At 41.2% G+C, this 1,153,433-nt stretch overlaps 1 protein-coding gene across 1 annotated transcript; it reads right to left on the bottom strand.

Moving 5' to 3' along the window:
• Positions 1–644,055: 644,055 nt before the first annotated feature.
• LOC148024266 (putative pectinesterase/pectinesterase inhibitor 40) lies at positions 644,056–647,052 on the bottom strand. The gene is made up of 2 exons (XM_087693877.1): positions 645,446–647,052; positions 644,056–644,813 (listed from the first exon to the last, which is right to left on the bottom strand). The coding sequence occupies exons 1-2, from the start codon at positions 646,653–646,655 to the stop codon at positions 644,116–644,118; spliced, it is 1,908 nt and encodes a 635-aa protein (XP_087550003.1). The 5' UTR covers positions 646,656–647,052; the 3' UTR covers positions 644,056–644,115.
• Between the last annotated feature and the right edge of the window lie 506,381 nt (positions 647,053–1,153,433).

Raw genomic sequence — 1,153,433 nt, 5'->3', positions numbered from 1 at the left:
TTATGAATCTAATGAGTGTAATGTGAGTCACAATGGCCCCTTGGTAGGTGGCTGATGAAAACTCCTTCACTTCTCTCATAATCTCAGCCATTAAGACCATCTTGACTATGTGAGCAAAAGTTTTTCTTTGCTCCTTTAATCTCATAAGCCTCCTTGGTCCATCTTCCTTTTTCTCAATGGTGGTGGACATAGGATTGCTTCGATCATAGAGTGGCTTTACCCATCATGGCAATGGATTTTTTGGTGTTGTGATTGTAGATTGGTTAACTTTTTCCTCATCATTCAAAGTGATGCTTCCTTCTCCTTGAGGGTAGAGATAACTCTTGGGATAGTTTTAGTGGACTACTTTTTCATTAGATGATAAAGTGAAAGAACTTATATTCTTTTCATCCAATGTGTGTGGCTACTTCTTAAACATCACATCATAGCTCACTATGATCTTCTTTGCCTCTTCCTCATACAATTGTAAGCCTTTTGCTCATCACTATAGCCCAAGAAGATACATTTTGTGCTTTTTTAATTTAATTTTTATCTCTTATCCTTTGGAACCGATATATAATATTCATATCCAAAAGTTCTAAAATGTGAATAGATGGTTTCTTACTAAAATAGGCCTCATGAGGAGTTTTGTCCTTAAGAGCCTTTGTATAACTTAGATTGAGAATGTAGACTATAGTATTAACCTCTTCTACCAAAAATTGGTTAGGCAATTACTTTTCCTTAAGCATACACCTTGTCATTTCCACAAATGGTGCAATTTCAACATTCAACAATGCCATTTGGCTGAGGTGTATGAGGTGTCATCAATTGACACTTAATCCCTTTGCTCTTACAAATGTCTTCAAAATCTTTTGCGTTGAACTCAGTACCACCATTTGTTTTAAACTTCTTCACCCTTTTCCTTGTTTCATTTTCAAGAAGTTTTAGCCATTCTTTAAACTTACCAAAATCTTGAGCCTTATCACAAAGGAAGTACACCCACATCTTCCTATTGTAGTCGTCGACAATCAATATAAAATAAAAAGATTATCCCAAGGCTTGTGTAGGCATTTTACTACACAAGTCAATATGCACCAACTCTAGAGGAGCCTTTGATGTGTTCTTATTTTCTAGTGGAATGCATGTTTCTATTGCTTGCCCATCATATAAGCTTCACATGGTTTCTTCATTTTAGTTACTGCAGGTAGGTGAGCAACCATACCTTGATTATCCATCTCCTTTAACAGTGCAAAACCAACATGACTAAATCTTTCCAGCCTAGGTTTACTTGGGCCTACATCAACGGTGGTTGTAAGAGCACTTAGCTCATACAATTTGTTCCTTCGTTTTTCTTTGCTGACAACTTTGCCAGCACTATTGATGATTTTTGCAGTGAACGTCACCTCATGGTTAAGATAAATTATAGAAGTAACTGAGAGCAAATTTCTCTTAACTATAGAACATACAACACATTTTGAAATATTTTTGCCTTTACCATTTGCAGCAATAAAGAAAATAGTACTTATGCCCTTAGCAAGGTATTTTTCATCATTCCCAATCATCACAATGATGGATTATTGCAGAGGCTTCATAGAACTATATAGACCTTTATTATTGGTCATGTAATGGATTATTGAAGAGGCTTCATAGAACTATATAGACCTTTGTTATTAGTCATGTGACGGGAGGCACCACTATGCAATACCCACCATTAGTCAATGGTAGATATTTCTTGTGCCAAGGAATATAATATCTTAATGAACACCATGAATAACTCCAACTCTACGTCAACTATATTAGCTATCTCCTTAACTTTAGTCTTCATGGTGCCATTCTTTTCATTAGCTTCCTTGATAGAACAATCTGCAATTGCTTGTCCTTTCTTCTTACAGTAGAAGCACTCTCCTTGAAACTTTTTCTTACCACCCTTCTTCTTTTTGTCAATAGGGTAGAGAAACCACATTTTTCTTTTGCGTTGGTGGAGAATGCAATATCTCCAGTGCTACTACTCCTCTCACTTTAAGCGGCAATTCCTCCTCCATTAGTAGTACACAAAATTCCTCAAATGTCAAAGTTTGGAGTCTCATCTAAGTGTTTAGGGTAGTTACCAATCCATCAAACCTTGGTGGAAAAATCCAAAGATACCTTGGAGAGTTAGTTCCTCAAAATTCTTTTTTATCATATAGTTAGTCATCTTGTCAAGTAGATTCTTGATTCGAGTGATGAATTCTTCACTTGTCTCTCCTTCAACAAACTTCTCTCCTACTAATTGATTCTCCAAGTTCTAAATCCTTGTTTGATTTCATGTTTGGTAAACTCCTCAGTACGTTCCAAGCCTCTGTTGCCTTGGTTCTATGTTGAATCAAGGTCAAAACACAGTCAAAATAGCTTATAACTAAGGCACAATAGATAGAATTTGACCAAGGAGTAGAGAACACACAAAAAATATGAGAAGAACAAAAACTACTTTAATTTCAAATGAATTGATACAAAGATGGCTCTATATGTCCATGCGCTTGCACTATGAAGCTTAGATGGTGATCTTGACAAATGATAGATGAAGAGCTTAAGGATAACTACGAAGAACTCTGACAGGGTGAAAGATAGATTGATGATGGCTTTGTATGGGTCTTTGTTTATAGTTCAAAAAGGTAGTCTGGTTGGCCTGTTTGACCATATTATGAACCTTTCCTGGTTGGCCAAGGAATATTCACTTTACTATCAAGCTGAGGGTATTGCCTCTAAACCCCAAAATATGGGTACATTATAACTCCCATATCCTACAACTTGATGCATTGTGCCTCGAGTTGCTACTAGTATAACTACTCTATCTAACCCAAATTCTAGATTCACAAAGGTTACCTTTTTTATATCCAATCACATAGACCTAATTTGACATACAAGCTAGGACCATCATGTTCAACATGGCTTCTCCTCATAATAGGGGCCTTACAACTTATAGTACTGTTTAATCGAAAGTTTGTATTGGTATTTCTTAGTCAATTATAATTAATTGAGTGTTACTTAGTCGAATGTTGTTTGGTCAAATGCTATCGTGTGAAGGAAGTTATAATTGTTTCTGGTGATGGTTATTAAAATTATCTAAAGAGCATATTTTGGGATGATTCTTGTATGGCGAATTGTGTATGAAGGATGATATTATGCATGGAGGTTTTCTTTTTATTACATGTTCAATTCTACTATGTCTGATTCTATGTGTACACAATCTTGCTGTTTCTAAAATTTTCAAGATGAATCTCTGTTACCTCTGTGTGTTGAGATGCCACAATCAAATTTCATTTTCAATCATTATTTATTAAATAAAAATAGAAAAAAATACCTAAAAATGGGAAAAATGGGTTTAAATTTAGGGAAAAATAGAAAACGGGCTGAGAAAAATTAGGGAAAATTATATCTATATTTGTGCAATGTATAACAATGGCAAAGCATAAGGTTGGTCTCGTTTTGTCCCCATTTCTATGTTTTATGCATATTTATCGTTCTTTTAAAAGGGAAAAATACATAGAAACCCTATCTAACCGATTAACAATGCAAAATGCTAAGAGTTGGATGAAAAGGGACTGAAACACTGAAAGATAAAGAAAAGATTTGATTTATGCATTGCACTTGGCATATAGGAAACGGTTTAAATAAAGAGGATGATAGCATGGGCATATGGCTCGATGCCTCCTTTCAACGCAGCACACATTTAGTAAAATTCATGGAAAGAATGCTTTATGCACCATGCACGATGCTGATCTTTCTTTTGTCTGAGCACATAGCCATACACGATTTGCATTAAGCATAACAATTAAAAGGTATCAGAAAAACCTCCTGGATGCATGGCACCTGTCTTCCTTAGTTTGTGACCAACGATGAGCGCGAGAGGATGTCCTAAGCTGTAGGTTAGTCATTGGGTCCTAAGGGGAAATTGTAGTGAGGAATGGTACATCCTGGAACGTAAAATATTGGTACCTTGAGAGGAGTATATGTGGAAATGTTCTATATGTTTAGCAGTGCATCTAAGGGCTAATCCCTGCGATGTAGGAGAGCTGCAGTGGGGCTGCGGTGTTTCTACCGTGAGGTTTCCTCCTATGTGTATGTGACGAGGCGTTATGCCTATGTACTTTGGGTTCTCCCTTTGAGGAGTTTTAGGGAAACGTTGGACTATAAACCATAAACGCAGGAATTAAGCTTTAGGACAGTTTGTCATTTAGCATTAGATTGATGCTCTTGGTCCGCGAGGCCGTGAGGGTGTTTGTGTGTCATGAGCATGAGGTCCAGCTAGTGCTATAGCCAGTGTCGACCCATTTCAGGTCCCATCATGTGGATAACAAGAAAGGACGATTGCACCTCGTGAAGCAGGTATCATTCATATCCTCTAAGATTTCTAGGCAAAAGGAGAGAAGCAGGGTTTCCCTCATCATTAGTCTAGTCATGGATCTACTATCTATCCCTAGGTTGATGTCAAAAAAGAGTGGAGGGAGGTGGGCTTCCTTGGTTGTGGGTCTCTACATTAGTAGAAACTTGATAAGCCTAATATAATTACAGGTAGTTAAGAAGGCTGGATCTGGGCAAGAAGAAAAAGCTGTGAGAAAGCGGTTGATAGATGGGAGGAGATCCTCTAACCTGAAGACTAGGCATTCCTCGGGGCTCCGGGCATTAACATTATATATCTTAGGAAAGTCAAAATCCCCATGAATATTTCGATCATAGTTAACTCCATGCCTACGGGGGTAGGGCATGTAGATGTGGGGTCATTACGTTCTTCGGGGAGCGAGCTGCAGAAGGCGGTCTAGGCGTCAAAATTGGTATCCCAAATCCTCCTCCATCACTTCGGCTGTGCCTCATAGGCTTGGACGGTTTTGGGAACCCTGTTTACCTTGTCTAACTAGTAGTCTTCAGGCTCTTGCCTTCATCTGATTATTATGAGGCTTCTTTCCTCTATCCACCTGTTTGCAAGATCATTAGCCAGATCCTTGATCTTGGCTAGAATACCTAGAGGCAAAGCACGGTCCAGAGAGTGTGGATAAGCAAATGAAAGTTCAAACGGCCTCGTCTAGAACTCCTGTTGATTTCATATGACCAATTCCTGAGGCCAATCGATAGGATGGGGATCCCCCCATAGTGGCATAGTCTCTTCAAGGAATTGTCTTGGCAGTGATCGTGCTCTGCGTTGGGCTTCCTCTGCTAGTACTTGTCTTCTTCTTCTGGTTGCCACAATGCGCTCAAGCATATGGGCATCTTCAGGCCCTTCAGGTGGGAGGTCTGGTAGAGGCGGACTGGGCATTCTTTGTTGCTCTTCTTAAGCATTCTACTCAAAGTTTGGACCCTCTTCAACATTCTGCTCGACAATTGATGGAACTGCTTGTGGTGGTGGTGGTGGCTACTCATGCTCTTCAAACCCAAGTTCCTTAAGCTCAACAGTGGAGAGGCTGGCATGACGTAGGTAGTGAAATTCCTGCTCTTTTGTGATTCCTGTGCCTGTTGGAAGCTCCCGTTCTTGAAGGCCATACTTTAGTGCTCGGGTGCTCAGTTCTAGCTTCCTTCTTACCTTCTCCACTGAATCATTGCCCTCCGCCTGGGTGACGTGTAGTACTATGCTGAGAAAGACTTGCCTTTGTGTGTTGGCACATACATCAGCAGCTTCTGCCCTGGACTCCGCAAGCACTCTCTCGCACTCAGCCAGCACCAAGCATTCTGTTAAATCCCTAACTCTTTCAAAAAAATTTCTTTCCCACTCACTGGCTCTCTCGTCCATCTTCTTTATTCCCTTCTCCAGCTCACTTGCCAAGGTTGTCACAACCTGTTGCTGCTCATTCGTTAAGAACTAGAGTTGGTTCATTTCCCTAGATTTTTGAAGGGACCTCAAATGGGCCGGCACTGGCTATGGCACTAGCCGGACCTCATGCTCATGACAAACAAACACACCCACATGGATTCGCGGGACAGGAGTGTCTATCTGCTGCTAAAGGATGAACTGTACTTAAGCCTAATCTATGCGTTTTTAGTTTTGTAGTCCAACGTTTCCCTTTCTATAAACTCCACAAAGGGAGAACCCATACACATTGGAAATAAATGCCACGATAATCACATACATGGGAGGCAACCTCTCGGTGGAGTCACCGCGGCCCCACTACAACTCTCCTACATCGCAAGGATTGGCCCCTTGATGCGCTGCTCAACATATAGAACAAACAAACAAACTCCACTCTTTCATTTTGAACGTATTCCAAGAGATACCATGTGTCCTTTCCAAATAATTCCCCAAGAAACGAACGTCTATCCTACGGCTTAGGTTGCCTTTCCACACTCAAGCGTGGGTCATCATAATCGAAAAAAGGTGCTCTGCATCCAGTCCTTTGTATTCTGATACCATGGTTGACATGCACATACAAAAGTGGATGATCCTAAAGTGCTCAAACATAATTTTCAATCAACAACGTGTTGTGCACAACTAGGCTTTCCAATGCTCATTCACTAACTCGTTGCAGCGATGTAAGGATAGCACCGAGACAACACTCGTGCTACTATCCTCTTAATTAAAATACAACAAACTTTATAATCAGCACGCAAATCGCACCATTCAAACATCCCACCTCCCTACGTTTAGGTATTGCTTTCGTTGCATAGGTGTAGAGGTTCATTTTGTCATGTTTTGATGTATGAAAAGCGATAAATCACAAACTTTGACAAAGAGATAGGGCAAACTGAGGCTAAACCTCATGCTTTGCTACTACCATACATCCATAAACAATCATTATATTTTTCCTTATTTTTGTGAAGCGTATTTTTATTTTTTCCCTTATTTTTTCTATTTTCTTGATTTATTTGGCAATAAAATATGCTATTTTTTTACTTTTCTTGTTCCAATCACTTCAGCGTACTAACATTCAATTTACTTTCCATTTTCCCCCCATAGGAACACATTTCACCCACCCGAAACGACAAAACTATCATTTTACCGCTTAAAAACCGCATTTTGGGTTTTACGGGAATTAAATAGCACATGTAAATCATTGCAAACTCAGAATTTTCTGATTAAAAAAAATTAAACATGATGCAGCCAGCACTCAAACAAATTTCCATCAAATACGAACATCATTACCATCATAAAATACCAAAAACCCTTCATTTTCTTCATAAAAATGGTCATACTGTGTTTTTATGAAACCCGAGACGCATTAAATGACTAAGTGACCAGCGGCCGGAGTCTCCATTTCTCTCAATCCAATGCTGCATATCAATCTTTAGCATCTCCATCAATCTCCATCATCGTTTTCTTTAATCTCCTTCCCGATTCCTCCTTCAAGATAGTGCACATGAACAACCCATATAGAGAAGAGAGAGGGAGGAGAGAGATAGATTAGATTCAGATCTCTTCATTCAATCAGCCATATCTTGCGTGAAGGGCGGCGATAGGATCAGGGAAGAAGGAGAATTTGCTGGTCATTGTCTGTTGCATGGCTTCTTTTGAAGCTCCATTTCGATTTGTGGGGGGGGGGGGATTCCGATTTTTTTGGCGTTGATCAGCGTCGCCATGCTACCGCCACGTGAAAAAAAATGAGGAAGAGAGGGTGCCTCCTCCCAAAGGGCACCCCCTCTTGGCCTTAATTTTTGTCCATCTTTTCATTATTGGCCAATTTTTGGCAACTTTCACGTCCGGGCTCCGATTTGACCTCTGAAAAATCCTGCGCATCCGTCTCCGCATCTCGCACTGATTGACAGCTCTCGGCATCCCGCACGGCAGTCAGAAAAATTATGAAAAATCTGCAAATGTCGCTCGAGCGCATTTTAAAAGCCGTTTTTCACTTGGTGCTTAAAATCATCCTAGCTGCAGCCGCCGCCTTCGATGTTGAAGATTTTTTCCCTAAATTTTAGATTTTTTGGTAAATTTTAGGCACATTCTGGACTCAAAAATCCGCTCTCATTGGCGACCACGGGATAGGGTGACTCAGCCCATCGAATCCCACAACAGGTCTGCACAAAACAACCAAAGGAAGCATCAAGATGATACAAAATAGATACATATTAAAACACATCACAATGCTCACCCTACCCCTGACAAAACCAAGGCATGAAATCTAGGAGGACTAGGCCTAACATAATCTGATAGAAGGTCCGAAGCTAGTCACTAACTGACTACTCCAACACAGCCAAACTAAAAAGAACTATCAAAGAGGTCGCCCTAAGTGGTGGTTTGAACTACCTACCTAACTAAGGACAACACACCCCAAAAGCTCCTACTAGGTGAGGACTCCTATAGCCTGATCAAGAAGTATTTTCTTTTTGCGAATTTCTTCTTTTAGGTTTCTATTCTCCCATACTCGGGCGTGTAAAAAGGAGGGAGCTGAGCATAGTGACCCAAGGAGAACAGGGCATCGGCCTCAGGTCCTATCTCAGTACCCAAGAACCTACCAAGCCCTCGCGAGGCGACACTTAATCCTTTTCTAACACTCACTTTTATTTTCGCTCCAACCTTCCTTACTTTTTTCTTTTCCAGCGAGATGCCACTCCTAGGAAGACAAGGCATCGGCCCCAGGTCTGACTCGACCCCAGGAACCTACCAGGCCTTCGCAAGGCGATAAGCAACTGCTTATAAATTTTCATTTCTTTTCTTTTCTATTTTTATAGGGGTTAGAATCCCTTTTTACACACCGTTATATATATTTATTTTCTTTGAGATATTTAGGGTTTTTTTTTCCTCTCTATCATTATCATTTTTTCCTTTGGCAAGCTTCTCTAACTGCCTCACAACTAACAAGAACTACTAGAATGGCTGCCTAGCAGGCTAGCAGAACAGGGTCACTAGAACTACCTTCTAAAACAGGTCTTTCGATGCCTGGCAATGTCTTTACAGGAGGCAACAACTACTCAGCCCTCCCTCAGACAGATCTAACCTAAACCTGGGACTTCATAGTTTGGACGCCGGTCCCCAACAAGAAAAGAAAATCCCCTACAAGTACACAGACACATATAGCATAAAAACACGGTACTCGAAAAGGAGAGATATTACCTGGATAGGGCCACAAGAATTCTCCATACGACATAGGCTCCTTTCAAGCTCTTCTTTAAACTTGTCTAGCACATGACTAAAACAAGAAACCATTAACTGCACCCGTACTAAACAGACGACTGGCCCTCTTGGCCTAATGAAATAAAACACTAAAACCTCGCAAAACTGACCCTCTTGGCCTAACGAGATCAAACAGAATAGCACCTACACATCCCTCCCCAAAATAGTACAGATATACACTAATATGCTCCTTTCCAAGGAGAAAAAATAGGGCTCACACCCCTAAGCTAAATGCATAATATTGTGTCCCATCCCTCCTACATATATAGCAAGAGACATACGCATAACATGTTGACTAATCAGCCTATGGGTCCAATATAACAATGGTAGATGGGTCTCGGCTACTCTTTGCATAACCCATATCAACCATCGCCTGCCATATATTGCATGCTCTGATAACATTCCCCACAAGCGACCGGGTCCTGTCTCATTATTGATAGCAATATCCAAACTAGGACCACAGTTGAAGAAAAAGTCTTTTTCATAAGCCAGGTTTGCTAGTGAATCCGTAAACTGGTTCCAGTAATGCGGAATCAGCTAAAGAGACACTCTCTCAAACTCCTCAAGTAGGGTCATGGCATTTCGATGATACATACAAAGGATGGGGTTCCGCACTGTGTATGTCCCATCTAGCTGATTCAAGATCGATTGGAAATCCCCTTTTACTAACCTTGCTTGGCAATATACAGTCCTGTAATCAAGGCTTTATACTCTGCCATGTTGTTAGTGAATCCTACCCCGAGATAAGCAGCTAACTTTATCGTAACTCTACATCGGGGATCTCGGATTACTACTCCAACACTCCCTTTTTTATTAGGGCCCCTGGAGTCTGCGTCAAAATATAATGTGTACGTCCACAATGGGTTTGCACAGCCTGCCATCACAAACTCCTCTATTCGTAATTATGATAGTCAAAATTTAGCATGTTTAGAGGATGAACTGACGGCTCCATTCCACCTTCTTCATTAAACTCAACTGGGATACTTGTCAACATTCATAAGCAGTGATGGGACTTTGATCTCCCACACAAAGGTTCTGTCTTCTTGCTCAATCACTTTGTATCCTTTGCTCCACTAGATAAGTTTCCCTTGATGGTATCTCTGCTCCAGATATGGGTGCTCCAAATAAGAAATTAACCGCCCCATCAACGAGCTTTAAGCTCTTTTGCAGGTCTCAAATCAGCCCCAACATGGACCTGCAATGCATTTTCCGTGTTAGCATACTCAGAAATAATAAGGTTTAATCTTATTAAGTTTAACCTTATTTTTAAATTCTACTCCCTCTGCAGATCAGCTAGTAGAGCCATAGACCTATTTTTCCCTAGCCTGACAATCTTGTAGGGGCCATCCCATCTAGGTTCCAGCTTCCTTGGAAATAGCTCCCTACGCGCATCGTAGTACAGAACTAATTGCCATTTTTTAAAGGTATACTTCTTTGCTTTAAGGTCGTGCAATTGCTTCATCCGATGTTTAGCTACCTCCTAGTGTAATAAGCTCTACAATTTTAGCTCATCCAGGTGGGCTATGGTCGTGAAACGTTCAAAGAGTGCATCCTCATCTCCCAAAGAGTGGTTAATTGCAAACCATATGGTTGGCAACTCGATTTCAAGGGGTAACACACACTCTTCCCCATAAACTAATTTAAATGGTGTACTGTTGTATTGTATGCCCATACTGCCACATACAACTTCATATCCCAGTCTCGTTTCTTCTCAGAGACTATTTTAGACAAGATACCCACAAGTTGCTTATTAGTACTTTCAACTTGTCCGTTTGCTTGCAGATTATAGGGGGTCATTTTGTTGTGCTTGATTTACCAAGCAGGCTTTTGATCACTTTATTCAAAAAGTGGGTTCCACGGTCGGAAACTAGTTCCTTCGGTGGACTGAAATGGCAGATAATCTGCTCTAAGAGGAAACTTGCAGTCTCTTTTGCATTGTCCTGCCTCATCGCCCGCGCTTCTGACCATTTTGTAAAATAATCAGTTGCTACTATAATGTATCCCTTCTGAGTAGTAGACGACGGGGTGATAGGACCCACAAAGTCAATGCCCCACTTCTCAAATGGAAGGATAGCCATGATAGGTGTGAGTGGGCGTTTCCTATTCTCTCTGCTCTCATGTCTTTGACAGGTATCACATCTCTTAACATACTCAAAGGAATCTTGGAAGATGGACGGCCACCAATACGTAGCTCTTAAAGCTTTCTGTGCCGTCAACCGTCCAGCGAAGTGCCCTCCACACGCAGAGTCATGGCACTCTTCCAAGATGAAAGGAACCTCATTAGGCATCACACATCAACGATAGATATCATCAACACCCTGCCGATATAGTATTCCTGTGATCAAGGAAAACTTCAAATCTTGTTGTCTGATCTTCCGCTTTTCAGATTTTGATAAACCAGCTCCAGTCTCTCCCATTGATAGATAATGCATGATAGTAGCATACCATGATGGGATAGAAGCTGTATCAATTTTAAACATTTCCTCGATATCACTTCCTTCAGCCAAAGTCTCTTTCGGCTCCGTGAAATCCACAAGGCATTCCACAATACCCTGCAACCTTGGTGGCTTACTCTTAATCTCATAATCGAACTCCTGCAAAGTGATTAACCACTTTGCCAGACGATCAGGCAGTTGTAGCTTGTTCATAAGCAATCTAAGCCCTTCCGCCTTCGTATAGAAAATTATCTTCTCATAGAGGATATAGTGCCTGAATTTTTTAGTCGCAAAGACCATCGCAAGGCACAACTTCTCCATGTAGGTGTAGTTAATTTCTGATATGCCCAATTTTCGACTAGTAAAAGCTATCGGATGATACCACTTTTCCTCCCAGATTTGGGCTAAACAGCAACTGATACTATGCATGATGGCTACTAAAAATATGTAAAATACCTCGCCTCTTTCAGGTTCTTTTAAAACTGGTGCTTTTAGTAGCTCCTATTTCACATCCTCGAAAGCTACCTTACAAGGGTCGCTCCATACAAATAGACAGCTGAAGGATAACAAGTTCGTTAATGGCAACGTCCTTTTTGCCAAGGCATTTATAAACCTCCGATAGTACCCTACCGATGACAGAAAGCTATGTACCTCTTTCGGAGTGCGTGGTGGACTCATAGCGACTATAACCTTGATCTTTTCAGGGTCAGTTGCGATCCCTACTGAACTGACCACATGGCCTAGCAACAGCTCATAAGGCACTCCAAAGGCACACTTCCGTGGGTTAAGTGCGATACAAAATTGTCTTCAGTGCTCAAAGCACTTTCTTAAGATAATCAACATCCTTTCCCTTACAGTGGGTGCCCCCAAGTCATCAATGAATACTTTCAACTCATCTGGGGAGATGTCGCCAAAGGTCTTGTCTGCTGTTCATTGCCATGATCCAAGTGCATTGCACAATCCAAAGGCCATCACATGGTACGCAAAAGTACCAAAGACAGTAATGAAAGTCGTTTTCAACTTGTCCTCTTCGGCAATTGCCATCTGGTTATAACCCGCAAAGCAATCCATAAACGAATATATTTCCCTACCTGCTAATTGATCCAAAATCTGGTCAATAAATGGCAACGGGTAGTAATCCTTAACCGTCTGCTTATTCAGCTCTCTAAAATCTACACATAGTCGGATCTGGTTATTTTTCTTCTAACAACTGGTAAACACCATTTTGTGTGTTGTACAGGGAAGATTAAACTAGCTTTCCGTAACTTCTACAACTCCTCAAATAGCCCGTCCCTCAATTCAAAAGGCATACGCCTTACTTTCTGATGCACAGGACGACTGCCTTCTTTTACAGGAATAGTATGAACAGCCAGGCTGGGAGGAATGCCTCTCAACTCATCATAACTCCAAGCAAAGATGTCGCGAAATTCTTGAATCAAGGACACATAGTCCTCCCTGTCTACTAAACTGAGCATGGAACCTAATTTAATTGGCCGCGAATCATTCGGCATGCCAAGGTCCAACTCAATCACATCCGCATCTCTTATCCTATCTTTTGGCTCTATCGGCTCATTTAGAGTTATCTGATAAATATCCTCTGTAGTGGACCCCTCTTTAGATTCGTCACTGGATGATGTCTCACTACCAGATGGATCATCTGCTATCTCTAATTCAGTAGAAGAGAAAGGAGCTCTCTCACTCTAAGGAGACTCAGGGTAAGCATCGACTATTACTCGATTAGCACGTCTACCTAGAACCACTCGACCAGCGGGTATATCGACTTGACAGTCTGTTCGTAAGATCCAAGGCCTACCTAGCAAGACTCGATAGCTAGGACGTCCTGCAAATCTTATCATCCTAAAGTCCAAGAAGCATTCTACACTTGCAGCTGTAATATGGACTTTAGTAACGCAACCTTTTGGTTGCCTTAGACTATCATCAGCCATTCTAAGAAGGGTGGAGCTATCTTTTTGGATGCCTAGACCCAACCTCTCCATCAACTCCGAACTCATGATATTGATGGAGGACCCAGTGTCTACAATAGCATGCTCCATTAATATTCCATCCACGTATGCTGGAACCCTAGGGCAATTCTTTTCAGCATGATCAAACCAATCTTCCCCTACTCGTGCTATGCCCAAAGGTTCTACAATATACCCAATACACAGGATCTTCTTGAATTCCTTGTGTACTCCTGGAGATAATTTAATCAACTGTAAGAGGTTTACATCTGGTTTGACTTCGCAAAGATAACTTGCTAAATCAAAATCATGATAGGTAGCCAAAGCTCTCTTTTCTCGCCAAACCATTCTTTCTTTTGGTCTCGGGACCGGCTTTGGTGCTTCTTTTTTAGCTCTTGCCTTCTTTCTTGGCATTTTCTCATCCTTCTTAAGATCGACTTTTTTGTCAATAGGCCTTAGAGGTCCACCTTCCATGCCAGGATTCAGGACTTGCGTCCCCTTATCCCCTTGCTTAGGGTTTTCCTCGACCGGTTTTGCATTATCTTTATCACCCTCTTTAGACTTTTGGCCTCTTGTCATGGCTCGTAGGTTAGAGGTTTCAGCGCCATTGACGTGTATAACCTCGATAAGGCTGACTCCATTGCCTTGTGGCAACTCCTCTATAGTGGTCTTTCCCCTTTGCAGTATTTGTCTTGGTCCATCATTTTGCTGGAGGTTACTACCTTGCACTCTATGATTAACTGGACATGGCTGTTTACTCCCTTGTTGGAGAGAACTAATCTTACTCCAACAGCTAGCGGCTAAGTGGCCCGACTTCCCACAAATATCACATTTAACATTTGGACAGTTTCTAGGGAAATGTTGTCCGCTACACCACTTAGAGCTAAATCTTGAGGGACCACCCTCTTCAGGGCGTCGACTCCCTATCAGATTCTGCTGCTTCTTCAGGAAATTGACGTCAACAACTATTTGCCGATATTGTTTAGAAATCATATCAGTATAGTGCTTCATCATATCCTTAACTTCACCAAGGACATTAGAGACACTCGACTCATAGCCTTGATCGTCTATCCGTCGTTCCATTGGCCTAACAATTTGATTGGGCATTGGTTGTTGACTCACAAGAATCACATTAGGGTTTGAAGCTTGGCCTCCAACATTTGGTGGAGCCAACTGACTAGCCATAGGCATAGTCACACTGGGAGGAGCTGGCAGTAAAGGTACATTTTGAACCATGCTTCCTCTCCCATTAGGGTTATTCATAGGCATCCCTTGACTTCCATTCATTAATGGTAAATTGCCTCCATGTACTAGACCTGCATTAAGATTTATTCGAGAGGAGTAGGCTGTTTGTAATCGTGACTCTACTCCTTCTGCCTGCGTGATGGCGGTGTCTATATCAGCCAAAGCCACACTGCTCAATTGTACCTGAATATTGAAATCCAATCCATGCAAGAAGTATTCCAATTGGGCAGCCGCACAGAATATGAATGTAAGTTTGTAACTTACGAAACACTTCCTTAAGCTTCTTGGCATAGGCTTTCACATTCTCATAGGGGTCTTGGCGCGTTACATTCAAAACATGCAACCAGTATTGGCCACCTCTTTCAGGGGCATATTCTCCTCAGAAAGCTGTATAAAATTGGTCAATTGTGGTGATGGTTCCAATCTCTATGCTATGATACCATACTGCAACCCTTCCTTTTAACGTCATGTTAAAGAACATCATAAGATGTCCCTCATCTTGGATGCGGTAATTAAACATTAATCTTTGGAATTCACAAATGTGCAACATTGCATCTTCTTCGGCTAACCCATTAAAAATGAGAAAAGGAACTCCTCAAGCTGGCAGATCCAGCATCCCTGTAGGAATTGCAATGGGTTGTGCCATGACGATAATCGGATTGACAATAGGAGTTTGGACTGATGGGATCACACCCCCACTTGAAGTGGGTTGACTTGGTGGAAGAGAGAAAGAACTTGCACTTCCTCCTGCACCTAAAGGACTATGTGCAGCAGTTGGATTACTAAGACCACTGCCTGTTATGTGTATCGGGCTGCTCCTTTGAGGAGAATAGCGTCTTACAATCTCCAACCATCATCTAGCCCTCTCAGCACGTTCTGCTTTTTGTATTTCGGCTTGACGGTCCTTGTCAAAGGACATAAATAAACTTTTTTGGTCCCTAAAAACCCTAGATTTGAGAACCACCACTTGTTGGCAGCTCCCGGCAGACACATCACTGTAGGGACCTCCAATGGGCCGGCACTGGGTATGGCACTAGCCAGACCTCATGCTCATGATAGACAAACACACCCACATGGTCTCACGAGCTAGGAGCGTCTACCTGCTGCTAAAGGACGAACTGTACTAAAGCCTAATCTATGCATTTTTAGTTTTGTAGTCCAACGTTTCCCTTTCTATAAACTCCATAGAGGGATAACCCATACACATTGGCAATAAATTCCATGATAATCACATACATGGGAGGCAACCTCTCGGTGGAATCACCGCGGCCCCACTGCAGCTCTCCTACATCGCAGGGATTGGCTCCTTGATGCGCTGCTCAATATATAGAACAAACGAACAAACTCCACTCTTTTATTTTGAACGTATTCTAGGAGATACCATGTGTCCTTTCCAAATAATTCTCCAAGAAACGAACCTCTATCCCATGGCTTAGGTTGCCTTTCCACACTCAAGCGTGAGTCATCATAATCGAAAACAGGTGCTCTGCATCCAGTCCTTTGTATTCTGATACCATGGTTGACATGCACATGTAAAAGTGGATGATCCTAAAGTGCTCAAGCATAATTTTCAATCAACAACGTGCTGTGCACAACCAGGCTTTCCAATGCTCATTCACTAACTCGTTGCGACGATGTAAGGATAGCACCGAGACAACACTCGTGCTACTATCCTCTTAATTAAAATACAACAAACTTTATATCATGATACGCATAAAAAAATCTGCAATAATCAGCACGCAAATCGCACCATTCAAATGTCCCACCTCCCTACGTTCAGGTATTGCTTTCGTTGCATAGGTGTAGAGGTTCATTTTGTCATGTTTTGATGTATGAAAAGCGATAAATCACAAAATTTAACAAAGAGATAGGGAAAACTGAGGCTAAACCTCATGCTTTGCCACTACCATACATCCACAAACAATCATTATATTTTTCCTTATTTTTGTGAAGCGTATTTCTATTTTTTTTCTTATTTTCCCTATTTTCTTGATTTATTTGGCAATCAAATATGCTATTTTTTATTTTTCTTGTTCCAATCACTTCAGCGTACTAACATTCAATTTACTTTCCATTCCCCCCCCATAGGGACACATTTTACCCACCCGAAACGACAAAACTATCATTGTACCACTTAAAAACCGCATTTCGGGTGTTACATGAATTAAATAGCACATGTAGATCATTGCAAAATCAGAATTTTCTAATAAACAACAATTAAACATGATGCAACTAGCACTCAAACAAATTTCCATCAAATACGAACATCATTACCATCATAAAATACCCAAAACCCTTCATTTTCTTCATAAAAATGGTAATATCGTGTTTTTACGAAACCCAAGATGCATTAAATGACTAGGTGACCAGCGGACGGAGTCTCCATTACTCTCAATCCAATGCTGCACATCAATCTTCAGCATCTCCACCATCAATCTCCATCACCGTTTTCTTCAATCTCCTTCCCGATTCCTCCTTCAAGATAGTGCGCATGAACAACCCATAGAGAGGAGAGAGAGGGAGGAGAGAGAAAGACTAGATTCTGATCTCTTCATTCAGTTAGCCATATCTCGCACGAAGGGCGGCGATAGGATCAGGGAAGAAGGAGAATTCGCTGGTCATTGTCTGTTGCATGGCTTCTGTTGAAGCTTCATTTCAATTTGTGGGGGGGGTCCGATTTTTTTGGCGCTGATCAGCGTCCCCATGCTACCGCCACGTGAAAAAAAATGAGGGAGGGGGGGTGCCTCCTCCCAAAGGGCACCCCCTCTTGGCCTTAATTTTTGTCCACCTTTTCATTATTGGCCAATTTTTGGAAACTTTCACGTTCGGGCTCCGATTTGACCTTTGAAAAATTCTACACGTCCGTCTCGACATCCTGCACTGATTGGCAGCTCCCAGCATCCCGCTCGCAGTCGAAAAAATTATGAAAAATTCACAAGTGTCGCTCGAGCGCCTTTTAAAAGCCGTCTTTCACTTGGTGCTTAAAATCGTCCTAGCTCTGCAGCCGCCGCCTTCGATGTTGAAGATTTTTCCCCTAAATTTTGGATTTTTTGGCAAATTTTAGGCACATTCCGGGCTCAAAACTCTGCTCTCAATTTTCGAGCCAGCTGTTCTTCAGCAATTTCTTTTGCCTGATTTACAATGCTAAATCTTCTTTCTGCCTCAGCAATTAGCTCTGACTTTTCTTGACAAGCTGCCCGTGACTTTGGATCTCTGCGAAGTGCAATCTTCTTTGGGTGAAGGCCATGGCCATGGGGGCCTCTATGTCTCCCTTGGTAATCTCCAATGCATCTTGCAGTCATTATGCCTCATTCTGCAGCCTTTGTGCTTCTGTGTGGGAACTCCCAGCCTTTCTTGTTCTAGGAACTCTATTTCCCTCTCCAATCTGTCTTGTTCTTCAAGTTCATACCATAGCCGAAAAGCTATGGCATCTTCTTGTTGCTCACTTGGCTCGCCCTCCTGAGCTTCTATATGTCTGTACCTTTCCAGTTTGGTAGTTCTCTGTTGCAAGTCAGCATATTGCTGCACTAGTAACTTCAAGCTTCGTTGTTCTGCCACTAGGTTTTGCTCTTCATCTTCCAGCCTTTGTCTTAGGCGGCTCTCATTGTCCTGGACTTCCTTCGTCTTTGCTTCCAACTGATCTTGTAGAGTTTTCACTTCCCTTCTTCGGTCGGCTCCTTGCTTTGAAACTTCTAGTCTTAAGGCTGCCAAAGTTTCATTTTCTTTCTCTAGCTCCACAAGGGCTATCTTCTTTTCTTTTTTTTCCTTGTCCAATTGTGCTAGAAGCTCAGCCACATAAGCGTCATAGTCAACACCAGATGGCACGCGAGTAGGGGCTATAGTGGTTGATGCCTCAGCTTCTATCGTTTTGGATCTTCCCTAGACTCGGCATCTACGGCAGTGGGCCTTTTTGCTCCAGCTTCTAGTACAATTTTAGCCACTTTACTGACAAGTAGCTGCATCATATTCATCAATTGGGCCATGTCTAGAGAGGGTGTGGGTTGTGGGGTGGTTGTGGTTGTGGTTGTGGTGTCGGTTGGTACTGGCACAAAGGAGGAAGGCAAGGGGTGCAATAGGGACTTGCCCTTGCCTGCAATTACTGGGGCCATTTCCACACTGCCACTTGCTTCAACTTCATGGCGGGGACTCAAAGGATCGATCTCTCCCCCCCATGGGTTTCTTCGATAGATCTATGAGTGGCCTCTGCCAACTCAACAAGTTCTTTCATTCTTAGTTCTTCGGCTTCCTCCTCTGCCCTTCTTTGCCTCTCTTCTTCTGCCCTCTTTGATTCTTCTCTAATTTTTTCGAGTTCTTCCTCTTCTTTTTTCCTTCGTTCCTCCTCCACCCTTCTTGACTCTCTTTGAGCCCTCTTCATCTCGGCTCGCTCTTCTTTGCTCAATCTTTCTTTCTTTTCCTTCTGGCTCTTGTCACTCTTCTTTTGCTCCTGTGGTTTAGCCGCTTGAGTAGGTGGTACCGGCTCTCTTTGTCGCTTATTGTCCTTTCACTCGAGCCTTCTTCCTCGCGGTGAGGTGAGCTTTGATGCACAACTTGCTCTTCATCTACACCAGCATCCTTGATAGCCTCATGGATGATTGCAGTCAAGACACCACCATATCTGATTGTGGAGGCTTTCAAGGCAGGCTTATTCCTTGTGGAATGTGCAGTAGAAGCAGGAGACTCCCCACCAGCTGGTGCTGCAGCTGGAGCCAGGAGCACAGCTGAACTCTTGATAGTTTTCTGCACAAAACCGTTCCAATCCACCTCCTCTGGAACTCTTGCAGCAATGCTCTCTAGTAATGGCACCCCGATTCTTTTCATTAAAGCGTTGTATCTCTGTCCTGAGAAAAGGCCATGGACCATTTTAGCTTGCATCTTTGTTGCGGGCTCTGGAATATTAGCCAAACTGATTCCATTCACTATGTGCACGTCATCTTTTTTGACTCCCATCATGGTATATACATCTCTTCTTGGGTGCCTCCCCTTCTTGGACACAAGCCCCAAGGCTTTCTCGACGATAGCTGCATTAAGGGGCACTTGCACCCTTCTTTCCTGGTCACCAGTCCTTACTATGATCGTGCCACAGCTCCTATCTTCATCAAAGCTCCTTAAAAAGTCAACGCACATGCTGTAATCTACAGCCTGTCCGACCTTTTCCACATACTTTTGAAGGTTGCATTTATCCACCAACTCCTTCACTGCCGGCTCTTCCAGGATGGCATCGTCTAAATTCAGGGTATATTTGAATGTGAACTAGCTAAATCCACGTGTCTCAACACTGATCCCATACTTTGTCAGCTCCTCTTCAGTGAATGGAAGTTTACTCTATTTTCTTGTCCTGCCATGAAAGGTGTCTATCATTACACCATGCCAATATTAGCGTTATGAATTGACTCATCACTAAAAAAAACCCAAGAAAGAATGCATGTGACAATTTGTCGTGCTGCTTCAGAGGTATGAAACTTGGAAATAATTCAAAAGCAACATCTATTTCCTCCTTGCATTCTTTCCTATTTAAATTCAATTGATCATTTTCATCCATCACTACACCTTACTACATCACTTGGCTCTCACTTTGTAAGTTTTAAAGGAATCCTTCCTAGGATTAGCAAGGGAAGAAGGAGGACTCACATGGACTTTGTGGGGCGAGTTACTTGGCCAACAACCAAGTATAGAGGTTAGGGTTACATTCAAGCTAGGCATGATGATCAAGTTCACATGGTCGTATGGAAGCTTGGGTGATATAGGTCAAGACATCATGAAAGATGTCCCCGGAGTTGAGACGGCTAGCAATGTTGTCATAGAGTTCATGCAAGAGCTGCAGAACACGGGGTTCAAGATACAGCAAGGAAAGAGGCTAACAAGAAGATTTCAATTTTTGATGCCAAAGATCACTATATTGCTTGTCAAGTAAATTACAAGAAAGATACTGTCAACAAACAAATTTTGTTCAAGTCCTTTTTATCTCAGCATATAGCTTTTTGGACAAAGATTTTGTAGCTTCATCAGTTCATAAAGTGTCAAAGTATCCTGATTAAGCCCATGTTCATTATATGCTATCATGAACAGTTTTGATACATCCTGTTGGTTTCTCAACAAGTGAGCCACATCAAATCTCTTGTAAGTCTTAACCCCTTTGTAAAAGGATAGACACTGCCCAAGTACGCTCATGGTAAGACCTTCAAAATGAGTGAACTTGAGCAAATAGCTAAATTCAATGGTGAAGGCTTTCATGCTTGGAATAAAAAGACCATGTACCACCTCATGAGGAAAGATCTCTGGGATCTCTTTGAAAATATTAAAGGTGATGCAGATGGTGGGAAAGAAGCTTCAGAAAGCAGGATCCTTGCAGTAGCTCCACCAAAAAACAAAGAATGAAAGAAGATGAATAAAGGCTTTCATGCTTGGAAGGAAAAAACCATGTAGCACCTCATGAGGAAAGACCTCTAGGATCTCTTTGAAGATGATGAAGGTGATGCTTTGGTAACCAAAGATTTGCCAATTGGAGAAACCTCGTCAAAACTTTTCTGAATAATCACAATATGAAAGCTTTACCCTTCTTCTTTATTTCTGCATCCCTGTCTCCACTCTTCTTTAGGTGTTAATAGAGATTAGGATGATCTATAAGCAAGCTGGGAAGAATGTTTCTCCTTCTACAAGCTCTGGTACATCCTCACAAATCAAGACTCTCATTCTTTTCTTCTTCTGCACAACCCTTAATAGGCACATCATCTAGGAAAGGCATGGTATACTGCGGAATATAGTCTCGCAGGACTCTATGCATAGCATTCATCATATGAGCAACTGAGTTAGTGGCACCTTGAGGCAAGGTACACATCCTCACAAGACCAATAGGTGTCTGCATAGTAGTAATATCCCTGCTTTCCAAGGCAAGCTGAAACTGGTCATAACCAGAATACAAGTCACCTAGGGAATAGATGGCTCGTCCTGCAAAAGCCTTGGCAAACTCATCCACAACTGGACCTGTTTCCACATTCCTGATTGTCACTTTATTCACGGGCTGCATATCTTGAATAAATCTCAAGGTTCCATTCTTCTTTGGTACAGTAAACCACCTGTTAGAATAGGGCGCAGAAGAGGGTTCCAAAATCCCCATCTTAATCTTCTCATTCAGCAACTCTATCAGCTTTGGCAAGTGTGCTCTAGGCACAGGTATAGGAGGTATATTCCATGGCACATGAGGGACAGTGAAGATGACCATAGGCGCAACGAAATCGGGACTAATGCAGCCAATTTCATGAGGAAAGAAAGTAAATGCCTTACCATGTCGTCCAAGCATCTCTCTAAAACATTCTTTTTCCACTGGAAGCAAAAAATCATCATTCCCAATCTTCAATTCTGCAAGAGTTTCAGCTGTAAATTCATGTCCAATATTTGCAGGATCTCTCAACATAGGCTGCTTCATAGCTTTTTCTATCTGCTCATCACTATCAGGAGGAAGCGGCCCTGCAACCGATTTAACCTTCTTATCAACTGTTTTATACTTCGTGTCAACCTTGGCATTAGTCAGGCACTCTTTTCTTTGCTGCAATTTCTGCAATTTTTCAGCAACTCTCAATTCTGTTGGGGTGGCTGAAAGATTTCAGCCCTTTGCTCTATGGACTGCATGGGTGCAGCCTGAAACTCTGTATGCTGAAATTTTTCAGTATTAAACTCTGTTGGCTGAATGGTTTCAGCCCTCTACTCTGTGGACTGCCATGATGCAGCCTCATACTCTATATGCTGAATTTTTCCAGCATTTAACTCTGCTGGCTGAAAGGTTTCAGCCCTCTGCAACTCTGAAAGCTGATCAAGATCAGCCATAGATTCGATTTGCTGAGTTTTCTCAGCCTCTAACTCTATTTTCAGCATAAAATCGGAAATTTACTGATACATATCCAAGGTTTGCACAGGTATGATCCTTGAACCCTTACATACATCAGTTTTCAGCATATTTCCCATCTCAGACAATGTATCTGCATAAGACATCCCTTCACATAGCCCATTCACATGCTCTCCTGCTTGCAAATTACCTGCAGTCTTCAACTCTTTCTCCTTACGACCAATGTACTACCTGGCAGCTCTAGACAAATCTGAAATTTTCTAATAACTCACTGAACTATCTGAAGAAAAACCATAAAAATTAGTGAAGAAAGACTGGCTGCCAGGAGGCGAGATCTCCTCTTTTCTCCGCTGCGTACCACTGGCGTCTCGCAAGACAGCAGTACCTAATGAAAATCCAACTCCTTCGCAGGTAGTGGTGCCTCACACAAGGAGTCCCTATTTCTCTGATGATTTACTCCAACAGTCATAAATTAAACAGCTCACATACCATCCTTACTGCGTATCCGTGCATAGGCTGAGCCATCATCCATCACTTTTGTCTCCATTCTTGCTTCTGTAATGAAAGGCTGTTCAAGAATAATCGGATAAGAGCAAGAATCCTGAACAAAGCAATGATAATCCTCTTCAACATTACCAATAGAAATTCTGATGCTCGGACAAGCAGCATACATATCACCAAAAGTATTATTGGTTGCTCTCATGCGCCAGCCATGCTCTGCATCCATAGGCCACTTGCCACTCTCATAAACACCTCGAGCAATAAGATTAATCTCGGAACCATGATCGACTAAAGCAATCAAAGGAATCTGTTTCTCTCCAATCCTTACCACCGTCTCAGTGGTTGCTCTAGCCCAATGACTGCGTGAAAAATGGCTGCGAGGAATGAGGATAGGGGTATCATCATCTTCATACTGCATAGGCTGAACTATTTTCTCCAACTGTGTATTGATAGAAGCATTCTCAACCATCACTGCATCATCATGCTCTTCCCCAAGAGCTCCATGCCATAACCCCTGTAAAGCAGGTCCTTCCATCGCATGTCGTTTCCTCCGCAAAAGATCCTGCATCTGATCCTGTATTTCTCTTCTAGCAATCCCAAGAGCTTCACCAATAGTAAAAGTGACTTCACTATTTAAAATTCTTTCATGAAAAATCTTACTCATATCCGTCTGCATGTCAAGGTCTGACAAGAGCTTGAATCCTGGCTCCTTTCTTGGTTGTCTATTTTCTTTCATCTACTTGTCTGCCATAGGTTGTTCAGGACCTGATTGAGCTGGAGAACTCGACATAGGTGGAGCTGTAACAGGTGGTGAAACAAAGTCACCCCCTCTAGTCTTTTTGGAGGTGCTGAGACCCTCCTCATCTCTTCTTCTCTTTTCCTCAACCATGGCATCTAAACCCAGTGTTTTCGCCATATAAGCAAAAATAGAATACCTATCAATAGGAGAGTCCCATCCCGTTTCTCCTCGGATGCTCGAGCCCACACAAGTCATAGTGGATACGTGAACTTTCCCTCTTTTTGCTATCTCCAAGGCAGAGGACCATAAGGCTGAGTCTCCATCTGATTTCTGCTCAAGCTGGACTCCATAAGCTGAAGCATCTCCTCTAACACTCACATAAGCTGATCGCGCAGCCATATCATCAATGAGCTTCTTCATGCCTCCCTTACCAAAGTTTGTGTCAAGAGGAGCACCAGTCTCTGTCAGCCATATCTTCCCATCTTGTCCCCAAAACACTACGTTCTTCTTACGCGCTTCCTGAAAAGCATCACAATCTCTGCAGTGTTGGTGCTCTGTACTATCGCACCAAATACATCGTCTCCCTTTTCTTTGACCAGCTGGAAAAGCAGTCACTGGAGCAGGTGCTACAGCAGGTACTGACATAAGTTGCTCTTTTAACTTCCCAACTTCAGCTTTGACTACCTCTATCGTCAAATCTGCCAAGCCTTTAATAACATCATCTACTGATAAGGGCACTGGAGCAGGAGGAACTGATGGATTTACAATAGGAAGAGTAGGCTTAGGCATAGAACTTGCAGCAGGGGTAGAAGTAGAGGTCTCTAAGGATTTTTCAGAAGCAGATCCTGTATTACGATGCAATCATACCCTCCTGCGCTGCTTCTTAACAAGCGCATTCACAGCATCAATGACATGTCTCCACTCGGTCTTTAAACCTGAATCAGTAGCTTGATCTTCCAAAAGATCATCCAACTTTTCCTGTAAATCAGCATCAGTAGCTTGTAAAAATAATTCCACTTTCTACATCTCCAAAGCTTGCTACTCAGTTCCATCCAATTGATCATAGCGGCTCTCAAACTCTCGCAGAAGGGCGGTAACTGAAAGTCCTTTATTAGGCATAGTAACCCATGCTAAGAAATTCTTGCAGTTCATAAAACCTATATCCTCTAGGAAATATTCATCTTTTAATGCCTTCTTAAACTCTGTCCAACCAGCATGTGTTCCTTGAATTTTTGAAATTCGGACTTCAAGCGCGCGAACCACGATCCGCAAGAAGTAGCGGCTCCAAATGTCTTGAGAAACCCCAAAAAACTTCATCTTTTCTTCATACAAATGCAGGTAAGTTGAAACTTGTTGGCCGTTGAACTGCTTCATCTCCTGTTGGATAGCCTTCAAGGCATCCATGGCATCACTATCGCGCTTCACGTGTGCTTGCTGCTGCATATAGGATGTAAATGACTGAAACATATGCTTCATGACATTCTCATCTGTCATCTCTTCTTGCGAGTCTCCCATCTTGCTGAAAATTGATGCAATGCTTTCACGTCGGGTTCACCAGAAATGCCGTAGAGTTCATGCAAGAGCTGCAGAACACGGGGTTCAAGATACAGCAAGGAAAGAGGCTAACAAGAATATTTCAATTTTTGATGCCAAAGATCACTATATTGCTTGTCAAGTAAATTACAAGAAAGATACTGTCAACAAACAAATTTTGTTCAAGTCCTTTTTATCTCAGCATATAGCTTTTTGGACAAAGATTTTGTAGCTTCATCATTTCATAAAATGTCAAAGTATCCTGATTAAGCCCATGTTCATTATATGCTGTCATGAACAGTTTTGATACAACATCCTGCTGGTTTCTCAACAAGTGAGCCACACCTTGGTAACCAAAGATTTGCCAATTGGAGAAACCTCGTCAAAACTTTTCTAAATAATCATAGTATGAAAGCTTTACCCTTCTTCTTTATTTCTGCATCCCTATCTCCACTCTTCTTTAGGAGTTAATAGAGATTAGGATGATCTGTAAGCAAGCTGGGCAGAATGTTTCTCCTTCTACAAGCTCTGGTACATCCTCATCATCAACTGCAGCAGCATATTCAAAATTACAGTCGAGCATCTTCAGCATTTAACATGACCTTTTTCACTACCAGTTACTTTGGTACATGTATTCAACTCCAACCCTTAGTACAATAGAAAAATGTCCAATCAACCTTACTGCTGCAACAGTAGTGGCAAAGATGCCAACACTGTCAAATGGGCAAACCAGCACAACACTATCACCCCAACTTATTTGCAAAACACAATGGACGAGGATGTTTATGTAAACAATGTGCTACAAACTTATACAGAAGAACCGGATGAAGACTACTGCATTCAAATTCATCTAGATAGAATGCGGCTAATAGTCAAGGATGCCCAAGCTACTATCTCTTTCAGCTGTGCTGATCATCAGATGCCTGGCACTGCTGCAGAAAGTTCTTGTAGAAGGATGAAGAGTGAAACAAAGCTGCAACACTAGCACCCAAGATATCAGTTAAATCACCCAAAACACCTACTGCTGCCTTTGTGATTGCTTCATCCCTGTATACATCTATAGAAATGCTTTCAGTGAACTGCAAAATATGGCCCGCATATGGTGACATAAGCTCTGGCTTTGTGTTCTTGAATCCTTGGGAAATTCCTGAATAAGCTTCCAACACTCCATTTCACAACTGATTGTAGTAAGGCTTAGAGATATCAGTTACACAACTACAATCAACATGACAAAAACCCAAAGTTCAGAGAGGTCTCTGTAATCTCAGGGCTTGCAAGCGAGCTCATCATAAACAGATCGAGCAACGGTGATCGGGCACTGGGGAAGCGTCTTCTGTTGCTGTTGAGGGTCTTCGGGCTGCTGGAAGTCCTCCATGTTGTAGATGATGGTGATGTAGAGGGAATCCAGAACTCCTCTTCAGCCTAGGAAGGCTATCGATGATTTTTAGCCGTAGTAGCATTGTATGTTGATCCATCTTCTGGACAAGAAGCGGCAGTAATAGCAGAAAATTCTGAGGCAAGAGACCGCAGAATTACAGAGGCACAGCATAGCGAGATTCAGCTCATGGATAACAATCATTTGCCCAGCATTGACATACATTATGTATGACGCTTTTGGCCTCTGATCCGCATGTATTCTGCTCAGACAACTTGATGGCTCTTGTGGTCTATCTCATAATCTCTGCTTCATCCCATCCTCGGTGTTTGTTGAAGTCATAATGGCCAATCCTTCTTTCAGAGTTTGACGAAGCCTCAATAGCCATCCTTTTGACATAGAACATTGCCGCATCAAAAACATGGATCTTCTAGAATCTCAATTTGCTTCAACGTGAAGTCTCCTAACCCAGTCAAATGTACCAGTTGATTCACGAAAAGACTCCTCCCACGAGCATAACCTGAGAGTAGAAGAGTACCTCTCCGAGACATTTCAACATCTGGTACAAAATCAATCTTTCCCGCCATCACATATGGCCGCTAATTTCTCCATAGTGGACTGGACAGTCAGTGGTTGGTCAAGTAACGCAAAACTTGCTCATAATCTTCAGGTGCATCTGCTGAAAAAAATTTTAACCCGTCTGGTAAAGAGTGTCTAGCATGTTTTCTATTGTCAACAGCTCTTGAAGTTGTGGATATGGGCACAGGACTTCTGCACCAACAGAGTCCCCTGTTTGCATCAAATCTACTCTACTTGATTTCCTTTCTTGCCATAGCTTGGTCCATAATTCCATAGTAATGCGCTCCTTCACGGTAGTAGAACGAGCGAGAAAAATCTCTCCTTTTTCCCAGGATAGGCTAGCCTCCCAAAAAGGCCCAACAAATTTAGTTGCTCCTATTAGCAAGGACTAAAACCTCCACTGGTAACTTCTCCCACAACCTTCTCTGAAGCATCCAGTATCTCTGAGTGACCATGTGGAGGAGCCCCTGTGGCTATTAGACCAACCCTGCAAATGGCATCTTTGTAACAACAGCATCATTTATCTTGCCTCTGACTGAAACTTTCAATTTTGTGCCATTATTATGATTCCCTGAACTTACATAACCCATGGCTATGTTCTTCTTCAAGAATACTTTGTCCCGCATATTACGTTGGCCTTGTTCATGTGCAACCTTTATCTTCATAGCTTAAATGTCGGCTTCTACAAAACTTCCTTTGATTCCACGGTTTCCTGCACTTTTCTTGGAATTCATCATTGAAATTGACAGCATAATATTATTCTTTGGCATCAGTTTTTCATATTTTTCTGATACACACACAACATGCACACAAACAGAAACACACACAAACACAAACACACAAGTGGAGTATGTACATTGGATGCGGGTACTGAAAAGGACGAAAAGATAATGCAGCAATCAAACACAATGAAACACACACGAAAAGATAACACACATGCACAACAAAAATGGAGGTGTTTACGGCTCGGATGTGCAACAGCATGACAACGTGCAGTTCCTCTTCCGTAAGGAATTGGTCAATGTAAGGGTGGGTTAACACATGGTCATCTAAGTGTATGTTGCGTGTAATGGCCAAAGCCCTAAACGAAAGAGGTGCCACAAAGTAGGGTCGTGTTCAATTGTTTTGATTGCCCTTCTTTGCTTGGCATTGGTCATGATGCAACAGCCTTTTTTCTCCCATTGGAGTCGCAAGGCATACCACAGTTGTAAGAATGAAGAATCAAAGTTGGCAATCTGTGTGAGCTCCTCCAGTTCTTATTCAGGTGCAGAGCGAGCAGGCTTGCAGTACGAGGTAATTAGTATTCTGAGAATGGCTTGCTCCTTTGACATTTCTCCATTAATGATTAATTTGGCAGAAATTTTGGGGAATTTGACGGTCATAAATTCGTAGTCTTCCCAAGTGCATGGCAATGCACGAACACCATAACCAAGGGGTTCATCGAGAAGTACTAGGCCAAGCCTCTCATAGATCCTAGTGTGTGGTGAAGGTGTTATATAACACCTTGATGCATGTCACTGCGTCATCTCCCGAGGTCTCAGCAAGATCCTTGGCCAGTGAAAGGAAAGATCATCTTTCATACGAAGGCCTAAGACTTGCTGGTGGTGATGGTGCAATTGGTTTGGATAGAGGTGACTCCATTGATGGCGTTACAGATGGGACTTTGCACTCAGAAGCACTTTGAGATGCTGCATGGGGGCTCCAGTGGCATAGGAGGTGTGCTGCATTCTATCTGAGCCGGCATGGGGGTGCTCAACTCCTCTGACTTGGATAAGTCAGGGGCATCTAGCTTTGGACGATAAATGTGTAGGGATTCATTAATCACAACCGGTGCTGGTCCAGCTTGCTTTGTAGCCTGGGCTCCGTATGTGTAAGCCTCTCTAGTTGGAGTGAGGTTGCTTAGAGTTGAGCCTCTTGAATATCCACTCTTAGGCACCCATATCTAGGGGTTGCCCTCATAGTAACCTTGTGCTTGCAAAAGAGATCTTTGGGGATCCATCGTAGCATGGTCGTGCGCCTATGTCGATAGCGTGTGAGCTGCCTCTTAGGCTGTGATTGATAGTTTTTGCGTCTAGAAGCACGTTTCTACGGTTTAGAAGAAGGTGGCCCTTGTCGTTTTGGCACCCATATGAGCGTGGAATCCTTGGCCTTGTGAATGGTCTTGGTGGGCTTGGTTCTAGCAGTTTGAGTGTGGGGTGAGATATCACAGCCCTTCTCCCTAGGCTTGGTCATAGGAGTGGTCGTAGGGGTCTCTATCGGTGGCTTTGAAGTTGTAGAAGGATCAAGATAACCCTTGTTGAAAGTAGTCACTATGTGCACATTGCCTATAGCAAGATGGATGTGATCTAGGTTATAGTCCACATTGCAGTTCGTCTGCTTTTTAAAAGTGCGACCTAGTAGTGACTTATTACCGGCCCCTTTAGTGTTTGGCAACACATAAAAGAAGATTGGTATACTTTCAGACCCGATAGAGACAGCCACTTTGCATTTTCCTAAAAGTGAGTAAGTGTTGCCCCCAAATGGGCTGAGTTTAGCATCTGTGGGCTGTAATTTAGGTTGACCAATGCGTGTCCAATGGTCATGCATCAAGATATTATAGTCAGCACCTTCGTCGATCAAGGCATCAAAAGAATACATCCGTTCTGCAGTGACCGTGATTCGTAGGTAGGCGCATGCCACTGCTTCTTCATCTTGATCTGTTAGTTCGGTAATAGTGTCCATGCAGACGTTGACAGGGGCTTCAAGCATAGATGGCTCGTGTAACGGATGGGAAGGAGGATAGTACTTTTTCAAGCGGCTGCCATTGAAAAAGCCTATTCCTTCACCTTCGAGCGTCTCCAATTCAACATTGCATGTTCTACTAATTGTACATACTTGAAAAGGTCCTAGTCCTCGAAATTTCATTTTCTATTTGTGACCCTTCACAGAGTATAGTAGAACGAGATCCCCCTGATCAAAGTTGCACTATTTGACATGCTTGTCAAACCACATCTTTCTTCATGCCTTCTCACAAATCAGAGCATGGGTGGCTAAGAGTCGAGTCTCCGTGAGATGCTTTAACTCCACTAAGCGGTTGGTCCAAGCCTCTCTTCCCTCCCAATGATCCTGGGTTGCTATCCTTAAGCTAGGGATAAAGAACTCTAAGGGTAGAATGGCCTCCATTCCATAAGTCAGCCTAAAGGGCGTCTGTCCTACATGTTGAACAATGCTTGCGCGAGGGAGATGAGGAATGGAGGAAGAGAGAGAAGAAGAGAGACACGAGACATCGGAAGTGGAACCCCATAAGTATATCAAGTGAGCACACATAGTTGGATAAACATTAGAATAGAAAACAAAAAGAATGAAGCATTAGCTGGAACAACTCAAGAGCTAGAATAAAGAAGAATAAAGAACGAAACATGGTTTGGAACAACTCAACAACCAGCTACAATAAAGAACGAAACATCAACTAGAACAACTCAACAACTAGAATAATAAGGAACGAAACATGAGCTGGAATAACTCAACAGCTAGAATAAGGAATGAAACATCAGCTGGTACAACTCAACAGCTAGAATAATAATGAAACATCAGCTGGAACATTTCAATAGTTGGAATAAGAATGAAATGAAATATCATCCCATAAGCTCAAAACATTTCTTATAAACAAAGCGTGGAATAATTTCAATGCATTAGCTGTAATATAGATGAAATGATATGAAATGTAGCATGAAGAGCCAAAAATCAGCTGGAAGAAGCATTGGATTACTTATCCACAATGTCCAAGACATGCAAAAGCATAACTGAAGTTACAATGATCTTCATTTAATATTGGCCACTGGCACACCTTGAGCCTGAAGATTGTAGCAGAGTTTCTCAAAAGGTACAACCAACCTGTCCTGCCTTTGAATAATTTCTTGTCGACAGACTTATGGATGTATGGTACGTTCCAAACTCTTGATGAGGTTGCACAGCTCAGCAATCTGGAGGTGATCAACATATACAGCAGGAACTGCATCCTTCTTGCTCTGCAGCTTCGCACCATCTGGTTGCACTAGAGGCGATCAACATATACAGCAGGAACTGCATCCTTCTTGCTCTGCAGTTTCGCACCATTTGGTTGCACATAAGAAAGTGAACGACCTTGCTTACATATCTTTTGCACGATTTTCAGTGTCAATCAATGTCCCCTCTTCTATGCTTATTAGAGACCTCTAATGCCTCCGGGGATCCGTAGTACCTTTTCCTTGATCCACTGTTGTGTCTAAGGGAATCACACTTTGTGCTAGAGCTGTATCTCTCTTCACCATGCCAAATATGCATTGATAGCAGTCATAGACCACAGAGTTTCCTAAAGGACACGGTCTAACTACAATCCTGAAGTTCCAAACAAACACTACTGTGGCTCTTAAGGCATGCATTCTCACCATTCTGTGAAACCATACGTCTCAACTGCCAAGAAAGATGGGTTCTGCAGGTGCCTTGCAAATGTAACAAATGGTGCTGGTTCTCTCATGTAAAACTGATCCTCTTCCTGTGTAGTATCCATTGAACTTGAGTCCTTCCATGTTGATGATTTCAGAATACATAAAGGGTGGCCATGCAAATTATAGTACCCTTCTCCAACAAAATCCCCCTGTCTTCCTTTAATATCTTTTGTTTCAAACATGACTATTATGGGCTGCCCATTGACAGCTTGCAAGGCTTCACAAAATGACCTCAAGCTATTCAGCTTTGAGAAATCTTCAATCACACTTAGCTTAAGCAGTGATTGACAATAATTAAAATCATGTAGAGCCAATTTAAGATATTCTGGCATAGGATGGCGCCTTATGCACCACATCAATCCAGTCTCATTAAGCTTTGTATGCAGCATCATATACACCTAGAATATCGATCATGTTGATATGGCAAACTCCTAAATATAGCCACTCCAAGATGCTTATTAGGACAAAAGCTATCCATGTCAGCTTTCTGATGACAAAATCATATACACCTAGAAGATTGACCACGTTGATATGGCAAACTCCTAAATATAGCCACTCCAAGATGCCTATTCGGACAGAAGCTGTCCATGTCAGCTTTTTGATGATAAACACTTTACTACGTTTTTCTTTTTCCTCAGATTCCTCCATGACAATAACCTCTGTATGTCTTCTTTTGATGAGGGGTCTGGCAAAGTACTTCAACCTTAATGTATCTAAATACTCTGGATCAACCAGAGGATTAACACTGTATTCCAGAGATATTATCCTACCCTCAGCTTCAACGCTTGCCATGGCATTGTGATCAGCTACCAAATTCAGGCAAGGCATACATACGGACAGCCTCCAAGCACATGTCCTCTTGTCTCCATTGAATCATTGGTCGTACAGTCTGTAGGACACACAGAGTGATGGTCCGCACGTGAAACCAAGATGATCTGCGCTGTGCGGGAGTGATGATGATCCTGGCGCATACGGTTCTGACCGAAATCCACACATGTTTAAGAGAGCGTTACTCATAATTCTATCAGACTCAAAGCCACAATCCATTATTCGAGCATGCATTTGCTTCGCATCAAGCAGCGATGCCTCACCATCATAAGCATCAAGAAGGCTGACAAATGTGGCTTTCCTACTGCACTACTGAAAGAGCAGAGGCTATGGGCGTGTGCATTGAGATCCATACCAAATTCGGGCAAGGCATACATACGGACAGCCTCCAGGCACATGCCCTCTTGTCTCCATTGAATCATTGGTCGTACCGTCTGTAGGACACATAGAGTAACGGTCCACACGTGAAACCAAGATGATCTGCGCTGCGTGGGAGTGATGATGATCCTGGCGCATACGGTTCTGACCGGAATCCACACATGTTTAAGAGGGCATTACTCATAATGCCATCTGACTCAAAGCCACAATCCATTATTGGAACTTGCATTTTCTTCGCATCAAGCAGCGATGCCTCACCATCATAAGCATCAATGTGGCTTTATTTGGCATCACACCTTGCTGCTGCATTTCCTCAAATAGTTTTGTTAAATTGACTGCTTGTATTCCCTTGCTGAGCATCCTCTGCAGCTTTAGATTGAGAGAGAATCTCTGCGGCCTGTGGGTCGTGCAGAGATTGAGACCTCAACTCATCGCCATATGCATATTCGTGTCGATTGAGTTCGCTAGCAGGTACCTCTACAGTTACAAATTGTTGTACACCAGAATCTCCACTTATAGGAATGCTACTCCCTTGTATTGTATTTGTAGTTGACAAAACTCCTCCTGGGGAGTGTGTATTGGGAATAGCCAAACTAGATTGCGATGCCATGACCACTACTGCATCTTCATCAGAAAGGATCTCCCCTTCTTCTTGGTCATCAGATATCCGTTTCCGCTTCCCAGCAGATGCTACCATTGGAACTATAACCCCCTGAGGTTGCTGAGCTTTCCTAGAAGGAATGGACGTGAATGCAAGGACTCGAAGTTCTTTGATTTCCCGGCTGTTGACCATTTCGCGGAACCCCCTCGCTTGCCGTAACTGCCACAGCTACACTCCTTTGAAAATCACCAAGCTGCAAGGTGCTTTGACAGAAACTGCGAATGGATAGACTGTGGATAGGAAACCCTAACCCATCTAGCCTGAAAGCCTGTGTCATCTTTCACAGGCAAAGAAACTCGTGGAAGCATGTTTGTGTCTACAAAAGCGCACGTGTTGGGGGGGTTTGCCATAGCCGTGCATGGAAAGGAAGGAAGGAGAGGTCAATTGATGCACACTGCACGAATGATGCTCTGATACCATGTTGAATAGTGCACGAGGGAGACGGGGAATCGAAGAAGAGAGAGAAGAAGAGAGACACGAGACACCGGAAGTGGAACCCCAGAAGTGTATCAAGTGAGCACACATAGTTGGAATATATAGAGGGGACTAGGGATGCTATATATAGACAAACTATATATAGCTAATACTATAGTCGTCTTATAAGCTGTACGATAGGCCCACAAGGCCGCCATTAATTTGTTATCCCAGTCACTTCGTGATGTGGATACCATCTTCGTACGCACGTTGACTAGGATTTTATTCGTGGATTCTGCTTGGCCATTTGCTTGAGGGTAGTAGGGCGAGGGCCTTCTATGAATGATTAGGAAGATCGAGAGTAGGTGGGATATCACTTCATTAATGAAGTGTGTGCCCTAATCACTTACTAGTTCAATTGGACAAGGCTGTTGTATCCCCACTAAAGTTCCCTCCAACTATTCCACCATGCACTTCTCTCAATACATCATGCATCTCGTGCTCACACACACATCTACATAACAAACTGTCTTGTCCTAGCCTATAGAGTTGGCTAACGATTAGTTGGTATGGATGGATCTTTAAGATAAGTCTCCTTAGCCTGGCTTTCTCAATAGTTCTCTCAGGTAGACCGTTCACTAGCACTTGAACTATATCATCGGCCCAATATCGCGTCAAATCGGCTCTAAACAAGTCTTTTTCGCTAGACAGGCCAAAGAGATGAGCGTCCGATAGGTCGTCAGGTATGCCTTGTCCAGCAGCTTCTCCTATGGGTATGCGGAACATGTGATCAGCCATGTAGTGCTGCTTTCCCTTACGTACAACCATAGAGAAATAGAATTCCAATAAGAGAAGTAACCATCTAGCTATGCGACCTGTAGCGCACAGCTTGTTCACAAGATAAAGCAAGGCTTGATGGTCAACGAAAAAGACGAAGGATGTGGCCAACAGATAATGTCTAAATTTCTTTACAACAAACATCATGGCTAACCCTTCCCTTTCTATAGTGGAATAGTTTATCTCCGTTTCAGTGAGCTTCCTGCTGGCAAAACTCACAGGGTAATCTAGGTTATACTCACCAGGCTGGCATAGAACAACTGTTAGATATGATCAATGCCCCACTCTCATTAGGTGCCACCAATGATCCATGGTGCTCAAAGTTGTAAGGCCCCCATTATGAGGAGAAGCCAAATGTGAGCCCGGACATTGGTTGAGTCCTGACTTGTATATCAGATGAGGTCTATGTGACTGGATGGCAAAAACGTGACCGTTGTGGGTCTAATCTTTGGGTGAGATGGACTGGTTAAGCTGGTAGCAACTCGAGGCGCATTGCATCGAGTTGCGGGGTAAGGGAGTTAAAAGGGGCCCCTATTTTGGGGTCCAAGGGCCACGGAAGCGGCCCCTGGCTAGGGGGTCCCAGGGGAGCCAGCAGCCCCCCCTGGTGGGGGTCCGAGGGCAGTAGCCCCGGCCCGATGGTAAAGGGAATACTCCATGAAATATTTCTTGTCCGACTAGTTGAGGCTCATATTGTAGGTCGGTCAGGCCGACCTAACAGCCTTCGCTGGCTAAAAAAGCTAAACCCCTTCACAGCCATCGATCATTCATATTTCACCTAGAGCTCTTCACCTATCTTCTGTCTAGATCGCCATCTAAGCTTCACACACAGTGGAAGTGCACAAGTGGGCAGAGCCATCTTTGTATCAGTTGTTTGGAGCTAAAGAATTTACTGATTCTCCTCTTATCTGTTGTGTACTCTCTATCTCTTTCTCAGATTCTGTTCGCTGCGACGTGTAATTTTTTATAAGAGGAGAATCAGTAAATTCTTTAGCTCCAAAAAACTGATACAAAGATGGCTTTGTCCACCCGTGCGCTTCCACTGTGTGAAGCTTAGATGGCAATCTAGACAGAAGATAGGTGAAGAGCTTAAGGCTAGCTGGAACAACAACTCTAACTGGGTGAAAGATGAATGATCGATTAGCTGTTAAGGGGTTTATCTTTTATAGCCTGCGAAGGCCGCTAGGTTGGCCTGACCGACCTACCATATAAGCCTCCACTAGTCGACCAGGAAATATTCTAAGGAATATTCCCTTTACCATCAGGCCTGGGATGCTGCCCCCGGACCCCTGCCAGGGGGGCCGTTGGCCCCCCTTGGACCCCCCCAGCCAGGGGCCGCGGCCCTGGACTCCACAATAGGGGCCCCTTTTAACTCCCTTACCCTACAACTCGATGCAATGTGCCTCAAGTTGCTACCAGCTTAACCACTCCGTCGAACCCAAAGATTAGACCCACAATGGTCACCTTTTTGCCATCCGGTCACATAGACCTCATCTGATATACAAGTCAGGACTCCCCGGGCTCACATTTGGCTTCTCCTCATAATGGGGGCCTTACAACTTTGAGGACCATGGATCATTGGTAGCACCTAATGAGGGTGGGGCATTGATTATATCTAACACCCCCCCTCAATGTCCACCCATAGGTAAACTATCTCCTCGGCCAAATGCCCAGTCTCTGAAGATGAACTTGAAGCAGATCCTTTGTAAGTGCTTTGGTGAAGATATTTGCTCCATTCTCCTCTGTTGGACAGTAGACCAGTTCCACTATCCCATCCTCCATCAAATCACGCACATAGTTATACTGGATCTCTATATGTTTAGTGCGTGCATGAAACACTGGATTTTTGGCAATGGCGATGCAACTCTGATTGTCACATCTCAGCACAGTTGGTTCTTCATCCTGCACTCCCATATGCCATAGAATCCTTCTCAACCATACTGCTTCACATGCAGCAAAACAAGCTGCCTTGTACTCTGCTTCCGTAGAAGACAATGCCATTGTTGGCTGCTTCTTATTACTAATCCAAGAGAAAATTGCTGAACCCAAAGAGAAACAATAACTAGAAACTGACTTCCTGGAATCACTGTCTCCTGCCCAATCTGAGTCACAGTTCCCCACAAGAGAAGTTCTGAAACTGTATGTGATACCATAGTCAAGAGTTTTCTTCAACTATCTGAGCACGCACATCCCAGCCTTCCAATGACTCTCATGAGGTTTGTTTGAGAACCTGCTCAAAACACCAACAGCAAAACTAATATCTGGTCTGGTGTTACACAAGTAGATCAGACTGCAAACAACCTCCTATACCTCCCAATGTCTACTAGTGCTGATGTATCCTCGACGGATAACTTTGCATTCACCTCCATAGGTGTAGCTATCTCCTTGCACTCAGTCATGCCAAATTCCTTCAAGATCTCCCATGCATACTTCTTCTGAGAGATGAAGATCTTTCCTGGCTCTTGCCAAACTTCAATCCCCAAACAATAGTGCAGCAAGCCCAAGTCTATCATTTCAAACTTAGAACTCAAAGCCTTTAGAGTTTGGTTGATCATATCTTCATAGTCACATGTAATAAGAAGGTTGTCCACATATAGGACAATCACTACAGACTTTTTACCATCCCTGTAAACATACAAGTTAGCATCTGAGGCACATCTTTTTAAGTTTAGGTTTAAAAAGAACTTATCTATCCGCTGGTACCATGCTCTGGGGGCTTGTTTCAGCCCATATAATGCCTTCTTCAGCTTACACACTTTGTTCTCAGAATGGGGGGCCTCAAACCCTGGTGACTGAGCCACGTACACCTCCTCCTTGAGGTCACCATTTAAGAACGCTGACTTAACATCCATTTGGTACACTGGCCACTTCTTGTGGGCAGCCACTACATGTACCATGCGAATAGTGGTCATTCTGGCAGTTGGGACAAATGACTCTTGAAAATCAAACCCTTCAACTTGTGAAAATCCTTGGGCAACCAGTCTAGCTTTGTACTTTTCTAAGGTACCATCAGCCTTGTACTTTACCTTCCAGATCCACTTGGTGCCAATAACCTTCCGCTTTGCTGGTCGATCCACTAGCTTCCAAGTGTCATTCTTCATTATGCTGTCATACTCCGCCTGCATAGCAGCCTTCCGTGATGGATCTCCAAGTGCTTCTTCTAAGTCAGTTGGCTCCTTTACTTCTCTCATAATCTCAAACATCAAGGCCATATTGACTATGTGAGCAGAAGCCCTCCTTTGCTCCTCTATTCTCTGAGACCTCCTTGGTTTGTCTGCCTTCTCCTCAATAGATGCAGGCATAGGATTATTGTGGTCATAGAGCTGCTTCACCCGGCGCGCAATGGCTTTTCTAGTGGGGTGATGTTAGGTTGGTGAACTTTTTCCTCATCATCTGAAGATGATGCTTCCTCCTCCTTAAGGATAGGGATAGCTCTCGGGACAGGTTCATAGTGGACTACTTCTTCGCTTGATGATAAAGTGGAAGAACTTGCCTTCTCCTCCTCTGCTATATGCGGCTCCTCCTTGAACACCACATCACGGCTCGCGATGATCTTCTTTGCCTCTTGGTCATATAATTTGTAAGCCTTCTGCTCATCACTATAACCCAAGAAGATACATTTTCTGCTTTTTGGTTTTAACTTGTTTCTTTTCTCATCTGGAACATGTGCATAACATTCACATCCAAAAATTCTGAAATGTGAGACAGATGGTTTCTTACCACTGTAAGCCTCATGAGGTGTTTTTCCCTTGAGAGCCTTTGTGTAGCTCCGATTTAGAATGTAGACTGCAGTATGAACAGCTTCAGCCCAAAAATGGTTAGGCAATCCCTTGCCCTTTAGCATGCATGTTGCTATCTCCACAATGGTGCGATTCCTGCGTTCCACAACACCGTTCTGCTGAGGTGTATGAGGCGTTGTCAATTGATGCTTGATCCCTTTGCTCTTGCAAAAGCCTTCAAACTCCTTTGAGTTGAACTCACCACCACCATCTGTTCTAAATTCCTTCACACTTTTCCCTGTTTCATTCTCAACAAGTTTTAGCCATTCTTTAAACTTGCCAAAATCTTGAGCCTTATCATGAAGGAAGTACACCCACATCTTCCTACTGTAGTCATCAACAATCAACATAAAATAAGAAGATCCCCCCAATGCCTGTGTAGGCATCTTACCACACAAGTCAGCATGCACCAACTCTAGAGGAGCCTGTGCTCTATTCTTGCTTTCTTGTGGAAATGCCTTTCTCTGTTGCTTGCCCATCATATAAGCTTCACATGGTTCTTTCAATTCAATTATTGTAGATAGGTGAGCAACCATACCTTGCTTTCGCATCTCCTTCAACACTGCAAATCCGATGTGTCCAAACCTTTCATGCCAAAGCTTACTTGTGCCCACTTCAGCGGTGGCTGTAAGAGAACTTAGCTCATACAGGTTGTTCCTTCTTTCTCCTTTGCCAACAATTGTGCCACTTCAGGAACATACAACACATTTGAAAGCTTTTTGACTTCACCATTTGCAGCAATAAAAGAAATAGTACCTATGCCCGCAGCAGGGCATTTAGCATCATTTCCAACCGTCACAGTGATGGATTCTTGTAGAGGCTGCATAGAACGGTATAGACCTTTCTTGTTGGTCATGTGATGGGAGGCCCCAATATCCAACACCCATGAGTTAGTGGTAGATTCTTCTTGCGCTGAGGAGCACACTTACTCAATGGTCGCCATGAATAATTCCAGCTCTGCTTCAGCCGTATTGGCTGTCTCTTTCCCTTTACTTTTAAGGGTACCATTCTTTTCATCTGTCTTCTTGACACGACAATCTGCAATTGCATGTCCTTTCTTCTTGTAGTAGAAGCACTCTCCTTGAAACTTCTTCTTTCCACCCTTCTTCTTTTTTTTACCATCATTTTTGGTGGAGGAACCAGCTTTGCCTTTTGCATTGGCAGAGAATGCAGCATCTCCATTGTTGCTTCCTTCTCGGGCTTTCAGCCTCAACTCCTCCTCCATTAATAATGCACAAAACTCCTCAAAAGTCAAAGCTTGAGATCTCACCTGAGTATTAAGGGCAGTTACTAGTCCATCAAACTTCTGTGGACAAATCCGAAGACACCTCCGAGCTAGCTCTTCACTAGTCTTTTGTATCCCAGTGCCAGCCATCTGGTCGCACAAAATCTTAATCTGAGTAATGAATGCTTCAACTGTCTCTCCTTCAGCAAACTTCTCCGCTGCTAGTTGATTCTCCAAGTTTTGAATCCTTGTTTGGTTTCGTGTTTCATACTGACTCCTTAGTACATTCCAAGCCTCTGAAGCTTTGGTTGTATGCTAAATCAAAGTCAGAGCACTGTCAGAACAGCTTGTAACTAAGGCACACAATGCATCTGCATTCCTTCGTTTCCAAGCTCGTAGAAGATCTGCATTCGGAGGAATCATCACACTAGGATTTGATGGGTCGAGGGTATGCTGTGGTTCTACGTCAGCCCCCAGCACAGTCTCCAGAAGCTCATAAGAATCAAGGATAGTTGTAATTTTGAACTTCCACAAGGTGTAGTTTGTACCATCTAACTTGCCTTCGCTGAAGGTTGGTGGATGAATCCTCAGTGTTTGAATAGCCGGTATAGCAACACCACCTCCTGCACCGCTTCTTGATGCACCAGAACTGCTTTCGGAAGTCGACATAGTTTCTCTTTGCTGTTGAAGCCTTTGCCTCTTGCACACTCTTCGATCTCTAGAGCCCCCTGGGCCCTGATACCATGTAAAATATTACATGGCGCAGCGAACAGAATCTGAGAAAGTGATAGAGAGTACACAACAGATAAGAGGAGAATCAGTAAATTCTTTAGCTCCAAACAATTGATACAAAGATGGCTCTGTCCACCCGTGCATTTCCACTATGTGAAGCTTAGATGGGGATCTAGACAAAAGAGCTTGAGGCTAGCTAGAACAACAACTCTGACTGGGTGAAAGATGAATGATCGATGGCTGTTAAGGGGTTTATCTTTTATAGCTTGCGAAGGCCGCTAGGTTGGCCTGACTGACCTACCATATAAGCCTCCACTAGTTAGCTAGGGAATATTCTAGGGACCCCACAATAGGGGTCCCTTTTAACTCTCTTACCCTGCAACTCGATGCAATGCGCCTCGAGTTGCTACCAGCTTAACCACTCCATCTAACCCAAAGATTAGACCCACAACGGTCACCTTTTTGCCATCCGGTCACATAGACCTCATCTGATATACAAGTCAGGACTCAACCAATGTCCGGGCTCACATTTGGCTTCTCCTCATAATGGGGGCCTTACAACTTTGAGCACCATGGATCAATGGTAGCACCTAATGAGGGTGGGGCATTGATCATATCTAATAGGTATCAGAGACCAGGGGACTCTAGAGATCGGAGAGTGTGCAAGAGGCAAAGGCTTCAACAGTAAAGAGAAACTATGTCGACTTTCGGAAGCGGTTCAGGCGCATCAGGAAGCAGTGCAGGAGATTGTGCTACTATACCGGCTATTCAAACACTGAGGATTCGTCCACCAACCTGCAATGAAGGCAAGTTAGATGGTACAAACTACACCTTGTGGAAGTTCAAAATTACAACTATCCTTGATTCTTATGAGCTCCTGGAGACTGTGCTGGGAACTGATGCAGAACCACAGCCTACCCCTGACCCATCAAATTCTAGTGTGATGATTCCTTCGAATGCATATCTTCTACAAGCTTGGAAATGAAGGAATGCAGATGCATTGTGTGCCTTAGTTACAAGCTATTCTAACAATGTTTTGACTTTGATTTAGCAAAACATACAACCAAAGCACAAGAGGCTTGGAATGTACTAAGGAGTCAGTATGAAACACGAAACCAAACAAGGATTCAAAACTTGGAGAATCAACTAGCAGCGGAGAAGTTTACTGAAGGAGAGACGGTTGAATTATTCATCACTCGGATTAAGAATCTGCGCGACCAGATGGCTGGCGCTGGGATACAAAAGACTAGTGAAGAGCGGAGGTGTCTTCAAATTTGTCCACAAAAGTTTGATGGACTAGTAACTGCCCTTAATACTTAGGTGAGACCTCAAGCTTTAACTTTTGAGGAGTTTTGTGAATTATTGATGGAGGAGTAGTTGAGGCTGAAAGCTCGAGAAGGAAGCAACAATGGAGATGCTGCATTCTCTGCCAATGCAAAAGGCAAAGCTGGTTCCTCCACCAAAAATGATGGTGACAAAAAGAAGAAGGGCAGCAAGAAGAAGTTTCAAGGAGAGTGCTTCTACTGCAAGAAGAAAGAACATGCAATTGCAGATTGTCGTATCAATAAGGCAGATGAAAAGAATGGTACCCTTAAAAGTAAAGGGAAAGAGACAGCCAATACGGCTGAAGCAGAGTTGGAATTATTCATGGCGACCATTGAGGAAGTGTGCTCCTCGGCGCAAGAAGAATCTACCACTGACTCATGGGTGTTGGATAGTGAGGACTCCTGTCACATGACCAACAAGAAAGGTCTATACAGTTCTATGCAGTCTCTATAAGAATCCATCAGTGTGATGGTTGGAAATGATGTTAAATGCCCTGCTGCGGGCACAGGTACTATTTCTTTTGTTGCTGCAAATGGTGAAGTCAAAAAGCTTTCAAATGTGTTGTATGTTCTCGAAATTAGGAGAAATCTATTATCAGTTGCTGCCATAACTGATCTTGGTCATGAAGTGAGGTTCAAGAAGACAGGTGTAGAAATTCTTGATAGTGCTGGCACAATTGTTGGGGCAAAGGAGAAAGAAGGAACAACCTGTATGATCTAAGTGCTCTTACAGCCACCGCTGGAGTGGGCACAAGTAAGCTTTGGCATGAAAGGTTTGGACACATCTGATTTGCAATATTGAATGAGATGCAAAAGCAAGGTATGATTGCTCACCTACCTACAATAACTGAATTGAAGGAACCATGTGAAGCTTGTATGATGGGAAAGCAACAGAGAAAGGCATTTCCACAAGAAAGTAAGACTAGAGAACAGGCTCCTCTAGAGTTGGTACATGCTAACTTGTGTGGTAAGATGCCTACACAGGCCTTGGGGGGATCTTCTTATTTTATGTTGATTGTCGATGACTACAGTAGGAAGATGTGGGTGTACTTTCTTTCTGATAAGGCTCAAGCTTTTGGTAAGTTTAAAGAATGGCTAAAACTTGTTGAGAATGAAACAGGGAAAAGTGTGAAGAAATTTAGAACAGATGGTGGTGGTGAGTTCAACTCAAAGGAGTTTGAAGACTTTTGCAAGAGCAAAGGGATCAAGCATCAATTGACGACGCCTCACACACCTCAGCAGAACGGTGTTGTGGAACACAGGAATCGCACCATTGTGGATATGGCAAGATGCATGCTAAAGGGCAAGGGATTGCCTAACCATTTTTGGGCTGAAGCTGTTAATACTGTAGTCTACATTCTAAATCTGAGCTACACAAAGGCTCTCAAGGGAAAAACACCTCATGAGGCTTACACTGGTAAGAAACCATCTATCTCACATTTCAGAATTTTTGGATGTGAATGTTATGCACATGTTCCAAATGAGAAGAGAAACAAGTTAAAGCTAAAAAGCAAAAAATGTATCTTCTTGGGTTATAGTGATGAGTAGAAGGCTTACAAATTATATGACCAAGAGGCAAAGAAGATCATTGCGAGCCGTGATGTGGTGTTCAAGGAGGAGCCGCATACAGTGGAGGAGGAGAAGGCAAGTTCTTCCACTTTATCATCAAGCGAAGAAGTAGTCCACTATGAACCTATCCCAAGAGCTGTCCCTATCCTTAAGGAGGAGGAAGCATCATCTTCAGATGATGAGAAAAAAGTTCACCAACCTAACATCACCCCACCAGAAAAGCCATTGCCGCACTGGGTGAAGCAGCTCTATGACCACAATAATTCTATGCCTGCATCTATTGAGGAGAAGGCAGACGGAACAAGGAGGTCTCAGAGAATAGAGGAGCAAAGGAGGGCTTCTGCTCACATAGTCAATATGGCCTTGATGGTTGAGATTATTAGAGAAATAAAGGAGTCAACTGACTTAGAAGAAGCACTTGCAGATCCATCATGGAAGGCTGCTATGCAAGCGGAGTATGACAGCATAATGAAGAATGACACTTGGGAGCTAGTGGACGGACCAGCAAAGTGGAAGGTTATTGACACCAAGTGGATCTGGAAGGTAAAGTACAAGGCTGATGGTACCTTAGAAAAGTAGAAAGCTAGACTAGTTGCCCAAGGATTTTCAGAAGTTGAAGGTTTGATTTTCAAGAGTCATTTTCCCCAACTCCCAAAATGACCACTATTCGCACGGTACTTGCAGTGGCTGCCCACAAGAAGTGGCCATTGTACCAAATGGATGTTAAGTCTACGTTCTTAAATGATGACCTCAAGGAGGAGGTGTACGTGGCTCAGCCACCAGGCTTTGAGGCCCCCAATTCTGAGAACAAAGTGTGTAAGCTGAAGAAGGCATTGTATGGGCTGAAACAAGCCCCCAGAGCATGGTACCAGTAGATAGATAAGTTCTTTTTAAACCTAAACTTCAAAAGATGTGCCTCAGGTGCTAACTTGTATGTTTACAGGGATGGTAAAAAGTCTGTAGTGATTGTCCTATATGTGGACGACCTTCTTATTACAGGTGACTATGAAGATATGATCAACCAAACTTGAAAGGCTTTGAGTTCTGAGTATGAAATGACAGACTTGGGCTTGCTGCACTATTCTTTGGGGATTGAAGTATGGCAAGAGCCAGGAAAGATCTTCATCTCTCAGAAGAAGTATGCATGGGAGATCTTGAAGGCATTTGGCATGATCGAGTGCAAGGAGATAGCTACACCTATAGAGGTGAATGCAAAGTTATCCGTCGAGGATACATCAGCACTAGCAGACATTGGGAGGTATAGGAGGTTAGTTGGTAGTTGATCTACTTGTGTAACACTAGACCATATATATCAGTTTTGCTGTTGGTGTTTTGAGCAGGTTCTCAAACAATCCTCAGGAGAGTCATTCGAAGGCTGGGATGCGGATGCTCAGATACTTGAAGGAAACTCTTGACTATGGTATCACATACAATTTCGGAACTTCTCTTGTGGGGAACTGTGACTTAGATTGGGCAGGAGACAGTGATTCCACGAAGTCATTTTCTGGTTATTGTTTATCTTTGGGTTCAGGAATTTTCTCTTAGATTAGTAAGAAGAAACCAACAGTGGCATTGTCTTCTACTGAAGCAGAGTACAAGGCAGCTTGTTTTGCTGCATGTGAAGCAGTATGGTTGAGAAGGATTCTATGGCATATGGGAGTGCAGGATGAAGAACCAACTGTGCTGAGATGTGATAATTAGAGTTGCATCGCCATTGCCAAAAATCCAGTGTTTCATGCACGCACCAAACATATAGAGATCCAGTATCACTATGTGCGTGATTTGATGGAGGATGGGATAGTGGAACTGGTCTACTATCCAACAGAGGAGAATGGAGCAGATATCTTCACCAAAGCACTTACGAAGGATCTGCTTCAAGTTCATCTTCAGAGACTCGGCATTGGGCCGAGGAGATAGTTCACCTATGGGTGGACATATAGAACAACTGTTAGATATGATCAATGCCCCACTCTCATTAGGTGCCACCAATGATCCATGGTGCTCAAAGTTGTAAGGCCCCCATTATGAGGAGAAGCCAAATGTGAGCTCGGACATTGGTTGAGTCCTAACTTGTATATCAGATGAGGTCTATGTGACCGGATGGCAAAAACGTGACCGTTGTGGGTCTAATCTTTGGATTAGACAGAGTGGTTAAGCTGGTAGTAACTCGAGGCACATTGCAATGAGTTGCGGGATAAGGGAGTTAAAAGGGGCTCCTATTTTGGGGTCTGGGGCTGGGGGGTCCCAGGGGGCAAGTGGCCCCCCCTGGCGAGGGTCCGGGGGTAGCGCCTCTGGCCCGATGGTAAAGGGAATATTCCCTGGTCGACTAGTGACAGTTCATATGGTAGGTCGGTCAGGCCGACCTAACAGCCTTCGCGGGATATAAAAGCTAAACCCCTTCACAGCCATCGATCATTCATCTTTCACCCAGTCAGAGTTGTTGTTCCAGCTAGCTTTAAGCTCTTCACCTATCTTCTGTCTAGATCGTCATCTAAGCTTCACACAGTGGAAGCGCACGGGTGAACATAGCCATCTTTGTATCAGTTGTTTGGAGCTAAAGAATTTACTGATTCTCCTCTTATCTGTTGTATACTCTCTATCTCTTTCTCAGATTCTGTTCGTTGTGCCATGTAATTTTTTACAACAACTCCAATAGCAAACTTAGAGGCATCTATGTGTACATGAAACATTATGCTCCAGTCTGGGACTTGTAAGATTGGTGCAGTGGTGAGAGCCTTCTTCAACTCTTCATATGCATGTTGGCATTCCTCAGTCCACTCGAATACAATCAGCAGCTTGTACAATGGTCTAGCAATTAGTGCGTAATTCAGTACAAAGTGTCGATAGTATCCCGTATGGCCCAAGAAACACTGAACGCCCTTGTAGTTAATGGGTGGTGGTATGTGTATAATGACCCTGACTTTTGAGAGGTTAGTGGCAATGTCGTTCCTTGATAGTACGTGCCCTAGGATACATCCGTGCTTCACCCAGAACTGGCACTTTAAGGGGTTCAACGAGAGGTTATATAACCGACACCATTCGAAGACAACTCTCAACTTTTCTAAGTGTTCGGCCCAACTAGAGTGTACGCATAAGTCCTCTACAAACACCTCTAGCTCACGTCTAAGCATATCCTTGAAGATGGTGCACATTAATCCTTGAAAGGTCGCAGGCGCATTAATTAGCCCAAAGAGCATAACGATGTAGGCGAATACACCCCACTCTGTGGCAAAGGCAGTCTTGTGCCTATTGTCAGGGTGCACTTGCACTTGATTATAGCCAGAGAAGCCATCTAGGAAGCTATAGGCTTCTTTGCTTGCTACCCTCTCTAGCATGTGCTCGGTATACAGTAAGAGGTAGTTGTCCCTCTTCGTAGTGGCATTAACTTTCTTGTAATTCATGCATACTCGAATTTTACCATTCTTTTTCACAACGATCACTATAAGTGATACCCAATCCGTGTGCTCAATGACACGAATCGCGTGGTGGGAGGACTTGCTCAAGATGGTGCGCCGAACACACACAGAATGGACAAAGAGAAGCTCACTCAAGAGACAAGAAGAGAGATGGAGGCCAAAACGTTTTCTTTCTGGTTTCTTCTTCTTCTTCCACACACTTTACAATGTACACAAAGTATAGATAAGATACAACATAAAGGAAAGTGGCCTACTAAGTCAGACAATGCATAACCGACTACACTAGTCGACTGGCACTATAATTATGCCAGCTATAAATAGTGTAACAACCTGAATATAATAAGTAATGAGTTAGTGGCCATGTGAGAGTCATAATGACCACCGATATGCTAAGTGTAGATGTGTGGACCCATCTAACTAGGCGGTCCATCATTAATGTCCGCATGTATTGAGCTTGTCATCTCAACACTCCCCCTTAAGCTGAATTGCATCTTTGCAACTCCAAATAAGCTTCGAAACTTTTGAAGCTTCTCTGTAACCCAATGCCTTCATGAAGATATCAGCTATCTGATCCTGTGCGTTGACATACACCAAATCAATCTCACATGCTAGTTGTTAATCCCAAGCCGAGAAGGCGGAAAGACGAATGAAAAAGTAGAAAGAAGATGGAAAAGGAGCAAGGACACGCAGGCGGGCTCCAAAGCTAAGCCGAGGTCAAAAGCGTATTTTTAAATAAAAGGTGTCTCAAAAACTCCACAAAACTTTTGTAAAAGAGCGTCAGGCTCCCTTCTGTGCCACCTATAAAAGAATAGTCGAATATAGGCCTAGGGCACGAAGCAAAAAGAGGGAATTAGAAAGAGGCACCTTGCCACAATAGCCGGTCATGTAAAAAAATGATGGGTGCCCATGGGGTTTTAGGGTTTGTATATATAAAGTTCAAAAAGTGAATGGAAGGTCATTCTTTGGTGTGTGCCCAACAAGAGCTCTTCTCTTCTCCTCTTTTTCTCCTCTCCCTGCTTGTGTGTGCTCTTAAGAGAGGGAGTGAGGGTGAGAGTGAGGGATGGAGTGAGTGGGAGTGAGGGATCAAGGGGGTGAAGTTCCTCATCATCTTCTCTTCTCTTCTCTTCTCTTTCCTTCTTTTGCATGCACGGCTATGGCGGTTGGAGCTTAGAGAAGGAGGAGGCTTGAGCATGCTTGAGCTAGCATCTAGGATCGTGGAGCTACCGAAGTGTGGAAGGGAGGAGGCAACTCATATTGGCATCAAGGTGAGCTCACTACACTCTTAGGATCGAGGGCGCGTCGGCTATGTGAGAGGTAGCCATTAGAGCTTGCTTGGAATGCTTCAAACAATAAGCGGTCCGTGGGTCTTGGTGGTTGAGCGAAAGCTCCCACATTTTGGTTTCGTTGCCAAGACACGGATTCAAGCTTGAGCACTTGCACGCCCCATATCAAGTATTGAAGTAAGGAATTCTCCCTCGAAACGGAGCTTGAGATAGGTAGGAAGGTTGGGTGTTTTGATCTTCGAAACAAGTAAGTATTTTGGGTTAATTAGTTTGATTGATGATTGGAAAATAGGGAGAAATCATGTCAGTTTGTTGCTTTCTATTCTTGTTGCATTTAGTATAGGATATCATTAGGAAATCAAACCGGGAAAAGGTAGGGTTTACTGTTGCAAACAGGGCAAAACGGGTCATAAAACATGCAAAAAATGGCAAAAAGCAAGCTTGAAATGCTTAATGTCGGCAAGCGAATGATTGAGAGTGTCAAAGCCCTACCTCGGAAGGGGTTTAAGGGTCAAGAGGCCAAGGGAGAGCTCATTTGCAACCATTGCAGTGAGAGAGAGAGAGAGAGAGTGAGTGAGAGAGAGCCCCCGCAAAGATTCGATTCGATCGCGTTGTCGGAGAGTCTACCGCTCACCCCAGGTATGCCAATCACTTCGCTTGGATCCTTAGCCAAGATCTGGAAGTTTATGCAGGGGATGATTGCTTGACTAGGGAGATTCGATCGAAATTGTCATTGCGTGGCATTCGTCACGCCGCATTCGACCCGTTCGAATGGCCCTTGTTAGGCCGAGTCCTAGACTCGGCCCTCGGACCCGCCCATTCGAACCTCGACCCAAAAACCCTACTCGGCCCGTCCGAATTACTCGACTCGGCCCTTTGACCAAACTAACACTCGGCCCCAAGTCCACTCGGTCCGAGTGTCCACTCGGCCCAGGACACGATACTCGGCCCTCGTCCCAACATCTAGCTCGGCCCATGCGAGTTACTCCACTCGGACCTCGGCCTACAATAAAATTTTTGCACTCGGGGCCTGTCCGAGTCACCTGCTCGGCCCCTGCAATTTGGACCAATTGGACCAAGTGTGTGCCCCAACTCAATCTCAGAGATTTGACTTGACCCAACTGGAGCTCAGCGGTGCAACTTTTCATAAGCCTTCCTGATGCTTAAAGCCCGATTCTGGCGCACCGAGTAGACAAAATCGTAAGGCATGGCCGCTTAATAGTTCAAGTGGGCTGTTGCGATACCTAGAAACCCAGAGACCTAGAGGTAACCCGCCGAGCCATAAAACCCTGATTGAGCCCAAAAGAAACGGCAAGACAACGTAGCCGAGAGGCCCTAAATCCCTCCTAGATGGCCAGAGAATCGATCTACCAAGCCTATCAGGCCCAAGGGTGCATGGGATGCTTAGAGCTTATTTGGCACTCACCTTGAATTTTTGCACTTGAAGGGCACTTAAGAAAAAACTGAAAGCCTGATTGAACACACGTGCACCAGAAAGAACACCCTCACGGAGTGGAGATAACTTGAGAACTGCATTTAATAAGTCAAGGAACTCACTCAGATAAGCCACTCAAGGAATCCACAAATAGGAGAGAACCCACAGACGGAGACAAACCATCAACATGCAAAGTAGGACCAAGCAAGCAGCGCAAGCGAAGGGGATTTGACAAACCCATTCAATCGGATTGATAACTTGGCGAAGCACGAGAACTTGACCATGGTGGAGGAAAGCTCGAACCTCAGGTCTAATGAGGAACTTGACTTGGGCGTCTTCCCAGAGGGTATTCAGCAATTGGTCAGCAACTACGATGTTCATGCTCGATATGAGCACCACGGTGGACAACAGATGCTATCATCGTAGACTTAGAAGAAGAGAGGAAGCTAGCCCATAAGGCGTTGCAAGGCATAGCCGCGTACAATAGAGACCAGCAGGTCAGGAGCCAAAGGCAAATCATGGAGTTGCGTGAGGTACAACGAGTGCTTGTTAGACAACACGGCAACAGAGCAAAGTGCTGCAGCGTTAGTTGTAACGTGTCCACCTATTCGCTTGCAGGACGCGTCTTAGCAGCCCATCGGAAAGAGGGTCTAGAAAGCTTTTCCCGGCACTCCCATGGAATGTTACGGGGTTTGGGATTTAGGTCTTTCCGAGTCTGCCACGTAGCGGAAGTATTGCAGCTGTTCCCACTTAGGACCGACCTGAATCAGGGTTTCCTTAATGGTCAAATTCCTAGAACGGTAGCTAGCGTCGAACCCGAGGCAAACTACTTTACGAAAAAATGTCACGGTCAAAGCAGATTCATGCTGCACTTGGTTCAGGGAGAATGGGAAACAAGAGGGATGCAAAGCTTGACCTCTCTGTCCATAAGGCATAGTCCCATTCCGTTCCCCTAAAACATCATAAATCGGGATTCTAGTAACCTAGACTCTAGGTCAACATTCATTGCTATTCATTTCCTTTGAGTAAAGTTTCCTGTTGTCGATTTCATTTGAAAAAAGTTAATAGCCAACTGGGACCACCCATCCGTAGGACGGACCCATGGCCACATCCACCACACTTTCCTCAAGGTTGCTTTAGTTGTCTAATTACCTACCACATTTAGTTGGACATGCACAAAACGACTTCCTTAATTAGCCATTTAGACACCGGTTCCTTCACGTAATCTTAGCATAACATAGAAAAACAGTGTCAAACAAGTTTCTTTTCAACAAGTTATCTTATTATCTTTGGAATACATCCATATAATCCAGACCGTAGGCTAATCCATAATCCGCCCGAAGGCAATCAATAATCCACCTGCTGAAGACTATCCAGCAATCCACAAGGATTAGTAATCGAAGATTCCGCCCGTAGATTAGTATGTGGGCCTCCAGATCCAATCCTGAGTCACTTTGGCCTCTTGTGCAGGGCCTGGAAGGCAAGGGATTTATGGCTAGAGCCCCCCTGGCACCCAAGTGTCCTCTTGCTCCAAGTAGCGCCCAACAGAGAGACCTCTCGCAGCAGGTTTGGTCAATGTCCCTGGCGCGACTAACAACCCCCTTGGTTAGGGTCAAGCAGACAGTCGGGGGTAACTGATGCTGCCTCTTCCTCTAGGCCTTCAACCTGAAGCATTAATTAACTTTCCATCTTTTAGTTCCTTGAGCAAACAATGCAAACATTGCTCCTAAACTGTTACAAGCACAATCAATCCAGTGGTCGTTTATTTGGCCAACTACTAAGGAGTGAATCCTTCTCTCCGAATGCATCCAACATTCGATCCAGGATCAATTGCGACTTGGCAAGATCGCCAAGGGTTTGTTTGTTCACCCTTTCGTCCTTGGGTTAGGGTCATACCCTGTCAACCCAACTTAACCAACACCTTAGGTTTCATAAATTAACAGTAAATCCTGGCGACCATGTCACTCTGACTTGATTGATCCTTTGCTTCCAAGCAAATACCTAACTTCCCTTAACTTGGCAAATCAGCCCAAGAAAGGTGATGTAGCAGGATGACTACTCATCCTCTTGCAAGTTAGACTTGCGCTAGAACCTACCAACCTCATTCCAAGGAATGGCAAATCTATCTTGTGATTAAACCACAAAGCTGTATGACGTTGCAACTTGTTGCACAAGTGTCACACCTAACTCATGGGATCATTTCACCCATTGAACGGTGTTTCTTGGTCAAGGAATTTTGTTTAGACAAGATGCAGGGTTTAGGGTGTCTTCTTTACCCAAGGTCCTAGGGTTTCCAAACTCAATCCGAGTTTTAGCATTAGGTCGAACGATCCTTAGGGTAGAAACCCTAGATTGTTGTTTGCATGAGCGTCCAATTGACCCAAACATTCTGTGAATGTGGGTAGGACCTTTGGGTTTGAGGGCTTTGACTTGGCGTTCCAAGTGCGATACTAGGTAGCATTTCCAATGTGCCAACCCCTAGCTAGTACTTGAGGTGTTTATCATATCGACTAGTTATGCCTATACGAATCCCTAACGGTTTAATATTACAAGTGATTTGGGTAAATTATCCTACTTGTCTTGCGACAAGGATGATCCTTTTCTAGAGATGCTAAACTAGTTTGCAAGATGTCACAATACATGTAAACATTCGAGTCATTACTTCTACGCACCAAAAGGTTTGCAATAACCGTAACTTTTCTTGCTAAAGTCATTACACATGATAATTTGGAGAATAACTTACATAGGATCTACTAGGATTTACATCAAGGAATTAAACCTTCAACCTTTTGTCTAAGCATTTGAATTTCATGCTTTTGATAAGCCATGCAGCCTTTTCTAAATGCAACCTTTGATGAAATGAAATTTACGAATATGTAGCATGCGAACCTTAGATACAACATCGTAAATGAAGTTCATGCAAGACTAAGGCTAGTGTTGACTTAATCCATTTCCAAGCATCTTTTGCATGCAACTTGCAAGTCCGAGGTTCCATTCCCATACTATGCAATTGTCTAGGGTTTCATTTTCATGCCGTGCAACGGACGTTAAAAACTCTTTCCATGCAAGACATAACAAGGGAGTTATTAACTAAACGCAAAATACACTTGTTCTTTCACGGCCAATCAAGGATGCACTTAACAATTTCAACCTTTTAATGCTAAGCAATATGCGTTTTAGGCTTGTCACTTTGAAATGCACGACAAGGCCACATGCTACTAAACTCCTAAGACAGACAAGTAGTTTATGTTCGCAACTTTTTGGAAATGCAAATGATCCAATTTTCATGACATGTGCCAACCCTTGTCCATCATTCCAAGATATAATTTATCAAATGTACTTTTATCACTAGCACATGAATTAATGACAAGCATAAAATGCATTCTCCCTATTGAATTAAGCGTGTTTAAAGCATTTCTTATACGTGGGATTAAAATTGTAAAACCTGGGCTTGTGGATCCGTGCAAATGTCCACATGTATGTTCGAGGAAGAACCACCCCTGGGTGCGCCTTGCATCTTCTTGGGAGCCATTGTAGACATGATTATGGACTCCGCGGATTCCTTCTATCCTTTACTCTTGCTCTCCGAGACTGCGTGTAGGTTGATACCTTCTCCTCGCGTAGGAATTGGAGCTTTAGGAACCCGGTTTTAAAACCAGGGAAGGACACGTATGAACAAGGCTTATGGCCCTTATTCTTAGAAGCTTCTTCTTTCTAAGAAGCTTCTGATTTTGAACAGAATCGACGTCGAAGGGACCCAATGATTGGAAAGAGGAAAAGATTGTTGTTGGGGGGTGATTAGGACGATGGCAGTAGTATGGCAACAGAGCGGCGTAGCAAGCTGGCGGTTTTCTACGGATCCCTCACGGCAGCTTCATTTTTGTCTTCTCCTCCTTCGTTCGTCCACAGTCGGTAGCCTCTTCCCTTGCCTTACCTCCTCAGAATGGCAGCCCCACTCCTTCCTTTGTTCCTCCTCTCTAATTGTGTAGCACCGCAACCTCTCACTCACCTCTTTCTGATTGTGCCTTCCTCAGCACAGCAGCCTCCACTCCTCCCTACCTTTGTCCACAAGGGGGTTCATATAGCCTTAGGGAAGGGAAGCTCCACCACGTGGAGGCTTCATGCCATTCCCTCCTCATGCATTCCCTACACTACTCTACCTTAGGCCATTCCTCTGCACACTCCCTCTCCTCCAGCCATAGGGTACCATAGGCACTAGGTACTAGATGCGAGGTTCTAAGGCACACTCCCTCTCCTCCAACCATGCATCGACTGGGGGAAGGGGTAATTATTAAAAAAATTTGACTTAAATTTCATCATTATCCCAATTTCCCCTTCAAAAGGGTTGTTCTTCCACGACTATGCGGTCTTGAACCCTTGGCCTCAATTGCTCAATGCAGAGGCCTCATTTTTGCATGTGCAGGGTACAGATTAAGCTGCCAATAATTACGATGTGTGAGGTAACCTTGCACAGGTTTTACATAGCGTGCGTGGGGAGTCAAGTTCAATGATTTGCCTTTGGCAGGTCAGGATCCAAAGGCAAATCATGGAGTTGCGTGAGGTACAGCGAGTGCTTGTTAGACAACACTGCAACAGAGCAAGTGCTGCCAAGAAAGTTGTGACCACTTGATATTCCCCAAATGAAATGGGAATTCATCAGTATGGACTTTGTTGTTGGCCTATCCCAAGTTCAGGGAGGATACAACTCCATTATGGTTGTGGTGGATATGCTCACTAAGGTTGCACACCTTATTCCTGTTAAGACAAACTATAAGGCCTCAAACGTTGCAAGGTTGTTTATCAAGGAGATATTCAAATTGCATGGGTTACCCAGAAGAATCATTAGTGATCGTGATTCTCTCTTCACATCACACTTCTGGAGAGCTATCTTTGAAGCCATTGGGACTCACCTCTGTTTTAGTACAGCTTACCATCCCTAAACCGATGGTCAAACGGAGCGAGTCAACCAAGTCATCGAGGATATGCTAAGGGAACACTGCTACGGTGAACCAAAATGGTGGATTCAATACTTGCCACTGGTTGAGTTTTCCTACAATGCTTTCTATCAACAAAGCATTCATATGACCCCTTTTCAAGCATTGTATGGGCATGACTCTCGAAGTCCTTTAAAATTCTCGGATCCAATCTTGAGGGTTGAAGCTTCAAGGTAGATGCTGGAAGATATGGACGACCAAATGAAGTCCATAAGACAGGACATTCAAGCCGCCAAGGATAGACAGAAGGCATATGCGTTTAAGAAGCTTCTGATTTTGAGCAGAATCGACGTGGAAGGGCCCCAATGATTGGGAAGAGGAAAAGATTGTTGTCGGGGGGGTGATTGTGACGATGGCAGTAGTATGGCAACGACGCAGCGGACTAGGCGTGGCAAGCTGGCGGTTTTCTGCGGCTCCCTCACGGCGGCTTCATTTTCATCTTCTCCTCCTTCATTCATCCACAGCCAGTAGCCTCTTCCCTTGCCTTACCTCCTCAGAACGACAGCCCCACTCCTTCCTTTTTTCCTCCTCTCTGATTGTGCAGCACCGCAGCCTCTCACTCACCTCTTTCTGATCGTGCCTTCCTCACCGCAGCAGCCTCCACTCCTCCTTAGCTTTGTCCACAGGGGGGGTTCATATAGCCTTAGGGGGGGGAAGGGAAGCTCCACCACGTGGAGGCTTCATGCCATTCCCTCCTCATGCATTCGCTACACCACTCCACCTTAGGCCATTCCTCACCACACTCCCTCTCCTCCAGCCATGGCATCGGCTGGGGGAAGGGATAATTATTAAAAACATTTGACTTAAATTTCATCATTATCCCAATTGCCCCTTCCAAAGGGGTGTTCTTCCACGACTATGCAGTCTTGAACCCCTGGCCTCAATTGCTCAATGCGGAGGCCTTATTTTTGCGCCTGTGGGGTACAGATTAAGCTGCCAATAATTACGATGTGGGAAGTAACCTTGCACAGGTTTTACACGGCATGTGGGGAGTCAAGTTCAACAATATTTTTGAGCGGAAATATTACATTAGCAACCTCACTGCTTGCAGGGTTAGGAGCAACCCAAGGCTCTAAGGGCCAGTCTAAAATCCCGATAGTTGCAAAGCAGCTCGACAAGTACCAACCCCATGACGACCCATACAGCTTTGTAGAGGAGTTCAAGCAAGTCTGTAAAGCCAACAGCCTCAGTGACCTAACTTAGCGGTCTCAAGCATTTGGACTCTGCTTAGGTGACAAGGGCAGGACCTAGTATACAAGTTTAGACACTACAGAGCGGGCAAACTTCAATAGCCTCAAGGATCTCTTCATTAAGAGATTTGCCAAACCTAGATACTCTCCGACAATCTACTGGTGCGATTGATGAATGTCAGGCAGAAAGAGAAGGAGGACATTTGCGATTACGTAACCCACATAAGGAGCCTCTTCAAGAGAATCCCTACAGGTGAACGATCTACTGAAAGAGTAGTTTTGATTGTGTTCATCAGCGGAATTCGAAACGAGGAACTGTATAAGGCTTTGGCAGCCAACTCGAGCCTGCAGCGAGACGCGCTAGCTAGGGTTTTTGAGGAAGCTATCAGAGTTGACAACCATTTGAAAGAGAGGAGCTCCAGGAACTCCAGTTCAGAAGAAACCAGCTCGCGAGGCTTGGAAAGAGTACCAACCTCTGGCGAGCAGCCCACACCATCATCCCAAGATAAGGGGAAGGCCACCAAGTCGAACCACAACTTGGCTGATGTCAAGATGGAGATAGTCAAGCTGCAAGACCTCTGGAGATGACCAACACGGCCACACATCCAATGTGTGTATTGTGGCAGAAATCATTTGCCAGCCGAGTGTCAAGACCCTCAGTTGAGACCTTGCGCTTACTGTGACAAGTTCTGTCATGACGCTATGCACTGCAGATTTCCCAGGAGACTTCTGTACTCCCAACCATATGGTTAGCCTTACCTAGCAAATAGGTCGTAACCAATTTTTGGAAGAGGAGCCCCATTGACTCTTCTTGCGCCTAACAACATGAAGCCGACCGTCCCCAGGATGCACATAAATTCCACAGGTATACCTAGGCCGCCTGGTCCCTATGTGACCCATCCACTGAGTGACGCTCTAGTCCACTACATGGAAGAGCCAAATGAGGAAGAGACTCACTTATACCCTTATGTCTCTCACGATGAGGAGGGTAACACCGTTCTCATGGACTATCGACCAATACCAGTGATGGCGTTAGGAAGGGGACGAGATAGATGCCTAGGGGGGTAGACACAGGATCCAATTATCTATTGGACTTGTGGACACCCAGGCCATGTGTCATCGTGTTGCCCAAAAAGGAAGCAGCAAAACAGAGACAAGGATGACCTAAGGTGTATAGAGTGTGGAATCACCCACCTCTTCGTCGATTGCCCAAAGTGGAAACCTTCTACAAATTCAATCGAAGTACCATTTGTCCCATTGGGGCTATTCGACATCGAGAACCTTGATGGGGAGGCCATGCCCATCCCGTTGTAGGTCATGACCTGTGGCCACACAAAGCAAGCCGACATATCTCTACCAGGGCCTAGCAACCTCGATTGAGCCTCGATGCGAAAAAAGAGCCGCAGGCGAAGGAAGAGGAGGCCGGAGGCTAAGATCGCATTGAAAGGTGAGAGTGCTACAACTCTACCTGTTGGAAAGAAGGTCGAGGATGCAGAGATGGAAACTTCAGCCCCCAAGACGGTCGAAAAGGGGAGTGCCAAGGTAGGGGAGTACCCATGTTCGAAGAGCCAACTCGAGGCCATAGAGAAGGTGAGGGACTGGGTAAAAGAGGCATAAGCGCACTTAAGAGACGCTGAGCCCATCCTAAAGGATGGGAGTGAGGATCTCGTCAGCATGACCACGGCAGACTCACCCCCTCAACTAAGGCCACAAAGGGCAACTACACCCCAGACAACACCCCTTAGGGAAAGCCTTGATGCTGAAGGCCCACAAATTAGTCACGGCCATTGGCCAGGACAATTTGGCACAGGAGAGGGACGAGAAACCGACAGCCTTCTCACCACACTAGTGACCACCCCTGTGACGTTAAGCCTAGGAGACATGCTTAAGCAGCACCCCACCCTATGGCAAAACCTCAAGCAGTGGATCGAGGAGTCACGAGAATAGGTGTCGAATCTGCAGGATCAGGATGCAGAAACACAAATACCGAGTCTAACGCTATACTTTGTGCCAAAATCCTTGCACATTAACGCTTTCTGGGAAGGCACCGAGATGCATGCAGTGTTACCAGTCCTAGCCTTAGGAGACACAACAGGAAAGGGTATCATAGACACGGGAGCTAGGATTAGTGTGTTGAGCCATGCGGTACTACAAACCTGGGGAAACCCACCTATTGAGACTGCTTGGTTTAACGTCACACTAGCAAACGACATGAGGGTGAGGCCATTCGGGATACTTAAAAACTGGCCAATAAAAATCGCAGGTATCCAGTTCTTGGTCGGCTTTATAGTCATGAAGGGGGTGGACTACGATGTCCTGTTAGACCGGCCTTGGATGTGCAATACCAAGGTTATTGCAGATTAGGGTAATGGCTTGATATTCTTAGGCAACAGGATAAAAGCTGTGAGGGTGGAGATGGACACTTGGAAAACCTCACCAGTCAACTTGGATGCCATCTCCTCGATACTCAAGGGCAACAATCAGGTCAAGAAGTCTTATGGGCCCTTGACCATGTTAGATATATATAGTTAGCTATATATAGTTTGTCTATATATAGTGCCCCAGGTCCCCTCTACATATTTCTATCATTTGTGCTCAGTTGACACAGTTCTGGGGTTCCACTTCTAGTGTCTCATATCTCTCTTCTCTCCTCTCTTCCTTTCATCTCTCGTCTTCCTCACAGTTTTCCAACATGGTATTAGAGCACACAAATATGCTTGAGCTGGAGGAGAAGGAATGGGTGCTCTCCATCAAGGGCATGCTCGATGCCTACTTGTGCGGGCCGTGAGACTCCTCCCCCTCCATCTTCATGGCCTCCAGCCCCCTCCGCAGCCATCGTGGACCTGCCCTGGGCTTCTCACACACAGGAGAACCGCACCTGCCTGCCTCGTCAAACAGGTAGTTCTCAGAGCTTCTGATACCTTGCAGGGAATTGATTTTCAGGCCTCCCTTTGCCTTTGCCTCAGAACGGCTTCCCCAGGTGCCTTACGTCTGTCTGGTTCTATCTCTGTTTCTTTCTCTCTCACATTCCCGTGAAACCTTATCACTAATTCCTGTTTGCTGTCGTCCCCTTTCCTGAAATCCTACCCCCAGGCTCCTGCTCTTCTCTATTGATTTTGTTTGCTGCGAATGGCTCTCGACCTTGTGTCTGGTCCCTTCCGGGACGAGACCCGCCCCAAGAAACGTCCGCGCCTTGGCTGGGACGTTCCATGTCCCTTCTTCTCCGATGAGGCCGCCGCTACCTCGCAGCTGCAGATCACATCCCAACTTTTGTTAATGTAGCCCAAAATGGGGTTCTTGCAAATCGGAACGCTCTGAGAGTTGCCCTTTCTCCAGTGTCACATCCTGTTGTCACAAGAAGGAATTCCCACCTAGGCATGCTAGTGATGCACAGGTCTCTTCCATGGCTTGAATAACTAAAACACAGGCCGTGGACCTCATACTCCAGAAGCATTGCCACACAAGCTTCTATATGGGATGTGGAACAATCCAAAAAGAAGGCAACGAATAGGCAGCACTGGCAACCACATGAAGTCTCAGTTTTGATTGCTGCAAAATAGAAGCAGTTGGAGGCTGAAGGTTCTAGATCTCAGTTGTCTCTCCCTAACATCTAAGATCCTATCAGGCCGTAGTTCAAGGACTCCTTGACTAGGCATTACAACTTGTTGGTCATCAAGTACATGACTAGGATTAGGTACATACTTCTTCAATAGGATGATATGGAATACATTATGAACCTTTAGATTCTCTGGGATTTGCAGTCTAGAAGCATTAGGTCCTAGGAACTTGAGGATCTTGTATGGTCCATAGTACCTTGGACTTAGTTTCTTGCAATCTCCTAAGGATAAAGAACTCTTCTTTGGGCGTACGCGAATGAAGACCATGTCTCCTTCCTCGAAGATTCTATCTTGATGCTTCAAATCTGCGTATGCCTTCTGTCTATCCTTGGAGGTTTGGATATCCTGCCTTATTGACTTTACTTGGTCATCCATCTCTTCCAACATCTACCTTGAAGCTTCAACCCTCAAGGTTGGATCTAAGAAGTTTAGGGGACTTCGACAGTCATGACCATACAATGCTTGAAAAGGGGTAATCTGAATGCTTTGTTGATAAGAAGCATTGTAGGAAAATTCCATCAAAGGTAAGTATTGAATCCACCTGTTTGGCTCATGACAGCAGTGTGCCCTAAGCATATCCTCGATAACTTGATTGAGCCGCTTTGTTTGGCCATCAGTTTGGGGATGGTAAGTTGTACTAAAATAGAGTTGAGTTCCAATGGCTTCAAAGATAGATCTCCAAAAATGTGATGTGAAGAGATAATCACGATCACTAATGATTCTTTTGGGTAGCCCATATGGCTTGAATATCTCCTTGATAAACAACCTTGCAATGTCTGCGGCTTTATAGTTTGTCTTTACTAGAATAAGGTGTGCAACCTTAGTAAGCATGTCAACCACAACCATAATGGAGTTGTATCCTCCCTGAACTTGGGGTAGGCCAACAACAAAGTCCATATTGATGAATTCCCATTTCACTTGGGTAATGTCGAGTGGTTGTAACTTTCCTGGCATTTTGACATGTTTGGCTTTGATACGTTGACAAGACAAACACTCAATGACATATTTGAGAGCCTCACCTTTAAGCCTCTCCCAATAGTAGCTCTTCCTAACTGCATTGAGAGTCTTGGCATAGCCAGGATGTCCTGAGAAAGGGGAATCATGGGCTTCCCATAATATCTTCTGCTTAAGTGACTGGCTTGCCGGTATGCATAATCTCGTTCTATAGTAGACAAGTCCACTATTGACAGAGAATTCATGATACTTAGCCTGTAGCTTTTGGTCCTGATCCTTGATAGAGATCTCCCTTAGCATCTTTTGATAGGCTAGATCATGGCCTGCTTCCTCTCTAGCTAGCTCAAGTATTGGGTTGTTTGGCATGGTCACCTTTGTAGCTAGAGTTCTAGCTGTTGATGGGTTTTGCAAGATTAGAGAATTAAGGAATGCCTTGCGACTAAGTGCATCGGCAACTACATTCTCCTTTCCTGGTTGATATTTGATTTCAAAATCATACTTCTCCAGCACTTCAATCCGCCGACGTTGCCTCATGTTGAGCTCATTTTGGGTAAAGATCCACTTGAGACTTTTATGATCAGTCACTAGAGTAAACTTGTTACCCAGCAGGTAGTGTCTCCAAAGCTTTAGAGCATGGATGATAGCTAACAATTCTAGATCATGGGTAGCATAATTCTTCTCATGGCTCTTTAGTTTCCTTGAAGAGTATGCTACAAGATGACCTTCCTGCATGAGCACACATCCTAAGGCAAGTGTGCTAGCATCAATTACTACCTCGAATTCCTTACTGAGGTCTGGAAGTCTTAGGATAGGAGCTGATACCAAACTTTGCTTCAATCTCTCAAAGCTGGTTTGTTCGGCAGTTGACCATGCAATGGATGTTTGCTTCTTTAGTAAGTTCGTTAGAGGCGCTGCAATCAAAGCATAGTTTTTGATGAAGACCCTATACCATCCTGTCAACCCAAGAAAACTGCGTATTTCTTTGACAATTGTGAGTATTGGCCATTCTAACACATCTCTGATTTTGGCTGGATCCACTGAGATTCCTTCTGTTGATACAATGAATCCCAGATATTCAATCTAACGCTTGACAAATGCACATTTCTTCATCTTGGCATACAACTTGTGTGACCTCATTGTCTCAAGGACAATCCGAAGTTGGGGTTCATGATCTTCCTCCTGTTTGGAATAGAATAAAGTGTCGTCAAAGAAGAGGAGCACGAAGTCGTCAAGATATGGCCTAAAGATATCCTGCATTAACCTGTTGAAGGTAGCAGGCGCATTCGTAAGCCCGAATGACATAACTAGAAACTCAAAGTGCCCATATCTTGTGTTGAAGGCCGTCTTTGGGATATCTTCTTCCTTGATCCTTATCTGATAGTAACCAGACCTGAGATCAATCTTGGAAAATATCTTTGCACCCTGAAGACGATCAAGAAGCTCATCTATTCTAGGAATAGGGTACTTGTTCTTGACAGTTGATTGATTCAACCCTCTGTAATCAATACACAGTAGAAGCATTCCAGCTTTCTTTTTCTAGAACAGTACTGGAGCTCCCCATGGTTAATTGCTAGGACAGATGTAGCCCTGATCTAGCAGTTTCTTGAGTTGTTCCTTCAGCTCAATTGCTTCCGGGATGGACATTCTATAAAGTTTCTTTGCAATTGGCACAGCTCCTGGCACTAGCTTGATCTCATGATCCACTTCTCTTTGAGGCGGGAGTTCTGTTAACTCTTTAGGAAATATGTCTACGTATTTCTTTAGCCATGAAGCTCCTTCACTAGACCCCTGCTTCTGATCTAACTTGTTGAGCTTAATCAAGTAGACAGATAGTCCTTTTTTGACTCCCTTTATAATCCGAGATGCTTTGGCCAATTGAATTTTTGGCTTCCGAGCTTCACCTTGAGTTGTGACTAATTCCCCTTCAAAGTTTCGAAAGGAAATTTGGGCCTTTCCACAATGGATGTGGGCGTCATTAGGTTTAAGCCAATCCATTCCGAGTAGACATGGATACCTAGGCTCATGACTCTGAATTTGACCAAAGTCGCCTTTCCTCCCAGAAAGAATTCCACCTTAGCAGTTTGCCTGGTACAAGTGACCTCACGACCATTTGCTAATTCCACAAGCAAGGTAGGTGCTTCTACTGTGGCTATTCCTAATCTTTTTGCACAAGCTAGTGAGATCAAGGAATGTGTACTGCCACAATCAATCAAGGTCTTGAAAACTTTATCTTGATAGTCCGACGGAGTCTAGATCACCGAGAACTGGCAATTTGGCCCTTTCTTGTGAAGAGCGGCATGGACTGTCGCCCTTTCAAACTTTACTTTCATGGTCAGATCTTCTTCTTCGCACATTTGCCTGTTAGCAACACAGGCGGTTCTTCCTCTGCCTTGGGTAGCGGCTCCCTGGCCATGGCAAGTTCCTTGGAAAGGTGCTTGGCGATGTCCTCCTCCAAGCTTGGGACATTGCCTCTTGAGATATCTTGGCTCGTTGTAGTGGAAACAATGGAAGTTCCGGCCATCGCTTTGGGTAGGGACAAAGCTGTTGGCATTATTAGTCCTTGCTTTCTTTCTTTGTCCCCGATTCTGACCTTGAACTCTCTTCATTTGAGGCCTATATGTTCCTTTGTTTGGGTCATTATAAGACCAAGTTTTGTTACCTCTTGGTCTAGCCTGCACCTCCTGAATTATAGGCGCAGCTCGAATCAGAGCGTCCTGAAGATCTGATGGGCGCATAGATTCGAGACGGATATTCATTGGTGGGTTTAAACCAGCACAAAATTTTGACACCTGCTATGTTATGTCATCTGTGGTGCATACTTAAGAAGTGAGACAAATTTAGAGTAGTATGCGTCAAGAGTGAGTCCCAGCCGTTTCAGCTCGTAGAACTCATTCATTTTCTGCATGCGATATGCAGCTGGTAAGTATCTTCCCTGCACGGCTTTCTTCATCTTCTCCCAGGTAACAAATCCTTCCGCGATCCCTTGATCTCTGCACCATTGTTTCCACCAAAGCCCGGCTTCACCGGTGAGCTTTAGCTTGGCGAGCATAGCCTGGTTGGCGGGTGCAGTACCGGCTGCTTCAAAGTAATCCTCCATGGATTCAATCCAAATTTCAGCATCTGCTTGGACGGACCTGCCTTTCCTGTCAAATTCAGGCAGCTTAATCTGATTGAGAAGAAACTTCTTCTCCTGGATTACGGCAATACTTGATGTAGGAGGCAAACTGGGATTCTGTACCTGGGATTGTGCATGGAGAATGGTTTCTTAACGTTATTACTCGTTTATCGTTATGATTTATATTTCATACCCAATTCAGCTATCAACCAAGAATCTAGCCACTTAACTTTTTATCAATTCTCATAGACAAACAGACATTGATAAAAAGAAGTCTTATTCCATTTATATGGGTCTAGCCCTTTCGGAGGACAACATTTCTAGAGATGATAGAGCAACTGTTTACATTTAGTTTGGGGAGAATAGTGTTGTATTACATTTATCTATGGGAACTGGATAATAGTATGGTTTCGGGTCATGGATCTTCAGGAATCGGTAAGTCATTGGAAGATCAGGGTATCCTTTCCTTTGGAACCCATTCTTCTCATAGCGCCCTAGCACCTTGATCTTGTCAGTGGGGATTACACGGGTCACTTTCTCATATACATATGAGTTCAGCTCAACCCTCCGACCTCGAATATGTAAAGTTTCATTTACGTGAGCCTCCACAAAAATGAACAGCTTCATGATCTTCAGGTCTTCCAACCACTTGATCCTCTTTAAGTTGGTTTGAAGGTATGCAAACCGGTGGGCAGCTATATAGTAGATTCCTGAGGCACTTGTCCATCTTTGTTCCACGTACAAAGGCGATGGATTATAGATACGATCTAAGATGTTCATCATCTCAACCCTTTTTCGATAATCTAGGGAATGCATTGGAGTCATAAACATGATTCGGAACACTAAGAACCTGTTCCATGCTTCATAATTCTGCAAGACAACATTGAAAGTAAGGAAATGTTCGGAATAGCAACATTTGCTTTACTTGTTCATATTAAGATTCAATAAAAAAAAATCCTTTGTTGGTTCACTCTGATACCAACTGTAACGTGTCTGCCTGTAATCTTCAGGACACATCTTAGCAGTCCATCGAAAAGTATGTCTAGAAGCTCCGCCCGGCACTCCCATGGAATGTCACGAGTTTGCGATCTAGGACTTTCCGCGTCTGCCATGTAGTGGAAGTAGTCTGGCCGTCCCCACTTAGGACCGACCTGTGCAGAAACGCCAGGGCCGAAGCGGATTTACACTGCACTTGATTCAAGGAGAATGGGAAACGAGAGGGATGCAAAGCTCAACCTCTCAGTCCTAAGTGGCCGTCCCCACTTAGGACTGACATGAATCAGGGTTTTCCCTAATGGTCATTTCCTAAATGGCAACTAGTGTCAAACCCCGAGCGAACTACTTTATGCAGAAACACTAGGGCCAAAGCAGATTTACACTGCACTTGGTTCAAGGAGAATGGGAAACGAGAGGGATGCAAAGCTCAACCTCTCTGCCATAAGGCATAGCCCCATTCCGTTCACCTAAAATAGCGTAAATCGAGATTATTGTAACTTAGACTCTAGGTCAGCATCCTTGCTGTTCGTATCCTTTGAGATGATCTTCTTGTTGTCCATCATGATTGAGAAAACTTTCCAGCCAACGGGGACCACCCATCCGTAGGATGGACCCATGGCCACATCCACCGCACTTTCCTCAGGTTGTTTTAGTTATCTAATTATCTACCACATTTAGTTGGACATGCATCAATCAGCTTCCTTAATTAGACTGTTAGGCACCCGTTCCTTTACATAATCATAGCACTTGACATAAAAAGCAGTATCAAACAAGTTCCTTTTCAACAGGTTATCATATTTATCTTTGAAATACATTTATAAAGTCCAGCCCGTAGGCTTATCCATAATCCGCCCGAAGGCTATCCAACAATCCACAGGGATTACTCATCCAAGATTCCGCCCGTAAACTAGTATGCGGGCCTCGAGATCCAATCCCGAGTCACGTTGGCTTCTTGTGTAGGGCCCGGAAGGTGAGGGATTTATGGCCAGAGCCCCCCCTGGCACCCAAGCGTCCTCGTGCTCCAAGTAGCGCTCAACGAAGAGACCTCTCGCTGCGGGTTCGGTCCACCTTCCCAGCGCGGTTAACAACCCCCTTGATTAGGGTCATGCAAGGAGTCGGGGGTAACTGAGGTTGCCTCTCCCTTCAGGCCTTCAACCTGAAGCATTAGATATCATTTCATCCTTCAATTCCTTGAGCAAACAAAGCAAACAGTGCTCTATAACTTAACATACGCTTTGATCTTAACCAAAAAAATTAGGGTTTGTAAATCTAATCATACGTAGGCCATAAATTGTGTGCTTACGAGAATGGTATCGAAATGCAGCTAGTTTTTCCCCTATTTGATCAAGACAATATCATCATGAGTAGACAAGTAAATTGGTTTATCCTAAACACCTAAAACCGTGAAGGAATCACTTAGGAAGGGTTAGATCGATGCAACATATTCCAAAGTTCTAACTAGGGTTTAGTACGTTGAGGACGTGACCTAGTCACGCTTATTGTCAAGTTGAAACTCTTATAAAACTAAAGACCTATCCACATTCACGGAATGTAGGGACAATAGGATATATTTGCGAGTAATGATCTAGGGTTTCTACCCTAAGGATCGCTCGCTAAAAAGAGGAAACTCAATTTGAATTTGGAACCTTAGGATTGACAATGTCGGCCTAGTGCAATTAGGAACGGATTGTTATGAAGACACCCTAACCCTGTTTCCTATCTAATCATGATTTTGTGATTAGAACACGCCATTCGATGGGTAAAATAGTCCTATAATTTTGACTTTATAAAGATGATCTTTAGTTTATCTTAATTCGTTTACTTGGTAATGCATAAAAACCACTTGCTAAGCATACATAGAGATCTTATGCTCTTTTTTTTCATTCGTTTATTTGAAAAGTACAAATGACCGATTCTTTGATCGTAAGCTATTTCCTTTAATTTATCCAAAGTATTTCAGTCGAAAAAGTGCATCCTAATTTTCGTAAATAAATCATGCACAATTGAATTATTATGATGTAAATCAAAATTAGGAAGAAAACCTGGACTTGTGGTGAAATGTCCACATGGATGCTAGGAGATGATCCTCTTGCGGTTGCACCTTGTGCCTTCTTAGGGGCTAGGCCTTTTCGCCTTGGACGCAGATTTATGATCTTGGCCATCTCCTTCGCATGTGAAACTCCCTTTGTGATTTGGCTTCTTTGATCAATTGCACCGGCTTTCGAAATCGGGCTTTAGAAGGCTTTATAGGCTTCCTCCTCGAAGTAGGGATTTCATGATTAGGACTTTACATCCGTCAAAAAATGACTTTGGGAAAGGTAAGAGAAAGGGGATTTGGAAAACCCGGATATAATAGGGTTTCACGAAAAAGGATATAATGGTTTTAAAAGGCTTGTATGGGAAGGGTTTTTAAAAGAACAGGGCTATGGTGAGATTTAAAAGGGAATGCAAGGGAAAAAGGGGTGCTTAAAAACCCGGGGGTAAAACTCGCTTGATAAGGCCTATGAAAGCCCAAGGAAGGGAGCTTAAATGGGCTTTGTGGAATGAGAAAAGGGAGAAAATGGTTTAATTCTTGGGGGGTTAAATATAAAAAAACACAAGGGAAGGGCCTTATGAAAGCCTCATAGGAAGGGGGCTTAAATGACTTTAGAGAATTTTGTGAGGGGAGGAAACCCACGGGGAGGGTTGCTTGAAACCCCAATGCAAGGTGAACTTAAAGGCTTTAGTGGAACCCCACAGGAAGGGGTTCTTAAATCCCGCAGGGGGATGTATATAAAAACCACAAGAGAAGGCTTAAGGAAGCCCACAGGAAGGGGGGCTTCCTAAGGGCCTTTAGAAGCTTCCGAAGAAGCTTCTGGGAGCTTTTGGGGCCGTGACTTCCACACGTGGAGGAGAGGAGATGACTGTTGGCGGCAGCTTCCGATTCCTAGGCGGCAACTGGCGTAGCAACTCGACGCCTTTAGCTCCTCCTTTCTTTCAAGTGCTTTCTCTCTCTCTTAATTCGCAGCGTGATGGCTCTCCTTACCCTCAGAATCCTCCCCTTCACCCGATCATGGCAGCGTCGATCCTCACTCTGCAATGTTATGGCTCTCTTCCTCCCTTACTGCCCCCCCCCCCACAGGGGGTCTATATGGGAGAGGCAGAGGTACCTCCCTCCCTCCACGCAGCCCAACTGCATGGGTATTAACCATCCGCGAGCTCCAGCAAGGAGCTTAGTCATAGTGCCTTCCCTCCCTCTCCTCCAACACAACCGTCGGCGACTGGGGGAAAGAGGGGATAATTTTAAAAAAAATTGCCATATTTTAATCCTTATCCTCTTGACCTCCTCCCAAGAGGAGGTTCACACGAGCATATGCAGTTTCCTAGTCCCTAGCCTTGGTTGACCATGGAGAGTGTACTGTTTAATGAACGAATCATTCGCAACCACAATGCCGACATTGTCTTTTGCCCGATACTTCACAAATGTACGTAATAATTTTCAATAGGAATATTACATTGCTTAACCAAGAGCATCGTGTAGTAGCATTTGAGAGCCGAAGCCTCAAGAACCATGAGCTACATGCTCCAGTATATGAGAAAGAGCTTATGGTGGTGGTACATGCTCTTCAAGTATGGAAACACTATTTACTTGTTGCATATTTTGTTATTAAAATAGATAACTAAAGTTTAAGATACTTCCTCACTCAAAAGAAGCTCTCAGAGAAACAAATGTGTTGGGCAAATTTCTTATCTATGTTTCAGTTTCAAATCCTTCACACATCTGAAACTAAGAATGTGGTAGCACATGCTCTATCACGGTGACCTTGAGTGAATGCAATCACAATTGTTTACTATAATGAGTTCATGGATTTACCCAAAATGTATGCAACTGATTCCGACTTCTCAACCACATGGGATCAGCTTAACTCAGGTCAGATGATTACTACTTACTCGATTCAAGATGGTTATTTGTATCATCATCAAGCAATTTGTGTAGCACTACCATTGCAACACAAGGTAATGGATGAAGCACATGCATCTCCATATGCTGAACATAGGGGTATTCTACCCACTACTCAAGCATTGGAAAGATATTTCTTTTGGCCCACTCTTAGAGCTGACATTGAAAGATATGCCTACGAGTGCAAGATATGCCAAAAAGTAAAGTATGGCAGGCATAAACCACCTGGTCTACTGAAGCCATTACCTATTCCCAATGAGCCTTGGGAAAGTATAGCTATGCACTTTATCATGGAGCTTCCTCTCACACAAGCAGGCGATGATGCAATTTGGACTATCATTGATAGATTCAGTAAAAGCAAGCTCACTTTATACATATACAAAAGACAATAAAAGTCGATCATATGGCTAAGCTATTCATTACACATATTTTCAAGCATCATGGCATGCCTAAGTTCATTATAAGTGATCGAGATCCCTGCATGACCAGGCTCTTTTGGCAAGCTCTCTTCAAGAACCTCTAGACAAAGTTAAACTTTTCATCCTCAAACGGATGGGCAGAGTGAAAGTGCTAATTCTACTGTTTTGGACCTTTTGAAATCCTATTTCTTTGATAATCAAAGAGAATGGGAAAAGTATTTGCCTTTAGTAGAGTTTTCATACAATAATACGGTGCACTCTAGTACTGGTAAGGCACTTTGAGATCATCTATGGTAAGCCTCATTTACCACCCATTCTTCTTATGAAGTATAGGATCTTCGTAGCAGATGAGTTTGCTAGAGACATTGATACAACTTTCACTCAAGTAAAATTTGTTATCTAAAGGACACAAGAGAAGCATAAACGCAAAGCAGATAAGCATCATCATAAGTTAGATCTCAGGTTGAAACAGTATGTTCTTTTTAAGTTTGAGAAGGCTCGCTTGAAGAAGTAGAAAGGTCAAAAGGGTAAAGTGGTTAAGCTTTCTAATTGCTATTATGGCCCTTTCAAGATCACAGATAAGATAAACGATGTGACTTTTTGTTTGAATCTACGAAGTCATTGGAACATTCATAATGCTTTCCATATAAGTTTGCTACGTCCCTATATTGGAGAACCTCCAATGGAACCAATCAAGGAAGGTTTATCTGACATAGAAGAAACATAAGAGTTCCTTGTGCGTGAAAGAATTTTACACCATCAAGACAATACTCTAAGGTCAGGTAAGATATTATGGAAGTATCTGGTTAAGTTTAAGAATTATCCCCCATTGGACGCTGAGTTTATGACTGAGAGAGGACTACAAGACTTTCCAGATCTCCTTAAGGACTATGTATCCCCTCTACAGTTGAGGTCAACTATTTAGAAGCCAAAGGGATGTCACTAAATTGATTGTTTATTACGCATTCTCTATTTATTAAATTCATGTCAATAAACTAATTACTCACTTTTGTTTAACTGTTGATGATGATCTAGCATGGCCATGAGACCATTTAGAGACCAATAGTCCTAGTGCATCACTTAATGGGGTGATCAGAGCACCGTGACAGGGATATCTAGTATAGGTAGTACAAGTTATGAAGGGGAAAAGAAGTGTCTGCCAAGTGTAAGAGTGGACACAAGAACCAAGGAGTTACACATAAATGAAGATGGATTGAGTTCTAAGAAGAGGAAGTGCACTAGCATTGTGTATATGTATTTATGTGTGCATCTAGGGACGCCTCTGAATGTTTACTTGTGTGTAATGAGCATTGTATTCATTTGAGGTCATCCTCTCCCCTACAAGTCAAGGTTTAAGGTATTTTCTTTCATTAAGAAAGACGAGAGAGGGAATTCTGTCACTAAGAAAGATGAGAGACGTGATCCTCTGGAAGTGAGGAGAGAAGTGATTTTCTCTTTCTAAGGTCTAAAATGACACAAGCTTTTGTATGGAATTCAATATTAAGATTGAGGCCCAAGGCAATCTAATGAACTCTCCTTATCTATGACTCAAGGTGGTTGCATGGACCACAAGTTAAGAGTACAATTTAAAAAGCTATTTTAAAAAAAATCCATCTTTAAAATATCTCGCAATAGAAAAACGATCTCTACAAACGAGTCGCGTGGGTTATCGAAAACAGGGAGATCTACAACTTCCGTGTTGGACGTTTTTTCATCCAAACAATGCATAAAGAGATATCTCGAAATTAGTGCTGTAGAGTGGAACAACCACATCTTGCATGAAGATCAACTCAACTCTCTCTCCAAGAAGAGAAGCTCTTGAAAGCCTATACAAGTGGAGGCTCTCCTTGGGTGTAAGGGGGAGGTGAAGGAAGCATCACTTTGCATGTATCCAAGAGAAGAAGAGAAGGTGCAAGTGCTGCGGAAGCCCTGCGCTGAAATCAAGTTCTAAGAGGAGAAGAGAATGTGCAAGAGCTGCGGAAGCTTAGCTGAAATCAAGCGCCAAGAGGAGAGCCCTACACATATTGTGTGGGAGAGAAGGAGACTCAAGAAGGATCAAAAGGTGCCAACTCCCAATTTGTGCAAGTGTTAGCCGATTGTTCACCGTTGTCATGCCGCTACGCGCACAATGTGTTAAAAAATCTAAAGTGTGGCTTTCTTTTAGATTTAGAGAGTCAATGCCACTTTAGGCATTAGTATTAGTGTCCATGGTTCAAAATATTAGATTTTTTTGGACAAGTTTTTAGTCAAATTTTTTATATTCTAGATATTATCTCTTGTAAAAATCCATAAAACTATAGATAACTTCTAGATTAGGAGGACATGTAAAGGAAAGCATGTAGCTTTTAGCCAATTTGAGAGGATTTTGTATAAAAAAAAAGATTAGCAAAATCGCACGACGTGGGATCACTGTTTTCAAGCAGTGAACATCACTCCAAAAGTGGGAGATGAAGAAGGAGTGATCTGGCAGGATTGTGGCTAGGTGCCCTAGTATTTAACCCCCCTTTCGGAGCCATTGGAAGCATCAAATTGGAGATCTGAATAGTATAGAGGAAGGTATTATTTTGTATAGGTTTTTGTCTATTAGAGTTATATTTTCTCATAATGCTGAAAGAAACTAACATGCTTCATCTCTATTAGTATTCTTCTATATTTTCTAATTCTTTTTGGGAGTATTCTTCTACATCTTCAATCTCCTCGAACTCCTTCTCTTCCGTCTACTCTTCTCCTTGAATCTACCTACACTCTATTGTCTCTTATCTTCAAGAACTCGGCTTGAAACCTTCAACCCTTCTCTTATCTCTACCTTCTTCAAAGTCAAAGCTCTTGAACCCCCATACATTCTTCTCTTGCCAAACCCCTGTGGTGACCTTCAACCCTACGCGCTGCGACATTGGTGAACCTGATGTGAAGGTTGGTGTAAGAGAACTCCAAGATGGGGGATTCTTCCCAAGATACTCTACAACAATTGGTGTGCATACTGCAGCAAACTTTGGCCTAATGACGAAGAAAAGTTTCACTGAATGGGTTGAAAAACCCAACAAAGATTTAGCTGCAACAGCTCTATACCATGAGTTTGAAAGTAAATTTGGACAACTTGATGCTGAAGACCAACAAAGTATGGAAGGTCAGAAGATTGTTTTATTTCTTAAGGCTGTAGATCCCATTCTGCAAGAGAAGCTTGCTGATCGCCTAGAAGATGCTACCTCCGAATCAGGAGTCAAGACTGCATGGACAGATGTTACTGATGCAATTAACATGACTGCTCGAAGAGAGCAGATGTGACTAAGATTGGGCTCTACAACTTCAACAACTCCATTGATGGAGCTTGTTCCACCTTCAAAATCCCCTATTCCTTTGACTAATCAGCCAACTCTTTCTTCTTCTGTTCCTTCTAAAAATGATGTAATGGATGAACTCATTAAAAGCATGTGTGACCTTCATCTGAATCTTACAGAAATTAGTTCCAAAGTAGAGAAGCTGGATGTCAAAGTTGAAGAGTGAGGACGAGCATCAACTCAAAGACTCATGAGAGAAGGCTTTAAGAGGCGTTGTATTTGGTGTGACAGCCAACAACATGATAAGAGGGAGTGTTCTGCCTTCCATGAGGCTGAAGCACAAAAGCTCATCTTTTGGAAAGACAAAAAAATTCATGTGGCTGAAACTCGTCTTCCACTAGAGCCAAATTTTGGCAATGGTGGAATGAAGAAAAGATTAGAAGATTTAGCTGTAAAGAATGCCTATGCAACAATTGATGCAACTACCTATGGGCTGCAAATTGAGCCAATTAAATCAAGTTTGAAAGCATGTAAAGCTAATGTGCAATCTAAAGTATGGATGCAGGCACTAGATCAAATGGAACGTGGTAAAGCAGCCAAAGAAGATTTGGCTAACGCCAGTTAGTATATTTAAGGAATAACTGGTTGGAAAGAACCAGTAGATTCTTTTTCTTCCTTTGCACATTTGGTTGACGTCAATCATAAAGAAGTCTTGATTGAAGAAAAGAGAAGAAGAGAAGATGAACCAGGGCCTTTCTCTTCTGGCCCTCCAAAACGGGTAAATAGAACACCTGAACAACCAAAGCTTGCTGAAAATATAACCCCAGATCAAGAGATGGAAGATGCGCCAAAAAAAAGAAGACCGAAGAAAAGAAGAAAGGCAAGCAACCATCCTACAAATTACAGTCTGACATAGAATCTGCAACTGATCTCAAACGAGTCCTAAAAGAACGAATTCTAGGAAGCAAAATTGAATTCATCTTAGGCAAAATTCTTGGAATTGCCAAACGTAAATTCCATGATGTAATTATTAATGTAATAAAAAAGGAAAAGACAATATGTTGGTGATGAAGAAACAGTGCATGCTTTTTTGCAAGTTCTTCGAGTTTTTGTGCAGGATGAAGAGAAGTTGACTTCACAAGGAATTCAACTTGAAGCAGTTAAAGAATTAATTGCTGCAATTGAAGCTGAAGATAATGAAAACATGAATGCAAAAATTAAAGAAGTGAAAGCTGAAAATGTAATGGTCGGCTATTTGGGCAACCCACCTCTCAAAAAGAAGGCCGTCTATAGCACATGCATGAGGAAGAAGAGGCTCGGTTCATTCCAACCAGTCACTACTCCCGTACGCATTGAGTAAGAGCAACAACGGAGACAATTGTCAAAATTGGAGAAAAAGAAACACCATGTATTGCACTCTTAGACCATGGCTCAGAGATAAATGTCATGGCAAGGAGTCTCTATGAAAGTGGCAGATGGCCCATAGATGTTGATCCAGGTTGGTGAATGAGAGCTGCAAACAACTCTTGTGGAGAGTTATATGCTGCATGTCCTAATGTGTAGGTAACTATTGGAGACATAAAAGAAAATTTTCAATTTTCTGTTCAAGACTCTTGTAGTTACCCTATCATTCTTGGGAAACCTTACATTTCTGAACCCCGCTTGGAAACAAAATCTCTTCATGATGGTTCTTCCTATGCTCGAATCCGAAGCAAGGATAATGAACGAGCTGTCCAATTTCTTACTGTGTGTGTTAACCATCATCGAAACAGAGATTGACTGTGTGATTATCCTATGCCTCCTAATGCCTAAGAATTCAAGGGTTTTTGGGCTGCACTACTATAAAGGGAGGCTATGGTAGTGCATTATGTAAAAAGATTGAACCTCCTCATGCAACAGAAACTGTGTCTCTAGCAAATTTATATGTATGTACAGCCAATAGTATGGGCTGTTATAAGTCTCTTCCAGCCATGAATAAGGCTGAAAGAAAATATTTATATCATGTAAAAAGGGAGCTAAAAACTTATGACATGATGGCTGAAAATGAAGATATTTCGGGCATTTTTTTTGGACTGATTACTACTGACACATTGGCTGAAATATATGTAGCTGCTCATACAGAAAATCAGGTAGAAAATCAGTCCATAGAAGTATGCACATTGGATTTTTATCAAATAATTCAATAATTTGTTGAATAGAAAGACAATGGTTTTCTCAACAAGGCTGAAGCACAAGTGGAGACAAAATACAAGACAGTGGATAAGAAATTCAAAACTCTGGCGGTCCCACTGCCTCCTGAAAGTGAAGGGCTCACTGATAGGGCAGCAAATCAGCCAAGTCTTCGTGATCCTTCCAACATTGGTCACAAGTTCACATCTAAAAGTATAAAAGAGCTCAAAATAGGTGAAAATTCTTTCCTTTTGCTCTGAAAAACACTCTTTTATGCAAATGCTAATGAAACATGGAAAAAATTTTGCATTTCAACCAAGTGAAATATGCTGTGTGCATCCAAATATTGTGGCTCCTATGGTCATTTTTACAGTCCCACATGTGCCTTGGAATCTCAAGCCCATTCCCATTCCAAGGGCGCATCTGCCCAAATTATTGAAACTTCTAAATGAGAAGATCAGAATGAAGTTTTTAGAACCTTCTTCAGCACCTTACTCAAACCGATGGTTTACTGTGCCTAAGAAAAATGGATCTTTACGATTCATTCAAGGTCTACAGCCTGTCAATTGTGTCACAATCCGAAATGTTGGTTCAGGTCCAATTGTTGATGAGTTTGCTGAAGCTTTTGCAGGTAGAGCAATTTATTCTATGGGTGACCTATATTCAGGATATGACCAATTTCAGCTTTCATTAGAAAGCCGAGACATTACCACAATGAAGACACCTCTTGGATTGATCTGTATGTGCACTCTACCACAAGGTGCAACAAACTCCGTAGCCCATATGATGAATGCCATGCACAAAGTCTTAAGGGACTTTATTCCAAAACTTGCTCTTTCATTTCTTGATGATGTACCTATCAAGGGATGTGAAGTTAATGAAAAGAATGAGGAGCTTGACAAAGATGGTTGCAGGACATTTGTAGTTAACCATATTCATGATTATGACAGGATTTTGACAAGGCTAGAAGAGGTACATCTTACCCTTTTTGGAGCTAAGTTGATTTTTGGAGTAGAAGTCCTAGTGGTTGGTCATCTATGTGGCCTCTATGGACACAAACCTTCTCCAATCAAGATAGATGCCATCAGCATAATGCAATAAAAATACACAAATGTTTCAGAGGTGAGAAGATTTATTGATGCATGTGTATTCTATCTCATATGAATACCACATTTTGCTCATGTAGCCGAAAATATTTATCAATTATTAAGAAAAGATCAAAGATTCTCTTGGAATAAAGAGCATACAATCACTATGTGTAAATTAAAGAAGCTATAATTTCAGTCCCCACTCTCAAAAGGGTTGACTATTCAAATAGTCAACCCATCATCCTTACTATGGATACAAGTCCCATTGGGATAGGATGGACTGTTAGGTGCTTCGGTAGTGGTAGAAACTGATTGTCTTCCACTCTTGGGCATGATTGCCAACTGCTCTACACCCAACATTGCTATGCTAAGAATGATTGCATATATTAAGTCTCTCAACCCCGAATTAAAGCATATTGCAGGGAAGGTGAGTCCAGTTGCTCACATGCTATCATGTGCAAGATATGACGAAAGAGTGACAGAGGTCATCAACCTATTCTCAAAGCTCTAGCAAAGTCTTGTAGAGGAAAGATCAAAGAATGGCCTAAAATTCTACATTTTGCATTATGGGCTGATCGGACTACTCACACTTCAGTGATTGGCTATATGCCAGCTGAACTTATGCATGGAAAACAACCAATTATGCCAATTGAAGAATCTATTCTCACATGGAGTCTTCTACCTTGGGAGGAAGGCAACAATAGAGAAGAGTTGATGACTTTGTGCATATGGCAGCTAGAAAGAAGGCTTGAAGATGTTCAAGCAGCTATTGAGAAGCTAAAGACAACAAGACTAAAGAACAAAAGAGATTTGATAAGTGACATTGACTTCGGCCAAGAGCAATTCAAGAAAATGACTGGGTGCTTGTCTATGATAGCATCCTAGACAATCAATACAGTGCTTCTAGGAAGATGGTAAAGCGTTGGTTTGGCCTATATGTGGTAAAGGTCATTCATGACAATGCCACATATTCATTGGCTGAATTGGATGGAACAAGCATGAAGACACCCATAGCTGGAAAAAGAATCAAGCTCCTCAAACAAAGAGAAAGTTCAACATATGAGCTAGAAGACTTGAATATAATTCAAGTGCATGAAGACATAGAGGAAGAAGAAGAGGCAGAAGATGAAGACATTGACATGGTAGAAGATACTTCTTCTGACACTGCAAATCCATAACACTTTGACACATGCTAGAGGATGTGCAGGTTAGGAGGGGATGGATGTCATGCCACTATGTGCACACTGTGTAAAAAAATCTAGAGTGTGGCTTTCTTTTAGATTTAGAGAGCCAATGCCACTTTAGGCATTAGTATTAGTGCCCATGGTTCAAAATATTAGATTTTTTAAGTCAAAATTTTAGTCAAATTTTTTATATTCTAGATATTATCTCTTATAAAAATCCATAAAACTATAGATAACTTCTAGATTAGGAGGACATGTAAAAGAAAGCATGTAGCTTTCAGCCAATTTGAGAGGATTTTGTGTAAAAAAAGAGATTAGCAAAATCGCACGACATGCGATTGTTTTTTTCAGGCAGTGAACATCACTCCAAAAGTGGGAGATGAAGAAGGAGTGATTTGGTAGGATTCTGGCCAGGTGTCCTGGTATTTAACCGCCCTTTTAGAGCCATTGGAAGCATCAAATTGGCGATCTGAGCAACATAGAGGAAGGTATTATTTTGTATACGTTTTTGTCTATTAGAGTTATATTTTCTCATAATGCTGAAAGAAACTGACAGGCTTCATCTCTCTTAGTATTCTTCTATATTTTCTAATTCTTTTTGGGAGTATTCTTCTACATCTTCAATCTCTTCGAACCCCTTCTTGTCTACTCCTCTCCTTGAATCTACCTACACCCTATTGTCTCTTATCTTCAAGAGCTCAGCTTGAAACCTTCAACCCCTTCTCTTATCTCTACCATCTTCAAAGTCAAAGCTCTTGAACCCCCATACATTCTTCTCTTGCTAAACCCCTGTGGTGACCTTCAACCCTACGCGCTGCGACATCATGCAAGGAACCATGATCTTGTTTCCAAGATCTACAAGTAAGAACTGGCTTATGTGTAATGGTAGAGGTTGCTCCTTGTCAATAATATAACTCCACAAGGGGGGGGGCTGGCCCATCTTCCAGTCCCTAGTGTGTTGCCAATTTCTCTACCTCTCTCTACATCTTTCTTTTCTCTCATCTATTCTTCCTCTTTGCCAACATAATATTTTCCATATAAGTACATAAGAAAGTCGAGCGTGTATCTTGGATTCTATAACACTTAGTCTAGAAGAGAGGAAGGACTACATGTCCTTGATCCAAGAATTTTGTGATATTTTTGCTTGGAGCTATGATAAGCCAAGGGGTATTTCTCCTAGTCTAGCTATACATACTATTCCTTTAAAGTAAGGTAGCCTTCTTGTTCGCGATAAAAAGTGAGGCAAATGTCTTTTGAGCTAAGACACGGACTATATGAGAAGCTACAAAAATTGCATAAGGCTAGCCTAATATTTCTTGTACAACAAATGGAGTGGTGTTCACCAATAGTTATTAGAAAAAAGAAAAATAATAAAATCTAACTATATGAAAGTGTTATATCATTGTGGTGATAGAATATTTTATAAAGTGGGCTAAATCCCATGCTGCAATGAAGGATAATGCCAAGAAAATAGTTGGTTTTAGTTTTTTTATAGATTATTTACCATTTTGGTCCACATAAGGACCTTGTTTCTAATCGTGGGACACATTTTTTGAATAAGGTGATTGAGGATTTGACGGAGGCTTTGAAGATTAAACATATTAAGACCACACCTTATAGCCCTCGAGCTAATGGGTAAATAGAGAGTACTAATAAGCAGCTTGTGGGGATTTTATCCAGGACTCTATCTGAGGATAAGCATGATTAGGATAAGAAGTTGTATGTGGCTATTTGGGCTTATAATACGACCATAAAAAAGGGGCTACTATGGAGATTTCTTGCTAACATGTCCTATTTTGGTCAGCAATAGTTACTATGGATTATGGGCCGGGTAGCAATTGTCCATTTTTTTCTTCCATCGTGGACACAGCGGATCATTCAATGGAATATTCATCAAACATCCCTTACTATTTATGTAGGGGATTAGCTAACAACTTGATGCACTTACTATAGGGGTACCCTGAGAAACACATCCCCTTGGTCTAGTTTGGTGCTTCAGTATGGTTCATGTTATCAAGAATCATGTGGTGGGGAGACTTGCTTGAGTTGTTGCACCAAACACATACCATACACATAAGACGAAGCTCACTCAAGAACACAAGAAGAGAGATGGAGGCCAAAATGTTTTCTAGTTGGTTTCTTCTTCTTCTAATACCACACACAATACAATATGCAGAAAGTATAGATAAGAGATAACATAAAGAAAAGTGGACTGCTAAGTCAAATAGTGCATAACTGACTATACTAATCAACTAGCGCTATAACTATGTCAACTATAGATAGGTGCAACAAACTAAATATAATAAGTGATAAGTTAGTGGCCATGTGAGGATCATAATGACCATCGACATGCTAAGTGTAGACGTGCAGACCCATCTAGCCATGTAGTCCATCACCAATGTATGCATGTGTTGAGCTTCCACCACAACACTCCCACTCAAGATTAACTGTATCTCTGCAACCGAAACTAAGCTTCAAAACTTTTAAAGCTTCTCTGCACCCAATATCTTTGTGAAAATTTCAACTATCTAATCCTATGTGGTGCTAACATATACCAAGTCAATCTCTCTTACAAGTACCTTCTCTCTCACAAAGTGGTCATGCACCTCAATGTGTTTTGTCTTAGCATGGAACATTGGGTTCCTAGAACTAGATATATACTGCTCATATTGTCACAATGAATGACAATTGAACCATCTCCCTGCACACCCAAATCACTCAATAACTTTTGTAGCCATACCACATCACATGCTGGCATAGCAAGAGCTCTATACTCAGCATCTGTAAAATGGAGTTGTTGGGTGGAAAAACATGCATATTGTAGAGGTGGCTCATGCACTAGTGTCAAAAAGAAACTTGCCTCATTACTATTGGACTAAAGTAGTTGCTATTACTATATACATTATGAACGGGACACCCACTGCTCTGTACATGATATGATATCCAACAAGAAGTTCACAAAAAGAAAGATAAATCTATATCATCTACAAGTAATTGGATGTATTTGTTATGTGTATATTCCTAATGAGTTGCGTAGAAAATTGGATCCCAAAGCAAAAAAGTATATATTTGTTGGATGTTCTCATGTGGGTTGCAACAAGAATCTAGGACATGAAATGACAAGATTTGGAAAGTTAGTTTATGTAGATTTCCCAAAATCCACATTTGGATACAATGCATCGCATATTGTGCTGTCTTAAGTCCACATTGGACTATATTGCCTTATTCTATGGTGCAGGTGTACCATTGGACTTGCATTGTTACATAGATGTAGATTGGACTAGTAGTATTTCACAAAAGAGATTTATTAATGGTTTTATATTTTCCTTTGGGAATATTGGTGTTACTTGGAGCAATAAGAAATATCGAGTATGTCTAATACAAAGGTAGAGTACAGAGGCATTGCAACTGCAGCATGTGAGGTAGCTTGGTTGTGCAAGATACTTAGTGACTTGGGGATACATGTGGAGAAGAAGATTATCATATACTACGATAACCTTAGTAGCATTCAATTGGCTAGGAACCCAATATATCATGCACAAAATAAACACATAGAGATCCATTACCATTTCATTTTGGAGTGCCTTCTAGTAGGTGATAGTGACTTAATTTATGTCAAACACAAATAGGATAAAGCTGCTGACATTTTCACCAAGATCTTGGGAGTTGAGAAGCTTCGATGCTTTAGGACTATACTTGGCGTTCATGAGCTTATGCTAAGATGTTGAGCTCTACATGAGCTGGTATCCACTACGTGCCTTGGTGATGTGGCACGATATTATTCACTCGCATGTTAGGTGATCGACATGAGGATACACTAGTGATTCTATAGCTAGACTATACTCGTATAGTCCACCATCCTTTGTTATAGCACATTCATTGTGCCACCTCTTCTTTCCTAGTGGGTTTAAACTTAGTGACCACGCATGTACATACATGTTATATATAAGTCTTTCATCATGTTATATATTTAGTTATTTTATGTGAAAGAAGATTAAAGAAGAAGAATATTTCAGTCATATCTCTTTGTGTTCTCAAGTCTCTATTGCTTTTGTGTGTATGTTCTCTTGGATGCTTCACCTCTCTCCCCCCTTATCTATTTTCAATCATGAGGATGCTTCTTTGTTTCCATTTGAATCAAGAGGCAATGATGGGATATATTTTTCTGTAGTAGGAATTTATGGATATGATGACTATTTTGATGGTTATCTATTTTACCCTAGAGGTGCATTTGGGTTTTGTGACTTTCATTGTTAGTGGACTATAAATATAGATTGTGATACTTATCCCTCATCATATTCAATCATCATTTCTAAGGCATCTTGAATCCTTCAAAAGATTTTTTGTCATGAATTAAATTTCCCTTTTGGCAAGAATGATCAAATCCTATATGCTCGATAGGTTCCTTATGGTCTCTTCTTTCCAACAATACCATTTATGTCATTTGCACTTCTCTATCACAATGTTTTAACAGTCTATAGTAGTCCATTAAATATTTTTAGTTGTTTCCATACTTTAAAGGACTCATCTTTAGCATGAAGACTTTTATTTTAGCTTGGACGTTTACTTCACCATGGGTTTATATGCCAACAAGCTATCTTCAACATATTCATTGCATGTTCTTTAAATTTTGCTAGCTTTGAGGACAAAGCTTCTTTAGGAGGGGATGGATTGTAATAATACAAATGCCATACTTTAGTTTAGAAATTATCTTACTTTAGGCTAGAGTATAAAATGCAAGAGGGTGCCAATGTAACACATCTTTTACTCATTTGCTAATTTCTTTATTTCTTGGAGCTTGAGGGTTTCTATCTTCCCCATCATCATCGAGGGTGAATATTCAATGCCCACCATTGCAAGAGGTGGATTTCTTGTAGCAACCTCACAATGATTCTCATTGCACCTTTGATTTAAACTAGCTATGGCTTCATTGTGATGTACTCTTAATACATGTGGCTATGGCTACTTGTTTCAATTGTTGCTTCTTGAATTTATTACCATTTTGATTCAAGTTAGGCTAACTTCATTTTAGTGACACAATGAGTTGGAAAAATAAAGATTGCAATAGGCCAATGGAAAATTAAAATTATGAAATGTACTACGAGATAGATTCAAATGTCACTAGAGTAGCTAAGTCTATGAATCCTATGGGTTCAATATGGCTTGTTTAGAAAAGACATCCAAGCAACTACCAAATCTCACCTCCGTTGGCTTGACTAGGGGTGGTTACATTAAACATACCCTTTGATATATTACACATAGAATTTGAGAGAAATAAACCAGATTAACTACTATTGGATTCTGTGCTCAAAATGTTAGGGGCTAGTGTAAAATAAAAATTATGACCTACAGTGCAAGGTACAACTTGCAACCAATGATATTATTCTTCAAGAGAAGAAATGTCACTTACTTTTTCCGAAATTCAACAATGAAGGATTTAAGATTTTAGACTAATGTGGAGATTTGGATTGAAATCTTAGAGAGTACTATTTTTATGTAGGAGGGCATATACTAGTGAATGATTTGATACATGTGTATGATTATGAAGCCCAACCATATTTAATGGAAGAAGTGGTTGCATAAAAAGGTAGTGATTGAAAGTTCTTAAACATGGGAATATATTTTGAGAGTGGTGCAAGAAAGATATCTTCCACATTTTTTTGAGATAATAAAGGTGAATGATTTATTCACTCTAAGACAATGACACTTAACACTAGAGGCCTATTATTCCAAATTTTTAACTCTAAAAAAGTATGCATCCAAAATGTCCATTGATTAGTAATTTATCAAGTTCTACCAAGGATTGGAAGAACCTTTGAATGGCTAGCTTAAATCCATGAGGCTAGCCCATTTGCAAGATACTCTCTCATTCAAGCTAAGGCTTTGATAGGATCGAGTTAGATATAACTTAGCTTCATAAGTAGAATCTATATAATGAGCTTAGGTAAACTATGTTGATGATGTGCATTGCCAAATAAGCTATCAAGTATGCTTTTAATGCATTGAATTCGAGTATTTAGAAAAAAATATGTCCCAATCACCAATTCTTCTATTGTAATGAGTTTAGATACTTGCAAGCAAAATGCCTTGAGTTTTTGAAAATGGAAGCAAGCAAGTAAAATAGGCCACAAAAATGAAGCACACGGAATGGCTTAGAGATTTACCATTTATTTTTAAAAAAACATTGAAGCAACCCTTAAATAGATGTACAAACCTAGAAAAGTTCCTTTTACATCTTCTAAATAGCTAATGATCAAAATGCAATATAATTTGAACAATGTGCTAGAAATCAATACTCTTTTTGTTGCAATTTGTGTTGAGAAATATGCAATCACATCCCATGATAGTCTCTTTGTATAGACCAATAGTGAGAAAAGGAGAACCATCCTAAAACTATAAAAGCATGTACTTGACATTGAGTTAAATAATGAATGCTATTGTACTTTGTACTTTCAGTCTTGTCTCTCTATTCAAGATTGCGTTTATGAGTCTAAGCTAATCTATCTAAGAACCTAATTTACTTGAGTAATAGTTAGTGTCTAGTCTCAGTCTCATCATGCTTCTTGTCATTAAATTCCATCCTCCATAGCTAGACCTTGCTCGAGGATCCATGTTTCTCAACATCATATTAGAGCCATGATGAGCTTGGTTTAGCTTAGTTCACTACTTTTCCAACTTCCCACAACCTCTAGTTAGCTCAGCTCCATAAGAATCTTTCATCTCTCACTTCATTTTAACTCTACCATTCTTGACCTCCATAGCCAACAACACCTACCTCTATTGGAGTAGCCATATTGTTAAAAGACATGGGATCGAGAGCATGTCAGATGCTATGGTGGGTATGGAAGATGAAGATTAAGATCATGATGACATAGACAAAGACTTGACCTGTTACACAAGTGAATTAGGTTCCAAGATGGAAGCTTGGACTCATAAACACAATCTTGTGTATAAGACTGACAATGAACAAGTCACTAACAGAAATGGGAAAGCATCATGATATTGCATTCATGATATATGAAAGTGACAAGAAAGTATAATGCTTTATAGAAAAGTCTAGGCAGTACATCCTCCGACTGTGTTTATGGAATTCTTGTATTGACCCCTCATTGCTCCATCTAAAGAAAATGAAGTAGGTGTGATTCCAAATATCTCAACACCCCTCCTCAATCACAACCAAAAGTACAAAGTTTGTAGAGGCTTTTAGTGAGAAACACCCACAAAGTGTGTGGACACCATAAACATGGAAAACACCAAAGGTTGTCCAGAAAAGGCTAAGTGTGGGTACCATAAACATGGTGGACATATAGATGTTATAACAAGGGCCTCACAAAGTGTTCAAAGGCTGTAGTACAAGGCTACATGAGGAGTTTACAAGCTTATGTGAGAAGCATTAGGGCTAGGCAATACAAGGCTAAAATAGTCTATCAGAATAGGAGTGATGAGGTTTTTCCTTCTCTTGATGGTCTTCTTCCTCTTCTTTTGCTTCATGGTGTTTTCCTTCTTTAACAACAACTAGATAGGCCTTTTGGGACCTCTTTTTGGCATGGCAAAACTTATCGGTGTGCCCGGTCCTTTTGCAGGAATCACAAAAAGGTTGTTCCTTCTTGGCTTTATACTTGTTTCCAACATATAATGCTTGTTCATCTCTAGAGGTGCTTGGTTCATATTTAGTTTTTAGCTTATTTCCCTCCTCTAACAATGATGCCTAGATATAAAAAATCTGAGGGTTTGGATTATTGATTAAGGTTGTTGATACATTATTATATTCAAGAGGTAAACTTTTAAGCAGAACACCAATGCAAACATCTTCTTCCATTTTAATGTTGATTCCTATAAGCTGGGTTAAAAGTCCTTCCATGTAATTTAGATGTGTGGCAAGTGATGTACTGGACTTCATGTCAAGCCTAAAAAATTCAATCAAGAGACCATACTTTGATTGTTGATAAACACGGATCTAGAGCTAGTTGGCTATGGTGGACACAAGTCAAACACACGATACATTATCAGAGTGAGAGATTGTAACTCAAATGAATTAGGTTCCAAGCTAGATTAGCTTGGACTCATAAAGATAGTTTTGAGTGACTCAAAATGATAGTGTCATTGCATTGAAATGAGTGTCAAGTACATGCCTTTATAGATTTTTGGATAGTACCACTATACCTCACTGTGCATATGGGATTTTGGACATCTCTTCTTAGAGCTTCTAGAGCATACATCTTTGTCATATTTCTCATACAAAGCCACTTATGGGCAAGCCTCTTTTGGGCACACATTCAGTATCAATGGGCATACATCATTTGCTATTCTCAACACCTCGCTCAAATGATGAGTATCTACCCTTGCTGGCTTTTGCCCCCCCTACATGTAGACATGGACCAGGAGACTAGCTCTTTCGTAGCCTAGTCAAGTTAAGGCTTGAAACTTTACATCTTTGGTAGGGTTTTTACAATATCCACTATGGGAAAAAATTCCTTAAAATAATTTATCATAGTTATTGATGGTAGCGGAAGTATCTTTTTCTTCTTCTTCATTCATGAATTGATTTTGGTGGTGGTTATTCTACATCTGTTGTGCTCTTTTCTTGTAGAAGCATTCACTGGAAATATGGCCAGTTTTACCACAATAATGACATGTCATCCGATTCCTGTTGTCGGTGTTGAATCCTCGACCTCTTCCCTTGGGTCCAGTAGCTCCTCTAGTGTATAAGAGGTTTTCCCTTGAGCTGATCTCTTTTACATCTTTGCTTTTAAATTTGCTTTCTCCATCAAGCAATGAGTGCTCAATATCTTTGAGCGAGAGACTCGGAACATTACTTAGAATGGACACAAGGTTCTCATATGGATCCTTGTTTATACTTGCAAGCAGTACGGCTATTGCTTCATCTTCATCAATATTCTTTTTAAGAGTTGCAAGCTGAGTTTTTAAACTCTTAAACTTATTAATGTGTATGGTCATAGAAGCACTATCTTTGATATCCAGTTTATAAAACTGCATGAGAAGTTTTACCTTTGAATTCTTTGCTTGGGTACCAAACATTCTATCCAGTTCCTCCCAGGCGGTTCTAGCATTTCTTATGCTAGATATATGATGTAGCACATCATCACTTAGTCCCCAGATAATGATGCCTAGTGCCTTATTATTCATCTTCTTCCATTCTTTGGATTTGAACTAGTCTTCTTCAACGAACCCGTCTTCATCATCTTCCTTCTTGTTATCTGCCTCATCTTCAAACAAGTCCCATAAGTCTTTCTGCATAAGATGGTACATGGTCTTCTCCTTCCAGGCATGGAAGCCTTCACCATTAAATTTTGCTATATGTTCCACTTCAGTCATCTTCAGTGTCTATCCTTTTACAAGAAGATAAGGGATTCGATAATTGTGCAAGCAAATAATTTCATGCGGGAAGGTCTTACCAATTGGCAATCTTGCTCAATGGTAGTGTCTAATCCCATACAAGTGCTTCAGATATTGAAGAAATGGCACAAAATGCTAGTGTCTAAAGAAACTTGATGGAGTAGAAAATCGGTATTAAAAACTAAGATCGCCGTGAATAGCTTAGAGTGTGGGAGTTGTAAGGGCTACAAGTCAAACCCTTTTACTAGGATGGTTCGTCAGCAAGACAGATCAGTCTGATTTGAGGTAGTTCCAGACTCTCCACCTAACAACCCAAACACCAAGTCTTCTCAACTTGAGCTCTCTTCCTTCCTCTCTATTTCTCTGTTCAAAAAAACAGCCCCTATGATTTATGGAGTAAGCAAGCCTTTTGCTCCAGGTAATAAGCTTCAATATAAACTCTAAGCTGATCTTCTTGAGTAGCAGCACTTTCTTCCTTGAGCTCCTTTGGTAGCACCTCCTTCCTTAAGCTTCTTCTCCTCGTACACACAATGGATGTTGGATGGTTTGAAAGATTGGGATTGGAATGAGCTTGTAAAAGGAGAAGAATGAAGGAGGGAAAATCCTAGAGCATGCACAGAAGAAGAGATTCCACCTACTAGCTTCCTAGCTCAGCCATGGCTCTGATACCATGTTGAGAAACACGGATCTAGAGCTAGTTGGCTATGGTGGATGCAAGTCAAACACACGATACATTATCAGAGTGAGAGATTGTAACTCAAATGAATTAGGTTCCAAGATAGATTAGCTTGGACTCATAAAGACAGTTTTGAGTGACTCAAACTGATAGTGTCATTGCATTGAAATGAGTGTCAAGTACATGCCTTTATAGCTTTTTGGATAGTACCACTGTACCTCACTGTGCATATGGGATTTTAGACATCTCTTCTTAGAGCTTCTAGAGCATACATCTTTGTCATATCTCTCATACAAAGCCACTTATGGGCAAGCCTCGTTTGGGCACACATTCAACCTCTATGGGTATACATCATTTGCTATTCTCAACATTGATGACTTAGATTGTGCACCAAAAAAAGTGTCAAGTCTCTTCCATGTATCATGTGAAGTATCATAGTTATCCACATGGTGGATATAGTTGTTGTCTAGCTCAAGTTTGATAATGGCTTGAGCCTTATCATAATTATTCTGTCAAGTGACTGCTAGGTCTGCATCACGAGGCTTCTTTTCTTTGCCACTTGTGATGGCCCAAAGACCCTTCTTCATTAGGATAAGCTTGATGCGAATCTACCAAGTGTGAAACCGGACCCCCTTAAGGTGAATTGGAGAGTCTTTGCCCATGTTGGAGTTGTAGGGACAGTAGCAAATCAGCTCCAAAATTCTCAGATTTTAGCAACAAAAGAAATGATCTTGAATGTGCTAACAAGCACAAGTGCCCAGAAATCACTAAGTGACTAGTATTAAGAGATACTTGTGGAGCCAGATGCTTGAGAGATCTTCAAATCTTGAATGAGTCTTCAAGAACTTTTGGAATCTTCAATGTTGTATTCCCCTCCTTGATTTGATGCTGGAGTAGCCCAAAAAATCTGAGATATGATGTAAGCCAAAGCTTACATGAGTGAGAAGAGTCACTGGATAAGTGTCAAGAGACACTATGCTTGAATCTTCTTTAAATGCTTGCAAATCTTCCAAGAACTCCCCTCCTTAATGATTTTATGTGAGAGTATGTGCTGGAACTTTATTATTCAGTTGCATTAGAGTGGAAAGTGGATTGATTTAAGTTTCAGGAGAAAGAAAATGAGTAAAGGATGAGCTTGAGTACTATTGGCTATGGAGTCTGCAGTTGGGGTTTCTAGGCAGCCTTGGTTTTTTACTTTGTGTGCAGTGTAAACTCAACCATTTTTAGAAAGTTTTATATGAGAATGAAGCTTGGTTAATGGGCTTTCAAAACCCTATGATCCTAGGCAAGATTGTGGCATGTATAGACTGCGCAGGGCATACGAGAATCTGCTATTTTTTTTCTGTGAGCTCTTTTTTCTGTGAGCTCTAATACCATGTTAAAAGATGTGGGATCTAGAGCATGGCAGACGCTATGGTGGATGGAAGATGAAGATTAAGATTATGATGACATATACAAAGACTTGACCTATTACACAAGTGAATTAGGTTCCAAGATGGAAGCTTGGACTTATAAACACAATCTTGTGTATAAGACTAACAATGAGCAAGATACTGAATGAAATGGGAAAGCATCATGATATTGCATTCATTATATATGAAAGTGACAAGCAAGTACAATGCTTTATAGGAAAGTCTAGGCAACACATCCTCCTACTCTGCTTATGGGATTCTTGTCCTAACCCCTTACTGCTCCATCTACAGAGACTGAAGTAGGTGTGATTGCAAATATCTCAACAAATATCTCTTCAACGAGACCACATGTCTTCAAGCTTTCTTATCAAGAGTTGTTATTCAAGTCAAGGCGTAACTTTGTAGCACCAAAGAGGAGATTGATGCGCATCATGCCCCACAAATTTTGCATTTCCCCAAATCTGGGTGTAGTTTTGATGGTGACTACTTTGAAGGCTTTGGTCTCTCAACTTAGGCAAAAGGAGTACAAACACTCGTAAGGGGACTTAGATCCATTAGTGAGGTTCCTGTGTCTCAAAGGGATTCGACTTGCGGAGCTTGTGGGAGCTATTTTACAAGTTGGTCCCTATTTTGATAGGATATCCATAGCCATTTTGATCTCAAGCTCAAAAATTACTTCATTTTCTCACTCCCTTGCCTCAAACAACCCACTGCCACTCTCATCTGGTGCGTCACTCTATTCCCAAAAAAGCCATCAGAAAGAAGAAGATTCAAGCTAAAGATCAAGCATAAAAATCCAACATTAAGATTCAAGCTAGTATCTTTCGATACTACATAGTGTTATTTGGCATTGCCCTTACTTATGTCGTTTGACACAAATTCTTTCAAATATTTTGTTGGTCAAAGCACAAAGATTTGAGGCTAATCCTCAGTCAATAAATTTTTTGATTACATTCAAGTGCTACTACAAGTTGATCAAAAGAATATTAAGATGTTGTAGCCACCTTGATCATCATGCAAAACCTGAATATTGTGACCTCTTTGCTTGAGGGGGACTAGAAAATCAAAGCAAGCAAAGTGGAGAAGACGAACAATGGAAAAAAGATCAAAGCAGTCAAAGGAGAAGAAGACCATGAAAAAGAAGGCCAAAAGATCAAAGTCAAAAAAGACTCAAGCAAAGAAGTGAGTGTATCAAAGTAAATAAGGACAAGGAAAATAAGATCTATCATGCTGAAAAAAAATCAGAAAAAGCTTACAATGTCATATTTGAAAATGAAGACCACAAGGTCCTATCGGTCCTTATCTCCAAATTTTATTAGACTTTTTAGAGCATTGTATGTACTTGCATTAATGTTCCAATAATAATATTTGTAACCCTCATGTAACTTGTGTACTACAGCCTTTGCACACTTAGTGAGGCCTTGTGATAGCCTCTAGCTTTATATGGTTGTTTTTTTCCATGTCCACACTTAGCAAGGTTTTACTCACAATAGCCTATGTATACTTAGTGCTTTTCACAATTGTGATTGAGGAGAGGTGTTGAGGATATGTAATCACATCCTATGTTAGCCTCTTTCTATGAAACAATAGGGAAAGGGACATGCAATAGCGTAGGAGAAGCTCCTTGAATCTCATAAGCACATTAAGAAAAGGGAAACCATCCTACAACTATAAAATTTTGAGTCTTGTGAACATTGTGTGGAGATATAGTAATAAATACCTCATACCAAAATGAACTAGGTAAGGCTACATGACGAAGCATACTATGGATCCCCTCTTGAATGGTCTGTTCATGCTCTCTGCAATATCAATCTGGGGTGGGTGTAAGAGGTAGTCAATTGATGCTTAATACCTTGATCATTTATAAAATGACTCAAAAGCACATGAGTCATACTCACCCCCATTATCAGATCTTAAGTATTTCAGCCTATACCCAAATTCGTTCTCAACCAAGGTAACAAAGCATTGAAACAGAGCTAAAAACTTTGGCTTTTGCTTGATATGATAGGCCAAGATTTTGCACAAAAATTCATCAACAAATGTGGCAAAGTATATAACACGACCCAAGGAGTGATAGGACATGGGCTTAAAAATGTCTGAATGAACAAAATATGATGCCCATCCATGTACATAGAACCAAATCTATTACGTGTGTCACCTATTGTCTGCCATATAAATAATGATCATGAAAATAAAAACATGAGTACTCCAAGCGAATGAGATATCGCAAACAAGTCAAAACTTTCATTCCTTTGAGTGGAATATCCCCAAGGTGGAAATACCACAGAGACACATAAGGGAGGTCAACAACAACCATTGCATGATTAGTGGCAAGAGATATATAAAGGATAAAGACTACCAAACTTGTCACCTTTACTAAAGATGTGGTTATCTTGAGTGATTTTTCATGTAGAATCACCAAAAGAAACGTGATACCCAACATCATCTAATTGTCCTATAGAGATAAGGCTTCATGTGAAAGTCTGTACATGATGTATATTATGGAGAACAAAGGAAACACTAGTGGAAATTAATAAGCATACATCACAATGCTAACAATATCACAAGCATGGTCAACCTCTAGGTGTACTGAACCAGAAATAGTAGAGCAGCTATAGAACAAACAAAAATGTAGGGCCACATGAAACAAAGCACTCAAATTAAGTAACCAACATAACCAATGCTAAGAAAAATACTGACCATCAATCAAGTGCATGGCAAGATGTGAAGAAGTAGCTAAAACATCATATTGGGGAATATGGGAATTTTCCATAAGTTTGGGACACCTTTCAAATCTTTGGATTTGTCATAACTTGAACACTATAACTCCAAATTGAGTGCTATATGGCTCAATATATTCCATTTTTCAAGCGCTTTCAATGATAGGTCGCATTATATGGTTTTGAGAAACTTATGGGCATGTTATCGAGGTGCCACCTTTTTAGTATTCAAAAAATGGGAATTGGAAGATCCCAAACTCATTAATATTATGTTCTAAAATATAATCATCTAAACTATACTCTAGTGCATTTATCTCCTCAACCTTGATAGACTTTGTAATACACTAATTATCAAATGTCTTAGCATTATCCTACACTTGTCTTTACCTTTCTCATGCCTATCCAGGCATATCTTGTGCTAGTGTGGCAATAAATGTCCTTGCTATCCACAGTCATGAAAAATAAGAGATGACTTTGCATCATGGGATTTACTACAACCCTGTCCATGAGATCCAGACTTAGACCTACTCCACAATGGGTATTTTCCACAATAGTCATAACTACCTCTAGTATCATTCCTACCTCTAACTATAAGTGCATGAGAGGCATGGGTGACCTCAACATTTTTTATATTCATTCTTCAGTAAGCGAGGATCATTCTATATCCATTTAAAAGCATCATCTTGAGCATTAGTACTAATAGTAATATGGAAAGTATCTCAAGACTCTAGAAGAATGACAAGCAAAAATATATATAAATAGAGTGAAACTCATTTAATTTAATAGATATATGTATGCCTTCCTTTGCGAAGATATACAAGTCTATTTAGCAAGTACAACTATGAAAAAGAACTTTCCTTGTCATAAAGATTTCATATTTTCCCCCATAACTGCCATGCACCACCCTCAGTCTCAATGACACTAAAGTATACCTTCTTAGACAAACATAACATGATATTGGACTTAGATAGCTCATCAAGGTCATCTCAAGTATCAGCATCCATATCTTTGGACTCAGGACTTTACACTTCCATGGTTTAACCTACTTCTTTTGCAACAAAACTTACCATGTCTTTCAATAGTTAAAATTGTTACCATCATCCAACTTTACAATGTTAAATATGACACTATCCCTAGAGGCATTGGAAGCACACACCATAATGAAAGAGGGAATGGGTTGTTGTAATAATAGTAAACTAGTCCCGAAATTGAGCCAAAAATTGAATGCAACATGGGGAGGATAACCCAATGTACAAAAAGTAAAAGCACTAGAGCGCCTGATATAAGTACTCTTAATAAAGTAGCTCAAAATTGAATTTTAGCAATGCTTTTCAAAAACTTATAGTAGATAATGAGACGACTATATAAATATGAAAACTAGAGTGCTCCTAATGCTAGGGAAGTTTGAATAACAATAGGACCTATAGTGCAACTAGTAGTGTACTAACCATAAGAGATCTCCAAACACATGTAAGATATATCACACTACAACCAACTGACTGCTAACGAACAATGAGCCAGCACATAATGAATCATGTATCCATGACTGAAAATTTGTCTGACAAACGAAAGTACTAGAGAACCAAAATTTCAAAAATAGATATCAGCCCCACAGTGCTTAGTGAGTACAAGGACAAGCTCTCCATAAACCAATGAGCATAAAAGAGACTCCATGGGCTCCAAAGGCCAAGCTCTATCACATAAAACTAAAAAAACTCCCACTAGAAACAAATTGGAGTATCAAAGAGAATGGAAAGCTTAATGCATACGCATCAAAACATCCAAAAGCCCAATAATGCCAAGTAATACATCCAAGAGAATCCAAATAACATAAATATCCAATCCCATATAAGTGGTAAAGCACTAACCAATGAAACCTCTACCAAGTATGAATAAAAAGGAGCTTGAAAATAAAGTTCAAAGCTCAAGAAAGAGCATATGTATCATAACAAGCAATGATAAGCATGTATTTGATCCGAGAGTGTTTTCAGTAGCATAAAAGCATGTCTTTCACTGATATTAGGGCCAAAAATGCTTCAAAAAATGCACTTTTGTTAATCACGAGATGAAGAAAAGGGCCAAAGAGAGTTTGCCACGTATGCAAGAATATGGTATTCTTGTCTCCTCTTTTTTGGAGATAGTAGAGTCCACTTCCTGATTCTCTCCTCCTTTTTAGCCAAAATCTCCAAAGTTTGACATGTTTTGGTAGTCCTAAATTAAAGTCCTTATTTACTTACAAAATTTGACCAAAGGCATAATAAAGATGATGTGAAGTTAATGATGACTTTTTTGAAAGTTGAGAACTTTTTGGCATCCAATATATTTTCATTAGTCTTCTTAATATTCCTTTTTAGTTCATTCATCTTTCTTGGTGAGCTTCTTTCTCTACTTTTTAGTTCATTCACCTTTCTCCGTGAGCTTCTTTCTCTATGAATTTAATTTAAGTATGGCATCTAGAAGGTGCCCTTCTCATTTAGTAAACTCCTATATCGTATATATCGAGGGAGTTGACAGAAATTGGGGGTCAAAGATCATTAGTATAAACGATTGTGTTGCCATGTTGCCCTCTTTCAAGGACTATCACAAGGTGAAAAGAAGAAAACAAGAGAATATAAAACATCACTGGAAAGGACATATCATTTCTTTCAAAATTATGTCTGAAGGGTTGTTTATCAAAGTGCAACATGTTTACATGGCAAAGGATATGCACTTGCCTCCAAACAAGCGTGTTTTACAACAAACACATTGTAAGTCTTGAGTTGATAACGTATGTAATATTTTTGTCATTTAAGCAAGTACTAATAATGAACTCTTGGTTGTAGATATATTTTTGTCAACAAGTAGTGAATGACAACAAGTTGTAGATATATTTTTTTCAACAAGTAGTGAATGACAACCTATGAAAAGCTTAAGTGGAATCTTCCATGTGATTCATAAGGTATTCATAGAAATTATCTATGTTGATTAGATTGTGGATTCTTTTAATGAGTGAAGGGTTTTTATATATTATGCATGTTCTGTGGATCTGTGGAGGGAGTCGGAATCAAGTAGTGTGATTGCTCTATCCAAATCAACTCAATACGTTGCTCCCTTATCCACCACATATATGAGTCAAGGTAACCTCAACACTACGAGAAAAAAATGTAACAATTGGTGAATTGAAAAAGGGTCCCTCTAAAAACCAACAATATGAAAGAGACTTACATTCACCCCATCTATATTGAGTATCTTTGAATCTATTGTCATGCAGACAATTGAAATTACTCATGCAGACATTTGAAATCACTCTCCATCCAGAAGTATGTGTATGACTTTGCAATGGTACTTCTTATTAGAGAAAGTTATATGGTGTTTTAGGATCAGCAATATCTGTAAAAAATTACACGGCATAGCGAAAAGAATCTGAGAAAGAGATAGAGAGTACACAACAGATAAGAGGAGAATAACAAAATTTCTTTATCTCCAAACAACTAATACAAAGATGGCTCTGTCCACTCATGTGCTTCCACTGTGAAGCTTAGATGGTGATCTAGACAAAAGATAAGTGAAGAGCTTAAGGCTAGCTGGAACAACCCTGACTGAGTGAAAGATGTATAATAGATGGCTGTGAAGAAGGGGTTTAGCTTTTATAGCTTGTGAAGGGCCTCATGATGGATGAACTTCCATATGCACCTGTGTTTGTTGACCTTCCATGTGCCCATGTGTCTATTGACCTTCCATATGCACATGTGTCTGTTGACCTTCCATATGCACATGTGTCTATTGACCTTCCATGTGCCCATGTGTCTGTTGACCTTCCATGTGCACCTCCACTAGTTGGCCAGGGAATATTATAAGGAATATTCCCTTTACCATTGGCTAGGGCCTCTGATAACTCTCTTACCCCGCAACTCGATGCAATGTGCCTCGAGTTGCTACCAGCTTAACTACTCTATCTAACCCAAACTTTAGACCCACAACGGTCACCTTTTTGCCATCTGGTCACATAGACCTCATCTGACATACAAGTCAAGACTCAACCAATGTCCGGGCTCACATATGGCTTCTCCTCATAATGGGAACCTTACAAATTTGAACACCATGGATCATTGGTGGCACCTTATGAGGGTGGGGCATTGAGCATATCTAACACCCCCCCTCAATGTTCACCTGCATGTGAACTATATCCTCGGCCCAATGCCAAGTCTCTGAAGATAAACTTGAAGCAGATCCTTTGTAAGTGCTTTGGTGAAGATATCCGCTCCATTCTCCTGTGTGGGCAGTAGACCAGTTCCACTATCCCATCATCGATCAAATCATGCACATAGTGATACCAGATCTCTATATGTTTGGGGCACGCATGAAACACTGGATTTTTTGCAATGGCGATGCAACTTTGATTGTCACATCTCAGTACAGTTGATTCTTCATTCCACACTCCCATATGCTATAGGATCCTTCTCAACCATACTGCTTCACATGATGCAGCAAAACAAGCTGCCTTGTACTCTGCTTCGATAGAAGACAATGCCATTGTTGGCTGCTTCTTACTAATCCAAGAGAAAATTCCTGAACCTAAAGAGAAACAATAACCAAAAACAGACTTCCTAGAATCACTGTCTCCTGCCCAATCTAAGTCACAATTCCCCATAGGAGAAGTTCCGGAACTGTATGTGATACCATAGTCAAGATTTTCATTCAAGTATCTGAGCACCCACATCCCAGCTTTCCAATGACTCTCATGAGGTTTGTTTGATAACGTGCTCAAAACACCAACAGCAAAACTGATATCTGGTCTGGTGTTACACAAGTAGATCAGACTGCCTACAAAACCTCCTATGCCTCCCAATGTCTACTAGTGTTGATGTATCCTCAATGGATAACTTTGCATTCACCTCCATAAGTGTAGCTATCTCCTTGCACTCGATCATGACAAACACCTTCAAGATCTCCCATGCATACTTCTTCTAAGAGATGAAGATCCTTCCTGGCTCTTGCCAGACTTCAATCCCCAAACAATACTGCAGCAAGCCTAAGTTTGTCATTTCAAACTCAGAATTCAAAGCCTTTCAAGTTTGGTTGATCATATTTTCCTAGTCACCTGTAATAAGAAGGTTGTCCACATATAGGACAATCACTACAGACTTTTTACCATTCCTGTAAACATAGAAGTTAGCATCTAAGGCACATCTTTTGAAGTTTAAGCTTAAAAAGAACTTATCTATCTGCTGGTACCATGCTCTTAGGGCTTGTTTTAGCCCATACAATGCCTTCTTCAGCTTACACACTTTGTTCTCAGAATGGGGGGCCTCAAACCCTGGTGGCTGAGGCACGTACACCTCCTCCTTGAGGTCACCATTTAAGAACGTTGATTTAACATCCATTTGGTAAACTGGCCACTGCAAGTACTGTGCGAATAGTGGTAATTCTGGTAGTTGGGGCAAATGACTCTTGAAAATCAAACCCTTCAACCTGTGAAAATCCTTGGGCAACCACTCTGGCTTTGTACTTTTCTAAGGTACCATCAGCCTTGTACTTTACCTTCCAGATCCACTTGGTGCCAATAACCTTCTGCTTTGCTAGCGCATCCACTAGCTCCCAAGTGTCATTCTTCATTATGGTGTCATACTCGGCTTGAATAGCTACCTTCCATGCTGGATCTAAAAGTGCTTCTTCCAAGTTAGTTGACTCCTTTACTTCTCTCATAATCTCAACCATCAAGGCCATATTGACTATGTGAGCAGAAGCCCTCCTTTGCTCCTCTATTCTCTGAGAACTCCTTAGTCCGTCTTCCTTCTCCTCAACAGATGCAAGCATAGGATTATTGTGGTCATAGAGCTACTTCACCCAATGCGGCAATGGCTGTTACGGTGGGGTGATGTCAGGTTGGTGAATTTTTTCCTCATCATCTGAAGATGATGCTTCCTCCTCCTTAAGGATAGGGACAACTCTCGGGACAGGTTCATAGTGGACTACTTCTTCGCTTGATGATAAAGTGGAAAAACTTGCCTTCTCCTCCTCCACTGTATGTGGCTCCTCCTTGAACACCACATCACGGCTCGCGATGATCTTCTTTGCATCTTGGTCATATAATTTGTAAGCCTTCTTCTCATCACTATAACCCAAGAAGATACATTTTCTGCTTTTTGGTTTTAACTTGTTTCTCTTCTCATTTGGAACATGTGCATAACATTCACATCCAAAAATTCTGAAATGTGAGACAGATGGTTTCTTACTAGTGTAAGCCTCATGAGGTGTTTTTTCCTTGAGAGCCTTTGTATAGCTTTGATTTAAAATGTAGACTGCAGTATTAACAACTTCAGCCCAAAAATGGTTAGGCAATCCCTTGCTTTAGCACGCATCTTGCCATCTCCCCAATGGTACGATTCATGCGTTCCACAATACCATTCTGCTAAGGTCTGTGAGGCATCGTCAATTGATGATTGATCCCTTTGCCCTTACAAAAGTCTTAAAACTCCTTTGAGTTGAACTCACCACCACCATCTGTTCTAAATTTCTTCACACTTTTCCCTATTTCATTCTCAACAAGTTTTAGCCATTCTTTAAACTTACCAAAAACTTGAGCCTTATCACGAAGGAAGTACATCCATATCTTCCTACTGTAGTCGTCGACAATCAACATAAAATAAGAAGATCCCCCCAAGGCCTGTGTAGGCATCTTACCGCACAATTCAGCATGCACCAACTCTAGAGGAGCCTGTGCTCTATTCTTGCTTTCCTGTGGAAATGCCTTTCTCTGTTGCTTGCCCATCATACAAGCTTCACATGGTTCCTTCAATTCAGTCACTATAGGTAGGTGAGCAACCATACCTTGCTTTTGAATCTCCTTCCACACTGCAAATCCGACGTGTCCAAACCTTTCATGCCAAAGCTTACTTGTGCCCACTCCAGGGGTGGCTGTAAGAGCAGTTAGCTCATACAGGTTGTTCTTTCTTTCTCTTTCTCCTTTGCCGACAATTTTGCAAGCACTGTCAAGAATTTTTGCACCTGTTTTCTTGAACCTCACTTCATGACCAAGATCAATTATGGCAGCAACTGATTATAGATTTCTCCTAATTTTAGGAACATACAACACATCTAAAAGCTTTTTGACTTCACCATTTGCAGCAACAAAAGAAATAGTACCTGTGCCCATAGCAGGGCATTTTGCATCATTTCCAACCATCAGAGTGATGGATTCTTATAGAGGCTACATAGAACTATATAGACCTTTCTTGTTGGTCATGTGACGGGAGGCCCCACCTATCCAACACCCATGAGTCAGTGGTAGATTCTTCTTGCACCAAGGAGCACACTTCCTCAATGGTCTTTGTGAATAACTCCAACTCTGCTTCAGCCGTATTGGCTGTCTCTTTCCCTTTACTTTTAAGGGTACCATTCTTTTTATCTGCCTTCTTGACACGACAATGTGCTATTGTAACGTGTCCTCTTAGTATCATCCAGGACACATCTTAGCAGTCCATCGGAAAGGATGTCTAGAAAGCTCCGCCTGGCACTCCCATGGAATGTTACGGGATTTGCGATCTAGGTCTTTCCGTGTCTGCCATGTAGCGGAAGTATCCTGGCCGTTCCCACTTAGGATCGACCGGAATTAGGGTTTTCCTGACTGGTCATTAACTAACAACAACTAGCGTCAGACCCCAGCGAACTACTTTATGCAGAAACACTAGGTCCGAACAGATTCACGTTGCACTTGGTTCAAGGAGAATGGGAAACGAGAGGGATGCAAAGCTCAACCTCTCTGCCATAAGGCATAGTCCCATTCCGTTCCCCTAAAACAGCGTAAATCGGGTAAGACATAACTCTAGGTCATTGCTTCCGTTATTCGTTTTCTTTGACGATCATCCTGCTGTTCTTTGAGAAAAGTTCCCGGCTAACCGGGACCACCCAACCGTAGGACGGACCCATGGCCCATCCTCCGCACTTTCCTCAGTTTGTTTTTAGTTATGTAATTATCTAACACATTGATTTGACATATAACAATCAGCTTCTTTAATTAAACCATTAAGCACTGGTTCCTTCACGTAATCTTATCACGTGACATAGAAAAACAATATCAAGCAAGTTCTTTATTAACATTTCATCATTTTATCTTTGAAATACAATGAATTCCGCCCGTAGGCTTGTCCATAATCTGCCCGAAGGCTATCCAGTAATCCGCAGAGATCACTATTCCAACCTTCCGCCCGTAAACTAGTATGCGGGCCTCGAGATCCAATCCCGAGTCACGTTAGCCTCTTGTGTAGGACGTGGAAGGCGAGGGATTTACGGCCAGAGCCCCCCTGGCACCCAAGCGTCCTCCTGCTCCAAGTAGAGCTCAACGGAGAGACCTTTCATGGTGGGTTCGGTCCACGTTCCCGGCGCGGTCAATAACCCCCTTGGTTAGGGTTAGGCAGGCAGTCGGGGGTAACTGAAACTGCCTCTCCCTTCAGGCCTTTAACCTGAAGTATAGGTATTCATTTAATTTGTAATTCATAATTCAAATAGTGCTCTAAAATCTCTAGCAAGCACAAACATTTCCATTAATTGACGTTGTTGTTTGGCAAACTGCTAAGGAATGATTCTTTCCTTTCGACTACATGACTTCAAACTTGCTGCGCACGTCCTACGTTGAAATAATCCGTTTAGGTTTCTTTAAGCTGACGTATGTCGAACCTAGGGTTTCTTTTTAAGAACCTCAGGGACAACCCTAGTTCTTTATCTTTACGAAATTATTGACCTTACAATAAGGAAAGTAGTCAAGTGCTTAAGGTATGAATGTTTCTTTGGTCTTTAAATCATTTCCAAGGCATATTTTTCTCTTCAGCATGGTATTTCTAAGTTTAGATTGGTTTGGTTATCTTTTGGAAGGTAATATTGATCGCCTTGTCACGGTTTTGCTATCCTTCTGACAATTTACTTTTGAGTCAATACAATTCAATTTAATCTTCCTTTTTCCTTGCAGACGAACTCATGCCAAATAACAATCATTTCCCTTGCTAAGATGTGCAATTAGCAATGATAAATTCCTAGTAATTTGAGCAACGAAAGAAACCTTTCATGAATTTAATCATTTACAATGATTCGTTGCAAAAAGGAATAGGACTAATGGTGCAAGATACAATTTCTATACCTTCAGGACTTAACTGAAATATACTACTATAGTAAATAGATAATCTTGCTTGTAATTTATAATGCATGATGCTATTCGAAGGAAACTAAGTTCTATACATTATCATTCATTCAAATAAGCTAAACTCCTTCATTACAAATAGCTCGGACAAATATATCCTATCCCTAACAATTTCTCTTTGCATGATTGACTTAAAACCGAATTAAAGCCAAGAAGAAAAACCTGGTTTTGGGGTGAGATATCCACATGGATACCGGGAGATGACCCTCCCGTAGCTACACCTTGGACTTTCTTAGGCGACATCGTAGTTCGAATGTGAAGGTAGCTTTTACTCTTTCTTTTGGAATTCCACCGTCTCTCTTTCGAGGCAAGGTGTCGTTAAAACGGTTGATCACGAGAAGGAATGATAGGACCTTTAGATTCTTAGATTCTTCGAAGAGGAAAAGATTTACAAAGCCTAAGAAGTTCCTATAGGGTCTATACTTGGCAAAACGTTTATGGGTGGGTATGGTTTTGCAACCACAAGAACCCTTGGAGAACTTTGGCTTGGGGTAAGAGTATAGAAGGAAACTATTCTCTTTCCTTGCACCTCCTCTACTTTTTTTTTTCTTCTCCTTCCCTACTCCTCCTCCTTCACTCCTCTTTTTTTTTCCTCCCTTTTTACCCTTCCTTATCTTTTATCTTTTTCCCACTCTTCCTCCTTCACTCCATTCCTTCTTTTCTTTATCATTTCCCTACATGGGACAACATCTGGGCCCCATGATGATGGTTTGAATTTGGGGTCTAGGGGGGGAAAGAAGAAGTAATGGGGACACGGGGGATAAAGAAAAAGCTTAGGGGGTTGTGAAAAAAAGAAAGAGTTATGGGGGGGGGGGGGGTGAAAAGGTTATAAGGGTTATAAGGGGGTGAAAGGGGCTTAGGGGATTTTTAAAACCCGAGGGGGGGGGGGGGGGGGGCGAAAGACAAAAAGGGAACACAAGGGGTGAAAGGGGTTTAACTAGCCCCCCCCTTAGAAGCTTCTCTTTAGAAGCTTCCACGGCTTCTACGTGGCAGGGGGAAGGATTTGGCGTGGTGATGACGTCCGCGAACTGGCGTGTCCTAGGAGGCGATGAGGGCCTGCGATTGAGGGCTTCGGTACTGGCTGTGGTGGAGGCGGCTCCTCCCTTTCACATCCAACCTTTCCCTCAAGCTTGGCGCACTGGATGACGGCACCCCTTCACGGCAGTCTCAGGATTCCCTCCCCCTCTCATTCAACGGCGACCCTTTGCATTATACCCTTAGCCTAACCCTCTCCTTTCACAGCATGTCAACGGTGGTAGTTTCAGCTTCGTCCCTCCTCCCCTCCGTCCTTACAACTACGGCCCTTCCACCTTATATAGGGGAGGGGAGGGAATCCTTCCCCCCCTTACCTGTCAGGCTGCATGGTGCGGGAGCCAAGCAAGCTCCAGCGAGGAGCTTGCTGGCTCCTCCCTCCTCCCTCACACATGCCAGCACCATACACCGCCGTGGGGCGGGAAAAAAATTCGTTTTTTATATTTAATATATTACAGCTATTGCATGTCCTTTCTTCTTGCAGTACAAGCACTCTCCTTGAAACTTCTTCTTACTGCCCTTCTTCTTTTTGTCCCCATCATTTTTGGTGGAGGAATCACCTTTGCCTTTTGCATTGGCAGAGAATGCAGCATATCCATTGTTGCTTCCTTCTCGGGCTTTCAACCTAAACTCCTCCATCAATAATGCACAAAACTCCTCAAAAGTCAAAGCTTGAGGTCTCACATGAGTATTAAGGGCAATTACTAGTCCATCAAACTTTTGTGGAAAAATCCGAAGACACCTCCGAGCTAGCTCTTCGCTAGTATTTTGTATCCTAGCGCCAGCCATTTGGTTGCACAAATTCTTAATCTAAATGATGAATGCTTCAAACGTCTCTCCTTCAGCAAACTTCTCCACTACTAGTTGATTCTCCAAGTTTTGAATCCTTGTTTGGTTTCGTGTTTCATACTGACTCCTCAGTATATTCCAAGCCTCTGATGCTTTGGTTGTATGCTAAATCAAAGTTAGAACACTATCAGAACAGCTTGTAACTAAGGCACACAATGCATCTCCATTCCTTCGTTTCCAAGCTCGTAGAAGATCTGCATTCAGAGGAATCATCATACTAGAATTTGATGGGTCAGGGGTAGGCTGTGGTTATGCACCAATCCCCAGCACAATCTCCAAAAGCTCATAAGAATAAAAAATAGTTGTAATTTTGAACTTCCACAAGGTGTAGTTTGTACCATCTAACTTTCCTTCGTTGAAGGTTGGTGGACGAATCCTTAGTGTTTGAATAGCTGGTATAGCAACACCACCTCCTGTACCACTTCTTGATGCATGAGAAATGCTTCCAAAAGATGACATCGTGGCTCTTTGCTGTTGAAGCCTTTGCCTCTTGCACACTCTTCGATCCCTAGAGCACCCTGGGCTCTGATACCATGTAAAAAATTACACGCCGTAGTGAACAGAATCTAAGAAAGAGATAAAGAGTACACAACTGATAAGAGGATAATAACAAAATTTCTTTATCTCCAAACAACTAATACAAAGATATCTCTGTCCACCCATGTGCTTCCACTGTGAAGCTTAGATGGTGATCTAGACAAAAGATAGGCGAAGAGCTTAAGGCTAGCTGGAACAACCCTGACTGGGTGAAAGATGGATAATAGATGGCTCTAAAGGGGTTTAGCTTTTATAGCTTGTGAAGGGGGTCATGATGGATGACCTTCCATATGCACTTGTGTCTGTTGACCTTCCCTGTGCCCATGTGTCTATTGACCTTCCATATGCACATGTGTCTGTTCACCTTCCATATGCACATGTGTCTGTTCACCTTCCATATGCCCATGTGTCTGTTGACCTTCCATGTGCACCTCCACTAGTTGGCTAGGGAATATTCCCTTTACCATTGGCTAGGGCCCCTGATAACTCTCTTACCCCGTAACTCGATGCAATGTGCCTCGAGTTTCTACAAGCTTAACTACTCTGTCTAACCCAAAGATTAGACCCACAACGGTCATCTTTTTGCCATCCATTCACATAGACCTCATCTTACATAGAAGTCAGGACTCAACCAATGTCCAGGCTCACATATGGCTTCTCCTCATAATGGGGGCCTTACAACTTTGAGCACCATGGATCATTGGTGGCACCTTTTGAGGATGGGGCATTGAGCATATCTAACAATATCCTCATATGTGGTGTTCAAGAAGGTAGTCACGAGCCTGCCAACACTGCAAATGGAAATATGTAACTAAAATAGACAATCAAACAAAATAAACAATTAACCAAAAATCAAGCAGTATTCCATTCAACACACATTCTTGCTTGGCCATAGATACAACTTAGAGAGTTCATGAGGATAATTTCTCTAGTGAGTATATCCGATGTAAGGGAAAAAAATATGGTAGTTTGTGATGGAATCAAAAGCTTTGAAAGACATTGCTATGTTTGAACCAGATCTCAAAAACAATTCCATTGATAATAGTGGATCAACAATACATATCATTTTAGAGATTTTCTGGCTAAGAGATGCAATCAATGCCCTAAAGCTAATAGCAAAAATAAAGGAGTGTTATTTGCAATCAATAGCACAATCATTCTATATACTAAAAAAATTTAGAGTCAAAATGCCTTACCTTATGCAATAATAAACTATAGAATCTAACAATTGAATATCCTTTTTACTAGCATAGACTTGTCCTCAAGAGATATGTTAAGATAGTCCTCTTCCTCATAAGTGCAAGAAACATTGATAACTATTTGTCCACACACCTTACCCATTCCCTTATAATTAATAGGGCCAAGAACATCGATTTTTCTCTTGCAAACATCATCCTCGGTTGCTATGACCTCTTGTGTTTTTTCTTCTTAGACAAACTCTTGCTAGGATGTAGTCCTTGTTGGATATAGATGTATCACATCCTCTGTCTTTGGCCTTATCGCTTTCCTAGACAATTTTGGGGGAACGTTAAGGATCTCAAAGGATTTTTTATCAATAGTGGGCAAGGGCCTCAATACCTTGTCAAACATATACCTTATTCTCCTGACTATACTAAAATCTTTGTTCATCATAAGTGATCCTATGAGCATTAGTAGCAACAACGTAAGCATCATTCATAAAGTCAATAACAAAGTCTTCAACTGCCTCCTAAAGATAAAGAAGCATTGCAAGCTGGCATTTCTTTTGCAGGTCAATTTTAGTCACAACACTCTTAATAATCTATCAGAATTATCCTTGACAACTTTGATAAAAGCTGTCTCTTTGGAATGACATGCTGCAAAGCTCTCTGGGCCTTCCTTATCTCACTAAAACACTTCTACATATAGTAAAGCATAGATCTTCTATTTCTCATTGGCTTGGAAGGCTCACTTCCTTGAGCAAAAGAGGATCTAGATTGATTTGTTGGTTGATCAGGTACTCTAGGGGAGATTGGAACCTTGGTAGTCGTTTGCTTTGTCCTTGTCATCATTGTTGCCTGAGAGAAAATGACACAAAGAGTAATAAAAAACTATTCTCTAGTATCGTCGATACAACACGCAGAGGATAAGTTGATATGATGTGAGAGCAGGAAAGCAAAATCTCCGTAGGGTCCTATTCGTGCCATATCGTGGAGCAGTTAATACGGCACGAATGTGGCAAAGCATAATATCGGTAGGATCCTTTTCACTTCTATCATGGACGAGCTGATATGGCACGAGTGTGGCACAACGAAATCTCCCTAGGGATCTTCCTCGCTTCGTATTGTGGAGGAGTAAACATGATGGGCAAAGTACAACCCCTCTATTCCAATCGTTTTGTAATGTCTTATTTTTTGTGAGACCTCATAATTATTTAAAAAATATTAATTTTTTCATAAAAATATTATGCTCTAAATTTTTTTTGAAAAATTTTAAAGAATTTTTTGAGCTCATTTACTATTTTAAAACTATTTTAAGCAAAAAATCCTAAAAATAACAAAAAAACACAAAAAATTTAATATGGTGCAAATAGGGGGACTTGGGTGCTCATGATTTTTTGTGTTTTTTTGTGTTATTTTTAGGTCTTTTTTTCTTAAAAATAGTATTAAAATAGCAAACGAGCTTTAAAAATTATTTTAAAAATTTAAATTATTTTTCAAAGTCTAATACTTTTATGAAAAAAATTAGAATTTTTTTGATAAGATTGAGGTCTAACAAAAAATAAAGATTATAACATTATCACATAGTCACATGTGACAATTATCCTAAAGCTTAAAAACTTCTAGGCTATTACTTTGCTTTTTTTCTACTTATCATTATATAATTGGGATAACAAAGAGACTATCTTTTTGAATATATATTGCAAGTTATTGTAGCTTGATTTGTAAAGGCATCTTATTGTGGATTAAGGGGGAGCTGCCATGCTTTGTAATCCAATGCCACTTAGCATTGGAGGGGAGGGGGGTTTTGAGAGTGTATACATGTGAATCCTCCTTATACTGGAGAGGATAAGGGGAGTTGAGTGTGAATAGTCTTGAGGGGAAGGGAAAATCCCAACCCCAAAAAAGCACAAAAAAACACAAAAAATAGGCCATCATGATATGGCATGAATAGGGGGGTTGCGTGATGACCCAACCCCCCTATTCACGCCATAGGCCATCATGATATGGTACGAATAGCATCACGCAACCCCCCTATTCAAGTCATATCATGATGGCCTTTTTTGGGTGATTTTTTTGTGTTTTTCTGGGGTTAGAGTTTCCCCTTCCCCTTAAGACCATTCACACTCAACTCCCCTTATCCCCTCCAGCATAAGGAGAATCCCATTCTCCTATTTTGCTTAAAAATAGTTTTAAAATATCAAATGAGCTAAAAAGTTTCTTAAAAAGCTTCCAAATTTTTTAGAGCCTAATACTTCTATGAAATTTTTAAAGAATGTTTTTGATAGATGTAAGGTCTTACTAAAACTAAAGATCATAACATTACCACAAAGCCACATGTGACCATTATCCTAAAGCTTAAAAATTTTTGGGCTTTTCCTTTGTTTTTATCTCTACCTATCATTACAAGATTTGGATCCAAAAGAGACTATCTTTTTGAATAGATATTGCATTAGTATATATTTGCTATAGAAATTCTATCTTCTTTATAGGAGCTTTAAAAATATATAAGAGATATTGAATAGTTATATATTTTTGCAATAATATATATTTTAAATAATTTATTTACTAATCATTCTATCAATTCACTAAAATATTTTTATTTTAGAGAGTATATTTTTCAAGAGTTATGAAATATAGTTTATTTTTACTAAATAATATATTCTATCTTTTTTAGCTATAGAAAAATATTAAAGAGATATTTAATAATTATATCTATTATCATGGGTTTCATGTAAAAATTTGACTACTAATGACTTATTTATTTGACTCTATTTATTTATCAAAGTTTTACATTATTATATAAATGACACTACTAATAATTTATTTATCTAACTCCATTTACTTGTCAAAAGTTCATGTTACTTCATGTAGAGGACTTAGTGTAACATCATATAATACTCTTTAAACTATTTTTAAAAAATAAATAAGATCATGAATGCTATAGAGTAAAGGAGATCTATAATCATAATGATTATTTTGATGGTCTTTTTTTTGTGAAACGTGAGATATATTACATTTGAAGAAAGATATACAAGGATAAGGTATCAATAATGTAATGATGCTTTCAATTATAAAATCAATCTGCATTAGAATTAGAGTTCTAAGAGAAAGAAATAGAGTCAAGTCCTTTCTATTTCTTCCTACAAATCAAGGGAAGAGATCTTAAGAGATTTACCAAGATATGATAGCATGAGTAGTATCATCCCATGACATCAAGCCACCATTTAGGTATTGAAATCTAATAGCGCTATTAAGAATCGAAATCAATGATATTGAAACCTGTGATAGCGCTATTCAGAATCACAATTAAGGGTATGATGAGAAAAAGACTCCCAAGGGAGCTAATATCAAGTAAAAAGTTGTACCCTTCATATTCTTCGAAGCATTCTGCACACATAAAATCCTCTTAGTCCTAAAGTTGGTATGATACACAATATCACTAATACTTTTATATATTACTAGGTTAATGTTTTTATATTTTAAAAGACTAAAAATTGAATAATAAAAAATTTTAATCTATTATTAGGTAATTTTTTTCGTCTCCCAGAAATCAAGGTACTTCCTTTCTTCTAGTTATAATATATTATCCTTGTCTTAAGCATTAGTGCTTGCTAAAAAGTTGATATTTGTAATATATCAAAATTCATGGGAAATTTTTTTTCTCTTCTCGCCGTCGGCGACGGTCATGCTGGAAGGGGAGAGGGAAATAGAAGGCCAGCAAGCTCCTTGCTGGAGCTTGCTCGGCCTCATGGCCATGCCAATAGACACGTAAGGTGAGGAGGGACCTTATCCCCTCCCCTATATAATTGAGGGGGAGGGGGGGGGGGCAGGCTGGGAAAAAAAGAAAGGAAGGAGGGAGGGCTGATATACGTGAGGACTAGGGGAGCAGGCTGCCGCCATGAGAGGGAGGATTTTCGCCTGTGAAGGAAGGAGAGGGGGATGCACTCGCCGCGCTGGCCGACTGGGCGGAGGAACACGATGCCATTGAGGGAGGGAGGAGCCACTACCGTTTTCGCCGTCGACTGATGGTCCTTTCACCCCCCCTTGACTTTCTGGAAGCTTGGAAGCTTCCAAAGGGGGGGTCATCTTAGCCCCCATTCCCCTTGGCCTTTAAATCTCTTATCACCAACCCCCCCCCCCCCCCCCCCCCCCCCCCCCCGTGTCCTAAAATCCCCCCAAGTCCCCCTTCCTATAGCTTTTTCCTTTCCCCCCCTTCCCCTCCTCGGGTTTTAAAACCCCTTAAGCCCCCTTTCACCCCCCGGGTTTTAAAACCCCTTAAGCCCCCTTTCACCCCCTTCTTGTGCCTCACCAAATTCTCCCTACTCCCCCCCCTCGTGTTTTAAAGGATCATAAGCCCCTTTTTCCCCTATAAAGAGTGGGCTTAAAGGTCTTATTATTACACCCCCTGTGCTTTTTAAAAGTCACTTAGTCCCCCTTTCCTTAAGCCCTTTTTCGTATTTTATAAATCCTCAACCACACCCCCCCGAAACCCTATTATATCCAGGATTTCCAAATCCCCTTTCCCTTACATTTCCTAAAGTCATTTTTTGACGGATGTAAAGTCCTAATCATGAAATCCCTACTTCAAGGAGGAAGCCTATAAAGCCTTCTAAAGCTCGATTCCGAAAGCTGGGGCAATCGATCAAGGAAGCCGAATCACAAAGGGAGTTTCGCGTGCGAAGGAGACAGCCAAGATCATAAATTTGCATCCAAGGTGAAAAGGCCGAATTCACGATGGCCCCTAAGAAGGCACAAGGCGCAACCGCAAGAGGATCATCTTCTAGCATCCATGTGGACATTTCACCACAAGTCCAAGTTTTCTTCCTAATTTTGATTTACGTCATAATAATTCAATTGTGCATGATTTATTTACGAAAATTAGGATGCACTTTTTTGACTGAAATACTTTTGATAAATTAAAAGGAAATAGCTTATGATCAAAGAATCGGTCATTTGTACTTTTCAAATAAACGAATGATAAAAAAGAGCATAAGATCTCTATGTATGCTTAGCAAGTGGTTTTTATGCATTACCAAGTAAATGAATTAAGATAAACTAAAGATCATCTTTATAAAGTCAAAATTAAAATTTGTACACTTCAATTATGTATGGAAAGTATAAATCGCATGTCACATTATTAGACAGCTTTTCTTCGCAATGATTCGTTAAAAGAAATTGCTAATAGTCCGTAGGAATTTGCAAGGCATGGAAATGGTTCTTGAGCTGCATGAAGTAGATTAAACTCTAGGCAATTGGCATAAATCTCGTTTCAACTGTGTAGTTGTTAGAAATGGCTGCATGGTTCACATAAAACCCTAAAGCTTAGGAGCATGAATCTTGATTACATGTTATAAAAGGATCAATAGGAATTATGCCATAACTTAACATTACGAGAATAGTATCGAAATGCAACTAGTTTTTTCCCTATTTGATCAAGACAATATCATCATGAGTAGACAAGTAAATTGGTTTACCCTAAACACCTAAAACCGCAAAGGAATCACTTAGCAAGGGTTAAATCGATGCAACATATTCCAAAGTTCTAACTAGGGTTTAGTACGTTGAGGACGTGACCTAGTCGCGCTTATTGTCAAGTTGAAACTCTTATAAAACTAAAGACCTGTCCACATTCACGGAATGTAGGGACAATAGGACATATTTGCGAGTAACGATCTAGGGTTTCTACCCTAAGGATCGCTCGCTAAAAAGAGGAAACTTGATTTGAATTTGAAACCTTAGGACCGACAATGTCGGCCTAGTGCAATTAGGAACGGATTGTTATGAAGACACCCTAACTCTGTTTCCTATCTAATCATGATTTCATGATTAGAAGACGCCATTCGATGGGTAAAATAGTCCCATGGTTTTTTATCCAACACTTGTGCAACAAGTTGTAGAGTCACATGATCTTGTGATTTGATCACAAGGGAATGGCTAATTCCTCGGAATGAGATTGGCAGATTATTGCGCAAGTTTTTCTTGCAAAAGGATGTGTAGTCATCCTGACATAGCACCTTTCTTGGGAAAAGTGACCAAGATAAGGGAATTAGATATTTTGCTTGGAAGCAAAAGACCAATCAGTAAATTGGAATAACATATTTACTGCTAATAGAACTTAATGTATTGGTTAAGTTGGGTTAATAGGGTACGGGCCTAACCCAAGGATATAAGGGTTAACAAACAAACCCTTGGGAATCTTGCCAAGTCGCAATTGATCCCGGATTGAATGCTAAATGCATTCGGAAAGAAGGATTCACTCCTTAGCAATTGGCCAAAAATAACGACCACTGGAAATGATTGTGCTTGTAACAATTGTATAGAGCACTGTTTGCTTTGTTTGCTCAAGGAATTAAAGGATGAAATGATATCTAATGCTTCAGGTTGAAGGCCTGAAGGGAGAGGCAGCCTCAGTTACCCCTGACTGCCTGCTTGACCCTAACCAAGGGGATTGTTAACCGCGCCGGGAAGGTGGACCGAACCCGCTACGAGAGGTCTCTTCGTTGAGCGCTACTTGGAGCACGAGGACGCTTCGGTGCCAAGGGGGACTCTGGCCGTATATCCCTCACCTTCCGGGCCCTGCACAAGAGGTCAACGTGACTCGAGATTGGATCTCGAGGCCCGCATACAAGTCTATGAGCGGAATCTTGGATTAGTAATCCCTGTGGATTGCTGGATAGCCTTCAGGCATATAACCCTACGGGGGACTGGACTTTATAAATGTATTTCAAAGATAAATATGATAACGTGTTGAAAAGGAACTTGTTTGATACTGTTTTTTATGTCAAATGCTATGATTACGTGAAGGAACCGGTGCCTAACGGTCTAATTAAGGAAGCTGATTGATGCATGTCCAACTAAATGTGGTAAGTAATGAGATAACTAAAACAGCCTGAGGAAAGTGCTGTGGATGTGGCCATGGGTCTGTCCTACGGATGGGTGGTCCTGGTTGGCTGGGAACTTTTCTCAATCATGATAGATAGCAAGAAGATCGTTTCAAAGGATACGAACAGCAAGGGCGTTGACCTAGAGTCTAAGTTATAATAATCCTGATTTACACTGTTTTAGGGAAACGGAATGGGGCTATGCCTTATGGCAAATAGGTTGAGCTTTGCATCCCTTTCGTTTCCCATTCTCCTTGAACCAAGTGCAGTGTAAATCCGCTTCAGACCTAGCGTTTCTGCGTAAAGTAGTTCGCTCGGGGTTCGACGCTAGTTGCCGTTTAGGAAATGACCATTAGGGAAAATTGTGATTTAGGTCGGTCCTAAGTGGGGACTACTAGAATACTTCCGCTATGTGGCAGACACGGGAATTCCTAGATCGCAAACCCTGTGACATTCCATGGGAGTGTCGGGCGGAGCTTTCTAGACATCCTTTCTGATGGACTGCTACGACGTGTCCTGAAGATTATAGGCAGACACGTTACAGTTAAGCACATCTCCAATGCAATCCCCAGAAGCATCCCATGGAACTTCAAAATGTTTTTGAAAATCCAGAACTATGAGAACTAGTTCTTGAGTTACAAGAAACTTCTGTCAAAGGCTTGTAGTTTCCTTGATCCCTAGCAAAAAGGCATTCGCTTCTTAGTAAGATCATGTAGAGGAGATGCAACATACGCAAAACCTCGTATGAACCTCCTATAGTATGAACATAGGCCCAAGAAACTTCTAACTTCATGTACAGAAGTAGATGTAGGCCATTCAACAATGGCTCGAATCTTCTCAGGATCCATTCTCACCAAATTGTGAGAAACAATATGGCCTAAGTAATGAATTTTCGAAAGGAAAAAATTCACTCTTCTTAGCATTGACCTGTAGTCTATGCTTGCGAAGCTCTTGAAAAACAATAGATATATGTTTTCTATGCTCTTGTGAAAATATTAGAATGTCATCAAAGAAGACACATGTGAATTTTGAGTGAGGTCTGAAAATTCTCTCCATCATTCAATTGAATGTGGCGAGTGCATTAGTCAAACCAAATGTCATGACTAAGAACTCGTATAGTCCAAATGTTGTACGAAAAGTTATCTTATGAACATCTTCAAGTGCTATCCGTATCTAGTGATAGCCGCTCTTGAGATCCATGTGACTAAAGATACTAGCCCCTTGCAACTTATCCAAGATATCATCTATCCTTGAGATAGGAAAACGATTCTTGATTGTGATCTTGTTCAAAGATCTGTAGTCTATGCACATACGGAAAGAACCGTCTTTCTTTTGAACAAGTAAGACTGGAGAGCAGTAGGGAGAAGAGCTAGGTTGAACTAACCCTTTTTTCAACAATTCGTTTAATTGTATTAGAATCTCCTCTTGGTGACTTGCACTTACTCGGTAAGGCAGTTTGTTAGGTGGTGAACTACTTAGGATAAGATCAATTGTGTGATTTTTCGGGCGCTTAGGAGGTAACTCTCCTGGGAGTGAATCACTAAAACAATCTTCATATAGTTTAACAAAATCATGTCTAGTTTGATCAATTAAAGAGAGGGGTTCTTTTAAAGTCTGAGACTTAGAAGCATTAGTTGGTATTATGTGTTCATAGAGGCACCAAGTGCCCTTGAATCATTAGTTTCTTTTGACTCTCTCACAAAAATCATGTACGCAGAAATAGCTTTCTTCATTTATTTAGAAATGCTAACATGACTAACCATTGGCATAGACCAATCTCCAGCATCAGCAATGCATACATGTTTCAACCCTTGAATTGAAATGCAAGGGTCTTCTTCGATTAGTCATGTCTCTTGGTTGATCATAGAGTTGCTCTTGTCTAGATCTATAAGAACTCATCTCCAACTTTCGAGATGTACCAGGTGTATGCAAACTTTCAGCTATGATGGCAGAGTCCATCATACAAGATAAGGTTTCATGTGGATATACCTTCATGGCTCTGTGTAAATGAGGAAGTAGGCCAGCTTCAAAATTCCTTTTCTTCTCTTCATGACTGATCTCCATGAAACGAGTAACTTTGAGAAGAGTAGACCAAAACTTGTCCACATAACTAGGGACCTTTTCATGCTCTTTCTAGCCTAGCCAATCTCACTCCTTCTTGACATATATCATTCTCAAAATCAGGAGGCAAAAACCGAGCATAAAACTTCTTCTTGAACTTTTCCCAAGTCGTAGGTTTCCTTCCCTCCAAAATAAGAGTCAACCACCAATTGCTAGCGGTGTCTTTCAAGTGCATGCCTACATGTCTTATCTTGGACTTTTATGAGAAATTACCATCAGAAAAAGCAACTTCAAATTTCCTGACAAAGGCTAACGCCTTAGCAGGATCTCTCTTACCGGAGTAAGAGTAAAAATTTATGTCCTTATCCCTAGACTTGAAAGTCTTAGTCTTCTTAAGCTTGCTCCTCTTATGGTCCCTCTTTGTTTGTTTGCGGATTGCATGAGACTTAGAACCAAGAGAGTAGAAACTAGAAGATGATGAGGAGGAGGAGGAACTTGATTAATCAGGGTAGTAGCTGGTTGTTGAGGGAGATGACTCCCTCCTCATCCGCCTCACTCGAGGTGAGGTCTTTTTACTCTTCTTGACCCAAGAATCCTTCTTCCTTCTAGGAAGCTTATCAACAATTGGATGCTTCGCATCTTCACTATCAATTGGAGCAATGATGTTTCCTCCAGTATCACCATATTTTGGAGGATTTGGTCCTTCATAAGTAGCTTCTTCCCTTGTTCTTAAGCTATCAATCAATTGACGTACTTCGGGAATCTCCAACAAGCTACGATACTCTATCAATTGAGCCTGTATATGCTCACTTGTAGGTGCTTCATTAGTTGTCATCTTTACCTTCTTCTTGCAAGGATCACCTTTACTTTGAGAAAAGCAAAGAGACCTGCTATGATACCACTCTTATAGAATCTGACATACACGCTCGAATTTTTTATATACTTAAAATATATATGGTGAATATTATGTTGGCATAGAGGGAGAATAGATGAGAGAAAAGAAAGATGTAGAGAGAGAGGTAGAGAAATTGGCAACACACAAGGGACTTGAAGATGGGCCAGTCCCCCCCTTGTGGAGTTATATTATTGACAAGGAGCAAGCTCCTCCGTTACACATAAGGCAGGTCTTTCTTGTAGATCTTGGAAACAAGATCACAGTTTCTTGCACGGTATACTTGGGAGTTGGCACCTTTGATCCTTCTTGAGTCTCCTTCTCTCCTACAGAATATGTGTAGGGCTCTCCCCTTGGCACTTGATTTCAGCAGAGCTTCTGCAACACTTGCACATTCTATTCTCCTCTTAGAACTTGATTTCGAGAGAGCTTCCGCAGCACTTGCAACTTCTCTTCTCCTCTTGGAACTTGATTTCAGCAGAGCTTCCGCAACACTTGATTTCAGTAGGGCTTCCACAGCACTTGCACCCTCTCTTCTCCTCTTGGATACATGCAAAGTGATGCTTCCTTCACCTCCCCCTTACACCCAAGGAGAGCCTCATCTTTTATAGGCTTTCAAGAGCTTCTCTTCTTGGAGAGAGAGTTGAGTTGATCTTCATGCAAGATGTGGTTGTTCCACTCTGCAGCACTAATTTCGAGATATCTCTTTGTGCGTTGTTTGAATGAAAAAAAAAATCCAACACGAAAGTTGTAGATATCCCTGTATTTGATAACCCACGCGGCCCGTTTGTAGAGATCATTTTTCTATTGCGAGATATTTTAAAAATGGGTTTTTCAAAAAAATAGCTTTTTAAATTGTACTCTCAACTTGTGGTCCATGCATCCACCTTAAGTCATAGATAGGGAGAGTTCATTCGATTGCCTTGGGCCTCAACCTTAACATTGAATTCCATACAAAAGCTTGTGTCATTTTAGACCTTAGAAAGAGAAAATCACTTCTCTCCTCACTTCCAGAGGATCACGTCTCTCATCTTTCTTAGTGAGAGAATTCCCTCTCTCGTCTTTCTTAATGAAAGAAAATACCTTAAACCTTGACTTGTAGGGGAGAGGATGACCCCAAATGAATGCAATGCTCATTACACACAAGTAAACATTCAGAAGCGTCCCTAGATGCACACATAAATACATATACACAATGCTAATGCACTTCCTCTTCTTAGAACTCAATCCATCTTCATTTATGTGTAACTCCTTGGTTCTTTTGTCCACTCTTACACTTGGCAGGCACTTCTTTCCATGTTCATAACTTGTACTCCCTGTACCAGATATCCTCGTTACAGTGCTCTAATCACCCCCCATTAAGTGTTGCACTAGGAATATTGGTCTCTAAATGGTCTCACGGCCATGCTAGATCATCATCAACAGTTAAAGAAAAGTGAGTCATTAATTTATTGACATGAATTTATTGAATAGAGAATGTGTAATAACTAATCAATTTAGTGACACTAAGCATAGATCCTAACTTAATAAATCCTGACTCATTAAATGTACTGAGATCTAGCTCAATCACATTTGCATCTTTGATTTTGTCTTGAGCTTCTATCAGCTCATTCAGAGTCACCTAGTAGATATCTTCTATAGTGGATCCCTCTCTTGGTTCATCACTTATTGATGAAGTCTCACTACCAAAAGAATCCTCTAATGTATCTAATTTTGTTTAAGATAAAGGTACTCTCTCTCTTTGAGGAGTTTCAAGATATGCATCCATATTATGCCTCTCGCACCTCTACCGAAAATCAAATAACCAGCAGGTATATCAACTTGATGGTTAGATTGCAAGATACATGGCCTTCCTAATAATACTTGATAGCTTGGCTATCCTACAAACCTAGTACCCTAAATTTCAAAATGCATTTCATATTAGCAAAATTGGAACAAACTTTGGTAATGCAACCTTCCAATTGTCTTAAACTATCATTAGCCATCCAAAAGAATTGTGAAGGCATTCTTTTGAATTTTCAACCCCAGCCTTTCTATCAATTCTGAACTAATAATATTGATGGAGGATCATGTATCCACAATGGCATGATCCACTAATATCCCATCAACATATACTGTCACCCTTGGGCAATGCCTTTTAGCATATTCAAACCAATCATCTCCTACATGGGCTATTCCTAAGGGTTTGACAATATACCCAATGCGAAGGATCTTCTTAAACTCTTTACGCATTGTTGGAGGTAAGTTGATCAGCTTTGTAGGAGATTCACATCAGACTTTACCTCGTAAGGAGAAGTAGCTAAGTCAAATTCATGATAATTAGCAATGGTTCTATTCTTCCACCAAACCATTCTTTCTCTTGGTCTTGTCAAATTCATGATCCTCATAAATTGGAAGCCTCATTAGTTTAGACACACACAACTTTGATAAGGCTAACACCACTACCACTAGGCAGCTCTTCTCTGATAGATTTTCCTCTCTATAATATTTTCTTTGGTCTCTTATGTTATTCCCTTATGGTTGATGATTAATTAGAGACTTGGTTGCTTACTCCCTTGTTGAAGAGAGCTAATCCAAGTACTAGCTAGATGGCAAAACTTCCCACACATGTTGCATTTGACATTAAGGCAGTTTCTCAAAAAGTGCTGACCACCACACCACTTACAACTAAATCTTGATGGGACACCCTCTTCAAGACATCAACTTCTTATCAAGTTTTACTTCTTCTTTAGAGAATTAACATCTATGGCTATTTGTCTATACTATTCTGTTATCATGTCAGTATAATGCTTCATCATGTCCTTACCTTCACCAAGAACATTTGATGCACTAGACTCATAAACATGATCATCCACTTGCCATTCAACTGGCCTAACCACCTAATTAGGGATCAACCGTTGATTAGTTTGGCATGACATTATGGTTCATCATTTAGCTTTCATTATTTACTGGAACTATTTGGCTAGTCGTCAGCATAGCAACATTGGGGAGGGGCCAAAAGCATGGGTACATTCTGTATTATGCTTCCTCTTCCATTTGAATTGATCATAGGTATACTACTCGCACCTTGAATTCCCTTAATCAACTTCAAATTATTTTCAAGACCTACACTCGAATTTAAGTTTACCCTAGATGCGTAGGCCTCTTGTAATCACGAAGCTACGTCCTTTACTCATGTAAGCATCTATATCAGCAAGAGCAACACTACTCAAATTACACTTGGATATTGAAGTCTAATCCATGTAAAAAGTATTGCAGTTGGGCAGCATGTGGAATAGGAATAGAGGTTTGAATTTTACAAAACACCTCTTTCAATTTCTTGGCATAGCTCAAGCATTCTCATGAGGCTCTTAAAGTGTCATATTCAAAATATGTAGCCAATATGGACCACCTCTCTCATGGGAAAAATTTCTTTAAAAGGCCACAAAGAATAAGGCAATCATGGTTATGGTTTTGGCTTCTAATCCATGATACCACATTGCAGCTCTTCCTTTCAAAGTCATATTAAAAAACATCATAAGATGTCCTTCATCCTGAATTCAATAATTGAACATTAATTTTTGGGGTAGAGGGAAATCTAGGGTTAGAGAATGTGGTGTTCCTATAGGTATTGCAATTAGCTAAACCATAATGATGATTGGATTTGCTCTAGGGCTTGTTTTGGAGGGGTTACGCTCCCACTCAAATTAGATTGAATTTTTCAGAAAAGGGGAACGTCAAATCTTTCTACTTCCCTCCCCCTTGATGGATTGTCTGGAATATTAATTGGGTCAACAAGATCTCTCTTTCTCAAGGATATCAAACTACGCTTAGGAGAATATTTCCTAAGGATCTTAGCTCACCGTCTAGCCCTTTCATCTCTTTGTTGATGTTGAATCTCGGCTTGACACTATCTATCAACAAAAAAAAAACTATTTCAATGTTCTTTGGCGTGCACTAAAGAACTAGTCCCTATTAACCAAGATTTGGAAATTTCCACTTATTAGTTGCTCTCAGAAAATGTACTACTTGTCAGAACCTAAAATGGACCTGACATTGGCTCTAGGGCTTTAGCCAATGGGCCTTCTATGCTTACCAAATTACCCTCATGGCCTTCTTGCTAGGAGTGTTTGGAGACTACATACACTCTAAATAAATAATGTGTTTGTATCAATAGTCCAACAATTTTGTCCACCCCAACTCTAATAGAGAGAGTATCCAAACATACAGGTGATCAACACCTTGATTTTCCTACACAAAGAGCTCTCCCCAGAGCAAAGTGTTGTGGCTCCTATGACTCTTCTACACCCCGAGGACTCGGGGGATTCACTATATATATATTCTCTATATAACGTGCGTTTATGGCCTATTTATAAATATCCTAATCTGTGAATTTTTCTTGAATAAAACACAACCCTTTTCTATTCAATCTGTAAGTAACCCCTTTATTTGACACCCTTCTGTATATAAAAAATGTATAAAAATGGTGTTTTAAAAATCCCTTATTTTGAACTCACATTATATATACATATATTCATGAGTGACCTCCCCGAGGGAGCTCGAGGATTGGCCCCAAGATGCACCATCTCCAATATAAAATACATGTGTAATAGAGTCCTCTCATAATATAAATGTAATGATCCAAGAGACGGTATATATTTCTCACTTAATCCATTTTCCAAGCTATCGTATTATCCTATAGCAAAGGGGATCTTACACTCTCAAGGTCGGTAATCACTTAGACATATAATTGCAGTGCATCTAGGAAATTAAATTTTGATAGCATATTTAGATTGCATATGCAAAGTGTGTGATACTCTTACTCAAAGAACTTAACTAAAAACCAAAAATCATAGCATTACATGTAGCTTCAATCCCCCAATCAATCGGGATGCAATAGGCATCAAACCGGTTATGTAGTCATGCCCAAACAAGCATAGACATACAAATACATGCTGTATCAGACCTGAAATCTGTTGTAGAAGATTCTGTCATTAGATTTTGGCAAATCTGACATCACATCATGTCCGGAGCATGCCAAACCCCCAACTTAGACTCTTACCTTGCCTGAATCGGGTTCCGAATGCTCGAGATATGACAAAAAGAGTGATTTTTGGGCCAGATCGCATCCACTACTACAAACTTGAGGCCAGAGTTTCTCGCAAGGAATTTCAACTCATTAGTTAGTGTCATTAGGAATTTGTTTTTCGTTGTGTGTGTCTTTTTGTTTGCATTTTGCATGACGCACAAGCACATGTAGATAGGCTAGGCACATTTTCTTCAGTGCATTCATAATTTTTGTGTGGACAATGTTTGATCGATCGCATTGTATGGATCCAACATTGTATATTTTCTTGAATCATGAATGGATGAGCACGAAGTTCTATTGTAAATCATATTTTCTTGTTAGGACACTTTCCATAGAATATAAGGTTCTTTTAGCAAGATCATGAATATGGCTATATGAGATGTGTCAAATGATGTTGGAAAGTTTTCCATTGTTGATGCTCTTCTAGCTGATCAAACAAATCTAAGAGAATTGGAGCCAAGTTTGTGTTTGAAGTTGGATGCGGTAGTCGCTACATTATTACATCTCTTGCACTTATGCTTGGTGATACCAAAGGAAAGGTGCAATTTCTGACTACACATACTAGTGAAGCTACAATAAACACCACAATCGCAACCCTTAAAGCCCACCACCTCCATGCTGATGTAGTTGTTGTAGATATTGTTTCGGGACTTATGAAACAAGTAGCTGGAGCAGTGGATGTGCTAGTTTTTAATCCTCCTTATGTACCCACACCAGAAGATGAGGTTGGTGTTAATGGGATAGCTTCTGCTTGGGCTGGTGGTGCTAGAGGTAGGGCTATCACATTGACCACATGTTGTAGTTGATTCATTGTTGTGATTATGAAAGGGTTTTGCATCACAAATTGTGGTAGTGTTATAATGAAGATGAAAGCTTACCACAAGAGTTGAGTATGAGCATATGGCAACATAAGCGAAATATTTAACGGCTCTCGATTGATGATTTGGCATACGAAGTCAATGGCATTACATGCAGAATTAATGGCATAGTCCGTTGATCATGAACATACGCTTCAAAGCATAAAAAGAGCGGCATATTCTATTGAAGGCGGTGAAAGTTGATGCATAGAATGACGGAAAACGCAGAATAGCATATTTTTCATGAAAAAGCATCGTTGATTTTTCTGGAATCCATGCTTTTTGGTGGTCATGATCAATATATAGTGAAGTTCTCAGAGCTGCTTTTTTTTTCGTGGGGATCGTCGTCGTCGTCAACAATTTGATCATCGTGGCATCGTAGGCCAATCCTCTTGGGAGTCGAGGTGACATTACATGCTGACGATCGGGCACTTCCTTATCATACGAGAGCTTCTACAAGATTAAGAAAGATGAAGAGAAGGATCACAACTATTTGGAGGATCTAAGAGTCTCGTAGCGGCCATTGCCAAGTATCCACAAGAACTGGATGTACTCCTGGTTGTCTTCCTTGAAGACGAGCTTTTGCTTTTCATCATCAACCTCCAAATAAGATTCATTGGAAGGTTGATAGAGGTCGCGGCGGGAGCCATCGCATCAACAGCCGTCAGGCAACAACAACCTCCACAAGACTTTCCGGAGCTGGCTAAGAAGCAAAAGGCCGATACCACTTTTGAAGTGGCACTATGGATGCTTCACGATCAACAATGGAAGCATCGACGTCTTCACCATTTTGTCATCATATCTTTCTTATTGTTATCCTCAACATCAGCAACTCTATTGTCATCTTCAACGTCAGCAACTCTTCTACCATTCACTTTCTCTCCCTCCTATTTTTCTTGCAAGTTTGATCGACCTTGCGGCCTTGCCTTCAATTCAATTCTATCACTATGGTGAAGAGGACTCATAAGCTTGTGTATAAGGATTTCACTCGGTGAGTCCTCACTGAATCATGGAGTATCTATAAAAGCATTAAATCTGTGGAAGAGAGGATTATGGTATTGCTATGTGAAAGACATTTAGAGAGTGGATTTGTTAGCCCAATAAAGAACTTGTTGCTTTTGAATTCTTGCGGGAGTTTGAAGAGTGATACAACAAGTTGGATGCACTAGAGCAAAGAGCTTTCAACTCATAGAAAGTGGAGCTATTCTTACAAGCGGATAATCAAGCGCTTTCGGATGAGTTGGGGGAGCTACTAGAGGACCATATACAGCCTATGGGATTGAAGACGGATTGGCAGGATGCAGCCGATGCGGTTTCTACACTGACAAAGACGCAAATATGGAAGGCTTGCTTGTAGAATGGGATGCAATCACCACCAGCGATGTCTTTTCCTACCATGACTTCTCCTACTTCTCCTGTTGCTCCATCCACTACTTCTCCGATTTCTCATCTTGTGTCTATGCCTATGCTTATTCCTCCTGCGGTTGTCAGACCATCTGCAAAACCAGCTATCAAGATAAGATGGAGGAGATATCAAAGAACTTAAAAGACTTACAAATCAAGATGTCTAGAAGGGTGTAGCTGCCGCTTAGTCCAGCTCCAATTTCAGCCCCAACTTCTATCTATGCTTATATGGCAAAATCTCAAGGATTTGAAGTGCTTGTTGAGAAGAAGCGGAAAAGAGATAATGATAAGCCTGAAGGTTTGAAGAGGATGACTAGGAGGAGTGATCCAATTTCTTAACCTTCTTCTTCAGGACCAGAGCAGAGTACGGTTGATGTTCAGAAGCCGAAAGCACAGGAAGATCATAAAGCCTTGAAGACAAAGGATCGGAAGCTGAAAAAGCAACTTGGATTCAAGATGCTTTCCGACATTGAGACGACCATGGACTTGAAGAAGGTACTTGACGATCAAATTCTTAATTGCAAAATTGAATTCACTCTTGGAGAAGTCTTGGGGATTGCCAAAAGAGAATTTCATGATGTTATCATTGACATCATTTAAAGAAAACGACAGGTTATTGAAGAGCTGATATAGGATATGATCCATTGAGAGACTTTAGCAGTTTGTTGAGGCTATTATCTATGGCTTGCAGATTGAGGAGATTGATGAGGAGTTTATTGAGGATTCTAAAAATGGAACTTTATATATGCAGTCCAAGAAGACTCTTCAGCCTTTACTTCAGCCCGTACAGTATGCAGAGAGTGATGACGTGCCTAGATTGGTGCCTCGTAGCCATTTTTCTCGCAGTCACTAGACTCGTGTGACTACGGAGACTGTAGTCAAGATTTGTGAGACAAAGATCCCTTGTGTTGCTCTTTTGGATCATGCCTCTGAGATTAATGTCATAGTGCGTGAATTGTATGATACTGGTAGTAGATGGCTAGTTGATGTGGATCATGGTTGGCGCATGCGTGCAACCAACAATACTGCAAGAGATTTGTATGCTGCTTGTCCGAACTTGAAGATTTCTATTGGAGATGTGGATGAGACTTATCATTTCCTTGTGCAAAACTCTTGTTCCTATCTATTATTTTGGGGCAGCCATTCATTGCTGAGTCTCAGATGGAGACTAAGGTTCTAGACAATGGGTATGCCTATGCACGGATTTGAAGCAAGGATTGAAAGAGGGCTATCTAGTTTATGAGAGAAGTTTGTGTCAACCATTAGTAGAATAAGGATTCTTTGAGGGGTTCCCCTCTTCCAGCAGGAGAGCCAAATTTTTGTTAGGTACCACTGTCTTGCAAGATGATGGTGGTACGAGATAGGGAGGCAACGATAAATTTTCCTCGTATTTATGGTGTATATCTGTTGAATGTATTTTGTGTTTTTAGCATATTTTGGACATGCCTAGAGTTGCTAGGTAGTATGTGAAGAGAAAAGTGAAAGAATTGAAGCTTATAGGTGTTTTATAGGATGAAGACATGGTAGATGGTCTCTATATGATGGGTTGTCATGCTTGGATACTATGGAGGATCTTTCAGCATTGTTGAAAATTGAGAAATTAAGAGTTGTTATATGTCTTGTAGGTCCATTCTCTAGGGATGTATTGCAAAATTACTAAATTCATGCTACAAGAAAATTTGGGTGCTGAGAATTCTCATTAAAAAGTGTTATTTATTGAAATTCAACAAAAAGAGTTGGGTGCTATTTATACACAACAAAATTTGTATTTACTAGGGCATTTACAGTAAGGACTGAGATTTGCATGTTGTAGCAAAGAAGCAAGAGTACACACAAAATATAAAATAGTTGATTAGAAGGTTAGACCAATTGTAGGACCACTATCTTTGGACAATGATGAGATGATTAAGAGAGCAGCTATGTAGCCTCGTTTATGAGACCCTGTAGGTATTGGACATAGGTTCTCATCCGAGACACTGAAAGTGATGAAGATTGGGACTGGAGATTTTTTGCTTCTAGCAGAGGTGAGATGTTTTGAGGAGATGTTGAGAAAACATGGGAGAGATTTTTCTTTTTGCTCACATGAGATTGTGTAACGTGTCCACCTGTTATCTTCAGGATACATCTTAGCAGTCCATCAGAAAGGACATCTAGAAAGCTCCACCCGGCACTCCCATGGAATGTTACGGGGTTTGCGATCTAGGACTTTCCGCATCTGCCACGTAGCGGAAGTATTCTGGCCATTTCCACTTAGGACCGACCTGAATTACGGTTTTCCTATTGGTCATTTCCTAACGGCAACTAACGTCAAACCCAAGCGAACTACTTTACGCAGAAACGCCAAGTTCGAAGTGGATTCACGCTGCACTTGGTTTAAGGAGAATGGGAAATGACAGGGATGCGAAGCTCAACCTCTCTACCATAAGGCATAGTCCCATTCCATTCCCCTAAAACAGCGTAAATCGGGATCAATTATAACTCTAGGTCAACGTTTTTGTTGTTCCTATTCTTTGACGATCTTCTTGCTGTCCATCATGATTTTGAGAAAAGTTCCCGGCCAACTAGGACCACCCATCCATAGGACGGACCTATGGCCACATCCACTGCACTTTCCTCAGGTTATTTTAATTATCTAATTACCTAACACATTTAGTTGGACAAGTAACAATCAGCTTCTTTAATTAGCCCATTAGGCACTAGTTTTTTCACGTAATCATATCACTTGACATAGAAAAACAATGTCAAACAAGTTCCTTATTAACAGGTTATCATATTTATCTTTGAAATACAAAAAGTCCAGCCCATAAGCTTATCCACAATCCGCCCGAAGGCTATCCAGCAATCCACAAATATTACCAATCCAAGTTTTCGCCCGTAGACTAGTGTACGGATCTCGAGATCCAATCCCGAGTCACGTTAGTCTCTTGTGCAGGGCCCGAAAGGCGAGGGATTTACGGCCAGAGGCCCCCCTGGCACCCAAGCGTCCTCCTGCTCCAAGTAGCACTCAACGGAGAGACCTCTCGCAGCGGGTTCGTTCCACTTTCCTGGCGTGGTTAACAACCCCCTTGGTTAGGGCAAGGCAAGCAATTGAGGGTAACTGAAGCTGCCTCTCTCTTCAGGCCTTCAACCTGAAGTATTAGATATCCATTTATCTTTTCATTCATTGATCAAACAAAGCCAAACAGTGCTCTTAAATTTGTAATAAGCACAAACATATCCATTGGTCGTTTTTGTTGCCAAACTGCTAAGGAATAAATCCTTCCTCTCGAATGCGTTAAACACTTGATCCAGGATGACTTGCGACTTGGCAAGATCCCCTATATCCTGGGTTAGGGCGTATCCTACTAACCCAACTTGGTCAAACCTTAAGTTCATAGATTATTTCAGTTTATCGGCTGGTCTTTTACTTCCAAAAAATTATATTTACTCAAGAAAGATACTATATTAGGATGATTATTCATCCTCTTACAAGATAACTTGCATTAGGACCTGCCAACCTCATTGCGAGAATTGTCCATTCCCTTGTGATCCAACACAAGATCATACGACTCGGCACTTGTTGCACAAGTGTCGCATCGATTATGACACTATTCTACTCATCAAATGGAGTCACGAAACAATCTGTTTCTGATTACATTAGGCTGACGTCGTCAGTCCAAGGGTTCCAAGTTCCATCTCATAAGATTCTTAGGGACAAACCCTAGATCACTTCCCAAATATGTTTCACTCTACTTACATTCGGTGAATGTGGGCAAGTATTTAGGGTATAGGAGTTTCAGTTTTAGCAATACGTACGATTAGGTCATCTATTAATTCCTAGTGAATTTCCTTGGAATTTAACTTGTTCTAAACGAGTACTCCACAGTTTAGGTGTTTAGGTTTATGCCAATTTAATTAACTCTTGAAGATAGTTACGTTATCATTTCATAAACACATGACTCGTTGTCTACACGTAAATTGATTTTTCAACCCTAACTTATCGATTTAAGGTCACGCATAGGTTAGGTTAATTCCAACTAATCTTCCTATAACTTGCGAACAAAATTCATGCTAAACAAGCAACCTTTTGCTAATAATTTATGCAGTAGACATGCGATAATTGCCTAGAGTTGTGCATCGTAAGAATCATTTCATGCCTTGCACTTTCCTAAGGATTCCTAGCACTTCCCATGATGATTCATTGCGAAGAAGATATGGCTTAATAATGCGATATGCAATTTATACTTCCATGTTTAAATGAAGTATACTATTTTAATTCATGGCAATGCATAAAGCTATTTGCTAGAAATGCATATCAATCTTTTCTACCTACTTTATTTTGTTCATTTTATTAGAAATACTAATGACTGAATTCCTCCGTCTCGTGAATTAATTTTTTTTTCTAAAGCGTTTAAGACGAAAATGCATCCTATTTCCAACAATTAACCTTTGCACGATTGAATTATAACAATATCCAATAAAAATTAGGAAGGAAAACCTGGACTTGGGGTGAGATGTCCACGTGCATGCTAGGAGATGATCCTCCTGCGGTTGCACCTTGGGCTTTCATAGGACGCATCGCGAATGCAACCTTTCCGTCGTGGATGTAGCTTTGCAACTCCTTTTTCAAATTCCACCATAGCTCCCTTTACGATAACTTGCACCGTCCGTCGGAAGCGGTTTTTGAAGGCTTCCTCCTTGAAGTAGGGATTTCGAAAAAGGGGGGGTTTCAAAATCTTTCGCGAATAAGGCCCATTAAAGCCATGGGAAAGGCTTAATGGCCTTATAAAGACTCACACGAACGGGGAATAAAAGGTGTAAGAACCCTTACGAGTGTGAAAAGATGCTTAACACCCTATCTTCTTTTTGTAAGGGGGTAAACAAAAGGGTATAAAAAGGGCCTAAGGGAGCCCTTAGGGGAAAATGGAGGGGGTCGGATGAAGGGCTTAAGGAAAAATCTTTTGGGGGAAAAAGGGGTTTATAGAGCTTCAAGGGGGAAATTTCAGGAGGGGGGGGGGGGGGGGGGAAGGGCCCTAAGGGAGCCCTTAGGGAAGAATTGTAAGGGGGGGTAGTCTCAAAGGTTATAAGAAAAAGGGGGCCTAAGGGGGATTTAAAAAAAAAACACGGGGAGAATAAGACCTTTAAGGTTAAACCTCTTTTCTGGGGGAGGAAGGGCTTATAGAACCCTAAGGGGGGAATTTCCAAGGGGCAAAAGGTAGCCTTAAAGGCTATAGGAAAGGGGTCTAAAGGCCCTTCGGAAAAAAAAAATGGAGGGAGGGGGGTAGTCCCAAAGGCCACACAAAGGGGGCCTAAGGGAGCCCATCCTTGGAAGTTTCCAAGGCTTCTTGGAAAGCCACGTGGGAAGAGGAAATGACTCCCCCAGGACACGACGGCCAGGGCAGCACGGCCTATGGTTTTAGGCGGCAGCGATGACGGCTGTTATAGGAGACTGGCAGCGTAGATCAAGCGGCTGGGTGCGGCAGACAGAAGGAAGCGCCTTCTGGTGACGACTTGCAGCGCCTCTTCTCCACTCCTCCTCTCCCTCACACAGTAGCGGCAGCACATTGATGTCGACAATCTCCCTCTTCCTCACGATGCTCAAAGTCTCGACTCCTTCCCCTTATGGCATTAATGGTAGCCCTCTCTGTCCTTCTGCTTGCACCCCCCTCCCCCACATTTATATAGGTAAGGGGAGGGGGTTCCTCCCTCCTTTGCATGTCAGCAGGCATGGCCGCTAGCCTAGGCAAGGAGCTTGCCTACCATACTATTCCCCTCTTCCTCCAGCTCGACAATTGACTGGAGGAGAGGGGAAATAATTTTAAAAAATTTACTTTTATCAATTATCCAAATCCATTTTATTGAGGCAGTTCACGCGTGCCTTCGGGATATTACATTCTCTCCCCTTTGGAGGAATCAAGATGTCCTCATCTCGAGATAAACTGGGGATATTGATGGTTGAGAGTGCCTTAATCTATCCAAGTGGCATCCTCTTCGGGATAATCTATCTAGTGCTTTCCACTGGACGAGGCATTCTCTCAAGGTTCTGGATCTCAGTTGTCTCTCCCTAACATCTAAGATCCTGTCAAGCCTTAGTTCAAGGACTCCTTGACTAGGCATTATAACTTGTTGGTCATCAAGTACATGGTTAGGATTAGGTATATACTTTTTCAATAGGATGATATGGAATACATTATGAACCTTTAGGTTCTCAGGGAGTTGCAGTTTATAAGCATTAGGTCCTAGGCACTTGAGGATCTTGTATGGTCCTCAATACCTTGGACTTAGCTTCTTGCAATTTCCTAAGGATAGGGAACTCCTCTTAGGGCATACGCAAATGAAGACCATGTTTCCTTCTTTGAAGACTCTATCTTGACGCTTCAAATCCGCGTAGGCCTTCTGTCTATCCTTGGTGGCTTGGATGTCCTGTCTTATTGACTTTATTTGGTCATCCATCTCTTCCAATATCTGCCTTGAAGCTTCAACCCTCAAGGTTGGATCTGAGAAGTTTAGGGGACTTCGACAGTCATGACCATACAATGCTTGGAAAGGGGTCATCTGAATGCTTTGTTGGTAAGAAGCATTGTAGACAAATTCAACTAAAGGCAAGTATTGAATCCACCTTTTCGGCTCACGACAGCAGTATGCCCTAAGCATATCCTCGATGATTTGATTGACTCGCTCTATTTGGCCATCTGTTTGGGGATGGTAAGTTGTGCTAAAGCAGAGTTGAGTCCCAATGGCTTCAAAGATAGCCCTCCAGAAGTGTGATGTGACGAGAGAATCACGATCACTAATGATTCTTATGGGTAACCCATGTAGCTTGAATATCTCCTTGATAAATAATCTTGCAATGTCTGAGGCTTTATAGTTTTTCTTAACTAGAATAAGGTGTGCAACCTTAGTAAGCATGTCAACCACAACCATGATGGAGTTGTATCCTCCTTGAACTTGGGGTAGGCCAACAACAAAATCCATACTGATGAATTCCCATTTCATTTGGGGAATGTCAAGTGGTTGCAGCTTCCCTAGCATCTTGACATGTTTAGCTTTGATAAGTTGACAAGACAAACACTCGATGACATATTTGAGAACGTCACCTTTAAGCCTCTCCCAATGGTAGCTCTTCCTAACTGTATTGAGAGTCTTGGCATAGCTAGGATGACCTGAGAAAGGGGAATCATGAGCTTCCCACAATATTCTGCTTAAGTGACTGGCTTGCCGGTATGCATAGCCTCGTTCTATAGTAGACAAGTCCATTGTTGATAGAGAATTCATGATACTTGGCTTGCAGCTTTTGATCCTGATTCTTGATAGAGATCTCCCTTAGCATCTTTTGATAGGCTGGATCGTGGCATGCTTTCTCTCCAGCTAAGTCAAGTATTGGATTGTTTGGCATAGATACTTTTGTAGCTAGATATTTAGCTGTTGATGGATTCTGCAAGATTAGGGAATTAAGGAATGCCTTGCGACTAAGTGCATCGGCAACTACATTCTCTTTTCTTGGTCAGTACTTGATTTCAAAGTCATACTCCTCCAACACTTCAATTCATCGACGTTGCCTCATGTTGAGCTCATTCTAGGTAAAGATCCATTTGAGACTCTTCTGGTCAGTTGCTAGAATAAACTTGTTACCCAATAGGTAGTGTCTCCAAAGATTTAGAGCATGGATGACAGCTAACAATTCCAGATCATGCGTAGCATAATTCTTCTCATGACTCTTTAGTTTTCTTGAAGAGTATGCTACAGGATGACCTTCCTGCATAAGCACACATCCTAAAGCAAATGCACTAGCATCAGTTACCACCTCGAACTCCTTACTGAGGTCTAGAAGTTTTAGGATAGGTGTTGATACCAAACTCTGCTTCAACCTATCGAAGCTAGTTTGTTCGGGACTTGACCATGCAATGGAAGTTTGCTTCTTCAGTAAATCCGTAAGAGGTGCTGCAATCAGAGCATAGTTTTTGATGAAGACCCTATACCATCCTGTCAATCCAAGAAAGCTGCATATTTCTTTGACAGTTGTTGGTATTGGCCATTCAAGCACATCTCTGACCTTGGCTGGGTCCACTGAGATTCCTTCCACTGATACTATGAATCCCAGATATTCAATCTGACGTTTGAAGAATGCACACTTCTTCATTTTAGCATACATCTTATGTGACCTCATTGTCTCAAGGACAATCTGAAGTTGGGGTTCATGATCTTCTTCTTGTTTGGAATAGACTAAAGTGTTGTCAAAGAAAACAAGCATGAAATCATCAACATATGGCCTAAAGATATCCTACATTAACCTATTGAAGGTGGCAGGTGCATTCGTAAGCCCGAATGACATAACTAGGAACTCAAAGTGCCCATATATTGTATTGAAGGCCGTCTTGGGGATATCTTCTTCCTTGATCCTTATCTGATAGTAACCCGACCTGAGATCAATCTTGGAGAAGATCTTTGCCCCCTGAAGACGATCAAGAAGCTTATCTATTCTAGGAATAGGATACTTGTTCTTGACAGTTGATTGATTCAACCCTCGGTAATCAATACATAGTCGAAGTGTTCCATCTTTCTTTTTCTGGAACATTATTGGAGCTCCCCATGGTGAACTGCTAGGACGGATGTAGCCTTGATCTAGTAGTTGCTTGATTTGCTCCTTCAGCTCAATTCCTTCTGGTATAGACATTCTATAAGGTCTCTTTGCAATTGGTGTAGCTCCTGGTACTAGCTTGATCTCATGGTCCACTTCCCTTTGAGGTGGAAGTTCTGTCAGCTCTTCAGGAAATACATCCGCGTACTCCTTTAGCCATGAAGGTCCTTCACTAGGCTTCTGCTTCTGATCTAGCTTATTAAGCTTAATCAAGTAGACAGATAGTCCCTTTCTAACTCCCTTTATAATCCGAGATGCTTTAGCCAATTGAATTTTCGGCTTTCCAGCCTCTCCTTGAGTTGTGACTAATTCCCTTTCAGAGTTCCAAAAGAAAACTTGGCCCTTTCCACAATGAATGTGGGCGTCATCAGGCTTAAGCCAATCCATTCCGAGTAGGCACTCATGGATACCTAAATTCATGACTCTGAATTTGACCGAAGTCGTCTTTCCTCCCAGAAAGAATTCCACCTTAGCAGTTTGCCTGGTACAAGTAACCTCACAACCATTTGCCAATTCCACAAGCAAGGTAGGTGCTTCTACTGTGGCTATTCCTAATCTTTTTGCACAAGTTGGTGAAATAAAGGAATGTGTACTGCCACCATCAATCAAGGTTTTGAAACCTTTACCTTGATAGTCCGACGGTGTCTGAATCACCGAGAACTAGCGATTCGGGCCTTTTTTGTGTAGAGCGGCATGGACTGTCGCCCTTTCAAATTTTGCTTCCATAGTCGGATCTTCTTCTTCTTCGCACATTTGCCTATTGGCAATGTAAACAGTTCTTCCTCTGCCTCGGGTAGCGGCTCCTTGAGCACGGCCCGTTCCTTGGAAAGGTGCTTGGCGACGTCCTCCTCCAAGTTTGGGACATTGCCTCTTAAAATGACCGGGCTCGTTGCAGTGGAAACAATGGAGGTTTCGGCCATTGCTTTGAGTAGGAACAAAGTTGTTGACATTTTTAGTTCTTGCTTTTTTTCTTTGTCCCTGATTTTGACCTTGAACTTTCTTCATTTGAGGCCTGAATGCTCCTCTGTTCGGGTCATTATAAGACCAAGTTTTGTTACCCCTTAGTCTAGCCTGTACCTCCTGAATTATAGGGGCAGCTCGAATGAGTGCGTCCTGAAGATTTGATAGATGCATAGATTCGAGACGGGTATTTACTGGTGGATTTAAACCAGCACAAAATTTGGACACCTGCTGTGTCATGTCCATCTGTGGTGCATACTTAAGAAGTGAGACAAATTTAGAATAGTATGCATCAAGGGTGAGTCCCAGCTGTTTTAGCTCGTAGAACTCATTCATTTTCTACGTGCGATATGCAGGTGGTAAATATCTTCCTTGCACGGTTTTCTTTAGCTTCTCGTAGGTAACTAATCCTTCCGCGATCCCTTGATCCCTGCACCATTGCTTCCACCAAAGCCTGGCTTCGCCGGTGAGCTTCAACTTGGCGAGCATAGCCAGATTGGCGGGTACAATACCGGCTGCTTTGAAGTAATCCTCCATGGATTCAATCCAAATTTCAGTGTCTACTTGGACGGACTTGCCTCTCCCATCAAATTCGGGCGGCTTAATCTGCTTGAGAAGAAACTTCTTCTCCTCAATTACAGCAGTACTTGATGTAGGAGGCGAACTAGGAACCTGTACCTGGGGTTGTGCTTGGATAAAGGTTTCTTAATGTTATTACATGATAATGGTTATTGATTTATATTACATCTCCAATTTGGCTATCAACCAAGCAATCTGACCACTTAACTTTTTACCAATTCTAATGCACAATCAAACATTGATAAAAATAAGTCTTATTTGTATTTATATGGGTATAGCTCTTTCGGAATACAACATTTCTTGCGATGATAAGCCAATTGTTACATTTAGTTTGGGGAGAATAACGTTGTATTACATTTATCTACAGGAACTATATAATAGTATGGTTTCGGGTCATGGATCTTCATGAATCGGTAAGTCATTGGAAGTTCAGGGTATCCTTTCTTTTGGAGCCCATTCTTCTCATGGTGCCCCAACACTTTAATCCTGTCGGTGGGGATTACATGGGTTACTTCCTTATATACATATGAGTTCATTTCAACCCTTCGACCTCAAATATGTAAAGTTGAGTTTACGTGAGCTTCCACAAAAATGAACAGCTTCACGACTTTTAGGTCTTCCAACCACTTAATCCTCTTTACGTTGGTCTGGAGGTATGCAAATCGGTGGGCAGCTATATAGTAGATTCCTGAGACACCCGTCCATCTTGGTTCCATGTACAAAGGCGACAGATTATAGATTTGCTCTAAAATGTTCATCATCTCAACCCTTTGTCGATAATGCAGAGAATGCATTGCAGTCATAAACATGACGCGGAATACCAAGAACCTGTTCCATGCTTCATAGTTCTGCAAGACAGCATTGAAAGTAAGGAAATATTTGGACAGCAACATTTGCTTTACTTCATTTTATTAAGATTTTATAAAAACAAATCCGTTGTTGGTTGGCTCTGATACATGGCTCTGATACCAACTGTAACACGTCCACCTGTTATCTTCAGAACACGTCTTAGCAGTCCATCGGAAAGGACATCTAGAAAGCTCCGCCCGGCACTCCTATGGAATGTTACGGGGTTTGCGATCTAGGACTTTCTGCGTCTGCCACGTAGCGGAAGTATTCCGGCCATTTCCACTTAGGACCGACCTGAATTAGGGTTTTCCTATTGGTCATTTCCAAATGGCAACTAACGTCGAACCCAAGTGAACTACTTTACGCAGAAACGCCAGGTTCGAAGTGGATTCATGCTGCACTTGGTTCAAGGAGAATGTGAAACGAGAGGGATGCAAAGCTCAACCTCTCTGCCATAAGGCATAGTCCCATTCCGTTTCCCCTAAAACATCGTAAATCGGGATCAATTATAACTCTAGGTCAACGCTTTTGTTGTTTGTATTCTTTGACGACCTGCTGTCCATCGTGATTTTGAGAAAAGTTCCCAGCCAACCGGGACCACCCATCTATAGGACGGACCTATGGCCACATCCACCACACTTTCCTCGGGTTGTTTTAATTATTTAATTACCTAACACATTTAATTGGACAAGTAACAATCAGCTTCTTTAATTAGCCCATTAGGCACTGGTTCTTTCACGTAATCATATCACTTGACATAGAAAAACAATGTCAAACAATTTCCTTATTAACATGTTATCATAGTTATCTTTGAAATACAAAAAGTCTAGCTCGTAGGCTTATCCACAATCCGCCCGAAGGCTATCTAACAATCCACAGGGATTACCAATCCAAGTTTCTGCCTGTAGACTAGTATGCGGGCCTCGAGATCCAATCCTGAGTCATTTTAGCCTCTTGTGCAGGGCCAGGAAGGCGAGGGATTTACGGCCAGAGCCCCCCTGGCACCCAAGCGTCCTCCTACTCCAAGTAGCGCTCAAGGGAGAGACCTCTCACGGCGGATTCAGTCCACTTTCCCCGCGCGGTTAACAACCCCCTTGGTTATGGTCAAGCAGACAGTCGGGGGTAACTGAAGCTGCCTCTCCCTTCAGGCCTTCAACCTGAAGTATTAGATATCCATTTATCTTTTAATTCATTGATCAAACAAAGCCAAACAGTGCTCTTAAATCTGTAACAAGCACAAACATATCGATTGGTCATTTTTGTTGGCAAACTGCTAAGGAATGAATCCTTTCTCTTGAATGCATTCAGCACTCGATCCAGGATGACTTGCGACTTGGCAAGATCCCCTATATCCTGGGTTAGGGCATACCCTACTAACCCGACTTGGTCAAACCTTAAGTTCATAGATTATTTCAGTTTATCGGCTGGTCTTTTGCTTCCAAACAATTATCTTTACTCAAGAAAGATACTATATTAGGATGATTATTCATCCTCTTGCAAGATAACTTGCGTAAGGACCTACCAACCTCTTTGCGAGAATTGGCCATTCCCTTGTGATCCAACACAATATCATACGACTCCACACTTGTTACACAAGTGTCGCATCAATTATGAGACTATTCTACTCATCAAATGGAGTCACGAAACAATCTGTTCCTGATTACATTAGGGTGACATCATCAGTCCAAGGGTTCCAAGTTCCATCTTGTAAGATTCTCATGGTCCACTTCCCTTTGAGGTGGAAGTTCTGTCAGCTCTTCAGGAAATACATCCGCGTACTCCTTTAGCCATGAAGGTCCTTCACTAGGCTTCTGCTTCTGATCTAGCTTATTAAGCTTAATCAAGTAGACAGATAGTCCCTTTCTAACTCCCTTTATAATCCGAGATGCTTTAGCCAATTGAATTTTCGGCTTTCCAGCCTCTCCTTGAGTTGTGACTAATTCCCTTTCAGAGTTCCAAAAGAAAACTTGGCCCTTTCCACAATGAATGTGGGCGTCATCAGGCTTAAGCCAATCCATTCCGAGTAGGCACTCATGGATACCTAAATTCATGACTCTGAATTTGACCGAAGTCGTCTTTCCTCCCAGAAAGAATTCCACCTTAGCAGTTTGCCTGGTACAAGTAACCTCACAACCATTTGCCAATTCCACAAGCAAGGTAGGTGCTTCTACTGTGGCTATTCCTAATCTTTTTGCACAAGTTGGTGAAATAAAGGAATGTGTACTGCCACCATCAATCAAGGTTTTGAAACCTTTACCTTGATAGTCCGACGGTGTCTGAATCACCGAGAACTAGCGATTCGGGCCTTTTTTGTGTAGAGCGGCATGGACTGTCGCCCTTTCAAATTTTGCTTCCATAGTCGGATCTTCTTCTTCTTCGCACATTTGCCTATTGGCAATGTAAACAGTTCTTCCTCTGCCTCGGGTAGCGGCTCCTTGAGCACGGCCCGTTCCTTGGAAAGGTGCTTGGCGACGTCCTCCTCCAAGTTTGGGACATTGCCTCTTAAAATGACCGGGCTCGTTGCAGTGGAAACAATGGAGGTTTCGGCCATTGCTTTGAGTAGGAACAAAGTTGTTGACATTTTTAGTTCTTGCTTTTTTTCTTTGTCCCTGATTTTGACCTTGAACTTTCTTCATTTGAGGCCTGAATGCTCCTCTGTTCGGGTCATTATAAGACCAAGTTTTGTTACCCCTTAGTCTAGCCTGTACCTCCTGAATTATAGGGGCAGCTCGAATGAGTGCGTCCTGAAGATTTGATAGATGCATAGATTCGAGACGGGTATTTACTGGTGGATTTAAACCAGCACAAAATTTGGACACCTGCTGTGTCATGTCCATCTGTGGTGCATACTTAAGAAGTGAGACAAATTTAGAATAGTATGCATCAAGGGTGAGTCCCAGCTGTTTTAGCTCGTAGAACTCATTCATTTTCTACGTGCGATATGCAGGTGGTAAATATCTTCCTTGCACGGTTTTCTTTAGCTTCTCGTAGGTAACTAATCCTTCCGCGATCCCTTGATCCCTGCACCATTGCTTCCACCAAAGCCTGGCTTCGCCGGTGAGCTTCACCTTGGCGAGCATAGCCAGATTGGCGGGTACAATACCGGCTGCTTTGAAGTAATCCTCCATAGATTCAATCCAAATTTCAGCGTCTACTTGGACGGACTTGCCTCTCCCATCAAATTCGGGCGGCTTAATCTGCTTGAGAAGAAACTTCTTCTCCTCAATTACAGCAGTACTTGATGTAGGAAGCGAACTAGGAACCTGTACCTGGGGTTGTGCTTGGATAAAGGTTTCTTAATGTTATTACACGATAATGGTTATTGATTTATATTACATCTCCAATTTGGCTATCAACCAAGAAATCTGACCACTTAACTTTTTACCAATTCTAATGCACAATCAAACATTGATAAAAAGAAGTCTTATTTGTATTTATATGGGTATAGCTCTTTCGGAATACAACATTTCTTGTGATGATAAGCCAATTGTTACATTTAGTTTGGGGAGAATAACGTTGTATTACATTTATCTACAGGAACTGTATAATAGTATGGTTTCGGGTCATGGATCTTCATGAATCGGTAAGTCATTGGAAGTTCAGGGTATCCTTTCTTTTGGAGCCCATTCTTCTCATGGTGCCCCAACACTTTAATCCTGTCGGTGGGGATTACATGGGTTACTTCCTCATATACATATGAGTTCATTTCAACCCTTCGACCTCAAATATGTAAAGTTGAGTTTACGTGAGCTTCCACAAAAATGAACAGCTTCACGACTTTTAGGTCTTCCAACCACTTAATCCTCTTTACGTTGGTCTGGAGGTATGCAAATCGGTGGGCAGCTATATAGTAGATTCCTGAGGCACCCGTCCATCTTGGTTCCATGTACAAAGGCGACAGATTATAGATTTGCTCTAAAATGTTCATCATCTCAACCCTTTGTCGATAATGCAGAGAATGCATTGCAGTCATAAACATGACGCGGAATACCAAGAACCTGTTCCATGCTTCATAGTTCTGCAAGACAGCATTGAAAGTAAGGAAATATTTGGACAACAACATTTGCTTTACTTCATCTTATTAAGATTTTATAAAAGCAAATCCGTTGTTGGTTGGCTCTGATACATGGCTCTGATACCAACTATAACAGGTCCACCTGTTATCTTCAGAACACGTTTTAGCAGTCCATCGGAAAGGACATCTAGAAAGCTCCGCCCGGCACTCCTATGGAATGTTACGGGGTTTGCGATCTAGGACTTTCTGCGTCTGCCACGTAGCGGAAGTATTCCGGCAATTTCCACTTAGGACCGACCTGAATTAGGGTTTTCCTATTGGTCATTTCCAAATGGCAACTAACGTCGAACCCAAGTGAACTACTTTACGCAGAAACGCCAGGTTCGAAGTGGATTCATGCTGCACTTGGTTCAAGGAGAATGTGAAACGAGAGGGATGCGAAGCTCAACCTCTCTGCCATAAGGCATAGTTCCATTCCGTTTCCCTAAAACAGCGTAAATCGGGATCAATTATAACTCTAGGTCAACGCTTTTGTTGTTTGTATTCTTTGACGACCTGCTGTCCATCGTGATTTTGAGAAAAGTTCCCAGCCAACCGGGACCACCCATCTGTAGGACGGACCTATGGCCATATCCACCACACTTTCCTCGGGTTGTTTTAATTATCTAATTACCTAACACATTTAGTTGGACAAGTAACAATCAGCTTCTTTAATTAGCCCATTAGGCACTGGTTCTTTCACGTAATCATATCACTTGACATAGAAAAACAATGTCAAACAATTTCCTTATTAACATGTTATAATAGTTATCTTTGAAATACAAAAAGTCTAGCCCGTAGGCTTATCCACAATCCGCTCGAAGGCTATCTAGCAATCCACAGGGATTACCAATCCAAGTTTCTGCCCGTAGACTAGTATCCGGGCCTCGAGATCCAATCCTGAGTCATTTTAGCCTCTTGTGCAGGGCCGGGAAGGCGAGGGATTTACGGCCAGAGCCCCCCTGGCACCCAAGCGTCCTCCTACTCCAAGTAGCGCTCAAGGGAGAGACCTCTCACGGCGGATTCAGTCCACTTTCCCCGCGCGGTTAACAACCCCCTTGGTTATGGTCAAGCAGACAGTCGGGGGTAACTGAAGCTGCCTCTCCCTTCAGTCCTTCAACCTGAAGTATTAGATATCCATTTATCTTTTAATTCATTGATCAAACAAAGCCAAACAGTGCTCTTAAATCTGTAACAAGCACAAACATATCGATTGGTCATTTTTGTTGGCAAACTGCTAAGGAATGAATCCTTTCTCTTGAATGCATTCAGCACTCGATCCAGGATGACTTGCAACTTGGCAAGATCCCCTATATCCTGGGTTAGGGCATACCCTACTAACCCGACTTGGTCAAACCTTAAGTTCATAGATTATTTCAATCTATCGGCTGGTCTTTTGCTTCCAAACAATTATCTTTACTCAAGAAAGATACTATATTAGGATGATTATTCATCCTCTTGCAAGATAACTTGCGTAAGGACCTACCAACCTCTTTGCGAGAATTGGCCATTCCCTTGTGATCCAACACAATATCATACGACTCCACACTTGTTACACAAGTGTCGCATCAATTATGAGACTATTCTACTCATCAAATGGAGTCACGAAACAATCTGTTCCTGATTACATTAGGCTGACATCATCAGTCCAAGGGTTCCAAGTTCCATCTTGTAAGATTCTTAGGGACAAAACCTAGATCACTTCCCAAATATGTTTCACTGTCCCTACATTCAGTGAATGTGGGCAAGTATTTAGGGTATAGGAGTTTTAGTTTTAGCAATACGTACGATCAGGTCACCTATTAATTCCTAGTGAATTTCCTTGGAAGTTAACTCATTCTAAATGAGTACTCTGCGGTTTAGGTGTTTAGGTTTATGCCAATTTGTTTAACTCTTGAAGATAGTTACGTTATCATTTCATAAACACATCACTCGTTGTCTACGCGTAAATTGATTTTTCAACCCTAACTTATCGATTTAAGGTCAGGCATAGGTTAGGTTAATTCCAACTAATCTTCCTATAACTTGCGAACAAAATTCATGCTAAACAAGCAACCTTTTGCTAATAATTTATGAAGTTGACACACGATAATTGCCTAGAGTTGTGCATCGTAAGAATCATTTCATGCCTTGCACTTTCCTAAGGATTCCTAGCACTTCCCATGATGATTCATTTCGAAGAAGATATGGCTTAATAATGCAATATGCAATTTATACTTCCATGTTTAAACGAAGTATACTATTTTAATTCATTGCAATGCATAAAGCTATTTGCTAGAAATGCATATCAATCTTTTCTACCTACTTTATTGTGTTCATTTTATTAGAAATACTAATGAATGAATTCCTCCGTCATGAATTAAATTTTCTTTTTCTAAAGCGTTTAAGACGAAAATGCATCCTATTTCCAACAATTAACCTTGCACGATTGAATTATAACAATACCAAATAAAAACTAGGAAGGAAAACCCGGACTTGGGGTGAGATGTCCATGTGGATGCTAGGAGATGATCCTCTTGCGGTTGCGCCTTGGGCTTTCTTAGGAGGCATCGCGAATGCAGCCTTTTCATCGTGGATGTAGCTTTGCAACTCCTTTTTTAAATTCCACCGTAGCTACCTTTACGATAACTTGCACCATCTGTCAGAAGCGGTTTTAGAAGGCTTCCTCCTTGAAGTAGGGATTTGGAAAAAGGGGGAGTTTCAAAATCTTTCGCGAATAAGGCCCATTAAAGCCATGGGAAAGGCTTAATGGCCTTATAAAGACTCACACGAACGGGGAATAAAAGGTGTAAGAACCCTTACGAGTGTGAAAAGACCCTTAACACCCTATCTTCTTTTTGTAAGGGGGTGAACAAAAGGGTATAAAAAGGGCCTAAGGGAGCCCTTAGGGGAAATTCGAGGGGATCGGATGAAGGGCTTAAGGAAAAATATTTTGGGGGAAAAAGGGGTTTATAGAGCTTCAAGGGGAGAATTTCAGGGGGGGAAAGGGCCCTAAGGGAGCCCTTAGGGAAGAATTGTAAGGGGGGGTAGTCTCAAAGGTTATAAGAAAAAGAGGGCCTAAAGGGGATTTTAAAAAAAAACATGGGGAGAATAAGACCTTTAAGGTCAAACCTTTTTTTTAGGGGAAGAAGAACTTATAGAACCCTAAGGGGGGAATTTCCAGGGGGAAAAAGGTAGCCTTAAAGGCTATAGGAAAGGGGTCTAAAGGCCCTTAAGGAAAAAAGGGGGGGTAGTCCCAAAGGCCACAGGAAGGGGGCCTAAGGGAGCCCAACCTTGGAAGTTTCCCACGCTTCTTGGAAAGGCACATGGGGTGAGGAAATGACTCCCCTAGGACACAACATCCAGGGCAGCGCGGCCTACGGTTTCAGGCGGCAGCGGCGGCTGTTATATGAGACTAGCGGTGTAGATCAGGTGGCTGGGCGTGGCAGACGGAAGACAGTGCCTTCTGCTGACGACTTGCAGCGCCTCTTCTCCACTCCTCCTCTCCCTCACACAGCAATGGCAGCGCGTTGATGTCGACAATCTCCCTCTTCCTCACAATGCCTCAAAGTCTTGGCTCTTTCCCCTTATGGCATTAATGGCAGCCCTCTCTGTCCTTCCGCTTGCACCCCTCCCCCCATTTATATAGGTAAGGGGAGGGGGATCCTCCCTCCCTTGCGTGTCAGCAGGCATGGCTGCTAGCCTAGGCAAGCTCCAGCAAGGAGCTTGCCTACCATACTATTCCCCTCTTCCTCCAGCTCGACAGTCGACTGGAGGAGAGGGGAAATAATTTTTTAAAAATTTCTTTTATCAATTATCCAAATCCATTTTATTGAGGCAGTTCACACGTGCCTTCGAGATATTACAGATTAGATGTGCTTGCATTGGATTCTTGGCATCAAAATGCATCTGGGAAAACTCCAGCTCCTTGATCCGTGATCATTTCATTTTCACCAAAGATGCCTCTTTCACAAGTCTCAAGACATCTTTGCGCTTTAAAATTAGCTTTTAAAGATGAGTTGATATGCTATTTATAGAGTCTTTGTGTACCTAAAAGTTGAAAGCTAAGGAAGAAAATTTTATGAAAGCACATAACATCCATGTGGCATGACATCCAAGCTATGCCAAGACCCTAAATGCTATCAAATAGAAGGTATTATTGGTGGGTAGAAATAGAAGTAAATAGCCTTAGATATGTGAGTCTAAGTTATCAAAGGGTAAAGGCCGAAAGGATCAAACTGTCTAGCGAACTATAGCCTCTTAATATTTCTCAAATGAAATGGAAATATATTAGCATACATTTTATAGTGGGCCTACCCACTATACAAGGAGAGTATGATTCCATCATGGTGATTGTGGATATACTTCCTAAAGTATCTCATGGTATATCAAATCAACTCATAAGGCCTTGGATATCGCTAGGAAATTCATCAAGGAGATATTGAGACTACATGGGCTCTTGAAAATGATCATGAGTGACTATGAAACCCTCTTTACCTCCAAATTCTAAACCAATCTCTTTTAAGCCATTAAGACCTAGCCATGCTTCAATTCGACTTACCATCCCCAAACTGATGGACAAACTAAAATAGTAAATCAACACTTGGAGGATATTCTAAGAGTCTACTATAACATGAACCAAAGAGGTGGAATTTATATTGCATTGGTAAAATACACCTAAAATGCCTTGTTTCAATAAAGCATTGGGATGATACCATTCCAAGCGTTATATAGGTAAGAGTACTTGTGTCCTCTAAATTCATCTCACTCTACCATAAAGGTTGAAGTCTCCAAAAAGATGCTAGATGACATGTAACAATAAGTCAAGTAATCCATCAAGACATAAAGGTTGCCTAGGGCCAGCATAAGTCCTACACGGACCCTTGGATAATTCACTATATGTATACCCTTTATATCATGTGCATTCAAGGCCTATCTATAATTATCTTTCTCTGTGAATTTTTCCTTAATAAAATATAACCCTTTTCTATTCAATCTATAAGTAACCCCTTTATTTGGGGCCCTTCTATACATAAAAAATGTGTAAAAATTATATTTTAAAAATCCCTTATATTGAACCCACATACGTACATATATTTATGACTCACCTCCTCATGCATAGACCCAAAGAGGACATATCAAATATTTAAGGAATGCGACATGGTCTTTTCAAGGGTTTAGCCTAAGAAGAGTTTTGTAGCTCTTGGGAAATTCAAGAAGCTCAATCCTAGATATTGAAGGCTATAGAAAATTATAAAATTCCTTCAAACACATGCTTAGAAGCTAGCTCTACCCCCCATCTAAAGATTCATAATATATTTCATATAAGCCTGCTAAAATCCTATGTTCACAATCCCAAGCATATCCTTGGTAAGATAAATATATTGTAATGCCAAGTCAAGGAATCCTCAAGCTCTGAATCTTTGTAACATGTCCCCCTGTCCACTTGTAGGACACGTCTTAGTAGCCCATCGGGAAGAGGGTCTAGAAAGCGCCACCCGGCACTCCCAAGGAATGTCACGGGGTTTGCGATCTAGGTCTTCCCGAGTCTACCACGAAGCGAAAGCATTCTAGCTGTTCCCATTTAGGACCTACCTGAATTCAGGGTTTTCCTAATGGTCAAGTTCTTAGAAGGTAACTAGTGAAATTGAACCCCCAGACGACCCACTTTGCGTAGAACATCAGGATCGAAGCGGATTTATATTGCACTTGGTTCAAGGAGAATGGTAAACGAGAGGGATGTGAAGCTTGATCTCTCTGCCCGTAAGGCATAGTCCCATTCTGTTCCCCTAAACAACATAAATCGGGACTCTAGCCCTAATGATTCTAGGTCATTGTTACCTCGCTGTCAAATCCTTTGAGAAAAGTTCCTGGCCAACCAGGACCACCCTTCCGTAGGACGGACCCAGAGTCACATCCACCGCACTTTCGTCGGGTTGCTTTAGTTATCTAATTACCTACCACATTTAGTTTGACAACCAAAGACAGCTTCCTTAATTAACCAATTTTAATCACTGGTTCCTTCACGTAACTTAAGCATTGACACATAAAAACAATGTCAAGCAAGTTCCTTTTTTCAACATTTGATCTTTATTTATCAGTCTTTGGAATACATCAAATAACCCTGCCCGAAGGGTATTCCAGCAATCCTCAGGGATCGCTATTCCAAGTTCCGCCCATTGACTAGTATGCCGGCCTCGAGATCCCATCTCGAGTCACCTCGGCCTCTTATGCAGGATCCGGAGGCAAGGGATTTACGGCCAAAGCCTCCCCTAGCACCCAAGCGTCCCCCTGCTCCAAGTAGCACCCACGGAGAGACCTCTCACGGGGGGTTCGATCCATGTACCCGACGCGGCTAGCAACCCCCTTGGATAGGGTTAGGCAGACAATCATTGGTAACTGGTACTGCCTCTCCCTCCAGGCTTTTAGCCTGAAGCATTAATTATTATTCCAGTATTAGTTCCTTGAGCAAAAAAGTACAAACAGTGCTCCTAAGTGTACAATCACGAGCATTCCAATGGCCGTTTGTATGGCCAACTGCTAAGGTGTGAATCCTTCTCTCCAAATACATCCAACATTCAATTCGGGATCAATCGCGACTTGGAAAGATCCCAAGGATTTCGTAAGCTGAGTTGCTTGTTTACCCCTTTTTCCTTGTGTTAGGGTTTATACCATGTTGACCCAAATTGTCACTACCTTAGGTATCCTTATGTCTTAGTCAATAAATCCTGGACAACCCCGTTGTCCTAACTTGGTTGGTCAAATTCTTTCTTGGCAATTCGTAACTGCCCTAGCTTGGAAAATTAGTTCCCAAGGAAGAGTGATGTTGCAGGATGACTATTCATCCTCTAGAAAATTAGACTTGTACTTAGAACTCACCAAACTTTGTCTAAGGAGTGACAATACTATTTTGTGATTTAGACACAAGACCATATGATGTTGTAGCTCGTAGCACGAGATGGGTGTCAGCATCTGACTTGTGGGATTATATCTCCCTTTGTACGGTCTTTCTTGATCAAGAATACCTTTGATCAAGATAAGAGCTTGGGAGTCCTCCTGACCCAATCCAACCCTAACCCTACTAGGCTGATAACGCTTTGGCCCTAGAGTTCCTAAATTCATAAGGAGGTCTAGTATTTGGTCAATTGATCCTTAGGGTGAGAACCCTAGATCGTTCCTGCACGGCATTTAAATAATCCTAACATTTCATAAATATGGGTGAGACCTTTGAGATCAAAAGTCTTAAATCGGCATCCCAAGTGCGATACTAGGCAGAATTTTATCATAGCTTAACCCTACCTAGCACATCAAGGTGACTGTCATATGCTAACTAATCACACCTTTATGAGTTTCATGTAGGCTACTCATTTACACGTGAATTACTTAGTTGATCTAACCAACCCACGATTAGGAATGATATTTCCTCTAAAGATGCAAATGCTTCCTTCTAGAGTTCGCAAGACTTTCCTTAGAAACAAAATGGAAGTAATTGCAAGATGTATGCGATGTATCATTTCATGCAAATATGTGATTTCAAGACCATAGACCTTTTCCTTCTATGCAGCTATAAGATCTACAATGATCTTTATTTCCCTTGCCCTAAACGGTATTGGTTGACATTCAGAACTACTTCTTGTAAATCCCACGTATATGCATCAAATTCAAGACTTTATTCTTTTAATGAAAATGCATCCTTTCCCAAATAAGAGCTTCTATGCATGGATGCATCATTCTTTTGTGATGAGTTGCCAATGAATACATTGTTGATTTAATCCTTCTTCTACCGCTTATCGCAACCTAAATTGTAACTAACATTGCATGCGAATTGCATAATATCAAGTTCATAAATCTTTTCCTTTGGGAGATGCAAGAAGGACGCCTTCGCACAAATTCGTCTTTTAACTTACACATCATACAAATTTTCTCTGGAGAAATAAAAAGTAAAACAGTTTGCCTTATCTTAAGAGATTTTTTATTCATTCTAAATCTATATAAACAAACAAAAAAACACCTTTAGGAAATAAATAAAAATCTCATTTTGATTAATTAAAAAAAAAAGACAAAATCCCCCTCTCTCCCTTAACAAATCATCTCAGTGTTGAGAAAAGGATACTCTTGAGGGTGAGAGTGAGAGTAAAAGAGAGAGAGAAAAAGAGACAAGAGTATTTACACATTAAGGAGATAGTGGACATTTGCGCACTGACACCATGCTTGAGAACCTCTTTTTTTCAATGTCTTTTCTCAACTACCATGACCCCATGCAATCACATAAATGCAGTAGGACCTTCATCCACCCAAATGCCAAAAAAATGACTATTGATATGACATAGATTTACTATTTTATTTTTAAAAATGTAAATAATTTATATTATTCAATCATAAATACTCTCATAATTAGGAATGTGAGTTACCTTCTCTTTGTTGATTTATTATTATTATTAACTTCATTAAATTAATTTTAAAATAATGAAAACTATACTAAAATATATTAAAATTTAATAATGTTTTTATCAAAATAATAATTTCACTTATACAAATAGCATATAATCCTAAATAATTCGTTAAAATTTTTACAAAATTTATATAAATAACAAAGTTATTAAAAAATAAAGTAGTAGTCAAAGACTTTAATTCTTTTAAGAAATTAGTTAATTTAGCAAGAAATATCTAGATAAATAATAAATATTTGGATATTAATCCTATAATTCATCCTAAAAATTTTGACATTTATTTTTAAAATTATTAAACTCTTGAATATACTTTTTTAAAAATACCATAAAATGGTGAAGAAAAATTAATACATTTGTAGCTATAGACTAAAAATTATATTGAAAAAATAAATTTTGTATAGATTACACAAGTTGCGCTTACATTTTTTGTGGTTAATGAAAAGCATTATCAAGCACTTTCGCATAAATTGAAAAACCCTAAAAAACATTAGATAGGTAGAATTTTTTCAATTTACTAGTCTGTGTAACTATTTGTTTTGTTGTTTTGTAGCCAGATATTTTGTGTTTCTCTAAATCAAGAATTGTTTTGTTCATTTTATTTGATTTTTTTGAACTTGACAACTTGATGGCCTTGGTTGGGATCGGTGTTTTTCTAGACAAATTGGAGCATGATCTTGATGGTAGCTACTAGATATCCTGAAATAAGTATATTTTCTTGCTAACATCTTTGCACATCACGAGGATTTTGGATTTATAAATAATTCAGTGCAACTATATGCAATAAATCTTAGATGCACGTGCACTTGAGAGAGCCCCTTTCATTGTGCATGCAGTGTTTGTTGCATGCACGAGAGTTGGGATATTCATCACCAAATTAGGAATCTCAAGATGAGTCGAAAAGGTAGTTGGGTGAGTTTGAGGGTCGTGAAGGACGCCTATAGTTATGAGGTGGGTTGTAACTTGGTAAACATCATGAGGACCATATTTTTGTTGAGTGATTGTGAGATTTTTGGATGCGTGGAGAGGAGTACAACATTTGTTCTTTGTTGAGTGATGAGAGTTGAGGTTAAGGATTGCAAATTAATCAAAAAACTATCTTTGCATTTCACATGACACATGGACACTTGTAGATAGACTAGGCACTATTTTTTTAGTGCATCCATCTTTTCATGTGTGGTATACCTTGTATGATTGCATCGTATGGATCCAGGGTTTGCACTTCTTTTCCATTCAATTGTGATTGAGCATGGAGTTTCAATTCAAATCATGTGTTTAGATTGGACACATTGCATGGTATCAAAGTAGATATATTTGAGAGAATTTCACTTGTTGAAGGCTAAAGGAAGATAGTGGGTGTAACCAAAATCCATAGATACTTGTTCACATGTTAGTTAGGTGGTGTTACAAGTGCCGAGAAAAGCAATCACCAAAAAGAAATTCTATAGAAACCAAAAAGAAATAAGTAAGAATAAAATACCAAGGCTTTCAAAGATACTCTACTTGGCAAGAAAGTGGAAATTTTTGTAGACTTTAGTCGATAAAAGAGAGGGCACGGTGGGGTAGCATCAAGGGATGAGGCTTGTATGGTGCAATAGTTCTTATGAAAATAGTTGGAAGAGCCTCAACCTCTTGATTTAAAATAGTCTATGCCCATTGTCATTGAAAGCTATGATCACAGTAGTGAAGATAATGATGGAGACCCATTTGATTTATCGTTACAAGAGCCCAAAGATATGGAAAAGAAGCATAGGGTTGTGATAGCAAGCATTTGGGTCTCTTCGTAGGATTAGCAACATTGGGTGAAAGGAAAAGCTCAAGACCAGTGTATTTTATGCCTAAAACATACATAAAAGTATCTACCTAGATAACCAAGGGCCATAAACATCATGTGTAATATGATGTGTGGACTAAAAATTTCATCTAGGCTACTTACTATCACTAAACTAGTTTGAAAAATGATGGATCACTTGGAGAACAAGGCTATAGTCTTGGAAAAGTTGAATATTCTATCAATTGATAATGGTCATGATAATGAATTAGATGATTGACTTGTTGAACATGCTTTTTGGAGGGTCTTGTTGTATCTTACATATTTCGCAAGAGGCTAGAATTGAGGAAACATGCAATATAATTAGTGATAGCAACACAATATACATGGGGAAGAGAACTGATGAAAGTAGTGATAACTATGTAGGAGAAGAGGAAAAGAAGCATGACGTAAACAATGAAAAATTTTATCCCTTTCACCATTACTGTCAGCATCATCGTGTCAGATCCTACAATTCCCTCCATGTCTAGAAAGTCCATCCTAGAATTAATACTTTGTTTCTAGGTGCTTTGATTTGGGAGCTATTTGTACAAGTTGTTTGAAATAAAGGGATAAAGATAAGCTATAGATGGTGTGTTTATGAGACGAAACATCCTTCTGATCATCATCTATGGCCTATTGGGAAGCCATGATCAAAGGGGAATAAAATTTAAAAGACTGATAGAGTCTAATTGTATTTCAAGGGGCTCACTACATGAACCTAGAGAAGTTGAGAAGCTTGGATCCAAGATTCACAAGAAGGAAACATATGAGGCAATGATAATTATCGAGACCCTACCCTTGACTGTTGTGGGCCTAGTTTCTTATGTGAAAAATCCCCATGGCTTAAGGATCTAAGCACACTATTTTCTATTAAAATGGTAAGAGGTTGTGATAGAAATAAGAGAGGATTCAATGAAACTCTTTTCACTAGTTTATTTGAAATTGTGTTTAATAAAGTTATTACTAGCTTAGAGAGACAACGCTTAGACATGTCATCAACACAAGAAGTCACAAATGAAAGCCTATGGATCGGTGTAACTAATCTTCTTTCTTTTGCATATGTTTTCTTGGGATATATGTTGTGAACACAAAGCATAAACTGCCAATATAATAGTCATAGGAAGTCAATGTGGAGAAATCAAAAAGGTGATGGATTATTTACAAAAGCAAAAAAAAAGCCTTAAGGCTTTTTAAAAGAAAGCAAAACTTAAGGAAAAGTAATTATACTTTTGAAAAAACATGTTGTGTTTGAGGGAGTTGGAAGTGATATAAGCATAAGGGAATAACTAGTAGTGGCCCTTCTCTTGCCTATGTTTTTTGAACTATTGTGAGAAGAGGAGGGTCACATCTTGGTTTTTGGAGCAAGATTTTTATTCTTCAAACTTCTAAGGCATGGTGCAAATGGCTCGATGTGTCATAACAATCAAAATTTGAGGTATGAACGTTATGTGTGAGGTTTTTTACAAAGGACATCGCTTTATTTTGCGGTTGTAGATGCTCTACCTTGTGTGTGATCTCAGTGTGTTTGTGGCAATAAGAGGCTTAGAAGTTGTATTATGAATTCGGGGTGTGGTTGTTTTGGCTGTGTATTGTCGAAGTTTTTAGTCAAGTTTAGCACCTAGACAAAGTCAATCGCTGTATTGACACCCCTAGTCGTCTCATTTTTGGGTTGTGTGAGAGGTATACCTTTGAACGCCACTCTTGAAATAGCATATTATATACATAATATGTTTTTTTTCAAATGTTTCTCAAGTAGATCAAATGTCAATTAAGTTTTCTTAGTTTCATTAATGTGTGTTCACATGCATTAAGTTAAACTAAAATTATGAGATGGCTATTATTTGGAATGAAAATTGAAAAATGTATCTTACAACAAATCGTTGAAAAGATTCTAATGGCATCTCTGCCTTCGACAATTCTACGAGATTGATGCTTAGGGCCACACTTAGGATACTCCTCACCTAGAGTTGTAAATAAGCTACCTAAGATTATTGACCATTACTTAAGTATGTATGGTCATCTATGTAGGAAGGTTCTCCCTTATGGCAGGTGAGAACCTGTAGGGCTCTATTTAGAGGTTTTAATCTCGATTCCAAACCTATTATAGGGAAGGAAGCCTATACCAGCCCAATGTGGTTTAACATTGGAAGGCCTGTGATGAAGAGGGCAGGGTGGAAACCCAATTTTTGGGTTGGTTTGCTCTTTAGAGTAGTTGTACTTATGATAATAATATTTATTACCATGTTTTTCAAAAAGATTATTTTTGTAATAGTTGTCAATCCCATGTAAATATTAATTAAGGAACTTGTTTTAATATGTTTCATAGCCTAAGTAATATGCTTGCTTACATAAATAAAATATGCCACGTTAATAGTGGAAATCATATAGATAGACTTGTTAATGATTAAATCATCCTATGGTTGGGTAGACTTGGTTAGCCAAGTGTCTTTTCTTAGATTAGAAAAGGGATGAAAATTTGTGACCATCCTAGGGTCCAGTCTTAGAATCGACTAAGCACTATTTTAGGGGGCTAGTGTGAGACTATGCCTTATGGGAAGAGGGGTTTCTCATTCTCACACTAAACCAAGTGCAATGCTTATTTGCGTCAAGTCTTTGATGGCTCGCCCCTAATAGTGATCATCCTAGTTCAACGCTAGATTGCTACTAGAGTTTGTAATTGTGTCTTTAGAAACCTATAGGTTGATCCTCATAGGATGATGCAAGATGCTTTGCTTGTGAGATGGTGGACCTAGGGGACACTTAGTCACTTAAGTCTGCATACTCGTAAGTATTATGAATGGTGATGCCTAGGATTGGCCATACAAGAATACTGGGAGGATACAAAATCTTGGACCGAACACTGAGAGCGGAATTTTGATGCCAAGAAGTGCTTAAAAATAGCTAAAAATTATGAATATCAAAGGAAAAATATTCAACGTCGAAGGCAGCGGCTTGATCTAGGACGATTTTAAGCGCCAAAGTGCTTTAAAGGCGCCCAAGCGACACTTGTTGATTTTTCATAAATTTTCAGATAGTTGTGCAGGTTGACACGAGTAACCGGCCAATGTGGGATGCCAAGCCAGACGCCCAGGATTTTTCAAAGCTCAATTCCGAGTCCGGACGGGGAAGGAGCCAAGAAACCGGGCAAGATATGAAAAGGTGGACCAAACTTTGGCCAAGTGGGCATGACCCTTGGGAACTTGGGCATTTTATGCAACATTTAACTTGGCAACAAATCGTGGGCATGAGGGAGAGGAAGAAAACAATGTCTGTGTGGCGCTGAAATTTGCGCCATGGGAGGATGGGAGGCATCATGCAGCCTACGAACACCCTGCCTAATCGATTATGGGGCTCCATTCCCCTCTGCCTGTGGACTCTATCGCCTGTCTTTAATCCTCCAATGGTGGCCTGAATGCAGAGATGGAAATCTAGTCTTTCTCTCTCCTCCCTCTCTCTCCCCTAAAGGCAGATTCATGTGGTGAAGAAGAAGAAGAAGAATGGATGATTGATGCTTGTCCAATGACGACCGAATTGCTCCGTGGTGTAAGAGGAAGGAAGATTGCTGATTGTGGACTGTCATGAGCATTAATGGTGGTTGGAAATCAGTCCCGAGATATGGCAAATAAAAACCCGCAACCCCCAAAGAATGGTAATCTCATTTTTACAAAGGAAGTTGAAGTTTTATGCAATTTGCTTCATGAATTCTTGTTCCCATGGGATGATTATGCATTATAATGTTGTTTGCAATGTCTTTCAACTGTTTATGCTCAGAAAATCAGAAAATCATAAGTGTTTTGGATGAAATTAATAGTGTAAAACCCGTAAAATACGTGAAATATGGGAAAATTGGGTGTTTTTGAGATATCAATGGAAAATATAATCGCAAGCTGCCCTATGCAACATTGTAAAATTTACTGCATTTCATAGAGTAATTATACTATAGAAAGTATCATCAAAGCCAATCATTTTTATGAAGTAGGATCCATGACAAGCCTAAAACATCCCGATGGATATAGCATTAATTATTTCCCATAAGGAATATTCATGAAACGAAAAGCTCAATATGTAGGAAAATATTAGATCAAGTGGAAGATTTGAGCACAAAGTCAAAGAAAAGAGTAATCAAACATTCCATTTTGTAGATCTTTAATTCTTTGGCTTGTCACCAAGATATCAAAGATTCACTATAGAAATTATTATTCCTTTTTAAGTAATATTACATCCATATTTTTCCCTTGTTGATGAAAAGTAGATTTATTTCATGATGTGTGAATTTTATGATACCTACATATGATTTTATGTAAATAAAATGTGTTATGGAATAGGTTAAGAACAATGCAATTTCAATGGCTTATCTTCTCTATTCAAGAACATATTGAATTCAACGGTGTTTTTGGAAAACATATGTTTACCTTTTTGTTATTTTTATAAATGAGATAATTTTACTTTCCCAAAAAATTTCTAGATCAATCTCCTTAAGAGAAACATGTAAACTTACCCAAAAGGTTTGCAATTAATTCTATATAATAAGCTTTACAAGTTATGTTGCGTTGTGGCCTTGCATTACTTTCAAATGGCATCTATAAAGTGTTCACAAATGTCCACACCATGTAGTGTTTTCTTGTAACTAGAGAAGGTGATCTTTCTTGAGCATATATGTATCACATTCATGATATGTTTCCTTCAATCATAGGTACAAGAAAAAAGGTGACAATTAGTATATTGACTCTCTTCATTGTTGAAGAAAATTTTATAGATTTTAGTAGTGTTTTGTTTACCATATAGTGATTTAAGAAGGAAATTCCAAAGAATTCTTCAAGAGAAAAGAAAGCATCATCCTAATTAGGATGAAAGCTTCATTCATTCTGATCAAGATGAAATGTCTCTTTTCATTGAAGTAAATTTTATAACTTTCAACACTAATTCCCAAGTGCTTTACCTATTTGTATGGTTTCTCAAGAAGAAAGAATTCCTAAGGATTCTTCAAGAAAGAGAGAGATGACTTTTCTTACAATGAAAGCTCTCGTTTCACCGATTGATATGGATTTCATTAAACTATGTAGATGTATAGATAAGCTTTTTTGCGATGATTTTCTACTATGTACATTTCATTAAACAATGTTTTCACTTTGACATATTAATGTACCAAAAATGTGAATAGACACTTCTTTATGTTATTTTACAATGATCTAAATACAAATGTGCATATACACTTTTTTATGTTATTTGACTATACATGCATATAGTTTGAACATGTAATTTGGAGGGTTGAGAGAGAGAGAGAGAGAGAGAGAAGAGAGAGAGAGAGAGAGAGAGAGAGAGAGAGAGAGAGAGAGAGAGAGAGAGAGAGAGAGAGAGAGAGAGAGAGAGAGAGAGAGAGAGAGAGAGAGAGAGAGAGATTGTAAGTGACTAAGTGTGGGTGCTAGTAGAGAGCATTAACTATGATAACAAATGCATCTAGAGCACAATACAAAAGTATTATATTTCCAAAAATTGTAATCTTATTGCAACATGTGTACATAATCCGGATTTGAATTACATTAGACATAAGAAACATCTCAGACCAATGAAATCCAAACCAGAGAGAAGGGTCAAGCCTTGTGTGTGTGTGTGTGTGTGTGCGTGCATGCATGTGCGCGTGCATGCTTGTGTGTGTGTGTGTGCGTGTGCGTATGTGTGTGTGCATGTGCGCATGCATGAGTGCATGCTTGCGTGTGTGTGTGTGCGTGCGTGTGTGTGTGTGTGTAATGTCTTATATAATGGAGAGAGAATTGGAAGAATGTAGTTATTTTGTTGTATTTGTATGTACATTGTACTTCTAAATTCTAGCATCATGTAAAGAGAGAAAGATAAGGGATGGTTACTAGATAGTGAAACCATGCAATTTCACTTTGCTTGCAAGGCATTGTGACATGTCCTTAGTGTCCTTACTAGCCGACAAATCTATACAATTGGGTGGGAATTTTATGAATAATTGAATACAATCTCCTCCATATTCTCATATCATAATCTCCCACCTAACTCTCTTCTATCCCTTTCTTGATCAAAATACATTTTCTTTTCCCTAAGGTTTTTAATACTATTCCAATGTGTAGGACATCAATCCCAATGTAACAATTATTAGAAAGGATAGTAATCTCACATGTCATGCATAAAGCTCCTCACATGTACGATTTTGAGAATAGACATTACAACCAAGAAATGTAATGTTTTGATGCTACTTTATTTCACTTTTCTATGAATTGAGTTTGTATTTAGGGATCAAAATAGAGAGTTCCTTTTCCTTTTGACAAGAAAAGTAGATAGATTGTGTGAATTATTATAAATCGTGAAAGTTTACATGGGCAAATAAACATTGGCTTTTTTAACCCAAACTAGAATAAACTTACATGGTACAAACACGAAAGGAGAGACACTGGCAACAAATATTGTGGTTACTGTATGGTTATCATTCACTACTAAATTCCTATGGGATTTATGTATTTTGGATGAATGTTATCTCATAATATGATATTCTTAGCTTAAGATTAACCAAAAGTACTGTGTTTGTGGTACTTTTGCAAAAAAAAATCTTATGTGTAAAGAAATGAAATTAATCATAGATTTTGATAGACATTTAATAGTACTTCATGCTACATAACCACAAGCATATAAAGATGTAAGAGACCAATTCATTCAAGAATTATACAAAGCCTCTTTAATCTTCCCAAGCTCCCTTGCAGCTTTCATCACTTCCTACCATTTCCCTCTCTTCTTTCTCTCTCCTTTTCATGTCCTCTCCTTATGACCGTTTTTAGAGCTCATGTTTTTCATCCATTTTCTTTCATTTTCTCCACATTCATTTTCATGTTCCACTCAAAAAATCTAATACAAACATAGTACATGTGGTGTGATTCTATGGAAGATACATGCTAATAAGCTTTCCACAAGCAATAGATACCAAGTTTAGAGCTATTGACAAGAGAAATAGATTTAAAAAATGGTGGGATAAAGGTTCAATTAGAAGAACATGCACCATTTCCAAGTTATTTTGGTAAATAATGTGGGACAAGAAGGCTTATTAGAGTTAGAGAGGACATAAGTCTCAATTACTTTTTGACGTAAGCTTCTCCTTCAACTTTCCTAAGATTTCATTAAATATCTTTGCCTACAACTCCAAAAGAACAACAAGATAAGCTTCTGCACATCATTAGAAGCAATAGACAACCATTGTCTGAAGTATTTGACTGGAGAGAATTCCTAGATCATAGTCTAGTTTAATAGTCAATGTACCCTACGACTCCTATATACTAGCCACCATAACATATGCACATAGTTGATGTTTCCTTTAGGTATCTCATGATATCCTTGATGGCATCCCAATGCCATCTACTGGATGTAGCCATATAGCATGCTGCAACTCCCACAAGAAATGCTACATCAAGACGAGTGGCTATCATGGCATACATCAAACTGTCCATGGCAAATGCATAAGGGATCTTTGCCATCTTGGCCTTCTGCTCATCAAAATATGGACAATTGGCCTAACTAACCTTCACATGAGACGATAGAGGAAAACCAATAGGCTTACCATCTTGCATATGAAATCACTCAATGACTTTTTTGATATACTCCTTCTATGATAGACAAACAAGCCCCTTCGAGCAATCATGCATGATGCTTATCCCAAGAATATGCAAGGACTCTCCCATATCCTTTATCTCAAAGATCTTCTTGAGCTGAGTTTTCAAGGCATCCAACTCATAGGAGCTCTCCCATCAATAAGCATATTTTCCACATAGAGTACCAAAATAATAAGGCTACCATTATGAGCCTTCTTCATGTCACGGTGGGGAGTCCACCTTATAGAATATGTAAGATACCACGTGAGTTCAAAAGAAAGGGTGTTATATTTAGTAAAATTTACAAGATTATATTTACAAAAGGGGTTTTTAAATTACAATTTGGAAAAAATCGTAAGTTTAGTAAAGTAAAATGGGTCGTTTTAAGGCCTTACATCATTTTAAAAAAGGGTTTTTCTTAATATCCTTTGAACACACAATATATAGATTATTTCTTATAGGTAGACTACCCGAGCTTCATGTATAAATATAGATCCATATTTCTATGTCTATATCCCTATGAATATATAAAATTATAAAAATTGTGGTACCATTCCCTAGGTGCCTGCTTAAAGGCCATAAAGGCTCTTTCTCAACTTGTACACTAGGTGTTCCTTGCCTTTTTCTTCAAAGCCCTTTGATTGCTTGAAACCCTTAGTTACCAATCTGGCCTTACAAGTATGCTTGAGCATCCAAGGATACTTTTTAGCTTGTATACCCACTTGCATGGCAATGCCTTCTTGTCTACTCTTCTCCCTGAATCTACCTTCACCCTACTGTCTCTTACCCCCATGGTGGACTTTCGACACCAAATGCACCGACATCGTGTTAGGGAAAGTTTATGCTATCATCACAAGTGAATTTTGGAAGATTTTTGGACTGATTTCGGGCTGATATCTTTAGCCATATTCAAAGAATTAGCTACATCAGTGTTCTTTTAACTCATTTCTTACTCTACAGAAGACATCTTGTCAAGTTATGTAAGTATTATGTGCCCCTATGGCAGGGCAATGTTTGTAGATCATTCATAGATGCTTTGAGTTGAATTAAGAAGAAATTTTTCTCTTATTTCTTGGCTATGGTAACTTATCCTTATTAGGAACTCAATTTGAAGCTCTCTTGAAGCAAGTCTATTTGCCCTACAAGCCTTGTAATTGACTCATAAGCTTTTGTCCCTAACAGTCTACATTGAATGTAATCATGCAAAGTTGATTCATGCTATGGCATCATGTATGAATGATGGGATGCATAGTTGTTTATGATACATGACAGCATATTGTACTTGATTTTATAATTTGTGATTGCTCTTATGATCAAGAAAACAAGCTTGATTTGAGTTAGAACTTATGAGATAATAGTCTTGTGATTTTTGCTAAGAACATGCAGTTGGAAGCTCTATTAACATCTTCAAGGACTTGGCTTGAAACCTTCAACCCTTCTCTTATCTATACCATCTCCGGAGTCTAATGTCTTGAACCCCCGATACACTCTTCTCTCTGAAACCCCTGTGGTGACCTTCAACCCTACGCACTGCGACATTGGTGAACCTGATATGAAGGTCGGTGTAAGAGAACTCCAAGATGGGGGATTCTTCAGGAGATACTTTTTCATACTGCAAAAGACTCAGCAACAACAAATCCAAATGTTATAACAACAACAACAACAAAGGCAAGACGAAGATAAAATTTCCACATCTATCAAGGCCCTAAAGAAAGTTGGGTAGGAATTAAAACAATTTAATGGTCAAAATGTCTCTCTTTTCATTCGCTTGTTGTTGAGAAACTGCTCTTCTTTGGTGTACCGCAACATGCATGGAGTCACTATTTTGCCAAACTAGCCAAGTATGGTCTTCAAGAAAGAATCCATGGTCTTTTTCACGAGATGTGGGCTGGGCGACTGCATTTAAAAAATCCCTATGTGTCCTTCTTAGAAGACTCTGGCCTAATGATGAAGAAAAGTTTCACTAATTGGGTTGAGAAACCCAATAAAGGTTTAACTACAACAGCTTTATACCATGAGTTTGAAAGTAAATTTGGACAACTTGATGCTAAACACCAACAAAGTATGGAAGGTTAGAAGATTGAATTATTCCTTCAGGCTACAGATCCCATTGTGCAAGAGAAGCTTGATGATCGCCTAGAAGACACTACCTCCGAATTAAGAGTCAAGACTACATGGACAAATGTTACTATTGCAATTAACATGATTGCTCTAAAAGAGTGGATGAGACTAAGATTGGGCTCTACTTCAACTTCAACAAATCCATTGATGGAGCTTGTTCCACCTTTAAAATCCCCTATTCCTTTGACTAATCAACCAACTCTTTCTTCTTCTATTCCTTCTAAATATGATGTCATGGATGAACTCATTAAAAGCGTGCGTGACCTTCATGTGAATCTTACAAGAATTAGTTCCAAGGTGGAGAAGCTGGATGTCAAAGTTGAAGAACAATGACAATAATAAACTCAAAGACCCATGAGAGAAGGCTATAAGAGACGTTGTATTTGGTGTGACAGCCAAAAACATGACAAGAGGGAGTGTTCTGCTTTTTGTGAGGCTGAAGGAAAAAATCTTGTCTTTTGGAAAGATGGAAAAATTCATGCAGCTGAAACTGATCTTCCATGATTGGAGCCAAATTTTGGCAATGGTGGAATGAAGAAAAGATTAGAAGATTTAATTGTAAAGAATGCCTATGCAGCAATTGATGCAGCTACCTCTGGGCTACAAATTGAGCCAACTAAATTAAATTTGAAAGCATGTAAAGCGAATGTGCAATCTAAATTATGGTTGTAGGCATTAGATCAAATGGAATGTGGCAAAGTGGTCAGGGATGATTTGACTAATGCCAGTTGGCGCATTCAAGGAATAACATGTTGGAAAGTACTAGTAGATTCTTTTTCTACCTTTGTACATTTGGCTGACGTCAATCATAAAGAAGTCTTGATTGAAGAAAAGAGAAGATGAACCAAGGCCTTTGTTGAGAGAGAGAGAGAGAGTACGAGAGAGATACACAAGACATGCTCCCAATGTTGAGAGAGAGAGAGAGAGAGTACGAGAGAGATACACAAGACATGCTCCCAAAGAATGATTCATATTGATGTAGAGTTAGTATATATAGGTGAGACCCAAGTCAAGTGAGAGATGATATATATAGTTGTAACAGCCTTCCTCTTCTGGCTCTCAAAAATAGGTAACTAGAAGAATGCATGAACAACCAAAGCTTGCTGAAAATATAACCCCAAATCAAGAGATGGAAGATGCACCGCAAACAAAGAAGATCAAAGGAAAGAAGAAAGGCAAGAAGCCAAGCTACAAATCGCACTCTGACATAGAATCTGCAAACCGATCTCAAACGAGTTCTAGAAGAACGAATTCTAAGAAGTAAAATTAAGTTCACGTTAGGTGAAATTCTCAAAATTTCCAAACGTGAATTTCATGATGTAATTATTAATGTAATCAAAAGAAAAAGATAATATGTTGGTCATGATGCTGAAGAAACAATGCATGCTTTTTTGCAAGCTCTTCGAGTCTTTGTGTAGGATGAAGAGAAGTTGACTACACAAGGAATTCATCTTGAAGGAGTTAAAGAGTTAAGTGCAGCAATTGAAGCTGAAGATAAAGAAAGCATGGATGAAAAAATTAAAGAAGTGAAGGCTAAAAATGTAATGGTCAGTTTGTCCGATTCATTCCAAGGAGTCACTACTCGTGTACAAATTGGGCAAGAGAAACAACGGAGACAGTCATCAAAATTGGAGAAAAAGAAACACCATGTATTACACTCTTAGACCATGGTTCACAAGACTCTTGTAGTTACCTTATCATTCTTGGGCAACCTTACATTTTTTAGGCCCGCTTGGAAACAAAAGCTCTTGATGATGGTTCTTCCTAAGCTCGAATCCAAAGCAAGGATAATGAACGAGTGTCCAATTTCTTACTTTGTGTGTTAACCATCATCGAAATATAGATCGACTACATGTTTATCTTGTGCCTCCTAATGCGCGAGAATTCAAGGGTTTTTAGGCTACACTGCTGTAAAAAGAGGCTATGGTAGTGCGTTATGTAAAAATATTGAACCTCCTTATGCTACAGAAACTCTGTCTCTAGCAAATCTATATGTATGTATAGCCAATAGTATGGGCTGTTATAAGCCTCTTCCAGCCATGACTAAAGCTGAAAGAAAATATTTATGTCATGTAAAAAGGGTGTTGAAAACTTATGACATGATGGTTGAAAATGAAGATATTTTGCCCTTTATTTTTTTATTGATTACTACTGACACATTGGCTAAAATATATGTAGCTCCTCATACAAAAAATCAGGCTGAAAATCAGTCCATAGAAGTATGTACATTGGATTTTTATCAAACATTTCAAGAATTTATTGAGTAGGAAGACATTGGTTTACTCAACAAGGTTGAAGCGCAAGTGGAGACAAAATACAAGATGGTGGATAAGAAAGTCAAGCCTGTGGTAGTCCCACTACCTCCTGAAAGTGAAGGATTGGGTGATAGGGCAGGAAATCATCCAAGTCTTCATGATCCTTCCAACATTGGTCACAAGTTTACATCTGAAAGTATAAAAGTGCTCAAAATAGGTGAAAATTCTTTCTTTTCACCGGTTGAAAAACACATTTTTATGCAAATGCTAATGAAACATGGAAAATCTTTTGCATTTCAGCCAAGTGAAATAGGCTATGTGGATCCCAATATTGTGGCTCCTATGGTCATTTTTACAGTCACATGTGCCTTGGAACCTCAAGTCCATTCTCGTTCCAAGGGCGTATTTGCCCAAATTATTGCAAATTCTAAATGAGAAGATCAGAATGAAGATTTTAGAACCTTCTTCAGCACCTTACTTAAATAGATGGTTTGTTGTGCCCAAGACAAATGGATTCTTACAATTCATTCAAGATCTACATCCTATTAATCATGCCACAATCCGAAATGCTGGTTTGGGTCCCATTGTTGACAAGTTTGTTGAAGCTTTTGTAGGTAGAGAAATTTATTCTATGGGCGACCTATATTCAAGATATGACCAATTTCAGCTTTCATTAGAAAGCTGAGACATTACCACAATGAAGACACCTCTTGGATTGGTCCGCATGTGCACTCTACCACAAGGTGCAACAAAATCAGTAGCCCATATGATGAATGCTATGCACAAATTCTTGAGGGAATTTATTCCACAACTTTCTCTTCCATTTCTTGATGATGTACCTATCAAGGGATGTGAAGTCAATGAAAAGAATGAGGAGCTTGACACAGATGACTATAGGACATTTGTAGTTAACCATCTTCATGATTGTGATAGGATTTTGACAAGGCTAGAAGAGGTACATCTTACCCTTTCTGGAGCTAAGTCGACTTTTGGAGTAGAAGAAGTCCTAGTGGTTGGACATCTTTGTTACCCCTATGGACGTAAACCTTCACCAATCAAGATAGATGCCATTAGCAGAATGCAAAAAAAATTCACAAATATGTCAGAGGTGAGAAGATTTATTGGCGCATGCATATTCTATCTCATATGGATACCACATTTTGCTCATGTCGCCGAAAATCTTTGTCAATTATGAAGAAAAGGCCAAAGATATTCTATTGGGGGGAAGAGCATACTCTCACTATACGCAAACTAAACAAGTTGTTAATCTCAGCCCCCACTCTCATAAGGACTGACTTATCAAATGGTCAACCCATCATCTTTACTGTGGATACAAGTCCCATTGGGATAGGATGGGCTGTTGGCCAAGAAGACCTTGAAGGTAATAGGTATGCAATTCGTTTTGGAGCAATGGTTCTCAATGAACGTCAAAGAAGGTATGCACAAGTAAAAAAGGGAATTTTAGGGAGTTGTAACAACATTAAAATGTGATCGTGAATACTTTATAGGTGCTTCTGTAGTGGTAGAAACTGATTGTCATGCATTCTTGGGCATGATTTCCAACTCCTCTACACCCGACATTGCTATGCTAAGATGGATTGCATATATTAAATCTCTCAACCCTAAATTAAAGCATATTGCAAGAAAGATGAATCCAGTTGCTGACATGCTATCACGTGTAAGATATGACAATGAAGAAGAGTTGATGGAAGAAGATGAAGCTGAAGAATCTGTACTTACTGAATTTCATTCCATGGCTACTGAAAGTACATTTTCAGTTGCTGCATATACAAACCCAAAGCTTAATCTTGCAAGTGAAGTTGATACTTTTAATGATATACAATAAGAACAAGAAAAGGTACTATTGTAAATCAGCATATAACAATAAAGATCAAAGATTTATCTATGGAAGAAGGGTGGTCAACTAGAAGCCAGCATGCTCATTGCATTGCTCAAGTTCTAGTTCATTTCCTTGAAGAAGATTCATCCAATATTTGAGCACAATGAAGAAGGAGAGTCTTGGACTGATGAAGATTTCAAGCATATTAAGAGGAAAGCTTATGGATTTTTTCTTAAAAATGGGCATCTATGGAAGCACGCAAAGAACAAGAAAGGATCATATGTCTGAGTTTTAGGTAATAAAAAGTTGCAACTGCAGGTATGAAGGAATTTCATGAAAGCTTGTGGGCTAGCCATAGAGGTATATAGGGAACCTTTATTATAGTTAAAGAAAAATACTGGTGGCAGAACATGTATCCAGATATAGAGAATTTTTTTGAAACATGTTATGCGTGTCAGATGTATTCTATGGTCAAGCATCAAGATGGGTTACAACCGACTTATCCCTTGCCTATATAGATGGGTTATTGATCTTGTAACTATGCCTACAGGGATATGGAATATGCAATATTTAGTGCTTGCATGAGAAGATCTAACCAATCAAGTTGAAGGTAAAGCTTTAACAACCACTCAAGCTATTTGTTGCTTTCTACTTGAAGAAGTATTTTTCAGATATGGCTGTGTTGGCAAGGTAACAGCAGATAGAGGAGAATTAGATGTCGATGATGCATGCAACTTCTTTGCTCGATTGGGTATCAAGTTGGCTTTGACATCAGCCCACAATCTTGAAGGAAATGGAAAGAGTGAGAGAGGACATCAACCTATTCTCAAAGCTCTAGCAAAGTCTTGTAGAGAATTTAAGATCAAAGAATGGCCTAAAATGCTACCTTTTGCATTATGGGCTGACCAAACTACTCACAGTACAGTGGCTGGCTATATGCCAGCTGAACTTATGCATGGACAACAACCAATTATGCCAATTGAAGAATCTATTCTCACATGGAGTCTTCTACCTTGGGAGGAAGGCATCAGTAGAGAAGAGTTGCTAACTTTGCACATATGGCAGCTAGAAAGAAGGCCTGAAGATGTTCAAGTAGCTATTAAGAAGTTAAAAACAGCAAGAATAAAAAATAAAAGAAGATTTGATAGGCAATATTGGTCAAGAACTATCCAAGAAAATAATTGGGTGCTTGTCTATGACAATAGCCTAGATAATCAATAGAGTGCTTCTAGGAAGATAGTAAAGCATTGGTTTGGCCCATATGTGGTAAAGGTCATTCATGACAATGCCACATATTCATTGGCTGAATTGGATGGGACACGCATGAAGATACCCGTAGCTAGAAAAAGAATCAAGCTCTTCAAATGAAGAGAAAGTTCAACATATGAGTCAGAAGAGTTGGATATAATTCAAGAGCATGAAGACATAGAGAAAGAAGAAGAGGCAGAAGATGAGGACATTGGCATGGCAGAAGATACTTCTTTTGACACTGCAAATCGGTAAGGGGGTGGATGTCGTGATGCTACACGCACATCGTGTGAAAAACTCTAGAGTGTGGCTTTCTTATAGATCTAGAGAGCCAATACCACTTTAGGCATTAGTATTAGTGTCCATGGTTCAAAAATATTAGATTTTTGGATAAGTTTTGGCCCATTTTTTGATATTTTAGATATTATCTCTTGTAAAAATCCATAAAACTATAGAGAACTTCTAGATTAGGATAACATGTAAAAGAAAGCATGTAGCTTTCAGATATTTTGAGAGGATTTTATGTAAAAAGAAATATGAGCAAAATCGCGACACGCGATCACTGTTTTCAGGCAGTGAACAGTACTTTGAAGTGGTAGATGAAGATGGAGTGATCTGGCAGAATTTTGGCTAGGTGTGCTGGTATTTTACCCCCCTTTTGGAGCCAATGGAAGCATCACATTGGAATTCTAAGCAGCATAGAGGAAGGTATTGTTTTATACACGTTTTTGTCTATAAGAGTTTTATATTCTCATAATGCTTCATGTCTGTTAGTATTCTTCTACATTTTCTATTTCTTTATGTGAGTATTATTCTACATCTTCTATTTCTTCAAACCCCTTCTCTTCCATCTACTCCTCTCCCTGAATCTACCTTCACCCTATTGTCTCTTACCCCGTGATGGAATTTCGACACCAAACACACCGACGCCATGTTATAGCAAGTTTATGCAATCATCAGAGGTGAATTTCAAAAGATTTTTGAGCTGATTTGGGGCTGATATCTTCAGGCATATTTAGAGAATTAGCCACATCAGTGTTCTTTTAATTCATTTCTTACTCTACAAAAGACATCTTGTCAAGTTATGCAAGTATTATGTGCCCCTATGGCAGGGCAATGTTTGTAGATCATTCATAGATGCTTTGAGTTGAATTAAGAAAAGATTTTTCTCTTATTTCTTGGCTATGGTAACTTATCCTTATTAGGAACTCAATTTGAAGCTCTCTTGAAGCAAGTTTATTTGCCCTGCAAGCCTTGTAATTGACTCATAAGCTTTTGTCCCTAACAGTCTACATTGAATATAATCATGCAAAGTTGATTCATGCTATGGCCTCATGTATGAATGATGGGATGTAGAGTTGTTTATGATACATGACAACTTATTGTACTTCATTTTATAATTTGCAATTACTCTTACATTCAGGAAAACAAGCTTGATTTGAGTTAGAACTTATGAGATAATAGTCTTGTGATTTTTGCTAAGAACATGCAGTTGGAAGCTCTATTAACATCTTCAAGGACTTGGCTTGAAACCTTCAACCCTTCTCTTATCTATACCATCTCCGGAGTCTAATGTCTTGAACCCCCGATACACTCTTCTCTCTCAAACCCCTGTGGTGACCTTCAACCCTATGCGCTGCATTAATGGAACCATTATATTTGCCATCTGAGCAACAAAGAAGAAGCTAGTGTTTGGTGCACATTTTTTGTCTACTAAGGGATCTCTAAGAGATCTAATGCTTGGACATTTCTTCTGAGTAGTCCCAGATAAGGATTTTGTTTATCATCTTAGGTTCATCAATTCATAATGCTTTGAATCATTTACTTTGTATTTTTATTGTGTAAAGGCTTTGGCAGATTTGAATCCGTTGCCTATTCTTATCTCTTATTCTCTACTTCATTTTCTCTTAGATCCCCGATGGATATGACCTTTCGACTAAAATACCTCCGACATTGGTGAACTCGACATAAAAGATCGTCAGAAGGAAAGACAGGATGGGAGAACCTTCAAGCATGATTTTAGTGTTGTTTTGTAGGAGTAAGTGTAGAATATGAACATACTTACACAGGTACAAAAATAACAACAACACGTGATGCACGCTTATGCTCAAATAGAAACTGATGTGATGAAACAGGCAGTAGAGCGTGAGATGAAGTTATTTAATGGCAAGAATATATATGTATATTTGTATACCTATGATTAAAAGATGGAGTTATTTGGGGTGGAATTGAAAGCCCAAGTTATCCAATTGTACATGTAGGATGTTGACTAAGTAGCCTTCCAGAAGACACTCAGGGAAGAATTTTACATTGAAGACACTAGTTTGATTACTCGCAAGACTTTCTAGGATTGGGTTCTACAACCTAATAAGGGTCTTGTGGCTACATAGTTATTAAGAGAATTTGAAAGTTGGTTTGAGCAGGAGATAGACTTGCAGAATAGCAAGCTCTTGCAAGTTAGAAAGTTGAATTTTGTCTACAAGCGTCAGATCTTGAGCTTCAAGAGAAGCTTGATGATTTGTTAGAGGATCAAATTACAGAGACTTGGCTTAAAACAAAGTGGAGGCATGTTAAGGTTGCTATTACTGCATTACTGAAAAAGCATAAAAGAATAGAAATATTGCATGTATCTAGCTTGCTCACTGTTACTATGGGTAAAATAGTTCATGTATCCAATAAGCCACCTACTTCTATAGCTAACACTATGGTTTACACCTGGTTTTGTTCACACTATTAGGGAATAGATATAAGATGAATTGGTTAAAGGCATGCGAGATCTTTAGTTGAAGGCCACAAAATTGTATGAGAAAGGGCAAGAGGAAAGGGGACAAGCAATACCCCCTAAACCAAGGAAAAGATATATGCGGTGTGATAGTTTGCAGCATGAAAGAAAGGATTATGCTGGAAAAGTTAATGATAGTGAAATATCTCATGCAAGACAAGATATTCGTGAGATAACTTGCTGGGAATCACCAGTAGATGCATATTCAGTGTATGCATATTTAGCAAAAGTGCAAAACACAGATATACTTGTGGAAGAGAAATGGAAGAGAGATGAAGATAATGCACGAACATCTAAGAGAGTAACAAGAAGAAGCATAGATTAGCCCAAAGCTGCAAATCAACCACCTAGGAACAGAAACAAGATAGCAAGCAACAAGGCAAGCAACTAGGATATAAGCTGCCATCTAATATTGAGTTAGCCCCACTGATGCCTTGGAAAATCCTGTAGTGGAAGAGTCAACCATTGCATATGTAGTTTTTGTTAATGCATCTGAAGAGGTTTACAAAGCTCATGTTTCACTTGATGCACAAACTCAAAGGGAGGTAGTTCATGAGGTCAAGGATATGCCTTTTGAGGATGTTAGATGTGAGGATCCACAAATGGAGAATGTTTCAAATGCTTTATCAAAGGCATTCATAGACAATTCAAAGATACTTCAAGATATGGACTTTCTTCACTATTTTCCATGATTGTCAGCATGTGTTGAATGCAAGTGAGACTCAGTTTATGTTTGATGTGGTACAAAATTGTTAGTAGTATAAGTAGATTTCCATGTACTAGACTTTGAAAGAGCAAGCATATTGCTATGTATTTGTTGATGGATGCATTGATAGCTTATATATGGAGATTCAATAGCCTCTAGCATATGATGCACACCCAAGGCCTAATGACCCTACAGTGGATGCTTGGTAGAGTATTAGAGTTATGTAAATGCTAGTCATTTTGGTCCATGATCCAAGGGGATACCTTCTTATGTGCATAATGAGTGATAAGTTGATGCTATAATGGATGTTTGACTCCGCTGGTGCATTGATGGTACATATCAGATGACATGCAGATTTAGAGAGGGGGTGGATGTTGTGCCACTATGCAGACACAGTGTGAAAAACCCTAGATTGCATCATCATCCGTGTTTCTTATTGATCTAGAGAGTCAATGTCATATTAGTCATCAGTATCAGTGGTCATAGTATGGAAGGTTCAAAAATATAATATTTTTAGATAATTTTAGCTTTTTTTAATCTTTTGGATATTATTTCTTGTAAATATCCTAAAAAGGTGTAGACAACTTTTAGAATAGAGTGATATAAAAAAGCAAGTTACTTTTCAACCAATTTGGGAAGATCTCATGCAAAAAGAGAGGCTTCTAAATTCATGCAAAGCACGATCATAGTTTTCAAGTAGTGAATAGCACTCGAGACTAGGATGTTGAGATGTTTACAATCACACCTAATGTGGCCTCTTTGTATGAGGAAACTTTGGGCTTAGAACATGCAGGAAAATTGAATCCCATATGTGCAGAAAGGGAAAACTACTACCATCCAACAACTATAAAGCATTGTACTTGACTACCACTTTTTGAGATATGATGAATGCAATAACATGATGCTTTCTCTTTTCGATTAGTGTCTTGTCATTGTCAGTCTATACACAAGATTGTGTTTATGAGTCCAAGCTTCCATCTTGGAACCTAATTCACTTGTGTAACAGTTAAGTCCAATGTTTCTATCATCATGAGTTCATTCTTCTTCTTCCATCTTCCATAGCTCCCTGCCATGCTCTAGATCCACATCCTTGACATGGTATCAGAGCACAATCAGCATGGCATGACTCCCTTCTCTACTCTCTCACTCCCTCTTAACCTAAGGTCAACTCAAGTCCATAGCTAATGAGCTCATCTCTCAACACATCTCCACTTACTCCACCTTGGCAGCCATAGCCAGCCCACACATCCCTGCATTTGAGCTTTCATAACTTTCTGTAGAGGGCATATCTCTCCAAGATCTCTTTTGGAGATTTATTCCTTGACTTCCAAGGCTTCTTTTTATTACATAAGATCCTAACATTGCCCTATTTGATGATAAACATTGTCCTTTTCTCAAACTCTGCTTTGTGTAGCCACCATAGCCAAACTAGACCTGCAGCACTTTGAGCAGCTAGATCTTCCAAACCAGGCCATATCTTTGAGTACTCTCTTCTGTGGATCTCTTCACGGACCCAGGGCACATAATCTTGTTACCAAAATTGTCAACAGCAGCCCGTCTCTACCATGACATTGCTCAAAATTTATGCTCACTGTCAAAAAATGGTGCAGTTTGATAATTCGCTCCCTACTCTCTCAACATGCTGCAAGACTAGCCGTCATGATATGGCTTTGGTAGCCTATCACCTAAGCTTCCTTGCCATATAAAAAGCTCTTGAAATGATTCATTCTACAGTGCACTCATAAGGAAAAACCAAGCTGTCCTCAGAAACCCTAATCCAGACTCCATAGCCAAACTATCAAGGCTTCATTCCTCCTTTAGTTTTTCTCTTTTGCCAACCAAGCCAAACCATAACCATCCTAGCACTCAAGTTTCTAGAAAAATCCTTACATCAAGGAGGGGAACTTCTTGGAGTTCTTTGAAGTTTTTCTTTGTGAAGATTGGAAGACCTCAAGCACCAACATCAAAACTCAAGCTCCTCTTGTACTTCATCTGACTATTTCTTCTCATTGGAGTTATCAACAGTAATTTTAATCACTAAGTTATATTCCTTGTTGGAGGTTGCTGAAGATCTGGAAGAGTTCAATGAAGGATAGGCATTTGCAAGCCGGCACACAAAAAGCATAACCATCAAGATAGTGCTTGTTAGCACTAAGTTTTCACACTACCTTCTTCTGTCCTTTGACACATTAGGTTTCAACTATTTTTTCTAGTAAAAAAGTCAAGGATTTGAAGTTGATTTCCAATGCCAAACATGAATATTTTTAAGTGGGTGCTTCTCATGAAGGACATTGCCTCTTGAAATGACCAGGCTCGTTGCAGTGGAAACAACGGAGGTTTCGGCCATTGCTTTGAGTAGGAACAAAGTTGTTGACATTATTAGTTCTTGCTTTCTTTCTTTGTCCCTGATTCTGACCTTGAACTCTCTTCATCGGAGGCCTGAATGCTCCTCTGTTTGGGTCATTATAAGACCAAGTTTTGTTGCCCCTTGGTCTAGCTTGCAACTCCTAAATTATAGGCACAGCTCTAATGAGAGCATCCTGAAGATCTTATGGACGCATAGATTCGAGACGCGTATTTACTGGTGGATTTAATCCAGCACAAAATTTTGACACCTGATGTGTCATGTCCATCTGTGGTGCATACTTTAGAAGTGAGACAAATTTGGAGTAGTATGCGTCGAGAGTGAGTCCTAGCTGTTTTAGCTCATAGAACTCATTCATTTTCTGTGTGCGATACGCAGGTGGTAAGTATCTTCCATGCCCGGCTTTCTTTAGCTTCTCCCATGTAACGGATCCTTCCACGATCCCTTGATCTCTGCACCATTTTTTTCACCAAAGCCTGGCTTCGTCGGTGAGCTTTAGCTTGGGGAGCATAGCCTGGTTGGCGGGTGCAGTACCGGTTGCTTCAAAGTAATCCTCCATGGATTCAATCCAAATTTCAACATCTGCTTGGACGGACCTGCCCCTCCCGTCAAATTCGGGCGGCTTAATGTGCTTGAGAAGAAACTTCTTCTCCTGGATTATAGCAGTACTTGATGTAGGAGGCGAACTGGGATTCTGTACCTGGGGTTGTGCCTGGATAAAGGTTTCTTTATTAATTGATAATCGTTACGATTTATATTTCATTTCGATTTCAGCTATCAATCAAGAAATCTAACCACTTTAACTTTAGTCAATTCTTATGCACAAACAGACATTGATAAGAGGAAGTCTTATTGTATTTATATGGGCATAGCCCTTTCAGAATACAACATGTCTTGGAATGGTAAGCCAACTGTTTACATTTAGTTTGGGGAGAATAATGTTGTATTACATTTATCTACAGGAATTGTATAATAGTATGGTTTCGGGTCATGGATCTTCAGGAATTGATAAGTCATTGGAAGTTCAGGGTATCCTTTCCTTTGGAACCCATTCTTCTCATGGTGCCCCAATACTTTAATCCTGTCGGCGGGGATTACACGAGTCACTAGGGATGTGAAGCTCAACCTCTCTGCTATAAGGCATAGTCCCATTCCATTCCCCTAAAATAGCGTAAATCGGGATCAATTATAACTCTAGGTCAATGCTCTTGTTGTTCGCGTTCTTTGAACGATCTTCCTGCTGTCCATCTTGATTGAGAAAAGTTCCCGGCCAATCGGGACCACCCATCCGTAGGACGGACCTATGGCCACATCCACTGCACTTTCCTCAGGTTGTTTTAGTTATTTAATTACCTAATACATTTAGTTGGACATGTATCAATCAGCTTACTTAATTAGCCCATTAGGCACAGGTTCCTTCACGTAATCATAGCACTTGATATAGAAAAGCAATGTCAAACAAGTTCCTTTTTAACAGGTTATCATATTTATCTTTGAAATACATAAAGTCCAGCCCGTAGGCTTATCCACAATCCGCCTGAAGATTATCCAGCAATCCACAAGGATCACTAATCCAAGTTTCTGCCCGTAGACTAGTATGCAGGCCTCGAGATCCAATCCCGAGTCATGTTAGCCTCTTGTGCAGGGCCCGGAAGGTGAGGGATTTACGGCCAGAGCCCCCCCGGCACCCAAGCATCCTCCTGCTCCAAGTAGCACTCAACGGAGAGACCTCTCACAAGGGTAAACAACCCCCTTGGTTAGGGTCAAGCAGGCAGTCGGGGGTAACTGAAGATGCCTCTCCCTTCATGCCTTCAATCTGAAGCATTAGATATCCATTTATCCTTTAATTCTTTGATCAAACAAAGCAAAACAGTGCTCTTAAATTTGTAACAAGCACAATCATTTCCATTGGTCGTTATAGTTGGCCAACTGCTAAGGAGTGAATCCTTCTTTCCAAATGCATCCAGCACTCAATCCGGGATTACTTCTGACTTGGCAAGATCCCCTATATCCTAGGTTAGGGCGTACCCTATTAACCCGACTTGATCTCAATACCTTAACTTCATATGTTATTCCAATTTATTGGCTTGTCCTTTGCTTCCAAGCAATTATCTTTACCCCAGAAGATACTATATTAGGACGATTATTCATCCTCTTGCAAGATAACTTGTGTAAGAGTATACCAATCTCACTCCGAGGAAATTTCCATTCCCTTGTGATCAAATTACAAGATCATGCGATCTACAACTTGATGCACAAGTGATCGCATCAATTATGGGACTATTTACCCATCGAATGGAGTCACGAAATAATTTGTTCCTGATGGCATTAGGCGGACTTGTCAGTCCTAGGGTTTCGAGTTTCATCTTTTTAGCAAGAGATTCTTAGGAACCCTAGATCACTTCTCGTAAGCATGTCCTATTGTCCCTACATTCCGTGAATGTGGGCAAGTATTTAGGGTATAGGAGTTTCAGTTTTTGGCAATGCGTGCGACTAGGTAAATGTCTTTACTGGGCTAACCCTAGACAATTCCTTGGGATACGTTGCATTGAATTAACCCTTTTCTAAACGAATACTCCGCGATTTTAGGTGTTTAGGTTTATGCCAATTTAACCTATCTCTTCTTGAAGATAATTACGTTATCATTTCCATAACCACATGACTTATTGTCTACGCGTAAGTTGATTTTCAAATCCTAACTTTTCGGTTTAAGATCAAGCATAGGTTAGATTATAGCCTAATTCCAGTTAATCATTCTATAACATGCGAACAAGATTCATGCTAAAACATGCGAACAAGATTCATGCTAAAACATGCAGCCTTTTACTACTTTTATTTCCGAATGAATTTTTCGTATGCAAAACTTACACACTCTTTCGTTGATTTAAGTTTTTAGGCCATTTACTTGGAGCAAAATCTTCTTCATGTAGTCCTAGCAATTTCCTACGATTGCCAATAACTTTCTTTAAGAATCATTTCAAAAAAAAGATATTCAATAATGCAATATGCAGTTTATTCCTTTCATGCTTAATCGGAGTGTACTTTCATAATTCCGTTTTGTAAATATGAGTATTAATTTAATTTCAATTCATTGTAATGCACAAAACTACTTGTTAGAAATGCATATCAATTTTCTGCTCACTTTATTTTGTTCATTTTATTGAAAATACTAATGACCGAACTCTTCCATCGTGAGCTAATTCTTCCAAATTAACTAAAATATTTAAGACGAAAAATGCATCCTATCTCCAAAAATCATCCACGCACGATTGAATTATAACAACATAAAATAAAAATTAGGAAGGAAAACCTGGACTTGTGGTGAGATGTCCACATGGATACTAGGAGACGATCCTCCTGTGGTTGCGCCCTAGGCTTGTTGAGATATCGAGCTCCACTCGTGATATGCCAGGGTGACTGTTGTGCATTTATGTCACCACTTGCCAGTTGTAGATGCGGTTGGTACACCGCCCATGAATAATAGCTAGATGACAGCTATCCTTATCTACTCTAGTTTGTGGCTTAGTTAGTATGCCACCTTAGTTATTTGAGTTTGGTTTGAGACCCATATATAGGGTTCTTCTATTTCTTTGTATTAGAGTTCCTTTTGGCTTACACAACTAAGAAGAGGAAAACTGTTTTCAGCCTCCACCTTTGTGTGTATTCCCCCATTGTGCAAGCAAGAAAGCTACAAGTGAGACTCCTTCCTTCTCTCCCACAATGTTGACATGGTATCAGAGCCTTGTTTGTGGTAAGGAGCTCAAGAAAGCAAGCCAAGCTCGCGGTGTTCTAGTAAGAGGAGCAGTGTTGCTTTCATTTTCTATTTTGGGAGCAGATCTCTGCAGGTAGCACAGCCGGAAATTGCAAGAGTGCATTGTCTCAGGTTGAGACCCTTTTTTTTTTATTTGAGGCCATTTCGGGGCCTATTTTGGAGGCGGAAGTTTTCTTCACGCACTCAGGAAAAAGCCGTGTTTTATGCTGTGCGACCACTGTTCTACAGGTCAGTGAAAAGTTACCACAGAAATTGCATCGTATGCTTGTGTGCAGAGACATTGGGAGTTACAGAATCATCCTTGGTTCTTGTATATGCAAAATCGTCACTAGGAAGTGACTGTGTGGTCAAATACCACTTTCGCCAGTTTTGCATATTTGCCCTTGTGAGGGTGAAGCTGTGTTTTTTGCAGTGACATAATTTTTTGCAGTGTTCTGTAATGGCGTCTGATTCTCTTTCACAGATTGTAACTGAAAAGCTTCACAAGAACAACTTCCAAGCATGGAAGTTTAGAATGACGAATTTCCTTACGGAAAAAGGATATTGGGAATTTGTTGCAGGAAATGAAGAAGAATGAGTTCTTCCTGATGTTCCCAATCAACAACAAATGCAGGCATTTAAAGCATGGCATGAGAGAGCCAAGAAAGTTATGTATTGGCTCTCTATCAGCATTTCAGACTCTATGATTGTGCATATTCAGGATGCAAGTACGCCAAAGGAGGCATGGGATACTTTGTCAAAAATGTATAGCACAAATATCAAGCCAGGAAAATGCAGCGCAAGCAAGAGTTGCATAATGTGCAAAGAGAAAATATGAGCATCAATGACTACCACATGAAAGTGAAGAAGATTGCAGATGCACTTGCTTCCATTGGGTCGCTAGTGGAAGATGATGATTTAGTTTCTGTGACCTTGAATGGTCTAGGAAAGGATTGTGCACAGTTTCGGACATCCATTTCAGTTCGTGAAAGATTTCCTGATTTTGAGGAGTTGATTGCTCTTCTAATTTCTGAGGAGCAGAGAAATGGTGGTGCATCTTCTTCAGGAGGAACTTCAAAGGAAGCTGTCTTCTACTCAAATGCTGGAAGAGATGGAGGCAGAGGTAGAGGAGGCCGATCTGGAGGCCATGGTAGAAATCAAAATATGAAGCAAACTCAAGAAAACCAATCCTATGGAGGAGGACGTGGTAACTCTAGAGGCAGGGGGAGCCAAAGAGGTCATGGTGGATGGCAAAGAGGCCAAAATGGAAACAGTAATGTTGAATGCTACTACTGTTATAAAATGGGTCATATGGCTAAGGGCTGCTATAAAAAGCAGAATGACATCATGAATGGAAATTGTAACAAGGGAATTATGCATCTTCTAGTAGACAAGGTGATGACAGAAATGAGCATTTGTTTATGGTACAGCACATGAACAATTCTGTGACAAGTGCAGAAGAAAGCAATGATGTATGGTATGTTGACTCAGGTGCATCAAACCACATGACAGGTCATGCAGAATGGATGGAGGATGCAAGGAAAATGGAAAAACTAGGATTTGTGGAGACTGGTGATGATACTGCACATCCTATTGTGCAGATTGGAAAAATTCCTTTGTCTATGCAGGACGGGAAAAAGAAATACCTGTCTGATGTATTTCACTTCCCGAATATCACCAAGAATCTGGTTTTTGTTGGTCAAATGGTTGAGCAAGGCTTGCAGGTCAGATTTAATCCTCATGGATGCTTTGTTGAGGATATGAAAAATAAAGGTTGCTTGATAGCAAAAGGAAAGAAGAAGGGCAGAATGTTTACGTTGGATGCAGACATGTCTGAATTGAGTGCAGCAATGTTTGCACATGGGACCGGTGTAGTTGCAGATATTGATATCTAGCATAAACGCATTGGTCATGTTAATGTACAGCAACTTAAATCAATGGAGGCCCAAAATATTATTGCAGGATTGCCTAAATTCAAGGTTGCAGAAATGCATAAGGTATGTGAAGCCTGTCAATTTGGAAAACAGGCGAGGAAACCATTTCCTAGAATGTTCAAGAGAGTAAGAAGCCATTGGAATTAATCCACTCTGATGTGTGGACTACTAAAGCTGCACCTCTAGGAGGCTATCATTATTTTGTCACTTTCATTGATGACTATAGCAGAAAAGTTTGGGTGTATTTTATGAAAAAGAAAAGTGAAGTTTTTGGGCATTTCAAAACTCTTAAAGCTATGGTTGAAAAAGAAACAAGTCTGTAAATAAAATGCCTAAGGTTAGATGGAGGGGGAGAGTACCTCTCAAATGAGTTTGCAAGGTTCCTGCAGGAGTATGGCATAAAGCAGCAATATTCATGCAGTCATACCCCACAACAAAATGGAATTGCAGAAAGGAAAAATAGGCATATTGGAGAGGTATCTGGTGCCATGCTCAATGAAAAAGACTTGCCAGATTTTTACTGGGCTGAAGCAGTTGCTACAGCAGTCTACATAATGAATAGGACTCCCACTGCAGCAATACATGGGATAACTCCATAGGAGAGGTATACTGGTAGGAAACCAGATATTTCTCATTTGAAGATTTTAGGATGCATTGCCTATGTTCATGTGCTAGATGAGTTGAGATCCAAGTTGGATCCAAAAGCTGAGAAGTGCATCTTTATCGGTTACTCTCTACAACAGAAAGGGTATAGATGCTATAACCCTTCTACTTGTAAGTTTACAGTGAGAAGAGATGTTGTTTTTGATGAGATGAGTAGCTGGTATAAACCAGTAAATGGGATTGATGATGTAGATGCACAAAATGGTAATGCTGCACAGAATTCACAGCAGCAGTCACAAAATATTAGTGGACCCGGAACATCTTCTAGCAGTGGTTCACATTCTTCGCCATGGACAGGCAGATTGAGATCAGAAGAATCTTCTCAAAGCAATGCAGATAGTGGTATTCAGGTATCACGAAAAGGAAAACAGAAGGTAGATCAGCCCATGTTTGATGTGAATGCAGGTCACTCTTATGTGGATGGTGAATCCAGTGGCTTAGAACAGAGCATTGATGATGAGTTGGGTATTCCTTCTATTATTACACCTGGAGTAAGGAAGATCAGGGATGTTTTGAGAGCACCTGGAAGTGAGCCTACTTTGCGTAGGTCTACCAGAGCTAGGTATCCTGTGGATAGGCTGAAATATGATGGATTTACAGCCATTCACTATGTATATATGGTCAAAGTGATATAGGAACCAGAACCCACTTCTTTTGAGCAAGCCATGGGAAAATAAAAATGGGAGAAAGCCATGGATGAAGAAATGAATGCCTTGGAAGAAAATGCTACATGGGAATTGGTACCTTTGCCTAAAGATAAGCATGCAATTGGTTGTAAGTGGGTTTATAAGGTGAAACACAATGCAGATGGTTCTGTGAATAGATACAAGGCAAGATTAGTAGTCAAGGGGTATGCACAAACATATGGCATCGATTATGAAGAAACATTCAGTCCGGTTATAAGGATGGCAACCGTAAGAGCAGTCATTGCTATGGCTGCATCAAAGAAATGGTCTTTACATCAGATGGATGTAAGGAATGCCTTCTTGCATGGTGATTTGCAAGAAGAGGTCTATATGGAGCAACCACCAGGTTATGTGCATGTTGTTCATCCAAAGTTTGTTTGCAGCTTGAAGAAAGCATTGTATGGCTTGAAGCAAGCACCTAGAGCATGGTCTGACAAGATAGGACAGTATCTTGTCACTATTGGCTTTCAGATTTCCAAGGCAGATTTCTCACTTTATGTGAGAAAAACAGAGAAATGTATTATGCTACTTGTCATTTATGTTGATGATTTGATTATGACACGTGACAGTGATGAAGATATCCTTCATGTGAAAATGCTATTGAAGCAGAAGTTTAAGATGAAGGATTTGGGAGAGCTGCATTATTTCTTGGGCATCAAGGTGATTAGATCACCAAGTGGGATACGACTCTTGCAGAGGCAGTATGGATTGGACATGCTGTCCAAATATGGGATGACAGGCTGTAAGCCTATTTTAGTTCCTTTGGAGCAGAATGTGAAGCTGAGCGCAAATGCAGGTGAGCTTCTGGAAGACCCTACTATGTACAGACACATAGTAGGAAGTTTGATTTATATGACTATTACCAGGCCAGATTTGAGCTATGCTATTGGATTGGTAAGTCAGTTTATGCAGGCTCCAAGGAAACCGCATTTGGATGCGGCTAGACGCATACTCAGGTATGTGAAGTCCACATTGCAGTATGGACTACTTTATGAGACTGGGGTTAAGATACAGTTGCATGGATACACTGATGCTGATTGGGCTGGTAATATTTCTGATAGACGATCTATCAGTGGGATATGTGTTCTCTTTTGGGAGTGCTGCAGTCACTTGGAGCAGCAAGAAACAACATACTGTCGCCTTGTCGAGCACAGAGGCTAAGTACAGGGGTGCAACAATGGCTGCAGGTGAGGTAGCTTGGTTGCATAAGCTACTTTATGATATGCATCGGTCTATAGATGGGCCAGTTGTCATTTATTGTGACAACATGAGTAGTATACACTTGGCAAATAACCCAGTCTATCATGCTAGAACAAAGCACATTGAGGTGCATTATCACTATGTGCGGGAGAGGGTTTTACTATGTCTTATTGATCTAGTTTATGTCAGCACAGAGGATCAGGTAGCTGACATATTTACGAAGGCATTGGGCACAGAGAAGCTATGCAAATTCAAAAACTTGCTTGGTGTGCAGGAATTGGGATTGAGCTCGAGGGGGAGTGTTGAGATATCGAGCTCCACTCGTGATATGCCAGGGTGACCGTTGTGCATTTATGTCACCACTTGCCAGTTGTTGCAGATGTGGTTGGTACACCGCCCATGAATAATAGCTAGATGACAGCTATCCTTATCTACTCTAGTTTGTGGCTCATTTAGTATGCCACCTTAGTTATTTGAGTTTGGTTTGAGACCCATATATAGGGTTCTTCTATTTCTTTGTATTAGAGTTCCTTTTGGCTTACACAACTAAGAAGAGAAAATTGTTTTCAGCCTCCACCTTTGTGTGTATTCCCCCATTGTGCAAGCAAGAAAGCTACAAGTGAGACTCCTTCCTTCTCTCCCACAATCTTGACAAGGCTATCTTAGGAGCCATCGCGAATGCGAACTTTCTATCTTGGATGCAGATTTATGACCTTGGCCGTCTCCTTTTGCATGCATAGCTCCCCTTTATGACAACTTGCACCACCTTTTGAAAATGGTTTTTGTAGAAGGTTTCCTCGAAAAGGCCTTTAGATTCCAGGGAGGGGGTTTAAAGTCCTTTGAAGGTAAGGCTTATTAAAGCCACAGAAGTGGGCTTTTTCATTTGATCCAGGGGGTAGTTTTTAGGATGCCCTAGGTGTGAAAAATGAAGGGGAAAGAAAAGAAGGGGAAAAGGAAGGGGTATATAACCTTGAAGATGGGGTTTTAGGTTGGGGGGGGAAAAAAACTTAGAAGAGGCACATGAAGGGCTTTGGATTCTCGGGGGCAGGGGTAAACCCACGAGGAGGGTGTTAAATCCCGGGTAGGGGGATTCACTTTGAAAGGTCTTTTGAAGACCCACAAAAAAAAGGGGGAAAAATGTGTAGAAGACCCTTTTGAATATAGGGGATTGTGTGTGGGGGGGGGGGGGGGGGGGGGGAAAAGGGGTTTAAAGAGGCCTTAGGAGGGGATCTCGTGTGTGGGGGGGGGAAAAGGGCTTAAAAGAGGCCACATGAAGGGATTTTGTATGGGGGAAAAAGGGCTTTATCGCGCCCACATGAACAAGAGCCTACAAGGGCAATTTATGGGGGGGAAAGGTGTAATATAAAGGCTTAAATAGGGCACATGAAGGGGGGCTTATTAAGGGCTTTAGAAGCTTCCCCAAGAAGCTTCTAAAGCTTCTGGGGGCCACGTGGGAGGAATGAAATAACGGATCAACGACAGCGTGTTGAACGGATCGGGCAGACTACGATAGCAGATGGCGATGTGGTGGAGGGCACATGTCAACGTGACGATTGGCAGTGGCGACTTTCCTCCTCCCTCTCAGCCAGGGGAGTGGCACGGTGATTGTCCTCTCCTCCTCTCTTCAATGGTGGCGTTTGTGCAGGGTGGCTCCTCACAAAGTAGCTGTATCTCCACTCTTTCCCTCTTGATGGCAGAGTATCCTCTTAGCCTGCACCCTCCTTGATCTCCCCCCATTGCATAGACTTAAATAGGGGAGGGGAGGAGATCCTCCCTCCCCCACACGTCACTTGGCATGAGCTCTTCCCCCCTACAAGCTCCATCGAGGAGCTTGATCAAACCTGCTATTCCCCTCCCCCTCAAGCACGACAGTCGGCTGGGGGGATAAGGGGAATAATAATAATAATAATTGTCATTATCCTAACCTTACAGCCTCCTAAGAGGGGATTCATATGCGGAATGCGTGTTTTTATTTCGGAACTGTTACACAAGGATAATGAACGAGTTGTCCAATTTCTTACTGTGTGTGTTAACCATCATCAAAATAGAGATCGACTGCGTGATTATCCTGTGCCTCCTAATGCCTGAGAATTCAAGGGTTTTCGGGCTGCACTGCTTTAAAAGGAGGCTATGGCAATACATCATGTAAAAAGATTGAACCTCCTTATGCTATAGAAATTGTGTCTTTAGCAAATCTTTATGTATGTACATCCAATAGTACGGGCTGTTATAAGTCTCTTCTAGCCATGACTAAAGCTAAAAGAAAATAGTTATGTCATAAAAGGGAGCTGAAAACTTATGACATGATGGCTGAAAATGAAGATATTTCGGGCTTTTGTTTTGGACTTATTACCACTACTGACACATTGGTTGAAATATATGTAGCTACTCATACAAAAAAGCAGGCTGAAAATCAGTCCATAGAAGTATGTACATTGGGTTTTTATCAAACAATTCAAGAATTTGTTGAGGAGTAAGACATTGGTTTACTCAATAAGGCTGAAGCGCAAGTGGAGACAAAATACAAGACAGTAAATAAGAAACTCAAGTCTGTGGCAGTCCTACTACCTCCTAAAAGTGAAGGGCTGGCTGATAGGGTAGCAAATCTGCCAAGTCTTTGTTTTCCTTCCAACATTGGTCACAAGTTCACATTTGAAAGTATAAAAGAGCTCCAAATAGGTGAAAATTCTTTCCTTTGACCGACTGAAAAACACTCTTTTATGCAAATTCTAATGAAACATGGAAAAGATTTTGCATTTAAGCGAAGTGAAATAAGCTATGTAGATCTAAATATTGTGGCTCCTATGGTCATTTTTACGGTTGAGAGCTGGATTTTAGAACCCGATTTGGACCCGTTCTTGAAGCATTGAAGCTTGTTTTGGAGCCGAAAAGTGCCCGAGAGGTGTTAAAAACCCAATTCTCATGAAAAATCAAATGGTGGCAGATGGCCAAGCTAGAGTTTTTCCTAGATGCATTTCGACATCAAGAATCCAACATAAGTCTCGGTGTGTCAATCGGAGGTTGTTTGACCCTCCATTTAATCCCCCGCAAGGTTCGATGTTATAAAGCAGCTACCAGATCGGGAAGCTGTAAAGTGCATGGGAGAGGCCAAGTTGATGGAGTTTGATGCCATGAAGCCGCGTGTCTAATTGGATTGCAAATTGGAGTTTGTTTGGGCCTTCAAAATTGAAAAATCCACTTGCGGGATAGTGTGAACACAAAAAGATGAACCAGTTATTTTAATTTTTTAAACCTTAGGCTCAATAAAAGCCTTGAAAATAATGCAAAAACTCTCGAACAGACGGAAGCATCAATGCGCCTTCTCATTTTTGCTCGTTGCCTCTCCGATTCAAAGCCGTTTTGAGAGAGAGAGGGAGATTCTCAATCAGGGCAGGGAGAGGAACAAGATGGTTGCAAGATTGCCCATTTTAATGGAGGATTTAAAAATCTCATTTTTTAGTATTTCTCTCTCCTCCCTCTCTCTCCTGCAAGGGGTAGTTCCTGCGTGTGAAGAAGAATGAAGCCCGGTTGATGAATGCTCGTATGACATGGTATCGGATTGCTTCTAAACCAAAGGTGGGATGAAGATGGCAGTGTGGAGGCAGATTGAGCATCAAACGGGGCCTGATTTGTAGACCCGCAACAAGTTTCAAAACCCAAAATAATAAAAAATACACGATAATGATATTTTTACAAAGAAATGGCTCTTTTTTCACATTTGATGAGGTTAACAATGTTCATATGGACTGAAAATTGATGAACATGTTGTTTCCTGCTAGTTTTAGCCTTTCATAATAAAAAACTCAAAAAATATACCCTTAAAGTGTGGGAAATAAATGGAAAAAACTCAAAAAGCATGGTTTTTATAGTAGAAATGGGATTTTTGGGCTTAAAATGGGAAAATCATGAAACAAAACACCAATAAAATATACGTGTTTGCTATTTAAAGACTCAAGAGCCATAGCTCCAAAATAATGCTAATTTTCTTCTATTTTTATTGATAATAAATAATGAAAAATAGGAGAAAATGCTTTTTAAAAGGGGGAAAATAGGGAACGGACGAGGAAAATTATGGCAAATTATGGATGTGTTTATGAGTGTATAATGAGGATAAAGCATGAGGGTTTGCCTCAAGTTATCCTCATTTATATGTTTTTGTGAGTATTTACTACTTATTTCGTGCGAAATACACATAAAATCACCCCTTTACCTATGCAACGAGGCAAAACCTTAAACGGTAGGGAAGGAGGGAATTTTGAGTGCTCAAATATAATATAAAATTTGATGTGTTTGTGCATTATTCATATAGGATGATGTTAAGTTAAATAAAGGGAAGTATAGCACGAGTGTAAGGCTCGGTGTCTTCTCTCATCGTAGCAATTAGGCGTTAGTGTATGGAAACGTGAAAAGAATGGATTTGCACAATACACGAGGTTGTTTTTCAATTGTTTGAGAACTTAATCATATACACACTTGCATTAAGCATCGTTAAATGGTATCAATTACAAGCTCCTAGATGCATAGCACTTGGTTTTTCTAGGACTTGACCCACGTAGAGAGACAGTGAGCAACCCGCTGGCTGTAGGTCTAGACGATGAGTAAAAAGGGGATGGATAAGTGAGGATAATTGCATTCCTGGAAAGATAAATATATTGGCACTAAGAGGAGAGTTTGTTTCGAATGTGTCTATGTATGGAGGCAGCGTATCAAGGGGCCAATTCCCAAGATGTAGGAGAGCTGCAGTAGGGCCACGGCAATCAGTCGGTGGGGTGCCCTTGTGTGTATAATGTCTGGCATTTAATGTCAATATATGTATAATCTCCCTCTAAGGATATGGGAAAAGGGAACATACATTGGATTACAGACTATAAATGCGCAGTGATTAGTGTTTAGGATAGTGTATCCCTTGACAGACACTCCTGGCCCGCGAGACTGTGTGGCATGGTGGGGTTGTCTATTGAGGGCATGAGGTCCAGCTAGTGCCTTAGCCAGTTGTGGCCCATTTTAGGTCCCATCAGTGGTGCGTCTCTGCCGCCGGGAGAGCTACCTATAAGTGGCGGTCTCCGAATCTAGGTTGTAAAGGGACCTAAGTTTATAATTTCCATTAGGAGTATGCTAAGTTAACCATAAAATGGGGTTTGTTCAAGGATGGAAAACCTTGGCTTTCCCTATACAAAACTTACTGATGGACTTAGTTAGTTATGTAGAGCATGAGTTCTCTACAGAAGATAATTTAGGTGATGAGAGGAGTAACCGGTTAGTGGTTACCCCATCCTCTAATGTGATGGCATGGGCCGAGGTTTGCCTTGATGTGGTCTCTACCCAAGAGAAATCATGTATAACCATCCATCAACCTAGAGGGCATGGAATAAGTATATTGGAAGCTATGGTGGTCATGGCATCAACAAGTGATTATGCTAAAGTCGTAGTGCCATGGGAAAAACTCGACACATAGTGGAGTGCAATTATGGCTAAAACATCCCATGTGGTGGGGCATCGTGCCAAAATTTTAAGTATCACAAGGATGTTAGAAGCCCTAGCTGTAAAGGGAAAACCATTGCTTAAAAGGGACGGTCCCCAGGACCTAAATGCTAAGGATAAGTTTGCTTTTGATGAGGGGCAAAGGCTCCTAGATAAAGCCATCATGGAACTACCTAGGAAGGGGCAAGATATGGAAGATCCTCTAAGAAAGGATCGGAATGACATGCTAAGAGCTATAGGTCTCCCTAGACCACTTTACGAGTTGGTGGAAAGGGACATTAAGGATAATATTAACCTCCTTACACTAGTAAAGGTGGAAATGGAAGAGGCTGGAGACCCTAAGACACTAGGGTTAATGAGGATCTGATGGTGCATTTACGAGAATACGGCCTAACTTACCATGCAAGTGGGTTCAATGATATTCATCGGATGCTCGTATTCTCAAGTACCCTAAAGGGAGAGGCTAGAAAATGGTACTGGAGCCTCCCAAGGGGGTTTATTAAATCCTTTGAGGAGTTGAGTGATTGATTTTTAGATGAATATGAGAAGAAGGTGCCTATGACCCAAGTTTTAGGGTAGATGATGCAGATTAGGCAAGAGTCCTATCCTTCTGTTAAAGAATACGCCAGAGCCTTTGATGATATTCTGAGGCTTTGGCCAAGAAGAGCTACTGCATTGCCAGGTGATGTGCTATGTGAGCTCTTTTTGAGTGGCTTAGAGATTAACATGCAAATCCAAGTGGGACTACAGAATCCTAAGTCGTTAAGGGAAGCAAAAATGCATGCCATTGATTATGAGGGACATATTTAGAGATGTTGGGAAAACTTTTGGAGTTTTTCCCACTCAGTACAAGTGCATCCTACCTTCCAACCATTTCTACAAGGAGACATCTCACTTGTTGATACAAAGGCAGTCTATGAGAGGAACGTTGGTAGTCAAAATCTCCAAGCAGAAAATGGCAATAGTAGGGATAATATACCCCTTGGGGATAAAAAGATTCCAATTCCAGTAAGTCCCATCAAGGCTTCCAACACTTCCATGAGAGGTAGTTGTGACGATGGAATTGATAGAACCATTAGGTCTACAAGCTTAGATGAGCATTCTATGAGTGGTTCTAGTTGTGCTCCTTGTAAGGCTCTTGAGAGACCTTTCCAATTTATAGATGAATCATGCTTTTGAGTAGATGCTATCCCTTTTAGTAAATGCATGGTTCCTATGGCTAAGCAGTTGTTGCAAAGTGGACAAAGGCAAGTAAAGACATCTTGTGTAGAGAAGATGCGGCATGCCAAAGGTCCACCTGTACTAAATAGAAGCCATAAGTCCATTGGACCAATGTGGACAGATAAGGCTGTCTAAGAATATGAAAAGGAAAATGAGATGGGTTTGGAGGTGCAAAACCCCTAAAAATACTGTTGATGTGTCAGATGAAGGGCCAAGAATTGCATGTGGACATGCTTTGATGGATTCCCAAGAGGATGCAACTAAAGGCCATAATGCGACATCTAACAATAGGGACCACTGCCCTAAGATGCATCTATGTGATGGGTCTAGGCTTGAAGCTCTGTCTAGTTTGGATTGTATCATTGGCATATGTAATGGTCCAATTAGAGAAGAGTTGAATGATCATAAATCCATGATTCTCCCTGTAGGAGTTACTGGAAAGTTGGGACAAGCGATCCGTTTGAATGAGGACCAAGGGGATGAGATATATCAACCTAATAATGTCATTCATTCAGCTCATAGTACCCAAGAAGAGATGTCCATTATTACTGAGATATCAGTAGAAAAGCTTGGGCTAGTGGATCTACAAAGAGCGTAGATCAAGCTTTTAGCTGACTCGCATGAGTAGCATGAGGCTAATCCTCTTATTTTATGCTATCCTTGGTATCCTGATTAGTTTGATAGGATGTGTTGTATATGCCAAGGAGATCACATGGATTAGAATGAATTATCCATTTTAGGCCAAGAGGGCCAGTTAGTTTGCAGTGAAATGTTCTATTTCATTAGGCCAAGAGGGCCATCTGTTAGTCTAGTGCGGGTGCAGTTAATAGTTTTCTGTTTTAGTCCCATGCCATATAGATTCAAAGAAGAGCTTGGAGGGAGCCTTTTGTTGTGCTAAAGTTTCTTGTGGCCCTATCTAGGGGATATCTCTCCTTTATGAGTACCTATCTTTTCATGCTATATGTGTCTGTGTACTTGTGGGGGATTTCTTTTCTTATTGGGGATCGACAATCAAGGCATGAAGTCCCAATATTAGGCTTTGTATGTCTGGGGGAGGTCTGAGTAGTCATTGCCTCCTGCAAGGCATTGTCATGCATTATAAGACTTGTTTTAGATGGGAATTCTTGTGACCCTATTCTGCGGACCTGCTAGGCGGCCGTTCTAGGAGTTCCTATTAGTTGTGAGGCAGTTGGAGAAGCCTACTCAAATAATGATGGAAAGAGATAAAACCCTAAATATCTGGAAGACAATATATGAATATATGGAGGTGTGTAAAAAGGGGTTCTAACCCCTATAAAAATAGAAATGGAAAGAAAGAAAAATCTTTGAGTTGTTGTTTATCGCCTTGCGAGGGCCAGGTAGGTTCTTGGGGACGAGTCAGACTCGGGGCCGATGCCTTGTCTTTCTAGGGGTAGCATCTAGCTAAAAAATAAAGAATACAAGAAGGTTGGAGCGAAAATAAAAGTGAGTGTTAGAAAAGGATTAAGTGTCGCCTTGCACGGGCTTGGTAGGCTCTTGGGTACTGAGACAGGACCTAAGGCCGATGCCTTGCTCTCCTTAGGTCACTACGCTCAGCTCTCTCCTTCTTACACGCCCGAGTATGGAAAATAAGAGGCTAAAGATCCAATGTGCTAACAGATAATATTTGTTGATTCGGCTATAGGAGTCCTCACCTAGTAGGAGCTCCTAGTTGAGGTGTCCTTAGTTCAGTAAGGTAGCTCAAACCACCAATGAGGATGACCTCTTTGCAAGTTCTTTTTAGCTTGACTGTGTTGGCACAGTTGGTTAGTGACTAGCTTTCGACTTTCTGCCAAATTATGCTAGGCCTACTCCTTGTCGATTTCATGCCTTGGTTTTGACAAGGGGGTAGGGTGAGAGCTGTGATGTGTTTTGTTGTGCATCTATTTTGTATCAGCTTGATGCTCTTTGTGGTTGTGTTTATGTGTAGATTCATTCGTGGGATTCGACAGGCTGAGTTGCCCTATCCTGTGGTCACCAATGAGAGCTGGATTTTAGGACCCAATTTGGACCCGTTCTTGAAGCGTTGAAGCTCCTTTTGGAGCCGAAAAGTTCCCAAGAGGTGTTAAAGAGTCAATTTTCATGAAAAATCATGGGGGTTGGCCAAGCTAGAGGTTTCCTAGATGCATTTCAACATCAGGAATCCAACACAAGTCTCGGTTCGTCAATCGGAGGTCGTTTGACCCTCCATTTAATCCTTGCAAGGTTCAGCGTTATAAAGCAGCTATCAGACCAGGAAGCCGTAAAGTGCGTGGGAGAGGCCAGGTTGATGGAATTCTATGCCACAAAGCCGTTTGTCCAATCGGATTGCAAATCGGAGTTCGTTTGGGCCTTCAAAATTGAAAAATCCACTTTGCGGGATAGTGTAAACACAAAAAGATGAACCGATTATTTTAATGTTTGAAACCTTAGGCTTAATAAAAGCCTTGAAACTAATGCAAAAACTGTCGAACAGAGGGAAGCGTCAATGTGCCTCCTCATTTTTGCTCGTTGCTTCTCCGATTCAAAGCCGTTTGGAGAGAGAGAGGGAGATTCTCAATCAGGGCAGGGAGAGGAACAAGATGGATGCAAGCTTGCCCATTTTAATAGATGATTTAAAAATCTTATTTTTTAGTCTTTCTCTCTCCTCCCTCTCTCTCCTGCAAGAGGCAGTTCCTGTGTGTGAAGAAGAATGAAGCCCGGTTGATAAATGCTCCGTCCGATATGGTACCGGATTGCTTCTAAACTGAAAGTGGGCTGAAGATGGCAGTATGGAGGCAGGCTGATTATCAAACGAGGCCTGATTTGTAGACCTGCAATAAGTTTCAAAACCTGAAATAATAAAAAATACACAGTAATGATATTTTTAGAAAGAAAATAGCTCTTTTTTCGTATTTGATGAGGTTAGCAATGTTCAAATGGGTTGAAAATTGATGGACATGTTGTTTGTTGCTGGTTTAAGCCTTTCATATTAAAAAACTCAAAAAATATACACTTAAAGTGTGGGAAATAAATGGAAAAAAACCTGAAAAGTATGGTTTTTAGAGTAAAAATGGGGTTTTTGGGCTTAAAATGGAAAAAGCATGAAACAAAACACCAATAAAATCTATATGTTCGTTTTTTAAAGACTCAAGAGCCATAGCTATGAAATAATGCTAATTTTCTTCCATTTATATTGATAATAAATAAGAAAAAATGCTTTTTAAAAGGGGAAAAAATAGAGAACGGATGAGAAAAATTATGGATGTGTCTGTGAGTGTATAATGAGGATAAAGCATGAGGGTTTGCCTCAGGTTATCCCCATTTATATGTTTTTGTGAGCATTTACTGCTGATTTCGTGCGAAATACACATACAATCACCCTTGTACCTATCCAACAAGGCAAAACCTTAAATGGTAGGAAAGGAGGGAAGTTTGAGTACTAAAATATAATATAAAATTTGATGTATTTGTGCATTATTCATATAGGATGATGTTAAGTTAAATAAAGGGAAGTACAACATGGGTGTAATGCTTGGTGTCTTCTCTCATCGCAGCAATTAGGCATTAGTGTATGGTAACATGAAAAGAGTGGATTTGCACAATGCACGAGGCTATTTTTCAATTGTCTGAGCACTTAATCATATACACATTTGCATTAAGCATCGTTAAATGGTATCAATTATAAGCTCCTGGATGCATAGCACTTGGTTTTTCTAGGACTTGACCCACCTAGAGAGAGAGTGAGCAACCCGGCTATAGGTCTAAACGGTGGGTAAAAAGGGGATGGATAAGTAAGGATAAGTGCATTCCTAGAACATTAAATATATTGGCACTAAGAGGGGAGTTTGTTTTGAATGTGTCTATGTGTGGAAGCATCACATCGAGGGGCCAATCCCCAAGATGTAGGAGAGCTGCAATAGGGCCATAGTAATCAGCCCGCCGGTGGGGTGCCCTTGTGTGTGTAATGTGTGGTATTTAATGCTGATATATGTATAATCTCCCTCTAAGGATAAGGGGAAAGGGAACATCCATTGGATTATAGACTATAAATGCACATTAGTGTTTAGGATAGTGTATCCTCCACAGGGGCTCTTGGCCTGCGAGGCCGTGTGGTGTGGTGGGGTTGGGGTTGTCTATTGAGGGCATGACGTCCGGCTAGTGCCTTGGCCAGTGCCGGCCCATTTTAGGTCTCATCAATGGTCCCACATGTGCCTTGGAACCTCAAGCCTATTCCTTTTCCAAGGACGCATTTGCCCAAATTATTGAAATTTCTAAATGAGAAGATTAGAATAAAGATTTTAGAACTTTCTTCAGCACCTTACTCAAATCGATGGTTTTCCATGCCTAAGAATATTCATGATTGTGATAGGATTTCGACAAGGCTAGAAGAGGTACATCTTATCCTTTATGGAGCTAAATCGATTTTTGGAGTAGAAGAAGTCCTAGTGGTCGCGGACATCTGTGTGGCCGCTATGGACGTAAACCTTCACCAATCAAGATAGATGCCATCAACAGAATGCAAGAAAAATGCACAAACATTTCAGAGGTGAGAAGATTTCTTGGCGCATGTGTATTCTATCTCATATGGATACCACATTTTGCTCATGTTGCCTAAAATCTTTATCAATTATTAAGAAAAGACCAAAGATTCTCTTGGGGGGAAGAGCATACTCTCACTGTATACGCAAACTAAAGAAGTTGTTAATCTCAGCCCCACTCTCAAAAGGTCTGACTATTCAAATGGTCAACCCGTCATCCTTACTGTGGATACAAGTCCCATTGGGATAGGATGGGCTGTTGGCCAAGAAGACCTTGAAGGTAATAGGTATGCAATTCGTTTTGGAGCAAAGGTTCTCAATGAACGTTAAAGAAGGTATGCACAAGTAAAAAGGGAATTGTGGGGAGTTGTAACAGCATTAAAGTGTGATCGTGAATAATTTATAGGTGCTTCTGTAGTGGTAGAAACTGATTGTCTTGCACTCTTGGGCATGATTTCCAACTCCTCTACACCCAACATTGCTATGCTAAGATGGATTGCATATATTAAATCTCTCAACCCTGAATTAAAGCATATTGTAGGAAAGGCGAATCCAATTGCTGACATGCTATCACGTGCAAGATATGACAATGAAGAAGAGCTGATGGAAGAAGATGAAGCTGAAGAATCTATACTTGCTTAATTTCATTCCATGGCTGCTGAAAGTAACTTTTCAGTTGCTGCATATACAAACCTAAAGCTGAATCTTTCAAGTGAAGCTAATCTTTTTAATGGTATAGCATTAAGTACAGTAAGAATAGGAAAAGGTACTGCTGTAAATCAGTATACATCAACAAAGATCAAAGATTTATCCATGGAAGAAGGGTGGTCAACTAGAAGCCAACATGCTCATTGCATTGCTCAAGTTCTAGTTCGTTTCCTTGAAAAAGATCATGAAGAAGATTGGCTAAAGATCGGCCAATATTTGAGCACAATGAAGAAGGAGAAGTCTTGGACTGATGAAGAGTTCAAGCATATTAAGAGGAAAGCTTATGGTGTTTTTCTTAAAGAAGGGTATCTATGAAAGCACACAAAGAAGAAGAAAGGAGCACCTGCTATCCAAGTTTTAGATAACAAAAGATTGCAACAGTAGGTAATGAAAGAATTTCATGAAAGCCTGTGGGCTGGCCATAGAGGCATATGGGGAACCTTTAGTAAAGTCAAAGAAAAATATTGGTGGCAAAACATCTATCGAGACATAGCATATTTTGTTGAAACCTGTTATGTGTGTCAGATGCATTCTATGGTCAAGCATCGAGATGGGTTACAACTAACTTATCCTTTGTCTATACACTATAGATGGGTTATTGATCTTATAACTATGCCTACAGGAATATGGAATATGTGATATTTAGTGCTTGAAAGAGAGGATCTAACCAATCAAGTTCAAGGTAAAGCTTTAACAACCAAGAACACTCAAGTTGTTTGTCGCTTTTTGCTTGAAGAAGTATTTTGCAGATATGACTGTGTTGGCAAGATAAGTAAGCGCAGATAGAGAAGAATTGGATGCCGATGAAGCACACAACTTCTTTGCTCAATTGGGTATTAATTTGGCTTTAACATCAGCCTATAGCCCTGAAGGCAATGGGAAAAGTCAGAGAGGGCACCAGCCTATTCTCAAAGCTCTAGCAACGTCTTGTAGAGGAAAGATCAAAGAATGGCCTAAAATGCTACCTTTTGCATTATGGGCTGACCGGACTACTCGCAGTAGAGTGATTGGCTATATTCCAGCTAAACTTATTATGGACAACAACCAATTATGCCAATTGAAGAATCTATTCTCACATGGAGTCTTCTACCTTGGGATGAAGGCATTAGTAGAGAAGAGTTTTTGACTTTGCACATATGATAGCTAGAAAGAAGGCTCGAAGATGTTCAAGCAGCTATTGAGAAACCAAAGACAACAAGACTAAATAACAAAATAAGATTTGATAAGCGACATCGACTTCGCCCAAGAGCGATTCAAGAAAATGACTGGGTGCTTATCTATGATAGCAACCTAGACAATCAATTCATTACTTCTAGGAAGATGGTAAAGCGTTGATTTGGCCCGTATGTGGTAAAGGTCGTTCATGACAATGCCACATATTCATTGATTGAATTGGATGGAACAAGAAATGAAGATACCCATAGCTGCAAAAAGAATCAAGCTCTTCAAACGAAGAGAGAGAAAGTTCAACATATGAGTTAGAAGGCTTGGATATAATTCAAGAGCATGAAGACATAGAGGAAGAACAAGAGGTAGAAGATGAAGACATTGACATGGCAGAAGATACTTCTTCTAACACTGCAGATTCGTAAGACTTTGGCACATGCCAGAGGATGTGTAGGTTAGGAGGGGGTGGATGTCGTGCCACTACGCGCACACTGTGTAAAAAAAATTAGAGTGTGTTATTGATTTAGAGAGACAATGCCATTTTAGACATTAGTGTTAGTGTCCATGGTTCAAAAATATTAGATTTTTGGACAAGTTTTAGCCAATTTTTGATATTTTAGATATTATATCTTGTAAAAAATACATAAAACTATAGACAAATTCTAGATTAGGATGACATATAAAAGAAAGCATATAGCTTTCAGCCAATTTGAGAGGATTTTATGTAAAAAGAGAGATTGACAAAATCACATGACATGTGATAGATGTTTTCAGGCAGTGAATAGCACTTTGAAGGGGGAGATGAACAAGGAGTGATCTGGCAGAAATTTGGCCACATGTGCTAGGTTTTTTACCCCCCTTTTGGAGCCAATGGAAGCATTAGTTTGGTGATCTGAGTAGCATAGAGGAATATATTATTTTATACACGTTTTTGTCTATTATAGTTAAATCTTCTCATAATGCTAAAAGAAACTAACAGGCTTCATCTCTGTTAGTATTCTTTTACATTTTTAAATTCTTTTTAGGAGTATTCTTCTAAGTCTTCAAGTTCTTTGAACCCCTTCTCTTCTGTCTACTCCTCTCCCTAAATCTACCTTCATTGTGATGTCTCTTACCCTCGTGGTGGACTCTTGATACCAAACACATCGCAGCCATGTTAGGGGAAGCTTATGCTATCATTAGAGGTGAATTTTGAAATATATTTGGACTGATTGGGGACTAATATCTTCATCCATATTTAGAGAATTAGGTACAACATTGTTCTTTTAATTCATTTCTTACTCTACAGAAGACATCTTATCAAATATGCAAGTATTATGTGCTCCTATGGTAGGGCAATGTTTGTAGATCATTCATGGATGCTTTGAGTTGAATTAACAGGAGCTTTTTCTCTTATTTCTTGGCCGTGGTAACTTATCCTTATCATGAACTCAATTTGAAGCTCTCTTGAAGTAAGTCTCTTTGCCCTACAAGCCTTGTAATTGACTCATATTCTTTTGTCCCTAACAGTCTACATTGAATGTAATCATGCAAAGTTGATTCATGATATGGCATCATGTATGAATGATGGGATGCAGAGTTGTTTATGATACACGACAGCATACTGTAGTTGATTTTATAATTTTTGATTGCTCTTATAGTCAAGAAAACAAGCTTGATTTGAGATAATACTCTTGTGATCTTTGCTGAGGACATGTAGTTGGAAGCTCTATTAACATCTTCAAGAACTTGGCTTGAGACCTTCAACCCTTCTCTTATCTCTACCATCTCTGGAGTCTAAGCTCTTGAACCCCCATACATTCTTCTCTTTCAATCCCCTGTGATTTATCGTGAAGTACCTCTTGAACCTTTAATCATTCACTGTAATCTACTTATCTCTTGAAGACATGTCCATCTATCTTGTTCAATTTTCTTGCCAAACCCCTATGGTGACCTTCAATCCTATGCACTCCAACATTGTTTGGTGAGATCCTTGGGATAATCACCCACAATACTTGAGGAAAGATCTATGAGTTGGTGTATGTCAAGCTTAAGAAGAGGACATATGGAAAGACTTTTAGTTTTTACTAATCTCCATACTCTAGCTTTTTCAAAGACATTGTCGGCAAATCTTTGCAGAAGGATATGAATATGTCAGTGCACATTGTATGCCCACTTATTAGAATAAAGTATGGGAACAATCAGCGATATGATAACCTTATGGACCTAAGAAGATGGTATGTTTCTACTACGATGGATATATCATATACAATGAAAAGAAAGCTTATTCTTTTTATCATATGTTTGAATAAGCAATGCATGAGTGCATGAAATGGCCATATTAAGGGACTTTGGAGAGCTACATTAAAATGATTAGTAGTAAAGAAGTTAAAAAAATTGTCAAAGAAGTCAATATGTAAAGGGGTATCTAGGTAGATTGTGAAAGGGGAGTGATTCATTACGCTTTAAAAAATGGTTCAATTAGGAACGTTGTGATCAGTAGAATGTCATTATAGAATTTGAAAGTATAAGTTAAATTTTTACAAATGTCAAAGCATTGCAATGAAGCTAAACTCCTACAAAATCTATGCTCAAAAAAGAAAATGTATAAGTTACACCAGAAGGGGGAGCAACTAAAACACATAGGAATACCACAACATTGCCCCAACATTGCCTTTTAGTAGTTCCAAAAAATGTGATAAATTTATTATTAAATAATTCATTCATTGAGGAAAAGGAGATCTGATAGAGAAAAAGTGTCGTAATTGTTATGGCTATCATTTTCACCATCAATAAATATGGCATTAGCATTATGTAGGAGAAAGGCATACCAATTACCTTAATGTGCCCATTTTCTCCATGGTGGGGTATATTCACGTAACATCTAGAGATATCTGGTTGCTAACGAATTGCTAAAGATATAATCCTTAAGGTTGATAAAGGTTTCTTGCCTAGAATCAACAAGTCAATAGGCTTGTATCTCTAGTCTTGAGTAGAGGAATACTCATACTATCTTTGCACATATGCAAAATAGGGATCAACTTGTTCATATAATTACAATAGAGAGAAAAAGAAGCAATACTAAGCCATGTGATATCATTTTTATGTGCTTTGAAAGTAAACCATCATGTATAAGATATAAATTTAAAAAAATATTAGACATAGCAAGTAATCACTCTTAGGAAAATCTTGCATTGTACTACCAAGAGCCAATATATTCCCATTCATGTCCTCACAATCCTTGCAACGAAATATTTCCATACCAAGATCCCAAATACATTTATTGCAAAAAGAAAAGAGGGGTTATTAACAGCTTTTTCAATACCTGCAATATATAGATCTCTACAAAATATTTTGAGATCATGCCCATAAACCCCAAGCTCAGCAAATTCAAAAGTTACAGAATCGGAAATGTTATTCACATAATTATAAAAAAGTACTAGTAAACCTTGCACTTTAATATTGAAAATATGACAAACTTCCAAAAATCCATTGACCAATGCCTCCTTGGCTTTAGTGTCAAAAGGTCTAGGATAGTGATATGATTGAGAACCTTAGCAAAAAGCTTTCTTAAGGGAATGCTATGGATAATATCAATATTAGTTGTACCAACATAAGTTTTGTTTAAATGGTAGAAGGTACTAGAGTATCTATGGCAGTAGCAATCCATACTATTAGAAGTAAAAGTATCTTTAGGCTTATATACTAGGGTCTTAAGTGATGGTAGAAAACACCATTCAAAAATAACATTTTAAAATAAGTGGAGAGATATGGTAGGATGACTAGCCAAAAAGAAGAATTCATTGTAATATTTTCTAGGATAACTTTTATCTAGCAAACCATTGGCATAATTAATATAGATGAGTCCAATGTTGGGTGTATGTGCCACAAGATAAAAATGATCACATTTCTACTCAATAATGACTTGCATAAATCAATTAGAAAGTATCTTTAAAACCACAGAGGCACACTCTTCTATAGCATAACCTTTCCTTTTCAAGTCGCTAGAAACAGATCTATTAAATGCTTGTGAGGAATATGTTGTAGTAGAATGACTTACAAAGTGTCTAGGATGGTAGTGCATGTGCACGCACCTACAAATCCTAGGATAAAACTAGAACCACTATTGGGTAGTGTACCATTAATATGTTGATTGAAGCATCATTCAATAATCTTGACACCATCACCTTTTTTGCTACCAAGAAGATTGCTTCCATTTTTGGATGATTCTTGGCAATAGTGAGGACTTATAATCCCTTGTAGTAAGAAAATATTAGTGGCACCTTTACCACTTCATGTGCCTAATTAGAAATCCATTTGAAGAAGAGAAGCATCAAGGCCCATAGTGATTTAGCTAGAAATATCACATCAACCTCGGTCATGGTGAAGCATAGTGAATGATCAAACCATATGATAGAGTTGTTATTGTATTCATTAATATGATGCCCAACTAGATCACAACATCACTTTAGAAAGGACCTAAGATAGTTAAAAACCATATATAAAAACTCTAAAAATGTTTACTTTCACTTGATTTGGTAGACTTAGTAGACATAAGTATTAAAAATCATAGCATCCTCCTTTTCGTGTCAATGGATTTCTTAGGTTTGGGGTTCTCATCCATCAAATGAATACCAACATGTCTAAATAGATTTTTTGATCAAGTCTCTTAATGAATCATGCTTATTATTAAGATTGGTCTCATCTTCATTGCCCAAGCTATCAAGATTATCCATAAGCAACTTAAGTTTAGCAATATCCAACTTTGTATTGCTTAAGGAAATATGATAAAGTTTCAACCAACATGATGTGTCCAGTTGCAACAACAAAAAACTTTGATCTTCCTGCCGAATCAAGGCCAAAAGTTCATTGACTATGAGAGTGGCATTGGCCAAATGAGTAGAGATGAAAGATTGTCAAGTTTCTAGTAAGGCTGCAACAAGCAGGGTAGTGACTTGAATCTCGTAGGAGAGAAGAAGATTATCATTGGCTTGTTGCCAAGCATCAAGAAATGCCTCTATGGAAGGTTATTGACCCTCAGACGAACAAGGTGGAAAATCTAGAAAATCTAAAGCAGAAGACAAGGCCAAGGAAAAAGCAGAATGGAGGACGAAGGCATGCCAAGAAAAATTGGGAAACACAAGAAGTGTGAAAAAGTCCTAAATCAAGGAGAGGTGTACAAGAAAGCGGAATGGAGGACGAAGGCATGCCAAGAAAAATCGGGAAACATAAGAAGTGTGAAAAAGTCCTAAATCAAGGAGAGGTGCACAAGAAAAAGCACAATTCAATACTTTTTTAAAAGAGCGGAAGGTGCACCATGATTTACTTTAAGAGCGTTGGGCTCCAACCCGTGCGAATTATAAAGATAGATGGGCGGTAGGAAGGAAGCGAGGAAGATATGAGAACAATGGAAAAAAGGGCCTAGGCTATGGCTAGCTAGGTAAAAAGGAGATGACTGCCCAAGGGAAATATGGTTTTGTATATAAATTTCAAATTCTTTGGTGCATGCCAAAGTGGACTCGTCTTTTTTATTCTCTTCCTCTCCTCTCTTGCTTGCTTGTGAGTGCTTGAGGGAGGGAGTGTGAGTGAGTGAGAGATATTGGAGGCAAAGCTCTCTACCATCTCCTCTCTTCTTCTTCTCTTCTTTTCTCTCATCTCGCGCATGGCTATGGAGGATGGATCTTGGAGGAAGAGGCTTGAGGATGCTTGAGTTTGCATCACAAATTGTGGAGCTATCTGAGTGCTTTAGAGAGGAAGCAACTCAATCGCGCATTAAGGTAAGCTCACTATACTCGTAGAGAGGGATAGTGCATTGGCTATGTGAGAGTAGCCATTAGTGTTCACTTGAAATGCTTGAACAATAAGTGGTCCATGGGTCTTAGAAGTTGAGCTTGTGCTCACCTCTACATTTTGGTTCTGTTGTAGGGACAACGGATTCAAGCTTGAGCGCTTATATGCTTCAAATCGAGCATCAAAGTAAGGGTTTCATCCCTGAACTGGAGCTTGAGATAGATAGGAGGTTTTGGGTCTTTAATCCATGCTACAAGTAAGTATTTTTTATTTTGGATGGTTAGTTGAGTAGGAGAAATCTGTTCAATGCTTTACTTTTGAATCTTGTTGCATTTAGAGTAGGTTAAGGTTAGGAAATTTATTGGAAAAGTGTAGGGTTTGCTATTGTAAAATAGGTCAAATAGGACACAGATCTGTGAAAAAATGGAAAGGAGTACTGAAGGGGGTTGAGGTCGATAAGCAAATGGGGCAAGGATGGCAAGAACCTGGTGAAACATAGGTTTAATAGCTAGGAGACTAAGAGGGAGCTCATTTGAAACCCTGGTTTATTGAGAGAGAGTGTGTGTGTGTGAGTGAGCTCCATTGCATGGATTTGCTTCAATCGCATCATCGATGAGTTTGTTACCCACTATAGGTATACTCACACCTTCTTCTTCATGCATAAGTAGGATATGGAGGTGTTTGGCTACTGTGGAGGCCACAATCACTCGGCGCGACGAATTTGCCATTGACTCAAAAAAAAAGCGTCGTGTTCGACCCGTCTGAATTACGTCAACGAGTCCCAAAATCGACCCTCGGCCCACTCAACTTGGACTCTTGGAAAATCAGCCCTCGATCCACTCCCATTCAACCATTTGGCCAAATTATTTCGGACTCTTGAAAACTCGGACCATTTGGCCAAATTAATTTGGCCACATCTTTAGTAAAGGTGACAAGTTTGGTATTCTTTATCCTTTATATATATCTTGCCACTAATCATGCAATGGTTGTTGTTGACCTCCCTTATGTGTCTTTGTGGTATTGCCACCTTGGGGATATTCCACTCAAAGGAATGAAATTTTTGACTTGTTTGCGATATCTCATTCCCTTGGAGTACTTGTTTTGATTTTTATGATAATTATTTATATGGCAGACAACAAGTGACACACATAATAGATTTGGTTCTATGTACATGGATGAGCATCATGTTTTGTTCATTCAAACATTTTTAAGCCCATGCCCTATCACTCCTTGGGTGGTGTTATATACTTTGCCACATTTGTTGATTAATTTTTGTGCAAAATATTGGCCTATCCTATCAAGAAAAAGTCAAAGTTTTTAGCCATGTTTCAATGCTTTGTTACCTTGGTTGAGAACAAATTTGGGTATAGGCTGAAATACCTAAGATCTGATAATGGGGGTGAGTATGACTCATGTGCTTTTGAGTCATTTTATAATGATCAAGGTATTAAGCATCAATTGACTACCTCTTACACCCACCCTAGATTGATATTACAGAGAGCATGAACAAGACCATTCAAGAGAGGATCCATAGTATGCTTAGTCATGTAGCCTTACTTAATTCATTTTGGTATGATGTAGTTATTACTATATCTCCACACAATGTTCACAAGACTCAAAATTTTATAGTTGTAGGATGGTTTCCCTTTTCTTAGTGTGCTTATGAGATTCAAGGAGCTTCTCCTACGCTATTGCATGTCCATTTCCCTATTGTTCCTTAGAAAGAGGCTGACATGGGATGTGATTACATATTCTCAACACCTCTCCTCAATCACAATTGTGAAAAGCATTAAGTATACAGAGGCTATTGTGAGTAAAACCTTGCTAAGTGTGGACATGGAAAAAACCAACCATATAAAGCTAGAGGCTATCACAAGGCCTCACTAAGTGTGCAAAGCCATTTCGGGGCCTGTTTTGGAGGCGGAAGTTTTCTGCACGCACTCAGGAAAAAGCCGTGTTTTATGCTGTGCGACCACTGTTCTACAGGTCGGTGAAAAGTTGCCACAGATATTGCATCGCATGCTCGTGTGCAGAGACATTGGGAGTTACAGAATCATCCTTGGTTCCTGTATATGCAAAATGGTCACTAGGAAGTGACTGTGTGGTCAAATACCACTTTCGCCAGTTTTGCAGATTTGCCCTTGTGAGGCTGAAGCTGTGTTCTTTGCAGTGACAGAATTTTTTGCAGTGTTCTGTAATGGCATCGGATTCTCTTTCACAAATTGTCACTGAAAAGCTTGATAAGAACAACTTCCAAGCATGGAAGTTTAGAATGACGAATTTCCTTATGGGAAAAGGATATTGGGAATTTGTTGCAGGAAATGAAGAAGAACCAGTTCTTCCTGATGTTCCCAATCAACAGCAAATGCAGGCATTTAAAGCATGGCATGAGAGAGCCAGGAAAGTTATGTACTGGCTGTCTATCAGCATTTCAGACTCTATGATTGTGCATATTCAAGATGCAAGTACGCCAAAGGAGGCATGGGATACTTTGTCCAAAATGTATAGCACAAATACGCAAGCCAGGAAAATGCAGCTCAAGCAAGAGTTGCACAATGTGCAAAGAGAAAATATGAGCATCAACGACTACCACATGAAGGTGAAGAAGATCGCAGATGCACTTGCTTCCATTGGGTCGCCAGTGGAAGATGATGATTTAGTTTTTGTGACCTTGAATGGTCTAGGAAAGGATTATGCACAGTTTCGGACATCCATTTCAGTTCGTGAAAGATTTTCTGATTTTGAGGAGTTGATTGCTCTTCTAATTTCTGAGGAGCAGAGAAATGGTGGTGTATCTTCTTCAGGAGGAACTTCAAAAGAAGCTGTCTTCTACTCAAATGCTAGAAGAGGTAGAGGCAGAGGTAGAGGAGGCCGATTTGGAGGCCGTGGTAGAAATCAGAATATGCAGCAAACTCAAGAAAACCAGTCCTATGGAGGAGGACGTGGTAACTCTAGAGGCAGGGGGAGCCAAAGAGGTCGTGGTGGATGGCAAAGAGGCCAAAATGCAAACAATAATGTTGAATGCTACTATTGTGGTAAAATGGGTCATATGGCTAAAGACTGCTATAAAAAGCAGAATGACATCATGAATGGAAAACTGCAATAAGAAAATTATGCATCTTCTAGTAGACAGGGTGATGATAGAAATGAACATTTGTTTATGGTGCAACACATGAACAATTCTGTGACAAGTGCAGAAGAAAGCAACGAAGTGTGGTATGTTGACTCGGGTGCATCAAACCACATGACAGGTCATGCAGAATGGATGGAGGATGCAAGGAAAATGGAAAAACCAGGATTTGTGGAGACTGGTGATGATACTGCACATCCTATTGTGTAGATTGGAAAAATTCCTTTGTCTATGCAGGATGGGAAAAAGAAATACCTGTCAAATGTATTTCATGTCCCGAATATCACCAAGAATCTGGTTTCTGTTGGTCAAATGGTTGAGCAGGGCTTGCAGGTCAGATTTAATCCTCATGGATGCTTTGTTGAGGATATGAAAAATAAAGGTCGCTTGATAGCAAAAGGAAAAAAGAAGGGCAGAATGTTTACGTTGGATGCAGACATGCCTGAATTGAGTGCAGCAATGTTTGCACATGGGACCGGTGTAGTTGCAGATATTGATATCTGGCATAAAGGCATTGATCATGTTAATGTATAGCGACTTAGATCAATGCAAGCCCAAAATATTGTTGCAGGATTGCCAAAATTCAAGGTTGCAGAAATGCATAAGGTATGTGAAGCCTGTCAATTTGGAAAATAGGCAAGGAAACCATTTCCTAGACATGTTCAAGAGAGTAAGAAGCCATTGGAATTAATCCACTCTGATGTGTGGACTACTAAAGCTGCATCTCTCAGGGACTGTCATTATTTTGTTAGTTTTATTGATGACTATAGTAGAAAAGTTTGGGTGTATTTTATGAAAAAGAAAAGTGAAGTTTTTGGGCATTTCAAAACTCTTAAAGCTATGGTTGAAAAAGAAACAGGCCTGTAAATAAAATGCCTAAGGTCAGATGGAGGGGGAGAGTACCTCTCAAATGAGTTTGCAAGGTTCCTGCAGGAGCATGGCATAAAGCAGCAATATTCATGCAGTCATACTCCACAACAAAATGGAGTTGCAGAAAGGAAAAACAGGCATATTGGAGAGGTATCTCGTGCCATGCTCAACGAAAAAGACTTGCCAGATTTTTACTGGGCTGAAGCAGTTGCTACGGTAGTCTATATAATGAACAGGACTCCCACTGCAGCAATACATGGGATGACTCCAGAGGAGAGGTATACTGGTAGGAAACCAGATATTTCTCATTTGAAAATTTTTGGTTGCATTGCCTATGTACATGTGCCAGATGAGTTGAGATCCAAGTTGGATCCAAAAGCTGAGAAGTGCATCTTTATTGGTTACTCTCTGCAGCAAAAAGGGTATAGATGCTATAACCCTTCTACTCGTAAGTTTACAGTGAGCAGAGATGTTGTTTTTGATGAGATGAGTAGCTGGTATAAACCAGTAAATGTGAGTGATGATGTAAATGCACAAAATGGTAACGCTGCACAGAATTCACAGCAACAGTCACAAAATATTACTGGACCTGGAGCGTCCTCTAGCAGTGGTTCACATTCTTTGCCATGGACAGGCAGATTGAGATCAGGAGAATCTTCTCAAAGCAATGCAGATAGTGGTATGCAGGTATCACGAAAAGGAAAAGAGAAGGTTGATCAGCCCATGTTTGATGTGAATGCAGGCCACTCTTATGTGGATGGTGAATCCAGTGGCTCAGAACAGAGCATTGATGATGAGTTGGGTATTCATTCTATTGTTACACCTGGAGTAAGGAAGACCAGGGATGTTTTGAGAGCACCTGGGAGTAAACCTATTTTGCGCAGGTCTACGAGAGCTAGGTATCCTGTGGATAGGCTGAAATATGATGGATTTACAGCCATTCACTATGCATATATGGTCAAAGTGATACAGGAACCAGAACCCACTTCTTTTGAGCAATCCATGGGAAAAGAAAAATGGGAGAAAGCCATGGATGAAGAAATGGATGCTTTGGAAGCAAATGCTACATGGGAATTGGTACCTTTGCCTAAAGGTAAGCATGCAATTGGCTCTAAGTGGGTTTATAAGGTGAAGCACAATGCAGATGGTTCTGTGAACAGATACAAGGCAAGATTACTAGTCAAGGGGTATACGCAAACATATGGCATTGATTATGAAGAAACATTAAGTCCGATTGCAAGGATGGCAACCGTAAGAGCAGTCATTGCTATGGCTGCATCAAAGGAATGGTCTTTACATCAGATGGATGTAAAGAATGCCTTCTTGCATGGTGATTTGCAAGAAGAGGTATATATGGAGCAACCACCAGGTTATGTGCATGCTATTCATCCTGAGTTTGTTTGCAGGTTGAAGAAAGCATTGTATGGCTTTAAGCAAGCACCTAGAGCATGGTCTGACAAGATAGGACAGTATCTTGTCACTATTGGTTTTCAGATTTCCAAGGCAGATTTCTCACTTTATGTGAGAAAAACAGAGAAAGATATCATGCTACTTGTCATTTATGTTGATGATTTGATTATGACAGGTGACAGTGATGAAGATATCCTTCATGTGAAGATGCTATTGAAGCAGAAGTTTGAGATGAAGGATTTGGGAGAGCTATGTTATTTCTTGGGCATTGAGGTGATTAGATCACCAAGTGGGATACAGCTCTTGCAGAGGCAGTATGGATTGGACATGCTGTCCAAATATGGGATGACAGGCTGTAAGCCTATTTCAGTTCCTTTGGAGCAGAATGTGAAGCTGAGCGTAGATGCAGGTGAGCTTCTGAAAGACCCTACTATGTACAGACGCATAGTAGGAAGCTTGATTTATATGACTATTACCAGGCCAGATTTGAGGTATGCTGTTGGATTGGTAAGTCAGTTTATGCAGGCTCCAAGAAAATCGCATTTGGATGCAGCTAGACGCATACTCAGGTATGTGAAGTCCACATTGCAGTATGGACTATTTTATGAGACTGGGGTTCAGATACAGTTGCATGGATACACTGATGCTGATTGGGCTGGTAGCATTTCTGATAGACAATCTACCACTGGATATGTGTTCTCTTTTGGGAGTGCTGCAGTCACTTGGAGCAGCAAGAAACAGCCTACAGTTGCCTTGTCGAGCACAGAGGCTGAGTACAGGGGTGCAGCAATGGCTGCATGTGAGGTAGCTTGGTTGCATAAGCTACTTTATGATATGCATCAGTCTACAGATGGGCCAGTTGTCATTTATTGTGACAACATGAGTAGTATACACTTGGCAAATAACCCAGTCTATCATGCTAGAACAAAGCACATTGAGGTGCATTATCACTATGTGCGGGAGAGGATTTTACTTGGGCACAGAGAAGCTGCGCAAGTTCAAAGACCTGCTTGGTGTGCAGGAATTGGGATTGAGCTCGAGGGGGAGTTTTGAGATATCAAGCTCCACTCGTGATATGCCAGGGTGACCCTTGTGCATTTATGTCACCGACTTGTCAGTTGCAGATGTGGTTGGTATACCACCCATGAATAATAGCTAGATGATAGCTATCCTTATCTACTCTAGTTCGTGGCTCAGTTAGTATGCCACCTTAGTTAGTTGAGTTTGGTTTGAGACCCATATATAGGGTTTTTCTATTTCTTTGTACTAGAGTTCTTTTTGGCTTACACAACTAAGAAGAGGAAAACTGTTTTCAGCCTCCACCCTTGTGTGTATTCCCCCATTGTGCAAGCAAGAAAGCTACAAGTGAGACTTCTTCCTTTTCTCCCACAATCTTGACACTGCTCACCTGAGCACTCTCCCAATCCCAGAAAGTCATGCATCGTCCACATGAGAATGGCTCGAATATTGGCTGACCGCCACCGACCATCACGCCTACTCATATCTTGCACAGTGACACCCTCCTCCTACAAAATCTTAAGCTCATCGACTAATGGACAAAGATACACGTCCGTAATTTTTACTTTGTAGTGGCCTGGGACGAGCAAGCTAAGGATGAGATGTCCTTTCTTCGTAGAAAGCCATGGAGGGATGTTGTAGTTGACAAGGACTATAGGCCACACACTATAAGAAGTTGAGCGCAGACCGAATGGGTTCATGCCATCCATTGCGAGACTGAGCCGAAGATTCCTTGGCTCTCACACAAAGCCTGGGAAGGTAGAGTCAATGTGGCTCCATGCGTGCGAATCCGCTGATATTCGTTGAACTCCATCCGTGGACCTATTCTGCACATGCCAGTTGTCAAGCTCGCCATGCCGGACATACGAAACATGTGGTTTATGAGAGGGATGAGAGGAAAGTGTCTGAGAACTTTTTGAGGGATGGTTTTCCCTTGCAAGTCGTGTCGATACCTGTGAGCACCACAATTTGGACATGTCTCCATAGTCTTGTATTCTTCTCGAAACAGTATGCAATCATTTATACATGCATGGATGTTATTGTAGTCTATGCCAAGCTTCCGTAAAACATGTCGTGTATCATCACGAGACTCAGGCATGGTATTTGCAGGTGGTAATCTATGATATTTCAATAACCTAAAAAAAATCATAAAACACCTTGAAAAAGCACAAATGTTTGTAATAATAGTGTCAAAAAAAAAATCAATGAAGCCTATGTGCAAGGTACCTGAATAACTCGGTTACACTCGTATCACTCCACCCGTATTTTGCTTGCACACCTAAGAGTGCAAGCAATGTCTTCAATCGAGATACTCAGCACCCATCATATAATGGTATGGATGCTTCCTCTCTAAGTAGATCAGATGTCTCGACATCCATGGGAATCAATGCATCGATCATTTCCTCCATCTCAGGCTCCAAGATTGTAGGTACTTCTGGAAGGTTGTGTCTGTCTCCTCTGGCATTGACGATATAGATTGGCCTTGCGAGTGGTGGATTGGCTCTTGCACTCCATCCATCGCACGCCCATGAACTCTTCTAATTGGCCGCAAAGGGTGCACTCCCCCTTGGGACGAGACATCACCTCCCTGGATATTCCAACAAGACCCAATCTTATTGCATATGGTTTTCAATTAGCTTGCGAGTACAATACATGATTGATATTAACTTCAAATTACTGTTTGCTGAAAATCCGCAATCGCCCGATCAATGATCTCAGATTGAAACTCGCCAAATCGTCGTATGTATTCTATAGACAATCGGCGTTTTCGTCTAATTGCCAACTTGCATTGAGAGCAAGGACATGGGACACGCTGATTAAGATACGCCTCACGATCTTGAACAATAAGACCTTCTTCGTTTTCCATCTTATCTACATTACAACAAACGAGGCTCAAATGGATAGTTTTATGGAGATGTATGTCAAGTTGCAAGTTGACCATAAGCTCTTGCTTGAGAGGTTTTAGCCTCTGCAAGAGATTGAGAAGCAAATTTTGTAAAACATTGAGGTTGATATTCATGCATCCATGGTGTTGAAATCTAAACTTCAAGATATAAGAAATGCTTTACTGATTGATGTAAAGAATGCATTGGACATAGTAGTTGAGAGATTTATTGATGTTATATCTCAGCCATATACCATGCTCAAGGATTTGTTTGTCCCGGTAGATAATTATTCATTATTGTAAAAAAAAAAAGCATTGGTTCATAAGGTTCATGAGTCAAAGACTAAATGTTTGGACTTGACTAAAAGATTGGATAATGCCTTAGATGCTAAAAGGAAAATATAGAGTTGAAGGGGATGGAACACGATTCTTCTTTGGGATTTAGTGGTGATCAGTCAATTATTGATGTGTCTTCTTGTGCAACCATTATACCTTATATACCTAGCTACGGTCTCTAGGTTATGTACTTTGAGTATCTTAGAGGGGCTCTACTAGGATTACTTATACAACTGCACTAGAGGGCTTTGAGTATAAGTAATCCATTTATGAGCATCATTGAGGATCTCTTAGTCTAATAATAAATCAGTCTCAACAAAAAGCATCTTACTAATGTGGTTTTTTTGTCCTAGGTCCATGTATAAAAATTAATACCATCTATGAAATTTATCAACTATAGTAATAAAATTTGTTTCAATCAATTCTACTCATAGTCATAACATTTGAAGAAAATATCCTATGCTCAATTTAAGGGATTCTTCTTCTATAGCAACACTTTTGGATTCATTTTGATGAAGTACCATAATGACCATTAGCTAGGGTATCATTTTCTTTTAGTCCTTCCATTGACTAGTTGGCATGATTACTAATTTGTTATGCCTATAAAGTTAATACAAAAATAATGAATTATGCATATCACAATTAGATCCCCTACTTCGACATTATGAAGGATATGACCAATTTTAAGCATCTTAAAGAGTCACCAATGTACATGGCCCATGGCAAAGCACATTGCATACCATTATCGATAAGTCTACTATCCTGCATCTTAAATCTCCTAATTAGACTTTATAAAGTGTATGAATAATTTTTAGCCCTCTTAAGGAGTCGATGTAATGGTACCCATAAAAAAAAGCAAAGTGCATACCATTACCATAATCATGGATATGTTATCGTTCCAATATATACACACACAGGTGGACTATATCTTGAGTAGAAAAAAGCTATCCATTTGAGTAGACATACATCTCCATAAAGCTATCCATTTGAGTGTACATCTCTTTCTCTTTCTCTCCCTCTCTCTCCCTCTCCCTCTCTTTCTCTCTCATTTCCTCTCCCTCTCACAATATATCCTAACACTCTCCAAAAGCAAAAGGGAGAGGGAGAGAGAAAATGCACTCTCCCTCCCTCTCCCTCTCCCTCTCTTTCTATTTCTCTCCCTCTCTCATTTCCTCCCCCTCCCTCTCCCTCTCCCTCTCTTTCTCTTTCTCTTTCTCCCTCTCTCTCTCTCTTTCTCTCCCTCCCTCTCCCTTTCCCTCTCTTTCTCTCGCATTTCCTCTCCCTCTCACAATATATCCTAACACTCTCCAAAAGCAAAAGGGAGAGGGAGAGAGAGAATGCACTCTCCCTCCCTCTCCCTCTCCCTCTCCCTCTCCCTCTCCCTCTCCCTCTTTCTCTTTCTCTCCCTCTCTCATTTCCTCCCCTCCCTCTCCCTCTCCCTCTCTTTCTCTTTCTCTTTCTCTCCCTCTCTCTCCCTCTCCCTCTCTTTCTCTCTTTCTCTTTATCTCTCATTTCCTCTCCTAAACAAGCAAAAGAGAAAGTGATTTAAACCTTTAACAAGCAAAAGGGAGAGGGAGAGAGAGAATGCACTCTCCCTCCCTCTCCCTCTCTCTCCCTCTCCCTCTCTTTCTCTCTTATTTCCTCTCCTAAACAAGCAAAAGAGAAAGTGATTTAAACCGTAAACAAGCAAAAGGGAGAGGGAGAGAGAGAATGCACTCTCCCTCTCCCTCCCTCTCCCTCTTCCTCTCCCTCTCTTTCTCTTTCTCTCCCTCTCTTATTTCCTCCCCCTTCCTCTCCCTCTCCCTCTCTTTCTCTTTCTCTCCCTCTCTCTCCCTCTCCCTCTCTTTCTCTCTCATTTCCTCTCCTAAACAAGCAAAAGAGAAAGTGATTTAAACCTTAAACAAGCAAAAGAAGGAGAGAGGGAGACTCACCGATGAGATATGGCGAGTGTGGGGCGGATCCTCTTTGCGATGAAGGCTCCTCCTCTCCTTCGCGAACAATGGCGGCGGCGGCAAGTCTTCTTCCTCTCCTTCTCTCACGACGGTTGCTCTCTCCCTCGCTCTCGCTCTCAAAACACAGAACGTGAAAACGCGAAATAAAGCCGCGCTCGGTTTCAGCCCGTTTTTTTCCCCTGTGGAGACCGTCGTTATTTGCGTCGGTATTTGCGACGCAAATAGCGACGCCGCTACCCACCATCGCTAATCACCGTCGCTATAAGCTCAAATCCTTGTAGTGAAAGTCTACAAAAATTTCCACTTTCTTGCCAAGTAGAGTATCTTTTAAAGCCTTGGTATTTTATTCTTACTTATTTCTTGTTGGTTTCTATAGAATTTCTTTTTGGTGATTGCTTTTCTTGGAACTTGTAACACCACTTAACTAACATGTGAACAAGTATCTGTTGCTTTTTGTTACACCCACTATCTTCCTTTAGCCTTCAACAAGTGAAATTCTCTCAAATATATCTACTTTGATACCATGCAATGTGTCCAATCTGAACACATGCTTTGAAATGAAACTCCATGCTCAATCACAATTGAATGGAAAAGAAGTGCAAACCCAAGATCCATACCATGCAATCATACAAGGTATACCACACATGAAAAGATGGATACACTAAAAAAATAGTGCCTAGTCTATCTACAAGTGTCCATGTGTCATGCGAAATGCAAAGATAGTTTTTTGATTAATTTGCAATCCTTAACCTCAACTCTCATCACTCAACAAAGAACAAATGTTTTACTCCTCTCCACCCATCCAAAAATCTCACAATCACTCAACAAAAATATGGTCCTCATGATGTTGACCAAGTTAACAACCCACCTCATAACTATAGGCATCCTTCACGACCCTGAAACTCACCCAACTACCTTTTACACTCATCTTGAGATTCCTAATTTGGTGATGAATATCCCAACTCTCGTGCATGCAACAAACACTGCGTGCACAATGAAAGGGGCTCTCTCAAGTGCATGTGTATCTAAGATTTATTGCATATAGCTGTAGTGGGCATCATGCCATGTTAGTGTTCAACGACGGTGCAAAGAGTGCATCAACCCAACCCATGGCATAGAAATAATTGATAAAATCAGGAGGACGGCCCTTGAGTGTGTAGTGTGTCCGACTAGTGCAATGTGAATTACTTATAAATCCAAAATTCTCATGATGTGCTAAGATGTTAGCAAGAAAATATACTTGTTTTAGGATATCTAGTAGCTACCATCAAAATCATGCTCCACTTTGTCTAGAAAAACAGTGATCCCAACCAAGGCCATCAAGTTATCAAGTTCAAAAAATCCAAATAAAATGAACAAAACAATTCTTGATTTAGAAAAACACAAAATATTCTGCTACAAAACAAAAAAACAAATAGTTACGCAAACTACTAAATTGAAAATTTTTTACCTATCTAATGTCTTTTAGGGTTTTTCAATTTATGCAAAAGTGCTTGATAATGCTTTTCGTTAACCACAAAAAATGTAAGCGCAACTTGCCTAATCTATACAAAATTTATTTTTTCAATATAATTTTTAGTCTATAGCTACAAACGTATTAATTTTTCTTCACCATTTTATGGTATTTTAAAAAAATTATATTCAAGAGTTTAATAATTTTAAAAATTAATATAATTTTTTTAAATGAATTATAGGATTAATATCCAAATATTTATTATTTATCTAGATATTTCTTGCTAAATTAACTAATTTCTTAAAAGAATTTAAGTCTTTGACTTCTAATTTATATTTTAATAACTTCTATTATTTATATAATTTTTTAAAAATTTTAATGAAATATTTAGGATTTTATGCTATTTATATAAGTGAAATTATTATTTTGATAAAAAAAGTATTAATTTTTAATCATTTTTAGCATAGTTTTTATTATTTTTAAATTAATTTAGTGAAGTTAATAATAATAATAAATCAACAAAGAGAAGGTAACTCACATTCCTAATTATGAGAGTTTTTATGATTTGAATAATATGAATTATTTAAATTTTTTAAAATAAAATAGTCAATCTATGTTATATCAATAGTCATATTTTCGGCATTTGGGTGGATGAAGGTCCTACTACATTTATGTGATTGCATGGGGTCATGGTAGTTGAGAAAAGACATGGAAAAAAAGAGGTTCTCAAGCATGGTGTCAGTGTGCAAATGTCCACTATCTCCTTGTGTAAATACTCTTAGCTATTTTTCTCTCTCTCTTTTACTCTCACTCTCACTATCAAGAGTATCCTTTTCTCAACACTGAGATGATTTGTTAAGGGAGAGAGAGGGATTTTGTCTTTTTTTTTAAATTAATCAAAATGAGATATATATATATATATTTACTAAAGGTGTTTTTTTATTTGTTTATATAGATTTAGAACGAATAAAAAATCTTTTAAGAATAAGGCAAACTGTTTTACTTTTCATTTCTCCACAGAAAATTTATATGTGTGTTTGTAAGTGGGGAACTGTGGGGGCGAGGGGTTGGGGGGAAGGTGGCTGGGATGTTAGAGTCAACCCTATTTTTTTATTTGGGGGAAGGGTCTTGTTTTATTTCTATTTTGACAAAAAGTAGGGGAAGGGGAGCACTGTTCTTTTTTTTCCTCTTCTTCACACACACACACACACACACACACACACATATTAATGGTATAAACATTTTATAGAATTTCTCACAAAATTAATAATGATTCTTAATAAAGTAAAAAAATATGAGCCCAATCATTATCATTGAAAAGAATAAAAGTAAACCAACATAAACTAAAATAAAATTATTATAAATAAAAACATTTTATTTCAATTATAAAAAACCAAAATATAATTATAATAAAATGATTTAAGCTAATTACATATAAAATAAATTAATTCAAGATTATACGAGGTTATATGAACATATAGGAATGCGAAAACTTAATGGTATGTAGTTGAGGAGGTCAAAACAAAGCCGTCATACATAGTTTTGCTAGAAAATTTTTGGATATACTACATTTTCTTCCCCTATGTAAGAAGCTGGGAATAACAAATTAGTGTTAATAATATTGATATTATGCCATGTCACACTGACATTGGTATAAAAGGAGAGAAGATGTAAATTTTCACATCTTTTTGACACATTAATACAATTACAGTCTTTCTCTCCCTTCTTGCTCACAGCTTCTATGGCTTTCCCTTCTTTCCTGTCTTTCTCTCTCTAAAACTAGTCTTTCTCTCTCCTCGTCACTCTTCTTCTCTCTCTTCCTGCAGTCTTTCTCTCTTTTCTGCAGTATTCTCTCTCCTCTTTCTCTCTCCCTAGTTCTCTCTCTGACAAATGGTATCAGAGCTTGAGTCTTTGATCCATTCTTTTCTTCCATTTTCAGTCCCATTTTCCTATTTCAAAATCAATTTCAGACAAAAATGGTACAAGACAGTGACTAGTGGAGTGCTGCAGGACATCTATAGTTAGTAAGAGACTACATCTGGAGATATCCAAGGTCAGATATGGCGGATAATGGCTTAAATGGCTGGACGTCATCAAATTTCATGCAAAAATGGAGGTAACTAAGGTAAAGGATGGCTAACCGGGCTTAGTTAGAGGCTAAACTACAGTTACTTTTCAAAAGAGAGCTTCTTTTCTCTCTCCTTCAAGCTTTTGGCTGAAGCTTTCATGGTGGCTATCAAGAAATTCCCAAATACCTCTCTTTGTTGAACCTTTCTCACTGTCAAAGCATGGGATAAATGATCTTTGTTGCATGAGCTTTAGGAGGAGTACCATAGTGAACCAATGCTGCAGATTACCAGGCAGATAACAGCCTGAAAAATGCGCAGAATTCCCTGCTCCTCCTCCTTGCTCAGCCTGCTCTAGACTTCAGCTCATCGATCAAAGACTTTGAAGGCTTCATCAGACACTTGATTACAATCATTTTCATCCACAGAGGAACTCTAATCAGCCATTCTCTTGCTCAAACCCTAATACACAGCAGGGCAGCCATAGCCACAGACCTGGAAGCTCAAATTTCTCAAAATTTTGGACTTCTCCGACCTCCAAAGCTTGTGATTCTATGGAGATTTCAAGCTTTATGACGGATTTATGATGGATTATGAAGAACTTTTGCATCAATGGGATTGAAGCTGACATCCATCATATTCTTCAAGCTTAATGGAGATATTCCCTTTTACTAATCTCTGAAATCTCTCAATAATCCAATTGCTAATGGCTTTTTCACTTGTTGATGGGAGATTATTGATCAATTAATTCACTGGATTGATCAATAGATCAGAGATTAGTGTTAATTCTCCTTGATTCCAACCTATTTCATTGAATTTCATTTTGATTCAAACCATTACTTCATCATAGGTATCATTTGATCAGCTTGATGCATAACCTTGATTTGTTTTGTTGAATTTCTCTCTTCCAAGCTGAAATATTGTAAAAGGGTAAGTACTAGCAATCCATGAGTCACTGAATTGCATCGGTAAGACCCTTCTTCCATCCCAATTTTTCAAAATCTCATTCAATTGCATCTCATGAAAAGCTGAAAGAATATTTCAGAAATGCATATCATGCTGATTGCTTAGAACACTAGCCTCTGCCATGTTGATATTCCCACCGAGGAAAAAGGTGGATGCCGGGGGAGATAGTGGGACAAAAGAGAGGTGACCCTCCCTCACTATCGAAGATCCCGAAGGGGTGCAACCAACCGACCCGGGGGAACTTTGCCCACCTCCCGGTGATTCGAGCCCGTGTAGGGAGCCTGTCATGCCGTTTTATCCCTCACACAAGTACAGCGAGTGGAGGATTGAAGACTGAAGACTTTCCAAGGACTCAAGTACCTACAGGACCAAAACAGGGTAAAACAAGGAATTTACAGGTCACTTACAGGGTATTTACAGGTGGTTACAGGTACACCATTTATTATTGAAGCATAGGTGCAGGTACTACAGGGTACCCACAGGTCCTATATACCCTTTTGCAGGGTTTGGTAGCCATTTGGGGTTACTATCTTGCATCACAGGGTCAAAACAGGGCACTTACAGGTCTAGACAGGGTGCAGGACTGGACAGTTCAGACTCTGAAATCCAGCTACAGAATTTTATGTCCTAAACCTGTTATAGCGTGCTATAGCTCATCTCGAGGAGGGCATTCTTACCTTCGATTCACACAAAAAAGTTCTGAAATCGGAGTTTCCTAGCCAATGTTATAGCCCTTTTTCTGACAGGGGGTACTGCAAGATTGCACTAATATGGCAGGACATAAAGGCAAAAATAAGGTCCAGGAGGATTATGCTCAGCAAATCAGGGATTCCATGATGGATAGTACACTTCAAAAGAACCCTGAAGAGCTTCAACAACAAGGAGAAGCCAGTATACTCAATAATACTTTGTGTGCCCATGAACAAAGACATAGGGAACGACATGAGGCCATCTTGTCAAGAATGGAGCAGATGGTTCTATCTACTGATTAGACTAAGGCTTCTATTGATAAGTTGGTAGAATCCAATGAACAACTCATGGCACAAATCTCTAAATTCATGCAGTTGCAAATGGCATCAAGAGAAGTTAATGAGAAGGCTTGTTCAAACAGTGGCCCTTCAGTCCCACTTCAGCCATCTAACGAAAATGATCATGGAGATGGGATTATTGGAAGAAGAGGCATTCCAAATAGTCAGTATGAAGTAGAAGAAGCTTCACAGAGGCATGATGACTATTTGGGCAGTTTGAATGGGGCCAATACTCAAGCTTTTGGACTGCATACTCAAAATTCTAGGGGTACTCTACCAACAGCAAGATTACATAGTAATTCTCAGCCACCTGTTGGAAGATTTTCGTCTCAATTTGGAGGCTCTGTACTTGGTAATCCTGATCAGCCAATTTTGGGACAGCAACCCTTTCATGAAAGGGAGTTTAAGGACAAAATTTTTTTAGCCAAATTTAATGGCCAGTCATCTTCACCATTAGACTTAGAGGAATGGACCTCTAAGATGGAGTCCTACTTTGATATATACCCTAAAACTGATGATATGAAGATTCACTTTGCTTCTTTGCATCTAGAAGGATTTGCCCATACTTGGTGGAGGTATATCAAGAAAGAGAATATACTTGTAGAGAATTGGGAAGCTTTCAAGGCACTTATGGCTGAAGTCTTTGTTTCGCCTCTTAAGAAAGAGAAGTTAGCACGGAGATGGTATGGTTTGGAACAAAGGGGCCTAAGTGTAAGAGAGTATACAAACCAATTCCTCAACTTGACCATGTATGTGAAAAGCATCAGTGATGAGTCTAAGCTTCACATGTTTATGTATGGTTTGGAGCCATCTTTGTCAGCTGATGTTATGGCGCAAAATCCTACTTCACTTTTCAAGGCTATTGAGCTTGCGGAGCGCTATGGAAGAAAGTATAGGAAAGAATCTTCATTTCAGCCTAGTTATGGACAGCCAAGGACTGTTTTAAAGGAGGGACAAGTTGGTAACATTTATGGCAGCAATCATGTGCCTAATGGGAGCTTACGGATACTAACTTATCCTCCATTTAATGCTTCTAGGCCTCAAAGTAATTTCAGGACAGCAAACAATCCAAAGGTTGAATTCAAACAGGGGGACAACAAGCCTAAGTCCATTTCAGCTAATACAAATCCCAAATCTATTCCCATGGATCTTTACAAGGAAAGAAAGGACAAGGGCTCATGTTTCAAGTGTGGAGAAAAGTATACACCTGATCATGCTTCAAAGTGTGTATACAAAAATGTCAAGCCAAAGCTTCAGATTATGCTAGTTTTTGAGGACTTTGAAGATGACATAGATGAAGCTAATGCAGTGGCAATTAATGCTGAAAATAAAGATCTTGAGGAGGAAGTTGGACATGAGTACTTTTATGATCCAGCCAACTCTTTTCCTTTTGATCCAGGTGGAAATGTTCCGTTTGATCCTGGTGGATCTTGTGATGAGTCGCTTGCTGCCACTAATTGTTCTATCTCTATGGATGCTTGGACAGGATCTAAGAGCCCTAATACACTTTGTATGAAGGGAAGCATATGTCGAAAGCCAGTGTTCATCCTGATAGATAGTGGGAGTACTCATAGTTTTGTCAATAAGTCCATCATGGACAAGTTAAATTGTGTTCCCACAGACTTACAGTAGCCCATTAGAGTACAAGTGGCTAATGGTGAAGAAGAAATCAGTACACAAATTTGCCCACAGGTTTCTTTGCAGTTGGCTGAAAATTTTGAAGTCAAAGTAAACCTGATCACTTTGGAAATGGGGCCCATAGATATTGTACTTGGTTGTGATTGGTTGATGACATTAGGAAGGATCACTATGGATTTCTCACAGTTATATATGGAGTTTATCTCCAATGGACAGCTCATCCATTTACAGGGAATTCCTAGTAGATTTGATTTTCAGCTTATCACCATTCAACAACTCAAGAGAGAGTACAAGAAGCGCTCACAAATATTTGTTTTGCATTTGAACAAGGAAACACAGATCAGCCCAATAGTGCAGCAAACCATCCAGCCTTGACAGCTCTTCTTGAGGAATATAGAGATTTGTTTGAAGTACCTACTTCATTGCCTCCTAAGAGAGCGGTGGATCACCCCATTGATTTGGAGCCCAACTCAAAGACAATCAATAAGCCACCTTACAGATTATCAAAATGTGAACGAGAGGAAGTAGCCAAGCAAATCAAAGAGCTTCTTGAAATGGGATTCATTGAACCAAGTTCTTCACCTTATGCATCTCCAGTCCTGTTAGTCAAAAAGAAAGATGGATCTTTCAGAATGTGCATTGACTACAGGGATCTCAATAAGATAACAGTGAAGAACAGGTATCCTATACCCAGGATTGATGATTTGCTTGATGAGCTTAAGGGGGCTCGATTCTTCACGAAGATTGATTTGAGATCAGGGTATCATCAGATTCGCATGCGCGAGGGTGATGAAGTCAAGACTGCTTTTAGGACTGATCGTGGGCTCTATCATTTCTTGGTGATGCCATTTGGGCTTACAAACGCTCCAGCTACCTTTCAAAGCCTGATGAATAAGATCTTGCAATCTTTCCTCTTTCAGTTTGTCTTGATGTTCTTTGATGACATTTTGATCTATAGCAAGACTTTACAGGATCACTTGGCACATATGAGGAGGGTTTTTTATGTATTGAGACATCATAGGCTTTTTGCTAAGGAGAAGAAGTGCTCTTTCATGCAGACTGAAGTGGAATACTTGGGACATATAGTCAGTGAAAAAGGAATACAAGCTGATCGCAAGAAGGTGCAATGCATAAGAGATTGGCCAACGCCTACTACTACTACCTCTCTTAGAGGATTCCTTGGTCTATCTTCATTCTATCGCCGATTTATAAAACATTATGCGGCAATTGCAGCTCCTTTGACTGACAGGTTGAAGAAGGAGGCTTTCTTTTGGGACGATCTTGTAGCTAGCAGCTTCAACCAGTTAAAGGAACTCCTTACTTCTGCTCCTATCTTAGTATGCCCAGATTTCTCCAAAGAGTTTACTATACAGTGGGATGCCACTGGCCGTGGCATTGGGGCTGTTTTGCTTTAGGAGCATGGAGTATTTGCATTTGAGAGCCGTAAGCTTACAGATAAGGAGATGGCCATGAATGTTTACGACCAGGAGATGCTGGCTATCCTGCATGCAATCAAGAAGTGGCACCATTACTTATATGGCAGCTGATTCAGAGTACATAGTGATCACCGGGTACTCAAATATTTCCTTACTCAGTCAAATCTTACTCCAAAGCAACGTCGTTGGGTAGCTACATTACAGAATTATGATTTTGACATCACTCATACAAGGGGCAAAGATAACATAGTGGCTGATTCTCTTTCTCGTATGTGGGCCTGCAAAGTGTCAGCTATGACAAAATTACATAATGATTGGATTGAAGAACTATAGGAGGCCTATCTTTTAGATGAGGAATTCAATCAAATCCTTTAGAAATTACAGCAAGGTCTTATGGAAGAAAACTCGCATTACCAGCTTAAAAATGGTCTTATTTGGTGAAAAGGCAAGATTGTTATTCCCTCTACTTCTTCTTTTATGCGGAAAATTATGGAGGAGTTACATTCTTCGCCTTTAGCTGGACACTTGGGAGTTTTCAAGACTTATGACAGGATCAACAAAATCTTTTATTGGAAAGGACTGTGGAAAGATATCAAGGACTTCGTTATGAAGTGTATGCCTTGTCAGCAAAATAAGGATAGCACCCATAAGCCAGGAGGTTTGTTACAGCCATTGCCTATTCCTACGGGTAAATGGACTCATATTACTATGGATTTCATTACTGGCTTACCTACTACTACGAAGGGGTGGAATAGTATTTATGTGGTGGTTGACAGACTCACCAAAGCAGCTCATTTTATCCCAACAAAGATTCAGTTTACTGCTTCTCAAGTGGCCAACCAGTTTATGGAGCATATTTTTAGACTACATGGATTACCGCAGGTGATTGTCCATGATCGGGACTCAAAGTTTATGAGTAACTTTTGGCAGGCGGTATTTACATCTATGGGCACTAAATTGTCTCCATCTACGGCTTATCATCCTCAAACTGATGGACAGACAGAGAGAGTTAATAAATGGTTGGAGACTTATCTTCGTCATTTTTGCTATGATATCCAAACCTCATGGGATTCTTGGTTACACCTAGCTGAGTTTGCTTACAACAATTCCACTCATGCGAGCATAGGAGTTTCACCCTTTGAGGCTTTGTATGGTTACAAGGTGCCCTTACCCACAGTCATCTTTAATGAAAAGATCAATCCTCATGGGAAGGAGGAGTTGGAAACAATGCAGACCCTTCTTCAGCAATGTAAGGTGAATCTAAGGAAGGCTCAGGATCAAATGAAGATTTATGAGAAGAGGAGGCCTTTAGAGTTCCAAGAAGGAGAGCTAGTTTTGTTGAAGGTGCCTAAATCCAAGTACTCTACGTTAAAAGATGGATCCAGTAATAAGCTTGCCCACAGGTTTTATGGCCCTTACAGGATCCTTAAGCGAATTGGAGATTTGGCATACAAACTAGAGCTTCCCTCTTCTACAAAGATTCATAACGTCTTCCATGTTAGTCAGCTCAAGCCCTATTATGGTGATCCAGTGGATATAGTTGATGAGCTGCCACCCATTCATGAAGATGGTCTTGTTCAGTACATCCCAGAGGCTATTATAGGTCAGCGTGAAAAGAAGCTTCGATCACATTCTATTGTGGAATATTTGATCAAATGGAGAGGTTTACCATCTGAAGAGGCTTCTTGGAGACCTGATTCTATATTGGATGAGTATCCATACTTGAGGGAGACATGCTAAAGCCTATTGCTTATGGAGCTAGTAATGATGCAGACTGGTTCAGGACAGCACGCTGTTTTAGAACAGTTTTTATCGTACCTAATTTTCAAAATTAAGATATCTATATGGGCTTAAAGTACTCTTCAAGAGCTTCATTTTGATATATGGTACATCTCATTTCGACACGTCTATCAAAAGTTATGGCAGATTTGGTCCAGCAGGGACTGTTTACTCAGCAAGCTGTCTACTTTGTTCTGGGATTATTTGTTGAAGGCCTTATGGCTCCATTTGCTTCTGAAGTATTTCAAATCATGTATATAGCTGGGGCTTACTTCCGTTCTTCAAATTCAGCTCATGTAGTGGTCATTTTTCATTCATTTTCCATTTGTAAAGCTGTAAAACAGAGTAGTACTCTGTTCTATCCATCTTCTTTCTAGTTGTTTCTAGGTTTGTTTTTTAGGACAAAAACTTTTGGGAAGGGATGGATTGTAAGAAGCTGGGAATAACAAATTAGTGTTAATAATATTGATATTATGCCATGTCACACTGACATTGGTATAAAAGGAGAGAAGATGTAAATTTTCACATATTTTTGACACATTAATACAATTACAGTCTTTCTCTCCCTTCTTGCTCACAGCTTCTATGGCTTTCCCTTTTTTCCTATCTTTCTCTCTCTAAAACTAGTCTTTCTCTCTCCTCATCACTCTTCTTCTCTCTCTTCTTGCAGTCTTTCTCTCTCTTTTGCAGTCTTCTCTCTCCTCTTTCTCTCTCCCTAGTTCTCTCTCTGACACCCTAGAGAAATGGAGATGTCCTCATCTCAAGAGAAAGTTAGGATGATCCCTTTGGAGATTTGATTCCTCTATCCAGGTCACATCTTCATCCAGAAAATTCTTCCATTAAATTAGGTATTCCCGTAAGGTGTAGTTCCTTAAAGGATTTTCAATGATTCCAAAGATTCTCTTTGATTATTGTAGCTTGAGGATTCCTTGACTTGGCATTACAATATATTTATCTTACCAAGGATATGCTTGGAATTGTGAACATAGGATTTTAGCAGGTTTATATGAAATATATTATGAATCTTTAGATGAGGGGGTAGAGCTAGCTTCTAAGCATGTGTTTGAAGGAATTTTATAATTTTCTATAGTCTTCAATATCTAGGATTGAGCTTCTTGAATTTCCCAAGAGCTACAAAACTCTTCTTAGGCTAAACCCTTGAAAAGACCATGTCGCCTTCCTTAAATATTTGATATGTCCTCTTTGGGTATGTGCATGGGGAGGTGAGTCATAAATATATGTATGTACATGGGTTCAATATAAGGGATTTTTAAAATATAAATTTTACACATTTTTTATGTATAGAAGGGCCCCAAATAAAGGGGTTACTTACAGATTGAATAGAAAAGGGTTATGTTTTACTAAGGAAAAATTCACAGAGAAAGATATTTATAGATAGGCCTTGAATGCACATGATATAAAGGGTATACATATAGTGAAATATCCAAGGGTCCGTGTAGGACTTATGCTAGCCCTAGGCAACCTTTATGTCTTGATGGATTACCTTGACTTGTTGTTACATGTCATCTAGCATCTTTTTGGAGGCTTCAAGCTTTATGATAGAGTAAGATGAAGTTAGAGGACACAAGCACTCTTACCTATATAATGCTTGGAATGGTATCATCCCAATGCTTTATTGAAACAAGGCATTTTAGGTGTATTTTACCAATGCAATATAAATTCCACCTCTTTGGTTCCTATTATAGTAGACTCTTAGAATATCCTCCAAGTGTTGATTTACTCTTTTAGTTTGTCCATTAGTTTGGAGATGGTAAGTCGAATTGAAGCATGGCTGAGTCTTGATGGCTTGAAAGAGATTGGTCTAGAATTTGGAGGTAAAGAGGGTTTCATAGTGATAGCGATACCATGAGATACTTTAGGAAGTATATCCACAATCACCATGATGGAATCATACTCTCCTTGTATAGTGGGTAGGCCCACTATAAAATGTATGCTAATATATTTCCATTTCATTTGAGGAATATCAAGAGGCTATAGTTCGCTAGGCAGTTTGATCCTTTCGGCCTTTACCCTTTGATAACTTAGACTCACATATCTAAGGCTATCTACTTCTATTTCTACCCACCAATAATAGCTTCTATTTGATAACATTTAGAGTCTTGGCATAGCTTGGATGTCATGCCACATGGATGTTATGTGCTTTCATAAATTTTTATTCCTTAGCTTTCAACTTTTAGGTACACAAAGACTCTATGAATAGCATATCAACTCATCTTTAAAAGCTAATTTTAAAGCCCATTTTAAAGCGCAAAGATGACTTGAGACTTGTGAAAGAGGCATTTTTGGTGAAAAATGAAATGATCACGGATCAAGGAGCTGGAGTTTTCCCAGATGCATTTTGATGCCAAGAATCCAATGCAAGTGTTCATTCATTAATGGGAGTTTGATTGACCCCCCATTTAATGGCCACGAGGTTTGGTGTTATGAAGTAGCTATTGGATTCTAAAGCTAGAAAGTATGTGATGAAGGCCAAGCTGATAGATTTTGATGCCAAAAAGTCGCATGTCTAGTAAGATAGCAAATCTGAGGTCGTTTGTCCCTCCATTGAAGTCGAAACCACTTGCTCACCACTTGTAAACAAGTTTGAACATGAAAGTTTGAACTAGGTACCTCAATCAGACCCACCTCAATCGGATCACCCAATCTGATCAGACCAGTGTGAACAATCAAACCTCACGAAAAATAGTGGTTAAGTGTTTAATCATGGTTAAGGGAGTAAGAATTCAAAAAATTTACATGAATGGAAGGGGGTTGGGGTGTTTTTTTCGGCACCCCTTCTTCCCCATTAAAAAATCATTTTTTGCACACGTTACAATCCTCCATCTCCAGGGCATGAGATCTCGCATTTCTTTGCTCTCCGATGCTCCAAATTGTGTAAGGACTGATGCAATAAATGAAAATATCCCATTTCAATCTTTCTCTCCTATTTATCTCTCCTCTTTGTTCCTTGTTCATATGGCTACATATGAGAGAGAGAGAGGAGACTAATTCAATGAAGTGGGGATGAACAATGGTTCTGAAGCATAATTGCGCATAGATCGGGTGATTTGGATGCGTCAGTGGGTTGGAAAATAGCATCAGTGGCTCCACTTTTTCGAAATATGAGGGTTACGTATGCAAATTTTAGAGTAAGTGATTTTCATTTAATTTTTATGATGAATATTTCATATATATTTCCTTCACACTTATTAAAAATAATAAAATCATAAAGCCTGAAACACAATATTTAAGAGAAAATTGTGTTGTTCTTAGATTTTGGAAAACAGATGTTCATGTGGTATGAAAGTGAGTATAAGTCATACAAATAAAAAAAGTAGAAAAAAATAAAATATATTGAAAAAAAATGAAAAGTTTCATTAAAAATAGTCAAATGAAGAGAAAAAAGTAAGAAAAAAATGAGTTTAACATGTTAAAAATTACAAAAAATTAGGAGGATGTTTGTGATTATGTAATGAATGTAGAGCATGAGTATTTGTCTTAGTTTACCTCCATTTATATGTTAAAATATATGTTTAGAGCTTGTTCCCATGAGAAATTGTCACAAAATGCAAGTCAAGTAGAGTGAGAAAGCTAATGCAGCGATTGCCATATGATACTCATGAAATAGCTATATAGTTCATCATTATGCATACATGGCTAGGTTGTGTAGGATGTCGAACCCACTTATTTTGAGGATGTAGTGGGTAATGAGCATTGGGATCATGGTATGGATAATGAAATGGTTGCATTTATGGATAATGGATTTAGAAGGTGAAAAGCATAAGTCAGATGGATCTATTGAGCGCTATAAGTCCCAATTGATTGCCAAAGGGTATGCATAGACTCATGGTATTGATTATGAGAAGACATTTGCTCCTATGGCTAAAATGGATACTATATAAGGGCTTTCATAATAGTGGCTACATCAAAAGGTTGGATCATGTATCAAATGGATGTTAAGAATTCCTTCTTATAGGGGACATTGCAAGCGAAAGTTTATGTGGAGAAGCCAACTGGTTATGTGAATAAGAATCATCCAAATTATGTATGCAAGATTCATAAAGCCTTGTATGGGTTGCAACAAGCATCTAGAACATGGCGTGACAAGATTTGGAAAGTCAATTTATGCAACTTTCCTAGAATCCACATTTGGATACAATGCATCGCATATTGTGCTATGTCAAGTCCACATTGGACTACTTGCATGGTAACACAGATGTAGATTGGACTAGTAGTATTTCACAAAAGAGATTTATCAATGGTTTTATATTTTCTTTTGGGAATATTGGTGTTACTTGAAGCAATAGGAAATATCTGGTATGTCTAGTACAAAGGTAGAGTATAAAGGCATTGCAATTGCAGCATGTGAGGTAGCTTGGTTGTGCAAGATACTTAGTGACTTGGGGACACATGCGGAGAAGAAGGTTATCATCTACTACGATAACCTTAGTAGCATTCAATTGGCCAGGAACCGAATATATCATGCAAAAACTAAACACATAGAGATCCATTACCATTTCATTTGGGAGTGCCTTCTAGTAGGTGATATTGACTATGTCAAACACAAATAGGATCAAGCTGCTGACATTTTCACCAATATCTTGGGAGTTGAGAAGCTTCAATGCTTTAGGACCATGCTTGGCATGCATGATCTCATGCTGAGATGTTGAGCTCTACATGAGCTGGCATCCACTACGTGCCTTGGTGATGTGGCACGATATTATTCACTCGCATGTTAGGTGATCGACATGAGGATACACTAGTGATTCTATAGCTAGACTATACTCGTGTAGTCCACCATCCTTTGTTATAGCACATTCATTGTACCACCTCTTCTTTCCTAGTGGGTTCAAACTTAGTGACCACGCATGTACATACATGGTATATATAAGTCTTTCATCATGTTAAAGAGTTAGTTATTTTATGTGAAAGAAGATTAAAGAAGAAGAATATTTCAGCCATATCTCTTTGTGTTCTCAAGTCTCTATTGCTTTTGTGTGTATGTTCTCTTGGATGCTTCACCTCTCTCCCCCCTTATCTATTTTCAATCATGAAGATGCTTCTTTGTTTCCATTTGAATCAAGGGGAAATGACGGGATATATCTTTCTGTAGTAGGAATTTATGGATATGATGACTATTTTGATGGTTATCTATTTGACCCTAGAGGTGCATTTCGCTTTTGTGACTTTCATTGTTAGTGGGCTATAAATATAGATTGTGATACCTATCCCTTATCATATTCAATCATCCTTTCTAAGGCATCTTGAATCCTTCAAAAGAGTTTTTGTCATGAATTAAATTTTCCTTTTGGCAAGAATGATCAAATCCTATATGCTCGATAAGTTCTATATGGTCTCTTCTTTCCAACAATACCATTTATGTCATTTGGACTTCTCTATCACAATGTTTTAACAGTCTATAGTAGTCCATTAAATATTGTTAGTTGTTTCCATACTTTAAAGGACTCATCTTTATCATGAAGACTTTTATTTTAGCTTGGACATCTACTTCACCATGGGTTTATATGCCAACAAGCTATCTTCAACATATCCATTGCATGTTGTTTAAATTTTGCTAGCTTTGAGGACAAAGCTTCTTTAGGAAGGGATGGATTGTAATAATACAAATGCCATACTTTAGTTTAGAAATTATCTTACTTTAGGCTAGAGTATAAAAGGCACGAGGGTGCCAATGTAACACATCTTTTACTCATTTGCTAATTTCTTTATTTCTTGGAGCTTCACAGTTTCTATCTTCCCCACCAACATCGAGGGTGAATATTCAATACCCACCATTGCAAGAGGTGGATTTCTTGTAGCAACCTCACAATGATTCTCATTGCACCTTTGATTTAATCTAGCTATGGCTTCATTGTGATGTACTCTTAATACATGTGGCTATGGCTACTTGTTTCAATTGTTGTTTCTTGAATTTCTTACCATTTTGATTCAAGTTAGGCTAAGTTCATTTTAGTGACACAATGAGTTGGAAAAATAAAGATTGCAATAGGCCAATGGAAAAGTAAAATTATGAAATGTACTACGAGATAGATTCAAAGGTCACTAGAGTAGCTAAGTCTATGAATCCTATGGGTTCAATATGGCTTGCTTAGAAAAGACATCCAAGCAACTACCAAATCTCACCTCCATTGGCTTGACTAGGGATGGTTACATTAGACATACCCTATGATATATTACACATAGAATTTGAGAGAAATAAACCAGATTAACTACTATTGGATTCTGTGCTCAAAATGTTAGGGGCTAGTGTAAAATAAAAATTATGACCTACACTGCAAGGTACAACTTGCAAAAAATGATATTGTTATTCAAGAGAAGAAATGTCACTTACTTTTTCCGAAATTCAACAATGAAGGATTTAAGATTTTAGACTAATGTGGAGATTTGGATTGAAATCTTAGAGAGTACTATTTTTATGTAGGAGAGCATATATTAGTGAATGATTTGATACATGTGTATGATTATGAAGCCCAACCATATTTAGTGGAAGAAGTGATTGCATAAAAAGGTAGTGATTGAAAGTTCTTAAACATGGGAATATATTAAGAGAGTGGTGCAAGAAAGATATCTTCCAACTTTTTTTGAGATAATAAAGGTGAATGATTTCTTCACTCTAAGACAATGACACTTAACACTAGAGGCCTATTATTCCAAATTTGTAACTCTAAAAAAGTATGCATCCAAAATGTCCATTGATTAGTAAGTTACCAAGCTTTACCAAGGATTGGAAGAACCTTTGAATCTCTAGCTTAAATCCATGAGGCTAGCCCATTTGCAAGATAATCTCTCATTCAAGCTAAGCCTTTGATAGGATCAAGTTAGATATAACTTAGCTTCATAAGTAGAATCTATATAATGAGCTTAGGTAAACTATCTTGATGATGTGCATGGCCAAATTAGCTATCAAGTATGCTTTCAATGCATTGAATTCGAGTATTTAGAAAAAAGATGTCCCAATCACCAATTCTTCTATTGTAATGAGTTTAGATACTTGCAAGAAAAATGCCTTGAGTTTTTGAAAATGGAAGCAAGCAAGTAAAATAGGCCACAAAAATGAAGGACACGAAATGGATTAGAGCTTTTCCATTTAATTAAAAAAAAAACATTGAAGAAACCCTTAAATAGATGTACAAACCTAGAAAAGTTCCTTTTATATCTTCTAAATAGCTAATAATCAAAATGCAATATAATTTGAACAATGTGCTAGAAATCAATACTCTTTTTGTTGCAATTTGTGTTGAGAAATATGCAATCACATACCATGATAGTCTCTTTGTATAGAGCAATAGGGCAAGGGACATGCAACAACCTAGGAGAAGCTTCCTAAATCCCATAGGCATAGTGAGAAAAGGAGAACCATCCTACAACTATAAAAGCATGTACTTGACATTGAGTTAAATAATGAATGCTATTGTACTTTGTACTTTCAGTCTTGTCTCTCTATTCAAGATTGTGTTTATGAGTCTAAGCTAATCTATCTAGGAACCTAATTTACTTATGTAATAGTTAGTGTCTAGTCTCAGTCTCATCATGCTTCTTGTCATTAAATTCCATCCTTCATAACTAGACTTTGCTCGAGGATCCATGTTTCTCAACATCATATTAGAGCCATGGTGAGCTTGGTTTAGCTTAGTTCACTACTTTTCCAACTTCACACAACCTCTGGTTAGCTTAGTTCCATAAGAATATTTCATCTCTCACTTCATTTTTAGTAGATGCTATGGTGGATGGAAGATGAAGATTAAGATCATTATGACATAGACAAAGACTTGACCTGTTACACAAGTGAATTAGGCTCCAAGATGGAAGCTTGGACTCATAAATACAATCTTGGGTATAAGACTGACAATGAACAAGTCACTAACAGAGATGGGAAAGCATCATGATATTGCATTCATCATATATGAAAGTGACAAACAAGTACAATGCTTTATAGGAAAGTCTAGAACACCATATTGGGGAATATGGAAATTTTCCATAAGTTTGGGACACATGGTCAAATCTTTGGATTTGTCATAACTTAAACACTATAACTCCAAATCGAGCGCTCTATAGCTCAATAGATTCCATTTTTCAAGCGCTTTCCAATGATAGGTCACATCATATGGTTTTGACAAAATTATTGGCATGCTATCCATGTGCCACCTTTTTAGTATTCAAAAAATGGGAATTGGGAGATTCCCAATCAAACTCACTAATACTGTGTTCTAGGCAGCCTCCTATTGTGTTTATGGGATTCTTGTCCTAACCCCTCACTGCTCCATCTAAAGAGACTGAAGTAGGTGTGATTGCAAATATCTCAACACCACTCCTCAATCACAACTAGAAGTACAAATTGTGTAGAGGCTTTTAGTGAGAAACACCCACAAAGTGTGGGCACATCATAAACATGGAAAACACCAAAGGCTATCACAGAAAAGGCTAAGTGTGGGTACCATAAATGTGGTGGACATCTAGATGTTATAACAGGATCCTCACAAAGTGTACAGAGGCTATAGTACAAGGTTACATGAGGAGTTTACAAGCTTATGTCAGAAGCATTAGTGCTATGCAATACAAGGCTAAAAAAGTCTATGAGAATAGAAGGACTGATGAGGTTTTTCCTTCTCTTGGTGGTCTTCTTCTTCTTCTTTTGCTTCATGGTCTTTTTCTTCCTTAACAACAACTAGATAGGCCTTTTGGGACCTCTTTTTGGCATGGTAGAACTTATTGGTGTGTCTGGTCCTTTTGCAAAAATCACAGAAAGGCTGGTCCTACTTGGCTTTGTACCTATTGCCAACATATAATGCTTGTTCATCTCTAGAGGTGCTTGGTTCTTCTTTAGTTTTTAGCTTCTTTTCCTCCTCTAACAATGATTCCTAGATATCAACAAGTTGAGGGTTTGGCATATTGATTAAGGTTGTTGATACATTATTATATTCAAGAGGTAAACTTTTAAGTAGAACACCAATGCAAACATCTTCTTCCATTTTAATGTTGATTCCTATAAGCTGGGTTAAAAGTCATTCCATGTACTTTAGATGTGTGGCAAGTGATGTGTTGGACTTCATGTCAAGCCTAAAAAATTCAATCAAGAGACCATACTTTGATGACTTAGACTGTGCCCCAAGTCTCTTCCATGTATCATGTGAAGTATCATAGTTATCCACATGGTGGATATAGCTGTCGTCTAGCTCAAGTTTGATAATGGCTTGAGCCTTATCATCATTCTTTTGTCAAGTGATTGCTAGATCCACATCATGAGGCTTATTTTCTTTGCCACTTGTGATGGCCCAGAGACCCTTCTTCATTAGGATAAGCTTGATGCTGATGCGAGTCTACCAAGTGTGAAACTCGACCATCTTAAAGCGAATTGTAGGAGAGTCTTTGCCCATGTTGGAGTTGTAGGGATAGTAGCAAATCAGCTCCAAAATTCTCAGATTTCAACAACATAAGAAATGATCTTGAACGTGCTGACAAGCACAAGTGCCCAAAAATCACTAAGTGACTAGTATTAAGAGATACTTGTGGAGCCAGATGCTTGAGGGATCTTCAAATCTTGAATGATTCTTCAAGAAATTTTGGAATCTTCAATGTTGTATTCCCCTCCTTGATTTGATGTTGGAGTAGCCCAAAAAATCTCAGATTTGATATAAGCCAAAGCTTACATGAGTGACAAGAGTCAGTGGATAAGTGTCAAGAGACACTATGCTTGACTCTTCTTTAAATGCTTGCAAATCTGCCAAGAACTCTCCTCCTCAATGATTTGATGTGAGATTATGTGCAATAAATTTATTATTTAGTCACATTAGAGTGGAAGTGGACTGATTTAAGTGTCAGGGGAGAGAAAATGAAGTAAAGGATGAGCTTGAGTACTCTTGGCTATGGAGTCTGCAGTTAGGGTTTCTAGGCAGCCTTGGTTTTTTACTTTGTGTGTAGTGTAAACTCAACCATTTCTAGAAATTTTTATATGAGAATGAAGCTTAGTTAATGAGCTTTCAAAACCCTATGATTCTCGGCAAGATTGCGGCACTTATAGACTACGCAAGGCATACGAGAATGTGCTATTTTTTTTCTGCGAACTCGTTTTTCTGCAATGCCAGGCCATATACAGGCTAATGTCAACTTCTTAGGTAATGAGGAGGAGCGCTCTCACCCAGGGGAGATACCCATAGAAGAAATCAACTTAAGACATGGCTTGTAGAAGGAGATCAAGAAGCTCCAAGTATAGTAGGTTATGTCTAGCTATGGAGGTTACATAGAATAGAAGTTGACAAATTTGACAATGCTGAGCTACAGATGGCCTAATGTTGAGCTCTAAGATGACATAGGGGAGATCAAAGAGCAAGAGTAGAGATCTCTAGAAGGAAGCACGTCAATATCTTTTTGGTTGAAGAGATCTAAGAGCTTAAAGCAGGGTGGCTATGGCTGCCAAGCAGGGCAATGAGAAGAAAAAGTGGGAGATGAGGTCCTAAGCTGGGGACTGAAGCTACATGATAGTAAAAGAGACTTGGATATGCATTGCCATGCCTAATTGGGCTCTGATACCATGTTAAAAGATGTGGGATCTAGAGCATGGAAGATGTTATGGTGGATGGAAGATGAAGATTAAGTTCACGATGACATAAACAAAGACTTGACCTATTACACAAGTGAATTAGGCTCCAAGATGGAAGCTTGGACTTATAAACACAATCTTGTGTATAAGACTGAAAATGAAAAAGATACTAAATGAAATGGGAAAGCATCATGATATTGCATTCATCATATATGAAAGTGACAAGCAAGTACAATGCTTTATAGGAAAGTCTAAGCAGCACATCCTCCTACTGTGCTTATGGGATTCTTGTCCTGAACCCTTACTGCTCCATCTAAAGAGACTGAAGTAGGTGTGATTGCAAATATCTCGACAAATATCTCTTCAACGAGACCATATGTCTTCAAGCTTTCTTATCGAGAGCTGTTATTCAAGTCAAGGAGTGACTTTGTAGCACCAAAGAGAAGATTGATGTGCATCATGCCCCACATTTGCATTTCCCCAAATCTGGGTGTAGTTTTGTTGGCGACTACTTTGAAGGCTTTGATCTCTCAACTTAGTCAAAAGGAGTACAAACCCTCTTAAGGGGACTTAAATCCATTAGTGAGTTTCCTCTATCTCAAAGGGATTCGACTTGTGGAGCTTGTGGGAGCTAATTTACAAGTTGTTCATTTTCTCACTCCCTTGGCTCAAACAACCCATTGCCACTCTGATTTGGTGCATTACTCTATTTCCAAAAAAGCCATCACAAATAAGAAGATTCAAGCTAAAGATCAAGCATAAAAATCCAACATTAAGATTCAAGCTAGTATCTTTCGATACTACATAGTGTTATTTCGCACTGCCACTACTTGTGTCATTTGACACAATTTCTTTCAAATATTTTGTTGGTCAAAACTCAAAGATTTGAGGCTAATCCTTAGTCAATAATTTTTTTTCTTACATTCAAGTGCTACAAGGAGTTGATCAAAACAATATTAAGATGTTGTAGCCACCTTGATCATCATGCAAAACCTGAATCTTGTGACCTCTTTGCTTGAGGGGGACTAGAAAATCAAAGCAGAAAAAGTGGAGAAGAAAAACAATGGAAAAAAGATCAAAGTAGTCAAAAGAGAAGAAGACCATGAAAAAGAAGGCCAGAAGATCAAAGTCAAAAAAGACTCAAGCAAAGAAGTGAGTGTATCAAAGTAAATAAAGACAAGGAAAATAATATCTATCATGCTCAAAAAAAATCACAAAAAGCTTACAATGTCATATTTGAAGATGAAGACCACAAGGGCCTATCGATCCTTATCTCCAAATTTTATTAGAATTTTTAGAGCAATGTATGTACTTGCATTAATGCTCCAATAATAAGCTTTGTAATCCTCATGTAACTTGCGTACTATAGCCTTTGCACACTTAGTGAGGCCTTGTGATAGCCTCTAGCTTTATATGGTTGGGTTTTTCCATGTCCACACTTAGCAACTCACAATAGCCTTTGTATACTTAGTGCTTTTCACAATTGTGATTGAGGAGAGGTGTTGAGAATATGTAATCACATCCCATGTCAGCCTCTTTCTATGGAACAATAGGGAAAGGGACATTCAATAGCGTAGGAGAAGCTCCTTGAATCTCATAAGCACACTAAGAAAAGGGAAACCATCCTACAACTATAAAATTTTGAGTCTTGTGAACATTGTGTGGAGATATAGTAATAACTACCTCATACCAAAATGAATTAGGTAAGGCTACATGACTAAGCATACTATGGATCCTCTCTTGAATGGTCTTGTTCATGCTCTCTCTAATATCAATTTGGGGTGGGTGTAAGAGGTAGTCAATTGATGCTTAATACCTTGATCATTATAAAATGACTCAAAAGCACATGAGTCATACTCACCCCCATTATCAGATCTTAGGTATTTCAGCCTATACCCAAATTCGTTCTCAACCAAGGTAACAAAGCATTGAAACATGGCTAAAAACTTTGACTTTTTGTTGATAGGATAGGCCAAGATTTTGCACAAAAATTCATCAAAAAATGTGGCAAAGTATATAACACCACCCAAGGAGTGATAGGGCATGGGCTTAAAAATGTCTGAATGAACAAAACATGATGCTCATCCATGTACATAGAACCAAATCTATTATGTGTGTCACTTGTTGTCTACCATATAAATAATGATAATAAAAATCAAAACATGAGTACTCCAAGGGAATGCGATATCGCAAACAAGTCAAAACTTTCATTCCTTTGAGTGGAATATCCCCAAGGCGGCAATACCATAGAGACACATAAGGGAGGTCAACAATAACCATTGCATGATTAGTGGCAAGAGATATATAAAGGATAAATAATACCAAACTTGTCACCTTTACTAAAGATGTGGCCAAACTAATTTGGCTAAATGGTCTGAGTTTTCAAGAGTCCGAATTAATTTGGCCAAATGGTCGAATGGGAGAGGATCGAGGGCTGACTTTCCAAGAGGCCAAGTTTGAGTGGGCCGAGGGTCGATTTTGGGACTCATCAACGTAATTCAAACAGGTCGAACACAACACATTTTTTTTTCGAGTCGATGACAAATTCGTCGCGCCGAGCGATTGTGGCCTCCATAGTAGCCAAACACCTCCATATCCTACTTATGCATGAAGAAGAAGGTGTGAGTATATCTATAGTGGGAAACAAACTCGTCGATGATGCAATTGAAGTGAATCCATGCAATGGAGCTCACTCACACACACACTCTCTCTCTCAAACAACCAAGGTTTCAAATGAGCTCTCTCTTAGTCTCCTAGCTATTAAACCCCTGTTTCACTAGGTTCTTGCTATCCTTGCCCCTTTGCTTGTTGACCTCAACCCCCTTCAGTACTCCTTCTTCCCATTTTTTCATAGATCTATGTCCTATTTGACCTATTTTACAATAGCAAACCCTACACTTTTCCAATCGATTTCCTAACCTTAACCTACTCTAAATGCAACAAGATTCAAAAGTAAAGCATTGAACAAATTTCTCCAACTCAACTAACCATCCAAAATAAAAAATAATTACTTGTAGCATGGATTAAAGACCCAAAACCTCCTATCTATCTCAAGCTTCACTTCAGGGATGAAATCCTTACTTCGATGCTCTATTTGAAGCATACAAGCGCTCAAACTTGAATCCGTTGTCCCTACAACAGAACCAAAATGTAGAGGTGAGCACAAGCTCAATCGACAAGAGCCACGGACCGCTTATTGTTCAAGCATTTCAAGTGATCACTAATGGCTACCTCTCACATAGCCGATGCGCTATCCCTCTCTACGAGTATAGTGAGCTTACCTTGATGCGCAATTGAGTTGCTTCCTCTCTGAAGCACTCAGATTGCTCCACAATTTGTGATGCAAACTCAAGAATCCTCAAGCCTCTTCCTCCAAGATCCATCATCCATATCCAAGCATGAGATGAGAGAAAAGAAGAGAAGAAGAAGAGAGGACATGGTGGAGAGCTTCGCCTCCAAGATCTCTCACTCTGTCATCCACTCACACTCCCTCCCTCAAGCACTCACAAGAAAGCAAGAGAAGAGAGGAAGAGAATAAAAAAGAAGAGTCCACTTTGCCATACACCAAAGAATGAGCTCTCATTCACTTTTTGAACTTTATATACAAAACCATATGTCCCTGGGGCGGTCATCTCCTTTTACCTAGCCATCCATAGCCTAGGCCCTTTTTTCCATTGTTCTCCTATTTTCCTAGCTTTCTTCCTACCGTCCATCTACCTTTATAATTCGCACGGGTCGGAGCCCGACGCTCTTAAAATAAATCATGGTATGCCTTGCTCTCTTTTAAAAAAGTATTGACTTGTGCTTTTTCTTGTGTGCCTCTCCTTGATGTAGGACTTTTTCACACTCCTTGTGTTTCTCGATTTTTCTTGGCATACCTTCGTCCTCCATTCCACTTTTGTCTTGGCCTTGTCTTCTGATTTAGATTCTCTAGATTTTTCACCTTGTTCGTTTGAGGGTCAATAACCTTCCATAGAGGCATGTCTTGATGCTTGGCAACAAGCCAATGATAATCTTCTTCTCTCTGGCTTACAACTACCCAATGAGATTCAAGTCACTACCTTGCTTGTTGCAGCCTTACCAAAAACTTGACAATCTTTCATCTCTACTCATTCGGCCAATGCCACTCTCATAGTCAATGAACTTTTGGCCTTGATCCGGCAGGAGGATCAACTATGCAGCAAAAGTACTCTCTCTCCTATGAACCCTCAAGCCTTGCTTGCTGGTCGCTTTCGTCCTTCACCTAGAGGACGTTTCAAACATCCCACCCAATGCCCCAAAACCTCTTATTGATGCCAAGAGGCATATTCCATGGTGGATTCCGTGATACCATGGTGGATGCTGTGAGTTTTTATTCCATGGTGGATTCCATGAGGTTTTACGGTGGATTCCATAAAATTATATTTATTTGTTGGGGCTCATACACAAGGTGGATTCCTTGTGCGAGAAGTTGATGGGGACACATGTCCTTTTTGGGCATCATGTTAATTTAATGTGCACGTGGGTGACTCCAGAGTGGGTGATTCTGCAAAATACATATATAAATTAATGGACGTTTATGAGTTTAGAGTGCACTCGTATTAAATTAAGGTTAAGATAGAGTTTCAACCTATTTATTTATTTTTTAGTTGAAGACTGCTAGGTATTCACTTTTTTCGGTTTAATTTTATTATTTTCTAACAATTGTGAATACTTCAGTTGATGTGTGGAGTAGGCGACGGTGGCGTTGGGGAGCACTGGGCGATAGTGTGTATTCAAATTACCTAGAAAAAATAATCATTTTTGATGGGTGTGCAACTTATTATTAAAGGCATGGCGCTAATATTTATTTAGGCGCGCTTATTTATTGAAGTGCTTAACAAATATTTATTATTTTGTATGCGCATGGACGCATGATTTAAATATTTCATTATTGGACATTGTATTTGGACGCAGTCCGACTTTTGGGCCGCCCAACTGCTTTATTCTTTATTTGGACAAAAGCTAAAGCATGCTTATTTGTAAAATTGGGCTATTTTTGAGCTTTGAGATGAATAAATTTATAAATACATGCCTTGTGGAGCACTCACACAAGGAATGGAAGGAGATTGTACCCACCCAATTGGTCTTTTTGCCTCATGTCGTGCAAGTCTATCCTCTTGATTTTTGAGCTTAAAGTAGAGTTTTTTATTCTTGGGGACTTTCCGGTGCTCACTACGTATGCATCCAGCATCCAATTTGCGCATCCGTGGTATCAGAGCAAAGCTGAGATCAAGGGCTTCCAATCATTTACCATCTCACGAAAAGGCAAAGCTCCTAGAACGAATGAGCTCTATAGTCAGTCTTGCAACGATCCATCAATACCAGCATGTTTATGGCAGTGAAGAACCCATTGTTGTGTTGTTGGATCGCAAAGGACCCCTCCCTGTCGAGACGGACAGAGGACCACTGGAAGTTTCTTTGAAAGTCACTTTTCTTCTCAGAGACAGAAAGTAAGAATTTCATTAACAATAAGCTTAAGAGCTTTATAAAATATTAATCTTTACTTAAGCTCTACAATTCTAATCATTTGTGGTAGAACGATGTCCTCACTGGCGACGATCAAGGCTGGTACATGCCGTCATCTTGATCGTCAAGTTAAATCCTATTAAGATTTTCTAAAGCTTAAGGCTTTAAAGCTTTTTAAAGCTTGAAAATTCAATCTTTAAATTCTTATTTAGTGGGCGTTCATACCAAGCTTACGCCGAACTACCATCGAAAGCCTCAGCAGCACCTATTCGTACTTGTACTCTGACAAAGATAGTTTTTAGTCAACTTGTGATATACACAATATATTTTCCACTTGAAGAAGGATTTAATCGAGTTTCGTACCCGCAAAAAGAAGAAAGATCACAAAAATCTTTTTTTTTTTTTAAACAAGCCTTGTAGACCTAACTCTGAGCTACGCTCATCCCGCTAACAAGATTTCAAGTGTGTGAGGTTGTTTCAAATTTTGTAGGATGACCAATCAAAATATGGAAGATTTGGTAGCCAAAGGTGATTTACCGGAACCAATGGTGGAGCAAAAATTGGACCTAATTATGATTTAGCTTCAAGAAGAACAAAGAGTACGACAAACTTTGCAAACTCAACTGGCCACTCTTCAACGATCTACTGTCAAACAAGATGGACTACAACCCAAGGATGTTATACGACGTACAATCGATGCGACACTTGAAGCACAATCTATCAAGAAAGAAGCTAAGATAAGTAAAATAAATTTCAAATTCTGTACTTTTAATGGGCCACGTGATGGAAAGGCTATTCTCGCTTTTATCAGTCAATTTGATGATTATTTCCATGAAGAACGCTATGATAAAAAAGAAAAACTCAAGTGTGTCACTAACCATTTAGTGGACAGAGCATCGCTATGGTGGACTGTTGTTTGCAAAAGTATTGATTGTCCTACTACTTGGGAGGCTTTTCAAAAGAAATTTTTGTAGAATTTTCTTCCACCTCAATTCCATGAAAAAGCAATCAAACAGTAGGGTCTTCTGTAACAAAGAGATCATGAGCCTATTTTACAATATACCAAGCGTTTTGGGAATTCCTTATTGCAACTTCGAATGCTCGAAGATGTACCCGAGGCGATCCACAAGCATAAGTTTATGTCTGGTCTGCTTGGTCACTTTTATACGGAGGTGAACATGTTCAAGCCAACCACTCTCGAGGATGCGATTTCTTTGACCCATGATGCTGAAGACAAAATTCGAGGACAAGAGAAGCGAGCACAACAATTCCCAACTAATGGTAACTTTGGTACAAAGTAATTCAATTCTAACTTTCGAAGATTCAATCAAAATCTCTTTGTTCCATCTTGTTTCCATAAATCTTGGACATGACCCCCTGCTTTACCATCAAACACAAATCCAAATCCTAAGCTATCTTTCCAACCAAATCCCAATATACCTAAACTCCCAGTCGTTAACAATAATGTTTTCAAAGCCAAACCCATAGTCTGCTATAAGTGCCATCAACTTGGACATCTAGCGGTGAATTGTCAATCCAAAAAACCAACTGTTCACATCAACTACTTGAGAGAAACTGAAGATGAAGACTATGAATAAATGCCAGATTTCATGGAAGATGATGACAATACCGGTACTACTTCAAATACTTTACAAGGTATGCAAAACCCTCATTCTTTATTAACGAGATAAAATGTCTTGTGCATGGTAGAGAAAAGATTGTTTTACATGATGACGGGAGCACACAAGATTTTATTTCTGCAAAATTGGTCAAAGAATTGAATTTACATATTGTTTCAACTCATTATCGCATCAAGGCTACATTCTTAGGTACTAGATACAATGGAACACAAGAATTTCATGACTTAGATATTAAAATTGGTGATTATGTTGAGCGCAAAAATTTCTTAGTTCTGCCTTTGTAATCTAGTGACATTATCTTAGGAACGCCTTAGTGTCATAAATATAATCCCGATATAGATTATTCCATGCATTCAATGAAGATTCATTCTAATGAAAGACAAATCACATTACATGGCACGCACACTTTAGATAATTTTCCATTGCTTAGTAACACATAGGCTAAATTTTCATTAAGAAAAGGTAGCAAATCATACTTAATATGAGTGAATGAAATTGAAGCCAACGAAAATCAGATGCATCCTAGGCACACACAATTTCTTTCACAATTTAAAGATTGTTTTGCTGTTGACTTACCACCTGGCTTACCAGCTACACATCTTGAAGATCACAAAATAGACTTAATTCCAGGTTCTCAACCACCATGTAAAGCACCTTATCGACATAATCAAATTGAACAAAAAGAAGTTCAAACCCAAGTTGAAGAATTGTTAACTCGAGGACTCATTAGTCCTAGTAGTTCTCCTTTTTGTGCACCTGTTCTATTCGTTAAAAAGAAAAATAACACCTATAGGATGTGCATTGATTATTGTGCCCTAAATAAGATCATTGTCAAGAATAGATATCCGATCCCTAGGGTAGACGATCTCATGGATAAGCTATAAGAGGCCACAATATTTAGCAAGATGGATCTTAAATTTGGATATCATCAAGTATGACTAGATACACTTGATATTTTCAAAACTACATTTAAAACACAATTTAGACATTATGAATTCCTTGTTATGCCTTTTGGTCTAACTAATCCACCAGCCACATTCAGTCGTATGATGAATCATATATTTTTGAAGCATCAACATTGTATAATTGTTTTCTTTGATGACATATTGGTTTTCAGTAAGGATGAGAACGAGCAGTATGAACATCTATCTTTGGTTTTTAAATTATTGAAAGAAAATCAATTATATGCTATTCCTCAAAAGAGTGAATTTTTCCAAACCCACATTGAATACTTAGGACATATTGTTTCATCTGATGGTATTAAAGTTAATTCTAAAAATATAGAAGCAATTTTGAATTGGATGATACCTAAAAATGTGCATGAATTACGTTCTTTCTTAAGACTTACTAGCTTTTACAGAAAATTTATGAGAAAATTTTCATTGCTTGCATTACCTTTGACAAAATTATTAAAGAAAGGTTTTGTGTATCATTGGTCTGAAAATCAACAAAAGTCTTTTGATTTACTGAAACATGCCTTAACACATTCCCTTGTTTTGTAACTACCTGACTTTAATAGACCATTCTTCCTAGTAGTCACTGATGCTAGTGGATCTAGAATAGGAGCTATCCTTATGCAAGATTCACATCCCATAGCCTACTCTAGCTGCAAACTTAAACCATCTAAACTCAAGTATTTTACCTATGATAAGGAATTGCTAGCTGTGGTACAAGCTTTATGTCAATGAGAATACTATTTAATGGGATTTGAATTCATGATCAAAACTGACCAACAAAGTATCAAACATGTCCTTAGTCAACCACAAATCTATGATCGACATATTAAATGGGCTACTTTTATTCAAAGTTTTCACCCACTTATCCAATATCAACCCGGAAAAGAGAATGTTGTTGCCTATGCCTTGAGTAGAAGACCAACTATTCATAATATCTATGTTATATCTTTTGATTTCCTTATCCCTATGAAATATACCTATGAACAAGACCCCCAATTTTCAAGCTGATTGGAATAAATTAGTTGCAAATAACTGGATTCGAATAGATTCATTGTCTGATACTGATGGATTTATGTTTTATGAGAAAAGGTTGCATGTAACTATTCCATTTCGATCATTTGTGTTGCACGAAATTTATTGTCTCCCATATCAAGGCCATAGAGGTATTGTTTCTACTTTATGTACATTGGTTGAAGATTTTTACTAGTCACAGATGGAATTTGATGTTTCTAACTTTGTATCTGAATGTTTAATTTATCAAAGAGTTAAGCGACACCATGGTAAGCAATATGGTTTATTAATGCCTTTACCAATTCCTGAACGACCATGGGAAAATATTTCAATGGATTTATTACTAGTTTGTCTAACACCCAAGCTAATCATGATATGATTTGGACTATTATAGATCGATTTAGCAAACAAGTGTATTTCATTCCATGAAAAAAAATATTAACTACACCTCAAGCTACTCAATTGTTTTTTAAAATTGTTTTCATTAACCATGGTTTACCAAAAGTTATTATTTCTGACCGCGATTCTAGATTATGTAATAATTTTTGGGCTACTTTGTTTGCTAATTTAGGTATAAAGATTGATTTTTCATCTACATTTCATCCTGAAACAAATGGGTAAACAAAACCTACTAACAATACAATTTTAGATCTTTTGCGTACATACACAATTTCAAAACCACAAACATGGGATACACACTTGTATTTACTTCAATTTGCATACAATCATACACCACATGTAGCTACACAGAAAGCACCTTTCGATATCATTTATGGAAATAGGTTGACTACACCTATTACATCATTGTCAAACAAAGTTAAAGCTGCTAATGTTATTGCCAATATGCATGCTATTATTTTTGCTGAAGTCAAAGACATGATTGAAAAAGCCTAGCAATCATACACTAAAAAAGCTAACAAGGAAATAAAAGATATGAGTTTCAAAGTTGATGATTATGTTTGGTTACACATTGAAAAGAGAAGATTACAAAGTGTTGAGAAACACCCTGTTGTTAAGTTAGCCCCTAGATTTTATAGACCTTTCAAAATCATTCACAAAATTAATGACAATGCATTTAAATTAGAAATATCCCAACACTGGAAAATCCATAATACTTTTCATATCAGTTTGTTACGACCTTTTAGAGGCCAATTACCTGTTCACCTTGTCTATGAAAACTCTCCTTTGTTAGAAAAAGAAACTGAAATCCTTGAACTCAAAACTATTCTAGACATTGACTTTATGACCACTAGAACTAGCAGTAGATATTCTAGATATTTGGTTAAGTTTAAAAATCATCCTGTTGAAGAGTCCCAATGGATGCACACTCGCAACCTAAGTGCTTACCCCTCACTGCTTGCTCCACATTGAGCTAATAGCAATTGAGGACGATTGCTATCCCACCCTGGGGGTATGATACCAGGAGGCATATTCCACGGTGGATTCCATGAGGTTTTGCGGTGGATTTCGTAAAACTATATTTATTTGCCGAGGCTCATACACAATGTAGATTCCTTTTGGGAGAAGTTGATGGGGACTCCTGCCCTTTTCAAGTGTCATGTTAATTTAATGTGCATGTAGGTGACTCCATAGCGGGTGATTCCACAAAATACATATTTAAATTAATGGACGTTTATAAGTTTAGAGTGCACTCGTATTAAATTAAGGTTAGGATAGAGCTTCAACCTATTTATTTATTTTTTAGCTGAAGACTGCTAGCTATTCACTTTTGTTGGTTTAATTTTATTATTTTCTAACAATTGTGAATGCTTTAGTTGATGTGTAGAGTAGGCGGCAGTGGCGTTGGAAAGCACTGGGCGATAGTATGTATTCAAATTACATGGAAGAAATTATCATTTTTGATGGGCACGCGTCTTATAATTAAAGGCGTGGCGCTAATATTTATTTAGGCGCGCTTATTTATTGAAACACTTGATAAATATTTATTATTTTGTATGTACATGGGTGCATAGTTTAAATATTTCATTATTGAACATTGTATTTGGGCAGATCCCAAATTTTTGGCCGCCCATTTGCTTTTTTCTTTATTTGGACAAAAGCAAACACAAAAGCTAAAGCATGCTTATTTGTAAAATTGAGCCATTTTTTAGCTTTGAGATGAATAAATTTATAAATACATGCATTGTGGAGCGCTCACACAAGGCATAGGGGTAGATTGTATCCAATCGGTCTTTTTGCCTCATGTCGTGCAAGTCTATCCTCTTGATTTTTGAGCTTAAAGTAGAGTTCTTTGTTCTTGGGGACCTTCCAGCGCTTGCTACATACGCATCCATCATCTGATTTGAGCACTAGTTATGTCCGAAAACCTTATACTTCTACTCCCAGTCCTTGGCATGCATCTCAGTCACAACAGGGCGGTCGCTCCAATCAACAATGTTTGGGGGCAGGCCATCCAAGTCCCCTTTTCCTTCTAATCTTGTAATATGCAATTTCTACAAACGAAGGGGCCATATCAAAAGAGAATGTTGAACAAAGAGACATATACATGGGCAATCTTTCACGTGATCCTTGGCTCACTTTAGTGAATTTGTTGCTACTACCTCTAATGACAAGCAGCCTCTTCAACTTTTTTCAGCCACTACAACACCCCCTTCTGGTGAACATGCAATGTGGTATTTGGATACTGGTGCAACCCATAATGTGGCTCGAAACTCATTCTGACTTCATGATTTTAGACCCCTTGAAACCATATGGTTGTATGTCTTGGTGATGATGGCATGTATAATGCAGTAGGTATAGGCATGATAAAATTGAAATTGCTTGTCCACTGGAGATCTCACTCAAATAAAGAGGGTCTTCTATATTCTAGGTCTCGCAAGAACCTCCTGTAATTCATGTGAGCTTACAACCAATGGATCCTCTATTGAATTCTTTCATAATTACTACTTGATTAAGGCACATACCATCATTGGTCATGCAATTTGAGTGCTATGTCCTCAAAATGGACGGCTTTATCCTCTTGGCATTAGTAGAAAGTGGATGAGAACCATCAGCAAGCATGGCTATAGAGGTAGTAGGAATAGTGCTGGAAGAAGTTGTGGTGTTCCTTCCCGTATTTTGAATTTGATCTTCTTGTCTTACATTTGCCAAAAATGTTGTCACTTTCAAATTAGGTGTATTAGAGTGTTGGGAACCAAAAGATTGCCATGTATCATGTAAAGTTGCAAGAAGTATATTTACTTGAATCTCCTTCGAGGACATTGTCTCGGGGTAGGACATAAGGGATTTTTAAAATAAAATTTTTACATTTTTAAACATAAAAAATGGTTCCATATATAAAATAATTACTTAAAAATTGAAGAGAAAATGGTCATGTTTTATTAAAGAAAAATTTCATATATAATTATGTTTATAAATAGGCCTTGAATGCATGTGATATAGAGGGTATACATATAGTGAATTAGTCAGGATTGAGTCCTGCAATGAGGAGGTTGTCCTTTATAGCTTGCCAAGCTTCAAGAAATGCCTCTATAGTAGGATAGGTAACCATTTGGATTTCATTCAATTGGTTGTGGAGGACAAGTACTTGGGAGACAACATTAGTCTGTTGATATCATGTCTTTAGAAGATTCCACACCTCGCAAATAATTTCCAATGTCCGAATGAGTTGTAGTTGGTGATCACCAAGGTGCAAGATGATTTTGGTTTGAGCTTTGAGATATTTAATCTTCCACATAGCTATCTTATCTCAGCAGTAGGCACTTGGGCACTAGTTGTAATAGGTTACTTAGTAGCATCTGGTTTAGAGCCATCAATGATGCCCCAATTACCAGCTTTCTCAAGATGCATCTTTATGCATAGGCTCCAAGGTAGGTAATTGTTACTGTAAAACATTTAAATCTTATAGATTTTTGATATGGAGGAGGAAATAAATGTTGCAGCCATGGCACCTTAAAGAGCTCGGATCAGATAGAGAGACTAAGTCCATAGGAGGGCTACAAAATTTGAGAATCAATAGTTGTCAACACAATTGATACCATATAGATGTCTACTATACAATTTATCTTAAATAGGCATATTTAGATTCATACATAAAATGAGATTAATCTCATAATTGTGCACTTATCATATACGAAGATGAGAGTACACAAGGTGAGAGAGAGCACTTATGTAGATGGGAATTGTGTATTATTAGATGTATCTGGTAAGCCTTATTTATAGGAGAGAGTCTCTCAACTTTTTTGAGTGTTCTAACATTTCAGTTATGCCTTATTTTAATATAACTATTTTAAGCATTTTAAAGATGGTGAGTATTTTGTTTATTGCCACACAATTGGATGTTCAATTCATCTTCCTTCCTAGTTCAAGGTAGTTCGGATTTTCACCTCCTCCTCATTTCATTTTTGCATGGAAATAGGTGAAAAATGATTCAATGAGGAGAGGGGCATGATTATATGAGAATTTATAAAGCTTATAAAGTCTTCATTTTTCTTGTATAAAGAGCTTTTCCTTTATGGTTCTAAATTGTATCAATAGATTTTTATTTTTAGCTTCCCAATTGTGGTATATACATATATATATTTGTATATATACACACACATACATACACATGATACTGAACATCTCCAACATGTGATGATTCACTCTTCTTCTCTCCTCTCTTTCTATTGACATGATTGGTGCTCTTGTTGGGTGCTAGAACACTTTGGGAAATCTATATATTCCCTCTAGTTGAATGGTGATGGTCACATTATGTAACAAAGGCCATAATCTTCAATGAAAAATTCTTCTCAAAGAGCCTTTTTGAACACAGTCCATCCAACATCTTTTTGGAAAAGACCATGAATTTGGTCCTGGAGGCCATGCACAGTCAGGCGGCGGGCAAAGTAACGGCTCCAGGCATGTTGAGGAACTCCAAAGAAGACCATCTTGTCAGTGTAGAGATGGATAAAAGAGGACACATTTTTCCCATTAAATTGCTTGAGCTCATGCCCAACTGCTTCTAAGGCCTTAATGGCAGCAGCATCAATCCGTTCATCTTCTTGTCTCCGTTGTTGTTGTAATTGCAACTGCTGCTGAAATTGCAGCTGTTGTTGTTGGCTCTCTTGCATTAGACGAACCAACTGTTGCAAAGCATCTCCTCCCGAGCTTGATGATTCTCCCATTGGACTTCTTCTTCTGCAGCAGACCTTCACGTCGGGTTCACCACTGTCGTCGCGTTAAGAGTTGAAGGTCTTCCACCGGGGCTTTTAGTGCAGAAGAAGAGTTTGGGTTTCAAGATTCAAGAAGGAAAAATGGATTGGGTTTTGATAAGATTCGGGGTCTAGAAAGAATTTAGGTATGGAAGAGGAATTCAAGCCTTCTCACTTTGTACTTAACATACATGAACAGAAGGAATAAGACTAACTTGATTACATCAAATGCTTCAGGATGCATACATCATTTCATAAAGGATATTTTCAGATTTCTAATTCATTTATGAATGTCAAACGCAAGCTCTATTGGCATTTATTCCATGTACATAGATGGATTTCAATCCTTTGGGTCAAGTATATTGATGCTAGAATCAAATACATCCAAGATTTTGGCCAAAGATACATGAAATGAATGGGAAAAGAATAATTTTAACTTCAGCCCTGTTTTAAAACAGAAAATTTCAGCCCATAAACAAATTCAAAATGAGTGCATAAACTCAAGAAGAAGCACTTTTGATCATCTATGAACAATGTCCTGAAGAAAGAGGTCATTTTCCTCTATTACAACCATAAAAAATGCATGTTTGCTCATAGAAAATAGATCAAAATAGTGGGCTGCCTTGTTTATGACTGGTTATTTTAGCCCATAACAATCCATAAGTCTTCAATATCCTCACCCTTTGCTTGCCCCAAAGTCACTCAAGTACTTGGGCACAAGTCGGGCTTCATTGGACTAAGAATAAGGTAGAGAAGTTGAGAGAAGTCGTGCATAAGAGCAGGCTCAATCCTCTTCTCTCAGATTTCCCCTCTTTATAGATAGTTTCAACATGCATTTTTGTCAGACCAAAGAGGCAGAGAAGTGGAGCTCTCACCATGTTTACATCTTCAGAGATGGGCCTGTTCATCTTCAGTTTGCATGCTCCACTTCATGCATCTCAGCTCTAGCTTTCTTCCAGCCTTCCTCAGACAGTGCAGCCCGCATTTTGTGCCGAAAAATGCGAGCTGCTCTCTGCTCTATCCCTGGTCACTTTTTGACCAGCCTAGGTCACTTGCTGGTCACGTAAGTCAGTTACTTTTGGTCCCTTGTGGACCTAGTGCACTTTTGTCAGTTTTTGGCAACATTTTTGGGATTTGTCCATATTTTTGTACCTGAATTAATGTGATTTATCCACCAGACTCTCAATTACTTCCAGATGTCCAAGTTATGGGTTCCCATAGACTTATTTTTCATAAATGTACATGGTATAACTACAAATTATATGCTAAATACAAAAGAACTTGTGTAACTAAGGTAGATATTGGATAATAATGCCTGAATTTTGTATGCAAATATCTCATACAACTTCCAGTGAAACTCTTCCGTGTTTATAAGAATCCCATGAGTTATATCATGGACAGTAAACTCTTTGACACCGTAGACTAGTATGCGGGCCTCGAGATCCAATCCCGAGTCACGTTGGCCTCTTGTGCAGGGCTCGAAAGGCGAGGGATTTACGGCCAGAGTCCCCCCTGGCACCCAAGCGTCCTCCTGCTCCAAGTAGTGCCCAATGGAGAGACCTCACACGGCGGGTTCGGTCCACGTTCCCGGTGCGGCTAACGACCCCCTCGGTTAGGGTCAGGGAGACAGTCGGGGGTAACTGAAGCTGCCTCTCCCTTCAGGCTTTCAACCTGAATCATGATTAGACAAGAAGCAGGGTTTATGGTGTCTTCATATCCAACCCATTCCCAATTACACTAGGCTGACGGTCCTAGGGGTTCCAACTCCATCCGACTTTCAACATTTGATCGAGTGATCCTTAGGGTAGAAACCCTAGATCGTTTCTTGTAAGTGTGTCCAATTGTTCCTACATTTTGTGAATGTGGGCAGAACCTTTGGGTATGGGGGTTTTGACTTGGCAACAAGTGCAAAACTAGGTCGAGTCCTTAACGTTCTAAACCCTAGTTAGCACTTGGAGTATCGATTGAACCAACCTATGCAAATCCTTTGCGGTTTAGGTGATTTAGGTGATCCAATTTACTCGTCTTGCGACAAGGACGATCCATTATTAGAGATGTTAACTTGATCTAAAAGGGGAAAACTAGTTGCATTACGTCACAATTCACGTAAGCACGCGATTCATTGTCTCTACGTACGACTAGATTCACAATCCCTAACTTTTCTTGTTAAGACCAAAGCACATGTTAAATTACGGCATAATTTCCATTGATCCTACTAGGACTTGCATTCACAAATCATGCCACTAAGCTTTTAAGATTTTACGCTTAAATGAACCATGCAGCCTTTCCCTAACTACATCTCTTGATTAATGAAATTCTTCGTACGATGAATGTGCATTATGCAACCTTTCCTAACTACTACGTAGTTAAATGAGATTCATGCCAATTGAAGCTAGAGTTAACCTATCTCATGCAACCCTTAAAATATTTTCCATGCTTTGCTATTTCCTACGGTTGATAACGACTTCCTTAATGAATCATTACGAAGAAGATTTCCCTAAAAATGCGACATGTGATTTAATCTTTCCATGCCTAATCAAAGGTGTACTTTAATAATTTCGACTTTGTAAAGATAGGCAATATGCGTTCTAGTCCGTCACTTTGAAATGCACAAAAGGCAACTTGCTAATAAGGTACTAAAATGCATAGACATCTTATGTTCTTTTTGGTTCATTCCATTGAAAGTACAAATGAACAACTTCGTATCATGAGTTACTTCAAGTAAATTTCAAATAGCCAATTTATTTCAATCGCATGTAGCTAGGTGGATTTGACAAGCATAAGTGCATCCTAGTCCATGAAATAACCGTGCATAATTGCAATACTTCTATGTGAAATCAAAAATAGGAAGAAAACCTGGACTTGTGGGCTTAGGGAAATGTCCACATGAATACTAGGAGATGATCCTCCTGCAGGTGCGCCTTGTGACTTTTTAGGGGCCATCGTAGACGTGATATCGGTTTCTTGTTTGCCCTCGCGGTTTACGAATTACTCGCCTTGGTATGCAGCCTTAAGATCTTTGCCATCTCCCTCGTACGCTGAGATCCCCTTTGAAGTACGGATCCTTGAAAGAAGTTCTGGCTTGCGGGATTTGGCTTATGGAAGGCCTTAGGGTTTGGAGCTGGGGCCTTCTTTCTTTTGAAAAAAGAGGGGGTTCGGGAAAGGGTTCTTGTGAAGGGCCTTGCGGGAATGGAGACTTTAAATCCCATGCTAGGAATGGGCTTATGGGGAATCTAGTGGGACGGAGGGACTTTATAAGCTTCCTCTTCTTCCCTTCAGAGTCCCGAGCCTAGGGGTGGGCTTGTGGGTGATTGGTGGGAAGGGGCTTTATAGGCTTCCTCTTCTTCTCTTCAAATCCCAAGGCTAGGGATGGGCTTGTGGGTGATTGGTGGGAAGGAGGCTTAGGGAAGCCCCCTTAGAAGCTTCCTAAAGATGCTTCTATGAAGCTTCTAAGGCGTGCAGCTCCGACGTGGAAAGAGGGAGGACCAATCGTGGAGGAGGAATGACGGCGGCTGTCAAGCCACAGGCGGCGGCCCTTCACGGCTCGCGGTGGCTCCTTCGGCAGTATGGCGGCGGCTCCTTCTATAGCATGGCCACGACTCAGCTTCCCTCTCCTCCCACGTAGCAGTACCTTCACGTACGACTCCTGTAGCCTCTGTCCCTCCTTCCCTTCCACCCACTAAGGGGGTGGGTTTTTCATAGGCCAAGGGGGGGAGAGGGGACCTCTCCCACATGGGCTGTGCATGCAACCCATGACTCCCCCTTGGTTACCACCTCTCCCACCTAGCCATCCCCTTCCCTCAGCCACGCATCGACTGGGGGAAAATTAGTAAAAAAATTTGCAATAAATTGCACCTTATCCCTTAACCTCCTCCCAAGAGGGATTTTCCCCACGGTTTATGAGGTTTTTGAACCTTGGTCTTGGTTTGCCAATGCGGAGGCCTTGATTCCTCGCGTGCGGCTTACAGGTTACACTGTCGGTAATTTGAGTACTGAAAATAACCTTTGCATGAGTTTCACGCGGTGTGCGGGAAGTGGGTCTAGTAATATTTTTAAGTGGAAATATTACATTCTCTCTCCCTTGGAGGAATCGAGATGTGGAGATGAATTGGGGATATTGTTGGTTGAGAGTGCTTTCATCCATCCAAGTGGCATCCTCCTTGGGATAATCTTTCCACTGGACTAGACATTCTCTCAAGGTTCTGGATCTCAGTTGTCTCTCCCTAACATCTAAGATCCTGTCAAGCCATAGCTCAAGGACTCCTTGGCTAGGCATTACAACTTGTTGGTCATCAAGTACATGGCTAGGATTAGGTACATACTTCTTCAGTAGGCTGATATGGAATACATTATGAACCTTCAGGTTCTCAGGGAGTTGCAGTCTATAAGCATTGGTTCCTAGGCACTTGAGGATCTTGTATGGTCCACAATACCTTGGACTTAGCTTCTTGCAATCTCCTAAGGATAGGGAACTCTTCTTTGGCCGTACACGAATGAAGACCATGTCTCCTTCCTCGAAGGTTCTATCTTGATGCTTCAAATCTGCGTATGCCTTCTTTTATCTATCCTTGGCGGCTTGGATGTCTTGTCTAATTGACTTCATTTGGTCATCCATCTCTTCCAGCATCTGCCTTGAAGCTTCAATCCTCAAGGTTGGATGTGAGAAGTTTAGGGGACTTCGACAGTCATGCCCATACAATGCTTGAAAAGGGGTCATCTGAATGCTTTGTTGGTAAGAAGCATTATAGGCAAATTCAACCAAAGGCAAATATTGAATCCACCTTTTTGGTTCACGGCACCAGTGTGCCCTTAGCATATCCTCAATGACTTGATTGACTCGCTCCGTTTGACCATCAGTTTGGGGATGGTAGGCTGTACTAAAACAGAGTTGAGTCCCAATGGCTTCAAAGATAGCTCTCCAGAAGTGTGATGTGAAGAGAGAATCACAATCACTAATGATTCTTCTGGGAAAACCATGTAGCTTGATTATCTCCTTGATAAACAACCTTGCAATGTCTGAGGCTTTATAGTTTGTCTTAACAGGAATAAGGTGTGCAACCTTAGTAAGCATATCAACCACAACCATGATGGAGTTGTATCCTCCCTGAACTTGGGGTAGGCCAACAACAAAGTCCATACTGATGAATTCCCATTTCATTTGGGGAATGCCAAGTGGTTGCAACTTTCCAAGCATTTTGACATGTTCGGCTTTGATACGTTGACAAGACAAACACTCAGTGACATATTTGAGAACGTCACCTTTAAGCCTCTCCCAATAGTAGCTCTTTCTAATTGCATTGAGAGTCTTGGCATAGCGAGGATGTCCTGAGAAAGGGGAATCATGAGCTTCCCACAGCATCTTCTGCTTAAGTGACTGGCTTACTGGTATACATAGTCTCGTTCTATAGTAGACAAGTCCACTACTGATAGAGGACTCATGATACTTAGCCTGTAGCTTCGGGTCTTGATCCTTGATAAGGATCTCCCTTAGCACCTTCTGATAGGTGGGATCATGGCATGCTTCTTCTCTGGCTAGTTCAAGTATTGGGTTATTTGGCATGGATACCTTTGTGGCTAGAGATCTAGCTGTTGATGGATTTTGCAAGATTAGAGAGTTAAGGAATGCCTTGCAACTGAGTGCATCGGAAACTACATTCTCCTTTCCCGGTCGGTATTTGATTTCAAAATCATACTCCTCCAGCACTTCAATCCACAGACATTGCCTCATGTTGAGCTCATTCTGGGTAAAGATCCACTTGAGACTTTTATGATCCGTCACTAGAGTAAACTTGTTACCCAATAGGTAGTGTCTCCAAAGCTTTAGAGCATGGAAGATAGCTAATAGTTCTAGATCATGGGTAGCACAATTCTTCTCATGGCTCTTCAGTTTTCTTGAAGAGTAAGCTATAAGATGACCTTCTTGCATGAGCACACATCCTAAGGCAAGCATGCTAGCATCAGTTACTACTTCGAACTCCTTACTGAGGTCTAGAAGTTTCAGGATAGGTGCTAATACCAAACTTTGCTTTAATCTATCAAAGCTGGTTTGTTCGGCAGTTGACCATGCAATGGATGCTTTCTTCTTTAGTAGATCCATCAGAGGTGCTGCAATCAAAGCATAGTTTTTTATAAAGACCCTATACCATCCTATCAATCCAAGAAAACTGTGTATTTCTTTGACAGTTGTTGGTATTGGCCATTCTAGAACATCTCTGACTTTGGCCGCGGATCCACTAAGATTCCTTTTGCTGATACAATGAATCCCAGATATTCAATCTGACGTTTGAAGAATGTGCACTTCTTCATCTTAGCATAAAGCTTGTGTGCCCTCATTGTCTGAAGGACAATGCAAAGCTGGGGTTCATGATCTTTTTCCTGTTTGGAATAGACTAGGGTATCGTTGAAGAAGACGAGTACGAAGTCATCAAGATATGGCCTAAAGATATCCTGCATTAACCTGTTGAAGGTGGCAGGTGCATTCGTAAACCCGAATGACATAACTAGGAACTCAAAGTATCCATATCTTGCTTTGAAGGCCGTCTTTGGGATATCTTCTTCCTTGATCCTTATCTGATAGTAACCAGACCTGAGATCAATCTTGGAGAAAATCTTCATACCCTGAAGACGGTCAAGAAGCTCATCTATTCTAGGAATACGGTACTTGTTCTTAACAATTGATTGATTCAAACCTCTGTAATCAATACACAGTCAAAGCATTCCATCTTTCTTTTTCTGAAACAGCACTGGAGCTCTCCATGGTGAATTGCTAGGATGGATATAGCCCTGATCTAACAGTTGCTTGAGTTGCTCCTTCAGCTCAATTGCTTCTGGGATGGAAATTATATAAGGCCTCTTTGCAATTGGTGCAGCTCCTGGCACTAGCTTGATCTCATGATCCACTTCTCTTTGAGGCGGGAGTTGTGTCAGCTCTTCAGGAAATACGTCTGTGTACTCCTTTAGCCATGAAGGTTCTTCACTATACTCCTGCTTCTGATCTAGCTTATTGAGCTTAATCAAGTAGACAGGTAGTCCCTGTCAAGATTGTGGGAGAGAAGGAAGGAGTCTCACTTGTAGCTTTCTTGCTTGCACAATGGGGGAATATACACAAAGGTGGAGGCTAAAAACAATTTTCATCTTCTTAGTTGTGTAAGCCAAAAAGAACTCTAGTACAAAGAAATAGAAGAACCCTATATATGGGTCTCAAACCAAACTCAACTAACTAAGGTGGCATACTAATTGAGCCACGAACTAGAGTAGATAAGGGTAGCTATCATCTAGCTATTATTCATGGGCGGTGTACCAACCGCATCTGCAACTAACAAGTCGGTGACATAAATGCACAACGGTCACCCTAGCATATCACGAGTGGAGCTCGATATCTCAACACTCCCCCTCGAGCTCAATCCCAATTCCTACACACCAAGCAGGTCTCTGAACTTGCGCAGCTTCTCTGCGCCCAATGCCTTCGTGAATATGCTAGCTACCTGATCCTCTGTGCTGACATAAACTAGATCAATAAGACCTAGTAAAACCCTCTCCCGCACATAGTGATAATGCACCTCAATGTGCTTTATTCTATCATGATAGACTGGGTTATTTGCCAAGTGTATGCTACTCATGTTGTCACAATAAATGACAACTGGCCCATCTGTAGGCTGATGCATATCATAAAGTAGCTTATGCAACCAAGCTACCTCACATGTAGCCATTGCTGCACCCCTGTACTTAGCCTCTGTGCTCGACAAGGCAACTCTAGGCTGTTTCTTGCTGCTCCAAGTGACTGCAGCACTCCCAAAAGAGAACACATATCCACTGGTAGATCGTCTATCAGAAATGCTACCAGCCCAATCAGCATCAGTGTATCCATGCAACTGTATCTGAGCCCCAGTATCATAAAATAGTCCATGCTGCAATGTGGACTTCACATATCTGAGTATGTGTCTAGCCGCATCCAAATGTGGTTTCCTTGGAGCCTGCATAAATTGACTTACCAATCCAACAGTATAGCTCAAATCTGGCCTGGTAATAGTCATATAAATCAAACTTCCTACTATGCGTCTGTACATAGTAGGGTCTTCTAGAAGCTCGCCTACATCTGCGCTCAACTTCACATTCTGCTCCAAAGGAACTAAAATAGGCTTACAGCCTGTCATCCCATATTTGGACAGCATGTCCAATCCATATTGCCTCTGTAAGAGCCATATCCCACTTGGTGATCTAATCACCTCAATGCCCAAGAAATAACGCAGCTCTCCCAAATCCTTCATCTCAAACTTTTGCTTCAATAGCATTTTCACATGAAGGATATCTTCATCACTATCACCTGTGATAATCAAATCATCAATATAAATGACAAGCAGCATAATACCTTTCTCTGTTTTTCTCACATAAAGTGAGAAATCTGCCTTGGAAATCTGAAAGCCAATAGTGACAAGATACTGTCCTATCTTGTTAGACCATGCTCTAGGTACTTGCTTCAAGCCATACAAGGCTTTCTTCAACCTGCAAACAAACTCAGGATGATCAGCATGCACATAACCTGGTGGCTGTTCCATATAGACCTCTTCTTGCAAATCACCATGCAAGAAGGCATTCTTTACATCCATCTGATGTAAAGACCATTCCTTTGATGCAGCCATAGCAATGACTACTCTTACGGTTGCCATCCTTGCAACTGGGCTGAATGTTTCTTCATAGTCAATGCCATATGTTTGTGCATACCCCTTAACTACTAATCTTGCCTTGTATCTGTTCACAGAACCATCTGCATTGTGCTTCACCTTATAAACCCACTTACAACCAATTGCATTCTTACCTTTAGGCAAAGGTACCAATTCCCATGTAACATTTTCTTCCAAGGCATTCATTTCTTCATCCATGGCTTTCTCCCATTTTTCTTTTCCCATGGCTTGCTCAAAAGAAGTGGGTTCTGGTTCCTATATCACTTTGACCATATAGGCATAGTGAATGGCTATAAATCCATCATATTTCAGCCTATCCACAGGATACCTAGCTCTGGTAGACCTGCGCAAAGTAGGTTCACTCCCAGGTACTCTCAAAACATCCCTGGTCTTCCTTACTCTAGGTGTAACAATAGAAGGAATACCCAACTCATCATCAATACTCTGTTCTGAGCCACTGGATTCACCATCCACATAAGAGTGACCTGCATTCACACCAAACATGGGCTGATCTACCTTCTCTTTTCATTTTCGTGATACCTGTATACCACTATCTACATTGCTTTGAGAAGATTCTCCTGATCTCAATCTGCCTGTCCATGGCAAAGAATGTGAACCACTGCTAGAGGACGCTCCAGGTCCACTAATATTTTGTGACTGCTGCTGTGAATTCTGTGCAGCATTACCATTTTGTGCATCTACATCATCAATCACATTTACTGGTTTATACCAGCTACTCATCTCATAAAAAACAACATCTCTGCTCACTATAAACTTACGAGTAGAAGGGTTATAGCATCTATATCCTTTCTGCTGTAGAGAGTAACGAATAAAGATGCACTTCTCAGCTTTTGGATCCAACTTGGATCTCGACTCATCTGGCACATGAACATAGGCAATGCAACCAAAAATTTTCAAATGAGAAATATCTGGTTTCCTACCAGTATACCTCTCCTCTGGAGTCATCCCATGTATTGCTGCAATGGGAGTCCTGTTCATTATATAGACTGCTGTAGCAACTGCCTCAGCCCAGTAAAAATCTGGCAAGTCTTTTTCGTTGAGCATGGCACGAAATACCTCTCCAATATGCCTGTTTTTCCTTTCTGCAATTCCATTTTGCTGTGGGGTATGACTGCATGAATATTACTGCTTTATGCCATGCTCTTGGACGAACCTTGCAAACTCATTTGAGAGGTACTCTCCCCCTCCATCTGACCTTAGGCATTTTATTTGCAGGCCTGTTTCTTTATCAACCATAGCTTTAACAGTTTTGAAATGCCCAAAAACTACACTTTTCTTTTTCATGAAATACACCCAAATTTTTCTGCTATAGTCATCAATAAAAGTGACAAAATAATGACAGCCTCCAAGAGATGCAGCTTTAGTAGTCCACACATCAGAGTGGATTAATTCCAATGGCTTCTTACTCTCTTGAATATGTCTAGGAAATGGTTTCCTTGCCTGTTTTCCAAACTGACAGGCTTCACATACCTTATGCATTTCTACAACCTTGAATTTAGGCAATCCTGCAACAATATTTTGGGCCTGCATTGATTTAAGTCGCTATACATTAACATGACCAATGCGTTTATGCTAGATATCAATATCTGCAACTACACCGGTTCCATATGCAAACATTGTTGCACTCAATTCAGACATCTCTGCATCCAACGTAAACATTCTGCCCTTCTTCTTTCCTTTTTTTATCAAGCGACCTTTATTTTTCATATCCTCAACAAAGCATCCATGAGGATTAAATCTAACTTGCAAGCCCTGCTCAACCATTTGACCAATAGAAACTAGGTTCTTGGTGATATTCGGGACATGAAATACATCCGACAGGTATTTCTTTTTCCCATCCTGCATAGACAAAGGAATATTTCCAATCTGCACAATAGAATGTGCAGTATCATCACCAGTCTCCACAAATCCTGGTTTTTCCATTTTCCTTGCATCGTGCATCCATTCTGAATGACCTGTCATGTGGTTTGATGCACCTGAGTCAACATACCACACATCGTTACTTTCTTCTGCACTTGTCACAGGAATTGGTCATGTGCTGCACCATAAACAAATGCTCATTTCTGTCATCACCCTGTCTACTAGAAGATGCATAATTCCCTTGTTGCAGTTTTCCATTCATGATGTCATTCTACTTTTTATAGAAGTCTTTAGCCATATGACCCATTTTACCATAATAGTAGCATTCAACATTACTGTTTGCATTTTGGCCTCTTTGCCATCCACCACGACCTCTTTGGCTCCCCTGCCTCTAGAGTTACCACGTCCTCCTCCATAGGACTGGTTTTCTTGAGTTTGCTGCATATTCTGATTTCTACCACGGCCTCCAGATCGGCCTCCTTTACCTCTGCCTCTACCTCTTCCAGCATTTGAGTAGAAGATAGTTTCTTTTGAAGTTCCTCCTGAAGAAGATGCACCACCATTTCTCTGCTCCTCAGAAATGAGAAGAGCAATCAACTCCTCAAAATCAGGAAATCTTTCATGAACTGAAATGGATGTTCGAAACTGTGCATAATCCTTTCCTAGACCATTCAAGGTCACAGAGACTAAATCATCATCTTCCACTGGCGACCCAATGGAAGCAAGTGCATCTGCAATCTTCTTCACCTTCATGTGGTAGTCATTGATGCTCATACTTTCTCTTTGCACATTATGCAACTCTTGCTTGAGCTGCATTTTCTTGGCTTGGTATTTGTGCTATACATTTTTGACAAAGTATCCCATGCCTCTTTTGGCGTACTTGCATCCTGAATATGCACAATCATAGAATCTGAAATACTGATAGACAGCTAGTACATAACTTTCCTAGCTCTCTCATGCCATGCTTTAAATGCCTGCATTTTCTGTTGATTGGGAACATCAGGAAGAACTGGTTCTTCTTCATTTCCTGCAACAAATTTCCAATATCCTTTTCCCATAAGGAAATTTGTCATTCTAAACTTCCATGCTTGGAAGTTGTTCTTGTCAAGCTTTTCAGTGACAATCTGTGAGAGAGAATCAGACGCCATTACCGAACACTGCAAAAAATTCTGTCACTGCAAAGAACACAGCTTCAGTCTCACAAAGGCAAATCTGCAAAACTGACGAAAGTGGTATTTGACCACACAGTCACTTCGTAGTGACGATTTTGCATCAACAGGTAACAAGGATGATTCTGTAACTCCCAATGTCTCTGCGCACAGGCATACGTTGCAATTTCTACAATAACTTTTCACCAACCTGTAGAACAGTGGTTGTACAGCATAAAACTGGGCCTTTTCTTGAGTGCGTGCAAAAAACTTCCGCCTCCAAAACAGGCCCCGAAATGGCCTCAAATCAAAAAAACAGGGTCACCGCGAAGGGTATCTCAACCTGAGACAATGCATTCTTGCACTTTCCGGCTGTGCTACCTGCAGAGACTTGCTCCCAAAATAGAAGAATGAAAGCAGCACTGGTCCTCTTACCAGAACACCGCGAACTTGGCTTGCTTTCTTGAGCTCCTTACCACGAACAAGGCTTTGATACCATGTCAAGATTGTGGGAGAGAAGGAAGGAGTCTCACTTGTAGCTTTCTTGCTTGCACAATGGGGGAATACACACAAAGGTGGAGGCTAAAAACAGTTTTCCTCTTCTTAGTTGTGTAAGCCAAAAAGAACTTTCGTACAAAGAAATAGAAGAACCCTATATATGGGTCTCAAACCAAACTCAGCTAACTAAGGTGGCATACTAACTGAGCCACGAACTAGAGTAGATAAGGATAGCTGTCATCTAGCTATTATTCATGGGCGGTGTACCAAACGCATCCGCAACTGACAAGTCGGTGACATAAATGCACAACGGTCACCCTGGCATATCACGAGTGGAGCTCGATATCTCAATAGTCCCTTTCTAACTCCCTTGATAATCTGAGATGCTTTAGCCAATTGAATTTTCGGCTTTCCAGCCTCTCCTTGAGTTGTGACCAATTCCCCTTCAGAGTTTCGAAAGGAAACTTGGCCCTTTTCACAATGAATATGGGCATCCTTAGGTTTAAGCAAATCCATTCCGAGTAAACACTCATGGATACCTAGGTTCATGACCTTGAATTTGACCAAAGTCATCTTCCCTCCCAGAAAGAATTCCACCTTAGCAGTTTTCCTGGTACAAGTGACCTCACGACCATTTGCTAATTCCACAAGCAAGGTAGGTGCTTCTACTGTGGCTATTCCTAATCTTCTTGCACACGCTGGTGAGATAAAGGAATGTGTACTGCCACAATCAATCAAGGTTTTAAAGCCTTTACCTTGATAGCCCGATGGTGTCTGAATCACCGAAAACTGGCGATTCCGGCCTTTCTTGTGAAGAGCAGCATGGACTGTTGCCCTTTCAAACTCTGCTTCCATGGTCGGGTCTTCTTCTTCGCACATTTCCCTGTTGGCAACACTAGCGGTTCTTCTTCTGCCTCGGATGGCAGCTCCCTGGCCACCATGGCCAGTTCCTTGGAAAGGAGCTTGACAATGTCCTTCGCCAAGCTTGGGACATTACCTTTTGAAATGACCGGGCTCGTTGCAGTGGAAACAACGGAGATTTCGGCCATTGCTTTGGGTAGGGACAAAGTTATTGACATTATTGGTCCTTGCTTTCTTTCTTTGTCCCCGGTTTTGACGTTGAACTCTCTTCACTTGGGGCCTATATGCTCCTCTGTTTTGATTATTATAAGACCAAGTTTTATTACTTCTTGGCCTAGCCTGCACCTCCTGAATTATGGGTGCATCTCGAATGAGTGCGTCCTGTAGATCTGTTGGGCACATAGATTCAAGGCGGGTATTCACTGGTGGGTTTAAATCGGCACAAAATTTCGACACCTGTTATGTCATATCCATCTGTGGCACATACTTCAGAAGTGAGACGAATTTTGAGTAGTAAGCGTCAAGAGTGAGATCTAGCAGTTTCAGCTCGTAGAATAATTCATTTTTTGCGTGCGATACGCAGGCGGTAAGTATCTTCCTTGCATAGATTTCTTCAGTTTTTCCTAGGTAACGGATCCTTCCGAGATCCCTTGATCCCTGCACCATTGCTTCCACCAAAGCCTAGCTTCACCGGTGAGTTTTAACTTGGCGAGCATTGTCAAGATTGTGGGAGAGAAGGAAGGAGTCTCACTTGTAGCTTTCCTTGTTGCACAATGGGAGAATACACACACAGGTGGAGGCTGAAAACAATTTTCCTCTTCTTAGTTGTGTAAGCCAAAAGAACTCTAGTACAAGGAAATAGAAGAATCATATATATGGGTCTCAAACCAAACTCAACTAACTAAGGTGGCATACTAACTGAGCCATGAACTAGAGTAGATAAGGATAGCTGTCATGTATCTATTATTCATGGGCGGTATACCAACCGCATCTGATTTGACAAGTCGGTGACATAAATGCACAACGGTCACCCTGGCATATCACGAGTGGAGCTCGATATCTCAACACTCCCTCTCGAGCTCAATCCCAATTCCTGCATACCAAGCAGGTCTCTGAACTTGCGCAGCTTCTCTGCGCCCAATGCCTTCGTGAATATGTCAGCTACCTGATCCTCTGTGCTGACATAAACTAGATCAATAAGACCTAGTAAAACCCTCTCCCACACATAGTGATAATGCACCTCAATGTGCTTTGTTCTAGCATGATAGACTGGGTTATTTGCCAAGTGTATACTACTCATGTTGTCACAATAAATGACAACCGGCCCATCTGTAGGCTGATGCATATCATAAAGTAGCTTATGCAACCAAGCTACCTCACATGCAGCCATTGCTGCACCCCTGTACTCAGCCTTTGTGCTCGACAAGGCAACTCTAGGCTGTTTCTTGCTGCTCCAAGTGACTGCAGCACTCCCAAAAGAGAACACGTATCCACTGGTAGATCGTCTATCAGAAATACTACCAGCCCAATCAGCATCAGTGTATACTACTCATGTTGTCACAATAAATGACAACCGGCCCATCTGTAGGCTGATGCATATCATAAAGTAGCTTATGCAACCAAGCTACCTCACATGCAGCCATTGCTGCGCCCTTGTACTCAGCCTATGTGCTCGACAAGGAAAATGTAGGTTGTTTCTTGCTGCTCCAAGTGACTGCAGCACTCCCAAAAGAGAACACATATCCACTGGTAGATCGTCTATCGGAAATACTACCAGCCCAATCAGCATCAGTGTATCCATGCAATTGTATCTGAACCCCAGTCTCATAAAATAGTCCATACTGCAATGTGGACTTCACATACCTAAGTATGCGTCTAGCCGCATCCAAATGCGGTTTCCTTGGAGCCTGCATAAACTAATTTACCTATCCAACAGCATAGCTCAAATCTGGCCTGGTAATAGTCATATAAATCAAACTTCCTACTATGCGTCTGTACGTAGTAGGATCTTCGAGAAGCTCACCTGCATCTGCGCTCAGCTTTACATTCTACTCCAAAGGAATTGAAATAGGCTTATAGCATGTCATCCCATATTTGGACAGCATGTCCAATTCATACTGTCTCTGCAAGAGCCATATCCCACTTGGTGATCTAATCACCTCAATGCCCAAGAAATAACGCAGTTCTCCCAAATCCTTCATCTCAAACTTCTGCTTCAATAGCATTTTCACATGAAGGATATCTTCATCACTGTTACCTGTCATAATCAAATCATCAACATAAATGACAAGTAGCATAATACCTTTCTCTGTTTTTCTCACATAAAGTGAGAAATCTGCCTTGGAAATTTGAAAGCCAATAGTGACAAGATACTGTCCTATCTTGTCAGACCATGCTCTAGGTGCTTGCTTCAAGCCATACAAGGCTTTCTTCAACCTGCAAACAAACTCAAGATAAACAGCATGCACATAACCTGGTGGCTGCTCCATATAGACCTCTTCTTGCAAATCACCATGCAAGAAGGCATTCTTTACATCCATCTGATGTAAAGACCATTCCTTTGATGCAGCCATAGCAATGACTGCTCTTACAGTTGCTATCCTTGCAACCGGACTGAATGTTTCTTCATAGTCAATGCCATATGTTTGTGCATACCCCTTGACTACTAATCTTGCCTTGTATCTGTTCATAGAACCATCTGCATTGTGCTTCACCTTATAAACCCACTTACATCCAATTGCATTCTTACCTTTAGGCAAAGGTACCAATTCCCATGTAGCATTTTCTTCCAAGGCATCCATTTCTTCATCCATGGCTTTCTCCCATTTTTCTTTTCCCATGGCTTGCTCAAAAGAAGTGGGCTCTGGTTCCTGTATCACTTTGACCATATATGCATAGTGAATGGCTATAAATCCATCATATTTCAGCCTATCCACAGGATACCTAGCTCTGGTAGACCTATGCAAAGTAGAAGGGTTATAGCTCACTGTAAACTTACGAGTAGAAGGGTTATAGCATCTATACCCTTTCTGCTGCTGCTGAGAGTAACCAATAAAGATGCACTTCTCAGCTTTTGGATCCAACTTGGATCTCAACTCCTCTAGCACATGAACATAGGCAATGCAACCAAAAATCTTCAAATGAGAAATATCTGGTTTCCTACCAGTATACCTCTCCTCTGGAGTCATCCCATGTATTGATGCAGTAGGAGTCCTGTTCATTATGTAGACTGCTGTAGCAACTGCCTCAGCCCAGTAAAAATCTGGCAAGTCTTTTTCATTGAGCATGGCACGAGATACCTCTCCAATATGCCTGTTTTTCCTTTCTGCAATTCCATTTTGTTGTGGGGTATGACTGCATGAATATTGTTGCTTTATGCCATGCTCCTGCAGGAACCTTGCAAACTCATTTGAGAGGTACTCTCCCCCTCCATCTGACCTTAGGCATTTTATTTACAGGCCTGTTTCTTTTTCAACCATAGCTTTAAGAGTTTTGAAATGCCCAAACACTTCACTTTTCTTTTTCATAAAATACACCCAAACTTTTTTGCTATAGTCATCAATAAAAGTGAAAAAATAATGACAGCCTCCAAGAGATGCAGCTTTAGTAGTCCACACATCAGAGTGGATTAACTCCAATGGCTTCTTACTCTCTTGAACATATCTAGGAAATGGTTTCCTTGCCTGTTTTCCAAATTGACAGGCTTCATATACCTTATGCATTTCTACAACCTTGAATTTAGGCAATCCTGCAACAATATTTTGGGCTTGCATTGATTTTAGTCGCTGTACATTAACATGACCAATGCGTTTATGCCAGATATCAATATCTACAACTACACCGGTCCCATGTGCAAACATTGCTGCACTCAATTCAGACATGTCTGCATCCAACGTCAACATTTTGCCCTTCTTCTTTCCTTTTGCTATCAAGCGACCTTTATTTTTCATATCCTCAACAAAGCATCCATGAGGATTAAATCTGACCTGCAAGCCCTGCTCAAGCATTTGACCAACAAAAACCAGATTCTTGCTGATATTCGGGACATGAAATACATCGGACAGGTATTTCTTTTTCCCATCCTGCATAAACAAAGGAATTTTTTCAATCTGCACAATAGGATGTGCAGTATCATCACCAGTCTCCACAAATCCTAGTTTTTCCATTTTCCTTGTATCCTCCATCCATTCTGCATGACCTATCATGTGGTTTGATGCACCTGAGTCAACATACCATACATCGTTGCTTTCTTCTGCACTTGTCACAGAATTGTTCATGTGCTGCACCATGAACAAATGCTCATTTCTGTCATCACCTTGTCTATTAGAAGTTGCATAATTCCCTTGTTGCAATTTTCCATTCTTGATGTCATTCTGTTTTTTATAGCAGTCTTTAGCCATATGACCCATTTTACCACAGTAGTAGCATTCAACATTACTGTTTGCATTTTGGCCTCTTTGCCATCCACCACGACCTCTTTGGCTCCCCCTACCTCTAGAGTTACCACGTCCTCCTCCATAGGACTGGTTTTCTTGAGTTTGCTGCATATTCTGATTTCTACCACGGCCTCCAGATCGGCCTCCTCTACCTCTGCCTCTACCTCTTCCAGCATTTGAGTAGAAGACAGCTTCTTTTGAAGTTCCTCCTAAAGAAGATGCACCACCATTTCTCTGCTCCTCAGAAATTAGAAGAGCAATCAACTCCTTAAAATCAGGAAATCTTTCATGAACTGAAATTGATGTCCGACACTTTGCATACTCCTTTCTTAGACCATTCAAGGTCACAGAAACTAAATCATCATCTTCCACTGGCGACCCAATGGAAGCAAGTGCATCTGCAATCTTCTTCACCTTCATGTGGTAGTCATTGATGCTCATACTTTCTCTTTGCACATTATGCAACTATTGCTTGAGCTGCATTTTCCTGGCTTGCGTATTTGTGCTATACATTTTTGACAAAGTATCCCATGCCTCCTTTGGCGTACTTGCATCCTGAATATGCACAATCAGAGTCTGAAATACTGATGGACAGCCAGTACATAACTTTCCTGGCTCTCTCATGCCATGCTTTAAATGCCTGCATTTGCTATTGATTGGGAACATCAGGAAGAACTCGTTCTTCTTCATTTCCTGCAACAAATTCCCAATATCCTTTTCCCATAAGGAAATTTGTCATTCTAAACTTCCATGCCTGGAAGTTGTTCTTGTCAAGCTTTTCACTTACAATCTGTGAAAGAGAATCAGACGCCATTACAAAACACTGCAAAAAATTCTGTCACTGCAAAAAACACAGCTTCACCCTCACAAGGGCAAATCTGCAAAACTGGCGAAAGTGGTATTTGACCACACAGTCACTTCCTAGTGACGATTTTGCATCAACAGGCAACAAGGATGATTCTGTAACTCCCAATGTCTCTGCGCACAAGCATACGATGCAATTTCTACAGTAACTTTTCACCGACCTGTAGAAGAGTGGTTGCACAGCATAGAACTGGGCCTTTTCCTGAGTGCGTGCAGAAAGCTTCCGCCTCCAAAACAAGCCCCGAAATGGCCTCAAATCACCGCGAAGGGCGTCTCAACCTGAGACAATGCACTCTTGCACTTCCCGGCTGTGCTACCTGCAGAGACTTGCTCCCAAAACAGAAAATGAAAGCAACACTGCTCCTCTTACCAGAACACCGCGAGCTTGGCTTGCTTTCTTGAGCTCCTTACCACGAACAAGGCTCTTATACCATGTCAAGATTGTGGGAGAGAAGGAAGGAGTCTCACTTGTAACTTTCTTGCTTGCACAATGGGGGAACACACACACAGGTGGAGGCTGAAAACATTTTTCCTCTTCTTAGTTGTGTAAGCCAAAAGAACTCTAGTACAAGGAAATAGAAGAACCCTATATATGGGTCTCAAACCAAACTCAACTAACTAAGGTGGCATACTAACTGAGCCACGAACTAGAGTAGATAAGGATAGCTGTCATGTAGCTATTATTCATGGGCGGTGTACCAACCGCATGTGCAACTGACAAGTCGGTGACATAAATGCACAACGGTCACCTGGCATATCACGAGTGGAGCTCGGTATCTCAACAAGCATAGCCTGGTTGGCGGGTGTAGTACCGGCCCCTTCAAAGTAATCTTCCATGGACTCTATCCAAATCTTAGCATCTGCTTGGAAAGTTCTACTTTTCTCATCAAATTCTGGCAGCTTGATCTTCTTGAGAAGAAACTTCTTCTCCTCGATCACGTCCGTACTTGATGTTGGGGACAGACTCGGAACATATACCTGGGGTTATGCCTGGATAGAGGATTTTTAACGTTACAACTTGCTAATCGTTATGGTTATATTTCATACCCAATTCATCTTTCAGCCAAAAAACTAGCCACTTAACTTTTTGTCAATTCTCATAGACAAGACAGACATTGATAAAAAGAAGTCTTATTGCATTTATATGGGCATAGCCCTTTCAGAGTACAATACTTCTTGGGATAGTAAAGCAACTGGTACATTAGTTCGGGAAGAATAATGTTGTGTTACATTTTGCCATGGGAATTGGATAATAGTATGGTTTTGGGTCATGGATCTTCAGGAATCGATAAGTCATCGGAAGATTAGGGTATCCTTTCCTTTGGTATCCATTCTTCTTTTAGCGTCCAAGCACCTTGATCCTATCAGCGGGGATTATGCGGGTCACTTCCTCGTATACATATGAGTTCAACTCAACCCTCCGACCTTCGACATGTAATGTTGTGTCTTCACGATCTTCAGGTCCTCCAACCACTTGATCCTCTTTAGGTTGGTTCGAAGGTACGCAAACTGGTGGGCAGCTATGTAGTAGATTCCTGAGTCACGCGTCCACCTCCGTTCCACATACAAAGGAGATGGATTATAAATACGGTCTAGGATGTTCATCATATCGATCCTTTGTCGATAATTTGAGGAATGCATCGCGGATATAAACATGACTCCGAACATTGAGAACCTGTTCCATGCTTCATAATTCTACAAGATAGCATCGAAAGTAAGGAAATGTTCTTAATAGCAACATTTGCTTTACTTCTTCTTTTTAAGATTTCTTATAAAAACAGATCCTTCATTGGTTCGCTCTGATACCAACTGTAATGTGTCCATCTCTTCCCTTTCAGGACACGTCTTAACAGTCCATCAGAAATAGAGTCTAGAAAGCTCTGCCCAGCACTCCCATGGAATGTTACGGGGTTTGCAATCTAGGACTTTCCGCGTCTGCCATGTAGCAGAAGTATTCCGACCGTTCCCACTTAGGACCGACCTAAATCAGGGTTTCCCCTAATGGTCATTTTCCTAAACGGCAACTAGCATCGAACCCCAAGCGAACTATTTTACGCAGAAACGCCAGGGCCAAAGCGGATTCACGTTGCACTTGGTTCAAGGAGAATGGAAAACAAGAGGGATGCAAGGCTCGACCTCTCTACCATAAGGCATAGTCCCATTCCGTTTCCCTAAAACAGCATAAATCGGGATTTTTGTAACCTAGACTTTAGGTCAGCGCCCTTGCTATTCATTTCCTTTGAGAAGATCTCTGTGCTATCCATTACGATTGAGAAAAGTTCATGGCCAACCGGGACCACCCATCCGTAGGACGGACCCATGGCCACATCCATCGCACTTTCCTCAAGGTTGCTTTAGTTGTCTAATTACCTACCACATTTAGTTGAACATGCATCAAGTAGCTTCATTAATTAGCCAGTTAGACACTGGTTCCTTCACGTAATCTTAGCACTTGACATAGAAAAGCAGTGTCAAACAAGTTCCTTTTCAACAGGTTATCTTATTTATATTTGGAATACATCCATAAAATCCAGCCACCAGTAGGCTAATCCATAATCCGCCCGAAGGCTATCTATAATCCGCCCGAAGGCTATCCAACAATCCACAGGGATTACTAATCCAAGACTCCGCCCGTAGACTAGTATGCGGGCCTCAAGATCTAATCCCGAGTCACGTTGGCCTCTTGTGCAGGGCCCGAAAGGCGAGGGATTTACGGCCAGAGCCCCCCTTGGCACCCAAGCGTCCTCCTGCTCCAAGTAGTGCCCAATGGAGAGACCTCACGCAGTGGGTTTGGTCCAAGTTCCCAGTGCAACTAACAACCCCCTTGGTTAGGGTGAGGCAGACAGTCGGGGGTAACTGAAGCTGCCTCTCCCTTCAAACTTTCAACCTAAAGTATTAAATATATTTCCATCTTTTAGTTCCTTGAGAAAACAATGCAAATAGTGCTCCTAAACTTTTACAAGCACAATCAATTCCAGTGGTCGTTTATTTGGCCAACTACTAAGGAGTGAATCCTTCTCTCTGAATGCATCCAGCATTCGATCCGGGATCAATTGTGACTTGGCAAGATTCCCAAGGGTTTGTTTGTTCTCCCTTTTGTCCTTGGGTTAGGGCCGTACCCTATTAACCCAACTTAACCAATACCTTAGGTTTTATTAATAGTAAATCATGGTGACCATGTCGCTTCAATTTATTGATTGGTCCTTTGCTTCCAAGGAAATACCTAATTTCTCTTAACTTGGCAAATTTTCCCAAGAAAGGTGATATAACAAGATGACTACCCATCCTCTTGCAAGTTAGACTCACACAGGAACCTGCCCATCTCATTCCAAGGAATTGGCAACTCTCTTGTGATCAACCCACAAGATCATGCGACGTTGCAACTTGTTGCATAAGTGTTGCATCTATTCCATGGGATCATTTCACCCATCGAACGGCGTCTTCTGGTCACGGAATCATGATTAGACAAGAAGCAGGGTTTAGGGTGTCTTCTTATCCAACCCATTCCCAATTGCACTAGGCCGACATCCTAGGGGTTCAAACTCCATCCGAGTTTCAACATTTGATCAACCGATCCTTAGGGTAGAAACCCTAGATCGTTTCTTGTAAGTGCATTCAATTGTCCCTACATTCCGTGAATGTGGGCAGGACCTTTGGGTATGGGGGTTTTGACTTGGCAACAAGTGTGAAACTAGGTCGAGTCCTTAACGTTCTAAACCCTAGTTAGCACTTGGAGTATCGATTGAACCAACCTATGTGAATCCTTTGCGGTTTAGGTGATTTAGGTGATCCAGTTTACTTGTTTTGCGACAAGGATGATCCATTCTTAGAGATGTTAACTTCATCTAGAAGGGGATAACTAGTTGCATTACGTCACAATTCACGTAAGCACGCGATTCATTGTCTCTACGTACGACTAGATTCACAATCCCTAACTTTTCTTGTTAAGACCAAAGCATATGTTAAATTACGGCATAATTTCCATTGATCCTACTAGGACTTGCATTCACGAATCATGCCACTAAGCTTTTAAGATTTTACGCTTAAATGAACCATGCAGCCTTTCCCTAGCTACATCTCTTGATGAATGAAATTCTTCATACGATGAATGTGCATTATGCAACCTTTCCTACCTAATACGTAGTTAAATGAGATTCATGCCAATTGAAGCTAGAGTTAACCTATTTCATGCAACCCTTAAAATATTTTCCATGCTTTGCTATTTCCTACGATTGATAATGACTTCCTTAATGAATCATTACGAAGAAGATTTGTCTAAAAATGCGACATGCGATTTAATTTTTCCATGCCTAATCAAAGGTGTACTTTAATAATTTCAACCTTGTAAATATAGGCAATAGGCATTCTAGTCCGTCACTTTGAAATGCACAAAAGGCAACTTGCTAATAAGGTACTAAAATGCATAGACACCTTATATTCTTTTTCCTTCATTCCATTGAAAGTACAAATGACCAACTTCGTATCGTGAATTACTTCAAGTAAATTTCAAATAGCCAATTTATTTCAATCGCATTTAGCTAGGTGGATTTGACAAGCATAAGTGCCTCCTAGTCCATGAAATAACTGTGCATAATTGCAATACTTCTACATGAAATCAAAAATAGGAAGAAAATTTGGACTTGTGGGGTCGGGGAAATGTCCACATGAATACTAGGAGATGATCCTCCTGCAGGTGTGCCTTGTGACTTTTTAGGGGCTATCGTAGACGTGATATCAGTTTTTGGTTTGCCCTCGCGGTTTACGAATTACTCGCCTTGGTATGCAGCCTTAAGATCTTTGCCATCTCCCTCGTATGCGGAGATCCTCTTTGAAGTACGGATCCTTGAAAGAAGTTTCGGCTTGCGGGATTTGGCTTATGGAAGGCCTTAGGGTTTGGAGCTTGGGCCTTCTTTCTTTTGGAAAAAGAGGGGGTTCGCGAAAGGGTTCTTGTGAAGGGCCTTGCAGGAATGGAGACTTTAAATCCCATGCTAGGAATGGGCTTATGGGGAATCTAGTGGGTCGGGGGGCTTTATAAGCTTCCTCTTCTTCTCTTCAAATTCCCAAGCCTAGGGGTGGGCTTGTGGGTGATTGGTGGGAAGGGGCTTTATAGGCTTCCTCTTCTTCTCTTCAAATCCCGAGGCTAGGGATGGGCTTGTGGGTGATTGGATGGAAGGGGGCTTAGGAAAGCCCCCTTAGAAGCTTTCTAAAGAAGCTTCTAAGGCATGCAGCTCCGGCGTGGAAAGAGGGAGGACCAATCGTGGAGGATGAATGACGGCAGCTGTCAAGCCACAGGCGGCGGCCCTTCACAGCTGGCGGCGGCTCCTTCGGCAGCGTGGCGGCGGCTCCTTCTACAGTGTGGCAGCGGCTCAACTTCCCTCTCCTCCCACGTAGCACTACTTTCACGTACGACTCCTGCAGCCTCTCTCCCTCCTTCCCTTCCACCCACTAAGGGGGTGGGTTTTTAATAAGCCAAGGGAGGGAGAGGGGACCTCCCCTACATGGGCTGTGCATGCAACCCACGACTCCCCCTTGGTTACCACCTCTCCCACCTAGCCATCCCCTTCCCTCAGCCACGCATCGACTGGGGAAAAATTAGTAAAAAAATTTGCAATAAATTGCACCTTATCCCTTAACCTCCTCCCAAGAGGGATTTTCCCCGTGGTTTATGCAGTTTTTGGACCTCGGTCTTGGTTTGCCAATGTGGAGGCCTTGATTCCTCACGTGCGGTTTACACGTTACACTGCCGGTAATTCCAGTACTGAAAATAACCTTTGCATGAGTTTCACGCGGTGTGCAGGAAGTCGGTCTAGTAATATTTTTAAGTGGAAATATTACATTTTTGTTGTTGTTTTTTCTTGGTGGTAGTGGTAGTGGTAGTGGTAGTGGTAGTGGTAGTGGTAGTGGTAGTGGTAGTAGCAGCAACAACAACAACAGCAGCTATATATAGTATGTCTATATATAGTGCCAGACTATATATAGCTAACAAGAAGTAGTAGTAGTAGTAGTAGTAGTAGTAGTAGTGGTGGTGGTGGTGGTGGTGGTGGTGGTGGTGGTGGTGGTGGTGGTGGTGGTGGTGGTGGTGGTGGTGGTAGTAGTAGTAGTGGTGGTGGTAGTAGTAGTGGTGGTGGTAGTAGTGGTAGTCGTGGTAGTAGTGGTAGTAGTGGTGGTAGTATGTCTATACTCTATATATAGTGCCAGACTATATATAGCTAACAAGTAGTAGTAGTAGTAGTAGTAGTAGTAGTAGTAGTAGTAGTAGTAGTAGTAGTAGTAGTAGTAGTAGTAGTAGTGGTAGTAGTGGTAGTAGTGGTAGTAGTGGTGGTAGTATGTCTATATATAGTGCCAGACTATATATAGCTAACAAGTAGTAGTAGTAGTAGTAGTAGTGGTAGTAGTAGTGGTAGTAGTGGTAGTAGTGGTAGTAGTGGTGGTCGTGGTGGTCGTGGTAGTAGTCGTAATAGTCATAGTAGTAGTAGTAGTAGTAGTGGTAGTAGTAGTGGTAGTAGTGGTCGTGGTGGTCTTGGTGGTCATGGTGGTGGTCATGGTGGTGGTGGTGGTGGTGGTGGTGGTGGTGGTGGTGGTGGTGATGGTGGTGGTGGTGGTGGTGGTGGTGGTGGTGGTGGTGGTGGTAGTAGTAGTAGTAGTAGTAGTAGTAGTAGTAGTAGTAGTAGTATCTTCTTTTCTTATTTATTGCAGTGGTAGTGGTAGTGGTAGTTTTAGTGGTAGTAGAGAGAGAGAGATGTTTTGTTAAAGAAAATTGGTAATAGAGAGAGAGATATAGTAGTAGTAGTAGTAGTAGTAGTAGTAGTAGTGGTAGTGGTTGGTAATAGAGAGAGAGATATAGTAGTAGTAGTAGTAGTAGTGGTAGTGGTAGTGGTAGTGGTAGTGGTAGTAGTAGTTTCTTCTTTTCTTATTTATTGCAGTGGTAGTGGTAGTGGTAGTTTTAGTGGTAGTAGAGAGAGAGAGATGTTTTGTTAAAGAAAATTGGTAATAGAGAGAGATATATGTTTTGTTAAAGAAAATGAGAGAGGGAGAGGAAGAGAAAAAGAAAGAAGGAATGAGAGAGAGGGAATAAACATATAACATAATAAAGAAAGAGAAAAAGAGAAAGAGATGGAAGGAGAGAAGAGAATGAATGGATAAAAAACAAAGAGAGGGTAAGATCTTGTTCTTTACAATCTTCTTTTCTTGTTTGTTGTAGTAGTGGTGGCGGCGGCAGAGGGCCGGTGAGGTCGGTACAATACCACAAGGCGGAAAACACTCTGACATATGTGAATTTGTGGGTGGGTGGAGACTTTATATAGGTTAATTTTGTTGAATTACAGGAGAAGAAATCCATTCTCAAAAAATTTAAGAAAAAAAATAATGATAGCAAGAACAAATTGTTTGTCGTAATGTAGATCAAATGGAAAATGATGAAGGTTCTGATGTTCAAGATCACGAGACGTAACTTAATCAGCGTGTTTCATGTCCTTGCTCTCAATGTAAGCTGGCAGTTAGACGAAAACGTCGATTGTCTATAGAACACGTACGATGCTTTGACGAGTTTCAATCAGAGATCATTGATTAGGCGATCTCAGATTTTGAGCAAACGGTGAGAAAAGTGTATATCAATCATGCATTGTATTCGCAAGCTAATTGAATACCATATACAAAAACATTGGGTGTGGCTAGAAAATTTTCTATCCACGGAGGTGATGTCTCGTCCCAAGGAGGAGTGCACCCTTTGCAGCCAATTAGAAGAATTCGTGGGCGTGTGATGGATAGAGTGCATGAACCAATCCACCACTTGGAAGGTACTACCCAATCTATACCGTCAATACCAGAGGAGATAGGCAGCCTTCAAGAGTTTCCTACGATCTTGGAGCCTAAGATGGAGGCAATGATCGATACATTGATGCCCATGGATATCGAGACATCTGATCCGCTTAGAGAGGAATCATCCATACCATTATATGATGGGTGCCAAGTATCTCGTCTCAAGACACTGCTTGCACTCCTAAGTGTGCAAGCAAAATATGGGTGGAGCGATGCGAGTGTGACCGAGTTGTTTCGGTACCTTGTACGTAGCTTCGTTGATTTCTTTTCGGCACTATCATAAAAAATATTTGTGCTTTTTCAAGGTGTTTTATGATTTTTTTCAGGATATTGAAGTATCATATATTACCACTTGCAAATACCATACTTGAGTCTTGTGATGATGCGTGACGTGTTTTACGAAAGCTTGGCATGGACTACAACAATATCCATGCATGTATTAACAATTGCATACTGTTTCAAGGAGAATACAAGACTATGGAGACATTCCAAAGTGTGGTGCTCACAGGTATCGATAGGACTTACAAGGGCAAACCATCCCTCAAAAAGTTCTTAGACACTTTCTACTTATCCCTCGCATAAACCACATGTTTCATATGTCTGGCATGATAAGCTTGACAACGTGGCATATGTAGAATAGGTCCATAGATGGAGTTCAACGAATATCAATGGATTCATGCATATGGAGCCACATTGACTCCACCTTCCCAAGCTTTGCCCGAGAGCCAAGGAATCTTCGGCTCGGTCTTGCTATGGATGGCGTGAACCCATTCGGTCTGCGCTCAACTTCTTATAGTGTGTGGCCTATAGTCCTTGTCAACTACAATATCCCTCCATGGATTTCTACAAAGAAAGGACATCTCATTCTTAGCTTTCTCGTTCCTGTCCGCTACAAAGTCTAAAATATGGACATGTATCTTCGTCCAATAGTCGATGAGCTTAAGATTTTGTGGGAGGAGGGGGTCACTATGCAAGATATGAGTAATCGCAATGGTCGACGATCCGCCAATATTCGAGCCATTCTCATGTGGACCATGTATGAATGGATAATATCTATCATAGCTCGTTCAAGTTTGTATTCACTAGATAAAGGTGTTGGGACAGGTCTTGTTACCTCAGGTTATCATGCATGTCCATTGTGTGGGCCATAGTTAGACTCCCAAAGGTCACGAACCATGAAGAAGATGGTATATCAAGGACATGCTGCTTTCTTGCTAGAGGGTCATGAACTCAGGGAAGGTTTTCTTAGACGACCTCCAGTAGTATGAATGCCCAAAGCTGGTACGAGTTGAAAATGGTCCACACAGAGTCACATCCAAACGGAATGCGACGGTTCTTAGTTTTCTACAAGTTGCCCTATTGGACCCACTTACAGATCAACCACTTGTTGGATCCCATGTATATTTTCAAGAACGTGGGCAGCTTACTATGGGACCACATCACAGGAAAGAGAGACACTATAGGGGCACGAATGGATTTGAAGGAGGTAGGCAAGATGGAGGTGGTTTGGCCGCAATCGAGTGCTGATGGTCGCTTGCAAGTACCTCACACTCCTTGGGTTTTGTCCACTAAATAAAAGCGCATTGTGAAGCAAATAGTCAAGTCTATCCGCACTCCGAAGGGTATGATGCGTTCTCTTAGGTCCGTGTTTTCTAAAGACGAACAGTTATTAGGGCTAAAATCCCATGATTGGCATAAGATATATTAGGTTTATACTACAAATGGATTATAAGTGGCCTACGTATTTTGCTATTTGGAGTGTAGTCATTGTTCATAATGCTTTCTCATTTGTGGAATTTTGTACTACCGATCGCGATCGCAGGATGCCTTACTCGAGAAATATGCAGGGCAATTTACAAGTTGTCAAATTTAGTGCAATGGATCTCACAGAAGGAGATTAAGACGTCCTCTATTAAATCCGCAAGGCATGGAGCAGTGGGGACGATCTGTCTCTTTGAGAAATACATGCCTACCAACATGCTCACAATATAAATCTACCTTCTTGTGCATCTTGTAGATGAAGTGGAGATTGCTAGACCTATCCATGCATGATGGATGTTCTTCTTGGAGTGCTTTATGAAAACCCTCAAAAGGCTTTGTGCGACAATGAGCTCGGCCAGAAGGTAGCATGGCTGAAGGTTGGTTGGTTTTTGAGGCATTAGTGCATATTTCATAATGGCTACCAACGATGGATTTAGATAACAGTATGCTATGATCGCTAAAGGACGATGACAGATTGACCGGAGATGTGGTGGTTAGAAATGGGGTAGAAAAAAGAATGGATGCTATAATGAAGGAGAAAGTGAATTGCTTTTGTATGTTGCACCATGCCTCCATGGAGACCTGGCTCCCTAGGTACTAGCAAGCTAGGAAAGATTGGGACGAAGCGCGATCTGAATTTCGACGTAGTATGCACTATCGATTGATTGGATATCCCAAGGGCATGGAGGAGATGCCACGGTTTATGTCAACGCGATGGTTGCATGGAGCTTTGACTGCAGCATCTCGCGAAGGGGCAGAGGTCTCAACCGAGGAGTGGGGATTCTTGAGGGAATGCAGTCCAAAGGTGATGACATGTTTAGGGTTTGTCATATCTATATTTTATATGTGATAACTAATTGCGTGTTTCAATGTATAGTACACAATATATAGTGCAGTGTGGTCACGCGGACGGTATTTCCGCGTGGAGTGTATTGACAAAATGCGCTCCACAACAGATTGTGGTATCATGGCAAAGTTGAAGCAAGAGAGCCGATGACGAGCAACGGATCAAAACACGGTTATAGATGAGATAGAGTATTTTGGGAACTTGCAAAGTATTGTCATGGTGGATTACCGTAGCTTCTCCATGATCCTATTCGATGTGCAGTTGTTCAAAGTGGTACTTGAAGGAGTTGGAGCAACAGTTCAACGAGGTCCATCTAGATTTCTTGAAATAGGTTTAAACAAATGAACAGATTTGTGCGACACGTTTGTGTTGCCGGCCTATTGTGAACATGTGCATGAACTCGTGTTTTTTTAAATTGTATCATGACATTGTACATGTCACAAAAGTTAAATCTCTCTTGTACGTGATTTTGAACATGTAATTTTCTTTCCAAACCCTCGACAACCTCGATGGTGGTATGTTATACCTTCAGCTCCTCGAAGTGTAAGAGTATATGATCGCAGCGATGTTCCGAGCGTAGATGAGGACAGTATGCAAATAGAGGGGTCAATATTACAAGGGGTGGAGGCCACTAAAAGCTTGGAGCATGTAGAGGAGCCAACATCGGGTAACAATGATGGAAATATAGGAGTCCAAGAATTCTTTGAGAACGAGGTGGACTCATCATTTTGTGGTGATATGTCTATCGACCTTCCAGTGTATGCGGAGTTGTGTTAGGAGATTGACATGGGACAATAGGGTACTTCATACTTGGAGCATCCACCTACTCAATTCGTTGACGAATCACTTATAAGGGTACATAAGATATGCATTTTAAGTAAGATTATTTTTTTAAGATTTATATTAGCGTGCTTTGTATGATTTATATTGATTATGCTAATATCAATTTTTGTCTATTTAGGTGACCTTTCTGGATATTTATATTAGCACGATGAGTCAAGGGATGAGTGACAAGGAGCTACAGGAGATCTTCACGCGTATGTCTCCAGATCATATGGCTCGATTCAGAGATATGGTGGGCTAGGAGCTATCTTGGACACCATTAGGCCATTCTATTAGATCTACTTCGGTGTGCTTTGATGCTTGAGTTTCCAGCAAATGAGATCGGTACTCTAGACTTGGGCCAGACAGAGGGAGTGGTTTAAGGGGATGCTGCAAAGACCTGGATGCAGTTAGCCCGCAATCGCCTTGGGATGCAAGTGCTACTCCTTACTCTTGTGGCGATTCGAGAGAGCATGGCTCAAGTAGTTGTTATGGAGGTATCGAAATAGTATCTCCATCTTGTTGTTTTGCTAGAGTTGCACCACCCATAGGATTTTTCACACCTGTGGGGATGTCTACTTTAGTCACTTCAGCTTTTGCTCAACCATTCGGAGGTGGCACCCCTATGGGTGCTACTCCTAGAGATAATACCCTCGTAGGTAGACCAGATGTACAGGGGTCTCCTGGATATGCCCAGGAGCATAGTTGTAGGTGGAAGAGGACACATTTTAGGCATACCCTAGAGGGGTATGGATACCTTATAGATGATAGGACAGGAGCCATTATCATGAATGATGAGGGGAGGATGGTGATGGCTCATATGAGAGAGTTGGGCCAACAAGTTTTTCTGCACAACGTCTTGGATCATTGAAAGAATATACCGAAGGGGAGCAATGACTACTTAGTAGCATCCTTGTATGAGGAGTTTCCGCTACCAGCTACAGTAGATAGGTTTTCCACGAGCTAGATGATGGAGTGTATGCATGCATACATGTCACACAGACGATCGGATGCACTCAAGGTACTTAAAAGTGGGGCCTAAAAGCCGAAGTGGCTAGATGCAGATGACTGGCGTCGACTCAAGGAGGAGGCTACAGATTCTCCAAGACGTTGGAGACAACAGTGCGAGGCAATGAGGGCACGACAGGAGGCAGGAGTGGCCCATCATCTTGGGAGTGGCTGCCACAAGACAAATCTAGAGGACTTTGTAAGTTTTTCTTTTATTCTACTTGCTTATTTTTTTATAATATCCCTTGTACTGACAATCGTATTTCTAACAGTTGTATTTTGTTTTCTTTGCAGCACTCCATTACAAACCGCGATCCCACCGACTTAGAGACTCAATATGCAAAGAGACATGGTGTCACTGCATTGATTGACTGATTGTATGGACGCGGCAGCCTTGTAAGTCACTCATCTTTCTTGTTCTTAGTTACTAAGTTTAATTAAAATGCATTATTGTATGGTGGACTGATGTGTAGTTGTTTCTTTTTTTTTGCAGAGTCCGTTCGATGCTCCTTTGCGGCGGGATGAGGTTTCGAATGGCAAGGATCTATAGCTCGCCCTTGGATCCCTGGAGCTTACATACTCTTCTTTTTTGGTCACGTGATTTCTGTGGCATTTTCTATGTAGTAGTAGTATCTTGCCATGATTGTACCGGTCGCTTTCATTATGTGATCATGTATTTATTTCATGTATCACTGTTATGATTTAAGTACACTTTGCCTTTATTTACACGAGCAGTGTATACATTACTAAAACTATTTTGTATGGCCCAAATAAAGTACATAGTGCTATATATGGCTGCCCTACCACGAATTTTTTTTTCCATGTTATCATCGCTATTAATGTCAAAATTTTACTATACACGTCGCTATCAGTGTCGCAACATGCATCACAAAGCGTCGTTATTAGTATTTCTATTTGCGTCAGTATCAGCGTCACGTCGATAATGCGATGTTGATATCGATGCAAATAGCGGTGCTGATACCAACTCTTCTATGGCATCACTAATACCGACATTTTTTGGGACGACGGAGGCAAATTTCTTTATAAACATTTTCGTCGCTTTAAACGTCGGTATAAGGCGTGTATCTTGTAGTGAATGTTAGATGTAAAATTAAAAAAAGTAGCAAGACAATTATGTGTCTAGTGACAATGATAATCGAAGTAAAGTATTGTTTTTTATATAGCACTTTATGAAGACTATAACTACTAATGGTTCATCAAAGAAAGATATATGGTATATAGAATCATGTGTCTCTAACCACATGACTTCTCACATAGAGTGGTTTTTAGAGCGACGCACAATCCAAAGTCTCTAGGCTATGTGGAGATAAAGGATGATACAACTCATCCCATTACTCATATTAAAAATGTTCCTTTGAGTATATATGATGGTACAACTAATTAATGTGCTGCATGTACTAAATATTACAAAAAACTTGGTTTGTGTTGGTCAAATGGTAGAATAGGATTTGCAAATTTGGTTCACATCTAATGGTTATTATGTAGAAGATCTAAAAAATGTTTGCTCTATTTTTGTGTCTATGCTGTAAATTATGCGAAAGAACCTTGTTCCCCCATAAAGGTTTAATTAAGGAAACTAATTTTAAATGTCACACATAAATGTGATAGTACCTAAATAGTCAACTAAAGAATGCCTATTGAGGGAAGCGGGTGGACGGAACCACGATGGGTCTGTCCTACAGCAGTGATCCCAAAGAACTAGGAGGCTTCTCACAAGGATTTTTCACCGTTCAACTTTCGGTATTGTTAAGTTAGAACCCGATTCATGCCCTTTTAGGGGACCGAAATGGGACTATTCCCTACGGGTAGAAAGGTTGATGGCCTTTCTAAATGGCTTTCTAGATGAAGAAATTTTTTTGGAGTAGCCCCCTTACTTTTCTCATCCTCAGCATCCCAAGCAAGTCCGCCTTCTCAAGTTTTCCATCTATGGTTTGAAGCACTCACCTGATCTATGGAACTCTCAATTCAATGACTTTGTTAGAAATGTGGATTCACCCCTGTGGTCTCTAATGTCTCTGTATATTGTCAAAACATTGCTAGCGAGATGCTACTTTTAGCTCTTTATGTTGATGATATTTTATTGATGGCTACCTCTAAATCTCAACTCATCTTTGTTAAGAATGAATTAACCGCCGCATTTTGCATGTTCAATGGGGGGGAGGTTAATTATCTTCTTGGCATGTAGATATGGTGCAATTAGCAATCAATAACTCTTCATCTTTCTCAACAAAAGTATGCAAAGGATATTATATCACAGTATCGATTACCCCAAATTGCTGATGGTTCAACACCACTGCCCTCAAATGTAAAGTATCTTCAAGAAGGCAAATCAAATATTGCTAAATGGGTTAAATTAGAATCATCTACACACTACAGGCGTATTCTTTGTAATATCCAATACCTTGTGACATGCACAAGGCCTGACCTCGCCTTCCCATCTGGACTACTATCATGGTATATGCAAAATCCCCAAGACAAGCATATGGTTGTAGCATGGATTTTATTCTTCTATATTACAAGAACTAAATCTCTTGGAATCACTTATGGAGGTTATCTTAGTAAGAATATAAGCTTAGAAGGATATTGTGATGTTGATTCGGTTTATGTTCTAGAAACCAAACATTTGATAGGATCATACTTATTTATCATAGACTAGTAGGAGAGGCTATTCCATGGAGAACCAAAAGGCAGACAATGGTCTATTTGTCAAGTTGTGAAGCCGAGTACAAATGAGCATGTGAAGCTGCTAAAGAGGCGATCTGTCTTGGTAACCTTTTAAAAGAAATGGGTGTTCAGGTACAAAGACCACTTCATATATGGTGTGATAGTACGACATCAATCAATTCTTCAAAGAAGGCAAAGAAATTGGACAAATTAAAGCACCTCGACATACAAGACCATTTCATTCCTACTGAGGAAAATGCAGCTGATAGTTTGACAAAGGCATTGTCTAAAGAGAGATTGGATAAGTGCAAATCACTGTCTAGAATGGAGAGCATCAATAATTGAGTTTTGTTTTAAGGGGGGTGAAGAAATTAATTAACAATTTTAAACAAATTAATTAAATAAAATGACATGACGCTTTCAAACTTCGCATCTCTTTTGAGGTGATTCCCTTGTAAATAACGCTAATCTCTGAATAGAATATACACTTCTCTCTTCTGCTTTTATTCTTGTTCTACTATGTAATATCTATGAACAAGAAGCATACTATGTGTAATTAAACAAGAGAAAGGTAACATATTTAAAATAGTCCACTCCAAGCTCTTGAAAGAAGCCACGGACAATAAGGCAAGATTTGTGGTGGTGTGCCAAACTCGGGGGGTTCACTATATATCTATTCTCTATATAACATGCATTCATGGCCTATTTATAAATATCCTAATCTGTGAATTTTTCTTGAATAAAACACAACCCTTTTCTATTCAATCTGTAAGTAACCCCTTTTTATATAACACCCTTCTATATATAAAAAATTTATAAAAATGGTGTTTAAAAAACCAAAAAATTTTGAACTCATGTTATATATACATATATTCATGAATGACCCCCTGTTGAGATATCGAGCTCCACTCGTGATATGCCAGGGTGACCGTTGTGCATTTATATCACCGACTTGTCAGTTGCAGATGCGGTTGGTACACCGCTCATGAATAATAGCTAGATGACAGCTATCCTTATCTACTCTAGTTCGTGGCTCAGTTAGTATGCCACCTTAGTTAGTTGAGTTTGGTTTGAAACCCATATATAGGGTTCTTCTATTTCTTTTGTACTTGAGTTCTTTTTGGCTTACACAACTAAGAAGAGGAAAACTGTTTTCAGCCTCCACCCTTGTGTGTATTCCCCCATTGTGCAAGCAAGAAAGCTACAAGTGAGACTCCTTCTTTCTCTCCCACAATCTTGACATGGTATCAGAGCCTTGTTCATGGTAAGGAGCTCAAGAAAGCAAGCCAAGCTTGCGGCGTTCTGGTAAGAGGACCAGTGTTGCTTTCTTTTTTCTGTTTGGAAGCAAGTCTCTACAGGTAGCACAACCGGAAAGTGCAAGAGTGCATTGTCTCAGGTTGAGACGCCCTTTGCGGTGAAGCAAGAGGACAATATATGCTGCGGGAGAGGGCTTTAGCCCATGGTGACCCTGCTTTTTTGATTTGAAGCCATTTCGGGGCCTGTTTTGGAGGCAGAAGTTTTCTGCACGCACTCAAGAAAATGCCTTGTTTTATGTTGTGCGACCATTGTTCTACAGGTCGGTGAAAAGTTACCACAGAAATTGCATCGTATGCTTGTGTGCAGAGGCATTGGGAGTTACAGAATCATCCTTGGCTCCTGTTTATGCAGAATCGTCACTAGGAAGTGATTGTGTGGTCAAATACCACTTTCGCCAGTTTTGCAGATTTGCCCTTGCGAGGGTGAAGCTGTACTTTTTGCAGTGACAGAATTTTTTGCAGTGTTCTGTAATGGCGTCTGATTCTCTTTCACAGATTGTAACTGAAAAGCTTGACAAGAACAACTTCCAAGCATGGAAGTTTAGAATGACAAATTTCCTTATGGGAAAAGGATATTGGGAATTTGTTGCAGGAAATGAAGAAGAACCAGTTCTTCCTGATGTTCCCAATCAACAGCAAATGCAGGCATTTAAAGCATGGCATGAGAGAGCCAGGAAAGTTATGTACTGGCTGTCTATCAGTATTTCAGACTCTATGATTGTGCATATTCAGGATGAAAGTACGCCAAAGGAGGCATGGGATACTTTGTCAAAAATGTATAGCACAAATACGCAAGCCAGGAAAATGCAGCTCAAGCAAGAGTTGCATAATGTGCAAAGAGAAAGTATGAGCATCAATGACTACCACATGAAGGTGAAGAAGATTGCAGATGCACTTGCTTCCATTGGGTCACCAGTGGAAGATGATGATTTAGTTTCTGTGACCTTGAATGGTCTAGGAAAGGATTATGCACAGTTTCGGACATCCATTTCAGTTCGTGAAAGATTTCGTGATTTTGAGGAGTTGATTGCTCTTCTAATTTCTGAGGAGCAAAGAAATGGTGGTGCATCTTCTTCAGGAGGAACTTCAAAAGAAGCTGTCTTCTACTCAAATGCTGGAAGAGGTAGAGGCAGAGGTAGAGGAGGCCGATATGGAGGCCGTGGTAGAAATCAGAATATGCAGCAAACTCAAGAAAACCAGTCCTATGGAGGAGGACGTGGTAACTCTAGAGGCAGGGGGAGCCAAAGAGGTCGTGGTGGATGGCAAAGAGGCCAAAATGCAAACAATAATGTTGAATCCTACTATTGTGGTAAAATGGGTCATATGGCTAAAGAGTGCTATAAAAAGCAGAATGACATCATGAATGGAAAATTGCAACAAGGAAATTATGCATCTTCTAGTAGACAGGGTGATGACAGAAATGAGCATTTGTTTATGGTGCAGCACATGAACAATTCTGTGACAAGTGTAGAAGAAAGCAACGATGTATGGTATGTTGACTCAGGTGCATCAAACCACATGACAGGTCATGCAGAATGGATGGAGGATGCAAGGAAAATGGAAAAACCAGGATTTGTGGAGACTGGTGATGATACTGCACATCCTATTGTGCAGATTGGAAAAATTCCTTTGTCTATGCAGGATGGGAAAAAGAAATACCTGTCAGATGTATTTCATGTCCCGAATATCACCAAGAATCTCGTTTCTGTTGGTCAAATGGTTGAGCAGGGCTTGCAGGTCAGATTTAATCCTCATGGATGCTTTGTTGAGGATATGAAAAATAAAGGTCACTTCATAGCAAAAGGAAAGAAGAAGGGCAGAATATTTACGTTTGATGCAGACATGCCTGAATTGAGTGCATCAATGTTTGCATATGGGACCGGTGTAGTTGCAGATATTGATATCTGGCATAAACGCATTGGTCATGTTAATATACAACGACTTAAATCAATGTAAGCCCAAAATATTGTTGGAGGATTGCCTAAATTCAAGGTTGCAGAAATGCATAAGGTATGTGAAGCCTGTCAGTTTGGAAAGCAGGCAAGGAAACCATTTCCTAGACATGTTCAAGAGAGTAAGAAGCCATTGGAATTAATCCACTCTGATGTGTGGACTACTAAAGCTGCATCTCTTGGAGGCTGTCATTATTTTGACACTTTTATTGATGACTATAGCAGAAAAATTTGGGTGTATTTTATGAAAAAGAAAAGTGAAGTTTTTGGGCATTTCAAAACTCTTAAAGCTATGGTTGAAAAAGAAACAGGCCTGCAGATAAAATACCTAAGGTCAGATGGAGGGGGAGAGTACCTCTCAAATGAGTTTGCAAGGTTCCTGCAGGAGCATGGCATAAAGCAGCAATATTCATGCAATCATACCCCACAACAAAATGGAATTGCAGAAAGAAAAAATAGGCATATTGGAGAGGTATATCGTGCCATGCTCAACAAAAAAGACTTGCCAGATTTTTATTAGGCTGAGGCAGTTGCTACAGCAGTCTACATAATGAACAGGACTCCCACTGCAGCAATACATGGCATGACTCCAGAGGAGAGGTATACTGGTAGGAAACCAGATATTTCTCATTTGAAAATTTTTGGCTCCATTGCCTATGTTCATGTGCCAGATGAGTTGAGATCCAAGTTGGATCCAAAAGTTGAGAAGTGTATCTTTATTGGTTATTCTCTGCAGACAGCAAAAAGGGTATAGATGCTATAACCCTTCTACTCGTAAGTTTACAGTGAGCAGAGATGTTGTTTTTGATGAGATGAGTAGCTGGTATAAACCAGTAAATGTGATTGATAATGTAGATGCACAAAATGGTAATGTTGCACAGAATTCTCAGCAGCAGTCACAAGATATTAGTGGACCTGGAGCATCCTCTAGCAGTGGTTCACATTCTTCGCCATGGACAGGCAGATTGAGATCAGGAGAATCTTCTCAAAGTAATGCAGATAGTGGTATGCAGGTATCATGAAAAGGAAAAGAGAAGGTAGATCAGCCCATGTTTGATGTGAATGCAGGTCACTCTTATGAGGATGGTGAATCCAGTGGCTCAGAACAGAGCATTGATGATGAGTTGGGTATTCCTTCTATTGTTACACCTGGAGTAAGGAAGACTAGGGATGTTTTGAGAGCATCCGAAAGTGAACCTACTTTGCGCAGGTCTACCAGAGCTAGGTATCCTGTGGATAGGCTGAAATATGATGGATTTACAGCCATTCACAATGCATATATGGTCAAAGTGATATAGGAACCAGAACCCACTTCCTTTGAGCAAGCCATGGGAAAAGAAAAATGGGAGAAAGCCATGGATGAAGAAATGGATGCCTTGGAAGCAAATGCTACATGGGAATTGGTACCTTTGCCTAAAGATAAGAATGGAATTGATTGTAAGTGGGTTTATAAGGTGAAACACAATGTAGATGGTTCTGTGAATAGATATAAGGCAAGATTAGTAGTCAAGGGGTATGCACAAACATATGGCATTGATTATGAAGAAACATTCAGTCCGGTTGCAAGGATGGCAAACGTAAGAGCAGTCATTGCTATGGCTGCATCAAAGGAATGGTCTTTACATCAGATGGATGTAAAGAATGCCTTCTTGCATGATGATTTGCAAGAAGAGGTCTATATGGAGCAGCCACCAGGTTATGTGCATGATGTTCATCCTGAGTTTGTTTGCAGGTTGAAGAAAGCATTGTATGGCTTGAAGCAAGCACCTAGAGCATGGTCTGACAAGATAGGACAGTATCTTGTCACTATTGGTTTTCAGATTTTCAAGGCAGATTTTTCACTTTATGTGAGAAAAACAGAGAAAGGTATTATGCTACTTGTCATTTATGTTGATGATTTGATTATGACAGGTGACAGTGATGAAGATATCCTTCATGTAAAAATGCTATTGAAGCACAAGTTTGAGATGAAGGATTTGGGAGAGCTGTGTTATTTCTTGGGCATTGAGGTGATTAGATCACCAAGTGGGATACAGCTCTTGCAGAGGCAATATGGATTGGACATGCTGTCCAAATATGGGATGATAGGCTATAAGCCTATTTCAGTTCCTTTGGAGCAGAATGTGAAGCTGAGAGCAGATGCAGGTGAACTTCTGGAAGACCCTACTATGTACAGACGCATAGTAGGAAGTTTGATTTATATGACTATTACCATGCCAGATTTGAGCTATGATGTTGGATTGGTAAGTCAGTTTATGTAGGCTCCAAGGAAACCGCATTTGGATGCAGCTAGATGCATACTCAGGTATGTGAAGTCCACATTGCAGTATGGATTGTTTTATGAGACTGGGGTTCAGATACAGTTGCATGGATACACTGATGCTGATTGGGCTGGTAGTATTTTTGATAGACGATCTACCAGTGGATATGTGCTCTCTTTTGGGAGTGCTGCAGTCACTTGGAGCAGCAAGAAACAACCTACAGTTTCCTTGCCGAGCACAGAGGCTGAGTACAGGGGTGCATCAATGGCTGCATGTGAGGTAACTTGGTTGCATAAGCTACTTTATGATATGCATCAGTCTACAGATGGGCCAGTTGTCATTTATTGTGACAACATGAGTAGTATACACTTGGCAAATAACCTAGTCTATCATGCTAGAACAAAGCACATTGAGGTGCATTATCACTATGTGTGGGAGAGGGTTTTACTAGGTCTTATTGATCTAGTTTATGTCAGTACAGAGGATCAGGTAGCTGACATTATTCACGAAGGCATTGGGCGCAGAGAAGCTGCGCAAGTTCAGAGACCTACTTGGTGTGCAAGAATTGGGATTGAGGTCGAGGGGGAGTGTTGAGATATCGAGCTCCACTCGTGATATGCCAGGGTGACCGTTGTGCATTTATATCACCGACTTATCAGTTGTAGATGCGGTTGGTACACCGCTCATGAATAATAGCTAGATGATAGCTATCCTTATCTACTCTAGTTCGTGGCTCAGTTAGTATGCCACCTTAGTTAGTTGAGTTTGGTTTGAAACCCATATATAGGGTTCTTCTATTTCTTTTGCACTTGAGTTCTTTTTGGCTTACACAACTAAGAAGAGGAAAACTGTTTTCAGCCTCCACCCTTGTGTGTATTCCCCCATTGTGCAAGCAAGAAAGCTACAAGTGAGACTCCTTCCTTCTCTCCCACAATCTTGACACCCCCCTGTGGTGCCAAAGATAGGAATGTGTGAGAGATTAGGCTTCTCACCAGTCCATAACTCATAAGGAGTGATATTGGAAGGAGTGTGAGTGGGAAACCTATTCTAGGCATAGCATGCTCTAGCAGCAACTTCTTCCCAAATAGATTGAGGAAGACTAGTGGTTTGGAGCATAGCATACACTACATTGAGTAACGTGTGATTTTTCCTTGTGGCTACACTATTTTGTTGGAGTGTATAAGGAACTATAAATTGATGGAGAAAGCTCTCATGATTATAGTAGGCTTTGAAGTCATGTGAGACATATTCACCCCTGTTATCAATGCAAAGGCTTTGGAGAGGCGTGTTAAGTGGTCTCTCAATAAAGGTATTGTGGTGCTAAAAATGAGTAAGAACCTCATATTTTTTTCTTCAGAAAGTACAAGATAGTGTACTTGGACCAGTCATTAATGAAAGTAAGAATATAAGAGTTTTCGGTAAGGGAGGTAGTAGGCATGGGTCCACACATGTCTGAATGGATGAGTTCTAGAAGATCTTTTGGTATTACTCTTGGATCTCAAAAATTTAGTGTAGGTCATCTTGCCAAAGATGCACACCTCGTAGAAAGAGATACGACTCAAATTTGGCATAAAGCATGTCACCATCTTATGGGATTATAGAGTGCCCATCACTCAAGTGTGTGGATGTCCCAATCAGTAATGCCAAAGAAGAGTTTTCTGTTCTTGAGAGCCAACTATAGAGTAAAGCTTCATGTTTGGGTGAATAACTACAAGGCCAAGGGAATATAATCTATCTTTCTTTGGATACATGAGATGGATAGGAACACCAAAACTAGAAGGGGTTTTGATGATGCAATGGTTGTATTGGAACTCCATAAAAGTACCATGGCTGGTCAACTCATTGAAAGAAAGAAGATTCTTTGCCAAGCCAAGAACATAATAGATGCTAGGGACCACAGTGATAGCCCTAATGAATTCACTATATGTATATCCTCTATATCATGTGCATTCAAGGCATATTTATAAATATCCTTATCTATGAATTTTTTCTTAATAAAAAGATAACCCTTTTCTATTCAATTTATAAGTAACCCCTTTATATGGGACCCTTTTGTATGTAAAAAATGTGTAAAAATTGTATTTTTAAAATCCCTTATGTTGAACCCACGTGACACATACATATATTTATGACTAACTTCCATGGGGAAGTGGCATTGGTTGGCAGCTACAAGTGTAGGGACCCTTTTCCAATAGCTTGGTAGAGCAAATCATCACAAAGGTGAACCTCAAGAGATGAGGATACAATGTAGCCACTGGTGGGTTCCCATCATATGATGTTTAGCACCAGTATCAAGATACTAGACATCAAAATCAAGAGGTGGAGTGGCAATCACAGCATAGAGATGCATAATACCAAGGTCATCACTCACTTCATCAATATAAAAGGCCAGATTTGCATTCATGCATGGACTTTGAGTGGTGCAAAGTTGGTGCTTGCTCATGCAACACTATTTCTCAGTATGGCCTCTATGATGGCAGAAGTTACAGGTGGTAACATTTGATGGTAGAGGGGGAAGATGCAAATTATTGCAAATGCGAGAGGGAGTAAAAGTGGGTTGTATAATTCAAGGACGAGATTCCCTTGAGAAGAATGGCCAAGGTTTTATAGTATATGGAGAGAGTAATTTAGATTGGTGAGAGTTGAATTGGCAAGGACAAAAATGAGAAAGTGGATGAGAACCATCAGCAAGCATGGCTATAGAGGTAGTAGGAGTAGTACTGGAAGAAGTTGTGGTGTTCCTTCCCCTATTTCGAATTTGATCTTCTTGTCTTACATTTGCCAAAAATTTTGTCACTTTCAAATTAGGTGTATTAGAGTGTTGGGAAACAAAATATTGCCATGTATCATGTAAAGTTGCAAGAATTATATTTACTTGAATCTCCTCGAGGACATTGAGTCTCGGGGTAGGACATAAGGGATTTTTAAAATACAATTTTTACATTTTTAAACATAAAAAATGGTTCCATATATAAAATAATTACTTAAAAATTGAAGAGAAAATGGTTATGTTTTATTAAGGAAAAATTCACATATAATTATATTTATAAATAGGCCTTGAATGCACGTGATATAGAGGGTATACATATAGTGAATTAGTCAGGATTGAGTCCTGCAATGAGGAGGTTGTCCTTTATAGCTTGCCAAGCTTCAAGAAATGCCTCTATAGTAGGATAGGTAACCATTTGGATTTCATTCAATTGGTTGTGGAGGACAAGTACTTGGGAGACAACATTAGTCTATTGATATCGTGTCTTTAGAAGATTCCATATCTTGCAAATAATTTCCAATGTCCGAATGAGTTGTAGTTGGTGATCACCAAGGTGCAAGATGATTTTGGTTCAGGCTTTGAGATATTTAATCTTCCACATAGCTATCTCATAATAGATTACTTAATAGGATCTGGTTTAGCGCCATCAATGATGCCCCAATTACCAGCTTTCTCAAGACACATCTTTATGCATAGGCTCCAAGGTAGGTATTTGTTGTTGTGAAACTTTTCAATCTTATAGTATTTTGATATGGAGGAGGAAATCGATGTTGCAGCCATGGCGCCTTTTGAAGAGCCCGGATTAGATCAAGAGACTAAGTCCATAGGAGGGCTACAAAATTGGAGAATCAATAGTTGTCAACGCAATTGATACCATATAGAAAACTACTATACAATTAATCTTAAATAGGCATATTTAGATTCATACGTAAAATTAGATTGATCTCATAATTGAGCACTTATCATATACGAAGATGAGAGTGCACAAGGTGAGAGAGAGCACTTATGTAGATGAGAATTGTGCATTATTAGATGTATCTGGTAAGCCTTATTTATAGGAGAGAGTCTCTCAACTTTTTTGAGAGTTTTGGCATTTTAGTTATGCCTTATTTTAATATAACTATTTTAAGTATTTTAAAGATGGTGAGTATTTTGTTTATTGCCACACAAATGGATGTTCAATTTATCTTCCTTCCTAGTTCAAGGTAGTTCGGATTGTCACCTCCTCCTCATTTCATTTTTGCATGGAAATAGGTGAAAAATGATTCAATGAGGAGAGGGACATGATTATATGAAGATTTAAAGCTTATAAAGTCTCCATTTTCCTTGTATAAAGACCTTTTCCTTGATGATCTTAAATTGTATCAAGAGATTATTATTTTTAGCTTCCCAATTTTGGTATATACATATATATATTTGTATATATGTACACACATACATACACATGATACTGAACATCTCCAACATGTGATGATGCACTCTTCTTCTCTCCTCTCCTTCTATTGACATGATTGGTGCTCTTGTTGGGTGCTAGAACACTTTGGGAAATCTATATATTCTCTCTATTTGTTGTCCAATCTGGAGTTTTTATGGCCACTTAATCTTGTTATGTCTTCTATAAGGCTCAAACTTTGTATATGTTGTGTTACTCTGATGGCTACTATGGCACTAATGAGGCATTGATTTACTGTATCTAAACTAAACTATGTTCGGATTGACATAGATAGATTATGTGCTTAGTACCAAATTCCACATTTGATGGTGGTCATTGGATATTTCCTTATTGTATTTTGCTACCTAATTTATTTTCAAATACGAATCATGCTACACAATATAATGTAGTCTTACATGCTTAAGCTTACACCTAGATGTTGGCATAGTACTAGATCATGGCTGCCATGTCCGCACATTATTTTGATTTGACATAAAGTGCATTTTATCATTCAATTCTCTCCACAAGATCAACATTGCACTAAATATTTTATTTTTTTGGTAATGCTATTTGAGACACTGTTTATATTACAAACTTACTTGTTATGCATATAAAGGTAATAGTCTACCACACCTATTCACATTACATTATGACATAATAAGCTCTATCCAAGTTGCCAATAAGGGTACTTATTACCTTATTATTATATGTGTCTACAAATATCGTTTCTCTATGTATGTCTTCTAGCACTACTTATACCTTGGATATCGATGTGCTACAACTAACACTTTCCTATCTTATTTATGGTCCTATTTCAAGCTTGACACACATGTAAACTCTTTTATATTTTATGACATTTTTTTCTCAATATTACATTTTATTTTTTTATTTTATTGGTAATCCCCTTAGTTATTCTCTCATATGAAGTTGTTACCTTCATGCATCATGAAAATAACCATTTGTATGAATAACACCATTAGTCCATCTTAGAGGCGTTTCAATTATACATTTCTTCAACCCTCTCTTCTAACTCTTCTAACATGTTGAATACTTGATACTTGCTACTTGTAGCATTCATACTACAAGATTAATCATCTTTCAATTACATTTTTTGGTTTCTTTTTTTATATGCTTATGTGATTTAATGTAGCAAAACAAGTACCTATTTGCAAGAGTGATATGGATAATAACTAGAGACCCTTGATGGTTACTCTCTTTCAAGCATATGATCGTCTGATTTTGTAAGATTATTGAATATTAAATGTTTCACATTATCTATATTGGGTTTTTTAAACATTTATACATATGTTACTAAATTATTTTTGAATTTTTAAATACCTATTTCTATCGGTCTTACAAGATCATGCATTGACTCTTTAATTCCAAGTAGTTAAGTTTAAGTTGTTGTAATTAATGTTGTGAGGTAACACACACTCGTAGAGTTGGTGTTAAACACAATTAAATTCTAAAAATTTTATTTTCTCTTTAATTTATCAAATATTGATGTGAACCAGGTATATTATGCTAACATACATCATGTGGTGTTGTTGTCAAGATTGTCGGAGAGAAGGAAGGAGTCTCACTTGTGGCTTTCTCACTTACACAATGGGGGAATACACACAAAGGTGGAGGTTGAAAACAGTTTTCCTCTTCTTAGTTGTGTAAGACAAAAAGAACACTCATATAGAGAAATAAAAGAACCCTATATATGGGTCTCAAACCAGACTCAACTAACTAAGGTGGCATACTAACTGAGCCACGAACTAGAGTAGATAAGGATAGCTGTCATCTAGCTATTATTCATGGGCGGTGTACCAATCGCATCTGCAGCTAACAAGTCGGTGACATAAATGCACAACGGTCACCCTGGCATATCACGAGTGCAGCTCGATATCTCAACACTCCTCCTCGAGCTCAATCCCAATTCCTGCATACCAAGCAGGTCTCTGAACTTGCGCAGCTTCTCTATGCCCAATGCCTTTCTGAATATGTCAGCTACCTGATCCTCTGTGCTGACATAAACTAGACCCCTTCCGCACATAGTGATAATGTACTTCAATGTGCTTTATTCTAGCATGATAGACTAGGTTGTTTGCCAAGTGTATACTACTCATGTTGTCATAATAAATGACAAATGGCCCATCTGTAGACTGATGCATATCATAAAGTAGCTTATGCAACCAAGCTACCTCACATGCAGCCATTGCTGCGCCCTTGTACTCAGCCTATGTGCTCGACAAGGCAAATGTAGGTTGTTTCTTGCTGCTCCAAGTGACTGCAGCACTCCCAAAAGAGAACACATATCCATTGGTAGATCGTCTATCGGAAATACTACCAGCCCAATCAGCATCAGTGTATCCATGCAATTGTATCTGAACCCCAGTCTCATAAAATAGTCCATACTGCAATGTGGACTTCACATACCTAAGTATGCGTCTAGCCGCATCCAAATGCGGTTTCCTTGGAGCCTGCATAAACTAATTTACCTATCCAACAGCATAGCTCAAATCTGGCCTGGTAATAGTCATATAAATCAAACTTCCTACTATGCGTCTGTACGTAGTAGGATCTTCGAGAAGCTCACCTGCATCTGCGCTCAGCTTTACATTCTACTCCAAAGGAATTGAAATAGGCTTATAGCATGTCATCCCATATTTGGACAGCATGTCCAATTCATACTGTCTCTGCAAGAGCCATATCCCACTTGGTGCTCTAATCACCTCAATGCCCAAGAAATAACGCAGCTCTCCAAATCCTTCATCTCAAACTTCTGCTTCAATAGCGTTTTCACATGAAGGATATCTTCATCACTATCACCTGTGATAATCAAATCATCAATATAAATGACAAGCAGCATAATACCTTTCTCTGTTTTTCTCACATAAAGTGAGAAATCTGCCTTGGAAATCTGAAAGCCAATAGTGACAAGATACTGTCCTATCTTGTTAGACCATGCTCTAGGTGCTTGCTTCAAGCCATACAAGGCTTTCTTCAACCTACAAACAAACTCAGGATGAACAACATGCACATAACCTGGTGGTGGCTCCATATAGACCTCTTCTTGCAAATCACCATGCAAGAAGGCATTCTTTACATCCATCTGATGTAAATACCATCCCTTTGATGCAGCCATAGAAATGACTGCTCTTACGGTTGCCATCCTTGCAACCGGACTGAATGTTTCTTCATAATCAATGCCATATGTTTGTGCATACCCTTTGACTACTAATCTTGCCTTGTATCTATTCACAGAACCATCTGCATTGTGCTTCACTTTATAAACCCACTTACAACCAATTGCATTATTATCTTTAGGCAAAGGTACCAATTCCCATGTAGCATTTTCTTCCAAGGCATCAATTTCTTCATCCATGGCTTTCTCCCATTTTTCTTTTCCCATGGCTTGCTCAAAAGAAGTGGGTTCTGGTTCCTGTATCACTTTGACTATATAGGCATAGTGAATGGATGTAAATCCATCATATTTCAGCCTATCCACAAGATACCTAGCTCTGGTAGACCTGCGTAAAGTAGGCTCACTTCCAGATGCTCTCAAAACATCCCTGGTCTTCCTTACTCCAGGTGTAACAACAGAAGGAATACACAACTTATCATCAATGCTCTGTTCTGAGCCACTAGATTCACCATCCACATAAGAGTGACCTGCATTCACATCAAACATGGGTTGATCTACCTTCTCTTTTCCTTTTCGTGATACCTGCATACCACTATCTGCATTGCTTTGAGAAGATTCTCCTGATCTCAACCTGCCTATCCATGGCGAAGAATGTGAACCACTGCTAGAGGACACTCTAGGTCCACTAATATCTTGTGACTGCTGCTGTGAATTTTGTGCATCTACATTATCAATCACATTTACTGGTTTATACCAGCTACTCATCTCATCAAAAACAACATCTCTACTCACTGTAAACTTATGAGTAGAAGGGTTATAGCATCTATACCCTTTCTGTTTGCAGAGAGTAACCAATAAAGATGCACTTCTCAGCTTTTGGATCCAACTTGGATCTCAACTCATCTGGCACATGAACATAGGCAATGCAAACAAAAATTTTCAAATGAGAAATATCTGGTTTCCTACCAGTATACCTCTCCTCTCGAGTCATGCCATGTATTACTGTAGTGGGAGTCCTGTTCATTATGTAGACTGCTGTAGCAACTGCCTCAGCCCAGTAAAAATTTGGCAGGTCTTTTTCATTGAGCATGGCATGAGATACCTCTTCAATATGCCTGTTTTTTCTTTCTACAATTCCATTTTGCTGTGGGGTATGACTACATGAATATTGCTGCTTTATGCCATGCTCCTGCAAGAACCTTGCAAACTCATTTGAGAGGTACTCTCCCCCTCCATCTGACCTTAGGCATTTTATTTGCAGGCCTGTTTCTTTTTCAACCATAGATTTAAGAGTTTTGAAATGCCCAAAAACTTTACTTTTCTTTTTCATAAAATACACCCAAACTTTTCTGCTATAGTCATCAATAAAAGTGACAAAATAATGACAGCCTCCAATAGATGCAGCTTTAGTAGTCCACACATCAGAGTGGATTAATTCCAATGGCTTCTTACTCTCTTGAATATGTCTAGGAAATGGTTTCCTTGCCTGTTTTCCAAACTGACAGGCTTCACATACCTTATGCATTTCTGCAACCTTGAATTTAGGTAATCCTGCAACAATATTTTGGGCTTGCATTGATTTAAGTCGTTGTACATTAACATGACCAATGCGTTTATGCCAGATATCAATATCTGCAACTACGCCGATCCCATGTGCAAACATTGCTGCACTCAGTTCGGGCATGTCTGCATCCAATGTAAACATTATTCCCTTCTTCTTTCCTTTTGCTATCAAGTGACCTTTATTTTTCATATCCTCAACAAAGCATCCATGAGGATTAAATCTGACTTGCAAGCCCTGTTCAACCATTTGACCAACAGAAACCAGGTTCTTGGTGATATTCGAGACATGAAATACATCCGACAGGTATTTCTTTTTCCCATCCTACATAGACAAATGAAATTTTCCAATCTGCACAATAGGATGTGCAGTATCATCACCAGTCTCCACAAATCCTAGTTTTTTCATTTTCCTTACATCCTGCATCCATTTTGCATGACCTGTCATGTGGTTTGATGCACTTGAGTCAACATACCACACATCGTTGCTTTCTTCTGCACTTGTCACAGAATTGGTCATGTGCTGCACCATAAACAAATGCTCATTTCTGTCATCACCATGTCTACTAGAAGATGCATAATTCCCTTGTTGCAATTTTCCATTCATGATGTCATTCTGCTTTTTATAGCAGTCTTTAGCCATATGACCCATTTTACCACAGTAGTAGCATTCAACATTGCTATTTGCATTTTGCCCTCTTTGCCATCCACCACGACCTCTTTGGCTCCCCCTGCCTCTAGAGTTATCACGTCCTCCTCCATAGGACTGGTTTTCTTGAGTTTGTTGCATATTTTGATTTCTACCACGGCCTCCAGATCGGCCTCCTCTATGTCTGCCTCTACCTCTTCCAGCATTTGAGTAGAAGACAACTTCTTTTGAAGTTCCTCCTGAAGAAGATGCACCACCATTTCTCTACTCCTTAGAAATTAGAAGAGCAATCAACTCCTCAAAATAAGGAAATCTTTCACGGACGAAAATGGATGTTTGGAACTGTGCATAATTCTTTCCTAGACCATTCAAGGTCACATAAACTAAATCATCATCTTCCACTGGTGACCCAATGGAAGCAAGTGTATCTGCAATTTTCTTCACCTTCATGCGGTAGTCATTGATGCTCATACTTTCTCTATGCACATTGTGCAACTCTTGCTTGAGCTGCATTTTCCTGGCTTGCGTATTTGTGCTATATATTTTTGACAAAGTATCCCATGCCTCCTTTAGCGTACTTGCATCCTGAATATGCACAATCATAGAGTCTGAAATATTGATAGACAGCCAGTACATAACTTTTCTGGTTCTCTCATGCCATCCTTTAAATGCATGCATTTGCTATTGATTGGGAACATCAGGAAGAACTAGTTCTTCTTCATTTCTTGCAACAAATTCCCAATATCCTTTTCCCATAAGGAAATTCTTCATTCTAAACTTCCATGCTTGGAAGTTGTTATTGTCAATCTTTTCAGTGACAATCTGTGAAAGAGAATCAGACACCATTACTGAACACTACAAAGAATTCTGTCACTGCAAAAAACACAGCTTCAGTCTCACAAGGGCAAATCTGCAAAATTGACAAAAGTGGTATTTGACCACACAATCACTTCCTAGTGACGATTTTGCATCAAAAGGCAACAAGGATGATTCTGTAACTCCCAATGTCTCTGCGCATAGGCATACGATACAATTTCTATGGTAACTTTTCACCGACCTGTAGAACAGTGGTCGCACAGCAAAAAACAGGGCCTTTTCCTGAGTGCGTGCGGAAAACTTCCGCCTTCAAAACAGGCCCCGAAATGGCCTCGAATCAAAAAAACAGGGCCTCTTGCACACCGGAAGGGCGTCTCAATCTGAGACAATGTACTCTTGCACTTTCCGACTGTGCTACCTACAGAGACTTGCTCCCAAACTCAAAAAATGAAAGCAACACTGGTCCTCTTACCAGAACACCGCGAACTTGGTTTGCTTTCAAGGAAGGAGTCTCATTTGTGGCTTTCTCACTTACACAATGGGGGAATACACACAAAGGTGGAGGCTGAAAACAATTTTCCTCTTCTTAGTTGTGTAAGCCAAAAAGAACACTTGTATAGAGAAATAGAAGAACCCTATATATGGGTCTCAAACCAAACTCAACTAACTAAGGTGGCATACTCACTGAGCCATGAACTAGAGTAGATAAGGATAGCTATCATCTAGCTATTATTCATGGGTGGTGTACCAATCGCATCTGCAGCTAACAAGTCGGTGACATAAATGCACAACGGTCACCCTGGCATATCACAAGTGGAGCTCGATATCTCAACAGTTGTAGCATAATACATGGCACTCGAATTTTCTCTTGGCTATGTGTACCCTTTACCTCCTATGTGAATCTTTGTTCAAGGGCTATTAACTTGCATTTGATCCCATGAATTCGATAGTTCACTCATTGAAATGGAAATGGCTAGCCTTACTAATTATCATGATATACTAAAAGTTTTTTGTTGTTTCAACTGGACACATCATGTTGGTTAAACCTTTATCATATTTCCTTAAGCAATACAAAGTTGGATATTGCTAAACTTAATTTGCTTATGTCTCATCTTGATAGCTTGGGCCATGAAGATGAGACAAATCTTAATAATTAACATGATTCATTAAGAGACTTGATCAAAAAATCTATTTAGACATGTTGGTATTCATTTGATGGATGGGAACCCCAAACCTAAGAAATCCATTGATATGGAAAGGAGGATGCTAAGATTTTTAATACTTATGTCTACTAAGTCTACCAAATCAAGTGAATGTAAACATTTTTAGAGTTTTTATATATGGTTTTTAACTATCTTATGTCCTTTCTAAAGTGATGTTGTGATATGGTTGGGCATCATATTAATGAATATAATAACAACTCTATCATATGGTTTGATCATTCACTATGCTTCACCATGAACAATGTTGATGTGATATTTCTAGCTAAATCACTATGGGCCTTGATGCTTCTCTTCTTCAAATGGCTTTCTAATGAGGCACATGATGTCGTAAAGGTGCCACTAGTATTTTCTTACTACAAGGGATTATAAGTTCTCACTATTTCCAACCACCCAAAAATGGGAGCAATCTCCTTCGTAGCAGAAAATGATGCTTCAATCAACATATTAATGGTACACTACCCAATCATGGTTCTAGTTTTATCCTAGGGGTTGTAGGTGCGTGCACATGCACTACCATCCTAGACACTTTGTAAGTCATTCTACTACAACATATTCCTCACAAGCCTTTAATATATCTTTTCTAGCGACCTAAAAAGGAAAGGTTATGCTATAGAAGAGTGTGCCTCTGTGGTTTAAAATATACTTTCCGATTGATTTATGCAAGTCATTATTGAGTAGAAATGTGGTCATTTTTATTTTGTGGCACATACACCCAACATTGGACTCATCTATATTAATTATGCCAATGGTTTGCTGGATAAAAGTTCTCCTAGAAAATATAACAATGAATTCTTCTTTTTGGCTAGTCATCCTACCATACCTCTCCACTTATTTTAAAATTTTATTTTTGAATGGTGTTTTCTATCATCACTTAAGACCCTAGTATATAAGCCTAAAGATACTTTTACTTCTAATAGTATGGATTGCTACTGCCATAGATACTCTAGTACCTTCTACCATCTAAACACAAATTATGTTGGTACAACTAATCTTGATATTATCCATAGCATTCCCTTAAGAAAGCTTTTTGCTAAGGTTCTCAATCATATCACTATACTAGACCTTTTGACACTAAAGCCAAGGAGGCATTGGTCAATAGTTTTTTGGAAGTTTGTCATATTTTCAATATTAAAGTGCAAGGTTTACTACTACTTTTTGATAATTATGTGAATAACATTTTCGATTCCATAACTTTTGAATTTGCCGAGTGTTGAGATATCGAGCTTCACTCGTGATACGCCAGGGTGACCGTTGTGTATTTATGTCACCGACTTGTCAGTTGCAGACGCGGTTGGTACACCCCCCATGAATAATAGCTACATGATAGCTATCCTTATCTACTCTAGTTCGTGGCTCAGTTAGTATGCCACCTTAGTTAGTTGAGTTTGGTTTGAGACCCATATAGAGGGTTCTTCTATTTCTTTGTACTAGAGTTCTTTTGGCTTACACAACTAAGAAGAGGAAAACTGTTTTCAGCCTCCACCCTTGTGTGTCTTCTCCCATTGTGCAAGCAAGAAAGCTTCAAGCGAGACTCCTTCCTTCTCTCCCACAATCTTGACATGGTATCAGAGCCTTGTTCGTGGTAAGGAGCTCAAGAAAGCAAGCCAAGCTCGCGGTGTTCTGGTAAGAGGAGCAGTGTTGCTTTCATTTTCTGTTTTGGGAGCAGATCTCTGCAGGTAGCACAGCCGGAAAGTGCAGGAGTGCATTGTCTCAGGTTGAGACACCCTTCGCGGTGAAGCAAGAGGGCAGTATATGCTGCGGGGCCTGTTCTTTTGATTTGAGGCCATTTCGGGGCCTGTATTGGAGGCGGAAGTTTTCTGCACGCACTCAGGAAAAGGCTCAGTTTTATGCTGTGCAGCCACTGTTCTACAGGTCGGTGAATAGTTACTGTAAAAATTGCATTGTATGCTTGTGCGCAGAGACATTGGGAGTTACAGAATCATCCCTGTTGCCTGTTGATGCAAAATCGTCACTAGGAAGTGACTGTGTGGTCAAATACCACTTTTGCCAGTTTTGCAGATTTTCCCTTGTGAGGGTGAAGCTGTGGTTTTTGCAGTGACAGAATTTTTTGCAGTCTTCTATAATGGCATCTGATTCTCTTTCACAGATTGTCACTGAAAAGCTTGACAAGAACAACTTCCAAGCATGGAAGTTTAGAATGACGAATTTCCTTATGGGAAAAGGATATTGGGAATTTGTTGCAGGAAATGAAGAAGAACCAGTTCTTCCTGATGTTCCCAATCAACAGCAAATGCAGGCATTTAAAGCATGGCATGAGAGAGCCAGGAAAGTTATGTATTGGCTGTCTATCAGCATTTCAGACTCTATGATTGTGCATATTCATGATGCAAGTACGCCAAAGGAGGCATGGGATACTTTGTCAAAAATGTATACCACAAATACACAAGCCAGGAAAATGCAGCTCAAGCAAGAGTTGCACAATGTGCAAAGAGAAAATATGAGCATCAACGACTACCACATGAAGGTGAAGAAGATTGCAGATGCACTTGCTTCCATTGGGTCACCAGTGGAAGATGATGATTTAGTTTCTGTGACCTTGAATGGTCTAGGAAAGGATTATGCACAGTTTCGGACATCCATTTCAGTTCGTGAAAGATTTCCTGATTTTGAGGAGTTGATTGCTCTTCTAATTTCTGAGGAGCAAAGAAATGGTGGTGCATCTTCTTCAGGAGGAACTTCAAAAGAAGCTGTCTTCTACTCAAATGCTGGAAGAGGTAGAGGCAGAGGTAGAGGAGACCGATATGGAGGCCGTGGTAGAAATCAGAATATGCAGCAAACTCAAGAAAACCAGTCCTATGGAGGAGGACGTGGTAACTCTAGAGGCAGGGGGAGCCAAAGAGGTCATGGTGGATGGCAAAGAGGCCAAAATGCAAACAGTAATGTTGAATGCTACTATTGTGGTAAAATGGGTCATATGGCTAAAGACTGCTATAAAAAGCAGAATGACATTATGAATGGAAAACTGCAACAAGGAAATTATGCATCCTCTAGTAGACAGGGTGATGACAGAAATGAGGATCTGTTTATGGTGCAGCACATGAATAATTCTGTGACAAGTGCAGAAGAAAGCAATGATGTATGGTATGTTGACTTAGGTGCATCAAACCACATGACAGGTCATGCAGAATGGATGGAGGATGCAAGGAAAATGGAAAAACCAGGATTTGTGGAGACTGGTGATGACACTGCACATCCTATTGTGCAGATTGGAAAAATTCCTTTGTCTATGCAGGATGGGAAAAAGAAATACCTGTCCGATGTATTTCATGTCCCAAATATCACCAAGAATCTGGTTTCTGTTGGTCAAATGGTTGAGCAGGGCTTGCAGGTCAGATTTAATCCTCATGGATGCTTTGTTGAGAATATGAAAAATAAAGGTCGCTTGATAGCAAAAGGAAAGAAGAAGGGCAGAATGTTTACATTGGATGTAGACATGTCTGAATTGAGTGGAGCAATGTTTGCACATGGGACCGGTGTAGTTGCAGATATTGATATCTGGCATAAACGCATTGGTCATGTTAATGTACAGCGACTTAAATCAATGCAGGCCCAAAACATTGTTGCAGGATTGCCTAAATTCAAGGTTGCAGAAATGCATAAGGTATGTGAAGCCTGTCAGTTTGGAAAACAGGCAAGGAAGCCATTTCCTAGACATGTTCAAGAGAGTAAGAAGCCATTGGAATTAATCCACTCTGATGTGTGGACAACTAAAGCTGCATCTCTTGGAGGCTATCATTATTTTGTCAGTTTTATTGATGACTATAGCAGAAAAGTTTGGGTGTATTTTATGAAAAAGAAAAGTGAAGTTTTTGGGCATTTCAAAACTCTTAAAGCTATGGTTGAAAAAGAAACAGGCTTGCAGATAAAATGCCTAAGGTCAGATGGAGGGGGAGAGTACCTCTCAAATGAGTTTGCAAGGTTCCTGCAGGAGCATGGCATAAAGCAGCAATATTCATGCAGTCATACCCCACAGCAAAATGGAATTGCAGAAAGAAAAAACAGACATATTGGAGAGGTGTCTCGTGCCATGCTCAATGAAAAAGACTTGCCAGATTTTTATTAGGCTGAAGCAGTTGCTACAGCAGTCTACATAATGAACAGGACTCCCACTGCAGCAATACATGGAATGACTCGAGAGGAGAGGTATACTGGTAGGAAACCAGATATTTCTCATTTGAAAATTTTTGGTTGCATTGCCTATGTACATGTGCCAGATGAGTTGAGATCCAAGTTGGATCCAAAAGCTGAGAAGTGCATCTTTATTGGTTATTCTCTGCAGCAAAAAGGGTATAGATGCTATAACCCTTCTACTCGTAAGTTTACAGTGAGCAGAGATATTGTTTTTGATGAGATGAGTAGCTGGTATAAACCAGTAAATGTGATTGATGATGTAGATGCACAAAATGGTAATGCTGCACAAAATTCACAGCAGCAGTCACAAAATATTAGTGGACCTGGAGCATCCTCTAGTAGTGGTTCACAATCTTCGCCATGGACAGGCAGATTGAGATCAGGAGAATCTTCTCAAAGTAATGCAGATAGTGATATGCAGGTATCACGAAAAGGAAAAGAGAAGGTTGATCAGCCCATGGTTGATGTGAATGCAGGTCACTCTTATGTGGATGGTGAATCCAGTGGCTCAGAACAGAGCATTGATGATGAGTTGGGTATTCCTTCTATTGTTACACCTGGAGTAAGGAAGACCAGGGATGTTTTGAGAGCACCTGGGAGTGAACCCACTTTGCGCAGGTCTACCAGAGTTAGGTATCCTGTGGATAGGCTGAAATATGATGGATTTACAGCCATTCACTATGCATATATGGTCAAGGTGATACAGGAACCAGAACCCACTTCTTTTGAGCAAGCCATGGGAAAAGAAAAATGAGAGAAAGCCATGGATGAAGAAATGGATGCCTTGGAAGCAAATGCTACATGGGAATTGGTACCTTTGCCTAAAGGTAAGAATGCAATTGGCTGTAAGTGGGTCTATAAGGTGAAGCACAATGCAGATGGTTCTGTGAATAGATACAAGGCAAGATTAGTAGTCAAGGGGTATGCACAAACATATGGCATTGACTATGAAGAAACATTCAGTCCGGTTGCAAGGATGGCAACCGTAAGAGCAGTCATTGCTATGGCTGCATCAAAGGGATGGTCTTTACATCAGATGGATGTAAAGAATGCCTTCTTGCATGGTGATTTGCAAGAAGAGGTCTATATGGAGCAGCCACGAGGTTATGTGCATGATGTTCATCCTGAGTTTGTTTGCAGGTTGAAGAAAGCCTTGTATGGCTTGAAGCAAGCACCTAGAGCATGGTTTGACAAGATAGGACAGTATCTTGTCACTATTGGCTTTCAGATTTCCAAGGCAGATTTCTCACTTTATGTGAGAAAAACAAAGAAATATATTATGCTACTTGTCATTTATGTTGATGATTTGATTATGACAGGTGACAGTGATGAAGATATCCTTCATGTGAAAATGCTATTGAAGCAGAAGTTTGAGATGAAGGATTTGGGAGAGCTGCGTTATTTCTTGGGCATTGAGGTGATTAGATCACCAAGTGGGATTCAGCTCTTGCAGAGGCAGTATGGATTGGACATGCTGTCCAAATATGGGATGACAGGCTGTAAGCCTATTTCACTTCCTTTGGAGCAGAATGTGAAGCTGAGCACAGATGCAGGTGAGCTTCTAGAAGACCCTACTATGTACAGACGCATAGTAGGAAGTTTGATTTATATGACTATTACCAGGCCAGATTTGAGCTATGCTGTTGGATTGGTAAGTCAGTTTATGCAGGCTCCAAGGAAACCACATTTGGATGCGGCTAGACGCATACTCAGGTATGTGAAGTCCACATTGCAGTATGGACTATTTTATGAGACTGGGGTTCAGATACAGTTGCATGGATACACTGATGCTGATTGGGCTGGTAGTATTTCTGATAGACGATCTACCAGTGGATATGTGTTCTCTTTTGGGAGTGCTGCAGTCACTTGGAGTAGCAAGAAACAGCCTACAGTTGCCTTGTCAAGCACAGAGGCTGAGTACAGGGGTGTAGCAATGGCTGCATGTGAGGTAGCTTGGTTGCATAAGCTACTTTATGATATGCATCAGTCTACAGATGGATCAGTTGTCATTTATTGTGACAACATGAGTAGTATACACTTGGCAAATAACCCAGTCTATCATGCTAGAACAAAGCACATTGAGGTGCATTATCACTATGTGCGAGAGAGGGTTTTACTAGGTCTTATTGATCTAGTTTATGTCAGCACAGAGGATCAGGTAGCTGACATATTCACAAAGGCATTGGGCGCAGAGAAGCTGCGCAAGGTCAGAGACCTGCTTGGTGTGCAGGAATTGGGATTGAGCTTGAGGGGGAGTGTTGAGATATCGAGCTTCACTCGTGATACGCCAGGGTGACCGTTGTGTATTTATGTCACCGACTTGTCAGTTGCAGACGCGGTTGGTACACCGCCCATGAATAATAGCTACATGATAGCTATCCTTATCTACTCTAGTTCGTGGCTCAGTTAGTATGCCACCTTAGTTAGTTGAGTTTGGTTTGAGACCCATATAGAGGGTTCTTCTATTTCTTTGTACTAGAGTTCTTTTGGCTTACACAACTAAGAAGAGGAAAACTATTTTCAGCCTCCACCCTTGTGTGTCTTCTCCCATTGTGCAAGCAAGAAAGCTTCAAGCGAGACTCCTTCCTTCTCTCCCACAATCTTGACATCGAGCTTGGAGTTTATGGGCATGATTTCAAAATATTTTATAGAGATCTATATATTGCAGGTATTGAAAAAGCTGTTAATAACCCCTCTTTTCTTTTTGCAATAAATGTATTTGGGATCTTGGTATGGAAATATTTAGTTGCAAGGATTTTGAGGACATGAATGGGAATATATTGGCTCCTGGTAGTACAATGCAAGATTTGCCTAAGAGTGATTACTTACTATGTCTAATATTTGTTGTTTATTATATCTTATACATGATGTTTTACTTTCAAAGCACATAAAAATGATATCACATGGCTTATTATTGCTTCTTTTTCTCTCTATTGTAATTATATGAACAAATTGATCCCTATTTTGCATATGTGCAAATATAGTATGAGTATTCCTCTACTCAAGACTAGAGATACAAGCCTATTAACTTGTTGATTCTAGGCAAGAAACCTTTATCAACCTTAAGGATTCTATCTTTAGCAATTCGTTAACAACCAGATATCTCTACATGTTACGAGAATATACTCCACCATGGAGAAAATGGGCACATTAAGGTAATTGGTGTGCCTTTCTCCTACATAATGCTAATGCCATATTTATTGATGGTGAAAATGATAGCCATAACAATTACAACACTTTTCTCTATTAGATTTCCTTTTCCTCAATGAATGAATTATTTAATAATAAATTTATCACATTTGTTGGAACTACTAAAAGGAAATGTTGGGGCAATGTTGTGGTATTCCTATGTGTTTCAGTTGCTCCCCATTTTGGTGCAACTTATACCTTTTCTTTTTTGAGCATAGATTATGTAGGAGTTTAGCTTCATTGCAATGCTTTGACATTCGTAAAAATTTAACTTATACTTTCAAATTCTATAATGACATTCTACTGATCACAATGTTCCTAATCCAACCATTTTTTAAAGCCTAATGAATCACTCCCCTTTCACAATCTACCTAGATATCCCTTTACATATTGACTTCTTTGACAAATTTTTTTACTTCTTTACTACTAATCATTTTAATGTAGCTCTCCAAAGTCCCTTAATATGGCCATTTCATGCACTCATGCATTGTTTATTCAAACATATGATAAAAAGAATAAGCTTTCTTTTCATTGTATATGATATATCCATCATAGTAGAAACATACCATCTTCTTAGGTCCATAAGGTTATCATATCGCTGATTGTGCCCATACTTTATTCTAATAAGTGGGCATACAATGTGCACTGACATATTCATATCCTTGTGCAAAGATTTGCGGACAATGGCTTTGAAAAAGCTAGAGTATGGAGATTAGTAAAAACTAAAAGTCTTTCCATATATCATTTTCTTAAGCTTGACATACGCCAACTCATAGAGCTTTCCTCAAGTGTTGTGGGTGATTATCCCAAGGATCTCCCCAAACGGTGTCGCAACACATAGGGTTGAAGGTCACCATAGGGGTTTGGAAAGAAAATTGGACAAGATAGATGAAGATGTTGTTAGAAATCAAGGTCACCGTCAGTGTGTCTTTATCTATGACCAACATCTATGACAGCTAGTGTGTGCAGCTGTCTACATGTGACTACATTAAATAAGTCGGGTTAGTAGTCAGTTAGTGACCTGACTAGAGTTAGTCTGTCTAGTCTACACTTACACTAGGTCACTTTATCTTTGTAATGTGTGTGCTTTTCGTTTTTAGTGTGTGGAACATGATGGAATGACCTTGAGAGCTTGAAGGCTCAAGAAACTGGAGTTTCCCTGTCTCTCTCTCTCTCAACTTTGAACATGGTATCAGAGCCTTACTTGGTGGACCTCTTGGAGTAGGAGGGAGTGAAGATGATTTGCAGTTGAAGACTTGTGTCATTTTTTCAAACAAGCTGAATGCCATTGTAAACAAAAGGTATGATATTGAGTGATTTCCTACTCTATGGGTCAAGCTGCAGGTTGTGGCTTGTTTAGAGCCTTGTGAAGGGGGTATTGAGCACTAGTGTGTGCTCCATCAGCATCAAACTCAGCAAATCGAGCTGCTAGAGTAGAGGACAGATCTGCATGAACTGCGTATGTTTCCTACTATCAGTTGTTGGGCTGCACTTCATCAAATGCTGGTGCATTTGGTCATCAAATGCTTGGTTAGGTCAGGTATGAAGTGCTTTGAGATGGCAAGAGGCAAATGCTTGACCTTGAGCTCTGACATGAGCTGAGATCAGAGTGGGCAGATCTGAAAAAAAAGGGTAGCACTGCTGTATACAAAGTATACATGGTATATGCAATACACTGAAGAGCTTTGGAAGCTCTCTAACAAGCCCAGAAGCACTCTTGGAGCATAAATATATGCTGGAGATCATATGTACTTGTTGTAATCCATTGCAAGCTGATTTTTGTAATTGAAATACTCAGATGTGGAGCATTTTAGACAGGCTGAAAACTGTCATTTAATATGGACAGCAAGCATTTGTTCCTTACTAAAGCATCGTGTGACATTTGGTGACATCTATGAGATGTATGTACTAGCATGTGTATGTCAGAATGTTCATGGGTTGAGAAAAGCATTAAGTGATACTGAATGCTGAAATTTTTGAAGCTAAAGAAAATGCAATCTTGTCTTGTTGGCTGAGTACAAATTGCAGAAGTAATGTATGACTTTGCTCATTAGGGACAAACAGTCTAGGGTCACTACATAGTCATGCATTGACCTTGTCATACTGGAGCAAATGTATGATTTGATTTGAAGACATTTTGAAACGGTTTGGAACTTATTATGCTGATTTTTGGTTGACTGCAACCTGCAACTAAATCTGTTGACACTTGTATGTGCTAGTTGTGCATTGTTATGTGCCTCTATGCTCATGTCTTGACTGCCAAATGTACTAGCAACTACCTGGGAGATTTTGGAACATGTATGGCATGATTACCACTCAGTTTTGGACTTGAAATTACTATTGGTTACTCACAGTTTACAGTTTTCAGACTGCATATATGTACCCTGGCAGTGAGGTTACAGAAGCTTAAGCTGAAGCAAACACATAGCTTATGTATTGACAGTTATATCTACAGTTGAGACCACTTGTTTGTGGGTTGTTTTGGGGTGTCAGTGGGCTGAAATACCCTTTTTTTTTCCTGCAATTTAGTGTAGAAAACTATCATAAACTGTTACGGACTGAACTTGGTCAGTCATACTTATTGGTCTACAAGGAGTCAGGCACTTGATAGACAATCTATTGCATCATGGCTAATGCACATGGGACTGACAATATCACTCAGATAGTTGGAGAGAAGTTGGACAACAAGAACTTTGCATTATGGAAATTCAGAATGAAAAACTTTCTGGTTGGCAGAGGTTATTGGGATCTATGTACAGGAGATGAAGTTGCTCCTGAGTTGCCTGCACACAATCCAACAAATGAACAGAAAAGAGCCTACAGGCTATGGAATGAAAGAGCATGCAAGGTGCTGCATTGGTTTTCCTTATGTATATCTGATGCTATGGTAATTCAAATAACTGGATGTGAGACTCCGAAGGATGCTTGGGACATACTGATGAAAAATTATGGAACCATGACACATGCAAGGAAGATCTAGTTGAAACAACAGTTCAACAACATGTCTAGGAATGGCAAGAGCATCCAGGTGTATACCATGGAGATTAAGACCATAGCTGATCAACTTGCTACTATTGGCTCAAGTGTATCAGAAGATGATATGATTGATGTTGCCTTGAATGGCTTAGGCAAAGAGTACAAAGCTTTTGACACTTCCATTTCTGTCGAGAAGAGCCTGTTGAGATATCGAGCTCCACTCGTGATATGCCAGGGTGACCGTTGTGCATTTATGTCACCGACGTGTCAGTTGCACATGCGGTTGGTACACCGCCCATGAATAATAGCTACATGACAGCTATCCTTATCTACTCTAGTTTGTGGCTCAGTTAGTATGCCACCTTAGTTAGTTGAGTTTGGTTTGAAACCCATATATAGGGTTCTTCTATTTCTTTTGTACTAGAGTTCTTTTGGCTTACACAACTAAGAAGAGGAAAATTGTTTTCAGCCTCCACCTTTGTGTGTATTCCCCCATTGTGCAAGCAAGAAAGCTACAAGTGAGACTCCTTCCTTCTCTCCCACAATCTTGACATGGTATCAGAGCCTTGTTCGTGGTAAGGAGGTCAAGAAAGCAAGCCAAGCTCGCGGTGTTCTGGTAAGAGGAGCAGTGTTGCTTTCATTTTCTGTTTTGGGAGCAGATCTCTGCAGGTAGCACAGCCGGAAATTGCAAGAGTGCATTGTCTTAGGTTGAGACGCCCTTCACGATGAAGCAAGAGGGCAGTATATGCTACGGGAAGGGCTTTAGCCCTTGACGACCGTATTTTTTTTATTTGAGGCCATTTCGGGGCCTGTTTTGGAGTTGATTGCTCTTCTAATTTCTGAGGAGCAAAGAAATGGTGGTGCATCTTCTTCAGGAGGAACTTCAAAAGAAGCTGTCTTCTACTCAAATGCTAGAAGAGGTAGAGGCAGAGGTAGAGGAGGCCGATTTGGAGGCCGTGGTAGAAATCAGAATATGCAGCAAACTCAAGAAAACCAATCCTATGGAGGAGGACGTGGTAACTCTAGAGACAGGGGGAGCCAAAGAGGTCGTGGTGGATGGCAAAGAGGCCAAAATGCAAACAGCAATGTTGAATGCTACTACTGTGGTAAAATGGGTAATATAGCTAAAGACTGCTATAAAAAGCAGAATGACATCATGAATGGGAAATTGCAACAAGGTAATTATGCATCTTCTAGTAGACAGGGTGATGACAGAAATGAGCATTTGTTTATGGTGCAACACATGAATAATTCTGTGACAAGTGCAGAAGAAAGCAACGATGTGTGGTATGTTGACTCAGGTACATCAAACCACATGACAGGTCATGCAAAATGGATGGAGGATGCAAGGAAAATGGAAAAACCAGGATTTGTGGAGACTGGTGATGATACTGCACATCCTATTGTACAGATTGGAAAAATTCCTTTGTCTATGCAGGATGGGAAAAAGAAATACATGTCCGATGTATTTCATGTCCCGAATATCACCAAGAATCTGGTTTCTGTTGGTCAAATGGTTGAGCAGGGCTTGCAGGTCAGATTTAATCCTCATGGATGCTTTGTTGAGGATATGAAAAATAAAGGTCGCTTCATAGCAAAAGGAAAGAAGAAGGGCATAATGTTTACATTGGATGCAGACATGCCTGAATTGAGTGCAACAATGTTTGCACATGGGACCGATGTAGTTGCAGATATTAATATCTGGCACAAACGCATTGGGCATGTTAATGTACATTGACTTAAATCAATGCAGGCCCAAAACATTGTTGCAGGATTGCCTAAATTCAAGGTTGCAGAAATGCATAAGGTATGTGAAGCCTGTCAGTTTGGAAAGCAGGCAAGGAAACCATTTCCTAGACATGTTCAAGAGAGTAAGAAGCCATTGGAATTAATCCACTGTGATGTATGGACTACTAAAGCTGCATCTCTTGGATGCTGTCATTATTTTGTCACTTTTATTGATGACTATAGCAGAAAAGTTTGGGTGTATTTTATGAAAAAGAAAAGTGAAGTTTTTGGGCATTTCAAAACTCTTAAAGCTATGGTTGAAAAAGAAACAAGCCTGCAAATAAAATGCCTAAGGTTAGATGGAGGGGGAGAGTACCTCTCAAATGAGTTTGCAAGGTTCTTGCAGGAGCATGGCATAAAGCAGCAATATTCATGTAGTCATACCCCACAACAAAATGGAATTGCAGAAAGGAAAAACAGGCATATTGAAGAGGTATCTCGTGCCATGCTCAATGAAAAAGACATGCCAGATTTTTATTGGGCTGAAGCAGTTGCTACAACAGTCTACATAATGAATAGGACTCCCACTGCAGCAATACACGGGGTGACTCTAGAGGAGAGGTATACTGGTAGGAAACCAGATATTTCTCATTTGAAATTTTTTTGTTGCATTGCCTATGTTCATGTGCCAGATGAGTTGAGATCCAAGTTGGATCCAAAAGTTGAGAAGTGCATCTTTATTGGTTACTCTTTGCAGCAGAAAGGGTATAGATGCTATAACCCTTCTACTCGTAAGTTTACAGTGAGCAGAGATGTTGTTTTTGATGAGATGAGTAGCTGGTATAAACCAGTAAATGTGATTGATAATGTAGATGCACAAAATGGAAATGCTGCACAGAATTCACAGCAGCAGTCACAAGAAATCAGTGGACCTGGAGCGTTCTCTAGCAGTGGTTCACATTCTTTGCCATGGACAAGCAGATTGAGATTAGGAGAATCTTCTCAAAGCAATGCAGATAGTGGTATTCAGGTATCACGAAAAGGAAAAGAGGAGGTAGATCAGCCCATGTTTGATGTGAATGCAGGTCACTCTTATGTGGATGGTGAATCCAGTGGCTCAGAACAGAGCATTGATGATGAGTTGGGTATTCCTTCTATTGTTACACCTGGAGTAAGGAAGACCAAGGATGTTTTGAGAGCACCTGGGAGTGAACCTACTTTGTGCAGGTCTACCAGAGCTAGGTAACCTGTGGATAGGCTGAAATATGATGGATTTACAGCCATTCATTATGCATATATGGTCAAAGTGATACAGGAACCAGAACCCACTTCTTTTGAGCAAGCCATAGGAAAAGAAAAATGGGAGAAAGCCATGGATGAAGAAATGGATGCCTTGGAAGCAAATGCTACATGGGAGTTGGTATCTTTGCCTAAAGGTAAAAATGCAATTGGTTGTAAGTGGGTTTACAAGGTGAAGCACAATGCAGATGGTTCTGTGAATAGATACAAGGCAAGATTAGTAGTTAAGGGTTATGCACAAACATATGGCATTGACTATGAAGAAACATTCAGTCCGGTTGCAAGGATGGCAACTGTAAGAGCAGTCATTGCTATGGCTGCATCAAAGGAATGGTCTTTACATCAGATGGATGTAAAGAATGCCTTCTTGCATGGTGATTTGCAAGAAGAGGTCTATATGGAGCAGCCACCAGGTTATGTGCATGCTGTTCATCCTGAGTTTGTTTGCAGGTTAAAGAAAGCCTTGTATGGCTTGAAGCAAGCACCTAGAGCATGGTCTGACAAGATAGGACAGTATCTTGTCACTATTGGCTTTTAGATTTCCAAGGCAGATTTCTCACTTTATGTGAGAAAAATAGAGAAAGGTATTATGCTACTTGTCATTTATGTTGATGATTTGATTATGACGGGTGACAGTGATGAAGATATCCTTCATGTGAAAATGCTATTGAAGCAGAAGTTTGAGATGAAGGATTTGGGAGAGCTGCGTTATTTCTTGGGCATTGAGGTGATTAGATCACCAAGTGGGATACAGCTCTTGCAGAGGCAGTATGGATTGGACATGCTGTCCAAATATGGGATGACAGGCTGTAAGCCTATTTCACTTTCTTTGGAGCAGAATGTGAAGCTGAGCGCAGATGTAGGTGAGCTTCTGGAAGACCCTACTATATACAGACGCATAGTAGGAAGTTTGATTTATATGACTATTACCAGGCCACATTTGAGCTATGTTGTTGGATTGGTAAGTCAGTTTATGCAGGCTCCAAGGAAACTGCATTTCGATGCGGCTAGATGCATACTCAGGTATGTGAAGTCCACATTGCAGTATGGACTATTTTATGAGACTGGGGTTCAGATACAGCTGCATGGATACACTGATGCTGATTGGGCTGGTAGTATTTCTGATAGATGATCTACCAGTGGATATGTGTTCTCTTTTGGGAGTGCTGCAGTCACTTGGAGCAGCAAGAAACAGCCTACAGTTGCCTTGTCGAGCACAGAGGCCGAGTACAGGGGTGCAGCAATGGCTGCATGTGAGGTAGCTTGGTTGCATAAGCTACTTTATGATATGAATCAGCCTACAGATGGGCCAGTTGTCATTTATTGTGACAACATGAGTAGTATACACTTGGCAAATAACCCAGTCTATCATGCTAGAACAAAGCACATTGAGGTGCATTATCACTATGTGCGGGAGAGGGTTTTACTAGGTCTTATTGATCTAGTTTATGTCAGCACAGAGGATCAGGTAGCTGACATATTCACGAAGGCATTGGGCGCAGAGAAGCTGCGCAAGTTCAGAGACCTGCTTGGTGTGTAGGAATTGGGATTGAGCTCGAGGGGGAGTGTTGAGATATCGAGCTCCACTCGTGATATGCCAGGGTGACCGTTGTGCATTTGTGTCACCGACGTGTCAGTTTTAGATGCGGTTGGTACACCGCCCATGAATAATAGCTACATGACAACTCTAGTTTGTGGCTCAGTTAGTATGCCACCTTAGTTAGTTGAGTTTGGTTTGAAACCCATATATAGGGTTCTTCTATTTCTTTTGTACTATAGTTCTTTTGGCTTACACAACTAAGAAAAGGAAAATTGTTTTCATCCTCCACCTTTGTGTGTATTCCCCCATTGTGCAAGCAAGAAAGCTACAAGTGAGACTCCTTCCTTCTCTCCCACAATCTTGACAGAGCCCCCTAGCTGGGAAGAGCTAGTTGCTTTGTTGCTGCATGAGGAAGTCAAACTTGGTTTGAATACAGGTTCCAGTGCATCTCAGAGTAGAGACACTGTGTTATACTCTAGCCAGCGTGGCAGAGGATCTAGAGGTCGTGGTTCATTTCGAGGTTGTGGTGACACTCGTAATACTTATGGACAACATCACAACAGAGTATTTGGCATGATGCAAATACACAAGGCCAGCGTGGATCTGGTGGGTTTAGAGGCAGGGGGAGATCACCCCGAGGTAGCGGTGGTGGATGTGGTTCATGGCAGTCATCTGATCAGTCCAACAGGGACAAGGGATTGTTACAAGAAGCAGGGAGATATGAAGGCAAAGGGAAGACAGCATGGGCACTATGCATCTTCCAGTGGTGCTCATGATGAGCCAGTTGATAGACTCTTTGCCATGCAGCATGTATCTAAAAATGCATCGAGACATGATAGAGATGACAGATGGTACATTGACTCTGGAGCGTCAAACCACATGACACCGCATGAAGAGTGGTTTGATGAGATGGTTGCAGGTACACATGGTCATGTATGTACTGGGGATGACACCCAACATGACATAAAGCATAAAGGGATTGTTCCTCTTATGATGCCTGATGGCAAGAAGAAAGGCCTGCATGATGTATTACATGTACCAACCATAACAAAGAATTTGTTGTCTGTGGGTCAAATGGCAGAACAGAATTTGCAAGTGAGGTTCAATAAAGATGGGTGTTTCATTGAGGAGTATGGAAATGGTTGCAAGTTAATTGCCAAGGGCAGAAGGGATGGTAGGATGTTTACATTGGATGCGACCATTCCGGGACTCAAGGGAGCCATGTTTGCTCATGATGAGAGTGCCATTTGGGATGTAGAGATTTGGCACAAGCGGATTGGGCATGTCAATGTACAAAAGGTGAAATCTATGCAGCAAAAAGAAGTAGTACTTGGATTACCTAAATTCAAGTATAATGATTTTGGTCATGTATACCCTACATGTCAATTTCGGAAGCAGGCACGGTTTCCTTTCATGAGACGTGTAAAAAACAACACTAGGCCTTTACATTTGGTGCACTTTGATGTTTGGGGTCCTTCACATAATGCTTCTTTTGGCGGTGCACAGTATTATGTCTCATTTATTGATGATTTCAGCAGGTACACTTGGCTTTATATTTTGAAGCATAAGGATGATGTGTTTGATGCATTCAAATACTTCAAGAAACATGCTGAAAATGAATTGGGCTATTACATATCATGCTTGAGATCAGATGGAGGAGATGAATATGTCTCAAACTACTTTGATAGGTATCTTGCTAAACATGGGATCAGAAGACAGCTCACATGTAGTTATACACCGCAGCAAAACGGTGTTGCAGAGAGGAAAAACAGGGTTTTGATGGAGTCAGCTAGAGCTATGCTAAATGAAAAATGTCTACCAAATGGTTATTGGGCTGAAGCAGTGGTGATTGCTGTCTATGTGCTAAATCGAACCCCTACAGCAGGGATTCATGATGTCACTCCGTATGAACGGCTGTATGGTCATAAACCTGATATTTCACACTTGAAGGTATTTGGCAGCATTGCATATGTGCATATACCGGATGAGAAGAGGAAGAAATTGGATCCTAAGGCAGTGAAAAGTGTGTTTATAGGATATGCATAGGAAGGGAAAGCCTATAAGTGTTATGTACCTTCTACGCATGAGACACTCATAAGCAGAGATGTGGTATTTGATGAGTTAGCATCCTGGTATAGGAATCTTGTTGCAGTGCCTACTGATGGCTCACCCAGTATGAGTCATGCTAAAAATACTCCTGCAGAGAGTACTTCCATGAGTGGTCAGACAGGTGATGTATCATCTACAGTGAGTCCTTGGACAGGATGATTACAGAGTTGCACTACTGCATCCACTGACATGGATATGTCAGTGAGGGGGAGAACATATAAGGGAAAAGAAAAGGTTTTTGAAGATGCAACAGGTCCACTCACTACAGGTTATGATTCATCTAGCAGTGACAGCTTAGACAGTGAATTGGGGATTCCGTTTGTTATGACGCCAGGTGCTAGGCAGAGCCGTTATGTGCCGCCTCATGAGAGGCAAACTCACAGTGAGCCACAGCTCACGAGATCAGAGAGGGTCAGACGACCTGTTGACAGGTATACTTACACTGGATATTCAGCCCGTCATTATGCTTATATGATGAAAGTAACAGGTTTTAGAGAACCAAGTAAGTTTGATGAGGCAGTTGCAGATGAGAATTGGCGTGCTACTATGGATGAGGAATATTCAGCTTTGGCTGAAAATGGTACTTGGGACTTGGTACAGTTGCCTGAGGGCAAAACACCTATTGGATGCAAGTGGGTGTATAAGGTAAAATGTAAATCAGATGGATCATTGGAAAGATATAAGGCCAGGCTGGTTGCAAAAGGGTATGCGCAGCAGTATGGTCTTGATTATGAGGAGACTTTCAGCCCTGTAGCAAAGATGGCTACAGTTAGAATTGTGATTGCTTTGGCAGCAACTAGAGGCTGGAAACTATGGCAGATGGACGTAAAGAATGCATTTCTCAATGGAGAATTACAGGAAGAGGTTTAGATGGAACAGCCTGAAGGCTATGCACATCCAGAATTTCCAGCACATGTATGTCGGCAAGTTTTGTTTTTGAGCTTGAGGGGGAGTGTTAGAAATCAAGCTCACCGTCAGTGTGTCTTTATCTATGACCGACATCTATGACAGCTAGTGTGTGCAGCTGTCTACATGTGACTACATTAAATAAGTCGGGTTAGTAGTCAGTTAGTGACCTGACTAGAGTTAGTCTATCTAGTCTACACTTACACTAGGTCACTTTATCTTTGTAGTGTGTGTGCTTTTCATTTTTAGTGTGTGGAACATGATGGAATGACCTTGAGAGCCTGAAGGCTCAAGAAACTGGAGTTTTCATGTCTCTCTCTCTCTCAACTTTGAACAGATGTGTCTTCAAGAGATAAGTATATTACAGTGAATGATTAAAGGTTCAAGAGGTACTTCATGGTCAATCACAGGGGATTGAGAGAGAAGAATGTACGGGGGTTCAAGAGCTTAGACTCTGGAGATGGTAGAGATAAGAGAAGGGTTGAAGGTTTCAAGCCAAGTTCTTGAAGATGTTAATAGAGCTTCCAACTGCATGTCCTTAGCAAAGTTCACAAGAGTATTATCTCAAATGAAGCTTGTTTTCTTGACTATAAGAGCAATCACGAATTCTAAAATCAAGTACAGTATGCTGTCGTGTATCATAAACAACTTTGCATCCCATCATTCATACATGATGCCATATCATGAATCAACTTTGCATGATTACATTCAATGTAGACTATTAGGGACAAAAGCTTATGAGTCAATTACAAGGCTTGTAGGGCAAAGAGACTTACTTCAAGAGAGCTTCAAATTGAGTTTCTGATAAGGTTAAGTTACCATAGCCAAGAGATAAGAGAAAAAGCTTCTGTTAATTCAACTCAAAGCATCCATGAATGATCTACAAACATTGCCCTACCACAGGGGCACATAATACTTGCATATTTGACAAGATGTCTTCTATAGAGTAAGAAATGAATTAAAAGAACAATGTTGTAGCTAATTCTCTGAATATGCCTGAAGAAATCAGCCCCAAATCAACCCAAATATCTTTCAAAATTCACCTCTAATGATAGCATACACTTCCCCTAGCATGGTGTCGATGTGTTTGGTATCGAGAGTCTACCACGAGGGTAAGAGACGTCACGATGAAGGTAGATTCAGGGAGAGGAGTAAATGGAAGAGAAGGGGTTTGAAGAATTTGAAGACTTAGAAGAATACTCCCAAAAATAATTTAAAAATGTAAAAGAATACTAACAGAGATGAAGCCTGTTAGTTTCTTTTAGCATGATGAGAAAATATAACTATAATAGAAAAAAACGTGTATAAAATAATACATTCCACTATGCTACTCAGATCACCAAACTAATGCTTCCATTTGCTCCGAAAGGGGGGTAAAAAACCCATCACAGCTGGCCAAATTTCTGCCAGATCACTCCTTGTTCATCTCCCCCTTTGGAGTGCTATTCATTACCTGAAAATAATGATCGTGCGTCGCATGATTTCGTCAATCTCTCTTTTTACATAAAATCCTCTCAAATTGGCTGAAAGCTACATGCTTTCTTTTACATGTCATCCTAATCTAGAAGTTGTCTATAGTTTTATGGATTTTTTACAAGATATAATATCTAAAATATCAAAAATTGGCTAAAACTTGTCTAAAAATCTAATATTTTGGAACCATGAACACTAACACTAATATCTAAAATGGCATTGTCTTTCTAAATCAATAAGAAAGCCACACTCTAGATTTTCTTACATGGTGTGTGCGTAGCGGCATGACATCCATCCCCTCCTAACCTACACATCCTCTGACATGTGCCAAAGTCTTACGGATCTGCAGTGTTAGAAAAAGTATCTTGTGCCATGTCAATGTCTTCATCTTCTGCCTCTTCTTCTTCCTCTATGTCTTCATGCTCTTGAATTATATCCAAGTCTTCTAACTCATATGTTGAACTTTCTCTCTCTTCGTTAGAAGAGCTTGATTCTTTTTCCAGCTATGAGTATCTTCATGCTTGTTCCATCCAAGCCAATAAATATGTGGCATTGTCATGAACGACCTTTACCACATACGGGCCAAATCAACACTTTACTATCTTCCTAGAAGTAATGAATTGATTGTCTAGGCTGCTATCATATACAAGCACCCAATCATTTTCTTGAATTGCTCTTGGCCGAAGTCGATATCTCTTAGCAAATCTTCTTTTGTTATTTAGTCTTGTTGTCTTTAGCTTCTCAATAGCTCTTTGAACATCTTCGAGCCTTCTTTCTAGTTGCCATATGCGCAAAGTCAGCAACTCTTCTCTACTAATGCCTTCATTCCAAGGTAGAAGACTCCATGTGAGAATAGATTCTTCAATTGGCATAATTGGTTGTTTTCCATGCATAAGTTTAGTGGCATATAGCCAATCACTGTACTACGAGTAGTCCGGTCAGGCCATAATGCAAAAGGTAGCATTTTAGGCCATTCTTTGATCTTTCCTCTACAAGAATTTGCTAGAGCTTTGAGAATAGGCTAGTGCCCTCTCTCACTTTTCCCATTGCCTTCAGGATTGTAGGCTGATGTTAAAGCCAACTTAATACCCAATTGAGCAAAGAAGTTGTGTGCCTCATCGGCATCCAATTCTTCTCTATCTGCGGTTATCTTGCCAATAGAGCCATATCTGTAAAATACTTATTCAAGCAAAAAGCGACAAAGAGCTTGAGTGTTCTTGGTTGTTAAACCTTTACCTTGAACTTGATTGGTTAGATCCTCTCTTGCAAGCACTAAATATTGTATATTCCATATTCATGTAGGCATAGTTATAAGATCAATAACCAATCTATAATGTATAGACAAAGGATAAGTTGGTTGTAACACATCTCGATGCTTCACCAAAGAATGCATCTGACACACATAACAAGTTTCAACAAAATATGCTATGTCCCGATAGATGTTTTGCCACCAATATTTTTCTTTGACTTTACTAAAGGTTCCCCATATGCCTCTATGGCCAGCCCACAGGCTTTCATGAAATTCTTTCATTACCTATTGTTGCAATCTTTTGTTACCTAAAGCTTGGATAGCAGGCGCTCCTTTCTTCTTCTTTGTGTGCTTTCATAGATGCCCTTCTTTAAGAAAAAATCCATAAGCTTTCCTCTTAATATGCTTGAACTCTTCATCAATCCAAGACTCCTTCTTCATTGTGCTCAAATATTGGCCCCAATCTTTAGCCAATCTTCTTCATGATCTTTTTCAAGGAAATGCACTAGAACTTAAGCAATGCAATGAGCATGATGGCTTCTAGTTGACCACTCTTCTTCCATGGATAAATCTTTGATCTTTGTTGCTATATGTTTATTTACAGTTGTATCTTTTCCTATTCTTACTATACTTAATGATATACCATTAAAAAGATCAACTTCACCTGCAAGATTCAGCTTTGGGTTTGTATATGCAGCAACTGAAAAGGTACTTTCAACAGCCATGGAATGAAATTAAGCAAGTATAGATTCTTTAGCTTCATCTTCTTCCATCAGCTCTTCTTCATTGTCATATCTTGCACGTGATAGCATGTCAGCAACTGGATTTGCCTTTCCTACAATATGCTTTAATTCAGGGTTGAGAGATTTAATATATGCAATCCATCTTAGCATAGCAATGTCAGGTGTAGAGGAGTTGGAAATCATGCCCAAGAGTGCAAGACAATCAGTTTCTACCACTATAGAAGCACCTATAAATTATTCACGATCACACTTTAATGTTGTTACAACTCCCCACAATTCCCTTTTTACTTGTGCATACCATCTTTGATGTTCATTGAGAACCTTTGCTCCAAAACGAATTGCATACCTATTACCTTCAAGGACTTCTTGGCCAATAGCCCATCCTATCCCAATGGGACTTCTATCCACAGTAAGGATGATGGGTTGACCATTTGAATAGCCTGCCCTTTTGAGAGTGGGGGCTGAGAGTATGCTCTTTTCCGCAAGAGATTCTTTGGCCTTTTCTTAATAATTGATAAAGTTTTTTGGCAACATGAGCAAAATGTGGTATCCATATGAGATAGAGTACACGTGCGCCAAGAAATCTTCTCACCTCTGAAATTTTTTTGCATTTTTCTTGCATTCTGTTGATGGCATCTATCTTGATTGGTGAAGGTTTACATCCATAGGGGCCACACAGATGTCCGCGACCAATAGGACTTCTTCTACTCCAAAAATTGACTTAGCTCCATAAAGGGTAAGATGTACCTCTTCTAGCATTGTCAAAATCCTATCACAATCATGAATATGGTTAACTACAAATGTCCTGCAGCCATCTTCCTTAAGCTCCTCATTCTTTTCATTGACTTCACATCCCTTGATAGGTACATCATCAAGAAATGGAAGAGAAAAGTTGTGGAATAAGTTCCCTTAAGACTTTGTACATGGCATTCATCAAATAGGCTATGGAGTTTGTTGCACCTTGTGGTAGAGTGCATATGCGAACCAATCCAAGAGGTGTCTTCATTGTGGTAATGTCTTGGCTTTCTAATGAAACCTAAAATTGGTCATATCTTGAATATAGGTCGCCCATAGAATAAATTGATCTACTTGCAAAAGCTTTAACAAACTTGTCAACAATTGGAGCCGGGCCAAAATTTTGGATTGTGACACGATTAATAGGTTGTAGATCTTGAATGAATTGTAAAGATCCATTTTTCTTGGGCGTAGCAAACCATCGATTTGAGTAAGGTGCTGAAGAAGGTTCTAAAATCTTCATTCTGATCTTCTCATTTAGAGGTTCAAATAATTTGGCCAAATACGCCCTTGCAAAAGGAATAGGATTGAGGTTCCAAGGCACATGTGGGATTATTGATGGGACCTAAAATGGGCCGACAAGCACTAGCCGGGACCTCATGCCCTCAACAGAAAACCCCACCACACCACACGGCCTTGTGGGCCAGGAGCGTTTGTTGAGGGATACACTATTTTAAATACTAATCACTGCGCGTTTATAGTCTGTAATCCAATGGATGTTCCCTTTCCCTGTATCCTCAGAGGGACATTATACATATATCGGCATTAAATGCCACACATTACACACACAAGGGCACCTCATCGACTGATTGTCGTGGCCCTACTGCAGCTCTTCTACATCTTGGGGATTGGCCCCTCGATGCCTGCTTCCACACATAGACACATTCGAAACAAAATCCCCTCTTAGTGCCAATATATTTAACGTTCCAAGAATGCACTTATCCTCACTTATCCATCTCCATTTTACCCACTGTCTAAACCTATAGCCGAGTTGCTCACTCTCTCTCTACGTGGGTCAAGTCCTAGAAAAACCAAATGCTATGCATTTAGGAACTTGTAATTGATACCATTTAACGATGCTTAATGCAAATGTGTATATGATTAACTGCTCAGATGATTGAAACAGCCTCGTGCATTGTGCAAATCCATTCTTTTCATGTTTTCATACACTAACGCCTAATTGTTGCGATGAGAGAAGACACTGAACCTTACACTCGTGCTATACTTCCCTTTATTTAACTTAACGTCATCCTATATAAATAATGCACAAATACATCAAAATTTATATTATATTTTAGTACTCAAACTTCCCTCCTCCCCTACCGTTTAAGGTTTTGCCTCGTTGCATAGGTAAAGGGGTGATTTTATGTGTATTTCACACGAAATAAACACTAAATACTCACAAAAATATATAAATGGGGATACCCTGAGGCAAACCCTCATGATTTATCCTCATTATAAACTCACAGAAACATCCATAATTTTCCTTGTCCGTTCCCTATTTTCCCCCTTTTAAAAAGCATTGTTCCTATTTTTTCTTATTTACTATCAATAAAAATGGAAGAAAATTAGCATTATTTTAGAGCTGTGGCTCTTGAGTCTTTAAAGAGCAAACATGTAGATTTTATTGGTGTTTTGTTTCATGCTTTTCCCATTTTAAGTCCAAAAACTCAATTTTACTCTAAAAACCATGTTTTTTGGGTTCTTTCCCATTTATTTTCCACACTTTAAGTGTATATTTTCTTATTTTTTAATTATGAAAGACTAAAACCAGTAGCAAACAACTTGTCCCCATCAATTTTCAACCCATATGAACATTGCTAACCTCATCAAATGCAAAAAAAGAGCCATTTTCTTTGTAAAAATGTCATTACCATGTATTTTTTATTATTTTGGGTTTTGAAACTTATTGCGGGTCTACAAATCAGGCCCCGATGCTCAGCCCGCCTCCACACTGCCATCTTCAACCCACCTTTGGTTTAGAAGCAATCTGGTACCATGCCGGACGAGCATTCATCAACCGGGCTTCAATCTTCTTCACACACAAGAACTGCCCCTTGCAGGAGAGAGAGGGAGGAGAGAGAAAGATAAAAATGAGATTTTTAAATCCTCCATTAAAACAGGCAAGCTTGCAACCATCTTGTTTCTCTCCCTGCCCTGATTGAAAATCTCCCTCTCTCTCTCCAAACAGCTTTGAATCGAAGAGACAATGAGCAAAAATGAGGAGGTGCATTGGCATTTCCCTCTGTTTGACAGTTTTTGCATTAGTTTCAAGGCTTTTATTGAGCCGAAGGTTTAAAAGATTAAAAAAACTGGTTCATCTTTTTTTGTTCACATTGTCTTGCAAGTGGATTTTTCAATTTTGAAGGCCCAAACGAACTCCGATTTGCAATCCGATTGGACAGACGGCTTTGTGGCATCGAAATCCATCAACTTGGCCTCTCCCACATAGTTTACAACTTCCTGATCCGGTAGCTGATTTATAACATCGAACCTTGCAGGGATTAAATGGAGGGTCAAACGACCTCCAATTGATGAACTGAGACTTGTGTTGGATTCCTGATGTTGAAATGCATCTAGGAAAAATCTAGCTTCGCCATCCACCACCATTTGATTTTCCATGAAAATTGGCTCTTTAACACCTCTCGGGCACTTTTTGGCTCCAAAACGAGCTTCAACGCTTCAAGAATGGGTATAAATCAGGTCCTAAAATCCAACTCTCATTGGCGACCACGGGATAGGGTGACTCAGCTCGTCGAATCCCACAAATGAATTTGCACATAAACACAACCACAAAGAGCATCAAGCTGATACAAAATAGATACACAACAAAACATATTATAGCTCTCACCCTATCCCCTTGTCAAACCCAAGGCATGAAATCCACGAGGAGTAGGCCTAGCATAATCTGTCAGAAAGTCAAAAGCTAGTCACTAACCAACTGTGCTAACACAGTCAAGCTAAAAAGAACCAGTAAAGAGGTCATCCTTAGTGGTGGTCTGAGCTACCTACCGAACTAAGGACAACTCAACTAGGAGCTCCTACTAGGTGAGGACTCCTATAGCTGAATCAACAAATATTATATGTTAGCACATTGGGTGTTTAGCCTCTTATTTTCCATACTCGGGTGTGTAAAAAGGAGGGAGCTGAGTATAGTGACCCAAGGAGAGCAAGGCATCGGCCCTAGGTCCTATCTCGGTACCCAAGAGCCTACCAAGCCCGTGCAAGGCGACACTTAATCCTTTTCTAACGCTCACTTTTATTTTTGCTCCAAATTCTTGTATTCTTTATTTTTCAACTAGATGCCACCTCTAGGAAGACAAGGCATCAGCCTCGGGTCTGACTCGTCCCCAGGAACCTACTTGGCCCTCGCAAGGTGATAAACAACAGCTCACATATTTTTCTTTCTTTCCATTTCTATTTTTATAGGGGTTAGAACCCCTTTTTACACACCTCCGTATATTCATATATTGTCTTCCAGATATTTAGGGTTTTGTCTCTTTCCATCACTATTTGAGTAGGCTTCTCTACCTGCCTCACAACTAGCAGGAACTCCCAAAATGGCCACCTAGCAGGTCAGCAGAATAGGGTCACTAGAATTCCCATCTAAAACAGGTCTAATAATGCTTGACAATGCCTTGCAGAAGGTAACGACTACTCAGACCTCCCCCAGACGACATACAGAGCCTAATCCTGGGGCTTCATGCCTTGATTGCTGATCTCCAATAAGAAAAGAAATCCCCCACAAGTACACAGACACATATAGCATGACAAGATAGATACACATAAAGGAGAGATATCACCTAGATAGGGCCACAAGAAGCTTTAGCGCAACAAAAGGCTCCCTTCAAGCTCTTCTTTGAATCTATCTGGTGGTACATGACTAAAACAGAAAACTATTAGTTGCACCCGCACTAGACAGACAAATGGCCCTCTTGGCCTAATGAAATAGAACATTTCACTACAAACTAACTGGCCCTCTTGGCCTAAAATGGATAGTTCATTATAATCCATGCAATATATGATCTCCTTGGCATATACAGTACATCCTATCAAAGTAATCAAGATACCAAGGATAGCATAAAATAGGAGGACTAGCCTCATTCTACTCATGTGAGTCAGCTAAAAGCTTGATCCACACTCTTTGTAGATCCACTAGCCCAAGCTTTTCTAGTGATATCTCACTAATAATGGCCATCTCTTCTTGGGTACTATGAGCTGAATGAATGACATCATTAGGTTGATATATCTCATCCCCTTGGTCGTCATTCAAATGGATCGCTTGTCCCAACTTTCCAGTAACTCCTCCTAGAGGGAGAATCATGGATTTATGATCATTCAACTCTTCTCTAATTGGACCATTACATATGTCAATGATACGATTCAAACTAGACAGAGCTTGAAGCCTAGACCCATCACATAGATGCATCTCAGGGCGGCGGTGTCGTATTGCTGCGCATTCGAGGTGTGAAATCCACCCAAAAGTTGTGTGTGTGGGAGTTGATATTTTGTACATACTTAGTTGTTATGTTTGCATCTTTATTTTGCGTGGTAATATAGTAAAGAGGGGTCTTTTACTACCTTTTCTTTCAGCTGGGGTTGCACCTGATAGGTCCTCCTTCAATAATGGTGGGCATGAAGGGATGCTTTCAGCCTATGTTGAGCAGGGTCAAGGTGTGAAGGCATTATAATTATACAAACAAATGCAAGATGAGGGCATCTCACCAGATGCTATAACTTTGGCCTGGATTTTTGAGAGCATGTGGAAACATTGGAAATACAACTAAGGGGCCATAGATAAAGGCCATGAATTACATAATGAGGTCGCTTTTAGAGGGCCTATTGAGGAAGGACTATTTTTGAAAGGGGCTTTTTGGGGGGAAAAAGGCTTAATGGAAAAGAGTGCAGAGAAAAAGCAAGGGATTTTTTTCGTCAATCGAAAGAGAAGGGGAGGGAAATCTCTGCAACTTCAGAAGGAAATCAGAGAGGAAGAACAGGGGGGAATGTAATCCTGATCGAAGAGGAAAACGTCAACTATGTTGGTGTGGAAGCGAGGTTGAAGGGAGAAATCAGAAGGGAAAGCAATAATTACATCATGGAATTGACATTTGGAAATTCCAAGAATTTTGCCTAAGGTGAATTCAATTTCTCTTCCCAGAATTCATTTTTCTAGGATCGGTTACAGATTCTATGTCAGACTACAATTTGTAGCATGGCTACTTGCCTTTCTTCTTTCCTTCGGTCTTCTTTGTTTGTGGCAAATCTTCCATCTCTTGATCTAGGGTTATACTTTCAGCAAGATTTGGTATTTCAAGCGTTCTTCTAGTTACCCATTTCGGATTGCCAAAAGAGGAAGGCCCTGGTTCATATTCTTTTCTTCTCTTTTCTTCATTCAAGACTTATTTATGATTGACATCAGCCAAATGTGCAAAGGCAGAAAAAGAATCTACCGGTTCTTTCCAACCAGTTATTCCTGGAATGCATTGACTCGCATTAGCCAAATATTCTTTGGCTACTTTACCACGTTCCATTTGATCTAGTGCCTGTATCCATACTTTAAATTGCATATTATCTTTACATGCTTTCAAATTTGATTTAGTTGGCTCAATTTGCAGCCATTAGGTAGCTGCATCAGTTGCATAGGCATTCTTTATAGCCAAATCTTCTAATCTTTTCTTCATTCTAGCATTGCCAAAATTTGGCTCCAGTGGAAGACTACTTTCAGCTACATGAATTTTTCCGTCTTTCCAAAAGACGAGCTTCTATGCTTCAGCCTCATGGAAGGAAAAACACTCCCTCTTGTCATGTTGTTGGCTATCACACCAAACACATTGCCTCTTAAAGCCTTCTCTCATGGGTCTTTGGGTTGATGATCGTCCTTGTTCTTCAACTTTGACATCCAGCTTCTCCACCTTGGAATTAATTTCTATAAGATTCAGATGAAGGTCATGCATGCTTTTAATGAGTTCATCCATGACATCATTTTTAGAAGGAACAAAAGAAGAAAGAGTTGGTTGATTAGTCAAAGGAATAGGGGATTTTGAAGGTGGAACAAGTTCCATCAATGGAGTTGTTGAAGTTGAAGTAGAGCCCAATCTTAGCCGCATCCGCTCTCTTGGAGCAATCATGTTAACTACATCAATAACATCTGTCCATGTAGTCTTGACTCCTGATTCGGAGGTAGCATCTTCTAGACGATCAACAAGCTTCTCTTGCAGAATGGAATCTACAGTCTTAAGGAATAATTCAATCTTCTAACCTTCCATACTTTGTTGGTCTTCATCATCTAGTTATCCAAATTTACTTTCAAACTCATGGTATAAAGCTGTTGCAGGTAAACCTTTGTTGGGTTTCTCAACCCAATCAATGAAACTTTTCTTTGTCATTAGGCCTGAGTCTTCTAAGAAGAATTCTTTGTGTAAGGCTTTTTCGAATGCAGCCCAATCTGCATCTTGCCAAAAAAGACCATGGAATCTTCCTTGAAGACCATGCTTGGCTAGTCTGGCAAAATAGCGACTCCATGCATGTTGCGGTACACCAAAGAATAGCATTTTCTAAAGATACAAGCAAATGAAAATAGAGACATTTTGACCACTAAATTATTTTACTTCCCACCCAACTTCCTCTAGGGCCTTGATAGATGTGGAATCAATCTTCTCTTCACCCTGCCTTTGTTGTTGTTGTTGTTCAAACATTTGAATTTGTTGTTTCTAAGTCTGCTACAGTATGCATACCAATTGTTATAGAGTATCTCCTAGAGAATCCCACATCTTGGAGTTCTCTTACACTGACCTTCACGTCGGGTTCACCAATGTCACAACGCGTAGGGTTGAAGGTCACCACAGGGGTTTGGCAAGAAAACCGGACAAGATAGATGGAGATGTGTCTTCAAGAGATAAGTAGAATACACAAGAGGTACTTCATGGTCAATCACAGGAATTGAGAGAGAAGAATGTATGGGGGTTCAAGAGCTTAGACTTCGGAGATGGTAGAGATAAGAGAAGGGTTGAAGGTTTCAAGCCAAGTTCTTGAAGATGTTAATAGAGCTTCCAACTGCATGTCCTTAGCAAAGATCACAAGAGTATTATCTCAAATCAAGCTTGTTTTCTTAACTGTAAGAGCAATCACAAATTATAAAATCAAGTACAGTATGTTGTCGTGTATCATAAACAACTCTGCATCCCATCATTCATACATGATGCCATATCATGAATCAACTTTGCATGATTACATTCAATGTAGACTATTCGGGACAAAAGCTTATGAGTCAATTACAAGGCTTGTAGGGCAAAGAGACTTACTTCAAGAGAGCTTCAAATTGAGTTCCTGATAAGGATAAGTTATCACACCCAAGAAATAAGAGAAAAAGCTCATGTTAATTCAACTCAAAGCATCCATGAATGATCTACAAACATTGCCCTACCATAGGGACAGATAATACTTGCATATTTGACAAGATGTCTTTTGTAGAGTAAGAAATGAATTAAAAGAACAATGATGTAGCTAATTCTCTGAATATGGCTGAAGATATCAGCCCCAAATCAACCCAAATATCTTCCAAAATTCACCTCTGTTGAAAGTATAAACTGCCCCTATGGTGTCAAGAGTCCACCACGAGGGTAAGAGTCAACAGGGTGAAGGTAGATTTAGGGAGAGGAATAGACGAAAGATAATGTGTTCGAAGAAATTGAAGACTTAGAAGAATACTCCCAAAAAGAATTTAAAAATGTATAAGAATACTAACAAAGATTAAGCCTATCAGTTTCTTTCAGCACTATAAGAAGATATAACACTAATACACAAAAACGTGTATAAAATAATACATTATTTTATGCTGCTCAGATCACCAATTTGATGCTTCCATTGGCTCTGAAGAGGGGTAAAATACTAGCACACTTGGCCATATTTTTACCAAATCACTCTTTGTTCATCTCCCCCTTCGAAGTGTTGTTCACTGCCTGAAAACAATGATCGGGCGTCGCACGATTTCGTCAATCTCTCTTTTTACATAAAATCCTCTCAAATTGACTGAAAGATATATGCTTTCTTTTACATGTCATCCTAATCTAGAAGTTTTCTACATTTTTATGGAGTTTTTACAAAAGATAATATCTAAAATATAAAAAATTGGCTAGAACTTGTCCAAAAATCTAATATTTTTGAACCAGGGATACTAACACTAATGTCTAAAATGGCATTGTCCCTCTAAATAAAAAAGAAAGCCACACTCTAGATTTTTTTTCATGGTGTGCATGTAGCGGCATGCCAAGGGTGGTCGTTCCTCAAGTTCCACCATGGTTTGGCCCTTTACATGACATTTTACAAAGGGTTCTACATTTGTCATCTATTATGTTGATGTCTCAGTGAGATAATTCAATTACTTAACATTTTGTATCCATAAGAGAAGTATTTTGAGATGGTGGATGGATGGTGCCTACAAGAAATGTCTCCCACTTACCCTTAGTTGTAGGAACCCACCTTTCTAAATTCAAAACCCTAGACTTTTTGCATTTTTACCTATAAAAAGGGTGTCTTCTTTTCCTTTTTCTTTTATGGGTTACATCCAAAATATGCTAAACATCTCGAAGATATGATGATGTGCTCTTCTTCTCCTTTCTTTTTCTCCTCATATGATTGGCGTTCTTGCTTGACCATTTTGGGGATTCTGTATCTTCTCTCTACCTGAGCAGTGATGGCCACATTATTGTGTAACAAATACATGAGGACGATTATGATGCAATAATTATTTGCTCATTTGTTGTCTTTCTATAGTTTGTATTACCACTTAATCTCATTATGCCTTCTTTAAGGCTGAAAATTTGTATATGCATTGTTACTGCTATCGGTCTTATAAGATCACTTATGGACTCTTTAACTTCATGATATTAAGTTTAACTTGTTGTAATGCTTTGAGGTAACACACACATATATACATGCATCCACACACATATACATGATGAGTTATAGAGAGAGAGAGAGTGAGAGAGAGAGAGAGAGAGAGAGAGAGAGAGAGAGAGAGAGAGAGAGAGAGAGAGAGAGAGAGAGAGAGAGAGAGAGAGAACCCATGTATATCATGTGCATGTAGATGGAGTCTAATTTGACAATTTATATCATTATGGGCAATTATTCTTTATGAAAGGTGTTCATGTATTACAACCAAGCTTTTAGAAAGTGCTATTGATAAAGGTATTTACTTGGACATGCTTCATCTCTCACACCATGTACCGTTCATATGTCTTTGTTTCAAGGTGATCCTCATGCCCTAGGCTAGTCTCACTTCCTTGAGAGCTAGCTCTACACAGAATATTAGGATTATTAGTCATATTTATAATATTAAATATTTTAATATTATTTATTAACATGTCATGTATTAGGTCTTTATGTAAGCTAAACTTTAATAGTATATTATGTTTACTATTATGTGTGGTGTAATGTCTATTTAGTAAATCGATACTCCATGTCCTATAAGATAGTAAACATGGATATCAAGGATTTGTCCCTACAAGGGTTTTTCCCCCGTACACTCATTTGTAAATATCTTATTACAATTCTCTACACTTGTTAGTATATCCTTTGGAATGCATGATAAAATATACCAATGCTAACATGCATTTTGATGGCAGGGCTTGACATCTAAAAATATTATCACTTGTATTTTCATTAGAGATTTTGTCAGTGTTTCCTTCATTTGTTCCAGTCACTTTCAAGTATACCAAATCTAATGCTTTAGAAAATAATCATGAACAAAGTGTAAACAAAGTACATAATTGAGAAGACCACAAGAGTGTCAAGAATGTAACCATTTTGCAAAGCATGAGGAAGAGAATGCACCATTTTTTGTACCATGGCAATATCAAGGGAGTTTGGCAGGCAAGCTAAGAGCTAGATCAAGTTGTAGGCTTTGTTGAGATGGCAGAATGTACATTGATCCTATTTGAGGGGCAAGGAAGAGTAAATAAGGAGACAAGGAAGCTATTGAATGTGATGAGGGAGATGATGATATTTGAAGCCTACAAGTAGTGTAATGAGTGTCTTTTTGGCAGCCTAAGAAACTCGACGATATTCAATGAGATGTGGCCAAGGTTAAGAAGGAAATGCAACATTGTTAGCAAGATTACATACTAGTGGTGATCATGTACCCTTAGATGTGATTCACCATTGTCACCTATGTTTACTACTTTGATAATAATAATTCTCCTCGACTAATCACATGAGCTTCAATGGAGTCTATGAATGATAAAATTGGAACTTCACAAGTTGTTTGCATAGTCAATCTTGAGAGTTTAATATACCCAAGATGCCACCACTTTGAAGTATTATTGATGAATTTGAGTGTACTTAACATAAACATTTGAGATTATAAGTTCATGTAGATGATAACTTAAGAGGTCTTATCGCTTGGCTAATCCCCTAAAAATAGATTTTATAGTTTAAACCACTTATTATTGAAATGAAAGTGGTGATCTATATCAAATAAATGGCCAACACACAAATAAGTAGTGGATTAAACCCATATAGAGCTCAATACATTGGTGGGTATAGCACTCATATAGCATAAAATGGATGTGAATTTCAAGCAGGTAAATGCAAGAAGCTATAACTTTTACACACACACACACACACACACGTGCACACACACGCATGCACGCACACACACACACACACATGCACGCACGCACGCACACACACACACACACAATACAAAAATAGAATTTTTAAAAACCCAAAGAAAAAGAGCACCAGATACACACATTGGGTACAATATCTACCCATGCATTAACATGGCCCTCCTCAATAAATATTTTAGTTGAATTAGTGAAGCTTGCCAGAAAAATCCCTTTTACAAGATAGTAAGCAAGGTTTTATAATATCCTTGCAAACAAATCTAAGTTTTTGGACTTTCATATCAATTATCAAATAGTGGATATTTCGAGGCTAAATGCTTGATAAGAAAAATAATGATCCACTAACAGGTATTTAATAAATATCATTGACCAAGGACATTGCAAAATGGATTAATTGGTATGCTTTCAAAATAAATAATAATACCATATTAGAGAATTTAGGAATCTCCCAAGTTCCACTTCTAAATAAGGAGTAAAGATTTGACCAAGTGGCTAAATCTTAACCCCATATTTTGAGAGTGGGACTACGAGGGATAGCTTATATAGTATCTAGGGAAAATTTCATCTTCAAGTAAGGGGATAAGATTTGACCATGTGTCCAAATATTAATCACATTAGGAATTTCCAAAATTTATGAAAATTTCCAAATTCCTGAATATGTGGTTTAATCTTGATAACACTATATACTACAACAAATATTTAAAAAATAAAAAATTGAGTGATTGCTCTACCTCAGCTTATGTTTCTCTACATATTTATTGACTGCAACAACAAAATTTTTAAAATTTGAGCACCATTAGAAAAAGCTTATGTACATACTTGGAAAAGAAAGTATAGTGGGGGACAATTGAATTACACTTTTACCCTTGCTCTTTTCTTCTTATTTTTCCTAATACTTGTGTTTAAGGCTTATGATAAGAGTTTTGTCTTAGTTTAAATCCCTCTAATTAGTGCTTTGTTTCTTGTAGTAGTTAAACTTCTTCTCTTAAGTTTCACCCTTCAAGCCTCTCCAATCATCATCGTATGGAAATTATTTTGTTTAGTGAAATAACTTCATTATACCTCATGAGAAAGTATATGTTAAGAAGAGAACTAGACGAGAAGAAAGATGATAAAAAAATACAAGAAGAAGAGAAAATGAAAATACAACCATGAAAGATGAGAGCGAGAAGGTGAAGATGAAAGAGTCAATGAAAGAAGCTTGGTCACCAAAGCTTCATCAAAGTACTCCCATAAATTGTTGGAGGTAAAGGTGTCTATGCCTAGCCACCCGTATTTTACTACACTGCAGTACCCGCACACATATACAGTAGAAGTGGTAGGCACCCATCATTGTCACTACATTCTTTATTCTTTCAATGACATTTGAATAAAATAAAGGCTAGTCACACATTGTGGCTATTCAAGTTCCCACGTCCTCTCTCTCTCTCTCTCTCTCTTACTTCTTTCACCATAGCTTTTGTTTCCACTTACATGCTTCCACTTTGAGCTCACTCCCTTAAATTGGCATCAGAGCCAACCATTCAAGGAGATTCTTCATCCTTTTCTTTAGCCCACTAGATTCAAAGCTTCAAGTTAAGATTTCATGGTAGCCATTGTTTCTTTTAGATATGTAGAGTCTTTCTATCTTTCAAACTTATTCCAGCTTGCTCCCTACTTGTTGAGGAGCTTCCAAAGGCTTAGTTAATCCTTGTTGAGTTCTCATTGAGTTGCATTTCAACCATTTTATCTAATTTTGGATATAGAGCATGTTGTAGAAGTGGTGGATAACTATGGCAGCATGATAGCATTATCATATTTTGGCCATAACTTTTGCATACGGTATTGCATTTAGGCATTCTATAGATAGAAATGAAGAGCACAATGAGATCTAAAAATTTGGGCACTCACAAAGTGAATATTATTTATTTAAAAAAATCATATACCTTTTGTGATTTGATGCTTTGAGGGGCTTGATATTGATGTTCCAATGTTAGTTTAACACTTGGGGATGCTTGTTGACATGTGTCTTGGAATGCTTTTGGGCTTCAATTGAGCCTGCATTGGATTAGTTTTAGCAAAGATCTGACTATTTTTCATAGTGGACAACAAGCCTTTGTCTGATAAAGATTGTGCTAATTATGCTTTGAAGCTACTTGGGTAATGCATATTGGATGTACCAAAACTTCAGTTGTATTCCTATGGATATATGTTTGGCCTGCTCCTAAGGTGAGATTAGAGCTTGGATACTTTGAAATTGGCTATCATTCCTATCCTTAGATGCTAGCTGGACACAACAGTCAGAGTCTTGCAGACTACTTGGATTCAATGCTTTTGGATATATGCTCTATGGATCTGATACTCAGATGTCATCCACATGATTTTTTAAGCTTTGCTTGCACATTTGGCATTCGACTTTTGCTTCAATGGGAGCTACTTGACTTTATGTACCAAGCCACATTGGCATTGGATGTACTACATAGCATTTGGTTTATGCACTTGAGCTTGAGCTTATTACAGGGAGATAATGGGACCCACTGTGACATGTACATGCTCTCTTGATATTTAATGGATGCAGTTACCCTATCACGGGCTGATTTGGTCTCTTGGCTTGGACCTAGTACTTATGTCTATCAGGGTGTTGTCGGTGATATTTATGTGCTTTTGGGTTATGTGTTGAGCTTTTCTCAATGGGTTATGCATTTGGCAGTTCTCTTCATTTACCCTTGAGACCTACCCTATGCATGATGTCTATGCCTATTACATGTATGGTTTCTAACATACTACACTTGTGACTGTCTTCAATGTTGGTTGTTCCTAAATTCTTCATTCTTGGTTACTCCCAATTGGTTGTTGGCATAATGTTACAATTTATTACAACAACTTATCATTTCAATTCTATGCATTCTATTTTGAGGGTAGTCACCTAGACTTGATAGTCTTTGGCTTATAGTTTGTGGACAACTCATTACTTTGGTAGTATCTCTTGTCTCCCACTTGATTTAGGAATGGTTTTGGGACTGATTTGCAAGGTATTATAGAAACCCATTACCAAAGGGGTTTTAGTCAAAAGGTTGTATCCATCGAGGATCAGAGAGAGAAGGAAGTAGAGAATAGGTGATATAAGATAATAAAAAGAATAGGCAAGGGATTCAAAATTGCCAAATCCTTTACATAATATAAATACGAAGCTCAATGATTCAAAGCATTATGCATTGATAGAACTTGAGAAGATAACAAAATCCTTGTCTGGGGCTACTCAAAAGCAATGTCGCAGCATTAGATTTCTTGGAGCTCCCTCGTAGACAAAAAATGTGCACCAAACACTAGCTTCTTCTTTGTTGCTCAAATGGAAAATCTAATGGTTTTGTTGGCTCCAAAAGGGAGATCAAAGCCCAAGGTGCCTGCCCAAGATTCTTCCAGATTGCTCCTTCTTCCTCTTATGCCAAAGATGTGGATCTAAAGCATGGCAGGGAGCTATGGAGGATGGAAGAAGAAGGATGAACTCATGATGACAGAGACACTGGACCTGACAGTTACACAAGTGAATTAGGTTTGAGGATGGAAGCTTGGACTCATAAACACAATCTTGTGTATAGACTGACAATGACAAGATAGTAACAAAAAAGAGAAAGCATCATGCTATTGCATTCATCATATCTCAAAAAGTGATAGTCAAGTACAATGCTCTATAGTTGTTGGATGGTAGTAGGTTTTCCTTTTGTGCATATGGGATTCAGTCTGCCTGCATGTCCGAAGCCCAAAACTGCCTCATATACAAAGAGGCCACAGTATGTGTGATTGCAAATATCTCAATACCCCTCCACAATCACAACTAGAAAGTACAAAGTGTGTAGAGGCTTTAATGAGAACAACACCCGCAAAGTGTGGGCACATCATAAACATGGCAAAATACCAAAGGCTATTGTAGAAAAGGCTAAGTGTGGGTACCACAAACATGGTGGACGTCCAAAGGCTGTAACAGGGGCCTCACAAATTGTACAAAGGCTGTAGTATAAGGCTACATGAAGAGTTTACAAGCTTATGATAAAGACATTTTGGGCTAGACAATACAAGGCTAAAAGAATTCAGTAAAAATTTGGGTCAAGGACTGTCAGGCCCTTGTAGTTTTCAACATTTCTTTTCGCATAGATCTTCAATTTATTGTAGGTCTTCTTGTCAGTGTAGTCTAACTTGCTCTTTTTGATCGTGTACTTGTTCTTCACTTTGCTTGCAGCTTCAATGTCTTCATGGTTGATCTTCTTTGTCTTCTTCTTCTCCTTCTCCTTCTCCAGAGCTTTGCTTGCATTGTTCTTTTGGTCCTTTTCTTCATGGTCCTATTTTTCTTAGCCTTCTTTGCTTGCATTAGTCTTCATGTTCCCCTCAAGCAAAGATATCATTATCTTTGAGGCAACAGAAATGAATTCAAACTTTTGTACTTTCATGTCTTCAAGGTCTTCAAATGCATACATTGATGGCATTTGGATATAGGCAGCTCCATGTCTTCTTGTAGGTAGAGTAACATCTTCTATGTAGTGTAAATGGACCATAAGATACATGTTACTCTTCATGAGAAGCACCCATTTAAAAATCTTCATGTTTGGCATTGGAAATCAACTTCAAATCCTTGACTTTTTGACTAGAAAAAAGAGTTGAAACCTGATGTGTCAAAGGACACAAGGTAGTGTGTAAACTTAGTGCTAACAAGCACTATCTTGATTGGTTATGCTTTTTGTGTGCCGGCTTGAAAATTCCTTCTATTCTCTAAACCACTCCCTCCGTCTGGGAGCGTCGACCTCGTCTATTGGAAATTGAAGTATCAGAGTGCACCGAATTAGATCTAATAGAATGGCCTAATGGTGTCCGAGATAGCTCTTGGTCCGCCATATCTCTGAATCGAGCCATATACACGTGAAGATCTCCTATAGCTCCTTGTCACTTATCCCTCAACTCATCATGCTGATCTAAATATCCACAAAGGTCACCTGCACAGACAAAAATTGATGTTAGCATAATCAATATAAATCATATAAAGCACAATAATATAAATCTTAAAAAAATGATCTTACTTAAAATGCATATCTTATGTACCCTTATAAGCAATTAGTCAACGAATTGAGTAGGTGGATGCTCCAAGTATGAAGCACCCGATGGTCCCATGTCAATCTCCTGACACAACTTTGCATACACTAGAAGGTTGATAGAAATGTCAATACAAAAGGATGAGTCCACCTCGTTCTCAAAGAATTCTTAGACTCCTGTATTTCCATCATTGTTACCCGATGCTAGCTCCTCTACATGCTCCAAGCTTTTGGTGGCCTCCGCCCCTTGCAATATCGACCTCTCTATTTGCATACTGTCCTTATCTACGCTGGGAACATTGCTTTGATCATATAATCTTCACTTCGAGGAGTTGAAGGTATAACATACCACCATCAAGGTTGTTGAGGTTTGGATAGAAAATTACCTGTTCAAAATCACGTACAAGAGATATTTAACGAGTTCATGCACCTGTTCACAATGGGCTGGCAACACAAACGTGTCACGCAAATCCGTTCATTTTTTTTCAGAATCTATTTTGAGAAATCCAAATGGACCTCGTCAAACTGTTGCTCCAGCACCTTCAAGTACCACTTTGAACCACTGCACATTGAATAGGATCATGGAGAAGCTATGATAATCCACCGTGAGAATACTTTGCAAGCTCCCAAAATACTCCATCTCATCTATAACCGTGTTTGGATCTGTCGCTCATTGTTGGATCTTTTGCTCAAACTTTGCCATGATACCACAATCTGTTGTGGAGCGCATTTTGTCAATACACTCCACACAGAAATGCCATCTGCGTGACCACGCTGCACTATATATTTTGTACTGTACATTGAAACACTCAATTAGATGTCCCATATAAAATATAGATACGACAAACCCTAAACACGTCATCACCTTTGGACTACATCCCCTCGAGAATTCCCACTCCTCGGTTGAGACCTCTGCCCCTTCACGAGACACTGTGGTCAACCATCACATTGACATAAACCATGGCATCTCCTCCATGCCCTCGGGATATTTAATCGGTTGATGGCGCGTACTACATCGAAATTCAAATTGCACTTCCTCCTGATCTTTCCTAGCTTGATGGTACCTAGCGAGCCACGTCTCCATGGAGGCATGGTGTAACATAGAAAAGCGATTCACTTTCTCCTCCATTGTAGCATCCATTCTTTTTTCTATCCTATTTCCAACCACCACATCTCCAGTTAGTCTATCATCATCCTTCAACAACCATAGCAAACTGTTGTTTGAATCCATCGTTGGTAGCCATTGTGAAATATGTACTAACACCTCAGACACCAACCAACCTTCAACCATGCTACCTTCTAGCCGAGCTCGTTGTCGCACAAAGCCTTTTAGGGCTTTCATGAGAAGTGCTCCAAGAAGAACATCCATTGCATATGGACAGGTTCAACAATCTCCACTTCATCTACAAGATGCATAAGAAGGTGGATTTATATCGTGAGCATGCTGGTAGGCAGGTATTTATCAAAGAGACAGACCGTCTCCACTGCTCCCTGCCTTGAGGATTCAATAGAGGATGTCTTAATCTACTTCTGTGAGATCCATTGCACTAAACTTGACAACCTATAAATCGCCCCGTGTATTTCTGGAGTAAGGCATCCTGGGATCACGATCGGTAGTACAAACTGCCACAAATGAGGAAGCATTATGAATAATGACTACATTCCGAATAACAAAATATGCAGGCCACTTACAGTCCATTCGTAGTACAAACCTGACATATCTTATGCCAATCATGGGATTTTAGCCCTGATAATTGGTCGTCTTAAGAAAACGCAGTGTCGGAGGGGTTTTTGTCGAAAGCTCGAATCCACTGGGGATCAGAAGTAGAAAAGTAGAGATAGGATATGGAAGAGAAGATAGAGAATACCCAAGTGGTAAACACGACAAAAAAAAATCACAATGAATTGAAACAATATGTATTGAAAGAACCTGGAATCTTTGCTCTACTCAAAAGCAATCTCCAGGCATTAGTTCTCCTGGAGCTCCTTCGTAGACCGAAAACGTGGATAAGAAAAATCAGCTCTTTCTCTGTTTCTCAGAACCCAAATTTGATAGCTCCGTTGGCTCCGAAAGGGGGGTAAAACTAAGGACACCTGCTCATGGATCTCCCAGATCACTCCTTCTTCTTCTTTCAGTTCAATCTGCAATTTTCAGCCTGTTTACAACGATCGCGACGCGCCGATTTTGTCAATCTGTCCTTATTGTGAAAATCCCCTAATTGGCTAAAAAAGCAACTAGCGTTTTGCATGCCATCCTAATCTATAAGATTTTTCTAAATTTTTTGGATTTTTAAAATAAATAATATCAAAAATAGATTAAAATTATTCAAAAATCTAGTATTTTTGGATAAATCATGCAACTCGCACTAGTACTAATGGCTCAGATCACATTGACTCTCTAGATCAATAGAGAAGTCGGATGATGATGCATTCCATACATTTTCACACTATGTCCTCATAACATCACGACATCCACCCCCTCTAAACCTGCACATCCTCCGGTATGTGCCAAAATCCTAGTTGTCACCGGATTCTGAGTCCTCCTCATCCTCTGCAACCATATCCTTTACTTCTTCATCTTCCATATCTTCCTGGCTAGCCCCTGTATCATGGCTACTATTTTCTTCCAATTCTGGCAACTCATAAGCAATAGATTCCTACCTTTTGAATAATTTGATTCTTTTCCTTACTACCAGAAGTTTTATGGCTGTCCCATCCAGCTCATTTAATGCATAAGTAGCATTATCAAACACCTGTCTTACCATATAGGGTCCAAACCATCTCTTGGAAACTTTATGCATGGCAATATGCTGGTTATCTAAACTGCTATCATAAACCAATACCCAATCCCCATCTTGTATGGTTCTTGGTCTCAGTCTGTCTTTTGTCAAACCGGTTCTTGTTTTGTATCCTTACTGCCCTTAACTTTGTAGTTGCTACCTCTATGTCTTCTGACTTTCTTTCCAAATGTCTAATGTGTAAGGCCAACAACTCCTCTCGATTCAACTCCTCCTCCCAAGGTAACACATTCCATGTGATAGTCATCTCTTCTATATCAGCATGATAGGTTTTTGACCATACATCAATTCTGTAGGCATATATCGTGTAACAGCACTATGAGTTGTTCTCTCAGCCCACAAAGCATAAGGGAGCAATTGTGGCCACTCTTTTATCTTCTCTCCACATGCTTTTGCCAATGCCTTCACAATAGGTGGATGACCTCTTTCACTTTTTCCATTTCCTTCAGGGTTATAGGCTGAAGTTAAAGCAATATTTATCCCCAACCATGCAAAGAAATCATGAGCTTCATCTACATCCAACTCACCCCTATCTGTTGTAATTTTTCCCACACAGTCATATCGACAAAAAATCTCTTCTAAGAGAAAAGTACATACGGCATTTGTCGTCTTAGTACGTAGAGCTCTCCCTTCCACTTGATTAGTCAAGTCTTCATGAGCAAGCACAAGATACCTCATTTGCCAAAGACCTGTAGGCATTGTGACCAAATCCACCACCCACTTAAAATGAAGAGACAATGGATATGTGGGTTGCAGTCCATCCTGATGTCTCACAGTTGAATACATTTGACATGTCATACATGTTTCTACAAAGTGAGAAGCATCCTTATACATACCCTGCCACCAATATCTTTCTTTGATCTTTTTAAAAGTACCCCAAACACCTCTATGACCAGCCCACAAACTTTCATGAAATTCTTGCATTACTTTTACTTGTGAAGCTCTGTCACCCAAAACTCGCAATGGCATACTCTGTTTCTTTTTAGCATGTTTCCATAAGTATCCATCGTTTAAGAAAAATTCATAGGCTTTCCTCTTGATCTTCTTAAACTCCTCATCTGACCATTCATCTCTTTTTGTTAATGTACTGAGATATTGACCAATTCTCAGCCATTATCCTGCATATTTGTCTTCCAGAAACACTTTTGCACAAGATGCAAAACATCTAAAGTGTCTTCTCTTTGTTGTCCAAGATTCTGTTAATGCTGTAGAAACACTTTGCATTACTAAATTTACTCTTGCAACATCATTTTCAGCCATAAGAAAGTCATCTTTTTCCTCCTCATCCATCATCCCATCTTCATTCTCATAGCGTGCTCGAGATAACATGTCTGCCACTGGGTTATCTCTTCTTGCAATATGCTGAAATTCAGGGTTCAAAGATTTGATGTATGCAATCCACTGGAGGATAGTAATATCCGGGGTAGCACAACTAGTAATCATACCCAATACTGGCAAACAATCAGTCTCAATGACTACATGAGCACCCATAAAATACTTCTTATCACATTTAAGGGCTGTCACAATCCCCCATAATTCTCTTTTTACTTGTGGATATCTTCTCTATCATTCAGTCAATACTTTTGCACCAAAGCATATTGCATACCTTTCCCCTTCCTCATCATCTTGCCCAATTACCCATCCAATCCCGATTGGGCTTGTATCAACAGTAATAGTGATAGGCTTCCCATGTGAATAGTCTGCCTTTCTCAACGTAGGAGCAGATTTTAAGAGTTACTTCAATTTCTTCATTGCTTTCTGATGCTTTCTTTTCCAATGAAATTTTTGACCTTTCCGTAGAAGCTGATAAGGAACATTGGCTACATGTGCAAAGTGAGGAATCCATATCAAATAGAACACACATGCACCCAAGAATCTACGCACCTCTGATACATTCGTGCATATATCTGGCATTCTATCAATCCCATCTATTTTTACTGGTGATGGCCTTCGCCCATAAGGCCCACACATATGCCCAACAATCAAAACCTCCTCAACTCCAAAGACAGACTTTTGTCCAGAAAGAGTTAAATGCACCTCTTCTAAACGTGTCAGAATCCTCTCACAATCCACAATATGATCTGCAACAAACTGTCTACATCCATGAGCATCCATCTCTTCATTGTTTTCATCCACCGCACACTCTTTGATTGGAACATCATCCAAGAAGAGCATAGTCAATTGTGGTATAAAATCCATGAGTACCCTATTCATAGCATTTTTCATGTGTGCCACTGAGTTTGTTGCACCCTGTGGGAGAGTACACATCCGTACTAACCCCAAAGGAGTCTTCATGGTTGTAATATCCCTACTTTCAATTGCAAGCTGAAATTGATCATACCATGAGTAAAGATCACCCAAAGAATAGATTGCTCTGCCTGCAAAAGCCTCTATAAATTCATCAACCACAGGACATGCACCCACATTTCTTATGGTCACTTTATTGACCGGTTGCATGTCTTGAATAAATCTCAAAGTCCCATTCTTTTTGGGCACAGTAAACCAACGATTTGAGCACGAGGCTGAAGAAGGCTCCAAGATCTTCATGCGAATCTTTTCATTTAGCAAATCCATCAGCTTTGGCAAGTAAGATTTAGGCACTGGAATAGGCCTCAAGTTCCATGGTACATGTGGCACAATAAATATGACCATAGGAGAGACAACATTTGGATCCACACAACCTATTTCACTTGGTTGAAATGCAAATGCCTTCCCATGTCTAACCAACATTTGCATAAAGCAGTTTCTCTCAGTAGGCAAAAGAAACCCTTCTGCACCAACTTTCAATTCCTGTAATGTTTCAAATGTAAACTCATGACCTATATCTTTAGGATCCCATAAGCTTGGCTGCCTTGACACTTTTTCATACATACCCTCACTCTTTGGTGGAAGTGGCAAAGCAATTGGTTTCACCTTTTTGTCAACTGTCTTATACTTTGTCTCCACAAGTGCTTCAGCCCATTGTAATCCTTCCTGCTGAGCAAACAATGCTATAACATCATACATATCCAAAGAACATACTGACAACACTCTGTTTTCAGCCTCATTTTCTACATGTATAGTTGCTGAAAATTCAGCCATAGTGTCAGTAATATTCAGCCCATAAAAGATGCCCGAAATGCCATCATTTTCAGCTAACATCCCCAATGATCTCAGTTTCTTAATAGCCCGTTTCATAGATATGCGTTCAGCCCTACACATAGCTTCCATAGGCTTAAACCAACATGAACTGTTTGCTGTAAACTGAGAATTACCAATAGTAAATACATGCTTCATTTCATCAAGAGGCGAGTACACCCTCTGATTAGCACTACTGTAGCCCCGCATTACAGCAATGCCTAATGAAAATCCAAGTCTTTGAATTTCCTTTGCATTTGGAACCAAAGGAGACTCTCGAAGCGTATCACGATTTCTAGGATGATTAACACAAACAGTAAGAAATCGGACGGCTTTCCTCCCATCTTTGCTTCTGACTCTTGCATAAGCAGAACCATCATCAAGCACCTTTGTTTCCATACGCACACCTGTAATATAGGGTTGTCCCAAAATCACTGCATATGAGGAATTATCTTGTACAAAGAAGTGTTGCTCTTCCTGTACATCACCAATTGTCACTTTTACATTAGGACATGTAACATAGAGCTCCCTTGAAGAATTATTTGCAACCCTCATACGCCAACCATGATCAGTGTCCACAGGCCATGCACCATTTTCATACAATCCCTGCTCAATGAGATTTATCTCAGACCCATGGTCAAGTAAAGCAGCACAAGGTGTTTCACGCTCCCCTATTTTCACTACCATTTCAGTGGTAGCTCTAGCCCAATGATTTCTTGTGTAGTGACTTCGAGGAATAAATCCTAGAGTCTCTTCTCCATATTGTTGCATTTGCCTTACTCCACCATGCATATTACTATAAGACAATGCATTTTCAGCCACTTTCTTCTCTTTTCCACTTGCTGTCCATTGATTAGTAGCATCCTGCATAGACAATCCTGTACTTACTTCATGCTCATATTCAGCCCGAATACCCAACAAACCAGTTTCCTCTTCAAATTGTAGCAATGCACTAGTGGTATCACCAAGAAACTGACGCTTCCTTTTAATTATGTCAATGATCTCATCATGAAATTCTCACTTGGCAATGCCAAGCACCTCTCCCAAGGTAAACTCCACCCGACTGTTTAAGATCCGTTCTTCAAGAACCTTCTTAAGATCTGTGGCTGTCTCAATGTCAGATTGTAGCTTATATCCTGGCTGTTTGCCCTTCTTTTTGCCCTCTTGTTTTTTATCCTATTTTTGTTTCTAACTGACCTCTTCCATATCATGCTCGGGAGGTGGCTGATTTGCAACTTTAGACTGATCCATACTTCTTTTTGTCATTCTTTTATATGTCCCTACAATATCTTCATCTCTTTTTCGTTTTTCTTCCATAAGTACATCCGTGTTTTGTACCTTTGCTAAATATGCATACATTGAATATGCATCTACTGGTGATTCCCAACCAGTTATGCCACGAATGTCTTGCCTTGCATGAGACATTTCACTATCAGTGACCTTTCTCTTTTCAGTTGTATGTAAAGCATGTATCCATATTTCAGCCTTTGGACCAACCATCACTTGGCCATGCATTCTATCCAACTGTAGACCAAAAGTAGAAGCATGTACCGCCACATAAGCATTTTGGATAGCCAAGTCTTCCAACAACTTCTGCATATCTCCCTTTCCAAAATTCAAAGCAAGAGGTAATTCCGTTTCTTGTGCATGGATCTTGCCATCTTTCCAAAAGATAAGCTGTCGTGCCAAGGCCTCCTGATAGGCAGCACAATCCTTTATCTCGTGCTGCAAATTGTCACACCACATACATCTTTTTCCAGGCTTAGGGGCTGCTGCCCGTCCCCTTTCCTCTTGTCCTTTTTCATCCAATTTTGCAACCTTCAATTGAAGATCCCGCATCCCTTTGACCAGTTTATCTAAGACAACTTCCCTAACAGAGGGAACAATAACAGGTACAGCCATAGGGTTAGCCACAGAAGCGGGTGGCTTACTGGATACTTCAATTGTCTTACCCGTAACAATGGGCAAGCTAGAGACATGCAATCTTTCTCTTCTTGTATGTTTCTTCACAAGTGTAGTAACCGTTTCCTTGACATGTCGCCACTCTGTTTTCAAACCTGTCTGTGTAGTCTGATCCTCCAACAAATCATCAAGCTTCTCTTGAAGCTCAGGATCAGCTGCCTGTAGAAACAATTCAATTTTTTGACTTGCAAGAGCTTACTGTTCTGCAAGATCCAACTGCTCAAATCTACTTTCAAATTCTCTTAACAATTATGTAGCCACAAGACCCTTATTAGGTTGTATAACCCACTCTTGAAAAGTCCTTCTCGTAATCAAACTGGTGTCCTCAATGTAAAATTCTTCCCTGAGTGTCTTCTTGAAGGCTACCCAGTCAACATCCTGCAAGTATAATTCAGTAATCCGTGCTTTCAGTTTATGAACAGTAACACGTACAAAATACCGGCTCCATGTAGATTGAGCCACTCCAAAGAATTCCATCTTCTGAACATAGGTATGTACATATGCAGATACATTCCTGTCATTGAATAACTTCACCTCATGCTCAACTGCTTGCAAAGCATTCATCACAACACTTTCTGTTTGAGCTGAAGCTTGCATCACCTGTTGTTGTTGTACTTGCATAAGCATATTCATATTTTGCACCAACTGTTGCAAAACATCACTGGAGATTGTATTTGAAGGTTCTCCCATCTTATATTTCCCTCTTCTGTGATGACCTTTCACGTTGGGTTCACCAATGTCGGAGGGTTTTTTGTCAAAATGTCGAATCCACCGGGGATCAGAAGTAGAAGGAAGTAGAGATAGGAGATGGAAGAGAAGATAGAGAATACCCAAGTGGTAAACACGACAAAAACAAATCACAATGTATTGAAACAATATGTATTGAAAGAACCTAGAATCTTTTCTCTACTCAGAAGCAATCTCCAGGCATTAGTTCTCCTGGAGCTCCTTCGTAGACCAAAAACGTGGATCAGAAAAATCAGCTCTTTCTCTACTGCTTGGAACCCAAATTTGATGGCTCCGTTGGCTCCGAAAGGGGGGGTAAAACTTCAAGACACCGCTCACGGATCTCCCAGATCACTCCTTCTTTCATTTCAATCTGCAGTTTTTAGCCTATTTACAGTAATCGCGATGCGCGCGATTTTGTCAATCTGTCCTTCTTGTGAAAATCCCCTAACTAGCGGAAAAAGCAACTAGATTTTTGCATGCCATCCTAATCTATAAGCTTTTTCTAACTTTTTTGGATTTTCACAATCCTAATCTATAATTTTTTGAGTTGCATGCCATCCTAATTCATGCAACTCGCACTTTATTCTGAGTAGTCCACAAACCAACCAACAACCATTGTTGAGTGTTGAACCTCTTTTCTCAACCTTCTTTTCATCTTGAAGCAATCCGATCACAGCCAGAGACAAGGATTCTTCAGCCCCTCTTCTTCTTAACTTCTTGCACATGAATAGCCTCTATGCAGGAGAGAGAGGGAGGAGAGAGAAAGACTAAAAACCAGAATTTCATTCTCTTCATCATATTGCGTGTGGTTACCATCAAAATCTTGCCCTCTGCATGGATCAGGGATCTTCCCTTCTCTCTCTACATGATTGAGTATCCAAGAGGCACATACATCCCCAAAAAATGGGGCATCAATCAAAAAACGCCCCTCCCTGCATCACGACATATTTTTGCATGTTTTTTTCATTGAGAGTTTTATTTGATTTCATTTATAAAATGTCCACTTTAAAAAAAAACCACTTTCACACTACTATGGAAGGGTTTTCAGCTTGTTTGGGGGTGCAAACGGACTCCGATTCACGAGCCGCGATGGGACCTAAAATGGGCCGGCACTGGCTATGGCACTAGCCGGACCTCATGCTCATGACACACAAACACCCTCACGGCCTCGCGGACCAGGAGCGTCAGTCTAATGCTAAAGGACAAATTGCCCTAAAGCTTAATTCATGCGTTTATAGTTCATAGTCCAACGATTCCCTTAAACTCCTCAGAGGGAGAACCCATACTTATTGGCAATGCCACGATCACACACATATGGAGGCAACCTCACGGTAGAAACACCGCGGCCCCACCGCAGCTCTCCTACATCGCAGGGATTGGCCCTCTGATGCGCTGCTAAACATATAACACAAACGAACACAAACTCCTCTCTTTTATATTTCTCGTATTTCCAGGAGATATACAATGTTTCCTCACTTAACAGTCCCTTAGGAAACCGACCCTCTATCCTACGGCGAGGGATAACCTCATACTCTCAATCGCGGGTCAAAGTCCTAAGAAAACAATTGCTATGCAGTCCAAGAGATTTTCCTTTCATACCATGAACCATGTATAGTGCATAATGTGAATGGTTTAGTGCACAAACAAAAGAAAATCAGCATTGTGCATCATGCGAAACCAATCTTTTTCATGATTTCCATACTAACGTTTATGTATTGAAATGAGGAGAGACACCGAGCCTTACGCTCATGCTGTCTTTTTCTTTATTTTAAAACAACATCCTATAGGCATGATGTAACACATAAATCAGATTTTAATTCATATTTTGACACTCAAACTCCCCTCTCACCCTACCGTTTAATGTTTTACATTCGTTGATAGGTGAAAGAGTCATTTTATGTGTATTTCTTTATAGAGAAAGCGATAAACACTGACAGAAACATAGAAACGAAGGTAAACCGAGGCCATCCTCGTGCTTTACCTTTATTATACATTGCACAAACACTTATGTAATTTTTTGAAATTTTTCTTTTATCGTTTCCTAATTTTCTCCCCTTTAAAACCCATTTTTCACCATTTTTGGGTATTTTTCCTCTATTTTCTTCAATTAAAAATGACTAGAAATTAAGATTGATTGTGGGCTGTGGCCCTTAGGTTTCTTGAGAGAAAAATTTCAGGTTTTGTTGATGTTGTATCTCATACTTCCTCTTTATCTTACAAAAAATCTCCATTTTACCCCTTAAACGCGTGTTTTACGGGTTTTAAACCATTAGTTTCAGCCATATCACTTATGATTTTCTGATTTTCTGAGCATAAACTGATCAAACTCATAGCAAACAACATTATGATGCATAATTAACCCATGGAAACAATATTTCATCAACCAAATAGCATAAAAACTTATTTTTTCTTCATAAAAATTGAATTACCACTTAGGCTTTGTGTCTCGGGATCTCGGTTTTGGCACGGGACTGCCTGTCAGCCCTCATTCAATGTCCATCATCTTCAAGATCAGCAATCTTCATGTCTTCATTGATCCGGAAGCAATCCGGTTCCAACCGGACAAGCTTTCCTTCACCATTCTTCATTTTCCTCTTGCACACAAGGACAGACCCTTAAGGGAGAGAGAGGGAGGAGAGAGAAAGACTAGAATCGGAATTCTCCATCCAGGCCATCATTGCTCGGGTGAAGGGCAGCAAAATGATCACCAGACAGAAGGGAATCAAGGCCCATAATCACTTGGGTGGGTTGTATGCAGCCCCCATGATGGATCCATCAACATAGGAGCGCAAATTTCAGCGCATCCTGGCGCCTTCTCCCTCCACGATTTATGCTTCTTTTTTGCATGAAAGCTTCATATGACATTAGAATTTGGGCTCCCAAAGGTCACTAGCCCACCAAGTTTTGTCTACCCCTTCGCATCTTGACCGGTTCCTTGGCCATTTCCCCGTCTGGGCTCCAAATCGAGCTCTGAAAAATCCTGGGCGTCCGGCTTGACATCCCGCATTGGCTAGAAACTCCTGATAACCTACAAGGAAGTCTGAAAAATTATCAAAAATCAACAAGTGTCGCTCGGGCACCTTTTAAGAGTCGTATTTCACTTGGTGCTTAAAATCATCCTAGCTGGAGCCGCCGCCTTCGATGTTGAATATTTTTCCCCTAAATTCCAAATTTTTTGGAAAATTTTAGGCACATCTCGGACTCAAAACTCCGCTCTCATTGGCGACCACAGGATAGGGCGACTCAGCCCATCGAATCCCACAACAGATCTGCACAAAACAACCAAAGGAAGCATCAAGCTGATACAAAATAGACACATACTACAACCACAGCAGAGTGCTCACCCTACCCCCTAACAAAACCAAGGCATGACATCCACAAGGAGTAGGCCTAGCATAATCTGATAAAAGGTCCGCAGCTAGTCACTAACCAACTGTTCCAACATGGTCAAACTAAAAAGAACTATCAAAGAGGTCGCCCTAAATGGTGGTCTGAAATACCTACCTAACTAAGGACAACACAACCAGGAGCTCCTACTAGGCGAGGACTCCTATAGCCTGATCAAGAAGTATTTGCTTTCAACACATTTCTTCTTTTAGGGTTTTTTTATTTCATACTCGGGCATGTAAAAAGGAGGGAGCTGAGCGTAGTGACCCAAGAAGAACAGGGCATCGGCCTCAGGTCCTGTCTCGGTACCCAAGAACCTACCAAGCCCTCGCAAGGAGGCACTTAATCCTTTTTTGATGCTCACTTTTATTTTCGCTCCAACCTTAATTTCTTCTCTTCTAGCAAGAAGCCACCCCTAGGAAGACAAGGCATGGGCCCCGGGTCAGACTTGTCCCCAGGAACCTACCAGGCCATCGCATGCCGATGATCAACTACTTATAAATTTTCCTTTCTTTCTTTTCTTTTCTACTTTGATAGGGGGTTAGAACCCCTTTTTACACACCTTTGTATATATTGATTTTCTTGTGAGATATTCAGGGTTTTTATCATCATCATTATTTTCTTTGTCGACAGGCTTCTGTAACTGCCTCACAACTAACAAGAACTCCTAGAATGGCTGCCTAGTAGGCTAGCAGAACAGGGTCACTAGGACTCCTTCTAAAACAGGTCTTTCGATGGCTGGCAATGTCTTCACAGGAGGCAACGACTGCTTAGACCTCCCTCAGACATACCTAACCTAAACCCTGGGACTTCATGCCTTGGTCGCTGGTCCCCAACAAGAAAAGAAAATCCCCTAACAAGTACACAGACACATATATCATAAAACACGGTACTCATAAATGAGAAATATCACCTGGATAGGGCCACGAGAAGCTTCCATGCAACAAAAGGCTCCTTCCAAGCTCTTCTTTTGAACCTGTCTAGCACAGAACTAAAACAAGAAACCATTAACCATACCGGCACTAAACAGATGACTGGCTTTCGTGGCCTAATGAAATAAAGAACTTCACTACAAAACTTGATCGGCCCTCTTGGCCTTACGAAATAAAACATTCAAAACCTCGCAAAACGGCCCTCTTGGCCTAACAAGATAAAACAGAATAGCACCTACACATCCCTCCCTGAAAGAGTACAGATATACAATAATAGCCCCTTTCCAAGGAGGAAAAACACAGGGCTCGCAGCCCTAAACTAAATGCATAAGGTTATGACCCATCCCTCCTACATATATAGCAAGAGGCGTACGCATAACATGTTGTCTAATCAGCCTATGGATCCAGGATAATAACGGGAGATTGGTCTCGGCTACTCTTTGCATCACCCATATCAACCATCATCTACCATATAATGCATGCTCTGATAACATTTCCCACAAGCGACCGGGTCCTGTTTCATCATTGATAACAATATCCAGACTAGGACCACAGTTGAAGAAAATGTCTTCTTCATAAGCCAGATTTGCCAGTGAATTCGCAAACTAATTCCAATAATGTGGAATCAGCTGAAAAGACACTCTCTCAAACTCCTCAAGTAGGGTCATTGCAGTTTGATGATACATACAAAGAATGGGATTCCACACTGTGTATGTCCCATCTAGCTAATTCAGGATCAACTGCTGGGAATCCCCTTTTACTAACAACCGCCGGATACCACCTTGTTTGGCAATATGCAGTCCCATAATCAAGGCGTTATACTCCGCCATATTGTTAGTGAATCCTACCCCAAGATAAGCAGCTAACTTCATCGTAGCTCTACGTTGGGGATCTTGGATTACTACTCCAACATCCCTTTTTTATTAGGGCCCCTAGATGCTCTGTCAAAATATAATGGGTACGTCCACAATGGGTTTACACAGCGCGCCATCACAAACTCCTCTATTCGTAATTATGATAATCAAAGTTTAGCATGTTTAGAGGGTGAACTGACGGCTCCATCCCACCTTCTTCATTGAACTCAACAGGGATACTTGTCAACAGTCGTAAGCAGTGATGGTAGAAGACTTTAATCTCCCACACAAAGGTTCCGCCTTCTTGCTCAATCACTTTGTATCCTTTTCTCCACCAGATAAGTTTCCCCTGATGGTATCTCTGCTCCAGATATGGGTGCTCCAAATAAGAAATTAACCGACCCATCAACCAACTTTTAGCTCTTTTGCAGGTCTCAAATCATCCCCAGCATGGACCTGCAATGCATTTTCTTTGTATTAGCATACTTAGAAATAACAAGGTTTAATCTTATTAAGATTAACCTTATTTTTAAACTCTACTCCATGCAAATCAGCTAATAGAGCCGTAGACCTATTTTTCCCTATCCTAACAATCTTGTAGGGGCCCATTTAGGTTCCAGCTTCCCTGGAAACCGCTCCCTATGTGCATCATAATATAGAACTAATTGCCCTTTTTTAAAGGTATACTTCTTTGCTTTAAGGTCGTGCAACTGCTTCATCCGACGTTTCGCTACCTCCTGGTGTAATAAACTCTGCAACTTCAGTTCATCCAGGTGGGCTATGGTCGTAAAACGTTCAAAAAGGGAATCCTCGTCTCCCAAAGAGTGGTTAATTGCAAACCATATGGTTGGCAACTCAATCTTGAGGGGTAACACACACTCTTCTCCATAAACTAATTTAAATGGAGTATGGCCGGTAGCTCGCTTGAACATTGTATTGTATGCCACATACAACTTCCTATCCTAGTCTCGTTTCTTCTCAGAGACTATTTTAGACAAGATACCCACAAGCTGCTTATTGGTACTTTTGACTTGCCTGTTTGCTTGTGGATTATAAGGGGTCATTTTATTATGCTTGATTTGCCAAGCTTCAGTCATTAAAAGCTTCAGTCAAGCTTTTAATCACCTTATTCAAGAAATGGGTTCCACGGTTCGACACTAATTCCTTCGGTGGACCGAAACGGCAGATAATCTTCTCTAAAAGGAAACTTGCAGTCTCTTTTGCATTTTCCTGCCTCGTCACCTACGCTTGACCATTTTGTAAAATAATCAGTTGCTACTATAATGTACCTCTTCTGAGTAGTAGACGACGGGGTGATAGGACCCACAAAATCAATGCCCCACTTCTCAAATGGAAGGATAGCCATGATAGGCATAAGTGGACGTTTCCTATTCTCTCGACTATCATGTCTTTGACAAGTATCACATCGCTTCACATACTCAAAGAAATCTTGGAAGATGGATGGCCACCAATATCCAGCTCGTAATGCTTTCTGTGCCATCAACCGTCCAGCAAAGTGCCCTCCACATGTAGAGTCATGGCACTCTTCCAAGATGAAAGGAACCTCGTCAGGCATCACACATCGGTGGTAGATATCATCAACACCTTGTCGATATAGTGTTCGTGCAATCAAGGAAAACTTCAAAGCTTGTTGTTTGATTTTTCTCTTTTCTGATTTTGACAAACCAGCTCCAGTCTCTCCTGTTGATAGGTAATGCGTAATAGCAGCATACCAAGTTGGAATGAAAGCTGTATCAATTTTAAACGTTTCTTCAATATCACTTCCTTCAACCAAAGTCTCCTTTGGCTCCTCGAAATCCACAAGGCATTCCACAATACCCTGCAAGCTCGGTGGCTTACTCTTAATCTCATAATCAAACTCCTGCAAAGTGATTAACCACTTTGCCAAACGATTAGGCGACTGCAGCTTGTTCATAAGCAATCTAAGCCCTTCTGCCTTCGTATAGAATACTACATTTTCATAGAGGATGTAGTGCCTGAATTTCTTAGTCCCAAAGACTATTGCAAGTCACAACTTCTCCATGTAGGTATAATTGATATCTGAAATGCCCAATTTTCGACTAGCAAAAGCTATCGGATGATACCACTTTTCGTCCTAGGTTTGGGCTAAGCATGGCTGATACTATGCATGGTGGCTGTTGAAAATATATAAAACACCTTGCCTCTTTTAGGTGCTTTTAAAATGGGTGCTTTTACTAACTCCTATTTCACATCCTTGAAAGCTACCTTATAAGGGTCGCTCCATTCAAATAGACAGCTAAAGGATAATAAGTTCGTTAATGGCAACTTTCTTTCTGCCAAGGCATTTATAAACCTCCGATAGTACCCTATCGATGACAGAAAGCTATGAACCTCTTTTGGAGTGCACAGTAGACTCATAGTGACTATGACCTTGATCTTTTCAGGGTCAGTTCCAATTCCTACTGAACTGACCACATGGTCTAGCAATAGCCCATAAGGCACTCCAAAGACACACTTCCGTGGATTAAGAGCGATGCAAAATTGTCTGCAGCGCTCAAAGCACTTTCTTAAAATAATCAACATCCTTTCCCTTACAGTGGCTGCCCCCAAGTCATCAATAAATACTTTCAACTCATCTGGGGAGATGTCACCAAAGGTCTTGTCTACTATTCGTTGCCATGATCCAGGTGCATTGCACAAACCAAAGGTCATCACATGGTACGCAAAAGTACCAAAGACAGTAATAAAAGTTGTTTTCAACTTGTTCTCTTCTGCAATTGCCATCTGGTTATATCCTGCAAAGCAATCCATAAATGAATATATCTCCCTACCCGCTAATTGATCCAAAATCTGGTCAATAAATGGCAACAGGTAGTAATCCTTAACCGTCTGCTTATTCATCTCTCTAAAATCTACACATAGTTGAATCTGTTTGTTTTTCTTCTTCCTAATAACAACTAGTGAACACCATTCTGTGTGCTGTACAGGGAAGATTAACCCAGCTTTTCTTAGCTTCTTTAACTCCTCAAACAGCCCGTCCCTCAATTCAAAAGGTAACGCCATACTTTCTGACGCACAGGACGACTATCTTCTTTTACAGGAATAGTATGCACAGCCAGACTGGGAGGAATGCCTCTCAACTCATCATAACTCCAAGCAAAGATATCGCAGAATTCTTGAATCAAGGACACATAGTCCTCCCTTTCTGTTGAATTGAGCATGGAACCTAATTTAATTGGCCGTGGATCATTCAGCGTGCCAAGGTCTAACTCAATCACATCCGCGTCTCTTATCCTATCTTGCGGCTCTATCGGCTCATTTAGAGTTATCTGATAAATATCCTCTGTAGTGGACCCCTCTTTAGACTCGTCACTGGATGATGTCTTACTACCAGATGGATCATCTGCTGTCTCTAATTCAGCAGAGAATAAAGGAGCTCTCTCACTCTGAGGAGACTCTGGGTAAGCATTGACTATCACTCGATTAGCACCTCTACCTAGAACCACTCAACCGGCGGGTATATCGACTTGACAGTCTGTTCGTAAGATCCAAGGCCTACCTAACAAGACTCGATAGCTAGGACGTCCTGCAAATCTTATCACCCTAAAGTCCAAGAAGCATTCTACACTTGCAATTGTAACATGGACCTTAGTAATGCAACCTTCTGGTTGTCTCAGACTATCATCAGCCATTCTAAGAAGGGTGGAGCTATCTTTTTGGATGCCTAGACCCAACCTCTCCATCAACTCTGAACTCATGATATTGATGGAGGATCCAGTGTCTACAATGGCATGTTCCACTAATATTCCATCTACATAAGCTGGAACCCTAGGGCAATTCTTTTCAGCATGATCAAACCAATCTTCCCCTACTCGTGCTATGCCCAAAGGTTCTACAATATACCCAATACGCAGGATCTTCTTGAATTCCTTGTGTACTCCTGGTGATAATTTAATCAACTATAGAAGGTTTACGTCTGGTTTGACTTCACAGAGAGAACTTGCTAAATCAAAGTCATGATAAGTAGCCAAAGCTCTCTTTTCTTGCCAAACCATTCTTTCTTTTGGTCTTTGGACTGGCTTTGGTGCTTCTTTCTTAGCTCTTGCCTTCTTTCTTGGCACTTCCTCATCCTTTTTAGGATCGAATTTCTTGTCAACCGGCCTCAGAGGCCCACCTTCCATACTAGGACTCTGGACTTGCGTCCCCTTATCCCCTTGCTTAGGGTTTCCCTCAACCGGTTTTTCCTTATCTTTGTCAACCTCTTTAGCCTTTTGGCCTCTTGTCATGGCTCTTAAGTTAGAGGTTTCAGTATCATTGACTCGTACAGCCTCAATAAGGTTGGCTCCATTGCCTTATGGCAACTCTTCTATAATGGTCTTTTCCTTCTGCAATATTTGTCTTGGTGCATCATTCTGCTACAAGTTATTTCCTTGCGATCTATGATTCACAGGGCCTGGCTGTTTACTCCCTTGTTGGAGGGAACTAATCTTACTCCAATAGGTAGTAGCTAAATGACCTGACTTCCCACAAATGTCACATTTAACATTTGGACAATTTCTAGGGAAATGCTGTCCACCACACCACTTACAACTAAATCTTGAGGGTCCACCCTCTTCAGGGCGTTGACTCCCTATTAGATTCTTCTGCTTCTTCAAGAAATTAACGTCAACAGCTATTTGCGGATATTGTTCAAAAATCATATCGGTGTAATGCTTCATCATATCCTTCACTTCCCCAAGAACATTAGATGCACTCGACCCATAGCCTCGATCGTCGACTCGTCGTTCCATTGGCCTAACAATCTAATTTGGCATTGGTTGTTGACTCACAGGAATAACATTAGAATTCCAAACTTGGCCTCCAACATTTGGTGGAGCCAACTAACTTGCCATAGGCATAGTCACACTGGGAGGAGCTGGCAGCAAGGGTACATTTTGAACCATACTTCCTCTCCCATTAGGGTTAGTCATAGGCATCCCTTGACTTCCATTCGTCAATGGTAGATTGCCTCCATGTACTAAACCTACATTAACATTCATTCGAGAGGAGTAGGCCATTTGTAATTGTGCTTCTACTCCCTCTGCCTGCGTAATAGCGATGTCTATGTCAGCCAAAGCCACACTGCTCAATTGTACTTGAATATTGAAATCCAATCCATGCAAGAAGTATTGCAATTGGGCAACCAACGGAATAGGAATGTAAGTTTGTAACTTACGAAATACTTCCTTAAGCTTCTTGCCATAGGCTTTCACATTCTCATGAGGGTCTTGGCGTGTTACATTCAAGACACGCAACCAATATTGGCCACCTCTTTCAGGGGCATATTCTCCTCAGAAAGCTGCATAGAATTGATCAATTGTGGTTATGGTCCCAGACTCTATGCTGTGATACCATACCGCAGCCCTTCATTTTAATATCATATTAAAGAACATCATGAGATGTTCCTCATCTTGGATGCGATAATTGAACATCAATCTTTGGAATTCACAAATGTGAAATTCTGCATCCTCTTCCGTTAACCCATTAAAAATGGGCAAGAGAACTCCTAAAGCTGGTAAATCCAACGTCCCTATAGGAATTACAATAGGTTGTGCCATGGCGACAGTCGGATTAGCAATGGGAGTTTGAACTGTCAGAATCACACCCCCACTTGAAGTGGGTAGACTTGGTGGAAAAGAGGAAGAACTTACGGTTCCTCCTGCACCTAACAGACTATGTGGAGCAGTCGGGTTACTAAGACCACTGCCTCTTATACATATCGGGCTACTCCTTTGAGGAGAATAATGACTTACGATCTCTAACCGCCGTCTAGCCCTCTCAGCACGTTCTGCTTTTTGTATTTCGGCTTGACGGTCCTTGTCATAGGACATAAACCAACTTTCTTTTGCTCCCTAGAAACCCTAGATTCAAAAACCACCACTTATAGGTGGCTCCCGGCAGACGCACCACTGATGGGACCTAAAATGGGCTGGCATTGGCTATGGCACTAGCTGGACCTCATGCTCATGACACACAAACACCCTCATGGCCTTGCAGACCAGGAGCGTTAGTCTAATGCTAAAGGACAAACTGCCCTAAAGCTTAATTCATGCATTTATAGTTCATAGTCCAACGATTCCCTTAAACTCCTCAGAGGGAGAACCCATACTTATTGGCAATGCCACAATCACACACATATGGAGGCAACCTCACGGTAGAAACATCGCGGCCCCACTGCAGCTCTCCTACATCGCAGGGATTGGCCCTTTGATGCACTGCTAAACATATAACACAAACGAACACAAACTCTTCTCTTTTATATTTCTCATATTTCTAGGAGATATACCATGTTTCCTCACTTAACAGTCCCTTAGGAAACCGACACTCTATCCTACGACGAGGGATAACCTCACACCCTCAATCGCGGGTCAAAGTCCTAAGAAAACAATTGCTATGCAATCCAGGAGATTTTCCTTTGATACCATGAACCATACATAGTGCATAATGTGAATGGTTTAGTGCACAAACAAGAGAAAATTAGCATTATGCATCATGCGAAACCAATATTTTCATGATTTCCAAACTATCGTTTATGTATTGAAACAAGGAGAGACACCGAGCCTTACTCTCATGCTGCCTTTTCCTTTATTTTAAAACAACATCCTATAGGCATGATGCAACACATAAATCAGATTTTAATTCATATTTTGACGCTCAAACTCCCCTCTCACCCTACCGTTTAATGTTTTGCATTCATTGATAGGTGAAAGAGTCATTTTATGTGTATTTCTTTATAGAGAAAGCGATAAACACTGACAGAAACATAGAAACAAAGGTAAACCGAGGCCATCCTTGTGCTCTGCCTTCATTATACATTGCACAAACACTTATGTAATTTTCTGGAATTTTTCTTTTGTTGTTTCCTAATTTTCTCCCCTTTAAAACCCATTTTTCACCATTTTTTGGTATTTTTCCTCTATTTTCTTCAATAAAAAATGACTATAAATTAAGATTGATTGTGGGCTGTGGCCCTTAGGTTTCTTGAGAGAAAAATTTCAGGTTTTGTTGATGTTATATCTCATACTTCCCCTTTATCTTGTAAAAAACCCCCATTTTACCCCTTAAACGCGTGTTTTACGGGTTCTACACCATTAGTTTCTGCCATATCACTTATGATTTTCTGATTTTCAAAGCATAAACTGATCAAACTCATAGAAAACAACATTATGATGCATAATCAACGCATGCGAACAATATCTCATCAACCAAATAGCATAAAAACTCATTTTTTCTTCATAAAAATTGAATTACCGCTTAGGCTTTGTGTCTCGGGATCTCAGTTTTGGTACAGAACTGCATTTCAGCCCTCATTCAATGTCCAACATCTTCAAGATCAGCAATCTTCATGTCTTCATTGATCCAAAAGCAATTCGGTTCCAACCGGACAAGCCTTCCTTCACCATTCTTCATTTTCCTCTTGCATACAAGAACAGCCCCTTAGGGGAGAGAGAGGAAGGAGAGAGAAAGACTAGAATCAGAATTCTCCATCCAGGCCATCATTTCTCGGGCGAAGGGCGGCGAAATGATCAGTAGACAGAAGGGAATCAAGGCTCATGATCACTTGGGTGGGTTGTATGCAGCCCCCATGATGGATCCATCAACATAGGAGTGCAAATTTCGGCGCATCCTGGTGCCTTCTCCCTCCACGATTCATGCTTCTTTTTTGCATGAAAGTTTCATATGACATTAAAAGTTGGGCTCCAAAAGGTCACTAGCCCATTTTGCCCAAGTTTTGTCCATCCCTTCGCATCTTGACCGGTTCCTTGGCCATTTCCCCGTCTGGGCTCCAAATTGAGCTCTGAAAAATCTTGAGCATCCGGCTTGACATCCCGCATTGGCTGGCAACTCCTGATAACCCACAGGGAAGTCTGAAAAATTATCAAAAATCAACAAGTGTCGCTCGGGCGCCTTTTAAGAGTCGTATTTCACTTGGTGCTTAAAATCATCCTAGCTGGAGCCGCCGCCTTCGATAATGAATATTTTTCCCTTGAATTCTAGATTTTTTGGCAAATTTTAGGCACATCTCGGACTCAAAACTCCGCTCTCAAGCCGATTGGATGGCTGGCTACATGGCACCAAAATCTACAAAGCTAGGCTCTGTCACGCTCTTCTCGACTTCCACATCCAGTAGTAGCTGCTTCACAAGCCGGAACCTTACGAGGATTAAATGGGGGATCAAACGACCTCGGAATTGAGATCTGAGACTTGCGTTGGATTCCTGACGCCATTTTCCACTTAGGAATACTCAAACTCGGCCATCCGCCACCATTTGATTTCCATGAAAATAAGCACTAGTGCTTTAGGGACTAGCTGCTTAAAATCGTCCTGATTGCCACCGCCGCCTTCGACGAAGTTTATTTTTCCCCTAATATTTGTAATTTTTGGCTATTTTTGAGCACTTCTCGGCATCAAAAATCATATATCATCTGGCATTCTTTTTCATAGTCTTCTTATCGTTTGACTGCTTTGATCTTTTTGCCATTATTTTTCTTCTCCACTTTGCTTGCTTTGAATTTCTAGTCCCCCTCAAGTAAAGAGGTCACAAGATTTAGGTTTTGCATGATGATCAAGGTTGCTACAACATCTTAATATTCTTTTGATCAACTCCTAGTAGCACTTGAATGTAAGCAAAAAATTTATCGACTAAGGATTAGCCTCAAATCTTTGAGTATTGAACAACAAAAGATTTGAAAGAAATTGTGTCAAACAACACAAGTAGTGGCCGTGCCAAATAACACTATGTAGTATCGAAAGATACTAGCTTGAATCTTAATGTTGGATTTTTATCCTTGATCTTTAGCTTGAATCTTCTTATTTGTAATGGATTTTTTGGCAATAGAGTGAGTGGGTTGTTTAAGCCAAGGGAGTGAGAAAATGAACAACTTGTAAATTAGCTCCCACAAGCTCCACAAGTTGAATACCTTTGAGATAGAGGAACCTCACTAATGGATCTAAGTCCCCTTAAGAGGGTTTGTACTCCTTTTGCCTAAGTTGAGAGATCAAAGCCTTCAAAGTAGTCACCATCAAAACTACACCCAGATTTGGGGAAATGCAAATGTGGGGCATGATGCACATTGATCTCCTCTTTGGTGCTACAAAGCTACTCCTTGACTTGAATAATAGCTCTCGATAAGAAAGCTTGAAGACATATGGTCTCATTTAAGAGATATTTGTTGAGATATTTGCAATCACACCTACTTCAATCTCTTTAGATGGAGCAGTAAGGGGTCAGGACAAGAATCCCATAAGCACAATAGGGGGATGTGCTGCTTAAACTTTCCTATAAAGCATTGTACTTGCTTGTCACTTTCATATATGATGAATGCAATATCATGATGCTTTTCCATTTCATTTAGTATATTTTTCATTTTCAATCTTATACACAAGATTGCGTTTATAAGTCAAAGCTTCCATCTTGGAGCCCAATTTACTAGCGCTTTAGGGACTTGCCGCTTAAAATCGTCCTGATTGCCACCGCTGCCTTTGACAAAGTCTATTTTTCCCCTGATATTTGTACTTTTTGCCTATTTTTAAGCACTTTTTGGCATAAAAAATCATCTATCATTGGCGACCACAGGATAGGGCGACTCAGCCCGTCGAATCCCATGAAAAGATCTACACATAAAGAACAAAAAGGAGCATCAAGCTAATACAGAAAATACACAACACAACACATCACAGCTCATACCCTACCCCTTGACAAAAACCAAGGCATAAAATCCACGAGGAGTAGGCCTAGCATAATCTGATAGAAGGCCCGAAGCCAGTGGCTAACCAGTTGCCCTAACACAGCCAAGCTAAAAATAACTATCAAAGAGGTTGTCCTAAGTGGTGGTCTGAACTACCTACCTTACTAAGGACAACTCAACTAGGAGCTCCCACTAGGCGAGGACTCCTATAGCCTGATCAAGAAATATTTTCTTTTAGCATAGTTTTTCTTCTTTTAGGCTTTTATTTTTCCATACTCAGGCATGTAAAAAGGAGGGAGCTGAGTGTAGTGACCCAAGGAGAATAGGGCATTGGCCTCAGGTCCTGTCTCGGTACCCAAAAACCTACCAAGCCCTCGCAAGGCGACACTTAATCCTTTTCTAACGCTCACTTTTATTTTCGCTCCAACCTTCTTTTATTTTCTTCTTTTATGGCAAGATGTCACCCCAAGGAAGGGAAAGGCATTGGCTTCGGATCTTGTCTCATCCCCAGGAACCTACCAAGCCTTCGCAAGGCGATAAACAACAACTCAAGGATCTTTCTTTCTTTCCTTTTCTATTGTTATAGGGGTTAGAACCCCTTTTTACACACCTCCGTATATTCATATATTGTCTTTAGATCTTTAGGGTTTTGTCTCTTTCCATCATTATTTTAATAGGCTTCTCTAACTGCCTCAAAACTAGCAGGAACTCCTAGAACGGCCGCCTAGCAGGTCAGCAAAACATGGTCACTAGAACTCCCATCTAAAATAGGTCTTTCAATGCCTGACAATACCTTGCAGGAGGCAATGACTACTTAGACCTCCCCCAAATATACAGAACCTAAACTTGGAACTTCATGCCTCAATTGCCAATCCCCAACAAGAAAGAAAATCCTTACACGCACATATATCATTAATTGCTTAAGGGAAAAACTCGAAAAGGGAACGAAACCACCTGGAATGGCCACAAGAAGCTTCTTCACAGCAAAGGCTCTATCCACGCTCTTCTTTGAACCTATCTAGCATAGGACTAAAACAAGAAACCATTAACTGCACCCGTACTAAATAGACAATTGGCCCTCTTGGCCTAAAGAAATAAAGCATTTCGCTGCAAACTAACTAGCCCTCTTGGCCTAAAGAAATAGATTATTAAAACCCAAAAACAACTGGCCCTCTTGGCCTAAAATGGATAGTTCATTCTAATCCATGCAATATATGATCTCCTTGGCATATAAAGCACATCCTATCAAACTAATCAATATACCAAGGATAGCATAAAATAGGAGGACTAGCCTCATGCTCCTCATGCGAATCAACTAAAAGCTTGATCTATGCTCTTTATAGATTCACTAGCCCAAGCCTTTCTACTAATATCTCAGTAATAATGGCCATCTCTTCTTGGGTACTATGAGCTGAATGAATGACATCATTAGGTTGATATATCTCATCCCCTTGGTCACCATTCAAACGGATCGCTTGTCCCAACTTTCTAGTAACTCCTCCTACAGGGAGAATCATGGATTTATGATCATTCAACTCTTCTCTAATTGGACCATTCCATATGTAAATGATACGATCCAAACTAGACAGATCTTCAAGCCTAGACCCACCACATAGATGCATGTCAGGGCGGCGGTCCCTATTGTCAGATGTCGCATTATGGCCTTTAGTCACATCCTCTTTGGAATCCATCAAAGCATGTCCACATGCAATTCCTAGCCCTTCATCTGATGACACGCCAACAATATTTTTAGGGATTTTGGGCCTCCAAGACCATCTCATATTCATTTTCATATTCTTAGACTACCTCATCCGCCCACATTGGTCCAATGGACTCACTGTGGATTTATCACCATTACCAGATGGCCTCATAGCCTTATAGCTTCTATTTAGTACAGGTGGACCTTTGGCATGCTGCATCTTCTCTACACGAGATGTCTTTATTGGCCTTTGTCTACTCTGCAACAACTGGTTAGCCATAGGAACCATGCTTTTACTAAAAGGAATAGCATCTACTCGAAAGCATGATTCATCTATAAATTGGAAAGGTCTCTCAAGAGCCTTACTAGGAGCACAACTAGAACCACTCATAGAGCGCTCATCTAAGCTTGTAGACCTAATGGTTCTATCAATTCCACCGTCACAACTAGCTCTCATGAAAGTGTTGCAAGCCTTGATGGGACTTATTGGGCTTGGAATCTTTTTATCCCCAGGGGGTATATTATCCCTACTATTGCCATTTTCTGCTTGGAGATTTTGGCTACCACGGTTCTGATCATAGGTTTCCTTGGTATCAACAAGTGAGCTATCTCCTTGTAGAAATGGTTGGAAGCTAGGATGCACTTGTACTAAGCAGGGAAAACTCCAAAAGTTTTCCCAGCATCTTTGAATATGTCCCTCATAATCAATGACATGCATCTTTGCTTCCCTTAATGACTTAGGATTCCGTAGTCCCACTTGGATTTGCATGTTAATCTCTAAGCCACTCAAAAAGAGCTCACATAGCACATCACCTGGCAATGCAGTAGCTCTTATTGGCCAAAGCCTCAAAATATCATCAAAGGCTCTAACGTATTCTTTAACAAAAGGATAGGACTCTTGCCTAATCTACATCACTTGCCCTAAAACTTGGGTCATAGGCACCTTCTTTTCATATTCATCTAAAAATCGACCACTCAACTCCTCAAAGGATTTAATAGACCCCCTTGGGAGCCTCCACTACCATTTTCTAGCCTCTCCCTTTATGGTACTTGAGAATACAAGCATCCGATGAATATCATTGAACCCACTTGCAAGGCAAGCTAGGCCGTATTCTCGTAAATAAACCATCAGATCCTCATTAACCAGCCCATGAAACACTAAGAGATCCCTATAAGGAGGAGGGCATTTAGTCCGTTCCTTCAGGATCAGCACTGGGCCATTAAAATCCTCATAATCATAACCCAACTCTAGTGTCTTAGGGTCTCCAACCTCTTCCATTTCTACCTTTAATGGAGTATGGAGGTTAATATTATCCTTAATGTCCCTTTCTGGCAACTCATAAAGTGGTCTAGGGAGACCTATAGCTCTTAGCATGTCATTCTGATCCTTTATTAGAGGATCTTCCATATCTTGCCCCTTCCTAGGCAGTTCCATGATGGCTTTATCTAGGAGCTTCTACCCCTCATCAAAAGCAAACTTATCCTTACCATTTAGGTTCTAGGGACCATGTCTTTAAGCGAAGGTTTTTCCTTTACATCTAGGGCTTCTAACATCCTTATGATACTTAAAATTTTGGCATGATGCCACACCACATGGGATGTTTCAGCCATAACTGCACTCCACTGTGTGTCGAGTTTTTCCCATGGCACTATGGCTTTAGCATAATCACTTCTTGAAGCCATGACCGCCGTAGCTTCCAACATACTTGTTCCATGCCCTCTAGGTTGATGGATGGTTATACATGATTTCTCTTGGGTAGAGACCACACCAAGGCGAACCTCACCACATCCCATCCCATTAGAGGATGGGGTAACCACTAACTGGTAACTCTTCTCATCACCTAAATTATCTTCTGTAGAGGACTCATGCTCTACATAACTAACTAAGTCCATCAATAAGTTTTGTATAGGGAAAGCCAAGGTTTTCCATCCTTGAACAAACACCATTTTATGGTTAGCTTAGCATACTCCTAATGTAAATTATAAACTTAGGTCCCTTTACAACCTAGATTCAAAGACCGCCACTTATAGGTAGCTCCTGGCAGATGCACCACTGATGGGACCTAAAATGGGCCGCTACTGGGTATAGCACTAGCCGGACCTCATGCATACGACATACAACCCCACCACATGGTCTCGCGGGCTAGGAGCGTCTAAAACTCACTTTACACTAAATACTTATGACAATTTTGCGTTTGTATCCAATATGTAGTCCAACATTCAACTTCCCTTCTCCTTAGAGGGAGATCCCATAACATTGCGACTCTCCTACACCTCAAGGATTAGCCCCAAGATGCGTCGCTAACACATAAAACATTCGTACAAACTCCACTCTTTCATAATTCAAAGTTCCAAGAGATTTTGATTTTCCTCACAAAACTTTCCCCAACGAAATCACGCGTCTAACCTACAGCTTAGGTTTCCTATCCTCTCAGCGTTGGTCAAAGTTTATCAAACAAGTGCAATGCATTCTAGGAGATACCACATGGCATGCTTGATGCAAGGTGTATGAAAATCGTGCACAACCATTTTATGATTAAAAAAACAGCCATGTGGGGTGCAAAATGTTAGCTATATATAGTCTATCTATATATAGTGCCCGAGTTTCCCTTTATATATTCCTATCATGTGTGCTCAGTTGACACACTTATGGGGTTCCACTTCCAGTGTCTCATATCTCTCTTCTCTCCTCTCTTCCTTTCGTCTCTCGTCTTCCTCGCAGTTTCCAACACGAAAAACAGCCCTTTCATGAATTTTAACTAAGCATTACGTGCTGCACTGCTTTAGGGACTAGCACCGGACCTTCCGTGCTACTAGTCACCTATATTTAACTATGGACAACGATCCCTAAATGCTATGCACAAAGAGGAAAATCAGAATTTGTATCTTTTTAGCAATTAGATCGTCACACAACCTTCATCCTCCCCTCACCGTTTAGGTGTTGCTGCGGTGTATAGGTGTAAATGGTTGTTTTGTATCATTTTTGTATGTAAAAAGCGATAAACACGGACTATAACATAAAGGTCAAGGCCAAACTGAGGCTTGACCTCATGCTTTAACCTTGCCAAACATTCACGCACATAAATCTTATTTTTCATATTTTTTGAGCGCGAAAACTAATTTTCTTTATTTTTTACTATTTTTACTATTTATTATTCATGAAAAATAGATATTTTCTAATTTTTTTGTATTGGCTTATTATCTTGACTAAAACTTAACATTTTCTCTGATTTTATCCCATTTTCACTCATTTTTTCCAACTCAAAATTGAAAAAAAACCACTAATTTCCATTAAAAATGCCATTTTGCGGGTTTTAAAGGATTGATAACGGCTCTAAATCATTACGGGTTTTGCATTTATGTAGTTACAACCCTCAATCCTGATGCAAACAAGGTTCAATAAAAAAGTCATCGCATTTGAACAACATTTAGACCATGAAACAACAAAAACAAGTAAATTTCTTCATAAAATTGGAGCATACCGCGTGTCTTGCGTGTTGCAGGTTTTTTAATAATTATTCTGAGTAGCCCACAGACCGGCCAACAACCATTCTTCAGTGCTGAACCTCTTTCCTCAGCCTTCTCTTCATCTTGAAGCAATCCGATCACAGCCAGACAAGCATTCTTCAGCCCCTCTTCTTCTTGACTTCTTGCACATGAATAGCCTCTATGCAAGAGAGAGAGGGAGGAGAGAGAAAGACAAAAAACCAAAAATTTCATTCCCTTCATTATATTGCACGTGGTTACCATCAAAATCTTACCCTCTCTGCATGGATCAAGGATCTTCCCTTCTCTCTCTACATGATTGAGTATCCAAGAGGCACATACATCCCCAAAAAATGGAGCATCAATAAAAAAACACCCCTCCCTGCATCACGACATGTTTTTTATGTTTTCTTCATTTAGAGTTTCATTACATTTCATTTATAAAATGTCCACTTAAAAAAAAACCACTTTCACACTACAATGGAAGGGTTTTGAACCTGTTTGGGGGTGCAAACGGACTCCGATTCACGAGCCGATTGGACGCTTGGCTCCGTGGCATCGAAATCTACAAAGCTAGGCTCCGTCACACTCTTCTTGACTTCCAGATCTAGTAGCCACTTCACAACCCCGAACCTTGCGGGGATGAAATGGGGGATCAAACGACCTCGGAATTGAGATCTGAGACTTGCGTTGGATTCCTGACGCCATTTTGAATCTAAGAACACTCCAACTTGGCCATCCGCCACCATTTGATTTCCATGAAAATAAGCACTAGTGCTTTAGGGAATTGCCGCTTAAAATCGTCCTGATTGCCACCGCCGCCTTCGACGAAGTTTATTTTTCCCCTAATATTCGTAATTTTTGGCTATTTTTAAGCACTTCTCGGCATCAAAAATCATATGTCATCTGGCCTTCTTTTTCATGGTCTTCTTCTCTTTTGACTGCTTTGATCTTTTTTCCATTGTTTTTCTTCTCCACTTTGCTTGCTTTGATTTTCTAGTCCCCCTCAAGTAAAGAGGTCACAAGATTCAGGTTTTGCATGATGATCAAGGTGGCTACAACATCTTAATATTCTTTTGATCAACTCCTAGTAGCACTTGAATGTAAGCAAAAAAATTATTGACTGAGGATTAGCCTCAAATCTTTGAGTTTTGACCAACAAAAGATTTGAAAGAAATTGTGTCAAACGACACAAGTAGTGGCTGTGCCAAATAACACTATGTAGTATCAAAAGATACTAGCTTGAATCTTAATGTTAGATTTTTATCCTTGATCTTTAGCTTGAATCTTCTTATTTGTGATGGCTTTTTTGGCAATAGAGTGATGCACCAGATCAGAGTGGCTGTGGGTTGTTTGAGCCAAGGGAGTGAGAAAATGAATAACTTGTAAATTAGCTCCCACAAGCACCACAAGTTGAATACCTTTGAGACAGAGGAACCTCACTAATGGATCTAAGTCCCCTTAAGAGGGTTTGTACTCCTTTTGCCTAAGTTGAGAGATCAAAGCCTTCAAAGTAGTCACCATCAAAACTACACCCAGATTTGGGGAAATGCAAATGTGGGGCATGATGCACATTGATCTCCTCTTTGGTGCTACAAAGTTACTCCTTGACTTGAATAACAGCTCTCGATATGAAAGCTTGAAGACATATGGTCTCGTTTAAGAGATATTTGTTGAGATATTTGCAATCACACCTACTTCAGTCTCTTTAGATGGAGCAGTAAGGGGTCAGGACAAGAATCCCATAAGCATAGTAGGAGGATGTGCTGCTTAGACTTTCCTATAAAGCATTGTAGTTGCTTGTCACTTTCATATATGATGAATGCAATATCATGATGCTTTTCCATTTCATTTAGTATATTTTTCATTTTCAATCTTATACACAAGATTGTGTTTATAAGTCCAAGCTTTCATCTTGGAGCCTAATTCACTTGTGTAATAGGTGAAGTCTTTGTCTATGTCATCGTGATCTTAATCTTCATCTTCCATCCACCATAGCATCTTCCATGCTCTAGATTCCACATCTTTTAACATGGTATCAGAGCCCAATCAAGCATGGAAATGCATATCCAACTCTCTTTTACTATCATGTAGTTTCAGTCCCCAGCTTAGGACCTCATCTCCCACTTTTTCTTCTCACTGTCCTGCTTGGCAGCCATAGCCACCCTGCTTTAAGCTCTTAGATCTCTTCAACCAAAAAAGATCTTGATGTGCTTCCTTCTAGAGATCTCTACTTTTGCTCTTCAATCTCCCCTCTGTCATCTCAGAGCTCAACATTAGGCCATCTGTAGCTCAGCATTGTCAAATTTGTCAACTTCTGTTCTATGTAACCTCCATAGCTAGATAGAACCTACTATACTTAGAGCGTGTTGATCTCCTTCTACAAGCCACATCTTAAGTTGATTTCTTCTATGGGTATCTCCCCTAGGTTAGAGCGCTCCTCCTCATTACCTAAGAAGTTGACGTTAGCCTGTATATGACCTAGCATTGCAGAAAAACAAGCTCGCAGACAAATATAGCACATTTTCGTACACCCTGCGTAGTCTATACGTGCCGCGATCTTGCCTAGGATCATAGGGTTTTGAAAGCCCCTTAACCAAGCTTCATTCTCATATAAAAATTTCTAGAAATGGTTGAGTTTACATTGCACACAAAGTAAAAAACCAAGGCTGCCTAGAAACCCTAACTGCAGATTCCATAACCAAGAGTACTCAAGCTTATTCTTTACTTCATTTTCTCTTTCCTGACACTTAAATCAGTCCATTTTCACTCTAATGTGACTGAATAATAAAGTTCCTGCACGTACTCTCACATCAAATCATTAAGGAGGGGAGTTCTTGGCAGATTTTCAAGCATTTAAAGAAGAGTCAAGCATAGTGTCTCTTGACACTAATCCAATGACTCTTGTCACTCATGTAAGCTTTGGCTTACATCAGATTTAAGATTTTTTGGGCTACTTTAGCATCAAATCAAGGAGGGGAATACAACATTGAAGATTCCAAAATTTCTTGAAGACTCATTCAAGATTTGAAGATCTCTCAAGCATCTGGCTCCACAAGTATCTCTTAATACTAGTCACTTAGTGATTTTTGGGCACTTGTGCTTGTTAGCACATTCAAGATAATTTCTTATGTTGCTGAAATCTGAGAATATTGGAGCTAATTTTCTACTGTCCCTACAACTCCAACATGGGCAAAGACTCTCCTACAATTCGCTTTAAGGGGGTCGGGTTTCACACTTGGTAGACTTGCATCAAGCTTATCCTAATGAAGAAGGGTCTCTGGGCCATCACAAGTGGAAAAGAAAAGAAGCCTTGTGATGCGGACCTAGCAGTCTTGACAAAAGAATGACGATAAGGCTCAAGCCATTATCAAACTTGAGCTAGACAATAGCTATGTCCACCATGTGGATAACTATGATACTTCACATGATACATGGAAGAGACTTGACACTTTGTTTGGGGTACAGTCTAAGTCATCAAAGTATGGTCTCTTGATTGAATTGTTTAGGCTTGCAATGAAGTCTAGCACATCATTTGCCACACATCTAAATTACATGGAAGGACTTTTAACCCAGCTTATAGGAATCAACATTAAAATGGAAGAAGATGTTTGCATTGGTGTTCTACTTAAAAGTTTACCTCTTGAATATAATAATGTATCAACAACCTTAATCAATATGCCAAACCCTTAGCTTGTTGATATCTAGGCATCATTGTTAGAGGAGGAAAAGAAGCTAAAAACTAAAGAAGAACTAAGCACCTCTAGAGATGAACAAGCATTATATGTTGGCAATAGGTACAAAGCCAAGCAGGACTAGCCTTTTTGTGACTTTTGCAAAAGGACCGAACACATCGATAAGTTTTGCCATGCCAAAAAGAGGTCCCAAAAAGCCTATCTAGTTGTTGTTGAAGAAGGAAAAGACCATGAAGCAAAAGAAGAAGAAGAAGACCACCAAGAGAAGGAAAAACCTCATCAGTCCTATTCTGATAGACTTTTTTAGCCTTGTATTGCATAGCCTTAATGACATAAGCTTATAAACTGCTCATGTAACCTTGTAGTACAGCCTCTGTACACTTTGTGAGGACCCTATTATAACATCTAGATGTCCACCACATTTATGGTACCCACACTTAGCCTTTTCTGTGACAGTCTTTGGTGTTTTCCATGTTCATGATGTGCCCATACTTTGTGGGTGTTTGTCACTAAAAGCCTCTACACAATTTGTACTTCTAGTTGTGATTGAGGAGGGGTGTTTAGATATTTGCAATCACACCTACTTCAGTCTCTTTAGATGGAGCAGTGAGGGTTAGGACAAGAAGCCCATAAACACAGTAGGAGGATATGCTGCCTAGACTTTCCTATAAAGCATTGTACTTGCTTGTCACTTTCATATATGATGAATGCAATATCATGATGCTTTTCCATTTCTGTTAGTTACTTGTTCATTGTTAGTCTTATACCCAAGATTGTGTTTATGAGTCCAAGCTTCCATATTGGAACCTAATTCACTTGTGTAACAGGTCAAGTCTTTGTCTATGTCATGATGATCTTAATCTTCATCTTCCATCCACCATAGCATCTGCCATGCTCTAGATCTCACGTCTTTTAATAATATGGTGCTTCAATAGAGGTAGGTGTTGTTGGCTATGGAGGTCAAGAGTGGTAGAGTTAAAATGAAGTAAGAGATGCAATATTCTTATGGAGTTGAGCTAACCAAAGGTTGTGGGAAGTTGAAAAAGCAGTGATTGGAAAAGTAGTGAACTAAGCTAAACCAAGCTCACCATGGCTCTAATATGATGTTGAAAAACATGGATCCTTGAGCAAGGTCTAGTTATGGAGGATGGAATTTAATGACAAGAAGCATGATGAGACGAAGACTAGACACTAACTATTACTCAAGTAAATTAGGTTCCTAGATAGATTAGCTTAGACTCATAAACACAATCTTGATGAATAGAGAGACAAGACTGAAAGTACAAAGTACAATAGCATTCATTATTTAACTCAATGTCAAGTACATGTTTTTATAGTTGTAGGATGGTTCTCCTTTTCTCACTATGCTTATGGGATTCAGGCAGCTTCTCCTAGGTTGTTGCATGTCCCTTGCCCTATTGCTCTATACAAAGAGACTATCATGGGATGTGATTGCATATTTCTCAACACAGATTGCAACAAAAAGAGTATTGATTTCTAGCACATTGTTCAAATTATATTGCATTTTGATCATTAGCTATTTAGAAGATATAAAAGGAACTTTTCTAGGTTTGTACATCTATTTAAGGGTTGCTTCAATTTTTTAAAAAAATTAAATGGCAAAGATCTAATCCATTCCATGTGCTTCATTTTTGTGGCCTATTTTACTTGCTTGGTTCCATTTTCAAAAACTCAAGGCATTTTTCTTGCAAGTATCTAAACTCATTACAATAGAAGAATTGGTGATTGGGACATCTTTTTTCTAAATACTTGAATTCAATGCATTAAAAGCATACTTGATAGCTAATTTGGCAATGCACATCATCAATATATTTTACCTAAGCTCATTATATAGATTCTACTTATGAAGCTAAGTTATATCTATCAAAGGCTTAGCTTGAATGAGAGAGTATCTTTCAAGCGACCTTACAAGAAGCATCAAAAGCTTCTTAGGAAGCTTCTATAGCCTCCTAAGAAGCCCCCCTTCATGTGGCATCCTTAAGCCCCTTTTTCCCCCCCCACACAAAAGTTCCCTCCTAAGGGCTCTTGAAGCCCCTTTTCCCCCACACACAATCCCCTATATCCAAAAGGGTCTTCTACACCCTTTTCCCCCCTTTTTTGTGGGTCTTCAAAAGGCCTTTCAAAGTGAATCCCCCTACCCGGGATTTAAAACCCTCCTCGTGGGTTTTCCCCACCCCCGCAATCCAAAGCCCCCTAATCCTTTCTTATGGGCCTTTTCCAAAAGCCCCTATCATGGTTCTTATACCTTCTGCCCTTTGGGATTTTTCCACCCATTTCCGTGCAAATTCCACCTATTCCCCTTCTCGTAAGGTTTCCCACAAGTCCTCAAAGCCTTCTTGTGGATTTTTCATCCCCTAGCCAGTTTTAAGGTCTTCTAAAGCCAAGTCACAAAGGGAGTTCGCGTACGAAGGAGACAGACAAGATCATAACTCTGCATCCAAGGCGAAAAGGCTGAATTCGAAATGGCTCCTAAGAAAGTAGAAGGCACAGCCGCAGGAGGATCGTCTCCTAACATCCACGTGGACATCTCACCACAAGTCCAGGTTTTTCTTCCTAATTTTTATTTACGTCATTATAATTCAATCGTGCGTGGATGATTTTTGGAGGTAGGATGCATTTTTCATCTTAAACACTTTGGTTAATTTAAAAGCATTAGCTCACGATGGAAGAGTTTGGCCATTAGTATTTTCAATAAAACGAACAAAATAAAGTGAGTAGAAGATTGATATGCATTTCTAGTAAGTAGTTTTTGTGCATTGTAATGAATTGAAATTAGATTAATGTCCATATTTACAAAATGGAATTATGAAAATACACTCTGATTAAGCATGAAAGGAATAAATCGCATATTGCATTATTGAATATCTTTCTTTGAAATGATTCTTAAAGAAAGTTATTAGTAATTGTAGGAAATTGCTAGGACCGCATGAAGAAGATTTAACTAGGCAAGTGGTCTAAAAACTTAATTTAACGGAAGGGTGTGTAAGTTCTGCATACGACAAATTCATTCGGAAATGAAAGTAGTAAAAGGTTGCATGTTTTGGCATGAATCTTGTTTGCATGTTATAGGATGATTAATTGGAATTAGGCTATAACTTAACCTATGCTTTGATCTTAAACCAAAAAGTTAGGGTTTGAAAAGCAGCTTACACGTAGACAATGAATCATGTGGTTATGAAAATGGTAGTGTAATTATCTTCAAGAATAGACAGGTTAAATTGGCATAAACCTAAATAGCTAAATCCAAGAGGTACTCATTTAGAAAGGGTTAATTCAATGCAACATATCCCAAAGAGCTAACTAGGATTAGCACATTGAGGACATTACCTAGTCGCTTGTATTGCCAAAGCTGAAACTTCTATACCCTAAATACTTGCCCACATTCATGGAATGTAGGGATAGTAGGACATACTTGCGAGAAGAGATCTAGGGTTTTTACCCTAAGGATCTCTTGCTAAAAAGATGAAACTCAAACCCTAGGACCGACAATGTTAGCCTAATGTAATCAGAAACGGATTGTTATATCTAATCATGATATCGTGATTAGAAGACACAGTTGATGGGTAGAATACTCCCATAGTTTAATGCGACACTTGTGCAACAAGTTGTAGAGTCGCAGGATCTTGTGATTTGATCACAAGGGAATTGCCAATTTCTAGAAATAAGATTGGCAGATTCTTATGCAAGTTTATCTTGCAAGAGGATGAATAATTGTCCTGATATAGTACCTTTCTTGGGTAAAGTGACCAAGATACGGAACTAGATATTTGCTTGAAGCAAAAGACCAATCGGTGACTTGGAATAAAGATTTTGATTAAAAGTCACGTTAATAGGGTATGGCTCTAACCCAGGATATAGGGTTAACAAACAAACCCTTGGGATCTTGCCAAGTCGCAATTGATCCCGGATCGAGTGTTGGATGCATTCGGAAAGAAGGATTCGCTCCTTAGCAGTTGGCCAAAAACAACAAATGATTGTGCTTGTAACAGTTTTAGAGCACTGTTTTGCTTTGTTTGCTCAAAGAATTAAAGGATAAATGGTTATCTAATGCTTCAGATTGAAGGCCTGAAGGGAGAGGCAGCTTCAGTTACCCCCGACTGCTTGCTTGACCCTAACCAAGGGGGTTGTTAACTGCGCCGGGAAGGTGGACCAAACCCGCCGTGAGAGGTCTCTCCGTTGAGTGCTACTTGGAGCAGGAGGACGCTTGGGTGCCAAGGGGGGCTCTGGCCGTAAATCCCTCGCCTTCCGGGCCCTGCACAAGAGGCTAATATGACTCGGGATTGGATCTCGAGGCCCGCATACTAGTCTACGGGCCGAATCTTGGATTAGTGATCCCTGTGGATTGCTGGATAGCCTTCGAGTGGATTATGGATAAGCCTATGGGCTGGACTTTATATATTTCAAAGATATATATGATAACCTGTTGAAGAGGAACTTGTTTGACATTGCTTTTCTATGTCAAGTGCTATGATTACGTGAAGGAACCAGTGCCTAAGGGGATAATTAAGGAAGCTAATTGTTACATGTACAACTAAATGTGTTAGGTAATTAAATAACTAAAACAACCTAAGGAAAGTGCGGAGGATGTGGCCATAGGTCCGTCCTACGTATGGGTGGTCCCGGTTGGTCGGGAACTTTTCTCAATCATGATGGACAGCGAGAAGATCGTTGAAAGGATACGAACAGAAAAAGGGCACTGACCTAGAGTTTAGATTATAAATGATCCCGATTTACACTGTTTTAGGGGAAGGAATGGGACTATGCCTTATGGCAGAGAAGTTGAGCTTCGCATCCCTCTCGTTTCCCATTCTCCTTGAACCAAGTGCAGCGTGAATCCGCTTCGGACCTGGAATTTCTACGTAAAGTAGTTCGCTTGGGTTTGACGCTAGTTGTCGTTAGGAAATGACCAATAGGAAAAACCCTAATTCAGGTCGGCTAAGACATGTCCTAAAGATAATAGGTGGACACCTTACAATTTGGAATGAAAATTGAAAAATTTATCTTGCAATAAATCTTGGAAAAGATTCTAATGGCATCTCTGCCTTCGACAATTCGATGAGATTGAGGCATTATGCCATCCTTAGGGCCACACTTAGGATACTCCTCACCTAGAGTTGTAAATAAGCTACCTAAGATTATTGACCATTACTTAAGTATGTATGGTCATCTATGTAAGAAGGTTCTCCCTTATGGTGGGTGAGAACCTATAGGGCTCTATTTAGAGGTTTTAATCTCGATTCCAAACCTATGATAGGGAAGTAAACCTATACCAGCCCAACATGGTGTAGCATTGGAAGGCTTGTGATGAAGAGGGCAGGGTGGCAACCCAATTTTTGGGTTGGTTTGCTCTTTAGAGTAGTTGTACTTACGATAATAATATTTATTACCATGTTTTTCAACAAGATTATTTTTGTAATATTTGTCAATCCCATGTAAAAATTAATTAAGAAACTTGTTTTAATATGTTTCACAGCCTAAGTAATATGCTTGCTTACATAAATAAAATATGCCACGTTAATAGTGGAAAGCATATAGATGGACTTCTTAATGATAAAATCATCCTATGGCTGGGTAGACTTGGTTAGCCAAGTGGCTTTCCTCAAACTAGAAAAGGGATGAAAATTTGTGACCATCCTAGGGTCCAGACTTAGAATCGGCTAAGCACTATTTTAGGGGGCTAGTGTGAGACTATGCCTTATGGGCAGAGGGGTTTCTCATTCTCACACTAACCCCAGTGCAATGCTTATTTTCATCAAGTCTCTGATGGCTCGCCCCTAATAGTGATCATCCTAGTTTAATGCTAGATTGCTACTAGAGTCTGTAATTGTGTCTTTAGAAACCTCTAGGTTGATCCTCATAGGATGATGCAAGATGCTTTTCTTGTGAGATGGTGGACCTAGGGGACACTTAGTCACTTAAGTCTTCATAATCATAAGTATTATGAATGGTGATGCCTAGGATTGGCCATACAAGAATACTAGGAGGATACAAAATCTTGGACCAAACACCATAATATAACTTTAGGCTCTTAATTGGAACACAGCTACTCCCGACTCACGCCCTACTTGCCAAGAGAGCTTGACAAAAGGCTTGATTTGATAGAGACATTAAGTAGTAGTTCTTTGAGAAAGATGATCTTCCAGCTCTTGACCAATTTGGGAGGCTTGGTCAACACATACTAGACTACTAGAGAGTTGATAGCCAAATGTGGCTTAACAGACTATAGCTAAGCCATGACAACCAACATTCACTTTATTGCATGTTCAGCTCTCACAAAAAATTACTACCAAGACACTAAAGATCTAGTAGATTCTTATATGCCTTAAAATGAGATGACCAATCTATGGAAATATAGTTAAATTTGAACTAAACCCACAATTGATAGAAGAAATACTTGGGATAAAAGCTAGAATAAGTAAATATAACAAAACACCTCAAATCGCACAAAGAAGGAATGGAACATTGATAAGTAGTGAAGGATTGTTTTTCAAGGCCATTACTAATAAAGATTTATGAGTCATAATATAGGTGTTTGACCACCTCTTCATTTATGATAGTGCCATCCCCATTTGAGTCAAAGTTCCAAAATGGCTACTAGAAGATATCATAATAGGAAACATAGTGAATCAATACTTGAATGCCCTCTAGTTATAATGCATAATAAAATATTATATAGTTTTCATGAAGGATCCAAAATTCAATGAGTCATAGTGCTTTAAATGCAATCACCCATGTAATTTTGTAGCTCAATATCCCAACAGTGGATAAAGACCAAAGCCAATGCTCCTTCTAATCCTCAAAGATGAGAAAACTTCAATTGCTAAGAGTGTATGCATGGGTCAAGGCATGGAGCCTAGCGAGGAGCAAGACGTGGAGCTCGAGCATGTGCATGTGCTATTATGATTGATGAAATGGATCTTTCTCTAAAAAATGAAATTGAAAGAGATTCATCCATGCAACCATTAACAACTATGGTATGGGGTGTATATTCTCCATTATCCAAAATCCAATAGAATACTGAGTTACTCCTTTTCAAATCCTCATGGATTGTCGAGCTACCCATTTATTCATTTCTCTTTAAAGTATATTAGAAAGCTCAAATTAAATCCAAAGAATATTAGAAAACTTCTAGTAGAACTAGTAAAATGGGAGGAAACCATTGTCAACTCAAGCAATAAGTAATATCCGATTTCAGCTAAGCTGGAAAACTACTAAATGGGATTTTAGAGTTATGTCCTTAAGACTCTATGACTACTTGTTAGGAATGAATTGGTTATTGACAAATTATGTAAGACATACGCTGTGGGGAAGGGTAAGCCACATTCAAAAATCCTTTGATGGATCAAAGGGTGGCGCAAAGTGTTAAAAGATCATGATGTTTCCATAATAGTCATGTATCAAAGAATGTATCTTTTGAGATATGTTGATTTGGAAGTGTGACTGTAATCCCGAATATATTTGTGTTTATTCACAATTTTTGGGATATCAAGATCTACATGGGCTCGCATCCACTACACATCATGGTGATGTGGTATGAGATTATTCACTAGGAGACTAACATGAGGGAATAGGCCATTCTACAACTCGACTACACTCAGCCATCCTTGATTATGGTACATTTTTTCTTTTATCATATTGTAGACTTCGTTCTTTTGAGTGGAAGAAGAACAAAGAATAAGAATAAAACTTTAGCCCTATCTCTTTGTGTTATCAAGTCTCTATTGCCAATGTGTATTTGCTCTTGGGTTCTTCACCTCTCTCCCCTCTTGTCTATTTTAATAGTATCAAAGTCATCCCACAGTTGTGCTTGATTGAAGGCTGAGGTGAACGCATTGGAGCATAAAAGTAAGTAAGCAAGCAATTGGTAGGAAGCTCTTCTAGTTTGCTCAAATTTTTGTGGTTTATAGCCACAGGTGGCTCTTGAGACTCGCAAGGATACAGTCTCTTATTTTAGTGAAACTTATTGTAATTTTTGGTGTATAAGATCAGTACAGCCTTTGTTTTGGATCTGCAAGTGGACTTGATATCAGTTTTTGGATAAACTCAAGCTTTGGCTATCTTAGCTGTTTATAGGTGCATAAGTTACAATTTTTGAATGCATCCGATTTACAAGTGAAAATTTTCATTACACAATGAGGTACAAAAATTGCATAAAAATGTACAAAGCCAAAATAATAAGGCTCGTGTATAAAATGTACATTACATTCGATTTACAAGTGAAAATTTTCATTACACAATGAGGTACAAAAATTGCATAAAAATGTACAAAGCCAAAATAAAAAGGCTCGTGTATGCTTATGTTTGCTATTTTCATTCTTTATCAATTTCTTCAAAGATATTTTTTCTCATAGGGCCTTTCTTTGATTGTTGAAAAATTTTGACCTTTACAGGTAGTCTCTTTTCTTGGGGCTTAAGAGGGGATGGATCAAATTTAAGAGGAGAGAGCACTGGCATTCCTTTTTTCTTAGACTCTGCAGCAGTGGTCCCATTGCCTTTTCCCTTGCCCTTGTCTTTACCATTGCCATTGTCCTTACCCTTTCTCTTGACCTTTCCCTTGCTTGTGCCCTTGGCCATTGAAGTTTTGGGAGGAAGAGGGGAGTCAGGATCATACGGTGTGATTGCTTTGTCTAGAATCAGCTCGATGCATCTCTCCCTTATCCACCAAACATATGATTCAGGATAGTCTCTACACTGTAAGAATAAATGTTATAAGTTAGTGAAAAGACATCATGATAAGGGTTACACAAACATCAAATGAAATAAACTTACATTCACTCCTTCTATTTGTAACAGCTTTGAATCCACTGTTCTGCAAATGTTTGAGATAACTCTCCATCCACAAGAATGCGCATCGCTTTGCAATGGAACTTCTTGTAGAAGAAAAGTATACGGCCTTTGAGGATCAGCAAGATCCTCGTATGTTGTATCCAAAAATGTAGAAACGAGTCTACCAGCACTGCAAAAGGAAGCTTTGTAAGTTCAAAATATTATTTATAAAAGAAATCAAAGTAAGTAATTTTCTTCCAACATACATTCGTGCTTGACTGTGAACACCGCTGAGAGAATTCATAAAGATAATTTCCCTTGAAAGACAATTAATGTAGATGAGACTCCAATGCCCTCTGCAAATTCATAAAAGAGGTGAGTAGAAGGGTGAAAGCAAATGAACATAAATTTTCCTCTACAGAAAAAGAAAAATAACTTTCTACATAAGGGAAAAAGATGTGGTAATTTCTCACACTATCGAAGCTACGAAAAAATGGTGAAATATTAGAACCAGATTTTGCAAAAAGTCCCACAGAGAGAAGTGGATCAACAATGTATATGGTTCTTCGGATATCGAGAATGAGAGAGGAGACCAATGCCCTGCAGATAATAGAAAAAGCTATTCAATACCAATTTCATCCAAAATATAATTGAACCTATAAGACTTAACTTATGCAACAAAAAACCTTACCTTATGCAACAAAATACCACGGAGTCAGATAGTTGGACATCCCTTTTTTCCAACATGGGCTTGTCCTCGGGAGATATACTAAGATATTCCTCCTCAGGTTCCCCAGCAACATTCACGAGAATCTACCCATACACTTTGCCCATCCTCTCGCTGTTGACGCGAGCAAGTGATGCGGCTTTCCTCTTGTAAACATCGTCTTCAGTTTCAAACACCTCCTGATTTTCTTCACTCAAGAAAGCCTCCTGCTGGGTGGCACCCCTTGTAGGGTAAAGGTGACTAACATCCTCAACATTTAGCTTTTTCTCTTTCCTGGAAAATTTTGGGGGAACGTTAAGGATTTCAAAGGCTTTTTTATCATTGGAAGGCAAGGGCCTCAGGACTTTGTCAAACCTATATCTCACTCTGCTAATGATGCTGAAATCTTTATTCATAAGGGTGATCCTATGAGCATGGGCGGCAGCAATGTAAGCGTCGTTCATGAAATCAATAACAAAATCTTCTGCGGCCTCTTGCAGGGCAAGAATGGCTGAGAGTTGCCACTTCTTATTTAGACCAGAGACAGTTGCCACTTGAGACAATCTATTAGAGATCTCTTTAACCACCCTTATAAAAGCAGCTTTTGGAATGACATGCTGTGTAGCTCTCTGAGCTTTCCTGATCTCACTGAAACATCTCTACATATAGAAGAACCTGGACTTCCTCTTTGTCTTTTGTGGCTTGGGGTGTTCAGTGGCTTCAGCAGATGTGGGCTCAGGTACCATTGTAGGGAATGAATCTTTCACAGGGTAAGCCTCATCCTTTGCTTCCTCAACTTCAGGTGAAGAAACATTTATAGAAGATGTAAGGACAACACCTGGTGTAGGGGGGATTTCTGTTGTAAAATGCTCTGGAGCCTGTGATGGACCAACTTCTTCTACCTCCTTAGATTCATCAAATTTTAACTTTCTTCTACCCCCACTGTCCTTCCCATCTAGATACACTCTTCTTGCAGTTTGCTTTGTCCTTGCCATCCAGAAAAGCAAAAATAACAACCAGAAGGACAATAACTGAAAGACAAATTGGCGAGGAAAGTGACAAAATGAGCAATTCCGATACGGTGCGATATGAATAAAGCGAGCAGAATGGAACAGCGCCTTCGCTCCGTATTGGAGATCAGATGCCGATACGGTGCGATATGGAGAAAACCAACACTGCGTAAGGAAGCCCTCGCTCCGTATTGGCACGATATGGAGCAAACTGCTGATACGGCGCGATATGGAGGAAACGAGCACACTGTTTGGATGCCCTCGCTCCGTATTGGAGATCAGATGCCGATACGGCGCGATATGGAGGAAACCAACACTGCGTAAGGACGCCCTCGCTCCGTATTGGCACGATATGGAGAAAACTGCTGATACGGCGCGATACGGAGGAAACGAGCACACCGTTTGGACGCCCTCGCTCCGTATCGGCACACCTCTTTTTGCTAGCAAAAAAAGGACTTGTATCGCACCGTATCGGCAAGCAAGGCGGGAAGAGCTCGAGAAATGAAAAGTGTACACGTCGGAAAAATGACCACTTATATACCCAGGTCAATCATGACACGTGTCAGACACGTGTCCGATACTGATTGTGCCACGTATCTGCATTTATGGTCCGTATGCTACGTGTCAAGTAATGACCGGTCCATTTGTTCGCCACGTGGTTATCGGCCACGTGTTGCCCAATGGCTACTGCCACGTGTATGAGACTAACGGATAATGCCAGGTGGCATAATCCGCGCCTACATAAGGGTGTGTTTCTTATCTGTACGGCTTTTTTCGATTTTCGACCTCTGTTTGTATTGCTGATACGGCACGAGAGCGACTGTTGGTTTTCTTCGCTTTCCTCTCTTCGCTTCGTTTTGGAGGTTCTGTAGATCTAGTCTTCTTTCAGCGTTCCTCAAGCTCGTGTGACCACCTTTGTTGTGGCTCTAGCGCTTCTTACTGGGATCACCGATACGGCGCGAGGGGGCCTATCCATCTGAATCGTTTCTCTCTTATCGCGCCATATCGTCAGAAGTTGGAAACATGTCTGAACCCATAGAATTCCTAGGATCCAAGGTTTCTCCAGGAACTGGTAAAAGAAGAAGGCTTTCAAAAGGCTCAAGTGCATCAACATCTGATCAGCCTGTGCATTCTTTTTCCTCTCCATCCTCTGCCACCAGTGTGAGAAAGCCAAGTACATCTCCAGGGAAGCGAACGTCAGTAGTGAGAGGTCAAGGAGTATCAGAGCTCATTGATATCACTCCATCAGAGAGGCTACTTGATTTTATGCTTCAGAATGGAATGGATCTCTCATTTTATGGAGTTGTGAAAAATATTTTTAATCCTGATTGGGAACTTGACAAAGTTCTGAAATCTTGTGAAAAATATATTGTGGAGGACTTTTTGGAGTTTGAAACTCTTGCAGGTCCTTCTGTTGAAGTTGGCACAATTGAATATGTCCATGTTCCCATTGGGTCAACAGGAAATGAAAAGGCAGTATTTACTAGAAAGTGCAGGGCCCACTCTCTGGAGAGGTTTCATTCAACAGACATATTTTGCTGCACTCATTCCAAAAACTGCAAGATGATGAGAAAATCTGCTGCTTTTATTGTTTTCACCCTTGTCAAATACCCTGTGAAAGCTGAGGAGCAACAGTTGGAAGGAGCAAAGACTGCCAGCTTTTGCATGTTGGATGATCTAGTAGATGAAAGGGAAACAGAGGAGGTTGTAGATACAGATTTTGAGGCTTCTATTGCTGAGAATTTGGATGTTGCTCACTTCAAAGCTGAGACTATCATTGAGGAGAGCCAAGGAGATACAAACCCTCAACCTGATGAGAGTTCTCACCATATTGTTCCTTCCCTGCCATGTATACCTTTCAAAGACAAGGAGTACATTTTACTATCAGATATTCAAAAACTTTTTAATCTCATGGAAGATTATTGTCTTGCAATTATTGCAGATGCTTCTGATGCTGCAAATGGGATAACTGACACAGAAAATGAATCAAAGGAAGAGATTCTGAAACTTGATAAAGAAACTCTAGATGATAAGTTTATTGATGCTGGTGAGGCATTCTCTCTTTGTTTTGAAAAGGCCAAAGAAGCTGAGAAAGAGTTGAGTATTACTGATGAGGACTTCGATCGCATTCAAAGCGAGCTCGGCATTTCCAATTTTGGAAGAGAGGAGTCTGAATATGTTAAAGAATTGACTAACACCAATGAGACAGCATCATCAATTAATTTATGGAATCCGTTTAAATTGGAGTATGATGAAAATCAAGTGGTAAGATAATTTTGAATTTGCTTTTACACATTGGTAGGTTTACATTTCATGCTCATTCAATATGGGTTTTATTTGCAGTTGGAGATTGCTGATACAGATAACTTCTTGGGGCATGGCAAAGGATCGAGAGCTACTAGTAACACCACCAAAGACATTGCACTCGGCCACTACTTGGCTAGGATTGACCCTGAATCCTTTTTTGTACTTCATAGTAGTTTCTCAGAGGACGCAGCATGGCCGATACTTTGTATTAAAGCTCTTACAAGGCTTCTAGGTTTCTCAGGATTACAATATAATGCCCACAAAATAATGTTTTTGGAAAAGACTGCAGCAATTAGGATTTTTGGCTACGGTCCAGGTTACTCTGCTTCTAGAGCAGGATACTTTTTGGCGTTTTCATCCTACGCCTTAGCTGCAGACAGAACTGATGTAAAATCTATAGCTGGCTACAAGAGAAAAAAATTTCTACGTTATAAAGGAAAGATTCCTGAGGAGGAAGAGAATGTGAGAGTTTTGGAAAACTAGCTTTGTATATATTCTTTCTTATATATAAAAGTGCGATTGCTCATGTGTCATTGCCGTCTTTTATTTGCATTCTTTGAAGTTGTCGTCGAAAAAACCAGTTGAATAGCTCCTCCAAAGCATTGCTTTTTGTAACTCCTCCCCCATGCCTTGTGCTTCGAAAATAACTTGTGCGTGCTTGATAGTGGGATTTTTCCATGCCTTGGTTGCTATAAGTTGCTAAGGGGCCATGCTCCTCCACAAAGAAAGGTCCATGAATATGAAGAATATGCTGCAATACAAAGTAACACAAATTTTATACCAATTGAAAAACCTATCAAAATAAGCCGATATTGAATAATTATTACTTTACCGGATAAAAAGTGATATCTTTTTCTCCCCATGCCTCTTTTATCGCCTGAACAAGCTTTGTGATTGATCTTTTGAACTCTTCCGCATATGTATATGTTGTCTTATGTTGCCTGAGGAGTTTCAGAAAAACATCAAGGTGTATCCAGACCTCCATTCTAAGAAACGCAAGCCTCGGCGTGCTTGCAACATTTGTTGTGATCTCACATAGCTCTCTCCAACACTCCCAAGCCGCATTCACCTGCCTTCCTGAATGGTTTCCTAAGAATCGTCTAGCTTTTGATCCTCCCATAGAGACATCGGCCAAGATATCTCTTGTTTTTCCTAAAAGTATTGGATCCTTTCTCAAGTGAACTTGGCCCCCATGAAATCCCATTTTCGATAGCAATGCCTTGCATTTATCAATACACTCATCTGATAAAGATAATGGCTTAATGGAATATGCGTAGTCAAGATGCAACCTGAGAAGCTTATCGATTATTCTAATCTCTGCATGCAAAGTATAAATATGAACATTCTTAAGAGAGATGGAAAGAATGGGATCCCAGATGTCTTCTATGTTTTTAAATTTACTCAAATCTATAGAGTCTCTATTTGGGGCTCTTCTTACTGGTCGCAAACTACTCCAATCTTTGGATCCAATACTTTCCATGCAATAAATGCAAGGATATTTTGCATTTGCACCATTACATATTCCAAGCATACATTTGATAGTTTTCAAATCAGCACTCATATGCCATTCCACATTAAATTTACCAACCCCATCAACTACCAACATTTCGCCTTCACTTTGAGACTTAATGATATTTGGAATACCTGTATGGTTGAACAACCATTTCAACGTTTGATGATTTTCAATTGGTACCTGGGCTGCACCAATCCACCAAATCTCCATCTCGGATTGGATCTTATGCAATGGAGCTTTGCCCTCGCCATTGCCATGGTCCAATGCCATGTTCACGAGGCAAATGCTAATTCTTTCCATCTTCTGTCCCTTTTGAATCTGTGCTTCATCCAACTTCAAGGCAAACTTTAGAACACCATAACTTTCTTCTACTGTGATTTTATACATGTGAACCATTGCAATTTGCACCTTTTTTAGATCAACCCATATATTGTTAAACTCATTGTAATCAAAAATTGCATGTTTTTTTTGTTTTTCATAGGACATAGACCTTTCGATGTGAAAGTAATCTCCAAAAACATGTGGAATCTTGCGATTCATGGAAATTCTTGCAATGGAAACTGCAAGGGCTCGGGGCAATCCAAATATAGTTACCTATTGCGTTTAAGATTTTTAAACCATAATCCAGAGATAGCACGGTAACCTTTTCGACTTATACCCACAGTATCACATGTCTCTACGATTTCATTTGCTTTCACTGTGCCTTTTAAATCCTTCACTAACTCTCTCAGAGTTGGACCTCTCAAATCCACATTTTCTAGTGACTTAAGAATCCTCAAAATGTCTTTCTTATTCATGGTTTCCTTCAAAAGTTTGATTCTTTCCTCATTCTCTCGGATATTTATGCCTAATATGTTAGAGACATATTTCTTTGTAAGATTTAGTCTCATTTTCTTTGCTCTCTCACACAAGCTGGTTATATTTTTTAATGGTCTCTTCCTCTCTCTAAATCCTACTGGAGTTTCTCTCAAGCGTATTAGCTTATTCTGCAATGAATTGTTAACATTTTTCAAAATATCAATCTGACTTGTCAACTCTAAAATTTTTGTTTGTGTAGTTTCTAGTGCTTTTTTCATTTCGTGCACTTGAGCTATATATGTGTAAGATGCAGAGTATAACCTCATACAGTAGCCAAGCATTCCATTGTAACCTTCTCCAGCATATCTTATATAGTCATGGACATTCAAAAAAGGAGGTGGTTTACCTGTAGAAGGATCCCTGGGATAGATATTTCCATCCACCCACAAATCTATATGCTTCATTCCTTGTGTTCGCAACCTGTTGGCTTCAATCTCATCTATCAATACTCGATGGTGTATACTTCTCCAAGATGTGTAAGTCGGATCTAGTTGAATAGATAGCTTGTATTTACGTGTGCTTGTGCCTGTGTTATTTGAAGTAGTATTGCTAGACATTCTAGCAAATGAACCGAGCAAGAATCTCACAGTGATAGAAAGCAAGTGCAGCAAAAGGAATGGTAAAAGAGAATAGTGTATAGAAAGAAAACGCGGGAGCAAACAAATGCGAAGTTCGTACGAAAATCTCGAAAATACAAAATCTCTCGAGTTCCAAGACAATAAACGGCCGAAAAGGTGACCCCTGACCTGGATTAAAAGATGAGGGCAATTAATGGCCGACCTCTTCAATGAACCAAATATTCTCTCATTAATCACATCTGGACAACCAAATTTAGAGGTTTTATTCTTCCTAAACCTCAACTAATTAGCAACTTAATCACTTTCTTACAAGTGCCATTTTTGAAGCGTTTTTGGCCCTAATGCAAAATAGAGGATAATCTTGAGAAAGGGGGAGTCAAAGAGACTAAGTTGTAGATTTTAATAGGCAATAGAATTTTGCTAATAGCAGAGAGTGCTAGCATTGTTATTAGAAATGTCAAATTTCTAAATATTGCTTTAAAAAAAATCACTACAAGGATACAGGTGCATAGCAACGGTGATTTTCGACGTAAATTAGCCGCGTCGCTATTTGTGTCGCAAATGCAACGCAAATAGCGACGGTACTCAGGAAAAAAACGCGGGCCGAAACCCGAGCGCGTCATTTTGCGCGAACGAACGAAAGAGAGAGCGAACTCCATCTTGTGTTTGAGAGGGAGAGGGAGAGAAAGAGATAAAGAGGGAGAAGGAAAGCTTCTCATTGCCACCGTCGCCATTTGCAAAGAGGAGGAGGAAGTGTACGAAGGGCGAAGAGAAGCCACCAATGCAAAGAGGAGACACCGAATCCTTTCAAAGTAATTTATTTTTAATAATCATACACGACTATCTTCATGGGCGACCAATAAAGCACATGAATTTCAAGTTAATATAAGACTTCTCACCTACTAAACGGGTCATAGGTTGCCTCTCCCAATTCTCTCGACCAAGAGATGAATCTGCAACAAAGGAGGTGGTGGGCTCCATAGAGGACTCTGGCACATTTTTTCTCCCTGGATTACCTTGGGTGGCACCTTTGGTAGCCTTGGTTGCTTGCTCCTCTACAGTGGTGGGTGCGGTAAGCAGTTCATGAGTATCAACTTCCTCCTTGAATCCTACATAGTATCATTCACCCTTAGATTCCCATGCATGAGCACAAAAACTATTGCTACAAAAGCGATGAGATGTTTACATAGATTGAAGTACTTACTCTCATGCAGATCTTTCTCTTGCTTAGGGATAACCCCCACAGGGTAATCCAACCACCAAGGGCAAACACTTGCCTCCCATGCCGTCAATTTTCTCTCACGTAATGATGGAGAATACATAGTGTTCTCGTCACGAACATCAATCCACTCTCTTGTGAATTGCGGAGCTGCATCCAGCCTCTTCTCTTCTACACATTGTAGTATCCACCTGCAACATTCTTGCCAATTACGCAAGCAAATGCATGCAATCTAATATGAAAATCAGACACACAATCTCCTTTATATAAGACAATAGTTTTATAATAATAAACAAACCACCCAACCTCGAGCTTTCACGTGGAGCTTAGAATAGAAAAATCAATAACATAAATAGGCTTTCAAGTGCCATTATATCTACTACATTTAAGATGAAGAGTTTGCAAAAAAATAGTTTTGATGCTAACCTATAAATCACACGTTTGGCTGAAAACGTAAGCTCTGGCATCTTCTCTGCAACATCTGAAGATTTCACTCCATCCAAGAGGTGTACAAAAGCCTACACAAGTTTCACAAGCGCTTAACATTAGCACATATACATTTTAAGAAAGAATTTAAGAAAGCAATATGAATGCACTGCATTGAGTCAACCTGCATGACATGATTCTTCATGTTAAGCTTAAAGAACTCCTCAAATGAATCTGGTAGCTCTGGAACTTCTACTTGTATCCTATCAATCTGAAGTAGTGCCTCCGAATGCAAGTGAGCCCAATATGTCTCTTTCTTCATGTAAACCCGAAAGAGCTTATAATCACCAAAATGCGGGTATTGGGGGTCTTTGGCCTTTCTGAGACTCATAAGATGCAACAATATTTTTTTCCTGTGATGCACAACAATATACGCAAATAGAAAGCATTGAAGAAAAAAGCATCACATACACACACCTTGCGTTATATATACAAATTACCTTTCTGCAGGGATTTTTGAGCTTGTGAGACAATACAACTTGTCTCTTGTGATCTTGAGAATGCTTGCATCATCCCACTTTAGCCCAAATAACAACTTAAAGAACTCATCACCATTTTGGGGATTAGCAATGGATAGGTATTTGTAACCCCTATCCTTAAGGCGCTCCTCTTCCACCCTTGTAGCCTTCTCCAAACGTTTCTTCCTCTCTACCTCATCTAGACCAAGAGCCTCAAGCTTCGCAGTTTCTTTTGAGATGAAGACATGAAATTAATCCTATCATTCCAAAAAAAAAACTAAATTAGAGATAGAAAAGCACATCTCATACAAGTGAGCCATAGAAAGAAAATCACCTTCCATACAAGCTGAGATATTAAACCGCAAGGAGAGTTATACCATGGAGCAACACCATGATAATACCTTGCCTCTATACTCATCTCAACCTCAGCCCACTTCCTCATGGCCAGACTCAATCTATCTAGAATGGAGTCTTTGTTTGCAATACCAAATTTTTGAAACATATACACCTCATGCGCAATATTTGGAGTAACATGAGCTCTGGAAATACAATTGAAAACAAACAAAAGCATAATATGAGAATGTAAGTGTAACATATTACAAAGAGGAGCATAGTTAAAGGAAGAAGACTTACGCGTTGGTGGTGTCTAGTGCGAGTAGTAGCTCTGCTTCCTTCGCCTTTGGCACCTCAATGAATTGGCACCATACACTAACATAGTAGTGAGCACAGTCGGAGTGCTCTGTAATTGAAAACCAACAAACATAAGAATGGGATACAAACATTCAATACTTGCATGTATAGTGGACAACTTACTTTCTTTGATGCATTTCCACTATGTTTTAAGCCTGTGGTTTCCATCCCAAACCAAGAACTTTTTACCCTTAAGGTCTTGCCACTCTCTTCCAAGAGCCCTCTCAAAATCCTCATTTCTTTGACGCCATATTGGACCCCATTCATCTAGATTGCTGGCTGTCACAGACATGGTCTCCCCTCTCGGACCTTCAACTAACACAAGGAAGTGTCCCATAGTCTCAAGATAACCAGTGGAATCAAAGGAAGGAATCAACCACTGGGCATCATCCGTAGCAAATCTGACTGCCTCATGAGCCACTAATCTGCAAAGAGGCACAAGAGGAGGCAGCGCCCTCTTTTTTATATAAAATTTACTCAGCACATCCTTCATCAGTCCTAGAGAGACTTGCTTGCCTAAGTTCCTTGAGTGCTTCTTTTCTTTTTCATCATCATTCTCCCCTTGATCACTATCACCACTCACCTCTTCTTTGTCATCTAGACTATCATGCTGCACATTAGTCTCTGTAGGAGCAGATATTAATAAGTAACAATAAAAAATAGTAGCATTAAACCAATCATATATAATACATAACACTGAACAAAGAGTCATATGTAAATGAAATGGACACATAAGTGATTACCTGTGTGCTCCGCAACCCCGTCAATTGTATTGGAGTCCCCATCCACTTGTGCTTCGTCATCAATGTAGACACATCTTTTTGGACCACATCCTTTCTTTGTTGAAGGAGTGTTCACTGATCTCAAATGCGATGATGCTTCTTGCTCTAAGATCTGCCCAGGAACACATCCTGAACGTAGCTTCATACAAACTTCACGGCTACTATGAGGTGACACACATTTCTTTCTCTTTTTAAGCACTCTTTTAGGTGCCATAACTTTCTCTACACACTTGCAAATAGATACACAATCAACCTCTTTAAGATTAACAACACAATCAATCTCTTTAAGATTAGCAACACAATCAATCTCTTTAAGGTTAAAGATTAACAACACAATCAATCTCTTTAAGGTTAAAGATTAACAACACAATCAATCTCTTTAAGATTAATAACACAATCAACCTCTTTAAGCCCACCCATCGTCCGCGCAGACGCGTACGATTGGGGGGCTTGTGCATACGGGATGAAGCCACGGGACGAAGCCACATGCTTGTGCATAAGCCCACCCATCGTCCACGCGGACGCAGACGATTGGGGGGCTTCAATCTCTTACCTTGGAGGCACGGACTCAATGGTTGCGCAGGCGCGAGCATAAGCCCACCCATCGTCCGCGCGGACACGGATGATTGGGGGCTTCAATCTCTTACCTTGGAGGCTGCACGAAGCTGCACGAAGCCGCTTGGAGCTGCACGAAGCCGCTTGGAGCTGCACGCGAAGCTGCACGAAGCCGCTTGGAGCTGCACACACAGGAGTTGTGTGTCACGTAGGAGTTGTGGGGCAGGAGTTGTGTGTCGCGAGAGCTGTGGGGCAGGAGTTGTGTGTCGCGAGAGAGAGAGAGATGGAGAGAGGGTGAGAAGGGAGAAGGGAGAAAGAGAAGGGAGAAGGGAGAAAGAGAGTTCTTGTGTGTGTGTCGCGAGAGAGAGAGACGGAGAGAGGGAGAGAAGGGAGAAGGGAGAAAGAGAGAAGGGAGAAAGAGAAGGGAGAAAGAGAGAAGGGAGAGAGAGAGAGAGGGAGAGAAGAGAGAGAGAGAGAGAGAGAGAGAGCAAAGAGAGGAGAGAGTTGAGGAAGAGAGTTTCGCCATACTTAATAACCCTAATAAAGAAGTTAGCCGTTAAATAATTAAATAATTAGGTAATTATGTAATTAGGTAACTAGTTAGCCGTTAAATAATTAAATACTTAATATAAAATAAATAAATTTTAAAAATATTAATTTAATCTAATTTACAACATTATTTTGACAAGATCATGGGGCGAGAGCTCTTAATTATGAGTGCATAAAGGTGAAGGATGGTGGGTGGTTGAGTCGTAAATTTTTCTTTTGATTTTTGATGATTATGCTTATTTGTTATTACTCTTAAATGTTGATGAATGACTGTGGCTTTTAAATTTTGATGAGTGTGCATATTCATTATTTAGTCATCTCTGCTTGTAGTGACGGTTGCTATAGCTTCGAGGTTATTCTAACCCTCTTGTAACTTCCTCCATGCCTCCCTTTTTTCTCTACACAGTCATCCGACGGTGAATTGTTGCCGTCTCTTCATCAAATACACACTGTGAGCTATATTCAGAGTTTTCTTCTCTTCATCAAATACTAACCCACCAGAGGGCACAACATGTCGAGTTTTGCTATTTTGACATGGAGACTAGCCAGTGATTGCTTAGAGCACAGGGTTTCATTAAGAAATGGAGAGATTCTTTTGAGTGAGTACTACCTACAGAATCTATTGCCTCCAATACAAAAATTCCAGGGGTTGCAAGCCGTCATAGAGAATGATGGTGGAGCAAACAACGTCATTGTGTCTCCAAGATGGGATCATCAAGGGCATGCGCACTATCTGATTGATAGTACATTATCAGCCACCTACTCTATCATGCACTCAATTGACTATGTGTGCATCTCTAACAGTATTGAGTCAATAGAAGATGAGATTGACAACTACATTGATTGTACTCTTGGTTGTAGCAAATCAACTCCAGTGTGTCTTGACATACCCTCAGATAACAAGAAGGATGTTGATGACACAAATGTCGAGGAGGACCTATGTGTGGGCAGCCAAAGCGAGGACTTATCTTCCTATGATAACTCCATTGCAGCCTTCATTGAGGAGAAAGCTAGAACGGGTAGATTGAAAAATTTACTAGCGCTCTGTGGACCTCCACGAAGGGTGGATGAGCTCCCAATCGAGTATAATGGCACAATTGCTTTTGAGCTTCCAACCACACATAGCAAGAAACGAATGATGGGTATGGAACAAAAATATGATGGTCACCTGTGGTCGCGGCCCTCACAAACAAATATGGCAATTGAGTGCACTGTGCGCTTGAGCTATTGTCTTGGAAGTCTTCAATGTCTCAGGATCACTTGTCCTTACTACATAACAGAGGGAAATACAATGATGTTTTTTTCCATGGTCACTTGGATAGAACCGTGAGCATGGGTTATCCTGCAAGTGAGGGAAACTCCAAGATAACATGTCACTATTGTCAAAATGTTGCTACTTGTGCAGCCATTTGCAAATGCATGATCTATTATGTGTTGCCACTGGATCCTACAATGACACGTTTGGTGATCCATGTTGGGGAGCATGCTCACAGTGTTCAACATGGCACAAAGAGGGCAACCCTTGACAAGGTGCGGAGGCTTGTGAGCACGGTCCTAAAGATCGAAAAGGGAGGCCCACGAAAAATACAGATGCTAGTCGCTCGGCAGATGCTGTTTGAATCTTTAACAAAAGAAGACGAGTCAGAGGCGACTGAGGTGGACCTTAATCATTTTCTAGAAGAAATGATGCCACTTGTGCAGAATAAAGGGTAAGCTTGTGCATTATTATTTTTTGCTTACAATGTATGTCCTGCATTTGAAATAACCCTCTAATAAACACATAGGTTCAAAGGCATTGTTTCACAAGAGAGAGCCAAACAAGGTCAGGTGGTTGGTGATGGGTATGACAACATACTTCATTTGCAAAAACGTTGTGTCTTCCCATTTTTCCATGGAAGTAGATTTCCGGGACAAGGTGATGCCAAGGAGAAGTGCTACTTGTTTAAAATGTCCACCAAGGGACCAGCATCAGGGGTGGACTTAGTGAATCGTATGAGGCGAATAGGGACTGGAGATTTACGACGTGCATGGGTGCACTTTGATCATACCCATAGGATTTATGGGTGGGCAACTATGTCTTGTTCAGTTTATGATCACGGGTATGTGGCAACATAATTAAAGCTTTTATTGAAATTAAATTGTTGTTAATGAACACTATACTAATGTATCAATCATGAACTAGCATGAGAGCATTACAGGTAATTGCAATATGTGAATTTAAAGAGGTGGACGAAGAGTCTCAAATCCTGTTTTGGAGAAATTTGAATTCTGTCATGGTTCAATGTGGCCATGATCCACCTAACTTTGCTGGATTTATGTCCGATGAGGCAAGTGCGAATTGGATGGCAATAAGGGCTGTGTACAATGGAGGGCCTCATAACATAATGGAAGGGAGGGAGCTTTCTTGTCTTTTTCATTGGGAGAAAAGTTTGCAAAAGCATACCAAGAAATTAGTCACTGTGGATAAACAAATGCACCACATTGAATTGTGTGAAGCATGGAGGCTAGCAACGACAACTCAACTAGCCTCACTTCAGGCCTCTGCTATCCAAGATTGGTGGGCACGAAATGTAAACAAGGAACACATCAAGGCTTTGGATAGGTGGTTGAAATGGTGGGAGAAAAGAATTGCCCACTGGGGAGGAATTGAATCTCATGTAAGTGTGACATTTTTTCCAACTCATTAAGATTTGTTGCACAATGTAGCAATGGGGAGAGCTACTGATTCTATTTTTGGATTTGACTCTGCAGGCTAACAAAAGTCCTTGGGAACATGCTGAAATTCCAAGCATAAACTTATCAGAAAGTGTCCATGCTAGTTGGTTAGCAGGTGAGGGTGGAAAACGAAAGATATCACTTTATGATGCATGTGTTAGTGATGTTTTGAATGCATATATTCAATGTGCAAAGAGGTTGGGCTATACCACAGGGAGGTTTATTGGATTTGGGCCTTCTATGGAGGCTTTGTTGGCTAGTGCCAGCAAAAGGGAATCCCCATATCCCACCTCTGTTGCACGTACGTTGCAAGGTGTTGTAGCTGGAAGTCCTTTGTACGAGGAGCCTATAATGCAAGGTGATAGAGAGACTATGCAAAGAAAAAAGAAGGGAGGTGGAGCAACTGTAAGTTCTCATAGACTGGGATACGTGATGGAGTCAAGGCAAAGGAAAATCAGGGGCAGGCCGCGGAGTATACAGTTTGACAATGGAAAGATGGAAGAGATATGTATCCAAGAGGATGAGGAGATACCAATCAAGCCCTTTGCAAGTGGAGTAAGTGCACCAAATGCGGAAACATCAACCCATGTAGAAGAAGTAGAAGTGGCACAGGAGGAGTGGGCTTTACGAAGGACACCACCTAACTGTGTGAGAAAGTGTTTTGGTATGGAGGGTAGAAAGAATTGCAGCAGCAAATTACAAAGTCGGCAAGTGGGGTTAGTCGCGCCATGCTTTTGGTCTGAGAGATCCTATAAGAACAAGGCCATTGCACAATGGATATGGTTCTGTAATCATGATGTCAAGCATATAAACGTTGTGCAGAAACAAGTGATAGCATCACCAATTGTTCCATCTTTGTGGCCAGTTCATATAGGAACAAATATATCAAAGGAAGAGTGTAGCAGCCTAAGACAGGCTGGTTTCAAGTTTGCCTGCTTTACAGCACCACCAAGGAACGAGAAGAGCAAACCTCCTATTTCTACAGAATGTGGTTCAAGCGCGAGAAGACGCAAGTGGAGACATGGAATTTCCAAAGATGCACAAAAGAGAATAGAGGCAACTAGTTGCATGGTTGTGACATTCTTGGAGGAGGTAGTGCAACTTGAGAAACAACATTCAGTATTTCGAGTCTTGACAGAGAGTTGTTATGATGTGCACATCAAAGAAGAGCCTAGGTGCACTTGTCCTGATTTTCAAAAAAGAGAATCTACCCAAAAGGCATTTCTTGCTTGCAAACATATGTATTATGTGTACATGCACATACTTGGCCTTCAACCCAAGGAGCACATGGTCATACATCAGCCTGCACTAACCCCCACTGACCTTGCCTTTGTGTTAGGGCAAACACGTAAGATATGCCCTGTTATGTAGGAAGCCCAACGTAAGCATGGCTCATTCATTGTTCTGGAGGACTCATCATCATGCACTTCATTAGGGTGTGACATGTCCTTTTTGTTACATAAAGATCTTGGAACCTTTCTAGATATTGTACTCCTTTTGGGTAATGCAAAACTTTGGAATGTTATTATTTGTTGTGATTATTCAACACCATTGCTCCCTTTATTGTGAATGGTTTAGTATTCTCCTTGGGAGCTCCCAAGTGATGATGCATGCATGATGCACAATATATGTTTATGTTAAAGAATAGCAGTAGTGCATGACATGTCATTTGTAGAAAGCATCCAAGGTTGTTTCAAAAAGCTCTAAAAATCAATTTCAATTGCAAAAGCACGAAATCAAAAGCTCGCAAAAATAACACACTCGTCGTAGTCGTAGTCATAGTAGTAGTAGTAGTAGTGGCTTTTTTGTTTGTTGTTGTACTTTATTGTTGTTTAGTTTTCTTGTAGTAGTAGTAGTAGTAGTAGTAGTAGTTGTTGTTGTTGTTGTTTTTTTTTTTCTTCTTCTTCTTCTTTTCTTATTTATTGTAGTACTGGTAGTAGTAGTAGAAGTAGTAGTAGTAGTATCTTTTTTGTTTGTTATTATAGTTTATTGTTGTTTACTTTTCTTGTTTGTAGTAGTAGTAGTTGTTGTTGTTGTTGTTGTTGTAATTGTTTTTTCTTCTTTTTTTATTTATTATAGTGGTAGTGGTAGTGGTAGTAGAGAGAGAGAGAGAGAAGTTTTGTTAAAGGAAATTGGTAGTAGAGAGAGAGAGAGAGATTTTTTGTTAAAGGAAATGAGAGAAGGAGAGGAAGAGAAAAAGAAGGAAGGAATGAGAGAGAGGGAATAAACATAGAACATAATAAAGAGAGAGAGATGAAAGGAGAGAAGAGAATGAATGGATAAAAAACAAAGAGAGCGTCATATCTTGTTCTTTAATATCTTCTTTTCTTGTTTGTAGTAATAGTAGTAGTAGTAGTGGTGGTGGTGGTGGTGGTGGTGGTGGTGGTGGTGGTGGCGGCAGCGGCGAGGGCTGGTGAGGTCCGGTATAATACCACGAGATGGGAAACACTCCAACATACGTTAATTTGTGGGTGGGTGGAGACTTTACATATGTTAATTTTGTTGAGTTACAAGAGAAGAAATCCATTCTCAAATAATTTAAGAAAGAAAAAAAGAATGATAACAAGAACCAATTGTTTGTCGTAACGTAGACCAAATGGAAAATGATGAAGGTCGTGATGTTCAAGATCACGAGGTGTATTTTAATCAGCATGTCCCATGTCCTCGCTCTCAATGTAAGCTGAAAATTAGATGAAAATGTCAATTGTCTACAGAACACGTACGACGCTTCAACGAGTTTCAATCAGAGATCATTGATAAGGTGATTTCAAATTTTGAGCAAATGGTAAGAAAAGTGTATATCAATCATGCATTGTATTCGCAAGCTAATTAAATACCATATACAAAAACATTGGGTGTGGCTTGCAAATTTTCTATCCAGGGAGGTGACGTCTTGTCCCAAGGAGGAGTGCACCCTTTGCGGCTAGCTAGAAGAGTTCCTGGGCATGCGATGGATAGAGTGCCTGAGCCAATCCACCACTTGGAAGGTACTACCCAATCTATACCGTCAATACCAGAGGGAGAATTTCCTACCATCTTAGAGCCTGATATGGAGGCAATGATTGATGCATTGATGCCCATGGATGTCGAGACATTTGATCCACTTAGAGAGGAAGCATCCATTATATGATGGGTGTCGAGTCGCCTGAAGACACTACTTGCACTCCTAAGTGTGTATTAAGCAAAATAAGGTGGAGCGATGCGAGTGTGATCGAGTTGTTCAGGTACCTTGTACATATGATTTGTTGATTTCTTTTCAGCACTATCATAAAAAACATTTGTGCTTTTCAAGGTGTTTTATGATTTTTTTTCAGGTTACTAAAGTAGCATATATTACCACTTACAAATACCATGCTTGAGTCTTGTGATGATGCACAGCATGTTTTACAAAAGCTTGGCATGGACTACAAAAGCATCCATGCATGTATCAACGATTGCATATTGTTTCGTGGAGAATATGAGACTATGGAGGCATGTCCAAAGTGTAGTGCTCACAGGTGTCGACAAGACTTGCAAGGGCAAACCATCTCTCAAAAAGTTCTTAGACACTTTCCGCTTATCCCCTGCATAAACTGCATGTTTTGTACGTCCACCATGGCAGACTTGACAACATGGCATGCACAGAATAGGTCCACAGATGGAGTTCAACGAATATCAACGGATTCACGCACATGGAGCCACATTGACTCTACATTCCCAAGCTTTGCTCGAGAGCCAATGAATCTTTGGCTCGGTCTTGCAATGGATGGCATGAATCCATTTGGTCTACTCTCAACTTCTTACAATGTGTGGCCTATAGTCCTTGTCAACTACAATATCCTTCCATGGATTTCTATGAAGAAATGACATCTTATCCTTAGCTTCCTCATTCTCGGCTACTACAAACTCAAAAATATGGACGTGTATCTTCATCCATTAGTCAATGAGCTTAAGATTTTGTGAGAGGAGGGGGCACCGTGCAAGATATGAGCAAGCGCAATGGTCGACGGTCCGCCAATATTTGAGTCATTCTCATGTGGACCATGCATGACTATACGAGATTTGGAGAGTGCTCATGTAAGTAGGCTTCCATTCTCGTTGGTAATATCTATCATAGCTTGTTCAAGTTTGTATTCACTAGATAGAGGTTTTGGGACAGGTCTGGTTACCTCAGGTTATCATGCATGTCCATTGTGTGGGCCATAGTTAGACTCTCAAAGGTCACGAACCATAAAGAATATGGTATATCAAGGACACGCTGCTTTCTTGCCAGAGGGTCATGAACTTAGGGAAGGTTTTTATAGACGACCTCCAGCACGTATGAATGCTGAAAGCTGGTACGAGCTGAAAATGGTCCACATGGAGTTACATCCAAATGGAATGCGACGATTCTTAGTTTTCTACAATCCACTTACAGATCAACCACTTGTTGGATCCCATGCATATTTTCAAGAATGTGGGTAGCTTACTATGGGACCACATCACAGGAAAGAGAGATACTATAGGGGCATGAATGGAATTGAAGGAGGTAGGCAAGATGGAGGCGCTTTGGCTACAATTGGTTGCATTCAAGTGCTGATGGTTGCTTGCAGCTACCTTGCGCTCCTTGGGTTTTGTCCACTAAAGAAGAGCGCATAGTGAAGCAAATATTCAAGTCTATCCGCACTCCGATGGATATGATGAGTTCTCTGAGGTCGGCATTTTCTAAAGACGACCAATTATCAGGGCTAAAATCCCATGATTGGTATATGTCAGGTTTGTACTACGAATGGATTGTAAGTGGCCTGCGCATTTTGCTATTTGGAGTGTAGTTGTTGTTCATAATGCTTCCTCATTTGTGGTAGTTTGTACTACTAATCGCGATTGTAGGATGCCTTACTCCAGAATACGTGGGGTGATTTACAGGTTGTCAACTTTAGTGCAATGGATCTCATAGAAGGAGATTAAGACATCCTCTATTGAATTTGCAAGGCGGGGAGTAATGGAGACGGTCTGTCTCTTTGAAAAATACTTGCCTACCAGCATGCTCACGATACAAATCCACCTTCTTGTGCATCTTATAGATGAAGTGAAGATTGCTGGACCTGTCCATACGCGATGGATGTTCTTCTGGGAGCGCTTCATGAAAACCCTGAAAGGCTTTGGCAACAACGAGCTTGGCTAGAAGGTAGCATGGCTGAAGGTTGGTTGGTGTTTGAGGCATTAGTGCATATTTCACAATGGCTATCAATTGTAGATTCAGACAACACTATGCTATGGTCTTTGAAAGACGATGATAGATTCACTGGAGATGTGGTGGTTGGAAATGGGGTAGAAAAAAGAATGGATAATGCGATCGAGGAGAAAGTGAATCGCTTTTGTATGTTACACCATGCCTCCATGGAGACGTGGCTCGCTAGGTACTAGCAAGATCCAGAGGAAGCGCAATCTGAATTTTCATGTAGTACATACCATTGATCGATTGGATATCCCGAGGGCATGGAGGAGATGTTGCGGTTTATGTCAATGCGATGATTGCATAGAGCTGTGTTTAGAATTTGTCGTATCTATATTTTATATGCAACAACTAATTGAGTGTTTCAATGTACATACAAAATATATAGTGCAACTTGGTCGCAGGGACTGTATTTCCGCGTGGAGTGTATTGACCAAATGCACTCCACAATAGATTGTGGTATCATGGCAAAGTTCGAGCAAGAGAGCCGACGACGAGCAATGGATCCAAACACGGTTATAGATGAGATGGAGTATTTTGGAAACTTGCAAATTATTGTCACAGTGGATTACCGTAGCTTCTCCATGATCCTATTCGATGTGCACTGGTTCAAAGTGGTACTTGAAGGAGCTAGAGCAACAGTTCGACAAGGTCCATCTCGATATCTTGAAATAGATTCCGAAAAAAAAAGGACGGATTTGTGCGACACGTTTGTGTTGCCGACCCATTGTGAACAGGTGCATGAACTCATGTTTTTTTAAATTGTATTACGACATGGTACATGTCACAAAAGTTAAATCTCTCTTGTACATGATTTTGAACATGTAATTTTCTATCCAAACCCCCAACAACCTCGATGGTGGTATGTTATACCTTCAGCTCCCCAAAGTGCAAGAGTATATGATCAAAATGATATTTCGAGTGTAGATGAGGACAGTGTGCAAATAGAGGGGTTGATATTGCAAGGGGTGAAGGCCACTGAAAGCTTGGAGCATGAAGAGGAGCTAGCATTGGGTAACAATGATGGAAATACAAGTCCAAGAATTCTTTGAGAACGAGATGGACTCATCCTTTTGTGGTGACGTCTATCGACCTTCCAGTGTATGTGGAGTTCTGTCAAGAGATTGACATGGGACCATAGGGTACTCCATACTTGCAGCATCCACCTACTTAATTCGTTGACAAATTGCTTATAAGGTTACATAAGATATGCATTTTAAGTAAGATCATTTTATGAAGATTTATATTAGTGTGCTTTGTATGATTTATATTGATTATGCTAACATCAATTTTTGTATGTGCAGATGACCTTTATGGATATTTAGATCAGCACGATAAGTTGAGGGATGAGAGACAAGGAGATAGATGAGATCTTCACGTGTATATCTCCAGATCATATGGCTTGATTCAGAGATATGGCAGACCAGGAGATGTCTCAGACACCATCAAGCCGTTCTATTAGATCTACTTCGGTGCGCTCTGATGTTTTCTTTGTAGCACTCCATTACAAACCGCAATCCCACTGGCCTAGAGACTTGATATGCAGAGAGACACGGTCTCACTGCATTAATTGACCGATTGTATGGATGCAGCGGCCCTGTAAGTCATTCATCTTTCTTGTCCGTAGGTACTAAGTTTAATTAAAATTCATTATTATATGGTGGACTGATGTGTAGTTGTTTCTTTTTTTGCAAAGTTCGTTCAATGCTTCGTTGGCGGGGGAACGAAGTTTCGGATGGCGAGGATCTATAGCTCTCCCTTAGATCCCTGGAGCTCACATACTCTTCTTTTTTGGTCACATGATTTGTGTAGGCATTTTCTATGTAGTAGTAGTATCTTGCCATGTATGTATCGGTCGCTTTCATTACGCGATCATGTATTTATTTCATGTATCAGTGTTATGATTCAAGTATACTTTGCCTTTATTTACACAAGCATTGTACACATTATTGAAACTATTTTGTATGGCCCAAATAAAGTACATAGTGCTATATATGGCATGGCAGCTTGCTGTCCTATCACAAAACAACTTGCTGCCTTGTCACAAAATTATTTTTTCCTCTGTTACTATCGTTATTAGCGTCGCAAATTTACTACACACGTCATTATCAGCATTGCAAAGCATCGTTATCAGTGTCGCTATTTGCATCAGTATTAGTGTCGCGTCGGTATCAGCATCGCGACGCTGATACCGATGCAAATAGTGAGGTTGATACCAACTATTCTATGGTATCGCAAATATTGATTTCTTTTGCGATAATGGGGGAAAATTTCTTTATGAATATTTTCGTCGCTTTAAACGTCGGTATATGGCCTATATCTTGTAGGGAATATTAAGATGTAAATGTTGGAAACTGCGAGGAAGACGAGAGACGAAAGGAAGAGCGGAGAGAAGAGAGACATGAGACACCGGAAGTGGAACCCCAGAAGTGTGTAAAACTGAGCACACATGATAGGAATATATAGAGGGGACCTGGGGAGCTATATATAGATAGACTATATATAGCTAACCTGGGGCGCTATATATAGACAGACTATATATAGCTAACATTATATATAGCTAACACCCCCGCTCAAATAAAGATCCCTTACTATGGATGAAAAAACCCTTGGGGGCTCAAGGGAAAAACCCACAGCTCTATATAGGCCTACCGTTATATTAATATTCAAAATATAAAATTACAAAGTTGAACTTACAAGAGTCTATTCATAGGTATCAAAGGAGGTACATCACTCGTGAATTACAACATTAACGGAGAAGGAGCTACATCACTCAGGAGCTACATCACTCCTGAATTACAACAACCTATTCAGAGGCATCAAAAGAGCTTTATCACTCCTAAATATACAACATGTAAAATAAGAATAAGCGACATCATTGCAAAAGATAAAATATCTAAGAAATTCCTTCAACTGAACTGAGGATGTAAGCAGTATATCTGTCACATCAAAACTTAAAGAAAAAAAACGTTACAGTGACATTAGAACAACACAAGGTCTATAGAGATGGTTCGCGACGCCGCTCTATAGACAACATAACACGTGGGGCCCCATGAACAGAATATAAATAAAACAAATTTTCATCAGCTGGAATATAGACCCTCATCAGCTAGAATAATATAAATAAAACAATTTGTCGTCAGCTAGAATATAGACGTTCATGAGCTAGAAAGACTATAAACGAGATAATGTGTCATCAGCTGGAATATAGACCCTCATTAGCTGGAATAACGAACGAGGACGATCATCATGAATATGAGTAAAAGTTAAGACATTAAGAAACTCTCACAATGAATAGACCCTCATCAGCTGGAATAACGAATGAGAACGATCATCATGATTCTGAGTAAAAGTCAAGACATTAAGAAACTCTCACAATGAGTACCCTGAATTACTCGCTGGATAACTATGCATATAACATGCGGAACACTATCCGGGACAAGAAGATAGCTGACAAGCCAGATTTCGCAGACAAGAAGAAGATTGAAGATGAGATGGAGCCACCCTCTCGTCATTGGTGATTGTGATCTTATTCTTCTGCCCCATCATCTTGTCCTCGTCTCTAGCTTTTTTGCTCGCCTGTCTTCCCTGCTGGAGTTATAGGCTTAGGCCTCATAGGGTCGGCAGTGTGCCGCCATCTCACGCAGGTGCTGCTAGGCTCTGATACCATGTTGGAAATTGCGAGGAAGACGAGAGACGAAAGGAAGAGAGGAGAGAATAGAGATATAAGACACCGGAAGTGGAACCCCAGAAGTGTGTAAAACTGAGCACACATGATACGAATATATAGAGGGGACCTGGGGCGCTATATATAGACAGACTATATATAGCTAACCTGGGGCACTATATATAGACAGACTATATATAGCTAACACTATATATAGCTAACAGTAAAATTAAAAAAATTAGTAAGACAATTATGCATCTAGTAGCAGATACAATGATAATCGAAGTAAAGTATTGTTTGTTATACAACACTTTATGAAGACTATAACTACTAATGGTTCATCAAAGAAAGATATATGGTATATAGACTCTTGTGTCTCTAACCACATGACTTCTCACATGGAGTGGTTTTTAGAGAGATGCACATTCCAAAGTCTCTAGGCTATGACAAAGGATGATACAACCCATCCCATTACTCATATTGAAAATGTTCCTTTGAGTATATATGATGGTACAACTAAGTACTTGGCTGATGTGCTACATGTACTAAATATTTCTAAAAACTTGGTTTGTGTTGGTCAAATGGTAGAATAGGGTTTGCAAGTTTGGTTCACATCTAATGGCTATTATGTAGAAGATCTCAAAAATGATTGCAAGTTGATTGCATAAGAAAAATGTATTGAAAGTTTGTTTACTCTAAATGTAAGTCTACCTGAAATGGATGCTACCATGTTTGCACAAGGTTCATGTATTGTGGTTGATATTTTAATTTGGCATAAGAGAATTGGTCATGTGAATGTGCAATGGCTGAAAGATATGTAGTTAAAACAGATTCTAGATTTCCTTTTAGGGTTGATGGGATGTATAAAGTATATGAAGCATGTCAATTAGGAAAGCAAGCAAGGCATGTATTTTCACATGAAGTTTAGGGTTGATGGGATGTATAAAGTATATGAAGCATGTCAATTTGAAAAGTAAGCAAGGCATGTATGTAAGAAGCCACTTGAATTGATACATTCTCATGTGTGGGGTCCTACAAAGACTGCAACTTTTAGTGGTTACAAATATTATATTTCCTTCATTGATGATCATACTTGCAAAGTATGAATTTACTTCATGCATAAGAAAATTAAGGTGCTCACTTACTTTGAAAGCTTTAAATATTTGGTTAAGAAGGAGAAAAGGTTTTGATATTAAATGCTTAAGTTCAAATGAAGGGGGAGAATATCTCTCCAATGTGTTTCTTGAATTTCTTGCAGAAAAATGGTATATAGAGGTAGTATTCATATATATATATTTCATAGCAAAATGGGACTGCCGAGCAAAAAAATAGGCATATTGCAGAGATGGCTCATGCATTGATGTTAGAAAGAAACTTTCTCATTACTATTGGTCTTAAATAGTTGCAATTGTTGTATACATTATGAACAGGACACCCATTGTTGTTGTACGTATGGTATGATATCTAAAGAGAATTTTATAAGTAGAAATCCAAATCTATCCCATCTAAAAGTATTTGGATGTATTGATTATGTATATATTCTTGATAAATTGTGTTGTAAATTGAATCCCAAAGCAAAAAAATGTGTATATATGGGATATTCTCTTGAGAAGAAGGTATATAGATGTTATAACCCTATTACATGTTAGTTGAGAGCTAGCAAGGATGTTGTTTTTAATTAAATGAGTAGCTAGTATAGTAATGTGTAAAATGTAGTCAAGGTTAATAAGCATGAGAGTGTGGCTATGTAGAAAATAGGATTGCACTTATAGACATTAAGTGGACACAAGAGTCTCGTAGTCATGGTTCTATTGATAGAATTTTTAGAGTGGTAGGTTAAGGTCACAGGTTACTCCACCAAGTATATCTTACAACTATCACAAAAAGGTAAAGAGAAAGTTAGAGACTCACCTATTATGACATATGTTTTATCAAGTTTCTCTCATGTTGATGTTGATTTAGATGGCCCTAACTAGAGCATGGGTCAAGAGTTTGCGATTTTTTATATTATAAGACCTAGTGTGCAAAAGGCACAAGAGGATGCTAAAGCACCTAGTAGTGATCCAAGTCCACGCAAGTCAGGTAGAGTAAGAAAGAAAATACAATAATTGACCTATGGTACCTATCTAGCTCATCACTATGCATACATGACTAAGGTTATGCAAGATGTGGAATCCACTTATTTTGAGGATAAAGTGGGTAATGAATATTGGGATCATGTTGTGGATGAAAAAATGGATGCACATAAGGGTAATGACACATGGGATCATATTGTGGATGAAAAAATGGATGCACATAAGGGTAATGACACATGGGAGTTGGTGCCTCTACCTGAAGACAAGAAAGCTATTGGCTGCAAATGGGTTTACAAGCTCAAGCACATGGATCTATTAAGCGCTACAAGGCATGAATAGTTGCAAAAGGGTATACCATTGGGGGAAATATGGACTTCAAAATCGCCCTTTAGCTCATGAGTTAATGACTTTTGTAATCAATATAGTTTTGAGACGAACCAATCAAAGAGGGGATGGTATGGATATTCTATCCACTTGCTTTTTCCCCTTTGATACGTAAAGCTAGTTTTCTCATAAAGAAGATTAGTATTGTGGATAAAGAATCTTTACTTGTGAATATAATAAGGCTCTCTTTGTCTCGTTTTTTGCCACTTGTAAGGGTGAAGAGAGGGAAATTTGAATTCAAATTTATTTTTGGGTGCTATCCATTTAAAAAGTATTATTTACATTGTGGTACCTAGGGTAAGAAGCACCTAAGCACTGGCAATGTAGGCACACTTGACATCACTTTATGATTTGCATGGCAATACTACACAATAAGGCGTCGTGTTTTGTGTGATAGATATAGCCCACTTTTTGTAGTTGCATGCATGGGATTTGACCCATAGACCTCCTACTTATGGGGACTTCCACTAACCACTAAGCTAGAGGCCAATGTTGAAAGGCCATATGGAATTTAATTAAATAACCAAATCATGTGGGATTTTTTTGGAGTTATTTTATTCAAGACTAAAGCAAGCACCTAGGGCATGGCATGATAGGATTGAAGAATACCGTGTTAGATTTAGATTTCGTAGAGCAGAGGCTAATCACTCACTCTATGTATATGAGAGTGATTCAGGTATTGTGGTTATTACTATGTATGTGGATGATTTGATCATTGTAGGTGATAGTAAGATAGATATTGACAATGTAAAGGGTCTCCTTAAGACTCAATTTGAGATGAAGGATTTGGGAGAGCTATGCTATTTTCTCGCATAGAGATAATAGGACTCCATAGTGTATATGGTTGTCCCAAAGGCACTATGCATTGGCTATATTAAAGAAGTATGGTGTAACTGATTGCAAGCCTATTTCTATACCTTTGGATGTTAATGCTAAGCTTAGTGCACATTAGGATGACTTGATCAAGGATGTCACTATGTACCTGAAGATTGTGAGAACCTTATCTATTTGGCAATCACTAGGTCACACCTAAACTATAGGGTTAGTTTTGGAGATTTAGCTTATGTAGATATCACAAAAGCCACATTTGGATGCGGTGCAATGCACATTGTGCTATGCCAAGTCCATATTGGATTATGACTTATTCTATGGTGTAAGTATACCATTGGAATTACACAGTTACATAGATACAAATTGAGTTAGTGGTATTTTAGACAAGAGGTCTATTATTGGTTTTACGTTTTCCTTTGCCAATTCTACTATCACTTGGAGCAGCAAGAAATAATCGAGAGTTGCCTTGTCTAATACACAGAGGCAGAGTGTAGAGGTACTACAACTTAGTTTATGTTAGCAGAGAAGATAAAGCTAGTGATATTTTCACCAAGGCATTGGGAGCTAAGAAGCTTCAATGCTTCAAGACTATGCTTGGAGTTCACAAGCTCATGCCAAGCTCAAAGAGAAGTTTTGAGATGTCAAGCTCTATATGAGCTAGTATCCACTATGTGTCTTGGTGATGTGGTAGGATATTATTCATTGGCATGTTAGTTGACCAACATGAGGATACACTAGTGATTCTATAGTTGGACTACACTCATGTAGTCCCCATCCTTGGTTATGGCACATTCATTATGCCACCTCTTCTTTCCTTAGCAAGTTCACGCTTAGTGCCCACATGTATATATGTTGTGGTACTTTCATATTATTCTTTAATCACATTGTAGAGTGGAAGATGAAGAATGAAGAAGAAGAGGATTTCAGCCCTATCTCTCTATGTTATCAAGTCTCCATTGCTTTTGTATGTGTTCTTGGCTCCTTTATCTCTCTTCCCTCTTGATGTTTTAACTATTTGTCATGCGATATGTATGAAGTATTGAGAAATGTATTCTAGCATGATGAAGATGGAAATTTCTATTCTATCTTATTATCATATTTTGACCTTTGTGCTTATTCTATGCTGTATTACATGGCATACTTCATCATCAATGCATATAATAATTTGTGTGAGGTTAGAATATGTGGTAATGTAATGTATAATGGTTATAATTTTCTTTAATTACATTATTCTTGCAATTAGTATTAGCCTCTGCCCATTTCATCATGTAATCTATTGCCACAATAAACCTATATGTGAGTACTAAGTAGTGGGGCTAAAGGGTCCCATAAAATTTATTCATTACTTTTCAAAGGTTTGATAAGTTATCATTGGAGAGAGCTACATCTTCTCCTTTGGAATTGGTATTCTTATTCATTCACACTCATTGTAGTGTTTGATAAAGTGTGCCATATCTTTGAATACTATTGGCCACTAAAGCCAAGAATGTAGGATCTTTTTTACCATAGCATTCATGTCAAAGTAGCTGTATGCATTCCTCTATGTGCTTCTTATATTATCTCTCAATTTCTTATGCACACACACATATATGAAGAAGATCATCCTGCCCTTATCTGTATAGTTACCTTATAATAATTTGAAAGTTAAAAGATCATCCTACCCTGATCTATATAATGACCTTGATTTCAAATGTGCTTTGCCTTTTCTCAACTTTATTATTTTTTATGTTTCCTCATCTTTGTTATTTTTGGTTAACATTATCCCCCTCTAGATGGGTACCAATCCAATCCCTTAGTAGTCAGCATCATCAAAGTTAGCATACTTCAACTTGCACCATATACTTAGAATAGTAGGGATAGTCACATAGAGACATTGGAGAGGAGCAATAGTTGTTGATGATATTGCTCGTGACATGTAGACGGTTGTTGGTATTGGTAATAGTGACTAGATTCTAAGTTTTGTGGCTTATAATAGACTTTCCCCTTAATATATTATGACTGTGATTAATATAGGACATGCTTAGAGATGGTAGTAAGTGAAAGGTTTTTCATTGGATTTTCATTGGTAGCTATTCACACATTCTAGTACTATATTAGGGAATTTAGGAATTTCCATGCACTTTGGGAACCCCTAATACCTTTATTATTTGACCACATGGTCAAATATTGTTGTCTTACTTAAAGGTGGAGGCTACCCTAATTACTATATAAGCTACCTTCCCAAATCCTACTTTCAAATATGGATCAAGATTTAGCCATGTGTACAAATATTTATCACTTATTTGAAATTGGGACTTGGAAAATTACCAAACTCTCTAATATAATATTAATGTTATTCTTGCAAGTACATCTCACATTCATTCTCTTCTTAGAAAAGTACTAGTTTGTTTTTTTGCACATAATATTTTGGTTAGATTGGGAGATGGATCCAAGCAAGCCTAGAGTGTTGTCTAGAGTTGAGGACCCAATCCGTGTATAGATTATTATAAAATTACTATGTGAGTAACATGCTTACATAGTCCAATACATAGTTAGAAGATAGTTTGATGGTTCCTTGTTATCAATAGTTTATGAAGCAAGGTGATTGTGCATGGATAAAGATGTGAATTGTTGTCACTCTAGAATGCAAAGAATATTTCAAAAAGAATCCTAAAGATAATAACAAGATGTGATGGCCTACCACCACTGCCCTTGGCTAGCACCCTAGTCCGCGGCCCACTCAAGAGGCACAAAACATCCCCGTCGCCATGCAGATGGCAACAAGTGGCAGACACCACCACCGCTAGTCCACTTCCTCCCCACCTCCCTCCTGTTATAACCCCCCCCATCATAAGGAGAAGGAGGAATGGGATGTTGTATGGCACACACACACACACACACAAAGAGAGAGAGAGAGAGAGAGAGAGAGAGATTCATAATCTGGAAGTCTGACTCCAAAACGAAGGGTGACACGCACCAATGATAGTCCTGCATCCAACAATAGAGCCATTGGTCGAGGCATTGTAGTTATTATGAATGCAACATTGGGTATGGATAATTCATCTCCGAATACCCAGCTTCCAGGCCTAATGGATTGCATGGTAAGCAAACTTCTCTAAAAGAAATTCATCTTAGAAACTCTAGGTCTTTGCTTAGCTCTTGCTAATACCACAAATTGATAACTCGTGTTGATAGATTGGGATCTTGATGATGTGCATAGTTAGTATAAGCAATGGTCATAAGGATTAAAACTAAGATGCCTTGAGATCCACTTGATAACTACTATTTTTATCAATCCGATTCGCAGTTAGGCTAGGTACAAACAACAACTCCAGGCCTCAAAGTGGAGAGCTCAAGGATTAGGAAAATCTAGGTCAAAGAAAAGCTCGATACCTTTATACTTTTTTGGAAAGAAGGTTGGGTGGTCAATTAACATAAGTGATCAATAAAACTTACACCTTGCATAGTTGTATAAGACCTTAATATATGCCCTAGCCAAAGGAAGGGAGTGTTTGTAATATTTCCATGCAATTAAAAGTTAGTTTGTTAGTTTGAAAGTTAGTTAGTCAATTAATAAGTTAGTAGTAAAAACTAACTAACATTAGTAACTAATAAAATTTTAATTAAAAATATTTTATTTAAAAAAATCGAGTCATAAATTCGATATGTTTCTCGGATTAACAAGGACCATAGCCACCCTTCACATAAATTAGAACGTGAACGAGAGTTATGAGCCATATTAATCACTAGTGTTAATATGTATAGTATGGATGGTCCAAAAATATTAGATTTGGGCAAAACTAGCATAGTCTAGATATTTTAGATATTATTCTAAAAAGATATGGAGAGTTCTAGAACTAGATGTCATTTAAAAGAAAAGACAAGTGATGTTTTGGTTAGTTTTGGAGATTCTATTAAAAGAAAAAATAAAGAGAGAGATTGGCGAAATCACGCACGTCATGATCGCATTCTACAGGTAATAGACAGTACTTCGAACAGGGAGAGAAAGAAGGAGTGATCTGAAAGCTTTCTAATCAAGTGACTTGGGGTTTTACCCCCTTTTGGAGCCAATGGAACCATTAGATTTATGAGTTAAGCATCAGACCACTGATTTTTCGAAGAGTCCCTCCACCAAGAACTCTTGTTCTCAACCACATCCCCTCTTCTCTAATTCATTATAAATATGAGGTATGGGGAGGCACAAGGAAGCACAAGGAGACCCCCCGAGAGGCTGAGAGAGAGAGAGAGAGAGAGAGAGAGAGAGAGAGAGAGAGAGAGAGAGAGAGAGAGAGAGAAGGTTCTTCCTCCCTTTCCCCCTCCTTAGAGGGTGGACACACACATTCTCTCTTTTCTTTTTCCCCAAGCTCATTGCCTAACCCGCAAGCCGATTTTTCCCAATTTCCCTCCTCTCGAGCAAGTGGCTCTACTGAAGTCTTTTGTGAGTCGTGTTTAAAAGAGAAGAGATCATGGCCCCCAAGTGGAAAATATCACGCGCAGATGGCAATCCCTCAACAAGCAACGGAGCCTCGGGCGAGGGCATCACTACCAATCCAACAGTGGTTCCGATCGTAAGTAATGTATTTCTAAATTGATAGATGCTTGCTTTGATTCTTGCATGAGATACATTAAGCTTCATACTATGATATATGAGAATAGGTCATGGGAAGGAATAAGTCTCGTCTCACATATTCGAAAGATGGAGTTTGCAAAGTACATGTATCAAGGGAAGTTAATTGCATTTAGTTGCATATGGCTTATTCATTGATAGAGAAATAGGTCAGGGGTTATGAATAGTATAATCGTAAAAAGAGTAACATTAGCAATTGTGCATATACAAGTATTAAGTAAATTTTGCATAGAATCGCTCTTTGATCCTAGGGGAGAGAGTGAATATACAATGAAATTATTATTGCATCTATTCTTGTATTGTTTGGAAAAAAATATAATTCGTTTTAATGGTTGATTGAACAACATCCTAAATGCTTTTTACAATCAATTGATGGTGGTAAAAGCATGCCACGGGTCAATAATGACAAGTAGCCATGGGAAATAAAGGAATGTTTCATTGGAAGATGATATTAGGCTGATTGCCTTGATTGTGCTTGATTCCTAAATGGATTAATTAAGGAAAAATATTTTGCATGGGTGGATCATCTCCAAGATCGCACTGGGGATCACCCCGAAAGGGTATTGCTCGATTCACGAGCCGAAGGTCTAGTGGTGAAAAGGCCAACCACAGAAATTGTGTTTCACTAGTAGGCCACTTGGGGTCAGGTGGAGCTCTGGACACCCCTTGGCTAGTCTAGAATGGAGGTGAAGACTGCCGTGAGCCCAATGTCTAGGGCATTGGAAGATTCTATTCTAGATAAAGGATGGAAATTTTGGTGCTATGTGATTTGGACTAGGTACTTATGTTGGATAGAAGGGATACATAATTCTCTTGTATGGGCAGGAGACAAAGAATAACTTGAAGATAAGTTAAGGAACTTGTTTGTCAAAAGGTCTGCTTGCTTTGTTTTTGTGTATGTACTGTAAATTACATGAAAGAACCTTGTTCCCTAAAGGTTTAATTAAGAAAACTGATTTTAAATGTCACACATAAATGTGATCAGATCTAATTAGTTAACTAAAGAATGCCTATTGAGGGAAGTGGGTGGACGGAACCCCCGACGGGTCTATCCTACGGTGGTGATCCCAGAGAACTAGGAGGCTTCTCACAAGGTTTTTTCACCATTCGACTTTAGGTATTGTTAAGTTATAACCCAATTCATGCCATTTTAGGGGACGGGAATGGGACTATGCCTTACGGGTAGAGAGGTTGACCAGCGCATCTCTCTCATTTTCCATTCTCTTTGAATCAAATGTGGTATGGATCTACTTCAGATTGGGTATCTCTGCATAAAGTAGAATGTCCAAAAACCGACGCTAGAATGCTGTTAGGAGACCTTGGCCATAGGAACCTAGATTTTAGGTCGATGCTAGTGGGTTTGCTGTGAACGTTCTGTTGTGAGAGGCAGAATCAAAAAACCCTAGGCAAAAAACCCCGTAACATTCCTTGTGCCTGGCAGCGATGGTTAGATTCGTTTCTCGATGGATTGCTAAAACGTGCTTGGACAGCGGGCACATTACAATGTTAGGTAAAATTTTGCATAGTATCACTCTTAGATCCCAAGGGGGAGAGTGAATATGCAAATGACAATATTGTCACATCTGTTCTTGCATTGTTGGAAAAATACAATTGTTTTTGTTGGTTGATCAAACAACGTCCTAAAATACTTTTACATTCAACTAATTGTTAGTTTGTCATTTCGATGATTATTCCAAGTGCATGCGATTGATGGTAAATTCATGGTAGGGGTTTGTGATGACAAATTGCCATGGGAATAAAGGGATCTTTTCTTGGAAGATGATATTAGGACTGACTGCCTTGATTGTGCTTGATTCTTAAATGAAATAATTAATGAAAGTTTCTTTGCATAGGTGGATCACCTCTAAGATCGCACCACAGATCAATTGAGAAGGGCACTACTCGATCCGTAGGCCAAAGGTTGAGTGGTGAAAAGGCCAACCATGGGAAATAATGTTTCACTCCTGGGCATCTTGCGGGTCAGGTGGAGTTGTGGACATCCCTTGCCAAGTCCCAAACAGAGTTGAAGCCCTCTGTGGCCCCAACATCTATGGTGTTAGAAGATCCTATTCAAGATAAAGGATGGAAATTATGGTGCCATGTGATTTGGACCGGTTACTTCTGCAGGGAAAAAGGAACATATAATTTTTCATGTATGTGTAAGAGACAAAGATTAACTTGAAGATAAGGTAATAAACTTATTTGTCAAAAGGACTGATTGCTCTATTTTCATGTCACTACTATAAATTACGCAAACAAACCATGTTCCTTAAAAGGCTTAATTAAGAAATTTGATTTTAAATGTCACACATAAATGTGGTAGGACCTAATAAATAACTAAAGAATGCCTATTGAGGGAAGTTTATGGGTGGAACCCCCAACAAGTCCGTCCTACAATAGGGTGGTCCCAGAGAACTGGGAGGCTTCTCACAAGGTTTTACCAACATCCGACTCTTAGAAATTGTTAGCAATAGAACCCCGAATTCATGCCATTTTAGGGGACCAGAATGGGACTATGCCCCATGGATAGAGAGGTTAAGTGGTTCATCCCTCTCGTTTCCCATTCTCTTTGAACCAAGTGCAGCATAGATCTTCTTTGGCTTGGATACCTTTGCATAAAGTACGATATCTAAGACCCAATGCTAGAATGCTATTAGGAGACTTTATCCACTGGGAACCCAAATTTGAGGTTAATCCCAGTGGGTTCATGTTCCATTGCGCGAGAATCCCTAGGCAACAAACCCCATAACATTCCATAGGAGTGTTGGGTAGCGTCGCCTAGATTCGTCTCTTGATGGGGACTACTAAAAACATGCATGGACACTTGATAGGCGGACAGGTTACAGTTGGTATCATGTGTATTGAGAGAGAAAGAGAGGAAATGAGAGAGGGAGAGGAAGAGAGAAAAGGAAAGAACGAACAAGAGAGAGAGGGAGAAAACATTAAACATAATAGAGAATGACAAAAAAAGAGAGAGAGAGGGAGGGAGAGAGGAGAATGAATGAATAAAAAACAAAGAGAGGCTAAGATCATTTTCTTTAATTTCTTTTTTTCTTGGCTTTAGTAGTAGTAGTAGTAGTAGTAGTAGTAGTAGTTCTTCAATTTCTTCTTTTCTTGCTTGTAGCGGTAGTAGTAGTAGTGGTGGTGGTAGTAGTAGTTCTTTAATTTCTTATTTTCTTATTTGTAGTAGTGGTGGTGGTAGTAGTAGTAGTTGTTGTTGTTATTATTGTTGTTGTTTTATTTCTTCTTCTTTTTCTTGTTTGTTGTGATAGTGGTAGTGGTAGTGGTAGCGGTAGTGGTTGTTGTTTAATTTCTTATTTTCTTGTTTTTTGTTGTTGTGGTAGTCGTAGCAGTAGTAGTGGTAGTGGTAGTGATAGTAGTAGTAGTTGTTGTTTAATTTCTTCTTTTCTTATTTGTTGTTGTTGTGGTAGTCGTAGTCATGGTCATAGTCATCATAGTCATAGTCATAGTAGTAGTAGTAGTAGTAGTAGTAGTAGTAGTAGTAGTAGTAGTAGTAGTAGTAGTAGTAGTAGTAGTAGTAGTAGTAGTAGTAGTAGTCTTGTTTTTTGTTGTTGTTGTTTGAGTAGTAGTAGTTTTTTTCCTTTTCTTATTTATAGTTGTTTAGTTTTCTTGTTTGTTATTGTTACTATTATTGTAGTAGTAGTAGTAGTTTTTTCTTCTTTTCTTATTTGTTGTTGTAATAGTAGTAGTACTAGTTTTTTGTAACGTGTCCATCTCTTCCCTTTCAGGACACGTCTTAGCAGTCCATCAAAAATAGAGTCTAGAAAGCTCCGCCCAGCACTCCCATGGAATGTTATGGGGTTTGCGATCTAGGACTTTCCGTGTATGCCACGTAGCGGAAGTATTCCAGCCGTTCCCACTTAGGACCGACCTGAATCAGGGTTTCCCCTAATGGTCATTTTCCTAAACGTCAACTAGCGTCAAACCCCAAGCGAACTACTTTACGCAGAAACACCAGGGTCGAAGTGGATTCACGCTGCACTTCATTCAAGGAGAATGGGAAACGAGAGGGATGCAAGGCTCGATCTCTCTGCCATAAGGCATAGTCCCATTCCGTTCCCCTAAAACAGCATAAATCGGGATTTTTGTAACCTAGACTCTAGGTCAGCGCCCTTGCTATTCATTTCCTCTGAGAAGATCTCCTTGCTGTCTATTACGATTGAGAAAAGTTCTCAGACAACCGGGACCACCCATCTGTAGGACGGACCCATGGCCACAACCACCGCACTTTCCTCAAGGTTGCTTTAGTTGTCTAATTACCTACCACATTTAGTTGGACATGCATCAACCAGCTTCATTAATTAGCCAGTTAGACACTGATTCCTTCACATAATCTTAGCACTTGACATAGAAAAGTAGTGTCAAACAAGTTCCTTTTCAACAGGTTATCTTATTTATCTTTGGAATACAACCATAAAATCCAGCCAGCAGGCTAATCCATAATCCGCTCGAAGGCTATCCATAATCCGTCCCAAGGCTATCCAACAATCCATAGGGATTACTAATCCAAGATTCCACCCGTTGTCGTTGCGTTAAGAGTTGAAGGTCTTCCACCGGGGCTTTTAATGCAGAAGAAGAGTTTGGGTTTCAAGATTCAGGAAGGAAAAATGGATTGGGTTTTGATAAGATTCAGGGTTTATAAAGAATTTAGGTACGGAAGAGGAATTCAAGCCTTCTCACTTTGTACTTAACATACATGAACAGAAGGAATAAGACTAACTTGATTACATCAAATGCTTCAGGATGCATACATCATTTCATAAAGGATATTTTCAGATTTCTAATTCATTTATGAATGTCAAATGCAAGCTCTATTGGCATTTATTCCATGTACATAGATGGATTTCAATCCTTTGGGTCAAGTATATTGATGCTAGAATCAAATACATCCAAGATTTTGGCCAAAGATACATGAAATGAGTGGGAAAAGAATAATTTTAGCTTCAGCCCTGTTTTAAAACAGAAAATTCCAGCCCATAAACAAATTCAAAATGAGTGCATAAACTCAAGAAGAAGCACTTTTGATCATCTATGAACAATGTCCTGAAGAAAAGAGGTCATTTTCCTCTATTACAACCATAAAAAATGCATGTTTGCTTATAGAAAATAGATCAAAATAGTGGGCTGCCCTGTTTATGACTAGTTATTTCAGCCCATAATAGTCCATAAGTCTTCAATATCCTCACCCTTTGCTTGCCCCAAAGTCACTCAAGTACTTGGGCACAAGTCGGGCTTCATTGGACCAAGAATAAGGTAGAGAAGATGAGAGAAGTCGTGCATAAGAGCAGGCTCAATCCTCTTCTCTCAGATTTCCCCTCTTTATAGACAGTTTCAGCATGCATTTTTGTCAGACCAAAGAGGCAGAGAAGTGGAGCTCTCACCATGTTTACATCTTCAGTAGATGGGCCTGTTCATCTTCAGTTTGCATGCTCCACTTCATGCATCTCAGCTCCAGCTTTCTTCTAGTCTTCCTCAGATAGTGCAGCCCGTATTTTGCGCCAAAAAATGCAGGCTGCTCTCTGCTCTATCCCTGGTCACTTTTTGACCAGCCTAGGTCACTTGCTGGTCACCTAAGTCAGTTACTTTGGGTCCCTTGTGGACCTAGTGGACTTTTGTCAGTTTTTGGCAACATTTTTGGGATTTGTCCATATTTTTGTACCTGAATTAATGTGATTTATCCAGCAAACTGTCAATTACTTCCAGATGTCCAAGTTATAGGTTCCCATAGACTTATTTTTCATAAATGTACATGGTATAACTGCAAATTATATGCTAATTACAAAAGAACTTGTATAACTAAGGTAGATATTGGATAATAATGCTTGAATTTTGTATGCAAATATCTCATACAACTTCCAGTGAAACTCTTCTGTGTTTATAAGAATCCCATGATTTATATCATGGATAGTAAACTCTTTGACATTCACGCCCTCCTAACCTGCACATCTTCCGACATGTGCCATTTCATAAGATTACAGGTCAAGGAGGGTCTTCTTCTTCATCTTCATTCTCTAAGTCTTTTTCTTCCTGTATGTCTTCAAGTAGAGGACTCATTTCTAAGTTATCAAGTTCATAACTTGAAGATTCTCTTCATTTGAAGAGTTTGATTCGTTTCCCAACTATTGGAATCTTAATCATAGTCCCATCCATTTCAGCCAAAGAGTAAGTAGCATTATTATGTACTACTTTTACAACATATGGTCCAAACCATCGCTTGGCTAACTTCCTATGAGCACTATATTGATTATCTAGGCTGCTATCATAAACAAGAACCTAGTCATTCTCTTGCATAGCTCTTGGACGGAGTGGATGGTGCTTATCAAACCTCTTTTTATTCTTTAATCTTGCTGTTTTTAGCCTTTCAATGGCTATTTTAACATCCTCTGGCCTTCTTTCAAGTTGCCTTATGTGTAAAGACAGCAATTCTTCCCTATTCATGCCTTCATCCCAAGGCAAGATACTCCATGTGACAATGGATTCCTCAATAGGCATAATAGGTGACTGTCCATACATGAGTTCAGCTGGCATATATCGTGTCACTACACTATGGGTTGTTCTATCAGCCCATAATGCGAATGGTAGCATTTTAGGCCATTCCCTCAACTTTCCTTTGCATGATTTTTCTAAAGCTTTAAGAATTGGTTGATGACTCTTTCACTCTTACCATTGCCTTCAGGATTGTAGGCTGAAGTAAGAGGTAGCTTAATTCCCAATTGAGCAAAGAAATGGCGAGCTTCATCAGCATCCAATTCTCCTCTATCAGCAGTTACTTTAGCAACATATCCATACCTGCAAACTACTTCTTCAAGTAAAAATCTACAAACAGCATGAGTGGACTTTGTTGACAAGGCCTTTCCTTCCACTTGATTTGTGAGATCTTCTCTAGCAAGTACTAGATATCTCATGTTCCAAATTCCTGTAGGCATGGCTACTAAATCAATAATCCATCTATAGTGAATAGATAAAGGATAGGTAGGCTGAAGCCCATCTCTATGCTTTACCATAGAATACATTTGACAAGCATGACAAGACTCAACAAAATGCTCAATGTCTTTATACATGTTTTGCCACCAAAATTTTTCTTTTATTTTGGCAAAAGTACCCCATATGCCTCTATGACCAGCCAATAGGCTTTCATGGAATTCTTGCATGACCTGTCTTTGTGTCTTTTTGTCACCTAAGACACGAACAGGCGCTCTTCCTTTCTTTTTTGCATGCCTCCAAAGGTAGCCATCTTTAAGAAAAAAACCATAGGCTTTTATCTTAATTCTCTTGAACTCTTCATGAGTCCATTCTTCCTTCTTTGTCATAGTACTCAAAAATTGGCCAATTTTTCGCCAATCATCTGGATAATATTCTTCTTTAAAGTATGAACAAACCATAACAAAACATGGTATATGCTGTTTATAGTTGTCCATTGTCCTTCTTTAGTTGATTCATCCATCCTTGCTGATGTAAAAGTTGTATTATCAGCTGATCCTGTTGTTCTTGCTGTAATTTTTGTTGTACCTGCATTAACAGCTTCATTTATAAACTCTGATTCTTCTTCATCCATTATTTCTTCTTCATCCATATATTTGGCACGTGAAAGCATGTCAGCAACTGGATTTTCTTTACCTGCAATATATTTCAAATCAGGATTTAAGGATTTAATATAGGCTATCCATCTTAGCATGGCTATGTCAGGAGTGGAACAGTTGGCTATCATGCCCAAAAGTGGAAGGCAATCTGTCTCAACTATAACATGTGCACCCATGAAGTACTCCCTGTCACATTTTAATGCAGTTACTACTTCCAAAAGCTCTCTTTTAATTTGAGCATACCTTCTTTGTCATTCATTAAGAACCTTTGCTCCAAAGCGGATCACATATCTGTTGCCTTCAAGGTCGTCTTGACCAACTGCCCATCCTATTCCAATAGGACTTGTGTCCACTGTGAGTATAATGGGATGTCCATTAGAGTAGTTATCCCTCTTTAAAGTGGGAGCTGTAGTCAGTATTTTCTTGAGTTTCCGAATAGCCTGAGTGTGTTCTTTTGTCCATAGAAACCTTTGGCCCTTTCTTAGAAGCTGATAAAGACTTTCAGCAACATGGGCAAAATGTGGTATCCAAATAAGGTAGAAGACACATGCACCAAGAAATCTTATCACTTCTGAAACATTTGTACATTCTTCTTGCATTTTGCTGATTGCATTTATTTTAGATGAAGAAGGCTTTCGGCCATATGGTCCACACATATGACCAACCGCAAGGACTTCTTCAACTCCAAAAACAGATTTAGCTCCTGAAAGAGTAAGATGAACTTCTTCTAATTTAGACAGGATTTGAGCACAATCATTAATATGATAAAAAATAAACTTTCGACATCCAAGTTCATTGAGTTCTTCATTTTTCTCATGAACTTCACATCCTTTGATTGGAACATCATCAAGGAAAGGAAGAGTTAATTGAGGAATATAATCCCTCAATACTTTATGCATGGCATTCATCATGTGAGCTACTGAATTCGTAGCCCCTTGAGGTAGAGTACACATGCAGACTAGGCCAAGAGGTGTCTTCATTGTAGTAATGTCACGGCTTTCCAAAGCAAGCTGAAATTGGTCGTAGCCTGAATATAAGTCTCCCATGGAATAGATTGCCCTTCCTACAAAAGCTTCAGCAAACTCATCCACAATTGGTCCTGATCCAACATTTCTAATAGTGACTTTATTAACGGGTTGCAAATCTTGAATGAATCATAAAGATCCATTCTTCTTAGGTACAGTAAACCATCGGTTGGAATATGGAGCTGAATATGGCTCCAAGATTCGCATTTTTATCTTTTCATTTAAAAGTTCCAATAACTTAGGCAAATGAGCCCTTGGAACCGGAATTGGTTTAAGATTCCAAGGCACATATGGGACCGTAAAAATTACCATTGGAGCCACAATGCTTGGATCCACACAGCCGATTTCATGCGGCTAAAATGAAAAGGCTTTACCATGGTTCTTTAACATCTGCATGAAAATTTGTTTTTCAGCCAGCAAGAGGAAAGAGTCTTCACCAATTTTCAACTTTTGTAGACTTTCAGCTGTAAATTGATGGCCAATATCTTTAGGATCACGAAGGCTTGGTTGTTTGCATACCCTTTCTGCCAATCCTTTGCTTTCAGGTGGTAGAGGAGTAGCTACCGGCTTGACCTTCTTATCAACTGTTTTATATTTTGTTTCTACTCTTGCTTCATCCTTGTTTGGCTATCCAAAGGCTTCATAATCTGCAAATTCTTGAATTATGTCATACATATCCAATGTACATACCTGTATGGACTGATTTTTAGCTTGATTTTCTGCATGAACGGCTGTACAAATTTCAGCCATTGTATCATTATAATTCAGCCCATAAAATAGACCCGAAATTTCTTCATCTTTAGGTAAAACATCAATTTGCTTCAGTTCTTGCTCCATATGACTCAAATACTTTCTTTCAACCCTATTCATGGCTGAAATTTGTTTATAACAGCCCACTCCATTGGCTGAAAAAACCTGCAAATCAGCTTTAGACCTTGCCTCCTTCATATGTGGAGGCAATTTTTTATGACATGATGCACTGCCATAGCCTCCACTTATAACAGCGCTACCCGAAAATCCTTAAATTCTCGGGCATTAGGAGGAACGCGATGATCTCTCAATCGATCCCTATTTCGATGGTGATTAACACAGACAGTTAGGAATTGAACAGCCTTATCATTATCCTTGCTTCTTATCCGAGCGTATGATGAACCATCATCAAGAGCCTTTGTCTCTAAACGAGACTCGGAAATAAATGATTGTCCAAGAATGATTGGATAACTGCAAGAATCTTGAACAAAGAAATGAAATTCATCTTTTACATTACCAATAGTAACTTGTACATAAGGACATGCTGCATAAAGATCGCAAGAAGAGTTATTGGCTGCCTTCATGCGCCACCCTGGGTCCACATCAATAGGCCATCCACCATTCTCATAGAGACTTCTTGACATAACATTAATTTCTGAACCATGGTCTATAAGAGCAATGCATGGAGTTTCTTTCTCACCGATTTTAACAACAGTTTCAGTAGTCGCCCTTGCCCAATGGGTATGGGAATAGTGACTACTTGGCATAAAATGAGTTTCACTTTCTTCCTGCATGTTGTGAAGAAAAGTCTCTTTCTTTTGCATGGGCTGCACTTTAGATTGTGAAGTTTCCACCATTATGGCTTCTTCAGCTTCTGCTTCATAAATAAAGCAAATGGTAACTATGGTTCTAAGCAATTCAATTCAAATTTTAGAAGATTCAATCAAAGTCGATTTCCTTCATCATCTTTCCGTAAGTCTTGGACAAAACCACCTTCTTTGCCATCAAATACCAATCAAAACCCTAAGCCATCTTCACAGCCAAATCCTAATATTCCTAGACTTCTTGCCATTGCAAACAATGTATCTAAAGCTAAACCTATAGTGTGTTACAAATGCCATCAACCTAGACATCTAGCAGCCAATTGCCAATGGAAGAAGCCACCTATCCATATCAACTATCTTGGAGCAATGGAAGATGAAGAACATGAGGAAATGCCTGACTTTACGGAAGATGAGGACGGCATTGCTACTCCTTCAAATACTTTACCAGGTATGCCAACTCCACATTCTTTGTTGACAATGAAATGTTTAGTGCATGGAAAAGAAAAGATTATTTTGCATAATGATGGTAGTACACATGATTTCATTTCTGCAAAGTTAGTGAAAGAATTGAAATTACAAACTATTCCTACGCATTATCGCATTAAAGCAGCATTCTTAGGCACAAGGTATAATGGAACACAAGAGGTGCATGATTTAGAAATTGAAATTGGTGAATACACTGAAAGAAGGAATTTTCTAGTTGTACATTTACAGTCCAGTGATATTATCCTAGGTATGCCTTGGCGTCATCAGCATAATCCTGACATACATTATTCCACGCATTCAATTAAAATTCATTTTCAAGGAAAACACATTACATTGTATGGTATGCACCCATCAAATAATTTTCCACTGCTTACTCATACTCAAGCTAAATGTGCATTACGCAAAAGTAATAAATCTTATCTAATTTGGGTGAATGAACTTCAAGCTAAAGAAAAACATATGCACCCTAGGCATAAAGACTTCCTTGCACAATTTAAAGATTGTTTTGCTGAAGATCTACCACCTGGACTACCTCCTTCACGCCCTAAAGACCACAAAATAGATTTAATTCCTGGTACACAACCACCCTGTAAAGCACCATATAGGCATAACCACATCGAACAGAAAGAAATTCAAAATCAAGTTGAGGAATTATTAAACAGAGGATTAATTAGACCTAGTAGTTCTCCATTTGGCGCACATGTTTTGTTGGTAAAGAAGAATAATAATACTTATCATATATGCATTGATTATCATGCCCTAAATAAGATTACCGTAAAGAATAGATATCCAATTCCTAGGGTAGATGATCTTATGGATAAACTACAAGGTTCTGCCATATTTAGTAAAATAGATCTTAAATCTGGTTATCATCAGGTGAGATTAGATAAATCTGATATATTTAAGACTGCATTTCGAACACAATTTGGTCATTATGAATTTTTAGTGATGCCTTTTGGATTGACTAATGCACCTGCTACATTCAGTAGAATGATGAATCGCATATTTTTGAAATATCAGCATTGTGTTATAGTATTCTTTGATGATATCTTGGTATTCAGTAAAAATGAGAAAGAACATTATGAACATCTGTCTTTGGTTTTCAAGTTGTTGAAAGATAATCAATTGTATGCTAATCCGGAAAAGAGTGAGTTCTTTCAAATATAAATTGAATATTTAGGTCATATTGTGTCATCAGAAGGTATTAAGGTTGACCCTAAGAAGATAGAAGCAATATTGAACTGGCCTATACCTAAAAATGTGCATGAGTTACGTTCTTTTCTAGGTCTTGCTAGTTTTTACAGGAAGTTTGTGTAAAATTTCTCATTACTTGCTTTGCCTTTGACTAAACTTTTAAAGAAAGGAATTGTTTATCATTGGTCTGATAATCAACTGAAATCTTTTGATTTATTGAAACATGCATTAACCCATGCTCCTGTATTACAACTACCTGATTTCAATAGACCATTCTTTTTAGTAGTTAGTGATGCTAGCGGATCTGGAATAGGAGCCGTACTTATGCAATATAATCATCCCATAGCCTATTCTAACTGTAAACTAAAACATCCAAACTTAAATATTCCACATATGATAAAGAATTGTTAGTTGTTGTACAAGCTTTAAGACAATGGAAACATTACTTAATGGGTTCTGAGTTTATGATTAAGACTGACCAACAAAGTATTAGACATCTCTTTAGTCAACCCCAAATATCTGACCGATATATCAAATGGGCAGCTTTTATTCAGAGTTTTCATCCCCTTATCCAATATCAACCAGGTAAAGAAAATATAGTAGTCGATGCTTTAAGTAGAAGACCGACCATTCATAATATCTCTGTTATATCATTTGATTCTCTAACTTCTATGAAAGATACTTATCATCAAGAGATTACTTTTCATGCTAATTGGAATAAATTAGTTAGAAATAACTGGATTCCTATTGATTCACTGTCTTATAATGATGGATTCATGTTTTATAAAAAGAGATTATGTGTTACAGTTCCATTTAGATCTTTTGTTTTGAATGAGATTCATAGTCCTCCATATCAAGGTCATAGAGGTATCATATCTACTTTACGTACATTGACTGAAGATTTTTATTGGCTACATATGGACACTGATGTATTTAACTTTGTTTCTGAATGTTTGGTTTGTCAAAGAGTTAAGAGACATCATGGTAAACAGTATGGTTTACTTATGCCTTTATCTATTCCATCAAAACCATGAGAACAGATTTCTATGGACTTTATTACTGGTTTACCTAACACTAAAGCTAACCATGATATGATTTGGACTGTTATAGATAGGTTTAGTAAACAAGCATATTTCATTCCATGTAAGAAAAATTTAACAGCATCTCAGGCAGCGCAATTGTTTTTGAAAACTGTTTTCACTAATCATGGATTACCAAAAGTTATTTTTTTTTACCGTGATTCTAGATTTTGTAATAACTTTTGGATTACTTTGTTTGCTAATCTAGGAACAAAAAGTGATTTCTCATCTGCATTTCATCATGAAACTAATGGACAAACAGAAGCCACTAACAGTACTATTTTAGATCTTTTACATGCTTACACTATTTCTAAACCACAGATATGGGATACACATTTGCATTTACTACAGTTTGCATATAACAATACACCACACACAGCTACAAAGAAAGTACCGTTTGAAGTGATTTATGGTTATAGATTGTCTACACCTGTTGCATCTTTATCAAATAGAATTCAGATTATTGATGATATTGCTAACATGCACGCTACTATCTTTGATGAGGTTAAAGACATGATTGCCAAAGCCCAGCAATCATATACAAAACAAGCCAATAAGAAAAGACAGGCCATGAATTTCAAAGTTGATGACTATGTTTGGTTAAGAATAGAAAAACGTAGATTACAAAGTGTAGATAAACACCCAGTTGCGAAATTAGCACCTAGATTCTATGGACCATTTAAGATCATTCACAAAATCAATGACAATGCATTTAAGTTAGAACTACCACCACACTGGAAAATTCACAACACCTTTCACATTATTTTATTATGACCCTTTAGAGGCCAATTACCTATACACCCTATTTATGAAAACCCACCTTTGTTAGATAAAGAGACTGAAATACTTGAACCTGAAGCTATCATAGATACTGACTTTATGACCACTAGAACTGGCCATAGATATTCTAGATATTTGGTCAAGTTTAAAAACCATCATGTTGAAGAGGCCCAATGGATGCACGCTAGAGACTTAAATGCTTTTCCCACTCTGTTAGCTCCATGTTGAGCTAATAGCAATTGTGAACAATTGCTATCCCACCCTGGGGGTATGATGCCAGGAGGCATATTTCATGGTGGATTCCGTGCCACAGTGGATTCCGTGAGGTTTTACGGTGGATTCTGTAAACTTTGTTGACCGGGGCTCATACACAAAGTGGATTCTTTGTGCGAGAAGTTGATGGGGACACCTATCCTTTTCGGGCGTTTCATTAATTTAGTGTGTACATGGGTGTTTCCATAGCGGGTGATTCCGCAAAATACATATTAAATTAATAAACGTTTATGAGTTTAGAGTGCGCATTTGTGATAAATTAAGGTTAGGATTGATTTCTAACCAGTTGATTTATTTATGTAGCTGAAGACTACTAGTTATTCACTTTTGTCAGTTTAATTGTATTATTTTACTAACGATTGTGAATGCTTCAGTTGATGTGTAGAGATAGCAGCACTGGTGGAGGAAAGCATTGACAAGGAGTTGGGTCTAACCTTAGGTAAGCCTGGGTGATGTCCCACACTTTTTAGAGCTTGAAAATTCAATCTTTAAATTCTTCTTTAGTGGGTGTTCATACCAAGCTTATCTTGAACTACCATCGAAAGCCTCAGCAAGCCCCTGTTTGTACTTGCACTCTAACAGAGATAGTTTTCAGTCAGCAAACTGATACACGCAGTATATTTTCCACTTGAAGAAGGATTTCATCGCCTTCCGCACCCGCAAAAAGAAGATCACAAAAAGCCTCTTTTTTTTTTAGCAAGCCTTGTAAACCCAACTTTGAGCTACTCTCATCCCGCTAATAAGATTTCGAGTGTGTGAGGTTGTTTGAAATTTTGTAGGATGACCGATCAAAATATGGAAGATTTGGTAGCCGAAGGTGATTTACTAGAACCAATGGTGGAGCAAAAATTGGACCTAATTATGATGTAGCTTCAAGAAGAACAAAGCGTACGACAAACTTTGCAAACTCAACTAGCCACTCTTCAACGATCTACTATCGAACAAGATGGACTGCAACCCGAGGATGTTATACGACGTAGGATCAATGCGACACTTGAAGCACAAACTATCAGGAAAGAAGCTAAGATAAGTAAAATAAATTTCAAATTCTGTACTTTTAATGGGCCACGTGATGGAAAGGCAGTTCTCAACTTTATCAGTCAGTTTGATGATTATTTCCATGAAGAACACTATGCCAAAAAAGACAAACTCAAGTGTATCACTAACCATTTAGTGGACAGAGCATCACTATGGTGGACTGTTGTCCACAAAAGTATTGATTGTCCTACTACTTGGGAGGCTTTTCAAAAGAAATTTTTGCATAATTTTCTTCCACCTCAATTCCACGAAAAAGCAATCAAACAGTGGGGTCTTCTGTAACAAAGATCATGAGCCTATTTCACAATATATCGAGCATTTTTGGAATTCCTTATTGCAACTTCGAATGCTCAAAGATGTACCCGAGGCGATCCACAAGCACAAGTTTATGTATGGCCTACTTGGTCACTTTTATGTAGAGGTGAACATGTTCAAGCCAACCACTCTCAAGGATGCGATTTCTTTAGCCCATGATGCTGAAGACAAAATTTCAGGACAAGAGAAGTGAGCACAACAATTCCCAACTAATGGTAACTTCGGTACAAAGCAATTCAATTCTAACTTTTAAAGATTCAATCAAAATCTCTTTGTTCCATCTTGTTTCCATAAATCTTGGACATGACCCCCTGCTTTACCATCAAACACAAATCCAAATCCTAAGCCATCTTTCAAGCCAAATCCCAATATACCTAAACTCCCAGTCATTACCAATAATGTTTCCAAAGCCAAACCCATAGTCTGCTATAAGTGCCATCAACTTGGACATCTAGCGGTGAATTATCAATCCAAAAAACCAACTATTCACATCAACTACTTGAGAGAAACTGAAGATGAAGACTATGAATAAATGCCAGATTTCACGCAAGATGATGACGATACTGGTACTACTTCAAATACTTTACAAGGTATGCCAAATCCTCATTCTTTATTAATGATGAAATGTCTTGTGCATGGTAGAGAAAAGATTGTTTTACATTATGACGGGGGCACACACGATTTTATTTTTGCAAAATTGGTCAAAAATTTGAATTTACATATTGTTTTAACTCATTATCGCATCAAGGCTACATTCTTAGGTACTAGATACAATGGAACACAAGAAGTTCATGACTTAGAAATTAAAATTGGTGATTATGTTGAGTGCAAAAATTTCTTAGTTGTGCCTTTGCAATCTAGTGACATTATCTTAGGAATGTCTTGGTGTCATAAATATAATCCCAATATAGATTATTCCATGCATTCAATGAAGATTCATTCTAATGGAAGACAAATCACATTACATGGCACACACACTTTAGATAATTTTCCATTGCTTAGTCACACACATTCTAAATGTGCATTCTGATATTTCTAACTTTGCATCTGAATGTTTAATTTGTCAAAGAGTTAAGCGACACCATGGTAAGCAATACGGTTTATTAATGCATTTACCAATTCCTAAATGACCATGGGAACATATTTCAATGGATTTTATTACTAGTTTTCCTAACACCCAAGCTAATCATGACATGATTTGGACTATTATAGATCGATTTAGCAAACAAGCGTATTTCATTCCATGCAAGAAAACATTAACTGCATCTCAAGCTATTGAATTGTTTTTTAAAACTGTTTTCACTAACCATGGTTTGCCAAAAGTTATTATTTTTGACCGTGATTCTAGATTCTGCAATAATTTTTGGGATGCTTTGTTTGCTAATTTAGGTATAAAGACTGATTTTTCATCTGCATTTCATCCTGAAACAAATGGGTAAACAAAAGCTACTAACAGTACAATTTTAGATCTTTTGCGTGCATACACAATTTCAAAACCACAAACATGGGATACACACTTGCATTTACTTCAATTTACATACAATCATACACCACATACAGCTACACAGAAAGCACCTTTCAAAATCATTTATGGAAATAGGTTGACTACACCTGTTACATCATTGTCAAACAAAGTTAAAGCTGCTGATGATATTGCCAATATGCATGCTACTATTTTGCTGAAGTCAAAGACATGATTGAAAAATCCTAGCAATCATACACTAAACAAGCTAACAAGAAAAGAAAAGATATGAGTTTCAAAGTTGATGATTATGTTTGGTTACACATTGAAAATAGAAGATTACAAAGTGTTGAGAAACACCATGTTGCTAAGTTAGCCCCTAGATTTTATGGACCTTTCAAAATCATTCACAAAATTAATGACAATGCATTTAAATTAGAAATACCCCAACACTGGAAAATCCATTATATTTTTCATATCAGTTTGTTAAGATCTTTTAGAGGCTAATTACCTGTTCACCCCGTCTATGAAAACTCTCCTTTGTTAGAAGAAGAAACTGAAATCCTTGAACTCGAAAATATTCTAGACATTGACTTTATGACCACTAGAACTGGCAGTAGATATTCTAGATATTTGGTTAAGTTTAAAAATCATCCTGTTGAAGAGGCCCAATGGATGCACGCTCGAGACCTAAGTGCTTACCCCTCACTGCTCGCTCCACATTGAGCTAATAGCAATTGAGAACAATTGCTATCCCACCCCGGGGGTATGACGCCAAGAGGCATATTCCACGGTGGATTCCATGAGGTTTTGTGGTGGATTTCGTAAAACTATATTTATTTGCCAAGGCTCTTACACAAGGCAGATTCCTTGTGCGAGAAGTTGACGAGGACGCCTGCCCTTTTCAGGTGTCATGTTAATTTAATGTGCATATGGGTGACTCCATAGCGGGTGATTCCGCAAAATACATATTTAAATTAATGGATGTTTATAAGTTTAGAGTACAATCGTATTAAATTAAGGTTAGGACAGAGTTTCAACCTATTTATTTATTTTGTAGCTGAAGACTGCTAGGTATTCACTTTTGTTGGTTTAATTTTATTATTTTCTAACAATTATGAATGCTTCAATTTATGTGTAGAGTAGGTGGCGGTGGCATTGGAAAGTACATGCCTTGTGGAGCGCTCACACAAGGCATACGGGTAGATTGTACCCAATTGGTATTTTTGTCTCATGTCATGCAAGTCTATCCTCTTGATTTTTGAGCTTAAAGTAGAGTTCTTTGTTCTTGGCGATCTTCTAGCACTCGCTACGTATGCATCCAGCATCCGATTTGTGCACAGTTATGTCCGAAAACCTTATACTTCTACTCCCAATCCTTGGCATGCATCTCAGTCAACAGGGTGGTCACTCTAATAAAAAATGTTTTGGGGGTCGGCCATCCAAGTTCCCTTTTCCTTCTAATCCTCTAATATACAATTTCTGCAAACTAAGGGGCCATATCAAAACATCCTCATCCCTGAAGAGAAGCAAACCAAGTTTTGTTCGCATGCAGCTTCATGTATCTTTGTTGGCTATGATGATCTTTTTGGAGTGAATGAATATCTCTTATGATCCACATGCTCAGACTTTCTCTTTTAGTCGAGATGTTTTATTTTTGGAAGATAAGCTTCTCATTTCATATTTGCAAGACAATCACTCTCCTCCTGTGTTCTCTCCAACACCCTCTAGTTCTATCCCCTATGATGGTAGCCTGAATTACCTTGAACTAGAATGGTGGATCCAACCCAACTTACCACCCCCGATTGGTGTGATTCCTAATCTCGGGGGCCTTCCACCTCAGGCAGCCTCTTAATGTTGCTGAGCCTATGGTGGTCTCTACTCCTCTTTGACCTACACCCATACCCTCTACTAGGCGTGTGATTCCTCACACCAAGCTACCTTCTCAGCCTTGTAGTCCCATTTACACGCATTTACATTACTCACTCGTAGGCCGTGGGACTACTCATATCTCTAAGGGCATTAATCTAGCTCCTTCTCATACCTCTCCACATTCCTCTCCTCGTGGACCCTTACCTTTGGCTCCCTCAACCACATGTGTGGCACCCCCACCTCGTGTCTTGAGACCCACTCCTTCCTCTTCAACATCACCTTCTATCACCTCTCCTGCATGCAATGCTGAGACTTCTTCTAGTGGCGCCCCGTCTATCTCTTCTCATGATCATCATGAAAGCTCACCTCCATCGCAATGCTCTCATTTTCGAAGCCTCTGGCTGACATTATGGCCAAATCCAATTTGTCTCAGTTTCATTCTTTTTTAGTTACACCCTATATTGGCTATGCTGCAACCTCCAATGATGGTGTTGTACCTGTGAATGAAGCCCTGGCTTCCACTAAATCGAATGCATGATGGGTAGCTATGGAATCTGAGATGCGGTTCCATGTGTGCCAACAACACTTGGGTCTTACAACGTCTTCCTCTAGGATGCCGTGGCATTACCTGCAAATGGGTTATTCACAAGAAGTATACTATAGATGGCTTGGTGGCTTGCTATAAATCATGTTTGGTGGCCCGTGGATTTTTGCAAGAATACGGGATTGACTATACAGAGATATTTTCTGTTACTCTTCGTCTAGCCACCTTTTGTACTCTATTGGCTCTTCGTTCATGCTATGACATGGAGGTCCCAGAGAACTAGAAGGCTTCTCAGAAGGTTTTACCAATACCCGACCCTTAGAAATTTTTTGGATAGAACCCAGGATTCATGTTGTTTTAGGGGACCAAAATGAGACTATGCCCTATGGATAGAGAGGTTGAGTGGCACATCCCTCTCGTTTCCCATTCTCTTTGAACCAAGTGCAGCATAGATATGCTTCGGCTTGGATACCTATGCATAAAGTACGATACCTAAGACCCGATGCTAGAATGCTATCAAGAGACTTTGTCCACTCTAGGAACCCAAATTTGAGGTTGATCCCAGTGGGTTCACGTTCCATTGTGAGATGCACTTGAGAAACCCTAGGCGACAAATCCCATAACATTCCATGGGAGTGTTGGGCAGCGTTGCTTATATTCGTCTCTTGATGGGGACCACTAAAATCATGCATGGACAATTGATAGGCAGACACATTACAGTTGGTATCAGAGCAAAACCTCGTAATGATACGTTATTGATTATTGTATGCTTCATAGACATATCCTTTAAAAAATAACCTAAGTGGTATGGTTTGATTGTCAGGCACCTTTTGCACCCATGAATAGTGACATGTAAGAGAAGCAATTCTTTCTCTAGTTGATTAAGGCACCCGAGTTTGTTGGAAAAGGAATAGATCTCACAACGAAAGCATGATCGGTCCTACCCCATTGTTAGGGCATTAATTAGACCCCAATCACTATCATGTTTAATCCCCTAAAATGGATTATCACTCTCATGACTTCTGTCGTAACTTTAAATAGACTTCCTGTAACGTCTAATCTTCATTCATTAGAGTGCCAAGCTTCAATATATTCAACACATCTTATTCAAAAGAAAGATGCTCCGTTTTATTACAGAACAGATGTTTTCTCAAAAGATAGGAAGACAGGTAAACAGAGAGAAACATATCTGTAATGAAATTGCTATTTCATCCACTTCATTACGCATAAGTGATTCTTCCAAAATAGGCTCACAACATTCGTTTTACGAAAATGGGTACAACCATTCATATGCACCCTTTCAGATCACACAATATAACTATGGCTCAAAATGTATTTAAGTTCTAGCTCCTAGGTGTGCATTCAAGGCCTAACACTGGCACACCCGGTGGTTGAATTACTTGCTAGTAATTCTAGACCTAAACCTACAAAAAGAAATCCCTTGATGTGTTTGCCCAAAAATTGAGAACTCCTAACTGTATGTAAAGCAAAGTGCAATGGCTGGAACCAAATCCATCATACACAAAATATTCTCCATGTAGCTAATTGAACTCCCCTTTTCCCAAAAAATTTATGTTATTTTTGTTGCTTTTTTTGTTTTTTTTTTCACAAATCTGTCTTCTATCTTTGTGCTTTATTCTGTAAAGACATCATCAACCCCTGGATGATCTTTTAGCACATCATTCAAGACATCTTCTCTGTCAACTGCAACACTTGTTTGCCTTCCAAATCCATTTTGAGTAATAACAGGTCCTCTACTACAATCTCACTCTTATGCTCTTTTTCCTGTAAATTTGTTCCTGCAGAAACATCTGAAACCATCTTATCTCCTTTTGAGTCCTCCTTAATCAATTTCTTTATACTGATTGCTTTTCTTGGAAAGGGCTGCTCCCTAAAAAAGTCCAGTATTTCACAAATTTCATCCCAAGCCTCATTCCAAGCTTTATCCCAAGCTTTATCCAGTTCAGGCTTCTCACACTGTTCTCCTTTCTGAATTACCCCTTTCAAAAGGCCTACCAATTTTCTCCTTTGTTATCCCTTCATTTGTCTTCACTTTCAATTCCTCCTCTTTTTTCATCATCTGCATTTTGTTAAGCTTTTCTTCCAACATTTCCTTCTCTTTCAACTCCAAATCAACCTGTAATTGAAGTCTTTCAAATTTTGCCTTAATGCTTTCCATTTCCAAAGACATAGCATCTTCTTCCTCTATTTTATCCTGCAACTGAAACATTTGATAGGGCCTCTGTATGACAGTAACTAATCTCTATTGAATTTCCTCCCATATCTTCTGCCCTTTTGTTATCACCTCACTCATCATGGTATTAAAAAACTTGTCTGACACAAAAATTCCATCTACTTCCACATCTTCTATCATAGAATTCTTCAGCTGACTTTCCACTGTACTGAGAACTCGAGGGGGTCACTCATGAATATATGTATATAAAACGTGAGTTCAAAATAAGGGGTTTTTAAAACACAATTTTTATACATTTTTTATATACAAAAGGGTGTCATATAAAGGGGTTACTTACAAATTGAATAGAAAAGGGTTGTGTTTTATTCAAGAAAAATTCACAGATTAGGATATTTATAAATAGGCCATGAACGCACGTTATATAGAGAATATATATATAGTGAACCCCTCGAGACTAAGAACTCTTAATCTTTCCTGTAACACACTGCAACTGGTTTGCAATGCTATGTTTATTTCTGATAAAACATTCAGTTCTGTCATGAACCTGTTTTTATCTTCATCCAACCATTGTTTTACTGTAGATGATTTCAACTGAGCATTAGCCAATTGTTTCTTGACATCTTGAATTTCATCATCTTTGGCCTGTATGACTTCAGTTATTTTATTCTTCAATTGTTTTATGTCTGCTTCCAATTTCAGAAAACTAACTTGTTTTGAAGTACTGTTGTGTAAAGATGCTGCTAATTATGTCTTCTCAGTGTGCAATTGTTGCTACAACTGCTTCATATTGTCAATATAGTCTTCTCTTTGATGAAAGAAAGACATTGCAATCTCCAATCCCTTCATGGCTTCTGTATAATGTACTACTGCATCCAATTTTCCCAAATTGTCTTCATGCTTCTTCAGAAAAGAACTTGGTTTAGGAAAAGAAAATCTAAAATTTTTGCATCTGCAGTTTTACTACTCCTTGGAATATCTGAAAACAGATTCAATTTTCTTTTTTCAATTTTGATTGTCCTTTTGTGCACACCTATCTCCTTATTATGTGGAGCAGAAAGTGGAACTACTATCTTCAAAGGCATCTTAAAGATCTCATTATCCAATAATCCTCCCAGACTCTTCTGCATACTTTCCTCCACATCTATTGCTTTAAAGCCCATATTCAACATATCCTCAATTATACATGTGCCTCCCTGCTTCAGTGTGACTGCTCTGAATCTTCATTTTCTTCATGGATTCCCTTACCTATATTAGATTTCTTAATAGGTGGTTCATCACTCAATTCTTCTTCTATCTGCACTGTTTTCTTCCCTTTCTGTGTATGTGCTTTTGTACTTTTCTGCACCTTAACTGATGGTAAGCACAATGACCATTCATTGCTCTTTGCTATTTCAAACATTCTGTACAAAAAGGTGAAATTTTTGTCACCCCTGACTGCTTCCTCTTATCCACTCCTTTCACATCCATCACAAATATGTACTGCACAATATGGGCCCAATTTAACTTCTTTTCTTACTCTGCTGCCATTATGCAACCAAATGTCTCCCTACTCATATAATCAAGCTTCACCAATAAGAAAACTATCTCCATCATCCATGTTAGCTGATTTCTCCTGTTATTATCTGCCACTTTCTTCAAAACATAATATCCCCTTGTTGTTTTAGATCTCCCAAATTGTGCTTGCATAACATCATCTGTTGCTTTCTCCCAAGTAGTCTCCCCTGCATTTGGTAACAAAAAATGTTTTGCAAAAAACTCAATTGTGATCTCCTTCTCTGTTCCTGTGCGACGGATTTCGCCTTCTGCGTTGTCTGCAACACACTCAATTGTGTTGGGCCATAGATATTCTGTGTATATCTTTCCCAAGGCAACTGCGCAAAGTAATGCAAACCCAATTCTCTCAACCAAACAATATTCTCTGCTGTCTCCACATTTAGATGTGTTTGAATATCTATCATCGGATGCATGAGGTCTATTGCAAGCGTTTTCATTGCTCTTGGCTTCATCTCGTAGGTTTCCTCCTAACACAATATTAGTAAGTTTGGGAATCTCCCAATTCCCATTTTGTGAATACTAAAAAGGTGGCACCTGGATAACATGCCCATAAGTTTCTCAAAACCATATGATGTGACCTATCCTTGGAAAGCGCTTGAAAAATAGAATCTATTGAGCTATAGATCGCTTGATTTGGACTTATAGTGTTCAAGTTATGAGAAATCCAAAGATTTGACCATGTGTCCCAAACTTATGGGAAATTCCCATATTCCCCAATATGGTGTTTCCTCATCAGAAGATGAATCTGAATCAACAATGACTGCTACTACTGATTTCCCGCTGGAAGATCGTCGCACAGGTGAAATCTCCTTTCCCTTAGCACTTGGAGGCATACTCGTGCCAATCCTCATTGCTGAGAAAGAATAACGCAGAGATGCAATTCTGAGATCGCCTTTTTGCCAAACACAAGTGTGTGATCTCCACTTAATAGTGAGATATTCATGCAAAAACTTAATAAGACTTCTCACACATGCGAAATAATTAGAATTGCAAGTCACTTTTATAATGAGATTCCCACTTGCATCACCAATTTCGAGAATTCCCTTCTCATCATTTAAATTGGAGACTTTCACACTTGTGGCCAAACATAAATTTATTGGCACCAAATCATTTTCCTCAAAAAAAAAATTTGAGTCTAAATCCATTAATGGGCTTAAACTCTTTCTGACCTTGCATATCCATTAACTGAAATGTGCCTTGGCCCAAATCTTTGGCTATTTTGAAAGGACCAACATATCTAAGCCTCAGCTTACCAGGATGTTTTCCAAGTTTAGATTTGTAAACAAGCACTAAATCCTGTTCTTTAAAGATCTTCTATTTTATGTGCCTATTTACCCATCCTGTTCTCCTATTCCTAACTACTGAAGCAATGTAAGAACTTTGAATTTTGTCCTCTTCTAAACTCAACAATTCTTCCACCCTGTTTTGCAAAGATTCCTTTGGTAGCAACCTTTCAGTTTACTGCAATCCTCAATGATGGTGTAACAAACTCCATAGGCACCATAGTTTCCAATCCATAGACTAATTTAAAAGGTGTCAAACCTGTACTAACTTTGAAAGCTGTCCTGAATGCCCACAATGCAGAATTCAGTTTGGTATCCCAATCCTTCCTGTTTTCTGAAACTGTCTTTTTCAAGATCTTCACCAAAATCTTGTTGCTACTCTCTGCTAGGCCATTAGCTTGAGGGTAGTATGTAGATGATTTTTTATGACTGATCATGTGAGTCTCTGTCAACAACTTGATCACCCTATTTAAGAAATACACTCCCTGATCTGATACCAGCTCAATTGGACATCCAAACCTTGTAATGATGTTATTATACAAAAATCTTGCCACATTGACTACTTTATTATCTCTCAATGTTACAGCTTCAACCCACTTTGTACAATAATCTGTAGCTACCAAGATGTATCTGTTTCCTGTCACTTTTGTTGCTGGCTTAAAAGGACCCATGAAGTCTATTCCCCATTTCTGAAATGGATCCAATGGCAAGCTAGGATTATGTGACATCCTATCTGCATTTTTAGGATAACCATCTCTCTAGCATTGAAGACATTGGTTTACCATCTGATATGCATCTTTTATAACTGTAGGCCACCAAAGCCCTGATTGGAATATTTTCCTGATTGTTATCTGTCCAGAAAAATGACCTCCTGCATTACCTACATGAGCTTCCCTCAACACTGCTTTCTGTTCATGATCAGGCACACACCTCCTAATAATGTCATCCACTCCTCTTTTATATAGCTAACTAGCAATTACCAAATAAGGCTTACTTCTAAGAGCTAACCTTCTTCTGTAATCTTTATCCATACCATCAGGAAATACTCCATCTTGCAGATAATTCAACATTTGATTATACCAATTATCAAAAAAATTCTGTTTGGACATGAAACAGATCTGCATCAGGCAAATTATCATCAATTCCTTCTGGTGAGTCTCTTGTATCCAACCTGCTCAAATAATCAGCTATGGCATGATCTCTCCTTGGTCTATGTCTAACTGAATAGTCAAACTCCTATAACATCAAAATCCATCTAGCAATTCTTCCTGTTGGTTGATCTTTATTAACCAAATACATTATTGCTTGGTGATCAACATGAATGATAACAGTGTTGCCCAACAAATAGTGCCTAAACTTTTTCAAAGTCAAAATCAGTCCCAAACACTCCCTTTCCTTTCTGCTACTGTCAAGACCTTGCTAGCATAATATACTAGTCTAAACCATCCAGACTGTTTCTCTTGCATTAATGCTGCTCCCACTGCCATGTTAGAATTATCCACAAATATGTGAAATGGTAATGTCCAGTCAGGTGGTTGCAGGACAGGTGTGACCTGCATTATCTGTTTCAACATTCTGAATGCGTTCTGATGTTCTTCCAACCACACAAATCTGGCACCCTTCTTTGTCAACTTTGCCAAAGGAACATACACATGTGATAAGTATCTCAAAAATCTATTATGCCATTTAATCTATCCCATGAACCTAGCAAGCTCCCTCAAGTTACTAGGTGGTTTGGCATTTTGTATCACCTCAACTTTCCTTGGATCAACCTGCATTCCCTCTTCAGATATGATATGCCCTAGCAAAACACCTCTCTTCACAGCAAAAGCACATTTTGTTGGATTAAGGCTTAACCTTGACATCCTACATCTCTGAAAGCATAATCTGAGATGGAGCAAATGCTCTGACATCCTTCCAAACACACTGAAATCATCCAAAAACACTCTCATGAATGTAGTCAAGAATGGGGCAAATACCTCCTGTACCCATTTCTGAAAAGTAGGTGGAGCATTTTTCAGGTCAAATGTCATTACATTACTAGCATAAACCCCCCATTTTGTCACAAAGGCAGTCTTGTCTCTATCTTCAGGAGCCATCAAAATTTGATTGTATCCACTAAAACCATCAAGAAAGCTGTACATTTGATGACCTGCAACTGCATCTAACAGTGTGTCTTGAAAAGGTAGTGGAAATGGATCTGTTTTTGTTGCTACATTCAGTTTTCTGTAATCAACACAAATTCTCAACTTTTCATTTTTCTTGGGAACTATCACAATAGGTGATAACCATGTGACCTGATCAATGGGGTAAATGAATCCAACTTTCAACAATTTATCCAACTCCTCCTTCACAGATTTGGCATAATTAGGGTTCAATCTGTATCTTTGAGATACAATAGGAACATCATCTTTCTTCAAATTGATCTTATGCATACAAAACCTTGGATCTACTCCTTTCATATCTATGTACTTCCATGCAAATATGTCCTTTAACTCCTGTAATAGATCAATTAGGTCATGTTTAAACTAACCTTCCACATGTACACTGATTTTTACTGTCTTTGGCTCCTGTTTGTACCCAAGTTTAGCTCCTGTAAGTCATCTTCCTTGACTCTTGATAATTTAGACAAATGCTCCTCAAAAGATTGCTCAGCCTGTAAAATCTATTGAATATGAAATTTTTGATCCTGTTCTGACATCAAAGATTCCTCTTGTTCTTCTTCTTCTTGCTCTTCCACTGCTTCTTCCTGTTGCACCAAATTGTCATGTTTTCTCTTGGATTTGTACTAATCCACAATTTTTTCCACATCAATTTCAAAGACTGGAACCACTGAACTGTTAGCTTTAAGAAACTCATCCTCCTCATCATCTCCTATTTCATCCACCATGTTAATGCCTTGAGCATACAAAGCTCTAGCACTTTTGGGTAGAATTTCTGTTGACACCATGTGCAACTTCATCTTCTTCTTGCCCTTTCTGATTGTGATCCTTTGTGCTCCCCAATCTTGCTTAACTCTAGCTGTCTTCAGCCAAGGTCTTCCCAACAATAAAGGATAGGGACTATCCCCTTCATCCATCTTAAGAACCACAAAATTAGCAGAAAATGACAAACCTGAAATATTTATTTCTTGATTTCTGAGTATGCCCAAAGCTTGGATCCTTCTTTGATCAGCCATCTTCAATTGAAAAGGAGCTTCTTCCAGTGCTGTCAATTTCAACTTTTTATACATAAGTTTTGGCAAAATATTGACTCCAGAACCTCCATCCACTAATGCTCCTGTTATCTCCTCTTTTTGATACTCAACATGTATTTTGGGTACCTTGTAGTCAATATCTTCTGGTTGTGCACTACAAATTTCTGGTTCCTGCTGTACACCATCTTCCACTGCTAACTTATGCAAAATCTGTCTCTTAAATTCTGGTACTAAGGTCAGAATTTGATCCAAGCTGATCATTGTTTTTCTCAGGAGATTAATGCTCTTGCCCTATTCTTATTTATCTGTATTGAATAAGTTCTCCTCCTTTTGATATAACAGAGGTAGAGGCAATACATCCTGTTTTGAGACCACATTCTTCTGAAGCTTCTGAATCTCCTTAATACATCCCTGTCTTACTTTCTTTTGCTCCTCCCAAACTTTAGGATCTTTCATCACTTTATCTTCCACTCTCTTTCCTGTCTGATACTGTTTGCCTGATCTTGTTACTACCAACACAGTAACCTGTTCTTTCAAAACTCCTTCCTTCTGTGTACACTGTGCACAATCACATTGCACATGCATAACACCAAAATCTTTCTCCTATTGCTCCTTAATTTCAGATGCCTATGCTACATCCTGTTCTTCTACTAGAACAACATTTGCTTAGGGAGGTCTACTTTTTTGATGTGTATTTTGAGCTAGCTGTCTTTTATTATCATTGAATCTAACAATAGGAATACCCCTTTCATTCCTATGTTTACACCAAAGAGGACAATTTGGACCTTGCCTATGATTCAACTCCCCACAATAGGTACATGAAACATCATTCATATTACATCCTCCATGTGGTGGTGGTGAACCCCAGTTATTTTTTGGTTGGAATCTCCTTGATGGTCCTCGCATGTCCCTGTTTCCATCAGGAGCAACTAGATTAGCTGCTGGTTGATTAACTCTAGGTGCAGTTTGTCCTGGATTTTCCCTATTGTTGGGATTGTACCAACAATAACTATCTATATGGCTTGTCTTCTGACAAATCTGACAGAATGGTCTTTCCTTCTGTTGTGGTAAAGATATGCTCATGTTCTTCAATGTGGCAACTATCTGCTTATTCAAGTCAGTAGCTTCCTCCTTTTCTTTCCCTTTCTTTTTCCTATTCCCTCTTTTCCTTCTCCTTACTTTTTCTTTTCTCCTTCTTTGATTTCTTCTTCTTTTTCTTCTTTTTATCTTGTGCATCTGAATCATCTGCTTCACTATCTGAGTCTAAGTCAGATGAGCTATCATCACTCCCATCTGAATCTGTATCAGAGTCTGACTCAGAATCTAATTCTGAGTCACTATCATGCATGTGTTTGTGTTTGTGTTTCTTTCTTGAAGAGCTAGAGCCACCTGTACCAAGCCTCTTTTCTACTCTTCTTGCTGCTACCACAAAATCATTAAACCCTCCTACACCTGCAGGAATATCAGTGCTTGCCACAGTGTCCTTAATGCCTTTCTCAAGCCTTTACAAAAATATTCACCCAACATTTCATTTGTGGGTCTTTCATTTATTGCCAGCCTCCTATTGAGCTCCAGGAACTTCTGAGCAAAGTCCTCTACTAACAGGGATCTCTGCTTCATTTTTTTAATCTTTTGCAAAATATCATTTGGGGTCTTCTCCTTTCTAAATCTAGAAAGGAAAGCTGTCTGTAGTGCTGCTGTATCTGGAAAATGTGGTGCTCCATAGTGTTGATACCAATTCATAGCTTTTCCCTCTAGTGTGGCAGCAAATTGCTGCTTCTTTACATCCTCACCGTACAGGCCTGCTAGGCCACTTGCCTCCCATTTTGTGCCAAACTGGGCTACATGGGCATCAGGGTCATCCTTTTTGGATTTGCCCTTGAATGTGGTAAATTTTACCTTCAGGTTTGCTGGATTTGGTGGGTTAGCCATTGGTCCTGGTTGTGGTATTAGTGGTTGTTGCTGTTGTGTTCTTGTTTGCTATTGTATACCTGTTTGCTGCTGTGTTCCTGGTGTCTATACTTGCTGCTGATTTTGTTGTGTTTGTAATTGCTACTGGCAAGCTGCAAAATCTAGTTTCCTTTTTGATGGGTCTTGTAAGAAACTATCAATAGAATCAGGAGATCCTGGCTCCTCATTTCCTCTACTTGTGCCTGTCTCATCTGTCTGTGCTCCCTGATCACTCAAATTCCCTGTTTCCAGACTGCCTATCTGTGTTGTACTGTCCTTGCCTCTTTGCTCCTATATTTTCTTTCTTTCCTTTTTCTTATTTGCTTCTAATCTTGTATAGTAGATGCCTAATCCTTCTCCTCTATAGTCCCCAGACATGCACCACTCAATTTTGATGCATAATGTATTTGCATCTCACATAGGTTCTTTTGGTCTTGCACTTTATGCACTTGTAAAACTGACAATAGTACCAGTTCTGGAAAAACCCCTTAGATATAGTTGGAGCCTGATTAAATCCAAATGGTAAGACAAGCTTAAATCTTTTTACCTGTTTTTGCCACACTTTCTGTCTTATCGCCCTGATAGCATCCAAAGGTAATTCTTCAAATTGGGTCTGCAAAAACTTCTATGCATACGCCTCCTACTCTTCCTGTTCCGTTGTCCAATGTTTAAACTCTTCACAAAGAACAAAAGAAAATGCTTGATCTTCTTCTTATTTTGTTGTCCAATTGGAAAATTCCTTACAAAGTGTCACTGCAAATTCTTCGCATTCTTCTGCTTATGTATTTCGGTTAACAAAATCTTGCAACCATATGTCCATTGCTTAGGGGGTAGCGGTTGCTCTTTCTTTTCCACATTTGCAGCCTATGCTACATCCCCGTGCCTATCTTTGCCCGTGTCCCAAAGAGTATTGGGAGGATCACCAAGTGTTAGGGTGTTAATTAGACCCGAATCACTATCATGTTTAATCCCCTAAAACAGATTATCACTCTCACGACTTCTAATGTAACTTTAAACAAACTTCCTGTAATGTCTAATCTTCATTCATTACAACACCACGCTTCAATATATTCAACACATCTTATTCAAAAGACAAACACTCCGTTTTATTACAGAATAGATGTTTTCTCAAAAGACAGGAAGACAGGTAAACAGAGAGAAACATATCTGTAATGAAATTGTTGTTTCATCCACTTCATTACGCATAAGCGATTCTTCCAAAATAGGCTCATAGCCTTCCTTTTACAAAAACGGGTACAACTATTCATATGCACCCTTTCAGATCACACAATAAAACTATGGTTCAAAATGTACTTAAGTTCTAGGTCCTAGGTGTGCATTTAAGGCCTAATACCCACAGGTTCCAAAATGAAATCCCAATTTCTTCTAATATGAGGACATCTCAAGTTCTCTAAGGGAGAGAGGACGTAATATTTTCTTCCTTCGCATAAGAACTCCCCCCACTACAAATTTTAATAAAATTAGTTGAAATTTTTTTAGCTCCATCCCCCTGTCATCATCGAACAGGTTGTGGCGGGGGGAAGAAGAAGTAGATGATGATGGGTGGGAAGAAAACGTGGATGACGGTGAAGAAGTGAAGAAGGGCATGAAGATGATGTTGATGGAGGAGGAGGCCACGTGGCCTACCATCCCCCCTGGCCAACACACCCAATCCGTAGCCCACTCGAGAGGTGCAACATCCCTGCTGCCATACAAACGGCAACATGTGGCAAACACCACCACCACCATTCCACTTCCTCCCCACCTCCCTCCCATTATAAACCCCCTTGCAACTGTAAGGAGAAGGAGAAAAGAGACATTGCATGGCACAAAGAGAGAGAGAGAGAGAGAGAGAGAGAGAGAAAGAGAGAGAGAGAGGGAGGGAGAGAGAGAGGGAGAGAGAGAGAGAGAGAGAGAGAAGGTTAAGGAAGATTCCTCCTTAGAGAGTGACCACATGCGATTACCCTTTTCCCTCTTCTCCGTAACCTTATCCCCCCCACCACGATAGAAGAGAGTGGCCTCGCATGCTATCTCTTTGACGAGAGAGAGAGAGAGAGAGAAAGAAAGAAAGAAAGAAAGAAAGTTATATTAACGTCTTCTAAAGACCAAAACTGGCCTATGAGACAAACTGTGATACAACTGATGAGGTCCAGCTATCCAAAATAAAAGTGCTGAATGAAAAGCTAAAAACTGGAAACTGAAAATACGGTGCTGTGAGTGTGATAAGTGTCGTGTATGTGTATGTGCGTATGTAGCTCTGGTACTCCAGATAATGGCTACAAAAAGGGAAACAAATGTCGGCTGTGATAGGGGAACAACTATCGGCTGTGATAAAGTGGTGTGATGTGTATATGTAACAGATGCAGGGAGATATACTATCTTGGGATGTAGTAGTAGTCGTCGAAGTCACTAATAGCAGGTGATCCCTCCTGGATGCAGGATGTGGTACATCGGAGGTGGAGAAAGAGCAAACTGGAGATCTGAGATCCAATGTGTCGAGTGTCATCGGATCTCAGTCTACTGTTGATGTAGATCAAGAATCCTCCGGATCTTCTATCGGTGTGGCTGTGGGGTCCGAAACCCACGGATCCTCGTGCGGCGTCGGGTACGCTGGTCCTCAGCCTGCTGTAGTGTGAGCCCGGAGGTTTGGCTGGAGGCTGGTACAATAGCTCTCACTCTGTCTGTCTGAAAGAACTGTGTAATAGTCATCTGGGTGGGCCCCTCTCTGACTGGGACCCGCTGCGTGCTCTGCTCTCTGATGTGCCATGCCTCTCCGAGAAAACGGCCAAATGATCTCTGATCCATATCAGTCATACATCCCTGAAGTGAGCTGCTCAATGTGTATCTAGATCTCAACTCTGAGTATGCCGGGCATCTGAGAACAAAATGCTCCTCACTCTCCACCTCTGATCTGCAAAGGGGGCATATCCTCTCCTCCCGCGGGATGCCACTGGCTCTACCACTCTCAATCATAAGCTGATGTGATGATACCCTGAGCTATCCAATAAGAACTCTCAATCGATGTGGCATATAAATCTGCATATATCTCGGAATCTCTATGAATCCCTGCTCTGATATCCTCAAGAACTGTGTATAACAATGTGCCATCTTCGATGGCAGTGGCTGTGCAGGGCTGGCCCATGTCCTCTGTATATAAATATGCCATATCTCCTGTCTGATGACTGTGTTCCTCTCAGAGAGAGAGAGGGTGTAAGTGGGAGCCTGAGTATCATATAGAAGAGGTGGGAGTCTATCAATGTCCAGCCCATGTCTGTCAAACCAAGCTCTAGTCTGTGCATACCATGATGTGGTATCCCCCGCTCGAGCCATCTCCTGAGATGCCATATATGCTCTATATGCAATGCGATCTCTGTCCATATCCTGAAATCTGTGTAGGAAGTAGACTGTCTGAAATAATGCCTCGACTAGCATGGGCGGTGTGGCAAGCTCTGCTCGCACAATGTCATGTGGGACTGAGGCCTTGCTGCGAATCAATCTAGATATCATGATCACCTGAGATCTCTCCATCAATGTCCATACATAATCGGCAAGGCCTGGACCCCATATAGCTGCTCCATACATCAGTGCTGGAGTGACTAGAGTATCAAAGAGCCACCCCTTGGTACGGGGCTCCTGGAAATGTGCCTGATGACACTGTCGCTCCATAAGAGCCAATGCTGAGTATCCTCTGGTGAGGTGGTCACGAGATGCCTGTGTCATCGAGAAAGTCCCTGAAGCTACTGTAAAGGTGACTCCCAAATATACATATGATCCAGTGACCTCAATACTCCCTCCTGCTGCCATGAAAATACTCTGTCTGTGTATCTGAGCTGATGTATGGAATATAAGAACCTTGGTTTTACCAAGGTTCACTGTCATGCCTCTCTGTATGCAAAAATCATCCAATGCTAATAAATGCTACTGTAATCCCTGAGCTGAGTCTGAGACCAACACAATGTCATCTCCATATAGTAAGATATGAATTGTGGCTCCACTGAGATCTATACCTCCACCGGCTCGCTGTTGAATAAACTCTGCTATCTCATCAATGTATAGCCCAAATAGAGTCGGTGAGAGTGGGCATCCTTGCTTCACACCAATGGTGCTCACAAGGGGATCTGATATACCTCTCGGACATCTGACTCTGCCAGTAACCCGCTCATATAGTGCATAAATACCCCACATCATGTCATCATCCACCCCCAGATCAAGTAGCCGTCTGAAAAGCCTCTCTCTCGGAACCGTGTCAAAGGCTTTGCGGAAATCCACAAAGCAACAGTACAATCTCTGTTTTTTCACTCGTGTCTGGTCGATCAGACAACGGAGAGTGAAGATGAGAGAGAGAGAGAGAGAGAGGGGGGAGAGAGAGAGAGAGAGAGAGAGATTCATAAGCTAGAAGTATGGCTCCAAAATGAAGGGTGACATGCACCAATGGTAGTCCTGCATCCATTAATAGAGCCACGAGCCAAGGCCTTGCAGTTAATACAAATGCAACGGTGGGTATGGATAATTCATGTCAGAATACCTAGCTTCCATGCCTGATGGATTGCATGGTAGGAAACCTTATCTAAAAGAAATTCATCTTAGAAACTCCAAGTCTTTGCCCATCTCTTGCTAATATCACGAATTGATAGCTCATGTTGATAGATTGGGATCTTGATGATGTGCCTAGTTAGTAGAAGCAATGGTTAGAAGGATTATAACTAAGATGCCTTGAGATCCCTTTGATAACTACTATGTTTATCAATCCAATTCGGGGTTAGGCTAGGTACAAAAAACAACTCTAGGTCTCAAAGGCAAGTGCAGAGCTCAAGGATTAGGAAACCCTAAGTCAAAGGAAAGTTTGATAGAAGGTTGGGTGGTCGATCAATGTAAGTGATCAATAAAACTTAGATCTTGCATAGTTGTATGAGACCTTAACATATGCCCTACCCAAAGGAAGGGAGTGTTAGGTAAAATTTTGCATAGTATCACTTTTAGATCCCAAGGGAGAGAGTGAATATGTGGATGACAATGTTGTCGTGTTTGATCTTGCATTGTGGGAAAAATACAATTGGCTTTTGTTGGTTGATTAAACAACGTTCGAAAATACTTTTACATTCAACTAATTGTTGGTTAAACTAATTGTTCGAAAATACAATTAATGGATGCTCATCCTTGGAAATTGTATTTTCCGCACCAAGGGTGACATTCCCGCATCCTTGGAAATTGTTAGGATAGAACCCCCGATTCATGTCATTTTAGGGGACCATATTGGGACTATGCCCTATGGGTAGAGAGTTTGAGCAGCGCATCCCTCTCATTTCCCATTCTCTTTGAACCAAGTGCTTTCTCTCATGCTGCAAACTATCACACCACATATATATTTTCCCTGGTTTAGGGGCTGCTGCATGTCCCCTTTCCTCTTGTTCTTTTTCATCCAAATTTTCTCAATAGTTCTGTAGCCCCACAAGACCCTTATTGGATTGTAGAACTCACTCTTGGAAAGTCTTGCATGTAATTAAACTGGTGTCTTCAATGTAAAATTCTTCCTTGAGTGTCTTCTTGAAAGCTACCCAGTCAGCATCCATACAATTCAGTAATTCGCACTTTTAATTCATGTACAATAACTCGTACAAAATACGGGCTTCATGCAAGTTGAGCCACCCCAAAGAATTCCATCTTTTGAGCACAGGTATGCACATACACATATACATTCTTGCCATTGAACAACTTCATCTCATGCTGTACTACTTGCAGAGCATTCATTATAACAATTTCTATTTTTTTAAGCAGAAGCTTGCATCACCTATTGTTGTTGTTGTACTTTCATAAGCATGTTCATATTCTGCATGTTCATATTCTGCACTAACTATTCCAAAACATCATTAGAAATTGTGCTCGAATGTTCTCCCATCTTATCTTTGCTTCTCAGGACCTTTCACATTGGGTTCACTAATGTCGAAGGGGTTTTAGTCAAAAAGTTGTATCCATCATGGATCACATATAGAAGGAAGTAGAGAATATAAGATGGAAGAGAAGAAAAAGAATAGACAAGAGGTACACAAGATAAAGACAAAGCATAATGAATCAATGCATTATGTATTGATAGAACCTGAAATTCCTTGTCTAGCAATACTCAAAAGTAATCTCCAAGCATTAGATCTCCTGGAGCTCCCTTGAAGACCAAAAATGTGCATCAAACACTAGCTTCTTCTCTGCTGCTTAAACCCCAAATCTGATGGTTTTGTCGGCTCCAAAAGGGGGGTAAAACCATAGGACACTTGTTCAAAATTATTCCAAATCACTCATTCTTCTTCTCCCACTTCAAAGTGTTGTTTGTTGCCTGTCAATTGCGATCGCGACATGCGTGATTTTGCCAATCCTTCTTTTTGCATGAAATCTCCAAAACTGGCTTAAAAAGCCACTTGCTTTGTGCATGCCACGCTATTCTAGAAGTTTCCATAGATTTTTCAGATATTTACAAGAAATAATATCCAAAATATCAAAAAATGCTAGTTTTTTCCAAAACACTAGTATTTTTGGACCATCCAAACTATAGACATTGAGACTAATGACTAATATTGCATGGAATCTCTAGATCAATAAGAAAGTCGGATGATGATACACTCTAGAGTTTTTAACACTATGTCCGTGTAGTGACATGACAATATGGATTCAATATGAGGGATTTTTAAAATACCATTTTTACACATTTTTTACATACAGAGGGGTCCCATACAAAGGGGTTACTTATTATAGATTCAATAGAAAAGGGTTATGTTTTTATTAAGAAAAAATTCAGAAATAAAAATATGTATAAATAACCCTTGAATGTACATGATATAGAGGGTATGCATACAATAAATTCCTTAGGGGTGATGACAACAATGGGCTACTGCCCGTGATGATGATCATGTTGGTGCAAGTACAAGTCAATAATGATGGCACAAGCTCCAAGCGATGGAGATGGTAGCATGCCTACTAGCTGTGATGATGATGATTGTGGAGATGATAATGGCAGCAAGCACATACTAACAAATTATAAAGATGAATTTTCTCCCCCCTCTCTCTGCTCTACTTTCTCTTTTCTCTCTCCTATTCCTACTCTTATTCCCTCTACTTTTTCTTTTCTCTCCTCTCTCCTCTAATCTCTCTACTCTCCCATCTCTTTTTCCTCTATTTTCTCTTTTCTCTTTTCTCTCTTATTTCATCTCTCCTCTCTTCTCTCTCTAGTCTACTTTCTCTATACTCCCTCTCTATATCCTCTTTCTCTCTATTCCCTCTTATAGTCTCTCTTTTTTTTCTCTTCTTCCCTCTTTATCTATATTCAATCTATCTCTCTCTCCTCCCCCTCCCTCTTCCTTTTCTCTCAAATCTCTCCTCTCTCTTCCTCTCTCTCCATCTCCTTTATCCCCCTCTTCATCTCTTCTCTCCCCTCCCTTTTTCTCCTCTCTCTCTCTCTCTCTCTATATATATATATATGTGTGTGTGTGTGTGTGTGTGTGTGTGTGTGTGTGTGTGTGTGTGTGTGTGTGTGTGTGTGTGTGTGTGTATATGTATATATATATATATATATGTATATATATATATATATGTATATATATATATATATATATATATGTATATATATATATCCCTCTCCTTGTCTCTCTTAATCCAAACTAGAGCTTCTTCTAAAATAATAAATGTTTACTAATTTGAACCTACAATGCACATATATGCTCAAAGCTTAGAAAAATCTAGCATGGAGTTGTTTTATTTTTTCGCTCGGCGGGGGGAGGGGGGATTCAGATAGAGTTTCCAAACTTCAAAGCTCAATGATATGGAAATGAGCTAAAGATGGAAGTCTCAACCAAAGTGATTTTTTACTTGTGTTGGCATATGCTTCAATATATCCAATGGATTATGTTATAAATTGTACTATATATCAGTGAGTGTGTGTGCTAATATTTTCATGATGAATAAATACTAATAAATATGCCAACGCATATATGGTAGTTTTTCTTTTTTGGGCATGCATTGGAAATTTGTATCGATATTCCCCTTATCCCTTGTAGTGGCTTGTGGGAGCTTTCGCTCGACCGCCAAGACCCACGGACCGCTTCTTGTTTCAAGCATTCCAAGCGAGCTCTAATGGCTATCTCTCACCTAGCCGACGTGCCGTTGATCCTACGAGTGTAGTGAGCTTACCTTGATGCTTGATCGAGTACCCTCCTCTCTCTTGCACTCCGATAGCTCCACGATTCTTGATGCTAGCTCAAGCATCCTCAAGCCTCCTCCATCTCCAAGCTCCATCCTCCAGAGCCGCGCGTGCAAGAGAAGAGAAGAGAAGAGAAGAGAAGAAGGGAAAAGGAGATGGTCAAGAGCTTTACCCTCTTAATCCCTCACTCGCACACACACTCACACTCCCTCTCTCAAGAGCACATACAAGCAAGAAGGAGAGAAGAAGAGAGGAAGAAGAAGACTCTTTTTGCCACACACCAAAGAATGAGCTTCTCATTCACTTTTCAACTTTATATACAAAGCCCTAAATCCTTTTTGGGTGGTCATCCCCTTTTCCCTTTTTTACATGGCTGGCCGTAGCCTAGGCTCTTTTTCCCATTTCCCACCATTCTAATTTATCCTATTTCCAACTAATGCGTACACTTTGCAGAGGAGCGAGCTTGGCGCTCTTTTACAAAGATTCGGGGGCGCTCCCACATTTTAATGGTGCGCCCTTTTACTCTTTTGTTGTCTCGGGGTGACACCGAGGCCTTCTGAGGGTCGTGCCCGAACAGTTAACTTTTTCAGGGTCTGGTTACCGGTCAAGGCGCCTTTTTCTGCTTTTATCTTGCGCCTTTTTTGCTATTTCCTTTTTCTTCCATTTTTCGCTCCTCTGTGCTGCGGGAAACACGGTAACATTACCCCCCTCCTAGCCAAGTGCCAGTCCCATGGCACTGCGGTGGGACGTAGTGGCTAGTGAGGTCGGCTGCTAGGCGAAACGGGTGGGTGGATGACACTTCTTCCAAGGTGGTTGGGTGAATGACAAGTGATGGAGTTTAAGGACGATGACCATGAGAGATTCCGACATGCTTTAGGCTCCATGAAGATACTTGGCATCTTTCACACTGTTGTGGCACCCGCTATGTAGCCGGTCGTCCCTCGAGTATCAGAAACACTTGAAGCAATAAGAAATCCCTTAGGAGGATGGTATTGGAGGGATTTATTTTGGAGAAGCTCCCCCGAACTCTGTTTGCATTGAAATTCTGTGTCTTTGATTTGAAGATCTTTGTCTTTGAGTTGAAGGTCTTCAGGCTTGTGGAATCAATAAGTGATCTGTAGATCTTGAGGTGTTGGGCATGCATCTTTGGAAGATGAGGTTCCAAGATCTATGCCAATGGTAGACCTATCGTGACTTGGTTCAATTCTGGTAGCCATCAGCAACAAGCAGATTATTGGACATTGGCACATGGAAAAAGTTTTGTGATCAAAGGATGCCGTGGGTGATCCTCTTCAACGGAGTAGCCATTTCTTGAAACTTGAACATAACCTGCAAGAAAAGTTATGCACTCCCTAAGGGGTGTGTCTGCCTCTCCGTGGAGTGCGTGGTGCTCATGGCAGTGGAACTGGGAGATGGGTCTAACCTTGGGCAAGCCCTTGGTATTGTCCCACACTTGAGGACCCACTTTGTACGTCATTGGAGGTGCGGTGCAAGTCTTAGGGTCACAGGTCTGAAAGTCCTGCCCTTGATGTGCCCTAAGTGTGAAGTGGGGAGGGGGCTAGGGAGAACCCTAGGTGCGGTAACTGTGGTGCCTTTTTTCTCTTTTTTTCTCTTTTTTTTCTTTTTTTTCTTTTTTGAAATGATAAATAGGCCTAATTGTCTTCATCGAAATGAGGAGGAGAAGGGGGTCGGATAGATTTGCTCAAAAACTGGCAACTTTGCATGTAATCTTTCAGATTCATGCGGACATGAAGAGAAGTGGTGGAGAGGAAGGGGTGATTGCACCTAGTGAATTGGTTGTCGTTCATATCTTCTAGGAGGGCTAGGCAAAAAGAGGGAAGGAGACTAGCCCTCATCATGAGATGAGCCATGGCGCAATTGTCTATAGCGTTAGGGTCAAAGAATAGGGCAGGTAGGCCGGGTTCTTGTGGAGTCGGGTCCTGCTTAAGAAGTAGCCTAAGTGACCTAAGATAATTACAAGTTGTTACAAAAGCTGGGTCAGGACATGAGGAGAAATCCGCAAGAAAGCGCATCATAGACTCATCTAGGCTTTCGGCGGTAAAAAGAAGGGCATGCTCAAAGAATACTACAGTGGAGTTATAAATAATGGGGAATTCATACCGCCCGTGGAGGGTGGCATCAAAATCTACCCCTACCCTTCGAGGGTACGCCATGTAGGTAGGGTTGTTTCGCTCGAATGGTAGGGTGTTACAAAACGCCATCCAGGTGAGCATGCTGATGTCGCATACTCGCCTCCTCCACAGGGGTTGGCTTTTGTAGCCGTGTACAGTGTGTGGACTTCAAAAACTTTATTTTGCCAGTAGTCGGCCCCTTCTGTGCCCCAAGAGGTCGGGGTCTTTTCCCGCTCTTCCAGCCATTTTTTCCCCAACCGGCCACCGATCGTGATTACCTCATCCATCACCTTGAGCGGCAGGACCCTCCGCAAACTGTTGGGTAGGAGGAAACTAAAGGGGAATGGATCCTTTCCTAGTTCCTGTATCTCCCACAACACCAGTTTTGCATGGAATCCTGCGGGAAGATCATTAGGGCACGATGGGAGAGGTGCAGACGGTAGCACGGCTGGCTTGGCTCTTACTTTTTTTTCTGGCTTCCTCCACCAGCTTTTTGCGTCTTTCCCTAGAGACGACTTTTCTTTCCGCAGATTGGTCCTATTGTGGCGGCTCTTGAGACTGCGGCGAGGGGGGTTGTGGGACTACATCCTCCCTGAATCAATTCATATCGATCTCCAGTTCTACTTCTTCCTCCTATCGTTCTACGTGTGCTGCTTGTTCCTTGAATCCGAGGGCGTTGATCTCCTAGGGGGTTAGGTCGGCCAGCATTAGGTATTTTCGTTGCTCATCCAAGCTCAGCCTAACCTCCGCAGGTAATGGTGGCATCTGTAGTCCAGCGTGTAGGGCTCTTCGTGCCATGCTGAGCTTTCTTTGCATCACCTCCAATGGCTCTCCTTGTGCTGCATGGGTGGCATCCAGGATGGTGTCGAGGAAGGCCTTCTGTTGAGTGTTGAAGGCCACTTGGGCGACCTCTGCCTTGCTCTCTGTGATGATTTTCTCCTTTTCTGCCAGAGCAAGGTGCCGCGCCAGTGTCTTCACCCTCTTTTTGTTGTGCGCAGCCCACTCCTCTGCTCTTTTGTTCATCACTTCCAAGCCCTCTCCCTGTTTTAGGGTTAGCATCATAAGTTTCTGCTCATAGTCTTCCAATTCCTTGACTAGCCTCTCTTGTTCTCCTCTTTCAGAGGTCAGCTGGTCTGTCAGGCGCTCGAGTTCCTCCTGTTGTTCCTCCATTCCTCATTTTCTTTCTTCGTCCCTGGCATTCAGCTCTGCCACGAGTGTATCAATTTGAGCAAATTTCGCAGCAAGCTCCTGGTATTGCACTATTAGGAGCTTGTGCTCTCTTTGCATTTTTACTAGCTCCTGTGTCTCGTTTTCAAGCAGCTGCCTCCAGTGTTCCTCCATCTCATCCCTAGCCTTCATTTCTTGTCTGAGATCTACAATCTCCCTCTGCTGCTGCAAGGCTATCATTCTCATTTTATCCAGCTGGAAGGCGGCCATTGATTCCTTCTCGGCTGCCAACTCAGCCACAACTATCTTGTGTTCCTCCTTAGCTTTCTCCAATTGGGATAGCAGCTCGGCGACGTATTCGTTGTAATTAGCCAATGGCGTCATCGTTGTGTGGATGGGCGAGGTTGAGGCTTCGACTTTTTGCTTTTTGGGCTCCTGCTTGGACTCCGCATCTGTAGCTGGCCTCTTTTGTCCTATGGCCCATCTCTTTGTTGATGAAATACTGCATCCACGCCACCAAGTTTGACACGTCTGCACTGGTCGGGATGCTGGGGGTGATGGTGGTGAGTTCAACGGAAGGCACCAGGAGGGTAGGAATCGGATGGAGTGGGACCTTGCTTTGGTCGCTGCGGGCTGTAGTTTATGGAAGTCGGGGAGTGGCAGCCACGCACTATTCCCTCCTTAGTCTTGCCTACGGATGTTTCTATCAGTGGCCCTACAGACGGTGATGGTGTCGCACAGCCCTTGCTAAAAGCTATGACAATGCGCACGTTGCGGATTGCTAGGTGGATGCGCTGCGACTCATAATCAACATTGTAGTGAGTCTGTTTTTGAAGGTTCGCCCGAGTAGTAACTCCATGCCTGCGTCTGTAGCATTGGGCAACATGTAAAAAAGCATTGGAACAGTCTCAGACTCGATAGAAACGGCAACTCTGCACTTGTCGAGAAGTGCATAAGATTGAGCCCCATATGGGCTTAATTTGGCAGTTGCGGGTTGAAGTAATGGTTTGCCAAGTTGGATCCAATGCTTGTGGGTTAAGACATTGAAGTCTGCTCCCTCATCGATCAAGGCGTTGAAAGCGCATGTTTGCTTGGCAGTGACCGTGACACGAAGGTAAGCGGGTTCTAGAGCTTCCTCATCATCTTCGTTGATTTCAGTGATTGTGGCTGCTCGTATTTTGACCGGCGGTTCTAACATTGGTGGCTCATGCAAAGGATGAGTGGGAGGGAAGTACTTCTTGACACGACTACCATTGAAAAAGCCTATTCCTTCACCATCTAGGGTCTCAAGCTCGACATTGTCGGTTCGGCGGATTGCCCAAACCTTGAAGGGTCCGAGATCTCTGAATTTCATCTTTTTCTTATGTCCTTTAACTGAGTAGAGGAGCACTAAGTCACCCTATTCAAACTTGCGTTGCTTGATATGCTTGTCAAACCAGCTCTTGCGTCGGGCTTTCTCGTAGATAAGCATGTGGGTGGCTAGAAGACGAGTCTCTGATAGGCGTTCCAACTCAACCAAGCATTGCGTCCATGCTTCCTTCCCTTCCCATCGTTCTTGGAGTGCTATTCTTAGGCTAGGGACGAATAATTCTAACGGTAGAATTGCCTCAGTTCCATAGGTCAGCCTAAAGGGGGTTTGGCCGACGGCCGTTTTATAAGCTATGCAGTAGGCCCACAAGGCTGCCATCAACTTGTTGTCCCAGTCGCTTCGTGAGGCTGAGACTACTTTAGTCAGGATGTTGATAAGAATTTTGTTAGTTGATTCTGCCTGGCCATTAGCCTGAGGGTAGTATGGTGAGGATTTGCGATGGATGATGAGAAAGGTGGATAGGAGATGTGCTATCACTTCGTTGATGAAGTGAGTGCCTTGGTCGCTAACCAGTTTGATGGGGCAACCGAAGCGCGAGATCACTTGCTCCCATAAGAACTTGGCGGTCGTCCTAGCGTCGTTTTTTCGTCTAGCTCTTGCCTCTGCCCATTTTATGAGGTAATCTGTGGCCACTACGATGTACTTGGGCTGTGAGTACTGCGCCGCAGGACTGATGGGTCCTATGAAGTCAATTCCCCATTTTTCGAAGGGTTGGCGAGCAATGATTGGGGTCAACTCCATTTGATCTTTACGAATCGGGACTTTTGTCCGTTGGCACTCGTCACAATGCTTGACAAATCGCATGGCGTCGCAGAAAAGTGTGGGCCACCATAGTTGATACTGCAGCTCCTTCCGTGCTGTCGTGTCTCCGCTAAAGTGTCCTCCCGCGATGCCACTATGCGCCTCTGAGAGTACATCGTGCATCTCATGCTCACACAAGCACCTACGTAGCAATCCGTCTTGCCCCAGCCTATAGAGTTGGCCTGCAATCAGTTGGTAGGGCTGGATCTTCAGGATCAAGCGCCTAAGTCGTGCCTTTTCTATTGGTCACTCAGGTAGTCCATGCTCGAGCACTTGGACTATGTCGTCTGCCCAGTATGGCGTTAGATCAGCCTTAAATAGATCTCTCTTGCTGGACAGGTGGAATAAGTGGGCGTCAGGTAACTCGTCAATGATGCCTTGTCCAGCGGCTTCTCCTGTGGGTATGCGGAACATGTGATCAGCCATGTAATACTGTTTTCCCTTTCGCACCACCACAGAGAAATCGAACAATAGGAGCAGAAGGAGCCATCGAGCTATGCGTCCTGTAGCACAAGGTTTGTTTACTAAATAGAGTAGGGCTTGATGGTCCACAAAGAAGATGAAGGGTGTGGCCAATAGATAATGCCAGAATTTCTTCACAGTGAACATCATGGCTAATCCCTCCCTTTTTGTTGTCGAGTAATTCATCTCCATCTTAGTGAGTTGTTTGCTAGTAAAGCTCACTGGGTAATCTAAGTTAAGCTCACCAGGTTGGCACAACACTGCCCCCACGGAAAACTTAGAAGCATCGATGTGCACGTGGAAGGTAATGGTCCAATCTGGGGCTCCTAGAATTGGTGATGTTGTTAGAGCCTTTTTCAATTCTTCGTATGCCTGTTGGCATGCCTCGGTCCACTCAAAGACAATCACCAGCTTGTACAATGCAAAGATGCAATTGCACCTGGTTGTACCCTGAGAAGCCATCTAGAAAACTATAGGCTTCCTTGGCTGCCACCCTCTCAAGCATGTGCTCGGTGTACGGCAAGGGATAGTTGTCTCTCTTCGTAGCAGCGTTCACCTTCTTGTAATTGATGCACACTCGGATTTTGCCATTCTTCTTCATCACAATGACTATGGGTGATACCGAGTCTGTGTGCTCAATTTCGTAAATGAATCTAGCTCTCATCAGCTTGTCAATTTCCTCTTTGACAGCATGAGCGTGTTTTGGATTCATAGGGTACGGTTGCTGCTTGACCGACGTTGCGTCCGACATCATGGGTATGTTGTGAGTCACAACACTCGGATCTACCCCCTGTAGCTCTTCTAAGGACTAGGCAAATACGTCTGTGTACTCCCACAAGAGAGCGACAAGACTCAATTCTTCTTTACCAGTCAAGTCATCGGCAATGAACACTGGTCGGGGTGTCTCCCCTTCTAGGGCTAGGTCTAGCTCTTTGACCTTGGCTGGTCCTTCGATTGGTTTGCTTGTCTGCCCTTGACGTTTGGCACCTAACAAAACTACCACCCTATCCCCTTTTTTGAATTTTGTGAAGTGTCTAGGGAGGTTCTACGGCTTCCGCTGTTCTTCTGATTGTGTATCCCTGGGGTGCTTTGCCTTATCTTGCCTTAACCGTCTGCGTCTCAGGTGGACGGGTAAGTCCCCCTTGGTGCGTCTAGTCATGGGCGGCCTAGGGATCTCTGGGTCACTATCCGAAGTAACTTCCGATTCAAAGTCAAACCCTCCATCTTCGCTAGAAGAGGTGGTCTCCCCTGGTGGCCGCAGTTTAGATGGCGATTCGGTTCTAAGTATTGATATCATTCCTGGTTGGGCTAGGCTTGCTTGCTCAAGGTCTATGGCTCCTATGCATTCCAACCAAGCACGATCACATTCCATGCGCATGACTCCTCGCCCTATTCTAAGGGCTTGCCTTTTCTGCGGCTTGGCATCTGCTCATATCTGCTCAATTTCTCTTTCTTCAGTGTCGTATTCTATGGTATCTACTTCACCCTCGCTCTCATCACTGAAGGATTGGTAGTCTTCGTATTCGTCCTGGAATCTTTATCGTTCGACTGCTCGTCGTCTCCTAGGGCTTGGTATGCCTCGTGTCGTTGGTCAGGGACCAGGGCCCAGTTATACATGAGGTTTAACTCGTGCACCCTGGTCCATTGCCACTTGGAATCCTCTAAGAGATCCTGGAGTGGTTGGAAGTTTGTAGGTGGGTTGCCATCTAGCTATTCCGTTAGGTATTCCAATACCCCCTAGAGTTCCCTTTTATTGGATGGTACTTGGAAGGTGACAGGCTTAGGCTTTCCATGGAGGCTTGTTGCCATCATGCAGACTGGTGTAGAGAGTGCTTCGTTGGTCTTGCCGATCGTTTTGATGGCCTGCTCATATGCCTCATGGTCTAAGAATGGTAGGTCGATTGTAGTGAGAATGTGCATCCAATCCCGCTCATCCTCTAGGCATGGGATATACTTGGTCAAGGACCCATAGGGCTTCTTAACTTGAGTGTTCCCCTTGAGCATAGCAGTAATGGCATCTAGGTTGATTGGTGATGTCTTCCAAGTGTCCATCTCTATTCTTACGGCGTCCGTTCTATTGCAAGGAAGATCAAGCCATGACCCCAATCTTCAATGACTCTAGCGTTGTGCATCCAGGGTCAGTCTAATAGGACATCGTAGTCCACTCCCTTCATGACTATAAAGTCGACAGAGAACTGGACAACTGCGATATTCACTGGCCAATTCTTCAATACCCCGAATGGCTTCACTCTCATACAGTTTGCTAGCATGACATTAAACCTAGCAGCTTCGACAGGCGGGTTTCCCCAAGTCTGAAGCATTGCGTGGCTAAGCACACTAACCCCAGCTCCCATGTCTACGATTCCCTTCCTTGTTGTGTCACCCAGGGCTACGGTCGGCAGGACCGCGTGCATCTCAGAGCCTTCCCAAAAGGTGTTGACGTGCAAGGATTTAGGCACGGAGTGCAGCATCAAACTTGGTAATTGCGTTTTTGCATCCTGGTCTCGAGGGTCTGCCGTGACCTGCTCTTGTGATCCTTAGACCCACTGCTTAAGGTCTTGCCATAGGGTAGGGTGCTTCTTAAGCAGATCTCCCAAGCTAAGTGTTACAGGGGTGGTCACTAGCGTGGTCAGGAGATCGTTAGATACTCGTCCTTCCTTTAGCCTAGATTGTCCGTGCCAATGGTCGCGGCTGATCTGCAGCTCTGTTGCATCTAGGCTTGGTCTTAGCGGCACTACTTGCGGTATAGTTGCTTCTGCCGACTTAGGTTGCTGTCTTAGGGGCTGAAGTCTCTGCCTCCGCGTCTGAGACCTTCTTCCCCATAGGTAGAGTCATAGCACTCTCGGTCTTTAGTGCGACCTTAGCTTCCGATATCTTCTTTTTCTGCCTGCGGCTTTTCTTTCCTATCGAGGTTGCATCAAGATCGCTAGGTCCTGGCAGAGAGATGCCAGCCTGCTTCGTTTGGGCTTGGGTCATAACCCGCAAGGGAATAGGTGTGGCCTCCCCATCGGGGTTTTCGACACCAAACAGCCCCAACGGGACGGATGGCAAGTTGGCTGAGCTAGAGAACGGCTTCCACTTTGGGCAGTCTATGAAAAGATGGGTGATTCCGCACTCTGCCCACCTTTGGTCAGCCTTGTCCCTATTTTGCTGCTCTCATTCAGGGCAGCGTGATGAGACATGACCGGGGTGTCTGCAAGTCCAACAAGTGACTGGATCCTGTGGCTGCCCTCCTAGGCCTCTACCTCGTCCTCGTCCTAATGCCATCACCGACACGAGTCAATAATCCATGAGGACCGTGTTGCCCTTGTCATTGTGTGAGATGTAAGGGTATATGTAGGTCTCTTCATCATTCGGCTTCTCCATGTAGTGTACTGGAGCATCCCTCGGTGGGTGGGTCACGTAAGGACCAGGCAGTCTAGGAATGCATGTAGGATTTATGTCCATTCTAGGGACAACTGGTTTCATATCGTTAGGCGCGGGAAGAGCCAATGGGGCTCCCCTTCCGAAGAATGGCTGCGGCCTGTTAGCTAGATAAGGCTGGCCGTAAGGTTGCGAGTATGGAAGTCTTCTTGCTAATCTGCAATGTGCGACATCATGGCCGAACCTACTGCAGTTAGCGCAAGGTCTTGACCTAGGGTCTTGACACTCGGCCGGCAAGTGGTTTCCGCCACAGTACATGCATTGGACGTGCGGGCGCGTTGGTCATCTCAACATGTCTTATAACTTGGCTAATTCCATCTTGACCTCAGCCAAGCCTTGGTATGTCTCGGTGGCCTTCCCCTTATCTTGGGATAATGGGATGGACCGCTCACTAGAGGCTGACATTCTCTCCGAGCTTCGCGAGTTGGGTTCTTCTAGATTTGAGCTCCTAGAGCTCCGCTCTTTCAGCTGGTCATTGACTCTGATGGTTTCCTCAAACACTCTAGCCACCACGTCCTGCTGCAAGCTCGAATTGCCTGCCAAAGCCTTATATAGCTCCTCATCCCAAATTTCGATGATGAATATAGTCAAAATTGCTCTGTCAGTCAGTCGCTCGCCTAGAGGGATTCTCTTAAAGAGACTCCTCACATGGGTCACATAGTCGCGGATGTCCTCCTTCTCTTTCTACTTGATGTTCATTAAGCGCACCAGCAGATTATCGGAGTATCCGGGCTCGGTGAATCTCTTGACGAAGAGATCCTTGAGATTATTGAAGTTGGCTCGTTCTATGGCATCCAGGCTTGTATACCACCTCCTACCCTTGCCATCGAAGCAAAGCCTAAATGCTTGCGAATGTTGAGTTTGGTCATTGAGGCCGTTGGCTTCGCAGACTTGTTCAAACTGCTCAACAAAGCTGTAGGGGTCGTCATGAGGTTGGTACTTATTGAGTTGCTTGGCAACAATGGGTATTTTGGCATGGCTCCTTGAGCCTTGGTTTGCCCCTAATCCTGCGAGCAGCGACGTCGCTAGTGCGGTGGCACTTTGCTCTACTACGATATTATCGAGCAGTCGTTTCATGAGGAGCTCGCTCAACGTCAAGTCTCCCTCTAGCGCTCTTTCCTGGTCCGTTCGGTTTCGGCAAGCCAAGTTCAGCACTCGCTGCACCTCATGCAGCTCTATGCTTTGCCTTTGGCTCCTCGCTACTGATCCCTATTATAATTAGCTATTCCCTGCAATGCCTTGCGGGCTAGCCTTCTCTCCTCCTCTAGATCTGCAATGATTGTGTCTGCTGTCCTGCCGCGGTTCTCGTACCAGGCGTGCGCATCGTAACTGCTCACCATCTACTGGATATCATCTGGGAATACACTCAAATTGAGCTCCTCATTAGACCGATGGTCTGAGCTTTCTTCTGTCATGGTCGAATTCTTGTGCTTCACTGCGCTGTCGATCAGATTGAATAGTCTTGACAGATCCTCGTCGTTGGCGCTCCTTGCTTGGTCCTACCCTGTGCTTCAATTGTTTGTCTATGTCTTGGGTCCTCTCCTATTTGTGGGTTCCTTGAGTGGTTTATCTGAGTGAGTTCCTTTGGTTATTGAATACAAACCTCAATTTATGGTCACTCGGTTATTTTTTCATTCCTCGTGCACTTGTCCCCAATCAGGCTTTCAGCTTTCTTAAGTATACTTCAAGTGCAAAAATTCCATATGAGTGCAGCGACCAGTTCCTCAGCGTCCTACACCCTATCCCTTGTTTCGGGCCTGATAGGCTTGTAGGTCCAATTTCTAGCCATTTAGTCAGGGTTTAGGGTTTCCTTGTATGTTGCCTTGTTCGCTTTCGATTGATCAGGTTTTACGGTTCAGCGGCTCGCGTCCAAGTCCTTGGGTCCCGCAACTGTCCACTTCTAGCCGCTAAGCGGCTGCGCACTACAATTTCTCTTGTCACGTGTGGCAGAATCAAGTTTTGAGCGCCCAAAGGGTTTCGACAGCTTGTGCTAATGCATATTTGCCGGGTCGGGTCAAATTCTGACAGATTTGACAAAAAGTTGCACTCGGACCAACTGGTCCGAATTGCAGGGTCCGAGTAGGTCACTCGGACGGCGGGCCGAGGCACGGGGTCGAGGGCCGAATTTCCGGATTTGATTCGGACGATTTTGATTCAGATGAGCCGAATGGCGGATTCGGACAGGGTGATTCGGATGGACCGAACGGCGCTTGGCCGAGGGCCGAATCCGGGGTTTGGCCGAGAGCCCAATTTGAGACTCAGACGGGTCGCTCGGACGGGCCGAGGGCGGATGTGCCACATGGCAAAGAGCTTTGACTCGGACGGCCAAGTGGGTTGACTCAAACAGTTTCCTCGGATAGTCCGAGGGCCGACTAGGGTTTGGCCAAGTGGGCCGAGTGACAAGGGCCAAGGGCCGATTCTGGGACTCGGCCCAAGAGAGGCCACTCGGACGGGCTGAATCCAGCGCACGTAACCCGCGCGAATGCGATTTCAATCGTTTCACCCAATGTAGGCCGGCGCCATGGTCATTCACTTCCAGATCCTATCTAGGGAAGTAGAGGGAGAGGTTTGTATACCTGAACGGGCCGGTAAGTGCGTCAGTGATGCGATCGAATCAACACGGGCTGGAGCTCTCTATCTCTCTCTCTCTCTCCCTCTCACATTAAAATGGCACAATGAGCTCTCTTTTGGCCTCCTGGCTATTATATGCCTTCCCAAATGTGGCGTTGACGCCCCAATCACTCACTCGCCGATCTTAGGCCTCAGTAGCGAGCATTTTATACATTTTGCACTATTTTTTCCCTGTTTTGCCCTGTTTTGAAACAGTAAACCCTACCCTTTTCCAGTTCGATTTCCTAACTCTAACCTACGCTAAATGCAACAAAGATCGAAGGAAAAAAACTGAAATAGATTCTCCATGCTTTCCAATCATCAAACAACCAAAATATCCCAAAATACTTACTTGTTTTGAAGATTAAAAACACCCAACTTCCTACCTATCTCAAGCTCCGTTTCGAGGATGAGTACCCTATTTGGATGCTCGATATGAGGCGCGCAAGTGCTCAATCTTGAATCCATGGTCCCAGCAACGGAACCAAAATGTGGGAGCTTTTGCTCGACTGCCAAGACCCACGGACCGCTTCTTGTTTCAAGCATTCCAAGTGAGCTCTAATGGCTATCTCTCACCTAGCCGACGCGCCGTCGATCCTACGAGTGTAGTGAGCTTACCTTGATGCTTGATCGAGTACCCTCCTCTCTCACACTCTGATAGCTCCACGATTCTTGATGCTAGCTCAAGCATCCTCAAGCCTCCTTCATCTCTAAGCTCCATCCTCCATAGCCGCACGCACAAGAGAAGAGAAGAGAAGAGAAGAGAAGAAGGGAAGAGGAGATGGTGAAGAGCTTCACCCTCTTGATCCCTCACTCCCACACATACTCACTCCCTCACACTCTCACACTCCCTCTCTCAAGAGCACACACAAGCAAGAAGGAGAGAAGAAAAGAGGAAGAAGAAGACTCTTTTTGCCACACACCAAAGAATGAGCTTCTCATTCACTTTTCAACTTTATATACAAAGCCCTAAATCCTTTTTGGGTGGTCATCCCCTTTTCCCTTTTTTACATGGCCGGCCGTAGCCTAGGCTCTTTTTCCCATTTACCACCATTCTAATTTATCCTATTTCCAACTAATGCATACACTTTGCACAAGAGCGAGCCTGGCGCTCTTTTACAAAGATTCGGGGGTGCTCCCACATTTTAATGGTGCGCCCTTTTACTCTTTTGTTGTCTCGGGGCGACACCGAGGCCTTCTGAGGGTCATGCTCGAACATTTAAATTTTTCAAGGTTTGGTTACCGGTCAAGGCGCCTTTTTCTGCTTTTATCCTGCGCCTTTTTTGCTATTTCCTTTTTCTTCCATTTTTCGCTCCTTTATGCTGCGGGAAACACGGTAACATGGCTACCCCAACAACCATATCATCTTACAAATGATGTTATAGAAGGCCTACAAGTACCAAAGAGGAGACTTTTAAGTGAAGGGGATGCAAGACGAAAATAAGGAGCAAACATGTGGTATCCCCAATACAAGATAATGACTCCCATCGACAAGATGACTATGTGAAGCAAGCGAAGCTCGTACATCTACTACAAAGGCCCTTCAATGTTCCAACTATAACAATTTCGAACATGTGGCAATGAATTGTGCACTGAACCAATAATGGTGTGGCATTGGCAAAACTTCTATTGATAATATGGTAGTATGCTGATGCCATGCACATAGCCAGCTTGCCTAGGGTGGTGGCTGGAGAGAAACCAAGATAAATACTCCCAAAAAACTTGAATGCACCAAGATTGTATATTGGGGAAGCATTTGCTATTTCGTATGCTTAGCAAAATTTGGCTCCCCCTAGCATGGAGCACGGAGGTAGAGGACACGAATGAGATGGTCAATGACGCCTCTACCTATCTAGAAAACAATGTTTCTTTTGTATGTAGGAAGGGCATTGGCAGCATGAATGCCGAGAAGCACAAGCTCATGATTTTCAAAAGCAACAAAGATGAAGCCCCAAGAGGAACACCAAGAAAAAGGGAATTCTCTTGCAAGAAAATCTATCTTGTAACACCAACAAGCTTTTATTTCATTCTTTTGATCACCAAAACAAAGAAAACAGCAAATCTTCACGCAACATCATAGTAGATTTCTCCCACGGATTTGATAGAATCAACCATAATCTTCAAGATCTTCATAGAATCCATCAATTGAACAAAGAACACAAAGAAATACACCATCTTTGAATGGAAATCAATCACATTGTATTCATCTTCAATGTCTTCATAGTTCTCTCTCTCAATCTCTCATATACAGTTACACTGTTTTGATAGAATTGACTATATCTCTGGCTCTCTCTCTCTCTCTCTCTCTCTCTCTCTCTCTCTCTCTCTCTCTCTCTCAATGGTACATCATATCCTCACTACAATACTCTCATAATAACTCTCAATAATCCTTCTTAGGTCGTGGATGCACCTCCCAAGAGATATGTCTGATATGAAGAGTCACCAGAGCCACTACAGTGTCTCTTCACAGCTCACTATTGTCAATGTCACTCAGTCTTCAGCAGCCGCTTCTTCCACTTGTTTTAGCTCTTTTGAGCTTAGATTCATCCTTTCCAAAAGTTAGAAAACTTTTCCAAAGTCACACATACATTCTACAAAACACTTACAGAAGGTCTACAGAATAGTTACAATACAGTACCAGAGCAGCTACAACACAGTTACAGAGCAGAGACAGAGGCTTTACAGAAGGTCTACAGAGGGTCACAGAACCTCATAACTCATACTCAAACCATTCCAAACTATCAAAAACTATTCAATAGGCTTCCAAAAGATCTCAATCTTCATCAATTATCAATCCATGCTTCATACAGAAGATAATCAGAACAAAACAGAAGCTATACAAAAGGTATACATAACCAATTAGAACCTCAACAGAACCTCATAGAGCTTCATATCTCCACTGAGAATCATCATGAACTTCCAAAACATAATCAATATCATCCAAAACACTCTCAAACACTTCCACTAATAACCATACATCACTGTAAATCCATAAAAAATCAATCATTCAGACCTCAAAAACAACAAAAATCAGTCAAAAATTCAGTCTTTTTCCACTCTCAACATATCCCCACACTTAGAAAGGAAGCGTCCTCGCAACCTAAGGAAAAGAAGAATATAAGTTCTCTAAAGAGATCAATTTTATTTTATGTAGGATCTTCAATAATCTCTCCAAACCACGACCCCAACTTATCACCTGTATCTCATAGAAAAATACTACTAAAGGAAAACTCCCGTTATTCATTAACTCATCTGATTAATCATTTAAAAATCATAACAAATTTGTAAAGGATATAAGAGGTTCTCTTCAGCTTTCCACCATAGGCTTTCCATCCACCATCAATAGTTTGAAAAGAGCTCTCGAACAAATTATTCTCAATCAGCATGAACTCATCACATACAATTAACCCACACAAACAATAACACAACCATCTGAATGACACCTCCACAAAGAGAGATATATATCATTAAGAATCATCCAAAATACATTGCAAAGGCATCAATGAAGGTGATTCTTTTTGAAGGCTTGGTGGTTTCGAAAACTATCCATGGAGAAGAATTCATCTACAAATGTATTTGGAGGATTTTGAAAGAACTGCAGGCAGCACATCCTTTCTAGCAAAACAAGGTATTTGCTAGGTAGACAGATTTCAGACCCGTCGTTCACACGCAGTAATTCTTCGCTCTTCATACGCAGCCTGGGTACCACCTTGTATTTTCCAACCCGCAAATATATAAAAAATACATCAAAATAAACAGAAAAAACATAAAAATTTTCAAAAAAATATTAAAATCAGAAAAAAATTACCAAAAAATTTCCAAAAATTTAACAATATTGCTAAAATTATTTGGAATATTTGTAAAGTGGAAATTAAAACAAATAAATTGCAAAAAAAATCAAAATATGAAAATTCATTCAAAATTACATAAAAATTTAGTAAAATTCATTAAAATTTAGTAAAAATATAGAAATAAATTTAGAAAAATTTTGAAAATTTCCACAAATCCCCTGTCTCTTTTTCCACTAATTTCTCAATTATATATATACATATATATATATATATATATATATATATATATATATATATATATATATATATATCCATAAAAGAAAAAAATATTCTTTGAAGCAAAAAAAACCATAATTTTAATACTACACATTATAAAAATTCATTTTAAATCCTAAAAATTGGTTGAAAATCATGGCTGAATTAACATACATTGTTGACACTTGCTAAATGGCTGAAAATTCATTCTTACACTTCATAACATATCCATGTGTTATATATCTTGATTTCATTATTTAAAAAAATAAAAAAACAAAACACAATAGAAAAAAATAAAAATAACAAAATAAATAAATCAAACCAAACAATATAAACAAAACAAACACACTTAAAATATAAAATAAATTAAATAAATTAAATAAAAATAAAAATAAAATAAAAATCAACAAAAACATTAAGGTGCTTTATTTTTTTCAGTCAATGGTCTTTGTTTTTATTTGACAGGATTCCTTGCTTTTGGGGGACTACTACGTACGCCTTCAATCCATTGCATACACACCCCTACCAGGTATTTATTTTGTGAGCTTTATTTATTTTCATTACTCCCTTAACCAAAATTAATTGCTAAAATAAACTATTTTTCACCTACCTTTTTCACGCGCATTCGCGCTAAACACACAATTTAATAATTTAAAATCAACCAGCCGTTCACTTTACATGCGCTATGTGCGGTTAAGAGGCACCTTAATTGTTAATAAAAATGAACTAGTCGTCACAAAAAAAAGCACGTGCTGGCAAAAAAACGCTCCACATCACTATTACTTTCTAATTAATGAATTTGTATTTACAGACCCAGTCTGGGAATCGTAGTCCGGGTTTCCATAAAGCACCGTTTCACCCTAATAAATTGTAATTAAAATTTTAAGAAGGAATCGTTGTTTTCTTATTAAGGTTTATAACCTAATAAAATGTCATCCATTGTTAATAATTTCTTAAAATGAACCCTTCATTACAATAATTTTCCCCTCACTGCACTTTTTCCTCCTTTTTTAATAAACACGCTTCGTGGGATGGGCGTGTAAAGTCCTCTTAGTTGACACTGATGGTCAAGGTTATGGTCCGGTCTTGAGGTACATTTTTATGGTATTATGATTTGTATATATGTTATGATTACAGGTACGATGTGTAGTTCTTTCTTTCTTGCCTGATACAGGGATTTGGGTGCATGCTTGTTGCATCGCATTAAGTTTTCGATCGCATATGTGTAGAGGTCATGCCGAATTTTTTCTAGGATGTGGGTTGTTTGGGGTGGTAAATGGGTTAGCTACGTTTGTGTATGTATGTCCTTTTTTATTGATTCCTTTTTTATAGCCCTTTGGTTATTTTGCAGGCATTCTTTGTGATTATCTGTATTCTGGTGTGTGTGTTTTCCATCTGAATGGCGCCTCATGCTCCTCCTCCTATCCAGTATGTCACGTTGGTCAGTAGGAATTATTCTTCCCTACTGCTGGCTTTTGAGCCTATAGCGAAAGCAGGACTTGCGACTTTCGTGGCTGCTTCATTCCCCTTGATTCCAGATGATCCATTCTTGTGTGATGAGTTCCTTGCCTCATACAGCAAGAAGTCAGGATTGGTTCATGGTACTGCAATGACATTGACACCTCGAGGGTTAGGGAAGGCTCTGTCTCTTCCCTACAAAGGAGAGCCCTTTGTTACAGCTAGACAATTATTCTCCAACGATGAGATTTTCAAGCTGTTACAAAAATACACCAAGAAAATTCTAGATGTCAAGAAAGTGATCAACACTTCAGGAGTATCTTATTCCATGATCACTGATCCTCTGTGGAAGTTGGTCTGCCAGTTCCTCCAAGACAGGTTTATGCCTGCCAAAACACCATCCCATTACTTGTCCAAAGAGCTCTTTAGAGCTTCCAGGATGGTGTTAAAAGGAGTAGCTATTGATTGGAGCACTTACCTACTTACAAAGATGGATCAACATTTTGTCAAAGTAACCAGGGAAAATGTCACAAATGTCACATATGGATCCTACCTGTATGCTTTCTTGACATACTCAGGCCTAAAGCAAGGTGTGCTTCCACCTCCTCCATCTGATCTAGTACCTCCTCCACCACCTTCAGAAGAGTCAAAACCTATTGATATAGAGGATCTTGATTCTCCTCCTCCACTAGTCATTCAGCGAAAACGCTTGAAGCGTGTGACAGATAAAGCTCCTTCAGTTCTTCCTTCAGTTACAATTCTTGCTACTTCTGGCAGTGACCTCCCTGCTTAGCTCACATGTAACAACCTGTTCAGGGCACATAGAGAGGGGTCCTTGGACATATCAATCCCTTCACTAAACAGTCTAGTGTCGGGAGATGCCATTCCATTCCTCTGTAAAGATATCTAGTGAACTTTCAGTGATAGCCTGTGCTCAACAGCTATATGCTTCCTTCTATAAAGAACTGATGCAGTCCAAGGACCAGTTGCATAAGGCAACATCAGAGTTAGCCTCTGCTAAAGACACACTTGCAGATCTATTTAAGCAGATGGAGCAACAAACCCAAATGATTAAGGCTCAAAGAGAAGAGATATCTTCTTTAAAGATTCAGTTAACAGAGGCTCAATCAGAGGTCACTAAAGTCTCAGAGGAGAAGGAGAGGATGTCTAAAGAAACTTAAGAGTTTCAAACTCTTTTAGATGCAAAACTCTCAGCGTTAGAGACTGCTCATGACACAGTGGAATCACAAGCTTCCCAAATCAAGCAGTTGCAAGACCAACTGGCACAGTCACGGTCTATTCCTCCAAGCCCCAATGTTCCACTGATTCCTTCTCTCTCAAAGCAGGACTTGGCAGTTCTCCAGAGACAGGCTACCTTGTGTCCTTTATTCCAAGATAAAGTGGAAAGATTGCAGTCCAGGATGGATTTGGTATGGTCTACATTTGAGCATTTTCAGGAATATGTTCCTCTGGACCATTCTTTCTTTGTCCACTATCAATTGCAAAAGTTGGCCTTTTACATGAAGCTTTCAATGATGGATCTTCCTCTTCCAGAGGATGGTTGGAGTGGGGCTTGGTCTCCTGAGTTACTGACAGAAGTGATCCGTATGGTGTTTGAAGATTCTGTGATGACAGATACCATGTTGCTGTCATACATGTATCTACGGGGATATCTGTTGATTCCAGATGAAGTAGATATGGCCTAGTATGTGGGGGACGTGGTTTTGCAAGCTATTTTGTATGTCAACTATTTGGATTTGCGGATAGATGACATGTTCCAGAGTTACTCTTCAAAAGTGGCTACTTGCCCTGACAATTCCTGGCACTCAATGATTGATTCTGTGGTCCTGAATCAACGTCAGAACACAGCTTCTACCTATGTACAGAGCACTAACCAACTGAGGGTGTATCTCTTAGCTTACCTTTCCATTTGTTGCAACCTTTTTTTATGCCTATCAGAGAAGATCTATCTTAGGTCCCTCTGTTCCTAGCCTATTGTACTACCAACAAATGGCTCATCGCTATGATACCTATCTTTCCCTTTATCAAACCAATTCAACAGCAATCTTACCCCTTCTTTTCCAACCTCAATCTTTTCCTCAAATTCCCATATTTACCTATTGCTCTTTTATCGAAGATAGAGTATTTTCCCCTTCTCCACCATGCCCTTCACCATTCATCCATATACCTTCTACTTTTCCTATTTATCAATCAACACCCTTCCTAACTGATTCCCTTAAATTTTCAGCCACTCCTTTAACTTATTCCTCCTTTTATGATTTTGCCTACCCATCTCTTCATCCTTTGTTACTTATTCAACTTCCATCTCCTGCCACTTCTATTTCTCAACCCCCTCAATTGGTTAGTGAATATGAAGGGTTTGATCAGCAGATTCCCAGAAGAAGAGGATGGAGCTCGACTGATTCTCTTATAGGACCTTAGATTAACTGGCCAATAATTCCAGGAGATTGGACAACTGCCAGTCAAGCATACCAGAACTACCTTCATTTTGCTCACCAATATTCACAATCTCTAGATCCTTCTGTGAGATTGACAGCTCATTTTGCTTGGTATCTAGCATATATGCATAGCCATTCCCATAATGATCAAAAGGCCATTCAAAAACTTTGTATGAATGTCAATGTGAACATTGATTCCCACCAATTGGATGTCCTATATTTTCATGCCCTATGTCTACCTAACAAATACCTTGTTTTGCTAGAAAGAATGTGGTGCCTGCAGTTCTTTCAAAATCCTCCAAAGACATTTGTAGATGAATCCTTCTCCATGGATCGTTTTCGAAACCACCAAGCCTTCAAAAGGGATCACCTTCATTGATGCCTTTGCAATGTATTTTGGATTATTCTTAATTATATATATCTCTCTTTGTGGAGGTGTCATTCAGATGGTTGTGTTAGTGTTTGTGTATGTGTTGTAATAATTGTATGTGATGAGATCATGTTGATTGAAAATCATTGGTTTGAGAGTTCTTTTCAAACTATTGATGGTGATGGTGGATGGAAAACCTATGGTGGAAAGATGAAAAGAACCTCTTATATATTTTACAAATTTGTTATGATTTTTAAATGATTAATCAGATGAGTTAATGAATAATGGGAGTTTTTCTTTAGTAGTATTTTTCTATCATCAGATACAGGTGATAAGTTGGGGTCGTGGTTTGGAGAGATTATTGAAGATTCTACAGAAGATAAAATTGAGCTCTTTAATGAACTTATATTCTTATTTTCCTTAGGTCGCAAGGATGCTTCCTTTCTAAGTGTGGGGATATATTGAGAGTGGAAAAAGACTAAATTTTTGATTAATTTTTGTTGTTTTTGAGGTCTGAAAGATTAATTTTTTATGGATTTAGAGTGATGTATGGTTGTTAATGAAAGTGTTTGAGAGTGTTTTGGATGATATTGATTATGTTTTGGAAGTCCATGATGATTCTCAATGGAGATATGAAGCTCTATGAGGTTCTGTTAAGGTTCTGATTGGTTCTGTGTACCTTCTATATAGCTTCTGTTTTGTTTTGATTATCTTCTGTATGAAGCATGGATTGATGATTGATGAAGATTGAGATCTTTTGGAAGCCTATTGAATAGTTTTTGATAGTTTTCAATGGTTTGAGTATGAGTTATGAGGTTCTGTGACCCTCTGTAGACCTTTTGTAGAGCCTCTGTCTCTGCTCTGTAACTGTACTATAGCTGCTCTAGTACTATATTGTAACTATTCTGTAGACCTTCTGTAAGTGTTCTGTAGAATGTATGTGTGACTTTGGGTAAGTTTTCAAACTTTTGGAAAGGATGAATCTAAGCTCAAAAGAGCTAAAACAAGTGGAAGAAGGAACTGCTGAAGACTGAAGGGAAGATTGAGTGACAGTGACAGTACTGAGCTATGAAGAGACACTATAGTGGCTCTGGTGACTCTTCATATCAGACATACCTCTTGGGAGGTGCATACACGACCTAAGAAGGATTATTGAGAGTTATTATGAGAGTATTGTTGTGAGGATATGATGTACTATTGAGAGAGAGAGAGAGACAGAGACAGAGACAGAGACAGAGACAGAGACAGAGCCAAAGATAGTCAACTCTATCAGCAGTCGGGGAAACTTGCCATCAACAAGCATCAGAAGAGGCTGAAAATGAAGGAAATGGCATTGCCAAGAAAAGAAAATTCAATGGATGTTTGCAAAGTTCCTTCTTCCACTGAAGACTTGGAGATTCTCATTATCAAAGCCACTTTCCACAAGAAGTTCATCCCACAATGGCGGAAACATATTACCATCATGATGCATGCTCCATGTGGTGGACTGTTTCCTCTTCCTATTGAAGTAGTAGAAACTTGCATCATGGTGGAAAACTGTTTGGGAACAAACTAAAGAGCAGAAACAGAGAGAATGACCATCTATGGAAGATTTGGCGTTCATTGAGAAGTTTCCCGCCGACATCATCAAGTGGAAGATTGTGAAGAAGCTTCAGGAGTCTTGGTCTGTGGAGGTTCACGAAGACAAGAAGGAAAAGAGTTGGAATTTGTTTCTTGATGCTCAACAGCAAGATATGTGGGATGCCTGGTGTACTGACTTTTGTTTGTCCAATTAGCAACCCACTGGAAGTTGGTAGACAGAGTGTTTTTCACAACATACACTGTTGAAACCCTTAGAAGCTAGCATTATTATAATGACGCAACAACAATCCTAAGAAGAATGAGTTTTGATACTTTCAAAACAGAATATCTTCCCCTCTGTAGTGGTTTGAAAGCTGAATTCAGAGATGTTGAAAAGAAGGAAGTAGAAGAGATGTTGGCTAGAGAATCCCTCAGAGAATGAAGCCCCCTCTTATACTATCCTATTGAGTCCAGACCAACTGGTTGGAACCCCCTTGATGAATGACGTAATAAAGAGGCAAACGTTAGAACGAGTCCAGAGGTACGCGAGAAGAGAGAATGCAAAAATCAAAGCTGAGAACGAGCTCGCAGCATAAGCCTCCTTTTGATGCCCTAAAAGCACTCTTTACAGAAGTCCCCATGGCGACTCAAGGTCCCCTTCCTAGTCAGATCCGTCCTGGAAATATTGATGACAAGCTAGAAAATGTAATCCCATTGCCAGTTTTTAAGGGAGAGTACAATGAAGACCCTGATCTTCATGTAGCAAAATTTATGGTAGCATGTGTGGCTAATAATGCCAGAACCCCTGAGCATTGATTAGCAATATTCCCCGCCACTTTCAAGGGCGCGGCATTTCAGTGGTATGAGAGACAAGCAGCAGGAACTTTTGATACATGGGACACTGAAGTTGGCCTTCCTCACTAAATTCAGGCGTGAAGATTTTGACGAGCGGATGCGAGAGGAGTTCATGAACCTAAGTTAGTCCTCTGGAGAAAGAGTGGAAGCTTATGTCTCGCGAATGGAATCTATCCTGAAGAGATGGACTAACCATCATTTGGACGAAGGTATCCAGAAAGGAGTGTTTCTTAGGGGCCTACAACCAGAAGTTCGCAAGTTCGTGGAATTGAGAAGATCAATCAATCTGCAAGCTACAGTGGAAGGTGCAAGATTGTATGACGAAGTTGAAGCAAGGCTGTCAATGACTCCATGAAGAGGAGTCTTACCTTCTCCCATGCCTGAAATGGGATACCCACCAAATGCAGTCCCAGGGACAATTCCCTACCCCTATCCCCAAATGCAAGCAGTGCCACAGTATAACGCACCTAACCCACTATGGTCACTGCAGACGACAATGCCTCAAATGATGGTTCAACCACAACAACAGTGGCCTCAAACAGTTCCTCCAGTGGCAATTCAACAACAGTGGAACCCCACCAACTAGAATCAACAACCTCAAGTCTCAACAGGAGCTCTGAATCAGAGCCAGAACAACAGAGGACCTTCTGGATCGACCCAACCAATGTATGCAGTAATTATAGATGCTTCCCAAAATCCCACTACAAGTACTTCAAGAAGTGAAAATCTAAAGAATTACTTATCCAACTCAATTGCAAGTATCAAGAAAGAGCTTCTGGATGTGATTACAGAGCAGCTACAGACGCTGAAGGTGAATACTGCCAATATATCCACTCCTGGGAACTTGAAGAGATGTGATGTGCTCTAATACATGCTGCGGAAAGTGTCATCAAGCGGGACATCTAGCTGTTGAATGTACCCAAAAACCAACCATTCCTAGAGCCTTCTGTTCCTACTGTTTGCGAAAGAACCATACAGAGGATATTTACTCTTTGAAAGAGATGCATAAACAAAGATAGAAGGATGAAAATGCAAGATTCAACTTGCTGGAATCCAAAATGACAACATAGGATATTGGACCAAAGCCTAGGAAATTTGGTCCAAGGAGGTTTCCCTCTAAAAGTTACAGAGGATGACAGTCTGGCGGTGGTCAGAGATCAGAGGTGGAATGTTACAGGTGTGGTGAAAAGGGACATATCTCCCCAAATTGTCCAAACCCTAGACGATTGTGGATTACAAGCCCTTATGCAGTTGATGCAAAGGTGAAGGCCACACTGCAAAGGGCTGTCCAAGTCCAGCCCCTGTAAAGGCCAATGCCACTGATAGCCAACAGAAGGTACAAGAGTCTGCCTCCAATTTGGTAGAGTTGGAAGTTGCTGCTGTTACGCGCACCAAGAAGAAGGAACCAATGGTTCAGAATGAAAATGACTCTCCTACCAAGACTTTGAAGTTCAACCTGCCAATAAAGGGACAGAGCAGTACAGAACAGAACAGTGCAGTACTACAGAGCACTGCAGTGCCACAGCGAGTTACAGAGACAGTCCCAAAAACATGATGAGAGGCCCAAGAGCTAGATGATACAGAAGCACTTTCAGAAATAGAAGAAGTGCCGATGCTGCAATTATTAGAAGAAAAAGGAAAGATGAAAATGGGTGTAGCCCCATTCCCCAGCAAGCTGGAGAAGCCTGTGGATCCTATCCAAGATTATGACTTGTTTAAAGACCTAGACACTTTTAAACCAAACTTAACATTCCGACAGTTGCTGATGTTGTCTCCCAGCTGCCGAAAGAAATTCAAAAGCATCTTGACAAGAAGACGTGGATTAAGGATCACTCCTTCAAGAGCGACCAAGACCAATAAGGCCCCGGAGCCTGTAAAGGAAGTCGATGTGGCTAATATCTTCCTAGATCCTCGAACCCCAGAGATTAGTGTATGGATAGAAGAATGCTTTATTTCAGATGCATTGATTGATGGAGGCTCATCAGTAAACATAATGACGGATGTGACAATGAAGGACTTAGGGTTGCAAGGAATTCAACCTACACAATGGCTTATTAGATTGGCAGACCAAAGCAGAGTCAAACCATTGGGCATCCTCCCATACGTAAAAACAACCCTTGTAGGAAGAGATTATTGGCTGACATATCTGGTGGTCAAACCAAATTCTTATGGGACCTCATACCCTCTACTGTTGGGAAGACCTTGGCTTTTTGAAGCAAGAGCCAGGACGAACTGGTTCAAAGGAACCCTAACCCTAAGCAGAGGACCCAACAAATTGGTGTTAAAGCTGTATGGATCGCAAAATAGCAATGGATCCACATCCATTGAAGTCATAACTAACTCCTCCACGAGGTAACAGATGGTACATCAGGAGATGAAGAGGTTGTTAAGCAGATCTTTCCTAAGAAAATAGAGGCACAGTCCCTAACAGTGGGCAGTATAAGCCTACTGCCTAGGGAAGTAAAATCCTTGTCCATGGGTGAATACCTCCTGCCTCAACTAGAATTAACTTCTAAAATCACCTCTGACAGTGAAATAGAAGCATAGATGTACTGGTCTCCCCGTTACATGACAGTTGTAGAGACAAAGCAGAGACAGTACAAAGACAGTACAGTTACAAAGCAGAGACAGTACAGAGACAGAGCAGATACAGAGCGGATACAAAACAGAGATAGAGTGGATACAGAGATAGTCACAGAGACAGTAACAGACATAGAGCCAGAGCCAGAAGTAGAGTCAAAAGCTGTGACAGAAGCAGAAGCAAATGCAGAGGCAAAAGATATGTTATTCTCCTACAAAGCCTCTACAGAAGCAGAGACAGAGCCTCCAAAGGACGAGGATGAAAATGATGGGAAGAAAACGAAGCAGGTTATGAAAGTGCAGATGAAGAATTCCTCTGATAGAGGATGATCTTGTTGGTGTTCCTACATAGACCTCAGAGTTCGAAGATCTCCGGGTGTTTGATGGAATGACTATGGTTCCATTTGGGTTGATCAATGGAACACAAAGTATGCAAAATTTGTATAGGCAATGGATTAAAAGCATAAAAATTAAGTTCACCAGTGGTTCCTATCGCCCTGACTGTTCAGTCCAAAGAAAAGATGATGATGATGCCCCTGCCAATAGAAGCTAGAGCCATTAGAGCCCCGGCCTCTAGCAGGTCCGTGCTATGTGACATTCCTGGATGCATCCTCTAAAGATGAATCCTTAAGTCCTAAAGAAATCACTACTCATACAGAAGCAAACAAAGCTCTGATACCCTTCCAGCAACCTAAAAAGACGAATGAGTCATCTATTCATAAGGAGGACACTGGTTCTAGTGGAACATCAGACGAGGATACTAATCTCTTGAAAGAGTCAGATCTCTATCCAAAAGCAATCCGTGGGACATTCATCCGTGAAGTGGAAGGTGAAAGGCAAGTAATGTTCATGGATACTGACGGTACTGAACGTCACCTGAAAGTGGGTCTCAACCTTCCAGAAGAAGAACTAGTGGTCCTACAAGACTTACTAAAGGAGAATTTAGATGGTTTGCTTGGTCATACAAAGATCTAAAGGGGATTGATCCCACAATATGCCAACATCACATTGACCTAGAGCCCAATGCCAAACCTGTAAGGCAAAGACAAAGGCATATGAATCCTAATTATTATGCTCTGGTCAAGGCTAAATTATTGAAACTTCTTGAAGCAGAGTTCATTCATCCCGTGGCTAACAGTGAATGGGGTTCACCCATTGTGGTAGTACCCAAAAAGAATGGAAAACTTCGAATATGTGTGGACTTCCGAAAGCTCAATTCGAAGACGAAGAAGGATCATTTTCCTATCCCTTTTACAAAACAACTATTGGACACAATGGCAGGTGATGAGCTCTATTTCCTCTTGGATGGATTCAGCGGATATAACCAAGTCCAAATCGCAGAAGAGGACCAATCCAAAACAACCTTCACCACAGAATGGGGGACCTATGCCTATAGAGTGATGCCATTTGGGCTCTGTAATGCTCCTGCCACCTTCTAACGAGTAATGATGGCTGCCTTCCAGAATCATCTTCATGATTTCATTGAGGTGTATCTTGATGAGTTTTGTGTCTATAATTTGATCCTGAGCAGCACTGGGGACACCTAGAGCAATGTTTTGACAGATACTGAGAGCGTGGGATTTCTCTCAACCCCGAAAAATGTGTCTTTGGCGTCTCCTTGGGAGTTCTTTTGGGCCATATTGTCTCGGCACATGGGATTGCAACAGACCCCACAAAGATTGAAAAGATTGCCGCTTTAACAGCACCAACAAACCTCAAGCAATTGAGAGGATTTCTTGGCCATGTGGGCTACTACAGAAGATTTATTGCACATTTGGCAACCAAGACATCCCCTCTGCACAAGCTCCTAAGGAAAGAGGTGGATTTCCTTTGACTGACAACTCTGAAGAAGCCTTTAATTCCCTCAAACAATGCCTGATCCAAGCACCTATCTTACAGCCTCCTGATTGGACGAAGGAGTTCCATGTGCACACAGATGCATCAGTTGAAGGGCTAGGTGTTGTCCTATGTCAAAAGGGCCCCTCTAAATTAGATCAATCGATATATTATGCAAGCCGAAAGGTCATTGATAGGGAACAGAACTACACAGTGAACAAAGCTTGAGTGCTTGGCAATGGTGTTTGCACTGGAGAAGTTTCGACACTATCTACTGTCAACGCATTTCAAGTTCTATGTGGATCATGAAGCCTTGTCCTTCCTAATGAGCAAAGCAGATGTTAAAGGATGACTAATGAGATGGTTGCTACTATTCCAAGAGTTTGATTTTGAAGTGGTCACTAAGCCTGGCCGTTCCCATGTCCTAGTTGATCATCTATCACGGATCCCTCAAATAGAAGAAGAGAAACAGGATGATCCTGACCTTCCTAATGCTTCTTTGTTTCTAGTTGAAACAATTACTCCCTAGTATGCAAACATAGCCAACCTCCTGGCAACTCAACAATATCCTCCTGGCATCTCAAGCCGTGAGAAGAAGAAGCTTCTGTTAGATTCAGCCCCCTACACTTTGCTAGGTGGTGCACTGTACAAAAGAGGCAAAGATGAAGTGCTGCGAAGATGTGTTGCAGGGGATGAAATCGGCATAGTATTGAAACCATGCCATGACGAACCATGTGGTGGACACTTCGCAGGAGAAGCGACAGCCAGGAAGGCTCTATTAGTAGGATACTGGTGGCTGACCCTCCACAAGGATGCACATGATTACTGTAAGAGATGTGATGCTTGTTAGCGAATGGGGAAACCCACCAAAACAAGTGACATGCCACTGCAACCCATTCTTCCCCTAAATCCGTTTGAGAAGTGGGGGATTGATTTTGTGGGTCCCATTGATCCACCTACTAGATGGAAGCAGAACAGATACATCTTAGTATGTATGGATTATGTCACAAAGTGGTGGAAACTAAAGCCTTGAAGCGGGATGATGGTAACAGCGTAGCCCTATTCATGTACGAGAATATTGTCACCCGTTTTGGCAGTCCCCTTGAGCTAGTAAGTGACAGAGATACTCATTTCCTTAACAAAATCATAGAGGAGCTGACTGAGCTGTATAAGATCCGCCATCGTAAGTCCACTCCCTATTACCCTAGAGCCAACGACCAAGTTGAAGTCACCAATCGCATCATTTGCTCGATTCTAACAATAAGATTGCCACACATCGTCGCGACTGGGACGATTGACTTACAGAGGCCCTCTGGGTATATAGAACCTCTCATAAGGCAGCTACAGGACAGACCCCTTTCCAGCTAGTGTATGGTATAGAGGCTGTCTTCCCTGTTGAGCTGGAATTTCCCTCTTTGCGAGTGGCAGTTAAAGAATGCTTGGGAGATAGTGAGTCACTGCAATGCTGTCTCCTGCACTTGGAATGCTTGGATGAGATACGGCGGATGGCCTTACAGTGCATAGAAACCACTCAAGCACGACGCAAAGCCTATCATGATAGTTTCATCAAGCACAAGGAGTTCAAAGAAGGTGATCTTATTCTAGCCTATGATTCGAGATTTGGCAAGTTTCCTGGCAAGCTTCAGCAATGGTGGATAGACCCGTACAAGGTACTTGTTGTCAATCCTAACGGCTCTGTTCAGGTGGTGTAGACCGTTGATGCCCCTGATGATCCTTTCCTCATCAATGGCTATCGCCTGAAGAAGTACTTCCCTCCTTGGGGATCTTGACAATCACAATCAACCTACCCTTTCCCTTTTGGGCGTCGCACTGTCCTTCTTGTCGTGCTTCCGATACCCCTTATGATTCTCCTCATGAGGCGGTCTCGTTCTGCTACCTCCTCGCAGAAACATCTCAACCCGATATTGTTCTCTTCTCGTCTGATCCAACAACGGTGGCGAGGTTGGTCCTGACACATGGTATTTCTACAATTCTCTTTCTTATTTTTATTTTTTTAAAGAGAAAAGGATAAAGAAAAAAAAAACAAACAAAACTGTTATGGGATAAAAGGAAGAAATTCCCTATCATAACAGGCCTCGTTCCAAGAAAAGGTGGAAATACCCTTGGGCGAGAAGCTGACTATGGAAAAGGTGGTAACACCCCGTAGTTCAAATTAGGTGACTCACCAGCAGAACCTCTTCAACAAAAGTAAATTGAAGCCACCTCCCTTGGTGCACTATCTCTGCAATATTAGTCCGACTTCCCTTCTTAACAAATGACTCTTCTTACAAATCATTGAAGTATGAGATTCGTAGGCTGCCTCCCTGGGTACGCCTCCTCCTCAAGATCCTGACGACAACAATAGTCGACATGATCTTCATCACCAACCCCTTGAGTGATGTGAGCTTTCATCCTAACAGGATGGGGATGTGAGCATGGGCTACCCTCTGTATCTATCAGAGAGTGAGACAGAGGATGGGGTGAGTGACGAGTGTTTCCCTTCAAACCAAATGAGAGGTGAAGATGTGTGAACGGAGTATTGTACACACGTGATGGGCCTCTCAATGCACAATACACGATCTGTTCCTGTGCATTGCACCATAAGGCTCCCTGGCCTTTCTTTTTGCACTGTATGCCGGCATAGGGTGGGATGCACAGTTGCACCATCCAAAGCGCACAAGGCATACAACCTCTACACAAGTGACAGTGAGGATTACATCAATGGGTTTCAGGAAAGGGCTACCCTCTGTATCTTTCAACAGAGCGCGAGACAGAGGGTGGGCTGAGTGTGACTGGTGTTTCTTCAATCAATTATCGAGAGGTGAGGATTGAGGGATGTTACAACAATTGGAGTCAGGTACGTTTCCGTTTCCCTATGCACCCATGGGATGGGTCTCTACCATCAACACAAGACACGTCAATCTGTTCTGTATACTGCACTACAAGGCTCCCTGGCCTTCCTACTTGCACCTATGCTAGATGGGTGGGTTGCACTAATGTACCATCAATTATGCACCCTGACATAACATGGAGCCCCAAGATAACAAGGAAACGGGAATTCTCTTGCAAGAAAATCTATCTCCTAACACCAGCAAGCTTTTATTTCATTCTTTTGATCACCAAAACAAAGAAAACAACAAATCTTCATGCAACATCATAGTAGATTTCTCCCACGGATTTGATAGAATCAACCATAATCTTCAACATCTTCATAGAATCCATCAATTGAACAAATAACACAAAGAAATACACCGTCTTTGAATGGAAATCAATCACATAGTATTCATCTTCAATGTCTTCATAGTTCTCTCTCTCAATCTCTCATATATAGTTACACTGTCTTGAAAGAATTGACTATCTCTAGATCTCTCTCTCTCTCTCTCTCTCAATAGTACATCATATCCTCACTACAATACTCTCATAATAACTCTCAATAATCCTTCTTAGGTCGTGGATGTACCTCCCAAGAGGTATGTCTGATATGAAGAGTCACCAAAGAACCTAAAGTGTCTCTTCACAGCTCACTACTATCACTGTCACTCAATCTTTTCTTCAGTCTTCAGCAGCTGCTTCTTCCACTTGTTTTAGCTCTTTTGAACTTAGATTCATCCTTTCCAAAAGAAAGAAAACTTTCCCAAAGTCACATATACATTCTACAGAACACTTACAAAAGGTCTACAGAACAGTTACAGTACAGTACCAGAGCAGCTACAGTACAGCTACAGAGCCGAGACAGAGGCTCTACTGAAGGTCTACAGAGGGTCACAGAACCTCATAACTCATACTCAAACCATTCCTATCAAAAACTATTCAATAGGCTTCCAAAAGATCTCAATCTTCATCAATCATCAATCCATGCTTCATACAGGAGATAATCAGAACAAAACAGAAGCTATACAGAAGGTATACAAAACCAATCAGAACCTCATAGAGCTTCATACCTCCACTGAGAATCATCATGAACTTCCAAAACATAATCAATATCATCCAAAATACTCTCAAACACTTTCACTAACAACCATACATCACTCTAAATCCATCAAAAATCAATCATTCAAAAACAACAAAAATCAGTCAAAAATTCAGTCTTTTTCCACTCTCAACATATCCCCACACTTAGAAAGGAAGCGTCCTCGCAACCTAAGGAAAAGAAGAATATAAGTTCATTAAAGAGCTCAATCTTATCTTTCATAGGATCTTCAATAATATCTCCAAACCACGACCCCAACTTATCACCTGTATCTGATAGAAAAATAATACTAAAGGAAAACTCCCATTATTCATTAACTCATCTGATTAATCATTTAAAAATCATAACAAATTTGTAAAGGATATAAGAGGTTCTCTTCAGCTTTCCACTATATGCTTTCCATCCACCATCAAGATCAATAGTTTGAAAAGAGCTCTCGAACCAATGATTTTCAATCAGCATGATCTCATCACATAGAATTATTATAACACACACACAAACACTAACACAACCATCTGAATGACACCTCCACAAAGAGAGATATATATCATTAAGAATCATCCAAAATACATTGCAAAGGCATCAATGAAGGTGATCCCTTTTGAAGGCTTAGTGGTTTCGAAAACGATCCATGGAGAAGGATTCATCTACAAATGTCTTTGGAGGATTTTGAAAGAACCGCAGGCAGCACATCCTTTCTAGCAAAACAATGTATCTGCTAGGTAGACATAGGGCATGAAAATACAGGACATCCAACTGGTAGGAGTCAATGTTCACATTGACATTCATAAAAAATTTTGGAATGGCCTTGTGATCATTATGGGAATGCCTATGCATATATGCTAGATACCAAGCAAAATGAGCTATCAATCTCACAGAAGGATCTAGAGATTGTGAATATTGGTGAGCAAAATGAAGGTAGTTCTGGTATGCTTGACTGGCAGTTGTCCAATCTCCTGGAATTATTGGCCACTTAATCTGAGGTCCTGTAAGAGAATCAGTGGAGCTCCATCCTCTTCTTCTGGGAATATGCTGATTAAACCCTTCATATTCACTAACCAACTGAGGCGGTTGAGAAATAGAAGTGGCAGGAGATGGAAGTGGTTTAAGTAACAAAGAATGAAGAGATAGGTAGCCAAAATCATAAAAGGAGGAATAAGTTAAAGAAGGAGTGGCTGAAAATTTTAGGGAATCAGTTAGGAAGGATGTTAATTGATAAATAGGAAAAGTAGAAGGTATATGGATGGATGGTGAAGGGCATGGTGGAGAAGGGAAAAATACTCTATCTTTGATAAAATAGCAATAGGTAAATATAGAAATTTGAGGAAAAGATTGAGGTTGGAAAAGAAGGGGTAAGATTTCTATTGAATTTGTTTGATAAAGGGAAAGGTAGGTATCATAACGATGAGCCATTTGTTGGTAGTACAATAGGCTAGGAACAGAGGGACCTAAGACAAATCTTCTCTGATAGGCATAAAAAAAGGTTGAATCAAATGGAAAGGTAAGCTAAGAGATCTACCCTCAGTTGGTTAGTGCTCTGTACATAGGTAGAAGCTGTGTTCTGACGTTGATTCAGGACCACAGAATCAATCATTGAGTGCCAGGAATTGTCAGGGCAAGTAGCAACTTTTGAAGAGTAACTCCGGAACATGTCATCTATCCATAAGTCCAAATAGTTGACATACAAAACAGCTTGCAAAACCACGTCCCCCACATACCATGCCATATCTACTTCATCTAGAATCAACAGATCTCCCTGTAGATACATGTATGACAGCAGCATGATATCCGTCGTCATAGAATCTTCAAACACCATACGGACCACTTCTGTGAGTAACTCAGGAGATCAAGCCCCACTCCAACCATCCTCTGGAAGAGGAAGATCCATCGTTGAAAGCTTCATGTAAAAGGCCAACTTTTGCAATTGATAGTGGACAAACAAAGGTCTGGAGGAATATATTCCTGAAAATGCTCAAATGTAGACCATAGCAAATCCATCCTAGACGGCAATCTTTCCACTTTATCTTGGAATAAAGGACACAAGGTAGCCTGTCTCTAGAGAACTCCCAAGTCCTGCTTTGAGAGAGAAGGAATCAGTGGAACATTGGGACTTCGAGGAAGAGACCATGACTATGCCAGTTGGTCTTGAAACTGCTTGATTTGGGAAGCTTGTGATTCCACTGTGTCATGAGCAGTCTGTAAGGCTGAGAGTTTTGCATCTAAAAGAGTTTGAAACTCTTGAGCTTCTTTAGACATCCTCTCCTTCTCCTCTGAGACTTTAGTGATCTTTGATTAAGCCTCTTTTAACTGAATCTTTAAAGAAGATATTTCTTCTCTTTGAGCCTCAATCATTTGGGTTTGTTGCTCCATCTACTTAAACAGATCTGCAAGTGTGCCTTTAGCAGAGGCTAACTCTGATGTTGCCTTATGCAACTGGTCCTTGGACTGCATCAGTTCTTCATAGAAGGAAGCATACAGTTGTTGAGCACAGGCTGTCTCACTGAAAGTTCAATCGAACTCTGGATATCTTTAGAGAGGAATGGAATGGTATCTCCCGACACTAGACTGTTCAGTGAAGGGACTGATATGTCCAAGGAACCCTCTCTATGTGCCTGAACAGGTTGTTACATGTGAGATAAGCAGGGAGGTCACTGCCAAAAGTAGCAGGAATTGTAAATGAAGGAAAAACTGAATGAGCTTTTTTTGCCACACGCTTCAAGCATTTTCGCTGAATGACTAGTGGAGGAGGAGAATCAAGATCCTCTATATCAATAGGTTCTGACTCTTTTGAAGGTGGAGGAGGTACTGGATCAGATGGAGGAGGTGGAAGCACACCCTGCTTTAGGCCTAAGTATGTCAAGAAAGCATACAGGTAGGATCCATATCTGACATTTGTGACATTTCCCTTGGTTACTTTGACGAAATGTTGATCCATCTTTGTAAGTAGGTAAGTGCTCCAATCAATAGCTACTCCTTTTACACCATCCTGGAAGTTGTAAAGAGCTCTTTGGACAAGTAATGTGATGGTGTTTTGGCAGGCATAAACCTGTCTTGGAGAAACTGGCAGACCAACTTCCATAGAGGATCAGTGATCATGGAAATAGATACTCCTGAAGTGTTGATCACTTTCTTGACATCCAGAATTTCCTTGGTCTGCTTCTGTAACAACTTGAAAATCTCATCGTTGGAGAATAATTGTCTAGCTGTAACAAAGGGCTCTCCTTTGCAGGGAAGAGGCAGAGCCTTCCCTAACCCTCGGGGTGTCAATGTCATGGTAGCACCATGAACCAGTCCCGACTTCTTGCTGTATGAGGCAAGGAACTCATCACACAAGGATGGATCATCTAGAATCAAGGGGAATGAAGTAGCCACAAAAGTCGCAAGTCCTACTTTCGCTATAGGCTCAAAAGCCAGTAGGGAAGAATAATCCCTACTGACTAGCAGGACATACTGGTGGATAGGAGGAGGAGCGTGAGGCACCATTCAGATGGAAATCACACACACCACAACACAAACAATCACAAAGAATGCCTGCAAAACAACCAAACGGCTATAAAAAAGGAATCAATCAAAAAGGACATACATACACAAACGTAGCTAACCCATTTACCACCCCAAACAACCCACATCCTAGAAAAAATCCAGTATAACCTCGACACATATGCGACCGAAAACTTCATGCAATGCAACAAACACGCACCCAAATCCCCGTATCAGGCAAGAAAGAAAGAACTACACACCGTACCCGTAATAGTAACACATATACAAATCATAACACCATAAAAATGTACCTCAAGACTGGACCATAACCTTGACTATCAGTGTCAACTAAGAGGACTTTACGTGTCCATCCCACAAAGCGTGTTTATTAAAAAAGGGAGAAAAAGTGCAATGAGGGGAAAATTATTGTAATAAAGGGTTCATTTTAAGAAATTATTAACAATGGATGACATTTTATTAGATTATAAACCTTAATAAAAAAACGGCGGTTCCTTCTTAAAATTTTAATTTACAATTTATTAGGGTGAAACGGTGCTTTATCGAAAATCGGACTACGATTCCCAGACTGGGTCTCTAAATGCAAATTCATTAATTCAAAATTAATAGTGATGTGGAGTGCTTTTTAGCCAGCGCGTGCTTTTTTTTGTGACGTCTGGTTCATTTTTATTAACAATTAAGGTGCCTCTTAAGCACACGTAGCGCGTGCAAAGTGAATGGCTGGTTGATTTTAAATTATTAAATTGTGTGTTTAGCGCGAATACGTGTGAAAAATGTGGGTGAAAAATAGTTTATTTTAGCAATTAATTGTGGTTAAGGGGATAATGAAAATAAATAAAACTCACAAAATAAATACTTGGTAGGGGTGTGTATGCAATGGACTGAAAGTGCACGGAGTAGTCCCCCAAAAGCAAGGAATTCAGTCAAACAAAAACAAAGACCACTGATGAGACTGAAAAAAAAAGCACCTTAGTGTTTTTATTTTTTTTTATTTTTTTTATTTTGAGTATTTTATTTATTTTGTATTTTAGGTGTCTTTGTTTTGTGTATATTGTTTTGTTTGGTTTATTTGTTTTGTTATTTTTATTTTTTTCCTGTTGTGTTTTGTTTTGTTTTTATTTTTTATTTATTTTTTAATAATTAAATCAGGATATATAACACATGGATATGTTATGAAGTGTAAGAATGAATTTTCAGCCATTTAGCAAGTGTCAATAATGTATGTTAATTCAACCATGATTTTCAGCTGATTTTTAGGATTTAAAATGAATTTTTATGATGTGTAGTATTAAAATTATGATTTTTTTCTTCAAATAATATTTTTACCTTTTATGAAAAAATATATTTTTTTAATTGAGAAATTAGTGAAAAAAGAGACAAGGAATTTGTGAAACTTTTTGGATTTTTTTGAATTTATTTTTATATTTTTACTAATTTTTAATGAATTTTGCTCATTTTTCATGTAATTTTGAATTAATTTTCAGATTTTGAAATTTTTGCAATTTATTTCTTTTAATTTTCACTTTATAAATATTCCAAATAATTTCAGTAATATTGGTAAATTTTCAAAAAAATGTAAATTTTTTTATTTTAAATACTTTTTTTGGAATTTTTTATGTTTTTTCTGTTTATTTTGATGTATTTTTTATATATTTGCGGGTTGGAAAATACAAGGTGGTACCCGGGCTGCGTGTGAATAGCGAGGAATGACTGCGTGTGAATGGCGGGTCTGCAATCTCCATCGCACAGACAAGTCGAAAGCACGTGAACGCCCGCTAGCACACCAGTACGCAGTAGGAAAAAGAACGAAAGAGAAAAGGCGGGAACGGGGGCTAACTGAGTAGATTAGGTGAATTAGGTTAGCTTAGTCGGATAAAGTCGATTAAGTTAAGTTAGTTGAATAAATCAATTAAGTGAGTTAAATTAAGGTAGTTGGTTAAGTTAGGGCAAGTCAGGTCAAGTAAGTTTGGTTAGTCAAGGTAGGTCAGGTAAGTCAGAGTAAGTATGGTAAGTTTGGTCTAGTTAGGTTAGTCTAAGCTAGGGGTTTAAACTAACTAGGGTCAATGGGTGGGGGGTTAACTAACCAAGGTTAGGTAATGGGTGGGTCAGTTAGTGGGGGGGGGGGGGGGGGAGGGTTAATTAACTATGGTTAAGTTAGTAGGGGGTTCAATTAACTATGGTGAAGTTAGTGGGGGGCTTAATTAACTATGGTTAAGTTAGTAGGGGCGCAGCTGAGACTGGAGGAGGTGGCGGCCACGACAAAGGGCGGGCGGCGAGGCGTCGTCCAGAGGGCGGCGTCACGGGGAGGCGTTGGAGGGCGGCCGAACGGCGCTTCACAAGGCCAAGGGGGGGGGGAGAGAAGAAGGAGCATGAGGAGATGGAGAAGAGGAGAAAAGAGAAGAGAAAGGGGAAGAAGCAGGGAGGAAGGAGGAGAGAGGAAGAAAGGAGGAAGAAGAAGCAGGGAGGGAGGGACGTGACGCAACCGCCAACAGGTAAGGTTTTTTTTCTTTTTTTGTTCTTTTTTTCTTCTTCTTTTTTTCATTTGTGTGTTTCTTTTTTTGTCTTTTTTTTTCTTCTTCTTTTTATTTTTTTCCTCTCTTGTTGTTTTTTTTTCTTTTTCTCTTTTTGTTTTGTGTTTAGTGGTGTTGGTTTTGTTTTTCTCTTCTTGGGTTCATGTTTTTTTATTTTATTTTATTTTTTATTTTTTATTGTTTTTTATTTTGTCTTGCTTGGTTTGTTTTTTTTTTGTGGGTTTTTTTTGTTGTTTTTTTTTCTCTTTTCTTTCTTGTCGTTCTTTTGGTTTTCTTTTTTCTATCGCTTCCTTTTTTAATTAATTCTCTTTAGTATATATATATATATATATATATATATATATATATATATATATATATATATATATAGTTTTTTCTGTTGCCTGTGGGTGTTTTTATTTTTTGGTTTTTGTTTTTAAAGGAAAAATAGAAAAATAAAATGAAAAATGAAAAATGGAGGGGCAAAAAACACAGCCTCGGCTCGCGCGTATACGCGCGGGCAGGGATGCAGTGATGGGGTCAAACGGTCAGGACGGTGACATATAAGCCACGAACGCCACGGGGCGTCCCGAGGCGTGTAAAACCAAAAACAGGCGCATTCACGCGCGAGGCAAGAAACGGGGTCACACGGGAAAAATGAAGAAAAATTAATAAAATCCAAATCGTTCGTCAAATCAAAAATCCATAAAAAGAAAAAATGTGCTGGGAGATGAGGAGAAAAGGATGGAAACATGCAACACCGGGTCCGGGGCAAAATCAGGGTGTTCACATGAAAAAAACGCAAAAAAAAAACTCGAAAACACATACGTGTATTAATATCGGAGAATCCGCACATCGGAACGAAGTGCCAAAACAAGAAAAGTGTGCAGAATAAGGTTGGCAACAACCCTATCATGATAAAACGCAGTTTCAGCGAGATAGGATATGTTTACATGGGAAAAACCCCAAAAATGGGCCTTAAAATGGACTTGGAAATTAATACGGAAAGAACCGTGCGTCGGAATAGCGGGCAGTAAAAAGGAAAAATGTCCCGAAAAAAGGGATTCACAGGTTTGGCACATGTCACATTAGAAGTGTTTGCTTATTATTTTATTAGTTGTCGCTTAATAAATTAATTTTTTTCCATTCCATTAAATTTTCTTCAAAAATAACAACGCAAAGTAACCTTCTTGTTTGCTTGCTTGAGATCCATCCGGACATGATGGACCATATATGAAAATCTTAGCCAATTTGTATTTCCTTAGGAGTCCAATTCCGTAATCCGACCATCAAAACTTAGTTTGGGGGAAATTAGGAGGGGTTCACGTGGAAAAAACACGAAAAATGCATCCGAAAACACTCGAACAAATGAATATCTTAAAATTTGGCAGTCTGAAGAGGGGGGAGGAAAAAGAAAAAAGTGGGGGAAGGCAGGACAAGGTTGTTAAATCAAACTGAAATTCCGGTAAAAATAGAGCATGTTCACATGGAAAAATGTGAAAAATAAACACGAAAAAGGTCCCAAAACCCGTGAAAATTGATAACGGATGAACCGTGCATCGGAATGATAGGAAATAAGAAGAAAAAATGTCACATGGAATGGGTAGGACAGGCCTGACATATCTGATCAGGGTTCCGAAGCAATAAAGACGCGTTCACATGGAAAATCGTCCCATTTATGAAAATTATTTCAAAAATTAATAACTTAAGAACCATATGTCAGAACAGGGGTTGGTAAAAAGGAAAAATGGGAAATTCGAAGGAACGAACACGGTTGTAAGGTTGGATCAAGATTCCGGTGAACGTAGGGTACATTCACATGGAAAAATCACAAAACAAAGAATAATGTCAAACGGTCAAGAAACAACCCCGAGGACAGGGTAAAATAGAACAAAAGGGTAGGGAAGGGACCCATCAGGGTAAAATAAAATCACAGCATAGATGCAAGATCATAACAGGGTACATGCATGGGGGTATGCAACATGGACGCGTAGGGACGGGTTCCCACACTTAAAACCTTAGCAGGAAGGGTAAATCCATCATCAAGAACCTGGTACCTCACATCAGACAAACCATGACATCCCCACACTTAAGATATGACCGGTACTGAGAAACAGAAGGTGTAGGGTTAGAAAAACTTGGCCCATATTGCCGAGGAGGAATGTCGACTACGAGATTGCGTCTGGTATCGTTGTGTCAGCTGGAGGAGGTAACAAGGTGTCTTCACAACACAGGTCCTTCATCCTTCATGGCAGGGACCATGCGGCAGTACCTAGGGAGGTAGCTGGTTGAAAGAATCACTGGAAATTTGTCGATAGCGAGGGATATTGCACTCAACTCACGAGCACTCAAATGGAATGAAAGAACAGTCACTCGCCCCATTACTAATATCACTCGAGGAAATAAGGATGAAAACCCAGAGCTCACACCCGGTTTAGGAATCGACAAGGGGATGGTGTGAAGAAAGTATGCCAGGGTGCATAATTGATGGTGCACTAGTGCAACCCGCCCATCTGCCCCATAGGTGCAAGTAGGAAGGCCAGGGAGCCTTGTAGTGCAGGGTACAGAACATAATGACGTGTCCTATGTTGATGGCAGAGACCCAGCCCGTGGGTGCATAGGGAAACGGAAACGTACATGACTCCAATTGTTGTAACGTCCCTCAATCCTCACCCTCTCGATAATTGATTGAAGAAACACCAGTCACACTCAACCCACCCTCTGTCTCGCGCTCTGTTGAAAGATACAGAGGGCAGCCCTTTCCTAAAACCCATTGATGTAATCCTCACTGTCACTTGTGCAGAGGTTGTATGCCTTGTGTGCTTTGGATGGTGCAACTGTGCATCCCACCCTGTGCTGGCATACAATACAAGAAGGAAGGCCAGGGAGCCTTATGATGTAGTGCACAGGAACAGATCATGCATTGTGCATTGAGAGGCCCATCCCTTGCGTGCAACACTCCATTTACACATCTTCACCTCTTACTTGGTTTGAAGGGAAAGACTGGTCACTCACCCCACCCTCTGTCATCAAACTCTTGGAATAGGAGTAACTATCTCATCAGTCATCCTTTAACATCTGCTTTGTTCATCAGGAAGGACAAGGCTTCATGATCCACATAGAACTTGAAATGCGTTGACAATAAATAGTGTCAAAAATTCTCCAGTGTAAACACCATTGCCAAGCACTCAAGCTCTGTCCACTGTGTAGTTTCATTCCCTATCAGTGACCTTTCGGCTTGCATAATATATCGATTGATCTAATTTAGAGGTGCCCTTTTGACATAGGACAACACCTAGCACTTCAATTGATGCATCTGTGTGCACATGGAACTTCTTCATCCAAACAGGAGGCTGTAAGATAGGTGCTTGGATCAGCCACTGTTTTAGGATATTAAAGGCTTCTTCATAGACATCAGTCCAAAGGAAATCCGCCTCTTTCCTTAGGAGCTTATGCAGAGGGGCTGCCTTAGTTGCAAAATGTGCAATAAATCTTCTGTACTAGCCCACATGGCCAAGAAATCCTCTCAATTGCTTGAGGTTTGTTGGTGCTGTTAAGGCAGCAATCTTAAAATAAATATGGCCCAAAAGAACTCCCGAGGAGACGCCAAAGACACATTTGTCGGGGTTGAGAGAAATCCCATACTCGTGGCATCTGTCAAAACATTACTCTAGGTGTCCCCAATGCTCACGGATCAAGCTATAGACACAAAAGTCATCCAGATACACCTCAATGGGATCATGCAAATGATTCTGGAAGGCAGCCATCATAACTCGTTGGAAGGTGGCAGGAGCATTACAGAGCCCAAATGGCATCACTCTATAGGCATAGGTCCCCCATTTTGTGGTGAAGGTTGTTTTGGATTGGTCCTCTTTTACGATTTAGACTTGGTTATATCCGCTAAATCCATCCAAGAGGGAATAAAGCTCATCACTATTAGCCACATGATAAATGAACTCTGCTTCAAGAAGTTTCAATAATTCAGCCTTCACCTAAGCAGAATAGTTAGGATTCATACGCCTTTGTCTTTGCCTTCTAGGTTTGGCATCGAGCTCTAGGTCAATGTAATGTTGGCATACTGTGGGATCAATCCCCTTTAGGTCTTTGTATGACCAAGCAAACACATCTAAATTCTCCTTTAATAAGTCTCGCAGGACCACTAGTTCTTCTTCTGGAAGGTTGAGACCCACTTTTAGGTGACGTTCAGTACCATCAGTATCCAAGAATATTACTTGCCTTTCACCTTCCACTTCACAGATGAATGTCCCATGAATTGCTTCTGGATAGAGGTCTGACTCTTTCAAGGGAGTAGTATCCTCGTCTGATGTTCCACTAGAACCAGTGTCCTCCTTCTGAACAGATGACTCATTCGTCTGTTTAGGTTGCTGGAAGGGTATCAGTTGCTTCTGTATGAGTAGTGATTTCTTCAAGACTTAAGGATTCATCTTCAGAGGATGCATCCAGGAATGTCACATAGCACGGACCTGCTAGAGGCCGGGGCTCTGATGGCTCTAGCTTCTGTTGGCAGGGGACATCATCATCATCTTTTCTTTGGACTGAACAATCAGGGTGACAGAAGCCACTGGTGAACTTTATTTTTTATGGTTTTAATCCATTGCCTATACAGATTTTGCATACTTTGTGGTCCATTGATCAACCCAAATGGAACCATAATCATTCCATCACGCACCTGGAGATCTTCGGACTCTGAGGTCTCTATAGGGACATCAACAAGATCATCCAGAGGGAATTCTTCATCTGCACTTTCATAACCTGCTTCGTTTTCTTCCTCATCATTTTCATCCTCGTCCTTTGGAGGCTCTGTCTCTGCTTTTGTAGAGGCTCTGTAGGAGAAGAACAGATCTTCTGCCTCTACATCTGCTTCTGCTTCTGTCACAGCTTTTGACTCTGCTTTTGGCTCTGGCTCTGTGTCTGTTATTGTCTCTGTGACTATCTCTGTATCCACTCTGTCTCTATTCTGTATCTGCTCTGTATCTGCTCTGTCTCTGTACTGTCTCTGCTCTGTAATTGTATTGTCTATGTACTGTCTCTGCGACTGTCATGTAACAGGGAGAACAGTACATCCATGCTTCTATTTCACTGTCAGAGGCGATTTCAGAACTTAATTCTAGTTAAGGCAGGAGGTATTTATCCATGGACAAGGATTTTACTTCCCTTGGCAGTTGGCTTACAGTGCCCACTATTAGGGACTGTGCCTCTATTTTCTTAGGAAAGATTGCTTAAGAGCCTCTTCATCTCTTGATGTACCATCTGTTATCTCATTGGAGGAGTCAGTTATGACTTCCATGAATGTGGATCCATTGCCTCTTTTTGCGATCCATACAGCTTTAACACCACTTTGTTGAGTCCGCTGCCTAGGGTTAGGGTTCCTTTGAACCAGTCCGTCCTGGCTCTTGCTTCAAAAAGCCAATGTCTTCCCAACAGCAGAGAGTATGAGGTCCCATAAGAATTTGGTTTGACCACCAGATATGTCAGCCAATAATCTCTTCCTGCAAGGGTTGTTTTTACATATGGGAGGATGCCAACGGTTTGACTCTGCTTTGGTCTGCCAATCTGATAAGCCACTGTGTAGGTTGAATTCCTTGCAACCCTAAATCCTTCATTGTCACATCCGTCTTTGTGTTTACTGATGAGCCTCCATCAATCAATGCATCTAAAATAAAGCATCCTTCTATCCATACACTAATCTCTGGGGTTCCAGGATCTAGGAAGGCATTAGCCACATCGACTACCTTTATAGGCTCCGGGGCCTTATTGGTCTTGGTCGCTGTTGAAGGAGCGATCCTTCATCCACATCTTCTTGTCAAGATGCTTTTGAATTTATTTCGGTAGCTGGGAGACAACATCAGCAACAACTGTCGAAATGTTAAGTTTGGTTTAAAAGTTTCTAGGTCTTTGACCAAGTCATAATCTTGGATAGGATCCACAGGCTTCTCCAACCTGCTGGGGAATGGGGCTACACCCATTTTCATCTTTCCTTTTTCTTCTAATAATCGCAGCATCAGCACTTCTTCTATTTCTGGAAGTGCTTCTGTATCATCTAGCTCCTGGGCCTCTCGTCTTGTTTTTTGGGACTGTCTCTGTAACTCTCTGTGGCACGGCAATGCTCTGTACTACACTGTTCTGTTCTGTATTTCTCTGCCCCTCTATTGGTAGGTTGAACTTCACATTCTTGGTAGGAGAGTCATTTTCATTCTGAACCACTAGTTCCTTCTTCTTGGTGTGCGTAACAGCAGCAACTTCCAACTCTACCAAATTGGAGGCATGCTCTTGTACCTTCTGTTGGCTATTAGTGGCATTGGCCTTTACAAGGGCTGAACTTAGACAGTCCTTTGCAGTGTGGCCTTCACCTTTGCATCGACTGCATAAGAGCTTGTAATCCACAGATCGTCTAGGGTTTGGACAATTCGGGGAGATATGTCCATTTTCTCCACACCTGTAACATTCCACCTCTGATCTCTGACCACCGCCAGACTATCATCCTCTGTAACTTTGAGAGGGAAACCTCCTCGGACCAAAATTAGGACCAAATTCCCTAGGCTTTGGTCCAATATCCTGTATTGTCATTTTGGATTCCAGCAAGTTGAATCTTGCATGTTCATCCTTCTGTCTTCGTTTATGCATCTCTTTTAGAGAGCAAATATCCTCTATATGGTTCTTTCGCAAAGAGTAGGAACAGAAGGCTCCAGGAATGGTTTGTTTTTGGGTACATTCAGTAGCTAAATGTTCCACTTGATGATACTTTCTGCACCATGTATTAGAGCGCATCACATCTCTTTCAGCTCCCACAGGAGTGGATACATTGGCGGTATTCACCTTTACCGTATGTAGTTGCTCTGTAATCATATCCAGAAGCTCTTTCTTGATACTTGCAACTGAGTTGGATAAGTAATCCTTCAGATTTTCACTTCCTGAAGTACTTGTAGTGGGATTTTGGGAAGCATATGTAATTACTGCATGCACTGGTTGGGTTGATCCAAAAGTTCTCTGTTCTGGCTCTGATTTAGAGCTCATCTTGAGACTTGGGGTTGTTGATTCCAATTGCTAGGGTTCAACTGTTGTTGAGTTGCCATTGGAGAAACTGTTTGAGGCCACTATTGTTGTGGTTGAAACATCATTTTAGGCACTATTGTCTGCGGCAACCACAGTGGGTTAGGTCCGTTATATTGCGGCACTGTTTTCATCTGGGGATAGGGGTAGGGAACTCTCCCTGGGACTGCATTTGGTGGATATACCATTCTAGGCATGGGAGGAGGTAAGACTCCTATTCCACGAACTTGCGAACTTCTGGTTGTAGGCCCCTAAGGAACACTCCTTTCTGGATATCTTTGTCCAAATGATGGTTAGTCCATCTCTTCAGGATGGATTCCATTTGCGAGACATAAACTTCTACTCTTTCTCCAGAGGACTGACTTAGGTTCATGAACTCCTCTCGCATCCGCTCTTCAAAACCTTCATGCCTGAATTTAGTGAGAAAGGCCAACTTTAAGTCGTCCCGTGTACCAAAAGTTCCTGCTGCTTGTCTCTCATACCACTGAAACACCGCACCCTTGAAAGTGGCGGAAAATATTGCTAACCAATGCTCAAGGGTTCTGGCATTGTTAGCCACACGTGCTACCATAAATTCTGCTACATGAAGATCAGGGTCTTAATTGTTAGCCACACATGCTACCATAAATTCTACTACATGAAGATCAGGGTCTTCATTGTACTCTCCCTTAAGAACTGGCAATGGGACTACATTTGCTGGCCTGTCATCAATATTTCCAGGATGGATCTGACTAGGAAGGGGACCTTGAGTTGCCATGGGGACTTTTGTAAAGAGTGCATTTAGGGCGTCAAAGGAGGCTTCTGCTGCGAGCTCGTTCTCAACTTTGATTTTTGCCTTCTCTCTTCTCACGTACCTCTGGACTCGTTCTAACGCTTGCCTCTTTATTGCATCATTCATCAAGGTGTTGGTTCCAACCAGTTGGTCTGGACTCGACAGGATAGTATCATAGGGGGCTTCAGTCTCTGAGGGATTCTTTGGCCAACATCTCTTCTACTTCCTTCTTTTCAACATCTCTGAATTCAGCTTTTAAACCACTATAAAGGGAAAGATATTCTGTTTTGAAAGTATCAAAACTCATTCTTCTTAGGATTGTTGTTGTGTCATTATAATAATGCTAGCTTCTAAGGGTTTCAACAGTGTATGTTGTGAAAAACACTCTGTCTACCAACTTCCAGTGGGTTGCTAATTGGACAAAAAAAAGATTGTCAGTACACCACGCATCCCACGTATCTTGCTGTTGAGCATCAACGAACAAATTCCAACTCTTTTCCTTCTTGTCTTCGTGAACATCCACAGACCAAGACTCCTGAAGCTTCTTCACAATCTCCCACTTGATGATGTCGGGAAACTTCTCAATGAACGCCAAATCTTCCATAGATGGTCATTCTCTCTGTTTCTGCTCTTCAGTTTGTTCCCAAACAGTTTGCCACCAAGATGCAAGTTTCTGCTGCTTCAATAGGAAGAGGAAATAGTCCACCACATGGAGCATGCATCATGATGGTAATATGTTTCCGCCATTGTGGGATGAAATTTTTGTGGAAAGTGGCTTTGATAATGAGAATCTCCAACTCTTCAGTGGAAGAAGGAACTTTGCAAACATCCATTGAATTTTCTTCTTCTTGGCAATGCCATTTCCTTCATTTTCAACCTCTTCTGATGCTTGTTGATGGCAAGTTTCCCCGGCTGCGCACCAGAAACATGGAGCCCCAAGAGGAACACCAAGGAAAAGGGAATTCTCTTGCAAGAAAATCTATCTTGTAACACCAACAAGCTTTTATTTCATTCTTTTGATCACCAAAACAAAGAAAACAACAAATCTTCACGCAGCATCATAGTAGATTTCTCCCTTGGATTTGATAGAATCAACCGTGATCTTCAACATCTTCATAGAATCCATCAATTGAACAAAGAACACAAAGAAATACATTGTCTTTGAATGGAAATCAATCACATAGTATTCATCTTCAATGTCTTCATAGTTCTCTCTCTTAATCTCTCATATACAGTTACACTGTTTTGATAGAATTGACTATCTTTGGCTCTCTCTCTCTCTCAATAGTACATCATATCCTCACTACAATACTCTCATAATAACTCTCAATAATCCTTCTTAGGTCGTGGATGCACCTCCCAAGAGGTATGTCTGATATGAAGAGTCACCAGAGCCACTACAGTGTCTCTTCACAGCTCACTACTGTCACTATCACTCAGTCTTCTCTTCAGTCTTCAGCAGCTGCTTCTTCCACTTGTTTTAGCTCTTTTGAACTTAGATTCATCCTTTCCAAAAGTTAGAAAACTTTCCCAAAGTCACACATACATTCTACAGAACACTTATAGAAGGTCTACAGAATAGTTAACATTACAGTACCAGAGCTCACCATAGTTAATTAACCCCCTACTAACTTAACCATAGTTAATTAACCCCCCACTAACTTAACCATAGTTAATTAACCCCCTACTAACTTAACCATAGTTAATTAACCCCCCCACTAACTTAACCATAGTTAATTAATCCCCTACTAACTTAACCATAGTTAATCAACCCCCCCACTAACTTCACCATAGTTAATTGACCTCCCCTACTAACTTAACCATAGTTAATTAACCCCCCCCCCACTAATTGACCCACCCACTACCTAACCCTAGTTAGTTAATCCCCCACACATTGACCTTAGTTAGTTTAAACCCCTAGCCTAGACTAACCTAACTAGACTAGACTAACTAGACTAACCTAACTAGCCTAGACTAACTAGACCAAACTTACCTAGCTTACCCCGACTTACCTGACCTACCTCGACTAACCAGACTTACTTGACCTGACTTGCCCTAACTTAACCAACTACCTTAATTTAACTCACTTAATTGATTTATTCAACTAACTTAACTTAATTGACTTTATCCGACTAAGCTAACCTAATTCACCTAATCTACTCAGTTAGCCCCCGTTCCCGCCTTTTCTCTTCTGTTCTTTTTCCTGCTGCGTATGGGTGTGCTAACGGGCGTTCACGCGCAAGGACGCGCTTCCAACTTGTCTGTGCGGTGGAGATTGTAAACCTGCCGTTCACACGCAATCATTCTTTGCTGTTCACACGCAGCCCCGGTACCACCTTGTATTTTCCAACCCACAAATATATAAAAAATACATCAAAATAAACAAATTTCTAAAAATACATCAAAAACAAAAAAACATAAAAATTTCTAAAAATTTACCAATATTGCTAAAATTATTTGGAGTATTTGTAAAGTGGAAATTAAAACAAATAAATTGCAAAAAATTCAAAATCTGAAAATTCATTCAAAATTACATGAAAAATGAGTAAAATTCATTAAAATTTTGCAAAAATATAGAAATAAATTTAGAAAAATTCCAAAAAATTCCACAAATTCCCTATTTCTTTTTCCACTAATTTCTAAATTTTTTAAAAATATATATTTCCATAAAAGACAAAAATATTCTTTGAAGCAAAAAAAACCATAATTTTAATACTACACATCATAAAAATTCATTTTAAATCCTAAAAATCAGCTTAAAATCATGGCTAAATTAACATACATTGTTGACACTTGCTAAATGGCTGAAAATTCATTCTTACACTTCATAACATATCCATGTGTTATATATCCTGATTTAATTATTTTAAAAAATAAAAAATAAAACATAACAGAAAAAATAAAAATAACAAAAAAATAAACCAAACCAAACAATGTATACAAAACAAACACACTTAAAATACAAAACAAACAAAATACACAAAATAAAAATAAAAATCAACAAAAACACTTTGGTGCTTTATTTTTTTTCAGTTCAGTGGTCTTTGTTTTTATTTGACTGGATTCCTTGCTTTTGGGGGACTACTCCGTGCGCCTTCAGTCCATTACATACACACCTCTACCAGGTATTTATTTTGTGAGCTTTATTTATTTTCATTACCCCCTTAACCACAATTAATTGCTAAAATAAACTATTTTTCACCTACCTTTTTCACACGCATTCGCGCTAAACACACAATTTAATAATTTAAAATCAACCAGCTGTTCACTTTGCATGTGCTACGTGCGTTGAAGAGGCACCTTAATTGTTAATAAAAATGAACAAGTCGTCACAAAAAAAAAAGCACGAGCTGGCAAAAAAACGCTCCACATCACTATTAATTAATGAATTTGCATTTAGAGACCCAGTCTGGGAATCGTAGTCTGGGTTTTGATAAAGCACCGTTTCACCCTAATAAATTGTAATTAAAATTTTAAGAAGGAACCATCGTTTTCTTTTTAAGGTTTATAATCTAATAAAATGTCATCCATTGTTAATAATTTCTTAAAATGAACCCTTCATTACAATAATTTCCCCCTCACTGCACTTTTTCCCCCTTTTTTAATAAACACGCTTCGTGGGATGGGCGCGTAAAGACCTCTTAGTTGACATTGATGGTCAAGGTTATGGTCCGGTCGTCTTGAGGTACATTTTTATGGTGTTATGATTTGTATATGTGTTACGATTACGAGTATGGTGTGTAGTTCTTTCTTTCTTGCCTGATACGGGGATTTTGGTGCCTGTTTATTGCATCGCATGAAGCTTTCGGTCGTATGTGTGTAGAGGTCATGTTGAATTTTTTCTAGGATGTGGGTTGTTTGGGGTGGTAAATGGATTAGCTATGTTTGTGTATGTATGTCCTTTTTGATTGATTCCTTTTTTATAGCCCTTTGGTTGTTTTGCAGTCATTTTTTGTGATTGTTTGTGTTGTGGTGTGTGCGTTTTCCATCTCAATGGCGCCTCATGCTCCTCCTCCTATCCAGTATGTCCCGTTGGTCAGTAGGGATTATTCTTCCCTACTGGCTTTTGAACCTATAATGAAAATAGGACTTGCGACTTTCGTGGCTACTTCATTCCCCTTGATTCCAGATGATCCATCCTTGTGTGATGAGTTCCTTGCCTCATACAGCAAGAAGTTGGGACTGGTTCATGGTGCTGCCATGACATTGACACCCCGAGGGTTAGGGCAGGCTCTGTCTCTTCCCTACAAAGGAGAGCCCTTTGTTACATCTAGACAATTATTCTCCAACGATGATATTTTCAAGCTGTTACAGAAGCAGACCAAGGAAATTCTGGATGTCAAGAAAGTGATCAACACTTCAGGAGTATCTTTTTCCATGATCATTGATCCTCTGTGGAAGTTGGTCTGCCAGCTCCTCCAAGATAGGTTTATGCATGCCAAAACACCATCCCATTACTTGTCCAAAGAGCTCTTTACAGCTTTCAGGATGGCGTTAAAAGGAGTAGCTATTGATTGGAGCACTTACCTACTTACAAAGATGGATCAACATTTCGTCAAAGTAACCATGGGAAATGTCACAAATGTCAGATATGGATCCTACTTGTATGCTTTCTTGACATACTCAGGCCTAAAGCAGGGTGTGCTTCCACCTCCCCATCTGATCTAGTACATCCTCCACCACCTTCAGAAGAGTTAGAACCTATTGATATAGAGGATCTTGATTCTTCTCCTCCACTAGTCATTCAACGAGCGAAAATGCTTGAAGCGTGTGGCAGATAAAGCTCCTTCAGTTCTTCCTTCAGTTACAATTCCTGCTACTTCTGGTAGTGACCTCCCTGCTTATCTCACATGTTACAACCTGTTCAGGGCACATAGAGAGGGTTCCTTGGACATATCAATCCCTTCACTAAACAATCTAGTGTCAGGAGATGCCATTCCATTCCTCTGTAAAGATATCCAGTGAACTTCCAGTGACAGCATGTATTGAATAGCTGTATGCTTCCTTCTATAAAGAACTGATGCAGTTCAAGGACCAGTTGCATAAGGCAACATCAGAGTTAGCCTCTGCTAAAGACACACTTGCAAATCTGTTAAAGCGGATGGAACAACAAACCCAAATGATTGAGGCTCAAAGAGAAGAGATATCTTTTTTAAAGATTCAGTTAATAGAGGCTCAATCAGAGGTCACTAAAGTCTCAGAGGAGAAGGAGAGGATGTCTAAAGAAGCTCGAGAGTTTCAAACTCTTTTAGATGCAAAACTTTCAGCCTTACAGACTGATCATGACACAATGGAATCACAAGCTTCCCAAATCAAGCAGTTGCAAGACCAACTGGCACAGTCACGGTCTCTTCCTCCAAGCCCCCATGTTCCACTGATTCCTTCTCTCTCAAAGCAGAACTTGGCAGTTCTCTAGAGACAGGCTACCTTGTGTCCTTTATTCCAAGATAAAGTGGAAAGATTACAGTCCAGGATGGATTTCGTATGGTCTACATTTGAGCATTTTCAAGAATATGTTCCTCTGGACCATTCTTTCTTTGTCCACTATCAATTGCAAAAGTTGGCCTTTTACATGAAACTTTCAACGATGGATCTTCCTCTTCCAGAGGATGGTTGGAGTGGGGCTTGGTCTCCTGAGTTACTGTGACAGAAGTGGTCCGTATGGTGTTTGAAGATTCTGTGATGACAGATACCATGTTGCTGTCATACATGTATCTACGGGGAGATCTGTTGATTCTAGATGAAGTAGATATGGCCTAGTATGTGGGGGACGTGGTTTTGCAAGTTGTTTTGTATGTCAACTATTTGGAGTTGCGGATAGATGACATGGATAAATAGGGAAAGTAGAAGGTATATGGATGGATGGTGAAGGGCATGGTGGAGAAGGGGAAAATACTCTATCTTCGATAAAAGAGCAATAGGTAAATATGGGAATTTGAGGAAAAGATTGAGGTTGGAAAAGAAGGGGTAAGATTGCTGTTGAATTGGTTTGATAAAGGCAAAGATAGGTATCATAGCGATGAGCCATTTGTTGGTAGTACAATAGGCTAGGAACAGAGGGACCTAAGACAGATCTTCTTTGATAGGTATAAAAAAGGTTGCAACAAATAGAAAGGTAAGCTAAGAGATCCACCCTCAGTTGGTTAGTGCTCTGTACATAGGTAGAAGCTGTGTTTTGACGTTGATTCAAGACCACAGAATCAATCATTGAGTGCCAAGAATTATCAGGGCAAGTAGCCACTTTTGAAGAGTAACTTTGGAACATGTCATCTATCCACAACTCCAAATAGTTGACATACAAAACAGCTTGCAAAACCACGTCCCCCACATACCAGGCCATATCTACTTCATCTGGAATCAACAGATCTCCCCGTAGATACATGTATGACAACAATATGATATCCGTCGTCACAGAATCTTCAAACACCATACGGACCACTTCTGTCAGTAACTCAGGAGACCAAGCCCCACTCCAACCATCCTCTGGAAGAGGAAGATCGATTGTTGAAAGCTTCATGTAAAAGGCCAACTTTTGTAATTGATAGTGGACAAAGAAAGAATGGTCCAGAGGAATATATTCCTGAAAATACTCAAATGTAGACCATAGCAAATCTATCCTGGACTACAATCTTTCCACTTTATCTTGGAATAAAGGACACAAGGTAGCCTATCTCTAGAGAACTGCTAAGTCCTACTTTGAGAGAGAAGGAATCAGTGGAACATTGGGGCTTGGAGGAATAGACCATGACTGTGCCAGTTGGTCTTGCAACTGCTTGATTTGGGAAGATTGTGATTCCGTTGTGTCATGAGCAGTCTGTAAGGCTGAGAGTTTTGCATCTAAAAGAGTTTGAAACTCTTGAGCTTCTTTAGACATCCTCTCCTTCTCCTCTGAGACTTTAGTGACCTCTGATTGAGGCTTTGTTAATTGAATCTTTAAAGAAGATATCTCTTCTCTTTGAGCCTCAATCATTTGGGTTTGTTGCTCCATCTGCTTACACAGATTTGCAAGTGTGTCTTTAGCAGAGGCTAACTCTGATGTTGCCTTATGCAACTGGTCCTTGGACTGCATAAGTTCTTCATAGAAGGAAGCATACAGCTATTGAGCACAGGCTGTCACTGAAAGTTCAATCGAACTCTGGATATCTTTACAGAGGAATGGAATGGCATCTCCCGACACTAGACTGTTCAGTGAAGGGACTGATATGTCCAAGGAACCCTCTCTATGTGCCCTAAACAGGTTGTTACATGTGAGCTAAGTAGGGAGGTCACTGCCAGAAGTAGCAGGAATTGTAACTGAAGGAAGAACTGGAGGAGCTTTATTTGCCACACCCTTCAAGTGTTTTCGCTCGCTGAATGACCAGTGGAGGAGGAGAATCAAGATCCTCTATATCAGTAGGTTCTGACTCTTCTGAAGGTGGTGGAGGAGGTACTAGATCAGATGGAGGAGGTGGAAGCACACCCTGCTTTAGGCCTGACTGAGTATGTCAAGAAAGCATACAGGTAGGATCCATATGTGACATTTGTGACATTTCCCCTGGTTACTTTGACGAAATGTTGATCCATTTTTGTAAGTAGGTAAGTGCTCCAATCAATAGCTACTCCTTTTAACACCATCCTGGAAGTTGTAAAGAGCTCTTTGGACAAGTAATGGGATGGTGTTTTGGCAGGCATAAACTTGTCTTGGAGGAACTGGCAAACCAACTTCCACAGAGGATCAGTGATCATGGAAATAGATACTCCTGAAGTGTTGATCACTTTCTTGACATCGAGAATTTCGCTGGTCTGCTTCTGTAACAACTTGAAAATCTCATCGTTGGAGAATAATTGTCTAGATGTAACAAAGGGCTCTCCTTTGTAGGGAAGAGACAGAGCCTTCCCTAACCCTCGGGGTATTAATGTCATGGCAGCACCATGAACCAGTCCCGACTTCATGCTATATGAGGCAAGGAACTCATCACAGAAGGATGGATCATCTGGAATCAAGGGGAATGAAGCAGCCACGAAAGTCGCAAGTCTTGCTTTCGCTATAGGCTCAAAAGCCAATAGGGAAGAATAATCCCTACTGACCAGTGGGACATACTGGATAGGAGGAGCGTGAGGCGCCATTCAGATCGAAAACACACACACCACAACACAAACAATCACAAAGAATGCCTGGTAGGGGTGTGTATGCAATGGATTGAAGGCGCACTGAGTAGTCCCCCAAAAGCAAGGAATCCAGTTAAACAAAAACAAAGACCACTGACCGGGCTACGCGTGAACAACGAAGAATGACTTCATGTGAACGATGGGTCTGCAATCTCTACCGCACGGACAAGTCCGAAGTGCATTCTCGCGCGTGAACGCCCGCTAGCACACCAATATGCAACAGGAAAAAGAACGGAAGAGAAAAGGCGGGAACGGGGGCTAATTGAGTAGATTTGGTGAATTAATTTAGCTTAGTCAGATAAAGTCGATTAAGTTAAGTTAGTTGAATAAATCAATTAAGTGAGTTAAATTAAGGTAGTTGGTTAAGTTAGGGCAAGTCAGATCAAGTAAGTCTCGTTAGTCGAGGTAAGTCGGGGTAAGTCAGGTAAGTCAGGTCTGGTTAGGTTAGTCAGGTCTGGTTAGTCTCGGCTAGTTAGGTTAGTCAGGTCTGGTTAGTCTAGGCTAGTTAGATTAGTCTAGTTAGGTTAGTCTAGTTAGGTTAGTCTAGGCTAGGGGTTTAAACTAACTAGGGTCAATGGGTGGGGGGTTAACTAACTAGGGTTAGGTAGTGGGTGGGTCAGTTGGGGGGGGGGGGGGGGAGTAATTAACTATGGTTAAGTTAGTAGGGGGGGTCAATTAACTATGGTGAAGTTAGTGGGGGGGTTAATTAACTATGGTTAAGTTAGTAGGGGGGAGGCATTGGAAGGTGGCCGAACGGCGCTTCATAGGGCCAAGGGGGGGGGGGAAGAGAAGAAGGAGCAGGAGGAGATGGAGAAGAGGAGAGAAGAGAAGAGAAAGGGGAAGAAGCAGGGAGGAAGGAAGGAGGAGGAAGGAGCAGGGAGGGAGGGACGCGATGCAATGGCCAACATGTAAGGTTTTTTTATTCTTTTTTTGTTCTTTTTTTCTTCTTCTTTTTTCGTTTGTGTGTTTCTTGTTTTTTTTTGTCTTTTTTTAATTCTTTTTCTTTTTTTCTCTCTTATTTTTTTAAATTTTTCTCTATTTTTTTTGTGTTGTGGTGTTGGTTTTGTTTTTCTCTTCTTGGGTTCTTGTTTAAAAAAAATCTTTTATTTTTATTTTTTTATTGTTTTTTGTTTTGTCTTGCTTAGTTAGTTTGTTTTTTTTTGTTGTTTTTTTTTTTTTTTTCTTGTTGTTCTTTTTTTTTCTCTCGCTTCTTTTTAAACAAAAATCTTTTTAGTATATATATATATATTTGTGTTGGCTGTGGGTGTTTTTATTTTTTGGTTTTTGTTTTTAAAGGAAAAATAGAAAAATAAAATGAGAAATGGAAAATGAAGGGGCAAAAAACACACCCTTGACTCGTGCGTATATGCAGGCAGGGATAAAAAAATTTGCAGTGATGACAGGGTTAAACAGTCAGGGACGGTGATGCGCAAGCCATGGACGCCACAGGGCGTCCCGAGGCGCATAAAACCAAAAACAGGTGCGTTCACGCACGAGGCGAGAAACGCGGTCACACGCGAAAAAGGAAGAAAAATTAATAAAATCCAAACCGTTCGTCGGATCAAAAATCTGTAAAAAGAAAAAATGTGCTGGGAGACGAGGGAAAAAGGATAGAAACATGCAACACTGGGTCTGGGGAAAAATCAGGGTGTTCACATGGAAAAAACATTAAAAAAAACCCGAAAACATATATGTGTATTAATATCCAAAATTCTGCGCATCGGAACGTAGTGCGGAAAGAAGGAAAAGTGTGCAAAATAAGGTTGCCAACAGCTCTATCACAATAAAACACAGTTTCGAGCGAGATAGGATGCACTCACATGGGGAAAACCCCAAAAATGGGCCAAAAAATGGACTCAAAAATTAATACGAGAAGAACCGTGCATCGGAATAGCGGGTGGTAAAAAGGAAAAATGTCCAGAAGAAAGGGATTCATAGGGTTGGTGCATCAGAACTCAGTTTGGGGGAAGTTAGGAGGGGTTCACGTGGAAAAAACACGAAAAATACATCCGAAAACACTCGAAAAAATGAATATCTTAAAATCCGGTAGTCGGAAGAGGGGGGAGAAAAAAGGAAAAAGTGGAGGAAAGACTGGCAGGACACGATGTCAAATCAAACTGGAATTCCGGTAAAAATAGAGCAGGTTCTCATGGAAAAATATGAAAAATAAACATGAAAAAGGCCCCAAAACCCGTAAAATTTGATAATGGATGAACCGTGCATCGAAATGATAGGGAATAAGAAGGAAAAATGTCACTGGGAATGGGTAGGACAGGCTTGACATATGTGATTGGGGTTCCGAAGCAATAAAGATGCGTTCGCATGGAAAACTGTCCCATTTACGGGAATTATTTCAAAAATTAATAACTTAAGAACCGTCTGTCGGAACAAGGGTTGGTAAAAAGTAAAAATGGGCAATTGAAAGGAACGAACACGGTTGTAAGGTTGGATTGGGATTCCAGTGAATGTAGGGTACATTCACATGAAAAAATCACAAAACAAAGAATAATGGCAAACGGTCAAGAAACAACCCCAAGGACAGGGTGAAATAGAACGAAAGGGTCGGGAAGGGACCCATCAGGGTAAAATAAAATCATGGCATAGATGCAGGATCATAACAGGGTACATGCATAGGGATATGCAACATGGACGCGCAGGGACGCGTTTCCACACTTAAAACCTTAGCAGGAAGGGTAAATCCATCATCAAGAACCTGGTACCTCACATTAGACCAACCACAACGTCCCCACACTTAAGACATGAGCGGTACTGAGAAACAGAAGGTGTAGGGTTAGAAAAACTTGGCCCATTTTGCCGAGGAGGAATATTGACTATCGAGGTTGCGTCCGGTGTCGTTGTGTCGGCTGGAGGAGGTAACAAGGTGTCTTCACAGCACACGTCCTTCATCCTTCATGGCAGGGACCATGCGGTAGCACCCAGGGAGGTAGTTGGTTGAAAGAATCATAGAAAATTTGTCGATGGCGAGGGATATTGCACTCAACTCACGAGCACTCAAATGGAATGAAAGAACGGTCACTCGCCCCATTACTAATATCACTCGAGGAAATAAGGATGAAAACCCAGAGCTCACACCCAGTTTAGGAATCGACAAGGAGATGGTGTGAAGAAAGTATGCCAGGGTGCATAATTGATGGTACATTAGTGCAACCCGCCCATCTGCCATAGGTGCAAGTAGGAAGGCCAGGGAGCCTTGTAGTGCAGTGTACAGAACAGAATGACGTGTCCTGTGTTCATGGCAGAGACCCAGCCCGTGGGTGCATAGGGAAACAGAAATGTACCTGACTCCAATTGTTGTAACGTCCCTCAATCCTCACCTCTTGATAATTGATTGAAGAAACACCAGTCACACTCAGCCCACCCTCTGTCTCGCGCTTTGTTGAAAGATACAGAGGGCAGCCCTTTCCTAAAACCCATTGATATAATCCTCACTGTCTCTTGTGCAGAGGTTGTATGCCTTGTGTGCTTTGGATGGTGCAACTGTGCATCCCACCCTGTGCCGGCATACAGTACAAGAAGGAAGGCCAGGGAGCCTTATGGTGCAGTGCACAGGAACAAATCGTGCATTGTGCATTGAGAGGCCCATCCCGTGCGTGCAACACTCTGTTCACACAACTTGACCTCTCATTTGGTTTGAAGGGAAAGACTGGTCACTCACCCCACCCTCTATCTTACTCTCTGATAGATAGAGAGGGTAGCCCATGCTCACATCCCCATCGTGTTAGGATGAAAGCTCACATCACTCAAGGGGTTGGTGATGAAGATCATGTCGGCTGTTGTTGTCGTCAGGATCTTGAGGAGGAGACGTACCTAGGGAGGCAGCCTACAAATCTCATACTTCAATGATTTGTAAGAAGAGTCGTCTGTTAAAAAGGGCAGACGGACTGATATTATAGAAACAGTACACCAAGGGAGGTGGCTTCAAATTACTTGTTGGAAAGGTTATGCTGGTGATGAGTCAGCTATCCTGAACTGCAGGATGTTACCACATTTTCCACAGTCAGCTTCTCGCCCAAGGGTGTTTCCACCTTTTGTTGGAACGAGGCCTGTTATGACAAGGCATTTCTTCCTTTTCTCCCATAACAATTTTGTTTGTTTTTTTTTTCTTTTTCATTTTCTCTTTTTTAAAAAAAGAAAGAAAGAGAATGGCTGAAATACCATGTGTCAGGACCAACCTCACCATTGTTGTTGGATCAGATGATAAGAGAACAAGGTTGGGTTGAGATGTTTCTGTGAGGGGGTAGCATAACGAGATTGCCTCATGAGGAGAATCATAAGGGCTATCAGAAGTACGACAAGAAGAACAGTGCACTACCCAAAAGGGAAAGGGTAGGTCGACTGTGATTGTCAAGATCCCTAGGGAGGGAAGTACATCTTCAGGCGATAGCCATTGATGAGGAAAGGATCATCAGAGGCATCAACGGTCTGCACCTGAACAGAGGTGTTAGGATTGACAACAAGTACCTTGTACGGGCCCATCCACTGTTGTTGAAGTTTGCCAGGAAACTTGCCAAATCTCGAATCGTAGGCTAGAACAAGATCACCTTCTTTGAACTCCTTGTTCTTGATGAAACTATCATGATAGGCTTTGCGTTGCGCTTGAGTGGTTTCCATGCACTATAAGGCCATCCACCGTATCTCATCTAAGCATTCCAAGTGCAGGAGATGGCATTGCAGTGACTCAACATCTCCCAAGTGTTCTTTAACTGCCACTCGCAAAGAGGGCAATTCCAGCTCAACAGGAAAGACGGCTTCTGTACCATACACTAGCTGGAAAGGGGTCTGTCGTGTAGCTGCCTTATGAGATTCTCTGTATGCCCAGAGGGCCTCTGTAAGTCGATCGTCCCACTCGCGACAATGTGCGGGAGTCGTTCGTGTTAGAATCGAGCAAAGGATGCGATTGGTGACTTCAACTTGGCTGTTGGCTCTGGGGTAATAGGGAGTGGACTTGCAATGGCAAATCTTATACAACTCTGTCAGCTCCTCCATGATTTTGTTAAGGAAATGAGTACCTCTGTCACTTACTAGCTCGAGGGGACTGCCAAAATGGGTGATAATATTCTCGTACATGAATAGGGCTACCCTGTTACCATCATCCCACTTCAAAGCTTTAGCTTCACACCACTTTGTGACATAATCCGTACATACTAAGATGTATTTGTTCTGCTTCCGTCTGGTAGGTGGATCAATGGGACCCACAAAATCAATCCTCCATTTCTCGAACAGCTTTAGGGGAATAATAGGTTGCAATGGCATGGAACTTGTTTTGGTGGGTTTCCCCATTCGCTGACAAGCATCATATCTCTTACAGTAATCCTATGCATCCTTATGGAGAGTCGGCCACCAGTATCCTGCTAATAGAGCCTTCCTGGCTGTCGCTTCTCCTACGAAGTGTCCACCACATGGTTCGTCATGGCATGCTTTCAATACTATGCCGATTTCATCCCCTGCAACACATCTTCGCAGCACTTCATCTTTGCCTCTTTTGTAGGGTGCACCACCTAGCAAAGTGTAGGGGGTCGATTCTAACAGAAGCTTCTTCTTCTCACGGCTTGAGATGCCAGGAGGATACTGTTGAGTTGCCAGGAGGTTGGCTATGTATGCATACCAGGGAGTAACTGTTTCAACTAGAAACAAGGAAGCATTAGGAGGGTCTGGATCATCCTATTCCTCTTCTTCTGTTTGAGAGATCCATGGATAGATGATCGGCTAGGACATGGGAACGGCCAGGCTTAGTTGCCACTTCAAAATCAAACTCTTGGAATAGGAGTAACCATCTCATCAGTTGTCCTTTAACATCTTCTTTGTTCATCAGGAAGGATAAGGCTTCATGATCCACATAGAACTTGAAATGCGTTGACAGTAGATAGTGTCGAAACTTCTCCAGTGCAAACACCATTGCCAAGCACTCAAGCTCTGTCACTGTGTAGTTTCGTTCCCTATCAGTGACATTTCGGCTTGCATAATATATCAGTTGATCTAATTTCGAGGGGCCCTTTTGGATATAGGACAACACCTAGCCCTTCAATTGATGCATCTGTGTACACATGGAACTCCTTCGTCCAATCAGGAGGCTGTAAGATAGGTGCTTGGATAAGGCATTGTTTGAGGGCATTAAAGGCTTCTTCACAGTCATCAGTCCAAAGGAAATCCGCCTCTTTCCTTAGGAGCTTGTGCAAAGGGGCTGCCTTGGTTGCAAAATGTGCAATAAATCTTCTGTAGTAGCCCACATGGCCAAGAAATCCTCTCAATTGCTTGAGGTTTGTTGGTGCTGTTAAAGCAGCAATCTTTTCAACCTTTGCCCGGTCTGTTGTAATCCCTTGTGCCGAGACAATATGGCCCAAAAGAACTCCCGAGGAGACGCCAAAGACACATTTGTCGGGGTTGAGAGAAATCCCATAATCGCGGCATCTGTCAAAACATTGCTTTAGGTGTCCCTAGTGCTCACGGATCAAGCTATAGACACAAAAGTCATCCAGATGCACCTTAATGAAATCATGCAAATGATTCTGGAACGCAGCCATCATTACTCTTTCGAAGGTGGCAGGAGCATTACAGAGCCCAAATGGCATCACTCTATAGGCATAGGTCCCCCATTCTGTGGTGAAGGTTATTTTGGATTGGTCCTCTTTTGTGATTTGGACTTGATTATATCCGCTGAATCCATCCAAGAGGGAATAAAGCTCATGGCCCGCCATTGTGTCCAACAATTGGTCTGTAAAAGGGATAGGGAAATGATCCTTCTTCATCTTTGAATTGAGCTTTCGAAAGTCGAAGTTTCAATAATTCAGCCTTCACCTGAGCAGAATAATTAGGATTCATATGCCTTTGTCTTTGCCTTCCAGGTTTGGCATCGGGCTCTAGGTCAATGTAATGTTGGCATACTGTGGGATCAATCCCCTTTAGGTCTTTGTATGACCAAGCAAACACATCTAAATTCTCCTTTAGTAAGTCTTGCAGGACCACTAGTTCTTCTTTTGGAAGGTTGAGACCCACTTTTAGGTGACGTTCAGTACCGTCAGTATCCAAGAACATTACTTGCCTTTCACCTTCCACTTCATGGATGAATGTCCCACGGATTGCTTCTGGATAGAGGTCTGACTCTTTCAAGAGAGTAGTATCCTCGTCTGATGTTCTGCTAGAACCAGTGTCGTCCTTCTAAACAGATGACTCATTTGACTGTTTAGGTTGCTGGAAGGGTATCAGAGCTTTGTTTGCTTCTGTATAAGTAGTGATTTCTTCAGGACTTAAGGATTCATCTTCAGAGAATGCATCCAGGAATGACATATAGCACGGACTTGCTAGAGGCCGGGGCTCTGATGGCTCTAGCTTTTGTTGGCAGGAGGCATCATCATCATCTTTTCTTTGGACTGAACATTCAGGGCGATAGGAGCCACTGGTGAACTTAATTTTTATGCTTTTAATCCAGTGCCTATACAGATTTTGCATACTTTGTGGTCCATTGATCAACCCAAATGGAACCGTAGTCATTCCATCAAGCACCCAGAGACCTTCGGACTTTGAGGTCTCTGTAAGGACATCAACAAGATCATCCTCTATCAGAGGGAATTATTCATCTGTACTTTCATAACCTACTTTGTTTTCTTCCTCATCATTTTTATCCTCGTCCACTGGAGGCTCTGTCTCTGCTTTTGTAAAGGCTCTGTAGGAGAAGAACAGATCTTTTGCCTCTGCATCTGCTTCTGCTTCTGTCATAGCTTCTGACTCTACTTTTGCCTTTGGCTCTGTGTCTGTTACTGTCTCTGGACTGTCTCTGTATCCACTCTGTCTCTGTTCTGTATCCGCTCTGTATCTGCTCTGTCTCTGTAGTATTGTCTCTGCTCTGTAACTGTACTATCTCTGTACTGTCTCTGCTCTGTCTTTGCGATTGTCATGTAACAGGGAGAACAATACATCCATGCTTCTATTTCACTGTCAGAGGTGATTTCAGAAGCTAATTCTAGTTGAGACAGGAGGTATTCACCCATGGACAAGGATTTTGCTTCCCTTGGTAGTTGGCTTACAATGCCCACTATTAGAGACTGTGCCTCTGTTTTCTTAGGAAAGATCTGCTTAACAGCCTCTTTGTCTCCTGATGTACCATCTGTTATCTCATTGGAGGAGTCAGTTATGACTTTGATGGATGTGGATCCATTGTCTTTTTGTGATCCATACAGCTTTAACACCACTTTATTGGTCCTCAGCCTAGGGTTAGGGTTCCTTTGAACCAGTCCGTCCTGGCTCTTGCTTCAAAAAGCCAAGGTCTTCCCAACAACAGAGGATATGAGGTCCCATAAGAATTTGGTTTGACCACTAGATATGTCAGCCAATAATCTCTTCCTACAAGGGTTGTTTTTACATATGGGAGGATGCCCAATGGTTTGACTCTGCTTTGGTCTGCCAATCTGATAAGCCACTGTGTAGGTTGAATTCCTTGCAACCCTAAGTCCTTTATTGTCACATCTGTCATTATGTTTACTGATGAGCCTCTATCAATCAATGCATCTGAAATAAAGCATCCTTCTATCCATACACTAATCTCTGGGGTTCCAGAATCTAGGAAGGCATTAGCCACATCGACTTTCTTTACAGGCTTCGGGGCCTTATTGGTCTTGGTCACTGTTGAAGGAGTGATCCTTAATCCACGTCTTCTTGTCAAGATGCTTTTGAATTTGTTTCGACAGCTGGGAGACAACATTAGCAACTGTCAGAATGTTAAGTTTGGTTTAAAAGTTTCTAGGTCTTTGACCAAGTCATAATCTTGGACAGGATCCACAGGCTTCTCCAGCCTGCTAGGGAATGGGGCTATACCCATTTTCATCTTTCCTTTTCTTCTAATAATTATAGCATCGACACTTCTTCTATTTCTGGAAGTGCTTCTGTATCATCTAGCTCCTAGGCCTCTCGTCCTATTTCTGGGACTGTCTCTGTAACTCTCTATGGCATGGCAGTGCTCTCTATTGCACTGTTATGTTCTGTACTGCTCTGTCCCTCTATTGGCAGGTTGAACTTTATAGTCTTGGCAGGAGAGTCATTTGCGTTCTGAACCACTAGTTCCTTCTTCTTGGTGCACGTAACATCAGCAACTTCCAACTCTACCAAATTGGAGGCAGGCTCTTGTACCTTCTGTTGGCTATCTATGGCATTGGCATTTACAGGGGTTGGACTTGGACAGTCCTTTGCAGTGTGGCCTTCACCTTTGCATCGATTACATAAGGGCTTGTAATCCACAGATCGTCTAGGGTTTGGACAATTCGGGGAGACATGTCCCTTTTCTCCACACCTGTAACATTCCACCTCTGATCTTTGACCACCGCCAGACTGTCGTCCTCTGTAACTTTGAGAGGAAAACCTCCTCGGACCAAAATTAGGACAAGATTCCCTAGGCTTTGGTCCAATATCATGTGTTGTCATTTTGGATTCCAGCAAGTTGAATCTTGCATGTTCATCCTTCTGTCTTCATTCATGCATCTCTTTCAGAGAGCAAATATCCTCTATATGGTTCTTTCACAAAGAGTAGGAATAGAAGGCTCCAGGAATGGTTTGTTTTTGGGTACATTCAGTAGCTAAATGTTCCACTTGATGACACTTTCCGCACCATGTATTAGAGCGCATCACATCTCTTCCAACTCCCCCACAAGAGTGGATATATTGGCAGTATTCACCTTCAGCGTCTGTAGCTGCTCTGTAATCACATCCAGAAGCTCTTTCTTGATACTTGCAACTGAGTTGGATAAGTAGTCCTTCAGATTTTCACCTCCTGAAGTACTTGCAGTGGGATTGTGGGAAGTGTCTGTAATTACTGCATACACTGGTTGGGTTGATCCAGAAGGTCCTCTATTCTGGCTTTGATTCAGAGCTCCTATTGAGGCTTGGGGTTATTGATTCAAGTTGGTAGGATTCCACTGTTGTTGAGTCGCCATTGGAGGAACTATTTGAGGCCACTGTTGTTGTGGTTGAACCATCATTTGAGGCACTGTTGTCTGCGGTGACCACATTGGATTAGGTGCATTATACTGCAGCACTGTTTGCATCTGGGGATAGGGGTAGGGAAATGTCCCTAGGACTGCATTTGGTGGGTATACCATTCTAGGCATGGGAGGAGGTAAGACTCCTCTTCCTGGAGTCATTGACAGCCTTGCTTCAACTTCGTCATACAATCTTGCACCTTCCATTGCAGCTTGCAGATTGACTAGTCTTCTCAATTCCATAAACTTGCGAACTTCTAGTTGTAGGCCCCTAAGAAACACTCCTTTCTGGATACCTTCGTCCAAATGATGGTTAGTCTATCTCTTCAGGATGGATTCCATTCGCGAGACATACGCTTCTACTCTTTCTCCAGAGGACTCATGAACTCCTCTCGCATCCGCTCTTCAAAATCTTTACGCCTGAATTTAGTGAGGAAGGCCAACTTCAGGTCGTCCCATGTACCAAAATTTCCTGCTGCTTGTCTCTAATACCACTGAGACGCCGCGCCCTTGAAAGTGGCACGGACTATTGCTAACCAATGCTCAGGGGTTCTAGCATTGTTAGCCACACATGCTACCATAAATTCTGCTACATGAAGATCAGGGTCTTGATGGGACCTAAAATGGGCCGGCACTGGCTATAGCACTAGCCGGACCTCATGCTCATGACACACAAACACCCTCACGCCCTCGCGGGCCAGGAGCGTCAATCTAATGCTAAATGACAAACTGCCCTAAAGCTTAATTCATACGTTTATAGTTCATAGTCCAACGTTTCCCTTAAACTCCTCAGAGGGAGATCCCAAAGTACTTAGGCATAACGCCTCGTCACACACATATAGGAGGCACTCCACCGACTAATAGTTGGAGCCCTACTGCAGCTCTCCTACATCTCAGGGATTGGCCCTTTGATGCGCTGCTAAACATATAACACAAATGAGGGCAAACTCCTCTCTATTATATTTCTCGTATTTCCAGGAGATATACCATGCTTCCTCACTTCACAGTCCCTTAGGAAACCGACCCTCTACCCTACGGCAAGGGATAACCTCACACTCTCAATCGTGGGTCAAAGTCCTAAGAAAACAATTGCTATGCAGCCCAGGAGATTTTCCTTCTGATACCATGAACCATGCATAGTGCATAATGTGAATGGTTTAGTGCACAAACAAAAAGAAAATCAGCATTGTGCATCATGCAAAACTCATCTTTTCATGATTTCCATGCTAATGTTTATGTATTGAAACGAGGAGAGACACCGAGCCTTACGCTCATGCTGCCTTTTCCTTTATTTGAAAACAACGTCCTATAGCCATGATGCAACACATAAATTAGATTTAAGATTGTACTTCGACGCTCAAACTCTCCTCTCACCCTACCATTTAATGTTTTGCAATCGTTGATAGGTGTAAGAGTCATTTTATGTGTATTTCTTTATAGAGAAAGCAATAAATATGGACAAAAACATAGAAATGAGGGTAAACCAAGGCTAACCTCGTGCTCTACCTTCATTATACATTGCACAAACACTTATGTAATTTTCTGAAATTTTCTCTTTATCGTTTCCTAAATTTTCCCCATTTAAAACCCATTTTCCACCATTTTTTGGTATTTTTTCTCTATTATTTTCAATAAAAAATGACTAGAAATTGAAATTTATTATGGGATGTGGCCCTTAGGTTTCTTGACAACAAACTTTCAGGTTTTATTGATGTTATATTTCATGTTTCCTCTTTATTTTGCAAAAAACCCCCATTTTGCCCCTTAAACGCGTGTTTTACGGGTTTTATACCATTAATTTCAGTCATAACACATGATTTTCTGATTTTATGAGCATAAACTGATCAAACTCATAGCAGACAACAACACAATGCATAATCATCCCATGGGAACAAATATTCATGAAGCAAATTGCATAAAACATCAATTTCCTTTGTAAAAATAAAATTACCGTTCTTTGTGGGTTGCGGGTTTTTATTAGCCATGTCTCAGGACTGATTTCCAGTAGCCATTAATGCCCATGACAATCTGGAATCAGCAATCTACCCTCCTCTTACATCACGGAGCAATCCCATCTCGGTTGGACAAGCATCCGTCGATCCTTCTTCTTCCCACATGAATCTACCTCTAGAAGAGAGAGAGGGAGGAGAGAGAAAGACTGAAATCAGAGTTTTCCATAGAGACCACCATTGCGCAAGTGAAGCACGGCGATATGACCAGCAGACAGAGGGAATTCAAGGCCAATGATCAATTGCAGTGGTTGTATTCAGCCTGGAGATCATGAACATCAAGAGCATGACGAAAATTGCGCCAGCGTGCTGCCACCATCTTCTTCTCTCTCTCTCCACGATTTTTCCCAAAAGTTGCATGTTACATTTCCTTTTTGGGCTCTCAAGGGTCACTTATCCATTTTGGTCAAATTTTGTCCACCCCTTCGTATCTTGCCCGGTTTCTTGGCTCCTTACCCATCCGGACTCCGAATTGAGCTCTGAAAAATCCTGGGCGTCCGGTTCGACATCCCGCATTGGCCGGTAACTCTTGAGAGCCTACAGGCAGTCTAAAAAATTATCAAAAATCAACAAGTGTCGCTCGGGCGTCTTTAAAGCACTTTGCCACTTAAAATCGTCCTAGATCGAGCCGCTGCCTTCGACGTTGAATATTTTTCCCTTGATATTCGTAATTTTTAGCTATTTTTAAGCACTTCTTGGCATCAAAATTCCACTCTCATTGGCGACCATGGGATAGGGCGACTCAGCCCGTCGAATCCCACAGTAGATCTGCACAAAACAACCAAAGGAAGCATCAAGCTGATACAAAAGAGATACATACTAAAACATAGCACAATGCTCACCCTACCCCTTGACAGAACCAAGGCATGACATCCACAAGGAGTAGGCCTAGCATAATCTAATAGAAGATCTGAAGCTAGTCACTTAACCAACTGCTCCAACACGGCCAAACTAAAAAGAACTATCAAAGAGGTTGCCCTAAGTGGTGGTCTGAACTACCTACCTAACTAAGGACAACACAACCAGGAGCTCCTACTAGGCGAGGACTCCTATAGCCTGATTAAGAAGTATTTTCTTTTAGCACATTTCTTCTTCTAGGGTTTTTATTTTGTTGACATACTTGGGCATGTTAAAAGGAGGGGGCTGAGGGTAGTGACCCAAGGAGAACAGGGCATCGGCCTCAGGTCCTGTCTCGGTACCCAAGAACCTACCAAGCCCTCACAAGGCGACACTTAATCCTTTTCTGACGCTCACTTTTATTTTCTCTTCAACCTTCCTTATTTTCTTCTTTTTCCAGCAAGATGCCACCCCTAGGAAGACAAGGCATCGGCCCCGGGTCTGACTCATCCCCAGGAACCTACCAAGCCTTCGCTAGGTGATGATCAATTTCTTAGAAATTTTCCTTTCTTTTCTTTTCTATTTTTATAGGGGTTAGAACCCCTTTTTACACACCTTTGTATTTATTTATTGCTTTTAAGATATTCAAGGTTCCTTTCCTCGTATCATCATCATTTTTCTTTTGGCAGGCTTCTCTAACTGCCTCACAACTAACAAGAACTCCTGGAACAGCTGCCTAGCAGGCTAGCAGAATAGGGTCACTAGGACTCCCTTCTAAAACATGTCTTTCAATGCCTGACAGTGTCTTTACAGGAGGCAACAACTACTCCGACCTCCCTCAAACATACTAAACCTAAACCTGGGACTTCATGCCTTGGACGCCGGTCCCCAACAAGAAACAAAAAACCCCTTAACAAGTACACAAACACATATAGTATAAAAACCACAGTACTCATAAAGGAAAGATATCACCTGGATAGGGCCACAAGAAGCTTCCGCACAACAAAAGGCTCCTTCCAAGCTCTTCTTCAAACCTATCTAGCACAAAACTCAAACAAGAAACCATTAACCGTATCTGCACTAAACAGACAACTGGCCCTCTTGGCCTAATGAAATAAAGCACTTCACTACAAAACTTAATCGGCCCTCTTGGCCTAATGAAATAAAACAGTAAAACCTCACAAAACTGGCCCTCTTAGCCTAATGAAATCAAACAGAATAGCACCTACACATCCCTCCCTGAAAGAGCACAGATATACAATAATAGGCTCATTTCCAAGGAGGAAAAACAGGCTCGTGGCCCTAAACTAAATGCATAAGGTTATGACCCATCCCTCCTGCATAGATAGCAAGAGGCGTACGCATCACATGTCGTCTAATTAACCTATGGGTCCAGGATAATAACGGTAGATTGGTCTCGGCTACTCTTTGCATTACCCATATCAACCATCATCTGCCATATATTGCATGCTCTGATAACATTCCCCACAAGCGATCGGGTCCTGTTTCATCATTGATCACAATATCCAAACTAGGACCACAATTAAAGAAAACGTCTTCTTCATAAGCAAGATTTGCCAGTGAATCCGCAAACTGATTCCAGTAACGTGGAATCAGCTGAAAAGATGCTCTCTCAAACTCTTCAAGTAGGGTCATAGCAGTTCGATGATACATACAGAGAATGGGATTCCGCACTGTGTATGTCCCATCTAGCTGATTCAGGATCAACTGGGAATCCCCTTTTACTAACAACTGTCGAATACCACCTTGCTTGGCAATATGCAATCCCATAATCAAGGCTTTATACTCCGCCATGTTGTTAGTGAATCCTACCCCGAGATAAGCTGCTAACTTCATCGTAACCCTACGTCGGGGATCTCGGATTACTACTCCAACACTCCCTTTTTTATTAGGGCCCCTGGACGCTCCGTCAAAATATAATGTATACGTCCATAATGAGTTTACACAGCCTGCCATCACGAACTCCTCTATTCGTAATTATGGTAATCAAAGTTTAGCATGTTGAGAGGATGAACTGACGGCTCCATCCCACCTTCTTCATTGAGCTCAACAGGGATACTTGTCAACAGTCGCAAGTAGTGATGGTGGCAGAAGACTTTGATCTCCCACACAAAGGTTCCGTCTTCTTGCTCAATCACTTTGTATCCTTTGCTCCACCAGATAAGTTTCCCCTGATGGTATCTCTGCTCCAGATATGGGTGCTCCAAATAAGGGATTAACCGACCCATCAACCGACTTTAAGCTCTTTCGCAAGTCTCAAATCATTCCTAGCATGGACCTGCAATGCATTTCTCTATATTAGCATACTTAGAAATAATAAGGTTTAATCTTATTAAGATTAACCTTATTTTTAAACTCTACTCCCTGTAGATCAGCTAATAGGGCCATAGACCTATTTTTCCCTAACCTGACAATCTTGTAGGGGCCATCCCATTTAGGTTCCAGCTTCCTTGGAAACAGCTCCCTACGCCATCATAATAGAGGACTAATTGCCCTTTTTTGAAGGTATATTTCTTTGCTCTAAGGTCATGCAACCGCTTCATCCTACGTTTAGCTACCTCTTGGTGTAGTAAGCTCTGCAACTTCAGCTCATCCAAGTGGGGTATACTCGTGAAACGTTCAAAAAGGGAATCCTTATCTCCCAAAGAGTGGTTAATTGCAAACCGTATGGTTGGCAACTCAATCTTGAGGGGTAACACACACTCTTTCCCATAAACCAATTTAAATGGAGTATGGCCGGCAGCTCGCTTGAACGTGGTATTATACGCCCATACTGCCACATACAGCTTCCTGTCCCAGTCTTGTTTCTTCTCAGAGACTATCTTAGACAAGATCCCCACAAGCTGCTTATTAGTACTTTCAACTTGCCCATTGGCTTGCGGATTATAAGGAGTCATTTTATTATGCTTGATTTGCCAAGCTTCTGTCAAGCTTTTGATCACTTTATTCAGGAAATGAGTTCCACGGTCCGACACTAATTCCCTTGGTGGACCAAAGCAGCAGATAATCTATTCTAACAGGAAACTTGCAGTCTCTTTTGCATTGTCCTGCCTCGTCACCCGCGCTTCTGACCATTTTGTGAAATAATCAGTGGCTACTATAATGTACCTCTTCTGGGTAGTAGACGACGGGGTGATAGGACCCACAAAATCAATGCCCCACTTCTCAAATGGAAGAATAGCCATGATAGGCGTAAGTGGACGTTTCCTATTCTCTCTACTGTCATGCCTTTGACAGGTATCACATCGCTTCACATACTCAAAAGAATCTTGGAAGATGGACGGCCACCAATATCCAGCTCTTAATACTTTTTGCACCATCAACCGTCCTGCGAAGTGCCCTCCACATGCAGAGTCATGACACTCTTCTAAGATAAAAGGAACCTCGTCAGGCATCACATATCAGCGGTAGATATCATCAACACCTTGCCGATATAGTGTCCCTGCGATCAAATAAAACTTCAAAGCTTGCTGTTTGATTTTTCTCTTTTCAGACTTTTACAAACCAGCTCCCGTCTCTCCTGTTGATAGATAGTGTGTAATAGCAGCATACCAAGATGGGATAGAAGCTGTATCAATTTTAAACATTTCTTCAATATCACTTCCTTCAGCCAAAATCTCTTTCGGCTCCCCAAAATCCACAAGGCATTCCACAATACCCTGCAACCTCGGTGGCTTACTCTTGATATCATAATCGAACTCCTGCAAAGTGATTAACCACTTTGCCAAACGATCAGGTGGCTGCAGCTTGTTCATGAGCAATCTAAGCCCTTCCGCCTTCGTATAGAACACTACCTTTTCATAGAGGATGTAGTGCCTGAATTTCTTAGTCCCAAAGACCATTGCAAGACACAACTTCTCCATGTAGGTATAATTGATCTCTGAAATGCCCAATTTTCGATTAGCAAAAGCTATCGGGTGATACTAATTTTCCTCCCAGATTTGGGCTAAACAGCAGCTGATACTATACATGGTAGCTGCTGAAAATATATAGAACACCTCGCCCCTTTTAGGTGCTTTTAAAATAGGTGCTCTTACTAGCTCCTGTTTCACATCCTCGAAAGCTACCTTACAGGGGTCGCTCCATTCAAATGAACAGCTAAAGGATAATAAATTCGTTAATGGCAACGTTCTTTCTGCCAAGGCATTTATAAACCTCTGATAGTACCCTATCGACGATAGAAAGCTATGAACCTCTTTCGGAGTGCGCGGTGGACTCATAGCAACTATGACCTTGATCTTTTCAGGGTCAATTGCTATCCCTACTGAACTGACCACATGGCCTAGCAATAGCCCATAAGTACTCCAAAAACACACTTCCATGGGTTAAGAGCGATACAAAATTGTCTGCAACGCTCAAAGCATTTTCTTAAAATAACCAACATCCTTTCCCTTACAGTGGCTGCCCCTAGGTCATCAATAAATACTTTTAACTCATCTGGGGAGATGTCACCAAAGGTCTTATCTGCTGTTCATTGCCACGATCCAGGTGCATTGCATAAACCAAAGGCCATCACATGGTACGCAAAAGTACCAAAGACAGTAATAAAAGTTGTTTTCAACTTGTCCTCTTCTGCAATTGCCATCTGGTTATAACCCGCAAAACAGTCCATAAACGAATATATTTCCCTACCTGCTAATTGATCCAAAATCTGGTCAATGAATGGCAATGGGTAGCAATCCTTAACCATCTGCTTATTCAGCTCTCTAAAATCCACACATAATCGGATGTGGTTGTTTTTCTTCTTTCTGATAACAACGGGTGAACACCATTCTGTGTGTTGTACAGGGAAGATTAACCCAGCCTGTAACTCTTCAAATAGACCGTCCCTCAATTCAAAAGGCATACGCCTTACCTTCTGACGCACAGGACGACTGCCATCTTTTACAGGAATAGTATGAACAGCCAGGCTGGGAGGAATACCTCTCAGCTCATCATAACTCCAAGCAAAGGTATCGTGGAATTCTTGAATCAAGGACACATAGTCCTCCCTTTCTACTGAATTGAGCATGGATCCTAATTTAATTGACCGCGAATCATTCGGCGTGCCAAGGTTTAAGTCAATCACATCCGCATCTCTTATCCTATCTTGAGGCTCTATCGGCTCATTTAGAGTTATCTGATAGATATCCTCTGTAGTGGACCCCTCTTTAGATTCATCACTGGATGATGTCTCACTACCAGATGGATTGTCTGCTATTTCTAATTCAGTAGAAGATAAAGGAGCTCTCTCACTTTGAGGAGACTCAGGATAAGCATCGACTATTACTCGACTATTACTCGATTAGCACCTCTACCTAGAACCACTCGACCGGCGGGTATATCGACTTGACAGTCTGTTTGTAAGATCCAAGGCCTACCTAGAAAAACTCGATAGCTAGGACGTCCTGCAAATCTTATCACCCTAAAGTCCAAGAAACATTCTGCACTCACAACTGTAACATGGAGCTTAGTAACGCAACCTTCTGGTTGTCTTAGACTATCATCAGCCATTCTCAGAAGGGTGGAGCTGTCTTTCTGGATGCCTAGACCCAACCTCTCCATCAACTCTGAACTCATGATATTGACGGAGGATCCAGTGTCTACAATTGCATGTTCTACTAATATTCCATCTACATAAGCTGGAACCCTAGGGCAGTTCTTTTCAGCATGGTCAAACCAATCTTCCCCTACTCGTGCTATGCCCAAGGGTTTTACAATATACCCAATACGTAGGATCTTCTTAAATTCCTTGCGTACTCCTGGAGATAGTTTGTTCAATTGCAAGAGGTTCACATCTGGTTTACCTTTGCAAAGAGAACTTGCTAAATCAAAGTCATGATAAGTAGCCAAAGCTCTCTTTTCTCGCCAAACCATCCTCTCTTTTGGTCTTTGGACCGGTTTTGGTGCTTCTTTCTTGGCTCTTGCCTTCTTTCTGGGCCCTTCCTCATCCTTCTTAGGGTTGCCTTTCCTGTCAATCGGCTTTAGCAGTCCCCCTTCTATGCTAGAATTTTGGACTTGCGTCCCCTTATCCCCTTGCTTAGGGTTTCCCTCAATCGGCTTTGTATTATCCTTGTCAACCTCTTTAGCCTTTTGCCTCTTGTCACGGCTCTTAAGTTAGAGGTTTCAGCATCATGGACTTGTACAACCTCAATAAGGCTGACTCCATTGCCGTGTGGCAACTCTTCTATATTTTCTTTTCCCCTCTGCAATATTTGCCTAGGTGCATCATTCTGCTGCAAGTTATTTCCTTGCGCTCTATGTTTCACAGGGCGTGGTTGTTTACTCCCTTGTTGGAGAGAACTAATCTTACTCCAATAGGTAGCAGCTAGATGGCCCGACTTCCCACAAATGTCACATTTCACATTTGGACAGTTTCTGGGGAAGTGTTGTCCACCACACCATTTACAACTAAACCTAGAGGGTCCACCCTCTTCAGGGTGTCGACTCCCTATCAAATTTTGTTGCTTCTTTAAGAAATTAACGTCGACGGCTATTTGTCGATATTGTTTGGAAATCATATCAGTATAATGCTTCATCATATCCTTAACTTCGCCAAGGACATTAGATGCATTCGACTCGTAGCCTCGATCGTCAACCCGTCATTCCATTGGCCTAACAATCTGATTTGACATTGGCTGTTGACCCACAGGAACAACGTTAGAATTCAAAACTTGGCCTCCAATATTTGGTAGAGCCAACTGACTTGCCTAGGCATAGTCACACTGGGAGGAGCCGGTAATAAAGGTACATTTGAAACCATACTTCCTCTCCCAATAGGGTTAGTCATAGGCATCCCTTGACTTCCATTCGTCAATGCTGGATTGCCACTAGGTACTAAACCCCCATTAACATTCATTCGAGAGGAGTAGGCCGTTTGTAATCGTGCTTCTACTCCCTCTGCCCGCGTGATAGCATGTCTATGTCTGCTAAGGCCACATTGCTCAATTGTACTTGGATGTTAAAGTCCAACCCATGCAAAAAGTATTGCAGTTGGGCAGCTGGTGGAATGGGAATGTAAGTTTGCAACTTACGGAATACTTCCTTCAACTTCTTAGCATATGATTTTACATTCTCATGAGGATCTTGACGTGTTACATTCAAGACCCGCAACCAATATTGGCCACCTCTTTCAAGGGCATATTTCGCTCGGAAAGCTGCATAGAATTGATCAATGGTGGTTATGGTTCCAGACGCTATGCTGTGATACCATACCGCAACCCTTCCTTTTAATGTCACATTGAAGAATATCATGAGATGTCCCTCGTCTTGGATGCGATAATTGAACATCAATCTCTAAAATTCACAAATGTGAAATTCTGCATCCTCTTCCGCTAACCCATTAAAAATGGGCAAGGGAACCCCTAAGGCTGGTAAATTCGGCGTCCCTGCAGGAATTGCAATAGGTTGTGCCATAGTGATAATCGGATTAGCAGTAGGAGCGTGAACGGGTGAATTCACCCCCCCACTTGAAGTGGGTAAACTTGATGGAGAAGAGGAAGAACTTACGCTTCCCCCTTCACCTAATAGAATAGGTGGAGCAGTTAAGTGACTAAGACCACTGCTTCGTATATGTACTGGACTACTCCTTTGAGGAGAGTAACGGATTACAATCTCTAATCGCCGTCTAGCCCTCTCAGCACGTTCTGCTTTCTGGATTTCGGCTTGACGGTCCTTGTCAGAGGACATAAACCAACTTCCTTTTGGGTACCCTAAATTCGAAAACCACCACTTATAAGTGGCTCCCGGCAGACGCACCACTGATGGGACCTGAAAAGGGCCGGCACTGGCTATAGCACTAGCCGGACCTCATGCTCATGACACACAAACACCCTCACGGCCTCGCAGGCCAGGAGCGTCAATCTAATGCTAAAGGACAAACTGCCCTAAAGCTTAATTCATACATTTATAGTTCATAGTCCAATGTTTTCCTTAAACTCCTTAGAGGGAGATCCCAAAGTACTTAGGCATAACGCCTCGTCACACACATATAGGAGGCACTCCACCGACTAATAGTCGGAGCCCCACTACAGCTCTCCTACATCTCAGGGATTGGCCCTTTGATGCGTTGCTAAACATATAACACAAACGAGCGCAAACTCCTCTCTTTTATATTTCTCATATTTCCAGGAGATATACCATGCTTCCTCACTTCACAGTCCCTTAGGAAACCAACCCTCTACCCTACGGCAAGGGATAACCTCACACTCTCAATCGTGGGTCAAAGTCCTAAGAAAACAATTGCTATGCAATCCAGGAGATTTTCCTTCCGATACCATGAACCATGCATAGTGCATAATGTGAATGGTTTAGTGCACAAACAAAAAGAAAATCAGCATTGTGCATCGTGCAAAACCAATCTTTTCATGATTTCCATGCTAACGTTTATGTATTGAAACGAGGAGAGACATCGAGCCTTACGCTCATGCTGCCTTTTCCTTTATTTGAAAACAATGTCCTATAGCCATGATGCAACACATAAATCAGATTTAAGATTGTACTTCGACGCTCAAACTCTCCTCTCACCCTATCGTTTAATGTTTTGCAATCGTTGATAGGTGTAAGAGTCATTTTATGTGTATTTCTTTATAGAGAAAGCAATAAATACATACAAAAACATAGAAACGATGGTAAACCGAGGCTAACCTCGTGCTCTACCTTCATTATACATTGCACAAACACTTATGTAATTTTTTGAAATTTTCTCTTTATCGTTTCCTAATTTCCCCCCATTTAAAACCCATTTTCCACCATTTTTTGGTATTTTTTCTCTATTATTTTCAATAAAAAATGACTAGAAATTGAAATTGATTATGGGCTATGGCTCTTAGGTTTATTGACAACAAAATTTCAGGTTTTATTGATGTTATATTTCATGTTTCCTCTTTATTTTGCAAAAAACCCCCATTTTGCCCCTTAAACGCGTGTTTTACGGGTTTTATACCATTAATTTCAGTCCTAACACTTATGATTTTCTGATTTTCTGAGCACAAATTGATCAAACTCATAGCAAACAACAACATAATGCATAACCATCCCATGGGAACAAATATTCATGAAGCAAATTGCATAAAACATCAATTTCCTCTGTAAAAATAAAATTACCGTTCTTTGCGGGTTGGGGTTTTTATTTGCCATGTCTCGGGACTGATTTCCAGCAGCCATTAATGCCCATGACAGTCCGAAATCAGCAATCTACCCTCCTCTTGCATCAGGGAGCAATCCCATCTCGGTTGGACAAGCATCCGTCGATCCTTCTTCTTCCCACATGAATCTGCCTCTAGAAGAGAGAGAGGGAGAGAGAAAGACTGAAATCAGAGTTTTCCATAGAGACCATCATTGCGCGAGCGAAGCAGGGCGATATGACCAGCAGACAGAGGGAATTCAAGGCCAATGATCAATTGCAATGGTTGTATTCAGCCTGGAGATCATGAACATCAAGGGCATGGCGAAAATTGCGCCAATGTGCTGCCGCCATCTTCTTCTCTCTCTCTGCATGATTTTTCCCAAAAGTTGCATGTTACATTTCCTTTCTGGGCTCCCAAGGGTCACTTATCCATTTTGGCCAAATTTTGTCCACCCCTTCGTATCTTGCCTAGTTTCTTGGCTCCTTCCCCGTCCGGACTCCGAATTGAGCTCTGAAAAATCCTAGGTGTTCGGCTCGACATCCTGCATTGGCCGGTAACTCTTGACAGTCTGCACGGCAGTCTGAAAAATTATCAAAAATCAACAAGTGTCACTCGGGCACCTTTAAAGCACTTTGCCGCTTAAAATCGTCCTAGATCGAGCCGCTGCCTTCGTCGTTGAATATTTTTCCCTTGATATTCGTAATTTTTAGCTATTTTTAAGCACTTCTTGGCATCAAAATTCCGCTCTCAGGTCTTCATTGTACTCTCCCTTAAAAACTGGCAATGGGACTAAATTTGCTAGCCTGTCATCAATATTTCCAAGACGGATCTGACTAGGAAGGGGACCTTGAGTCGCCATGGGGACTTCTGTAAAGAGTGCTTTTAGGGCGTCAAAGGAGGCTTCTGCTGCGAGCTTGCTCTTAGCTTTGATTTTTGCCTTCTCTCTTCTCACATACCTTTGGACTCGTTCTAACGCTTGCCTCTTTATTGCGTCATTCATCAGGGGGTTGGTTCCAACCAATTGGTCTGGACTCAACATGATAGTATTAGAGGGGGCTTCGGTCTTTGAGGGATTCTTTGGCCAACATCTCTTCTACTTCCTTCCTTTCAACATCTCTGAATTCAGCTTTCAAACCACTACAGAGGGGAAGATATTCTGTTTTGAAAGTATCAAAACTCATTCTTCTTAGGATTGTTATTGCGTCATTATAATAATGTGAGATTCTGAGGGTTTCAACAGTGTATGTTGTGAAAAACACTCTGTCTACCAACTTCCAGTGGGTTGCTAATTGGATAAACAAAAGATTGTCAGTACACCAGGCATCCCATGTATCTTGTTGTTGAGCATCAACGAACAAATTCCAACTCTTTTCCTTCTTGTCTTTGTGAATATCCACAGACCAAGACTCCTGAAGCTTCTTCACAATTTCCCACTTGATGATGTCGAGAAACATCTCAATCAATGCCAAATCTTCCATAGATGGTCATTCTCTCTGTTTTTTCTCTTCAGTTTGTTTGCCACCAAGATGCAAGTTTCTGCTGCTTCAATAGGAAGAGGAAACAGTCCACCACATGGAGCATGCATCATGATGGTAATATGTTTCCGCCATTGTGGGATGAACTTCTTGTGGAAAGTGGCTTTGATAATGAGAATCTCCAACTCTTTAGTGGAAGAAGGAACTTTGCAAACATTCATTGAATTTTCCTCTTCTTGGCAATGCCATTTCCTTTATTTTCAGCCTCTTCTGATGCTTGTTGATGGCAAGTTTCCCCGGCTGCGCACCAAAAACATGGAGCCCCAAGAGGAACACCAAGGAAAAGGGAATTCTCTTGCAAGAAAATCTATCTTGTAACACCAACAAGCTTTTATTTCATTCTTTTGATCACCAAAACAAAGAAAGCAGCAAATCTTCACGCATCATTATAGTAGATTTCTCCCACGGATTTGATAGAATCAACCATAATCTTCAACATCTTTATAGAATCCATCAATTGAACAAATAAAAAAAAGAAATACACTATCTTTGAATGGAAATGAATCACATAGTATTCATCTTCAATGTCTTCATAGTTCTCTCTCTCAATCTCTCATATACAGTTACACTGTCTTGATAGAATTGACTATCTATGGCTCTCTCTCTCTCTCTCTCTCTCTCTCTCAATAGTACATCATATCCTCACTACAATACTCTCATAATAACTCTCAGTAATCCTTCATAGATCGTGGATGCACCTCCCAAGAGGTATGTCTGATATGAAGAGTCACCAAAGAACCTAAATTGTCTCTTCACAGCTCACTACTATCACTATCACTCAGTCTTCTCTTCAGTCTTCAGCAGCTGCTTCTTCCACTTGTTTTAGCTCTTTTGAACTTAGATTCATCCTTTCCAAAAGTTATAAAACTTTCCCAAAGTCACATATACATTCTACAGAACACTTACAGAAGGTCTACAGAACAGTTACAGTACAGTACTAGAGCAGCTACAGTACAGTTACAGAACTGAGACAGAGGCCCTACAGAAGGTCTACAGAGGGTCACAGAACCTCATAACTCATACTCAAACCATTCCAAACTATCAAAAACTATTCAATAGGCTTCCAAAATATCTCAATATTCATCAATCATCAATCCATGCTTCACACAGAAGATAATCAGAATAAAATAGAAGTTATACAAAAGGTATACAGAACCAATCAGAACCTCAACAGAACCTCATAGAGCTTCATATCTCCACTGAGAATCATCATGAACTTCCAAAACATAATCAATATCATCCAAAACACTCTGAAACACTTCCACTAACAACCATACATCACTCTAAATCCATCAAAAATCAATCATTCAGACCTCAAAAACAACAAAAAGTAGTCAAAAATTCAGTCTTTTTCCACTCTCAACAAAAGAGCAAGCCACCCTATGCAACATTGTAAAATTTGCTGCATTTCATAGAGTAATTATACTATAGAAAATATAATCAAAGTCACTCACTTTTATGAAGTAGGATCCATGACAAGCCTAAAACATCCCAATGGATATAGCATTATTTATTTCCCATAAGGAATATTCATGAAGCGAAAAGTTCAATATGAGGAAAATATTAGATCAAGTGGAAGATTTGAGCACAAAGCCAAAGAAAAGAGTAATCAAACATTCCATTTTGTAGCTTTTTAATTCTTTGGTTTGTCACCAAGATATCAAAGATTCACTATAGAAATCATTATTTCTTTAAGTAATATTATATCCATATTTTTCCCTTGTTGATGAAAAGTAGATTTATTTCATGATGTGTGAATTTTATGGTACCTACATATGATTTTATGTAAATAAAATGTGTTAGGGAATAGGTTAAGAACAATGCAATTTCAATGGCTTATGTTCTCTATTCAATAACATATTGAATTCAATAGTTTTTTTGGAAAACATATGTTTACCTTTTTGTTATTTTTATAAATGAGATAATTTTACTTTCCCAAAAAATTTCTAGATTAATCTCCTTAAGAGAAACATGTAAGCTTACCCAAAAGGTTTGCAATTAATTCTATATAATAAGCTTTACAAGTTATGTTGCGTTGTGGCCTTGCATTGCTTTCAAATGGCATCTATAAAGTGTTCACAAATGTCCACACCATGTAGTGTTTTCTTGTAAAACGAGAAGGTGATCTTTGTTGAGCATATATGTATCACATTCATGATATGTTTCCTTCAATCATAGGTACAAGAAAAAAGGTGACATTCAGTATATTGACTCTCCTCATTGTTGAAGCAAAATTTATAGATTTTAGTAGTGTTTTGTCTACCATATAGTGATTTAAGAAGGAAATTCCAAAGAATTCTTCGAGAGAAAAGAAAGCATCATCCTGATTAGGATGAAAGCTTCATTCATTTTGATCAAGACAAAATGTCTCTTTTCATTGAAGTAAATTTTATAGCTTTCAACACTAATTCCCAAGTGCTTTACCTATTTGTATGGTTTCTCAAGAAGAAAGAATTCCTAAGGATTCTTCAAGAAAGAGAGACATGACTTTTCTTACAATGAAAGCTCTAGTTTCATCGAATGATATGGATTTCATTAAACTATGTAAATGTATAGATAAGCTTTTTTGGGATGATTTTCTACTATGTACATTTCATTAAACAATGTTTTCACTTTGACATATTAATGTACCAAAAATGCAAATAGACACTTCTTTATGTTATTTTATGATGATCTAAATAAAAATGTGCATATACACTTTTTTATGTTATTTGACTATACATGCATATAGTTTGAACATATAATTTGGAGGGTTGAGAGAGAGAGAGAGAGAGAGAGAGAGAGAGAGAGAGAGAGAGAGAGAGAGAGAGAGAGAGAGAGAGAGAGAGAGAGAGAGAGAGAGAGAGAGAGAGAGAGAGAGAGAGAGAGAGAGAGAGAGAGAGAGAGAGAGAGAGAGAGAGAGAGAGAGATTGTAAGTGACTGAGTGTGGGTGCTAGTAGAAAGCATTAAGTATGATAACAAATGCATCTAGAGCACAACATAAAAGTATTATATTTCCAAAAATTGCAATCTTATTGCAACATGTGTACATAATCCGGATTTGAATTACATTGGACATAAGAAACATCTTAGACCAATGAAATCCAAACAAGAGTAATATTAAAGAGAAGGGTCAAGATGAGAGAGAGAGTGTGTGTGTGTGTGCACACGCGCGTGTGTGCGTGCGTGCGTGCGTGCGTGTGTGTGTGATGTCTTATATTATGGAGGGAGAATTGGAATATGACTTTTCTTACAATGAAAGCTCTCATTTCACCGATTGATATGGATTTCATTAAATTATGTAGATGTATAGATAAGCTTTTTTGGGATGATTTTCTACTATGTACATTTCATTAAACAATGTTTTCACTTTGACATATTAATGTACCAAAAATGTGAATAGACACTTCTTTATGTTATTTTACGATGATCTAAATAAAAATATGCATATACACTTTTTTATGTTAGTTGACTATACATGCATATAGTTTGAACATGTAATTTGGAGAGAGAGAGAGAGAGAGATTGTAAGTGGCTAAGTGTGGGCACTAGTAGAGAGCATTAACTATGATAACAAATGCATCTAGAGCACATTACAAAAGTATTATATTTCCAAAAATTGTAATCTTATTGCAACATGTGTACATAATGTGGATTTGAATTACATTGGACATAAGAAACATCTTAGACCAACGAAATCCAAACAAGAGTAATATTAAAGAGAAGGGTCAAGCCTAGTGTGTATGTGTGTGCATGTGTGTGCGTGCTTGTGTGTGCTTGTGTGTGTGTGTGTGTGTGTGTGTGTTTGTGTGTGTGTGTGTGTGTGTGTGCGTGTGTGTGTGTGTGTGTGTGCGCGCGCGCGCGCATGCGCACGTGCGCGTGTGTGTGTGCGTGCATGCAAGCGTGCATGTGTGTGTGTGTGATGTCTTATATAATGGAGAGAGAATTGGAAGAATGTAGTTATTTTGTTGTATTTGTATGTACATTGCACTTCTAAATTCTAGCATCATGTAAAGAGAGAAAGATAAGGGATGGCTACTAGATAGTGAAACCATGCAATTTCACTTTGCTTGCAAGGTATTGTGACATGTCCTTAGTGGTCCTTACTAGCCGACAAATCTATACAATTGGGTGGGAATTTTATGAATAATTGAATACAATCTCCTCCATATTATTCTCATATCATAATCTCCCACCTAACTCTCTTCTATCCCCTTCTTGATCAAAAGACATTTTCTTTTCCCTAAGGTTTTCAATGTGTAGGACATCAATCCCAATGTAACAATTATTAGAAAGGATAGTAATGTCACATGTCATGCATGAAGCTCCTCACATGTACGATTTTGAGAATAGACATTACAACCAAGAGATGTAATGTTTTGATACTACTTTATTTCACTTTTCTATGAATTGAGTTTGTAGTCATGGATCAAAATAGAGAGTCCCTTTTCCTTTTGACAAGAAAAGTTAGATAGATTGTGTGAATTATTATAAAGCGTGAAAGTTTACATGGGCAAATAAACATTGGCTTTTTAAACCCAAACTAGAATAAACTTACATGGTACAAACACGAAAGGAGAGACACTGACAACAAATATTGTGGTTACTATATGGTTATCCTTCACTACTAAAGTCCTATCAGATTTATGGATTTTGGATGAATGTTATCTCATAATATGATTTTCTTAGCTTAAGATTAACCAAAAGTATTGTGTTTGTGGTACTTTTGCAAAAAAAATTCTTATATGTAAAGAAATGAAATTAATCATAGATTTTAATAGACATTTAATATTACTTGATGCTACACAACCCCAAGCATATAAAGATGTAAGAGACCATTTCATTCAAGAATTATACAAAGTCTCTTTAATGTTCTCAAGCTCCCTTGCAGCTTTCATCACTTCCTACCATTTCCCTCTCTTCTTTCTCTCTCCTTTTCATGTCCTCTCCTTATAACCGTTTTTAGAGCTCATGTTTTTCATCCATTTTCTTTCATTTTCTCCACATCCATTTTCATTTTCCACTCAAAAAATCCAATACAAACATACTACATGTGGTGTGATTCTATGGAAGATACATGCTAATAAGATTTCCACAAGCAATAGATACCAAGTTTAGAGCTACTCACAAGAGAAATAGATTTAAAAAATGGTGGGATAAAGGTTCAATTAGCAAAACATGCACCATTTCCACGTCATATTGGTAAATAATGTGGGACAAGAAGGCTCAATTAGAGTTAGAGAGGACATAAGTCTCAATTACTTTTTGAAGCAAGCTTCTCCTTCAACTTTCCTAAGATTTCATTAAAGATCTTTGCCTACAACTCCAGAAGAACCACAAGATAAGATTTTGCACATCATTAGAAGCAACAGACAGCCATTGTATGAAGTATTTAACTAGAGAGAATTCCTAGGAAGTAGCCCAAAATCATAGTCTAGCTTAAGAGTCAATGTACCCCATGACTCCTATATACTAGCCACCATAACATATGCACATAGTTGATGTTTCCTTTAGGTATCTCATGATATCCTTGATGGCATCCCAATGCCATCTACTGGATGTAGCCATATAGCATGCCGCAACTCCCACAAGAAATGCTACATCAAGATGAGTGGCTATCATGGCATACATCAAACTGCCCATGGCGAATGCATAAGGGATCTTTGCCATCTCGGCCTTCTGCTCATCAAACTATGGACAATTGGCCTAACTAACCTTCACATGAGAAGATAGAGGAAAACCAATAGGCTTACCATCTTGCATATGAAATCGCTCAATGACTTTTTTGATATACTCCTTCTATGATAGACAAACAAGCCCCTTAGAGCAATCATACATGATGCTTATCCCAAGAATATGCAAGGACTCTCCCATATCCTTCATCTCAAAGATCTTCTTGAGTTGAGTTTTTGAGGCATCCAACTCATCAAGAGCTCTCCCATCAATAAGCATAATTTCCACATAGAGTATCAAAATAATAAGGCTACTATTATGAGCCTTCTCATATTTAGTAAAATCTACAAGATTATATTTACAAAAGGGATTTTTAAATTACAATTTGGAAAAAATCGTAAGTTTAGTAAAGTAAAAGGGGTCGTTTTAAGGCCTTACATCATTTTAAAAAAGGGTTTTCCTTAATATCCTTTGAATGCACAATATATAGATTATTTCTTATAGGTAGACTCCCCGAGCTTCATGTATAAATATAGATCCATAGTTCTATGTCTATATCCCTATGAATATATAAAAGTATCAAAATTGTGGTACCATTCCCTAGGTGCCTGCTTAAGGCCATAAACGCTCTTTCTCAACTTGTACACTAGGTGTTCCTTGCCTTTTTCTTCAAAGCCCTTTGGTTGCTTGAAACCCTTAGTTACCAATCTGGCCTTATAAGTAGGCTTGAGCATCCAAGGATACTTTTCAACTTGTATACCCACTTGCATGGCAATGGCTTCTTGCCAATAGGCAAAGGAATCAAATCCCACCTATGGTTAGTCTATAAGGAGTCAAACTCTGACTCCATAGCCATGTCCCATGAGTGACTATCATCTCTATGCATAGCCTCATCATAAGAGAGAGACTCACTTGCATCTGTCACTATAACATAATCCATGGAGGTCACAAAGTGCTCAGATGGATGCTTATCTCTAGTAGAGCATCTGAAAGTAGTCTGATCTATACAATAGGCAGGGCCTAGGCCACTAGAGTATCAACTATTGTAGGCTATCTAGTTGGTTGTATGGGAGTAAGAGGCTCCTCCTAAAAGATCACCATACATACCTCAACCACCTTCTTAGGCTACTTGTACATATTTTTCTCATGGAAAACGATATCATAGCTGCAAATAACCTTGCAAGCATGCGGATCCCATTGGCGATAGTCCATCTCACCTACATCCCCACGACCAAGAAAGATGCATTTTAGGGACTTGGGATCTAGAAAATTGGTAAGCATTTTTATTCCTTTCAAAGACATGTACCGAAGTCAATGATACCAAAGAGATATATATGGAACTACAGCCATAGCCAAAATATGGTCAGCTAATCCAGATACAAGTAAAGGATAGAGGGTACTAGATTTAACACCATGTGAAATAACAAGATTCCCATGGGAAATCTTCCATGAGGAATCACCCAAAAGAGACAACATACCTTGCATCATCCAAGGTACCAATAGAGGTAAATCTCTTCATGTGAGTTGATACATGATGTACATTGTGAACAGTGAATATGATGCTTGAACCAAAATGTAGCTAGACATCACCAATACCAACAATCTCCAATACCAGGTCATTACACAAACAAACAGATCCAATCATACTACGATAGGAGTGAAACCACTCTCAAAGGAATCCCTTGAATGTATCAATCAACACTGAGTATATCCTGACAAAGCATCAGTCAGTTGTGAAGCATCCAAACAAGAAGTTGCCAAGATAAGTCTATCACATACATCAAGTTGCACAATATTAATCCCCTTACTCTTGATACTAGACTTGCTAGGCACAATGTTGTGATCATCATTCTTGTCTTGCACTTTATTCTTTCCCTTTTTCTTATGCTTATCTTTGCACATTTTATGGCACTATGGTAGCCGAATATGACTTGCTTTCCCACAATAATGACAAGTAAGACCAGAATTTTGGCCATGGAATTTATTGTGAGACTGTCAAGGTGTACAATTAATGCATGTGATTTACAAGAATCATCCACATTCTTTCTATTCATCTATCTGTCAAGAGGACACTCTCAACATCCTACAATTTTAGCCTATCCTTAGCACAAAGAGCCGTATGGAAAGTGTCAGACAAATCAAGTAGAGTGCCAAGAAGAAATAAAAGGTACAAAGTATCCCTGAGCTCAATCTCTTGCAAAGCTAAATGGCTGATGATGGAGTGAAACTCATTCAAGTGTATAGACATAGAAGTCCCTTCCTTCATGCGAAGGTCCATCGATTGTTTTAGCCAATACATTTGAGATGCAAGACTCTGCTAGTAATAAATATTCTTAATTTGTGTCCAAAGCTCATATGCAGTATGATCTCCAATTATAACATCGTAGTGAACCTCTTTAGAGAGTGATAAAATGATTGTGCACTTACATAGCTCATCCAATTCATCCGAATCCTCGAATGCAATGTTTTTGGGTTTAGCAACCCCATTTTTGAGTGGTCTAACCTGTAGTTTCTGCCATATTTGGGTCTTTAAATAGCTATAATTGGTCCCATCCAATTTCTCAATATTGAAGATAGCACTGTCGTGAGGACCACTAGCCATAATGAGACCAAGAAAGTACATAGAAGGGCAAGATGGTGTCGTGCCGCTACGCGAACATAGTGTGAAAAACCTTGGAGTGCATTATCATCCAATTTTCTTATTGATCTAGAGAGTCCATGCCATATTATTCATTAGTCTTAGTGTCCATAGTATGGATGGTTCAAAAATACAGTATTTTTTGATTATTTTAGCCTATTTTTTATATTTTAGATATTATCTCTTGTAAATATCCTAAAAAGATGTAGATAACTTCTAGAATAGAGTGATATACAAAAAGAAAGTTACTTTTCAATCAATTTGGGGAGATCTTATATAGAAAGTGGGGCTTCCAAATTTACGTGGGATGCGATAGTAGTTTTCAGGCAGCAAACAACACTCTAGATTGGGAGGAAGAAGAAGGAGTGATTTGGGAGAATCTTGAGTAGGTGTCCTACGGTTTTCCCAGCCTTTTGAAGCCAACGGTGTCGTATTGCTACGTGCACATCGTGTGAAAAACTCTAGAGTGCGGCTTTCTTATAGATCTAGAGAGCCAATACCACTTTAGGCATTAGTGTTAGTGTCCATGGATAAAAAATATTAGATTTTTGGACAAATTTTGGCCCATTTTTGATATTTTAGATATTATCTCTTGTAAAAATCCATAAAAATATAGATAACTTCTAGATTAGGATAACATGTAAAAGAAAGCATGTAGCTTTCAGCTATTTTGAGATGATTTTATGTAAAAAGAAAGATTAGCAAAATTGTGACACGCGATCACTGTTTTTCGGCAGTGAACACCACTTTAAAGTGGGAGATGAAGAGGGAGCGATCTGGCAAAATTTTGGCTAGGTGTGGTGGTATTTTACCCCCCTTTCGGAGCCAATGGAAGCATTAGATTGGCGATCTAAACAACATAGAGCAAGTTATTATTTTATACACGTTTTTGTCTACAAGAGTTTTATATTCTCATAATGCAGAAATAAACTGACAAGCTTCATCTCTATTAGTATTCTTCTACATTTTCTATTTCTTTATGTGAGTATTCTTCTACGTTTTCTATTTCTTGAAACCCCTTCTCTTCCATCTACTCCTCTCCCTGAATCTGCCTTCACCCTGTTGTCTCTTACCCCTGTGGTGGAATTTCGACACCAAATGCACCGACACCAGGTTAGAGGAAGCTTATGCTATCATCAGAGGTAAATTTCAAAAGATTTTTGGGCTGATTTGGGGATGATATCTTCAGCCATATTCAGAGAATTAGCTACAGAAGTGTTCTTTTAATTCATTTCTTACTCTATAGAAGACATCTTGTTAAGATATGCAAGTATTATGTGCCCCTATGGTAGGGCAATGCTTGTAGATCATTCATAGATGCTTTGAGTTGAATTAAGAAGAACCTTTTCTCTTATTTCTTGGATGTGGTAGCTTATCCTTATCAGGAACTCAATTTGAATCTCTCTTGAAGCAAGTCTCTTTGCCTTACAAGCCTTATAATTGACTCATAAGCTTTTGTCCCTAACAGTCTACATTGAATGTAATCATGCGAAGTTGATTCATGCTATGGCATCATGTATGAATGATGGGATGCAGAGTTGTACAATTTTAGTATCAAGAGGCATTCTCTAATGCTAAAGGCTTAATGATAAGCTTCAATTCAACAACTCCATTTTCTTTCTTTGAGTAAGGCTATTCAACCTTGGTAAGATTTGAAGATTATGGAGCTATGGAATTTAATTTAGAAGCAATATTTTGGGTCTTTTGATGGCAATGAGCTAGAAAGCCATTATAAGATATAGGCCACATACTGACGTTGAAAGTGATGTAAATATTTGTAAAAACTTTTACCCCTATTATTGTTAAAAGCATTAGTATATATGTCTCTACAGATCCGTCACAATTAGCATCGCTATTTGCATTGCAAAAGCGATACTAATTATAACGATGAAAATAGCGACATGATAGCATATTGTACTTGATTTTATAATTTGTGATTGCTCTTATGGTCAAGAAAACAAGTATGATTTGAGTTAGAACTTATGAGATAATACTCTTGTGATCTTTGCTAAGAACATGCAATTGGAAGCTCTATTAACATCTTCAAGCTCCATAGCCATGAGCAAGATAAGAGAAGAGAAGAGAAGAGAAGAAGAGAGGAGAAGATGGAGAGCTTCTCCTCCCTAGTCCCTCACCCTCACACACTCACTCCCTTACACTCTCACACTCCCTCTCTCAAGCACAAGCTCAAGTAAGCAAGAAGAAGAAGAAGAAGAAGAAGAAGAGGAGAGCCACTTTTGGCCACACACAAGAATAAGCTTCTCATTCACTTTTCAACTTTATACACAAAACCCTAAATCCCTTTTGGGCGGTCATCCCCTTATGCCCTATTTTACATGGCCGACCGTGGCCTAGGCCCTTTTTCCCATTGTCCTTCTATCTTCCTAGCTTCCTTTCCACCACCTGTCTACATTTACAAATTGCACGGGTGAGAGCTCGGTGCTCCTTAAATTAAATCATGATGCGCTTGCGCTCTTTTACAAAAGTACTGACTTGCACTTTTCCTTGTGCGTCTTTCTCCCTTATTTGGGACTTTTTTGCGCTTGTTGTGTTTCTAGATTTTCCTTGTGTGCCTCTGTCTTCCATTTCACTTTTTCTTGGCCTTTTTCTTCTGCTTTAGCTTTTCCAGATTTTCCATCTTGTTCGTCTGACGGTTAACATTACCCCCTCCTAGACGAGTGCCAGTCCTGATCCGAGAAAATCACAAAAAAATATTTGTCTAACACTTTGTTGATTTTTTGTACATTTGGAGCTTTGAAATAAAGAAGAGGGTGGGAACTGTCAAGATTGTGGGAGAGAAGGAAGGAGTCTCGCTTGAAGCTTTCTTGCTTGCACAATAGGGGAAGACACACAAGGGTGGAGGCTGAAAACAATTTTCCTCTTCTTAGTTGTGTAAGCCAAAAGAACTCTATTACAAAGAAATAGAAGAACCCTATATATGGGTCTCAAACCAAACTCAACTAACTAAGGTGGTATACTAACTGAGCCACGAACTAGAGTAGATAAGGATAGCTATCATGTAGCTATTATTCATGGGCGGTGTACCAACCGCGTCTGCAACTGACAAGTCGGTGACATAAATACACAACGGTCACCCTGGCGTATCACGAGTGGAGCTCGATATCTCAACACTCCCCCTCGAGCTCAATCCCAATTCCTGCACACCAAGCAGGTCTCTGAACTTGCGTAGCTTCTCTGCGCCCAATGCCTTCGTGAATATGTCAGCTACCTGATCCTCTGTGCTGACATAAACTAGATCAATAAGACCTAGTAAAACCCTCTCTCGCACATAGTGATAATGCACCTCAATGTGCTTTGTTCTAGCATGATAGACTGGGTTATTTGCCAAGTGTATACTACTCATGTTGTCACAATAAATGACAACTGGCCCATCTGTAGACTGATGCATATCATAAAGTAGCTTATGCAACCAAGCTACCTCACATGCAGCCATTGCTGCACCCCTGTACTCAGCCTCTGTGCTCGACAAGGCAACTGTAGGCTGTTTCTTGCTGCTCCAAGTGACTGTAGCACTCCCAAAAGAGAACACATATCCACTGGTAGATCGTCTATCAGAAATACTACCAGCCCAATCAGCATCAGTGTATCCATGCAACTGTATCTGAACCCCAGTCTCATAAAATAGTCCATACTGCAATGTGGACTTTACATACCTGAGTATGCGTCTAGCCGCATCCAAATGTGGTTTCCTTGGAGCCTGCATAAACTGACTTACCAATCCAACAGCATAGCTCAAATCTGGCCTGGTAATAGTCATATAAATCAAACTTCCTACTATGCGTCTGTACATAGTAGGGTCTTCTAGAAGCTCACCTGCATCTGTGCTCAGCTTCACATTCTGCTCCAAAGGAACTGAAATAGGCTTACAGCCTGTCATCCCATATTTGGACAGCATGTCCAATCCATATTGCCTCTGCAAGAGCTGTATCCCACTTGGTGATCTAATCACCTCAATGCCCAAGAAATAACGCAGCTCTCCCAAATCCTTCATCTCAAACTTCTGCTTCAATAGCATTTTCACATGAAGGATATCTTCATCACTGTCACCTGTCATAATCAAATCATCAACATAAATGACAAGTAGCATAATACCTTTCTCTGTTTTTCTCACATAAAGTGAGAAATCTGCCTTGGAGATCTGAAAGCCAATAGTGACAAGATACTGTCCTATCTTGTCAGACCATGCTCTAGGTGCTTGCTTCAAGCCATACAAGGCTTTCTTCAACCTGCAAACAAACTCAGGATGAACATCATGCACATAACCTGGTGGCTGCTCCATATAGACCTCTTCTTGCAAATCACCATGCAAGAAGGCATTCTTTACATCCATCTGATGTAAAGACCATCCCTTTGATGCAGCCATAGCAATGACTGCTCTTACGGTTGCCATCCTTGCAACCGGACTGAATGTTTCTTCATAGTCAATGCCATATGTTTGTGCATACCCCTTGACTACTAATCTTGCCTTGTATCTATTCACAGAACCATCTGCATTGTGCTTCACCTTATAAACCCACTTACAGCCAATTGCATTCTTATCTTTAGGCAAAGGTACTAACTCCCATGTACCATTTTCTTCCAAGGCATCCATTTCTTCATCCATGGCTTTCTCCCATTTTTCTTTTCCCATGGCTTGCTCAAAAGATGTGGGTTCTGGTTCCTGTATCACTTTGACCATATATGCATAGTGAATGGCTGTAAATCCATCATATTTCAGCCTATCCACAGGATACCTAACTCTGGTAGACCTGCGCAAAGTGGGTTCACTCCCAGGTGCTCTCAAAACATCCCTGGTCTTCCTTACTCCAGGTGTAACAATAGAAGGAATACCCAACTCATCATCAATGCTCTGTTCTGAGCCACTGGATTCACCATCCACATAAGAGTGACCTGCATTCACATCAAACATGGGCTGATCAACCTTCTCTTTTCCTTTTCTAGATACCTGCATACCACTATCTGCATTACTTTGAGAAGATTCTCCTGATCTCAATCTGCCTGTCCATGGCGAAGAGTGTGAACCATTGCTAGAGGACGCTCCAGGTCCACTAATATTTTGTGACTGCTGCTGTGAATTCTGTGCAGCATTACCATTTTGTGCATCTACATCATCAATCACATTTACTGGTTTATACCAGCTACTCATCTCATAAAAAACAACATCTCTGCTCACTGTAAACTTACGAGTAGAAGGGTTATAGCATCTATACCCTTTTTGCTGCAGAGAGTAACCAATAAAGATGCACTTCTCAGCTTTTGGATCCAACTTGGATCTCAGCTCATCTGGCACATGTACATAGGCAATGCAACCAAAAATTTTCAAATGAGAAATATCTGGTTTCCTACCAGTATACCTCTCCTCTGGAGTCATTCCATGTATTGCTGCAGTGGGAGTCCTGTTCATTATGTAGACTGCTGTAGCAACTGCTTCAGCCCAATAAAAATCTGGCAAGTCTTTTTCATTGAGCATGGCACGAGATACCTCTCCAATATGCCTGTTTTTCCTTTCTGCAATTCCATTTTGTTGTGGGGTATAACTGCATGAATATTGCTGCTTTATGCCATGCTCCTGCAAGAACTTTGCAAACTCATTTGAGAGGTACTCTCCCCCTCCATCTGACCTCAGGCATTTTATTTGCAGACCTGTTTCTTTTTCAGCCATAGCTTTAAGGGTTTTGAAATGCCCAAAAACTTCACTTTTCTTTTTCATAAAATACACCCAAACTTTTCTGCTATAGTCATCAATAAAAGTGACAAAATAATGACAGCCTCCAAGAGATGCAGCTTTAGTAGTCCACACATCAGAGTGGATTAATTCCAATGGCTTCTCACTCTCTTGAACATGTCTAGGAAATGGTTTCCTTGCCTGTTTTCCAAACTGACAGGCTTCACATACCTTATGCATTTCTGCAACCTTGAATTTTGGCAATCCTGCAACAATATTTTGGGCCTGCATTGATTTAAGTCGCTGTACATTAACATGACCAATGCGTTTATGCCAGATATCAATATCTGCAACTACACCGGTCCCATGTGCAAACATTGCTGCACTCAATTCAGACATGTCTGCATCCAACGTAAACATTCTGCCCTTCTTCTTTCCTTTTGCTATCAAGCGACCTTTATTTTTCATATCCTCAACAAAGCATCCATGAGGATTAAATCTGACCTGCAAGCCCTGCTCAACCATTTGACCGACAGAAACCAGATTCTTGGTGATATTCGGGACATGAAATACATCGGACAGGTATTTCTTTTTCCCATCCTGCATAGACAAAGGAATTTTTCCAATCTGCACAATAGGATGTGCAATATCATCACCAGTCTCCACAAATCCTGGTTTTTCCATTTTCCTTGCATCCTCCATCCATTCTGCATGACCTGTCATGTGGTTTGATGCACCTGAGCCAACATACCATACATCGTTGCTTTCTTCTGCACTTGTCACAGAATTGTTCATGTGCTGCACCATGAACAAATGCTCATTTCTGTCATCACCCTGTCTACTAGAAGATGCATAATTCCCTTGTTGCAGTTTTCCATTCATGATGTCATTCTGCTTTTTATAGCAGTCTTTAGCCATATGACCCATTTTACCACAATAGTAGCATTCAACATTACTGTTTGCATTTTGGCCTCTTTGCCATCCACCACGACCTCTTTGGCTCCCCCTGCCTCTAGAGTTACCACGTCCTCCTCCATAGGACTAGTTTTCTTGAGTTTGCTGCATATTCTGATTTCTACCACGGCCTCCAAATCGGCCTCCTCTACCTCTGCCTCTACCTCTTCCAGCGTTTGAGTAGAAGACAGCTTCTTTTGAAGTTCCTCCTGAAGAAGATGCACCACCATTTCTCTGCTCCTCAGAAATTAGAAGAGCAATCAACTCCTCAAAGTCAGGAAATCTTTCACGAACGGAAATGGATGTTCGAAACTGTGCATAATCCTTTCCTAGACCATTCAAGGTCACAGAAACTAAATCATCATCTTCCACTGGCGACCCAATGGAAGCAAGTGCATCTGCAATCTTCTTCACCTTCATGTGGTAGTCATTGATGCTCATATTTTCTCTTTGCACATTATGCAACTCTTGCTTGAGCTGCATTTTCCTGGCTTGAGTATTTGTACTATACATTTTTGACAAAGTATCCCATGCCTCCTTTGGCGTACTTGCATCCTGAATATGCACAATCATAGAGTCTGAAATACTGATAGACAGCCAGTACATAACTTTCCTGGCTCTCTCATGCCATGATTTGAATGCCTGCATTTGCTGTTGATTGGGAACATCAGGAAGAACTGGTTCTTCTTCATTTCCTGCAAAAAATTCCCAATATCCTTTTCCCATAAGGAAATTCGTCATTCTAAACTTCCATGCTTGGAAGTTATTCTTGTCAAGCTTTTCAGTGACAATCTGTGAGAGAGAATCAGATGCCATTACAGAATACTGCAAAAAATTTTGTCACTGCAAAAAACACAGCTTCACGCTCACAAGAGCAAATCTGCAAAACTGGCGAAAGTGGTATTTGACCACACAGTCACTTCCTAGTGACGGTTTTGCATCAACAGGCAACAAGGATGATTCTGTAACTCCCAATGTCTCTGCGCACAAGCATACGATGCAATTTCTACAGTAACTTTTCACCGACCTGTAGAACAGTGGTCGCACAGCATAAAACTGAGCCTTTTCCTGAGTGCGTGCAGAAAACTTCCGCCTTCAAAACAGGCCCCGAAATGGCCTCAAATCAAAAAAATTGGGTCAAAGCATATACTGCCCTCTTGCTTCACCGCGAAGGGCGTCTCAACCTGAGACAATGCACTCCTGCAATTTCCGGCTGTGCTACCTGCAGAGATCTGCTCCCAAAACAGAAAATGAAAGCAACACTGCTCCTCTTACCAGAACACCGCGAGCTTGGCTTGCTTTCTTGAGCTCCTTACCACGAACAAGGCTCTGATACCATGTCAAGATTGTGGGAGAGAAGGAAGGAGTCTCGCTTGAAGCTTTCTTGCTTGCACAATAGGGGAAGACACACAAGGGTGGAGGCTGAAAACAGTTTTCCTCTTCTTAGTTGTGTAAGCCAAAAGAACTCTATTACAAAGAAATAGAAGAACCCTATATATGGGTCTCAAACCAAACTCAACTAACTAAGGTGGCATACTAACTGAGCCACGAACTAGAGTAGATAAGGATAGCTATCATGTAGCTATTATTCATGGGCGGTGTACCAACCGCGTCTGCAACTGACAAGTCGGTGACATAAATACACAACGGTCACCCTGGCGTATCACGAGTGGAGCTCGATATCTCAACAGGAACAACCTCTTGGAAAATCCAAGAAATCACTGGATGAAAATATTTCATGGACCGGTTTACCAAGGGGGGATGAAGAGTAAAGATCAATGGAAGAAGGTGAAGGAAAAATATATAATGTGAAAAGAAAAGATATGAAATAGATTTGGAGCCATCCAAAGGGCATGTGAGGCTCATAATGTCATGACTTTGGAGCCTTATGATAATTCAACCAAATGGGACCCTTCTTGGAAGCATTAGTGGAAGAAAAATCAGGCACATGATTTTGTAAGTTTTTTAAAAAATTCTTCCACTCCGATCCAAAAAAACTTTTCAACATGAAAGTTGTAGCGAATGAGCTAAAGTTTTGGCTGGTATTTGTTTATAATTTTTTGGAGCTACAAGTCGGGAGATATGGCCAAAATGGTGGATGCCAACTTTTTCCAACTGCGGTGGAGACCACCTCCCAATTTTATACACACCCACACTTTCTTCCCCACAATTAACACTTCCATAAAACATCATTCATTAGACCCCCAACCCTTTCCCATCTCTTCTCCTCTCTCTCAAGCTAATAAAAAATTAGAATTACCCTCCTAAATCACCCTCAAACCATCGTTAATTGTAGTAGTAATGTATGAATTCTCACTACTCTCTCTCCATTATTGCTAGATATGATCTTATTTTATGAAGATTCTCTATATCTTTTTTATAGGAGAGATTTTGGACTCAAGCTATAGGGGGGAGAATGGAGACAACTCACCTATGATGGAGCTTGATTAAGTACAAATTGGTCAACAAAACATCTAGATGGAGCTTCCACATTGGTGGAACCGCCTTAATGCAACTTTGGTGGTGATAATTCCTATCATATCTTAACCTCCTCCCTAAACACTCTCAAGGCCTATATAAAGAGGCATTCTCCTTTGTAATTTGCAAGAAGAGAGAGAGCCAAGAGGCCTTCTTCAGCCCTATTGAGCCTTCCCCATTCTCCCTCATGAGCTTATGCAATTCCTTCCCTTATATTAGTGAGTTTGGGAATCTCCCAATTCCCATTTTTTGAATACTAAAAAGGTGGCACCCGGATGACATGCCCATAAGTTTCTCAAAACTATATGATATGACCTATCATTGGAAAGCACTTGAAAAATGGAATCTATTGAGCTATAGAGCGCTTGATTTGGAGTTATAGTGTTCAAGTTATGACAAATCCAAAGATTTGACCAAGTGTCCCAAACTTATGGGAAATTTCCATATTTTCCAATATGGTATTAATAGGTAAATATGGGAATTTGAGAAAAAGATTGAGGTTTGAAAAGAAGGGGTAAGATTGCTGTTGAATTGGTTTGATAAAGGGAAAGATATGTATCATAACGGTGAGGCATTTGTTGGTAGTACAAGAGGCTAGGATTAGAGGGACCTAAGATAGATATTCTCTAATAGGCATAAAAAAAGGTTGAATCAAATGGATGGTTTTTGGAAAGGAGAGCTAAGAGATCCACCCTCAGTTGTTTAGTGCTTTGTACATAGGTAGAAGCTGTGTTCTAACGTTGATTCAGGACCACAGAATCAATCATTGAGTGCCAGGATTTATCAGGGCAAGTAGCCACTTTTGAGGAGTAACTCTGGAACATGTCATCTATCCGCAACTCCAAATAGTTGATATACAAAATAGCTTGCAAAACCATGTCTCCCACATACCAGGCCATATCTACTTCATCTGGAATCAACAGATCTCCCTGTAGATACATATAGGACAGCAACATGGTATCCGTCGTCACAGAATCTTCAAACACCATACGGACCACTTCTATCAGTAACTCAGGAGACCAAGCCCCACTCCAACCATCCTCTGGAAGAGGAAGATCCATCGTTGAAAGCTTCATGTAAAAGGCCAACTTCTACAATTGATAATGGACAAAGAAAGAATGGTCCGGAGGAACATATTCCTGGAAATGCTCAAATGTAGACCATAACAAATCCATCATGGACTGCAATCTTTTCACTTTATCTTGGAATAAGGAACACAAGGTAGCCTATCTCTGGAGAACTGCCAGTTCCTGCTTTGAGAGAGAAGGGATCAGTGGAACATTAGGGCTTGGAGGAACAGACCGTGACTGCGTTAGTTGGTCTTGCAACTGCTTGATTTGGGAGGCTTGTGATTCCACTGTGTCCTTAGCAGTCTGTAAGGCTGAGAGTTTTGCATCTATAAGAGTCTGAAACTCTTGCACTTCTTTCGACATCCTCTCTTTCTCCTCGGAGATTTTAGTGACCTCGGATTGAGCTTCTGTTAAGTGAATCTTCAAAGAAGATATCTCTTCTCTTTGGGTCTCAATCATTTGGGTTTGTTGCTCCATCTGCTGAAATAGGTCCGCTAGTGTGTCTTTAGTAGAGGCTAACTCTGATGTTGCCTTATGCAACTGGTCTTTGGACTGCATCAGTTCTTCATAAAAGAAACCATACAACTGTTGAACACAAGCTGCCAACTGAAAGTTCAATTGAACTCTGAATGTCTTTACAGAGGAATGGAATGGCATCTCCCAACACTAAACTATTCAGTGAAGATACTGATATTTCCAAGGAACCCTCTCCATGTGCTCTGAACAGGTTGTTACATGTGAGATAAGCAGGGGGTCATTGCCAGATGTAGCAGGAATTGTAACTGAAGGAAGAACTGAAGGAGCTTTATCTGCCACCCGCTTCAAGCGTTTTCGTTGAATGACCAGGGGAGGAGGAGAATCCAGATCCTCTATATCAATAGGTTTTGACTCTTCTGAAGGTGGTGGAGGAGGTACTGGATCAGATGGAGGAGGTGGAAGCACACCCTTCTTTAAGCCTGAGTATGTCAAGAAAGCATACAGGTAGGATCCATAGGTAACATTTGTGACATTTCCCCTGGTTACTTTAACGAAATGTTGATCCATCTTTGTGAGTAGGTAAGTGCTCCAATCAATAGCTACCCCTTTTAACACCATCTTGGAAGCTGTAAATTAGCTCTTTGGACAAGTAATCGGATGGCATTTTGGCAGGTATAAACTTGTCTTGGAGGAATTGGCAAACCAACTTCCACACAGGATCAGTGATCATGGAAAAGGAAACTCCTAAAGTGTTAATCACTTTCTTGACATCCAGAACTTCCTTGGTCTGCTTCTGTAACAGCTTCAAAATCTCATCGTTCGAGAATAGTTGTCTAGCTGTAACAAATGGCTCTCCTTTGTAGGGAAGAGACAAAGCCTTCCCTAACCCTCGGGGTGTCAATGTCATGGAAGTACCATGGACCAGTCCCGAATTCTTGCTGTATGAAGTAAGGAACTTATCACACATGGATGGATATTCTAGAATCAAGGGGAAGGAAGCAGCCACGAAAATCGTGAGTCCTGCTTTCGCTATAGGCTCAAAAGCTAGTAGGGAAGAGTAATCCCTACTAACCAGCGGGACATACTAGATAGGGGGAGGAGCGTGAGGCGCCATTCAGATAGAAAACACACACACCACAACATAGACAATCACAAAGAATGCATGCAAAACAACCAAAGGGCTATAAAAAAGAAATCAATCAAAAAGAAGGACACACATACAGACATAGACGTAACTAACCCATTTACCACCCTAGACAATACATAGCCTAGAAAAAATTTGGCATGACCTCTATACATATGCGACCGAAAACTTCATGCGATGCAACAAACAGGCACCCAAATCCCCGTATTAGGCAAGAAAGAAAGAACTACACACCGCACCCGTAATCGTAACACATAGACAAATCAGACTACCAAAAAAATGTACATCAAGACCTGACCATAACCTGGACCATTAGTGTCAACTAAAAGACTGTTACGCACCCATCCCATGAAGCGTGTTTATTAAAAAGGGAAAAAAGTGCAGTGAGAGGAAATTATTTTAATGAAGGGTTCATTTTAAGAAATTATTAACAATGGGTGACATTTTATTAGGTTATAAACCTTAATAAGAAAACGACGGTTCCTTCTTAAAATTTTAATTACAAATTATTAGGGTGAAACGGTGCTTTATCGCAACCCGGACTACGATTCCCAGACTGGGTCTCTAAATGTAAATTCCTTAATTAAAAATTAGTAGTGATGTGAAGCGCTTTTTTGCCAGCGCGTGCTTCCTTTCGTGACGGCTGGTTCATTTTTATTAACAATTAAGGTGCCTCTTAAGTGCACGTAGCGCATGCAAAGTGAACGACTGGTTGATTTTAAAATTATTAAATTGTGTGTGTAGCGCGAATGCACGTGAAAAAGGTGGGTGAATAAATAGTTGATTTTAGCAATTAATTGTGATTAAGGGGTAATAAAAATAAATAAAGCTCAAAAAATAAATACATGGTAGGGGTGTATATGCAATGTCCTGAAGGCGCACGGAGGAGTCCCCCAAAAGCAATGAATCCAGTCAAACAAAATCAAAGACCATTAACTGAACAAAAAATAAAACACCTTAGTGTGTTTATTGATTTTTATTTTATTTTTAATTTTTTTAATTATTGGATGTTTTGGTTGTGTTGTATGTTAGGTGTGTTTATTGTGTGTATATATTAATTGGTTTGGTCAATTTGTGTTATTATTTTTTGTCCATTTTTTTATTTTTTCGATTGTGTTTTTTTAAATAATAATAATTAAATCAAGATATAGAACATATGAATATATGATGAAGTGTAAGAAGGAATTTCCAATCATTTAGCAAGGGTCCACAATGGAGGTTAACTCAACCATGATTTTCAGCTGATTTGTTAGGATTTAAAAGGAATATTGATGAAGGGTAGTATTAAAATTAGTGTTTTTTAGACTGCAAAGAATATTGTTGCCTTTTATGGAAATACTTTTTAATTGAGAAATTAGTAAAAAAGGGACAGGGGGTTTATGAAAATTTTTGAGATTTTTTTGAATTTATTTCTGTATTTTACTACTTTTAAACGAGTTTTATCCATTTTTCATGTAATTTTGAATGAATTTTCAAATTTTGAATGTTCTATATTTTTTTATTTTAATTTCCACCTTAAAAATATTCCAAATAATTGCAAAAATAGGGGAAATTTTTTAGAAATTTTTATGTAATTTTTTTGAGTTTAAATTAATTTTTAAAATTAACTAAATCAAGTAAATGATGTAAATTAGGTTAGTTGGGTAAATGAGGTCAAGTCAGGTCAACTAAGTCAAGTTAGTCTAGATAAGTCAGTGAAGTCAGGGTAAGTCAAGTTTGGTCTAATTAGGTTAGTCTAGATTGATTAGATTAGTTTGAGTTAGTCTTAAGTTAATTAGGTTAGTCTAATGGGGTTAGTCAAGTTAAGGTAGTTAGTTAAGTCCTAACTAACCAAGGTTAGACTAACTAACCTAGGGTTAGTTAGTGGGGTTGATAACTAACCATGGTGCAATTAGTAAGGGTGGAAACTAACTAGGGGTGAAGTTAGTGTGGGTAACTAACTTGGGTGAGGTTAGGGGTCAACTAACCCTAGGTTAGGTTAGTGGGGGGTTGAACTAACCTGAGTTAGGTTAGTGATACTAACTACAGTTAGGTTAGAGGGTACTAACTAAGGTTAGGGAGGACCTAACTACAGTTAAGTGAGTAACTAAGAAACTAACCTGAGTGAGGTTAATGGGGGTTAACCAACTAACTCGAGTTAGGTTAGTGGCTAATGTAGTTAGGTTAGTTGCTAACTTGAATTAGGTTAGTGAGACTAACTAAGGTTAGTTAGAATATTAATTAGGGTTAAGTTAAGACTAACTAATGGTTAGGGAGTAACTAACCATGGTTAACTGCAACAGGTGATGGGGGGAGGAGAAGAGGGAGGAGGAGGGTCGACGGTGGCAACGGGCGTCGGGCGGCGGCGGGCGGAGAGACGACGGCAGGGGTGGTGTGTCAAAGGCAGCGGAGGTGGCTGGGCCGCAGGCGGTGGGAGGGAAGCCGAGCCGCATGCGGGGTGGCTGGAGGAGAGGCGGCCGAGGGCAGGGGCAGCAACGGCAACGACATCCGACAGGGGGGAGAGAAGAAGGAGGTGGAGGAGGAGAAAGAAGAAAGAAGAGGAGGAGGAGGAGGTGGAGGGTGGGGAGGAAGAAGAAGGTAGGGAGGAGGAAGGAAGAAGGAAGGAGGGGACGCGCGCAACGGCCATCAGGTAAGGTTTTTTTTTTTTTCATTTTTGTGTTTTTGTGTTTCTGTGTTTATTTTTTGTGTTTTTGTCTTCTTCTTTTTTTTTCTCTTTTTTTTTTCTGAGTTCTGCTGTTTGTTGTGTTGTTTTGTTTTGTTTTTTAAAAGAATTAGGTTTGTGTGTGTGTTTTTTAAAAAATGAAAAATAAGTACATAATAATAAAAAAGAAAACTAGAGGGGCTAGAACACACCCCCGGCCCGTGCGCATGCGCGGGTAGGGGTAAAAAAATTTGCATTGACGGGATAAAACAAGCAGGGACGGGGATGCGCTAGCCACGGACGCCATAGGGGCATCCTGAGGTGCGTAAAACCAAAAACAAGCGTGTTCACGCGCGATGCGAGAAACGTGGTTAATAGGAAAAATGAAGAAAATTTAATAAAATCCAAACCGTTTGTCGGATCAAAAATTCGCAAAAAGGAAAAATGGACCAGGAGATGAGGAGACAATGTTGGAAACATGCGACACGGGTTTCGGGACAAAATCAGGGTGTTCACATGGAAAAAATGCAAAAAACAAAGCCGAAAACACATACGGACATTAATATCGGAAAATCTGTGCATCGGAATGAAGTGCGGAACGAAGTGCGAAAAGAAGGAAAAGTGTACAGAACAATGAGTTCCGATCGAGATAGGACGCGTTCACATGGAAAAAACCCCAAAGATGGGCCCGAAAATGGACTAAAAAATTAATACGAAAAGAACCGTGCGTCGGAATAGCAGGCGATAAAAAGGAAAAATGTCCAGAAAAAGGAATTCACATGACTGGCGCATCAAAACTCAGTGTGGGGAAAATTAGGAAGGATTCACATAGAAAAAACACAAAAAATGTATTAAAAAACGCTCGAAAAAATTAATAACTAAAAATCCAGTAGGCGGAAAAGGGGGCGAAAAGGAAAAAGTGGGGGAAAGGCTAGCAAGACACAACTGTCAAATCAAATTGGAATTCCGGTGAAAAAAGGATAGGTTCACATGGAAAAATATGAAAAATAAGCATGAAAAAGGCCCGAAAACCCGCAAAATTTAATAACTGATGAATCATGCATCGAAATGACACGGAATAAAAAGGAAAAATGTCAAGGAGAAGGGGTAGGAGAATCCTGACACATCAAATCAGGTTTCCGAAACAATAATGATGCGTTCACATGGAAAATCGTCTCATTTATGTAAATTACTTCAAAAATTAATAACTTGAGACCCGTCTATTGGAATATGGGTTGGTAAAAAGGAAAAATAGGCAGTTCAAAGGGATGAACAAGGTTGTAAGTTGGATTGAGTTTTTGGTGAATGTAGGGTACGTTCGTATGAAAGAAGCGCAAAACCCAGAATAAGGGCAAACGGTCAAGGAACAACCCCTAGGACAAGGTGAAATAGAACATAAGGGTGGGGAAGGGACCCCATCAGGGTAAAATGAAATCACGGCATAGATGCATGATTAGAACAGGGTGTATACATGGGGGTATGCAACATAGACGCGCAGGGACGCGTCCCCACACTTAAGACCTTAGCATGAAGGGTAAACCAAACTTCATGAGCCTAGTACCCCACATCAGACCAACCACAAACATCCCCACACTTAAAACATGACCAGTACTGAGAAACATAAGGTGTAGGGTTAGAAAAACTTGGCCCATATTGCTGAGAAGGAATGTCGACTATCGAGGTTGCATTTGGTATCGTCGTCGGCTGTAGGAGGTAACAAGGTGTCTTCACAGCACACGTTCTTCGTCCTTTGTGGCAGGGACCAAGCGGTAGCACCCAGGGAGGTAGCTGGTTAAAAGAATCACAGGAAATTCATCGATGGCGAGGGATATTACACTCAATTCACGATCACTCAAATGGATTGAAAGAGCAGACACTCGCCCCATGACTAATATCACTCGAGGAAATAAGAATGAAATCCCAGAGCTCACACCCGGGTTAGGAATCGACAAGGGAATGATGCAGAGGGAGTATGCCAGGGTGCACAATTGATGGTGCATCAGCGCGTCCAACCCTGTCTGGCATAGGTGCAAGGACAAAGGCAAGGGAGCCTTGTAGTGTAGCGAACAGAGTGATGTGTTCTGTACTGATGGTGGAAACCCATCCCGTGGGTGCATAGGGAAACGGTGACTCCAAAGGTCGTAACGTCCCTCAATCCTCACCTCTCGGTAATTGATTGAAGAAACTCCAGTCACACTCAGCCCACCCTCTGTCTCATGCTCTGTTGAACGATATAGAGAGCAGCCCATTCCTAAAACCCATTGATGTAATCCTCATGGTTGCTTGTGCAGAGGTTGTATGCCTTGTGTGCATTTGATGGTGCAACTGTGCATCCCACCCTGTGTCAGCATACAGTGCAAGAAGGAAGGCCAGGGAGCCTTGTAGTGCAATGCATAGAAACAGATCGTACTTTGTGCACGGAGAGGCTTATCCCGTGCGTGCAACACTCTGTTCACACAACTCACCTCTCATTTGATTTAAAGGGAAAGACTGGTCACTCACCCCACCCTCTGTCTCACACTCTGATAGATATAGAGGGTAGCCCATACTCACATCCCCATCCTGTTAGGATGAAAGCTCACATCACTCAAGGGGTTGGTAATGAAGATCATGTCGACTGTTATTGTCATGAGGATCTTGAGGACGAGGCATACCCATGGAGGTAGCCAACAAATCTCGTACTTCAGTGACTTGTAAGAAGAGTCGTCTGTTAAGAAGGGCAGACGGACTGATATTACAGAGACAACACACCAAGGGAGGTGGCTTCAAATTACTTGCTGAAGAGGTTCTGCTGGTGAGTCAGCTCTCCTGAACTGCAGGGTGTCACCCAAGGGTGTTTCCACCTTTTCTTGGAACGAGGCCTGCTATGACATGGAATTTCTTCCTTTTCTCCCATAACAGTTTTGTTTGTTTTTGTTGTTTTTTTTCTTCTTTTCTTGTCCTTTCTTTTCTTTTATTATTATTATTATTATTTTTCTTTTGTTTTTTTCATTAAGAAAGAGAATGGTAGAAATACCATGTGTCAGGATCAACCTCGCCACCGTTGTTGGATCAAATGAGAAGAGAACAATGTCGGGTTGAGATGTTTCTGCGAGGAGGTAGCAGAACGAAACCTCCTCATGAGGAGAATCATAATGGCTATCAGAAGCATGACAAGAAGGACAGTGCGATGCCCAAAAGGAAAGGGGTAGGTCGACTGTGATTGTCAAGATCCCCAGGGAGGGAAGTACTTCTTCAGACGATAGCCATTGATGAGGAAAGGATCATCAAAGGCATCAACGGTCTGTACCTGAACAGAGCCGTTAGGATTGACAGCAAGTACCTTGTACGGACCCATCCACCATTGTTGAAGCTTGCCAGGAAACTTACCAAATCTCGAATCATAGACTAGGACAAGATCACCTTCTTTGAACTCCTTGTGCTTGATGAAACTGTCATGATAGGCCTTGCGTCGTGCTTGAGTGGTTTCCATGCACTGTAAGGCCATTTGCCGTATCTCATCCAAGCATTCCAAGTGCAGGAGACAGTGTTGCAGTGACTCATTATCTCCCAAGCATTCTTTAACTGCCACTCGCAAAGAGGGCAATTCCAGCTCAACAAGGAAGACAGCTTCTGTACCATACACTAGCTGGAAAGGGGTCTATCCTATAGCTGCCTTATGGGAGGTTCTGTACGCCTAGAGAGCCTCTGTAAGTCGATCGTCCGAGTCGCGACGATGTGCGGCAATCGTTCTTGTCAAAATTAAGCAGAGGGTGCGATTGGTGACTTCAACTTGGCCGTTGGCTCTGGGGTAATATGGAGTGGACTTGCGATGGCGGATCTTATACAGCTCAGTCATCAGCTCCTCCATAATTTTGTTAAGGAAATGAGTACCTCTATCACTTACCAGCTTAAGGGGACTGCCAAAACCGGTGATGATTGTCAAGATTCTGGGAGAGAAGGAAGGAGTCTCACTTGTAGCTTTCTCACTTATACAATGGGGGAATACACACAAGGTGGAGGCTGAAAACAGTTTTCCTCTTCTTAGTTGTGTAAGCCAAAAAGAACTCTAGTACAAAGAAATAGAAGAATCCTATATACGGGTCTCAAACCAAACTCAACTAACTAAGGTGGCATACTAACTGAGCCACGAACTAGAGTAGATAAGGATAGCTGTCATCTAGCTATTATCCATGGGCGGTGTACCAACCGCATCTGCAGCTAACAAGTCGGTGACATAAATGCACAATGGTCACTCTGGCATATCACGAGTGGAGCTCGATATCTCAACACTCCCCCTCGAGCTCAATCCCAATTCCTGCACACCAAGCAGGTCTCTAAACTTGCGCAGCTTCTCTGCGCCCAATGCCTTCGTGAATATACCAGCTACCTGATCCTCTGTGCTGACATAAACTAGATCAATAAGACCTAGTGAAACCCTCTCCCACACATAGTGATAATGCACCTCAATGTGCTTTGTTCTAGCATGATAGACTGGGTTATTTGCCAAGTGTATACTACTCATGTTGTCACAATAAATGACAACTGGCCCATCTGTAGGAGACTGATGCATATCATAAAGTAGCTTATGCAACCAAGCTACCTCACATACAGCCATTGCTGCACCCCTATACTCAGCCTCTGTGCTCGACAAGGCAATTGTAGGCTGTTTCTTGCTGCTCCAAGTGACTGTAGCACTCCCAAAAGAGAACACATATCCACTAGTAGATCGTCTATCAGAAATACTACAAGCCCAATCAGCATCATTGTATCCATGCAACTGTATCTGAACCCGAGTCTCATAAAATAGTCCATACTGCAATGTGGACTTCATATACTTGAGTATGCATCTAGCCGCATCCAAATGCGGTTTCCTTGGAGCCTACATAAACTGACTTACCAATCCAACAGCATAGCTCAAATCTGGCCTGGTATTAGTCATATAAATCAAACTTCCTACTATGCGTCTGTACATAGTAGGGTCTTCCAGAAGCTCACTTGCATCTGCGCTCAGCTTCACATTCTGCTCTAAAGGAACTGAAATAGGCTTACAGCCTATCATCCCATATTTGGACAGCATGTCCAATCCATACTACCTCTGCAAGAGCCGTATCCCACTTGGTGATCTAATCACCTCAATGCCCAAGAAATAACGCAGCTCTCCCAAATCCTTCATCTCAAACTTCTGCTTCAATAGCATTTTCACATGAAGGATATCTTCATCACTATCACCTGTCATAATCAAATCATCAACATAAATGACAAGTAGCATAATACCTTTCTCTGTTTTTCTCACATAAAGTGAGAAATATGTCTTGGAAATCTGGAAGCCAATAGTGACAAGATGCTGTCTTATCTTGTCAGACCATGCTCTAGGTGCTTGCTTCAAGCCATACAAGTCTTTCTTCAACCTGCAAACAAACTCAGGATGAATGGCATGCACACAACCTGGAGGCTGCTCCATATAGACCTCTTCTTGCAAATCACCATGCAAGAAGGCATTCTTTACATCCATCTGATGTAAATACCATCCCTTTGATGCAGCCATAGCAGTGACTGCTCTTATGGTTGCCATCCTTGCGACCGGACTGAATGTTTCTTCATAATCAATGCCATATGTTTGTGCATACCCCTTGACTACTAATCTTGCCTTGTATCTCTTCACAGAACCATTTGCATTGTGTTTCACCTTATAAACCCACTTACAAACAATTGCATTATTATCTTTAGGCAAAGGTACCAATTCCCATGTAGCATTTGCTTCCAAGGCATTCATTTCTTCATCCATGGCTTTCTCCCATTTTTCTTTTCCCATGGCTTGCTCAAAAGAAGTGGGTTCTGGTTCCTGTATCACTTTGACCATATAGGCATAGTGAATGGCTGTAAATCCATCATATTTCAGCCTATCCACAGGATACCTAGCTCTGGTAGACCTTCGCAAAGTAGGTTCACTCCCAGGTGCTCTAAAAACATCCCTGGTCTTCCTTACTCCAGGTGTAACAATAGAAGGAATACCCAACTCATCATCAATGCTCTGTTCTGAGCCACTGGATTCACCATCCACCTGCATTCACATCAAACATGGGCTGATCTACCTTCTCTTTTCCTTTTCATGAAACCTGTATACCACTATCTGCATTGTTTTGAGGAGATTCTCTTGATCTCAATCTGCCTGTCCATGGCGAAGAATGTGAACCATTGATAGAGGACACTCCAGGTCCACTAATATTTTGTGACTGCTGCTGTGAATTCTGTGCAGCATTACCATTTGTTACATCTACACCATCAATCACATTTACTGGTTTATACTAGCTACTCATCTCATAAAAAAACAACATCTCTGCTCACTGTAAACTTACGAGTAGAAGGGTTATAGCATCTATACCCTTTCTGCTGTGCAGAGAGTAACCAATAAAGATGCACTTCTCAACTTTTGGATCCAACTTGGATCTCAACTCATCTGGAACATGAACATAGGCAATGCAACAAAAAATCTTCAAATGAGAAATATTTGGTTTCCTACCAATATACCTCTCCTCTGGAGTCATGCCATGTATTGCTGCAGTGGGAGTCGTGTTCATTATGTAGACTGCTGTAGCAACTGCTTCAGCCCAGTAAAAATCTGGCAAGTCTTTTTCATTGAGCATGGCACGAGATACCTCTCCAATATGCCTGTTTTTCCTTTCTGCAATTCCATTTTGTTGTGGGATATGACTGCATGAATATTGCTGCTTTATGCCATGCTCCTACAGGAACCTTGCAAACTCATTTGAGAGGTACTCTCCCCCTCCATCTGACCTTAGGCATTTTATTTGTAGGCATGTTTCTTTTTTAACCATAGCTTTAAGAGTTTTGAAATGCTCAAACACTTCACTTTTCTTTTTCATAAAATACACCCAAACTTTTTTGCTATAGTCATTAATAAAAGTGACAAAATAATGACATCCTCCAATAGATGCACCTTTAGTAGTCCACACATCAGAGTGGATTAATTCCAATGGCTCCTTACTCTCTTGAACATGTCTAGGAAATGGTTTCCTTGCCTGTTTTCCAAATTGACAGGCTTCACATACCTTATGCATTTCTGCAACCTTGAATTTAGGCAATCCTGCAACAATATTTTGGGCTTGCATTGATTTAAGTCGCTGTACATTAATATGACCAATGCGTTTATGCTAGATATCAATATCTGCAAACTACACCAGTCCCATGTGCAAACATTGTTGCACTCAATTCAGGCACGTCTGCATCCAACGTAAACATTCTGCCCTTCTTCTTTCCTTTTGCTCTCAAGCGACCTTTATTTTTCATATCCTCAACAAAGCATCTATGAGAATTAAATCTGACATGCAAGCCCTGCTCAACCATTTGACCAACAGAAACCAGGTTCTTGGTGATATTTGGGACATGAAATACATCCGAGATGTATTTCTTTTTCCCATCCTGCATAGATAAAGAAATTTTTCCAATTTGCACAATAGGATGTGCAGTATCATCACCAGTCTCCAAAAATCCTGGTTTTTCCATTTTCCTTGCATCCTGCATCCATTCTGCATGACCTGTCATGTGGTTTGATGCACTTGAGTCAACATACCACACATCGTTGCTTTCTTCTGCACTTGTAACAGAATTGGTCATGTGCTGCACCATAAACAAATGCTCATTTCTGTCATCACCCTATCTACTAGAAGATACATAATTCCCTTGTTGCAATTTTCCATTCATGATGTCATTCTGCTTTTTATAGCAGTCTTTAGCCATATGACCCATTTTACTACAGTAGTAGCATTCAACATTGCTATTTGGCCTCTTTGCCATCCACCACGACCTCTTTGGCTCCCCCTGCCTCTAGAGTTACCACGTCCTCCTCCATAGGACTGGTTTTCTTGAGTTTGCTGCATATTCTGATTTCTACCATGGCCTCCAGATCGGCCTCCTCTACCTCTGTCTCTACTTCTTTCAGCATTTGAGTAGAAGACAGCTTCTTTTGAAGTTCCTCCTGAAGAAGATGCACCACCATTTCTCTGCTCCTCAGAAATTAGAAGAGCAATCAACTCCTCAAAATCAGGAAATCTTTCATGGACGGAAATCGATGTTCGGAACTGTGCATAATCCTTTCCTAGACCATTCAAGGTTACAGAAACTAAATCATCATCTTCCACTGGCGAGCCAATGGAAGCAAGTGCATCTGCAATCTTCTTCACCTTCATGTGGTAGTCATTGATGCTCATACTTTCTCTTTGCACATTGTGCAACTCTTACTTGAGCTGCATTTTCTTGGCTTGCGTATTTGTGCTATACATTTTTGACAAAGTATCCCATGCCTCCTTTGGCATACTTGCATCTTGAATATGCACAATCATAGAGCCTGAAATACTGATAGACAGCCAGTACATAACTTTTCTGGCTCTCTCATGCCATCCTTTAAATGCCTGCATTTGCTGTTGATTGGGAACATTAGGAAGAACTGGTTCTTCTTCGTTTCCTGCAACGAATTCCCAATATCCTTTTCCCATAAGGAAATTTGTCATTCTAAACCCTATGCTTGGAAGTTGTTCTTGTCATGCTTTTCAGTGACAATCTATGAAAGAGAATCAGACGCCATTATAGAACACTGCAAAAAATTCTGTCACTGCAAAAAACACAGCTTCAGCCTCACAAGGGCAAATCTGCAAAACTGACGAAAGTGGTATTTGACCACACAGTCACTTCCTAGTGACGATTTTGCATCAACTGGCAACAAGGATGATTCTGTAACTCCCAATGTCTGTGCGCACAGGCATACGATGCAATTTCTATGGTAACTTTTCATCAATCTGTAGAACAATGGTCGCACAGCAAAAAACAGGGCCTTTTCCTGAGTGCATGCGGAAAACTTCCGCCTCCAAAACAGGCCCCGAAATGGCCTCGAATCAAAAAAACAGGGCAACCTGTGGCTAAAGCCCTTTCCCGCAGCATATACTGCCCTCTTGCTACACCGCAAAGGGCGTCTCAATCTAAGACAATGCACTCTTGCACTTTTCGGTTGTGCTACCTCTGCAGAGACTTGCTCCCAAACTCGAAAAATGAAAGCAACACTGGTCCTCTTACCAGAACGCCGCGAACTTGGTTTTCTTTCTTAAGCTCTTTACCACGAACCAGGCTTTGATACCATGTCAAGATTCTGGGAGAGAAGGAAGGAGTCTCACTTGTAGCTTTCTCACTTACACAATGGGGGAATACACACAAGGTGGAGGCTGAAAACAGTTTTCCTATTCTTACTTGTGTAAGACAAAAAGAACTCTAGTACAAAGAAATAGAAGAACCCTATATATGGGTCTCAAACCAAACTCAACTAACTAAGGTGGGATACTAACTGAGCCACAAACTAGAGTAGATAAGGATAGCTGTCATCTAGCTATTATTCATGGGCGGTGTACCAACCGCATCTGCAGCTAACAAGTCGGTGACATAAATGCACAACGGTCATCCTGGCATATCACGAGTGGAGCTTGATATCTCAACAATGATATTCTCGTACATGAACAAAGCTACACTATTACCATCGTCCTGCTTCAGAGCTTTAGCTTCACACCACTTTGTGATATAATCCATATACACTAAGTTGTATCTGTTCTACTTCCGTCTGGTAGGTGGATCAATGGGACCCACAAAATTAATCCCCCACTTCTCGAATGGCTTTAGGGGAATAATGGGTTGTAGTGGCATGGCACTTGTTTGGGTAGGTTTCCCCATTCACTGACAAGCATCACATCTCTTGCAGTAATCATATGCATCCTTATGGAGGGTCGACCACCAGTATCTTGCCAATAGAGCCTTCTTGGTTGTCGCTTCTCCTGCAAAGTGTCCACCACATGGTTTGTCATGGCATGCTTTCAATACTATACCGATTTCATTCCCTGCAACACATCTTCGCAGCACTTCATCTTTGCCTTTATTGTACAGTGCACCGCCTAACAAAGTGTAGGGGGATGATTCTAATAGAAGCTTCTTCTTCTCACGGCTTGAGATGCCAGGAGGATACTATTGAGTTGCCAAGAGGTTGGCTATGTCTGCATACCAGGGAGTAATTGTTTCAACTAGAAACAAGGAAGCATTAGGAAGGTCTGGATCATCCTGTTCCTCTTCTTCTATTTGAGGGATCCGTGACAGATGATCGGCTAGGACATGGGAATGGCCAAGCTTAGTGACTACTTCGAAGTCAAACTCCTGGAATAAGAGAAACCATCTCATCAATCGTCCTTTAACATCTGCTTTGTTCATCAGGAAGGACAGGGCTTCATGATCCACATAAAACTTGAAATGCATTAACAATAGATAGTGTCGAAACTTCTCTAGTGCAAACACCATTGCCAAGCACTCAAGCTCAGTCACTGTATAGTTTCATTCCCTATTAGTGACCTTTCGGCTTGCATAATATATCGGTTGATCTAATTTAGAGGGGCCCTTTTGACATAGGACAGCACCTAGCCCTTCAACTGATGCATCTGTGTGCACGTGGAACTCCTTCGTTTAATCAGGAGGCTGCAAAATAGGTGCTTGGATCAGGCACTGCTTTAGGGTATTAAAGGCCTCTTCATAGTCATCAGTCCAAAGGAAATTATCTTCTTTCCTTAGGAGCTTGTGCAGAGGGGTTGCCTTAGTTGCAAAATGTGCAATAAATAATAGCCCACATGGCCAAGAAATCCTCTCAATTGCTTGAGGTTTGTTGGTGCTATTAAGGCGGAAATCTTTTCAATCTTTGTCGGGTCTGTTGCAATCCCTTGTGCCGAGACAATATGGCCCAAAAGAACTCTCGATGAGACGCCAAAGACATATTTGTCGGGGTTGAGAGAAATCCCATACTCTCGGCATCTGTCAAAACATTGCTCTAGGTGTCCCCAGTGCTCACATATCAAACTATAGACACAGAAGTCATCAAGATATACCTCATTGAAATCATGCAAATGATTTTGGAAGGCAGCCATCATTACTCATAGGAAGGTGGTAGGAGCATTAGAGAACCTGAATGGCATTACTCTATAGGCATAGGTCCCCCATTATGTGGTGAAGGTTGTTTTGGATTGGTCCTCTTCTGCGATTTGGACTTGGTTATATCCACTAAATCCATCCAAGAGGGAATAAACCTCATGGCCTGCCACTGTGTCCAACAGTTGGTTTGTAAAAGGGATAGGGAAATGATCCTTCTTCGTCTTGGAATTGAGCTTCTGAAAGTCAACAAATATTCGAAGTTTCCCATTCTTCTTGGGTACTACCACAATGGGCAAAACCCATTCACTGTCAGCCACGGGATAGATGAACTCTGCTTCAAGAAGTTTCAATAATTTGGCCTTCACCAGAGTAGAATAATTAGGATTCATCCACCTTTGTCTTTGCCTTACAGGTTTGGCATCGGACTCTAGGTCAATGTGAGGTTGGCATACTGTGGGATCAATCCCCTTTAGGTTTTTGTACGACCAAGCAAACACGTCTAAGTTCTCCTTTAGTAGTTCTCGCAGGACCACTAGTTCTTCTTCTGGAAGATTGAGACCCACTTTCAGGTGACGTTCAGTACCGTTAGCATCCAAGAACATTACTTGTCTTTCACCTTCCACTTCGTGGATAAATATTCCACGGATTGCTTCTGGATAGAGGTCTGACTCTTTCAAGAGAGTAGTATCCTCATCTGATGTTCCACTAGAACCAGTGTCCTCCTTCTGAACAGATGACTCATTTGTCTGTTGAGGTTGCTGGAAGGGTATCAGAGCTTTATTTGCTTTTGTGTAAGTGGCGATTGCTTCTAAACTTAGGGATTCATCTTCAGAGGATGCATCCAGGAATGTCACATAGCACGGACTTTCTAGAGGCCGTGGTTTTGAGGGCTTTGGCTTCTGTTGTGACAAGGGGGATCATCATCATCTTTTCTCTGGACTGAACAGTCAGGGTGACAGGAGCCACTAGTGAACTTAATTTTTATGCTTTTAATCCATTGCTTATACAAATTCTGCATACTTTGTGGTCCATTGATCAACCTAAATGGAACCATAGTCATTCTATCCAGTACCCTGAGATATTCGGCCTCCTCTGAGGTCTCTATAGGGATATCAACAAGATCATCCTCTATTAGAGGGAATTCTTCATCTGCACTTTCATAACCTGCTTCATTTTCTTCCTCATCATTTTCATCCTCTTCCTTTAGAGGCTTTGTCTTTGCTTCTATAGAGGCTCTATAGGAGAAGAACAGATCTTCTGCCTCTGCATCTGCTTCTACTACTGTTACAACTTCTGACTCTGCTTCTGGCTCTGGCTCTGGCTCTGGCTCTGGCTCTGGCTCTGTATCTGTTACTGTCTCTGTATCCGCTTAGTATTTGTTCTGTAGCCGCTCTGTATCTGCTCTACCTCTGTAGTACTGTCTTTGCTCTATAACTGTATTGTCTCTATATTGTCTCTGCTCTGTCTCTGCGACTGTCATATAACAGGGAGAACAATACATCCATGCTTCTATTTCACTGTCAGAGGTGATTTTTGAAGTTAATTCTAGTTGAGGTAGGAGGTATTCACCCATGGACAAGGATTTTACATCCCGTGGCAATTGGCTTACAGTGCCAACTGTTAGGGACTATGCCTCTATTTTCTTAGGAAATATTTGCTTAACAACTTCTTCATCTCATGATGTACCATTTGTTACCTCGTTGGAGGAGTCAGTTATGACGTCAATGGATGTGGATCCATTGCCTTTTTGCGATCCATATAGCTTTAACACCGCTTTATTGGGTCCTCTGCCTAGGGTTAGGGTTCCTTTGAACCAGTCCATCCTGGCTCTTGCTTCAAAAAGCCAAGGTTTTCCCAACAGCAGAGGGTATGAGGTCCCATAAGAATTTGGTTTGACCACTAGATATGTCAGCCAATAGTCTCTTCCTGCAAGGGTTGTTTTTACGTATGGAAGGATGCCCAACGGTTTGACTCTGCTTTGGTCCACCAATCTGATAAGCCACTGTGTAGGTTGAATTCCTTGCAATCCTAAGGCCTTCATTGTGACATCTATCATTATGTTTACTGATGATCCTCCATCAATCAATGCATCTGAAATAAAGTATCCTTCTATCCATACACTAATCTTTGGGGTTCCATGATCTAGGAAGGCATTAGCCACATCTACTTCCTTTACAGGCTTCGGGGCCTTATTGGTCTTGGTCGCTGTTGAAGGAGCGATCCTTAGTTCATGCCTTCTTGTCAAGATGCTTTTGAATTTCTTTCGACAGCTGGGAGACAGCATCAGCAAACTGTCGGAATGTTAAGTTTGGTTTAAAAGTGTCTAGGTCTTTGACCAAGTCATAATCTTTGATAGGATCCACAGGCTTCTCCAGTCGGCTGGGGAAGGTGGCTACACCCATTTTCATCTTTCCTTTTTCTTCTAATAATTGCAGCAGTGACTTGTAAGAAGAGTCGTCTGTTAAGAAGGGCAGACGGACTGATATTACAGAGACAACACACCAAGGGAGGTGGCTTCAAATTACTTGCTGAAGAGGTTCTGCTGGTGAGTCAGCTCTCCTGAACTGCAGGGTGTTGCTACCTTTTCCACAGTCAGCTTCCCACCCAAGGGTGTTTCCACCTTTTCTTGGAACGAGGCCTGCTATGACATGGAATTTCTTCCTTTTCTCCCATAACAGTTTTGTTTGTTTTTGTTGTTTTTTTTCTTCTTTTCTTGTCCTTTCTTTTCTTTTATTATTATTATTATTTTTTTCTTTTGTTTTTTTCATTAAGAAAGAGAATGGTAGAAATACCATGTGTCAGGACCAACCTCGCCACCGTTGTTGGATCAAATGAGAAGAGAACAATGTCGGGTTGAGATGTTTCTGCGAGGAGGTAGCAGAACGAAACCTCCTCATGAGGAGAATCATAATGGCTATCAGAAGCATGACAAGAAGGACAGTGCGATGCCCAAAAGGAAAGGGGTAGGTCGACTGTGATTGTCAAGATCCCCAGGGAGGGAAGTACTTCTTCAGACGATAGCCATTGATGAGGAAAGGATCATCAAAGGCATCAGCGGTCTGTACCTGAACAGAGCCGTTAGGATTGACAGCAAGTACCTTGTACGGACCCATCCACCATTGTTGAAGCTTGCCAGGAAACTTGCCAAATCTCGAATCATAGACTAGGACAAGATCACCTTCTTTGAACTCCTTGTGCTTGATGAAACTGTCATGATAGGCCTTGCATCGTGCTTGAGTGGTTTCCATGCACTGTAAGGCCACTTGCCGTATCTCATCCAAGCATTCCAAGTGCAGGAGACAGTGTTGCAGTGACTCACTATCTCCCAAGCGTTCTTTAACTTCCACTCGCAAAGAGGGCAATTCCAGCTCAACAGGGAAGACAGCTTCTGTACCATACACTAGCTGGAAAGGGGTCTATCCTATAGCTGCCTTATGGGAGGTTCTGTACGCCTAGAGAGCCTCTGTAAGTCGATCGTCCGAGTCGCGACGATGTGCGGCAATCGTTCTTGTCAAAATTAAGCAGAGGGTGCGATTGGTGACTTCAACTTGGCCGTTGGCTCTGGGGTAATATGGAGTGGACTTGCGATGGCAGATCTTATACAGCTCAGTCATCAGCTCCTCCATAATTTTGTTAAGGAAATGAGTACCTCTATCACTTACCCGCTTAAGGGGACTGCCAAAACGGGTGATGATTGTCAAGATTCTGGGAGAGAAGGAAGGAGTCTCACTTGTAGCTTTCTCACTTATACAATGGGGGAATACACACAAGGTGGAGGCTGAAAACAGTTTTCCTCTTCTTAGTTGTGTAAGCCAAAAAGAACTCTAGTACAAAGAAATAGAAGAATCCTATATACGGGTCTCAAACCAAACTCAACTAACTAAGGTGGCATACTAACTGAGCCACGAACTAGAGTAGATAAGGATAGCTGTCATCTAGCTATTATCCATGGGCGGTGTACCAACGGCATCTGCAGCTAACAAGTCGGCGATATAAATGCACAATGGTCACTCTGGCATATCACGAGTGGAGCTCGATATCTCAACACTCCCCCTCGAGCTCAATCCCAATTCCTGCACACCAAGCAGGTCTCTAAACTTGCGCAGCTTCTCTGCGCCCAATGCCTTCGTGAATATGCCAGCTACCTGATCCTCTGTGCTGACATAAACTAGATCAATAAGACCTAGCGAAACCCTCTCCCACACATAGTGATAATGCACCTCAATGTGCTTTGTTCTAGCATGATAGACTGGGTTATTTGCCAAGTGTATACTACTCATGTTGTCACAATAAATGACAACTGGCCCATCTGTAGGAGACTGATTCATATCATAAAGTAGCTTATGCAACCAAGCTACCTCACATACAGCCATTGCTGCACCTCTATACTCAGCCTCTGTGCTCGACAAGGCAACTGTAGGCTGTTTCTTGCTGCTCCAAGTGACTGTAGCACTCCCAAAAGAGAACACATATCCACTAGTAGATCGTCTATCAGAAATACTACAAGCCCAATCAGCATCAGTGTATCCATGCAACTGTATCTGAACCTGAGTCTCATAAAATAGTCCATACTGCAATGTGGACTTCATATACTTGAGTATGCATCTAGCCGCATCCAAATGCGGTTTCCTTGGAGCCTACATAAACTGACTTACCAATCCAACAGCATAGCTCAAATCTGGCCTGGTAATAGTCATATAAATCAAACTTCCTACTATGCGTCTGTACATAGTAGGGTCTTCCAGAAGCTCACTTGCATCTGCGCTCAGCTTCACATTCTGCTCTAAAGGAACTGAAATAGGCTTACAGCCTATCATCCCATATTTGGACAGCATGTCCAATCCATACTACCTCTGCAAGAGCCGTATCCCACTTGGTGATCTAATCACCTCAATGCCCAAGAAATAATGCAGCTCTCCCAAATCCTTCATCTCAAACTTCTGCTTCAATAGCATTTTCACATGAAGGATATCTTCATCACTATGACCTGTCATAATCAAATCATCAACATAAATGACAAGTAGCATAATACCTTTCTCTGTTTTTCTCACATAAAGTGAGAAATATGTCTTGGAAATCTGGAAGCCAATAGTGACAAGATGCTGTCTTATCTTGTCAGACCATGCTCTAGGTGCTTGCTTCAAGCCATACAAGGCTTTCTTCAACCTGCAAACAAACTCAGGATGAATGGCATGCACACAACCTGGAGGCTGCTCCATATAGACCTCTTCTTGCAAATCACCATGCAAGAAGGCATTCTTTACATCCATCTGATGTAAAGACCATCCCTTTGATGCAGCCATAGCAATGACTGCTCTTACGGTTGCCATCCTTGCGACCGGACTGAATGTTTCTTCATAATCAATGCCATATGTTTGTGCATACCCCTTGACTACTAATCTTGCCTTGTATCTCTTCACAGAACCATTTGCATTGTGTTTCACCTTATAAACCCACTTACAAACAATTGCATTATTATCTTTAGGCAAAGGTACCAATTCCCATGTAGCATTTGCTTCCAAGGCATTCATTTCTTCATCCATGGCTTTCTCCCATTTTTCTTTTCCCATGGCTTGCTCAAAAGAAGTGGGTTCTGGTTCCTGTATCACTTTGACCATATAGGCATAGTGAATGGCTGTAAATCCATCATATTTCAGCCTATCCACAGGATACCTAGCTCTGGTAGACCTTCGCAAAGTAGGTTCACTCCCAGGTGCTCTAAAAACATCCCTGGTCTTCCTTACTCCAGGTGTAACAATAGAAGGAATACCCAACTCATCATCAATGCTCTGTTCTGAGCCACTGGATTCACCATCCACCTGCATTCACATCAAACATGGGCTGATCTACCTTCTCTTTTCCTTTTCATGAAACCTGTATACCACTATCTGCATTGTTTTGAGGAGATTCTCTTGATCTCAATCTGCCTGTCCATGGCGAAGAATGTGAACCATTGATAGAGGACACTCCAGGTCCACTAATATTTTGTGACTGCTGCTGTGAATTCTGTGCAGCATTACCATTTGTTACATCTACACCATCAATCACATTTACTGGTTTATACTAGCTACTCATCTCATAAAAAAACAACATCTCTGCTCACTGTAAACTTACGAGTAGAAGGGTTATAGCATCTATACCCTTTCTGCTGTGCAGAGAGTAACCAATAAAGATGCACTTCTCAACTTTTGGATCCAACTTGGATCTCAACTCATCTGGAACATGAACATAGGCAATGCAACAAAAAATCTTCAAATGAGAAATATTTGGTTTCCTACCAATATACCTCTCCTCTGGAGTCATGCCATGTATTGCTGCAGTGGGAGTCGTGTTCATTATGTAGACTGCTGTAGCAACTGCTTCAGCCCAGTAAAAATCTGGCAAGTCTTTTTCATTGAGCATGGCACGAGATACCTCTCCAATATGCCTGTTTTTCCTTTCTGCAATTCCATTTTGTTGTGGGATATGACTGCATGAATATTGCTGCTTTATGCCATGCTCCTACAGGAACCTTGCAAACTCATTTGAGAGGTACTCTCCCCCTCCATCTGACCTTAGGCATTTTATTTGTAGGCATGTTTCTTTTTTAACCATAGCTTTAAGAGTTTTGAAATGCTCAAACACTTCACTTTTCTTTTTCATAAAATACACCCAAACTTTTTTGCTATAGTCATTAATAAAAGTGACAAAATAATGACATCCTCCAATAGATGCACCTTTAGTAGTCCACACATCAGAGTGGATTAATTCCAATGGCTTCTTACTCTCTTGAACATGTCTAGGAAATGGTTTCCTTGCCTGTTTTCCAAATTGACAGGCTTCACATACCTTATGCATTTCTGCAACCTTGAATTTAGGCAATCCTGCAACAATATTTTGGGCTTGCATTGATTTAAGTCGCTGTACATTAATATGACCAATGCGTTTATGCCAGATATCAATATCTGCAAACTACACCAGTCCCATGTGCAAACATTGTTGCACTCAATTCAGGCACGTCTGCATCCAACGTAAACATTCTGCCCTTCTTCTTTCCTTTTGCTCTCAAGCGACCTTTATTTTTCATATCCTCAACAAAGCATCTATGAGAATTAAATCTGACATGCAAGCCCTGCTCAACCATTTGACCAACAGAAACCAGGTTCTTGGTGATATTTGGGACATGAAATACATCCGACATGTATTTCTTTTTCCCATCCTGCATAGATAAAGAAATTTTTCCAATTTGCACAATAGGATGTGCAGTATCATCACCAGTCTCCAAAAATCCTGGTTTTTCCATTTTCCTTGCATCCTGCATCCATTCTGCATGACCTGTCATGTGGTTTGATGCACTTGAGTCAACATACCACACATCGTTGCTTTCTTCTGCACTTGTAACAGAATTGGTCATGTGCTGCACCATAAACAAATGCTCATTTCTGTCATCACCCTATCTACTAGAAGATACATAATTCCCTTGTTGCAATTTTCCATTCATGATGTCATTCTGCTTTTTATAGCAGTCTTTAGCCATATGACCCATTTTACTACAGTAGTAGCATTCAACATTGCTATTTGGCCTCTTTGCCATCCACCACGACCTCTTTGGCTCCCCCTGCCTCTAGAGTTACCACGTCCTCCTCCATAGGACTGGTTTTCTTGAGTTTGCTGCATATTCTGATTTCTACCATGGCCTCCAGATCGGCCTCCTCTACCTCTGTCTCTACTTCTTTCAGCATTTGAGTAGAAGACAACTTCTTTTGAAGTTCCTCCTGAAGAAGATGCACCACCATTTCTCTGCTCCTCAGAAATTAGAAGAGCAATCAACTCCTCAAAATCAGGAAATCTTTCATGGACGGAAATCGATGTTCGGAACTGTGCATAATCCTTTCCTAGACCATTCAAGGTCACAGAAACTAAATCATCATCTTCCACTGGCGAGCCAATGGAAGCAAGTGCATCTGCAATCTTCTTCACCTTCATGTGGTAGTCATTGATGCTCATACTTTCTCTTTGCACATTGTGCAACTCTTACTTGAGCTGCATTTTCTTGGCTTGCGTATTTGTGCTATACATTTTTGACAAAGTATCCCATGCCTCCTTTGGCATACTTTCATCTTGAATATGCACAATCATAGAGCCTGAAATACTGATAGACAGCCAGTACATAACTTTTCTGGCTCTCTCATGCCATCCTTTAAATGCCTGCATTTGCTGTTGATTGGGAACATTAGGAAGAACTGGTTCTTCTTCGTTTCCTGCAACGAATTCCCAATATCCTTTTCCCATAAGGAAATTTGTCATTCTAAACCCTATGCTTGGAAGTTGTTCTTGTCATGCTTTTCAGTGACAATCTATGAAAGAGAATCAGACGCCATTATAGAACACTGCAAAAAATTCTGTCACTGCAAAAAACACAGCTTCAGCCTCACAAGGGCAAATCTGCAAAACTGACGAAAGTGGTATTTGACCACACAGTCACTTCCTAGTGACGATTTTGCATCAACTGGCAACAAGGATGATTCTGTAACTCCCAATGTCTGTGCGCACAGGCATACGATGCAATTTCTATGGTAACTTTTCATCAATCTGTAGAACAATGGTCGCACAGCAAAAAACAGGGCCTTTTCCTGAGTGCATGCGGAAAACTTCCGCCTCCAAAACAGGCCCCGAAATGGCCTCGAATAAAAGAAACAGGGCAACCTGTGGCTAAAGCCCTTTCCCGCAGCATATACTGCCCTCTTGCTACACCGCAAAGGGCGTCTCAATCTAAGACAATGCACTCTTGCACTTTTCGGCTGTGCTACCTCTGCAGAGACTTGCTCCCAAACTCGAAAAATGAAAGCAACATTGGTCCTCTTACCAGAACGCCGCGAACTTGGTTTTCTTTCTTCAGCTCTTTACCACGAACCAGGCTTTGATACCATGTCAAGATTCTGGGAGAGAAGGAAGGAGTCTCACTTGTAGCTTTCTCACTTACACAATGGGGGAATACACACAAGGTGGAGGCTGAAAACAGTTTTCCTATTCTTACTTGTGTAAGACAAAAAGAACTCTAGTACAAAGAAATAGAAGAACCCTATATATGGGTCTCAAACCAAACTCAACTAACTAAGGTGGGATACTAACTGAGCCACAAACTAGAGTAGATAAGGATAGCTGTCATCTAGCTATTATTCATGGGCGGTGTACCAACCGCATCTGCAGCTAACAAGTCGGTGACATAAATGCACAACGGTCATCCTGGCATATCACGAGTGGAGCTTGATATCTCAACAATGATATTCTCGTACATGAACAAAGCTACACTATTACCATCGTCCTGCTTCAGAGCTTTAGCTTCACACCACTTTGTGATATAATCCATATACACTAAGTTGTATCTGTTCTACTTCCGTCTGGTAGGTGGATCAATGGGACCCACAAAATTAATCCCCCACTTCTCGAATGGCTTTAGGGGAATAATGGGTTGTAGTGGCATGGCACTTGTTTGGGTAGGTTTCCCCATTCACTGACAAGCATCACATCTCTTGCAGTAATCATATGCATCCTTATGGAGGGTCGACCACCAGTATCTTGCCAATAGAGCCTTCTTGGTTGTCGCTTCTCCTGCAAAGTGTCCACCACATGGTTTGTCATGGCATGCTTTCAATACTATACTGATTTCATTCCCTGCAACACATCTTCGCAGCACTTCATCTTTGCCTTTATTGTACAGTGCACCGCCTAACAAAGTGTAGGGGGATGATTCTAATAGAAGCTTCTTCTTCTCACGGCTTGAGATGCCAGGAGGATACTATTGAGTTGCCAAGAGGTTGGCTATGTCTGCATACCAGGGAGTAATTGTTTCAACTAGAAACAAGGAAGCATTAGGAAGGTCTGGATCATCCTGTTCCTCTTCTTCTATTTGAGGGATCCGTGACAGATGATCGGCTAGGACATGGGAATGGCCAAGCTTAGTGACTACTTCGAAGTCAAACTCCTGGAATAAGAGAAACCATCTCATCAATCGTCCTTTAACATCTGCTTTGTTCATCAGGAAGGACAGGGCTTCATGATCCACATAAAACTTGAAATGCATTAACAATAGATAGTGTCGAAACTTCTCTAGTGCAAACACCATTGCCAAGCACTCAAGCTCAGTCACTGTATAGTTTCATTCCCTATTAGTGACCTTTCGGCTTGCATAATATATCGGTTGATCTAATTTAGAGGGGCCCTTTTGACATAGGACAGTACCTAGCCCTTCAACTGATGCATCTGTGTGCACGTGGAACTCCTTCGTTTAATCAGGAGGCTGCAAAATAGGTGCTTGGATCAGGCACTGCTTTAGGGTATTAAAGGCCTCTTCATAGTCATCAGTCCAAAGGAAATTATCTTCTTTCCTTAGGAGCTTGTGCAGAGGGGTTGCCTTAGTTGCAAAATGTGCAATAAATAATAGCCCACATGGCCAAGAAATCCTCTCAATTGCTTGAGGTTTGTTGGTGCTATTAAGGCGGAAATCTTTTCAATCTTTGTCGGGTCTGTTGCAATCCCTTGTGCCGAGACAATATGGCCCAAAAGAACTCTCGATGAGACGCCAAAGACATATTTGTCGGGGTTGAGAGAAATCCCATACTCTCGGCATCTATCAAAACATTGCTCTAGGTGTCCCCAGTGCTCACATATCAAACTATAGACACAGAAGTCATCAAGATATACCTCATTGAAATCATGCAAATGATTTTGGAAGGCAGCCATCATTACTCATAGGAAGGTGGTAGGAGCATTACAGAACCTGAATGGCATTACTCTATAGGCATAGGTCCCCCATTATGTGGTGAAGGTTGTTTTGGATTGGTCCTCTTCTGCGATTTGGACTTGGTTATATCCACTAAATCCATCCAAGAGGGAATAAACCTCATGGCCTGCCACTGTGTCCAACAGTTGGTTTGTAAAAGGGATAGGGAAATGATCCTTCTTCGTCCTGGAATTGAGCTTCTGAAAGTCAACACATATTCGAAGTTTCCCATTCTTCTTGGGTACTACCACAATGGTCAAAACCCATTCACTGTTAGCCACGGGATAGATGAACTCTGCTTCAAGAAGTTTCAATAATTTGGCCTTCACCAGAGTAGAATAATTAGGATTCATCCGCCTTTGTCTTTGCCTTACAGGTTTGGCATCGGACTCTAGGTCAATGTGAGGTTGGCATACTGTGGGATCAATCCCCTTTAGGTTTTTGTACGACCAAGCAAACACGTGTAAGTTCTCCTTTAGTAGTTCTCGCAGGACCACTAGTTCTTCTTCTGGAAGATTGAGACCCACTTTCAGGTGACGTTCAGTACCGTTAGCATCCAAGAACATTACTTGTCTTTCACCTTCCACTTCGTGGATAAATATTCCACGGATTGCTTCTGGATAGAGGTCTGACTCTTTCAAGAGAGTAGTATCCTCATCTGATGTTCCACTAGAACCAGTGTCCTCCTTCTGAACAGATGACTCATTTGTCTGTTGAGGTTGCTGGAAGGGTATCAGAGCTTTATTTGCTTTTGTGTAAGTGGCGATTGCTTCTAAACTTAGGGATTCATCTTCAGAGGATGCATCCAGGAATGTCACATAGCACGGACTTTCTAGAGGCCGTGGTTTTGAGGGCTTTGGCTTCTGTTGTGACAAGGGGCATCATCATCATCTTTTCTCTGGACTGAACAGTCAGGGTGACAGGAGCCACTAGTGAACTTAATTTTTATGCTTTTAATCCATTGCTTATACAAATTCTGCATACTTTGTGGTCCATTGATCAACCTAAATGGAACCATAGTCATTCTATCCAGTACCCTGAGATATTCGGCCTCCTCTAAGGTCTCTATAGGGATATCAACAAGATCATCCTCTATTAGAGGGAATTCTTCATCTGCACTTTCATAACCTGCTTCATTTTCTTCCTCATCATTTTCATCCTCTTCCTTTAGAGGCTTTGTCTTTGCTTCTATAGAGGCTCTATAGGAGAAGAACAGATCTTCTGCCTCTGCATCTGCTTCTACTACTGTTACAACTTCTGACTCTGCTTCTGGCTCTGGCTCTGGCTCTGGCTCTGGCTCTGGCTCTGTATCTGTTACTGTCTCTGTAACTGTCTCTGTATCTGCTTAGTATTTGTTCTGTAGCCGCTCTGTATCTGCTCTACCTCTGTAGTACTATCTTTGCTCTATAACTGTATTGTCTCTATATTGTCTCTGCTCTGTCTCTGCGACTGTCATATAACAGGGAGAACAATACATCCATGCTTCTATTTCACTGTCAGAGGTGATTTTCGAAGTTAATTCTAGTTGAGGTAGGAGGTATTCACCCATGGACAAGGATTTTACATCCCGTGGCAATTGGCTTACAGTGCCAACTGTTAGGGACTATGCCTCTATTTTCTTAGGAAATATTTGCTTAACAACTTCTTCATCTCATGATGTACCATTTGTTACCTCGTTGGAGGAGTCAGTTATGACGTCAATGGATGTGGATCCATTGCCTTTTTGCGATCCTTATAGCTTTAACACCGCTTTATTGGGTCCTCTGCCTAGGGTTAGGGTTCCTTTGAACCAGTCCATCCTGGCTCTTGCTTCAAAAAGCCAAGGTTTTCCCAACAGCAGAGGGTATGAGGTCCCATAAGAATTTGGTTTGACCACTAGATATGTCAGCCAATAGTCTCTTCCTGCAAGGGTTGTTTTTACGTATGGAAGGATGCCCAACGGTTTGACTCTGCTTTGGTCCACCAATCTGATAATGTAATATTTCCGCACACTGCGTGCCGCAAATATTGACTTCCCGCACGTCGTGTAAATCTCGTGCAAAGATTATCACCAGTGCCAGCAGCCATACGCGGGAAATGGAGACACTCCACCTTGCGAAAATAGGGTTGGGGATTCAAACCGGCATAGCCACGGGAAAACAGCCTCTTGGGAGGAGGATAAGGGGATAAAGGTGAAATTATAGCAAATTTTTTTTATTATTCTCCCCAGCCGATGTGTGGCTGGGGGAAAGGGATGGGCTAGGGAAGCATGAGGACGTGGGGGAGAGGCCATGCAACTGACACATGGGGAGGACCCCTCACCCCCCCTTGGGCTATAAGAATCCCCCCTCTTGGGGAGGGAGGAAAAAAAAAAGAAGGACTGTGGGAAGGCTGCCATGAAGTGAGGGCCACGGTGATGAAGGGCCGTGAGGGTGCCGGACGCGAAGGTGCTGGACGGAGGGGGCCGAAGGGGCCAGACGACCGTGTGGAAGGGAGGAGGACGACTGGACGAGCTGAGGGGGAAGTCGCCGTGTGAGGAAGGGCGCCGAGGAAGAGGACGCCGTGCAGAGGGGGAGCCGCCAGTCCGCCATGGCACCGCCATAGGCTTCCACGCCGCCACCATCCCAAGCTAACGTCCACCCTCTCCCATCTGGCTGTTGACGTCGTTTCAGCCCACGTGGTAATACCACGCTGCTGTCCATGATCAGAAGCTGGAAGCTTCTTATTTGGAAGCTTCCAAGGGGCTTCCATAACACCCCTTCCTACCAAATCACCATAAGCCCATCCCGGAATTTGAAGAAAAGGGGGTGACAAAAGTCTTTTCCTCTACATTGCCCATAAGTCTATCCACACCCCTCGGGACTTGAAGAGAAGGAGGCGACGAGTCTTCTCACCAATCACCAATAAGTCCATCTCGAGACTTAAAGAAGAGGGGCTACAAAACCCCTTTTCACCAGTCATTCCTGGGCCGGGATTTTGAAGAAATTAAGCATAAAAGGCCTTGCCATTAATCACCCATAAGGCCCTAAGCTTGGGATTCAGAGTTCCCTTTTCCGCAAGGCCCACAAAATCCTTTCTAAACCTGGAGTTTCAAGGTGGATTAAAAGCTCTCAAATCTCCATTGTCCAAAGGACCTCATAAGAACCCTAAGGCCTTCCCAAGGCAAATTCCGCAAGTCGGAACTTCGGTCAAGGAAGCCATATATCAAAGAGAATTGCGCATACAAGGGAGACGGACCAAGGTCATAAGACTGCAAGCCAAGGCCAAAAGTCGAAATCCACAAAGGCTAACTGGAGATCGAATTCGCGATGGCCTCTAAAAAGATCACAAGGTGCGATGCGGAAGGTTCACCCCGAGCATACGTGGACATTTCCCGGAATTCACAAGTCCAGGTTTGATCTATTTGGATTCCACACAAAAGTATTGAATTAATCACGATAACTTCACGGATTAGGAAGCACTCATGCATGCTCGAATTCAACTAGTCAAGTTAAGTACAATTGGAAAATGAATTGGCTATTTGAACATTTATTAGAGATAGCCTAAGATATGGAAATTGATCATTGGTACGTTCAATGGAGTTAATGAAAAGAGCATAAGGTGTCTATGCATTCGCAGGACCTTATTAGTAAGTTCCTTTTGTGCATTCAAAAGTGACGAACCTAGGACATCTGTTGCCTCATTACAAGGTTGAAATTATTGAGGTACACCTTTTTAATAGGCATGGAAAGATTAATGGCATGTCCCGTTTTTGGATAAATCTTCCTTGTAATAAGTTAACACCCATAAGATGTTATTCGAAAAGGAATAGAAGGCACGAAAATGATCTATGGACTTGCAAGTGGCATGATTATTTGACATAAATCCTAGTAGGACCTAGGAAAGTTAGTGTCCAGATTATCAGGCATTTTTACTTTGCCAAGAAAGGATAGGGTTATTGTGAACCATGTGATGCGTAGAAGCAGTGAATCGCATGTTTACACGTATTGGTGTAGTTGTAACTATTGATCTAGTTTATCACCTTTGGGAAAGGTTCATCCTTGTCGCAAGACAAGTATATTGTGTTGTCTAAATCACATAAACCACAAGGGATTCATTTGGGCATGGTTCAGTCGATATGATAAGTATCCCAAGTGCTAACTAGGGTTTGGTGCGGCAAGAATTGACCTAGTTTTACATTTGTTGCCAAGTTAGAACCGCAAACCCTAAGATCTTACACACATTCGGAATGTCGAGTCAATTGGGTGCTTATGCATAAAATGATCTAAGGTTTTATCCTAAGGATCATTCGTTCAAAATGATGGAACCCCGACGGAGTTGCCTATCTTTAGTACCATGGGCCACATAACTAGGAATGGTTTGGAGAATACCCTAAAACCCTGAAGGTAAATTCCGTGACCGGAAAACGCTAAGCAATGGGTGGAATGATCCCGTGAAATTAGATGCAATACATGTGCAAAAAGCTGCAACATTGTATAGACTTGAGATTTGTCCACAAGAGAGTTTTGTCATCTCTCGAAATGAGGTTGGCAAGTTATTGAAGGAATTTAACTCACAAGAGGATGAGTAATCATCCTGTTACTCACTTTCCTTGGGAAATAATTGCCAAGGGAAAGGAAAGTTAGGTATTTGCAAATGACCAGACAATAACTAAAGCGACATGGTCGCTGGAACCTACCACAACAAACCTAAAGTATGGGTAGGGTATGACCCTAACCCAAGAATGATAGGAATCTTGCCAAGTTGCAATTGATTCTGGATCGAATGCGGGTTGCATTCGGAGGAAAGGAAGTCACTCCTTAACAGTTTGCCAGCTAAACGACCATTGAAATTGATTGTGCTTGTAACAGTTTAGAAAGGACTGTTTGCATTGTTTGCTCAATGAACTAAAGGATGAAAAGATATCTAAATACTTCAGGTTGAAGCCTGAAGGGAGAGGCAGCTTCAGTTACCCCCGACTGCCTGCCTGACCCTAACCAAGGGGGTTGTTAACCGCGCCGGGAACGTGGACCGAACCCGCCGTGAGAGGTCTCTCCGTTGAGTTCTACTTGGAGCAGGAGGACGCTTGGGTGCCAGAGGGGGCTCTGGCCGTAAATCCCTCGCCTTCCGGGTCCTGCACAAGAGACTAACGTGACTCGGGATTGGATCTCGAGGCCCGCATACTAGTCTACGGGCGGAAACTTGGGTTAGTGATCCCTGGTGGATTACTGGATAGCCTTCGGGCGGATTATGAATACGCCTACGGGCGGGAACTCCTTGTATTTCAAAGATAAAAGGATAAAATGATAATAAAGGAGTTGTTTGGCACTGTTTTCTTTATGTCCTGTGATAAGATTATGTGAAGGAACCAGTGCATAACAGGGTTAATCAAAGGAGCTGTTTGTATATGTCAAACTAATGTGGTAGGTAATTACATAACTAAAACAAACCGAGGAAAGTGCGGAGGATGGACCATGGGTCTGTCCTATGGATGGGTGGTCCCGGTTAGCCGAGAACTTTTCTCAAAGTCTTCGACGAACAGAGGATAATCGTCATCCCCGAAACAAGTAACGAGAACGATGACTTAGAATTAACTATTACCCGATTCACGCTGTTTTAGGGGAACGGAATGGGACTATGCCTTATGGCAGAGAGGTCGAGCCTTGCTTCCCTCTCGTTTCCCATTCTCCTTGAACCAAGTGCAGCGTGAATCCGCTTCGGACCTGGCGTTTCTACATAAAGTAGTTCGCTCGGGTCTGACGCTAGTTGTTGCTAGCTAATGACCAAACAGGAAAACCCAAATTCAGGTCGATCCTAAGTGGGAACGGCCAGGATACTTCCGCTACGTGGCAGACGCGGGAAGACCTAGATCGCAAGTCCCGTAACATTCCATGGGAGCGCCGGGTGGAGCTTTCTAGACATCCTTCCCGATGGACTGCTAAGACGTGTCCGGAATGATTCTAACAGACACGTTACAGATAAGCCACTGTGTAGGTTGAATTCCTTGCAATCCTAAGGCCTTCATTGTGACATCTATCATTATGTTTACTGATGATCCTCCATCAATCAATGCATCTGAAATAAAGTATCCTTCTATCCATACACTAATCTTTGGGGTTCCACGATCTAGGAAGGCATTAGCCACATCTACTTCTTTACAGGCTTCGGGGCCTTATTGGTCTTGGTCGCTATTGAAGGAGCGATCCTTAGTTCATGCCTTCTTGTCAAGATGCTTTTGAATTTCTTTCGACAGCTGGGAGACAGCATCAGCAAACTGTCGGAATGTTAAGTTTGGTTTAAAAGTGTCTAGGTCTTTGACCAAGTCATAATCTTTGATAGGATCCACAGGCTTCTCCAGTCGGCTGGGGAAGGTGGCTACACCCATTTTCATCTTTCCTTTTTCTTCTAATAATTGCAGCATCGGCACTTCTTCTGTTTCTGGAAGTGCTTCTATATCTTCTAACTCCCGGGCCTCTGGTCCTGTCTCTGTAACTCTCTGTGGTATTGTAGTGCTCTGTACTGTACTGTTCTGTTCTGTACTGTTCTGTTCTGTACTGCTCTGTTCCTCTGTTGGTAGGTTGAACTTCATAGTCTTAGCAGGAAAATCATTTTCATTTTGAACAATTGGTTCCTTCTTCTTGGTGCGAGTAACAGCAGCAACTTCCAACTCGACCAAATTGAAAGCAGGCTCTTGTACCTTCTGTTGGCTATCAATGGCATTGGCCTTTACAGGGGCTCGATGAGGACAGTCCTTTGCAATGTGGCCTTCTCCTTTGCATCGACTGCATAAGGGCTTGTAATCCACAGATCGTCTAGCGTTTGGACAATTTGGGGAGGTATGTCCCTTTTCTCCACACCTATAACATTCCACCTCTGATCTCTGACCACCGCTAGACTATCGTCCTCTATAACTTTGAGAGGGAAACCTCCTTGGACCAAAATTAGGATCAAATTCCCTAGGCTTTGGTCCAATATCCAGTGTTGTCATTTTGGATTCTAGCAAGTTGAATCTTGCATTTTCATCCTTCTGTTTTCGTTCATGCATCTCTTTCAGAGAGAAAATATCCGCTGTATGGTTCTTCCGCAAATAGTAGGAACAGAAGGATCGAGGAATGGTTGGTTTTCGGGTACATTCAGTGGCTAAATATCCTTCTTGATGATACATTCCGCACCATGTATTAGAGCACATCACATCTGATGCCATGAGGCATATTACACGGTGGATTCCATACCACGGTGGATTCCGTGAGGTTTTACGGTGGATTCCATAAACTTTTATTACCGGGGCTCATACACAAAGTGGATTCTTTGTGTGAGAAGTCGATGGGGACATCTATCCTTTTCGGGTGTTTTGTTAATTTAGTGTGTACATGGGTGATTCCATAGCGGGTGATTCCGCAAAATACATATTTAAATTAGTAAACGTTTGTGAGTTTAGGGTGCGCACTCATGATAAATTAAGGTTAGGATTGATTTCTAACCAATTAATTTATTTATATAGCTGAAGACTGCTAGGTATTCACTTTTGTCGATTTAATTGTATTATTTTACTAACGATTGTGAATGCTTCAGTTGATATGTAGAGATAGCAGCGGTGGTAGTGGAAAGCATTGGAGGATAGTGTGTATTCAAATTATCGTCAATATTTTGATGGGCGCATACCTTAGGCATGACGCCTATATTTTGTCGTGCCTATTTATCAAGGCCTTTGATATTTATTTATTATTTTTGTATGTGCATGGGCGCACGATTTAGATATTTGTAATTGGACATTGTATTTGGGTACGCCTGACTTCTTGGGCGTCCATTAGCTTTATTTCTATTTGGCAGAAAAGCAAACTCAAAAGCTAAAGCGTGCTATTTTGTAATTTGGGCTATTATTTGAGCTTGAAGATGATTAATACATAAAATACATGCTTTGTGGAGTGCTCACACAAGGCCTGGGGGGAGATTGCACCCAATTGGTCTCTTGTTCATGTTGTGCAAGCTTTTTACATTGATTTGTGTGCAAAAAGTAGAGTTCTTTTGTTCTTGGGGACCTTCTGATGCTCACTACGCGTGCTTACGGCATCCGATCTGTGCACCAACATCTCTTCCAACTCCCCCACAAGAGTGGATATATTGGCAGTATTCACCTTCAGCGTCAGTAGCTGCTCTGTAATCACATCCAGAAGCTCTTTCTTGATACTTGCAACTGAGTTGGATAAGTAGTCCTTCAAATTTTCACCTCCTGAGGTACTTGCAGTGGGATTGTGGGAAGCGTCTGTAATTACTGTATACACTGGTTGGGTTGATCTAGAAGGTCCTCTGTTCTGGCTCTGATTCAGAGCTCCTATTGAGACTTGGGGTTGTTGATTCCAGTTGGTAGGATTCCATTGTTGTTGAGTCGCCATTGGAGGAACTGTTTGAGGCCACTGTTGTTGTGGTTGAACCATCATTTGAGGCACTATTGTCTGCGGTGACCACATTGGATTAGGTGCATTATACTGCAGCACTGTTTGCATCTGGGGATAGGGGTAGGGAACTATCCCTAGGACTGCATTTGGTGGGTATACCATTCTAGGCATGGGAGGAGGTAAGACTCCTCTTCCTGGAGTCATTGACAGCCTTGCTTCAACTTTGTCATACAATCTTGCACCTTCCACTGCAGCTTGCAGATTGACTGGTCTTCTTAATTCTACGAACTTGCAAACTTCTGGTTGTAGGCCTCTAAGAAACACTCCTTTTTGGATTTCTTCGTCCAAATGATGGTTAGTCCATCTCTTCAGGATGGATTCCATTCGTGAGACATAAGATTCTACTCTTTCTCCAGAGGACTGACTTAGGTTCATGAACTCCTCTCGCATCCGCTCTTCAAAAGCTTCACGCCTGAATTTAGTGAGGAAGGACAACTTCAGGTCGTCCCATGTGCCAAAAGTTCCTGCTGCTTGTCTCTCATACCACTGAAATGCCGCGCCCTTGAAAGTGGCGGGGAAGATTGCTAACCGATGCTCAGGGGTTCTGGCATTGTTAGTCACACATGCTACCATAAACTCTGCTACATGAAGATTAGGGTCTTCATTGTGCTCTCCCTTAAAAACTAGCAATGGGACTATATTTGCTAGCCAGTCATCAATATTTCCAGGACGAATCTGACTAGGAAGGGGACCTTGAGTCGCCATGGATACTTCTGTAAAGAGTACTTTTAGGGTGTCAAAGGAGGATTTTGCTGCGAGCTCGTTCTCAGCTTTGATTTTTGCATTCTCTCTTCTCATGTACCTCTAGACTCGTTCTAACGCTTGCCACTTTACTGCATCATTCATCAGGGGGTTGGCTTCAACGAGTTGGTCTGTACTCAACAGGATAGTATCAGAGGGGACTTTAGTCTCTGAGGGATTCTCTCGCCAACATCTCTTCTACTTCCTTCTTTTCAACATCTCTGAATTCGGCTTTCAAACCACTACAGAGGGGAAGATATTCTGTTTTGAAAGTATCAAAACTCATTCTTCTTAGGATTGTTGTTGCATCATTATAATAATGCCAGCTTGTGAGGGTTTCAACAGTGTATGTTGTGAAAAACACTCTGTTTACCAACTTCCAGTGGGTTGCTAATTGGACAAACAAAAGATTGTCAGTGCACCAAGCATCCCACATATCTTGCTGTTGAGCATCCACGAACAAATTCCAACTCTTTTCCTTCTTGTTTTTGTGAACCTCCACAGACCAAGACTCCTAAATCTTCTTCACAATCTCCCACTTGATGATGTCCGGAAACTTCTCAATGAATGCCAAATCTTCCATGGGTGGTCATTCTCTCTGTTTTTTCTCTTCATTTTGTTCCCAAACAGTTTGTCACCAAGATGCAAATTTCTACTGCATCAACAGGAAGAGAAAACAGTCCACCACATAGAGCATGCATCATGATGGTGATATGTTTCCACCATTGTGGGATGAACTTCTTGTGGAAAGTGGCTTTGATAATGAGAATCTCGAACTCTTCAGTGGAAGAAGAAACTTTGCAAATATCCATTGAATTTTCTCTTCTTGGCAATGCCATTTCCTTCATTTTCAGCCTCTTCTGATGCTTGTTGATGGCAAGTTTCCCCGATTGTGCACAAAAAACATGGAGCCCCAAGAGGAACACCAAGGAAAAGGGAATTCTCTTGCAAGAAAATCTATGTTGTAACATGAACAAGATTTTATCTCATTCTTTTGATCATCAAAACAAAGAAAACAACAAATCTTCACCCAGCATCATAGTAGATTTCTCCCACGGATTTGATAGAATCAACCATAATCTTCAACATCTTCATAGAATCCATGAATAGAACAGAGAACACAAAGGAATACACAATATTTGAATGGAAATCAATCACATATTATTCATCTTCAATGTCTTCATAGTTCTCTCTCTCAATCTCTCATATACAGTTACACTGTTTTGATAAAATTGACTATCTCTTGCTCTCTCTCTCTCTCTCTATCAATAGTACATCATCTCCTCACTAAAATACTCTCATAATAACCCTCAATAATCCTTCTTAGGTCATGGATACACCTTCCAAGAGGTATGTCTGATATGAAGAGTCACCAGAGCCACTACAGTGTCTTTTCACAGCTCATTACTGTCATTGTCACTTAGTCTTCTCTTCAGTCTTCAGCAGCTGCTTCTTCCACTTGTTTTAGCTCTTTTGAGCTTAGATTCATCTTTCCAAAGGTTATAAATTTTTTTCAGAGTCATATATACATTCTACAGAACACTTACAAAAGGTCTATAGAACAGTTAGAGTACAGAGACAAAGCAGAGACAGAGGCTCTACAGAGGGTTACAGAAGGTCATCAGAACCTCATAACTCATACTCAAACCATTACGAACTATCAAAAACTATTCAGTGGGCTTTCAAAAGATCTCAATCTTCATCAATTCATCAATCCATGCTTCATACAGAAGACAATTAGAACAAAACAAAAGCTATACAGAAGGTATACAGAACCAGTCAGAACCTCAACAGTACCTACCAGAACATCACAGAGCTTCATATCTCCACTGAGAATCATCATGGACTTCCAAAACATAATCAATATCATCCAAAACACTCTCAAATACTTCCATTAACAACCATACATCACTCTAAATCCATAAAAAATCAATCACTAAGACCTCAAAAACAACAAAAATCAGTCAAAAATTTAGTCTTTTTCTACTCTCAACATATACTGACTCTGATTATGCAAGACATGTAGATAGTAGGAAGTCCACTTCTGGCTATGTATTCACCTATGCTAGAGGTGCTATTTCTTAGATGTCCAGGGTGCAGAAATGCACAGCTCTTTCTACTATAGAGGCCGAGTATGCTGCAGCCACTGAGGCTTGCAAGGAGGCCATTTGGTTGGGTCGTTTAGTTGCTGACCTTGGTATTGATGCTATCCCTACACTGCATTCGGATTCTATGAGTGCTATTCAGTTAGTCAAGAATCCAATCTTCCATGCGAAGATGAAACACATTGAGGTGAGGTATCACTTCATACGTGGGGTCGTTGAGGACAAGTCTGTTGATCTTGTCAAGATCTCGACTGACCAGAATCCTGCAGATCTGCTCATGAAAAGCCTCTCCACAAAGCGCTTTGCCTTCCTCAAGAGGTTGATGGGCGTGGGATGAGATGATGACTTTCTTCATCCTGTTGTACATGTATACATGTTATACTGTCTTTTTTCTTTTTCTTTTCACTCCTCACTGGGGTATATTCGCCTTTAAGTGGGAGGTTGTTGGGGGTAAAGGTGCCTCTGCCTAGCCGCCCGTGTATTACTTGTTGAGATATCGAGCTCCACTCATGATACGCCAGGGTGACCGTTGTGTATTTATGTCACCGACTTGTCAGTTGCAGACGCGGTTGGTACACCACCTATGAATAATAGCTACATGATAGCTATCCTTATCTACTCTAGTTCGTGGCTCAGTTAGTATGCCACCTTAGTTAGTTGAGTTTGGTTTGAGACCCATGTATAGGGTTCTTCTATTTCTTTGTAAGTGAGTTCTTTTTGGCTTACACAAATAAGAAGAGGAAAACTATTTTTTCAGCCTCCACCTTTGTGTGTATTCCCCCATTGTGCAAGCAAGAAAGCTTCAAGTGAGACTCCTTCCTTCTCTCCCACAATCTTGACATGGTATCAGAGCCTTGTTCGTGGTAAGGAGCTCAAGAAAGCAAGCCAAGCTCATGGTGTTCTGGTAAGAGGAGCAGTGTTGTTTTTATTTTCTGTTTTGGGAGCAGATCTCTGCAGGTAGCATAGCCGAAAAGTGCAGGAGTGCATTGTCTCAGGTTGAGACGCCCTTCGCGGTGAAGCAAGAGGGCAGTATATGCTGCGGGAGAGGTCTTTTGCCCTTGGCGACCTTGTTTTTTTTTATTTGAGGCCATTTTGGGGCCTGTTTTGGAGGCGGAAGTTTTCTGCACGCACTCAGGAAAAGGCCCAGTTTTATGCTATGCAGCCACTGTTCTACAGGTTGGTGAAAAGTTACTGTAGAAATTGCATTGTATGCTTGTGCACAGAGACATTGGGAGTTACAGAATCATCCCTGTTGCCTGTTGATGCAAAATCGTCACTAGGAAGTGGAAGTGACTGTGTGGTCAAATACCACTTTCGCCAGCTTTGCAGATTTTCCCTTGTGAGGGTGAAGCTGTGTTTTTTGCAGTGACAGAAGTTTTTGCAGTGTTCTGTAATGGCATCTGATTCTCTTTCACAGATTGTCACTGAAAAGCTTGACAAGAACAACTTCCAAGCATGGAAGTTTAGAATGACGAATTTCCTTATGGGAAAAGGATATTGGGGATTTATTGCAGGAAATGAAGAAGAACCAGTTCTTCCTGATGTTCCCAATCAACAGCAAATGCAAGCATTTAAAGCATGGCATGAGAGAGCCAGGAAAGTTATGTACTGGTTGTCTATCAGCATTTCAGACTCTATGATTGTGCATATTCAAGATGCAAGTACGCCAAAGGAGGCATGGGATACTTTGTCAAAAATGTATAGTACAAATACGCAAGCCAAGAAAATGCAGCTCAAGCAAGAGTTGCATTATGTGCAGAGAGAAAATATGAGCATCAATGACTACCACATGAAGGTGAAGAAGATTGCAGATGCACTTGCTTCCATTGGGTCGCCAGTGGAAGATGATGATTTAGTTTCTGTGACCTTGAATGGTCTAGGAAAGGATTATGCACAGTTTCGGACATCCATTTCAGTTCATGAAAGATTTCCTGACTTTGAGGAGTTGATTGCTCTTCTAATTTCTGAGGAGCAGAGAAATGGTGGTGCATCTTCTTCAGGAGGAACTTCAAAAGAAGTTGTCTTCTACTCAAATGCTGGAAGAGGTAGAGGCAGAGGTAGAGGAGGCCGATTTGGAGGCCGTGGTAGAAATCAGAATATGCAGCAAACTCAAGAAAACCAGTCCTATGGAGGAGGACGTGGTAACTCTAGAGGCAGGGGGAGCCAAAGAGGTCATGGTGGATGGCAAAGAGGCCAAAATGCAAACAGTAATGTTGAATGCTACTACTGTGGTAAAATGGGTCATATGGCTAAAGACTGCTATAAAAAGCAGAATGACATCATGAATGGAAAACTGCAACAAGAGAATTATGCATCTTCTAGTAGACAAGGTGATGACAGAAATGAGCATTTGTTTATGGTGCAGCACATTAATAATTCTATGACAAGTGCAGAAGAAAGCAACGATGTATGGTATGTTGACTCAGGTGCATCAAACCACATGACAGGTCATGCAGAATGGATGGAGGATGCAAGGAAAATGGAAAAACCAGGATTTGTGGAGACTGGTGATGATACTGCACATCCTATTGTGCAGATTGGAAAAATTCCTTTGTCTATGCAAGATGGGAAAAATAAATACCTGTCTGATGTATTTCATGTCCCAAATATCACCAAGAATCTGGTTTCTGTTGGTCAAATGGTTGAGCAGGGCTTGCAGGTCAGATTTAATCCTCATGGATGCTTTGTTGAGGATATGAAAAATAAAGGTCGCTTGATAGCAAAAGGAAAGAAGAAGGGCAGAATGTTTACATTGGATGCAGACACGCCTGAATTGAGTGCAGTAATGTTTGCACATGGGACCGGTGTAGTTGCAGATATTGATATCTGGCATAAACGCATTGGTCATGTTAATGTACAGTGACTTAAATCAATGCAGGCCCAAAACATTGTTGCAGGATTGCCCAAATTCAAGGTTGTAGAAATGCATAAGGTATGTGAAGCCTGTCAGTTTGGAAAATAGGCAAGGAAACCATTTCCTAGACATGTTCAAGAGAGTGAAAAGCCATTGGAATTAATCCACTCTGATGTGTGGACTACTAAAGCTACATCTCTTGGAGGCTGTTATTATTTTGTCACTTTTATTGATGACTATAGTAGAAAAGTTTGGGTGTATTTTATGAAAAAGAAAAGTGAAGTTTTGGGCATTTCAAAACCCTTAAAGCTATGGTTGAAAAAGAAACATGCCTGCAAATAAAATGCCTAAGGTCAGATGGAGGGGGAGAGTACCTCTCAAATGAGTTTGCAAGGTTCCTGCAGGAGCATGGCATAAAGCAGCAATATTCATGCAGTCATACCCCATAATAAAATGGAATTGCAGAAAGGAAAAACAGGCATATTGGAGAGGTATCTCGTGCCATGCTCAATGAAAAAGACTTGCTAGATTTTTATTGGGCTGAAGCAGTTGCTACAACAGTCTACATAATGAATAGGACTCCCACTGCAGCAATACATGGAATGACTCCAGAGGAGAGGTATACTGGTAGGAAACCAGATATTTCTCATTTGAAAATTTTTGGTTGCATTGCCTATGTACATGTGCCAGATGAGTTGAGATCCAAGTTGGATCCAAAAGCTGAGAAGTGCATCTTTATTGGTTACTCTCTGCAGCAAAAAGGGTATAGATGCTATAACCCTTCTACTCGTAAGTTTACAGTGAGCAGAGATGTTGTTTTTGATGAGATGAGTAGCTGGTATAAACCAGTAAATGTGATTGATGATGTAGATGCAGAAAATGGTAATGCTGCATAGAATTCACAGCAGCAGTCACAAAATATTAGTGGACCTGGAGCGTCCTCTAGCAGTGGTTCACATTCTTCGCCATGGACAGGCAGATTGAGATCAGGAGAATCTTCTCAAAGTAATGCAGATAGTGGTATGCAGGTATCACGAAAAGGAAAAGAGAAGGTTGATCAGCCCATGTTTGATGTAAATGCAGGTCACTCTTATGTGGATGGTGAATCCAGTGGCTCAGAACAGAGCATTGATGATGAGTTGGGTATTCCTTCTATTGTTACACCTGGATTAAGGAAGACCAGGGATGTTTTGAGAGCACCTGGGAGTGAACCTACTTTGCGCAGGTCTACGAGAGCTAGGTATCCTGTGGATAGGCTGAAATATGATGGATTTACAGCCATTCACTATGCATATATGGTCAAAGTGATACAGGAACCAGAACCCACTTCTTTTGAGCAAGCCATGGGAAAAGAAAAATGAGAGAAAGCCATGGATGAAGAAATGGATGCCTTGGAAGCAAATGCTACATGGAATTGGCACATTTGCCTAAAGTTAAAAATGCAATTGGCTGTAAGTGGGTTTATAAGGTGAAGCACAATGCAGATGGTTCTGTGAACAGATACAAGGCAAGATTAGTAGTCAAGGGGTATGCACAAACATATGGCATTGACTATGAAGAAACATTCAGTCCGGTTGCAAGGATGGCAACCATAAGAGCAGTCATTGCTATGGCTGCATCAAAGGGATGGTCTTTACATCAGATGGATGTAAAGAATGCCTTCTTGCATGGTGATTTGCAAGAAGAGGTCTATATGGAGCAGCCACCAGGTTATGTGCATGCTGTTCATCCTGAGTTTGTTTGCGGGTTGAAGAAAGCCTTGTATGGCTTGAAGCAAGCTCCTAGAGCATGGTCTGACAAGATAGGACAGTATCTTGTCACTATTGGCTTTCAGATTTCCAAGGCAGATTTCTCACTTTCTGTGAGAAAAACAGAGAAAGGTATTATGCTACTTGTCATTTATGTTGATGATTTGATTATGACAGGTGACAGTGATGAAGATATCCTTCATGTGAAAATGCTATTGAAGCAGAAGTTTGAGATGAAGGATTTGGGAGAGCTGCGTTATTTCTTGGGCATTGAGGTGATTAGATCACCAAGTGGGATACAGCTCTTGCAGAGGCAATATGGATTGGACATGCTGTCCAAATATGGGATGACAGGCTGTAAGCCTATTTCAGTTCCTTTGGAGCAGAATGTGAAGCTGAGCACAGATGCAGGTGAGATTCTGGAAGACCCTACTATGTACAGACGCATAGTAGGAAGCTTGATTTATATGACTATTACCAGTTTATGCAGGCTCCAAGGAAACCACATTTGGATGCGGCTAGACGCATACTCAGGTATGTGAAGTCCACATTGCAGTATGGACTATTTTATGAGACTGGGGTTCAGATACAGTTGCATGGATACACTGATGCTGATTGGGCTGGTAGTATTTCTGATAGACGATCTACCAGTGGATATGTGTTCTCTTTTGGGAGTGCTGCAGTCACTTGGAGCAGCAAGAAACAGCCTACAGTTGCCTTGTCGAGCACAGAGGCTGAGTACAGGGGTGCAGCAATGGATGCATGTGAGGTAGCTTGGTTGCATAAACTACTTTATGATATGCATCAGCCTACAGATGGGCCAGTTGTCATTTATTGTGACAACATGAGTAGTATACACTTGGCAAATAACCCAGTCTATCATGCTAGAACAAAGCACATTGAGGTGCATTATCACTATGTGCGGGAGAAGGTTTTACTAGGTCTTATTGATCTAGTTTATGTCAGCACAGAGGATCAGGTAGCTGACATATTCACAAAGGCATTGGGCGCAGAGAAGCTGCGCAAGTTTAGAGACCTGCTTGGTGTGCAGGAATTGGGATTGAGCTCGAGGGGGAGTGTTTGGTTTGAGACCCATATATAGGGTTCTTCTATTTCTTTGTAAGTGAGTTCTTTTTGGCTTACACAAATAAGAAGAGGAAAACTGTTTTTTCAGCCTCCACCTTTGTGTGTATTCCCCCATTGTGCAAGCAAGAAAGCTTCAAGTGAGACTCCTTCCTTCTCTCCCACAATCTTGACATTACTACACTGACAGTCACCACCACTGCACACTGCAGGTGGCGGGCGCCCGTCACCGTCACTTTATTCTTTATTCTTTTAGTGACAGTTCGAATAAAGGAAGGCCTGGTCACAATTGTGACTGTTGGAGTTTCCATTTCTAGTCTCTCCCTTTCTTGCTCTTGCTCTCCCGCCATAGCTCTTGAGTCCAACCTTCGATCCGTCGCTCCCTTTCAAAGAGCACACACATGCACACATGCACAAAGTGAGGGTAAGTTGAGGGCTGGTTGTAATTAACAAGAAATATACCCGGACTTAAGAACTTGAAGGAACCCACCAATAAGAGAAGACCCAAAGATATAGAAGAAAAATCGAATCCCTTAAAGTAGGACCAAGTGGATAACATGTCGAAAAATCTGAAAGCAAAAAGGATAGAAAATACCATGCAAGTGGATTTTCCTAGCTTTATCAACTTGATCGAAAACTTGGTATAACTAGAAGCCTTGGACATGGAAGAAGGTAGCTCAGGCCATAGGCTTGACCTAGGAGACTTTCTTGAGGCTGTCCACTAGTTAGTGATGAACAAATATGATTCTCAAACTTGGCTAGAGTATCGAAGTAGATCTATAGAGGAAATCATAGCAGATCTTGAGGAGGAGAGGAAGGTGGCATATAGGGCTTTGCAAGGCCTAGCCACATACAACCAAGATCAGCAAACTAGGAACTTATGCCAAAGCTTAGAAATACAAACGATCTGGAGAGTAGCCCTAGCAGGCAGAAATTGGTCAGAGAGCGAGAGAGCACTAGAAGGAGACCTCACGTTGAGCGAGCTCCTGACAAAGCGACTGCTAGATAATAGAGCCATAGAACAAAGCGCTTTAGCATTGGCAACATCACTTCTCACAGGATTGGGAGTTAACCAAGGCTCTAAGAGCCAATCAAAAATCCCCACGGTAGCAAAGCAGCTGGACAAATACCAAGCAACTAACAACCCATATAGCTTTGTGGAGAAATTTGAGCAGGTCTGCAAGGCCAATAGCCTCACTGATCCTACTCAATGCTCCCAAGCCTTTGGACTGTGCTTAGGCGAGAAGGATGAACCTAGTACACAAGTCTAGATACTGTGGAGCATGCCGATTTCAATGGTTTGAAAAATCTCTTCATTAAGAGATTTTTCGAACCTCAGTACTCTGATAACTTACTGGCGCGACTCATGAATGTCAAGCAGAGAGAGAAATAGGACATTCAAGATTATGTAACCCATGTGAGGAGCCTCTTCAAGAGAATCCCAATGGGTGAGAGAACGACTGAAAGAGTGGTATCCACGGTATTCATCAGCGGTATACAAAGTGAAGAGCTCTACAAAGCCTTGGTCCGCAACTCAAGCCTGCACTGAGATACATTGGAAAGGGTCTTTGAGGAAGCTATTAGAGTGGATGATTAGCTCAAGGAAAGAAGCTTTAGAGACTTGAATCGAGAAGAGTCTAGTACCAGGGGTTCCATGAGGGCCTCAACACCAAGTGAGAGAGCACGCCCAAGCGCACAGGACAAAGGGAAGGGCACTGACTTGGGACAAGAGCTAGCAGAGGTTAGGATGGACATAACCAAATTACAAGAGATGATGAGACAACCAACGTGCCCACATATCCAAAATGTACATTGTGGCCGAAATCACTTGCTAGTTGGATCTTAGGACCCTAGGTCACGACCTTGTGCTAATTGTGGTATATTCGGCCACGACACCATGCACTGTCGATTACCTTAGAGACTCCCATACCTGCAGCCTTATGGTCAACCCTACCTTGCGAACATGCCACTCAACTTCTTTGGAAGGGGAGTCCCATTGGCTCTCTTGGCATCTAATGATGATAAGCCATCCATCCCTAGGATGGAAATAAATCCTAGAGGTATCCCTAGACCACCTGGACCCTATGTGACCCACACACTGAGTGATACTCCAATCCACTATGTGGATGAGCCTAGCGACGACGAGCCTTATGTAAACCCATACATGTCGTACGATGAGGAAGGCAATGTAGTCCTTATTGACTATTGACCAATGCCTGTGATGGCATTAGGGAGGGGGAGAGGTAGAGGCCTAGGAGCACAAACCCAAGAGCCAATTGTCTATTGGAGTTGCGGTCACCTAGGACACATTTCTTTGCACTTCCATGTGAGGGAGCAAGCAAATAGAGATAAGACTGACCTAAGATGCATTGAGTGTGGAATCACTCATCTCTTTGTTGATTGCCCTAGGTGGAGACCATCCTCTAGTTTGGAAAACAAACCATCATCTCTATTCGGGTTATTTCGGTGGCCACTCCTATCCTGTTGCATGTCATGACCTATGTGTAGACAAAGCAGACTGGCATATCATTGCCAAGGCCTTGCAACCTTGATGCAACCTTAGTTGGAAAGAAGAGTGAGAGACGAAATAAGAAAATACCAGACGCTAAGGTCACCCTCAAGACCGGAAAAGCCACAATACTACCTGTGGGAAGGAAGGTCATTGACGCAGAGAAAGAAACATCGGCTCCATGGATGGTTAAAAGAGAAAGTGCTAAGGTCAGAGAGTACCCCAAATCAAAGCACCAACTCGGAGCCATCAAGAAGGTGAAAGAATGGGTGAAGGAGGCCTAGGAGCACCTAAAAGACACTGAGCCCATACTAGAAGACGAGATTGATGATGTCTCAAGCATGAGTGCACCAATCTCTCTATCACGACCAAAATCAAGGGAGGTGATAACACCACAAGCAGAGCCACCTAAACAAAGGATAAATGCTTTGAGCTAGCAAAATAGTCAAGGCCATTGGCCAAGAACTATAGACTTAGGAGAGAGGCAAGTGACTAGCAACCTCCTCACAATACACTGGTGACCACCCCTGTAACTCTAAGCTTGGGTGACCTACTTAAGCAGCATCCAATTCTATAGCTAGAGATGAAATAATGGGTTGAAGAACCAAACGAGCCAATTATCCTTGAGTAAGTTACTCATGAATATATGTGTACATCACGTGGGTCCAAAATAAGGTATTTTAAAATATCATTTTTATACATTTTTTACGTAGATAAGGGTGTAATATAAAGGGCTTATTTACAGATTGAATAGAAAAGGGTTATGTTTTATTCAAGAAAAATTAACAGATAAGGATATTTACAAATAGGCCTTGAACGCACATGATGTAGAGGATATACATATAGTAACTTTCCCGAGCAATTATCATAGTCGGGGCACGGTGCAGAAACTCAAATACCGAGTCTAACATTGCATTTCATGCCTTAATCCTTGCACATCAATGCTTTTTGGGAAGGCATGGTAACGCATGTGGTATTGCAAGTCCTAGCTCTAGGGGATGTCACAAGAAAGGGGATTGTAGACATAGGGGAAGGAGTGAGTGTGCTAAGCCATGTAGTACTCCAAACCTGGGGTAACCCACCACTCAGGAGAGCTAGGTTCAATGTCACGTTGGCTAAGGAAATGAAGGTGAAACCGTTTGGAGTGTTGAAAAATTGGCCAGTGAAGATTGTAGGAATCCAACTCTTAGTTGAGTTTGTAGTCATGAAGGGAGTGGACTACGACATCCTGTTGGGCCGACCCTGGATATGCAATGCGAGAGTCACAGAAGATTGGGGCAAAGATCTCATCTTCTTAGGCAATTGAACAGAGGCTAGGAGAGTAGAGATGGACACTTGGAAGACTACGCTAGTCAACCTAGATGCCATCTCAACCATACTGAAGGGCAATAGACAACAGAATAGGGGATCCTATGGGGCCCTTACCAAGTATATCCCGTGCCCTGAGGATGAGCGAGAATGGATGCATGTTCTTGCTACCATCGATTTTCCATTCTCAGACACTGAGGAGTACGAACACGCCATCAAGGCAACTGGTAAGCTCAAGGACACACCTTCAGTGCTAGTTTGCATGATGACCAGGAGCTTATATGGAAGACCCAATCATGTTGCATTCCAAGCTCCAAACAATAGACAAGAGCTCCTCGAGATTCTAGGGTACTTGACTGACAAGTCAGATGGCAATCTAGCAACTAATCTTAAGTCACTCCAAGACCTCTTGGATGATCCTGAATGGCGATGGTCCAAGATACACGATTTAAACTTGAGATACAATTGGGCTCTAATCCTCGACCAACAATAAGACATATGTCAGAACCTGGAAAACGATATGTAACTGGACAAAGATAGCTCTAACGACAAATATGAGGAGTGTTGTTCCTTAAGGTGACGAGAGGGAAAGGGAAATTGATACTCTAGAGTACGACACTGGTGGGCCTATAATCAAACAAATACGAGTAGACCACAGATTGCGATTAGTGCTCACTTGAAATGCTTGTGTCTCGGCGGTTGAGCTTGTGCTTGCCTCTAGAAAGGGTAATTATTCAACAAGATTTCATTAAGTTGCCGATGCAGGAGTACTCGAGACACCACATTGGTTCGTTGATATTGTTGTTGAAGCAATGTCCACATTGAATGGCGTGTAGTTAGTTTTCAGACCAATTGCACTTAATGATCACCAAGATAAAGAATAATCTTAGTGTAGGCTTCTAAATCCTTCTTCTTCCATGCTGCGATTTCATCTGAAGTAGGTGCCTTGTCCAGTAGAGGGCGTAATGGTGGAGGGATTAGGTCCTGTGCCTGAAGCAACATCCCAATTACTAGCTTTTTCCAAAATCATCTTTGATCAGAGGCTCTAGGGCAAGTAATTCGGGCCTATCAAATTTTCTATGTGGTAGAATTTGGACATGGAAGAAGCACTGGTGGACGCTGCTGCCATCATGTCTGCAGAAGGTTCGGATCAATCCGCAGACACATGAGGGTGTACATCATTTTCATGGCTTGGCTAATTAGGGCGAAGAGATAACGCCTCTGTCTCATACCATGAAGACATTACCTTTCTATTGTTTAATTGCAGATAGTATGCTTGTTCTTTATAGATACTACACAATAGAACAAGAATAAAGGCAAAATAGAGAGGTGTATATTCTATTCAGAGATTAGCATAATTTATAAGGGAGTCATCTCAAAAGAGAAGTGGCATTTGAAAGCATCGTGCCCTTTTATTTAATTAAGTTTTATTTTAATTATAAAATAATTTATTCATATTTTGATACCTTTTTTCCTACACTTCACCTTTCTTCCTTACACACTCTCTTGGCTATTGGAGTGCAATATGATGTAGAAATTCATTAGATGGATGTGGAAACAACCTTTCTCAATGGAGAACTTGAAGAAGAGATATATATATATATGGTTCAACCACCAACCACATATTCAAGATTTTGGAAATTTTTATAAAGTTTGGGAATTCCTAATGTGATTAATATTTGGACACATGGTCAAATCTTATCCCCTTACTTGAAATTAAGATTTTCCCTAGATACTATATAAGCAATCCCCCCAAGTCGCACTCTTAAATATGGGGTTAAGATTTAGCCACTTGGTCAAATCTTTACTCCTTATTTGAAAGTGGAACTTCAAAGATTCTCAAATTCTCTAATATGATATTTACCGCACTTTGCCCACCTTGATTCCCTTGATTATGTCTGTTGCCTCTTACAATCCTTGTATGGACTAAAACAATCTCCTCACCAATGGAATGCTCACTTTCACTCCTTTATGCAGTCTATTCATTTTCACCACCTCCATATTGATATCTCCATCTATTTTTGTTGCTATGGATCCTTTGTGGAATGCTTGCTTTCACTCCTTTATGTAGTCTATTCATTTTCACCACATCCATACTGATATCTCCACACCAATGGAATGCTCGTTTTCACTCCGTTATGCAGTCTATTCATTTTCACCACCTCCATACTCATATCTCCATCTCTCTACGTCACATATTTTTCTCACCATCGTTCTTCCCACAATGAACCAAAACAAAAGAGAACTTACTGCTACATTTTGCATGAGTGATTGGGGGGGGGGGGGAGGGAAACTTAGTTATATTTTGTGCATACAAGTACTTAGACATCGCCTAACACACACTATGCATCTCAGTCAAGCAAAATTCATAGAAGGGATTGTAAGGAAGTTTAATATTAACTTGCATAAGCATAGTTGGAAACCACTACCACTTATCTGACAAGAAAAACACACACTATTAAATACTACTACAACATTATGGAAGCATGATCTTCTTTCTAAAGAATATGGGAGTGCTCTTGGAAGCATTCATTATTTGGTTACATGCACTCATCTTGATCTTGCATTTTCATCTTGCACGCTTTCCTACTATATGCATTTCCCATGACAAGAGCATCTAGTATGGGAGCTCTTGCTCAACCACCAAGACCCATGGACCGCTTCTTACTTCAAGCATTTCAAGCCAAGTGCAATGGCTACCTCTTGTTAACCCTCAAATGAATGAAGGTGGAAAATCCGGAAAAGCTAAAGCAGAAGACAAAGACAAAGGCCAAGGCAAAGAGAAACGGAAGACAAAGACGCACAAGGAGAAGAGTCCTAAATAAGGGAGAAAGGTGCACAAGGAAAAGCACAAGTCAAAACTTTTGTAAAAGAGCGCAAGCGCATCATGGTTTAATTCAAGGAGCGCCGGGCTCTCACCCGTGCAAGTTGTAAATGTAGATGGGCGGTGGAAAGGAAGCTAGGAAGATAGAAGGACAATGGGAAAAAGGGCCTAGGCTACAGCTGGCCATGTAAAAAAGGGGAAAAGGGGATGACCGCCCAAAAGGGATTTAGGGTTTTGTATATAAAGTTGAAAAGTGAATGAGAAGCTCATTCTTGTGTGTGGCCAAAAGTAGCTCTCCTCCTCTTCTTCTTCTTCTTCTTGTTCTTTCTTGCTTGAGCTTGTGCTTGAGAGAGGGAGTGTGAGAGTGTGAGGGAGTGAGTGTGTGAGGGTGAGGGACCATGGGGTGGAGAAGCTCTCCATCTTCTCCTCTCTTCTTCTCTTCTCTTCTCTTCTCTTCTCTTGCTCGCGGCAATGGAGCTTGGAGCTTGGAGCGGGAGGATCGAGCTTGCTTGAAGCTTGCACTTGGATCATGGAGCTACCGGAGTGCGCAGGAGAGGAGGTAACTCGAACGGCACGGAGGTAAGCTCACTACACCCGTAGATATGGATGGCGCGTTGGTTATGTGAGAGGTAGCCATTAGTGCTCGGCTTGGAACGCTTGAAACAATAAGCGGTCCGTGGGTCTTGGCGGTTGAGCGAAAGCTCCCATATTTTGGTTCCGTTGCCGAGACCAACGGATTCAAGCCTTAGCGCTTGCGCGCTTCGAATCGAGCATTGGAGTAGGGTTTTCCCCAAACCGGTGCTTGAGATAGGTAGAAAGTGAGGGGGTTGAAGATGGTATTCGATCTCCTTGGCAAGTAGATTTTTTGGTTTTTTGAGATTTATGTTGTGAGATGGAGTAGTGTAGGTATTTGCTTTGTGATTTGGATGCATTTAGGATAGGAAAAAACAAAGAAAAAGAAGCAAACAGTAGGGTTTTCTGTTGCTGTATAACAGGCTAAAACAAGGAAATAGGGGCACAGATCCTTGGAGTGCCATTTGATTCGAGCACCATAGTGATTCCAGGCATGTTTGACACTTCCTGGTAGTGTTTTGTACCTATCTAGAAGGCGCTGGCCGATTTGGTGTAGTAGACGTTAGTCTAGAGACATTGCGTGTAACTCACAGGCCGTTGGCCGCGTAGTCGGACCAGGCCGTCCGAGTCCCAGAATCGGACTAGTCCATAATCAGACCAGTCCAGAATCGGACCAGTCCATAATCGAACGCTCGGCGGACAACCGTCCAATCGGACCACTCGGACCAACCCGTCCGATTTTGGAAAATCGGACCACTCAGACACTCGGACTTGGACCACTCGGACCATCCTATCCGATCGGACGCTCGTCCGATCAAGGCAATCGGACCACCCTGTCTAATCCAATTCCCACAATCGGACCACTCCGAAAATCGGACCACTTTTTCGATCCGATTCCCAGAATCGGACGTGACCAAAATCGGACCACTGGGCCGATCGGACCACCTAGAATTGGACGTTCGATTCTGATAATCGGACTCCTAAAAATCGGACATCTGAGAATCGGACAAAAAAAAACTGTCAAAATCAGACAGGTATCTAGAACACAAATTTTGACACGTCTAAACCTCGAGATTGACCCCAAAGGCTATGTAGAGCTAAAGACACATCACAGATCTATCACTGGGCTAAAATTTAGAGCACGTAGTTCAAAATTTGGCTATAAACGGTCCTCCCAATTGCATATGGCATTTATCGTAACGGCCCTGCGGACCGGGGGGGACTACCCCCCCGGACCCCCGCAAAGGGGGCTCTGCCCCCTCCACACTTCCCCCAAGTAGGTTGGAGAGAAAACGCGCGCTGTGACAGGTCCTCCAAATTGAACCCTAGTGTAGTAATGGCTCTACAGGAGCATGTATCCTCACTTGCAAAAGAGCAACCAAAAGCCCATACCCGAACAGAGAGAAACAGAGACCTTAGAACATCAATGGGCCAAACTAGCCATCAAGGGAAAAAAGGCCACGCCATGAGAACACAAAGAGATTGTGTTCATACCATGTCTATGTTGAGATATCGAGCTCCACTCGTGATACGCCAGGGTGACCGTTGTGTATTTATGTCACGGACTTGTCAGTTGCAGACGCGGTTGGTACACCGCCCCTGAATAATAGCTACATGATAGCTATCCTTATCTACTCTAGTTCGTGGCTCAGTTAGTATGCCACCTTAGTTAGTTGAGTTTGGTTTTGAGACCCATATCTAGGGTTCTTCTATTTCTTTGTACTAGAGTTCTTTTGGCTTACACAACTAAGAAGAGGAAAACTGTTTTCAGCCTCCACCCTTGTGTGTCTTCCCCCATTGTGCAAGCAAGAAAGCTTCAAGCGAGACTCCTTCCTTCTCTCCCACAATCTTGACATGGTATCAGAGCCTTGTTCGTGGTAAGGAGCTCAAGAAAGCAAGCCAAGCTCGTGGTGGTCTGGTAAGAGGAGCAGTGTTGCTTTCATTTTCTGTTTTGGGAGCAGATCTCTGCAGGTAGCATAGCCGAAAATTGCAGGAGTGCATTGTCTCAGGTTGAGACGCCCTTCGCGGTGAAGCAAGAGGGCAGTATATGCTGCGGGTGAGGGCTTTAGCCCTCGGCGACCTTGTTTTTTTTATTTGAGGCCATTTCGGGGCCTGTTTTGTAGAGGGAAGTTTTCTGCACGCACTCAGGAAAAGGCTCAGTTTTATGCTGTGCAGCCACTGTTCTACAGGTCGGTGAAAAGTTACTGTAGAAATTGCATCGTATGCTTGTGCGCAGAGACGTTGGGAGTTACAGAATCATCCTTGGTTTCTGTTTATGCAAAATCGTCACTAGGAAGTGACTGTGTGGTCAAATACCACTTTCGCCAGTTTTGCAGATTTGCCCTTGTAAGGCTGAAGCTGTGTTCTTTGCAGTGACATAACTTTTTGTAGTATTCTGTAATGGCGTCTGATTCTCTCTCACTGATTGTCACTGAAAAGCTTGACAAGAACAACTTCCAAGCATGGAAGTTTAGAATGACGAATTTCCTTATGGGAAAAGGATATTGGGAATTTGTTGCAGGAAATGAAGAAGAACCAGTTCTTCCTGATGTTCCCAATCAACAGCAAATGCAGGCATTTAAAGCATGGCATGAGAGAGCCAGGAAAGTTATGTATTGGCTGTCTATCAGCATTTCAGACTCTATGATTGTGCATATTCAAGATGCAAGTACGCCAAAGGAGGCATGGGATACTCTGTCAAAGATGTATAGCACAAATACACAAGCCAGGAAAATGCAGCTCAAGCAAGAGTTGCACAATGTGCAAAGAGAAAATATGAGCATCAATGACTACCACATGAAGGTGAAGAAGATTGCAGATGCACTTGCTTCCATTGGGTCGCTAGTGGAAGATGATGATTTAGTTTCCGTGACCTTGAATGGTCTAGGAAAGGATTATGCACAGTTTCGGACATCCATTTCAGTTCGTGAAAGATTTCCTGATTTTGAGGAGTTGATTGCTCTTCTAATTTCTGAGGAGCAGAGAAATGGTGGTGCATCTTCTTCAGGAGGAACTTCAAAAGAAGCTGTCTTCTACTCAAATGCTGGAAGAGGTAGAGGCAGAGGTAGAGGAGGCCGATTTGGAGGCCGTGGTAGAAATCAGAATATGCAGCAAACTCAAGAAAACCAGTCCTATGGAGGAGGGCGTGGTAACTCTAGAGGCAGGGGGAGCCAAAGAGGTCGTGGTGGATGGCAAAGAGGTCAAAATGCAAACAGTAATGTTGAATGCTACTACTGTGGTAAAATGGGTCATATGGCTAAAGACTGCTATAAAAAGCAGAATGACATCATGAATGGAAAACTGCAACAAGGGAATTATGCATCTTCTAACAGATAGGGTGATGACAGAAATGAACATTTGTTCATGGTGCAGCACATGAACAATTCTGTGACAAGTGCAGAAGAAAGCAATGATGTATGGTATGTTGACTCAGGTGCATCAAACCACATGACAGGTCATGCAGAATGGATGGAGGATGCAAGGAAAATGGAAAAACCAGGATTTGTGGAGACTGGTGATGATACTGCACATCCTATTGTGCAGATTGGAAAAATTCCCTTGTCTATGCAGGATGGGAAAAAGAAATACATGTCCGATGTATTTCATGTCCCGAATATCACTAAGAATCTAGTTTCTGTCGGTCAAATGGTTGAGCAGGGCTTGCAGGTCAAATTTAATCCTCATGGATGCTTTGTTGAGGATATGAAAAATAAAGGTCGCTTGATAGCAAAAGGAAAGAAGAAGGGCAGAATGCTTACATTGGATGCAGACATGTCTGAATTGAGTGCAGCAATGTTTGCACATGGGACCGGTGTAGTTGCAGATATTGATATCTGGCATAAACGCATTGGTCATGTTAATGTACAACGACTTAAATCAATGCAGGCCCAAAATATTGTTGTAGGTTTGCCTAAATTCAAGGTTGCAGAAATGCATAAGGTATGTGAAGCCTGTCAGTTTGGAAAACAGGCAAGGAAACCATTTCCTAGACATGTTCAAGAGAGTGAGAAGCCATTGGAATTAATCCACTCTGATGTGTGGACTACTAAAACTGCATCGCTTGGAGGCTGTCATTATTTTGTCACTTTTATTGATGACTATAGCAGAAAAGTTTGGGTGTATTTTATGAAAAAGAAAAGTGAAGTTTTTGGGCATTTCAAAACTCTTAAAGCTATGGTTGAAAAAGAAACAGGCCTGCAAATAAAATGCCTAAGGTCAGATGGAGGGGGAGAGTACCTCTCAAATGAGTTTGGAAGGTTCCTGCAAGAGCATGGCATAAAGCAGCAATATTCATGCAGTCATACCCCACAGCAAAATGGAATTACAGAAAGAAAAAACAGGCATATTGGAGAGGTATCTCGTGCCATGCTCAATGAAAAAGATTTGCCAAATTTTTATTGGGCTGAAGCAGTTGCTACAGCAGTCTATATAATGAACAGGACTCCCACTGCAGCAATACATGGGATGACTCCAGAGGAGAGGTATACTGGTAGGAAACCAGACATTTCTCATTTGAAAATTTTTGGTTGCATTGCCTATGTACATGTGCCAGATGAGTTGAGATCCAAGTTGGATCCAAAAGCTGAGAAGTGCATCTTTATTGGTTACTCTCTGCAGCAAAAAGGGTATAGATGCTATAACCCTTCTACTCGTAAGTTTACAGTGAGCAGAGATGTTGTTTTTGATGAGATGAGTAGCTGGTATAAACCAGTAAATGTGATTGATGATGTAGATACACAAAATGGTAATGCTGCACAAAATTCACAGCAGCAGTCACAAAATATTAGTGGACCTGGAGCGTCCTCTAGTAGTGGTTCACATTCTTCATCATGGACAGGCAGATTGAGATCAGGAGAATCTTCTCAAAGCAATGCAGATAGTGGTACGCATGTATCACGAAAAGGAAAAGAGAAGGTTGATCAGCCCATGTTTGATGTGAATGCAGGTCACTCTCATGTGGATGGTGAATCCAGTGGCTCAGAACAGAGCATTGATGATGAGTTGGGTATTCCTTCTATTGTTACACCTGGAGTAAGGAAGACCAGGGATATTTTGAGAGCACCTGGGAGTGAACCTACTTTGCGCAGGTCTACGAGAGCTAGGTATCCTGTGGATAGGCTGAAATATGATGGATTTACAGCCATTCACTATGCATATATGGTCAAAGTGATACAGGAACCAGAACCCACATCTTTTGAGCAAGCCATGGGAAAAGAAAAATGGGAGAAAGCCATGGATGAAGAAATGGATGCCTTGGAAGCAAATGCTACATGGGAGTTAGTACCTTTGCCTAAAGGTAAGAATGCAATTGGCTGTAAGTGGGTTTATAAGGTGAAGCACAATGCAGATGGTTCTGTGAACAGATACAAGGCAAGATTAGTAGTCAAGGGGTATGCACAAACATATGGCATTGACTATGAAGAAACATTCAGTCCAGTTGCAAGGATGGCAACAGTAAGAGCAGTCATTGCTATGGCTGCATCAAAGGGATGGTCTTTACATCAGATGGATGTAAAGAATGCCTTCTTGCATGGTGATTTGCAAGAAGAGGTCTATATGGAGCAGCCACCAGGTTATGTGCATGCTGTTCATCCTGAGTTTGTTTGCAGGTTGAAGAAAGCCTTGTATGGCTTGAAGCAAGCACCTAGAGCATGGTCTGACAAGATAGGGCAGTATCTTGTCACTATTGGCTTTCAGATTTCCAAGGCAGATTTCTCACTTTATGTGAGAAAGACAGAGAAAGGTATTATGCTGCTTGTCATTTGTGTTGATGATTTGATTATGACAGGTGACAGTGTTGAAGATATCCTTCATGTGAAAATGCTATTGAAGCAGAAGTTTGAGATGAAGGATTTGGGAGAGCTGCGTTATTTCTTGGGCATTGAGGTGATTAGATCACCAAGTGGGATACAGCTCTTGCAGAGGCAGTATGGATTGGACATGCTGTCCAAATATGGGATGACAGGCTATAAGCCTATTTTAATTCCTTTGGAGCAAAATGTGAAGTTGAGCACAGATGCAGGTGAGCTTCTAGAAGACCCTACTATGTACAGACGCATAGTAGGAAGTTTGATTTATATGACTATTACCAGGCCAGATTTGAGCTATTCTGTTGGATTGGTAAGTCAGTTTATGCAGGCTCCAAGGAAACCACATTTGGATGCGGCTAGATGCATACTTAGGTATGTGAAGTCCACATTGCAGTATGGACTATTTTATGAGACTGGGGTTCAGATACAGTTGCATGGATACACTGATGCTGATTGGGCTGGTAGTATTTCTGATAGACGATCTACTAGTGGATATGTATTCTCTTTTGGGAGTGCTGCAGTCACTTGGAGCAGCAAGAAACAGCCTACAGTTGCCTTGTCGAGCACAAAGGCTGAGTACAGGGGTGCAGCAATGGCTGCATGTGAGGTAGCTTGGTTGCATAAGCTAATTTATGATATGCATCAGTCTACAGATGGGCCAGTTGTCATTTATTGTGACAACATGAGTAGTATACACTTGGCAAATAACCCAGTCTATCATGCTAGAACAAAGCACATTGAGGTGCATTATCACTATGTGCGAGAGAGGGTTTTACTAGGTCTTATTGATCTAGTTTATGTCAGCACAGAGGATCAGGTAGCTGACATATTCACGAAGGCATTGGGCGCAGAGAAGCTGCGCAAGTTCAGAGACCTGCTTGGTGTGCAGGAATTGGGATTGAGCTCGAGGGGGAGTGTTGAGATATCGAGCTCCACTCGTGATACGCCAGGGTGACCGTTGTGTATTTATGTCACCGACTTGTCAGTTGCAGACGCGGTTGGTACACTGCCCCTGAATAATAGCTACATGATAGCTATCCTTATCTACTCTAGTTCGTGGCTTAGTTAGTATGCCACCTTAGTTAGTTGAGTTTGGTTTTGAGACCCATATCTAGGGTTCTTCTATTTCTTTGTACTAGAGTTCTTTTGGCTTACACAACTAAGAAGAGGAAAACTGTTTTCAGCCTCCACCCTTGTGTGTCTTCCCCCATTGTGCAAGCAAGAAAGCTTCAAGCGAGACTCCTTCCTTCTCTCCCACAATCTTGACAGTCTAGTCAGAGCGAAATGCAACATCAGCAAGCTACAAATGCGAAGATGACTAGACATGACACTCTTGACGAGAGATTTGCCTTGAATAGCACTGCATTGACGATCCAAGACATCAGTGGAGAATCCACATCTGGTCATGCAATTGAGAACTCAAGGGCATTTGTCAGAAGGCTTAAATTTACAAGCCAAGACCCGGAAGACGAAGACATAGTACCACCTGCTTATCTTAGGGTTAAGCTCACCGCGAAAAGAGAGCATACTATCGATGCTCTCATTGATGAAGGAGCAGATTTCAATATCTTAACTTACGAATCATGGACCCTACTAGGCCAACCAGAGCTCACACCGACTAGTGCAACTCTTAGCCCTTATGGGGGACACCCACAAGCACTCATAGGGAAGTGCAAAATCCTTGCCACAATTGAAACAGAAAGCTTGTCTATCCTATTTCATGCTCCTCCAAATCGTGCTAGCTGCGGGAAAGAAACCCTCCTAGGAAGACCCTTCAAAAGGGCGACCAAGTGTGAGACCGACTATGTAGCACAGAGGATACACCTGACACTACCGGGTGTGAGGATAGTCACAACCTTTAGCAAGGGTGACCCATCAAACCTCAAGGGAAAGGCAAGGAAGGTGCTGACGTAATAGTCAAGCCTACTAACGAGAGCAAGGACTTGTTGGAAAAACTGATACAAGCACAGGTCAAACAACGAGAACCAGTGAGAGTGAGGCCAGGCTTGAAAAAAGAAGGTCAAGAGACAATGCCAAGGACGGGCTTTGGACTTACAAATATCGTAGAAGACCCCAAAAGAAGCCCAAGCCTTATAGACGCAGGCATCGACGGAGGGTCAGCACAACGCCGCGATGGATATCCAAAGCATTGCTACGTGATCAAGGGTACTACGCAGGTAACCGATGGATTTGGGTACCAAAATCCCCTACTACACCACCTCTATCAGCTGAAGGCCAGAATGCATCAAAAGCAATGAAGCATAGGAGAAAATCTAAGAGAAACTCTAGGTGTCGAGGCAAGAAACCCGACATGAGTATTCGAAAGAAAGAGCCTCAACCTAGCACGCTTAATAAGCAGATGTCATATGTAGCCATTGAGCATGCACAAAAATCATTAGTGCCCAAAGAGCCTTTGATTTCCCAAGGGAAGAATAAGCATCATAGGCACAACATTGCTCAAGGCAAGGCTGATCGCTCAACAAAGCAAATGGCACAATCGTCTAATAGCCTCGAGCAAATCATTCAGCCAGTGCCAAGTCCACCTAAGAATCCTAGATCTCCTACATCCTCTTTTTCCAAATGGACACAGGAAGCACAACAGCGGTTGTCGAGGAAAACTACTCAATTCCAATCTCTATCTCCATCTAAGCTTCCAAATGTCCAAGAGGTAGGACATGACGCCATTTGTAGCTCTCGACCCAAAGATATGCATGAGCAACCTAATGTGACTAGATCAACTCATGTTCGATCTACACAGATGAGTGCTCAAAGGGCAACAAAAGACACGGCCACTTCCGATCGCCCTAGGGACTTGACACTGCAATCCACCAAGGGTAGCTAGCCCACTAAACTAGCTGCTACTACTTCCAATCAGGGATCACAGTAGTCACAGCCCTTGGCTGTGACAATGCCCCTTGTGGAACATGTCCTTAGTAGTTTACCTGTGGGGGAGGTGTCGCAACCAAATCCCTCGACAACTCCAGCACTTTCAAAGTGCCTAAAGCCTAGGCTAGAGGAGTTGCGCACAAGGGAGTTGGCTGAAGAACTAGGATCTCCGAAAAGGGAGGCAGTTGTGCTCTCACAACCTAGCAAGGCTATTCAGCAGGCCACGGCTATGTCCCATAAGGACACACTAGAGAGAGAGAATGCTGAGGCCCAACCAAGCACACCAACGGTTGACCTAGTCCAGGGTCCTGAGTCGTTGAGAGAGGCACCTTCACTGACCAAGAAAAAGAGGAGAAAGCATAGAAAACAACAACAGTTGCACGTGGTTGTGGACCCCAAGAACATTGAGACGAAGGGCGCTGGAGAGCTGATGAATAAAGCATCGAGTCCATCCACCAATGAGCCCAGTGATGCCTCTCCTAATAGCGGTGAAACCTCAGACACATCTGTGTGCTCTGAAAAATCAAAGCAGTCATTGCCATCAACGGCTTCTTTCAACACTCAATCCGCCGACAATAGAACTCACATCGACCAATCAAGAGTGGATACAATGCTGTCACAACAGGGTGACAAGGTCATACCAGTCACACCCAAGGAGAACCATGATGCAATAATGAAGCCTCAAGAGAAACAAGGAAACCCCAAGAGCATGAGCAATCCTAGCATTGACCAATCTTGCTCATACAGGCCTGAACCCCCAGCTATGCTAAAGCCTAGGCAAACTCCTAGAACCTTGCATGACATAGCAACCGAGCAAGCCCTCGTTGAACATAGAAGTGTCGCAGAATGCTTAACTGAGTTGGATGCTAAGCTCAAGGTGTTTGCATGCGTTTACGTCCTTGCAGACATGGGCACAATCCCCAAGGAGTAGCTTGGAGATTACTTGCCCTTCCTTTATCTTGGGAAGAGCAGGAACATCTTAACGAGCACTATGACAGGCTCCTGCATGAACGCATGTGACTCATCTCTGACGAGGAAGCCGACAAACTGCGCTTAACCGTCACGTTCAATGAAGTGCTCTGCCAACCGAATCTCGTAGACCTAGAGCAACTAAAGCAACTGTCAGCAGGCCAGAGTCAATTTGAACAACGTTGGTGTGAAAATTGCGTTGCAATGGCAGAACTAGGAGCCCAGATCATGACAGTCTCAGAGGAGCGATTGGCCAAATGGCAGTCTCAAAGAGACCCAACCTATGTAGCACCAACTTCCCTTCGAGTGTTGACTGCCATTTGGGGTACGGACTTAGGTGAAACTAGCCAAGAGAATGCTCTGTTTGATAAGGTTCTCAATGAGGAGGAGTTACATATTGCCAGCAGACTAGGACAAGGTTCCATGCAACTCGATGTGGCAAAATATCTATCGGTATTGAGTAAGCTACCACAAATACTAGATACGTGTGCCATGGTCTAGTACAATCCCGAGTCCTACAATTGGTTTCTATCCTCGTGAGGTGACATGGATTCGTATATGTATATATATAGATGTATATATAAACAATGATTTTTGTGTCACCCTGTATAGATACTATCAACACACACAAGCAATGATAGTCAAGCGTAGGGAGAAGAGTTGGGTTTGACAGGCTAAGCTCCTCAGGTCCTCCTCTCATCACACTTTTAAAAGTCGTATGACCATCCCCACCTCCAAGTGAAGGGCATGCAACCCTCATTACCGCCCTAGGAAGCCTTGACCAATGACTCTGATGGTGTAGATGGGGTACCGTCCCTTTCTATACACCTTTCCCACTTTCTAGTCTATCCTTCCGAGGATGTGCCCTGTCCCACTCCATGACAACTAGTCCACACAATTTAGCATAAGCCAATATCTGCTAATGGCTGAAGGCAAAACGAACATCATCATGGGGGCCATTCTTCTACAACAAACACTGCATGCCTCACCCCTCCCCTTCTTGTCATATGCGCTTGATAAACCACACTAAAATCCCTTCCATGCAAACAGTTGTATCCTGTATCAAGGCCTAATCCTTGAATCGCATCTTACAGATCCCTTTGCGAGGAAAGCATGGAGAACCAAGGGTATCTAGCTTGCAAGGACGCTCTTTGCAGCCGATGGGAACATGCAGCAACGCTCCTCCGCCAGTGCGCTATGTGCCCACTCTTAAAAGGTACACCAAGAAACGCGGCCCCAAGCGACACCGCCCTAGATGAAGGCTGGAGAATCCGCGGGCCAGGGGAGCGGACGCTCAGGGAGGCACACAAAATGTGGCAACGCCAGTTGCACAGACCCCCAACGCACGCTCGGGCACCAAGTGCTCACGAAGTGACAAGGCGGCTAGGGATAGGACAGAATTTAATGAATTTTTTAAGGACATTCTGGAAACGGTAGCGGCCCGGGACTACACCATTCATGTCCTGGCCGACATGTTCCCTGCCCAGCCTCATGGGAGCCCCGCACTAGCACCGCCCCGGTCGCCTAGCCAACGGGACTCACCCCGCCTCGTATCTATCGACTAGACCCCTATGATGTACAAGTAGCTCGACAAGTCAGCATGCCAGAACATTTTGTTTTTTGACGAGTAAAGGGGCAAGATCCCCACTTGTACACATTTCCGTTACCTCTCGTTAATGTATGTGACCTTAACAAGCAATGAAATAGGCATCCCAATAGACATCATAGAATTCTGAAAAATTATGTCTTAACATGATTGCATTTGTTTGATGTACTTAACACAAGCGATCATATACTCTCACGAAGTGACAAGTGGATGCATGATAATACAGGTTCTTGTGCGAAAGTGTTTAATGCTCAATCACTGCAAGACCATTGACCCCACAAAGAGCTGCGACAAAGCCACACTGCCGAAAGCAAAAATCACCCTTGTTGATCACCCACATCGCATGGACCAATGCACATTCATGGCCCACGCTCTCTTTCTGGATCAAGCTCTATAGTTGGCTCATGGCAGTCGTTACCTCAATTGTACCAACATCGCGTGTGTCACAAGGAGGCTTGCAATATCTCAAGTGTATCTCCCCATCTCAACAACTGCTTCTCTAACAACGAGGCTAGGGCACAATCATCACTGTAATATCCATTTCTTAAGCCTTCGAAGCTTGATATTTTCCAACCCACTGAAAGGATGATAGCCTCAACTTATTGCAATGGTTGTACTCAGGCAAGTCAAAAAAAAAAAAGGAGAAAAGAGAAAGAAAGAAAGAAAGCAATAAAAAAGCACAAGAAAAAGAAATAAAAAAGAAAACGAAAAAAAGAAAAAAGAAAAAAAAGAGACAAAAAAGAGAGAGAGAAAAAAAGAAAAAACAAGGAAAAGAAATGAACGAAAAGAAGCACCCACAATCACAGCACAGCACCTAGGGGTCCTAAATTAGGTACGTCCAGTGACCTTGATCGACTGGCTCCGTCTCTCATCCCCTAGCCCTTTCGCATCACCCACAATTGTTCAGGGCACATCAAGGGCAGGACATACCTAGGGAGCTTGTCTCGCCTATGGTTAAACTTGTCACCTTGACCCACTGGCACCATTCCCTCTTGCACTCTGCCTTAATACAATTGCAATCAATTGTGGTAAGCACCGCACGATTGGCCATGAAATATACACCATCCTCATCAAGCAAGTCCACTAGCTTTCAGCTACCGAAAGTGCGGTGTCCCTGTATTCAATTATGCTACGTCGTGCAGTCACAATGCAAGGATGTCTCATATACCTTCACGTATACTTCTTCTCAACATGGACAACTTTGTTTCATCAACACATTGTTACGAGAAACTAGCCCGCGGTCTTCTAACTATGTACTATCTAAGTATGCACGAGCACTCACATAATATCTGCACCGAAGTATATACACAGTTTGGGTCCTCAAGTGCAGGACAATACTCTCAGCTTGCTTAGAGTTCGACCTATCTCCCAGACTAATTGCACTATGTCTTGTGCACAATAGAGAAGACTAGCACTACCCTTAAGGAGAGACCACATGAGGGGTTTTCAATTGCAGGTGTTGAAGACTCCAACGAAAGTGTCATTCGCTCTTCATCAACACCCAACTCTGAATGCTTATCCCTTACCATCTGACAAGCCCACAAAGAATCGTCATGTGCAGAATCCCCAACAAACCAACACTTGTGCTGGCCATCAATGCAATCCCCAACATAGAATAGCCCTACCACCAACTTCAACAACCTTTCACCAGCCACCTTGGCCACCAACAGGCCCCCAGGACCTTCTTCCACAGAAACCACAGGCGTCCTTGTCACCCACGTCTTCGGTGCATGCTACAGCCTGCTACCTATGACGGTGAGTGCCATGGGACTGGCACTCGTCTAGGAGGGGGTAATGTTAACCTTCAAATGAACGAAGGTGGAAAATCCAGAAAAGCTAAAGCAGAAGACAAAGACAAAGGCCAAGGCAAAGAGAAACGGAAGACAAAGACGCACAAGGAGAAGAGTCCTAAATAAGGGAGAAAGGCACACAAGGAAAAGCGTAAGTCAAAACTTTTGTAAAAGAGCGCAAGCGCATCATGGTTTAATTCAAGGAGCGCCGGGCTATCACCCGTGAAAGTTGTAAATGTAGATGGGCGGTGGAAAGGAAGCTAGGAAGATAGAAGGACAATGGGAAAAAGGGCCTAGGCTACGGCCAGCCATGTAAAAAAGGGGAAAAGGGGATGACTGTCCAAAAGCAATTTAGGGTTTTGTATATAAAGTTGAAAAGTGAATGAGAAGCTCATTCTTGTGTGTGGTCAAAAGTAGCTCTCCTCTTCTTCTTCTTCTTCTTCTTCTTGCTTGCTTGAGCTTGCACTTGAGAGAGGGAGTATGAGAGTGTGAGGGAGTGAGTGTGTGAGGGTGAGGGACCGTGGGGTGGAGAAGCTCTCCATCTTCTCCTCTCTTCTTCTCTTCTCTTCTCTTCTCTTCTCTTGTCTTGCTCGCGGCAATGGAGCTTGGAGCTTGGAGCGGGAGGATCGAGCTTGCTTGAAGCTCGCACTTGGATCATGGAGCTACCGGAGTGCACGAGAGAGGAGGTAACTCGAAAGGCATGGAGGTAAGCTCACTACACCCGTAGATATGGATGGCGCGTCGGTTATGTGAGAGGTAGCCATTAGTGCTCGGCTTGGAACGCTTGAAACAATAAGTGGTCCGTGGGTCTTGGCGATTGAGCGAAAGCTCCCACACCTCTCACATAGTTGTTGTGCACATTCTCACATCTATGATTATAGTGAGCTTACATTCATGCCTGATCGAGTTGCCACCCCCCAAAAGCTCTTCAATAGCTCCATGATCCAAAGTGCAAGCTCAATCCTCAAGCTCCAAGCTCCAAACTCTGTTGCTGCCAAGACAAGTGAAGAGAAAAGAAGGGAAGAAGAAGAGAGGAGAAGATGGAGAGCTTCTCAACCACACGGTGTCGGAGGGGTTTTTGTGGAAAGGTCGAATCCACCGAGGATCAGAGGTAGAAGGAAGTAGAGATAGGAGATGGAAGAGAAGAAAGAAAATACACAAGCGGTAAACACGACAAAGACAAAGCACAATGAATTGAATCAATATGTATTGAAAGAACATGGAATCTTTGCACTACTCAGAAGCAATCTCTAGGCATTAATTCTCCTGGAGCTCCTTCATAGACCAAAAACATGGATCAGAAAAATCAGCTCTTTCTTTGCTGTCCGGAACCCAAATCAGATGGCTCCGTTGGCTTCGAAAGGGGGGTAAAAACCCAGGACACTTAGTCACGGATCTCCTAGATCGCTCTTTCTTATTCTTTCAGTTCAATCTGCAATTTTCTGCCTGTTTACAGCAATTGTGACGCGCACGATTTCGTCAATCTATCCCTCTTGTGAAAATCCCCTAATTGGCTAAAAAATCAACTAGCTTTTTGCATGCCATCCTAATCTAGAAACTTTTTTCTAACTTTTTTGAATTTTTACAATAAATAATATCAAAAATAGGCTAAAATTATCCAAAAATCTAGTATTTTTGGATAATCCATGCAACTCACACTAGTACTAATGGCTCAGATCACATTGACTCTCTAGATCAATAAAGAAGTCGAATGATGATGCATTCCATACTTTTTCACACTATGTCCTCATAACATCATGACATCCATCCCCTTTGAACCTGCACATCCTCCAGTATGTGCCAAAATCCTAGTTGTCATCGGATTCTGAGTCCTCCTCATCCTCTGCAACCATATCCTTTACTTATTCATCTTCCATATCTTCCTGGCTAGCCCCTGTATCAGGACCACTATTTTCTTCCAATTCTGGCAACTCATAGGTAGTAGATTCCGGCCTTTTGAATAATTTGATTCTTTTCCCTACTACCGAAAGTTTGATGGCTGTCCCATCCAGCTCACAAGTCACATGGGGAAAGTCCAAAGTGAAGGTTCAACATTACAATTTTTCCCTCAAGTCCTTGAGCCTTTAGAACGAAAACCTTCATGTGAACCTATTTTTCCATGCATTGTGCCCTATCAAGAATATGCTTTGGAAAAGAACTTCTTGCCCAATCACTCATGCAGTTTGCAAATTAGAATCCATGCTATGGAATCAATCAAGCGATGTTTACAAAAAAACTTTTATGAATGCATTGAAGAAATTGTTTCTAGCCTAACTATAGGTGCTCGTGCGTCATGCAAATGCAAACACAAAAGATACACACAATGGAAAATAAACTCCTAACGACGCTGGCTAATGTGATCAATTTCTTCGCGGAAAACTCCATCCTCAGATTTGTAGTGGTGGACGCACAGTGTCATGAAATCTACCGCCTCCAAACCTGCACATCCTCTAGATGGGCCATATCTACCCATCCTCATCACCGCCAAGCTCGATGGTCAATGCAATCTCTTCATTTTTTGTAAAAGCATCTACAATGTCCACATTTTCATCTTCATCATCTCTTGGCTCAAGTCCATCATAAATCGCATCATCCAACTCCTCAATTGTATAGGTTGCATCATCTCTTCTCTTGAATAGTTTGATTCTCTTCCCTGCAATCGAAATCCACAAGGGCATGCTATCAATATTTGCTAAGAAATATGTAGCATTGTTATGGACATGCTACACCAAATAAGGCCCAAACCATCATTTCGGAACCTTGTGGATATCACTATACTAGTTGTCTAGACTGTTGTCATAGACCAACACCCAATCTCCCTCTTTAATCTCTTTAGGTCTTTGATGCGCAAATCGGATGCTATATGCGTATGTAATGAATGCCAGAAGGTCTCCAAGAACAAAGAACTCTACTTTTTGCTTAAAAACCAAGAGAGAAAATTTGCACGACATGAAGCAAGAAGACTCATTGAGTACAATCTCTCCCCATGCCTTGTGTGAGCGCTCCACGAAGCATGTATTTAATATATTATTCATCTCCAAGCTCAAAAATAGCCCAATTTACAATTAGCATGCTTTAGCTTTTGTATTTTCTTTGGTTCAAATAAAGAATAAAAGCGATTGGGGGCCCAAAGAGTCGGGCTGTGCCCAAATACAATGTCCAATAATAAATATTTAAATCGTATACCCATGCGCATACAAATCAAAATCAGCAGACACAATTGTATATGCAGCAGCAGCAGCAATTGCATCAACAGCAGTTGTCTCAGCAAAGGCAACTATATTTGGAGCAGCAGAATGCAATTAGCGCGACTAAGGCGATTGAAGCAGTTGAGAATGAGAAGAAGCTATTTGATGGTCGTAATGTTTCAGCATATTTGAAGACACATGAGATCAAGATGCGGTTTTTTGGAGTTCCAGCTGGACTTATGAGTAAGTATTTCCTTCGTCTTGTCACACCCGCCTTGAGGGAAAAAGTGACTGATCTTTTTATTCAAAATTCGCATTGGCAAGATTTTAAGAAAGCCCTGAAAGAAGAGTATTTCCTTGAGGACTTTGGGATGGCTACACGGCGGTCATTCCGAGAGTGGGTCTACATGCCAAACAAAGGTTTAGCTGCTTCAGAGTTGATTCGAGAATTTGAAGAGAGGTATAGTCAGCTTGATGCCATTGAACAAAGAGCATTGGACGTTGAGAAAGTTGAGCTTTTCTTGCAAGCTGCAGATCCTGCTCTTCAGGAAGAATTGGGAGAGCTTCTTGAGGATCGCACAAAGCCTATGGGTCTTAAAACGGATTGGCAAGATGCCCAGGATGCAGTCTCGACTTTGACCAAGAGGAGGATATGGAAGACCCGCCTACAGAATGGTTCTATGACACCGACACCGTCTTCTGCTCCTACGCCTACTTCTATCCCTGTTATTTCTTCTCCTCCTCAGCCAGTTTCTTGGCTTATGCCAGTGCCTACTATTTCTACTCCTCCTATTCCTCCTGTTCTACGACCGATGCCAGCACCTTCTGCTCCAAAACCATCCACTCCATCGGTGCCTACCTCTCTTGATGACATAATCAAAGGCATAACGGATTTATTAGGTGTTTAGCGTCATGTTTGGAATGCCTCTGATGTCTTTGCCTGGCACTGCTTCCCAAAAACCAAATGTCCAAACCCCAATTGCAGGTACTCCATGTGCAGAGCCTGTACATGCATTGGTTGAAGCACAAGCATCAGTCGACGCACGTGCATTTGCGGAAGCACTTGCATCCAGTGAGGCAGAGGGTAGTCGACAGAGAGGGAGGAGGGAGAGTCGAGGGGGAGGACGAGGCTTGTATGGGGTTTGCTTAGGAGGTGGCGAGCAATCACCCTCACCAGAAGATCACATAGAGAGCCTGTACGCCAGTACTATAGAGTTACAGATACTGGTGGCATCTTCCATGATGATGAAGGAAGGGATGCAATGGCATACATGAGGAGCGTTGTGCATGCGACGTATAAAGATTGTTTCATTTACTTCAAGAATAAAAAAAGCGGCTTGTGGCAGGAAGTGCTGAGGGCAGTCCATAGGAGGTACCCAAATCCTGAGGGTCAATGATTCTCGGATGATTGGGGACGCACAAAAGTGAGGGATTTGCTTCACAACAAAAGATCCCACCTCATGACACGTGCCACGGAGTCACTACGGAGACAAGAGGAGGGGCGTGGAGCCTATAGCCAACCACCTATGTGCCACCGCATAGAGTACAAGAAAGCCAAGAAAAAAGCAGCAGAGAAAGTGAAGAGTCGCCAGCACGTAGAGGCGCGACACATCCAAATGGAAACTATGGGATCGTCGCATTACGGATCAGGCGGGGGCAGAGAGTCGTGGGAGGCAGAGTTTGTAAGTATATTTTGATTTCTAGTTTTTTCAAATTTATATTTTTTTCAATTTTTTATATAATTTGTTCTAATACATTTTGTCTCATAATTGTTTGTATATCATAATTGTTTTGCAGACTACTATCGTTGGTAGGATACCTACTCCTAGAGAGGTAGGTTACCATCGAGGCCATAACCGTGCAGCCACATGACTTCACTTCTATGAGGAGGATCTCATCACTGAGGAGCAATAAAACCGGGCTATGAGGATTCGACAGCCAGAGGAGGTATGTTTTTCTTACTTTCCTATTAAAAGTATGGCTAATTATAACTTTTCCTTTGCAATTGTACGTAAGCAACCTTGATCTTTTGTGCGTGTAGGCAAACCCCAATGTGGAGCATAGCGAGGAGGGGGATAGCGACGCCAGTAGCGATGGTGGTGCTAGCGAAGATGTTTCTTCTTCAAATTCGTAGAGGAGCACCATGCCTCCTCTATGGCCTTGTTTCCTTATTTTTCTATTATCCATCTTTGAGCCTACTGCTTGCGGCCACGCTTTAAGTCGCAAGCATTTAAACTTCCCATGTAAACTACATAATGAAGTGAAACAAATTACAAAATTTAATTTTTTTAAAAAAATCAAATAATACTTACAAACTCAGCTTCCCATGACTCCCTGCCACTCGATCCATAATGCGACGATCCCATGGTTGGCATCTGGATACGTCGCGCCTCTGCATGCTAGCGACTTGTCATTTTCTCAGTTGCTCTCTTCTTGGCCTCTTTCCATTCCTTGCGGTGGCAATTGGGTGGTTGGCCATATCCAGGGCACCCCTGCTCTTGTCTCCGCAATGACTCCTTGGCGCGCGTCATAAGGTGAGACCTCTTGTTATGAAGTGCATCTCTCACCTTTGACCGTTCCCAATCATCTGAGAATTGTGAATTTTCGGGATTAGGGTACCTTTTATGTACTGCTCGCAGCACCTCTTGCCACAAACCATTTTTTTGGTGCTTGAAGGGAATCATGCAATCTTTGTATGTGGCATGCACGACACTCCTCAAGTAGGCTATCACTTCCCTCCCCTCAAAGTCATGCAAGATACCACCAACATCAGTGATAGAGTAGTACATTTGTGGAGGCTCACCTCTCTCATTTTCCGGTGAGGGTGATCGAGAGCCACCACCTAGGCAACCCCCACAAAGCCCTCGACCTCCTCGTCCTCCCGCACCACTCTCCCTCCTCCCTCGACATGCACTACCCTCTACCTCACTCAATACATGTGCTTCTGCAGATGCACATGCTTCGGCCGATCCATGTACCTCAGCTGATCCCTGTGTAGGCAAAGATGTGATAGGTGTCCCAGACATCACACTGAAAACCTCCTCTGCAGTGGGAGGACGACCAAGATAATTGGTCATCTCCCCCATGAATTGCTCCTTGTTGAATGGGGTGTTGAAGGATCCAAGATTCCACATCTACACAAGAAAAATCATATTACCCTGTGCAGATAAAACATATTACATGCAACGTCTATACCTGCGTCTCTGTGCGCGTCTATATCTGCATCTCTGTAGGCGTCCGTCAGCGCGTCTCTATGGGCGTCTGTCAGCACGTCTCTATGGTCGTCTGTCAGGCGTCTATTTCTGCATCTATACCTGCGTCTACACTGTCATCTGGACGTGCTGATAGACGTGCACAGCCGGACCATTTCTTTTTAAACTTGCTTTAAAAACGTGCAAAAAAACCTCTATAGATGACAAGATCCAGCATGTGAAGAGAGAGAAGAGAGAGACAAACAAACAGAGAAAGCAAACAAGATTGAGAGAGAGAAGAAGAACTCACCTTCTTTGCTTGTTCCAACGGGTGGCGGCTAGGTTGCAAGCTCATTTTCCTCCTTCTCCCTTCCCTTGGTAAGTTGCTTGAATCTTCTTCTCTTCCTTGCTATTTGGCTCTTATTCTTTACTCTTTGGCTCTTCTTTCCTCCTGTCCTCTTTTTACTCTTATTTCCTTGCCTCATTGTCTTCATGAAGTGATAGATAGACACGAATAGTGATGTCGAGCTCGAACTGCAGAAAACGCGCAAAAAACGCAGGAAAGCATAGGTTTGAAAAGAAAGCCACAACTTTTTTTAAATTTTTCTATACCTGCGTGGCGCGTCTGTAAGCGCGTGTAATTGCATGTGTATATGCGCATATAATTCCTGTTACACGCGCTTACAGACGCGCAGGAATAATTTAGGGAATCAATGCATGCATTTAGGGAATCAATTGACCTATGTGGTGACATATATAACAAAGCTTGAGGATAAGAGATAACACATTGGCAAGTCAATTGGCACATATGTAGTGACTTATTAGATCATCCCACTTACAATTGCATGCAAGTATCAATAGGTGGATAAAGCACGAATGGTTTTTAGCTAGAGAGAGATAATGCAATGAAGGTGTACACGAAAGAGATAGAGAGAGGCATATTATCCATCAATCAATCAAAGATATGTACATGAAGTGACTTGATATAGTAATTAAAGTATCGTCATTTTCAGGATGCTCCATTGACTTCTGCAAGTTCCTATAACCTTGAAGTAGAATATAGCCAACCACACTGTCCATGGAAGGAAAACTTGGCCTCATCAAATTAACCAAGTTAATTTACTTATACATTTCATAGATAAATGATTTGTAGTTGGCTTGTTGGTATTAGTCACCAACAAGTGGACACACTGGCTAAAGATGATGAAAAGAGGACATGTGCACATTGGCTACATGTGGTCCACCTTATCTAAAATTATATGTGAGCTATAAGTGCACCTTGACATGATTGGAATAGCTTGCACATGCACAACCCAACTGATTTACATCAATCTACTCATGCTATGAATTGGCATGCATGGCTAGGTTAAGTACACAACAAATGAGACATGTGAGTGTATTGATCAGTTCTCTCTCTCTCTCTCTCTATATATATATATATATATATATATATATATATAAACACCATATTGGGGAATATGGAAATTTCCCATAAGTTTGGGACATATGGTCAAATCTTTGGATTTCTCATAACTTGAACACTATAACTCCAAATCAAGCGATCTATAGCTCAATAGATTCTATTTTTCAAGCGCTTTCCAAGGATAGGTCACATCATATGGTTTTGAGAAACTTATGGGCATGTTATCCGGGTGCCACCTTTTTAGTATTCACAAAATGGGAATTGGGAGATTCCCAAACTTACTAATATTGTGTTTATATCTATATTGCAAATGCACAAGTCAACCTTTGATCTATATATACATCCAATCATCATGCCCTATCCAATCACATTTGTATAGGGAATGATTGGATGTATATTGGGCATGAAATCACATATATATAATTAGCTTTGAATGATTGGATGTATATTTGTAATACTCAGAAAGAAGTAAAGTTGGTAATGTATATCATGTCCTATGCATGTATATGCCCTATACATGTATATCATGTCGTATATACATGTATATCATGTCTGTATGATCCTATACATGTATATCATGTCCTAGCGTATGATCCAGGTGTAATTATGTCGTATATACATCCAATCATGCCCTATTCAAACAAATACTAGCTGTTAAGAGGTTTGGTCATATTCAGGGACTTTATGAGAAATGAAAAATATGTGCGTTTATTTTTGCATCTATAAGCGCCTTTATCAGCGCGGATATATAGACGCGTTTTTTATACTAGCGTGAATAGACGCGCTAATACATGCGCTTATAAACGCGCCCGCTTTTTCGCGTGTACAGTGCGCGTCTATAGGGCCTTTCTCTTGTAGTGTTTGAATGCGTTATTGAAGTAGGTATTAATTCAATTTGGCTTATGAATCATAATATTAATTGTTCTATTTTGAAATCAGACACAAATATATGTTGGTGGTTTTTTAACTCACTTTTAAAAATATATGTAGGTTATTATCACAAATGCTTTCAAAAGGAAATAAATTGTCAATTAAGAGAGAGTAAGCAAGACATTACTTGACATCTTTGGGAGGCCTCGATTATGTCAAGCTCCATGCATGTGTCGATGATTGTGTCTTATTTCGTGGGATTCATGAGTTCGCACGAGAGTGTCCTATTTGTGGTGAATCAAGATACGAAGTGGAGATGAAGTCAATGGATGTGCCTCGTAAGGTTTTGCGACATTTTTCGATTATTCCACGTATTCAACTTATGTTCAAGTGTAAGTCTATTGGAAAGCTCATGTCATGGCATGCTAGTCATCGTTCAAGTGATGGAAAATGGAGGATCCCTATAAACACACCGGCATGGCAACATATAGACAATTTGTGGCCCATTTTCAAAAAAGAGCTAAGAAATTTGAGATTTAGTTTAGGTATAGATGGAATCAATCCATTTGGCATCAAAAGCACATCATACAGTGTATGGCCAGTGGTATTAGTGAACTATAATATTCCTCCATCCATGGCAATTAAAAAGGGACATGTAATATTGTTCCTTCTGATTCCTAGAAAGCACAAGGTAAAAAACATGGACATTTCCTTAGAGCCTTTGATTGAAGAGTTAGAAATGTTATGGGAAGGTATTGAGGTGCAAGATACAAGCGCATTTGCATCCTCTAGAGATTTCACTTTGAAGGCCATGTTGTTGTGGACCATGCATGACTTTCCAGGATATGGAGAGTTTTTAGGTACATGTATATAACTCTATATTTGAAATTCAAGACTTGAATCAATTGCATGTTATTAATTCACTTGTTTGTTCAGGTTTAACCACATCAGGATATTGTGCATGTCCTATTTGCGGTCCCTCTCTAGTTTCCTCTAGGCCGGCACGTTTAAAGAAGCTTATCTATGACAATCATCATCAATTTCTTCCTATTGACCATCCCAAATATGTTCTCCCTACTAATGGAATGACTCCACAATCTCTAACCATTCGAGATTGGAAGAGAGATGGATTAATGCTGACAATCACCCTCCACTCGGTAAGAAGTATATTTCTCTCGATTGACTTTAAAGTATTTAGCATGATGAATTGTTTACACAATATATTGTTTGTTTGTTAGGTTCTCTATATTTTTTCGTCTTTCGTATTGGATTGAACTCAAGATCAATCACCTATTGGACTCCATGCACATATTCAAAAATGTTGTATCTACATTATGGGATCACTTGATAGGGGCTCGTGATTTAGTCAATGTAAGGGAGGATTTACGTAGCATTGGTCGCATGAGACGAGTCTGGCCATGCATTCGACCCAGAGGAAAGATTGAGCTACCCCATTCACCTTGGATGCTATCAAAGAATGAGGAAAAAATAGTGAAGGAACAGATATGTAGCTTTCGAACACCCACAGGATGTATGAGATGTCTCGAGGGAGCCTTCATAAAGAAAAAGAAAAGAGGTGTGGATCAACTATCTGGTTTGAAGTCCACGATTGGCACAAAATGATTCAAGTAAGGGTATCTCTAACTATGAATATAGTAATTAGTGGAGTAACTATGTGTAAACTTTGGGGTATAATGAAATTTTCCTCAACTAATCATTTGATCTATGAATATTATTTACATTCAGTTCGTACTTTCTACTAGCATATCCCATTGTGTATCCAAAGATGTACATGATATCATTTACAAGATGGGAGAGCTTGTGAGGTGTGTATACATTGTATTTTTTCATTATATATTGCATATATCATGTAGTGAACCTCTTTGAATTTCTACACAAAAATAAACAATTGTCAAATACATCCTGACAGATACGTGAGCTCGAAGGAAATTGATCCAAACACATTGCAAGATGCTCAAGTATTATCTGTTGAGGTGGTTTGTTTGGTGGAGGAAAATTTTCCTCGCTCCATTTTGACTACTCAATTACATTTACTCGTACATTTGATTGATGAGATCACACTTTGTGGGGCAGTTCATGCAAGGTGGATGTTTTTCCTTGAGCGCTTCATGAAAACCTTGAAATATTTTATGAGGCAAAAAGCACGGCCTGAGGGAGGCATGGCTGAGGGTTGGTTAGTGCAATCATCCCTTGTTTATATCTCTGAATATCTTGTTGAAGTGGACCCATCTCAACCATGACTGTGGAAAGACAATGAAGACTTGAGGATGATCTCTATAATACCTCAAGGAAAAGGAAGGAGTAAAGTGCTAACAAAAGAAGAACTTTGTAAGTTAAATAGTTTTTGTGTGCTCAATAGTGATGTAATGAGCAAATGGGTGACACTATATAATGAAGCAAGGGCAAGAAGAAAAAGTGAAAGACAAGCATTTCGCACCAGATATGGACGTAATGTCTCACTTCCAGATCATATAAATGCGCTCCCACGTCATATTGATATAGATTGGTTACATAAGGAAATTGAGAGAATGGAAAAAGAGGAGGGAACTAATATATCTCAAGAAGAGTGGGAATACGCACGAGGTTGCTTATCAAAGGTGAGACATACTATCAATTAATTTGTTTCTAGTTATATTTTATGTAATAAATTGACATGTTTGATCTTAATCTTTTGCTACTACTGCACATTATTCAATGCTATTTGGTGTGAGAGTAAACATCTTCGAACTCAATGTATAGATGAAAAGAGAAATACCCAAGATTGTGGTGTCCTTGCTCACTTCAAGGATGCCAATGGTACCATGGAAGGTTATTGTGGCTTGATCCAAGATATTCTGAAGCTTGACTTCAGATGATTCTTTATATATGTATTGGATGTGAAGTGGTTTAAAGAAGTGATAACAAATGGTAACCATTGCACAATCAGACGTCATCCAAGTGGTTTTGTAATCATTGACTCTACAAAATTTCACCAAAACAAGAATGACACATTAGTACTACCTCAACAATGTGAGCATGTATATATATAAAAGCTAATTTTTTTAAATGTATGCATGTGATATATATACACAATATAATAAGTATTTAAGTTTCTTGCTTTTGTTTTTCAAATACAGGTTGTGTATCATCCAATGGTAAACAATAACCGATGGTGGTATGTCATCCCTATATCTAATCGTTCAAAACCAATATATAGTAATATTATCAATATAGAGAAAGCAGATGACAATCCAACAATTAATGATGATGTACATGATGACACCATAATAGATGATATGCGTGATATAGTACAAGATAAACCTCATGAGGATGTTCAAGGAAACACAGAAGAGGACAATAATGTGATTGATGATGATGAAGCTATTGAGCAATATAGCAATACATCTGATAGTGGGATAGACTTATTTGTTTCGTTACCTCTTGGTAACATAGACCTAGAAGTAGATAGCTTAGCAAGGGCTGATCTCATTGAAGATGAGATGGATCATTCACTCTAACATACTTAATTCGCTTAATGATTCAATGTGTATTCTTAATTCGATGGAAAATATCATACGCACATGTGCATACTCAAGAATCAATAGTCAAGTTTAAAGCTAAATGAAATTTTTCATAATAAAAATGAAGTATTTTTTATCTTCTTCAAGTAGAGAAATTACGAGATACATGCAATGCTTGCTACTAGTTGTATAATAAGATTTGTGTTGCTTGCCACTAATTAATTATATTAGGCTTGTCAACTGGAGGAACTGCCATTCATTAGAGAGAAATGCAAAAATAATTATTAACTCTGGTTTTTTATTATATTAAGTCCAATTTCAGGTGGTTTAATAATTACGCGTCTGAAATCGCATCTATATTCGCGTCTATGTTCGTGTTTATCTGCGCGGATATATAGATGCAAAATTTGCATCTATTTACACACTCTTTTATACGCGCATATAGACGCAATGATAAACACGCTTGACTTTGCACGTCTAACATGCGCGTCTATGACTCGGTTCTGTTGTGATGACCATGCAATGTGATTTTTTTTCCATGAGAATGAATCTTCATTGAATATGTAGAATAATCTATATCGGGATTATATTGATGATGCGAAGGTATGCCTAGAATAATGTCACTAGATTGCAAAGGCACAACTAGGAAATTTCTACGTTCAACATAATCACCAATTTTAATTTCTAAGTCATGCACTTCTTGTGTTCCATTGTATCTAGTGCCTAAGAATGCAACCTTGATACGATAATGAGTAGAAACAGTACGTAATTTCAATTCTTTGACTAATTTTGTAGAAATAAAGTCGTGTGTACTCCCATTATCATATAAAACAATATTTTTTTTATCATGCACAAAATATTTCATCGTTAATAAAGAATGGGGATTTGGTATACCTCTGTCTCTCCCAAATAGTTGATGTGAACAATTGGCTTTTTGGATTGACAATTCACAGCTAGATGTCTAGGTTGATGGCATTTGTAACAGACTATGGATTTGGTCTTAGACACATTATTGGTAATACCGGGAAGTTTAGGAATGTTGGGATTTGGCTGAAGAGATGGTTTAGGATTTGGATTTATGTTTGATGGTAAAGTAGGGGGTTGTGTCCAAGATTTACGGAATGAAGATGGAAGGAAACGATTTTGATTGAATCTTCAAAAATTAGAATTGAATTGTTTTGAACCGAAGTAACCATTGTTTGAAAATTCTTGTAGTCACTTTTCTCGTCCTCGAATCTTGTCTTCAGTATCATGGGTCAAGGAAATTGCATCTTCAAGAGTCGTTGGCTTAAACATGTTCACTTCCGCATAGAAGTGACCAAGTAACCCAGACATAAACTTCCGCTTATGAGTCGCCTCAGGTACATCTTCGAGCATTCGTAGTTGCAATAAAGTATTCCAAAAATGCTCGGTATATTGGGAAATAGGCTCCCGATCTCTTTGTTGTAGAAGATCCCACTGTTTGATTGCTTTTTCGTGGAATTGGGGTGGAATAAAATTTTGCAAAAAATTCTTTTGGAAAGTCTCACAAGTAGTAGAACAATCAATGTTTTTGCGGAAAAAAATCCACCATAGGGATGCTCTGTCCACTAAATGATTAGTGACACACTTAATTTTGTCTTTTTCAGCATACTATTCTTCATGGAAATAATCATCAAACTGGCTTATAAAAGCAAGTACAATCTTTCCATCGCGTGACCCATTGAAAGTACGGAATTTGAAATTTCTTTTACTTATATTTGTTTTTTTCCGAATAGATTGCGCTTCAAGTGTCGCATCGATCGTATGTTGTATAACATCTTCAGATTGCGGTCCATCTTGATCGGCAGTAGATTGTTGCAGACTAGCCAATTGAGCTTGCCAAGTTTGGCGTGCTCTTCATTCCTCTTGAAGCTGCATCATAATTAGGTCCAGTTTTTGCTCCATCGTTGGTTTCGGTAAATCACCTTCAGCCCCCCATAAAATCGTCCATATTTTGATCGGTCATCCTGCAAAATTTCAAACAACCTCACACACTCAAAATCTTGTTAGCGGGATGAGCATAGCTCAAATTCGGGGTTACGATGCTTGCTTTTTTTTAAAAAAAAGTGGCTTTTGATAATCTTTCTTCTTCACAGTTATGGGAATTAATGTCGGCCTTCTTCCAAAAGAATATGTCATCCGTGTAGACTGCATATAGTAATCTGTGTACTGGAACTGAACTCTGTCAGACCGCAGGTGCGTATGGGGGCTTACATGAAAGTCAAAAACCCATTCAGGAGTTGTTGTGTATGAACTCCCACTATAGGAGAGGTTGAAACTTGATGGTTTGTAACCCTAGTAGCTTTAGAAAATAGTTAAGCTTTAATAAAAAGCTTTGACTAACTAATCATTGACAACCAGGGCAAGAGGATGTTGTCGACAGATTCTGCGGCGATCAGAACGTGCTGCCGCCACAGTCGACGATTTTTAAAATTGCTAAGCTTTCTTTAAGATTTTTCAAGCTTAATGAAGTTTTAAACTTATAGAACTTCTTCTTTTTGTCTAAAAACTAAAAAAAAAACGTGTCGATAAGGGAGCTTCCCAGGTGGTCCTCTAACTATAGAGGTTGGTCCTTCGCGATCCAAGTGCGTAGCAGAGGGTTCTTTACCACCATGAAGACACTGATATTGACAGATTGTCGCGAGACTGACTATAGAGCTCGATCATTCCAAAAGCTTCGCCTTCGCACGGAATGGTAAGCGATTAGAAGCCCTCGATCTCAGCTTCGCTCTGATATCACTGGTGTGCAAATCAGATGCTCTATGCATATGAAGTGAATGCCGGAAGGTCCCCAAGAACAAATAACTCTACTTTTTGCTCAAAAACCAAGAGAGAAAATTTGCACGACATGAAGTAAGAAGACTCATTGGGTACAATCTCCCTCCATGCCTTGTGTGAGCACTCCACAAAGCATGTATTTAATATATTATTCATCTCCAAGCTAAAAAATAGCCCAAATTTACAATTAGCACGCTTTAGCTTTTGTGTTTGCTTTTGTCCAAATAAAGAATAAAGTGGTTGGGCACCCAAAGAGTCGGGTTGTGTCCAAATACAATGTCCAATAACAAATATTTAAATCGTTTGCCCATACGCATACAAAATAATAAATATATGTCAAGCACTTTAATAAATAAGCGCATCAAAATAAATATTGGCGCTACGCCTAAGATTCATGCCCATCAAAAATGATAAATTTTTCTAAATAACTTGAATACACGCCATTGGCGAGTGCTTCCCAGCACCAGCCTCGCTCTACACATCAACTGAAGCATTCACAATTGTTAAAATTTAATAAAATTAAACTGACAAAAGTAAATACCTAGCAATCTTCAGCTAAAAAATAAATAGATAGGTTAGAACTCAGTCCTAATCTTAATTTATTACGAGTGCGCACTCTAAACTCATAAATGACCATTAATTTAAATATGTATTTTACGAAATCATCCGCTATGGAATCACCCACTTGCACATTAAATTAACGAGACACCTGAAAAGGACAAGCGTTCCCATCGACTTTTCGCACAAGGAATCCACCTTGTGTATGAGCCCCGACAATAAATATAATTTTACGGAATCCACCGCAAAACCTCATGGAATCGACCGTGGAATATGCCTCTTGGCATCAATCTCAATCGGTGTTTGCTTTCAAAGTGGTTTTTGTTGCGAATTCTAGCATCTTTGAGCTTTTGAATTGCTCTCTCAGTATCTTCAAGTCTTCTCTCCAATTGACGAATATGAAGAGCCAAAAGATCTTCTCTAGTCATCTCTTCTTGCTCCCACGGTAAATCACTCCAAGTAAGTGTACAAGTCTCTATAGGCATGACTGTGGCTTCTATCCATACATCAACTCAGCTAGCATATAAGTTGTAGTCATGCTATGAGTAGTGTGATCAGTCCATAAGGCATAAGGAAACAACCTAGGCCACTCCTTGACCCATCCAGCGCATGCTTTGGCCAAGGCTTTCACAATCAATGGATGGCCTCTTTCGCTCTTTCTGTTGCCTTCTGGATTATATGCCAAAGCCAAAGCAAGTTTTATGCCAAGGTGAGAGAAAATTTCCCTAGCCTCATCAACATCCAACTCATCTCTATCTACAGTAATTTTTTCAATATACCCATACCTGCAAATAACATCTTCCAACAAAAACTTACATTCCACTAAAGTAGCCTTCATCTGTAATACTCTTCCTTCCACTTCATTTGTGAGATCTTCTCATGCCAAAACAATATAGCGCATCTACCATAAACCAAAAAGCATAGTAATCAAATCAAGAACCCACTTGTAATGAATACATAGTGAATAGGTAGGATGAAGCTCATCTCTATGCCTCACTAAAGAGAACAGCTGACCAGGGCATGTCTCAACAAACTGTGAGATATCTCTGCATATGCCTCTCCACCGATAGCGCTTTTTGATCTTCTCATAGCTCGCCCAAATAGCTCAATGCCCAACCCATAGACTTTCATGAAATTCTTTCATGATCCACACTTGTGAAGCTCTATCACAAACAACTCTCAATGGCTTTCCTCCTCGCTTTTGTGGATGCTTCTAAAGTAGCCCGCTTCGCAAGAAGAACCCATAAGCTTTTCTCTTGATCTTCTTAAAGTCTACATCAAACCATCCATCTTTTCTAGACATGGTACTTAAATAACGACCAATCTGTAAATACTCTCCTGTATACAAAGACTCATCAAAGCTTTCCAAAGCAGACACATGACAAATATGATCAACATGCATGGCTGAAAGATCAACCCCATCATCAGCATCATCAATGCAAGAAAAATCCATACCATCATACCTCGCTCGTGAAAGCATATCGGCTATTGGGTTGTCTTTACCTGCTATGTGCCTAAACTCAGGATTCATGGATTTCATGTATCCAATCCACCTAAGCATGGCAATATTTGGAGTTGAAAAACTCGTGATCATAACTACAAAAGGCAAACAATCAGTCTCAACCACCATAGTAGCACCAATGAAATACTCTCTATCATTCTTGAGAGTCGTGACAACTCTCAAGAGCTCTCAGGAGATGGCTCATGCTAGTCGAGGCATTATTTTAGACAGTCTGCTTCCTACACAGATTTCAGGATATGGACAGAGATCGCATTGCATACAGAGCATATATGGCATCTCAGGAGATGGCTCGAGCGGGGGATACCACATCATGGTATGCACAGACTAGAGCTTGGTTTGAAAGACATGGGCTGGACATTGATAGACTCCCACCTCTTCTATATGATACTCAGGCTCCCACTTACACCCTCTCTCTCTCTGAGAGGAACAGAGTCATCAGACAGGAGATATGGCATATTTATATACAGAGGACATGGGTCAGCCCTGCACAGCCACTGCCATCGAAGATGGCACATTATTATACACAGTTCTTGAGCATATCAAAGCAGGGATTCATAGAGATTCCGAGATATATGCAGATCTATATGCCACATCGATTGAGAGTTCTTATTGGACAGCTCAGGGTATCATCACATCAGCTTATGATTGAGAGTGGCAGAGCCAGTGGCATCCCACGGGAGGAGAGGATATGTCCCCTTTGCAGATCAGAGATGGAGAGTGAGGAGCATTTTGTTCTCAGATGCCCGGCATACTCAGAGTTGAGATCTAGATACACATTGAGCAGCTCACTTCAGGGATGTATGACTGATATGGATCAGAGATCATTTGGCCATTTTCTGGGAGAGGCATGGCACATTAGAGAGCAGAGCACACAGTGGGTCCCAGTCAGAGAGGGGCCCACCCAGACAACTATTACACAGTTCTTTCAGACAGACAGAGTGAGAGCTACTGTACTATCCTCCAGCCAGACCTCTGGGCTCACACTATAGCAGGCTGAGGACCAGCGTACCCGACACCGCACGAGGATCCGTGGGTTTCGGACCCCACAGCCACACCGACAGGAGATCGGAGGATTCTTGATCTACATCGAAGCAGACTGAGATCCGATGACACTCGACACATTGGATCTCAGATCTCCAGTTTGCTCTTTCTCCACCACCGATGTACCACATCCTGTATCCAGGAGGGATCACCTGCTATTAGCGACTTTCGACGACTGCTACTACATCCCAGGATAGTATATCTCCCTGCATCTGTTACATATACACATCGCACCACTTTATCACAGCTGACAGTTGTTCCCCTATCACAGCCGACATTTGTTTCCCTTTTGTAGCCATTATCTGGAGTACCAGAGCTACATACGCACATACACATACATGACACTTATCACACTCACAGCATCGTATTTTCAATTTCCAGTTTTTAGCTTTTCATTCAGCACTTTTATTTTGGATAGCTGGACCTCATTAGTTGTATCATAGTTTGTCTCATAGGCCAGTTTTGGTCTTTAGAAGACGTTAATATAACTTTCTTTCTTTCTTTCTCTCTTAACTTGTGAATATCTACGTTGCTGCTCGTTTAAGACTTTTGCCCCAAACTGAATAGCATACCTATTCCCATCTGCATCATCTTGGCCAGCAGCCCATCCAATTCCAATAGGTCTAGTATCAAGAGTAAGAACAATAGGTCTCTCACACTCATAATCTACCTTTCGAAGAGTCGGAGTAGCTCTCAATAATTTCTTCAGTTTTTACATAGCTTTAGTATGTCTCATCTCCTAAGAAGCGTTGCCTTTTCCTCAAGATTTGGTAGAGATCATCTGCAATATGAGCAAAATGAGGAATCCAAATAACATAAAACATATAAGCTCTAAGAAACCTACAAACCTCTAAAGTAGAAGAGCAAATCTTTGCAATCTTCTCTATGGCATCAACCTTCGCAGGAGAAGGCTTCCTAACATAATATCCACACATATGTCCAACAATCAAAACTTCTTTGGCTCCAAAAATAGATTTCAACCCTAATAAGGTCAAATTCACTTTCTCCAGCCTACAAAGAATCTTCTCAATATCTCTAACATGTGAAGCCACTAAGAAACATGCATCCATGATTGTCTAAAGAATCATCCTTCTCTTTCTCCAAGCAACCCTTGATAGGTAAATTATCAATGAAAAGCATGGTAAGCTCAGGAATAAAATCTCATAGAACCTTGTTCATCCCATTCATCATATATTGGGCAACTGAATTAGTAGCTCTTTGTGGAAGTATACACATTCAGACAAGGCCTAAAGGTGTCTTCATCGTAGTCAAATCTCTACTCTCAAGGGCAAGCTGCAATTGATCATATCCGAAATAAAGATCACCGAGTGAATAGATAGCACATCCAACAAAAGCTTCGACAAACTCATCCACAATAGGTCCTACACTAACATTTCAAATAGTGACCTTGTTTACTGGTTGTAGGTCCTCTATGAATCTGAGTGTCCCATTCCTCTTAGGAACTCTGAACCATATGTTGGAATATGGAGTTGAAGATGGCTCTAGAATCGCCATCCTGATCCCCTCATTAAAAAGCTTCACCAATTCGGGCAAGTGAGCCCTCAGCACAAGAATGGACTGTAGATTCCAAGGGACATGCGGAATGGTAAAAATAACCATAGGCATCACAACCCTAGGATCAACGCATCCAATCTCATGTGGGAAAAAAGTAAAATCTTTTCCATGTCTGCATAACATCTCTTCAAAATATCTTACCACTTCAAGAAGCAAAAAATCTTCGGTCCCAATCTTCATTTCTTTCAAGAGTCTCAGCTGAAAACTTATGTCTGACACTTGCAGGATCTTGTAAAGGAGGCTACAAAGCAACTCTCCTAACCATCTCATCACTGTTCAAAGGTAGCGGTCCTGAAATTGGTCTAGCCTTATTGTCAACTATCTTATATTTTGTCTGAACTCTGGCTTCATTGCTACAATCAGCAAATTTTAGCCCTTGTTGAAAATACCCCTGTAAACACAAATTTTGCTATATATAAACAACAACATCCAACTCTTTTTGCTAAAATATGCTAGCAAAGAATAATTTTTGCAAATAATCCTCAGTATCCAAATTCTTTTGAAGCATGAAATCAGCAATTTTGCAATACATCACCAGAGAATGGACCTGTAAGATATATGACAACTCTTGATTGTTAGTATTCAGCAATACCAAAAGTTCTTCCATAGTATCTGAGCATGAAAGGCCATCATAGAGACCATCTATTCGATCTTCTTCCTACAAAATACCTGCAAGTATCAATTCTTTTTATTTTCATTTTACATGCTTCCTGGCAGCTCTAGGCATATCAAAAATATGATGAAAACACAAAGTACTCTCAATGGATACACCATAAACACATGTCGAAAAACTGTCATTGCCAAGAGACGAGAGCTTTCCCTGACTCGTACCACTATTGTCTCACAAGACAGTGATACCTAACAAAAATATGGCTCTCCTGCTAGAAGAGGAGAATCCTTCAAGGAATCCTTATTCTATTGATGGTTGATACAAACGGTCATGAACTGGACAGCTCTCTTTCCATCCTTGCTTTTCGGATCCCCATGCATAGGCAGACCCATCATCCAGAACCTTAGCCACCATCTGAGACTCAGCAATAAATGGCTGTCCCAAAATAGTATGATAGAAATAAGAGTTATGCACAAAGAAATGATAAGACTCACCCACATCTCCAATAGAAATATTCAAGTTCGGACAAGCAGCATACAAATCTCCTACAGTGTTGTTGGTTGCATGCATGTGCCAACCATGATCCACATCAAGTGGCCAGCTACCAGTTTCATATAAACCTCGCACTATGATATTAATCTTGGAGCCATGATCCAAAAGAGAAACATAAGGAGTTTCCATCTCACCAAGCTTGACTACATCTCTATAGTCGCACAAGCCTAGTGACTACGAGAAAAATGGATTCGAGGCACCAATCTATGCACATCTTCACTCTCATCATATTATACAGGATGAAGTAAAGGATGAAGAGACTTCTTGGACTGCATACATAGAGCTCCATCTATAGACACCTCAATAGTCTCCTCATCAGAATCAATCTCCTCAATCTGCAACCCATAGAGAATAGCCTCGGCAAGCCTCTCAATGGATCATATGCTGTGTTGGCCCTTCAATAACCTATCATTTTCTTTTAATGATATCGATGATAACATCATGAAATTCTCTTTTGGCAATCCCCAAGACTTCTCCAAGAGTAAATCCAATTTTGCAATTAAGAATTTGATTCTTAAGTACTTTTTTAAAGTCCATGGTTGTCTCAATGTCAGATAGCAGCTTGAACCTAGGTTATTTTTTCAGCTTCACATCCTTTGTCTTTGGGGCTTTCTGATCTTCTTACACTTTTGGCTTCTGTACGTCAGCCATACTCTGCTCCAATCTTCCTAAAGAATAAGGCTGAAGGACTAGGTTACTCCCCCTAGTTGCCCTATTTGATCCTTCAGGCTAATCATTATCTCTTTTCCACTTCTCTTCAACGAGCACTTCAAATCCTTGAAATTTCGCGATGTAAGCATAGATAGAAAAGACATCAACATGGTCATCCCATTGAGTCCCTTTTCTGATTGCATCTCCTACGACTTAAAGTTTGGATGATGAAGCTTTACCCTTCTTCTCTACATGTAGTGTATAGAACCATAAAGGAGACTTGTCCTTCGGAACTACTCCAATTGAAGCCCATAGGCAGCATCTTCTCTTGCCACCTCTTGCATCACATAAGAAGACCGCAAAAGAGATTCATCCAATAATTTCTTAACACCTCCTATACCAAAATTTAGTTTAATCAGTTGCTCCATATCTCCAAAACATATCATCTTGTCCTTCTAGAAAACCAACTTCAGCCTTTTCGCCTCTTCAAAATCTTGACAGTCCTTCTGCTCATGGTCTGGACTATCGCACCATATGCAATGGAAAACACGATCATTTCTAGAAGAATTTGTAGGATTAGAAGAGGTTGGGCAGAAATTGGAGTTGTGTTAAGTGGCTGCTACTCTCTTCTCGTTATCTTAATTTGAAGATCTTTCAAGTTCTTTGAAATTTCCTCCACCATGTCTTTGACAGTCAGTTTGGCAAATGGTCTGACAACCGTAGTAGGAATAGGCATAGGCATAGGCATAGGATGAGAAATAGGAGAAGAAGTGGAAGGAGCAATAGGAGAAGTCCAGGTAGGAGAAGACATCGCTAGAGGTGTTTGCATGTTGTTTTGCAATTGATCCTTCCATCTCTGCCTCTTTGTCAATGTGGAAACCACATCAACAGCATCTTGCCAATCCTTCTTCAATCCCATAGGCTACATACGGTCTTCAAGAAGCTCTCCCAACTTGTCTTGAAGTGCATGATCAGTTGCTTGCAAGAATAACTCCACTCTCTCTGAGTTTAAGGTTCTTTGCTCTAGTGTATCCAACTGGTTGTATCGCTCTTCAAACTCCTGTAACAAGTCAAAAAGCAACAAGACCTTTGTTGGGATGATAGACCCACTCTCTGAATGCCTTCCGCGTAGCAATACCATAATCCTCTAAAAAATATTAATCTTCGAGTGCTTTCTTCAAAACATTCCAATTTGAGTCTTACACAAACAAATCACACTCTAATCCACAAAGTAAGCGTGACAAGCCGTAGGAAATAGTTGCTCCAGTTGGTAGGAAATCCAAAGAAGCACATCTGGCTTTCAAAGGCTTTAAGATAGACTGAAACATTCCGACAATCAAATAATTTGCACTCACTAACCATAGCCTCAATTTTCTTGGTTGCACCATGCGTATGCTCTTGTTCTTGATGCAACATTCATTGTTGATCCAATTGTTACTGATGTAACTACTACTATTGCTGCATAGATAACTGCATTTGTTGATTCAGCATCATAATGGTTGAAGAAAGAGTTTGCAATAAAGTCTTCATCTCATCGGTCGAAAAGGAAGAAGCAGTCAATGAAGTGAGTGGAGTATTTGAAGAGTCTCCCATCTCGATGATCAGAAGCGATGCTTTCACGTCGAGTTCGTCAAATGTCGTATGATATAACATGCAAGAGGGGGTTCATGGAAGTCGCTCACCGCAGGGATGCTAAGTGAGATGGGAATTCAATTACAAATCCAAGAAAAATTACAAAATCCAAAACTCTATCAAGAGAGTTACAAGGAATACATATCAAACTAGGTGTTCATACATCAAACATGAAGAAAAATATGATCCTTTGTTTGAATGTCAATGTTGATATGATAATAATACTTATACATGGCAAGATAACTCCATCTCTTTCACAAATTTTAAGTAGCTTCTGACATCTTCATTCCCATGTAAAAGGATCAATATGACATCACTCCTTGTCATAGCAAAAGGATGTAAACAATTGTCGTTTTCAGGTTAGTATGATTGCAACATCTTAGTCCAAATGATAAACACCTTGATCTCAAATAGTACATGGTGAAATCAAGGCCGTTCAAGGAACTATTTGCGCTATCAAGAAAGTAGAATAAGATGACCCAAGCTGACGAAAGTCATTCGCATAGCCGACATATAGAAGAAGTTAACGTTGTCATTTTTGCTGAGATAATGGATGAAGCTGGAGGACGAGCTTCAAATCGCTATAAATTTGTATAATGAGGAGGGTTGAGAAAGACTTGTATGCTCCACTGTCATCACCTACTGGTCATCTCGTCCCTGTCGTGTTCGATGATGTCTCTGCTCTCTTCGTCACCCTGCGTTGATCATCTTTGGATTCGGCTTCTCCACCGCCGTCCTTTGCTCCTTTGACGACAGGTCACCTTCGACTTCGGCTCCTCCCTCGTCTTTGTCATCAGCTTCTGTGTTTTTAGAGCTTACCCTTCGTCACCTTCGACGTGGTCTCTCCGTCTCTCCGTCGTCGTAGCTTCTACATTGTCGCTTTCTTCCGGTTCTTCTTCAGCTTCGTTCGTCCTTGCTTTGTTTCCCCCCCTCTTTGTGCTCGATAGCCACCCCTTTTTATACTTGCTAGCCACGTTGGCATTGTCGATATTTCTTCCTGATTCGAAGTTCATGGCCACAAAATCTCGGTGCTTTTCTCTCCAAAAAAAAAGCTTGCGATTACGTTAGCCATGTCACCATTCAACCCGTTACGAGCGTACTATGCTTTTTGGCTATCCTATTTATCATTGCCGTCGTAGCTTTCACCATCTTGCTTTTGTAAACGCTGCCTACTAAGATCACGAGACCATCTGATGTTGAGCCTGCTGATGGCCATGTAATGTAGTTAAGACGGTATAACAATAGCCCTTCGTTTGGAGTGTGGGCAAACCAGGAGGACGCAGGAGGTTCAAGAGAGAAGCCATGAGACGGCTCTCAGAGAGAAAACAGAACAGGAAACAAGAACAAGAACTGAACAGAAATGAAAGAGCAAGAGCAGTTCTATAGAAGCACACGACTATTTCTTGATTGATTTGTATGGCTTTAAATAGCCTGAAGGTCGTTACATCGGTATATGTGAATATGCCTTTTATGATAAGGCTTATTTATACCAACACCCCCCCATAAGACTTATCATCAAAATGAGGAGATGTGTTTATTACAGTGCATGGGCTGGTATGACTAAGTGGCATCAAGTTGCTCCTATGAACAAGAGATGCGTGATATGTCACTCGTTGTTTGTGGATGTGGTGAGTCGCACCCGTGCATAGATAGATGCTTGTGTGAAATTACATAACTTGGATGCCAGGATCTAATACATTCTTCATAAGGAGAAAAGTGATTAGTTCAGACTTCATTTTACACGAGCTTTCGGCTTTTCCATTACCTGCATATAATTGTATGGATTCTGCAGCTTTACATGAACTTTAAAACCTTCTGCATCCCCCCCAAAGTGAGAGGGAAGCTGCAACATATTAAAGAGACCAAGGATATCCAACCAGTGAAAGAGGCAGTATACTTGTGTAGCAATTGATTTAGCATGACATAGCCCTGCATAAACCATCAAGGAGATTTGAAGCACAACTGCAAGAGAAACAAATTCATGTATCCCAAAACTAATCATTGAAAGGGCAAGATATAGACGGCCCAAAAGAACTTCAGTAGGAGCAAGTTGGGATCCTTCTTGCATACCACCTAGCTGCATGTCAGCATGGTCTGCTTCATAGGTATCATTGTTTTCTGTAGTGTTGTACTGCAACTGTTTGCAAGCATGTTGTTCACAAAGGGGTATCACAATACTGGCAGTTGTGACAATGATCCTGGAAAATAGACCTGTTGTAGTAAAATAGAAACAAATAGGTACAACGGCAAAAGATTCTGGATCAGAAACCAGTATGTTTAGTGGAGCCAATAGGTAGCCACGTGAGTAGTTTTTCGTAGATTGGCGTTGGTTTGCTGCCAGCATGAGATGAAGATACCCATCTTGAGAAATCTGGAGTGTTGAATCCTTGATCAAGTCTCCTCTGATCCCAAATAGGAATTGAGAATAGTCTTGTGGCAGGAGGGAATTTGCAAAGGCTTTGTTGGCTATGACTGCATGCCAAACTAATTGTCTAAAGGTTGCCCGCAATATTTGCACTGAGGGGATTGAACCTTCCCAAATTATTGCCTCTCTAGAGGGAATTGAACCCCCCAAATCTACTGCAATCACCAACAATCGATGGGATGAATGCAGGTAGTCAAAGGAGTCATAGGCTTCATCATGGGCTGCCAGGGACAGCATATTCAATATTGTAGCAGGGGTTCCTTTATAAGAAATAACAGAAATATTTGTTGCATACGCTGCGTGGGGCCCTCGAAAAGTGGCACCAGAGAAATATTCATGATCTGAAGGGACATCAGCAAGGCAGGCCTCTTCATGTTTGATTTTTTTTAAAAACAGGCCTCCTAGAGTGTTAAAATGCCCTTTGAGATGAGCAGACATGGCAGAAACTGCTTCTGAATTATTGAATGCTTTCACACAGTCTTGTAAGAGCTGCTCAGATGCTAGCAGCTGAATTTCTTTCATGCAGTGAATTTGTATTTCCTGGTTGAATTCCAGGAGTCCTGGGTCTTCCTGCAGAGAAGGGGCACGGTTTGGGCATCCTGTGGGTACTTGTAGAGGCTGAACGTTGCCTTGTGTTGTCTTTGGGCTGATAGAGCCGATGCATGCATGTGAGAGGCCAGATTGAATCAGAACCTCAGCTTGATCTTTGCATATAACAGAAGCATATGCCGGGCCTCCATTGTTGATTGTGTGTGCCTGGAGAATATTGCATTGTTCCAGGGCTTCCCTTCCCTTTGTTCTTACATGCATATCTTTGTCTTGATCGTCTGCTCGTTGAGCAAGAGCAGGAATGAAATGTGCTTGATTTTCGTCCTTGGTGATTGAGTCTCCTTGCGCCTTGTAATCATTATCTCTGGCGAGGGGTTTGGCAGTCGATTTGGATGCTATAGAAAGAGCATTAAAACTTGCATCTATGATGAATTTAGCCCCATCGTCTTCCGCATATACTTGTCCTTCATCCTGGACATTGTGGCTTGGAATAGAAGCATTGGTTGAGTCCGAGCTATGAAAACCTTCGAACAGGTTGAGAATAGCCTCCGGTGCAAGATCAGGAACAGAGAGATGCGCAGCAGGGGTAGAGAATGGCAGGCATGGTCTCCTGCTCTAATACCATGTGGGCAAACCAGGAGGACGCAGGAGGTTCAAGAGAGAAGCCATGAGACGACTCTCAGAGAGAAAACAGAACAGGAAACAAGAACAAGAACTGAACAGAAATGAAAGAGCAAGAGCAGTTCTATAGAAGCACACGACTATTTCTTGATTGATTTGTATGGCTTTAAATAGCCTGAAGGTCGTTACATCGGTATATGTGAATATGCCTTTTATGATAAGGCTTATTTATACCAACATGGAGCTTGAAGACGAATACTCTTCTGCACACTAGCTCTCTTGTCTGCCTTATTTGAGCTTTGTTGGCAGCTGGAAGGGCAACTTTTGCATCTCCTTAGCTTTAACATATCAACATGCCTTCTTCGAATAGCCCCGCTATAACACCGTTTGTTGCGAAAATATCATCTCTAGATCAAAACCTTAATGATCATAATGATAAGAGGAAAACATGCTTTAATTTTTTAAAACAAAGTTGCGCTGCTCCTTCATAGCCAATTCGATAAGAAACCTCTATCGTTCCTCTAGTTCAGTAGCAAGATCTCCTATGGGCTCCAAGTCTATATTGCCCCACAGACTCTCTCTCCTCATCTTCTCCTCCAAAATCGGACCCATTACATAGGTGTAAGCCCTTTGGATCAGTCCGAACAACTTCAAGCCTAGGGAATGAGCCACGTCCTTGACAACCTCAATATCCCGTTCATCAATAAATTCACATCGATCCACAAAATGTGCAACCTTATCAGGTCTGTGCTTCAATGAGAGCCACAAGTATGCTCTCTCTACTTCCACTCTAAAGCAACTCTTGAAGATGCCAAGGATTCTGTGATATTTGACTGTGTTATAAAATTGGGCATTCACTCTCTCCCGTATAGCAGACAATCTGCTAACAAATATAATCAATGCATCCCTGAAAGTCAATATCATGGGTGCTCTGAGAATGTTGGATCCACCTAGGTCCCTGCATAATGTAGTTACGAAACACAGTTTCATATAGAACTTTTAAGTTCTCCAGGTCTTGCAAACAGTCCAAAAGCACCTGATTAACTCAAATAGGGTAGCACTTGTGCTTAGGGCTTCCACACAGAATGTCGCACATTACATAATGATTCAAGAGCTGGGAACACATCCAGCTCTGTACGGTTTTGTTGTGCATGTCCTTCTGGTGTTGCTCCACTAGAAGAGGATACTCCACCATCCTCAATTCCATGTGATTCAAGCCATGCATCATCATCACTAAAGTGCACACTACCTTTATTGTAGTAGCTTTGAGAATCCACGACATCATAGGTCAACCCAGTTATTTCATGCACTCAAGGTATCGAATTAACCCAGTATAGTGGTAAAGACCCACCACTCTCTAATGCAAACTCTCCAAGTCTCAAGTTCCTCCCTTGCAAGAGCTCTCATTTTATAATATACTGAACACTACACGCATGAACCCCCTTTCTTAAGTAGTGGGGATAATAATATAGCATTTTGATCAATTACCAGGATAATGGTAATTTTTTTTTCCTTATTCCCCTCCTCAGCCGACTGTCGTGCTGGAGGGGGAGGGGAATAGAATGCATGGATAAAGCTCCTCGATGGAGCTCGCTGGCTACAAGCCACCATGGCGCGACCACGTAGGGGAGGAAGGATCCCCCTCCCCTTACCTATACAAATGGGAGGGGAGAATGCAAGCAAAGGAGGAGAGAGGAAGGCATTGCCTTACTGCCATTAGGGGAGTCTACCAGGAATCGTGAGGGAGGGAGAAGCTAAGAGGTCACCGCCAGTGCGCCTGGGATGTCGAGCTGTTGCAGAGGCCGCTGCCTTACGTTGCCGTTCATCCGTCGTTCTCCTACGACAGCCACCGCTGTCACCTGAGGCAATAGGCCGCGCTGCCTGGCGACTGTGTTCTGAGGAAGTCATTCCCTCCCCCCCCCACGTGGCCGTTGTGAGACCTCTCAGAGCCTTGGAAGATTCCAAGGGTGGCCTTTTAAAGCCCCCTTTCCGTGGCCGTTGAAAGTACCCCTTAAAAATTCCCCCCTTAGGCTTCATAAGCCCCCTTTCCCCCCCGAAAAAGAATCTGACCATAAAGGTCTTATCCCCCCCCCTCCCGTGTCTTAAAACCCTCCTTAGGGTCCTTCCTGTGGCCTCTTGAACCCCCCTCCCTCCAAATTTTCCCTAAGGGTCCTTCCGCCCTTACCTACTTTTTTTTCCCCATGTTTTAAACCCCCTTAGGCCCTTTTCCCACCCCCTCAAAAAAAAAAATTTCCTATAGTTTTTTTTTCATAAGTTCTCCCTTAAAGGGCCTTATTTTTCCCCCCCTCAAATCCCCCTAAGGGCCCCCTTAGGCCTTTTCTTTCCCCATGAAAAATAACCCTTGGAGCTTTGTTTTTCCCCCATAGGTAAAAAGAAAAGAGAATATTGAGGGTCTTTTCGACACCTTCTTTTCCCACTCAAAAGGCCTTGTAAGGGATTCCACACCTTTTATTCCCCGTTCGTGCGAGTCTTTACAAAGGCCATTAAGCCTTCCCCATGGCTTCAATGGGTCTTGGCTGTGAAAGATTTTGAAACACCCCCTTTCGAATTCCCTACTTCAAGGAGGAAGCCTTCTAAAAATTGCTTTCGACGGACGGTGCAAGTTATTCCAAAAGGGAGCCACGGTGGAATTTCAAAAAGGAGTTGTAAAGCTGCTTCCACAATGGAAAGACTACAATTGCGATGCCTCCTAAGAAAGTCCAAGGCGCAGCTGCGGGAGGGTTGTCTCCCAGCATCCACATGGACATCTCACCCCAAGCCCAGGTTTTCCTTCCTAATTTTTATTTGGTATTGTTGTAATTCAATCATGCAAGGTTAATTGTTAGAAATAGGATATATTTTTGTCCTAAATGCTCACAACGGAGGAACTTAGTCATTAATAGTTTCAATAAAACAAGCAAAAATAAAGGAAGCATAAATGTATTTCTAGCAAATAGCTTTATGCATTAAAATGAATTAAAAATTAGATTAATGCCCATTAAAATGGTATACTTCGTTTAAGCCTAGAAGTATAAACTGCATCTCGCACTTTTAACCCATATCCTCTTCGCAATGAATCATCATGGAAAGTGCAAGGCATGAAATGATTCTTACAATGCATAACTCTAGGAAATTATCGTTTGTCAACTGCATAAATTATCAAGAAAAAGGTTGCATGTTTAGCATGAATTTTGTTTGCAAGTTATAGGAAGATTAGTTGGAATTAACCTAACCTATGCCTGACCTTAATCAATTTACGCATAGACAATGAGTCATGTGGAAATGATCACGTAATTATCTTCTAGAGTTAAACAAATTGGCATAAACCTAAAATACCTAAACCGTGGAGTACTCGTTTAGAATGAGTTAAATTCCAAGAAATTCACTAGGAAATTAATACGTGACCTAATCCACTACAAGGAATTGGGCAATTAGCGACGCCGATTAGCGACGGCGGATATCGGCGTCGCTATTGGCGTCCTATGGGCGACGCAAATAGCGACGCCGCAGGAAAAAAAACGCGGCCGAAACCCGAGCGCCGTTTTCATTTCTTTTGCTTCGACTTTTGAGAGCGAGAGCGAGGGAGAGAGCGAAGGCTTTGTGAGAGAAGAAGAGGAAGAGACTTGCTGTCGCCGCCGTCGTCGCCGCCGCCACCACCGTTGTTTGCGAAGGAGAGAAGGAGCCCTCATTGCAAAGAGAAGCTGCCCACGCTCGCCATATCTCATTGGTGAGTCTCCCTCTCTCTTTCTTTTGCTTGTTGAAGGTTTAAATCGTTCTCTTTTGCTTTTTTAGGAGAGGAAATGAAAGAGAAGGAGAGGGAGAGGGAGAGAGAGGGAGAGAAAGAGAGGGAGAGGGAGAGTGCATTCTCTCTCTCTCTCTCCCTTTTGCTTGTTTAATGTTTAAATTACTTTCTTTTTTGCTTGTTTAGGAGAGAAAACGAGAGAGTAAGAGAGAAAGAGAGGGAGAGGGAGAGGGAGAGGGAGAGGGAGAGGGAGAGGGAGAGAAAGAGAAAGAGAAATAGAAATAGAGGGAGAGGGAGAGGGAGAGGGAGGGGGAGGAAATGAGAGAGGGAGACAAAGAGAAAGAGAGGGAGAACGAGGGAGAGTGCATTCTCTCTCTTCCTCTCCCTTTTGCTTATTTAATGTTTAAATCACTTTATTTTTTGCTTGTTTAGGAGAGGAAATGAGAGAGAAAGAGACGAGAGGGAGAGGGAGGGGAAGGAAATGAGAGAGGGATAGAAAGAGAAAGAGAGGGAGAGTGCATTATATCTCTCCCTCTCCCTTTTGCTTGGAGGATGTTTAAATCACTTTATTTTTTGCTTGTTTAGGAAATGAGAGAGAAAGAGAGATAGAGAGGGAGAGGGAGAAAAAGAGAAAGAGAGGAAGAGGGAGAGGGAGAGGGAGGGGAAGGAAATGAGAGAGGGAGAGAAAGAGAACGAGAGGGAGAGGGAGAGGGAGGGGAAGGAAATGAGAGAGGGAGAGAAAGAGAACGAGAGGGAGAGGGAGAGGGTGAGAGAGAGTGTGTGCATTCTCTCTCTCACGACGGGTTTGGTTGTTTGTTGTTTTAATCACTTTCTTTTTTGCTTGTTTAGGAGAGAGGGAGAGGGAGGGGAAGGAAATGAGAGAGTAAGAGAGAAAGAGAGGGAGAGGGAGAGGGAGAGGGAGAGGGAGAGGGAGAGAAAGGGAGAAGGAGGGAGAGTGCATTCTCTCTCTCCCTCTCCCTTTTGCTTGTTTAATGTTTAAATCACTTTATTTTTTGCTTGTTTAGGAGAGGAAATGAAAGAGAAAGAGAGCGAGAGGGAGAGGGAGGGGAAGGAAATGAGAGAGGGATAGAAAGAGAAAGAGAGGGAGAGTGCATTGTATCTCTCCCTCTCCCTTTTGCTTGGAGGATGTTTAAATCACTTTATTTTTTGCTTGTTTAGGAAATGAGAGAGAAAGAGAGATAGAGAGGGAGAGGGAGAAAAAGAGAAAGAGAGGGAGAGGGAGAGGGAGGGGAAGGAAATGAGAGAGGGAGAGAAAGAGAACGAGAGGGAGAGGGCGAGGGTGAGAGAAAGAGAGAAAGAGAGGGAGAGGGAGAGAGAGGGAGAGAAAGAGAGGGAGAGGGAGGGGAAGGAAATTTAAGATAATAGACTTATTGATAATGGTATGCAATGTGCTTTTCCATGGGCCACATACATTGGTAATTCTTTAAGATGGCTTAAAAATGGTCAATTCCTTCATGAAGTCCAAGTAGGGGATCTAATTGTGATATGCATAATTCATTGTTTTTGTATTAACTTTATAGGCATGCCAAATTAGAAATCATGCCAACTAGTCAACGGAATGACTAAAAGAAAATGATACCCTAGCTAATGGTCATTAAGTACTTCATCAAAATGAACCCAAAAGTATTGTTATAGAAGAAGAAACCCTTAAATTGAGTATAGGATAATTTCTCTCAGGTCTTATGACTATGAGTAGAATTGATTGAAATAAATTTTATTACTATAGTTATAAAATTTCATAGATGGCACGCATTAATTTTAAAATGGATTACTTATACTCAAAGCCGAGATATAACAAATAATTATCTATCAGGACAAACAAATCCTTGAGCATGATACAAGGTCGAGATATAACATCGGAAAATCTCTCAACTACTATATACAATGCAAGATTTATGGTCAACTTGCAACTTGACGTACATCTCCATAAAGCTATCCATTTAAGCCTCGTTTGCTGTAATGTAGATAAGATGGAAAACGAAGAAGGTCTTATTGTTCAAGACCGCGAGACGTATCTTAATCAGCGTGTCCCATGTCCTTGCTCTCAATGCAAGTTGGCAATTAGACGAAAATGCCGATTGTCTATAGAACACGTACGTCGATTTGGCGAGTTTCAATCTGAGATCATTGATCAGGCGATTGCGGATTTTCAGCAAACGGTAATTTGAAGTTAGCATTTTTCATGCATTGTACTCTCAAGCTAATTGAAAACCATACACAATAAGATTGGGTCTTGTTGGCAAATTTTCTATCCAGGGGGGTGATGTCTCGACCCAAGGGGAGTGCACCCTTTGCGGCCAATTAGAAGAGTTCGTGGACATGCGATGGATGGATTGCAAGAGCCAATCGACCACTCGCAAGGCCCATCTATACCGTCAATGCCAGAGGAGACAGACAATCTTCCCGACCTGCCTACAATCTTGAAGCCTGAGATGGAGGCAATGATCGATGCATTGATTCCCATGGATGTAGAGACATCTAACCCGCCGACTGAGGGAGGAGGTCCACGGATGGATTTCAACGAATATCAGCAGATTCACGCGCATGGAGCCACATTGACTCTACCTTCCCAGGCTTTGCGCGAGAGCCAAGGAATCTTCGGCTTGGTCTCGCCATGGATGGTGTGAACCCATTCGATCTACACTCGACTTCTTACAGTGTGTGGCCTATAGTGCTTGTCAACTACAACATCCCTCCATGGCTTTCTACGAAGAAAGGACATCTCATCCTTAGCTTGCTCGTCCCGGGCCGCTACAAAGTAAAAAATATGGACGTGTATCTTCGTCCATTAGTCGATGAGCTTAAGATTTTGTGGGAGGAGGGGGTCACGGTGCAAGATATGAGCAGGCGCGATGGTCGACGGTCAGCCAACATTCGAGCCATTCTCATGTGGACGATGCATGACTTTTCGGGATTGGGAGAGTGCTCAGGTGAGCAAACCTTTGTTCTCGCTGGTAATATCTATATTTTATTTCATTCAATCAAGTATTCACTAGGTCATGGATCGCCTTGCAGGTCTGGTTACCTTAGGTTATCATGCATGTCCATTGTGTGGGCCACAGTTAGACTCCCGAAGGTCACAAACCATGAAGAAGATGGTATATCAAGGACACGCCGCTTTCTTGCCGGAGGATCATGAACTCAGGGAAGGTTTTCTTGGACGACCTCCAGCACGTATGAACGCTGCAAGCTGGTACGAGCTGAAAATGGTAAACCCGGAATCACATCCAAATGGAATGCGACGGTTCTCAGTTTTCTACGAGTTGCCATATTGGACCCACTTACAGGTCAACCACTTGTTGGATCCCATGCATATTTTCAAAAATGTGGGCAGCTTGCTATGGGACCACATCACAGGAAAGAGAGACACTATAGGGTCACGAATGGATTTAAAGGAGGTAGGTAAGATGGAGGCGCTTTGGCCGCAGTCGAGTGTTGAAGGGGGAATGCAGCTTCCTCGCGCTCCCTGGGTTTTGTCTACCAAAGAAGAGCGCATTGTGAAGCAAGTAATCAAGTCTATCCGCACTCCGACGGGTATGATGCGTTCTCTCAGGTCCGCATTTTCTAAAGATGACCAAATGTCTGGGCTAAAATCCCATGATTGGCATAAGATATGTCAAGTTTGTGAACAGAATGGATTTTAATTAGCGTGGACATTTTGAAATTTGAAAACTGACCATTATTCTTAATGCTTTCTCATTTGTGGCAGTTTGTCCTACCGATAGCGATCGCGGGATGCCTTACTCCAGAAATTCGCAGGGCCATTTACAAGTTGTCAACTTTGGTGCAATGGATCTCACAGAAAGAGATTAAGACGTCCTCTATTGAATCCGCAAGGCGGGGAGCAGTTGAGACGGTCTGTCTCTTTGAGAAATACCTGCCCACTAGCATGCTCACGATACAAGTTCACCTTCTTGTGCATCTTGTGGACGAAGTGGAGATTGCTGGACCTGTCCATACACGATGGATGTTCTTCCTGGAGCGCTTCATGAAAACCCTGAAAGGCTTTGTGTGACAACGTGCTCATCCAGAAGGTAGCATGGCGGAAGGTTGGTTGGTGTCAGAGGCATTAGTGCATATCTCACAATGGCTACCAACGGTGGAACCAGACAATGAAATGCTATTGACGCTAAAGGACGATGATAGGCTGACTGGAGATGTGGTGGTTGGAAATGGGGTAGAAAAAAGAATGGATGCCTCAATGGAAGAGAAGGTGAATCGCTTTCGTATGTTGCACCATGCCTCCATGGAGACGTGGCTCGCCAAGTACCAGATTGCAAGGCAAGATCGAGAGGAAGCGCGAGCTGAATTCCGACGCAGTACGCGTCACCGACCGATTCGATATCCCGAAGGCATGGAGGAGATGCCACGGTTTATGTCAACACAACGGTTGCATGGAGCCTTGACCGCAGCATCCAGCGAAGGGACAGAGGTCTCAATGGAGGAGTGGGAGTTCTTGAGGGGATGTAGTCCAAAGGTAATGAGGGGCTTAGAATGTGTCGTATCTAAATTTGCTTGCGACATCTAATTTGAATGTTTCAATGTGTAGCACAAAATATATAGTGCAGCGTGGTCATGCGGACGGCATTTTCGGGTGGAGCGTATTGACAAAATGCGCTCCACAATGGACTGTGGTGTCATGGCAAGGTTTGAGCAAGAGAGCCGGCGACGAGCAACGGATCCGAACACGGTTGTGGATGAGATGGAGTATTTTGGGAACTTGCAAAGTATTATTACGGTGGATTACCGTAGCTTCTCCATGATACTATTCGATGTGCAGTGGTTCAAAGTGGTACTTGGAGGAGTTGGAGCAACAGTTCGACGAGGTCCATCTGGATTTCTCGAAATAGATTCCGAAAAAAATGGACGGATTTGCGCGACACCTTTGTATTGCCGGCTCATTGTGAACAGGTGCAAATAGTCATTTGCTTGCTAATTGTAATACGACATGGTTTATGTCACAATGGTTTGAACTCGCTTTGTAAGTGTTTGTGAATAGGTAATCTTCCATCCAAACCCCCGACAACCTCGATGGTGGTATGTTATACCTTGAACTCCTCGAGGTGCGAGAGTATATGATCAAAGCGATGTTCCAGGCATAGATGAAGAAAATATGCAAATAGAGGGGTCGATATTACAAGGGGTGGAGGCCACCGTAAGCTTGGAGCCCGCATCGGCTAACAATGATGGAAATACAGAAGTCGTAGAATTTTTTGAGAACGAGGCAGACTCGTTCTTTTGTGGTGACATGTCTATCGACCTTCCAGTGTATGCAGAGTTGTGTCAGGAGATTAACATGGGACCATAGAATACTTCATTCTTGGAGAATTGTATTACTCAATTCGTTGTTTAGATCTTCCATAAAGGTAGACAAGATATGCATTTTAAGAGAGATTTTTCAAAAATGATTTATATTAATGTGCTTTGTATAGTATAAATTGATTATTCTAACATCATTTTTTATCTGTGCAGGTATCGACATTTTCAGGATGAGTCGAGGGATGAGCGATGAGGAGTTTCAGGACATGATGGCACGCATGTCTCCAGATCAGCTCACGAGATTCAGAGAGATGGCAGACCAGGAGCTGTCTCGTTCTTCGTCAGGTTGCTTTGCTAGATCAGCTTCAGCGCGATCAGATGCTTCAGCTTCGAGCAGACGATCTCGACACTCGCGACTTGGGCCAGAGGGAGGGATTGCGACTGCAGGAGGATCAGGGGGTGCTGCTGTGGAGACACGGACGTGGTGTCTCCGTCTCGTCGTTCAGCTGGAGCTGCGTCACCTCCAGGATTTGTCACACATGTGGGGACGTCCACTCCAGTTACTCCGGCTTTTGCGCAGCCGTCGGCAGATGGCACGCCTTTTGGTGGCACTCCTTTTGGTGGCACCCCCTTTGGTGGTACCCCTTTGAGTGGCACTCCGGGAGAGGGTACCCCCGTCGGTACACCGGATGTACAAGGGTCTCCTAGATATGCCCAGGAGCGTGGACGGAGATGGGAGAGGGCCCATCTTAGGCAGACTCCTAGGGGTTATGGATACCTAGTGGATAGTAGGTCAGGAGCCATCATCATGAATGATGAGGGGAGGAGGATGATGGCTCACATGAGGGAGTTGTGCCAACAAGTTTTTCGGCACAACGTCCTGGATCATTGGAGGAACATACCGGAGGGGAGCAAGGACTACATAGTAGCATCCTTGCACGAGGAGTTCCCGGTGCCAGCCGCTACAGTAGATAGATTCTCTACGGGCTGGATGATGGATTGCATGCGTGCATACATGTCACATAGATGATCCGACGCACGCAAGGCAATCAAGAGTGGGGCTCCAAAGCCCGAGTGGTTAGATGCAGACGACTGGCGCTGACTGAGGGAGGAGGCTACAAATTTGCCAGGACGTTGGAGTCAGCAGCGGGAGGCGGTGAGGGCACGAATCGAGGCCGGATCGGTGCATCATCTTGGGAGTGGCGGCCACAGGACATATTTGGAGGACTTTGTAAGTTTCTCTTTTGTTTTGCTTATTTGTTTTTTTTTATATTCTTTATACTGACAATCATGTTTCTAACAGTTAGCATTTTGTTTTCTTTGCAGCACTCCGTTACAAATCGCGATCCGCAAGGCCTTGAGACTCGATATGCAGAGAGGCACGGTCTCAGGGCATTGATCGACCGATTGTATAGATGCGGCGGCCCTGTAAGTCACTCATCTTTCTTGTCCGTAGTTACCATGAGATATTTGAATGTATTATTGTATGGTGGATTGATATGTTGTTTCTTTTTCTGCAGAATCCGTTTGATGCTCCTTTGCAGCAGGACGAGCTTTCGGGGGACGAGGATTTGTAGCTCGCCCTTGGATCCTTAGAGCTCACACACCTTTAGTTTTTAGTCGCCTAATCTATGTAGACATTTTCTATGTATTAGTGATATCGTTTCATGATTATACCAATCACATTTTATGCGATCATGTATTTATTTCATGTATCAGTTTTATGATTTCAGTATACATTCTTTTTATTTGCAAACGCTTTGTATGCAACAGTGCAGAAACTATTTTGTATGGCTCTCATACAGCACACAATGCTATATGTGCTGCCCTGCCACAAAATTTTTTTTTTCTTTGTTACCGTCGCTATTTGCGTCGCAAATTTACTGCTCGCGTTGCTATTGGCGCCGCTATGAGCGTCGCAAATTCTCTGTAACCATCGCTATATGCGTCGCTAAATGCGATTTGCGACGTATATAGCGACGATTCTATGGCGTCGTCAATAACGACGCTTTTTGCGATGACGGGGGCAAATTTTGTTGTTTGTATTTTCGTCGCTTTAAACGTCGCTATAAGGTCTATATCTTGTAGTGATCGTACGTATTGCTAAAACTGAAACTCCTATATCTTAAATACTTGCCCACATTCACTGAATGTAGGGACAGTGAAATGTAATTGGAAAGTGAACTAGGGTTTGTCCCTAAGAGTCTTTCGAGATGGAACTTGGAACTCTAGGACTGACGACGTCAGCCTAATGTAATCAGGAACAGATTGTTTCGTGACTCCGTTCAATGAGTAGAATAAGACTCATAGTTCAATGCGACACTTACGCAGCAAGTGTGGAGTCATATGATCTTGTGATTGGATCACAATGGAATGGCCAAATTCTCGCAACGAGGTTGGCAGGTTCTTACGCAAGTTATCTTGCAAGAGGATGAATAATCCAGGAGAAGAAGTTCATTCTCAAGCAGATTAAGCTGCCTAAGTTTGACAGGAGAGGCAGGTCCGTCCAAGCAGATGCTGAAATTTGGATTGAATCCATAGAGGATTACTTCGAAGCAGCCGGTGCTACACCCGCCAATCAGGTTATGCTCGCTAAGCTAAAGCTCACTAGCGAAGCCAGGCTTTAGTGGAAGCAATGGTGCAAGGATCAAGGGATCGCAGAGGGATCCGTTACCTGGGAGAAGTTGAAGAAAGCCGTGCAGGGAAGATACTTACCACCTGCATATCGCACACAGAAAATGAATGAGTTCTACGAGCTAAAACAGCTGGGACTTACTCTTGACACATATTATTCCAAATTTGTCTCACTTCTTAAGTATGCGCCACAGATGGACATGACACAGCAGGTGTCCAAATTTTGTGCTGGTTTAAATCCACCAGTAAATACCCATCTCGAATCTATGCGTCCATCAGATCTTCAGGACGCACTCATTCGAGCGGTGCCTATAATTCAGGAGGTACAGTCTAGACCAAGGGGTAACAAAACTTGGTCTTATAATGACCCGAACAGGGCGCATTTAGACCCCAAATGAAGAGAGTTCAGGGTCATAATCAGGGACAAAGAAAGAAAACAAGTACTAATAACGTCAACAACTTTGTTCCTACTCAAAGCAATGGTCGAAACCTCCATTGTTTCCACTGTAACGAGCCCAGTCACTTCAAGAGGCAATGTCCCAAACTTGGAGGAGGACATCGCTAAGCACCTTTCCAAGGAACGGGCTGTGATCAAGGAGCCGCTACCCGAGGCAGAGGAAGAACCGCCTGCATTGCCAATAGGCAAATACGCGAAGAAGAAGAAGAAGAAGATCCGACCATGGAAGCAGAATTTGAAAGGGTGACAGTCCATGCCGCTCTACACAAGAAAGGGCCGAATCGCCAGTTCTTGGTGATTCAGACACAGTCGAACTATCAAGGTAAAAGTTTCAAGACCTTGATTGATTGTGGCAGTACACATTCCTTTATCTCACCAGCATGTGCAAAAAGATTAGGAATAGCCACAGTAGAAGCACCTACCTTGCTTGTGGAATTGGTAAATGGTCTTCAAGGTGCTTCTCCAAGATTGATCTCAAGTTAGGTTACTATCAGATAAGGATCAAGGAAGAAGATATCCCCAAGATGGCCTTCAATACAAGATATGGGCACTTTGAGTTCCTAGTTATGTCATTCGGTCTTACGAATGCACCTACCACTTTCAACAAGTTAATGCAGGATATCTTTAGGCCATATCTTGATGACTTCGTACTCGTCTTCTTCGACGACACTTTAGTCTATTCCAAACAGGAAGAAGATCATGAACCCCAACTTCGGATTGTCCTTGAGACAATGAGGTCACACAAGCTGTATGCTAAGATAAAGAAGTGTGCATTCTTCAAACAACAGATTGAATATCTGGGATTCATAGTATCAGCTGAAGGAATCTCAGTGGACCCAGCCAAGGTCAGAGATGTGCTAGAATGGCCAATACCAACATCTGTCAAAGAAATACGCAGCTTTCTTGGATTGACAGGATGGTATAGGGTCTTCATAAAAAACTATGCTTTGATTACAGCACCTCTGATGGACTTACTGAAGAAGCAAACTTCCATTGCATGGTCAACTCCTGAACAAAATAGCTTCGACAAATTGAAACAAAGTTTGGTATCAGCACCTTTTCTAAAACTTCCAGACCTCAATAAAGAGTTCGAGGTAGTAACTGATACTAGCATACTTGCCTTGGGATGTGTGCTCATGCAGGAAGGTCATCCTGTAGCATACTCTTCAAGGAAATTGAAGAGTCATGAGAAGAATTATGCTATGCATGATCTAGAATTGCTAGCTGTCATCCATGCTCTAAAGGTTTGGAGACACTACCTGTTGGGTAACAAGTTTACACTAGTAACTGACCATAAGAGTCTCAAATGGATCTTTACCCAGAATGAGCTCAACATGAGGCAACGTCGATGGATTGAAGTGTTGGAGGAATATGACTTTGAAATCAAGTACCGACCAGGAAAAGAGAATGTAGTTGCCGATGCACTTAGTCGCAAGGCATTCCTAAATTCTCTAATCTTGCAGAATCCATCAACAGCTAGATCTCTAGTTACTAAAGTATCTATGCCAAACAATCCAATACTTGAGCTAGCTAGAAAGGAAGCATGCCATGATCCAGCCTATCAAAAGATGCTAAGGGAAATCTCTACTAAAGATCAGGATCAAAAGCTACATGCTAAGTATCATGAATTTTCTATCAATAGTGGACTTGTCTACTATAGAACAAGGCTGAGTGTACCAGCAAGTCAGTCACTTAAGCAAAAGATATTGTGGGAAGCTCATGATTCCCCTTTCTCAGGACATCCTGGCTATGCCAAGACTCTTAATGCAGTTAGGAAGAGCTACCATTGGGAGAGGCTTAAAGGTGACGTTCTCAAATATGTCACCGAGTGTTTGTCTTGTCAACGTATCAAAGCCGAACATGTCAAGATGCCAGGGAAACTGCAACCGCTTGGCATTCCCCAAATGAAATGGGAATTCATCAGCATGGATTTTGTTGTAGGCCTACCCCAAGTCCAGGGAGGATACAACTCCATCATGGTTGTGGTTGACATGCTTACTAAGGTTGCACACCTTATTCCAGTAAAGACAAACTATAAAGCCTCAAACATTGCAAGATTATTTATCAAGGAGATATTCAAGCTACATGGTTTACCCAGAAGACTCATTAATGATCATGATTCTCTCTTTACGTCATACTTCTGGAGAGCTATCTTTGAAGCTATTGGGACTCGACTCTGCTTTAGCACCGCTTACCATCCCCAAACGGATGGCCAAACAGAGTGAGTAAATCAAGTCATCGAGGATATGCTTAGGGCATACTGCTGTCGGGAGCCGAAGAGGTGGATTCAATACTTTCCTTTGGTTGAATTTGCCTACAATGCTTCTTACCAACAAAGCATTCAGATGACCCCTTTCCAAGCATTGTATGGTCATGACTATCGAAGTCCCCTAAACTTCTCAGATCCAACCTTAAGGGTTGAAGCTTCAAGGCAGATGTTGGAAGAGATGGATGACCAAATAAAGTCAATAAGACAAGGCATCCAAGCTGCCAAGGATAGACAGAAGGCATATGCGAATTTGAAGCGTCAAGATAGAATCTTCGAAGAAGGAGACATGGTCTTCATTCGCGTACGCCCAAAGAAGAGTTCCCTATCCTTAGGAGATTGCAAGAAGCTAAGTCGAAGGTATTGTGGACCGTACAAGATCCTCAAATGCCTAGGACCTAACGCTTATAGATTGCAACTCCCTGAGAACCTAAAGGTTCACAATGTATTCCATATCAGCCGATTGAAGAAATATGTACCTAATCCTAACCATGTACTTGACGACCAACAAATTGTAATGCCTAGTCAAGGAGTCCTTGAACTAAGGCATGACAGGATCTTAGATGAAGGGAGAGGCAGCTTCAGTTACCCTCGACTGCCTGCCTGACCCTAACCAAGGGGGTTGTTAACCGCGCCGGGAAAGTGGACCGAACCCGCCACGAGAGGTCTCTCCGTTGAGCGCTACTTGGAGCAGGAGGACGCTTGGGTGCCAGGGGGGGCTCTGGCCGTAAATCCCTCGCCTTCCAGGCCCTGCACAAGAGGCTAATGTGACTCAGGATTGGATCTCGAGGCCCGCATACTAGTCTACGAGCGGAAACTTGGATTGGTAATCCATGTGGATTGCTGGATAGCCTTTGGGCGGATTGTGGATAAGCCTACGGGCTGAGCTCTTTGTATTTCAAAGATAAATATGATAACCTGTTAATAAGGAACTTGTCTGATATTGTTTTTCTATGTCAAGTGATATGATTATGTGAAAAAAACCAGTGCTTAACGGGTTAATTAAAGAAGCTGATTGTTACATGTCCAACTAATGTGTTAGGTAATTAAATAACTAAAACAACCCGAGGAAAGTGTGGAGGATGGGCCATAGGTCCGTCCTACGGATGGGTGGTCCCGATTGGCTGGGTACTTTTCTCAAATCACGATGGACAGCAGGAAGATCGTCAAAGAACATGAACAACAAAAGCGTTGACCTAGAGTTATGATTGATCCCGATTTACATTGTTTTAGGGGAACGGAGTGGGACTATGCCTTATGGCAGAGAGGTTGAGCTTTGCATCCCTCTCGTTTCCCATTCTCCTTGAACCAAGTGCAGCGTGAATCAGCTTCGGACCTGGCATTTCTGCATAAAGTAGTTCACTTGGGTCCGACGCTAGTTGCCGTTAGGAAATGACCAATAAGGAAAACCCTAATTCAGGTTGATCCTAAGTGGGAACGGCCGGAATACTTCCGCTACATGGCAGACGCGGAAAGCCCTAGATCGCAAACCCCGTAACATTCCATGGGAGTGTCGGACGAAGCTTTCTAGACATCCTTTCCGATGGACTGCTAAGACGTGTCCTGAAGATACAAGTGGACACATTACACATTTCAAGGCTTTGCACAAAATCATCATCATACTTTCTTCTTAAACCACTGTATAGAAACCCTTGTAATTAAACCAATTAAACTTTGACTAGCAATTGTACAAAGTGTGTGCAATCATGTTGACATTTGTCCAAGGATCATCCATGGTTTAAAACACTTTCCACAACATCAACTTTATCGTGGTAATCCACAACCTCAAAAAGACCGATTTCTCCTCTCATATCTCAATAGATACCAAGAGAGGCCATTGTCCAAGGTATGTGCAGTCTTGATAAGCTTTGTGATCCTCACATTGAACACACAACAACATACTTTTTGTAGAGCTTATTTTATCCTAGCTAGTATTACAAAAAGAGCATTGACACTTTAGCCAAAACCGATCTCCTTTCAAGAAATCTTGTATCTGTAAGCAGAATGTGTAATAGGTAAAAGGACAGTGGTAACATCATAGCAAGTCTCCATCATCTTCACAAAGAATGTAAGTGTCCGATGTAGCAATACTGCACTTAAATGCCCATGACATGAGCAAATAAATTTTAGCCTTTGTAAGCTACTAAATGTTGAACCAATTTTACTTTTGAAGAGACATTTTATCTACGTTGGCAACATTCGAATTACAAGTCACATGGGGAAAGTACAAAGCAAAGGATCAACATTATAATCTTTTCCTGAAGTCCTTGAGTCTTCAAAATGGAAACCTTCATGTGAACCTATTTTTCCATGCATTGTGCCCTATCAAGAACATGCTTTGGAAAAGAACTTCGTGCCCAATCACTCATGCAGTTTGCAAATTAGAATCCATGCTATGCAAACAATCGAGCGATGTTTACAAAAAAATTTATGAATGCAGTGAAGAAATTGTGCCTAGTCTAACTACAGGTTCTCGTGCATCATGCAAATGCAAACACAAAAGATACACACAATGGAAAATAAACTCCTAATGGCGCTAACTAATGTGATCAATTTCTTGGCGGAAAACTTTGCCCTCGGATTTGCAATGGTGGACATGCAGCATCACGATATCATCATTCGAATTTCTTATTGATTTAGAGAGTCAATGCCATATTAGATATTAATGTCAATGTCCGTAGTGTGGATGATTCAAAAATACTAGATTTTTGGACAAGTTTAGCCTATTTTTGATATTTTAGATATTATTTCTTGTAAATATCCAAAAGCTATAGACAACTTCTAAAATAGGATGACATGTAAAAAAAACAAGTGAATTTCAATCATTTTTTGGGGATTTTATGCAAAAATAAGGATTGGTGAAATCACGCGACCCGTGATCGCAGTTTACAGGCTGCAAATAGCACTCGAGAGAAGGAGTGATCTGGGAGAATTCTAACTAGGTGTCGTAGTATTTTGCCCCCCTTTCAAAGCCAATGGAAGCATCAGATTGGTAGTCTAAGCAGCTTTTTAATGCACATTTTTTGTCTATAAGAGATTTATCTTCTCAAGATGCAAAAATAAATTAACAAGCTTCACCTCTATGAGTATTCTTCTACATCTTCAATTTCTTTAAACCCCTTCTTTTCAGTCTAATCCTCTCCTTGAATCTCCCTTCAACCTACTTACTCTCATGGTAAACTTTTGATCCCAAACGCTCCGACAACATTCAACTCAACCTGTTTATCACTCTCTTTGAACAAATGCATTACTAGTCTGCTTCAGTTTGGGATGTCTTGCATAGGCAGCTTCATACAACTGATGTTAGAATTTTTGTTAGGGGAACTGAGAAGTATTTTAGGATCCCTTTTTAATATCAATTCCTATGAGAATGAGGTAGATGTTCCCCTATAAGGGTAGACCATTAGGAACAAAAACATTTAAAAAATGGCACTTATAAGAAAATGATTAAGTTACTAATTAATTGAGGTTTTAGAAGAATAAACCCTTTCAATTTGACCATTCAGACATGATTAATGAGAGAATATATTATTCATTTAAGAGATCGGTCATTAAATACGTAAGGATGTTAACTCCGTCAGGGATCACTTTTCGACTATAATTCTTTCTTTTTGAATGGTTAAATATTCTACTATCATATTTTTCACCAAAATCATGCTTGTTTTCTTGTCTACATTCATTTGAACCATCATTCTCTCCTCTTCTATTTTTTTCTTAGTTCTTAAAGTAGATTATATTCTATTGTAAATTTTCTCATCAAAATCACATTTGGTTCTTACTAGCGATCTACATTGGTCTTCCTTCATCTCCTTTCACAAAATCTTGAGAATGTGATCAATAATCAAAAGAGTGTCTACATAGAGGACCAACGCCACTTACTTGTCGACTAAGCTATAGAGATATGGTTCTCTATGATCTAAAACAAGATCAACTCATTAGTTTTTAGTAGACCCAACTAGGTTGAGATATCCAAACCACATCTTTACTTCATCCCCTAAGTCATCTGTTCGGTATGATTTTGTTGCAACCAAATCCAAGCATTTTCTTCCATCTCTTCAATTTTATTCATAAGAAAATGGTTAAAAGAGGCTCATGGTGTTGATACAAATTGGTAGGGATAGATATACTAAGGATGAACCTCAAGCTAATACAAGTGAAAAAATTCACCTTAATCTTTGCCCTTGAAAATAGAATACCTTCATCATACAGTATCATAATATCAACTTTTTAGCAAGCACTAATAAATAAGACAAGGATAATATATTATAATTAGAAGAAATCTATAGGTCAAAAGCATAGAATACATTATTTAGCAAAGATAAACTATATTTCATAACTCTACAAAAATATACTCTCTTTAAAATAAAAATAATTTATTAAAGTGATAGAATGTTTAGCAAAGAGATTATTTAAAAAATATATTATCTCAAAAATATATAACTATTCAATATCGCTTATGTATTTTTAAAGCTTCTAAAGAAAATAAAATTTATATACTAAATATATACTAATACAATATCTATTCAAAAAGATGATCTCTTTTAGATCTAAAATATATAATGATAGGTAGAAAAATTAGCAAAAAAATAGCCCAAATTTTTTCAAGCTTTAGGATAATGGTCAAATGTAACTCTATGATAATGTTATGATCTTTATTTTTAATGAGCCCTTATATCTATCCAATAAAAATAAAATAAAAAAATAAATATATTATGATCTTAAAAAATAAAAAATTATTAAATAACTTTTTGAGCTCATTTGCTATTTTAAAACTATTTTGAAGCCAAAAACTGTCTAAAAATGACGAAAGAATCACAAATAAATCACAAAAAGTAGGGCATCACAAGATGGCATGAATAGGGGAACTTGGTTCATTAATTATAAATAAATTGAAAAAACAAAGTGTCACAAAATGGTGCGAATTGGGAGTTGGGTGATGATCACTATGCGAATAGGGGGATTGAGTAATTGCATCACAAAATGATGTGAATAGGGTGCCTATTCGCGCCATTTTGTGATGTTATTTTTTAATTTATTTGTGAATTTTTTGTCCATTTTCAAGCATATTTTTAGCCTAAAAATAGTTTTAAAATAGTAAATGAGCTCTTATGAATTTGTTAATATTCTTTTTGATAGATATAAAGTCTCATTAAAAATAAAGATCGTAGCATTATCACATCATCTTATAACTTATGATTTAATGAAATACTTTGGACATATAAATCTAAGATATTTTTATTTATAGAATCATATTGAAATATATGAAGTTTATTCCAAATATTTCTTCAAAAGAAGTGCTAATGAGCAAGACCAAATTCTCAATGATTTATATATTTTTGGTTCAAAAAATACAGAGATATATACCTTATAATAAGTAAATAATATTCAAATCTTTTTTCAATTGTGTACACTATTAAGCTTGAATGTATATACAGAAGTTATATTTTGTTATCAAAAACTTATAATGTGTTTACACTATTTAACTCAATCTTATATCTTTGTTTTGTTTTGTTTTGTGAGTCAAGTATGCACAACTAGGTTTTACAAGGCATCCACCATTGGGAGTCCTCTATGACATTATGGCACCCCATGCGGCCTCTCCAATTGTCCCACTTGCAACCCGTGGATAGTCCCTTATGACACGATAGGCACTTATACTACCCAAATGGTTGTGAATGTTTCTTGAGATGTAGATAAAGAGGGTTGTCTTAGTATATCTCTAAAAGACAAGTGTATATTAGAGAAAAAAGATATTTAGCTATCAAATTTTGTTATTGATCTACTTCTCTCTATGGATATTTTTTAAAATTTTGGTTCAAATATTGCATGATTTTTTAAAATTTTTGATAATGCCATACACACACATATCTTTTCTCTGTATGTTGAAAGGAAAATCCCTTATACATAGTTTCTTTTGGTTATTTTTTTCATATTTGTTGTTAACTAATGTTTTCTTTACATGGGTCATTGGAGTCTAATCTACTTCGATATGCTTGCTTAAGTGGTCATCCTTATGAATTCTCTTTCAAGAATCACATGGCATGGTAGAAATATATCATTAATAGTATTTTCTTTTTTTCCAAATTTGTTGCATATAGACTTGTTACTACCCACTTGGATGCTAGTATTGAAGATCTTGTTGACTATGAGAGACCTTGTAAGTTTCTTCTTCAAGAGGTCCCACTACAAAGTGATATACATAGTTGTGGATAGAGAGTTATCTCAAATGTTTGCAGGACTATAGATTCAAAGTTGTTGAACATAGATGGGGTGAATGTAAGTCTTTTATCTGAAACTGTTGAGCAAAGTAATAAATTATAATAAAAATTCTTAAGCCAATAGCGCAAATGGTCGATTGTTCTGCAAATGCATATACAATCCAAAGTTCACTTGGATTAGTGGAAGGGAGACTATCATCAAAATAATCAAAGAAGGATCATGAGGAAGGAGAATACAAAGGTAAGGTGGCAGATATGAAATGTTTTTTAAGGAAAAGAATCTACAATTAATGACGGGAGACTGCCGTGCCTATATAGGTATTACGTGAGATGAATGATATATAGGGAAGAGCCAGCAGGGAAAGAGCGCGCGACGTGAAGGCGTCGGCGGCCTCCCTCTCTCCTTCTGCTGTGGATATTGGACGTACCAACAAATAATAATACAGAATTTTCTTTTTTGGGGGGGGGGGCGCGGGGGGGGGGGGGAGGGGGCAACTTGTGAGGTGCAGGGACCAGGAGCGGGGGGGGGGGGGGGGCGGGGGGGCTAACTTGTGACAACTTGTGAGGTGGAGGGACCAGGAGCGTCAAGACAAGGAGTCCTGGTAAGCCACTTGGAGGGAGGCGACCCAGGACTCGCCGGCGATGAAGCTCTGGACAGTGAATTGGGTGGCCTCAGTCTGGCTCATGTTGGGATGGACGCCGGCCCATCCGACGCGCCCGGACGTGCCGGCCCCGCCCCCGCGGTTCTGGTACTCGCCGTAGTAGACGGTGTCCGTGAAGGGGTTGCTGGCGTTCCAGGGCAGCCAGCCGGCCGGGTCCACCAGCCCGTCGATCTGCGACTGCATGATCACCACCCGCGAGTAGGCCTTCCAGGGCCTCCCGAAGTACGTCGACACGCTGTAGGACGCGTTCACCAGCGACAAGTCGGCCGTGAAGGTGCAGTTCTGGAAGGAGTAGCCCGACACGTCAGCCGCCAGCTTGCGGCCCTGGGCCGTGTACGTGTTCTGCTGGTTCTGCAGCGGCAGCCGCGCCGCCAGCACGCAGTTCTGGAAGACGGCGATGGCGTTGCCGAACACATAGTCGATGGTGCCGTAGATCCGGCATTCCCGGTAGAACTGCCGGCTCGACAGGGCGTAGAGTGTGTCCTGGTAGCCCTCGAAGCCGCAGCGGTAGAACACCGCGAAGTCCGCCCCCACCCGCAGCGCCACCGCTTGGTGCCCGCTCGGCCCCGCCGTGTTCTGGAACGTGAGGTCGCGCGCGAAGAAGCCGCTGCCGGAGACGCCTGCACACACCCAACAGAGCGATTCTAAGACGGGAAAGTCAAGCAAGCAAGCAGGAAGCAGACAGAGCCTCTGGAAAAACAAGCAGCGATGGTTGGATTTTCTGTCGCTCGGTTTGAAGACGCTTTAGCAGGTCGGGTAAAACTTGTAAAATTCCTAAAGCTAAAGGTTATTTTCTCACTGAAAGTACAGAATCCTCAAGGATGGAAAAAAATATCAGACTTGTCAGCCGACGTGGATTCAAGGCTTGTTTGAGTGATGGGCCCCATCACCGACTTTTCTTTTACACCTAGCTTATTCCTTACGCGCATTGAGCCAAAAGAAAACATTTTCTAACTACGAAATATATACGGATTGGTTACTTTCTAAGGTCCTTTGTCAGGTGTAGAGTTAAAAATAGTACCAAAGACTCTAAAAAATTAGTGCCTCGAAGATAGCTGAGGGTCTCTAAATATGGATGGTTTGTTTACTTTAGTAGGACTGTTTACTTAGTAATAGCTCTATAACTCGCGAGTCGCCTTGAAGATTAACTGTGGTTAAGATACCCAACCTAACGTTGGGATCGCAGGATGCGTATGGGTAAAGCAGGCATTAATCCGTGGCTTAAGTGAGAAATAGAGCTACAAGGACTCGCCTACTGTTGACGTCCGGTACGTGGTGTACTCCCCGCTGGCCACGTTGCGGTCGCCGGTGATGATGGTGTTGCCCATCCCGTCGCCTAGGAACGTCAGGTTCTCTAGATCCTTGGTCACGTTGAAGACTTCCTTATACACACCCTCCTTGATGTAGATGACGTAGCGCCCCTCGTAGCCCGCCGGGACGTTGTCGAGGGCCGCCGTTATATTGAGGTAGTCGCCGCTGCCGTCCTGTGCAACGACGGCGTTAGCGGAGACGGAGCTGGCGGGGGCCTGAAGCAGGCGGCGCTCGCCGGCGGAGACCCAGGACGGGAAGCCGTGACGAGGGTCGACAGAGATGTATTCATTGGCCAATGCAGCACCTGAGCCAGAACTAGAAGGCGATGATGATGAAAGGAGGCGGCGCCGCAAGTGTGGAGTGATGGGAGACGGAGGCTTGTCGCCGGAGCCAAGCCACGACCCGACATTGTCCCCGAGCTCCGACAGGAAGTCGACGAGGCTCAGTCCGTTGCCGACGACCTCCGTCAGGTACTGCTGGCTGCTTTGTATCTGCTGCTGGATGTCGCCGGGGGCCAGCGCGAAGCCGTCGGCGCACGTCGCCTGGTAGCTCAGCGAGGCGCTCAGCCACACCTTCACGTCTCGCAGGGATTTCCGTAGCGACGCCACGTCGAAGGCCCCGATGCCTGACAGCTTGGCTATGGCCGCGCTCAGCCTGTCCTTGGTATCCTGCATCAGCTCCACGCAGTCGCTCGCGCACTGGCTCTCCAGGACATGCAGACCATGCTCGCCTGCGCACCTGCTCGCCAGGCTCAGGGCCTCGTCCGCCTTCGCCGACGCCGCCTGTAGCGCGTACGACACTATTTTCGACGGCGTGAACGAGGTCGGGTAGCTCGATAGCTCGCTTTCGCACGAGTCAGGATATGGCGTGTGCTTGCAGATTGCGTTGATTATCTGCCCGAAGCCAATAGAGAGGGTCGAGCGCCTGTGTGTGTGGAACAGATCAAGCTCATCTATTTTATCATCCCCTAGCTTCCTAAACAATCCATAAGGAGCGTGCCCAGTACCGAGCAAAGCCACTCCCACAATAACCAGCAAAGCAGAGAAGGCGGCAATGGGAGCAGTCGGTCTAAGGCAGGCCCTTCTATTCTGGGATGTACATTTGAAGGGAGAGCTACACTGGCTTGCTGAGTTGCTCTGATGGCCTCTCATTCTTGGACGTAAACTGCTGCTGCGTCTCTCTACTCGATCGGCTCTGACTTCCAACGAGACACCTGACCAAGGGAAAGAGAGAAGAGTACGTAATGTAGATGAAGGGATTGGTCAAACTGTTGAGGAGAATCGATTAGATGTGCTTATCATATATAGACCAAGAGCCAAGAAGGATAACATCGACTAAAGCTTTCCTCGACTCGGAATTGGAAAAGGAAAGATATTAAAAAAAGTCCTACACGTCACATATATATATTTCTTTATCGCACATCTCTGGTGGCTTCTCTAGTGGCGCCGGTAAAAGCTAATGCAAAACGTGGGATGGATGGATCATAGAATCATGGGTGGTGGAAGAAAGGAGAGGGCTCAGCCTCAGAGGGGTCGATCATATCATATCACATCCATGGAGACTAGCTGGCTTAATCTCTTTCCCTCTCGTGCGCAAAAGAACAAACCCGGCCCGGGAACTTGAAGGCGCCGGGAGGGGTGCTGCAACATTAAAGAGCCAGAGCATGCAAAGCTCAAGAAGGAAGCCACGTTCGCAACCGTGTCGGCGCAACTCCACTAATAAATAGCTGATCTCTACTGTCGACAGTCGCAGGTTACGTAGTAACTTCTTTCTTCTGTCAGTAACAGTCACATTATAAGGTGAGCACTGAGATTGACTACCTAAGCGCCGTTGAAAACTTGACAGAGATAAATGCGGTGTCACCCATTGGCCTGGAGGCTGGACTGTTTCTTCTCGCGTCCGACAACGATGGTAGAGTCCTACCTTCTTTCTGTTTTTATCTCTCTTCAATCGGACGACTCGTTCCACGGCTTAATTTCATTCGTAGACGGGTCATGCTTTGGATCCTCATCAGCCATCACTACTAACTACTAGGCTACTAGCCTTTAGCCGCACGGGTCTAAAAAGCTGCAGCTCTCCGCGTTGCCAACTTTATTGCCATCTACCACCAACCAATCAGTTAGCATTCGCTTCTCGAATCTCTGTGCAGCAGGTCGTCTTCCGGTTGCTTTCAATACCGGACCTATCTGGCATCCACGGTTTTTCCAAAAGCTGATTCGAAGTTTGAAGGCTTCCCATTTTCATCCGAGTGGCTTTTTATCAGCGATCGATCCCAAATTCATGTCACTCAACAAGCGCTATTATGCTTAGCGCGCACTTCCATTAAGAAGACGAGTAAGAGGTTATGCCGGTCACAATCATGGACTTACAAGATTGAGAGGTTACAATAACCGGTTTTTTTCCTGCCATCACTACACATTATCAGACGTACATTATTCCAACAAACTTCCTATTATGTGAGCCCTTCCAAAATTGATGTTTGGATTTGTGCCTCGCCTGAACGCCTTATCGTACCAATTCTTAAGACAACATATTTGTCGTCATGGGGTTTTATTGCTCTTGATGTTAATCATGCATGCAAAATTAGGTTTCATTCCCTTAGTAAGAGCGCAACCTAAAAGAGAGACCAAAGAAATAGCTATGACATTCTCAATGACATTACCTACGCATGTTGATTTTGCATCCTCACATGTGATGCAACATTGTCACCAATATCTACAACTTTGACAATAATGGTTCATCTTAACTAATCAGATGACCTCTAATGGAGTCTATGTATACTTTTAATTGACAAACACTATGATATGTTGCAATATTGTTTCAGAGTCTTTAATGGGCTAAGAAAGCATCCTAGGACTTCTTATAAAATTGCAACCTACAAGTTTGTATAGTCAATGTTGAGAGTTGACTCGACTATAATTTAAGTATTTATCCTATTTTTATTGGATGAATATATAAAATAAAAATAAAAAATAACATTATCTAAGAAAATATATTTTTATGAGATATGATTTTAGTTTAGAAAAATGTATTTTTAATTTTTCCTAAATCACAATTTAAGAAATTGAATAACTAACTATCTTAGATGCTTAATAAGATTTTTCTGAGAATTTTCAGCAATTCTAAGTGTGTATAATAACATTTAAGTAATTTCTTAATGATGAAATTTTTTGAATTAAACATTTAATAATATTTCTAGACATACTTAGTTAATTTACAATTTTAAGATAGTTCAATAATATTTTAACTCTATCATAAATGTTAAAGTTTTTTCTGCATTATTTTGACTAGAATTTAACATTAAAAGATTAGAAATCTGAAGACGAGACTATGTGCAATCTATGGAAGGGGGTTGTTGGGGTGGCCGCAAGAAGACAACGACCTCCTCATCCAATTATGCCCCTCTCTCCCAAGGCTTAAAGACTTATGGATCTTTTATTTTCCTTTTTCTTAAAAAAGTTAAAATATTTTATTAAAAATTTTATAACATAAAAATATTGAAAAAAAATAAAATTTTAAAATCAAAACTTAAGATAAGGTTCAAACTATTTTCAATAGATTATGACTAAGAAAAAAAAAGTAAAAAAGTTAATAAATTTTTAATTTTTTGATAATTTATAAAATAATTTTAAAAATAATCAAAATTTATTTTTTAATAATTAATAAAAAATTATAAAATTAGTATTAGATGCATAAAAATTTAAAATAAATTTTAAAAATATACATAATATTTTTACTTTTAAAAAAACATAATTAACTCATAAAAGTTTATTTTTATTTGATAAAGCATTGATTATCTTAGTTTAAGTTACTTCGAGTAGAAATGGATATGCAAATTAGATTAAACTCAATGTATTTGATTGAGAATATTTGTGTGCGTATGTTACACTCTCTTCCCCTTAGAGAAATCAAGATGTCCTCATCTCAAGAGAAATGTAGAGTGTTCTTTTGGAGGATGGACTTGTCCATCTAGATTGCACTTTCTCTTAGGAAGTCTTTCTTTTGGATTAGATATTCTTGTAAGGTATGATTTCTCAATGAAAATTTTTATGATTTCTAGGATTCTCTCAAGTTAGACTTAAAAGATTTCTTGGGTTGGTATTACAATTTGTTCATCTCGTCAAGGATATGTTATGAATTTGGAACATAAGATTTTAGTAAGCTTATGTGGAGTAATTTGTGGATCTTTATATGAGGAGGTAAGGCTAGCTTGTATGCACATGTCCCAAGGCATTTTATGATTTTGTAAGGCCTACAATACTTAGGACTAAGCTTTTTGAATCTCCCAAGAGATAGAGAGTTTTTATTGGGTCGAACCTTCAAGAAGACCATATCACCTTCTTAAAGATCCAATTAGTCCTCTTTGGATCAATGTAAGTCGTATGTCGATCCTATACTACTCTTATATCTTACCACATTACCTTAACCTACTCTTGCATGTCATTTAACATTTTTTTAGAGGATTTTATCTTTATCATTGAATCAGAGAAGTTTAGGGGAGATAACTCAGGGGGGTTACTCAGGAATATATGTATATATAACATGAGTTCAAAATAAGGGGTTATACCCATTTAAAAAAAGGACATATTTGTTAAGCTATGATGGTTCTTCAGGGTCCATACATGGGTTTATCTTATTTAATTTGGTTAAATAAATTGGTAGTCCTTTTCGTATACCCTTAATGAGCCATCTTGCTTTTGCTAGTTATAATTTGGGTTTCCTTAACTTTCCTTGAGCTTGAACTAAAGTTCTATTAATGTTGTTAAAGGTGATTGTTCCTTGTCTATAGATACTTGCCTGATTAGAACCTAACCAATCCATACTTAAGAGATAGTGATATGTTTCCAAGGATAGAACCCTAAAGTTTGCCTTTGTGTATTGGTTTTCTAAGTGAAGCTCAACATTTTTGAAAGTTTAATTTAAGTACACTTCTTTCCGATTTGCTAGCTTAATTGTAATTTTCCTAGTGTGTTCAGGAGATCCAATAGTAATTTCTTAATGCACTTAGGAGACTTGAATGAATGAGTAGCACCATAATCAATGAGGATCTAAAAAGGTTTACCTTAGTACTTTGCAAACACTTGAACGATAGTAAATTGGTATTCAATCTCTTGATTATTGATAGTTGCATGGATAGTGCTTCTCTCTAACACTTCGTAGATAGCATGATCCTCTTCATCTTATCTTGCAATGAAACAAGCTCAAACACCCATTCCTCATCATGCTCCCTATCCTTGCCCTCGGTTGTTGAAATTTCCCCTAGCTTGAGGCTTACAAGGAGGGTTAGTATTGCTCATTTAAATGGGACATTGGGCCCTACAGTGGCCTAGCTAGTTGCATTTAAAGATATGGGTTTGGATCCCTTGATTGGGATTTACTGAATGAAGGTTATTGTTGTTGTTGGGTTGCTATTAGGGCCATTATTAAAATAACAAGGTTGAGGAAACCCTAATTCCAATTTCCCATCTAAAGATTAGCCCTGGCTCACTTTGTATAGGAAAATCCACGATTCAAGAAGGGGTAGCCAAAATTTTCCTTTTTGGGGAGGGAATCCATCAAGGGTGTGAGGGAGTGAGTGTGTGAGGCTGAGGAACCATGGTGGAGAAGCTCTCCATCTTCTCCTTTCTTCTTATCTTCTCTTCTCTTCTCTCATCTCGTGTGTACGGCTATGGTGGATAGAGCTTGAAGGTAGAGGGTTAAGCTTGCTTGAGCTCACATCATGGATCGTGGAGCTATCGGAGTGCCCTCGCTTGAAATGCTTGAAACAAGAAGCGGTCTGTGGATCTTGGCAGTCAAGTGTGAGCTCCCACTTCATTTTGGTTCCATTATCGGGACCAACAAATTCAAGCTTGAGCACTTGCGCACCTCAAATCAAGCGTCGAAGTAGGGTTTCATCCCCAATTTGGTGCTTGATGTAGGTAGGAGATTTGGGAGTTAATCTTCGAAGCAAGTAAGTATTTTGAGTTTTTAATGATTAGGCAAGTAGGATAAATCATTCTAGTACTTGAGCTTTGATTTTTGTTGCGTTTAGAGTAGGACAGGACCAAGAAATCGAAGTGAATCTCTTCAGGGTTGCTACTATAAACATGCCCAAAATAGGACAAAAACAAGGGTAAAAAGGGGTTGAAATCCATTGACAAGGCAAGAGCATGAACAAGGCAACACTCGGGCACTAGAACGAGGGTTTGAAACCCAAGGAAGAGGGGTGAAGGCTCAGTTTTAGTATCAATAGTGTGAGTAAGAGAGAGAGAGCTTGAGAGAGTCCTAGGGCAAAGCACAAATTGATTGTCGCGTTGTTGCAACGCGTAGGGGGTTAAATACAAGGACACCTACCCAGAATTCTGCCAGATCACTCCTTCTTCATCTCCCACTTTGAAGTGTTGTTCACTACCTGAAAATAGCGATCGCGCTTCGCACGATTTCGTCAATCTCTCTTTTTACATAAAATCCTCTCAAATTGGCTGAAAACTACATGCTTTCTTTTACATGTCATCCTAATCTAGGAGTTATCTATAGTTTTATGGATTTTTTACAAGAGATAATATCTAGAATATAAAAAATTAGCTACAAACTTATCCAAAAAAAATCTAATATTTTGTGTTAGCTATATATAGTCTGTCTATATATATGTTAGCTATATATAGTCTGTCTATATATAGCACCCGAGGTCCCCTCTATATATTCCTATCATGTGTGTTCAGTTGACACACTTCTGGGGTTCCACTTCCGGTGTCTCATATCTCTCTTCTCTCCTCTCTTCCTTTCGTCTCTCGTCTTCCTCGCAGTTTCTAAGATTTTGAACCATGGACACTAACACTAATGCCTAAAGTGGCATTGGCTCTTTAAATCTAAAAGGAAGCCACACTCTAGATTTTTTTACATGGTGTGCGCGTAGCGGCACGACATCCACCCCCTCCTAACTTGCACATCCTCTGGCATGTGCCAAAGTCTTACAGATTTGTAGTGTTAGAAGAAGTATCTTCCGCCATGTCAATGTCTTCATCTTCTGCCTTTTCTTCTTCCTCTATGTCTTCATACTCTTCAATTATATCCAAGTCTTCTAATTCATATGCTGAACTTTCTCTTCGTTTGAAGAGCTTGATTCTTTTTCCAGCTACATGTATCTTTATGCTGGTCCCATCCAATTCAGCCCAATGAATATGTGGCATTGTCATGAATGACCTTTACCACATACGGGCCAAACCAAGAGGTGTCTTCATTGTGGTAATGTCTCGGCTTTCTAATGAAAGCTGAAATTGGTCATATCCTGAATATAGGTCGCCCATAGAATAAATTGCTCTACCTGCAAAAGCTTCAGCAAATTCGTCAACAATTGAACCCGAACCAACATTTCGGATTGTGACACAATTAACAGGCTATAGATCTTGAATGAATCGTAAAGATCCATTTTTCTTGGGCACAGTAAACCATCGGTTTGAGTAATGTGCTAAAGAAGGTTCTAAAATCTTCATTCTGATCTTTTCATTTAGAAGTTCCAATAATTTGGGCAAATGCGCCCTTGGAACAGGAATAGGCTTGAGGTTTCAAGGCACATGTGGGACTGTAAAAATGACCATAGGAGCCATAATATTTGGATCCACACAACCTATTTCACTTGGCTGAAAAGCAAAATCTTTTCCATCTTTCATTAGCATTTGCATAAAAGAGTATTTTTCAGCCAGTGAAAGGAAAGAATTTTCACCTATTTTGAGTTCTTTTATACTTTTAGATGTGAACTTGTGACCAATGTTGGAAGGATTACGAAGACTTGGCTGATTTGCTGTCCTATCAGCCAGCCCTTCACTTTCAGGAGGCACTCGGGCTGCCACATACTTGACTTTCTTATCCACCGTCTTGTATTTTGTCTCCACTTGTGCTTCAACCTTATTGAGTAAACCAATGTCTTTCTGCTTAACAAATTCTTGAATTGTTTGATAAAAATCCAATGTACATACTTCTATGGACTAATTTTCAGCCTAATTTTCTGTATGAGCAACTATATATATTTTAGCCAATGTGTTAGTAGTAATCAGTCCAAAAAAAATGCCCGAAATATCTTCATTTTTAGCCATCATGTCATAAGTTTTCAACTCCCTTTTTACATGACATAAATATATTCTTTCAGCTTTAGTCATTGCTAGAAGAGACTTATAACAACCCATACTATTGGCTGTACATATATAAAAATTTGCTAGAGACACAGTGTCTGTAGCATAAGGAGGTTAAATCTTTTTATATGACGCACTGCCATAGCCTCCTTTTATAGCAGTGCAGCCCGAAAACCCTTGAATTCTCGAGCATTAGGAGACACACGATAATCACACAATCGATCTCTGTTTCGATGATGGCTAACACACACAACAAGAAATTGGACAGCTCTTTCATTATCCTTGCTTCGGATTCGAGCATAGAAAGAACCATCATCAAGAGCTTTTGTTTCCAAGCGGGCTTTAGAAATGTAAGGTTGCCCAAGAATGATAGGGTAACTACAAGAGTCTTGAACAAAAAAGTGAAAATTGTCTTTCATGTTTCCAATAGTTACCTGCATGCACATTAGGACACGTTGCATATAACTCTCAAGAAGAGTTGCTTGCAACTCTCACTCCCCAGCCTGGATCAACATCTATGGGCCATTTGCCACTTTCATAGAGACTCCTCGCCATGACGTTTATCTCCGAGCCATGGTCTAAGAGTGCAATACATGGTGTTTCTTTTTCTCCAATTTTGACAACTGTCTCCGTTGTTGCTCTTGCCCAATGCGTATGGGAGTAGTGACTCCTTGGAATGAACCAAGCCTCTTCCTCCTCATGCATGTGCTGTAGACGGCCTTCTTTTTGAGAGGTGGCTTGCCTGGACCAGTCGACCATTACATTTTCAGCTTTCATTTCTTTAATTTTTGCATTCATGCTTTCTTTATCTTCAGCTTCAATTGCTGCAATTAATTCTTTAACTGCTTCAAGATGAATTCCTTGTGAAGTCAGCTTCTCTTCATCTTGCACAAAAACTCAAAGAACTTGAAAAAAAGCATGCACTGTTTCTTTGGCTTCATCACCGTCTTTTCCTTTTGATTATATTAATAATTACATCATGGAATTCGTGTTTGGAAATTCCAAGAATTCACCTAAGTGAATTCAATTTTTCTTCCCGGAATTCGTTCTTCTAGGACTCGTTTGAGATCGGTTGTTGCAGATTCTATGTCAGACTGCAATTTGTAGCTTGGCTGCTTACCTTTCTTCTTTCCTTCAGTCTTCCTTGTTTGTGGCGCATCTTCCATCTCTTGTTCTGGGGTTATATTTTCAGCAAGCTTTGGTTGTTCAGACGTTCTTCTAGTTACACGTTTCGGAGGGCCAGAAGAGAAAGGCCCTGGTTCATCTTCTCTTCTTCTCTTTTCTTCAATCAAGACTTCTTTATGATTGACGTTAGCCAAATGTGCAAAGGCAAAAAAAGAATCTACCGGTTCTTTCCAACCAGTTATTCCTCGAATATATTGATTGGCGTTAGCCAAATCTTCTTTGGTTGCTTTACCACGTTCCATTTGATCTAGTGCATGCATCCATACTTTAGATTGCACATTAGCTTTACATGCTTTCAAACTTGATTTAGTTGGCTCAATTTGCAGCCCATAGGTAGCTGCATTAGTTGCTGCGTAGGCATTCATTACAGCTAAATCTTCTGATCTTTTCTTCATTCCACCATTGCCAAAATTTGACTCCAGTGGAAGACCAATTTCACTTGCATGAATTTTTCCCTCTTTCCAAAAGAGGAGCTTCTGTGCTTCAACCTCACGGAAGGCAGAACACTCTCTCTTGTCATGTTGTTGGCTGTCACACCAAATACAACGCCTCTTAAAGCCTTCTTTGATGGGTCTTTGAGTTGACGATCGTCCTCGCTCTTCAACTTTGACATCCACCTTCTCTACCTTGGAACTAATTTCTGCAAGATTCAGATGAAGGTCAAGCATGCTTTTAATGAGTTCATCCATTATATCATTTTTAGAAGGAACAGAAGAAGAAAGAGTTGGTTGATTAGTCAAAGGAATAGGGGATTTTGAAGGTGGAACAAGCTCCATCAATGGAGTTGTTGAAGTTGAAGTAGAGCTCAATCTTAGTCGCATCCGCTCTCTTCGAGAAATCATGTTAACTGCATCAGTAACATCTATCCATGCAGTCTTAACTCTTGATTCGGAGGTAGCATCTTCTAGGCAATCAACAAGCTTCTCTTGTAGGGTGGGATCTACAGCCTTAAGGAATAATTCGATCTTCTGACCTTCCATACTTTTTTGGTCTTCAGCATCAAGTTGTCCAAATTTACTTTTAAACTCATGGTATAGAGCTGTTGCAGCTAAACCTTTGTTGGGTTTTTCAACCCATTCAGTGAAACTTTTCTTCATTATAAGGCCAGAGTCTTCTAAGAAGAATTCTTTGCGTAGGGCTTTTTTGAATGTAGCCCAATCCACATCTTGTTGGAAAAGACCATGGATTTTTCCTTGAAGACCATGCTTGGCTAGTCTGGCAAAATAACAGCTCCATGCATGTTGTGGTACACCAAAGAAGACCATTTTCTCAACATACAAACGAATGAAAATAGAGACATTTTGACCATTAAATTATTTTAATTCATGCCCAACTTCTTCTAGGGCCTTGATACCTGTGGAATCAATCTTCTCTTTGTCTTGCCTTTGTTGTTGTTATTGTGACATTTGGATTTGTTGTTGCCGAGTCTACTGCAGTATGCGCACCAATTGTTGTAGAGTATCTCCTAAAGAATCCCCCATCTTGAAGTTTTCTTACACCGACCTTCACGTCGGGTTCACCGATGTCACAGTGCGTAAAGTTGAAGGTCCCCATAGGGGTTTGGCAAGAGAAGAATATATGGGGGTTCAAGAGCTTAGACTCTAGAGATGGTAGAGATAAGAGAAGGGTTGAAGGTTTCAAGCCAAGTTCTTGAAGATAAGAGACAAGAGGATGAAGGTAGATTTAGGGAGAGGAGTAGACGGAAGAGAAGGGTTTGAAGAAATTGAAGACGTAGAAGAATACTCAAAAAAAGAATTAGAAAATGTAGAAGAATACTAACAGAGATGAAGCCTATAATTAGTTTCTTTTAGCATTACGAGAAGATATAACTCTAATAGACAAAAACATGTATAAAATAATACCTTCCTCTATGTTGTTCAGATCGCCAATCTGATGCTTCCATTGGTTCCGTAGGAGGGTTAAGTATCAAGACACCTATCTAGAATTCTGCCAGATCACTCCTTCTTCATCTCCTACTTTGGAGTGTTGTTCACTACTTGAAAACAGTGATCGTGCATCGTGTGATTTTGTCAATCTCTCTTTTTACATAAAATCCTCTCAAATTTGCTGAAAGCTACATGCTTTCTTTTACATGTCATCCTAATCTAGAAGTTGTCTATAGTTTTATGGATTTTTTACAAGAGTTAATATCTAAAATATCAAAAATTGGCTAAAAACTTGTCCAAAAAAAATCTAATATTTTGAACCATGGACACTAACACTAATGCCTAAAGTGGCATTGGCTCTCTAAATCTAAAAGGAAGCCACACTCTAGATTTTTTTACACGGTGTGCGCGTAGCACAGCACAACAACATGCAGGTGTTTTCCAGCCACGTCAGATATATAAGAACCTTTCCCCTTGTCTATTCTTACATTTTGGAAGTTTGTGTAGCCTTGCATGCCCAAAATCGTTGCCATTGATTCGAAATAGTTTGATTCCTAGATTTGGACTCGAACGTTCGATTTTGGATAACCGTACCACTCAAACACCACCTGACCCATCTAATTGGCCATGTGACTCATTCGATTGGAATAATCGAACAATTAGATCATCAGACAATTGGATGATCAGGAATCGGACAATCATATGTGCTATTCCCAAGGTCTCAACGATATATCCCATGCATAGAATCTTCTTAAATTCTTTACACACTCATGATCGAACACATCAAGATCGGGTGTTAACCCCAACACGAAAAAAGCAAAAGGAAATAAAAAAGACGCAGGGCAAAGGTGGAAAAAAGGTAGTCCGACTAAAGAAAGAATAGGAGAAAAGGCCAAAAGCGCAAGGGCAACCTTAAAAGTCCAAGGCAAATGCAAAAGGGGAAAGGTGCATCTTAAAATAAAAAGGCGCACCCTGAAATCTTGTAAAAGAGCGCCGGGCTCTCACCCGTGCAATTTGTAAATGTAGACGGGCGGTGGAAAGGAAGCTAGGAAGATAGAAGGACAATGGGAAAAAGGGCCTAGGCTACGGCCGGCCATGTAAAAAAGGGGAAAAGGGGATGACCGCCCAAAAGGGATTTAGGGTTTTGTATATAAAGTTGAAAAGTGAATGAGAAGTTCATTCTTGTGTGTAGCCAAAAGTAGCTCTCCTCTTCTTCTTCTTCTTCTTCTTCTTGCTTGCTTGAGCTTGTGCTTGAGAGAGGGAGTGTGAGAGTGTGAGGGAGTGAGTATGTGAGGATGAGGGACCGAGGAGGAGAAGCTCTCCATCTTCTCCTCTCTTCTTCTCTTCTCTTCTCTTCTCTTGTCTTGCTCGCGATAATGGAGCTTGGAGCATGGAGCTTGAGGATGGAGCTTGCTTGAAGCTTGCACTTGGATCGTGGAGCTACCGGAGTGCGCGGGAGAGGAGGTAACTCAAATGGCACAGAGGTAAGCTCACTACACCCATAGATATGGATGGCGCGTCGGTTATGTGAGAGGTAGCCATTAGTGCTCGGCTTGGAACGCTTGAAACAATAAGCGGTCCGTAGGTCTTGGCGGTTGAGTGAAAGCTCCCACATTTTGGTTCCGTTGCCGGGACAAATGGATTCAAGCCTTGAGTGCTTGCGCACTTCGAATAGAACATTGGAGTAGGGTTTTCCCCGAACCGGTGTTTGAGATAGGTAGGAAGCGAGGGGGTTGAAGATGGCATTCAATCTCCTTGGCAAGTAGGTTTGTTGTTTTTCTTGAGATTTATGTTGTGAGATGGAGTAGTATAGGTAGTTACTTTGTGATTTGAAAGCATTAGAGTAGGAGAAAACAAAGAAAAACAAAGAAAATAAGCATTAGGGTTACTATTGCAAAACAGGGCAGAAATAGGGCAAGAATCGTGGAAAAGTGGTAAAAAGCTTACTTGTGATGCCTAAGGTCGGTGAATGAATTATTGGGGGTGCCAATACCATACCCGGAAGAGGGTATAAGGGCCAGAAGTGGCAAGAAAGGCCACAGTGTGCATTGTAGGGTTTCAGGAGAGCAGGAGAGAAGAGAAAAGCTTGGCGAGAAAATCCGCTTCAATGTTGGCATCAGGGAGATCTTTGGCTAACCCAGGTAATTCTACACCTCCCCCTACAGTAGTAGGACCAATCTGGAGTTGCTCGACAAGGGGGAAGACCCCCAGCGCCTTGCACGACGAATTTTGCGAGCTTTGGCAAAAAAACGCGCGACGTTCGGCGCGTCTGAGTCACGTCGACTCTGGTCCGAGGCCCAGACTCGGCCCTCGGACCACCGGGCCCACTCGTCCAAACCCTAGTCGGCCTCGGACCGTCCGAGTCGATCCATCCGAGACTAAATTCGGCCCTCGGCCCAAGTGCCTCGGCCCGGCCGAGTGACCTCGTCCGAATTCGTCTGAATCGTCCGAACTTAGCCCTCAGCCATGCGCCTCGGCCCGTCTGAGTGACCCACTCGGACCCTGCAATTCGGACCTGTTAGGCCGAATTTAGATTTTCTCAAATTTTAACTTGAAGGCAGTGAGATTAATCGAGAAACCATACAGAGCCGAAACCATATCATAGATCCATTACCGGGCTGAAATTGAGAGTAAGTGGTTCAAATTTGGCTATAAATGGTCCTCCAACTTGTGCATGGCTCTTACCATAACGGCCCTATGGGCCGGGGGGGACTGCCCCCCCGGACCCCCGCAGAGGGCTGCCCCCTCCGCACCTCCCCCGAGTAGGTTGGAGAGAAAACGTGCGTTGTGATAGGTCTTTCAAATTGGACCCTAGTGTAGCAATGGCTCTACATGAGCATGGAGTCTCACTTGCAATAGAGCAACCAAAAGCCCATACCCGAACAGAGAGAAACAGAGACCCTAGAACATTAATGGGCTAATCTAGCCACCATCAAGTGCAAAAAGGCCACACCAGGAGAACACAAAGACATTGTGTTCAAACCATGTCTAGTCAGAGCAAAATACAACTTCAGCAAGCTACAAATGCGAGGATGACTAGACATGACACTCTTAACGAGAGATTACCTTGACTAACACTGCACTGATGATCCAAGACAGCAGTGGAGAATCCACATCTGGTCGTGCACTCGAGAACTCAAGGGCATCTGTCAGAAGGCTTAAATTTACAAGCCAAGACCCGGAAGATGAAGACATAGTACCACCTGCTTATCTTAGGGTCAAACTCACCGCGAAAAGAGAGCATACTATTGATGCTCTAATTGATGAAGGAGCAGATTTTAATATCTTGACCTATGAATCATGGACCCTACTAGGCCAACCAGAGCTCACACCGACTGATGCAACTCTTAATCCTTACAGGGAACACCCACAAGCACTTCTAGGGAAGTGCAGAATCCTTGTAACAATTGAAACAGAAAGCTTGCCACTCCTGTTCTATGTTCCTCCCAATAGCGAGAATGGTGGAAAGGAAATCCTCCTAGGAAGGCCCTTCAAAAAGGCTACCAAGTGTGAGGCGGACTACGTAGCTCAGAGGATACACTTGACATTACCAAGTGCGAGGATAGTCACGATCTTTAGCAAGGGTGACCTCAGCAAACCTCGAGGGAAAGGCAAGGAAGGTGCTGACGTAACAGTCAAGCCCCTTAACGAGAGCAAGGACTTGTTGGAAGAGTTAATACAAGCACAGGTCGAACAACGAGAGCTAGTGAGTGAGGCCATGCCTGAACCAAGAAGGTCAAGAGACAATGCCAAGGACAGGCTTTGGACTTACAAATATCGTAGAAGACCCCAAAAGAAGCCCAAGCCTTATAGACACAAGCATCGATGGAGAGCTAGCACAACTCCACGATGGATATCCAAGGCGTGGCTTCGGGCTCAAGGGTATTATGCAGGCAACCGATGGATTTGGGTGCCAAAACCCCTTGCTAAACCTCCGTGGTCGACTGAAGGCCAGATCGTATCAAGAGTAAAGAAGCGTAGGAGGAGATCTAAGCGAAAAACCAAGTCTCGAGTCAACAACAATGGAGTGACCAAGCCCCTCATGGTCGAAATCAAGAAACCAAATGGAACCAATCGGAGGGTAGATCCTCGGCCTAGCGTGCTTGACAAAGCAGATGCCAAATGTAATCGTTGAGGATACGCAGAAGCCGCTAGTGCCCAAGGAGCTTTTGATTCCCCAAGAGGATAGCAAGCATCATAGGCACAACATTGCTCAGGGCAAGGTTAAATGCTCAACAAAGCAAATAGCACAATCATCTAACAGCCACGAGCAAATCTCCAAGCTAGTGTCAAAGCCACTTAGGAGTCCTAAGTCTCCTACACCCTCTTCCCCTACATGGACACAGGAAGCACAACACTCGTCAGGCGCGACTATTCAATCCCAATCTCGACCTACATCAAAGCTTCCAAATGTCCAAGAGGCAGGACACGACACCACCCATGGCTCCCAGTCCAAGGTTATGCTTATGCAACCTAAGGTGGCTAGCTCAACTGATACTCGGCCTACACAAGGGAATGCTCTAAGAGCAACGATCACTTCTAATTGCCCTAAGGACTTGACACCGCAACCCACCAAGGGTAGCCAGCCCACTAAACTAGCTGCTACTACTTCCAATCAGGAATCACAGCAGTCACAGCCCTTAGCCATGATAAGACCCCTTGCGGACGGTGTCCTTAGTAGTTTACCTATGGAGGAGGTGTCGCAACCAAATCCCTCGAAAACTCCAGCACTTTCAGAATGCCTAAAGCCTAGGCTGGAGGAGTTAAACTCAAGGGAGTTGGCTGAAGGGCTAGACTCTCTGAAAAGGGAGATAATTATGTTCTCACAACCTAGCAAGGCTATTTAGCAGGCCATGGCCTTGTCCGGCACGGACACACTAGAGGAAGAGAATGCTGAGGCCCAACCAAGCACATCAACGGTTGATCTAGTTTAGGGTCCTGAGTCATTGAGCGATGCACCTTCATTGATCAAGAAAAAGAGGAGAAAACAATGAAGGCAACAACAATCACAGGTGGTTGTGGACCCCAAGAACATTGAGACAAAGGGCGCTGGAGAGCTGATGAACAAAGCATCGAGTCCATCCACCAATGAGCCCATTGATGCCTTTCCTAATAGCGGTGAAACCTCAGACACATCGGTGTGCTCTGAAAAACCAAAGCAACCGTTGCCATCAACAGTTGCTCGCAACACTTTATCCACTAACAATAGAACTCGCATTGACCAATCAAGAGTGGATACAATGTCGTCACAACAGGGTGACAAATGTATACTAGTCACATCCGAGAAGAACCATGACAAAATAGCAGCAAAACCTCAGGAGAAACATGAGAACCCCAAGAGCATAAGAAATCCTAGCGTTGACCAATCTTGCTCATCTAGGCTTGAGCCCCCAGCCATGCTAAAGCCTAAGGAAACTCTTAGAACTTTGCATGAGATAGCAACCGAGCAAGCGCTCGTTGAACATAGAAGTGTCACAAAATGCTTAACTGAGTTGGATGCTAAGCTCAAAGTGGTCGCACGTGTCTACGTCCTTGCGGACATGGGCACAATCCCCAAGGACCAGCTTGGAGATTACTTGACCTTTTCTCTATCATGGGAAGAGCAAGAACATCTTAACGAGCACTATGACAGGCTCCTGCATGAACGCATGCGACTCATCTTTGACGAGGAGGCTGACGAACTGCGCTTAACCGTCATGTTCAATGAAATGCTCTGCTGACCGAATCTTGTAGACATAGAGCAACTAAAGGGACTGTCAGCAGGCCAGAGTCAATTTGAGTAGCGTTGGTGCGAAAGCCGCGTCGTAATGGCCGAACTAGGGGCTCAGATCATGACGGTCTCAGAAGAGCGATTGGCCAAATGGCAATCTCAAAGAGACCCAACCTATGTGGCACCAACTTCCCTTCGAGTGCTGACTGCCATTCGGGGTATGGACTTAGGTGGAACTAGCCAAGAGAACGCTCTGTTTGATAAGGTTCTCACTGAGGAGGAGTTACATATAGCCAGTAGACTCGGGCAAGGTTCCATGCTACTCGATGTGGCAAAATATCTATCGGTATTAAGTAAGCTGCCACGAATACTAGATGCATGCGCCACGCTCCGGTACAACCCCGAGTTCTACACTTGGTTCTTATCCTTGTGAAGTGACATGGATTCATAAATATGTATATAAATAAACACTGCTTTTTGTGTCACCATGTATAAACAATGTCAACACACACAAGCAATGATAGTCAAGCACAGGGAGAAGAGTGGGGTCAGATAAACTAAGCTCCTCAAGTCCTCCTCTCATCACGCATTTAAAAGCCGTGTGACTAGCCCCACCTCCAGGTGAAGGGCATGCAACCCACATTGCCGCCATAGGAAGCCTTGACCAACAACTCTGATGGTGTAGACAGGGTGTAGTCCCTTTCAGTACACCTGCTTTCCTTTTTGGTCTATCCTTTCGAGGATGTGCCATGTCCCACTCCACGACAACCAGTCCATGCGACTTAGCATAAACTAATATCCGCTAATGACTGGAGGCAACGCGAATATTAGCATGGGGACCATTCCTCTACAACAAACACTGCATGTCTCACCCCTCACCTTCTTGTCATATGCGCTTGATAAACCACACTAAAATCCCTTCCATGCAAACAGTTGTATCCTATATCCAGGTCTAACCCTTGGATTACATCTTGCAGGCTTCCTTTTTTGACGGAACACATGGAGAACCATGGACATCTGGCATGCAAAGACGCTCTTCGCAAACGACCGGAGCATGTGGTATGCACCTCTCCACCGGAGCGCTATGTGTCCACCCTCAAGAGGTATGCCAAGAAGCGAGGCCCTAAGCGACACTGTCCAGGGCGAAGGCCGAAGAATCCTCGAGTCAACAAAGTCGAGACTCAAAATGCGCAACAGGTGGCAGCACTAGTGGCACAAACCCCCAACTCACGCTCGGGCCCCAGATGCTCAAGGGCAGAAAGGGCAGCTCGGGAAAGGGAAGAATTTAATGAATTGTTTAAAGACATTCTGGAAACGGTAGCGGGCCGGGACTACACCATTCATGTCCCGGCCGACATGTTCCCTACCCAACCCCACAGGAGCTCCACACTAGCAGAGCCCCAATCACCCGGCCACCCAGACTCGCCCCGCCTTGTACAAATAGAGTAGCCCCATGTTGTATAAAGGGCTTATCAAATGCTACCTGGCCATAACTTTTTGTCTTTAAATGGTTAAGTGTTGACATGTTCCTGAATTGTACGAACTTTTCATATTTACGTTTAATATATTTCACGTCTTTAGCAAAAGAAAAAGCTAATCAAGCGCATGTGATAAATGTCTAAGTCAACACCATAGAATTCAGCTAAGTGATGTCTCCTTGCATTGCACTGGTTTATTATAGTTGCGGCATATACCATGCATGTACTCTTATGAAGCAACAAGTGGATACAGGATGAGACAGGTCTTTGGGCGAAAGTGTTCAATGCCCGAGCACCGCAAGACCATCGACCCCACAAGGAGCCGCGGCAAAGCCACGCTGCCGAAAGCACGAATCACCCTTGCCAACTGCCCACATCGCATGGCCCAAAGCACATTCGTGGGCCACGCTCCCTTTCTGGGTCAAGCTCTATAGTTGGCTCACAGCAGTCGTTACCTCAATCGCATGCATCACAAGGAGGTTTGCAATATCTCAAGTGTATCTCCCCATTTCGCCAACTGCTTCTCTAACAACGAGGCTAGGGCACAATCATCATTGTACTATCCATTTTCTAAGCCTTCGAAGCTTGACATTTTCCAACCCATTGAAAGGCTGATAGCCTCAACACTTTGTAATGGTTGTACTCAGGCAAGTCCAAAAAAAAAAAAGAATGAAAAGATAAGAAGCACCCACGATCACAGCACAGCACCTAGGGGTCCTCAAATTAGGTACGTCTAGTGACCTTGGTCGACTGGCTTCGTCCCTAGTCCCCTAGCCCTTTACCATCACCCACAATTGTTCAGGGCACATCAAGGGCAGGACATACCTGGGGAGCTTGTCTTGCCTATGGTTCGACCTATCACCCTAACCCACTTGCACAATTCTCTCTTGCACTCTTCATGAGTACCATTGCAATCAGTGGTGATAAGCACCGCACGATTGGCCATGAAAAGTACACCGTACTCATCAAGCAAGTCCAATAGTTTCCAGCTACTCAGAGTGCGGTGTCCTTGTATTCAATTATGCTACGTCATGCAGTCACAATGCAAAGGATGTCTCATATACCTTCATGTGTACTTCTTCTCCACATGGACAACTTTGCTTCATCCACTCATTGTTATGAGAAACTAGCCCACGGTCTTCTAACTACGTAATATCTAAGTAGGCACGAGCACTCACATAATATCTGCACCGAAGTATATCCACAGTTTGGGTCCTCAAGTGCAGGACAATACTCTAGGCTTGCTTAGAGTTCTCGACCTGTCTCCCAAACTAATCAAAATATGTCTTGTGCACGATAAGAAGACAAACACTACCCCCTTAAGGAGAGACCACATGCGAGGTTTTCCAATTGCAGGTCTAAGGTGTTGTTCGCTCTTCATCAACACTCAACTCTAAATGCTTATCCCTTACTATCCGACAAGCCCACAAAGAATCGTCATGTGCAGAATCCCCAACAAACCAACACTTGTGCTGGTCATCAATACAATCCCCAACACAGAATAGCCCTACCACCAACTCCAACAACCTTCCACCAGCCACCTTGGCCACCCACAGGCCCCCAGGACCTTCCCCCACACCACCACCAACACTCATCCACGAAAACCACAGGCGTCCTTGTCACCCACTTCTTCGGTGCATGCTACAGCCTGCTACCTACGACGGTGAGTGCCATGGGACTGGCACTCGTCTAGGAGGGGGGTAATGTTAACCCCAACACGAAGAAAGCAAAAGGAAATAAAAAAGACGCAGGGCAAAGGTGGAAAAAAGGTAGTCCGACTAAAGAAAGAATAGGAGAAAAGGCCAAAAGCGCAAGGGCAACCTTAAAAGTCCAAGGCAAATGCAAAAGGGGAAAGGCGCATCTTAAAATAAAAAGGTGCACCTTGAAATCTTGTAAAAGAGCGCCGGGCTCTTACCCGTGCAATTTGTAAATGTAGACGGGCGGTGGAAAGGAAGCTAGGAAGATAAAAGGACAATGGGAAAAAGGGTCTAGGCTACGGCCGGCCATGTAAAAAAGGGAAAAAGGGGATGACCGCCCAAAAGGGATTTAGGGTTTTGTATATAAAGTTGAAAAGTGAATGAGAAGCTCATTCTTGTGTGTGGCCAAAAGTAGCTCTCCTCTTCTTCTTCTTCTTCTTGTTCTTGCTTGCTTGAGCTTGTGCTTGAGAGAGGGAGTGTGAGAGTGTGAGGGAGTGAGTGTGTGAGGGTGAGGGATCGAGGAGGAGAAGCTCTCCATATTCTCCTCTGTTCTTCTCTTCTCTTCTCTTCTCTTGTCTTGCTCACGGCAATGGAGCTTGGAGCGTGGAGCTTGAGGATGGAGCTTGCTTGAAGCTTGCACTTGGATCGTGGAGCTACCGGAGTGCGCGGGAGAGGAGGTAACTCGAACGGCACGGAGGTAAGCTCACTACACCCGTAGATATGGATGGCACGTCAGTTATGTGAGAGATAGCCATTAGTGCTCGGCTTGGAACGCTTGAAACAATAAGTGGTCCGTGGGTCTTGGCGGTTGAGTGAAAGCTCCCACATCGGGCCACCCATAATCAGACCACTTAGACTCGGACCATTCGAGTGGGCCGATCGAACCAACCAAAATCAAATAGTCTGATTCTGATAATTGGAGAACTATAAATCGACACGAAAATGTGCGAGATCCAACATATCCTAGGATAGGTAGAGCACCTCTCGCATTAGAGAAACCTTCCAATAGCCTTCCAAATGCGTCGGATAGCTCATAAGCCTCTTGACTGCGAAAAGTGTGACCTGATAGCCTAAAAGGGATAGCTAGCAAACCCATTAACTATCTACCCATTTAGAGCTCCAAATTGACCCACAAACCTCGATTACACATTGACCAAGCTAAGAGTTGCAATAGAGGCCCTAGTGAACCCATAAGAGTGGCCAACAATTGAGCATATAGTCATATTTGGCCAAAAACGGAATGAGGGGAGAGTGAAAACTACACTCATCATCCTACATTCTCACCTCACATTGTTTATCACTTGAAGTGCACTTGAAAGCTAAAAGCCTCATTTCGCACCATGCAGGAAAAGATCACCATACATACATTGAGTGAACGTAAGTTGAGGGCTATTTGTAATAAGAAGGAACACACTCAAACATAACAAGCAAAACGAGACCACTAATAGGAGATGACCCTCAAATAGATGATCAAGAATCCTAGCCACCAATAGTACCAAGAGAGAGCCAATAGAGAATGCCAGAGGCATCAAAGGACTGACACCATTAGAGGTACAATAGTGCCTGGCCTAATTAGCCTCATCGATAGCCTAGTGGAGTAAGAAGCCACAAACATGTCATGATCCTACTCCAACCGCAAGAATGATGAGCTTGACTTGGGAGATTTTCCACTCGACATCCAATAGATGGTGAATAAATACGACTTACAAACCAAGATAGACCACCATAGTAGGCCATCTAAAGGCATCATAGTAGACCTCAAAGAGGAGAGGAGACTAGCATGGCAAGCACTAAAGAAGATAGTAGCTTACAACCACGAGTAGAAAACTAGGAAGTTGCAGCAAGACATTGATATATGGGAAGTCCATCTTGTTTTAGCTCTAGCCAATAGGAATCGTACATGACCTAACGCGGAAAGAGAGAGATCACCAGAGGAAAGCTTGACGCTGAGAGAGCTTCTCATAAAGTGGCTCATACATAATACATTTGCAAAACAAAGTGCAACAACCCTAGCAATGTCATTGCTCTCACTGGGTTAGGAGTCACCTAGGGCTCTAAGAGCATGTCAAAAATCCCCGCAATCATGATGCAACTAGACAAATACTAGTTAAGCAACAACATGTACAATCTTGTAGAGTAGTTCAAGAAAGTTTGCGACACTAACAACCTCATAGATCTTGCCCAATGCTCACAAGCCTTCGACCTTTGCCTAGGTGACAAGGGTAAGACATGGTACACCAGCTTAGATGCAACAGAGTGCAACAACCTCAAGAATCTCGTCATCAAGAGGTTCTCTAAGGTTGGGTATTCTAATAATCTCATAATTAGGCTCATCTACATCAAGAAAAAGGACAAGGAGAACATCAGGGATTACGTTACCCACGTGCAGAGTCTCTTTAAGAGAATCCCAACTAACAAACAACCCACTGAGAGAGCGGTCTCCATAGTCTTTATAAATGGAATTCACAATGAGGAACTCTACAAGGCCTTGGTGGCAGGCAACTCGAGCTTGTCGAGAGACATACTAGCTAGGATCTTTGAAGAGGCCATATGAGTGGATGACCAGCTCAAAGAGAGAAGCTCTAGGAACTCAAACTGAGATGATGCTAACTCTAGATCCTCAGAGAGAGCCACAACATCTAGCGAATGGTTAGTCTCAAGCATCCAAGTTAAAGGGAAAAGCATTGACCAAAGCCAAGAGCTAGCAGAGATGAAGATGGAGCTAGCAAGCTTGCAAGAGATAGCGAGGAGACCTACGAACCCACATGTCCAATGCGTGCATTGTGGTGGCTCAAAAATCACATTCCAACAGAATATCAGGACCCTAGGTCTCGATGTGTGGTAGGTTTGTCCATGATGTCATGCATTACAAGCTACCAAGGAGGCTTCCATACTCAGAACCATACAACCAGCTCTACCTAGGGAATAGGTCACCAAACTTCTTTGGACAGGAAGCCCCATTGGTTTTTCCAACACCTAATTAACGACATGAAACTAGCCATCCCTAGAATGAAGATTAATGACACAGGTATCCCTAGACCACTTGGAACTTTTGTAACCCACCCACCGAGTGATGCTCCAATCCATTACATGGAGAAACCAAATGATGAGGAGGCATATGTAAACCCTTACATCTTGTACAACAAAGAGGACAACCCCATTCTCATGGACTATTGACTAGTGTTGATGATGGCATTAGGCAAAGGTAGAGGTAGAGGTGTGGGAGTGCAGCACCAAGAGTTAACCCAATGTTGGACTTGCAGTCACCCAGGGCACATTTCTTTGTGCTGCCCCGAGAGGAAGCAAGCCAATAGAAAGAAGGTTGACCTTAGATGACCAAAGTGCGAAATCACCCATCCCTTTGTCGATTTCCCAAGAAAGAAACCATCCACTAGTTCGACAATCTTGCCATCAATGCCATTGGGGATGTTTGTAGTTAAAACACTTGATGAAGATGCTACACCTATCCCGTTGCATGTTATGGCCCAAGTATAAATGAAGTGAGCCGACATATCACTGCCAAGGTGACCTAGTAACCCAGACGCAACCTCAATAGGAAAAAAGAGCCATAGGCAAAGGAAGAAGAGAACTGAGACAAAGGTCGTGCTTAAGACATAGAGTGCCATGACCCTACCCATAGGAAAAAGAATCATAGATGCAAAGGCAGACACACCAAGCTTGATGCTGCACTTAGTACCCAAGTCCTTACATGTTAATGCTTTTCGAGAAGGCACTGGCATGCTTGCAGTCTTGCCCATCCTAGCGCTAAGAGATGCTACAAGGAAAGGAATCCTAGTAGACACAAGGGTAGGAGTCAATATACTTAGCCACACATTGCTCTAGGCTTGGGGTAACCCACCTGTTAGAATGCTAGGTTCAATGTCACACTAGTCAATGGGTTGAAAGTTAAACCATTCGGGGTATTGAAGAATTGGCCTATTGAAGATCGCAGGAGTCCAATTTTTAGTGGATTTCATAATCATGAAGGGGATAGACTACGACATCCTACTAGGTCGACCCTGGTGGATGCTAAATGCATGAGTCATAGAAGACTAGGGAAATATTTTAATCTTCTTGGGAAATCAAACAAAAGAAGTAAGGGTAGAGATGGATACCTGGAAAACCATGCCAGTTGACAGATGATTTTAGATACCGAGAAGTGCTTAAAAATAGCAAAAAATTTCAAATTTTAGAGGAAAAATAGACTTCGTCGAAGGCGGTGGTTGCAATCAGTATGATTTTAAGCAGCAATGCCCAAAAGTGCTTAAAAGACCCACTAGACGACAGTTGGTGAATTTTCATAATTTTTTGGTATATCAAACGAGACCTTGGGAGATGCCCGGTAGTGTGGGACTTCAAGACGGACACCCACGATTTTTCAAACTTCAATTCAGACATCGAATGATGGAGAGGGAGAACCCGGGAGGCCAAGGCCAAGGCCAAGTGTGAATAGGACTTAAGAAAGCCCAAAGGTCATGACTTTTGGGGGCTCCCTTTAGGGAGCCCAACTAAAAATATGAAATCATGGGGGGGGGGGGGGCAGCAGTTTTTTCCATGAAATCAGAGAAGAGGGTGCCATTAATCATTTTGATGGAGAGGGGGATTGGAGAGCCTGAAAGCAACCCCCCCAACTGAGTTTATGCACTTGATCTACATCCTATCTTCGCTCCTTATCGCTCCAGACCGCGCGAGGAATGATGCTCTGAGCAAAGAGATAAAAAACCAGTCTTTCTCTCTCCTCTTTCTCTCTTCTGCATAGAGACACTTCATGTGGCAAGAATCAAGAAGAGAATTGGGAGATGGATGCTTGTCCAGGAGGCACCAAATTGCTCCAAGAGGTTGAGGAGGCTAAAGGCTAAAGATCTATGCTGAAATCCCAATTAAATATTCAAAAAATCTATAACACTAAAAAATGCAATATGCTCTATTTTATGAAAGAATTTTGCTTGTTTTTTATCGTTCATGGTCTAAATGGTGTGCATATGGGCTGAGATTTTATTTGAATGTTCCTTGCATTATGTTTGAGGATTGCAATCACTGTTATGTAGAACCTGTATTGATTTACAATAATTATAAATTTTCAAAACCCAAAAAAACATTAATTTTGATGAAAATTGATAGTTTCTTTGATTTTGAGTGGAAAAAAATGAGTGGACATGGGATAAAATAAGGAAAAATGTTAAATTTCAGTTCAAATGATCAGCCATCCGAAAAAAACTAGAAAATACCTATTTTATATTATAAATAAATAGGACAAATAGAAAAAAAATGGAGAAAACATAGGTTTCTTACGCTCGAAAAAAAATGAAAAAAAAAAATCTATGTATGTGAGTGTTTGACGCAACTGAAGCATGAGGTTAAGCCTCAATTTGGCCCTTTTTCGTTGTGTTAAAGTGTGTATTTTTTGCTTTTACATACAAAAAATGATATAAAAAACCCTCTACACCTATACACCACAGCACAATTTAAACGATGAGGGAGAGGATGATGTTATACAATAGTTTAAGCGCTGAAATGATACAAAGTCTGATTTTTCTCTTTATGCATAACATTTAGGATGCGATTTATTTGAAAATAATGGATCTAGTAGCATGAGGGCTACCTTTATGCTAGATTCCTACAACGCAGCATTGCGTATTAGCAAAAATTCATTAAAAGGGTTGTTTTTGCACGACACATAGGCTGATTTTAAACTATAATTGTTTGTGCACAATAAAGCATTCACCATTGCATGAATCATACACATGGTATCTATTCTTGGTATGCATAGCACTTGGTTGAAGTATAAATGACCCACGTTGGAGAGAGTGAGACACCCAAGCTGTAGGTCTAGAAGGTGGGTCCAAGGGGACAAGTAAGTAAGGACTAGTACATTCATGGAACGATATAATATTGGTACCAAGAGTGGAGTCTGTTTCGTATGTATTATATGTGTTAGCGACGCATCGAGGAACCAATCCCTAAGGTGTAGGAGGGTCGCAGTGGGGCCACGGCAATCAACCGAGGGGTGCCTCTTATGTTGTTCTACGTGGTGAATTACACTAGAATGTGTAGGGTCTCCCTCTCTGAGGAGTCTGAGAAGGTTAAGGGTTGGACTACAAAACATGATACAAACACAAAATGTATATACGATGGCAGGGCAATGTGTCCTATAGACGCTCTTGACCACGAGGTAGTGGGGTTGCCTTGTGCATGTCAGAGATCCGACTAGTGCTATAGAAAGTGCCAGCCCATTTTAGGTCCCATCAGTGGTATGTTTGTCAGGAGACGCCAACAAGTGGTGGTTCTCGAATCTAGGGTTTCTAGGGACCAAATAGTTGGTTTATATCCTCTGACAAGGACCGTCAAGTCGAAATACAAAAAGCAAAATGTGTTGAGAGAGCTAGACGGCCGTTGGAGATTGTAAGACGCTATTCTCTTCAAAGAAGCAGCCCACTACAAATAAGTGGCAGTGGTTCTAGTAACCTAAGTATTATGAGTAGCTCTTCAAGTGCAAGTGGAAGTCTTGGTACTTCCCTTCTTCCAGTTAATCAACCCACAACAAGTGGGGGTGTAGTTGCACCTACACAAACTCCTGTTGTCAATTCGGTTGTAGCCATGGCACAACCCATCACAATTCTAGCAGGGACACCAGATTTACTGGTATAGGAGCACCTTTGCCCATTTTCCATGGGTTAGCAGAAGAAGATGGAGAACTCCATATTAAGGATTTTCAAATGCTCATGTTCAACTATCGGATCCAAGATGAAGGACACCTAATGATGTTCTTCAACATGATGTTAAAAGGAAGAGCGGCAGTATGGTATCACGGTTTAGAAGCCGGAACCATAACTAGCACTGCCCAATTCTTTACGGCTTTCTGTAGAGAGTTTTCTCCTGAGAAGGATGTATAGTATTAGTTGCATGTCTTGAATGTAACACATCAAGAACCAAATGAGAATGTCTAGGCCTATGCCAAAAAACTAAAGCAAGTTCTTCGCAAACTTAATACTTATATCCCCATTTCAACGGCTACACAGTTGCAATATTTCCTACATGGATTGGATTTCAATATCCAGTGCAGCTTAGTAGTGTCGCTTTTGGCTGACATTGACACTGTTATTACGCAAGTAGAAGGAGTGGAGTCGCACTTGCAAGCAGCTTATGCAGCAAGGATGAATTGAAATGGTAATAATTTGGCCTTAACCAATGGGAGCCAAGGGGACCCCATGTCAAATGCGAATGGGAGAGGGAGTATCATGCCAAATTTGCCTATGTTACCAGTCCCTCCTAGTATGACTATGCCCATGCCTAGTCAAGCGGCCTCACTAAATAGTGGTGGAAGCCAAATAATGAATCCTAATGTTGTCCTAGTAGGTCAGCGGCCAATTCCTAATCAAGTGGTTAGGCCGATGGGATGACAGATAGATGATCGCGACTATGAATCGAGTGCCTCTAATGTCCTTGGTGAAGTTAAGGACATGATGAAGTATTATACCAATATGATTTCTGAACAATACAGACAAATAGTTGTGGACGTCAATTTTCTTAAGAAGCAATAGAATTTGATAGGGAGTCGACGCCCTGAGGAGGGTGCCCCCTCAAGATTCAACTGTAAGTGGTGTGGTGGCCAACATTTTCCTAGGAATTGCCCAAATGTTAAATAATGCGACATTTGCAGAAAGTCTGGCCACTTAGCTACTACCTGTTGCAGTAAGATTAGTTCTCTCCAACAAGGGAGTAAAAAACCAGGTCCAGTTAATCATCACGCACAAGGGAATAATCTCCAGCAAGATGAGGGACCAAGACAAATACTGCAACGAGGAAAGGCTACAGTAGAGGAGTTGCCTCATGGCAGTGGAGTCACTCTTATTTAGGCCGTACGTGTTTAATGATGCTAAAACTTCTAATCTAGGATCTGTAACAAGAGGTCAAAAGATCAAAGAGGGTGACAAAGGAATTGTAAAACCTGTCGAGGGAAGCCCTAAGCAAGATGCTAGGGAAAAGGAGTCCTGAATCTTGATATGGAAGGTGGATCTTTAAGACCTGTTGGTAGTAAAGTTGATCCCGAGAAGGATAAATAAAGGCTAAAAAAGAGACACCAAAGCCGATTGAAAGACCAAAAGAGAGAATGGTTTGGCGCGAGAAGAGAACTTTAGCTAACTACCACAACTTTGACCTAGCAAGTTCTCTTTGCAAAGTTAAACCAGACGTAAATCTCTACAATTGATTAAAACTTCTCCAGGAGTACACACGAAATTCAAGAAAATCCTTCATATAGGATATATTGTAGAACCTTTGGGCATAGCTAGAGTGGGAGAAGATTGGTTCCATCATGCTGAAAAGCATTGCCCTAGGGTTCTAGCGTATGTGGATGGAATATTAGTGGAGCATGCTATCGTGGACACTAGATCCTCCGTCAATATCATGAGTTCATATTTGATGGAGAGGTTAGGTCTAGAGATCCAAAAAGACGACTCCACACTTCTTAGGATGGCTGATGATAGTCTAAGCCAACCGAAAGGTTGCATCACTAAAGTACACGTTACAGTTTCGAGCGTGGAATGCTATCTGGACTTTAGGGTGACAAGGTTTGCAAGACATCCTAGCTATCGAGTTTTGCTAGATAGGCCATGGATTCTACGGATAGATTGTCAAGTCAATATACCCACTGCTCAAGTGATTCTAGGTCGAGGTGCCCATCGTATAATAGTGGATGCTTACCCTGAGTCTCCTCAGAATGAGAGAGCTCCATTATCCTCCACTGAACTAGAAACAGTGGATGATCCATCTGGTATTGAGACGTCATCGAGTGATGGACCTAAAGAAGAGTCCACTACACAGAGGATATTTATTAGATAACCTTGAATGAGCCGATAGAGCCTCAAGATTGAATAAGAGATACAGACGTTATTGAGTTGGACCTTGGCACGCCTAATGATTCATGGCCAATCAAATTAGGGTCCATGCTCAGTTTGAAAGAGAGAGGACTGCGTGTCCCTGATTCAAGAGTTCCGCAACATCTTTGCTTGGAGCTATGATGAACTTAGGGGTATTCCTCCCAGTGTGGTTATGCATACCATTCCTGTAAAGGAAGGTACCCACCCTATACGTTAGAAAGTAAGGAGTATGCCTTTTGAACTAAGGGACAGGCTGTTTGAAGAGCTTCAGAAGTTGTGAAAGGCGGGTTTGATCTTCCCAGTTCAGCATACTGAATGGTGTTCACCAATTGTGATTATAAAGAAGAATAATAATCAAATCCGTCTTTGTGTAGACTTTAGAGAGCTAAATAAACAAACTATTAAAGATTACTACCCGTTGTCATTTATCGACCAAATTTTGGATCAATTGGCGGGTAGAAACATATAATGATTCATGGATTACTTTTGTAGGATATAACCAAATGGTGATTGATGAGAAAGACAAGCTGAAAATGACATTTATCACTGTCTTTGGTACCTTTGCTTACCATGTGATGGCATTTGGATTATGTAATGCACCTGGTTCGTGGCAAAGAACAACCGACAAGACCTTTGGTGACATCTCCCCAGAGGAGTTAAAAGTATTCATTGATGACCTGAGGGCAGCCACCGTAAGAGAAAGGCAGTTGATTATTTTGCAAAAATGTTTTGAGCATTGCAGACAATTTTGCATAGCTCTCAACCCATGGAAGTGCGTCTTTGGAGTGCCTTATGGGCTATTGTTAGGCCATGTAGTCAGTTTGGTAGGGATTGCGACCGACCTTGAAAAGATCAAGGTCATAGTCACCATGAGTCCGTTGCGTACTCCAAAGGAAGTGCATATCTTTCTATCATCAGTAGGGTATTATCAGAGGTTTATCAATGCCTTGGCAGAAAGAACATTGCCACTGACGAACCTATTGTCCTTTAACTATCAGTTTGCATGGAGTGATGCTTGCAAAGTATCTTTTGACGATGTGAAGTAGGAGCTTGCCAAAGCACCTGATTTAAAAGCACCTAAAAGGGGCGAAATGTTCTATATATATGCCGCAACAACCATGTATAGTATTAGCTACTGCTGCTTATCCCAAATTTGGGAGGAGAAGTGGTACCATCCGATAGCTTTTGCTAGTCGAAAGTTGGGTATATCGAAAATTAACTACACCTATATGGAGAAGTTGTGCCTTGCAATGGTATTTGCAACCAAAAAGTTCAGGCACTATATTCTTTATAAAAAGGTGGGGTTTTATACGAAGACAGAAGGGCTTCAATTATTGTTGAATAAGTTACAGCCGCTTGACCATTTAGCAAAGTGGTTAATCACTTTGTAGGAATTTGATTATGAGATTAAGAGCAAGCTGTCGAAGCTCCAGGGCATTGTAGAGTGTCTTGTGGATTTCAGAGAGCCGAAAGAGGTCTCAACTGAAGAAAGTGATATGGAAATTTTGTTCAAGATTGATACGACATCTATTCCCTCTTGGTATGCTACTATAACGCACTATCTTCCTACGGGAGAGACTGGAGCTACTTTATCCAAATCGGAGAAGAGAAAAATTAAACAATAGGCATTGAAATTTTCCTTGATGGCAGGAACACGATATCGATAGGGTGTTGATGATATTTATCGCCGATATGTGATGCTTGACGAGGTTCCATTTATATTGGAAGAGTGCCATGACTCCGCTTGTGGAGGGTACTTTGCTGGGCGGTTGACGGCACAGAAGGCTTTAAGAGTTGGGTATTGGTGGCCGTCCATCTTCCAGGATTCATTTGACTATGTTAAGAGATGTGATACATGTCAAAGACATGACAATAGAGAGAATAGAAAGAGTCCACTTACGCTGATTATGGCTACCCTTCCATTTGAGAAGTGGGGCATCGATTTTGTGGGACCTATTACCATGTCGTCTCCTACTCAGAAAAGATATATTATAGTAGCAACTGATTACTTTACAAAGTGGTCAGAAGCACGGGCAACGAGGCAGGACAATGCAAAAGAAACTGCCAGTTTCCTACTTGAGCAAATCATCTGTCATTTTGGTCCACCAAAGGAAATAGTATCGGACCGTGGAACCCATTTTTTTAACAAGGTGATTAAAAGCCTGACTGAAGCATGGAAAATTAAGCATAATAAGAAGACCCCTATAATCCACAAGCAAATGGACAAGTTGAAAGTACCAATAAGCAGCTTGTGGGTATCCTATCCAAAATAGTCTCCGCCGAAAAGAAGCGGGAATGGGATACAAAATTATATGTGGCGGTTTGGGAGTTTAACACGATGTTTAAGCAAGCTGTTGGCCACACCCCATTCAAATTAGTTTATGGGGAGGAGTGTGGCTTGCCCTTAGAAATTGAGTTGCCGACCATAAGATTCGCAATCAATCATTCTTTGGGTGATGAAGATGCCCTATTCGAGTGGTTTACGACTATAGTCCACTTGGATGAACTGAAATTGCAGAGTCTGTTGCACCAAGAGGTGGCTAAACTTTGGATGAAGTGGTTACATGATCTAAAAGCGAAGAAATATACCTTTAAGAAAGGCCAGTTAGTTCTATACTACGATATGTGTAGGGAGCTATTTCCAGGAAAGCTGGAACCTAGATGGGATGGCCCTTACAAGATAGTTAGGTTAGGTAAAAATAAGTCCACAGCTTTATTAGCTGATCTACAGGAAGTGGAATTTAAGAATAAGGTTAATCTTAATAAGATTAAACCTTATTATTTCTGAATATGCTAACGTGCTAAATGCATTGCAGGTCTGTGCTGGGGTTGATTTGAGACTTGCTAGACAGCTTAAACTAGTTGATGGGGCAGTAATTCCTTATTTGGAGCACCCATTTCTCGAGCAAAGATATCACCAAGGGAAGCTTATCTAGTGGAGCAAGGGATACAACGTGATTGAGCACCACAGATTAAGATATTTATAAATAGGCCATGAACACAAGTTATATAGAGAATATATATATAGTGAACCCCCCGAGACTTGGATGGAGCATCCCGGGGGCCTAATAAAAAAGGGAGTGTTGGATTAGTTATCCGAGATTCCCGACGTAGGGTTGTAATGAAATTAGCTATTTATCTCGTGGTAAGATTCACTAACAACATGGCAGAGTATAAAGCCTTGATTATGGGACTGAATATTACCAAGACAGGTAGTATTTGGTGGTTGTTGGTAAAGGGCGATTCCAAGCTGATCTTAAATCAACTTAATGAGACATATACAGTCCAGAATCCCATCCTTCATATGTATCATCACACTCTATAACCCTACTTGATGAATTTGAGAGCGTATCTCTTCAACTCATTCCACGTTATTGGAATCAGTTTGCGGATTCATTAGCTAATTTTGCTTATACGAAGAGGATCTCTTCTTCAACTGTGGTTCTAGTCCGAATGTCGCTCTTGATAAACGAGACGGGACCTGGTTGCTTGTGGGGAATGTTATCAAACCACATGTTATATGGCAGGCGATGGTTGATATGGGTGATGCAAAGAGTAGCTGAGACCCATCTACCACTATTATCCTAGACCCATAGGTTGATCAGACAACATGTTATGTGTACGCCTCTTGCTATATATGCAGGAGGTATGAGTCAAAACTTGATGCATTTAGTTTAGGGCTGAAAGCCCTATTTTTTCCCTTGGAATGGAGTGTATTTTTGTATATCTGCCTTCTTCCAAGGAGGGATCTATATGAGTTGATTTGCTTGATTTTTTAAGTCCAAGAGGGCCAGTTGTTTTAAAGTTTTAATTATCTATTTCCTTAGGCCAGGAGGGCCAGTTAGTTTTGTTGTATCATGTTTGATTTCTTTAGGCCAAGAGGGCCAGCTAGTTTGCAGTGAAATGTGCCATTTCTTTAGGCCAAGAGGGTCCTATGTCTGTTTGGTGCGGGTAAAGTTAATGGTTTTTTGTTATAGTGATTGTATCATACAGGTTGGCGAAGTCATTGAAGGGAGTCTTTACTGCGAAGGAGCTTCTTGTGGCCACTCCAGGTGGTTTCATCCCCCTTTCGAGTCTTTTCTAATTATATATGTGCGTGTAAGGGACAAGACAAGACCCGAGGCCGATGCCTTATCTTTCAAGGAGTGGCATCTAGCTGAAAAAACAAAGAATACAAGAAGGTTGGAGCGAAAATAAAAGTGAGCGTTAGAAAATGTAATATCCCCGTACTCCCCATAAGAAACCCCCCCAGGAGAAAATTTTCAATTTAAAAAAAATTTACCCCCTCTCTCTCCGCCTGCTGACTTCATGGCGGGGATAGAGAGAGAGTAGAAGTAGTAAGGAGAGGGGGGCATGCAGCCCCCCAAGTGGCGGGAGGACGTTGCCTCCCCCCACATACCACCTCCTCTATAAAGCCCCATGGGGGCTTGTCGAAGAGGGGCAGAAGCTCCCCCTCCTCCCCACGGACTGTCAGGCAGCGGCCCTCCTCCCCATCGGTAGAATCTCCCCCCCTCGGTTGCTGCGAAGCTCTTCCCCCTACTGCACTATGGTAGAACGCCCCCCTGGCGGCAGCAACGACTGCCCACATGGAAGCCTGGGCAAGGAAACCTCCCCCCCCCCCCCCCCCCCCCCCCAATTCCGCCAGGCAACTAGCTATGAGAAGAGAAGGTAGGAAGAGAGAGGAAGAGAAGAGGGAGAAGAGGAGGGAGAAGAGAAGGAGAAGAAGAAGGAGAAGGGAAGGGAGAAGAGAAGGAGTGAAGGAGTGAAGGAAAGAAGAGAAGGTAGGAAGTGAGAGGAAGAGAAGAGGGAGAAGAGGAGGGAGAAGAAAAGGAGAAGAAGAGGAAAAGAAGAAGGAGAGGAAAAAGAGAGAGAGAGAAGAAGAGAAGAAGAGAAGAAGGGAGAGAAATAAGGGGAAGAAGAGGGAGAGAGAAGGGTAGGAGAAGAAGGAGAAGGACAGAAGGAGAGGAAGAAGAGAGAGAAAAGAAGGAAGGAGAAGAAAAGAAGGGGAAGAGAAGAGGGAGGAAAGAGAGAAGAGGGAGAGAAGAGATAGAAGAAGGGAGAGAGAGAAAAGAAGGAAGGAGAAGAAAAGAAGGGGAAGAGAAAAGGGAGGAAAGAGAGAAGAGGGAGAGAAGAGATAGAAGGGAGAGAGAGAAGAGGGAGAAGAGGGAGGAGAGAAGAGAAAGAAGAGGGAAGAGAGAGAAAAGAAGGGAAGGAGAAGAGGGAGGAAAGAGAGAAGATGGAGAGAGAGAAGGTGAAGAAGGAGAGGAAGAAGAGAGAGAGAGAGAAGAGGAGAAAAAGAAGGAGAAGAGGAAGAGAGAGAAGAGGAAGAGAAGAAGGGAAGGAGAAGAAAAGAAGGGGAAGAGAAGAGGGAGGAAAGAGAGAAGAGGGAGAGAAGAGATAGAAGAAGGGAGAGAGAGAAGAGAGAGAAGAGGGAGGAGAGAAGAGATAGAGAAGAGGAGTATGAGAAGAAGAAGAAGAAGGAGAAGAGTTAGTAAGAGGAGATGAAGAGAGGGAGAGAGAGAGAGGGAAAGTAGGAGAATAAGTGGAGAAAGAAGAGAAGGAGAGAGAGTGAGAGAGTAGGAGATTAAGTGAAATGAAGAAGAAGAAAGGTGGGGAGAAAGAAAGAAGTGAGAATCGGTAACTGGGAGGAGCCACGCCCAAACCCCTCTCTCGGAAAAAGACCCCATCCAGCGATCCTTCTTTCGAACCCGTCAACCCGAAACCCGACAAGGTCCGGACTGCCCAACCTCCGCAAGGCGAATGGCTCCCAAGAAGGAAGTCGTAGGAAATGTAGGTGTCCAAGCCATCGGTAATGCTGGAGGGACAAACAGAACGACCAACACAGCACACATGAATCAAGGCCAGGTTTACACACATGAAATGATAGGTATTTTTAATATTTCACACAAAATAATAGGCTTCCACCCAATCTAGTACATGAATATTTATCTAGGATTCATGGATCACGCCCGTGATTTTAATAAACACATGAAATGATAGCTCCTATTCTTAGCATGCAAATGCACAGTTGCATGGAAAATTTAGACTTTCATGTACTTAAGCCACACAAATACATGCATAGTAAGATTAAAAAAGTCATCGACTAAATGTGAAGGGAGTTAAGGATCGTAGATTGTGTCAATTTATTAAATGACCCTTATGCATAGAAGTTGAGTTTGATGGCAAAATTCTGCATAGTATCGCACTAAGAGAGGATGGAAAGAATGTACGACAAGTCTTGCAATATGACAGGACCGAAAATGGGCCAGAAATGACTATGGCACTAGCCAGACCTCATGCTCATAATAGACAAACACACCCTCACGGCCTCACGGACCAGGAGCGTCAATCTAATGCTAAAGGACAAACTGCCCTAAAGCCTAATCTATGCGTTTATAGTTTCATTGTTTTGTAGTCCAACATTTCCCTTCCTATAAACTCCACAGAGGGAGAACCCTTACACATTGGCAATGCCACGATCACATACATGGAGGCAACCTCTCGGTAGAAACACCGCGGCCCCACTGCAGCTCTCCTACATCGCAGGGATTGGCCCCTTGATGCGCTGCTAGAACATATAACACAAATGAATACAAACTCCTCTCTTTTATGTTTCTCGTATTTCTAGGAGATATACCATGTGTCCTCACTTAACAGCCCCTTAGGAAACCGACCCTCTATCCTACGGCAAGGGATAACCTTACACTCTCAATCGTGGGTCAAATTCCTAGAAAACAATTGCTATGCAATCTAGGAGCTTTTCCTTTGATACACGAACTATGCATAGTGCATAATGTGAACAGTTTAGTGCACAAACAGAAGAAAATCAGCATTGTGCATCATGCGAAACCAATCTTTTCATGATTTCCATGCTAGCGTTTATGTAATACAATGGGAAAAGACACCGAGCCTTACACTCATGCTGCCTTTCCCTTTATTTTAAATCAACGTCCTATAGGCATGATGCAACACATAAATCGGATTTTAATTTATATTTTGATGCTCAACCTCCTCTCTCACCTTACCGTTTAATGTTTTGCATTCGTTGATAGGTGAAAGGGTCATTTTATGTGTATTTCCTTATAAAGAAAGCGATAAACATGAACGGAAACATAGAAACGAGGGTAAACCGAGGCCAACCTCGTGCTCTACCTTCATTATACACTGCACAAACACACATATAATTTTTTGGAATTTTCTTTTTATCGTTTCCTAATTTTCTCCCATTTAAAATCTATTTTTCACCATTTTTTAGTAATTTTCCTCTATTTTCTTCAATAAAAAATGATTAGAAATTAAGATTGATTGTGGGCTGTGGCCCTTAGGTTCCTTGACAGCAAAATTTCAGGTTTTTTAGGTATTATGTCTCATATTTTCTATTTATTTTGTAAAAATCCAATTTTTACCCCTTAAACGAATGTTTTTCAAGTTTTATAACATTAATTTCAGCCACACCACTTATGGTTTTTTTATTTTCAGATTATAAACTATTGAAACTCATAGAAAACAACATCATAATGCATAATCAGCCCATGGGAACAATGTTTCATCAATCAAATAGCATAAAAACTCATTTTTCCTTCATAAAAATTAAATTATCGCTTAGACTCCGTGTTTCGGGATCTCGGTTTTGGTGCGGGACTGCGGGTCAGCCCACATTCAATGTCTAACATCTTCACAATCAGCAATCTTCATGTCTTCATTGATCCGGAAGCAATCCGGTCCCAACCGGACAAGCTTTCCTTCACCATTCTTCATTTTCTTCTTGCACACAAGAATAGTCCCTTAGGGGAGAGAGAGGAAGGAGAGAGAAAGATTAGATTTCCATCTCTGCATTCAGGCTACCATTGGATGAGCGAAGGACGGCGATATGATCAGCCCATAGAGGGAAATCCAGGGCCAATGTCAGTCAGGGGGGCTGCATTCAGCCTGCCACCTCCATCTACCAACAATAGGGCGCAAATTTTGGGCGCAGTAGGCGTCGTTTTCTTCATGCTCTCTCTCTCCACGATTTCATGCTAAATGTGATGTGGCATAAAATTTTAAGGGGCTCCCAAATGGCACAATCCATTTGGCGCAAAGTTTGGCCACCCTTTCAAATCTTGACCATGTGTTGGCCATTTTTCCGTCCGGCATCCAAATCGAGCTCTGAAAAATCATCGGCGTTCGGCTTGACACCCCGCATTGACTGGCAACTCCTAAAAACCTGCACGATAGTCAAAAAAATTATCAAAAATCTGCAAGTGTCGCTCTGACATCTTTTAAAAGTCGTATTTCACTTGGTGCTTAAAATCGTGCTAGTTGGAGCCGCCGCCTTCGATGTTGAATATTTTTCCCCTAAATTCCAGATTTTTTGGCAAATTTTAGGCACATCCCGGGCTCAAAACTCCGCTCTCATTGGCGACCACGGGATAGGGCAACTCAGCACGTTAAATCCCACAACAGATCTGCACAAAACAACGAAAGGAAGCATCAAGGTGATACAAAATAGATACATACTAAACCACAGCACAGTCTCACCCTACCCCCTGACAAAACCAAGGCATGACATCCACAAGGAGTAGGCCTAGCATAATCTGATAGAAGGTCCGAAGCTAGTCACTAACCGACTGCTCCAACACGGCCAAACTAAAAAGAACTATCAAAGAGGTTGCCCTAAGTGGTGGTCTGAACTACCTACCTAACTAAGGACAACACACCGAGGAGCTCCTACTAGGCGAGGACTCTTATAGCCTGATCAAGAAGTATTTTCTTTTAACACATATCTTCTTTTAGGGTTTTACTCTTCCATACTCAGGCATGTAAAAAGGAGGGAGCTGAGCGTAGTGACCCAAGGAGAATAGGGCATCGGCCTTAGGTCCTGTCTCGGTACCCAAGAACCTACCAAGCCCTTGCAAGATGGCACTTAATCCTTTTCTGATGGCTCACTTTAATTTTCGCTCCAACCTTCTTTACTTTCTTCTTTTCCAGCAAGATGCTACCCCTAGGAAGACAAGGCATCAGCCCCGGGTCTGACTCATCCCCAGGAACCTACCAGGCCTTCGCAAGGCAATGATCAACTGCTTATAAATTTTTCCTTTCTTTTCTTGTCTATTTTTTGAGGGGTTAGAACCCCTTTTTACACACCTTTGTATGTATTTATTTTCTTTAAGATATTCAGGGTTTTGTTTAGCTCTATCATCAGCATCATTTTTCCTCTGGCAGGCTTCTCTAACTGCCTCACAACTAACAAGAACTCCTAGAACGACTGCCTAGCAGGCTAGCAAAACAGGGTCATTAGAACACCCTTCTAAAACAGGTCTTTTGATGCTTAGCAATGTCTTTACAAGAGGCAACAACTACTCAGACCTCCCTCAGTCATACTTAACCTAAACCTCGAGACTTCATGCCTTGGACGCCGGTCCCCAATAAGAAAAGAAAATCCCCTACAAGTACACAGACACATATAGCATAAAAACACGGTACTCATAAAGGAGAGATATCACCCGGATAGGGCCACGAGAGCTTCGGCGCAACAAAGGCTCTTTCCAAGCTCTTCTTCTAACCTGTCTAGCGTAGAACTAAAAAAAGAGACCATTAACCGCACCTGTACTAAACAGACAACTGGCCCTCTTGGCCTAATGAAATAATGCACTTCACTACCAAACTGATCGGCTCTCTTGGGCTAACAAAATCTGGACGTAATATCCACAGCAGCTAGCCTTCCTAGCTTAAAACTAGATAGGTCATTTTAGTCCACGTAATGCTGATGTCCTTGGCATATACATCACACCCTATCAGACTACCCAGGATGCCAAGGATAGCATAACATAGGTCAACTAGCCCCATGCTACTCATGCAAGTTAGCTAAAAGCTTGATCTTGTATTTTTTGATCTTAGGTTTTTGTAGAGCTACAAGTCCAAGCCTTTCCATAAATACCTCATCAATAAGGCCGATCCCTTCTTGGGCATTATGAGCTGAATGAATGGCCTCAGTGGGCTCGCATGTCCCACATTTATTGTAATCCAAATAAGCTGGTCGTTCAATCGGCTCAGTGGCTCCTTTGGGAGAAAGAATCATAGCTTTGTACTCATTCGAACCTCCCCTATTTGGGTTTTCACATAAATCAGTGCTGCGACCCAAACTAGGTGGAGCTTCAAGCCTAGGCACATCACATGGGTGTATCCCAAGGCAGTGTATATTGTCAGATGTATATCCGGTCTTATCCTCTTGGGGGTTCGACAAAATATATCCAGATGGGATCCTTGGCCTTGCATCCGACACTCCTGCCATACTTTTAGGGATCTTGGGTTTCCAAACCCATCTCACATTTCCCTTAATATTCTTGCATTCCCTCAATTTGCTGCACTGGTCTAACGAACTCAATGCAAACTTATCCCTATGGCCAAATGGCCTCACATCCTTATGACCTTTGTGAAGCACAGGTGGACTTTTAGCATTCTGCATCCTCTTTACAAAAGATGTCTTTACTTGTTTACGTCCATACTGTAAATTTTTCCCCATAAGAACCATGTTTTCACTTAAGGGAACAACATCCACCCAAAAGCATGATTCCAACACCAAAGTTCTCTCAAGAGCCTTACTAGCAACAAAATTAGAACCACACACAGAATGCTTATCAACACTCATAGGCCCATTGGTTCTATCCATGTTGCCATCGCAACCACCTCTCTGGAAGTGTTGCAAGCCCTAATGGGACTTACATGGCTTGGTATCAACAAGTGAGCTGTCTTCTTGCAAAAATTGTTGGAAGCTAGGATGCACTTGTACTGAGCAGGGAAAACTCCAAAAGTTTTCCCAACACCTCTGAATATGACCCTCGTAATCAATGGCATACATTTTTTCTTCCCTTAACGACTTAGGATTCCACAGTCCCACTTGGATTTGCGTATTAATCTCTAAGCCATTCAGAAAGAGCTCACATAGCACATCATCTGGTAGTGCACTGGCTCTTCTTGGCCAAAGCCTAAGAGTACTATCAAAGGCTCTAGCATACTCTTTAACAAAAATATAAGACTCCTGTCTAAACTGCATAAGCTGCCCTAAGACTTGAATCATAGAGAGCTTCTTTTCATACTCATCTAGAAATCTATCACAAGACTCCTCAAATGATTTGATCGACCCTCTTGGGAGGCTCTAGTAACATTTCCTTGCCTCTCCCTTTAGGGTACTTGGGAATACGAGCATCCGATGTATATCGTCGAACCCACTTGCAATGCAAGTTAGGTCATATTCTCTTAAATAAATCATCGGATCCTCATTTGGCAACCCATAAGACACTAGGGGAGATCCCTATAAAGAGGAGGACATTTGGTCCTCCCTTTCGGGATCAACACCGGGTCATTAAAATCTTCATATTCATCATGATCTAGGTCCAGCCTCTTAGGATCTTTAACCTCTTCCATCCCCACCCTTTTCGGTGTAGGGAGGTTAATATCCTCATTGACATCCCTTTCTGCTAACTCACTGAGTGGTCTAGGGAGTCCTATAAGTTTCAACATGTCATTTTGATCCCCTCTTAGAGGATCTTCCATACCTTTCCCTTTTAAAGGAAAGTCCATAACGGGTTTATATAAGAGCTTTTGGTCCTTATCCAAAGCAGATTTATCATTACCACTTCTTAAAACTTGGGAACCGTGCCTTTTAAACAACGGTTTTCCCTTGACACCTTAGGCTTCTAACATCCTTGTGATGCCTACTATGTCGTCATGGTGGCCCCATTACACGGGATGTTTCAAAACCACAAGCATATTCCATCGTATATTAGCACTTTCCCATGGCATTATGGCTTTAGCATGATAACTTGTTGATGCCACGACTACCATAGTTTCCAAAATGCTTGTTTCATGCCCTCTAGGTTAATGGATGGTTAAACATGATTTCTCTTGGGTAGAGACCACACCAAGGCGAACCTCGGCCCATGCCATCGTATTAAAGGATGGGGTAACCACTAATTGGCTACTCTTTTCATCACATAAATTATCTTCTACAGAGGACTCATGCTCTACATAACTAACTAAGTCCATTAGTAAGTCTTGTATGGGGAAATCCAAGTTTTTCCATCCTTGAACAAACCCCATTTTATGGATAATTTAGGGTCCCTTGAAACCCTAGATTTGAAAACCGCCACTTATAGGCAGCTCCCGACAGACGCACCACTGACGGGACCTGAAATGGGCCGGCACTGGCTATGGCACTAGCCGGACCTCATGCTCATAACAGACAAACATACCCTCACAGCCTCGCGGACCAGGAGCGTCAATCTAATGCTAAAGGACAAACTAACCTAAAGCCCGATCTATGCGTTTATAGTTTCATCGTTTTGTAGTCCAATGTTTCCCTTCCTATAAACTCCACAGAGGGAGAACCCTTACACATTGGCAATGCCACGATCACACACATGGAGGCAACCTCTCGGTAGAAACACCGCGGCCCCACTGCAACTCTCCTACATCACAGGGATTGGCCCCTTGATGCGCTGTTAGAACATATAACACAAACGAACACAAACTCCTCTCTTTTATGTTTCTCGTATTTCCATGAGATATACCATGTGTCCTCACTTAACAGCCCCTTAGGAAACCGACCCTCTATCCTACGGCAAGGGATTACCTTACACTCTCAATCATGGGTCAAATTCTTAAGAAAACAACTGCTATATAGTCCAGGAGCTTTTCCTTTGATACCATGAACTATGCATAGTGCATAATGTGAACGGTTTAGTGCACAAACAGAAGAAAATCAGCATTGTGCATCGTGCGAAACCAATCTTTTCATGATTTCCATGCTAGCGTTTATGTAATACAATGGGAAAAGACACCGAGCCACGCCCAAACCCCTCTCTCGGAAAAAGATCCCATCCAGCGGTCCTTCTTCCGAACCCGTCAACCTGAAACCTGACAAGGTCCGGACTGCCCAACCTCCGCAAGGGGAATGGCTCCCAAGAAGGAAGTCGCGGGAAATGTAGGTGTCCAAGCCACCGGTAATGCTGGAGGGACGAACAGAACGACCAACACAGCACACACGAATCAAGGCCAGGTTTACACACATGAAATGATAGGTATTTTCAATATTTCACACAAAATAATAGGCTTGCACCCAATCTAGTACATGAATATTTATCTAGGATTCATGGATCACGCCCGTGATTTCAATAAACACATGAAATGATAGCTCCTGTTCTTAGCATGCAAATGCACAGTTGCATGGAAAATTTAGACTTTCATGTACTTAAGCCACACAAATACATGCATAGTAAGATTAAAAAAGTCATCGACTAAATGTGAAGGGAGTTAAGGATCATAGATTGTGTCAATTTATTAAATGACCCTTCTGCACAGAAGTTGAGTTTGATGGCAAAATTCTGCATAGTATCGCACTAAGAGAGGATGGAAAGAATGTACGACAAGTCTTGCAATATGACGGGACCTGAAATGGGCCGGAAATGGCTATGGCACTAGCTGGACCTCATACTCATAATAGACAAGCACACCCTCACGGCCTTGCGGACCAAGAGCGTCAATCTAATGCTAAAGGACAAACTGCCCTAAAGCCTAATCTATGCGTTTATAGTTTCATCATTTTGTAGTCCAACATTTCCCTTCCTATAAACTCCACAGAGGGAGAACCCTTACACATTGGCAATGCCACGATCACATACATGGAGGCAACCTCTCGGTAGAAACACCGCGGCCCCACTGCAGCTCTCTTACATCGCAGGGATTGTCCCCTTGATGCGCTGCTAGAACATATAACACAAACGAACACAAACTCCTCTATTTTATGTTTCTCATATTTCCAGGAGATATACCATGTGTCCTCACTTAACAGCCCCTTAGGAAACCGACCCTCTATCCTACGACAAGGGATAACCTTACACTCTCAATCGTGGGTCAAATTCCTAGAAAACAATTGCTATGCAGTCCAGGAGTTTTTCCTTTGATACCATGAACTATGCATAGTGCATAATGTGAACAGTTTAGTGCACAAACAGAAGAAAATCAGCATTGTGCATCGTGCGAAACCAATCTTTTCATGATTTCCATGCTAGCGTTTATGTAATACAATGGGAAAAGGCACCGAGCCTTACGCTCATGCTACCTTTCCCTTTATTTTAAAACAACGTCCTATAGGGATGATGCAACACATAAATCAGATTTTAATTTATATTTTGATGCTCAACCTCCTCTCTCACCCTACCGTTTAATGTTTTGCATTCGTTGATAGGTGAAAGGGTCATTTTATGTGTATTTTCTTATAAAGAAAGTGATAAACATGAACAAAAACATAGAAATGAGGGTAAACCGAGGCCAACCTTGTGCTCTACCTTCATTATACACTGCACAAGCACACATGTAATTTTTTGGAATTTTCTTTTTATCGTTTCCTAATTTTCTCCCATTTAAAATCTATTTTTCACCATTTTTTGGTATTTTTCCTCTATTTTCTTCAATAAGAAATGACTAGAAATTAAGATTGATTGTGGGCTGTGGCCCTTAGGTTCCTTGACAGCAAAATTTCAGGTTTTGTAGGTATTATTCTCATATTTTCCATTTATTTGGCAAAAACCCCATTTTTACCCCTTAAACGAATGTTTTTCAAGTTTTATAACATTAATTTCAGCCACACCACTTATGATTTTCTGATTTTCAGATTATAAATTGTTGAAACTCATAGAAAACAACATCATAATGCATAATCAGCCCATGGGAACAATGTTTCATCAATCAAATACCATAAAAACTCATTTTTCCTTCATAAAAATTGAAATACCGCTTAGGCTCCGTGTTTCGGGATCTCGGTTTTGGTGCGGGACTTCGGGTCAGCCCACATTCAATGTCCAACATCTTCATAATCAGCAATCTTCATGTCTTCATTGATCCGGAAGCAATCCGGTCCCAACCGGACAAGCTTTCCTTCACCATTCTTCATTTTCTTCTTGCACACAAGAACAGCCCCTTAGGGGAGAGAGAGGGAGGAGAGAGAAAGACTAGATTTCCATCTTTGCATTCAGGCCACCATTGGACGAGTGAAGGATGGCGATATGCTCAGCCCATAGAGGGAAATCAAGGGCCAATGTCAGTGAGGGGGGTTGCATTCAGCCTGCCATCTCCATCTACCAACAATGGGACGCAAATTTCGGGCACATCAGGCGTCGTTTTCTTCATGCTCTCTCTCTCCACGATTTCATGCTAAATGTGATGTGGCATAAAATTTTAGGGGGCTCCCAAAAGGCACAACCCATTTGGCCCAAAGTTTGGCCACCCTTTCAAATCTTGACCATGTATTGGCCATTTCCCCGTGTCCGGCATCCAAATCGAGCTCTGAAAAATCCTGGGCGTCCGGCTTGACATCCCGCATTGACTGGAAACTCCTAAAAACCCGCACCGCAGTCGAAAAAATTATAAAAAATCTGCAAGTGTCGCCCATGCATCTTTTAAAAGTCGTATTTTACTTGGTGCTTAAAATCATCCTATAGCTGGAGCCGTCGCCTTCGATGTTGAATATTTTTTCCCTAAATTCCGGATTTTTTGGCAAATTTTAGGCACATCCCGGGCTCAAAAATCCGCTCTCACAATATATTGTGTTTTAAAGATTACCAAGTATGTTAAAAGACGTGCAAAGAATCGAGGATTCATAGCTTGGAACCCTAGGATAAAACCCAAGGAAAAGAGGGATTCAAAAGAAGTTGAGTGATTAAACACACGTGCTTGTGAGTTGTTTTTAAGGATCTTGTCTTAGATTATTGGAAGTGAATATCCTCCAGGTTTAAGCTAGGCTAGTAAGCTGACTCTAAATGGAATGTTGATCAAGGCTTATGCTTGGTTGTTTCGAAAAGGATATTTCTAAGTGAATTGACTGGTTGCCTTGGTAAGAGGAGATCCTAAGGACAAGTGGTTTATAAGCAAAGTGATTGCTTGATGTAGAAAATGATATTTTCTTGATTGGAAATGAAAGGGATGTTTTCCTTAGTAATTGTTTGTAAGCTGGGTGCTTCAGTTGTAATTGATCCCCTAAAGGAATAATTAAGGAAAGATGGCACTAGCTACCCCCCCGCGAACCGCCAAACCCTAACCAAGGGGGTTATGAATCCACGCCGGCAATGTGGACCGAACCCACTGCGAGAGGTCTCTCCGTGGAAATTACTTGGCGTAGGAGGACGCTTGGGGGCCAGTGGGGGCTCTGACCATAAATCCCAATGCCTCCGGGCCCTACACAAGTGTTCTACGTGACTCGAGATGGGATCACGAGGCATTGATACTAGTTACAAGGCGGAATCTTGGGAGGATAAACCTTCGGGTTTTGTTGCCGGGAGACGAAAGGATTTTTCTGCGGAGGCAGAAAGAAACACTTAATTCTCCTATATGGGCAAGAGACAAACATTAATCTTAAGATAAGTTAAGGAAGTTTTGATCTTGTTTTGTCTTGTCTTCGTGTCAGTGCCCTAAATTACGTAAAGGAACCTGTGACTAACGGGTTAATTAAGGAAGCTGCTTTTATGTGTCAAACATAATGTGGTAGGTAATTAGATAACTAAAGCAACCCCTGAGGGAAGCGTGGTGGATGTGACCAATGGGTCTATCCTACAGAAGGGTGGTCTTTGTTAGCCGAGAGCTTTCCTCAAAAGGAAATGTTAACGAGGAATGTTAGGAAAGGTCGGACGATGACCTTAGACAATGTTGGTTGATAACTAAAACAACCCCCGAGGGAAGCGTGGTGGATGTGAAAAATGGGTCTATCCTACAGAAGGGTGGTATCGGTTAGCCGCGAGCTTTCCTCAAAAGGAAATGTTAACGAGGAATATTAGGAAAGGTCAGACGATGACCTTAGAAAATGTTGGTTAGAACCTTGATTCATACCGTTTTAGGGGACCGGAATGAGACTATGCCCTATAGGCAGAGAGGTCAAGCGATGCATCCCTCCCGTTTCCCATTCTCTTTGAACCAAGTGTGGTATGAGCTTGCTTTGGTCCAGTTGTATCTACGCAAAGTGGAGCGGCTGTCCACTGACGCTAGAAGGCTGTTAGGAAGACTTCACTGCTAGGAACCTGGACTTTAGGTCGATGCTAGTGGGAACGGCTGGATAAGTTCCGTTGCAAGACAGACTCGAGAGGCTCTAGTTGGCAAACCCCATGTCATTCCTTGGGGATGTTGGGCGGTGTCTTCTAGATCCATCTCTCAATGGGCTGCTAAGACGTGTCTCGCGATTTGAGGAGCGACCACGTTACAGAAAAGAATTCAGTGTCGCCTTCTGAGGGCTTGGTAGGTTCTTGGGTACCGAGACAGGACTTAAGGCCGATGCCCCCACTAATTTTATGAACAAAGTTTTTGGAAGCCTTCCCAAAAAGCTTACGCATTGGTGACATATATAAAAAAACAACGAAGTGTCGCAAAGGAGGGGAGACGAAGAAGAAGGTGATGAAGACGAAAAGGCTTCGACGAAGCCTATAGACAACGATGAAGGAGCTAGGAGGATGAGGACGCTGAAGCAAAGAGAGGTCGAATCAAAGGAAGGAACATCGCGATGAAGAATCTGATGCCAAAGACAAACACAGGGTGATGATGAATCATCAACGAACGACAGACAAACGGGACGAGTGAAGATAAGGAGGGTGACTAGAAGACATTGAAGAAAAAGTTGCAGTCGGTGTTCTGCAGACGACGACATAGGAGGATGCGCTTCGAAACCACAGCATGATAGAAGGTGACAATGTGAAAGGTGATGCTGAAGCGGGAGGAGTAGAAGAAGTTTGTGTTCGGGTGACGATTTATCAGTCCGGACTGAAGGAGGACGAAAGGAAGCACAACGCGGATGCTGCTGCGAAGAGAGTTGACGGAAGCTGATGATGAAGAAGGACGGAAAGATGAGGTATGAAGAAGGGACGCACGTTGTGGGAGCTTTCGCTTAACCACCAAGACCCACGGACTGCTTATTGTTTCAAGCATTCCAAGCCGAGCACTAATGGCTACCTCTCACATAGCCGACGCGCCATCCATATCTGCGGGTGTAGTGAGCTTACCTCCATGTCGATCGAGTTACCTCCTCTCCCACGCACTCCAGTAGCTCCACGATCCAAGTGCAAGCTTCAAGCAAGCTCCATCCTCAAGCTTCACACTCCAAGCTCCATAGCCACGAGCAAGACAAGAGAAGGGAAGAGAAGAGAAGAAGAGAGGAGAAGATGGAGAGCTTCTCCTCCTCGATCCCTCACCCTCATACACTCCCTCTCTCAAGCACAAGCTCAAGCAAGCAAGAAGAAGAAGAAGAAGAAGAGGAGACCCACCTTTGACTACACACAAGAATGAGCTTCTTATTCATTTTTCAACTTTATATACAAAACCCTAAATCCCTTTTGGGCAGTCATCCCCTTATCCCCTTTTTTACACGGCCGGCCGTGGCCTAGGCGCTTTTTCCCATTGTCCTTCTATCTTTCTAGCTTCCTTTCCACCGCCCGTCTACATTTACAAATTGCGCGGGTGAGAGCCCGGCACTCCTTAAATTAAATCATGATGCGCTTGCACTCTTTTATGAAAGTATTGACTTGCGCTTTTCCTTGTGTTATTTAGGAATTTTCTGCACTTCTTGTGTTTCTAGATTTTTCTTGGTGCGCCTTCCTCTTTCATTTCACTTTGCCTTGGCCTTTGTCTTGTGCTTTAGCTTTTCCAGATTTTCCACCTTGTTCGTCTGACGGTTAACATTACCCCCCTCCTAGACGAGTGCCAGTCCCATGGCACTCACCATCATAGGTAGTAGGCTTTGGCATGCACTGCTGGCGTGGGTGGAAGGCACATCTGTGATTGCCATGGAGGAGTATGGGTGGTGGTGTGGAGGAAGGTAGTTGGGGGCATGTTGGTGGCCTAGATGGCTGGTGGTAGGGTTGCTGGAGTTGGTGGTAGGGTTGTTCTTTGTTGGGAATTGCACTGACGGCCAACACAAGTGTTGGTTTGTTGGGGATTCTGTACATGACGATTCTTGGCGGGTTTGCATGACGATAAAGGATAAGAATTCAGAGTTGGGTGTCGATGAAGAGCGAATGACACTTTTTTTGGAGTCTTCAATACCTGCAATTGAAAAGCTCTCATAGGTGGTCTCTCCCTAGGGGTAGTGCTAGTCTTCTCTATCGTGCACAAGACATGGTTCAATTAGTTTGGGAGACAGGTCGAACTCTAAGCAAGCTGAGAGTATTGTCCTACACTTGAGGACCCAAACTGTGTATATATTTTGGTGCAGATATTATGTGTGTGCTCATGCATACTTAGATATTATGTAGTTAGAAGACCGCAAGCTGGTTTCTCGTAACAATGTGTGGATGAAGCAAAGTTGTCCATGTTGAGAAGAAGTGCACGTGAAGGTGTATGAGACATCCTGTGCACTGTGATTGCACAACGTAGCATAATTGAACACAGGGACACCGCACTTTCGGTAGCTGGGAGCTATGGGAATTGCTTGATGAGGATGGTGTATTTTCATGGCCATTTGTGCGGTGCTTACCACAATTGATTGCAATGGTATTAAGGCAAAGTGCAAGAGGGAATCTTACGAATGGGTCAGGGTGACAGGTCTAACCATAGGCGAGACAAGCTCCCTAGGTATGTCCTACCCTTGATGTGCCTTGAACAATTGTGGGTGCTAAAGGGCTAGGGGACTAGGGACGGAGCCAGCCGACCAAGGTCACTGGACATACCTAATTTGAGGACCCCTAGGTATTGTGCTGTGATCATGGGTGCTTCGTATCTTTTCGTTTTTTTCTTTTCTTTTTTTTCTTTTTTTCTTTTCCGTTTTCTTGTTCGTTTCCTTTGCTTTTTCTTTTTCTTTCTTTCTTTCTTTTTTTTTTGTTGGAACTTTCTCCATACAACCATTGCAATATGTTGAGGCTATCAGCCTTTCAATGGGTTGGGAAATGTCAAGCTTCGAAGGCTCAGAAAATGGATATTACAGTGATGATTGTGCCCTAGCCTTGTTGTTAGAGAAGCAATTGTTGAGATGGGGAGATACACTTAAGATATTGCAACCCTCTTTGGAACATGCGATGTTGGTACAATTGGGGCAACAGCTGCCATGAGTGCTCGGCGCAGAGTGTAACCCAGAAAGAGGAAGTGGTTAAGATCATGCTTTGGGCCATGCGATGTGGGCACTCGTACGGGTGATTTTTTCTTTCGACAGCGTGGCTTTGTCACGGCTCTTTGTGGGGTCAGTGGTCTTGCGGTGACTTGGGCATTGAACACTTTCGCACAAAGACCTGCGTCATCCTGCATCCACTTGTCACTTCATGAGAGTACATGCACGATATATGCCGCAACTATAATAAACCAGTGCAGCATAAGGAGGCATCACTTATCTAAATTCCATGATGTTGACTTAAATACTTATCACCTGCGCTTGATTAGCTTTTTTTTTTGCTAAAGTCGTGAAATATATTAAACGCAAATATGAAAAGTTTGTACAATTGGGGAACATGTCAGTACTTAACCATTTAAAGATAAAAAGTCATGGCCAAGTAACATTTGATAAGCCTTTTATACAACATGGGGCTACTCTATTTGTACGAGGCGAGGCGAGTCTAAGTGGTTGGGCGACTGAGGCTGTGCTAGTGAGGGGCTCTTGTGAGGCTGGGCGGGGAAAATGTCGGCTGGGACCCGAATGGTGTAGTCCCTGGCCACAACTGTTTTGAGAATGCTTTTAAACAATGCATCAAATTCCTACTTGTCTCGAGCTGCCCTCTCCTCTTTTGAGCACCTGGTGCCCGAGCGTCTAGTGGGAGCCTGCACAACTGTTGTCGCCATGCCCCATGTGCTCCCTTGAGCTTCTATTCCCCTAGCCTGGGGATTTTTTGGTCTACATCTGGGGCGGTGTTGCTTGGGGCCTTGTTTCTTTGCATACCTTTTAAGGGTAGGTACGTAGCGTTCCGGCAGAGGAGCTTGTGCTACATGCTCCCTTCGACAGCGGATAGCATCCTTGCAAGCCAGCTGCACTGGGTGCTCCATATCGTCTACCGTAGGGGGACCTACAAAATGTGAACCAAGGATTAGGCCTTGAGGCAGGATGAAAATATTTGCATGGAAGGGATTATATAGTGGGTTATCAAGCGCATATGATGAGGAGGGGAGAGGTGAGGCATGGAGTGTTTGTTGTAGAGGGATGGCCCCCATGATGATTGTTTTTTCTCCAGCCATTAGCAGATCTTGGCTTATGCTAAGTTGCATGGATTGGTTGTCATGGAGTGGAGCAGGGCTCATCCCTAGAAGGATAGACCGGAAAGGGGGAAAGGTGTATAGAAAGGGACGGTACCCTGTCTACACCATCAAAGATGTTGGTCAGGGCTTCCTACGGCGGTAATGAGGGTTAAATGCCCTCCACCTGGAGGCGGGAATGGTCACACAACTTGTAAATGTGTGGTGAGAGGAGGACCTGAGGATCTTAGCCTGTCAAACCCAACTCTTCTCCCTGCGCTTGACTATCATTGCTTGTGTGTGTTGATATTGTCTATACAGGGTCACAAAATGCATTATTTATTTATGTATATATTTACGAATCCATGTCACTTCACGAGGATAAAAGCCAATTGTAGAACTCAGGATTGTACTGGAGTGTGGCACACACATCTAGTACTCGTGGCAGTCTTCTTAATAACATCAGGTATTTTGCAACGTCAAGTATCATGATACCTTGTCCGAGTCTACTTGCAACATGTAGCTCCTCCTCAATGAGAACCTTATCAGCCAGAGAGTTCTCTTGGCTAGTTCCAACTAAGTCCGTACCCCGAATGGTAGTTTGCACTCGAAAGGAAGTTGGTGCCACATAGGTTGGGTCTCTTTGAGACTGCCATTTGGCCAATCGCTCCTCTGAGACTCTCATAATTTGGGCTACTAGTTCGGCCATTGCAATGCGGCTTTCAAACCAACGTTTTCCAAATTGACTTTGACCCTCTGTGCCGAGCACATTATTGAATGTTACAGTTAAGCATAGTTCGTCGGCTTGCTCGTTAGAGGTGAGTCACATGCGTTCATGCAGGAGCCTGTCATAGTGCTCATTAAGATGTTCCTGCTCTTCCCAAGATAGGGAGAATGGCAAGTATTCTCCAAGCTGCTCCTTAGGGAATGCGCCCATGTTCGCAAGGATGTAGACAGTGCGAACACCTTGAGCTTAGCATCCAACTCAGTTAAGCATTCTGTGACACTTCTATGTTCAACGAGGGCTTGCTCGGTTGCTATCTCATGCAAGGTTATAGGAGTTTGCCTAGGCTTTAGCATAGTTGGGGGCTCAGGCCTAAATGAGCAAGATTGGTCAACGCTAGGATTTCTTATGCTCTCAAAGTTTCCATGTTTCTCTTGAGGCTTTGTTATTGCGTCATGGTTCTCCTTGGATGTGATTGGTATAAATTTGTCACCCTATTGTGACAGCGTCGTATCCACTCTTAATTGGTCAATGCGAGTTCTATTGTCGGTGGATTGAGTGTTGAAAGCAACCATTGATGGTAACGGCTGCTTTGATTTTTCCGAGCACACGGATGTGTCTGAGGTTTCACTACTATTAGGAGAGACATCAATGGGCTCATTAGTGGATGGACTCGATGCTTTATTCCTCAGCTCTCTAGCGCTCTTGGTCTCAATGTTCTTAGGGTCCACAACCACCTGTAACTGCTATTGTTTTCATTGTTTTCTCCTCTTTTTCTTGGTCAGTGAAGGTGCATCTCTCAACAACTCAGGACCCTGGACTAGGTCAACCATTGATGTGCTTGGTTGGGCCTCAGCATTCTCTTTCTCTAATGTGTCCTCACATGAGACATAGCCGTGGCCTACTGAATAACCTCGCTAGGTTGTGAGGATACAACTGTCTCTCTTTTTGGAGAGTCTAGCTCTTCAGCCAATTCCCTTCTATTTAACTCCTCGAGCCTAGGCTTTAAGCACTTTGGAAGTTTTGGAGTTGTCAAGGATGCTGGTTGCGGCACCTCCTCCATAGGTGAACTGCTAAGGACACGTTTTGCAAGGGGCGTTCTCACAACCAAGAGTTGTGACTGCTGTGATTCCTGATTGGAAGTAGTAGCAGCTATTTCAGTGGAGTGGCTGTTAGTAGATTGCAGTGTCAAATCCTTAGGTCGATTGGAAGTGGTCGTATCTTTTGTTGCCCTTAGAGCATTCACTTGTGTAGATCGAGCATCAATTGAGCTAGCCACGTGGATTGCACAGGCATATCCTTAGGTTGAGAGCTAAGGGTGGTGTCATGTCCTGCCTCTTGGATATTTGGAAGCTCAGATATAGGTAGATATTGGAATTGAGTAGCCGCACTTGACGATTGTTGTGCTTCCTGTGTCCGTTTAGGGAAAGAGGGTGTAGGAGACTTGGGACTCCTAAGTGGCTTTGACACTGGCTGGGAGATTTGCTCTGAGACTGTTAGATGATTTTGCTATTTGCTTTGTTGAACATTTAACCTTGCCATGAACAATGTTGTGCCTATGATACCTATTATCATCTTGGGAAATCAAAGGCTTTTTGGACACTAATTATCAAGAATCGCGTGGTGGGGGGATTTGCTCAAGATGCTGCGTCGAACACACACAGAATGCACAAGGAGAAGCTCACTCAAGAGACAAGAAGAGATGGAGGCCAAAACGTTTTCTTGCTGGTTTCTTCTTCTTCTTCCACATGCTTTACAATGTACACAAAGTATAGATAAGATACAACATAAAGAAAAATGGCTTACTAAGTCAAACAATGCATAATCGACTACACTAGTCGACTGGCGCTATAACTATGCCAGTTGTGAATAGGTGTAACAACCTGAATATAATAAGTAATGAGTCAGTGGCCATGTGAGAGTCATAATTACCACCGACATGCTAAGTGTAGATGTGCGGACCCATCTAACCAGACAGTCCATCATTAATGTCCGTATGTGTTGAGCTTGTCATCTCAACACTCCCCCTCAAGCTCAAATGCATCTCTGCAACTCCAAGTAAGCTTCGAAACTTTTGAAGCTTCTCTGTACCCAATTTCTTTGTGAAGATGTCAGCTATCTGATCCTGTGTGCTGACATACACCAAATCAATCTCACCTACTAGTACCTTCTCTCTCACAAAGTGGTAGTGTACCTCAATATGTTTTGTCCTGGCATGGAACACAGGGTTCCTAGCCAACTATTCACTTTTCATGTTGTCACAATAAATAACAACTGGACCTTCCACTTGCACATCTAAATCAGCCAATAACTTTTGCAACCATACTACCTCACATGCTGCAACATCAGCACCTCTATACTCAGCCTATGTACTTGACAAAGCAACTGTAGATTGCTTTTTGCTGCTCCAAGTAACTGCTGCACTACCAAGAGAGAACATGTATCTGCTGGTAGATCTTCTATCAGAAATACTACCAGCCCAGTCTGCATCTGTGTATCCAAACACCTGTACATCTGTACCTGCCTCATAGAAAAGTCCATAATGTAATGTGGACTTCACATATCTCAATATGCGTCTGACTGCATCCAAATGTGGCTTTCTAGGTACCTTCATAAACTAACTCACAAGACCAACAACGTAGCTCAAGTCTGGCCTTGTAATGGTCATGTAGATCAAACTCCCCACTATCCTCCTGAACATAGTAGGGTCTTCTATCTCACCCCCAACATAAGCACTCAACTTTACATTCTGCTCCAACGGGACTGAAAGTGGTTTTCATGTTGTCATACCATACTTGGACAACATATCCAAGCCATACTATCTTTGAGATAGCCATATACCATCATCACATCTGATCACCTCAATGCCAAGGAAGTACCTTAGCTCACCTAAATCCTTCATCTCAAACTTCTTCCTCAAAAAGTCCTTGACTTCAGCAATCCCACTATCACTATCACATGTAATAATCAAGTCATCCACATAGATGACTATGATGACCAAACCTGTATCTCCCTTTCTCACATAAAGTGAGTGATCAACATCATAAACATAAAAACCAATATTGACAAGATACTCTCTGATCTTGTCAGACCATGCTCTAGGTGCTTTCTTGAGCCCATAGAGCGCCTTCTTCAACCTGCACACATACGTGGGATGCTCTAAATCTTCATAACCTGTTGGCTGATCCATATACACTTCTTCCTGCAAATCACCATACAAGAAGGCATTCTTTATATCCATTTGCTGCAACCTCCAACCTTTGGCTGCTGTCCAAGCAATCACATATCTGACAGTTGCCATCCTAGCAACTGGACTGAAGGTTTCTTCATAATCTATGCCATATGTCTGGGCATAGCCTTTTGCAACCAGCCTAGCTTTGTATCTACTAATAGAACTATCTGCATTGTGCTTAATCTTATAAATCCACTTACATCCAATAGCTTTCTTGCCCTTTGGCAATGATACTAGATCATCCCAAGTCTTATTGGCCTCTAATGCAGCCATCTCCTCATCCATTGTTGCATCCCAATGAGTATGACCAATAGCATCCTCAACTAGTTTCACCATATAAGCATAATGGTGAGCTGCATAACCTTCAAAACCAAATCTTTTAATAGGGTATCTGACCCTGCTAGATCTGCGTACCACCGGATCACTCAATGAAGCTGCTCGCTCTGAACTTACATGTGTCAGGGTTATAACAGCGATACCCTTTCTGCTCTAAAGAGTATCCAATAAAGACACATTTTTTTGCCTTTGGATCAAGCTTCTTTCGTAGCTCATCTGGCACATGAACATATGCAACACAACCAAATACCTTCAAGTGCAATACATTAGGCTTCTTGCCAGTAAAGCATTCTTTAGGAGTCATCCCATGAACTGCAACTGTGGGAGTTCTATTTATAATGTAGAAAGCAGTATGAATAGCCTCAGACCAAAAATGTTTGGGCATATTCTTTTCAGCCATTAATGCCTGTGCAACTTCTGCAATATGCATGTTTCTTCTTTCTGCAACACCATTTTGCTGTGGGATATACCTGCATGTAAACTGTCTCTTTATCCCATGAGACCTCACAAAATCACTGAACTCATTCGAGAGGTACTCTCCCCCTCCATCTGACCTCAAGAACTTTACTTTCAAGACTGTTTCTCTTTCAACTGCAGCCTTGAAAGTTCTAAAGTGCTCAAACGATTCACTCTTTTCCTTCATAAAATATATGCACAGCTTTCTAGAACAATCATCAATGAATGTGACAAAGTATGAACTGCCTCCAAGAGATACATTTTGTGTAGACCCCCAAATATCTGTATGCACAATATCAAGGATATTTCTGCTTACATCTCTGTCATATGAAAAGGTTTGTCTTGCCTGCTTATCAAACTAATATGCTTCGCATACCTTATGAAATTTTGCAACTCTAAATATAGGAAAACCTGTAAGCAGCCCTTTGGACTGCATTAATTTCAGCCTTTGTACATTTGCATGTTCAATGCGTTTGTGCCAAATTTCAATATCTGCAACAATACCTTTTCCTTTAGCATACATAGCAGCATTCATAGTAGGAATTTCAGCATCCAGAGTAAACATACATCTAACTCTACTTCCCTTTGCAACCAACTTGCACTTGTCATTGAAGTCTTCTACAAAGCAGCCCTTTGCATTAAATCTGACTTGTAGCCCTTGCTCTACCATCTGACCGACTGACACCAAGTTCTTTATAATAGATGGCACATGTAATACATCTGAAAGACTCTTTGTCTTACCATCATGCAAGGACAAGTGAACTTTTCCAATGTGTGAAATTGGGTGGCATGAATCATCACCCGTCTACACATAACCTGTATTTTGCAAATCCTGCATCTCTCCAAACCATTCTGCATGGCTGGTCATATGATTGGATGCACCTGAATCAACATATCAAACATCATCATGTGTTCCCTTTCCTGTAACAGCATTGAGCATATGCTGCATAACAAACAGACATTCATTTTTGTCTTCATTCTGTCGTGAAGATGATGCATAGTTTCCTTGCTTCAACTTAACACTGCGAATATCATCTTTCTTAACATAACATTGGGGTGCAATATGACCTATTTTGCCACAGTAGTGACACATAATACCAAAGTTGTTAGAACCTCTGTTTTGCCATCCACCTCTTCCTCTAAAGCTCCCCCTGCCTCTAAAGTTACCACGACCTCCTGAAACTTGTATATCGCCAAATTGCTGATTTAATGTGTTTTGCTGGTTGCCACTACCACGTCCTGTACCACGGCCTCTTAAAGAGGACCTGCCATGTCCCCTTCCTGAACTTGAGTAGAAAGCTTGGACCTGTTCACCACTTTTTTCAGATGTCTCACTCTGCATGTTAATCTCTTCAGTGATCATAAGAGAGACCAACTCATCGAAATCTAGAAATGGCTTTCTAACATATATGAAAGTTACAAAAGACTTCCAAGCCTTTTCATTGTTAAGTTCACCCAAGGTAGACGACACCAAATCATCATCATCGGGCATTGCATCAATCGCTGGCAAGGCATCTACAATGCTCCTTACCTTCAGTGCATACTCATTGATATACATCTTCCCTTTCTTCAATGTATTCAACTCTTGCTTGTTGAGTTAAATCTTTCGTGCCTTTGTATTTACGAAAAATATACTTTCAAGTATGGTCCAAGCTACATATGAATTCTCTGCATTTCTAATATATCCCAGCATATTATTGTCAATTACTGCAGACAGCCAATACATGACCTTTTTGTCTTTTGCATTCCATTCCTTCCGTGCTTTGTCTCTTCTACAGTTGGAGGATCACTCACCTCCGGCTCCTTTTCTTCACCTGAAACAAACTCGTAGAGGCCTTTTCCAATAAGAAAGTTTGCGACACGGAACTTCCATGAAGGGTAGTTGTCCTTGTCGAGCTTCTCAATGATGGGGTTTCCACTGTTCTCTGCCATTATCACAAAACTAATACCAAACAACAAGCAAATCTTTTGCAACCCTTATCCTATAGTGCACAGCAATACACCAGATAGCCTTTTTCATTGCCTGCTCCTCAATACATGCAATCTGCAACAACCAGTTTGCACATAAACCTTGTGTTTATTCGCTAATAAATACCTTTGAACTTATAGATCTGAAGTCTGTAACCTGTGCACCTGTATATGGCAGACACAGCTGAAATTGCAGAGTATCTCGAACTGTTGTCCGCAACCTTGTGAGTCTAAAACGAGGCCTGAAATGACCTCGAATGGCCAAAATAGCAATAGGAAAGCTCCAAAGGACCCATTTGCAGAATAGACAGCGCTCTTTGCGCACACAAAATCTCACTACAATCTGAGATTTTTGCTCTGCCGTGCTTCCGGTGCCTCCACAAGCACTATCCAAGAGAAGAAGTAGAGAATGGAAGAGCTTCTTACCTGTTGCTTGCTTGCTTGAATCCTTGGCTCCTCTCCTTTGCTTTAGCCTTCAAAACCAGCCTCAAACAGTGGTGCAGCTCTGATACCATGTCAAGAATTGCGTGGTGGGGGGATTTGCTCAAGATGCTGTGCCGAACACACACAGAATGTACAAGGAGAAGCTCACTCAAGAGACAAGAAAAGAGATGGAGGCCAAAACGTTTCTTGCTGGTTTCTTCTTCTTCTTCCACATGCTTTACAATGTACACAAAGTATAGATAAGATACAACATAAAGAAAAGTGGCCTACTAAGTCAAACAATGCATAACCGACTACACTAGTCGACTGGCGCTATAACTATGCCAGCTGTAAATAGGTATAACAACCTGAATGTAATAAGTAATGAGTTAGTGGCCATGTGAGAGTCATAATAACCACCGACATGCTAAGTGTAGATGTGTGGACCCATCTAACCAGGTGGTCCATCATTAATATCCACATGTGTTGAGCTTGTCATCTCAACACTAATGGCTTTTGCATATCCTCAAGGATTACATCTGATATCTGCTTGTCAAGTATGCTAGGCTGAGGATCTACCCTTTGAGTGATCCCATTTGGTTTCTTGATTTTGATTGTGAGGGGCTCGGTCACTCTACTGTTTTTGACTTGAGACTTGGGTTTTCGTTTAGATCTCCTCCTACGCTTCTTTGCTCTTGATACGATCTGGCCTTCAATCGACAAAGGAGGTTTAGCAAGGGGTTTTTGCACCCAAATCTATCGGTTACCTGCGTAATACCCTTGAGCATGTAGCAACGCTTTGGATATCCATCACAGTGTTGTGCTGACCCTCCATCGATGCATTTGTCTATAAGGCTTGGGCTTCTTTTGGGGTCTTCTATAATATTTGTAAATCCAAAGCCCGTCCTTGGCATTGTCTCTTGATCTTCTTGTTTTAGGCATGGCCTCACTCACTGGTTCTCATCGTTTAACCTGTGCTTTTATCAACTCTTCAAACAAGTCCTTGCTCGCATTAATAGGCTTGACTATTATGTCAGCACCTTCCTTGCCTTTCCCTCGAGGTTTGATGAGGTCACCCTTGCTAAAGGTTGTGACTATCCTCACACCTGGTAGTGTCAGGTGTATCGTCCGTGCTATATAGTCGGCCTCACACTTGGTTGCCCTTTTGAAGGGTCTTCCTAGGAGGGTTTCCTTCCCGTAATTAGCACTATTTGGAGGAACGTGAAATAGGATAGGCAAGCTTTCAGTTTCAATTGTCGCAAGGATTTTGCACTTCCCTACGAGTTCTTGTGGGTGTCCCCTGTAAGGGCTAAGAGTTGCATTAGTCTGTGTGAGCTCTGGTTGACCTAGTAGGATCCATGCTTCATAGGTCAAGATATTGAAATCTGCTCCTTCATCAATCAAAGCATCGATGGTATGCTCTCTTTTCGTGGTGAGTTTGATCCTAAGATAAGCAGGTGATACTATGTCTTCGTCTTCCGGGTCTTGGCTTGTAAATTTAAGCCTTCTGAAAAATGCCCTTGAGTCCCCAACTACATGACCAGATGTGGATTCTCCATTGGTGTCTTGGATCATCAGTGCAATGCTATTCAAGGAGCATCTATCGTCAGGACTGTCATATCTAGTCATTATCACTATTGTACCTTGATATTGTTGCTTTCTGCTTTGACTAGATGCAGTCCGAATGCAACACGTATGTGTTTTTGCAGTATGGCCTTTTTGCCCTTGTTGGCTAGATGGACCCATTGAGGTTCTAGGGTCTTTGTTTGTCTCTATTCGGGTATGGGCTTTTGGTTGCTCTTTTGCAAGTGAGAATCCATGCTCGTGTAGAGCCATTAATATACTAGGATCTATTTTGGAGGACCTATCACGGCGCGCGGTTTCTCTCCAACCTACTTTGGGAAGGTGCGGAGGGAACAAAGCCCCCTCTATGGGGGTCCGGGGGGGCAGTCCCCCTAGCCCGCAGGGTCGTTACAGTAAATGCCATACGTGATTTGAAAGACCTTTTATAGCCAAATTTTGAACTACTTGCTCTAAGTTTCAGCCCAGTGATCAATCTATGATATGGTTTCGGCTCTATATGGTCTCTCGGTCAGTTTCACTATCTTCAGGTTAAAATTTGAAAAAATCTAAATTCGGCCCAACAGGTCTGAATTGCAGGGGCCGAATGTCCGATTCGGCCCATCCGAGGGCCGAGTAGAAAGGGCCGAATGTGACTGGTCTGAATGTCAAATTTGGCCAATTCGAGTCTGGTTGTCCGAGGGCCGAGTGGCCAAGGGCTGAGTCGAGTGGGCCGAGTGGTAGTGGGCTGAGTCGGTAGGGCCAAGGGCCAAATTTTCAAGCAGTTCAAGGGCGGATTCTGGGACTTGGCTCAGAATTTCCGTCACTCGGACACGCCGAGCGCAGCGCGTTTTTTCATCGAACTTCACAAAATTCACCGCGCTGAGGGTTGGAGGCCTCCCCTGTCAAAGATGCGGGATCTAGAGCATGGCAGAGGCGGAAGCTATGAAGGATGGAAGATGAAGAGAGAACTCATGATGACATTGACAAAGAAGACAACTGTTATTACACAAGTGAATTAGGTTCCAAGATTGAGACTTGGACTCATAAAGACATTCTTGTGTAGTGCTGACAATGACACAGACACTTGATAGAAAGAGATAAGTACTATTGCATTATCATCATATGAAAGTGATAGTCAAGTACATCATTATATAGGATTTCTTGGTGGCACGCTACATCCACTGTGCCTATGGGATCTATCTCTCTTCCTAGAATGAATTGCATCTCCCTAGCCTAGCTGTTCCATAGAAAGGGGCATACATAGGGTGTGATTGGCAGATTCTCAACACCTCTCCTCAATCACAACTTGAAAGTACAAAGTGTGTAGAGGCTTTAGTGAGAGCAACACCTGCAAAGTGTGGGCATACGACAAACATGGCAAAACACTAGAGGCTGTCACAGAAAAAGCTAAGTGTGGGTACCATAAACATGGTGGACATCCAGAGGTTGTAACAGGGGCCTCACAAAGTGTACAGAGACTGTAGTACGAGGCTACATGAGGAGTTTTTACAAGCTTATGAAAGGAACATTAAGGTAGGTACAATTCTTTTAAAACAGAAAATGAGAGACAAGGACCAATAGGCCCTTGTGGTCTTTTTCAGCATCTGCTATTTCTTTGTCATCATGGAAAATCTTCTTGTCTTTAATATTTGGTTCTTCAGCTTTGAATGTTGTGGTCTTTTGGTCTTCATGGCTGATCTTCTTCTTGTCCTTCTTCCTTTGCTCTTTGATCTTATGGTCTTCTTGGTCTGGTTCCCCATGGACTTTGCTTGCTGCTTCAGTTTTCATGTCTATGTCTATGTCTATGTCCCCCTCAAGCAAAGACATCTCATTCTTCTTTAGGCTTTGCATGATGGCCAAGGTAGCTGGAGTATCTTCAAAATCTTCAGATGGAATCATTGATTGCAGTTGAGTGTGAGAAACTACATGTCTCTCTGCAAGTAGATCACAAAAATCTTCTATGTAGTGTAGATAAGCAACATAGGTCATGTTACTTTTCATGAAGTGTATCCACATAGAAATCTTCTTGGTTATCATAGATATGACCAAGAATCTGCTTCAAATCTGTGAGTAAATGGCAACCAAGTTGATCTTCAATGTGTCAAAAAACACAAGTGAAGGTAGTGTTAAATCAACACTCTTAAGTATCAAGGGATACTAGAGTTGAAGATGGTGATTCTTGATGCCGATCCTTTGCTTGATGAACCCGTTGTTTGAGTCCCCTCCTTGCTGGTAAAATCTTGTTGAACACTGAGTAAATACTCAAATCAGAGTGATAGTACTTTCTTTGCCAAATGGAGGAAGGAGCTTGAGACTTGGTGTTGATGTCTTCGAATCTTCCTTTACTGATTTGATGCTGGAAGCTTCAGATCTGAGTTGCAATAGCCTTGTCCAAGTGCCAATAGCTTGACAGGAGTGAAAATTTCAAGTGGTTTATGAGCTTGAACTTGACATTGCTATGGTGGACCTTTAGGATTTCTGCAGTCAGGCCGATTGGTTTTTGGGCTGCTGCAGCTCTTGGGATGGATTATTCGGCGTGCTGGTTGATGAGAAGCAAGCCTATGGGGTGAGCTTCAAAAGCCCTAAGCCCGCAGGGTAAATTGCACAACGCAAAGGTAGAGTTGGACGTACGAACAGGTGCAGACCTGGACAACGATCACGAATATGAGCAATGCTGGAGCGTAGACAGACCAATGTCAGATAGTTATGCAACAGAGGGATGCGCAAGGAGTTTAGGAACAATCCTCCAGAAGGAAGTGTGTGGAGATATTGCTCTGTTTGGGAGATCCAAGGCCTCAAAGGCAGGTAGGTGCAGGTTTCGCTATGGCTGCCAAATAGGGCAGTAAGAACAAAGAGTAGAAGATGAAGTCTTGAGCTTGAATGAGCTCAAGCTGAGCTAGATGAAAGTGAAATGGAGCTGAAGGAGTAGTGCCATGCCTGTTTGGGCTCTGATACCATGTCAAAGATGCAGGATCTAGAGCATGGCAGAGGCGGAAGCTATGGAGGATGGAAGATGAAGAGAGAACTCATGATGACATTGACAAAGAAGACAATTGTTATTACACAAGTGAATTAGGTTCCAAGATTGAGACTTGGACTCATAAAGAAATTCTTGTGTAGTACTGACAATGACATGGACACTTGATAGAAAGAGACAAGTACTATTGCATTATCATCATATGAAAGTGATAGTCAAGTACATCATTATATAGGATTGCTTGGTAGCACACTACATCCACTGTGCCTATGGGATATGTCTCTCTTCCTAGAATAAACTGCATCTCCCTAGCCTAGCTGTTCCATACAAATGGCATACATAGGGTGTGATTGGCAGATTCTCAACATCCCCTCTAGTCGTCCAACTCCAGATCCAACCTACTCATGTAGGAGAAGGTGTAGAATTACCTTGGCTGGGTAAATAACTCTCGGATGGCCAGATCGAAGCAGATCCACTCAACAAAGCTTTCCTCCTCTCTCCTGCTCTCCTGAAACCCTGCAATGCACAATGTGGCCTTTCTTGCCACTCTTGGTCCCTTATCACCCTGTCCAGGCCTGCACTCACCTCAATCTTGCTTTCCTTACTAACATTTAACCCAAAATTTCATTTCTTGCCCTTCTTTTCCCTGTTTCAGCTTGTTATATAGCAATAGAAAACCCTAGTGTTTGGTCCAACGTTTTTCTCCTATCCTTTCTAAATGCAAGAAAAAATTATAAGGAAAATACCTACATTACTCTACCATGCTTTTCCAAGTCCAAAACAACAAACATCTACTTGCTAAGGAGATCGAATACCTCTTCGAACTCCCTCGCTTCCTACCTATCTACCTCAAGCACCGGTTGGTGAAAACCCTACTTCAATTCTCGATTAGAAGCGTGCAAGCGCTCGAGGCTTGAATCCGTTGGTCCCAACAACGGAACCAAAATGTGGGAGCTTTCGCTCAACCGCCAAGACCCACGGACCGCTTATTGTTTCAAGCATTCCAAGCTGAGCACTAATGGCTACCTCTCACATAGCCGATGCGCCATCCATATCTTTGGGTGTAGTGAGCTTACCTCCATGCTGATCGAGTTACCTCCTCTCCCACGCACTCCGGTAGCTCCATGATCCAAGTCAAGATTCAAGCAAGCTCCATCCTCAAGCTCCACACTCCAAGCTCCATAGCCACGAGCAAGACAAGAGAAGAGAAGAAGAGAGGAGAAGATAGAGAGCTTCTCCTCCTTGGTTCCTCACCCTCACACACGCACTCCCTCACACTCTCACACTCCCTTTCTCAAGAACAAGCTCAAGAAAGCAAGAAGAAGAAGAAGAAGAAGAAGAAGAAGAAGAGGAGACCCACTTTTGGCCACACATTTTTTGTTTTATCTTCTGAACATGATCGTCATCTCCCTTGTTGCATTCACCTCAAGATCATGCTGGAAAACAAAGTCTGGGATTGTAAGCTGCTCCCTGGACACACACTTGAACAACTGAAGGAGTTTTTTCACATAAATCACCTTTCTCTAAACCTCTGGCTCTACAAATAGCTGTAATCCCAAAACTGTGGCCTTCAAACCCGTTGTAGGATGGAGAACATAAATTGCATGCAAATTCTTTCTATGTTTATGGCCCAATAGTTGCTGAATGCATTTGCAATGCTACCGCAGAATGGAAATATACAATTGTGTAAGGCCTTTGCATCAACAACTCAAACTCCTTGCCACTGGAAGTTATGCACTCTGAGTGGAACCTTCATTAATTGAATCAGAACCTTTGATTTATCCTCCTGCAATGCCTCGAGGCTCAGTAATTTCGCTTCGCAAATCAATCCTCGATGATGAGAGCACTGGTTGTGGCTTCCTCTTCGCCGTTCTTCGATGGTCGACTCCTCCTCTGTAATCTATAATCTGTTGAGTGACGTGGAACCCACAGCCTCCATAGCCCTTCACAGAGAGCATTCCCCTCTGTTCTCTGTCACATTTCTGAGATCAGGATGCTCCATCAAAGCATCGACTTCTTTGTCAAATCCAAAGATGAAGCTTATAGTAGGCCTCTTTTGCATGTTCCTCTACCACACAGTACTTAATCGACTGCTGAATTAGCGTAGTTAGAGCCCCAACAAGTCGATCCTCTTCCTGTTTTCCAAACTCAATTTTCAATTTTTGTCTTCTATCCAAGACAGGCTTTTCCAAAGGATCTGTTGCTTCCTTCAAATCTACTTTTGCTCGCTTGCGAGCAGTCAAAAGCTCTTCAAGAATCTCAAGGAGAATTCCCTGTGTAAATTATACTTTTCCAGGTTGGGCTTGACAAATGTCTCACCAAAGGGTGTTTTCTAACATTTTCTGGTTCAAGATTCGACTTGTTCAGATCTTCTGATCAGACCAGTGTATAATAGCAAAGGTTATATGCCATCATTATAGAAGGATATAGAGATGCAAAATCAAGTGTTGCAATTGGCTTTTCATAAAAGCCTGCCTTCGCCTCCAAAACCTTTGTAAAAGTTGCACTAATAAATTCTGCAGCTTCTCGCCCAAGGTTCATAGCTTCATCTACTGTTGACACACCAAATTGCACCATAACTGAATCTGTGTCTCCATAAACAACCTCTGCATCGAACTGATAGCATTCCTCAGGTTAAACCGATCTTCAACAAGCTTCTTTTTCAGTAGCATTCCCCATTATTCTTTCATCGTCTTTTTCATCCTTATCAGTCCTCTTCTCCGCCTTCTAAGGTGGTAGTTGGCATCTCGGGATGCGGAAGAAGCCGCCTTGTCCTCTTATTTGCAGGCCTTGACTCGATCAGCTCCGATTATAGTCTTGCTCCTTTCCCAATTATGTCATCGAGCCATGCTGGTCTCGTCATCCTCTTTAATAAGCATCTTTCGCACAATTAAGGCTTTCGTCGCCCACATTGATCTCCGCTTGGAGGATGTAGTCTCGGTTGAGAGTCACACTATTTTCCAGAAGAGCAATTGCATAGAAGACGGAGTCTTCTTCTCCATCTTCCTCGTCCTCTTTCTCATCACCATCTACAGGAATTTTTTCCCCCCAAAAAGCCTCCTTTCAAAATAGCCATCCATGGCTTTTCCTTCCTCAGGCTCCTTAAGTAGCTCCTTCCACTTTTTAATATCAATGCCGCTAAATATTCCTTCTATTCGATGAATTTTTATCACCAATTTCCAGAAGGTCTCTTAACGTGCTGATGATGGGAAGCCCTGCACCAACTATCACTTCATAGAAGTAATGTGTGTAAGACTGCCGTTGTAGACCTTTTAAGCATAGGTACTGAGCAGGGGCCCTGATTTAGCTTTCTTCTTTGGGGTAATAACATAAATCCCCTGCTGGATTCATGAGTAATAATGCTTGGTTACATCAGCACTTGTTGTACAGTCAACAATAACTTTGTTGGGTATAGAATGATTAGACTGCATGTCTAGCTTGGACTTCTCAAAAAGAAACTGTAAAGTACCACATCCATCTTCATTGACTCTACAAAGCAAGTGCTATATGTGGCTAATGCCACTTCCTCTGGCTAACTGTAGGTATCTGATTGAATATATACCTTTAGTCCACCAAGCATTTGCATTAGATAAGAATCTTATATGCAGCTGCCTTTGTGAAAACACATCCTAAAAGAGGGAATTGGAATTCAGTGGAGCTTCTATGAAGAGGACAGTTTGTTCTTCCTTAATGACCTCTATTGCAACCCTTAACTTTTCAACTGCAGAAACCTCCATTGCAAGATCCAAGGTAGATGGTAATCGATCTTCTAGTGCTTCTGAAACTGATCCAAACTTCCCAAACATATCCATTACTATGCTTTCAAACTTCTCTCCACTATACTCACACGCAGAAAAAAATGTAAACACAACGACTAAGTATGTACAAAGTAACAAATGTCACACACATAACTTTTTGGTGGATTTCACACTTGGGATGCGCAGCAATACGACATCCACCCCCTCTGATCCTGTGCATCCTCCGGATGGGCCAACTACCCATGACCATTATCATCAAGATCCAGGAATAGATCAATCTTTTCATTGTGTATTTCCGGGTTATCAGCAAGATTATCTGTCATATCATTTGTCTCTTCTACTGGAGTTTCTTCTCGTTGCTCTTCTCTTGCAAATTCTTCCAGTGCATAATCCTCATCATCTCTTTTCTTGAAAATCTTGATTCTCTTTCCTGCAATAGGCACTCTAAGCACTGTCCCATCCAATTCTGTCAACTCATATGTTGCATTATGAAAGACATGTCTGACTATGTATGGTCCAAACCATCTTTTCACCATCTTCCGAAGTGCAGTATGCTGATTTTCAACGTTGCTATCAAAGACTAATACCCAATCTCCCTCTTCTATTGCTCTAAGCTGCAAGCGATGCCTGTTGTCAAACCTGTCCTTGTTTCTTAGTCTAGGAACCTTCAACCTATCAATAGCTAGCTGAATATCCTCTGGTCTTCTCTCCAACTAGCGAATCCGAAGAGCTAAGAGCTCCTCTCTCATCAAATCCTCCTGCCAAGGTAAAACTGACCAAGTCAAAGCACAAGTCTTAGTCGGCATAACCGATTTCTGACCATACATCAACTCTGCGGGCATATATCCTGTGGTAACACTGTGAGTCATACGATCAGCCCACAAAGCAAATGGTAGAAGTCTCGGCCATTCTCCAATCCGTCCTCTGCATGCTTTGGCTAATGCTTTTACTATCGGCGGATGCCCTCTTTCACTCTTTCCATTTCCCTCTGGATTGTATGTTGTGGTTAGAGCCAACTTGATTCCTAGTTGAGAGAAAAACTCCCTAGCTTCATCTGCATCTAATTCACCACGATCTGCAATGATCTTACCCACACAGCCATACGTGCAGAAAATTTCTTCCAATAAGAACTTACACACTGCACTAGTGGTCTTCGTTCTCAAAGGTCTGCCCTCAACATGATTGGTAAGATCTTCTCTAGCCAAAACAATATATCTCATTTGCCATAGATCCATAGGCATAGTAACCAAATCAACTACCCACTTATAATGAATGCATAGCAGATAGGTCGGATGAAGCTCATCTCGATGACGCACTACCGAATACATCTTGCAGTCTCTGCAAGTCTCTACAAAGTGAGAAACATCTCTATACATGCCTTTCCACCAATATTTCTCCTTGATTTTCTCATAAGTAGCCCACACTTCTCTATGACTAGCCCAAGGACTCTCATGAAACTCAATAACCATAGGCTTTTCTTCTGATCTTCTTGAACTCTTCATCTGTCCATTCATCTCTTTTGCTTAATGTACTAAGGTACTTGCCAATCTGCAACCAATCTCCAACATAGAGTTCTTCTATGAAAGCCACAATATCATAGACATGGCAAACATGATCAACCATAGCGGCTGAAGTTTCTGCATCATCCTCTTCTGTAAGTAGTATCTGCTCATCATCATATCTGGCTCTAGTCAGCATATCTGCCCCACTGGATTATCCTTTCCTACTATGTGTTTAAATTTTGGATTTAATGACTCAGCATAGCTATATCCGGAGTAGAGCAACTCGTAATCATACCTATCAATGGCAAGCAATGTGTCTCTACCACAACTGAGGCTCCAATAAAGTACTCCTTGTCACATTTGAGAGCTGTAACAATCCCCAGTAACTCCCTCTTGATTTGCGGATATCTCCTCTGTCTCTCGTTTAGGACTTTCGCCCCAAACCGAATAGCATACCTATTTCCATCTACATCATCTTGACCCACAGCCCAACTTATGCCAATTGGATTAGTGTCAACTGTCAATACAATAGGCCTTCCGCAATTATAATCTGCTTTTCTGAGAGTAGGAGCAATCTGCAATAACTTCTTCAATTTCCGCATGGCTCTAGTGTGGCTCTCATCCCAATAAAATTTATGCCCCTTTCGAAGCAGCTGATATAAACAATCTGCTATGTGTGCAAAATGGGGTATCCAAATCATATAAAACATACAAGCTCCAATGAATCTCCGTACCTCTGAAGTGGTAGAACAATACTCCATAATCTTGCCTATAGTATCCACTTTCTCAGGTGAGGGTTTCCTGCCATAATATCCACACATATGTCCAACAATGACAACCTCATTTACTCCAAAAATAGATTTTTGCCCTGATAGTGTCAAATTCACTTCTTCTAACCTAGCTAAAATCTTTTCACAAGCTGAAATATGATCAGCCACAAAGTATCTGCATCCCTGCTCATTTAAACTCTCATTCTTCTCTTCTTCTGCACACCCCTTAATGGGCACATCATCCAAAGGCATGGTAAGCTGAGGTATGTAATCATGAAGGACCTTATGCATGGCATTCATCATATGCGCAACAAAATTAGTGGCACCTTGAGGCAAGGTACACATCCTGACAAGCCCAATAGGAGTTCTCATAATGGTTATGTCCCTGCTTTCCAAAGCCAGCTGAAACTGATCATATCCCGAATACAAATCACCTAAAGAATAGATGGCACGTCCAGCAAATGCTTCTGCAAACTCATCTACAACTGGACCTATACCAACATTCCTGATTGAAGCTGCATATACATAGACATATTCTACAAAATCTACTTTAGATCATCCTTTGAAGTACTTGAAGCAGCAGTCAATGATGGAGTTGAAGTAGAGGACACAGCAGGAATCGTAGAAGAGGCTGAAATGGATGCTGAAGTATCTCCCATCCTGAAATTTATGCGACGCTTTCACGTCGGGTTCACCAAAGATGTCGAAGGATTTTGAAAGCAAAGTCGCGACCACAGAGGACTTTGAATAACTTCAGGATATAAGATCAATCAAGCAAATGAGCAAGATGAGAAAATGAAACCAAGTAACAATATCTTTCCAAGAGTTAACAGCCTCTTTCCACTGGTGAATATTGTCAAGTGTTACTTGAAGCCGATGCTTGTAATCAGACAAAAACGAAAGCTCTTATGAGGTTCTCTTTTTTGCATTTGAAAATTAGTTCCTTCCTCTTCTTTGGCAACAACAACATTTTGAATTTTCTGAAAAAGCAACTCAAGCTCTTCCACTCCAAAAGAGCTTAAAACAGAGCTCATGCAACATCAGCATGCAAACCAGTTTTTACTCCTCCCAACAGTTCCACTAGCTCTATGTAGGACACATTTATGTGCAAGTCCATTTGATCTTAAATGCCTAGGTCAGAACACAAGTTTTTGTTTTATCTTCTGAACACGATCGTCATCTCCCTTGTTGCATTCACCTCAAGATCACGCTGGAAAACAAAGTCTGGGATTGTAAGCTGCTCCCTGGACACACACTTGAACAATTGAAGGAGTCTTTTCACATAAACCACCTTTCTCTAAACCTCTAGCTCTACAAATAGCTATAATCCCAGAACTGTGGCCTTCAAACCCGCTGTAGGATGGAGAACATAAATTGCATGCAAATTCTTTCTATGTTTATGGCCCAATAGTTGCTGAAGTCACTTCATCTAGTCTAATTCTGGTTGCATTTGCAATGCTGCCGCAGAGTGGAAATATACAATTGTGTAAGGCCTTTGCATCAATGGCTCAAACTCCTTGCCACTGGAAGTTATGCACTCTGAGTGGAACCTTCATTAATTGAATCAGAACCTTTGATTTATCCTCCTGCAACGCCTCGAGGCTCAGTAATTTCTCTTCACAAATCAATCCTCGATGATGAGAGCACTAGTTATGCCTTCCTCTTCGCTGTTCTTCGATGGCCGACTCCTCCTCTGTAATCTAAAATTTGCTGAGTGACGTGGAACCCACAGCCTCCATAGCCCTTCACGGAGAGCATTCCCCTTTGTTCTCTGTCGTAGTTCTAAGATTCGGATGCTCCATCAAAGCATCGACTTCTTTGTCAAATCCAAAGATGAAGCTTATAGTAGGCCTCTTTTGCATGTCCCTCTACCACACAGTACTGAATCGACTGCTAAATTAGCGTAGTTAGAGCTCCAGCAAGTCGATCCTCTTACTGTTTTCCAAACTCAATTTTCAGTTTTTGTCTTCTATCCAAGACAGCCTTTTCCAAAGGATCTGTTGCTTCCTTCAAATCTGCTTTCGCTCATTTGCGAGCAGTCAAAAGCTCTTCAAGCATCTCAAGAATAATTCCCTGTGTAAATCATACTTTTCCAGGCTGGGCTTGACAAATGTCTCACCAGAGGGTGTTTTCGTAACATTTTTTGGTTCAAGATTCGACTTGTTCAGATCTTCTGATCAGACTAGTGTACAATAGCAAAGGTTATATGCCATCATTATAGAAGGATATAGAGATGCAAAATCAAGTGTTGCAATTGGCTTTTCATAAAAGCCTGCCTTTGCCTTCAAAACCTTTGTAAAAGTTGCACTAATAAATTCTGCAGCTTCTCGCCTAAGCTTCATACCTTCATCTACTGCTGACACACCAAATTGCACCATAACTAAATCTGTGTCTCCATAAACAACCTCCACATCGAACTGATAGCCATTCCTCAGGTTATACCGATCTTCAACGAGCTTCTTTTTCAGTAGCATTCCCCATTATTCGATCATCGTCTTTTTCATCCTTATCAATCCTCTTCTCCGCCTTCTAAGGTGGCAATTGGCATCTTGGGATGCGAAAGAAGCCGTCTTGTCCTCTTATTTGCAGGCCTTGACTCGATCAGCTCCGATTACAGTCTTGCTCCTTTCCCAATTATGTCATCGAGCCATGCTGGTCTCGTCGTCCTCTTTAATAAGCATCTTTCGCACAATTAAGGATTTCGTTGCCCACATTGATCTCCGCTTGGAGGCTGTAGTCTCGGTTGAGAGTCACACGATTGTGCAGAAGAGCAATTGCATAGAAGAGGGAGTCTTCTTCTCCATCTTCCTCATCCTCTTTCTCATCACCATCTACAGGACTTTTTTCCCCCCAAAAAGCCTCCTTTCAAAATAGCCATCCGTGGCTTTTTCTTCCCCAGGCTCCTTAAGTAGCTCCTTCCACTTCTTAAGATCAATGCCACTGAATATTCCTTCTATTCGATGAATTTTTATCACCAATTTCTAGAAGGTCTCTTAACGTGCTAATGATGGGAAGCCCTGCACCAACTATCACTTCATAGAAGTAATGTGTGTAAGACTGCCGTTGTAGACCTTTTAAGCACAGGTACTAAGCAGGGGCCCTGATTTAGCTTTCTTGTTTGGAGTAATAACATAAATCCCCTGCCGGATTCATGAGTAAAAAAGCTTGGTTACATCAGCACTTGCTGTATAGTCAACAATAACTTTGTTGGGTATAGAATGATTGGACTGCATGTCTGGCTTGGACTTCTCAAAAAGAAACTGTAAAGTACCACATCCATCTTCATTTACTCTACAAAGCAAGTGCTATATATGGCTAATGCCACTTCCTCCGGCTAATTGTAGGTATCTGATTGAATATATACCTTTAGTCCACCAAGCATTTGCATTAGATAAGAATCTTATATGCAGCTGCCTTTGTGAAAACACATCCTAAAAGAGGGAATTGGAATTCAGTGGAGCTTCTATGAAGAGGACAGTTTGTTCTTCCTTAATGACCTCTATTGCAGCCCTTAACTTTTCAACTGCAGAAACCTCCATTGCAAGATCCAAGGTAGATGGTAATCGATCTTCTAGTGCTTCTAAAACTGATCCAAACTTCCCAAACATATCCATCACTATGCTTCCAAACTTCTCTCCGCTATACTCGCACGCAGAAAAAAATGTAAACACAACGACTAAGTATGTACAAAGTAACAAATGTCACACATATAACTTTTTGGTGGATTTCACACCTCGGATGCGCAGCAGTACGACAACGGTCATCCCCTTATCCCCTTTTTTACATGGCTGGCCGTGGCCTAGGCCCTTTTTCCCATTGTCCTTCTATCTTCCTAGCTTCCTTTCCACTGCCCGTCTACATTTACAAATTGCACAGGTGAGAGCCTGGAGCTCCTTAAATTAAATCATGATGCGCTTGCGCTCTTTTATGAAAGTATTGACTTGCGCTTTTCCTTGTGTGCCTTTTTCCCTTATTTAGGACTTTTCTGTACTTCTTGTATTTCTAGATTTTTCTTGGCACGCCTTCGTCTTCCATTTCACTTTGCCTTGGCCTTTGTCTTCTACTTTAGCTTTTCCAAAAATTTCACCTTGTTCATCTGACGGTTAACACACATCCAGTCTCCTGTGATGTAAAAAGCACCGACCTACTCTCCCACCTTCATCCTCCCACCCTAAGTTTTTGGAAGCCTTCCCAAAAAGCTTACGCATTGGTGACATATATAAAAAACAACGAAGTGTCGCAAAGGAGAGGGGGACGAAGAAGAAGGTGATAAAGACGAAAAGGTTTCGACGAAGCCTGTAGACAACGATGAAGGAGCTGGGAGGACGAGGATGCTGAAGCAAAGAGAGGTTGAGTCGAAGGAAGGAACAGTGCGATGAAGAATCTGACTCCAAAGACAAACGTAGGGTGACGATGAATCATCAACAAACCACAAACGAACGGGATGACTGAAGACAAGGAGGGTGACTAGAAGACATTGAAGAAAAAGTTACAGTCGGTGTTTGGCAGACGACGACATAGGAGGATGCTCTTCGAAACCACAGCACAACAGAAGGTGATAATGTGAAAGGTGGTGCTGAAGTAGGAGGAGCAGAAGAAGTTTGTGCTCGGGTGACGATTCATCAGTCCGGACTGAAGGAGGACGAAAGGAAGCACAACACGGATGCTGCTGTGAAGAGAGCCGACGCAAGCTGATGACGAAGAAGGACAGAAAGCTGAGGTATGAAGAAGGGATGCACATCGAGTCTCCTGTGATATAAAAAGCACCGACCTACTCTCCCACCTTCATCCTCCCACCCTTGCTTCTCGGAAGTTGTGCTACCTACATGAACATTGATGCTTAAATGAAGACAATTCCGCGGAGTTGGATTGGTTCTCTGTGTGATCACTGATTATGAAGAAGTCCAACTCTCTGGATAGCTTCTCTTTTGTAATTGTAACAAAGGATGATGATGATGAAGAGCACCGTCATGGAATTTGAGGCATTCCGCATTAAAGGAAGGGCCACTCTACTGCAAAGAACATTTGCAGGGACCGACGGTGGTTCATAAGGACGTGAAGCAACGAAAACTCAAATCTGTGGAAGTGGATAATAAAAATAGTTTAGTCCCATGAACTTCTTCATTCATATCACTAGTGACTGCAGGCTGCAACTCATCAAAAACACAAGCTATGTGAGCGATCTTCATGCAAAAGGTGAAGGTGATGACATGATCACATGTTAATAAAAAAACTGGCCGAACCACCACTGTGAGTCCATCAAAGTGGATCTTGGACTACTGTGAGCTAAAAAGTTTTATCTTCTTCTTGAGCTCGATACACATGGGCCTTCAAACGTTGCAGGCAAAATCATTGTCTTCCTCACAAAGCTTCACTTCAATGTTTCCTTCACTAATTCAAGCCACAAGCAATCAAGAGAGGATTCACCCATCTCTCTAACTACTTCTTAAGGAAAATTCCCAATATGTTTGTGCACTCCTTATATGCTATGAAAGACAGCTCTGCAAATCTTTTCCGTGAACTCAAGTCTTTGCAAAACATGTATCTCAACCATACTTTATAAGCTTGCTTTCACATTTTTCTTGATCTTGTTTCTTCTTGATTGGAATTTGGAATTTAGAAATCTTGCTTGAAACTTCCTGCTTCCATCTCACTAAGCATCCCTGCGGTGAGCGACATTCATGAACCCCCTGGCGCGAATCCCGTGCCACACATGGTGAACTTGACGTGAAATGAATACACAACCTTCTTATTTTCCGAGATGGGAGATTCTTCAAATACCCCATCCACTTCATCATTGCGACGAAATGAAGAATTCATTGCAAACTCTATCTTTGGCTATTATGATGCAGAATCAACAGATGTAGTTATCTATGCAGTAGTAACAGCATCTACATCAACAACAATTGGATCAACAACGGATGCTACATCAAGAACAAGAGCATACACATGGAGCAACCAAAGCAATCGAGGCTGTGGTAAGTGAACGTAAATTATTTTATGGTGAGAATGTCTCAGCTTATCTTAAAACTTTTGAAAGCCAGATGCACTTTTTTGGAGTTCCTACCAACTGGAGCAATTATTTCTTATGGCTTGTCATGCCTGCTTTGCGGGTTAGAGTGATTGATTTATTTGTCAAGATTCAAACTGGAATATCTTCAAGAAGGAAGTTAAAGATGAATATTTTCTGGAAGATTATAGTATTGCTACTTGAAAGACATTTAGAGAGTGGGTTTATCAGCCCAACAAAGGACTTGTTGTTTCTGAGTTATTGCACAAGTTTGAAGAATGCTACAATCAGTTGGATACACTTGAACAAAGAGCCCTAAACTCGAGAAAGTGGAGTTATTTTTTCAGGTGGCTGATCTTGCACTTTAGGACGAGTTGGGAGAGCTTCTTGAAGACTGAACACAGCCTATGGGATTGAAGACGGATTGGCAAGATGTTGTTGATGCTATTTCCATATTGACGAAAAGGTGGAGATGAAAGGCTCGCTTACAAAATGGTATGCAAACACCTCTAACGATGTCTTCTCCTACCTCTATTTCTCCCACTTCTCCTACTACTCCTTCCACTTCTTCTACCTCCCATCCCACGTCTATGCCTACTTCTATGCCTATGCCTATGCCTATTCCTGCGGCAGTTGTCAGGCCATCTGCCAAACCAACTGTCGAAGACATGGTGGAAGAAATTTCAAAGAACCTGTTGAAGGATCTTCAGATAAAGATGGCCAAAAGAGATCAAAATCCACTTAACCCAGCTCCAATTTATGTTCCCTCTTCTTCTACTCCTATGAATTCTTCTAGAAATGATCGTGTTCGCTGATGCATATGGTGTGACAGTCCAGACTTTGAGCACAAACACTATCAAGACTTCTAAGAGGCGAAAAGATTAAAGTTGGTGGTATGGAAGGATAGGATGATATGTTTCAGAGACTTAGAGCAACCACTCAAAAAATTTATTGGAAAAGGAAGTATGAAGAAATTCTTGGAAGAAACTCTTTTACGTTCCTCTTATGTAAAGCAAGAGGTGGCAAGAGAAGTTGCAGCCTATGGTCTTCAATTGGAGGAGTTACTGAAAGATAATTCTCCTTTATGGTCCTATGCACTGCATGCGGAAAAGAATTCATAGGAGAAGCAATTAGAAAAGGAACCGGATGAAATGATCGCATAGATGTCTTCTCTATCTATGCTTATATTGCAAAATCTCAAGGATTTGAAGAACTTGTTGAAGAAAAGTACAAAAGAGATAACCATCAACCAGAAGGATCAAAGAAAGCAACTAGGAGGAGTGAGCCAATTCTTCAACATTCTTCTTCAAGATCGGAGTAGAGCATGGCTGATGAGCAAAAGCCAAAGATGCAAGAAGACAAAAAGGCCCCAAAGTTAAAGGATTCGAAGCCGAAGAAGCAACCTGGATTCAAGCTGCTATCCGACATTGAGTCTTCCACAGATTTGAAAAAGGTACTTGAAGATCGAATTCTTAATTGCAAGATTGAATTTACACTTGGAGAAGTTTTGGAGATTTCCAAGAGAGAGTTCCATGATGTTATTATAGACATCATAAAAAGAAAGCGCCAAATTATTGAAGAATCATTGCAAGATATGATCCGTCAAGAGGTTTTAGCTATTGCAGAGGCTATTCTCTATAGATTACAGATTGAGGAGGTTGATTCTGAAGAAGAGATCAATGAGGAATCTATAGAAGGATCTCTATGTATGCAATCCAAGAAGTCTCTTCAACCTTTATTTTAGCCTATGCAGTATGATGAAAGCGACGATGTGCCTAGATTGGTGCATCGTAGCCATTTTTCTTGAAGTCACTAGGCTCGTGCAACTATGAAAACTGTCGTCAAGCTTGGTGAGAATGAAACTCCTTGCGTTGCACTTCTGGATTATGGTTTCGAGATTAATGTAAGTGTACAAGGATTATATGATACTGGTAGATGGCCAATTGATGTTGATCATGGTTGGTGCATGCGTGCGGCGAACAACACTACAGGGGATTTATATACTGCTTGCCCAAATCTGAAGATTTCCATTGGAGATGTGGGTGAGTCCTATCATTTCTTTGTACAAAACTCTTGTTCTTATCCTATTATTTTGGGGCAGCCATTTATTGCTAAGTCTCGAATGGAGACTAAGGTTCTGGATGATGGATGTGCCTAGGCACGGATCCAAATCAGGGATGGGAAGAGATCTGTTCAATTCATGACTGTTTGTATTAAGCATCAACATAATAAAAATTCCTTGAGGGATGCCCCTCTTCCAGCAGGAGAGTCGGATTTTTGCTAGGTACTATTGTCTTGCGAGATGATGGTGGTACGAGTCAGGGAAAGCTCTCGCCTCTTGGCAATGGCACTTTTTCCTCATGTGTTTATGGAGTATCCACTGAAAGTACTTTTGTGTTTTTAGCATATTTTTGATATGCGTAAAGCTGCCAGGAAATATGTAAAAAGAAAAGAAAAAGAATTAATGATTGCAGGTGTTTTGCACGAAGAAGACCGAATAGACGGTCTCTATGGTGGCCTTTCATGCTCAAATACTATGGAAGGACTTTTGGTTTTGCTAAATGCTAACAATCAAGAGATGTCATATGTCTTACAGGTTCATTCTCTGGGGATGTATTGTGAGATTCCTGATTTCATGCTTCAAGAGAAATTGGGTACTGAGGATTCTCAACAAAAAGAATTCCTTGCTGACATATTTCAGCAAAAAGATTTGGGTGTTGCTATTTATACACAGCAAAATTTGTGCTTACTAGGGTTTTCTCATCATGAGGTGAAATCTGCAGGTTGTAGCAATGAAGCCAGAGTCCAGGCAAAATATAAGACAATTGACAAGAAGGTTCGATCAGTTGTAGGACCGCTACCTTTGGATAGTAATGAGATGATTAGAAGAGCTGCTATGCAATCTCCTTTGCGAGATCCTGCAGGTATTGGACATAAGTTTTCAGCTGAGACATTGAAAAACATAATATTAGTGAGTTTGGGGATCTCCCAATTTCCATTTTTTGAATACTAAAAAGGTGGCACCGGATAACATGCCCATAATTTTCTCAAAACCATATGATGTGACCTATCATTGGAAAGTGCTTGAAAAATGGAATCTATTGAGCTATAGAGCCCTCAATTTGGAGTTATAATGTTCAAGTTATGACAAATCCAAAGATTTGACCACGTGTCCCAAACTTATGGGAGATTTCCATATTCCCCAATATGGTGTTGAAAGAGATGAATATTGGGACCGAAGGTTTTCTACTTCATAAGAAGAATGGGAAACTCAGATTCATACAGGACCTACAGCCAATAAACAAGGTCACTATTCGAACTGTTGGTGCTGGACCTATTGTGGATGAGTTTGTTGAGGTTTTTGCTGGACGTGCTATCTATTCTCTTGGTGATCTTTATTCGGGATATGATCAGTTCCAACTTGCTCTTGAAAGTAGAGATTTGACTACGATGAAGAGACCTCTAGGCCTTTTCTGAATGTATACGCTTCCACAAGAAGCTACTAATTCGGTTGCTCATATGATGAATGGAATGAACAAGGTTCTATGAGATTTTATCCCCGAGCTTACTATGCCTTTCATTGATGAATTACCTATCAAGGGTTGTTTGGAAGAAGGTAAAGATGATTCTTTAGATGATCATAGATGCAGATTCTTTGTGACTTCACATATTGGATATGTTGAGAAGATTATTTGCAGACTATAAGAAGTGAATTTGACCTTGTCATCAGGGCTGAAGTCTATTTTTGGTGCTAGAGAAGTTTTGATTGTTGGTCATATGTGTGGATATTATGGCAGAAAGCCTTCTCCTGCAAAGGTTGATGCCATAGAAAAGATTGTGGGAACTTGTTCCTCTACTTCAGAGGTTCGCAAGTTTCTTGGAGCTTGTATGTTAAATCTTATTTGGATTCCTCACTTTTCTCATGTTGTAGATTATCTTTATTAGCTCTTGAGAAAAGGGCAACATTTTTCTTGGGAGATGATACATACTAAAGCCATGCAGAAATTGAAGAAATTATTGAGAGCCGCTCCGACTCTTTGAAAGGCAGATTATGAGTTGTGGAAGACCTATTGTGCTTACTGTTGATACTAGTCCTATTGGCATTGGATGGGTTGTTGGCCAAGATGATGCAGATGGGAGTAGGTATGCTATTTGGTTTGGGGCAAAAGTCCTAAATGAGTGACAATGAAGGTATCCACAAATTAAGAGAGAGCTCTTGGGAGTTGTCACGACTCTCAAGAATGATAGAGAGTATTTCATTAGAGCTACTATGGTAGTTGAGACTGATTGTTTTCCTATTTTAGGTATGATTATGAGTTGTTCTACTCCAAAAATTGCCATGCTTAGGTGGGTTGGGTACATAAAATCCATGAACCCTGAGTTCAGGCACATAACAGGTAAAGACAACCCAATAACTGATATGCTTTCATGAGCAATGTATGATGATATGGAATTTTCTTACATTGATGATGTTGATGATGGGGCTGATCTTTCAGCCATGCATGCTGATCATGCATGTTGATCATACTTGTCATTTGTCTGCTTTGGAAAGATTTGATGAGTCTTTGTACACAGGATAGTATTTGCAGATTTGGTTGTTATTTGAGCACAATGTCTAAACAGGATGGATGGATTGATGCAGATTTTAAGAAAATTTGAAGAAAAGCTTATGGTTTCTTCTTGCAAAGTGGGCTACTTTGGAAGCATCCACGAAAGCGAGGAGGACAACCATGGAGAGTTGTTTGTGATAGAGCTTCACATGTGCATATCATGATAGAATTCCATGAAAGTCTTTGGTCCGGGCATCGAGCTGTTTGGGCGACCTATGAGAAGATCAAAGAGTGTTATTGGTGGAAAGGAATGTATAAAGATATTTCACAGTTTGTTGAGGCATGCCTTGATTGTCAGTGGTTCTCTTCAGTGACGCATAGAGATGAGCTTCATCCTACCTACCCACTATGTATTCATTATAAGTGGGTTCTTGATTTGATTACTATGCATGTTGGTTTATGGCATATGCGCTATATTGTTTTGGCACGAGAAGATCTCACAAATAAAGTGGAAGGAAGAGCATTACGAACAAAGTCTACTTTAGTGGTTTATAAGTTCCTATTGGAGGATGTTTTTTGCAAGTATGGATGTATCGGGAAGGTTACTGCAGATAGAGGTGAGTTGGATGCTGATGAGGCTAGGGAGTTTTTCTCTTGCCTTGGCACTAAACTTGCTTTGACTTCGGCATATAACCCAAAAGGCAACGGGAAGAGCGAAAGAGGCCATCCACCAATTGTGAAAGCCTTGGCCAAAGCATGTGGCGGACGGGTTCTCGAGTGGCCTAGGTTGTTGCCTTGTGCCTTACGGGCTAATCTCACTACTCACTATGTGACTACAAGATATATGCTAGCTGAGTTAATGTATGGACAGAAGCCAGTCATGCCTACAGAAACTTGCATACTTACTTGGAGTGCTTTACCGTGGCAACAAGAAGAGATGACTAGGGAATATCTTTTGGCTCTTCATATTTGTCAGTTTAAAAGAAGACCTAAAGATATTGAGAAAGCAATTCAAATGCTCAATGAGGCTAGAATTCACAATAAAGACCACTTTGATAGCAGACACAGATTGAGGCCTAAAGAGATAAAAGAGGGAGATTGGGTATTGGTCTATGATAGCAGTATAGACAATCAGTATAGTACTATCCGCAAGGTTTCCAGATGATGGTTTGGGCCCTACTTAGTGAAGCATGTCCATGACAATGCTACATATTCTTTAGCACAGCTTGATGGTACGGCCTTGTGGATTCTAATTGCAAGGAATAGAATCAAACTATTCAAATGAAGAGATGATGCAGCCTATGCATTCGAGGAGATGAATGATACAATTTATGATGGACTTGAGCCAAGAGATGATGAAGATGAAGATGTGGACATTGTAGATGCTTTATCAGAAGATGAAGAGATTGCATTGACCGTTGAGCTTGGCGGTAATGAGGATGGGTAGCTGTGGCCCATCTGGAGGATGTGCAAGTTTGGAGGGGGTGGATGTTGTGACACTGAATGTCTACCACTGCAAACGTGAGGGTGGAATTTTCTGCCATGATTTTGAACTCTTAATTCAACGTCATTATGAGTTTATTTTCCATTGTGTGTTTCTTTTGTGTTTGCATCTACATGACACACGAGCACATGTAGTTAGGCTAGGCACAAATTCCTCAATGCATTTATAATTTTTAGTGTGGAACATCGCTTGATTGATTGCAAATCATAGACTCAAATTTGAAGTCTGCATGAGTGATTGAACACAAAGTTCTTTTCTAAAGCATGTTCTTGATAGGGCACAATTCATGGAAAAATAGATTCCATGAAGAAGACTCGAGGACTTGATGAAATTTGGATGTTGCCAGTGCAGATGATATGACTCTTCATAAGCAAAATTGGAACAATATTTAGTAGTCCATGGATATCCATTCATATTATTGACGTTTACACGGAGTATTGCTTCGTCCAACACTTGCATTCTTTGTGAAGATGGTGGAAACTTGCTATGAAGATAAAACATACAAAGCTCATCGAGATTACACATAACTTGGATAATGACCTCTCTTGAAATCTATGGAGATTTAAAACTTGGTATTACACTTTGTAAAAAGGAGGAATGTTTTATTCCCATGGATAATCCTTAGTCCAACTTCAACATGCTGAACATGCTTTGTATCCAGAATGACTAGTCCATAAAGTGCCTTGCGAGGAACTTAAACCCTGATTTAAACTAATCACCTTGGTTAATAGATTTTCTAAAAATAGTAGGCTATTATGAAAAATTTTAAGGGTGAAAAGGTTGAGGCGGCATGACTGATTAATTTAATAAAGTCAGACCAGAGATGATGTAATTGATGATGAAAAGCTTTTCATTGGCATATCAAACAGAAAAAAGCAGAATGTTATTAATGTCGCCACTAATTTTACGAACAAAGTTTTTGGAAGCCTTCCCAAAAAGCTTACGCACTGGTGACAGATATAAAAAAACAACGAGGTGTCGCAAAGGAGGGGGGACGAAGAAGAAGGCGATGAAGATGAAATGGCTTCAACGAAGCCTGCAGACAACGATGAAGGAGATGGGAGGACGAGGGTGCTGAAGCAAAGCAAGGTCAAGTCGAAGGAAGGAACGACGCAATGAAGAATCGGACATCAAAGAGGAATGCAAGGTGATGACGAATCATCAAGGAATGACAGACGAATGGGACGAGTGAAGACAAGGAGGGTGATTAGAAGACATTGAAGAAAAAGCTGCAATCGGCATTTTGTAGACGACAACGTAGGAGGATGCACTTCGAAACCACAGCATGGCAGAAGGTGACAATGTCAAAGCTGATGCCGAAGCAGGAGGAGTAGAAGAAGTTTGTGCTCGGGTGACGATTCATCAGTCCTGACTAAAAGAGGACGAAAGGAAGCACAACGTGGACACTACTGTGATAGAGAGTCGATGAAAGTTGGTGACGAAGAAGGACGGAAAGCTGAGGTATGAAGAAGGGATGCATGTCGAGTCTCCTGTGATGTAAAAAGCACTGACCTACTCTCTCACCTTCATCCTCCCACCCTTGCCTCTCAGAAGCTGCCTCGCCTACATGAACATTGATGCTTAAATGAAGACGATTCCACGGAGTCGAATTGGTTCTCTATGTGACCATTGATTATGAAGAAATCCAACTCTCTGGATAGCTTCTCTTTTGTAATTGTAGCAAAGGATGATGATGATGAAGAGCACCGTCACGGTGTCTGAGGCATTCTGCATTAAAGAAAGGGCCACTTTGCTGCATAGAACATTCTCAAGGACCGGTGGTGGTTCATAAGGAAGTGAAGCAACAAAAACTCAAATCTATGGAAGTGGATAGTAAAAACAGTTCAGTCCCACAAACTTCTTCGTTCGTATTGCTAGTGACTACAGGCTGCAACTCGTCGGAAACACAAGTTGCATGATCCGTCTTCATGCAAAAGGTGAAGGTGATGACATGATCACATGTTAATAAACAAATTGGTCGAACCACCACTGTGAGTCTATCAAAGTGGATCTCGGACTCCTGTGAGATAAAAAGTTTTATCTTCTTCTTGAGCTCAATGCACATGGACCTTCAGATGATGCATGCAAAATCGTTATCTTCCTCACAAAGCTTCACTTCATGTTTCCTTCATTAATTCAAGCCACAAGAAATCAAGAGGGGAGTCAACATTCTCTCTAACTACTTCTCAAGGAAAATTCCCAATATGTTTGTGCACTCCTTATATGCTATGAAAGACAGCTCTGCAAATCTTTTCCGTGAACTCAAGTCTTTGCAAAACATGTACCTCAACCATACTTTTAAAATAAGCTTGATTTCACATTCTTCTTGATCTTGTTTCTTCTTGATTGGAATTTGGAATTTAGAAATCTTGCTCGAAACTTCCTGCTTCCATCTCACTAAGTGTCCCTATGGCGAGCGACATTCATGAGCCCCCCCGCACGAATCCTGTGCGATAGCGTATACACTTCAATTGCTAAAGAATCTTCTAAAAGACCTAAGTTTAATTGGTCATAGCTTTTAGCAAGCATGGTGAATGTAGCATCTAAGCATCTAATGAAAGTGATCAAGTCATCCCTCATATTCTCAGCTAAGTCTGAGGCCAAGGTAAGGATAGATCTCCCCCATAAGAGGGTTTAAGGCCTGCAAGAGGTTGGGGTTTGACTGAACTAGATAGCTTAGTAGTTGATGTTTGCCCGGCTTTTGTGGATTTGAAGGGGTCAATTTAGATTCTTGTGTGCATTCTCTCAAGGTTCTGGATCTTAATTGTCTCTCCCTAACATCTAAGATCCTGTCAGGCCTTAGTTCAAGGACTCCTTGACTAGGCATTACAACTTGTTGGTCATCAAGTACATGGTTAGGATTAGGTACATATTTTTTCAATAGGCTGATATGGAATACATTATGAACCTTTAGGTTCTCAGGGAGTTGTAGTTTATAAGCATTAGGTCCTAGGCATTTGAGGATTTTGTATGGTCCACAATACCTTGGACTTAGCTTCTTGCAATCTCCTAAGGATAGGGAACTCTTCTTAGGGCGTACGCGAATGAAGAACCTGTCTCCTTCTTTGAAGACTCTATCTTGACGCTTCAAATCTGCGTAGGCCTTCTGTCTATCCTTGGCAGCTTGGATGTCCTGTCTTATTGACTTTATTTGGTCATCCATCTCTTCCAACATCTGCCTTGAAGCTTCAACCCTCAAGGTTGGATCTGAGAAGTTTAGGGGACTTCTGCAATCATGACCATACAATGCTTGGAAAGGGATCATCTGAATGCTTTGTTGGTAAGAAGCATTGTAGGAAAATTCAACTAAAGGCAAGTATTGAATCCACCTCTTTAGCTCACGACAGCAGTATGCCCTAAGCATGTCCTCCATGGCTTGATTTACTCGCTCTATTTGTCCATCCGTTTGGGATGGTAAGCAGTGCTAAAGCAGAGTTGAGTCCCAATGGCTTCAAAGATAGCTCTCTAGAAGTGTGATGTGAAGAGAGAATCACGATCACTAATGATTCTTCTAGGTAACCCATGTATCTTGAATATATCCTTGATAAACAATCTTGCAATATCTGAGGCTTTATAGTTTGTCTTTACTGGAATAAGGTGTGCAACCTTAGTAAGCATGTCAACCACAACCATGATGGAGTTGTATCCTCCCTGGACTTGAGGTAGGCCTACAACAAAATCCATATTGATGAATTCCCATTTCATTTGGGGAATGTTAAGCAGTTGCAGCTTCCCTGGCATCTTGACATGTTCGGATTTGATACATTGACAAGACAAACACTCAGTGACATATTTGAGAACATCACCTCTAAGCCTCTCCCAATGGTAGCTCTTCCTAACTGTATTAAGAGTCTTTGCATAGCCAATATGTCTTGAGAAAGGGGAATCATGAGCTTCCCACAATATCTTTTGCTTAAGTGACTAACTTGCCGGTATACACAGCCTTGTTCTATAGTAGACAAGTCCACTATTGATAGAAAATTCATGATACTTAGCCTGCAACTTTTGGTTCTGATCCTTGATAGAGATCTCCCTTAGCATTGTTTGGTAGGCCGGGTCATGGCATGCATCCTCTCTAGCTAACTCAAGTATTGGATTGTTTGGCATAGATACTTTTGTAGCTAGAGATCTAGCTGTTGATGGATTCTGTAGGATTAGAGATTTAAGGAATTCCTTGCGACTAAGTGCATTGGCAACTACATTCTCTTTCCCTGGTCGGTACTTGATTTCAAAGTCATACTCCTCCAGTACTTCTATCCATCGACGTTGCCTCATGTTGAGCTCGTTCTGGGAAAAGATCCATTTGAGACTCTTATGGTCAGTTACTAGAGTAAACTTGTTACCCAACAGGTAGTGTCTCCAAAGCTTTAGAGCATGGATGACAGCTAGCAATTCCAGATCATGGGTAGCATAATTCCTCTCATGACTCTTTAGTTTCCTTGAAGAGTATGCTACAGGATGACCTTCCTGCATGAGTACACATCCCAAGGCAAGTATGCTAGCATCAGTTACTACCTCAAACTCCTTTTGAGGTCTGGAAATTTTAGAATAGGTGCTGATACCAAACTTTGATTTAATCTGTCGAAGCTATTTTTCTCGGGAGTTGACCATGCAATGGAAGTTTGCTTCTTCAATAAGTCCGTTAGAGGTGCTGCAATCAAAGCATAGTTTTTGATGAAGACCCTATGCCATCCTGTCAATCCAAGAAAGCTGCGTATTTCTTTTACAGATGTTGGTATTGGCCATTCTAGCACATCTCTGACCTTGGCTGGGTCCACTGAGATTCCTTCCGCTGATACTATGAATCCCAGATATTCAATCTGACGTTTGAAGAATGCACACTTCTTCATCTTAGCATACAGCTTATGTGCCCTCATTGTCTCAAGGACAATCCGAAGTTGGGGTTCATGATCTTCTTCCTGATTAGAATAGACTAAAGTGTCGTCGAAGAAGACAAGTACGAAATCATCAAGATATGGCCTAAAGATATCCTGCATTAACCTGTTGAAGGTGGCAGGTGCATTCGTAAGTCCGAATGACATAACTAAGAACTCAAAGTGCCCATATCTTGTGTTGAATGTTGTCTTGGGGATATCTTATTCCTTGATCCTTATCTGATAGTACCGTGACCTGAGATCAATCTTGGAGAAGATCTTTTCACTCTGAAGGCGATCAAGAAGTTCATTTATTCTAGGAATAGGGTACTTGTTCTTGACCGTTGATTGATTCAATCCTCGGTAATCAATACATAGTCGAAGTGTTCCATCTTTCTTTTTTTGGAACAGTACCGGAGCTCCCCATGGTGAACTACTAGGCCAGATGTAGCCCTGATCTAGCAGTTGTTTGAGTTGTTCCTTGAGATCAATTGCTTCTGGTATGGACATTCCAGCTCCTGGTACTAACTTAATCTCATGATCCACTTCCCTTTGAGGCGGGAGCTCTGTCAACTCTTCAGGGAATACGTCCACGTATTCCTTTAGCCAAGAAGGTCCTTCACTAGACTCTTGCTTCTGATCTAACTTGTTAAGCTTAATTAAGTAGATAGGTAATCCTTTTCTAACTCCTTTTTATGATCCAAGATACTTTGGCCAATTGGATTCTCGGCACTCCAACCTCACCTTGAGTTGTGACTAATTCCCTTTCAGAGTTTCGAAAGGAAACTTAGCCCTTTCCACAATGAATGTGGGCGTCATTAGCCTTAAGCCAATCCATTCCGAGTAGACACTCATGGATACCTAAATTCATGACTCTGAATTTGATTGAAGTCTTCTTTCCTCCCAGAAAGAATTCCACCTTAGCAGTTTGCTTGGTACAAGTAACCTCACGACCATTTGCCAATTCCACAAGCAAGGTAGGTGCTTCTACTATGGCTATTCCTAATCTTTTTGCACAAGCTGGTGAGATAAAGGAATGTGTACTACCACAATCAATCAAGGTCTTGAAACTTTTACCTTGAAAGTCTGACGGTGTCTGAATCACCGAGAACTGGCTAGAATGCACCTCCTGAATTATAGGCGCCACTCAAATGAGTGCGTCCTGAAGATCTGATGGACGCATAGATTCGAGATGGTTATTTACCGGTGGATTTAAACCAGCACAAAATTTGGACACCTGCTGTGTCATGTCCATCTGCGGAGCATACTTAAGAAGTGAGACAAATTTGGAATAGTATGCGTCAAGAGTGAGTCCCAGCTGTTTTAGCTCGTAGAACTCATTCATTTTCTGCATGTGATATGCAGGTGGTAAGTATCTTCCCTGCACGACTTTCTTCAGCTTCTCCTAGGTAACGGATCCCTTCGCGATCCCTTGATCCTTGCACCATTGCTTCCACCAAAGCTTGGCTTCGCCCGTGAGCTTTAGCTTGGCGAGCATAGCCTGATTGGCGGGTGCAGTACCGGCTACTTCGAAGTAATCCTCCACGGATTCAATCCAAATTTCAACATCAGCTTGGACGGACCTGCCTCTCCCGTCAAACTCGAGCGGCTTAATCTGCTTGAGAAGAAACTTCTTCTCCTGGATTACAACAGTACTTAATGTAGGAGGTGAACTAGGAACTTGTACCTGGGGTTGTGCCTAGATAAAAATTTCTTAACGTCATTATACGATAAACATTATTGATTTATATTACATCTTCAATTCTATTATCACCTAGGTAATCTAACCACTTAACTTTTTATCAATTCTAATGCACAATCAGACATTGATAAAAAGAAGTCTTATTTGTATTTATATGGGCATAGCCCTTTCGGAATACAACATTTCTTGCGATGATAAGCCAACTGTTACATTTAGTTTGGGGAGAACAACGTTGTATTATATTTATCTACAGGGACTGTATAATAGTATGGTTTCGGGTCATGGATCTTCAGGAATCAGTAAGTCATTGGAAGTTCAAGGTATCCTTTTCTTTGGAACCCATTCTTTTCATGGCACCCCAACACTTTAATCTTGTCGGGGGGATTACACGGGTTACTTCCTCATATACATATGAGTTCATCTCAACCCTTCAACCTCGAATATGTAAAGTTGAGTTTACGTGAGCTTCCACAAAAATGAACAGCTTCATGACTTTAAGGTCTTCCAACCACTTGATCCTCTTTAGGTTGGTTTGTAGATAAGCAAACCGGTGGGGGCTATATAGTAGATTCCTGAGGCACCTGTCCATCTTCATTCCATGTACAAAGGTGATGGATTATAGATTTGCTCCAAGATGTTCATCATCTCAACCCTTTGTCGATAATGCGGAGAATGCATTGCAGTCATAAACATGACTCGGAATACCAAGAACCTGTTCCATGCTTCATAGTTCTGCAAGACAGCATTGGAAGTAAGAAAATATTTGGACAGGAATATTTGCTTTACTTCATCTTATTAAGATTTCATAAAAACAATTCCTTGTAACCTAGCTCTGATACCAACTGTAATGTGTCTACTTGTATCTTCAGGACACGTCTTAGCAGTCCATCGGAAAGGATGTCTAGAAAGCTCCGCCCGGAACTCCCATGGAATGTTATGGGGTTTGCGATCTAGGGCTTTCTGCGTCTGCCACGTAGCAGAAGTATTCCCGCCGTTCCCACTTAGGATCGACCTGAATTAGGGTTTTCCTTATTGGTCATTTCCTAATGGCAACTAGCATCAGAGCCAAGTGAACTACTTTACGCAGAAACGCCAGGTTTGAAGCGGATTCACGCTGCACTTGGTTCAAGGAGAATGGGAAACGAGAGGGATGCAAAGCTCAACCTCTCTGCCATAAGACATAGTCCCATTCCGTTCCCCTAAAATAATGTAAATCAGGATCAATCATAACTCTAGGTCAACGCTTTTGTTGTTCATGTTCTTTGACGATCTTCCTGGTGTCCGTCATGATTTGAGAAAAGTTCCCGGCCAACCGAGACCACCCATCCATAGGACGGACCTATGGCCCATCCTCCGCACTTTTCTCGGGTTGTTTTAGTTATTTAATTACCTAACACATTAGCTAGATATATATCAATCAGCTTCTTTATTTAGCCCGTTAGGCACTGGTTCTTTCACGTAATCATATCACTTGACATAGAAAAACAATGTCAAACAAGTTCCTTATTAACAGGTTATCATATTTATCTTTGAAATACAAAAAGTCCAGCCCGTAGGCTTATGCACAATCTGCCTGAAGGCTATCCAGCAATCCACAGGGATTACTAAACCAAGTTTCCACCCATGGACTAGTATGTGGGCCTCGAGATCCAATCCCGAGTCACGTTAGCCTCTTGTGCAGGGCCCAAAAGGCGAGGGATTTATGGCCAGAGGCCCCCCTGGCACCCAAGCGTCCTCCTGCTCCAAGTAGCGCTCAACAGAGAGACCTCTCCGGGGAGTTTGGTCCACTTTATCGGCGCGGTTAACAACCCCCTTGGTTAGGGTTAGGCAGGCAGTCAGGGGTAACTGAAGCTGCCTCTCCCTTCAGGCCTTCAACCTGAAGTATAGATATCCATTTATCTTTTAATTCCTTGATCAAACAAAGCCAAACAGTGCTCTAAAATCTGTAGAAAGCACAAACATTTCCATTGATCGTTTTTATTGGCAAAATGCTAAGGAATGAATCCTTCCTTTCGAATGCGTCCAGCACTCAATTCGGGATGACTTGCAACTTGGCAAGATCCCCTATATCCTGGGTTGAGACGTATCCTATTAACCCGACTTGGTCAAACCTTAATTTCATCAATTATTTCAGTTTATCGGCTGGTCTTTAGTTTCCAATCAATCTTCTTTACTCAAGAAAGATACTAAATTAGGATGATTATTTATCCTCTTGCAAGATAACTTGCGTAAGGACCTGCCAACCTCGTTGCGAGAATTTGGCCATTCCCTTGTGATCCAATCACAAGATCATATGACTCCACACTTGTTGCACAAGTGACGCATTGAACTATGAGACTTAATCTACTCATTGAAGGGAGTCACGAAACAATCTGTTCCCGATTACATTAGGCTAAATTCGTCAGTCCTAGAGTTCCAAGTTCCATCTCAAAAGATTCTTAGGGACAAACCCTAGTTCAGTTTCCAATTACATTTCACTGTCTCTACATTTAGTGAATGTGGGCAAGTATTTAAGATATAGGAGTTTCAGTTTTAGCAATACGTACGATTAGGTTACGTATTAATTTCCTAGAGAATTTCTTGGAATTTAACTCATTCTAAACGAGTACTCCGCGGTTTAGGTGTTTTAGGTTTAAGCCAATTTTTTTAACTCTAGAAGATAATTACGTGATCATTTTCACATGACTCGTTGTCTATGCGTAAATTGATTTTTCAACCCTAACTTATCGATTTGGGGTCAGGCATAGGTTAGGTTAATTCCAACTAATCTTCCTATAACTTTGCGAACAAAATTCATGCTAAACAATTAACCTTTTACTTGATAATTTATGCAGTTGACAAACGATAATTTCCTAGAGTTATGCATCGTAAGAATCATTTCATGCCTTGCACTTTCCACGATGATTCATTGCGAAGAGGATATGGATTAATAGTATGATATGCAGTTTATACTTCTAGGCTTAAATGAAGTATACTATTTTAATTAACAATAATCTAATTTTTAATTCATTTCAATGCATAAAGCTATTTGCTAGAAATGCATTTATGCTTTGTTTATTTTGCATGTTTTATTGAAAGTATTAATGACTAAGTTCCTCCGTTGTGAGCATTTAGGAAAAAAATATATCCTATTTCCAACATTTAACCTTGCATAATTGAATTACAACAATACCAAATAAAAATTAGGAAGGAAAAGTTGGGCTTGGGGTGAGATGTCCACGTGGAGGCTGGGAGACGACCCTCCTGCGGCTACGCCTTGGGCTTTCTTAGGAGGCATTGCGAGTGTAGCCTTTCCGTCATCGATGCTATTTTGCGAATTTCCTTCTTAAGTTCCACCGTCCTTTACAAGTTTCTTTTGCTTCTCTTTGTGGAGACTCTTTGAAGGGATGTGTGTGTGGAGGAGGGAAGAACCCCGAAAAGGGGTCTAAAATCCGAGAAGGGGGTATTGTGAAAACCCTCCACGAGTAGGGCTCATTTTAACACGGGAAAAAGGGCCTAATGGGGATTCAAGGGGGAATTTCGAGGAGAAAAAGGGCTAAGAGGCTTATAGAGCCTTAGGAGAAAATTCGGTTGGGGGGGGGTAGTCCTAAAAAGCCATAGGAAGGGGACTTAAGGGAGATTTAAACACGGGGGGGGGGGGGGAGGGGGGGAGTAAAATAAGACCTTTAAGAGGTTAACTTTTATTGGGGGGAAAGGGCCTTTATAAAGCTTCAAAGGGAAACTCCAAGAAGAAAAAAAAACAGCCTTAAAGGCTACGGAAATGGGGCCTAAGGCCCTTAGGGGAAAAATGGGGGGGGGGGGGGGGGAAATAATCCCAAGCCTACAGGAAGGGGGCTTAGGGAGGCCCCCCTTGGAAGCTTCTAAGCTTCCAGAAGCTTTGGCCACGTGGAGGGGGAGATTCAGATCTCCACGTGGGGGCAGGGGGGGTATAGTCATCCGACGGCAACGACAATGAATGCAAGGCGGCTCCTCCCTGGGCACCGGCGATGATGGGTAACTTGGTAGCTCTCGTCAGTGCAGAGCGGCAGCCTCCTTGGCTTCTCCCTCCCTCAAAGCCTTCTCTCTCTCACTCACAGCCTCGGAACATCGTCATGGTGGCAGCACTTCCGATCTCTGCCCCCGTCCCTTTCAGCCTGCACCCCCTCAAATATATAGGGGAGGGGATAAGATTCTCCCCCCCCTTCCGTGTTGTCGGGCATGTACCATTGCCCAGGCAAGCTCCAGCAAGGAGCTTGCCTCTCTTGCTATTCCCCTCTTCCTCCAGCTCGACACTCGGTTGGAGGAGAGGGGAATTAAAAAAAATTGCTTAATTTGAAAAATATTAACCCTATGAGGGCTTTCATATGGGACTTTTGAATTTCGGAGTTGTTACACAAGTTTTTGAGTAGGCTATATGAGTGAATGACTTTCTTAGAGAGAGAAGCTTTAGGGCTATGCAGTAAGTGAACTCCACATTTAGAAATGTTGAGAGAATCGCAACACTTACTGAACGATCAGCCCCTTATGAGAAAGGTAAAGGAAAGAGTGTTGATCAGACCCAAGTGATAGCAGATCTAAAGTCAGAGTTGACCAGACTACATGAGTCATTGCAAAGACCAATGCAACCTCACACCCAATGTGTGCATTGTGGAGGGAACCACTTTCCATCTGAATGCCCCAATCCTAGATCCTAGATCCTACCCTTGTGCCGATCTGCGATCCTGTTTAGCCCTCTGCGACCCTGTTTTTTGATTTGAGGCCATTTCGGGGCCTGTTTTGGAGGCGGAAGTTTTCTACATACACTCAGGAAAAGGCCCAGTTTTATGCTGTGCAGCCACTGTTCTACAGGTCGGTGAAAAGTTACCGTAGAAATTGCATCGTATGCTTGTGCGCAGAGACATTGGGAGTTACAGAATCATCCCTGTTGCCTGTTGATGCAAAATCGTCACTAGGAAGTGACTGTGTGGTCAAATACCACTTTCGCCAGTTTTGCAGATTTGCCCTTGTGAGGGTGAAGCTGAGTTTTTTGCAGTGACAGAATTTTTTGCAATGTTCTGTAATGGCGTCTGATTCTCTTTCACAGATTGTCACTGAAAAGCTTGACAAGAACAACTTCCAAGCATGGAAGTTTAGAATGACGAATTTCCTTATGGGAAAATGATATTGGGAATTTGTTGCAGGAAATGAAAAAGAACCAGTTCTTCCTGATGTTCCCAATCAACAGCAAATGCAGGCATTTAAAGCATGGCATGAGAGAGCCAGGAAAGTTATGTACTGGCTGTCTATCAGTATTTTGGACTCTATGATTGTGCATATTCAGGATGCAAGTACGCCAAAGGAGGCGTGGGATACTTTGTCAAAAATGTATAGCACAAATACGCAAGCCAGGAAAATGAAGCTCAAGCAAAAGTTGCATAATGTGCAAAGAGAAAGTATGAGCATCAATGACTACCACATGAAAGTGAAGAAGATTGCAGATGCACTTGCTTCCATTGGGTCGCCAGTGGAAGATGATGATTTAGTTTCTGTGACCTTGAATGGTCTAGGAAAGGATTATGCACAGTTTCGGACATCCATTTCAGTTCATGAAAGATTTCCTGATTTTGAGGAGCTGATTGCTCTTCTAATTTCTGAGGAGCAAAGAAATGGTGGTGCATTTTCTTCAGGAGGAACTTCAAAAGAAGTTTTCTTCTACTCAAATGCTGGAAGAGGTAGAGGCAGAGGTAGAGGAGGCCGATTTGGAGGCCGTGGTAGAAATCAGAATATGCAGCAAACTCAAGAAAACCAGTCCTATGGAGGAGGACGTGGTAACTCTAGAGGCAAGGGGAGCTAAAGAGGTCGTGGTGGATGGCAAAGAGGCCAAAATGCAAACAGCAATGTTGAATGCTACTACTGTGGTAAAATGGGTCATATGGCTAAAGACTGCTATAAAAAGCAGAATGACATCATGAATGGGAAATTGCAACAAGGGAATTATGCATCTTCTAGTAGACAGGGTGATGACAGAAATGAGCACTTGTTTATGGTGCAGCACATGAACAATTCTATGACAAGTGCAGAAGAAAGCAATGATGTATGGTATGTTGACTCAGGTGCATCAAACCACATGACAGGTCATGCAGAATGGATGGAGGATGCAAGGAAAATGGAAAAACCAGGATTTGTGGAGACTGGTGATGATACTGCACATCCTATTGTGCAGATTGGAAAAATTCCTTTGTCTATGCAAGATGGGAAAAAGAAATACATGTCCGATGTATTTCATGTCCCGAATATCACCAAGAATATGGTTTCTGTTGGTCAAATGGTTGAGCAGGGCTTGCAGGTCAGATTTAATCCTCATGGATGCTTTGTTGAGGATATGGAAAATAAAGGTCGCTTGATAGCAAAAGGAAAGAAGAAGGGCAGAATGTTTACGTTGGATGCAGACATGCCTGAATTGAGTGCAGCAATGTTTGCACATGGGACCGGTGTAGTTGCAGATATTGATATTTGGCATAAACGCATTGGTCATGTTAATGTACAGCGACTTAAATCAATGCAAGCCCAAAATATTGTTGCAGGATTGCCAAAATTCAAGGTTGCAGAAATGCATAAGGTATGTGAAGCCTGTCAGTTTGGAAAACAGGCAAGGAAACCATTTCCTAGACATGTTCAAGAGAGTAAGAAGCCATTGGAATTAATCCACTCTGATGTGTGGACTACTAAAGCTACATCTCTTGGAGGCTGTCATTATTTTGTCACTTTTATTGATGACTATAGCAGAAAAATTTGGGTGTATTTTATGAAAAAGAAACGTGAAGTTTTTGGGCACTTCAAAACTCTTAAAGCTATGGTTGAAAAAGAAACAGGCATGCAGATAAAATGCCTAAGGTTAGATGGAGGGGGAGAGTACCTCTCAAATGAGTTTGCAAGGTTCCTGCAGGAGCATGGCATAAAACAACAATATTCATGCAGTCATACCCCACAACAAAATGGAATTGCAAAAAGGAAAAACAGGCATATTGGAGAGGTATCTCGTGCCATGCTCAACGAAAACGACTTGCCAGACTTTTACTGGGCTGAAGCAGTTGCTACAGCAGTCTATATAATGAACAGGACTCCCACTGTAGCAATACATGGGATGACTCCAGAGGAGAGGTATACTGGTAGGAAACCAGATATTTCTCATTTGAAAATTTTTGGTTGCATTCCCTATGTACATGTGCCAGATGAGTTGAGATCCAAGTTGGATCCAAAAGCTGAGAAGTGTATCTTTATTGGTTACTCTCTGCAGCAAAAAGGGTATAGATGCTATAACCCTTCTACTCGTAAGTATATAGTGAGCAGAGATATTGTTTTTGATGAGATGAGTAGCTGGTATAAACCAATAAATGTGATTGATGATGTAGATACACAAAATGGTAATACTGCACATAATTCACAGCAACAGTCACAAAATATTAGTGGACCTGGAGCATCCTCTAGCAGTGGTTCACATTCTTCGCCATGGACAGGCAGATTAAGATCAGGAGAATCTTCTCAAAACAATGCAGATAATGGTATGCAGGTATCACAAAAAGGAAAAGAGAAGGTTGATCAGCCCATGGTTGATGTGAATGCAGGTCACTCTTATGTGGATGGTGAATCCAGTGGCTCAGAATAGAGCATTGATGATGAGTTGGGTATTCCTTCTATTGTTACACCTGGAGTAAGGAAGACCAGGGATGTTTTGAGAGCACCTGGGAGTGAACCTATTTTGCGCAGGTCTACGAGAGCTAGGTATCCTGTGGATAGGCTGAAATATGATGGATTTACAGCCATTCACTATGCATATATGGTCAAAGTGATACAGGAACCAGAACCCACTTCTTTTGAGCAAGCCATGGGAAAATAAAAATGGGAGAAAACCATGGATGAAGAAATGGATGCCTTGGAAGCAAATGCTACATGGGAGTTAGTACCTTTGCCTAAAGGTAAGAATGCAATTGGTTGTAAGTGGGTTTATAAGGTGAAGCACAATGCAGATGGTTCTATGAACAGATACAAGGCAAGATTAGTAGTCAAGGGGTATGCACAAACATATGGCATTGACTATGAAGAAACATTCAGTCCGGTTGCAAGGATGGCAACCGTAAGAGCAGTCATTGCTATGGCTGCATCAAAGGGATGGTCTTTACATCAGATGGATGTAAAGAATGCCTTCTTACATGGTGATTTGCAAGAAGAGGTCTATATGGAGCAGCCACCAGGTTATGTGCATGCTGTTCATCCTGAGTTTGTTTGCAGGTTGAAGAAATCCTTGTATGGCTTGAAGCAAGCACCTAGAGCATGGTTTGACAAGATAGGACAGTATCTTGTCACTATTGGCTTTCAGATTTCCAAGGCAGATTTCTCACTTTATGTGAGAAAAATAGAGAAATGTATTATACTACTTGTCATTTATGTTGATGATTTGATTATGACAGGTGATAGTGATGAAGATATCCTTCATGTGAAAATGCTATTGAAGCAGAAGTTTGAGATGAAGGATTTGGGAGAGCTGCGTTATTTCTTGGGCATTGAGGTGATTAGATCACCAAGTGGGATACAGCTCTTGCAGAGGCAGTATGGATTGGACATGCTGTCCAAATATGGGATGACAGGCTGTAAGCCTATTTCAATTCCTTTGGAGCAGAATGTGAAGCTGAGCACAGATGCAGGTGAGCTTCTAGAAGACCCTACTATGTACAGACGCATAGTAGGAAGCTTGATTTATATGACTATTACCAGGCCAGATTTGAGCTATGCTGTTGGATTGGTAAGTCAATTTATGCAGGCTCCAAGGAAACCACATTTGGATGCGGCTAGACGCATACTCAGGTATGTGAAGTCCACATTACAGTATGGACTATTTTATGAGACTGGGGTTCAGATACAGTTGCATGGATACACTAATGCTGATTGGGCTGGTAGTATTTTTGATAGACGATCTACCAGTGGATATGTGTTCTCTTTTGGGAGTGCTACAGTCACTTGGAGCAGCAAGAAATAGCCTATAGTTGCCTTGTCGAGCACAAAGGCTGAGTACAGGGGTGCAGCAATGGCTGCATGTGAGGTAGCTTGGTTGCATAAGCTACTTTATGATATGCATCAGTCTACAGATGGGCCAGTTGTCATTTATTGTGACAACATGAGTAGTATACACTTGGCAAATAACCCAGTCTATCATGCTAGGACAAAGCACATTGAAGTGCATTATCACTATGTGCGGGAGAGGGTTTTACTAGGTCTTATTGATCTAGTTTATGTCAGCACAGAGGATCAGGTAGCTGACATATTTACGAAGGCATTGGGCGCAGAGAAGCTGCGCAAGTTCATAGACCTGCTTGGTGTGCAGGAATTGGGATTGAGCTCGAGGGGGAGTGTTGAGATATCGAGCTCCACTCGTGATACGCCAGGGTGACCGTTGTGTATTTATGTCACCGACTTGTCAGTTGTAGATGCGGTTGGTACACCGCTCATGAATAATAGCTAGATGACAGGTATCCTTATCTACTCTAGTTCGTGGCTTAGTTAGTATGCCACCTTAGTTAGTTGAGTTTGGTTTGAGACCCATATATAGGGTTCTTCTATTTCTTTGTACTTGAGTTCTTTTGGCTTACACAACTAAGAAGAGGAAAACTGTTTTCAGCCTCCACCTTTGTGTGTATTCCCCCATTGTGCAAGCAAGAAAGCTACAAGTGAGACTCCTTCCTTCTCTCCCACAATCTTGACAGTGGATTTATGTCTCGGTGGATGCTTTTGGGTGGTTGTAGTATGGCAGATGTTTGGGCTTGACAAGACTTGAATTCAAGGACTTTTGTGGACCAGTTGGACATTGATTTGGCTTTTTTTGTTACAACCTTGGATGCTACTTGGTCTTATGCTCCGATAGATTGGATCCCTAGATGTTTGGTTTAGGCAGACATGTATTGAGTAGTGTTTCTTCCTTGTCTTGGCAGTTGGTTATTGAGCAGTGATTGCTCATTGATACTTGGATTTATTACACGATACCTAGTTGATTAATGGACTTTATAGTAGTGCTTGGGCTGCAATTATGGCTTTCTTGCTCCCTTGTTGTCTAGCTTCTATGCTAGTTGGGCTCTTCTTGCCCGTCCACGTTAGAGAGCAAATGCTATGTAAGCTTACCCGTCTATGCACATGTTCTACTATTGTATACCTTACAGAGCCACTTGTATGGATGATGTTGTACGTGTTTGGGCTTCTTCTGGATCTTGACTCTTGTAGGATGCTTTGTCAATCTTTACTTGACTTGGGTGTTCCTAGGTGGCATGATGTATTGCAGAGCTATGCGTATGTGTATGGTTATGGGCTGATTTCATGGCTGAATACCATATGCTCTTATGACAGATCTCTTATGCTTTACTGTACTATGGTTGGTTATGTCATGCAATTCGCTACGCATCTTCTTCATGTGGGAGATTTTTCATCCTTGGTTGATGCCTTTGTGTCCTCCCATTCATTGAGGTTTCATGAGCCTTTGCAGCATGCTTCTACCACTGATGTACTTGCATATGATTGTCTTTATGAGCAAGTTCCCTCCATTGGGATAGCCCTCGACTCCTTGAGCTCTGTGGATGCTATGGATAGACCTATTCATGATGACTTGGATTCCTTGTCGTCTTCTACATGTTCTTCAATTACAGATATATGCTTCCATTGTGAAAAGCTTGGGCATGTTAAAAGAAAATGTTTTAGATGGATTAGAGAGCAATAGAGATAGAGACGGACTTGACATGAGTAGAGAGTCAACGATGCAGCAAGTGTTACTACTCTTTCTAGTGGTGAGGTACATGCAGTTACCCATGATGATATAGTTGAGCATGTCCTCCTATCATCTAGTTTTCCTACATCTTATGTGCGCCTTGTGACTTTTTAGGGCCATCGTAGGCATGATTTCGGCTTGTGGTTTGCCTTCGTGGTCTACCAACTTTACTCATCTTGGTATGCAACCTTATGATCTTTGCCTTTCTCCATCGTACATAGGAGATCCCTTCGCGGGACTTCAGATGAACGGTGCTTGCGGAAAAGGGGCTTTATGAGCTTCTTAGGAAGAAACCGGGGTGGTGGCTAGGAATGGGTTTACGGATGGCTTGTGGGCTTTGAAGCCTATTTGCGGAAAGGCTCTTACGATGGGTCTTGCGGGAAGGGAGCTTTATAAGCTTCTTCTTCTTCTCTTCAAAATGTCGGCTAGGGATGGGCTTATTGGGGGATCAAGTGAGCATGGCTCTCTTCTTACAAGGAGGTTGACAGATGTATTGATTTGGGCCTTGAGTAGACTTATGCTATTGTTGGTACAGGGGACATACACCTAGCTTTGCCTTATGGGACTTCTCTTGTGCTCCATGATCTATTACATGTTCCTATGCTTAGTAAGAGCTTGATGTCTATCCATCAATTGCATGAGGTAGGTTACTCTGTTTCTCTTCAGGATAGGTCTTGGAAGATCTGTCGTGGTTGCTTGGTTTTGGCCAAAGGTTCTAGAGTTGGTTCTTGTTACCTAGTTCATGTGTCTCATGCGGGAGATTCTATGGTTGTAATTATTAGGATACCACATGCATTGTTGTGGCATTATCTTCTAGGCCATATGCACCACAGAGAGATGGAGATCTTGTCTCGTTCAGACTCATTACTGCCTCCTTTGTCACATGCAGATCTTGATGCTTACCCTGGTTGCACTTATGGTCCTTGCAAAACCCCTTTGGCTCATGGTGATCATGAGAGGCATGATCCTCTAGATCTTGTCCATTGTGCAGTATATGGACCTATGCCTTCCTAGTCACTTTGTGGAGCGTCGTACTTTATGACCTTCATGGATCATGCTATCCACCACTATGTTTGGGATTTTCCCTTGGTACGGATTGAGGATTCCATAGTTATGCTTGAGAGGTTTATGGATGTTGTTGGTTGCAGGCCTAGGTGCTTGTAGATGGATTATGAGAGTCATGCTATTTCTCCCAGCTTTTAGTCCTATTGTCAGCAGTTTGGCACTAATTTCCTATGCCCATAATATTACGAGATTGCTCATGGCATGTGCCTAACTCTACAGGCAAAGGTTTCTTCTATGCTTACCACATCTCGGTTATCTTATGGCTTTTGGGTTGAGGCCCTTATGACGATAGTCTACTTGCTTAATAGGACACTGTGTCTGACTTTGGATAGTATTACACCAAATGAGGGATGGAGTGGCATGAGACCCTCCTATGATTACTTGAGGATGTTTGGCTGCCAGGCATTTGTATGTATGCTAGATATGCCTATGTCATGTAGATGTATCCTCCTTGGTTATGGAGATGGTGACTTTTAGGCTTACAAGTTATGGGATTTGGATGCCCACTAGGTTATATGCAGCCGTCATGATGTCTTTTATGAGACACAAACATCTCTCAAGCCTCTTGATGCACATTCAGTGCGCTTTATAGTTGATGCTACAGCCTTATGTTAGTCTTCTGCTTCATGAGGCCGCATACTCTCTTCTCACCCCGTTTGACATGTGTTTGGGATGTTGGCCCTTCTTCTATGATTGAATTTGGAGAGTCTATGTGCTCTCAGCTATCTCCAATGCACCACACTAATGATATGCACTACTCTGATGCTTATGAATTACAGCCTTGCACTCATGAGTTGTGCATGCTTCATGAGAAGTATTATTGGATTGCTCCACTATATGGAGTTGTAGGATCGCTTGTCTCCTAGATTTCATGGACTCGGGGATTCTTGAATCTTCTTTTGCAAAGGTTCTTGCTTATTGCACAACTCGATTTTCGATTGGGGGTTGGGTGAGATGTCATGATTCCTCACCTTGTCTCTTTTTTTTCTTTGTTTTTTCAGTCCCTAGCCCATTAGCCTTTTAGTGGGAGGTTGTTGGGGTAAAAGGCCCTTGGGCTTGCCCATGCACAATGACCACCCATATTCTTTATTCATATATATTAGATAGTGCAATAAGCCTGCCATATCATTCTTGACAGCACCTACATTGTGTGTGCTCTTCTCTCTTGCATCTTCCTCTTCTCCTTCTCCACTGCCATTGTATCCCCTTCATTAGGCTTGTGCTAGTCATGGCTTTAGAAAAAGGGTGAGGTAGAGGCCTAGGAGGTCAAAACCATGAGCCCATAGCATGTTGGGAATGTGGCCATCCAAGGCATATCTCATCCCATAGCCCTAAAAAGGGGCAAGCAAACAGGGAGAAGGCCAACCTAAGGTGTCTTGAATGTGAAGTGACACACCTATTCACCGATTACCCCAAGTGAAAACCCTCCACTACTTTAGCAATTTTACCATCTGTGTCACTTGGACTCTTTTTTGTGGAGTCGCCAAACAACAATGCCACACCCATTTTCATAAACATCATGACACGAGCCCAAACAAAGAATGCCGATATCTCACTACCTGGAACAACCAATCTAGATGCATCCTCTATAGAAAAGAAGAGCTAGCAAAGGAGGAGTACCGAGGAAAAAAATGCTTAAGAGAGAGAGTGAGACCACATTAACAAAGGGAAAGTAAGTTACTAATGCAGAAGCTAAAACATCTACTTCTAAGACGAGGGAGAAGGGAACTGCTGAGGTTGGAGAGTACCCTAACCCCAACCAACAACTAAAGAGTGTGGACAAGGTCAAGGAATGGATAAATAAGCACAATCTCACTCGTAAAATGTTGAAATTATAATTGAGGATGAGATTAACAAACTCTCAATCACAAGCCCACCAATCTCTCCCACGTACTTGAGAGTAGGAGAGGAAACATCACTACATGCACAAAAGCATGGGAAAAACATGGATGTCATGAATAGAGGACCTGCCCAAGAGCATTGGCAGGAAGTTCATGAAGTAGAGGAGGGAAAGAAGATTGGAAATTTTCTAAACACACTTATATAAACTCTCATAACATTTTCATTGGAGAATTTCTTAGGAAAACCCCACATTTTGGCAATGATTGAAGCAATGGTAGACCAAACTAATAGACATCAACTACAAGACTTGCCCGACCATGACACTGTGACACACATACCAAGCCTAATGTTGAATCCAACATATAAGTCCCCACAAGTGAATGCTTTTTGGGAAGACACTGAGATAAATGTAGTCTTACATATCATTGCCCTACAAGATACAACATGGAAGGGGATAGTAGACACAGGAGTAGAAGTTAGTGTACTTAGCCATGCAATTCTACAAGCTTGGGGAAACTCACCAATAGAAACTACACAATTCAATGTCACTCTAGCAAATGGGATAAAGGTTAGACCCTTTGGAGTCTCGAAGGATTGGCCTTTAAAAGTAGCAAAAATTCAATTCTCCATGAACTTCATAGTCATGAAGGCAGTGGTCTATGATATCTTCCTTGGCAGAACTTGGATAAGAAATGTCGGAGAGTGATAGAGGATTGGGGTAATGGGGCCTGATATTCTTAGGCAATAGATCAGAAGTAGTCGGAGTAGAGATGGAGACTTGGAAAAATTCACCAGTGGACCTAGATGTCATCTATGCCATGCTAAAGGTTGACTCAATGGCCAGAAGTGGTTATGGACCTATAATGAAGTATATTCTTTATCTTGAGGATGAGCACAACTAGATGCATGTGTTGGCAACCATTGATCTCCCATTCTCAAATGATGAGGATGAATATAGGCAAGCTGTAAAATTAGTTAGCAAACCCAACAAAGCCATAACTCCTAACCTACCCATAATGCCCCTATGCATGATGGCTAGGAGTTCCATCAATCGACCAACACCAATCACTTATCATGTCCCAACTAACAAATTGGAACTCCATAGAATCCTCGAGTACCTGTCAAGTGAACTAGCTAGCAACTGAGTTGCAAACCTAAAGCCCCTAAAGGATCTCATGGGAAGCAAGGAGTGGCAATGGATAAGGTGCATGACTTAAACTTGTCATACAACTGGGCTCTCATCATTACATGTGAGAAAAAAATTAACAACAGGAACCCTGAAAATAACACCCAATCTGAGTATGAGGATTCCAATGTGATAAGTATGAAGACTATCGTTCCATCAATGTGTCAGAAAGTGAAGAGGAAGTGGAGACCATAAAGTATGACATGGACAGAAGATTAATCAAGAAAATAAAAGAAAATTCAAAACCCCAGGAGGTCAATGCATTAAGAGTAAATAAAGGAGTTGTCAAGGTAGATTGGGATCGAACTTGGCTACAATGCCTAGAGGTAGTAGATTACGAGCGAGCGGGATTAGTCCAACATTGTGCCACATCATTATTTGGCATGCAGACAGCCTCAAAACTATGTCCACCAGGGGAGATAACCTCTTTCAATGAGGATTGTGAGTACAACTCTGAGTCAAAGGTAATCCCTGATAGTATCCCTAAATGCATCGACCACCTAGGGCCAAATACACCAAGGGGGACATCCCAATCCATCTAATGCGCAAGAGGCTAAAGGAAGAGAGAAGGAAATAGTCGCAGTGTACAAAAGATAACCAACAGAAGAAACCCCAGGATTTACCCAAGAGGTTCATGAAGTTTAAGAAGGGTGATTGAATAGTGGTGTTAGTCAGAGCAAAAGCTAAAAGGTAGGAAAGTAAACCCATCGAAGGACCAACCAAAGTTAAGGAGGTCAACTTGGCAAGGGAAGGGGACAAGCCTTAACCCATGTACATAGTGCCAGATGACCTAACTAAGGAGAAAGTGACTAATCTCATGGACCTCTTAAGAGAGTTCTTCGTTATTTTTTCATTGTCCTTAGATGAAAGAGCTGAATGGTGTCACACGGGATTCGTGTGGGGGGGTTCATGAATGTCACTCGCCGTAGGGACGCTTAGCAAGATGGGAGCAAAAGGTAATGTTAAGTCCTCAAGTCAAGATTGTTGAGATATTAGCAATCAAACCTAATGTAGCCTCTTTGTATGACGTAGTTTGGGATGAAGACATGCAGGCTGCAAGAATCCCATATGCTTAGAAAGGAAAAACTGTACCCATCCAACAACTATAAAGCATTGTACTTGACTACCACTTTTGATATAGAATGAATACAATGTCATGATGCTTTGTACTTTCAGTTAAGTGTCTTGTCTTTATCAGTCCTACACAAGATTATGTTTATGAGTCCAAGCTTCCATCTTGGAACCTGATTCACTTGTGTAACAACTGTGGTCTTCAGTCAATGTCATCATGAGTTTAGTCTATGCTTACAAGCCGCCATAGCCATGCTCTAGATCCGCGTATTTTAACATGGTATCAGAGCTCAGTTGAGTATAGCCCAACTCTCCTTTCACTCCTCTCAGCTCCTTTCCATCTTTACTTAGCTCACTTTGAGTATTGGACACTATCTCTAACTTCATTTGCATTCCTACCTTCAATGAAGCTTCCATGGCAGCCATAGCCAGCAGCACCATGTCAACTTGAAGCTTTCATATCTCTCTCCACATGCCAAATCTCTTTGAACTTCCTTCTGGAGAAGTGTTTCTCTACTTCTAGAGATCCTCCTTGGCACCTCAATCATTGAGATTGGGCAACTATAGCTTCAGCATTGCCTCTTTTCAGAGTTTCTTCCATAATTGTATCTGTGGACAGCACCTGCCTACCTTTGTTGGAGCAGCCATATCTCTTCAATATTTCTTCTTGAGAGTTGTTCTTCAGGTCAAGGCGCAACTTCTTGGCATAAAAATCAAGGAGATTGATGCACATCATGCCCGACATTTGCATTTTTCCAAATCTGGGCACAGTTTTGACAGTGACCACTTTGAAGGCTTAGATCTCTCAACTCGGGCAAAACCAGGACAAACCCTCTTAGAGGGAGTTAGAACCATTAGTGAGGGTCTTTGATCTCAAAGGGTTTGAGTAGATTCGGCCTGTGGAGATCGTGGGAGCTCATTTACCAGTCCTTGGTCCGTGTTTTGACAGGACAGCCATAGCCACTTACCTTCAAGCTCATTTTTCCTTCATTTTCTCTCTCCTGCCACTTAAACCAAGACAAGGCCCCTCTAATCTAAAGTTTTCAGCAAGTATTCAACCATCAAATCAGCAAGGGGGAAAGCTATGAATATTTCTTGAAGATCATCAAGTCAAACTCAAGCAACAAACATCAAATTTCAAACTAGTATCTTTTGATACTTCACTGCCATTGCTTGTGTCTTTTGATACATACAAAGATCAACTCATTACTGGTTATTCTCAGTTATTTGAAGCTGATTTCCATCATGGGAATGACCAAAATCAAGTCTTTTATGAAGATGCTTCTTAGGAAGAGTAACATTACTCTTGTTGCTCAATTCAACTACATGGAAGACTTGTTTATTCCGCTTGCAGGGAAGGATGGATTTACTTATTTTAAAGAGCAATCGATGAATTTATTTCAATATTTTGAAGGCATTTCTATTGCCTCAAAGATGATGATACCTTTTTTTGAGGGGGACATGGACATAAAGACTCATACAACTAGTGTAAGCAAAGTCAATGAAGAAGCAGATCAAGAGGACCAAAAGATCAAAGAGAAAAAGAATAAGAAGAAGAAGCATAAAAATCATGAAAACTTTGAAGTGGAAAACAAAGTAAAGTACAAGTACAGGAAGCTAGACAATAAGAATTGCAATGAATCAAAGATCTATGTCACAAGAAATGCTAAAAACCGAAGGGCCTCACAGTCCTTGATCCTATTTTTTACTTACTTTTTTAGCCTTGTATTGCCTAGCCAAGCTTGTAAAACTCCTCATGTAGCCTTGTACTACAGCCTCTGTAAGGCCCCTACTACAGCCTCTAGATGTCCATCATGTTTGTGGTACCCACACTTAGCTTTTTCAGCGACAGCCTCTGGTGTTTTGCCATGTTTATGGTGTGCCCACACTTTGCAGGTGTTACTTTCACTAAAGCCTCTACACACATTGTACTTTCTGGTTGTGATTGAGAAGGGGTGTTGAGATATTAGCAATCACACCTAATGTAGCCTCTTTTTATGAGGTAGTTTGGGATGAAGACATGCAGGCTGCAGGAATCCCATATGCACATAAAGGAAAAACTGTACCCATCCAACAACTATAAAGCATTGTACTTGACTACCACTTTTGATATAGAATGAAATAATTCATCTGATTTGGCTGTCTTGCACTTATATTGTGAGAGTGGTCATCATCTTGACACACAATTTGAGAGGAAAATAAAGCTCTTTTTAAATCTACTATTCCAATCTGATAAACAGCTCAATGTTTTCCACAACATCTTTTGATGTTTTATTCCAAGCACACCATTTTCTTAATGGTTACATTGAAAGAAAGTATTTTTCCATTGGTGAAGCCAATCAAAGTATCTTACAAGCTCTTTGAGTACCAAGAGGCACTAACACACAAGCAAAGTCCAAAACCAAGATGGTCTTTTCCTTGGATCCTTGTGCCTTCAAAAGAGTTACTTGTTTTCCCATACAATGTGCCCTATCGAGAATATGTTTTGAAAAAGAACTTCATGCCCAATCACTCGTGTAGTTTTCAAATTAGAATCCATGTTATGCAATGAATCGAGCGATGCTCCACACAAAATTTTATGAATGCATTGAAGAATTTTTGCCTAGCCTAACTACACGTGCTCGTGCGTCATAAAAATGTAAACACAAAAGAAACATACAACGAAAAATAAACTCATAACGATGTTGACTTAAGAGTTCAAAATCCTGGCGAAAAACTCCACCCTCAGGTTCACAGTGGTAGGCGCGCAGTGTCATGACAACGGAATAGATCCAAGTATCATGAATCATAATATTCCCATGACCCCGGATATAGTATTAGTTAAGAAATGACTATATGCAATGAATCCTAATTATGCACATATAGTGAAGGAAGAGATTGATAAGCTATTAAATCCAGGATTCATTTATGAGATAGAGCACACGGACTGGGTATCATTCATAGTGATAGTCATGAAAAATAATGGAAAGATTTGAGTGAGCGTAAACTATAAAAAGGTCAATGCAACTATAAAGAGAGACAACTACCCATTACCATATAGTGAGCACATGCTAGAGAGAGTGGTATGAAAGAAAGCCTATAGTTTTTTGTATGGCTTCTCACGCTATAACCAAGTGCAAGTCCATTCGGACAATAGGTACAAGATGGCATTTTCCACCAAATGGGGAGTGTTTGCCTATATAGTAATTCCGTTTGGGTTAACCAATACCCCCACTACCTTTCAGTGCCTCATGTGTGCCATCTTCAAGGATATGCTAAAAAATGGTTGAAAGTATTGGTCAATGACTTATGCATCCATATCAACTCAGAAGAGCAGTTAGAAAAGGTACAAATAGTCTTTAAATGGTATAGGCAATATGATCTCTCACTAATGTGCTAGTTGAAGCATGATTGTATTTTAGGGCATGTTGTGTCATGGAATGGGATAGCCATAGACTCCCCAAAAGTCAGGGTAATTGTATACCTTTCCCCTCCAACCAACTTCAAAGGAATTTAATGCTTCTTAGGCCACACAAGATACTACTGGTGGTTTGTGTTGAACTATGCATTGATTGCTAGACCCTTGTACAAGCTATTGATAACATTCGAGTGGACCAAAGAATATCAACAAGCCTATGAAGGTCTTAAATAGGCTCTAACTCCAACTCCTATCTTAAGAGCCCCAAATTGGTCCATTACCTCTCATGTTCACATTGGTGCATCAAAGTCTGCTGTGGAGGTAGTGTTTGTGCCAACCTTGTGAGTATAACCTTGATTATCTAGTGAGTTTTGCTAGCACACGGCTCATGATATTGTAATGAACTATTCCATAATAGAGAGGGAAGGGTTAGCCATGGTGTTTGCTGCAAAGAAGTTTAGACACGACCTTCTAGCGAGACCCTTTACCTTATTTGTCGATCATCAACCATTGCTCTATCTAGTGAGTAAACCCTATGCAACAAGAGGCATTTGTCAATGGTTACTTGTGCTTTTGGAATTCAACTTCTATGTGGTAGTACGCAAGGGAAAACAACACTATATGGAAAATCACATGTCCCAGACATACACACAAGTGAAGCAACTGGACAAGGCATCATTCATGACCTGTCGAATGCACATATTTTTAGAATGTCCAGTGAATGAGACTTGTTTAGAGTAGAGCTCACACCATATTGAATAGATGATATCATCTACATATCCAAGAGAATGGATTTCCTAAACAACCCATAGAAAAAGCTCAGTTAAAAAGACTAATCCTGAAGATCCAACCCTATCAGTTGATTACCAGTTAATTATATCGGTTAGGACAAGATGGACTTTTAAGAAGATGTGTCTGTGAATATGAAATGCATGATCTGATCTCAGAAGCACATGGTCGGATTGCTAGAGTATATTTCAATGGAGACACTATGGCAGGCAAGGTGATCCAATCTCAAATGTGGTGGCCTACGCTATTCCCCAATGCAACTAAGTTTGTGAAGAAGCATTGTGATGAGTGCCAACAGACCAAAGTCCCTATTCATACGGACAAAATGGAGTAAAACCTAGTGATCGCATGCCAACCATTTGAGAAATGGAAATTTAACTTCATTGGTCCAATCAGCCACCCTGCATCACAATACTCACAAGCCAGGTACATCATCATTGTCATAGACTATCTCATCAAGTGGACATAAGTTGGAGCAACTCGCAAAAATGACACTATGAACACAACCAAGTTCCTTTGAAGCAAGTAATCTCATGGTTCGGTTGTCCCATAGAGTTGGTTAGTGACCAAGGCACACACTTCATCAATGAGTCATTGCTTAGTTGTTATCCACATTCTTGATAATCCATAGGAATTTTGTACCATATTATCCTCAAGCTAATGGTCAAGTTGAATCCATGAACAAGATCTTGGTCAATGTTTTTGTTGGGATAAAGGGCAATGCCCATGTCTGCCCATAAGGGCTAGGGTGTACATAGTACATATACCTATCTAAAACATTATTGAGGTAGTCTCTTCAGTACCACAAATCGTGTGTCTCTATCTCTTCTCTCTCTCTCAACCTGCATCTTTACATGGAAGCTTCATTGCAACTATCTCAACAAACTGGTATCAGAGCTTGTTTCAGGCAATCAGAAGCTTGACATTTCTTCAGATGCAGGAGCTTGAAGTTGAAGAAGAGTTCACTGTGAAGAGTCTACAGGAAAGACAACAAGTTTTAAAGCTTTTTCTTGAAGCTTGAAGCTTTCCTCTTCATTTGAGCTTGTTGGCACCTATTATTGGCCACTTGGGGACCCTCCCCATCATCTCCAACACTTGGACTAGCATTCTAATCCCTTCAGGGCTAAAGGGACCATCAACATAGGTATGTAGATGAGTTTTTCAGCATGCTTAGGACCTACAGTAATTGCTCCTCTTCATTTGGAATTATGGTTTTGCTCCAGACTTTGCAACTAATGCTTACCATTGAGCATTGAAGTGTAGTATTACACTTGGGACTGATGTATATTCACCTTCAGGTCTGAAATACACAACATTCAGATCTGAAATAAACAAGACAACACATATCTTTGTGTGTCTAGTGCATACAGATCATGCTCATTGATGTTGGCTATTGGATATCTTGTGTGACCTATCATTGGAAAGCGCTTGAAAAATGGAATTTATTGAGCTATAGAGCACTCGATTTGGAGTTATAGTGTTAAAGTTATGACAAGTCCAAAGATTTGACCACGTGTCCCAAACTTATGGGAAATTCCCATATTCCCCAATATGGTGTTGTACTGCAATATCTACTTACCTTAGTGAGTTTAATTCCATTTTCAGCCAGCTTTCTGCTTTGAAGTTCAATATTGATGATGAGTTTTTACATTCTTGCTTTGCACTCTGCCAGAGAGCTGGGATACCTTCATTACTGCTATAAGCAATTCTAATGCTATGCTTTTGTATGCTGATGTAGAGAGTGCTCTACTCATGGAAGAAATGAATGTTAGAATATCAAGCTCCCATTACTCTTGAGTTAGTCTATCTTTATGTGTGTCACATTCAATAAGTCGGTGTAGTCAATGACTTAACCACAGTTAGTCTTGGTTAGTCATACCTATGTGTGTAAGTCTCTTTCAGTTAGTATGATGGAAGAATAATGGAAGAAGAACAAAAATGATTTGAGACTCATCTTCTGCTCCACTTTGTCTCTCTCCCTCTCTTCCAATAAGGTATCGAGCTTGAATGCCTGAAGCTTGAAGGCTTGGCATTGGCCATTTGACATCAAGACATCAGATCTGAAGAAATCGTCATCAAAGGAGACTGCGCCTGCAGCCCCTTTTTTTGCAGAAGCTATATCTTGCTATAAAAATGGTTTTTGGAGAAACGGCCTAGAATTCCTAATCGTTTCAACATGGTCTACAACTTTGCAGCATAAAGTTTTTTCAAATTTCTCACAGATTTTGAGATAATTAGCACAGACATGTGCAGACTAGTTGCTTACTACAATAAACAACATGTGATTCCAAGGCACTGGTGGCTTTCATCCTAACAATGGATATGCCCTTATTATCATGTATTTAAGCATGATATTGGAGTTTTAAATACTCAATTTTGGAGTTTATTTGTAGGCTAGAAGCAGTGAACTAGTTGCTGTCCTGAATTCGGAAATAATATACCTACAGGGTTGAAGTATCTGTGATGCTTATTTTCTCCTGAGAAATGCTTGGATCATACCACTTGAGTGGTAGATGCTTTTTGGGATATTGTGAGTGCTGAAAGTCTAGAATTGGGACCGATTCATTGCCGATTATACCAGGATATTGACCGGTTATTGTTTGCAGGAAGGATACCTATCATCTTCACTTAACATATATGCAATATATTCTGACTGGTTGGACATGTATCAACTCCTGCATAGAGTGGCAAGTGAATGAGATGTTTTGGGGCTGTTTTGAGGTCTAAATACTCTTGTTTTAACATAGAAAATACTGCTGGTTATAGCAATGGACTGGCTGTATTTGGTATTGCTACTTGCATACAGTACAAACATTGATACTTATATGGACATAGATTATTGCTGGGATGTTTTGCCACTACCATAAAATGTTTTGAACAGATTTGAGCTTGGTTTATGCTTAGTTGACTGTGTTTTTTCATTGTTTGAATACAATTTATAGCAAGCAAGTTGTGAAGAAAACTCTCTTGAATTGCAGAAAACTGTCTTGAATAGTAGGAAATTGGTCCTAAACTATAGAAAAAAGGAGTCAGATACTTATAGAATGTATACATCATTGAATACCTAAGCTGCAACTATGGCAACTGTTCAAGGAACTGACAATATCACTCAAATTGTGGGAGAAAAGCTGGACAATAAAAATTTTGCTTTATGGTAGTTCCGTATGAAGAATTTTTTGGTTGGTAGAGATTATTGGGACTTATGTACAATTGATGAGGATGAACCTAAAATACATGAAAGGAATCCGATAAATGATAAAAAAAAAGGGGTCATGAGCTATGGACTGAGAGAGCATGCAAGGTGTTACATTGGTTTTTCTTATGTATATTAGATGCTATGGTTATACAAATTACTGGATGCAGTTCCCCAAAGGATGCATGGGATATACTCATGAAGAATTATGGAAATGTAACACATGCAAGAAAGATTCAGCTAAATAAATCATTCAATAACATGTCTAGGAATGGCAGAAGCATTCAAGCCTACACTATAGAGATCAAGAACATAGCGGTTCAGCTTGCCACCATTGGATCTTCAGTGTTTGAGAATAATATGATTGCAGTGACATTGAATGGACTTGGCAAAGAGTATAAAGCATTTGATATGCCTATTTCTATGAGAGCTAAATCCCTTGATTGGAATGAGCTGATTGCTTTGTTGTTGCATGAGGAAGTTAAGCTTGGACTGAATATAGGTTCTAGTATGTCTCAAAGTAGAGACATTGTTCTTTACTCTAGCCAGAATGGAAGATGTGGAAGAGGCCATGGCTCTTTTTGAGGTCCAGGAGACACTCAAAACACTTATGGACAGCATCAGTAGAATGTCTGACATGGCATAAATACATAGGGCCAACGTGGATCTGGTGGCTTTAGAGGCAAGAGGAGATCACGCCATGGTAGAGGTGGTGGATCTGGTTCATGGCAGTCAAATGATCAGTCAAACAGAGATAAGGATTGTCATTATTGCAGCAGATATGGACACATTGCAAAGGATTGTTATAAGAAGCAGGGAGATATGAAGGCAAAGGGCAAACAACATGGACACTATGCATCTTCTAGTGGTGTTCATGATGAGCAGGTTGACAGATTGTTTGCCATGCAGCATGTGTCTAAGAATGCATCTAGGCAAAACGGAGATGAGAGATGGTACATTGATTCAGGGGCTTCAAATCATATGACACCTCATGGAGAATGGTTTGATGAGATGGTTACACGTTTGTATGGGCATGTTTGTACTGGGGTGACACCTAGCATACTATTCAGCAAAAAGGAGTTGTACCTTTGTTGATGCCTGATGGCAAGAAAAAGAGCCTGCATGATGTACTACATGTACCTACAATACCCAAGAATCTTTTGTCAGTTGGACAGATCGCAGAATAGAATCTGTAGGTGAGATTTAATAGAGATGGATGCTTTGTTGAAGAATATGAAGAATATGGTAATGGCCTACAAATTGATTGCTAGAGGCCAAAGAGATGGCAGAATGTTTACTCTTGATGCGTCAATTCCAGAATTGAAAGCAGCCATGTTTGCACATGATGATGGTGCTATAGGGGATGTTGAGATATGGCATAAGCGGATTGGCCATGTGAATGTACAAAAACTGAAATCTATGTAGTAGAAGGAGATTGTGCTTGGACTGCCTAAGTTCAAGTATCATGACTTTGGACATGTATGTGATGCATGTCAGTTTGGAAAGCAAGCAAGGTTTCCATTTATGAGACATGTATGAAATAGCTCTCAACCCTTGCAATTGGTACATTCAGATGTATGAGGTCCATCTCATAATGCTTTGTTTGGTGGTGCTTGTTACTGTGTATCCTTCATTGATGATTTCAGCAGAGCAGGTATACTTGGCTTTACATACTGAAATGTAAGGATGATGTGTTTGATGCATTCAAGGACTTCAAGATACATGCTGAAAATGAGTTGATCTGTAAAATTTCATGTCTTAGATGAGATGGAGGTGGAGAATATGTCTCTAATTACCTTGACAGGTGCCTTGCTAAACATGGGATCAGAAGACAGTTAACTTGCAGTTATACACCACAGCAAAATGGTGTAGTAGAAAGAAAAAATAGGGTACTTATGGAATCGGCAAGAGCTATGCTAAATGAGAAGAGTTTGCCAAATGGTTATTGGGTTGAAGTAGTAGTGACTATTTTCTATGTGTTGAATAGAACCCTTATAGCAGGGATTCATGATGTAACTCCATATGAGAAGTTGTATGGTCATAAGCCTGACATTTCACACTTGAAGGTATTTGGTAGCATTGCATATGTGCATGTTCCTAATGAAAAGAGGAAGAAATTGGATCCTAAAGCTGTCAAGAGTGTGTTCCTTGGTTATGCACAAGATGGGAAAGCTTACAAGTGTTATGTACCGTCTACACATGAGACATTGATTAGCAGAGATGTTTTTTCTAATGAGCTGGCATCCTGGTATGGTAATCCTGTTGTAGTGGCTACTTATGGATCAATCAATACTAGTAATGCTGAAAATACACCTACAGTGAGTACATCTATGAGTGGTCCTACAGGTGATGGGTCACCTACAGTAAGTCCTTGGTTAGGATGCTTGCGGTGTCGTACTCCTATGTCCACACCACTGACACGAATATCTTAGTGAGAGGGAGATTGGATAAGGGAAAAGAAAGGATACTTGAGGATGTGATAGGCTCACTTACAATAGGTTATAAGTGATCTAACAATGACAGTTTAGATAGTGAGTTGGGCATTCCATCTATTATGATGCTTGGAGCAAGGTAGAGCCGTTATATACCGCCTCATGAGAGGCAAGCGCAGAGTGAGCCACAGTTACAGAGATTTGAGAGAGTCAAGAAACCAATTGACAGGTTTACATACACTAGTTATTCAGCCTGCCATTATGCATATATGGCTATTGTGATAGGTTACAAAGAACCTACAAAGTTTGATGATGCAATTATAGATGATAGCTGGTGTGCTACCATGGATGAGGAGTATGCAGCCCTGGATGAAAATGAGACATGGGAATTGGTTAAATTACCTGAAGGAAAAGTCCCCATTAGCTGGAAATGGGTGTACAAGGGTAAGTGCAAGTTAGATGGTTCATTAGAACACTATAAGGCCAGGCTAGTTGCAAAAGGGTATGCACAGCAGTATGGCCTTGACTATGAGGAGACTTTTAGTCTGGTAGCTAAAATGGCAATAGTCACAATTGTCATTGCTTTGGCAGCATGCAAAGGCTAGAAATTATGGCATATGGATGTCAAGAATGCTTTCTTGAATAGTGATTTGGTTGAGGAAGTATATATAGAGTAACCTCAAGGCTATGTTCACCTGGACTTTCCTACACATGTATGTAAGCTAAAAAAGGTTTTATATGGACTGAAACAGGCACATAGAGCATGGAATGCTTAGATCAATAGTTATTTATAGCTACATGGATTTAGATTGGGTGATGCAGATCACAGTCTATTCATGACGAAGATAGATCATGGATTTGTGTTTCTAGTGGTTTATGTAGATGATCTTATCATCAATGGAAATGATGAAGAGAGCATTTGTAATATTTCCGCGTACTGCGTACCATAAATATTAACTTCCCGCACGCCGTATAAACCCTGTGCAAGGGTATTCCCTACTTCGTAATGATTGGTAACCTAATCCACCATGCACGCTCAAAAATGAGGCCTTCACGTTGTAAATTAGAGGCAGGGGTTGAGGACTGTAAAAACCGCGTGGGAACACCTTTTTTTTTTTGAAGGGGCAATTGGATAAATTCAAGGCAAATTTTTTTAATTATTATCCCTTCCCCCAGCCGATGCATGGCTGGAGGAGAGGGAGTGTGGGGAGGAATGGCCAAGGAGGAGAAGGTCAGATTGCATGAGGAGGAGTCCTCCACGTGTGTGGAGGCCCTCTTTCCCCCCCCATGCCTATATAAACACCCCCTTTTGGAGAGGGGGGATAGGAACAATGGGCGGAAGGCTGCCGTGAAGGAAGGAGGCCGGACGTGAAGGGAGGTGCCGGACGTGAAGGGAGAGGGGTGCCGGACGTGCTGGACGAGCTGGGGAAGGTCGCCGTGGTGGACGGGCTATGAGAAGGGGGAAGGGAGGAAAGCGACAGAAGGCTGTCGTGTGAGGGAGGTGGTCGTGTGAAGGAAGGGAAGGCGGCAGAAGGCTGTCGTGTGGAAGGTGGCCGTGGAGAAGGGGTCGCCGTGCAGAGGAAAGCCGCCGTGCAGTCCGCCCAGTCCGCCATAGCCGCCGTGAAGCCGCCCGGCCACTTCAGTCCGCCGCTGGATTACGATCCCCTCCCCCCGACATGCACGTGCTGCCAGAAGCTTCTTAGAAGCTTCTCTAGGAAGCTTCTAAGGGGGCTTCTCTAAGCCCCCTTCCCGTGGAGTCCCTTTATAGCCCATTTTTACCCCGGGATTTCTAAGTCCCCTTCCCTTGGATCTCACACAAGCCATTCCCTAGGCGGGTTTTAAAGCCCTCCCTTTTGATCCTCAATAAGCCCATTCCGGCCTTTGATGCGAAGGAAGCTACTAAGGCCCTAGGCCCGGTTCTTCATAAGAAAAAGAAGAGGGGTTTCCCTAAGCCCCTTCCCACTCGATTTTCCCCCATAAGCCCATTGAAGAGGATTGCTTTGAGGTCCTTTTCCAAGAATCTTTATCCCAGAATTTTGAGGAAATTAAGTATAAAGGCCTTCCATAAGGTCAAATTCCGCAAGCTGGTATTCTCAAGGATCCACATTTCGAAAGGGATCTCCTGCGTACCAGGGAGAAAAGGGCAAGATCTTGAGGCTGCATACCAGAGCGAGCAAATTCACCGATTGCGTAAGGGAAAAGGCAATCCGGAAGCCAAAATCACGCCTACAATGGGCCCTAAAAAGTCACAAGACGCGCTTGCGGAAGGATCTTCTCCTAGTATTTACGTGGATATTTCCCGGAGCCCACAAGTCCAGGTTTGATCTATTTGGATTCCACACAGAAGTATTGAGTTAATCATGATAAACTTCATGGATTAGGAAGCACTCTTGCATGTTCGAATTCAACTAGTCAAGTTAAATGCAATTGGAAAATGAATTGGCTATTTGAACATTTATTAGAAATAGCTCAAGATATGAAAATTGATCATTGGTACGTTGAAAGGAATGAATGAAAAGAGCATAAGGTGTCTAGGCATTTGTAGGACCTTATTAGCAAGTTTACTTTTGTGTATTCAAAAGTGACGAGCCTAGGACAACTGTTGCCTCATTACAAGGCTGAAATTATTGAGGTACACCTTTTTACTAGGCATGGAAAGATTAATGGCATGTCACATTTTTAGATAAATCTTCCTTGTAATGATTCATGAGGAAAAGTTAACACCCATAAGATGTTATTCGAAAAGGAATAGAAGGGCACGAAAATGATCTATGGACTTGCAAGTGGCATGATTATTTGATGTAAGTCCTAGTAGGACCTAGGAAAGTTAGTGTTCAGATTATCAGGCATTTTTACTTTGCCAAGGGAAGATAGGGTTATTGTGAACCATGTGATGCGTAGAAGCAGTGAATCGCATGTTTACACGTATTGGTGAAGTTGTATCTATTGTTCTCCTTTAGATCTAGTTTATTACCTTTGGGAAAGGTTCATCCGTGACGCAAGACAAGTATATTGAGTTGACTAAGTCACCTAAACCACAAGGATTCTTATGGACATGGTTGGGTCGATATGATAGGTATCTCAAGTGCTAACTAGGGTTTAGTGCAATAAGAATTCGACCTAGTTTTACACTGGTTGCCAAGTCAAAACCCGCAAACCCAAAGATCTTACACACGTTCACGAAATGTCGAATCAATTGGATGTTCATGCATAAAATGATCTAAGGTTTTATCCTAAGGATCATTCGTTCTAATGATGAAACTCCGACGGAGTTGCAAATTTCTAGGACCATGGGACAACATAATTAGGAATGGGTTGGAGGATACCCTAAACCCTGCTACTCGGCTAGAGGTAATTCCGTGGCCGGAGGACGCCATTCAATGGGTGGAATGATCCCGTGGAATGATGCAACACATGTGAAAAAAGGTTGCAACATCGTATAGACTTGAGATTTGTCCACAAGAGAGTTTTGTCATCTCTCGAAATGAGGTTGGCAAGTTATTGAAAGAATTTAACTTACAAGAGGATGAGTAATCATCCTGTTACTCACTTTTCTTGGGGGATAATTGCCAAGGAAAAGGAAAGTTAGGTATTTGCCTTAAAGCAAATGACCAGCCAATAAACTAAAGCGACATGGTCGCTGGAATCTACCACAACAAAACCTAAAGTATTGGTAGGGTATGACCCTAACCCAAGAATGATAGGAATCTTGCCAAGTTGCAATTGATTCCGGATCGAATGCGGGTTGCATTTGGAGAAAAGGAGTCACTCCTTAACAGTTTGCCAGCTAAACGACCATTGGAATTGATTGTGCTTGTAATAGTTTAGGAAGCACTGTTTGCATTGTTTGCTCAATGAACTAAAGGATGAAAAGACATCTAAATACTTCAGGTTGAAGGCCTGAAGGGAGAGGCAGCTTCAGTTACCCCCGACTGCCTGCCTGACCCTAACCAAGGGGGTTGTTAACCGCGCCGGGAACGAGGACCGAACCCGCCGTGAGAGGTCTCTCCGTTGAGTTCTACTTGGAGCAGGAGGACGCTTGGGTGCCAGAGGGGGCTCTGGCCGTAAATCCCTCGCCTTCCGGGCCCTGCACAAGAGGCTAACGTGACTCGGGATTGGATCTCGAGGCCCGCATACTAGTCTACGGGCGGAAGCTTGGAATAGTGATCCCTGGTGGATTACTGGATAGCCTTCGGGCGGATTATGAATACGCCTACGGGCGGGAACTCCTTGTATTTCAAAGATAAAAGGATAAAATGATAATAAAGAAGTTGTTTGGCATTGTTTTCTTTATGTCCTGTGATAAGATTACGTGAAGGAACCAGTGCATAAGAGGGTTAATCAAAGAAGCTGTTTGTATATGTCAAACTAATATGGTAGGTAATTACATAACTAAAACAAACCGAGGAAAGTGCGGAGGATGGACCATGGGTCCGTCCTATGGATGGGTGGTCCCGGTTAGCCGGGAACTTTTCTCAAAGTCTTCGATGAACAGAAGGATGATCAACATCACCGAAACAAGTAATGAGAACGATGACTTGGAATTACCAATTACCCGATTCACACTGTTTTAGGGGAACGGAATGGGACTATGCCTTTTGGCAGAGAGGTCGAGCCTTGCATCCCTCTCGTTTCCCATTCTCCTTGAACCAAGTGCAGCGTGAATCCGCTTCGGACCTGGCGTTTCTGCGTAAAGTAGTTCGCTCGGGTCTGACGCTAGTTGTTGCTAGCTAATGACCAAACAGGAAAACCCAAATTCAGGTCGATCCTAAGTGGGAACGGCCAGGATACTTCCGCTAAGTGGCAGACGCGGGAAGACCTAGATCGCAAGTCCCGTAACATTCCATGGGAGTGCCGGGCGGAGCCTTCTAGACATCCTTCCCGATGGACTGCTAAGACGTGTCCGGGATGATTCTAGTGGACACGTTACAGTTGGTATCAGAGCAAACCAACAAAGGATTTGTTTTTAGGAAATTTTAATAAGAAGAAGTAAAGCAAATGTTGTGTCCCAAACATTTCCTTACTTTGATTACTGTCTTCCAGAATTATGAAGCATGGAACAGGTTCTTAGTGTTCCGAGTCATGTTTATGACCGCGATGCATTCCACAAATTATCGACAAAGGGTTGAGATGATGAACATCTTAGACCGCATTTACAATTCATCGCCTGTGTACGTGGAACAGAGATGGATGGGTGTTTCAGGGATCTATTACATAACTGCCTATCGACCTGCGTACCTTCAAATTAACTTGAAGAGAATCAAGTGGATGGAGGATTTGAGGATCGTAAAGCTGTTCGTCTTTGTTGAGGCTCATGCAAACGCGACCCTACAGGTTGGAGGTCGAAGGGTTAACCAGAATAAGTATGTGTACGGAGAAGTGATTCAAAGAATCCCTGCCGACCGAATCAAGGTTTTGGGACGTCATGAGAAGAATGGATATCAAAGGAAAAGATACCCTAATCTTCCAATGAACTACCGATTCCTGAAGATCGATGACCCCAATCCGTACTACTACTCAGTTCCTGTAGCTGAATGCAACAACATCTTATTCTCCTCGAATTAATGTATTAACTTGTTCCATCGGCCCAAGAAATAATTATACCATGAAAGGGCTATGCTGATATGAATGGAATAAAACGTTTCCCCGATTGTCTTGACTATGAATATTGAAGTAAAGTGATTTGGTCACTTGGCTAAAGGAATACGAGGACGTAGTTCTGAAGAGTTAACAGAACTCCCGCTTTAAAGAGAAGTAGATCATGAGATCAAGCTAGTAATAGGAGCTGTGCCAATTGCGAAGAGACCCTATAGAATGTCCATTCCGGAAGCTATTGAGTTGAAGGAACAACTCAAGAAACTGTTAAACCAAGGCTACATCCGGCCTAGCAATTCACCATGGGGAGCTCCAGTTCTATTCCAGAAGAAGAAAGATGGGACACTTCGACTATGTATTGATTACCGTGGGTTGAATCAATCAACGGTCAAGAACAAGTATCCTATTCCTAGAATAGATGAGCTTCTCGATCGCCTTCAAGGTGCAAAGATCTTCTCCAAAATTGATCTCAGGTCAGGTTACTACCAAATCAGGATCAAGGATGAGGATATTCCAAAAACGGCCTTCAATACAAGATATGGGCACTTTGAATTCTTGGTTATGTCATTCGGGCTTACAAATGCACCTGCCACCTTCAATAGATTAATGCAGGATATTTTTAGACCATACCTTGATGATTTCGTGCTTGTCTTCTTCGACGACATTTTAGTCTATTCTAAACAGGAAGAAGATCATGAACCTCAACTACGGATTGTTTTGGAGACAATGAGGTCTCATAAGCTGTATGCAAAAATGAAGAAGTGTGCATTCTTCAAGCGTCAGATTGAATATCTAGGATTCATAGTATCATCAGAAGGAATATCAGTAGATCCAGCCAAAGTCAGAGATGTGCTTGAATGGCCAATACCAGTATCCGTCAAAAAAGATACGTAGTTTTCTTGGCTTGACAGGATGGTATAGGATCTTTATCAAAAACTATGCTTTAATTGCAGCACCTCTTACCGACTTATTAAGGAAGCAGACTTCTATTACAAGGTCAATTCCCGAGCAAAATAGATTCGACCAATTGAAGCAATGTTTGGTATCGGCACCTATTCTGAAACTTCCTGACCTCAATAAGGAGTTCGAGATAGTAACTAATGCCAGCATTCTTGCCTTAGGGTGTGTTCTTATGCAGGAAGGTCATCTAGTAGCATATTCTTCAAGGAAATTGAAGAGTCACGAAAAGAATTATGCCACTCATGATCTGGAGTTATTAGCTGTCATCCATGCTCTAAATCTTTGGAGACACTACCTGTTGGGTAACAAGTTCACTCTAGTAACCAATCATAAGAGCGTCAAATGGATTTTTACCCAAAACGAGCTCAACATGAGGCAACGTCGATGGATTGAAGTATTGGAGGAATATGATTTTAAGATCAAGTACCGACTTGGAAAGGAGAATGTAGTTGTTGATGCACTCAATCGCAAGGCATTCCTTTATTCTCTAATCTTGCAAAATCTATCAATAGCTAGATCTCTAGCTACAGAGGTGTCCATGCCAAACGACCTAATACTTGAGCTAGCGAGAGAGGAAGGATGCCATGATCTAGCCTATCAAAGGATGCTAAGGGAAGTCTCTATCAAGGACAAGGAACAAAAGTTAGAGGCTAAGTATCGTGAATTCTCTGTCAGTAGTGGACTTGTCTACTATAGGACGAGAGTATGTATACGAGCAAGCCAGTTATTTAAATAGAAGATATTGTGCGAAGCTCATGATTTCACTTTCTCGGGACATCAAAGCTGCGAAGGATAGACAGAAGGCATACACGGATTTGAAGTGTCAAGATAGAATATTTGAGGAAGGAGACATGGTCTTCATTCACGTATGCCCAAAGAAGAGTTCTCTATCCTTAGGAGATTGCAGAAAGCTAAGGTATTGTGGACCATACAAGATCCTCAAGTGCTTAAGACCTAATGTTTATAGACTGCAACTCCCTGAAAACCTAAAGGTTCATAAATGTATTCCATATCAGTCTATTGAAGAATGAAGTATGTACCTAGCCCTAATCATGTACTTGATGACCCACAAATTGTAATGCCTAGTCAAGGAGTCCTTGAACTAAGACCGGAAAAGATTTTAGATGTCAGGGAGGGACAGTTGAGATCTAGAACCTTGAGAGAATCCCTCGTCCAGTGGAAGGATTATCCCGAAGAGGATGCTACCTGGATGGATGAAAGCTCTCTCAATCTTCAAAACCCCCAGTTTATCTCGAGATGAGGACATCTCGATTCTTCTAAGGGGGAGAGAATGTAATATTTCCGCGTACTGCGTACCGTAAATATTAACTTCTAGCACACCGTGTAAACCCTGTGCAAGGGTATTCCCTACTTCGTAATTATTGGTAACCTAATCCACCATGCACGCTCAAAAATGAGGCCTTCACGTTGTAAATTAGAGGCAGGGGTTGAGGACTGTAAAAACCGCGTGGGAACACCTTTTTTTTTTTGAAGGGGCAATTGGATAAATTCAAGGCAAATTTTTTTAATTATTATCCCTTCCCCCAGCTGATGCATGGCTGGAGGAGAGGGAGTGTGGGGAGGAATGGCCAAGGAGGAGAAGGTCAGATTGCATGAGGAGGAGTCCTCCACGTGTGTGGAGGCCCTCTTTCCCCCCCCATGCCTATATAAACACCCCCTTTTGGAGAGGGGGGATAGGAACAATGGGCGGAAGGCTGCCGTGAAGGAAGGAGGCCAGACGTGAAGGGAGGTGCCGGATGTGAAGGGAGAGGGGTGCCGGACGTGCTAGACAAGCTGGGGAAGGTCGCCGTGGTGGACGGGCTGTGAGAAGGGGGAAGGGAGGAAAGCGGCAGAAGGCTGTCGTGTGAGGGAGGTGGTCGTGTGAAGGAAGGGAAGGCGGCAGAAGGCTGTCGTGTGGAAGGTGGCCGTGGAGAAGGGGTCGCCGTGCAGAGGAAAGCCGCCGTGCAGTCCGCCCAGTCCGCCATAGCCGCCGTGAAGCCGCCCGACCACTTCAGTCCGCCGCTGGATTACGATCCCCTCCCCCCGACATGCACGTGCTGCCAGAAGCTTCTTAGAAGCTTCTCTAGGAAGCTTCTAAGGGGGCTTCTCTAAGCCCCCTTCCCGTGGAGTCCCTTTATAGCCCATTTTTACCCCGGGATTTCTAAGTCCCCTTCCCTTGGATCTCACACAAGCCATTCCCTAGGCGGGTTTTAAAGCCCTCCCTTTTGATCCTCAATAAGCCCATTCCGGCCTTTGATGCGAAGGAAGCTACTAAGTCCCTAGGCCCGGTTCTTCAGAAAAAAAAGAAGAGGGGTTTCCCTAAGCCCCTTCCCACTCGATTTTCCCCCATAAGCCCATTGAAGAGGATTGCTTTGAGGTCCTTTTCCAAGAATCTTTATCCCAGAATTTTGAGGAAATTAAGTATAAAGGCCTTCCATAAGGTCAAATTCCGCAAGCTGGTATTCTCAAGGATCCACATTTCGAAAGGGATCTCCTGCGTACCAGGGAGAAAAGGGCAAGATCTTGAGGTTGCATACCAGGGCGAGCAAATTCACCGATTGCGTAAGGGAAAAGGCAATCCGGAAGCCAAAATCACGCCTACAATGGGCCCTAAAAAGTCACAAGACGCGCTTGCGGAAGGATCTTCTCCTAGTATTTACGTGGATATTTCCCGGAGCCCACAAGTCCAGGTTTGATCTATTTGGATTCCACACAGAAGTATTGAGTTAATCATGATAAACTTCATGGATTAGGAAGCACTCATGCATGTTCGAATTCAACTAGTACAGTTAAATGCAATTGGAAAATGAATTGGCTATTTGAACATTTATTAGAAATAGCTCAAGATATGAAAATTGATCATTGGTACGTTCAAAGGAATGAATGAAAAGAGCATAAGGTGTCTAGGCATTTGTAGGACCTTATTAGCAAGTTTCCTTTTGTGTATTCAAAAGTGACGAGCCTAGGACAACTGTTGCCTCATTACAAGGCTGAAATTATTGAGGTACACCTTTTTACTAGGCATGGAAAGATTAATGGCATGTCACATTTTTAGATAAATCTTCCTTGTAATGATTCATGAGGAAAAGTTAACACCCATAAGATGTTATTCAAAAAGGAATAGAAGGGCACGAAAATGATCTATGGACTTGCAAGTGGCATGATTATTTGATGTAAGTCCTAGTAGGACCTAGGAAAGTTAGTGTTCAGATTATCAGGCATTTTTACTTTGCCAAGGGAAGATAGGGTTATTGTGAACCATGTGATGCGTAGAAGCAGTGAATCGCATGTTTACACGTATTGGTGAAGTTGTATCTATTGTTCTCCTTTAGATCTAGTTTATTACCTTGGGAAAGGTTCATCCGTGACGCAAGACAAGTATATTGAGTTGACTAAGTCACCTAAAACACAAGGATTCTTATGGACATGGTTGGGTCGATATGATAGGTATCTCAAGTGCTAACTAGGGTTTAGTGCAATAAGAATTCGACCTAGTTTTACACTGGTTGCCAAGTCAAAACCCGCAAACCCAAAGATCTTACACACGTTCACGAAATGTCGAATCAATTGGATGTTCATGCATAAAATGATCTAAGGTTTTATCCTAAGGATCATTCGTTCTAATGATGAAACTCCGACGGAGTTGCAAATTTCTAGGACCATGGGACAACATAATTAGGAATGGGTTGGAGGATACCCTAAACCCTGCTACTCGGCTAGAGGTAATTCCGTGGCCGGAGGACGCCATTCAATGGGTGGAATGATCCCGTGGAATGATGCAACACATGTGAAAAAAGGTTGCAACATCGTATAGACTTGAGATTTGTCCACAAGAGAGTTTTGTCATCTCTCGAAATGAGGTTGGCAAGTTATTGAAAGAATTTAACTTACAAGAGGAAGAGTAATCATCCTGTTACTCACTTTTCTTGGGGGATAATTGCCAAGGAAAAGGAAAGTTAGGTATTTGCCTTGAAGCAAATGACCAGACAATAAACTAAAGCGACATGGTCGCTGGAATCTACCACAACAAAACCTAAAGTATTGGTAGGGTATGACCCTAACCCAAGAATGATAGGAATCTTGCCAAGTTGCAATTGATTCCGGATCGAATGCGGGTTGCATTCGGAGAAAAGGAGTCACTCCTTAACAGTTTGCCAGCTAAACGACCATTGGAATTGATTGTGCTTGTAACAGTTTAGGAAGCACTGTTTGCATTGTTTGCTCAATGAACTAAAGGATGAAAAGATATCTAAATACTTCAGGTTGAAGGCCTGAAGGGAGAGGCAGCTTCAGTTACCCCCGACTGCCTGCCTGACCCTAACCAAGGGGGTTGTTAACCGCGCCGGGAACGAGGACTGAACCCGCTGTGAGAGGTCTCTCCGTTGAGTTCTACTTGGAGCAGGAGGACGCTTGGGTGCCAGAGGGGGCTCTGGCCGTAAATCCCTCGCCTTCCGGGCCTTGCACAAGAGGCTAACGTGACTCGGGATTGGATCTCGAGGCCCGCATACTAGTCTACGGGCGGAAGCTTGGAATAGTGATCCCTGGTGGATTACTGGATAGCCTTCGGGCGGATTATGAATACGCCTACGGGCGGGAACTCCTTGTATTTCAAAGATAAAAGGATAAAATGATAATAAAGAAGTTGTTTGGCATTGTTTTCTTTATGTCCTGTGATAAGATTACGTGAAGGAACCAGTGCATAAGAGGGTTAATCAAAGAAGCTGTTTGTATATGTCAAACTAATGTGGTAGGTAATTACATAACTAAAACAAACCGAGGAAAGTGCGGAGGATGGACCATGGGTCCGTCCTATGGATGGGTGGTCCCGGTTAGCCGGGAACTTTTCTCAAAGTCTTCGACGAACAGAAGGATGATCAACATCACCGAAACAAGTAATGAGAACGATGACTTGGAATTACCAATTACCCGATTCACGCTGTTTTAGGGGAACGGAATGGGACTATGCCTTTTGGCAGAGAGGTCGAGCCTTGCATCCCTCTCGTTTCCCATTCTCCTTGAACCAAGTGCAGCGTGAATCCGCTTCGGACCTGGCGTTTTTCCGTAAAGTAGTTCGCTCGGGTCTGACGCTAGTTGTTGCTAGCTAATGACCAAACAGGAAAACCCAAATTCAGGTCGATCCTAAGTGGGAACGGCCAGGATACTTCCGCTAAGTGGCAGACGCGGGAAGACCTAGATCGCAAGTCCCGTAACATTCCATGGGAGTGCCGGGCGGAGCCTTCTAGACATCCTTCCCGATGGACTGCTAAGACGTGTCCGGGATGATTCTAGTGGACACGTTACAGCATTGCTGAAATTAAATCATGTTTACAGGTTGAATTCATAGTCAAAGACCTTGGTGAACTAAAGTATTTTCTTGGGATTGAGGTAGTCTCTACGTCTCAAGGTATATGGCTACTACAGAAGCAGTATGATCATGACATGTTATAGAAGTATGGTATGGCTAAATGCAAGCCTATGGAGACACCTCTTGATAAGAATTTCAAGCTACAGATTGATGTTGGGAATGACATAGAGAATGTGATGATGTATCGACAGATGGTGGGAAACTTGATATACTTGACTATTACCCGTCCTGACTTATGTTATGCAATGGGGCTGATTAGTCAGTTCATGAAGAAGCCTCGCAAACCACATTTAGATGCAATCAGGAGGATCATGAGATATGTAAAGGGTAATACAGATTATGGGCTGTTTTATGCATATGGAAAATCTCTTGACTTGACAAGATTTATTGATGATGATTGGGCTGGTTGTGCCTATGACAGGAAGTCAACCAATGGTTATGCATTTGGATTGGGCAATAATATGATCAGTTTTGGCAGAGTAAGAAAGAGCCTACTGTTGCATTGTCTAGTACAAAAGCTGAGTACAGAGGAGTTGCCTTAGTGGATTGCGAAGCAGTTTGGTTGATGAAACTACTGAAAGACTTGGGAATACATCTGAAAAGTAGAGTGAGATTGCATTGTGATAACTTCAGTAGTGTTATATTGGCTAGCAATCATATCTACCATGCTAGGTCCAAGCATATTGAGGTTCACTACCATTTCATTAGAGAAATGGTTCTTATAAGGCAGATTGACTTGATTAATGTGAAAATTGATGACCAGGTAGCATATATATTTACCAAGTCTCTTGGTAAAGAAAAGTTTATATATTTCAGACAACTACTTGGAGTTTATCAGATGGTTTGAGCTTGAGGGGGAGTGTTAGAATATTAAGCTCACATTACTCTTCAGTCAATCTATCTTTATGTGTGTGACTAACATTAGATGGATACAGTTGTACACGTTTGTGACTTTCAATAAGTCGATGTAGTCAGTGACTTAACCATAGTTAGTCTTAGTTAGTCATACCTATGTGTGTAAGTCTTTTTAAGTCAGTATGATGGAAGAATAATGGAAGAAGAACAAAAATGAGCTGAGGCTCATCTTCTACTCTACTTTGTCTCTCTCCCTCTCTTCCAACAATGAATCAGCAGAATAATGCATCTAGTAAGTCTTCCAGTGCATTGCATACCAGAGGCAAATCACATCAAAAAAGGCAAATCTAATAGCAAGGGACACAATAAATCACTTGGTAAGGATATTGAATGCCATCACTGTGGTGACAACACCTAAATATATGCCATTTATTGCAACAATTTTTTGGCACAACTGTATACAATTGATACCTTATTACTAAATTTTTACATGAATTTAATGCAGATGCGCTGATCGTTGTTGTTGTCTTTGGAGGCTGTGTCCTTGCAGTCTAGCTAGGAGATGTTGGTACGAGAAAGTTCTTGTACGAGAGGGAGGTGGAGTTTTAGATAAAAATTTGATAGTAATACTGCAGTGACGATCAAGGGGTGATCATTAGATCATTGGTGATTATCATGAAGATTTCTTTGGGGAGGTGTTGAATATTAGATTCAAGAGGATGACTCTTGGCAAGGATGATGTGATCCAAAGAGACTTACTGGCAAAAGGAAGATCGGATGTACCACCTAGGATGTACTCTTGGCAAGCACAATCTTTGACAAGCTTATGGAGGAGTCTTTTGGTGAACCAATGACAAATGAAATCATTATGTTTTTTTTGACATGTTTCATTCTCAAATCTTTGTAATCATATGACATGTGCTAAGGCATTTGACTTCAATCAAGGATGTAAGTGGGTTCTCAATTGTAAACAATTGGTCCCTTGTGTGTGCCAAGTGTTAAAGGTTATAAGGACACACTATGTCATATGTGAATTTATCCTTGTGACATCCCAAAGGGTGCCAAAGGAAATTTTGCAACATCAATCCAAGATATGCAGTGGTTAGGAGTAGGGTAGATTTCTACTTGGAAACGACTTGATGATCATGATCTATCTATGATTGATTACCAAGTATTGTGGTCCTCATCAACTAACACTCTTATACAACACATGTGGTAGTCTCTTCATATTTCAACGATCCTTATTATTATTTAAAAAAATAATATACATTACCACCATGGATTACACCTTGTCACAAGTATATCCAAAAGAAATTAAACACCATGATGTACAGGGTAGTAGGGGGATGGAGAATTCAAGCAACAAACTAGTTACTCACATAGATGGATTTGGTAACTACCACTTAGAAGTACAAGGCCATTGGGATCGGAGGATGAAAGAAGAAGTGTCCTAAATCTTTACATACTTGATAGTGGGGACTACTCCAAGGTGAAGAGGATACATGGTTATGGGTGGATTCAAGAAAGCCAAAAGAAATGGTTTAAAGAGCTATCTATCGAACTGCAGGAACGAAACACAATCAATGCATTTACATCAATGGATAAGATTCCTGCCTTGGCTTATTTTCACATTTCTCTAGTTGAGACACGTATGGCAAGTCTTTGCTCAATAACTAGAGTTAAGCAAGAGGGAATTGGTTGTGCACAAGTGAACTCTGGCTTCTGGTCAACGTTGCATGAAGCAAGAGATGTTCGTGTGGTCTTTAATGGACATGATCATGTCAATGACTTTTGCGGCAACCTTCGAGGAAATATAAAAAGTTTGTTATGGAGGAGGAGTTGGCTACCATGCATAGGGTAAAGTTGGTTGGACTAGACGAGCAAGGGTTGTCCTTGTGTCATTGAGGTCATCAACTAGTAGTAATACCTCACACATTGACATTCCCAAAGGGTGCAAAGGTGCCTATATTACCCTATGTGGGCTCACTCATACGAGACGGGCAGTTACATTCTCGTGACGTCTCTCTATCTCGAAAAAAATTTGGGGGCTGAATTGCAGTTGCGTGTGCTTCTGATATAAGGCGCCATCCTGCGACTGTTCAGAGAGGGGTGCGGACAGGACTGCCATGGAGACGAGGGCTTGTTGATGGCTGATTTGTACGTGGCTGCCACGACGGGCTGAGGCCTCAACGACGAGGTCTACGGCTTGTAGATGGCGATGAGACGGATGATGATCTCCAAGTTCGGAGCAGCCATTGTCTGCTCCTGCACCTCCCTGGCCTCGGGTTCCTCATTAGTCAGTTTCATCTTTGCGTCTGTTCCATCCAAGCTCTACGATTGGCTAAAAGCCTTCTCCACTCCTATGCCATGAACTCAATCTTGACAGCATTTGCGGCGTCCTATCCTTTTCTCCGTGCGTGCCTCACCTGAGTACCATTATCAGTACATCACTTGAGAAAGAGAGAGAGAGAGATAAAAGCATCTCTAAAGCAAGATCACAATCAAGAAGAGCAGGAAAGATGAATTGCTCCATCAATGCCTTCATCACACGACGCCATATCTCTCTCTATGTGAATTCGGAGCTTCCATATACTTGCCTAATCTGAAGTGGTAGGCTGGATGAAGATTGTCTTCTCGTTTTATCACCTGGGCTCGCTTACGATTTGGCAGACATATCAGAAAGATATTGCAATAGTCTCCTTGGCCATTGAGAGTCGACGCCTTCTTCAATTCAAAACCATAGCTAGAGTTTCAATTAACTCTTAATTAAGAGTTAACTTACAACTTAAGAAACAAAAAGGGGCATTCCTATTGTCATAGAGCAAAAGTCGTGCGAGAGTCGGAGAGGGATAGAAAAATTGACGAGCTGACGATTGCAACGACTGGCGGGACACAAGACTCTCCTTGGTTGGACTGCAAGAGGACACGGTTTTCAAAAGAAGCGACAACGATCAGCGGGATTTACAAGTATATGCCTAAACTATTTATCTAAAATGAATGATATATTATCAGTAAATGTTTAGTTTAGTATTTTTAGAAAATGTTTTGAAACTTATTTTTCTATGTTGAATGTTTGTTTGCATTTATGTGGACTTGTTTTATTTATTAGAAATAGAAAATAGTAGAAAATGCTTAAAAATGACTTAAAAATGATACAAATAATTTTTTATAAAATGGCTGATTGAAAATTTATAAGTTGTGACATTTTTTTCTATAAAGGTTATGACTCAGGAAATTTACTGAATTTTTATCAGAATTTTTTTAGAGATGGTTCAACATATTTAAAAATTCAAAACTAGTTATGTTCAAAGTAAAATAGCAGTTTTCACTTTTTTTTAAAAAATTGTTCTCTATCAATAAAAATATGAATCTTTACATGGAAAGCTGAAAAGACAATTCTTGATTGCTGATGAATTTTTGTAAGCTTTAAGATGAAATGAAACATCAGTTTAATTATATTATATTTAAGAAAATATTTTTTCATAAACATGGTATTTTATTTTAAGTAAGTAAAACGATACGTGATGTACTATTCAATAATATGGATATGGGTAAAAGAAATTTGAGAGATGTAATAGTATTTAATGATATTTGCTGATGATAAGAAAATTATAACTTTGAATTCAGATTACAAATATTGGAAACGTAATAAAATAATTGTTTGATGACATGAGGGAAAGCCTCAGCATCCAAATTTAAGATTTATATTTTCTTCATATTAAAAAGAAATCATCTGATGATTGCAAGGAAGAGTGAAGGGCTACTAAGACTCATTTATAAATTAATAGGGAATACGGGAATGCAAAATAAACTATGTATGTGATTTCGTTAGAGTGTGGAAAGTACCTGGTTTAGTCCTGATTTGTATTTAATGAAGAGAAAGAAGAAAATGACGTTATATTTGCAAAATGAATTAAGTATTTAAATACTAATAAGTAATGATGAAATTGCGGTACGAAGTGGGAAGACGTTTATCAAGGGATAAAAGTTATGGGTTTTTGGAATGTTAAATTGTTTTGATTTGAATGTTTGTTTGCTAATTAAATGAATAAAATGAAATAATTTTAATCAGTTGAAGAAGATAAATATACAAAGGAACTTAAATGGAGATATTTAAATAGATCCAAGGGATCTGTTATATGAAACAAACTTCTTAAAGCCAAATATTAAAACTTCCTGGATAAACCGCCACTAGTTGGCAGGAGAAATTTATGAGAAGCCGCTCCTGAAAGATGGAGGGAAACCGTAGTTATCTTAGGTTTAGCAATCTAGTGCCTAATACAATTTACTGAAGTGTAGAATATTTGTAGTTGGACTACTGCAAATAAAATGCCATACAATTAATGGAAGACTAAACCAAATTAGCATTGTTAGTAGCAACAATCACCTGTTAGTGCAACAACTCTTAGGAGTTGGCTTGGTGACTTGGGTAAAAGTGGCTTGGTTTTTGGCCAGTCATTTTTTGGTGCGTCTGCCGGGAGCTAAGTGCGCTCTAGCGGGTGATCAATTTTCCTAGGGTATTTAAATCCTAGGTGTTATTTATGAGTGAATACGCAGTCTCTTTTCTAACGGACTATTTTCCTAATTTGCCCCAAGAGTGCCAAAGAAAAGTGCTAGATTGGGCGAGGGATACAGAGTTAGTAGAGGGAGGCACATATTTTGGGCCACAATTAACTGTGGACGTTGAACAATTGTCCTCTTGGAGCTGGGGTTATAACGACTGTGCGCAAACCATAGTTCTACTAGCGACACACTTTGGGTTAATAGACGCGGTAGAGATAAATACAATTAGTGTATCGTACCACTTTGATTGGTATCACCGCACAGCTTATCGGACGTTTAGAAGAGTAGTGTGGGATGATGTGTTGCCTTGGATACGTGTATCCAGAGGTTTAAAAGTTGTTTTCGATACGAAAGACGTTAGAGAGGTTGCTGAAATTCTAGGCTTAATCCCCGAGTAAGAAGAAAAGTTACCTTTTGGGGAGATAGACCCAGAGTTGCCGACTATTTTGAACCTTCTAAGTGCGCATACAAGCGACAACCTAATTTTATAGCTTCAAATAAAACGAGCGTAATTTTGGAGTATGACAGTAAGAGCTAGTTTAGTACTTGTGGATGAATTCCGAAGAGAGACGGAAGCAACAAAACGAAGCTAGGGATCAACGAGTTAGAGAACGAGCAGTGCGACAAGAGGCTTGGTTATTAGAAAGGCTAGAGAGGGTCAACGCATTGCTGAACTTGGGAGTAGACGCTGTGTCTAACTCAACGGTAGAACCTCTTCAGCCTAGCTTATCAACTGATAGAACACCATCAAAGGAAAGTGAAGCAGCTTCATATCAATGGGATCAAGTTGTCTCCAGTACTAGCAGTGTCACTGGGGAACGAGGTAGGCAAAATAGTGAAAATAGGGAGAGTGAAGCTAATGCTACGGTCGGGAGTATTGAACTGCTCTTTGACTGGGATTTAGAGTCAAATTTCGGATTGTGTCAATTATTTAAGAAACCTCAAGAACCTCCGTGGTTTGATACTATCAACGATTTAGGGTTAGGGCTATTATTTAGAGAAACAATGGCTCGCAACCCAGTCAGATTAGCTGATTTCACGCAATTCGGGGGACTATGGGACGAAGATCCCGATGCCCATTCACAAAGATTTGAGGTGACTTGTGTCGCCAATGAGATAATAGATGACGACCAGAAGCTTCATATCTTCCCTGCAACATTAAAAGATGAAGCAGCGAAATGGTATGGGAATTTAGATACTCAACATAAAGGGACCTATGATGCCTTATCAAGAGCTTTTCTAGAAAAATTTAGATGACAAGGTTTTCAAGATAGATTGGCTCTTCAACTGGATTATTTGTCCCAAGAAGCAACTGAAAGTGTTGAACATTATATTGAGCGCATGGAGACAATCATTCGTAAGATGAATCCTGCTCCTGACGATCCCACGCAAAAACGTAAGTTCATTGATGGACTTAATCCTGAAGTTCATCAGCATGTTAGTTTACAACGACCAGCTGCGTTGGCAGATGCTAAAACACATGCTAGATGGTGGGAAGAAGTGCAGCTTAGTCAACAACGAAGGAGAGATCTATTCAAAGAATCTCGGACAGAATATTCAAGTACTTCAGGCGGGGTACCTAAGAACGTGTCTTATGTGACCGTTCCTTTAAATCCCTCGGTAACCGCAAGCTCAAACATATCGAGTGTACCTCTAAATCCGTACACTTCAATTCCAGCCTATATGATGCAGACAGGAATGCCTTCTATGCCGCAATCTCAATCTCCTCTGGATGAAGCAAAAGTAGCAGATATTATTGCGAAATCTCTAGGAAAATTAAAGGAGGAAATTATGACTGCAGTACAAGCGCCTTTGAAGGAAATTTATTCGATAACGACACAAGGATCTAGTGCTCAACAATCGTCGGGAAATTCGACTTCAAACCCACCTCGATCTAATATCTGGTGTGGTAAGTGTCATGGTTACGGCCATGTGGCTACAGAGTGTCCGACGCCTTCAAGGTTAATGCCTGATCATCCACCGTTTTGCTCTTTTTGCCACAAAACTGGTCATTTAGATACAAATTGTTGGCATAAATTAGGTCAAGAGCAACAACAAGCTCGTTCAATGCAAACGAATTACAATTACATGGATCGTAATAATAGGACTTATGAGATTGGACCACCCAATCAACCTTTTAGGCCACGAGGATTTCCCACCCAGGGTAGACCCCCAGTGCCTCGGAACAATTACAACAGTGATGGCAATCGAGGGAGAAATTCTCCTTTTAGAAGAAATAATGGAAATTTTCGTAATTCAATGGGACAAGGTGGTCAACAAAGACCTAGGGGACCAGTAATTTGTTATCGATGCCAACAAGAAGGTCACATAGCCACATATTGTCCAAATGCGCGTAAAAATCAAGACTATACTCCTCTTTGCAGGAGGTGCAGTGGTGAAGGACACTATGAAGAGAATTGCCCTAAGCGAGAGGATAATAAAATTTCTGACAAAGGAAAACAAACCTCTAACGAACCTTCAACGCCTGCTGCAAATTTAGTTGAAGTAGAAACAATAAGGAAAGATACTGGAGTTAAGTCAAAATTTATACCTCGCAAGGTGACTTTTAGAGCTGACCCGATGATTGGTGTAATTACGAGGGCACAAAAGCAACAACAGAAGGAGCAAGATTTAGAGGAAGAGAGTCCACAATTAAACGGAGCAGTGAAGGATAAGTCTAAAGACATAGATCCTAATATAGAACTACCTGAATCGGATTCTCCGCAGCATTCCTCTGACCATTCGTTATTACCTGTGCCCTTAGCAAATCCTAAGATTCAAGTGGGAGTAGCTCCTTTTCCCGAAAGATTGGTTCCTCCTAAGGAAGGGAGTAAAGATTATGCAGAATCCGTAAATAAGACCTATGATCTTTGGGCTGCATTAGAAGAAATATCATTGACTATTAACCTTCGGCAATTGCTAGGAATAACGCCTGTTTGTCGGAAACAACTTTACCATAAATTAGTTCGGCGTCGAAGGAAGAGGATTGAGATACACGCTTCTATAGTCAGTGAAAATTCTTCCAAAGGAAAAACAACTAAGGATGTAAAAATAGTAGATTTATTTGTGGACCCAGGAGCTCCAGTTATCGATACTACTATTAATGGCCACTTGCTACATGAAGTGCAGTTAGATGGTGGCTCAGCAGTTAATTTGATGACAGAACAGGCAATGCAAGAATTAGGGTTGAAGGCTCTAGAACCTACTCATATTGTTTTACGGGTGGCTGATCAAAGAAAAGTAACTCCTTTGGGGTTACTTCAAAATGTGAAATCTGTAGTAGCTGGATTAGAATTTCATGTGAACTATTTGATCGTTCATTCGCAAACAAATATTTCATCATATTCTGTGCTGCTGGGAAGACCTTGGTTATACCAAGCAAGATGCATTCAAGACTGGTATAAAGGTTCAATTGTGATTGGTCCTCGAAATGATAGGGTTAAAATACAAGTTATTTCAAAAGGATTTTTGAAAGATTCAGGAGATGAAGCAGTTAGTGAAATGGATGAGAAATCCAACAGTGAGTTTTATGATTTGGATATGGGGGGGACTGATCATGAAGGGCCTTATGCCTGGTTATTTAAAACACCACACGCAGCAACAGCAGAAAAAGTAGAGGTCAATATAGTACATCAGCCTCACAAGGAAGAACAGATGGGTATTGGTGAATATGCTGTAGCGTTTTCATCTGACAATGATTCGGACAGTGATATTACTCAGTGGTTATCTACATCCGAAGATACAACCTTAGACTGCTTAATGCTTTCAGCAGAGGAAGCAGAATATTTTGATGATTCGCTTGAAACATGTTTTCAATTATCTACAGATCAAGAAGGAAATAATCAAGAAGATGTATTTTCTGCATACAGCAGGTCGGAAGCGGTTTCTATGGATGAATTAGGGGAGAAAGAGATGGCTGAGCTAATGATATCTGATGTGGCTGACATTTCAATAACCTCTTCGGAAAGTATGGGAGAAGATGATGTTACTGATAATAATAATAATATGCCTGAGAGTATGATCTTAGAAGCTCTTCCTTATGGGGAAAATGCTTTACCCTTTGGATTTGGCCAACTGCCAGATAGAGCTAAAAGGATTTATTACTACTAGCTAGGAAAGAAGGAAAGAGAAAGGAGAAGTAGGTATGGGTGCAAACCCTTACAAAGACCACTATCTCGTGAGGATGAGGATGATTCAGCTTCGGCTTTTAATAAGTTTTCACAGAATTCTCGTGAACATCAAGGTAATTACGCTAGGATTATTAGAGAATTGAATGAGGCATTGGAAGTAGAGCGTGAGGCAGCGTTGACTGCTGTAAATGAAGCCATGAAGAAGATTACTGAGTTGCAAAAGGAAAAGGCAGAGTTTCAGTTTAGAGAAAGGCGATATCTAGATGAAATCTCGCTTTTAGAATTTTATTTAGAAGAAGAGAAATCTAAATTCAGTAGGGGTGAGTTACAGATGGACCAAGCGTTATCTATGGATACAAATTATTGGGAAGAACATGAAAACACTAATAGGTTTTTGGAAAAAAATAAATCTAAGAATACTTTTGAGCCAGAGACTCAAGAGAAAAACCCTACAAATGTTCCCTGGTTGTGTCATTCTTTTAAGCGTTCGACCGGAATTGCGCAAAAGATTTATCGCTGTTCTAGGGGACCAATAATTGGTTATCAACGAATCCAATCTGAACCCACTAAGGTTAAATTGCACAGTATGCAAGCGGTGGTGTTGCCTCATCCAAAAGAAAGAGTAATGGATTTTACTATTTATGGGGATGGGCAAGAGCCACAACTTAGATGGTTTGAACCCGCAGCACCTAGGAATTTTGTGGAACTGAAACAAGTCATACATTATTTGGGCTGTCGAATTCAGGGCGAGGAGGATGAGAATCTACATTCATTAATTCTCAAGCTTAAAGATAATCAATGGTTTTGGAGTTTAGATGATCAGGAATGTCTAGAAAAGAATAACGAAATTTTACGTCGATATCGCCGTAGGTTACACGCTCAATATCCATGTAATTCAGAGCAGATACCTAGCGTAATTGACTCTGTAAGAACCTCATTTACCATGAAATCTCGTAAAAATGTAAATGTCAATAATGGCTGTTTAGATAAATATGGGAAGAGATATACTGAAAAATCCTTTCCTGAGTTATAAATGTCTATGGAGTAGAAGTTGATGGTGCTACGCACGATAACCTGGCTATTATTCCTTACAGGGTTTTACCCTTAGTAAATTCTGTGAATGTGGGAGAAGAAGCACCGGAATCAAGTACTAAGAATAACCTGCTTGAAAATGTATTGATGCAGATATCAGAAGATGTGCCCACAATTAAGCCACGAAGAATAGGCTCTCTATTTATTGAAGAGCCTGAGGTTGAAGTAGTTAAGCTTAAAATGGCAGAAGGAAAATATTTAAATTTAGGAGACCAATTGGAATCGCCACATCGTGAAAGATTCGAAGAAGTCCTACGAGTGCATGTTGACGCTTTTGCTTGGTCATATAAGGACCTTAAGGGTATCAAAGCTGAATTATGTCAGCATTTTATTGATCTAGAACCAGGCACAAAACCTGTATGTCAACGTCAACGACGAACAAACCCTGTGTATGCAGAGTTAGTGAAAGCTGAAATTACTAAGCTTTTAGATGCTGGATTCATATATCCTGTTGCATACAGTGAATGGGTATCTCCTATTGTGGTAGTACCCAAGAAGAATAGTAAGAAGATTCGCATTTGTGTCGATTATAGAAAGCTGAATAGCAAAACACGTAAAGATCATTTTCCTTTGCCATTTACTGATCAGGTACTTGATAAGGTTGCTGGTCATGAGCTGTATTCTTTCATGGATGGATTTAGCGGTTACAACCAAGTACTAATTCATCCTGAAGATCAATCCAAAACTACATTTACTACTGAATGGGGTACATTTGCTTATAGAGTAATGCCTTTTGGCTTGTGCAATGCACCCGCAACATTTCAGAGAGTTATGATTTCAGCTTATCAAGATTTTTTACGTCAATGGATGGAAGTTTTCTTGGATGATTTTTGTGTTTATGGTACGGCAAAAGAAATGCCTGAGCTACTAACGCAAGTATTTGAACGTAGTGATGAAGTAGGTATATCCTTGAATCCTAATAAATGTGTTTTTGGAGTACCAAAAGGAACCTTATTGGGGCATATCGTTTCTAAAGAAGGTATTGCCATGGATCCAGCTAAAATTATTAAGATCTCTACACTTCCACCTCCAACAAATCTTAAGCAATTGCATGGATTTTTAGGACATCTAAATTATTATCGGAGATTTATTTCCGATTTTGCAAAGGTGGCATCACCTTTGACAAATCTACTACGAAAGGATACTCCTTTTACTTGGGATGATGTTTGCCAGAAAGCATTTGAATTTCTTAAACATAAGTTAATTGAAGGACCAGTACTTGCACCCCCAGATTGGACAAAGGAATTCCATATTCATGCTGATGCATCTATGTATGCTGTAGGAGCTGTTTTGTGCCAAGCAGATGATAATAAGGTGGATCATCCAATTTATTATGCGAGTCGAAATTTAAGTGATGCAGAAAGGAATTATACCACCACTGAGAAAGAATGCCTATCAATGGTATTTGCGGTGGAGAAATTTTGTCATTATTTATTAGGGAATAAATTTACTATATATGTTGATCATGAGGCGTTAAAGTACTTGCTTAATAAAGCAGAACTTTCAGGACGTGTGATTCGTTGGATGTTGTTATTCCAAGAGTTTGATTTTCAAATAGTTACTCGTCTTGGTAGAGCTCATGTTCTAGTAGATCATCTATCACGATTATTAACATCAGACAAGGAGGAAGGTGTGGAAGATGATTTGCCGGATGCATCACTTTTTACTGTGGAGACACACGTTCCATGGTATGCTGATATTGCAAATTTTCTTAGTACTGCTCGATATCCACCTGGTGCTGATAAGCGTAGGAAACGTCAGATATTAATGCAAGCACGCTCCTATGGATTATTAGGGGGTTACCTTTATAAATTTTTTCCACACGAGGGTATCTATCGACGCTGTGTAAGGGAAGATGAAGTACCAGTGGTTCTTAAGGCATTGCATGATGAGCCGTGTGGTGGCCATTTTGCCAGTGAATTGACTGCAAGAAAAGTTCTATTAGCTGGTTATTGGTGGCCTACCCTATTTAAAGATGCTTATTATTATTGTCGAAAATGTGATGTATGTCAAAGGACTGCCTATATTAGCATTAGCACCTTTTGAGAAATGGGGAATTGATTTTTTAGGCCCAATTGATCCGCCTACTAGATATCGATCGAATCGTTATATCTTAGTCTGTACTGACTATATTACAAAGTGGGTGGAAGCGAAAGTGCTTAAAACAGATAAAGCCATTGATGTGGCTAAGTTTATGTATGAGAATATTATTACACGTTTTGGTTGCCCACTGGAATTAGTAAGTGACCGAGGTTCCCATTTCTTGAATGGTCTTATTAGCGAGCTAATGGAAATCTATAAAATTAAACATCGCAAATCAACACCTTATTATCCCAGAGCTAACAGTCAGGTTGAAGTAACCAATCGCATTATCTGTGGGATTTTAACTAAAACGGTTGCTTCCCACAGGCGAGATTGGGATGAACGTTTATATGAGGTGTTATGGGCCTATAGAACTACTTATAAGGTGACAGTGCAAAATACACCCTTCAATTTAGTCTATGGTACTAATGCTATATTCCCTATTGAACAAGAGTTGCCCACTTTACGAGTAGCTCTATCATTACGACTAGGTGAGGTTGAATCTTTGAAACAACGGATTTTACAATTGGTAAAGTTGGATGAGGAAAGATTATTAGCTCTACAAAGTCTAGAAGCAATGCAAAAACGTCGTAAAGCATGGCACGACCAGAATATTAAAGTACGGGAGTTTAAAGAAGGCGATTTAGTTTTACTTTATGACAGTCGTTATTATAAATTTCCTGGGAAGCTTAAAATTCGTTGGTTGGGACCTTTTAAGGTGATTAATGCTTATGATAATGGTACTCTTGATGTGCAGGATATTAATGCTGAAAATGAGATATTTAGGGTCAATGGCCTACGCCTTAAACATTTTGTGACTTAGGCTAGCTAGGTATAGTTAGGTTAGTAGTTAAAATAATATTTTGACTAATCCGCCCTTGGATGTCTTTTCTTTCTTTGGGGGTTTTTAAATGGGATGCAGGTATGGCCTTTTTGTGGATGGATGCGCTTTACCCTCGTATTGATGCTGATAGTACTGATCCTGTTCATGCTGGACCTTACGATATTCCGCGTTTTCAGACGCATGACAGGTTTTTATATGCACCAAGAGGGGAGGCCTGTTGTAGTTCTTCTTTTGCGATTATTTTTTGTTTACAGTATCATCCACCTTTTGGTTGTAGGTCCTGTCAGCGGCATTTATTTGTGCGTGCTCAGTTCTTGTGTTGGCAGTGTCGCACATACTTTCGACGCTATGGTACCACTGCCATGCAGGAAATGATTGGTTATACCTACCAACGTCATGATTATAATAGTGTTTTTTCTCCTGAGCGCGGCGCTGGTCAGTCTAGGGTAGGCCAAGAGCAAGCAGAATTTGCGAGATGTCGTTCCACTGTCTACCGCCTTATTCCATCTTACCATGATTTGCAGACTAGTGTTCCCTGCCCATGTTGGGATTATATTTGTTGGTATGTGGATTCGACCGAGGGGCATTCTTTAGATGCTTTACTAGTAGCCCCTATGCCCTACTATGATGATGCAGCTTCGGCTTCGCTCCATGATGTGATGGAGGTTCTTAGCGATGCACCTGATAGTGGATCTGTGACTTCTGATATGCCTACGCTAGAGGCTATTCTTGAGCATCCTATAGATGATAGTTTAGTTAATAGGTTTGACTTAGATAGTGTTGATGATTTTGGATTAGGATTATTGTTTTCACTAGAAGATCTTAGAGACTTTGAAAATTTTAGTCTAGATATTTTGTTTTCTTAGTCTTTTATGTTTTTCTTTTATTCTACATTTTGAAAACCAAACAAACAAACAAAAATATATTGTTAAAAAAAAAAAACATACAATGCTTTGAGTTATTGATATCCTGTAGGTTTTCATGCACTTTAGTTTTATTTTCCACGTAGTTAGGTAGTTAGTTGCACGCACGGTCAGGTTATTCCTCTCAGTGCTGGGGTTTGGGATATTTAAGTTAGTAAGATGGACAGTTCTATATGCAAGAATGGTTATCAAGTGGAGAAATATACTGCTTCTTAAACAACCAAGCTGTGGGAGCATTACGACAGTCTAGTTGATCGAGATTGTGACATGAGTATCTGACAATTCTTTTGCACAAGGAAAAGTTTTATTATTTATCTAACCCTTTAACATTGTACTGACTAGTGTATGTTTTATGAGCAGATTTGACTATGATTCTGTGTTACGCACTGTTATATGCTTCTGTTGATTCTTGGAGTTGCAATATCCACGAACATACATGGTTGTTTCATACCTAAAACTTTTTATTTCATCTTCATTTTGGAAAAAATACAAGAATAAAAAAATTGATGGAACGAAATTAGAGATGTAGAAGAAAGAAAGAAAAAGAAAAAAAAAACACCTTAGTAATCACAGAGGCATTATAAATAAATAATTTAAACAAATATGAGTGATATATATACAATTCTGTCTATATGAAGTCCACTCACAAGGGATGGGACTCAGCATTAGGGAGTGATTAAACAAGGGGTGAGGTGTGTGCATAACGTAGTGAATTTCATTGTATGGGTGTCCGATTAGGAATCCTATAGAGTTTTCCCCTATCTTTTGGTCGCTTTTCTAGCGATATGTGGGGTAGCTGAATAACAAGGTTCTCTCCACGAAATTTTGACTAGGAGTAGCGTGGAAGAGAGATGCTGAGCTGGTGAGTATTCTTTGCTTATCATTTGCCTAGGCAGAGTGACTGGTATTATGCGCTAGATTAGATTCCTCGAGCAAAGTTGTTGAGCTGAAATGTTTGACCGTTCAATTAAGTAATGTATTCTTAGCTTTCTAGCTGATCCTTAAAAAAAAAAACTATTTAAAATCCAATCCGACTACTAAAAGTTCGGAAGAGTCTATATATTTATTCTTTTAAAGAAAGAAAGAAAGGAAAGAAGAAAAAGAAAAAAAAAAAACACCCTGAGACTGCAGGGTTTGAAAAAAAAAACAACCAAAAGAAGATAACCATCGCCTCTGAGGTCCTGGTAGGCTGTAGGGATTTCCTTGACGGGTGCCCTGCGTCCGATGCCTTGTATCTCTTTGGGGTGGGACCTTTTGGGAAAGAGAATCAATGTATATACTCTTTTGATATTTTAAAAAAAAAACCAAAAAAAAAACAAAAACAAAAAAATGCCATTAAAACATAAACTTAAAAGAAAAGCCTTGGACAATTAGAAGTTACGAACCATTGGCTGGTTGTTCTAGTAGAACGTGGAGGGTTAGCAGCTAAACCCCAGGAGTCTTATTTAGTGTTGTAGTATTAGTTTGCCTTGTTTGGGTTCTTTGTTAAGTAACGATCTTATCAGTGACGCTATTTCAGAAGCAATATTTTTAGTAGGATAGTAGTGTGGCAATTTATTGCCTAGAGGGATTATTGTTGCTTAGCGGCTTTAGACAGCTTCCTAGTTGGTATATTCTATGCAATGGATGAAGCTCTGTTATGCATTTCAGTGGGGAGAGTGAGTAAGGGAGAATGTTAGTTTGCATAAGTTTTTATACAATTTACTTGAAATGTTTGTATGGTTTGTGTTTTAATATGACACCAACAAGTATTTTTCCTATCTTTTTAGTGTCTACTAGTTGTCCGTGTGTGGTTTTGCAGATGATGTAGCTGTGCTCGCGAGGACACTTCGCAATTAAGTGGAGGAGAGTATATTTTTCTTTCAAAGTTGCGTAGCAGTGCTCGTGGTAGCAGTGTTCGTGATGCTGAATGTTCGTGATGTAGCTGTGCTCGCGAGGACACTTCGCAATTAAGTGGGGGAGAATGACAACACCTAAATATATGCCATTTATTGCAACAATTTTTTGGCACAAATGTATACAATTGATACCTTATTACTAAATTTTTACATGAATTTAATGCAAATGCGCTGATCGTTGTTGTTGTCTTTGGAGGCTGTGTCCTTGCAGTCTAGCTAGGAGATGTTGGTACGAGAAAGTTATTGTACGAGAGGGAGGTGGAGTTTTAGATAAAAATTTGATAGTAATACTGCAGTGACGATCAAGGGGTGATCATTAGATCATTGGTGATTATCATGAAGATTTCTTTGGGGAGGTATTGAATATTAGATTCAAGAGGATGACTCTTGGCAAGGATGATGTGATCCAAAGAGACTTACTGGCAAAAGGAAGATCGGATGTACCACCTAGGATGTACTCTTGGCAAGCACAATCTTTGACAAGCTTATGGAGGAGTCTTTTGGTGAACCAATGACAAATGAAATCATATTGTTTTTTTTTGACATGTTTCATTCTCAAATCTTTGTAATCATATGACATGTGCTAAGGCATTTGACTTCAATCAAGGATGTAAGTGGGTTCTCAATTGTAAACAATTGGTCCCTTGTGTGTGCCAGGTGTTAAAGGTTATAAGGACACACTATGTCATATGTGAATTTATCCTTGTGACATCCCAAAGGGTGCCAAAGGAAATTTTGCAACATCAATCCAAGATATGCAGTGGTTAGGAGTAGGGCAGATTTCTACTTGGAAACGACTTGATGATCATGATCTATCTACGATTGATTACCAAGTATTGTGGTCCTCATCAACTAACACTCTTATACAACACATGTGGTAGTCTCTTCATATTTCAACGATCCTTATTATTATTTAAAAAAATAATATACATTACCACCATGGATTACACCTTGTCACAAGTATATTCAAAAGAAATTAAACACCATGATGTACAGGGTAGTAGGGGGATGGAGAATTCAAGCAACAAACTAGTTACTCACATAGATGGATTTGGTAACTACCACTTAGAAGTACAAGGCCATTGGGATCGGAGGATGAAAGAAGAAGTGTCCTAAATCTTTACATACTTGATAGTGGGGACTACTCCAAGGTGAAGAGGATACATGGTTATGGGTGGATTCAAGAAAGCCAAAAGAAATGGTTTAAAGAGCTATCTATCGAACTGCAGGAACGAAACACAATCAATGCATTTACATCAATGGATAAGATTCCTGCCTTGGCTTATTTTCACATTTCTCTAGTTGAGACACGTATGGCAAGTCTTTGCTCAATAACTAGAGTTAAGCAAGAGGGAATTGGTTGTGCACAAGTGAACTCTGGCTTCTGGTCAACGTTGCATGAAGCAAGAGATGTTCGTGTGGTCTTTAATGGACGTGATCATGTCAATGACTTTTGCGGCAACCTTCGAGGAAATATAAAACGTTTGTTATGGAGGAGGAGTTGGCTACCATGCATAGGGTAAAGTTGGTTGGACTAGACGAGCAAGGGTTGTCCTTGTGTCATTGAGGTCATCAACTAGTAGTAATACCTCACACATTGACATTCCCAAAGGGTGCAAAGGTGCCTATATTACCCTATGTGGGCTCACTCATACGAGACGGGCAGTTACATTCTCGTGACGTCTCTCTATCTCGAAAAAAATTTGGGGGCTGAATTGCAGTTGCGTGTGCTTCTGATATAAGGCGCCATCCTGTGACTGTTCAGAGAGGGGTGCGGACAGGACTGCCATGGAGACGAGGGCTTGTTGATGGCTGATTTGTACGTGGCTGCCACGACGGGCTGAGGCCTCAACGACGAGGTCTACGGCTTGTAGATGGCGATGAGACGGATGATGATCTCCAAGTTCGGAGCAGCCATTGTTTGCTCCCGCACCTCCCTGGCCTCGGGTTCCTCATTAGTCAGTTTCATCTTTGTGTCTGTTCCATCCAAGCTCTACGATTGGCTAAAAGCCTTCTCCACTCCTATGCCATGAACTCAATCTTGACAGCATTTGCGGCGTCCTATCCTTTTCTCCGTGCGTGCCTCACCTGAGTACCATTATCAGTACATCACTTGAGAAAGAGAGAGAGAGAGATAAAAGCATCTCTAAAGCAAGATCACAATCAAGAAGAGCAGGAAAGATTAATTGCTCCATCAATGCCTTCATCACACGACGCCATATCTCTCTCTATGTGAATTCGGAGCTTCCATATACTTGCCTAATCTGAAGTGGTAGGCTGGATGAAGATTGTCTTCTCGTTTTATCGCTTGGGCTCGCTTACGATTTGGCAGACAGATCAGAAAGATATTGCAATAGTCTCCTTGGCCATTGAGAGTCGACGCCTTCTTCAATTCAAAACCATAGCTAGAGTTTCAATTAACTCTTAATTAAGAGTTAACTTAAAACTTAAGAAACAAAAAGGGGCATTCCTATTGTCATAGAGCAAAAGTCGTGCGAGAGTCGGAGAGGGAGAGAAAAATTGATGAGCTGACGATTGCAACGACTGGCGGGACACAAGACTCTCCTTGGTTGGACTGCAAGAGGACACGGTTTTCAAAAGAAGCGACAACGATCAGCGGGATTTACAAGTATATGCCTAAACTATTTATCTAAAATGAATGATATATTATCAGTAAATGTTTAGTTTAGTATTTTTAGAAAATGTTTTGAAACTTATTTTTCTATGTTGAATGTTTGTTTGCATTTATGTGGACTTGTTTTATTTATTAGAAATAGAAAATAGTAGAAAATGCTTAAAAATGACTTAAAAATGATACAAATAATTTTTTATAAAATGGCTGATTGAAAATTTATAAGTTGTGACATTTTTTTCTATAAAGGTTATGACTCAGGAAATTTACTGTTTTTATCAGAATTTTTTTAGAGATGGTTCAACATATTTAAAAATTCAAAACTAGTTATGTTCAAAGTAAAATAGCAGTTTGTTGCTTGAATTCTCCATCCCCCTACTACCCTGTACATCATGGTGTTTAATTTCTTTTGGATATACTTGTGACAAGGTGTAATCCATGGTGGTAATGTATATTATTTTTTTAAATAATAATAAGGATCGTTGAAATATGAAGAGACTACCACATGTGTTGTATAAGAGTGTTAGTTGATGAGGACCACAATACTTGGTAATCAATCGTAGATAGATCATGATCATCAAGTCGTTTCCAAGTAGAAATCTGCCCTACTCCTAACCACTGCATATCTTGGATTGATGTTGCAAAATTTCCTTTGGCACCCTTTGGGATGTCACAAGGATAAATTCACATATGACATAGTGTGTCCTTATAACCTTTAACACCTGGCACACACAAGGGACCAATTGTTTACAATTGAGAACCCACTTACATCCATGATTGAAGTCAAATGCCTTAGCACATGTCATATGATTACAAAGATTTGAGAATGAAACATGTCAAAAAAAACATAATGATTTCATTTGTCATTGGTTCACCAAAAGACTCCTCCATAAGCTTGTCAAAGATTGTGCTTGCCAAGAGCACATCCTAGGTGGTACATCCGATCTTCCTTTTGCCAGTAAGTCTCTTTGGATCACATCATCCTTGCCAAGAGTCATCCTCTTGAATCTAATATTCAACACCTCCCCAAAGAAATGTTCATGATAATCACCAATGATCTAATGATCACCCCTTGATCGTCACTGCAGTATTACTATCAAATTTTTATCTAAAACTCCACCTCCCTCTCGTACAAGAACTTTCTCGTACCAACATCTCCTAGCTAGACTGCAAGGACACAGCCTCCAAAGACAACAACAACGATCAGCGCATCTGCATTAAATTCATGTAAAAATTTAGTAATAAGGTATCAATTGTATACAGTTGTGCCAAAAAATTGTTGCAATAAATGGCATATATTTAGGTGTTGTCATGTGGCAAGAAGGGTCACTTCAAATGTGACTGCTATAAATGGAAGAAAGAGAAAGGGAAGGGCAAGAAAATAAATGATAGTAAGGAAGAGAAGAAAGAGAGTTAGCCTACTAAGAAGAGCAGTGTAAAGATCGAAGAGGTGAATGTAGTCTGCCATGAGAGCGATAGTGGGAATGATGTACTCTTTGTCTCTTTATGTTTCAGTGCACATGCTTTGATAGTCAATACAGATGATGCCATGAACACTTGGTTTTTGGATTCAGGTGCCTCTTTTCATGTCACCCCTCACCGTGAGTGGTTTACAGACTATACAGGAGGTCGACATAGTGTTGTCCATCTTGGGAAAAATTATGCGTGTAACATTGCAAACATTGGCAGTATGCAACTGCAGTTTCAACATGGATATATCTTCACATTTCTCAGAATGTAAGGCATGTACTGTAGCTCAAGAAGACCTTGATTAGTATTGGTCAGCTAGATGATGATGGTTTTCATACCACCTTTAGTGATGGAAAATGGAAGATCTATAAGGGATCTAGGGTTATTGCCAGAGGTTGCAAGAGTAATACCTTGTATCCACTTCATGTATCTAGTGTGTGTGACCATGTTGTCACCGTGATTGAGGAGCCAAGTGTTTCCTCGTGACATGGTTGGTTCAGTCACATGCATCAAATAGGAATGAAAGTACTTTCTCGTTTGGGTTACTTGCCTTGTCTTTGTTATGTTGATTTTAAGCACTGTGATCATTGTGTTTATGGCAAGCATGTGCAGACATCTCATAAAAGGTCTCTTTCTCTAAAATCTTCACCTCTAGAGTTAGTACATTTCAATGTATGTCAAATGCTAGGGTTATCTCTAGGAGGAAATAAATACTTTGGCACATTTGTTGATGATTCTACATAGAAGGTATGGGTTTACCATATTCATAGCAAGGATGAAGTGCTTGACATGTTTCAAAAATTATTGGCATTGGTTGAGAACCCGGTTGATGAGACACTTAAGTGTCTTCGCTCTCACAACAATGGGGAGTATATGTCCAAATCCTTTTAGGCATTTTGTAACATTAAGGGGATAAAGAGGGAGTTTACTGCCCCTCATAATCCACCCTAAAATGGAGGTAGAGTGTATGAATTGGACATATAGGATAAGGTCCATACAATGATGTTTCATGTTGCATTACCCCATGGCTTTTGGGTAGAGGCTCTTATGATAGTCATTCATCTGATTAACAGGTCTTTGGGGGGGGGGGGGGGAGAGTCCCTCAGGAAGAGTGGTTGGGAAAGCCAACTTCTTATGCTCATTTGCGAGTGTTTGGCTACGAGGCTTTTGTGCACATACAAAAAGAAGAACGCAGCAAACTGGAACCAAAGTCTTGTGAATGCATATTCCTAGGATATGATGACAAGGGTGAGATGGGATATAGACTTTGGAATCCCAAGAAAAAAAAGATAGTATGTAGCAATGGCATCATCTTCCGTGAAAATCACATGCATAAGCAGCCCAAGTGTTGAGATGGAAAGCTCAACACGTGCGGACATTGATGATGGACCATTTGGCTAGATGGATCTGCATGTCTACACTTAGCATATTGGTTGTCATTATGACACTCGCATGGCCTGACTTATCACTTATTATATTTATTCTGTTACATCTACCTACAGCTGGCAAAGATATAGCACCAGTCCATTAGTGTAGTCGATTATGCACTGTTTGACTTAGAAGGCCACTTTCCTTTATGTTGTATATTATCTATACTTTGTGTACATTGTATAGTGTGTGAAAGAAGAAGAAAAATTAGCAAGAAAACGTTTTAGCCTCCATGATTCTCTCTTCTTGTGTTCTTGAGTGAGATTCCTCTTGTGTATACAGTGTGTGTATTTGGTGCAGCAGCTCAAGCAAATCCCTCCATCACGCGATTCTTAACATGGTATCACAGCCACGCCACTGATGAGAGGCTAATTTTGAAGGCTGGAGTAAAGGAGAAGAAGCAAGGTTCGAGCAAGCAAGCAACGGGTAAGAAGCTCTCCCATTCTTCCACTCTCTCTCTTGGATAATGCATGTGGAGGCATCGGAAGTAGGGTAGAGCAAAAATCTCAGATTGCTGTGAGATTTGGTGTGCGAGCAGAGCACTGTATATTTTGCAGATAAGCCCTTTATGTCTTGCTCGCAGTTATTTTGGGTGTTTGAGTCCGTTTCAGGTCCCATTTTAGAGTTTCAAGGTTGTGGATAGCAGTTTCAGGGTACACTGTGATTTCGGCTGTATTGATCGAAAGTGGGTGCATAAGTTACAGATTTTGAATCTATAATTTTTTAGGTGTTTGCAGGAAGTATACATAAGGTTTATATGCAAACAAGTTGTAGATTACATGTACTATTAAGCAATTAGTGAAAAAGGTTGCTTGGTGTATTGCTGTGCACGTGTTGTGAAAGATTGCAGAAGACTAGCTTGCTGTGTTGTATCCTTGTTTGTGATAATGGCAGAGAACAGTGGAAATTCTATTATTGAGAAGCTCGACAAGAACAACTACCCTTCATGGAAGTTCCGTGTGACGAACTTCCTCATTGGAAAGGACCTTTATGAGTTTGTTTCAAGTGAAGAAAAGGAGCTACAGATGGGTATCCCTCCGACTGCAGATAAATTAAAAGCATGGAAAGAATGGAATGTGAAAGACAAAAAGGTGATATATTGGTTATTTGCAGTCATTGATAATACGATGTTGGGACATATCAAGAATGCAGAAACTTCACATGCAGCTTGGACAATTTTTGAGAACATGTTTTCAATAAATACAAAGGCACGAAAGATTCAACTCAAGTAAGAGTTGAATGCCTTGAAGAAAGGGAATATGTCTATCAATGAGTATGTGTTGAAGGTGAGGAGCATTGCAGATGCTTTAGCAATGATTGATACAATGCCTGATGATAATGATTTGGTTTCATTCACTTTGAGTGGCCTTAACAATGAGAAGGCATGGAAATCATTTGTTACTTCAGTATATGTACGAAAGCCATTTCCAAATTTTGATGAGTTAATCTACCTCATGATTACCAAAGAGATCATATGTAGGGTGACTCATCTTAAAAAAATGGTAAATAAGTTCAAGCATTTTACTCAAGTTCAGGAAGGGGACGTGGTAGATCCTCTTCGAGAGGCCGTGGTATGGGACGTACTGGCGATAACCAGCAAAACAGGTTCAATCAGTAATTTGGTGAAATGTAGGTTTCAGTAGGCCAAGGAAACTTTAGAGGCAGGGGGAGCTCTAGAGAAAGAGGTGGATGGCAGAATAGAGGTTCTGGAAATTTTGCTATTGTTTACCATTATTGTGGAAAAATAGGCCATATTTCAGCCCATTGCTATGCTAAGAAGGATGATATTCGCAATGGTAAATTGCAGCAAGGAAACTATGTATCGTCTTCATGACAAAATAATGAAGACAAAAATGAGCATCTATTTGTTATGCAGCATATGATGAATGTAGTTACAGGAAAGGGGACACATGATGATGTATGGTATGTTGATTCAGGTGCATCTAATCATATGACCAGTCATGTTGAATGGTTTAGAGAGATGTAGGACTTACAAAATCTAGGTTATGTGCAGATGGGTGATGATTTGTGCCACCCAATTTCTCACATTGGAAAGGTTCCCTTGTCCTTGTATGATGGCCAGACAAAGAGTCTGATAGATGTATTACATGTGCCATCTTTATGTGCCATCAATTACAAAGAATCTAGTGTCTGTTGGCCAAATGGTAGAGCAAGGGTTGCAAATGCGATTCAATGCAAAAGGTTGTTTTGTAGAAGACTTTAATGATAAGTGCAGGTTGATAGCAAAAGGAAGTAGAGTTGACTGCATGCTCACTTTAGATGCTGGAATTCCTGCAATAGATGCTCCTATGTATGCTAAAGGAAAAGGAGTAGTTGCAGATATTGAAATATGACATAAACGTATTGGACATGCAAATGTGCAAAGGATGAAATTAATGTAGTCCAGAGGATTGGTTACAAGGTTGCCTTCATTTAGAGTTGCAGAATTGCATAAAGTTTGTGAAGCATGCCAGTTTGGTAAGCAGACAAGACAACCCTTCTCGCATGACAGATAAGTGAGTAGAAAAATACTTGACGTAGTGCATACAGATGTTTGGGGGCTACACAAAATGTATATCTTGGTGGCAGCAAATACTTTGTCACATTTATTGATGACTGTTCAAGTTATGGATATACTTCATGAAGGAAAAGAGTGATGTGTTTGAGTACTTCAAATCTTTAAAGGCAGCTGTTGAAATAGAAACATGCTTAAAAGTGAAGTGCTTGAGATCAGATTGAGGGGGAGAGTACCTTTCTAATGAGTTTAGTGGCTTCTTGAGGATTCATGGGATAAAGAAGCAATTTACTTTGTAGGTATACCCCACAACAAAATGGGGTTGTAGAAAGAAAAAATAGTCATATTGCAAAAGTTGCACGGGCATAATGGCTGAAAAGAATATGCCCAAACATTTTTGGTTTAAGGTTGTCCATACTGCTATCTACATTATGAATAGAAATCCCATAGCTACAATTCATGGGATGACTCCTGAAGAGTGATTTACTGGCAAGAAGCCCATGTATTGCAATTGAAGGTATTTAGATGTGTTGCATATGTTCATGTGCTAGATGAGCTACGGAAGAAGCTTGATCCAAAGGCTGAAAAATGTATTTTTATTGGGTACTCTTCAGAGCAGAAAGGGTATCGTTGTTATAACCCTGTCACAAGTGAGTTCAGAGTAAGCAGGGATGTTATCTTTGATGAGATGGGCACCTCATATGCACCTGCTGGTGATATATTAGATGATGATAATGATCAGGATAGTTATGTGTAGAAAGAAAAACAAGAATCACAGAGTCTTAGTGGACCAGAAACATCATCTAGTACTATACCTACAGTGAGCCCTTGGTCTGGGAGACTAAGGAGAAACCCCACATCTTCAGGTGGATCTAAAAGTGTTGCAAGGAGAAGGACAAACGAAAAAAGAAAGTGTTGGATGGTAATGAAGCATATACCATCCATTTGGTATTTGACAGAGATTCCAGTGGTTCAGAGAGTTTGGATGATGAGCTTGGTATTCCTTTGGTTTAGGACACCACGTGTACAGAGAGCTCATAGTAATGTAAAGGCTCCATTGAGTGATCCGGTGGTACTATAACGTGTCCACCTGTTGTCTTCAGGACACACCTTAGTAGCCAATCAGAAAGGATGTCTAGAAAGCTCCGTCCAGCACTCCCATGGAATGTCATGGGGTTTGCGATCTAGGTCTTTCCGCATCTGCCATGTAGTGGAAGTATTCTGGCCATTCCCACTTAGGACCGACCTGAATCAAGGTTTTCCCCTAATTGTAATTTCCTAAATGGAAACTAGCGTCGAAACCCAAGCGAACTACTTTACGCAGAAACGCCAGGTCCGAAGCGGATTCACGCTGCACTTGGTTCAATGAGAATGGGAAACGAGAGGCATGCAAGGCTCGACCTCTCTGCCATAAGGCATAGTCCCATTCCGTTCCCCTAAAATCGCATAAATCGGGATTATTGTAACTTAGATTTAGGTCAATGCTCTTGCTATTCATGTTCTTTGAACGATCTTCTTGCTGTCCATCATGATTGAGAAAAGTTCCCGGCCAACCAGGACCACCCATCCGTAGGACGGACCTATGGCCACATCCTCCGCACTTTCATCACGTTGTTTTAGTTATTTAATTACGTAACACATTTAGCTAGACATGTATCAATCAGCTTCCTTAATTAGCCCGTTAGGCACTGGTTCCTTCACGTAATCATAGCACTTGACATAGAAAAACAATGTCAAACAAGTTCCTTTTCAATAGCTTATCATATTATCTTTGAAATACATTTATAAAGTCCAGCCCGTAGGCTTTATCCATAATCCGCCCAAAGGCTATCTAGCAATCCACATGGATTACTAATCCAAGATTCAGCCCGTAGACTAGTATGCAGGCCTCGAGATCCAATCCCGAGTCACGTTGGCCTCTTGTGCAGGGCCCGGAAGGCGAGGGATTTACGGCGAGAGCCCCCTCTGGCACCCAAGCATCCTCCTGCTCCAAGTAGCGCTCAACGGAGAGACCTCTCACGGTGTGTTCGGTCCACCTTTCCGGCATGGTAACAACCCCCTTGGTTAGGGTCAGGCAGGCAGTCGGGGGTAACTGAAGCTGCCTCTCCCTTGAGGCCTTCAACGTGAAGCATTAGATATCTTTTCATCCTTTAATTCTTTGAGCAAACAAAGCAAAACAGTGCTCTTAAAACTGTTACAAGCACAATCATTTCCATTGGTCGTTAATTTTTGGCCAACTGCTAAGGAGTGAATCCTTCTTTCCGAATGCATCTAGTACTCAATCCGGGATCAATTGCGACTTGGCAAGATCCCCAAGGGTTTGTTTGTTCACCCTATATCGTTGGGTTAGGGCCGTACCCTATTAACCCAACTTAATCAAAATCTTAAGTTCTATTAGCAGTGAATATGTTATTCCAATTTACTGATTGGTCTTTTGCTTCCAAGGAAATATCTAATCCCCGAATCTTGGTCACTTTACCTAAGAAATGTACTATATCAGGACAATTATTCATCCTCTTGCAAGATAAAATTGCGTAAGAATCTGCCAATCTCATTCCAAGGAATTGGCCATTCCCTTGTGATCAAATCACAAGATCATGCGACTTTGCAATTTGTTGCACAAGTGTCGCTTCAAACTATGGGACTATTTACCCATCGAGTGGAGTCTTATAATCACGAAATCATGATTAGATATAACAATCTGTTCCTGATTGCATTAGGCTGACATTGTCGGTCCTAGGGTTCCAAGTTCAAACCGAGTTTCATCTTTAGCAATAAGAGCGATTAGGTAATGTCCTCAACGTGCTAACCCTAGTTAGCTCTTTGGGATATGTTGCATTGAATTAGCCCCTTCCTAAACGAGTACCTTGCGGTTTTAGGTGTTTAGGTTTAAACCAATTTAACTTGTCTATTCTTGAAGATAATTACGTTACCATTTCCGTAACCACATGATTCATTGTCTACATATAAGTTGATTTACAAACCCTAACTTTTCGGGTTAATATCAAAGCATAGGTTAAGTTATCGCATAATTCCAATTGATCATCCTATAACATGCAAACAAGATTCATGCTACTAAGCTTTAGGATTTTATGTTTTAACATGCAGCCTTTTTCTACTTTCTTTTCCAAATGAATTTGTCGTATATTGAACTTGCACACCCTTTCGTTGATTTAAGTTTTTAGGCCACTTGCCTAGAGTCAAATCTTCTTCATGTAGCCCTAGCAATTTCCTACAGTTGCTAGTAACTTTCTTTAAGAATCATTTCGAAAAAGATGTTCAATAATGCGATATGTGGTTTATTCCTTCCATGATTAATCGAAGTGTACTATCATAATTCCGTTTTGTAAAAATTGACATTAATTAATCTAATTTCATTACTTTGCAATGCATAAAAACGACTTGCTAGAAATGCATAGAAATCTTATGCTCACTTTATTTTGTTCGTTTTATTAAAAAATACTAATGACTGAATCCCTCAATTGTGAGCTATTAGCCAAAGTATTTTCAATCGAAAAAAACATGCATCCTCATTCCTCAAATGATCCATGCATAATTGAAATATTACGACGTTAATCAAATTTAGGAAGAAGAAGTTGGACTTGTGGTGAAATGTCCACATGGATGTTAGGAGACGATCCTCCTCTGATTGCGCCTTGTGCTTTCTTAGGAGCCATCGAGAATGCGGCCTTTTCCTCTTGGAAGCAGATTTATGAACTTGGCCTTCTTCTTCGAACACGAAAATCCCTTTGTGTCCAATTTCACCCTCTTTTAGAGTCGGCTTTAGAAGGCTTTATAGGTTTCCTCCTTAAACTTTGAGGAAGAAGGGGTGTAAAAGATTTGCTTTGTGAAGGCAAAGGGGATTTTTAAAAGATCTCGGGTTAACAAGAACCCGCTTGAGAGGCAATAGGGAAGGCCCATGGGGAGGGTTTTAGCACTCGGGCTATTGGGAGCTTATGGGCAATCCAAGGGGGAAGAAGGGCTTGACGAGGTTTATTAAAGGCCTCGGATAGGACTCCACGGGAAAGGGGATACTAAATGGACTTTAGCAGATTGGAAAAGGGGGGCAAAGGATGTAAAAGACCTTAAAGAAGGATTTTTGCGGAGGGGGGAAAAATCCACAAGAATGGGGTTTAAATCTCGGGGGGAGGGAGGGGGGTATAAGAACCACTATAGGGGGCTTTGGATTCCGGGGGAGGGGGGGTGTGTTATCAAACCCACATGAACAAGGGTTAGGAGAAAGCCCACAAGAAAAAATTTGTGGGGGGGGTGCAATATGAAAGGGGTTTATGATAGCCACCTTAGAAGCTTCTCTAAGAAGCTTCTAAGGAGCTTCACACGTGGATTGGAGATTTGAGATGGCAGTCGGACGATCAGGCGGGCGGCATTCTGGTGACAGCTCCGCGAGCTCCTCCTTCATCTAGGGCCACGATTCGTTCACTCTTCCAGCTCACGACAACATCTCGATGCATCCTCCTCTCTCAGCGGATAGCATCAGTAGTCTGTCCCTCCTCCTCTCTCCACACTCATACTCTCCTTCACGGCTGCAGTTCACTAGCTCGTAGCGTGACGATTCCCTCGTCTCTCCCATGACAGAGGCTATATAGGTGAGGGGAGGGAATCCTCCCTCCCCCACATGGCATTATGCATGGGGTTCACCCCTCTGCAAGCTCTAGCAAGGAGCTTATTCACTCATGCTATTCTCCTCTCCTCCAGCACAACAGTCGGCGGGGAAAAAACGGGAATAATACTAAAAAAATTTTCCATTATTTTATCCTTTTGGCCGCCTAAGAGGAGGTTCGTATAAAGAATGTGTTTATTTAGGAATCAGAATTATTACATTGTCTCCTCCTTAGAGGAATCGAGATGTCCTCATCTCGAGATAAACTTGGGATATTGATGGTTAAGATTGCTTTCATCTATCCACGTGGCATCCTCCTCGGGATAATCTTTCCACTGGATGAGGCATTCTCTCAAGGTTCTGGATCTCAGTTGTCTCTCCCTAACATCTAAGATCCTATCAGGCCTTAGTTCAAGGACTCCTTGACTAGGCATTACAACTTATTGGTCATCAAGTACATGCTTAGGATTAGATACATACTTCTTCAATAGGCTGATATGGAATACATTATGAACCTTTAGGTTCTCCGGGAGTTGCAATCTATAGGCATTAGGTCCTAGGCACTTGAGGATCTTGTATGGTCCACAATACCTTGGACTTAGCTTCTTGTAATCTCCTAAGGATAGAGAACTCTCCTTTGGATGTACGTGAATGAAGACCATGTCTCCTTCCTCGAAGATTCTATCTTGACACTTCAAATCCGCGTATGCCTTCTGTCTATCCTTGGCGGCTTGGATGTCCTGTCTTATTGACTTTATTTGGTCATCCATCTCTTCCAACATCTGCCTTGAAGATTCAATCCTTAAGGTTGGATCTGAGAAGTTTAGGGGACTTCGACAGTCATGACCATACAATGCTTGAAAAGGGGTCATCTGAATGCTTTGTTGGTAAGAAGCATTGTAGGCAAATTCAACCAAAGGCAAGTATTGAATCCACCTTTTTGGCTCACGACAGCAGTGTGCCCTAAGCATATCCTTGATAACTTGATTGACTCGCTTCGTTTGACCATCAGTTTGGGGATGGTAAGCTATGCTAAAACAAAGTTGAGTCCCAATTGCTTCAAAGATAGCTCTCCAAAAATGTGATGTGAAGAGAGAATCACGATCACTAATGATTCTTCTGGGTAGCCCATGTAGCTTGAATATCTCCTTGATAAAAAATCTTGCAATGTATGTGGCTTTATAGTTTGTCTTTACTGGAATAAGGTGTGCAACCTTAGTCAGCATGTCAACCACAACCATGATGGAGTTGTATCCTCCCTGAACTTGTGGTAGGCCAACAATAAAGTCCATACTGATGAATTCCCATTTCATTTGGGGAATGTCAAGTGGTTGTAACTTCCCTGGCATTTTGACATGTTCGGCTTTGATAAGTTGACAAGACAAACACTCAGTGACATATTTAAGAACGTCACCTTTAAGCCTCTCCCAATAGTAGCTCTTCCTAACTGCATTGAGAGTCTTGGCATAGCGAGGATGTCCTGAGAAAGGGGAATCATGAGCTTCCCACAATATCTTCTGCTTAAGTGACTGGCTTGCCGGTATACATAGCCTCGTTCTATAGTAGACAAGTCCACTATTGATAGAGAATTCATGATACTTAGCCCGTAGTTTTTGATCCTGGTCCTTGATAGGGACCTCCCTTAGCATCTTTTGATAGGCTGGATCATGGCATGCTTCCTCTCTAGCTAACTCAAGTATTGGGTTGTTTGGCATGGATACCGTTGTGGCTACAGATCTAGTTGTTGATGGGTTTTGCAAGATTAGAGAATTAAGGAATGCCTTGCGACTGAGTGCATCGACAACTACATTCTCCTTTCCACGTTGGTACTTGATTTCAAAGTCATACCCCTCCAGCACTTCAATCCACTGACGTTGCCTCATGTTGAGCTCGTTCTGGGTAAAGATCCACTTGAGACTCTTATGATCAGTCACTAGAGTAAACTTGTTACCCAAGAGGTAGTGTCTCCAAAGCTTTAGAGCATGGATGACAACAAACAATTCTAGATCATGCGTAGCATAATTCTTCTCATGACTCTTCAGTTTCCTTGAAGAGTATGCTACAGGATGACTTTTCTGCATAAGCACACATCCTAAGGCAAGTGTGCTAGCATCAGTTACTACCTTGAACTCCTTACTGAGGTCTAGAAGTTTTAGGATAGGTGCTGATACCAAACTTTGCTTCAATCTATCAAAGCTGTTTTGTTCGGGAGTTGACCATGCAATGGATGTTTGCTTCTTCAGTAAGTCCATTAGAGGTGCTACTATCAAAGCATAGTTTTTTATGAAGACCCTATACCATCCTGTCAATCCAAGAAAACTGCGTATTTCTTTGACAGTTGTTGGTATTGGCCATTCTAGCACATGTCTGACCTTGGTTGGGTCCACTAAGATTCCTTCCGCTGATACGATGAATCCCATATATTCAATCTGACATTTGAAGAATGAACACTTCTTCATCTTAGCATACAGCTTATGTGACCTCATTCTCTCAAGGACAATCCGAAGTTGGGTCTCATGATCTTCCTCTTGTTTGGAATAGACTAAAGTGTCGTCGAAGAAGACGAGTACGAAGTCATCAAGATATGGCCTAAAGATATCCTACATTAACATGTTGAAGGTGGCATGTGCATTCGTAAGCCCGAATGACATAACTAGGAACTCAAAGTACCCATATCTTGTATTCAAGGCCGTCTTTGGGATATCTTCGTCCTTGATTCTTATCTGATAGTAACCATAACTGAGATCAATCTTGGAGAATATCTTCGCACCCTGAAGACGATCAAGAAGCTCATCTATTCTAGAAATAGGGTACTTGTTCTTAACAGTTGATTGATTCAACTCTCGATAATCAATACATAGTCGAAGCGTTCCATCTTTCTTTTTCTGGAACAGTACTGGAGCTCCCCATGGTGAACTGCTAAGACGGATGTAGCCCTGATCTATCAGCTTCTTGAGTTGTTCCTTCAGCTCAATCGCTTCCGGTATGGACATTCTATAAGCTCTCTTTGCAATTGGCGCAACTCCTGGTACTAGCTTGATCTCATGATCCACTTCTCTTTGAGGCGGGAGCTCTGTTAACTCTTCAGGAAATACGTCCGCGTATTCGTTTAGCCAAGAAGGTCCTTCACTAGACTCCCGCTTCTGATCTAACTTATTGGGCTTAATCAAGTAGATAGGTAGTCGCTTTCTGACTCCCTTTATAATTCAAGACGCTTTGGCCAGTTGAATTTTTGGCTTCCCAGCTTCCCCTTGAGTTGTGACCAATTTCCCTTCAGAGTTTCGGAAGGAAATTTGGCCCTTTCCACAATAAATGTGGGCATCATTAGTTTCAAGCCAATCCATTCCGAGTAGACACTCATGGATACCTAAATTCATGACTCTTAATTTGACCAAAGTTGTCTTTCCTCCCAAAAAGAATTCCACCTTAGCAATTTGCCTGGTACAATTGACCTCACGACCATTTTCCAATTCCACAAGCAAGATAGGTGCTTCTACTGTGGCTATTTCTAATCTTTTTGCACAAGCTGGTGAGATAAAGCAATGTGTACTTCCACAATCAATGAAGGTCTTGAAATCTTTACCTTGATAGTCCGACAGTGTCTGAATCACCGAGAACTAGCGATTCGGCCCTTTCTTGTGAAGAGCGGCATGGATTGTCACCCTTTCAAACTCTACTTCCATGGCTAGATCTTCTTCATCTTCGCACATTTCCCTATTGGCAACGTAGGCGGTTCTTCCTATGCCTCGGGTAGCGGCTCCCTGACCATGGCCAGTTCCTTGGAAAGGTGCTTGGCGATGTCCTCCTCCAACCTTGGGACATTGCCTCTTGAAATGACTGGGCTCGTTGTAGTGGAAACAACGGAGGTTTCGGCCATTGCTTTGAGTAGGAACAAAGTTGTTGACATTATTAGTCCTTGCTTTCTTTCTTTGTCCCTGATTCTGACCTTGAACTCTCTTCATTTGAGGCCTAAATGCTCCTCTGTTTGGATCATTATAAGACCAAGTTTTGTTGCCTCTTGGTCTAGCTTGCACCTCCTGAATTATAGGGGCAGCTCAAATGAGTGGGTCCTGAAGATCTGATGGGCGCATAGATTCGAGACGGGTATTCGTTGGTGGATTTAAACTAGCACAAAATTTTGACACCTTATGTGTCATGTCCATCTGTGGCACATACTTAAGAAGTGAGACGAATTTAGAGTAGTATGCGTCAAGAGTGAGCCCCAGCTGTTTTAGCTCATAGAACTCATTCATTTTCTGCATGCGATACGCAGGTGGTAAGTATCTTCCCTGCACGGCTTTCTTCAGCTTCTCCTAGGTAATGGATCCTTCTGCGATCCCCTGATCTCTGCACCATTGCTTCCATCAAAGCCTGGCTTTGCCAGTGAGCTTCAGTTTGGCGAGCATAGCCTGATTGGCGGGTGCAGTACCGGCTGCTTCAAAGTAATCCTCCATGGATTCAATCCAAATTTCAGTATCTGCTTGGATGTACCTGCCTCTCCCGTCAAATTCGGGCGGCTTAATTTACTTGAGAAGAAACTTCTTCTCCTGGATTACAGTAGTACTTGATGTAGGAGGCGAACTGGGAACCTGTACCTGGGGTTGTGCCTGGATAAACATTTCTTAACATTATTACTCGCTAATCGTTACAATTTATATTTCATCTCCATTTCACTATCAATCAAGAATCCTAGCCACTTAACTTTTTATCAATTCTCATTGACAAAATCGACATTGATAAAAAGAAGTCTTATTACATTCATATGGACATAGCCTTTTTTGGAGTACAACATCTCTTGGTGTAACATTCCAAACTTCACGCGTGAACCGCCTCTATAAAGGATAATTGAATTAGGTAAATGACAAATTTTTTTATTTATTATTCCCTTTATCCCCCACAGCCGACTGTTGTGCTGGAGGGGGAGGGGAATAGGAAGTGTGATTAAGCTCCTTGATGGAGCTTGGAGGAGAAAGGAGGGCATGCGTGATGCCACGCAGGGGAGGGAGGACCCCCCCTCCCCTCACCTATTTAAATCGTGCTGTGATCTAGGTGAGGCGAAAGAGGCACTATTGTGAGAGCCTAACGGGGACGCCATCCAACTGCATAGAGGGAAAGAGTGAGGCTCTTTGTGCATATCGTGAGGAAGGGAGAGATTGAGAGCGTGGCTGCTGCCATAAGAGGGCTGCCGTGGAGTGAGAAAGTTTGATGCTAGCCGTGAGAGGGAGAGGAGGAGTGGAGAGGAGAGTGCAGTCGAGACCCTGCGGACTGTCGCCGTGAGCCAAGAGGTCACCGCCATCAGCCACCAAGGTCACCGCCACGGGAATCACGCCGTCAAGCTGCCAATTGTCGACTCCCTCCACCCCCCCACGTGCTTCTTTTTAGAAGCTCTAGAAGCTTCTAAGGGGGGGGCTCTATAAGCCCCCTCCCCCCCCCCAAAAAAAAAGCTTTACCTTAAAGGCCCTTCATACGACCCTTAAGCCCTTCCTCCCACCCCCTCAAAATTCCCCCCTAAGGGCTCCCTTAGGCTTTTTTTTCCCCCCCTGATTTGCCATTAAAGGGCTTTCAAGTGGCCCTTAAGCCCTTTTCCTCCCTCCCTATGCAATAATTCCTTCTTTAGCCCTTTCATACCCCTTTCCTTTTCCCCCCTAGCCGTTGTTTGTGTGGGATTGTTAAAACACCCCCTGCCCCCCCTCCCCCCCCCCCCCCCTTCAGGAATTCCAAAGCCCTTCATGTGCTCTTGCATATAACACCCCCATACATGAAATTTCCTCCCTAAGGGCCCTTTCATACCTTGTTCCCCCCCCCCCCCCCCAATACAAAAAGAAAAGAGGGTGTTAAGGGTTTTTTTGACACCTTCTTTCCCCATACCAAAAGCCCTCGTAAGGGTCTTTTACACTTTTCATTTTCCCCTTTCTTGTAAGTCTTTAAAAGGCCATTAATTTCTTTCGCGTGGCTTTAATGAGCCTTACTCACGGAAGATTTTAAAATACCCCCTTCCTGGGTTTTTAAACCCTTTCTATGGTTTCTCCCCTCCTCCTCAAGTATCCCTTCAAAGAGCTTCTACGAAAGGAAGGAACAGAAGACTCATAAAGGACGGTGGTATTTCAAAAGGGAGTTCGCAAAGCCGCATCCAAGATGGAAAGGCTGCATTCGCGATGGCTCCTAAGAAAGCCCAAGGTGCAACCGTAGGAGGATCGTCTCCTAGCATCCACGTGGACATCTCACCACAAGTCCAGTTTTCTCTTCCTAATTTTTATTTTACGTCGTTATAATTCAATTGGGCGTAGATGATTTTTGGAAATAGGATGCATTTTTCGTCTTAAATGCTTTAGAAAAATTAACTCACGATGGAGGAATTCACTCATCATTAATATTTTTAATAAAATGAACAAAATAAAGTGAGCAGAAGATTGATATGCGTTCCTAGCAAGTAGTTTTTGTGCATTTCAATGAACTGAACTTAGATTATTGTCCATATTTACAAAATGGAATTAAGATAAGGCACTCCATTTAAGCATGGAAGTATAAATTGCATGTCGCATTATTAGGCCATATCTTCTTCGCAATGAGTCATCATGGGAAGTGTTAAGAATCCATAGGAAAGTGCAAGGCATGAAATGATTCCTAAGTTGCATAAATTGGTCAATTATCATTTTTCAACTGCATAATTATTAGTAAAAGGTTTCTTGTTTAGCATGAATCTTGTTCGCAAGGTATAGGATGATTAATTGCAATTAGGTTATAACCTATGCTTGATCTTAAATCGATAAGTTAGGGTTGAAAATCAATTTATGCATAGATAATAAGTCATGTGTTTATGGAAATGATAGCATAATTATCTTCAAGAATTAAACAAATTGACATAAACCTAAACCCGCGGAGTACTCGTTTTAGAAAGAGTTAATTCAATTCCAAAGAACTCACTAGGATTGAATATGTGACCTAGTCGCACGTATTGCTAAAACTAAAACTCCTATACCCTAAATACTTGCCCACATTCACCGAATGTAGGGACAGCAGAACATACTTGAGAAGTGATCTAGGGTTTGTCCTTAAGAAGCAGTTGGCCAATAATAAACGACCAATGGAAATATTTGTGCTTGTTACAGATTTAAGAGCACTATTTTGCTTTGTTTGATCAATGAATTAAAGGATAAATGGATATCTAATGCTTCAGGTTGAAGGCGTGAAGGGAGAGGCAGCTTCAATTACCCCCGACTGCCTACCTGACCCTAACCAAGGGGGTTGTTAACTGCACCGGGAAGGTGGACCGAACCCGCCATGAGAGGTATCTCCGTTAAGCGCTACTTGGAGCAGGAGGACGCTTGGGTGCCAAGGGGGCTCTGGACATAAATCCCTCTCGTTCCAGGCCCTACACAAGAGGCTAACGTGACTCGGGATTGGATCTCGAGGCCCACATACTAGTCTACGGGCGGAATCTTGGATTAGTGATCCCTGTGGATTGTTGGATAGCCTTCGGGCGAATTGTGGATAAGCCTACGGGGTGGACTTTATGTATTTCAAAGCTAAATATGATAACCTGTTAAAAAGGAACTTGTTTGACATTGTTTTTCTATGTCGAAATGTTCGGAAAGCAACATTTTCTTTACTTCTTTTTATTAATATTTCTTAAAAACAAATCCTTCATTGGTCGGCTCTGATACCAACTGTAACGTGTCCACCTGTTGTCTTCAGGACATGTCTTAGCAGTCCATTGGAAAGGATGTCTAGAAAGCTTCACCCGGCACTCCCATGGAATGTCACGGGGTTTGCAATCTAGGTCTTTCTGTGTTTGCCACGTAGCGGAAGTATTCTGGCCGTTCCCACTTAGGACCGACCTGAATCAAGGTTTTTCCCTAATGGTCATTTCCTAAACGACAACTAGTGTCGAAACCCAAGCGAACTACTTTACGCAGAAACGCCATGTCCGAAGCGGATTCACACTGCACTTAGTTCAAGGAGAATGGGAAACGAGAGGGATGCAAGGCTCGACCTCTCTACCATAAGGCATTGTCCCATTCCTTCTCCTAAAACCGCGTAAATCGGGATTATTGTAACTTAGATTTAGGTCAATGCTCTTGCTGTTCGTGTTCTTTGAACGATCTTCTTACTGTCCATCATGATTGAGAAAAGTTCCTGGCCAACCGGGACCACCCATCCGTAGGATGGGACCTACGGCCACATCCTTCGCACTTTCCTCAGGTTGTTTTAGTTATTTAATTACCTAACACATTTAATTGGACATGTATCAATTAGCTTCCTTAATTAACCCATTAGGCCCTGGTTCCTTCACGTAATCATAGCACTTGATATAGGAAAACAATGTCAAACAAGTTCCTTTTCAACAGTTTATCATATTATCTTTGAAATACATTTATAAAGTCCAGTCCGTAGGCTTATCCATAATCTGCCCCCGAAGGCTATCCAACAATCCACATGGATTACTAATCAGAGATTCCACCCATAGACTAGTATGCGGGCCTCGAGATCCAATCCCAAGTCATGTTGGCCTCTTGTATAGGGCCCGGAAGGCGAGGGATTACGGCGAGAGCCCCCTCTGGTACCCAAGTGTCCTCCTCCTCCAAGTAGCGCTCAATGGAGAGATCTCTCGTGATGGGTTGGGTCCACCTTCTTGATGCGGTTAACAACCCCCTTCGTTAGGGTCAGGCAGGCAGTCGGGGGTAACTGAAGCTGCCTCTCCCTTCAGGCCTTAAACCTGAAGCATTAGATATCTTTTCATCCTTTAATTCTTTGAGCAAACAAAGCAAAACAGTGCTCTTAAAACTGTTACAAGCATAATCATTTCCATTGGTCATTAATTTTTGGCCAACTACTAAGAAGTGAATCCTTCTTTCCGAATGCATCCTAGCACTCGATCTGGGATCAATTGTGACTTCGCAGGATCCCCAAGGGTTTATTTGTTAACCCTATATCCTTGGGTTAGGGCCGTACCCTATTAACCCGACTTAATCAAAATCTTAAGTTCTATTAGCTGTGAATATGTTATTCCAATTCAGTGGTTGGTCTTTTGCTTGCAAGCAAATATCTAATCCCCGAATCTTGGTCACTTTACCCAAGAAAGGTACTATATCAGGACAATTATTCATCCTCTTGCAAGATAAACTTGCGTAAGAATCTGCCAATCTCATTCCGAGGAATTGGCCATTCCCTTGTGATCAAATCACAAGATCATGCGACTCAACAATTTGTTGCACAAGTGTCGCTTCAAACTATGGGACTATTTAGCCATCGAGTGGAGTCTTATAATCACAAAATCATGATTAGATATAACAATCCGTTTTTGATTGCATTAGGCGACATTGTTGGTCCTAGGGTTCCAAGTTCAAACCGAGTTTCATCTTTAGCAATAAGAGCGATTAGGTAATGTCCTCAACGTGCTAACCCTAGTTAGCTCTTTGGGATATGTTGCATTGAATAAACCCCTTCCTAAACGAGTACCTCGCGGTTTTAGGTGTTTAGGTTTAAACCAATTTAACTTGTCTATTCTTGAAGATAATTACGCTACCATTTCCGTAACCACATGATTCATTATCTACGTATAAGTTGATTTACAAACCCTAACTTTTCGGGTTAAGATCAAAGCATAGGTTAAGTTATAGCATAATTCCAATTGATCATCCTATAACATGCAAATAAGATTCATGCTACTAAGCTTTAGAATTTTATGTTTTAACATGCAGCCTTTTTCTACTTTCTTTTCCAAATGAATTTGTCGTATGTTGAACTTACACACCCTTTCGTTGATTTAAGTTTTTAGGCCAGTTGCCTAGAGTTAAATCTTCTACATGCAGCCCTAGCAATTTGCTACAGTTGCTAGTAACTTTCTTTAAGAATCATTTCGAAAAAGATGTTCAATAATGCGATATGCGGTTTATTCCTTCCATGCTTAATCGAAGTGTACTATCATATTTCCGTTTTGTAAAAATGGACATTAATTAATCTAATTTTATTACTTTGCAATGCATAAAAACGACTTGCTAGAAATGCATAGAAATCTTATGCTCACTTTATTTTGTTCGTTTTATTGAAAAATACTAATGACTGAATGCCTCAATTGTGAGCTATTAGCCAAAGTATTTTCAATCGAAAAAAACATGCATCCTCATTCCTCAAATGATCCATGCATAATTGAAATATTACAACATTAATCAAATTTAGGAAGAAGAACCTAGACTTGTGGTGAAATGTCCATATGGATGTTACGAGACGATCCTCCTGCGGTTGCGCCTTGTGCTTTCTTAGCAGCGAATGCGGCCTTTTCATCTTGGAAGCAAATTTATGACCTTGGCCGTCTTCTTCAAACGCGCGAAACTCCCTTTGTGTCCAATTGCACCGTCTTTCAGAGTCGGATTTAGAAGGCTTTATAAGTTTCCTCCTTAAACTTCGAGGAAGAAGGGGTGTAAAAGATTTGCTTTGTGAAGGCAAAGGGGATTTTTAAAAGATCCCGGGTTAACAAGAACCCGCTTGAGAGGCAATAGGGAAGGCCCACGGGGAGGGTTTTAGCACTCGGGCTATTGGGAGCCTGTGGGCAATCCAAGGGGGAAAAAGGGTTTGACGAGGTTTATTAAAGGCCTCGGATAGGACTCTACAGGAAAGGGGGTACTAAATGGACTTTAGCAGATTGGAAAAGGGGTGCAAAGGGTGTAAAAGACCTTAAAGAAGGATTTTTGCGGAGGGGGAAAAAACCCACGGGAATGGGGTTTAAATCCTGGGGAGGGGGTAATAAGAACCACAATAGGGGGCTTTGGATTCCGGGGGGGGACGGGGGTTTATTAAACCCACATGAACAAGGGTTAGGAGGAAGCCCACAAGAAAGAATTTGTGGGGGGGTGCAATATAAAAGGGGCTTATGATAGCCCCCTTAGAAGCTTCTTAGAGAAGCTTTTAAGGAGCTTCACATGTGGATTGGAGATTTGAGATGGCGATCGGACGATCAGGCAGCGGTGTTCTGGTGACAGCTCCGCGACCTCCTCCTTCCTCTATGGCCACGATTCCTTCACTCTTCCATCTCACAGCAGCGTCTCAATGCCTCCTTCTCTCTCAGCGATAGCGTCAGTAGTCTGTCTGTCCTCCTCTCTCCACACCCACACTCTCCTTCATGGATGCAGTTCTCCAGCCCGTAGCGTGACGATTCCCTTCTCTCTCCCATGGTAGAGGCTATATAGGTGACGGGAGGGGATCCTCTCTCCCCCACGTGGCATTATGCATGGGGTTCACCCCCCTACAAGCTCCAGCAAGGAGCTTATTCACTCATGCTATTCCCCTCTCCTTCAGCACGACAGTCGGTTGGGGAAAAAGGGGAATAATAATTTAAAAAATTGCCATTATTTTATCATTTTGGCCTCCTAAGAGGAGGTTCGTATGAAGAATGTGTTTATTTAGAAATCAGAATTATTACATTGTCCCCCCCTTGGAGGAATCAAGATGTCCTCATCTCGAGATAAACTGGGGATATTGATGGTTGAGAGTGCTTTCATCTATCCACGTGGCATCCTCCTCAGGATAATCTTTCCACTGGATGAGGCATTCTCTCAAGGTTCTGGATCTCTGTTGTCTCTCCCTAACATCTAAGATCTTGTAAGGCCTTAGTTCAAGGACTCCTTGACTAGGCATTACAACTTGTTGGTCATCAAGTACATGGTTAGGATTAGATACATACTTCTTCAATAGGCTGATATGGAATACATTATGAACCTTTAGGTTCTCTAGGAGTTGCAGTCTATAGGCATCAGGTCCTAGGCACTTGAGGATCCTGTATGGTCCACAATACCTTGGACATAGCTTCTTGTAATCTCCTAAGGATAGAGAACTCTTCTTTGGACATACGTGAATGAAGGCCATGTCTCCTTCCTCGAAGATTCTATCATGATGCTTCAAATCCGCGTATGCCTTCTGTCTATCCTTGGTAGCTTGGATGTCCTGTCTTATTGACTTTATTTGGTCATCCATCTCTTCCAACATCTGCCTTGAAGCTTCAACCCTTAAGGTTGGATCTGAGAAGTTTAGGGGACTTCGACAGTCATGACCATACAATGCTTGAAAAGGGGTCATCTGAATGCTTTGTTGGTAAGAAGCATTCTAGGCAAATTCAACCAAAGGCAGGTATTGAATCCACCTTTTTGGCTCACGACAACAGTGTGCCCTAAGCATATCCTCAATAACTTGATTGACTCGCTTCGTTTGACCATCAGTTTGGGGATGGTAAGCTATGCTAAAATAGAGTTGAGTCCCAATGGCTTCAAAGATAGCTCTCCAAAAATGTGATGTGAAGAGAGAATCACGATCACTAATGATTCTTCTTGGTAGCCCATGTAGCTTGAATATCTCCTTGATAAACAATCTTGCAATGTCTGTGGCTTTATAGTTTGACTTTACTGGAATAAGGTGTGCAACCTTGGTCAGCATGTCAACCACAACCATGATGGAGTTGTATCCTCCATGAACTTGGGGTAGGCCAACAACAGAGTCCATATTGATGAATTCCTATTTCATTTGGGCAATGTCAAGTGGTTGTAACTTCCCTGGCATTTTGACATGTTCGGCTTTGATACGTTGACAAGACAAACACTCAGTGACATATTTAAGAACATCACCTTTAAGCCTCTCCCAATAGTAGCTCTTCCTAACTACATTGAGAGTCTTGTCATAGCCAGGATGTCCTGAGAAAGGGGAATCATGAGCTTCCCACAATATCTTCTGCTTAAGTGACTGGCTTACCGGTATACATAGCCTCGTTCTATAGTAGACAAGTCCACTATTGATAGATAATTCATGATACTTAGCTCGTAGTTTTTTATGCTGGTCCTTGATAGGGACCTCCCTTAGCATCTTTTGATAGGCTGGATCATGGCATGCTTCCTCTCTAGCTAACTCTTTGGCATGGATACCTTTGTGGCTAGAGATCTAGCTGTTGATGGGTTTTGTAAGATTAGAGAATTAAGGAATGCCTTGCGACTGAGTGCATCGACAACTACATTATCCGGTACTTGATTTCAAAGTCATACTCCTCCAGCACTTCAATCCATTGACGTTGCCTCATGTTGAGCTCGTTCTGGATAAAGATCCACTTGAGACTCTTATGATCAGTCACTAGAGTAAACTTGTTACCCAAGAGGTAGTGTCTCCAAAGCTTTAGAGCATGGATGACAACAAAAAATTCTAGATCATGCGTAGAGTAATTCTTCTCATGACTCTTCAGTTTCCTTGAAGAGTATGCTACAGGATGACTTTCCTGCATAAGCACACATCCTAAGGCAAGTGTGCTAGCATCAGTTACTACCTCAAACTCCTTACACTGAGGTCTGGAAGTTTTAGGATAGGTGCTAATATCAAACTTTGCTTCAATCTATCAAAGCTGGTTTGTTCGGGAGTTGACCATGCAATGGATGTTTTCTTTTCCAGTAAGTCCCCATCAGAGGTGCTGCTATCAAAGCATAGTTTTTGATGAAGATCCTATACCATCCTGTCAATCCAAGAAAACTGTGTATTTCTTTAACAATTATTGGTATTGGCCATTCTAGCACATCTCTCACCTTGGCTGGGTCCACTGAGATTCCTTCTACTAATATGATGAATCCCAGATATTCAATCTGACGTTTGAAGAATGAACACTTCTTCATCTTAGCATACAACTTTTGTGACCTCATTCTCTCAAGGACAATCCAAAGTAGGGTCTCATGATCTTCCTCCTGTTTGGAATAGACTAAAGTGTCGTCGAAGAAGACGAGTACGAAGTCATCAAGATATGGCCTAAAGATATCCTACATTAACCTGTTGAAGGTGGCATGTGCATTCGTAAGCCCGAATGACATAACTAGGAACTCAAAGTGCCCATATCTTGTATTCAAGGCCGTCTTTGGGATATCTTCGTCCTTGATTCTTATCTGATAGTAACCAGAACTGAGATTAATCTTGGAGAAGATCTTCGCACCCTGAAGACGATCAAGAAGCTCATCTATTCTAGGAATAGGGTACTTGTTCTTAACAGTTGATTGATTCAACTCTCGATAATCAATACATAGTCGAAGCGTTCCATTTTTCTTTTTCTGGAACAGTACTGGAGCTCCCCATGGTGAACTGCTAAGACGGATGTAGCCCTGATCTAGCAGTTGCTTGAGTTGTTCCTTCAGCTCAATCGCTTCCGGTATGGACATTCTATAAGGTCTCTTTGCAATTGGCGCAACTCCTGGTACTAGCTTGATCTCATGATCCACTTCTCTTTGAGGCGGGAGTTCTGTTAACTCTTCAAGAAATACGTCTGTGTATTCCTTTAGCCAAGAAGGTCCTTCACTAGACTCTTGCTTTTGATCTAACTTATTGAGCTTAATCAAGTAGATAGATAGTCCCTTTCTGACTCCCTTTATAATTCGAGATGATTTGGCCAGTTCAATTTTTGGCTTCCCAACTTTCCCTTGATTTGTGACCAATTCCCCTTCAGAGTTTCGAAAGGAAATTTGGCCCTTTCCACAATGAATGTGGGCGTCATTAGGTTTAAGCCAATTCATTCCGAGTAGATACTCATGGATACCTAAATTCATGACTCTGAATTTGACCGAAGTCGTCTTTCCTCCCAGAAAGAATTCCACCTTAGCAGTTTGCCTGGTACAATTGACCTCACGACCATTTGCCAATTCCACAAGCAAGATAGATGCTTCTACTATGGCTATTCCTAATCTTTTTGCACAAGCTGGTGAGATAAAGGAATGTATACTGCCACAATGAATCAACATCTTGAAATCTTTACCTTGATAGTCATCGAGAATTGGCGATTCGGCCCTTTCTTGTGAAGAGCAGCATGGACTGTCGCCCTTTCAAACTCTACTTCCACGGTCGGATCTTCTTCATCTTCGCACATTTGCCTATTGGCAACGCAGGTGGTTCTTCCTATGCCTCGAGTAGTGGCTCCCTGACCACGGACAGTTCCTTGGAAAGGTGCTTGGCGATATCCTCCTCCTAGCTTGGGACATTGCCTCTTGAAATGACCGGGCTCGTTGCAGTGGAAACAACGGAGGTTTCGGCCATTTCTTTGAGTAGAAACAAAGTTGTTGACATTATTAGTCCTTGCTTTCTTTCTTTGTCCCTGATTCTGACCTTGAACTCTCTTCATTTGAGGCCTAAATGCTCTTCTATTATAAGACCAAGTTTTGTTACCTCTTGGTCTAGCCTGCACCTCCTGAATTATAGGGGCAGCTCGAATGAGTGTGTCCTGAAGATCTGATGGGTGCATAGATTCGAGACGGGTATTCACTGGTGGATTTAAACTAGCACAAAATTTTGACACCTGCTGTGTTATGTCCATCTGTGGCGCATACTTAAGAAGCGAGAAAAATTTAGAGTAGTATGCGTCAAGAGTGAGCCTTACCTGTTTTAACTCGTAGAACTCATTCATTTTCTGCGTGTGATACGCAGGTGGTAAGTATCTTCCCTGCATGGCTTTCTTCAGCTTCTCCTAGGTAACGGATCCTTCTGCGATCCCTTGATCTCTGCACCATTTCTTCCACCAAAGCCTGGCTTCACCGGTGAGCTTCAGTTTGGCGAGCATAGCCTGGATGGATTCAATCCAAATTTCAGCATCTGCTTGGACGGACCTGCTTCTCACGTCAAATTCGGGCGGCTTAATTTTCTTGAGAAGAAACTTCTTCTCCTAGATTACAATAGTACTTGATGTAGGAGGTGAACTGGGAACCTGTACCTAGGGTTGTGCCTGGATAAAGGTTTCTTAACGTTATTACTCGTTAATCGTTACGATTTATATTTCATCTCCATTTCAGCTATGAATCAAGAATCCTAGCCACTTAACTTTTTATCAATTCTCATCGACAAAATAAACATTGATAAAAAGAAGTCTTATTACATTCATATGGGCATAGCCCTTTTTGGAGTACAACATCTCTTGGTATGGAAAATCAACTGTTACATTTAGTTCGGGGAAAATAGTGTTGTATTACATTTATCTACAGGAACTGGATAATAGTATGGTTTTGTGTCATGGATCTTCAGGAATCGGTAAGTCATTGGAAGATCAGGGTATCCTTTCATTTGAAACCCATTCTTCTCATGGCGCCCCAACACTTTAATCCTGTCGGCGGGGATTACACGGGTCACTTCCTCATATACATATGAGTTCAGCTCAACCCTCCGACCTCAAATATGTAAAGTTGAGTTTGCGTGAGCCTCCACAAAAATGAACAGCTTCACGACTTTAAGGTCTTCCAACCACTTGATCCTCTTTAGGTTGGTCTGAAGGTATGCAAACTGGTCGGCAACTACATAGTAGATTCGTGAGGCACCCGTCCATCTTCGTTCCATGTACAATGGCGATAGATTATAAATACGCTCTAGGATGTTCATCATTCCAACCCTTTGTTGATAATCCGTGGAATGCATTGCAGTCATAAACATGACTCGGAACACTAAGAACTTGTTCCATGCTTCATAATTCTGCAAGACAACATCGAAAGTAAGGAAATGTTCAGAACACAACATTTGCTTTATTTCTTTTTATTAAGATTTCTTAAAAACAAATCCTTCGTTGGTCGGCTCTCATACCAACTGTAACGTGTCCACCTGTTGTCTTCAAGACACGTCTTAGCAGTCCATCGGAAAGGATGTCTAGAAAGCTCTGCCCATCATCCCATGGAATGTCACGGGGTTTGCGATCTAGGTCTTTCCGCGTCTGCCATGTAGCAGAAGTATTCTGGCCGTTCCCACTTAGGATCGACGTGAATCAGGGTTTTTTCCTAATGGTCATTTCCTAAACGGCAACTAGCGTCGAACCCCAAGCAAACTACTTTACGCAGAAACGCCAGGTCCGAAGCAGATTCACCATGCCCTGCTGTGGGCACAGGTACTATTTCTTTTGTTGCTGCAAATGGTGAAGTCAAAAAGCTTTCAAATGTGTTGTATGTTCCCGAAATCAGGAGAAATCTCTTATCAGTGCTACCATAATTGATCTTGGTCATGAAATGAGGTTCAAGAAGACAGGTGCAGAAATTCTTGATAGTGTTGGCACAATTGTTGGCAAAGGAGAAAGAAAGAACAACCTGTATGAGCTAAGTGCTCTTATAGCCCACCGCTGGAGTGGGCACAAGTAAGCTTTGTCATGAAAGTTTTGGACACATCGGATTTGCAGTGTTGAAGGAGATGCAAAAGCAAGGTATGGTTGCTCACCTACCTACAATAACTGAATTGAAGGAACCATGTAAAGCTTGTATGATGGGCAAGCAACAGAGAACGGCATTTCCACAAGAAAGCAAGAATAGAGCACATGCTCCTCTAGAGTTGGTGCATGCTGACTTGTGTGGTAAGATGCCTACACAGGCCTTGGGGGGATCTTCTTATTTTATGTTGATAGTCGACAACTATATTAGGAAGATGTGGGTGTACTTCCTTCGTGATAAGGCTCAAGCTTTTGATAAGTTTAAAGAATGGCTAAAACTTGTTGAGAATGAACAGGGAAAAGTGTGAAGAAATTTAGAACAGATGGTGGTGGTGAGTTCAACTCAAAGGAGTTTGAAGGCTTTTGCAAGAGCAAAGGGATCAAGCGTCAACTGACGATGCCTCACACACCTCAGCAAAACGGTGTTGTGGAACACAGGAATCGCACGATTGTGGAGATGGCAAGATGCATGCTAAAGGGCAAGGGATTGCCTAACCATTTTTGGGCTGAAGCTGTTAATACTGCAGCCTACATTCTAAATCGGAGCTACACAAAGGCTCTCAAGGGAAAAACACCCCATGAGAGTTAGACTAGTAAGAAACCATCTGTCTCACATTTGAGAATTTTTGGATGTGAATGTTATGCACATGTTCCAGATGAGAAGAGAAACAAGTTACAACCAAAAAGTAGAAAATGTATCTTCTTGGGTTATAGTGATGAGCAAAAGGCTTACAAATTATATGACCAAGAGGCAAACAAGATCATCGCGAGCCGTGATGTGGTTTTCAAGGAGGAGCCACATACAGTGGAGGAGGAGAAGGCAAGTTCTTCCACTTTATCATCAAGCGAAGAAGTAGTCCACCATGAACCTGTCCCGAGAGCTATCCCTATCCTTAAGGAGGAGGAAGCATCATCTTCAGATGATGAGGAAAAAGTTCACCAACCTGACATTACCCCACCGGAAAAGCCATTGCTGCATTGGCTAAAGCAGCTCTATGACCACAATAATCCTATGCCTGCATCTGTTGAGGAGAAGCCAGACGGACCAAGGAGGTCTCAGAGAATAGAGGAGCAAAGGAGGGCTTCTGCTCACATAGTCGATCGGCCTTGATGGTTGAGATTATGAGAGAAGTAAAGGAGCCAACTGACTTAGAAGAAGCACTTGCAGATCCATCATGGAAGGCTACTATGCAGGCGGAGTATGACAGCATAATGAAGAATGACACTTGGGAGCTAGTGGATCGACCAGCAAAGCGGAAGGTTATTGGCACCAAGTGGATCTGGAAGGTAAAGTACAAGGCTGATGGTACCTTAGAAAAGTACAAAGCTAGACTAGTTGCCCAAGGATTTTCACAAGTTGAAGGGTTTGATTTTCAAGAGTCATTTTCCCCATCTGCCAGAATGACTACTATTCACACGGTACTTGCAGTGACTGCCCACAAGAAGTGGCCAGTGTACCAAATGGATGTTAACTCGACATTCTTAAATGGTGACCTCAAGAAGGAGGTGTACGTGGCTCAGTCACCAAGGTTTGAGGCCCCCCATTCTGAGAACAAAGTGTGTAAGCTGAAGAAGGCATTATATGGGCTGAAACAAGCCCCCAGAGCATGGTACCAGCGGATAGATAAGTCCTTTTTAAACCTAAACTTCAAAAGATGTGCCTCAAATGCTAACTTGTATGTTTACATGGATGGTAAAAAGTCTGTAGTGATTGTCCTATATGTGGACGACCTTCTTATTACAGGTGACTATGAAGATATGATCAACCAAACTCGAAAGGCTTTGAGTTCTGAGTTTGAAATGACAGACTTGGGCTTGCTGCACTATTGTTTGGGGATTGAAGTCTGGCAAGAGCCAAGAAAGATCTTCATCTCTTAGAAGAAGAATGCATGGGAGATCTTGAAGGCATTTGGCATGACCGAGTGCAAGGAGATAGCTACACCTATGGAGGTGAATGCAAAGTTATTCGTCGAGGATACATCAGCACTAGCAGACATTGGGAGGTATAGGAGGTTGATCTACTTGTGTAACACCAGACCAGATATCAATTTTGTTGGTGTTTTGAGCAGGTTCTCAAACAAACCTCATGAGAGTCATTGGAGGGCTGGGATGCGGGTGCTCAGATACTTGAAGAAAACTCTTGACTATGGTATCACATACAGTTTCGGAACTTCTCTTGTGGGGAACTGTGACTCAGATTGGGCAGGAGACAGTGATTCCAGGAAGTCAATTTCTGGTTATTGTTTCTCTTTGGGTTCAGGAATTTTCTCTTGGATTAGTAAGAAGCAGCCAACAGTGGCATTGTGTTCTACCGAAGCAGAGTACAAGGCAGCTTGTTTTGCTGCATGTGAAGCAGTATGGTTGAGAAGGATTCTATGGCATATGGGAGTGCAGGATGAAGAACCAACTGTGCTGAGATGTGACAATCAGAGTTACATCGCCATTGCCAAAAATCTAGTGTTTTATGCACGCACCAAACATATAGAGATCCAGTATCACTATGTGCGTGATTTGATGGAGGATGGGATAGTGGAACTGGTCTACTATCCAACAGAGGAGAATGGAGTAGATATCTTCACCAAAGCACTTACGAAGGATCTACTTCAAGTTCATCTTCAGAGACTTGGCATTGGGCCGAGGAGATAGTTCACCTATGGGTGGACATTGAGGGGGGTGTTAGATATGATCAATGCCCCACCTCATTAGGTGCTACGAATGATCCATGGTGCTCAAAGTTGTAAGGCCCCCATTATGAGGAGAAGCCAAATGTGAGCCCGGACATTGGTTGAGTCCTGACTTGTATATCAGATGAGGTCTATGTGATCAGATGGCAAAAAGGTGACCGTTGTGGGTCTAATCTTTGGGTTAGACGGAGTAGTTAAGCTGGTAGCAACTCGAGGCGCATTGTATCGAGTTGCGGGGTAAGGGAGTTAAAAGGGGCCCCTCCCTTGGCTGGGGGGTCCAGGGGGGCTAGCGGCCCCCCTGGTGGGGGTCCGGGGGCAGCGTCCCCGGCCCGATGGTAAAGGGAATATTCCCTGGCCGACTAGTGGAGGCTTATATGGTAGGTCGATCAGGCCAACCTCACGGCCTTCGCAGGCTATAAAAGCTAAACCCCTTCATAGCCATCGTCTCACTCATCTTTCACCCAGTCAGAGTTGTTGTTCTAGCTAGCCTTAAGCTCTTCACCTATTTTCTGTCTAGATCGCCATCTAAGCTTCACTGCCTATAATCCAGAGGGAAATGGAAAGAGCGAAAGAGGACATCCACCGATAGTTAAAGCATTGGAAAAAGCTTGTAGAGGTCGGATTGGGGATTGGCCGAGATTACTACCTTTTGCATTGTGGGCAGACCGCTCTACACATAGCGTGACTACTGGATATATGCCTGCAGAGTTGATGTATGGGCAAAAACCTGTCATGCCTATAGAAATCTGTGCTCTCACGTGGAGTGTTCTTCCATGGCATGAGAATTTATCAAGGGAGGAGCTTCTAGCTCTTCAGATTCGTCAACTAGAGAGAAGGACAGAAGATGTGCAGTTTTAGCAGTTGATCGTTTGAAGGTAGCCCGACTCAGAAACAAGGACAGATTTGATTTGAGGCATCGCTTGAGGCCTAGAGCCATAAAAGAAAGAGATTGGGTTCTAGTCTACGACAGTAGTCTAGAGAATCAGCATAGTAGCATGAGAAAAATGGTTCAAAGATGGTTTGGACCGTATGAGGTGAAACAGGTTTTTGACAATGGTACCTATGAGTTGGCTGAATTAGATGGAACAGTATTGAGGGTGCCCATTGCTGGAAAACGGGTCAAGATTTTCAAGAGAAGAGAAGAATATTCACTTGAAGCATTGGCAGAAGAAGAGCAGGGAGAAGAAAGTCAAGCAGAAGAAGTAGAGAATATGGATGATGAAGCTGATGGAGAAACAGGTCCATTAGAAACTGATGAAGGACACGACCTATTTGTGGACTTGAATGGTCCTGGATAGTTGGCTCATCCGGAGGATGCGCAGGTTTAGAGGGGGTGGATGTCATGCTGCTACACATCCGAGCCGTATACACCTCCATTTTTTTTGTTGTGCATTTGTGTTATTTGTCCGCGTGTGATTCATTGTGTGTGAGATGCATTACGATAAACCGCATCCAATGTATATATTCCACTAGTGTGTGTGTGTGTGATTCTGTTTGGATGCATGATGTGTGTGTGTTAGAAAAATATGAAAAAACTGATGCCAAAGGACATTATCAAGCTGATAATTTTAATGATGATCTCTAAGAAAAGTGCAGGGAATTGTGGAATCAAAGGAAGCTTTGTGGAAGCCGATCATCTAATGAAATAGAGTTGAAGGAAGTCACTCAAAAGCTGCTTAAGCGAGTAAAGGAATCCTTCAACGGGGCTATTGACAGCACTAGTGAAGCACCGAGGGAGCATTTTGCCACCCAATCCTCAAGGCTGAAGTCGAAGTTTGTGCGCACATCATCATAAAGCTGACTGTTAATGGGGTAATTCATGACTCCAAAGATACCCTACGTTAGTCCTTAAGGTCAAAATTAAAGTTGGTGCATAGGTCTCCTATGGGGTATAAAGAAACTAGAGTTATTTTTGTCAAAGAGGAGTTTTTGGTCGCTCAGCTAAAAGAGGAGAAGGAAAAACTAATTGAGACGGGTACGTCGGAAATGGAAAAAGCAGATCGAGAGGGTATTGCAGGAGGGAGAAGGAGAGAGCTCGGGGGAGTGTTGTGTTATCTAAAATGTGAAGACCAGAAGGAGGCGACAAATCAAATGGAGAGACGTCGAAATTCTGATGAGAAGATGGTGCGAACTGAACGAAGGCGATGAAGACTGATGAAGATCAACGAATCTGCAGTTTCAAGAAAGGAAGAAAAGTCGATGTGATGAAGGTCGTGGACAGACAAAGAAATGTCTGCATCAAACAATCAGCGATGCTGCTACGACGGTGGGTGATGAAGGACAAGGAGATGAATAAGGGGAGAAATCGTGGAAGATGATGGCAAAGGAATAGAGGGAAGGGTTACCATTGAGAATCGCCCGATACGGAGGAGAATCGAAGCAGCAGGGCCACCCTCAGAGCCTGCGTCTTTTGACTGAAACATAAGGACTTAATTTGAAACTTTGTCTCAATGAATGGGCGCTGAAATTCTTCCCCAGATGAGCACCACAGAGCTCAGCGACTCATCGCTGAGCCGAATAGATCCGATCCCAAAACAGAGCTAATTGCGGATGAAAAAGATGCGAACCAATCCGAATGGTGACCTGCAGCACAACACCATCTCTTTCCATTGAATGGATGCTTTAGATGGCCACGTTCTGACCCAAACTGCCGTCCCTCACTCGACACACATTCTGCGGATCACGGTCGCAAGCAGTTTCTGTGGAACTCACAGGCCGACTCAGCTGCCGGGCTGCAGAGCCTCTCAGGAGAGACCGTCAATACCAAGGAGCAACACAGTACACAAACTGACAATACAAGTAACCATTGAAAGGATACATGTCCAGACGAGGAGGATTATCGGCAACAATTGATTGCTCTTTCCTACATAGATTCTCCTGTCACGCAGCCAAGTGGCGATGTCAAATTTGGTTAAAGTTAGAATGCAATCAGATGGCCAACTTCAGAAGCGTTTCATGAGCAGCTATTGGTCCCTGGGATTATAAATGCAGTTTTTTTTAAATCATCCAGTATGATGGCTAAATGTGATCCACAGCATGGAAAATACAGAACCTGACGATCAAAGTGGTTGGCTATACCTTATGTGGCTTCTTTCAAAGTTCTAAGCTGTGTTGCATATGGAGTTCATAAACAGTATATCCGAATCTTCAATTTTGTACACATCAGGATGTTGAGAACATTCAATTTCCTGATAGTAATTAGTCTTGAAACAAATCTATTCTTATCAGCGACATTTTGATCCTTTCCATTTTGGCATTGATGGAATCGCTCTCCGTAAAGATGGTACCCTTGTTACTGTGTCAATACTTACAGCCTGGTTTCTCTGCAATAAGGATGCCTAGTTTTCAGCCCATGTTGTAAACAAATTGCCACTGGTTCTGTTTCTAAAATCAAAATTTTTCCATATATGTATTATCCAGCATTCAGAAGTGCAGACAGGTCTAGTTCCTATTCGTTGTCCTCAATTTGGGTGCATTCAAACACTTGGTCTTGATCAGTGCCTGCCTATTCTCTCTCAGAAATGGTATGATCTCTATAACAAGTGGCTAATAGAGGCAACGATGCTTGAAGCTGAAAGGGTCTACTGACCATTCCCAAATTGTTTAGCTCTTATGAGCAGGCATTATCTATTGTTGGCAAAAACTGAACTTGAACATCTGAATGTAATACTGGATATGTACAACTTTTTCTGATCATGGATCTCATGTAACTCACTTGAAAGGGAATATAGTGAACTTTGGCATCAAAACTTCATTTTCTTCTTGTTAGTTTCTTCCTTGCTATTTCTTGAACCCCGTGTTCTGCAGCTCTTGCGTGAACTCTACGACAACGATTCTTGACATGGTATCAGAGTTGTGCCACTGAGAGAGGCTGATTTTGAAGCCTGATTGTCACTTTGTTCACGGGCTGCATATCCTGAATAAATCTCAAAGTACCATTCTTCTTTGGTACAGTAAACCACCTGTTAGAATAGGGCACAAAAGAGGGTTTCAAAATCCCCATCTTAATCTTCTCATTCAGCAACTCTATCAACTTTGGTAAGTGTGCCTTAGGCACAGCTATAGGACGTATATTCCATGGTACATGAGGGACAGTGAAGATGACCATAGGCGCAACCAATTCGGGACTAATGCAGCCAATTTCATGTGGAAAGAAAGCAAATGCCTTACCATGACGTCCAAGCATCTCTCTAAAACATTCTTTTTCCACTGGAAGCAAGAAATCATCATTTCCAATCTTCAATTCTATAAGAGTTTCAGCTGTAAATTTATGTCCAATATTTGCAGGATCTCTCAACATAGGCTGCTTCATAGCTTTTTCTATCTGCTCATCACTATCAGGAGGAAGCGGCCCTGCAAACAACCGGCTTAACCTTCTTATCAACTGTTTTATACTTCGTGTCAACCTTGGCATCAGTCAGGCACTCTTTTCTTTGCTGCAATTTCTGCAAATTTTCAGCAACTCTCAACTCTGTTGGCTGAAAGATTTCAGCCCTTTGCTCTTTAGACTGCATGGGTGTAGCCTGAAACTCTATATGCTGAAATTTTTCAGCATTCAACTCTGTTGGCTGAATGGATTCAGCCCTCGGCTCTATGGACTGCATGGGTGTAGCCTCATACTCCATATGCTGAATTTTTCCAGCATTTAACTCTGTTGGCTGAAAGGTTTCAGCCCTCTGCAACTCTGTAAGCTGATCAAGATCAGCCATAAATTCAGTTTGCTGAGTTTTCTCAGCCTCTAACTCTGTTTTCAGCATAAAATCAGAAATTTCTTGAAACATATCCAAGGTTTGCACAGGTATGATCTTTCAACCCTTACATACATCAGTTTTCAACATTGTTCCCATCTCAAACAATGTATCTGCATAAGACATCCCTTCATACAATCCATCTACATGCTCTTCTACTTGCAAAATACCTGCATTCTTCAACTCTTTCTCCTTACGACCAATGTACTGCCTGGCAGCTCTAGGCAAATCTGAAATTCTCTGATAACTCATTGAACTATTTGAAGAAAAACCAACAAAATTAGTGGAGAAAGACTGGCTGCCAGGAGGCGAGATCTCCTCTTTTCTCCGCTCCGTACCACTGGCGTCTCGCAAGACAGCGGTACCTAATGAAAATCCAACTCCTTCGCAGGTAGTGGTGCCTCACGCAAGGAGTCCCTGTTTCTCGGATGATTTACCCCAACAGTCATAAACTGAACAGCTCGCATACCATCCTTACTGCGTATCCGTGCATAAGCTGAGCCATCATCCATCACTTTTGTCTCCATTCTTGCTTCTGTAATGAAAGGCTGTCCAAGAATAATCGGATAAGAGCAAGAATCCTGAACAAAGCAATGATAATCCTCTTCAACATTACCAATAGAAATTCTAATACTCGGACAAGCAGCATACATATCACCAGAAGTATTATTGGCGGCTCTCATGCGCCAACCATGCTCTGCATCCATAGGCCACTTGCCACTCTCATAAACACCTCGAGCAATAAGATTAATCTCGGATCCATGATCGACTAAAGCGACCAAAGGAATCTGTTTCTCTCCAATCCTTACCACCGTCTCAGTGGTTGCTCTAGCCCAATGACTTCGTGAAAAATGGCTGCGAGGAATGAGGATAGGGGTATCATCATCTTCATACTGCATAGGCTGAACTATTTTCTCCAATTGCGTATTAACAGAAGCATTCTCAACCATCTCTGCATCATCATGCTCTTCCCCAAGAGCTCCATGCCATAATCCCTGTAAAGCAGGTCCTTCCATCTCATGTCATTTCCTTCGCAAAAGATCCTGCATCTGATCCTGTATTTCTCTTCTAGCAATCCCAAGAGCTTCTCCGACAGTAAAAGTGACTTCACTATTCAAAATTCTTTCATGAAAAATCTTACTCATATCCGTCTGCATATCAAGGTCTGGCAAGAGCTTGAATCCAGGCTCCTTTCTTGGTTGCTTCTTCTCTTTCATCTGCTTGTCTCCCATAGGTTGTTCAGGACCTGATTGAGCTGGAGAACTTGACATAGGTGGAGCTGTAACAGGTGGTGAAACAAAGTCACCCCCTCTAGTCTTTTTTGAGGTGCTGGGACCCTCCTCATCTCTTCTTCTCTTTTCCTCAACCATGGCATCTAAACCCTGTGTTTTCGCCATATAAGCAAAAATAGAATACCTGTCAACAGGCGAATCCCATCCCGTTTCTCCTCGAATACTGGAGCCCACACAAGTCATAGTAGATGCCTGAACTTTCCCTCTTCTCGCTATCTCCAAGGCAGAGGACCATAAAGCAGAGTCTCCATCTGATTTCTGCTCAAGCTGGACTCCATAAGCTGAAGCATCTCCTCTAACACTCACATAGGCTGATCGCGCAGCCATATCATCAACGAGCTTCTTCATGCCTCCCTTACCAAAGTTCATGTCAAGAGGAGCACTAGTTTCTGTCAACCATATCTTCCCATCTTGTCCCCAGAACACTACATTCTTCTTACGCGCTTCCTGAAAAGCATCACAATCTCTGCAGTGTTTGTGCTCTGTACTATCGCACCAAATACATCGTCTCCCTTTTCTTTGACCAGCTGGAAAAGCAGTCGCTGGAGCAGGTGCTACAACCGGTACTGACATAAGTTGCTCCTTTAACTTACCAACTTCAGCTTTGACTGCTTCAATCGTCAAATCTGCCAAGCCTTTAATAACATCATCTACAGATAAGGGCACTGGAGTAGCAGGAACTGGGGGATTTACAACAGGAGGAGTAGGCTTAGGCATAGAACTTGCAGCAGGGGTAGAAGAAGAGGTCTCCAAGGATTTTTCAGAAGCAGATCCTGTATTACGATGCAATCGTACTCTCCTGCGCTGCTTCTTAACAAGAGCATTCACAGCATCAATGACATGTCTCCACTCGGTCTTTAAACCTGAATCAGTAGCTTGATCTTCCAAAAGATCATCCAACTTTTCCTGCAAATCAGCATCAGCAGCCTGTAAAAATAATTCCACTTTCTGCATCTCCAAAGCTTGCTGCTCAATTCCATCCAACTGATCATAGCGGCTCTCAAACTCTCGCAGAAGGGCGGTAACTGAAAGTCCCTTATTAGGCATAGAAACCCATGCTAAGAAATTCCTGCGGTTCATAAGACCTGTATCCTCCAGGAAATATTCATCTTTTAATGCCTTCTTAAACTCTGCCCAACCTGCATGTGTTTCTTGAATTTCTAAAATTCGGACTTCAAGAGCGCGCACCACGATCCGCAAGAAGTAGCAGCTCCAAACATCTTGAGAAACCCCAAAAAACTTCATCTTTTCTTCATACAAATGCAGGTAAGTTGACACTTGTTGGCCGTTGAACTGCTTCATCTCCTGTTGGACAGCTTTCAAGGCATCCATGGCATCACTATCACGTTTCGCGTGAGCTTGCTGCTGCATATAGGTTGTAAATGACTGAAACAGGTTCTTCATGACATTGTCATCTGTCATCTCTTCTTGCGAGTATCCCATCTTGCTGAAAAGTGACGCAGCACTTTCACGTCGGGTTCACCAGAAATGTCGTAGAGTTCACGCAAGAGCTGCAGAACACGGGGTTCAAGAAATAGCAAGGAAGAAACTAACAAGAAGAAAATGAAGTTTTGATGCCAAAGTTCACTATATTCCCTTTCAAGTGAGTTACATGAGATCCATAATCAGAAAAAGCTGTACATATCCAGTATTACATTCAGATGTTCAAGTTCAGTTTTTGCCAACAATAGATAACGCCTGTTCATAAGAGCTGAACAATTTGGGAATGGTCAGTAGACCCTTTCAGCTTCAAGCATCCTTGCCTCTATTAGCCACTTGTTATAGAGATCATACCATTTCTGAGAGAGAATAGGCAGGCACTGATCAAGACCAAGTGTTTGAATGCACCCAAATTGAGGACAACGAATAGAAACTAGACCTGTCTGCACCTTGACTTCTGAATGTTGGATAATACATATATGGCAAAATTCTGATTTTAGAAACAGAACCAGTGGTAATTTGTTTACAACATGGGCAGAAAACTAGGCATCCTTACTGTAGAGAAACCAGGCTGTAAGTATTGACACAGTAACAAGGGTACCATCTGTGTGGAGAGCGATTCCATCAATGCCAAAATGGAGAGGATCAAAATGTCGCTGATAAGAATAGATTTGTTTCAAGACTAATTACTATCAAGAAATTGAATGTTCTCAACATCCTGATGTGTACAAAATTGAAGATTCGGATATACTATTTATGAACTCCATATGCAACACAGCTTAGAACTTTGAAAGAAGCCACATAAGGTATAGCCAACCACTTTGATCGTCAGGTTCTGTATTTTCCATATTGTGGATCACATTTAGCCATCATACTCGATGATTTTAAAAAAACTGGATTTATAATCCCAGGGACCAATAGCTGCTCATGAAACGCTTCTGAAGTTGGCCATCTGATTGCATTCTTACTTTAACCATATTTGACATCGCCACTTGGCTGCGTGACAAGAGAATCTGTGTAGGAAAGAGCAATCAATTGTTGCCGATAATCCTCCTCGTCTGGACCTGTATCCTTTCAATGGTTACTTGTATTGTCAGTTTGTGTACCGTGTTGCTCCTTGGTATTGACGGTCTCTCCTGAGAGGCTCTGCAGCCCTGCAGCTGAGTCGGCCTGTGAGTTCCACAGAAACTGCTTGCGAGCGTGATCCGCAGAATGTGTGTCGAGTGAGGGACGGCAGTTTGGGTCTGAACGTGGCCATCTGAAGCATCCATTCAATGGAAAGAGACGGTGTTGTGCTGCAGGTCAGCATTCAGATTGGTTTGCATCTTTTTCATCCGCAATTAGCTTTGTTTTGGGATCGGATCTATTCGGCTCAGCGATGAGTCGCTGAGCTCTGTGTTGCTCATCTGGGGAAGAATTTCAGTGCCCATTCATTGAGACAAAGTTTCAAATTAAGTCCTTACGTTTCAGTCAAAAGACGTAGGCTCTGAGGGTGGCCCTGATGCTTCGATTCTCCTCCGTATCGGGCGATTCTCGATGGTAACCCTTCCCTCTATTCCTTTGCCATCATCTTCCACGATTTCTCCCCTTATTCATCTCCTTGTCCTTCATCACCCACCGTCGTAGCAACATCGCTAATTGTTTGATGCAGACGTTCCTTTGTCTGTCCACGACCTTCATCACATCGACTTTTCTTTCTTTCTTGAAACTGCAGATTCGTTGATCTTCATCAGTCTTCATCGCCTTCCTTCAGTTCGCACCATCTTCTCATCAGAATTTTGACGTCTCTCCATTTGATTTGTCGCCTCCTTCTGGTCTTCACATCTTAGATAACGCAACACTCCCCCAAGCTCTCTCCTTCTCCCTCCTACAATACCCTCTCGATCTGCTTTTTCCATTTTCGACGTACCCGTCTCAATTAGTTTTTCCTTCTCCTCTTTTAGCTGAGCGACCAAAAACTCATCTTTGACAAAAATAACTCTAGTTTCTTTACACCCCATAGGACACCTATGCACCAACTTTAATTTTGACCTTAAGGACTAACGTAGGGTATCTTTGGAGTCATGAATTGCCCCATTAACAGTCAGCTTTACGATGATCTGCACACAAACTTCGACTTCAGCCTTGAGGATTGGGTGGCAAAATGCTCCCTCGGTGCTTCACTAGTGCTGTCAATAGCCCCGTTGAAGGATTCCTTTACTCGCTTAAGCAGCTTTTGAGAGACTTCCTTCAACTCTATTTCATTAGATGATCGGATTCCACAAAGCTTCCTTTGATTCCACAATTCCCTGCACTTTTCTTAGAGATCATCATTAAAATTATTAGCTTGATAATGTCCTTTGGCATCAGGTTTTTCATATTTTTCTAACACACACACATCATGCATCCACACAGAATCACACACACACACTAGCGGAATATATACATTGGATGCGGTTTATCGTAATGCATCTCACACACAATGAATCACATGCGGACAAATAACACAAATGCACAACAAAAAAAAATGGAGGTGTATACGGCTCGGATGTGCAACAACACGACATCGTGTGGTGGGGGGACTTCCTTGAGTTGCGGCGCCAAACACACACTATATACACAAGAGGAAGCTCACTCAATAACACAAGAAGAGAGATGGAGGCCAAAACGTTTTCTTGCTCATTTCTTCTTCTTCTTCTACACACTATATAATGTACACAAAGTATAGATAAGATACAACATAAAGGAAAGTGGCCTACTAAATCAAATAGTACATAACCGACTACACTAATCGACTGGCACTATGTCTTTGCCAGCTGTAGGTAGGTGTAACAAACTAAATATAATAAGTGATAAGTCAGTGGCCATGGAGTATCATAATGACCACCAACGTGCTAAGTGTAGATGTGCAGATCCATCTAGCCAGGCGGTCCATCATCAATGTCAACATGTGTTTAGCTTGCCATCTCAACATTATTGTACCTAGCAAAGCTTTTTTATATGCATTTTGTACTTCACCAACTGGTGGACTTCTCATCAAAGGAGACTCATGATTCTATCAAGGACATATAGGTGCACAATGTAACAATCACCCATGATGATTTGCATTTGGCATTGCAAGGCACAATATTAGACTTGCATGCAAGAGAGAGTCCCTAAAGAACAAGCTAGCTCAAAGAAAATCAAAGTTTCAATAACTTCTAAAATCCCAAACATTGCCCCTTGTCCATGCTTGCATTGAGGAGTAGATTGACACACTAACAATGGCCATTTAGCATGTGGAGTGCCACACCATGGAGAGGGCTTCTCAAGGGGTGTCACCACAATATTACCTCATGAGCATCATACTCCATCCCCATTTAGTCATGAAAAATGTAGATGCTCTTATGAGCTTGAGCAATATGTGTATGGGCTACTTTAGGTTATTCAATAGGGAAATGAGCTCATACTTTTGGTCGTGGGTCCGGCACTACATGCAGCTTGCCTATCTAGTATAACAGATGATTTTTGAATAAGAAGTGCCCACCTTACCACTCTCTCTTTCCTAAATCTTTGTATAATATCTTTATAGTATGCCCTATGCGCAATCTCAAGAGGGAGATTGAGAGAGCACTGTTGGTGCTCTTCATAACCTCTTTTTTGACTAAAACCGTTATGTAAACATTAGCTTTGTATAACATTAAATGAGTCACAATGAATATCAAGTGATAGCACTTATTGAATCTTTATAAAGAGATGGCTTTCAAAGTATATGAATTATGGAAAGTGGAAACAACAAATCGTATCTTTCATAGTTGAAACAATAAACCATGTCTTTCATAGTACAAATTAAATCTACCACTACAAACTTATTATTGTTTGAGGTCTCAATCTCAACAAATCACAATTATATATCCACAAGGGCATACCCTCCTTGTCATAACTGCTCTCCCTATCATTTCAAAACAATGGTTCTATGATGTATATGTGCTCCAATTTCGCTCCAAGGTGGAGTTGCTAGCACATTGTCCTAGTATGTGCACAACAAGGGGTCTCAAATGTGGACAAGTCTCCCTTGCATTCATGGTCCACCACTTACTTCTTGTCCATCTACACAAAGAGATTAGAAAATGGACCGTAACATATTCCTTGCATGCTACCTTATTATCCACATATAATGTATTGATCACATTGTAGAAGTTTGCAACTAGCTCATTAGTGCTCCATATGTCTAGGCCCCAATACTCATGATCTAATAGGTATGTGACACTATGCAATGGTTTATGAGTTGTAGCCCATCTCCTCTAAAACATATTTTAATACTACCTTTCTTTAAGATGCCTTAAATAATGTTTGCAATGGCTTGCATCCACTTAATGCACAAGATACTCACAGGGTTGTCCTATAGGAGAGCTCTTCACCCAAGAAGGATGCACTCCCCTAGAGACTCACCTGGAAGATGGAAAAGTGAGACATGAAGCTTTGGTCCTCTATATATAGTAGTTTTTCTAGGGTTTTAGGCTTGTTGGGTTGCCTACATAGTCCACTAGGTCCTTTCGGCTACTTAAATGCCCTATAGGCTTGTTAGAAATACAAAACTCCCATGCAGGTTGATCAGTATATCGGTATAGCAAGTTTCAATCGGTTGATATTATTTTTAATGTTATTGATGTAAAATTGCAGAGTTAATGGTTTGTTCTTATTATGAGATTGCATAAACATAACTAGGTCATGACGATCCTTGAACATGACCTATATAAATGTGTTTTTAATTCTTCATGTTGGCATGCAATGTGTAAAAACTAGTGAATGGGTGTGGCAATGACCCCTTAAAGGCTTTAAGAAAAGCCTTTGTTAAAGTATTTTTAGAAGCCTTTAGAATTCAGCACCCCCTCCTTTCTCCCTCTTGGTCAATAAGGAGAGGCTGGATGGTGGCTTGCAATGTGGATTGTTTGTTGAGAGGTTGAGGTGGATGATGAAAAGAGAGGGAGGCAATTTTGAGCATTGTGGAGGGGATCAATACATCCACAAAAGTCACCACCACCCAATTTGTGATAGAGAAAAAACCACTATATGATAGTGAAACCACTACATATGATGGTTTTTCAATGAAGTAGGAGATTTTGGAAGAAAAAAACTAATATTGGCCTTGTACGGGATGTTCATACATTGTTTTGAAGTCGAAGAAGGGGATTTTAATGGATATTTGAAGCAAGAACTTTGTATTTTTCTTTGGACCATATGACAAAGGGGTGATGCTTAATGTGGATGAGGATAGAATCTTCTGTATATGTATTGAAGTCATCCTTTGATGTTGACGAGCTCCCTAATCATCTTGTGTTCTGATACTAATATACCCACTCTCACCATTGCCTAAATTGCATCAACAAAAAATTGAGATGAATCAACATGAAAAGTAAGAAATCAATAGACAAGAATACATGCCACAAGATTAGATACAATCTCCCCTATGCATTGAGAGGGCTCTCCTCAATGTATCTATTTGATTGGATTAAGAAAGCTTGTGCCCAAAAATGGCCCATTTACAAATATAGTAAGAAATATTTTTTAATTATTCTTGCTAATCAAAGCAAGGTTTGAAACCTTCATATATCAAGTAACTAATTGAAATTCAAGGCTAAATACCTACCAAGAATAAAAATGATGATTTATTGTTATAGGCACCTTATAAAAGTCAATAATTCTTTATATGGTAATAATGGATTCATTTGTGTGTCTCCAAAATAAATAAACTCGATGGCACCAAAATATATTGATGCCAGGGGGCATATTACACGGTGGATTCCATGCCACGGTGGATTCCGTGGGGTTTTACGGTGGATTCCGTAAACTTTTATTTCCGGGGCTCATACACAAAGTGGATTCTTTGTGTGAGAAGTCGATTGGGATGCCTATCCTTTTCAGCCGTTTTGTTAATTTGATGTGTACATGGGTGATTCCATAGTGGGTGATTCCGCAAAATACATATTTAAATTAATAAACGTTTATGAGTTTAGAGTGCGCACTCGTGATTAATTAAGGTTAGGATTGATTTCTAACCAATTAATTTATTTATGTAGCTGAAGACTGCTAGGTATTCACTTTTGTCGGTTTAATTATATTATTTTACTAACGATTGTGAATGCTTCAATTGATGTGTAGAGATAGCAACAGTGGCAGTGGAAAGCATTGGAGGATAGCGTGTATTCAAATTATCGTCAATATTTTGATGCGCGCATACCTTAGGCATGGCGCCTATATTTTGTCGCGCTTATTTATCAAGGAGATTGATATTTATTTATTATTTTTGTATGCACATGGGCGCACGATTTAGATATTTGTATTTGGACATTGTATTTGGATACGCCTGACTTCTTGGGCGCCCATTAGCTTTAATTCTCTATTTGGCACAAAAGCAAACTCAAAATCTAAAGCGTGCTATTTTGTAATTTGGGCTATTATTTGAGCTTGAAGATGATTAATATATGAAATACATGCTTTGTGGAGCGCTAACACAAGGCATGGGGGGAGATTGCACCCAATTGGTCTCTTGTTCATGTCGTGCAAGCTTTCTACGTTGATTTGTGTGCAAAAAGTAGAGTTCTTTTGTTCTTGGGGACCTTTTGATGCTCACTACGTGCGCTTACGGCATCTGATCTGTGCACTAGTGGTATTAGAGTGAAGCTGAGATCGAGAGCTTCCAATGGCTTACCATCTTGCGCGAAGGTGGAGCTCCTGGAACGATCGAGCTCTACAATCAGTTTCATCGTGAACAATCGAATCGGTGACTTCCTGGCGGTCAAGAACCCCTATCTGCATCCTCTAATCGCGAAGGACCGGCCTGAGGAGGCGGAGGACTACTTGAACATCTCCTTCTTCAAGTCGTTTTGAACCAGAGACAGTAAGCTCCATATCTCCAAAAGTTTTAAAGCTTTGAATTAAAGCTTAGTAATAAGCTTTATAAGAAGCTTATAAAAAGCTTCAAATCAACGAATTCACGGATGGCGGTAAGAAGACGTTCTGGGCGGCGTCGAATTAGTCGAGGACATATTCATGTCCTAAAAATCCATGACGGCTCAAGAAGCTTAAAGTTTCCTAGTCTTCTAAGTCTACTAAGCAAATATCCCAAGTTCTATAACTTCTGCAAGTCACTTAAGTCCACAAAAGTCACTAAAGACTTATTTCAACCACTCCCATAGAGACTGTTCACACGCAGAAGCACAAAAACCGTTTATTGCTCTCTGGTAGACCTTGTTCCTACTTGCAGACTTGCTGAACCAGTTTCAGCAAAAACGCAAAAGGTCATACGCAAGTCATACGAAGATTATACGCAACTTCTACAAAGACAACGAATACCGCAATTGCAAAAGAGGAAGACTACAAAAGCCAAACAAAATATATAAGCCTTGTATACCCGACTTTGAGCTATGCTCATCCCACTAATCACATTTCGAGAGTGTGAGGTCTTTTGGATTTTACAGGATGACGGAACAACATATGGACGATTTAATGGCTGAAGGTGATTTACCCGAACCAACGATGGAACAAAAATTGGATTTGATTATGATGCAGCTTGATGAAGAACGAAGAGCTCGACAAGCTTTGCAAGTTCAATTGGCCAATTTACAACAATCTACCACCGACAAAGATGGACCGCAACCCGAAGATCTTATACGATGTACCATTGATGTGACACTTGAAGCTCAATCCATTCGCAAAGAAACAAAGATAAGTAAAAGAAACTTCAAATTTCGTACTTTCAATGGATGTCGAGATGGAAAGACTGTACTTGCATTTATTAGTCAGTTTGATGATTACTTTCATGAAGAAACATATGCTGAGAAAGACAAAATTAAATGTGTCACTAATCATTTAGTCGATCGAGCATCTCTATGGTGGACTGTGGTTCTCAAAAGCATTGATTGTCCCACTACCTGGAAGAGTTTTCAAAAGAAGTTTTTGCAGAATTTCCTTCCTCCTCAATTCCATGAAAAATCCATAAAGCAATGGGATCTTCTACAGCAAAGAGATCATGAACCTATTTCCCAATACATTGAACATTTCTGGAATGCCCTACTGCAATTATGCATGCTCGAAGATGTACTTGAAGCGACTCACAAACGCAAATTTATGTCTGGTCTACTTGGACATTACTATGCTGAAATCAATATGTTCAAGCCAACAACTCTTGAAGATGCAATTTTCTTGGCTCATGACACTGAAGACAAGATTCAAGGAAGAGACAAGTGACCACAACAATTTCAAACTAATGGTAACTATGGTTTCAAACAATTCAATTCAAATTTTAGAAGATTCAATCAAAGTCGTTTTCTTCCATCTTCATTCCGTAAGTCTTGGACATGACCGCCTGCTTTGCCATCAAATACTAGAGCCCCAAGAGGAACACCAAGGAAAAGGGAATTCTCTTGCAAGAAAATCTATCTTGTAACATCAACAAGCTTTTTTATTAGGTTTTATATGATCACAATGAAGAAAAGAACACCAGGCACAACAAATCTTCATGCAGCATCATGTAGGTCTCCTACGGATTTGATAGAATCAACCATATTCTTCAATATCTTCACAAAATCCATCAATAGAACAAATAAAGCAAAGGAATACACCATCTTTGAATGGAAATACATCACATAGTATTCATCTTCAATATCTTCATAGTCTTCTCTCTCAATCTCTCACATACAATCACTCTGTTTTGATAGAATTGACTATCTCTGACTCTCTCTCTCTCTCTCTCTCCATCAATAGTACATCATATCCTCACTACAATCTCTCATAATCACTCACAATAATCCTTCTTAGGTCGTGGATACCTCTCCCAAGAGGTATGTCTGATATGAAGAGTCACCAGAGCCACTACAGTGTCCTTTCACAGCTCACTACTGTCACTTCACTTCAATCTTTACTTGAGTCTTCGATAGCTACTTCTTTTAGCTCTTTTACACTTTTATTCACCTCTTTCCAAGGCTAGAAAAACTTTCCCAAGCTACACTCTCATCCATCAGAACACATACAGAAGCATACAGAACAGTCACAGTACAGTACTAGTACAGAGACAGAAGACCTACAGAAGGTTACAGAAGGTCATCAAAACCTCATAACTCATACTCAAACCATTCCAAACTCTCAAAAACTATTCAATAAGCTTCCACAAGATCTCAATCTACATCAATCATCAATCCATGCTTCATACAGAAGACAATCAGAACAAAACAGAAGCTATACAGAAGGTATACAGAACCAATCAGAACCAATCAGAACATCACATCTCCACTAATAAACATCATGAACTTCCAAAACATAATCAATATCATCCAAAAAACTCTCAAAACACTTCCAAACCAATCAATCATCTCATAAAATCAGCCATTCAGCTCTCAAAAACAACAAAAATCAGTCAAAAAATAGGTCATTTCAACACTCAACATATCCCCACACTTAATAAGGAAGCGTCCTCGCAACCCAGGAAAAAGGGAATACAAGTTCATTGAAAAGCTCAACTTTGATCTTCAATATCTCTTCAAAAACAGTCCATCCAACTACGACCCCAACTTATAACCTGTATCTGATATAAAAATACAACGAAAGGAAAACCCTTTATATATTAACACTTCTTATCAAACTCGAAATCACAACAAACTTGTAAAGGATATAAGAGGTTTCTTCTTCTTTTGCATCAGTATCTTCAACTATCCAACCACGACCCCATCACCACAATTCTTCAAAATGTAGCCAATCCAATAGGCAACCACCACATTCGTATTACATAAATTAATCCACAACACAAACACTACACACAACACAACCATCTGAATGACTCCTCCAAAAAGAGAGATTTTATCATTAAAAATCATCCACCATACATTGGAAAAGGTATCAATGAAGATGATCCCTCTTGAAAGATTGGTGATTTCGAAAACGATCCATAGACAAGGATTCATCTACAAATGTTTTGGGAGGATTCTGAAAAAATTGAAGGCAGCACATCCTTTCCAACAGGACAAGGTATCTGCTAGACAAACAAAGGGCATGAAAGTACAATATATCCGGCTGCTGGGAATCAATGCTCACATTGAAATTCATGCACAACTTTGGAATAGCCTTTGAATCATTATGAGAATGCCTATGCATATACGCCAGGTACCAAGCAAAATGGGCTGTTAATTGCACAGAAGGATCTGCAGACTGTGAATACTGCTGAGCAAAATGAATATAGTTATGGTATGCTTGATTGGCAACTGTTAATCTCCTGGAATTAATGGCCAGTTTATCTGAGGTCCTGTAAGGGAATCATTCAAGCTCCATCCCCTTCTTCTGGAAATCTGATGATCAAACCCGTCATAGTCACTAACCAACTGAGGTGGTTGAGATATAGAAGTGGTAGGAGATGGAAGTGGAATAAGGAAAAGTGGATGAAGAGATGGGTAGGAAAAATCATAAAATGAGGAATAATTTAAAGAAGGAGTGGCTGAAAATTGTAGGGAATCAGTTAAGAAGGGTGTTAACTGATAAATAGGAAAGGTAGAAGGTACATGAACGGATGGAGAAGGACATGATGGAGAAGGGAAAAATACTCTATCCTCGATAAAAGAGCAGTATGTAAATATGGGAATTCGAGGAAAAGATTGAGGTTGGAAAAGAAGGGGTAAGATGGTTGTGGAATTGTTTTGATAGAGGGAAAGATATATATCATAACAGTGAGCCATTTGTTGGTAATAGAGTAGGGTAGGAACAGAAGGTCCTAAGATAGATCTTCTATGATAGGCATCAGAAAAGGTAGAATCAAATGGATTATATTTGAAAAGATAAGCTAAGAGATCCACCCTCAGTTGATTAGTGCTCTGGACATAGGTAGGGGCTGTGTTCTGTCTTTGATTCAGGACCACAGAATCAATCATGGTATGCCAGGAATTATCAGGGCAAGTAGCCACTTTGGAGGAGTAACTCTGAAACATGTCATCTATTCGCAACTCCAAATGGTTGACATACAAAACAGCTTGTAAAACCATGTCTCCCACATACCAAGCCATATCCACTTCATCTGGAATCAACAAGTCTCCTCGGAGATACATATATGACATCAACATGGTATCGGTCATGACAGAATCTTCAAACACCATACGGACCACCTCTGTCAGCAACTCAGGAGACCAAGCCCCACTCCAACCATCCTCTGGAAGAGATAAATCCATCGTGGAAAGCTTCATGTAGAAGGCCAACTTCTGTACTTGATAGTGGACAAAGAAAGAATGGTCCAGAGGAACATATTCCTGGTACTGCTCAAATGTAGACCATAGAAAATCCATTCTAGACTGCAATCTTTCTACTTTATCTTGGAATAGAGGACACAAGGTAGCCTGTCTCTGAAGAGCTGCCAAGTCCTACTGTGAGAGAGAAGGGATCAAGGAAACATGAGGGCTTGGAGGAACAGACCGTGACTTTGCCAATTGATCTTGCAACTGCTTGATTTGGGAAGCGTGTGATTCCACTGTGTCATTAGCAGTCTATAGGGCTGAAACTTTGACATCTAAAAGATTTTGGAACTCTTGCGCTTCTTTGGACATCCTCTCCTTCTCCTCGGAGATTCTAGTGACCTCTGATTGAGCCTCTATTAACTGAATCTTCAAAGAATATATCTCATCTCTTTGGGTTGCAACCAGTTGGGTTTGTTGCTCCATTTGCTTAAACAAATCTGCTAGGGTATCCTTAGCAGAGGCTAACTCGGATGTTGCCTTATGTAACTGGTCCTTAGACTGCATCAGTTCTTCATAAAAGGAAGCGTACAGCTGTTGAACACAGGCTGTCCACTGACAGTTCAATGGAACTCTGAATGTCTTTACATAAGAAAGGAATGGCATCTCCCGATACTAGACTGTTCAGTGAGGGGACTGATATATCCAATGAACCTTCTCGATGTGCTCTGAACAGGTTATTACATGTGAGATAAGCAGGGAGATCACTGCCAGAGGTAGCAGGAATGGGCACTGAAGGAAGAACTGAAGAAGCTTTATCTGCTACCCGCTTCAAGCGTTTGCGCTGTATGACCAGGGGAGGCGGAGAATCCAAATCCTCTATATCAATTGGTTCTGACTCATCTGAAGGTGGAGGAGAAGGTACTGGATCAGATGGAGGAGGTGGAGGCACACGCTTCTGTAAACCTGAGTAGGTCAAGAAGGCAGACAAGTACGATCCATAGGTGACATTGGTAACATTGCCCCTGGTGACTTTGACAAAATGTTGATCCATCTTAGTGAGTAGGTAAGTGCTCCAATCAATAGCTACTCCTTTCAACACCATCCTTGAAGCTGTAAAAAGCTCTTTGGACAAGTAATGGGATGGCGTTTTTGCAGGCATAAACCTGTCTTGGAGAAACTGATAGACCAACTTCCACACGGGATCAGTGATCATGGAAAAGGAAACTCCTGAAGAGTTGATCACCTTCTTAACATCCAGAATTTCCCTAATCTGCTTTTGTAACAGCTTCAAAATCTCTTCGTTAGAGAAAAGCTGGCGAGTGGTAACAAAGGGTTCACCTTTGGAGGGAAGAGACAGAGCCTTCCCTCGGCCTCGAGGTGTCAAAGTCATAGAAATACCCTGGACCAGTCCCGACTTCTTACTGTAGGAGGCCAGAAACTCATCACACATCGATGGATCCTCTGGAAGCAATGGAAAGGAGGTAGCCACGAAAGGTGTGAGTCCTGCCTTCGTGAGAGGCTCAAAAGTGAGTAGGGAAGAGTAATCCCTACTGACTAGTGGGATATACTGGATAGGGGGAGGAGCATGAGAAGGCGCCATTCAGATGGTTACACACACATCACAAACACAGACAAAAAGAATGCCTGCAAAGCAACAGACAAAAACCAAGGATAAGATATCAACCAAAATGATAAAACGTGACTCGACCAACTATTCCCAAGCAAACCACAGCCTAGAAAAAATTCGACATGACCTCTAGACATATGCGACCGAAAGCTTCATGCTATGCGACATGCAAACACCCAAATCCCTGTATCAGGCAATAAAGAAAAAAAACTACACACCGTACCCTTAACCGTAACAAAGAAACTGAACTAGAACATAACAACAACCCACACATATCAAGACCACAACTTTGATAATCAGGTTTGACAATGGAGACAACTCCAAAGACTTCGCGTACCCATCCCACGAAACGAGTTCATTAAAAAGGGAAAATAAGTGCAATGAGGGGGAATTAATTTAATGAACGGTTCATTTTAATAAATTATTAAGAAATGGGTGAATTTTTATTAAGTGATAAACCTTATCAAGAAAATGGCGGTTCCTTCTTAAAATTTTAATTACCAATTATTAGGTTAAAACGGTGCTTTAATTCGAATCCCGGACTTCGATACCCAAACTAGGTCTCTAAATGCAAGTTCATTTATTAAAAATTAAGGTGATGTGGAGCGCTTTTTTGCCAGCGCATGCTCAATTTTTATTAAAAATATTAAAGTGTCTCTTAAGCGCACTTAGCGCGTGCTAAGTGAACGATTGGTTTATTTTTATTTAAAAAAATGGTGTGTTTAGCGCGAACGCGCATGCCATGGTGGTGTTTAGGGTTCATTTTAATAATTAACCGTGAATTTTTGGGGTAGCTGAAAAAAAATAAAAAAGGGAAAATACCTAGTAGTGGGTGTATGTGAATGCGATGAATGCGCTCTTCTCAATCCAAAAGGTATCTGGATTTTGTTCGATATTTTTCAGTTTGTGTTTTGAATAAAAAATGATTTTTTTTTTAATTTTTGATGAATTTAGATGTTTCATGAAGTATTTTTACAGCGTAGAAAATATTTCAAAAATAAATAAAAATGTTAATGGAATTTTTAGGAATTTTTTTTGCAATTAATTTGGAATGTTTTACCATCTTTAATGATTTTTTGTCATTTTTTGGGTATTTTTAAAAGAATTTTTAATTTTAAAATGGTCTGAATTTTTTTTTCTAAAATTTGCAGGTTAGAAAAAATATGGCAATTTGTTGCAGAAAGATTGGAAAGTTTTCAAGATTTTTTTGTATTTTTTCTAAATTTTTAAGTGTTTTTTAATGATTTTTTAAATTATTCAATGTTTTTTTTAAAAGTTTGCGGGTTTTTGAATTAAAAATCTGGGAAATTACCCAGAAATAGGCTGCGTGGCAGCTGCGTGTGAACAGCCAGCTAACAATCTCCTGCACCCCATCCCGCACAATCAAACTCAACCACACGCGCGTGTCAAAGGACGAGAAAAAAAGGGCCTGCGGGTTCTGCGAGTTCTGCGGGTTGTGGTTAGGTGCGGCTGGGTGGGATTTCAGCGAGGGAGGGAACAGTGGCTTAGGAAGGGGTTTCGGTGGTTGGGTTGCTACGGGGGAACAGGGGTTACGGAGGGGGTAGGTGGTTGTCTGCGGGTGAACAGTGGTTAGAGGGGGGTGGTTTGGTGGGTTTGTTTGTTTGCTGGGAGGGAAGGTGGGGCTTAGATGGAGGGATGGTTTGGTGTGCTTGGGTGAGGGTAGGGGAGAAAGGGGGCTTAGGGGGGAAATGGGGTGTTTGGGCTTGTGTGGGGGTAGGGGTATGTGTGTGGTGGGAAGGGGGGCTTGTGTGGGGGGTGTGGGATTGTGTGTTTGGGTTGGGGGGGAAGGGGGGCTTAGATGGGGGGGGGGTTTAGTGGGGTGTGATGGGCACGCGTCAGGGGCAATGGTGGATGGCGGGGGCGCAAAGACGACACGTCAGCGTCGTGCAGGCGGGCTCCACGTGGCGGCACAATGGCGGTGGAGGCGGGGAGCGAGGCACAGGCCACGTGGCGGGGGCGCTTCAGGCGCGCAACGGCGACCAGCAGCGGGCACGGCGAGGCTGGAGCGCAGGGAGCAGGTGGCGTGCAGGCGTCGTCAGGGCGTCACTGGCGGCGAAGCAGGGAGGCGGGGCGTCGGCGGACAGAAAGGAGGCGTCAGGCGTACAGGGCGGCGGGGAGGACAACGCGCTGCGCCAGGGAGCAGGGCGTCGGCAGCGTTCAATGAGGAGGGAGGCAGGCTTCAGGCGATGGCGGGCGGTGGGGTAGGGCCACAGGGAGGGCGACGAGGGGAAGAGGGAGGGGAAGGAGGGGAGCAAAAATGGCGGGAGAGGAGGGAGGGAGAAGAAGAGGAGTAGGAAGGGAAGGAGGGCAGCGTGAGGGAGGAGAGAAGGAGGACAAGCGGGAGAGGAGGGAGGAGAAGAGGAGGAGAGGGAGAAGGAAGGAGCAGAGGAGGAGGAGGGAAGGCTAGGAGCAGAAGGGGAAGGAGAGGAGGTGGAGATGGAGGGAGGGGAAGAACGCTCGACAGGGAGAGGGAGGGAGAGAGGGAGAGGTAGTTGGGGGGGGAAAGGGGTCGGGGAGAGAAGGGTGGGGGGGGGGGGGGTGTGGAAAGGGTAGGATGGGTATGGGCAGGGACCCATGGGGGGTGGACATAGGATGAAAAGGGCGCCCGAGGGAAAGGGTAGGGGGAGGGGTGGTCAAGAAGGTGGGTAGGGGCCCAAGAAGGTGCCCAAGGGAGAAAATGGGCGGGGGGCCCATGCAAGAGAGGCGTTTTCCCGTCCAACGCACGTGCACGGGGCGGGGTAAAAACATTTGTCGTGACGGGATCGGAATAGTGCCAGGAGGGCGGTACGGGGCACGCGGACGTGACGGGGGCGTGTGGAGACGCGTGAAATTGAAACCGGGCGCATTCACGCACGGGACGAGTCGCGCGAAAACACGAAAAAATAAAGAAAAATTAATATCTCCCAATCCAGTCATCAAAAAAAAATGTTGTTAAAAAAAAAGTGGGTAGGACGGCAGGGGAAAGACAGGGGAAACATGCAACAGGGGTTCCGGGGGGGTAAAGGGCGTTTACATGCAAAAAAGTAAAAAACAGATCAAAAAACGCAATGAAAAATTAATATCGAAAGATTCGAGTATCAGAACGAGATTCAAAAAAAAGGAAAAATGTGCAGAAAGATGTGCCCGACAATCCTATCACATCAAAACATAGTTTCGACTGAGATAAGACGCGTTCACGTGGGAAAAACCCAAAAAAAGACCTGAAAATGGAATCGGAAATTAATATTGGACCAACTGCTGGCCGAAATGACATTTAGTAAAAAGGAAAAATGTCCATAGGAAGGGGGGTACAGGATTGTCATGTTAAAACACAGTTTCGGCGGAAGTAGGGGGGGTTCACATGCGAAAAACACCAAAAATACACCCAAAAATACATTGAAAATTTAATAATTAAAAATCCAGAAGTCGAAAGAGGGTGGAGGAAAAAGGAAAAATGTGGGGGAAGGCTCAACGGGACACGACTTTCAAATCAAATTGGAATTCCGATGCAAACAGGGCAGGTTCAGATGGAAAAATGTCAAAAAGACGTACGAAAAAGTCTCGAGAAACCGCAAAAATTAATATTGGACAAACCGTGCATCAAAATGACACGGAGTAAAAAGGAAAAATGTCAGGGAGAAATTTTTTGTCAGGGCTATGAGGTCAGATCACGGTTCCGAAGCAAGCAAAGCGCGTTCACATGGAAAACCGGCTAATGTATGCAAAATGCTTCAAAAATTAATAACTCGAAAATGATGCACCGGAACAGGGGTAGGTAAAAAGGAAAAATGGTCAATTCAAAGCGAGGAACAGGGCTATAAGGTTGGATGTAAACTTCGGTGAATGTAGAGTACGTTCACAGGGCAAGACAACAAAATAAGGGAAAAAGAGAAATGGAGGAGGAACAACCCCAAGGGAGGGGGAAAAATGGACGGGTGGGTGGGAAGGGACCTCATCAGGGTAAAAGCAAGTCATGGCATAGAGGCATTAGCAGGTTGAGGCATGTGCAGAGGGGGAGGCAATGTAGACGCGCAGGGATGCGTCCCCACACTTAAGACCTTAACGGACAGGGTTAACCGAGCAACAGGGACCTAGGACCACATAACAGACCATCCACTAACATCCCCACACTTAAAACATGAACGTCACTGAGAAACAGAAGGTGTAGGGTTAGAAAAACTTGGCCCATATTGTAGAGAATCAAGGTTGATTGTCGATGGCACTTCCACTGTCGTTGTCAGCTGCAGGAGGTACCAAGGCATCTTCATAGCACACATCTCTCATGGCAGGGACCATGCAACAGTACCCAGGGAGGTAGCTGGTTGAAGGAATCGCAGGAAATTTGTCGATGATGAGGGATATTGCACTCAACTCACAGTCACTCAAATGGAATGAAAGAGCTGTCACTCACCCCATGACTAATATCACTCGAGGAAGAATGATTGAAACCCATATCGCATACCCGGGTTTAGAAATCGACAATGGGGATGGTGTAGAGGGAGTATGCCAGGGTGCACAGTTGATGGTGCATTAGTGCGTCCAACCCGTCTGGCATAAGTGCAAGGAGGAAGGCAAGGGAGCCTTACAGTGCAGTGTATAGAACAGGGTGACGTGTCATGTGTTGACGGTAGAGACCCATCCCGTGGGTGCATAGGGAAACCGGAATATACCTGACTCCAAGTGTCGTAACGTCCCTCAAATCTCACCTCTCTGTAATTGATTGAAGAAACTGCAGTCACACTCAACCCACCCTCTGTCTCACGCTCTGTTGATAGATACAGGAGGGCAGCCCTTTCCTGAAACCCATTGATGTAATCCTCACAGTCACTTGTGCAAAGGTTATATGCCTTGTGCGCATTTGATGGTGCAACTATGCATCCCGCCGTGTGCCGGCATACGGTGCAAGAAGGAAGGCCAGGGAGCCTTATAGTGCAGTGCACAGAAACAAATTATGCTTTGTGCATTGAGAGGCCCATCCCATGCGTGCAACACTCCATTCACACATCTCACCTCTCATTTGAGTTGAAGGGAAAAGACTGGTCACTCGCCCCACCCTCTGTCTCACTCTCTGTTGATAGTTACAGGGGGCAACCATACTCACTTCCCCATCCGGTTAGGATGAAAGCTCGCATCACTCAATTGTTTGTCGATGAAGATCGCGTCGTCAGTTGTTGAAGAGGCGTACCCAGGGAGGCAGCCATCAAATCGAACGTTGTGTTGGATAGGAACATGTCGTCTACTAGAGGACAGTTAGACACTCTGCAGAGAGACCCAGGACACAGCGTACCAAGGGAGGTAGCTTCGGAATTGGATCCTGGGGATATCAATTGGTGAATCCACTGTCTGGACTGCTGGGTGTTGCCACCTTTTCCACAGCCAGCTTCTCGCCCAAGGGTGTTTGCCACCTTTTCTCCCATAACAGTTTGGTTTGTTTTTTTTTTTTTTTCTTTCTCTTTTCTTTTTCTCCTACTCCCGAGGGTGTCTCCACCTTTTCTTGAAGAATAGGTGGGCATGACAGGGACCTAAGTCCTTTTCTCCCATGACTGATATGTATATTTTTTTTTTCTCTTTTTTTTTCTTTCGAATGAAGCAAGGGAATGGTGGAAATACCATGTATCAGAACCCACCTCGCCACTATGGCTGGTGGAAAATAGAGGATAAGAGATCAAGGCTGGAAGGTAGGGTTGAGGGGACAGAGGGTTGCGTCCACTTCATCAGGAGTGGCTGAAGAACGGCTATCAGAAGTAGCATCATAAGAGTGACAGGGCCACGCCAACGAGGGAAAGGATCAGGTGACCGTGATTGTCAAGTTCCCCAAGGAGGGAAGTACTTCTTCAGGCAATATCCATTGATCAGGAAGGGATCATCAGAGGCATCAATGGTCTGCACTTGGACAGAGCCTTTAGGGTTGACGGCAAGTACCTTATATGGACCCATCCACCGTTGTTAAAGCTTGCCAGGAAACTTGCCAAATCGTGAATCATAGGCTAGGACCAAATCACCTTCTTTGAACTCCTTGTGCTTGATGAAGCTGTCATGGTAAGCCTTGCATCGAGCTTGCGTGGCTTCCATGCACTGTAGAGCCATCCTGCAAGTTCCATCCAAACATTCCAGGTGCAGGAGATGGTGTTGCAGTGAATCATTGTCCCCCAAACGCTCTTTGATAGCCACTCTCAAAGAGGGTAATTCCAGCTCAACAGGGAAAACAACTTCTGTACCATACACTAGCTGGAAGGGTGTCTGTCCTGTTGCTGCTTTATGGGAGGTTATGTACGCCCAAAGGGCCTCTGTAAGTCGATCGTCCCAATCACGACGATGTGCGGAAATCATCCTTGTCAAGATCGAGTAGAGGATGCGATTCGTGACTTCGACTTGGTCGTTGACTCTGGGGTAATAAAGAGTGGACTTGCGATGGCGGATCTTATATAGCTCTGTCAACTCTTCCATGACTTTATTAATGAAATGAGTGCCTCTGTCACTTACCAGCTCTAAGGGACTGCCAAAACGGGTGATGATATTCTCATATATGAACAGGGCCATGCTGTTACCATCGTCCCGCTTTAGGGATTTAGCTTCACACCACTTTGTAACATAATCCGTACATACCAAGATGTATCTATTCTGCTTCCTTCTTGTGGGAGGATCAATTGGGCCTACGAAGTTGATTCCCCACTTCTCAAACGGCTTCAGGGAAAGAATGGGTTGCAGTGGCATGGCACTTATCTTCGTGGGTTTCCCCATTCTCTGACAAGCATCACATCTTTTACAGTAGTCATAGGCATCCTTATGAATGGTAGGCCACCAGTATCCTGCTAGCAGAGCCTTCCTGGCTGTGGCTTCTCCTGCAAAGTGACCCCCACATGGCAAGCCTTCAGAACAATCCCAATCTCATCTCCTGCAACACATCTTCTGAGCACTTCATCTTTGCCTTTCTCGTATAGTGCGCCGCCTAGCAGGGTGTAGGAGGCTGATTCCAACATAAGCTTCTTCCTTTCCTGACTAGAAATACCAGGAGGGTACTGTTGGGTTGCCAGCAGATTGGCAATGTTTGCATACCAGGGAGATACAGTTTCTACCAGGAATAGGGAAGCATCAGGGAGGTCTGGATCATCCTGCTCCTCGTCTACAGTCTGTGGGATACGCGACAGATGATCAACCAGAACATGGGAATGACCAGGTTTGGTAATTACCTCAAAGTCAAACTCCTGAAATAGAAGGAGCCATCTCATCATTCGTCCTTTCACATCCGCTTTGTTCATCAGGAAGGATAGGGCCTCGTGATCCACATAAAATTTAAAGTGGGTGGACAGGAGGTAGTGGTGGAACTTTTCTAGGGCAAAAGCACTCAAGCTCTGTCACACTGTATAGTTTCGTTCCCGATCAGTGACTTTTCGGCTTGCGTAATAGATGGGTTGATCCAGCTTTGAGGAGCCCTTCTGGCATAGGACTGCGCCTAAGCCTTCAATTGATGCATCAGTGTGTACATGGAACTCTTTCGTCCAATCAGGAGGTTGTAGAATGGGTGCCTCAATCAGACACTGCTTCAGAGTGTTGAAGGCTTTGCCACATTCTTCTGTCCAAACAAACTCTGCATCTTTCCTCAGAAGCTTGTGCAAGGAGGTTGCCTTTTTTTGCAAAATGGGCTATGAACCTTCTATAATAACCCACGTGGCCTAGGAATCCCCTCAACTATTTGAGGTTGGTGGGTGCTGTCAAAGCTACAATCTTCTCGATCTTTGCAAGGTCTGTTGATATCCCTTGTGCAGAGACAATGTGGCCCAACAGAACTCCAGAAGAGACCCCAAATATGCATTTGTTGGGGTTGAGGGAAATCCCATACTCCTGACATCGATCAAAGCATTGTTCCAGGTGTCCCCAATGTTCACGAATCAAACTATAGACGCAGAAGTCATCCAAATATACCTCAATAAAGTCATGCAGATAATTTTGGAATGCGGCCATCATGACTCGCTAGAAAGTAGTAGGGGCATTGCAGAGCCCAAACGGCATCACTGAATAACCGTAGGTCCCCCATTCTGTGGTGAAGGTTGTTTTGGATTGGTCTTCTTCTACTATTTGGACTTGGTTGTATCCACTAAATCCATCCAGAAGGGAATAAAGTTCATGTCATGCCACTATGTCTAACAGTTGGTCTGTGAAAGGGATAGGAAAATGATCCTTCTTTGTCTTGGAATTCAACTTGCGGAAATCCACACATATTCGAAGCTTGCCATTCTTCTTGGGTACCACCACGATGGGTGAAACCCATTCACTATTTGCCACTGGATAGATGAACTCGGCTTCCAGAAGCTTCAGTAGCTCTGCTTTCACCAATGTGGAATAATTCGGGTTCATTCGCCTCTGTCATTGCCATACTGGCTTGGCATCAGGCTCCAAGTCAATATGATGCTGACATATTGTGGGATCAATCCCCTTTAGGTCTTTGTAGGACCACGCAAACACGTCCAAATTCTCTTTCAACAAGTTGTACAAAGTTGACAACTCCTCTTCTGGTAGGCTGCTACCCACCTTCAAGTGGCGTTCAGTGCCATCTGCATCTATAAAAGTTAACTGCCTTTCACCTTCTACTTCACGGATGAAGGTCGCGCGAACTGCTTCTAGATACAGATCTGACTCCTTCAAGGGAGTGGTGTCCTTTTTTGATGTCCCACTAGACCCAACTTCTTCTCTTGGTGGAGACTTAGGTCGGTCCTTGAGATGTTGAAATGAGATTAGAGCCGTTTTGGGTTTGGTTTCAAGATTAGTTACCTCTTGGCTTGAAGACTCATCTTCTGATAACACGTCCAGGAACGTCACATAACAGAAACCCTCTGATGCATGTTGGGTTTGTGAGACTGGTGCTTGTTGGCATGGTGTATCATCATCATCTTTTCTTGGCAAAGGTGGGTGAGGGCGACATGAGCCACTACTGAAACACGGCTTATTCTTCTTCAAACATTTCTTATAAAGATTTTGCATATGAGAAGATCCATTTACCAGACCAAATGGTACCATCACCATTCTGTCCCACAGCATGAGCTCGTCTGCTTCTGATGCTTCTGGCACTTCTTCTTCATATGTATCCTCTTCAGGTGGGATAGACTCTTCCATCTCGCTTTCATAACCTTCTTCTTCAATATCATCTCCTTCCTCTTCTGTCTCTGCCTCTATCTCTGTTTCTGTTTCTGTCTCTGTCTCTATCTCTGTCTCTGTCTCTGGCTCTGTCTCTGTCTCTGTCTCGGGCTCTGTCTCTGTCTCTGTCTCTGTAGGACCTCTGTAAGAGAAGGACAGGTTCTCTATTTCATCTTCTGCCTCTGTCTCTGGCTTTGCTATGGCCATGTAACAGGGAGAGCAGTACATCCATGCTTCTATCTCACTGTCAAAAGTGATTTCGGAAATCGTTCCTGGTTCAGGCAGGAAGTATTCTCCCATTGATAATGGCTTTGCATCTTTTGGAAGTTGGCTTACAATATCCACTGTTAAGGAACGTGCCACTGTTTTCTTGGGGAGGATCTATTTGACAGCATCTTCATGTGCTCATGTTCCATCTATAGCCTCATTAGGGGAGTCGAAAGATAATTCCAAGGAGGTGGATCCATGTCCTTTTTGAGCACCATAGAGCTTCAGCACCACTTTATTGGGTCCTCTTCCCAAGGTCAAGGTTCCTTTGAACCAATCCGTCCTTGCTCTGGCTTCAAAAAGCCATGGTTTGCCCAGTAACAGGGGATAGGATGTACCATAAGAGTTTGGCTTCACCACCAGATAGGTTAGCCAATAATCTTTTCCGGCCACTGTAGTCTTCACATATGGGAGAATGCCCAAAGGCTTGATTTTGATCTACCAGTCTGATGAGGCATTGGGTTGGTTGCACACCTTGTAGGCCTAGATCCTTCATTGTCACATCCGTCATAATGTTCACTGATGAACCACCATCAATCAGGGCATTTGCAATAAAGCAGCCTTCTATCCACACACTAGTCTCTGGGGTACCCGGATCTAGAAAGGCGTTAGCCACGTCCACTTCTTTTACAGGCTTTGGAGCTTTGTTGGACTTTGTTGCTATTGAGGTAGCAATCCTTAAGCCACGTCGTCTTGTCAGTATATTTTTGATCTTTTTCGGCAAATGGAAGACAACATCAATAATTGTCGGAATGTGAGGTTTGGTTTAAAGGTATCTAGATCTCTAACCAGATCGTATTCCTTAATAGGATCCACTGGCTTCTCTAACCGGTTAGGGAATGGGGCAACACCCATTTTCATTTTCCTTGTTTCTTCCAATAGGGATATCATGGGGACTTCTTCTGCCACTTGTGGCACTTCCTCCTCTTCTATCTCCTGGACCTCTGGTCCTGTCTCTGGAACTGTCTCTGTAACTCTCTGTGGCACTGTGGTGCTCTGTACGGCACTGTCAAGCTCTGTTCTGTTCTGTTCTTCTGGTAGAAGATTGAACTTCACTGTTTTGGTAGGAGGATTATTTTCTTTCTGGATAGGTGGTTCCTTCTTCTTTGCATGCGTGATGGCAACAACTTCCAATTCCACTAAATTGGAGGTAGGCTCTTGGGCCTTGGCTGGACTATCAGTAGCACTATTTTTTACTGGGACTGGGCTTGGACAGTCTTTTGCAGTGTGGCCTTCTCCTTTGCATCGACTGCATAAGGGCTTGTAATCCATTGACCTTCTGGGATTTGGACAATTTGGTGAAATGTGTCCCTTTTCTCCGCATCTGTAACACTCTACTTCTGATCTCTTACCACCGCCAGACTATCTCCCTCTATAACTTTGGGATGGAAATCTTTTGGGTCCGAAATTAGGACCAAACTCTCTAGGCTTGGGTCCAATATCCTGTGTTGTCATTTTGGATTCCAACAAGTTGAATCTTGCGTCTTCTTCCTTCCTTCTCCTATCATGCATCTCCTTCAGAGAGCAAATATCCTTTGTATGGTTCTTCCGTAAATAGTAGGAACAGAAGGCTCCAGGAATGGTTGGTTTCCGTGTACATTCAGTGGCTAAATGGCCTGCTTGATGACACTTACCACACCAAGTATTTGACCGCATCACATCTCTTCCTACTCCTGCCACATTGGATATGCTGGCGGTATTCACTTTCAGTGTCTGTAGCTGCTCTGTAATCACATCCATCAACTCCTTCTTGATATTTGCAACTGAGTTAGATAAATAATCCTTCAAGATTTCTCCTCCTAAGGTACTGGCAGTAGGGTTTTGAGGAGTCTCTGTAATCATTGCATAAATAGGTTGGGCTGGTGTAGAGGGGTCTCTATTTTGGTTCTGATTCAGAGCTCCTGTTTGAACTGTTGTTGGCTATTGGCTCCAGTTGGTAGGGTCCCACTGTTGCTGCTGATTTGGCATTGGGGAAATTGGTTGGGACCATTGTTGTTGTGGTTGAACCATCATTTGAGGCATGGATTGTGGCCACTGTGGATTTGGTGCACTGTACTGTGATACTGGGGGCATCTGTGGGTAGGGGTAGGGAACTGTCCCTAAGACTGCATTTGGTGGATACATCATTCCTGGCATCAGACGAGGTAGGACTCCTCTTCCTGGATTCATCGCCAATCTAGCTTCCACTTCATCGTACAGTCTTGCACCTTCTGTTGCAGCTTGCAGTGTGGCTGGTCTTTGCAGCTCCACAAACTTACGGACTTCTGGTTGTAATCCTCTGAGAAACACCCCCTTCTGAATGCCATCATCTAGATTATGGTTAGTCCATCTCTTCAGGATGGATTCCATTCGTGAGACATAAGCTTCTACTCTTTCTCCAGAGGACTGACTTAAATTCATAAATTCCTCTCGCATCCACTCTTCAAAACCTTCACGCCTGAATTTAGTGAGGAAGGCCAACTTTAGGTCGTCCCATGTGCCAAAAGTTCCTACTGCTTGTCTCTCATACCACTGAAACGCCGTGCCCTTGAAAGTGGCGGGGAATATTGCCAACCAATGCTCAGGGGTTCTAGCATTGTTAACCACACATGCTACCATATACTCTGCTACATGAAGATCGGGGTCTTCATTGTACTCTCCCTTAAAAACTGTTAATGGAACTATATTCGCTGGCCTGTCATCAATATTTCCAGGACGGATCTGGCTTGGAAGTGGACCTCCAGCAGGAGGAGGAAGGGCTTGATGTGCCATTGGGACTTCTGTAAAGAGTTCCGCTAGGGCGTCAAAGGCGGCTTCTACTGCGAGCTCGTTCTCAGCTTTGATTTTTGCTTTCTCTCTTCTCATGTACCTCTGGACTCGTTCTAACGCTTGCCTCTTTATTGTGTCATTCATCAGGGGGTTGGCTCCACTCTGTTGTTAGTGCTTCACAGAGGGTTAACAGAAGGTTTCAGTATCTGGAGGACTATCTTGCCAATATTTCTTCTACTTCTTCCTTTTCAACGTCTCTGAATTTTGCTTTCATGCCACTGCATAGAGGAAGGTATTCGGTTCTGAAGGTGTCAAAATGCATACGTCTGAGCATTGTGGTGGTGCCATCATCATAGTAATGCCAGCTTCTGATGGTTTCAACAGTGTATGTTGTGAAAAACACTCTGTCTACCAACTTCCAGTGGGTTGCCAATTGAACAAACAGAAGATTATCAGAACACCAAGCATCTCATGTATCTTGCTGTTGAGCATCTACGAACAAATTCCAACTCTTTTCCTTCTTGTCTTTGTGAACCTGTACAGACCAAGACTCCTGAAGCTTCTTCACAATCTCCCACTTGATGATGTCTGGAAACTTTTCAATGAATGCCAAATCTTCCATGGATGGTCATTCTCTGTGTTTCTGCTCTTCAGTTTGTCTCCAAACAGTTTTCCACCAAGATGCAAGTTTCTACTGCTTCAACAGGAAGAGGAAACTGTCCACCACATAGAGCATGCATCATGATGGTGATGTGTTTCCGCCATTGTGGGATGAACTTCTTGTGGAAAGTGGCTTTGATTATGAGTAATTCCAACTCTTCAGTGGAAGAAGGACCTTTACAAACATCCATTGAATTCTTCTCTTCTTGGCAATGCCATTTCCTTCATTTTCAGCCTCTTCTGGTGCTCGTTGATGGCAAGCTTCCCCAGCTGCGCACCAAAAACATGGAGCCCCAAGAGGAACACCAAGAAAAAGGGAATTCTCTTGCAAGAAAATCTATCTTGTAACATCAACAAGCTTTTTTATTAGGTTTTATATGATCACAATGAAGAAAAGAACACCAGGCACAACAAATCTTCATGCAGCATCATGTAGATCTCCCACGGATTTGATAAAACCAACCATATTCTTCAATATCTTCACAAAATCCATCAATAGAACAAAGAAAGAAAATGAATACACCATCTTTGAATGGAAATACATCACATAGTATTCATCTTCAATATCTTCATAGTCTTCTCTCTCAATCTCTCACATACAATCACTCTGTTTTGATAGAATTGACTATCTCTGACTCTCTCTCTCTCTCTCTCTCTCCATCAATAGTACATCATATCCTCACTACAATCTCTCATAATCACTCACAATAATCCTTCTTAGGTCGTGGATACCTCTCCCAAGAGGTATGTCTGATATGAAGAGTCACTAGAGCCACTACAGTGTCCTTTCACAGCTCACTACTGTCACTTCACTTCAGTCTTTACTTGAGTCTTCGATAGCTACTTCTTTTAGCTCTTTTGCACTTCTATTCACCTCTTTCCAAGGCTAGAAAAACTTTCCCAAGCTACACTCTCATCCATCAGAACATATACAGAAGCATACAGAACAGTCACAGTACAGTACCAGTACAGAGACAGAAGCTCTACAGAAGACCTACAGAAGGTTACAGAAGGTCATCAAAACCTCATAAATCATACTCAAACCATTCCAAACTCTCAAAAACTATTCAATAAGCTTCCACAAGATCTCAATCTACATCAATCATCAATCCATGCTTCATACAGAAGACAATCAGAACAAAACAGAAGCTATGCAGAAGGTATACATAACCAATCAGAACCAATCAAAACATCACATCTCCACTAATAAACATCATGAACTTCCAAAACATAATCAATATCATCCAAAACACTCTCAAAACACTTCCAAACCAATCAATCATCTCATAAAATCAGCCATTCAGCTCTCAAAAACAACAAAAATCAGCCAAAAAATAGGTCATTTCAACACTCAACAAATGCCAATCAAAACCCTAAGCCATCATCACAACCAAATCCCAATATTCCTAGACTTCCTGTCATTACCAACAATGTATCTAAAGCCAAACCCATAATTTGTTACAAATGCCATCAACCTGGACATCTAGCAGCCAATTGTCAATCGAAAAAGCCACCTGTCCATATCAATTATCTTGGAGCAATGGAAGATGAAGAAAGTGAGAAAATGCCTGAGTTTACGGAAGATGATGATGACATTGCTACTACTTCAGATACTTTGCCAGGTATGCCAATTCCACATTCTTTGTTGACAATGAAATGTTTTGTGCATGGCAAAGAAAAGACTATTTTGCATGATGATGGTAGCATACATGATTTTATTTCTGCAAAGTTAGTTAAAGAATTGAATTTACAAACTATTTCTACACATTATCGTATTAAAGCAGCATTCCTAGACACAAGATATAATGGAACACAAGAGGTGCATAATTTAGAAATTTAAATTGGTGAATACACTGAACGAAGGAATTTCCTAATTGTACCTTTGCAGTCTAGTGATATTATTTTAGGAATGCCTTGGCGTCATCAGTATAATCCTCACATAGATTATTCTACGCATTCAATTAAAATTTATTTTCAAGGAAAACAAATCACATTGCATGGTATGCATGCTTCTAATAAATTTCCACTACTTACTCATACTCAAGCTAAATGTGCATTACGTAAAAGTAGAAAATCTTATTTAATTTGGGTGAATGAACTTCAATCAAAAGAAAAACATATGCATCCTAGGCATACACAATTTCTTGCTCAATTTAAAGTTTGTTTTGCTGATGATTTACCACCTGGACTACCACCTTCACGACCTGAAGATCACAAAATAGATTTAATTCCTAGTACACAACCACCATGTAAAGCACCATATAGGCATAACCAAATTGAACAAAAAGAAATTCAAAATCAAATAGAAGAATTGCTAAACAGAGGATTAATTAGACCTAGTAGTTCTCCATTTGGCGCACATGTTTTATTAGTAAAGAATAATAATAATACTTATCGCATGTGCATTGATTATCGTGTCCTAAATAAAATTACTCTTAAGAATAGATATCCAATTCCTAGGGTAGATGATCTTATGGATAAACTACAAGAATCTGCCATATTCAGTAAGATAGATCTTAAATCTGGTTATCATCAAGTGAGATTGGATAAATTTGATATATTCAAAACTGCATTTAGAACACAATTTGGACACTATGAATTTCTAGTGATGCCTTTTGGTCTAACTAATGCACCAGCTACATTTAGTCGCATGATGAATCGCATATTTTTGAAATATCAGCATTGTGTTATAGTATTCTTTGATGATATATTAGTATTCAGTAAAAATGAGAATGAGCATTATGAACATTTGTCTTTAGTTTTCAAGTTGTTAAAAGATAATCAATTGTATGCTAATCCAGAAAAAAGTGAATTCTTCCAAACAGAAATTGAATATCTAGGATATATTGTTTCATCAGAAGGTATTAAGGTTGACCCTAAAAAGATAGAAGCAATTTTAAATTGGCCCATATCCAAAAATGTGCATGAGTTACGTTCTTTTCTAGGTCTTGCTAGCTTTTACAGAAAGTTTGTGCGAAATTTCTCATTACTTGCATTACCTTTGACTAAACTTTTAAAGAAGGGTATTGTGTATAACTAGTCTGACAATCAACAAAAATCTTTTGATTTATTGAAACATGCATTAACCCATGCTCCTGTATTACAATTACCTGACTTCAACAGACCATTCTTTTTAGTAGTTACTGACGCTAGTGGATCTGGAATAGGAGCCATCCTTATGCAAGATAATCATCCCATAGCCTATTCTAGCTGTAAACTGAAACCATCTGAACTTAAATACTCTACCTATGATAAAGAATTGTTAGCTGTAGTACAAGCCTTACGTCAATGGAAACATTACTTAACGGGTTCTGAATTTATGATTAAAACTGACCAACAAAGTATTAGACATCTCCTTAGTCAACCCCAAATATCTGACCGACATATTAAATGGACAGCTTTCATTCAAAGTTTTCATCCCCTTATACAATATCAACCAGGAAAAGAGAATGTTGTAGCCGATGCTTTAAGTAGAAGACCTACAATTCATAATATCTCTGTGATATCATTTGATTCCCTTATCCCTATGAAAGATACTTATCATCAATATATTACTTTTCAAGCAGATTGGAATAAATTAGTTGCAAATAATTGGATTCCTATTGATTCACTGTCTTACAATAATGGATTTATGTTTTATGAAAAAAGATTGTGTGTGACTGTTCCATTTAGATCATTTGTTTTGCATGAGATTCATTGTCCTCCATATCAAGGTCATAGAGGTATTATATCTACTTTGCGTACATTGACTGAAGATTTTTATTGGCCACATATGGACACTGATGTATCTAACTTTGTTTCTGAATGTTTAGTTTGTCAACGACTTAAAAGACACCATGGTAAACAATATGGTTTACTAATGCCATTATCTATTCCATCACGACCATGGGAATAGATTTCTATGGATTTTATCACTGGTTTAGCTAACACTAAAGCTAACCATGATATGATTTGGACCGTTGTTGACAGGTTTAGCAAACAAGCATATTTTATTCCATGCAAGAAAACTTTAACTACATCTCAAGCAGCTCAATTGTTTTCGAAAACTATTTTTACTAATCATGGTTTACCAAAAGTTATTGATCGTGATTCTAGATTCTGTAATAATTTTTGGATTACTTTGTTTGCTAACTTAGGAACAAAGATTGATTTTTCATCTGCATTTCATCTTGAAACAAATGGTCAAACAGAAGCTACTAACAGTACTATTTTAGATCTTTTACGTGCTTATACTATTTCAAAACCACACACATGGGATACACATCTACATTTACTTCAGTTTGCATATAACAATACACCACACACTGCTACAAAGAAAGCACCATTTGAAGTTATTTATGGATATAGATTTTCTACACCTGTTGCATCATTATCAAACAAAATTCAGACTGTTGATGATGTTGCTAATATGCACGCTACTATTTTTGATGAAGTCAAAGATATGATTGCCAAAGCCCGGCAAGCATATACAAAACAAGCAAATAAGAAAAGACAGGCCATGAATTTTAAAGTTGATGATTATGTTTGGTTACGAATAGAAAAACGTAGATTACAAAGTGTAGATAAACACCTAGTTGTGAAATTAGCACCTAGATTCTATGGACCATTCAAGATCATACACAAAATCAATGACAATGCATTTAAACTAGAATTACCACAACATTGGAAAATTCATAACTAGTTTATTACGACCCTTTAGAGGCCAATTACCTGTACACCCTGTCTATGAAAACCCACCTTTGCTAAATGAAGAGACTGAAATCCTTGAGCCAGAAGCTATTATAGATACTGACTTTATGACCACTAAAACTGGCTGTAAATATTCTAGATTTTTGGTCAAGTTTAAAAATCATCCTGTTGAAGAGTCCCAATGGATGCATGCTAGAGACTTAAATGCTTTCCCCACTCTGTTAGCTCCACATTGAGCTAATAGCAATTGAGGACAATTGCTATTCCACCCCGGGGATATGATGCCAGGAGGCATATTACACGATGGATTCCGCGCCACAGTGGATTCCGTGAGGTTTTATGGTGGATTCTGTAAACTTTTATTACCGGGGCTCATACACAAAGTGGATTATTTGTGCGAGAAGTCGATGGGGACGCCTATCCTTTTCAGGCGTTTTGTTAATTTTATGTGTACATGGGTGATTCCATAGCGGGTGATTCTGCAAAATACATATTTAAATTAATAAACGTTTATGAGTTTAGAGTGCGCACTCGTGATAAATTAAGGTTAGGATTGATTTCTAACCAATTAATTTATTTATGTAGCTAAAGACTGCTAGGTATTCACTTTTGTCGGTTTAATTGTATTATTTTACTAACGATTGTGAATGCTTCAGTTGATGTGTAGAGATAGCAGCGGTGGCAGTGGAAAGCATTAGAGGATAGCGTGTATTCAAATTATCGTCAATATGCGCATACCTTAGGCGTGGCGCCTATATTTTGTCGTGCTTATTTATCAAGGCGCTTGATATTTATTTATTATTTTTGTATGCGCATGGGCGTACGATTTAGATATTTGTATTTGGACATTGTATTTGGATACGCCTGACTTCTTGGGCGCCCATTAGATTTAATTCTCTATTTGGCACAAAAGCAAACTTAAAAGCCAAAGCGTGCTATTTTGTAATTTGGGCTATTATTTGAGCTTGAAGATGATTAATATATGAAATACATGCTTTGTGGAGCACTCACACAAGGCATGGGGGGAGATTGCACCCAATTGGTCTCTTGTTCATGTCGTGCAAGCTTTCTACATTGATTTGTGTGCAAAAAGTAGAGTTCTTTTGTTCTTGGGGACCTTCTGACGCTCACTACGCGCGCTGACGGCATCCGATCTGTGCACCATATATAATCAAATATAACATATTCACAGATAGGTTTAATGCTTAGTCCAACACCATGAGCATATCCTTTCTATGTCTATACGCATCAACAACTAATTCTAAAAACCAATAAAATTAGTGACAAAATTAGTAAAATAAATATTTTTATCAATATTGAAATATGAATTGATGGATAATGGTTGTCACAAAATGGGCACTCAACAATGAAAAATAGTGCAAAAAATAACTCCTAAAACACATAAGTGTGACTAGTAGTTAATGAGAATATTATAAAATTACATGCTAGTGGAATTACCCACTTACATAAGATAAGCTGTCACCCTTGGAAAGGATATATATCTTTGTTAAATTTTTGTCCAAGGGAGTATCATCTAAGGTTGTCATACCCTTGAGAACATGCCTCAACACATAAGGGAGAAGCATTTAAGGCCATCATTCCTCTACAAATAAAAACTAGTGCCTCTTGGCAATAACTAGACTTTGAATCTCCATGGTTACATCATATGGTGCCATTGGCAACTTATGATACTATTGGCTAAAAGGATGTTGAGTGGATGGTGGTACATCGTTGGGTTTTTTTGGAAACACTACATCAAGGTAGGATAATGGGTTCAATACGAAGTTACCTTGATTGTTGTAATAGATATCTCCTTCTTCAATACCACAAGTTCTACACTAATGCTTCCTTTGTCATTACAAATTTTCTTTACATTTGTGAAGCCCACAAAAATACCCTTGGTTATTGATATACTTTGCTAATAATTCTTCTTCATGCTTATAAATACTAAAATCAAAATGCAAAAGCAATCTAAAGGCCTTGGTTAAGCATAAGATAATGGTCTACAAAAGCTTTACGACAAGCTTTGGTGTGAAAATACTTGAACATGAAGCTTCATTAAAAAAAACGATATACCTTAGGTAGACTAGCAACATCTCATATCCAAGGCAATATAAGAGCATGTTTCCTTTTATAAAAATTTTTTTAGTTTAGGTGAAAGCTCTTAGCCTATTAAGGAGCATTTGATTTGATGTAGTTATGGAATAGGTGAAAATGCAAGTTAGGATGTAGATTTGTTAATAATGACATGTTAACAATAATAATGGTGCCTTTTGATCATCTCTTTCTTCTTAGATTATTTAGATTTTTGAAGAGTGAGACTCAAATCTACTTTTGATCTATCCATAGAAGAAATGATGAAGTAGAGAGAAGAAAAGTTGATTTTTTACTCGGGGCTATTCTGAGATGGATGAAGGGTTGGGGTTTCTTGAAGATAAGAGTGACCAAGTGCTATTGAGGGTGATTAAGGAGCTAACCTAGCTCAAAATTCCATGAAAAGATGATGGAGGGTGAGAGTGAGAACCATTCATTATACAAATGGATGTTTGAGAGAAAACATTTGTATCCAAGCATGAATATGACCACAAAGAAACTCATAAGCCACCAATTAATCCTTTCCACTTTGTATAGATTGGTGGTATTCAATTGTTAGTAGCACATTTACCTTGGTGTTTGTCTCCTTGTGAGTTTGGTGTGAATATCAACACACAGTCTCGGTGATCTCCCCATCCATGAAATGCCCACTATCCTAACATCATGGTGAAAGTAACATATCAACATGTGGTGTGAAACCATTCTTACATTTGCCATGTGTCCCTTATCAAGACTAATGCGTAACCAACCAAGGGCCAATTTAGTTCTAGCTAGTGGACACAACCCAAATAGTTTTTATATATATACATGCTCAATTGTAATCGATTTTGTAGTTAGCAATAGAAAAGTCGTCCATAGTGAGGTCTTTTGCCTTAGAAAGGTCGAACACCTTGTGAAAGAGGTTACTTTAAACAAAGAAATAAAGTTTGAATGTCAACCAGCTCAATTTTAACAAATTAGAGGCAACCACATATACCAACATGGCAAGAACACAATTTGAGTTTGGAGGATGACTTCCATCTTTCTGATGTGAACAAGTGACAACAAAAACACAAAACCACAATTATTTCTAGGCATGCAGTGTGAACCCACCCTAAACAGTCCCCCTCATCTGCACGAGTTACGATTGTGTAACCAGCCTTAGCTACCATTGTATTCTAGAGAGCTAGTAGGGTTTTAGATGGACTATGACAACGAGAGAGAGAGAGAGAGAGAGAGAGAGAGAGAGAGAGAGAGAGAGAGAGAGAGAGAGAGAGAGAGAGAGAGAGAGAGAGAGAGAGAGAGAGAGGGGGGGGGGGGAGGCAGAGGAGGAGGAGAAGAAGAGGAAGAGGAGGAGAATGAGACCATTGGGTGGCGGTGGTTTTAGAGGGCACGATGGAGGGTGTGGAGACTCAAGAGGAGGAGGAAGGGGAGGAGGAAGAGGTAGAGGCTTTGGTGGGCATGGTGGCGGTGGCTTCCGCAATGAAGGGCCTCCTGTGGAGATTTATGGATATTATGTTGTTTTGCAAGCATTCACTATGATTGTCTGTGTGTGTGGTGTGTGTGTAATTTGTCTAAATGGTGCCTCAAGCTCCTCCTCCAGTTTAGTATGTCCCATTGGTATCTCACGAATATTCTTTATTGCTGGAGTCTAACTTTATTAGCAAAGTATGCTTAGCCAAGTTCATCGCACTCTCATTACCACTCATCCCAGAGGATACTGATACATGTGATCAGTTTTTAGCCTCTTATAGTAAGAGGTCCGGTCTTGTCAAATGAATAGTTGTCCAATTGACGCCTAAAATTTTGGGCAAGACTCTCTCTTTACCCTATTGAGGTGACTCTTTCCCTACTGTTAGACAACTATTCTCGAATGAGGTTATCCTTAAATTGTTGCAGAAGCAGACAAGGCTGTGTTGGATCCCAAGAAGGATCTTACCACTTCTGGCATCAATGTCTCCATGATCTCCAATCATGTGTGGAAGCAGCTATGCCAGTTCCTTATAGCTTCTAGAATAGTGTTGAAAGGCATAACCATTGATTGGAGTTCTTACCTTTTGTCCAAAATGGATCAACACTTTGTCAAAACCACCAGGGGTAATGTAACTAATGTTACATTTTGTTCCTACCTTTCTGTCTTTTTGGCATATGCCACCCCTTCGAAGGAAGTTCCCACCTTAATAATTGATCCACTAGATGCTCCTCCCCCTACTAAACACTTTGATGTTGTCATTGAGGATCTTGATCCTATCCCTCCTGTGGTAGTTTAGAGGAAACTCTTAAAACGAGTGGCTGAATTAGCCCCACCTCCTTCTCCACTCTCCGTTCCTGAGCAATCTAGCAGTCCACCGGCTTTCCTCACAATGTCGAACCTTTTCAAAGCGCATCGTGAGGGTACTCTAGAGATTTCCATCGCTTCAGTACAACACTTGGTAGCTGGAGATATAATTCCCTTCCTCTGTCAAGATGTTTATCATTCTATTGAGCTCTCAGGGACTGCATGTATCCAACAACTCTATTCCTCTTGCTATGATGAAGTCCAATAGACCAAAGAAGAGTTGACAAAAGCAAATGCAGAGCTAGCTTTTGCTCATGAACGTTTTTTTTATCTTTGTACCTAAATGGAGCAATAGACTAAGATCATTGATGCCCAAAAAATGGAAATTCTAGTTTGCACACTCAATTGGCTAACACTAACACTCAAGCAGTTAATGTAACTGAGGAACGAGATAGATTTTTGAAGGAATCTTATGAGCTTCAGACTTTCCTAGCCGCCTAGACAAAGGAGCTTAAGATATCCAATACCTTCTTAGACTAGAACCAAAACCAAATTCAACACCTTAACGAGCAACTGGTCCAGTCACGTTCTTCTTCATAGAGCCCTATTGTGCAACCAATTCCTTCTTTGACCCCTGTGGACATGGGCAGTTCTCCAAAGATAAGCCATGTTATGTCCATTATTTCAAGCTAAAGTGGAAAAATTGCAGTCAAGGATGGACTTTTATGGTCTACATTTGAGAAATTTTAGGAGTATGTTCCTCCCGACCATTCCTTTTTTGTCCACTATCAGCTGCTGCAGAAGTTGGCATTCTATATTAAGCTCTCAATGATGGATCTACCTCTTCCAGAGGATGGTTGGAGTGCAACCTGGTCTTATGATTTGTTGAAGAAGTTGTCTGTATGGTCTTTGAAGATTCTGTGACTTCGAATACAATGCTATTGTCTTATATGTATATACGAGGCGATCTTTTAATTTGAGATGATGTAGATCTGGCTTGGTATGTAGGGGATGTGGTCTTACAAGCTATCTTATATGTCAACCATTTGGAGTTGTGGATATATGAAATTTTCCAGTGCTATTCTTCTAAAGTGGCTGCTTGCCCTGACACTTTATGGCATTCAATGATTGATTCTGTAGTCCTGAACCAAATCGAATAAAGCCTCTACTCATGTGCAGAACACTAACCAACTGAGGGTGGATCTTTTAGCTTATCTTTCCAAGAATCATCCATTTGATTCATCCTTCTTTGATGCCTCCCATCGACAATCTATTTTAGGTCCCTCTGTTCCTAGCTTATTTTATTATCAACAAATGGCCCATCGCTATGATGCTTATTTTTCCCTTTATCAATCCAACTCAACAACCATATTACCTCTCCTTTTCCAACCTCAGGGCACTCCTCAAATTCCAATCTTTACCTATTGTTCTTTCATTGAAGATCAAGTCTTTTCCCCTTCTTAGCCTTGTCCTTCCCCATCTATCCATATACCTTTGACTTTTCTTGCTTATCAATTAACACATTTCTTAACTGATTCGCCTAAATTTTCAACTAATCCTTCTTTAGCTTATTCCTCATTTTATGATTTTGTCTGCCCATCTCTTCATCCTCTTTTACCCATTCCTCTTCCATCTCCTACTACTTCTATTTCTCAGCCCCCTCAGTTGGTTAGTGGGTATGAAGGATTTGATCAGTAGATTCCCAAAAGAAGAGGAAGGAGCTCAACTGATTCTCTTACGGGACCACAGATTAATTGACCATTAATTCCAGGGGACTGGATAACTGCTAGTCAAGCATGCCAAAATTATCTCCATTTTGCTCAACAATATTCACAATCTCCAGATCCTTCGATGTGATTGATAGCCCATTTTGCTTGGTACCTAGCATATATGCATAGGCATTCCCATAATGATCAAAAGGCCATCCCAAAGTTATGTATGAATGTCAATGTGAACATTGATTCCCAACAACTGAATGTCCTATATTTTCATGCCCTTTGTCTACCTAGCATATACCTTGTCTTACTAGAAAGGATGTGCTGTCTTCAATTCTTTCAGAATCCTCCAAAATCTTTTGTAGATGAATCCTTATCCATGGATCATTTTCGTAATCATCAGGCTTTCAAAAGGGATCATATTCACTAATACCCCTGGCTGTATCTTCTATGCTTCTTAATGATATATCTCTCTTTTGGAGGTGCCATTCAGATGGTTGTTTTGTGTTTGTGTTGTATTAATTTTTATGTGATGAGTTCGTGATGGTTGCATATTGGATTTGTTCGAGAGCTCTCTTTTCGACTATTGACATTGATGGTGATGGTGGATGGAAAGCCTAAAATGAAAATCTAAAAAACCTCTTATATCCTTTACAAGTTTGTCATGACTTTCTATTGCCTTTCTAAGTGTGGGATATGTTGAGAGTGGAAAAAAACTAAATTTTTTATTGATTTTTGTTACTTTTGAGGCCTGAATGGTTGATTTTTATGGGTTTTGAGTGATGATTGGTTGTTTTGGAAGTGTTTGAAAGTGTTTTGGATGATATTGATTATGTTTTGGAAGCTCATGATGATTCTTAGTAGAAATATGAGGCTATGTGATGTTTTGATAGGTTCTGTTTAGGTTCTGATTGGTTCTAATACCTTCTGTTTAGCTTCTATTTTGTTCTCATTTTCTTCTATATGAAGCATGGATTGATGAGTGAAGAAGGTTGAGGTCTTTTGAAAGTTCATGAATAGTTTATGATAGTTTGAGATGGTTTTAGTATGAGTTATGAGGTTCTGATGTTCTCTGATAACCCTCTGTAACCTTCTGTAGAGCCTCTATTTTTGTTTTGTAGATCTTCTGTAAGTGTTCTGTGGAATGTATGTGTGACTTTGGGAAAGTTTTCTAACTTTTGGAAAGGATGAATCTAAGTTTAAAAGAGCTAAAAAAAATGGAAGAAGCAGCTGTTGAAGACTGAAGAGAAGACTGAAGTGAAATGATAGTAGTGAGGTATGAAGAGACAACGTAGTGGCTCTAGTGCCCTTTCATATCAGACATGCCTCTTGGGAGGTGCATCCATGACCTAAGAAGAATTATTGAGAGTGATTATTGAGTATTGTAGTAAGGATATTGTAAAAGATGTGGGATCTAGAGCATGGCAAAGGCAGAAGCTACGGAGGATGGAAGATAAAGACACAACTCATGTTGACATGACAATGTAGACAACTGTTACACAAGTGAATTAGGTTTCAAGATTGAGACTTGAACTCATAAACACAATCTTGTGTATGGACAATAATGACATTGACACTTGACAGAAAGAGATAAGTACTATTGCATTATCATATATGAAAGTGATAGTTCAAGTACATCATTATATAGAGTTCTTTGGTAGCACTTAACATCCACTGTGCATATGGGATCTGTCTCTCTTCCTAGAATGGACTACATCTTCCTAGCCTAGCTATTCCATACAAAGGGACTAAAGTAGGTGTGCTTGCAAATATCTCAACACCCCTCCTCAATCACAACCTAAAACACAAAGTGTGTAGAGGCTTTAGTGAGAGCAACACCTGCAAAGTGTGGTCACACCATAAACATGGCAAAACACCATAGGCTATCGCAGAAAAGGCTAAGTGTGGGTACCACAAACATGATGGACATCCAGAGGCTGTAGCAAGGGCCTTACAAAGTGTACAGAGGCTGTAGTAGAAGGATAACTGAGGAGTTTACAAGTTTATGTTTGACACATTAGGGCTAGGAAATACAAAACTAAAAAAGTCTATCTAAATAGAAGGATTGATGAGGTTTGTCCTTCTCCTGGTGGTCTTCTTCTTCTTCTTCCTTTGCTCCATTTTCTTCTTCTTCTTTGACTGCAACTAGGCCTTTTGGGACATCTTTCTTGCGTGGCAAAACTTCTCGGTGTGTCCAGTCCTTTTGCAGAAGTCACAGAAGAGCTGATCCTTCTTGCCTTTGTACATGTTGCCAACATATAATGCATGCTCATCTCTAGAGGTACTTGGTTCTTCCTTAGTTTTTAGCTTCTTTTCCTCTTCTAATAGTGATGCCTGGATATCAACAAGTTCAGGATTTGGCATGTTGATTAAAGTTGTTGATACATTATTATATTTAGGAGGCAAACTCTTAAGTAGAACACCGATGCAAACATCTTCTTCCATTTTAATGTTGATTCTTGCAAGTTGGGTTAGAAGTCCTTCCATGTAATTTAGATGTGTGGCAAGTGATGTGCTGGACTTCATTTCAAGCCTGAAAAACTCAATCGGGAGACCATACTTTGATGATTTAGACTATGCACCGAACAAGGTGTCAAGTCTCTTCCATGTATCTTGTGAGGTCTCACAGTTATCCACATGGTGGATATAGCTGTCGTCTAGCTCCAGTTTGATAACGGCCTGGGCCTTATCATCATTCTTTTGCCAAGTTACAACAAGATCCGCATCACGAGGCTTCTTTTCTTTTCCAGTGGTAATGGCCCAGAGGCCCTTCTTCATCAGGATGAGTTTGATTCGGGTCTGCCAGGTGTGAAACCCGACTCCTTTGAAGCGAGCAGTTGGAGAGTCTTTGCCCATGTTAGACTTACGGGAACAGTAGCAAATCAACTTCAAAATTTTGAGATTTATCAGTGGAAGAGAAGATTACAATGTGTCAAGAGACACAAGTAATGACAGTGTGAAAACACACTATGCGGAGACTATGTCTGTGTTGATATTGAGCTTGAATCTTCTTTGTTCGGGGTCGTCGATCCTTCTTCAATCTTTCTAGTGTTTGCTGTAGGTGGCAGGAGAGAGAAAATGATGAGATTATTGAGCTTGAGTGAAAAATTGGCTATGGTGGATTTTAGGGTTTCATGAGAGGGGCCTGGTTTTTCTGAAATTACAGGAGCTATGGTGGATCATTATCAAATTTTTCTTAATGAAAATGTAGCTTATGTGATGTTCTACCAAAGCCCTATCCTCTCATCCTGTAATATTCCCACATATGAATCTCCTCTTAAGTTAGATAATAGCAAATTTTTTTAAATTATCCCCTCCCTTCCCCAGCCGAGGGAATTCATGGAAGGCTTGATGCTCATGCATCAGGCCGCGTGGAGGGAGGGAGGTACCTCTCCCTCCACCTATAAGAACCATGGCTAATTCAGGGAGAAGGGAGGGGCTGGACGAGAGGATGGTGCCAGACTATGGGAGGCATTGGAGCTGCGACAGGCTGCGTAAGGCGTGAGAGGAGGGAGAGGTCGTCAAGCTGCGCTAGAAGGTGGGAGGGAAGCGAGAGGCTGTCAAACTGCAAGAGGTCGTCGCCTTGAGAGGAGGAGCTCAGACAATCATGGAGAGAGAGGGAGAGAGGTGAGCCGCCGCCTGAAGCTTTGAGTACGCCATCCTCACGCCGCCCTTCCTCGATTGGCCTTTCCTCTTCCACACGGCTGCTACGTCAGCTAGAGGGTATTAGAAGCTTCTATAGGGGGGGGGCTTCCTTAGCACCCTTTCCCACTAGAACCTCCAAAAGCCCAATTTTCCCCCCCCCCGGCTTTGAAGAGAAAGCCTATAAGGCCCTTCCTACAAAAATCTCCCACAAGTCCCTAGGCCCGGTTCTTTAAGAGAAGAAGAGGGGCTTCCTTAAACCCCCTTCTCACTTGATCCCCCAATAAGCCCATCCCTAGCCGACATTTTGAAGAGAAGAAGAAGAAGCTTATAAAGCTCCCTTCCTGCAAGACCCATCGTAAGAGCCTTTCCGCAAATAGGCTTCAAAGCCCACAAGCCATCCGTAAACCCATTCCTAGCCACCACCCCGGTTTCTTCCTAAGAAGCTCATAAAGCCCCTTTTCCGCAAGCACCGTTCATCTGAAGTCCCGCGAAGGGATCTCCTATGTACGATGGAGAAAGGCAAAGATCATAAGGCTGCATACCAAGATGAGTAAAATTGGTAGACCGCGAAGGCAAACCACAAGCCGAAATCATGCCTACGATGGCCCTAAAAAGTCACAAGGCGCGCCTGCGGAAGGATCTTCTCCTAGTATTTACGTGGATATTTCCTGGAGTCCACAAGTCCAGGTTTTATCTATTTGGATTCCACACAAAAGTATTGAATTAGTCACGATAACTTCATGGATTAGGAAGCACTCATGCATGTTCAAATTCAACTAGTCAAGTTAAATGCAATTGAAAAATGAATTGGCTATTTGAACATTTACTAGAATTAGCTCAAGATATGAAAATTGGTCATTGGTACGTTCAATGGAATGAATGAAAAGAACATAAGGTGTCTATGCATTTTTAGGACCTTACCAATAAGTTTCCTTTTGTGCATTCAAAAGTGACGAGCCTAGGTCAACTGTTGCCTCATTACAAGGTTGAAATTATTGAGGTACACCTTTTTTACTAGGCATGGAAAGATTAATGACATGTCATATTTTTAGATAAATCTTCTTGGTAATGATTCATTAAGGAAGTCGTTATCACCCGCAGGAAATAGCAAAGCATGGGAATAATTCTAAGGGCTGTATTAAATAGGTTAACTCTAGCTTTAATTGGCATAAATCTCATTTAACTACGTGTAGTTAGGAAAGGATTGCATGTTGCACACTCATCGCACGTAAGAATTTCATTCATTCAGTGTACGAATATTTCTTTCAGAAATGTAGTTAGGGAAAGGCTGCACGGTTCATTTTAACATAAAACCCTAAAAGCTTAGTAGCATGAATCGTGAATCCAGGTCCTAGTAGGATCAATGGAAGTTATGTGAATTTTAGCAGGTGCTTGGTCTTAACAAGAGTAGTTAGGGATTGCGAATCTAGAGGAAATGAATCGCGTGCTTACGTGAGTTATGACGTAATGCAACTAGTTTTTCCCCTCTTAGATCAAGACACTATCTTTACGAATGGTTCGTCCTTGTCGTAAGACAAGTAATTGGGTTTACCCAAAACACCTAAACCGCAAAGGACTCATTTAGGATGGTTAAATCGATACAATATACTCCAAGTGCTAGCTAGGGTTTAGCATATTAAGGACTTGACCTAGTTTCACGCACCTGTTACCAAGACGAACCTTTAAACCAAAGGTCCTACCCACATTCACGGAATGTAGGGCACAATTGGACGCTCATGCATAAAACAATCTAAGGTTTCTACCCTAAGGATCACTCGTTCAAATGATGAAACTCGGATTGAGTTGGAATTCCTAGGACCGAGCGTTGTTGGCCTAGTGTAATTAGGAATGGGTTGGGTAAGAAGACACCCTAAACCCTGCTTCTCGTCTGGAGATAATTCCTTGACCAGAAAACGCCATTCAATGGGTGAAATGATCCCATGGAATAGATGCAACACTTGTGCAATAAGTTGCAACGTCGCATAGACTTGTGGTTTGTTCACAAGAGAGTTTTGCCATTTCTTGGAATGAGGTTGGCAAGTTCTTGCAAGAGGATGAGTAGTCATCCTGTTATATCACCTTTCTTGGGAAAAATTGCCAAGTAAAGGGAAGTTAGGTATTTGCTTGGAAGCAAATGATCAATCAATAAATTGGAGCGACATGGTCGCCAGGATTTACTGTTAATAAAACCTAAGGTATTGGTTAAGTTGGGTTAACAGGGTATGGCCCTAACCCAAGGACAATAGGGTGAACAAACAAACCCTTGGGGATCTTACCAAGTCACAATTGATCCCGGATCGAATACTGGATGCATTCGGAGAGAAGGATTCACTCCTTAGAAATTGGCCAAATAAATGACCACTGGAATTGATTGTGCTTGTAACAGTTTAGAAAGCACTGTTTGCATTGTTTGCTCAAGAAACTAAAGGATGAAAAGATATCTAAAGCTTCAGGTTGAAGGCCTGAAGGGAGAGGCAGCTTCAGTTACCCCCGACTGCCTGCCTGCTGACCCTAACCAAGGGGGTTGTTGACCGCACCGGGAACGTGGACCGAACCCTCCGCGGGAGGTCTTTCCGTTGAGCTCTACTTGGAGCAGGAGGACGCTTGGGTGCCAGGGGGGCTCTGGCCGTAAATCCCTCGCCTTCCGGGTCCTGCACAAGAGGCTAACATGACTCGGGATTGGATCTCGAGGCCCGCATACTAGTCTACGGGCGGAAGCTTGGAATAGTGATCCCTGACGGATTACTGGATAGCCTTCGGGCGGATTATGGACAGGCCTACGGGCGGAACTCCTTGTATTTCAAAGATAAAATGATGAAATGTTTAAAAAAAGAACTTGCTTGATATTTTTTTTCTATGTCACGTGATAAGATTAGTGAAGGAACCAGTACTTAACAAGATTAATTAAAGAAGCTGATTGTTATATGTCAAATTAATGTGTTAGATAATTACATAACTAAAACAAACCGAGAAAAGTGCGGAGGATGGACCATGGGTCCGTCCTACGGTTGGGTGGTCCCGGTTAGCTGGGAACTTTTCTCAACAATCTCGAGGAACAGCGGGATGATCATCATTATCAAAACGAATAACGAGAGCGATGACCTAGAGTTACATCTTACCCGATTTACGTTGTTTTAGGGGAACGGAATGGGACTATGCCTTATGGCAGAGAGGTTGAGCCTTGCATCCCTCTCGTTTCCCATTCTCCTCGAACCAAGTGCAGCATGAATCCGCTTCGGACCTGACGTTTCTACGTAAAGTAGTTCGCTCGGGTCTGACGCTAGTTGCTGTTAGCTAATGACCAAATCAGGAAAACCCTAATTCAAGTCAATCCTAAGTGGGAACGGCCAGGATACTTCCGCTACGTGGCAGACGCGGGAAGACCTAGATCGCAAATCCCGTAACATTCCATGGGAATGCCGGGCGGAGCTTTCTAGACATCCTTTCCGATGGACTGCTAAGACGTGTCCTGGATGATTCTAGTGGACACGTTACAGTTGGTATCAGAGCCAACCAACAAATGACTTGTTTTTAAGAAATTTTAATAAGAAAAATTAAAGCAAATGTTATTGTCCCAAACATTTCCTTACTTTCAATGCTGTCTTGCAAAATTATGAAGCATGGAACAGGTTCTTAGTGTTCCGAGTCATGTTTATGACCGCGATGCATTCCACGAATTATCAACAAAGGGTTGAGATGATGAACATCCTAGACCGCATTTACAATCCATCGCATGTGTACATGGAACAGAGATGGATGGGTGTTTCAGGGATCTATTACATAACTGCCTATGGACCTGCGTACCTTCAAATTAACTTGAAGAGAGTCAAGTGGATGGAGGATTTGAAGATCGTGAAGTTGTTCGTCTTTGTTGAGGCTCACGCAAACGCAACCCTACAGGTCGGGGGTCGAAGGGTTAACCAGAATAAGTATGTGTACGGGGAAGTGATTCAAAGAATCCCTGCCGACCAAATCAAGGTTTTGGGACGTCATGAGAAGAATGGATATCAAAGGAAAAGATACCCTAATCTTCCAATGAACTATCGATTCCTGAAAATCGATGACCCCAATCTGTACTACTACTCAGTTCCTGTAGCTGAATGCAACAACATCTTATTCTCCTCGAATTAATGTATTAACTTGTTCCATCGCCCCAAGAAATAATTGTAAGGGCTATGCTGATATGAATGGAATAATTTTTTGTTAAAAATCAACGATTGTCTTGACTGTGAATATTGATAGAGAAGTAAAGTGATTTGGTCACTTGGCTAAAGGAATACGCAAACGTAGTTCCTGAAGAGTTAACAGAACTCCCGCTTCAAAGAGAAGTAGATCATGAGATCAAGCTAGTAATAGGAGCTGCACCAATTGGGAAGAGACCCTATAGAATGTCTATACCGGAAGCAATTGAGCTGAAAGGAACAACTCAAGCAACTGCTAGATCAGGGCTACATCCGTCCTAGCAGTTCACCTTGGGAAGCACCAGTACTGTTCCAGAAAAAGAAAGATGGAACACTTCGACTATGTATTGATTACAGTGGGTTGAATCAATCAACAATCAAGAACAAATATCATATTCCTAGAATAGATGAGCTTCTTTATAGTCTTCAGGGTGCCAAGAACTTCTCCAAGATTATCTTAGGTCTGGTTACTATCAGATAAGAATCAAGGAAGAAGATACCCCAAAGACGACCTTCAACACTAGATATGGACACTTTAAGTTCTAGTTATGTCATTAGGGGTTACGAATGCGCCTGCCACCCTCAATAGGTTAATGCAAGATATCTTTAGACCATATCTTGATAATTTCGTGCTCGTTTTCTTTGATGACACCCTAGTCTATTCCAAACAGGAAGGAGGTCATGAACCCCAACTTTGGATTTTCCTTGAGACAATGAGGTCTCATAAGCTGTATGCAAAAATGAAGAAGTGTGCATTCTTCAAGCGTCAGACTGAATATCTGGGATTCATAGTATCATCAGAAGGAATATCATTAGACCCAGCCAAGGTCAGAGATGTGCTTGAATGGCCAATACCAACAACTGTCAAAGAAATACGCAGCTTTCTTGGATTGACAAGATGGTATAGGGTCTTTATCAAAAACTATGCTTTGATTGCAGCACCTTTGATAGACTTACTGAAGAAGCAAACATTGCTTGGTCAACTACCAAACAAACTAGCTTTGATAGATTGAAGCAAAGTTTGGTATCAGCACCGATCCTAAAACTTCTAGACCACAATAAGGAGTTCGAGGTAGTAACTGACACTAGCATGCTTGCCTTAGGATTTGTGCTCATGTAGGAAAGTCATCCTATAGCATAATCTTCAAGAAACTAAAGAGCCATGAGAAGAATTATGCTACCCATGATCTTAACTTTTAGTTGTCAAGCTTTGGAGACACTACCTGCTAGGTAACAAGTTTACACTAGTGACTGATCGTAAAAGTCTCAAGTGGAACTTTACCTAGAACAAGCTCAACATGAGGCAATGTCAGTGGATTGAAGTGCTGGAGGAGTATGACCTTGAGATCAAGTACCGACCTGAAAAGGAGAATGTAGTTGCTAATGCACTCAATCGCAAGGCATTCCTTAATTCACTAATCTTGCAAAATCCATCAATAGCTAGATCTCTAGCTACAAAGGTGTCCATGCCAAACAACCTAATACTTGAGCTAGCTAGAGAAGAAGCATGCCATGATCCAGCCTATCAAAAGATGCTAAGAGAAATCTCTATCAAGGACCAGGAACAAAAGCTACAGGCTAAGTATCATGAATTCTCTGTCAATAGTGGACTTGTCTACTATAGAATGAGAGCATGTATACCGGCAAGCCAGTCACTTAAGCAGAAGATATTGTGCAAAGCTCATGATTTCCCTTTCTCAAGACATCCTGGCTATGCCAAGACTCTCAATGCAGTTAGGAAGAGCTACTATTGGGAGAGTCTTAAAGGTGGCATTTTCAAATATGTCACTGAGTGTTTGTCTTGTCAACGTATCAAAGCCGAACATGTCATGATGCTAGAGAAACTACAACCGCTTGACATTTCCCAAATGAAATGGGAATTCATCAGTGTGGATTCTTGTTGTAGGCCTACCCCAAGCCCTGGGAGGATACAACTCCATCATGGTTGTGGTTGACATGTTTACTTATTCCTGTAAAGACAAAACTATAAAGCCTCAAACATTGCAAGGTTGTTTATCAAGGAGATATTCAAGCTACATGGGCTACCTAGAAGAATCATTAGTGATAGTGATTCTCTTTTCACATCACATTTCTGGAGAGCTATCTTTGAAGCCATTGGGACTCAACTCTGTTTTAGCACAGCTTACCATTCCCTAACCAAAGGTCAAATGGAGCAAGTCAATCAAGTTATCAAAGATATGCTTAGGGCATACTGCTGTCGAGAGCCGAAGAGGTGGATTCAATTCTTGCCTTTGGTTGAATTTGCCCACAATGCTTCTTACCAGCAGAGCATTCAAATGACCCCTTTCCAGGCATTGTATGGTCATGATTGTCAAAGTCACCTAAACTTTTCTGATCCAACCCTAAGAGTTGAAGCTTCAAGACAAATGTTGGAGGACATGGATGCTCAAATAAGGTCAATAAGACAAGACATACAAGTAGCCAAGGATAGGCAAAAGGCATACGCCGATTTGAAACGTCAAGATAGAGTCTTCGAAGAAGGAGACATGGTCTTCATTCGTGTACTCCCTAAAAAGAGTTCTCTATCCCTAGGAGAATGCAAGAAGCTAAGTCCAAGGTAATGTGGACCATACAAGATCCTCAAGTGCTTAAGACCTAATGCATATAGACTGCAACTCCCTGAGAACCTAAGGGTTCATAATGCATTCCATATCAGTCTATTGAAGAAGTATATACCTAATCCTAACCATTTACTTAATGACCAACAAGTTGTAATGCCTAGTCAAGGAGTCCTTGAACTAAGGCTTGATAGGGTCCTAGATGTTAGGGAGAGATAACTGAGATCCAGAACCTTGAGCCTGCGGAAGGATCTTCTCCTAGTATTTACGTGGATATTTCCTCGAGTCCACAAGTCCAGGTTTTATCTATTTGGATTCCACACAAAAATATTGAATTAGTCACGATAACTTCATGGATTAGGAAGCACTCATGCATGTTCAAATTCAACTAGTCAAGTTAAATGCAATTGAAAAATGAATTGGCTATTTGAACATTTACTAGAATTAGCTCAAGATATGAAAATTGGTCATTGGTACGTTCAATGGAATGAATGAAAAGAACGTAAGGTGTCTATGCATTTTTAGGACCTTACCAGTAAGTTTCCTTTTGTGCATTCAAAAGTGACGAGCCTAGGTCAACTGTTGCCTCATTACAAGGTTGAAATTATTGAGGTACACCTTTTTTACTAGGCATGGAAAGATTAATGGCATGTCACATTTTTAGATAAATCTTCTTGGTAATGATTCATTAAGGAAGTCGTTATCACCCGTAGGAAATAGCAAAGCATGGGAATAATTCTAAGGGCTGTATTAAATAGGTTAACTCTAGCTTTAATTGGCATAAATCTCATTTAACTACGTGTAGTTAGGAAAGGATTGCATGTTGCACACTCATCGCACGTAAGAATTTCATTCATTCAGTGTACGAATATTTCTTTCAAAAATGTAGTTAGGGAAAGCCTGCACGGTTCATTTTAACATAAAACCCTAAAAGCTTAGTAGCATGAATCATGAATCCAGGTCCTAGTAGGATCAATGGAAGTTATGTGAATTTTAGCAGGTGCTTGGTCTTAACAAGAGTAGTTAGGGATTGCGAATCTAGAGGAAATGAATCGCGTGCTTACGTGAGTTATGACGTAATGCAACTAGTTTTTCCCCTCTTAGATCAAGACACTATCTTTACGAATGGTTCGTCCTTGTCGTAAGACAAGTAATTGGGTTTACCCAAAACACCTAGACCGCAAAGGACTCATTTAGGATGGTTAAATCGATACAATATACTCCAAGTGCTAGCTAGGGTTTAGCACATTAAGGACTTGACCTAGTTTCACGCACCTGTTACCAAGACGAACCTTTAAACCAAAGGTCCTACCCACATTCACGGAATGTAGGGCACAATTGGACGCTCATGCATAAAACGATCTAAGGTTTCTACCCTAAGGATCACTCGTTCAAATGATGAAACTCGGATTGAGTTGGAATTCCTAGGACCGAGCGTTGTTGGCCTAGTGTAATTAGGAATGGGTTGGGTAAGAAGACACCCTAAACCCTGCTTCTCGTCTGGAGATAATTCCGTGACCAGAAAACGCCATTCAATGGGTGAAATGATCCCATGGAATAGAAGCAACACTTGTGCAATAAGTTGCAACGTTGCATAGACTTGTGGTTTGTTCACAAGAGAGTTTTGCCATTTCTTGGAATGAGGTTGGCAAGTTCTTGCAAGAGGATGAGTAGTCATCCTGTTATATCACCTTTCATGGGAAAAATTGCCAAGTAAAGGAAAGTTAGGTATTTGCTTGGAAGCAAATTATGGCCCTAACCCAAGGACAATAGGGTGAACAAACAAACCCTTGGGGATCTTGGCAAGTCGCAATTGATCCCGGATCGAATCCTGGATGCATTCGAAGAGAAGGATTCACTCCTTAGAAATTGGCCAAATAAACGACCACTGGAATTTATTGTGCTTGTAACAGTTTAGAAAGCACTGTTTGCATTGTTTGCTCAAGGAACTAAAGGATGAAAAGATATCTAAAGCTTCAGGTTGAAGGCCTGAAGGGAGAGGCAGCTTCAGTTACCCTCGACTGCCTGCCTGACCCTAACCAAGGGGGTTGTTGACCGCACCGGGAACGTGGACCGAACCCGCCACGAGAGGTCTTTCCGTTGAGCTTTACTTGGAGCAGGAGGACGTGTGGGTGCCAGGGGGGGGCTCTGGCCGTAAATCCCTCGCCTTACGGGTCCTGCACAAGAGGCTAACGTGACTCCGGATTGGATCTCGAGGCCCGCATACTAGTCTACGGGCGGAAGCTTGGAATAGTGATCCCTAGCAGATTACTGGATAGCCTTCGGGCGGATTATGGACAGGCCTACGGGCGGAACTCCTTGTATTTCAAAGATAAAATGATGAAATGTTTAAAAAAAGAACTTGCTTGATATTGTTTTTCTATGTCACGTGATAAGATTACGTGAAGGAACCAGTACTTAACAAGATAAATTAAAAAAGCTGATTGTTATATGTCAAATTAATGTGTTAGATAATTACATAACTAAAACAAATCGAGAAAAGTGCAGAGGATGGACCATGGGTCCGTCCTACGGTTGGGTGGTCCCGGTTAGCCGGGAACTTTTCTCAAAAATCTCGAGGAACAGCGGGATGATCATCATTATCAAAACGAATAACGAGAGCGATGACCTAGAGTTACGTCTTACCCGATTTACGTTGTTTTAGGGGAACGGAATGGGACTATGCCTTATGGCAGAGAGGTTGAGCCTTGCATCCCTCTCGTTTCCCATTCTCCTTGAACCAAGTGCAGCGTGAATCTGCTTCGGACCTGGCGTTTCTGCGTAAAGTAGTTCTCTCGGGTCTGATGCTAGTTGCTGTTAGCTAATGACCAAATCAGAAAAACCCTAATTCAGGTCAATCCTAAGTGGGAACAGCCAGGATACTTCCACTACGTGGCAGACGCGGGAAGACCTAGATCCCAAATCCCGTAACATTCCATGGGAATACCGGGTGGAGCTTTCTAGACATCCTTTCCAATGGATTGCTAAGACGTGTCCTAGATGATTCTAGTGGACACGTTACACATCCAGATCCTGGCCTGTAGCGATGGCAGCAGCAGCTCGAACGTCAGTAGGCGCAATTTTGACAACAACAACGAATTTCAACAATGTCATCGCATAGAGTGTGCAATGTCAAGCTAATTTGTGCCATGACAATGTGCCTAAAGTTGGAGAACAACTTTGTAGAAGACAACATGAAGAGTTATGCCCTCTATTGCAAGATCTAGCTCCTCAAAGTTGGCAGGGTCTATCTGGCTATGGCAGACACACATGCAACAACTCTGTAGACTCACAATGCTGAGCTTGAAATGGCCTAATGTTGAGCTTTGAGGTGATAGAGAGGAGGTCCAGAAGTAGGGCTACAGTTCTCCAAAAGAAAGCTTGTCAAGATCTTGCCTGATTGAAGAGATCTAAGAGCTTGAAGCAGGATAGGTGCATGGTGGCTATGGCTGCCACAAGGTTAAATGGAGAAGAAGGAGTAGAAGATGAGCTCCTGAGCTAGAATGAGCTCAAGCTAAGCTAGATGAGAGTACAATGGAGCTGGAGGAGCAGTTCCATGCCCAATTGGGCTCTGACACCATGTAAAAGATGCGGGATCTAGAGCATGGCAAAGGCGGAAGCTATGGAGGATGAAAGATAAAGACACAACTCATGTTGACATGACAATGTAGACAACTGTTACACAAGTGAATTAGGTTTCAAGATTGAGACTTCAACTTATAAACCATTAGGAGAAATATGGACTCTCTTTTTTGCCCCTTAAGGAGTGAATAAACAAATATAGGCCTAACCAATGAGAGAGCTGGGATTCCAGATTCATGTAACATGAATCTTCTAGCCATATCTTGGACCAAATCTTCCCTCAGCAATAAAATAAGGGAAAAGGGGAGTACAAAGCTGTCACTTCTTGGAAGTTTGTGCCTCGAATTTTCATTTTCTTATTTTTTATGTTTGACTTTTCTTTTCTCCCCTTTTCAGTTTCCCCCTCTTTTTTAGGCAGAACTCAAATTTGTCATATCTCTTTCCCCACTTCTTTCCTGACGAAATTTTACAGCCTCACTGTTTCTTGCCCTGTCTGTAATCCTGTAAAATTTCATTTGCTTTGCACAAGCACAGAGAGAGTTTCATGTGTTTTATGAGAGCAGAGCTTGTTTTACCAAAGCCCTAAGATTCTCTTCACAAATCTCTACAGGTATATTTTTCCCTTCCATAGATGTTCTATGGTAAAGTTTTATCTCGTTTGGAGAAAACCTGTGCAAGTTATGTGCATTCTCTGACATGTAATTTCTTTTGTTTTGATGCTCTAGGAGTCTTTTACAGTCAATAATAGTGATATTTTGAATACTCAACTTCTTCTTCAACATCTTAGGGTTTCTCTGTAAACAAAGTTACAGGTATATTGTCTTGTTTTTTTGTTGCTCCACTGTTAAATTTTATCTCATTTAGACAAAATGTATACAAGTTACATGCATACTGAGCTTTCCTTTGTTTTTTTACTCCAAGAATCTCCGAGGGTGAAGAACAATGATTTATTAAGAACTCAACTTCTACAACATCTTTGGGATTTTGAACACTCAACTTCTTCTTCAACATCTTAGGGTTTCTCTGTAAACAAAGTTACAGGTATATTGTCTTGTTTTTTTGTTGCTCCACTGTTAAATTTTATCTCGTTTAGACAAAATGTATACAAGTTACATGCATACTGAGCTTTCCTTTGTTTTTTTACTCCAAGAATCTCCAAGGGTGAAGAACAATGATTTATTAAGAACTCAACTTCTACAACATCTTTGGGATTTTTTGCAAAGAAAACCACAGGTATATTGCCATTTTTTACTACTATTCCATGGTTAAATTTCAACGCATTTGGACAAAGCCTATATAAGTTATATGTATGCGTTGACCCAATATTTCTTTTGTTTTTGTACTACAGGAATCTGTCAGTGAAGGAACAATGGTCTTGCTATAAGTCAACTTCTTGTTCAACATATCTAGGGATCTTTGTGAAAGAAATTACAGGTACAATGTCTCTTTTTTAAATTGATCCATTTAAATTTAATTTCATTTGGAGAGAACATTTGCAAATTATACACATTTTGATAGGTAACTTTTGTATTTGGTTGTTACAGATGTCTTCACGGAGGAAAAATATCAGTAGCATACTTGCAGTGGAGGTCTTCAACAGGAAAGATAATGGCGGTAATTGGATTTGTGATAAGTATTATAAGTTGGATTGGATTTTGATGCACCCAAGTACTCGAGGGAGTTTCAAGGTCAAGCGCAAGGATGTTGCAAACCCTAGCAAACATTGGAAAGGTAGAATTCTAGAGTTCAGAAAAGTGTTTAATGGCACAAGTGCAGTAACAGAAGTGTTGATTCAACATGTTTATACGCATAAACAAATCTCTGTACACGACGAGAACAACATTGCAAATTATAAACAAAACAATAAGTTGTTAAATTTTATCATTGATTATTCTTTTGTATCAGAGTTGTTTTTAAAAGTCTTTGCAGTATTCTAATTCAGTCTTGTTTGATTGACAGCTCTATATCCATCGACTTTGCATGAATGGCAGAATGTGGAATGTTTAAGCGGCAAGATACATGTTTGGCATGAAGAGATAGGTTCTTTGATCTATGATAATACCTCTACAAGTCAACTTGCCACTCAAAATATCTTTTTTTATAATTCATTGTATGTGGTAGAAAGCCAGAGATTGCAGCATGTCCCATTGCTGCCACTGTCTAGTGGTGAATGGTTCATTGGTAGCTTGGAGTTGTCAGGAGCTTGCAAGTCGAAGATAAAATCTGACATCAATAGTGCTATGAAACCCACCACAGGCTCCAAAGATGTGCATCTTAATTGGTTTATTCCATTCTCATTGTTTGCACATTTGTTTGGTTCATGTGATGTTTTGGAGAAAACAAAGATTACTTATCAATGCAAGTGTCCATCTGAGGAATGGATGAGTCAGCTATTGGATGAGTCTTGGGAAGTCAAAAGAACACATTGTGATGAGACGATTGAGTGCAGGGTCAACCAATCTGATATTACATTCAGGTAAAACTTTTTTACTACTTTGCATACCTTGATTTAATTGACATAGGTCTCGCTTAGATGAATTGTTATGTTAGTCGCATTGATCACTTACCATTATTTTTGTTTTTATTACAGGTATTTCATTGCTAGACAAACTCTGTGCGTTCGCTTTCGATATAGAAGATGGTGACTTTTGCGAGGGGAGTGGATCAGCTTGGATCAAGATATCCGAGATGAAACACATACAGCGCTCGTAGATGTGGTAATCTTGTGGAGTGGTCATAATCCTTTCATAGTCAGTGCAGAGAGTCATTGGCCCATTTATTTTCTGAGACAAGAAATCCAATTAATGTCCAGTGAGCCCCTCTACAACTTCTATTTCAAGTTAGATAATAGAAAAGTCAGGACTCGTAGTGAGCAATCCATGACATGTAAACAATGTGCTTCTCCACATATCCTTGAGATAGTGGAATCCTTGTAAAAAAACTTTATAAAGAGCGAATACATACCTTTTCTGAACTTCTGAGTACTTTAAATTTCAGTTTACTGTGATCCAAGCGTGCGATAATACATACTGTAATTACTCAATCGTGCAGTTAAAAATCATAATTAAATTGCAGGTTAGAGGTCTATACTCTAGAGAATATTGTCTTTGCACAATGATATATTGTAGCGCATCTCTGCTGCTCGTTTCTTACATTTTAATATTAAATTGGATCCAAAGGAAATTTCAAGGCATTTTAGATTTATTTTCTTTAAAAAATTATATATTTTCTCTCGTTAGACTTGAATATACTCAGCGACCCAAACATATTCGAGGATATAATAATGTAGAACGAAGCGTTTGTCTGTATGAGTAATTTTAACAGTGACTTTAAAGTACTGAAATAAAGAAACTAAGGTAAGAGTTTTAATTTGAAACTTTAGAGTTAATAACTTTATAAAGAACCTTTATTTAAAACCCTAGACACATAAAAGCTATAACTCCAAACTCATTTTCACTTTCATTCTCCACTTCCCTACACTTGTGCTCTCATTCCTTCTCTCTTTGTGTGCCATGGCTACCACTCCTGCCTTCACCGCATGGATCAGTTCCACATGCTACGCGCACATAGGGGACCAGATATACCCTAGGTTTTGCGTGACCTTGAGTCTAGAGAGCTCGCTTTCCACTGTAGACCCTGACTCTAGTATACTAGCATCGTTTTGTGATGCAGTGAACCCTCTCACTTGCTCTATTTCCGACTCCACTCTCAGGTGGGTTCCGATGGATTTTTTGTATAGTTTGTGTACCGGATCCAGCCATGCAAAGGTGATAAGTCGAGCCCTGGTGCATGTGGGGCAACATCTCCGCGCTAGAGCAGTGCCCACCTCGTCACAGGATCACGTCACGATGGATCTCATTGAGAGGGATGCCGCCTTTGCCATATATGTTATGTGCACTGAGGTGCAAGAGGACAATGACGAGGACATCGACGCACCCTCTCGGCCACTATTAGAGTACTTTGAGAGGGAGCCTGAGGAGATCACTCTCGATCTGAGTGTTGAGGCAGCACAGAGCTTGGCCATTGTGCGCCCACCTCCCTGCCCTGATGAGATGCCCACGAGCGAAGAGCCACCCCTCTCTTCTCTCCATGCTATCACCATCGAGGGGGTGGAATATCTACTCATGCAGGATGTGCTAGAGTTGTTGGAGCTTAGGGAAGAAGAACTATACTGTATCATGGTGCGTGATGCACCTAGTGATTTCATAGATTTTGATTTACAAGATGCCCCACCACATGTTGATGAGGTGGCTCGTTATGATGGCATGAGCATCGATGACATCTCTGCCATTGTGAGAATCTAGGAGCAGATTGAGGATGCGGCGCCACAGTATCAGATCTCTGATGAGGAGTTCGAGCGGTTGCAGGAAAGCCTTTTTGGTCCTCGACCCGACTATGCAGTGCCTACCCAGGAGAGAGACGAGGGCAGCCCAGTGGCAGGAGCAGACCTAGATGCTCCATTACAGCGGCAGATAGATGATGCAGAGAAGGTAATGTTCTCGGTTTCATATGAAACTCAACCAGTAGGGCCTCTAGGGCATCGGGAGCACACACATGTGTTTTTGTCGGGATCGGGCCCCCAAACGCGAGCCTCCGGCCAGGGCATATCTGGGGGCCCGATCCCGACAAAAACACATGTGTGTGCTCCCGATGCCCTAGAGGCCCTACTGGTTAAGTTTCATATGAATATGATTTATATATCTTCAGCACACTCCATGCATAGTGAGTCTGATACTGAACTTGTGTGTTGCAGGAGATTGTCTATATAGATGAGTTTTCATCTAGGCAGGGTGGCCGATCTGGTAGCCAAGGAAGGGTGCAAGACTCGGCATTGAAGGAGTACGTTGGGTAGCTTGTCAACGACATTATTGTATTTCATAAGACATGCTCCCCTGCTTTTGTAGAGAACTTCTTGAAGTTGAGGGCACTAACAAAGGCTGGGCCCTTCAAGACCATCCTGACCAACTCCAGCCTGGAGAAAGTAGTGTTGCTTCGACGTTCAAAGCTTCTCTACTTATTCACGAGTACTAGGTCTGGCCCACTTTTTTCCATGGTGGCCCGTGGCATGGTTGCCGGTGTTGAAGACCCCACTGTCATTAGACAGGAACTATTGGGGCAAAATGTATTGTTGCCTATGATCAAGAATAGCTCTGACCATGGGGAGCCTAGCTCAAGAAGCCTAGGAGAGAATAGATGTACTTATTGCCTACTGATATCGCATCACTGATGTACTGCACTTTGTAATCTTCTCTTCAAGTAATGAAAACTGATGTTTGTTGGATTCGCGTGCAATGTAGTTTGTGATACGTGTCACTTACTGTTTTTTTTTAACTTGAATGTTACATTTATTTGTCGAATTTATACGTAACACGATTCGTACCCTAAATTTAATACACAGTGCTTTATCGAATTCGTGCGTAACATGTATTTGTTCAAACGCATGTAACGATAACTCAACGACGTAAATAAAATAAATATCAAGCGACTAAACAAAAATAAGATGCGCCAAAAACTTTGTATTTGTATTAATAACAATTTTACATGGGGTCCATTACAACCAAGGCTTTACAAAATGTCTTCAGAAGCTACATTCCATGTGCTTTTGAGTTTGTACACCTCTATCCTTGCTGACCTCCGCGAGGACTATCTTTCCATCGCCGAAAGAACCTGACTATCCGCAGATCCCTGTCGGTGATAGTGACCCTCCTTGCATGCACTGCTGCATAGACTGAGTCTCCAAATAAGTCAATGAGGTAGGCTTCAGCAGCTTCTTGTAGTGTGAGGAGGGCTTGGGTAGTCCAGCGATCCGGTTGTTTCGCGCGTGATGTATCTGGAAACTGGTTCCTGTTGTTCCTTATCAGTATGCCCTCCATGATCTCCCGCACCAACTTCTGGAATGGTGCCTTCGGTATCAGGAGGTGAGTAGTCTTCTGGTAGTGGCGGATCTTGCGAAGAGCCACTGTGCCTGGCTTCCATCGACGCTTGCGATGCTGGCGTGGTGGTGGTGGTGGTGGAGCTGGAGGACGCGGCTGCCGTATGGAATTTCCAGGGGGTATCTCCGGGCCGCTTGCTTGATGCGTACCATGTCTTCTAGGAGAGAGAACTCAGAACTCAAAAGTGAAATGTGTAAAATGAGGTGAAACTTTAAACTTATAGCCAAACTTTTCAAAAACCCTAAGATTTCAATTAATGAATCCACGCTTAGGAAAAATATCACCAGTGCTCCGATTCACATGAAATTTTACCTGTAGGCTCCTCAAGGACACATCAACCACCCAAAATTTTTTTGGCCCCAACAGAAGCCTCTGAATCACCTGTCCGGAGGCTCGCGTCTGGGCCCTGAATCCCCAGATTCAGGGCCCCAGACGCGAGCCTCCGGACATGTGACCCAGAGGCTTCTGATGGGGCCAAATTTTTAATATAAATGAGTTTTTCTAATGCCCAGCATGAGGGTGAAGTTTCACCAGATTCCGATTTATAAATTTGACGGTTCAATCTTTTTTTGAAAATGCGTTAACTGCATTATACTGCACTGATAATGTATTGTCAACCTTGCAACTGTAGATTAAATGTATTGTCAACCTCGCAATGCGAAACATTGGAAACTTAAAAATTGACAAAAAATAAATCATGGGTAAAATGGAATATCGCATCGGATATACTGTTGCCAAACCACTAAATATAGTAAGGATATAGTGCATCGGCCCATGTACAACTGATCACTGACGTGTACGTGGTTGCACATTGAATTTATCCTCAACAAAACTACTTACAAAATTGGAAACTTGAAAATTCACACAATGGAAACATGGTCAAAATAGAATATCACATATTGGATTTAGCATTACGAAACTATGAAATACACGGTAGATAGTGCATCGCACCAAGTACACCTAGAGCTAGGGAAAATTTAGCTCCATTTTGCAGGCCACTACTATCAAATACTTGAAGGTCTACTGGAAAGATAACCCAAAACTAAGCTCCTTACAATCTACAACCAAACCTGAGCTAAAAACATAGATCTAATTACAAGGTAGCTTCTCAAAGCATATTGTTGACATTAAGATTAAATGCATCCTTGTTATTGCGGATCCTGCGAACAAGAACCAGATCTATGGGCTTAATAGTGATACGTGGGGCATGAATGGCTAAAAGTTGACCATCACTCATTAGATCAATCAAGTAGCTTTCAACTGCTTCTTGGAGAGCAAGCAAGGCTTGGCTTGACCATCGCCCCACATTCCTTGCCTGGTTCCTTGAAAAGAACTTGTGATGATGCCCTGACTGTAGATCTTGCAGTATTTCTCGCACCAACCTGGAGAATGGTGCCTTAGGAATAATCAAGTCGGCACTCTTCTGGAATTTCCTTATCTCGCATAGCGCAGCTGTGCCTGGTCTCCATCTTCGCTTTTTATGTGTTGGAGGGCGTGTATTACGAGCTGGAGTAGTAGTGGGAGGTGGAGCAGCTGGAGCATGTGGACCACCATTTCTGGACAATGGCAAACCATCATTATCGACCATATTAGGGCCACCATTGTTAGCCACAGTAGCGCCACCATTATTGGCTGCAGTAGGGCCACCCTTATCGGTCACCAGGGGATCTTTGTCACTCATAGTACGCTCACTAGATTCGGAAGAGTGTTGAGCTTTTGCTCTCGCAGGCGCCTTTTTGATAGGAAGCTTGGAACGTGCCATGGCTGTGATGATGAAGGATAGAAAGGTGGAGGGTAGAGTGGAGAGCAATGGGAAAAAATGAAAGGAGAGACGACTTAAATACGAAACTTTCAAACTTACTGTGGTGTAAATGAATTTTAAATTTATCATTTCATTTCATTTCTCCACCCCATCCCTACCTCTCTCTATCTCTTGACACCCCCCTCATGCCCCCCCTCTCTCTCTAGGCCAATGAATGTTCCAATGTTTAGAATTTTCATATCTTTGTCTTAGGATTTCAAAATCGACTTTTCATAATTAAAAAACAAAGTTTGAAATCGACTTTGAAAAATATAGTGACAAACCTTTGAAATTTTAAAGAAAATTTATAAGACATCTCATGTTAGAGATATGAGTATTGATGTGTCATATCCTTGGGACTTGTGCTCTCTTGTGGACTCTAAATGCATCAAAATTATTATCTTTATCTAGGTCTCCATTTTTTGCCATCTCTCTCTTGGGTTTCCAACCATTCTGCATGCCGTTGTCTAGCTGTGTTGTTTTCATATCTTGCTTTTCTCACTTCATATATTGCCCTACTTATAGATTCTGCTTGAGATGTTTTGGACTTCTTTTCTTTTTCCTCGTATCTTATCTCTAGTCTCCTATACCACCATTGGAATAATTGCCTCATAGAATTGGAATCATTGATGCCATCTCCATGATCAGTTGCCTTTTGAAAAGCACAGCGAGCTTGCCAGTGAGATCTTTCCATGCCTTGAGTTGACCATATTGCCAAACTTCCTTGATCTGCAAAGTATGGACCATGTGCTTCAAGTATATGCTGCACAAGAAAAGAGATTAGAAACACAAAGTAATTCGAAATGATGTTTTTTTTTTTGCAATGGTGATAATACTGACCATGTAGTGTGTTATGCTATTTGTAGTCCATGCCTCCACCATGGACTTATGAAATTTAGCAGCTGTCTCTTTAAATGCATTGGCATCACCATCCATAAACCCCAACTTCTGTAAGAGAGCTGCTAATCTATCTAGGTGTATCCACACTTCTGCCTTCGCAATCCTCGTTCGTCCCCCATTGCTCCAATCTGAAACAGCAAGGTGCAACTTTTTCCATGCTTCGTACTTCTCTGGTTGTTTTACTAGTATATTGCCTTCCTCATCTCGAGGTGGAGATAAAAACTTCCTAGCCTTGGGTCTGCCAAAGCATGGTTTACAAGGAACATTTCCACTCTTCCCCGATTTTTTCTCGTCCTTTTTTATTTCTACTTGGCCTCCGTGCAATCCAACTTCAGAGAGGACTTGTTCTACCTTCTTGCATGTAGCATCAGATTCTGACACGGGCTGCATCTTGTATGCAAAGCATATATATTCATATACTAGCTTCTCAATTATTCTAACCAAACAATGCAATGTGCAAAAGTGAACCCTTGTTAGTGGTATTTCCAAAATAGGGCACCAGTTTGGATCCACTGGAATTAGCATTCCATTTCTCATGACTTTTTTATCACGTGTCGGAGCACCCTGTTGTCCTGCCTTGGCAAGCCATTCTTTCTTTCCATCTTTCCCTTTCTTCCTAGTTTGCATGCAGTATATGCACGGAAATTTTGCATTTGCTGCATTTGATAAACCAAACATACACTTCAATGTTTTTAAATCACCTGCAAGATGCCATTCAACTTGATAGTCCCCAAACCCCTCGACTTGTAAAACTGCTCCATTATTTTGCTGTTGAATAACACTGGGTATATTAGTGAGGTTAAAAAAAACTTTAAGTACTTCATGGTCCTCCTTTGGTACTTCAAATGCTGCAAGCCACCATATTTCATTCTCCGATTGTACACTGAAGTATAAAGGATGTTTTTCATCGATGTTGGGATCCAATGCTCAATTCATAAGTGTTATACTCACACGCTCAAGTTTTTGCCCCTTGATAATCTCACTCTCATCAAGTTTGAGGACAAACTTAAGCTTGCCTCTACATTCTTCCATAGACATATTGTAAAACTTGACCATAGCAATCTGAACCCTACATATATCCAATACAAAGTTGTTGGATGCATTCAATACAAAGGCAACTTCTTTGGAACCATACTTCAATATGTGTGTGTGTTCCAGATGCGTAGACTCACCAATTAGTTCTAAAACTTTCTCATTTAGTTGTTTTCGAGCCTTCTTCACGTGGAATGGTTTTGGCAGAGGCATTACTCGCTTAGTATTGAAGACTTGCTTAAAACCTGTATCCAATTGTTGATAGAGCATACTATATGACTCAGAACTCATTCCCACCTTGTCACATAATCCCTGAGCATCTGTAGCAGTAAACAAGTTGCTCACATCCCTAAGACGTTCACTAACAACACCATCCACAATGTCCCTGAATTTACGATTTTCCAATGCATTTTTTACCATATTCTTGCTAAGGACTTTGGCAATAGTATCATTCTCTGCATGAGGAAACATATTTCTCATTGTAGTAGATTGAGCATATATCCGTCTATGATATTGTCCACTTCCTTTGGCTAATTGGCCAATTGGTTTAACGGATCGGATGCGCCGACGTGCCTCTTTGGTTTTTAAAGTGGGCCCAATCTCCAAAGTTTTTGTGAGCTTCCTCTCTATGTTTCGATTCTCCTTCTCCAAGTCATTGACTTTAGACTGTAACTCCATATTCTGCACGTGTGTAGCATGCATAGCATCTTCAATGACAGACATTGCTTGTTGTAGGTTCTGGTTCTCTCTATCCTTCTCAGCCAATAATCTATCCTTTTCCATCAAAGACTGCATATTCCCTTGTAATCTTGTCTGCATATTTGTCAAGGTTTGATGAGCCCCTGCTCCTTGTGTGACAAGTCTGCATGTGTATCCATACAATCCTTCATTGCCTTCACAAGCAAACTTTACAAATGATGTAAGCCCTTCAAATTGTGGTGGCCTTCGAGTGAGTGGATCGGGTGGATAAATGCACCCATCAACCCAAAGGTCCACATTTTTTTTCCCTGCATTTCTTTCTTGTTGCATCCTACATCTTATTGCATCATCTCTTTCCACAGTTCTTTTGAACATTGGTGCATATTCATCCTCCAATTGAAAGTGAATATCTCTCTTTCTCTTGGTACATCCTGCACCTGCATTCTGCAAAAAAAAAAGTATGCAAATGTTAACTTGGATTAACATTCAAATCGCAGAACTACACCCCTTTGATTCACTATATCTGTGTTTTCTTTAAAACCCAGTTGGTTCTTGTCTCTTTCTCTTGCTTTCAGTCTTGATAGACCCTAATCAACCCCTAATCAGCCTGTAATCTTGGCTTTTAATCTACCTCTAATTAGCATCAAATCTTATCTTCTGTTCTATCCAAAATATTCTCTCTCTCTCTCTCTCTCTTTCTCTCTCTCTCTCTCTCTCAATAAAAATTCATCAAGGAAACCCTAAACACATTCATACTGAAGCTTGGCTAGTGGAAAACAATAACATCATCTTATCTTCTACCCTAATTTACTATCTGTCACTCTATCACTTATTTTCTTTGTTCATCTCACACAGTCCTCTCTGTCCCCCCCTTCTCCCCTCCTCTCTCTCTCTCTCTCTCCCCCTCTCTCTCTCTCTATGAATTGATGCTTAAGGATTGAACAACAACTGTGAAGAATAATAACATCACAAAGATTTAAAAAATAAAGATACCTCCATTATCACTGGATTGCTTGTAGTATAGACTGTTGAAGACAGAGATTTCTTACTGCATATTTCTGAAGAGGAAGATGGCTTGTAGCAGGGTAGAGTGTGTTCTAGATAGAGATTCTTTGATTTCAACAAATGGTATCAAAACTACTCCTCAATGCTACTTCAGAAGAACTCGTATGTAAGAAACCATATTCTGGAGGGAAAGAGAAGAATGCACAAAATTTGGGACAAAACTAGAGCTTTCTGAGGGAATGAAAAAATGCCCAGAAATAGGTATATACTTGTCCAAAAAAGATGAAAATTTACAAGGAAACTCTCAAGTCAAAAAGGTGTCTCTGGGTAAAAAATAATCTTAAAATATGATGTGTACGTCATTTTATATCGTTTTTTAACTTCGGCCCTTTTAAGAAGCGAGAATGAGAATGATTGAAAAGTCATTAGGACACTAAAGAGGGCATTAAAGAGTCATGAGGGCATTAAAGAATGATTGGCTGCATTTTTAGAAAAAATAGAATTGTATTTTTTTTAGTTATGAGAATTTTGAGAAAAAGTGACCTTATCCTGTAGTTTGGGAATAAAATAATAGGTGAAATCTATTGAAAACACAAAAACAAGATTTGCTTGATTGTAGAAGATCTCTTTTTATAATATTATTTTGGAATCTCTTTTTAGAGAGAGAGAGGTGAGAGAAACCCCTTAAGGGGCAAAAAAGAGAGTCCATATTTCTCCTAATGCACAATCTTGTGTATGGACAATAATGACACAGACACTTGACAGAAAGAGACAAGTACTATTGCATTATCATATATGAAAGTGATAGTTCAAGTACATCATTATATAGAGTTCTTTGGTAGCACTTAACATCCACTGTGCATATGGGATCTGTCTCTCTTCCTAGAATGGACTGCATCTTCCTAGCCTAGCTGTTCCATACAAAGGGACTAAAGTAGGTGTGATTGCAAATATCTCAACAGAGATGATGTACTATTGATTGAGAGAGAGAGTCAAAGATAGCCAATTCTATCAAAACAATGTATCTATCTATGAGAGATTGAGAGAGAGAATTATGAAGACAATGAAGATGAATACTATAATGTGATTATTTCCATTCAAAAATGGTGTATTATTTTGTGTTTCTTGTTCTATTGATGGATTCTTTGAAGATTTTGAAGATTATGGTTGATTCTATCAAATCCATGGGACATATCTAATAGGATGTTACGTGAAGATTTGTTATTTTCCTTGTTGTGATTCTCAAAAGAATGAAACAAAAGCTTGTTGATATTACAAGATAGATTTTTTGCAGTAGAAACCCCTTTTCCTTGGTGTTCCTTTCAGGGCTCCACAGGATCCTATTGTTGCATTCTCTCTTTCTGTATCATGAACCACAACACTATAACCTTCTGCCTCTTCTTCCGTGTTTTCATCTTTTGGATGAATGACTTACTGCCTTCAATAAGGTGTGTGATCCCAAGAACAACGTGGATGTGAGCATTGGCTACTCACACCTCCATTCGCTTCCTCTTCTTTATGTTATTTTTCTTCTCCTTCCTATCGTGGTGTGCTTGTGGAAGTAGTTCAAACGCTAGAATATAATTGCTCTTAACTCGATAAAGGATATTGTAACATAACAGGAAATGCAAGGATAGAGGTCACTGATGAGAAGAAAATGGGGAGCATAGATTCAACGTTGAAGAAGAGGGATAGGCAAGGTAGTGCCTTGGATTTGAACATTGAGCAAAAAGGGCTTGATGTTGAGCATAGGGTACTTTTTCGCTTGCATGATCAGGGTCAAAGGATACTCAAGAGAGGAAAAGAAGGGCAACGAAAAAGGAGAGCAAACATGGAGAGTTAGAAAGGGAGTGGGGATCACTAGCAAGGTTGGGGAAGCAGAAGACCAAGGCACTACTACACGGAAGATGATAGTGCATGCATATATCTGCCATCCATGAGGTTTGACAAGGGGTGCCATCTTCTTCTATCCTCCCCTATTGCTGGTTCATGATCCAAATTTGTGTCATTTTCCTATCTCATGCTTTTCACATCTTGACGAACATGGTCGCAATCTTCCATATTTATAAAACAACTGATGCTCTTGATTTTCTCCTCCTTTCCATTAAAATAACATATTGAACCTTCCTCTTCTCAATTCAGTATCCGCTTCTTCCACATTTGCTTCTTTTTATTCTTCTGTTTCATCCTAAATAGAAGTCGTTAAAGCTCTATCTTTGAAAATTCCTCTCTCATCAAGCGCTCTGCCACCACAAGTGCTTCCTCATTGATGCACACCATTCTCAACACTTGAATTTGTATTCATGTCATCTAAGTTTCTTAACAAGATTTGAGATCAACTTCTTCCCCAGTTGCGCACCAAAATGAGAGCAACCCTCCCATGAACATAATCAACCACAAAACTGAGGAAAAAACACACAAAATCTATGTGTATACCATTAATCTCAAAATTGAAAAGAAACCATAAATCTCTCTTTTAATAATAAACAAATTTTTCATCTTAATCATCTTCATCATCTTCATCCATTGCTTCAACCATTATGCAAGAACAAAAGGGAAAAGAGGAATTTTTGCACAAAAGACAGAGGAGAGAGGAGAGAAAAAGATTGGTGCCATAAAGGGAGAATGTGTGTATCTTGGAAGAAAGGAGAGAAAGAGGAACATAATCAGCCATGCACTCCACCCCAGCTTTTCCCCAAAAAGTACACCTCTTCGTATTTTATTATCTCTTTGAAACTTTGATACATTTTATATTATAAGGCCTTTGGCATTTAATTTTGAGTATTCCTACCCTTTACAAATGCATGCACATAACAGTTGAAAGCATACCATTGACTTTAATATATGTGACCCCCCTCCCCCTTATGTGGGATATTATTTTAGTGATTTTGTAACAATGTGCTTGTTATCTTTTTTACAAAAAATGAAAATATGGTGTGTGTATAGATTTTGTTGTGCACTATTTTTGTGCTTCTTTTGGTGTCATCAACATATGGATGGATTTCATTTTTGTGTTCCTTTCCTTTTTCACTAATTTCTCTTCTCTTCTCTTCTTTTCCTTTTTGTTCTTTTTCTCTTCTTTTTCTTTTCCTTTCCATTTCTTCTTCTTTATTTAGTATTTTTTTAATTACAAAGGAACCACATTAAGTGGCATCTTGTTCGTGGGTAGGGGTGAAGCTCCATGGAGGCTGAAGGGATTTACTCTTCAAGTTAACTCTTACATTGAGAGGCATAGATGACAAAAATGAGTGGTTGCACCTAGTGAACATACTGTCACTCATATCCTCTAATAGGCTCATAAAAAATGTTGGCAAGAGGGTGGCTCTCATCATGAGGCAAACCATTGCACATCTATCTATTCGTGCACTAATATAAAAAAAGAGAGTCGGTAATCGCTCTTCCTCTGTAGTAGGCTTTTGTTTTAGTAGTATTTGCAAAATGTAGAGATAATTACATGTAGTAATGAAAGCAAGATCTAGGCACAAGGATAAATCTCTTAGGAAGCCTGGTATTGATGGGAGGAGGTCCCTTTCAGTGAAGGTAAGGTTCTTTAGGAGACACAACATTCATATTGTAGATCATAGGGAAGTCATACCTACCATGCACCTCCTAATTGAAGTCAACTCCAATCCTCTATAGGTAGGGTATATAGGTAGGATCATCTCTCTTGTGTGGTAGGGTGCTATAGAAATCCATCTAGGCCTCTAAGTTAGAGTCCCTGATGTTTTTGTGCCACTTAGGTCGAGCCTCATACCCTTCTCCTCTCCTAGGCACCTCCACCGCCTTGTCTTCCCAATAATTCGCATGTTCATATTTCCATCTTGTGGGGTGTCTCATTCTTTCCTCCAACAATCTCCTCCCTAGCCTAGCTGAAAGCTTTGTTACGTCCTCCACCATCCTAGGAGATAGTACCCTATCCAGCATTCAAGGGAAGGTGAAGGCAATTTCGAAAGGGCGGTTGTGATTTTTCCATTGCTCCTACACTACAAGTTATTGGCCCTAGTTTACACGGTCACACTTCTCTCCTTAAGGGATGGCCACATGTGAAACTTGTATTGGATTGGCTTGGAGATTTTTGCATGCTAGTTCTATCTACTCTCTTCACTTATGCCTCATCTCCACCATTCTTTTAGATGGTATGGTTTTCTCCCCTTTCTCTTCTCTGGTTGTGCTGGTGGTTGCAGAGGGGGCTTGGTTCATGCAATTGTTCTTCCTCCACATGGTCATGCTCAAAGTCTGGCCCTTCTTCATGGATTGGATCTATTAGCTCTTGTGGAAGAGGCGGTGCCTATTGCTCTGGCTTCCCAAACCCTAGTAATTTGAGTTATAACATGGTTAATATGGTTGAGATCAAATGGGCTCCTTGGTCCTCCACTCTTAAGCCAATGGTGCTAGGTTTGGATGCCTTGGTATGGAGGCCATGTTGAAGTACTCCTCTTGTCAGCTCTAACTTCCTTTTGACTTCCTCAAGGGTCTCTTCTTCTCTTGATTATGTTATATTTAGCATTGTGTTTAAAAAGGCTCTATAATATTCCTGCCATAACATTTCATATCAAGAAACAAATTTGGGCTTGAGATGTTTTAAAAATTACTCATCGAGCTATCACATAAGTGACTGCATGTTGAGTCTTGCATTAAAGAAATTTTGCAATCCGACATGAGAATATGCCTCAATGTTCCTAGCCAACAAAAAGCATAGACACCTCGTAAATAATATTACGATGGCTTAATCATAAATTTTTCAGCATTATACTTGATCTAGTATTCCCAATTCCATTTAATACGTCAAAGATCGCATTGATTTCATAACCGTAAGACAAATCCCAAATGCCTTAATCAATAGACGAAGAACGAGCATGATATTGAGTAAGTTAAGTATCAAAGAGTATGACATGACTTTATAAACTAGATAAGTCATGAGGTAACTTGGCCAAAAACCACCAGATGAAGTCCTTTTGAAGATAAAAAGACGTTTTTGAAAAAATAGACCAAAATTCATGACGCTTTTGATCCCTAGAGAGAGAGAAAGCATTTTAAAATATTCATCATGCCACCATCCAACAGGTAAGGAATCCAAAAGCATTTTTTATAAAGATTACTTGGCTTTTGGCAAGTAGCCAAAAGAATGAGTAGAGTGCATGCTCCCCCTCATGACTATAAATATAGCCCCTCTCCTTCACAAAGAAAGCAAGAAGGAATACCTCTTGATGATGGAATTCTCTACTTCTCTTTTCCATTGTAGCTTGAGCCTTGAAGGAGGAAAATGTCCCCCCCCTCCCCCACCTCATTTCTATTCTCTCTACCCCTTGTTACACCTTCGTTCCATATAGCTATATCACCAATCGAAATGCTAGGAAAATTTTTCTAGTCGACCACCAACTCTCCCTAAACTACCACGTCAATTTTTCCTGACATCCATGGCTCTGCGAGGTTGCAGAAATTCAAAAAGCCGATTTGAAGCAAGGGAAGCATAGAACGTGGTTGATGGACAAAATGATGCGGTAGGAATTGGGAAAACCCTCATCATAGTAAACTTGAGAGAGGTAACATTTCGTTGATTTGGAAAAAGATAATGTTCTATAAGCTTATTGCTATATTTCACTTTAAATTATTACAAACGCATTCTAAAGAAAATACATATGAATTGTCGCTTAGGAAAATAGCCTAAGTAATATAATAATTAACTATTCAATGAAAAGAATCTTTTGTTTGGAAAAGGATTATATGCCTGTCATTAAGAAAATATCTTAATTATGGTTTATTTTGTGATATTTATTGTGATTTCATTAATAACGCATGTGATTATAATAACAGGAAAAAGATAGATGATATTAGGGAAGGGAATATTTTATAATTTTTCTCTAAAAGTAACTATCTCTATTTTTTTTGCTAATGATAAATAGACACATATGAGTTTTATAATATTTTTTAGAAAATTATTTAGATAATACCATGAAATAATCAATACATTAAATTAATAGAAAATTATATAGATAAATATATACTAGATGCAGATAAATTAGGTGTGTAGTAATATAGTTTGATGTCTAAAAGATGAAAGAAAAATTACATTTACGATTTTTGCATTGCCTAGGATAAAGTTTTCAGAAAAACAATCAGCATTGTACTTAGCACATAACTAAATGAAAATTGTTCTTTCTAAATAACGTTGAAAGTTTCGCAAATGGTCGGACATCATCAATTAAGCCATAGAATAAGAGTAAAATAAAATAAAAATTAATTTCTTACTAAAAGCACATGCAATGTTAATATTAATTATTATATTACTAGCGAGAGTGTCAATATCATGAGTTGACCCACGTATGAGTTAGTGAGAAAAATTGACCTAAAATATCAAGAATGTTGAAGCAAAAAAAACTATAAAATACTCAACAACCATGAAACTATCACTATCAGGAAATTAAATAAATATTGGAAGTGTGTAGGATTTGTTGGACATTAATAAGACTTTGTCAATACGTATTCTAAAGTCTAAATAGACTTGGAAAAGCATTTGAAATCCTGTAAAGTGTGGGTTAGGGCAGGGTAGCGCATGAATTTCCTGCCATAGGTATAAATGTCCATGTTATCTTATAGGGCAAAAATATCAAATTTTTCATAAGGATAAAATAGACTTCAGATTTGCAAAATAACTTATGGATCCCGAAAAAGAGTTGTAAGTAAAAAGTGAAACCCTAAGAATAAGGTGGGACCTTAAAATAGAAACCCTAGATTTGGGTGGGTTGCTCCCTATTCTAAAAACACTTGTTGTTGTTTCTTTTTTATTTGTGCATGCATTGATGGTTGCACAAGAAAGATTAATTGTGCTTGTAGATGTTAGATCAAATTGTAAATATATAATCATGATAATAAGAGGAAAGATTGCGCTATGCCTCCCCCATGGCTAGATGTAGAACCCTTCTCTAAGGGGGATTGTTTTGTACTGCCACGAGGAGCTTTGGATAGGCCTCGATGATGAGAGGTTACTCAATGAGAAATCGGTTAGGTAGGAGGAGGTAAGAGTGCGAGGGGGTTCTGGGCTTAAATCTCTCAATTGCTCCTAGGAATTGCATGACCCTCAGCGAATCAGGATGGGATCCTGGAGTCCGCGATACTAGTTAAGGGACAGAAATCTTGGAGGGTTTCTTTTCTTTCGCATAGACATACCATATTTTTCGATGAACAGAGGTTTATCTTCTGTGTAGGAAAAATGAAAAAATCATTGTAGATAACTTTGTGAAATAATAAATAAATATGTTTTACCAAAAGATTGTTTTCTTTTTCTTTGTGTTGTGTCGTAAAATTATGCAAAGGAACCTATGATAACGACTAAATTAACAAATATGCTTTTATATGTCATAACTTAATGTGATAGATAATTAGAAAACTAAAGAAAACCATTTGTGGAAAGCAGGTGGGCAAGATCCCTAACGGATCTGTCCTACAGTTGGGTGCTCTCGATAAGCTGGGAGTTTCTCTAAGAGATTCAACAAAATGTTAATTAGGAAAATTTAGGTAGAGGCGAGTGTTGACTTACCTAGGGTCAGGTCTTAAAACCTTGATCAATAATTATCTTAGGGAAAAGGTGCGGCGGCTATGCCAAAACTTTTTTAAGGTTCCCTTAATCTATCCCAACCAGTTACTGGAAAAAAGTGTTGCACTCCATGAAGCAAGGGTAACTACGATCACTCTAGTTGAACGAGAAGCCCTTGTGGAACAACTCTGATGGAGCTAGCTGATGCATCAAGACCTCAGTTGTCAAATTAGGACCCCAAACTTGTAGGTTGATCCTCGTGGGGGCGGTCAGTACCTTCCGTTATGGGGTGAACTCTGGGAAACCTAGACGATTGACCTCTTGCATTCTTGTAAGTGTCAGGCGAAGCCATATCTAGGATAGTTTCTCAATGGACCACTAGAACATGCTGCCATGGAATTGTTAGGTAGGCACGTGACACGTGGTATCAGAGCATAATTGAAATTAAGAATATCTATGTTTTTAAAGACCAATTGTTCTAAGTAATAATCAGTCTGCTAATTGTTAAGGGATAAACTTTGGTAGAATAATGAATCCTAGAACTAGTTCCTTGTTTTTCGAGCAATATACACATCAGCACTAAACTCCACGGATTACGAGTGGAGAAGAGAAAATGATGAGGATACTCGATTGCCTATGTGATCCATCCCTTGTGAATTGTAAAAGAAAATGGTTTTGGGATGAGCATTACTGTTACATCGAGGTTGATCGATTCTTCAACATGCAGACTAATATGAAACGCCTTGAATGGATGGAAAATTTAAAAGTATTTAAGCCCTTTATCTTTTGTCCCTGTCCAGAAGGAATCCACTTATGATTACTAGTGGTCAGTAGATATGTCTAGACCGTTATGTCTATGACAAGGTACTGAAGGTAATCCCAGCCGAGATAGGATTATAATCCAAGGATGTCGCAAGTATCAAGATTACTATATCCATGGTTTTCCAGATCTACCATTTCTACAGTATAGGTTTCTGGATCTCATAGACAACAATTGGCCTACTTTCTTCTACATGAATGTAACTGATATCTATCCATGAAAAAGAAAGATATAATGATATCATGTTTTGGAAATTGTACAAAGCATCCAACCTATCCTATCGATGCTGATATATCTCTGCTTGTAAACATCTGCCATTTTTAAATATCCCTTCTTGTAAAAATTATAGCATATGGTTACTAATAATAAAATATAACAATGTAAAAATATTGTACTCTTTGGCCCATCATTGTTTTACAAATCTAGTAAGATATTTTAATGTGGAAACGAAGCTGAAAAGTTTAAAGCACTAAACTAATTTGTGAAACTTATGATACTTAGGGTAATACAACTATCGCTAGTCGGATTGAAATTTAGGAGAAGAAATATCTCCTTAAGCAGGTTAAGCCACTAAAATTTGATGGCAAGGGCAAAGACATTGAAATTGAGACAGAGATTTGGATTGAGACCATGGAGGACTATTTTACTGCCATGGGAACTACCTCTTCTAATCAAGCTACGATCGCCAAGTTGAAATTGATCAGTGAGGCATGCTTGTGGTGGAAATAGTGGTGTAAAGACCAGGGACTTGCTGAGACAACTATTACCTAGGAAAAGCTGAAACAACTTGTACATGGTGGATATTTGCTACTAGCTTATCGCACACTAAAAATGAATGAGTTCTTTAACTTAAGATAGCTAGGAATGAGCCTAGAGGCATATTACTCAAAGTTTATCTCACTATTTAAATATGCGCCTTCCATGACTATTGCTCAATAGGTGTCTAAGTTTTGTCATGGATTGAATGCTCCTCTAAACACACACCTTGAATCTATGTGCCCAACTGATGCACAAGATGCTTTGATTCATGTAGCACCTCTTGTTTAGGAGATTCAATCAAAGCCAAGGAATAATAGGATTTGGAATCAAAACAAAGTGACTCCATGGGGCTATGTTAAGCAGGACCAAGGTTAGCATCTACTTGGTCAAGGAAAGAGGGCCAAAACAAATGCACTCAAGAACTTCATACCTATGGGAAGTAATTCAGGAGTACCTAGGTGTTTCCACTGTAATGAGCTAGGCCACTTTAAAAGACAGTGCCCAAATCTTGGCCAAATTCCATGCCAAGGATAAGAATAGAGGTCAGGACCAAGCTTCAATTACGAAAGGAAAAGCAATTGCTATAATACTTAAAGAGCTTGAAGAAGAGGAAAATCCAACTATGGAAGCCGATATGGAGAGGGCATTAGTTCATGCCACCCTCCATAAGAAAGGCCCAAATCGCTAGTTTTCAGTGATTCAAACACCAATAGAATATCAGGGTAATTCCTTTAAATTTATGATTGCTTGTGGAAGCACACACTCGTTCATGTCACCAAAGTGTGCCATGAAATTAGATATAGACACAATACCTACATCTAGGTTGCTTGTGGAACTTGTTAATGTAAAAGAAATCATGTCTACTCAGTAAACTTGCAAAGTGACATTTAGCTTGGGGAGAAATTTCTCTTAAATCGGATTTAGGATCATGAATTTAGGGGCCCATGAATGTCTATTGGGTATGGGACTAGCTAATTCCCAATGACACACATATTAAGTGTAGAAAAGACCAGGCAACTTTTCAAAACCAAAAGAGGGAAAAAGTGATGACCCAAGGTGAGACAAGAAAATCCAAGGTTCAACTAGCCAAATCATCTCGCATAATAAAAGGGTTAAAAAAAGGATAACTTGTGTATCTCATAAAATTAAATAAGGTTGACCAGAATAAACAAGATGAGGGAGAGCCATATTGGTTGAAGGAATATGATGACATCTTCCCAGAAGAGCTGACTGAATTACCACCTTGAAGAGAAGTCAATCATGAGATTAGACTTGAACCAGGAGTTGCTCCAATCGCTAAGAGTTTGTATAAATCTCTATCCATGAAGTAATTGAGCTGAAAGAGAAACTCAAGCAGTTATTGGATCAAGGATACATTAGACCTAGTAATTCACCATGGGGAGCCCTGGTATTATTTCAAAAGAAAAAGGATGGAACTCTCCGCCTTTGCATTGATTACTGAGGTCTAAACCAAGTAAAAATCAAGAATAAGTCTCTGATCCCAAGAATAGATGAGCTACTTGATAGGATTCAAGGGGCGAAAATATTTTCCAAGATTGATCAAGGAAGAAGATATCCCCAAATTTGCCTTCAATACCAGATATGGTCATTTTGAATTCCTTGTAATATCTTTTGGTCTAATGAATGCCTCTACTACATTTAACATATTAATGCAAGACATTTTTCAACCTTATCTTGATGAGTTTTTCCTAGTCTTCTTTGATGACATCCTAACATACTCCAAGAGAGACAAAGACCATGAGCTACAATTGCACGTTGTGCTAGACACAATGAAGATGCACAAGCTCTATGTGAAAAAAAAGAAGTGTATATTTTTCAATAGACAGATGGAATATCTTGGATTCATAGTATCTGTTGAAGGAATCTTTGTAGATCCAACCAAAGTTAGATATGTTCAAGAGTGGCAACCTCCAACAAAAATTAAGAAAGTGAGAATTTTCTTAGGGCTGACTGGATGGTATAGAATTTTCATAAAAAATTACGCCCTAATAGCTGCACCTCTCACTAATTTACTAAAAAAGAAAACTGCCATTATATGGATGCCCATTGAGCAAGCCAGTTTTGAGCAGCTCAAGAAAAGTTTGGTAGCAACACCCATTTTAAAGCTACCTGACCTAAGTCAAGAGCTTGAGGTCGTAATAGATGCAAGCTCTCTTGTACTAGGTTGTGTGCTTATGCAGCAAAGTCATCCGATAGCCTATTTCTCAAGGAAACTGAAAATCCATGAGAGAAATTATGCCACCCATGATCTTGAGCTGTCAGTTGTGATCCATGCTCTCAAATTGTGGCAACACTGTCTACTTGGAAGCAAGTTTACTTTGGTCACTGACCACAAAATTCTCAAATGGATCTTTACTCAACCAGACCAAAATATGAGGCAACGTCGGTGGATTGAAGTCTTCTAAGAATTTGATTTTGAAATCAAGTTCAGACATGGAAAAGAGAATGTGATTACTGATGCATTAAGTCATAGAGCTTTTCTAAATGCACTTATCATGGAAGAGCCATCTAAAGGAGAGACTTTAGCTACCATGATATCGATGCCTAGCAATCCAGTCATTGAGCTAACCAAAGAAGAGGCAGACAAGGATCATAATTATTAGCTAATGCTTAGAGAAATCCTAGTTAAGGACACTGATCCTAAGCTCAGAGTCAAATACCAACATTTCATTGTGGATGATGGACTTGTCTATTTCAGGACAAGGCTCTGCATTTGCCTCAGTCAAGTGCTCAAAAAGAAGATATTATGGGAATCCCATGACTCCCCATTCTTGTAACATGTCCACTAGTATCATCCAGGACACGTATTAGCAGTCCATCGAAAAGGATGTCTAGAAAGCTCCGCCCGCCACTCCCATGGAATGTTACGGGGTTTGCGATCTAGGGCTTTCCGTGTCTGCCATGTAGCGGAAGTATTCCGGCTGTTTCCACTTAGGATCAACCTGAATTAGGGTTTTCCTGATTGGTCATTTCCTAACAGCATCTAGCGTCGGACCCAAGCGAACTACTTTAAGCAGAAACGCCAGGTCCAAAGCAGATTCACGCTGCACTTGGTTCAAGGAGAATAGGAAACGAGAGGGATGCAAAGCTCAACCTCTCTGCCATAAGGCATAGTCCCATTCCGTTCCCCTAAAACAATGTAAATCGTGTTAAATCATAACTCTAGGTCAACGCTTTTGTTGTTCGTGTCCTTTGACAATCATCCCGCTGTTCCTCATGATTTGAGAAAAGTTCCCGGCCAACCGGGACCACCCATCCATAGGACGGACCTGTGGCCCATCCTCCGCACTTTTCTCAAGTTGTTTTAGTTATTTAATTATCTAACACATTAGTTGGACATGTAACAACCAGCTTCTTTAATTAGCCCGTCAGGCACTGGTTCCTTCACGTAATCTTATCACTTGGCATAGAAAAACAATATCAGACAAGTTCCTTATTAACAGGTCATCATATTTATCTTTGAAATACAAAGAGTCCAGCCTGTAGGCTTATCCACAATTTTCCCGAAGGTTATCCAGTAATCCATAGGGATCACTAATCCAAGTTTCTGCCCGTAGACTAGTATGCGGGCCTCGAGATCCAATCCCCAGTCACATTAGCCTCTTGTGCAGGACCCGGAAGGCAAGGGATTTACGACCAGAGCCCCCTAGCACCCAAGCGTCCTCCTGCTCCAAGCAGCACTCAACGGAGAGACCTCTCGCGGCGGGTCGGGTCCACTTTCCCGGCGCGGTCAACAACCCCCTTGGTTAGGGTCAGGCAGGTAGTCGGGGGTAACTGAAGCTGCCTATCCCTTCATGACTTCAACTTGAAGTATAGATATCCATTTATCTTTTAATTCATTGATCAAACAAAGCCAAATAGTGCTTTAAAATCTATAGCAAGCACAAACATTTCCATTGATCGTTTTTGTTGTTGGCAAACTGCTAAGGAATGAATCCTTCCTTTCGAATGCATCCAACACTCGATCCGGGATGACTTGCAACTTGACAGGATCCCCTATATCCTAGGTTAGGGCGTACCCTATTAACCCAACTTGGTCAAATCTTAAAGTTCATTGGGTACTTCAGTTTCTGGTCTTTAATCTCCAATTAATCTTCCTTACTCAAGAAGGATATCAAAGTATACATCCTCTTGCAAGATAACTTTCGTAAGGATCTGCCATCCTCTTTGTGAGAATTTGGCCTTTCTTCTTGTGATTCAATCACAAGACCATATGACTTCGTACTTGCTGCACAAGTACCGCATCGTACTATGCGATAATGGAGTCACGAAACAATCTGTTTCAGGTTCTTTAAGCTGACGTCGTTAGACCTAGGGTTTCCTAGCTTCATTTTTGTAAGAATCTCAGGGACAAACCCTAGTTCCTTTGACGATTACGATTCACTGACCCTACATTCAGGGAATGTGGGCAAGTATTTAAGGTATAGGCGTTTCTTGGAATTTAACTCATTCCCAACGGGTATTTCACAGCATAGGTATTTTTAAGTTTATATCAATTTGGTTAACTCTAGAAGATAATTTCGAGATTACTTCCACATGATTCGTTGTCTATACGTAACCCTAACTTATCGATTTGAGGTCAGGCATAGGTTAGGTTAATTTCAACTAATCTTCCCTTTTCTTTGCGAACAAAATTCATGCTAAATAAGCAACCCTTTTTCTTGCTAATTTATGTAGTTAACAATGATAATTTCATAGAGTTTATGCATCGTAAGAGTCATTTCATGATTTGCAGTTTCCATGATGATTCATTGCAAAAAGAAATAGGGGTTAATAGTGCGAGATGCAGTTTTATACCTTTAGGCTTAACCAAAGTATAATATTTTAATGGGTAATAATCTAGCTCATAATTCATTTCAATGCATAAAGCTATTTGCTAGAAATACGTTTATGCTTTATTTATTTTGCATGTTCCATTAAAGGTATTAATGACTAAGTTCCTTCGTCGTGAACAACTAGGACAAAATATATCCTATTTCTAACAATTAACCTTGCATGATTGAATTACAATGATAAAATAAAAATTAAGAAGGAAAACCTGGGTTTGGGGTGAGATATCCACATGGATACCGGGAGATGACCCTCCCGCGGCTGCGCCTTGGACTTTGTTAGGAGGCATCGCAATTGTAGTTTTTCGGACGTGGAAGCAGCTTTACAACTCCTCCTAGGAATTCCACCATCGCTCCCTTGCACCGCTCGTCGATAGTAGTTTTTTGGAAGGCTCCTTGGAAGTCGGGGAAATTCGAAAGGGTGTTTCAGAGTCTTCTACGACTAAGACCCATTGAAACCATGGGGAAGGCTTAATGGCCTTTTAATGACTCGTTCAAACGAGGAATGAAAAGGGATGGAAAAAACACAAGGTGCGGGAGAGAACTCTAAGGGGATAGAGTAACCATAAAGGTTATAAGTAAGGTCGAAGGACCCTTAAGTCAAACTTGGAGGAAAGGGGGTTTCAATACACCACAAGGGGAGGGGCCAGGGAAGGTTTAAATACGGAGGAAGGAGGGGTGGTTCCAAAGCCAAGGGATAGGGGTTTAAGGGTTAATACACGGGGGGTGTGGTTGAGGATTTATAAAATTTGAAAAAGGGCTTAAGGAAAGGGGGTTAAGTGACTTTTTAAAAGCACGGGGGGTGTAATAATAGGACCTTTAAGCCCACTCTTGATAGGGAAAAAGGGGCTTATGATCCTTTAAAACACGAGGGGGGGAGTAGGGAGAATTTGGTGAGGCACAAGAAGGGGGGTGAAAGGGCGCTTAAGGGGTTTAAAACCCGGGGGGAGGGGAGGGGGGAAAAGGAAAAAGGTATAGGAAGGGGGTCTTGGGGGGGGATTTTTGGACATGGGGGGGGGGGGGGGGGGGGGGGGGGGGTGATAAGAGGTTTAAAGGCCAAGGGGAATGGGGGCTAAGATGACCCCCCCTTTGGAATCTTCTAAGCTTCCAGAAAGTCAAGGGGGGGGTGAAAGGACCGTCAGTCGACGGTAGAAATGGCAGCGGCTCCTCCCTCCCTCGATGGCGACGTGTTCCTCTGCCCAGTCGGCTAGCGCGGCGAGTGCGTCCCCCTCTCCTTCCTTCACAGGAAAAATTCCTCCCTCTCACGACGGTAGCCTGCTCCCCTAGTCCTCATGTATATCAGCCCTCCCTCCTTCCTTTCTTTTTTCTTCCCATCCTGTGGCCCCTCCCCCCTCAATTATATAGGGGAGGGGATAAGGTCCCTCCTCACCTTACGTGTCTATTGGCATGGCCATGAGGCCGAGCAAGCTCCAGCAAGGAGCTTGCTGGCCTTCTATTTCCCTCTCCCCTTCCAGCATGACCGTCGCCGACGGTGAGAAGAGAAAAAAAAATTTCCCATGAATTTTCAATGTTTGATATATTACAATTCTCAAGACATCCTAGCTATGCAAAAAATCTTAATGTAGTTAGGAAAAGTTACTACTTGGAAAGAATGAAGCATGATGTACTCAAATATGTTACTGAATGCCTAAGTTGCCAATGGGTGAAAGCTGAGTGTGTTAAAATGCCAAACAAGCTCCAGCCACAAGCTCTAGCCACTTGACATTCCAGAGATGAGATGGGAGTTCATCAATATGGATTTCGTAGTTGGCTTACCTTCTGTTCAAGGAGGATATAATTCAATCATGGTGATTATGGATATGTTGACAAAGGTCACTCACCTTATCCCAGTCAAGACCAACTACAAAGCTTCAGATATTACATGACTATTTGTGAAAGAAATCTTTAGGCTTCATGGATTGCCTAAACAAATTGTTAGTGACCACGATTCTCTGTTAATGTCACATTTCTTGAGAATTAGCCTATTTGAAGAAATTGGAACCTAGCTTTGCTTTAGCACAGCTTACCATCCCCAAAATGATGGTGAAATAGAGCAGGTTAATCATGTCATTGAAGATATACTGAGATCTTACTGTTCAAGAGAACCAACAAGGTGGATACAATATTTGCCCTTAGTAGAATTTTCCTACAATGCATTATATCACTAGAGTATACAAATGACTCCATTTCAAGCATTGTATGGGCAAGATTATTTGATGCCACTAAATTTCTCTGATCCAACCCTAAAGGTTGAGGCTTCTAAGAAAATGCTAGAAGACATGGATGATCAAGTCAAAACTGTCAGACAAGACATCCAAGCTGCCAAAGGCCGCCAGAAAGATTATGTTGATCTAGTATAGCAAGAGCATATCTTACAAGAGGGAGACATGGTTTTCATTCATGTACCCCCAAAGAAGAGTTCTCTGTCATTGGGAAAGTTCAAAAAGTTGAGTCCAAGGTATTGTGGACCATACAAGGTTCTCAAATGCCTAGGGGCCAATGCCTACAAATTGCAACTTCCTAATCATGAGAAAGTCCACAATGTATTTCACATTAGTCTTCTGAAAGCTTATGTGGAAAATCAAGAACATATTCTTGATGACCAGCAAATCATAATGCCTTGTCAAGGAGCCCTTGAACTCCATCCTCATAAGATCCTAGATGTAAAAGAGAAACCTATGAGAAACAAAACCATTAGAGAGTATCTCATCCAATGGAAAAACTTTCCTGAGGATACCACCTGGATAGAAGGGATAGCTTTAGAAAAATAGTTTCCCTAGTTCTTTTCGAGATGAGGACATTTTGATTCCTCTAAGGAGGAGAGGATATAATATTCCCGCCACTTCATATCAAGAAACAAATTCGGATTTGAGATGTTTTAAAAATTACTCATCGAGGTATCACTTAAGTGACTACACATAATTTTCTTAATATTGAGTCTTGTATTAAAGCAATTCCGCAATCCGACATGAGAAGATGCCTCAATGTTCCTAGCCAACAAAAAGCACAGACGCCTCGTAAATAATATTGCGACGGCTTGATCATAATTTTTTCTGCATTATATTTGATTAAGTATTTTGGATTCAATTTAATATATCAAAGATCGCATTGATTTTGTAATCGCAAGACAAATCGCAAAAGCCTTAATCAGTAGACGAAGAACAAGCATGATATTGAGTAAGTTAAGTATCAAAGAGTATGACATGACTTTATAAACTAGATAAGTCGTGAGGTAAATTGGCCAAAAACCACCAGATGAAGTCCTTTTGAAGGAAAAAATATGTTTTTTAAAAAAGAGGCCAAAATTCATGATGTTATTGATGTGTGGAGGGAGAGAAAGCATTTTAAAATCATCCTTATACCACCATCCAATAGGTAGGCAATCAAAATGCATTTTTTATAAAGCTTACTTAGCTCTTGACAAGTAGCCAAAAGAATGAGTCAACTGCATACTCCCCCTCATGCTTATAAATACACCCCCCTTTCCTTCACAAAGAAAGCAAGAAGGAAGACCTCTTGATGATGGAAAAACTTATCTACTTCTCTTTTCCATTGTAGCTTGAGCCTTGCAGGACGAAAATACCGCTCCCCCCCCCCCCCGTTTGTATTCTCTCTACTCCCTGTTACACCTTTGTTTCATACACCCATATCGCCAATTGAAACGCTGGAAAATTTTTTCTAGCTGACCACTAACTCTCCCTGAACTACAATGTCAAATTTGCTTGATATCCATGGCTTCGCAAGGTTGTATAAATTAAAAAAGCTCATTTGAAGCAAGGGAAACAAAGAACACGGCCAATGGAGAAAATGTCGCGGTAGGAATTGATGAAACCCTCGTTACAGCAAACTTGAGAGAGGTAACATCTTGTCGATTTGGAAAAAATAATATTTTATAAGCTTATTGCTATATTTGGCTTTAAATGATTACCAACGCATTCTAAAGAAAATACATATGAATTGTCGCTTAGGAAAATAGCCTAAGTACTATAATAATTAACTATTCACTGAAAAGACTCTTTCACTTGAAAAATGATTATATGCTTGTCATTAAGAAAATATCTTAATTATGATTTATTTCATGATATTTATTGTTATTTCATTAATGATGCATGTGATTATAATAACAAAAAAAAGGTAGACGGTGTTAGAGAAGGGAATATTTTATAAAGTTTTTCTGAAAGTGACTATCTTTATTTCATTTTTCTAATGATAAATATATGCATATGATTTTTATAATAATTTATAGAAAATAATTTAGATAACACCATGAAATAATCAATGCATTAAATTAATAGGAAATTGTATAGGAAAATATGTACTAGATGCGCATAAATTAGGTGCGTAGTAATATAATTCAATGTTTGAAAGATGAAAGAAAAATTACACTTATGATTTTTGCATTGCCTAGAATAAAGTTTTCAGAAAGATAATCAACATTACACTTAAGACAACATAACTAAATGAAAATTGTTCTTTCTAGATAACGTTGAAAGTTTCACAAATGGTCGGACATCATCAATTAAATCATAGAATAAGAGTAGAATAAAGTAAAATTTATTTTCTTGTCGAAAACACATGCAATGTTAATATTAATGATTATATTAGCGAAAGTGTCAATATCATGAGTTGACCCATGTATGAGTTAGTGAGAAAACCTTATCTAAAATATCAAGAATGTTGAAGTAAAAAAAAACTATGAAATACTCGACAACCCTAAAACTATCAGTGTCAAAAAATTAAATAAATATCATAAGTCTGTAAGACTTGTTGGACATTAATAAGAATTTGTGGATACAAATTCTAAAGTCTAAACAGACTTGGAAAAGCATTTGAAATCATGCTAAGTACGGGTTAGGGCAAGGCAGTGCATGAATTATCTGCCATAGGTATAAATGTCCATGTTATCTTTTAGGGCAAAAATACCAAGTTTTTAATAAGCATAAAATAGACTTCAGATTCACAAAATAACTTGTGAATTCCGAAAAAGAGTTGCAAGCATGAAGCGAAACCCTACGAATAAGGTGGGACCTTAAAAGAGAAACCCTTGATTTGGGTGGGTTACTTCCTATGCTAAAAACACTTGCTCCTATTTTTTTTAAATTTGTGCATGCATTGATGGTTGCATAGGAAATATTGATTGTGCTTATAGTAGTTAATCTCATTGTAAATATATAATTAGGATAATAAGAGGAAAGATCGTGCTATGCCTCTCCCACGTCTAGATGTGGGACTCTACTCTAAGGGGGATTGTTTTGTATCGTTGTCAAGAGCTTTGGACCGCCAGCCCCGACAACGAGAGGTTGCTCGGTGAGAAATCTGTTAGGTAGGAGGAGGAGGGAGTGCTAGGGGGATTTGGATGTAAATCTCTTGATTGCTCTTGGGATTTTGTGACCCCCATGCAAATCAGGATGGGATCTTGGAGTCCCCAGTACTAGTGAAAGGAAGGAAATCTTGGAGGGTTTCTTTTCTTTTGCACACAAAGAATGGATTTTTTAGTGAACAGAGGTTTATCTTCTACATAGGCAGAAGGAGAAAATCATTGTAGATAACTTTGTGAAATAATAAATAAATATGTTTTTCCAAATTACTATTTTCTTTGTCTTTGTGTTGTGTCGTTAAATTATGCGAAGGAACCTATGATAACGGGTTAATTAACAAAGATTCTTTTATAATTCATAACTTAATGTGATAGGTAATTAGAAAACTAAAGAAAACCATTTGTGGGAAGTGGATGGTTGAGATCCCTCACAGATCCGATTAAACGAAATGTTAATGAGGAAAAATTAGGTAGAGCCGAGTGTTGACTTACCCACGATCAGGTCTTAAGACCTTGATCGGTAATTATCTTAGGGAAAAGGTGCAGCGGCTATGCCAAAACTCTGTTAAGGTTCCCTAAATCCGAACTAGTTGCTCGAAAAAACCGTTGCACTCCATGAACCAAGGGTAACTACAATTGCTCTAGTTGGAGGAGAAACCCTTGTGGGACACCTCCAATGGAGTTAGCTGATGCATCGAGACCTCATTTATCAAATTAGGACCCCAATCTTGCACGTTGATCCTCGTGGGGATGGACAAGATCTTTCGTTATGTGGTGGACTCTGGGAAATCTAGATGATAGACCTCGTGCATACTTGCAAGTGCTGAGCAAAGCGATTTAGGATAGTTCCTTGATGGACCACTAAAACGTGTTGCCATGGAATTGTTAGGTAGGCACGCGATAGGTTCTTTGTTGCTCCAACATCCTTGTCTCTATGATTGTAGCTTTGCTCTCTACCGTGAGGCATTCACTCTCTAAATGGGCTAGTTGATAAGCTAAGTCTTCGATTTTGTCCTCATTTTCGGATGCCCTTTCTTCTACCTTCTCTTTCATTTGCTCCAAACCTTGATTCTAGTATTGGGCTAGAGTGGTGATTATCTACTCCCCCTCTCACCATAATGTATTCATTTGTTCTTTCTCTTAGTTTCGGTGCTCTACTTGCTCCTTTAGGATTACCTATTTATTGAGAGTTGCTTGAGGTTGGTTATGTAGCTCCAACAACTTCTTTGTAGTCTCTTCATCTTTTTATTCCTCTAGAGCCATACGCTTGTCTCTTTCCTCATCAAATAGGTCTTTAAGGCTTTCTTCGACTTTGCCTTGCCTTTAGGGCCTCTTTTAATGCAATCATTTCCCACTTTATGATGGTCATCACCCTCCTTTTCTCTAGCTTATAGGTTGCAAATGCATTCTTTTCTTCTTCCAGCTATGCAACAAGTGTGGCCTTTTTCTCTTCAGCCATTCTATCAAGTTGGCTCTAAAGTTCTTTTACCAACTTGTCGTATTCTTCTATGTTACACATGAGTGAGGGCACCGAAGTAGTTGATACTTTCAAGCGGGGTACCTTTGGCCCTTGGCATGATTCAGCATCGGCGACTGCTATTGCTAGCCTTTAATTTCATGTAAAGGGGGGATCCTTTGCTTGATGTAGACACAATTTCTTACACTTTTCTCACTAAATACTACACCCAAGCCATGGCATTACTTTCATTGATCACCCCTCGGTGGTACCTTGTTTTGGGGTGATTGTCGAGGTGACCATGACTTATCTAGTACTTCTTATCTTTACACCTCCCAGAGGGATTCTTAGATTATAGCTCTTATTACCCTTCCAAACACTATTGTTGATCCCTTGGACGCTGGTTTTTTCCTTTTTGACTCTAATGTTGCAATCGGAGACTCTCCCCCTCTGCTGCCCTTAGCATTGTTGCTTATACCTTTATTGATGCTTGGATTGTTTTTTGGACTTAGGCATTCCAATTTACCTTGTCCAGTACATTTACTAAAAGACTCTCAAGCAATGGCACTCCTATTCTGTTCATGAGGGCATTGTATCTTTGGCTTGAGAAAAATGTATGGACCATCTTTGCTTGCAGTCTAATGGTGGGATTGGGGATATCAGCCAAGTTGATTTTGTCATTTGTGTAGACTTTCTTATAGTCCATTTCCAACATCTTATGGACATCTTTCTTGGGACTTTTCTCCAGCAGCTTGTCAACTAGACCTAGGGCCTTCTCCATCATTTCTAGGCTAAGTTCAACTTCCACCCTTTTGGTGGCATCTCCTTGCATGATTGTTACTATGCCACTATTCTTTTGGGCATCAAAGGTCTTTAGGTTCTCACTGTATTTGCTATGGTTGATGTCCTCCCCCACCTTCTCCCAATACTTGGAAAGATTATATTATTCTATTATCTACCTAACTGAAACTTCAAATATCACCCCTCCCCCCCCAATTTCTGGATGCTCTGGTATTTTAGTTTGTTGAACATGCACATCTTCATGGCTAAGCTATATTTCATGTGTTCCTCCTCAGAGAATGGGAACCTATTGGTTTTATCTCTTGCTACCCTACCATTTGGGTTCCTGTCATCACCACATGACAGCCCACAAATAGTTCTTCTTAAAGGACATTTCTTGCACAAAAGATATAATGATTAGAAAAAATACTATCCAATGATGAAATGTATGGCTCAAAAAATGAATCTTTCCACATCAATCAATCCATGCATTTCACACAAGACCTTCATGAAGCATTTTTATTAAATGAGGAAGAAAAGTCCATTCATCCTTTTCTTTGAATTTCAACTCCTATTTCAAAATTTTCCATTCATCTTCCACTTTACCCCCATTCCCTTGGAAATGGTGAAAATCCTTCCTAGGATTGTGGAAGTAAAGGTGTAAGGCCTTCAGTGCATTTGTGGTAGTGACTTTCATTTAGACCAAAGCACACTTCTCTAGGCACTGCCCAGCCCAAGATTTAAATGATGAGTGTTCATTTTTGGTCTGCAGATTGGAAGCTCAATAGAAAACCAGCTATAACTGATCTTGATTGGCTAACTTTTTCAAGAGCTAGTTATAAAACATTAGGCTATACTCTAGTGTCACATGAGAATCCATATCTTGTGGATGAATGTCCAACAATTGTGTGATGTAAGTCAATACATTGGTCAAGACATCACCTAAGTTGATTTTGTTGAGAAATAGACAAATGATGTATGCTCCAAGAAGGGCTATCCAGAATCCCATATGCACAGTGAGGAGAGTGGAACAACTCAAAGTCTATAAAGCATTGTACTTGACTATGAAATGAATACAATGTCATGATGCTTTGTACTTTTAGTTAAGTGTCTTGTCATTATCAATTCTACACAATGTTGTGTTTTTGAGTCCAAGCTAATCTATCTTGGAACTTAATTCACTTGTGTAATAGTTTGTCCCTACTTGTCCATGTCATTATGAGTTTGGTCTTCATCTTTCATCCACCATAGCTTGTGCCATGCTCTAGATCCGCATCTTCTAACATGGTATTAGAGCCCAGTCCAGCATGGCTTAAATCATCTCCATCTCTTCCCAGCTCAGGTTGAGTTTTGGATCTCATCCCCAACTTCATTTGCAATTCTACCTTCAATAAAGCTTCCATGGTAGCCATAGCCAACAGTACCCTATCAACTTGAAGCTTTTATATCTCTCTCCACATACGAAACTTCTCTAGACTTCCTTCTAGAGAAGTGTTTCTCTGCTTCTAGAGCTTCTCCCTTGCAACTCAGTCATTGACATTAGGTCACTATTGCCTTAGCATTGCCTGTTTTTGAAGTTGCTGCCATATTTGAGTTTGTAGACAGCAGCACCCACCTAACTTGGAGGAGTTGTATCTCCACATAGAGGCCATATCTCTCCAAGGTCTCTTCTAGGAAAACCTTCATGAACTTCAGGCACTTCTACTTGGCACATGACAGTCACACATTGGCCCCCCAACCACTCAGCATTGCAAAAATTGGATGACGTTGTCTGATCTGTGCCTGGTTCCGTTCGAGCCATCTATTCTCCTTCCACCCAATGCGATTTCTACCGAGATCATAGCGCTTATGTAGAGCTTGAAGAGAGCTACATTTCCATAAAATCTTTTGGAAATGATCCACTGTAGCTCATGAAATTAGTAAAAAACCTGACCTGTGTCCAAACCCTAATCTAGGAAGCCATAGCCAAAGCTTCAAAATTTTACATTCTTCATAGGTTCTTCTCCACTGAAGTCATCAATAGTGATTTTAATCACTGAGCAATACGCTCTGAAGTTCATTACTATTCTAGGAGTGCCCAAGTAAGCTCAGAAGCCATCCAGGAAGTTTGTGAGAGAAAGTAGATCAAGTATCGACTAGTATCCATTAACACTCAACTAGTGTCAATTTGACACTAATTGTCTTGTGTCTCTTGACACATTAAAATACAAACATTTGTTGGTTAATTGAAGTTTAGCAACATGGCAGAGCTTGAGCAAATAGTTAAATTCAATGGTGAAGGATTTCATGCATGGAAGGAGAAGACCATGTATCACCTGATGCGAAAGGACTTGTGGGACCTATTTGAAGATGATGCAGATAGCAAGGGGGAAGATGATGAAGATGGGTTCGTTGAAGAAGACCAGTTCAAAACCAAAGAATGGAAGAAAATGAATAACAATGCACTAGGCATCATTGCTGCCTGGGGACTAAGTGATGATGTACTACATCATATATCTGGCATTAGAAATGCTAGAATTGCTTGGGAGAAACTTGACAGAATTGGTACCTAAGCAAAGAATTCAAAGGTAAAACTCCTCATGCAATATTATAAACTAGATATCAAAGAAAATGCTTCTATGACCACCCACATTAACAAGTTCAAGAGCCTAAAAACCCAGCTTGCAAATCTTAAGAAGAATATTGATGAAGATGAAGCAATAGTCGTACTACTTGCAAGTGTGAACAAGGATCCATATGAGAACCTTGTGTCCACTCTAAGTAATGTTTCGAGTCTCCCATTCAAAGATATTGAGCACTCACTGCTTGATGGAGAAAGAAACTTTAAAGGCAAAGATGTAAAAGTGACCAGCTCAAGGGAAAACCTCTTATACACTAGAGGAGCTACTGGACCCAAGGGAAGAGGTTGAGGATTCAACACCAACAATAGGAGTAGGATGACATGTCAGTATTGTGGTAAAACTGGCCATATTGTTAGTGAATGCTTCCACAAGAAAAGAGCACAACAGATGCAGAATGACCATCACCAAAGTCAATTTATGAATGAAGAAGAAGAAGAAGAAAAAGATACTTCTGCTACCATCAACAACTTGGACAGGTTGTTCTAAGGAATTTGTTCCCTTAGTGGATTTGATTGTAAAACCCTTGCCAAAGATGTAAAGTCTCAAGCTTTAACTTGACTAGGCTACGTATGAGCTAGTCTTCCGGGCCATGTTATCATGTAGGGGGGCAAAAGCCAGCAAGTGTAGGGACTCATCATTTGAGGGGGGTGTTGAGAAATAGACAAATGATGTATGCTCCAAGAAGAGCTATCCAGAATCCCATATGCATAGTGAGGAGAGTGGAACAACTCAAAGTTTATAAAGCATTGTAATTGACTATGAAATGAATACAATGTCATGATGCTTTGTACTTTTAGTTAAGTATCTTGTCATTGTCAATTCTACACAAGATTGTGTTTATGAGTCCAACCTAATCTATATTGGAACCTAATTCACTTGTGTAACAGTTTGTCTTTACTTGTCCATGTCATCATGAGTTTGGTCTTCATCTTTCATCCACCATAGCTTGTGTCATGCTCTAGATCCGCATCTTCTAATAGATTCGGCTTGTAATGTGGATTTCCTTCTTGGTTGGAATTCTATCCAATTATGGATGTAGCATGATATTGTCATCTAATGGCCAATTTCTTATCATGGCTAATATCCTATATGAGGTTGGGGCCACATACATCGAGTCATACTCACAAGTCTTGATGGCATGTCATTGATTCACATTGATCATGATTTGATAACCCTCTTGAGCCCATGAAATGCACAGACTATACCATTTGCATAAAAAAGTGGACTCAGACTCAACTAATCATTGGTGCTCAGCAAGTTCTGGTGGTGGCATGGGAATTTTTCTCTTCTTGTAGGATGTGATTAAACATTGGCTTAAATCCTATTCTCTCAAAATCTCATGTGGCAATCATTTCTTTTGGAATGTGGAGGCCTTAGTGAAGATAATTCATATTCTTCCCAAGAACACGACAAGGAATATACTACATTTGCTATGGTTTGTCAAGTAGGCCTAGGTCCAAACATTTGTATCTTCTAGCAAACAACATGAAAGTTGAGCCCAATCATTGGATGTAGGTTACTAAGTCATCCCTTCTATCTGTGGCCATGTTGGAGGCCACTTCAAGAATAGTTCATCATTGCTAAAATGGCTTAAGGCCTACTAGTGGCCTTGGTTTACTTGGAATGGACAAGTTGGTACATGTTATTTCCATTTTGGGTTTCTCATTAGGTTTGGCAAGCATAGTTTGAGAAGTTTGTAGTTTGTTTTTTGATGCTTTGTTAGTTTTTGCAATGGTGATCACATCAAAATTATTAGGTGGGAGCTCATTAATGAGTGGTCTTGTATTGAGGCTTGGTTGAGCTTTTGGTCAATAGATCATTAGAGCACTCATGGATTGAGCATCCTTCCTCTTGATTTTTCTCCTACCTTATTTTGACTTACATTTCTGAGGTTTATTTTTTGGAGCATGAGATTGAGGATCATACATGCTACTTGTGAATTTGGGAAACCACTCCAAGATATTACCTTCATAATAGCCTTGGGCATGTAACATGGCATTTGGAGCCCAATGCAGCCTAGTGACCTGTGCACCATAGGAGTGCCAACTCCCTCATTTATGTCTAGATGGTGGGGCATGAAAACTATGAGTTCTGAATGATCAACCTTTTTGAGAATGTTGTCTATGCTTGGGGACCCACTTGAGTGTTTGGTCTATAGATTTGGGTGTGGCTTTTGCATGGTGGTGGGACTTTGCAATGGGTGTACGTTGTGGTGCACTACCCCTTGCTTAGGGTTGATTAACTACTAGTGGCACTAAAGCTCTTGGATGGCTATGGTACCCTTATTGAAAGTCATTACTATTCTAGCATTGCCTATGGCAAGGTGGATGTACTATGAGTCATAGTAAATATTATAATGAACTTTTTTTAAAAACACATGCCCCAATAGTGATTCCTTACTAATACTTTATTTCTTAGGTAGAACAAAAAAGATGATGGGTAGGCTCTCAGTCTCAATAGAAACCATTAGTTTTAATTTTTCCAAGAATGCATGGGATTGCCCCCAAAATGGGCCAAGTTTTACATTGGTTGGTTCTAGTTGGGGTTGACCAATAGCAGTCCAGTGATCATACATTAAGATATTAGAGTCAGCTCCCTCATCAATTAGTGCATCAAAGGTGTATGCCTTTTGAGTGATCATTGATATATGTAGGTAGCATGTCATGCTATTGCTTCCTCATCCTCCTCCTCTAGTTTAGTGATGGTTGTAACTCTGAATTCATTGGTGGTTCTATCATTGGAGGTTCATGAAGTAGATGTGATAGAGAATAATACTTTTTTATGTGACTTTCGTTGAAAGAACCTATGTCATCCCCCTCTAGGGTTTCAAGTTCCACATTGCTTGTTTTAATGATATTGCAAAGCTTGAAAGGTCCTAATCCCTTGAATTTTATATTATTCTTGATCCCTTAATAGAGTATAGCAAAACCAGGTCTCCTTGCCTCGAAGTCTCATTGTTTGATGTAACCAACGTTTACATCTTGCCTTCTCGCAGATTAGGGCATGGGTTGCAATGAGGTCTTCTAGCTCTACTTACAACTGACTTGTCCATGCTTCTTGGCCTCCCATCTCTCCTAGGATGCTATTCTTAAGCTTGGAATAAGGAACTTTACGAGTAGAATTCCTTCGGTTTTGTAGGTCAATTTGAATGGGGTTTTCCTTATGGCTATTTTGTAGACCATCCTATATGCAACTAAAGCTGCCATGAGCTTGTTTGTTACAGGCTAATTTACTGCCTGCGATTTACTCCCTGAAAAACTACTCTACCTGACATTTCTGAATCCAACTGACTTACTTTCTGACTGCACTGACTTCATATAACTTTCATACACACATTCCATCATTACAGTACACCTTTACAGAACCATCTGACTTCATTTCAGCAATAAATAACATGAATACTGAAAACAGTTTACCACTTCAAGACAGGGAAACAATATCTGACTCTGAACTGTTCTTCATATCTTCAGTTTCTGCTTATAGACAGACAGACGCGCAGACATGATCTACACCCGCATATGCACTCTGACTTGAACAGTTACATTCGGGGATTGATAACTCCTCACATCCCTTACTTATGACTATTCATTCCAAAAACTTACACCCCTTCATATCTGATTTACCCTAAGGCTTAACTTGACTTCTAAACTCCTAATACATAACTCTAAGGTGTGATGTCAACTCAGTCTTAACACTGGCACACCCGGTGGATACTATTTTCCCAAAATAGTGGACCTGAGCCCACAACATCCCTTGATCAGTTATCAACTAGAAAATACTGATTCAAGTAGTCAGGAATATTTCCTTGTAAAGTGCAGTGATTGTCAGTTTGGAGTAGGATCATCATCATGTCCTCCCCCTTCTTGCTTTGATCTAACATCCTCTGTTTCTGAAGCTGGTTGCTCTTCCTCATCAGTCCTAGCAGAGACTGTTGCTGCTATGCATCCCACTTGAACTCCTTCTTCTTCAATGGCAACATCCCTGACTGTGCCTAAAGGCACAATTGCCCAACATTGATTTATCACTCCCTCTGGCAAAAACAGTTTTAACCTGAAACCATTCACAGGTTTCTTTAACAGTGTGCCTTGCAAATCCATCAACTGAAATGTCCCTTGTCCCAAATCCTTGTAAATTCTATATGGTCCAACATATCTGAGTTTCAGTTTCCCTGGATGCTTTTCCAACTTTGAGTTGTACATCAGGACCAAATTTCCTTCCTTAAATCGTTTCTTCTTCAAATACTGATTCACCCATGCAGCTCTCCTGTTTTGAATCACAGTTGCGACATAAGCACTCTGAAATCTGTCTTCTTCCAGAGACAGTAAGTGTTCCAATCTGTGTTTCAGAGAATCCTCCTGTGTTAGCCTGTGTTGTATTGCTATCCTCAAAGATGGTACAACAAACTCCATAGGCACTACAGCCTCAAGGCCATACACTAGTCTAAAGGGTGTGAGACCTGTACTGACTTTGTAAGCTGTTCTGAATGCCCATAGTGCTGAATTCAACTTCAAGTCCCAATCCTTTCTGTTTTCTGAAACTGTTTTCTTCAAAATTTTAACCAACACCTTATTACTACTCTCAGCTAATCCATTTGCTTGTGGATGATATACAGAAGACATTTTGTGACTAATCATGTGTGTTTCTGCAAGCACTTTGATAACTTTATTCAGGAAATGAACACCTTGATCAGATACAAGCTCAATAGGACAACCAAATCTGGTCATAATATTGTTGTAGACAAAAAAGGCTACACTCCTGGCTTTATTATCCTTCAAAGCAACTGCTTCTACCCACTTGGTACAATAATCAGTAGCCACTAGAATATATCTGTTTCCTGAATGTTCTGCTGCAGGTTTGAATGGACCCATAAAATCCATACCCCACTTCTCAAATGGCCCTAAAGGCAGTACTGGATTTTGAATCATCCTGTCCTGATTCCTGGGATATCCATCTCTCTGACACTGTTCACAGGTTTTTGCAAACAAGTATGAGTCCTTAATAACAGTTGGCCACCAAAGTCCACTCTGAAATATTTTCCTGCTTGTAATGTCCCCTGAATAGTGACCACCTGAAATTCCTGTATGAGCTTCAAACAAAACTGTCTTTTTCTGACTTTCAGGAACACACCTTCTAAGTATCTGATCAACTCCTTTCTTGTATAAATGTCCTCCAATAACTGAAAATGTTGCACTTCTGAGTGCCAACTTTCTTCTGTGATCACTGTTCATATTTTCAGGAAAAACTCCTTCAGTAAGATAGTTCAGCATTTGTCCATACCAGTCTATTGACTGAGTTGGTTGAATCTGAAAAAGATCCGCATCAGGAAGATCATCTGCTATTCCTTCAGCTGGGTCTCCTGATTCCAGTCTGCTCAAGTAGTCAGCAATTATATGATCTTTACCAGGTCTGTGTATGATGCTGTAGTCAAATTCCTGCATCTGCAATACCCATCTGGCAATCCTTCCTGTTGGATTTGGTTTATTCACAAGATATACCAAAGCTTGATGATCAACATGTATGACAATAGGGTTTCCCAACAAATAGTGTCTGAATTTTTTCAGAGCAAAAATCACTCCCAAACACTCTCTTTCTGTAACTGAATAATTCCTTTCAGCTCCTTTCATTACTTTGCTTGCATAATAAACATGCCTGAACCATCCTTTCTGCTTCTCTTGCATCAAAACTGCTCCCACAGCTACATCTGATGCATCTCCAAAAACATGGAAATGTAAATTCCAGTCAGGTGGTTGCATTATAGGTGCCACCTGTAACATCTTCTTCAGTAGCCTGAATGCTTTTTCCTGTTTTTCTGTCCATTCATACTTCACATCCTTCTTTGTGAGCTTAGTTAATGGAACACAAACATGGGATAGGTATTTCAAAAATCTGCTGTGCCATTTTATCTGACCAACAAATCTACTGAGTTCCTTCAAATTGACTGGTGCTTTAGCCTTCTGAATGGCTTGAACTTTTCTTGGATCCACCTGCATTCCATCTTCTGAAATAATATGGCCTAGTAAAATCCCTCTTCTTACTGCAAATGCACACTTGGCTGGATTCAGACTTAACCTAGCCATTCTGCAACTTTCAAAACAGAGTTTCAACTGAGTTAAATGATCATCTGTCTTCCCAAACACACTGAAATCATCCAAGAATACTCTCATAAATGTGGTAAGATATGGAGCAAAGACTTCCTGGACCCACTTTTGAAAAGTAGGTGGAGCATTCTTTAATCCAAACACCATGACAGTGCTTGCATATACTCCCCATTCTGTAATAAAGGCAGTTTTATCTCTGTCCTTCTCTGCCATCAGAATCTGATTATAACCACTGAACCCATCAAGGAAGCTGTACATTTGATGACCTGCAACTGCATCCAGCAATGTGTCTTGAAAAGGTAGGGGAAAAGGATCAGTGATAGTGGCTGCATTTAACTTTCTATAATCTACACATATTCTTAATTTCCCATTCTTCTTTGGAACCACCACAATAGGTGATAGCCAAGTCACCTTCTCTACAGGATATATGAAACCAACCTTAAGTAGTTTATCCAACTCCTCCTTAACAGCTCTAGCATAATTAGGATTCATCCTGTATCTTTGGGAAATGACAGGTACTGCATCCTTTTTGAGATTAATCCTGTGCATACAGAATTGTGGATCCACTCCCTTCATGTCAGTATAACTCCATGCAAATATGTCCTTAAATTCCTGTAACAGCTCCTCCAAATCTGACTTAAACTGTCCTGTCACATGAATACTGACTTTTACCGTTTTGGGATTCTGTTCAGTCCCTAAATTCAAATCCTGAAGATCATCCTCTTGCACCCTAGCTATTCTGGCCATCTGTTCTTCAAAGGCTTTTTCAGCTTGGATTATTTGCTGAATGTGCATTTTCTCCTCCTGTTCAGTCAGAATTTTGTTTACATCCTCTCCTTCTGGTACATCCTGTAATGCTTCCTCCTGTTGTAATAGATTACCAGAAAGTTTATTCTCCTTAAACTGCTGCACAATTTTAACCACATCAATATCAAAGACAGGAATCACTGACTCATTGGCTTTAAGAAAAGCATCTTCCTCATCATCATCTACTTCTTCTAACATATTCAGTCCCTGTGCATACAGTGCTCTAGCCTCTCTGGGTAGAGTTGCAGTAGGAACCATACTCAGGTGTACTTTCTTCTTTCCTCTTCTGAGTGTTATTTGAGCTGCCCCCCAATCCTGTCTAACATTGGGCTGTTTTAACCATGGTCTTCCCAACAGAATAGGATATGGACTGTCTCCCTCATCCATTTTCAGGACTACAAAATTCACTGAAAAAGTGAGCCCTGCAACTGTAATCTGTTGATTCCTGAGAATTCCCATAGGTTGGATTCTTCTCTGATCAGCCATTTTTAACTGAAATGGAGCTTCATCAAGATCCGGCAATTTCAGCTTAGTATACAGGAATTCAGGTAAAATATTTACCCCTGATTCTCCATCCAGAAGTGCTCCCTATATATCCTGTTGCTGAAAAGTCACAGTAATCTTGGGAACTTTGTAATCCACATCTTCAGGTTCAATCTGACAAGCTTCAGGTTCAACTTGCTGAACTTCTTCACAGTAAAAGGTTCTCAATACCTGTCTTTTAAACTCAGGTACCAGACTGAGAATTTGATCCATTGTGACAGTGGTTGCCTTTAGCACTTCTTTTGTCATATCAGCTTCCTTCAATTCTTGCTGATGGATCTCCTCTTCTATACTGGGTAGTACAACAGGTAATGTTTGATGCATCTGTGTCCCCATCTTATCTGTCTTCTGACTTTTCTGAATTTCTTTCACACAACCCAATCTGACCTGTCTCTGTGTATCCCAAAACTTAGGATTCTTCATCTCCTTATGGGAAATAACTGGGTCAGCAACATATTGTGCACCTGATCTTGTAATCACCAAAACAGGAGCAACTTTGTCAGTAGTCACCTGTTCCTGTAAACAGTTAGAACAGTCACATTGTACATGCATATTGTAATATTTCCGCGTATCCGTACCGTAAATATTAACCTTCCGCACACCGTGTAAACCCTGTACAAAGGGTATCTCTTGCATTGAAATTATTGACAGTGTAATGTGTGACCAGCGCGCGTGAAATGGGGTCCTCCACTTTGGTAAATCAAAACCGGGAGTTCAAAAACCGCAAGACTCACAAAAACACCCTCTTGGGAGGGACAATTTAAATATTTAAGGCAAATTTTTTTATTATTATCCCTTCCCCCAGCCGATGCATGGCTGGAGGAGAGGGAATGGGAGGGGGATGGCCAAGAAGGAGTGAAGTGGGGACTGCATGAGGGGAGTCCTCCACGTGTGTGGAGGCCCTCTTCCCCACCCCCATGCCTATATAAACACCCCTCATCAAGGGGGTGTGCTAAGGAGGGAGGCTGTGAGAGGAGTTGTGGAGGAGGGAACGATGGGAGAAAGCTTGAAGGAGAGGACGCCGTGCTGGTCGCCGAGCAGGAGGAGGTCGCCAGTCCGCCAGCTGCCGTAGCTGCCGCCCAGTCCGCCCTGTCCACCAGTCACGCAGCCGGCCTGTCCGCCTGTCGCAGGCCATCTCAGCCGCCGCCACGCTGTTCACGACCCCCCCCCACGTGGTCCTGCTGAAGCTTCTTAGAAGCTTCTAAGGGGGGGGGCCTCCTTAAGCCCCCTTCCCACCACCTGTCCCAAAGGCCCTTCCCACCACATTGCCAAGAAGTCCTTTTCATACCCTCCCCGGAACTTTGAAGAGGAGGAGGTGAGGACCGTAAAGACCCCACGAGACCCATCGACAAGGATTTTGCAGATAGATTTTTAAAGCCGCAAGCCGACCGAGATTAAATTCCGTGCCGATTCGAGTTTCTTGAAAGACTCCTAAAGCTTTTGCCTCAAGCAACATCGCGTAAAGAAATCTTCCGCCTACAAGGATAAAGGCAAAGGTCGGAAGGCCGCATTCCGAGACCCGTCACTCCGTAGACCACAAAGGCAAATCGGACGTCGAATTTACGACTACGATGGCCCCAAAAAGATCACAAGGTGCGACCGCGGAAGGCTCATCTCCGAATGTACAAGTGGACATCTCCCCGACTCCACAAGTCCAGGTTCCTTCGAGTTATTCTCGCATGATTAGGCGCGCTTAGCTCATAGAGGAAATTTCATTTTTCCCTTAAATTTACTGCATATGGAAATTGGAAAGAAATACATGTGATAAGGCATCTCTTGAACATTAGGTAAGATTGAAATTGTCATGAATTTGAACGAGTAGAAGGCTAGTTGCATGTAGTTTTGGTACCGTATCAAGGTAATGAGTCTAAACTTAGGCAAAGAATAATAGAATACTAAAATGAACGTATGGTCTTGCAAATAGCATGTAAGATGAAATAAGTTAACACTAGCTTTGTATAAGTTTCATTAACTACTTCGTAGCTAGGAGAACGTTGTGTATTGCGTAGTCGTCATGAGAAAAATGACATTCATTAAGGGCTGCATTTAGGAGTCAAAGCATAGGATTCGAAAGTATAGACTACAAAGTAGTAGGCATGATTAATTGGTAAATCCTAGTAGGACCTAGGAAAGTTAGCGTACAGATTAGCAAGTACTTTACCTTACCAAGGAAAGATAAAGTTATCATGAACCATGGGATACGTAGAGGCAATCAATCGCATGTTTACGCAAATTGGAGGAGTTATAACTATTGATTCCGTTAGATTTAGTTTATTACCCTTAGAAGGATCATCCTTGTCGCAAGACAAGCCTAGTTGAATTGACTAAGTAATCTAAACCACAAGGATTCGTATGGACATGATTGAGTCGATATGATAGGAATCCTAAGTGTTAACTAGGGTTTAGTGCAATAATAATTCGACCTAGCCTTAGACAAAAACCGTGAATCTAAAGATCTTACACGTTCACGAAATGTCGAAGCAATGGGATGTTCATACAAGAAATGATCTAAGGTTTTATCCTAAGGATCATTCGTTTTAATGATGAAACTCCGACGGAGTTGCCTATTTTGAGGATCATGAGCCAACATAATTAGGAATGGGTTAGAGGATACCCAATAAAGCCCTGCTACTCGGCTAGAGGTAAATTACGTGACCGGAAAACGCTAAGCAATGGGTGGAATGATCCCGTGAAATTAGAAGCAATACATGTGCAATTAAGCTGCAACATTGTAGTATAGACTTGAGACTTGTCCACAAGAGAGTTTTGTCATCTCTCGAAAATGAGGTTGGCAAGTTATTGAAAGAATTTAACTTCCAAGAGGATGACTAATCATCCTGTTACTCACTTTTCTTGGGGAATAATTGCCAAGGAAAAGGAAAGTTAGGTATTTGCAAATGACCCGACAATAAACTAAAGCGACATGGTCGCTGGATCCTGCCACAACAAAACCTTAAGCATTGGTAGGGGTATGACCCTAACCCAAGAATGATAGGAATCTTGCCAAGTTGCAATTGATTCCGGATCGAATGCGGGTTGCATTCGGAGGAAAGGAGTCACTCCTTAACAGTTTGCCAACTGAACGACCATTGGAAATTGATTGTGCTTGTAACAGTTTGGAAAGCACTGTTTGCATTGTTTGCTCAATGAACTAAAGGACGAAAAATATATCTAAATACTTCAGGTTGAAGCCTGAAGGGAGAGGCAGCTTCAGTTACCCCCGACTGCCTGCCTGACCCTAACCAAGGGGGTTGATAACCGCGCCGGGAATGTGGACCGAACCCGCCGTGAGAGGTCTCTCCGTTGAGTTCTACTTGGAGCAGGAGGAGCTTGGGTGCCAGAGGGGGCTCTGGCCGTAAATCCCTCGCCTTCCGGGCCCTGCACAAGAGGCTAACGTGACTCGGGATTGGATCTCGAGGCCCGCATACTAGTCTACCGGCAGAAACTTGGATTAGTGATCCCTGGTGGATTACTGGATAGCCTTCGGGCGGATTATGAATACGCCTACGGGCGGGAACCCCTTGTATTTCAAAGATAAAAGGTTAAAATGATAACAAAGAAGTTGTTTGACATTGTTTTCTTTATGTTCTGTGATAAGATTACGTGAAGGAACCAGTGCATAACAGGGTTAATCAAAGAAGTTGTTTGTATATGTCAAACTAATGTGGTAGGTAATTACATAACTAAAACAAACTGAGGAAAGTGCGGAGGATGGACCATGGGTCCGTCCTACGGATGGGTGGTCCCGGTTAGCCGGGAACTTTTCTCAAAGTCTTCGACGAACAGAAGGACGATCAACATCACCGAAACAAGTAGTGAGAACGATGACTTGGAATTACCGATTACCCGATTCACGCTGTTTTAGGGGAACGGAATGGGACTATGCCTTTTGGCAGAGAGGTTGAGCCTTGCATCCCTCTCGTTTCCCATTCTCCTTGAACCAAGTGCAGCATGAGTCCGCTTCAGACCAGGCGTTTCGGCGTAAAGTAGATCGATCAGGTCTGACGCTAGTCGCTGTTAGTACAATGACCAAACAATTCCAGTCGATCCTAGTGGGAACGGCTAGGACGCTTCCGTTACGTGGCAGACACGGAAAGTCCTAGATTGCAAAACCCGCAACATTCCGTGGGAGTGCCGGGTGGAGTTTTCTAGACAACCTTTCCGATGGACTGCTAAGACGTGTCCTAGAGGATTCTAGTGGACACGTTACAGTTGGTATCAGAGCCGACTTACAATGGAATTGTTTTCATAAAGATTTCATTAGAAGTGAAGTAAAGAAATTGTTCCTGTCCAAACATTTTCTCATCTTCAATACTGTCTTGCAGAATTACGAGGCGTGGAATAAGTTTTTGGTGTTCCGGATCATGTTCATGACTGCGATGCATTCTCCGCATTATAGGCAGAGAATTGAAATGATGAACATCTTGGAGCAGATTTATAACCCATCACCTCTATATATAGAGCGAAGATGGACTGGGTCTTCAGGAATATACTACATAGCTGCCCACCGGTTCGCTTATCTACAAACCAACTTGAAGAGGATCAAGTGGTTGGAAGATTTGAAAGTCGTGAAGCTGTTCATTTTTGTGGAAGCTCACGTGAATTCAACTTTGCATATTCGAGGTCCTAGAGTTGAATTAAACTCATATGTTTATGAGGAAGTAACCCGTGTAATTCCAGCTGATAGAATTAAGGTATTGGGCCGCCATGGGAAGTATGGATTCCAGCGGAAAGGATATCCCGAACTTCCGATGAATTATCGATTCCTAAAGATACATGACCCAAAGCCCTACTATTACACAGTTCCTGTAGACAAATCCAATACAATGTTGTTCTCCCCAAACTAAATGTAATGATTGGATTATCTTCACTCGAGATGTTGTATGAGGCTACGCCATATAAATATAAATAAGGACTTCTTTTATCACTATCCGATTGTGCATCAAAGTTGTTGAAAAAAAAAGTTAAGTAACTTCATGAGTTACGAAATAGTTGAACTAAGGGTAAGCTAATGTCAATTATTATATAATAATGTTAAGAAAACTTTTACCCAGGCGCAACCCCAGGTACAAGTTCCAAATTTGCCCCCTACGGCAAGTACGACTGTGATCCAGGAGAAGAAGTTCCTCCTCAAACAGATAAAGCCACCCGAGTTTGACGGGAGAGGCAGATTCGTCCAGTCAGATGCTGAGATTTGGATTGAATCTATGGAGGACTACTTCGAAGCCGATGGCACTGCACCTACTAATCAGGCCATGCTCGCCAAATTAAAACTCACTGGTGAAGCCAGACTATGGTGGAAGCAATGGTGCAGGGATCAAGGGATTTCAGAGGGGTTCGTTACCTGGGAGAAGTTAAAGCAAGCCGTGCAAGGGAGATATTTACCACCCGCATATCGTACTCAGAAAATGAATGAGTTCTATGAGCTAAAACAATTAGGACTCACGCTTGACGCGTACTACTCTAAGTTTGTCTCACTCTTGAAGTATGCGCCATGAATGGACACGACACAGCAGGTGTCCAAATTTTGCGCAGGCTTAAATCCACCTGTAAATACCCGTCTCGAATCTATGCGTCCCTCAGATCTTCAGGATGCACTCATTCGAGCGGCACCTATAATTCAGGAAGTACAAGCTAAACCAAGGAGTATTAAGAATTGGTCTTATAGCGACCCAAGCAGAGGAGCATTCAGACCCCAGGTTAAGAGAGTTCAAGGCCACAATCAGGGACAAAGAAAGAAGGCAAGGACAAATAACGTCAGCAACTTTGTTCCTACTCACGGTAATGGCCGAAACATCCAATGTTTCCACTGCAATGAACTCGGTCACTTCAAAAAGCAATGCCCCAAGCTCAGCGAGGGACACCGTCAAGGTATTGGCCGCGGTCAGGGAGCCGCCGCCCGTGGAAGGGGAAGAGCTGCCTGCATTACCAATAGGCAAAGATGTGAAGCAGAGGAAGAGGAAGATCCGACTATGGAAGCGGATTTCGAAAGAGCGACGGTCCATGCCGCTCTACACAAGAAGGGGCCGAATCGCCAGTTCTCGGTAATTCAAACACCGTCGGACTATCAAGGTAAAGGTTTCAAAACCTTGATTGATTGTGGCAGTACACATTCCTTTATCTCACCAGCATGTGCTAAGAGATTAGGAATAGCCACAGTAGAAGCACCTACCCTACTTGTGGAATTGGCAAACGGTCGTGAGGTAACTTGTGCTAGGCAAACTGCTAAGGAGGAGTTCTATCTGGGAGGAAAGAAAACCTCAGTCAAATTCAGAGTCATGAACTTAGGCATCCATGAGTGTCTACTCGGGATGGATTGGCTTAAGCCCAATGACGCCCACATCCACTGTGGAAAGGGTCAAGTTTCCTTTCGAAACTCTGACAGAGAGTTTGTTACAACTCAAGGTGAGGCAGGAGTACCGAGAATCCAGCTAGCCAAGGTATCGCGGATCATAAAAGGGGTTAGGAAAGGATTACCTGTTTACTTGATCAAACTCAACAAGTTAGATCAAAAGCAAGAGTCTCATGAGGGACCCTCTTGGCTAAAAGAATATGCTGACATATTCCCTGAGGAATTAACTGAACTTCCACCCCCAAGAGAAGTTGATCATGAAATAAGGCTAATACCTGGAGCTGCGCCAATTGCAAAGAGACCTTATAGAATGTCTATTCCGGAAGCTATTGAGTTGAAGGAACAACTCAAGCAACTGTTAGATCAGGGCTACATCCGGCCTAGCAATTCACCATGGGGAGCTCCAGTCCTATTCCAGAAAAAGAAAGATGGGACACTTCGACTATGTATTGATTACCGTGGGTTGAATCAATCAACAGTCAAGAACAAGTACCCTATTCCTAGAATAGATGAGCTTCTTGATCGCCTTCAAGGTGCAAAGATCTTCTCCAAAATTGATCTCAGATCAGGCTACTATCAAATCAGGATCAAGGATGAGGATATTCCAAAAACGGCCTTCAATACAAGATATGGGCACTTTGAATTCTTGGTTATGTCATTCGGACTTACAAATGCACCTGCCACTTTCAATAGGTTAATGCAGGATATTTTTAGGCCATATCTTGATGATTTCGTACTTTTCTTCTTCGACGACATTTTAGTCTATTCTAAACAGGAAGAAGATCATGAACCTCAACTACGGATTGTTTTGGAGACAATGAGGTCTCATAAGCTGTAGGCAAAAATGAAGAAGTGTGCATTCTTCAAACGTCAGATTGAATATCTAGGATTCATAGTATCATCAGAAGGAATATCAGTAGATCCAGCCAAAGTCAGAGATGTGCTGGAATGGCCAATACCATTATCCGTCAAAGAGATACGCAGTTTTCTTGGCTTGACAGGATGGTATAGGGTCTTTATCAAAAACTATGCTTTGATTGCAGCACCTCTTACCGACTTACTAAAGAAGCAGACTTCTATTACATGGTCAACTCCCGAGCAAAATAGCTTCGATCAATTGAAGCAATGTTTGGTATCAGCACCTATTCTGAGACTTCCTGATCTCAATAAGGAGTTCGAGGTAGTAACTGATGCTAGCATTCTTGCATTGGGGTGTGTTCTTATGCAGGAAGGTCATCCAGTAGCATATTCTTCAAGGAAATTGAAGAGTCACGAAAAGAATTATGCCACTCATGATCTGGAGTTATTAGCTGTCATCCATGCTCTAAAGCTTTGGAGACACTATCTGTTGGGAAATAAGTTCACTCTAGTAACCGATCATAAGAGTCTCAAATGGATTTTTACCCAAAACGAGCTCAACATGAGGCAACGTCGATGGATTGAAGTATTGGAGGAATATGATTTTGAAATCAAGTATCGACCAGGGAAAGAGAATGTAGTTGCCGATGCACTCAGTCGCAAGGCATTCCTAAACTCCCTAATCTTGCAGAATCCATCAACGGCCAGATCTCTGGCTACAAAGGTATCCATGCCAAGCAACCCAATACTCGAATTAGCTAGAGAGGAAGCATGCCATGACTTGGCCTACCAAGCAATGATAAAAGAAATATCTACCAAGGATCAGAATCCGAAGTTGCAGGCAAAGTATCATGAATTTTCTATTGACAATGGACTTATTTACTATAGAACAAGGCTATGTATACCAGCAAGCCAGTCACTTAAGCAGAAGATATTGTGGGAAGCTCATGATTCCCCTTTCGCCGGACATCCTGGCTATGCAAAAACTCTTAATGCAGTCAGGAAGAGCTATTATTGGGAGAGGCTCAAAGGTGACGTCCTCAAATATGTCACTGAATGTTTGTCTTGCCAACGCATCAAGGCTTAACATGTCATGATGCCAGGAAAATTACAACCACTTGACATTCCCCAAATGAAATGGGAATTCATCAGTATGGATTTTGTGGTGGGCTTACCCCAAGTCCAAGGGGGATACAACTCCATTATGGTTGTAGTTGACATGCTTACTAAGGTTGCACACCTGATTCCAGTAAAGACAAACTATAAAGCTTCCGATATTGCAAGAGTGTTTATCAAAGAAATATTCAAGCTACATGGGTTACCTAGAAGGATCATTAGCGATCGAGATTCTCTTTTCACTTCTCACTTCTGGAGAGCTATCTTTGAAGCTATTGGAACCCAACTCTGTTTTAGCACTGCCTACCATCCCCAAACAGATGGACAAACAGAACGAGTAAATCAAATCATTGAGGATATTCTTAGGGCTTACTGCTGTCGAGAGCCAAAGAGATGGATTCAATATTTGCCGTTAGTAGAATTTGCTTACAATGCTTCTTACCAGCAGAGCATTCAAATGACTCCCTTTCAGGCATTGTATGGTCATGATTGTCGAAGTCCTCTAAATTTCTCAGATCCTACCCTAAGAGTGGAAGCTTCAAGACAAATGTTGGAGGACATGGATGACCAAATAAGGTCAATAAGACAAGACATACAAGCAGCCAAAGATAGACAAAAGGCATATGCGGATTTGAAGCGCCAAGAGAGGGTCTTCGGAGAAGGAGACATGGTCTTCATTCGAGTACGGCCGAAAAAGAGTTCTTTATCTCTAGGTAAATGCAAGAAGCTAAGTCCAAGGTATTGTGGACCATATAAAATCCTCAAATGCCTAGGACCCAATGCTTATAAATTGCAACTTCCTGATAACCTAAAAGTTCACAATGTATTCCATATTAGTCTCTTAAAAAAGTATGTACCCAACCCAAATCATGTACTTGATGACCAACAAATTGTAATGCCTAGCCAAGGAATCCTTGAACTAAGGCCGGAAAAGATTTTAGATGTCAGGGAGAGATAGTTGAGATCTAGAACCTTGAGAGAATGCCTCGTCCAGTGGAAAGATTATCCCGAAGAGGATGGTACCTGGATGGATGAAAGCTCTCTCAATCTTCAATATCCCCAGTTTATCTCGAGATGAGGACATCTCGATTCTTCTAAGGGGGAGAGAATGTAATATTTCCGCGTATCCGTACCGTAAATATTAACCTTCCGCACACCGTGTAAACCCTGTACAAAGGGTATCTCTTGCATTGAAATTATTGACAGTGTAATGTGTGACCAGCGCGCGTGAAATGGGGTCCTCCGCTTTGGTAAATCAAAACCGGGAGTTCAAAAACCGCAAGACTCACAAAAACACCCTCTTGGGAGGGACAATTTAAATATTTAAGGCAAATTTTTTTATTATTATCCCTTCCCCCAGCCGATGCATGGCTGGAGGAGAGGGAATGGGAGGGGGATGGCCAAGAAGGAGTGAAGTGGGGACTGCATGAGGGGAGTCCTCCACGTGTGTGGAGGCCCTCTTCCCCACCCCCATGCCTATATAAACACCCCTAATCAAGGGGGTGTGCTAAGGAGGGAGGCTGTGAGAGGAGTTGTGGAGGAGGGAACGGTGGGAGAAAGCTTGAAGGAGAGGACGCCGTGCTGGTCGCCGAGCAGGAGGAGGTCACCAGTCCGCCAGCTGCCGTAGCTGCCGCCCTGTCCACCAGTCATGCAGCCGGCCTGTCCGCCTGTCGCAGGCCATCTCAGCCGCCGCCACGCTGTTCACGACCCCCCCCCCACGTGGTCCTGCTGAAGCTTCTTAGAAGCTTCTAAGGGGGGGGCCTCCTTAAGCCCCCTTCCCACCACCTGTCCCAAAGGCCCTTCCCACCACATTGCCAAGAAGTCCTTTTCATACCCTCCCCGGAACTTTGAAGAGGAGGAGGTGAGGACCGTAAAGACCCCACGAGACCCATCGACAAGGATTTCGCAGATAGATTTTTAAAGCCGCAAGCCGACCGAGATTAAATTCCGTGCCGATTCGAGTTTCTTGAAAGACTCCTAAAGCTTTTGCCTCAAGCAACATCGCGTAAAGAAATCTTCCGCCTACAAGGATAAAGGCAAAGGTCGGAAGGCCGCATTCCGAGACCCGTCACTCCGTAGACCACAAAGGCAAATCAGACGTCGAATTTACGACTACGATGGCCCCAAAAAGATCACAAGGTGCGACCGCGGAAGGCTCATCTCCGAATGTACAAGTGGACATCTCCCCGACTCCACAAGTCCAGGTTCCTTCGAGTTATTCTCGCATGATTAGGCGCGCTTAGCTCATAGAGGAAATTTCATTTTTCGCTTAAATTTAATGCATATGGAAATCGGAAAGAAATACATGTGATAAGGCATCTCTTGAACATTAGGTAAGATTGAAATTGTCATGAATTTGAATGAGTAGAAGGCTAGTTGCATGTAGTTTTGGTACCGTATCAAGGTAATGAGTCTAAACTTAGGCAAAGAATAATAGAATACTAAAATGAACGTATGGTCTTGCAAATAGCATGTAAGATGAAATAAGTTAACACTAGCTTTGTATAAGTTTCATTAACTACTTCGTAGCTAGGAGAACGTTGTGTATTGCGTAGTCGTCATGAGAAAAATGACATTCATTAAGGGCTGCATTTAGGAGTCAAAGCATAGGATTCGAAAGTATAGACTACAAAGTAGTAGGCATGATTAATTGGTAAATCCTAGTAGGACCTAGGAAAGTTAGCGTACAGATTAGCAAGCACTTTACCTTACCAAGGAAAGATAAAGTTATCATGAACCATGTGATACGTAGAGGCAATCAATCGCATGTTTACGCGAATTGGAGGAGTTATAACTATTGATTCCGTTAGATTTAGTTTATTACCCTTAGAAGGATCATCCTTGTCGCAAGACAAGCCTAGTTGAATTGACTAAGTAATCTAAACCACAAGGATTCGTATGGACATGATTGAGTCGATATGATAGGAATCCTAAGTGTTAACTAGGGTTTAGTGCAATAATAATTCGACCTAGCCTTAGACAAAAACCGTGAATCTAAAGATCTTACACGTTCACGAAATGTCGAAGTAATGGGATGTTCATACAAGAAATGATCTAAGGTTTTATCCTAAGGATCATTCGTTTTAATGATGAAACTCCGACGGAGTTGCCTATTTTTAGGATCATGAGCCAACATAATTAGGAATGGGTTAGAGGATACCCAATAAAGCCCTGCTACTCGGCTAGAGGTAAATTACGTGACCGGAAAACGCTAAGCAATGGGTGGAATAATCCCGTGAAATTAGAAGCAATACATGTGCAATTAAGCTGGAACATTGTAGTATAGACTTGAGACTTGTCCACAAGAGAGTTTTGTCATCTCTCGAAAATGAGGTTGGCAAGTTATTGAAAGAATTTAACTTCCAAGAGGATGACTAATCATCCTGTTACTCACTTTTCTTGGGGAATAATTGCCAAGGAAAAGGAAAGTTAGGTATTTGCAAATGACCCGACAATAAACTAAAGCGACATGGTCGCTGGATCCTGCCACAACAAAACCTTAAGCATTGGTAGGGGTATGACCCTAACCCAAGTATGATAGGAATCTTGCCAAGTTGCAATTGATTCCGGATCGAATGCGGGTTGCATTCGGAGGAAAGGAGTCACTCCTTAACAGTTTGCCAACTGAATGACCATTGGAAATTGATTGTGCTTGTAACAGTTTGGAAAGCACTGTTTGCATTGTTTTCTCAATGAACTAAAGGACGAAAAATATATCTAAATACTTCAGGTTGAAGCCTGAAGGGAGAGGCAGCTTCAGTTACCCCCGACTGCCTGCCTGACCCTAACCAAGGGGGTTGATAACCGCGCCGGGAACGTGGACCGAACCCGCCGTGAGAGGTCTCTCCGTTGAGTTCTACTTGGAGCAGGAGGACGCTTGGGTGCCAGAGGGGGCTCTGGCCGTAAATCCCTCGCCTTCCGGGCCCTGCACAAGAGGCTAACGTGACTCGGGATTGGATCTCGAGGCCCGCATACTAGTCTACGGGCAGAAACTTGGATTAGTGATCCCTGGTGGATTACTGGATAGCCTTCGGGCGGATTATGAATACGCCTACGGGCGGGAACCCCTTGTATTTCAAAGATAAAAGGTTAAAATGATAACAAAGAAGTTGTTTGACATTGTTTTCTTTATGTTTTGTGATAAGATTACGTGAAGGAACTAGTGCATAATAGGGTTAATCAAAGAAGCTGTTTGTATATGTCAAACTAATGTGGTAGGTAATTACATAACTAAAACAAACTGAGGAAAGTGCGGAGGATGGACCATGGGTCCGTCCTACGAATGGGTGGTCCCGGTTAGCCGGGAACTTTTCTCAAAGTCTTCGACGAACAGAAGGACGATCAACATCACCGAAACAAGTAGTGAGAACGATGACTTGGAATTACCGATTACCCGATTCACGCTGTTTTAGGGGAACGGAATGGGACTATGCCTTTTGGCAGAGAGGTCGAGCCTTGCATCCCTCTCGTTTCCCATTCTCCTTGAACCAAGTGCAGCATGAGTCCGCTTCAGACCAGGCGTTTCGGCGTAAAGTAGATCGATCAGGTCTGACGCTAGTCGCTGTTAGTACAATGACCAAACAATTCCAGTCGATCCTAGTGGGAACGGTCAGGACGCTTCCGTTACGTGGCAGACACGGAAAGTCCTAGATTGCAAAACCCGCAACATTCCGTGGGAGTGCCGGGTGGAGTTTTCTAGACAACCTTTCTGATGGACTGCTAAGACGTGTCCTAGAGGATTCTAGTGGACACGTTACACATATAATCCAGATCCTCATAATGAACATTATGGCTCACAACTCCATGAATCTCTTTAGCCTGTTCTACAATTACTACATTTGCCTGTGGAGGTCTATTTTGTTGCTGTTGCACTGGTGGCCTTTGATTGTTGTATCTGACAATGGGTATGCCTCTTTCCTCTCTGTGTTTACACCATAAAGGACAGTTTGGACCCTGTCTATGACCCACCTCTGCACAGTAAGTACAAGGATCAGCAGGTCCTTGTTGATTGGGTGGTACCCAATTATTTCTTCCTCCAAATCTATTTTGTTGGCCATCCCCTGCTCTGCTCCTATCAGGTTGTACTGCATTAGCAGCAGGCACATTGGCTCTCTGTGTTTGCTGGTTGGGATTTGCCCTGTTATTAGGGTTGTACCAACAGTTAGCATCACTATGACCATGTTTCTGGCAAGTATTACAGTAGGGCTTTTCCTTCTTTGCTGAAGTGGAGATCCCCATACTTTTAAGAGTGGCAGAAATCTGTTTAGTCAGGTCTTGAACCTTCCTTTTGGATTTTCTGTGTTCTTTCCTGTCTCTAGAGTCCTTACTCCTGCTTTTCAGTTTGTGTTTCCTTTTCTTCTTCTTTGTTTTAGTTTTTCTTCCATCTTCATCTGAATCAGTATCCTCTGAATCAGAATCATATGCTTCTGACTCTGAATCTGTGTCAGAATCTGTATCTGTACCTGAATCTGAATCCTCCTCTGAGTCAGAGTCAGTATCATGTTTTTTCTTCCTAGATCTGGTAGAACCTAGTCTCTTCTCTGCTCTCCTTGCAGCTGCCACTAGTTCATTAAAGCCTCCAACACCTCCAGGTATTTCAGTACTTGCTACTGCTGTCCTTAAAGTTCCCCTGAGTCCATTGCAGAAATATTCCCCCAACATCTCATTGGTAGGTCTTTCTGCAGGTGCTAATCTCCCATTCAGATCTAGAAACTGTTGTGCATAATCTTCAACAAGAAGTCACTTCTGTTTCATTGTTTTAAGCTGTTTCAAAATATCAGTTGGTGTCTTCCATTTTCTGAATCTAGACAGGAATGCTGTCTGTAATGCCACTGTGTCAGGAAAATGAGCTGCCCCATACTGAGTAAACCAATTCATGGCTTTTCCCTCCAATGTGGCAGCAAATTGCTGCTTTTTCACATCATCCCCATACACTCCTGCTAAGCCACTTGCCTCCCATTTAGTGTGAACTGTGCTACATGGGCATCAGGATCCTCTTTTTTTGAGTGACCCTTGAAGTGAGCAAATCTGACTCTCAGGTCTGCTGGGTTAGGGGGTTGTGCCATTATGACTGGTGGTACTTTTGGTGCAGTCTTCTTCCTCCCTGTCAATTTAGGTAATGGTTGGAATTTCAAACTCCTTTTAGACTGTCTGTGGAGTTGGGACCATGCCAAACTTCCTAGAAACCTGTTCCTGTTTCTCTGTTCTTCATCTGGTGTAAGTGGTGTAAATGAAATAGGTGCAACATCAGGGATACTCTGGCTTGGACCAACTTCTTCAGTTTGTATCTCCTGATCACTCAGATAGCCCAGATCCAAACTGTCTACCTGACTTCCACTGCTGGACCTGTAATGTCCCTTTCCTTTCTGTTCTAGTTTCTGCTTTTCCTCTTGCTCTAGCCTTGCCTGTAATCTTGTATAATACTTGCCAAAGCCTTCCCCTCTATACTTCTCTGCTGACATAAAACAGGGATTTCTCTGTCATTAGCATGTCTTAGTGATGTTCTCCTGTAATGCAGCAGTGACAATGCTGACAAGTCAAACACAAGTTAGAAGTTCTCCCCCGTCTGTATCTGGATGATATGGAATTAAAGCCATATGCATGGTGGAACTGCCATTTCTCATGATTAACCCATATCCTCCTGATCTCTGCAGTTGTCCGACTTCTGGCTATTGGGCAAACCTTGCTCAACTGAAATTTCCAGACCCTATCCCTGACTAATCTGACCACGTCCACAGGTAAGTCAGGAAAATAATCAGTTAGGAAATTTTGGCCATACACCTCAAATTCCTCTTCTGGTGTAGTCCAATTGTAAAATTCCCTGCAAAGAGATTGCGCGAAGACTTCTTGCTCCTCTGCTTCTGTTGTCCAATGTTTAAAATCCTCCAACCAAGACAGTAGGACCTCTTCCATTCTAAAAGCGAGAATTAGACAATTCTGCCATTCGCATGCATAAGACCTGTGCCGTCTGAACAATTCGCAGGATCGCCAAGTGTTACAGGCTAATTTACTGCCTGCGATTTACTCCCTGAAAAACTACTCTACCTGACATTTCTGAATCCAACTGACTTACTTTCTGACTGCACTGACTTCATATAACTTTCATACACACATTCCATCATTACAGTACACCTTTACAGAACCATCTGACTTCATTTCAGCAATAAATAACATGAATACTGAAAACAGTTTACCACTTCAAGACAGGGAAACAATATCTGACTCTGAACTGTTCTTCATATCTTCAGTTTCTGCTTACAGACAGACAGACGCGCAGACATGATCTACACCCGCATATGCACTCTGACTTGAACAGTTACATTCGGGGATTGATAACTCCTCACATCCCTTACTTATGACTATTCATTCCAAAAACTTACACCCCTTCATATCTGATTTACCCTAAGGCTTAACTTGACTTCTAAACTCCTAATACATAACTCTAAGGTGTGATGTCAACTCAGTCTTAACATTGTTGTTTGAGTCACTGTGTGAATCAAACACTACCTTTGTTAGGATATTTACCAAGATCTTGTTCATGGATTTGGCTTGACCCTTTCTTGAGGGTAATATGGTGAGGACTTCCTATGGATTATCAAGAAGATGGATAACAAGTGAGCAATCACTTCATTGATAAAGTGTGTGTCTTGTCTCACTGACCAACTCTATGGGACAACCAAACCGTAAGATTACTTTCTCCCAAAGGAACTTGGCCATGGTCCTAGAATCATTTTTGTGAGTTGATTGAACTTCCGCCCACTTTGTGAGATAGTCTATGTGGCAACAATAATGTACTTGGCTTGTGAGTACTGTAAAATATTACACGGCGCAGCGAACAGAATCTGAGAAAGAGATAGAGAGTACACAACAGATAAGAGGAGAATCAGTAAAATTCTTTAACTCCAAACAACTGATACAAAGATGGCTCTGTCCACCCGTGCGCTTCCACTGTGTGAAGCTTAGATGGCGATCTAGACAGAAGATAGGTGAAGAGCTTAAGGCTAGCTGGAACAACAACTCTGACTGGGTGAAAGATAAGTGTGAGATGGCTGCGAAGGGGTTTAGCTTTTATAGCCCGCGTAGGTCGTTAGGTCGGCCTGCTGACCGACCTACCATATGAGCCTCCACTAGTCGGCCAGGGAATATTCCAGGGAATATTCCCTTTACCATCGGGCCGGGGGCGCTGCCCCCGGACCCCCGCCAGGGGGGGCCGCTGGCCCCCCTGGGACCCCCCAGCCAGGGGCCGCTTCCGCGGCCCCCGGACCCCACAATAGGGGCCCCTTTTAACTCCCTTACCACGCAACTCAATGCAATGTGCCTCGAGTTGCTACCAGCTTAACCACTCCGTCTAACCCAAAGATTAGACCCACAACAGTCACCTTTTTGCCATCCGGTCACATAGACCTCATCTGATATACAAGTCAGGACTCAACCAATGTCCGGGCTCACATTTGGCTTCTCCTCATAATGGGGGCCTTACAACTTTGAGCACCATGGATCATTGGTAGCACCTAATGAGGGTGGGGCATTGATCATATCTAACACCCCCCCTCAATGTCCACCCATAGGTGAACTATCTCCTCGGCCCAATGCCGAGTCTTTGAAGATGAACTTGAAGCAGATCCTTCGTAAGTGCTTTGGTAAAGATATCTGCTCCATTCTCCTCTGTTGGACAGTAGACCAATTCCACTATCCCATCCTCCATCAAATCACGCACATAGTGATACTGGATCTCTATATGTTTGGTGCGTGCATGAAACACTGGATTTTTGGCAATGGCGATGCAACTCTGATTGTCACATCTCAGCACAGTTGGTTCTTCATCCTGCACTCCCATATGCCATAGAATCCTTCTCAACCATACGGCCTCACATGCAGCAAAACAAGCTGCCTTGTACTCTGCTTCGGTAGAAGACAATGCCACTGTTGGTTGCTTCTTACTAATCCAAGAGAAAATTCCTGAACCCAAAGAGAAACAATAACCAGAAACTGACTTCCTGGAATCAATGTCTCCTGCCCAATCTGAGTCACAGTTCCCCACAAGAGAAGTTCCGAAACTGTATGTGATACCATAGTCAAGAGTTTTCTTCAAGTATCTGAGCACCCGCATCCCAGCCTTCCAATGACTCTCATGAGGTTTGTTTGAGAACCTGCTCAAAACACCAACAGCAAAACTGATATCTGGTCTGGTGTTACACAAGTAGATTAGACTGCCGACCAACCTCCTATACCTCCCAATGTCTGCTAGTGCTGATGTATCCTCAACGGATAACTTTACATTCACCTCCATAGGTGTAGCTATCTCCTTGCACTCGGTCATGCCAAATGCCTTCAAGATCTCCCATGCATACTTCTTCTGAGAGATGAAGATCTTTCCTGGCTCTTGCCAGACTTCAATCCCCAAACAATAGTGCAGCAAGCCCAAGTCTGTCATTTCAAACTCAAAACTCAAAGCCTTTCGAGTTTGGTTGATCATATCTTCATAGTCACCTGTAATAAGAAGGTCGTCCACATATAGGACAATCACTACAGACTTTTTACCATCCCTGTAAACATACAAGTTAGCATCTGAGGCACATCTTTTGAAGTTTAGGTTTAAAAAGAACCTATCTATCCGCTGGTACCATGCTCTGGGGGCTTGTTTCAGCCCATACAATGCCTTCTTCAGTTTACACACTTTGTTCTCAGAATGGGGGGCCTCAAACCCTGGTGGCTGAGCCACGTACACCTCCTCCTTGAGGTCACCATTTAAGAACGCTGACTTAACATCCATTTGGTACACTGGCCACTTCTTGTGGGCAGCCACTGCAAGTACCGTGCGAATAGTGGTCATTCTGGCAGTTGGGGCAAATGACTCTTGAAAATCAAACCCTTCAACTTGTGAAAATCCTTGGGCAACCAGTCTAGCTTTGTACTTTTCTAAGGTACCATCAGCCTTGTACTTTACCTTCCAGATCCACTTGGTGCCAATAATCTTCCGCTTTGCTGGCCGATCCACTAGCTCCCAAGTGTCATTCTTCATTATGCTGTCATACTCCGCCTGCATAGCAGCCTTCCATGATGGATCTGCAAGTGCTTCTTCTAAGTCAGTTGGCTCCTTTACTTCTCTCATAATCTCAACCATCAAGGCCATGTTGACTATGTGAGCAGAAGCCCTCCTTTGCTCCTCTATTCTCTGAGACCTCCTTGGTCCGTCTGCCTTCTCCTCAACAGATGCAGGCATAGGATTATTGTGGTCATAGAGCTGCTTCACCCAGCGCGGCAATGGCTTTTCCGGTGGGGTGATGTCAGGTTGGTGAACTTTTTCCTCATCATCTGAAGATGATGCTTCCTCCTCCTTAAGGATAGGGATAGCTCTCGGGACAGGTTCATAGTGGACTACTTCTTCGCTTGATGATAAAGTGGAAGACCTTGCCTTCTCCTCCTCCACTGTATGCGGCTCCTCCTTGAACACCACATCACGGCTCGCGATGATCTTCTTTGCCTCTTGGTCATATAACTTGTAAGCCTTCTGCTCATCACTATAACCCAAGAAGATACATTTTCTGCTTTTTGGTTGTAACTTGTTTCTCTTCTCATCTGGAACATGTGCATAACATTCACATCCAAAAATTCTGAAATGTGAAACAGATGGTTTCTTACCAGTGTAAGCCTCATGAGGTGTTTTTCCCTTGAGAGCCTTTGTGTAGCTCCGATTTAGAATGTAGACTGCAGTATTAACAGCTTCAGCCCAAAAATGGTTAGGCAATCCCTTGCCCTTTAGCATGCATCTTGCCATCTCCACAATGGTACGATTCCTGCGTTCCACAACACCATTCTGCTGAGGTGTGTGAGGCGTCGTCAATTGACGCTTGATCCCTTTGCTCTTGCAAAAGCCTTCAAACTCCTTTGAGTTGAACTCACCACCACCATCTGTTCTAAATTTCTTCACACTTTTCCCTGTTTCATTCTCAACAAGTATTAGCCATTCTTTAAACTTACCAAAAGCTTGAGCCTTATCACGAAGGAAGTACACCCACATCTTCCTACTGTAGTCGTCGACAATCAACATAAAATAAGAAGATCCCCCCAAGGCCTGTGTAGGCATCTTACCACACAAGTCAGCATGCACCAACTCTAGAGGAGCATGTGCTCTATTCTTGCTTTCTTGTGGAAATGCCTTTCTCTGTTGCTTGCCCATCATACAAGCTTCACATGGTTCCTTCAATTCAGTTATTGTAGGTAGGTGAGCAACCATACCTTGCTTTTGCATCTCCTTCAATACTGCAAATCCGATGTGTCCAAACCTTTCATGCCAAAGCTTACTTGTGCCCACTCCAGCGGTGGCTGTAAGAGCACTTAGCTCATACAGGTTGTTCCTTCTTTCTCCTTTGCCAACAATTGTGCCAGCACTATCAATAATTTCTGCACCTGTCTTCTTGAACCTCACTTCATGACCAAGATCAGCTATGGCAGCAACTGATAAGAGATTTCTCCTGATTTCGGGAACATACAACACATTTGAAAGCTTTTTGACTTCACCATTTGCAGCAACAAAAGAAATAGTACCTGTGCCCGCAGCAGGGCATTTAGCATCATTTCCAACCGTCACAGTGATGGATTCTTGTAGAGGCTGCATAGAACTGTATAGACCTTTCTTGTTGGTCATGTGACGGGAGGCCCCACTATCCAACACCCAAGAGTCAGTGGTAGATTCTTCTTGCGCCGAGGAGCACACTTCCTCAATGGTCGCCATGAATAATTCCAACTCTGCTTCAGCCGTATTGGCTGTCTCTTTCCCTTTAGTTTTAAGGGTACCATTCTTTTCATCTGCCTTCTTGACACGACAATCTGCAATTGCATGTCCTTTCTTCTTACAGTAGAAGCACTCTCCTTGAAACTTCTTCTTGCCGCCCTTTTTCTTTTTGTCACCATCATTTTTGGTGGAGGAAACACCTTTGCCTTTTGCATTGGCAGAGAATGCAGCATCTCCATTGTTGCTTCCTTCTCGGGCTTTCAGCCTCAACTCCTCCTCCATTAATAATGCACAAAACTCCTCAAAAGTCAAAGCTTGAGGTCTCACCTGAGTATTAAGGGCAGTTACTAGTCCATCAAACTTTTGTGGACAAATCCGAAGACACCTCCGAGCTAGCTCTTCGCTAGTCTTTTGTATCCCAGCGCCAGCCATCTGGTCGCGCAGATTCTTAATCCGAGTGATGAATGCTTCAACCGTCTCTCCTTCAGCAAACTTCTCCGCTGCTAGTTGATTCTCCAAGTTTTGAATCCTTGTTTGGTTTCGTGTTTCATACTGACTCCTTAGTACATTCCAAGCCTCTGACGCTTTGGTTGTATGCTGAATCAGAGTCAAAACACTGTCAGAACAGCTTGTAACTAAGGCACACAATGCATCTGCATTCCTTCGTTTCCAAGCTCGTAGAAGATCTGCATTCGGAGGAATCATCACACTAGGATTTGATGGGTCGGGGGTAGGCTGTGGTTCTGCGTCAGTCCCCAGCACAGTCTCCAGAAGCTCATAAGAATCAAGGATAGTTGTAATTTTGAACTTCCACAAGGTGTAGTTTGTACCATCTAACTTGCCTTCGCTGAAGGTTGGTGGACGAATCCTCAGTGTTTGAATAGCCGGTACAGCAGCACCACCTCCTGCACCGCTTCCTGATGCGCTAGAACTGCTTCCCGGAGTCGACATCGTTTCTCTTTGCTGTTGAAGCCTTTGCCTCTTGCACGCTCTCCGATCTCTAGAGCCCCCTGGGCTCTGATACCATGTAAAATATTACACGGCGCAGCGAACAGAATCTGAGAAAGAGATAGAGAGTACACAACAGATAAGAGGAGAATCAGTAAAATTCTTTAACTCCAAACAACTGATACAAAGATGGCTCTGTCCACCCGTGCGCTTCCACTGTGTGAAGCTTAGATGGCGATCTAGACAGAAGATAGGTGAAGAGCTTAAGGCTAGCTGGAACAACAACTCTGACTGGGTGAAAGATAAGTGTGAGATGGCTGCGAAGGGGTTTAGCTTTTATAGCCCGCGTAGGTCGTTAGGTCGGCCTGCTGACCGACCTACCATATGAGCCTCCACTAGTCGGCCAGGGAATATTCCAGGGAATATTCCCTTTACCATCGGGCCGGGGGCGCTGCCCCCGGACCCCCGCCAGGGGGGGCCGCTGGCCCCCCTGGGACCCCCCAGCCAGGGGCCGCTTCCGCGGCCCCCGGACCCCACAATAGGGGCCCCTTTTAACTCCCTTACCACGCAACTCAATGCAATGTGCCTCGAGTTGCTACCAGCTTAACCACTCCGTCTAACCCAAAGATTAGACCCACAACAGTCACCTTTTTGCCATCCGGTCACATAGACCTCATCTGATATACAAGTCAGGACTCAACCAATGTCCGGGCTCACATTTGGCTTCTCCTCATAATGGGGGCCTTACAACTTTGAGCACCATGGATCATTGGTAGCACCTAATGAGGGTGGGGCATTGATCATATCTAACAAGTACTGCATTGCAGGCCTGACTCGACCAATGAAGTCAATTTCCCATTTCTCAAATGGTTGGCATGTGATCACCAGGATCAACTCCATTTTTTCCTTATGAATAGGGACTTTGGTCTATTGGCACTCATCATAGTGCTTCACAAACTTAGCTGTATCATGGAATAGCACCGGCCACACTAGAATTAAGATAGAAACACCTTGCATACTCTGGTGTCTCCATTGAAATGTCCTCTAGCAATCCTGCCATGTACTCTTGTAAGCACATAGTTCATTTCATGTTCGCAGACACATCTCCTTAATAGTCCATCCTATCCTAATCAATACAATTAACTAGTGATTAACTATTAGGTTTGGATATTCAAGATCAATCTTTTTAATCTAGCTTTTTCTATTAGTTTTTAGGTAGTCCATTCTCTAGGATGTGGACTATATCATCCACCCAATAGAATATAAGGTTTTCTCTAGACAAATCTCATTCACTGGACATTCTAAAAGGATGTGCATCTAGTAGGTCATCAATGATGCCCTGTCCATATGCTTCACCTGTGGGTATGCAAGACATATGATCTACCATATAGTGTTGTTTATCTTTGTGTACTACCATAGAGAAGTCAATGTGTCCTATTTCATAGGGTATGCTCACAAGATAGAGAAATGCTTGATGATCCACAAAGAAGGTAAAGGGTGTCACCAAAAGATAGTGTCTAAACTTCTTGACAGAGAACACCATGGCTAACCCTTCCCTCTTTGTTATGGAATATCTCATTTCTGTATCAGTGAGTTGTCAGCTAGCAAAGTTCATTGGCTAATCAAGGTTATGCTTGTCAGATTGGCACAACACTTCCCCCACAACATATTTTGTGTTAAAATATGCGGGATCTAGAGCATGGCAAATGCAGAAGCTATGGAGGTTGGAAGAGAAAGAGTGAGTTCATGAAGACACTGACATGATTGACTGTTACACAAGTGAATTAGGTTCCAAGATGGAAGCTTGGACTCATAAACAAAATCTTGTGTATTGACTGACAATGACACAAAGAATTTATTGAAGGAAAAAAGTACGATGACATTGCATTAGAAAATAGAGCAAGTACAATGCTTTATACGAAACTGGATGGTAGCAATTCTCCTACTGTGCATATGGGATTCTAGTCCTGAGCCCTCACTGCTCCTTACAAAGAGACTGAAGTAGGTGTGATTGCAAACATCTCAATACCCCTTCTCAATCACAACCAGAAGTACAAAGCATATAGAGGCTTTAGTGAAAGAAACATCTGGAAAGTGTGGGCACACCATAAACATGGAAAAACATTAGAGGCTGTCATAGAAATGGCTAAGTGTGGGTGACCATAACATGATGGACATCCAAAGGCTGTAGCACAGGCCTCATAAAGTGTACAGAGGCTATAGTATAAGGCTATATGAGGAGTTTACAAGTTTATGTCCGAAGCATTAGAGCTAGGAAGTACAAAGCTAAAAGAGTCTATCCGAATAGAAGGATTGATGAGGTTCTTTTCCTTCTCCTGGTGGTCTTCTTTTTATTCTTCTTCTTTTGCTCCATTTTCTTCTTCTTCTTTAACAAAAACTAGATAGGCCTTTTGGGACCTCTTTCTGCATGGTAGAACTTCTCGGTGTGTCCGGTTCTTTTGTAGAAGTCACAGAAAAGCTGATCCTTCTTGCCTTTGTACCTATTGCCAACATATAATGCTTGTTCATCTCTAGAGGTTCTTGGTTCTTCCTTAGTTTTTAGCTTATTTTCCTCCTCTAAGAGTGATGCCTAGATATCAACAAGCTCAGGGTTTGGCATATTGATTAGAGTTTTTGATACATTATTATATTCAGGAGGAAAAATTTTAAGTAGAACACCAATGCAAACATCTTCTTTCATTTTAATGTTGATTCCTACAAGCTAGGTTAGAAGTCCTTCAATGTAATTTGGATATGTGGCAAATGATGTGATGGACTTCATTTCAAGCCTGAAAAACTCAATCAAGAGACCATACTTTGATGACTTAGATTGTGCACCAAACAAAGTGTCAAGTCTCTTCCATGTATCTTGTGAAGTATCAAACATGGTGGATATAGCTGTCGTCTAGCTCTAGTTTGATAATGGCTTGAGCCTTATCATCATTCTTTTGCCAAGTGACTGCAAGGTCCGCATCACAAGGCTTCTTGTCTTTTCTAGTGGTAATGGCCCAGAGGTCCTTCTTCATCATGATGAGCTTGATGAGGGTTTGCCAGGTGTGAGACCCGACTCCTTTGAAGTGAGCTGTTGGAGAGTCTTTTCCCATGTTTTATTTGTAGGGACCATAAAAAATAAACTTTATAATTCTCAGATTTTATCAATGGAAGAGCAGATTACAGTGTATCAAGAGACACAAGTAATGACAGTGTGAAAACACACTATGTAAATACTATGTTTGAGTTGATGTCGAACTTGAATCTTCTTCGTTCAGGGTCGTCAATCCTTCTTCAATATTTTGAGGTCCTTACCCTTCTTAATTTGATGTTGGGATAGTAGATCAGAGTGGCAATGGGTTTCTCGAGATGGCAGGAGAGAGAGAATGATGAGATTTTTTAGCTTAGGTGAAAATGGCTATGGAGTCACAGCTAGGGTTTTTGGGGGCAGCTTGGTTTTTTTGACATTGCAGGAGCTATACTTGATGTTTTGAAATTTTTTTATATGGAAATGAAGCTTGAATGATGGGCTATCAATTCCCTACGATGCTCTTCAACATCGCAAATTGTAGTGATGGTGGCAGCAGTACAAACGACAACAGGCACATTCTGGGCAGCGATCTGCAAGAATGATAATGTTGGGCTCAATGATGAGTAATGATGAGGTTTGATGGGTGAGGGAGGAGTGTCTTGAGTTGAGGAATGATCCTTTAGGAGAAAGCAAGATGAGATATTTATTGGATGTAGAGATCCAACTCCTCCAAGTGAGTAGGGTCCCATTTGGCTATGGCAGCCATTGAAGCTTCACTCAAGGTAGAGTGAAAATTGGAACCATGAGTTGACTAGAGGTTAGAAGAAGCTAGAAGAGCAAAGAGAAGAGCTGGATTGAGCTAAGACCATGCTCAACTGAGCTTTGATACCATGTTAAAATATGCGGGATCTAGAGCATGGCAGATGTGGAAGCTATGGAGGTTGGAAGAGAAAGAGTGAGTTCATGAAGATACTGACATGATTGACTGTTACAAAAGTGAATTAGGTTCCAAGATGGATGCTTGGACTCATAAACACAATCTTGTGTATTTATTGACAATGACTCAGAGACTTTACTGAAGGAAAAAAGTACTATGACATTGCATTAGAAAAGAGATCAAGTACAATGCTTTATAGGAAACTAGATGGTAGCACTTCTCCTACTATGCATATGGGATTCTAGTCCTGAGCCCTCATTGCTCCTTACAAAGAGACTGAAGTAGGTGTGATTGCAGACATCTCAACATTTTGATGCATCAATGTGCACATGGAAGGTGATGGACCAATCTAGGGCTCTTAAGATAGGGGTTGAAGTTAGAGCCTATTTAAGCCTTTCACAGGCTTGCTAACATTATTCGGTCCACTTGAATACTATCAACAACTTGTGCAAAGGTCTTGCAATCACAATGCATAGCTCTACACAAACCATTGGTAGTCTCCTATGTGCCCTAAGAAGCATTGAGCTCCCTTGAAGTTGGTCGGAGGGGGAAGGTCTTGCAATCACAATGCATAGCTCAACGCAAACCATTGGTAGTCTCCTGTGTGGCCTAAGAAGCATTGAGCTCCCTTGAAGTTGGTCTGAGGGGGAAGGTCTATAATCACTGTGATTTTCGAGAAGTTAGTGGCTATTCCATTCCTCGACATAATGTGTCCTAAATAACACCTGTGCTTTACCCAAAACGTGCACTTTAAGGGGTTCAGTTGAGAGACTGTATTACCAACACCATTCAAAGATTATCCATAGCTTTTCCAAGTGCTCTTCCCAGTTAGTATGGATGCACAAGTCATCAATAAATAAATCCAACCATTTTTTGAGCATGTCCTTAAAGATGGCACACACGAGGCATTGGAAGGTAACATGGGTGTTAGTTAGTCCAAATGCCATGACTATGTAGGCAAACACCTCCCATTTGGTGGCAAAAGCCATCTTGTCTCTGTCACCATCAGATGGACTTGCACTTGTTATAGCTTGAGAAGCCATCTAGAAATTTGTAGGCTTCCTTTCCTGCCACTCTCTCTAGCATTTACTCAGTGTATGGTAATGGATAGTTATCTCTCATTGTCATTGTGTTGACCTTCTTATAATTCACGCACACTTGAATCTTCCTATTCTTTTTCATGACTATTACTATGGGTGAAACCCAATATGTATGCTCTATCTTATAAATGAATAGTGCCTTCAATAGCTTATCGATCTCTTCCTTCACTACATCTGCATGCTTAAGATTCATTGCAGATTGTCATTCCTTAATTGGTACTGCATGAGGGGTCATATTAATCTTATAAGTCATGATACTTGGATCTATTCCTTTCAGTCCATCTAAGGACCATGCAAACACGTTGGAGAATTCCGTTAAGAGATTTATGAGATCATTTTCATCCTCCTTCGATAGGTTGTTTGCTACATACACGGGTTGAGGCTTGTCCCCTTCCCTCACCAAGTTGACTTCCTTAACTTTGGCAGATGGGTTCACTTTCTTGCGCTTTCCACTTGGCTTCTATTAACACCACTATTTGATCACTCTTCTTGAACTTTGTGAAGTTGTTGGGCATGTAGTAGGGTTTCTTTTGAAGGCTTTACATGTTTTCCTCTTACCTCCTTTAGCCTCTTGCACCTTAACTGGATTAGGAGGTCTCCCTTGGTGTGTTTTTGGTTGAGGCATTTTGGGGTCACTATGAGAGCTCACCTCTGACTCAAAGATGCACTCACCATCCTCATTGGAAGAGGTTGTCTCCCTTTGTGGTCGAAACTTTGAGGTTGAATCCACTCCAAATAATGATGTGGTGCAAGGCTAAACTAATCCCACTTGCTCATAATCTACAACTCCTTTGTTTACTCTAAATGTATTGACCTCTCATGGTTTAGTGTTTGCTCTGATTTTCTCAATCACTCTTCCATCCATGTCATATTCTATGGTCTCCACTTCCTCTTTGCTCTCCTCCATGATGGAATAACAGTCTTCATTCTCATCCTTGCAATCCTCATACTTAGACTATGCATCATTTTCAGGGTTCTTATTCTCAAGCTTCTTCTCGCTTGTCATGAGAGTCGAGTTATATGACAAGTTTAAGTCATGAACCTTAGTCCATCGCCACTCCTTGCTTTTCATGTGATCCTTAAGAGGCTTTAGGTTTGCAAATGGGTTGTTGGCTAGCTCACTTGGTAGGTACTTGAGGATTTTATGGAGTTCCAATTTGTCAATTGCGACATGATCAGTGATCAGTGTTGGCCGGGTGATGGAACTCCTAGCCATCATGTATAGGGGCACTATGGGTAGATTAGGAGTTATGGCTTTGTTGGGTTTACTAGTTGAGTTTACAGCTTGCCTATATTCATCCTCATCATTTGAGAATCGAAGATCAATGGTTGCCAACACATGCATCTAGTCGTACTCATCCTCAAGACAAGGAATCTACTTCATTATAGGTCCATAACCACTTCTAGCTATTGATTCACCCTTTAGCATGGTAGAGATGGCATCTAGGTCCACTAGTAAAGTTTTCCAAGTATCCATCTCTACTCGGACTACTTCTAATCTATTGCCTAAGAATATTAGGCCATTACCCTAATCCTCTATCAGTCAGGTATTTCTTATCCAAGGTTTTCCTAGCAGGATATCATAATCCACTCACTTCATGACTATGAAGTTCATAGAGAATTGAATTTCCTCTATCTTTGAAGGTTAATCCTTCAAGACTCCGAAGGGTCTAACTATAACATGCCACTCGAGCTATTCCTTAGTGGTACATTCTTAGTAGCCCATCAAGAGATTTCCTAGCAAGTGTCATCTAAGATTTTGATAAAACCCTCGGAGTTTGCTAACTAGGCTCACTTGAGCCTACCCCACAATGGAAGTTTTGGCCGCTCCCACGAGGACCGACTTGAGTTTTTCTGGTCAAATCCATTACTAGTGGCTAATTAATATTAGCGGATTCTAAAGTGATGTGAGTCAGTCTTTCTAGTTTCTAATGGTCTATCAAGTGTGATTTGTATTTATTCTTAGGAAATCTCTCGACTTATCAAGACCACCTAGCCATAGGTCTGAATCCCTCGGGGGTCCATCCTCCCGCTTCCCTCGAGAGAGAGTAGTTTTAGTTATTTAATTACCTACCACTTTAGGTTAAACATATAAAATCAAGTTTCTTGAATTATCTCCTAATACAAATTTGTTATATGCCTTTAATTTATGACATAAAAATAGAGTAAAACAATTTCTTCTTAATAGTTCCTTTCAAAAAAATGAATTTTACAATTTTTTTGTTCGAATTATTATTCTCTCCAAGTTCTATTCCTCGACTAGTATTGGAACTTCTAAAACACAGTTTGAAAATTCAAGGGTATACTCACCTCCTCTTGCCATCTAGAGTTTCCTATTGTTGAGATGACAAGCTCAACACATGCGGACATTAATGATGGACCGCCTGGTTAGATGGGTCCACACGTCTACACTTAGCTCGTCAGTAGTCATTATGACGCTCACATGGCCACTGACACATTACTTATTATATTCAGGTTGTTACACCTATTTACAGCTGGCATAGTTATAGCGCCAGTCGACTAGTGTAGTGGGGTATGCATTGTTTGACTTAGTAGGCCACTTTCCTTTATATTGTATATTATCTATACTTTGTGTAAATTGTAAAGTGTGTGGAAGAAGAAGAAAAAACCAGCAAGAAAACGTTTTGGCCTCCATCTCTCTTCTTGTTTCTTGAGTGAGCTTCTCCTTGTGCATTCTGTGTGTGTGTGTTCAGTGCAGCATCTTGAGCAAGTCCCCCCACCACCCGATTTGTGACATGGTATCAAAGCTACACTACTAATTGAGGCTGGTTTTGAAGGCTAAAGTGAAGGAGAGGAGGCAAGGATTCGAGCAAGCAAGCAACAGGTAAGAAGCTCTTCCATTCTCTACTTCTTCTCTTGGATAGTGCCTGTTGAGGCACTGGAAGCAGGGCAGAGCAAAAATCTCAAATTGCAGTGAGATTTGGTATGCACAAAGAGCGTTGTATATTCTGAAAATGAGCCCTTGAGGATTATCCCGCTGCTATTTTGGCCATCCGAGATTATTTCAGGCCCCGTTTTAGACTCGCAAGGTTGTGGACAGCAGTTCGAGGTATCCTGCAATTTCAGCTGTGTCTGTTGTATACAGGTGCACAGGTTATAGATTTTAGATCTGTAAGTTCAAAGGTGTTTACTAGCGAATAAACACAAGGTTTATCTGCAAACTGGTTGCAGATTGCATGTATTGTTGAGCAGACAGTGAAAAAGACTGTCTAGTGTATTGCTGTGCACTATAGGTTGAGGGTTGCAGAAGATTTGCTTGCTGTTTGGTATTAGTTTTGTGATAATGACAGAGAACAGTGGAAACCCCATCATTGAGAAGCTTGACAAGAACAACTACCCTTCACGGAAGTTCTGTGTCACGAACTTCCTTATTGGAAAAGGCCTCTACGAGTTTGTTTCAGGTGAAGAAAAGGAGCCGGAGGTGAGTGATCCTCCAACTGCAGAAGAGACAAAGGCACGGAAGGAATGGAATGCAAAAGACAAAAAGGTCATGTATTGATTGTCTGCAATAATTGACAATAATATGCTGGGACATATTAGAAATGCAGAGAATTCATATGCATCTTGGACCATACTTGAAAGTATGTTTTCCGTAAATACAAAGGCATGAAAGATTCAACTCAAGCAAGAGTTGAATACATTGAAGAAAGGGAAGATGCCTATCAATGAGTATGCACTAAAGGTAAGGAGCATTGCAAATGCCTTGGCAGCGATTGATACAATGCCCGATGATGATGATTTGGTGTCATCTACCTTGGGTGGACTTAACAATGAAAAGGCTTGGAAGTCTTTTGTAACTTCCGTATATGTCAGAAAGCCATTTCCAGATTTCGATAAGTTGGTCTCCCTTACAATCACTGAAGAGATCAACATGCAGAGTGAGACGTCTAAAAAAAGTGGTGAACAGGTCCAAGGTTTCTACTCCAGTTCAAGAATGGGACGTCCTCTTCAAGAGGCCGTGGTAGTGACAACCAGTAAAACAGATTGAATCAGCAATTTGGCGATATGTAGGTTTTAGGAGGGTCGTGGTAACTTTAGATGTAGGGAGAGCTTTAGAGGAAGAGGTGGATGGCAGAACAGAGGTTCTAACAACTCTGGTATTGTGTGTCACTACTATGGCAAAATAGGTCATATTGCAGCCCAATGTTATGCTAAGAAAGATGATATGCGTAGTGGTAAGTTACAGCAAGGAAACTATGCATCATCTTCACAACAGAATGAAGACAAAAATGAGCGTATGTTTGTTATGCAGCATATTATGAATGCTGTTACAAGAAAGGGAACACATGATGATGTTTGGTATGTTGATTCAAGTGCATCCAATCATATGAACAACCATGCATAATTGTTTGAAGAGATGCATGATTTCCAAAATACAGGTTATGTGCAAACGGTTAATGATTCATGCCACCCAATTTCACACATTGGAAAAGTTCCCTTGTCCTTGCATGATGGTAAGACAAAGAGCCTTTCAGATGTGTTACATGTGCCATCTATTACAAAGAACTTGGTGTCAGTCGGTCAGATGGTAGAGCAAGGGCTGCAAGTCAGATTTAATGCAAAGGGTTGCTTTGTAGAATACTTCAATGACAAGTGCAGGTTGGTTGCAAAGGGAAGTAGAGTTGGATGTATGTTTACTCTGGATGCTAGAATTCCTACTATGAATGCTGCTATGTATGCTAAAGAAAAAGGTGTTGTTGTAGATATTGAAATTTGGTACAAATGCATTGGACATGCAAATGTACAAAGGCTGAAATTAATGCAGTCAACCCTTTTCACATGACAAAGATGTAAGCAGAAATATCCTTGATGTTGTGCATACAGATATTTGGGGGCCTACACAAAATGTATCTCTTGGAGGTAGTTCATACTTTGTCACATTCATTGATGATTGTTCTAGAAAGCTGTGGGTATATTTTTTGAAGGAAAAGAGTGAAGCGTTTGAGCATTTTAGAACTTTCAAGGTTGTAGTTGAAAGAGAAACATGCTTGAAAGTAAAGTGCTTGAGGTCAGATGGAGGGTAAGAGTACCTCTCGAATGAGTTCAGTGATTTTCTGAGGTCTCATGGGATAAAGAGACAGTTCACATGCAGGTATACCCCACAGCAAAATGGGGTTGCAGAAAGGAAAAATAGGCATATTGCAAAAGTTGCACGCACCTTGATGGCTGAAAAGAATATGCCTAAGCATTTTTGGTCTAAGGCTGTTCATACTACTATTTATATTATGAACAGAACTCCCATAGCTGCAGTTCATGGTATGACCCCCGAAGAATTTTTTACAGGTAAGAAGCCTGATGTCTCACACTTGAAAGTGTTTGGCTGTATTGCACATGTTCATGTGCCAGATGAGTTGCGGAAGAAACTGGATCCAAAGGCTGAAAAGTGTGTCTTTCTTGGATACTCTTTAGAGCAAAAAGGGTATCGTTGTTATAACCCTATCACATATAAGTTCAGAGTGAGCAGGGATGTCATCTTTGATGAAATGAGTGGTTGGTATGCATCTAGTGGTGATGCATTGGATGATGATGATGATCATGACACTCATATGCAGGCTGAAAAGCAAGAATCATGGACTCTTAGTGGACTAGAGACATCATCTGGCAGTCCTTGGTCTGGGAGACTAAGGAGTATCTCTACATCTTTAGGTGCATCTAGTAGCATTACAAGTAAAGACAAAGGAAAGAATAAAGTGTCAGATGGCATTGATGCAGTTCTTGATGGAGACTCGAGTGGCTCAGAGAGCTTGGATGATGAGCTTGGCATTCCTTCAGTGAGGACTCCAGGTGTGCAGAGAGCACGTGTCAATGCAAAGATTCCATTGAGTGATCTAGTGGTATGCAGGTCTAGTAGGTGTGAGATACCCTGTTAACGGATTTGGTTTTGAAGGTTATGCAGCTCACCATTATGCTTATATGGTGAAAGTGATTGAGGATGTTAAGCCCACATGTTTTGAGGAGGTTGTTGGTCATGCTCATTGGGATGCAACAATGGATGAGGAGATGGCTGCATTAGAGGCCAATAAGACTTGGGATCTAGTATCATTGCCAAAGGGCAAGAAAGCTATTGGATGTAAGTGGGTTTATAAGATTAAGCACAATTCAGATGGTTCTATTAGTAGGTACAAAGCTAGGCTGGTTGCAAAAGGCTATGCCCAGACATATGGCATAGATTATAAAGAAACCTTCAGTCCAATTGCTAGGATGGCAACTATCAGATGTGTAATTGCTTTGGCAGCAGCCAAAGGTTGGAGGTTGCAGCAAATGGATGTGAAGAATGCCTTCTTGCATGGTGATTTGCAGGAAGAAGTGTATATGGATCAGCCAGCAGGTTATGAAGATTTAGAGCATCCCACGTATGTGTGCAGCTTGAAGAAGGCGCTCTATGGGCTCAAGCAAGCACCTAGATCATGGTCTGATAAGATTAGAGAGTATCTTGTCAATATTGGCTTTTATGTTTCTGATGCTGATCACTCACTTTATGTGAGAAAAGGAGATGCAGGTTTGGTCATCATAGTCATCTATGTGGATGACTTGATTATTACAGGTGATAGTGATAGTGGGATTGCTGAAGTTAAGGACTTTTTGAAGACAAAGTTTGAGATGAAGGATTTAGGTGAGCTAAGGTACTTCCTTGGCATTGAGGATGTGATGATGGTATATGGCTGTCCCAAAGACAATATGGCTTGGATATGTTGTCCAAGTATGGTATGACAACATGCAAACCACTTTCAGTCCCGTTGGAGCAGAATGTAAAGTTAAGTGTTGATGTTGGGGATGAGATAGAAGACCGTACTATGTTCAGGAGGATAGTGGGGAGTTTGATCTACATGACCATTACAAGGCCAGACTTGAGCTACGCTGTTGGTCTTGTGAGTCAGTTTATGCAGGTACCTAGAAAGCCAAATTTGGATGTAGTCACACGCATATTGAGATATGTGAAGTCCACATTACATTATGGAATTTTCTATGAGGCAGGTACAAATGTATAGGTGTTCGAATACACAGATGCAGATTGGGCTGGTACTATGTCTGATAGAAGATCTACCATCGGATACATGTTCTCTCTTGGTAGTGTAGCAGTTACCTAGAGGGAGCAACAAAAAGCAATCTACAGTTTCTTTGTCGAGTAGAGGTGCTACTGTTGCAGCATGTGAGGTAGTATGGCTGCAAAAGTTATTGGCTGATTTAGATGTGCAGGTGGAAGGTCTAGTTGTCATTTATTGTGACAACATGAGCAGTATACAGTTGGCTAGGAACCCTGTGTTCCATGCGAGGACAAAACATATTGAGGTACAGTACCACTTTGTGAGAGAGAAGGTACTAGCAGGTGAGATTGACTTGGTGTATGTCAGCACACAGGATCAGATAGCTGACATCTTCACGAAGGCATTGGGTATAGAGAAGCTTCAAAAGTTTTGAAGCTTACTTGGAGTTGCAGAGATGCAGTTGAGCTTGAGGGGGAGTGTTGAGATGACAAGCTCAACACATGAGGACATTAATGATGGACTGCCTAGTTAGATGGGTCCACACATCTACACTTAGCACGTCGGTGCTCATTATGACTCTCACATGGCCAATGACTCATTACTTATTATATTCAAGTTGTTACATCTATTTACAGCTGGCATAGTTATAGCGCCAGTCGACTAGTGTAGTCGGGTATGCATTTTTTGACTTAGTAGGCCACTTTCCTTTATGTTGTATCTTATCTATACTTTGTGTAAATTGTAAAGTGTGTGGAAGAAGAAGAAAAAACCAGCAACAAAACGTTTTGGCCTCCATCTCTCTTCTTGTCTCTTGAGTGAGCTTCTCCTTGTGCATTCTGTGTGTGTTTGGTACAGCATCTTGAGCAAGTCCCCCCACCACGCAATTCGTGACACCTATGACAAGACCTTTCGCATCATGATTGTTCTAAACTCACTAATGCGAAACAAAATAAGAAAAATTCCTTAAAATAGATTTTATTCACGCTGGCCTTGGAGAGGTCTAGTGCGATCAAGAACATTGCCTCAGTCAGGGTTCTCTATTCACCAAAATACTACCTCAGTTGGTGATCTATACTTAGTCATCCATCTTTTAGCTTGATGATTTTAGGAAAGATCAATACCTAGCTTACAATCATAAATACCTTATTTTGAATGCATTATACATAAAATTTTAATAAGTTTATTTCCAAGATAAATCTTTTCTTTCCAAAAATAATAACATTGAGAAAAATTAGCATAAGTGGCAAAATGACTTTGAGACAAATCAGCCTAAGTGGCAAAATAACTTCGAGAAAAATCAGCATAAGTGGCAATACCTTCCAATAGTCTTCCTGGACTCCCTCTTTCTTAGGGATTAGTTAGATTAAATTTCAGCAAGAATTTCATACTTGAGGATAACTCCCTCGGAGTTTCGTGGGTCTTTGCCTGCAATAAAAGAAAATATTGATTAGTTTAATTAGGAACAATATCATTTGATAATTGCATCTCAAGGTCTCTTATATACCAAGGATTAGCATTTGTGATTCAGAGATTTTGTTTGATCAACAAAAAAATAAAAAATATTAAATCTTCTAGGGACAGTTTCTTCCTTGTACTCGCTTTAGTTCATCTTGTACAGACCCAAGTTAACCCTTTAAGAATTCCTCAAAGAAATTATATGTAGCAATCAAATAAAAATTTATTTTTTGCATGTAGCTTTTGTTGCCTATTCATGGGATAAAGGCGTGCTAATTGTTTTTATTTAAGAAAATTAGTACCTGAAGATCCATGAGGAGTGCTTGATTGATCGTATCCACGGCTTCATTTGTAATCCCCATACTCACCATTTTGTTTGTAGTAATTTTGTCTGCAGTGTTATTGGCAGCTCTTGCCTCCGTGACCTTCCTAGCTTTCTTCTTTGAGGCCATGGTCTTTAATCACGAGACAAAAAAAAAGGAAATTTGGGGAAGGAGCTTGGGGGTAATTATATGGACAGAATTTTGATTGACTGGGGGGGAAAGTGATCACCAAGAATTTTGAGAAATTGAAAAGAGTCTTGATTCCATAGGGGTAAATAGGATAGAAAGGATGGAAGAATTGAATTTGAGAGCTCACAGAGTATCCTCCTTGTCTTCTTGATGAGAAATTCCCATGCTTGCGCTTCTCTTGCCTCACTCCCTCTTGTTCTGTACTCTTGAGAAGGGCCTCTCCCCTGTTGCTCGGAATGCTCTCAATGGCTTCCCATGCCTCTTACATATAGCAAAATTAGAGAAGAAGGGTTGTGGCTAAGAAGAAGAGTTCTTTATAGAGGGGATATTGGCAAAATCAGCAATATGATGCTCAGATCACAAATCTCATGGTTCCCTTGGCTTCAAAATGGGGGTAAAACTTAGGATAGCTGATTAGAATTCTTCTAGATCACTCCTCCTTCTTCCTGTTCGAAGTGTTGTCTGTTGCATGTAAACAACGATTGTGATGCACACAATTTTTCCATGTGAGGTGTCCACTAGTCTCAATCCATGTCACACCTTTTAGTAGTCCATTAGTAGGTTTTCCAAAAATGATGTCGCCCGGTGCTCCCTTGGAATATCATGGGGTTTGTCACTTATGCCCTACTGAGTCAACTTCGCAAAGGGACAATTTTGACCGAACCCACTAGGATCGACCTGAAGTTTTGGGTTCCTAAAATCAAATGGGTCTCCTAGTAGCCAACTAGTGTCAGTAATTTCGAGTCTCACTTTTACAGGATTACTCAATCTAAAGCGCACTTGCCATTGCACTTAGTTCAAAGAGAATGGAAGATGGAGGAGACTGCGGTACGTCAACCCTCATGCCCATAAGGCAAAATCCCATTCCGGTCCCCCTAAAACAATGCAATTCGGTTCTACCTAACGACTAGTTAGTCAATTTACCGTCTTCCTATTTCTATTGCCAATTTAGAAAAGCTCCCAGCTAACTGGAACCACCCTACCATTGGACAGACCCATTGGGGGTTACGCCCACCCGCTTTTCTTTGATGATGGGTCATCTTTAGTTTTTTAATTATCTATAGCACATTTATTGGAACATATACAACCAGCTTCCTTAATTAGTCCATTAACTCACAGGTTCCTTCACATAATTTATATCATCCATACGCATACAATTCGAACAGTAAAGCAAACATCTTTATTATATGGGAAGCTTATTACAATTTCCATCTTTCCTTCCTAGCGGAAGATACATAGAATTCCATAAGGATATTATGCCCACCAAGATTCCACCCTCATAACTAGTATTTAGGGTTCAAGGATCCCATCCTAGGTCACGAAGGGGCTCATCAAATTCTGGGAACAATGCAGGATTTACAGCCACAGCCCCCTCTGGCACCTACATTTCCTACTATCCGAGACTATCTCTACTGAAAGATCTTTCACCTACAAAGCCAATCCAAGCCTCTCGTAGCGATAATCATGACCCCCTTGGAGTAGGGTCTTGCTGATAGCTTGGGGATAGCCTAGCGTGATGCTTTCTTTTATTATGTTTGACAATAATATCAATCAGAGATCTAGATTCTAGCAAACACAAATAGTCCTTTCAAATGTATATCAAATGATGCAATGACAGCCATCCCATCATGCAATTCACAGCTTCACATAGCCAAGGTAGACCTTATCCTAAGGTAACCTTACATTCTAATGAGGATTCTCCTCCCCATAAAGAAGTATTGAGTACATCTCTTATAACATGTTAAGCAAGGCATGAATTTCCCGTTTGGGCTATCTTACCCAACATAAGCGAAATTCCTTAAAGAAATATATTGTGCCAATAACTCAACGAGATGACCTATAGGACTCTTAGATAGAAAATCAGTTTCTATAACCATCTCAAATCAACTCTTAATCTTGTCGCATTTGACCGTAACTATATCGAATGCGCATAAATACATATGTACAATAACCTTTGGCAATGAATTCTAACATGATTCTATGACTTAGAATCTCAATTAATCTAGCTGCAAATCATAGCAATTAATTGTTTATACTTTTACTAATAGGTTTTCTAGATGAGTTATCAATTTGTGTAAGTGAAGGATATGGAAGCTAATATCTTATGTAATTATCTTATATAGAAAAATAATAATCTAGTAATGAATAACCAGGTTTGGCAACATGACGACATTCGGAATTTTGTCTTTACTCGCGCTTGCATTAGCCACACTTGATGTTCCATTGGTAGTGGCAACTCTCGCAATCTCAGGCACTCCTGTATCATTGGCAATACCCATTGCTTGACCGGTTGCATTGATCCCCATGATTTTTCCACTTCGCCACTTTGGAGCCATCGTCCACGAGTAGTTCAAGAGATAGGGAAGGTGGAGTAGATTTGAGATGAGAGAGCATAAGAGAATATGGCTTAGTTAAAGATTGAGACAAGGGAATTGAGCTAACTCTCTTTCTCTCTTCCTCTCTCTCTATCTCTCTCTCTCTCTCTCTCTCTCTCTCTTTCTCTCTCTCTCTCTCTAGCTTCTTCTCACAACCTCTTGAAGGGGTATCCTTCTACGTCTCTTTCTCTACCCCTTTCTTGCCGCCTCTCGGGGTCTACTTATGTCTCCTTAACTGGCCCCCATGCCTCTTATTTATAGTGAATTGGAGAAGAAGGGTTGTGGCTGAGAAGAGGAGCTCTTTGTGGAGGGGGATCTTGGAAAGATCAGTGATCTAATGCTCAAATCATAAATCTGATGGTTCCATTGGCTCAAAAAGGGGGGTAAAAATCCAAGACACTTGCTTAGAAAGCTCTCAGTTCACTCCTTCTTCTTTTCTTTGTTCAAAGTGTTGTTTTATATCTATAGACTGCGATCGCGGCGCACGCGATTTTGCCAATCTCTCTCTCTCTCTCTTTTCTTTTTTTAAAAATAAAATCTTCAAACTAACATGAAATAAAATGGAGAAAAACTTCTAATGTAATGCCTTGAGGGTGCCTCAATGAAGGAAGTCGAGGAGTGACGGGAGCTCGAGAAGGTCGGCTATGGCTGTCGGAAAGGAGACCCAATGCTATAGCTATTTAAATGGAAGCTAAGAATGCCACAAACCAAGCTTAGGAAGTCGGGAAGCCTTGCTTTGATACCAGTTGAAAGGTGAGAAGGATCGAAGCTTGCTTGGAAGTGAGCTATGGCAGAGAGCAAGAGCAAGAAGAGAGAGAGACACAAATGGAAACTCCAACAATCACAATGTGTGATCAGGCCTTCCTTTATTCAAACTATCACTCAAAGAATAAAAAATAAAGTGACGGTGTCGCAGTGTGTAGGGTTGAAGGTCACCACAGGGGTTTGGCAAGAAAACTGGACAAGATAGATGGAGATGTGTCTTCAAGAGATAAGTAGATTAGAGTGAATGTTTAAAGGTTCAAGAGGTAAAATATCTAAAATATTCTAGTCTTGTCCAAAAATCTAATAATTTTAGACCATCCTTACTATACACATTAACATTAGTGATTAATATAGCTCATCTCTCTTGTTCACGTTCTAAATTCCGTGAAGGGTGGCTACGGCCCTTGTTAGTTTATAAAAAATATCGAGTTACGACTCTCGGTTTTATTTATTTCTTTATTTTTAATGTTAGTTAGTTATTAATGTTAGTTAAATTTTTTACTTTAGTTAGTAACCTTACTAACTTATTAATTGACTAACTAACTTTTGAACTGACCAACTAACTTTTATTGCCTAGAAATATTACATCCTCCTCCCTTTAGAGAAATCGAGATGTCCTCATCTCGAGAGAAACTGTAACATCCCCATGCCCCCCGTGCCTTTCCCATGAGAACCCCCCTTGAGGAAAAAAAAAAATCAAAATTTTTTTAAAAAATTTCACTCCATCTCTCCCCCTTGCTGACTGCATGGCGAGGAGTGAGAGAGAGAGTGAGAGTAGTGGGAGAAGGGGGGCATGCAGCCCCCCAAGTGGCAGGTGGCACCGCCTTTCCACCTCCCCCTCCACCTATAAAGCACCCCCCCTCTGCGTCGGGGGCAGCAGAATGTCCCCTCCCACCGCTTGTAGCAGGCGCCACCCCTTGCCTCGTCAATCTGGCTAGTGGCCCAGCAGGCGCCACCCCCTACCTCGTCAATCTACCCAACGGCCCAGCAGTATGCCCCCCTTTTCCCGTGAATGAACACACAAAGAGAGAGAGAGAGAGAGAGAGAGAGAGAGAGAAGAGAGAGAAGAGAGAGAGAAGAGAGAAGAAGGGTAGAAGAAGAAGTAGAAGAGGAAGAGGGAGAGAAAGAAGAAGAAGAAGAAGAAGAAGAAGAGAAGAAGAGAAGAGGGAGAGTGAGAAGGAGAAGAAGAGAAGGAGAGAGAGAAGAAGGAAGAGGAGAGAGAGAGAAGAGAGAGAAGGAGAAGAGAAGAAGGGGAAGAGAAGAAGGAAGAGGAGAGGGAGAGAAGAGAAGGAGAGAGAGAAGAGGAAGAGGAGAGGGAGAGAAGAGAGGGAAGGAGAGGAAGAGGAGAGAGAGAAGAGAGAGAAGGAGAAGAAAAGAAGGAGAAGAGAAGAAGGAAGAGGAGAGGGAGAGAAGAAGAGAAGGAGAGAGAGAAGAGGAAGAGGAGAGGGAGAGAAGAGAGCGAAGGAGAGGAAGAGGAGAGAGAGAGAGAAGAGAGAGAAGGAGAAGAAAAGAAGGACAAGAGAAGAAGGAAGAGAAGAGGAAGAGAAGAAGAGAAGGAGAGGGAGAGAGAGTAGGAGAAGAGGAAGAGAAAGGTAGAAAGAAGGAGGAGAAGAGAAGAAGAAGAAGGAAAGGAAGAGGGAGAGAGAGTAGGACAAGAGGAAGAGAAAGGTAGAAAGAAGAAGGAGGAGAAGAAAGGAAGAAGGAGGAAAGGAAGAGGGAGAGAGAGAAGGAGAAGAGGGAGAAGGAGAAGAGGGAGAAGAGGAGGGAGAAGAGAAGAAGAGGAAGGGAGAGAAAGAAAGAGGAGAAGAGAAGAAGAGGAGGAAGAGAGGGACAAGCCAAAGATGAAGGGTCGTGTTTACTAAAGTGTGTAACGGACTCGAAGGCTCGCTCTGTAAAAGCTTCGTATATCTTCAAATGGTAGAACATGATAGGAGCCAAGGCCTTGGAGTTTAAGTTTTTATTTATGGCCTTTGATCAAATATGGCAATAGGAGGTCACCTTTCTTGAAGGATCATTGCTTAACAAGTAGGTATCAAACTAGGATTTTTGTTTGTCTATTTTAGCAAGGAGGATATTGAAGTTACATTGCATACATTGGGAATGGAAAGATAAGGGTGCACTAGGGGTTGCAATGATAGAAAAGAAAGGTATCACAATTGAATTAGGAAGATATAAGGCAATCATAATTTATATTTCATTGAGAGTTAAATGAATCATAGGCCTTTGATTAACATACACTGTGTACGAATGTTTATTGCATTCATGTCTTAGGTGGAAGGAAAGAAAAAGAAAAAGAGTAAAACTCCTGCAAAGTATCACACTCAAAGATAGAAGGTTAGAAGATGTTGCATTTACTTAAAGTTGATGTCCAACTGATGACCAACAAGGAGGGTTTATTGCCATACCTTGAAAACCTAAGAACCCAACTCCAAGGACTTAGTCGTTTCTTTTCCAACAAAGGGTTGTCCATCAAAGGCTCTATGGTTGTGAAACTCAATAAACTGGACAGATTGTCAAGTATGTCGCTACCGTCGAGGGTTGCGCAAGACAAAAGGGACCTTAGGTTGAGTCCAAGATACAGTCCATTAGATCTATGGATTTAGGGCAGTTGTGAATTGCCAAGAAAGCAAATTGACCTACCAAGTTTAGGACGACGGGATTGTCCGGGAACTGTTTGACTATAGTATAGGGAAACCTAAGGTAGTGATAATTTGGGGTCAATGGGATATAAGCCCTAACCCAAGGGGGAAAGAGAAGTTTAGGGTAGTTGATTCATGCTAAGCGTGTTGCTTGGAACTGTCAAAATAGTTTTAATGAAGGTTGATCTTGTTAAAGATGGATTGTTGACCCAAGTTATGCTTGGTGGTTTGAAAAGGTTGTAAATCCCTTGAGCAAGTGTTTTGATACATCCAAGTTAAATTTTGATTGTGCATGCAATGGGATTGTGGTGCCTTGAAGCAAGAGGTTTTGCATTCAACTGTTTGTTAATGTGGCTTTGAATGTTAACCCAAGTGGGGTGTGATTGATGATTGCATGGTCTGGTTTGAGATGACTGATTGCCATGGAAACAAAAAAGATGTTTTCCCTAGTAATTGTTTTTAAGCTGGTTGCTTCGGTTGTGGTTGACTTCCTAAATGATAATTAAGGAAGGATGGCATTAGCTACCCCCCGCGAACCTCCAGATCTTAACCAAGGGGGTCGTGAATCCACGCCTAGAATGTAGACCGAACCCGTTGTGAGAGGTCTCTCCGTGGAAATTACTTGGCGTAGGAGGACGCTTGGGTGCTGGCCGTAAATCCCAATGCCTCTGGGCCCTACACAAGTGTTCTACATGACTCGAGATGGGATCTCGAGGCCTTGATACTAGTTACAAGGCGGAATCTTGGTAGGATGAACCTTTGGGTTTTGTTGCCAGTAGACAGAACGATTTTTCTGCAGAGGCAGAAAGGAACACTTAATTCTCCTGTATGGGCGGGAGACACTTAATTCTCCTGTATGGGCAGGAGACACTTAATTCTCCTATATGGGCGGGAGACAAACATTAATCTGAAGATAAGTTAAGAAAGTGTTTGATCTTGTTTTTGTGTCAGTGCCCTAAGTTACATAAAGGAGCTTGTGATTAACGGGTTAATTAAGGAAGCTGCTTTTATGTGTCAAACATAATGTGGTAGGTAATTAGATAACTAAAACAACCCCTGAGGGAAGCGTGGTGGATGTGACCAATGGGTCTATCTTATGGAAGGGTGGTCTCGGTTAGCCGAGAGCTTTAATCAAAGGAAATGTTAACGAGAAATGTTAAGAAAAGTTGGACTTCAGGTGGATCCTAGTGGGAATGGCCGAATAAGTTCCGTTGCAGGGCAAACTCGAGAGACCCTAGTTGGCAAACCCCGTGTCATTCCTTGGGAGTGCCGGCAGCGTCTTCTAGATATATCTCTCAATGGAATGCTAAGACATGTCCGACGAATTGAGGAGCGGGCGCGTTACAGAAACCGTGGGTACTGTTGATAAAGAGCATCCTCATCTATCCATGAAGCATCTTCTTCAAGATAATCCTTCCACTAGACAAGGTATTCTCTAAGGGTTCTACTCCTCGATTTTCTCACCCTTACATCAATTACTCTTGTCAGGTTTTAGCTCAAGGACTCCTTGGCTAGGTATTACAACTTGTTGATCATCAAGGATATGGTTATGTGGATTGTGGATTTTAATATTCTCAGGGAGTTGTATCTTGTAAGCTCTTGGTCCTAAGAACTTGAGAATCTTATAGGGTCCACAATATCTTGTACTTAGTTTCTTAAATTCTCCTAAAGACAAAGAATTCTTTTTTGGATGGACACAGATGAAGACCATGTCTCCCTCTTTGAAGATTCATTATTGCCTTTTTAGATCAGCATATGCCTTTTGTCAATCCTTGGCAGCTTGAATATCCTGTCTGATAATCTTGATTTGATCATCCATTTCTTCTAACATTTTTCTCGAGGCTTCTACCCTTAGAGTAGGATCAGAAAAATTAAGTGGCATACGACAATCTTGATCGTATAGTGCATGAAATGGAGTCATCTAAATACTTCGATGATAGGAGGCATTATAGGCTAATTCCACTAAGGATAGATACTGAATCCACCTTTTAGATTCCTTGCTGCAATATGCATGCAGAATATCCTCAATTACTTGATTAACTTGTTTTGTCTGCTCCCATCAGTTTGTGGATGATAAGCAGTATTGAAACAAAGTTGGGTTCTAATGGCTTCAAATAACTCTTCCAGAAATGTGATGTGAAAAGAGAATCACGATCATTGATGATCCTTTTACATAACCCATGTAACCTAAAAATCTATTCTACAAAAATTCTAGCAATATTTGAAGCTTTATAATTGGTTTTTGTTGGAATAAGATGAGTGACCTTTGTTAGCATGTCTACTATCACCATTATTGAGTTATATCCTCCTTGTACAGAAGGTAACCCAACTACAAAGTCCATGCTAATAAATTTCCATTTCATTTGGGGAATGTCAAGTGGCTAGAGTTTTCATGGTAACTTGACACGTTTAGATTTTACCCTTTGGCAATTTAGACATTCAGTGACATAATTAAGTACATCACCCTTGAGTTTTTGCCAGTAATAACTTTTCCTGACATCATTAAGGGTTTTTTCATACCCTAGGTGTCTTGAAAAAGGAGAATCATATGCTTCCCAAAGTATCCTTCTCTTGAGAGTCTGACTTGAAGGAATGCATAGTCTCATTCTGAAATAAACAAGTCCTTCATCTTCATCTATAGAGAATTCGTGATACTTAGTCTTGAGTTTGGGATCTTGTTCCTTATTCTGAACTTCCCAAAACAATTGTTGATAGTCTGGGTCCTTATTTGCTTCATCCTTGGTCAACTCAATGATAGGATTAGTTTGCATTGATACCATTGTAGCCAGTGTTTCTACCTTAGATGGCTCTTCAGTGATAAGAGCATTAAGGAAGGCTTTACGGCTAAGGGCATCTGCTACTACATTTTCTTTACTGGGTTTGAACTTAATTTCAAAGTCATACTTCTGTAGAATCTCGATCCAATGTCGTTGCCTCATATTAAGATTAGGTTGAGTAAAAATCCACTTAAGACTTTTATGATATGTGACTAAGGAAAAATTATTTCCAAGCAAGTAATATCTCCATAATTTGAGAGCATAAATCATAGCTAACAACTCTACGTCGTGAGCAACATATTTCTGCTCATGGGTTTTCAATTTTCTTAAAGAGTAAGCTACAGGGTATCCTTCTTGCATTAGTACACATCCCAATGCAAGAGAGATGGCATCTGTGACAACTTCAAATTCCTTGCTTAAGTCAGGTAGCCTTAAGATAGGAGCACTTACCAAACTATTCTTTAGTTGCTCAAAGCTAAACTGCTTGATTGGCATCCAATTAATGGTAACTTGCTTCTTAAGTAAGTTTGTAAGAGGTGCTACAATTTGAGCATAGTTTCTGATGAATACCCTATACCATCTTGTTAGAGCTAGAAAACTTCTCACTTCCTTGATAGTGGTTGGGGATTGACAATCTTGAATATCCTTGACCTTGGCAGGATCTACCGATATACCTTTAGGAGACACTATGAATCCTAAGATTTCAATCTTCCTTTTTGAAGAAGGCACACTTCTTCTTCTTGGCATATAACTTGTGTGTTCTCATTGTCTCTAGGACAATGCGAAAATGTGGTTCATGATCTTCTTCCTCCTTAGAATAAGTTAGGACGTCATCAAAGAATACAAGAACAAAATCATCAAGATGAGGTCTAAAAATATCCTGCATTAACCTGTGAAGGTAGCTAGAGGATTTGTCAACCCAAATGACATCTTGATGAATTCGAAATGATCGTATCTTGTGTTGAAGGCGGTCTTTGGAATACCTTGATTCTTGAATCTAATCTGATAATATCTTGACCGAAGATCAATCTTAGAAAATATCTTTGCTCGTTGTAGATGATCAAGAAGCTCATCTATCATTGAGATTAGGTACTTATTCTTTACTGCTACCTGGTTTAGCCCTCGGTAGTCAATACAAAGACGGAGAGTTTCATCTTTCTTCTTTTGGAATAATACTAGGGCTCCCCATGGTGAACTACTTGACCGGATATACCCTTGTTCTAGTAGTTGCTTGAGTTGCTCTTTTAGTTCAATGGCTTTAGGAATAGACATTTTGTAAGGTCTCTTTGCCATTGGAGTGGTTCCTGGAACAAGTTTGATCAACTTCTCTTTTCGGAGGTAACTCACTTAGCTCTTCAGGAAATATGTCGGTGTACTCTTTTAACCAGGATGGCTCTTCTTTTGCCTGACCATCTTGATTTATCTTGTTAAGCTTGATCAAGTAAACAGGTAATCCCTTCTTCAAGCCTTTCACAATTCTAGAAGTTTTGCTAATTGAACTTTAGGTTTCCCTGTTTCACCTTGTGTAGTTGCTATTTCACCATTCAAATCCTTAAATGTGACTTGACCTTGTCCACAATGGATATGAGCATCATTGGGAATCAGCCAATCCATTCCTAGTGAACATTCATAGGCTCCTAAGTTCATTACTCTAAACCTCATACTTGAAAGGTTTTCTCCTAGCTTACCTTTGTAGTTTGGTGTGTAGAAAGTACTTCCTTTCGATTGGCTAATTCCACAAGCATCTTTGATGCATTTACTGTATCTACTCCTATCTTCTTAGCACACTTGGGTGAAATAAATGAGTGTGTACTTCCATAGTCAATCAAAAATTTAAATGATTTACATTGGTGACTAGCCGGTGACTCTATTACCGAATAATGACGATTTGGTCATTTCCTGTGGAACACTGTCAAAGAGTTTATTGTCCATAATATAAAGCATGGGATTCTTATGAACACAGAAGTACTTCACTAGGAGTTCTATGAGGAATTTGCATATAAAATTCAGTCATTGTTACCCAATAACCAACTTAGTTACATAAGTTCTTTTGTATTTAGCATATAATTTTCAGTTGTACCATGTATATTGATGAAAAATAAGTCTGTGGAACCTACAACTTGGTTAGCTGGAAGTAATTGACAGTTTGTTGGATAAATCACATTGATTCAAGTGCAAAAATATGGTTAGAACTCAAGAAAAATATCAAAAGTCCACTAGGTTCACGGGGGACCTGAAGTAATGGACTAATGTGACCAGCAAGTGACCTGAGTAGGTCAAAAAGTGACTGGGCCTGAGCAGGATGCAGCCCGCATTTTCTGTCAAAATGTGGGCCTGCACAGCCTGACTGCACAGAGCTGGAGCCATGGTGCATGCTTTGGAGCATGCAAATTGGAGATTAACAGGATGAAGATGAAGATACAAACAAGGTGAGAGCTCCACTTATCCGTCCATTTGGTTTGACAAAAATGCATGGTATGACAGTCTATAAAAGCGGAAAATCTGAGAAAAATGTATTTAGCTTGCTCTTATGTATATCTTCTCTCATTTTGTCTACCTTATTCATGGTCCAATGAAGCCCGCGACTTGTACCCAAGTACTTGAGTGACTTTGGGGCAAGCAAAGGGTGAGGATTTTGAAGGTGTATGGGCTGTTATGGGCTGAAATAACCAGTCATAAACAGGGCAGCCCACTGTTCTTGTCCATTTTTATGAGCAAACAAGAGATTTATGTGGTTGTAATAGAAGAAAATGACCTCTTTTCATCAGAACTTTACTCATTAATGATTAGAGGAGCTTATTCATGAGTTTATGCGCTCTTTTTGAGCTTGATTATGGGCTGGAATTTTCTGTTTTAAAACAGGGCTGAAGTTAAAATTATGCTCCTTCAATGCATTTCATGTACCATTGGCCCAAATCTTGAATGTATTTGAAGTCTACCATCATAATACTTGTTTCCTGGAGTTGTAATCCATCTATGCACTTGAGATAAAAGCCATTAGAGCTTGCATTTGATATTTGTATTTGGATTAAAAATTCTAAGAAATTCCTTTATGTTATGGTTTATGTTTCCAAAAGCATTTGATGTAATCAAGATAGAGTTACTTATTCCATTCATGTATGCTAAATACATAGACAAAGCTTGAAATCTTCTTCCACATCTAAATCATTTCTAAAACCCGAATCTTGTCAAACTCCAATCTTTTTCCCTTTCCTGAACTTTGAATCCCATACTCCTCCTCTGCACTAAGCCCCGGTGGTAGACCTTCAACCCTAAACGTGTGTACAGTGGTGAACCCGACGTGAAGGTCCCGTGCGGAAAAAGAAGTCCAATGGGAGAGTCATCAAGTTTGGGAGGAGATGCCTTGCAATAGTTGGTTCGTCTGATGCAAGAAAGACAACAACAACAATTGCAATTTAGCAACAGTTGCAATTGCAACAACAATGGAGACAAGAAGAAGAGCGGATTGATGATGCTACCATTAAAGCTTTGGAAGCAGTTGGGCAAGAGCTCAAGCAATTTAATGGGCAAAATGTGTCCTCTTTTATTCGCCTCTATATTGACAAGATGGTTTTCTTTGGAGTTCCTCAACATGCCTGGAACCATTATTTTGCCCGTCTGGCTGTGCATGGTCTCCAAGACCGTATTCATGGTCTTTTCCAAAAAGATGCGGTGTCGAAGGGTTTCGAAAGCAATGTCGCAACTGCAGAAGTCCTTGATAAATTTCAGGATAGAAGTTCAATCAAACGAATAAACAAGATGTGAGGATTTGTGTGTAGTAATAGATCCGCCAAGCTCCCAACAAGACCTCATCTATGCACTAGTGATATGACCAAAAGCAAGGTTTCAACTGAGCATAGAATTCATCCTTCAACATAGGAACCTTTAGTACAAATCTGGTTATCAACTACATACATAAATTTCAGCATTGTACTTTCAGCAGCATCAGCCGAAGGATGGATCTATGGATCCCCAGACTTAACCATTAACCATAAACCCATAGGGAATTTGATTCCAAATGATAAGGTGAACAAAATCTCAAGCAATAGTCAATGTTGCAGGCATGTCTTTCAGAGGTGGCTCCCTTCCATGAACAAGAGGGTTGGTCACGGAATGATTTAGAACCATGTATTCATTTGCATTCTTTATAAGTTGACAAACTGACTTGTGGCAATGTTTGGCACATCTTTCTCTTCCATGTTAGTAATATCTACATATAAACAACAGTCGTAATCATGTGCAAGAACTATTGCATCACCTTCACAAACATATCACCAGCAGTTGCTTTCTGAGGTAATGTAATTGTTCAGCAATAAGTAAACTGAATGGTCTAGGGCCTGTGCAAATTCAGTCTTCTGTCGTGAGTACAGCAAGGGAAGATACAAGAGGCTGGGGTGGAATCACTGCCCATCCATGAGAGACATATTTTCAGTCAACAAAAGATTCCACTTTGGGCCTATCCACGATAGCATCTTTCAAGAAGCAGAAACCTTGCAGGTAGAGTAAAACTCTTCAACAAGAGATGAAGCCTTTTCCATTGCGATCAACCTGGCAAAACCTCTCATAGAGGGAGACAATTTCCCGTGGAGAGACTGTTATAAGCGACCACAGTGTCCTTGGACGTCTTCAATGTCGTATTGTGTGAACATAGAGGAAGCGTTCCCCATGCCTGTCTATGGAGCTAGCAAGAAGCAAAAGACTGAAAGGTAGCCACTTCTCTCTCTCTCTCTAGACTGATCCGTTTCTCTATTTGAAGCCCAGCCTTCTTCCGAGACCTTGAGCATCTATTTGTTCTCGATGCTTCAGACGTATGACGATATGGCCGATACACAGACAAAATCAGTGGATTTGTCTTCACCTGATTCTCCGAAATCTCTCTTCTCTTACGCAAAAAAATCTGAATTTGGGCTCCAGTGTTGTTTTCCTTTTTCGCCCTAGGCGGAGTTTTTCTTGTCCCCCTGGATCGCTCTCTGTATTCCGCCTCGAATTCACGAACTTCTTCCCCCCCAATCAGCCTACAACACAGCTCCTCCATGAATCTCCTAGTTGTTATTGGCCGAGATTTTCCTTCTGAGCCGTAACAGCCACAGAATTATGCTTTTGACTATGTAGTATTAAGGACAGTTTGTCACGATCTCCTAAAACATCATTGTGGTTCTTTAGTGTCGACAGCAGCTTTCCATGAGCTCAAATCTTCAGCAAAGATGGATTAATCGTCCATGGCGGATGGCTAGTGATTATCTTTCCATGGAAGCTCGGAGCAGAAATTTTCTCTGCAGTCCACACAGACAGATAAATCGTTCGTTCGGGCAGGACGTTTGGCCCTCCCTATCCGTAGAGTTGATGACTTTAGCTATTCGTTTCTTCTTCTCAACGATTCTTTTCCTCTTCCTTTGCAAGGTAATGGGAGTGACCAGTCTCTGAATTTTTAGGAGCCTTGCTGCGCTGAGGTTCCGTTTTTCCAAGAGCATCCCAGTGGATAGTGAGAAGATTCCATTACTTCTGGGTACCATCAATGATCAGGAGCGGCAGTTGCTGTAGCAGAATCGATCCCCTCGTCGACTGAGAAACAAAACTCCTATCCATCTCTGTTGAATTCCCCTCATAGAGCCCATGATTCTCTTCTCGTAATGCTTTTTCTGACCCCAGGCCTTCCAGAATAGTGTTCTTTTTTTTGCCCCTTTTTGCCATACAGCACGCAGCTTTTCGTAGCAGTTGTCTACGCAGGATTGCTTCCAGCACACATAAAGCTTTAAATCTCACTAAAAATGCTTGCAAAAGTTATGTCATTTGCTAATAGATGTTCAGCTTTAAATCTCGTGATGCTTTTTCTGACCCCTCACTGCCAAGGATACCCAGAGATTAGAGCATTCCAAGAGACAACATTTGGTATTGCTAGCTTATTAAACACTTCTTCTGCTTTTGCAAATGCACCACATTTAGCATACATGCTCACCAATCCATTGCCTAGCACAATATCATGAATTTCCATTAGCCCCAGCCTCCGGATCTCAGCATGTGAAACAAGTTCCAAAACAATATGAACCTTTAGTACCCTTCACTTAATACTAAAAAGATCCACTTATTCCATATGTAAAGTCTTATTTGTTGACTGTAATATGTTAATACCCATGTCCAATGGCTGACAACATCTAGACAGACACCCTCTAATTACATGTGATGATAAAAAAGCAAGTGCCTTGACAAATGATCCATGTTCAGTATAACCTTTTTGGTGGATTCCACATCTCGAATGCGCAGCAGTTCGACATCCACCCCCTCTAATCCTGCGCATCCTCCGGATGGGCCAACTACCCATGATCGTTATCATCAAGATCCACAAATAGATCAATCTCTTCATTATGCATTTCCGGTATATCAACAAGATTATCTGTCATATCATCTATCTCTTCCATTGGAGTTTCTTCTCGTTGCTCTTCTCTTGAAAGTTCTTCCAATCCATAATCTTCATCATCTCTTTTCTTGAAAATCTTGATTCTTTTTCCAGCAATAGGCACTCTAAGCACTGTCCCATCCAATTCTGTCAACTCATATGTTGCATTGTCAAAGACATGTCTGACTATGTACGGCCCAAACCATCTTTTCACCATCTTTCGAAGTGCAGTATGCTAATTTTCAAGGCTGCTATCAAAGACTAATACCCAATCTCCCTCTTCTATTGCTCTAGGCCAGAAGCGATGCCTGCTGTCAAAGCTGTCCTTATTTCTTAGTCTAGAAACCTTCAACCTGTCAATAGCTAGCTGAATATCCTCTGATCTTCTCTCCAACTGTTGAATCCGAAGAGTTAAGAGCTCCTCTCTCGTCAAATCCTCCTGCCAAGGTAAAACTGGCCAAGTCAAAGCACAAGTCTCAGTCGGCATAACAGGTTTCTGACCATACATCAACTCTGCAGGCATATATCCTGTGGTAACACTATGAGTCGTTCGATCAGCCCACAAAGCAAATGGTAGAAGTCTCGGCCATTCTCCAATCCGTCCTCTGTATGCTTTGGCTAATGCTTTCACTATTGGCGGATGCCCTCTTTCACTCTTCCCATTTCCCTCTGGATTATATGCTGTAGTTAGAGCCAACTTGATTCCTAGCTGAGAGAAAAACTCCCTAGCTTCATCTGCATCCAATTCACCGCGATCCGCAATGATCTTACCCACACAACCATACCTGTAGAAAATTTCTTCCAATAAGAACTTACACACTGCACTAGTGGTCTTCATTCTCAAAGATCTGCCTTCAACATGATTGGTAAGATCCTCTCTAGCCAAAACAATATACCTCATCTGCCATAGATCCATAGGCATAGTAACCAAATCAACTACCCACTTATAATGAATGCATAGCGGATAGGTCGGATGAAGCTCATCTCGATGACGCACTACCAAATACATCTGGTAGTCTCTGCAAGTCTCAACAAAGTGAGAAACATCTCTATACATGCCTTTCCACCAATATTTCTCCTTGATTTTCTCATAAGTAGCCCACACTCCTCTATGACCAGCCCAAGGACTCTCATGAAACTCCCTCATCACCTGTAACTGTGTCTCTCTATCGCAGACAACCCGCAAAGGTAATCCGCCTCTTTTCTTCGGATGCTTCCAAAGAAATCCGTCCTTGAGAAAATAACCATAGGCTTTCCTTCTGATCTTCTTGAACTCATCATCTGTCCATTCATCTCTTTTGCTTAGTGTACTAAGGTACCTGCCAATCTGCAACCAATCTCCAACATAGAGTTCTTCTATGAAAGCCACAATATCATAGACATGACAAACATGATCAACCATAGTGACTGAAATTTCTGCATCATCCTCTTCTGCAAGTAGAGTCTCCTCATCATCATATCTGGCTCTAGACAACATATCTGCCACTAGATTATCCTTCCCTGCTATGTGTTTAAATTCAGGATTTAATGACTTGATGTATGCAATCCATCTCAGCATAGCTATATCCGGAGTAGAGCAACTCATGATCATACCAATCAATGGCAAGCAATCTATCTCTACCACAACTAAAGCTCCAATAAAGTACTCCTTGTCACATTTGAGAGCCATAAAAATCCCCAATAACTCCCTCTTGATTTGTGGATATCTCCTCTGTCTCTCGTTTAGGACTTTTGCCCAAACCGAATAGCATACCTATTTCCATCTGTATCATCTTGACCCATAGCCCAACCTATGCCAATTGGACTAGTGTCAACTGTCAATACAATAGGCTTCCCACAATTATAATCTGCTTTCCTGAGAGTAGGAGCATTCTGCAATAACTTCTTCAATTTCCGCATGGCTCTAGTGTGGCTCTCATCCCAATAGAATTTCTGCCCCTTTCGAAGCAGTTGATACAAACAATCTGCGAGGTGCGCAAAATAAGGTATCCAAATCATATAAAACACACAAGCTCCAATGAATCTCCGTACCTCTGAAGTGGTAGAACAATACTCCGCAATCTTGCCTACAGCATTCACCTTATTAGGTGAGGGTTTCCTGCCATAATATCCACACATATGTCCAACAAAGACAACCTCATTCACTCCAAAAACTTATTTTTGCCCTGAAAGTGTCAAGTTTACTTCTTCTAACCTGGCCAAAATCTTCTCACATGCTGAAATATGATCAGCCACAAAGTATCTGCATCCCTGTTCATTTAGACTCTCATTCTTCTCTTCTTCTGCACACCCCTTAATGGGCACATCATCCAAGAAAGGCATAGTAAGCTGAGGTATGTAATCTCGAAGGACCTTATGCATGGCATTCATCATATGCGCAACAGAATTAGTGGCACCTTGAGGCAAGGTACACATCCTGACAAGCCCAATAGGAGTTCTCATGGTGGTTATGTCCCTGCTTTCCAAAGCCAGCTAAAATTGATCATATCCCGAATACAAATCACCCAAAGAATAGATGGCACGTCCAGCAAATGCTTCTGCAAACTCATCTACAACTGGACCTATACCAACATTCCTAATAGTAACTCTGTTCACTGGCTGCATATCCTGAATAAATCGGAGAGTACCATTCTTCTTTGGAACTGTAAACCACCTGTTTGAGTATGGTGCAGATGAAGGCTCAAGAATTCCCATCCTGATTTTCTCATTCAATAAATCAATCAGCTTTGGCAGGTGTGCCTTAGGCACTGGAATAGGTCGGAGATTCCATGGAATATGAGGAATAGTAAAAATGACCATAGGAGCAACAATATCAGGATTCACACATCCAATCTCATGCGGGGAAAAAAGCAAATCCCCTTCCATGTCGCTCAAGCATCTCCTAAAAGCATTGCTTCTCTATGGGTAGCAAAAAATCACCATTTCCAATTTTCAATTCAGCAAGAGTCTCTGCTGAAAATTTATGACCAATATGCTCCGGATTCCTCAAAATTGGCTGTTTAGCGGCCCTCTCTATTTGCTGATCACTGTCAGGTGGAAGCAGTACAGCTACCGGCTTCACCTTTTTATCCACAGTTTTGTATTTCCTGTCAACCCTGGCTTCATTATGCTCTTCTGCATTACTCAAATCTTGCTGTAAATCAGCAAATTTGCACTCCAATGGCTGAATATCCTCAGCCCTCTGCTCTATGGACTGCATAGGAACAGCCCTAAACTCTGGATGCTGAAATATTTCAGCAGTAAACTCTGTTGGCTGAAAGTTTTCAGCCCTCTGTGTCTCTGAAAGCTGATCATAACCAGCTGGAAACTCTGTTTGCTGAATTTCTTCAGCACTCAACACTCTTTGCTGAGTTACCTCAGCCTCTGACTCAATCTGTGACAGAAAATCTGCAATTTCATGAAACATGTCTAGGGACTGCACTAATACATTACTGTGACAACTCTGCATATCAGTTTTCAGCATATCTCCCATCTCTGTCATCGTATCTGCACAAATCACACTGTCATACATCCCATCTATGTGCTCATCATCCTCCAAAATTCCTGCATTTTTCAAATTTTTCTCCTTCCTGCATATATACTGCCTGGCAGCTCTAGGCAACCTAGAAAACTTCTGATAGCTCATCGAACTGTTTGCTGAAATCCCAACAAAACTGGAGGAGAAAACACTGCTACCAGGAGGTGAGAACTCCAATCTCCTCTGCTCTGTACCACCGTCGTCTCGCGAAACGGCGGTACCTAATGAAAACCCGACTCCCTCACAGTGGGCAAAGGTGCATCTCTGAGAGTATCCCTGTTTCTAACATGGTTCACACACACAGTCATAAACTGAACTGCTCTCATACCATCTTTACTGCGAATCCGTGCATAAGCAGATCCATCATCCATTACCTTTGTTTCCATGCGCATCTCTGTGATGAATGGCTGTCCAAGAATTATGGGATAAGAGCATGAATCCTGCACAAAGAAATGGAAATCCTCCTCTACATCACCAATAGAAACCCTGACACTAGGACAGGTAGCATACAAATCACCTACAGTGTTATTGGCGGCTCTCATATGCCACCCATGCTCTACATCCATAGGCCATCTGTTACTCTCATAAACTCCACGAACTATGAGATTAATCTCTGAACCATGATCCACCAATGCAACATAAGGCACCTGTTTCTCTCCAATCTTTACCATCGTCTCTGTAGTTGCCCTAGCCCAATGGCTCCGCGAAAAGTGACTACGCGGTATCAAGACAGGCTCATCAATTTCAGCATAATGCATAGGCAGAACCCTCTTCTCTACCTGCGAAAAAACAGAAGCATTCTCAACCATAACCTCATCCTCATCCTCATCCAACTCCCCAATCAAAACTCCCTGTGTATCAGTGGTAGGCAATGCATGTCTTTTCCTCTTCAAAACCTCCTGAAACTGATCCTGAAACTCTCTTTTCGAGATGCCCAAAACCTCAGAAATAGTGAAAGTCACCTCATTGCCAAGTATCTTGTCATTAAAGATTTTCTTCATGTCCGTAGATGTCTCAATGTCGGACATCAATCTAAACCCTGGCTGCTTTCTCTCTCTAGGCTCTTGCCTCTTTTCTCTCTTTTGAGCATCTTCCATCTGTCGATCTGGCCCTGGTCTTGAAGACGGTCCTGCAGTAGGTGGAGTAACAAACCCACCCCCTCTAGTATTTTTAGCTGCACTTGGATTTTCTTCATCCCTCTTACGCTTCTCCTCAACAAGTATATCTGCTCCCTGAGACTTAGCCAAATAAGCGTAAATAGAGTACCTGTCAACAGGCAAATCCCAACCTGTCTCTGATCTGATGCTAGAGCCTGCACTAGTCAAAACAGTTTGCTGAATTTTTCCCTTGTTTGCAGTCTCCATAGCATAAGTCCATAGTGCTGACTGAGTCTCTGATCCCTTCTCAATCTGGAATCCATATGCAGAAGCATCACCTCTAGCTGTCACATAAGAAGTATGCGCAGCCATGTCATCCACTAACTTCTTCATTCCACCTTTACCAAAGTTGGTAGCAAGTGGAGCTCCTGTCTCAGTCAACCAAATCTTACCATCTTGTCCCCAATATACCAAATTCTTCCTCCTTGCATCCTGAAAATATTCACAATCCCTGCAATGCTGATGGTCCGTACTATCGCACCAAATACATCTCCGATCTCTCCTAGGTGCACTAGGAGCACTCCTAGGTGCAGTAGGAGCACTAGAAGAAGTAGTAGGCGCAGTCGAAGCAAACTGCTCTTTCAACTTTCCCACCAACTTCGCTTTAACTGACTCCAGTGTCAAATCTGTTATGCCTTTAATTATGTCATCAAGAGAGGTAGGCACCGATGGAGCGGATGGTTTTGGAGCAGAAGGTGTAGGCATCGGTCGTGGAATAGGAGGAATATGTGGAGTGGAAACAGTAGGCACTGGCATAGGCCAAGAAACTGGCTGAGGAGGAGAAGAAATAACAGGGATAGAAGCAGGCATAGGAGCAGATGATAGTGTCGGTGTCATGGAACCATTCTGTAAGTGGGTCTTCCATATCCTCCTCTTGGTCAAAGTCGAGACTGCATCCTGAGCATCCTGCCAATCCGTTTTAAGACCCATAGGCTTCGTGCGATCCTCAAGAAGCTCACCCAATTCTTCTTGAAGAGCAGGATTTGTAGCTTGCAAGAAAAGCTCAACTTTTTCAACATCCAATGCTCTTTGTTCAATGGCATCAAGCTGACTATACCTCTCTTCAAATTCTCGAATCAACTCTGAAGCAGTTAGACCTTTGTTTGGCATGTAGACCCACTCTCGGAATGACCGCCGAGTAGCCATACCAAAGTCCTCAAGGAAATATTCTTCTTTCAGGGCCTTCTTAAAATCTTGCCAATGTGTATTTTGAATAAAAAGATCAGTCACTTTTGCCCTCAAAGCGGGTGTGACAAGATGAAGGAAGTACTTACTCATAAGTCCAGCTGGAACTCCAAAAAACCCCATCTTGATCTCATATGTCTTCAAATATGCTGAAACATTACGGCCGTCAAATAGCTTCTTCTCATTCTCAACTGCTTCAATAGCCTTAGTCACGCTGTTTGCATTCTCCTGCTCCGAATAGAGTTGCCTTTGCTGAGACAACTGCTGTTGATGCAATTGTTGCTGCTGCTGCATATACAATTGTGTCTGCTGATTTTGGAGCTGCATATACATGGACATATTCTGCAAAATCTGCTTTAGATCCTCTGTTGAAGTACTTGATGCAGCAGTCATTGATGGAGCTGAAGTAGACGCAGCTGGAATTGTAGAAGAGGCTGAAATAGAGGTTGAAGTATCTCCCATCTTGAAATTTCTGCGATGCTTTCACGTCGGGTTCACCAAAGATGTCGAAGGGTTTCGAAAGCAATGTCGCAACTGCAGAAGTCCTTGATAAATTTCAGGATAGAAGTTCAATCAAACGAATAAACAAGATGTGAGGATTTGTGTGTAGTAATAGATCCGCCAAGCTCCCAACAAGACCTCATCTATGCAGTAGTGATATGACCAAAAGCAAGGTTTCAGCTGAGCATAGAATTCATCCTTCAACATAGGAACCTTTAGTACAAATCTGGTTATCAACTACAGACAGACATTTCAGCATTGTACTTTCAGCAGCATCAACCAAAGGATGGATCTATGGATCCCCAGACTTAACCATAAACCCATAGGAAATTTGATTCCAAATGATAAGGTGAACAAAATCTCAAGCAATAGTCAATGTTGCAGGCATGTCTTTCAGAGGTGGCTCCCTTCCATGAACAAGAGGGTTGGTCACGGAATGATTTAGAACCATGTATTCATTTGCATTCTTTATAAGTTGACAAACTGACTTGTGGCAATGTTTGGCACATCTTTCTCTTCCATGTTAGTAATATCTACATATAAACAACAGTCGTAATCATGTGCAAGAACTATTGCATCACCTTCACAAACATATCACCAGCAGTTGCTTTCTGAGGTAATGTAACTGTTCAGCAACAAGTAAACTGAATGGTCCAAGGCCTGTGCAAATTCAGTCTTCTGTCGTGAGTACAGCAAGGGAAGATACAAGAGGCTGGGGTGGAATCACTGCCCATCCATAAGAGAGATATTTTCAGTCAACAAAAGATTCCACTTTGTGCCTATCCATGATAGCATCTTTCAAGAAGCAGAAACCCTTGCAGGTAGAGTAAAACTCTTCAACAAGAGATGAAGCCTTTTCCATTGCGATCAACCTGGCAAAACCTCTCATAGAGGGAGACAATTTCCTGTGGAGAGACTGTTATAAGCGACCACAGTGTTCTTGGACATCTTCAATGTCGTATTGTGTGAACATAGAGGAAGCGTTCCCCATGCCTGTCTATGGAGCTAGCAAGAAGCAAAAGACTGTTCTCTCTCTCTCTCTGGACTGATCCGTTTCTCTATTTGAAGCCTAGTCTTCTTCCGAGACCTTGAGCATCTATTTGTTCTCGATGCTTCAGACGTATGACGATATGGCCGATACACAGACAAAATCACTAGATTTGTCTTCACCTGATTCTCCGAAATCTCTCTTCTCTTATGCAAAAAAATATGAATTTGGGCTCCAGTGTTGTTTTCCTTTTTCGCCCCAGGCGGAGTTTTTCTGGTCCCCCTGGATCGCTCTCTGTATTCCGCCTCGAATTCACGAACTTCTTCCCCCCCAAGCGGCCTACAACACAGCTCCTCCATGAATCTCCTGATTGTTATTGGCCGAGATTTTCCTTCTGAGCCGTAGCAGCCACAGAATTATGCTTCTGACTATGTAGTGTTAAGGACAGTTTGTCACGATCTCCTAAAACATCCTTGTGGTTCTTTAGTGTCGACAGCAGCTTTCCATGAGCTCAAATCTTCAGCAAAGATGGATTAATTGTCCATGGCGGATGGCTAGTGATTATCTTTCCATGGAAGCTCAGAGCGGAAATTTTCTCTACAGTCCACACAGATAGATGAATCGTTCGTTCGGGCATGACGTTTGGCCCTCCCTATCCGTAGAGTTGATGACTTTAGCTATTCGTTTCTTCTTCTCAACGATTCTTTTCCTCTTCCTTTGCAAGATAATGGGAGTGACCAGTCTCTGAATTTTTAGGAGCCTTGCTGCGCTGAGGTTCCGTTTTTCCAAGAGCATCCCAGTGGATAGTGAGAAGATTCCATTACTTCTGGGTACCATCAATGATCAGGAGCGGCAGTCGCTGTAGCAGAATCGATCCCCTCGTCGACTGAGAAACAAAACTCCTATCCATCTCTGTTGAATTCCCCTCATAGAGCCCATGATTCTCTTCTCGTGATGCTTTTTCTGACCCCAGGCCTTCCAGAATAGTGTTCTTTTTTTTGCCCCTTTTTGCCATACAGCACGCAGCTTTTCGTAGCAGTTGTCTACGCAGGATTGCTTCCAGCACACATAAAGCTTTAAATCTCACTAAAAATGCTTGCAAAAGTTATGTCATTTGCTAATAGATGTTCAGCATATGCCCAGAGAAGTGCATTCCATGAGACTAAGTTTGGCTGAACATCCTCCAATTCCATCAGTTGAAAAAGATTCAGCACTGCCAAGGATACCCAGAGATTAGAGCATTCCAAGAGACAACATTTGGTATTGCTAGCTTATTAAACACTTCTTCTGCTTTTGCAAATGCACCACATTTAGCATACATGCTCACCAATCCATTGCCTAGCACAATATCATGAATTTCCATTAGCCCCAGCCTCCGGATCTCACATGTGAAACAAGTTCCAAAACAATATGAACCTTTAGTACCCTTCACTTAATACCAAAAAGATCCACTTATTCCATATGTAAAGTCTTATTTACTGACTGTAATATGTTAATACCCATGTCCAATGGCTGACAACATCTAGACAGACATCCTCTAATTACATGTGATGATAAAAAAGCAAGTGCCTTGACAAATGATCCATGTTCAGCATAACCTTTTTGGTGGATTCCACATCTCAGATGCGCAGCAGTTCGACAGCGGGATGGACCGTGTTCAAGAAGGCTCTTCGAAAAGAATTTTTTCTTGAAGATTCTGGCCTTATGACAAAGAAAGTTTTCACTAAATGGGTCGAAAGGCCCAATAAGGGTCTAACCGCCACCACTGCTCTTCATCGAGAATTTGAAAGCAAATTTGCTCAACTAGATCCTGACGATCAACAAGGTATGGAAAGCCAGAAGATTGAATTATTTCTAAAAGCTGCAGTCTCTTCAAGAGAAGCTAACTGATCGACTTGAAGATCCTGGCTCTGAGACGGGATTGAAGACTGCTTGGAGTGATGTCACTAAAGCAGTTAATATGATTGCTCAAAGAGAGCGGTTGCGCGTAAGATGGGGATCAACCCCTGCAACAACTGAATCCATGAAGGAGCTTGTTCCTGTTTCTCGACCTCCTGTCTCTATGGCCGAGCAATCAAGAAATTCTGCTGCTCCATCTCCAAAGAAGGATGTCATGGACGAGCTAATTAAAAGCATGCGGGATCTCCATCTTAATCTAACAGAGATTAATTCTAAAGTGGAAAGGCTTGATGTGAAAGTGGAAGAAAGGGGACGATCAATTGCCCAAAGGCCTGTACGAGAAGGCTTCAAAAGACGTTGTATCTGGTGTGATAGCCTACAGCATGACAAGAGGGAGTGTAGTGCATTTCGTGAAGCTGAAGCACAAAAAGTAGTCTTTTGGAAGGATGGTAAAATTCATGCAACCAAAACCGGGCTTCCTCTTGAGCCAAATTTCAGCAACGGTGGTATGAAGAAAAGATTGGAGGATTTGGCAACAAGAACAGCTATGCAGCTGTTGATGCAGCAACCTATGGGCTGCAAATTGAGCCAACTAATGAAATTGTTAAAGCATGTAAAACTAATGAAAAATCTAAAGTGTGGATGCAAGCCTTAGATCGCATGAAGCAAGGCAAGGCAACCAAAGATGATTTAACTACTGCCAGTCAATGCATCCGAGGAAGAACCGGTTGGACTGAGCCAGTCGATTCATTTTCAGCTTTTGTCCGATTAGCTGAAATTAATAATCATGAAGCCATGATAGAAGAAAAGAGAAGAAGAGATGAAGATGTTGCTGGTCCTTCTTCTGGGCCAACTAAACGTGTAACAAGAAGTAAACCAGACCAACAAAAGGCTGCTGAAAATCCTCCACCGCCAAAGCTTGATATGGGAGATGCCCCTCAAGCAAAGAAGATAGAAGGAAAAAGAAAAAGCAAATATCCCAGTTACAAGTTGGAGTCTAACATAGAGACCGCAATGGATCTTAAACGGATCCTAGAAGAAAGGATTCTTGGAAGTAGAATTGAATTTGCATTAGGTGAAATTCTCGAAATTGCAAAACGAGGATTTCATGATGTAATAATTGATGTAATTAAACAAAAAAGACAATATGTTGGTGAGGAAACTGAAGAATCTGTGCATGCTTTTTTGCAAGCACTTCATGTGTATTTGTAGGATGAAGAGAAGCTGGAAACTCAAGGGATTCGATTGGAGGCAATGAAAGAATTGATTGCAGCCATAGAAGCCAAAGATGAAGATATCTATGAAGCAGAAACTGAAGAAGCTATTATGGTGGGAAATTCTCAATCTAAAGTGCAACCCATGCTAAAGAAAGAAGCTCATCTTCACAGCATGCAAGAAGAAAGTGATGCTCACTTTATTCCAAGTAGTCACTACTCCTGTACCCATTGGACAAGGGCGACTACTGAAACCCTTGTTAAAATCAGTGAAAAAGAGACTCCATGCATTGCCCTTATAGACCATGGTTCAGAGATTAATGTCATGTCAAGAAGTCTCTATGAGAATGGCAGATGGCCCATTGATGTGGACCTAGGATGGTGCATGAAGGCAGCCAACAACTCTTCTGGTGAACTTTATGCAGCATGCCCTTATGTACAAGTTACAATTGGAAATGTAAAAGATGAATTTCATTTCTTTGTTCAAGATTTCTGCAGCTATCCTATCATTCTTGGACAACCATTTATTTCTGAGTCTCGATTAGAGACAAAGGCCCTTGATGATGGTTCATCATATGCTCGGATAAGAAGTAAGGATAATGACAAAGCTGTCCAATTCTTGATTGTATGTGTAAATCATCATCGGAATAGGGATCGATTGAGAGATCATCCTGTTCCCTCTAATGCCCGAGAATTTAAGGGTTTTCGGGTAGCGCTGCTATAAGTGGAGGCTATGGCAGTGCATCACATCATAAAAAATTGCCTCCACATATAAAGGAGGCAAGGCCAAAATTTGACTTGCAGGTTTTTACAGCCAATAGTGTGGGCTGTTATAAACAGTTTTCAGCCATGAATATGGCTGAAAGAAAGCATTTGTGTCATGTGGAACAAGAGCTAAAGCAAATTAATGTTTTACCTAAAGATGAAGAAATTTCAGGGCTATTTTATGGGCTGAATTATAATGATACAATGGCTGAAATTTATACAGCCGTTCATGCTGAAAATCAAGCTGAAAATCAGTCCATACAGGTATGTACATTGGATATGTATGACATAATTCAAGAATTTGCAGATCATGAAGTCTTTGGACAGCCAAACAAGGATGAAGCAAGAGTAGAAACAAAGTATAAAACAATTGATAAAAAGTTCAATCCAGTGGTTACTCCTCTACCACCCAAAAGCGAAGGACTGGCAGAAAGGGTATCCAAACAGCCAAGCCTTCGTGATCCCAAAGATATTGGTCACCAATTTACAGCAGAAAGTCTACAAGAGCTGAAAATTGGTGAAGACTCTTTTCTCTTGCCAGGATGAAAAGCAAATCTTCATGCAGATGTTAAAGAATCACGGCAAAGCTTTTTCATTTCAGCCACATGAAATTGGCTATGTGGATCCAAGCATTGTGGGACCAATGGTGATTTTTACGGTCCCACACGTTCCTTGGAATCTTAAACCAATTCCGGTACCAAGGGCTCATTTGCCTAAGTTATTGGAACTTCTAAATGAAAAGATAAAAATGCGAATATTGGAGCCATCTTCAGCTCCATATTCCAACCGATGGTTTACCGTGCCTAAGAAGAATGGATCTTTGCGATTCATTCAAGATTTACATCCTGTCAATAAATTCACTATTAGAAATGTTGGATCATGGCCAATTGTTGATGAATTTGCTGAAGCTTTTGTAGGTAGAGCAATCTATTCCATGGGAGATTTATATTCAGGCTATGACCAATTTCAACTTGCTTTGGAAAGCCGAGATATTACCACAATGAAGACGCCTCTTGGCTTAGTCCGCATGTGTACTCTACCTCAAGGGGCTACGAATTCAGTAGCTTACATGATGAATGCCATGCATAAAGTATTGAGGGATTATATTCCTCAATTAACTCTTCCTTTCCTTGATGATGTTCCAATCAAAGGATGTGAAGTTCATGAGAAGAATGAAGAACTCAACGAACTTGGATGTCGCAAGTTTGTTTTCGATCATATTAATCATTGTGCTCAAATCTTGTCTAAATTAGAAGAAGTCCATCTTACTCTTTCAGGTGCTAAATCTGTTTTTGGAGTTGAAGAAGTTCTTGTGGTAGGGCATATGTGTGGTCCATATGGCCGAAAGCCTTCTCCATCTAAGATTGATGCTATCAGCAAAATGCAGGAAAAATGTACAAATGCTTTAGAGGTGAGAAGATTTCTTGGTGCATGTGTCTTCTACCTTATTTGGATCCCACATTTTGCTCATGTTGTTGAAAAACTTTATCAACTGCTAAGAAAAGGCCAAAGGTTTATATGGGAAAAAGAACATACTCAAGCTATTCGGAAACTGAATAAGTTGCTGATTTCAACTCCCACCTTAAAGAGAGCTAATTACTCTAATGGACAACCAATTATACTCATAGTGGACACAAGTCCTATTGGAATAGGATGGGCAGTTGGTCAAGATGACCTTGAAGGCAACAGATATGCAATCCGCTTTGGAACGAAGGTTCTTAATGAATGACAAAGAAGGTATGCTCAAATTAAAAGAGAGCTTTGGGGAGTAGTAACTGCATTGAAATGTGACCGGGAGTACTTCATGGGCACACATGTAATAGTTGAAATAAATTGCCGTCCACTTTTGGGCATGATTGCCAACTGTTCCACTCCCGACATAGCTATGCTAAGATGGATAGCCTATATTAAATCCTTAAATCCTGATTTGAAACATATTGCAGGAAGAGATAATCTGGTTGCTGACATGCTTTCGCGTGCCAGATATAAGGATGAAGAAGAAATGATGGATGAAGAAGAATTAGAGTCTATAAATGAAGCTGTAAATGCAGGTACAAATCTGAAAATAGTAAGTACAGCTGAATCTAATGATGATTCAGCAGTCAAAAATGCAGGTACAACAATAATTACAGCAAGTACAACAGGTTCAGCTACTAAAACAAATTTTACATCAGCAAGGAAGGATGATACAACCAAAGAAGGACAGTGGGCAGCTGGTAGACAGCATGCTCAATGTTTTGTTATGGTTTATTCACACTTTAAAGAGGAATATTATGCAGATGATTGGCTAAAAATTGGCCAAATTTTGAGCACTATGGCAAAGGAAGATTGGTCTAATGAAGAGTTCAAGAGAATTAAGAGAAAATCTTATGGCTTTTTTCTTAAAGATGGTTACCTTTGGAGGCATGTGAAAAAGAAAGGAAGGGCATCTGTTCGTGTCTTAGGAGACAAAAAGACTCAAAGATAGGTCATGCAAGAATTTCATGAAAGCCTATTGGCTGGTCATAGAGGCATATGGGACACTTTTGCCAAAATAAAAGAGAAATTTTGGTGGAAAAACATGTATAAAGACATTGAGCATTTTGTTGAGTCTTGTCATGTTTGTCAAATGTACTCTACGGTTAAGCATAGAGATGGGCTTCAGCTTACCTATCCTTTAACCATTCACTATAGATGGGTTATTGATTTAGTAACCATGCCTATAGGAATTTGGAACATGAGATATCTAGTACTTGCTAGAGAAGATCTCACAAATCAAGAGGAAGGAAAAGCCTTGACAACAAAGTCTACTCAAGCTGTTTGTAGATTTTTACTTGAAGAAGTATTTTTCAGGTATGGATGTGTTGCCAAAGTAACTGCTGATAGAGGAGAATTGGATGCTGATGAGGCTCGCCATTTCTTTACTCAATTGGGGATTAAGCTATCTCTTACTTCAGCTTACAACCCTGAAGGCAATGGTTAGAGCGAGAGAGGTCATCAACCAATTCTTAAAGCTTTAGCAAAATCTTGCAAAGGGAAGATGAGGGAATGGCCTAGAATGCTACCATTCACATTATGGGCTGATAGAACTACCCATAGTGCAGTAACAGGTTATATGCCGGCGGAACTAATATATGAACAGCCACCTATTATGCCTATTGAGGAGTCCATTGTCACATGGAGTATCTTACCTTGGGATGAAGGCATGAATAGAGAAGAGTTGCTGACTCTGCGCATAAGGCAACTTGAAAGAAGGCCAGAAGATGTCAAGACAGCCATCGAAAGGTTGAAAATAGCAAGATTAAAGAATAATAAGAGGTTTGATAAACATCATCGACTCCGTCCAAGAGCTATTCAAGAGAATGATTGGGTACTTGTCTATGATAGCAGCCTGGACAATCAATATAGTGCTCATAGAAAGTTAGCCAAGCGATGGTTTGGACCATATGTTGTAAAAGTAGTACATAATAATGCTACTTACTCTTTGGCTGAAATGGATGGGACCATGATAAAAATACCAATAGCCGCAAAACGAATCAAGCTCTTCAAACGAAGAGAATCTTCAACTAGTCCCGGTTAGCTGGGAGCTTGATGACTTAGATATGAGCCATCTATTTGAAGACAAGCAGGAAGAAAAAGACTTAGAGGATAAAGATGAAGATATATCAGAAGAAGACCCTCCTTAACCTATAATCTTATGAAATGGCACATGCCGGAGGATGTGCAGGTTAGAAGGGGGTGAATGTCAAAGAATTTATTGTTCATAATATAAATCATGGGATTCTTATGAACACAGAAGTACTTCACTGGGAGTTCTATGAGGAATTTGCATACAAAATTCAGTCATTGTTACCCAATAACCAACTTAGTTACATAAGTTCTTTTGTATTTAGCATATAATTTTCAGTTGTACCATGTATATTGATGAAAAATAAGTCTATGGAACCTACAACTTGGTCAGCTGGAAGTAATTGATAGTTTGCAGGATAAATCACATTGATTCAAGTGCAAAAATATGGTTAAAACTCAAGAAAAATGCCAAAAGTCCACTAGGTTCACGGGGGACCTGAAGTAATGGACTAATGTGACCAGCAAGTGACCTAAGTAGGTCAAAAAATGACTTGGGCCTGAGCAAAATGCAGCCTACATTTTTCGGTGCAAAATGCGGGCCTACACAGCCTTACTGCAACTAGAAAGAGTTGGAGCCATGGTGCATGCTTTGGAGCATGCAAACTGGAGATTAAAAGGAACTGAAGATGAAGATACAAACAAGGTGAGAGCTCCACTTATCCATCCATTTGGTCTGACGAAAATGCATGGTATGACAGTCTATAAAAGGGGCAAATCTGAGAAAAAAGTATTTAGCCTGCTCTTATGTACATCTTCTCTCATTTTGTCTACCTTATTCATGGTCCAATGAAGCCCGACTTGTACCCAAGTACTTGAGTAACTTTGGGGCAAGCAAAGGGTGAGGATTTTGAAGGTGTATGGGCTGTTATGGGCTGAAATAACCAGTCATAAATAGGGCAGCCCACTGTTCTTGTCCATTTTTATGAGCAAACAAGAGATTTATGTGGTTGTAATAGAAGAAAATGACCTCTTTTCATCAGAACTTTACTCATTAATGATTAGAGGAGCTTATTCATGAGTTTATGCACTCTTTTTGAGCTTGATTATGGGCTGGAATTTTCTGTTTTAAAATAGGGCTGAAGTTAAAATTATACTCCTTCAATGTATTTCATGTACCATTGGCCCAAATCTTGAATGTATTTGAAGTCTACCATCATAATACTTGTTTCCTGGAGTTGTAATCCATCTATGTACTTGAGATAAAAGCCATTAGAGCTTGCATTTGATATTTGTATTTGGATTAAAAATTTTGAGAATTTCCTTTATGTTATGGTTTATGTTTCCAAAAGCATTTGATGTAATCAAGATAGAGTTACTTATTCCATTCATGTATGCTAAATACATAGACAAAGCTTGAAATCTTCTTCCACATCTAAATCATTTCTAAAATCCGAATCTTGTCAAACTCCAATCTTTTTCCCTTTCCTGAACTTTGAATCCCATACTCCTCCTCTGCACTAAGCCCCGGTGGTAGACCTTCAACCCTTAACGCGTGTACAACTCAGCATGAACAGTTGCTTTTTCAATATCTTCTTTCATAGTAAGGTCTTCCTCCTTATTAGTCTCTTTTAGGGTAATATTTGATGCTCTTTCTCTTGCCATAGCTACTTGACCATGGCCTTGGGCAACTCTGCCTTGACCTCAAAATTGGCCTTGGTGATGGTTCCAACCAAGCTTTGGACAATCTCTCCTGAAATGCCTTGTCTCATTACAGTGGAAGCACCTAAGACCATCCCTATTTCCCTGGGTAGGAAAAAAATTTCCAAATGTGTTGGATTTTTCCTTTTTCTTCTGACCTTGGTAAAATTGGCCTTGGGTTCTTTTTGCTTGGCCTTTGAATCCTCCTTTATTCTAGTTATTGTAGCTCCAGACCGTATTGTTTTTAGGCTCTGTTTGTACTTCCCGCACAATAGGAGCAACTCGAATCAAAGCATCCTGGAGGTCTATGGGGCACATTGATTCCAAACGAATGTTCACAAGATAATTTAGCCCATTGCAGAACTTGGACACTTGTTGAACAATATCCATGGGGGGTGCATATTTAAGAAGAGAAACAAACTTGGAGTAGTATGCTTCCAAGGTCAGTCCCATTTGCTTCAAATTGAAGAACTCATTCATCTTCTGGGTGCGATAAGCTAGAGGTAAATATCTTCCTCTTAAAACTTCTTTCAGCAAATCCTAAGTAATGGTATTTTCAGGGACACCTTGATCTCGGAACCACTGCTTCCACCAAAGTCGAGCTTTGCCAATTAATTTAACCTTAGCTATCATGGCTTGGTTGGCTGGGATAGTTCGTGCAGCAATAAAATAATCTTTCATAGATTCGATCCGAATCTCTGCATCGGCTTCCACATTTTTGCCTTTCTTGTCAAACTTTGGAGGTTTGACTTGCTTCAAAATATTCCTTTTCTCTTGGGCTTTGTTGGGAGTTGTTGTGGGTGCGAGATTCTGAGAAATTTTCAACAATTCGCAAGTTAAATTTTACGAGTTTATATGGCATCAATAATAGAGTTCAATACTCAAATTAGCTCTCGCTTAGTTTATTGAAACAACTATCAAATAAAAATCTCTTCTCATTTCTAAAGTTAAATTGCAATTTCAGAGGTTTCAAAAAAATAAGGTTGCATTATTTCTCTGATTGATAAAGTATCAATCAATCTTTTATTACAATGGATGTACAAGGTAATCATACGGAAAGAAATACATTATTTAGATGGCTCGCAAGCTCATCTTTTTTTCTTTCAGAAAAGGATTCCCTACTACAATCTAAGTATGACACTTTGATACATCCTTTATGAAGTAACTTGGATTCGGAGAGTAGATATCTAGGAATCTATATTTTCGAGGGAGTTCAGGAAATCCATCTTTTTTGTAGTTGCGGCGGCTCGAGCAACCTATGAATTTTATTCTGTCAGCCGAAAGGATCTTCGTAACTTTCTCGTAGATATATTGGTTTAGTTTGATCTTCTTGCCTCTAGTATACAAGGTTGAGCTTACACTGGCCTCATGAAATACATAGATCTTGACAACTTTAAGATATTCCATCCATTTTACCCTTTTCAGATTATTTTGAAGATAAGCTAGACGGATTGCATCAATATAGCAATATCCTCCGCTAATCATCCACCCTCTTTCATGATATAGAGGCAAGGGGTTGTACAACTGATCTAGTATCCACATCATCTCAATTCTCCAGGCAAAACTGGAAGAATGCATAGCTGACATAAACATTACTCGAAAGATCAAGAATCGTTTCCAAGATTTGTTACTCTGTCATAATTCAAAAACATACATTAATAAAGAGAAAAAAACATGACCTAGGCTATGCTTAGAAAAAATATTTTTCTTAAGCTTATGTCATAATCTATACTAACGTGCACTTTGATACTAATTGTGAGGTGTCCATTAGTCTCAATCCACGGCACACCTTTTAGTAGTCCATCAGTAGGTTTTCCAAAAATGATGCCGCTCAATGCTTCCTTGGAAAATCACGGGGTTTGTCACTTAGGCCCTACTGACTCTACTTTGCAACGGGAGAGTTCCGGCCAAACCCACTAGGATTGGCCTGAAGTTTTAGGTTCCTAAAATTGGATGGGTCTCCTAGCAGCCAGCTAGCGTCAGTAATTTCGAGTCTCACTTTTATAGGATTACTCGATCTGAAGCGGACTTGCCATTGCACTTGGTTTAGAGAGAATGGGAGATTGAGGGGAGTGCGGTACATTAGGCCCCTTGCCCATAAGGCAAAATCCCATTTTGGCCCCCTAAAATAATACAAGTTGGCTCTACCTAACGACTAGTTGGTCAATTTACCATCTTCCTATTTCTATTACCCCCTTAAGCTTCCTAGAGTATTTTCCTTTTGAGTTACTAGCTTGCTGGAATACATAATTTTGTCTTGTAATAGACTAGCTCCTCATTTATGGAAAAATCTTGATACTTAGCCTTGAGTTTTGGATTTGAATCTGTGATGGAAGTTTCTCTTAACAAGTCCTAATAGCTTGGATCTTTTGATGCCTCTTCTTTAGTCATTTCTAGGAGAGGGTTACTGGGCATTGAAATCATTGTGGTAAGAGTTCCAGCCTTGGAGGGATCTTCTAGGATTTGAGCATTAAGGAATGATTTATGGCTTAGGGCATCTGCAATCACATTCTCCTTGCTTGGTCTATACTTGATTTCAAAGTCAAATTCTTGCAAGGTCTCAATCCATCGGTGTTGTCTCATATTGAGATCTGGCTGAGTAAAAATCCACTTTAGGCTCTTATGATCAGTGACTACATAAAACCTATTACCAAGCAAGTAATGTCTCCGTAGTATAAAGGTATGAATTACAATGAGTAATTCTAGATCATGTGTGGCATAGTTTCTTTCATAAATCTTTAATTTTCTTGAAGCATAGGCTACTAGATGTCCTTCTTGCATAAGTTCTTGCATAAGCACACAGCCCAAAGCAAGAGAGCTTGCGTCAGTTATGACTTTGAATTCTTTGCTAAGGTCGGGTAGCCTTAGGATAGAGGTAGTTACTAAACTGTGCTTAAGCTTCTCAAAGCTAAATTATTCAGTGGACGTTGAATTCTTTACTAAGGTCGGGTAGCCTTAGGATAGAAGGTTGGTGAGAGGTGCGGAGATTGAGGCATAGTCTTTAATCAAGACTCTATATCAACCCGTTAGCCCTAGAAATCTTTGCACTTCCTTGATAGTTGTTGGGGGTAGCCAGTCTTGTACATCTTGGACCTTGGCAAGATCCACTAAAATGCCATCTATCGATACTATGAGTCCTAGATATTCAATCTACTTCTTGAAGAAAGCTCATTTCTCCTTTTTAGCATATAGTTTGTGGGCTCTCATTGTTTCAAGAATTATTTGTAGTTGTGGTTCATGGTCTTTTTCATTCTTGGAATATGTTAAGATATCATAAAAAAAGATGAGAATGAAGTCATCAAGGTAGGGTCAGAAAATGTCTTACATCAACCTGTTGAAGGTGGCAGAAGCATTTGTTAACCCAAATGACATCACAATAAACTCATAATGATCGTACCTTGTGTTAAAAGCAGTTTTAGGAATATCTTCCTCTCTAATTCTTATTTGATAATATCTTGATTTGAGGTTGATCTTTGAAAAGACCTTTGCTCCCTAGAGTCGGTCAAGCAACTCATCTATCCTGGGAATTGGATATTTGGTTTTCACTATCACGTGGTTTAATCCATGCTAATTGATACAAAGGCAGAGTGTTCCATCTTTCTTTTTTGGAAATAAAATCGGGGCTCCCCATGGTGAATTACTTAGCTGGATGTATCCTTTGTCTAATAGTTTCTTGAATTATTCTTTTAGCTCAATGGCTTCAGGAATTGACATTCGGTAAGGTCGTTTGGCGATGAAGGCATAAATTGGAATGAGTTGAATCTCATGATCTACTTCCCTTGATGGTGGGAGATCTTTCAAGTCTTTTGGAAAAACATTTGAATATTATTTTAGCCAAGATGGTTGATTCTTAGCTTCACTATCCTGCTCAGCCTTGTTGAGTTCAATTAGATAGACGATTAATCTTTTCTTCAAGCCCTTTACTATTCAGGAGGCTTTAGCGAGTTGAATCTTAGGGTTTCTTGCTTCTCCCTGAGGAGTTACTTATTCTTCCTTTGAGTTTTGGAATGCGATTTGGCCCTTTTTGCAATGAATATGGGCATTATTTGGAATTAATCAATCCATTCCTAGCAAACACTCATAAGCCCCAAGGTTCATAATTCGGAAGTTCATTTTGAAATAATTGCCACCCAAGCTAAATTCTACCCTGCTGGTTTGTTGTGTTGATAGAGCTTCTTTGTCATTTGCTAATTCCACAAACATTCTAAGTGCAAGAATAGTACTTATGCCTAGCTTTTTGCACATTTTGGTGATACGAAAGAGTGGGTACTTCCACAGTCAATTAAAATTTGAAAGGGTTTACCTTAATAATTTGTTGGTATTTGAATTACTGAGAATTGGTGATTTGGACCCTTCTTATTAAGAGTGGCATGTACTTTGTCTCTTTCCATGTCAGATTCCATTGTGGGATCTTTACTATTACTATCCCCCTTTAGGTTTATTCCATCAACCTTTCCCCTGGCATCGTGGCATTGCTTGTGAAACTGACCTTGGCCAAGCTTTAGGCACTGCCTCTTGAAATGTCCTAGTTCGTTGCAATAGAAATGCCTTGGAGTCTCATTGCTCCTTCCTGTGGGCATAAAGCTTCCCACTGCATTTGATTTGGCCTTCTTCATCTTGTATGGTTGGTACTGTCCTTGGGCTATTTTTGCATAACCTTGAAAGTTGCCCTTATTGTGACTGTTTCTATTCCAAATTTTTGCATTTCTTAGCCTTTTTTCAATCTCTTGAACTATTGGAGCTGCTCGAATCAATACATCTTGTAAATTTGATGGTCTCATTGATTCAAGATGTGTATTCAGGGGTGGATTTAGACCATTACAAAATTTGGATACTTGATGTGAAACATCCATTGTCAGTGCATATTTTAAAAGTATTACAAATTTGGAGTAGTAAGCTTCTAGGCTTAGGCTTAGGTGCTTTAGATTGAAGAACTCCTTCATCTTCTAGCCTTGATATGTGTGCAAAAAATATCTTCGACGTACTATATCCTTAATTTTGTCCCAAGTGATAGCATCTTTGGGCGTTCTTTGGTCCTTGCACCATTGTTTCCATCAAAGACGGGCATCTCATGTGAGTTTTAGTTTATTGATCATGGCTTGATTTGATGGTGCAGCCCCTGCAGCAGTGAAATAGTTTTCCATAGATTCTATCCATGTTTCTACTTTAGTTGGAATGTCCCTTCCTTTACCGTCAAAGTTCGATGGCTTGTACTTCTTGAGAAGAAATTTCTTCTCTTGGGCTTTCGTAGTATTGAGATTCCGGGTGACATTTTAAAGATTATGTACATTTATGATCAATTTTCTTTCCAACCATATTTTAAAAAAAAAGATGTTCACTTGCTTACTCTACCTCATTAATTTAGGAGGAAAATTATGTGCTGCTTGTCCTTCCAAACAATGATCAGGGTTTATACTTCAAAAGATAGTTTTAATTTTTAATTATGAAAAAAATTCTATCTACTATTTTTGATTTATCAAGGAGACAAACGGATGGACAAATATAAAATTTTACGTCAGTATGAAGGAAATACATTATTTGAGTAGTTTGGGAGCTCATATTATTCTTGGAAAAGATTTTCCTACCACAATCTAGGCATGGCATTGTGATACATCCATTGCATAGTAATTATGATTTTGAGAATAGATATCCAAAAATCTATATTTTAGAGGAAGATCATGTGATCCCTCTTTCCTTGTAGTTGCGGCAAGTGGAGCATTCTACAACCATGACTCGATCAACCGGTATAACCCTTGTAACCTCGTCATAGATGTACCGGTTTAGCTTGACATGTTGCCCTCTAGTGAACATGTTTGAGTTTACTTTGGCCTCATAGAAGAGATAAATCTTGGCAACCTTAAGGGTTTCCATCCACCTTAATCTCTTTAAATTATTTTGAAGGTAACCAAGACGGTTTGTGTCAATGTAACAATACCCTCCACTTAACATCCATCACCTTTCGTAATACATGGGCAAAGAATTGTATATCTGATCTAATATCTCCATCATTTGGTTTCTCTAGCCCAAAGCTAGAGGAGTGCATTGCTGACATAAACATAACTTGGAAAATCAAGAATCATTCCCAAGCTTTGTCTTTTTTCCAGAAATCAAGAACATATAACAACAACAGAAGATCTCACTACTTAAGGAAATGATTTTTTAAAAAGTTGTAAATATAACTAGTTTTATTTACTTGTATCGTGTCCTACATCAACGTGTGCTCTGATACCAAGTGTAACGTGTTGCCTGAGCTATTCCTTTGTTGAGATGGAAAGCTCAACACGTGCGGACATTGATGATGGACCGCCTGGCTAGATGGGTCCGCATGTCTACACTTAGAACGTTGATGGTCCTTATGATACTCACATGGCCACTAACTTATCACTTATTATAGTTAGTTTGTTACACCTACCTACAGCTGGCAAAGACATAGCACTAGTCGATTAGTGTAGTCGATTATGCACTGTGTGACTTAGTAGGCCACTTCCCTTTATGTTGTATCTTATCTATAATTTTTGTACATTGTATAGCGTGTGGAAGAAGAAGAAGAAACCAACAAGAAAACGTTTTGGCCTCCATCTCTCTTCTTGTGTTCTTGAGTGAGCTTCCTCTTGTATATATAATGTGTGTTTGGCGCGGCAGCTCAAGTAAGTTCCCCCACCACGCGATTCTTGACATCCTTGGTGGTACATTCTTAGTAGCCCATCAAGAGATGTCCTAGGAAGCGCCGTCCGAGATTTTGTAAAAACCCTCAGAGTTTGCTAACGAGGCTTGCTTGAGTCTACCCTGCAGTGGAAGTTTTGGTTGGTCCCGCGAGGATCGACCTGAGTTTTTGTGGTCAAATCTATTAGTAGTGGCTAATTAATATTAGCAGATTCTAAAGTGATGTGAGTCAATATTTCTAGTTTCTAATGGTCCATCAAGTGCGGTTTTTATTCCTTCTTAGGAAATATCTCAGCTTACCGAGACCACCCAACCATAAGTCTGGATTTGTCGGGGGTCCATCCTCTCACTTCCCTCGAGAGAGTACTTTTAGTTATTTAATTACCTACCATTTTAGGTTAAACATATAAAATCATCTTCTTTGAATTATCTCCTAATACAAATTCATTACACTCCTTCAATTTACAACACAAATACAGAGAAGCAATTCCTTCTTAGTAGTTCCTTTCCCCAAATAGTATTGGAACTTCCAAAACATAGTCTAGAGATTGAAGGGTAGTTGGCAGTTTGTAAGAGCCTTAGGAGGGTATGACCAGAGCCCTTGGTATCCTCACCTCCTCCTGCCGACTAGAGTTTTCTAGGACAAGAACTTTTGCATCATGATTGGTCTAAACTCACTAACGCAAAACAAAACACGAAAAATCCATTGGAGTCGGTTTTATTCACCTAGCCTTAGGGAGGTCTAGCACCATCAAGAACACTGCGTCAACCAGTGTTATGTGTTCACCATAATACTGCCTCAGTCTCGGTGGTCTATACTTAGTCATCCATCTTTTAGCTTGATGATTTTAGAAAAGATCAGTACCTAGCTTACAATCACAAACATCTTATTTTGAATGCATTATACATAAAATTTTAACAAGTTTATTTCCAAGACAAATATTTTCTTTACAAAAATAATAATATCGAGACAAATTAGCATAAGTGGCAAAATAGCTTTGAGACAAATCAACATAAGTGGCAATATCTTCCAATAGTCTTCCTAGACTCCCTCTTCCTTGGGGATTAGTTTGGATTGAATTTAAGCAAGAATTTCATACTTGAGGATAACTCCCTTGGAGTTTTGTGGGTCTTTGCCTACAATAAAATAAAATCTTGATACCAACAATATCATTTGCCAATTGCATCTCAAGGCTGCTTATATATTGAGGATTAGCATTTGTGATTTAGAGATTTTTTTTATCAATAAAAAAATAAAAAATATTAAATCTTTTAGGGACATAGTACCTTTCCTAAAATCACTTAGGTTCATCTTGCATAGACCCAAGTTAACTTGCTGCTCCAGGTAACTGTTGTACTACCAAAAGAGAACATGTATCCGCTGGTAGATCTTCTATCAGACATACTACTAGCCCAATCTGCATCTATGTATCCAAACACCTGTACATCTGTATCTGTCTCATTGAAAAGTCTATAATATAATATGGACTTCACATATCTCAATATGCATTTGGCTGCATCCAAATGTGGCTTTCTAGGTACCTGCATAAACTGACTCACAAGACAAACAACGTAGCTAAAGTCTGGCCTTGTAATGGTCATGTAGATCAAACTCCCCACTATCCTCCTGAACATAGTACGGTCTTCTATCTCATCCCCAACATCAGCACTTAACTTTACATTCTACTCCAACGGGACTGAAAGTGGTTTGTATGCTGTCATACCATACTTGGACAGCATATCCAAGCCATATTGTCTTTGGGACAGCCATATACCATCATCACATATGATCACCTCAATGCCAAGGAAGTATTAGCTCACCTAAATCCTGCAAATCACCATGCAAGAATGCATTCTTCACATCCATTTTCTGGAACCTCCAACCTTTGGCTGCTGCCAAAGCAATCACACATCTGACAGTTGCCATCCTAGCAACTGGACTGAAGGCTTCTTCATAATCTATGCCATATGTTTGGGCATAGCCTTTTGCAACCAGCCTAGCTTTGTACCTACTAATGGAACCATCTGCATTGTGCTTAATCTTATAAACTGACTTACATCCAATAGCTTTCTTGCCCTTCGGCAATGATACTAGATCCCAAGTCTTATTGGCCTCTAATGCAGCCATCTCCTCATCCATTGCTGCATCCTAATGAGCATGACCAATAGCCTCCTCAAAACATGTGGGCTCAACATCCTCAATCACTTTCACCATATGAGCATAATTATGAGCTGCATAACCTTCAAAACCAAATCTGTTAACAAGGTATCTCGCCCTGCTAGACCTGCGTACCACTAGATCACTCAATGGAGTCTTTGCATTGACGCGTGCTCTTTGCACACCTGGAGTCCTCACTGAAGGAATGCTAAGCTCATCATCCAAGCTCTCTGAGCCACTGAAGTGTCCATCAAGAATTGCATCAATGCCATCTGACACTTTATTCTTTCCTTTGTCTTTACCTGTAGTGCTACTAGATGCACTTGAAGATGTAGAGATACTCCTTAGTCTCCTAGACCAAGGACTGCCAGATGATGTCTCTGGTCAACTAAGAGTTCGTGATTCTTGCTTTTCAGCCTGCACATGAGTGTCATGATCATCATCATCCAATGCATCACCACTAGATGCATACCAACTGCTCATTTCATCAAAGATGACATCCTTGCTCACTCTGAACTTACATGTGATAGGGTTATAACAACGATACCCTTTTTGCTCTAAAGAGTATCCAAGAAAGACACACTTTTCAGCCTTTGGATCTAGTTTCTTCTGCAACTCATCTGGCACATGAACATATGTAATACAGCCAAACACTGTCAAGTGTGAGATATTAGGCTTCTTACCTGTAAACATTCTTCGGGGTCATACCATGAACTGTAGCTGTGGGAATTCTGTTCATAATATAAACAACATTATGAACAGCCTCAGACAAAAAATTCTTAGGCATATTCTTTTCAGCCATCAAGGCACGTGCAACTTTTGCAATATACCTATTTTTCCTTTCTGCAATGCCATTTTTCTCTGGGGTATACCTACATGTGAACTGCCTCTTTATCCCATGAGACCTCAGAAAATCATTGAACTCATTTGAGAGGTACTCTCCCCCTCCATCTGACCTCAAGTACTTTACTTTCAAGCATGTTTCTCTTTCAACTACAGCCTTGAAAGTCCTAAAGTGCTCAAACGCTTCACTCTTTTCCTTCATAAAATATACCCACAGCTTTCTAGAACAATTATTAATGAATGTGACAAAGTATGAACTGCCTCCAAGAGATACATTTTGTGTAGGCCCCCAAATATCTATATGCACAACATCAAGGATATTTCTGCTTACATCTCTGTCATGTGAAAGGGTTGTCTTGCCTGCTTACCAAACTGACATGCTTCGCATACCTTATGAAATTCTGCAATTCTAATAAATGTAGGCAAACCTATAACCAACCCTTTGGACTGCATTAATTTTAGCCTTTGTATATTTGCATGTCCAATGCGTTTGTGCCAAATTTCAATATCTGCAACAATACCTTTTCCTTTAGCATACATAGCAGCATTCATAGTATGAATTCCAGCATCTAGAGTAAACATACGTCCAACTCTACTTCCCTTTGCAACCAACCTGCACTTGTCATTGAAGTCTTCTACAAAGAAACCCTTTGCATTAAATCTGACTTGCAGCCCTTGCTCTACCATCTGACCGACTGACACCAAGTTCTTTGTAATAGATGGCACATGTAATACATCTGAAAGACTCTTTGTCTTACCATCATGTAAGGACAAGGGAACTTTTCCAATGTGTGAAATTGGGTGGCATGAATCATCACATGTATGCACATAACATGTATTTTACAAATCCTGCATCTCTCCAAACCATTCTGCATGGCTGGTCATATGATTGGATGCACCTGAATCAACATATCAAACATCATCATGTGTTCCCTTTTCTATAACAACATTCAGCATATGCTGCATAACAAACAGACGTTCATTTTTGTCTTCATTCTATCGTGAAGACGATGCATAGTTTCCTTGCTGCAACTTACCACTGCGAATATCATCTTTCTTAGCATAACATTGGGCTGCAAAATGACTTGTTTTGCCATAGTAGTGACACACAATACCAGAGTTGTTAGAACCTCTGTTCTGCCATCCACCTCTTCCGCTAAAGCTCCCCCTGTCTCTAAAGTTACCACGACCTCTTGAAACCTGCATACCGCCAAATTGCTGATTCAATCTGTTTTGCTGGTTGTCACTACCACATCCTGTACCATGGCCTCTTGAAGAGGACCTACCACATCCCCTTTCTAAACTAGAGTAGAAAGCTTGGACTTGTTCACCACTTTTTTCAGATGCCTCACTTTGCATGTTGATCTCTTTAGCGATCATAAGAGAGACCAACTCATCGAAATTTGAAAATGGCTTTCTGACATATATAGAAGTTACAAAAGACTTCAAAGCCTTTTCATTGTTAAGTCCACCCAAGGTAGACGATACCAAATCATCATCATCGGGCATTGCAGCAATCACTGCCAAGGCATCTGCAATGCTCCTTACCTTCAGTGCATACTCATTGATAGACATCTTCCCTTTCTTCAATGTATTCAACTCTTGCTTGAGTTAAATCTTTCGTGCCTTTGTATTTACAAAAAACATACTTTCAAGTATGGTCCAAGCTGCATATGAATTCTCTGCATTTCTAATATGTCCCAGCATATTATTGTCAATTACTGGAGACAACCAATACATGACCTTTTTGTATTTTGCATTCCATTCCTTTCGTGCCTTTGTCTCTTCTGCAGTTGGAGGATCACTTACCTTCGGTTCCTTTTCTTCACCTGAAACAAACTCGTAGAGGCCTTTTCCAATAAGGAAGTTCATGACATGGAACTTCCATGAAGGGTAGTTGTTCTTGTCGAGCTTCTCAATGATGGGGTTTCCACTGTTCTCTGCCATTATCACAAAACTAATACCAAACTGTAAGCAAATCTTCTGCAACCCTCAACCTGTAGTGCACAGCAATACACTAGACAGCATTTTTCACTGTCTGCTCAACAATACATGCAATCTGCAACCAGTTTGCAGATAAACCTTGTGTTTATTTGCTGATAAACACCTTTGAACTTACAAATCTAAAATCTGTAACCTGTGCACCTGTATATGGCAGACACAGATGAAATTGTAGGATACCTCGAACTTCTGTCCGCAACCTTGCGAGTCTAAAACGGGGCCTGAAATGACATCGGATGGCCAAAATAGCAGCTCTTCACGCACACCAAATCTCACTGCAATCTTAGATTTTTGCTATGCCCTGCTTCTGGTGCCTCCACAGGCATTGTCCAAGAGAAACAAGCGGTCGAGGTACGGGTGCCCTTTGATGTGTTCTTCCATCGGATGGCCTTGAAGAGTGGTTAACAAGGGTTGTGGCTAAGAAGAAGAGTTCTTTATAGAGAAGATCTTGGCAAAATTTGCAATCTGATGTTCAGACCACAAATCTGATGGTTCCGTTGGCTCCAAAAGGGGGGTAAAACACCAAGAAACTTTCTTAGAAATCTTCCAGATCACTCCTTCTTCTTCTTCCTATTCGAGTGATGTTTATTGTTTGTAAACTCCGATAGCGACGCATGCGGTTTCACCAATCCTTCTTTTTTCATTAAATCTCCAAAATCCACTTATTTTTTTTTACACGAAACCTTGTTCCAGAAATTTTCATATCTTTTTAGGATATTTACAATAAATAATATAGAAAATATGCTAATTTTGTCTAAAAATCTAGTATTTTTGGACCACGAATGACTAATATGACTCATAACTCTTTTCCACACGATAACTTCCATGATGGGTGGCTATAGTCCTTGTCAATTTGAAAAAATTTGGGTTACGATCCTCGGGACTTTTTGCTCGAGATCTTCTCTATTTAATGATTTTAGAGTTCTTGAAGTCCACTTTGCGAGAAGTTGGAAAGATTTTAAGTTAAAGTCGGGATATCACACTAACCTTCATTCCATTCGCTAGAGTGACATTGAACCATGTAGTTTCTATCCATGTTTTGTGATTCCATGGCTACTTGTATATCTTTATATCATGTGACTTTTAAGTCAAACAATGTGTTGTATATAAATAATAATAATACAGTTGGATTTTTTTCCCTTTCTTGACATATTAATTGTGTTAAATTGATCTATCTTGATGCATATAGATTCAAAGTGAACCTTGGTATAACTTCTTAGTCTTCTACACAATGTATCAATCTACCATACACTTGCTAGATATGCTTGGCAAGAAGATTTCATGAAAATCTTGAAAAATGTTATTTTGTCCCCCTGAATACTATCAAGAAAGGTGATGGACTCATCATGGTGACTATTGATTCATTAATGTTGAAAGATTAGTCTATCCTAATACAAATGGTGGTATCTTACGAGGGTGGGGCATTGAACATATCTATTAATGCATCCCATGGCATATGGGTTATCTACATGGTATATCAATGTGTTGATGATCAACAAAGAATATGAAAGGCATAAGGAGATGATTTTCAAACTTTTCATAGCATAAGACATTGGTAATATCTCCCTCTCAGTGTGGTAAAATAGTTCATTTTACCATTAGAGTTATCAACAACTAGCAAACCTCATTGGGAGATCCATATTATGCTCACCAAATTGGCATAACATTGCTCCAATTGTAATTTTGGAGGCATTGATATGTAGACATAATAGTAGATTCCTATTAGGGGCTCTTATGATAGGAGTAGCCATGATAGCCTTTTTCAATGCTTCATAGGAAGCTTGGCATGTCTTTGTTGTCCATGCCTAGGTAATCAATAGATTATAGAGTGGTCGTGCAATATAGTGTAGTTTAGCACAAAGAGATGGTGATAGTCAGTATGGTTGAGAAAGTACTATACCCACTTTGGGTTGGTGGGTGGAGAGATATTCATGATAGCTTTAATTTTTCTAGTGTTAATTGCGATCCCATTTTTTGATATGACATGGCTCAATATCATACATGTTTGATTCAGAAATAACACTTTAGAGGATTCAAGGAGAGGCTATACTGTGTGCATCTCTCAAAGACTAGGTGGATCTTGTCAAGTTGTTCTTCCCAATTAGAGTGACTTTGCATCATGTCCTTAAAGATTGTGCACACGAGTCTGTTGAGGTTGCTGATCCATTAATCCATCCAAATGGCATGACAATATAAGTTAATATCCCCCATTGAATAGCAAAAATAATTTTTGGTCTATCATTTGCGTGGACTTGTACCTAATTGTATCCAAAAAATCCATCTAAGAAGCTATTAGCTTCCTTCCTTGCCACCCATTTGATCATATGATTAGTATATAATAGTAGATTGTAATCTCTCTTGGGTACAATATTCAATTACTTGATGCATACATCAATTTTCCCATTCTTCTTGAGTACCATAAATGATCGATGATACCCAATTAGTATAATTAATTTTTGTGTCATGTGGGTGAGAACTTGTGGTGATATATCCTTAAGGTCAAAGTAGTTCTAGGAAAAAACATCATTGTATTCTTTTTGCAAGTTAATTAATTATTCCTCATCCTCTACATTGAGATCCTTGGTAATATACATAGACTAAGGAGAATTCCCTTGACACTACAACATTCAATTCATTGACCCTTACTGATCTCTCAATGGCTTCATTAGATGTGCCTTCACATTTTGCACCAAGAAACACAACTAGATGATCACTCCTTTTGGACTTTGTGAATTGTAGCATAAGATCTTATGGTATTTTCTAACTTCTAGTTTCTAACTTGCAATCATGAGTGTTGTATTTTAATTATTTCTCCCTAAAATGTTTTGGAATTTTAGGCTTAGACTTAGCAAATTTGGTTGGTTGCAAATTTTCTAGGTCAAAATCACTATTTCCATTTGTATCACAGTCATAACTTGTCATGGCGTTCTTTGGGACTTTAATTCTGTCATCATCTATTGTGAAGACCTTGGGGTTTGGATAGCAATTGTTGAGTTGGTGCCCCATTTATTCATAGTCAAGTACCTTGAGGTATTTGAGATGTTTAAATTCTGAGTTCAATCCCATGATACCCACACCAATGAACAAGCTCTTAGTTTAAGAGGGTTTGGCGTCCATATAGATTTTCTTAATGGTACAACCATTAATGTCATAATCTACCATGTCAGAATCAAAATTTTTGTCATCTTGAACTGACTGGTAGTTGTTAGAGTCAGTCACTCCCTCAACATGTGTGCCTTACTCCATTATCAACAAGGTGAAGAGAGTGTTATGGAAATCAAATAAGACTTGGTGTGTATTTGTCCATTGCCATGTGGGGTTGCTTTAACAATTCTTTCAAGATGATTAGATTAGTGACTATTCTATTGTGGAAACATGGCTAGTAGTGGTTGAGGATCTTACATAATATGCAAGTCTATCCATTGGGATAGAAAAGCCATAGAAAGTTGCAACTACTGATTCAACAACCATCATAAAGAGTGGCATTGAAATTGGTTCGATGTGAGGTTCTACAATGAGGGTTGAAGTATCTTATGCATCTTTTTGAGTCAAGCATTCATAAATTGATCGATATTCTAGCTCTTTTTTAAATAAAAATTTCAAGGTGGTGAGAATATGTATCCAATCTTTCTCATCCTTAGAGGGAATACATCTAGCCAACAGTTAGAGATTGGAGGGTCATGACTTGTTAGAATATCTACATAAGAGTGCAAAGATAGCATCTAAGTATCAAGGGTGAGGTATTCTAAGACTCCATATCAATGTGGAATACCTCCTTTTGATTTCCTAGAAAGACTAGACTACCATCTTAATCCTCTTGATGATATATGCATTGTATAGCTAGAGTTGATTAAGCAACATATCATAGTTGACTCCTTTCATGACAACAAAGTTAACCTAGAACTATATCCCAATTATCTTGACTAGAAAATCTCACAAGACTCCCATTGGTTTGACTTCAAACCCATTAGTGATGGATCAAATTAAAGTGCATTAGTTCATGAGAGTTTCCTAGGCTTGAAGTACGCCTTGATTAACTATGTGCACATTAACTCTAGTGTCAACAATTCCTTGTGGAATAGTATCTCTAAGGGTTTGTCTCCCCTCGACCTTCCCTTTTGAACCTCCCTTATGAACAAGGTGGGTGTTAGGTTGATATTGAGATAAAAGGGACTCTTGCAAGAGCACATAGGTATGGCATGGAGATATGCACTTATATATCTACTTGGGATCTAAATGAATTCATCCTAATATTTAGTGCATAAGGTGTGTATGTCTAGTGTAAGTGGTTATTGCAAGGCTATGTGTAGGGTAAGTGGAATAAGTAGGATATTACACAAGTGTATGTGCAAGAGATGCTTGGGGATATGAGTGTAGTGCAAGATGCAAGCTGGGTACACAAGGATACACACATATGAATCAATGTAAGTGACTATGCACTAGAATGTATAGAAGTATACACAAGTATACATGGGTGTACATAAGTACACATAGGCACACATAAATACATTAGAATGCATGGTTGGTTTGTTAGTTTTCTACCGGGGGAATTCACCATGGGCAACTTATGGAATCACATAAGTGTAGGGGAGGAAGGTTTTTCCAAAAACTACATAACTGTATACATTAGGGGTAGACTATTGACACTCTTGCGAGCACACCACTGAGACCCACGGACCGTTATTTCTTCAAGAATTTCAAGCCAAGAGCTATGGCTACCTCTCACATAGTCGCACAAACTCTTCCACACACAATTGTAGTGAGCTTACCTTTGAATCTGATCCAGTTACCTCTAGAGAGGGAGAGAGGGAGTGTGAGAGAGGGAGAGTGTGTGCATGTGAGAGTTAGGGACATTGGATAAGCTTTTATTCTCCTCTCTTCATCTTAATCTTCTTCTTTTCTCCTTTCTTGTGCACATGGCTATGGAGGTTGAAGCTTGGAGCTGGAGATGGAGCTTACTTGAAAACGCATCTTGGATCATGGAGCCATCGACAAATCTAGGGGAGCACATACAAGAATGAAGTAAGAGCAAGAAGCAAGAAGAGAGCAAGCTTGGACACACACCAATAATGCGATTCTTCATTCACTTTTTGACTTTTATACATGTCCTATCTCCTCCTTGGGTGGCCTTACCCTTTTTTATCTGACCTTTATCCATTCCTTCTTTCTTTTTCCTATTTCTTCCTATTAGTATTTGTCCTTAACTCGTGTCTCTCATTCTTTACAACTTGCACAAGAGAGAGCCCAATGATATTTTACAAAATAAATTACAATGTACACGATGCTCTTCTTGCTAAAACATTAAGGTGCACTTTTTCTTGTGCACTTGATCTTATATTCATAATTCTTATTGCACTTCGTGTCTTTATATTTTTCTAAGTGTGTCTTAGGACTGTCTTCCACTTTTGAGTTTTCAAAAAAATTTCACCTTAGCCTTCTGAGGGTTAACATTGCCCTTCTCTTAGCTGAGTCCTAGTCCTATGGCACTTGATGGTATGAGTTGAAATATTGAGGTTTAGTGTGGAATGGTTCTTGGGGCCATTGGAGAGGTATGTCTTGTTGAAGATGCTCTATGAAGCAAGTTTTGAAGATTTTCAATGTCAAAGATAGATGGGTGATTGAAGAAGGCCTCCACAGTTGTTGGCTTGCCATGCCATTGCCCAATGTTCCTAAAAAGATGAAGAGTGCACTATCTCGGGGGTGTGTCTACCTTATCGTGCAGTGCATTGTGCAAGTGATGGTGGAATTGGGAGATGCGCCTAAGATATTGTCCCACACTTGAGGACCTAGTTCGTGTAAAGGAAGGTGTTGTGTGTGACTTAGATAGACATGTCTATCAAAATGTATTACCCTTGATGTGCTCTAAGTTATGAAATGGGGGAGAGCTAGGGTGATCAAAATGACCTGCTCTTGATGTGCCCTAAAGTTGTGAAGTGGGGGAGGGCTAGGGTGGTCCATAGGTGTAGTGATTGTGACACTCATAGAGTACAAATGGATGGATTTCATTTTTGTTTCCTTTTCTTTTGCACTTATTTATCTTCTTTTCTTTTTTATTTTTTTTTGTAATAAAGCTAAATTCCACAGCATGAGTGAAATACAAGAAATAGACATAAAATGCCAGGAAGCCATAGCCAAAGTGGCTTGGCATGAAATGGTATTACCAATATTGGTTGAGAATCAAATGATGAGGGGCTGTAGCAAGGTATGCACCCCAAGCTATGGTGGCCAAGAGTATTCATCCTCTTAGATGGTGGGAGGTTGAGACCTCAAACAAGTAATGTTGTAAAATGGCAAAAAGATGCTACACATGTTACACCTCCACCTTTTATACTTACCCTAGACTAAGGCATTTATGCTAGGTATTTATGCTTTATTACAAGACATTCCGGCCTAAAAGAGCTTTGTCCTCAAAGTTGCAATTGGGACAATTGATGAAGAAAGTTTACAAGAATAGCTTGTAAGTGATGAATCCATACTGAATGAAGCTCCAAGCTAAAGAAGATCTCATATATCAATGAATTATAGGTATGAAATTTGAATATACTGTTGGAAACTGTCCAAAATAGACTGCTTTACAAGAATGGCTATAACTTGAATAAGGAATGCCTAATAATCATGGATGAGCTATAGAAATGTAGAGGACAATCCCTAGTATCGAACAATGCCATAAAAATCCAATTTTGATGACCATAGAGCAATTATTTTTATGAGAGAAATTTAATATAGCAAGCTGTCCTATTTAGATATTACTCTATTTCATGCAAAAGCCATGGAAAAGAATCAAGGTATGATGATGGTTTCTAGGTAGACTCCTCCATGGGAAAACCTCACCATTTAATAAGGTACTCTAGTAGCAAACGGTTCTTTAAAACCTTTTCTCTTTTTCCAATAACCTTTTCAGGTTCATAAATGATAAGACCATCTTCATCCATGGGACGTAACTCTTCTAAAACCTTTATGGATGGACCCACATATCTCTTAAGTTGGGAAACATTGAAGGTAGAATGAATCCTTGTTGAAGAAGGCAAATCAAGATTGTATGCAAGCTCACTAACTCGTTTGAGGATTTTATAAGGCCTATAGTAACGATAAGCCAACTTATTATGACCGCCTTTGAGAAAAGCATACCTAGATTTAGGCACTTTGAGGAATACCCAATCTCCTTCTTTAAACTCCAAAGGTCTCCTCTTTTCATCAACATAAGCCTTCATAACATCTTGTGCCTTCCGAATGATTTCCTTGCATTGATGCAAAAGAGCTTCCATTTTCTCAACTTTAGCCTTGGCTTGTGGGTTCATGTCTTCATGAAAAAGGGCTGAAGGTATTTGCACTTTGTATCCATAAAGCGCTTCAAATGGAGGCATGCCAATGCTCATATGATGAGTGTTATTATAACAGAATTCAACAAGATGTAACCAATGATCCTACAAAGCTTGAATGTCATGGCAAAAATGATGAAGATAGACTTCCAACCATTTATTGACACGCTCTGTTTGGCCATTGGTTTGGGGATGATATACCGTGCTAGGAATTAAAATTGTTCCCATAGAAGTGAGTAAACTCCTCCAAAAGCTTCCCATGAACTTAATATCACGATCGGATACTATCTTCAATGGCATATCATGAAGCTTAAAAATACATTCCATGAACTGTTCAGCCACTTGCTTTGTTGTAAATTGAGCCTCGGTAGGGATAAAATGAGCTACTTTAGTCAACCGGTCCACCACCACATAAATGTGATTCCACCCATGCTTTGTTGTAGGTAAACCCAAAATAAAATCCATTGTAATATCATTCCACTTGCCTTGAGGAATAGGAAGTGGCTGAAGTAAACCACCAGGTAGAAGAGAGAAATCTTTATTTTGTTGACACAGAAGACATTGCATAACATAATCCTTAACATCCCTCCAAATACCCTTCCAATATAAAATCTTATGGATATTGTCAAATGTTTTGAACAACCCATGGTGCCCCGCTAAGGGTGAAGAGTGCATCTCATGCAAGATACGGTCTTTGAAATAAGATTGTGGTGTCAAGAATACTCTACCAGGATACCATAAAAGACCATTGTGTCATTTGAAATTTGGATACTCTTCTCCTTTGCCTTGTTGAAACTCCTTCATCATCTTTGATGCTTGCTCATCAAGCAAATACTCCTCTTGAATATCATAGATCCAATCCTTATGCACGTGTAAGGGGCATAGGAACCCTCCCCTTAGATATTAAAGGAAAAGGAAATTTAAAAAAAAAACTCAAAATTTTTTACTCCCCTCCCCTCTCTCCCTGCCGACAGCCATCGGGGGAGGAGAGAGGGAGTGGGAGTGGTGGATTGGCAGGAGAGGCATGCACCCTCCAGGTGGAGGGTGGCCATGCCAACTATCTCCTCCCCTCCCCTATATAAGGGGAGGACTTCTACCCTCCTCGGGAAAGAGGAGGAAAGGAAGCTACGCCCCTCCATGCACATTACGGCCCCTTCTCCCATCAGTTTGCTGCAGGGCCTTAAGGCCATCGATAGAATGTTCCCCTCCCCCTCTTCGTTCGGTGACGTGCACTCCCCTCCCCTGGTCTTCATCCATAATTGTCAGTCACCACCAAGGCCTCCGAACACTGTCCCTGCATTTCTGTTGCATGGCAGCTGTGGGCAGACTCAACGCACTGCCACCCAGGGGACGACTTAACCCCCCTTCGTCATTCCGAAGCGGGCCCTAGGCCCTCCGACCTTACTCACCCCCCGTTGACTATTTTGTTGCGGAACCCTCCCCGGGACCTCCAAACCAACAGTCTCCCCCCCATGAGTGCCACCTTGATGGCCGTGAAGAAAAAGGGAGAAGGAGAGGTGGGCCCTCTCAAAAACGCTGCCTCCCTCCCTGGTTGACACTTCCAGGCCCCATATACGTCACCTCCCTCCCTGGTTGCCACCTTGACTAGTCGTGAGGGGAAAGGGAGAAGGAGAGGATAAGACGTAGAAGAAGGAGAGGATAAGAAGGAGTAAGAGAAGGGAGGAGAGAGAGAGAAGGAGAAGGAGAGGAGGGTGGTAGAAGAGAAAGAACATGAGAGAGAGAGAAGAGGAGAAAGAGGGAGAGAGAAGGAGAAGGTGAGAGAAAGAGTGGGAGGAAGAAGAAGAGGTAGAGGAAGAGAGGTGAGAAGTGGTAGAGGAAGGAAAAGAGGAAGGAGTGGAAGGAGAAGTGGGAGAAGGACAAGAAGAGAGGTAGAGGAAGAAGAGAGAGAAAGGGGGTAACCACTACGAGTCACCCAAACCACTCACCTTGCAACGAACCACATCCGGTGGTCCTCCCAACCGATTGTGTCTAACCAAAACCGTTAAGGTCCGGACTACCCAATCTCCACGCGGTGAATGGCTTCCAAGAAGAAAGTCGTGGGAAGCATAGATGCCCAAGCCACCGACAATGCTGGAGGGATGAGCGGAACGACCAACGTAGCACACACGAATCAAGCCCAGGTTCCAAGCATTAAAAAATAACAATTTAGGACTTAGTTCTCGTGGAAGGGATAATGTTGTGCATAAGGTTTTGTTTATACTAAGAACTAAGTTGCATGCAACGGTAGGGTTGAATTCGCATAAGATTTTACTCACATAAAATGATAAGGTTATCATCTTACCTCACATGAAATGATAGCTTCTACACACATAAATGATAGGGTTATCGCCTTATTTCACATAAAATGATAGCTTTTTAACCAGTTGAGTGCATGTCTAGACATTTGGAATTCACGTTTCGCAATCATGGTTACAAGAAGCACATGAAATGTTAATTTTTGTTTATAAGATACACTTGCATCGTTAGACAAAACCCTAGGACTTTCATAGACGCAAGTCACATATGATCCAGTACATTAGAAATAAGTACTCATTGCTAGGAATAAAGAGAGATAAAAGCCGTTTAGGGTTACATCTATACTAAATGCACAACGTGCTTGATGGTTGGGAAATCCTACATAGAACCGCACTAAGAGAATTGGAAGGGTCATTTGCATCTAATCCGCATCTTAGAAGTTTAAATGAGGAATCATGTGTTGCCATGGGTGTTAACTGAACTTGGATGGGATTAGAGATTAAAAGACCCTTGGTTGGGTTGCAAATAAGGCATGTCCTTTGCCTTGACTGACTGACCAGCTAGTGCTTGAGTTAGGGACTAATATACCCTAAGAAAAGTATAAGTCAACTTACCAAGACCAATTGCTCTTGTTGAAATTATTTGGATTTCGCCAAGTCGCGGAAAGGCCAAGATCGAGTGCTGGACATCCGGGAAAAAGGAGTCACATCTTAGCAGTTGATCGCACAAATAACCTCCGAAATGTTCGTGCTTGTACTTAGATACATTATTTGATTTCTTTGCTCAAGGAACTAACTCAAGGAAAACACTTAATGCTTCAGGTTGAAAGCGTGGAGGGAGAGGTAGGAATAGTTACCTCCGATTGTTTGCTTGGCCCTATCCAAGGGGGTTGTTAGCCGCGTCGGGTATATAGACCTAACCCACCGCGAGAGGTCTCTCTGTGGGTATTGCTTAGAGCAGGAGGACGCTTGGGTGCTAGGGGAGGCTTTGGTTGTAAATCCCTTGCCTCTGGATCCCATGCAAGAGGCCGACGTGACTCGAGATGGGATCTCGAGGCCCGGGTACTAGTCTACGGGCGGAACTTGGAACAACGATCCTATAGATTGTTGGGATGGCCTTCGAGCTTAATGTTGGATGTAATCCGGAATTATGATAAATAAAGAATAGATGCTTGAGAAAAAGGAACTTGCTTGACATTGTTTTTGTGTCAGTGCCTAAGTTACGTGAAGGAACCCGTGACTAATTTGTTTAATTAAGGGAGCTGATTTTGCATGTCAAAACGTAATGTGTTAGGTAATTAGATAACTAAAGCAAACTAAGGAAAGTGCGATGGACGTGACTTAGGTCCGTCCTACGGAAGGGTGTTCGCGGTTAGCTGGGAAGTTTTCTCAAATAATGAGATGATAAGACAATGAGGACCTAGAGACTTGCCGGTAGGAAAGGAACCCTGACCTCAGGTCGATCCCAAGTGGGAACGGTTGGACACTTCCACTTGGGGCAGACTCGGGAAGACCTGGATTGCAAACATTGTGTCATTCCCTACGAGTGCCAGGCGGAGCCTTCTAGACCCTCCTCCCGATGGGCTGCTAAGATGTGTCCCCCAAGCGGACAAACAGGCACGTTATACCACGATTGAAATGGTAGAAACCGAACATGCCCACATTCTTGATAAGGCATCCGCCACCACATTGTCTTTTCTATCCATATAAGATATTTCAAATTCATATCCTTAAAGAGTAGCTAACCATCTTCGTTGCTTGGGAGATAAATTTGGTTGCGAAATAAAATATTTCAGCACACGATGATCACTTTTGACTTTGAGATGGCTACAATAAATGTAATGATGCCACTTTTTGATAGCATGCAATATTGCTAATATATCTTGCTCATAAACATGTAATTGACGCTCCTTGTCATCAAGATTTCGGCTCTCATAAGCTGTGACTTCATGATCTTGACATAAAACAACAATCCTAATTCCTCTTCCACTAGCATCTACCCATATGATAAATTCCTTAGAGAAATCCAGGCATACAAGGATGGGTGCTGAAATTAGAAGAGATTTTAGCTCATTGAAACTTTGATCAGCGATGGAGTCCTAAAAGAAGGCTTCTTTTTTTATCCTATCCATTAATGGAGCCGCCACATGAGCATAATTCTTGATGAACCTTCTATAGAAGGATGACAACCCAAGGAATCCTCTCAAAGAGCTTGCATTCGTAGGATTAGGCCATTCTTTGACACATTTTACCTTATTGGGGTCCACTCTTCAACAACATGACCTAAGTATTCAACTTCATCATCCATGAAAGAATACTTCGTCACCTTGGTAAAGAGTGTGTGTCTTTGTAAAGTGTCAAAGACCTATCTCATATGCTTCAAATGCGCATCCTTGGATTTATTATAGATTAGGATATCAACAAAGAAAACATGAACTGTTTTGAACAAGAATGGCTGCAATATTTTATTCATGAGGGCTTGAAAAGTAGAATGTGCATTTGATAGTCCAAATGGCATAACCAAGAAGTGGTATAATCCTCTTTCATTTCTAAAGGCTATTTTGAACTCATATCCCTCCTTGATTCTAATTTGATGATAACTTGATCGAAGATCTATTATGGTGAAGACCTTTGCATCTTTAAGCTCACCCAAAAGATCATCAATTCGGGGAATAGGATACCTATTCTTGACCGTTGACTTGTTCAAATCCCAATAATCAATACACATGCAAAATGATCCATCCTTCTTTTTGACTAAGAGCATAGGAGAGGCAATGGTGATTGACTTTGCTGAATTAAACCCATTTGTAGCAATTCCTTGACTTGACGCTCCACTTCTTCCCTTTCAAACTTGGACTAGCGATAGAGAGGTTTGTTGATGGGTTTTGTATTGGGCAACAAGTCAATAGGATGGTCAACCTCTCGCTTTGGAGGTAAAGATGATGGTGGCTGAAATAAATCCTTGTATTCCTCTAATAGCTCTTCTAATCTTGGATCCCTTTCCTTTGAAAAAGAAGATGGCTGATTTGTTGATTGTCCTTCATCTACTTTTGCAAGAAAAAGAGTGAAGATGCATGACTTTGCATTAATTTCTTCTCGAAATTTCTTCATGGAGATGAGTTCTATTTGTTTGTGGTCTATGATTTTCAACTCTATGTGCTATCCTTGCCAATTAAATTCCATTAGCATTTGCTCCAAGTCCAAGGTAAATTTATCAAGTGTTTTCAGCCAATTACAACCAATGACAATGTCAATAGGCCCCATATCCAAAGTGATCCAATCTACTTTTATTGTGCAAGAGGGAAATAACTCAATTAAAGTACATGGCCTTCATGTTTATGATTATCCTTTGGATTGCTAAACTGAGGCCTTGGGGTATGAATACCATGAATTTGTGAAGGATGATGGTTGCCCCTGACTCTAGATGGCTCTCCCTTTTCAAAGGTGTGCATTACTGATTGAGAATTTTCTTTGCTTGGATGGGAAGGATTACCAACAAAGGGAATCGCATGGGAGTATTCAATATTTTGAGGTTCACTTTGTGGTTTGCTTCCGATTTCCTTTATGGCTGAGATGAGCTCTTGAAATAGGAATTTATTGCTTTGCTACAATTTAGAGATTCCTTGGTTTACTTGTGCCATCCCTTGCAAAAAACCTTGATTCATATGGGTTAAACCTTCATTCAAAACCTTCAAATCCTTAGAAAGGCCTTCATTGACATGTCCCAGCTCTTTTGATAGTAGGAGATAATCATTCCCTGCATGCTCTTCATGTATGTCCTGCTGTCCTTGATGTGTGCTATGAGCAATCCCAATACTTAATTCTTCATCTACTTGATCAACATTATGGGCTTCAACTATGTAATTTTGATCCTCTTGGAAGTCTCTGACACCATCATTCAATGCTTCAGTAATAGGGTCTTTCTTCTTATTCCTGGCCATTAGGAAACAGTGCTATAATAGTAGATAGTTTGTCACTAAACCCCTAATTTCTCTTTGAATATGGCACCAATCCCAATTCTTAATAGCTCTATGAAAATCTTGTTATATGGGGATATAGTAGATTTAATAATATTTCAACTTGCAATAAGGTATATGGGCAAAATCAACTCAAACAGTGTATTCTAGACAGCCTGTTTAGGTGCAGTCCCCTAGACCCCATGTCAGTAAATTGGCCATAACTTTTGCTCCCGATGTCGGATTTACAAAATTTTTAATTCAAATTGGAGCTTAGGATCCCCTCTTCAAATGGAGCTATTAAGATCCTAAATAAGATCACGAAATAATTTTTTGTAATAGGAACTATGTACCTGTCGTCCAGAGAATTCTTGCAACCTGTTAACACCCTGTGGAAACCCTGTTCGACCCTGTAGGAATACCTTGAGTGAAGGAAACCCTTGTAAAGCATTGTAGCAATTAGGAGAGGGTTATGGGGAACCTGTAGGGCTCAAGAACTTGTAAATGGGTATATACTTGCTATTTTATCTATCAAACACCTGTAGGTGTTGTGAAAATAGAAGATGCTCTGCCCCTCTTCCAATGGTTCACCAACCACTTATGGAACCCTGATTATTGCTGATCAATGTTGTACTTGGACCACAATCTAATAATGGAAATGTATCTGCACCTAAATTTGAAAATAGCATGGGCTTCGAGACAAGAGGGGTGTGCAAAGTTCCACCTCAAGCCGGGTTGTGCACCCCTTCAGGGTCTTAATCGAGAAGGGAGTGTCACCTCTCTTTTGTCTTCCCGACTCGCCTGGCATCCACTTTTCCTCGTGGGAACCAACATAGCAAGTACATTCTAATGGCTAATCAAACAAGGATGATATGCATTGACTGAAAAAGCCTTTGAACTTTTAATGAAATGCAAGTGGGTATTGGAAAATGACTGAATTGAAAAGGCTATGGATAGGGCATTACCCTTTTGCAGTGACTCACTGCTTTTACAATGTTCCCACTTACCATTTTCATCATTACTTCAGTTCTATAGCATCAATGCTCAACCATCCAACAAAAATCCAAGTCAAGTAGGCAGTGCGTAGCATTTATACAATCAATTGAGCTTCAACATTTGAATGGGTAGAAAAGAACTCATCAAACAATCATAATCAGTCCTAGGCTGAATTCTACATGCCTTCAATAGGAATTAAGAGTTTCTACACACTTAATCTCTCTTATGAACAATAGTACTGGTTCAACAATTGGATAAAAGAGAGATTAAGTTGAAAGTACTAGAATTACCTCTTTAATGGTGATGAAAAGTAGTGGATGAATCCAATCAATCAACCTTCAGCATAAGACCCCATCAATAAACAAAGATTTAAATCAATAAGACCAATATTCAAGAAGGATTTTTCCAATATGATTGCTCCTAAGTAATCTTCAGCTTCCGATCAATAATATTGCTCCAATGCAATCAAAAGAAATCAATGACTTGATAGGAATCCACAATAGCTTGTTGGATAAGATCCTTTGAGCTTTGATACGTGTAATTTCTCATTAAATTCATGGATTCCATGAATTTTCAGACATTTCCATGTACAAGGGTTGAAAATGCTTTCAAACTTTAAGAATTCCTTCAATGTAAACCAAATTGTTGAAGAATACCTTCAATTGAACCCTCATGGGGTTGTAGACAACAAAAGCCCCATGAAATTGAAGAAGATAATCCAAGAATTGGAATCTTGAAGCTTGCTACCCTATTTTGACTCCATAGCCACCATATTTTGAAGCTTCACGTCCAATAAGGCTTCAATGTCTGTCCCTTGAGTGTTGAGGAAGCTCCAGGATACTTGTTAGAGTAAAAGCCCTTTGATTCTTTGAAGAAATTCCAAGAAAATCACTGTTGTCCTGAAATGTGCCATAGCTAGGGTTTGAGAGCTCAAGAATGCTCAAGAGAATGGCCTTCAACTGAGTATACTAGAATGGAGACTCAGAGATTGATGATTACTGATTGTTCAAGCCATAGGTGATGCCTTTGATTGTTCGGAACATGGAGAAGATGAGCAAGAAATTCAGTGCAAAATGCGCTGATTCAGTCTGTTGTCCTGGTTGATCACACTCATCAAAGGTGAGTAAAATGCTACTCAATCTGGAGCTCTTGACACAAAGAATTAGGCTATGACATCTCTTCATGAGAAAATAGATATTGGAAGAAGATTTCAGCAACAAGGGACTCCATGGATTCTTGGAGAGAAGCTTGAAAGGAAGAAGAGAGAGAAACTGTCCCCAAAAAGTAATCTCAGTTTAACTACTATAACCCCACTTAGACTTCAGTTAGGGTCAAAAGCCTTCAAAATGGACCTCCATTTGACCACATTCTGCTATTTTGGCCAAGAACCTCCATCTTCCTCAAGATCTTCTTCAAGAAGCCTTCAAAATTAGTCCTGACTTGTTACAGAGAACTATGACTAGTCACGGTTTGAATTGTACCAAACCCTGTGACCAAATCTTGGTGCAGTTAACTAGTTCCTATCCCAATGACTAAATTCTCCAAGAAAATGACATTTCCCATGGATCAAAGTCAATGCTCTAATACTGATGTAATAAAGCTAAATTCCACAGCAAGCTTTTAAACTAAAAATACAAGAAATAGACATAAAATGCCAGGAAGCCATAGCCAAAGTGGCTTGGCAAGAAATGATATTACCAATAAACACCATATTGGGAATATGGAAATTTCCCATAACTTTGGGACACATGGTCAAATCTTTGGATTTGTCATAACTTGAACTCTATAACTCCAAATTGAGTGCTCTATAGCTCAATAGATTCCATTTTTCAAGCGCTTTCCAATGATAGGTCACATCACATGGTTGTGAGAAACTTATGGGCATGTTATCCGGGTGCCACCTTTTTAGTATTCAAAAAATGGGAATTGCGAGATTACCAAACTCACTAATATTATGTTAATATTGGTTGAGAATCAAATGATGAGAGGCTGCACCAAGGTATGCACCCCAAGCTATGGTGGCCAAGAGTATTCACCCTCTTAGATGGTGGGAGGTTGAGACCTCAAACAATTAATGTTTGTAAAATGGCAAAAAGATGCTACACATGTTACACCTCCACCTTTTATACTTACCCTAGACTAAGGCATTTATGCTTTATTACATTTTTTTAAAGGGATTTGCTTAGGAAGGCTCTGCTTTGCATGTAGCCCTTCAAGTTGACTCTTACATTTAGGGGTGTAGATTAAAAAAACAGGTGGTTGCACCGATGAACCTATTGTCACTCATATCTTCTAATAGGCTCATACAAAATTCTAGCAAGAGAGTGGCTCTCATCATGAGGCGGGCCATTGCATAGCTATTTATTCCTACATCAATATCAAAAAAGGGGGGTGGTAACTACTCTTCTTCCTCTGTAGTAGTAGGATTTTGTTTTAATAGTATTTACAAAAGGTGGAGATAATTACAGGCGGTAATGAAAACAGCATCTGGACAAGAGAAGAATTCTATGAGAAAGCTTGCTACTACTGATGTGGAAAGAGGTCCCTTTCGGTGAAGGTTAAGCATTCTTTTCTAGACACGGCATTCACATTATAGATCATGGGGAAGTCATAACTACCATGCACCTCCCTATTGAAGTCGAATCCAATTCTCGACGGGTAGGGCATGTAGGTAGGATTGTTTCTCTTGTATGATAGTGTGCTACAAAATACTATCCAAGCATCTAAGTTAGAGTCCCATATATTTCTGCTCCACTTAGGTTGTGCCTCATATCCTTCGACTTTCCTAAGCACCTCCACTACCTTGTCTTTCCAATAATCCCTAGGATCCTATGGCCACCTTGTGGAGTGTCTCATTCTCTTCTCCAACCATCTATTCCCCAACCTCATCGAGAGATTTATTATGTCCTCTACCACCCTTGGAGATAACACCCTATCCAGTGTTCGAGGGAAGATGAAGGAAAATCCAAAAGGAGAGCTATGATTCTCCCACTACTCCCACACTGCTACTTTTTGTCCTCACTCCATTTCGAGGGAAGATGAAGGAAAATCCAAAGGGAGAGCTACGATTCTCCCACTACTCCCACACTGCTACTTTTTTCCTCACTCCATTTCATAGGATTGCACTCCTCTCCTTGAGGGATGGTCACATGTGGAACTTGTAGCAGTTTGGCTTGGAGCTTTTTGTGTGCTAGCTCTACCTAATCCCTCTGATTGTGTCTCATTTCTACCATTCTTTTGAGGGGCAAGGCTTCCTCCCCCTTACTTTTTTGGTTGTGTTTGTGTTTGTAGAGGGGGGGACTCTGCTTATGCAGTTGCTCTTCCTCCATGTAGCCATGCTCAAAGTCTAGTCCCTCTTCATGGATTGGATCTCTTGGCTCTTCAGGGAGAGGTTGTGTGCTCATTGCTCCAACTCCCCAAATCCTAGTAATTTGAGTTCTTGTGTAGTTAATCGAGCTATGATCAAATGGGGCTATTTGCTCCTCTACTCCTAAGCTGGTGTTAGGTTTGGGTGCCTTGGCATGGAGTCCATGTTGAAGTGCTCTCCTTGCCAGCTCTAAATTCATCTTGAATTTGTCAATAGTCTCTTCTTCTCTCAACTATGTTATATTTAGTACTATGTTTAAAAAGGCTTTTTACTTCTCCATCTTCCTTGTCTCCACCATTGTAGCTTTGCTTTCCACTATGATACATTCACTCTCCAAATGGGCCATTTGGTAAGCTAAGTCTTTAATTCTATCCTCATTCTTGGCTACCTATTCTTCTGCCTTCTCTTTTATCTACTCCAAACTTTTATTTTGATATTGGGCTAGGGTGGCAATCACCTACTCTTGCTCTTGCCATAATACATTCATTTGTTCTTTTTCTTGGTTCTAGTGCTTTAATTGTTCATGTAGGATTGCTTGCTCATGGAGAGATGTGTGGAGTTGATTATACAGCCTCACCATCTTTCTCCTTGCTTCCTGCTCACTTTGTGCCTTTACTTATCATAGTTCCTTTGATAGATGTTCTCTTTGTTGCTTCAACCTATCAACCTCTTTCTCCACACATTGCTTGTCCCTGAGACATGAGAGTGGGTTGTCTCTCTAGAGCAATGTGGATCTCCCTTTCTTCATCATACAAATCTTTTAGACTTTCTTCGTCATGCCTTGCCTTTAAAGCTTCTTTTAATGCCATCACCTCCCTGGTTACTATGGTCATCTGCCTTGTTTTCTCAAGGTGGTAGGTTGCGAAGACATTCTTTTCTTCTTCCAACTCGATGAGTGTGACCTTTTTTTCTTGAGTCATCTCATCAAGTTGGCTCTGTAGTTCTTTTTCCTTGTCATACTCTTATGTATTGCACATGGCTGAGGGCACTGAAGTGATTGATACTCCTAGGTGGAGTATATTTGGCCCTTGGCATGATTCAACATCAACTGCTAATGTTGGCCTTTTAGTTTGTGCAAATGGGGCTCCTTTGCTTGGTGCAAGTGCACGTTCTTGCACTTTTCTCATGATGACATTTCTTTCATTAACTGCTCCCTCAATGGTTCCTTGCTTTGAAGTGGGTGTTGAGGCCATGATTGGTGGGATTGCATGTAGAGGATCCTTTCTCTTGCCTTCCACCGTTGTTCTTTGTCTCGCCTCTTTTGTGGGCAGTACTAGTGCTTGGCACTTCTTCCCTTATGGGGCTCATCATAGCTAACTCCTAAGATTAGGAGGGTTGCTCCACTGATCTTCTAATGGCCAAGGCTATCTTCTTCTCCTGCTCTTGTCTTAGTCTTTCTTTCTCTTCCTCTTGTCTCTTTTGGTGCTCCTCTTCAAGTTTTTTGGATTCCTCTTCCACCCTCCTCTATAATTCTCTACTTGGGAGACTCCCAAATTCTCTAATATATTGTTCCTTTGATGCTATTTTTTTCATGTTTGACTCTCATGTTGAAGATGGAGACTATCTCCATGTAGCCCTTAGTGATGTTGCTAGCACGTTTGCTAATGCCTAAATTATTTTTTGAACATAGGCATTCCAATTCACCTCATCCAGCTAATTTGGTGCAAGGATTTCTAGTAAGGATACTCCTATTCTGTTCATGAGGGCATTATATCTTTGGGTTGAGAAGAGGGTGTGTACCATCTTTGCTTGCTTTTTGATGGTGGTCTCACGAATATCAACCAATATTATTTCATTATTTGTGTAGAACTTCTTCTTGTCCATTCCTAGCATCCCATATATATCTCTTGGGCCTCTTCTCCGGCTTGTCCACTAGCCCCAAAGACTTCTCCACGATTTCTGGACTAAGTTCAACTTCCATCCTTCTACTGGCATTTCCCTGTCTGATTGTTACTGTACCCCTATTCCTTTGGGCATCAAAGGTCTTCAAGAACTTGATACATTTACCATTATCTATGTCCTAGTCCACCTTATCTAGGTACTTGGCCAAATTTCATTGTTCTATTATCTACATGGCTGCCTCTTTTGATGTCACCAACTCCCCCAAGTTGTGGATGCAACATTATTTTAGCTGATTGAAGGTGTGTATCTCCATGGCTAAGCCATGTTTTCTGTGTTTTTCCTCAGAGAATTGGAGCTTGTTGGTTTTATCCTGCTACCCAACCATATGGGTTCTTGTCACCACACAACAGCCCAAATTAAGTTCTCTTTAAAGGATATTTCTTGCATACAAGGTAAAGTGACTAGAAAGGACACTATCAGATGATGAAATGTATAAATTATGAAAGGAGAATTTCCAGATCAATCAATCCATACATTTCACGCAAGAAATTCATGGACTATATTTACTAAAAGAAGAAGATTATTCCATTCATTATTTTCTTTTGAATTTCAATTCCTATTTTGATTTTTTATTCACCTTCCTTCCACTTTAACCCCCCTTGGAAATAATGAAAATCCTTCCTAGGATTGTGGAAGGAAAGGTGTAAGGGCCCTCAATGCGTTTTTGGTGTGCCTTACTAATTCAAGAGCTAGTCATAAAACTTTGGGTTATATTTTAATATCACATGACAATTCACTTCCTTTGGACAAATGCCTACTTGTGTGATATATGTCAATACAACAGTCAAGAGGTTACCAATGTGGGGTTCTTTCTCCATTAGGATCTTATTAAAGTATGGATGTAACATGATATTCTCATCTGATGGCTGATTTCTTATCATGGCTAATACCCTAAATGTAGTTGGGGCCACATACATCTACTCATACTCAGAGGTCTCGATGGCATTTCCTCCGCATTGGTGATGATTTGATCACCCTCTTGAGCCCATGAAATATGCAGAGTATACCACTTGTGTAAGAAATTGGACTCACATTCAACTAATTCTTGGAGCTCAAAAGTTCCTATGCTGACATGGGAATTTTACTTTTCGTATTGAAGGATGTGATTATTCGTTGGCTTAAGGCCTATTCTTGTGAGATTTCATTGGCAATCATCACTTTTTCAATGATGGAGTCCTTAGTGAAGATAAATTTGTATTCTTCCCAACAACATGGCAAGGAACGTATCTCGTTTACTATAGGTTCATGAAGTAGGCCTAGGTCCAAGCATATGTAACTTCTAGCAAACAATGTGAAAGTTGAGTCCAATCGTCAGATGCACATTACTAAGTCATCCCCTCTATCCATGGCCATGTTGGAAGCCACTTCAAAAATGGATCATCATTGCTATGATGGCTTAAAGCTTGCTCTGGTGGCTTTGGTTTAGTTGGAATGGACAAGTTGGTATGTATTGGGTTTGTTGAGCATGGTTTGAGAAGTTTGGAGTTTTGGTTTTGATGCTTTATCATTGATTTTTACAATGGTGATCACATCATAATTATTAGGTGGGAGCTCATTAATGAGAGGACTTGTATTGACACTTGGTTGAGATTTTGGTCGATAGATAATTGGAGAACTCATGGATTGAGCATCCTTCCTCTTGGTTTTTCTCCTACCCTATTTTGACTTATATTTCTAAGCTTTATTTTTTGGAGCATGAGATTAAAGGTCATATATTCCACTTGTGAATTTGGGTAGCCACACCAAGGTGTTACCTTCATAGTAGCCTTGGGTATGCAACATGGCTTTTGAAACCGAGTGCAGCCTAGTCACCTATGCACCATAGGCGCACCAACTCCCTTGTTTAGGTCTAGAGTGTGGGACATGAAAACTATGAGTTCTGAATGATTGACCTTTGTGAGGCTATTGTTTATGCTTGGGGACTGACTTGAGTGTTTGGTTCGTAGCTTTAGGTGTGGCTTCTAGATGGTGGTGGAACTTTGCAATGGGTATATGTTGTAGTGCACTACCCCCTCATTAGGATTGACACTAGGTTTAACTAGTAGTGGCACTACAGGCTCTTGGATGGCTATGGTGCCCTTGTTGAAAGTCATTACTATTCTAGCATTGCCTATGGTAAGGTGGATGTGCTGGGAGCCATAATAAACATTATGGTGAACTTGTTTTTTGAACACGTGACTCAATAGTGATTGCTTAACAAATACTTTGTTTGTTAGGTAGCACATAAAAGATGATGGGTAGGCTCTTAGTCTCAATAGAAACCATTATTTTGCATTTTTCCAAAAGTGGATAGGACTACCCCCCAAATGGGCCAAGTTTAATGTGAGGTACCTCCTCCAACAAACCCAGGGGAGTCCTCTAGTAGTCGACTGAAATTCATATCCATGCACATCACCATCCTATCTCCCCATGGGAAACCTTGGACTAGCATGGTGATAGATGATTTTTGATGCCGAGAAGTGCTTAAAAATAGCCAAAAAAAATTAATTTTAGGGGAAAAATAGACTTCGTTGAAGGCGGTAGTTACAATCAATACGATTTTAAGCGGCAAGACCCAAAAAGTGCTTAAAAGACCCACTCAATGGCGGTCGGTGAATTTCAATAATTTTTTGGCATGTCAGAAGAGACCTTGGGAGATGCTCGGCACTGGGGGACTTTGAGTCGGATGCCCAGGAATTTTCAAAAAGTGATTAGGATGTCGAACGAGGAAACGGGAGTGCCCGGGAGGCCAAGGCCAAAGTGGGCCAAGTGGAAATGGACTTGAGAGCCAAAGGGGTGTGCCTTTTGGGGGCTCCCTTTGGGGGCCCCTAATTTCTTGAATTTCATTGGGGGGGGGGGGGGGGGGGAATTTTTTTCAGCGTTGTGCAAGGATGAAGGCTCCATCTTCATGCTTGATGAAGAGGGGGGTTGGAGAGCCTAAAAGCGACCCCCCCAACTGATCTGATGCATTATTTTCTTGCTATCTTCACTCTTCATCGCTTGTATCTGCTCCTCCAATGGCTGCTCGGTTGCTGAGATCCAAAAACAGTCTTTCTCTCTCCTCCCTCTCTCTCCCCTTAAGAGGCAATTCATGCCCATGAAGAAGATTGAAGACCGCTTGCATGGTACCGGAGCACTCCCGAATTGGTGGAGAGCTAGAGTTTGTTGTTCGGAGGTGGGCTGAGCATTGAATGAGGGCTGATTTGCAATCCAGCATCAGATTTTAAAACCCGCAAAGAAGGAAAAAATCGGTAATTCTATTTTACAAAGGAAAATTGCTTGTTTTTGACAATTGATTGAGTCAATGTTGTTCTTATGGAGTGAAAATTGGTAGAAATAATTTTCACTATTTTTTCTATGCTTCCATGATGAAAAAATAAGAAAACATAAAGTTAAAATGCTGAAAATAATTTTTAGAAACCCATAAAACATGGTTTTTATGAGCAAAATGGGGTTTTTGGTGTTTTCGGGTGAAAAAAACCAATACATATGGGATAAAATGCTGATAAAATCTATATTTCTATTGTTCTAAGAATCAAGAGCCATAGCTCTGAAAATATATCAATTTTTAATTGGAAAAATAGAAATAGAGAAAAATGAAGAAAATAAGATAAAATATAGGAATATGGCTTAGAAAAATACGAAAAATATAATAAGTGGTTGTGGATGTATGGTGGGGCAAAGCATGAGGTTTGGCCTCAGTTTTCCCTATATTTTTGTTACAGTGTGTGATTTATTGCTCTTTATACACTAAAACATGACAAAACAACCTCTATACACCTATGCAACGAAGCAAAACTTAAACGATGAGGGGGAGTAGGATTTTGTGCAGCAGTTTGAGGGATGAAATAATACAAATTCTGAAAATTTTCTAAATGCATAGCATTAGGAAATGGCCTATTTGGAAATTACAGATCTAGTAGCACAAGGTTTGCCTTGATGCTAGATTCTTGCAACGAAGCATACGTGTATTAGTTGAAATTCATGGAAAGACTCTTTGCGTACCAGCGCATAGGCTGATTTTGAAACATAACTGTTTGTGTGTGATGAGACATCCACTATTGCATTAATCATACATGTGGTATCAACTCTTGGAAATGCATAGCAATTGTTTGAATTATAGTTGACCCACGCTTGAGAGGGTGAGATTCCCCTTGCTGTAGGTTAGCCGTTCGTTTCTTGGGAAATTTTATTGGTAAGAAACATGGTATCTCTTGGATCTTGCTGACAAAGAGAAGAGTCTTGTGCGAATGTGTTTATATGTAAAAGTAGTGCATCTAGGGGCCAATCCCCAAGATGTAGGAGAGCTACAGCGGGGTGACGGCAATCAGCCGATTGGGTGCCTCCTATGTTTGTGATACGTGGCACTTATTGCAATATGTGTGGGATATCCCCTTTGAGGGGTTTTAGGGAAGGCACTGTTGGACTCTCATTCAGCTACAAATACAATATTAGATGCATCTAGTGTGCATTTAGTTATTACATACGCTCCTAACCGTGAGGCCGGGTGGTGGTGGAGGTGTCTGTTGTATGCATGAGGTCCGGCTAGTGCCATAGCCAATGTCCGACCATTTTTGGTCCCATCACATGGACAAGTCACCCTTAACATCAATCTAATGTCCACCTAAGAAAGACCACTTTGTAAATCAATCAAAGGCAGGAGTGGGGTTAACACCGCACTTGGTTCAAAGAGAGTGAGAGACAGGAGAGAGTGTAACTCGATCCCCCTACCCATAAGGTAAAATTTCAGCTCCATGCCCCCCTAAAATGGTGTTAAACCTAGTAACTAATCCTACCGATATTGGGAGTGTCACGATTTAATCAGCTCTATCTAGTGTTGGAAAGTTACCTGACTTATCAAGTCCACCCAACCAAAAGCGTGCAATCGTCAGGATGATCAAAGCCTCTCACTTTTCTTGATGGGTTTGCTTAATTTTCTAATTAGCAAAGCATACTACCACACTGTTTGGATATCTAAAATTAGCTTTCTTTTATTACCCCATTAAACTAGGTTCGTTAAACTCGAATAAAAAACAACTCGAAAATCAGATACTTTATTTCACCATCACTCCGCAGAGTGATACAAAACCGTGTTTCTACAGAAAGACACTGTCCAGCCTAGGATAGGACCTTCCAATCCCTTAGGATCAGGCTATATGCGATCACACTCTATCCGTGGTCAACACACAATTTATTGGCTCAGAGCCCCTCTAAGCTTCCTTGAGCCTTCAGAGCCGTGCTCGAGTGATCAAAAACCAAAAATACCTTCCTCCCTCAGGAGCATAAGACCCCCACCCACAGGTGAGTTTTTCCACACTCTGCAGGGTAAGGCAGCATTGGGTATGGGACCCCAATTTCCCGAACCACCACAATCCACAACTCGTCCAGTTGTGCAAGCCCGGAATCATAAGAGCCATAACTCGTCATTCACAAATCCAAAATCAGTCATCTCATAAGACATTTTAACACAGTTGTCAATGCGATACATAGAATCTATCCCCTTTATCAATTTTTGTGTTCCTTCCTAAAAAGCATTTGATAATACTAACATGATTTTACAAGTCTAAGTAAGTTTTAACTAATCGTGATCCTTTTCTTATGTACTAACATGATTATCTCCGTTTGGCCATCCATCATGATTACAATTTTATAGCCACAACCTTGATTTGTTGTGGGATGACTGGTTCTTCGGTTTGAATGGGTTCAGTGTTAACTTTTGCTTGTGCTTTAGCATTGTGTTGAGTTCTGTCAGCAGCAATGACAAATACTTCCTTGAGAAGCTCTCTAAGCATGACTTTGCTAAGTATCTCGATGTCTCTTAGGAGCCATGGAAGAAGTTTGATGGGTTCGGGCAGTGCTTCCGTGTAAGAGTGCAGAGAGAGAGAGAGAAAGAGAGGCTCGTCTAATTGCAGCAATGCTTCATCGCATCAATTAGCAGCAAAGAGACTTCTGCATGGATCGTTGTGTGTCTGTGTGTGTTCTTGACGCAACGCTCTACCCTTGCTTATATAGTTGAAAATTAGATACTTTATTTCACCATCACTCAGCAGAGGACGTTTGATTTTGTGTTTTTGATGACGTCATCGATGATAAAGAGGGGACACTTTCTTTTAGTGTTTTTGACGATGTCAGGGAGAGGCTCCATTTTCCTAGCACGGATATATGGGCGAGCACTGGACTATGTGTTGCGTGGCCGGATGGTGTCACTCCAAGGCACAAAATAAAGGTAGCGACCAAGGCATAGACCTTGGCATACTTGGCAATGGGCTATGAAGGCTTCATTGACGCCGTCGGCTGCGTGTGAGAAGCTCCCACTAACTTGTAGGAAAATCTTCCTAGGAGGTCACCCATCCGGGCAGTGTCGTCTCCCAACTGCACTTAACTGCCAAGTGACTATCCACTATGCTAGTTCTTTTTGTTGTTCTATACTACAAACATAGTTTTAATAAGCTATTCTTGGTAGGGTTTTCCAAGTCTTTTTTTTATTAGAATATCAAGCTCCCATTACTCTCCTGTCAGTATGTATGACCGACATTAGTTGTGTCTAGCTGTATTAGCAACAAGTGTGGGACATTAAATAAGTCGGTGGTCTTAGACCCAGTGTGAATGGTCCTACGGACCTTAGTATTATTGTATACACTTATGTTATGTTAGTAGTCTATGAAATAATGGAAGATAATGAATGACTTGAAGGTCAGGTTGCTGCTCCATCACATTGTCTCTCTCCCCCTCTCTTCCAACATGGTATCAGAGCCATCATGGATAGGCTCTTGAAGGCATGAAGCTATGAGAAAGACCTACAGCCTGAAGACTAAGGGCTTGGTTGAAAAGAAGCAGGCTGTCATTGTGTCTGTGCAACAAGGTATGCATTTTTTATCAGATGGAGTTTGTGCTTCATGTTAGTGTTTGAGGCTTCTGTGGGAGCTTTGGGGAGCACCCTTGAGCATATTTGAGTGCTCATCATCATCATTACCATCAATGGTAGTAGCTGTTGGAATCAGATCTACAGGCTGCGTGAACTACGCCTGTTTATTTTGCTGCCCTCATTGTCTGCAAATCATCAAACCCATCATTCATGGACTGACACATAGCTTGTCTATGCTCTCTGGAAGGTCATTGAAGTCCTAGATATGTCAGTACTTGATCATGAGCTCATCTATGAGCTGTAGCAGTTGACCACAGATCTGAAAACAGTGAATACCTGTTGTAATCAGTGAGTATATAGCATACACTTGACTCTACTCAAGAGCCTTAAGCTTCTTGGCATGCTCAGGAGAGCTTGTTGAAGCATATACATGATCTGGGAACCATATGTCTAACATGGTTGTAGACTGAAATTTTTGGCTGAAATGCTCGGTTTTGGGAAGCCAATGACAGGCTAAAAACTGTCATCATCATACACTCATTGACTTGAAGAAATACATGCATTTTGTTACCTACAGGGAGTTGTATGGCATGGGATATGATTGTTAAATGCTATGAGCATTGAGATGAGCATTGAAGGCTCTCTTAAAAATTGAAATCTGAAACAAAGAAAAAATGCTTTGATAGTGTATTGGCTGGTCATAAATAGTTGTACTTTTTGACATTACTTCTTGAAGACAGAGAGTCTACGAATGCCCGTATGGTTATGTATTGATCCCTACACATAGTGGCATATGTATGAAGTGGCTTGAGGATATCTTGGGCTGAAATACATCTTGGCTTGATAGTTTATTGGTTGTATACAATCTGTGAGCAGATTTATGTCACTTGTACTTGTGGATATGCACTGTTTTGTGTTCGTATGACTATGTCTAGCCTACATATACTAGCAAATGTCTGGGAAATTTTGGAGCATGTATGACATGTTTTAAAGTGGTTTTTGATAGTAAATTCACTGCTGATCTACTGAAAAAATTACAGGTTTCAGACTGTGTATTCTCTTTAGTGCAATAAGCTTGCATGACACAGAGTTATAGTACCTACAAAGTCTATGTACTAATTGATGTACCTACGGGTTGTACCACATGTTTGTGGATGTTTTTGAGGTTGAAAGGGCTGAAATACCCTAGTTTTTTGCAAAGAATAGTTGCACAAAACTTTCATAAACAGTCAAGGACTGAGGTTGGTCAGAGTGACTTGTTGGCTTGCACGAAGTCAGGCAGTGACTAAATAGTGTCTGGTACAACATGGCAAATGCAGAAAGGACTGACAACATAACCCAGATAGTGTGTTAACCCCAAGTCGAGATGGCAAAAAATGAAGGAAAAAGCAGAAAAAGCATGGGAGAAGAGCAAAGACACGCATGCGACCTCTAGAAGCTAAGCCGAGACCAAAGCCGCAATTTTAAATGAAAGGTACCTCGAAAAACTTGGAAAACTCTTGTAAAAAAGCGCCAAGCTCCCTCCTGTGCCAATTGTAAAATATTAGACGGGCATAGGCTAGAGGCGTAAGGCTAAAAGAGGGAATTGGAAAAAAGACCTTGCCACAATGGCTGGTCATGTAAAAAAGGGGATGGGTGCCCATGGGATTTTAGGGTTTGTATATAAAGTTCAAAAAGTGAATGGAGGCTCATTCTTTGGTGTGTGGCTAACAAGAGTCTTCTTCTTCTTCTCTTCTTCTCTTCTTCTTGCTTGTGTATGCTCTTGAGAGAGGAAGTGTGAGAGTGTGAGGGAGTGAGTGTGTGGGAGTGAGGGATCAAGAGGGTAAAGCTCTTCACCATCTCCTCTCCTCTTCTTCTCTTCTCTTCTCTTCTCTTCTCTCGCGCACGCAGCTATGAAGGATGGAGCTTGGAGATGGAAGAGGCTTGAGGATGCTTGAGATAGCATCAATAATCGTGGAGCTACTGAGGTGTGCGAGGGAGGAGGCTACTCACATCGGCATCAAGGTAAGCTCACTACACTCGTAGGATCGACGACGCGTTGACTAGGTGAGAGATAGCCATTAGAGCTCGCTTGAAATGCTTGAAGCAATAAGCGGTCCATGGGTCTTGGTGGTTGAGCGTGAGCTCCCACTACATTTTGGTTCCGTTGGTTGCCGGGACCAACGGATTCAAGCTTGAGTACTTGCACGCCTCATATCGAGCATCGAAGTAGGGGATTCATCCCCGAAACGGAGCTTGAGATAGGTAGGAAGTTAGGTATTTTTGATCTTCAAAACAAGTAAGTATTTTGGGATATTTTGGTTGTTTGATGAATGGAAAACATGGAGAATCTATTTCAATTTTTTGCCTTCGATTTTTGTTGCATTTAGCATAGGTTAGAATTAGGAAATCGAACCGGACAAGGGTAGGGTTTACTATTTCAAAACAAGGCAAAACAGGGCAAAAGCGTGCAAAAATTGGTAAAACGCTTGCTAGTGATGCCTAAGATCAGCAAGTGAGTGATTGGGGGCATGAACAATACACTTGGGAAGGGGTATAAGAGCCAGGAGGCCAAGAGAGAGCTCATTTGTGTCAAGAATCGCATGGTGGGGGGAGTTGCTCAAGATGCTGCACCGAACACACACAGAATGCACAAGGAGAGGCTCACTCAAGAGACAAGAAGAGAGATGGAGGCCAAAACGTTTTCTTGTTGATTTCTTCTCCTTCTTTTTTCACACTTTTCAATGTACACAAAGTATAGATAAGATACAACATAAAGGAAAGTGGCCTACTAAGTCAAACAATGCATAACCGACTACACTAGTCGAACTGGCGCTATAACTATGCTAGCTGTAAATAGGTGTAACAACCTGAATATAATAAGTATTGAGTCAGTAGCCATGTGAGAGTCATAATGACCACCAACGTGCTAAGTGTAGATGTGTGGACCCATCTAACCAGGCGGTCCATCATCAATGTCCACATGTGTTGAGCTTGTCATCTCAACACGCCCCCTCAAGCTCAACTGCATCTCTGCAACTCCAAGTAAGCTTCGAAACTTTTGAAGCTTCTCTGTGCCCAATGCCTTCGTGAAGATGTCAGCTATCTAATCCTGTGTGCTGACATACACCAAGTCAATCTCACCTGCTAATACCTTCTCTCTCACAAAGTGGTAGTGTACCTCAATATGTTTTGTCCTGGCATGGAACACAGGGTTCCTAGCCAATTGTATACTACTCATGTTGTCACAATAAATGACAACTAGACCTTCCATCTGCACATCCAAATCAGCCAATAACTTTTGTAGCCATACTACCTCACATGTGCAATAGCAGCACCTCTATACTCAGCCTTTGTACTCGACAAAGCAACTGTAGATTGCTTTTTGCTGCTCCAAGCAATTGCTGCACTACCAAGAGAGAACATGTATCTACTGGTAGATCTTCTATCAGACATACTACCAGCCCAATCTACATCTGTGTATCCAAACACCTGTACATCTGTACCTGCCTCATAGAAAATTCCATAATGTAATGTGGACTTCACATATCTCAATATACGTCTCACTGCATCCAAGTGTGGCTTTCTAGGTACTTGCATAAACTGACTCACAAGACCAAAAATGTAGCTCAAGTCTGGCCTTGTAATGGTCATGTAGATCAAACTCCCCACTATCCTCCTGAACATAGTAGGGTCTTCTATCTCATCCCCAACATTAGCACTCAACTTTACATTCTGCTCCAACGGGACTGAAAGTGGTTTGCATGCTGTCATACCATACTTGGACAACATATCCAAGCCATACTGTCTTTGGGACAGCCATATACCATCATCACATCTGATCACCTCAATGCCAAGGAAGTATCTTACCTCACCTAAATTCTTCATCTCAAACTTCTTCTTCAAAAAATCCTTGACTTCAACAATCCCACTATCACTATCACCTATAATAATCAAGTCATCCACATAGATGACTATGATGACCAAACCTACATCTCCCTTTCTCACATAAAGTGAGTGATCAGCATCAGAAACATAAAAGCCAATATTGACAAGATACTCTCTGATCTTGTGAGACCATGCTCTATGTGCTTGCTTGAGCCCATAGAGTGCCTTCTTCAACCTGCACACATACGTGGGATGCTCTAAATCTTCATAACCTGCTGGTTGATCCATATACACTTCTTCCTGCAAATCACCATGCAAGAAGGCATTCTTCACATCCATTTGCTGCAACCTCCAACCTTTGGCTGCTACCAAAGCAATCACACATCTGACAGTTGCCATCCTAGCAACTAGACTGAAGGTTTCATCATAATCTATGCCATATGTCTTGGCATAGACTTTTGCAACCAGCCTAGCCTTGTACCTACTAATAGAACCATCTGCATTGTGCTTAATCTTATAAATCCACTTACATCCAATGGCTTTCTTGCCCTTCGGCAATGATACTAGATCCCAAGTCTTATTGGCCTGTAATGCAGCCATCTCCTCATCCATTGCTGCATCCTAATGAGCATGACCAACAGCCTCCTCAAAACATGTGGGCTCAACATCCTCAACTAGTTTCACCATATAAGCATAATTGTGAGCTGCATAACCTTCAAAACCAAATCTTTTAACAGGGTATCTCACCCTGCTAGACTTACGTACCACTGGATCACTCAATGGAGTCTTTGCATTAATGCGTGCTCTTTGCACACCTGGAGTCCTCACTGAAGGAATGCCAAGCTCATCATCCAAGCTCTCTGAGCCACTGGAGTCTCCATCAAGAACTGCATCAATGCCTTCTGACACTTTATTCTTTCCTTTATCTTTACCTGTAGTGCTACTAGATGCACCTGAAGATGTAGAGGTACTCCTTAGTCTCCCAGACCAAGGACTACCAGATAATGTCTATGGTCCACTAAGAGTTCGTGATTCTTGATTTTCAACCTGCACATGAGTGTCATGATCATCATAATCATCCAATGCATCACCACTAGATGCATACCAACTGCTCATTTCATCAAAGATGACATCCCTGCTCACTCTCAACTTACATGTGACAGGGTTGTAACAGCGATACCCTTTCTGCTCTAAAGAGTATCCAATAAAGACACACTTTTCAGCCTTTGGATCCAGTTTCTTCCACAACTCATCTGGCACATGAACATACGCAATGCAGCCAAACACTTTCAAGTGTGAAACATCAGGCTTCTTGCCAGTAAAGCATTCTTCAGGAGTCATACCATGAATTGCAGCTGTGGGGGTTCTGTTTATAATATAAACAGTAGTATGAACAGCCTCAGACCAGAAATTCTTAGGCATATTCTTTTCAGCCATCAAGGCACATGCTACTTCTACAATATGCCTGTTTTTCCTTTCTGCAACTCCATTTTGCTGTGGGGTATACCTACATGTGAACTGTCTCTTTATCCCATGACACCTTAGAAAATCACTGAACTCATTTGAGAGGTACTCTCCCCCTCCATCTGACCTCAAGCACTTTACTTTCAAGCCTGTTTCTCTTTCAACTGCAGCCTTGAAAGCTCTAAAGTGCTCAAAAACTTCACTCTTTTCCTTCATAAAGTATACCCACAGCTTTTTAGAACAATCATCAATGAATGTGACAAAGTATAAACTGCCTCCAAGAGATACATTTTGTGTAGGCCCCCAAATGTCTGTATGCACAACATCAAGGATATTTCTGCTTACATCTCTGTCATGTGAAAAGGGTTGTCTTGCCTGCTTACCAAATTGACATGCTTCGCATATCTTATGAAATTCTGCAACTCTAAATGTAGGCAAACCTGTAACCAACCCTTTGGACTGCATTAATTTTAGCCTTTGTACATTTGCATGTCCAATGCGTTTGTGCCAAATTTCAATGTCTGCTACAACACCTTTTCCTTTAGCATACATAGCAGCATTCATAGTGAGAATTCCAGCATCCATAGTAAACATACGTCCAACTCTACTTCCCTTTGCAACTAACCTGCACTTGTCATTGAAGTCTTCTACAAAGCAGCCCTTTGCATTAAATCTGACTTGCAGCCCTTGCTCTACCATCTGACCCACTGACACCAAGTTCTTTGTAATAGATGGCACATGTAATACATCTGAAAGACTCTTTGTCTTACCATCATGCAAGGACAAGGAAACTTTTCCAATGTGTGAAATTGGGTGGCATGAATCATCACCCGTCTGCACATAACTTGCATTTTGCAAATCCTATATCTCTCCAAACCATTCTACATGGCTGATCATATGATTGGATGCACCTGAATCAACATACCAAACATCTTCATGTGTTCCCTTTCCTGTAACAGCATTCAGCATATGCTGCATAACAAACAGACGTTCATTTTTGTCTTCATTCTGTCGTGAAGACGATGCATAGTTTCCTTGCTGCAACTTACCACTGCGAATATCATCTTTCTTAGCATAACATTGGGCTGCAATATGACCTGTTTTGCCACAGTAGTGACATACAATACCAGAGTTGTTAAAACCTCTGTTCTGCTATCCACCTCGTCCTCTAAATCTCCCCCTACCTCTAAAGTTACCATGACCTCCTGAAACCTGCATATCGCCAAATTGCTGATTCAATTTGTTTTGCTGGTTGTCACTACCACGTCTTGTACCATGGCCTCTTGAAGAGAACCTGCCACGTTCCCTTCCTAAACTGGAGTAGAAAGCTTGGACCTGTTTACCACTTCTTTCAGATGTCTCACTCTGCATGTTGATCTCTTCAGTGATCATAAGAGAGACCAACTCATTGAAATCTAGAAATGGCTTTCTGACATATACGGAAGTTACAAAACACTTCCAAGTCTTTTCATTGTTAAGTCCACCCAAGGTAGATGACACCAAATCATCATCATCGGGCATTGCATCAATCGCTGCCAAGGCATCTGCAATGCTTCTTACCTTCAGTGCATACTCATTGATAGACATCTTCCCTTTCTTCAATGTATTCAACTCTTGCTTGAGTTGAATCTTTCGTGCCTTTGCATTTATAGAAAACATACTTTCAAGTATGGTCCAAGCTGCATATGAATTCTCTACATTTCTAATATGTCCCAGCATATTATTGTCAATTACTCTGTTGACAGCCAATACATGACCTTCTTGTCTTTTGCATTCCATTCCTTTTGTGCCTTTGTCTCTTCTGCAGTTGGAGGATCACTCACCTCCGGCTCCTTTTCTTCACTTGAAACAAACTCGTAGAGGCCTTTTCCAATAAGGAAGTTCGTAACACGAAACTTCCATGATGGGTAGTTGTTCTTGTCGAGCTTCTCAATGATGGGGCTTCCACTGTTCTCTGCCATTATCACAAAATTAATACCAACAGCAAAGCAAATCTTCTGCAACCCTCGACTTGTAGTGCACAGCAATACACCAGATAGCCTTTTTCACTGTCTGCTCAACAATACATGCAATCTGCAACCTGTTTGTGCAGATAAACCTTGTGTTTACTCACTGGTAAACACCTTTGAACTTACAGATCTGAAATCTGTAACCTGCGCACCCACTTCCCGTCAATACAGTTGAAGTCACAGTGTACCCTGAAACTGTTGTCCACAACCTTGCAGATCTAAAACGGGCCCTGAAACTGCCTCAGATGCCCAAAATAACCTGCGGTGGGCAAGCCCTGAAGGGCTTATCTGCAGAAAACACAGCGCTCTTCACACACACAAAATCTCACTGCAAATATGAGATTTTTGCTTTGCCCTGCTTCCGGTGCCTCCACAGGCACTATCCAAGAGAAAGAGTGGAAGGATGGGAGAGCTTCTTACCCGTGGCTTACTTGCTCGAACCTTGCATCTTCTCCTTTGCTTCAACCTTCGAAATCAGCCTTTCTCAGTGGTGCAGCTCTGATACCATGTCAAGAATCGCGTGGTGGGGGGAGTTGCTCAAGATGCTGCACCAAGCACACACAGAATGCACAAGGAGAAGCTCACTCAAGAGACAAGAAGAGAGATGGAGGCCAAAAATTTTTCTTGCTGATTTCTTCTCCTTCTTTTTTCACACTTTTCAATGTACCCAAAGTATAGATAAGATATAACATAAAGGAAAGTGGCCTACTAAGTCAAACAATGCATAACCGACTACACTAGTCGAACTGGCGCTATAACTATGTCAACTGTAAATAGGTGTAACAACCTGAATATAATAAGTAATGAGTCAGTAGCCATGTGAGAGTCATAATGAACACCAACATGCTAAGTGTAGACGTGTGGACCCATCTAACCAGGTGGTCCATCATCAATGTCCGCATGTGTTGAGCTTGTCATCTCAACAATTTGTGCTATTTCAGTGAGAGAGAAAGAAAGAAAGAAAGAAAGAAAGTTATATTAACGTCTTCTAAAGACCAAAACTGGCCTATGAGACAAATTGTGATACAACTGATGAGGTCCAGCTATCCAAAATAAAAGTGCTGAATGAAAAGCTAAAAACTAGAAACTAAAAATACGGTGCTGTGAGTGTGATAAGTGTCGTGTATGTGTATGTGCATATGTAGCTTTGGTACTCCAGATAATGGCTACAAAAGGGGAACAAATGTCGGCTGTGATAGGGGAACAACTGTCGAGAGAGAGAGAGATAGAGAGCTCCAGCCCGCATCGATTCGATCACATAACGAGCACTTACCGGCCCATCTAGGTATATGAATCTCTCCCTCTACTCCCCTAGATAGGATCTGGAAGTGCATGGCCATGGTACTTGCCTACATCTGGTGAATCGATCAAATTTGTGTTCGCACTGTTTACGTGTGCCGCAATCAGCCCGTCCGAGTGGCCTTTTCTCGGCCGAGTCCCAGAATCGGCCCTCGGCCCTTGTCACTCGGCCCAGTCGACCCAAACCCTAGTCGGCCATGCCATTCGACCGTCCAAATCAAAACCGTCTGAGTCCATCCATTCCGCCCGTCCGAGTCAAACTTTCGGCCACATGGCACATTTGGCCTCAGCCCGTCCAAATGACCCGTCCGAGCCTGAAATTCAGCCCTTGACCACCTTCCACATTCGGCCCTCGGCCCAAGTGCCTCGGCCCGTCTGAATCACCTCGTTCGAATTTGCCATTCGGCCGTTCGAATCAAAACCGTCCGAGTCAAACCCTGAAATTCGGCCCTCGGCCCTATGCCTCGGCCCGTCCGAGTGACCTACTCGGATCCTGCAATTCAGACCAGTTAGTCAGAGTGCAACTTTTTATCAAAATTTTTAGAAATTTGACCTGACTCGGCAAATACGCAGCAACGCAAATTGTCGAAATCCTTCGGGCATTCGAAACTCGATTCTGGCACACGTAATAGGAAAAAATCGTAGCGCGCAGCCGCTTAGTAGCTAGAAGTGGGCAGTGGCGAGACCCAAGGACTTAGACGCAAACCGCTGAGCTGTAAAACCTGATTGACCGAAAACGAATAAGGTGACATACGAAAGAAACCCTAAACCCTAACAAAACAGTCGAAAAATTCATCTACAAGCCTATCAGGTCTGAAGCAAGTGAGAGTGTGTAAGTCGCTTAGGAATTGCTTGCTACACTCACATTGAATTTCTGCACTTGAAGTACACTTAAGAAAGCTGAAAGCCTGATTGAGCACAAGTGTACGAGAAACGACACAAGCACTGAGTAATCATAAATTGAGGTTTGAATTCTATAACTAAAGGAACTCACTCAGATAAACCACTCAAGGAACCCACCAATAGGAGAGGACCCAAGACATAGACAAACCATCAAAGTGCAGATTAGGACCAAGCAAGGGGCGCCGACGACGTGGATTTAACGAGTCTACTGAACCTGATCGACAGCTTGGTGGAGCAAGACAACTCAACAATGGTAGAGGAAAGCTCAGACCGCTGGTCTAATGAGGAACTCGATTTAAACGTCTTCCCAGATGGTATTCAGCAGCAGCTGGTAAGTAGTTACAATGCACACGCCCGGTATGAGCACCGTGGTAGGACTGTAGATGCTATCATCGCAGATCTAGAAGAGGAGAGAAAGCTAGCCCACAAAGCATTGCAAAGCATGGCCGAATACAATAGGGATCAACAGGCTAGAAGCCAAAGGCAAAGTACGAAGTTGCGTGAGGTGCAGCGAGTGCTGAACTTAGCAGGTAGGAACCGAACATATCACGAGAGAGCCCTAAAGGGGGACTTGATGTTGAGCGAGCTTCTCATGAAGGACTACTAGATAACACGACTGCAGAACAAAGTGCCGCGGCAGTAGCGACATCGCTCCTCAGAGGACTATGGGCGAACCAAGGCTCAAAGAGCCAGTCCAAAATACCGATCGTTGCCAAGCAACTCAACAAGTACCAACCCTATGACGAGCCATTCAGCTTTGTTGAGCAATTTGAGCAAGTCTGCGAAGCCAACGGCCTCAATGACCTAACTCAACACTCGCAAATGTTCGGGCTTTGCCTAGGCGGCAAGGGAAGGACGTGGTATATGAGCCTAGATGCTGTAGAGTGAGCCAACTTCAATGGCCTCAAGGATCTCTTCATCAAGAGATTTGCCGAGCCCGGATACTCCGATAACCTACGATGAACGTCAAGCAGAAAGAGAAGGAGGACATCTGTGACTACGTAACACATGTGAGGAGTCTCTTCAAGAGAATCCCTCTGGAGCGACCGACTGAAAGAGCAGTTTCGACTGTATTCATCAGCGGAATTCGAGACGAGGAGTTATATAAGGCTTTGGTAGGCAATTCAAGCTTGCAAGGAGACGCGATAGCTAGAGTTTTTGAGGAAGCCATCAGAGTCAATGATCAGCTGAAAGAGCGGAGCTTCAGAAGCTCTAATGTAGAGGAGACCAACTCGTGAGGTTCAGAGAGAGCATCAGCCTCTAGTGAGCGATCAATCCCATCATCCCAAGATAAGGGGAAGGCCACCGAGACAGACCAAGGCTTGGCTGATGTCAAGATGGAATTAGCCAAGTTGCAAGACATGTTGAGACGATCAATGCGCCCACATGTCCAATGCGTGTACTGTGGTGGAAACCACTTACCGGCCGAGTGTCAAGACCCTAGGTCAAGACCTTGTGCTAACTGCGGTAGGTTTTGCCATGACGTCGCGGAATGCAAATTACCAAGAAGACTTCCGTACTCGCAACCCTACGACCAGCCTTACCTAGCGAATAGGCCGTAGCCATTCCTTGGACGGGGAGCCCCATTGGCCCTTCCCTCGCCTAACGATATGAAGCCAGCTGTTCCTAGGATGGAAATAAATCCTAAAGGGCATCGCTAGACTGCCTAGTCCTTACGTGACCCATCCACCAAGAGATGCTCCAGTCCACTACGTGGAAGAGCCAAGTGAGGAAGAAACTTACATATACCCTTATGTCTCGCATGACGACGAGGGCAACACTGTCCTCATGGACTATCGGCCCGTGCCGGTGATGGCGTTAAGAAGAGGATGAGGTAGAGGCCTAGGAGGGCAAATGCAAGATCCAATCACTTGTTGGACTTGTGGTCACCCCGGTCATGTCTCATCACGCTGCCCTGAAAGAGAGCAGCAAAACAGAGACAAGGCTGACCAAAGGTGCGCAGAGTGCGGAATCACCCATCTCTTCGTAGATTGCCCAAAGTGAAAGCCATCTTCTAGCTTAGCCAATGTACCATCTGTCCCATTGGGGCTGTTTGGTGTCGAAAACCTCGATGGGGAGGCCACACCTATCCCATTGCGGGTCATGACCCAAGCACAAACGAAGCAGGCCGGCATCTCTCTGCCAGGACCTAGCAACCTTGACGCAGCCTCGACAGGGAAGAAAAGCCGCAGGCGAAAAAAGAAGAGATCGAAAGCTAAAGTCGCACTAAAAACTGAGAGTGCTACAACTCTGCCTACTGGAAAGAAGGTTTCAGACGCAGAGGCAGAGACTTCAGCCCCTAAGACGGCCGAAAAGGGAAGCGCTAAGGTAGGGGAATACCTGCATCCGAAGCGACAATTAGAGGCCATAGAAAAGATGAAGGAATGGGTGAAGGAGGCTCAAGAGCATCTCAAGGATGCTGAGCCCATCATAGAGGACAAGATCTATGATCTCTCCAATGTAAGCATGCCAATATCGCCGCCTCAACCTAAGTCGACAGAAGCAACAGCGCCACAAGCAGTGCCGCTAAGACCAAGCCTTAATGCTACAGAGCCGCAGATCAGTCATGGCCATTGGCTAGGACAATCCAGGTTAAGGGAGAGACGAGTATCCAACGATCTCCTGACCATGCTAGTGACTACCCATGTAACACTTAGCCTAGGAGATCTGCTCAGGCAGCATCCTACCCTATGGCAAGATCTTAAGCAGTGGATCGAAGGGTCACGAGAGCAGGTCACAGCAGACCCTCAAGACCATGATGCAGAAATGCAAATACCGAGTTTGACGCTGCACTCTGTGCCTAAATCCTTGCACGTCAATGCCTCTGGGAAGGTTCTGAGATGCACACTATCTTATCGGTCCTAGCCCTAGGTGACACAACAAGAAAGGGAATCGTAGACACGGGAGCTAGGGTTAGTGTGCTTAGCCACGCAGTGCTTCAGACTTGGGGAAACCCGCCTGTCGAAACTGCTGGGTTTAATGTCACACTAGCAAACGGTATGAGAGTAAAGCCATTCAGGATACTTAAGAACTGGCCAGTAAAGATTGCATGCATAGAGTTCTCTGTTGACTTTATAGTCATGAAGGGAGTGGACTACGATATCCTATTAGGCCGACCCTGGATGCGCAATGCTAGAGTCATCGAAGATTGGGGTAATGGCTTGATCTTCCTTGGCAACAGAACGGATGCCGTAAGGATAGAGATGGATACTTGGAAGACCTCACCGGTCGACCTAGACGCCATCTCTGCTATGCTCAAGGGTAACACTCAGGTCAAGGAGTCCTATGGGCCCTTGACCAAGTATATTCCATGCCCAGAGGATGAACGGGATTGGATGCACATTCTTGCTACAATCGACCTGCCATTCTCAGACCATGAGGCGTATGAGCAAACCATGAAAACGATTGGCAAGCCTAGCGACACACTCTCCGTACCAGTCTGCATGATGGCAGGAACCCTTCAGGGAAAGCCTAAGCCTATCAACTTCCAAGTCCCAACTAACAAAAGGGAACTCCAGGAGATGCTGGAATACTTGACAGACAAGCTAGCTGGCAATGCAGCTGCAAACTTCACACCACTCCAGGATCTCTTAGGTGAATCCAAGTGGCAATGGACTAGAGTGCATGACTTAAACCTCATGTATAACTGGGCTCTACTCCCTGGCCAACGATAAGAGGTATACCAAGCCCTAGGAGATGACCAGCAGTCTGATGAAGGGGATTCTAATGACGAATACAAAGACTACCAATCCTTCAGTGATGGAACTAAGGGTGAAGTAGATACCGTAGAATACAACATTGAAGGACAAGAAATAGAGCAAATACGAGCAGACTCCAAGCCGCAGAAAATAAATATCTTTGGGATAGATCCAGGGGTCATGCCATTGGAATGTGACAGCGCCTGGTTGGAACACATAGGAGCCATAGACCTTGAACAAGTAGGCTTAGCCCAGCCAGGGACGACACCAGTCCTTAGGATAGAATCACCATTTGAACTACGGCCACCAAGGAAGACTACCTCTTCTAGCGAAGATGGGGAGTTCGACTCTGAGTCGGAGGTTAGCTCGGACAGTGAGAAATCCCTAGGCCACCCACGACTAGACGCACGAAGGGGGACCTACCCGTCCACCTGAGGAGCAGACGATTAAGGCAGGAAAAGGTAAAACAATCCAGGGATACGCGAATGGAAGAACAGCGAAAACCATAGGACCTCCCTAAGCGCTTCACGAAATTCAAAAAAGGGGATAGGGTAGTAGTTCTGTTAGGTGCTAAATGTCAAGGACAAGGCAACGAATCGATCGAGGGACCAGCCAAGGTCAAGGAGGTGAATCTGGCCTAGGAAGGGGAAACACCCCGACCAGTCTTCATTGCCGACGACTTGACTGAGGAAGAAGAAACTAGTCTTGTCGCTCTCTTGCGAGAGTACATAGACATATTCGCCTGGTCCTTGGAAGAGCTTAAGGGGGTAGATCCGAGTGTTGTGACTCACAACATACCCATGACACCAGACGCAATGCTGGTCAAGTAGCGATCGTACCCTATGAATCCAAAACATGCTCATGCTGTCAAAGAGGAAATTGACAAGCTGATGAGAGCAGGATTCATTTACGAAATTGAGCACACAGACTGGGTATCACCCATAGTCATCGTGATGAAAAAGAATGGAAAAATCCAAGTGTGTGTCAATTACAAGAAGGTGAATGTTGCTACGAAGAGGAATAACTATCCATTGCTATACACCGAGCACATGCTTGAGAGGGTGGCAGGCAAGGAAGCCTACAGTTTTCTAGATGGCTTCTCAGGGTACAACCAGGTACAAATGCATCTTGCGGACAGGCACAAGACCGCCTTCGCCACTGAGTGGGGCGTCTTTGCTTACATAGTCATGCCCTTCGGGTTGACTAACGCCCCTACCACTTTCCAATGCCTCATGTGCACCATCTTTAAGGACATGCTTTGTAAGGAGATAGAAGTCTTTGTTGACGACCTGTGTGTCTATTCGACCTGGATCGAACACTTAAACAAACTCCGCGCAGTCTTCGAACAGTGTCGCTTGTATCATCTCTCCTTGAACCCCTTAAAGTGCCAGTTTTGGGTAAAGCACGGATGTATCTTAGGGCACGTAGTGTCAAAGAACGGCATTGCCACTAACTCCTTGAAAGTCACGGTTGTTGTTGACCTTCCACCCCCAATTAACTACAAGGGAGTTCAATGCTTCTTAGGCCATACGGGGTACTATCGGCGGTTTGTACTGAACTATGCATTGATCGCCAGACCATTGTACAAGCTCTTGATTGTCTTCGAGTGGACCGAGGCATGCCAAGGAGCATACGAAAAATTGAAAAAGGCTCTGACCACATCACCAATTCTACGAGCCCCAGATTGGACCATTACCTTCCACGTGCACATCGATGCTTCTAAGTTTGCCATGGGGGCAGTGTTGTGCCAACCTGGTGAGCACAACTTAGATTATCCAGTGAGGTTTGCTAGCAGACAACTCACTAAGATGGAAATGAACTACTCGATAACAGAAAGAGAGGGATTAGCCATGGTGTTCGCTGTGAAGAAATTCTGGCATTATCTATTGGCCACACCCTTCATCTTTTTCGTGGACCATCAAGCCCTGATCTATTTAGTAAACAAACCTTGTGCTACAGGATGCATAGCTCGATGGCTCCTTTTGCTCTTGGAATTCTATTTCTCCGTCGTTGTGCGGAAAGGAAAACAGCACTACATGGCTGACCATATGTCACACATTTCCACAGGAGAAGCCGCAAGACAAGGCATTGTTGATGAATTACCCGACGCCCATCTATTCCACTTGTCCAGCGAGAGAGATTTATTTAAGGCTGATCTAACGCCATATTAGGCGGATGACATAGTCCAAGTGCTTGAGCATGGACTACCTGAGCGACCAATAGAAAAATCCCGACTTAGGCGCTTGATCCTTAAGATCCAGCCCTATCAGTTGATTGCAGGCCAACTCTATAGGCTGGGGCAAGACGGATTGCTGCGTAGATGCGTATGTGAGTATGAGATGCACGATGTGCTCTCGAAGGCACACATCAACATTGCGGGAGGACACTTTAGCGGAGATACGACAGCACGGAAGGTACTGCAGTCTCAACTATGGTGGCCCACGCTTTTTCGCGATGCCACGCGATTCGTCAAGCATTGTGATGAGTGCCAGTGGACAAAAGTCCCGATTTGCAAGGACCAGATGGAGTTGACCCCAATTATTGCTCGACAGCCCTTCAAAAAATGGGGAATCGACTTCATAGGACCCATCAGTCCTGCAGCACAATACTCACAAGCCAAGTACATCATTATTGCCACGGATTACCTCATGAAATGGGCAGAGGCAAGAGCCACACGTAAAAACGATGCTAGGACGACTGCCAAGTTCTTATGGGAGCAAGTGATCTCACGATTCGGCTGCCCCATCGAACTGGTTAGTGACCAAGGCATGCACTTTATCAACGAAGTGATAACGCATCTCCTGTCCACCTTTCTCATTATCCATCGCAAATCATCGCCATACTACCCTCAGGCGAACGGTTAGGCAGAATGCACGAATAAGATTCTCGTCAATGTCCTGACCAAAGTAGTCTCAGCCTCATGTAGCGACTAGGACAACAAACTTATGGCGACTTTTTGGGCTTACCGTACACCTTATAAAACGGTTGTCGGTCAAACCCCGTTCAGGCTGACCTATGGAACAAAAGCAATCCTACCCTTAGAATTCTTTGTTCCTAGCCTAAGAATAGCCCTTCAAGAACGATGGGAAGGGAAGGAGGCATGGACGCAACGCCTGGTTGAGCTTGAACACCTATTAGAGACCTGTCTTCTAGCCACCCATGCACTTATATGTGAGAAGGCCCATCTCAAGAGTTGGTTTGACAAGCATGTCAAGCAACGCAACTTTGAACACGGTGACTTAGTGCTCCTCTACTCCGTTAAGGGTCATAAACAGAAAATGAAATTTCGAGGCCTTGGACCCTTCAAAGTCCGTGCGATTAGCTGCATAGGCAATGTCAAACTCAAAACCTTAGGCGGTGAGGGAATAGGCTTCTTCAATGGTAGTCGTGTCAAGAAGTACTACCCTCCCACCTATCCTTTGCACGAGCCCCCGATGTTACAACCGCTTGTTAAAGTACGAGTGGCCACAATCACTGAGATTGATGACGAGGTGAGGAAGCCGTAGAGCCCGCATACCTCCATATAACAGTCACTGCAAAACAAACCTGCGCTTTCAATGCTCTGATTGATGAGGGAGCAGACTTCAATGTCCTAACTCACGATCATTGGATCAAACTTAGCATCCCACCACTTCAGCCCACGAATGCTAAATTAAGTCCCTATGGGGCCCATTCCTATGCACTCCTCGGCAAGCGCAAAGTAGCCGTTTCTATCGAGTCTGAGACTGTCGCAATGATTTTTTACGTGTTGCCAAATGCTAAAGATGCAGGCACGGAGTCGTTGCTAGGGCACACTTTCAAAAAGCAGACTCACTGCAATGTTGACTATGAGTTGTAGCGCATCCACCTCGCAATAGGAAACGTTCGCATTGTCACAGCTTTCAGCAAGGGCTGCGCGACTTCATCACCATCCGCAAAGCCACCGATCAAATTCTCCATGACCAAATCTACGGAGGGGGGTAGTGCGCGGCTGCCACATCCTAGAATTCAGGAATCACAGCCCACAGTAGCAAAACATCAGGCTCAACAGCCTAGATTCCAATGGAAGCCCAAGCAGCTGCAACCGCCGCCTAGGAGTCAACACTCCTATCCTCATAGGAAAAAAAACCCTAACCCTAGGAGGCCAAGATGCAGTCACAAAGAGCGCAACATGATCAAGCAAAGATGGGTCCCTAAAGCCCTCTTACGTGCGCAAGGCTACTACGAGGGAAATACCTGGCTGTGGATCCCTAAGGCCCACACGGCCAAAGGCACCATTCATACACCGCCCTCAAGCTTGATCAAACCGTGTTCCATAAACCCTCAAAACCACAAGCCGCAGTGCTCTCCTGAACCACAAACATCCGCCTCATCCACGCCTAAACCCAAGAGAGTCCCACAAGCCTACCAGCCTAAACTGCAGGCTTCGTCACAAGAGTCATCACCTGCCGAAGTCAATCCGCCTCCCCAACTCCAACCTAAATGTAGTAGCCCGTTCGGCAAGGCTGCTCCTAATCCACTCAACATCCAAGCGGCCCAACCACAAACTCACGAACCCTCCCAACCGCCCATCTTCGTTGTCAAAAGCTCTTGTTCTGTCAAACCTCAACCACCTGTCGGCCTTACACCCTCCTATGAATGAAAATCCTTTTTAGCGCTAGCCGCGGACCTCGCTCAGGACACCGGGGATGATGTGGTGGATTGTATTAAAAGACTAGATGACACATTCGTGTCACTCGCACTAAGCTACGACCGCTTGGACTTAGGTCTATTAGAAGAACCCTTTGCAATTGAAGTGCAAAATATGCCTTGCTCTTGGGAAACCTTTGAATTCGCGTTCACAAAAGCTTCTCGCTCGACTGCTAAGTTGCTTAACAATGAAATCTCCAAGGAGCAAGCCATCAAACAGCGCCTTATCACGTCATACGATCCACGAACCACTTCTGCTATCACTGACCAAGAAATCACGAAGTTATCACAACTCGCTAATACTGGATCACCTTTCTTGAGGCAGTGGTATGTTCTTAGGTTGCAATGGGAAATTGAAGGATGTCGCATAATGACCAACGCTGAGCAACGCCGTGCCATCAAAACAGCAGAGTATGATCCCATTTACATCGCGCCCACCTCGTATAGAGTGTTAACCACTCTTTGGGGCCGAACACATCAAAGGACGCCCCTACCTCGATCGCTTGTTGACTGAGGAAGAATTACACATTGCTAGCCGTGTCAACTCGGGTGACTTCCTCACAGATGTTCTCACATACATCACGCACATGGAAATTCGACCCTTTGATTTGGACCGCGAAGCTCAATTGGAATACAATCCAAATTTCTATACTTGGCTCCTTCACAAGTAACTCCTACACCACCATGCCGAAAGTCCTTGACCTTTTGACCCTCAATCCTAGGAAGGATTCTTCTTAAGATGGGGGGGTAAATCAAAGAAAAATCTGTGAAAAACATAAACATATATTATGAAAAAACGGATGCGGGAGGAAAATGGGCATGAAAACTTTGAAGTAAAGGGCAAAAAGTCCAAGTCTAAAAAGGAAAATCTACATTGCTTCTTAATGAATTCATTCAAAAAGCATAGAGTTTTTCTTTTCCAGCAATCAACAAATTAATATGTGGAAAGCACTAATGAAAGTTACGATTTATGGCAGGAGCATAAAATGTCGCAGCAAGACCGCGCCCATCGACTCCCGTTCACAGACGAGGAAAGGGAGCAATACCACATCCATCTAGAGAACCGCGCCTTCAGCTAGCTCAAATTTCAAACCATCCACAACATAGAAGTTGTGGTGGCCAAGGAGGAAGCACCCAGGAGGGTGGTTGAACAATGCAACCTCACGAAGTATCTTGAAAAGTTCTCACAGGAGCCGAACCACCTGAAGTGCATGGAGTTCCTTAGAACGTACAACCCAGATCAAGAATGTGGTATTGTGACGGTGGGCAGAGGAGAAGATGCAAAGCAGGTACAGGTCCGCTTAGACCCAGCCTTGGTGGAGAAGGCTTTGGCGTTGGAGCCAAAGAAGGAAAGGAAACAGAAAAGGCATGCTTATGCCATGCTTAAAATGAAGAAGGAAGAGGTGCTGACAAATGACAGCATAAGCATCCAAGACATCCCCGATGCAGAAGCCAGGATGCAAGCCAAGCTGATACATGTGCTCTTCTTTAGCCAGCGTTACAATTCATTGATGCATCGAATTAGAGTACCTGTGCTGGAGAATGTAGCAGCCCATACCCTAGACGAAGTAGACTGGAACGGGTACGTGCGAAAAACGATCGACCAGGCAGCCAAAGCATTGGCCCTAGGAAGTATACCAGTAGGAGGAGAATCTCCAGCCTCTAAAGCCACAGAAAGAAAGAAAGCCTCCTCCAAAGCCTCCTCCATCGGGTATGGAGGTGTCTTGACTGTGCTCATCCAGGAGGCAGTGAAGAAAGCACAGGATGCAGAAGGAGGAGAGGGAGAAATGCCAGAAAGGTCACCTCCTCACTAGGACAAGGATAGGTCCACCGATAGAACTGAGACAGAGGAAGAAGGGGAAGGTCAGACAATCAAAAAGACAACTAAGAAGCCCAAGAAGAAGACAACGTAGAGAAAGAAGAAGGATGAAAAAGGCAGAAAGAAGGAGAGACCAGACTTGGAAAGGGCAAAGAAAGAGTCCCTAAAAGAGGCCAAGGAGAGAGAGAGGACGAAGAGACAAGAGGAAGAGAAGGAAAAAGAAGAATTACAGAAAGCAAAGAAGGCATTGAAACAGGAAAAAAAAAAAAGTGAAAAAGAAGGAAGAGCACAGAAAAGCGAAGGAGGAAAGGAGAAGAAAGGCGAATGAGGAAGAGGAAGAACTAAGAAGGAAGGAGGAAGAGGACCTTTCTGAAGCCACACGCCGGTCCATCGAGCAACAAAGCCGAGCGGATGAATTGGGAAACTGGAGCCCACATAGAGAAGAAAGGCTAGGGTCTAGCACACAGGTGCCAGAGATCATGCCACCTGCAGTCACTGAGGGCAAGGGCAAGGCCCCAATTCATCCAATTCCTACCCTCTTGGTGCCTTCCACACTGAACCCACCACCATCACCCCTAGCATCCCGACCAGTGCCGATGTGTCAAATTTTGTGGCGTGGATGCAATACTTCATCAACAAAGAGATGGCCCAGGGACAGAGCACAGGAACCACGGCCACAGGACAAAAGAGGCCAGCTACTGATACGGAATCTAGGCAAGATCCTAAAAGGCAGAAGGTAGAAGCCTCAACCTCACCCATCCACATAACGATGACGCCATCGGCTAACTACGATGAGTACGTCGCCGAGCTGCTCTCCCAATTAGAGAAAGCTAAGGAGGAACGCAAGATAGTTGTGGCTGAGTTGGCAGCCGAGAAGGAATCAGGAGCCGCCTTCTAGCTGGATAAAACAAGGATGATAGCCATGTTGCAAAGGAAGATCGTAGATCTCAAACAAGAAATGAAGGCTAAGAATGATAGGGAGAAGCACTAGAGACAACAGCTTGAAAATGAAACACAGGAGCTAGTGAAGATGCAACGGAGCACAAGCTCCTGATAGTGCAATACCAGGAGCTCATTACAAAATCTGCTCAGGTTGATGCGCTTGTGGCTGAGCTGAATGCCAGAGATGAGGAGAGAAAACAAGACATAGAGGAGTAGCAAGAGGAGATCGAGCACCTGATAGATCAACTAAACTCTGAAAAAGAAGAGCAAGAGAGGCTGGTCAGGGAGCTGGAGGACCACAAGCAAAAACTCATGATACTAACCCTAAAACAAGGAGAGAGCAGGGAGGAGATGAACAAAAGAGCAGAGGAGTGGGCTGTGCACAATGAAAAGTGGGTGAAAGACATTGGCATGGAGCCTTGCTCTAGTAGAGAAGGAGAAAATCATTGCAGAGAGCAAGGCAGAACCCGCCCAAGTGGCCTTCGGTGCCCAACAAAAAGCCTTCCTCGACACCATCCTGGACACTGCCCGCTCAGCGCAAGGAGAGTTGTTGGAGGTGACACAAAGAAAGCTTAGCATCGCATGCAGAGCCTTACATGCTGGATTGCAGATGCCACCCCTACCAGCGGAGGTTAGGCTGAGCTTGGACGAGCAATGAAGATACCTCGCTGGCCGGCCTAACCCCCCAAGAAATCGAAGCCCTCGGATTCAAAGAGGAAGCACCATAGGGAGAATGGTAGGGGGAGGAAGCAGAAATTGAAATCGACATGAACCGATTCAGGGAGGATGTAGTCCCACAACCCCCCTCGTCGCAGTCTCAAGAGCCACCACAAGAGGACCCATCTGCGGAAAGAAAAGCCGCATCTAGGGAAAGACATAGAAAGCTAGTAGAGGAAGCCAGGAAACAGCTGAGAGTCAAACTAGCCGTGCTGTCGTCCGCACCCCTCCCACCTTGCCCTGATGATATCCCCGCGGGATTCCACACAGAACTGGTGCTGTGGGAGATACAAGAACAAGGAAAGGATCCATTCACCTTTAGTTTTCTCCTACCCAATAGTCTGCGGAGGGTCTTACCGCTCAAGGTAATGGATGAGGTGATCGCGATCGGTGGCCAGTTGGGGCAAAGATGGCTAGAAGAGCGAGAAAAAAACCCGACCTCTTGGGGCACAGAAGCGGTTGATTACTGGTAGAACAAAGTTTTTGAAGTCCCACACACTGTCCAGGGCTACAAAAGCCAACCCCTGTGGAGGAGCTGAGTATGCGACATCAGTATGCTCGCCTGGATGGCGATTTGTAACACCCTGCCATTCGAGCGGAACAACCCTACCTACATGGCATACCCTCGAAGGGTAGGGGTGGATTTTGATGCCACCCTCCACGGGCGGTACGACTTCCCTATTATTTATAACTCTAATGTAGTATCCTTCGAGCATGCCCTTCTCTTTACCCCCGAAATCCTAGATAATTCTATGACACGCTTTATTGCGGATTTCTCCTCATGCCCTGACCCTGCCTTTGTAACAACCTGTAATTATCTTAGGTTACTCAATCTACTCCTTAAGCAGGACCCGACTCCACAAGAGCGCGGCCTACCTCCCCTCTTCTTTGACCCTAACTCTATTGACAACTGCGCCATGGCTCGTCTTATGATGAGGGCTAGTCTCCTCCCCTCTTTTTGCCTAGCCCTCCTAGAAGATATGAATGACAACCAATTCACTAGGTGCAATCACCCTTTCCTCTCCACCACTTCTCTTCATGTCCGCATGAATCTGAAAGATTAGATGCAAAGTCACCAGTTTTTGAGCAAATCCATCCGATCCCCTTCCCCTCCTCATTCCAATGAAGACAATTAGGCCTGACTGTCATTCCACAACTGTTTTAAAAAAAAAGAGAATATTTGAAAGGAAAAGCACACAAGCACTCACTTGAAGAAGCACTTAAACACCACATAGAGCACTATCACTCCATCTAGGGGTTCTCAAGTTAGGCATGCCCGATGGCCTGGGTCGGCTAGCTCCACTCCTAACCCCTAGCCCTTTTTGCTTCCCCACTTCATGCTTAGGGCACATCAAGGGCCGGATATACCTAGGGAGCTAACACTCGCCTATGGTTAGACCTGTCACCCTAAGCCACTTGCACCACACCTCCCTTAACCCAAATGGAGTCCTCAAGTGTGGGACATCACCCAGGCTTGCCTGCGGTTAGACCCACCTCCCCATTCCACTAGCACGATCACACTACACTAACACAGTAAGGTAGACAATCCCCTTAGGAAGAGCACTGCACCTTCTCCTTTCAGGCATCACACAAGCAACAAACCACCAACTTCAGAGGCCCCCGTCAACCACTCGCTATCCATCCGGCTTCCTTGACAAACATCAGCTTTCATACGCCTAAATCTACATGTGGCCCTTCCCTTTACACCATCATTGCCCAAGGGCCTACCACCCTACAACAACACAAAAAGTGCCATGGGACTGGTCGAGATGGCGGAAAATGGCGGAAAATGAAGGAAAAAGTAAAAAAAGCATGGGAGAAGAGCAAAGACACACAGGCGACCTCTAGAAGCTAAGCGAGACAAAGGCGCAATTTTAAATGAAAGGCACCTCGAAAAACTTGGAAAACTCTTATAAAAGAGCGCACGGCTCCCTCTTGTGCCAATTGTAAAATATTAGACGGGCATAGGCTAGAGAGGCGTAAGGCTAGAAGAGGGAATTGGAAAAAAGACCTTGCCACAATGGCCGGTCATGTAAAAAAGGGGATGGGTGCCCATGGGATTTTAGGGTTTGTATATAAAGTTCAAAAAGTGAATGGAAGCTCATTCTTTGGTGTGTGGCTAACAAGAGTCTTCTTCTTCTTCTCTTCTTCTCTTCTTCTTGCTTGTGTGTGCTCTTGAGAGAGGGAGTGTGAGAGTGTGAGGGAGTGAGTGTGTGGGAGTGAGGGATCAAGAGGGTGAAACTCTTCACCATCTCCTCTTCTCTTCTTCTCTTCTCTTCTCTTCTCTTCTCTTCTCTCGCGCGTGCGGCTATGGAGGATGGAGCTTGGAGATGGAAGAGGCTTGAGGATGCTTGAGCTAGCATCAAGAATCGTGGAGCTACCAAGGTGTGCGAGGGAGGAGGCTACTCACATCGGCATCAAGGTAATCTCACTACACTCATAGGATCGACGGCGCATTGGCTAGGTGAGAGATAGCCATTCAAGCTCGCTTGAAACACTTGAAGCAATAAGCGGTCCGTGGATCTTGGCGGTTGAGCATGAGCTCCCACTACATAGTGGGGGAAAAGCTTGACAGTAACAATTATGCCATATGGAAGTTCCACATGGAGAACTTCTTAATAGGGAAAGGCTATTGGGAGTTGGTGACTGGAGCAGAAGCTGAACCTGAGTTCCCAGATCGGCCTACGGCTGATCAGAGATGATTACACCGAGCTTGGACAGAAAGAGCTCGTAGAGTCTTGCATTGGCTCTCTTTATGTATCTCAGATGCCATGGTAATGCAGATAATGAACAGCATCTCTCCTAAGAATGCATGGGACATTTTGGTCAAGTACTATGGCACAACAACAAGTGCTAGGAAGATACAGTTGAAGCAGAAGTTCAACAACATGGAGAGAAAGAGTAGATCTATACAAGATTATGTCACGGAGGTTAAGACCATTGTGGATCAGCTGGCATCTGTTGGTTCACAGGTTGAAGATGAAGACATGGTTGCTGTGACCTTGAACGACTTGGGGCCTGAGTATAAGTCTTTTGATACTTCTGTGTCTGTGCAGGCTGAAATGCCTGATTTCAATGAGCTTGTTGCATTGCTTATCCATGAAGAGGTTAAGCTTGGTTTGGCTGCAGGATCTAGCAGTTCTAAAAACAAGGATGCATTTTTCTATTCCAAACAACATGGCCGTGGAAACCGTGGTAGAGGCTTTGGATTTGGCAGAGGAGGCCAACAAAATGCATCCTATGGCAATAACAACTAGCAGGTATTGAATGCAAGAAGTGGTGGAAACTTTAGAGGCATGGGGAGATCTAGCCCTAGAGGTAGAGGCTCCTGGCAACAACAGCGTCCATCTGACTATCCAAACAAGGATAAGGATTGTCATTACTACAGAAAGTATGGGCATATTGCCAAGGACTGCTGGAAGAAGCAGGGCAATCAGAAAGGCAAACAACATGGGCATTTTGCTACATCTAGTCAGGCAGATGATACTTCAGGAGATAGATTGTTTGCCATGCAGTATGTAAAAGGCAGAGTTGCTGAAAAATCCACTAATGATGCAATTTGGTATATTGATTCAGGGGCATCAAACCATATGACTCCTCATGGTGATTGGTTCACTGATATGGTGGCTGAAAAAAATAGCTATGTCTGTACAGGTGATGACACGCAGCATAACATTGAGCATAAAGGCAAAGTGCCTCTTGTGGTTCATAATGGCAAAAAGAAAAATTTGCATGATGTATTGCATGTTCCTTCGATTACAAAGAACCTACTGTCTGTCGGAGCAGAACTTGCAGGTTAGATTCAACAAGCATGGTTGCTTTATTGAAGAGTTTGGTAATGGATGCAAGTTAATAGCTCATGGTCACAGGAATGGCAGAATGTTTACTCTTGATGCTACCTTGCCAGAGCTGAATTCAGCCATGTTTGCCCATGGTTCTGGCACTATTAGAGACTTGGAAATTTGGCACAAGAGAGTGGGGCATCTAAATTTGCAAAGGTTGCAAATTATGCAGAAAAAACAGCTTGTTACAGGTTTACCTAAGTTCCAATATTTAGATATTGGTCATGTATGTGATGCTTGCTAGTTTGGTAAGCAGTCAAGGTTGCCATTTGTCAGGCATGTAAGGCAGAGTACACGTCCGTTGCAGTTAGTACACTCTGATGTTTGGGGGCTAGCCCATAATGCATCCATGGGAGGCTCGAAGTATTATGTTACATTCATTGATAATTACAGTCGTTATACTTGGGTTTACATTCTAAAGACAAAGGATGAGGTGTTGGCTGTTTTTCAGCAGTTTAAAAAGCAAGTTGAAAAGGAATTTGACTATTATATCTCTTGCTTGAGGTCAGATAGTGGTGGGGAGTATGTGTCAAATGAGTTTGACAACTTTCTGTCTAAAAATGGCATACGTAGGCAGCTTACTTGCAGCTATACTCCTCAGCAGAATGGGATAGCTGAAAGGAAGAACAGGGTCTTGATGGAAGCTGCTCATGCCATGATGAATGAGAAGAAGATGCCACTCTATTATTGGGCTGAGGCTGCTATGACAGCCATGTATATCTTGAATCGGACTCCCACTGCAGGTATTCATAAGATGACACCGTTTGAGAAACTGTATGGCTATAAGCCGGATGTAAGTCACATGAAAGTCTTTGGCTGTCTTTCTTATATGCATATTCAAGATGAAAAAAGGAAGAAGATGGATCCAAAAGCACATAAGTGTGTCTTCATTGGATATTCGCAAGAGAAGAAGGCATACAAATGCTATGATCCCTCTACCAGGGAGACCTTGGTGAGCAGGGATGTTATTTTTGATGAGATGGGTTATTGGTATGTATCACCCGCAACAGTGCCATTGGATATGCCTTCCACTCATGTATCTACAGTTGATATGCAGCAGAGCACTGCTATGACAGGACCTAGTAGTCAGATAGTATATCCATGGATAGGGAGATTGAGGAGCTCACCGTCCACTAACACCAGTATATCAGTGAGGGGGAGATATGATGTCACGGACAAAGGAAAAGAGAAAGTTACTGAGGATGTATTTGGGATGATGACACCTGGTAGGATGACTTCTGGATATGAGTCTACTGATACTTTAGACAGTGAACTTGGTATTCCGACTATCTATATGCCTGGCGCAAGGCAGAGCAGGTACATTCTGCCTCATGAGAGAGGGGAATCGAGCAGTGCACCACAACTTAGACACTCACAGAGGGTTAGATACCCTGTTGACAGGTTGACATATAGTGGCTACACTGCAAAGCACTATGCTTATATGACAAAAGTGATGGAGATCAAAGAACTAGGTACATATGCTGAAGCAGTGGAAAATGAGAACTGGTGTGCAGCTATGGATGAAGAAATGAATGCCTTGGCTGAAAATAAGACATGGGATTTTGTGCCACTGCCTGAAGGAAAAAAGACCATTGGCTACAATTGGGTCTACAAAATCAAATGCAAGTCAGATGGCAGTGTGGAAAGGTACAAAGCTAAGCTGGTTGCTAAGGGGTATGCCCAATAGTATGGACTTGATTATGAGGAAACATTCACCCATGCGGCCAAAATGGCAACCATACGCACTGTGATTGCTTTGGCTGCTGCTAGAGGATGGAAATTAAAGAAAATGGACATTAAGAATGCATTTCTTAACGGTGACTTAGCAGAGGATGTCCATATGGTTCAGCAAGAAGGGTATTTTTACCCTGATTTTCAGCATTATGTATGCAAGCTGAAAAAGGCACTGTATGGGCTGAAGCAGGCTCCGAGAGCTTGGCATGCTAGGATCAGTAACTACTTGCAGAGGTTGGGTTTTACTGTTGGTAGGGCTGATCACAGCCTATTTACAAAGAAGACTGATAGTGGCTTAGTAGTGCTGGTCATATATGTTGATGATTTGATAATCACTGGTGACGATGACTTGGGCATACAGCATGTAATGAAGATGCTGAAATCTGAATTTGACATGAAAGATCTAGGTGAACTGAAGTACTTTTTGGGTATTGAGGTAATCAAGGCTGAAAATGGTTTATGGCTAATGCAGAAACATTATGCCATGGAAATGCTGAAGAAGTATGGCATGGCTGAATGAAAACTATTGGATACACCCCTTGATCAGAATGTCAAGATGGACATTAGCACTGGAGCTGAAATTCAGGATGTGACTATGTACAGGCAGATGGTTGGAAGTCTGATCTACTTGACCATCACTAGGCCGGATTTGAGTTATGCAGTTGGGCTCATAAGTCAGTTTATGCAGAAGCCCAGGAAGCCACATTTGGATGTTGTTAGGTGGATTATGAGATATGTTAAGTCCACTGTAGATTATGGGCTGTTCTATATGAGAGAAAAACCCTTGAAACTAGTTGGATACATAGATGCGGATTGGGCAGGATGCTCATATGATCGCAGATCTATGAGTGGTTATGCTTTTGGCCTTGGAAGTGGCATGATCAGCTGGAGTAGCAAGAAGCAACTAACGGTTGCATTGTCTAGCACTGAGACAGAGTACAGGGGTGCTGCATTGGCAGCATGTGAGATTTCATGGCTGCTCAAGCTTATGGCTGATTTGGATATTCAAGTGGATGCTCCAGTGACCTTATTATGTGACAATCTTAGTAGTGTACTCCTGGCAACGAATCTAGTATACCATTCCAGGATAAAACACATAGAGGTACACTACCATTTTATCAAAGAGATGGTTCTTACAGGGAGAGTAGATCTTATGCATGTGAAGACTAATGAACAGGTTGCAGACATCTTTACCAAGTCTTTGGGTAAAGATAAGTTTAGTAGTTTCAGACAGCTACTTGGAGTTCATCAGATGATTTGAGCTTGAGGGGGAGTGTTAGAATATCAAGCTCCCATTACTCTCCTGTTAGTATGTATGATCGACATTAGCTGTGCCCAGCTGTATCAGCAAGTGTGGAACATTAAATAAGTTGGTGGTCTTAGACCCAGTGTGAATGGTCCTATGGACCTTAGTATTATTGTATACACTTATGTTATGTTAGTAGTCTATGAAATAATGGAAGATGATGAATGACCTGAAGGTCAGGTTGATGCTCCATTACATTGTCTCTCTCTCTGTCTTCCAACATTTTTCCATGAATTGGCATATAGTACCTTATTAATAATAACAATTATCTTCATAAGTAGAGCTAGTTTCATAATTTTTTTAAAAAAATGTGCAACATAAATCAATTTTCTTTGGAATGTATATGCACATTGTTTATTAAAATAAACTAAGTAATGGGGACATTACATTTTACATTGGTTGGTTACAATTAGGGTTGACCAATAGCGGCCCAATGATCATATGTTAAGATATTAGAGTCAAATCTCTCATCAATTAGTATGTCAAAGGTGCATGCCTTCCTAGCAGTGTCACTAATATACGCAAGTAGGCTGGTGCTGCTGCTTCCTCATCCTCATCCTCTAGTTCAGTGATGGTTGCAAGTCTTGCCTTCATTGATGATTCTATCAGTGGAGGTTCATGGAGTGGATGTGATGGAGGGTAATACTTTTTTATATGACTTTTCTTGAAAAATCCCATACCCTCCCCCTCTAGGGTTTTGAGTTCGACAATATCCACATGGGAGCTTCTCACTCGACTATTAAGTCCCATGGACTCCTTATTGTTTCAAGCATTTCAAGCCAAGTGCAAAGCTACCTCTCACATAGTTGTATGGGCTCTCACACCTACGAGTGTAGTGAGCTTACCTTCATGCCCGATCAAGTTTCCTCCTCCCTTAAGCTCTCTGGTAGCTCCATGATCCAAGGTGCAAGTCCTCAAGCTTCAAGCTCAAAGCTCCATTGCCACACGCGCAAGAAAAGAAAAGAGAAAATACGAGAAGAAGAAGAAGAGATGAGAAGATGGAGAGCTTCTCCACAAGAGTCCCTCACCCTCACACACACTCTCCCTCACTCTCTCACACTCCCTCTCTCAAGTAGAAGCATAGGCAAGAAGAAGAAGAAGAATAAGAAGAACATGCCCTACTCCTCTTGGGTGCCCATCCCTTTTTTACATGATCGGCCATTTTAGCCTAGGTCATATTTTCCTATTCCCTTCATATTTACATTATTTCTTTACCCATGCCCACCTACATTTACAAATTTCATAGAAGGGAGCCTAGCGCTCTATTACAAGGATTTAGGATGCACTTTTATATTTCAAAAGCATATTTTTCCTTTTGCGCTTGCCTTGGACTTTTGAGTTGCTTCTTTTGCTTTTGGCTCTTTTTCTTTCATTTTTCCATTGGGTTTCCTTTTTTTGCTTTGTTCTGCATCTTCATAATTTTCTTTTCTTTCTTTGCACTTTATTCACACTAGGGTTAATAGCCCATTCTATTGACATTGCAAACCTTGAAAGGCCCCAATCCCCTGAATTTCATCATTTTCTTCTATCCCTTAAAATCGAGTACAACAAGACTAGGTCTCCTTACTCGAAGTCTTGTTGTCTGACATGCTTGTCAAACCAACTCTTGCATCATGCCTTCTCATAGATTAGAGGATGGGTTGCAAAGAGATGAATCTCAGTTAGGTGTTCCAGCTCTATCAACCAAATTTTCCATACTTCCTTGCCCTCCCATCTCTCCTGCACTACTATTCTCAAGATTAGAACAAAGAATTCTACTCGTAGAATCTCTTTAGTTCCATAGGTTTATTTGAATGGGGTTTGTCCTATGGCCATTTCGTAGGTCATCCTCTATATGCCCACAAAGCTACCATGAGCTTGTTGTCTAGGTCACTATGTGAAGTAGAGACTATCTTTGTTAAAACTATTGAGATAGTTGCAATGGAGCTTCAGTATAGAGATACATGTTGAGAGAGAGAGAAGAGATAGAGACACATGATTTGTGGTACTGAAGAGAGTACCTCAATAATGTTCTAGATAGGTATATGTACTATGTATACCCTGGCCCTTATAGGTGGACACGGGCATTGTTTTTTATCCCAACAACCTCCCCCCTAAAGGAAATGTACCCAAAGGTAGAGGAAAAGAATCAACTAAGTCTAAGTATGTACAAAGCTAAAGAGACTATACCTATCCAATACCCATCATCTACGGCAATGGGTAAACCTCTCTATTGGAAGACCTTCGTGAGAAGGTCTACAGTGTTATCATCAGTGTGGATCTTGACTAGCTCAATGCTCTTGCTATCAAGTACCGCTATGATAAAATGATACTTCACCTGTATGTGTTTTGCCTTTGCATGAAAGACACGGTTCTGTGCTAACATGATAGCACTTTGACTATCACAGTGGAGAACAAGAACCTTAGTAATCCCAAGCTCAGCAACCAAATGTGACAGCCATAAGGCCTCTTTGCATGCATCAATGGTAGCCACATACTCTACCCCCGTAGTAGACAGTGCAACCCACTTTTGCAACATGGATATCCAAGAAATAGACCCTCCTGTGAAGGTAAACACATATCATAAAGTGGGCTTCCTACAATCCATATGTCCAGCGTAGTCTACATCGGTAAAGCCAATGATATATGTCTTCTACTTACCAAAGTAGATGCAAAAATCATTTGTGCCTTTGAGGTATCTCATAATACCTTTCAGTGCTTCCCAATTCTTCTTGCCAGGGTTTTCCATGTACTTGCTAACCACTCCCACTACAAAGGCAATGTCTAGACGTGCAGCAGCCATACCATACATCAAATTGCCAATGGCTAAAGCATATGGAATCTTGGCCATTTCATCATTTTCATCATTAGATGTAGGGTTTTCCTCTACACTGAGTTTCACATATGGAGGCAATGGAACTCCGATTGCTTTTCCCCCTCCATATTGAAACACTGCAAAATCTTGGATACATACTCCTGCTGAGATAGATAGAGTAACCCCTTCGATCTATCTCTAAGTATCCACATCCCAAGAATGTGATTTGGCATTACCAAGATCCTTCATGTCAAGCTGCCATGAAGACTTTGCTTCAATGAGTCCAAGGCATGAGTATCCCCGCAAGCAATCAGCATGTCATCAACATAAAGAACCAAGACAATATGACTGCCATCTGTTGCCTTCTTAGCATACAAGTAGTGATCAACTTGACTTCTTTGAAAGCCCTGAGACTGCATGAAAGTATCAAACTTATGATACCATTCTCGTGGTTCCTGTTTCAACCCATAAAAACTCTATTTCAATTTGCAAACCATTATCTCTTAGCCTTTAATAACAAAACCTTCAAGCTGCTACATATATATGTCCTCATGTAGATCACCATGTATGAATGCAGTCTTTACATCCATCTGTACGAGTTCCATATCTTCAGTTGCAACCAAGCCCAAAATGGTTCTTAGAGTAGTCATCTTGACTACATGAGAGAAGATCTCATCAAATTCAATTCCATGTTCTTTCTTGCATCCCTTTGCAACCAACCGTGCTTTGTACTTTGGCAAAGAACTAGAAGTGACCTTCATCTTGTAAACCCACTTGCATGGAAGATTTTTCTGCCCTTTAGGCAGTTACACCAAGTCCCAAGTAGCATTATTTTCAAGAGATTCCATCTCTGATAGCATGGCCTTGAACCACTTCTTGCTGTGCGATCTAGTCATTGCCTCCTTGAAGCATGACCGCTCACCATAATTTGTCAACATGACATAATCTGCAGCGTACTGCATACCAGGAACAAACCAATTGTTGAGAAATAAGTCATAGTCTAAGCCTTATCCTATGGTTGTATTAAGTAAGTGTGTGAGAGGCTTTGTAAAGTGTCCTAAAGATCAAAGTGTCTATCTCTTTGAGAGAGACTTGGAAAAGTGGATTGTAGAGAAGATAGTATGAAGATGAAGAAGAAAAGTATGAAAAAAACTTGAGCCTCCATATCCGTATCTCAATCACCTTCTGTTGTGCACCCCCATCGAGTCTCTCATCAAAATTCTCAGTTGGTATCAGAGCATAAGCACGGGAATAAAAGTTTGGAGTGAGGAGCTTGCCGGATTAAGGACTACATCGACTCCTATGCTTGTTGTTCACCATTAAAATCACGTACAAATTCCTATCTAAATCAACCACAACAGGTCTATGAATCGGATGATCTGCTAAAGCTCAGATTTGGAGGCAATTTGAGTCCACATTGGATGCATTTGAGAAAGCAAATGAGGATGGAAATGAGGAAGAGGAAACCATCTCTTCTTTTTGGTGTCTGTGTGAGAGAGAAGAAAATAGAAAAAAATCTCACTTAATTGAGAGCCTGAAGCTCTAAAGTGAGAGCTTGAAGCTCTACAGTATGACATTGAGTATCGGGGATGCAGTCGTCGAGGGATCAACTACATAATATTATCCAAGTGCAGTCAAAGCAAGTAGGGTGCCTCACCAACCTGTACACTAGCATCTAGAAGCTTCCAAACACAAGATTCGTTCTCACCAATCCAGCAGTGCTAGCTACATCATCAAACCCTAGGCCCTTGATGCTTCAACTCCCAACGATCGAGGCGGTGCCAACAGATGCGACATTCTACCAATGCATCCAGAATAATCCCACTCAGCAGTGGATCTCTAACCTTATCCATTAAGTTTTTTTTAAAAAAAGGAACCTTCAAATTAAACCATGTTCATATTGGCCAAGTGGTGAACTAGATATTTGGTGGAATTGTGTTCACATGGTAGAGCTCATGAACTGGTTATTGCCCAAACTAGTTCACAGTCAATTAGTTCACATTGTAGAGAAAAAGGACTAGTTGGTTTGAAGATTGAAAAATGGCAATCTCTATGCAAATTATGGGAGGCTATTTGGAGGCCAATTTTGGCTCAAATAAGTTTGGCAAAATTTCTGTAGCTTTAGCTTGATATGTACTTCTAGCTTGGCACAAAAAATGCATAAAAATTGTAGGAAAAGTGGTCAATTTTAGACCCGTGTTTTGATGCATTTTGGGTCATATGGACATTGTGTGAGATCCAATTTGGATGTTTCTTGTTGGGAAGTGAATGTATGACATGTTGGCATCATGGATGGATTTATATGATAGTTTTCTAGACACACGTATGACATTCATATTGCTGGAAGCTATTTTTACATACATTTTTAGACTATTTTTTATGTTTTTTGGTCTCGGATTGGACCATTGATGTTTCGGATTGGGGCATGCTATTGAATACCATTTGTGGACAGTTTATATTACTGGTTTTTCTGAATTTGTAGCAGCCATAATGTCTGACATGGCACAAATCACTTAGATTGTGGGAGACAAATTGACCAAACACAATTATAGTGTTTGGTCTTACAGGATGGAGAATTTTTTGATGGGTAGAGGTCTATGGTATCTCATAAACGATGATGATGAATGTCCAAAATGTCCCGAACATCCAATTGAAGAGCAAAAGAAAGTGTACAAGGATTGGACAGGGAAGAACAGGAAGGTTTTGCATTGGATCTCCATATGTATTTCAGAAACCTTGATTCCTCATATAAAAAAGAAAAGTACTTTTAAGGAGGCATGGGAAATCATAGAAAAAATATATGGAACATGTACAGAGGCTCGTAAGATACAACTCAAGTAGATATTACATGGTGAATGGAGAGGCAATTGCAATATCAGTGACTATGTGGCAAAAATCAAGCAAATTGCAGAAGACCTTGCATCCATTAATGCACCTGTTGATGATAATGATTTAGTGTCAGTGACACTAAATGGACTTGGACCAGCTTTCAAATCTTTGGATACCTCTATTTTAGTTAAAGAAGGCTCTATGCCTAACTTTGAGGAGCTTATTGGATTGCTACTTATTACAGAAGAAATCAAGTTGGGATTGAATGCATCTAGTAGTGGCAAAAATGCAAATGGAGACATTGTTTTCTATCGCCAGAGAGGTCATGGTAGCTCATCTAGAGCTAGAGGCTCTTCACTTGGTCATGGTAATTACGTTTTTGCTCGTCGAAGAGGCAACCTTGGTCTTGGTGACTTCATGCATAGAGGCAAGGGGAGATCTTTCTTTAGAGGTAGAGAACAGTCTAGTCCTTCACAGAGAGATGGTGCTTGTCATTATTGTGGGAAATTTGGTCATTTTGAGAGGGATTGTTATCATAAAACGAATGCCATTTCTAGGGGTCGTGGAAGGACACAATATGGCCACTATGGAGGCACTTATGGTGGTATAGGTTATGGAACTAGAGGTGGATCGCCTAGAGGCCACCTATTTGCTATGGAGCATGTTCTTGGGAGCATGACTCACCCTCTTCGTCATAATGACTGGTTTTTTGATTCAGGAGCTACAAACCACATGACTCATCATGATGAGTGGTTTGATAGCAAGGAGCAGATGCAAAATGAGGATTTTCCAGTGGTGATGATACTTTGCATACAATTGCTCATATTGGTAGTGTGCCACTTGTCACTAAAGATGGGATTAAGAATAAGCTTGGTGATGTACTTTATGTGCCCACAATAACTAAGAACTTAGCATTGGTTGATCAAATGATAGATCAAGGATTGCAGGTGAGACTCAATAAGTTTGGATGTTTCATTGAGGAGTTCCATAATGGAGACCTGATAGGGTGATTGCTCATGGTAGAAAGAAAGGGAGATTATTTGCTTTGGATGCAGGTACTCTAGTGATTCAAAACTCTATGTATGTTGAGAGAGGACATGGCAAGATAAGGATGTGTAATTATGGCATAGAAGGATTGGTCATGTCAATTTGCAAAGATGAAAGCAAATGCAATCAAGACAGATAGTGCGTGGTCTACCGCATTTTGGATACGTTAATTTTGATCATGTATGTGAGGCTTGTCAATTTGACAAGCAGTCCAGATTGCCATTTCCAAAGAGGGGGAGAATAAGCAGCTATCCTTTGGAAATGGTACACTGTAACGTGTCCACTAGTATCATCCAGGACACGTCTTAGCAGTCCATCAGAAAGAATGTCTAGAAAGCTCGGCCCGGCACTCCCATGGAATATTACGGGATCTACGATCTAGGTCTTCCCGCATCTGCCACGTAGCGGAAGTATCCTTGCTGTTCCCACTTAGGATCGATCGGAATTAGGGTTTTCTTGATTGGTCATTACCTAACAGCAACTAGCGTCGGTCCCAACCGAACTACTTTACGCAGAAACGCCAGGTCCGAAGCAGATTCACACCGCATTTGGTTCGAGGAGAATGGGAAACGAGAGGGATGCAAAGCTCAACCTCTCTACCATAAGGCATAGTCCCATTCCGTTCCCCTAAAATAGCTTAAATTGGTTAAGACATAACTCTAGGTCATCGCTTTCGTTATTCGTTTCCTTTAACGATCATCCCACTATTCTTCGAGATTTTGAGAAAAGTTCCCGGCTAACGGGGACCACCCAACCGTAGGACGGACCCATGGCCCATCCTCCGCACTTTCCTCGGTTTGTTTTAGTTATATAATTATCTAACACATTAATTTGACATGTAACAATTAGCTTCTTTAATTAATCTGTTAAGCACTGGTTCCTTCACGTAATCTTATCACGTGACAGAAAAACAATATCAAACAAGTTCTTTATTAACATATCATCATTTTTATCTTTGAAATACAAGGAGTTTCGCCCGTAGGCTTGTCCATAATCCACCCAAAGGCTATCCAGTAATCCACAAGGATCACTGTTCCAAGTTTCCGCCCGTAAACTCGTATGCGGGCCTCGAGATCCAATCCCGATTCACGTTAGCCTCTTGTGCAGGACCCGGAAGGCAAGGGATTTATGGCCAGAGCCCCCCTGGCACCCAAGCGTCCTCCTGCTCCAAGTAGAGCTCAACGGAGAGACCTCTCGTGGTGGGTTCGATCCATGTTCCCGGCGCGGTCAACAACCCCCTTGGTTAGGGTCAGGCAGGCAGTCGGGGGTAACTGAAACTACCTCTCCCTTCAGGCATTCAACCTGAAGTATAGGTATTCATTTAATTTGTAATTCATAAATCAAACAGTGCTCTAAAATTTCTAACAAGCACAAACATTTCCATTAATCGACCTTGTTGTTTGGCAAACTGCTAAGGAATGATTATTTCCTTTCGAATGCATCAGCACTCGTTCCAAGGTGTCTTGCAACTTGGCAAGATCCCTTATTTTTTGGGTTAGGGCGTACCTTATTAACCCAACTTGGTCAACCCTAGAGTTCATTGGATACTTTAGTTTCTGGTTTTTAACTTTCCTTATTTAGAAGGATATCAAAGAATACATCCTTTTGCAAGGTAACTTGCGTAAGGATCCGCCATCCTTGTTGAGGGTATTTAACCTTTCTTCTTGTGAATCAATCACAAGACTATATGACTTCGTACTTGTTGCGCAAGTCCTGCATCGTAATATACGATGAAATAATCCGTTTTCGTTTCTTTAAGCTGACAGACCTAGGGTCTCTTTTTAAGAACCTCAGGGAGAAACCCTGGTTCTTTTACATTTTATGAATTTGTTGACCCTACAATCAGGGAAGATAGTCAAGTGTTTAAGGTATAAACATTTCTTGGCCTTTAAATCATTCCCAAGGCATATTTCGCAGCATAGGTATTTCTAAGTTTACATTAATTTGGTTATCTTTTAGGAGGTAATATTGAGATCACCTCGACACGATTTGTTATCCTTGTGATAATTGATTTTTCAGTCCTAAACTTTAATGCTTTGAGGTTAGGTAAATTCAATTAATCCTCCTTTTTCCTTGCAAACGAAACTCATGCCAAATAACAATCTTTTCCTTGCCAAGATATGCAGTTAGCAATGATAACTTCCTAGAGTTTAAGCAACGTACGAATCCTTTCATGAATTTCATCTTCTATGATGATTCCTTGCAAAAAAGAATAGGGGTTAATGGTGCAAGATGCAGTTTTTTTTTCCCTACAAGATTTAACCGAAATATACTATTATAGTAAGTAGATAATCTTGCTCGTAATTTGCTTTAATGCATGATGCTATTCGAAGGAAACTATGTTCTATATAATATCATTTGTTCAATTAAACTAAACTCCTTCATCATAAATAACTCGAAAAAATATATATTATCCCTAACAATTCATCTTTGCATGATTGACTTAAAACCGATATAAAACCAAGAAGAAAAAACCTGGTTTTGGGGTGAGATATCCACATGGATACCGGGAGATGACCCTCCCGCAGCTACTCCTTGGACTTTCTTAGGCGGCATCGCAGTTCGAACGTGAAGGCAGCTTTTACTCTTTCTTCCGGATTTCCACCGTCTCTCTTTCGAGGCAAGGAGCCGTTTAAATGGTTGATCACAAGAAGAAATAATAAGACCTTCAGGTTCTTAGCTTCTTTGGAGAGGGAAAGGTTTATAAAGCCTAAAAAGGCCCTATAGGGTATATACACGGCAAAAAAAAGTACTGCGTGAGTGTGGCTTCACAACATATGCACCTTGAGAGATTTTTGGGCATGGGAGTGAAAGGACTTAGGGGTTTTCAAACCTAGGGGGAAAATTTGAAGGGTAACACAAGGGATTATAGCACGGGGAGAAGATGTGAAGGAAAAAGGATACATGGGGGTAAGGGCTTAGGGGGTGTGTTAAAAGGAGTATGGGGGGTGGAAGGGAAAAAGGATTATGAGGGGGGGTGAAGGGTAAAAGGAATATGCGCATAGGAAGGGGGGTTGAGGGTTTTAAAAACCCGTGTTCAAATGAAGGAGTAGAAGGGATATGGGTATAGGAATGGGGGCTTAGAGGAGCCCCCTTAGAAGCTTCAAGAAGCTTCTTGAAGCTTCTGTGGGAGGTTTAGGAGCCACGTGGGGGGAAAAGAGAATCTTGATGACAACGACTAGGAGGAAATAGTCTGCCGGTGGCGATGATAGCGTACGTGGGGAGAGAGGATAGGGCGGCAGTGGCAACTCGGCAGTGGTCCTTCCTCCTCCCTCGGTGGCAACACGAACGACGATGGTTTCTTCCTCCTTTCTCACGGCAGATGGACGTCAGGCGGTAGCAGCATTTTCCCCGTCCTCTCACGATACCCTCAGCACCGTTTCCTTCTTCTCACGACTCTCCCTTATTTATATAGGGGAGGGGAGGGAATCCTCCCCCCCTTGATGTGTCTGCCTGCATGGCCAAGGAGCCGAGCAAGCTCCAGCGAGGAGCTTGCTGGCCCCTCTATCCCCCCTCTCCCGCTCCAGCTCGATACGCCACCGCAAAGGCAAATTTTATATATATATATATATATATATTTAATATATTACATTCTGTCCCTCTTAGAGGAATCGATATGTGCTCATCTCGAGATAAACTGGGGACATTGATGGTTGAGAGTGCCCTCATCTACCCAGGTGGCATCCTCTTCGGGATAATCTTTCCACTGGACGAGGCATTCTCTCAAGGTTCTGGATCTTAACTATCTCTCCCTAATATCTAAGATCCTATCGGGCCTTAGTTCAAGGACTCCTTGACTAGGCATTACAATTTGTTGGTCATCAAGTACATGGTTAGGGTTGGGTACATATTTTTTCAATAGGCTGATATGGAATACATTGTGAACCTTTAGGTTCTCAGGGAGTTGCAATCTATAAGCATTGGGTCCTAGGTATTTGAGGATTTTGTACAGCCCACAATACCTTGGACTTAGCTTCTTGCAATCTCCAAGGGATAGAGAACTCTTTTTAGGGCGTACGCGAATGAAGACCATGTCTCCTTCTTCGAAGACTCTTCCATGATGCTTTAAATCTGCGTATGCCTTATGTCTATCCTTGGCCACTTGGATGTCCTGTCTTATTGTCTTTATTTGATCATCCATCTCTTCCGACATCTGCCTTGATGCTTCAACCCTTAGGGTTGGATCAAAAAAGTTTAGAGGACTTCGACAATCATGACCATATAATGCTTGGAAAGGGGTCATCTGAATGCTTTGCTGGTAAGAAGCATTGTAGGCAAATTCTACCAAAGGCAAGTATTGAATCCACTTCTTGGGTTCTCGAGAGCAGTATGCCCTAAGCATATCCTCGATGACTTGATTTACTCGCTCTGTTTGGCCATTCGTTTGGGGATGGTAGGCGGTGCTAAAACATAGTTGAGTCCCAATAGCTTCAAAGATAGCTCTCCAGAAGTGTGATGTGAAGAGAGAATCTCGATCACTAATGATTCTTCTTGGTAAACCATGTAGCTTGAATATCTCCTTGATAAACAATCTTGCAATGTTAGAGGCTTTATAGTTTGTCTTTACTGGAATCAGGTGTGCAACCTTGGTAAGCATGTCAACCACAACCATGATGGAGTTGTATCCTCCCTGGACTTGAGGTAAGCCTACAACAAAATCCATACTAATGAATTCCCATTTCATTTGGGGGATGTCAAGCGGTTGCAGTTTCCTTGGCATCATGACATGTTCGGCTTTGATACGTTGGCAAGATAAACACTCAGTGACATATTTGAGAACGTCACCTTTGAGCCTCTCCCAATGGTAGGTCTTCCTAACTGCATTAAGAGTCTTAGCATAGCCAGGATGTCCTACGAAAGGGGAATCATGAGCTTCCCACATTATCTTCTGCTTAAGTGACTAGCTTGCTAGTATACACAGCCTTGTTCTGTAGTAGACAAGTCCATTATCAATGTAAAATTCTTGATACTTAGCTTGCAACTTTTGATTCTGCTCCTTGGTAGATATTTCCTTTAGCATTGTTTGGTAGGCCAAATCATGGCATGCTTCCTCTCTAGCTAATTCAAGTATAGGGTTGTTTGGCATAGATACTTTTGTAGGTAGAGATTTGGCCGTTGATGGATTCTGCAAGATTAGGGAATTTAGGAATGCCTTGCGACTAAGTGCATCGCAAACTACATTCTCTTTCCCTGGTCGGTACTTGATTTCAAAGTCATATTCCTCCAACACTTCAATCCACCGACGTTGCCTCATGTTGAGCTCGTTCTAGGTAAAGATCCATTTGAGGCTCTTATGGTCGGTTACTAGAGTAAACTTGTTACCCAACAGGTAGTGTCTCCAAATTTTTAGAGCATGGATGACAGCTAGTAATTCCAGATCATGCGTAGCATAATTCTTTTCATGGCTCTTCAATTTCCTTGAAGAGTATGCTACTGGATGACCTTCCTGCATAAGTACATACCCCAAGGCAAGAATGCTAGCATCTGTTACTACCTCGAACTCTTTATTGAGGTCTGGAAGTTTTAGAATAGGTGCTGATACCAAACTCTGCTTCAATTTGTCGAAGCTATTCTGTTCGGGAGTTGACCATGTAATGAAAGTCTGCTTCTTTAGTAAATCCGTCAGAGGTGCTGCAATCAAAGCATAGTTTTTGATGAAGACCCTATACCATCCTGTCAATCCAAGAAAGCTGTGTATTTCTTTAACAGATATTGGTGTTGGCCATTCAAGCACATCTCAGACCTTGGCTGGGTCTACTGATATTCCTTTTGATGATACTATGAATCCCAGATATTCAATCTGACGCTTGAAGAAGGCACACTTTTTCATTTTTGCATACAGCTTATGTGACCTCATTGTCTCAAGGACAATCTGGAGTTGAGGTTCATGATCTTATTCCTGTTTAGAATAGACTAAAGTGTCATCGAAGAAAACAAGCACGAAATCATCAAGATATGGCTTGAAAATATCCTGCATTAATCTATTGAAGGTAGCAGGTGCATTCGTAAGCCCAAATGACATAACCAGGAACTCAAAGTGCCCATATCTTGTATTGAAGGCCGTCTTTGGGATATCTTCTTCCCTGATCCTTATCTGATAATAACCTGACCTGAGATCAATCTTGGAGAAGATCTTTGCACCCTGAAGACGATCAAGAAGCTCATCTATTCTAGGAATAGGATACTTGTTCTTGACTGTTGATTGATTCAACCCTCGGTAATCAATACATAGTCGAAGTGTCCCATCTTTCTTTTTCTGAAATAGTACTGGAGCTCCCCACGGTGAATTGCTAGGCCGGATGTAGCCCTGATCTAACAGTTGCTTGAGTTGTTCCTTCAACTCAATTGCTTTTGGTATGGACATTCTATAAGGTCTCTTTGAAATTGGCGCAACTCTAGGTACTAACCTAATCTCATGATCTACTTCCCTTTGAGGCGGAAGTTCGATCAACTCTTCAGGGAATACGTCTGCGTATTCCTTTAGCCAAGAAGGTCCTTCATGAGACTCTTGCTTTTGATCTAACTTGTTGAGTTTGATCAAGTAAACGGGTAATCCTTTTTTGACTCCTTTTATGATCCGAGATACTTTGGCCAATTGGATTCTTGGCACTCCTGCCTCACCTTGAGTTGTGACAAATTCCCTTTCAGAGTTTCGAAAGGAAACTTGACACTTTCCACAGTGAATGTGGGCGTCATTGGGCTTAAGCCAATCCATTCCGAGTAGACACTCATGGATACCTAAATTCATGACTCTGAATTTGACCGAAATCTTCTTTCCTCCCAGAAAGAATTCCACCTTAGCAGTTTTCCTGGTACAAGTTACCTCACGACCATTTGCCAATTCCACAAACAGGGTAGGTGCTTCTACTATGGCTATTCCTAATCTTTTTGCACATGCTGGTGAGATAAAGGAATGTGTACTGCCACAATCAATCAAGGTCTTGAAACCTTTACCTTGATAGTCCGACGGTGTTTGAATCACCGAGAATTGGCGAATTCGGCCCTTTCTTGTGTAAAGCGGCATGGACTGTCGCTCTTTCGAATTCTGCTTCCATGGTCAGATCTTCCTCTTCTTCTTCTTCACATCTTTGCCTATTGGCAATGTAGGCGGTTCTTCCTCTTCCTCGGGTAGTGGCTCCTTGACCACGGCCTGCTCCTTGGAGAGGCACTTGGCGATGTCCTCCGCTGAGCTTGGGACATTGTCTCTTGAAGTGACCAGGTTCGTTGCAGTGGAAACAACGGAGGTTTTGGCCATTAGTTTGAGTAGGAACAAAGAAGTTGACGTTATTCATCCTTGCTTTCTTTCTTTGTCCCTGATTATGACCTTGAACTCTCTCCATTTGAGGTTTGAATGCTCCTCTGTTCGAGTCACTATAAGACCAAGTTTTGTTACCCCTTGGTCTAGCTTGCACCTCCTGAATTATAGGCGATGCTCGAATGAGTGCATCCCGAAGATCTGATGGATGCATAGATTTGAGACGGTTATCTATTGGTGGATTTAAGCCCGCACAAAATTTGGACACCTGCTGCGTCATGTCCATATGTGGTGCATACTTTAAAAGTGAAACGAATTTAGAGTAGTATGCGTCAAGAGTGAGTCCTAGCTGTTTTAGCTCGTAGAACTCATTCATTTTCTGCGTGCGATATGCAGGTGGTAAGTATCTTCCTTGTACGGCTTTCTTCAGCTTCTCCAAGATAATGGATCCCTCTGCAATCCCTTGATCCCTGCACCATTACTTCCACCAAAGTCTGGCTTCGCTGGTGAGTTTTAACTTGGCGAGCATAGCCTGATTGGTGGGTGCAATACCGGCTGCTTCGAAGTAATCCTCCATGGATTCAATCCAAATTTCAGCATCAGCCTAAACGAATCTACCTCTCCCGTCAAACTTGGGTGGCTTAATTTGCTTGAGGAGGAACTTCTTCTCCTCGATCACATCAGTACTTGATGTAGGAGGTGAGTTTGGAACCTGTACCTGGGGTTGTGCCTGAATAAAGGTTTTCTTAACGTTATTATACAATAATCGACGTCAGCTTAGCTATCTCGTAAACAATGTAGCTACTTAACTTTTTATCAACTCTTATGCACAGCCAAACATTGATAAAAAGAAGTCTTTATTTGTAATTACATGGGCATAGCCCTTTCAAATACAGCGTTCCCTGTGATGATAAGTCAATTGTTACATTTAGTTTGGGGAGAACAACTTTGTATTGCATTTATCTACAGGAACTGTGTAATAGTAGGGTTTTGGGTCATGGATCTTCAGGAATCAATAAGTCATTGGAAGTTCAGGATATCCTTTCCGTTGGAATCCATACTTCTCATGGCGGCCCAACACTTTAATCCTGTCGGCGGGGATTACACGGGTTACTTCCTCATATACATATGAGTTCATCTCAACCCTCCGACCTCGGATATGTAAAGTTGAATTTACGTGAGCTTCCACAAAAACGAACAGCTTCACGGCTTTCAAGTCTTCCAACCACTTGATCCTCTTTAGGTTAAGCAAAACGATGGGTGGCTATATAGTAGATTTCTGAAGCACCCATCCATCTTCGTTCCATGTATAAAGGTGATGGATTATAAATTTTCTCCAGGATGTTCATCATCCTAATTCTTTATCTATAAAGCGGCGAATGCATTGCAGTCATAAACATGACCCGAAATACCAAAAACTTGTTCCACGCTTCATAATTCTGCAAGACAGCATTGAAGGTAAGGAAATGTTTGGATAGCAACAATTTCTTTACTTCCTTTTATTGAGATCTCATAAAAACAATTCCGTCGTTGGTCGGCTCTGGTACCAACTGTAACATGTCCACTAGTATCATCTAGGACACGTCTTAGCAGTCCATCGGAAAGAATGTCTAGAAAGCTCCGCCCGGCACTCCCATGGAATGTTACGGGATTTGCGATCTAGGTCTTCCCGCGTCTACCACGTAGCGGAAGTATCCTGGCCATTCCCACTTAGGATCGACCGGAATTAGGGTTTTCTTGATTGGTCATTACCTAACAGCAACTAGCGTTGGTCCCAAGCGAACTACTTTACGCAGAAACGCCAGGTCCGAAGTGGATTCACATTGCACTTGGTTCAAGGAGAATGGGAAACGAGAGGGATGCAAAGCTCAACCTCTCTGCCATAAGGCATAGTCCCATTCCATTCCCCTAAAATAGCGTAAATCGGTTAAGACATAACTGTAGGTCATCGCTTTTGTTATTCGTTTCCTTTGACGATCATCCCGCTGTTCTTCGAGATTTTGAGAAAAGTTCCGGGCTAACGGGGACCACCCAACCGTAGGACGGACCCATGGCCCATCCTCCGCACTTTCCTCGATTTGTTTTAGTTATGTAATTATCTAACACATTAATTTGACATGTAACAATCAGCTTCTTTAATTAATCCGTTAAGCACTGGTTCCTTCACGTAATCTTATCACGTGACATAGAAAAACAATATCAAACAAGTTCTTTCTTAACATATCATCATTTTTATCTTTGAAATACAAGGAGTTCCGCCTATAGGCTTGTCCATAATCCACCCAAAGGCTATCCAGTAATCCACAAGGATCATTGTTCCAAGTTTCCACCCGTAAACTAGTATGCGGGCCTCGAGATCCAATCCCGAGTCACGTTAGCCTCTTGTGCAGGACCCGGAAGGCGAGGGATTTACAGCCAGAGCTCCCCCTGGCACCCAAGCGTCCTCCTGCTCCAAGAAGAGCTCAACGGAGAGACCTCTCACGGTGGGTTCGATCCACGTTCCTGGCGCGGTCAACAACCCCCTTGGTTAGGGTCAAGCAGGCAGTCGGGGGTAACTGAAACTGCCTCTTCAACCTGAAGTATAGGTATTCATTTAATTTGTAATTCATAAATCAAACAGTGCTCTAAAATCTCTAACAAGCACAAACATTTCCATTAATCGACCTTGTTTTTTGGCAAACTGCTAAGGAATGATTATTTCCTTTCGAATGCATCAGCACTCGTTCCACGGTGTCTTGCAACTTGGCAAGATCCCTTATTTTCTGGGTTAGGGCGTACCTTATTAACCCAACTTGGTCAACCCTAAAGTTCATTGGATACTTTAGTTTCTGGTTTTTAACTTTCCTTATTTAGAAGGATATCAAAGAATACATCCTTTTGCAAGGTAACTTGCGTAAGGATCCGCCATCCTTGTTGAGGGTATTTAACCTTTCTTCTTGTGAATCAATCACAAGACTATATGACTTCCTACTTGCTGCGCAAGTCCTGCATTGTAATATACGATGAAATAATCCATTTTCGTTTCTTTAACCTGACGTTTGTCAGACCTAGGGTCTCTTTTTAAGAACCTCAAGGACAAACCCTAGTTCTTTTACATTTTACAAATTTATTGACCCTACAATCAGGGAAGATAGTCAAGTGTTTAAGATATAAACGTTTCTTGGCCTTTAAATCATTCCCAAGGCATATTTCGCAGCATAGGTATTTCTAAGTTTACAGTAATTCGATTATCTTTTAGGAGGTAATATTGAGATCACCCCGACACGATTTGTTATCCTTGTGATAATTGATTTTTCAATCCTAAACTTTAATGCTTTGAGGTTAGGTAAATTCAATTAATCCTCCTTTTTCCTTGCAAACGAAACTCATGCCAAATAACAATCTTTTCCTTGCCAAGATATGCAGTTAGCAATGATAACTTCCTAGAGTTCAAGCAACGTACGAATCCTTTCATGAATTTCATCTTCTATGATGATTCGTTGCAAAAAAGAATAGGGGTTAATGGTGCAAGATGCAATTTTTTTTTTCCCTACAAGATTTAACCGAAATATACTATTATAGTAAGTAGATAATCTTGCTCGTAATTCGCTTTAATGCATTATTCTATTCGAAGGAAACTATGTTCTATACAATATCATTTGTTCAATTAAACTAAACTCCTTCATCGTAAATAACTCGGAAAAATATATCTTATCCCTAACAATTCATCTTTGCATGATTGACTTAAAACCAATATAAAACCAAGAAGAAAAAACCTGGTTTTGGGATAAGATATCCACATGGATACCGGGAGATGACCCTCCCGCAGCTACTCCTTAAACTTTCTTAGGCGGCATCGCAGTTCGAACGTGAAGGCAGCTTTTACTCTTTCTTCCGGATTTCCACTGTCTCTCTTTCGAGGCAAGGAGCCGTTTAAATGGTTGATCACAAGAAGGAATAATAAGACCTTTAGGTTCTTAGCTTCTTTGGAGAGGGAAAGGTTTATAAAGCCTAAAAATGCCCTATAGGGTATATAGACGGCAAAAAAAAGTTGTGCGTGAGTGTGGCTTCGCAATATACGCACCTTGAGAGATTTTTGGGCATGGGAGTGAAAGGACTTAGGGGTTTTCAAACCTAGGGGGAAATTTGGAAGGGTAACACAAGGGATTATATCACGGGGAGAAGATGTGAAGGAAAAAGGATACATGGGGGTAAGGGCTTAGGGGGTGTGTTAAAAGGAGTATGGGGGGTGGAAGGCAAAAAGGATTATGGGGGGGGTGAAGGGTAAAAGGAATATGCGTATAGGAAGGGGGGTTGAGGGTTTTAAAAACCCGTGTTCAAATGAAGGAGTAGAAGGGATATGGGTATAGGAAGGGGGGCTTAGAGGAGCCCCCTTAGAAGCTTCAAGAAGCTTCTTGAAGCTTCTGTGGGGGGTTTAGGAGCCACGTGGGGGGAGGGAAGAGAATCTTGACGGCGATGACTAGGAGGAAATAGTCTGCCGGCGGCGGTAATGGCATATGTGGGGAGAGAGGATAGGGCGGCAGCGGCAGCTCGACAGTGGTCCTTCCTCCTCCCTCGGTGGCAACACGAACGACGATGGTTTCTTCCTCCTTTCTCACGGCAGATGGATGTCAGGCGGCAACAGCGTTTTCCCCGTCCTCTCACGATACCCCCAGCATTGTTTCCTTCTTCTCACAACTCTCCCTTATTTATATAGGGGAGGGGAGGGAATCCTCCCCCCTTGATGTGTCCGCCTGCATGGCGAAGGAGCTGAGCAAGCTCCAGCGAGGAGCTTGCTGGCCCCTCTATCCCCCCTCTCCCGCTCCAGCTCGATGCGCCACCGCGAAGGTGAATATATATATATATATATATATATATATATATAATATATTACATAAACTCAGATATTTGGGGCCCATGTTAGAATGTTTCCATGAGCGAAAGATGTAGATTCTATATCACTTTCATTGATGACTTTAGTAAAATGACGTGGGTGTACTTTATGTAGCATAAAAGTGAAGCATTTGAAAAGTTCATGGAATTTAAATCTATGGTTGAAAAGAAGTTTGGATGCTACATAAAATATTTGAAGTCAGATAATGGTGGAGAGTACATGTCATATGAGTTTTGTGATTTCTTGAGAGATCATGGTATCAAAAGGCAATTGACATGCAGGTACACAACTTAGCAAAATTGTGTGGCTGAAAGGAAGAATCGAATCATTGCAGAGGTTGCAAGGGCAATGATGAACCAAATGAACATGCCATTGTCATATTGGGTAGAAGCAATGCATACTGCAGTTCAAATTATGAATAGAAAACCTACAGCTTTGACTCATAATATGTCACCATATGAGAAAATGTATGGCAGGACACCCATTTTTGGATACCTTAGAGTCTTTGGATGTGTGTTTTATGCTCATGTTCCAGATGATTTGAGGAAGAAGATGGAACCAAAGGCTATAAAATGCATTTTCCTTGGATATCCTGATGCGAAGAAGGGATACAAATGCTATGATCTAGTGAGTAAAGAAGTATACATAAGTAGGGATGTCAGATTCAGTGAATATGAATCATGGTACAAGCCCAAAATTGCAGTGGATGTTGATTCCTATGAAAGTAGTGATGATGATGGCTATGGAAGGAAAATTTCAGCAAATAAGAATGCTGAAAATCAGCATGTAGAAGATGTTTCAGGACCTCAAGAGAATGTGGAAAGCAGTGGCAGTTAGAGTCCATGGAGTAGTAGGTTGAGAAGTGCACAAAGGAGTGCAGAAGTTGTGAAAGGAAAAAGAACTATGGCTGAAAGTTCAGAAGATGAATCTATAGATGATGAGTATGGCATTCCACATGTTAAAACACTTGGCACTAGAAGTGCAGAAAAGTATGTTCCACCATACGCTAGATCAGTTGTTGAGACACATGGTAGTGCACCTCAATTGAGAAGGTCAGAAAGGGTAAGGTATCCAGTTGATAGATTGACTTATAATGGGTTCATGAAGATGCATTATGCATACATGGTTTCTTATATATAACATGTGGGACCTACTTGCTTTGAATAAGCAGTCGAGAGCAAAGAGTGGAAACAAGCAATGGATGAAGAGATGGATGCACTAAGGAAAAACAAGACTTGGGATTTGGTGAAATTACCTCATGGCAAGAAATCCATTGAATGTAAATGGATTTATAAAGTCAAATGTAAGTCAGATGGTTCCCTTGAGAGGTATAAAGCAAGGATGGTTGCAAAAGGATATGCACAAACTTACGGTTTGGACTATGAAGAAACATTCAGTCTAGTAGCTAAAATGATGATAGTGAGATTGATAATTGCCTTGGCTTCTATCTATGGTTGGAAGCTTTATCAAATGGATGTGAAAAATGCATTTTTGAATGGCAACTTAGAAGAGGAAGTGTACATGGATCAGCCAGAGGGCTATGTAGACCCAAAATACCCACATTATGTATGCAAGTTGAAGAAGGCATTATATGGACTGAAGCAAGCACCAAGAGCATGGTGTGATAGAATCAGCAAATTCTTATGCAGTATGGGATTTCAGTAAAGCAAAGCTAATTATTCACTTAATGTGAGGCATACAAAAGATGGTATGATTGTTGTTGTCATCTATGTTGATGATCTCATTATTACAGGTACACTTGAGAAGGAGATCATTGAAGTCAAGCATGGGTTACATAAAGAGTTTGATATAAAGGACCTTGTTTTGATGAGATACTTCTTGGGTATTGAGGTTTTTGACACACCTCATGATATATGACTAATACGAAGTCAATATGCATTGGAGATGTTGGAAAAATATGGCATGACAGGATGCAAACCACTTGATACACCATTGGATCAAAATGTTAAGTTTATGGATGATGGATTTTATGTTGAGGATGTCACTATGTTTAGAAAGATGGTTGGTAGTCTTATCTACTTGACCATTACAAGACCAGACTTTGTTGAGATGACAAGCTCAACACATGTAGACATGGATGATGGACCGCCTGGTTAGATGGGTCCACACGTCTACACTTAGCACGTCGGTGGTCATTATGACTCTCACATGGCCACTGACTCATTACTTATTATATTCAGGTTGTTACACCTATTTATAGCTGGCATAGTTATAGCGCCAGTCGACTAGTGTAGTCGGTTATGCATTGTTTGACTTAGTAGGCCACTTTCCTTTTATGTTGTATCTTATCTATACTTTGTGTACATTGTAAAGTGTGTGGAAGAAGAAGAAGAAATCAGCAAGAAAACGTTTTGGCCTCCATCTCTCTTCTTGTCTCTTGAGTGAGCTTCTCCTTGTGCATTCTGTGTGTGTTCGGCGCAGCATCTTGAGCAACCCCCTCCACCACGCGATTCTTGACATGGTATTAGAGCCGTGCCATTGAGAGAGGCTGATTTCGAAGGCTGAAGTGAAGGAGAAGAAGCAAGGTTCGAGCAAGCAAGCCACGGGTAAGAAGCTCTCCCATCCTTCAATGCTTTCTCTTGGATAGTGCCTGTGGAGGCACCGGAAGCAGGGCAGAGCAAAAATCTCAGATTGCAGTGAGATTTGGTGTGTGCGAAGAGCACTGTGTATTGTGCAGATAAGCCCTTTACGGCTTTCCCGCAGTTATTTTGGGCATTTGAGGCCGTTTCAGGGCCCGTTTTAGAGCCGTAAGGTTGCGGACAGCAGTTTCAGGGTACACTGTGACTTCGACTGTATTGACCGAACGTGGGTGCGCAGGTTACAGATTTCAGATCTGTAAGTTCAAAGGTGTTTACCAGTGAGTAAACACAAAGTTTATCTGCAAACTGGTTGCAGATTGCATGTATTGTTGAGCAAACAGTGAAAAAGGCTGTCTGGTGTATTGCTGTGCACTACAGGTCAAGGGTTGCAAAAGATTTGCTTGCTGCTTGGTATTAGTTTTGTGATAATGGTAGAGAATAGTGGAAGCCCCATCATTGAGAAGCTCGACAAGAACAACTACCCATCATGGAAGTTTCGTGTCACGAACTTCCTTATTGGAAAATGCCTCTACGAGTTCGTTTCAGGTGAAGAAAAGGAGCCGGAGGTGAGTGATCCTCCAACTGCAAAAGAGACAAAGGCACGAAAGGAATGGAATGCAAAAGATAAGAAGGTCATGTATTGGTTGTCTGCAGTAATTGACAATAATATGCTGGGACACATTAGAAATGCAGAGAATTCATATGCAGCTTGGACCATACTTGAAAGTATGTTTTCTGTAAATACAAAGGCACGAAAGATTCAACTCAAGCAAGAGTTGAATACATTAAAGAAAGGGAAGATGTCTATCAATGAGTATGCACTGAAGGTAAGAAGCATTGCAGATGCATTGGCAGCGATTGATGCAATGCCCGATGATGATGATTTGGTGTCGTCTACCTTGGGGGGACTTAACAATGAAAAGGCTTGGAAGTCTTTTGTAACTTCTGTATATGTTAGAAAGCCATTTCCAGATTTCGATGAGTTGGTCTCTCTAATGATCACTGAAGAAATCAACATGCAGAGTGAGACATCTGAAAGAAGTGGTGAACAGGTCCAGGCTTTCTACTCCAGTTCAGGAAGGGGATGTGGCAGGTTCTCTTCAAGAGGCCGTGGTACAGGACGTGGTAGTGACAACCAGCAAAACAGATTGAATCAGCAATTTGGCGATATGCAGGTTTCAGGAGGTCGTGGTGACTTTAGAGGCAAGGGGAGCTTTAGAGGAAGAGGTGGATGGCAAAACAGAGGTTCTAACAACTCTGGTATTGTGTGCCACTACTATGGCAAAACAGGTCATATTGCAGCCCAATGTTATGCTAAGAAAGATGATATCCGCAGTGGTAAGTTGCAGCAAGGAAACTATGCATCCTCTTCACGACAGAATGAAGAAAAAAATGAACGTTTGTTCGTTATGCAGCATATGATGAATGCTGTTAGAGGAAAGGGAACACATGAAGATGTTTGGTATGTTGATTCAGGTGCATCCAATCATATGACCAGCCATGCAGAATGGTTTGGAGAGATGCAGGATTTGCAGAATGCAGGTTATGTGCAGATGGGTGATGACTCATGCCACCCAATTTCACACATTGGAAAAGTTCCCTTGTCCTTGCATGATGGTAAGACAAAGAGTCTTTCAGATGTATTGCATGTGCCATCTATTACAAAGAACTTGGTGTCAGTCGGTCAAATGGTAGAGCAAGGGCTGCAAGTCAGATTTAATGCAAAGGGCTGCTTTGTAGAAGACTTCAATGACAAGTGCAGGTTGGTAGCAAAGGGAAGTAGAGTTGGACGTATGTTCACTCTAGATGCTGGAATTCCTACTATGAATGCGGCTATGTATGCCAAAGGAAAAGGTGTTGTTGCAGACATTGAAATTTGGCACAAACGCATTGGACATGCAAATGTACAAAGGCTGAAATTAATGCAGTCCAAAGGGTTGGTTACAGGTTTGCCTACATTTAAAGTTGCAGAATTTCAGAAGGTATGTGAAGCATGTCAGTTTGGTAAGCAGGCAAGACAACCCTTTTCACATGACAGAGATGTAAGCAGAAATATCCTTGATGTTGTGCATACAGACATTTGGGGGCCTATACAAAATGTATCTCTTGGAGGGAGTTCATACTTTGTCACATTCATTGATGATTGTTCTAGAAAGCTGTGGGTATATTTTATGAAGGAAAAGAGTGAAGCGTTTGAGCACTTTAGAACTTTCAAGGCTGCAGTTGAAAGAGAAACAGGCTTGAAAGTAAAGTGCCTGAGGTCAGATGGAGGGGGAGAGTACCTCTCAAATGAGTTCAGTGATTTTCTGAGGTCTCATGGGATAAAGAGACAGTTCACATGCAGGTATACCCCACAGCAAAATGGGGTTGCAGAAAGGAAAAACATGCATATTGCAGAAGTTGCACGCGCCTTGATGGCTGAAAAGAATATGCCTAAGCATTTTTGGTCTGAGGCTGTTCATACAGCTGTTTATATTATGAACAGAACTCCCACAGCTGCAGTTCATGGTATGACCCCCGAAGAATGTTTTACAGGTAAGAAGCCTGATGTTTCACACTTGAAAGTATTTGGCTGCATTGCATATGTTCATGTGCCAGATGAGTTGCGGAAGAAACTGGATCCAAAGGCTGAAAAGTGTGTCTTTATTGGATACTCTTTAGAGCAGAAAGGGTATCGCTGTTACAACCCTGTCACATGTAAGTTCAGAGTGAGCAGGGATGTCATCTTTGATGAAATGAGCAGTTGGTATGCATCTAGTGGTGATGCATTGGATGTTGATGATGATCATGACACTCATGTGCAGGTTGAAAGGCAAGAATCACGGACTCTTAGTGGACCAGAGACATCATCTGGTAGTCCTTGGTCTGGGAGACTAAGGAGTACCTCTACATCTTCGAGTGCATCTAGTAGCACTACAGGTAAAGACAAAGGAAAGAATAAAGTGTCAGAAGGCATTGATGCAGTTCTTGATGGAGACTCCAGTGGCTCAGAGAGCTTGGATGATGAGCTTGGCATTCCTTCAGTGAGGACTCCAGGTGTGCAGAGAGCACGCATTAATGCAAAGACTCCATTGAGTGATCCAGTGGTACGCACGTCCAGCAGGGTGAGATACCCTGTTAAAAGATTTGGTTTTGAAGGTTATGCGGCTCACCATTATGCTTATATGGTGAAACTAGTTGAGGATGTTGAGCCCACATGTTTTGAGGAGGCTGTTGGTCATGCTCATTGGGATGCAGCAATGGATGAGGAGATGGCTGCATTAGAGGCCAATAAGACTTGGGATCTAGTATCATTGCCGAAGGGAAAGAAAGCTATTGGATGTAAGTGGGTTTATAAGATTAAGCACAATGCAGATGGTTCTATTAGCAGGTACAAAGCTAGGCTGGTTGCAAAAGGCTATGCCCAGACATATGGCATAGATTATGATGAAACCTTCAGTCCAGTTGCTAGGATGGCAACTGTCAGATGTGTGATTGCTTTGGCAGCAGCCAAAGGTTGGAGGTTGCAGCAAATGGATGTAAAGAATGCCTTCTTGCATGGTGATTTGCAGGAAGAAGTGTATAAGGATCAGCCAGCAGGTTATGAAGATTTAGAGCATCCCACGTATGTGTGCAGGTTGAAGAAGGCACTTTATGGGCTCAAGCAAGCACCTAGAGCATGGTCTGACAAGATCAGAGAGTATCTTGTCAATATTGGCTTTTATGTTTCTGATGCTGATCACTCACTTTATGTGAGAAAGGGAGATACAGGTTTGGTCATCATAGTCATCTACGTGGATGACTTGATTATTACAGGTGATAGTGATAGTGGAATTGCTGAAGTCAAGGGCTGTTTGAAGATGAAGTTTGAGATGAAGGATTTAGGTGAGCTAAGGTACTTCCTTGGCATTGAGGTGATCAGATGTGATGATGGTATATGGCTGTCCCAAAGACAGTATGGCTTGGATATGTTGTCCAAGTATGGTATGACAACATGCAAACCACTTTCAGTCCCGTTGGAGCAGAATGTAAAGCTAAGTGGTGATGTTGGGGATGAGATAGAAGACCCTACTATGTTCAGGAGGATAGTGGGGAGTTTGATCTACATGACCATTACAAGGCCAGACTTGAGCTATGCTGTTGGTCTTGTGAGTCAGTTTATGCAAGTACCTAGAAAGCCACATTTGGATGCAGTCAGACGCATATTGAGATATGTAAAGTCCACATTAGATTATGGACTTTTCTATGAGGCAAGTACAGATGTACAGGTGTTTGGATACACAGATGCAGATTGGGCTGGTAGTATGTCTGATAGAAGATCTACCAGCGGATACATGTTCTCTCTTGGTAGTGCAGCAGTTGCATGGAGCAGTAAAAAGCAATCTACAGTTGCTTTGTCGAGTACAGAGGCTGAGTATAGAGGTGCTGCTGTTGCAGCATGTGAGGTAGTATGGCTGCAAAAGTTACTGGCTAATTTGGATGTGCAGGTGGAAGGTCCAGTTGTCATTTATTGTGACAACATGAGCAGTATACAGTTGGCTAGGAACCCTATGTTCCATGCCAGGACAAAACATATTGAGGTACACTACCACTTTGTGAGAGAGAAGGTACTAGCAGGTGAGATTGACTTGGTGTATGTCAGCACACAGGATCAGATAGCTGATATCTTCACGAAGGCATTGGGTACAGAGAAGCTTCAAAAGTTTCGAAGCTTACTTGGAGTTGCAGAGATGCAGTTGAGCTTGAGGGGGAGTGTTGAGATGACAAGCTCAACACATGCAGACATGGATGATGGACCGCCTGGTTAGATGGGTCCACACGTCTACACTTAGCACGTCGGTGGTCATTATGACTCTCACATGGCCACTGACTCATTACTTATTATATTCAGGTTGTTACACCTATTTATAGCTGGCATAGTTATAGCGCCAGTCGACTAGTGTAGTCGGTTATGCATTGTTTGACTTAGTAGGCCACTTTCCTTTTATGTTGTATCTTATCTATACTTTGTGTACATTGTAAAGTGTGTGGAAGAAGAAGAAGAAATCAGCAAGAAAACGTTTTGGCCTCCATCTCTCTTCTTGTCTCTTGAGTGAGCTTCTCCTTGTGCATTCTGTGTGTGTTCGGCGCAGCATCTTGAGCAACCCCCTCCACCACGCGATTCTTGACAGACTTGAGTTATGCTGTTGGATTGATAAGTCAGTTTATGCAAAAACCATGCAAATCACATTTGGATGTAGTGAGAAGAGTTCTTAGGTATGTGAAGAAGATAGCTGGATTTGGCTTGTTTTATGAAAAAGAAATCAAGCCTACATTGTTTGGATAATCAGATGCAGACTAGGTAGGCAACTCTATGGATAGAAGATCTACTAGTGGCTATGCATTCTCATTTGGGTCAGCCATGGTAAGTTGGAGCAGTAAGAAGCAATCTACAGTTGCTCTATCAAGCATTAAAGTAGAGTATAGAGGCATTGCATTGGTAGCATGTGAGTAGACATGGTTGAGATTGATCTTATATGATATGGGGATAGAGATTGATGGTGGAGTCACTATGTATTGTGACAATGTTAGTAGCATTATGTTGGCAAAGTGTTAGAAGTCAAGCTCTCTCATCTATCCATCTTTATGTATGGCCGACATCTGTGGTAGCTAGTGTGTAGCTGTCTGCATGTGACTACATTGAATAAGTCGGTTTAGCTAGTCGGTGACCTGACTAGAGTTAGTCAGTGAGTTAGTCAGTCTAGTTACACTTACACCAAGTTACTCTTTGTAGTGTGAGTATGACTCTAGTGTTGAATAAATGAAAGAGAAGAAGAAGAACCCGATGGTTCTCTGTTATCTCCATCCCTATCTCTCTCTCCCCTCTTTCAACATGGTATCAGAGCGGGACTTGGTGGACTCCGTGAAGCTGGAGGAAGTGAAGAGGACTTGACTTAGTCTTTTCCCTGCATAAAACAAGCTGCCATTGTGGGCTGCAGGTGAGCATTTGTTCATTGCATACTCTAGGGTGAATATAAGTGCTTATGCCTTGTTGGGAGCCTTGAGGAGACCAAGAAGACCACATCAGAGTGTGTATCACTCACTACAATCATCATCATCTCCAAAAGTATGCTGAAGTTCAGGGTTGTAGGCAGTGTGAACTGCGCCTGTTTGTTTGCCATCAGTTGTTTGGCTGCACTTCATCAAATGCTAGTGTATTTGGTCATCAAATGCTTGGTTATGTCATGTATGAAGTGCTTTGAGATGGCAAAAGGCAAATGCTTGACCTCGAGCTCTGACATGAGTTGAGATCAGAGTGGGCAGATCTAAAAAAAGGGCAGCACCGCTGTATACAAAGCATACATGGTATATGCAACACATTGAAGAGCTTTGGAAGCTCTCTGACAAGCCCAGAAGTACACTTGGAGCATAGGTATATGCTGGAGGTCATATGTACCTGTTGTGATCCACTGCAAGCTAATTTTGGTAACTGAAATACTCAGATGTGGAGCATTTTAGACAGTCTGAAAACTGTCATTTAACATGGACAACAAGCATTTGTTCTTTATTGAAGCATAGTGTGACATTTGGTGACATCTATGAGATGTATGTACTGACATATGTATGTCAGAATGTTCATGAGTTGAGAAAAACATTAAATGCCACTGAATGTTGAAATTTTTGGAGTTGAAGCAAATGCAATCTCGTCTCTTTGGCTGAATACAAATTGCAGAAGTAATGTATGACTTTGCTCATTAGAGACAAACAGTCTATGGTCACTACATAGTCATGCATTGACTCTGTCATACTGGAGCAAATGTATGGTTTGGTTTGAAGACGCTTTGAAGCGCTTTAAAGCTGGTGATACTGGTTTTTGGTTGACTACAACCTGCAAACAAAACTGTTGACACTTGTACTTGCCGATTATGCATTATTTTGTGCTTCTATGCTCATGTCTGGAGTGACATATGTACTTGCAGTCATCTGAGAAGACTTGGGACATATATGACATGTATGCATGTTGTTTTTGGCATTGAAAGTGTTGCTGTTAATCACAGTTTACAGGTTTAGACTACATGTCTTTGGACCCTGGCAGTGGATTTGCAGGAGTTCAATCTGAAGCAAGTACACGGCATATGTATTGATTGTTATTTCTACAAGTTGGACAACTTGATTGTGGACTATTTTGGGCTGATACTGGGCTGAAATTTACTGGTTTTTTTTACTACAATTAATTGCATAAAACTGTCATCAACTGTAGTGGACTGAACTTAATCAGTCGAACTTATTGACTTGCAGGGAGTCAGGCATTTGACATACAGTCTGTTGCATCATGGCTAATGCACATGGGACTGATAATATCATGCAAATAGTTGGAGAAAAGCTAGACAACAAAAACTTTGCATTATGGAAATTCAAAATGAAAAATATTTTGGTTGGCAGAGGATATTGGGACTTATGCAGCGGAGATGAAGCAGCTCCTGAATTTCCTGAAGCAAATGCAACAAATGAACAAATGAGAGCTCACAGGTTATGGACTGAAAGAGCATGTAAGGTACTGCATTGGTTTTCACTATGTATATCTGATGCTATGGCTATTCAAATCACTGGCTGTGAGTCTCCGAAGGATGCTTGGGATATACTGATGAGAAATTATGGAACCATGACACATGCACGGAAGATCCAGTTGAAACAGCAGTTCAATAATATGTCTAGAAATGGCAGGAGCATCCAGATGTATACCACGGAGATCAAGACCATAGCTGATCAGTTAGCTACTATTGGTTCAAGGGTATCAGAAGATGATATGATTGCTATTGCATTGAATGGTTTAGGGAAAGAATACAAAGCATTTGACACTTCCATCTCAGTTAGAGTAGATCCCCCTGACTAGGAAGAACTGGTTGCATTGTTGCTGCATGAGGACGTCAAACTTGGCCTAAATACAGGTTCCAATGCCTCTCAGATCAGAGATACTATGTTATACTCTAGCCAACGTGGCAGAGGTGGCAGAGGCTGTGGTTCATATCGAGGTCATGGCGACACTCGTAATGCCTATGGACAGCAGCGGCAACAGGGAAATTGGCATGGTGCCAATACACAGGACCAGCGAGGATCTGGTAGTTTTAGAGGTAGGGGGAGATCACCTTGAGGAAGAGGAGGTGGATTTGGATCTTGGTAGTCTACTGATCAGTCAAACAGGGACAAAGATTGCCATTATTGTGGCAAGTATGGGCACATAGCAAAGGAATGTTACAAAAAGCAGAATGACATGAAGGCAAAAGGGAAATAGCATGGGCATTATGCATCATCTAGTGGTGGTCAGGATGATCAGGTTGATAGACTCTTTGCCATGCAGCATCATGTGTCCAAGACTGCATCAAGGCAGAACAGAGATGACAGGTGGTACATTGACTTTGGTGCGTCAAACCACATGACTCCGCATGGAGAGTGGTTTCATGAGATGGTTGCAGGTACACATGGTCATGTATGTACTGGGGATGACACCCAACATGACATAAAGCATAAAAGGATTGTTCCATTGATGATGCCTGATGGCAAGCAGAAAGGCCTGCATGATGTCTTACATGTACTGACCATAACGAAGAATTTGTTGTCTGTGGGTCAAATGGCAGAACAGAATCTGCAAGTGAGGTTTAACAAGGATGGATGCTTCATTGAGGAGTATGGAAATGGCTGCAAGCTAATTGCCAAGGGTAGAAGGGATGGCAGGATGTTTACTTTGGAAGCAACCATTCCTAAACTTAAAGCAGCTATGTTTGCTCATGATGAGAGTGCCATCAGAGATGTAGAGATTTGGCACAAGAGAATTGGACATGTAAATGTACAGAAGCTGAAATCCATGCAGCAGAAGGCAGTCGTACTTGGATTACCGAAATTCAAGTATAATGACTTTGGGCATGTGTGTCCTGCATGTCAGTTTGGGAAGCAGGCACGATTTCCTTTCATGAGACATGTACAAAATAGCACTAGGCCTTTGCAGTTGGTGCATTCTGATGTCTGGGGACTGTCGCATAATGCCTCTTTTGGAGGTGCACGGTACTATGTCTCGTTTATTGATGATTTCAGCAGGTACACTTGGCTGTACGTTTTGAAGCATAAAGATGAGGTGTTTGAAGTATTTAGAGATTTTTAAAAACATGCTGAAAATAAACTTGGCTGCTACATATCATGTTTGAGATCAGATGGAGGAGGTGAATATGTATCCAAAGAATTTGACAGATATCTTGCTAAGTATGGGATCGGAAGGTAGCTCACATGTAGTTATACACCGCAGCAGAACGGTGTTGCAGAATGGAAGAACAGAGTCTTAATGGAGTCAGCAAGAGCTATGCTAAATGAGAAGTGTTTGCCTAATGCCTATTGGGCTGAAGCAGTAATGACTGCAGCTTATGTGCTGAATCGCACTCCTACACTGGGAATACATGCAGTCACCCCTTATGAGAAACTGTATGGTCATAGACCTGACATCAGGAACTTGAAAGTCTTTGGATGTATTGCGTATGTGCATATACCGGATGAGAAGAGGAAGAAATTGGATCCTAAGGCAGTAAAGAGTGTATTCTTGGGATATGCATAAGAACGGAAAGCATACAAGTGTTATGTACCTTCTACGCATGAGACACTCATCAGCAGGGATGTAGTCTTTGATGAGTTAGCATTGTGGTATGGGAATTCGGTTGTGGTGCCTACTGATGGAGCACCTAGTATGAATCATGTTGAAAATACTCCTGCAGAGAGTACTTCTATGAGTGGTCAGACAATAGATGTATCTTCCGCAGTGAGTCCTTGGTCAGGACGCTTACGGAACCGTAATTCTGCGTCCACTGACACGGACATGTCAGTGAGGGGGAGAAATGACAAGGGAAAAGGAAAAGAAAAGGTATTTGAGGATGTGACAGGATCACTCACAACAGGCTATGAGTCATCAAGCAGTGACAGCTTAGATAGTGAATTGGGGATTCCGTGTGTTATGATGCCAAGTGCTAGGCAGAGCCGTTATGTGCCGCCTCATGAGAGGCAAGCTGAGAGTGAGCCACAGCTCAGGAGATCAGAGAGGATCAGGAAACCTGTTGATAGGTTTACGTACACTGGTTACGCTGCAAAGCACTATGCTTACATGACAAAAGTGATGGAGATCAAAGAACCAGGTACTTATGCTGAAGCAGTAAAGGATGAAAATTGGTGCAATGCTATGGACGAAGAGATGAATGCCTTGGCTGAAAATCAGACTTGGGATCTGATGCCACTGCCTGATGGGAAAAAGACCATTGGCTGCAAATGGGTCTATAAAATCAAATGTAAGTCTGATGGCAGTGTGGAAAGATACAAAGCCAGGCTGGTTGCTAAAGGATATGCTCAATAGTATGGATTGGATTATGATGAAACATTCAGCCCGGTTGCAAAGATGGCAACCATACGTACAGTAATTGCCTTGGCTGCTACAAAAGGCTGGAAATTGTAGCAGATGGATATCAAGAATGCATTCCTCAACGGTGATTTAGCAGAGGATGTATATATGGTTCAGCCGGAAGGGTATGAGCACCCTGATTTTCAGCATTATTGTCAAGATTGTGGGAGAGAAGGAAGGAGTCTCGCTTGAAGCTTTCTTGCTTGCACAATGGGGGAAGACACACAAGGGTGGAGGCTGAAAACAGTTTTCCTCTTCTTAGTTGTGTAAGCCAAAAAGAACTCTAGTACAAAGAAATAGAAGAACCCTATATATGGGTCTCAAACCAAACTCAACTAACTAAGGTGGCATACTAACTGAGCCACGAACTAGAGTAGATAAGGATAGCTATCATGTAGCTATTATTCATGGGCGGTGTACCAACCGCGTCTGCAACTGACAAGTCGGTGACATAAATATACAACGGTCACCCTGGCGTATCACGAGTGGAGCTCGATATCTCAACACTCCCCCTCGAGCTCAATCCCAATTTCTGCACACCAAGCAGGTCTCTGAACTTGCGCAGCTTCTCTGCGCCCAATGCCTTCGTGAATATATCAGCTACCTGATCCTCTGTGCTGACATAAACTAGATCAATAAGACCTAGTAAAACCCTCTCTCGCACATAGTGATAATGCACCTCAATGTGCTTTGTTCTAGCATGATAGACTGGGTTATTTGCCAAGTGTATACTACTCATGTTGTCACAATAAATGACAACTGGCCCATCTGTAGACTGATGCATATCATAAAGTAGCTTATGCAACCAAGCTACCTCACATGCAGCCATTGCTGCACCCCTGTACTCAGCCTCTGTGCTCGACAAGGCAACTGTAGGCTGTTTCTTGCTGCTCCAAGTGACTGCAGCACTCCCAAAAGAGAATACATATCCACTGGTAGATCGTCTATCAGAAATACTACCAGCCCAATCAGCATCAGTGTATCCATGCAACTGTATCTGAACCCCAGTCTCATAAAATAGTCCATACTGCAATGTGGACTTCACATACCTAAGTATGCATCTAGCCGCATCCAAATGTGGTTTCCTTGGAGCCTGCATAAACTGACTTACCAATCCAACAGCATAGCTCAAATCTGGCCTGGTAATAGTCATATAAATCAAACTTCCTACTATGCGTCTGTACATAGTAGGGTCTTCTAGAAGCTCACCTGCATCTGTGCTCAGCTTCACATTTTGCTCCAAAGGAACTGAAATAGGCTTACAGCCTGTCATCCCATATTTGGACAGCATGTCCAATCCATACTGCCTCTGCAAGAGCTGTATCCCACTTGGTGATCTAATCACCTCAATGCCCAAGAAATAACGCAGCTCTCCCAAATCCTTCATCTCAAACTTCTTTCTCTGTTTTTCTCACATAAAGTGAGAAATCTGCCTTGGAAATCTGAAAGCCAATAGTGACAAGATACTGTCCTATCTTGTCAGACCATGCTCTAGGTGCTTGCTTCAAGCCATACAAGGCTTTCTTCAACCTGCAAACAAACTCAGGATGAACAGCATGCACATAACCTGGTGGCTGCTCCATATAGACCTCTTCTTGCAAATCACCATGCAAGAAGGCATTCTTTACATCCATCTGATGTAAAGACCATCCCTTTGATGCAGCCATAGCAATGACTGCTCTTACGGTTGCCATCCTTGCAACCGGACTAAATGTTTCTTCATAGTCAATGCCATATGTTTGTGCATACCCCTTGACTACTAATCTTGCCTTGTATTTGTTCACAGAACCATCAGCATTGTGCTTCACCTTATAAACCCACTTACAGCCAATTGCATTCTTACCTTTAGGCAAAGGTACCAACTCCCATGTAGCATTTGCTTCCAAGGCATCCATTTCTTCATCCATGGCTTTCTCCCATTTTTCTTTTCCCATGGTTTGCTCAAAAGATGTGGGTTCTGGTTCCTGTATCACTTTGACCATATATGCATAGTGAATGGCTGTAAATCCATCATATTTCAGCCTATCCACAGGATACCTAGCTCTTGTAGACCTGCGCAAAGTAGGTTCACTCCCAGGTGCTCTCAAAACATCCCTGGTCTTCCTTACTCCAGGTGTAACAATAGAAGGAATACCCAACTCATCATCAATGCTCTGTTCTGAGCCACTGGATTCACCATCCACATAAGAGTGACCTGCATTCACATCAAACATGGGCTGATCAACCTTCTCTTTTCCTTTTCGTGATACCTGCATACCACTATCTGCATTGCTTTGAGAAGATTCTCCTGATCTCAATCTGCCTGTCCATGGCGAAGAATGTGAACCACTGCTAGAGGACGCTCCAGGTCCACTAATATTTTGTGACTGCTGCTGTGAATTCTGTGTAGCATTACCATTTTGTGCATCTTCATCATCAATCACATTTACTGGTTTATACCAGCTACTCATCTCATCAAAAACAACATCTCTGCTCACTGTAAACTTACGAGTAGAAGGGTTATAGCATCTATACCCTTTTTGCTGCAGAGAGTAACCAATAAAGATGCACTTCTCAGCTTTTGGATCCAACTTGGATCTCAGCTCATCTGGCACATGTACATAGGCAATGCAACCAAAAATTTTCAAATGAGAAATATCTGGTTTCCTACCAGTATACCTCTCCTCTGGAGTCATTCCATGTATTGCTGCAGTGGGAGTCCTGTTCATTATGTAGACTGCTGTAGCAACTGCTTCAGCCCAATAAAAATCTGGCAAGTCTTTTTCATTGAGCATGGCACGAGATACCTCTCCAATATGCCTGTTTTTCCTTTCTGCAATTCCATTTTGTTATGGGGTATAACTGCATGAATATTGCTGCTTTATGCCATGCTCCTGCAAGAACTTTGCAAACTCATTTGAGAGGTACTCTCCCCCTCCATCTGACCTTAGGAATTTTATCTGCAAGCCTGTTTCTTTTTCAACCATAGCTTTAAGAGTTTTGAAATGCCCAAAAACTTCACTTTTCTTTTTCATAAAATACACCCAAACTTTTCTGCTATAGTCATCAATAAAACTGACAAAATAATGACAGTCTCCAAGAGATGCAGCTTTAGTTGTCCACACATCAGAGTGAATTAATTCCAATGGCTTCTCACTCTCTTGAACATGTCTAGGAAATGGTTTCCTTGCCTATTTTCCAAACTGACAGGCTTCACATACCTTATGCATTTCTGCAACCTTGAATTTGGGCAATCCTGCAACAATATTTTGGGCCTGCATTGATTTAAGTCGCTGTACATTAACATGACCAATGCATTTATGCTAGATATCAATATCTGCAACTACACCGGTCCCATGTGCAAACATTGCTGCACTCAATTCAGACATGTCTGCATCCAATGTAAACATTCTGCCCTTTTTCTTTCCTTTTGCTATCAAGCGACCTTTATTTTTCATATCCTCAACAAAGCATCCATGAGGATTAAATTTGACCTGCAAGCCCTGTTCAACCATTTGACCAACTGAAACCAGATTCTTGGTGATATTCGGGACATGAAATACATCGGACAGGTATTTCTTTTTCCCACCCTGCATAGACAAGGGAATTTTTCCAATCTGCACAATAGGATGTGCAGTATCATCACCAGTCTCCACAAATCCTGGTTTTTCCATTTTCCTTGCATCCTCCATCCATTCTGCATGACCTGTCATGTGGTTTGATGCACCTGAGTCAACATACCATACATCATTGCTTTCTTCTGCACTTGTCATAGAATTGTTCATGTGCTGCACCATGAACAAATGCTCATTTCTGTCATCACCCTGTCTACTAGAAGATGCATAATTCCCTTGTTGCAGTTTTCCATTCATGATGTCATTCTGCTTTTTATAGCAGTCTTTAGCCATATGACCCATTTTACCACAGTAGTAGCATTCAACATTACTGTTTGCATTTTGGCCTCTTTGCCATCCACCACGACCTCTTTGGCTCCCCCTGCCTCTAGAGTTACCACGTCCTCCTCCATAGGACTGGTTTTCTTGAGTTTGCTGCATATTCTGATTTCTGCCACGGCCTCCAAATCGGCCTCCTCTACCTCTGCCTCTACCTCTTCCAGCATTTGAGTAGAAGACAGCTTCTTTTGAAGTTCCTCCTGAAGAAGATGCACCACCATTTCTCTGTTCCTCAGAAATTAGAAGAGCAATCAACTCCTCAAAATCAGGAAATCTTTCACGAACTGAAATGGATGTCCGAAACTGTGCATAATCCTTTCCTAGACCATTCAAGGTCACAGAAACTAAATCATCATCTTCCACTGGCGACCCAATGGAAGCAAGTGCATCTGCAATCTTCTTCACCTTCATGTGGTAGTCATTGATACTCATATTTTCTCTTTGCACATTATGCAACTCTTGCTTGAGCTGCATTTTCCTGGCTTGTGTATTTGTGCTATACATCTTTGACAGAGTATCCCATGCCTCCTTTGGCGTACTTGCATCTTGAATATGCACAATCGTAGAGTCTGAAATGCTGATTGACAGCCAATACATAACTTTCCTGGCTCTGTCATGCCATGTTTTAAATGCCTGCATTTGTTGTTGATTGGGAACATCAGGAAGAACTGGTTCTTCTTCATTTCCTGCAACAAATTCCCAATATCCTTTTCCCAGAAGGAAATTCGTCATTCTAAACTTCCATGCCTGGAAGTTGTTCTTGTCAAGCTTTTCAGTGACAATCTGTGAAAGAGAATCAGACGCCATTACAGAATACTGCAAGAAATTCTGTCACTGCAAAAAACACAGCTTCACCCTCACAAGGGCAAATCTGCAAAACTGGCGAAAGTGGTATTTGACCACACAGTCACTTCCTAGTGATGATTTTGCATAAACAGGAACCAAGGATGATTCTGAAACTCCCAATGTCTCTGCGCACAATCATACGATGCAATTTCTACAGTAACTTTTCACCGACCTGTAGAACAGTGGTCGCACAGCATAGAACTGAGCCTTTTCTTGAGTGCGTGCAGAAAACTTCCGTCTGCAAAACAGGCCCCGAAATGGCCTCAAATCAAAAAAACAAGGTCGCCAAGGGCTAAAGCCCTTTCCCGCAGCATATACTGCCCTCTTGCTTCACCGCGAAGGGCGTCTCAACCTGAGACAATGCACTCCTGCAATTTCCGGCTGTGCTACCTGCAGAGATCTGCTCCCAAAACAGGAAATGAAAGCAACACTGCTCCTCTTACCAGACCACCACGAGCTTGGCTTGCTTTCTTGAGCTCCTTACCACGAACAAGGCTCTGATACCATGTCAAGATTGTGGGAGAGAAGGAAGGAGTCTCGCTTGAAGCTTTCTTGCTTGCACAATGGGGGAAGACACACAAGGGTGGAGGCTGAAAACAGTTTTCCTCTTCTTAGTTGTGTAAGCCAAAAAGAACTCTAGTACAAAGAAATAGAAGAACCCTATATATGGGTCTCAAACCAAACTCAACTAACTAAGGTGGCATACTAACTGAGCCACGAACTAGAGTAGATAAGGATAGCTATCATGTAGCTATTATTCATGGGCGGTGTACCAACCGCGTCTGCAACTGACAAGTCGGTGACATAAATATACAACGGTCACCCTGGCGTATCACGAGTGGAGCTCGATATCTCAACAATTATGTGTGCCGATTGAAAAAGGCACTGTATGGGCTGAAGCAGGCTCCGAGAGCCTGGCATGCTAGGATCAGCAGCTACTTGCAGAGCCTTGGATTTGTTGTTGGCAAGGCTGATCACAGCCTGTTCACAAAGAAGACTGACAGTGGCTTGATAGTGCTGTTCATATATGTTGATGACCTGATAATTACTAGAGATGATGACATGGGAATTCAGCATGCAATGAAGATGCTGAAATCTAAATTTGACATGAAAGATCTAGGAGATTTGAAGTATTTCTTGGGTATTGAAGTTGTACCAGCTGAAAATGGTTTATGGCTGATGCAGAAGCACTATGCCATGGAAATGCTTAAGAAGTATGGCATGGCTGAATGCAAACCACTAGATACACCTCTGGATCAGAATGTAAAGCTAGACATGAACACTAGGGCTGAAGTTGAAGACTATGTACAAGCAGATGGTTGGCAGATGCAGTTAGATGCATCATGAGGTATGTTAAGTCCACTGTAGAATATGGGCTGTTCTATGTCAGAGATAAGCCCTTGACACTGATTGGATACACAGATGCAGATTGGGCAGGATGCTCATTTGACAGACGGTCTACGAGTGGTTATGCTGTTGGCTTTGGTAGTGGCATGATCAGCTAGAGCAGCAAGAAGCAGCCTACGGTTGCTTTATCCAGTACTGAGGCTGAGTACAGGGGAGCTGCATTGGCAGCATGTGAGATTGCATGGCTGTCAAGCTTATGGCTAACTTGGATATACAGGTTGATGCTCCAGTGACGCTATTATGCGACAATCTCAGTAGTGTACTCCTGGCCATGAATCCAGTTTACCATGTGAGGACAAAACACATAGAGGTACACTACCACTTCATTCGAGAGTTGGTTCTTGCAGGAAAGGTTGATCTCATGCATGTGAGGACTGATGAGCAAGTTGCAGATATCTTTACCAAGTCTCTAGGTAAAGATAAGTTTTGTGGTTTTAGACAGCTACTTGGTGTGCAAATGCTATCTTGAGCTTGAGGGGGAGTGTTAGAAGTCAAGCTCTCTTGTCTGTCCGTCTTTATGTATGGCCGACATCTGTGACAGCTAGTGTGTAGCTGTCTGCATGTGACTACATTGAATAAGTCGGTTTAGCTAGTCGGTGACCTGACTAGAGTTAGTCATTGAGTTAGTCAGTCTAGTTACACTTACACTAAGTTACTCTTTGTAGTGTGAGTATGACTCTAGTGTTGAATAAATGAAAGAGAAGAAGAAGAACCCAATGGTTCTCTGTTAGCTCCATCCCTATCTCTCTCTCCCCTCTTTCAACACAAAGAACCCAGTCTACCATGCAAGGACAAAACACATAGAAGTACACTATCACTTCATTAGACAAAAAGTCATTGATGGAGAGATTGACTTGGTACATGTGAAAACAAATGACCGAGTTGCTGATATCTTTACCAAAGCATTAGGTAAAGATAAGTTTGAGTATTTCAAGAGTGCACTTGGAGTATTACCTTTGCAAGCTCATTCTGAGCTTGAGGGGGAGTGTTGAGAAATAAGGCATAGTTTAAGACTTATCCTATGGTTGTATTAAGTAAGTGTATGAGAGGCTATGTAAACTGTCCTAAAGGTCAAAGTGTCTATCTCTTTGAGAGAGACTTGGAAAAGTGGACTGTAGAGAAGATAGTATGAATATGAAGAAGAAGAGTATGAAAAATGCTTGAGCCTCCATATCCATATCTCAACCACCTTCTGTTGTGCACCCCCATCGAGTCTCTCATCAAAAGTTTCACCTACCAGGTAGTCTCAATGGTTAAGTCGACCTACGGAGTTAAGGCCCAGCATTTGCTAGTTGTTGGGCCTAGAAATCTATATCTACAGGTTGCTGTCCTGAAATACGAGCCTGTAATTCTGCATGTATAGGTTGCTCTCTCTTGACAGTTCAGGCTGTCCTAATAACTATATGTTTTTAGACTGAAACTGTGGTGTATAATTGGCAATACCTTATTGGTCATTTCCAACACCATTTCTTACGTTTGTAGGAGTATTTACAACAGGTATATGCTGCTGTCTACTAGGCACAAATGACTGTCTAAAAGGTGCATCCTCCCTAAAAACAACCCTTTTGACTTCCTCAATCTCCTCGGTGTCAAGAATCGCATGATGGGGGATTTGTTTGAGCTGCTGTGCCAAACACACACTATATACACAAGAGGAAGCTCACTCAAGAACACAAGAAGAGAGATGGAGGCCAAAACATTTTCTTGCTGGTTTTTCTTCTTCTTCCACACACTATACAATGTACACAAAGTATAGATAAGATACAACATAAAGGAAAGTGGCCTTCTAAGTCAAACAATGCATAATTGACTACACTAATCGATTGGCGCTATATCTTTGCCAGCTGTAGGTAGGTGTAACAAACTAAATATAATAAGTAATAAGTCAGTGGCCATGTGAGTGTCATGATGACCACCAATGTGCTAAGTGTAGACGTGCCGACCCATCTAGCTAGGCGGTCCATCATCAATGTCCACACGTGTTGAGCTTGCCATCTCAACACTCCCCCTCAAGCTCAATTCTATCTCTGCAATTCCAAGTAAGCTTTGAAACTTTCAAAGCTTCTCTACACCTGAATCTACCTTTGTGAAAATGTCAGCTATCTGATCTTGTGCGCTGACATATACCAAGTCAATCTCTCCTGCAAGTACCTCTCTCTCACAAAGTGGTAGTGCACCTCAATGTGTTTTGTCCTAGCATGGAACACTAGATTCTTAGCTAACTATATGTTGCTCATGTTGTCACAATGAATGACAATTGGACCATCTCCTTGCACATCCAAATCACCTAATAACTTTTGCAGCCATACCACCTCACATGCTGCCATAGCAGCACCTCTATACTCAGCCTCTATACTTGATAAAGCAACTGTAGGTTACTTTTTGCTGATCCATGTAACTGCTGCACTACCAAGGGAAAACATGAACCCACTTGTAGATCTTCTGTCTGACCTGCTACCAGCCCAATCTGCATGTATGTATCCAAAGACATGTACATCCTTACCTGCCTCATAAAAAAGTCCATGATGTAAAGTGGACTTCACATATCTCAATATACATCTAATTGCATCCAAATGAGGCATTCTAGGCATCTGCATAAATTGACTAACAAGGCCAACACCATAGCTCAAGTTTGTCCTTGTCATAGTCGTGTAAATCAAACTGCCTACTATCCTCTTGAACATAGTAGGGTCTTCTATCTCATCCCCAAAGTTAGCACTCAACTTCACATTTTCCTCCAATGGTACTAAAAGAGGCTTACATGCTGTCATACCATACTTGAATAACATATCCAATCCATACTGCCTTTGGGATAGCCATATACCATCATCACATCTGATCACCTCAATACCAATAAAGTATCTTAACTCACCCAAATCTTTCATCTCAAACTTCTTCTTCAAGTAGTCCTTAACTTTAGCAATCCCATGGTCACTGTCACCTGTAATAATCAAGTCATCCACATAGATGACTATGATGACCAAACCTACATCTCCCTTTCTCACATAAAGTGAGTGATCAACATCATATATACAAAATCCAATATTGACAAGATACTCTCCAATCTTGTCAGACCATGCTCTAGGTGCTTGCGTCAGCCCATAGAGCGCCTTCTTTAACCTGCACACATATGTGGGATGCTATAAATCCTCATAACCTATTGGCTGGTCCATATACACTTCTTATTGCAATTCACCATGCAAGAAGTCATTCTTAACATCCATTTGCTACAAACTCCAACCTTTGGCTCTGCTGCCAAGGCAATCACATATCTAACAATTGCCATCCTAGCAACTGGATTGAATGTATCTTCATAATCTATGCCATATGTTTGAGCATAGCCTTTTGCAACCAACCTAGCTTTATACCTGCTAACTGAACCATCTGCATTATGCCTGACTTTGTAAACCCACTTACGACCAGTAGCTTTCTTACCCTTAGGTAAGGGTACTAAATTCCAAGTCCTATTGGCTTCTAATGCATCCAACTCCTCATCCATCTGCATCCCAATGAGCATGACCAATAGCATCCTCAAAACAAGTGAGCTCAACATCCTCAACTAGTTTCATCATATAAGCATAATGGTGAGCTACATAACCTTCAAAACCAAATATTTTAACAGGGTATCTGACCCTACTAGATCTACGTACCTATAATAATTCTGATTCCTAAATAAACGCATTTTTCATATGAACCTCCTCTTAGGAGGCCAAAAGGATAAAATAATGAACATTTTTAAAAAATTATTCCCCTTTTTCCCCAGCCAATTGTCGTGCTGGAGGAGAGGGGAATAGCATGAGTGAATAAGCTCCTTGTTGGAGCTTGCAGGGGGGTGAACCCCATGCATAATGCCGCGTGGGGGAGGGAGAATCCCCTCCCCTCACCTATATAGCCTATGCCATGGGAGAGAGGAGGGAATCGTCACACTATGGCTGAAGAACTGCAGCCGTGAAGGAGAGTGTGGATGTGGAGAGAGGAGGAGGGACAGACTGCTGACGCTGCCGCTGAGAGAGGAGGAGGCATCGAGACACTACCGTGAGCTGGAAGAGTGAACAAATCGTGGCCGTAGATGAAGGAGGAGCTTGTGGAGCTGTCACTAGAACGCCGCCGCCCGATCGTCCGGCCGCCATCTCAAATCTCCAATCCACGTGTGAAGCTCCTTAGACGCTTCTAAGGGGGCTATCATAAGCCCCTTTCATATTGCACCCCCCCTCAAATTCTTTCTTGTGGGCTTCCTCCTAAACCTTGTTCATGTGGGTTTGATAAACCCCCCCCGGAATCCAAAGCCCCCTATTGGGGTTCTTATACCCCCCTCCCCGGGATTTAAACCCCATTCCCGTGGGTTTTTCCCACCTCCACAAAAATCCTTCTTTAAGGTCTTTTACACCCTTTGCCCCCCTTTTCCAATCCGCTAAAGTCCATTTAGTACCCCCTTTCTCGTGGAGTCCTATCCGAGGCCTTTAATAAACCTCGTCAAGCCCTTTTTCCCCCTTAGATTGCCCACAAGCTCCCAATAGCCCGAGTGCTAAAACCCTCCCCGTGGGCCTTCCCTATTGCCTCTCAAGCGGGTTCTTGTTAACTCGGGATCTTTTAAAAATCCCCTTTACCTTCACAAAGCCAATCTTTTACACCCCTTCTTCCTCGAAGTTTAAGGAGGAAACTTATAAAGCCTTCTAAAGCCGACTTTGAAAGACAGTGCAATCATACACAAAGGGAGTTTCGCATTCGAAGAAGACGGCCAAGGTCATAAATCTACTTCCAAGACGAAAAGGCCGCATTCGCGATGGCTCCTAAGAAAGCACAAGGCGCAACCGCAGGAGGATCGTCTCCTAACATCCATGTGGACATTTCACCACAAGTCCAGGTTCTTCTTCCTAAATTTGATTAACGTCGTAATATTTCAATTATCCATGGATCATTTGAGGAATGAGGATGCATGTTTTTTTCGATTGAAAATACTTTGGCTAATAGCTCACAATTGAGGGATTCAGTCATTAGTATTTTTCAATAAAATGAATAAAATAAAGTGAGAATAAGATTTCTATGCATTTCTAGCAAGTCATTTTTATGCATTGCAAAGTAATGAAATTAGATTAATTAATGTCCATTTTTACAAAACGGAATTATGATAGTACACTTCGATTAAGCATGGAAGGAATAAACCGCATATCGCATTATTGAACATCTTTTTCGAAATGATTCTTAAAGAAAGTTACTAGCAACTGTAGGAAATTGCTAGGGCTGCATGAAGAAGATTTAACTCTAGGCAAGTGGCCTAAAAACTTAAATCAACAAAAGGGTATGTAAGTTCAACATACGACAAATTCATTCGGAAAAGAAAGTAGAAAAAGGATGCATGTTAAAACATAAAATACTAAAGCTTAGTAGCATGAATCTTGTTTGCATGTTATAGGATGATCAATTGGGAATATGCTACAACTTAACCTATGCTTTGATCTTAACTCGAAAAGTTAGGGTTTGTAAATCAACTTATACGTAAACAATGAATCATGTGGTTACAAAAATGGTAGCGTAATTATCTTCAAGAATAGACAAGTTAAATTGGTTTAAACCTAAAAACCTAAATCCGCGAGGTACTCGTTTAGGAAGGGGTTAATTTAATGCAACATATCCCAAAGAGCTAACTAGGGTTAGCACATTGAGGACATTACCTAATCACTCTTATTGCTAAAGATGAAACTCGGTTTGAACTTGGAACCCTAGGACCAACAATGTCGGCCTAATGCAATCAAGAATGGATTGTTATATCTAATCATGATTTCGTGATTATAAGACTCCACTCGATGGGTAAATAGTCCCATAGTTTGAAGCGACACTTGTGCAACAAATTGCAGATTCGCATGATCTTGTGATTTGATCACAAGGGAATGGCCAATTCCTCGGAATGAGATTGGCAGATTCTAATTGTCCTGATATAGTACCTTTCTTGGGTAAAGTGACCAAGATTCGGGGATTAGATATTTTCTTGGAAGCAAAAGACCAACTAGTGAATTGGAATAATATATTCACTGCTAATAGAACTTAAGATTTTGATTAAGTCGGATTCATAGGGTACGGACCTAACCCAACGATATAGGGTTAACAAACAAACCCTTGGGGATCTTGCCAAGTCGCAATTGATCCCGGATCGAGTGCTGGGATGCATTCGGAAAGAAGGATTCACTCCTTAGTAGTTGGCCAAAAATTAATGACCAATGGAAATGATTGTGCTTGTAACAGTTTTAAGAGCACTGTTTTGCTTTGTTTGCTCAAAGAATTAAAGGATGAAAAGATATCTAATGCTTCAGGTTGAGGGCCTGAAGGGAAAGGCAGCTTCAGTTACCCCCGACTACCTGCCTGACCCTAGCCAAGGGGGTTGTTAACCGCACTGAGAAGGTGGACCGAACCCGTCATGAGAGGTCTCTCCATTGAGTGCTACTTGGAGCAGGAGGACACTTGGGTGCCAGAGGGGGCTCTCGCCATAAATCCCTCGCCTTTCGGGCCCTGCACAAGAGGCCAACGTGACTCGAGATAGGATCTCGAGGCCCGCATACTAGTCTACGGGCAGAATCTTGGATTAGTAATCCCTGTGGATTGCTAGATAGCCTTCGGACGGTAAGCCTAAGGGCTGGACTTTATAAATGTATTTCAAAGATAATATGATAAGCTGTTGAAAAGGAACTTGTTTGACATTGTTTTTCTATGTAAAGTGCTATGCTTACGTGAAGGAACCAGTGCCTAACGGGCTAATTAAGGAAGCCGATTGATACATGTCCAACTAAATGTGTTAGGTAATTAAATAACTAAAATAACTTGACGAAACTGCAGAGGATGTGGCCATAGTTCCGTCCTACGGATGGGTTGTCCCGGTTGGCCGGGAACTTTTCTCAATCATGATGGACAACAAGAAGATCGTTCAAAGAACACGAACAGAAAGAGCGTTGACCTAAATCTAAGTTACAATAATCCCAATTTACGCAGTTTTAGGGGAACGGATTGGGACTATGCCTTATGGCAGAGAGGTCGAGCCTTGCATCCCTCTCGTTTCCCATTCTCCTTGAACCAAGTGCAGCTTGATTCTCCAAGTTTTGAATCCTTGTTTGGTTTCGTGTTTCATACTGACTCCTTAGTATATTCCAAGCCTCTGACGCTTTGGTTGTATGCTGAATCAAAGTCAAAACACTGTCAGAACAACTTGTAACTAAGGCACACAATGCATTTGCATTCCTTTGTTTCCAAGCTCGTAGAAGATCTGCATTAGAAGGAATCATCACACTAGGATTTGATGGGTCGGGGGTAGGCTGTAGTTCTGCGTCAGTCCCCAGTACACTCTCCAGAAGCTCATAAGAATCAAGGATAGTTGTAATTTTGAACTTCACAAGGTGTAGTTTGTACCATCTAACTTGCCTTCGCTGAAGGTTGGTGGATGAATCCTCAGTGTTTGAATAGCCGGTACAGCAACACCACCTCCTGCACCGCTTCCTGATGTACCAAAACCGCTTCCGAAAGTCAACATAGTTTCTCTTTGCTGTTGAAGCCTTTGCCTCTTGCACACTCTCCGATCTCTAGAGCCCCCTGGGCTCTGATACCATGTAAAATATTACACGGCACAACGAACAGAATCTCAGAAAGAGATAGAGAGTACACAACAAATAAGAGGAGAATCAATAAATTCTTTAACTCCAAAAAACTGATACAAAGATGGCTCTGTCCACCCGTGTGCTTCCACTATGTGAAGCTTAGATGGCGATCTAGACAAAAGATAGGTGAAGAGCTTAAGGCTAGCTGGAACAACAACTCTGACTGGGTGAAAGATGAGTGAGACGATGGCTGTGAAGGGGTTTAGCTTTTATAGCCTGCAAAGGCCGTGAGGTTGGCCTGACCGACCTACCATATAAGCCTCCATTAGTCGGCCAGGGAATATTCCCTTTACCATCGGGCTGGGGGCGCTGCCCCCGGACCCCCACCAGGGGGGCTGCTGGCCCCCCTAGGACCCCCCAGCCAGGGGCCGCTTCCGCGGCCCCTAGACCCCACAATAGGGGCCCCTTTTAACTCCCTTACCCCGCAACTCGATGTAATGCGCCTCGAGTTGCTACCAGCTTAACCACTCCATCTAACCCAAAGATTAGACCCACAACGGTCACCTTTTTTCCATCCGGTCACATAGACCTCATTTGATATACAACTCAGGACTCAACCAATGTCCAGGCTCATATTTGGCTTCTCCTCATAATGGAAGCCTTACAACTTTGAGCACCATGGATCATTGGTAGCACCTAATGAGGGTGGGGCATTGATCATATCTAACATGTTCATCCATTAGTCGATGAGCTTAAGATTTTGTGGGAGGAGGAGGTCACCGTGCAAGATATGAGCAAGCACGATGGTCTGCAGTCAGCCAATATTCGAGTCATTCTCATGTAGACGATGCATGACTTTCCGGGTTTCGGAGAGTGCTCAGATAAACAGGCCTCCATTCTCATTGGTAATACCTATATTTTATCTCGTTCAAGCAAGTATTCACTGGGTTGTGGTGTTGGAATAGGTCTGGTTACCTCAGGTTATCATGCATGTCCATTGTGTGGGCCACAGTTAGACTCCCGCGAAGGTCACAACCATGAAGAAGATGGTATATCAAGGACACGTGCTTTCCTACCAGAGGGAAGGTTTCCTTGGACGACCTCCAACACGTATGAACGCCACAAGCTGGTACGGGCTGAAAATGGTCCACACGGAATCACATCCAAACGGAATGTGATGGTTCTCAGTTTTCTATGAGTTGCCAAATTGGACCCACTTACAGGTCAACCACTTGTTGGATCCCATGCATATTTTCAAGAATGTGAGCAGCTTGCTATGGGACCACATCACAGGAAAGAGAGACACTATAGGGGCACGAATGGATTTGAAGGAGGAAGGTAAGATGGAGGTGGTTTAGCCGCAGTCGAGTGCTAATGGTCGCATCCAGCTTCCTCGTGCTCCTTGGGTTTTGTCCACTAAAGAAGAGCGCATTGTGAAGCAAGTAGTCAAGTCTATCCGCACTCCGATGGGTATGATGCATTCTCTCAGGTCTGCATTTTCTAAAGACAACCAATTATCAGGGCTAAAATCCCATGACTGGCATAAGATATGTCAAGTTTGTACTACGAATGGATTGTAATTGGCGTGCGCATTATGTAGAGAGTTTGGGGACTGGGAAAGAAAAGGAAAAGGAAAAAAGAAAAATTCTGAAACTCTAAAACAAATTAGAGTTTCAGAATTTTTCTTTTATATATCGATAGCCTGTAAGACTATTTTGATCAAGCCATTATTCATAATGCTTTCTCATTTGTGGCAGTTTGTACTACCGATCGCGATCGCAGGATGTCTTACTCTAAAAATACACGGGACCATTTACATGTTGTCGACTTTGGTGCAATGGATCTCACAGAAGGAGATTAAGACGTCCTCTATTGAATCCGCGAGGTGGGGGAAGTAGTGGAGATGGTCTGTCTCTTTGAGAAATACCTACCCACCAACATGCTCACGATACAAATCCACCTTCTTGTGCATCTTGTAGATGAAGTGGAGATTGCTGGACCTGTCCATACGTGATGGATGTTCTTCTTGGAGCACTTCATGAAAACCCTAAAAGGCTTTGTGCGACAACGAGCTCGGCTAGAAGGTAGCATGGCTGAAGGTTGGCTGGTGTCTGAGGCGCTAGTGCATATTTCACCATGGCTACCAATGGTGGATCTAGACAACGAAATGCTATGGTCGGTGAAGGACGATGATAGACTGACTGGAGATGTGGTGGTTGGAAATGGGGTAGAAAAAAGAATGGATGCCTCAATGGAGGAGAAGATGAATCGCTTTTGTATGTTGCACCATGCCTCTATGGAGACGTGGCTTGCCAAGTACAAGATCGCTAGGCAAGATTAAGAGGAAGCACGAGCTGAATTCTGACGTAGTACGCATCATCGACCGATTCGATATCCCAAGGGCATGGAGGAGATGTCGTGGTTCAAGTCAACACGATGGTTGCATGGAGCTTTGACCGCAGTGTCTCGCGAAGGGATATAGGTCTCAATGGAGAAGTGGGAATTCTTGAGGGGATGTAGTCCAAAGGTGATGAGGGGTTTAGGATTTGTCGTATCCAAATTTCATATGCGATATTTAATTTGAGTGTTTCAATGTACAGTACAAAATATATAGTGCAGCGTGGTCATGCGGACGGCATTTTTACGTAGAGCGTATTGACAAAATGTGCTCCACAATGGACTGTGGTATCATGGCAAGGTTCGAGCAAGAGAGCCGGCGACGAGCAATGGATTCAAATACAGTTGTGGATGAGATGGAGTATTTTGGGAACTTGCAAAGTATTGTTACGGTGGATTACCATAGCTTCTCCATGATACTATTCGATGTGCACTGGTTCAAAGTGGTACTTGGAGGAGCTGGAGAAACAGTTCGATGAGATCCATCTAGATTTCTCGAAATAGATTCCGAAAAAAATGGACGGATTTGCACGACACCTTTGTGTTGCTGGCCCATTGTGAATAGGTTCATGGACTCATTTGTTTGCTAATTGTATTACGACATGGTTTATGTCACAATGGTTTGAACTCTCTTGTACGTGTTTGTGAATAGATAATCTTCTATCCAAACCCCCGACAACCTTGATGGTGGTATGTTATACCTTCAACTCCCCGAAGTGCGAGAGTATATGATCAAAGCGATGTTCCGAGCATAGATGAAGATAATATGCAAATAGAGGGGTCGATATTGCAAGGGGTGGAGGCCACCGAAAGCTTGGAGCCAGCATCGGCTAACAATGATAGAAATACAGGAGTCCAAGAATTCTTTAAGAATGAGGTGGACTCATCCTTTTGTGGTGACATATCTATCGACTTCCAGTGTATGCGGAGTTGTGTCAGGAGATTAACATGGGACCATAGGATACTTCATACTTGGAGCATCCACTTACTCAATTCGTTGACCAATCGCTTATAAGGGTACATAAGATATGCATTTTAAGTGAGATCTTTTTTTAAAGGATTTATATTACTGTGCTTTGTATGATTTAAATTGATTATTTCAACATCATTTTTTGTCTGTGCAGGTGACATTTTCAAGATGAGTCAAGGGATGAGCGATGAGGAGTTACAGGATATCTTCACACGCATGTCTCTAGACCAGATCGTGAGATTCAGAGATATGGCAGACCAAGAGCTGTCTCGGTCTTCGTCAAGGCGCTCTGCTAGATCTACTTCAGCGCGATCGGATGCTTCAGTTTCGAGCAGACAAGCTCGACGCTCCAGACTTGGGCCAGAGGGAGGGAGTGCTTCGGGGTCAAGGGGATGCTGTAGAGATACGGATGCAATGAGCTTGCGGTCGACACGGGATACATATGCGACTTCTTGCTCTTGTGGCCCTTCCAGGGAGCGTGGCTCAGGCTTAGGTGGATGTTGTGGAGGCACGGACGCGGTGTCTCCGTCTAGTCGTTTAGCTAGAGTTGCGTCACCTAAGGGATTTGTCACACCTGTGGGGACCTCTACACCAGTTACTCTGGCTTTTGCTCAGCCATCAGCAGGTGGCACCCGTATGGGTGCCACTCCGAGAGATATTACCCCGGTCGGTACCTCGGATGCACACGGGTCTCCTGGATATACCCATGAACGTGGACGCAGATGGGAGAGGACCCATCTTAGGTAGACTCTAGGGGGATATGAATATCTAGTCCATGATAGGTCAGGAGGCATCATCATGAATGATGAGGGGAGGAGGGTGATGGCTCGCATGAGAGAGTTGTGCCAACAAGTTTTTTGGCACAACGTCTTAGATCATTGGAAGAATATACTGGAGGGGAGCAAGGACTACATAGTAGCATCCTTGCATGAGGAGTTTTCGGTTCGAGCCTCAGTAGATAGATTTTCTACGGACTGGATGATGGATTGCATGCGTGCATATATGTCACATAGATGATCCGACGCACGCAAGGCAATCAAGAGTGGGCCTGCAAAGCTCGAGTGGTTAGATGTAGATGACTGGCGCCGACTGAGGGAGGAGGCTACAGATTCTCCAAGACGTTGGAGTCAGCAGCACGAGGTGGCGAGGGCACAACTTGAGGCTAGAGTGGTCCATCATCTTGGGAGTGGCGGCCACAGGACATATTTGGAGGACTTTGTAAGTTATTCTTTTGTTTTGCTTGTTTATTTTTTTGCAATATCCTTTGTACTCACAATCATGTTTCTAACAGTTAGCATTTTGTTTTCTTTGCAGCACTCCAGTACAAATCGTGATCCGACCGGCCTTGAGACTTGATATGCAGAGAGGCACGGTCTCACTTCATTGATTGATCGATTTTATAGACGCGGCGGCCCTGTAAGTCACTCATCTTTCTTGTCTGTAGTTACCATGTTTAATTAGAATGCATTATTGTATGGCAGACTGATGTGTTGTTTCTTTTTTTGCAGAGTCCGTTCGATGCTTCTTTGCGGTGGGACAAGCTTTCAGAGGGCGAGGATATGTAGCTTGCCCTTGGATCCCTGGAGCTCACACACCTTTATTTTTGGGTTGCTTGATCTATGTAGACATTTTCTATGTATTAGTGATATCTTGTCATGATTGTATCAATCGCTTATTATGCAATCATGTATTTATTTCATGTATCAGTGCTATGATTTCAGTATACTTTGTTTTTGTTTGCAAGCGCATTGTACACAGTGTAGAAACTATCTGTCGCAATTTTTTTTCCCTATTACCGTCGCTATTAGCGTCGCAAATTTTACTGCTCGCGTCATTATTGACGTCGTTATTTTCGTCGCAAATCGTCGCTATCAGCGTCGGTATTGGCATCGGTATCAGCGTCGCATTTGCGACGCCAATACCGATGCTGATAGCGACACTGATACCGACTGTTCTATGGCGTTGCCAATAACGACGCTTTTTGCGATGACGGGGGTAAATTTTATTATTTGCATTTTTTTCGCTTTTAACGTCGGTATAAGGCCTATATCTTGTAGTGTTGGCAGTTCAAAATGCTTATGCAATAGTATATGCTTCTACTTTTGGTCTACAGTTGAATAGAATGCATGACCAAGTGATAGTTGGTCCAAAGGCTAAAATATGGACACATGCTTTACATGCAGCTGAAAAGAGAAAGGTCACTGATAGTGAAATGTCTCATGTAGTGCAAGACATTCGTGGCATAACTAGTTGGGAATCATCGATAGATGCATATTCAGTGTATGCATATTTAGCAAAGGTACAAAACACAGATATACTTGTGGAAGAAAAACGAAAAAGAGATGAAGATAATGTAGGGACATCTAAAAGAATGACAAGAAGTGTGGATCAACCTAAAGCTACAAATCAGCCACCTCCCGAGCATGTTATGGAAGAGGTCAATCAAGAGCAAAAATAGGATAACAAACAAGAGGGCAAAAAAAAAGGCAAGCAGCCATGATATAACTTGCAATCTGATATTGAGACAGCCACAGATCTTAAGAAGGTTCTTGAAGAATGGATCTTAAACAGTCAGGTGGAATTCACCTTAGGAGAGGTGCTTGGCATCGCCAAGTGAGAATTTCATGATGAGATCATTGACATAATTAAGAGGAAGCGTCAGATTCTTGGTGATACTACTAGGGCATTGCTGCAATTTGAAGAGCAAACTGGTTTGTTGGATATTTGGGCTGAATATGAGCATGAAATACTAGATTATCTATGCAGGATGGTACTAATCAGTGGAAAACATGTGAAAAAGAGAAGAAAGTGGGTGAAAGTGCATTGTCTTGTAGCAATATGCATGGTGAAGTAAGGCAGATGCAACAATATAGGGAAGAGACTCTAGGATTTATTCCTCGAAGTCACTATACAAGAAATCATTGGGCTAGGGCTACCATTGAAATGGTAGTGAAAATAGGGGAACGTGAAACTCCTTGTGTTGCTTGATCATGGGTCTGAGATAAATGTCATTGAGCATGGATTGTATGAAAATGGTGCATGGCCTGTAGACACTGATCATGGTTGGCATATGAGGGCTGCAAATAATTCTTCAGGAGGACTTTATGCTGCATGTTCTAATGTAAAAGTGACAATTGGTGATGTACAAGAAGAGCAACACTTCTTTGTGCAAGATAATTACTCATATGCAGTGATTTTGGGACAGCCCTATATTATAGGAGAGCATATGGAAACAATGGTGCTTGATGATGGTTTTTCTTATGCAAGATTTAGAAGCAAGGATAGGAAGAAAGCAATCCAATTTCTTAATGTTTGTGTTAATCATCCTAGAGATCAGGATACACTTCGAGAGTCTCCTTTGGCTCCAAATGCAAGGGAATTCAAAGACCTAGATTTTCATTAAGCACTGCTATAATGCGGGGCTATAGTAGTGATGTTCAAAGGATGTACTTGCCCCTTGATGGAATGAAGCATGTATTTGCTATTGGTCTCAGTTTATAGCAAATATTTCATGTTGGTTTAAGCCTATGGAAGCTATGTGCAATGCTGAACGCATATCTATGAAACAAGCTACTAAGGAACTAAGAGCATTGGGATTGTTAGTTGAAAATGAAGGCATTTCAAGCATCTTTTATGGGCTGAATATTAATGACACTATGGCTGAAATTTCAGTAACTATACATGCAGAAAATGAGGCTGAAAAACATAGTGTTGTTAGTATGTTCTTTGGATATGTATGATGTTATAGCATTGTTTGCTCAGCAGGAAGGATTACAATGGGCTGAAGCACTTGTGGAGACAAAGTATAAGACAGTTGATAAAAAGGTGAAATCAATTGCTTTGCCACTTCCACCAGAGAGTGAGGGTTTGTATGAAAAAGTGTCAAGGAAGCCAAGCTTACGACATTACAGGAATTGAAAGTTGGTGAAGAAGAGTTTCTTTTGCCTGCTAAGAGAGACTATTTTATGTGGATGTTGGCTAGGCATGGAAAGGCATTTGCATTTCATCCAAGTAAAATAGGTTGTGTGGATCCAAATGTTGTCTCTCCTATGGTCATATTTACTGTGCCACATATACCATGGAACTTGAGGCCTATTTCAGTGCCTAAAGCTTACTTGCCATAGTTGATAGATCTGCGCACGTGCAACCACCTCGATCCTGCTCGAAAAGATGATCAGCTACAGGACAACAATGAATACAAGATATGGTTCCAGGATCAGGCTACAGAACATGGGATCTTGAGTAGTACTTCTTTGATTGCAGGTATGCTCATCGCACAAGATCCATTCAATGGTCCAGACCCATTAGATGTTGGGGCGCTGCCCCAGTACATGATAATGATCATGATCAGTACTGTCTCATGTCAATGGTGCAACCTGATTTTGTTGATCACTACAATGCCCTGGGGCACATATTGTTGAATGATGATGATGATGACGATGGTCATGCCGATGCCATTAATTGTTTTCGACTACCCTCAAATGATCTGCTCATAGATTTACTGCTTGCATAATAATGCACCAGGACTTTCATGTCATGGGCCTATGCCTACTCATGTGTAATCTCCTGGCCATCTTTCTGCCGCTACTGAATTGAGACAGCCTGGACAGCACCTTCAACAGCAGTAGTAGTACTGCTGCACAGTACTACAAGGGTGCTGCATGGTTTGCATTATGGCATCTCCAACTGAATTAGAGAGCTATGATCCGTGTGCTAATCATGTCTGTGGGACCTAGGTGATTTGGAGCTCCATGGTATGAGCAGGATATATGAAACAGGACAATGTCCATGAGAACAAGTCAAGTACAACATTAAAGATGGACGATTTTTTTATTGAATGATCACCAATAATGGCAGCACTACCAATTAGGAAGATACGTATTTGGGAAGGGGCATCTTCAGATTGTGGAAGGAGGTGATCATCTCAGAGGGAGAGAAGGCCTTCTTCTCAATCAAGGAGTTGAGCATCTCAAAGGAAGAGAAGGCCTTCTCCTCAATCAAGCAGAAAATCATCTCTGCTTCCTCGGACTCTTTTTTTTTTAACAAGGGAAAAAATAAGAAAAAATAGATCAACACTTTTAATGCTATCCATAAGGCTTATGAGGTGCTGATTGATCCTGAGAAGAGGCGGATTTTTTGGACTTGACAAATGAGTTTGATGATGGACCTCCTGGATGTCTCTATAAGTTACAAGCATGTTTTCATTAGGAATGCACAATGGTCAAAGGAACATTAATACAGTTTAGAGAAGCACAATCTTACCAAAAACTTCAGCATCTCTAGATGTGAAGCCACAGGTCAAATCATAGGTGCAGAGAGACTCATCTGAGTAATCACGTTCGCGTTGTCGTCGTGTTGGGGGTTGAAGGTCTACCACTGGGGTTTAGAGCAAATGAGGAGTGTGGGATTCAAGGTTTGGAGAAGGAGAAAATATTGGGGTTTGATAAGATTTGGGTTTTAGAAATGACTTAGTTGAAGAAGAAGATATCAAGCTTTTTCTTTTTATTTAGCATACATGAATGGTATGAAAGACTTTGTCTTGATCACATCAAATGCATATGGGAATAATAAGCCATTACATTAGGGATAATCTCATATTTAATCCAAATGCATATTCCAAATGCAAGCTCAAATGGTTTCCGTTTCATGAACATGAATGGATAACAACTCTAAGATACAAGTATTTTGATGGTAGAATCAAATACATTCAAGACATAGATCAAAAGCTCATGAAATGCATTGATAAAGCATAAATTTAACTTCAGCCCTATTTTAAAACAGTAATTTCCAGACCATAATCAAGCTCCAAAAGTGTACATAATCCCATGAATAAGCTCCTCTAATCATTCAGAAGTGAAGCCCTGATGTTAAGAGGTCAATTTTCTCTCTTACAACCACATAGATCACTTGTTTACTTATCAAAATGGATAAGAACAGTGGGTTGTCCTGTTTATGATTGGTTTTTTCAGTCCATAACAGCCCATACACCTTCAAAATACTCCCCTTTGCTTGCCCCAAAGTCACTCAAGTACTTGGGTACAAGACGGGCTTCATTGGACCATAATTATGGTAAAAGAAATGAGAGAAGACGTACATATGAGCAGGCTGAAAACTTTTCTCAGGTTTTCTCCTTTTATGGATTGTCATACCATTCATTTTTGTCATACCAAATGGACGGGTAAGAAGAGCTCTCACCTTTCTTGTTTGTATCTCCTTCTTCAGCTCCAGTTTGCCTTGAGTTTGCATGCTTTGGAGCATGCACCATAGCCCACAACTCATCCTCCATCTGCCACAGGTATGCAAGCCCGTTTTTTGTGCCAAAAAATGTGGGCTACATCCTACTCAGCTCCCACCTATCATTTTGACCATTTGGGTCACTTACAAGTCATTTTAGTCCATTATTTCAGGTCCCACATGAACCTAGTGGACTTTTGGCACTTCTCTTGATTTCCAACCAAATTTTCTTCTTGAACCAATGTAACTTAGCCTGCAAACTGTCAATTACTTCCAGCTGATCAAGTTGTGGGTTCCCATAGACTTATTTTTTATCAATATACATGGTACAACTGAAAATTGTATGACAGCTACAAAAGAACTTATGAAACTAAGTGATATCTAAGTTGGTTGTTAGGTAACAATGACTGAGTTATGTATGAAAATTCCTCATATAAATCCTAATAAAGTTCTTCTGTGATCATAAGAATTCTATGATTTATATTATGAACAAAAAACTTTCTGACATTCACCCCCTCCTAACCTACACATCCTGCGGCATGTGCCATTTCACAAAATTACAGGTTAAGGAGGGTCTTCTTCTGATATATCTTCATCTTTATCTTCATCCTCTAAGTCTTCTTCATCTTGCTTGTCTTCAAGTAGATGGCTCATATCCAAGTCATCAAGCTCATAAGTAGAAGACTCTCTTCGTTTGAAGAGCTTGATACGTTTACTGGCTATTGGTACCTTGACCATGGTCCCATCCATTTCAGCCAAAGTATAAGTAGCATTATCATGTACTACTTTCACCACATATGGTCCAAACCATTGCTTGGCTAACTTCCTATGAGCACTATATTGATTGTCCAGGATGCTGTCACAGACAAGTACCCAATCATTCTCTTGAATAGCTCTTGGACGGAGTCGATGACCCTTGTCAAACCTCTTCTTATTCTTCAAACTTGCTGCCTTTAGCCTTTCAATGGCTGTCTTGACATCTTCCGGCCTTCTTTCAAGCTGCCTTATGCGCAAAATCAGTAGCTCTTCTCTATGTATGCCTTCATCCCAAGGCAAGATACTCCATGTGACAATAGACTTCTCAATAGGCATAATAGGTGGATGCCCATATATCAGTTCAGCCGGCATATAACCTGTTACTGCACTATGGGTAGTTCTATCAGCCCATAATGTGAATGGAAGCATTCTAGGCCATTCTCTCATCTTTCCTCTACAAGATTTGGCCAATGCTTTGAGAATTGGTTGATGACCTCTTTCACTCTTACCATTGCCTTTAGGATTGTAGGCTGATGTAAGAGATAGCTTGATTCCCAATTAAGAAAAGAAATGGCGAGCCTCATCGGCATCCAATTCTCCTCTATCAGCAGTTACTTTGGCAACACAGCCATACCTACAAAATACTTCTTCAAGTAAAAATCAACAAACGGCTTGAGTAGACTTTGTTGTCAAGGCTATTCCTTCCACTTGATTTGTGAGATATTCTCTAGCAAGTACTAGATATCTCATATTCCAAATTCCTGTAGGCATAGTTACTAAATCAATAACCCATCTGTAGTGAATGGATAAAGGAAAGGTAGGCTGAAGCCCATCTCTATGCTTAACCATAGAGTACATTTGACAAACATGACAAGACTCAACAAAATGCTCAATGTCTTTATACATGTTTTGCCACCAAAATTTCTCTTTTATTTTGGCAAAAGTGTCCCATATGCCTCTATGACCAGCCAATAGGCTTTCCTGAAATTCTTGCATGACCTAACTTTGAGTCTTTTTGTCTCCTAAGACACGAATAGGCGCCCTTCCTTTCTTTTTCGCATGCCTCCAAAGGTAGCCATCTTTGAGAAAGAAGCCATAAACTTTTCTCTTGATTCTCTTGAACTCTTCATTAGTCCAATCTTCCTTCTTTGTCATAGTGCTTAGAAATTGGCCAATTTTTAGCCAATCACCTGCATAATATTCTTCTTTAAAGTGCGAACAAACCATAACAAAACATTGAGCATCCTGTCTTTCAACTTCCCACTATCCTTCTATGGTTGTTTCTTCTTTCTTTGCTGCTGTAAATTTTGTTTCAGCAGCTGAACCTGTTGTAGTTGCTATAATTAATGTTGTACCTACATTTTTGACAGTTGAACCATCATTAGGTACAATTGTTCTTGCTGTTTTCTAATTTGAACCTACAATTACAGCATCATTTTTAGCAAATATAGACTCTGATTCTTCCTCATCCATCATCTCTTCTTCATCCTTATATCTGGCATGCGAAAGCATGTCAGCAATTGGATTATCTCTTCCAGTAATATGTTTCAAATTAGGATTTAAGGATTTAATCTAGGCTATCCATCTTAGCATAGCTATGTAAGAAGTAGAGCAGTTGGTAATCATGCCCAAGAGTGGAAGACAATCTGTTTCAACTATTATATATGCGCCCATGAAGTACTCCCGGTCACATTTCAATGCAGTTACAACTCCCCAAAGTTCTCTTTTAATTTGAGCATACCTTCTTTGACGTTCATTAAGAACCTTCGCTCCAAAGTGAATTGCATATCTGTTTCCCTCAAGGTCGTCTTGACCGACTGCCCATCCTATTCCAATAGGACTTGTGTCCACTGTGAGTATGATAGGCTGTCCATTAGAGTAATTGGCCCTCTTTAAGGTAGGGGCTGAAACCAACAATTTCTTCAATTTCCAAATAGCTTGAGGGGTCTTTTTCCCATATAAACCTTTGGCCTTTTCTTAGCAGTTGATAAAGATTTTCAGCAGCATGAGCGAAATGTGGGATCCAAAAAGGTAAAAGACACATGCTCCAAGAAATCTTCTCACCTCCGAAACATTTGTGCATATTTCCCGCATTTTGCTGATAGTATCAATCTTGGTTGGAGAAGGCTTTTGACCATATGGACCACACATATGCCCTACCACAAGAACATTTTCGACTCCAAAAATAGATTTAGCTCCTGAAAGAGTAAGATGGAATTCTTCCAATTTAGACAAGATTTGAGCACAATCATTAATATGATCGGAAACAAACTTGCGACATCCAAGCTCATTGAGTTCTTCATTCTTCTCATGAACTTCACATCCTTTGATCGGTACATCATCAAGGAAAGCAAGAGTTAGTTGGGGAATATAATCTCTCAATACTTTATGCATGGCATTCATCATGTGAGCTGCTGAATTTGTAGCTCCTTGATGTAGAGTACACATGCGGACTAAACCAAGAGGCGTCTTCATTGTGGTAATGTCTCAACTCTCCACAGCAAGCTGAAATTGGTCATAGCCTGAATATAAATCTCCCATGGAAAAAATTGCTCTTCCTACAAAAGCCTCAGCAAATTCATCAACAATTGGCCCCGAACCAACATTTCTAATAGTGACTTTATTGACAAGCTATAAATCTTGAATGAATCGCAAAGATCCATTCTTCTTAGGCACGGTAAACCATCAGTTGGAATATGGAGCTGAAGATGGCTCCAATATTCGCATCTTTATCTTTTCATTTAAAAGCTCTAGTAACTTAGGCAAATGAGCCCTTGGTACCGGATTTGGTTTAAGATTCCAAGGAACATGTGGGACCATGAAGATCACCATTGGTGCCACAACACTTGGATCCACATAGCCAATTTCATGTGGCTGAAATGAAAAAGCTTTTTCATGTTTCTTTAACATCTACACGAAGATTTGCTTTTCAACTGGCAAGAGAAAAGAGTCTTCACCAATTTTTAGCTCTCGTAAACTTTCAGCTGTAAATTGGTGACCAATATCTTTGGGATCACCGAAGGCTTGGCTATTTGGATGCCCTTTCTGCCAGTCCTTCACTTTCGGGAGGTAGAGGAGTAGCCACCGGCTTGACCTTCTTGTCAACTGTCTTATACTTTGTTTCTACTCTTACCTCATCCTTGTTTGGCTGTCCAAAAGCTTCTTGATCTGCAAATTCTTGAATTATGTCATAAATATCCAATGTGCATACCTGTATGGATTGGTTTCCATCTTGATTTTTTGCATGAACAGCTGCATATATTCCAGCCAATGTATCATTATAAATCAGCCCATGAAATAGCCCTGAAATTTTTTCATTTTCAGTCAAAACATCAATTTGCTTCAGCTCTCATTCCACATGATAAAAATGCTTTCTTTCAACCCTATTCATGGCTGAAAACTGTTTATAATAGCCCACACTATTGGCTGTAAAAACTTGCAAGTCATCTTTTGGCATAGCCCCCTTTACATGTGGAGGCAAATTTTTATGACATGAAGCACCGCCATAGCCTCCACTTATAGCAGTGCTACTCGAAAACCCTTAAATTCTCCGGCATTAAGAGGTACAGGATGATTTGTCAATCGATCTCTATTTCGGTGATGATGGGACCTGAAATGGGCCGGCACTGGCTATAGCACTAGTTGGACCTCATGCTCATGATACATAAACTACACCCTCACGGCCTCGCGGACCAGGATTGTCAATCTAATGCTAAAGGATAAACTGCCCTAAAGCTTAATCTATGCGCTTATAGTTTATAGTCCAATGCTTCCCTTAAACTCCTCAGAGGGAGAACCCTTACACATTGGCAATGCCACAATCATACACATATGGAGGCAACCTCTCGGTAGAAACACCGCGGGCCCACTGTAGCTCTCCTACATCGTAGGGGATTGGCCCTTTGATGCGCTGTTTAACATATAACACAAACAAACAAAAACTCCTCTCTTTTATATTTCTCGTATTTCCAGGAGATATACCATGTGTCCTCACTTAACAGTCCCTTAGAAAACCGACCCTCTATCCTACGGCAAGGGATAACCTCACACTCTCGATTGTGGGTCAAATTATTAAGAAAACAATTGCTATGTAGTCCAGGAGATTTTCCTTTGATATCATGAACCATGCATAGTGCATAATGTGAATGGTTTAGTGCATAAACAAAAGAAAATCAGCATTGTGCATCGTGCGAAACCAATCTTTTCATGATTTCCATGCTAGCGTTTATGTATTGAAACGAGGAGAGACACCGAGCCTTACGCTCATGCTGCCTTTTCCTTTATTTTAAAACCACGTCCTATAGGCATGATGCAACACATAAATTAGGTTTAAGATTATACTTTGATACTCAAACTCCCCTCTCACCCTACCGTTTAATGTTTTGCATTCGTTGATAGGTGAAACGGTCATTTTATGTGTATTTTTTAATAGAGAAAGTGATAAACACTGACAAAAACATAGAAACGAGGGTAAACTGAGACCAACCTCGTGCTCTACCTTCATTATACATTGCACAAACACTTATGTAATTTTTTGGAATTTTCCTTTTATCATTTCCTAATTTTCTTCCATTTAAATCCCATTTTTCACCATTTTTTGGTATTTTTCCTCTATTTTCTTCAATAAAAAATGATAAAAAATGAAGATTTATGGTGGGCTATGGCCCTTAGGTTTCTTGACAGCAAAATTCTAGGTTTTGTTAATGTTATATCTCATACTTCCCCTTTGTTTTGCAAAAAACCCCCACTTTACCCCTTAAACGTGTGTTTTACGGGTTTTATACCATTAATTTCATCCATATCACTTATGATTTTCTGATTTTCAGAGCATAAACTGATCAAAATCATAGCAAACAACATCATAATGCATAATCAGCCCTGGAAACAATGTTTCATCAACCAAATAGCATAAAAACTCATTTTTTCTTCATAAAAATTGAATTACCGCTTAGGCTTTATGTTTCGGGATCTCGGTTTTGCTACATGACTGCGGGTTAGCCCTCATTCAATATCCAACATATTCAAGATCAGCAATCTTCATGTCTTCATTGATCCAGAAGAAATCCGGTCTCATCCGGACAAGCTTTCCTTCACCATTCTTCATTTTCCTCTTGCACACAAGAACAGCCCCTTAGGGGAGAGAGAGAGAGGAGAGAGAAATACTAGAATCAGAATTCTCTATCCAGGCCACCATTGGATGAGCAAAGCACGGTGATAAGATCAGCAAACAGAGGGCAATCAAGGGCCAATGTCAATTGGGTGGGTTGTATTGAGATTGGCATCTCCATCCCCATGATTAGGGCGCAATTTTCGGTGTGCCAGACTGCCACGCTCCCTTCTTCTTTCTCTCACCACGATTCTGCATGAAAGTTTCATGTTACATTAAAATTTGGGGCTCCCAAAGGTCACCACCCACTTGGTCCAAGTTTTGTCCACCTCTTCGCATCTTGACCGGTTTCTTGGCCATTTCCCCGTTCGGACTCCAAATCGAACTCTGAAAAATCATGGGTGTCCTGCTTGATATCCTGCATTGGCTGGCAACTCCTAACAACCCGCACAATAGTCTGAAAAATTATCAAAAATCAACAAGTGTCGCTCGGGCGCCTTTTAAGAGTCGTATTTCACTTGGTGCTTAAAATCATCCTAGCTGGAGCTGCCGCCTTCGATGTTGAATATTTTTTCCCTAAATTCTAGATTTTTTGCCAAATTTTAGGCACATCTCGAGCTCAAAACTCCGCTCTCATGTGATGATTTACACATACAGTCAAAAATTGGACAGCTTTGTCATTATCATTACTTCTTATCCGAGCATATGATGACCCATCATCAAGGGCCTTTGTCTCCAAACAAGACTCAGAAATAAAAGGTTGGCGAAGAATGATAGGATAGTTGCAGGAATCCTGAATAAAGAAATGAAATTCATCTTTTACATTACCAATAGTAACTTGTACATAAGAGCATGCCGCATAAAGATCGCCAGAGGAGTTATTGGTTGCTTTCATGTGCCATCTTGGGTCCACATCTATGGGCCATCCGCCATTCTCGTAGAGACTTGATGGGACCTCAAATAGGCTGGCATTGGCTATGGCACTAACCGGACCTCATACTCATAACAGACAAATATACCCTCACGGCCTCGCGGGCCAGGAGCGTCTATCTGCTGCTAAAGGACAAACTATCCTAACGCCTAATCTATGCATTTATAGTTTTGTAGTCCAATGTTTCCCTTTCTATAAACTCCACAGAGGGAAAACCCTTACACATTGGCAATAAATGCCACGATAATCACATACATGGAAGGCAACCTCTCGGTGGAATCACCACGGCCCCACTATAGCTCTCCTACACTACAGGGATTAGCCCCTTGATGCGCTGCTCAACATATAAAACAAACAAACAAACTCCACTCTTTCATTTTGAAAGTATTCCAGGAGATACCATGTGTCCTTACCAAATAATTCCCCAAGAAACGTCTATCCTACGGCTTAGGTTGCCTTTCCACACTCAAGCATGGGTCATCATAATCAAAAACAGGTGCTATGCATCCATTCCTTTGTATTCTGACACCATGGTTGACATGCACATGCAAAAGTGGATGCTCCTAAAGTGCTCAAACATAATTTTCAATGAGACACGTGTTGTGCACAACCAGGATTTCCAATGCTCATTCACTAACCCGTTGCGGCGATGTAAGGATAGCACCGAGACAACGCCCGTGCTACTATCCTCTTAATTAAAATACAAAAACCTCTATGTCATGATATGCATCAGAAAATCAGCAACAATCAGCATGCAAATCACACCATTCAAACATCCCAACCCCCTACGTTTAGGTATTGCTTTCGTTGCATAGGTAAAGAGGTTCATTTTGTCATGTTTTGATGTATGAAAAATAATAAATCACAAACTTTGACAAGGAGATAGGACAAATTGAGGCTAAACCTCATGCTTTGCCACCACCATACATCCACAAACAATCATTATATTTTTTCTTATTTTTATGAGCTGTATTTCTATTTTTTTCCTTTTTTTTTCATTTTTTTGATTTATTTGTCAATAAAATATGCTATTTTTTTATTTTTCTTGTTCCAATCACTTCAACATACTAACAATTAATTTATCTTCCATTTTTCCCCCATGGGAACACATTTCACCCACCCGAAACGACAAAACTACCATTTTATCGCTAAAAAACCACATTTCGGGTTTTCGGAAATTAAATAGCTCATGTAAATCATTGCAAAATCAAAATTTTCTGATAAACAACAATTACTCATGATGCAACCAGCACACAAAAAAAATTTCATCCAATAAGAACATAATTATCATCATAAACTATCAAAAAACTTCATTTTCCTTCATAAAAATTGTCATACCGTGTTTTTACGTAACCCGAGGCGCCTTAAATGACTGCATAACCAGTAGACGGAGCCTCCATTGCTCTCAATCCAATGCTGCAAATCAATCTTCAGCATCTCCATCAATCTCCATCACCATTTCCTTCAACCCCCTTCCCGGTTCCTTCTTCAAGATGGTGCACATGAACAGCCCATAGAGGGGAGAGAGAGGGAGGAGAGAGAAACACTAGATTCTGATCTCTTCATCCAGATAGCCATATCCCACGCAAAGACTAGCGATAGAATCAGGAAAGAGGGAGAAGTTGATGGCCATTGTCGGTTGCATGGGTTCTTTCCAGCCCAGAATCATGATGTGTGAGGGGAGGGGGGGGAGGGGCGCAATTTTCAGCGCCCGTTCTTCACGCCATCTCCATGCCATTTTTCCATTTTTTTTTTCCAAATTGAGAGAGGGGGGTTAAAGTCCCAAAGGGCATCCCCCCTTTGGTCTTAAATTTGTCCACCCTTTCAAATTTTGGCTAATTTTTGGCCTCTTCCTCATTCGGACTTCGTTTCAGCCTCTGAAAAATCCTGCGCGTCCATCTCGACATCCTGCACTGACTCGCAGCTCCCGGCATCCCGTACAATAGTTAGAAAAATTATCAAAAATCCACAAGTGTCGCTCGGGCGCCTTTTAAAAGCCATCTTTCACTTGGTGCTTAAAATCTTCCTAGCTGCAGCCGCCGCCTTCGATGTCGAATATTTTTTCCCTAAATTCTAGATTTTTTGGCAAATTTTAGACACATCTCGTGCTCAAAACTCCGCTCTCAAAATTCTTGACATGACATTGATTTCCGAGCCATGGTCTATAAGGGTAATGCATGGAGTCTCTTTTTCTCCAATCTTGACTACGGTTTCGGTGGTCACCCTTGCCCAATGGGTACGGGAGTAGTGACTACTAGGAATAAAATGAGCATCATTTTCTTCTTGCATGTTGTGAAGATAAGCTTCTTTCTTATGCATGGGCTGTACTTTGGATTGAGAAGACCCCACCATAACATTTTCTGCAATAGCTTCTTCAATTTCTGCTTCATAGATGTCTTCATCTTTGGCTTCTATGGCTATAATCAATTCTTTGATTGTCTCCAATCAAATCCCTTGAGTTTTCAACTTCTCTTCATCCTGCAAATATACATGAAGTGCTTGCAAAAAAGCATGCACAGATTCTTTAGTTTCCTCACCAACATATTGTCTTTTTTGTTTAATTACATCAACTATTACATCATGAAATCCTCATTTTGCAATTCTAAGAATTTCACCTAATGTAAATTCAATTCTACTTCCAAGAATCCATTCTTCTAGGATCCGCTTGAGATCCGTCGCAGTCTCTATGTCAGACTGCAACTTGTAGTCGAATGTTTGCCTTTTCTTTTTCCTTTCGTCTTCTTTGCTTAAGGGGCATCTCCCATATCTAGCTCTGACGGTGGTGGATTTTCAGTAGCCTTCTGCTGATCCGGTTTACTTCTTGTCACACGTTTAGTTGGTCCTGAAGAGGAGGGACCGGCAATATCTTCATCTTCTCTTCTCTTTTCTTCTAGCACAGCTTCATGATTATTAATTTCAGCCAACCGGACGAAAGCTGAAAATGAATCAAGTAGCTTGGTCCATCTGGTTCTTCCTCGGATGCATTGACTGGCAGTAGTTAAATCATCTTTGGTTGCCTTGCCTTGCTCCATGCGATCTAAGGCCTATATCCACACTTTAGATTTTGCATCAGTTTTACATGCTTTAACAATTTCATTAGTTGGCTCAATTTGCAGCCCATAGGTAGCTGCATCAACAGCTGCATAGGCTGTTATTGTTGCCAAATCCTCCATTCTTTTCTTCATGCTACCGTTACCGAAATTTGGCTCAAGAGGAAGCCCGGTTTCGGCTGCATGAATTTTACCATCCTTCCAAAAGACTAATTTTTGCACTTCAGCTTCACCGAATGCATTGCACTCCCTCTTATCATGATGTAGGCTATCACACCAGATACAACGTCTTTTGAAGCCTTCTCGTATGGGTCTTTGGGCAGTTGTCCGTCCTCTTTCTTCCACTTTCACATCAAGCCTTTCCACCTTGGAATTAATCTCCATTAGATTAAGATGGAGATCCTGCATGCTCTTAATTAGCTCGTCCATGACATCCTTCTTTGGAGGTGGAATAGCAAGATTTCTTGGTTGCTCAGCCAAAGAGACAGGAGGTCGAGATATAGAAACAGGCTCCTTCATGGATTCAGTTGGTGCAGAGGTAGATCCCCATCTTAGGCGCATCCGCTTTCTTCGAGTAATCATATTAACTACTTCAGTGACATCACTCCAAGCAATCTTCAATCCATCTCAGAGTCAAGATCTTCAAGCCGATCAGTTAGCTTCTCTTGAAGAAAAGGATCCGCAGCCTTTAGAAATAATTCAATCTTCTGGCTTTCCATACCCTGCTAATCGTCAAGATCTAGTTGAGCAAATTTGCTTTCAAATTCGCGGTGAAGAGTAGTGGTGGTTAGTCCCTTATTGGGCCTTTCGACCCATTAAGTGAAGACTTTATTCGTCATGAGGCCAGAATCTTCTAGAAAAATTTCTTCTCGAAGAGCCTTCTTGAATGTGGTCCATCCCGTTCTTTTTGGAAAAGACCATGAATTCGGTCCTGGAGGCCATGTACGGCCAAACAGGCAAAGTATCGGCTCCAAGCATGATGAGGAACTCCAAATAAGACCATCTTGTCAGTATAGAGGCGGATAAAAGAGGACACATTTTACCCATTAAATTGCTTAAGCTCCTGCCCAACTGCTTCCAAAGCTTTAATTGCAGCGGCATCATTCCGCTCTTCTTCTTGCCTCCGCTATTGTTGCAGTTGCAACTGCTACTAAAATTGCAATTGTTGTTGTTGGCTTTCTTACATCAGATGAACCAACTGTTGCAAGGTATCTCCTCCCAAACTTGATGATTCTCCCATTGTACTTCCTCTTCCGCGGTTGACCTTTCACGTCAAGTTCACCACTGTTGTCATGTTGGGGGTTGAAGGTCTACCACCGGGGTTTAGAGCAGATGAGGAGTGTGGGATTCAAGGTTTGGAGAAGGAGAAAATATTGGGGTTTGATAAGATTTGGGTTTTAGAAATGACTTAGTTGAAGAAGAAGATATCAAGCTTTTTCTTTTTATATAGCATACATGAATGGAATGAAAGAGTTTGTCTTGATCACATCAAATGCCTATGGGAATAATAAGCCATTACATTAGGGATAGTGTCAGATTTAATCCAAATGCATATTCCAAATGCAAGCTCAAATGGTTTCCGTTTCATGAACATGAATGGATAACAACTCCAAGATACAAGTATTTTGATGGTAGATTCAAATACATTCAAGACATAGATCAAAAGCTCATGAAATACATTGATAAAGCATAAGTTTAACTTCAGCCCTGTTTTAAAACAGTAATTTTCAGCCCATAATCAAGCTCCAAAAGTGTACATAATCCCATGAATAAGCTCCTCTAATCATTCAGAAGTGAAGCCCTGATGTTAAGAGGTCAATTTCCTCTCTTACAACCACATAGATCACTTGTTTACTTATCAAAATGGACAAGAACAATGGGCTGCCCTGTTTATGACTGGTTTTTTCAGTCCATAACAGCCCATACACCTTCAAAATCCTCCCCTTTGCTTGCCCCAAAGTCATTCAAGTACTTGGGTACAAGATGAGCTTCATTGGACCATGAATATGGTAAAAGAAATGAGAGAAGACGTACATATGAGCAGGCTGAAAACTTTTTCTTAGGTTTCCCCCTTTTATGGACTGTCATACCATTCATTTTCGTCATACCAAATGGACGGGTAAGAAGAGCTCTCACCTTCCTTGTTTGTATCTCCTTCTTCAGCTCCAGTTTGCCTTGAGTTTGCATGCTTTGGAGCATGCACCATAGCCCACAGCTCATCCTCCATCTGCCGTAGGTATGCAGGCTCATTTTTTTTGTGCCAAAAAATGCGGGCTGCATCTTGCTCAGCTCCCACTTATCATTTTGACCATTTGGGTCACTTACAAGTCATTTTAGTCCATTATTTCAGGTCCCACATGAACCTAGTGGACTTTTGGCACTTCTCTTGATTTCCAACCAAATTTTCTTCTTGAAATGTGACTTAGCTTGCAAACTTTCAATTACTTCTAGTTGATCAAGTTGTGGGTTCCCATAGACTTATTTTTTATCAATATACATGGTACAACTAAAAATTGCATGACAGTTACAAAAGAACTTATGAAACTAAGTGATATCTAAGTTGGTTGTTGGGTAACAATGACTGAGTTATGTATGAAAATTCCTCATATAAATCCTAATAAAGTTCTTCTATGATCATAAGAATTCTATGATTTATATTATGAACAAAAAAATTTATGACAGCGTAATTTTACCTCCATAAATTCTTTTTGTGTAGCCCTGTACTCTCCCACATTGAGTGACAGCAACCAATTTCAGGCTCATCAAGAACATATGGCTGCAATACAGCCACAAGACAGGCCATACTTTTGAATGAGCAGAGCAAAAATGATGAAAGTAATATACTTGTCAGTATCGGATTGTTCATTGGCAGAAATATGAGGGATCATCTATCACTTCCAGCATTAGAGTTGCAGGCTTTTGTTTTCATCGAAGAGTAGCATTACCTTGTAAATAGCATGGAGTAGACAATGGGCAGTGGCACCCACTGTTGATTCCAAGGAAGGGCCTATGGTCTTTATCAGTATTAAATGACTAAAACCAGGGAATAGGCAGTTGCAACATCTTCTTGATTCCAAGGAAGGGCATGTGGTTTTTATCATTATTAAATGACTAAAACCAGGGAACAGGAGACATAGAATGCAACGAGACAGTGTAGATGTTTTCATCTAACTAATTGAGAGCAGTGCTCAAAGAATGTTTGTGAATGATCAACTGACAAGAATTATACAAAGAGGCAGAAGAGAAAATGGATATACGAAATCAAAGTTGATCTGATCATAGCTTGATAATGAATGGAACAGGAAGAAGACCTGAAAATACCACGCGAGGGGCAGTCTGCGCATTCTGATTGTGGAACCAAGGTAATTTGCTGAATGCACCTGCATGGGGAGGGAAACATTAAACACCCTGGATGGGATGTCGAGGGGTTGCCTTCTGATCTCAGACAGGGATGCTCTCTTCTATAAATGTTGTAAGCAAGGGAGTCCTCCCCAGCTTGGTCATCTCCCTACTCTACATGTTCTTCATGCCGTTGTGTCAATGACATGGAACCTGAAAAGGGGGATACAAAGACATTAATGCGCTTCTTCTAGGGCGTGATGCCATCCCTCTCCACAAGGGCAGTCATTGTAGCTCTCACTTCTCTCATGATTCTGGTCTAGTAGGGAGAGGGGATTGGAGTTGCCTACTGGAGATTCAGGAACTATTGATCCAAATACCTGTGTCAATCGATCATGCTGAGCACATAGGAGCTCTGAATAATACCTCATCTGGTCAAGAAGTGTGCCCACTAGCCTCTCAATATACAGTTATTTAAATTACTTTGCAGAGCATGGATCCAAGCACAAGTCCTAGCCCCTAATCCCGAGGGGTGAGGATCTGCAAGTCCTTTGAGGATATGCTATTGATCTGCAGGTATCTGGAAAGGGGCATCTTCAGATCCACCATCTTTGATTGGAAGGCAGGTTGCAAAAAGAGCTTGACAACTCTACCCAGCTGCAATACTATAGTAGCTTCTGATACAAATAGATCAACCTCTGCATGATGCAGATCATGATGATCAATCCAGAGAACTTTTGCACAAATGTTGTACCATGAAGGAGCGCCAGGATGCAGCAAGGGGCTCCTCTCTAGCTCGGTCATCTCCCTGCTCTACATTTATTGTCTTTGGACTCCATTAATCCCCGAGGGCCATCTCCAACATGACATCATGGATAATTACAAGCTTAAAGTTCACTACACAAGTGGCCCTACCTTCCTCAAGATAAGAAATCATAATGTCTAGGGGTGTGCATACATTAAATATTCTCTTCCAACTTTGTTTTCATAGCTAGCGTGATGTGTGGATACATTAAACATGCAGTTCCAAATTTGTTTTCATGACTAGCATGATGTCAATGAAGTTTGATGATGTAGCTCACATGGAGTACATCATCTTGCTATAACCCAGGGTCATCAAATCACATGGGATCATGATCACGAGGAGTAGGTGGTTCTAGAAGTCCACTACACAAGTGGCATTGCCTTCCTTAAGATAAGAAAGCATGATGTCTAGGGGTGTGCATACATTAAATATTCTCTTCCAAATTCGTTTTCATAGCTAGCATAATGTGTGGATACATTAAACATGTAGTTCCAAATTTGTTTTCATGACTAGCATGATGTCAATGAAGTTTAATGATGTCAATGAAGTTTGATGATGTAGCTCACATGGACTACATCATATCGATGTACCCCAGGGTTATCAAATCAATTGGGATCGGGATCAGGAGGAGCAGGTGGTTCTAGAAGTTCACTACACAAGTGGCTTTGCCTTCCTCAAGATAAGAAAGCATGATGTCTGGGGGTGTTCATACATTAAATATTCTCTTCCAAATTTGTTTTCATAGCTAGCATGATGTGTGGATACATTAAACATGCAGTTCCAAATTTGCTCTTCCAAATTTGTTTTCATATCTAGCATGATGTATGGATACATTAAACATGAAATTCCAAAATTGTTTTCATGACTAGCATGATGTCAATGAAGTTTGATGATGCAACTCATGTGGACTGCATCATCTTGCTATACCCCAGGGTCATCAAATCAGTTGTGATTAGGATTAGGAGGAGTAGGTGGTTCTAGAAGTCCACTACACAAGTGGCCATGCCTTCCTCAAGATAAGAAAGCATGATGTCTGGGGGTGTGCATACATTAAATATTCTCTTCCAAATTTTTTTCATAGCTAGCATGATGTGTGGATACATTAAACATGCAGTTCAAAATTTGTTCTTCCAAATTTGTTTTCATAGCTAGCATGATGTGTGGATACATTAAACATGTGGTTCCAAATTTGTTTTCATGACTAGCATGACGTCAATGAAGTTTCATGATGCAACTCACGTGGATTGCATCATCTGGCTGTACCTCAGGATCATCAAATTAGTTGAGATCAGGATTAGGAGGAGAAGGTGGTTCTAGAAGTCCATTATACAAGTGTCACTGCCTTCCTCAAGATAAGAAAGCATGATGTCTCGGTCTGTGCATTTCCGAGACTGTAACCATGGTACGTTTCTCATTTTTTCATCCTTTCATTTCTGAGACTGTAACCATGGTATGTTTCTCATCCCAAAGAGCTATGACTATCTCTAAGACTTAATGGCAGATTGGGCTGCCCAGACTAGAATTGGACAATGCAATCATTATTGGATTTTGCATCCTAGATGTGTCAAGTTTTTCCTCATTGGACAGTAGCTCTTATTTAAATCCTTGAATTTGTGGTCTTGTAGCTCAGTAACAACACATATATGTGGTCTGAATTGTTCAAGCATGATATGGAGCCTGGAGGTACTATGTATGCATTGAGCATGCTATATATGTGATCTGAATCTGTTGAATCTATGGTGTGAATTGTTCAAACATGATATGGAGCCTGAAGGTACTATGTATGCATTGAGCATGCTAGTCTTCCAACTGAAAACAAATTCTGGTTAAATTCTGGTCAAGCTCTAACTCCAATCTGAATTGCTGAATCTTTGGGTATGTGATTTTTGCAGCCTTCAATTTCTGAGACTGTAACCATGGTACGTTTCTCATCCCAAAGAGCTATGACTATCTCTAAGACTTAATGGCAGATTGGGCCGCTCAGACCAGAATTGCAGAGTGTAGTCATTATTGGATTTTTCATCCTAGATGTGTCAAGTTTTTCTTGTTGTATCTATGGTCTTATAGCTCAGTAACAACACATATATGTGGTCTGAATTGTTCAAGCATAATATGGAGCCTGGAGGTACTGTGTATGCATTAAGCATGCTATATATGTGGTTTGAATCTCTTGAATCTGTGGTCTAAATTGTTCAATCATGATATGGAGCCTGGAGGTACTATGTATGCATTGAGCATGCTAGTCTTTCAAGTGAAAACTAATTCTGGTTAAATTCTGGTCAAGCTCTAATTCCGTTTGAATTGCTGAATCTTTGGGTATGTGATTTTTGCAGCCTTCGATTTTTGAGACTATAACCATGGTACCTTTCTCATCCCAAAGAGCTATGACTATCTCTAAGACTTAATGGCAGATTGGGCCGCTCAGACCAGAATTGAACAGTCCAGTCATTATTGGATTTTGCATCCTAGATGTGTCAAGTTTTTCCTCATTGGATAGCAGCTCTTATTTAAATTGTTGAATCTGTGGTCTTGTAGCTCAGTAACAACACACATATGTGGTCTGAATTGTTCAAGCATGATATGGAGCCTGGAGGTACTATGTATGCATTGAGCGTGCTATATATGTGGTCTGAATCTCTTGAATCTGTGGTCTAAATTGTTTAATCATGATATGGAGCCTGGAGATACTATGTAGGCATTGACCATGCTAGTCTTCCAACTGAAAACTAATTCTGGTTAAATTCTGGTCAAGCTCTAATTCCGGTCTGAATTGTTGAATCTCTGGGTATGTGATTTTTGCAGCCTTCAATTTGTGAGACTGTAACCATGGTATGTTTCTCATCCCAAAGAGCTATGACTATCTCTGAGACTTAATGGCAAATTGGGCCGCTCAGACCAGAATTGGACAATGCAGTCATTATTGGATTTTGCATCCTAGATGTATCAAGTTTTTCCTCATTGGACAACAACTCTTATTTAAATTGTTGAATCTTTGGTCTTCCAATTGAAAACTAATTCTAGTTTTAATTGCTGAATCTCAAGGTAGGTGATTTTTGCAGCCTTCATTTTCTAAGACTGTAACCATGGTATGTTTCTCATCCCAAAGAGCTATGGCCAAGGCTGCACTGTTGTGAGACATAGCAAGCATTGTCCAGGTAACTTGCTCTTAATCCTAGATAACTATGGGCAAGTTCAGACTAAGGATCATATGCTTCTGCTATGAAGGGTAATAGTCAATACTTCTTTTGATACATTTTCTCTAATGTACATTAATTATGTGTTAGTAGATGCACCATATCTTTGCAGCCTTCAATTTCTAAGACTGTAACCATGGTTCTCAATACCTCGCTATTTACATGTCATCCTATTCTAGAAGTTGTCTATAGCTTTTGGATATTTACAATAAATAATATCAAAAATATGCTAAACTTGTCCAAAAATCTCGTATTTTTGAACCATCCACACTACGGATACTAACACTGATGACTAATATGGCATTGACTCTCTAGATCAATAAGAAAGCCGAATGATGATGCACTCTAGAGTTTTTCACACTGTGTCCGCGTAGTGACACGACAACACATCAACCCCTCTACTCGTAGGGTGAAGTATCATCCAATCTCCTAAAATGACATATAGTTCTCATGGAAAACCTCTCAATTAACTGAGACTACTTTATGCTGGTAGGATGAACCCATCAAGGATTCATTCATATGCTTTCCTCGAAACACATAAAATTTCTATTTTATACATTAAGGTACAAACTTTTTGAGGCACCTAGAAAACTTTTACAGCAATTGGGATTATTAATGTCACTTCAATTATGTGTCTTGCACCCATAGCACTCCTTTTGGGTGCCATCATATACTCCTTGTCTTGATGCTTTTGTCCTACATCCGCTTCTCATACTCCCTCTAGTAGTCTTTTGAACCTCAAGATTCTTTGAAAGGTTTGACCACAAGATCTTAAGTCTTTATAGGAGTAATAGGAGATATTAGTATTATGGGGATGTGATTATTGACAACCTCTCAAGGAAGGGAATAACTAGCTAGGTGCATAGTAGGAGGTCTTAGTCTCCTTAGAAAGATAGCAGTGAAAATGATGCTAATGTGGGATTGTAGGAGATTTGAGGGTACAAGAGTGGAATAAGCTTAAATGATTATGACTAATTTGCAACATGAGAAGTAGTAGGGGTAAGGCTAACACTACAACAAATGGGAGGCATATTGACAAAACTTAAGACTTGAGTATACATGGATGGAATGCTAGACCCTGCAATATGAATAAGCATTGCTAAAGCTTCAAAGCAAGCATATCAGTATATATATTGAAATAGGTGATGGGAAATTTTTCAAACAAAAGCATTGAAAATAATAAATATAAGACCTTGGATTATATTGAATCATATTCTAATGATTGTAGAGAAAATTTACCAATTGTTGTAGAGGGTAAAATATTAACAAGGATTTGGCCCTGGAAAGAGCAAAAACCCTACTATTTATGTCAGCTATTTGGTAGACTAGAGCATTAGTGCATAATCCTATAAACCCAAAGACACATACAAGCAAAAATGATCATATAAGTAATTAAGTCCAAAAATGGGATACTAGATCACAATTGAATGTATTTAAAAGAGAGACTACTATATTGTGTATATGTCTATACATAAAGAGAAATATATAAGAAAAACGGATACAACATGAAAATGTACATCCATGCATAGGAAAAAATGCAAATGTGACATGTGTAATCAGAGATCACCTCCTTTTGTAATGGCTCATCATAGCAATCTTGTGACAAGAAAGAGATATAGAATCAAGATGTGTAATTAGAGATCTCCTCCTTCTATAATGGCTCATCATAGCAATCTTGTGACAAGAAAGAGATATAGAATCAAGATTGGTTGGATTAAAAATTATCCATATAGCCTCCATAAATTATTGGATTAAATATTACTACATATTCTCCATGTTGGAATAACTTATCTACAAGATGATCCATGCCATACCACCACCCATACTCCCTCTCTAGTCAAGTCAATGAATAACCAATATATGAGAATCGATAAGAACAACGTACACAAAATAAAATAGTGTGTCTCAAAAAACTGAACATGTAAATAAAAACTAAATAAACTAAACAATACTATACTTACAATATTTGTTTCGAAGGTTTGGTCTTTTTATGGCATAGTAATGTTGTGTCTATATCTAGATACAACAAGCTCATGCATATGATTGATAAGTCTCTTTTCCTCCTTATTCATGACCACTCATGATATCTACCTCTTGATCATCTTGGAGAAGTCAAGAAGAGTTATCAATGTCTTGGACCAATGTGGTGTAGACTCCTTAGATGCGGATGGGCTTTCATTATGGGATGGGCGATCACTATGGAATGGAATCTCCTCTTTAGTATGTGTACTTGAGTTATAAACCATTACGTCAATGCTATAAAATAGGATAAGGAGAATATAGTTAGGGACAGGGGAGTAGGAGGTGGATCCAAGGTAGCAGGATCCAAACCTCAAAGAATCCTAGGCAAAACTATCAAAACCCATGAAGCTATAGTTAGATATGTCTAGTTTCAATCCCCCTATTTATAGTGTGTCAAAGGGATCTCTAATGGCCTAAGGGATTGAGGAATGGAATGGGAAATGGATTGAGATGGCTAGGAAAGGTCACTTCACTGAGAAGTGGATTACTATCTCTCTGGTGTGATAGAGCATCTCAACCATTGCAAAGGTTCCAACCACAAGTACAACTACAACTCAAGGAGCGACAACAAGAACATTGGCTCTATTAGGTATGAATGCAACACTATGACTTTACTCGTGATGTTGAGCATGACAACTACTATGCAACGTAAATGACTTGCTCTCTATTGTCAACATCTAGACTCTATGGATATGAAATTATCTTATTGTCTTACATTTGGTTACCACCTTGGCTCAGCGTATCCTCTATCTTCCCAAACGACAACCATAAAGTCATGAGTATGTTTTCATGGGTGCACGGAGTAGTCACAAATGCAAGGAATCCAACAAAAAAGCAAAAACCACTGACTGAAAAAAAAATACCTTATTAATTTTTTTAAAAAATATATCAAGGCGATGTTAGTGGGATCACATTTGGTTTAGGTGATGTTGATTAGTGTTTGGGTGATATTATTAGTATTTTTTGAATTGTAATTTAGGCATGTTTTTATTTTTTTCATTTTTTATTTGTTTGTATTTTTTTTTAATGTTTGATTTATTAGGGTATCAATCAAACCTAAGTGAGAATGGAACCATCAAGCTTCAATAATGGATCTCTATTTTTTGGTAATTTTGCAGCCTATTTTTAGAATTTAAAATGAATTTTTAATGAATTTAGATTAAAAGTTTATCATTTGGGTCCGAAAATAATAGGGTGATCATGTGTCAAGGCTTTTTCAGCTTATAAAATATTCAAAAAGCGGTGAAATGCATTGACGGAATTTTCTATGATCTTTTAGAATTTAATTCTGATTTTTGGGGATTGTTAATGAATTTTTCTTAATTTTTAGTGAATTTTTTTAAAAAGATTTTAAATATTGTTACTTTTTTTCAACTAATTATCTGTATTATAATCAGCAAGATAAACCAAAAAATTACCCCATTTGGTAAGGAATTTTTAATTAAATTTTTATTTTTTAATTGAATGTTTATGAAATGTTTAATGTTTTACGTGTTTTCAGGTATTTTTAGGTATTTTTCACGGGTTTGTGGAAAATCAAAGGAGATATCCGAGCTTCGTGCACACAAGAACACCTCGACGCCCATGCGAACACATGCACATAGGGTACCACTAGGCAGGAAAGGGGGCCTGCGTGTGGGGGGTTTTTGTAGTTTTTTTTTTTTCATAAGAAATGGGGGTGGTTGCGTGTTTGCTGCGGGTGGAGGTGGTGGGAAAGGGGGCTATGAGGGGGGTAATGGGGTAGGGGTGGAAAAGGGGGCTAGGGTAGGGGTAACTAGGGTTAGGTTTGGTTGGGGGTAGGTTTGGGGGGATTTCAAGGCAGGGTTGGGGGGGAAAGTGTGGAGACAGGGTTTGGGGGGGAGGTTTGGGAGGGTGGGAGGAGCAGGAGGAGGAATGGGAGGAGGACGAGGCGGAAGGAGGCAGAGGAGGAGGTGGAAGACGAGGAGGCGGCGGAGGGAGAAGACTAGGAGGGAGGGTGGAGAGAGAGGAGGCGAAGGCAGAAGACTAGGAGGGAGGGTGGAGAGAGAGGGCGTTGCGGGGAGAGAGAGCAGGCGCAGAGGAGGGAGGCGCGCGAGAGGGAGGAGATGGAGAGGGAGATGGTGCAAGGGGAGAGGAAGGAGGTGGAGAGGGAGATGGCATTGCGGGGAGAGGGAGGATGCGCAAAGGAGGGAGGCGCGCGGGAGGGAGGAGATGGCGCAAGGGGAGGAGGGCGTGGAGGGCAAGGGGAGGAGGGCAACGACGCAGAGGAAGGGGAGGAGGGCGTGGAGTAGGAGGAGGATCGCGCGTGGTGCGATAGGTAGGTAAGTCGATTTTTTTTTCTTTTTTATTGTTTTATTGTTTTATCTTTTTGTTTGTTTTATTCTTATGTGTGTGTTTTTTTTTCTTCTTGTTTTTTGGTTTGTGGTTTGTTCGTTTTTTGTTTTTTTCCTTTTTTTTCTTTTTTTTTGCTGGGTTTTTCCTTTGTCTGTTTTTTTTCCTTTTGTGTTTTGTTGGTTCCTTTTGTTGTTGTTGTTTTTTTTTTTAGTTTTTCTTGTGTGGTTTGTTTTTCTTTTTTCCTTTTTTGTTCATTCGTGATTTTGTTCCTTTTTGTTTTTTCGTCTTTTGGGGGTTTTTCTTTTTTGCTTGTTTTTGTTTATTTGGTTGCTTGTTTTTGTTGTTTTTTTGTGATTTTTTTTTCTCTTTTGGTTTTTTTCTCGTTATTATTATTATTATGGTGTTTTTGTTATGTGTGTGTGTGTGTTTTTTGTTTTTCTCTGTTTTTGGTGGGTTTTGTGAAAGCCATTAAAATATGAGAGCACCCCCGTCCAGCACGCATGCACGGGGCGGGAGTAAAAAAAAAAATTCATCGGCAGGATTAGACGGGGTGGAGATGGCGATACGTAAGATGGGGTATAGGCACCACACCTATTAGTGCTTAGAAAGGAACTGAATTTGCAGTCAAGGTACGTGTAGCTATGGCAGAACAACTGGCTATACCTGTTGGTCCAGCTCTTAAAGGTGATGCTATGGATGAATTAATCAAAGGCATGCATGATTTGGGGCTAAATTTGACAGAAATCTATGCAAAGGTCAAAAATTTGGATGTTAAGGTAGAAGAGAAGGCTTGGGAAATAGCCCACAGACCTTACAAAGAAGGATACAAGAGGAGATAAATTTGGTATGATAGTTTACAGTATGAAAAGTGAGATTGTACAACCTACCATAAAGTGAAAGTGAAGAGGTTAGTTTTTTGGAAAGATGGCAAAATACATGCAAAAGAAACCAGACTTCCAATAGAGCCAAATTTTGAAAATGGTGGCATGTAGAAGAGGTTGAAAGATATGGCTACAAGGACAACATTTGTTGCCATAGATGCAGCCACATATGGGTTGAGAATTGAAAGGATTGATGAAGCTGGTAAAGGAGGCATGGCTATAGAAAATTCTTGTGTTTGGATGCAAGCATTAGATTGCATGGGAAAGGGAAAAATAACAAAGTCTGAATTGGCTGATGCAAGTCAGAGTATACCAGGGAGAATAGGATGGAGAGTACCAATGGACTCATTTTCAGCCTATGCTTATTTGGTTGAGGTTCATAATCAAGAATCTCTTGTGGAAGAAAAGAGAAGAAGAGATGAGGGCACTAAAACATCGGAATTGGCCAATGCAAGTCAGAGTATATAAGGGAGAACAGGATGGAGAGTACAAGTGGATTCATTTTCAGCCTATGCTTATTTGGTTGAGGTTCATAATCAAGAAGCTCTTGTGGAAGAAAATAGAAGAAGAGATGAGGACACTACTAGTCCTTCCCTTTCATGGTCATCTAAACGCATAACACAAAGTAAAATGGAGCAACAAAAAGATTCTAAAAAGGCCATACATGAGCATGTTATAGAGGATGCATCTCATGAGAAGAAATAAGGAGTGAAAAGGGGCAAGCAACCTGGTTACAAGTTACAATCGAATCTTGAGACTGCCAAAAACCTTATAAAGGTCTTGGAAGATCGCATACTTGGAAGTAGAGTGGAATTCACACTTGGCAAAGCTCTTGGAATTGCAAAGTGTGAATTTCATGATGCAATCATTGATATGCTGAAACAAAAAAGATAGTTTGATGGTGAAGTTTTGCAAGCATTGATGTAGGTTGACAAAGACATAGAGAAAGAACTTCAGAGGAAATATGATGCATGTAATGTTGATTTGGAGCAAGCTGATGTTGAAAATGGGTTAAATGGGAGTGTAGATAGCAAGCTTGTGGCTGAAATTGGTCTTATGGGTAGCAGTAAGCATAGAGAGAAGGCTATGTATAATGGGGATGTCCATCAATAAGTACATGAAGAAAAAGATGCTCATTTTATTCCAAGCAGTCATTATTCAGGAACGCATTGGGCTCGTGCTACAATAGAGACAATTGTTAAAGTGGGAGAAACAGAGATGCCTTGCATAACTCTCTTAAATAATGGTTTCATAATCAATATTATGGCATGTAGCTTGTATGAGAATGGAGGTTGGACGATTGATGTAGATCCGGGATGGCGCATGCGGGCATCAAACATTTCATCAGGGGATCTTTATTCAGCTTGATCGAATTTACCTGTGACTATTGGAGATGTTAGGGATGAATATCATTTTTTTGTATAGGATTCATCTAGTTATCCGGTGATTTTGAGACAGCCAAATATTTTGGAATCAAGGCTGGAAACAAAAGCCTTGGATAATGGTTCTTCAAATGATCGAGTTGGGAGTAAAGACAATACAAAGGCGGCACATTTTCTCACTATTTGTGTGAATCATCTCCGCAATTGAAATAGGCTACGGGATAATCCCATGCCACCTAATGCATGAGAGTTTAAGGGTTTTTAGACAGAACTGTTGTAAGTGGAGGCTATGGCAATGCCTCTAGGAAGATAATTATGCCTCCAAGAAAGGGGGCAATTGTGTTTGTGTCTGGATTGTAGGAATGGACATCATGTAGTCTCGGTAGTTTTAAGAATATTTCAGTCATGTGCAGGGCTGAAAAGAAATATGTAGGATGGGCTAAAAAAGAGCTGAAGACATATGGTTTGATGGCTACAAATGAAGGTATTTCAGGGCTACTTTTAGGATTGGTTGATGTTGATAGAGTGACTGAAATTTTTGCAGCAATTAATGCTAAAAACAGGGTAGAAAAATAGGTTATTTATGTTGACACTTTAGATATGTATGAAGTCATTCAAGATTTTTCTAAGCATGAATGTTATGGGCTGCAAAACAGGGCTGAAGTAAGGGTGGATACAAAGTACAAAATAGTTGCAAAGAAGAGTAAGCCTAAGGCTTTTCCTTTACCACTTGAAAGTGATGGGTTGGCTGAAAAAGTGACTCAACAGCCTAGTTTATGAGATTCACATGGAGTAGGACATAAATTTATAACTAAAACTTTACAAGAGCTGAAAATTGGTGATATAAGCTTCCTTTTGCCTACAGAAAGAGCTTGTTTATTGTAGATGTTAGCAAGGCATGGGAAAGCCTTTGCATTTTAGCCAGATGAAATTGGATGTATTGATCCTAGTTGCACCTATGGTGATCTTTACAATACCTCATGTGCCATGGAATTTAAAGCTTATTCTAGTGTCTCGAGCATATTTTTCACACACAAGAGGCATCCAAGTTCTTACGATTGATCTCTTCTTGTTGCTGCACAAGAGCACTCTCTACATCAGGCAAGTTCAAAATAGTAGCAGGAGCACATAAGGTAGTGCAGAATACATCCCATGACTCACTTAGAGTCCCAAGAAAAAAAAATGGAGTAACCTCATCATTAAAGGTAATACCCTACGAAGTCAAGTTCTTGAGAATAGCATGGAACTAGCTCAAATGAGCAGACATTATCATATTCTCCTTCATGCGCAGGTCCATAAGCTACTTCAGCCAATACATCTGACTTGTTGGACTTTTCTTGTCATAAAGGTTCTTAATTTTATCCCAAAGCTGCCAAGCACTGTGTGCTTCCTCAACCACATTGTAATGCACATGTTCAATGAGAGACAAGATGAGGGTGGACTTGCATAACTCATCAAGCTCATCCCATTCGTCATCAGTCATAGTTTTAGACTGCTCGTCATGCATCCTTAGTGGCTTTATCTACAATTTATGTACCAATACCTACTAAACTTGGCTCTTCCAATAAGTATAATTCATACCATCAAGTTTAATGATGTTGAAGATAGCATTGTCAATGGAAGAAGAACCCATAATGCAGTCCAAAAACGTACGGACAGTTCAAAACTGCTTGCTGTTTTCTGTTATAAACAGCCAAAATACCACCAAAACCAAGGCAAAATGACCACAAACTAATGATTCATCATGAAAATACCACCAAAACCAAGAAGCTCAAGAAAGGCATATGAGAGTACCAATGATGAAAGATCCAAGACCAGACATCAATAAGACATCATGAGCATATAGGCTCTATAGCCTCCAATTAGAGCATCCATAGACATTAGATGTATCCCAAATACAACTCGGACAAGGCAAAAATATCCCAATTAAGTTCCAGGAATCCAGATGCAAGCCAAGACAAGGCACTAGTAGCAATCGGCTCCAAACAATGTAACTAGCATGTAGTAGTGGCATAGGCCAAGCATGTCAAGATCGGTCGGACATAGGTAATATACATGCCATATGTACATCCAAGATGGAGCATCAAAAGCATTCCAAAGACAAGCTCAAGCTCAAATAAAGATCCAAACCAAAGACAAGCTCAATGTCATACCCCGAAGGTCAATACTTCATTGCATATCCCAAAGACATAGCTCGAAACCAATATGCATAACCAAAGACAATCAGAGGCACTTCAACCCACTGTTGTATAGCAGTGATTTACTATTTGAAACTAAGTATTTGCAGGTCCAAATCATCACCAAAATGATGTCAAAGCATTAGCACAACATCCACCAAGCATAGGCATCAATGGTATAGCATATGGGTATGAGATAATGTATGTAGATGAGCTCCACGACTTGTACACTTCTGTTGCAGACCTAGGTAGACCTACTGTTGTATATTACAGCAAATGTGTGCTCAAACCAGAGTTCCAGAGCTCAAGAAAGGCATCAATACATGGTTTACAGCATTGTCAAGCATTGCTTTAGTGCCCAATGCAGAGAGTAATGACCAGGGAGCCAAAAACTTGGAGTGGAGATGCAGCCCAGATTTGTAGGAAAATAGGCGCAAATTGGCATGGCTAGTAGCACTTCTTTGCTCCAATGTGGCTGATGGGGGGCTTGGGATGGTGGTAAAGCTGGCCTACAATAGATCCAAGCTAGCCCCAAAGGGCTCCAAGGAAGGTAGGAGGCATAGGAGCTCCAATGAGCATGAGATATGGCTGCCCTCTTCCTATAAATACCTTGTGTAACCTGTAAACCAATAAAAAATTGAAATAAAATGGAGAAGAATGTCTAATGTAATGCCCTGAGGGAGCCTCAACAGGCCGAGAAGGAAGTCGTGGAGTGACGGGAGCTTGGGAAGGTTGGCTATGGCTGTCGAAAAGGAGACCCAAGACTATAGCTATTTGAATGGAAGCTAAGAATGCTACAAACCAAGCTTAGGAAGTCGGGAATCCTTGCTCTGATACCAATTGAAAGGTGAGAAGGATCAAAGCTTGCTTGGAAGTGAGCTATGGCAGAGAGCAAGAGCAAGAGCAAGAAGAGAGAGAGAGACAGATGGAAACTCCAACAATCACAATGTGTGATTAGGCCTTCCTTTATTCAAACTATCACTAACACTACAAGGGAATGGGGCAATAGCGACGCCGATTAGCGATGGCGGATATCGGCGTCGCTATAGGCATCGCTATTGGAGTCGCAATTGGCGTCACTATATGCGTCGCTAAATGGGACGCAAATAGCAACGCATATAGCGACGCCAATTGCGACGCCGCAGGGAAAAAAAGCACGGCCGAAACCAGAGCGCCGTTTTCATTTTCTTTTCTTCGCCTTTTGAGAGCGAGAGCGAGGGAGAGAGCAAGGGAGAGAGCCAAGGCTTTGTGAGAGAAGAGGAGGAAGAGACTTGCTGCCGCCGCCACGCCGCCACCGCCACCATCGTTGTTCGCGAAGGAGAGGAGGAGCCCTCGTTACAAAGAGAAGCCGCCCACACTCGCCATATCTCATTGGTGAGTCTCCCTCTCTCTTTCTTTTACTTGTTGAAGGTTTAAATCGTTCTCTTTTGTTTGTTTAGGAGAGGAAATGAAAGAGAAGGAGAGGGAGAGAAAGAGAAAGAGAGGGAGAGGGAGAGAAAGAGAGGGAGAGTGCATTCTCTCTCTCTCTCTCGCCCTTTTGCTTGTTTAATGTTTAAATTACTTTCTTTTTTGCTTGTTTAGGAGAGGAAACGAGAGAGTAAGAGAGAAAGACAAGGAGAGGGAGAGGGAGAGGGAAAGAAAGAGAAAGAGAAAGAAAGAGAAAGAGAAATAGAGGGAGAGGGAGAGGGAGGGGGAGGAAATAGGAGAGGGAGAGAAAGAGAAAGAGAGGGAGAAGGAGGGAGAGTGCATTCTCTCTCTCCCTCCCTCTCCCTTTTGCTTGTTTAATGTTTGAATCACTTTATTTTTTGCTTGTTTAGGAGAGGAAATGAGAGAGAAAGAGAGTGAGAGAGAGAGGAAGGGGAAGGAAATGAGAGAGGGATAGAAAGAGAAAGAGAGGGAGAGTGCATTGTATCTCTCCCTCTCCCTTTTGCTTGGAGGATGTTTAAATCGCTTTATTTTTTGCTTGTTTAGGAAATGAGAGAGAAAGAGAGATAGAGAGGGAGAGGGAGAAAAAGAGAAAGAGAGGGAGAGGGAGAGGGAGAGGGAGAGGGAGGGGGAGGGGGAGGGGGAGGGGGAGGGGAAGGAAATGAGAGAGGGAGAGAAAGAGGGAGGGGGAGGGAGAGGGAGCGAGGGAGAGGGAGAGGGAGAAAGAGGGAGGGAGAGGGAGAGGGAGGGGGAGGGAGGAAAAGAGAGAGGGAGAGAAAGAGAACGAGAGGGAGAGGGAGAGGGTGAGAGAAAGAGAGGAAGACAGGGAGAGGGAGAGAAAGAGAGGGAGAGGGAAGGGAAGGAAATTTAAGATAATATACGTATTGATAATGGTATGCAATGTGCTTTGCATACGGCCACGTACTTCATCAAAATGAACCCAAAATTATTGTTATAGAAGAAGAAACCCTTAAATTGAGTATAGGATAATTTCTCTCAGGTCTTATGACTATGAGTAGAATTGATTGAAATAAATTTTATTACTATAGTTATAAAATTTCATAGATGGCGCGCATTAATTTTAAAATGGATTACTTATACTCAAAGCTGAGATATAACAAAAAATTATCTACCGGGACAAAAAAATCATTGAGCATGATACAAGGCCGAGATATAACATCGGAAAATCTCTCGACTACTATATACAATGCAAGGTTTATGGTCAACTTGCAACTTGACGTACATCTCCATAAAGCTATCCATTTAAGCCTCATTTGCTGTAATGTAGATAAGATGGCAAACGAAGAAGGTCCTATTGTTCAAGACCGCGAGTCGTATCTTAATCAGCGTGTCCCATGTCCTTGCTCTCAATGCAAGTTGGCAATTAGACGAAAACGCCGATTGTCTATAGAACACGTACGACGATTTGGCGAGTTTCAACCTGAGATCATTGATCAGGCGATTGCAGATTTTCAGCAAACGGTAATTTGAAGTTAGCATTTTTCATGCATTGTACTCTCAAGCTAATTGAAAACCATACACAATAAGATTGGGTCTTGTTGGCAAATTTTGTATCCAGGGGGGTGATGTCTCGACCCAAGGGGGAGTGCACCCTTTGCGGCCAATTAGAAGAGTTCGTGGACATGCGATGGATGGATTGCAGGAGCCAATCGACCACTCGCAAGGCCCATCTATACCGTCAATGCCAGAGGAGACAGACAACCTTCTCGACTTGCCTACAATCTTGGAGCCTGAGATGGAGGCAATGATCGATGCATTGATTCCCATGGATGTTGAGACATCTGACCCGCTTAGAGAGGAAGCATCCATACCATTATATGATGGGTGCCGAGTATCTCGGTTGAAGACATTGCTTGCACTCTTAAGTGTGCAAGCAAAATACGGTTGGAGCGATACGAGTGTGACTAAGTTATTCAGGTACCTTGTACACAGACTTCATTTAAAAAAAAAAAAAAACAGTATTATTGCAAACATGGATGGATTTTTCAAGGTGTTTTATGATTTTTTCAGGTTATTGAAATATCATATATTGCCACCTGCAAACACCATGCCTGAGTCTCGTGATGATGCGCGACATGTTTTACGGAAGCTTGGTATGGACTACAATAACATCCATGCATGTATCAACGACTGCATATTGTTTTGAGATGAATACGAGACTATGGAGACATGTCCAAAGTGTGGTGCTCACAGGTATCGACAGGACTTGCAAGGGCAAACCATCCCTCAAAAAGTCCTCAGACACTTTCCGCTCATCCCTCGCATAAACCACATGTTTCACACGTCTGTCATGGCAAGCTTGACAACGTGGCATGTGCAGAATAGGTCCACGGATGGAGTGCAACGAATATCAGCAGATTCGCACGCATGGAGCCACATTGACTCTACCTTCCCAGGCTTTGCGTGAGAGCCAAGGAATCTTCGGCTCGGTCTCGCCATGGATGGTGTGAACCCATTCGGTCTGCGATCGACTTCTTACAGTGTGTGGCCTATAGTGCTTGTCAACTACAACATTCCTCCATGGCTTTCTACGAAGAAAGGAAGGACATCTCATCCTTAGCTTGCTCGTCCCGGGCCGCTACAAAGTAAAAAATATGGACGTGTATCTTCGTCCATTAGTCGATGAGCTTAAGATTTTGTGGGAGGAGGGGGTCACGGTGCAAGATATGAGCAGGCGCGATGGTCGGCGGTCAGCCAACATTCGAGCCATTCTCATGTGGACGATGCATGACTTTCCGGGATTGGGAGAGTGCTCAGGTGAGCAGACCTTTGTTCTCGCCGGTAATATCTATATTTTATTTCATTCAATCAAGTATTCACTAGGTCGTGGATCGCCTTGCAGGTCTCGTTACCTCAGGTTATCATGCATGTCCATTGTGTGGGCCACAGTTAGACTCCCGAAGGTCACGAACCATGAAGAAGATGGTATATCAAGGACACGTTGCTTTCTTGCCGGAGGATCATGAACTCAGGGAAGGTTTTCTTGGACGACCTCCAGCACGTATGGACGCTGCAAGCTGGTACGAGCTGAAAATGGTAAACCCGGAATCACATCCAAATGGAATGCGACGGCTCTCAGTTTTCTACGAGTTGCCATATTGGACCCACTTACAGGTCAACCACTTGTTGGATCCCATGCATATTTTCAAAAATGTGGGCAGCTTGCTATGGGACCACATCACAGGAAAGAGAGACACTATAGGGTCACGAATGGATTTAAAGGAGGTAGGTAAGATGGAGGCGCTTTGGCCGCAGTCGAGTGCTGAAGGGGGAGTGCAGCTTCCTCGCGCTCCCTGGGTTTTGTCTACCAAAGAAGAGCGCATTGTGAAGCAAGTAATCAAGTCTATCCGCACTCCGACGGGTATGATGCGTTCTCTTAGGTCCGCATTTTCTAAAGATGACCAAATGTCTGGGCTAAAATCCCATGATTGGCATAAGATATGTCAGGTTTGTGAACAGAATGGATTTTAATTAGCGTGGACATTTTGAAATTTGAAAAGTGACCATTATTCTTAATGCTTTCTCATTTGTGGCAGTTTGTCCTACCGATCGCGATCGTGGGATGCCTAACTCCAGAAATTCGCGGGGCCATTTACAAGCTGTCGACTTTGGTGCAATGGATCTCACAGAAAGAGATTAAGACGTCCTCTATTGAATCCGCAAGGCGGGGAGCAGTTGAGACGGTCTGTCTCTTTGAGAAATACCTGCCCACTAGCATGCTCACGATACAAGTTCACCTTCTTGTGCATCTTGTGGATGAAGTGGAGATTGCTGGACCTGTCCATACGCGATGGATGTTCTTCCTGGAGCGCTTCATGAAAACCCTGAAAGGCTTTGTGCGACAACGAGCTCATCCGGAAGGTAGCATGGCGGAAGGTTGGTTGGTGTCAGAGGCGTTAGTACATATCTCACAATGGCTACCAACGGTGGAACCAGACAATGAAATGCTATGGACATTGAAGGACGATGACAGGCTGACTGGAGATGTGGTGGTTGGAAATGGGGTAGAAAGAAGAATGGATGCCTCAATGGAAGAGAAGGTGAATCGCTTTTGTATGTTGCACCATGCCTCCATGGAGATGTGGCTCGCCAAGTACCAGATTGCAAGGCAAGATCGAGAGGAAGCGCGAGCTGAATTCCGACGCAGTACGCGTCACCGACCGATTCGATATCCCGAAGGCATGGAGGAGATGCCGCGGTTTATGTCAACACGATGGTTGCATGGAGCCTTGACCGCAGTATCCAACGAAGGGACAGAGGTCTCAATGGAGGAGTGGGAGTTCTCGAGGGGATGTAGTCCAAAGGTAATGAGGGGTTTAGAATGTGTCGTATCTATATTTGCTTGCTACATCTAATTTGAGTGTTTCAATGTGCAGTACAAAATATATAGTGCAGCATGGTCGCGCGGACGGCATTTTCGGGTGGAGCGTATTGACAAAATGCGCTCCACAATGGACTGTGGTGTCATGGCAAGGTTTGAGCAAGAGAGCCGGCGACGAGCAACGGATCCGAACACGGTTGTGGATGAGATGGAGTATTTTGGGAATTTGCAAAGTATTATTACGGTGGATTACCGTAGCTTCTCCATGATAATATTCGATGTGCAGTGGTTCAAAGTGGTACTTGGAGGAGCTGGTGCAACAGTTCGACGAGGTCCATCTGGATTTCTCGAAATAGATTCCGAAAAAAAATGGATGGATTTGCGCGACACCTTTGTGTTGCCGGTCCATTGTGAACAGGTACAACTAGTCATTTACTTGCTAATTGTAATACGACATGGTTTATGTCACAATGGTTTGAAGACGGTTTGTAAGTGTTTGTGAACAGGTAATCTTCTATCCAAATCCCCGACAACCTCGATGGTGGTATGTTATACCTTCAACTCCTCGAGGTGCGAGAGTATACGATCAAAGCGATGTTCCAGGCATAGATGAAGAAAATATGCAAATAGAGGGATCGAAATTACAAGGGGTGGAGGCCACCGCAAGCTTGGAGCACGCATCGGCTAACAATGATGGAAATACAGAAGTCGTAGAATTTTTTGAGAACGAGGCAGACTCGTTCTTTTGTGGTGACATGTCTATCGACCTTCCAGTGTATGCAGAGTTGTGTCAGGAGATTAACATGGGACCATAGAATACTTCATTCTTGGAGAATTGTATTACTCAATTCGTTGTTTAGATCTTCCATAAAGGTAGATAAGATATGCATTTTAAGAGGGATTTTTCAAAAATGATTTATATTAATGTGCTTTGTATAGTTTAAATTGATTATTCTAACATTATTTTTTATCTGTGCAGGTATCGACATTTTCAGGATGAGTCGAGGGATGAGCGATGAGGAGTTTCAGGAGATGATGGCACGTATGTCTCCAGATCAGCTCGCGAGATTCAGAGAGATTGCAGATCAGGAGCTGTCTCGTTCTTTGTCAGGGCGCTCTGCTAGATCAGCTTCAGCGCGATCAGATGCTTCAACTTCGAGCAGACGATCTTGACGCTCGCGACTTGGGCCAGAGGGAGGGACTGCGACTGTAGGAGGATCAGGGGGGTGCTGCTGTGGAGACGCGGACGCGGTGTCTCCGTCTCGTCGTTCAACTGGAGCTCGGTCACCTCCAAGATTTGTCACACCTGTGGGGACGTCCACTCCAGTTAGTCCGGCTTTTGCGCAGCCGTCGGCAGATGTCACGCCTTTTGGTGGCACTCCTTTTGGTGGCACCCCCTCTGGTGGCACTTCTTTTGGTGGCACCCCTTTGAGTGGCACTCCGGGAGAGGGTACCCCCATCGGTACACCGGATATTCAGGGGTCTCCTGGATATGCCCAGGAGCGTGGACGAAGATGGGAGAGGGCCCATACAAGGCACACTCCTATGGATTATGGATACCTAGTGGATGGCAGGTCAGGAGCCATCATCATGAATGATGAGGGGAGGAGGGTGATGGCTCGCATGAGGGAGTTGTGCCAACAAGTTTTTCGTCACAACGTCCTGGATCATTGGAGGAACATACCGGAGGGGAGCAAGGAGTACATAGTAGCATCCTTGCACGAGGAGTTCCCGGTGCCAGCCGCAGTGGATAGATTCTCTACGGACTGGATGATGGATTGCATGCGTGCATACATGTCACATAGACGATCCGACGCACGCAAGGCAATCAAGAGTGGGGCTCCAAAGCCCGAGTGGTTAGATGCAGACGACTGGCGCCGACTGAGGGAGGAGGCTACAAATTCACCAGGACGTTGGAGTCAAAAGCGGGAGGCGGCGAGGGCACGAATCGAGGCCGGATCGGTACATCATCTTGGGAGTGGCGGCCACAGGACATATTTGGAGGACTTTGTAAGTTTCTTTTTTGTTTTGCTTATTTGTTTTTTTGAGATATTCTTTGTACTGACAATCATGTTTCTAACAGTTAGCATTTTGTTTTCTTTGCAGCACTCCATTACAAATCGCGATCCGCAAGGCCTTGAGACTCGATATGCAGAGAGGCACGGTCTCAGATCATTGATCGACTGATTGTATAGACGCGGCGGCCCAGTAAGTCACTCATCTTTCTTGTCCGTAGTTACCATGAGATATTTGAATGCATTATTGTATGGTGGATTGATATGTTGTTTCTTTTTCTGCAGAATCCGTTTGATGCTCCTTTACAGCGGGAAGAGCTTTTGGGGGACGACGATTTGTAGCTCGCCCTTGGATCCTTAGAGCTCACATACCTTTAGTTTTTAGTCGCCCGATCTATGTAGACATTTTCTATGTATTAGTGATATTGTTTTATGATTGTACCAATCGCATTTTATGCGATATCATGTATTTATTTCATCTATCAGTTTTATGATTTCAGTATACATTCTTTTTGTTTGCAAACAGTTTGTATGCAGCAGTGCAGAAACTATTTTGTATGGCTCTCATACAGCACACAGTGCAAAAAAAAAATTTCTCTGTTACCGTCGCTATTTGCGTCGCAAATTTACTGCACACGTCGCTATTATCGTCGCTATCAACGTCGCAAATTCTCTGTAACCGTCGCTATATGCTCGCATTTGCGACGTATATAGCGACGCATATAGCGACGATTCTATGGCGTCGTTAATAACGACGCTTTTTGCGACGACGGGGGCAAATTTTGTTGTTTGTATTTTCGTCGCTTTAAACGTCGCTATAAGGTCTATATCTTGTAGTGTAAAAGAATAAATAATAAATTGAGATGTCGCAGTGCGTAGGGTTGAAGGTCACCACAGGGGTTTGGCAAGAAAATTGGACAAGATAGATGGAGATGTGTCTTCAAGAGATAAATAGATTACACTGAATGTTTAAAGGTTCAAGAGGTACTTCACGGTCAATCACACGAGTTTGAGAGAGAAGAATGTATGGAGGTCCAAGAGCTTAAACTCCGGAGATGGTAGAGATAAGAGAAGGGTTGAAGGTTTCAAGCCAAGTTCTTGAATATGTTAATAGAGCTTCCAAATGCATGTTCTTAGCAAAGATCACAAGTGTATTATCTCATAAGTTCTAACTCAAATCAAGCTTGTTTTCTTCATTGTAAGAGCAATCACAAATTATAAAATCAAGTACAATATGCTATCATGTATCATAAACAAATCTAGATCCCATCATTCATACACGATGCCATAACATGAATCAACTTTGCATGATTACATTCAATGTAGAATTTTAGGGACAAAAGCTTATGAGTCAATTACAAGGCTTATAGGGCAAAGAGATTTGCTTCAAAAGAGCTTCAAATTGAGTTCCTGATAAGGATAAGATACCAAGCCAAGAAATAAGAGAAAAAAATCCTTTAATTCAACTCAAATCATCTATGAATGATATACAAACATTGCCCTGTCATAGGGAAACATAATTCTTGCATATTTTGACAAGATGTCTTCTGTAGAGTAAGAAATGAATTAAAAGGACACTGTTGTAGCTAATTCTCTAAATATGGCTAAAGATATCAGCCCCAAATCAGCCCAAATATCTTCCAAAATTCACATTTCATTATAGCATAAACTTTCCCTTACACGGTGTCAGTGCGTGTGGAGTCAAAAGTCTACCATGGAGGTAAGAGATAGCAGGGTGAAGACAGATTCAGGGAGAGGAGTAGATGGAAGAGAAGGGGTTCAAAGCAATAGAAGACGTAGAAGAATAATCATAGAAGAAATATAAAATGTAGAAGAATACTAACAGAGATGAAGCTTGTCAGTTTATTTCTGCATTATGAGAAGATAAAAATCTTATAGACAAAAACGTGTATAAAATAATACCTTCCTCTATGCTGCTTAGATCGCCAATCTAATGCTTCTATTGGCTTCAAAAGGGGGGGTAAAATACCAACACACCTAGCCAGAAGTCTGCGAGATCACTCCCTCTTCATCTCCCACTTCAGAGTGTTGTTCACTGCCTGAAAACAGTGATCGTGCGTCGCGCGATTTCACTAATCTTTCTTTTTACATAAAATCCTCTCAAAATAGTTGAAAGTTGCATGCTTTCTTTTACATGTTATCCTAATCTAGAAGTTTTCTATAGTTTTATGGATTTTTACAAGAGATAATATCTAAAATATCAAAAATTAGCTCAAAATTGTCCAAAAATCTAATATTTTTGAACCATGGACACTAACACTAATGCCTAAAGTGATATTGGCTCTCTAGATCTATAAGAAAGATGCACTCTAGAGTTTTTCACACGATGTGAATGTAGCGGCGCGACATCCACCCCCTCCTAACCTGCACATCCTCTAGCATGTGCTAAAGTCTTATGGATCTATAATGCCAGAAGAAGTATCTTCTGCCATGTCAATGTCTTCATCTTCTGCCTCTTCTTCTTCCTCTATGTCTTCATGCTCTTGAAATATATCCAAGTCTTCTAACTCATATGGTGAACCTTCTCTTTGTTTGAAGAGCTTGGTTCTTTTTTCAACTACGAGTATCTTCATGCTTGTCCCATCCAATTCAGCCAATGAATATATGGCATTGTCATGAACGACCTTTACCATATATGGGCCAAACCAACACTTTACTATCTTCCTAGAAGCACTGTATTGATTATCTAGGTTTCTGTCATAGATAAGCACCCATTCATTTTCTTGGATAGCTCTTGGCTAAAGTTGATGTTGCCTCTATCAAATCTTCTTTTGTTTTTTAGTCTTGTTGTTTTTAACTTCTTATAATAGCTGCTTGAACATCTTTAGGCCTTCTTTCTAGCTGCCATATGCACAAAGTCAGTAACTCTTCTCTATTTATGCCTTCCTCCCAAGATAGAAGACTCCATGTGAGAATAGATTCTTCAATTGGCATAATTGGTTGTTGTCCATGCATAAGTTTAGCTGGCATATAGCCAGTCACTGTACAGTGAGTAGTCCCCGATCAACCCATAATGCAAAAGGTAGCATTTTAGGCCATTCTTTGATCTTTCCGCTACAAGTTTTTGCTAGAGCTTTGAGAATAGGTTGATGTCCTCTCTCACTCTTTCCGTTGCCTTCAGGATTGTAGGCTGATGTCAAAGCCAACTTGATACCCAATTGAGCAAAGAAGTTGCATGCCTCATCAACATCCAATTCACCTCTATTTGCGGTTACCTTGCCAACACGGCCATGTCTGAAAAATACTTCTTCAAGCAAAAAGAGACAATCAGCTTGAAAGGTCTTGGTTGTTAAAGCTTTACCTTCAACTTGATTGGTTAGATCTTCTCTCGCAAGCACAAAATATCGCATATTCCATATCCCTATAGGTATGGTTACAAGATCAATAACCCATCTATAATGTATAGACAAGGGATAAGTCGGTTGTAACCCATCTATAATGTATAGACAAGGGATAAGTCTGTTGTAACCCATCTCGATGCTTGACCATAGAATACATCTAACACACATAACAAGTTTCAACAAAATGCTAGATATATCTCGATACATGTTCTGCCCCTACTATTTTTCTTTGACTTTAATAAAGGTTCCCCATATACCTCTAGGGCCAGCCATTAAGCTTTCATGAAATTCCTTCATTACTTGTAGTTGCAACCTTTTATTACCTAAAACTCGGACATGCACTGCTTTCTTCTTCTTTGCGTGCTTCCATAGATGCCATTTTTAAGAAAGAAGCCATAAGCTTTCCTCTTAATATGCTTGAACTCTTCATCATTCCAAGTCTCTTTCTTCTTCATTGTGCTCAAATATTGGCCGATCTTTAGCTAATCTTCTTCATAATCTTCTTCAAGAAAATGAACTAGAACTTAAGCAATGCAATGAGCACGCTGGCTTCTAGTTGAGCACCCTTCTTCCATAGATAAATCTTTGATCTTTGTTGTTGTATGTTGATTTACAGTAGTACCTTTTCATGTTCTTACTGTACTTAATGCTATACCATTAAAAAGATCAGCTTCACCTGCAAGATTCAGCTTTGGTTTTGTATATGCAACAACTGAAAATGTACTTTTAGCAGCCATGGAATGAAATTTAGCAAGTATAGATTCTTCAGCTTCATCTTCTTCCATCAGCTCTTCTTCATTGTCATATCTTGCATGTGATAGCATGTCAGCAAACGGGATTCGCCTTTCCTACAATATGCTTTAATTCGGGGTTGAGAGATTTAATATATGCAATGCTCCCATTTTCAAGCTTATTTTTAGCCTAAAAATAGTTTTAAAATAGCAAATGAGCTCAAAATTTTCTTTTAAAAATTTTACCTTTTTTCACATCCCAAGTTATTTATGAATTTTTATACTCTTTTTAATAGATATAAAGTCTCACTAAAAATAAAGATCATATCATTATCACATCATCTTATAACTTATGATTTAATAAAATACTTTGGACATATAAATCTAAGATATTTTCATTTATAGAATCATATTGAAGTGTACGTTTATTACAAATATTTCTTCAAAAGAAGTGCTAATGAGCAAGACCAAATTCTCAATGATTTATATATTTTTGGTTCAAAAAATATAAAGATATATACCTTATAAAAAGTAAATAATATTCAAATCTTTTTTCAATTGTATACACTATTAATCTTGAACGTATATACAAAAGTTATATTTTATTATCAAAAACTTAAAATGTGTTTACACTATTTAACTCAATCTTATATCTTTGTTTTGTTTTATATTGTGAGTCAAGTATGCACAACTAGGTTTTGCAAGGCATCCACCATTGGGAGTCCTCTATAACACGATAGCAGCCCATGGAACCTCTCCAATTGTCCCACTTGCAACTCCTGGATAGTCTCTTATGACATGATAGTCACTTATTTGCCCAAATGGTTGTGAATGTTTCTCGAGATATAGATAAAGAGGGTTGTGCTAGTATATCTCTAAAGGACAAGTGTATATTAGAGAAGAAAGATATTTAGCTATCAGATTTTGTTATTGATCTACTTCTCTCTATGGATATTTTTTTAAAGTTTGGTTCAAATATTGCATGATTTTTAAAATTTTTTGATAGTGCCATACACATACATATCTTTTTTCTGTATGTTGAAAGAAAAATCCCTTATAGATATTCATTTTTGGTTATTTTTTTCATATTTGTTGCAAACTAATGTTTTTTACATGGGTCATTGAAGTCTAATCTACTTCAATATGCTTGCTCAAGAGGTCAATCTTATGAATTCTCTTTCAAGAATCACATGGCATGGCAAAAATATATCATTAATAGTATTTTCTTATTTTCTAGTTTTGTTGTATATGGACTTGTTACTACCCACTTGGATGCTAGTATTGAAGATATTGCTGACTCTGAGAGACCTTGTAAGTTTCTCCTTTCAAGAAGTCCCACTACAAAGTGATATACATAGTTGTGGATAGAGAGTTATCTCAAATGTTTGCAGGACTATAGTTTCAAAGATGTTGAACATAGATGGGATGAATGTAAGTCTTTTATCTTTTCCTTTCAAGCTAAAATTCTCTTGTGTTCTCAACTAAGTTGTTGTGTGCCTTATTTCAGCACAAAGATTACCCTGAGTCATATATAGTGTTAATAAGGGATAGGTATATTGTGATAATTTTGGACAGGACAATCACACTAGTGGACCCTGACTCCCTTTGTCCTCCTAAATCTTCCAAGGGAAAAGCCAAGAGATAGGTGAAATCTACAAGCGATAAGGGCACTACCAAGGTAACCACTAAAAAACCTTTTGTTGCCTCCACAAAGAAAGATATGCCGAAGCTTTCTCCTTTGAATTTTGATCTATCTCCCTTGAAGCTTAGAAGAGGGTCCCTGTGAGTTCAAATTCTTCCAGCAACAAAAAAAACAATGTGTAGTATGGAACCTAGCGATGATAAATGAAACCGATGAAGATGAAGCTATGTTAATGAAGGAGAAAAGTTCAAAGGAAGAAAAATTGAAGATCAGAAAGCTAACTAGCCTTGTATTCAAACTATGACAAGTGTATTTGTCTAGTTATGCTTATAGGCATCATGGCCTTTTGAATGTCTTTGGCTATTCTCTGGGTTTGAAGGTCTTTACCGTTGCTTCATCAAGAGTCTCCCAATTCAAAAATGCAAGGTTTCGCAATGGTAAATCCTCAACATTTCTATATATTCCTTCTTTTGACAGAATCACATATTGTGTATACTATATAAAAATCCTACCTTCACTAAAAAGACATGTGGATTGATTATTATAAATCATTTTTGCAAATTATTTATGAGTTGTATAGAATGTGCCACCATTAAGACTCCCCATGGGTTACCATTTAGAACTTGTCGAGGAAAATATATCTAATACGAATAATCCGTTATTTGCTTAGTGCTTTAAATACTATATTAGGGAATTTAAGAGTTTTCATGCACTTTGGGAACCCCCAATACATTTATTGTTTGACCACATGGTCAAATCTTATTGTCTTACTTAAAGTGGAGTCTACCCTAAATACTATATAAGCTACCTTCCCAAATCCCACTTTCAAATATAGATCAAGATTTAGCCATGTGGTCAAATATTTATTACTTATTTGAAATCAAAACTTGAAAACTTTTCAAATTCTCTAATATGGTTTTTTAAAAGAAAATATATATTCGCATACAAGATTCAACTTAAAATTAAACTTACAATAGCTTTGCTAAGAAAAATGTTCATTTGGAGGCAAGTGCATTTTCTTTTCCATGTAAATATGTTGCACCCTAGCAATCCACCCCTGAGCTGTGCTTTTGAAATCAATAGTATGCCCCTTCCCATAATACTTGATATCCTCTCATTTCATTTTCTTTACCTTAGGAGCAGCCCGATACGCATAAGCGGTAGTGGTTCTAGTAACCTAAGTGTCTCAAGCAGCCCTTTGAGTGCAAGTGGAAGTCTTATGATAGCCTCCACAAAATGGTAACATGGTAACCTAATCATTTATACCAAACATTTTGGGTTCCCATTTTCCATCTACACTTCTATTAAAGACTATGTAAGAGTTTATAGAATGAGAAGGATGCCTTGTGGAAGCCATGGAAAAAAGGGAGCTTACCCAATGTGAAAAGAAGAAAACTTAGAGAGAAAAGGTCAATGAACCCAAAACAAATATCAAGAAGGCTAATGAAAATGCACTTGCCACCAAGAAGAGTACTCAAACGAAACCGATATCTCAACTTTTGTCAGTCTTTATTAGTTTTATGAGCTTTGGAACTACCAAAAGATATCATATCTCAGAGATTTTGGCCCAAAAAGACGATCCACGAAATGGTCTCTACTATCTCCAAAGCAGAGGAGACAAGAATACCATATTTTTGCATACGTGACAAACTCTCATTGGCTCTTTCCTTAATCTAGTGATTGACAAAAGTGCCATTTTTGAAGTGTTTTAGCCCTAATGCTCAAGACATCTTAGGCCACAAAGTTCATATAGTTTTGAATGGAGTCACCTAGATACATTCCTTGATGGACTACCAAACTTGCGCTATCTGTGAATTGCTAGATAGGCATGTCAGATCTAGAGAGGATGATATTGGAGGTTACCCAAGACTAATAATCGGGTCTAGTTGTAAAACCTCATCATGAGCAATCCCTTAGACCCATCAAGCAAGAGATACAACCCACAAGCAAAATGTAGATCACATATTTACCCAAGAGGAAGCATGCAACAGTAGTGAAACTAGTAGGAAATCACTCCAACAACAAGAGAAGACATCAAAATAAAACAAGGAAAAAAATAATAGTGCCAAGAGTAGTTGAAGAGTGCTTAACAAAATTGGGGAAAATCCTTAAAAGAAGATGAGAGTTAGCACCATGAGATCGACAATGGTGACAAGTTTATAGTCACAAAGGAGATAGGTGGGAGAGGACAAAATAATAGCGCCAAGAGTAGTTGAAGAGTGCTCAACAAAGTTGGGAAATTTCCATATTTAAAGAAGATGAGTTAGCACCATCAGATTGCCGATGGTGACAAGTAAACCATTCATGAGCCACATAAATCAACCACATAAATCAACCAACCATCTAGGAATCATGGGCAAACCAAGTAATGTAGGACTCAAGGTCCACGTTGTCGTCGTGTTGGGGGTTGAAGGTCTACCACCGGTGTCCTGTTGCTGCGCATCCAAGTCGTATACACCTCCATTTCTTTTGTTGTGCATTTGTGTTAATTTCCGCGTGTGATTCATTGTTTGTGTGATGCATTTTAATAATCTGCATCCAATGTATATATTCCCGTAGTGCATGCGCATGATTTTGTTTGGATGCATGATGTGCGTGTATTAGAAAAATATGAGAAACTGATGCCAAAGGATCTTTGTCCTGCTGCTATTTGTTCTAGCTCTATGTGCAATGACAGTCTTTAAGATCACCACATGCTATACATCTCGGTATGAAGGTCAAAAACCAGGAACTTCAGGGTTGAGGAAAAAGGTTACTGTTTTCAAACAACCAAATGAAGTTACTTTTGTTTCTGCAGTCAAAGTTTGCTCCAACATGACAGCCTTGGTGCAAGTGTTTTGAAGATATGCTACAAGAGGGACATTTAAAGGAGGAAGCAGAGTTGCTGCAAGATATGTCTCTTGCAAATAATCTTGGTTGCTTGGATGCCAATGTTAAATTAATGCAAAAGGCATGGTGACATATTGCTAGCACAGCAATGCTTTGACAAAAATTATGCTCATGTCAGACTTTTATAAAAGTGCTGGAATGAGGAAGGTCGCTTGCCTAATTTTGACATGTGAACAAGAAAAAGAAAAACTAAAAATAGAGGAGAAAAGGAAGGGGAAAAGAGACTAATTGGGGAGAGAATTCGAATGGTGAAAGGAGGGAAGATCGGACGGCCTGTGGAGGACGTGGGAAAAAAAGAATTTGAATGGAGAGCTTTTTCTGTCTCTTTTTTTTCGCTCGGTCTGTTTGGTGTCTGTGGGTGGTCTACCTGTGTACCGCGGGTCTGCATTTTCTGCCTCTGGGGGGGTTTTTCCGAGATGGTGGCAATTGTTGAAGACGGCGAGACCAGATCAGGTCGCCAGGGAACAGGGAATCCGAGATTCTCTGCAGAATCATAAACGGGGCGTATTCTTGATTGCTAGCAAAAAGATAACTGGGGAATGTTTTCTCATAGGAGGCAAAGAGAGGGAGCTCTCTTTTAATGGGAACAGCCTGTTTTTTTGGTAAATCTCTCTGGCTGGCCTTATTCGTGAGTGTTGAGGCTCATCGTGCGATGGTATGATCTCCGCGTGCCTGAGATTGCATCATCTGAGATCTCACTGATTGACACGCTCTTCCTCTGATCGTGTTTCATGCAGAAGTATCTATCCATGCGAGTACTCTGACCTCTCTTTCTCCTTTTTGCAAATTCTCTCTGTGATCAGGCTCTTACTGTCGCGGGGGTTTATTGATACATTTAGCCTGCATTCTAATTAAAGCAAGGAAAAGGAGCAAATCTCCGCGTCCTACTCTATTGGCATTTTGATCAAGTTGGGATGCTCTTTGAAATCGTCCAAAACATCGGAGACAAGCTGACTTGAAGCAAGGAAATTCATTGATGCTGCAAGAGGGGCTGCAATGCACTTGGCTTCGGGTTTCCACATTTTCCTTGGCTTTTGATTTGGATATTCTTCATCACTTTTCAGCTGAACAGTTGTTTTACAAGCTGACTGATTGGTGTAGTCTCTATGGAAGTAATCCAAGACTGTTCGAGCACCTGGTCCAGGAGGACTATCTTTCATGGCACTCTGATGGCACTCCCATGATACTTTCTTACCAATCACAGTGATCGAGGAGGAGTACGTTCCAGTCAGAACATCTTCCTTAAAATGGCTGCAAATCAGAATTCTAAGCAAGGAAGGTCATTGATGCTGCTCGGTATTCACACGAACTAAACATAGATCCATCAGACTGGATTAACGAGAGGTCTTGCTTTTTGGAATTGTAAAGATCTCTTACTATCGCGGGGGTTTATTGATGCACAAAATCCGTTCGGTTTCCTATAGCACTGTTTTTTAATTTTTGCATCAAAGGGTAGCACATAAAGAGTTGGCGTCCTCGAGCTCTCCCTCGCACGTTCGGCTTCTCCATCCCTACAAGAAGTCCCACGACTAGACCGTCCTGGCTGCAGTGCATGCCTTCATTTAGTTAGCCTTGAACTTTGGTAGAAGGAGAGAAAACAAAAATGTTGCTGCTTGCGCTGCTATGGAAGATGTCTTACGCCAACTGAAATGGCAGCACAGCTGATGTCTTAATTGGAAGGAAGGCACTTCTAAGTGGATCAGGAAAAAGTACACTAGCATGCACATTGGATCGTGCTCTTTTGAGAAGAGGAGTCATTTGAATTGCAAGTGTGATCTCTCCATACAGAAAAGACAGGGATGCATGCCGCCTACTTGTAAAAGAGGACGAGTTCATTGAGGTATATAGGAATTTCCCCTTAAATCTTTGTGAGGAAAGGGATCCAAAAGGTCTGTACAAGCTGACAAAGTGCTATGTTCGGCGTTCTGACATTGAGCTGGAGAAGGAGCTGATTTTTTTTTAAGAATGGAGATGCTGTCTGTGATAAGAGGCAGAAATGCAGGATTTATGTAAACGATTTGTACCAATGCTGAATATCCTCTGCTTGGTCGTTTTTCTGTCCCTGATATGAGGCAAACAGTGGCTATGAGTGTCTTCAAGAGGTTATGCTGGAAAACAGAGAATAATTATTCTTATGCATACACAATCTCAGTTGAGAACCCTTGATACTCAAAAACAGGAGTTGGATTGCTGAAAGCTTTGCTGGTCTGATTATAGAATGTTCATGCTGGATTTTTCTGTACATGAGTTTCCTGTAACTCACCTGACAAGGAATATAGTGAACTTTGGCATCAAATATTTGAGTTTTTCTTGTTAGCCTCATTTCTTGCTGTATCTTGAACCCCGTGTTCTGCAGCCTTTGCGTGAACTCTCTGACATTTCTGGTGAACCCGACGTGAAAGTGCTGCGTCACTTTTTTCAGCAAGATGGGAGACTCGCAAGAAGAGATGACAGATGATAATGTCATGAAGAACCTGTTTCAGTCATTCACCATGTATATGCAGCAGCAAGCTCATGCAAAACGTGACAGTGATGCTATGGATGCTTTGAAAGCTGTCCAACAGGAGATGAAGCAGTTTAATGGCCAGCAAGTGTCAACTTACCTGCATTTGTATGAAGAAAAGATGAAGTTTTTTGGGGTTTCTCAAGATGTTTGGAGCCGCTACTTCTTGCGGATCGTGGTGCGCGCTCTTGAAGGTCGAACTGCAGAAATTCAAGAGGCACATGCAGGTTGGGCTGAATTTAAAAAGGCATTAAAAGATGAATATTTCCTGGAGGATACAGGTCTTATGAATCGCAGGAATTTTTTAGCATGGGTTTCTATGCCTAATAAGGGACTTTATGTTACGGCTCTTCTGCGAGAGTTTGAAAGCCGTTATGATCAGTTGGATGGGACTGAACAGCAAGCTTTGGAGATGCAGAAAGTGGAGTTATTTTTGCAAGCTGCAGATGCTGATTTACAGGAAAAGTTGGATGATCTTTTGGAAGATCAAGCTACTGATTCAGGTTTAAAGACTGAGTGGAGACATGTCATTGATGCTGTGAATGCTCTTGTCAAGAAGCAGCGCAGGAGAGTAAGATTGCATCGAAATACAAGATCAGTTCCTAAAAAATCCTTGGAGACTTCTTCTTCTACCCCTGCTGCTTCTTTGCCTAAGCCTACTCCTCCTGTTATGAATCCACCAGTTCCTCCTACTCCAGTGCCCTTATCTGTAGATGATGTTATTAAAGGCTTGGCGGATTTGACAATTGAAGCAGTCAAAGCTGAAGTTGGTAAGTTAAAGGAGCAACTTATGTCAGTACCTGCTGTAGCACCTGCTCCAGTGACTGCGTTTCCAGCTGGTCAAAGGAAAGGGCGACGATGTATTTGGTGTGATAGTACAGAGCACCAACACTGCAGAGATTGTGATGCTTTTCAGGTAGCACGTAAGAAGAATGTAGTGTTCTGGGGACAAGATGGGAAGATATGGCTGACAGAGACTGGCGCTCCTCTTGACACGAACTTCGGTAAGGGAGGTATGAAGAAGCTTGTTGATGATATGGCTGCGCGATCAGCTT

Source organism: Lygodium microphyllum, chromosome 15, assembly GCF_053477565.2.
Source record: "Lygodium microphyllum isolate KBCC chromosome 15, Lygodium_microphyllum_v1.1.10, whole genome shotgun sequence".
NCBI classification, from domain to species: Eukaryota; Viridiplantae; Streptophyta; class Polypodiopsida; order Schizaeales; family Lygodiaceae; genus Lygodium; species Lygodium microphyllum.
The sequence above is the reverse complement of the archived record's forward strand: the minus strand, read 5'-3'. Positions and strand labels throughout refer to the sequence as shown.

What these genes read in the sequence shown, in the direction of transcription:
- LOC148024266 (XM_087693877.1), bottom strand. Translation starts at nt 646,655, where the DNA reads ATGAGAGGCCATCAGAGCAACTCAGCAAGCCAGTGTAGCTCTCCCTTC. An exon ending in GTACCGGACGTCAACAGTAG is followed by an intron (nt 644,814 to 645,445) that starts GCGAGTCCTTGT and finishes GGGTGTGTGCAG; the next exon opens with GCGTCTCCGGCAGCGGCTTC.